This window comes from Felis catus, chromosome F2 (assembly GCF_018350175.1).
Source record: "Felis catus isolate Fca126 chromosome F2, F.catus_Fca126_mat1.0, whole genome shotgun sequence".
NCBI classification, from domain to species: domain Eukaryota; kingdom Metazoa; phylum Chordata; class Mammalia; order Carnivora; family Felidae; genus Felis; species Felis catus.
Genome location: NC_058385.1, coordinates 17,880,983 through 19,034,415, shown reverse-complemented (window position 1 = coordinate 19,034,415; position 1,153,433 = coordinate 17,880,983). Strand labels below are relative to the sequence as shown.

The window sequence follows — 1,153,433 nt, the reverse complement described above, 5'->3', positions numbered from 1 at the left end:
TCTCCCCTGCAAACAGAGTTGAAGAAATTCTTGTTTTGCAAGGTATGTTCAGAGGCTATTCAGGGAATGATGGCACTGAATCATTCTGGCTTTGCCCTGACTTCTAACCATTGGGCTAGCAGCTTTATCTGTCAGAAATTGATTTGCCTCCTAAAATGTAGGGTATATAAGGTAATCAAGTTGAATCTGAGAGGGACCTATCTTGTACAAAGGCCCGTTCTTTTAAAGAGCAGAGATCCAGTTCTGAAAACATTGTGACAACAGTGCTAGAAATAACCCCAAAGCACAGAAACACTGAGGCCAACATGAACAGACAAGGACAAAAACGAAAGGGATTGGATGCAATGAAAGCAGAGAAAGATACCTGAAAGTGCAACGAGAAGAAATTAAGGAAAGGAAAATGAAGGAATAATCCACTGTGGTTCCTACTTGCCCCCAGTGGGCCAAAGAAGACAAAAGATACTTGAGATGATGTTTTTGGGACAAGCGTGGTTCTGCAACTAGAAATGGCCAGGGACTCACTCCAAGAGCATGTGAAGAACAGTCAGCTACCTCCTCCAGGGGTAGGCAGAGAAACCACACTCTTCAGTTCCTCTGCATGTTTGTTTTTCAATGTACTTACTAAAATCTAGAAGTCTCAATTTCTCTATAGGTCTCTCTTTTTCTCTAAGTCTCGCTCCTTCCCTCCCCACCCCTTATTCTACCTCCCCTTTCTTCTCTGTCTCACTTGTGTGTACTCTCTCCCTCCAGAACAACAACCTATCCCTGTAGAGTCTATTACATCCAAACACTCAGCTTATATTTTATAACTTCTATGGGATTTATTTCTACTAACAAACCTCTCTGTTTTCTTCTGCTTTGCCTTGATCCAATATTGACTCTGTCACCTTCTCTGTCTTTTGTCCTGGTGGCTGAAGATCAGAGACCAGCTGGTGATCAATGAGAAAAACAGGCTTCAGGAGGAAAGGCAAGGGAGGTGGTTGGAAGATGCTGCCACCTGGACCTGTGCCTTGTTTTGATTAAAGAAAAAAAAAAAATTAATCCAATCCCAAAACCTGCAGCCTGATCCAGGATTAAGACTCCTGTAGCTAGCCACACAAGAACTAGGGTCAAAGAAGGCCATATGAAAAGGATGCATTATCTAACTCTTCATTGTATCAGTTCACACATTTCAGCACAGAAGAAAGTCTGTAAGTAATTCAAGAATTACTTGCCAATTAAGTGGCTACATATACAAATCAACCCCCACTTGAAAATCCCTGTCATCCTTCTTCCCTTGTTCTTTTTAAAAAATATTATGTACATATAAAACTTTCATTTTTTAATTTATTTATTTTGAGAGAGAGAGAGTACACAGTGGGGGAGGGGCAGAAAGAGAGGGAGAGAGAGAGAGAATCCCAAGTAGGCTCCATGCTGTCAGCTAAGAACAGGGCTCAACATGGGGATCAAACCCACAAAACGTGAGATCATGACCTGAGCTGAAACCAAGAGTCAGATGCTTAACCAACTGAGCCACTGAGGTGCCCTACATTTTTTAAAGTAGGCTCCATATCCAATGTGGGGCTTGAACTCACCACCCCAAGATCAAGAGTCACATGCTCTACTGACTGAGCCAGCCATGGCACCTCATTTCTCATCCTTTCTTTAAAATTTTTTTTTTCAACGTTTATTTATTTTTGGGACAGAGAGAGACAGAGCATGAACGGGGGAGGGGCAGAGAGAGAGGGAGACACAGAATCGGAAATAGGCTCCAGGTTCTGAGCCATCAGCCCAGAGCCTGACGCGGGGCTCGAACTCACGGACCGCGAGATCTTGACCTGGCTGAAGTCGGACGCTTAACCGACCGCCACCCAGGCGCCCCATTTCTCATCTTTTCAATCATAGTCAGTCTTGCTGGAACCTGGCAATGCAGTGAAAAATTGCAAATTGAAAATCCTGAAAGAAATATAGCATACTGAGAAGTGCTGGGAGTGGACTAGAGGGTACCTGGAGTCTTATGCTCAGCCACTGAGAAATGAGGGTGGGGCAGAGTTGGGCCAGTTAAACAATGGAAAAGGAAAACACAGATAGGAAAGGTGAGATCGTAGGGACTTCAGAAGAGGAGTAATTGAAAATCAAAATACTGAAAGAGAACCTTAGAAAAAGTACTGAAGCCTCCCGATAATCTGGCAAAACCGGCCATTTCTATGAAAGTGCTTAAAAATTAAATGTCAATGAAGGATACAGTGACCATGCCAAAAAAGTCCATATAACTCATTATTTTAAGAATGAATACACAGTGGGTCAGCAACCTAAATTTTATAAGCAAAATAGAACATAATTCTAAAGATAATTGTTAATCTTTTAGGAAATATTCTAGTCAAACTTTTCTCCAGTATTAACTCTGAATTTGTTCACACCATCTTAAGTGAATTCATTTTAAGCGATCTTTTCCCGGTACCATTTTCTCTCAGATAACAATATCCTCTTCTGTTAGGAAAGGACCCTAAGGATGCTGGTCCCGGGATGAGACAACTTGCCTAAGGCCACGGGACCCATGGCAAGGGCAGGACTGTCAATTAGCCCACTAGCTCCCAGCTTCCATTTCTAGGCTAGGCCCACTTCCACACTTAGGCCTAACATACAAAACACATAAAACCAGAAGGCTTACTATCATGTAAACATGACACTTTCCAGGGTGCATCTTGAGGGAGTATGTTCCTTTTTGCCTTCTGGGATCTTTTCTAACTTCAAAGGTAGCAGTCCAGAGAGAGAAGATAACAAAATATGTAATCAAGATATTTTTTTCAATTGACTGAGTTTATAACTAGATCAACTATATCTATATTTTGTTTTATTTTCATTCTTTTAAAATAGCATAGTCCCTATTTCAAAGAGAAGGATATTGTCTGCAAATGCCATTTTGCAAAGTTTGTGAAAACTGGAGTTTTTGTTCATTTTTTAAAAAAAACTTCAGAAATAAAAAAATATACACATGGCATTTCTATCACACTAACAAAATGTATGGCATAGAGATGTTTTCTTACTAAGAAACTGTTAACAGAAAACTTATCTAGTTAAGGATATGCAGTCTCCGTAGTTACATAACATAGCAATTTTACTTTGAAATTTAAATAAACAAATTACAGGTACTTCTTTTTCAGGTATTCTTTTGTCTTAGCCAGTCCATACTAAATAATGTGTAGAAAGTTCCTAGCAGATTTTCTGAAGCTAAATTGTGTTTAGTAATTCTCCTTTTCTCTGTATATCGGTTTCATTTTCTTTTAGACAATGTTATTCACTCCTTTCTCAATTCCCCCTAGATATTTGCACATGCTTCTGTTATATCACTCACCACGTAATAGAATTATTCAATTACATACCCATTTCCTCACTAATCCGCAGAAGCTTTAAGGATAGAAACTTTGTTTTATTGTTTAAGTATCAATGTACAATAATATAACATCAGGCACATACTGAGTGTTGATGGAGCTAATATGTCTTTATTATTATTATTTTTTTTTAATTTTAGCTCTCTCAAGTGGATAATCTCAAACCTGAAACATGAGCCTTCCAAAATCTCCCACCTGGCTTCCAGTTGAGCTCTCCTTCTCCCTTTGTGGCACTGCGATCTGCAGGCCACCCCATTGAAGAAAAAGAAAACATTTGTAAAAAGTTCTTTAAACCTTGTGTTTTTAAACTTCCACAGGTTTTTGTTAAGGTCATGGATATGACCGTTTCTTATTATGGCTCCAATAAACATAGCATTTCTTTACTGTTTTGATTTTCCTGACTCAATTTCAATCCTTTCTGTAAATACAGCTGGGAATATTTAGAGATGCCACAAGAGTAAAATCTGAAAGACCAGCTTTTCAAAATATAGGGAGCTCGGGCCCTAGAGCTCATTTCATATGTGATGATATACTTCTTTCTTTGAATAAGGAATCAATAGTACTTGAATTAAGTTTCTTGTTTATAAGCATTTCCCTGACTATCTAACTGGGTTAGATTAGTTCTCCGAAACCTGGTTTATTAATGGCAGTATGGAGGACGTGGCAGTGGCAGTAGCAGTGGTAGTAGAGGATTAAAATGGTATAAGAATGGGTCAAACAGTCTTTGTAGATGAGACGGATACCGGCCATTGTGTGTAGGCTAAACAGTGCCCCACAACAACAGTCTCACACAGCTTTGAAAGGCATCACTTTGCTAATACTGTAGAAACCAAAATGGACTGTGCTATTCAGGAAATGTATCTTTTAAAAAGTTACAGTGATTCGCCCCAAAATGCAGTTTTGGATACAGGTCCAGCAATTACACATAACTATCAAGTTTAGGGTATGAATAGAAATTTAAATTCCTTAAGAAAATGTTAATGTGCCAACATTTGACAGGTATTTAAGAATACCAATGGCGTTTCAGATGCCATGCTAAATTACTGGATAGAAAAACAACAAAGATCAAGTCTTTACTCTGAAGGAGCTCTCAATCTGATTGGACACAGGCACTTAAAAACATGAACAAATAACTTACACAATATAGTAATGCATCAAGGTACTTTGCTCCAAATGCTGTCCTTCCCCTTTCCTCCATCTCTATGCAATAAAGCCTTTTACAAGAAATGGCACACAATGTATCCCCAGTATCTTTAAGGTTAATCAGGTTATTTTTCCTCATAGTCTCCTCTGTTTTCCCCACCACTGTTTCTATATGTGTTTGAACTTTATACATTTTCCTTCCAACTTCCAAAGATCAGGGGCACAGAGGTTTGACAAATGGTGCCTAGCACAATATATGCCATAGGGCGAGACTGCAGAAATGATTTATTGAATGCGGAAAAAAAATAAATCCTTTTAGTGACTTAAAAGAGCAGCTAAAACATGATAAAAAGTCACAAAAGAGAATATGTTTCCCAAGTATCAGATTCATTTTTGTATCATGCTCTCACCCTATCAAATAGTTAAATGAAGATAAGTCTGTTATCGCTAATTTAGGTCCCAGTGTCAGGGCAAAGTAGGAAATAGCATAGGACAGTGGAAGGCAAATATTTAGAATTAAAGTATTCAGAAAGTAGGACTATAAAACTTAATGCATTTTTTCTGATATGAAACTAAATGAACATAAGGTCAGAAATGAAAGTTCATGTTCCTTTCCCCTAGTGTGTATGTGTGAAGTGTTTCTGTCTATAGATGTATGCATATGTGTGTATTTTTCCTCATCTCTGGTCATAATGCTTTTCCAACAAATTACTAAAGTTTCATGAAAAAAAATATATGTGCCTTCCATAATTTTCCAATAAGTGCAGGAGAAAATCCACACTGTTTGATGTGAAACACAAAGTCCTTCATTATCTGATCTCAGCCAACTTGTCTGCTTCATCACTTTAAATGATCTGTCTCCTGCCTTGTGAACAACCCAGTGTGAATACTTCCCTGTTCTCTGTTGTCCTCATTTAAAACTTAATTTTCTCTCTGCAACTATTTGATTTTCAGAGACTCTGTTCCATCATCAGCTCCATGAATCCTCCTCTTTGCACTCCACCTTCTTCCGTTCATGTGGAGCTTACCCAGATGTTCCCATAGCATCACATTCTTGCTAGATGATAGCATATATCACTAAGCATGTTTTAACTGTTCACCTAAAACTACTACTTTCTTAACTCTTCAAAGTTCCTGGCTATGTGTTTAATTTCCTACCTAAATCACATTGGGGCTTAATTCTTTAAGCTGAGATGTTTGTAGACATGTAAGAATAAAAATAAATCCAGATGATCTTTTCATGTACATGATTCTTCTGCATTAAGACAGGTCACTTGTGACAACTAAGGAAAAATGAGTATTTAGCCATAAGACTAATGTTGCCATTTCTCAAGTTCGCATTAGTATGTCTCCTATTTTTACTTTAAAGCTCTCTCTAAGCAATTTCAATTTGCAAAACTAAATTTCCTATCCTATTTCTTCATAGACCCCACCGTCAACTTACAGACTTACCCACATGCCTTTTAATTTACAGATAATGTAAAAAAAAAACACTTTAAAACTTGTTTTAACATGAAATTATTTCTCATTCAAAAACTAAAAATTAGTTACTTTCCCTATATTCCTTTTCTAGGTTGGTGACACCAACATTCATGGAGGCCAGATATATGGAAATTGTTCCAGACTCTTCTACCTTCCTCACCTTTTGAGTATAATCATCATCTCTCATCTGGATTCTTGCAATGTTACCTCTGGTTTCCAAAAGCAGTAATTCCTTTTAATCAATTAATTCCCATAACCATCAGAATAACTTCAAACATGCCAATGTAATCTTACTTTGTTTCACACACCACTGCTTTTAATTCAGCACTTAGTGTTTGCTCTTAGTGGTGTAACCTCCGCCACTCAACCTTCTTACAAGAAACCCCAGCTTTATCAGTCAAAACCCTGTCCATCTATCACTTCTTCTGTGAAGCCTTCCCTGATTCTCCCACTAAAAGAGTCAATCCTCCCCTCCACGAATCACATCTTATCTTGTACATGCTTCTGATATTGTATATAACGCATGGTTTTGCTATATATTAAAAAAATTTTTTGTCTTTATCTCCACGGTTACATTTAAGTAGGAGCTGCACTTTATTTGGCTCTGTATTTTCAGTACCTAACACAGGGCATGATATAGTCAATGGCCTAAATAGGTAACTGGAAATGCAATCATAAACCTTGACTGGCACTGTTATCCAAACACAATCACAAAGAGAATTAGTTTATTTTTACGTTTAACAGTTTCTTTTTGCTAGAAGACAAAATTTTCCTGTGCTGGTGTGATCTATCTCTCTCTCCCTCCCTTCCCTCTCTTCTCTCTCATTCTTCCCTTACCACCATATTCCTAACAATTATGAAAATTTTTCAAATAATTAAATTTTACACATTGTTACATTCTATGAGAAGGACAAAAGAGAAACCACATGGTTAGAAATTTTCTTTTCAGCTTGGTGAAAATGACTTATTGTAAAACAGGTGCATTTTATTAATTTTTAAAAAATGAATAGCTTTTTATTTTTTAAACTAATTAGTTTAAAAACTAATATGCTTTCTAAAATTTAAACAACGGAATTTTTTTTGATTTTTACATTTCAGGTTAGTCATCAAACTTAGACTCAAAGCCCAAATAAAGTGAAGAATAATTAGTTTCTAACTTCACTCTTAAATTAGTTGTCTACACAAACTTATGCTTGCTGGGGGCACTTAGGTGGCTCAGTCAGTTCAGCATCTGACTTCAGCTCAGTTCATGATCTCATGGCTTATGTGTGTCAGCACAGAGCCCACTTCAGAGCCTCACTCTCCCTTTCCCTCTGACCCTCCCCCACTTGTGCTCTTCCCCTTTCTCAAAAATAAATATTTAAAAAATTTTGAAAACAACCTATGTTTGCTGAATAATGAACAGCTTTATTTTGTTCTGTGTCGACTCAGAATAAAAATACTGAGGGCTAATGTATAATTCTCATCTACTCTCCTATAATTTTCATTTATAAAAATTTCACAACTCAGAAATGTGGACCAGTAGATGAGAACCAGATTCCTAAAGAAGCACCTTCTGAACCACAGGCATTTTAGCATCTGTTCATATTTTCAGTGGAAAATTTCCACTTCTTTTTTCTCTAGTTATAAGGGCATTTTATTCAAGTGGCCAAAAACCAAGGTAGAGAACACTCTAAAACATTTCATTACGAACCCGCATCTGTTGTTAATTCTTAGCCTCTTATCTCTGACTGCCAACAACCCTGCCATCCATATTCTTATGTTTATGCTATGAGCACCTGGTCTGGAAAGGCACCATCACTCATATCCATTAGAATAAAACAGCATATAGGAAAATATCCCTGTTTCTAGATTGAATACTAAGTAGAAACCATGATGAAAAGTCACAATATTCCCTGAATAACAATGCCTCTCAATCACACCTTGGGAAGTGTATTCCTTATTGGTGTAGAAAGCTGATATCATAAAGTCACACTTTTTGTTATGGGGGCTGTTCTATGGCAAGGTCATTTATAAGGACATCAAAGCACCTCTGACAGTCCACATGCAAGGTTGGGGTTTTCTACTCATACAAGATCTAGGTGGGGTGGGCATATAGCAAATACGTACCAACTAGATAACTAAATATATTGTTTTGTTTTGATGGGTCACTTAATTCCAGGATAAATAACCTCATTGTTAGTCTAACAGTAATTTGAATATGGTATCTTCACAAAGTAATCTTAAGTAGCTTATTTTAAAAGTAGAAATATTTTGGTTAACCTTTTGGGGATCAAGTTCAGAATCAGTTTCCAAAGGATCAGCTAATTAGGCAATTTAATTTGCAAGAAAATGATTCCCCCACAGAGAAGGTTAATGGATTTTTCAGTGTAAAATTATTTGCCTAGAACTAAGTGCTGAGGCAAATGCCAAATATAAATGGGTAACGAGTTAATTACAAAACAGAGAAGCTAGCAAACTTTACTTTACCCTCAGGGAAATAATGTAGTCTAAAGTACAGTTCAATTAGTAGGTAAAGAAAGCAAGAAGAATTTTTTCCTCTGGTTCTATCAATCAATGCCCTGAAATTCAATAAAACACATATTTTGTGTGTTGATGTGAATAACGTAGGTTGTATGTGTGGCAGAAATGATCTATAAATAGAGTCAAAATAATAAATTTAGGTTTAGGAAAGTTTATTGTGAGCATTCTTATGCCTTATTTTATGATAAGTCAAATATGGCTTGTGGAAGATCGAATAAGAATGAAAACTTTACAAAGAGAGTATGTGGCTACCAAATTTGAACAGAGTGTGCTGTGAGAGGGAAATTCAATTGACCTTTAAATGCCATTTGTGGATGGTATCTATCATACCTACAACCTGCATTATTCTAAATGTTTTAAAATTCATAAGAACTTTGTAGCCCTCTATAAAAAGCTCAAAATGCCATAAGGTTGACATAACAGAGAGGACACAGGCTGATACTGACTTCCTCCGTGGGTGGTCACACTCAGTCTGATTCATGTGGTCCTTGTCTCCAGCAGGCATCCGAGACCCGGTCTCCTCCTGGTCCACCACCTGCTCCTGCACCCAGATCCTGGGGTCAGTTTTGACGCTGCCTGCACTTCCAGACTTCCCCATTACACAGCAGTCAGTGAAACAAGTTCACAATCTGTCTTTTAGGCTTACAGGGTTTTTCACTGTTAGTAACTATCAAAATACTAATCAGGAAAATTACAGAACACTTCATCTTATAATTACTAGTAGTTTTAGCATCTTTTGCTCGTTTAAACACCTATGTACAAAATCACACAATAAGGAATTATATAAAGTAGAAACATGAAAACTTCCCTCCCTCCTTAATTCTGCCCCCCTAAATTAACCATAGATAGTGGTTTGGTTTAAGGCATGGAAGTAGAGATAGATACCTGTATGTTAATTTATATATTTATAGCTCATATACATTTATACAATTTTTTAACAATTTGTTTTTCAAAAATTAAATGACAAATATAATGCTCGCTACTTTTTTGATAAAAACTAATAATTTTTATATATTTCTCTGTGTATTTTTGTTGCATTTAAAAACTAGTATTTGGATTTCATTCAAATCAGACAATGTGAGTTTCTACCAATTTGGCTAATTGAATGTTACAAAAGGCTTTCTGTCATCCCAAATACAGAAATGCTAAGTAAAGTATAAAAAATAAAATTACTTCATATATATTCTAAAAGAAATGAAGTCTTCATTTAGCAGAAATAAAGAAGAACAAATCTAACAAAAAAATCTAGTCTAAAGACATAGCCTACAGAGTTCTAGGACTGGATAGGGAGGCCATTAGGCCAGTGGTAGGAATTTATGAAAAAAAGGGATGAAGCCTTCAGCTCATGTAAATTTTGCAGCTAGAATGGAGTCTTCTGAATAAAGTTAAGAACTCCAAAGAGCTGTAAGTTACATTAAACTGTGACCGGAAACAGGGACAAAAAAATTCTCCTACTTAGCCATAAAAGTGGCAAGGAAACTTGTCATCCACTGATTCTTTTTGGAATCAGTGAAAGAGAAGTCATTAGAAATGGAAACACAGGGATGCCTGGGTGGCTCAGTCAGTTAAGCATCAACTCAGTTAAGCATTTTGGCTCAGGTCATGATCTCCCGTTTGTGGGACAGAGCTGCATGTCGGGCTCTGCACTGACAGCATGGAGTCTGCTTAGGATTCTCTCTCTCCTTCTCTTTCTCTGTCCCTCCACTTGCTTGCACACATGTGCTTGCATACTCTCTAAAAATAAACAAATAAACTTAAAAAAAAAGAAATGGAAACACAAACATATACCACATGGTGGTGTAAAGTCCTAGTTTACATGTCCAAAGGACGAGGAAAGCCTAAGTTGAAAAATTAATATGAAAATTCAACAGAGAAATCCTCCTACAGTCCTATAAGAGAAATGAAATAGCACTAGTATGAGTGCTTCCACAGCCAATGCTAAATGGATTGCATTCCCTACCAAATTAGGTCACAATTAAAAACTATAAAACTATTAAAAATTACCATGAGGGAGCACAAAACAAGCAAAAACAAAGGGAGAATTAATACCCTAAAAACTGGAGATGATGGATTAACTTCAAAGACTAAATAGAAGTTTCTTTTAAATGTGAAAGAAAGAAAAAGAACATTCAGGAACTATAAGAAAAGAGTGGTAAATACAGGGGAAAATGACAAAAACAAATATATTTGAATTAAAAGAAAATAAAATTACTAGGTATGAAAAATATAATAATTGAAAGTAAGTATGCCAAAGGACAAGATAATTACAATCAGACAGACAGCATGGGACAACATATTAAAGAAATCATCCACAACGCAAAAGAGATAATAAGGAAATAGAAAATATGATAATTCAACTTCATTAATTATCAGAAAAATGAAAATTTTTGAAGTAGTGAGTTATTTCATAATCAAACTAACAAAACTTTTTAGGTAGTACATCATTTTTTAAGGCTTACCGCATGACGATTTAATGTATGTGTACATTGTGAAATGATTAGCACAATTTAGTTAATTAACAAATCTATCACCTACCTCATATAGTCAAAAAACAGTTTTTTTTTTGAAATTGACAACATCATGTATAGTCAAAAGTGGTAGAAAACTAGAAACACTTATTAATTGCTATTAAGACAATAAATAGGTACAATCACTTTGGAGTTCAATAAGGCAATCTGAGCCAAATTGAAGATGTTTATACCATATTGTATAAACAGCAATATCACTCTTAGGTGCATACCCTAGAGTAATGACATAAGTCTTAATAGGGGCACCACTGCAATTTAAGTAGGAAAATTATTCAGTACCCAGGACAATCTTGTACAGTACAGGATATTTCACATTCCTGCTCCTGCACGCTAAATGCCAGTAGTGCCCCTAGATGTTATGACAAGTAAAATGCCTTTGCACATTCAGAAATGGACCTAAATGGTGCACCACTCTCCCAGACTCCAGAGAAATTAACATCAAATTAAGTAAAATACAAACCATTGCGTATACACGAACACCCACGATCCAGAAGTGCCAGTCTTAGATGTGCATCACAAAGAAACTCCAGAGAGAGTGCCCAAGGAGACAGGATATGGATATTCATAGCAACACTGAGGGTAATAGCATAAATCCAGAAACCAATGAATACAGAAATGGGTAAATAAATTTTGGAATACTTATACAATAGAATGCAGGAGCTAAACTGAATGAACTATATCTACGTGTATCAACATGGATACATTTTCAAAATATAAAATTAATTGAAAAAAAAAGAAACTATCAGAATTGTATTTACAATATAACACCACAGACATAAATGTTTAAAATTGCACATTATTACTGGTACATCTTTTACAATATAAAGCCATGGAATGAAAGAATACAGACCAACTTTATCAATGTAGTTACCTCTGGAGAAGAAGGGGGAAGAAATGAAACAATGGGGATGGGATAAAGACTTGGCTGTGTATACGCAATTTTTGTTTCTTAAAAACTATTTAGAGTGAATACAACAAAATGATGAAATTTGTTAAATCTATTGATGAATACATTATGTATGTGTGATTACTTTCCATAATTTCGTATGCTTGAAGTATTTCATGATTACATTTTATTTTAAAAACTATTTGACAGAGATTAAGATATGTGGAAGATAGAATGTGACTAAGAGAAAAATCTCAAGAGTCACTGAAAGGAAAAGACATTACCATGCATACAGAAAAGACAAACTGACGTCTTCAAAATCCTGATGAGAAATGATCACTATCCTAGAAGTCTACACCTAACTGAACTATCATTTAAGAGTGAGTGTGCAGCTATAAGAACCTTAAGGAAAACAACCATTAAAGAATCTTGTTCAGAAAGAAAGAAATTGAATCCAGAAGGAAGAAACAAAGCTGAGCAAAGATAATGGAAAATATGTTGGCAAATCTAAAGAAGCACTGACTATGAAAGCAAATACTGACAAGCTCTGGGGAATTTAAACACAGGGTAGAGCTAAAATCCTAGAAAACAATAAAGTGGAATATGGAGGTGGAAAATTAATAGCAAATGTTCTAAAATTTTAGTTTTGCTAAGCAGAAGGCTACAGATGCTGATTATACTTGGACTTTGTTATGCCAAAAATGTATGTTAAAAATTCTAAAGAACATAAAGAGAATGCATCAATCTGACCAGAATAAAGGATAAAAGAAAAAAAAAAGGAGAAGTGGATAATAGCAAACACTCACATAAGGCTTACTATTACTATGTACTAAGAACTACTTTACATATTTACTCTTTTAACCCTCACAACAATTCTCTGTCATCTTCGATTTGCAAATGAGAAAACTGCAAAAAAGAGAGGCTGAAATAACTGGGTCAAGGTTGTACAATTACTAAGTAGAGAATTTGGGAGTCTTAAATCTTGGCATTCTAACTCCACAGGCCATTCTCTTTACCATGCAACCTCTTTTAAATTGTTTAATAAAAACTGACAATCCAGTAAAAACTTATGGAGGGGAAGTAAAGTAGTGAAACAAACAAAAACTAAAAAAAAGGAAAGAAAGAAAGAAAGAAAGAAAGAAAGAAAGAAAGAAAGAAAGAAAGAAAGAAAGAAAAAGAAAAAGTAGCAAAGCAAATATAAAACACAAAACAACATGGCAAAATAAATCCAAATATTTTCAGATCTAATAAATGTAAATAGAGTAAGTCCAATTAGAAAAAAAAAGCCTCTGAACTTAAATTTTAAAAACAAGGGACAAAACTAAAAAAAAATATTGGCACAGAAATACTGAACTAAAGTGATAAAAAAATTATGCATGTGTGTGTGTGTGTGTGTGTGTGTGTGTGTGTGTGTGGTCTTTGTGTGTGTATGGCACCACTGCCCTCAGAATTGGATAGACAGACAGGCAGGTACACAGAATCACAATTTTTCTGGAGCAGAAACCCTTAAGTAGAAGCCTCTATGGGAAACAATGCCTACACAGGAATACCTAACCTGTGTACTTGATGAGTAATTGATGAACTTCTGAGGCTCTGGCTGGACAAGTCTGAAAATTAAAAACTCCAGGGGGACCCTGTCAAGAGGGAGCACCAACACTTTTGTGAGTTTTATTTCCAGGAGCTCTACCAGTTTCTCACAGCTATTACCATGGGAAAAATCCCCTCAGGCTTCTGGCAGGGGGAGGGGAAAAGTAACCATCTTGAAATATGCCAGAGTATTCTGTTCTTAACAAGGCTTGCCTTTGGAAGAAATATTTTGCCAGAACCTAAACTATTAAGTTTTTTAAGAGTCTAATTGTCCTGGAGGGAAGAGAAATCCCAACTCTAGCACACTGTAGCCTTCTAAATGGAGAACGGAAAATACTAAACTCCAGTGTCCTGTAGCCATCCTGTCCCCATCTAATGGATTGGGGCAGCAAGGGGAAAGAAAAGCGCTTGTAAATTTCATAGTCCAGAGGCACAGTCTTGCTAAAAAACTGAGATCTAATCAGAGAACTATAGAATATTTCTCCTGCCCCCAAAAGTTACCACCACATTATTAAAGGCTTATTTACCACAGTTCCTTTTACTAAATGCATCATGGAGAAAACTACAAGACATACTAAAAAGGAAAAAAAACCCACAATCCCAAGAGATAGAAAAAGCATCAGATCTAGACTAAACACAATACAAAGGAGGACTGACAATACCCAACTTTAAGGCCTACCATAAATCTCAGATATGAAAGGATGCTGGAAATATCAGACCAGAAATTTAAAACAAGTATGACTAAGAAGCAAAGGGCTTTAATGGATAAAGAAAATGGCATGCAAGAACAGAGGGGCAATTTAAGCAAAGATGAATCTATATGAAAGAATGAAAAAGAAATGATAGAGATTGAAAACTGTAACAGAAAAGAAGAGTGCATTTGATGGGCTCCTTAATAAACTAGACATAGCTGAGGAAAGAATCTATAAGCTTGAGGATATGTCAATTAGGAGCTTCCAAAACAGAAAACTAAAGGAAAAAAAAGACTGAAAAAAATCCCCAGAATATCAAAGAACTATAGGATAACCACAAAAAGTGTAACATATGCATAACAAGAATACCAGAAGAAAGAGAAAAAAAAAACAGAAGAATTATCTGAAGCACTAATGGCTGAAAATTTCCTTAAAACTGATTTCAGCCACAAAACCACAAATCCAAGGAGTTTAAGAGAATATCAAGCAGGATAAATGTCCAAAACACAAAGCAAAACAAACCAAAAACCAAAACTCTACACTTAGGCATATCATATTTAAACTGTAGAAAATCAAAGATAAGGAAAAAAATCTTGAATGTATGCAGATGGAAAACTAAAACACATTACCTAGAGAAGAGCAAAGACATGAATTACTTCCCACTTCTCAAAAACCACATAAGCAAGAAAAAAATGAAGTGAAATAAAATGTTGAGAGAAAAAACTCACCAACCTAGAGCAAGCTCTAGAACAAGAAAAGTTATCAGGGATGAAGAGGTGTATTACATCATGATAAAAGGGCCAAATTCTCCCAGAAGACATAATAGTCCCTAATATGTATACGCCTAACAATGGAGTATCAAAATAGATGAGGTAAAAATAGAAAAAATGGCAAGGAGAAATAATCGGATTCATTGTTATAGTTGGAGACTTCACCATACTATCAGAAATTGACAAATCCAGCAGGCAGGTATCAGTGAGGACATAGTTGAACTCAACAGTGTCATCAATCAATTGTATATAATTGACATCTATTAACTATTTCATCCAACAATGTCTTAAGCTCACATGAAAAGTTTCCAAGACAGATGACATACTTAGCCATAAAACATAACAAATTTAAAATATAAAAAAATGAAATGTCCACTTTCAGATCACAATGGGATTAAATTAGAAATGAGTAACTTAAAAACAATGGAATATCACAAAATAATTGGAGATTAAACAACACAATTCTAAATAACACATAGGTCAAAGAAGAAATCTCCCCAAATTAAAAAATAAGTTGAACTAAATGAAAATGAAAACAAACTTAGCAAAATTTTTGGATGCAACAAAAGCAGTGCTTTGAGGAAAATTTATAGTATTTAGTACATATATTAGAAAAGAAGAAAGCTCTAAAATCAATAATTTAGCTTCTACCTTAAGAAACTAGAAAAAGACGAGCAAATTAAATACAAAGTGAGGAAAAGAAAAAATATTAACAAAAATTGGAGCAGAAACCAGTAAAATTCATACAGGAAATAAATTGAAAAAAAATTAACAAAAGCAAGAGCTGGTTGTTGAAAAGCTGAATAAAACTGATAAGCTTCTAACCAAGCTAACAAAGTAAACAACAAAGAAGACACAAATTACTAAAATCATAAATGAAAGAGGGGACATCAGTACAGGAACTATGAACATGAAAATAATAATAAAGCAATAGTATGAATAACTCTATGAATACAAATTTGGTAACCTAGATTAAATGGACTGATTACTTAAAAGAACTAAATTGCAAAAACTTACAAAACAGAAATAAGAAACAGACAGTACGAGTAGACCTGTATCTATTAAACAATTGAATCAATAATCAACAATCTTCCAAAACAGATTCAGATGACTTAACTTATGAATTCTATCAGACATTTAAGATAGAAATTACACCAATTCCTACAATCTCTTCCAGAGGATAGGAGCAGAGGGAATTCATAATTCATTGTTTGAGGATGGTATTACCCCAATTCCAAAAACAGATGAATATATTACAAGAAAACTACAGACTAATACTTCTCATAGACACAGAGGCAAAAATCCTCAACAAAGTGTTAGCAAATTGAATCGAACAATGTATCAAGAGAATTATTAACCATGACCAGGGAGGTCTATCCTGGGTATGCAAGGCTGCTTCAACTTTCAAAAATCAATCAACATAATTCGTCACATCAACAGACTAAAAAAGAAAAAGTCTATGATCAAATCAAGGGATGCAGAAAAGTATTTGACAAAATCCAACACCCATTCATGATAAAAATTCTCAATAAACTAGGATTAGAGGGGAAACTGCCCCAACTTGAGAAAGGATATCTACAAAAATGTATAGCCTAAGGCATACTTAATGGTGAGAAACTCAAAGCTTTTCCACTACCATTAGGTACAAGTCAAGGATGTTCTCTACTATCAATCCTTAACACTGTACTTAGAATTCTAGCTACTAAAATAAGAAAAGGAAAGTAAAGGTATATAGATTGGGAAGGAAGAAACAAAACTGTCTTTGTTCACAGACATTATCATATATGTAAAATATGTGAAACAACTAACAAAATGTGGAACTACTAAGCAATTATAGCAAGGCTGCAAAATACTAGTTAGTACACAAATGTTAACTGCTTTCCTAAGTAACAATAAACAAGTGAAATTTGAAATTAAAAACAATACCATTTACATTTGCCCCTGCAAAATGAAATGCTTAGGTATAAGTCTTAAAAAGTATGTACAAGATTTACATGAGAAAAACTGCAAAATTCTGATGAACGAAATCAAAGAACTAAATAGAGAGGTATTTTATATTCATAAATGGGAAGATTCAATATTATCAAAATGTCAGTTCTTTCCAACTTGATCTACACATTCAATTGCAGTCCAGATCAAAATCCCAGCAGGTTATTTTGTGGATTTCTACAAACTGACTCACAAGTTTCTATTGAAAGGGAAAAGTGGCCAACACAATGATGAAGCAGAAGAACAAAACTGGAGGACTGACAGTACTGAACTTCAAGACTTACCATAAACCTAAAACAATCAATACAATGTGGCATTGATGAAAGAGCAGACAAAAAGACCAGTGAAACAAAATAGCTTAGAAATAGACCCACCTGACTGTAGTTAACTCATTTTGACAAAGGAGCAAAGGCAGCAAAATGGAGAAATATAGTGTTTTCAACAAATAGTACTGAAATAACCAGACATCCACCTCCAGAAAAATGAATTTAGACATAGACCTTTCACCCTTCACAAAAATTAACTCAAAATAGATCACAGACCTAAATGCAAAATTCAAAACTATAAAACTCCTAAAGGACAACACAAAAAAACCTTAATTGAGTTGGAGCTTATGCCTTCTTAAATACACCACCAAAGGTATGATCCATGAATCAAGAAAATAAAGAATTAGGAAGCTGAACTTGATTAACCTAAAAATTTCTACTCTGCAAAAGACAATGCCAAAAGAATGAAAGACTAGGAGAAAATATTTGCAAAAGATACATCTGATAAAGGCCTGTTACCAATATACAAAGAGCTCTTAAAACACAACAAAAAGAAAACAAATATGCAATTAAAAAATAGGTCAAAGATCTGAACAGACAGATATATGGATGGCAAATAAGCATATTAAAGGTGCTCAACACCATACATCATTAGAGAATTGCAAATTAAAACAATGAGATAACACTGCACACCTATTAGAATGGCTAAAATCCAAAAAAACTTACAACACTAAATGGTGGTGAAGATGTGCAGCATAAGGAACTCTCATTCCTTGTTGGTGGGGATAAAAAATGGTTCAGCTACCTTGGGAGATAGTTCAGCAGTTTCTTACAAAACTAAACATACTCTTAATCAGACAATCTAGCAATCGTGCTTCTTGGTATTTACTCAAATTAGTTGAAAAATCCATGTCCACACAAAAACTTGCACAAAGATATTTTCAGGAGCATTATTCACAACTGCCAAAACTTGGAAGCAACCAAGATGTCTTTCAAGTATGTGAATGGATAAATAAACTGTATTACATCCAGACAGTGCAGTATTATTCGGTGTCAAAAAGAAAGAAGCTATCAAGACATAAAAAGACCTGGAGGAATATTAAATTTATATTACTAAGTGAAAGAAGTCAATCTCAAAACTCTATAAACATATTGTATTGTATTCCAACTGTGTTACATTCTGGCAAAAAGACAAAACTATGGGGAAAGTAAAAGAATTATTGGTTGCTGGTGCTTATGGAGGAGTAGGCACAAATATGGCATATGGCAAAATGGCATGGATTTGAAGGGTGGTTAAACTACTCTGGATACATGTATTTCATTTTCATAACCAATAGAATGTACAGTAACACCAAAAATGAACCCAGGTATAAAGTATAGACTTTGGGTGATAGGAATGTGTCGATGTAGGTTCATTTATTATAATAAATGTATCAATCTGGTACACGGTGTTGACAGTAGGGGAGGCTGTGCATGTATGGGTTAATATATGGGAAATATGTACCTTAAGTTCAGTTTTCTATGAATGTAAAACTGCTCTAGAACCTAAAATCTACTTTTTAAAGGAATAAGTACTAATACATGCTACAACATTGATAAACCTTGTACACTTTATAGTAAATAAAAGGCCTCCCCAAAAGACCACATAGTATATGATTCCACTTATACATAATGTTGACAGTAGGTACTGAAAATAGATGAATGCTTGACTAGAGGTGAGGGAGTGAGTAGTATGAGAGACAAGGAGTGAACTGCTAACTGGGTTTTTTTCTGGGGTAAGAAAATGTTCTTGGATTGTGGGATGGTTGCAAAACTCTGAATATTGTAAAACACCACTGAAATGTACACTTTAAATGAGTGGATTTTATGTCATGTTGTGTATCTTGATAAAGATGTTTTAAAAAGAATATAATCACATGCACATTATAGTACTACACATTTTCAGATGACAATGAGTACATTTTCAGGCCAAATTTCGCTATCTTTCATTCTTTATGTCACAGGCACACTGGTGGGAAAGGGAATTTCAGTATATCAAAAAAATGACAGTGTGACCACATTGGAAGAGTACATATTTTCAAAACTAGAAAATTTATCATCAAAGATCAAATTCTGCCTTTTGAAATGCTACTATGAAATTAAAATGACAATTTCTGTTTTTGCTCAGGATTATTTAAACATCATGCTTGCAACAGCCACACATTTTTGCAAATCACCAGGTCATGGTTATAAGACATTTCCGTAGCAAGTGCCCATATGATTGTTTTGAATTACTTTTCATACCTCATATGCTTTTACATTAAATTCAACCATCATTTCATTTCAGAAACAATAACAAATGTCAAGTTTAATTTTGATTCCTGGAGTATTCTCATGATGTAACATTGTGCAGCCACTATTTTTATATGTGAAAATCGCTATGTTATCTTTTAATCCAAATTTTAGTTAAATGCACAGATATTAACTGCACAATGCAATCAGTTTTGAGAAATGTATACACCCATGTAATGAACAACCCACTCAAGATATAAAATATTTCTATCACCTCAGGAGGTTTCTTCATGCTAATCCCTCACTAGGCCCATCAATGTTCTGATTTCTATCATCATAGCTTAGTTTTCCCTGTTCTTGAATTTCTTACGATTAAATTAGTTGTAAGTGATCATTTGTGTCTGATTTCTTTAATTCAACATAATGTTTATGCGTATCTTAGTTGGCTTAGGCTGCCATACAAAAATATCTTAGACTGGGTGTCTTAAACAACAGAAATTTATTTTTTCACAGTCGTGGAGGCTCGAAAGTCCAAGATCAAAGTGCCCGCATGGTCAATAACTGGAAAGAGCTCTTTCCTTGGGCTGCAGATAGCCAACTTCTCACTACGTCCTACATGGCCGTTCCACAGTACCCACAATGAGTGGCAGAGAGGCAGGGAGAGGGAGGCGAGGGGAGAGAGAGGGGGAGAGAGAGAGACAGAGAAAGAGAGGAGAGGAGAGGAGAGAGAACACTTTTGCTCTTCTTAGGCCACCAGTCCTACTGGATTAGGTAGATTTTTTTTTTTCGCTTATGACCAAATGTAACCTTAGTTACCTCCCCCTAACATTATCTCCAAATACGATTACATTAGGAATTATGGCTTTAACATGAATTTTGCAAGGGAAACAATTTAGTCCATCATAATGACATTTATCCATTTTGCTACCTACATGTATCAGTACTTAATTCATTTTTATTGTTGAAGAGTACTCCTTGTGTGAATATGCCACCATTTGTTTACAAATTCTCCTGATTGTAAATCTGATTGTTTTCTTTTGGATTATTTTGAATAGAGTTGTTTTTATATACAGATATTTGTGGATCCATATTTTACCTCCCTTTGGAAAATATCTAAGAATTGCTAGTAGATACAGCAAGTACATATGGAACTTTATAAGAGATTGCCAGACATTTTCTCCAAAGTGTAAAAATTTTCATGACCAATCTTTAAGGATTCCAGCTGTTTCACATCCTTGGCAACATTTGCTGTTGAGTCTTTTTTTTTTTTTTAATTTTTAAAATTTATTTATTTTTGAGAAGGACAGACAGCGTGAGCAGAGGAGGGACACAGAGAGACAGAGAGAATCGCAAGCAGGCTCCATGTTGCCAGCACAGAGCCCAATGCGGAGCTCAAACCCACAGAACTGTGAGATCATGACCGGAACTGAAACCAAGAGTCCAATGCTCAACCAACTGAACCACCCATGCGCCCCTGGATGTTATCCATTCTAGCTGGTTGTGAAGTGATACCTCAATGGTTTTTGTTGTTGTTGTTTTGTTTTGTTTGCCCTTTCCCTATTTTTAACTTATTTCAGTGTTGTTTTCATTTGCATTTCCCTGATGGCTAATGATGTTGAATACTTTATCATGTGCTTATTTATCACTTGCTTAGGTTCTTCTGTGAATCATCTATTGAAATCTTCTTCCTATTTTTATTAGGTTATTTACCCTTTAAAAAAATTGATTTGTAGGAGATCTGTATACATTCTGGATACAAGTCTTTTGTCAGACATATTACATATATTTTCTCCCAATCAGTGGTATGCCTTTACATTTTATTTTCTTACTTTCTTTTTATTTTCTGAGTTTGAAACTTTAATAAGGCCCACTTTATAACATTTTATTTTATCCTTATTAATTTTTGTTATCTCCAATAAATCTTTGCCCACTCCAGGATTCCTAATATATTCTGCATTTTTTTATTCTAGATGTTTTATGACTTTTGTGCTTATATTTGTGCTTATAATCATTTCAAAATAGTTTTTGTTATGGTATGAAGTACAAGGTCAAAATTCTTTCTTTTTCTTTAAATTTATCCAAATGTCTCAACATCAAAAGTTGAAAATATTATCCACTCTCTATAGAACTGTTTTGGTGCCTTTGTTGAAAACTAATTGAACACATACATTTCTGGACTTTAATCCACTCCATTGATTTGTTTGCCTATCTAATGTCAATACCACATTGTTATGATTATTGTAGCCTTATAATAATGATCCTTAAAATCAGATACTGTAATTCCACTGATACTGTTCTTTTCCCAGATTACTTTGACCATTCAAGGTTATTATCTCCAAATAAATTTTAGAATTAGCTCCTCAATTTTTTTTTAAAAAGCCATTAGGAATCTGATTAACAATGTATTAATCATAGAAATTTAATAATATTTTTTTAGAATATATGTATCGATGTTTATAAGGGGCATTCATCTGTAATTTTCTTTTCTTTTAATGTCTTTGTCAGGTTTTGACATTATAGCTACATTGTTCTCAAAACAATCTGAGAAGTGTTCCCTCTTCTGTACTTACTAAAAGAGATTGTTACATTTGACATTATTTCTTCTCTAAATATTTATTTGATAGAATTTACCAATAAAACCAACTGCATCATAAGTTTTCCTTTTAGGAAGGATTTTGCTTACAAATTCAATTTCTTTAATAAATATTAGACTATTCAGGGTTACAATTTCCTGTTTTATCCCTGGTATGATATTTTGCCAGAATTTATTTTCATTATACCTAATTTGACTAATATGTTGGCATAAAGTTGTTCATAATATTCTTTTGTTACCCACTGCATCTATAAGATCTGTAGTGAAGTCATCTGTCTTTCATTTCTAATATTGGTAATTTTTGTTACTTTTTTTTCTGTATTACTAGAAATTTATCAGCTTTGGCATTGCTAATATTCTTTATGTTATAGTCTGTTTTCATTGATTTCTTTATCTGTATTATTTCCTCCTTTCTTATGTGGATGCAATTTGCATTAAAAAATTTTTTTAAGGTAGAAGCTTGTATCAATTATTTAATAACCTTTGTTTAAAGCTCTGAGCTTCTCTTTAAGCATTTATTTGTATGTTGTATATGTTGCATTTTCATTATCATTTGGTTTAAATTATTTTCTAAGTTCCCTTTTGATTCTTCTTTAGCCCATGTGTTACAAAAACTGTTTAATTTCCAAATTTTGGGATTTTCCTAAATGTTATATTATAATTGATTTCTTTTTGTATTTAAATTATTTTTTGGGGGGCGCCTGGGTGGCTTGGTCAGTTAATCATCCGACTTGGGCTCAGGTCATGATCTCACGGTCCATGAGTTTGAGTCCCGTGTCGGGCTCTGTGCTGACAGCTCAGAGCCTGGAGCCTGTTTCAGATTCTGTGTCTCCCTCTGTCTCTGCTCCTCCCCTGTTCATGCTCTGTCTCTCTCTGTCTCAAAAATAAATAAACGTTAAAAAAAATTTAAATTATTTTTTGGAGAGGGAGTATGCAAGCAGGGGAAAGGGACAAAGAGACAGAAAGAAAGGGTGGGGGGAGAGAGATTGAGAGAGAGAATGAATCTTAAGCAGGTTCCACGCTCAGCACAGAGCCTAATGCAGGGCACAATACCACAACCCTGGGATCAGGACCTCAGCCAAAAAAAATGTTGGACACTCAACCAACTGAGCCACCCAGACACCCCTATTGTTATTGATTTCTAATTTAATCCTGTTGTGACCCAAGTATAGAAAGTTGGCCCAGCATATAGTGTTTCTCAATAAACATTTCTTCTGCATTTGAAAACAATCTATTTTCTGCATTGTCGAGTGTACTATAAATGTCAATTTGCAATAAATATTGATGATGTTGTTAAAATCTTCTCTATATATGTGATTTTTCTACTTTTTCTATAAATTACTGAGAGAAATGTATTAAAATATCCAACTATGAATACCTATTTGTTTAATTTTAGTTTTGTCATTTTATATTTTTAAAATCAAATGCATAAACATTTATAATTGTTATGCCTTCCTGATGAATGTGCTTTTGATCATTGTGCTATACTTTCTATGCCTACTTTTTGAATGTAATATATTTTCTATCCTTTTACCTTTACTTTTACTTTAAGACTTACCAGTTCTTAAACTGTGAATATTCTATTCAGCATATATAAATCTTGCTTGTTTATCTAGGCTTACAATCTCTGCCCTTTAACTGGTGTGTGTGGTCCATTTATATTTAATGTAATTATTAATATGTTTTGGTTTAAAGTTTATCATTATATTATTGGTTTTGTATTTGCCCCACTGCTTTTGATTCATTTCTCCTTAATCAAATCTTTTTAATTTAACTTCTTTGGTTTTCAATTTAAAAAATGTTTTTCTAAGTGATTGCTCTTGGGATTAAATCAATGCATCCCTGACTTATTACAGTGTACCTGCAATACAGTCTACTTATTAATACTGCATCCTTTATTATAAAAATGTAGAAACTACAACACTGTAATTCCATTTTCTCTCATCTGCTTGGGCTATTTTTCATATGATTTTACTTCTTTGCATGTTGTAAACTCTACACTGTACTGTTTGCATTTTTGTTTTAAGCAATCAGTTGTTTTCCCCAAAATTAATAAAAGGAATATAGTCTGCAATATTTATTCACATATTTATCATATCCAGTGTCTTTATTCCTTTCCGTAAATCTTATTTTCCATCTAATTTTCTTCAGCCTGAAAGAGCCTAACAATTTTATAGTGAATGTGTAACTAGTAACATATTCAGTGGGCTTTTGTTTACCTTTAATTGCTTTACTTTGTCAGCCTAATATTTTCTAAATTTGCATTGTAGGCTCATATTTTTCATCAAATTTGGGGGGGAAGGGCAATATTACTTAAAATATTTTTTTTTCTTTCTCATTCTTTATTCTTTCTGGAATTCTAATTAAATCTTTTATCATTTTATATTGCCCCACCAGTCGCTGAAACTCTTTTCATTTTGTTTTACTTTTTAAATCTCTGATCTTCAGTTTGGATAATTTCTGTCAACCCACCTTCAAGTTCACTGAACCTTCTATATTGTTCAATCAGCTGTTAATCCTATTAACTTTTAAAATCTCAGATATTCTAGATTTTCCTTTACATTCTAGACATTCCTTTTGGTTCTTCTTCTCATTTCAATTTTTCTACTGAATTTCTTGTTTACTCCTTGAGTTCTCTTAAGTCCATAAAATATGCATAATAATTGCTTTTAAAAAGTCTTTGTCAGCTAATTCCAGCATTTGAGTAAAACGGGGTCTGCTTCTATTGATTTGTCCTGATTTGGGGTCACATTTTCTTACTATGCTGCATTATTTATAATTTTTATTATATGGTAGACATTATGGTTGATTCTTTTTAAGAAGTCTGGCTTACACTGTCTTCTCTAAATGATACTGAGTTTACTGCCAGGAATTAAATTATCAGCAGACCTACTTCACCTTTGTAGGCATGGTTTTATGCTTTGTTAAGCTGGGGCTATTTCAATTTTTCCTTCATTCTTATGAGTGACTCTCAATTCAGTGTGTGATCATTACTCCTAATGGTTGACTCTTCTAAGGTCTCTTCTGAATGATAAATGAACTTAGGAACATTTACCCTCTCTGGTTGGGATGGAACTCTGACGTATTCCAGCTCTGTCTGACCTCTCTTCTTCTATTCAGTTCTCAGACTCAATTTGCTTCATGCAAGAACAGCATAGTCTCAGTTAAGGATTTAAGGGAACATACCTGTTGATTTATGTCCACACCCTTTGCTCAGTTTCCTTCTGTTGGCATACTGTCCCATAAATCCCAGCTGCTTCAACAGCCACAAACTCCAATCTCTTCCTTCTCAAATCAGTGAGACTGCCACTTTTCACTCTCCACTTGAGCTCCGCATCCACACAAGATGGGCAGGGAAGTGTCACCATGAAAAAAGCCAGTGTAAAACATAGGGTTCACCTTACTTGTTTCTCTTCTCATAAGACTCAAAGTCCTGTACTGCTTTTTGTCCAGTGCCTGAAAAGTTGACCTCATATACTTTGTCTAGTTTATAATTGTTAAATGTGAAGAGATAAGGCCAATACCAGTTATTCCAGCATAACTGGAAGCAGAAGCCCCTGATGTTAAATTTTAAACTTCGGTTATTGTGTGAAAACTGCATGTATGTAGCAAGTAACTATATACATGTTAATATGAATGTGCATTTTAATGTGCATTGTTGCACAGTTAGTGTTTGATTCAGAGGCTTAAGGATATGATTCTTGAGTATCAACTATGTAATCTAGGTAACTTTCGCTTTGCAAGGATTTGGGTCCTTTTCTATGTTGTGAGTATAGTAATATTGCCTGCTCCATGGTATTGTGTGGTTATTAAGTAATGTACAGAAAGCACTAAGGACAGTTCATTTCATATTATAAATCTACATAATAATACTATTCTTCCTACATTATATATGAAAGTATCTAAAATGTGACCAAAATATTCTAACAGTAATTATTTCTGGGTAACATTTATTTGACTTCTGTAATTTCACACTCTTTACATTGAATATGTATCTTTTTTTCGTGTGGGGGGAGAGTTCATTTATTTTGAGAGACAGAGAAAGAGAGAGAGCGTGTGTAAGGGTGAGCAGGGTAGGGACAGAGACAGAGAGAGAGACAGAGACAGAGAGAGAGTGAGTCCCAAGCAGACTTCACGCTGTCAGCACACAGCCCAACACAGGGCTCGATTTTATAAAACATGAGATCATGACCTGAGCTGAAATCAAGAGTCGGACACTTAACTGACTGAACCACCAGGTGCCCTGAATATGTATCTTTTCATAATCAAAAATAAATATTATTTTATTTTAAAGTTTATTTATTTGAGAGAAAGAAAGAGAGAGGCAGAGAGAGAATCCCAAGCAGGCTCCACACCAATGCAGAGCTCCATGCAGAGTTTGAACTCATGAAACCGTGAGGTCATGACCTGAGTCAAAACTAAGAGTTGGATGCTTAATCGACTGAGCCACCCAGGTGCCTTCAAAAATAAATATTATTTTAAAGGACAACTGACTTCCAGAAGATCTGATATTAAAAGCTCCTAAATTAGCTTATACTGCTAAAGGCTGCCAACATTTTTCCAGAGAAAAATTAATCTTTGTTCCAATTTTTTTTTTCTTATCGGGAGGGAAATAAACAATGAAATAAGTTGATACTATACACATTTGAACATTCAGGGGAAGAGAGAACTAAGAATGCAAAATCCTGAAGCCATTAGACCAGTAATGAGCACATAGGCATTTTCATGCCTTTCCCTCCCCTCCCACAAACTGAGAATTATTTAACACCTGATTATGAGAAACAATGATACAATTTAGAAAATAAACTTATAAATGTGTATATTATGATGGCATTTCTCTTTATGGTTGGAAAGTTTATATTAAACAAAGATAGCATTTCTAAAGGAACAACGATGTTTGTTTCTAGGTGGAATAATGAGCAAATAATCTGAACTTTATCACACACACACAAAAAAGTTGCTTCTGGGGTGCCGGGGTGGCTCAGTTGGTTAAGCAGCAACTTCAGCTCAGGTCATGATCTTGCAGCCCGTGGGCTGGAGCCCCGCGTCAGGCTCTGTGCTGATAACTCAGAGCCTGGAGCCTGCTTCGGATTCTGTGTCTCCCTCTCTCTCTCTGCCCCTCCCCTACTCCTGCTTGCTCTCTCTCTCTCTCTCTCAAAAATAAACATTAAAATTAAAAAAAGTTTTTTTAGTTGATTCTTTAAGTTTTCTTTAAAAATTGCTTTTTTATTAAAAATTTTAAATCTTTATTTATTTTTGACAGAGAGAGAGAGAGAGAGAGAGAGAGAGAGAAACAGAGAGAGTGGGAGACCACAGAATCTGAAGCAGACTCCAGGCTCTGAGCTGCCAGCACAGAGCCTGACACAGAGCTCGAACTCATCAACTGGGAGATCATTACCTGAGCTGAAGTTGGATGCTTAAAAACGACTGAGCCACCCAGGCGCACCCCACCTTTAATTTTTTTTATCTTTATTTTTGACCAGAGGGGGGGGCTTCTTTGATTTTTTTAAAATAGGTTTTTGAATTTTCTTTCAGTTAAAAGCTTTTATATTGGAGAGTAACCACTCACATTCTTAATTTTCTTTATCAAAATAGAGTGGCTAGGAGTTTATTTGGTCCTTGGTCCTTTTATGTTTACACTATATATGAGCAGAGCCACCTTTCTTATCTTAACTACTACTTTCAGTAAAAGACGTCCTTAACTCAGCCACGGAGATGTAGGGATCAGATGGTATCAAAATCTTAAAAATGCTGCTTGAAAAAGTTTCAGACTATGAACATCAAAAGTCCATAAAAAAAAGATAAGAACACCATATTGTAGCCTGAAAAAAATTTCTCCCCTTCCTCTCTTGATATTTTTGCTTGTTATTGGATATGGATTCTCTGAATTGTGAGAAGATAAAAGAATGCCTTAAAAAAAAGAACGCATTATAATATGAAAATGCGTATAGCTTTCACAAGCTTTGGAAAATATTTACTTCTTTGAGCTAGTCTTGGAATGCTACATATCTTACTCCCATGATAAGTCGGCATTCATGAGGCCAATAAAATCTTCACGTTTCTACAAACCAGGTATCACCTTCGTTATACCACAGGACGTATGGATGTCAATGACTGTAAGTCAGGGAGGCAGTAACATGGCAACAAAAACAAATACATATAAAAAAATCAGAAGTTCCTAGATTTTGATACTTTTTAAAAAAGTTTTGATACTTAAAAAAAAGTTTTAATATTTCAAATTGCTGAAAATAGTTTCTTCAAAGTATTAGAAAAATTTGAGTGTTACAATGTTCTTTTCTAATGGGGGTACTGTCTTTAAATGCAAGATTCTTTTTAACACATTGGGGGAGATTTAGTCTCATGTGGCATTTTCTTTTGAGAAAGTTGTTTGTGATTTTTTATTAAAAAAAAACTTTTAATGTTTATTTATGAGAGAGAGAGAGAGAGAGAGCACAAGCAGGGGAGGGGCAGAGAGAGAGGGAGACACAGAATCTGAAGCAGGCTCCAGGCTCTGAGCTCTCAGAAGAGCCTGACATGGGGCTCAAACTCATGAACTGTGAGATCATGACCAGAGCTGAAGTCAGATGCTCAACCAACTGAGCCACCCAGGTGTCCCCTGTTTGTGTTTTTTAAAGGAAAGGGAAAAAATTAGAAGTAGGACTTAAATATCAAGTGGAAAGTATTTTTTGAAATAATTTCCATGTATGTAGAACATACCTAGATGAGACATTTATGACAAAACACTAAACACTTTAAACCCCCAAGGCCAAATTCCCACGATCTTACTTTCTTTTTCACATGTACTAAATCTCATGGGCTAGATGGAGACAAAAAGGGAATTGGTATAAAAGTGGTATGAATTATATTAACAAATCCTTTTTCTATCTCTAATCCTTTATGAGATACACTGAGCACTTCACAGGGGTTATTTTACCTAATCTTCACCAAACTCTTTACCTAATCTTCACAAAACCCTGTAAGTGTTGCCAAATTCCCATTTTTCTGATGGTGGGTCCAACATTAGAAAGTAACAAGTTATTTTCTCAAATCATAGAATTAGTAAGAGGCAATGGTGAAACTTGCATCTAGGATTACCTGAATAGAAAGCTCATGTATGCTGTTTTTATTTCTAATATTATATATACTCTCTTCCATACAATTAATTTCATTAGATTAATTTAAATTTTGTTTTACCATATATATAATACTCTACATTAAATTCCTGAAGTAGACTATATCCAAACAAATGTAGGTAATTAAAAAAATAAATATGACAGCATTTAAAACATGAAAAACAGCTGGCCTAAAAACACCCTTCTGACAATTCCTTAAAAAGTTAATTTTAAAGAAATTAAAAATTTACATGGAATTTTATGTTTATAGTCTCATATAAGTAAATTCATTCCATATTAATTTCAGTCATTGAATCATCTGTTGCAGAAATAAACCAAAATGTTAAAAAGTAAAATAAAATCTCTTAATTTAATTTACCACCTTTAAAACACTGTCATATTTTTTTCTTATTGTGTTCTTTAGTGCATGTGTAAGAGCATTAGAGCAATTTAAAAAATATTTTTTTCATTATTGTTAAGAATATTTTCTGAAATTATAAAACGTGACTATCAAAAAAAGAAAATCATAATATTTTCATTCTAAAAGAAATTCATATATATAGAACCAGTTTAAACATTTCAGATTTTGAAAAATGTATTTCTAAAAAACCTTAAAAAATGTTGAATGAAGCTTTACTTTGCAAAATTATTGTTTTCTGATATTGAAACTAATTGACAAGTGTGATCACTATTATTACCGTGTATTCAGTATTCAACTTCAACAATTTTAGCTTTCTATTTAAGATGGTTAAATAAGATGTCAATGATATTGTAACATATAGAAATCTAAACAGATTACTGTGAGTTTCACAAGAAGTTTTAAACAATTCAGAAGAACAGTTTTAATACCTCTTTAATGTCTTTTGGTTTTGATGTTAAAATGTAAATAACTGCTGAGTTAATAACATTCTGTTGCATATTTTCAACCACAAAAAAAATACAATAGAATATTGACTTTGTACCACTTTCAAATGGCTCTTACAAAGAGTACAAAATTAATTCAAATTCAGTCAAATTATATGAAAATCATTACCGCAGCTAAACAAATCATCCTGAAGTATATAACACCACCATTTTATTAAGTATTTGAAAGAGGAAAGTTTATTTCAAAAACAATAAAACCCTAATAATAATTAATACTGATTTTCAACTTGGTTGTGATTTGTTTATACAATGACGTAATGTAAAACCATCAAAATTGTGCTGTTTCAATATTTTCATAGTTATCAATATAGTTGAAGAGTTTTTAAAGCCTATAAATTTTTCAACAGTTTTAAGGTTTTATTTACACAGACGCATGTAAACATACAATACAAATTTATAGTTCTTATATATCTCATTTTTGATTTTCCCTCCTATTCCTGCTCTCAGCTCAGCTTTTGCTAGTGAACATTCATGTGTATGCACAAAATATTTTTCTTTTCATCCTAGAAGTTATATATTTATATGGAAGAAAAGACAGTGGAGTAATTTGTTCTATATTCTTAACCAAATCATATCGATGTCTGCCCTTGCTTAAATATCCATGTTAAAAATAAAAATATAATGCTTTGTATTGGCTTGCAAATACCCTGTAACTTTACTTCCTTCCTCTTCAAGTCTTTGATTGTATTATCTTGTGGGAAACGTCAATATTTACTCTAGTAGGTATTTCCAAAGCTAAAGAAAGCTAGGTTTTTTTTCTGTGCTTATAACTAGACAAAATGTATGTGGGGTTGGAGGATTTAAATTTATTTGGAAGGAAAGTTTCATCTATAAATTCTAGTGTCCTCTCTCAAATATTCCTGCTGTTAGGCACGACAAATAAAAATAAAAGCATTTTCAGAGAATATCCCATTTTTTTCCTACAACATCCCCATGTAATAGGAAGGCTGATATTGTTACCAGAGTTTATAATTAAGTACTGGTAGCTCAGGTGACAAAAGGCAACATGCAACATGAGGGCTGGAGCTGGTCTTAGAGTTTTTTAGCTCAGTGCCTTGGCCAGAGACCACATAATCACATCATAAATGTGGCTCACACCTTTGTAAGATACTCAGTGAAAAGCTATGGCCTAAATATGAAAAAGCACATTAACTTATATTACTGTTATATGTCAAAGAACTTGTAACTTATTTCAAAGTGAGAAATATGTATGAAACAACTTACCTACAAGTATACTGAAAACAGCTATCTCTCAAATAAAGGAATTTTCACACAGTTATACCACTGAGATGAAGGACAACTGTCAATAATTTACTTGTGGGTTTAGATTTTATTTTCAAACTATTGACTTTATTCTGCTATGTTGATCTACTTTTACCACAGGAAATTTTTTTTAAGAAAAAATAACATTTCTTATTAAATGCCATAAATCATGTAGGATGATGTATGTTTTTGGTGGCACACAAGCTTATATTTATTTAAAAGGCAACCTCTACATGTAAACACTGGCTATCATTTGTAAATATTTCAGTATGTTGTTGGAAATTAACACAAATGAAGAATAAAGAAAATGAATCACAAATGTAATTCCAAGCATGAAACGAGTACTTGTAGAAGACAGTGAAGGGGGCTATAAATCACATCTAACAAAAGCAAAGTAAGAATCCTAAATAAAAGTTTAATAGAATAATATGATAAAGTAGAATCTCAACAAAGCCATGTCCTCAGGACTATGCTAGAATCATTTCATAACACGTAATTTTTCTACTCTAGCAGTTCACTTTTCAAGTGCTCCTAAAAAATATGATATCAGGTCATGATATTAGTCATACAAACTACAGTAACCAAAGCTTCTTAGCAAGACTTTTCCTTATTTTCAAGAGACATTTCAAAAGAGCTAGATTAACTCAGAAGCCTCTATTCCATGTTATTTTTATTATAAAAATCATACTTTCTGCAATTTTATTTCTCTTGCTTCAGGATATCTTAGATCAAACGACAAAAAAGTTCATTGACCATACCTTCCAGATTAGAGTTTCTCATTGTATGTTGTACAGATCACCTGCAACAGAATTTGTTGAAAGACTGAAGGAAGAGCATTCCTGTTGGAAAATGGTGATTCATGGGCTGTATTCAAATCTAACAAACCAAAAATTGAGGAAAGAGGGAACTGGAGATTGTACTTAAAATAAGCTACTCAGATGATTCTTAAGCAAACCAAATCTTGAGAATCATCCCTGAATAGTTAATACTTCATGAAACATGCCCAGATTTATGCAAACTTTAACTCCCAGGGATGTGCAGAGTCATGTAATAAGTGGAGAAATTCATAAACCTATGAATGAATTAATCAATAGACTAACTGAGAGCTGAAGGAAAAACCTACAAATTGTTTGGTTCTATGTAGATGCCAATGTGCACTAGATTCACCATTCTCTCAAAGTCCAAAGAGGTCAAGTAATTAGAAAAATATAAGACACAATAATCCTAGAGCTGTACATTAATACAAACTAGCACTGTTCACATAGCAGGTACATGATATTTGCTGAATGAAAAAAATGTGTCTGAGTGGATTTTCTCAAATGTTGTCACTGTAATCCAGAGAGACAAACAGTGCTATTCAACTCCACTTAGACAACACTTCAACCTGATCCCACTTGGCATTTGTGCAAACAATGATGGCTCTAAAGCAAGGTGACGTTAGAATTCAGGAATATAGGACAAAACTCTATAGCAGAGACATTTCATAGAATCTCTGTTACAATACATCAAATGGTTCAACAGGAGTTAATACGTATTATTTGGCATGTGAAAGATATTTTCATACATCTGTGTGAAGTTCTAGTTTTTCAATTATATTAATTCATTTAGTGAACATTTAAGAATGAATATATGTGTAGATTTTCTATAATGTTTAGGTAATTGTGGTCATCAATTGCAGTATAATTACTGGAATTTCTGAGAATATTCTGTATTTAAAAATGAGAGCTACTGAGATTGAGGTGATGTGGGTGTTATTTTATTCAGTATGTTCTAGGTTTAGGGCACTGACTTCACTGGTGCTCAAAATCGCTATACCCTAACACCCCACAAATTTGGAATATTTTAATCTCTAATATGTACTAATGCCATATTAAGTTATTTTAGTACTATGCTGAATGAATTTCTATGCAGCATTTAAAGCAACCTTATATATAATATAAGTTTTGGAAAGTCTTTGACTTTTTAAAAAAAGAATCTTCATTTTAAAGTGACAACTCTTCCGTTGTCCTGGTATTCCCAAATACCAATATCCAAAGGAAACAAAGTTTATGGTGTATGCTTTAGACTATTTCACATACTTAATAACATTAAAATATAGGTATATAGATAGGTAGGTAGACAGATTTTTTTTTAACATTTAAGGCCCTCTCCCCTTTTTTTATCCAACATCATTGAATGACAGCATCCATTTTTCATTAAGTGAAATGCCTGTTTCTATTAATTAAGTGAAATGGATGCTTTCTGCTAAGAAGACTCCAACTGGAAAAAAAAAAAAAACAGAACAGTATATGAATGTTTACTTTATAAATATTGGTCACATGCAAAAGAATTTGTCAAAAGATTGCCTTAATGCAATGAGTCCCTCTTGAAAATTAAGTTTATATGTTACATAGTTTGATAAGATATTGGGGTTTTAGAAATTCATAATTTACTGTATTCTGCAGATAATACCAGTACAATTTTACTTGTTCTTAATTACTAAGTTTAAAGCAAATAAAATATACTTACAATCACCTTGCTTATTTTTGGTAATACAATGTTAGTTTTAATTTTTATATGATATGAGCTAAGATCAGAAAGTATAAATCATGACTAATGCTGTTTTCCTTTTGTAGCATCTCTGAAATTTGATTTTTATATATTTGCCTCATCATCAATTCTGAGAAAGCCAAAAAAAATTTTTTTTCTGTAATATCCTATACCAAAATATGTAAGAATAACACTTGTGCCTTTCAAATAATTCTGATATTTTCAAATAAGTATAAATTATATTCATGGTAATCAAGCACAGAACTGCGATTAGCTTTTCATCAGAAATAAAATGAAAAATGCATATAGTGAAAATGAACTTACATTTACAAGTTGAAATATCTTTGAAATTAGTGAAGTTCCTCAAATTTTCTGTGAAAGTTAGTGGAGTAAAAGGTAATATATGCATTTTTTATAAATCTCTTGCTGTACCATTGTAAATTGTCTCTCCATTTTTGAAAAATAATTAATTTTAAGAACTTTCAAAAATATGCAAATTTAATAATCGTGATCATTAATTTCCAGCAGTTACTAAAATATTTCAGAATATCTTATATTTGAGGATGAGAACTACATATTTGAGGTGAGTTGGCAGATATTTTATTCTATGTCTTCTGCAATGAGAGCACCAATTTCACTGGTGCTTAAATTTGTTAGTTCTTAAAATTCCAGAAATTTGGATATTTTGTTCTCCGGCATATATTAATTCCATATTAAGCTACTTTTGTGCTATGAATTTACAAATAGGATTTAAAGTAATCTTACAGTAAATATTTAATCTACTTAAAATTATAGATGCCGTATGTACTATATTTCACATGTCAATATACTGGGAGTAGAAATCTAACAACATACAATTAAACAACTGTGGAGAGTTAAATATTAATCAGTATGTATTAATAATGCTAGATTCCTTTACAAATGAATTACGGTAAGAAGTTTTACTGACCTCTACTTCTTCAACTAAAAGGCTCTTTTCCCCCTTCCCCTTCAACCAATTTTACTTAACAACAATCCTTTGTTCCATTAACATTAACTAATAATTATACTTCTCATTTAATTATCACTTCACAAAGAATACATACTACTTGGGCGCCTGGGTGGCGCAGTCGGTTAAGCGTCCGACTTCAGCCAGGTCACGATCTCGCGGTCCGTGAGTTCGAGCCCCGCGTCAGGCTCTGGGCTGATGGCTCGGAGCCTGGAGCCTGTTTCTGATTCTGTGTCTCCCTCTCTCTGCCCCTCCCCCGTTCATGCTTTGTCTCTCTCTGTCCCAAAAATAAATAAACGTTGAAAAAAAAAAAGAATACATACTACTTTTCATGCATATAGATTTTTCAGCCAGTTAATCCCTGATATAGATAACAAGTTAAGACAAATGAAACCACATAAGCTATAGCAAACTCATTCTATACAATGTTGCAGATGTGCAAAAGATATTGTAAATAGTCTCTTGCCTTTTACAATGACTCTATGTACTAAAATTTGATTTCAAATAAATTTTCAGGAACTCAGCATTTGTATTTTCCTCAAATATATACATATAATATGCTTTTCTAGGATCAGGGTTTCAAAAAATATTGTCTTAAAATTCTTCAATAATAAACAAAATTATGAAAATCTAATATTAAAAGGACTGGAAAAGTAAGTATTATAGTTTCTAAATTCATTTATCAGTATCACATCAATTGATTAGTGTGGGACTTGAAATCTAACAGAATATTAAGAGACACATACATGGCTATTGAAGACGTCAAGTCTTAAAACTGAATAACTAAATTATCAATTTATTTTATACCCATATTCATCCATATTAATAGTTCATCCATTACTACATCATGACTGCAAAAAATTTGTAACTTACATCAACTGAAATTTTTCATGTACACCTGGTTTGATTTCATATAAGAGATGAACCATCATCTTAGATACAGGCACATGTAACATTGTAACTCATGAATTTATGCACACTACTTTTGAAGAAAACTGAGTCTCTATTTTAAACATATATTTTCTAAATGACTGAATGGATAAGTGTATTTGCGTCTTAAAGACAAATATTTCATATCTAAATAACATTTTACGTAATTAATGAACTTCTGGGTACAACAATCGTTCAGGTACAATTTTCTGCTACATGACCTTTGTTCACTGAGACAACGGGGCAACAGGATTGCATATGGCATTATTTTGGAGGACAGCCTGGCACACTTGCAACATTCCATGTTATTGCAGACAAATCTCATAATCTGGAGACCAGCATTAGTACACTACCAGTTGCCTATGCTAAGATATATGGAGTTCCATGGAGAAAGCCCAAACTGTCAACTAGTTTTCATTCTTCACTTCGCTCAGACCACAGGCTACAACGTCTAAATGAAAAAAAACCATGAGGACCAGCTATTAATGGCTCACATTAGATAGTCTCAAAAACCCAACCCTCTGGTCTTCAGCTTGGGAGACTAGAAACTTTAAGGAGCTGAGATCTAGGATGTACCAGCACTGACACCTGAGTTTCCTTAAAGAACTCCTCAATCGTCATTGAAGTTTATGATTTCCTCCACTCTAACATGATACTCCCGATGCTATCAGGAAATCCAAAGTGATTCTGAGCATGCCTAGATTTCTTCAAAAGATTATCTTTGCAAGGTAAGTATAATTTCCTTCCTGTGGATATCAACTGATCAAGAGCCGTCAGTCACACAATGGATGGGAGAGAGAGAGAACAATACCTGTACAATTCAACGTCAATGTACCAAAAAGCCAACGTTGATGTTATATGAACAACGTCCTGGCCCTGCCAGTGACAGTCACTGTTCAGACCCTGCCCCCTTCACTGTTAACGACCAAAGCAAAGGAACAATTTACAAGCTCAGTCATGGAGCACAACTGCAAAAGAGTCCATTCGTACAAGAGCAAACCTACAAGGCTAATGACTACACTCTGCCTGCTGAACTTCCATCCACTTGTCCTCTAGGACTCAACTCCCCACTAGAATCAGCTTCTCTATGAAACATTCCCTGATTATCATCCTCTACCTCTGCATTAAGTGTTATCCCTATTTAAACTGTGTGCTTAATCACATTAGCACCTGTAGCAAGAACTACATGAATGTAGTTACATTTTTTATCTCAAACACTAAGAAATGCGAAGTTCCTGCAAACAGAATCCATGACTGTTTTATTATGATCCTAGGACAGAGCTCAGTGCCTAGCATGAGGTCAAGTGCTTAGAAAAACATTTCCTGAATTGAAGTTGGGGAAGGTACCACAACATCTGGCATATCTGCCACATCAATGATTTGGAGGTGGGGAGATGAGATTCCTTGAAAAAAAATACTCAGACTTAATTGTTCTTAAAAAAAAAGATGAACAGCATAAAGTGAAAATGCCATGACAGTCTCCTCAATGCTGGAATGAATTCAGTATTATCAGAAAACAGTGATGAACCTGCCATCATTGAGTAAGTAACACCTCTGTAGGTATATGCAAGGAGACATATCTTTTTTTTAAATCATAGTATTTTGCTGCCATGAACACTTAAAGCCCAGGAAGCTCATTTAGAAAAAAAAATTTAAATGTCTGTATGTTTCTGACACTCCTTATTCTATGTTAAATTTATTTGCAATTTTTGAATGATTACATTATTTATTCACTTTAGTATAAGGTTACAAAGTATTCAAAAATGATTCTAATTATTTAGGATAAAAGGAAAGTTCAGTTAAAAAAACTACTATCTAGAGATTTATGGTGACATAAAAACATACATTTACTTCATTTAAGATATAAAGGGTTCCCTACATATACAACACTAATAAGGTTTTCATGAAAGTAACAAGCCTATAAAAACACTGAAATCTTGCAAACTTTCCTGTCATTTATGGAAGACACAAAACACTAATTTACTATCTGTCCTTTTAAATTTTACTCTATTTTTCTAAAACATCCTTGAAACAATAGGGGACACTTTGGAATGAGGGCTGAAATATGTATTTTGGATATACTTTATAGACAGAAGATGTGATCAAGGCAATCATAATCAGAGAATAAAGCAGACAGACTTGAATTTTTATCACAATTGCACACAGAATAAAGCTTGATTAAAGAGTCAGAAGGTAAAGTGCTGCATATACAAAGACAAAATACAGTCTAATAAATACTTCACATGCTTAGGTCATTTCAACTTCATTCTTACATGCAACTTCATGAAAGTCTAATGTAAATAAAATATGTGTTAAATGGCATCTTTCCCCTAGGACAAAACTATTCAAAAACTTTAAAATCTCTAAATCACTACACATTTTTACAATGCCAGAGAAGAAGAGAAAGAGAAATTATTAATTTTTAAAATTACCCAGCAATTCCATTGCATCATCTTCATTATCAATATCTTCTTCTGTTACAGATGGGGTAGGGCTATGGAGAGACTCAAAAGAATCTTGAGAGAGCATTGCTGCCAGAAGTTTCTTATGTTGCTGTTGCTGCTGTTTTAATCCTTTAGTCTTGGGCTCCACCTTTAAGCTGAAGAAATATTTAAATGTTAGTTTTCAATGATGACAACACTATCAATTAGCTGTGGTAAATAAAGAAAATCTGCAACCAAACTTTCATTCAATTTTTTGCTATGCAAAATTATAGTCATATTAGTAAAATTTTTCCCAAGGATGAGGGAAATATAGACTATCTTCTTTCCTAGACATCCTTTGGTACCTCATAAACAATCTTCCAAGTAGGTATTGGTGAGAAACATGGCAAACTGGAACTCCTGCCCCATTTAAGGGAGGAGGTGCTAATCAGCCATGTCATTATTAAAGCCCACTGTTGATGCATTTTTTTCTGATTTTTTTAAAAAGAGGAGGCAGAAAGTCCAGATTATTATGTAAAAATCCCTGATCTACAAACAAATGCATGTCAAGCAAAACACATGTAATGGGGTAACTATTATACTATCACAAGACTATTTTAAAATGAAAACGCTAGTTTCTATAACTGAAATAACTTTCCTCACTATTCCTATCGGGCTGCCTAGATGTGGGGTTAGGATGAGGTAGAAGAAAAGATGAAACCAAAACTGGCAATTAAATGTTTCTCAGTTTCTTTGAGTTTGAAGAGTCTTTGTAAATTTGGAGGAGTTTCTTTGTCATAAAGCCAGGCTCCTTTGGGTAAATTCTCTGTCTTTCATGGTTCCCTCTCCCCCAACTTCTCAAGACAGTATCTGATTGGACAACTTACAAGTCCAAACAACAATCACATATAGTTAAAAAATTGTTCCAAAGTTCATCTTTTCTCTATAATCCAATTTTTTTTTTCATATTATTGCCCAAAGGAAGGAAATGGCAAATGTCTCTTCATGAAAGAAAAACCCATGATGTAGAGGAAATCTCTCCCAGGCAAGATGAAAACATAACCTTTCTAAAGGTATTCAGAAGGACAGCCCATAAGGCAAGTGGGTTACATGCCTGGTCCCCACTGCCACCAGGCCAAAATGTAGAAGGAGTGTGGTAAAAAAACAAAAATAAAGAACCAACCAGATAAATTTCATGGCACAGATCAGAACATTTCAAGTTGTCTTAACAGCCGTACTAGGTTCGACATTGTCTAAGAAGAGGATGGAAACAGCAAAATGACTTTGTATGTCATCAGTGGGCAAAGATCAATCAGTCCCACCCCATTGGTTCACCTGAAAGTTAGGGTGGATATGAAAGAGAAGGTCAGGGGAAAGAGGGGCAGAGAAAAACATTTTGTTTGTCCTGGTTAATGCTAGTTAATAAATGTAGAAGGAATGGTAGAATCAGAAAATCACCATTTCGCAACCACCAACATAGTAACTGTTCAGGCAAGGCCCATCGGTGGATACTAATGCCCTTTGCTGAAAGATAGTTGGGGGGAGATGGACTGTCAAAAATCTCAAGGTGTTTTTAACAGATTACTAACATTTTTAATTGATTTGTTTTGCTTTGTAATAATTACAGATTTACATGAAGTTCTAAGAAATGATACATTGAGATCCTGTGCACCCTCCCTTCCCACAGTTTCCTCCAACAGTATCATATTCTAAAACTACTGTACAATAGTTTTCTGACAACGATACAATTCTCTAATCTTACTCAGATTTCCCATTTTAATTGTACTCATTTGTGTGTGTATGCCTCTGCGTGTGTATTTAGTTCCCGATATTTTTAGTATTTGTGTAGATTTGTGTATCATGTATCCACCACCAGAATCAAGAAACAGAACATTTCAAACACCACAAGGTGCCCTCATTCTACCCTTTTCTGCCACTCCCACCAGACTCCATACCCCTTTTTCCCCCATCCCTAATCTCTGGCAACTACGAGTCTGTTCTCCATTCCTACAATTTTCTCATTTCAAGAATATTATACAAAGGGTATCTATGTAACCTTTTAGTATTTTTTTCAGGCAGTCTAATTACCTAAGGATTCATTCATGCTGTTCCATGTGTCAAGAGTCCGTTCCCTTTCTTTGCTACGGCATGCACGTACTTCAATCTATCTAACCATTCACATATTGAAGGACATAGGGGTTACGTTTTTTGGCTATGAACATTCATATACTTGCTTTTGTGTGAAGATAAGTTTTCATTTACCTGAGACAAGCTTGGTATTTACATGTTTAGTTTTATATAAAAAACTCCCAAACTGTTTTCCAGAGTGACTAGAACCTTTACGTACCTGGAAGTGTCATCAGTTGAACAGAAGGACTGGGGAGGAAGGATGGAGGTTTGAGGAGACAAGACAAGGCATGCAATCGTCATTGAGGAGTGTGGACATGTGAACAGACTGGATGAACCCAGAGTATCTGTGGGCAGGACCAGTGACCTCCTAGAGTTTGGTGGTCATGGATTCATAGTGATACCAGCCGGTGTGGCCATGTGTTCTTCTCTAGCCTGTGCCAGTTCAGCCATGGAATAGTCAGAGTTAGATTTAAATAGGGTAGAGTTTTACCACGTAAGTAAAACAAAGGAAAAGAGAGGTAGGGGAAATAGGGTTATACCCAAAAAATAGATTACAATAATGGGTCCAAGCCAGAAGCTGTATAAGGAGAAAAATGAGGAAAACAAGGTGGATGAGGGGCAAGAAAAACTGAGTGGAACCAGTATATCTAGGTCCCAGTTAAAGTTGGGTACTAGTGGGAACAAACTAGAAAGATAGGAGGTATAGTCAGAGAGTGAAATACCTGAAATTGACACTATGGGTTAGCACTTAATAATAATGAGGCTTAGATATGACAGAGAAGATAAGTGACTAAAGTAGGGTGGAATTCAAGATCAGTGGTGAAGAGCAGACTAAGGAAGGAGAGGCTAGGTTTGGGAAAGAATCACTAATGTGGATACTAACTTCACCAAGATAGGGAGGGGGCTGGGGAATGTGACAATGAGCCAGATGCATGCATTATTTAGGAAAAGAGGAATGACCTGGGATTTGGTAAATGATTGCTATGAGAGGTGGTATAAGATTAGCATGTTTGGAAACAAGAAATACAGAACTGGAGGCTGTTTTAGGGGGAAAGGAGACAGCAAGATCTGCAAGCAGGAAAGGGGAGCAAGGATGACACCTTCCTCTTTTCCAACTCCATAACCTATAGACTACAGAAGTGAAAACTGCACCATTAGAGAGAAAAGAGTACCCTGCTACTGGGAAGCAGGGCTCATAATGCAGACAAGTGGTGACTGAGATGGGGAAAGGTGGGATTAGGGTCCTTCTGACAGCATGTAGGGTCCTGGGCCCCCTCTACTCTGGACTTCGAACCTAAACCTGAATGATAAGGGGATTCTTAGAAGTCCTTCCTGAAGGGAGGTTGCATACAGCACTGAAGTGCATGGAATTTGGAGGAAGACAGACTGGCTCAGCTACTTAATAGTTGTACAATCTTGGGACAGTGACGTAACTACTCTGGGATTTAGTTTCCTCCTTCCTAAATTACAGATAATAATGTTTTCATGAGGACGGAATGAATTAAGAGATATAAAGCACCTGGAGCAGTCACTAAATAGTAATTAATACCATTATGTGTTCAGAGAATACAACAGGCAGCATCCTGGATATCTGTATGCTTCCTTCAGCAGTATCATCCCACAGAGAAGGAAACGGAACCACAAAGAGGCTTTATGAAAAAGAACAACAGTTGATACTTCAATGAGGTGTTAATATACTCCAAAACTCCATTTTACTTTGGTTTAAAAAGATAAATTCTAAACCAGATCAATGGGAAAAGGATGGCTTAAAGTGGCCACCTGCCTCCCTCAGCCTCTCTCTCCAGGTGGAACCTTCCTTCCCGTCCCGATGGCCTGTATTCTGAATTACCATTTGTTCTCTTCCTCCTGACCCCACCCTTCCCTGGGTGCCTGACCCCGCTGCATTGCATTTTATATGCTTGTTTCTGGACACAGATTGGTATTAGTTTTATCTGACCCCATGTGCTTGCTCTGTTTGGTGGAAAAATGGATTATTCCTGGGGGGAGGAGCCAAGATGCTGGAATAGCATGGAAGTTTTTTGTGTGTCTCATGTCCATGAAATACCACCAGACCAACAGTAAACTATCCTACACACCTAGAAAACTGACTGGAGGATTAACACAACAATCTTCACGACCTGAACCACAGAATTCAGCAGGTACGCAGCACAGAGAAGTGAACTTGGGTAGCAGAGTGAGAAAGTGCAGGAAGGGAGGTGCTTTTTTGAGCTGAGAGAGCTCAGTTCAGGCGGGGGGAGGGGCGGAATACGGGAAAAGCACCCCTCCCCAAAAAGCAGCTGGAGAGAAAGTGGAAAATTGGAAACAGCCTCAGGGACCAAACTAAAAAGGGAGAAAGGAGAAAGGAAAGGGTTTAAATTCCATTAAGACTGTAAACAAGGGGAGCGCAAAGGCTGCAACTCCACAGCTCGATACCTGGTGGTGCTCTGGTGGGAGGGGAGAATCCCCAGGAACAGAGTGGGGTCCGGGAGGTTCTCGGGACACACGGGGAGAAGCGGAAGGACATTTGGTAGAGACTGTTGAAGCCACCTGGTCCCAGCAGACCCCAGAAAACAGCCACATTCGCTGGTGCTGGAACAAGGTCCTTAAGGCTGAAGCCTGGTGCCAGATGTGTGTTGTGATTTTCCATTATCCCTGAAATGCTGCTGCTACAGTAACTCGCGAACTCTTCCTGGGGCGGGCTGGCACCTGGCAGTAGTCTCAGGACACCGGCAGCAGCAGGGTCTAGCAAGCGTTCCTGGGTGCAGCCGATATTTGGCCAGTGCTCGGTGAGACCCTCCCGCAGAGGGGCAGAAGGGGTCAAAGCCACAGTCCTTCAGAAGTAAGGGGCCGGGGAAAACAGCCGCATCGGAGACAAAACTCGGGAGAAAGGTACTGCCTGGGGCCTGGTCACAAAGGGTGAAAAAGCGGGAGTAGACGAAAGCTGAAGACAGGACGTGTGCGCGATTGCTGACCCAGGAGGACAGGGTAGCTGGTTGGTGCCATTTTGACGGCTCCCGCACATGCGCATACGCACCTACCAGCGCCGCAACAATCCAGCCCAGCAGGATAGCAGCGCCATCTATCGGAGAGTGGAGCCATTACACTGAGCCCCACCCAACTGGGCCAACTTCCCTCCTCAAGAACACAAGTCTCACCACCAGCTTAGTTTATGGATATCAAGCGCTACGTAGACTGACTTCTAGGGAAAATGAAGTAATTTCAGTCCTACTTCAATCTGTTAGCAGGTCCACCTAATCAATGTTCTTTTTTTTTTTCTCTTTACACTTTTCTTTTTCTTGAATACAGAAAAAGAAAAAACTCATTTTTATTTTCAATTTTTATTAAAAATATTTTTCTTTAATTTTTATTAGTATATTTTTTACTTTTGTGTAAATTTTTTCAAATTCTATTTTACTTCCATCCTTTTATTTTAGTCTACCAAGGTGTATTCACTTTTTCAAATTCTCAAATGATTTTTCTTTTTTCCTTTTTCGTTTCTTTTTCTTGAATACAGAAAAAGAAAAGATTCAAATTTATATTTAATTTTCATTGATTTTCTTTAATTATTTTCTACATCATTCTTTACTTTTGTGTGTATTTTCTCAAATTCTATTTTACTCCCATCATCTCATTTTAGTCTACTTCAGTGTCTTCATTTTTTCAAATTCTCAAACTATTTCCCTTTTTTTCTCCCCCTCCCTTATTTTTTCTCTAATCTGTCAAACCACTTTCAACACCCAGATCAAAACACACCTAGAATCTAGCATCATTTATTCGATTTGTGTGTGTGCATGTGTGTGTGTTTAATTTTTTAATTTTCATATTTTTCTAATTTTTATTTTAGTAATTTTAATTTTTCTACCTCATTAATTCCTTTTCGCCCTTCAAAATGACAAAACAAAGGAATTCACCCCAAAAGAAAGAGCACGAAGAAACGACAGCCAGGGATTTAACCAACACAGATACAAGCAAAATGTCTGAACCAGAATTTAGAATCACGATAACAATACTAGCTGGAGTCGAAAATAGATTAGAATCCCTTTCTAAGAGATAAAAGAAGTAAAAAATAGACAGAATAAAATTAAAAATGTTGTAACTGAGCTGCAATCACGGATGGATGCAGTGGCAGCAAGCACGGATGAGGCAGAACAGAGAATCAGTGATATAGAGGACAAACTTATGGAGAATAATGAAGTGGAAAAAAAGAAGGAGATTAAGGCAAAAGAGCACAGTTTAAGAATTAGAGAAATCAGTGACTCATTAAAAAGGAACAGCATCAGAATCACAGGGGTCCCAGAAGAAGAAGAGAGAGAAATAGGGGTAGAAGGGTTATGTGAGCAAATCATAGCAAAAAACTTTCCTAACCTGGGGAAAGACACTGACATCAAAATCCAGAAAGCACAGAGGACCACCATTAGATTCAACAAAACCAGACCATCAACAAAGCATATCATAGTCAAATTCACAAAATAGGCAAGGAGAGAATCAGGAAAGCAGCAAAGGAAAAAAAGTCCCTAACCTACAAGGGAAGACCTATCCACAGAACTTGGCAGGCCAGAAAGGAGTGGCAGGATATATTCAGTGTGCTGAATCAGAAAAATATGCAACCAAGAATTCTTTATCCAGCAAGGCTGTCATTCAAAATAGGAGACATACAAAGTTTCCCAAACAAACAAAAATTAAAGGAGTTTGTGACCACTAATCCAGCCCTGCAAGAAATTTTAAGGGGGACTTTCTGAGGGGAGAAAAGATGAAAAAAATATATATATATAAATACCAAATGCAACAAAAGATTAGAAAGGACCAGAGAACGCCACCAGAAACTCCAATTCTACAAGCATCATAATGGCAATAAATTCATATCTTTCAGTACTCACTCTAAACGTCAATGGACTCAATGCTCCAATCAAAAGACATAGGGTAACAGAATGGATGAGAAAACAAGATCCATCTATATTCTGTTTACAAGAGACCCACTTTAGACCTAAAGACACCTTTAGATTGAAAATAAGGGGATGGAGAACCATCTATCATGCTAATGGTCAACAAAAGAAAGCCAGAGTAGCCATACTTATATCAGACAATCTAGGCTTTAAAATAAAGACTGTATCAAGAGATGCAGAAGGGCATTATATCATAATCAAAGGGTCTATCCACCAAGAAGACCTAACAATTATAAACATTTATGCACCAAATGTGAGAACACCTAAATATATAAATCAATTAATCACAAACATAAACTCATCGATACTAATACCATAACAGTAGGAGACTTCAACACCCCACTCACAGCAATGGACAGATCATCTAATCAAAAAATCAACAAGGAAACAATGGCTTTGAATGACACATTGGACCAGATGGACTTAACAGATATACTCAGAACATTTCATCCTAAAGCAGCAGAATATATATTCTTCTCCAGTGCACATGGAACGTTCTCCAGAATAGACCATATACTGGGACACAAATCAGGCTGAAGTAAGTACAAAAAGATTGAGATCATACCATCCATATTTTCAGACCACAACGCTATGAAACTCGAAATCAACCATAAGAAAAAATTTGGAAAGGTAACAAATACTTAGAGACTGAAGAACATCCTACTAAATAATGAATGGGCTAACCAAGCAGTTAAAGAGGAAATTAAAAAGTATGTAGAAGTGAATGAAAATGATACCACAACCCAAAACCTCTGGGATGCAGCAAAGGTGGTCCTAAGAGGAAAGTATATAGCAATCCAGGCCTTCCTAAAGAAGGAAGAAAGATCTCAGATACACAACCTAACCTTACACCTTAAAGAGCTGGAAAAAGAACAGCAAATAAAATGCAAAACCAGCAGAAGACAGGAAATCATAAAGATTACAGCAGAAATTAATGCTATCGAAACCAAAAAAAAACAAAACAAAACAAAACAAACAAACAAAAAAAACAGAACAGATCAATGAAACCAGAAGCTGGTTCTCTGAAAGAATTAACAAAATTGATAAACCACTAGCCAGTTTGATCAAAAAGAAAAAGGAAATGACACAAATAAATAAAATCAAGGATGAAAGAAGAGATCACAACCAACACAGCAGAAATAAAAATAATAATAAGAGAATATTATGAGCAATTAAATGCCAATAAAATGGGCAATCTGGAAGAAATGGACAAATTCCTAGAAACATATACACTAACTACCAAAACTGAAACAGGAAGAAATAGAAAATTTGAACAGACCCATGACCAGTAAGGAAATCGAATTAGTAATCAAAATTCTCCCAAAAAACAAGAGTCCAGGGCCAGATGGCTTTCCAGGGGAATTCTACCAAACATTTAAGGAAGAGTTAATACACCTATTCTCTTGAAACTGTTCCAAAAAATAGAAATGGAAGGAAAACTTCCAAACTCTTTCTATGAAGTCAGCATTACCTTGATTCCAAAACCAGACAGAGACCCCACTAAAAAGGAGAACCTAGACCAATTTCCCTGATGAACACGGATGCAAAAATCCTCAACAAGATATTAGTCAACCTGATCCAACAATACATTTAAAAAAATTGTTCACCACGACCAAGTGGGATTTATACCTGGGATACAGGGCTGGTTCAATATCCACAAAACAACGTGATTCATCACAGCAATAAAAGAAAGGACAAGAACCATATGATCCTCTCAACAGATGCAGAGAAAGCATTTGACAAAATACAGCATCCTTCCTTGATGAAAACCCTCAAGAAAGGAGGGACAGAAGGAGCATACCTCGAGATCATAAAAGCCATATATGAACAACCCAATGCTAATATCATCCTCAATGGGGAAAAACTGAGCTTTCCCCCTAAGGTCAGGAACAAGACAGGGATGTCCACTCTTGCCACTGTTATTCAACACAGTATTGGAAGTCTTAGCCTCTGCAATCAGACAACACAAAGAAATCAAAGGCATCCAAATTGGCCAGGAGGAGGTCAAACTTTTACTCATCACAGATGACATGACACTTTATATGGAAAACCCAAAAGATTCCACCAAAAAACTTCTAGAATTGATTCATGAATTCAGCAAAGTTGCAGGATATAAAATCAGTGCACGGAAATCGGTTGCATTCCTATACACCAACAATGAAATGACAGAAAGAGAAATCAAGGAAACGATCCCATTTACAGTTGCACAAAAAAGATAAAATACCTAGGAATAAATCTAACCAAAGAGATGAGAAATCTATACATTGAAAACTATAGAAAGCTTATGAAAGAAATTGAAGAAGACACAAAGAAATGGAAAAAGATTCCATGCTCCTGGATAGCAAGAACAAATATTGTTAATATGTTGACACTACCCAAAGCAATTGACATATTCAATGCAATCCCTATCAAAATAACACCAGCCTTCTTCACAGAGCTAGAACAAATAATCCTAAAATTTGTATGGAACCAGAAAAGATCCTGAATAGCCAAAGCGATCTTGAAAAAAAAACAAAGAAGGAGGCATCACAATCCCAGACTTCAAGCTACACTACAAAGTTGTAATATCAAGACAGTATGGTACTGGCACAAGAACAGACTCTCAGATCAATGGAACAGAATAGAGAACTGAGAAATGGACCCACAAAGCTATGGCCAACTAATCTTTGACAAAGCAGCAAAGAATATCCAATGGAATAAAGACAGTCTCATCAGCAACTTGTGCTGGGAAAACTGGACAGCAACATGCAGAAGAATGAACCTGGACCACTTTCTTACACCATACACAAAAATAAACTCAAAATGGATGAAAGACCTCAATGTAAGACAAGAAGCCATCAAAATCCCTAAGGAAAAAGCAGGCAAAACCCTCTTTGATCTTGCCCGCAACAACTTCTTACTCAACACGTCTCCAGAGGCAAGGGAAACAAAAGCAAAAATGAACTACTGGGACCTCATCAAAATAAAAAGTTTCTGCACAGCAAAGGAAATAATTAGCAAAACTAAAAGGCAACCGACAGAATGGGAGAAGATATTTGCAAATGACATATCAGATAAAGGGTTAGTATCCAAAATCTACAAAGAACTTATCAAACTCAACACCCAAAAAACAAATAGTCCAGTGAAGAAATGGGAAAAAGATATGAATAGACACTTCTCCAAAGAAGACATCCAGATGGCCAACTGACACATAAAAAAATGCTCCACATCACTCATCATCCAGGAAATGCAAATCAAAACCACAATGAGATACCACTTTGCACCTGTCAGAATGGCTAACATTAACAACTCAGGCAACAACAGATGTTGGCGAGGATGTGGAGAAAGAGGATCTCTTTTGCACTGTTGGTGGCAATGCAAGCTGGTGCAGCCACTCTGGAAAACAGTATGGCGGTTCCTCAAAAAACTAAAAAAAGAACTACCCTAAGACCCAGCAATTGCACTACCAGGCACTTATCCAAGGGATACAGGTGTGCTGTTTCAAAGGGACACATGCACCCCCATGTTTATAGCAGCACTATCAACAATAGCCAAAATATGGAGAGAGCCCAAATGTCCATCGATGGATGAATGGATAAAGAAAATGTGGTATATATATACAATGGAGTATAACTCAGCAATCAAAAAGAATGAAATCTTGCCATTTGCAACTACGTGGATGGAACTGGAGGGTATTATGCTAAGTGAAATTAGTCAGAGAAACGTGGATGGAACTGGAGGGTATTATGCTAAGTGAAATTAGTCAGAGAAAGACAAAAATCATATGACTTCACTCATAGGAGGACTTTGAGAGACAAAACAGATGAACATAAGGGAAGGGAAACAAAAATAATATAAAAACGGGGAGGGGGACAAAACAGAAGATGGGGAACAAACTGAGGGTTAAATATGGAGAACAAACTGAGGGTTATGGGAGGGATTGTGGGAAGGGGGATAGGCTAAATGGGTAAGGGGACCTAAGGAATCTACTACTGAAATCATTGTTGCACTATATGCTAACTAATTTGGATGTAAATTTTAAAAAATTAAAAATGAAATTTAAAAAAAAAGATTATTCCTCTCTTAACCTACCTCCTATGCTTCTTTAGTTCACCACTATAGCCTCGCAGGCAGAATCTGTGCCCTTTCTCTTGTCTCTAGGCAGAAATTAAAGAACTCTCTTTGCATTAACGTCCAGGTTGTTGAAGAGATCATAAAAAGTTTCACACTTCATTGTCGCATTTTGGCTTATGCGTAAGAGTTCTGTTTTTTTTTTAATGTTTAGATGTGATGCTTTTAATTTTTTAATGTTTATTTATTTTCGAGAGAGAGACAGAGCACGAGCAGGGGAGGGGCAGAGAAAGAGGGAGATGCAAAATCCGAAGCAGGTTCCAGGTTCGAGCTGCCAGCACAGAGCCCAACATGGGGCTCAAACTCACAAACCATGAGATCATGACCTGAGTCGAAGTCAGAGGCTTAACCAACTGAACCACCCAGGCGCCCCTATGTGAAGTTTTCATAATTACTTTAGCAGACACTAAGTGTTTTATATATATATATATATATATATATATATATATATATATATACACACACACACACACACACACATATACAGGCACTGTGGGTGCTGAGCTGCAGAAATAAAACACATTTCCTTGTCATTCTACTCATCTCAAAGTAAATACCTGTACTTTGAATCTAAGATGTTCTTTTTCATATTGGTCTCACGCAGTATCTAGCACATTACCTTGTGTTAATGCTCAATAAATAATAAATCCCTTTTCCTTTAGACTCCATTTTTAAACACACTAAATAAAGTAAGAATTAATTTAAGCAGATCTATAGGAGTCTTCCTACTTGAGAGATACAAAAATCCAGGAAATATATTGGTAGTGAAACAGGATAAGGAAAAATATGTAGATTGGGCTGTCAAAGATGAGGAACAAAGGGCAGATTATAAATGTGTAATTCCTATTCAACAGCCAACAATGACCAAGATCATTTTCATAAAGGTTGAAGGAAGTGTTTCCTTTAGTCTTATTAAAATACATGGTTTGGTCATGAAGACAGTGCTAGGCTATGAATCCCAGACACTGATTACGTGTTGACTGCCTAGGAAGAGTCCACCTATGAGTCTATGATTCCACAGGTGACTAGTAATGAGTTTCATAAAAGAATAACTTGAGTTAGGATATGTATTTCCTAAAGAAATAAATGAATGAATTCCTAAATAAATGAGAAATAACAAATTTTGAACTTATCAAAATGCCCTATCAACATTCTGTAATAAATGTGTGATTTAGTTATATGCCATTTTGGCTTTCAAAAAGAAATGAGTGAGTCATAAGATACATTTGTTTTAGATATTTTTAAGGCTTCTGTTTTTGATTCCTTTGAAAGATTAATTTTCCATTAATCAACATCCTTTCCGCTTAAAATTTACATTAGAATATCCCTAAATTACTAAGCTTGACTTAGTCTCTGACATATGTATTACACATTTTCTATCATGTCTACAACAGCTAAAATCTGACAATATTAAGGTTATTTCTTTGTTCTTTGACTTCTCATGAAAAAGAGTGTCCTTTGTCCATTTTCTTCCTTCCTATTCTGGTTTATTTTCCATCTTGTCACTTATCACTGCTTGAACGTATGGTACATATTTTTATATTTATTTACTTGTTTATTATTTGTCTCTTGCTGCCAACTGAGGAAGCTCCAAGAGGAAGGGAACATTTTCAGGCTTCATTAACAGAGATCTCACAAGCAATTATGAACTTTAATGAAAAGAAACATTTCTTAATGGAAAGTGAGTTTAGCTTTTTAAAAAATATTTAATATATATTTCTAAATTGTAAGATTTTCTATTCATTTTATGGCATATTTACCGTCTGATAGCAATGTTCACTTAACAAAGTCAATTTACCAGATCTTATAATATGTATTGATATTCTTGTTTTAATAAAGTGATTCAGCTCAGAGGAGTTTCATTAAGCTTTCAAGGCTTGATAAGCCTATTTACAAATGCATATTACGATTTAGCTAGTAATTTTAGGAAATCCATTACCCAGCTATGGCAACGTTTAATTAAAATGGCTTAACATACAATTATATGTTTATTACATTCAACTTTTATTTACATTTGTATTATCAATGTGTGATTATTTTTTAATAGCTCTAAATGTGCAATCAACACATAGGCTTTCCCATTAAATGGTTAGACAAGCCATAACAATTGATGCCAACTGGTAGTATCTAACAATCTCAGAAAGCCTTCAATCATTTCCCAATGCCTTCACCTCTCTCTTTTATGAATCCCTGTTCCTTTTCTTGTTCAGATGTTTTAATTTCTTTCTTAACCTTCCTTAACAGGACCTTTAGAGAATCTAAGAAAGAAAATGCCCATCTGCACATACACAGAACACTTTCCACATAATTTATTTTTTTTAATATTTATTTATTTATTTTGAGAGAGAGAGCACGCATGCAAGCAGGGAAGGGGCAGAAAGAGAGAGGGAGAGAGAGAATCCCAAGCAGGCTTCATGCTGTCAGTGCAGAGCTGGATGCAGGGTTCCATCTCACAAACCATTAGACCATGACCTCAGCCGAAATCAAGAGTCAGACGCTTAACCGACTGAGCCACCCAGGTGCCCCCATTTTCCACATAATTTCATTTAAAAAGACTCACAGGGGTACCTGGGTGGCTCAGTCGGTTATGTGTCTGACTTCAGCTCAGGTCATGATCCCACAGTCTGTGGATTTGAGCCTCACGTCAGGCTCTGTACTGACAGCTCAGAGCCTGGAGTCTGCTTCGGAGTCTGTGTCTCCCTGTCTCTCTTCCCCTCCCATGCTCACGATCTGTCTCTGTCTCTTAACAATAAATAAACATTAATTTTTTTCAAAAATAAAGAGATTCACAGATCTCTTGGGTCCATCAGATACCATGTAGGGGTCATGAACTCCAGGTCAGTAGCTCTTCTCTTATCCTATTAGTTTCTCCATATTGCCCTTATAACTGCCTTCATATTTTCACCAACTTAACCATTCAGATGACAAATGTGTATGCTAAAGTTGCTAACCCCTTCATACAATGTTCTATATGCAGGACCTTAGGAAAAAAATTGGCTATGTACTAAAGATAGAGTGTTATAATAACAGCCACTCAAATAAGAGTTGAGCAATTAACAACAGGAAAAACTGTGATAGGAAGGGGCAAAAAGTTAAGATAGACTATAAACAATCCTTATAAATAAGCTTTATTTAGCAGATATCTACTAACAGCCTTCTATGTGCCTCCTTCACTCACATAACAGATGTCTACTGGCAATGACAATGATCCAGGCCCAGTAGGGGAGAGAAAAATGGAAGAAGTCATCTTTGAAAATTAAATCTCCTACCGAAGTCTATAATATAATTTAGTCTGTTAATGTTTAAGACTGGTAAGTTATACTACAAGTTCATTACTAAAAACAAAAGCTAACACTCTAGTTATAGCCTCTAGAGTCATTAAAAAATTTCCGCCAATCCATTTTTATTCCTCCAAATAAAATCTAATGCTATGTGAATTCCTGGTATAAATTCAAAATCCTGTTTTGTACTAGAAGATAGGAGAGACATAGTTTCCCACCCATAGTTTGTCACTATTTCTTAAGCCAAGTTCAGACACACATGCATTCTTTCTGCTCTGCTGGGGCATCGGGGCAGGATTTCACCTTTCTTCATTTCACAGGTAATACTTCAACTCATAATTTAAAGACAGAGAATAATAAAACTAAACATGACGTTTCATAACAAATATTTGAAAGAGAGCTTCATGGATTGAGTTTTCTGGGTAAGGAATAAGACTAGTATTGAAGGAAAGATTCCCCTTTATTGGGTATTCAAGAGGGAATCAGAGCTCACTGAAGCTGGGAAGAAAATAGAAGCACTAACATTTGCAATAAATAGCTCCGATTATTATTATGACTAAATGAAAGCAAAATGAAAGTTGACATTTCTCTATTTTACATTAAAGATCTGGCAATGAATAAAGATAAAGGTCTAGTGGGTTTCATAAGTCTGGTATTAAAAATAAAATTACCCTCATTGACAGGTGAAATTGATCTGGCATTTCACAAAAGAAGGTAAATGGATTTTTAAAAATGGGTTCCTTCTCCTTATATAGGACTATTTAAATAATTCAAAAGTTATTTCTCATGGAAATAGAATCAATTTTCTATATGCCTTGAAGCACATTAATGAGAATTCTGAATTTCCTTCCTTCTAGTCAAGTGATAAGTCAAAATAAAAAACCCTTGAAAGCTATTACATTGTAGAAAATACAATTTTCTCCTTGAGAAAGAATAGTTATTGGTTGCTGCTAAATTTAATGTAGGAAATACAAAGTTACTGTGGCCATGCTATCAATAGGAAAATCTCTTCTGTGGTGGTCAGCTAGTAGCACCCAAAGAAAGTTTTAGCTCTGTCACATTTTAACTCAGGAGTATTAAAATCTGTTTTCTCAGTCTCGTGTAAGTCTTGCCTCCATAATGCTTTTTCACTCCAACTTCCTAGTGGAAGTTTTCATTTCGGGTTTTACTCACTGCAATTGCTATTAAAAAAAAAAGTTGTTCTGAATGCACTTTTTCTAATAAATATGATCTGGACTACCCAGGTGTCAAAACTACCCTACTGCTACTAGCATATGGAAAGTTAAGGCAAATCTCCCACCACCATTTTGAGTCATCATAGGACTGAGTAAGTGAAATACAGACTTACAAATTTACAAATGATGAATACTTCAAAAATTAAACACAGCAAATGAAAAGAATTGTGTTCAATTAGGGGCACCTGGATGGCTCAGTCAGTTGAGATTCCAACTCTTGGTTTTGGCTCAGGTCATGATCTCAGGGTTTGTGGGTTCGAGCCCCACATTGGGCTCTGCACTGACAGTGCAAAGCCTGCTTGGGATTTTCTCCTTCTCCCTCTCTCTCTGCCCCTCCCCAGCTCGCTCTCTCTCTCTCTCTCTCTCTCTCTCTCTCAAAAAAGAAATAAACATAAAAAAATTTTTTTTAAAGAATTATGTTCAAACATAGTTACCAGCTCCAAACCTAAGTGGCTCTAAACTAAGGTTTTTCTCTTGTATTCTCTTGTATTTAATCTCTTGTATTTCTCTTGTATTGTATTGTAAGTTTCTTGTATTTAATATCTCTTGTATTCTCTTGTATTTCTCTTGTATTCTCTTGTATTTTCTCTTGTATTTTCTCTTCTGCTTTGTGCAGTCTATTGCACATTTAATAATTTTATTTCCCCTAATAACCAACTACATCTCTCTGGTAAATGAGAAGTCCTCCATCTCCAGTTCTTAACAATCAGTCACTCCCTGCCCAGCATTATAGTGGGTCTCGGCTGACAGCCTATGTATTTCAAATTATTTCTCTATTTGGTCTTAGTAGCAAAGAGATGGTGACATTCTTAGATATAAAGAAAAAATCAAAACCAAAATCTAAAAGCAAATCTAGTAAAACTTTAATTTTAAAACAGAGAAATTAACTTTTATCTTATGTGGAACCCAACATAATTTTCTATACAAAATTGCTAAGTTATCGTCAAAATCATGCACCTGGATTTATTTTCCCTTTAGCTTTTAACGACTAACCAAATTCAGAATCCTGGAAAGCATCTCATCTCACCTTCCTGCAGGGCTGGAGCTAGTGTCTTCATTTTCCCATTGTTCATTTTTACTTCTTGGAACTGGGGGCTGTAGCATTTCAGCTGCTAGTGGGTCAGCATCATTCTCTTCTCGACCAATCCATTCTCCAATCACACGGGGTCTCAGAAGAGAAGAATTAAATGCCACTGTTTCCTAAAGAGGAGAAAAGAATATACTGACTCAGATCACTTATTCGTATTAATAGGATGGCAGGGAAATAATTTTGTCTACAGTTTCAACTACTCCCGTAAATCAAAATGTCCTTTTTCTTTCTGAGTTGACTAAAAATTTCCATTTTTATTAGACGACTTATTCTTTGTAATTTGTGCTGACTCCTTTAGGTCACCGTGACAAAGGATCCAGGAATGCAATCTTTTATTTGGAATCAGAAGGCGGCACGTGTGTTCTCAGGAAGGACGAGCTGAGACTAGCATTTGTGACAGAAAGAAAAGTGTGCAGTAAGGCGCACACAGTGAAAGAGCTTAGTGTTGCTGGGAAATGAGAAACATTTCTTAGGAGGAAACTGGGGTGAGGTAAGGGAATAAAGTCAAGAGACGGCAGTGGAAGGATGGATTGTCTCCAACTGTGAAACATTTTGGACTTGGAGCCATCCAGTGTAGGTTAGAAGCAGGGCGATATCAATAACAGGTATGCTAGCTAATCAAAACACGTTAACGTGATCTTTTTTCATAGACTTGGGTATGATGTGGCTCTTTAAATGATACTTAACCATTTAAATCACTTAATATTTTGAAAGGTTCTACTATCAAAATAAATAAATCAATTTTTAAAAAGGGATGCCTGGATAGCTCAGTTAAGATTCCAGATCTTGACTTCAGCTCAGGTCATGCTCTTACAGTTTCTGGGTTGGAGCTCTGGGCAGTCTGTTGTACATATTGTACACTGGCAATGCAGAGCCTGCTTAGGATTCTTTCTCTCTCCCTCTCTGCCCTACTCATGTGCGCTCACTCTCTCTCTCACTCTCTCTTTCTCTCTAAAAATAAATTAATAACCTTTGAAAGGTACTCAAATACTAGATGTGAGTCATTGCTAGAGATATCTCAGTAAGTGAGAAAAAGGCCAGTTAAAAGCAGTGCCTACTCTATGATTTTAGTTTTGTTTTAAAAATTCATATGGGTGTATATCAATGTTTTGTGCTGATCTCAGCCTATCAATAACCAATGTTGTGGTTCTTATTATGATTGCAAGATGCCCTTCATCAATAACCATCAGGAAGCTCAGAAAAATTAAAAGTTTATTGTTTATAAGGCCTGCAAATTACGCAGCACACCTGGGGCCACACTGAGGTCGCAGGTTGACAAGAGAGAGAGAGCTAGCAAGCAGAATGTTGGGGTTCCGTTTTTATTGGGGTTGAGGGTGGAAGCCTAGGGTTTTGTGGGCTCATTCTATATTGGTGAATTTAAAACAGAAGAATGGGAATTTAAAGCACAAGGAGAGAAAAAACAAGAGGCCCAAATGGTCAGTACTTGAAATCAACCAAGATCTCTAACACCAAAGAGCTTCAGTCAGGGGAGGTGGCCTGGCTCTGTATCTAGTCTACTGTGACTAGACAACGTGTTTACTGGAGACAGCCATCTTTGAAGTGGACACTTTGACAATCAAGGTTTAAGTACAGCATTTGCATTACAAAAAGGAAAAATAAAACCAATTGTCAGAGTTTATACTATAATTCATCATTCATACACTAATCCTACTCATTTATTCATTTTCTTATATTTATTAAGACCTACCATGTGCCTGAAACAGCTTGATTTGTTGGGGAAACAATGGTAAGACCAAAATTTTGTGGATTTATCTAAAAATTAGAGGAACTACAGGCAATTTTAGTTTCTTCTTTCGGTGCTTCCTTCCATGTCTTTGCAATATTATGATTAATAGAAACTCATTGCCAAAAGAATGAGTATTAAAAATATCCTGATCTGAGAAACAGGCTTGCATTAAATTATGTTTGCTATAGTTTTTAGTATGACAAAAGTTTTGAATAATTTCTTAAAGATGCAGACCTGGCCTTCTGAGATTTTATAATTCTCCAAAATATTATACAAATATAATACAATAAAAATATGGCATAACAATATACAATGCAATATTAATTAATCTGCAAATATAATACCAAAGGCAACATGTGAAATATGATTAGGACATATTTCATGAATATCCAAGTGATATAAAGGGACAGAAAGTAGTTATATATCTTAATATTGATTCTCTAGCTCACATAAAAATATACCAGATAAATTTTAGTAATTTAACAAATAATCAGAATTCCTTCTGTATTTATGTTCCCACAGTCAGGAAATCAAGGAACTATTATGGTTGTCAACTGTGAAATCACGTAATCAAATTACTGTTTTGAAACTACAAGAAAGGCACATTCAGGTATAACAATTTAATACGATTTGAAGCAAAAGAATTAAAATTAACAGCAATATTGTTAAATTTTAAAACTGTATTGGTTTTTAAAAGCAAGCTGAGGCAAAGTTCTGTTTTAGAATTTTAAAAAATTATAAATACATTCACAGCCTCAGAACCAGTTTTGATCTATGAGTCTGAAATGTTATTTATTTTGTGAATTTCACTTTCTCCAAATGTAAAACAGTGCAGATGCGTATTACAAAACCCACTGTTTCAAATGAATTAGTAGGTAACACAGTTAAACCACAGTTTTCTGTACATATGCTAGATGCGATTATTTAAGGATGTGGACTACGTTAAAACCACTTCTATATTTGTGATATAAATGTGAAACAAAAGGTGAAAAGAACAGCAAGAATGAGCAAGTTGGGGAAGAGTGGATGCTTGGTTGTGAAAATGCGCAGAGTAACAGAACAGAGAATTGATGGGGCAAATTTTGATCCTATGAAGTTTTATTTTATAGATAGAATATTAAAAAGGTTGGATAATTAGTTCAGTGTTATTAACTGCATTTATGTAATGAAGCAGAATTGGGCTTGGAGATTTATCTTATAGGCTCAACAGAGAAGAGTGGGGGCAAGAGAAAGGAGTGGGTTTGGGCACTATCGATGAGAAATGTGAAATAGAATTTAGAGTTGAATGTGATCAAAAGTTGAGAGCTGCAGAGAATTTTCTAGAAATAACTTCCTGGTCGCTTATTGGGAAATTAAATAAAATGATAGATGTCACTGCTGTGGAGAGTAGAGCACTGAGAGAAGGATAAATTGTTTTAACAGTAGCTGAAAGCAGAAATTCGGTGGGAAATAGCTGATGGGCAAAGAAATACAAAGAGCCGCAAAGAAGGTCAGAGGAAGTAGGAAGTTAGCATTTTACAAGTGAAAAAACCAGAACTCTACTTTTCTTATTTATTAGAATGATCAAAGCTCTTTTTATATCTATGCCTTCTTAAAATGTTACATTTATAAAAATTCTTGAATGTAACCTATCTACTTGTAATAGATTAAAATAGCAAATTTTCCTTGGATGTATCACTTATATTTGATTAAGCATAATAAACATAAATTTTTATGAAAGGATTTCAGTGAAGAAAGCAGTTCTTAACACTGCATACAATGTACCACAAATATCACTACATAGCAAGACATTTTAAAATGCACATTAAAAGCAGTACGTTCTTGAAAATATTTTAAGTACATGGTATATAATTTAAATGTCAATTCTAAACAATGTAAATACTAATTATTCCTCAAAAATGTATAAGTACTGGGGCACCTGGGTGGCTCAGTCGGTTAAGCATCCGACTTTGGCTCAGGTCATGATCTCACGGTTTGTGAGTTCAAGCCCCACATCGGGCTCTGTGCTGACAGCTCAGAGCCTGGAGCCTGTTTTGGATTCTGTCTCCCTCTCTCTCTGCCCTTCCCCTGCTCCTGCTCTGTCTGTGTCTTTCAAAAATAAATGAGTGTTAAAAAATTTTTTTTCTAAATGTGTAAGTACATATTCCTTATGTACTTATAGGAAGTCTCTAGAGTTGAGATTCTTAAGCAAGTCTGTTTAAATTTAATAAGAAAAGCATTTATGGCCAAAAATTCACCCAAGATCACAAATTTGCTTAGTATTTCCAATCAGCAGAAAGCTAACCTATCCAAGAAGAAGTTACAGTAAACCAGGCCTACTCTGTCCAAGTAGCCTGCTCCCACTGGCTAATCCACAATGAATCCAACTGCTCTCACCACTGGTTATCAGTACATGTGATCATATTCCACATTATTTGTTTTCTCTCCTTTTTTTAACTTTCTATTTATTTTTTTTAATTACACTGTAATTAATATACAGGGTTATATTCATTTCAGGTATATAATACAATACAGATTCAAAATTTTATACATTACTCAGTGTTCATTATGATAAGTGTACTCTTAATCCCTTCAGCTATTTTGTCCATTCCCCCTCCAACATCCCTTTGGTGACCACTAATTTGTTCTCTATATTTAAGAGTCTTGTTTTTTCTGTCTTTTTTTGTTTGGTTTGTTTCTTAAATTCCACATGAGTGAAAACATATGGTACTTGTGTTTCTGATTCACTTATTTCACTTAGCATTATACCCATAGATCCATCCATGTTGCTGCAAATGGCAAGATTTCATTATTTTTTATGGCTGAGTAATATTACACTATATGTCTATCTATCTATATATACCACATCTTATTGATGGACACTTGGGTTGCTTCCATATTTGGCTACTGTAAATAATGCTGCAGAAAACACAGGGGTGCATATATCTTTCCGAATTAGTGTTTTCATGTTCTTTAGGTAAATATCCAGCAGTGGAATTACTGGGTCATATGGTGATTCTATTTTGAATCTTGAAAAACCTCCATGCTGTTTTCCAAAATGGCTGCACCAGTTTGCATTTTCACCAGCAGTGCACAAGCATTCCTTTTTCTCCACATCCTCCTTGCCAACACTTGTTTCTTGTTTCTGGTTTTAGCCATTCTGACAGGTGCAAGATGGTATCACTGTAGTTTTGATTTACATTTCCATGACGATGAGTGATGTTGAGCATCTTTTCATGCTTCAATCTTCGGCTCATTTTTAATTGGATTATTGGTTTTTTGAACTGTATAACTCTTTTTATATTTTGGATATTAACTCCTCATCAGATATGTTATTTGAAAATATCTTGTATTCAATAGCTTGTCTTCTAGTTTTGATGATTGTCTCCTTTGCTGTACAGAAGCTTTTTATTTCCAAGTAGTCCTGATAGTTTATTTTTGCTTTTATTTCCCTTCCCTCAGGAGACATATCTAGAAAAATGTTACTACACATGATGTCAAAGACATTACTGCCTGAGCTGTCTCCTAGGATCTTTATGGTTTAAAAACTCACATTTAGGTCTTTAATCCATTTTGAGTTTATATTGTGTGTGGTGTAAGAAAGTGGCCCAGTTTCATTCTTTTGCAAGTTGCTGTCCAGCTTTCCCAACATCATTTCTTGACTTTTTCCCATTTAATATTCTTGCCTCTTTTGTCAAAGATTAATTGACCATAGAATCACAGGTTTATTTCTGGGTTCTTTATGCTGTTCTATTGATCTACGTGCCTATTTTGTGCCTTTACTATACTGTTTTGATTACCACAGAATTGTAGTATATCTTGACATTGGGGATTGTGATTACTCCAGTTTTGTTCAAGAATGTTTTGGCTATTTTGTGGTCCCATGAAAATTTTAGGATTATTTGTTATAGCTCTGTGAAAATGTTGTTTGTATTTTGATAGGGATTGCATTAAATCTGTAGATTACTTTGGGTAGTATGAACATTTTAACAATATTTGTTCTTCTAATCCATGAGCAAGAAATATTTCCCATCTTTCTGTGTCCAGTTACTTTCATCAATGTTTTATAGTTTACAAAGTACAGGTCTCCTCACCTCCTTGCTTACATTTATTCCTAGGTCTTTTGTTATTTTTGGTACAATTGTAAATGAGATTGTTTTCCTAATTTCTCTTTCTGCCACTTTGTTATTAGTGTAGTGTTATTAGTCCATAGTGTATAGGAATGCAATGGATTTCTCTATATTGATGTATTCTGTGACCTTACAGAATTCATTTATCAGTTTTAGTAGTTCTTTTGCAGAGGTTTTAGGGTTTTATATATACAGTATCATGTGATCTACAAATAGGGAAAGTTTTACTTCTTCCTTACAAATGTGGATGAGTTATTTATTTACGTATGTATGTATGTATGTATGTATGTATTCATTTTTCATGTCTGATTGCTGTGGGTAGGACTCCCAATACCATGTTGGATAAAAGTGGTGAGAGTGGACATCCTTGTCTTGTTTCTGATTTTAAGGGAAAGCTGTCAGTTGTTCAGAACTGAGTATGAGGTTAGATGTGGGTTTTTCACATATGGCCTTGATTATGTTTAAGTATGCTCCCTCCTAACCTACTTTGTTGAGAATTTTTATCATGAATGGATGTTGTGCCTTCTCAAATATTTTTCTGCATCTATTGAAATGATCACATGATTTTTACCCTTTCTCTTGATATATCACATTGATTGATTTGAAAATATTGAACCACCCTTCTATTCCAGGAACAGATCCCACTTGATCATGGTGAATGATTTTTTTTAACATATTGTTGGATTCAGTTGCTAATATTTTGTTGAGGATTTTTGAATCTATGTGCATCAAGGTTACTGGCCTGTAGTTCTCTTTTTTGTAGCGTCTTTATGTGGTTTTGGTATCAGAATGAAGCTGGCCTCAGAATGAATTAGGAAGCTTTCCTTTCTCTTCTCTTTTAGAGTAATTTGAGAATAACAGATATTAACTCTTCTTTAAATGTTTGGTATAATTCACCTGTGAAACCATTTGGACCCAGACTTTTGTCTGTTGGGAGCTTTTTGATTACTGATACGATTTCATTGCTGGTAATCAGTTCGTTCAAATTTTCTTTCTCTTCCAGATTCAGTTTTGGGAGGTTATATGTTTCTAGGAATTTATCCATTTGTTTTTGGTTGTCCAATTTGTTGGCATATAATTTTTCATAACATTCACTTATAATCTAGGCTGTCAGTTATTGCTTGTCTTTGCATTTATGATTTTAGTTGTCTTATTTTTTTTATGGGTCTAGCTAAAGGTTTATCAATTTTATTGATCTTTTCAAAAAACCAGTTCCTGGTTTCATTGATCTGTTCTACTGTTTTTTGTTCTTTTTTTAGTTTCTTTATTTTATGTCTGCTCTACTCCTTATTATTTCCTTCCTTCTACTGGTTTAGGGTTTTGTTTGTTCTTCTTTTTCCAGCTCTTTTAGGTATAAGGTAATGTTGAGATTTTTTTTGCTTCTTAAACTTCCTTCTTAGAACAGCTCCTGCCGCAGCCCAAAGATTTTGGATCATTGTGTTTTCATTTTCATTTGTCTCCATACATTCTTTATTTCTTGGTTGACCCATTCATTGTTTAGTAGCATTTTATTTAGCCTCCACATACTTGTGGTCTTTCCAGATTTTTTGTGGTTGATTTCTAGTTTCATAGCATTGTGATCAGATGTGATGCATGATGTAATTTCAATCTTTTTGAATTTGTTGAGACTTGTTTTGTGACCTAACATGTAATCTATTCTGGAAAATGTTCCAAGTGAACTTGAAAAGCATGTGTACTCTTCTGTTTTAGGATGTAATGTTCTGAATATATTTATTAGATGCATCTTGTCCAATGTGTCATTCAAAGCCACTGTTTCCTTGCTGATTTTGTTTGGATGTCTATCCACTGATATAAGCAGGATGTTAAAGTCCCCAACTACTATTGTATTACTATCAGTTACTTCATGTTTGTTATTAACTGCTTTATATATTTGGGTGCTTTCATATTGGGTACATAAATATTTATAATTGTTATATCTTCTTGTTGCATTGTTCCCTTTATGATTATATAGTGTCCTTGTCTCTGATTACAGTCTGTTTTAAAGTCTATTTTGTCCGATATAACTACTGTTACCCAGGCTTTCTTTTCACTTCCATTTGCATGATAAATGCTTCTCCATTTCTTCACTTTCAATATGCATGTGTCTTACCTCCGAAATTAGTCTCTTGGAGGCAGCATATAGATTGGTCTTGCTTTTTTGTCCTGATCTTTCATTTGAGACACATCCCTCTGTCTCCTCATTTTGTCTATCTCTCTGTGCCTGTTTTCATGTGTCTGAAGAGTCAGTTACATCTTCTGCTCTTTAAAATAGTGGCCTTATGAAGGAGAGGTCCTGCAGTGCCCTGTAGTACAATGTCTCCTATTTACCAGACCCTGGTGCTTCAGGGATGTCTCCTATGTGTGCTGCATGTGCCTTAATATTGTGGCTGACAGGGTGCCTGGGTGGCTCAGTCAGTTAAGCATCCAACTTTGGCTCAGGTCATGATCTTAGAGTTTGTAAGTTTGAGCCCCACATCAGGCTGTCTGCTGTCAGCACAGAGCCTGCTTCAGATCCTCTGTCTCCCTCTCCCTCTGCTGCTCCCCTGCTTGTGTGCACACTCTCTCTCTCAAAAAATAAACTTAAAAATTTTTTTTTTAATTCTATTGTGGCTGAGCCATTTTTGCCTTCAGTCCTGTCATGTGCAATGGCCTCTTTGCCCTTTGTGAGCAGGGTTTGGTCCCTGTGTTGGTAATGGGCAGTGTGGGGTCACCTTGGGCTTGTGTTTGCCAGAATTGTGGTCACACAGAACTGCAGAGTACTCTCCCTGTGTTATCTCCTGAGAAACTTTTGTTAGTGGGTGGGGCTTGTAGTCAGACCAGAGGTCTACCCCCAGCCCACTGCTGGGGCTGCAGTCAAACTAGTATTTGTGGTTACCTTACCCTCTCCCAGGGGCTAGAGTCATGTTGGAGAGGTGATGGCTCTCGTCAAGGCTATTTGCACACTAACAGGCTTGTGGCACTACTTTGCACGGACTTCTGCCGAGGGTGAACTGGAGAAAGGTGTCCACAGGAGAATGTGAGGGCAGGGCATAGTGTTATTAGCAAGCTAGGTGGAGAGTGTTCTTGCTGGCTCCCATGTATCTAGGCCAGAGAGGGGACAGGGGAAGAGGGAATGGTTCCTACCAGCAACTTTGTTCCTGGAGAAGTCTCCTAAAGATCCCTGCCTCTCCAGCACATGTTCTGAGACTAGCAAATAAATCTCAGGCATTTTGCAAACTGCTGCTTTTATGCTGTACCTCAATAGGGCTGTTAGTTATTCTGTCTCTGTTGGGGTGGGACTCAGTTTCCTATCATCTGTTGTCTCTCCCAGAGCCAAACCCAGTGATTTTTTAAAGTTCCAGGTGTTTAGCGCTACTGATTGTAAGAACTCTCAAAGCCAAGCCCCTCTGATTTCCAAAGCCAAATGTTATGGCTATTCATCTTCCCAGGGTGGGTCCCCCATGCCTGGGGTGCCTGATACAGGATCTGCTCCTTTCCCCTCTCGTGTCTATGGTCTCTCCTCGCCATGGACAATTCTAGGAGTTAGCTTGGTCCTGACCAAGTCTCTACCCTTCCTACCACTTTGGATGTGGCCTCTTCTCTAAGTCCCGTTGTGAAGAGTCTGTTCTTCCAGTTCTCAGGTTGTTCCCTGGGTTACTTACAGTGATGTGGGTATTATCTAGATGTATCTGTGGGATGAGGTGAGCCTAAGATCCTCCTACTCTGCCATCTTCTCCAGAAGTCTGTTTTCCCTTCTTAATAAATCAAGATGCTCATGAAAGGCTGGGATCACATCTTAAATTCCCTTATTTTCCCCATAATAACTAGCATAATTATTTCATAAAATAAGTATAAAATTTGTATTAAGTGAATTTTAAAAATTCATAGAAGGAAAACCAACACAAATGTTGGTAGTATTATGAAGTATCATTATGTCACATCACAAATTATGAAGTATCATTATGTCTAACTAAAAGTCGTATAAATGATTCATGGACAACACTGATTAACATATTTTTAAGCCATTTCAGCATAAAGTCTACAAGATGTGACTGATTTAAAATAATTAAATATTCTGTACAAATTCTCAAGCTTTTGAGTAAATTATTTTAATCCTACCAATTCACAAAAGGAAAATTATGAAACACATAATTACATATTAAATGTTTAATCTAATAGCCATTGTTAAACTAATCCACACATTGAACTTGAATTAGAGTTTAAAGGAAGTAATGTAAGTAGATACTTAAAAGCTTTTTTCCTACTGTCTCTTTTTTAATTTTTTTCCAGCTTTGAGATATAATTGATATATTTTATGTAGGTTTACATTGCATACTGTCAAGATTTGACATACATATATAATGCAAAATGATTACCATAATAAGGTTAACATACTCATCACTTCACATAATTAACATTGTGTGTGTGTGTGTGTGTGTGCGCGCGCGCGCATGTGTGTGTACGTGTGTGGTAAGAACTTTCTTAGCAACTTCCAAGTATACAATATAGTGTTGTAAACCTTAGTCACCATTCTGTGTGTTAGATCCCCAGATCTTCCTCATCTTACAACTGGAAGTCTGTAACCTCTGATCACTTGCAACCATTTCCCCCACCCCCCTCACCTCTGGCAACCACCACTCTATTCTCTCTTTCTATAGGTTAGATTTCATTCTTCTTAATGGCTGAAAAATATTCCATTATATATAAAATCATTTTTCTTTATTCATCTATCAACAGGCACTTAGGCTGTTTTTATGTTTCAGCTGTTGTAAATAATACTGCAGTGAACATGGAAGTTCAGATTTCCCTTTGATATAGGGACTTCATTTCCTTCAGATATATACTCAGAAGTGGGATTGCTGAATCAGCTTCATGTTTAATTTTTTGAGACACCCCCATGCTGCTTTCTATAGTACCCCTATGAATTTACATTCCCACCAACAGTACACAAGGGTTCCCTCTTCTCCCAATTCCTGCCAACACCTGATACCTCCTGTCTTTTTGATGAGAGACATTCTATCAGGTGTAAGGTGATATCTTATTATAGTTTTGAGTTGCATTTCCCTGATGATTAGTAATGTTGAGCATCTTTTCACATAGTTGGCCATTTATCTATCTTCTTTGGAAAAATGTCTGTTCAGGCCCTCTGCCCAATTTTGAAAAATCAGATTATTTGTTTTTTTCTACTACTGAGCTGTGTTTCTTATATATTTTAGATATTAACCCCTTATCAGACATATGACTTACAAATACTTTCTGCCATTCTACAGGTCACCTTTTCAGTCTGATTTTTTTCTTTTTCTGTACAGAAGATTTTTAGTTTGATGTAGTCCCACTTGCTGCTTGCACTTTTTAGGGGCACCTGGGTGGTTCAGTAGGTTAAGTGTCTGACTTTGGCTCAGGTCATGATCTCACAGCTTATGAGTTCGAGCCCCGCATGGGGCTCTGTGCTGACAGCTCAGAGCCTGGAGCCTGCTTCAGATTCTGTGTCTCCCTCTCTCTCTGCCCCTTCCCTGCTTGCACTCTGTCTCTCTTTCTCTCAAAATCTTTTTTAAATGTTTATTTATTTTTGAGAGAAAGAGAAAGCAAGCAGAGGAGGAGCAGAATGAGAGGGAGACAGAGAATCCCCAGCAGGTTCCGCACTGTCAGTGCAGAGCCTGACATGGGGCTCTCGAACTTATGAACTGTGAGATCATGACTTAGGCTGAAATCAAGAGACAAACGCTTAACTAACCGAGCCACCCAGGAAACCTCCCACCCCCCAAAAAAATTTTTTAAAGCACTGCCAATACCAATGTAAATGAGATTTTTCTCCTAGGAGTTTTACAGTTTGAGTAAGGCATTTTGAGTTGATTTTTGTACTTGGTGTGAAATAAGTGTCCAATTTCATTCTTTTATGATTCTATTTATAATTTTTAATATTATAAATGCTTGTATTAAGAAAATTCTTCAAATAAACATTACATAACAAGTAGCCTGAAAAAGAAGAAATTTATCTGAAATTTAGTAGAGAAAGGAAGTAACAAAGAAAGATCAGAAATAAATAAAATAGAGACCAAAATAAACAATAACATAACATTGAAAGTAATGACCAGGTTTTCCAAAAAAAATACACAAAATTGGCAATGATTTAACTACGTTAAAAAAAGAGAGAAGATTCAAAACCAAAATGAGAAATGGAAGAGAAAACAATGCAACAGATACCACAGAAATACAATTTCATTCTTTTGCAAATGAATATCTAATTTTCTCAGCACCTCTTATTAAAGACTATACTTTACCATCGAGCATTCTAGGATCCCTTTTTAAATATTAAATGTCCAAGTATGCATGGTTTATTTCTGGGTTCTTAATTCTGTTCCACTGGTCTATGTTTTATACCAGCACCACAGTATTTTAATTACTCTAGCTTTTTAATACAGTTTGAAATCAGGAATATGATGCCTCCAGTTTTGTTCTTTCTCAAGATTGCTTTGGCTATTTGTGATTCTATACAAATTTTAGGAATGTTTTTTCTATTTATTTCTTGGGGAAATGCCATTGGAATTTTGATAAGGATTGTACTGAACCTATAGATGGTTTTGAGTAGTAGGGAAATTTTAACAATATTCATCCTTCCAATTCATGAACATGGGATATCTTTCCACCTATTTCTGTCTTCTTCAATTTCTTTCATCAAAAAAAGTATACAGGTATTTTACCTGGTGGGTTAAATGTATTCCTATCTATTTTATTGTATTCGATGCTACTGTAAATGGAACTGTTTTATTAATGTTTAGAATAATTCACTGTTAGTATATAGAAATGCAACAGATTTTTGTATGTTGATTTTGTATCCTGTAACTTTACTAAAGTCATTTATTAGGTCTAACAGCTTATTGCTTGAGTCTTAAAGGTTATCTATGCATAAGAATATGTCATCTGCAAACAGAGACAAGTTTACTTCTTCTTGTCCAATCTGGATGCCTTTCATTTCTTATTCTTGCCTAATCGCTCTGGCTAGGACTTCTGGTACTTTGTTGAATAGGAGTGGTGAGAGTGGGCCCTTTAGTCTTGTTCTAGATTTTAGAGAAAAATCTTTCAACCTTTCACTGTTGAGTATGTTAGCTGAGGGTTTTCATATATGTCTTTTATTATCTTGAGTTATATTGCTTCTATATGCAATTTGTTGAAAGTTTTTGTTTTTTACCATGAAAGTATGTAACACTTTGTTAAATGTATTTTTCTGCATTTATTGAGATGATCATGTGATTTTTATCTTTCATTCTATTAATGTGATGTATCATATTTATTGATTTATAAACACTGAACCACCCTTGTATCCCAGAGATAAATCTCACATGATTGTGATCCTGGTATCTGCTACTTTTAATGTGCCATTGAATTCAGTTTGTTAGTACTTTGTTGAGAATTTTTGCATCTATATTCATCAGAGATATTTGTCTGTAGTTTCCTTTTCTTACAGTGTCCCTATCTGGCTTTGGTATCAAGGTAATGCTGGCCTCAGAAAATGAATTTGAAAGTCTTACCTCCTCTTCAGATCTTTGGAAGAGTTTGAGAAAGATAGTGTTAATTCATCAATGAAATCACCTCTTCTCGACTTTTCTGTGTTGGAAGGTTTTTGATGCCTGCTCTAATCTTGTTATTGGTCTGTTCAAATTTCCTGTTTCTTCATGATTCAGTCTTGGTGAGTTATATATTTCTAGGAATTTATCCAGTTGTTTCCTATGTTACCAGTTTGTTGGCACTAATTGTTCATAGTAGTCTCATGATCCTTTGTACTACTGTAGTATTAGTTAATATCGCCTCTTTCATTTATAATTTTATTTATTTGATTCCTCTTTTATCTTGGTTAGTCAAGCTAAAGGTGTCTCAGTTTTGTTTATTTTTTCAACGAACCAACTCTTAGTTTTGTTAATCTTTTCTATCATTGTCCTGTTTTCTATTTCACTTATTTCTGCTCTAGTCTTTATTATTTCCTTTCTTCTGCTAACTTTGTAGCCCTGACTCTTCTTTAGTAATCAGTATAAACTGCTGAAAGCCAGTACATCAGCAACTAGAAGGAGTATTCAAAAAATTCTGCTTTAGCCTTTAATATATTAGCAAACATTTTTCTCAAAAACTATGTAAAACTGAAGTACGTCCGAGTATTTTGACAGATCCCCAATAGCCTGCAGCTCTTGGCTTAGTGATCATGCCTTTACTGTATGGTAGGATGGCACTGATGACCCTTAATCATTAAATGTTTAACCTCATTGTGTCCATGCCCCTTATCATGTGAGTTTAAAGTTTCTTTCTTTTTTTTAATTTTAATTTTAATTTTATTTATTTATTTATCATTTGAGAGAGAGAGCATGTGAGTGTGACAGAGGGGCAGAGGGAGAGAGAGAGAAGCTCAAGCAGGCTCCACGCTCAGCACCGAGTCCAACATGGGGCTCAATCCCACAATCCTGGAATCAGGACCTGAGCTAAAATTAAGAGTTGGACACTTAACCAACTGAGCCACCCAGGCCCCCCTATAGTTTAAAAGTGGGACATATGGGGCCCCTTGGGTGGCTCAGTGGGTTAAGTGTCTGACTCTTGATCTTGGTTCAGGTCATGATCTCACAGTTTGTGAGATCAAGCCCACACTGGGCTCTGGGCTGACAGCATCCCTGCTTGGGATTCTCTCTCTTCCTCTCTCTCTCTCTTCCCCTTCTCCACATGTAAGCACTCTCTTTCTCAAAATAAATAAACTTAAAAAGAATAAAAATAAAAGTGGGACATATTGACCTCTAAATGTGACCTGCTTCAGCCAATGAAACAGACACAAGTTATTGTATGCCTGTTATAAGCCGAGGCCTTAGGAAACCTTACATGTTTCTACTATTTCTGCCATCCCCGTGAAAAAGATATGCGTATGCTAGTCCACTAACCCAAAATGAAGATAAGAAACATTTCTAACAGATCTGAATGACACCAAACAAGTCCACCTTATATTAGCTGACAACAGCCAACCTCTAGACCACATGAGAAACTCCAGTTGAGATCTGTTGAGCCCATCTAGCCAAGATCCAGTGTGGGTCAGCTGAATTCCAGAAAATCAGGAAAAATATTTATTGTTTCAAGCCTCTGAGTTTTGGGGTAAAAGGTTACACAGCTATAGCTAACTGAAACAAACTGATCCTAGAAGTAAAGTACTGCTAAATAAAAACTTAAAACATATGTCATTGGTCTTGGGATATAGTGACAGGTATTGGCTATAAAAATGGTGAGGAGATTATTATAAGAGGCCACAAACACGGGAGGCCAGTGTTATGTGGTGTTAGTCATTTAGTAAAACTATCATCTCTGATAACTTGGTAAGGTAGAAAGTGATGGTAAGGTAGAAAGTTTGAAAATTGGGCAAGAAGCTCTCTAGGAAAAATCATGTAAATATTACCTACTTGCTTCTAGCTGTATACTAAGTTTCCTCAAGAAATAGATGAGTACAAAAAATAACAATTTGCAAGCAAAATTTAGAAAAAAATATTAAGAGTCTGGCTGGGTTTTTTATATCCAGCATTTATTGATACCTCAAGATTTTTAAATTAAGATAATCCTTATACTAATATTAAACCCATGGCCCTGTCAGAAAGACAGAGCTTCAGGTTAAAAAAGAAATCAAAGATGTGGCTACAAGGCCCTTCATTAAGACTTCTAAAAAATTAAGATGGTGCCTATTAAGGATGTTTCACAACACCTGAAATACCACTAATTAAATCTAGAGAGAGGCATGTCCTGAAAGAAAACTGTGGATGTGGTTTTTGGCACAAGAAAGAGAGAGTGATCAGATACAAAGGAAATCCAAAAATTATTTAAGACAGTTGAATTGGCAAAAAGCATCTGAAGTAAAAGGGACTGAGACTACAAGATGTAAACACTCCTTTGGGCCACAATTTTTCTACAGGAAAAGAAGCTGAAAAAAAGTTGCACAAAGGTATCTCTTCCAACACCCTCTTCAGAAGTGGCCAAAGACATTAACGAAAAAGAAAGAAACTCCCACAGGATGAAGCCATGAGCTGTGGCAAATAAAAGATGGAGACTCCCAGGGAACCCAGTTCCCACTCCCACAAAACAGAAGTGGGGCCCAATTAAGGAACACTTCCCAACCCCTTGGATAGGAAGACCTAATGATATGTGCCCATAAGAATCAGTAATTTATAAGGGTTCCTGAGTGGCTCAGTTGGTTGAGCATCTGACTCCTGATTTTGGCTCAGGTCATGATCTCACGGTGGGTGGGTTCAAGCCCCATGTCAGACTCTGCGATGATAGCACGGAGCTTGCTTGGGATTTTTTTCTCTCCCTTTCTCTCTGCCTCTCTCTCTCTCTCTCTCTCTCTCTCTCAAAATAAATTTTCAAAAATTTTAAAAAAGAATCAGTAATTTCTATAAGCTTCTCATTATTTCCCTTTCTAATGGGAATACTTAATGTGGCTACCCCATATCATCTATCACTTAATGGAAAGGAAGAAACAAAACTATCATCAGTCACATATGTTTCCCCATACAGAAAAATCAGGAGGATTCAGAGGCAATTTATAATATATGGGTTTGGTACATTTATGGAATTTAAGATAAAATTAGAAAAATAATTTCCATTTCTATATTCCAGCAAGTCTTAAAATGTAATTTATAAAACAGAGACCATTTATAATAATAGCTAAAAGTACAAGGTATCTAGGAATCAATATAACAAAACTTACATGGCTTTACTGGATATAACTATATGACTTTATCACAAAACATTATAACATTTAATTAAATGGAAATATGTCATGTTCACAATAGGATGACAGAGAAATGTTAACGATGTCAATCCTCTCAAATCAATTTAAAATACAACTCCAAACCAAATGGAATAACAGAAATAAGCAAATAGGCCAACAGAAGAAAAAAGAGGGCCCAGAAACAGGACAAGTGGCAGAAACATGCATACTGATGGACAAATGATGAATTTTTCAATATACAGTTATAGGAAATATATCATCCATGTGGAGGAAAATATGTTCCAACTTCTTACCATATTAAAAAAGTAATTTCAAGTGGATGAAAGACCTGAATGTGAAAAACAGAACTTCTGGGAGAAAATAAAAAAATAATTATTTTCATGATGTCAACTAGGAAAGGATTTCTTAAAACAGTATTACAAGTTAATGTTAAAAATGTCTGTTAATAGAAAGCATTATTTAAAAAGTGATGACAAGCTTCAGACTTAGCGAATATATTTGAGACAATATATAACCAGTAAGAGTTGATGTCCGGAATATATAATAAACCCACAAATCTAAAGAAAAAAATAATGACAATAAAAATGGGCAAAAGAGACAGGCAGGCATTCAATCTTATTGAAAATTATAAAATCACTAATTGAATGTATTAGAAACCATTTTTTTAATTAAAATGTTTGATGACAGCCAGTGTGAGCAAGGATCAGGAACAAAAAGTACTACAAAATGTTGGCGGGAGTGTAAATGATATAACCTTTAGAGAGAAATTCTGCGTTATCTATGAAATGTGAAAAATGCACATGCCACATTGATAGATTCATTCAAGTTCATTTGGTTATTTTTTTCTTCTTTCAGTTCAGATACATTTTCATTCCTCAGTTAACTTCAACATTTCCTATCTCTCTCCTGATTCTTAGCGGATTATGTTGCTTCTTATTTCAATGGGAAAATGAAAGCAATCAGAAGAGAATTTGTTTATCTTTTCATCAAAACCCCACCAGCTACTAGCATTCTTGTCTACAGTCACAAAGAATGAACTGTCATTTCTTTTTTTCTGGCATACAAAAGGTACTCTATATGCACAGTGAATAAAAGAATGACAAAATTAGGTAACATAAGATTCAGTGGCTCATAATACATTATCAAACATTACTAGTCATTAGAATATGTAAGACCACAGTAAGATACTACTTCACACCCATGAGGCTGACTAGAAGCTCAAAGACGAACAAGGACTACCAAGGATACGGAGAAACTGGAACCCTCACACTTGCCGATTGGAATGTAAAATGGTGCTGTCACTGTGAAAAATAGTTTGGCAGTTTCTCAAAGAGTTAGAGGAACATATAATCCAGTGTTCCCATTCCCTACATATACGCCCAAGAGAAATGCAAACACAGGTCCACACAAAAACTTACACGTGAATATTCATAGAAACATTACTCATAATAGCTGAAAAGTGGAAACAACTCAAATGTCTACAAATTGATGAGTGAATAAACAAAATCAGACCTATCCACACAATAGAATATTATTCAGCAACGAAAAGGAATGAAGTACTGATACAAGCTACAACATCACTGAACCTTGAAAACATTACACTCGGTGACAGGAGACAGTCACAAAAGACAACTGTTTGATTGCATTCCCATGACATTTCCAGAATACGCAAATCTATAGAGACAGAAGGTAAATTAATGGTTGTCTAGGGCAGAGGGGCTGGGGGGAGGGATGCAGAATGGGTACAAGGTTTCTTTTGGGATGATGAAAATGTTCTAAACTTAGGTTGTGGTAATATACTTTGAATATCCTAAAAATCCCTAAACTGTACCCCCTTTAAAGGGGAAGATTTTATTATAGGAATTATTATGCCAATAAAGTTGTCAAAATAATACATTAAACCTATTTTAGCTTGTCTTCTTTCATGGTGGAGTACAATATATAGTAGTAAGGGAAAAGCATGAATTTGGAATCAGATGAACAATCAGATGAGCCAGAAGGAAGTATTTATTCTAGCTCCAAGTACTAATTCTGAGACCTTCAACAAAGCACTTAATCATTCTACCTTCAATTTCCTTATCTTTAAAACAGGAAAAATACAACCATTCATTGAACTGGTCCAAAAACTAAATTAAATAACATCAAAAAGGCCTTAGCATGCCTGACAGCCCTAATAAAGGCCAACGTTATCCCTCCTCCTTTCCTCCACTATCTTCTGCACCCTACTATCGGTGACCTAAAACATTTTATTCATTATGGATATTTTCTACAAAAGTAGAAAGAAGAGTAAAATAAACCCATCTGTAGTCTCACACATTTTCATCAATTATCAGCTTATGGGTAAACTCACTTCATCCTTACCTCCATCCACATCCCTTCCACATCACCTCTTTCCTACCCAGATGATTTCCTTTTTTTTTTATTAAAAAAATTTTTTTAACGTTTATTTATTATTGAGAGACAGAGAGACAGAGCATGAGCAGGGGAGGGGCAGAGAGAGGAGGAGACACAGAATCCGAAGCAGGCTCCAGGCTCTGAGCTATCGGCACAGAGCCCGATGTGGGGCTTGAACCCACAAACCCCAAGATCATGACCCGAGCCGAAGTCAGACGCTCAACTCACTGAGCCACCCAGGTGCCCCCCTACCCAGATGATTTCAAAGCAAATCCCATTCACTGTATCATATCATTTGTAAATGGTCAAGTACGTATCTCTAAAAAGTAAGAGCACTTTTGTAAACAAATACCATTATTACTTTTAACAATAAAGTAACAATATCCTTTAATATCAACAAAGTTCATTAGTTTTCAAATTTCCTTGACTGTCTCAGGGAAGCTATCTGTTTGTACAAGTCAGACTCTACACAACATTTAACATGTTGTGACGGACTTTTGTCTCTTTTAATCTCTAGATTTTCCTCCTCTGTCTCATTTTTCTCCTGTAATTTTGTTGTTGGCTGCTGCTGTTCAGAAAACCTCAACTGTTCTTCCTGGGAGTTTTCCACAGTCTGGTTTTCCCCTTTACATCCCTGTGATGTGGCTTGAAATGTCCCTCTGCCCTTTGCAATTTCTGTAAATTAGTAGTTAGTTTTGGATAAAGTTTTTGTTGCTGTTGTTGTTGTTGCTGCCAACACTGCTTCTGAGAGAATGGTTACACAGTAGTCCCCCACCCCTTATCTGTGGGTTAGCTTTCCGTGGCTTCAGTTACCCGCACTCAACTATAGTCCAAAAGCAGTTGATCCTTCAGACACACTGTCAGAAAGCCAATAGTAGACTCACGGTACATCACAACGCCTACATTATTCACCTCACTGTATCTCATCACACAGGCATTTTAACATCTCAAAACCTCACAAGAAGAAGGGTGAGTACAGGTACAATAAGATATTTTGAGAGAGAGAGACCGCATTCATATAACTTTTCTATTTTATTATTATATATTACTGTTAGTCTCTTACTGGGCATAATTTATAAATTAAACTTTATCATAGGTATGTGTGTATAGGAAAAACATAATATATATAGGGTTTAGTACTATCCATGGTTTCTGGTATCCACTGGGGTTTGGAAGGTACTCCCCATGGATAGGAAGGGATGACTGCAGTTCCATCTGGAGGTACATAACGTCCTGTTGATGACGACTCTTTACTGATGTTGGCAGCATTCATGATTATCGCTTAGATCCATTAATTCACTAAAGATTGCCAGATGGTGATTGTCTCATTTTATAATTCATTTGTTGGAATTCTGTTATTTGCTGTAAAACTTCTGTAAAGAGAAACCTGCTCAAATATTTGGTTACCCTGAAGTACAATTTATATAGAAAAGGCAAATTGAATGTTTGATTCTTTCCCCTTTACAGATTTTTGAAAATAATAACTTTGGCCTCCTAACTACTCTTAAGATGATTAATTTTTGGATTAGCATAAAAATGTTTAAATGTTATATATAAATCACTGTAGTTATTATTCTTATTCTTCAAATTTTCTCAACTCTTTCCAGAGGGAAACTGTTTAAAGTCGGTTCGTGATCCATTGTGACACAGCCAAGTGGTCTTTCCCATGTTCTTCTTGCTCTCTGGCATGACAAGATGTTTTAGACTCATTTTGCTTCCAACCCAGAATCAGCCATTATTCCAATTCATTTTAGTGGGAAATATATTTTAAGACTATATTCTGGACACTGGGTATACTCATTATTTTTGAGCCAGTAAGAGTGGACAGATCTAAGAAATATGTATGTCTTAAATATTTTATTTTGACATAATTCAGGCTTATAAAAGTTGAGAAAAGAAAAAAAAAGAATTTCTGTATACTTTTCACCCAGATTACCCAATGTTGTTAATGTAATAATGTCAACGTTGGTGGTTGATATTTTGCTTTATCATTTTCTCTCTCTTTCACATTGATATATAAAATTTCCCCAGAACCACTTGAAGGTAAGTTGCAAATATGATACCCTTTATCCCTAAACACTGCAGAGTGTATTTTCTATAAAGAAGGACATTTTCTTATGCAGCCACAGAATAATTATCAAATGTCAAAGGACATTTTCTTTTTTTTATTTAAAAAAATTTTTTTTCAATGTTTGTTTATTTTTGGGACAGAGAGAGACAGAGCATGAACGGGGGAGGGGCAGAGAGAGAGGGAGACACAGAATCGGAAACAGGCTCCAGGCTCCGAGCCATCAGCCCAGAGCCTGACATGGGGCTCGAACTCACGGACCACGAGATCGTGACCTGGCTGAAGTCAGACGCTTAACCGACTGCGTCACCCAGGCGCCCCTCAAAGGACATTTTCTTATGCAGCTACAGAATAACATTAATACAATACCAATAACCAACTTTGTTTAAATTTCCTCAATTATTTTAATCAAGTTGCTAATGGCAATAAAGAATCCTGGGTCACATATGGGATTCAATTCTCATGTTCTTGTTGTTGCCTAATCTCCTTTAATGTAGAACAGTTTTCAGTATTTGACATTTATGAGCTTCAAGTTTTTTACTTTTTTAAAATTTTTAAATGTTTATTTACTTTTGAGAGAGAGGGGGAGACACAGAATCTGAAGCAGGCTCCAGGCTCTGAGCTGTCAGCACAGAGCCCAATGTGGGGCTCGAACTCACGAACTGTGAGATCATGACCTGTGCCAAAGTCGGAGGCTTAGTTGAGTGAGCCACCCAGGCGCCCCTGACCTTCATGTCTTTTAAAAATATGGGCCAGTTATTTTTTAGGAGGTCCCTCAATTTATGTTTTTCCAATGTTTCCTATGATTATAGTCAAGTCACTCATTTGAGGCAAGAATAACACAGAAGTGATGTATTCCTTTCTTATCAAAAGGCACATGATACTGACTTGTCTTATTGCTAGTGATGTTAACCGTGGCCACTTGGTTAAGGTGGTATCTTTCATGATTCTCCGCTGTAAACCTGCTACTTCTCTCTGGTTAATAATTAAATATCTTCTGGGGAGTAACTCTGAAACTATGCAGATAACCTGTAATTCATCAAAATTTCACGGACTAATTTTAACATCCTTTGCAGGCCCTTCCCTGAATCAATTACTATGATGGTTGCCAACTTGTGATTTTATAATTTCACCATTCCTTCTAAATGTATTTGTTGGTACTCTACTGTGAGAAAGAGCTTCTCCTTCACCTCCATATGTGTATGTATGCATGTAAGTAGGTATATCAGTATGGATTATGAATTATTATTTCATTCAATGAACTATATTACTATCATGATGTTTAGGCTTTAACATTCCTAGAAGGAGCTCCCACAAGTAGGTTCCCATGTCCTTTCGAAATGTTCCATCATTCTTTGATTGCATCTTACTTCCTGACACTAAAAGATATTCCAGACTCAATGCATACTTTCTCCACTGCAGCCCTAGATTCAGCCATTTCTCTAAAGAGCCTTGGTTCCTTTTAATAGAGAATGATATTTAGAAGAAAATACCTGGGCTCTAGGTGTGCTCAGTGCTGGCACAGAGTGAATTTTATTTTTCAAAATAAAAAAAAATACGAATTCTTAACGATACTTCCTCTTCAAAACAGGATTATAAGATTTTTACTTAAATTTATCAGTCCCACATCTGTATTTCCTTTCCTCTATGCCAAAAATTCTGGTTCTTAAGGATATCAACATAATTGCTTCTTTGCTATATCACACAAAGCATAGACAATAATCTCTTTATAATACTACCAACACTATCCATCAATGACACGACTACCAAAAACAATTTAAAGTGTATTGCTGTTCCCTCTGTCCTTAGAGTATACCCCAGTAAAGAACAATCAAATCACTGTGCTAATAATGACTTGTAATAAATTCATCTCAGTGTGTTTATGCCATCAATATGAAGTACAGTTGTCCCGATTTGTTTCACTTTACTTATGATTATTAGAAACTACTGTTTTAAGATTTTATTGTATTTAAATGGTTCCAAGTGCATATATTCAAAATTCTAAGAAATCAGCCCACTATCCCTATCCTCTCCTCTCTATACCTTTCCTTACTCCTAAGTTTCTGTATCTTCCCCTCTCCTAAGGGTAACTTTTACAATTGTGTGTGTGAGTGTGTGAGTGTGTGTGTGTGTGTGTGTGTGTGTGTGTGTCACAGTACGACAGATTTTGCTCTTGTAGTTTTGGCTTTAGTATAATCACATATGTATCTATACTTTCATTACACTTATCAAGATAAATGGTAGCATACTATAAACACATTTCCTCTCCTTGCCTTTTTCATTTAACAATATATCCTGGGAACTACTCTGAAGTCTCTATGGAGACATTCTTTCATTTTTACAGCTACAAAATATTCTGTTGTGTGGATATACTATAATGTATCCAGTATTTTTATTTTAATGGACATTTAATTGTTTTAAATTTTTGCTATTAAAATAGTACAGCAAGGTATAATCACAATGCATAAGTCTTTTCATATTTTTGCCAGTGTGTCTTTGGAATAAATTCATAGAACTAGGATCATTTGATCAAAAAATATTGCACATAAAGTTTTTTAAATATTGAAAAATTTCCCTCCATAGTGTTTGCACACTCCCACCAGTACATTCCCACCTATTTCCTCACAGCCTCACCAACAGAATATTTTTATAAACTTGGGGATTTCTGTAAATTTGATAGGTAAGCAGTGGTGCTTCATTTGCATTTCTCTTACTTTAAATGAAGCCCAGCATCTTTTCATATCATTAAGAGGCAGTTTCATTTATTTTCTGTGAACAATCCATTCATATGGCTCATTTTTAGTGGAATTTAGGCCTTTTGTTCTCTATTTTTAGAAGTGCCCTACAATTAGAGTTACTAAGCTTTGCCTGTAACGTAAACTACAAATATTTTCCTTTGATTGTCATCTTCCACATTTCAGTTTTGAGAGATAGGTTTTTAAGATAAAACATGAACAATCATACTGGCATATTAGGATCATTGCTTGTTATAAATCAAACATATAACCAACATAACCCTTTACTGACAAAAATATGTGATACACATGTAGGTCAGATGTGGGTGGGCAAGAAATTCTGGAACACAGAAGCAACACAAAAGGATCATAACAATATAAGTATGCCCTAAATACCAAAACCATTCTCCAAATAATCACACAGACATGCATACACACATACACAAAGAGTGAAATCCAGATTTGTTTGGAGAGAAATGAATAGAAATGAAAAGTCAACAGCAAAACAAGTCTATCTAGCGAAAAAACACCTTATTTTTAAAGGAGTTAACTTTTCAGTCCTTCCACTGGTATACTTAATGGAGGCAATCATCAAGTGGCTAGAAGGCCCATGGCATATTATGTCTGTACCAGATTTCAATATTACTTATATTCATATAGCCAGTCTGAAATAATAAAAACAAAAACAACAGTCTCTCTTTAAGCTTCCTAACTTCTTAGTGAAGCAACATAACATAGTATTTAAGAAAATGAGTTTTAAAGTTAAATTTGTACTCAGATCTGAATTCCACAGCATATTATCTATATCTGTAAATTTGTACAAGTTACAAACTCTGTGGTCTATGTGTAAATTGTCCTATGTGTAAAATGGACAGAAGAGCTTTCTCATAGGGCTCCTGTGAATATTTGTAAGAAAGTGTACTTAAAGTACCTGACACAGTACCTGGCAAACTATATGCTTGATAAAATACAATCTGTTAGTACCTGCCGAGTTAGTCTTTTGCATGGTCTCATATATATTTAACTTCCATGCTGAAACATTATTTGTGAGCATGAACACTATAACTGGCTACCCTTCTTTCTATATTTCTACCATATTAGAACTAGAGCTCTTGATATAATGAAATAACTCAAAGAAAGGTCCTGATAGTAAGAAATATGGTAAAAGGCTACAATAAATGAAACTGGATTAGAGATTAGTTCTGGCTATTACACAATTATTTCCCAAAGGCTTAGTGCAGGCTTAGCAGATACTGCGAACAAAGAGTTTCTAATAAAAATCGCAATTATTAATTGAGTGATTATTCTGTACCAGGCGCCTGTAATAAGGACTTTACTGGCATAACCTACTGGAGAGACTAAGAGTATAGACTCTGGAGTATAAACAGGCTGAGTTTGAGTTCCAGTTCTTCCATTTACCGTGGGACCAAGGGGGAACATATGAAACTCTAAGAGCTCCTATTTTTTCATTTATTAGACTGGTAAATAATAGTAACTATATCATGAATATGACATCATTGTTAAGAGCATGGGCTCTGAGGTTAATGGTCTGAACTTGTGCCCCACTTCTATTTTGAATTAGTATAACCTCTGGTAAGTTTGATAACCTCTCTGCATTCCAAATTTGTCATTTGTCAAATGGGAATAATAGTCCCTAATTTCACAGGGTATTAGTAAATACTAAATATGATACTGCAGGTAAATAATCTGGAACACTGCCTCGTATGCAGTAAGTTCTCCAAAAATGTTAGAGATTTTTCATCAGGATAAAATGGTGTAATCTATAAGAAATGCTTAGCCCAAGGTCTAGAATAGAGTATGCACTAAATAGTCCATTTTTATTATATCTCTTATAAATAAATCTATTTAAAGATTCAAGGACTAGAAACTCAAGCTATCATTCAATAGGTAACAAAAGTTAGTTAAAGAGAATATACTGATAAGTTGTCTAAAAGATATGCAAACTGTCTACCACCCTAAATAAAATGTATCTTTTACTTAAGCCAGAACACCAGGAAGCCCTGTCCTATACCTCACTATTGAGACTTCCTGTGGAATTGTTGCATCTAAACTTTGCTTTTGCATTATGATATTTGCCTAGATCAGCAGACTTTATTCAGACAACTCCTGTGAAACTAATGATCTTATTTACTGCAAGAATATGTTTTTTAAATTGTGGTAAAACAAATGGTAACATAAAATTTACCATCTTACACCACTTTTAATATGCAATTTAGTAAAGTGTGTTCATGATGCTGTGCAAACCAATGTGGAGTAGACCTCTTTCATCTTGTGAAACTGAAACTTCATACCCAGTGAACAAATCCCATCTTCCACTCCCCCCAGCCCCTGGCAGCTATCACTGTACTTTCTGCCTCTATGAATTTGGTTATTTTAGATACCTCATATAAGTGGAATCACACAGTATTAGGTCTTTCTGTGACTTTTTTTCACTTAGCATAATCTCCTCAAGGTTCATCTGTGTTGTGGCATGTGACAAGATTTCCTTCATTTTACGTATGAATAATATTCCACTGCGTGTGTGTGTGTGTGTGTGTGTGTATGTGTGTGTGTGTTTTGTTTATCTATTCATCCATCAAAAGGCATGTGGTTCTTTCCATCTTTTGGTTATTGTGAATAATGGTATGATGAATATGGGTGTGTAAGTCTCTTTGAGATCCTGCTTTCAATTCTGTTGAATACATACCTAGAAGAAGGATTGTTGGATCATCTGGTAATTTTATCTTTAATGTTTTAGGAACTGTCATACTGTTTTCCATAGTAACTGCACCCTTTTACATCCCCATCAACAGTATGCAAAAATTCCAATTTCTATACAGCCTCACGAACACTTATTATTGTCTGGGGTTTTTCTGATAGTAGCCATACTGAGGGTTTGAGGTGGTATCTCGTGGTTTTGATTTATGTCTAATGATTAGTGATATGGGGGTCTTTTCATATGCTTGGTCATTTGTATATCATCTCTGGAGAAACGTCTATTCACGTTCGTTGCCCATTTAAAATCAGATTATTTGTTTTGTTGTTGAGTTGTAGGAGTTATTTATATATTCTGGATATCAACCTCTTTATCATATACATATGATTTGCAAATATTCCTCATAATCTGGAAGCTATTTTTTGTACCCTGTTGATTATATCCTTTGGTGCACAGATGTATAAAAATGTTTTGAGGATATTATTGATACATTATATGTATGTACTTCATGACAATAAATGGGGGTTATTCTTCTTGAGATTCAGTAGTAGGAATGGTTAGTTTTCCTGTGAACTACTGTTTTTCTCTAATCCTATGGTGATGAGGATACCAAATGACAAAAAGCTCAATTGTGGCTCAACTATGGTGAGGATACTGAGCCTCAAGACTGCATGTTGTGCAGGGGACTCACATTTTTCCTATACTCTGTTCCCTTTGAAATTATTTCTCCAAATATTCCTTTTAAATGTTTTATATTTTATATATTTTAGCAATCTACCTAAAATTATTTTTGAGTGGGAGAGTAATTGATGTTATTTTCAATAGTTACTAAAACCATCACATTTCACAGGGAAGGAAACTAAAGCTCAGCATCTATAAATAACTCTCTGAAGTTCACATAATTAGTAAATGGCAGGAGGAAAGGTTCAATACAAGGTTTACTCTGTGGATTTTTCCAAAATATCAGGCTATTTCGTCAAGCAGTGAACAAAAATTTCCATAATATAGACAAGAAGTATCATTTGTGATGTGGTTGCTATATCCTCTAAGTACTCAGAGGAGGTGACATCACTTTCTGCAAGAGTGATCAGGAAAGGCTGGAGCTTGAAAAATAGAAAAGTTGGAGAGAGGGGAAGGAATGACAATGAGCAAAAATGTGGAAATAAACAAGAATGTGACTTGGAGGTACCATAGTCTAGCTGCCTTACAGTATTCCTTGTTGAGCACAACACAGACTCTGAATAGAGAAAAAGAGGGAAACAAAGCATAAAATATAGATTTGAGTGACAAAATGGAGACTGTTAGAGTGACAAAATGGAGACTGGTGTTAGAAATATGGACTTAATTTGGTAGGTAGCAGGAAGTCATGGAGAATTTTTAGCGGGATTCCCTAAGTAAGTTTCCCTAGAACCAAAGGCTTAAAAAGTGATATATTCATATGTTCTCTGAAGCAAACCTGTAAGACAGTAAAGGAAGCAGAAGACAGGGAAAAAGCTAGGCAAATATATGGGTTTGGGTAAAGTCTACTCACAACCTGATCTCCTAAGGAGCTCTAGAATGTAAATGACAAGTCAGGGTCTTATTTCAGTCCATCACTGGCTGAGAACCCAGGCATCTCTGGGCAAGATGGCTCCTAATGGATTGAAGCAATCCTCAGGAAGAGTGAGCCAATAAGGACCCAACCCTCAGAGTACTCAAAGGACTGGTCACACTGCCCCAGGGAATGGTAACTGAGCAGGCGCCATCCATGTCTACTATATGGCATTTTGAAGGATGAATTGGAATGGTAGCAGACTGAAGAATTAGATACAGATTTGAAAGGTAATATCATCTGAACTTGAATAGTGGCTGTGAGGCAAAATGATAGCTTCCTCAGAACGTCCATATCCTAACCCCCAAACCTTTGAATATCTTACATTACATGGTAAGAGGGACTTAGCATGATTAAAGTTAAAAATGTTAAGATTCAATTACTCAGATTAGCTAGGTGGCCCCAACCTAATCACATGATCCCCCAGAAGCAGGAAGCTTTTTCTGCTACAGTCAAAGATAGATGAGATGTTGCTGGTTTTGAAGAGGCAGGAAAAGGGCCATGTACCAAGAAACAGAGCAGCCTACAGAAGCTGGAAAATGTAAGGAAACATATTTTCTTCAGAAACTCAGGAAGGAATGCAACCCTACAACACCTTGATTTTAGCCTAGGAAGACTTGTGTTGAACTTCTAAACTATAGAACCATTAGATAATAAATATGCATTATTTTAATTTGTTACAGCAGCAATAGAAAACCAATACATTGGCTAAGGAAAGGACAAAACTGATAAATAAGAAGTTGTTAGAATTCCCACAACTAAAAATAAAAGCCTTAAAAATAACATCAGCCTCTGTTATTAGTGTTTCCATTTAAAGTAAAATTAATCATTCAAAACTAACTTTAGAAATTGCAAAAAAAAATCATTTCAATGAAATTATTATTGAATATAATTGGAATATGAGAGTAAAGGAACGGTACTTTATAAAGGTTAAGAAAAACAGATCTTTAGCAAGCCCCCAAAGTTATTAACGAAGATTAAAAGGAAAAAGCTGAATTGATTTTTATCATTACATTTAAGACACAGGTGTCAGGTCAACACAAATTGTAAATAATTCTATTTGGCTTTTTTTATACCTGCCTGAGATTCACATTTTCTTATTGAGAAAAATACAGGACTGTGAGCTTCATGGTCAGCAGAGAACGCTGTGGGGCCAACTCTCTCCTCAACCAAGGCTGCTTTCCAGGCAGGCAAAGGATGGTGTCTGTGGCTCTGGCAGCCTGTGTTTGCCTTTTATTACCTGGTACTCTTAAAACAAATGGGTATGAGAGTGGTAACAATTTCTTTGTACTGGCATCAATATTTTTTAAGTAAAAGCTTATTTATGACAATTGTTGACATCTTCTTGATAAAAATTAAAAATAATAAATGTGCAATGAATTTCAGCAATTTCTATGAAGTCTTCGAAAACAGGAATGTCTGGTAAGTAAAAATTATCAGTCTATACAATTTAGTTAAACAGAAACTCTCTCTCCTAAGAGAGAGGGTTTGGGGTGAAGCTATATCCAGAGCATGATACTAACCAAGTGTCATGGCATCCACTGAGGGCGAGGGTGAAATCTATTTTCAGTTCAAAGAACAATTAGTACATTCTTTAGCTCACCAAAAAAGGTGTAGACACAGCCCCACTGCTAGTCAGAACCCAGAAGAAAGGAAGGATGAGGGTCACGCAGAACCACACAAAGCTAATTTATGACTCACGCAGCCAGGGCTTTGCAGAATGTATTGGAAGGAACAAATGAACCTAGAAATAGAGATGATGGCTTTGTACTTAAAGTGAACGAATAAAGAAGCACGGATTATGTAATTTCTGCAAGTTGTAAGGAAGGTCATGGTGTAAGAGGGAGACCAGCATGGGCCAAAGACAATGATGGACACACAGAGGAAGAAGACTAGAAAAGCAGGACAAATCGAGAAGATCACGTCTGCCACTTTTTCTACTTGCTGTTGTTTAGAGTCAAGGTCTAGTTTTGCATAGAGTTTTTATAGATATAAATTAATTTTTTTATAAATTTATTTATTTTGAGAGAGAGAGAGAAGAGGGTGTGAGCAGGGGAGGGCGCACAGAGAGAGAGAAAGAGAGAATCCCAAACAGGCTTCGCACTCTCAGTGCACAGCCTGATGTGGGGCTTGATCTCACAAACCAGGAGATCATGACCTGAATCGAAATCAAGAGTCAGACGCTCAACCAACTGAGTCACCCAGGCACCTCAATATAAACTAATTTTTAAATATTGCAATAGTCTGTTAACTTAATACTTAAAAGTATATTAATAAATTTTACCTAATATTTAACCAAACAGAAATGTATTCTTATGGTACAAAATTCAAAAGGTCTAATTTTATTTGGAATAGAAGAACTAACTAACTTTATTGCTTTTGTAAAAAAATTATAATTATTACATTATAGTTCATTATTTCAAAAGGTAATGATTTATAGGACCCCATTTTTTGTATAATACTTTCTATCATTTTCTATCTATAACCATCAAATCAACTGCATTCTGTTTAGAGAGATATCTGGACCAACACTCACCAAATATTAATGGCTATTTCTAGGTGCATTTCCCTTTTCCAACTACATATCTGTTGTCAGATTTTTTTTTTCGGCCGAGATAATTTATCATAACACATGAAGTACAGAAACAGATATGAAAATCCAGAAGTTTCCAATTAAGAGATTTTCAAAAAAGTAACAAATGTAATGTTCTCACAAATACCTTGTTTTGGAAAATGAAGTATTTTTCATAAAAAAATGTTATTGTTAATGTAATGGTTTTATCACTGTTTTTTAAATGAAGAACATACATTGAGTTTTTAATCTCTTACATGGTAAGTATTGATAGTTATCATCTACACAAACCAAAGCTTCTTGGGGTCCTCCTCTGTCATTTGTAAGAGTGTAAAGGAGTCCTGAGTCCAAAATAATATGAACTTTTATCCCAATGACTTCTAAATGTATAACTAAATCAAGTTTCTGATGGGTAACAGCTCATATAAAAATATGTTTAATAGACAACTCAAAATAAACAGCCCAAAGAGAACTCCTAATGCTACTGCAATCTGCTTGATTTGTCATTTCCCCAGTCTTTCCAATTTTGGCAAATGGCACTACAGTTGACCTAGTTGCTCATCTTCCAAACCTAGGATTCATCATTGACTGATTTCTTCTATAACTCCTCACATCTGACACATTTACAAGTTCCACTGACAGTACTGTTAAAATATATTCCTAACTATATCACTTCTCACCACCTTCATTCACAGTTATCACCCCAGCTGGGGCACCATATTCTCTTGGCATCTTGGAATTTTAAAACAAAACAAAACAAAAACTTACTGAGTAAGGTGTAGGTACAAAGAGTAGTTCTAGAAAAGTACAAGTGTTTTCTATATAATATCATCATCATATATAGAAAAAAAATTTACATAATATTATGTTTTCTTTTTTTTTTTAGTATAGTGATTTAGTGATTACAGTGATTCAGTTTTCTCTAACCAAATTCTAAAACTCTTGACTCCAAAGAATAGGTGATATATATATATATATATATATATATATATATATACACACACGTCGTGCAATAATTTTCATAAAAGAATCAAAGCATGTCACTGAAAGTTTTAAAAATGTTAGCACCAAATAAATTATATTTGAACACTTTATGTTTCAGAAAGTTTTTCATTTAGACAGTGGGTTAAAATGTAAATTCTACATTTTATTTTCAACTTACCTTATCGAGTTCATCTGAAATTGCAATACCTGGGATTCAAAAGAGATTTATAAAAAAGTTTTAGAAGCAGTTTTAATAACCCAATGTTAGAAACAAAAATAAAAGTTCTATTTGTAAAACTAGCACATTTTCCATTCTATTTTTTCTTGTTATTAGTGCTTCAGAATATTGAGGTACATCTCAACTACATACTCTACTAACAAAAACAAATTAGGAATTTAAGTCAACTATAACAGCATGAACTGCCCAGACAATGCAAATGTGCAACGAAGACAAAACAAGTACCATACCGCTCGCAGATCGTTAAACGCAGAGCAAACATGCAAAGACAGGTGTGGAGATGTTGTCTGTTATAATGACCATCAAGTACAGCTTAGCTTGTTACAATTTTGTTCCTTCTTAAGAATTGATTTAGACTCCTAGAGTGATTCAATATCAAGGCAGAATAGTGGTTGGAGATCATTTATTTTAATTTCCTTATTTTACAGATGAAAACACAGACTATAGAGCGTAAGGAATTTGCCCTCTATTCCCTCAGATGGACAGTTTCTTGAGTCAATGGATAAATGATTCCTCCTCACCAGTTCTCCTTCAAATAATCCACATATTTCTCATTGTATATCTCTAATTTCTATTTACCATTCCTCTAAAATTGGTCTAAATCAGAAATGTAAAAAGTTTTAGTCCTTAATTTATTTGTGATAATAGACTCTGTTAACCCCACTCTCCTTCTTGAAATGCCTCTCTTTTCTATTCTCTTTGTCTTCTTCACAAGAATCCTCTTTTTTGGGGAGGGGGGAGTCCTTCCCTGAAATGCCTAGGGTTCTTTGCTGAGGTGTCTTTTCACTTAATACACTTCCCGTGGTAATCTAACGTATACAACTGACATTTTTATTTCTCTCTATGGTGATGACTAGTGAATCTTTATCACCAGCATAGATCTTCTTCCTGAGCGACTTGCTGAATCCTTGTGGGCATTTCAATTTCAATATGTCAGGCTAAGGACATCCTCCCCCCATTGCCTCACTTCTCCTTTTTTTGAACAATGGTGTGCCTATGGCTGAACATGGGTACTCTGGCCACGTACTATAGCAGGAGTATCTAGCCCTCAGGTTTGGGGCCTAGGGTAAAGGGAAGCTGGTGTCCAATCCCAGTGTGGAATGAGCCAAGAGACAAGGAAAGTTCTCAGGTTTGAAGTCAAAGGAAACACAGAGAAAATAAAAACAGGTTGAAGCCAAAGTTCAGCGACTATAAAGCCCAAGAAAGAATGAGTTGGATTGGAAAAGAGAACCTGAAAACAGTAATAAGAAAATGTCTGAGTATAAATCTCCTCACCCAATCAGGTATAGAATGTCTGTACAGGGTACTTTGTTGGTTTGCTATATATCATCTCTCTCTCTGTGGACCTAATAAATCAATTATACACAAAGTAGAAAAAGATGCCCTACTTCATCTGAGTAAATGGTACGACTCTTCCCCCTGTAGATAAAATGAGAATCACAGGTATATTTGAGACACATTCTCCGTAGCAATACTCTATGAAATTCTTTTTTCATAAGGTTATTGGAAACAGGTCCCAGAATAAAACTCAAACTAGCTAAATAGGAAACTTCATTTGGGAAAGGAATTATGCCTCTAACTGTTCCAAGTGTGTGGTCTCACATATTTTGTTAAAATATCTATTATTATATTTTCCTAACATTTACATATTTTGATGACTTTGCCTAAGAAATTACCTAGACAAACCTCTATTATACGTGTAATTCTTTCCGCTATTACTCATATCAAATTGCGTTAGGGTATTTTTCACTTTACATTATTTTATTTTTAATCAAAGCTTAAACTGATTAAAAGCAGTTGGAAGAATGTTAAAGAAATGTTCCTTTTCAGAAGCATGAAGTCCTAATGAGAACAGTATCTATTGAGGAGCCAGGATTTCCCTCCTAGTTCCTAGAAGAGCATTCACACCTATTCCCTGAGAGGAGACTAACCACTTTGTGGTACATCATTCTCTACTAACAAAAACAAATCAGGAATTTAAGTCAACTACAGCATGAACTGCCTGGACAATGCAAATGTGCAACAAAAACAAAACAAGTAAACATACTGCTTGTAGATCGCTAAGTGCAGAGCAAACATGCAAAGACAGGTGTAGAGACGTTGTCTTTATGTTATAAAGACAATCAAGTACAGCTTAGCCATTTCATTAACTCTAAAATCCATTATATTTTAAGCCATATTTTATAAGTTCACAGAAACTGAGAAGCAGGGGGCACAGAAAATATACAAGAAGAACTATAGTGCGTTGCTACAATCTGTTGCAAGGAAAGAAGGCTCAGGGTTTGACTATGGGTGGGTAGTGGCTGGGATACACGGTCTTCCTAAAACTCAAACTGAAACCTTAAAGGAAACGTTGTCCTATCAGAGTAGCCAAAGAGGCTTGGCTTAGGGTAGCAATGGTGTGCAACTTATAGAAGTGGGCTGCCTGTAAGAAACTGGGGAGAATGAGTTCCTGCAGAACTAAGCTTCTCTTCTGGATAAAGAGACAGGCAAGGGCTCCCACAGCCATGTCAGAGGTGGTTTCCTGATTCTGCTTTAGTGCAAACCTATCTGGATGGAGTCCCTTTGTGTCCTTCAACTTATGGGCATTTCCACTTATTCAAATCTCCAAAGAGGTCTCAGTGGTATCAGAAATTTATGTTAAAACACAGTTCTCACATTACCAAATTTGAGTTCTGCTCTCTCGAGGAAACGACAGCTATCTGCTTTACCAAGATGTTCATCTTCCCAGGTATCAGCTTAGCCCTACGCTTCAAATTCAGTTGTAGTTACAAGAAATGGAAGTAGCAAATTTTCAGAAGTCATTAAAGCTTAGTCAGTGTATTTCATTTCCTAACAGTAGGTCAGAAAATTCTCATGGTATGAAATGGAACTAGGTATTTCTCCAAAATTTTTTCCCTATGGAAAAAAAATCCCAAACTGGCCCAAAATGGCTTGTGAGAACCAATTCTGCACAATTCTTCCTAACTCCTCATTCAGTAATGTCACACTGATAGCCTGAAATTAGCCATGGTGGGAGTATTTACACCCTGGAGATTGGCAAATGCTACAAATAGGGATTATTCTTAGAGTCAGCATCCCAGCACACCACTGAGTATAATGGTGGTTATTGTGTTAAATATATGGTAAATGTTAAATATGGTCAATAGTGTTAAAGCAAATACCTGTGTAAGTATCACACATATCAACAAACAGAACATTACTGATACTCCAGACCTACCCCTGACCATCTGTCAATTAAAACACTCTTTAAGTAGGGGTGCCTGGGTGGCTCAGTCAGTTAAGCGCCTGACTTCGGCTCAGGTAATGATCTCAAGGTTCGCGAGTTCGGGCCCCACGTCGGGCTCTGTGCTGGCAGCTCAGCGCCTGGAGCCTGCTTCTGATTCTGTGTCTCCCTCCCCTCAGCTCCTCCCCTGCTCACACTCTGTCTTCTCTCAAAAATAAATAAAGATTAAAAACATTTTTTAAACACTCTTTAGATAGGCTGCTGACTGCTTTTAGAGCAAAGGGAATTCCTGCTACCAACTGAGGGATTCTATCTTCAGTTTGGTTACTAAAGAACCAAGTTGGAAAACTTTTCTGTAAGGAGCTAAATCGTAAATATTGCAGGATTTTCAAGTTACATGTGGTCTATGTAATATCCTTCTTCTTTTAAACAATGTTTAAAAATGTAAGAAACATGCTTAGCTTATGGGCCACAAAAACAGACCACAGGCTAGATCTGGATCCTTGGTCAGAGTTTGAGGGAGTCTTGCTCTAGAAGCACATGCCAATTTTTATCCTTCATTATTGGCTCCATCAGTCTTCAAAGGACATTTCTAAACCTTAAGAGTTTTCATCAGGCCCCTACCCATCTCCTCACAGTAAAGGACTTTCTCACTATAAAGGACTTCAACTTCTAATATCCTGAAAAATTTGAAACTATCAGATTTAAACTCCTTAGCATCCTCCCCAAGCCATTTACATTGTTCTCTCTAATCGCAGAGGACAATATGTTCTCTCTCCTAAGAAGCCCAATTTCCACACCTGTTTCTTGACTCTGTCCTCATCTACCCTCTCTGGGATTTGCTTCATCTATTATCTTCCTTCTCTGTCCTGAATCTGCAAGTTCTTTCTTTTGGTTTCCTCTGATCACCCTAAAACCCATTACATAAAACCCATTACACCCACACACATATTCTGTTATCTCCCCTCTTCCCTGTCTGTCTCTATCTTTCTTTCTCTCTCTCTCTCATAGACCCATGCACACATGTGCATGAAACTAAAGGAAACCAAACCAAAATAACTCAAAATCCTAACATCCTTGACTTTCCTCCACTATAATGTTCTCTTTCACACCTTTTCTTTTCTCATCAAAACTTTTCAAAGTGTTTATACTCCTTGTATCTCTTCCTTACTGTCCATTAACCCTTCCTTCCCCTACATACTAGCCTCTGCTTCCATTATTCTCTTGAAACGTCTCTATACACATCCTGATCATGTAATCATATGGAACACTTTCTACTACGAAAAGATATCCTATTTTATTTCACTTTATGAAGCCAGTACATCTTAATCACAGAAAAATATAGAAGACATAATACGGGGAAAAAGGAAAACAAGACTCCATTCACAGACAACTAATGATAACAGCTGGTTATGAATTCTTTCAAATAATTTTGTACACAAGTACAGGCATACATATAAATACTGTATGTCTATATAGGCATATATATGATAAAATTAAAACAAAACATACACACTTTTGTTACCTGCTTTTTATTTAAAGCATATCTAACTATATTTTATATTGCTATTTTCTACATCATTTTTAATGGCTATACAGTGTACCGTTGTGTGAATGCACCATGATTTCTTTATCCATTTCTCTAATAATAAAAAATATTTAATTTCCAATTTTTCACTATTATGAGTCTCACAGCAGTGAACGATGGAAGTAGAGCTTGAAGACAGCAGCACACAATTTGGAATATATTTCCATCTTTTTCTTATAAACTTGTCTGCCACTTCAGACACCTCGGTTTCCTGAAATACTTTCCCCCTTTGATTTTTATGAAAACATTCTAGCTTGGTTTTCATTCCACCCTTTCCATTCTTCTCAGCTAAATCACTTGTCTACTTATATCTCAAATGCTGATGGTGTATGTTGGTGGTTGTCTTTGTCTATGCACTGAAGATCCCCTCATCCTTATCCCTAATCAAGTATCTCCAAATAGGCAACTTTTATATGTATGTGCTTGTCTGCTGGGACCAGAGAAGAGCTATCCACAACACCTGGATGTGCCTTCTGTATCTGAAACCGGGGTGTGAAACAATACTCCTCCTTCACACCCAAACCTTATTTGAGGTAGAGACAGCACCCAGTCACCTTGATTATAAACAAAACCAAAACAGAAAACAAATTCTTATTTGAGCTAGAGACAGCACCAGGCACCTTGCTTATAAATAAAACCAAAAACTAAAACAAACACTTTCTTCTCTCTTTATGTGCACCCTTCCTTCATAAGAGCCAAAAACTGTTAGTCATATAATAATCCACATTTTCTTAAGTCCATTCTCTCTTTTCTATCCCGTGGCTTTTTTGGGCTTTTTTCATCTCATCTTTGCCTTGAGGCATGAACCATAATCACTGTCCCAGAGTGATTATTCAAAAGCATGGGATGGCGGTTGCTTACAAGATCCCTGTAACATAGAAGCCGCCACCCCCTGACTCCCCTGCCACCTAGACTTCCTTCTTCATTGCCTTTTTTACTTGCTTTATCCTTTGTGCATCAACAGTATAAATAACTTTCCTCTTACACACATGCCTCCCTCCCCATGATATATCTTCACTCTCCTTTCACCCTAGCTTTACCATTTCATCCTTCTAGACTCCATTCAGATACAGTTTCCATCAGGTTGGCCCTAAGCCCCCTTGTTGGAGGCTCTTTGATGCTCCCATAAGCTCCCGTAAGGTGCCTTTTACAAGGCTTTGAAATCCTGCTTCTCACACCTATCTCTCTTACTAACCAGTGAACTTGAGGTCTGGGTGCACATGTGAGCCATCTTGTACCCCCACAGGCATGTATGAGGACCAGATGAATCCGTTCGGCAATGAATGGATAAATAACTGCTGCGTTATCTGCTTCCTTCTCACTCCCAGGCTGTCATTCTCCAACTCCTCAGGCTGTTTGTCAGGCAAGACTTTCTGGGTATGTTCATGATTAACAAACTAAAAAAGTCATTTGTTATTTTTTTCTTGGCTGAGTCCAGACTGCTATTATCAGTCACGGAACATAAATATCTGTCTTCCGTCCTCTCAGCAGCTGGGTTCTTTTCCGTGGCAAAGTTCCAGCCAGTGTTTCTCATGAACTGCAATCTATAGACTGATGTCTGGATGGACTAAAGATACTCATCCTATTGCTGCTTCAGTTCAGGGAAAAATGCTAAGAGCAGCAAAAGCCTTAGGCTCAGAAAATGCTGGAAGCCCTGCTACCCTGGAAACAGAACTTTGCTAAGGAAAAGATTCTACTGACCAATATCATACAATAGGGAGCTTTTAGTTTGTTATTTACCTACTTACTTACCTATTTATTTTTAAGTGTAACTCCTTCAATAGATAAGCACAAACAGCAAGCAAGTGTGTTCAGAGAAAAATATAGAAGCACAAAAAGGGGGCACCAAATCCAGTCCAGGAAGGACAGCAACAGTAATTCATTTTGGAAGAAATGATATTTAAGCTGAGCCTAGAGAGAGGAATAGGATTTAGCTTGGCTGAAATGGAATCTATAGAGAGAAGTGACGGTGACATTTCAGGGTACAGGGACAACATAAGCAAAAATGTAAAATAGAGGACCTTCAATAAGTGTGAAAAACTCCTGTGTCGCTGGTGCATAAATGGCTAGACGATAAGCCTTGAAAGATGATACAGGAGACCGGGTCAGATCAAGTGGCACATTCTATGAGGTTTTAAGGAAACACTGAATATCTGCAAGAACTTGGTGTCAGGTTTTCACTTTAGATCCATCACACTGATCACAGCAAGGGACTGGAGGAACTGAGAAACAAGAGTGTGGGCAAGACTGGTTGTTCATTCCTCAAGCCATTTCCGTATTTCTCCTGCGCCCACAAGCTAGACTACATTTCCCAGCCTCACAGCTAGTTGTGCAATGTGGTCAGAGGGAATGCACTACACTTTTGCCTCTAGGCTTCAGATCTACTTCTCCCTTCTGCAGGACTGTTGGAGGCCATGTACTGAAGATTGCAGACTAACAGGAGGGAAGTAGTCTGCATCCCTACCACACCACACTGAACTACTTTTTGAGGGGAAAATACTTACGTTGTATTCAGCCACAGAGATTCTGGCCATGAGATTCCCCTAACACAGGTTATGCAATCCAGCCAGCCACTAGCTCAGTAAGGGCAGGGACTGCATCTGTTTTTCTCCATCACGGGGCAGGAATGAAATGAAACAAAACAGAACATGTTAAATGGATAAACCAATGATTTGGTCAGTGATGTTGAGAGTATGAACTAGGGGTAGAGAAGAGAATCAAACCCAAGATAGAGGGAAGATGAGCAAGATTTAGTAATTAATTACTCACGAACAGTTAGGAAGAGAAAGGAATCTGTAAGGTTCCAGTCTGTGAGAACTGGAAAGTGATGGATGGTGCTGTCACCTAAGAAGAAGCATGAGGAAGAAAAGCCATGTTTGAAGAGTGGTGTATGATCTACTTAGACACACTGAGTTTTGTGCGGCAGTGGGATATCCGAATGGAGATAGGCTTCAAACATTTTCCACGAAGTGTAAACAGTCTGGATGGGAAATATACTCAATTAAGTTAGCTGTGTGGGGCTGACCATTGTAACTGTGAGGGAGGATGACAATGGAAACAGAACATTTGAGAGAACAAAGGATGATTTGTGGGAACAGCATTCAAAGTGGCCAGGAAGACAAAGGAGCGCCGGAGTGAAACCTGTAAGAAATGGTGTGAAGGGCATCCGAGAAGATCAAATGAGGGCCTGGGCCCAAAAGCAGATCTGAGAGTCCGAAGACAGACAGAATAATCAATGGTGTTAAAACTACCAGAGCAATTTTGTAAGATGAGGACTGGAAAAGTGTTCATTCAGTTTGACCATCTGGGTTCAACTGGTAACCGCGGTGAGAAAGGTTTCAATAGAATGATAGGTGCAATCACAGAGCCACATTGAGGGGAGAAAGGAGGAGAAACAAGTAGAGATAATGAGTGTTCATCATTTCTTTTGAAAATTTGTATGAAAGAGGAAGAAGAAATTCTGACGTCTTGAGGTAACTCAAACTCAAGAGAAGATTTTTCATGGGTGTTTGTTTTTAACATTAATTACAGCTGTGGTATCCAATGGTAGCCACTCATCATGTGGCTGCTGAATATTCGAAATGTGGCTAGTTCAAACTGAGATGTGACGTGAACTAAAATTCACAACTAATTTTGAAGACCTGGTATGAAAAAAATATCCCAATAATAATTTTAATATGGAATACAAGTTTAATGGATAACTTAGATACACTGGGCTAAATAAAATATTTTATTAAAATTAACTTTACAGGTTTCTTTTTGCTTTATTGTAATGTGCCTGTTTGAAAATATAAAATGTAATGTGGCTCATATTACATTTCTGTTGGGCCATGCTCAGCTGGAGCATGTTACAGGATATTAGGGATAAGCAGTAATACACTTATAATATATGTGGTAGGCAGAATTCTAAGATGGTCCCCAAGGTACACAATTGTGTACTCCTTTCTCTTTGAGTCTGCATGGTGGGACTATAAATATGAATATGAAAGGATATCATTCTCATGATTTGGTTACTAACTGGTTCAGTGAGTAAATCAGAAGAGACATTATCTTGGATGGCCCTGACCTAGTCAAATGAGCCTTTTAAAAGAAGGCCAAGCTTTAGAGAGATGCTCCTCAGTGCATTCAAAGAAGTAGTTGTGAACTACCATTACCAGAAGATCACAAAGCAAGAACCTGAGAATGGCCTGTTTCTAAGAGCAATTCCCGGCCAATAGCCAATGAGCTACAGTCCTTGCTGTTAGTACTACAACAGCAAGGACTAAATTTGGCCAATGACCTGAATGAGCGTAGAAAGAGACCTTGAAGCCTCAGGTGAGATCGCAGCACCAACCAGCACCTTAATTTCAGCTTGCCTAGACGCAGAGTAGAGGACTCAACTAACCTACGCCTGTACTCCCGAGCCACAGAAACTATAAGGTAGTAAATTGGTATTTTTTTAAAGCCACTAAGTTTGTGGTCATCTGTGACACAGTAATAGAAACATAATATCTAATATTTAATTAGCAATTATTATGTATCATAATTAATCATAATTAATGATACATATTGCAATTTTATAGAAAAGGTAATTGAGACACAGAGAAGTTAAGAAATTTTCCCAGCATCATAAAACCAGTATCAGTGGGACTGGAATTAGAAAGAGTTCCACATACAGGAAAGACAAAATGATTAATGGGAATCAGATCTCAGAGGACTGGGAAGGAAATGGGATCAAGATCATGGGTGGAAAGCTTAGCCTTAAACAAGAGGAACAACTCCTCCATTGAGAAGGGCAGGATAGATGTGGATGTATTTTCGTATGCAGATGGGTAGAGGGGAACACATTTTACACATTTTACAATTAAGTTTTTCTATGAAGCTGGAGGCAAGCTAATTGCTAAAACAGTGAGGCAGGGAATAAATATGGGTGTGGAGATTATTGTGTGGGTTTTTCATAGTTGCAGAAGAGTGGAGAAAGGGAGGGACTGACCAAGATAAGTAACAGTGCTGAAAATCAAGAATCTAGATGTAGGGTTCAGCTGGACCCTGCCATTTTTCCTTGGAGCTCTCAGCCTTACTGGTGAAGAACCAAAGACTGCAGCACTTACACCAAGATGGGAACTTCACACAGAGACACAGCAGAAGAATGGAAACAACAGGGAACAAGAATATTGGTGACACAAGCCCATAGTTCAGTATGGGCAGGGGAAGCAAGAAAAAAAGATGAAAAAGAATGAAGTGCAAATATACTGCAGACACTCCAATGTACTGAAGGTCACAATGCAGGAAGAACAAGAGTGAGGATAACAAAGAGCCAGAAAGAATGCAAGCAGGAGGAACCACCATCTGTAAGCCATGAGTACATTTAACTTTGGAATATAAATTATAGATCATTAAAACAAAGACTTGTGAAAACTGGAGAGGTCTTGATGGTAATCTGGGATAAATTACTTCATTTTACAAAAGAGGAAATTTGAGGAAGCAGGTCAAATGATATACTCAAACCTGGGAGGCGCCTGGGTGACTCAGTCAGTTAAGTGCCCAACTCTTGATTTTGGCTCAGGTCATGACCTCACGATCTGTGAGAGATGGATCCCCGCGCCAGGCTCTGTGTTGACAGCACAATGCCCACTTGGGATTCCCAAGAAAAATCAGTATGAATTAACTTTGGGATATATATTTTATTTTCTTTACATCAATACCTATAGAAAAATGCTTATATCTATACTCACATTCATATCCATATCTACATATATATCCACATTAATATCCATATGCATATATAAATATTTATTAAACAGAAGTATGACCAGTCACAAGCAAAGATAAGTAGGCCCCTGTTACGTTGGGGGTCGTTGTAAGTCCATTTTCCCTTCTCTCCATTAAAGAAGAATTACAATGAATAAAGGGATGATAGAAACCGTCTTTTAGAAAACCACAGTAATAACTGTTCTAGGCAAGAGTCACCAACGGATGCTGAAATTACTGGGTGAAAAGTGTGAAAAAGAAACATGATATTTTCGAAGGTTTCATGTATCTTTCCTAAGATATTTATTAACTACAAAAAGGAACAGTATTAACTTTATAATGGTGAAAGCTGGTAGACACCACCTTAACCAACTGACTGAGGTTAGTATCACCAGTAGTAACATGATGGGCCCTAATATAATGCACTGAGAAGGATGCTGCCCTAAGGCCCTTCAATCACAGCCACTAAAAGAAATACATTATTTGGGAATGTGAAGGTCTTGTTTCTTTGCAACTTCCCTATTCAAAAACAATTTTTCTCACTACTTGAAAGTCAGATGGAAACCAACACTTGAAGGAAAAGGCATGAGTCCAGGCTCTTGGATTGTGAAAGTCAGGTTTGAAGAACATTTGGAAATGCGGCAAAAGGAGGGATCCAGGAACCAAAAATCCACTATGCCTACCATATCATGACTATGCAGCATTACAAGACACTGCAAGTTTTTCTAACACATCTACCTTTTAAGGGAATCATAACATAAAGAGAGTCATAGTTATTGACTGACTTTAAGATAAAGCATTACATTGAAAGGTTTGCAAAAAGCCAGGAAAAAAAAGCATGGTACAGTTGTTAGTGAAACAAAATTCCCATTTGCAAACTGAAGAGAATACCTAGTCTTTCCCGTTATTATTTAAATCCTTTCAGGAGAGAGAGAGAGAGAAACTGAGGAAGAGAAAGAGAGAGACAGAGAGAGAATTGAAGCCTGGATAAGCTGACAGCTGCAGAGCTGAGATAATTCTATCATTTTGAGAGATATAAATGATTTTTTGCTGTCAGTCTGAGGTAAACAACAAATACTTCCAAAATATGTCACATCTTTTGGAAAGTACAACTGAAATAAAGCAAACCTTGCCAGAGAGAATTCTATCAGAAACTACAAAAATTAAGAGATCACTAAAAATTTTCAAACTTTCCTATCAACAGCTATGGCACTGGAGAGAGAAAGGTCCACAATAACATGACACTGAATAATCACTTTGACCATGCCTGGAAGAAAAAGTCCATTTCCTATGTCTTAGTAAATAAAACAATGCAAAACAATCATTAGAGATGGGAGATTAGGTTAGAGAAAGAGTTACCAACCTGAAGCTATTATAAAATCAAATAAGAATTAATAACATTCTGCTTCAGGAAGATAAAGAACTAAGCTGGTGATTACATAGTTAAATAATGGGCATACAGACTGCTAAATAAACACCAGTAAACAGTAAAGCTGCATTTCTACTAATTTACACTGGTCATCTCGGGCAAACTAATAACTTAGTAGTTAGTCACATGTTGGGCCGAAGACAGAAAGTTTGTACTAAACCTCAGATATTGAAAATCACAAAAAGTCAGGTCATTCCAAGAAAGCAGCATTTTGTTCCAAAAGAGACTCAAAAACACTTAAAGGGAGAGAAGAGCAATCCCTCCATATGTGAAGACCTGCTCTCTAACCCCACCCCCCACCACTACTGCCACAAAAATTAAAGCCCTCTTAAAATCACCAAGAGAAGCCAAAAGCAATTCTCCATCATATACCTTGAAGCTGAACATTACACCTTATTTCTGGCTGAGCTACTGACTCACCTGATTGCTTCCTTGGCCCTGACTTTGTCCCAAGAATAATGTGCCATATCTGCACCTCTTCTACTCTCCCACCAAGGACTGCCTTCTAGCCATTTTTGTTTCTCCAGATTTCCTTCAAGAATTAAATGAGTCCTGGGGCAGCTGGGGCACCTGGGTTGCTCAGGTGGTTAAGCAAACGACTTCGGCTCAGGTCATGATTTCACAGTTTGTGAGTTCGAGTCGTGCACTGGGCTCTGTACTGACAGCTCAGAGCCTGGAGCCTGCTTCGGATTCTGTGTCTCCCTCTCTCTCTACCCATCTCTGGCTCATGCTCTCTCTGTCTCTCTCAAAAATGAACATTAAAAAAATTTTTTTAAAAAAAAGAATTAGGGGCGCCTGGGTGGCGCAGTCGGTTAAGTGTCCGACTTCGGCCAGGTCACAATCTCGCGGTCCGTGAGTTCAAGCCCCGCGTCAGGCTCTGGGCTGATGGCTTGGAGCCTGTTTCTGATTCTGTGTCTCCCTCTCTCTCTGCCCCTCCCCCGTTCATGCTCTGTCTCTCTCTGTCCCAAAAATAAATAAACGTTGAAAAAAAAATTAAAAAAAAAAAAGAATTAAATGAGTCCCCTGTTATAGCCCTCCAATAGCCTCTGATCACAGGACTCAGAAAAGGCCACACCCAAGTTTTCTTGAGACAGACCATAGCTTGAACCTTGATATTTTTGTCACTCAACTGGGCAACATGTAACTGAAAGGCAATCAAAGTCCTTTATTAAAACGTTTTGGGGGTGCCTAGGTGGCTCAGTCAGTTAAGTGTCTGACTCTTGATTTTGCTCAGATAATGATCTCATGGTTCACGAGATGGAGTCTCGCATCAGGCTGTGCACTGAGAGTGGAGCCTGCTTAGGTTTCTCTCTCTCCCTCTCTCTGCCCCTCTCCAGCGTGCACTCTCCCTCTTTCCCTCAAAATAAAGAAACATTTTTAAAAAAAGGTTTTAGGGGCGCCTGGGTGGTTCAGTTGGTTGAGTGTCCAACTCAATTTTGGCTCAAATCATGATCGCAAGGTCATGGAATCGAGCCCCACATCAGGCTCTGCGCTGAGCATGAAGCCACTTTAAGATTCTCTCTCTCGGGGCGCCTGGGTGGCGCAGTCGGTTAAGCGTCCGACTTCAGCCAGGTCACGATCTCGCGGTCCGTGAGTTTGAGCCCCGCGTTGGGCTCTGGGCTGATGGCTCAGAGCCTGGAGCCTGTTTCCGATTCTGTGTCTCCCTCTCTCTCTGCCCCTCCCCCGTTCATGCTCTGTCTCTCTCTGTCCCAAAAATAAATAAACGTTGAAAAAAAAAAAAGATTCTCTCTCTCTCCTCCTCTGCCCCTTTCCTCTGCTTGTGCTCTCTCTCTCTAAAAACATAAAAATAAAATCAAATAAAAAAGCTTTAGGGACAGGCCAAATGTTTTCCTACAAATTAACAATGATATAACAAGTGTCTATAAGGCAATTAATCATATTTTAAAGAACAAAAATACTATATCTGTGCCATAATTGGGCACATTCTTCAATCATCTTTCTTTTAATTCATGTTTTTAGATAAATTGAGACTGTAAAGAGACACAGGCTCTGTCCAAAGGGGTAAGATTTATACATATTAATATAAACCTTTGGCATATTAATAGAATAAGACTTACTTCATGAACATAATATAGTAATAAGCCAAATTCACTTTATCATTATTTCTTCCAAAGCCAAAGGTAAGGTCTTCTTAAATCACAAGCAGAGAATTTCTACTAATAGCAAATTATAAGATCCTATGCAATGGGAAAAAGACGGTCTCTTCAACAAATGGTGTTGGGAAAACTGGACAGCAGCATGCAAAAGAATGAAAGTGGCCCACTTTCTTACCCCATACACAAATATAAATTCAAAATGGGTTAAAGACCTAAATGTGAGCCCCCAAACCATAAAAACCCTAGAAGACAGTACAGGCAGTAACTTCTCTGGCATCGGCCTTAGCAAAGTTTTTCTAGATAGGTCCCCTGAGGCAAGAGAAACAAAAGCAAAAATAAACTGTTGTTAATACATCAAAATAAAAAGCCTCTGCACAGCAAAGGAAATAATCAACAAAACTAAAAGGCAACCTACAGAATGGGAGAAAATATGTGCAAATGACATACCAAAATATATAAAAAACTTATACAACTAAACCCACTAAAAACAAATAATTGAAAATGGGCAGAAGACAGGAAGAGACATTCCACCAAAGACATCCGGATGGCCAACAAACATATGAAAAGGTGCTCAACATCACTCATCATCAGGGAAATGCAAATCAAAACTACAAGGGGATATCACTTCACACCTGTCAGAATGGCTAAAATAAAAAGTGTAAGAAACAACAAGTGTCGTTGAGGATGTGGAGAAAAAGGAACCCTTGTGTACTGTTGGTGGGAATGCAAACTCGTGTAGCCACTGTGGAAAACAGTATGCAGGTTCCGCCAAAATTAAAAATAGAATTCTGATATGATCCAGTAATCCCACTATTGAGTATTTACCCAAAGAGCACGAAAACACGAATTCAAAAGACATATGAATCCCTATGTTTATTGCTGCATTATTTACTATAGCCAAATTATAGATGTAGCCCAAGTGTCTATCAACAGATGAATGGATAAAGAAGATGTGGTGTGTGTGTGTGTGTGTGTGTGTGTGTGTATACACACACACACACACATATATATATATACATATATATATATATATATATACAATGAAATATTATTCAGTTATAAAAAAGAATGAAATCTTGCCATTTGCAACAACATGGATGGATCTAGAGACTATTTATGCTGAGATAAATTAGTCAGAGAAAGACAAATACCATATGATTTCACTCATATGTGTAATTTAAGAAACAAATGAACAAAGGAAAAAAGAGAGAAACAAACCAAGATATAGATTCTTCTTAATTATAGAGAACAAGCTAATGGTTACCAAGGGGAGGTAGGAGGGGGGCTAAATTAGGTGATGGGGATTGAAAAGTACACATATCATGATGAACACTGAGTAACAGTACTGTTCAATCACTACACTATACACCTGAAACTAATACAACACTGTATGTTAATTATACTGAAATTAAAATTTTAAAAATTAATTCAAAATTTATAAGACCCTGTGATAAGGCAAATTAACTTGTGATGTGGGTTCACTGCACAAAAAATCCAAAAAAGGCTCTAGTGAACTATGAATTAAGAGGTATGAAAAAAACTCAATCTCTATATGTAAAATTATAATACAATAAAATATAATGTGTAAATATATATAATTATATACAATATACAAATGCATATATATTCTATACACATATTATTTCTCCCCAAACATACCAAAGGACAATTTTAATTTTTTTAACTCCCTATGCTGTGCGTTTTATTCCCATGACTTATTCATTCCATAAATGAAAGCCTGTATTTCCCACTCCTCTTCACCCAATTTGCTCATCCCCCCAGGCAATTTTAACTTTGATACAAGTCATGAAGCTAGTACAACTGTGCTATGTAAAGAAACATACAGATTCTAAAATAGAATCCACTAGAATGTGCTAGTATCCTATCTTCTATTTAAGAATTTTTAATATTCCATATGGCAGAAGAAAATTTTAGTAAGATCATAGCATTAGTGGGCTTCTAAAGGGACCTAATTTTAAAATTGAGAGATATTTAAGAACCTGAGGAAGGCAGGAATACTTTGAACCCACTACTACTAAAACCACAAGGTATAAATGTATATCTACATATATAGAAAGCATTTATCAGATCAAAATATTTGATTGCCTATTCTCATGACAGTAATATTTTAAAGTTTTTTACTTGAAATATGTAATTTTAAACTTTCACACCTATCAAAAGGAGACAGACCATGTCTTCCTACTCTGGAGACAAGAGAACCAAGGCTCACTGGAGGTTTAATGATTTACCTGGGGTTATTCATAAGTGGCAGAGCAAAACCTCTAACCTAGGCCTTGGATTACAGAATCATTTTTTTTTTAAATATGTTGCTAGGTTCTGAAAGGATTCTAAGAAGAATCTGCCCCCGTTGCTACCCTGAGAGGTTTAGAGACATCAAAAACTCATGAAATCAAATGGTATGTTTACTAATTAGGATGACATAAAACAATGAGGTTCAAAAGAGAAGAATGAGTAAGACCATTACATGTGCAGCTGACTTGGGTAACAGAGACCTTGTAGAGACTGGAATCAAACAGCAAGGGCAAGAGACAGGTTGGGGTGGAGTGTCTACAGCTCCTCCTACTCTATATGCCAGTCTTCCCAGGAATGTGTGTAAATTACAAGATCAATCCTCATTTCCAATCTCACACACACTATCACAAGCTCTCATGTAATTATAATGAGGATGTTGGAAATGGGTTACTGGAAATTGGAATAAATATTTCTACTTTAATACTGGTTAGGAATTTCAATTATAATCAAGTAAATGAACTTACTTCGAGAAAGATTCTCAAGGGCTTTTCCCAGCTTCTTGCTCTCTTGAAGGATGTGGTTCAATTCATCAAAATCACGACTTTCTGGTTTAATTCGCCAGTTCCACTTAGGATGATCTACTGACCTTGGCACTATGTTTTAAAAAAAATGATTACTCCATAAGCATGCTACATAATGATAAAAACTTACTATTCATCATCATGTGAGAGATTGTGTCAAGATCAATGTACAGAATAAAAATGTTTGTTTTGGATATGGTTTTCTTATGGGCAAACAGAGGGAAGTTACAAAGCTGGGTTTTAAGAAATGTTTTCACTGAACTAGTAAAGGAAAGTATGACAATATTTAAGAAAAAAAGAAAATTCAGGTACTAATTTAAAACCAATAATTTCTATAATTTAGGGAAAATATACAAGCAAAGTATGTTTTATATAATGTTTTAGCAGCTTAAAAAATAATTACTAACTTCTTCATTAGCAATTAGTAAATATTTTTAAGAAATTTTACTATCTTCTGATAAAACAGAAGACTGAACACATCTAGCTTCACTTCCCCCAAATTCTTACTAAAATTAGATTAAAGATTTTTTTGTCAAATAATTAGTTGAACAAGAAGAGAAGACATTATTAGACAAGAGATAGCAAATCTTTTTTGGAAGATGCAAAGCAAACTGAGGAGTGGTAACTGGATTCAGCAAAGTAGAGAATACTGAAATCTAATGCCAAGGAGAGATGCCCAAAAAGGTGAACATTTCATAACAGTTAACACTAAAGCATCAATCAAGGAAGACAAATGCCAAGGTAATAGGATATAAAAACTTGTTTTTCAGATTGGAAGGATCCATTAAATGTCCAGAACAATTCGAGACATCAATTCAATTCAATTCAAGGCAAAATTTTATAACAGGGGCAATAAAGAAAGATCTGAAAAGCTTTCGGAGACAGAAATAGCAAATCAAACTCTCATCAGACTTCTCAATAGCCACTCTTGCCCTAGAAGACACAGGAGAAATTCCTTCATATTTCCAACTGAAAATTACTTCTTAGAGTTTGTGAGGATTCAAACCATTTATCTTCCAATCATTTTTTCAGAAAGTTCGTAGTAGAGATTCTCTAACAAAATGGATAAATAAACCCCAAAGTGGAAAGACTTAGGATTCAGGAAATAGGTGACCCTCCCTAAGAGAAAGGAAAAGAGAATCTTCAGGATAGCAGAGAAGGATGGTCTCAGAAGACAGTTGAGAAAAAGGCTCAAAACCAAGAAGCCAAAATTTGAGCAAGAGGACACAGGGCTGTAAAAGAGAGGTCTCTACTTTTTTTTATGGAATAAAATATAAAATATAAAATATAATAAGATCAAAGTTAGGATTACTTGATGAATTTGATCATACTGAGTATTCAGTACTTTAAGGCAAGGCTTGAGGAAGGATTAGTGAGGAATACACAGAAAACAAAGCAAATACAAAAATAAAACAATTACTAGTTCTAGAAAGAAATTAATAGTTGGACATCTATGTCTCTGTTGGAATAAAGACTAATTAATATACCCATAATAATATCGATGTGGAGTATATATTCAACATTTGAAATATCTGCATGTTTGTATTCGGGGGATGAGGTGGGCCTGAGGTCTGAAGTCACAAAATCTTACAAGGAGGTCAAAAGCTGATGCCTCAAATTTAAAAAGTAAAAGGGAACTGTGCAAGTGACTTGTATGTTTTGATATGTAAACTTGTGTAGCTCTGAAACATCTGAAAGAATTCAAAGTGGCTCCATGTTAGAGGCCTGTAATACTACTTTTCAAACCATGTATATTTTCGTTTTGATTAAAATAAAATGAAATAATTTTTAAAATATTTATATGGTAATGCTACAGCAAAGGTAATCTCAGACTTCTGAAATACTTTTCCTACTACCTTTTAAAAAAGTAATCTGAAATATTTACTATACTAAAAATATACTGACCCTCTGACCCAGTCATCTTATTATGTCTGGTAAATTATCATGAAGAAATGAGAACACCTATACTTATATATGTATGTACAAGGTTGTTTATCAGAAATTGCAAGATATTCATTTATTTCAGTGAAGAGTTTGTGGTGGCACAACTCTGTAAACAATCTAACTGTCCTTCCACAGGGGAATAAATAAATTATGGCACATTCACAGCATGCTACGGCATGTATTCATTAAAAAGCATAACTTAGATCTAAGTTTAACATGAAAATACATCCACAGTATATTCTAAAATAATAAAAACAAATTGCTCAAGAATGTGTATAGTCTAAAACCAGTTTTATAAAGCAAATCAACTCACCCATATTTTATACGCTAGTCTGTACAAAGAAAAGGATATAAAAGATGCAAACTATTTCAAAGGGTATGAAAATATATAAATTATTTTTGAGGAAGTAGAATCTGAGGGGACTAACAGAAGAAAGAAGGATTAACATTTAAAATTTTACTAAGTTTTTTTAATATAAAACTCCTTTATTTCCCTCTACTCTAAAAGATTTAATTTGTTTTTATAGACTATTAAATATAGGGTTACTGTTGCTTTGAATGTGATATAATGCTGTAACAGGCAAGGAAGCTGCTCCAAGCAGCTAACATTTTTAAAAGAATATTATACTCAAAAAGCTCTAAACCAATTAAACATGCTTGAGAATATGAGTGAATAGATATATATAAATAAAGCTCAATGTTACCACTAAAACGAACATGACATTCATTAGGATTAACAGCCAGAATTATCAGATAAAAAGTTAGGCTTCAACTCTTACCTTTTCTTCATTTTGTTAGTAACACATACTTACATTAAGTAACATTTGAATGACAAAATTCCTTACATGATTTGGATTCTGCTGACGGTGGGGAAATATTAGACACAGCGAGGTCACTTTTTGACTTTTTAGGCTTCTTTGCATTTAATTGCCAAGGCTTATCATAGCTTCTGAAATCCCTTCTTGTTCCTTTATGTTCTGTTAAAACAAATGAAATATATATTCGTGTCTGTATACATACACTCAATAATAAGTGTTTTCAAGTTTGATCAAAAACTAAACCATGAAGTAATTAGATATACCTCGCAAAACTTATAGGTCATCTCACATCAAAACTAATGCAAATATTCAAAAATATTTGTTTAAATTTTAGTTTTGAATTTGATATGATTCAATTTGTATATTGATATGATTAAGATCATGCTAAACTTTGAAAGGCTTCTGGAAACACTCTTTGAGACATAGATTACCAATACTTAAAATAACATTCTTTAAATGGGTATTATGGAATAAAGCATTGTATTCTAAAGTAAATAAAAACAACTAAATATTTAAGTAAGTTTTACTCATCTGATTTTACCCTATCCATTATTCACTAAGATACATTAAACCACCAACAGTCACCCACATTTCTTCTCTAGCATCAGTCATTTTTTCCACTTCTCTATTCAAGAAAGTAATTCAGCCAATTTTGTTGAAAGTCACAGCTCCCCTTCAAAGGTGGTCCAAGTCATACCCAATTCCCAAATTAAATGATATTTCCAAGAGTTCACACTTTTTGACATCTTTGCAAAGCATTTCATCTTTTTAGACATACCTATCTTTACGGAATGTTTTTTTTTTTTCCTATTCTCAGGGCACGACATTCTCCTCATCTCCATATCCCCTATGTCACTACTCCTACTCTGTCTCATTCACTGCTTCTCCATCTTCTTTCATCTATGTGATCTTCCTTAGAGTTTAGAGTTTCCTTCTACTCTCTTGTTTAAATATATAAGTTGTCAAATCATCTTAGCTTTATGAATGACTCATCAATATTTCTCTAGCCACCCACTTGTAAATACCAACTAGACATCATGAAACATTATATGGATTCCTCAAATTTATATTTTAAGGTTTTACTAAACTAGTTGTTACCTAATTTTTCCACCTCCAATATGCCATTGAATACCAAAAGAAGCAAAGACATTTTAAAACTCTAGGAACAGAAATACTGGTCTGTGGTCTGTCAGAACACAGATGTATTTCCACAGATATGAATAAGACAAAAGAAAATCAGAAGGAAATTGGAAGATTTCTAGGCATCCATGATACTTCCCCTTACATCTATTTCTGTCATTCAATGAGAATTTGTCTTTCTGTGTACATCCTAGGACCATATCTTCTTTTTTTTTAATATTTATTTAGAGAGCATGAGATGGGGAGGAGCAGAGAGGGAGGGAGAGAGAAAATCCCAAGCAGGCTCCATGCTGAGAAGGAGCTGAAGCTGGGCTCAATCTCACAAATGGTGAGATCATGACCTGAGCCGAAATCAAGAGTCAGACACTTAACCGACTGAGCCACTTAGGCACCGTGGAATGTAATATCTTCTAATACAATATGGCTAAAGGAAAAAGGATCCTGGTCATAAAATACATAATTTTATGATACAAAGAAAAAGGTTAAAAAGAACAAAGGAGGAATGGCACATTAGATTTTGTGGCTTTTTTACTTTTCCACTACAGACAAGGAGAAAAATCCACATTAACATAAATAATCTAATAATGATGCTATTCTTATTTCGTCAGTTGAAAAACAAGATGAAACATAAAGTTACTCATGAGTGTAGCAGAGACCCATAGAATTCAACTGATAATGGAAATTTTAGTAGCAGTCATGATTTGTTCTGTCACTCTAAAATTTTTGAAAAGAAGTAGGGGGACCCGAAGTTCCCTCGTCCCTCAAACAACAGCAGTATTGAAGCCAGAAGACTTGGAATTCTAGGAATCCGTGCTACAGAGTGACAGAAACATCTCCAGAGACTCATGAGGACAACTTGGCAGGCCACAGGTGTGTGATTGTCAATTGGGAGAGACAAAATGGGCAGAGTAGGCATGGAGCGGAGGGATCCCCTTCCGTGGGGAGACAAAAGGAAGAGAAAGAGAGGCTTGGAAGTATAGGATTGTATTTGGACAAAAGAAAAACCATGAACTGAGGAATAGACAAAATGGAGAAAGAACCAATTTCTAACTCATCCCAGGGTTTGGGGCTTTCTCCAGACTGGGGCCTGCTGCCCTGTACACCCACCTGGGAAGGAGGGGAGCCAGCCCGGAGCTTGGTAGTGAGCTCAGAGGCACACTGGGAGAGAGCAGTCCCCTACCCTGAGTGTTGTGAGAAGAAGGTATAGAGACATTCCAAGGACAAAAGACCCTGCAGGCACCAGCCAGTCAGAGATTCTTTGTTGGCTGGCTGGTAGAGTGGCACTACCCCAGAACCAGGGTGGGCAGAATATGACCCTTTAAGACATCAGGGTTTGAATCCCAGCCAAGCACTTGGGTGGCACGGGAGACTGTGGAGTGGGACAAACTGGCCCGCTCACACCCGCGCGGCACTGTGAGGGCAGCCTGAACAGAGTGGTTTGGGACACCCGGTCTGGGGAGAAGAGACTCGGATGTCTCCATTTTTCTACCCATCCCCAACAAGGTGGGGCTTCAGGGAATGGAAAACGGGCCCACAGTAGATGTGGCACCCACTAATACCAAACCACATCCCTCAGTGCCTGATAACTGCATGTCTAACAGAGCAAGATTGACACTGACCGAACCAGAAGGCCCCTCCTCCAGACCAGGGCAGCCACCAGTTCCAAGACACCATCAGATATTGGTCCAGTGGTTTTGCATTTTCTTAATTGATTCTTGGTCAATTCTTATTTTATATATATATATATATTTTCTTCCTTTTCTTCCTCTTATTTCTTCCCTTCTCTATTCTGGTTGTTGCTTGTTTAAGTAGACATTTTTAATCTATTCTTTTTGCATCTCTTCTGTGTTTCTTCTTTATTTTCCTCTCTCTCTCTCTCTCTCTCTCTCTCTCTCTCTCTCTGGATTAAGCTGTATAGTTTCTCTGATTCTCTGCCTGATCATTTATCCTTTTTTTTCCTTCCCCTGTCATTTCTTTCTTTCTATGGGATAAGGCTTCTTCCACCACCATCCCCCTTTTCAAAATTTTTTCCAGAGTTACTTCAATGAACAAATCAAATCACACCTGGTAGAAGGTCTAAACCACCACTATGACTGGGGAGATAAAGCAACCAGAGTCACAACAACAGACAGCATACAACACACTCCAAAAACACCTCCTGAAGGGCCAGGCCTTGGAGAGGGTATGACACCTTTTTAATGCTCACAGTAGTACTCACAGGTGCAGGACACATAACAAGCTATTAAAACATATAAGAGACAGAAAACTCACCAAAATGACAAAATGGAAGAATTCTCCTCAAAAGAAATTCCAGGAAGAAATGACAGCTAGAGAATTGTTCAAAACAGATATAAATAATATATCTGATCAAGAATTTAGAATAATAGCCATAAGATTAATAGCTGGGCTTGAAAAAAGCATAGAAGATAGCAGAGAATCTATTGCTGCAGAGATTAAGGAACTATGAAATAGTCACAACAAATTAAGAAATGTTGTAAATGAGGTGCAAAATAAATGATGCAGTGGCAGCAAGGATGGAGGAAGCAGAAGGGAGAGTAAGTGAAATAGAAGATAAAATTATGGAAAAATGATGAAGCCAAGAAAAAGATAAGAAAATACTAGACCACAAAGGGAGAATTAGAGAACTAAGTGATTCAATGAAATGTAATAATATCTGTATCATAGGAGTTCCAGAAGAAGAAGAAGAAGAAGAGAGAGAAAGGGCAGAAGGTTTGAAATGAACTAATTGAACAAATTACAGCTGAAAACTTCCCCAATCTAGGAAAGGAACCAGACATCCAAACCCAGGAGGCACAGAGAACTCCCTTCAGATTTAACAAGAATAGGTCTTCACCATGGCATATCATAGTGAACCTGGAAAAATACAAAGATAAAGAGAATTCTGAAATCTGCTAGGGACAAACAGGACTTAACCTACACGGGTAGACACATAAGGGTAGTAGAAGACCTGTCCAATGAAACTTGTCAGGCCAAAAGGGAATGGCAGGAAATACTCAATGTACTGAATAGGAAAAATATGCACCAAAAATCCTTTATCCAGCAAGGCTCTCACTCAGAATAGAAGGAGAGATAAAGGCCTTCCCAGACAAACAAAAACTGAAGGAGTTCATGACCACTAAACCAGCCCTGCAAGAGATCCTAAGGGGGACTCTGTGAGTGGATTCTGAAAAGACTACAAAGGGCCAGTGACATCACCACAAGCATAAAACCTACAGATAACACAATGACACTAAATCCATATTTATCAATAACTCTGAATGCAAATGGGCTAAATGCCCCAATCAAAAGACACAGGGTATCAGAATGGATAAAAACAAAACAAAACAAAACAAGATCCATCTATATGCTGTCTACAAGAGACTCATTTTAGACCTGAGGACACCTTCAGACTGAAAGTGAGGGGATGGAAAACCATCTATCATGCTACTAGGAGTCAAAAGAAAGCTGGAGTAGCCATACTTTTTTCAGACAAACTAGATTTTAAACTAAAGGCTGCAATGAGAGATGAAGAAGGGTATTATATCATAATTATGGGGTCTATCAATCAAAAAGAGCTAACAATTGTAAATGTTTATGCCCCCAACTTGAACAAACCCAAATCAATTAATTACAAATATAAGCAGTCCTACTGATAAGAATACAGTAATTGCAGGGGACATTAATACTCCACTTACAACATTGGACAGATCATCTAGGCATAAAATCAATAAATAAACAAGGGCCCTGAATGATACACTGGACCAGATGGACTTGACAGATATATTCAGAGCTTCTCATCCAAAAACAGCAGAATACACATTCTTCTCGAGTGCAGATGGAACATTCTCCAAGAAATCACATACTGGGTCACAAAACAGCCTTCAATAAATACAAAAGAATTGAGATCATACCATGCATATTTTCAAATCACAATGCTATGAAATGTGAACTCAACCACAAGAAAAATTTTGGAAAACCTCCAAATGTATGAAAGTTAAAGGACATCTTACTAAAAAGAATGAATGGGTCAACCAAGAAATTAAAGAAGAAATTAAAAATATATATGGAAACAAATGAAAATGAAAACATGACAGTCCAAGCCCTTTGAGATGCAGCAAAGGCAGTCCTAAGAGGAAAATACATTATTATCCAGGCCTATCTTAAGAAACAAGAAAAATCCCAAATACAAAATTTAACCACATACCTAAAGGAACTAGAAGCAGAACAGCAAAGAAACCCCAAAGCCAACAGAAGATAAATAATAAAGATTAGAGCAGAAATAAACAATATTGAATTCAAAAACAAAACAAAACAAACAAAACAGATCAATGAATCTAAGAGTTTGTTTTTTGAAAAAATAAACAAGGGTGCTAAACCCCTTGCCAACCTTCTCAAAGAGAAAAGAAAGAGAACCCAAATAGATAAAATCACCAATGGAAAGAGGAGAGATCACAATCAATACCACAGAAATACAATTATTAGAGAATACTATGAAAAATTATATGTCAACAAACTGGACAACCTGGAAGAAACGGACAAATTCCTAGACACCCACACAATACGAAAACTCAAGCGGGAAGAAATAGAAAATTTGAATAGACCCATAACCAGAGAAGCAACTGAATCAGTTATCAAAAATCTCCCAACAAATAAGAGTCCAGGGCCAGATGGCTTACCAGGGAGTTCTACCAGACATTTAAAGCAGAGTTAATAGGGGCGCCTGGGTGGCTTGGTCGGTTGGGCGTCCGACTTCGGCTCAGGTCATGATCTCACGGTCCATGAGTTCGAGCCCCGCGTCAGGCTCTGTGCTGACCGCTCAGAGCCTGGAGCCTGTTTCAGATTCTGTGTCTCCCTCTCTCTCTGCCCCTCCCCTGTTCATGCTCTGTCTCTCTCTGTCTCAAAAATAAATAAGCGTTAAAAAAAAATTAAAAAAAATAAAGCAGAGTTAATACCTATCCTTCTCAAGCTGTTCCAACAAGATAGAAATGGAAGGAAAGCTTCCAAACTCATTCTTTTTTTTATGTTTATTTATTTTTGAGAGAGAGACAGAGAGACAGCAGGGAAGAGGCAGAAAGAGAGGGAGACACAGAATCAGAAGCAGGCTCCAGGCTCTAAGCTATTAGCACAGAGCCCAAAGCAGAGCTTGACCTCAGACCATGAGATCATGACCTGAGTTGAAGTCAGGTGCTTAACCAACTGAGCCACCCAGGCACCCCCAGACTCACTCTATGAAGCCAGCATTCCCTTGATTCCCAAACCAGAGACCTCACTAAAAAGGAGAATACAGACCAATATCCCTGATGAACATGGACGCAAAAATTCTCAACAAGATACTAGCAAATTGAATTCAACAGTATATTAAAAGAATTATTCACCATGATCAAATGGGATTCATTCCCGGGCTGCAGGGTTGGTTCAACATTCACAAATCAATCAATTGGATACACAACATTAATAGAAGGATAAGAACCATATGATCCTGTCAATAGATAAAAACAAAGCATTTGACAAAATACAGCATCCTTCTTTAATAAAAACCCTCAAGAAAGTTGGGATAGAAGGAACATACCTCAACATCATAAAAGCCATATATGAAAAGCCCACAGCTAATATCATCCTCAATGGGGAAAAACTGAGAGCTTGCCCCCTGAGATCAGGAACACGACAGGGATGTCCACTCTCACCACTGTTGTGTAACATAGTGTTGGAAATCCTAGCATCAGCAATCAGACAACAAAATGAAATGAAAGGCATCCAAATAGGCAAAGAAAAAGTTAAACTTTCACTTTTTCACAGACAACATGATACTCTACATGGAAAACCTGAAAGACTCCACGAAAAAGCTGCTAGAACTGATACATGAATTCAGCAAAGTCTCAGGATACAAAATTAATGTACAGAAATCAGTTGCATCTCTACACACCAATAATGAAGCAACAGAAAGAGAAATCAAGAAATTGATCCTATTTACAACTGCACTAAGAACCATAAAATGCCTAGGAATAAACCTAACCAAAGATGTAAAAGATATGTATGCTGAAAACTATAAAAAACTTATGAAAGAAATTAAAGAAGACACAAAGAAATGGAAAAATATTCCATGCTCAGGGATTTAAAGAACAAATATTGTTAAAATGTCAATACTATCCAAAGCAATTTACACTTTCAATGCAATCCCAATCAAAATGGCACCAGCATTCTTCTCAAAGCCAGAACAAACAATCCTAAAATCTGTATGGAACCACAAAAGACCCTGAATAGTCAAAATAATGTTGAAAAAAGAGAACCAAAGCAGGAGGCATAATAATCTCAGACTTTAGCCCCTACTACAAAGCTGTAATCATCAAGACAGTATGGTATTGGCACAGAAAGACACATAGACCAATGGAATAAGATAGAGAACCTAGAATTGGACCCACAAATGTATGGCCAACTAATCTTTGACAAAGCAGGAAAGAGTATTCAATGGAACAATCACAGTCTCTTTAGCAAATGGTGCTGGGAGAACTGGACAGCAACATGAAAAAGAATGAAACTGGACCACTTTCTTACACTATACACAAAAATAAATTCAAAATGGATGAAAGAGCTAAATGTGAGATGGGAAACTGTCAAAACCCTAGAGGAGAACACAGGCAACAACCTCTTTGACCTCAGCCACAGCAACTTCTTACTCGACACATCTCCAAAGGCAAGGGAAATAAAAGCAAAAATAAACTATTGGGACCTCACCAAGATAAAAAGTGTCTGCACAGCGAAGGAAACAATCAGCAAAACTAAAAGGCAACTGACAGAATGGGAGAAGATATTTGCAAATGACATATCAGATAAAGGGTTAGTATCCAAAATCTATAGAGATCTTACCAAACTCCACACCTGAAAAACAAAGAATCCAGTGAAGACATGGGCAGAAGACATAAATAGACACTTTTCCAAAGAAGACATCCAGATGAACAACAGACACATGAAAAGATGCTCAACATCACTCATCATCAGGGAAATACAAATCAAAACCACACTGAGATACCACCTCACACTGGTCAAGAGTGGCTAAAATTGACAACTCAGGAAACCACATATGTTGGCAAGGATGTGGAGCAAAGGAAGCCTCTTGCACTGTTGGTAGGAATACAAACTGGTGCAGCTGCTCTGGAAAACAGTGTGGAGGTTCCTCAAAAAATTAAAAATACAATTACCCTATGACCCAGCAATAGCATTACTAGGAATTTATCCAAAGGGTACAGGAGTACCTCTTCATAGGGGCACACGTACCCCAATGTTTACAGCAGCGCTGTCAACAATAGCCAAATTATGGAAAGAGCCCAAATGTCCATCAACTAATGAAAGGATAAAAGAGATATCGTGTATATATACAATGGAATACTACTTGTCAATGAGAAAGAATGAAACCCTGCCATTTGCAACAATGTGGATGGAACTAGAGGGAATTATGCTAATTGAAGTAAGTCAGTCAGAGAAAGACAGATCTCATATATTTTCATTCATATGTGGAACTTGAGAAACTTAACAGAAGATGATGGGGGAAGGGGAAAAAACAGTTTCAAACAGAGAGGGAGGCAAGCCATAAGAAACTCTTAAATACAGAGAACAAACTTTGAGGGGGGCGGGGAGTGGGGGAGAGGGGAAAATGGGTGATGGGCACTGAGGTGGGCACTTGCTAGGATGAGCACTGGGTGTTTATGTAAACAATGAATCACGGGAATCTACTCCTGAAGCCAAGAGCACAGTGTATACACTGTATATTAGCTAACTTGATAATAAATTATACTTTAAAAAAATAAATAAAATCCAGAATTGTGATACCTCCAAAAAATAAATCTTAGAAAAGATTTACTATGAAAAACCTTAAAATTTTAGAATGTGATTAATTTGCCTTTTCAATAAAAATAAAAGAAAATGGATTGTATGAAACAAAAAGAAACGTGAGAGGCAATAGGTTAACCAACCAACCTACAATAAAATATAACTTCAGACAGAAATGGATAAAGAAGATAAGGAAATTCTGACAATAAACCAAAATGCAATAACACGATTTAAATTTGTTTTCAAAGCCAGAAAGAGAAAACTGATACTGCAGAAAATGGACTCAGTGACACAGAGAGCACACTTTGACAAATTTCCCTAGAAGTCGGTCAAAAAAAAAGGCAAATATAATGTGAAATGAAATGGGAGGAATGAAGAACAGTAAAGCAAACTCAATTTACACATAGTTGATTTTCCTGAAGAAAAAATAAAAAACAAATATAACAGAAGCAATATCTAAGTACACAAGAGGAAAATAGTTTTAGGCTGAAGACCTAGATTTGCTGATTGAAAAGATTCACTGAATATAAGATAAAAAAAATTTTTTTTAAGTATTATCTTATTTTTTTTTCAACGTTTATTTATTTTTAGGACAGAGAGAGACAGAGCCTGAACGGGGGAGGGGCAGAGAAAGAGGGAGACACAGAATCGGAAACAGGCCCCAGGCTCCGAGCCATCAGCCCAGAGCCCGACGCGGGGCTCGAACTCCCGGACCGCGAGATCGTGACCTGGCTGAAGTCGGACACTTAACCGACTGCGCCACCCAGGCGCCCCTAAGATAAAAATTTTTAACAAGATAATCATCTAGATATAGACCCAGGAAAACTTGTCAATATAACAGAAAAAAAAAACCATAACTATTTAAGAAAAATAATTAGAATATCGAAAAAGAAATAAAAATAAGGCAGGTTTCAAGTTTCTCCTCAACAATGCTAGATGACAGAGTTTTAGATGATGCTGTGTCCCACATTGCTAGATATAAAGGCAATAAAAGGACAACTTCAGATATTTTCAAAAGGTATTATATACCACTATACCTTGAATATTAACAAATTTTCTTGCTAATTAGAAGATGCACCAGAAGAAAACAATTCAAAACTGTAGTCAAGATGTAAACTGGCATTACTTATTGTCACCTAAATTATAACGTCACCACTTATATTCATATCCAAGAATTATCCTATGCTTTACTTCTCCCTCCTGTCATACTCTTTCTCTCTAAAATTTTTCCTTTTCACCTTCTGGGGCATACATTCCATGGTAAACAAACATTTCTCTATCCTCATGTCTGAAGAGACACCTCACTCTTTCTACAAGAGTGCTCCCTCCTCTGCAGCTTCCTGGAATGGAAGGCTCGTTGTCCCATGTGGTACCCACCAAAGATTGGGTTCTCCTGGCCCAACAATGTTAAGTGGGAAGTCCCTTCTCTTTTGCAGTATATGCTGCCTGCTTACGCTATTCAGCACTCTTCATTGTTACCATCTTTCTGCTCCTGATTACTCCACAGCCCGACTTAAGACCTTGGCACAGTCTCCCTTAACTTTTCAACAACTTGAATGAAACTCTGGCTTCATCTTCTTAATCCTCAGATAAATCATGCATGAAGTCTCATACTTCCTTGTCCTCCCTAACTCTAAAAAGCTTCACTTCCCTAATAATTAAGACACCCCAAAACTAAAGCTACCAACAGGACATTCTCATCATCGGGACTCATTCCACCTGTTTTTTTTTTATCTCAACTATCACAATCCCCTGTCCTTCTACATCTCTCATATTTTCACTGCACCTACACTGCATCAGCCTTCCAAAAGGTCTGATCTGCTTTTTTTGTCTAATTGTTTTCCTATCTTTGCTCACTACCTTCTCATACTAGACCTTGTGCTTCGATCACTTGCATAAATTGCTCCCAAACGTCCTCAATTGCTGTGCTAAACTGTTATTTTGCCCTCCGCCCTTGCCGTACCACAACCACAATTCTCAATCAGTCCCTCCAACTATCTGCCCTGTTTGCTTCCCACTACTTCTGGGCACTGTTGGAGAAATAGCACAACCGTGCTAATGGTTTCTATGTTTAACTCATGTCTTCAACTTCAGAGAAGCCCCAGAACTGCCTCATAGTCTTTTTTTTTTCCTTTTGTCAATTCTTGTTTTCTTCTCCTTGGTGACTTTTCACAATTGGCATCATTCACTCTAATCTCCCCTACCCAATACCTAATCCTGTTGTCCTCAGCAAACAATCTCACTTCTTTTTTTTTTAGTTTTTTAAATTATTATATATTTTTTTAAATTTACATCCAAGTTAGTTAGCATATAGTGCAACAATGATTTTAGAAGTAGATTCCTTAATGCCCCTTACCCATTTAGCCCATCCCCCCTCCCAAAACCCCTCCAGTAACCCTGTTTGTTCTCCATATTTAAGAGTCTTGTATGTTTTGTCCCCCTCCCTGTTCTTATATTATTTTTGCTTCCCTTCCCTTATGTTCATCTGTTTTGTATCTTAAAGTCCTCATATGAGTGAAGTCATATGATATTTGTCTTTCCCTGACTAATTTCGCTTACCATAATATCCTCTAGTTCCATCCATGTAGTTCCAAATGGAAAGATTTCATTCTTTTTGATTGCTAATACTCCCATCAAACAATCTCACTTCTTAATAAAAAGACAAAATTTTAGGCATCAGACGTAATCCCACACTTGCTTCCCCCAGTCCATCTCCTACTTTACCTACAAATTTGACCACAATTTCTTCCACTGCTTATCATAACTTGCATCATACTGAATGCCACTCTGTGAGTCCTGCCTTGACCTGTCCCCAGAGTTTTAGACTCATATCTAACTGCTTGCTGGAAATACCTACTAAAATGCCCCATGGGAAACTCAAAGTGATCAACAGGAAGTGGACTTAATATTGTCCTTCATAAATTTACTCCTGTGTTCCCATCTTGCTTTGTGAAATATGCATGTATGATATTACCCAAGTCAGTAAATTGGGGGTTATAAAAATCTCCTCCCCTCCTTCACCCTCTCCAAGCAGTACTTGTGCTGGTCAGAGTTCTAAGATGACTCCCATTATTTTTGCCCCTGACATTATGCCCTATATAATTCCCTCCTCTTAAGTGTAGTAGATAGGACCTCTGACTTGCTTCAAACCAACAGAATATGGTAAAGATGATAGGATGTCAATGCTATGATTATGCTATATTATATATGCTCAGTAGACTTGAATAAGAGAAAGTCCCTTGCTGATTTTAAGGAAGTCAGCTTCCATGATGTGAAAGCCACATGGCAAAGAACTTATCTAGGAGTTGAGAGCAACCCGGGCTAAAATCCAGCAAGAAAACGGAAACCTCAGTCATACAGCCACAAGTAAATTAATGCTGCCAACAGTCTGAATGAATTTGGAAGCCAGATCTTTCTTATTCCAACCTCCAGATGAGAATGCAACCAGGCCAATATCTTAATTTCCAGCCTTGTGAGGTGAGACAGAGGATCTAGTTGCTCCAGGTATGGACTTCTGATCCACGGAAAGTATGAGATCCTAAATGTGTGATGATTAAAACCGCAGAGTTTAACATACTACTATCTCTCCAGATACTACAATTTATAAATGTGGGCTCATACGACCTCACTGGGCTCGTAAGTTTCATATAGTCTGCCTTTACATGATGAGTGCCAACTTTGCACCTACAAACCAAAGTTCATGCCTATATACCCATGCTACTTAAAATCTAAACCCAAGAAAGTGAGGCCAGGAAAAAGCAAGGATTCTCTTTTATATGCCAAAAGTTCATATCCTAGTTTCCTATATAATGCAGATACTTCTGTATGGATAACTGATACCAGAGAGCTCTACATTTTTCAGAGGATACCCTATTCCCTACCCACTTGAGTGTGGCTTTGAAACATGGTCTCAAGAAGGTACCAGTATGAGAATATAGCCAAAGAAGACCAAAATCCTTTCATGGGATCTCATAGAGCATGAAAAGGATGAGAGAAGTGAAGAAGATGTCATTCCAGGAAAACATGTGGAGTCATATCAAACAGATTTCCATGGGAATTAGGCAAGGAGTTGCCTACTGATGCAACAGGCATAGGGGATTTGGTTTCATAAGTAAATGGCAAACCAACAAGCCAGTACGTAGAAGAAAAAAACTGTCGGACACATTCTATAAGCGAAGATCAAAGTCAAATCTACCCAGTTCTCTCAGTCAGTGCTTATTGGGGAGATGAGGCTATTGCAGACTTGGTAAGGTTGGTTCCCCAACGACCGGAGTAAACGAATCCACGTAAGGGTGAACTTACTACATAAGATAACAATGGGCGCCACGGGAAATAGAGAATAATCATTAGTTTGGACAAAGTGAAAGGTAACTTCGTAAAAATCTTTGTTTACCTTTCTACAGATAAGCTATAAGCCCTGAATTCAAATTCTTTATGAAAAGAAAGAAAAGTTAGTTTGAATTAATATGGAATGAAACCTTTTTGTGCAAATCTGAATCTTCTATTAAAATGGAATATACAGATTCTCATATCTTGAAGCATGATACATAGCATAATATATAACAATATGTTCAAATTCAAGAGTATCTTATGGAAAATTAAATTTTTTTCTTTTTTATTTAAGTATTATTAACATACAGGTTTGTAGTAGTTTCAGGTGTACGATATAATGATTCAACAATTCTATACATTACTTAGTGGTCATCAAGATAAATGTACTCTTGATCCTTTTTATCTTTTTCACCCCTCCCCCCCACCTCCCCTCTGGCAACCACTAGTGTGTTCTCTGTATTTAAGACTCTTTTTTTGTCTTTTTTCATTTGTTCGTTAATTTTGTCTCTTAAATTCCATACATGAGTGAAACTTTAGCATATGGGTTAAGTTACAAATGAATATATGAAACCCTTAGTAACCATTTACATTTATCTTATAATCAGAAAGATTATTGTACATTTTTTAATTAAATGTAACAAAATCAACTGTAAAATATATTTTTTTTACTTACCTGCTATTTCACTTTCTGCCCAGAGAGCTGCAGATCCAGATAAAGTTCTTTGAAGCTGTCCGCGGTTTCCTTGTTTAGACTGAAGATGGTCAATGAGAAATGGGATTGGCTGGTCAGGTGTCTCAGTTATTAATTTGGTCATTAATTCCTGAAAGCAAAATACAGCATATATGTGTATCTAATAATAATTGTGAACACTTACATAGTACTTACTATTGCCAGCACTGCTCTACCTACTTTATATACACCAAATGATTTAATTCTAATGATAATCTTTTCAGGCAGGTACAAGCTATTGTCCTCCTTGTGAGGAAAGTGAAGTACAGAAGAGTAAACTATGTTACACAGCTAACACACACAAAGCCAAGAAATATTTACTTACATTTATTTTTCTTATTCTACTTGGCCAAAGAAATACTACACTGTGATCTAAATTCTTTTAAAACTTATAGCCCAAGGGGCTCCTGGGTGGCTCAGTTGGTTGAGCGTCCGACTTTGGCTCAGGTCATGATGTCCTGGTTTGTTACTTCGAGCCCCGCATCGGGCTGTCTGCTGACAGCTCAGAGCCTGGAGCCTGCTTCTGATTCTGTGTCCCCCTCTCTCTCTTCCCTTCCCCTGCTCGCATTCTGCCTCTCAAAAATAAAGAAACATAATAAAAAACCAATTTTTTAAATTATAGCCCAAGAATTTTAAACTTCAGATTACTATTTTGAGAAATACATTACAAACTAAACTTTTGGTAGACTTCACCATATACCTTATATACAAACGTTATTTTTTCCTTCTTAACCATATCCCAAAATGAAAAAAAAAATTCATTGGAATGAACATTAGAAGCAAGTTAACAAGCCACCGACTCACAGAAACCAAAAAATGTCTTAAACTAGTCTCCAAACAATATTTACTTTTTCCCAAAGCCCTGATGGGTAATCATTCTTCTTTTTTTTAGTGAGTTAAGCAATGGAGATTTCTCTACTTGCTGAAGCAGGCTGTTCCATTTTGGGGTAGCTATAATGATGCCTTAAATTGGGCAGAAAGCTGCCGAAGGGTGATATCTATGCATTGTTTTTTTTCTAGTCAGGAACAGCAAAGAGCAAGCTCCAATTTGTGGTCAATTAAACTGTTCTCATAAGAACAGCTGCCAAGCCACGTGGATATCTTTTGTGCTGTGTAACTAGGTTTGTGAATTTGTATGCACCATTGTACATTCACATCAGTCACGTTTCACCTTGCTAGTTTTAGCCCAGAATTCTAGTCTGTCAATTGTTATTTTCAGTTTAGATTCTGTGAGAAACAGTGGTCTTATGAGTGGGCCAGAAAATCAGATATTAGGAGTACTAACAGAAGGGATACTGGAAATTCCCCATCCCATTGTCTTTTTTTGTTGGTGGCCTATTTCTTCTGCCTTGAATGCTCTTCTCTCAGATGTTCAGGTGCCTGGCTTGTCATCATTTGTCTCTAATGATATCTTCTTAAGAGAAGCTTACCCTAACCCATCTTCAGAAGTCTTTATCACTTCATTATCTTATTTTCTTCCTATCATTTAGCACTCTCCAGAATCATCTCATTTAATATTTGTTCATCTTTTTGTGCCTGCCTCTGCTCATCCTCTACCGCAGAACTGAAAGCATGAGAGTAGAGAGACCTCTACTCTCTCCCTGGAGCCTAGAACTCTACAGAGCTCATAGCTGGTACTGAATGAATGAATAAATGAAAAAATGAATTCTTAGTTTACTGACCCCAGGTGCATAATAGTAATTAAAGTCTCTTTTTGTCCTAGTTAACAACAATTAAAGCATGCATAGATTTCTTAGCTCAGCAGAAAACACTCTTCAAATTTCCTATACAAGAAACTGCTGTCATATCTCTGGGATATTTGTTCACATTGCCAACAATGTAGGAACACACTGATTTACCCGAGTAGAGGCTAAATGGACCTTGTAGATGACAAGATTCCAAGGTGATCTCAGAGACATGGATAAAATAATTCACGGTATCTCAAAAACGTGCAGATTGAACATAGAGTTGGAGCTAAAAAGAGCAAAGGATTTCTACCACAAAAATACTATGTAGCAAAATATTTAACAGACAACTGTGATTTTTTTTTTATATGCTGAAAAAGTAAGCAAGCAACCAGTTGGCACAGGTCTTCTTTATTTCTTTTATTTAAGATCTCTATTATTAATTATAACTAAAGAGGTCATTCCTATACTGTGGTTAAAGCAATGCAGGGTTCATTTAAACCCCAATTATACATCAGTGGAATGTAATTTAAAATATTTTGAGTTCTGCTTCTATAGATGTATCATATTCTATTTAAATACATCATACATTACAAATAATGAAAAAGAAATAGAAGAACCAACTGGATTACTCTTGTCACAGAAGGCCTGGGCACTCAGATAAAGCAAAATCAGGTCAGATAATAAAGCTGTAAAGCCACAGTAATTTCTAATCTGAAACCTCTGAAGATCTCATGCACTCCTTTTTACCTTTCAACTTAGATGGAAAGTTTCTGTGTCTATTTTCCTACTTTTAAAATAAAATAAAGTGTTCCTATATTGTCTTTAGAAGATGGGTCATACAGTCTTAATAAGCCAAGTAATTATTGTTAAATTTTAAAAATATCACTAGTCTCGTAACTAATTTTGGATATCCTTGTATTCCATTAATGAATATATAGTAAAGACACAGGATAAATTTAGTCATAAACAAAATGAAAATAGTTAATGTTTGCAATAGGGTATGTTGAGTACCTTGGCTGGACAATAGCCTGGCTTTAGATTATTGTATTTATAAAAGGAATTATCCTCCCACTCAATCCATGTATCCACCAACAAAGAACAAGAATAATTTTGAGCACTTGAACTGGATAGAAACCTCTCTTCTCAGACCTGAAAATTTAAATCCTTGTATTTGCAAAGATGCTCTGGCAACAAAAAGGTTGATCACCACCATGATCCCCTCCACCCAAGATTTATATACAAAGAGAACAGAGGGGCACACAGATTGAAGAAAAGAGAAAGGAGTCGTGCACCTGATGTCAGGCTGGAGATAGAAACCCGACTGCAGAAAAGTTTCACAAGGATTATTCACACAAGGAAGAAGCTATTCCAGAACAGCAATAGGTGTCAGGTAAGGAGGCTGAACACGAGGAGGAAATGTTCTGTGCTTCCAGCGGGGGTACGGGGGGATGGGGGCTTAGCTACAATTCTTACCATCAGTGCAAGAGCTGTGACATGAAATTCCCTGGGTGCTAGAACCTGACCGAGATGGAAATGCTGCGCCTGGCTGTCCGCACTACACTGGCCACCCTTGAGCCGTGCTGGGTGGCGGCCAAGAGAGCCTGCAGCGCGAGCTCCTACAAGGCAGGCAGGCACACTGCGCTCCCTCGAAGCTTCGCGCTCTACCTCTATGGAGGCCCGGCGCAGGCGCAGATCCAGACACACCCCAGCGCGCACTTTCCGACGAGCTGGCGTCGAGGGCGTACCCACCCGCTGACCCGGGAGCCCTAACCGCATGCGAGCTCCTAGGGGGCAGAGTCCCTGGGTAACTTGACGCCTTTACTGCCTGGGGATGCAATCATCTTCGCAACTGCCCCAAGGAGAGCCACCGACACCGCTTTTTGGGGGGAGGCACCCCAAACCTGTCCCAGGATGCAAGCTTCCTGGAAGGCCGGAAATCAGGGCACATCCTGAAGACTCCTCACCACCACCACCCCGTCCTGTAGCCCCAGAGCTGGCTGCAGGGTGTCAGGATATCCCTGTGTCTCCAGAGCCTCGCCCCTTGCCAGAAACCTACCCCTCCTACCCCGCCCAACAAACATACCGCGAGCCTCCACCCTCAGACCCTATGGGGATGCTGGAACCACACCGTGGAGTTGCTCCCCAGCTCTGAGGACAATGCACCGGGCCCCGACTTCCAGCTCAATGACGAAAGCCCTCCTTAGAGCTCAGGCCGACAGCTCAATGGCTGCCCTGAACTTGGAAAAGATTTGGAGAAGGCATGCCTTCGCCTCTTCTACTAATGGCCTTGCCTGCCACCTTTTCACCCAGGAATCCGGCCTATAGTGTGGGGCGTCCTCCTAATTGCTGCTTCAGAGATTTTCAAGTCTTCCTTTAGCCAAGGATCCCTGGGAAATGTTGGTTGTGGGCACATAAAAATTGAAATAACAATGGAAGTGGTAATAGCACTCCTGCCCTGGAACAAAAACATTTGTGGAAATTTTAGTCTTAAGGACCTGGGGATTAATAAAATATAGGCATTAATTTTGATGTGATCTATTTGCACTCACAGGCTTAGTTAAATTTGAGGCATTCAAGTTACAAACAGAATGTATTAACTGTCACCAATGCAGGATTTCATTCATACTTAACTAATATCAATAATATTACTAATGTAAACGAAATGCAAAAGACACAGGATAAGGTAATGATTACACACCAAAGCTTTGAAGTCAGATGGACACTTTAAGTCATCTTCTACTTATTAGCTGTTTGACTTTGGGTAAGACCATCACTTTAACATTCAATACTTCATCTACTAATTGTAAATGGTAATACATACTACCTAGATCATAGAGTTGCCAAGAGGATTAAATAAAATGATTGCAAAGCATTCATAAAGTGCTTGTGATATATGTAGCCTACACTGATAGGTTGGAAACTGTCTCCCAGAATCTCCTTTATATGATCTGGGTTAAAGTTTCCTAGTGTGAGGAATTCATAGGAGACTTGGGAAATAGGAGAGAGAAGCAGAAGGAATTATTCTCCAGAGTTAAATGCAAGCATATGTGGGGCAGATGAGAGATTCACAGAAGTTTCCCAGCAAGTTTGTAGAAACCACTGCAGACTGGGATCACTCTGGAAGCTCCCAAAGATACTGGAGAACTGCAGCAGCTTCCAGGCGAGCATTTGAGAGCCACGTGCTTCTGTGTTCCAGGCAGAGATCTTCAGGGTCACCGCCTCCTGCCTTTGGTGAAAGCCGCACAACCTTCAGCAGCATTTCCCTGGCCTCTGTGCCCCCCCTTCTAACTCACCATCACACAAACCCTGTAAGACCCAGATACATAGAGTGGCTTCTGTTTTCCTGACTGAACCCTTAATGATCCACCCAAAAGATGTGTTAGCTAATATTTTCACATTTATGATTACTTTGATCTATTTGCATCATAATATTTTATATGTTTATATGTTATTACTACTACTATCATTACCAGTTCTATCACATTTTTATAGCATACATTTTTGATGCTATATATGCATATTGCATCTTTTTATTGGCTTTATTTTTCTGGTTATGAAACTAATAGATGTCCTCTTAATATAGTTTATTATCAACTACAGTCTTTAACTTCATGAATATACTATATATTGAGACAGTCCCCTGCATTAATAGCTGTTTCCTTGTTAATTACAATTTCGTTACTGGTACCAATTCAAATACACTAATTTTAAAAATATACATAGGAAGATAACGTTCTTTTAAAAAATTTTGAAAAACTACAGAACATAGATCATTAAGCAATTACTGGATGCAAACATGTAAAGACAAATGGAATCCAGGGCTATTATAACTAATAATAAGACAACTGTGTACTATATATAACATTATCAAAATTAACGAGCTGGAAAATGAATACTAACGATGACTGTCTCAAAACACTATTTATTTTAATGTCCAAGCAAAATCATGAGTGAGGACGTAGCTCATCACAGAGTCATTATTAAAACTGGAATAGTAATCAGCTAATAGTAGAAATTATTTTAATAAAAGATCATTTCATTTAATGAAAGCTATGGGATCCCTTGGTCAAAAGACAAACAGAAAAGCACATATGTACACACAAACACCAAATTTAACATAACATTACATAATATTTTGTTTATCCATCCATGGGTTTCACTGACTCCAAATTAAGAATCCTTGCTCTGGGTCCCAGAGTATACAGACAGTATGGCATTCTGCCCCAAAATTACTTTACTTAATTACTTCCTTGGGATTAAGTTACATTTTATTTCATTACCCTAACAGGTAAGTACTACTTTTGTTCCTCTTAACCTCAGGAGAAAGTTATAGAGAAACAAATCCATTTCTAAAATCTAGCTTTCTCATTATATAGTCCTTTTGTTAAATCAGTAAATATGCAGGACATTATACTCCATTATGGAGGTGGTGTCAATCAGATATATTTTTTACTCAGCACCCATAAATATTTTAAATATTAATTCTATATGGAACATTATTATATGTAGAATATTATTTTAGTTCGAAACTGTTTTAGGATCTGATGGTTGAATTAAGTCTAAATCTGCACGTTTCAATTTTTTTCTTTTTAATTAGATCTTATTAAAATTTGCATTTGAAATCTCAACCTTTTGAACACCGACTCCACCCCCCTACCCAACTAATGTCATATATAGGCAGGTAATGGACACTGGGCTACCAAAAAATTCATGAGAGAATGTCCACTTAAAATTCAGTTGTCCCAGAAACACTTTTCTGAAACATTTTAAATTGATATCACCATTCCTAGTTGATCAAATCCCATTTGGTTTCCACCCACACCGGAACCCATGCTTTCCTTTCTCTCCTTCATTTTATCTGAATGGAAGTAGAACAAGGAGGTTTTTGTTTCGTTTTGTTTTTTGTTTTGTTTTGTTTTGTTTTGTTTTGTTCCCCTGCCTCGTTACACCTTTAATGCAATGTTATGAGTTTTGCCTTTGGCCAGGAAGAAGTTCCAATGCAGCATCTAGGGATCCATGCACAAGTGAGAAGGGGACAAGCAACTGTTTCATGTTTTTCTGTCAAACCCTTCTATTCATAGAACTCGAATTATCTGCTGGTCATTCAACCTTCTTCTACCTCAGAACCATGCCCACACCTGCCCTAAACTCACTTCCCTCATTCCCAATCAAAAGCAAGATTTCACTGGAACAATGATCTCAAGAGAAAAGGAAGCAAAGTGAATAGCAGTGATTAAACTACCATGTATTGAATCCAATATGTACAAGTGTCAGGTATTTTACGTAATCATTCACTATAAATTAAAGGCTTGTATACAAGATGCACAACCCAACTAGTGTACGTTCACTTTTACAAAGATGTTTGTTAAATCCTTGCGTATTTCTGGTTACCTGCCCCTCATCAACAACCCACCAATGCAAACCAACACACACACACACACACACACACACACACACAATACAGGACTAGGAAAAAGAAAATCTGTATTCCTATTTTAAAAGTCTCTTGTCCCTTTTTAAATATAAGTTAATATACAATTAGGTTTATAATACTCATTTATAATAAGTAATAAAAGGCATCTAATTAGCCTTGTTGTGTATTATGGAATATAATCTAGATAATCTAGGGAAAGTAAAAAGTAAGTTGTTTTATAATCCTTTTCATAATATAGGCAAATAAGTAAATCTAACCAGTGGAACTATCGAATGATGACAAGTGATGAAATATTTTGTCTAATGTCTACTAATCTTTCCTCTAATACACAAGTTTCCTTTCAGATTAAATTATTGAGTATTTAGTATCTACTTTGAGAAAATCTTCATATAAAAGTACAAGCTTATAATTAAATTTCCAGGAAAATATCAAGGTTCCCAGTGAAAAATATTAACATACCACATGGAAATATTTTCAGTACGGGTATTATATTGTTCAACATAAACATCTATCAAAGCAACTTATTTTGTGTTAGGTAGGAATTTCTAGAGTCTCACTTGAAAATACCGCTGTAGGAGTAAAATATAGGGATACTCAGCAGAAATAATAAAGCACTTCCAAACTCAAAGAAATTAATTAAATCAACCCATGATGGAAGTAGCAGATGTATGTATGTACGTACATATGTATGTATGTATGTATGTATGTATGTATGTATGTATGTATATACATATGATAAGAAGAAGGATGTCTCTCAGTTGAGTATGAATTTATTTGTGTTAGCCTTTCATCATTTGTAAAGAATATGTAACGAAAACAGAGTCTTCAGCATGACAGAATAATGAGGAAATTTAATAGTACGTGTCCATTACTTCCTCTTACAACTAATCATCTAAGGAAAGGATGTACACATTTCTGTCTCTATGGCAAGCATAACTTTAAATTGTTGATGGATAGATTGGACTATCATAGGTGAACACTGATACGTAGTTAAGTCCTAACTCTATTCTAGCACCCTAAGAGTCATAAATCAAGTGGCCTATTTCTAGAACTTACATTTTTCTTTCATTAATCTATTTGCCAAACTTCACCATCATTACAATATCTTAATAGCTATACAATAAATTCTGATAGCTTGAGGAAAAATTCATCCGATCTTGTATCACTCACTTTTCTATTTATTTTGTCAAGATTGTTCATTTTTCTCCTTTGGATTAACAAAAATTCATTCAACTTTTCCTCATGCTAATCTGAAAGTCTTACACATCTTTAATATTCTTTTTGTGACTTTCCAGAGATGATAAATTAATACTGACTTAGCCGCATTAAGTCATTGGTCCTTTCCCCTCATCTCAGATTTTGCAAGGAACTTAGAATACTTTGATTCCATTTATCACCCCTGGCATTAGCATACATTTGTATGTATCCACATATTTACTATTTTTATTGCTATATTTCTTCCTTCATCTCCAACCATCCATCTGGGATCATTCTCAGCAACATAAGGAATACCTTTTATTTTAGTAGTGCCAAATTCTGTGGGGTTTTTTTGTACCAGCCATCTTTTTTTTAGACCTAAAGATATTTTCACTGAATCTAACTATATATTGGGATTACTTTCTTTCCATTTTCTCTTGTTTCCATTATTATTTTTGAGAATTCAGCCACATTTCTTTAAAGAAAATGTGAATTTTCTAAGGATGCTTTTAATATTTCCTCTTTTCATTACTTATTTGCAGTTTTTAGGAGTATATTTTGAAATTACTATAAATTCATAGGAAGTTGCAAAGATATGTACAAAAAGGTTCATTCACCCTTCATCCAGCTTGCCACAATGTTAACATCATGCTAAACTATAGTATAATATCAAAACTAGGAAATTGACATTGGTACAATCTGTAGAACTTATTTACATTCCCCAGTTTACATGCATGTGTGTGTGTGTATGTGTGTAGCCCTACACAATCTTACCACATGTGGAGATGGTTAACTGCACCATCATCACAAGACTCCTTCTTGCTATCACTTTATACTCATACCCTCCCACTCCCATGCTCCATACCTAAGCCCTGGCGACCACATTCTATTCTCCATTTCTACAATTCTGTTATTTCACAATGTTATATAAAAGGGATCATGAAGTATATATCCTTTTGAAATTGACTTTTACACTCAACACAATTTCCTTGAGACTCATTCAAGTTATATTGATAAGCACAAGAATAAACAATAGTTTATTCTTTTTTATTGTTGAGTGTTATTTCCAAGATGTGGATATACTATAGTGTGTTTAACCATTCAGTAATAACTATCAATAATCATTGAAGGACATTTGGTTAGTTCCACATTTTAAGTATTATGAATAATGTTACCATGAACATGCATGTATAGGCTTTTGTGTGAACATACATTTTCATTTCTCTGGGACAAATGCTTAAGAATACAATTGTTGGGTTGTAATGCTAAGGTCATTCTTACTTTTAAAAGGAACTTATAAGCCTTTTTTGGAGTATTTTACATTCACACCAGCAATAAATGAGTAATTCTAAACATTCTCATAGGTTTATAATGACCCTCATTGTTGTTTTAATTGCACGGTGGCTGTACCAGTTTACTTCCCACCAACAGTGTAAAAGGGCTCCCTTTTCTTCACATGCTCACTAATACTTAATATCTCTCTTGTCTTTTGACAATAGCCATTCTAGCAGGTGTGAGGTGATATCTCATTATGGGTTTCGTTTGCATTCCCCTGATGGTTAATAACACTGAACATCTTTTTATGTATCCTTTGTCCACTTGTATGTTGTTGGGTTTTTTTGTAAAAATGTCTCTTCAGGTCATCTATTTTTAATCATATTATTATTATTATTTTGCTATTGAGTTGTATGAGTTTCTTATATTGTGGATATTAATTCTTTATCAGCTACCTAGTTTGCAAACATTTTTTCCCATTCCATAGGTTGCCTTTTCATTTTGTTGATTATTTCTTTTGCTGTGCAGAGCTTTTTAGTTTGAAGTAGACCCAATTTTTTATTTTTGCTTTAACTGCTTGTGCTTTTGGTTTTATATACAAAAATTGTTGCCAAGACTGATGTCAAGGAGGTTTTCCTTTGTTTTTCTTCTAGGACTCTTACAACTTCAAACCTTACGATTAAATCTTTAATCCATTTAAGTTAAAGTTTATGAGTGGTGAAAGACAAGGGTCCAATTGTACTCCTTTTCCGTATGAATAACCAGTTTTCCTAACACTATTTATTGAAAAGACTGTCATTTCTCCATTGAGTATTCTTGGCTCCCTTATCAAATATTAGTTAACCATATATGCATGGATTTATTTCTGGGCTCTCTATTCTATTCCATTGATTTACAGTGTCTGTTTTCATGCCAATACTACATTGTTTTGATTTCTATAGCTTTGTAGTCTAATTTAAAATCAGGAATTGTAATACCTACAGCTGTGCTCTTCTTACTCAAGATTGCTTTATCCATTTCGGGTTTCTTGTGGTTTCATGCAAATTGTAGTATTTTTTTTTCTATTTCTGTGAAAAATGACATTGGAATTTTGATAGGGATTGTACTGAATCTATTGAGGTTTTGAATAGTGCAGACATTTTAACAATATTAATTCTTATAATCCATGAATGTGGGATATGTTTCCATTTATTTATGTTTTCTTCAGTTTCTTTCATCCAAGTCTTATAGTTTTCAGTGTACAGATCTTTCACTTGGTTAAGTTATTGCTATATACTTTACGTTAGAGGTATGGTAAAGGAGATTATTTTATTTCTTTTCCCAATAGTTCATTGTTGGTGTATAGAAATGCAACTGATTTTTATATTGATTTGTATCCTGAAATTGTACTGAATTCATTTATTAATTCCAACAGGTTTTTGGTGCAGTTTTTAGGAATTTTTATACATAATATTATGTCATCTGCAAATAGAGACAATTTTACTTCTTTCTTTCTGATTTGGAAGTCTTTTTTTTTTCTTTTTCTTGACTAACTGTTCTAGCTAGGACTTTCAGTACTGTATTCAACAGGAGTGATGAGTGTGGTCACCCTTATCTTGTTCCTGATTTTAGAGAAAAATCAGGAACTGATTTCACCACTGAGTATAATGTTAGCTGTGGAATTGTCATACATAGTCCTTAGTTTATTGTATGTTCCTTCTATACCCCATTTGTTGGAAGTTTTTTACCATGAAAGTTGAATTTCATCAAGTGTTTTTCCTGCCTCTATTGGGAGTATCATGTGATTTTCCCCCCTTCATCTGTTAATGGGGTATATCATGTTTATTGGTCTGCATATGTTAAACCAACCTTGCAACTCAGGGATAAATCCCACTTGATCATGGTTTATAATCTTTCCAATGTGTTGTCAAAATTCAGTTTTCTAGTAATCTGTTGATAATTTTTGCATCTATATTTATCAAGTATATTGGCTTGTGGTTTTCTTATAGGGTCCTTATCTGGGTTTGGTATTAGGGTAATGCTGGCCTCGTAAAATGAGTTTGGGAGTGTTCCCTCCCCTTCAATTTTTGGAAAAGTTTGAGAAGAATTGTCATTAATTCTTTAAAAAAAGTTTTTAATGTTTATTTTTGAGAGAGAGAGAGACAGACAGAGGGACAGAGAGTGAACGGGGGAGGGGTAGAGAGAGAGTGAGACACAGAATCCGAAACAGGCTCCAGGATCCGAGCTGTCAGCACAGAGCCCAACACGGGCTGGAACTCACAAACAGCGAGACTATGACCTGAGACCATGACCTGAGCCGAAGTCGGAGCTTAACTGACTAAGCCACCCAGGCACCCCGGCATTAATTCTTTAAATGTTTGCTAAAAATCACCAGCATCTTCGGGTGCCTGGTGGCTCATTCGGTTGAGCATCCGACTCACTTTCAGTTCCGGTCATGATCTCGTGTTTCGTGGGTTCCAGCCCCACATCAGGCTCTAAGCTGACAGCAGGGAGCCTGCTTGGGTTTCTCTGTCCCTCTCTCTCTGTCCCTCCCCTGCTTGTGCTGTCTCTGTCTCTCTCAAAATAAGTAAATAAACTTTAAAAAAAAATTTTAAACCACCAGCATCTCTTTCATTTGTAATTCTTATTATTGAGTCCTCTCTCTTTTCTTCCCTTGGTTAATCTAGCTAAAGGTTGGTCAATTGTGTTTATCTTTTCAAAAAACCAGCTCTTCATTTCATTGATTTTTTTCTATTGTCTTTCTAATCTCTATTTATTTCTCCTCCAATCTTCATTTCTTCTGCTAACTTTGGGTTTAGTTTGCTCTTTTTTTCCCTAACTTTTGTAGTGTAGGTTGTTTGACATTTTTCTTTTCTCTTAACATAGTCATTTATCATCCCTTCACTTTCAGCCTATGTGTGTTCTTAAAACTAAAGTGATTCTTCCATAAGCACCATATTGTTAGATCTTGTTTTTAATCCATTCAGGCACTCTGTCTTTTGACTGGAGAATTTAGTCCATTTAAATTTGAAGTAATTATAGGTAAGTAAGGATTTATTATTACCATTTCATTAATTGTTTTCTGACTTTTTCTCCTTCCTTCCTTCCTTCCTTCCTTCCTTCCTTCTCTCTTGTTTTTCTTTGTGATTTATTTTGCATAGCAATATAAATTCCTTTCTCTATAGATATCTTATAGACATTACAGTCTACTTTAAGCTGATAACAAGCAACCTTCAATGCATTAAAAAAACTCTATGCTTTTTTTAATAATTTTTTTTTTTAATTTATTTTTGAAGGAGACAGAGAGACAGAGCATGAGCAGGGGAGGAACAGAGAGAGAGGGAGACACAGAATCCAAATCAGGCTCCAGGCTCCAAGCTGTCAGGACAGAGCCCGATGCAGGGCTCGAACCCATGAACTGTGAGATCATGACCTGAGCCAAAGTCGGACGCTTAACTGGCTGAACCACCCAGGTGCCCCAAAAACTCTATGCCTTTAAAAAAAGTCTACACTTTTACTTCACCTCACCCACATTCTATCTTAATGGATGTCACACTTTACACCTTTTCTTCTTTTACTAGAGATAAAGCGTATTTTTCAAATCACCATTATAGTTTTAGGGTATTCTGGATTTGACTATATATTTACTTTTACAAATGAGTTTTACACTTGTATTTGTATTCATATTGTTACTTAGCATCCTTTCATTTCAGCTTGAGGAACTCCCTTTAGCAATTCTTGTAACAATGGTCTAGTGGTGATGAACTCCCTCAGTTTTTGTCTGGAAATGTCTTTACCTCTCCATGTCTAAAGGATAGTTTTGTCAGGTATAGTATTCTTCATTGGAAGGCTTTTTTTTTCCTTTCAGCACTGTGAATACATCATCCTTTCTCTCTTGGCCTGAAAAATTTCTATAGAGAAAGCTGCTGATAGCCTTGTAAGTGTTCACTTGTATGTAATGAGTTATCTCTTGAGGTTTCAAAGTTCTTTTGTATTTGACACTTAACATTTTGATTATAATGTGTCTCAGAGTAATCTGCTTTGGTATGATCTTGCTTGGGATCCTTTGAGCTTCCTATACCTGAGTGTTCATATCTGTCCCAAGATTTGGAAAGTTTTCAACTATTATTTCTTATAACAAGCTTTCTTCCCTTGTCTCCATGATGTGACTATTTGTTCACTTTTTGGTCCTATAATTAATGTAGGCTTTCTTAACTCCTTTTCATTCTTTCTTCTTTTTGTTTCCAGTTCTGTCATTATATTTTTCATCTTCAGGATGTCTGTTTGTTTTTTTTTATGTCCCTTTTTATTAAACTTCTCATATTGTTCATGCACTATTTTCCCATTTTTTTAAGTTGTCTATTTGTGTTCTCTTGCATTTGATTGAGTTTCATTGAAATATTATTTTGAATTTTTTAGTCAAATAACAGATCTCCATTTCACTGGGATAAGCTATTGGAGCTTTATTGGTTTTCTTCAATTGTGTCATATCTGCCCAATTCTTCATGATTCAAGTAGCCTTGCATTGGTGTCTGTTTATCTGAAGGAGCAAACACCTCTTCCAATCTTTAAAGACTGGTTTTGCACTTTCTTACACCATTCACAAAAATAAACTCAAAATGTCTGAAAGACCTGAATGTGAGACAGGAAACCATCAAAACCCTAGAGGAGAAGGCAGGAAAAAAACCTCTCTGACCTCAGCCACAGCAATTTCTTACTTGACACATCTCCAAAGGCAAGGGAATTAAAAGCAAAAATGAACTACTGGGACCTCATCAAGATAAGAAGCTTCTGCACTGCAAAGGAAACAATCAACAAAACTAAAAGGCAACCAACAGAATGGGAAAAGATATTTGCAAATGACATATCGGACAAAGGGCTAGTATCCAAAATCTATAAAGAACTCACCAAACTCCACACCCAAGAAACAAATAATCCAGTGAAGAAATGGGCAGAAGACATGAATAGACACTTTTCAAAGAAGACATCCAGATGGCCAACAGGCACGTGAAAAGATGCTCAACGTTGCTTCTTATCAGGGAAATACAAATCAAAACCACACTGAGATATCACTTTATGCTAGTCAGAGTGGCTAAAATGAACAAATCAGGAGACTACAGATGCTGGAGAGGATGTGGAGAAATGGGAACCCTCTTGCACTGTTGGTGGGAATGCAAACTGGTGCAGCCACTGGAAAACAGTGTGGAGGTTCCTCAAAAAATTAAAAATAGATTTACCCTATGACCCAGCAATAGTACTGCTAGGAATTTACCCAAGGGATACAGGAGTGCTGATGCATAGGGGCACTTGTACCCCAATGTTTATAGCAGCACTTTCAACAATAGCCAAAATATGGAAAGAATCTAAATGTCCATCAGCTGATGAATGGATAAAAAAGTTGTGGTTTATATATACAATGGAATACTTGGCAATGAGAAAGAATGAAATATGGCCTTTTGTAGCAGCATGGATGGAACTCCAGTGTTATGCTAAGTGAAATAAGTCATAGAGAAAGACAGATACCATATGGTTTCACTCTTATGTGGATCCTGAGAAACTTAACCGAAGACCATGGGGGAGGGGAAGGGGCAAAAAAAAAAAAAAAAGATAGAGAGAGGGAAGGAGGCAAACCATAAGAGACTCTTAAAAACTGAGAATAAACTGAAGGTTGATGGGGTGTGGTAGGGAGGGGAAAGTGGGTGATTGGCATTGAGGAGGGCACCTGTTGGGATGAGCACTGGGTGTTGTATGGAAACCAATGTGACAATAAATTTCATATAAAAAATTAAAATAAAAAAATAAATAAAGACTGGTTTTGGCAGGTAAAGACCTTCTCCTGTCAGTTTCCCAGACTGATAAGTTTACTTTCAGAATTTCAGGGTTATCACTGGTTTAAAGCTGTCACCAGGATTGTACTGGGGTCATGTTGGCAGGTTTGTTCTCAGGGGCTTAGGCAGAAATGGGTCTTGTCTGGTCCCTGGGTAAATGGGATCTTTTTCTGGTCCCTGGATAAATGGGACTGCCTCCTATACCTTTCTTGGTAGGATGGTACTGTAGAAAAGGTCTGGCTCAGGGTCCTCAGGTCTGTCTTCAGACAGTGGTTCTATTACCAAGTGTATGGATGGGTGTGTCCTACCAGATTCATAGCAGAGCTCCTGCCAGGTCACTAGATGGGTCCCTAGGTAGGAGGATGAGCCATATATCACGGCTGTGAGGGACCAGAACCAAGCCCCTGTACTGCTTCAGATCCCACAGCCAAGACTAAGGTCTATATACTTAATTCTGAAGATGCAGATAGGTGTGTCTCCTGGAGGTCTCAGGGTATGCTTGATCACTCCCTAACCACAACTGGAAGGACTGGAGTTGAGTAGAGAGCCATTTCAGGATCTTCTGAAGCACAGACATTAGTGATTCATGCCTGATCCCTGTACCAACTGCCAACTGGACTGCTGGCAGATTTTGGTTATGAGGGGGAGGAAGCCAAATATAGGGCCCTTTCAGGATCTTGGAGGGCACAGATGGGAGTAGCTGCTGCTGGGTCCCTATGCCAGAGGACTTTTCACAGCCTGCAGCTGAAATGGATGGGAACCCAGTTACAGGGTCTTCCAAAATCTATAGTCTGATTAAATTTAATAGCCTTATCTCAAGGAGCTCCCAGATCACAACAGAGAGAAGATGAAGCTTGCTCATGGCACACTTCAGCATCTACAGCCAAGACTGAAGTCTGTATGCCTATTACCCAATGCATGGGTAGTGGGTAGGCATGACTCTTCTTGGGTTCCTTGGTGTAAGGTACTGGTGACAGGATTAGAGCCAAATAGGGCTATTGTGAATACTCAGAGAGTACCTAGCTATTTGTAGGTCTGTAGCTGGGACCAGGGTTGGTGAGTCAGCTGCCTGGGTGTGAGCCTGCCTTCACAAAATGGTTCCCTTTGGTCTTGGACCACATCAAAGTTTCACAATCTCCTACCAGGATCCCAAAGCTCCCCCAAGGCATTTTTGTCTATGGATGAATGTCAAATTATTGTTGTTGAGAAGATTGTGAATGGAGGACATCTTATTTATCTGTCTTGCCAACATTACTCCTGTAATGATCCTGTTAGATCATTTTTATGACAGCTGCTTTAAAATGCTTGTCTCTTGACAAGGGAGCTAAGAATACTCAATGGGGGAAAAAGTCTTTTCAGTAAATGGTGCTAGGAAGTAGGATATTCACATGAAAAAATGAAACTGAAGCCATAACTTATACCACTCACAAAAAATAACTCATATGGATTAAAGACTTCTATGTAAGACCTAAGACCATAAAACTCCTAGAATAAAACTAGGAATAAAGCTCCTTCATATCGGTCTTGGAAACATTTTTTTTTATATGACACCTAAAGCATAAGTAACAAACATAACAAACAAAACAGATGAACAAAGGGGAAGGGAAGGAAAAATAAGACAAAAACAGAGAGGGAGGCAAACCATAAGAGACTCTTAAATACAGGGAACAAACTGAGAATTGGTGTGGGGGGGTGTTGAGTTGAGGGATGGGCTAAATGGGTTATAATGGGTTATGGGCCTTAAGGCATGCACTTGTTGGGATGAGCACTTGGTGTTATATAGAAGTGATGACTCAGTAAATTCTACTCTTGAAATCATTATTATACTATATGTTAACTAACTTGGATTTAAAGAAAATTTTTAAAAATGATAAAACAAAAAATAATTACAGTTTGTAAGAATCTTCAAAGGTGAATTATTTTGTTTCTCCACTTCTTAAAGATTTGCAACTGATTTTGAACAAAATGTAACCAAAATTTAGATAACTCATCCACAAAAGGTTCAATGTAATTGTAGAACACTTATGTTGACTTATAAAATGATTCTTCAAAGACTTAAACATTTTGAGAATCCCATGGGGCGGCAGCAAAAAATATCAAGGGTTCACACCCATCCTAAATTGTGTATGGAAAAAAAAAATTTTAATGTAAATACATCAAACTAAAAAGCTTCTGCACAGCAACAGAAACCATTAACAGAGTAAAAAGAAAACCTATGGAATGGAAACAAATATTTGCAAATCATATACTTGATAAGGGGTTAATATCCAAAATATATAAAGAACTCATATAACTCAATAGCAAAAAACCAAATACTTCAATTTAAAAATGGGCAAAAGACTTGAATAGGCATTTCTCCAAAGAAGATGCAAAAAAAAAAGAAAAAAGAAAAAGAAAAAAGTCCAATAAGTACACGAAAAGATGCTCAACAACACCAGTCATTAGGGAAATGCAAATTAAAACCACAATGAGATATCACCTCATGCCTGTTAGAATGGCCATCATCCAAAAGACAAGAGATAACAAATTCTGGCATGGATGTGGAGAAAAGCAAACCCTTGTCACTGTTGGTAGGATGTAAATTGGTACAGCTGCTATAGGAAACAGTATAGAGGATCTTCAAAAAATTAAAAATGGAATTACCATGTGATCCAACAATTCCACTTCTAAAATATATCCAAAGGAAATGAAAACACTAACTTGAAAAGATATCTACACTCCCATGTTCATAGCAGCATTATTTACAATAGCCAAGACAATGGAAACAATCTAAGTGATCATCAATAGATAAATGGATAAAGAAGTTATGGTATGTGTGTGATATGTATACACACACATACCATAACATATATATATATATGCATTCAGTCATAAAGCACATAGAAATCCTATAATTTGCAACAACATGGGTGGCCCATGAAGACATCATGCTAAGTGAAATAAGTCAAAGAAACACAAATACTGTAAGATCTCACTTATATATGAATCTTACCAAAAAAAAAAAAAAACTTACAGAAAAGGAGATCAGAATTGTGGTTACTAGAGGTGGAGGGTGGGGGAAAGGTAAATTGTAGGAAGGTGGTCAAAAGGTACAAACATCCAGTTATAAGATAAATAAATACTAGGGAGGTAATGTACAACACGATTATAGCAAATACCGCTTTATGATATATAGAAAAATTGCCAAGAGAATAAATCCTATGAGTTCTCATCATAAGAAGAATGGTTTCTTTCTCTTTCTTTTTACTGAATCTATAGTAGAAAACGGATGTTAGCTGAATCTATTGTGGTAACCATTTCACAAAATACGTAAATGAAACCATCAAGCTATATGCCTTAAACTTACACAGTGAAGTATGTCAGTTACTTCTCAATAAATCTGGAAAAAAAAAAAAAAACAATCCTTGTCTGGTACTTCCAACATCCAATTCTTCTTGATATTAGCTTCAGTTGATTAATCTTTCCCTCATTCAAATTGTGGCTTTCTTGGTACTTAGTTTGGCAAGTCATTTTGTATACACATATATATATTTATATATAAAATATGTATATTATGTATGTGTGTAGATATGTATGTGTGTAGATATGTACATATCATATATATTATATTACAATTATTATATTTTAAATTATTATAATATATATTATATTATATATACCCTGGATATTCTGTTTAATATGTTAGGAGACTCTTGATTCTACTTACTGATATTCTATCATTTAACAGGTAGTCATCCTGTTTAGGTTTAGTGTGTGCGTTCTGCCCCATTTTTGTGGGCTTTCATTTAAAAGACAACTTAATGTTTGGAGCCCTTGTAATATTTACTCTAGTCTGTTTTGTTCTTCTAATGCTGTTGGCACTCCTGCTCAATCCCTGGTGTTGCAATCAGTAGAAACTAAAATTCTTTCTTAAGCTGATTGGTATCAATGGGTGATCATGGTCAGGGGTTAGGCAAGAAGCTTCTGGCCCTTGTTCTTATTATGCCACTTGGTAGAAAGCACGTGAATAAGAGTGTGGGGGAATGGAACTGCCTACTGGTGTGCCAACTTGTAGAGCCAGGACTGGGTCAGCTTACAGCTTTGCCACTGTGGGAACATCAGATGATTCACTAGCTCTCTGATTGTGCGCAAGGGACTAAAATGGCCTAGAGCTTCGGTGATGCCACTTCTGGCAGATCAAACTGCACACAGGTGCCTCAGCTGTATGGTGGTTTCTGTTGGGGTTTTCTGGTCAACCTCTTAGTGGCCTCTTAGAAAGGATCAAGGCTCTCAGGGCAAAAGTAGCCCCAAACACATGGCTTATTGCCCTGAATGTTCATCTTCTCCTTGATTTTGGCCCAGTCATCGTTCACTAATTTGCTAGCTTTTTGAGGCTCTCAAACAGATGTTTTCTATATTCTGACCAATTATTCCAGGTTTCCTTAGTGGAATGCGTGGTCCAAATTATCTAGTACACCATTACTAAACTCTTTAAGTATTATTTATAAAAATGTGTTCAAGAACAACATATGTTCTTATTCCTTCCTCTTTAAAAAACTTTAATTTGGAAAAAAGTATATGGGAACTCTCTTTACTTACTATTAAAATTTTCTAAAAACCTGTAAGTGCTCTATGAAATCAGGCATTTTTTAGTCTATTAATAAAATAAAGTTTATTACTTTAAAATAATAAAGTCTATTAATTTTTAAAGCTTTAATTAGAAATATTTTAATTAAAAGAATGGCAGTTGGGATCTCCAGAAAGATCTCAGGAATTACTATGTATGCTAAATCTTTATATGAACAGTAGCTTTAATAGCAGTTGCTAAAAACTATGAGCCATTTTTATCAAGAGTGGAACTGCTCCCATATGGTACCTAAATCTTTCCTCCATCCTTCCCTTCTCCCATGTCTTAAGATGTTGGCTCTGGGGAAAGCAATAATGTAATACTTAAGGAACACAAAAGATGAAAGTTTACGAATAACTGTTTTCACAACTGATGTTAACAAATACAGCAAATAATAGATAAAATGTTACTCTAAAATACTCATTCATTCATTTATTCAATAAATATTTACTGATCCACCTGATATGTACCAGTCTCTCTCTGAGATACTTGGAATACAGACATGAACAAAACAGACAAAAATCTCTCTTCTCAGGGAGTTTACATTCTAGTGGTAGGGAGAAGACAATTAATAAATATACAAATTATATAACATATCGATAGGTAATGAGTACTGTGGTGAAAAAAAAAAAGCAGAGAAAGGGGTCAGGTGCACAGGAATGGGAATGTTTTAACAATTTTACCCAGAAAATGTCATAAGTTAATTTGTTTTTAACCAGCTAGGGGAGTTGCTTAAAGATTATTTGCAACCTTAACATTATCGTTCCTACTAGGAACCTAAAGTTTAAAATACCACCTGATATGGCTCAGTCAGTCGAGCGTGTGACTCTTGATTTCAGCTCAGGTCATGATCCCAGGGTCATGGGATCAAGCACCATGTTGGGCTCCACACCAAGTGTGGAGCCTGCTTGAGATTCTCTCTCTCTTTCCCTCTGCCCCTCTTCCCTGCTCTCTCTCTAAAATTTAATTTAACTTAATTTAATTTAATTTAATTTAAAAAAATACCACCCTACAATCACACAGCCTAGTTAAGAATGAAGAAAGAAAATAATCCATCCAATCTACAAGACACAGTCCTAGGTGTTTTAGACATGATTTCTTTTCATGTTCATAACAGTAACCCATGAAGCGGGTATTCTTTTGCTCGTGTTAGAATTAGGAAATTGTGATAGAGAAAATTCAAATGATTTTCCCAATACATATAAAATAATTGCTAAGTCCATTCCTTAAGAATTTTTTTTTAAAAAAGGAAGCATTTTTGAATGTAATCCAGGCTCCATATGTATATAACAGAACAAATAGAGAAGCCATTTCGAGCAGAGTTGGCAGCTGTGGATACCATTTGCTGTAGCATATGCTAAAGAACAACTCTCCTTAATATCACTGCTAAGAGGATAGATGAAGCCGTGTATTTGATGATCAATCTGTGTAAAGTATAAAGTAGATAGATGGAGAATTTCCCGTAGGTAATATTTTAAAATGTATGTTCTGGTAACCACACATCTGATCTCTGTCTGTGAGGGTTTTTTAATTATTAAATTCCACACATTAAGTGAGGTCATACAGTATTTGCCTTTCTCTGTCTGAATTATTTCATGTAGTATGATTACCAGAGGCCAAGGGTGGGGAATTGGGGGAAGGTGGTCCAAAGGTATCAATTTCCAGTTATAAGATAAATAAGTCCAGGGGATATAACGTACAACATGCTGGCTACAGTTAACACTACTGTACAGCACATTTTAAAGCTGCTAAAAGAATAGATCCTGAAAGTTCTCATTATCAAGAAAAAGAAATTTTTGTAACTATGTGAGGTGTTGGACGTTAGCAAAATTTATTGTGTTAATCATTTCACAATATATATGTTATGTCATTATGCTTAAATTTATACAGTTCTGTATGTCAGTTATATCTCAATAAAACTCTAAAAAATCATAGTTATCGCCCTCCAAAAATGTATGGCTCAGTCAAAAGTCTCTAGCTTGGGCAAAAAATATGGATTCATTTTATTAGCTTACAGATTCCAGAACAAGTTGAAAAACCAATCTACGGGAAGTGGAGCGATGAATGCTGGCTTTCAGGAACAACTAGAGGCAGACTCTTGAAGCTCAACACGTGTCTCTCTCCATTTACTTTATCTTTCTTTGTAGCTGGCTTTCTCCACATGTTGGGTAACAATTCCTTCAGCTTCTGAACGCACTGTCCTCTGGGGCTGTAGTGTGTCACATGGCCATATATAGCTAACATAACTTAGCTCCTACACATCAGGTCAACAGACATAAGTGAACTTTGACTCTCTGGGTCTCAAATATATAAAATTTCCAGAGAAGATATGGATATATTGATCAGGTTCTCATGAAGAATATCATAGCCTTTTTACTAGCCATGTGGATGGTGGAAATGGCAGTTTATTAGGAGAGGAAGTGGTGGAAAAGTGATATTTCAGATGTCTACTAAATATAGCTTCAGAGAAGTGACTATCATAATAAGAACCACATGGAATTTAAAAACAAAAGAAAACATAGCCCAGCTCTGATCAGCCCAAAGCAGAGTTAGTTAGGCATAGAAAATGTATGAAGAACATTATGAACACAATTCTAGACAACACACATCCCACTGTATTAAATCATGTGTTTACCAGTGCAACTCTCTGCAGAGTTCAAGAAACGTGTCTTAGACATCTTTGTTTCCCAAGATCAAAGAACAGTTCTTGGCATATTTACTACAAGAAGGAATGGATAAATGAATATATTATGTCATATAAAAACCATTCCCAACAACAGTTTCACCTCTTACAATAATATGCTCTAGATTCTACAGACAGCAAAAGTTCCCTCAATACATCTTTCACTTTCATATCACATATTTATGGTAGTCTCTGAGTCTCAAAATCAATTATACTGATTTGTCCTAGGGCTTTAGGGAACTTACATTCTTTGGAAGAGTAAGATAATAAACAATCATATAAATAAATAAAATAAATATGAATTCTGAAAAGCTCTATGAAAAAAAAAGGCAGAGTAATATATTAGAAAAAAATGGGGGTGGGATATATTACATAGGGTGGTCAAGAAAACCTCTCTGAGGAGGTGATATTTGATCTAAGATTTTAAGGTAAAATTAGAACCAGACATTCCAGGCAGAGAGAACACTAAATGCAAAGTCTCCTGGGCATTGAAAAGCTTGATACATTTTGAAGAGCTGTCAGAATGCCAATAGGGATTGAGTAGCATGTGAGTTGAAGAGGTAGGCAGATGCCAGACCTTTGCAGAGCCTTGTCAGCTAAGGCATAGATTAGTTTAAATGGAGTGCAAAGCCAATGAATGCTGTTAAGGAAGGAAGGAACATTGATTTACCCTTCTAAAGAGCGTTTTCTGGCCACTACGTAAAGATCAAGAGGAGAAGCCAGAAGAATTGTTCACGGACAACTAGACTACTATAGCGGAGGCATAACTGAGGGTGCAAAGCAGTGGCCTGACTTTACACAAATTCTAAAAGTAGAGCTGATCGGAAGAGGTAGTGGGTAAAAGCAGCCTGAGGAATGAATCTCCCAGGTATTGAGCTTCAATGACTCAGCTGTGGTCAGTACCACTCACCATGATATGGAAAAACGAGCCAGGGATGGTTTAGGGGCAGAAGACCAAGAGTGCCAGTTTGATAAAAGGAGCTGTGAAGTAGCGAGACAGATGAGATAGACGGTACTCATAGCAATTTTTAAGTTAATATTTTAATCCTTCCTTTAGAATATCAATGGTATTTATATGTTCAGCAGGTATTTAATAAGCACCCACTATATTTGATTTTTGTTTGTTTGGTTTTATATTTTTAATAGGGATTTGACCTAAACCAATTTATTTTTTTAGTATTTATTTTTGAGAGTGTACAAGTGAGAGAGGGGCAGAGAGAGGGAGAGAGAGGAATGGAAGTGGGCTCTGTGCTGACAGCAGAGTGGGGCTCGAATTCACGAACTGTGAGATCATGACCTGAGCTGAAGTTGGACACTCAACCGACTGAGTCTCCCAGGTGCCCAGTAAGCACCCACTATAAACCGGGCACTGTGTGTTGCAGATTGTCAGTGAACAAAAGAGAAAGGTATCCCTGCTCTATAGTTGCTGCTGTTGGTCTGTAGATTTTCTCTTCAGATCAGATTGCTTCAATTATCCTAGGAAGGTAGGAAACAAGGTCAACAGCAGAAACAGAGCAGGGGAGATGAGGACTGGGAGTTTTGGAAAAAGAGAAACCTGTAAAGTAGGGACCCAGGAGTATATAGGAATGATTGGACTATGACTGTGAGGGCTACCTGGCCACTTGGTATTTGTGGTCACAAACTTAAAACAAGACAAGTTAGTGTTTCCCTCCCACCCATGTTTAGCTGCATAGGTATAGACATGAAAGAGGTAAATGTTGCAGTATTTGGGCAGCTCAGTTGGTTAAGTGTTCAACTCTTGATCTTGGCTCAGGTCATGATCTCACAGTTCATGAGACTGAGCCCTGAACTGGGCTCTGTGCTGACAGTGTGGAGCCTTCTTTCCCTCTCTCTCTCTGGACCTCCCTTGCTCATGCTCCCTCTCTCTCTCAAAATAAATAAATAAACTTTAAAAAAAGAAAGAGGTAAATGTTTAAGAAAGGGTTATGGTTTTGCTAATTAAGTAGGATGAATTGAGAGAGGGGCAAGGCACTTGAGGGTATGTGCAACGGAGCAATTCTAATGACAGGTCCCATTCACAGATTCCAGAATTTAAGCTGAGTAGGAAGCAGACTGAGGACATCAAGTAGGTAAGGGAAAATGAAAACATGGTAGGATCAATGGACTGGATGTCCAGGTGAGGTTAAAGAAAAGTTGGGATTGGAATACTAGAGGCAGTGAATTAGAAGGCTAGAAGGAGATGGTCGGAGAGAAGGATGCTTGAAAGTGAGACTATGGAGAGTCTGAGGTTACTGGTAATGGCAATACGGGTGGTAGAGGCAGGAAGTCAGGTAAAAATAATTGGTTAAAAGTTTAATAAAAACACTAGGATAAGGGAAAGGTCATCTACATGTATGTGAAAACTGTGAAGAATGAATATATGTGTAGTATTAGAAAGAGTGTTAAGGATTAGGAGTTAACACTATTAAGGAATATGGAGAACCACCCAAGGGTCTATGGATAAAAGTAACAATGAGGGGTGGTGGGCAATATATTCTGATAACATGGAGCTGAAAGATAGGACTATATTTTAAATATCTCTTAAATCTAGCAAGTCTGAAACAGTTAAGTACTAATCTTTCCTCTTTATTAGAAATATTTTCTCAGCTGAAAAAAACTATACTACTACTATTAAAATCCAAAACTTTAAAACAATACATTAATATTCAAATTTATGTACTCATTTTAGAAGAAATATTATACCTAATACACGGAACACCAAGTTGACGTAGAAAGAAGCTAACTGATAAGGCATTTACTACTAAATACTAAATCTACATTAAAGCAAAAGTCATGGCATTAGGCATAGACAGACATTCTTATATAAATTAATTTAGCAGCATGCTGACAATCATATATTCCCTATGGTTTATGAAAAGTAAAAAAGTATATTGATGTCATCAGCAATTGCTGATAACACATTTTTAATTTACAGATACCTAATATCCCCATTCACAATGTATGTACTTAACTCTATTTATATTACTTTATATAAGGTTTTGTTTAGTTACATATGTTGTGATAAAAACAGACATCATGTGCTTTAGACTAAAATTCCTTAATGAACAATAAACAGCAATCAATGTCAACAAACACTCAGAGTCCAAGTGAACTCAATGCAGCTGGTAAACCACAAGGTGATTTAGAAAGATTCACAATCATTCAGTAAAATCCATTTTCTGCTAAGGCAATGAATAATCTTGCCAGCTGTTTTCGAGACTGTTTTACATATGAAAATATGTGTATGTTTTACATATGAAAATAGCTGTGTATGCTTGTATACTTTTATTTGACCAAAAACATATTCCTTCAACACCAAATCCAGACCACAAATACTATTTGGAAGCCGTGTGGGTTGACATTTATGCAACAAGTTAAAAACCTGTTGGTTTCTTACATAACATAGTGGAATGATCTTATACATCTTTACATAGACTAGCCCTTCCCTCATGCGCCAAAGTCCTATTAAAGTTACAGAAAAGATATTAAAGAGTGAAAACACATTCTCAAGAGAAAGCAAAAAAGGGTGCCATTAATGGACTAGAAAGTTTGAGAAACTCTGTTAACATGAAGAATGAAGCAAGTAGGGGAAGACTAGTGGTTTCAGCAGAGCAGGAGAGACACTACAGCCCAAGACAGTTCTATTCTTTCCAAGAAGGCTGGAGAGAACATTCAAGCTAACACACAAAACCAAGGCCAAGGGAAAGCCTTTGCTGTGATTCATAAAAGAATGGCATTCTGAGCAACTGGGCTAGTTGGGATTCCATCTCCCTCTTCTAAGAGGTGCTGTTGGCAGCTGGGACTTTTTCCCACATAATGAGGTCAGAGAACTCTTCCCATGCCACCTGTCTGAGAGAGTCTACAGGAATGGTGTTGGACTCCACGAAGCAGCAGAGTAGAACATGAGGTAACACTGGACTCCACATCTCATGAAAAGTGAGGGCCGATGCCTGTGAGTGAGAGACAAGAAAGCATTATACCCCAAACCACGGCCCTCCTTGTTTAGGCAGCTGGCTGTTCCACCTGGCATTATACAAGGAAGCCTGATTGCTGGACCCTCAGACAATCCCCTCTCCCGCCTTCCCAGTCAAGGAAGAGGTCACATAGGGGAATCTAGTCAAGTCTAGAGAAAGGTATCTATAATAAGAAACCCCATTTTCATTCATACATATGAATCAACAACCAGAAATCACCAGAAATTTTAGGAAAAATTGTACAAGTGTATAAACAAAGAGCTCAACTGAGCCAAGAAGAAATAGAGCTATTTCAGGAAATTCAACTGGAAAGAATGTAGCATTTATAAAATAGGAACTCGCTGCCATGAAAAGTTAAAAATCTGAGAAAAATTCAGAGTTCATGGGGTTTAAAATACTGTGGCTAAAATCAAAATGTAAGTGGAAGGACTCAATAAATTAAAGGCAATTTTAGTGACCTAAAGAAAGATTAAGAAATCTAATGATGAGTGAAATAAAAATACAAAAAAGGGGGGGGGGATATATATGAAGAGGTATGGAAGTGAGATATGGAAGTCCCAACAGCCTTTTAAGAAGCTTCAGAAGGATACAGTGATAATGCAAATAAGATGATAAAGAATAAGATACAATAAAATTTCCCCAAGCTGAAGAGATACTCAAAGCATCAGACTGAAAGAGCTCAGAATTAATGAAAAGACCCATAGCTAAAAATATTGTGATGAAATGTAAAAAGCTCATAAATAAAAATAAAATAATAAAAGATGTCAGTGGGGGAAAATGCTATCCATAAAGTAAAAAAATTCTGACTATTACAAACTTCCCATCAGTAGAACTCAATGTTAAAAAATAAAAGGGCAGTACCTTTAAGATCCTTGATTTGGATGAGAGGGGAAAATGACTTTAGATTCTATGAATGTGTTGGGTTATCATCAACTGTAGGGTCAGAGAGGGGGAAGGATACTTTCAGACATGAAATTCTGAGGAGTTTATCTCCCTCACACCCTACATAAAAGAAAGTATAAGAGATATTCTACAAAGATAAAAGGAAAAGAAAAAATATGCATGAATATAAAAATCAGAGGCAGCCAGGTATGCAGAAGTGTGGTAAAATGCTAGAAAGAAAAGTTACATTTAAATATGAATTTGATCTTTTGTAAAGTCTTAAGGGGATAATATTTTAATAAGAGGTTATTTCTTTTTTTAATTTTTATGGACACAGTCACTCTACAAGGCTCTGCAGTCATAGGCAGAGGCAGGGCCTCCACACCCCACTCTCTACCCTCCTCAACACCCTACTTCTGGAACAGCCCTGGCCTTCTGCTCCAGGTTGGCCTTCCTCTCCTTGAGCCACCCAGACCATAACTCCACCAGAAGGAAGATGTCTTAGCAGCCCTTGTGCAGTAGTCCACCCATGAAGCAGTCCTCTGACAACCATCACCCCCAGGAGCTGTGGGGAGAACAGTGTTGTCCCAAGAAGCTGCTGATGCCATGTCAGTGGTTGACTTTCCTTCACCCATAAGGCTCTCAGGTGGACCTGACATGCCTCACATTTCTCTCAACTGGGCCATTGGCAGAGACACACATCTCTCAGTTCACCACCCAGAATGTCACGCCTATGGTCTTCTGTGGAGTCACAAATCTAATACATCTCAACTCCTCTCTATGATTCTGGATCCTTCGACCATTCTATGATAATATGCTACAAGAAGGCTGGAAACCACGCTTCAATTTACTAAGACCAAAGCCACCAGAGGAGTGCCTGGGTGGCTCAGTTGGTTAAGTGTCCAACTTCAGCTCAGGTCATGATCTCACGGTTCAGGAGTTCAAGCCCTGCATCGGGCTCTCTGTTGTCAGTGCAGAGCCACTTTGGATCCTCTGTCCCTGCCCTCCTCAAAAAGAAATATTTAAAAGACAATCTACAGAGTCAAAACACAAACTGACTCAGTTATGTGTAGTAACTCTGAGGCTTCCAAAAGATAGGGTAAGAAAGCACAAAGGGCTAAACAGAACAGCGGCCAGTGGTAAGAAGAATCCGCTATTCAACAGGAGGTGCAACATGACTTGACAGCTATAGGAGTCGCTGTTGGTCTTCAGGTACTCTTACCTCCCAATGGCCTCCCCCGGGGGAGGAATGTACACCACAGAGCTCCTTACTGATATTTGTTGCAGGGCAAATCGGGGTCTTCAAGAAGTAACCTGGCCCTTAGAAGCACTGAACTGCATGGATTTGAAACTCCTGTAATAGTAGAAAACCTCATCGAGGAGGCTCTAATGCCTGATGCTTCTCTGTGACTGGGAGAACAGAAAAAGAAAATGTGGGACCCCTTGTTAAAAATGATTAAGAACTTTAAGTAAACAGTAGCAGAGCATTAAACCAAGAGTGGAGACCTCTGAGCGTGGGGGCCTGTGTGATGGCACAGGTCACAGGCCCACAGAGCCAGCCCTTTCTAAAGCAAAGTTAAGAGATGCTGAGTCAGATACTGCTGTGCTGTAAACTGCTTTTTCAGTAAATTTCCCCAATGCTAAAACTGCATATTTAGCAAAACAATTCAAATATAGAATGAATATCTCAAGAGTACTTGAAACTTTCTCAAACTGCTTTGAAATCATTTCTTTCATAGGGATGTTGGATTATGTAAGTGAATTCCTCTATGCCAGAATAACTCTATTTGGTGATAATACTAAGATTTTCAAAATATTTTTTCAGTATACTATGTTTTGCTTCTGATGATTGTTTGCTTACATATTCTCTCAGGCTTACGTTAATCAACCTCTGACTACACATTTAATATAAATGGGATAGTCTTCACAAATGTTAATCACTGGTTCAACTGTAAGGGAATTTTCATGAGCTTTGTTTAGGCATAACTTTTAGACTTTTAAATTAATTAAGAGGCTCTACAGACCTCTAATAGTTAAAGTGGCTACAGAAAAATCATAGGCTGTAATCTAGTATCTTTGTGTTTCCGAAATCCTCTGTTTCAGGTTTTAAAATTGCATTATTTGTGGTATGTATATTTTGTTTTTTCTTAGAAAAAATGTCATAAATAAAAGAAAAAAATGGACTAAGAGAAACCAGTAAAAAATATAAAATAATAATTCACAGGACAAAAGGAATGGCCTTAAACAGTGCAGTACCATGCAGCAAGGCATTTCAAAAGCAAAAATGTGCATCCCAATCTAGCCAATTTAAAAAGTACAAATAAACAAGGACATTTATTTAAAGCACTATTTAAAATAACAAAGACTGTAAACAATCTAAAAGTCTATTGATAAGATTTTGGCTAAATAAATTACTATTTTAATTTTTGTTTGTTTGACATGGTAAGGCAAACAGAAGTATAAAACACAACACATTACTGACATCAAGGAGCTCATCATTAGTATTTGACCAGTGATACTCAATAGAAATAGGAAGCCCCGTTACAGATGTTCAGAATCTTGAATTATTGGTTGGAGTGTGTGTGTGTGTGTGTGTGTGTGTGTGTGTGTGTGTGTGTGTGTCTGTGTGTGTAGCTGGACTCAGAGAGGGCTGGAAACAAACAGTATATTTTGTTATCTTCGCTCAGTAAAGTTATATTTCCAGGAAAATGCCCATGTTCTGCTCTTTGTTTGTGTCCCTCAGAGTATGACAACATTAATCTTTGGGCACACAAAAACTGTCTACTATGTATTTACACACTGATAGTTACAAAAACCCCTTTGTATGTTTTCCACATACTTGCTATTGAGGGACATTCTGTTACCTGACATGATATGAAAGAATGTGAACTATTGCTAAAATTTTGGTAAATTTTCCCCAAAAGTGCTAAAGTAAGTTGTTTCAAGTTCTGCTCTAGAAAAACCATAGAATTTATGCTATGAAATTTAACAGAATCTTCACATCACTAACACCCTACATAATAGGATTTATTCAGTTGTAGGATTCCTACTGAATTTTCAAAGAAACTGATTCTCCAATAGCTAATATTTACTGTAGTGCATAGCCTTCTCTCTAAGAGCAATATAATTCAAGAAATGAAATCCTGAGCACAAAATTAAATGAAAGGTACCATGACTAATAATGGCCACTAGATGGCAATGGCAGGAATGTCATTATTTTTAGTACTAAGTTATGCACTGAGATAACTGCCTTCACTTAAGATGAGAAATTATGTGCTTACTGTAAAGCACGAGTCCAAAACAAGATAGAATTCATCATTAAATTGGTAGTAAATATCATACATTTAGGAACAAAATTACTTTGCACAATACTTGGCACTTAAAAATAAGGCAATAACTGCCAGGGATGTGTGTTTCTTCCCCCAGAAATAGCATGCCTACCCACTCAATTTCACTACCTATCCCATTATTCTCGAAGAGTCCTCACCCTTACTCCCACAGACAGTCAAATACTAAGCCTGACTGATGACACACTGATGATTGATGACTAGATTTTGAAGAGTAAGAGTATACTTTTACTTTCATCTATTTTTTCACTAACCTGTTCAAAGTTCTTCAACGGTGTGCTATCACCTTCAGAATCAAGCCCAAGCTCCTAATGATGGTTATACTGGCAAGCATGAAGTGATTCCTGCTGAATTCTCTAATTTCATCTCTTTCCACATCTCTCTTCTCAAACACTACACTGAAATAGTTTGCTTCCTTTGCTAAACCTTCTAAAGGTTCCTCTTTCTCTACTTTTTCCATGATCTACATTTTCTTTCCCCATGCCAATCTTACGTGATTAGCCTGATTTGGGGGCTATGATACAGCTTCTATTTGTCACTGCCACCTAGTACTGTTCCATTAAGGTGGGAAAGAAGGTTCAATGCAAACTCCTCCATCCTTCACTGACCTGCTAACATTCTCATGACTTGTGCTACCAAAAATTTTGTGAGATATTCATGAATTTTATTTTGTTTCAAGCTCTATTTCCTGTGACAATAAAGAACTCTGCTGAGAAAAAATGTGTCAATTCTCTACACTTCTTTATTTCATCAAATCAAATCATATAACATAGACAAAATTCCTTGTAATATATGGAATGAGGCTGAGATTATCCCTCATTTTTTGACTGGGCTAGGCTTGACCAACCACCACGAATACCTGAATTCAACTCATGTTACTCACAAATGGCTATTCAGTTGTAGAAAATTTACTACATGCATAGACATATATGTACCTCAGTCTTCAGCATTTCCTTCTCTCACCAGCCCCAAATAATTAGTTTAAAGCATGAGTGAGAACTACAGCACTGTTTTACAAGTGAAATGAAATTTTGGCTAATGGATCAAACAAAATTAAGAAAGTAATGTGTTTCTCTAATATATTCCCTTACAAAACATTTCCAAGGTCAACATTCAATCCTTGGGCTTTTTCCAAAGCTTAGTCTTTATTCCCTGAAGCCAAGAACATGATGTTATCACTTTTCAAAATCATAATAACCTATAAAAGAAAATAGGACTGCAGTTCCTAACACAGCCCTATTCTTCAAACTGAGAACAGATTGAGGATGAACTAGGGTCAATCTCCTTTAAAGTGGATTCTGAACAGCTTTCAGTTTTTATATATTAAATTGGAATATTCCCACATTAAGTATTTTTTTAAAGTAAAGCATAATTGAGGATAGAAAGTATCTGACAAACAAAGCTATTTTCTAATGAAATTTTATCTAATCTTCAAAAACTTTATAAAAAATAATAGTTTTGGCAGAACATTACCTCTTTATAGTTGGGAAAACATACAAAAAGTTACAAAGACTACTCCAGCAACATTCTTATACTCACTCAAAGGTAACATACATTATTTTTGTTGCAGTTTTGTATGATTTTTTTTTACTATAAAAAATAGAACATTGCAAAGGAAAATCAAAATCTCCAATGCACCCAAGTAAATATGAGAAATTAATATATTTCAGAGATGATCCTTTATATCTGAGAAGAAAAATGGACTATTTTATTAATGGTATTGGGACAGTGTCCTTTCTATACATAAATAAAATAAAACTAGATTCCTAACTCAAACCCCATAAAAATAAACTCCAGATCTATTAAATGCTTAAATGAAAAAAGAAAAAAAAACTATTTTAAGAAAATATAATAGAAGATCTTCATGATCTCATGAAAGAAAAGTATTTTGTAGATAAGAAACAAAAATCATGGCAAAAAATTAAAAAATTGATAATTTTGAAATTAGAATTTATATTCTCTTCAGATAATTACCTTCCGCCAACAAAATTATCCAATGTGTTTTGCATGAGTTTAAAGTTATGCAAACCATTCAGTATTTATTAGAGATGTTCATCAATTTTTTTGGTTTTGCCCTTCTGGATGTGATAGGATTACACTTTCCCAGTTCCTTGCATTTTTTGGATGGCCATGTGATTTGCTTGGGACAAGGAAATATGAGTAGAAGTGACTTATGTCACTCTGGGCGTATAAGAACCAGTGCACAATCTATCATCTTCCATCCTTCTGCTGTGGTGACCAGCCATATTTCAGAAAGCGGAAGTTCTTTTTTTTTTATTTTTTAAAAATGTGCACTTATTTTTTGGGGGGGGGAGACAGAGTATGAGCAGGGGAGGGGCCAGAGAGAGAGAGGATGACACAGAATCCGAAGCAGGCTCCAGGCTCTGAGCTGTCAGCATAAAGCCCAAGGTAGGGCTCGAACTCACGAACGGTGAGATCATGACCTGAGCCAAAGTTGGACACTTAACTGACTGAGACACCCAGGTGCCCCAGAAAGTGGAAGCTCTTAAATGAAGATGACAGAGACCAGAATTTCCCACTGACCCAAATGGGCATAGAATGTGAACAAGAAATAAAACTTGCGGCTCAAACTATTGCAATTTGATGGTTGTTTGTTAACTGTCACTTTGATAGTAATGTGGTAGTATCATACTGGACTCTGATAGCAAGTGCCAAACACCCAACTCAAAGTTACTTAAGCAAAGAAAAACAACAATTACTTAACAAGGTCAAACTGTAGAAGAGAAGAGACCTCTTGTAAGATTCACGGTTACCTTTCTCTAATGTTCATCACTGCTTTTCTGGGTACGTTTGCCTAATACTTTTCAACTAGCCTGTTACATGGCCTGGGGAACATGGCCCCCAGCATGTCAGGACAGCCTGAGTGACGAGGTGGTAAAGAAAAGCATTCTCTTTTCCAATATGAATTTGAAAACTTTTGTGACAGGACGCTAGTTGAACCAGATACGGTTCCCATGCTTTTGCAAATTTCAGTGGGACAGTGGCAAGTTTTATCCTTTCTAAGAGAATAAAATCTCCTCCTATGATGTTTATCAGAACTAGGTGAAGTAATGCATGTGAACATTTAGCTCGGAGTAAGGATATTTTAGCTAATATGACAACTGTGTGATAACTAGTTTTATAAGTCAATGTGGCTAGGCCACCGTACTCAGTCATACAGTCTAACACTAATCTAGGTGTTGCTGTAAAAATACTTCACAGATATGGTTTTTATGCACAATCAACTGACTTTAAGTAAAAAGGATTACCCTTGATAATGTGGGCAGGCCCCATCCAATCAACTGAAAGCCTTGAGAGCAAAACTGAAGTTTCCGAGAAACAAATTCTGTCTCCAGCTTACAACACCAACTCCTGTCTGAGTTTCCAGCCTGCTGGCTTGCCCTACAGATTTTAGACTTGCCAGCCTCTACAACTGCATGAGTCAATTCCTTAAAATAAATTCCTATTGGATCTGTTTCTCTGGAGTACCCTGAGTGATACATACTACAAATATACATACTCACAGGTTCAAAACCTTCATCTCCATTCTACAGATTAAAAAATGGAGCTATTAAGTGGTAAAATTTAATTCTACCAGATCTTCTGGCTCCAAAGCCCACGGCCTGGAGGAGATAAACAGGCTGAACATTCAAAACTTGATAAACTTCCTATAGCCAAAGAAAAACAAAAGAAAAATATGACAGGAATGAAAAGATAGCCTCTTCTAGTTTTAAAGAATCTATGAGACACAGTCTCTATTCAAAATCCCCTCTGATTTGTATTAACTTCCACCAGCAGAGAATTTGTATTATCTTAATGCTAGTTATTTCTTCTTGACCCATTTATGGCTTACGTAGAAAGCAAGCAGCTATCACCTTTTAGTTCAAAAAATTTCATAAATTTCATTAGTTAAATTCAGCTAGCCCTCAAACTTTTCTTTTCCAAGGAGAATAAACTCAGTTTATGGTCCTCAATTCATGAACATGGAGCCCAATGTACTAAAATTTTCGGAGATTGGTCCAGGGGACAGACTGGCAGACTCAGAAACAGAACTCCCAATCTTTATCCCTGACCAACTGCATGTCCATTGTATTCTGATTCTTTCTAGTCCCTTCTATAGTAAAAGATGCCACACCAAAAGGGGAAAAAAGATATAACAACAGTGAGAGAAAAGGCAAAACAAACTCAAATTTGAAATAGGATACATAAACCCAGGGTAACGAAGGAGTCACCTCTTCACTAATAGTAATGGTCATGGTGATCACTTCAAAACTAACTGTAGCTCACCAAAATGCTTACTCATATGCCTTAATACATAAGCACCTTATAAAACAGGTTAAAAGAAAAGTGGTCATCACTGGGATTATGTAAGCCTAAAAATAATTTCTATCTTGTCCTTGAAACAAGATTTCACTTCTTATGTGAAAAGTAAATATATATCTCTCCACACAAATTCACCAAGGCTTTGAGAAAATAAATAGAAAAGAAATTGTCAAATCATCTCTTCTATATATCAAAGATAACTTTATTTCTTTTATTCAGTATCACCTTCAGATTTTTAATATATAACCCCTTGAATGAATAAGCCTCCGAGTGCTTGATAATTCTGAGTCCCTAAGCTACAATCAAAAAGAGACTGTCACCTATGCCCTATCTAATACAATTCTTACAAAATAAATTCTTACCTTTAAAGAGGCTCATGTGCTTGTACAACAACATGGGTAACAAGTATACTTAGGTACTGAACGTGTTCGAAATGTTCCTGTAAGTCATCACTGTAATGCATTACAAGAATCTTTTCTTTCCATCGCTCTTGGTCTCTCCTATATATACGTTCTTTGTTTTTAGTTTGCACCTCACATCTAAGGAGCCTTGATAGTATACAAGTCACTTATGGTACCTCATTTAACTCATGGCAACTATGTGAGTTTTAGCATCATCACTACTTCACAGATGTCGAAACTGAGGAGCATGCCCAAGATCATAGATCATGCTTGATCAGTGAATGAAAATTATGCCTCAAATTTTATAATTGCCTCCTTATTATTCTTCTTCCTCAATATGAGCATAATAGTTCACTAACTAATCTACCACGAGGACAACAGTTCACTAATCTACCTCCATTTCCTACAAGGGGGGGTGGGATTTAATAACTCTCTATAGAATAAATGCATACTGAAATGTGGATGTCAAATCTGATTAGCAACAATAAAGTTTCAATTCACTGAATACCTGCTGGGTACCACATCTTGTAATTGGTATTTTACATGCATCCTTTATCAACTGACAATACAAAAAGGTTGCAGTACAGTTCTCAGTAAAAAAAAAAAAAAAAAAAAAAAAAACAAATGTAAAACTTATAACACTCATCTAAAGCCAATTCAGAGCAGTGGTTCTCAAAGTGGGATCCCTTGACCAGCTGCTGCTGCATGCTTAGGAGCTGGAAGGGCAGATTCTTGGGTCTCATTTCATATCTACTGAATCAAAAGTTCTTGACAGTGGGACCTACCACACAGTGTGCTGTAACAAACTCTCCAGATTATTTTCATACATGCTAACATTCTGAGAAAGACTAGACCAGACTAGTGAAATAGCATCCATAGAAGATGGTTTGAAGGATATGAGGACTTTCTACTTCTTTGAATAGTCTATGGCACAACCTATGGCCCTCTGGAGCACTGCTTTGCTGCACTGCATTTTGGCATCAAGCTACTGACCTGTGTCAAGAAAGAATAAGCTAAAAAAACCCACCTTAATAAATACCCATTTGTTCATTGCTCAGTAGATTCAGTATCATAACACCATAATACTTTAGCCTGGTAAAGTACCTGTGGTCAAGAGAGATGGGAGGGGAAGGAATGTAGGTCCCTATTCCCAAGGAGGTGTAAATTTTATTTACATAAAAATGCATACTATAATGACATGAATGATAAATGGTTTCAGGTAACCCATGAGATTACCTGAGAGGAGGGGTGGTTCCAGCTAGCTGAATAGTTGAGGTGATCAGATAAGACTTTTTATGCTCTCTGGAGAGGAAAAAAGCTACCTTAAGACTCCACTGGGCCTCTGGAATGAAAAACAATAAGGCTAGCAAGGTTAATGAAAGAAGTCGCTAAATACAAAATATAAGCAATTGCATTTAATCTTCAAATCCTTTATGCAAGCTTTGTAAAGATTTTTCTCCATGGAATAATGAGTAAGAGAGAAAAAATAAAACAGTAAATTGAACGTCTGTTTATTTAAAAAAAACAAAATTGGTCTTGGGGACAAAAGTCAGAAGCAGTCTTCATCAAATTCACTATTAGAAAAGATCAGTGGAAAATAACCATCAACAATAGAAAGCAACCAAGTATTCCCTGTGACAAACTACTGGGAAATATCCAATTGGTACTAATAAAGAAGTAGCTCCCTACTGGTGGATGCCATTACCCTCCATCAGGGCTCAGCAGAAACACACAGACACCTGGGGGACCCAGCACTGCCTCAATACTGATGACCTAACTTGCTAACAGAGCACCCCAACATACATATTCTGCGGGCACACCCTCTCCAGCCAGGCCTTAGCTCCAGGTTTCTTCCAAGAGTTAACTGAACAACCTGTGCTAACACCACACCTCCCACCACCGGATACCTCCATGGATCCACCCCCTACAACTCTGGCCACCTCAGTCCCAGTAACTGATGTGGACCTTGGTGGTGCCATGTGCCATGTCCCTGCATTTTTCTATAGTTTGTGCTACTGTATCTCTAGTAAACACCTAGTCTGACTCAACTTAATCCCCAGGCAGCCCCAGACAGGCCCACTAACAGCACAGGGAACAAACTCTGCCTGCAATAGGCAAAGAAAGCCATTGCAAACAACCACACTGAGGGCAAACACGGCTCAGCCACAATCACAGAGTGTAGGCAACACACACAGGAGACACTTTTGAAGCATGAGGTTCTGGTAAACAGGAGACATTCCACAGCAGAGTACTACAGGACCTCTTCATCATAAGGTCACTACTTTCTTTTTTATCATTATTGTTAAAACAATTTTTTAATGTTTCAAGCTTTATTTAAATTCTAGTTAGTTAACATATAATGTAATATTAGTTTCAGAAGTAGATTTTAGTGATTCATCACTTACATATAACACCCAATGCTCATCTTAATATCCAAGTGCCCTTCTTAATATCCATCACCCATTTAGTCCATCCCCCTGCCCACCTTCCCTCCATCAACCCTCATTTTGTTCTCTATAGTAAAAGTCTCTTTTATGGTTTGCCTCCCTCTCTTTTTTTTCTTTCCCCTATGTTCATCTGCTTTGTTTCTTAAATTCCACATATGAGCGAAATCATATGGCATTTGTCAGCCAGAAAAAGACAAAGGCCACTACTTTCAACAGCAGATGTAGCTGAGTTTACTAACACCTAGAAACAGACACAAAGAGTTAAGCAAAATTAGGAGACAGAGGAATATGTCCCAAATGAAAGAATGGGACCAAATCACAGCAAAAGATCTAAATGAAATAGAGATAAATAATATGTCTGATAGAAAATTTAAAATAATGGTTAAAAAAGATACTCGCTGACTAAAGAGTGAAGGAACTCAGTGAGAACTTTAACAAAGAAATATAAAAACATAAAAAAGAACCAGAGATTTATTTTATTTATTTGAAGAACTCAATAAATAAAATTGAAAATACACTAAGTGGAATAAATAGTAAACTGGAAGAAACACAAAATGGATCAACAACCTAAAAGAGTAATGGAAAGCACTCAAACTAAACAAGACAGAGAGAAAAAATAAAAATAGACTTAGGGAATTCAGCATTACCATCAAGTGTAGTAAGATTTGAATTCTAGGCATCCCAGAAAAAGAGAGAAAAAAAGGGGGCAGAAAACTTATTTGAAGAAATAATAGCCAAAAACCTCCTGACTCTGAGGAAAGAAACAGACATCCAGATCTGGGAGGCACAGACAGCCCCCAAGGTAGTCTACACCAAGGCACGCTGTAATTAAAAAGGCAAAATGTAGTGATTTAAGAAAGAATTTTAAAAGCAGCAGAGAAAAAATAAAAACGGTTTTATACAGAAACCCCATTAGGCTTTCAGCTGATTTTTCAGCAGAAACTTTGCAGGTCAGAGGGAGTGGCATGATATATTCAAAGCACTTAATGGAAAAAACAAAACAAAAAACAAAAAACAAAAAACCTGTAGCCAAGCATTCTATCCAGAAGAGATAGCACTCTATTCAGAAGAGGAGAGATAAATAGTTTCCCAGACAAACAAGAGTTAAAGGAATTCATCACCACAAAGCCAGCTTTACAAAAAAATGTTAGAAGAGACTCTTTGAGTGGAAAGGAAAGACAATAACCCAAAGTAAGAAAAGTAGCACAAAAGCAGTAAAATTAAGTTATCTGTAAAAACCAGTCAAGAGCTTCACAAAATAAAAGAATGTACAGTACGACACCATATACCTAAAACAGAGGGGGTGGGTAAATATTTAGTGATTTTAGAATGGGTTTAAACTTAAGCGACCATCAACTTAATATAGACTGCTATATGTACATGTTATATATAAACCTAATGGTAATGACAAATCAGAAACAGTAATAGATATGCAAAAAGAGAGAGAGAGAGAGAGAGAGAGAGAGAGAGAGAGAGAGAGAGAAAGGAATCCAAGTATTTCACTAAAGAAAGCCAGCTAACTGTGAGGGAGCAAGAGAAGAAAAGAACAGAGAACTACAAAGATATTACACAAAACAAGTAACAGAATGGCAGTAAGTACATACCTATCAATAATTACTTTAAATATAAAAAGAATAAACACTCTAATCAAAAGATATAGGGTGAAAGAATGAATAAAAACACAAGACCAATCCTATATGCTGCCTACAAGAGATTCATTTCAGACCTAAAGACACATGCAGATTGAAAGAGAAGGGAAGGAAAAGAATTTACCATGCAAATGGAAGTGGAAAGAAAGCTGGAGTAGCAATACTTATATAGGACAAAATAGGCTTTAAAATATAGAGAGTAACAAGAGAAAGAGAAGGACACTACATAATCATAAAGGGTACAATGCAACAAGATGGTCTCACAAATGTAAATATTTATGCACTTCAACATGGGAGAACCCAAATACATAAAACAGAAAATAACAAACATAAATGAAGAAATTGATAGTAATACAACAATAGTAGGGGATTTTAACACCCCATTATATCAATGGAGAGATCGTCCAAACAGCAAAGCAACAAGGAAACAGTGGCTTTGAATTACACATTGGACCAGAGGGATCTAACACATATATTCGGAATATTCCATCCTAAAACAGCAGAATACACGTTCTTCTCAAGTGCACATGGAATGTTCTCCAGACCAGATGACATATTAGGCAACAAGTCTCAACAAATTCAAAAGATTGAAGTCACACTATATATAACTTTTCTGACCACGATGCTATGAAGCTTGAAATCAAAGAAAGAATCTGGAAAGAACACAAACACATGAAGTTAAATAAAATGCTACTGAGCAATGAATGGGTCAACCAAGAAATCAAAGAGAAATAAAAAAATGGAGACAAGTGAAAATGAAAACACAATGATCCAAAATCTTTGGAAAAGCTGTTTTAAGAAGAAAGTTTAAAGCAATACAAGCCTATCTCAAAAAGCAAGAAAAATCTCAAATAAACAACCTAACCTTATACCTAAAGGAGCTAGAAAAAGAACAAGCAGAACCTAAAAACAGAAGGAAGGAAATGAAATAAAGAGTAGAGCAGAAATAAATGAAACAGAAACAAAACAAACAAAAACAAAAAATAATAGATCAATGAAACCAGGAGCTTGTTCTTTGAAAACATCACCCAAACTGATAAACCTTTAGCCAGACTCATGAAGAAAAGAGAGAGAGAGAGAGAGAGAGAGAGAGAGAACTCAAATAAACAAAATCAGAAATAAAAGATTAAAAGCAACAACCAACACAACAGAAAAACAAAATATTATAAGAGAATATTATGAAAAGTTTTATGCCAAAAATTGGACAACTGAGAAGGAATGGGTAAATTCCTGGAAACATATAACCTCCCAAAATTGAAACAAGCAGAAATACAAAATTTGAACAGACCAATTATCAGCAATTAAGTTGTATCAGTAATCAAAAAATTCCTAAACAAAAGTCCAGGACCAGACAACATCACAGGTGAATTCTACCAAACATTTTAGTAAAAGTTATCTATTCTTCTCAAACTCTTCTAAAAATAGAAGGGAAGGAAAGCTTCCAAGTTCATTCTGAAAGGCCAGCATTATCCTGATACCAAAACTAGATAAAGACACTACAAAAAAGATAACTACAGACCAATATCTCTGATGGACATAGATGCAAAAGTCCTCAACAAAATATTAGTAAACCAAATCCAACAATATGTTAAAAAATATTCACCATGACCAAGTGAAATGCATTCCTGGGATGCAAGTATGATTCAATATTTGCAAATCAATGAACATGATACATCATAAGAGAAAGGATAACCATATAATCAATTCAATAGATGCAGAAAAAGCATTTGGTAAAATACAACATGCATCATGATAAAAAAAAAAACACCTCAACAAAGTAAGTATAGAGACCTCAACATAATAAAAGCCATATCAGAAAACCCCACAGCTAACATCATACTCAATGGGGAAAATATGAGAGCTTTTCCCCTAAGGTCAGAAACAAGACGAGCATGTCCACCCTCACCACTTTTATTCAACATAGTACTGGAAGTCCGAACCACAGCAATCATAGATGAAAAGAAAGAAAGAAAGAAAGAAAGAAAGAAAGAAAGAAAGAAAGAAAGAAAGAAAGAAAGAAAGAGAGAGAGAAAGAAAGAGAGGGAAGAAGGAAGGAAGGAAGGAAGGAAGGAAGGAAGGAAGGAAGGAAGGAAGGAGGAAGGAAGGAAGGAAGGAAGGAAGGAAGGAAGGAAGGAAGGAAGGAAGGAAAATGCATCCACATTGGTAAGGAAGAAGTAAAACTTTCACTATTTGTAGATGACATGATACTATATATAAAAAACCCTAAAGCCTTTATCAAAGAACTACTAAAACTGATAAATAAGTTTAGTAAGATCGCAGGATACAAAATCAATACACAGAAATCCATTGCATTTCTATACACTAATAATAAAGCAGCAGAAGGAGAAATTAAGACAGTAATGCCATTTGCAATTGCCCCCAAAAGAATAAACAAGCTACGAATAAACTTAACAAAGGAGCTGAAAGACCTGTACTCTGAAAACTATAAAACATTGATAAAAGAAGTTAAATATGACACAAACAAATGGAAAGTCAGTCCATGCTCATTTAGAACTAATATTGTTAAAATGTCCATAATACCCAAAAGCAGTCTACAAGTTTAATGCAATTCCTATCAAAACACCAACAGCATTTTTCAAAGAACCCAAATTTGGAACAAATAACCCTAAATTTTGCAGGGGACCACAAAAGACCCCAAATAGCCAAAGCAATCTTGAATAAGAAGAAAAAAACTGGAGATATCACCATCTCAGATTGCAAGATATCCTACACAGCTGTAGCAATCAAAACAGTATGATACTGAAAGAAAAACAGATACTAGAGCAACAGAACAGAACAAAGAGCCCAAAAATAAACCCACGGTTATATGGTTTAACAATCTTTGACAAAGGAAGCAAGAATATTCGATAGGAAAAAGAGTCTTTTCAACAAATGGTGCTGGGAAAACTGGATAGGTACATGCAAAACAATAAAACTGGACAACTGTCTTACATTATACACAAAAATAAACTCAAAACGGATTAAGGACCTAAATGTGAGACCTGAAACCATAAAAATTCTAGAAGAGAACAGAGGCACTAATTTATTTGACATCGGCTTTAGCAACATTTTTCTAGCTAGATCTCCTCAGGCAAGAGAAACAAAAGCAAAAATTAACTATTGGTACTACATCAAGATAAAAAGCTTTTGCACAGAAGAAGAAAACCATCAACAAAATGAAAGAAAAGATGACCTACTGAATGGGAGAAGATATTCACAAATGATGTATCTGATAATATCCAAAGTATATAAAGAACTTTCACAACTCAATACACATAAAAGTTTAAATAACCCAATTTAAAAAATGGGCAGAGGACATGAATAGAATTTTTTTTCCAAAGGAGACAAACAGATGGCCAACAGACATATGAAAAGATGCTCAATATCACTATTTATCACTATTTATCAGGAAAATGCAAATCAAAACCACCTGTCAGAATGGCTAGAATCAAAAAAAGAAGTAACGAGTGTTGGCAAGGATGTGGAGGAAACGGAACCCTTGTACACTATTGGTGAGGCTGTAAGTTGATAGAGCCACTGTAGAAAACAGTATGGAGATTTCCCCAAAATTAAAAATAAAACTACTGCATGATCTAATAATTCCACTGTTGGATATTTACCCAAATTAAAAACAACAACAACAACAACAACAACTCAGAGAAATGCACCCTAATGTTTGTTGCAGTATTATTTGCAATAAACAAGATACGGAAACAACCCAAGTGTTCATAGATAGATAAATGAATAAGGATGATGCGGTGTATGTGTGTGTGTGTGTGTGTGTGTGTGTGTGTGTGTGTGTGTGTGTAATGTATATACAATGGAGTATTGCTGAACCAAAAAAAAAAAAAAATGAGATCTTGCCATTTGCAACAATATGGATAGACCTAGAGAGCATTATGTAGGCTAAGTGAAATAACTCAGAGAAAGACAAATACCATATGGTTTCACTTATATGTGGGATTTAAAAAACAAAATATGTGTGGAATCTTAAAAAAAAAAGAAAAAAGCAGAAACAGATCCACAAATACAGAGAACTGATGGTTGCCAAGGGGTGGGGGGGGGGGTAGTGGATGGACAAAAATGGTTAAAGAGAAGTGGGAGAAATAGGCTTCCAGTTATGGAATGAGGAAGTCATGGGGATGAAAGGTACAACATAGGGAATATAGTCAATGTTATTGTAATAGCATCTTATGGCGACAGACGAGCATAGCATAACGTATAGACTTTTTGAATCACTATGCTACTAGTACATAGTACACTAGTACACCTGAAACTAATGTAACATGATGTCAACTATATTTTAATAATTTTTAAAAGACATTATTCTGCCAAAAAAAATTCTATAATTTGACTCTAGACCAATTAATCTTGTCTTCTGGTGATTCCAGAATATATCTAGTCTACTATCTTGAAAATTAAAAATCTCTCTCCTATCTTCAGTCTTTTGGCATTTCTGTGTTTCAGCTTGACAAGGAAGGTATGGGGATTAGCTCCATGGATACTGATATCAAAGTACCTGGGTTGAAATCTTAGTCTCTCCACTTGATTCATGTGTGACCTTAGACAAGTTAACTTCTCTATGCCTCAATACCTTATCACTAAAAAGGAACTAACAAAATTACCGCATAGGGCTATTGTGAGAATCAAATAAGATAATATTCTAGTGCTTAGAACAGTGACTGGCACATAGTAATTGTAGTTAGATGTCAGTTTAGTAATTAAAGAAGGTACACTGTAGTTCTATGACCTCAATTGTTTAAATTCACAAAGATATAACTACTCTGAGCCAAAAGATCTTCAGCTCATTAAAAGCATATTGCATTATTTTTTTCTCATTTCTTGGTCTTCAGCTTCTTCTTAATCAAGAACATCTTGTTTTAAGTGTTTAAAGATAATCCTCTTTGATAGAAAATATATTAGCAAAATAAAATTTGAATTATTCTACTTTCTCCATGTCATCTGTTAAAATTTCACCATCTGCTCCCACCATGAGCTTTGTGCCATCGTATTATTAGAACCTACATTTCCAATCTTTCAAACTATATGCAGATAGAGAACAATGCCTTTGGCTGAGGGGAAATAACAGTTATGTCTACACATAATGGCCGAATCAATTTCCTTGTCAAAGTATTTTTATGTATTTAAACAACCAATTTTAGCCTACTAATCTGATAGTAATCAACAACAGCAGAGGCTAAATTTTGCCTTTATGCAGTAAATTCATACTGGCTTCTACCAAGCATCTTTTTTGATGCAAACAGCAATATATTTGTATTTTGAACACTAAACTGGCAAAAGTCCTTGAATCTGTGTTCTTTTGATCCATTGTTTTTGTTGTGGGTATCTTTTCCCTCTATAATTAAGGACCTATTAAAACTTCAAACAAGAGGGTTAGGAACTCTAAATTGACATTGACTTCAGATGCAAACAAAATTTTTTAAAAGTAGTTTCAGAAAATATATTTGGAACAGGCCAAATTTCCATCTCTAAAGCATTTAGCTTTAGTTCAAGTTATTTTAAAAAGGTGAAACTTTCCCTCTCATTATAACTGCTGAGAAAGGACAGTGTTATTAAGTATCTTCTTCTAAACACAACACATATGTGAATGGCAGACTGCTTAAAATACACCCATAGCTATCCCAATGTCTTGTGTATTGCTTTTAGTGGAAGAGAAATAGTCTTTCCACCCAATTGGAGAGGATGCACAGGTTCATTTAGACTGCTTAATGATACAAACCTGGATTTTTTCATTCAACAAATATTCTCTTGGTACCTCATAACTCTAAGGTACCTCATACCAAGATAATCTCCCAGGCACATGGATGAAAAATATTTATGGAGATAGCCAATGGCCATAGAAAAGAAATGAGCAATTCTTACCACAAGTTAAAGAATCAGGATGGGCTGTAGTGTTGGGTGGGGAAGTTTTTTCCCTTATTTTTTTTTTTTTTACTGAAAGGTGTGCTTTTGTACACTCTACGGCTTGAAGTATAAATCTGGATATGATAACTGAGAAGCTTATTGATCATTTTCACATTGCAAGTGTAGATGTATATATTGGGCTTGAAACCTTAAAGGAACATTTGAGACCCAAATATATTTCCTCCCAGTATACAGTTTGAAGAGGATCTGTATTTTTAGCAGCATAAGTACTACAAATTTCAATGTTAATACTTAAAGGAAAATCTTATGATGGGGAAATGTCTAAACCACACAAGGAAGACACAGATCCTTGAAGCAGCTTGTGAATGATCACGGTCACCATCCCATGGGTCTCAAATAGAAGATGAAGGGATGGAGGGACAGAGGACACGATTTTATGGTTAACAATCTTCCCCAAATTTAGGCAAAATGTTCCCTCCTTTAATATGTTCCGTATAGAACAGTTGAAGTAAGTTCAGAATTTTCAACAAAATTTTGCTAAGACTAGGAAGTAAGAAAACAGATATGAACAAAGTCATGATGATGGCCTTGGATAACTTTACTTTCAAGTGTGTACGGGACCTAGGATGACAGCTACTTCTTCCCTGTCTTGTGCATTTCCAAATGTTTGGCCTGATGCCATCATTCAACTTTGCTACACTTAAGAGCACATAGGAATTCAGTATCTGGTCCACTCTTCTTCTGCTCACTAGAGCCATGCTGTCATTTCCTAGTTCTTGTCTAAGGAGCCTCTTCCTTCCCAGGAGGATGGAGCTGTCAACAAATCTAAGCAGCAAGGATATAAAGTAGACATATCAGAAGACATGATATGAAGTGAAAGTATAAAACTCAGAATTGTCAGCAGACAGAAAGCATTTGACTCCATAGAGGTGGATGAGTTCTAGGACTGAGCCCTGAGAATATAAAACATTTAAAGAGTTGGTAGAGGTAGAAGACTGAGAAGAAATAGCCTAAAAAAACAGGAGGAAAACTGGTGTCTCACGAGCCCAGGGAAGATGGCATCTCACTGTATTAAATAGTGGGAAGCCAGAAAGGAGAAGAAATAGAAATACTTCTGAATCTAAGGCAACAATGCCCAATAAAATATTCTGCAATAAGGGCAATAACCTATGTCCATTGTGTTTAATTCAGTAGCCACATGTTACTGCTGAATTCTTGAAATGCAGCTAGTGAGACCTGAGGACTGAATTTTTAATTTAATTTAAATTACATTTAATTTAATTTAATTTAATTTAATTTAATTTAATTGCCACATGTGGGTGGTGGATGCTAATAAGCAGTGTAAAGAATCTAAGGAGACAGAGGGCAAACTACCCTAGTAGTTAAAAGTATGAGCTTTGATCATCAAAAAAAACCAAGAGATAATAAGTGTTGGTGAGAATGTGGAGAAAAAGAAACCTTTGTGCATTGTTGGTGAAGATATAAACTGATACAGCCATTATGGAAAACAATATGGAGGTTCATTTAAAAATTAAAATTTAAAGCTAGAAATGAAACTATCAGATGATCTAGCAATCCCACTTCCAGGTACATATCCAAAAGAAATGAAAACAGGATCTCAAAGAAACATCTGCATGGCCATGTTCTTTGCAGCATTACTCACAATGGCCAAGATATGGAAACAACCTAAGTGTCCAGCAACAGATGAATGAATAAAGAAAATGTAGTGTGTATACACACAATGGAATATCATTTAGCCATGAGAAAAACAACATTTACAATAACATGGATTAAACTTGAGGCATTGTAGTCAAATAAGTCAGACAAAAAGGGACAAATATTGTATCATCTCACTTATATGCAGAATCTAAAAAGGCCCAACTGATAGAAATAGAGAGTAGAATGGTGGCCACTGGAATAGAGGAGTAAAGAAATGAGGAGATGCTGGTCGAAGAGTATAAACTTCCATTTATAAGAGAAGTAAGTTCCAACATACAGCTTGTGGTTACAGTTAACATACTGTACTATATGCCTGAAACTTGCTAACAGAGTAGATCTTAAATGTTCTCACCATAAAAGAAAAAAGGTACTTATGCGACCTTTTGTAGTTAGAGTATTAGTTAGAGGTGTTAACTAATACTATAGTGGTGATTATGTTGCAATATGTAAGTATACAAAATCAACACTTTGTACATCTTAAATGTCTAAAGTCAGTCATATCTCAATAAAGCTGAAAAAGTCTAACAATGAAAAAAAAATTTTAACTACAGGCTTTGGCTTCAGACATATCCCAGGTTGATATCATCTCCTCTAATTGTACTCTGTATATTTTGGGAAAGTTATGTCAACTCTATAAAGCTAAGATCCTTCACATGCAAACTGGACATGATAAAAACAATAGCATCATTAAAAGCATTAAACAACTCGTGGTTTAAGTGTTGCAGGTTATAGATTTGGTACTTAAAAACTTATGAGATAAATAAATGAAATAATAAGGAAAAATCTGTAATAACAACACATAAGAGGTGAAAGCATAGATATAAAAAATCATCTAAAAAGAGGCTTCCTGGGGCGCCTGGGTGGCTCAGTCGGTTGGGCGTCCGACTTCGGCTCAGGTCTTGATCTCACGGTCCGTGAGTTCGAGCCCCACATCGGGCTCTATGCTGACAGCTCAGAGCCTGGAGCCCATTTCAGATTCTGTGTTTCCCTCTCTCTCTGCCCCTCCCCTGTTCATGCTCTGTCTCTCTCTGTCTCAAAAATAAATAAATGTAAAAAATAAATAAAAGAAAAAAAGAAAAAGAGGCTTCCTTCCGGGGCGCCTGGGTGGCTCAGTCGGTTGAGCATCCGACTTCAGCTCAGGTCATGATCTCATAGCTCCTGAGTTTGAGCTCCACATCGGGCTCTGTGCTGACAGCTCAGAGCCTGGAGCCTGCTTCTGCTTCTGTGTCTCCCTCTTTCTCTGCCCCTAACCCACTCGCATTCTGTCTCTGTCTCTCTCAAAAATAAATAAACATTTAAAAAAAATTAATTAAAAAAAAAAAAGAGGCTTCCTTCCTATATGGCTGCACTTGACGAAGCTAAAAAGAAACAAGTTTGTCCACTGGAAGGGATGATGGACAGTTATGGAAGTATAAAAAGTAGAGTCAAGAGGCAAACACTGGCAGTGCTCATCTAAGCCCCATGGGGTAGGGGGAGGATCTTAATAACTAGTTTGTAAGTATTTATCTTGTTGCAAAAACTAAACCTTCCTTTTGTAAGATTAACGTATGGAACATCTTAGCTTGATGCCAACACATCCAGTTCCTGCTGTTCCAATCAATGTCCCTAAAGAATCTCCTGAGTCTCCATTCATATGGAGAGAAAATTCTGGAAAGTACAGTTTGCCTATTCTCAATCCCAGTAATGAAGATCTCTTACGGAAAAAAAATTGATGAAATATATTAGAATAATAACTTTGTTTTCATAAAGCTTGGTACCCAGACAAACTCTTGGTCATGCCCACCAGTATTGTGGTCCAGGATACATTTCTCAATCTCTTTTTGTAACGTAAATGTGGCAGTCTGCTGTCCTCCCCCAGCCGGTATGTATTTTAGTAAGAGTGAGAGGTTTTGGGGATTTTTTTGGTTTTTTTGGGGGGGGATGTTTGTTTGTTTGGTTTTGGTTTGGTTTTCTTCAGGGCTTGATCACCAATGCTAGTTATTGAGAGCTAGTCTCTGGACTTTCCAAGCTAAGGCTCAGATCTCAATGGCTTCTAAGATGACATTATGTGATGGTTGTCATCTAATAGCAGCAGTTCCCTGCCAGAGATTCCATTATAAATTGTCTTAATAAGAAAAAAATTTAAGTTATTTTGGAAATTATGTGAAACTAGAGGACCACACGGACTGATGGAAGATAATCTTCTCTAGACGGGCAGATAGATAGAAATACCCTTTGGAGTCATGTGGGGGTTAACTCACACAATGGCAAAGAGAATGGCCTCTTGCAGAAGAAAAAGTTCAGTCTATAAATCAAGCATTTTGTATTTAGAGCACATAAAGAGATGCACTGATGGCTCCCCCTCGTTTAGATTACATAATTCCTTGGGTTTTCCTGGGCCTTACACAAAGCAGGCTGGAAAATCCAGGAGTGGATATGTCATTTGCAACTAGTAAGGCATGTGGAGCTTTAAGGATTAAGTACATAAGAAATGCAACTGCATAGCTGACTTATTGAGTGAGTCACAATATCACCTTTTCAGGCCATTGTATTTGTACTGAAGGTAAAGTGAGTGGCTCGGTATCTAGCACATAAGAACTTGGTGACAGGGAGAGAGAGAGAGAGAGAGAGAGTCAGCAACCACAGAGGCTGACGGAAACACGGGAAGACAGAGAACTGCAGGGTGTTGGAGAAAACTCCCTTGAGACCTTGAAACTTCAAGCTTCTAATTCTTTATAGAAACCATTTTCACATGTCATTACAATGTGTCTTCCCAACAAGCCTAGAAAGTGGGAACGGACTGTATTATTATTATTCCTATTTTACAAATAAGGAAATAGAGGCTAAAATATAAAGAAAAGCATAGCCTACAACACTGCTGAGACTGTAACCTGTAAATCTGGAAAACAGTTTGGCAATATATGTAAAATTCCCTAAACTGAGCACAACTTTTTATATAGCAAATATATTAACAAGAATTTACCCTAGGAAGAAAGGGAAGAGAGAGAGAGAGAGAGAGAGAGAGAGAGAGAGAGAGAGAGAGAGAGAGAGAGATTGAGAGAGCGCCCGCAAGCAGGGGAGGGGCAGAAAGAGAGGGAGACACAGAATCCAAAGCAGGCTCCAGGCTCTGACTTGTCTACACAAAGCCCAATGCAGGCCTTGAACCCATGAACCACGAGCTCATGACCTGAGCCAAAGTCAGACATTTAACTGACTGAGCCATCCAGATGCCCTACAAGATATATTTCTAATTGAAATTTTCAAGTTGCCAGTTTGTAGAATATAAATCACTTTTGTTAAATAACATAAGAAAATAACACAAGAAAGAATGGAAAATATGTTAAAATTTTAATGACAGTTACTTCTGATAATGAGGTTATAAAACTTAATTTTGATTATTTTTCAATTCTATTTTTAATCAATGGTATTTAAAATTTTTTTTAAATGGAACACACACATATCATGCTTAAGATACATAATTTGTAACTGCCTATTTTAATTGCCTATTAAAGCTTATAAATGCATGGTTTTTTTTAATTTTTTTGAATTGTTTTTTACATTTATTTATTTTTGAGAGACAGAGAGAGACAAAGCACGAGTGGGAGAGGGGCAGAGATAGGAGACACAGAAACCAAAGCAGACTCCAGGCTCTGAGCTGTCAGCACAGAGGCCGACGCAGGGCTCAAACCCACAAACCGTGAGACCATGACCTGACTGAAGCAGACGCTCAACCGACTGAGTCACCCAGGCGCCCCAGATGCTTTGGTGTTTTAAGCATAGGATATAAATGGTGGAGGTCTTCCAATGATGATGGAATATTCAAAAAGCAACATTTGCAAATTGGAAACTATGGTACTGACTGTACATGAAATTCAGGGATTAAGTGGACTAATTAAGAGTCTGGTTAGTTAACCTATAAATCTTCCCTTTGGAAGATTTAAGCTGAGAGCAGGGTTTTTGAATACAAATTCATAAAGTTTATCATTTCCCCTTCTTATTAAAGAATCGTAAGCCACTCTTCCTCCTTCAGATAATGTGACAAACTAGCCAATCCCATAGAGTCAAATTTCTTATTGTACTCCTTAAAATAGTCAAAAAAATATTTAAGTATTCTTTTATTAATCTGTTCTTCTACTAAATAACTGAAACCCTTCATGCTTTAGTTCATAATTATTGTAGAATTCTTAATTGTAATTCCTTCACCTCAAAGCCTTCTTTTCCCTAAGACAACTTATCTTACTAGCTTTCATCTTTCTGCTTACATTTTATTATCTAATTTATTAATACGGACTCTCAGTTGAAATGTAGCCTGAAGGCATAATTCAACACATAAAAGAAGTTAATGTTTTCCCAAAAGAATTTTCTGAAGTGCATGTGTTATAAATCTTGATTGCCTTGGATTAAGTAATACATATATTTTTCCAAGCTCGGGTTCAACCTGAGTTTCTTTCCAAATTGTCTGCACAAATAAAACATTTGCTGACCTCATCACTGTCCTGTGTGTATCTATTTACCAAGTGGTACAATTGAATTAAGTAGTGTCACATGAACTGGGCTTTTTATGTCAATAAAATATTGACGCATTCAGTAAGCCCCAATTAGAGCCAAGAAATCTGGGGCTTGCATTCATCCAATCTGAAAAACCTATCAACAATTTTGCTGGCTTGACAGCCATGGAGTCAAATACTGATAAAAACACACTATGTTGGAAGTAGGAAATTATCCTAATCAAAATGTCACTTCTAAAAATATTTTAAAAATGACAATACTGTAAACAGAAATTTCCACAGTGACAATTAAACATAATTAAATGCTGGATTTCTCTTCAAGTTTCTCTCATTCTCTACAACTTATTTTTCTGGGCTGAACTCAATTTCTCTTTCAAGTACATCTTGTTCCTGTCAGAGAAAATGCAGCTACTTATTTTTTTTTTAATTTAGCAAGTGAATTTAAAGGCAGATTGAGCCATATTACAAATCTTAATGACCCTGAAGATATTTTCTCTAACCATAAGAGGAGCCTCAGGGGAACATTCAACAAGATAAAGGGTGGATGGTAATACGTATGTGCTCAGGAAGAACAGAAGGGTGTCCTGGATCATTTGTGTCCAAAATAATCATGCGAAATTTTTTATTTTATAAAAAGTGGCCTACACTGCTCAAGTTTATCTTATTCGATTTTTTTTAATGTTTTTACTTATTTATTTATTTTGGGAAAGAGAGAGCAAGCAGGAGAAGGGCAGAAAGGGAGGGGGACAGAGGATCCGAAGTGGGCTCTGTGCTGACAGAACCCAATGAGGGGCTAGAACTCACAAAACGGGAGATCACGACCTACGTCAAAGTGAGGTGTTTAACCGACTGAGTCACCCAGGGGTCCCAATTTTATTTGAAAATTGTTAAGGTTCTTTGTTTTGTTGAGAGACAGAGAGAATGGCAGAGGGGCAGAGAAAGGGGGAGAAAGACCCAAGCAGACTCCGTGCTGTCAGCAAGAAGTCTGATGGCAGGGCTTGAATTCATGAACCTTGAGATCATGATGAGCCGAAATCAAGAGTCGAATGCCTAACCAACTGAGCCATCCAGGTGCTCCATTTTATTTGACTTTTTGGGGGTGCCTGGGTGGCGCAGTCAGTTAAGCGTCCGACTTCAGCCAGGTCACGATCTCGCGGTCCGTGAGTTCGAGCCCCGCATCAGGCTCTGGGCTGATGGCTCGAAGCCTGGAGCCTGTTTCCGATTCTGTGTCTCCCTCTCTCTCTGCCCCTCCCCCGTTCATGCTCTGTCTCTCTCTGTCCCAAAAATAAATAAACGTTGAAAAAAAAACATTTATTTGACTTTTTGTATGTGTTTCTTTGTTTGAACATCAACAGCTTATGGAAGGAATCAGATAATATTGCTAAGAGAAATGAAGGAAAGACCTAAGCAATGGAAGAAAAGAGAACAGGTGAAGGTGCAACTTTGGGACCAAAGTCAGAAAAAAAAAAAGCAAAAGTAGCAACAATGGTTAAAATGACAGCCCAACAGGGGCGCCTGGGTGGCTCAATCTGTCAAGTGACTTCAGATCAGGTCATGACCTCGCATTTCGTGGGTTCAAGCCCCACATCGGGCTCTGTGCGGACAGCTCAGAACCTGGAGCCTGCTTCGGGTTCTGTGTCTCCCTCTCTCTCTCTGCCCCTCTCCAGCTCATGCTCTGTTTCTCTCTCTCAAAAATAAACATTAAAAAAATTTTTTTAGGGGCGCCTGGGTGGCGCAGTCGGTTAAGCGTCCGACTTCAGCCAGGTCACGATCTCGCGGTCCGGGAGTTCGAGCCCCGCGTCAGGCTCTGGGCTGATGGCTCAGAGCCTGGAGCCTGTTTCCGATTCTATGTCTCCCTCTCTCTCTGCCCCTCCCCCGTTCATGCTCTGTCTCTCTCTGTCCCAAAAATAAATAAACGTTGAAAAAAAAAATTAAAAAAAAAAAAAAGGAAAAAAAAATTTTTAATGATAGCCCAACAGATTCTATCCAAGTCAATGCTATCAGGGAGCAGGGGAGGTAGAGGTAGAGGCTGGTAAAGTTCCTGCTTGGTTAGTTTCCCTGTTATGATGTGAAAACGACATTAGACATTTTTCCTTTGTGGTAAAGGGAACAGATGCTTTCTGGAGTTTTGTTCTTAAGAGTGATTTTTGTCACCAGGTACAGGCACGGGATGGACAACTGAAGCAACCCCGGAATGTCCCAGAGATGCAAAGTCTGATTCTCAACTAGCCATGAACAGCTAAAGCCTTCCATCATCTTGTTCTCTCTTCAAACAATGATTAGCTATAGGCTCTTGTTTACAAATTAGTACTAATGTTTAATTAACTTACATAAACACATGTGTTTTATTAATATAAATAAGTGCATGTAAAGTGTGCTTACTTTGTTCACACATCAAGTCTTCTTTCTTTGAAAACCCTAAAGAACTTTAAGACTCATTTAATAATAGGAAATCACATAAGTGTTCAGTACCTCATTGTCCCTTTCATTTCAAAGATAATGCTTTGCTTTTTGAAATTTATAGTGTCAGGTTTCTATTTTTAGTTGGATATTCTTAGTATCATTCTTTATGTATTGATCCAGAGTTCAAACTTTAAAAATAAATGTTCCTCACAACACAGACACCCCAATCTTTCTATTATTTTGCCCTCAACTTACCTATCATATATATCTAATTGTTTAAGATGTTTGCGGTTGCAAGTAATAGAAAACCCAATTCTAACTACTTTAAGTAATAAGTAGGATTGGCTTATGTAGCTATAAAGTCCTCAGCTTGATAGACTTCAAGTTGGTTGACTGATTGAAGGGCTCATTAATCTCACGACGGGTCCAGGAAGAACCTGGTCATTCTGCTTCTCTGCTTTGCTGTCTCTACTGTGGGCTTCATCCTAAAACAGGCTCTCTCCACTACTTAGAAGAATCTTAACCCTCCCCAAAAAACCAAGACATGGAGAAACTTAGAGGACAAGGAATTTATTCTGAAGTCTATTATCATTCAAGCATAGAACCTGGACATAGAATTTACTGACATAGAATCGTCAATAAATATTTGTTGAAAAACAAGTAAATGAATTAACTAGGAAACAAATAGTGTGATTTCAAATCAATGTTATCAGTTCTCTGTCTTAGCACATTCACACATACGGGTTTAAGAAAAACAAAACAAAGCAAAAATTGGCTCGCCAGGACATAGAAAAAAAAACACTAATCACTAAATTACTTTTAAAAATAAGTGGGGGGGGGGGAGAGGGGGGTCAGGTAAATGTTTCCTGAGGATTCACAATTCATACAGCACAGCGTCCAATGAGACTCATGACATTTGATACAATTGTGAGTAGCAGAATCTTAGAAGATTCTTACTGAGATTGTAACTAAAAACCTCTACTTCTTCCACATGCTTTTACTCCTAAGGATAGGCTTACCAACTCCTTACTCTTGCTTCTTGCTTCTGCCTTTCTCATAAGTGGACCTCTATGAGCGTTGCTCGGCTCAGCTTTTAAACTTTTAAACTTTCAAATAAGAAAAAAAAAAGGCGAAAGAAAACAGTACATTCCTGTCTTAGTCTCTTTGGACTTTTTTTTTTTTTTTAATGTAAGCAGGGGAGGGGCAGAGAGAGAGAGGGAGAAAGAGAATCCGAAGCAGGCTCTCGGCTCTCAGCTGTAAGCACAGAGCCCAACGTAGGGCTTGGACTCACGGACTGTGAGATCATGACCTGAGTTGGACGCTTAACTGACTGAGCCACCCAGGTGCTCCCCATCTTTTCCTTTCCTTCCTTCCCTTCCTTCTCCCTCCCTCCTTCCGTCCTTCCTTCCTTCCCACAACAAATATATGCATTGTTCTAGGCCTTGGGGATACAAATGTGAAGAGAAAAAGGACAGGGATCTTGACATTGCCTCATGAAATATTGTGTGTCCTCTACAGCTCAGCACCTAGTACACTTAATGGTATGTTGCAGGCACTGCATAAAGTGTTAAGGGTAGGGTAGATGATGGCTTGATTGATGGAGGGAGATTAGGAGTGTAAGTTCCAGAACCTGATTAAAAACTAGATATGCCTAACTCTAAAGCCCAACCTCTTAACTACTTGGCTATCTTGCTGAATGCATCTACATATTATTTATAATATGTAGTGTCATCAAGTCTAATCATACTTCTGGCACATGCTAATTCCTAGATTACAACAGGCCAAGACATGTGAGTATTTTAGGTAGTCTGTACTTTTTTTTCTAAACAAAATAATACTCTCAGGGACCCACTGTATAACATACACTTCATGAATCAATCTTTCATGATTGAAAGACTACCTTGTCTTAGGTCATCCTATTTGTTTTCTGGGTTTGAAAGACACCAGAATACCAACAGAAGCAGAAAGGAACATAGGAACATCCGATATAATGAGTTTCTATTCTAAAAATGCTTGTGCATGCCCACTATATGGTTGGAGCCATGGTTTCTCCATGGAGTGTACATGACTGTCTGTTAGGGAATGGGAAGAAAATATTAGAACTTCTACTTAGATTTATTTTTATTTCATCTTTTGAAAAGGTCTTTGTTCACATGTGTCTTATTATGTATAATTTTTTAAACAGTTGTATATGCCTATAATTCATCCACACACATAAATGTGGATACATAAAGAAACAACTGTTATGAATAGGTTTGCACAAACAAGTCATGTGGAAACTACTGAGTTAGAACATGATATAGGCAAAGCTCATGTCACAAATTCAATTTCCTGTGTCACCTTACTGCACAAAAATAAAATCTCTTAAAGGTATAAAATTAAGTCCAATTAAGATGTGGATGAGTCATCACAGAACTATCTCTGATAGAGTTAGAAAGCATCTCAAAGAATCTTATTGATGTTGATTCTATAACATCTTTTCCTATATGAAGAGAGAAGAGAAAATGACTTTTTATTGACTTGTTTTACACTAGTCACTAAATCAAAGCATATAGCCTTATTTAATCTTCACAGTAGGCCACTAAGGTAGGAAATATTTACCCTACTTTGTGGTTGATTAAAAGAAAGTTAAGGGAGTTAAGTAATTTCCTGTCACACTTTTAGTAAAAGGGGAAATTGGTATTTGAACAATTTTTAATTGCAAAGACCAAGCATTTTCCCCCAAGGCAAATCCTAGTTTTAGCACTTAGACATGATCTAGGGCGAATTATTTAAACTCTGTTAGCCTTGATCATTTATTTTTTAAAAGATAACGATAAAGATAACTACCTTTAGTTGATTAGTATGTTTCACATATGGATTCTTTGTAGCACTGGGAGAAATATGGCTAATATTTTAGGAGCTACGTGGTGTCCTCAAGGCTTCACTCTGAATCTCAAAGCTCAAGTTGAATAATTACAAAGAAGTTCAAATATTTTTATCTATGTTTGGTGGAGAGCTGGGCCCTCAAACAATGTCCATGTCTGGTCAGTTCTGAACTACAACAAATCCTATCCACTACGAATAATAAAATAGGTTCACATCTGTTGTGCTATAGTCAGAAATGGGAGAAAACTTTCATTTTAAGTTGGATGTCATGAAGAGAGAAGCTGAGCATCAAAGATTAAGAGTTTGCATCTTGTATTTGCTATAGGTTTATTTAACACACCAGAAGACATATAAATATGTTTCAAATATAATCTTCAAATAAAAAATTCTTAAGTATAACTGTACTTTAAGAAAGAGTTATATCATTTTGCTTTTGTTATTAATGTCTGTGGCTGTACTTATTTTAATTCTCTGATATACCAAGACTACTAACTAAAAAATAAACTCCAAAATACATATTTATTTCAAAATGAATGTAGAAAAAAACATATTTTAATTTTTTGGCCATATGCTGCTATAAATGAAATATATTGTGACTTAAGAAAAGGAAATAAATTCTACTAGTAAATTAACCAGTGAAGTAGAACATGGAATGAGACAGTTCCAGCTCTCTCAGAAATTTTGGCTGAAGCACTAAAGCAGAGAACAGTGGATCAAAAGTAAACCATATTGAATACTGTGATGACTAGTTTTATGTGTCAAATTGACTGGGCTAAGAGATGTCCACATAGCTGAAAAGACTATTTCTGAGTGTGTCCATGAGGGTGTCTCCAGGAGAGATCACCATTTGAATCAGTAGGTTCAATAAAGAAGACTGCCCTGACCAAGGTGGATGGCCATCATCCAATCCATTGAGCGACTGAATAGAACAAAAAGCTAGAGAAAGGGGGAATTTGCTCTCTCCCTGCAGCTGGAATATCCACCTTCTCCCAACCTTGGACAATGGTGCTCCCCTGGTTGTATGTTTCTTCCCTTTGTTCCCAAGACTCTCTATATAGCTGCTTCCTGAAATTACTGAATTTGAGTTACCCCAGCTTTTCCCTATTTGTTTTTTCAGTCCTCCAACCCCTATCCTGCCAATTCCCCATAATATATTATCTCTGTTGAAATATGAAATGTGGCTTCTGTTTTCCAACTTGCTCCTAATCAGTACTGAGGATCAAGATCCTTGGAGATGGAACTTTTATGATTTGTTTGGTCATATGCTTGAACCCAGTGAGAATTATAATACTAAAAATATGTGACATGTAGACACATCACACTTTAAAATATTAACATGCATGTTTGTGATAAATTGCCTGGAGAAGGCTTTGTCTTGGGCAACTGAATGGCTGCTACACTTGACAACTATTGTAATAATGGTAAGCATAAGGAATACAAGTAATAACTTTAAGGGGGAATCTGCCTAAACTGACAGCTTACAAAAATAATGGCAAGCTCAGAGCTCTACTCTCAGCTCAACTCACAGAGAACCACAAAGCTTCTCCAGCAGCCATAAAACAATCTCTTATTTCTTAAAGCTCTAGGTGATTTTATGGAAATCATGTCCTTCTTGTTAAGGAGATAGTCTTTCTTTCTTTGGGGCTCTGAGTAACCTCACCTGGGAAGTTGCCTTGCGATGGGATACGTTTCTCATTAAGACTCACCCAACCACCCCTTTGTTTTCCCTTTAGACTGATAACCAGAATCAGCTATCAGCTTCTTCCTGGGAGACAGGTAAAAAGGTTGACCCTGTAGGAGGTAGCTTACACTCTGTAAGATTTCCCTAATTTATTTTGGCAAAAATATGTATAGAAATGAATTCTAAGGATGTTAGATCAGAGCAAATGGAATAAAACACTGGGTTGTGCTGGGTTGATACAGGAGAATCTACACATTACTTATGTAAAGTGTTAGTTTTCATGTTCTAACAGTTTGCTAGGTTGGTTGACTGACACGGGGCCTCAAGAGTCCTGAATTCAGCGAGGTTGAGATGCTACAGTATAGAATGATTCAAAGGAAAGAGTACAAAGACTTAGAAAGATAAGAATAGTGCAGTAAATTTATCACGTGAAAACTGCACATCCACTCACCCCTGACTCTACACTGGGATGAGGACATTCTCTTCACTAAAGAATTAGGAAATACAGGGGCACCTGGGTAGCTAATTTGGTTAAGCGTCTGACTTCAGCTCAAGTCATGATCTCATGGCTTGGGGGTTTGAGCCCTGCATCAGGCTCTGTGCTGACATCTCAGAGCCTGGAGCCTGCTTCAGATTTTGTGTCTCCTTCACTCTCTGCCCGTCCCCTACTCATGCGCTAGCTCTCTCGCTCTCTCTCTCTCTCTCCCCACCCCCCCCGCCCTCAAAAATAAATAAACATTTAAAAAAATTTTTTTAAAGAATTAGGAGATACATCAGGGAGAAGACCAAGAGAATATCCTTGAAAAACTCTGTGTTGGCTGTCTTCTAAAGACCAGGGAAGACAGAGAAAATCCTGCCACTAAGACAGACTCTGCTTTCAACTGGGATGATGGCTTTCTCTGGAAGCCACTCAGGTGGCACTGCCTAACTTCCACAGACAGGACAGACATATTTATGATAATGAGCAACAGAAACCAAATTATAAGCAAAATGTTCTGACCAGCAGTAGTCTTTCATATTGCCTAAAAATTAATCATGGTGTCCCTAGAAGTAGAACAGACAGGCAGCCTACAAAATACAACTCAATCTATACAAAAAGAGAAAGAAACTGGATGTGGAAGGCTGAAACATGACTTGAGTTACCACAATGGAGAGTGTGGCCTCATGAAAATTTAGGGATTTCCCAAGTAGGTGAAGTCTCTGAGGGCCCATTAATCCTTCAAGATTATCCTCTCCAAAGCTGCTGTACCCACACCACCTAGCACTACAAAGGAGCATGCCTTTGATATACTGAACATACTGAATACCTGAATACACTGAACAACCCATTAGGCTGCTAGGATTTGTTAAAACTGACTTATTTATTTGAGAGAGAGAGAGAGACAGTACAAGTGGGGAAGAGGAAGAGAGAGAGGGAGAGAGAGAGAATCTCAAGTAGGCTCTGCACTGTCAGTGCAAAGTCTGATGCAGGGCTTGAACTCATGAACCATGAGGTCATGACCTGGACAGAAATCAAGAGTTGGACACTTAACCAACTGAGCCACCGAGGCACCCCTGGGCTGCTGTTATCGAGTGGGGTCCAGAGCAACATCAGGCCCTTCTGCAGATCCAGCTGTAGTACATGCTGTTTTGGCGCTAAATCCTTATGTCCCAGGAGATCCAGTAATAGTCCAAGTGCTTGGGCCAAGTGGGATGCTGCACTGAGCGGCCAGCAAGCCTGCACAGGAGAAGATGCACAGGTCCCACGAGAATTTTAGTAAAGTCCTATGTGCTTCTCCAGATAGCAGAAGTCTTCTTGGTTTACTACTGGGCCCTAGAAGAACACCTGATTATTGGACATGATCTGAGCTGTCTGTTATGAACTGGGCGTTCTCTGACTACCACACCATAAGATTGGACATTTACAGCAGAAATCCAGAGCACAGTAAGTTACATATGCAGGTAGCTCAGATTCCTTAAATATGTGCTTCTGCTACATTGCCTCTCCCTCAACCTATATGTACATCCTCATGGGGAGTTCATTAGTGATGCATGACTAAGGAGAAAAAAGGAACAAAACAAAACAAAACAAAACAAAACAAAAAACACTTGATACTGGTTTAGACCTGGTCCAGTATGACATACTGGCATAAAATCAAGTGGAATATTAAGGCATTATATGTCCACTAAGAAGTCTTCTAGAAAGAAAGAGAGAAAGGCTCTAAAGCTTTAAGAATATTTACTTACCCTTGTAACTGATCTATTGCCAGAAATAGGGATTCACTGATTTATGGGCAGTGGATAATAGTGTGGCTAGAAGATGTGAAAATAACAGAATTGGAAGATTGGTTTCAAGGCTGTCTAGGGAGAAGTATGTGAAAGAACATCTTTAAATGTGAATAAAAGATTAAGGTACCTGTTACCTGTCTATTTTGTGGGTTGGAATTTAAAAAAAAAATGAATTGAAATAATGAACAACAGCATATATGCTGGCAAAAGTAGTGGCAAGAGAGAAAGCACTCTAAAGCTACTGCATTATTCATGAGGAAGGTAAACATATTACTCATCATGCATCCTACTATTTCTGGGAAAACTGCACACACAATTAAGTCTGAAACTTCCAAAAGTAGAAGAGGAAAGTCATATATATATATATATATATATATATATATATATATATATATATATGAAATTTATTGTCAAATTTGTTTCCATACAATACCCAGTGCTCATCCCAACAGGTGCCCTCCTCCATGCCCATCACCAACTTTCCCCTCCCTCCCACCCCCCATCAACCCTCAGTTTACTCTCAGTTTTTAAGAGTCTCTTATGGTTGGGCTCCCTCCCTCTCTTTTTTCTTTCTTCCCTTCCCCTCCCCCACAGTCTTCTGTTAAGTTTCTCAGGATCCGCATAAAAGTGAAAACATATGGTATCTCTCTTTCTCTGTATGACTTATTTCACTTAGCATAACACTCTCCAGTTCTATCCACGTTGCTACAAAAGGCCATATTTCATTCTTTCTCATTACCGACTAGTATTCCATTGTATATATAAATCACAGTTTCTTTATCCGTTCATCAGTTGATGGACATTCAGGCTTTTTCTATAATTTTGCTATTATTGAAAGCACTGCTATAAACATTGGGGTACAAGTGCCCCTATGCATCTGCATTCCTGTATCCCTTGGATAAATTCCTAGCAGTGCTATTGCTGGGTCGTAGGGTAGATATATTTTTAATTTTTTGAGGAACCTCCACACTGTTTTCCAGAGTGGCTGCACCAGTTTGCATTCCTACCAACAGTGCAAGAGGGTTCCCGTTTCTCCACATCCTCTCCAACATCTATAGTCTCCTGATGTGTTCATTTTGGCCACTCTGACTGGTGTGAAGTGATATCTCAGTGTGGTTTTGATTTGTATTTCCCTGATGAGGCGTGACGTTGAGCATCTTTTCATGAGCCTGTTGGCCATCTGGATGTCTTCTTTAGAGAAGTGCCTATTCATGTCTTCTGCCAATTATTTCACTGGATTATTTGTTTTTTGGGTGTGGAGTTTGGTGAGTTCTTTATAGATTTTGGATAGCCCTTTGTCCGATATGTCATTTGTAAATATATTTTCCCATTCTGTAGGTTGCCTTTTAGTTTTGTTGATTGCTTCCTCTGCAGTGCAGAAGCTTTTTATCTTCATGAGGTCCCAATAGTTCATTTTTGCTTTTAATTCCCTTGCCTTTGGAGATGCATCAAGTAAGAAATTACTGCGGCTGAGGTCAGAGAGGTTTTTTGAAGAGGAAAGTCTTAAATAACATATTAGCAATCCAAACCCAGCAACTGATCAGAATCAATTTCTCCCAGAAATTCAAAACTGATTTAACATTTTAAAATTCCAATAATGTACTTCTTCCAATTAACAGAATAAAGGAGAAAAGTCATATGATAATATCAATATATGAATAAGACCTTTGAATATTAAGTGAAGTCAATATTTTTAAAGTATTCTCTGTGCCCAATGTGGGGCTTGAACTCACAACCCTGAAATCAAGAGTCACATGCTCTTCCAAGTGAGCCAGCCAGGCACTCCAAGTGAACTCAGGTTTTAATTTTAAAAGTTCTAGCAAACTATTAAGAGAAGGGAATTTTTTTAACTTTATAAGTTATCCATTTATTTAAACTCTACTAATGTTGCAATGATCATTCCTCTTAAAATCAGAACCCACTCAAAAAAGTACAAAGTATTACCATTTCTTTTCAACACTGTATTAGAATTCTTAGCCAAAGGAGTAAAGTCCCTCCTCTCCTCAAAAAAGACATAAAGGCTATTGACACTGAAAAGAAACAAAACTGTCATTTTTACTACTTTTCACTAATAATAGCCATCATATCATCATATGATTTTTTAAAAAAGGAAATAAAAGCTATAATAGCTGGAAAAAAGAAACAACACTGTGCTTTTCACAAACAATATGGCTCTTTACATGGAAAATTTCAAAATAATTTAGGGCTAAATAAAAATAAACTAGGATAATTTAGCATGGTTCTCAACACACATTTAAAATCAAAATGATAAATTTCCTTTCATCATAATTAAATCTACTTTCTGGTCCAATCTCAGAATAATCTGGGGTAAAATGTCCTCATTTTCATAGAGTAAGGTGGCATTTGAAACCTTTTGGGAGTAGGACTTCATTGAGCTAGATGACCCTCCAAAAATCACATTTTAAGTATATTAAAATACAGTAGAAAGTAAACTAATACGTATAGACTCTATTGCATCTTAACTGGTCCAGAGAAGATTAAAATGACCAATTTTTCTATCTTAATTTTTCACAAATGAAAACTCTGCTGCATACTTAATAAGATCTTGGTATTAACAAAAAAAAACTTCAAAATCAGACTTAATTTCTACAAACTATACGATTTTTATGAAAAACCTTGATTATTTGGTCAAAATGAGCCATCAAGAAAAAAACCATCCATCTAAGAATCCCAGATGTATACCCCATGTGAGAGAGAAGGCAATCAATTAAACACACAAAAAACGATGCCATTTATTTTAGCTGCATCTTTCTTAGGCTCGCACAGATTGAATGGAGTCACATAATTACGTTTTTACTTTCCACAAATCACAATATTTTTTAAGTTTATTTATTTTGAGAGAGAGGGAGGGAGGGAGAGAGGGAGAGAGAATCCTAAGCAGGCTCCACACTGTCAGCACACAGCCTGATGTGGGGCTCAAACCCATGAACCATGAGTCATGACCTGAGCTGAAGTTGAATGTTTAACCAACTGAGCCACCCAGGCACCCTACAAATCACAATATTTTTAACCACATGGATAACTTAAAGACTCTTTTCTGACAAACAACAGAAAATCCAAATTGGTCCATCTTACACACACACACACACACACACACACACACACACACACACACAAAAGCAGATCCACTGACTTCTGTAATAGACTATAGAGATATTAATTCCTTTTACTTTGTGGATCATCTTTTAATCTTCTGCATATTTTTCATTTATGAAGCTTAGAAGTAGTGGAAAGGTTTAGCCTATCTTGTGATAAAGCAAAGATTATCTTGTGTTTCTGCAAGCCATGCTGTTATTATGCATTTACTCATTCAACAAGTATTTAATTAAATTCTTATGATGCATATACTACAAATTAGATACTTAGGAGGAACATTAAGAAAAAAAAATAAGCCAACAGTATAGTTAGAAAAGCAAACCATAACGAAGAAAGTAGTTAAGTAACCTTGTGGTTAACCACAAAAGTGAGTGGCACAGCCCCTAAGTGCAATAGTTCACAGAAACAGAAAATCTAGGGTAGCTAGAGAAGTCAAAAATATTTAATTAAAGAAACAAAACATGAACTATCCCTTAATGAGTGGTTGATACTCAAACAGGAAAATGTAGATTCTGGGGTATGTGCCCAGATCCTTTCTTCAGAAACAAAAGCTCATTCTGCCAGCTGCCAGGAGTGTTGGCTGTTAGAGGCTCTCACCTAAGATCTTATCCAGATTCGTCCTTCCAGGAAGGCAGCTGCCTCATCCAAGGTCACATTCTTTGGAGGAAGCTTGCTTCTAATCACTAAAGTGCAAAGGAACAGGACCTCTGCACTTGCAAGGCTCTCCCTGTGATCGTCTGAGAGTTCTATTATAACTACTTCACAGTTCGCTTTGTTCCTCCACTCAAACCCACTTCCTTCACTCCCTTCAAGGTGCTGCTCCCATAAGCACGCCACAGTTAACCCTCTGCATGCAAATCTCCACCTCAGAGTCTGTCTCCCAAGGAACCCCATCTAAGACATTATAGCAAACAGAGAAAATATTCGATGTAGAAAGAATATCAAGCAAAGACTTGATATTATATGTACTGGGATAATTGGACAAAGTACCTTGCTCACACTGAAGGCAGTGTGTGGGGAAAATGAGAAGTATGGTTAAGTAGATTTTGGAGGACCCTGAATGCCACCCCAGTTTGGAATTCATCTCATAATTCAATGTTCCAAAACTCTTGCATCTTTAATGACCCTGGACTGTGAATTCATCCTCCTGGATGGATAGACACAGAGCTAAAAGTGACAAAGTACAAGCATGAAAATTCTCTAAAGTTTGATTATCTTTAAAATGTACATGAACCTTGAATATCATCCACAGTTATTAGCATTTGTCATAATGAATACATACTCTTGTTTAAGAAGCATGGCCACAATGAGTAGAGAAACAGTGTGTGTGTGTGTGTGTGTGTGTGTGTGTGTGCGCGCGCGCGCACGCACATGTGTGTTGTGTGCCCACACTTCTCAATGTTTTTTCAACTCTTTAAAAAGGGTTTAAAAAAAAGAAAGGGGTGGGTAAAACATGATAGGTTATATTTGAAAATGTTGACTTATGCCTTTCCACTTGCCCACCTGGCACCATTTCTAATCACCTGGTGCTCATTTGCATGACACCTGCTTCTAGCTTGTCATAACCATCATTTTTGATTTGTCTCCTGAATGAGGGGTTTCCCTTCAACCTCTGCCAATAGGCCCCATTAGGGTTTTAGTTTACAAGAAATCCAGTACTAATATGCAAATATAGTACACATATGGGAGTTAGTAGGGGCCTCAAGGAGATGAAATGATCTAAAACAAATGACTTAATACTAAAAGCAATAGCACAGTAATACAGAGAGCTTGGAAAATCAGAATGGTTGTGGGAGCAAAAACAGCCCCTCCACTGAGCACTTCATATAAAAGCTATAGACCATTCTTATCCATTCTTATCTTTTTGCATATGCTACATAGTTACATACACATACAATCTTGAATTCATATTTTCTACATTTTTAATGGTTCCATATAATATCCTATCTAGAGCAAAGCTTATTTAACCTTTTTAAGGAATATTTGGTAAGAAGAATGAGAATGAATACCTGATTGCAGGAAATGGGCTTACTGTGCATTGTGAAGACATGTCAGAGAACAAGGTTGGCAAAGTCCCTTTCCTTGTGGAGCTTAATTTAAGAGAGGGAGCCAATCTCTAAATAAATAAATGAGAAAAGGCCACACCTGATGAGTGCTGTGTGGAAATAAAACAACGTGGTGTGATAGGGGCTGATGGGAAGCTGCTGAGATTGAGTGGTCTGTGAGGGCCTGTTTAAACCTGAGATCTGAACAGTAGGAGGAGCTGGCCATGTGAGGCATGTGAAGGAAAACCTTTAAGCAGAGAAAACATTGTGTAAAAGCCCTGAGTCTCAAAGCTTGCCTTTTAAGGCAGCTTCATCTCTGCTACTCAAAAGGCTAACCCTGGGAGGCTAATCCTGCAAACATATTCTCACTAAACATCCAGAATGAGCCAAATAAATATTTCTAGAAAGAAAGCCAGCTATAACATGTAACAACAGGAAACAGATGATCCAATACATCCTATGATATGCCCAAATTATCTGGACCAAGATTAGGTCATTCTATGATTTATATAACATATTTATATTCATCCTTATTTCAGAAGGAAGTTAAAGTATTTTCCAAAGAAGTATAGATTATGATCAAATAGCATAAATAAAAAGTAGAGGGAAACATAAAGTAAAACAAGTGAAGACAATGTGGGGAAAAGAAGGGAGATATAAATGCTCACGAGAAAGGAATCTTCATGTGCTACTGGTGGGAATACAAACTGGTGCGGCCACTGTCGAAAACACTATGGAGGTTTCTCAAAAAATTACAAATAGAATTACCTATGACCCAGTAATTCCACTACTGGGTATTTACCCAAAGAAACCAAAAACACTAATCCAAAAAGATATGTGCACCTCAATATTTACTGTAGCATTATTTACAATAGCCATGATTATGGAAGCAACCCAAGTATCTCTCCATAGATGAATGGATAAGGAAGATGTGGTATATATACAATGGAACATTGCTCAGCCATTAAAAAAAAGGATGAAATCTTGCCATTTGCAACAATGTAAATGGATCTAAAGGTTGTAAGGCTAAGCAAAATAACTCAGTCAGAGAAAGACAAATACCATATGACTTCACTCATGTGTGGAATTTTGGAAACAAAACAAATAAATAAAGTAAAAAGAGACAAAAAACCAGATTCTTAAATGCAGAGGACAAACTAGTAGTTGCCAGAGAGGAAGTGGATAGCGGGAGGAGTGAAAGAGATAAAAGATATTAAGAGTACACTTATCTTCATGAGCACTGAGACATGCCTAGAATTGTTGAATCATATTGCATACCTGAAACTACTATAACTCTGTATGTTAATTATATTTCAATTAAAAAAAATGTTCATAATAATGACCTACATTCTGGCTACCACGAGTTTTCCAGAAGCCTATACAAAGAAAAAAAGGAAAGGAATGCTATGAATTACACAATTCAAAATATTCATATACGACTGTTTTTCTTTATTTTTTATTTTATCTTTTATTTAATTCCAGTATAGTTAACATCCAGTGTTACATTAGTTTCAGGTGTATGATATAGTGATTCAACAATTGTATATGTTACTCAGTGCTTATCATGATAAGTGTACTCTTAACCCTCTTCACCTATTTCACCTATCCCCTCACCCATCTCCCCTCTGGTAACCATTTGTTTGTTCTCAATAGTTGAGTCTACCTTTTGGTTTGTCTCTTTTTTGCTTGTTTGCCTTGCTTCCTAAATTCCGCATATGAATGACATCATCTGGTATTTGTCTTTCTCTGACTGACTTATTTCACTTAGTATAATACTCTCTAGATTCATCCATGTTGTTCCGAATGGCGAGCTTTCATTCTTTTTATGGCTAAGTAATATTGCATTATATATACATATATACCACCTTTTTTAATCCATTCATCTTGGGAAGATTCCTTAATTTGACTACTGTAAAGAATTCTGCAACAAACATAGTGGTATCTATATCCTTTCAAATTAGAATTTTCATATTCTTTGGGTAAATACCCAGTCGTGGAACTATTGGATCATATGGTAATTCTATTTTTAATTTTTTGAGGAACCTCCATACTGTTTTCCACATGGCTGAGCTAGTCTGCATTCCCACCAACAGTGCACGAGGGTTCCTTTTTCTTGGCATCCTTGACAACACTTGTTGTTTCTTGTGTTTTTTATTTTAGCCATTCTGAAGGTGTGAGGTTCATAACCTATTTTTGACATTATAAAAGAGAACAGTAGTTCTCATAAGAGGATGCTGTCTAATGCAATGAATATGCCCCTCCACAACATCCTTTAATAGATGACAAAACCGTATTTTCATGGTCTGATTCTTATAATGACTCTCAATAAAGGCTTCTTAAATCACTCACTGCACAGCTCAGTGAAAGTAATTCTTTAGTGGGTCACCCTAAGGCTGAATGGGCACCCAAGTCACTCTTCAACTAAGTTTATCCAAAAATATACTTGTTAATAACTTAAGAACTTGATGTACATGACCTGCATGAATTCTTCACTATTTCTCAAGATTGAACTATTGTCATTGGATTCCCTATCCATCCATAGACTATGGCAGTGACGTGTTGCTAATTGTACACAGACCTCAACATCTTACCTGAATATAAAGAAAGAGGTAGATTTTTAAAATTCTGGAAAACTAAGACTTTAAGGTTCCACATAGCAGAGTATTTGTCATCTGTATATTTTAAGAGTGTTTTTCACATCATTGTTATATCACTAAGAGGAAAGATAATAAGAAATGTTTCAATAAATATTTTTAGTCAGAATAGAATAATATTCTGTGCATAATAAACTGTACCTGGTTTTAATCACCATTTTATATAATGCTAAAATAATTATTATATATCATAAATAAAAAACATAACCAGAAAAAATGAAATCAACAAAACAATACCAGATCCTCTGGAGAGAATCCTAGGAGTAAAATAGCATTAAAATAAAAATAATATCTCAGAAATATACAGCTACAATAAATCTTAATACAATATAGTTCACTTCACACAAATAGATATATTATTTCAATGTGCAGACAAATCAAGTGTACTCTCAATTCAATATAGCTTGTCACTTTTTGATTTCAGATCAATATGTTCAAAAAGCGAAGAAAGAGCAGGAGTTATATACCCCTTTACACTCCAGGCTATACTTCAAAAAGAAAGTTCTCTCTTTTATGTTAAAGGAACAACTTACAACTGAAAACTGCCAGTGTGTTTCATGTAGAACATTACTCAACAATCAGATCATTTAGGTATTTTTAATAATTCATGTTTAGATGTCTTACTGGTGCTAAGAACTCCCAGGAGCAAAAACAACAGAAACTAACAAATCTACCCTTTACCTTATTCAATTTACATACTTGATTCTATGGCAAATTTATTGGAAACCAATCTCTAAATCTGAACTTCAAATATTAATTTCTTACTTCTATTAGTCTATTAATGGAATGTATTGCTACGTATGAAAACGTACCAAACATATAAACAGAAAACCAAGGTAGGCTTCTGTAAAATTTACCAGAATATAATATTTGAGAGTGCCCCAAGTATTATCAGTCTTTTCTAAATATGCAGGAGTTTTTGAGGACAGGAAATATTTTATTTCAATTTATATTTCTTAATACATAATACAGCACCCAATAAATATGTACCAAATGAATGTAAATGACATTCCAAACATCATGTGTCAAAGAACTTAATAGCTGTTGAAAAGATAACAAAGTCATAATGAATTTTAAAGAAAGTGAAATCTCTCATAAACTGCTGAGATATTCCCAGACTCCTAGTGGCAAATGATTATTCATACCCAAACCACACTTTTCAAATTTGATAGGTTGATCCTGATTTTTTTCATTCATAAATGTACTTGACAACTATTCAGTAGAACACCATTTACATACCAGACATTTTCTAGGCAGGATGATACAGTTAAAAAGACTGCCAAAATATCTTCCTATAAGAAATTTATACTCTAGTGGAATAAACAGAATATAAACTGAAATCAAAGGAATAAGTCCAACAAAACAATATCAAATACAATAAGGGATATAAAAAAAATCATGCTACAGAGAGTGACAGGGACATTGGATCTGTGTGTGCTATTTTAGTTGGGAGTGATCCAGGTTGCCTCTCTGAGACAATAAGATATATTCTGGATTGTTTTCTAATTATGTATAATGTCTCCAAATTTAGCCAAAGTAAAGTATACTTTTGTGATACAGCAACAAGCAAGACCTCCCTTTCTCCCACCGCTGAACAAAGAACACACACACACACACACACACACACACACACACACACACACTGGCCTACTCTCCTTTCTAACTGTGCCACAGTGCTTTTTCAGAGATATCAGAGCTACAACCTTAAAAAGCAGATGTTTACTTTGTTGTTTTTTCCACACTTTGAATTAGTTCTAATTTCAGGATACTAGAAGGCCATCCTTCAAAAGCATCTCTCCACAGGGTCTGTCACTGAGTTATTACTATTAATTGAAAAGAGAAGTAGTAGCATCTAATGAGATGGCAGTCAAAATATTGGGTGTCCACCAAGTGCCAGGCACTGGATTGGGTTCTTTAGACTTCGTTTCATCTCATATCGTCCTCATAAAATCCCTCTTAGGTATTGTCTTGCAGATAAGGACATTAATGTTCACAGAGATCATCAAGTGCCCAGGGTCAAGCAGAGAATAAATGGTTGCTAAGCTCGTATCATTTCCCAAGATCACCTGCTTCATCCCATATAACTGTGTCATGCAACTTCCTCCCTTGAAATGCAAATGTGCTGGGGGGCGGGGTATACATTAAGCCTTATACAGTGGTGTGGATTAATTTATCAGGCCCTCTCGTGAAAGCAGATATTAAAAAGGAAAAAATATAGCTGAAAGTGAATTAGATAGTTAAGTACATAATTAAAAGTTATTCACTGTACATAAAGGCTAATTAATGTGATGGGGAATATTTTGTTCTAGGTCTTAAAGGAATAAATATTAAGACACTATTTGCTAGCTGGTTGTGACTTAAATGTATTTTTTTCCATAGAAGGAAAAAAATACACAAGTCTTGTTTGTGTATTGTTTAATTCAACAGATATCAACTCCTTTATTGTCTGTGCTTTATGGTCTGTGCTCCACTAGACACTATAGTGAATGCACAATAAAGAATGAGGCAAGATATTTGTTTCCCACCTTTAAGAACTGAAGATCTACTTTGGATACAAAACATGACAAACACCCATTGTCAGCGGATTACTGATACTCACACACCCTTCACTGTAGAAGAGCCCTCTCTCTAGCTGGACAGATTGTCCTCTATGACTGGAAGGGCACAGAGGAATGACATAAAAAGCATGGGCCCTATTCTAACCAATCACATCAGTCCACTTTTTTAATGTATGCATGTTACCCTATAAAATTCTCTCTCAGCACTGCTTGAGCTGTGTTCCACAAATTGTGATATATCTTCCTTTCCATTGTTTGATGGATTTTTATTTCCCTGAGATTTCTTCTTTGACCAGTAGATTATTTAGAAGTATTCTGTATATTTTCACAGCGTTTTAGAAATTTTCCTGTTTTCTTTCTGTTACCGGTTTCTAGTTTTATTCCATTGTAATGGAGAAAACCTGTCGTATGATTTCAGCTGAGGTTTGTTCTGTGGCTCAGGGAATGGTCTGCCTTTGTATACATTCCGTGTCACTTGAAAAAAAATATGTATTCTGCAGTTGTTGCATTGAGTGGTCTACAAATGTCGACTATATCCTTTGATGTGCATTTGTTCCTCTATAGCATTCCTGATTTTCTGTATAGTTTTTCTTCCAATTGTCAAGAGAAGGGTTTTGAATTTCCTAACTATAGTTGTAGATTTCTCTACTTCTCTGCTTAAGTCTGTCAGTTTCCACTTCAAACACTTTGCAGCTCTGCTGTTGACTGCTATTTTTCTCGGTAGGCTTACCCTTATATTACTGCATAATGGCAGTTCCTGTCTCTAGTAATTTTCTATCCTCTGAAGTCTACTTTATCTGACATTAAAAGATCCACTCCTCCTTTCTTTGGATGTTTGAATCATTTTTTTTTTCTATTCTTTACTTCTAGCCTGCTTGTTTCTTTGTATTTGAAGTGAGTTTCTTAGATACTGCCTACTGGTTGGGTCATATTTTTTTAATCTACTCTGACAATCTCTGTCTTTTAACTGGTATATTTAGACCATTTGCATTTAATTTAATTATTGACATATTATGACTAAAGTTTGCCATGTTATTTTTTTTGTTTTCTATTTGATCTTTGCTTTGTTTTTCTTTTTCCTACTCCTGTGAGTTATATGAACATTTTTTAGAACTCCATTTTATTTATTTTTTAAGTTTATTTATTTATTTTGAGAGGATGTGGAGGCCGATGTGGGACTCAAACTCATGAACTGTGAGATCATGACCTGAGCCAAAATCAAGAGTCAGATAGACACTCAACTGACTAAGCCAGCCTGGTGCCCCGAGAACTCCATTTTAAACTACCAGAGTTTTTGAGGGCATCTTTTTGTATAGCTTTTTAAGTGGTTGCTCTAGGTATGACATTAAAAATGCACAACTTATCAATAGGTGCTGTTGTTTTACCAGTTTAAGTGAACTATAGAAACCTTACCTCCTTTTCTCCCCTTTACTCTTTCCTGCTTATAATACAACTCTCAAATATTTTCTCTACATACATTTAGAACCACATCTGACACTGCCATAATTTTTGCTTCAACCATCAAACATAATTTAGGAAACTCAAAAGGAGAAGGAAAATGTATTATATTTAGTCATATTTTTTTCTCTTTCCATGTTCTTTCTTCTTTCCTAATGTTCTAAAGTTTTTTTTCTTTTATCAATTCCTCTCTGTTTAGAGAACTTCCTTTAGCCAAACTTTTAGAGTAGACCCATTGGTAACAAATTCTCTTGGTTTCCCCTTCATTTCTAAAGGATATTTTCTCTGACTATAAAACTCTAGATTCTTTCTTTCAGCATTTGAAAAATATTGTGCCACTTCTTTCTGACATTCATAGGTTTGATGAGAATCTGGGGCTATTCAAATTGTTTTCCCTGCATAGGTATGGTATTTCATTTCTCTTGCTCCTTTCAAGATATATCTTGACTTTTTTTTCCCCAGAAGTTTAACTATAATGTATCTTGGCATGGATTTCATGGCAGGAATGGCCTCATTACCACTCAGCAATGTTGAAAGTCCTGACTCTTTTTCTAGGCCTCTCCTGACATGACCCAGGTGGGGAGGGAAAGAAATGCCTCATTACTGCCAGGGGTGAGAGAAGCCATGCTTCCCACATGATCGCCACTGACACTGGTCTCAGAATATAGGGGTAAGAGTGGGGCCATAATGTAAATATAAATTAAAACTAAATGAGATATCACACAAACCTATTAGAATGGCTATTATTACAAAGACAGACAACACCAAGTTTTGGCGAGAACGTGGAACAATTGGAATCCTCATACAATGTTGGTTGGAATGTAAAATTGTACATACACTTTTCAAAACTACTGGCTAATGTCTTAAAAAATTAAACATACACCTACCATATGATCCAGCCAATTTATTCCAGGTATTTACCCAAGAGAAACAAATGCATACATCCGTATAGAATACTATTCAGAAACTAAAAGAAATAAATTACTGATACATGACACAAGATGGATGAATTGTAAAATAGTTATATTGAGTGAAAGAAGATATACAGAAAAAAAGCACGCATAGCATAGGATTCCATTTATACAAAACCCTAGAAAAGGAAAACTATTCTATGGTAACAGAAAGGAAACAAGTAATTGCCTGGGGAAGTGGAGAGAATAAAGAAGGGTACAAAGGAAGAATGAACAAAGAGGCATTCTAGACAACAATAAGGAAGGAAGGCATATGAGGAACACGTCCAAACTGAATCCAACTATTTTAAGGCACCTGCCAGGGAATTCCAAATAACATTTCCACTACTTATAATTGACTCTATGTCACTTGACCATAGATAGGTACAAAGGATATACCACCATTCATAATAAAGAAATTCTGTTCATATGGGAGAAACAGTCTCTCTGCCTCAGCACCTTTCCTTGTGTTCCAGCACTCTTATGTATTTATTTTTTAACATTTCTGTTGATATTTCAATAAAAGTTTGGAGGGAGAAGAGGAAAATGCATATGCTTAGTTGACCATGACTGTAAGTATAGCTTTACTCAAAACTATAGCTTAATACTTACTGATTACAATTGTATCTCTAAGTCACAGATACAATTCTTAACTAAGTTCACATAATTTAATGTTTAAAAAAATATCCAATGGGTGAACTACTTGTAAATACTTATTTCCTAGATGGCCTTTTTTATCTTTAATATTTTTTTAATTTTAAAAGAACTTTAAACTTACAGAAAAAGTATATGAAGAGCAGAAATAACTCCATATATACTTTACCTAGAGACCCCATTCAAGTTTTGCAAAACTTTCCTAATAATGTCCTTCCTAGTGAACATATCAGTTCTAGGACCATATTTTGCACTTTGTTGTATTGTCCCATCAGTTTGAGACTTTCCTTGACTGTCATGACTTTATACATTATTGAACACATCAGCAAATCAGAATTTCCCTATCAAAATTATCAGATATTTTCTCATTATTCAGCTCAGGTCATGTGTAATTGGCATAAATATTAAAGAATTAAAGTTGTTTTAGCTGTATACTATCAGGAGCACACAATATTGATTTGTCCCATCACTTGAGTAAAGTTCAGTCTGCCTGGTTTCTTCACTATAAAGTTACTTTTCCCTTTGTAATTAACAACTACTTTGTGGAAAGATACTAGACATTAGGTAAACATCTCATTCCTCCTCCAACTTTCACCCATTAGTTTTTAGCAACAATTAATGTTTATTGCCTCAATTATTGCCTAGTGGTTGCCAAGTAGTAATTCTCTAATTCCATCACCACTTCTACTCTTATTAATTGGCATTCTCCTATAAAGTAAAGCTTTATCTTCTCCCCATAAATTAGATACATTCATGTATCCCAATATATTGTGGTGGAATAAAATACTCCTATTTTATAGTATGATAATCTGTTACTATCATACTTTGAATCTCAAATTGCCCCAGATTTAGTTAACAGGAGTCTCTTCAAGCTTTTGACATGTTCCTATAATTCTTTGACCACTTCCTTATTCCCTGGCATAAAATGGTCCAGGTTTATCTTGTGCTTTCCCAGACTCAAGCCTAGGATCAACCATTTCTCCAAGGATATCTGGTTCCACTTGATGGAGAATGGTATTTAGAACTCAAAATCTGTCACTTGGTGTTCTCATTGCTACTGAGATGTTGCTGTTTTTCAGGCCATCACAGTAGACAGAGTAAGGAAATAAATGTAGGCATATATACTTATGTATATGTTACTACATACAAATCCATATTTAATTCTATTACATTTATATCTATTTCTATTCTTGAAGTTATGAGATACACCAGTACCTCCAATTTCAATCCAACACTGCAGGGTGCATTCTACATTTTCTCCTTTTTGTATTTGTGAATCCTGTCTCTATCAGCAAGAAAACTGGACTGCATTATTTTCAATATATTTACTTATTCTCTCAACAGTCCTCTACCTTATATATAACAAATCTCCTGATCCTACGAGGCCACTGCCTGAGAATCTCCAGGCCAACTTGAGTTCAAGGTTGCAGACATGGCTGGAATATGTAGGGCAGGGGTATCAGGAAAAAACAAGTTGCGCAGTAGTAACTGTATGAATGATGCAAGCTGATTGTTGACCACACATTTGATATGAGTCCACTTCATAACATATATGTCAAGTCAGTTAACACAAATTTAGCCCATGTGAGTAGAGGTACTTTGAACTAAACAGAGAAGGTGATAAAGTGGTTCCATTCTACTTGGAGTGGGTCAGACCACATTTGAAAAAAAAATGTAGTGAATTTGTAGTGAATACACAGAGATTTAAATATTCTATGAAGATTTAATGGGGACCCCATTATCCTGAGTTTTAATAGTTTAGGATTTCACTCTCTTGTAAGCATAATCAGTCCTAAACCAAGATATATGACTGCCCTGAGGACCCTTCCAACCAATAATATTCAAATAATTATTCTGTTTATTTCATAGAAATGGGAGAAACTGAAAAGTATAAACTTCTCTCTGTTGAAAATAAAGAATTTACTATGATGTTCCACATACACAATTTCTTGGGAATGAAGTTTGACTACTTACAACTAGACAAAGTAGATCACTTGATTCCAAAAAGCAGATATATGCCAGTTGATTATTCAATTTCAAAAGTTTTAACTGTCAAGCTCTTCAACTATTAAGCAGTTGGTTGAAGTAAGTCTTGTGTTTGCGCCATGAATCTTGCCTATGTGTGCTACAAAATACCATACTTTGGGGAAAGCCAAACCATTTCATATCTTGCCAGTTAAGTAAGGAGTTACATGTGGAAATCTTTATTAATAGGATTCTAGTTCTAATTTATTGAAGCGATGTCAAGCATTCCTCATAGATTGATGCCTAGGCTATCAGGATACTAGCCTATCCTGAATAAACCAATGAGAATACTAAAAGTATTAAAAATTTCAAGAGTTTGTGGGATATGTCATTATTACCATATTCACTTTACCTCTTTATATTATTTAATTAAAATATCATTACCCAGCTCTAATGCAATGATTTCTAGACATGGTTTTGTAATGCCTCTAAGCACGTTAAATCATATTTAAAGACAATATAAATTTATACCCTTCAATCACGTGGAAACAAGATTAATTTTCATCTAACATAGTTTCACAATACCATAGTGTACATAGCTTTATAAACTTCTCAAATGATAAAATTTAGAAATAAGCAAATAAACTAAGTTAAGAAATAAACTAAGTAACTAAATTAGGTAATTAAGCTGTATAGTTAAAAAAATAACAAGATACAAATATTCTCAACCAGTATATGTTATCTTTGCTTTTTTTTTAAACAATATTCCCGTGCTCTCTTTAAAGTGCTTTACTCCAGTAAGTTTTCTTAAAACACTCCTAACTTAGAAAATCTGTAAAGGGAACACATTTTCAGGTCTTATATATTTTCAAAACTAAAGTAAGCCTATGTCCACCAACTCCAGGGCACAAAAAAATCACAACATAGCACAGATATTAAAACTTAAGAGTCACAAGAGTTTAACTTATGACACCGTTTCTTACAATGTGGTCCGGAAATTCAATATGTAACAATCATTTGTGCCACTTCTTACTAAGTCCAGGTTCCTGGGCTCCTCCTTGATCTCCTGAAGCAGTTCCCATGAGAAGCATTGACCAAAGCCCTGGGGGCTTTGAGAATGCCAGATGAACACTATACATTTTATATTCTCTCTAGCATGAGACAGACGCTACAGGCTAGTGAGATTTTCTAATTTTGTGAAGTATATATAATTCTATTCAAAACTAAGCTCTGTTATGATCAAAATTGTTGCATACAAACCTGCTTTTAGAAGCAGAAACTTAGCTGTTTTCTCCCTTCAATTGTTTAAAGTACATATCAACCCTTAAAAATTACTCACCACTGCAATCCAAGCTAATAGGGATGTAGGTAATATGTCACCCAAAAAAAATCAATAAAATACATAGCATATAATTTTGTCTTTTTTTTTTTTTTTTTTTGGTGAGGAAGTCTTAAGATTTTATGAGACAATTTCGTCTTCACTTAAAATTCATTAATGCAGAACTATCTAGAGGTCTAGTTTTTTTTTAATAAGCACTTGATAAAAATCAAGTTGGATTTATTTCCTAATTATGTAGAAAGTTTACATATATTCCAAACTCTATCATTATCATTTGGAGAGAGTCTCAGCAATTTTAAAATAAATTAACAAATCTATTAAAACAAACAACTCACTTAATCTCCCTGGTAAATTATACTTTATATTCTAGGGGCGTAGAAACACTGTGAAAGTATTTCATGTTTCTTTTAACACAATTAATACACTGTGTCACAAAGTGTTATTATGCTTCCGCTTTTTATACAGATAGATATCGAACTAGGCATGGTCTCTAATCATTAGAATAAAATAAAACAACCTAGTTGCACCAGCAATTCCACATGGACTTCCTCTGCTAACACTTGGGCAGAAACAAGAATCAAGACATGCATTATAGGACTTCATGACTCTATACAACGAGTTTCAGTTGAAACAGTAGCCATAGCTCCCAAGACACTACTACAACGTTAACTTAAAGTTGGGCAGAAAAACTTGAGATCTTGCAAATCTTGGTTATCTGAAACCCATCCTCCCCAGAGAAAAGACCTATCTGATCACATCCCTGTCCACCTCTCCCTTTTTGTGCTAGGGCATTATTTCGCTTCCCCCACCCCTCTCTGCAGTTACTCTCTTCTCCTCAGTACTAGGGAACAACCCCATTCTCTATCTTTTCCCCCTGCCGCGTTACAGCCTTACTCCCACGCCGCGGACACGTAAACCGCCAATAGTGACCACAGCTGCTTTTGGTGGGGGAGGGAGGATCTCGAGCCTCCCACGTCCGTCCGATCGTCTCCCACCCGTGCCCAGCTGGTTGGTGGGACCGGGCTGGGAACGGACCCTGGGCATTCCTCCCCGCGGGAACTAGCATCTGCCCAGCGCGCTGGCTACCGCCGGGACGCTTTGCCAGTGCTCGGTTCAGTCTCTGGTTCTTTTTTCTTGTCCTCCCGCTCTTCCTTTCTCCTCCTGTATTTCTGTCATCGGTTCTTTGATGGCGAGAGAAAGCAGCTCAGAGCTACACGTCTCCTCTCATAAATACGTGTATGCTTTTCCTGAATCTTTCTCCGCCCCTTTCTCACCCTAACACAGGTAGGGTCTGCAATGCACAGGACTCTCCCTTCATCCAGAGATCAATGTCAGCGTCTCAGTTTGACAATTTCACTCAAGGCGCCTTCATCTACCGAAGCCTACTCCTTACCAGTTCAGTTTTCTCCCAGTTAACCATAGTCTCCCCCATTGCTAAGCGCCTCTTCCACCTTTCTGGGTTCTACTACTGCCAAAATTAAAAAAAAAAAAAAAAATCCAACATGCAATACGGTGTAAATTCCAGGAAGAAAGTGTGAGCGTGTAAGACAGTCTAAGTGTGTGCATCTGTGGGTCTCAGCCTGTCCGGGTCCTGTGCATAAGGCTGAGAGATGCAGGACAGTCAGACCGCTCAAACTTCCCCTGCCAGACTGACGCTGGGCCCTCTCCAGCTCACCTGTCCGCGCCCAGGTAACCGGCAAGGTGCCCGCCCGGCCGCGTTCCCGGACCCCCTGGCCCGGGCAGAGCGAATGCCAGCGAACTGGGGCCGCACGGCCACCCCTCCCGCGCATTTGCTCGCGGTCCCTCCTTCCCTCCGGGTGTTCTGAACCCCTTCCCCAGATCCAAACGGGACCGCCCTCCTCCACAGCGCCTTACCTCAAACAGGGGACCGATCTTGTTCTTCTCCAGGTAAGCCTGGATCCGGGATTGTTGATGAGACGCCATGGAGAGACAGAAGGGGCCGCGGAGAGTGCGGGAGAGCGCGCGGCCGTGAGCCTGGGCCAGGGGACAACCTTCCTTTTCCCCCCGGACTGGAGCCGGGACAGGAGCTCCAGAGCCTCGGCTCCCCCGGCGTGGCGGGCACAGCCCCGGCCGCGGGCGTGGGCTGCAGCCCCGGGAGCCGCGAGCGCGTGGGGCGCCGAGAGCCGGAAGCCCGGGCGCGGCGCCGCCAACTCAGTCAACTCCGAGGCGAGGGGAGAACTCATTCATCGCGTTCTCCTCCTGGCGCCCACCCCCGCCGCTCTCCGCAGCGCGCGGCGCCGGGGGAAATTCGAGGCAGAGGTTCCAGGTTCCTCTCTCCTCTGGGCGGCAGCAGCAGCAGCAGCAGCAGCAGCAGCAGCAGCAGGAGCAGGAGTCAGGAGGCGGATGCTTCTCCGCCTGGCGCGGCGCCGGGGGCGCCCTCGGGCGGTGGGGGGCTGCGGGGCTCGAACTCGCGGCAAGCGTGCGTGTGCGTGCGTGTGTGTCCGCGCGCCCGACTGTGTGCGTCCCCTTTCCCCGTGGCAGGAACAAACAGCCCGGGCTTCTCCCCAGGCTGTGCTCGCCCTGCCCGCCGCTCCCTAGCGACAGCGCCGCTCAAAAAGCCAATGGTGAAGGTGCTTCTTTCAAAGTGCACATAAATCTGGTGCTTGTTGGCTACTCTTGGCAGCTACAAACGCTGTTCGAAAAGGATGGTCCCCACCGCCCCTTCGGAGCCTGTCCTCGGCACCTCGTGCTCTGCCTACACTAGCTCAGAATCGGAGAAAGGCAGAGTCATGGGAAGATGCGTGGGTCTGAGGGTTTGCCGCTAAAATGAAGTTGTCTTCCTTTAGAATGTCTGGCTTGGCGCCCATCTATAGGCTGGGAACCCAGATGAAAACTCCCTAAGTGCAGACACCCAAAGGTTGGGAGCCACCCTTTAGCTTTTGGTAGGAATAAGAGATAAAAGCAAGCCAGCCCTCCTTTGCAAATCTGAATTCCTGATTCACGTATAATTATGTGAATTACAATCTACATGTTCTTAATATGTCTGTAGCTACACGCCAGATACTACTCTATTCCACCTAAAGATGCTTCCTCTAGACCCTTCATGAGATCCTCAAATTTAGACAATACCTTTCTTACTATCCAGGGATTTCCCAAGTTGAAGATCTACAGACAGTTCTCCTGAAAAACACATTGATGGGCACCTGGGTGGCTCAGTCGTTAAGTGTCCTATTCTTGATTTTAGCGCAGGTCATGATTTCACCGTTGTGAAATCAAGCCCCGCATCAGGCTCTGCGCTAACAGCATGGGGTCTGCTGGGGATTCCCTGTCTCCCTTTCTATCTCTGCCCTTCTCCTGGTCATGTTCTCTCTCTCTCTCTCTCTCTCTCTCTCTCTCTCTCTCTCTCTCTCTCAAAAATAAACAAACATTGGAAGAAGAAGAAGAGGAGGAGAAAAGAAAAACGCACTGAGGCCTCCAAAGACGATCTCTGTGGCTCCTAAACCATGTCGTGCTGCCAAAATAAAGATTTGTGTTGGTAAATATGAAGGTTTGGAATGAAGGGAATAGTTGCACTTAAAGCAGACTGCAACAGTCTAGACTTAGTTTTCTTTCCGTGTTCTGGATTTCTGTAATTCATAATTTGTTTATTGGTATCGATGTTTTTTTCTTCTGTGTGACTACTTAAGCAGAACTATATATGTGGAAACATGCAATAGTTAAGAGTGGAAGATTCCAGAAGCTACTGTTAATTCCATTTAATAATTCATGTAAGAAATCTGCCAGAACTCTTAAAAGCTTCACCACCACCAATAACTTGAAACAGACAGGATTTGCAGTGAAAAGATCCGCCGGTTATTGCTTTCACAATCAGACTTGGGTGATCTGCCCGGACGAAGTACGTGGAATAGCAGTGACGTGCCTTGGGATCTCATGTGTTTTCCATTATGGATCAAAGGTATACTTATATATTTCCAAGTATGTTCAGGAGAAGTTAAATATACATAGTGAACATCAGCATTTCTATTTGCTAGAAGGTATGGTGTAGAGCCATCTATGATCCAGCTAAAAAGTCCAGTACTTCTGATACCACATACATACATGCTCAGAGCAACTGCAGTTGGGCCTTGAATTGAAAGAAAGACAGAAAGACAGAAAGACAGAAAGACAGAAAGAAAGAAAGAAAGAAAGAAAGAAAGAAAGAAAGAAAGAAAGAAAGAAAGAAAGAAAACAGAAAGAAAAAGAAAGAAAGAAAGAAAAGAAAGAAAGAAAGAAAGAAAGAAAGAAAGAAAGAAAGAAAGAAGACACCCAAAGAAAAGAAAAGAGAAGAAAGCTTTGCTGGCAAAACACTTACATATTAAAGGGAGAATCATGAAGATATATACCTTATGTGTGTTAAAACACTGAACATCTCAAAATTACTTTTTTTATTTTTTATTTTATTTTTAATTTTTTTTTAGCATTTATTTATTTTTGAGACAGAGACAGAGCATGAGCAGGGGAGGGTCAGAGAGAGAGGGAGACACAGAATCTGAAACAGGCTCCAGGCTCTGAGCTGTCAGCCCAGAGCCCGATGCGGGGCTCGAACTCACGGACTGTGAGATCACGACCTGAGCCGAAGTCGGACGCCCAACCGACTGAGCCACCCAGGCGCCCCTCAAAATTACTTTTTTTAAATTAAGGAAATATTTCAGAAGTTTTTCAAGGCCAACCTCACATACTATCTTCTCCTAAAATCATTTCTTGGTTCTTTCCACTGATCCCCAAATCTGACTTCATTATTACAATAAATATTTATTGCACAGACTCTCCATGGCAGACATTACGTGAGAGCTAAGGATTCAAAGATGAAAAGCCTTGTCTTTGCTCTCAGGTGTTTAATCTTGTTGAGGCAATCGGTATATACACAAATAAGACATTTGAATTCATTGTACTAATACAGATATATAAAACATGCTGTACACATACTGATGATGTAAAAATTACCTGTACTGAGATCCTCAAGGAATTCTCCACAAAAGAGATGGTGTTTGAGCAAAATCTTAAAGGAAGACTAAAATTTTTAAGTTTTCAATTTTTAAGTTTTCCAGATGGGATTGGTAGAGTGGGGATGGGGGTAATATTTCAGGCTTTGGTGTTAAAAAAAAAATAGCATATGCAAAAGCACAGAGCACACAACAGGCTGGTGCTTAGAGAAACATAGGGTCTATATGGAAAAATATTGGCATGTGAGGTTAAAAATGTGAGCAGAATTTAGCTCATTGAAAGTCTTAAATGCCTTGGGGCTCCTGGGTGACTCACTCGGTTAAATGTCTGACTTGATCTCAGCTCAGGTCATGATCTTGCGGTTGTGGGATTGAGCCCCACATCAGGCTCTGAGCTGAGTGGGGAGCCTGCTTGGGATTCTCTCTCTCTCTCTCTCTCTCTCTCTCTCTCTCTGCCCCTCCCCTGCTCTCTCTCTCTCAAAAAATAAATAGACATCAAAAAAAGTCTTAAATACTTCGTTAAGAAGTGTAGATTTGCATCTTCTGGGCAATGAGAAGTGACTAAAGAATTTTGAGCAGAGAAGTGTATGGTGAGGTAAAAGTTTTGGAAAGATTGCTGTGGTTACATGATGCATGATCGATTTAAAAAGAATAAAAGGGAGATGGAAAGCCAATTTGGTTTACAGAATCCATTAGCAATCATGAGAGCCAGGCTTAGGGACTGCAGATGCAGGGACAGAGAGAATAAGATGTATTCAAGAAATGTTTAAAGACTAATTTGTTAATGAACTATATGGAAGGATGAGGTTGAAAGAGAGAATCAAAGATGACCCTATGATTTCTGCAATGAAACTAAAAGATTATAAATTACTTGCCCAAGTCACCTTATGATGAGTGGATAGGGTTTGACTCAGTTTTTTCTAACTCCAAAGCCAAGGCTATTTCCATTCTCTACCCTGTATCCTGAAAATTAGTCAAGAGTCTAATTTGCATGTATCAGTATCCCTTAGTGAGAAGGGCTGTATCTCTTGACCTGGCACCTAGTAAGCACTCAATCAATAGCAGTTGAATGAGTGAATTAAATCTTAGTAGATCTATTCAATCCAGCTATATTCTTTCAAGCTAAACTTTGCCTCAAACACATGATATTTATGTTCTTTTTTATTCCATTTAACTGTATGTATATCTTGGTCCCTCTTTTAAATTGCAAACCCTTTAAAATCATGAACTATATCTTAATAATTCTCTTACACTTTGTAGCATGTAACATAGTATTTATTTCATACAGTATGTTATTCATAAATACATATTTAATTAATATCCTATTGCTGTCCATTTAAGATTACCTGAAAAGCACCCATTGTCTTTGACTGAATTTAACAACTTTCTTCTGCACACATAATATGGTACTTTTATGATCCTTTCCTTTTTTTTTTTTTTTTTTTTTAGCTTATGTACAGCATGAAAAGGCCATTTTTGGTGAGACTGATTTGGCCTCATTGTGTTATAGGAGTGCCTGTCAGCATAATTTACAAATATACAGAATCCAGTTTATGGGATGTACTTAAAGCTCTCTTCAAACTCTGTTTGTAAGATACCTTGCACAGCTCCTCAAACAAATGATTTTTTTAAGTTTATTCATGTATTATTTCAGAGAGAAAGAGAGAAAGAGAGCACAAGCAGGGGAAGGGCAGAAAGAGGGAGACACAATCCAAAGCAGGCTCTAGGCTCTGAGCTGTCAGCACAGAGCCCAAAGTGGAACTCAAACCCACAAACAACAAGATCATGACCTGAGCCAAAGTAGCCACCCAGGTGCCCCATTAACGAAATGATTTTTGATGAGACAAGAGAACAATAGTGAAAGCCTGTTGACCTAATTAGGAATTATTAGCAATATAATCCCTTAAAATTAATTAGGTATTAAAATCAGAGAGCAATGTATACAGGTTCCTTGAATTTAGACTACTAACCCTGAAATATATGTGCCCCTTTCCTGTATCGCTTTCACTTTCCACTTTACAACAAACAGGGACAAGTATTTTCACAGAGAATTCAGTGAACCATCCAGGATTTTTATGTTTGAGCTATTGGGTGGAGAGGCTGTGTCAGAGACTGAAATAAAGGGGATTCTGGAAGAGATAAAGCAGAAAAGTGAGAACATGGAATAGTCCCAAGTGACAGACCTCCCTCCCTAACGTATTTAGATTTTCAAGTCTGAATTGTCAAAAATGAATGCTAATTATGGTTTAAACCACCTTTGACGATAGCATAGTGGGCTATTCTATATATGGAAACTTTCAATATATATCTTTCAGGAAACGATTCAGAAGATGCCTGTATATATTTTGATGCTAATGCAAGAGTATTTATTATCATTTCATATAGTATACTTTGTTACAAAGATACTAATTTCGACATAGTGTTAGATTTGTGATTACCACCAGGCCTCATATCTGTGTATGGGTGAAGGGTCATTTAGGTGTCCCTTAACTCTGATTATTTTTTCAGTAGCTCCTCAGGAAAATTTAGAACGTGTTTTCTTGTTTACTTGGGTGGTAGTTCAAGTTCAGTGGAAAGGGAGGGACATGTTTGGGGATCCATTATACATGAATTATTGAGAATACTGACCTTGGAGTTCTAGCATGGGATAGAATCTAGGCTTTGCACTTACTGGGTATGTAATCTTCGCAAGCTACTTAACCTCTCTATCCTCGATATCCTCATTTGTAAACTGAAGATAAATGGTACTGACTTCATCAGTTTATCATGAAGATTACATGAGATAATGCAGGCAGAAATCAGTACAGGTCCAGGCACAGTAAAAGATTCAATAAAGGGTAGTGTTAATATTGTTATTACTGTCATCATGTCATTATCATTATCATCATCATTGTCAATACCTTCAGACTTAGACTTGCGAAATTCGCATCAACTGTGTTAAACCAATTACCTGAAGATGTCCTTGGTAGAGACAGTATCTTGCTAATCAAAGCAGTAAGACAGAGTTAATAGTCCCCTAATTGAAAGGAGGTTTTCTAGATACAAAAAGAGAGCTGTAAGATAAGTATAGAGTATAACATAAAATGATCTAGTCAATGGTATTACTCTGCATAAAGAAATTACATAACAAGGGAAGAAAGTTTTGTACATGAAGTCTGGAAAATGGAAGACAATAGAAATTTTTGGTGATTATCCAAGCCTGTCTCCTAAGACAGAAAGCTATAGGACCCAGCACATATGAGTAATCTGGTCCTTAGGGGAATGAGGGTGGTCACAGAGAGTTAGTTTTCTTCATTTCTACCTGAAATGACTCTCACAACCAATGCAAATGATGAGCACATATAGAGCATCTACTATATACCAGGTATGTTTCAAGCACTTTATCCACTGCCCTAACTCATTTAATTCTCAAAACATTGTCATGAAGTAGGTACTACTATTAGGTCCACTTTTTCTGGTAAGGAAACTGAGGCACACAGAGGTAAGTTAACTTGTACAAGGTAACAGCTAATAAGTAGCAGAGTCCATATTGGAGCCAAGGTAGCTTCTTAAACATCATTTTGCCTCCCAAAGCCTTGACTACCAATGTCCCAGGCTTACCACTTCCTTTTGCTTTGAATTCATTTCAACCAAGAGGTATTTTGACCACGAATTTTACGTCCCTAGTGTGTTTATATGGGAAAGGTGGTAGGTTGGTGGGGGAGATACCGTGGTAAATTTCTGGCCTCACACTAAATTAATACACTGACAAACTGGCTTGTATGTATATGTCTTTCTTGTGAGTTTGAACAGTGAGAATCAATCACACTGGGACTGATTCTGACTGCACTAATGACTTACTGGACCATCAGAATTCAAATATTTCTGCCAGCTTGTGAAGTCTCACCATCCAGCTTTCTCAAGTGACATTCCTCTGTCTTCAATTTCCACATTTAAATGTTGGGTTTTAATATTTAATTTTTAGAGTGTGGCATATTTATAAGCAATTATCATCTAAAGTACTGTTTGTCAATATCTTTTTATCACTTGTTTATATGAATTATATTATGAATCACTCAAAGAAATCTACACAGATCAAACTGTGTAGATAACTTTCATATTAATCATCAATAAACTGTTAACTCTGGCATGCTTTTTGCTTATCATTTCCAAAATGATGCTGTCTTGACTTTTTAATCCCAATTACTGAATGTCTTTGTTAGGAATAAAAAACTAAAACGTCAACGATGAGAAATGTTACAGAATACTGTAGCATGATACTGAATGCATTGAAAAAAAGGAGAAAATATGAGCATCCAAGCAAACAAAAGACGACCTGGTAAGGAGAAACAATTCTACTTAGGCACTCTGGGGAACCAGGCACTCTGCCTAGGGCGGGATGTGCTACGGCTCCAGCCTAGCTATCAAGGAGTAAGTAACATGGGACCTATTTCTCAAACATGCATCTCTGTAAATGCCAGCCAATGCTCAGTCATGCAGCATATCTCAACAACCCCAGCACTAAAGGTTAAAAGTACATTTTAGCAGAATTAGTGGAACTGACCTGGCTTTTACTGCCTACCTGTTTATACTCTCCAACCGTTGTCCCTCATTTTGCCTTCAGGTTTTCTTTCCAGCGTATCTCTTAACTTAGGCAAATGAAAACCCCAATCAGCCTTCAACTCATAACGACTGCCCTGACAAGATCTCCGGCCAGCCCAGACTACCCAGACCCGTTTGAATGTAACCCCTGACTTGTACCTGCTCAGATGGACCGTGAAGTGACCTCTAGAATGACCAACAACAACCTTTGCCTCATTATAATACTAAAATCTCTGCCCAAAGAGGAGCACAGCGTCACTTACATAACATAAAATGCATGTATAGGCATGTTTCCTTAAGACATATGCATGGCCTATGTCTGCCTCTACATAGGATGATAAGGCCCCCTTCCTCAATATTTACCCTAATCCTAAATAAAAAGAGTCGAATCCCCCTTGCCCAAGGAGTCAGGCTGTGGAAGTTATCCCCTGAGATCTCTTCATTGGCTGCAAATAAAGTTTACTTTGTGGGACAACACCTACTGTATCTGTGACTCACCAAGGAACAAACTCACATTGGTTCAGTTACAGAATCACCATTACCTAGAGTGAATTTAAATTAAAAAAAAAAAAAAAAAAGGTGGGATGGCAGTTTTCTACAAAAACACTGTGGATACTATAATGCCCAACAGAAGTCATCAAGTTCTCTCCTTCCAAAGCAAATGTTGGTCCATTTCCTCTGGATAACACCCACCCTCCAATCTTTGGATAGTTTTGGTCCTGAGACGGAATTTTGTGACGTCTAAGGATATGCTAAGCTTCCACAAAGAATCACACTGACTTACTAGATATCTAATACTAAGATTTATGATGAGTTCATGGGGAACAACAGCTAAACTTACTAATTTTGCTTGGAAGTATTAGGAAACCAAAAATTAAATGAATGAATGAAAGAATGAATAGATGAATAATTGAAAGAAAAAAATGAATTTTAAAAAGAAAGAATAAAATGCTGGTAATTCATTAGGTAACCATGAAGCATATCTAATAACCAGGTTGTTGGCCATCTATAATCAAATCCCCTTTCTACATACATAATAATGTCTAATGGATTTTGTTCAACAGAATATTCTTCTAAGTGTCTATAAGGTACTTAAATATAGTGTTTCAATAAGATAGCAGCAATGATTTGCCTTTACATATTTCTTGAGCCTCTCCTCTTCAATTTGCCACTTTCTTTCTTTTGTCTTTTATTATCATTATTTTTTAATCTTAAAGCATGTTGTTCATCTTGCAGCCTAGGTCTGAAACAATTGTCAGTGGTCAGTGAAAACCAATTGACTAGATTTGATAACAAATGTTTTCTGCTACACCTGTTTTTAAAATATATTTTAAGAACCTTTTGTCTGTAAATGCTTGCCATTGACAGTCATATCCCTAGACACATTTTATTATCAAATCATTGCCACTGAACCCAAGATTTCATATGTCTTGGGACACTTATTTCTTACTCTCATCATATACTGAGAGTACTCGCGTACTGTTTTGCTCCAAAAATATTCTCAAAAGAAAAACATTTTCTCTTTTTCATGTCATTATCTTTAATAAAATGGCATCATAGCAAAAACTTGTAGTCTTAATGAAGCAATGACAGAATATTACAGAATTCAAACAGGCAACGAAGATATATGTCCAAGCTTGTACATTTCACTGATGTTAAATGTTAATCTCCCTCCAATAAAAAGTTACAATTAGGTAGTAATGGACTGGGACCTTATGAAATGAAATTTGCAAGACTAAATTTTTCTAATGTGTCCTATCTTCTCCCCAGGATAAATGGTCTCTTTGTTCAGTATTTGAGGTATTATCTACAAGTTTAAGTGTCCTTTGACATTTTTGTTTCCCTCAGAGTGTGCATTTCTCAAAGGTAAACTGTCTTTGGTGTCAAACCTGAAGTTAAACTATGGGTCAACTACTTACTGACAACTGTGTGACCATGATCACCTGTCATTATCACTCTGCATTTTATAGACGAGGAAACCAAGGCCAATAACTGTTGGATAACATATATTAGTTGATGGAAAAGCCAAAATACAAATCTAAGTCTATCTTATTCCAAAGCATGTGTTCTTGCATTTTATTTCTGGGGACCAGTTTCAACTGCAGTTGAATGTTTTGAATACCTGTGAACACCTCAATTATCTCTATTATTTTTGTAATGTTTTTACTTTCAAAGCTTTCTATTTACTTTCTACCTGGAAAACATTCATTAATGTCTTTTAATGTACTTGTAATGCAACTGATCAACTCATATTTTTCAACAACTGGGAGAGGTATGTGATTGAGCATGGTAATACAGTTTTTTGCAGGAACTGTTTTTAGAATAAAAGAGGCAGTATTGGAGAATGTTTAAAAATATGGACTTGGAGTTAGACTTTGCATTATGCATTTTTATTTTCTTTATATTATGGCATTTTGTCATTTTAAAAACCATTCAGGCTGGGGGCACCTGGGTGGCTCTGTCGGTTGAGCGCCTGACTTCAGCTCAGGTCATGATCTCACGGTTTGTGGGTTTGAGCCCTGAGTCTGGCTCTGTGCTGACAGCTAGGAGCCTGAAGTCTGCTTCTCATTCTGTGTCTCCCTCTCTCTCTGCCCCTCCCCTGCTTGTGCTCTGTCTCTGTCTCTCAAAAATAAATAAATGTAAAAAAAAAATTCTCTTTACTGTCCCAAATTTTAAAATATGTCCAAATGTAAAAACAATAAAATAAAATGAATTAAAAAAAAAAAAAAACATTCAGCCTGGGGAGACTGCTCCTCTCAGCCCATTCATTTCTAGATAACAAAGAGCTCAGCCAGGAGCATGCCTTTGATATGCAAACTAACCAATCCAGAGCCTGACCTTCTCAATCTGGCCAGACCTTCCCAAGAGGCAATATTCCTCTGCCTTAACCATCCAAAGGCCAGCTACCAGGCAACTAAGGACCACCCCTGTAATTTCCCCAAGGAAATTATTGAAACTAGCCAGTCCTAAACTGTTTACCCTGTCCTGTCTTGACTTTTCCTTGGAACTCTCAATAAGTGTTCTAGCCTCAGCTTTCCCTTTGATCCTCCTATCTGCCTTCTCACCACCCTGTGGCACCCCCACAGGGCCCTGTGTGGTATGCCACACCTCCAGTCTTGAGGACTTGCGAGTATAATGAACTTTGTTTTCCTGAGCCTCTATGTGTCTGCTCCTGTGGCCGCATCTGACTGACAATCTCATAAAAGAACATAGAACAGACTTCCAAGAATTTGAATCATGGTTTTAGTACATACTTTGTAGATTTTAGGCATCGTCTGCCTCAGACATACCATCAACAATACTAATAAACCTGTACTATAGGGTTGTTGTGAGGCTCCACGAGAATATGTCAAGCACTTAGCACAGCACCTGTCAAGAATAAGTACTGAATAAATATTAACTATATTGTTATTGTTGATTATACTAGAAGATATTTCAGAAATAATCCCTATTTCCTCCTCTTCATTTCCCCCATTTTATTTATTTATTTAAAAAAATTTTAATGTTTATGTATTTTTTAAGAGACAGAGAGACAGAGTGTGAGTGGGGAAGGGGGAGAGAGAGAGAAGGAGGTACAGAATCTGAAACAGGCTCCAGGCTCTGAGCTGTCAGCACAGAGCCTGATGTGAGGCTCGAACCAACCAGCAGTCAGATCATGACCTGAGCCAAGGAGGATGCTTAACTGACTGAGCCACCCAGGTGCCCCTCATTTTCCCCATTTTATTTTAAATTTTTTTTTCAACGTTTTTTATTTATTTTTGGGACAGAGAGAGACAGAGCATGAACGGGGGAGGGGCAGAGAGAGAGGGAGACACAGAATCGGAAACAGGCTCCAGGCTCCGAGCCGTCAGCCCAGAGCCTGACGCCGGGCTCGAACTCACGGACTGAGAGATCGACTGAGAGATCGTGACCTGGCTGAAGTCGGACGTTTAACCGACTGCGCCACCCAGGCGCCCCAACATTTTCCCCATTTTAAAGGTAAGCAATGACTAGCCAAAAAAACTAAACTGACTTTCTCATTAACCTTACCTTTTAGTCTAAAATAGCTCCCCTTTCACCATTCTGCTACTTATGAAAAATTAGGGATTTAAATGATCTATTTTTATTAGTCAGAATTTAATATTTAAATAGATTTCAAATATCAATATTAAAAACAGAAAGGGAAGGAATGCAAAAGAAAAAAACAAGCCCTAAGTTGAAAGTTGTTGTTGACAGTGTAATATATTAAATGACATATATTAAATGACATATATTTATTAAATTTTTATTAAATGACATATATTCATTACCAAACTCAAAGAAAAATTCACATAACATAAGCTGCCTGGGCCTAGTTTAAGACAATATATCCTATTCCCTTGTCATAGGTAAGAAGTACGTAGGTCATTTTATACCTGATATCGATGGATTTGGTTTTTGTTGTACATGAAGTATACAAAAACAACTGACAGAAGTTTAGGGTTTTTCTTAAATGAAGTTTTTCCTCCAGCCAAAATTTTAAGATCCAATTATTTTAAAGCACTCTTGATTCTGTGATAATCCTACATACGTTGATACATATTCTGAAAATAAGCTTTGGGATGCCTGGGTGGCCTAGTTGGTTAAGTGTCAGATTTTGGCTCAGGTCATGATCTCCCAGGTACGTGAGCTCGAGCCCCGCATCGGGCTGTCTGCTGTTAGCACAGAGACTGCTTATGTTCCTCTGTCCCCCTATCTCTCTGCCCCTACCCCCCCACCGTGCACACTTTCTCTCTCTCAAAAATAAATAAACATTAAAAAAATAAATCAACAAAAATAAAAAAGAATAATGTGTATACTTTGATAAGAAACCTCCACAAGCTTTCGTCTGTTAATACCCAAGACCATGTTTCAGGCCCAGACCAGTCGTCCATACTCTTTTTGGTTCCTGTAAGAGGCATGAGAGCCCATTGCTCTCTTCCTTTCATATTGTTAATGGTCACCCCTGCTTTTTCTCCCTTTTAGTTGTTCTCAGTCAATAGCTATAGGACAGTGTTTGATTTTCTCCAACTCACTCCTTCCTTACTGCTTGTAAGAAAAAGACACAAGCTCTTTGATTTTAGTACTTTACCACTAATCATAAGAGAAAAAAAAATCAGAGAGAAACACAGCCTTGAAAAAAAAACCATCTTACCACTTCTGTTCAGCATTGTATTGGAAGTTCTAGTCAGCACAATTAGGCAAGAAATTGAAATAAAAGTTATCCTAATTAGAAAAGGAGTAAAACTATATTTGTAGTTGACAGATCTTAGACATATAGAATCCTAAGGAATCCACTTAAAAAAAAAAAAACTATTGAAACTAAGAAATGAATTTATTAGCTAGGTTGTAAGACTGAAACTCAAAATACAAAAACCAATTCTATTTCAATAAATTTTCAATGAACAACTCAAAAAGGGAATGAACACAACAATTGTATTTATTAGCATAAAAAAAGAATAAAGCACACAAATATATTTAATAAAAGCATAAAACTTATATTCTGAAAACTATAAAACATTGTTTGGAGAAATTAAGAAGACCTAAATAAAGTGAAAGGTATCTTGTGTTCATAGGTTGGAAGACAGCATTGTTAAAATAGTAATACTCCCCAACTGATATACAGATTCAGCAGAATTCTAACCACCTTCTTTGCAAAAATAGGCATGCTGATCCTAAAATCTGTATGGAAATGCAAAGGAACCAGAATAACAAAAAATAATCTTGAAGAAAAAGAGCAAAGTTGGAATTTTGCATACTTTCTGAATTCAAAACTTACTACAAAGCTCTGCAATAATAAAAATGGTGCCATACTAGCATAAGGACAAATATATATATATATATATGTATATATATATATATATACACATATATATATATATACATATATATATATGATGTATATGTATGTGTGTGTATATATATGTGTGTGTATATATATATGTATATGTGTGTGTGTATATATATATGTGTGTATATACATATGTGTGTGTGTGTGTGTGTATATATATATATGTATATGATGTATATGTATATGTGTCTGTATATATATATGTGTGTGTATATATATGTGTGTGTATATATATATGTGTGTGTGTGTGTGTGTGTGTATATATACATATATATACATATATATACACACACACACACATATATATATATATATATATATATATATATATATATATATATATCAATGGAACAAAGTTGAGAGTCCAGAAACAAAGCCTCACATTTATGGTGAATTGATTTTAGACAAGAGTGTCAAGAGAATTCAAAAAGGAAAGAACAGCATTTTCATCAAATGGTGTTGGTACAGACAGCACATGCAAAAGAATGAAGTTGGACTCCTACCACACCACACACAAAAATTAACTCAAAATGGATCAAACACTTAAATGTAACATCTAAAACCATAAAAATAACTATTAATAACTATTACTAGAAATTTAGAAGACAACCCACAGAAAGGGAGAAAATATTTTCAAGTCATATAGCTGATGAAGGACTTGTATCAAGAACTCTTACAACTCAGTAATAAAAAATGACAAGTAGCCCAGTTAAAAAAAAATGATTAAAGGAGCTAGACAGACATTTCTCCAAAGAAGATATACAAATGGCAAATAAACAATGAAGAGGTGACTAACATCATTATCTATTTAGGAATTACAGAGCAAAACCACAAGGAGGTATCACTTACACCCATGAGCATGGCTATACTAAAATCACAAAAATAGATAATAGCAAGTGTTGGCCAAGATGTTGAAAAATTGGAATCCTTGTACACTGCTCGTGTGCATGGAAAAGGGTGCTGCCAATTTACAAAAGTCTGGCACTTAGTTCCTTAAAGGGTTAAATATTGAATTACACTACCCAGCAATTTCACTTTTAGACGTATACTCATGAGAAATGAAAACACATGACCACGCAAAAACTTACACAAGAATGTTCATAGCAGCAATACTCATAATAGCCAAAAAGCTGAAATTATCCAAATGCTCAAATATTCATTACCTGATAAAAGACTAAATAAAAAGTGATATGCCCATACACTATAATATGATTTGGTGATAAAAGTGAATGTAATACTGATATGTGCTACTGCATGGATGAACTTTGAAAACATTTGCCCTAAGTGAAAGAAATCAGTCACAAAACACCACATATTGTATGCTTCTACTGATATGAAGTATCCAAAATAGGCAAATCCATACAAACAAAAAGTAGATTCGTGGTTTCTTAGGGCTTAGAGAAAACAGGAGGCAGTGAGGGAGGGGCAGGGGGAGGGAGGGTTGAGAAGGGGAAAGTAGACGGCAGAAAGAGAGTGGATGTGGGCTTTATCATAGGGGGATGAAAATGTTCTAAAACTTATTGTGCTGATGGTTGTACAACGCTGTGATTATACTAAAAACCATTCAACTGTACACTTTAGACAGGTGAATTGTTTGCTGTGTGAATTATATCTCAATAAAGATGTTATTTTAAGGAATAACAATAATTGTTAAATTTTGTTGGTTCTAAGGTCCTCTTGAACTCCTGTTGTGTTTTTGTTTTCTTAATTGTTTGTGACAGAGAAAAATATTGCTATAAAACAGACACACAGTTGTAAACAGATTCTAAAAAGGTTGCCTTTATTTGGTGAATAGCATGATGGGCTAAAGATGCAAGTTAAAAAAAATGTTTTATGTTTGTTTATTTTTGACAGAGAGACAGAGCATGAGCGGGGGAGGGGCAGAGAGGGAGGGAGACACAGAATCTGAAGCAGGCTCCAGGCTCTGAGCTGTCAGCACAGAGCCCGACGTGGGGCTCGAACTCATAAACCGCAAGATCATGACCCGAGCCGAAGTCAGACGCTCAACCGACTGAGCCACCCAAGTGCCCCTAAAAATGCAAGTTTAAAAGCAGAAGGAAATTACATGACTTTGCCCACATTTGAGACCATGTGCATCTCTGTATGGATTCAGGAAATGAGAGACACTTGGTGAGGCCAGAAAGAGGCAAAGATGTAATGTGGAGAGAAAGCAAAGTTACAGATATATTGAGTTGATTTGAGTTTTGGTGAAATAAATGAGAATATGAAAATATTTCCTATTTGGTAAAGCCACCACTTTATCTTTCTTGTCATGCTGTAGGCCCTGTTTGGAAGGTCTGGTCTGCAAGGTAGATACTGGGCCAAATGGAAGCCAATGACATCTGCAATGCTGGCGTGACTTTCATTTTTAAGAGAAGTCCTTTTTGGTCTCCGACTTGAGGTTAAAAATGACAATTTATTTTTCATCCTTTCTCACTCTCTGCATTTCAGCTCTTAGGTTTAAAGCCACAAATATTCTGCAATTTGTCTTTCTTTTTTACAAAAGTGAAGCTTTTGAGAATTATCCCTGATGATACATGTCTACAGTACATTGATTTTCACTGCTCTGTGCATTCCATTAAACGAATATAGCACAATTCATTTATCCACTCTCCTGTTCCAAGTTTTTACTAATGCAAACAACATTGCAATAAAATTCTCATCCATGTCTGATTTTTCCCATGGTCTAGAGTTTCTCCAGCATATAAACCTAGCAAAGGAATTGCCTTGGTCATAAAGATGCACATATTCAAATACATGGCGCATTGTCACATTGCTCTCTAAAGTGGTTGTATAAATTTATAATTCTTCCCACAACTTTTGAGAGTTCCCTTTGCCTGAATCCTCACTCATACTGAAGGAGTAGCACCATAAAGATGGGGCTCTCAGCCCCAACTCTCTCTCCTTGTACTGGTATTAAATTCAAGCCCCTATATGATCGAATGTGATAAATACCCCATGGCAGACACAATGTTAACTCCGCAGTTCACTGTCCTGATTTTCAGTTCCTTCTTCATTTCTGGCCCAAGGCAATTTCCCTGCCTTTCTTAGCAGTTCAGCCATGCATTTATAAGGATGTTAGTTATAATTTATTGAGCAATTCCTGGTGTTTGTAGCTGGAGGGTTTTCAGGTTATCTGTACTGCCAGACCCTTATATGCCTGACAACATTTTGAGCACCTGAGCAATCTTTAAACTTCAAACTTCCCAGATGTTGGACATCATAAATAAAATAAGTGAAATCAAGTTAGCAACTATGATGAGCAATTCAACTCTCTTCACATGTATTCAGTAGTCACCACACTGCAGCACAGAATAACAATAAACGGTAGGGACTCTACAGATTACCTGGGTTTGATTCCCAACTCTGTTGCTCACTAGCTTTGTGACCTTGGGCAATTTACTTCATCTTTCTGGGCCTCAGTTTCTTCATCTGTAAAGTGAACCTACCCTGTAGAGTTAGTATAATGATCCAATGAGTTAATATTTATAAAAATGCTTAGAACTGTATCTGACACACAGCATGTATCATGTAATCATGTGACAAATAAAAAATGGGATAATAAATATTGGAAATTTTTTTGTATTACCCATGAATATTTAAATAATGATTTTTTTCTTTCAGTCCCCAGCAGGACCATCTGACGATGCCAACATCATAGCTCTTCTTTTTAAGTTTAAAAATGATTCTAGTACTAAATGGTTTTTACCTAAAAGACTCGCTATGCCCCAGAGCTGACAGTGGGGAGCTTGCTTGGGATTCTCTCTCTCCTTCTCTCTCTTTGCTCCTCCCCCACTCATACATTCTCTCTTCCTCTCTCTCTCAAAATAAATAAATAATCATTAAAAAAAAAAAGAATCTCTGTGCCCCAGAATACAAGCAAAATTGTCATTGTCCATTGTGCCCCAGGCACAGGAAAAAAATTACCTGCCTAACCAAGCATTTACATGGGCTGTGAGCAAGGATGTTAAGAGTTGATAGGATGGAGAAGAAAATAAACATGAAGAAGGAGAAAAGAAATGCAGATACATTCTTCTTCCCAACCTGGAACAAGGCCAGAGTGCTGGTGGGTTGGGGGAGAAGGGGGAGGGGGAGGATGACTTTTCCCTCCCCCATGACTCCTCAAGCCCTCCCTGCTTCAGCCACACAACTTCCTGCCTGCTCAGCTCACAGGCCCCTCAGCTTGATTAGGTTCAAAGAGGCAATCTGAGCAAAATACTGCAAAAAGCTGTCTCTCAGTCTAGACAATTTGCATGTCTGAGAGTGTTCCAGCTCTGAGAAACTGTGCCTCAGGGATCTGACCCCACACTAGAATGAAACCTTAAGAAAAAATCCATGTGACACTATCTATTCCACTATTATGTCGGGTGTTGCATATGTTCTTTCATGCCATACACACATCATAATATTTTGTACTAAGCAAATACAAAATACACATCATTTAAATTGCCATAAACTGATTAAGCCTCACCATATAGCCCATACAACAAACCTGGCAAGAACATCCAACAATAACATGGATTTGAATATAACATGACAACCAGTTAGCTTCCGTTCTCTGCAGTGTCCATTCTCCACAAGGCAGGCCCAAATTCACTTCTCTTCTGGAGGGCGGTGATGGGAGGTGATTACCTTATGACCACTATGGGCTTTACCATGCCCAGAAAGCTGTGTATTCTGCTAGTAATAATACATAGTTAATAAAAGACATCGTTTCCTTTTTTCACACCGTAACTCAAAGACTGGAAAAGTTTGTTTGCGATATTGTTTGCAATCCCACATTTTACTGGACTAAACTTTTATTTATTTATTTTAAATGTTTATTTATTTATTTTTGAGAGAGAGGGAGAGCATACACATAAGCAGGCGGAAGGGGCAGAGAGACAGGGAGACACAGAATCTGAAGCAGGCTCTAGGCTCTGAGCTGTCAGTGCAGGGCCTGATGCGGAGCTTGAACCCAGGAACCTTGAGATCATGATCCGAGCGGAAGTCAGATGCTTAACAGACTGAGCCTCCCAGGTGCTCCTACTTGACTAAACTTTTAAACCTCACTTATAGTTTTACAGGGGAGTGGAGGAGTATTACTTTATTTCGAGCATGAAGAGGAAAAAAAATCTCTTACCAAAACAGGTTTAATCTATATGATGGACACATCAATTACTAATTCAATGGTTTTCCTACTACATATCATTCATGATTCAGAAAGAGATGTAAGGTTAACAGACAGTTGATTTCTAAGGTAAAAGAATTTTAATTATTTTTAATTGTTAAGATAAAATAATGTTCTGGTTAATTAAATGGATGGGAGAAATCCTTTCAAATGTATGCATATATCAATCATCCCAATGTACACTTTAAATATAATTGTATCTGCCAACTCAATAAAGGTGGGGGGGAAGGGCCTTGAAATACAGTAGTCCTGTACGTATGTATTTTGACCTAGAGGAATACATTTTTTCAAAAAACAGAGTCATCTGAATGATATAATTCCATATCACTGCATAATAAATTTTATTTTATTATTTATTTACTAAAATGTCAAGTCTGGGGCGCCTGGGTGGCGCAGTCGGTTAAGCGTCCGACTTCAACCAGGTCACGATCTCGCGGTCCGTGAGTTCGAGCCCCGCGTCAGGCTCTGGGCTGATGGCTCGGAGCCTGGAGCCTGTTTCCAATTCTGTGTCTCCCTCTCTCTCTGCCCCTCCCCCGTTCATGCTCTGTCTCTCTCTGTCCCAAAAATAAATAAACGTTGAAAAAAAAATTTTTTTTAATAAATAAATAAATAAATAAATAAATAAAATGTCAAGTCACTTTAGAGCTTATAATGGAAAAAAATTGTCTTCTCCCTTTTTCACCCCCGATCTGTGCTTTCCAGAGGAAAGATATGAAATTCATTTTCTTCTGGCATTTACCATTATATTCCTAATTTATGCCACATATACTAATGTGTGACTCTTTCAATACTAATATCTATTGACTTCATACTATGAAAGATGAGGATTTAGTTTCCTAATACACCCTTTCTCTCTTTATCTAATGTGGTTCTGTACCATGTTAGGTTCATATTCAATTTGACATTAATATTGTCATATAATAATCACAGCTGGACCATGTACTCATTAATGAAGGAAGCATTTCCTTGTGTAACTTTATTTCCCTGACTTCAATCAATGCCTCCTCTTTGCTTAATTCATTTCTTATGTAGCTTCCACTGATTCATGCCTAAACTCCCTCCCATTAGTGTGAATAAAGCTCCCCAGAATGTGTTCATAAACAATAGGTAAATGTGGCTCTTTTGTTTCTTAGAACAATCTTTCCAGAATCCCAAGATCTTCTTTTTCTAACTGGGCAAGTGTGCTTCCTGGTCCTGCTTCCCTGCCGAGGTTCTAGGATTTCCCTGTACCATCATGTGAGGAATTTACTTCACCTGGCTCTCTAGTTAGGTTTTTCTGTTTCCCAAACTCCATATCTTTTCTTTCTTGGTCTACAAATTCAATTTACTCCAACACCCAGTAGGTTCCTGAGAAAGGGTGCACGAAGGTCAATATGTTGCATCTTTTAAAATATTTTATTCTAATCTCACCACTTGACTATTTGACCATAAAATCCTAGATTGGAAATAATTCTCTCAGAATTTGGAAGGCACAATTCCATCATTTCCTGACAACAGCATTGCAGTTGAGAGTCAAATTCCATTTTGGTCCCAGGCTTGTGACAACTTCTTCTGATCCCCTCCTCATCCCATCCCATACCCCAGCCCCTCCCCTGAACTATGCTTAGACATTTTCCAAATCATATCTTTATTCCTAATATTCTGAAATTTCCTGGTAGTGGTAACTTATTTTTCTCTTAGTAACTGTGCTAGGCACTTAGTCTTTCGGTTGAGGAAAGCACATTCTTTTCAACCTGTTATTGGGAATTTTCTTCTGTCATCTCCTCCTCCCTCACCTTCTCCCCCCACGTTTCCTCTTCCTCCTCCTTTAATAATTTCCTTTGTCACATGTTTTCAATTCTCACTGCCTGAAATACCACTGAGTTAATGTTGCCTAATTCTATAATTTTCTTATCTTTGTTCTAGTTTTCCAACTTTGGGGTAGATTTTGGGGGAGTCTTTGGGGGAGATCGCTTCCCGTCCTTCCCATCCTCCTGTTAATTTTGTCTGTATTTAGGAGATAGGATCTACTACTTAAGAGATTTTTGCTATCTGAATACTCATTGTTTATAGCATCTTGTCTTTAATTTTTTAATGCTGTTTTCTCTCTCTTCTTTTACTGAAAGAAAATAAATTTTCTTTTAATCTGGCTTATTGGTCCCATACTTCATCTATCAGTACATTTGCTACTATTTAAAAATGGAAATGTCCTATACTGACAGTAAAGTGTGCAATTCCTTTGATGAATCCAGTCCTCTATTTTAGTTCTCTGTATTAATCTGAATAACAGATGCCTATTTTAATTTACAAGGCAGATGGCAAACTTTCCCATAGATCTTGTGAGATTTCACCTTGTCATGGACTTTGTGTTTTAAGGTTGAGGTAATGAAAACTTGAGCAACAAAATAGTCAAGCTACACAAGCAATGAGCTATGGCCTCAGATGCTCTCATTATATCCTCTCCCTTTCCTTTAGGCCAGGGTAGCTTTCTACCTGGCCAATGGAAAACAGCAACTGCTGTAAAACCTGAAAATAAATAGTTCTAAACCCAAATCCCAGAGCATTTTAGTAGGCTTTTCTATGGGCATTTTTGAAGCATTTTAAGGAAAGTACTAAACACCCAGCTCCCTCTTCAGAACAGATCCAAAGAAAAGCTCTGCTCCTTCATATGCTTTTGTTCAATTCCATCACATTCCATTCACATCTTCTGCTAACCAGGGTGAAGAGCCTTAGGCCGGTTTAAATAGCACAAACTGCACTTTTGTTAATACTATTTTTCTCTCAGTGTAAGTTCTCGATGCTGACATTTCCAGTGTTGGGAAGTACAAATACTGTTAAACATCCTCCTTCTTTTCATTGCCAGACAATTCCTCTTTCTCTATCTTCTCCTGAAGGATAATCAACAGCTAGAGATAGATGTTTCAGAACATAAACTACTGCATGAAGACCCTCTATGCTCACCCAGACAGTATGTGCCTTCTGCCACACATGTCACTTCAGAGATAATGCCCTGGTAGAGAGCATTTCTTGTCCTGAGTAAGTAGTATAGCCCTGCCTGTCTCAGGTCTACAGATACAGCTTATCTCTGGAGGCAAGCTGGATAAAGATCAGTTTCTCTTCTTGAAGGCTATCCTTTTTCCAAATGGCATATCTGTTACAATAATATCCACAGAGCCAGTTCTCAGGGGGAATTGCAGATATCCCATTGAACAGCTCTTGGTCAATAAAGAAGAGATATTATTGGCGGCCCTATTCACAGCCAATGTATTGTTATCACCGGCAATATAACCATTAAACCATTCTGTAGCCCCCTCTATTGGTATTGCCTCTGTTCCATACATCCCTTCAACTATTAAATGAGTAGGTTGAGGACACAGAGACTGAGCATCCCATAGGTGAGAGTAGATCTGAATTGTAGCTCCAAAATGTGAGCTGTTTCTTTGGTGGACACTCTCTTCTGTCAATGCAATGCCTACAAAGATTTGGTTATCATGGATATTCAAGAATCTCCACCTCAAAGTTGGTCATGTCAGCTTTCTACTTCAATTAATCCTGAACAGCACACCTAGAATTTCTTGCAGCCTGATTTGAGGTACAGCAGTGTTTCTCTCCTGCCCTATTGCATATGACTCTAAACTTTAACACTTGAGGATCAGTTTCTCCTTCTGAGCTTTCATCAGTCTTATCTTTGCAAGATGCCAAGCCATTACCTACTAATGTTGGTATCTTTTTGATAGCTGAATTTTCATAATAGTCTAAGGTATGTGAATCTAAGCTAGTGTTCTCGAATTCTTTTAACATCTTTGTCATCTGTTTTGTCTCCTCATCCATTATCAATCTTACCTTTACTTGAATTCTGATTTGTCTTTTTATGTATTTTTTTCCTTGAAACTGGTGTTAATTTTCCATATTTTTAAAGGGTCTGAGCATGGGAGCTTCCAGCCAATTCTTCAAAACCCTTTAACACTTCTTCTTTTGTTTCTTTGAACTGGTAATCTTCAAACTCATGAACAACCACAAATAAGTGATCAACTGATCTCAGACAATAAGCCTGAGCCAGACTTTCACTGAAATGTCAGAATATACCTCACTTCATTTCTGCAGAGTTTGTACGATGAGCTCAGTTTCTCTCTCATTTCATCTGCAGCCATTTGTTCAAAACCAGTAGGTTCGGTGGCTCCACTAGTGACTTGGAGATGCTTAGACTCACTTCTGAGGCCAGTTTCTTTCATGAAGGTTCACATCCAAGAAGCGGTTAGTGGTTTCTTGAACTTCGGACATGTTGGCAGTTCTTCTAAGATCTATCTATAACATCGTCTTGACCGCCAGAACAGACTCTTTCAGCTCCAGCACCCCACAGGCATACCCCAATGCTATGTTTTCTCTTCTCTCTCAAGATTTTGGGTATAGGACTTTTTTCAAGAAATTTATTAGCAAAATGTTGAAACACATACAAAAATTGAAAGAATTTTAGAGTGAATGCCAATATACCCATCATCCAGATTCTAGTGTCAACATTTTACTATACCTGCTTTTTTGCATATTTATTCCTACATTGATACATTGCATGCTTTTATGCATTTTAAGATAACTTGTAGATAAGTGTATGTCCCCCTAAGTACTTCAGCATTTCTGTCATTAACTAGAGTTCAATATTATTTTTCTTTTCACGTAAAAGTTACATACAATGTAATGCACAGATTTTTCCGAGTTCTAAAAGTGCAAATCCTTGTATAACCCAAAGCCCATCAGTATAGAACATCACTATCCCTCCAGAAAGATCATTCGAGTCCCTTCCAATTACCAATACAAATTCCACTCCAAGAAAAACACTGTTCAAATTTTCTTCCATCATTGATTGATTGGGCTGTTTTAAAACTTCATAAAAATAAAATAATATAGTATGTACAATTTGTGTCTGGCTTCTTTTGCTAAACATAATGTTTTTGAGATTTAGTCATAGTGTTGCCTGACAATAGTTGATTCATTTCATTGCTGAGTAGTATTCCACCGTATGAATAAACGCATTCTCCTATTTTAGGATCTCTGGGATATTTTCCATTTTGGACCATTATGAATAAAGCTAATTTGAATATTTTTATACAAGCCTCTTTATGTGCATTTATGTTTTTATTTCTCCTAAGTAAATGAATACCTAGAGATGGAATTGCTGGATCATAGGTTCATGTATATTTAGTTTTATAAGAAAATACTAGATCTTTTGCCACAATAGCTGTCATATTTGACATTCCCAACAAAAATGTATTAGATTTCCAGTTGCTACACATCCTTACTAAAATTTGGTTCTGATAATCTTTCTAATATTAATCATTTCATTCTGATGTGTGTGTAGTGGTATGTCTATGTAGTCTTAATTTGCATTACCCACATGACCAATAATGTTGACCACAGTTTCACATGCCTGTTTCATATGCTTGTTAATGTGTCTATTCAATTCAAGCTATTTTTTTTATTATTGAATTGTAGGAGCTCTTTATATATTTCTATCCCAGTCCCTTATCAGATACATGTTTCACAATATATATTTTCTTCAGATCTGTGGCAGGCCTCTTCAGTTTATTAATGCCTTTTGTTAAGTAGTTTTTAATTCTGGTAAGTCAAACTTTTCAATTTTTTTCTATTATGGTGATTGTTCTACATTTCAGAATTTTGCTTTTCAAAAATCACAAAGATATTACCCTATGTTTCCCCTTAAAAGCTTTCTGGCTTAGGGGCACCTGGGTGGCTCTGTCGGTCGAGCACCGGACTTTGGCTCAGGTCATGATCTCACAGTTCATGGGTTTGAGCCCAGCGACAGGCTCTGTGCTGACAGCTCGGAGCCTGGAACCTGCTTCTGATTCTGTGTCTCCCTCTCTCTGCCCCTCCCCTGCTCACGTTCTGTCTCTCTCTGTCTCTTAAAAATAAATAAATGTAAAAAAAATATTTTTTAAGCTTTCTGGCTTTATGCTTCATTTTTATCTAATTCAGAATTTTTTTTACATTTTCTTTGGTGACTTCTTCACTAAAGAAATAAGAGGGGCTTCATTTTTATCCAATTCAGAATTTTTTACATTTTCTTTGGTGATTTCTTCACTAAAGAAATAAGAGGGGTTTTCTATAACTTCAGTGGTTTTCCGAGAAGTCATGTTATTGATTTCCAATTTAATTCTGTTATACTCAGAAAACATATCCTGTGTGCTTTCAATCCTTTCAAATGTACTTAAGACTTGTTGGAAGGGACAGCATATGATCTAGCTCAGTGAACGTATCAGGTGCCCTTGAATATATATTATGAAACTAGTTGTTGAGCCCAGTGTTCTAAATGTAAATGATACCTAAATATCATTTAGGTCAAGATGGTTGATAGTTTGTTCAACTCCATCTATGTCTTTATTGATTTTCTTTGTTCTATCAATTGCTAAAAGATAGTGTTAAAAAAGTTCGACAATGATTATAGAATTATTTTTCCCCTTGATTCTGTCATTATTATCTCATGAATTTTGAAGGTGTTATGAGAGAAAAAAAAATTTATGAATATTATGTCTTTCTGAAGAACTGACTCTTTTGGCATTGTGAAAAGTCTCTCTTTATTTCCAGTGCTCTTTATTTCTTCCTGAAGATTGAATTTCAGTGTGGTGTCATTTCCCTTTAGCCTGAAGAATTTCCATTAGCATCCCTCAAAGGGCATGTCTGCTGGTGATAAATTCTCTTTTCCTTACTTACAATTGCCTTTATTTAGCCTTCTTCATTTTTGCTGGATATAGAATTTTGAGTTGTCAGATTTTTTTTCTGCTCTTTCAGAACTCTAAATATGTGTTTTGCTATCTTGTTCGTATATAAAGAATGTGTTGTTTTCTCTGGATGCTTTCAAGATTTTCTCTCTGTATCTGATATTCAGTATTTTATTATGATGAGTCAAAGGTCAGTTTTATTTTGAATTTTCCCGTTTTTCAAAAGCAGCCTACTGAGGTATAATTGACATACAGTAAATCGGGGCATACTCTAGTGTACGTTTGGGGATACATTTTGACATGCATACTCCAGAAACCATCACACAATCAAAACAATGAACATGTCTGTTACCCAAGAAAGTTTCCTTCTGCCTGTGTAATTTATCCCACCTTCATCCCATTCATGGAGCCACTGATCTCCCTCCTGACACTCTACATTGCTTCGTATTTCCTAGAATTTTTTTATACTCTTTTGTCTAGCTCTTTCAGTAGCATAACTATGTCGAGATTCATATGCTATGGTGTGTATCAAGAGTTCAGTGCTTGCATTGCTGAGTAGTAATCTACTATAATGATATGCTTTATATTTATCCATTCACTTATTAATAGGCATTCACATTCTTTCAATTTGGGGACCATTACAAATAAAGTTGTCATGAACATTCATGCACAATCTTTTCATCTGCCTTGGGTAAATACCTAGGACTAGGATGGCTAGGTCACACGGAGGTGTGTTTAGCTTTTTTTTAAATGTTTACTTATTTTTGAGAGAGTGCAACAGAAGAGGGGCAGAGAGAAAGGGGAACAGAGGATCTAAAGTGGGCTCTGTGTTGACAGCAGACAGCCCTATGTAGGGTTCGAACTGACAACAATGAGATCATGACCTGAGCCGAAGTCAGATGCTCAACCGACTGAGCCACCCAGGCACACTTTTTAAAAAATTTCTAAACTATTGGTATTTTCCAAACAGGTTTTATATGTCACATTCTGACCAGAAGTCATTGAGAAGTCCATTTGCTCCATATCCTTATCAACATTTGATTTGGTAGGTCTTTTCTTATTTAATAATAATAAAAGAACCTAATGCTATAGTACTAAAAAAAGAACCTAATGGTATAAAACACTTGTTTTAAAAAATGGATTCCAGTTCACACATTGTTTCCTAAGCCACTTTTTTCCCTTAATACTGAATCATGAGTTTTTGAAGTCATTAAAAACTCTCCTACAATGTCTTAACTTCAGTGGCTATAAAGGTTTTCATCATATGGCAATGCCATACTTCATTTCATGTCTGCTATCTATTGTTGGACTGTTAGATTCTTTCTAGGTTTCCACTTTTTAAAAAATCTGGTGAGGTAAAATACATATAGCATGAAATGTACCATTTTAATCATTTTTATCTGCACGATTTAGTGTTAAGTACATTCACATTGTTGTATACTCAATGTCCAGAACTTTTTCATCTTGCAAAACTAAAACCCTATGCCCATTAATTAACAACTCCATTTCCTCCTCCCCTCAGCCCCTGGCAACCACCATACCATTTGCTGATTTGTTGTTGTTGTTGTTATGAATCATGCTTTTGGGATTATATCTAAAAGATATTTACCTAACTCAAGATTACAAAGATTTTCTCATAAGTTTTTTTCCTTGAATTTTGTAGTGTTTGATTTTACATTTAGGTCTATGATCTATTTTGAGTTAATTTTTCAATATGGCAGAAGGATATGGATAAAAAGTCATTTTTATGTGTGGATATCCACCTGTTCCATCAGCATGTTGAAAGATGATCTTTTCTCCACTGAATTGTTTTTGCATCTTTCTAGAAGTAAGTTATTCAATTATGTATGGATATATTTCTGGACTCTTCAATCTATTCCTTTGATCTCTTTGCCAGTACCATACTGTCTTGATTACTGTAGCTTTATAATAAGCATTAAATCAAGAAGCATTAATCCTCCAATTTTCCTCTTTTTCAAATTTATTTTTGCTATTTTAGGTACTCACATTCCTTATGGATTTTGGAGTCAATCTGTCAATTTATGCAAAATAATCTGCTGGGGTTTTGATTGGGATTGCACTGAATCTGCAAGCAAATTCAGGAAAAATTGACATCTTAATAATATGGAGTCTTCTGAGTCTTCTGGCCATGAATACAGCATATCTCTCCATGTGTTTTGGTCTTCCTTAATTTCTCACAGCAACATCTTTTTCCTTTTCAGAGTATAACTCAGAGGTAAGGTCAGACACCATTCATGGTTCTGTGTGAGTATCGGACACTGTTCCCTCTAAACCCTTTCTGATCATTTCTTTGGCCTCACATAGTTTCCTCACCACATACATGCACCTATCAGTTCTCTGCTCACCCTAAAGAGGACCCTGTGCAATCTCCAGGAATGTCTCTCTGTAACACTTTCCTCTTTAATATTCTGTCCTACAAACTCAAAGTCTTTTGTTCTCACACTCTGAGCTCTGTCTCATCAACTCAGAGAGATTGGGCCTAACTGGGTTCCGTTTCCCTCAGTGTAGCCCAGAAACTCTCTTAAGGCAGTAAGCTGGAGCAAACATAGTACTAACCTCATTTCCTATCACTAGGCATCATTGTCCTTTATTGTCTGATGTCCAGTGTCTTGAAAAGTGTTGCATGTGTCTTGTTTAATTTTTTTTTGTTATTGCTTTTCATAGGAGAGTAAATCTGGTCTGTATTATTCCATATTGGCCAGAAGTGGAAGTCACAGCCATTATTTTTCCTCTATGCTTTTATCTCCTATACTCTGTTTCCTTCTGGGACTCAATTACACATGTATATTAGACATTTTCCTATTGTCTCACAGTTTCCTGAGGTGCTCATCCTATGTTCTCCTCTCTGTTTCTCTTACTTTTTCAGATTAGACAAATTCTATTGATTTATCTGCAAGGTTACTTGCCTTTTCTTCTGCCACGTCCATTTTGCTAAATCCAGTCACTGAATTTTAGCTTCAAATATTAAATTTCAAAATCCAGAATTTTCATTTAAATTTATATCTCTGCTGATAATTTCTATTTTTTCACTTGTGATGAGTACATTTTCCTTTACCTTATTCAGCATAGCTGTAAAATCCATTTTAAAATCCTGTCTGCTATTTCCAACAGCTGGGACATTTGGGGTTCGGTCTTTAGAGAATGGGTAATATTTTCCTGTTCTTCTTTGCTGAGTAATTCTGTATTGTAGCCTCACATCATGAATTCTATAATTTAGGAACTCTGGTTTCTGCTTTATTCCTTCAAAATGGTTGAACTTTGTTTTGATTAACTTGGCTGGTCTCCTACTGAACTCAATGCTGTTTGGAGTCTGTTACCCATTTACATGGATAAGGTTCAGCCAGGAATTTTCTGCAAAGCTTAAACACAAAATTAGAGGATCCCCCTCCCTTTCTCTCACCTTTTCAGGATTGCCTCCAAGACTCTCCTTTGTCTCAGGTAGCTCTGAACTTTGTTCTCATTTATTCAGGACAGAAAAAGTACATGTTTTCTCTCAGGATCTTAGCCACTCAATGTGGTGCCAACTTCAGGCTGTTCTTAGGCTAAAAGCCATTTTAAAACAGAGGGGTCCCTTCTTCAGGGTGCCCACTTCCTTCCAGAATCTTTTTGCTTTCATTCACTCATTAGTTAGTGATACAGTTGTTTCTCATATTTTGTCAGTGGAAAGGAAATGGTGCCCCCAGTAATTTATTTTTGAAGTTTCCTACTGTTCTCTAACTTCCCTCTTTTCTTCTAAGAATTCTTCCATTATTCGTTTGGGTCCCTTTCTTTCACATTAGAACTGTTCTTCGTCTCTTGTTTTAATGTTTACTTACTTATTTTGAGAGAGTGAGAGAGCAGGGGAGGGGCAGAGACAGAGAGAGACAGAGAATCCCAACCAGTCTCTGCACTGTCAGTGTGGAGCCCCTTGCAGGGCTTGATCCCCATGAGATCATAACCTGAGCTGAAACCAAGAATTGGACACTTAACCAATTGAGCCACCCACATGCCCCAACATTAAAACTGTACTTAACTAACCATTAGTTGCACTTTCTTTTTTAACAGTGACACGCTAAAAGGCAGATTAAAATTTTTTTAATGTTTATTTTTGAGAGAGACAGAGCTCCAGTGGGGGAGGGGCAGGGAGTGAAGGAGACCCAGAATCCAAAGCAGGCTCTGAGCTGTGAGCTGTCAGCACAGAGCCCGACATGGAGCTTGAATTCACGGACCATGAGATCATGACCTGAGCTGAAGTCAGACGCTTAACTGACTGAGCCACCCAGTTCCCCACTAAAAGGCAGATTAGAAGATCCACACTGGTGGCTGGCTGTACTTCCCTAAAGGTAACTTTGTCAAGATTTTTTCATTATTTTGATGATGGACCAACAAATGTGCATATCTACGTGTCTTTCCTTTGGGGCTGGTCAGTGATATAGTCAAATATCTTAGAAATCATTTTCATTCTGAAAATACATTAATCAGGTGGTAGTCAATCATACAGACATAGATTTTTAAAAACTCTTTCTTCAAATATAATATACTTTATAATATAATATACTTGGACTCTCTTGTGCTTTTTTCAGTGAACACTTGCCTAATGCTGAATTAAATATTTCAGTTTACATAGGAAAAAAAACCAGGCAAGCAGAACTCCCTCAAATCTTAAAAGTTTGGCTTAAGTGCTGGATGATGGCATCATATTCCAATCACCCCTTATTTTCATTAGGAATTTTATTTCATCTCCAGCAGGAGAGGCTTTGTCACAAGCATTCTATGTTACAACCAACCGAAAGTATTTATATTCTTTCAAACAGAATTTACTCTCTCACGCTTTCACGACTTTCATGACAGAGAGTACACTCTCTTCCTCAAATGTTCCTTTTCTCTCTCTGTTTGGTTGCAGAACTGGTACTTTCCGTCAATATCCAGTATAGTGATCTCTTCTGTGAGACCTCTGGACTTTTCCAGAATGTACATTCTGACTTCTTCATCCCTTTTATACCTAACTGAAACAGCACATCTGCCTCTACTAAAATACTTATTAATTTCTGTTTTAATAACTTTGTTTATATGTCTCCCCTACTAGTTTATAACTCCATGTGGTCAACAACTCACATGATTTAATGAAATCATCTTACCAACTAACAGCATCTCCACTAATGACCAAAGAGGTCCGCAATACTGAATCACATTTAATATTGTCCTGTGGCAAGAATCAATTTACCCCAGATGAGAACTTATTCTTTTATTATGGAATAGCATTTAGTTAAAAAATACATGCACACATACACACACACACATGTGGCCATGTGTGTATGCATATGTGTGTCATTATCAGTATTTTAGAAAAGTATTACCTAGAGCTATTTTATATTCCAGTATTTTAAATTCTAACCCATGAAAACTTAGAGCCTCATTCTGCAAACTCAAATGTGTGCATTACAGGTAGCACAGAGTCTGTTGCCCTTTTATCTACTATGATTTCTATGGTGAAATTTAATATAAGAGAGATGATTGTTTCTGTAGTGAATTTGCAATATGTTTCCATTTTGAAATATTGAATATTGTGTATTCATGTGTGCAGGTGTCAGCTGGATAAATTTATAGGACAGCTTTTTTAAGTATTATAGATTTTACACAATAGACATGGAATCACTGCTTATAAAATAATCTGCGGAAGCTTATGTTTCAATTGTAAGTGACAAACCCCAGACCTGGTATATAGAGTGGGCCCTGAGCAGCACTTTTTCCAGATCTTCGTGTTACTAAACTGTTTTCAGGAGGGCCCAGCAGCTGTTCTGTGAATCTACTGAGGAATTAGGAAAAAATATTCTCCAAGTTAATTTAGCTTAAAATTCTGTAGCTTTTGAGGATCGTGAATAGACGCAATACCTCATATCATATCAAGACATGTGACATGATAAAGAAAACAATGCTTACAGATGTAATAAGATTACATTAAGCAGCAACTTTAGACATGCTGGAAATAAACAAAAGTGAAATGATAAAGGAATCTTTCTTCACTTTAAATGTATCTAGTACATTTCATAACACTCGAATGAAATACTTCTCTGAAAATAAGTGTGCCACTAATTTTTTGAGAATTCTTACAAATTTCCTCACCCCATGTGAAGAAAATGAACATTTAAAACCACAAGAATGTTTACCTAACCAGATGGAATCCGGAGAATCAAAGAAACAGGAAAAAATGATTAAAACATGATCAAAACAACTATAACATGCTAAAGTTTTGTATTGGTGAACATATGCAGATATAGTAAGTGGGTAGCTATCAGGAGGCAGGATTGGGGGCAGGGCGTTGACCGAGTCCTTGATTGCAACCCCCTTGAGACGGAATGCGCTGGCTGTGCACCAGAGTCTAGTGTGGGGAGGGCAGTTTTCTCTCATAAAGTGTCTCAGGTAAGGGCTTTGCAGCCACCTATGGTGGGACCTGGAAGATCACATATAAAACTTTGGCCTGAAGCTGGATTCCCCAAATGCCAATCTAAATAACTGGTACTAAGTTAAAATGTTCTCTTCTAAGGAATAGATCAGCCTGACCTTCTCTTTGAAAAAAAAAATTCAAGGTAGGTTGAGTGATTCAATAAGTTATACAGATCAGTTTATAGCCTTGTAGTCAATATTGAACTAAGTAGATCATTGCCGTATTTTGAGATATTTAATTTTAAATTTTAATTCACGTCTATTTATTTGAATATTAAAATAATAATAACCCCACACAGAAATAGTCAACTGATCTCTGACAAAGATGCAAAAGTAATTCAATGGAAAAAGAATAGTCTTTTCAATAATTGGTGCTGGTACAATTCCACATCCATAAAAAAAATTAAAAAAAAAAAACCCTAGACAAAGATCTTATACCTGTCATGGAAATTGACTCAAAATGGATTATAGACCTAAATACCAAATTTACAAATATAAAACTTCTAGAAGAAAACATAGGAGAAAAACCAACAGAACCTAGTGGATTAGTTTGCTAGGGCTGCCGAAGCAAAATACCACAGATCAGGTGGCTTAAATGACAGAAATTTATTTATTTACTTATTTGCTTATTTTCTCATAGTTCTGGAAGCTGAAAGTCCAGGAACAGGTGTTGGTAGGTTTGGACTCGCCTGAAGCCTCTCCTTTTGGGGAGCAGATGGCTGTGGTCTTCTCTTTGTGTGCATGTATCCCTAGTGTCTCTTCCTCTTCTTATGAAGACAGCAGTCATAGCAGAGTAAGGCTCCAGCCTAATATCCAAAAAAAGCCTGACAATACCAATTGCTGATGAGGATGCAGAGCAATAGGAGCTCTTATTAATTCCTGCTGAGAATGCAAAATGATACAGCCACTTTGAAGACCATTTGGCAGCTTCTTTCCAAGCTAAACACAGTCTTTCCTTATGATCCAGCAATTGTACTCCTAGGTATTTACCCAACTGATTTGAAAACTTATGTCCACACAAAAATCTTCATCCAAATGTTTATAGAATCTTTATTCACATTTGCCAAAAACTAGAAGTAATTAAACTGTTCTTCAATCAATTCAACGGAATACTATTTAATGATTAAAAGTGATGTGCTATGAAGCACAAAAAGACTTGGATGAATCTTAAATACATATTGCGCAGTTTAAAAAGCCAGTACAAAAAGGTTATATGCTTTATGATCTCAATTATATGATATTCTGGAAAAGTCAAAACTATAGAGACAGTAAACACATCAGTGGTTGGGTTTGGATGGGGGCTGTGGAGGGTTGAAGAGATGAAGCACAGATTTATTTAAGGCAGTGAAACTATTCTTTATGATATATAATGGTGGGCATATCATGCTGTATGTTTGTCAAAACCTATTAGAACTTTACAGCCCAAAGAACACACCTTACTATATGCAGTTTAGAAAATGATTTAGGCAGTTCAGAGATCTCACAATGAAATGTAGATGATGACAAAATAATCTAACGGAAATGTTAAATTAATTAAACAAGGAGGCCACTAAACCGAGGTGGCTTTAACGTCTTAGGAGCCCATGTAAGCAAGCCCAAATCTAAGCCTGAAATGCCTCAAGGTTCAGGAATCAAAACCTAAGGACAACCAATCACAAACAGCCACTGGGCTTTCCCAAATAAGGCAACTGCTTAAGCTACAGGCAATCAAATCATTTCCTTGCTTTGCTTCCACCTCATTTCTCTTTTTATTTTTTAAAGTTTATTTATTTATTTTGAGGGAGGGAGAGAGAGAGAGAGAGAGAGAGAGAGAGAGAGAGAGAGCTAGCATGTGTGAGGGAGCAGGGGAGGGGCAGAGAGCGAAGGAGAGAGAGAGAATCCCCAAGCAGGCTCTGCACTGCCAGCACAGACCTGGATGCAGGGTTCAAATCCATGAACCCTGAGATCATGACCTGAGCTGAAACCGAGAGGCAGACCCTTAACCAACTGAGACACCCAGGCGCCCCTGCTTCCACCTCATCTCTATACAAGCATTTCCCTGGCTCCTGTTGGAGGAGCACTTTCAACCACTTCCAACCATTTCTAGTTTGGCAGTACCCAATTCAAGTGGATTTTGCTCAAATAAACTCTTAAGATGTTTAATATACCTCAGTCTAACAGTTCTACAATGTATGAAACAAACTCACTGGGGATTGAAATGTATGAAACAAGTCAGATAACCTGAGTAAGTTTGAAAATCAATAGTCTGAAAGATCAAAGGCAAAGGGACCTCCACAAAAGCACTGTACTCTAGTTAACAAAGTTATTTCCTACAGGGATGCAAATTATCAATTGTGAAACCTGAGTAGACTCTCCAACAGACACTTCACCAAGGAGGATATGTGGGAGGCAGTTCAACCCACAGTGATGTTCATCATCACTAGCCATAAGGGAAATGCACCACACCACACACATTAGAATTGCCCAAATTAAAGTTACTCACCAAACCAAAGGCTGGTGAGAATGTTCCAGTTCCAGTTCCAGTCCCAAAGCAACTGGAACACGCCTATGTTGTTGGTGGGAATGCAAAATAATACAACCATCCTGGAAAACTATTTTCTATGAGGTTAAACATAGACTTACCCATATACCAGCATTCTCTCTTGGATATTTACCCTAGAAGAATCAAACGTTATGCCCACACACAAACCTATATTCAAGTATTTATAGTAGCTCTATTACAATTGCCAAAATCTGGAAACAGCCTGAATATCCTTATTGGATGAATCAATAAACAAACTGTAGCCCATTGGTACACTGGGATACTACTCTGCAATAAAAAGAATGGAATTTTTATTTGATTTAATTTTCATTAGTGTAAATTGAACCTTAAAAACTGACATTTGATTCAGTTATTGAAAAATTTTAAGCTATCTTTGGAACAACCTAGGTAGGTGACTATTCTTTTTCAACTGTGAATGTTATAAAATTGAAATACAGGGGCACCTGGGTGGCTCAGTCGGTTAAGCGTCCATCTCTTCATTTCAGCTCAAGTGATGATCTCACAGCTTTGAGGGTTCAAGCCCCACATCGGGCTCTGTGCTGGCAACATGGGCCCTGCTTTGGATTTTCTCTCTCTCTCTGCCCCTCCTCCACTTACGCTGTCTCTGTCTCTCCCAAAATAAATAAACTTAAAAAATTAAAAAATAAAATTGAGGGGCACCTGGGTGGCGCAGTCAGTTAAGCGTCCGACTTCAGCCAGGTCACGATCTCGCGGTCCGTGAGTTCGAGCCCCGCGTCGGGCTCTGGGCTGATGGCTCAGAGCCTGGAGCCTGTTTCCGATTCTGTGTCTCCCTCTCTCTCTGCCCCTTCCCCATTCATGCTCTGTCTCTCTCTGTCCCAAAAATAAATAAACGTTGAAAAAAATAATAATAAAATAAAATAAAAAATAAAATTGAAATACAGATGAAATACATCTGATAAAATTTAACTTTCAAATCAAGATGTGTTGTACATGTAATATTATAACTGGATTTTGAACACTCAGTCCAATTCAAGAATATAAAATACATTACTCATTTTATGTGGATTACATTTTAACATGATTAAGATTTGGGGTTTGTTTAGTTAAATACAAATATGATTAAATTTAAAAAGTAACAACGACATGAAGAGCCGCGTAAGTTTTCAGGTGGTGCATATAAGGACGCAGGAAAGGATGAACCAAAAGTGGAAAATCACAGAATGCTGAAGAGCTTTGGGAAGATACAGGAGATAAGAGAAGGATTTAAAAGGGAAGACGATTGCAATTAGCCCACCACAATGACATCGGTGCTGAACTGATTAATTTAGACTCTGAGGTTCCACTCACCCAGTGTTAAACTAATTTTTCTTTTAACAAATTGGCCTATGGAGATCATTGAGATTAGCATCTTTTAAAGTTAATGAAGGGGAGGCTTCTAAATGTTTCGGTGTGCTCCTTCAATAAATTGCAATGTTCCTTCAGAGGGAGAAGTTGAATTAGTTAGGAGGTGATGAATTAACATTTTAAAGGTGTAAAACCAATTCTCAAGGTCAACGCTTTGTGTTATGTTAGTGGGTCAAATTTTGCCAATGTAAGAGAAGGGAATTTAGGTTGCTGTAAGACTTCATATCATATATGCATTTTCATCATTGGCAGGCATCTCTTTATCTTTTTATTTTCCTAGAAGGAAGGCTTTTCGCAATTGGGTGGAGTAAACACAATAGTGTGGTCTGGTCTTAGAATCTCTTCCTGTCTGTGGCTTAAGCCAGAATGGCATTCTGATACCTCATTTATTGTTACATACATTCTTTGTCAGTAGACACAGTGTATAAGATGAGATTCGAGGCTCCGATCAAATTTTAAAATGTGTGTTTTTGTTTCTCCATAATAATAATAATATTTCCTTTAGATACATGTTTTTTAATCAGCAATTAAATCTCCCTCACTTTTCCAGATTCTGATAGAAGACAGTCTGGGTCCCAGTAAATAATGCTGAGAAAACATAAGGAGAGAAGAGAGGCAAGTAGTGGATTTAGTACTTATTAGCCTTTTCTTTTGTATAACTAAATAATGGCTCTGACTCCCTGTTTTCATCAATGCTTCCCAGATCAGGACAGGGTGGAGGAAGGCTGTAGGACACATGAAGGAATCTTCATATGATTTATTTATGCACATGTAAGGTGACCCTCTCGCTCTTCTGATTACTCATGCCATATAAAAAATTTACTAGTTGTTTTTATTTCCTCCTATAGAAAAGATTTAACCAAACACACAGGCTCCAAGAAAAATACGGTCAAGATATACCTTGTTTTTCTTTCCATTTTTTAATATCAATCAGTGATAGGTTTCATTTGATTTTATGAGAATATTTAAACATTGCTATAATGCATGAAGTTATTTCTACATTTTGTTGTCATTATTACATTTTAATGCTATGTATTAAAAGTTAATGGTTCATTTAGTTTTAACTAAACTAAAAATTATGTGGAACTAGTTAACCGAATAATAATGAAAGGGAAGGTGACACAAAAATATACTCAGATATTTTTGTTTTATTGTTATTATTTTTTGAAGCAAAAAAGAGCCCTGTATATTTAGACATGAGTTTTAAAAAATGAACCATTAGACTCTTTGATATCCAGACTCGAAACTACTTTTTTTTAAATCAATTAATTTATTTTTGAGAGAGAGAGAAAGAGAGTGTGTGGGAGGGGCAGAGAGAGGGAGACAGAGAATCCCAAGCAGGCTGTGTCAGCAGCCCAGAGCCCAATATGGGGCTCAAATTCCAGAACTGTGATGTCATGACCTGAGCCGGAATCAAGAGCCAGTCACTAACTTAACTGACTGAGCCATCCAGATGCCCCTGGACTTCAAACTACTTTTAAAAACTCCTTGTCCTGGGCGCCTGGTGGCTCAGTCAGTTAAGTGTTCCATTCTTGACCTCAGCTCAGTTCATGTCTGATTGTTCTTGAGTTTGAGCCCCACATCAGGCCCTGTGCTGGCGGCACAGATCCTGCTTGGGATTCTCTCTCTCTTTCTCTGCCCCTCCCCTGCTCATGTGAGCTTGCTCTCTCTCAGTCTTTCTAAATAAATAAATAAGTAAGCTTAAATATTCCTTGCCCTATTCTTCCAATAAGCCAGATGGTTCTGCTTCTTATTCTCTAGAACTCACCCCTTGGCACTATTACTCAAATAATTTCCCCCACTTAAATATTCTCTCCCGTCCCCACCTCCTTGAAATCTACAAATTTTTGAAGCACTGATCCGCTCCAGGGGCACCTCTCCCAGCCACCCAACAATCTCTCCCTCTCCTAGATCTGCATCCACGGGTCATACTCAGCACACAATGGTGCCACACACCAGCCAGCATCCATTCTGATTGATCATAGCTATATTTTTTTATTCACTGGAAATTATGCTGTATCAATTTTTAACTTTTAACATTTTATTTCTGCTGCCCATTATTAATTCAATGAATATTCACTGACCCTCTGCTCTAGACACTGAGGATAAATAGTGCATAAAAATCAACTCAGTGTTTCCTCTCATGGAGCTTATATTCTAGCAGGCTTTCATTCACATATTTGACCACATTATGATTCTTTTTTTTTTTACTGCTTTTATTATCTTTATTTTTTTAATTTTTTAAGATTTTATTTTATTTTTATTTTTTTAAATTTTAATATGAAATTTATTGTCAAATTGGTTTCCATACAACACCCAGTGCTCATCGCAACAGGTGCCCTCCTCAATGCCCATCACCCACTTTCCCCTCCCTCCCACTCCCTATCAACCCTCAGTTTATTCTCAGTTTTTAAGAGTCTCTATGGATTGGCTCCCTCCCTCTCTTTTTTTTCCTTCTCCTCCCCCATGGTCTTCTGTTAAGTTTCTTAGGATCCACATAAGAGTGGAAACATATGGTATCTGTCTTTCTCTGTGTGACTTATTTCACTTAGCATAACACTCTCTAGTTCCATCCACATTGCTACAAAGGGCCATATTTCATTCTTTCTCATTGCCAAGTAGTATTCCATTGTGTATATAAATCACAATTTCTTTATCCATTCATCAGTTGATGGACATTTAGGCTCTTTCCATAATTTGGCTATTGTTGAGAGTGCTCCTATAAACACTGGGATACAAGTGCCCCTATGCATCAGTACTCCTGTATCCCTTGGGTAAATTCCTAGCAGTGCTATTTCTGGGTCATAAGGTAAACCTATCATATTTTGATTCTAATAATATGTCTTGGTAGTTATATTTTTACAGGTATAGATCTTACGTCTGTAACTATATTTCAAACACTTCTAGGATTATCTCAATCATTGTGTCCAATGTAATGCCCAGAATAGAGCTTACAAGAGTCAAAGAAAACTGGAAGAATCTTTGGAGACCCATTAAAAAAAAAGTTTAATTACAGAATAGAAAATTAACAAGGAGAGAAAGTGCCAAGCCTAAAGTCACATGGTGAAACATTCTAAGCAAGTTCTTATTTATTTAATAAACGTGAAGAAATCTCTAGTTTAAACTCTCACTCTCATGAGAGTCTTTGCATCATTTGCTGGTTTACATTTTTCATGTCCTCAGTAGTTTATTGGGTAACAGGTTTTCAGAGACATATTTTCAATGAATCTCTCTATTTTTACAGATGGGAAAATGAGCCAGAAGACAATTTAACAATTTGATTTGTTCAAGAACATATCAGCTGAATATAGACAAGCAACAGCAATAGCAGCAAAAATATATCTAAACTGTAACTCGGTGTTTTACAAGGCAGTGAGCAGAGGCATAACTTGCACTGATGAAGAACAGAAGCAAACTTGATTAATCAGAACACAGAGCGATGAAACAAAATAGGGTGCAAAAACAGACACACTCACAGAAAGCCACCTAATTTGGAAACATAACACTCATAAATTTTAAAATTCATGCTGTTAGTCAGTTAGAACTTCTAGCCCAGATAAGATGGCATAGATTTCATTTTTCTCTGCTCCTCCTGACTTAGTACAATTATAAACCCCAGAAAGAATACAATAGGCAGCCAAAGGAGAACTCTGAAAGGTGGCAAGAGGAAGGAGAACTGGTTTGGGACCCCCACGACTGGAGGAATAACACAATGGCCTCATCCCATAATTAACAGAAGAAAGTCACCTAAGCCTGGTGTTTCCTGATACCCAGTCTAGCAACAGAAGGAACAGCTCAGGTAAGTTCATTGATCCTCCTGAATCTAAGAGGTGTTCCACCAACATCACTAGACAGAAACAAAAACTGAGAGCCTGGACAATTTAAGTGGCCAGGGAAAGGTTTTTTTTTTTTTTTTTTTTTTTTTTTTTAAATTTTTTTTTTTTTTTTCAACGTTTATTTATTTTTGGGACAGAGAGAGACAGAGCATGAACGGGGGAGGGGCAGAGAGAGAGGGAGACACAGAATCGGAAACAGACTCCAGGCTCTGAGCCATCATCAGCCCAGAGCCCGACGCGGGGCTTGAACTCACGGACCGCGAGATCGTGACCTGGCTGAAGTCGGACGCTTAACCGACTGCGCCACCCAGGCGCCCCCAGGGAAAGGTTTTAAATCACAAATGTACCAGCTGTAGGAAATCAACCAAAAACCTTAGTGACATGGCGACTTTTTTTTTTTTTTGACCTCACATGGTCATGATTCTTCTCACTGTATAACAGAAATACATTATTTTATTGGAGGTTATAGAGATGAGTATTCCACTTGTTTCCATATTTTGAGGTCTCTTTCACCCTTTTTTTTAATTTGGGGATCTCTCTCTACAATATGTCACAGTATTTGAAAGCTAATGACTGAAATGACCAATGACTGCTTAGCAGTGAAGTTTATCCCCACTCTCACAGGGTACTTCTATGTGGAAACCTGCCAACATGACCAGCGAATATTGGATTGTGCTTGTGTTGACTATTGTGTTTCCAACATAATTATTTTTTGGAATTGATTTGTAGCACCACTAGGAAATGCTGGCATAGAACTCCAAATTTGTTGTTGAGCCTACATTAAACTTTAATGAATATAATAGAGGGAAATTGGCCCTGTGGTTTAAGAGAATAGCCGGAATCAAAATTTGTGACTTTGTGCTCTTCCAGTGAATATATGAAACTAAAAGTTTCAAAATTTTGTTGCTGGCATGTAAATTTCTCTTAATTTTAAAATACTTGTCCCTATATAACATTTTTCTGTAATAACATAAATTGTATGCTTCTGTTTTACCTAAGTAATCCTAGAATTGGGAATTCATGGAAGTTTTTGTTCCCATGGATTGTTCCTATGCTTAGAGCCAAAAGGAAGAAATAAATGAAGGAAAAAAAGAGCTAGATCCTAGTGGAGAACACTTATGCACATGAATGTAGTTAAGTGATTTACCTTTGAATCTTCTATTCATTAAGTTTCCTCTGAAAGCCATACCTGATATTTTCCCATTTAGTTAGGTTAATATCAAGTCATAATGTAATATTATCCTTCATTATCCATATGGTTAACTCTTTTAGTCAAAACTATCAAGATGATATGAACAAAATTCCTTTAGTTAAAACAGTATCATGTCAGGCAAAAGCCATTTTCCCCAAAGATCAGATTTGAGAAAATAGAGCAGAGGTGAGGCAATTTGGTGTTATCAAATATTTTAGATGCTAGATTCCAGATCCAAATTACCAGTCTTACTTTCTGCATTACACATGTTATAAAGGTAAGGGTGAAAATAATTCAGCTTATCAGTTCTGATGAGACAGGAGATAAAAGGGTTAAGAATAATTAAAACAGAAACAATAATAGTAATGAAAATTACAGTTTACTGACAACTTATGAGACCTTGCCTTTCATTAAACATTTTACATGTTTAAGTAATTATGAACCTTATAATGTAAGTGATATGTTAATCCTCAGTTTACAGATATGTTGAAACTAAACCTTAAAGAACATACTCAAGAACACACAGCTGTTAAGTGGCAATGTTGGGTCTTGACCTCAGAACCATCTAGCCTTGGAGGACATAGTGATATTCAATATGTTATTCTGCCTTCCCAGTAATGAAGCTGTAATGATTGATAACTTGATAGCTTTATCTACATTATTCATTCAACACTTCCTATTTGCCAGTCAGTAAGCATTATGTTTATCTAAATCTAGAGAAGGTACAATTTCAAGAATCTGCTGTTGAACAGAGCAAATAGTAGCTATGTAAATATAATAAGAATTAGAAACATATCAACAAGAGGTGCCTGGGTGACTCAGTTGGTTAAGCCTCTGACTTTGGCTCAGGTCACGATCTCGCTGTTTGTGAGCTTGAGCCTGGCATCAGGCTCTCTGCTGTCCACACAGAGCCTGCTTCAGATCCTCTGTCTCCCCACCTCTCACCCCTTCCCTCTCTCTCTCTCTCTCTGTCTCTGTCTCTCTTTCTCAAGAATAGACAAACATTTAAATTAAAAAAATAAACACATCAACAAAAGAAAATGACAATTTAAATTAAAAGGAGACATATGAACTTGAATTACAATTCCAGTATCAGTTGTGATTTATTTCTGGTTTTCTGGTAAATTTAAAAGGTCTAGGTCTCCCCTAAAAGTTTGACAAAGCGTTTTAGGATTAGTTGCTTGGCTTTGGTACTATCTTGGGATTACCAAATTTAGGGAGCTGACTTATGCTAACTAGACCCTCAAGGACTAGAAGTCTATTTTAGCCACTCTGACTGGCATGAGGTGATATCTCAGTGTGATTTTGATTTGTATTTCCCTGATGAGGAGTGACGTTGAGCACCTTTTCATGTGCCTGTTGGCCATCTGGATGTCTTCTTTAGAGAAGCTCAAGGACTAGAAGTCTAAATCACAACTGTAGCTTTTAATTTATATAGAAAATTTTAATTGCCAAAAAATAAGAATTTTCATTCCTGATTGTCATTTTTTCTCTCTGATGAAACATTATATTTGAGGCCAAATGTGGTAAGTTTAATCCTGGAGCCCAGGCAGAGAGAGTCACTGCTCTGATTTGAGTCTTTGGTTGTATTGTACTCCACCAGATGCACCCTATATGCCACAGAAGAAAGCCAGACTTTGCGTGAGCTTGTCAAAATATTCCACTCACCCTGCTGAGACACAGAAAAAAAGTGCCATTTGTTTCACCTCAAAGTTGGCTAACTAACTTCTGATTGAGATAGTCTTTCTAAAACTATGCTAATACTCTTCATAAGGTAGTTGAGTACTGGTTAGGTAGCCTTTAACCTCATCAGATGTGATGTTACTATTTTATAATAATTAGTTGTAATACTCCCTTTATAATCATAAAACACATAGAAAAATAAAGCCAAATTCTGTCCATACTTTAAAATAAATACTTGCTTTAATATATAGTACATTAATAGAAAATTAAGGTACAGTAAGACCAACAGATCAGGAGACAATTGTGACTGAAGAGTTTGTTACTCATAGTTTCCAAGAGGAGGGGGCATACAATGTCATGGAGGGCCACACAGGGAGCATCAGTGTTGATCAGGAGGCAGAGCAAAGTGGAGGGTGGGGAACGATGGGAAAGAGCCTTTACTGTTATTTCCACAGGAAAGAAAAGGTGAGGCAGGGTAAGCAGACTTAGGACTGGCTAGTTTGAATAATTTCAGCAGACTCCTGAGCACAGGGGCTCCCCTAGTTGTCTGGTACCTGGTCCTGGGGTGATTAGAGCAGATGGATAGTGACCTGAAGTGGGAGAGCCTATAAAGGAGATGGTTGGGGTGTAGGCTCTGGATTGGCTGGTTTGTATTTGAAAAGCATGCCTTCAGGCAAAGTGTTTACTATCTCTAGTGATTGGCTAAGCCAGAGAGGGGCAATCCCAGTAGGGTCAGCAAGACCCTCTGTCTTAGAATATAGAAAATGGAAAGACACAGTTGGTACAACATTGTTCCCTAAATATTAAAAGAACTTGATTTATACTATGTATTTCAATATACAGATGCTCAGGCATGACTACACTAGAAGATGTAATGAAGTGATCAGATCTTTGCATGAATACATAGAATCACTATGAGAATGGCATAAGAGCAGACTGATGCTGGTGGGGGTTTTCATATATTACTTCTTTGTATAGGTTTATTTATTTATTTTTTTGAGATTAGAATATCCTAATTAGCATTGTAACCAGGGGACTACCTTCCCCAAAATTCTCAGAAAAAAAAATTTGCATGGTAATGACCTTTCCTGAGATTTCAGTATATATTCAATAATAAAGCGTTCAAAAACATTTTGAGTCTCTGTGTAAAACCGAATTGGATTCTAGGCTTAGCTAATTATAGCTTGTCTTCTATGTTTATGCCAACAGAGACATGGAAAGTAATGTCCAACATAAGAAAATTCTTGGTTTTTCTCACACATGGCACTGCCTAGCATTCCTAGCACCAGCCCATTAGACACAGTGGTAGAGTCAGTTCTGGATTGTGACATACTCCTAAAAACACCTGTCCTGCAATTAAAAAACCACAGGGTTTATGGCAGGGGAAAATGGAGTTAGAGGCAAAACACTCAAAAATTTTGTCAGCAATGTGTTAAAAAAGACATATTGAAACCTAATAAAAATGGTAGCAAAATTTTAAATGTGTTCAATGTTAGTAAGTATATACATTCTAGGGTAAATATGGCACTTAACCTTGCAAAAGACCTGGAGTTTGCTTGGGGAAGTGAGGGTGGGAAGGGCTTTAGCCCTCAAGTTATTATGAAGTGATCAAAGGAAGGTTTTCTGAAAATGGGGTGGGGGAGGGTTTGTAATATCAAATGTGGATGAGTATGACTCATTGTCCTCCTGTTGGTGATCTCTCTCAGCCTTACTTCCCCGGGGCATGTCCTTTTCCTTTGAAATGTAGATCTTTTGGAGCATGTGTTTATATTAGATACCTACTTCATCAAAATTGAAATTTTGATTCAATAGCGTAACCTTAGTCTTCAATTAATGTCCGCCTCGCTGCTGGACATTTTTTTTCAGCTTTCCCATCTGCATTGGGAGCTTCACTTGGTGGCTGAAGATGTTGGAAATAGTAGTGATGTTGGAAACCACTAAACCTTGTGGAGGCCACTTTCAGGAAAACAGGCTTGAGCAACGGAATGTAGAAAGGGCCCACAGTGCCCACCTGGCTAAATACAGACAGGCCCATCGGGTGACCCACCTCAAAATATCCACAGGCCCGGACTGACCAATGGGGTACTTACAACCAGGCACGGTTACCAAAAAAGGGAAAATTCCATATGTTGCTATTACCTCCTCACCTTCCCTCCTTAGAAGCAGCCCCCTCCCACTAGCTCCTGGCAGACAGCCTCTCTTCTGCTGTCCTGCCTGCCACTCCTTTGCGGCATATTCAATAAACTCCCATCTCCTTTGTTCTGGCTTAAGTGAATTCCTTTACCTCCCACACCTCCGGCTCCTACCTCATCATCGCCCCACATCTGGGGCCTCCATCCAACCAAGATATACCCCATTTAGACACCACAAACCTGATACTACTAGCACCAAAAGGATCCTTAGAAGGATTGGATGATTTCCATTAGGATCCTCCAGTGCTTTCTCTTTTCTAAGCACTACTTGGTGTTTTGAGCCAGAATTCTTAAATAGATTTGGGATGTGGCATAAGTGTTTTGTTTTGTTTCAGATATAAAATTTCACAAATACAAAAGAATAATAAAACATAACTTTGTAGGATAACACACACCAAGGGCTGAGATAGCTTGAAGAAAGACAGAGAGTGTTGTGGGGTGGAAATCGTTTCCCTTCTTCCCTTCTAGGTTCTTTGGCTAGTCTAATAAATAAATTGACATAAGCCAGATCAACAGGAGAAAAACAAATTTCATAAGTACAAGAGCCCCATAAAGATACGAGACTCTGAGGCACCTGAGTGGCTCAGTGGGTTGAGCATCCAACTTCAGCTAAGGTCATGATGTCATGGTTTGTGAGTTCGAGCCCCACATTGGGCTGGCTGCTGTCAGTGCAGAGACCACTACGGATCCTCTGTCCCCACCCCCCAACCCCCCCCTCCCCCCGTCCCTTACCCACTTGTGCTCTCTCAAAAATAAACAAAACAGGGGCGCCTGGGTGGCGCAGTCGGTTAAGCGTCTGACTTCAGCCAGGTCACAATCTCGCGGTCCGTGAGTTCGAGCCCCACGTCAGGCTCTGGGCTGATGGCTCGGAGCCTGGAGCCTGTTTCCGATTCTGTGTCTCCCTCTCTCTCTGCCCCTCCCCCGTTCATGCTCTGTCTCTCTCTGTCCCAAAAATAAATCAACGTTGAAAAAAAAAATTAAAAAAAAAATTAAAAAAAAATAAACAAAACATTTTAAAAAATACGAGACTCCCCAGCAGTCAGGTATTGAGGTTTATATACCATCCTGAGCTAAGTGGAAGGAGGTAGGTGTCTGAGGCTTCAAAAGGGAGGGAGACAATTCATAGGAAAATGAAAAGAGCAAATGTTTTGTAAGCAAAAGTTTGCCTTGCCATACAGATAAGTCTTTGTGGATATAAAAGTTATCTCTCCTAATAGCTCTCCTCCTGGAACAGACCACCTATCTAAATTCTTTTAGGCATTTAATGGCATTTTAGGCTTTTAATGGGGAGGTAAAAAGCTCTTCCTTAGTCTGATGGGCACTGATAGTCTTTAGCTCAAAATAACACACAGGCAAAGTGGCACATTCGGGGGGGGGTGTATTCTGCTTCCCCCAGTGAGTGGCGTATTTTGTGTATTCTCACACAGTTGGGCTCATCTCGGCCCAGTTTTCTGCATTCACCTTAGTGTTTCCTATGGATGAAATTTTGCAAAAAGCAAACTCAAAATTTGCATTATACTCAGTTTGTTCCCTGATATATTAATTGTCTTGGAACAAATTCATGGGTTCAAAACAAGCATTATAGCAGAAGTGACTGCATGCTCAGTCATTGCTATAACAAAAAACATCCCACAAATGTTTTCAACGTCCCTCTGGGAATGAGAACCACTGTTGTATTTCTTCGTTACTCTGGTTGGGGAAGTGTTCTCTCTAGATAGAGTCTTTTTGTCATGCTGATGTCATGTATTAGTTTAACTCTTAAAATACTCTTTATACTGCTCTCACAGCTGCTGACACATACCAAGTTATCACACAAAAAAAGGGAAACTTTAACTCAATTGTGAAAGACCAGAGAAACCTAAACAATGAAGAAGGGATGAGTGAAGAAGTAAGCATTTTGCAGGCAGCCTGACCAAAGGCCCTAAGCCATGATTTTTTTGAGCAGAGAGTAGCAAGGAGTTGAACTGGTTAGAATACGGACTGTATTGAGGGAGTGGAAGGGAAGGACTCTGGAAATTCTTTGCTATGCTAATAAGTTTGGACTTGATTCTTGGGTGATCACCAACCATCAAGACTTACAGGCTGAAGGAATGCTCCACATGCATTTGGAAAGATTAGCTGCAGGGACAGACTGAGGCCATTCCTGCAAAGATGGTGAGATGATACCCTCCATCTATTGCAACCATCAGAAAAGGTTCTCAAAAAAACCGCAAAGTATAAACTTGAGCCAAGGCAAGCGTGTGTTTTTGAAGGAAATTATGGGAAAAAAAATAATCACTGCTCTTTTTTCAGCAACTACTATATGCCAGGCAGCATCTCGTGCCCTCCAGCATTTTGTTTTTAAATCCTCATAACATCCATATGAATTTGATCTCATTTGATCATAGTTTTACCTCTGTTTTATACAGATGAAAAGACTGACAGCGCAGTTTAATTAATTTGCCAAAAATGATGCAGTTAGAAAGTGGCAGATCAAGGATTGGGCCCATGACCTGTGACCGCCCCCCCCAGAGCCTTCTCCTTAATCATTACCTTGCACTGCTTTTTTTTTTTTTTTTTTTTTTTTAAACAGCGGCAGCTTCAGAGGGAGTATGTTCTAGGAAGAGAAGGGCTACATAAACAGGATCTTCCTATGTGTCGAACTGGTCCAACTAGTTTATGCCAATTCTGGCAACGCCATTACTAACAGTGAACGTTTTTACTCTCAAAAGCGCCCCAGTTATGGCAAAAGAAAGCAAATGAAGAGAAACTGTCATAAGGTTCTTGTATCATTCAGGAATTGGTACCGGTATTTACTTAAGGTACAGTGCAGTAAGTCAAGGATGCATCTTGAAATGTATATTCAACTACTGAAAGCACAAAAAAGTAGTACTAAAATTCAACAGTAGAGAAAAAAGGATAATAATTAAAAACTACCCGATTAATCCAAAAGAGGTCAGGAAAAGAAAAATAAACAACATCAACTTAAGAACAGATGGAACTAGTAGAAAACAAATAGCCAGAAAATAGAATTAAACCAACTATATCAATACTTTTTAAAAAATGATTATTTATTTTGAGAGAGAGACCATAAGTGGAGGAGGGGCAGAGAGAGAGAGAGAGAGAGAGAATCCCAAGCAGACTCTGTGCTGTCAGCACAGAGCCCGACACAGGGCTCAAACCCACAAACGGTGAGATCATGACCTGAGCTGAAATTAAGAGTTGGATGCTCAACTGACTGAGCCACCCAGGCACCACACTACATCAATACTTAAAGTGTAAGTAGATTAAACACTCAAAAGACACAAATTATTACGCTGGATAAAAAGAATTAAAACAAGATTCAACTTGCACTTTAAATATACACCTTAAATATAAAGAAAATGGGTTAAAAGTAAGCACCAAACTACTGGCATAAGAATGAGTGAAAAGGGAACTTGAGGAAATGGTGATGTCCTGAAAAGACAGCTCTGAGGAATGAGAGAGGGAGTTTGGTGGAAGAAAAAAATAGGAGATTTACTTAATGTTGAAGACCAGTTTGAACTTGCAGCTCACAGATTTTCAGAACTCACGTCTCCAATAAAAAGCCAATTCAAAAATGCTACACTACAGAAAAAGTTAAAGATGCAAAGTTAAATTACGACATAATGAAAAGATTTTTGCTTAAAATCCAGGACTGGTAACTCAGGCTTCTAATATAGGTGCCATGCTCCCCAATAGTATGTTACTCAAACACTTCACAATTAATTTGAATGAGAACCATTTCTGATCACATCATCACACATGCAATTATAACTGTTCTAAATGAAACCACCTCACAAGAAAACATACCATGGCCAGTTTACTCAATCTAGTTTTACAACAGCCACATCATTAAACACATAAAACGAGTTTCCAGTTGCTTAATAATAAGGAATTTATGCTTTCCTAGAGATAAAGCATTATCTGGGTTGATAATTAGTTTCTCAACATTCCTTACATAAACAATCAAAGCTAACTGAATTATAGTTCAGAGAATATTTCAGTCCCAACAGCATTTTAAAACCTTTCAGTTAAAGGCATTAAAAATTTCATAGCTTGTAAATATAAGTTGCTAGAATTTATCCACAGAGTATATATTAATTAAACGATCACAATTACAGGGATTTTTATGTTGGTTGGAGGGAATAACATTATGTTTTCTAAAAGCTTTCCATTCTTCAGTTCAAGTCAGAAGTCAGAGAGCTAGATCATTTCTGTGAGTTCAGATATGTGTCACATGGAGCATATTACAAAAAGAATATCTTACAAAATATCTGCATGTCGGATATTCTGTGTGTGTTACCGACTGAACACCCTGACCCACCATCAGTTAAACTTGGGCTTCATACTAAAAGTTGACCTTAACCTATGCTTTGGGCCTAGGATAAAAAGATAGAAAACACTCCTTCACTCTGAAGCATTTAAGAATATAGCTTCTTTTTTATGTTTGAAAATGACTATTGATAGACGAATCAGAAGAATAGCTGTAAGCACTGTTGGTACACAGAAATCATCTTCTGATTTGTGGCCATTTGTACTTAGCAACTCTCTTTTTGATTTGTGACAATTTATAGAGCTATAGCTATTACTATTTGCACAATGTGCACTTCTCAGTGCTAAACTATGTACATTGATTTCCGACTCTATAGTTTAAAATTATCCCCCCGAAGTTGCTCTCCAGGAGCTCACAGCTTGATTTGGAAGTCTTCACAGAGGCAAAAGTTGAAGCTTTATGCACAGCAAGATTACTGACGAAGTCATTTCAAAAAAGAGGTTGTTCCACAGTGCCCTATCCCATGGAAATCAGAAACAACAAAGACTGAGAAAGGTTGCAGATGGAGGGGTCTAGGATGCTAGTGTTCACCTTGGAAAAGGGGGTGCCAGATTGCCATGGTGATATGGGATCCTCTCTTAGCATCCTGGGTGGGGCTTCATTTTGGTTCAGTGCTGGTACTGTGCTCTGTGTCCTAGAATTTTCCTGAAGGTCTTTGTGTTCTTTGTAATTTGATTCCTAGCTCAGAGCAACACTGAGCATTTTATAAACTGAATAAGAGCAATTTGTGGTTGCTCTTCACCCTCTTGCTGAGGACAGAAAGACAGCACATCACCGCAAATCGACCAGGCTGAAGGAGAGTAATATCAGGCTGAACCGACAAAAAGAACGCCCTTCACCCCAATGCTGTGAATGAAACAAAGCAAAACTAAAACTAAACATAATTTCAAAATAATCACGTTCCACTTGGCTTATATCTTTATATGAAAATCAAATAGCATTTCTTTTGGTTGAGCTTAGGGACAAAAGATATTGTGTGAGTTTAACAACAACACTCATATTCAAATTAACATATATATATATATATATATATATATATATATATATATATATACAATAGTAAAATCCATTTTCGGCCAAGAATGCCTAAGGAAAGATTCTTAGTTATGGTATCATTTGATTTTGAATTTGGTAAATGTATACTTAAATTTTTTTAAATGTTTATTTATTTTTGAGAGAGAGAGAGCGAGCATGAGTGGGGGAGGGTGGAGAGAGAGGGAGACACAGAATCCAAAGCAACAAACAAAACCAAACAAAAACATACTTCCATTTTTCTAAATATCTGCTTGGATGTGAAACTGAGCAGAAAACTACAGGTAGAATATATAAATCATTGAATTATCACAATTACCTAGTAATTTTAATAAAGTTGACATTCCCTTAACTACTTCTGAAAATTCTATCTACTTTTCTGAGTAAAGAAATAATTATTTTTTTGGAGATGTAGTCCCCTGAAAGATTAACTTTATTTGCATATCATAGGAGATGTTAAGAACTAGATACCCTTTGCAAAGCATGATGGCAAAGACCCATGCCTGTTCAGCTGCTCTAACAACAAATACTTGTATAATACTTTATGTTTCTAAGCACTTTCTGTCAAGTCATGTAATCCCTATATTAATCCTATGGCTGTTTCCTTCTAAAGGTGAACAAATGAAGCCTCAAGAACTCACTCACATTTACAAAGCCACAAAATAGAAGAATTGAGATTTGGATTCAGGTTTTTCCACTGACTTTAGTGTTCTTCAGGTGAAACTACAGTTATTTGTGATAGAGATTCTTTAATAAATCTCAAATCTGTATTATAGGGCAGATGTCAATTCTGAATTATGTGCTTTATAAAATGGACAGAAATGCTCTTAAAATCATATACATTAACAGTGAATGATGTAACATCTTATAGTCAAATTTGAATGGACAAATGCCAGTTATTAGTCTTGAACCCTGGATAAAAAAATGGTTTTTCCTGTCATTATTTTGGATACTGCCATTAAGGCTAGAGAATTATCGCATTTATAAATTCCATGCTACACGAAGCAGTTAGTTAGGCTCTTCTGTATAAGCAGATAACTGGGACATGATGTGATGGATCTTATGTGTATGAAGCATTAAAAGAATATTGATGCAGAAACAAAACATTTTATGTGCAGATGAGAGGGAAGAAAGTTCTGGGAAATGCATGAACTTGGTCCACACTCCCCAAAATAAACAATAAAGCTACAAAGGGGCAGAATCTGTAGTTGCTGATCCTTTCTTTATTCTGTCCAAGGTTTCTGAAGGCAAAAATAAAATACTTCAGTATGCTGCTACCAAATTTTAAAAATTTATTTATTTTGAGAGAGACTGAGTGAGGGAGTGGGGGAGGGGCAGAGAAAGAGGGTGAATCTCAAGCCCCCTGGGGGGCTCAAACTCATGAACCATGAGATCATGACCTGAGCCAAAATCAAGAGTTGGACGTTTAAGCGACTGAGCCACCCAGGCGCCCCTGTTGCCAATTTTTTTTTCTTTTCAAAAATTTTTATTTATTGATTGATTGATTTAATATAATTTATTACCAAATTGGCTTACTTACAACACCCAGTGCTCATCCCAACAGATGCTTTCCTCAATGCCCATCACCCATTTTCCTCTCCCCATCCATCCTCAGTTTGTTCTCTGTATTTAAGAGTCTCTTGTGGTTTGCCTCCCACCCTCTCTGTAACTATTTTTTCCCCTTCCCTTCCCCCATGGTCTTGCGTTAAGTTTCTCAAGATCCACATGTGAGTGAAAACATATGATATCTGTCCTTCTCTGGCTGACTTATTTCAATCAGCATAATACCTTTTATCTTCCAGTTCCATTCATGTTGCTGCAAATGGCATGATGTTATTCTTTCTCATTGCCAAGTAGTATTCCATTGTATATGTAAACCACATCTTCTTTATCCATTTGTCAGTTGATAGACATTTAGGCTCCTTCCATAATTTGCTGCCAAAACTTTTTTTTTTTAATTTTTTTTTAATGTTTATTTATTTTTGAGATGGAGAGAGACAGAACATGAATGGGGGAGGGTCAGAGAGAGGGAGACACAGAATCCAAAACAGGCTCCAGGCTGTCAGCACAGTGCCCGACGCGGGGCCCGAACCCACAGACTGCAAGATCGTGACCTGAGCCGAAGTCAGCCGCTCAACCGACTGAGCCACCCAGGCGCCCCATGCTGCCAAAACTTTTTAAAAGAAGTCTGAGAAACAAATTTTATGCAAAATAATATCCACAAAATATTTCAAATGAAAAAGACCTGGGCTCTGTTGCCCAACCCTTCCTTCTTCAAACTGCTCTCCTTGGGAAGGAACAAAGAAAATAAACTCTATTTTAGAGCTATACATCTTTAGGCTTCCCTACCTATTTCTGCTAGAATAGAATTTGGTATCACTTCTTTGAGACAGGTGGTTATTTGCTCCTGGCCATAGAAATTACATTTCAATCCAAACCAGTTACTACTAATGATGTCTTTACGTATTTTAAGTATGTATGCATTTATTCTCATTTTTCCATTCACCTAGGAAACATAAAATATCCCACAGGCCAAATGTTATAATAAAAATAGAACTGTATTGTGGTTTCCCAAAATTATTAGAGACAGGGGCGGGGGGTGAAGGGATGGGGAGGAGAGAAAGTGGTCTCTTGAAACTTGTAGTTATACTTCTTAAGAGTGAAAATCTAAAGTGGTCAGAGTTGGATTGAACTAGTCTCAAAGGATCTCCAGTATTGTTTTGGAAATAAGGAGAATGAAAACTTGCCTGTGGTTCAGTGCCCACAACATTTTCAACACCACAGTGAACATGCATCTATCAAGGCACCATCTGTGAGCAACATAACCATCCACAGAGGTGCCAATCCAATGGCAGGAGGCTGCCTCTGGCCTCCTGCAGCCTTGCCTTCCTGGGGGACGGCCAGCTCCCTGGACCACATCCTCTAAGTAACCTGGAACTTAGTTTTCATTTCCCTATGAAGCAGGACATGTTTTTCATTGATTTCAGTTCCAAAACCAAATGGTGCTTGATAAACTATTATAAATGGCAGGGGCGTGGGGGGGGGGGGGGACAGTGGGGGGGAGAAGAACGGTTACTTTTAAGTGTGGTAAAGAATTATATAGGCTAGAAAGAAGTGGGAATGGAGTTTATGGGCAGAGAAATCTTTGAAAGCTTAAATGGGGTCAAAATCTATGAAAAGTGAATGGAAGAGACTCCATCCCCAAGGGCAAAAGCTGCACAGAGAGAGGTGGAGAAATGACAGCAATGATGAGAAAATGAAACTAGGATACCATTTTGCTCACAACATCAGAAACTGGCAAGGGCTTCATGTGGCGTCTTAAAGTATTGGAGAGACACGGCTGAAATCAGTTAGAAACTGCACAGCTGTGGGTCTCAGTTGTGGGGATCAGAGCCCGTGACGATATGGACAGTAAATAGGAATGCTGAAAAAACAGAGTGGAAAGCTGGCTCTCGCCTCAGGCACCCCAAATGACGTCAAAATAAATCACAAAACCAAAAATGTGGTGGCAAGGGGAGGGGGAAATAGAGGAAATACTACATATACTTTGTTGACTTAATATTCAATTGTGTATTATATTGATTATTCTTTCTAGATTTCTATGCTGATGGCATTTGATACCTGTGTATTTGATACCTGTGACATACTTACCACCTGGTCATAGTGCAATATCATAAAATTTAGAGTCTTGGCTTTTGGCTCAAAACCAGAAGGGGAGCATTTGGCCAAACAGGTAAAAGATGAAAAGTTTCCTAGAGTATATTTCACAATTACTGGATGTGGTTTTAAGAATTATGAAAAAATAGATTAATCAGAAATCTTTCATATCTAACCAGTTGTCGATGTATGCCAATTCTACTAAGAAGATAAATTTCCTTATTTTCCCTTCTTTTCCATTTCTATATTTATTTCCCTGAGTCAGCCTTTGACTATTTCTCTCTAGAATTATTGCCTTTAACCGAGCAACCTCGGCCTGAAATTGAGCTCACTATACTTTGATGCCAGATGAGCATTTCTGAAAGTGTCTACCTTAAGAGCAGCCCTATGTCACTATACAACATGCAGTGTGTCCAATAAAACAAAAACTAGACCCATTCATACAAACAAGCTGATGATTGCCAGAGGGGAAGGGTGAGGGTTGGGCAAAATAGGTAATGGGGAGAGGGAAATACAGGCTTCCTGTTAAAAAATAAGTAAGTCATGGGGATTAAAGGTATACTACAGGAAGTATAGTCAATAGTATTGTAACAGTGTTGTAGGGTAACAAATGGTAGCTACACTTGTGGTGAGGGTAGCACCATGTATACAGGGATTGAATCACTATGTTGTAGACTTAAAACTAATGTAACATTGTATGTCAACTCGACTTCAAAAAAATTTTTTTTTTAATTTTTGTATAGAAAAAATGAAAAATAAAAAAGCAAGTTGCTTTTCAGTCTTCTTACAGTAAATGAGCTTGCTAGACTGGACTTGATAAGTTCAAATTGACCTTGTTCATTGCCACATTCCTGGTGCTCATTTTTGAACCCTCACTAGCCTTGGTCTCTCCTTTTGGCTTGCACCTCACCCTTTGGATTTGATTACAGATTTTGCTTTTCCAGGTTTGACCCCCAGCACTCCCTAGTAGAGCTCCCAGATATCTCAGCAAGAAAGCCTGGTGTGGGGTTGTGGGAGAACTTTTGAAGAGCTACCGCATGCGTTCTGCCTTCTCAGCTGCTATAGTTTGCTTCCTGATCTCTTCAATCCATGTGGCTGTGGGAAGCACAGATTATCATAGTAATAATGAGTCTTGAGGTAAATGCAAATAATTCCAATGTTCTACAAAACTTCATTTACGTCTTGGGCAATTATCTATTTGTAATTTGTACAAACTTGGGCACATAGGATTATTACTTTGTTTTCATACTCTGTGTCCAGAAAATCTTAAATGTAAAATATGTATGATGAATTGGAAGTACTATGGTGTCATCTGATTTATGAGAAGCCACTTGGAAATTAATTAAATATCAATACATTGCTGTGGGCTAAATAAAACATACAATTTACATATCTAAATATACAAAATTTATAATTTTATTAATATATTACACATATAAATATGTGTAAAATATGTAATTATAATTGTCTGTAATATGTAATAAAATAATAAATATCCTATCTTTTGATTTCTTTTACAAATTCAGAGAGTAACCTTTCCTATTTTCATTGCTTAAGTTCTTATTGCATGGGGCTATTTTTATAAATGAAGTGGGGAAAGAAGAGGAAAGGTTGCAACTGCAAATTCATATAACTCAATTAATACAAAGAGTTCTCCCCCCCCCCCCCCACCATGGGGGCTTGCAGTGCTGCTGCACTGGGTGTTTTATGTACATCTGGCATTTATTCTTCAGAAGTACCACTAGGTGTTCCATAGGCCTCCGTTTCTCAGTGGGAGAAGTTAACAGTTAATTTTCCCAAGTTTAGGAAGCTTAGTAAAGAAAAGAAGAGACATTCAAACCTTCTAAATGCAAATCCCATGCTCTTATCCAATGGTCTATCTTTATTTGTTTGCATAATTATTTTTAAGGGTAAACTTGGAAAGAAATTTTATAATAGCTGAGCTCAGCTCATCATAAAAGAGATTAAGTGAAGATGGTGCTTTATTGGATTTAAATGACCTCTTTCCATAGTAATAAACTGTGGTAAAACTCCTGATACATAACCGTAGGATTTTTTTACTGGAAAAAGTATTTCATGATTACAGCTTCATGGAGCAAAGAATCTTGGATAAAGCCAGACTGTAGAAAAGATTTGTCTCCAAAAAGCACATCAACCCTAGTGCATATCTTAGCTTTGGGGCCTGGAGTACACATGCCTGAGATCCCTGAAGACCTGAAAATAAATAGCACTGTAAGAGGCAGTAGGAAAAGGAAAATGTATTAAATAAAGTTTTATGTCAAGCATCAAATGGTCTGATTGAACTACGTTTGAATTTGTGTAGTCAAAACGCTAGCTTCAGTGGATCTTAACACATCAACCTTGCTGAGAGTTGATAGGAGTTAGAACTAATTTTTCAAGTTCCTAAGTTAACTGACATTTTAAAAACAGAGACTTGAGTAATGCATCAGAAGTAAACTGAGGTTAGCACATAATATTCTGTGTTTGCGGAGTTTCCCATTTGAGTTCTCATTCACATTATTTAAAAAACTGGTAAGTAAAGATGTGCAGTCTAGGAAGGAAACATTGGCAGTGTTTTCTTTTTTCAAATTACCTACATAGAGGAAATTTCTCTAATTACCCAAGTAGAGGAAATAGACTTTATTTGCATCTGGAAGAACTAGGTTAAAATGATTAAGAATAAGGGGAAGGAAGTGTATAAATTAAATATAGGAAAATTTCTGTATGAAATAAAGCATGTTTAACTTTATATATATGAAGTATATTTAACACATTTCCATGGAAATGTTTTAAAATGGGTCAGAATTTTGGCTGCCATAATTTTTTTGCACAAAATTGAAACTTTGGAAGGCAGATATCCATTCTATTTGTTGATCGAGGACCTCTCCTGACCCACACCCTCATTTCACTTCACTAAGATGTTCTAGTTTTTCTAGTGAAAGCCCATCTTAAAGGCAGTGACAGGTGGGGGCAGGGAGACGCAAGTCAGCTACCTTACAAGATGGAGGAGCACAGAGAAGTGGTGACTTCTCCCTTCAGTGTTTTCCTTGAGCCTTTCCTCTCTCAGTTTACACTTAAAAAGAGAGAGAGAACATAAAGCTCTCTGCATACTTTTATTCTTGTTTGAAAAAATAAACTTCATACAGCCAAAATATGAATTGAAATTTAAAAGCTACAGATAGTCCCAGAAAAGGGAAAGTGAACTTTATTCTGACATCAACTATTGGACTTTTATGATCACATCTTTTTCCCACCAATCTTTTACTACTTAAAATATTGGTGGAATAATACTGGTACCTGTGCAGATTGCCTTAAATGACTAAGTCAGAAAGAAAAGCTACCATCGAGACATAGAATTACAAACTCATCTTCTTGCATTATAAAAGCCAAGAAAAAAATCACTTCTCATAAAGAAAACCTGACCTATGTTCCCAGTCTGTTATGTATATTATTAATATCAGATGCCAATGTCCTCTAGAGGGTAACAATTGGTTGCTATTTGCATCTTTAATATTTAGCCTTTATATTGCACATTCAGCTTTCATTAGATTCCAAAGTCAATTTTGATTTAAGTTTTTTCAGGTTTGCCCTTCCTTTCTTTCTTGAAATGTCAGCTAGGACATTTGTTTGGTTTGCTGAGCTCTGATGGATTTTACGCCGAGTGGAAAACCCATCCTAAGGATGCTTCAAAGAGATGTGTCTTGATGACCCTACTGATGTATATGTTGAAGACAACACGCATGTGTCCTCATCTGATTCAGGACATGGCTCACATTTGCTGTTCACCCCCAGCCTTTTCAGATTGCTCTTGAAAGCATATAGGAGGACAGGTAAAACATGTCTGCTTTAGGCTTCACTTTCCAGAGGAGGGATGAACTTGCTCCTCTTTTGCTCCATAACCTGTCATTGACATTCACGTACTGACTAACAAGTAATCCTCCAAGGGCTTTGCCCTCAAGTGGCTTCCATTCTCGATGTGTCCACAGCCATGATTGGGTTGGTCCATGATTCACTTGTCCTGTTGCATCACACCCAGTTAGTAATCAAAGGAAGCTACACTTGGAAATGCTGAAGGAAATCTTGCCCAAAGTGCCAGGACTCTGGTTCCTGCATTTATGACTTTCCATGGCTAGAGGAAGTCTTAGTGTCCTGTGTGAGCAAGAAGCTGCAAGACAATGTAGCTTCCCTTTCTGCACTCCAAGTTTCCCCTTTTTACCATTGATGGGTCAATTTTGCTTCCATCCTAGCTCTATGCTGAGCACAGAGGCCAGTCCTGAATTCTAACTGGGATAAGCCTGTGAACCCCAACTGCTTTAGCTAATGCCAACACTCACCCTGCCTAGTAATCTGTAAATAAGATGCCACTCTTATTCCCCATAAGCCTGTTGTGTCTTCACAGAAGAACTCTGAGTGAGGTCATGGTGGCTCGGCCCAGGCTATGCTACCTTTTCAACTAGGGCAGCTGATCTTTTAAGATCTTTTAAGGAAGTCAGCCACAGGGCAGAGATTGTTGTCTGGCCTCAGGCATAACTGAGTGCTCTTGGCCTGCATCAGCGGGAAACATCTTTTCATCCAAGCTCTAGCAAGAGTTTTAACATCAGCTCAAGACCTTTATCCCTGCCGCCGCTCCCTAGTGTCCTAAGTCCAAGCCTTCCCACTTCTGAATTCTCATCCTCAGCCTTGAGTTCCCAAACCCATCTTTGTTCTTGCTTGTTAGTTCATGTTCAGGACATCCTGATCATGTCTGTTTCTTTCCATTGTGCCCACCTTACACCTTTAACCTCTTGGTCCCATACTCACACCAAAATCCCACCACTAGTATAATCTAACTCTTCTTCAATCCACTGCCTCACCTCACCTCTCCTCCTCTACACGTGGTCATCCTGGAGCACATGGCTGTATTCCTCACACTCTATCACTCCTCAACAGTCTCTTGTTCCTCATCCCCCAGGGCTTTTAGGTTGATGATTGCAGGTGTTACTGGGATTTACTTCCCTTTTGTTTCCAGGTTGGATAAAAATTACCCACATTCTTGGAAAATGTTGGCATTAGGGCTTGAAGTTTTGACCCCGCTCTTATTCTCATTATTGTTCTGGATGACTTAAATATCCATGTGAACATTCAGTCAAAATCATGGCCTCTTAGTTTATTTTTTTCCATTTCTTTCAGCCCCTACTCCCGTGACTATACCTTAAACCTCCCATCCCCCTTTCTGACATTTTACATTTCAGTATCCTACTCCCTCACCACTTTCACTGCTGTCTCCCCTCACTCCTGATGCATTCTTCATCCATACTGAGACTGTCAGTTCCCTTTCCCCCATTGGGTCAGCAGCCCTTTGACTTTCTATCATTTTTTTTATCTTGCCTACACCCCTTCTTACAACTGTCATTCTTTTTTTGTCTGTCAAACTTTAGCCTTGGATGAATTCAACCAATAGCCCTTTTTCATTATATACTCCAACTGGTTAATCTTGATACAGAAACTCACAACTTAAAATTTATAGCCTCCTACCTCTGGGTTTTCATCAAGCATTGAACATATAATCAGAAACTGTTTTACCACACAAGTTCCACCTATTATTTTTTAAAATTATCTAATTTTATTAAAATTTGGCTGAGCTTAAATGAATAGATTGCTGTTAATGTTCTATTTGTTCATTTTCACAAATACTGTTTGTGGGAGCTTTTATTATTTATTTATTTGTTTGTTTGTTTAAAAAGTTTATTTATTTATTTTGAGAGACAGAGAGACAGTGTGTGCATGTAAGTGGGGGATGGTCAGAGAGAGAGAGGGAGAAAGAAAGAATCCCAAGCAGGCTCTGCAGTGCAGAGCCCAACGTATGGCTCAAACTCATGAGCCGTGAGATCATGACCTGAGCTGAAGTTGGATGCTTAACCAACTGAGCTCCCCAGGTACCCCACGTTTGTGAGACCTTTTAAACTATAAGTTTACTTTTGTGTTTAACAATGAAGAGGCGCTTTGCTATATCTGGTATAATATTGCAACTTCAATTGCTTAGAGTGTCAGTGACTCATTTATATTTGCTACTGAACACATGGTGCATAATCTGATAACAGGATTTATTTTTTTCATTCTTTAAATGTTTATTTATTTAGTTTGCTAGAGAGAGAGAGCACAAATAAGGGAGGGGGAGGGACAGAGAGAAGGAAAGAGAGAATCCCAAGCAGGCTTCACACCAAGTGCAGAGCCAGATTAGGGCTTGATCCCATGACTAGGAGATTATGCCCTGAGCTGAAACCACAAGTTGGACGCTTAACTGACTGAGCCATCCAGGCACCCCCGATAACAGAATTTAGACCTAAAGGGTTAGAGAAGACAGGTACTTCACTCCCTAGAACAGTCTTCCAAGTAGTACCTAGCTGACATCAATGCAACCTTTAGGTTTCATCTTAAATATGACATCTTCAAAGACTGTCCCACTCAAGACTGGATTAGATGTTCTTGCCATATGCTTTTCTAACATAGTTGTTAAATAGTCTCTCTTCCCCAAAAGATTATAAGTTCCCCTAAAGAAATGCTGCCTACCATATTCACCATTGTATCTTATACTTAGGATAGTGTCTGGGACATATTAAGTGTTTAATAAATATTTGCTGAATAAAGAAACTGTATGGTCCCAATCTGCATGTTCAATGTGTTCTCTACCTGTCCTTCCTGTTCTTGCCAAACTAGACCACTTGTTATTCCTCTAAAGGCTCCAAATTTCCCAACTTTCATACCTATAGACTTGTTTCCCCAGAACGCAAACCCAATATAACTGATTTCCATTATGTATCCTTCATTGTCTATTTCTAATTCTACCTTCTCTAGGAAGCATTTGTCTTCTCATCCCATTTGGGATTCCTGAACATTAGATCACTTTCTTTTATATAGTGTTAGAACCAGAAGCTACCTTATATTTGATTTGATCCAACTCTCTGATTCAACGTGAGAAAACAGGGCTCCAAATCATGTAGCGCATCCCCCAGGGTGACTCTACTCAGTGGAGGACCTGAGCCTACAAGGCAAGTCTCCTGTGTTCTTTCTCCTGGACAATGCCACCTTCCTAAGGTAGATGGCCAACTTCACCATTTCCAGCTGTGAATTCTAACTCACCTGATGGATGTATGGATATGCTAGTAAATATAAATGATCACAGTAGGGATACTTAGAACTTCAAATTACTGTCAAACTTTCAATAAGGAATTGCTTATGCTTTCTCTCTCTCTCCATATACATATAAATATAAATATGAATATATATATTTTGATAAATTAGGGCATTCGTGTATCAGATGTTTACAGTGAAATACATCTGTATTAATGATTATAATATTTGAAGACATTTCTTACTGTCCTGCAACTTGGATATATTCACCCTGATTCTAGATTTTTTTTTTTTTTTTTGTAAAGCACTTTAAAGCTGATTACATCATGGTGACATTAATCTCCAAAGAGAAGCTTTTTTCTAAACTAAACTACAGCTTTTATGGTAGAAGCATTTAATAAAGGCTGAAGAGGCATTTCTACAGCAGTATGTTTTCTCCATGACCCCCACAGTACTTTCCAAGTCCCCATTACTACCTTGCTGCCTGCTCTATTTTTTAACTTGTTAACATACCTCGTTGTTCATGTGCCATTATTAGCAAAGATTGATTCAGAGCCCCTTACAAAAGGGAACATAATGACAAGAGTCAAGGCAGCGTTGTTCTACCAGAGCCTTACTGTTTATATTTTCTGAACATCTTAGCATAAATCCTGTCTGCTTTTCCTTATCAACTTACATCTAGCAAAATCATACTCATCTTTCAAGCCCCAGCCAAGTTCACAACTGACTCAGAAAAATTCCTACTCAGATCGGTCCACCGTGACTGCTCCATCTGCTGCATCGTAGGAGATGGATGGACCCTTGCACTAGGAACAGCATGAATAAGCATAGATATTTTGAGGTTGGTGGAACTTGCTTTTGCTGCTACCTATTGTGCTGAAACTTAACTATGTGGAGAAAATAGAGGAAATATTGCTAATGCTGTACAACTAGAGTTCTAAGATGGGGATGGCTGACAGTCTAGACATTGCTGATAAACAAGAAGTTAGAACTTAGCTGATATTAAATGAAAGTCTGGGCTAAGAAGACTTAAAATTTGGATTTCCTGAAAACACCCCTCATATACAAATAAGTAAGAATACAACTTACTCTCCCAGAAGTTGAAAAGGGCAATGAAATTATCATGGAAAAGGGAAAATGGATGTATTAGAGCAAAGTAGCATGTATTAAATGCTACTATGTGCCAAGAATTAAGTCATTTATGTCATTTATTCAGTGTCTGGTTAAGAGGTAGACTTGGCCGAAGTATCTGGTTAGTTGGTAGTAGAGAGTGCTGGCTGACAGTTCTTGTCAAATGCATTTATGTATGTTTGTTCTTTCCACTATACCACAGTGTCTGCATGAAGATGCAAAATAGACCATTTTCCCAAGGAACCAACATGGGCAATATGGGAACTATGTTGGTAATGGGCAAGGCTTTCATTGTGTGTCTGGCCCTGACCAAGTAGAACTGTGTCTTAGTCCATTTAGGCTGCTTTAACAAAATACCATAGAATGGGTGGCTTAGAAATAGCAGAAATTTATTTCTCACATTTCTGGAGGCTGAGATGTCCAAGATCAAGGAGCCAACAGATTCATTGTCTGGGAAGGCCTGCTTCCTGGCTCATAGATGGCCTTCTTCCTGCTGCGTCCTCACATGGCAGACAGATGAAGGAAATTTCTGAGGTCTCTTTTAGGAGTGCACTAACCCCATTCATGAAGGCTCCACCCTCACGACCTCATCAACTCCCAAAGGCCCTCCCTCTAAATCCTGGGAATTAAGTTTCAACATAAGAACTTTGGAGAGATGCATTCAGTCTACAGCAAACTGCCATGATACAAACCCAAGGGCTGGACAGAGAGGAAAAAGCTGGGAGAATTTCACAAGCTGAGAATAAAAATAAAAATTGTAATGAGTTTTTGCTACTGATTTATAATCCCAATACTATTATTAAAATAATGTAAGTGTAAATGGAAATTAAAATTTAATTCTAATAGTAAATATAAAGTTTGGGAATTAAAAGTTATTACATGAAATACCGAGACTATGTACAAGATATACAGCTTTATTTGATGTGATTACAGCTCTGAAAAGCCTGAAGTTTTTATATAAAATATTGGTTTAGGACAAATGGGCACGGAGAAAATTTTACAAATATAAGGCTATCAGGACCATATAGTAGGTTATTAAATTCATCTTCCAGCCTTGGGATAGGACTTCATTTAAATTCATCCCAATAAACATTTTTTCTTCAGAGTCTCTAAAAGGACAGAAAGTCTCTATCTTCCTTTAGCAAAGTGTTGGGTATATTTGATAAAGGCTTAGAAATGAAACATTTTTTATCATTTGGACAATAATTGACTTTTGGGGCAGGTATTCTCAATACCCACAATATTTTGTTACTTGCTATGCATCTTTAGCATTTTTTAATTCTCTACCATCTGGTTTGCTTTGCCCACTGTATGGTGCAGTCAGCCCTTGATGGCTTTCCACACCCTACCCCACCCAGAAGCACACAGTGATGATGTTGCCCGATGTAGCCTTGACCAGTGCCAGAGCCGATCCAGATGCATATGAGGGGTCTGGGATTGTAAGAACACCCTGTGCCCTAACATGTGTCTTCAGTGCGTCTAAGCTGGGCCCTAGATCTAGCAGGAACACCAAACTCTAGCCCTCTCTCCTGTCTCTTTTGGCTGCTAAGTTTAGCATGGTATTCATTTCCTGGTGCTGCTGTACAAATTGGTGGTTTAAAGCAACAGAAATTTTTCACTCACAGATCTGGAGGACAGAAGCCTGAAACCAAGGAGTTGGCAGGGGTGTGCTTCCTCCAAAGGCTCTAAAGGAGAGTCCTTCCTTGCCACTTCTAGCTTCTGGTGCCCCTCCCCCCTCCCCAAGTTCCCTGGCTGCCTTGTCTCACATATCCTTCTGGTTTTATCTTACAAGGACATGGATCATGGATTTAGGGTCCACCCACAAAATTCAGGATGATCTCATCTTAAGATCCTTAACTTAATTACACTTTAAAAGATCCTTCTTACAACTATAGATGCTGGAGAGGATGTGGAGAAACAGGAATCCTCTTGCACTGTTGGTGGGAATGCAAACTGGTGCAGCCGCTCTGGAAAACAGTGTCGAGTTTCCTCAAAAAATTAAAAATAGACCTACCCTATGACCCAGCAGTAGCACTGCTAGGAATTTATCCAAGGGATACAGGAGTACTGATGCATAGGGCCACTTGTACCCCAATGTTTATAGCAGCACTCTCAACAATAGCCAAATTATGGAAAGAGCCTAAATGTCCATCAACTGATGAATGGATAAAGAAATTGTGATTTATATACACAATGGAGTACTACGTGGCAATGAGAAAGAATGAAATATGGCCCTTTGTAGCAACGTGGATGGAACTGGAGAGTGTGATGCTAAGTGAAATAAGCCATACAGAGAAAGACAGATACCCTATGTGTTCACTCTTATGTGGATCCTGAGAAACTTAACAGAAACCCATGGGGGAGGGGAAGGAAAAAAAAAAGAGGTTAGAGTGGGAGGAGCCAAAGCATAAGAGACTCTTAAAAACTGAGAGCAAACTGAGGGCTGATGGGGGGGTGGGAGGGAGGGGAGGGTGGGTGATGGGTATTGAGGAGGGCACCTGTTGGGATGAGCACTGGGTGTTGTATGGAAACCAATTTGACAATAAATTTCATATATTCAACAAAATAAAAAATAAAAATAAATAAAAGATCCTTCTTATAGGGGTGCCCAGGTAGCTCAGTTGGTTAAGCGTCGGACTTCAGCTCAGGTCATGATCTCATGGCTTGTGAGTTTGAACCCCGTGTCAGGTTCTTTGCGACAGCTCAGAGACTGGAGGCTACTTTGGATTCTGTCTTTCTCTCTCTCTCTCCCCCTCCCCACTCATGCTCTGTCTCAAAAATAAGTAAACACTAAAAAAAAAAAAAAAAAAAAAAGATCCTTTCTACAAATAAGGTTGCTTTTCCAGGTTCCAGGGGTTAGTACATGGACATATCTCTTGGGGGCCAGTACTCATCCCACAATAAAGACCTTGTTTCAGTTGTGACTGGATCTTGTTTCTTCTACCTTCAGCATCCAGATAATATTTCTAGAACTTCACACTGATTGCTTCCCACCCTCCTCCACTACAAGTTTTCTTCCACCCAGAAACTCCATTCCCATGTTCTATCTATCCAATCAGACACTTAAGCACCCCTGGGGTTGGGTGAGGCAGCAACCCTGTAAGGGCTTTGGAAACAGAGGGTCTGGATTCAAATCCAGATTTCACCACTGCCTTCCTTCCTTCCATCATTCATTGATTCATCCATAAATATTTACACCTCCTCACTACCAGGTAGTATCCTAGGCAAAGAAGATAGAGCATTATAGGAAGAGTCTTCTTTGAGGTTATATTGAAAGGGGAAGACAAGCTACAAACAAATAAATTCAACACATAATATAATGCCAGGTACTGACAAGTGTTCTGAAGAACAATAGAGCAAGGTAAGGAAGGGCACAGTGAGCTGTGCCTACGAAGCAGAATTTCAGATGGGGTTATCAGGGAAGGCTTCCCCTAGGAGGTAATATTTGAGCAGAGATTTGAGCCGAGTGCCAGACTGAACTGTGAGAATATCTGAAGAAGAGCTTTCCTAGAAGAGAGAACAACAATGATGCCCTGGGGCAAGAAGGGCCTTGGTGGGTTTGGTGCTTTTGAAAACAAGCAAGAAGAGCCATTAGGACACCCAGGGTCTTAGCAGCTTATTTGCAATAGCCAAAAGGTGGAAGCAACCCAAGTGTCCATCAACAGATAAATGAAGAGGTAAAACATGGCAGATACATACAATGGAATATTATTCAGCCCTAAAAAGGAAGGAATTTCCATCACATGCTACATCTTGAGGGCATTGTCCTAGGTGAAATAAACCAGTCATGAAAAAAACAATACTGTATGATTCCACTTACAGGGGGTACCTCGAGTCATCAAATTCAGAGAAACAGGGGAGTAATGGTTGCCAGGGGCTGGGGAGGGGGAAAGGGGAGTTAGTGTCTAATGGGTGCAGACTTTCGGTTTTATACGAATTCCGAGGATCGGTTGCACAACGGTGTGAATGTGCTCAACACTTTTGAACGGTACACTTAAAGATGGTTACGATGGTAAATTTTATATGTGTATTTTAAATACAATTTGGGCACATGGGTGGCTTAGTCGGTTGAGTGTCCAACTTCAACTCAGGTCATGATCTCATGGTCCGTAAGTTCAAGTCCCAACTTGGGCTTTCTGCTGTCTGTGCAGAGCCTGCGTTAGATCCTCTGTTCCCTTCTCTCTGCCCCTCCCCTGCTTGTGTGCGTTCTCTCTCTCTCAAAAATAAATAAACATTAAAAAAATACAATTTTAATAAGATTTTTAAAAAGACTAGTTTTTAAACCTCTGTAAACCTCACCTGCTTCACCTGTAAAATGAAGAGAAGAAAAGGTCTGCCATAAGTTTGGTGTGAGAAGGAAACAGGATCATCCATGTAAAATACCTCAACATTCTCGGACCTGTAAGATCTGCTCCTCACAAGCCACCTGTCCTGGTGATCACAGTTATCGTTGCTCTTGCTCTTATCAAACCAGCAGCGATTCTCTGGGCCGCTGTCTCTTTACCAGGCTTTATAGTGTTAAAGCACTTACCACTCTGTGGTGTTGTCTTCGCTGTTGAGGAGTTTACTCTCGCAGTTGCCATCTCCCTCACGGGAGCAAGAATTCCTGTTTTCACTGATCCCGGTAGCCCCCCATCCTGGCACAGTGAAGTGCATAGCATGGCACGATAATAGGCATCACTTGAATAAACACATTATTTCTGTTATCGTGTTGTCATTATTACGCGACAGATGTTTTGCCTTAGGCTGGTATATCCTAAATGATAACATAATCTGATGATAAAATTATCTGCAATGACTCCTAGGTCCAGCCCACCCTGCTGAATCAGAACCCCCAGGTGCAGTGTCCTGGGCCCTGCTACTCAAAATGTGGTGACTGCTCCAGAGAGCTTGCTAGAAACGCAGCATCAGGACCCACTCAGAGCCACTGAATGAGAATCTGAGTGTAACAAGATTCCCAGCAGATTCATACGCACGTTAAAGCTGAAGAAGTGCTGGTTTAAGCTATACTGTCTCAGAGTTTCGAGACCAGGCAGGTCACCAGAATTACTTAGTAAAACTGGGGTGACGCCCGGGAAAAGGTTCATTTTATGTCTTCTATGAGTGAGTCTCAGGGTCAGCCAGATTTAGGAACCACCACTTGATGCCTATTCTGCAGATACAGACAAACCTATTACATGATTTAAAGAGTGAATGCATCCTTGCCCTCTTGGAGAAAATTCATCCAGTTCTCTGCCCAAAGCTGTGAGCATGTTAGCAACATACTAATCAACCAACTAACTAAAAGTACCTAACCAGTATAGCCAGTTATGGGCTCTGAAGAGCAGTAGATGATACCGGTGAGCTGGGGTGGCCCCTAAGTAGGAAACTTCAAACAGCTGAAAATGAGTCTCTACCTAGGACCATTACAAAATGGTTTGGGGGGCAATCTGACCATCCAATAGAACTTTACTGTCAGCTTTTCGGATATTCTAAAAAGAAACTTACTCCTGTCCCTCTCATACCCCCATCCCTGCTTAGAAATAGATTTAAGTATTATTCAGGTATGGCGAGGCCAACAGATCGGGAGATGATTACCATTGAAACCATATTTCGTTACTCACAATTCCCAAGAGGAGGGTGCATGCCAGGCCACAGGGGGTCACATGGGGAAGCGCCGGGGATAGTTAGGAGGCAGAGGAAGAGGAGGAAAAATGGGGGCAGGACTTTATTGTGGTTTTTGTGGGACAAACAGGCAAAGTAGGATCAGCAGATTTAGGAATGGCTAGCTGAAATAATTTCAGCGGGCTCTGGGCTGTAGGGCTGTCCCTGGTTGTCTGGTACCTGGCCTGGGAAATGATTAGAGCAGGGAGGTAGTAGCCCAGAGTGTGAGATCCTGCTATAGCAGGTGGTTGGGGAGGTGGGGTCTGGATTGGTTGGTTGACATTTGAAAAGCACACTAGCTGGTGAGCAAGGACATGGGTAACCTTGTGAAGGGCAGTTCCTCCAGAGTCAGGTAGGCCCCAGATGTCAAAACATCAGAACACAGAAAATAAAAGCCAGGGTTAATACTACCTGCTGGGCTCCTCACAGTGATCAGAAACATTTAGTCTGTCAACCATGGAATTAGTCTTGTCAGGGCGCCTGGTGGCTCAGTTGGTTGAGCATCTGACTCTTGATTTTGACTCGGGTCATAATCTCACGTTTTGTGAGGTTGAGCCCCGTGTTGGGCTCTGAGAGGACAGAGCAGAGACTTGCTTGGGATTCTCTCTCTCCCTCTCTGACTGCCCCTCCCCAACTCTTCCTCTCTTAAATAAATAAATAAACATTAAAAAAAGAAAGAATTAGCACTGCCTTATATGTAGAAAATCCCCCAATATATTTCCTTTCTCTCTGACATTTTCCATTGTCTCTATATTTAACATAATAATAATTACAATTTTGGAACCGGAGATGTGATTCAACTTTTAACATTTAAATGGTGTTAACTCCCAGAAGCATTGGCAGGAGTTGCAATCAAGCTTCCTCTTCTTCAGTTTTCTCAAACAACTGACTTTTTTCGACCATTCCCTTAACTAATGTCCATATAAATGCTAATAGAAGATATTTCAGATAACTTTTCACTCTGCTTCTTCCCTAGAGCTGAGTTTGGCATCATTTGCTATCTGTCGCCCTGGGCTCAGGCAGTTGATAACTCTGTTCAGTGATCTCATAGACTTTGATGAAATGGTCCTGGGAAAAATGAAACTTAATAACAGTCTTTTCCCTTTTCTCCTCTGGTTGAAGAATAAAGTGACAGTGGGTTAAAGGCACTCCAAAAGATGCTTGAAATGTATCCTAGAGGCGTGAGAAAAGCTGCAGGCAATGCCTCTTACATGTCTTTGTGATTTATACCGTCAGATGTGAAAACACTATGTAATGGCTTTCCATCCTCTTTCACTTGGAGTGCACAAGATACATTTCTTTATGGATTTCAGTTTTAAAGTTAAAATTCAAGACCACTGACACTTATTAGCTTATGATTACAAACCTAGTAATAATCATCTAGTACTTCTACTTCTGATTTTTTATTCTATCCCAAAAGCAATGGTCAGGGAGAAGCTCAGAATTAAATACTCCACCCACTGTTTAGATCTGAATTCAAAATAGTGTGTCAGAAACCTTCTTAAATCTGTTTACTTTTTAAGAATACTTTCACTCTGTGGGCAATAATGTGTGTAATTTAAGTATAAAAGTCTGCATCGTTTAGATAGCCTTATTGGCATTTTCAACATTCAGAGGATGTCTGAAACAAAATATGGAGTTCAGGTGTCTCACATCCATGAAATATAGCCAGATCAACACTAAACCATCCTGCACACCTAGAAAACTGATTGGAGGGCGAACACAACAATCTGCACAACCTGAACCACAGAACTCTTGCAGGTAGACGGCGCAGAGAGGTAAACTGGGGGAGAGAAAAGCTGCAAAGGGCAGGGAGCTGTTTTTGCTTGCTTGTGGACAGAGGATGGAGACGGGGGATGGGGGGGTGGGGAATACGGTTAAAGCATTCCTCCCAAAAGAGCTAGAGAGAAAGTGAAAAAGTGGAAACAGCCGCAGAGACTGAACTAAAAAGGGAGAAAGGAGAAAGGAGAGGGTTTAAATTCCATTAAGACTCCATAAACAGGGGGAGGGCAGAATCTGAAACGCCGCAGCTCGATACCTGGCAGTGCTCTGGTGAGAAGGGCGAATCCCCAGGAGCAGAGTGGGGTCCGGGAGTCTTTGGGCCAGGCAGGGAGAGGCGGTTCACTGCTGGGAGAACCTCTGGTAGACGCTGTGTGGCTCCCCACAACAGACCAAGGCCCCAGTGGACCCGGGAGAACAACCACATTCGCCGGTGCTGGAACAAGGTCGTTAAGGGTGAAGCCTGGTGCCAGATGTATGTTGTGATTTTCCAAAATCCCTGAAATGTTGCTGCTACACGATCGCATGGACTTTTTCTGGGGCAGGCTGGCGCCCAGCTGCAGTCTCTGGGTGTCGGCAGCAGCACGGTCTCACCAACGTTCCTGGGTGTGGCCGGCACTCAGCCAATGCTCAGGGAGACCCTCCTGCAGAGGGGCGGAAGGGGTCAAAGCCATAGTCCCTCAGAAATAAGGGGTCGGGAAAAACGGCCGCATCTGAGACAAAACTCAGGAAGGAGGTGCTTCCTGAGGCTTGGTCACGGACAGTATAAAAGTGGGGAGTAGATGGAAGCCGAAGACAAAGAATGGGTGGGAGATTGCTGGTGGGGAAGAACACAGTTCCGACACTAGAAACGGGGTAGGTGGGCGACGCCATTTTTCACTGCTCCTGTGCATGTGCATGCGCACCTACAAGCGCCACAACAATCCACCTCAGTAGGCTAGCAGCGCCATCTAGTGGAGAATGGAGCCATTACACTAAGCGCCAACCTTGCTCTTCAGAAACACAAATCTCTCTGACTGCTTAGTTGACGGACTCAAAGCACTTCTTAGTTTGACTTCTAGAGGAAAACAAATAATTTCAATCGTATTTTAGTATGTTCTCTGGTCCATCTATTCAATTTTCTGTTTTTTTTCTTTTTTGTTTCTTTTTTTTTTGAATACACAAAGAGAAAAAATTTATTTCTATCTTCAATTTTTATTAAAACTATTTTTCTTTAATTTTTTTCTACTTTATTTATTACTTTTGTGTAAATTTTTTCAAGTTCTATTTTATTCCATCATTTCATTTTATTGTTTCAGTGTATTCATTTTTTTTTGAAATTTCAAATGATTTCCTTTTAATTTTTCATTCCCTTTTTTTTCTGTAATCTATCAAGCCCCTTTCAACACCCAGATCAAAACACACCTAGGATCTAGCATCATTTATTTAATTTTTGTGTGTGTGTCTCTTGTTAATTTTTTTATTTAAAAATTTTTTCTACCTCATTAATTACTTTTCTCCCTTCAAAATGACAAAAGGAAGGAGTTCACCCCAAAAGAAAGAGCACAAAGAAATGACAGCCAGGGACTTAATCAACACAGATACAAGCAAGATGTCTGAACCAGAATTTAGAATCATGATAATAAGAATACTAGCTGGAGTCGGAAATAGATTAGAATCCCTTTCTGCGGAGATAAAAGAAGTAAAAGCTAGTCAGGATGCAATAAAAAATGCTATAACTAAGCTGCAATCTCGAATGGTGGCCACGGCGGCAGGGATGGATGAGGCAGAACAGAGAATCAGTGATAGAGAGGACAAACTTATGGAGAATAATGAAGCAGGGAAAAAGAGGGAGACTAAGGCAAAAGAGCTTGATTTAAGAATTAATCAGTGACTCATTAAAAAGTAAAAACATCAGAATCATAGGGGTCCCAGATGATGAAGATAGACAAAAAGGGGTAGAAGGGTGATGAGAGCAAATCATAGTGGAAAACTTTCCTAACCTGGGGAAAGACACAGACATCAAAATCCAAGAAGCACAGAGGACTCCCATTAGATTCAACAAGAACCAACCATCAACAAGGCATATATAGTCAAATTCAAAAAATACTCCGGAAAGGAAAGAATCATGAAAGCAGCAAGGGAAAAAGAAATCCTTAACCTACAAGGGAAGACAGATCAGATTTGCAGCACACCTATCCACAGAAACTTGGCAGGCCAGAAAGGAGTGGCAGGATATATTCAATGTGCTGAACCAGAAAAATATGTAGCCAAGAATTCTTTATCCACCAAGGCTGTCATTCAAAATAGAAGGAGAGATTAAAGGTTTCCCAAACAAAAATCAAAGGAGTTTGTGACCCCTAAATCAGCCCTGCAAGAAATTTTAAGGACTCTCTGAGGGGGGAAAAGATGAAAAAAATAAATAACTAAATAAAACCCAAAGCAATAAAGACTAAAAGGACCAGAGAACACCACCAGAAACTCCAACCCTACAAGCAACATAATGGCAGTAAATTCATCTTTCAGTACTCACTCTAAAGGTCAATGTACTAAATGCTCCAATCAAAAGTTGTATTGTAACATAACGGATAAGAAAACAAGATCCATTCATATGCTGTTTACAAGAGACCCACTTTAGACCTAAAGACACCTTCAGATTGAAAGTAAGGGGATGGAGAACCATGTATCATGCTAATTGTTGACAAAAGAAAGCCAGAGTAGCCATACATATATCAGACAATCTAGACTTTAAAATAAAGACTGTATCAAGAGATGCAGAAAGGCATTATATCATAATTAAGGGGTCTATCCACCAAGACCTAACAATTGTAAACATTTATGCTCCAAATTTGAAGGCAACAAAATATATAATTCAATTAATCACAAACATAAAGAAACTCATTGATAATAATACCATCATATTAGGGGTCTTCAACACCCCACTTACAGCACTGGACAGAGCTTCTAAACAGAAAATCAACAAGGAAACTGGCTTTGAATGACACACTGGCCCAGATGGACTTAACATTTCATCCTAAAGCAGCAGAATATACATTCTTCTCTAGTGCACATGGAATGTTCTCCAGAACAGACCACATACTAGGACATAATTCAGCCCTCAACAAGTACAAAAAGATTGAGATCATACCATGCATATTTTCAGACCATAACGCTATGAAACTCGACATCAACCACAAGAAAAAAAATTGGGAAAGGTAACAAACACTTGGAGACTAAAGAACATCCTACTAAAGAATGAATAGGCTAACCAGGAAGGTAAAGAGGAAATTAAAAAGTACATGGAAGCCAATGAAAACGATAACACCATAGCCCCAAACCTCTGGGACTCAGCAAAGGTGGTCATGAGAGGAAAGTATATAGCAATCCAGGCCTTCCTAAAGAAGGAAGAAAGGTCTCAGATACACAACCTAAACTTACACCTAAAAGAGCTGGAAAAAGAACAGCAAATAAAACCCAAAAACAGCAGAAGACAGGAAGTAATAAAGATTACAGCAGAAATTAATGCTATTGAAACCAAAAAAACCAGTAGAACAGATCAATGAAACCAGAAGTTGGTTCGTTGAAAGAATTGACAAAATTGATAAACCACTAGCCAGTTTGATCAAAAAGAAAAAGGAAAGGACCCAAATAAATAAAATCAAGAATGAAAGAAGAGAGATCACAACCAACACAGCAGAAATAAAAATAATAATAAGAGAATATTATGAGCAATTATATGCCAATAAAATGGGCAATGTGGAAGAAATGGACAAATTCCTAGAAACATATACACTACCAAAACTGAAACAGGAAGAAATAGAAATTTTGAGTAAGGAAATCGAATTAGTAATCAAAATCTCCCCAAAAAACAAGAGTCCAGGGCCAGATGGCTTTCCAGGGGAATTCTACCAAACATTTGAGGAAGAGTTAACACCTATTCTCTTGAAACTGTTCCAAAAAATAGAAATGGAAGGAAAACTTCCAAACTCTTTCTATGAAGCTAGCATTACCTTGATTCCAAAACCAGACAGAGACCCCACTAAAAAGGAGAACTCTAGACCAATTTCCCTGATGAACATGCATGCAAAATCCTCAACAAGATATTAGCCAACTGGATCTAACAATACACTAAAAAATTATTCACCACAACCAAGTGGGATATATACCTGGGATGCAGGGCTGGTTCAATATCTGCAAAACAATCAATGTGATTCATCACATCTATAAAAGAAAAGGACAAGGACCATATGATCCTCTCAATAGATGCAGAGAAAGCATTTGACAAAATACAGCATCCTTTCCTGATAAAAACCCTCAAGAAGGTAGGGATAGAAGGAGCATACCTTGAGATCATAAAAGCCATATATGAACGACCCAACGCTAATATCATTCTCAATGGGGAAAAACTGAGAGCTTTCCCCCTAAGGTCAGGAAAAAGACAGGGATGTCCGCTCTCACCATTGTTATTCATCATAGTATTGGAATTCTTAGCCTCAGCAATCAGACAACACAAAGAAATAAAAGGCATTCAAATCGGTCAGGAGGAGGTCAAACTTTCATTCTTCACAGATGACATGATACTCTAAATGGAAAACCCAAAAGATTCCATCAAAAAACTGCTAGAACTGATCCATGAATTCAGCAAAGTTGCAGGATATAAAATCGATGCACAGAAATCTGTTGCATTCCTATACACCAACAATGAAGCAAGAGAAAGAGAAATCAAGGAATCGATCCCATTTACAATTGCACCATAACCCATAAAATACCTAAGAATAAATCTAACCAAAGAGGTGAAAAATTTATACACTGAAAACTATAGAAAGCTTATGAAATAAATTGAAGAAAACACACAAAAAAAATGGAAAAAGATTCCACGCTCCTGGATAGGAAGAACAAATATTGTTAAAATGTCAATACTACCCAAAGCAATTTACATATTCAATACATTACCTATCAAAATAACACCAGCATTCTTCAGAGCTAGAACAAATAATCCTAAAATTTGTATGGAACCAGAAAAGACCCCAAATAGCCAAAGCAATCTTGAAAACGAAAACCAAAGCAGGAGGCATCACAATCCCAGACTTCAAGCTATACTACAAAGCTGTAATCATCAAGACAGTATGGTACTGGCACAAGAACAGACACTCAGATCAATGGAACTGAATACAGAACCCTGAAATGGACCCACAAATGTATGGTCAACTAGCCTTCGACAAAGCAGGAAAGAATATCCAGTGGAATAAAGACAGTCTCTTCAACAAATGGTGCTGGGAAAACTGGACAGCGACATGCAGAAAAAGGAACCTGGACCACTTTCTTATACCATACACAAAAATAAACTCAAAATGGATGAAAGACCTAAATGTAAGACATGAAGCCATCAAGATCCTTAAGGAGAAAGCAGGCAAAAACCTCTTTGACCTCTGCTGCATCAACTTCTTACTCAACACGTCTCCAGAGGCAAGGAAAACAAAAGCAAAAATGAACTACTGGGACCTCATCAAAATAAAAAGCTTCTGCACAGTGAAGGAAACAATCAGCAAAACTAAAAGGCAACTGACAGAATGGGAGAAGATATTTGCAAACGACATATCAGATAAAAGGTTAGTATCCAAAATCTATAAAGAACTTCTCAAAGTCAACACCCAAAAAACAAATAATTCAGTGAAGAAATGGGCAAAAGACACGAATAGACACTTCTCCAAAGAAGACATCCATCCAGAAGGCCAAATGACACATGAAAAAAATGCTCAACATCACTCATCATCCGGGAAATACAAATCAAAACCACAACGAAATACCACCTCACACCTGTCAGAATGGCTAACATTAACAACTCAGGCAACATCAGATGTTGGTGAGGCTGAGGAGAAAGAGGATCTCTTTTGGAATGCTGGTGGGAGTGCAAGCTGGTGCAGCCACTTTGGAAAACAGTATGGAGGTTCCTCAAAAACTTAAAAATAGAACTACCCTATGACCCAGCAATTGCACTACTAGGTATTTATCCAATGGATAAGAGGTATGTTGCTTTGAAGGGGACATGCACCCCAATGTTCATAGCAGTGCTATCGACAATAGCTAAATTATGGAAAGAGCCCAAATGTTTATCGACTGACAAATGGATAAAGAAGATATGGTATATTCAATGGAATATTATTTGACAATCAAAAAGAATGAAATCTTGCCATTTGCAACTATGTGGATGGAACTAGAGGGTATTATGCTAAGCGAAATCACTCAGAGAAAGACAAATATCATGTGACTTCACTCCTACGAGGACTTTAAGACACAGAACACAAGGGAATGGAAGCAAAAATAATATAAAAACAGGGAGGGGACAAAACATAAGAGACTCTTAAATATGGAAAACAAACAGAGGGTTACTGGAATAGTTGTGGGAGGGGGGATGGGCTAAATTGGTAAGGGGCATTAAAGAATCTACTCCTGAAATCATCGTTGGACTATATGCTAACTTGGATGTAAATTAAAAAAAAAAAAATAAAACAAACAAACAAAGAAAAAAAGAAGCATCATATGGTCCCACAATCCCACTGCTGGGTATATATATCCAAAGGAATTGAAAGTAGGATCTCAAATAGATATTTGCATACCTGTGTTCAGAGAAGCACTATTCACAATAACCAAGAGGTAGAAGTAACCCAAATGTCCAATAGATAAGTGAATAAAAAAAAATTGGTGTGTGTGTGTGTGTATAAAAAACAAACAAACAAAACAAAACAAAACCAAAATATGGAGTTCGTGTTTGGATCATCAATCTGTCAAATATGCATTGTGACCCCCTAAACCCATTTTCCTAAATAACATGGTCTCTACAAAGGTTAACATCACATTGGAAACTTACAGTTGAGTAATATATCTCTAAGGGTCAAAGCCAAATAAAAGTCAACACATGTGTATTTACATACCCTTACTGTGAAAACCATTTTACCTAATAGCTACATAGAAAAAAAACTAATCATTTTCATTCTTAATAGAGAAATAATTCTCCATTAATCCCTTGCTTACAAGTGAAAAAACAAAAACCCACTTTACACTGCCTCTTATTCAAACTATATAGCTCCAGCTCTCTCCTTTTCCTTCCCTATCAATTTTATAGAAAAAATTATTTATAGTTTGTTCGTTTTCCTCATCTGCTCAACATATAATTTATCATATGTAACTTTGCTTTTAGACCAAGTATCTCTTTTAAAGATAACCACTACTACTTTCCTGTTCTAGCTTTAAAAGATCAGGAAATTCACAGAACTGGAAATACACTGATAAACATGTCAATGCAAGATAAAGCAAGCAATTAAGATTGGCACATGAATACTCTAGTACTCCTCTGGCCATCTGTTGTTTGTGCCTGCCCAGAATCCATTTCTGCTTCTGGTAATATCACTCTGATTTTTCCTTTGGGAATCCTCTGACAACTCTTCCTTTTAAGCAAGAGAGGACAATGTAATTCTTGCCAATGAGAGTACAGCATCTGCCTGGCTCTAGTGATTGGTTTAAGGGAAGTCACATGACTCTGACCAGACCAATCAGAAGCAAGCACGAATTTTGCTGCAACTTTTGGTAAGTTCTCTTCCACTGGTATCGGTAAACTGAATTAAAAGCTCAGTGATGTTGGTGGCCAACTTGCTATCATTAAGGCAGAGCTGGTCTGAGAAGGGCAAAAACAAACAAAAGCAAAATGAAGAGATGAAAAAAATATCTGAGTGACATAATTTTAATCCTAATGACTGGTCCTGCTCCAAAGATCCACCTACATTTACATTTGCTTCACCCTTTTTTTAAAAAATTAAACTGTTTATTTATTTTGAGAGAGGGAGAGAGACAGAGCGGCAAGAGCAGAGAGAAAGGGAATCCCAAGCAGGTTCCCTGCTGTCAGCGCAGAGCCTGATGCAGGCTCCATCTCACCGACAGCGAGATCAACCTGAACTGAAATCAACCAACTGAGCCACCCAGGTGTCCCTGCCTCATCCTTTCTATGTTTTGTTTTGGTGTTAAAGGCAGTCAGACTTTGGTTCTATCACTTATACTGAAGGAAATGGACTAACAGGTATCATCTATTGTTGGTAGTGGTGCCAGACAGTAGGCACTCTGTTGGGATTATTAATTGCTATAATTAAAAAAAATTTTTTTTATCTTACAAAAAAGCTCATAAAATGTCTGCAACTAAAAACAAAGAAAAGGCAAAGAAATAAAAGTAACTCAACGGCCAAATGGCCTTTTTACCTCTCATTTTACTTACGATCCCTGAATCATTTGACAATTCCTTCTTTGAACTCTATTTTCTTGACTTCCATAACCACCCAGTTGCTTGAAATCTCCTCTCAACCACTTCAAATGGTTCTTCTGGATTTAATCCACAGCATCTTTTCTTTTGTTTAAATTTTAGTGTGACAGAATTTTACCCTCAGCTGTCCAGTCCCTAGACCCTTATTATGAAGATCAGTTGTCCAAGTTAGAAACTCTGGCGACATCCTTAATTCTTCCTTTAATGTACTTCCCCACATTCTATGCATTAACAAATCTTGTTAATTTACCCCTTAAATATTTCTCAAAATTCCCTCTCTTCTCTGTAAATCTCTGATATTATTTTAAGAATCCCATCACTTCTCCTTTAGACCATGATTCTCAAACCCAAGCATGCAAAAAGAATCACCCATAAAGCTTATTAAAAATGAAATCCCTGAGCATAATCCTTCAAGAGAGTCTGATGAACGTGGCCTGAGAATCCCACTTTGAGAAACACTATTTCAATCATTGCAACAGCCTTCTAACTGCACTGTTGTATATATAACCATTCTGATCGTTTCATTTGTTTACCTGCTTGAAAACTTCCAAAGGTTCACCACTGCCCACAAGATAAACTACAAACTCTTTAACATGGCATATCATGCTTTCAAATAGCAGCTAAACCCTCTGATCTCATCTCTCTCTTCCCCAGTCAAGCCTTCAGTCTGAAGAAAACAATCTCTCCAGAGTAAGACTTTCCTCCTACTTTTATCTTAGTTCAATTTCATAAAGACACTTACTAGTCTATTTTCTAGTGAACATTAGGGAGTGCTTCCAGGTGTCAGACTCAGTGTTAAATTCTTAACCTACGTTAGCTCATTTAATTCACGCTACTGCCCTGTGAAGTAAGTGGTATTATTACTACAATTTTACAGCTCTGGGAATCGGAGGGTCAAAGAAGTAACCTGTCCATGGTCACAGAGCTATTAAAGGCTGAAGGGGGCCTCTAAATCAGAGTACTAGATTGCCACACATCTAAAATATGAGCTCCTCAAGGGCCCCTGAACAGTGGACAGGGTACTCAATCCCAATACTAAGCCTTCCACACCGTGGGTGCTGAATGTGAGCAACTGACTTTCTGACTAAATGAATGCTGGGAGGAAGAATAAAAGGAAATCATGTTTATTAGCCTCTATCTCAAAATGTGGTTTCATTTTCAGGAAGACATTTTCCTTACTAATAAAGCTACCTTTAAAACTACCATTGGAAAGTCATCTAAAATGCATTCCAAATTTTTAATAGAAATTTTTATTAAGATAATTGTAGATTCACATGCAGTTTTGAGCAATAATTCAGAGAAATCTGACATTTGTCAAGTTTCCTTGAAAAGTAACATCTTGAAAAAAATAGCACAGGGGTGTCTGGATGGCTCAGTGGTTTAAGCGTCGGACTCTTGATTTTGGCTCAGGTCATGATCTCACGGTTTCTTTAGTTTGAGCCCCACATCAGGTTCTGTGTGCTGACCTCTCAGAGCCTGCTTGGAATTCTCTGTCTCCTTCTCTCTCTGCCCCTCCCCCACTAGCTCTGTCTCAAAAGAAAAAAAAAAAGAAAGCAATAGTACAGTTTAATAATTGGGTTATCAACCTGAATACTGTTAAATGGGAGAATGCTCCACCATCACAAAGATCACTCTTTGCCTTTGAATAGCCACACACACTTCCTTCCTGTCCATTTGCCTCTAATCTGTTCTCCGGAATTTTCTACAATTTTGCCCTTTTAAGAATGCTATGTAAATGGAATCATACGGTATGAAACATTTTGCAACTATTTGCAGAGTTCTTTACATGTTCTAAGACACTGATTTGTCAGATATGTAGTTTGCAACTATTTTCTCCCAATCTGTAACCTGTTTTTTCACTGTCTTCACAGAAATCTTAAAATAGAAAAACACTTTGAATTTCGATAAGGTCTCATTTATCAACTTTTTCTTTTATGGATCATGTGTTTTGTGTCATGACCAAGAGCTCTATATAGACCTAGATCCTGAAAATTTTCTTTTATATTTTTCTCTAAAATCTTTGCAATTTTATGTTTATATTTAAATCTATGATCTTTTCTGAGTTAATTTTTGTCTGAGGCATAATATCGAGTTCAAGAATCATTTTTATGCCTCTGATGTCCAATTGTCCCAGCACCACTGGGTGAAAAGTCTATCATTCTTCCATTGAATTGCTTTGGCAACTTTGTAAAAAATGTGAATCTATGATTATCTTGAAATAATTTGAATTAAAAACGCTTGTTTGGAGGTGATAAAAATGTTTTGGAATTAGACAGATGTGACAGCTACAAAGTACTGTGAATGTGCTAAATGCCAGTGAACTGTATACTTTATAATGGTTGATTTGATGTTATGTGAATTTCACTTCAATTTTATTATTTTTTATTAAAAAAATTTTTAACATTTATTTATTATGATTGAGAGGCAGAGAGAGACAGAGCATGACCATGGGAGGGGCAGAGAGAGAGGGAGACCCAGAATCCAAAGCAGGCTCCAGCCTTTGAGCTGTCAGCACAGAGCACCATGTGGAGCTTGGACCCACAAACAGTGAGATACCTGAGCTGACTCAGACAATTAACCGACTGAGCCACCCAGGTGCCCCTCACTTCAGTTTTAAAAACTGGGGAAAACAAAGCTTATCCTAGCTTACTTTCCAACTATAATATTTTACACAATTCAAACAAGTTTTTCAAAGAGTATATAAAAGCCTCCTTTCACATAATCATTGAACGTATTTTCTCTGTGTTTGGTTAGTTTCCAGGTCCCTCATTGCTAAAATTAGGGAACATCCTAATGTCTGAACTCTGAGGTAAACATTGTTAACAGTGAGTCAACATGTGGGCAGTTAGAGCGGCAGTAGTCTTTAGTGGACCTAATATTTCCTGGCAATCAATCCTTGCATGTCCTTACTCATTCTTTGACCATCTTTTATACCCTCACTTGTCTTTATCCTTCTGAACTAAGGTGACCTAAACCGAACACTCTATTATATCATGTGGTGATCACTGCCTTTTTTCTCTGAGCTCACAGCCCTGGAATAACATATTTTATCACTTTTCTGGCAAGGAGTTCATATATCTCTCCTAAATAAAAGCAACATAGTGAGACAAGGGCGGAATGTCTACAAACTTGCTAAATTTCTAGACAGTCTTATGCTGAAACTTCCTCTCGTGTATCCTCTTTAATTAATAGTGAAGGGGTCCACATTTACATCAGGAAAATTCCTCATCCCAAGGAATCTTGGAGATGGTTTGGGTGTTCACATTATCAAGACCTACCTTCAAAAAACCAGTGAGATGTTTGTATTAATGCATTCAAATCATGTTCAAATGACTAATCAATGTCAGTCCATGAAACCCTACACTTAGCATATTTTAAAACATGTTTTGTGAAGAGAAAATTCATCTTTTACTTTCAAGTCATCTAACTCAAGACACCCTGGACACAGCCGTCGGAAATTACAAATTTAGTTCAGAAAACATGGCACACTGGAGCCAAGGATTAACACAATAGTGTCCTCTACTCCAACATCTGATCATATTACAGGGCTGACGTGGTTAGAACGGAGAAGACATTTGTAACCCTGTATGAAATAAGCTCTTCTTTGCCCCCTAATATCCTGAACATAGATCAAATGAAAGAGAAAAAAACTTTATATAACAACCTGCTTCTAATCCGAATCCACTGTTATTATTTATGTCAATATTTGTCCTTTCTTCCTTTAAGCCTTGATGGTACTCTGGGGCTACATTATCTCCTATTAATGTATTCACCTTTTTTCCTCTTCATGTTACCATGAAATTTCTAGAATAGTTTTACCATATCGCACTTTACTGAATATATGTGTCCCAAGGAAATCTCAACAAATCTTTTATGAAATATGTCCTACCCTCTAGTAAGTTTGGAAAACATAGCATTACACCTCTCTCCTCTAAAGTCATGATTAAAAGGTACATTAAAAGGTGAGAGAAATCCTATGATGAAAACGCCTGTTTAATTCTGTGTTTCTTAACCTTATTTTGACCACAAAATACTTTGTGTATGTCTCAACAGCATCTCTAGAACACCAATATCTGAAATGCTGTTCTAAAACAAATAGGCTGTGCTTGCTGGTTCCATTTTCTTATGACTGTGTTAAGTTTTGCAAACTTGGGGAACACCAGCGATCTCCAAAAAAGGAAAATCTAGTTATTGATTTTTGTTTCCTTCAATGATTATTTTTTTTTACTTTTCTGAGGTTACCTATGCAGTCAACAACATACATATTTTTCAAATTCCTCACCGGGATTCCATACACACACACACACACACACACACACATATATATTTTACATAGGTTCCACACTCACCGTGGGGCCCAAACTCCCAACCCTGAGATCAAGAGTTCCATGTTTTACTGACTAAGCCAGCCAGGTGCCCCTGTAATTCTCTATCATTGTTATAAAATAGATATACCAAATTCTTTTAACTGTAGAATTTGGGAATTATATGCATTTGTAACACCCTCAGCAACTAGGACAGGGGCTTGTACATAGTATGTACTGAATAAATCTTGGAAGATTGGCTACTTAATTCTAGAAATAGCACAAGTCTTGTATCTCTATGAAGCCCTCCTATGCTGTGGCCCATATTAAACTTCTTTTCCTGTCCTCTTCTGGTAAATGACTGCCTCTATAACTTACGTTGGCTCATATTTGTAGATTTGTTCATATGTGTATCAAGTTTCTCCTATGGAGCTTGTGAGCTCCTAAGGGGTAAAAATCTGTGTTTCCATGGATTTTTGTCTCCCAAACAGGTAAAAACATAATTCGTTTACTAAATTTAAACGGAAAGTAGCTAAAATGGTCATACTACATTTTACTTTATTATTGACACTAATAACACAATGCTACTATTCTAGTCTTCCACACAAAATTAGATGATATGAAATACATAAGACACTGGTCATTTTAACCATTCACAAAATATTGAATGATTGAAACTATGTTACATGTATCTTTTACAAAGGAAAAATTGACTCTTACAATAATACACTCAGGTGAAATATATCATTGCATTTTGGAGGTTATACAATGTTAAATATGAATATATTCAAAAGAATTCCTGTTTATAGAACAAATTTGATATTTTACTATTTAAAACAGTAAAATACTTTACTATTTAAAATAATGAAATGTAAATTATATTCAAATACATAAAGCAACTATCAACTGAATACTTATAAAAATATTTTTTAAGCAAAAGCTATGATCTACTCATTTACTTGGCAGTTACAAAAATACATATTCATCTGAAACTCTAATAAATTTGCTTGCGGCATTAGATATTCAAATTTAAATGTATATTTTCTAAAGCATTTTACCAACTTAGTACTCTTGAATTCTTACAGTATATATACCTATAAGGTATTAGAATAGGTTTGAATTACAAATAATGTCATCTCACGTAAAAGACACAAGTGTCCATTAACACAAAAGAGATAATGTGAAAGTTTTCAAACCAAACACATCCCACACAAAAAAAAAGGCCCACTGGCTGTGCCTTATACAAAGTGAATTCTCAAACATATTTGTGGAATGAGTACACGGATGACATTTATTCTGTTATCTGCACTCGAAAGTATCCAAAGCTTTCTATTTCTGGTAGAAATATCATTTGAAAATTCAATAATTTTATTCTTAACCAGCTACTTCTTCTGGATGGCAAAGTCAGGTAAATTGACTCCAGATCGAGTAGAAAACTACTGTCAGTGGTCCAAAGATGGCCTACCAGGCATGTTTCCTGTGTATTTCGACAAACCTGATGCCTATAGAACAAATATTCAATATATTGAACAACCCCGTATTTCATATCTTCATCCAAAACAAGACATGGGAATCTAAGTCACTTCTATAATGTATTATCATAAAAACAAAAAGCAAATATATATGTATATAAAAATGTATACAGAGATACAGGTATCTCTACATCTATCTTCATAGACTTCAGATGTCTCTTCTCAGTGAGAGAAGCAGGCTATCCTGAGTGAAGTAGGCCAAGTGTCTATGGGACAACAGCTAGGGCATGCACAGGCCATACTTGTACAGTCTTCCATGCATGCAATGTGGCCATATGAATGCTGAGATCATTGTTAAAGGCAAAGGCTCGAAGTAGTAAAAAAAAAAATTTTAAAGCAAAGACTAACTGTAATGACAATTACAGAATTGCAGCACCTAGGAAGACTGTGACCACTATATGTTAAAGGAATTAGCCTGGGCCCATTTTTGGCCCAGATTCCTCTCATGACTTTTCCCCACCTCTTTTGTCTCATGTAGGGTGAATTTTTTCTGAGGCTTATCATTAAAACCTCAAAACTCTGATAGAGTACAGAATATTTTTATTAATTGGAGTTTAGATTATTCGAAACTATTTCAAAAGCTTTTGCCTTTATACTTAAGCAGAACAACTGACTATTCATTCAGCAAATTCAACACAAACACAAGTATATACAAACACGTTAATGAATAACTACCACTGGCTTTGGGGAAGTATAATTTACTATGTTAATCCACTTAAAAATAAGTCTTTAAGAATCAAACACAGTTTCCAAAAATTCAGAAGCAATTTAGTCACATACCAAACATTAGTTTCAATATTAGTAAATACCACTAGTGAAAAAAATCTAAATATGTCCTTTAAAGTAAAATGTAAAGTAAAATGACTTAAAGTATTGATATCTATTTTAAACTTCAGTATTATTTTTTTTAATACAAGTGAGTAAAAATACGCCCTGTAATCTGTCTTAACTCATGCTACCTGGGAAAAGATCTATATGAACTAATGAAGGAATACTTTAGTACTTTACAGACAAATGCATTATTGTCAAATATATAGAGTAACTAACTCTCAACTAAAAGCTTCCATGTCACTAAATATTATTTTTTCTATAAAATGTATGTGTCCAGAGGGTTGAAAATAGTTTCTTTTCTTTGTTTTTGGGTTTTTTTTTTTTTTTTTTACAGATTTTATTTTTTAATCTCTGCACCCAACGTGGGTCTTGAACTCACAACCCTGAGATCAAGAGTCACATGTTCCACTGACTGAGCCAGCCAGGTGCCCCAAATAGTTTATTTTATTTTTTTTAATTAGTTAATATGTCCCTCAGGATTTTGTTTTTAACTATTTATTTTCTTGGTTTTTATAGTTAGTACCAACATTAATTTCATTTCATTCTGAACTTAGTTAACTATCATAAAATTTAAATCAATAGAGTCAGAATCAGTATCATTGTAATCTCGTATATATTATAGTGTCATAAGATATTAGCCTAATTTTAAATTAAACATTGTTACTACAAGAAGAGTGACCACTGAATGCATAGGGAAGCTAGGTCACTGGAAGAATATGATTTAAAGAGACAGAAAATAGGGGCGCCTGGGTGGCTCAGTCAGTCAAGCATTTGACTTCGGCTCAGATCATGATCTCATGGTTTGGGATCGAGCCCCGTGTCAGCCTCTGCCCTGACAGCACAGAGACTGCTTGGGACTCTCTCTCCCTGTATCTCTGCCCCTCTCCTGATTGCTCTCCCTTTCACTTTCTCTCAAAACAAATAAATAAACCTTAAAAAAAAAAGAGAGAGAGACAGAACATAGTGTGAGACTCCTACGATTAGAATATTAGTTCATAAAATAAAGCTTACCTCCTAAATTCAACTTTATATATCCAATAGAAGTAAAGCTAGTACAGGAATTCTTCTTTGCTTCTTTGTTTCTTGTTAAACAATAACGGAAATAGATGGAAAATTCTAGTCTCTTCAAATTGCTCATTCTGTTAACATTATATTAAGTTTTGTTATATTTTATATTAGATAACTTTATAAGATATCATGGAATATTTAAGATGTATTGACTATGGATTACTAGTTAGCAATTATTTTTGACTTAGATCCCACGTTAAGAATCAAAATTTCTATGCATGACCTTCCCCTTTAGGTGAAGAGAAGCAAATGTCCAAACTCAGAACTTGGAAGAACTGTTGGTAGGGCTTTAGCAACATTTCAAGGAGTTCTAGAGGAGTATGTGGGCATTTAGGTAAGTAAATTCATTCTAAAAACTCATGGCCAGTTAAGTGTCCAGTGTCATGTGGAGGCACATTATGATATTGAAAAATCATCTTTATCCATTCATTCATTGGACATTTTCTTTTTTACTGCTACCACTGTTTTGGAATCGTAGTCAAATTTTATATGGTATACTTTTCCAGAATTTCAAAACATACCTAAAATTGTTACCTTCAATTATGAGGAATCTATTTTTTCAGATTGCAACAGCACTGCGTCACCTCAAAATGTGTATCCAGAATGGTAAAATGCCTAGGAAATCTTATGATTTTCACATATTAAAGACATTTTATATGTTTCCATTCATTTTTTACTCAATATAAAATGTATAACTTAATGGCAACACATGTCACAACTTTACTAACAAATAATGGGTAATATTACAACAGTTCTTATGTGAATATGGAGAAGCAGCGTAATGCATTAAGAAGGCAGACTTCCTGGATTTAAATCCTACTTTTGTCACTTGTCAGTCCTGTGGTCTTGGCCGAGTCACTGGGCCCTTCTTTGCTTCAGTTCCTCAACTGTGAAATGGGGATGATGAAAAGACACCATCCCAGTCTTTGTGAGGATTAGTGAAACAATAACAACAAATAGGGATAAAGCACTTGGAGGTACCGCCTGCCACATAGTAACTACTTAAATGTTAGCTACAATTTTTATTGTAATAAAAAATGACAGGGACTGATGAGAATAGAAATCATTACTAACTTTGGAGCATTCAAGAAGTACCAAGCACTCTGAAGGTTGGTACACTTACACTACATTTAACCTTTAAAATATTAAGCACATCCTACTATACAGAGAATAGACCCTTAAAAATATGCTATTTTATACATACTATAATTGCAGATAATTTCCTCCATGAAACATAGCAAAGTATGACTGAAGTGCTGAAGTGACCCCTTCATCCTTCTAATGAGAAATAAGGCTTCTAGGATGGCGACTAGAAAACAGTAAAGACAATATGAAAAATACTTGATAGTTGATCAGTTTTGCTCACTCATTAGCCACAGTGAAAGTAATCAATTTTTCAGTACAGGGAAATCGCAAAATACTAATGTCATGGACCTTCAGGATCAGTTGATAATAATATCAAGAATGTTAAATCCCTGAAAGTTAAGATATACTTAATATAGGTATTTGTGTTAAGGTAATATCTTCATTAAATTCAAAGTGTTCTACGTTTCCTTTGAAAACTTTGAGTTTATCTCTTATTATATATAAGGACTTATTGCAAAAATTTTAAGTGCTTCTGTGCCAAAGAACAATTTTTATCAGCTTGACCAGTGTATGAATAACTGGTATATGTATAACACAGAATTTTTGTTATTCAATACACAACTGATGGCAGTGAAGATTTTTAATGATCATCTGAAAATCATTATCAAATTTCATAAATTAAAATGTAATAATCATCTGTATATACCTTAGTTATGAAAAGCATTTCACATACTAAATTAGTCCAAATCCATATACTCATCACAATCACAGGAAGGGCATTTTAACTGTTTTGAAAATTATAGATTCAAAATCAATATTACTGTATTCATTACACTAAAAAACAATATTATTTAATCAACATAGAAATGATAAAAATGACGTGTATTTTGGGATGAAAATAGAATACACCTTGTTCTTCCATACATTATCAAGGTCTCTAATAGTCCTTGTACAGTTCAACAAATAATGCTTTATTTTCACTGTTGTACACATACCTTGATAGAAAAATATTCAGCACGGTGTATTCTCTTCAGAGTCTCACATCTCATATGGAAGTCTTAATAAAAGTAAGAATTTTAGGTATCTTTCTGAGTTAAAATTTGACTTTTTAAATGGACTTAAATTTCCTCCTTTACCCCACTCTCCCCTCCTGTACCTCCCTGATCTCCACCCCTCTCCACCCCCTGGCCACCTGTGGCACAGCACCAGTACACATGGCCCTAGGAAGCCATGCCATTTCAGAGATCAATGACAGCACCCACTTGCTGGAACTGTCCATGAGCACAAAGCAGTGCTTCCCACCACAAGCAGTGGGAAGAAAGTCTTGGTAGAAGCCTCATTCAGCTCTCTTCTCTGTTACTGAGAAATAAACCCATAGGAAAAAGAGTCAAGCATGCTCTTCACCATTCACAAATCATACTTTCTCTGATGCAGGTAGGGGACCGAATGCCTACAATAACACCCAGTCTATGTGGTCTGTAACATTTCTGTATGATGATTTGAAAAGTGTGTCCATCTTTCTTCAGTGAAAGACTTCTTCAAGTGGAAATATCCATTATCACATGATTCCATTCAGAGAAGATGAAAACAAACACAATGAAATAATTCTAACTAATGGGAGAGGAGGCACAATGGTTCATTGTTTACCTGTTTTTTTTCCATAAATTCCAAGGACAAAATTTACCCTAAAAATGAATAGTTAGTGTCAATACATAGACAGATTAGTTTGTGAAGCTACAGATGGTCTGAGTGATCTCTCATCCATTTCCGGCACAAGTATCCACGTGCAAGAAGAACATTGGTTATTTACTCCATGGGGAAGGAGCTAGAGAAAAAAATTTCATTTATTTATCTTGAATGAAGAATGTTTAGCCAGCACGTCTTTTGTCTAGTGTTCAGAAGCTTCTGCTTGCCTGGTTCCTTGGGGATTCTCCTCATTCTTCTCCAACAGGGGGAGGCGGCTCGCACAGCTTGTACAGCCTAGGAAAGGCAGGGAAGAGTGTGACAGCAGCCTGGCGTATTGCCATTACCTGAGATGTTTCTACTGGTACAAAAAATATATTGACAATAAGTTCCTGGTTCAGGAGCCATGATCATATTGCCTATTTTACTAAAAATTACTTATGAATTAGCAAACTCCAAAACTTCAGTTCTAGTTTTCAGAAAACACCAATGTCTCTGTATAAGTGGAGACGACTACTGATTACGCAATGTCATCTTTCCCACACCAGCTGCTTCTGCTCCAGTGCTGCCTGCCCTGACTGTTCACCTTGCTGGCAGCAAAACTGATTCTCTGAGTTCTAGGAGATGATACTATAGTGATAATTACCATCTTGTCTATCATGACTAATTTGTAGCAAAACAGCACCTTCTCATAGGGGTCTACTGGTTTCCTGACTAGTTTTCGAAATTTGTTTCATCCTGTACCATGTCTTGGGTGCAGTCAGTTACGAATAGGCTGATGTGGCAGAGTCCTGAGGCCTGAATCTCAAAGGCACAATTATCCGGTGTTTCCTCGGGAATATCTGCCCATCTCCGCCCACTGTTCCATTCATCTGCCAGCAGAATCAAGTGGAGATTCAAGTGGCTCAAGGAATCTACTTGAACTAGTGGAGATGCCAAGAAGGGCTCCCTCTTGACACCCCAGGTCTGGGTGTCTTGAGGCAAAACTCGGGGGACTGAATTAGGATTGTACAAGCTCCAGAGCTCCACATTCTCCAGAATATCCTAACTCCAGAACCAAATTAAGGGGAACGTAATATCTGCCAAGACAGGGACACCTGGGGGGCTCAGTCGGTTCAGCCCCTGACTCTTGGTTTCGGCTCAGGTCATGATCTCACAGTTGGTGGGTTCCAGCCCCATGCCGGGATCTGCACTGACCTCACAGAGCCTGCTTGGACTTCTCTCCCTCCCTCTCTCTCTGCCTGTCTTTTCTCTCTCTCTCTCTCTCTCTCAATATTTAAATAAAATAGCTGCAAGACAGCCACAGTGACCAGACAGGGCACACCCATTATTAAAAGCACAGTCTGAGAGAAGATCAGCTGACTGAGGTGGCTAGATGTTAGACTACATATACTCACAGTCCTAATAGCTCCATGGCCATGCTGGCCCTACTTGAGAGCCTCATCCGTGATCTAAAAATATTAAGTACAGGGGTGCCTGGGTGGCTCAGTCGGTTAAGTGTGCAACTTCGGCTCAGGTCATAATCTCTCAGTTTGTGAGTTCGAGCCCTGCATTGGGCTCTGTGCTGACAGCTCAGAGCCTGGAGCCTACTTTGGATTCTGTCTGTCTCTCTCTCTCTCTCTCTCTCTCTCTCTCTGCTCCTCCCCTGGCAAGCTTGTGCGCACTCTCTCTCTCTGTCTCAAAGATAAACATTAAAAAAATAAAAAAAAACACCCTAAAATATAACATTAAGTACAGGTTTCAACTTTGCTCCTTTTCAAAAGTACTCCAAACTCAGGGATAGGGGTAGCATGGTGATTCCCTTCTTATACAAATTAAATTGAACACAGTTTACAGGAGTTGTTGACAAACTTAGCAAATTATGTTTCCTTCTCCTTCAACATTTAATCCCATGCTAATTCTAAATCAAAGGGGAAAAGAATGACAAAGTTTGAATATTGAGTTAGAAACCTAGTTAACAACATAAACTTTCCCAGTCTGGAAACACACAGGAAAAGGTTACTGCCTTTGGAGATTATTCAAGTCTGAAAGGTGCTTAATGCTCTTCATGTAATCTCCATGGAAGAAAATGAATACTGAAATAAGGACATCTCACATCAGAAAAGCTTATTTCATCTTTCCCAGAGAAAAGAATACATTAAATTGAGCTGATATAGTTCAAAGCTGCCTTTGCGGTAAAAAACTACAGTTTTGCTTCAAAATGCATTCCCAGTGCCGGAATAATGGAATGATCGGAAAGTTCTTTTCCTCTTTAATTTTGATCCTTTCATTTTCCTTACAGCACTGCCTAATGAAGGCAAAGACAGTGGCCTTACTCAGGTAGAACACAAACAGTAAGCTGGGTAGCAAATGTCGTACCCCGTGAGATCTGGGCTGAGCCATCACATTCCATTACCTTGCACTGCACGTTTCCACATAATGGAACTAATGCCACTGTGTAGGCAAGTCTTTGAAATGTCTGCCTTGCAAATTGGCAAAAGGCTACTCCGTGTGATCACCTAATGAAATAATAGCTCTGGATACTGCAGAACTGGGCAGATTCAGCTTCTGTGAGGCTTCTTGGAAGTGACTCAGGGTTATTTGAGTTCAGACACATTTGTAATGGAAATCGTGGGGCTTTGGGAATTTAGAACAGGCAGATAGAGTTGGGAAGTAAAATGTAATAGTTAAGAGTTGGGCTTTTACCTTGCACTGAGGCATTTGTTTTTTTGTCAGCTAAATTGTTAGGTAACAGAAGGCCTTGGTTTGCCCAACACCTTGGGGCCCTTGTCATAGTTTCATTCCACCCATGCACCCTAGTGTCCCTGCATGAAAAGGTTTGTTCCTGGCTCTACTTTCTTCTTTTCCTGTTTGGGCTCAGGCAGCCATCTTGGAGCTGGTATTTCCAGCCCAAATCCAAATCTGCTGAGAGTAAAACTTTGAAACTTCAACCTACAGATCATGCCCTTCGTCCTTCTACATGGCAAAAGAGACATTTTCAAGGCTACAGTGTCAATAATAATCTGTCCCAAGGCAATTCTCCCCATCTTAAAGATGAGAAAACTGTCTCAGAGAAAATAAGTAATCTGACTAAATAAGGTCATCAAGCAGGAGCTGGGACTCAAAATCATGTTTTTCACGTGTAACCACTTCAGTATGCTGCTTCACAATTAAACAAATAAAATAAATCAGGCTATCGTAGCACAATAGTTCCCAGGTTTTGTGATCTAATAGAAAATAAGACCAGTGTACCTTTATATCTGAAAGGTAATATTTGGTTCGTGATGAAGATAAGTTGATTAATCTGAAGATCCAATGTATGAAAGTTAGGAGGAAGAACACTGTATTGCCCACAAAGCCATCTCCATTTGGGTGTCCCATTGATCCTTAGTCCCAATGTCACCAACATGAGCTCACCCTCCTTTCCCTACACGTGCTTATTTTTCTTAGTGACTGGAACCATCTGCCCATTGTCGTCCAACCCAAATATTTGGTGTCATCCTAGAATATTCTTCTTCTAGCAAATTGTTCTTAAATTTGTTGTCTCTGGGACAGGAACCCTGGTGCCCAGCTGGGCGGGATCCCACCCCTCACACAGTGCTTCTTATATTATACCTTTCCTTCCAGTTATGTTTTCTCATCTCATCTCTTTAACTGAAAGGTCCTTGAGGGATGGTTCTATTTCCATCTCATGTTTCTACCCTCCATGAAGCAGAGCAGGGTGCTTTGCATTTCTTAAGTCCTCCATAAATATTTATAGAGTGAGTGAAAGAATAAATAGGATTAAATTAAAAATTACTTTAGATTTCTCTTTGGGGATTATTATTCTCTTATAAAAATGTCAACTTTACAGCTGGCACATTTTATTGTGTTTCAGTTCAAGAGTTTTAAAACACAATACAATAAAGAAAAAAGTGAGTCCATCGGTTTCTTTTCTTGTATTCCGCTTGCGTATTGGTTTATTGATCAGGATGCTGAAGTCTTATCTTAACCCTTCTGTTTATTAGTGTTTATAAGCTCTAGCTATGAAGACCTTGCTAAACCATTATCTTGTTTTCTTATTGGAACTTTAACACTTCACTGGGTCCGTTATCACAATATACCACGTCGGCTCACGGTGCCAGAGAGAGAATGCCTATGTGACATGACTCCTTTAGGAACAGTCTTTCCAACTTAATCAACTATGAAAGATAACATTAACAAGACTTGAGGATTAAATAAGTTAGGAGCCAGCACTAAAAATAAACACAATTAGAACATGAGTGCTCCATCCATTTTCAGGGGGAAAATATGTTTTCCCTTGTGAAAGTACTTCTACTGCCCACAGAGTTTTTTAGGATGAAATATAACTTCATAAATGCTGCTGTCATCATTCTCACTCTGGTAACTGCTTTGTAAATAGAAAACGAAAGTGTCTTGTCTGTGACAGTGCCTGGAGGAGTCTCCTTTTTGTTAAAATGCCAACATATAAAAACAATCAAATGTAAAAGAGATTATTTAATTTTGCCCCACTTCAAGATAGATGGCTGCTTACCTTATTGTCTGTCACCAGGGAAATGAAATTAACATTTCTTTGATGGCTGTCTCCATGTTCACTTATTCTAAAGGTGAATTAGAGTCCTTTCTTTTTTTTAAGTTAAAAAAAAATTTAAATTTCTGACAGACAGAGAACATGAGCAGGAAAGGGGCAGAGAGAGAGAAGGAGGGAGGATCGGAAGCGGGCTCTGTACTGAGAGCAGTGAGCTCAATGCGGGGCTTGAACCCATGAACTGTGAGATCATGACCTGAGCTGAAGTCAGACGCTCAACCAACTGAGCCATCCAGGTGCCCCTAGAGTCTTTTCTTGTTATGATATGTGAACTGTGAATATTTGATATGATCACAAACAAAAAGCTCATTCATTCATTTGTTCATTCGCACGTTCTTGAAATCAGTTCAGCTATTCAATGTCTACTGTACAGCACTATGATCAGCCAGGAATAAAATCCAAAAAACATATTCTCTGCCTCCAGAGAATCCACATTCAGGTTGGGTGAGGAGACATGGAACAATATACTGTAACACAGAGCTATAAAAGAGCTATAAAAGACCAATACACAAGATGCTAAGGGAGCACAAAGAGGAAGAAAACTCAGCCAAGACTTCAAAGAGAAGAGGGCATTGAGAAAAGGACACAAAGGGTTTTGTGGGTAAGTAGGAGTTTTCCATACAGACACAGATGGGAAAAGCAATCATGCCAGAGGGAACAGCATGTCAGGCAGAGAAAAATAAATGAAAATGGCATTTTGGTAGTTCGGTACACTTGGGTTACAAATATTAGTAGTACCTGTGTGGACTTTTGTCTTTGAATTCATGATGGAACTTGGAAAACAGAATAATGTCAAGACTTCTACCCGCTACCTCTAAGTTTGCTTCCCTTAAAATTTCATGAATTCAGAGACCACTTATGACTAGTCACATTTAGCCACAGAGTGTTTACGAGGCCAATTTCCATGATTATATTCAGTACTTCACTAGGCATGTACTGTGGCAGGTGCATTAGATGTAAGTGACACTGCCTTGGAAGTGGCGGTAAGCCCTTTGGGAAAGAGCAGACCTGGGGAGTCACTTACCTTGGAGCAGACTGTGGGGTTCTGTCTCTGATTCCCAAATTCTTTGCTGTGTTCTGAACTCTTGCTCCCTGAGAGAAGTAGGGAAAATCATTTTTAGCTCTACATTGTATTAGTAATTATTTAGCATACCATGAACATTTGAGTGTAGAATATTTATTCCAACAATGTATATAACATCAAGAGAGATGAGGTGAAGCAGAAGAGAAAAATTATCATCTGAGCATTTTCAAAACTAATGCTTTAAGTATCAAAATATGCTGACATATTTTTCCAAAGGGTTGATATTTATTTCAATAGCTACCTAAATCATTCAAAATAAACTTAAATCACAGCTTCCTGTTCACTATCTCATCTATGTCTTTATTCCTAGAAGCAAGCAATACTTTAGATGTTGAAAATAAGAAACGAGAAGGCTACAGATATGTGCTGTGTCCTCACTTTTGTGGAACAGAAAATCACAGTTCTATCGCACTCACAAACCTGTTTTATCCTTAGCTGAATAATCAGCTATTTTAAACTTCATAGTATTTATCAAGAAAATATTTTCTTAAATAGTTCTAAAGCAATTCTGGACAAGGCATGTGCGTGTGGATCTCTGAAATGTAAGAATTCTGCCCCAAACTTTATAGTACAAAGGCAATGCACTTTAGCAATGAAAAAGTCTTCACAACTTGTCAAGTTCATGAATGAAGCTATAAGCATTGTTCAGTTCCTAATGGGAATTAGTTACTACATAGAACTAAACACCAGGGTTTGGGACTGAGAACAGTTGAAGGAGAGTGGTTTTAAAGAAACTCTAGGGCATCTCAGTGGCTTGGTTAAGTTTCTGACTGGTTTCAGCTCAGGTCACGATCTCACGGTTTGGGAGTTTGAGCCCCGTGTTGAGCTCTGTGTTGATGGTACAGAGCCTGCTTGGGATTCTCTGCCTCTCTCTGCCCCTCCCCTGTTTGTGCTCTCTCTCTCGAAATAAATAAATAAACTTAAAAAATAAAATAAAGAAATACAAAATCTCTGAAACTCTCTTTCTTGCTACCAAATTCTGAACTACGGGAAGGGAAGGGAAGAAAGAAAAGGAGAAAAGGAAGAAAGGAAAACAAAAGAATATATCCTCTGAAGATGGACCAAATAAAGGAAAGCAAATAGGGAAAAGGGGTGGGGGTGGCAAAAAGACAGATGGGAAGGAATTTAGGAATTATAATTAAGCAGTTAAAAAATAACTCATTTTGGAGTAGTTTTAGACTTAGAGAAAAGTTGCAACACCAGAACAGAAAGTTCACATACTTAACTCAGCTATGTAAACTCTGTCTAATGTAAACTCTGTCACCCTTCACTTGACCAGAGTATGATGGTCAAAACCAGGGAATCAATGTTCATATAATGCTGTAAGTCTTAATCAAATTTCACCATTTCCCCCTTGTGTCCTGATTCTATTCCAGGATCCAACCCAGGATCCCATACTACATTTTGTTTTCTTGTCCCCTTGGTCCTCTGATCCATGGCATTTCCTTGGATTTGATTTGTCTTTTATGACCTTAATACTTTTGATAAGCACTGGTCACTATTTTGGAGAATATTTCTCAGTTTGGGTTTGTCAGCTGTTTCCTCACGATCAGATAGAAGACATGCATTTTGGACAAGAGTGATTTTGTGCCTCCTCGGTGCATGAGACCACTGATGTTGACCATCACCATATCACATGACTTCTCTACATCTTATCGGTGATAGTAACTGTCATCACTCGGTTCAAGCAGTGTCTGCCAGATTTTTCCATTGTAAAGTTACTTCTTTTCTTTTTGTAGTTAATAATTATGTTGTGGAGATTAACCACTTCTCCAAGCACTGTGGCTCTTTTCAATGGAGAATTATATTTGGAACCCAAGATCTGGACACTGGGTATGCTCACTGCTACTATTGGCATGTAACTGCTTCTAGGTCGTCTGAGTAGACAGAGCTATTTAACTAATGGCAAACATACTCAAACATCTATATTTATTTCTAAATGCGTGCGCGTGCGTGCGTGCGTGTGTGTGTGTATCCATCAGTTCAAATTGCTACCTCTGATCCCAATCCACACCACAGGATTTGTTCTTGATTATAGCCTTCTCCCTTTCCCTATTTGTTACTTCCTTTTCTGACAGTAAGAAACTTTATTCTCATTACTTACAATATATTTACTTATCTCTTCAAACCTAGTATACACATAAGCTAGTTTTAGAAATTCTAAATCATATCCCTGTGAGAAATAGATTTACTAGGCTATAGTGTTTGTGTATAATTACTTTTGTCTTTAGTCTCATAATATTCCACTGAGTAGTCTGTAGAAAGGCTTTTGCTTTCTTCAAAGGTTGCAAATCACACTGATGTTCATCATGCTGAATACAACTGTTGGTGTATTCCATGGTGAATTGAACTATATAATTCTTCATATACTCAACATGCCAGGTACTTGCACTTTTCCACCCTTGTTTACGTTGTTTCCTCTACCCAAGGACCTCCTCTCTCCTCTTCCCTACCTGTCCACTCCCATTTATCCTCCCAGGCTCAAATCAAATATCATCTTGGCTAATAACTAATCGGTCATTCACTATATCAGGTATTGTTTTAAGTGCATTGAGTATATCCTCGTAACACTACGAGGCAAGTACTATTAAAATCTTTGTTTTAATAATGAGGAAACTAAGTAACAGAGAGACTTAGAATCTTGTCCCAAATGATACAGATGGTAAACACTGGAGTTAGGATTCAAACTGAGGTTGCTTGGCTCAAGAATCTATGCTTTTAAATCACTATCATGGTATCACTTTCTGCATGAAGCCTTTTTCTGGTTATCCTAGTTAGAACTATTGAACACACGCCATTTAGCATTTACTCTCTGCTAGGTACTATTCTGGAAACCTATGCCCACCAAAACAAACTATACTCAGTGTCCCAGCCACTGACAGGCTCACAGTTTACTCACTTATTTATTCCCTGTCTTATGTCCGAAAACACTGAGGTTGTATACCACTTGTCTATTGGTACCTGTATGATGATGATCTGCCTATGTATGGCCACCATAAGATGAGGGAAGAATCACATCTTCTTCAGCCTTTGTTACTGTGCCCAGTATAATGTCCTGATATTGTAGGTAAGGAGACAGAACTCTCTGAAATTCCAGTTTTATTTAAAAAAATTGAGGCGGTCTTCCACCCAATAATACGTGGAATGTATAATTTGTAGGATAGAAAACTTTGTTTCTAATGGAAATGAAAGCTTCTCCCTCAAACGTTTATTAATCAGATCGTTGGTTATGTAAAAGTGCTGCCTAGGATTATTATACTCATTATCAAAAAAATTAGAAGGGGCATAGTACCCTTCCCTCTATCTTTCAGCTTCCCTTCTAACTAACCAGAGCATTAAACAAGTCTATGAAAAATGGATATACAAAGCTGTACATGAAAACCATACAATAAATCATGCTGAAGCGCTTCTCCTTAAAAAAGAAACTAAAGATCTTAGAAAATATTACTCATTAATCTGGCAAACATCTCAACCATTCAGTCTCTGGAAAGTTGAGTCTAAATGTTTGAGAAACAAAAGGAACAGGAAAGTCAGATCTTTGATCCCCATTTGTGTTCTAACTACTTAGATCACAGGTAGGTAAGAGTTGGCTTGCAGACTGGATCCCAGCCACTAATTCCACTGCCTGTAACAGTTGGACACTGGAGAGAGGATGGGCAGCAGATGGAATGCTGCGAAAATCCCCCTGTACACCAGTTTAACCCACTTTCTCTAAAGAGAGGGCCCCAGGCTCTCTGATCTTCCATACAGAAGTCAGAAATCAGTTCTTTGTTTCAGATCCACCTGGAAATGCCATATTTGCAGCAGAGAAACCAGTAACAAAGGAGGGTAGCTACCTATTCTAAATATATTTATTTAAAAAAATAGAAGGAAGAAGTGATGAATACTGAAAAACTGCAGTTTAGAAATTTTATAAGAAGCTTCATAACTTTTCAGTTTCCTTAAGTTACATTTTATAAATATATAATAATACATATAATAATATATGTAAATATAGCATGTATATTGTATTTCAAAAAGGTTTGCACTGGTTAAATAAGTCACTAAGGCTTACATAATACGGTTTTTACTTTCCCCCCTGTAATTTATAGATGTCCGTTCTCACGTGTAAGAACTTAAACGTTTTTGATTACTGAAGTCCATATAGTAAGAATGTATATCTAGTGAATTCATCATTACTCCTGTACTAGATTATTCTAAAACAGGTTAATAACCAGTCTCTTAGTCTTGCCATAAACCATAATTTCGAGATGGCCCCTCCAAGTCTTCATTCAAACTTATTCTAACAGTAACAGAGTGAAACAGAATGCTTAGTGTCTTTCTGTACTTTGGGCATCCCAAACCCAACCCTGAAATGAATAATCACAAGTTTACTTTGGTCTACTTTTTAAAACCAAATTTGTATTATATCCATCCAAAAAATCCTTCCAAAATCTGCTGGCATTTGCATCTGTAGTTGCCCTTTTCTAGCTGAACCATACTGTGTCCTGTGCTTCTTGTGGATTTAACCTTTACTTAGCAAATCCCTGTTAGACCTCGTCAGATCTTGGTTTTCAGTCTCCAGCTCCAGGGTGCCCACCTCGAAGCTCCAATGTATATCCATTCATTGTACTTTATTCCTGAATTACAGACCCCAAACCGGTGCTGGTATCACTTATGACTGCTTCCATGGATTTTTTTTTTTTTTTTACATTCTGTAGTATATCTTGGAAGCAAACCCACAGAGATTAATTAGTATGTTTGCGTAAGAGTTATACACTAAGTCTTTAGTAAACAAATAAGTTTTAACTACAAAAGCATATCTTAAAAACTAAATCACTTACTATCATTGGGCAGTTCAAACCAAGTCAGCAAGAATAAATATTTGTTAAATCAATTTTCTGTGGTTACCCTGAGAAACTGTGGCAGAATAAAACACAAAATTGATATTTTCCAACTCTTGTCTTTCTAATAAGTTGTGTCTTTTCTATTATATAAGGCACATTTTCCTAATAATAAATTGGAGGTTAATGCATTTTTGTTACCTTTTAAAAGAATTTTAAGCGTTAGAAACCAAACTATCACATTAAAATACCATTGGGTAATGTAGCAAAAGCTCATTCTCTTTATGAGAGTTTATTCCCACCTATAAATACTTCAGTGACCTAATGACATGCCAAAGACTACTCTTCATCCTCTGAAGGAAAATTTGAGATACGTGCTTTTATCTTCAGAATAATGCACCAAATTCTTAGCATGGCTTGGACTTCACTTTGAGAGCTCCAGGAGCAAGAAGGGCCTTCAATTCTTTCCTCTTCTTCCTTGCCCCCACGCTCTTCCTCAATTCTATTTCCAGAGCCTTACTAAATCACCTGCAATGCCCAGAAAATGCCATGTAGCCTTTGCCCTTGCTCCTTACATAAGCCTCAAATCCACTCCTGTCCATTACACTTGGCCAACCCCTTTCCTCCTTCTGGTTATCTCTTACACATCCTTTTTTCCAGGTTGGCTTGGTTTCTTGGAGGATCCTCATATAGATGTCTGTATTGCCTTCGTCCCTGGGAGTGTTTCTTGTCCACATTTACTCTCTGAGCCTGAAAAAGTGTCCCCCACATCCAGGCACTAATCAAACACCTGATAAATGCTGACTAATCCTCATTAAACCTGATAAATCCTGATTAAAAGGAACCTTCAAATCCAGGTGCCGTAGGGGCACCTGGGTGGCTCTGTCGGTTGGGCCTCCGGCTTCAGCTCAGGTCATGATCTCACAGTTTGTGAGTTCAAGCCCCGAGTTGGGCTCAGTGCTGACAGCTTGGAGCCTGAAGCCTGCTTCGGATTCTGTGTCTCACTCTCTCTTTGCTCCTCCTCCTCTCTCTCTCTTTCTCTCTCTCAAAAATAAATACACATGGAAAATGTAAAAAAAAAAAAACCAGGTCCTGTAAAACAATCCCTAAACTGTGTGTGACTTACCTGCTTCCGCATCACATCTGTAGCCTGCATGATGTAGCGAGGAGGCAGTCCATGGCTTCTGGCCAGAATGATGGCCTGCTCCAGTGTCACGCTCAGGGTGCACCTGTGTGCAAAGGCAAAAGCAAGTCAAATGCCACCAGTTCCCATTAAGGACTTCAAAACGCTTTGGGTTACTAATGAAGGGCAACAGAATATGCTAGCCCAAAATCTGCCTCCTCAGAGAGTTACTCATTTTTCCTTGGGTATCTTCCATGTATACATAAGGTACACACGTTAATAAACTGTTTTTCTCTCATTAATATTTTATTATAGGGGTCTCAGCTAAGAACTCAGAAGGATAGAAGGAAAATTATTTTTCTTCCCCTAATGTCAAAATCAAAACCGCCAGCCAAAATGGGAACAACTGGACAATGAACCATTGATTTTTCTACATAGAACACCTACTTAAAAATAGATTATAGGGGTGCCTGGGTGGCTCTGTCGGTTGAGCATCTAACTTCGGATCGGGTCATGATCTCATGGTTCGTGAGTTTGAGTCCCACATCAGACTCTCTGCTGTCAGGGCAGAGCCCGCTTGGGATCTTCTGTCTCCCTCTCTTTCTGCCCCTCCCCTACTCATGTGAATGCGCTCTCTCTCTCTCTCTCTCAAAATTAAACATTAAAAACAAGTAAATAAATAAATAAATGAAAATTAATAAAATAAAAATAAAAACAGATCAGAGAGCTACATGACTGGAGTCCTAAGTATTTAAATTTAACAAACTCATAATGAACTGCATTTATGAGTTTATATACCTAAAGTTAAAAAAATTATAATAAAATCTAATTATCAGACATTATTCCTTACTGATATTCCATGTAACTTAAAAGAAATGACTTCCTAATATTTTTCATTCATGTCTACATATGATAGTTAATAGATTTATACTAATTTATGCCAAAAGGCTTAGAAAAGTAAACAGTGAAATTAATATTCACTAAGATCAGAGTTGATTTTTTTTTAAAGTATGTTTCTTGGACCCAATATAAGAGATTGTAAAATTTTCAAAAGGAACTTATAATTAGTTAGTCAGGAATGTGATGCCCAGAGCAACCGGGAGAAAATTCAGAATCCAGCCCCTGATTTCAGTAATTGCTGTGCCTTTCTCCTTGTCCTTTGTCCTTTGCCTTCCCTTTTAAGGAATTCCTTTTATGTCCTTTCACGTTTTTCTCTTTGGCAGCTCTGAGAACCTACGCATATTTGTTAACATTTTCAGGTGCTGGTCTCTGAATTTTCGTAAAATTCATGAGCAGATTTTCTTTCACTGCACTTTTCAATTCATGGATATTTGGATGGTCTTTTTTCCATTTTTGCATTTACATTCCTGTATTTTGTTGGTTTTTTTTTTACACGTGTATTTTTCTAGATCTGTTCAGTGTTTCCTCACAAATGAAAGGTCTACTATGCAATCGCTTCTCTGTGAGGAATATCTAGCTCACTTATCTCTGGTTAAGAGACTGAACTATAGAAATCCAAAACATCTGCTAGATTTTGATACTGATGAATTAATAAAAAGAAGAGTAAGGGGCTTAAAACATTACTGCTGACATTTTAGAAAGAACCAGATGAGGGGCGCCTGGGTGGTGCAGTCGGTTAAGCGTCCGACTTCAGCCAGGTCACGATCTCGCGGTCCGTGAGTTCGAGCCCCGCGTCAGGCTCTGGGCTGATGGCTCGGAGCCTGGAGCCTGTTTCCGATTCTGTGTCTCCCTCTCTCTCTGCCCCTCCCCCGTTCATGCTCTGTCTCTCTCTGTCCCAAAAATAAATAAAAAACGTTGAAAAAAAAACTTAAAAAAAAAAAGAACCTGATGAGTTACTGCCTTATTTTTTTTTTTAATATATGAAATTTATTGACAAATTGGTTTCCATACAACACCCAGTGCTCATCCCAAAAGGTGCCCTCCTCAATACCCATCACCCACCCTCTCCTCCCTCCCACCCCCCATCAACCCTCAGTTTGTTCTCAGTTTTTAATAGTCTCTTATGCTTTGGCTCTCTCCCACTCTAACCTCTTTTTTTTTTTTTCTTCCCCTCCCCCATAACTGCCTTATTATACACGATTGGATTCTAAGGAGAAACATGTTAAGTTTCATTGGCTGTTAAATGACCTCTTTACACAGCATTAATAACATATTCAGATGGGCTAAAGTTTTACAATTAGCTTTTGGTAGTATGTTCACAAACATTTAGTGTATGAGTCTGATAATAATATGTAGTTGCAGTTGTATATGCTGTCACATGCTGTAGAACAGCATACGCCCACGAAAGCCAAGAAGTTTAGTTGACAGTTCACGCTTAAAAAAAAAAAATCAATTTTTTACAAAGCATTTAATTGTCGGCTTATTTGACAGGCCATAACCTTTTCCACCTCCTTAAGGTCTCCTCTACTCCAATTTTAAGTCCTTATTGATTCCAACATTTTAATCAATAACACTCATTATACTAGCTGAATGACACTAAAAGAAATCTTTATCTTCTTCTAATCAAACTTAAATATGTCTGTTCTTTTAGATAAAACATGACTTGCCTTCCTCTATTTATAACAAACACTTTCTCGTTGTGAAGGATTTTTAACAAGCAGCCTATAATTTTTATACATTTTCTTAATCTTTTTAAACCGATTTATTTCTCCCTAGTTCAAGTTGTAATAAACAGTACTACAGCAGCAAATTATCTGCTAGAGACTTTGAAAATCTCCCGATCAACCAATGTGGTCCAGTAATATGCTCTCGGAGAGGGTACCTTCAGGTGTCACCTTTTTAGAATCAATCACACACACATCATCTAACAGAAAAATCTACCTTAAAATGGTACATATATTTTCTTTCACTAGCATATCAAAACCAGATGGCTTTGTCTATCTAATCCGTCTTTTCATACTAACCACTGTGTATGTTCCAATTAGGTCCCGAGATTAATTTGAAATTTTAAAAAACCGAAACACTTAAAAAGATACAACCAGGTCCCTGTGGGAAGTATTGCCTGTGTTTGACTCACAGTTGATTTGTCCAGTGGGAGCCTACTTTTTCTATCATGGCATCACAGGATTCCATCCTCCTGAATTAAGCATGTGGAAGAAAGCTCAGCAGTAAGCCCACAACTTTGTTGTTAATATACCAAAATTTGCGTCCTAGCTTTTTCTCTTCTCTCAGCTATCAGTATCTGAATGTCAAGTGGAAAAATTCAGCATTTGCAAGAAGACTTCTGCTTCTAGCATTCTTGGGAAGATTCTAGATCCAGAAATGGCACATGGTTTTGCAACGGTACATAAAGGTATATACTCAGTCAGGTTTGACAAGAGATCATTTGGTTTTATAGGCACTTTGTTGATTACCAGTGAGACAGCTTTGCTAACCCTGGACAAGAGAATGAAGACAGCATACCAAAGGCTGGGAAGCCTAAGCAAATTCGTTCAGGACAAGAGTTCTTATCTGACCCACCAGTTTCCTTTCTAGCACTATAACTGTTTTCATATTAGACAGTTAAATTAAAACTTAAATCTATAGTTCTACTCCATCCTGGAAATCATGGGCCTTCAGTTTTCAGGTCTTTCTAGTTGTAGTATCATTTTTAAATTTTAGACAACTCTTCCCTGGGAGTCACAAAAATAAAAAAAAAAAATAAAGATCACAGAGTAGAATTTGTCCTTGATAAAAAGGCAAATATAACATAGACACTGAGGAAAGTTGTTCCATAATTTTAGTAGGAAGACATTCCAATAATAGCTCTGCTTAGGGCACACTCCTGAGAAAATGTACTTGACAGGGCTATAAAATTATGCAGAAATTGTGAATTTCCCCACAGAAAGAAAAGGGAAAGGGTCAGTATATCCGTGCTTGTAATGAATAAATCTTCTTGACATATTTTGTATTAAGAATAGATCCTACATCACATCAGAGATATAGTAGAGTTTTAATATGATAAATGTAACCTGTAGTTAATGGGTCCAATTTAATTTGAAAGGCACTCTGATTTAACAATGTTATGGGGAGAGTCACAAAGGAGTAACTTTTGTTCATTCATTCACTCAACAAATATTTTTTGAGTGTCTACTTTGTACCCACAAGTACCATTAGGTGCTGGAGGAAGCTGATTTACTAACAAGCTAAAAAAGGTTGAAAGTCAGGGTCCCTTACTTATATGGATCCCTAGCAAATTGTTCACATAGTCACATGCTTTTATAAGTTTGCAAAAGCAAAAGGTTGGTTATTTTATTTATTTATTTATTTATTTATTTATTTATTTATTTATTTATTTATTTATTTATTTTGAGGGAGAGAGAGTGTGGGTACGCACAAGCCAGGGAGGCAGAGAGAGACAGAGAGAGGAAGAGAGAGAATCTGAAGAAGGCTCTGCACTGTGAGCAGAGCCAAGAGTGGGGCTCGATCCCATGAACTGTAAGATCATGACCTGAGCTGAAATGAAGAGTTGGATGCTCAACCGACTGAGCCACCCAGATGCCCTGTCTGAAGCAAAATGTTTTAATCGCAAATAGTTATGACTGCTGACCTAATTATGTCTGTCCCAACTTCCCTTGGGAAGTAGACTTAGGACACACTTAGGCTAGGCTGACTGGAACCTATGTACATGACTTGCACTTCAGTTTTAGTTAGGCTACTGTAGTCTTATACATATACATATACTATGTATATGACTTGCACTTCAGTTTTAGTTAGGCTACTGTAGTCTTCTCGTGTAGAAATGGATCCCAGAGTATTTGTACTGTCCATTGTGCAACTCACTTACCTACTGTTGAAAAGGAGGGGCAGGGCTCAAGGTTGTAATGCAATATTCATACCCTGAGGCACCCGGTGTTGTGTGTGGTGTTGGAAAAACCAGGCTAGAAATGTACAGAGCCAGAAGCTAGTCTGTGGAATATTCTTCCAAACGTTATGGTTCATATGCTAAAGAACCTTATAAGGGTTTTCATATTCAACAACAATTTAAAAATGTGTAAGAGATTTAGCAATAATGTTGAAATTAAAAGGTTTTTCTAATCAATATATTTTTAAAAACTTGTTCAGCTATGCTAGAGATAGAACAAAATTATTTTCCTATTCTCTCTGTAGATTATATTACAAAATTATTATAATTTGAAGAGGCAGTCAAAGAGTATGTTCCCAAAAACTGTGGAGGGAAGAATTATAGAGGTGGGTCAGGCAATAAAGTAAAAAAAAGGCAGTCTTTTGTTTTTCAGATTTTATAATGCTTGTGGTATTTGCCAGCATTTTAAATCTTGTAAATTTTTTTGCATTCCAAATAAATAAATATTAAGTTTCACTTCTATTTCATTTTGTAATTTTTCTATTCTTTTTTCTTAAATAGGGCACTTAACTTCAGACCCTAAAATCTTTATCCACTTCAGTGTGCTGGGGATGCAACAGCAAACAAAAAAAGTACCATCGTTTTTGATGATTAAACTTCAAGGGGAGGAAAAAAGAAAATAAAGAAGCGAATAGAGGATATCAGGTGGTGATAAGTTATCCAGAAAAGTGAAAATTTTTAAGGGAATAGAAACTGAATAGGGTGAAACAGCAGAGAAAAGTGCTGCTATTGGGAAGACCATTTCAGGGAGAGCAAGTGCAAAGGCCCTGAGGTTAATGCATTTTCTGTCTGCTTAAGAGCAAGTGTGAAGCTTGATGTGCAGGGTCACACAGAGAGGAGGAGATGAAGTTAGAGAAGTAGTCTGGGCCCGCAAGATGCATGGCCTTGAGGATCAGAGTTTAGGAGTAAGTGAGGCCCTTATTTCCTTGGTTGATATGAAAAAAAAAAATCCAACATTTACATTATATGATGTAAGATAACAATTTGTGAAGCAAATTACCAAAATAATTTACTAAGCATCTGTCCTTAATATGCTATCAATACTGTACTCAAAAGATCTTCAGTTGCTTTCCAGGCAATATTTGCAAAAGCAAACTCTTCATCCTGATGCTTAAGGATTTCTACCAATTGCTCCAATTGCTCTCCCATTTTCTGCTCCATCTTCCCAGCACTCCAGCTATTCCATCCTGCCCCTCTACCCAGAACTTCTTTCTGCTTGGTCAACATTTGGTAGCACTGCACAAAGCTCTCCCCGCATAAGGAATGTTTGTCCACTTTTGGAGTGTCTTTCAAAATGTCACAAAACCTTTCTGAATACAGAATAGCAGTTGACAACATGGGCGTCATAACCAGGGGTACTGGATGTCTTTGTAGGTCTCCGGCCAGGTTACTTCAACTCTCTCAGCCTCAATTTTCTCATCTGTGAAATGATAAAAGCCGGCATAGTGGCCTCATAAACTGCCCTAAGAACTACCTTAAGCGACACTTAGCCACGCCTGTGGTAATGCTATTTCCACCCCACTTCGCTACTGCACTCACACTGTAAGTCTGTCTATATGAATTCATTATGAGCCACACATCACTTGGAAAATTTGAGGAATGTGAGCTTTCATAAATCCCATTTCCCAAACCCCATTATATTTTAACTACTTACAAGACCTCTTTCTACTTATTTTTATTTATTTAAAAAAATTTTTTAACGTTTATTTATTTTTGAGACAGAGAGAGACAGAGCATGAACGGGGGAGGGGCAGAGAGAGGGAGACACAGAATCGGAAACAGGCTCCAGGCTCTGAGCCATCAGCCCAGAGCCTGACACGGGGCTCGAACTCCCGGACCACGAGATCGTGACCTGGCTGAAGTAGGACACCCAACCGACTGAGCCACCCAGGCGCCCCTCTACTTACTTTTAAATGCTGGTCATTGAAATAACCCTGTGGTTAATTTTTTTTAATTTAGAATTTTACTAATTTTATAAAATTATGATGTGATATCATTATGATAAATTCATGAAGCGAATGACAAACTTCCACCATTATCTCTTTTACAAATTGGGGCTTGGTAGAAATAGACTTCACCCGACTGTAATTTGCACTTGCTCCTATGTTTCTTTGGGATTTTTATTTCATGTGTTTGTCCCAACGATTCTGGACATCAGGTACCAATTTTATGTTGTATGTCAAAATGCAGAGGGAAAGGTCAGAAAAAGCATGTGACACAGTCTTCCAGTTGCCAGTCCATTTTGTAGATGGTAGGGGCACAACACGATCAGCGTCCAAACCTCTGCCTCAACTAAGTCTCCTGAAGAGACAAAGCTTATTTTCCTAAATGGGCTTAAATGCGATATATTGTTTTTTAACTCTTTATTTTTTTAAGCTTTTACTTATCTTGGGGGGGGGAGGGGCAGAGAGAGAGAGTGGGGGAGGGTCAGCCTGGAGCCTGACACGGGGCTCTGTCTCACAAACCGTGAGATCATGACCTGAGCCAAAATCAAGAGTCGGAGGCTTGACCTCCTGAGCCACCCAGGCGCCCCTCAACCATTTATTAAATCATACTGTATTACACTATATTTAGTTCACTTTGTAAGACTTCAAATCTTGAAACAACTTATGTTAGTCCTTTAAAAAAAACCTGTTAATGTTTCTCCTTAAGATGATTCGTGACACTTCTATAATAAATTAGATAAAAGATTCTCAAAACCCAAGGATCTTCTACATATTTGGTCATTTACCATGATCCCAGACAAAAATGGCCTCATAAAGGCCATCAGTTTTACTCCCAATTACCTTTTAAAACCTCCCAAGCTTGAATGCTTTATTTAATGTTGATTCAAACTGCACTGAACAAGGAAGCCAATCTCCCAAGGGTTGAAATGCATTAAATTGAACACTTGGGGACAGGCGTCACCCCTTTTGGGCCACAAGGGTTATGCAATGACTCACTGGGAAACTGAAGTGAGAAACCAGAACCATGTGAGGTTTATGGCTTTCAGCTCTGTTGTCCAACAGTGGATTTATTTGCTGACTCTTAGCTCACAGTCAGGAATCTGATCATTATGATGCTCTCTCTTGGGGGTGACCCCAACCTTCCCTATTACTAGTGGAGAAGGGTCATTCAGATTCTGACACAAATAAAATACAAGCAACACTAATGTGATGAAGAGCTCTGGATTTGCAGTCACGACAATTTGCCATAAACTACCACGATGTAGACGATGAAGTGAAAAACATTACAACGGGAAATGCAAGGGTCAGTGTGTTTTTATTTCCCCATATTTTTAAAACTGAGGCCAAACATTACTTTGAAAATTTCTATTGTACTCCTCAATAGTGTTACATACTTAATTATAACTGAAAACTACCCCCATACAAAACCCACCAGAGTCACTGGATTTAGAGATTCACATTGTGACTTCAAAAGCTACTTGCACAGTGATTTTACCTATTTTGTGCAAAAGTAATAGAATTGAGGCATTTGGATAACTGTGTTATCTTTTTTTGTGCTCACGCAGTATAATTAGCCGAATAATTTCTTGTTAGAAAAACAGGATGGGGGCACCCGGGTGGCTCAGTTGGTTAAACATCCGACTTCATCTCAGGTCATGATCTCACGGTTTGTTAGTTTGAACCCCGCGTTGAGCTCTGTGCTGACAGCCCAGAGCCTGGAACCTGCCTCAGATTCTGTGTCTCCCTCCTTCTCTGCCCCTCCCCTGCTCATGCTCTGTCTCTCTCTCACTCTCTCTCAAAGATAAATAAACATTTAAAAAAAGAAAGAAAGAAAGAAGAAATAAATATTTAACAATTCTGAAATCAGTGAGTTTTGTCCCAATGTAGAATTCTACATAATAATCAGAGTCTGATTTTGTTCTCTTAGCTTGGGACTTCCAGGTGTATTGCCTCATTTTCACCCTCCTTTATAAATATGATGCTGCCTTTAGTCTTGGAGACAAGAGGGAGAAAATTCCCTTGGCGCAAATGCATCACTCAGAGTCGATCTATAAGGACATCCTAAGGAACCTATTATTTTGATAATATTCTTCACATGAGTTATAGGGCTTTCTTACAGTTATAGGAATGTCTATTTAGAGTATTACAGATTTAGATGTTAAAACGTGAAATAATTTCCCCCTTTTCTATAAATGTCTTCTTTTGTTCTCCTTTAATTAAAAGCCAGGCCCATTATCCTTGTTCAAGGGACTGTCACAAACAAGTTATTAGGACTCTAATCAGCTGTGGTTTTCCGTGATACTTCACTAAGCTGACTACCTGGGCAGCATTCGAAATGTGCAGAGAAATAATGACTATTTCAATCCCCAGAGAACAAAGGAGGTGAAATAAGCTGGAGCAGCAGCAGCCACTTCTGCTATTTGCACACCACTCTTTTATACACAGAAGCTTTTTATGACAGATGGAAGGTTCTGCGACTGCCTGATTTGATGCACTCCACGGCATCATCTGAACTTCTGTCCCGGGCAGCCTGAGGCAGATTAGTTTCAACAATCTTTGAACTAAAGATACATTTCTCCTTGTTGGAAAAAATACAAACGATTCTGCTCAGTTTCCAAGTGTTTTTAGCTCTTCTTTGTGCTTTTTTCATGTTCCCATCTTATTCAGCGGTCACAAAACAAGCAGTGGTAGGAAATAGATGAGTTAGAGGTTCTCTCATGATATCGGCCCTGATAAGAAAGCGGTTTGGAGCCAAAACATAAGAGACTCTTAAAAACTGAGAACAAACTGAGGGTTGATGGGGGGTGGGAGGGTGAGGAGGGTGGGTGATGGGTATTGAGGAGGGCACCTGTTGGGATGAGCACTGGGTGTTGTATGGAAACCAACTTGACAACAAATTTCATATTAAAAAAAAGAAAGCACTTAGAAGAAATAAGACGTAGAAATGATCTAATTCCTTAAAGTATTATTATGAAATTACATTTTAGTATCTTTAATGTTCCCATTTTCATAAAACCTTCCCAGATTGTGGGTTAATATTAAAATCACCACTTCCCTAAAATGTTTGTCTAGTTATCTGTCATTTGCCCACTGTTTCACCTCCGGACTGAGAAATGTTACAAGCCCCCAAGCCATCAAACTAAACTCATTCATTATAAGGGATGAATGGACTGTGCAGTTCCACATGTTAACATACCTAACTCTAGTACCTTTCGTGCTTATTTAATTTCCTATTTCTTACTGTGTCATAAATCTCTCCTCTTTAGGTACGCTGCTAATATCTCTTGCCTATTTTGGTGCAACCTCACTCTGACTCTCCTAGTCTTGCCTCTTCCCACTGTTTTTGCCCCATAGCAAAGGTGATCATTTAAAAATGCAGATGAAAAGTGCAAAACATCAAATGGCTTCCCACTTCTTAACGTGCAATACAAAATGTTCACAATACGGTCCCTGGTTTTCCTTCTTCATTCTTCCACTCTACTGTGTACAGTTCTCTGAAATCACTACCTCTTTTGTTTCTCATGTGCAGCTCCCTCACGTATGGGATCTCATAATGCTTGTTTAAGGTCACACATCATACCTCTCATCATGCTGTATCATACTTGTGTGAAAGGTGTAGGGTTAAAGAACACAGGCATTGCAGGTGAACTTCCTGAGTTGGATCTTGGATTTTGTTAATAACTATGTGAACTTGGGCAAGTTGCTGAAGCTCCTGAAACTCTTTTTCCTCATCTGTAAATTGAGTTCAATGATAAATGCACCTCAGCGTGTTGTTCCCAGGATTACGTGAAATAATTCACATTTAGTACTTAGCACAGGGGATAGCATGTAGTATATTCTTAACAAATGTTGGCAATTTTCACTGATATTAATACTGTTGCCACTACCACCATCACTAGGCTGGACTGGTGTCTGAACTGACTGTAGCCTTCCTAGACCTTACACACTTCCCAGGACTCAGTAAGCATTCCGTATACACTTACTGAAAAAACTGACCTGAATTCTTAATGTGTGCCAAAGGTCTTATATGTACACTCCTAAAAGATTCATTTCTCTATATTCTGCATTTGTTCCATGTATTGTATGTGTTGTATGCCATCTATGTCTTTGTTCAGGAAGTGATCACTGATAAAATATATTTGATGAAGTAATAAACGCATTATAAGGACAATAAATACTGGTAAAAATACAATCAGATTTCCTTCCTTGTGGCTTATAAATGGCATATGGCTTTTCTTTCTTCAACAATGGCTTGTACTTTCTGTTCTCTGGGTTTAATCACTGTTCACACCAGGTCTTCTGATTAACAACTCTGGTTGAGTTTTGGTAATATTTGGAAAATATATATCATAATATTTTGATTAATTGTTCTTATATTAATTCATTAACTAGCAATTATTCCCTCATCACAATTGTCCAGTTATCATTTGCCAATATTTTCTGGGTTCCGAGGAAAACATTTGAAACCCTAACAAAATCCGTTCTTTCACTGTCAACATGACATGTTATATATTCTTCCTCTCTATTGCACTTTGAAAGTGGTAAACCTATTCCTTGAGACATTTCCTTTAAAAAGTCAATCCTCTGACCATCTTTCTCCTATTGTCATGACTAAAGTATACTCATGCTTCATAGTATGGCTGCCTGGCTTCCAATGTGGGTCCCTTGTCAAGATCTCAGATTGTAAGAGCTGTGACCCTCTTACCTCTCTGGTTTGGGAGAGCACGGTGCAGGCCACACAACAGTGCTCCGTCCTTTCTTTTTCCCTTCAATGAATGCATGAATAAACAAGGGTCGGCATCTGATTCTTTTCAAGTCCTAAACATCTGTGTCTATTCTAACCCATACTCTTGGTTTTTGAGGCCAGGAAAGAAAACTTCCTGTCCTTGATTTCAAGGGGATTCTGTGCTGCTGCTCTTGAGTGACTTTCTACAAGCTACCAAAGGAGGATTCTAAAAATAAGCTCTAATAGGGCCCAGTGTTTTGTGTATTCTATTTCTCACAGTTCAGAGGAGTTAACTCTTGTAGTTTTCATACCCCTCTTTCATCCTATCATGACTCATTACTGTGATTTTTTTTCTAGTTTTGTTGACATATAATTGGCATATAACATTCTGCAAGTTGAAGGTGTATAACATGTTCATTTATACATTTATATGTTACAAAATGATTACCACCATAGGGTTAGCTAACACCTGCACTGCCCCACAAAATTGCCATTTCTTTTTTTTCCAAAATGTTTATTTCTTTACTTTTGAGAGAGAGAGAGCACACGTGAGCAAGTGCAAGTAGGGGAGGGGCAGAGAGACAGAGAAACAGAGACAGAGAGAGAGGAAGAGAGAATCCTAACCAGGCTCCACGCTGTCAGCACACAGACTGATGTGGGGCTGGAACCCATGAACTGTGAGAACCATCACCTGAGCCAAAATTAAGAGTCGGATGCTTAACCAACTGAGCCACCCAGGTGCCCCACCATTTCTTTTTTTGTGGTGAGAACATTTAAAATCTACTTCACATCTAACTATAATGTTTGAAATAGTTCTTGCAAGGTCTCCCCTATTTTAGTAGGCATGATCTAGTTATTTAAAATTTGTTTAATGTTTATTTATTTTTCAGAGAGAGAGAATGCTAGTAGGGGAGGGGCAGAAGACACAGTGTGAGCAGAGGAGGGGCAGAGAGGCAGAGACAGACTCTGAAGCAGGCTCCAGGTCCTAAGCTGTCAGCAAAGAGTTGGACGTGGGACTCAAACCCACGAACCCCGAGATCATGACCTGAGCTGAAGTCGGACACTTAACCAAATGAGCCGCCCAGGCGCCCCTGATCTAGTTATGTTATTTAATTTATTTATTTATTTATTTATTTATTTATTTATTTATTTATTTATTTTGTATTTAATATTTTTTAACATTTTTATTCATTTTTTGAGAGAGAGAGAGAGAGAGAGAGAGAGAGAGAGGGTATGAGTGGGGAGAGAGACAGAGAGAGAAGGAGACACAGAGTCCGAAGCAGGCTCCAGGTTCTGAGATGTCAGCACAGAGCCGGACGCAAGGCTTGAACCCATGAACTGTGAGATCATGAGCCAAAGTCGGACACTTAACTGACTGAGCCACCCAGGCACCCCCTCAGTGATGTATTTTAAGCAGAAGAGTTACATGAGTAGATTTCTAATCTAGAAAAGATTAATCTGAAAAATGAGACAAAACAAACGTACTGCCTTGGAAGCGGGTGTGGAAAACAGAGGAATGACAAGACTGGATGGAAAGACCAGGAGCTTTGCTGCAGCAGTCCACATGTGGGGAGGGGGCTGGTGGGGTGGGAAAGGGGATCCAACAAAAGGCGATGCAAACAAGGATGGAACAGAATGGGTGAATTCAGGAAATAGTGCTCAATTTTTGATCTAGTTATTTTAAAACAGATACATTTCATATTTCTAATTCTGCAATGGGAAGGTGGATTCACTATCAGAAACACAGATTAAGATAGAAGAAACTCAGTGTTCACCAATGCCAGGTCTTGCGGTAGATGCTTTCACATACATTGCTCATTGATTCCTTCTGCTATCTTTTTCAGAAAGAAATTATTATTCCCACTTCACCAATAAGTCTCTGAGAGACCAGGTGATGTAATCACGGTCACACAGTGAATAAGTAATAGGATTCAAAACCAGTTTTTTTGGATTCAAAGTCCAGGGCACTTTCCATGTTACCAAAATCACATCACGTGGATTACTGCATTTAGAAAGCTCCAGCTCCCCACATCCATAATTCAACAATCACGATCTTGGTCTCAACATTTATACTTTAAATGCATTGTGTTGGTAGAGATTAATTTAGCCAGCCCACACTACTTACTATGAATGTAGACCCCATCATACAAAAATGCATTCACGATTAAAGAGGATCTAGATTTGAAGCACGCTAAGGAAATACATCAACTGTAAAGCAATCAACTAGCAAAAATAAACTGAAGGGAGATGGCAGTCCTTCTCTACTACAGATTCGTACTTTTCTACATAAAACGCACCGTTCTGTGTAAAGCTGTTCCTTCCCGCAGTGATCTCATTTATTCTGGCTTCTAATTACTTTTAACTACTGAGCACAGAGCACTACTGTGAAAAGTCTATTGACAACCAGGATGAAGCACCTGAATGAAGCAACTAATCGTTTAACGTGGTTTCTTTCCCCTGCTCCCTTTTATTACCTTGCACTGAGGAAGAATTGTACACCTGAGGGCTAATGCAGTACGTTAAACACTGATCAATTCCCAGTTGGCTGCTACAGTTCCACCCAGGCAGCCTCTGAAAAATTAATATGGAAAGGCCCGCTGCTAACCTATGAATCTTTCCCACTTTGGTCACCCTTAGCAAAGTGTTTGTGACAAATGAAAAGCTTGAGAAAACTGCCACAAGTCAACAGGGGTTTCCAAAACCTAACACCTATGTCCTTGTTCCCCTGAAGAGAGAAGGCGTTTTTTGAAATGAAACACATAAATAACATTTACGTCAAAAAAGGGCAAACCGATTTTTGTTTTCAATACTACAGGATTCACTCATCTTATATATGCATGTATAATACTACACATTTACACTCTCCCTTTAAGAAAATGTGAATGGCAGTCCGATAATAGCTCTAATCCAAAAGCCAGTACTCTCTCAGGCAAATTTCCAGTGTGTTTTATAGGGATACCCTCTGGATGTCTATCGATGCTTTCAAAATTACTGTGTGACTCTGGTCAAACAGAGAGGACTGATGAAATCTTCCCATGACCATACTGGGCTCCTGTGTGTCACAGTCTGAGAGCCGAAAGACAAGGGGTTAATGAGCATTTGAAAAGAAGGCAAAGAGACGGCAGGCAGAGGGGCGAACGGTGGAAAACAACCGAACAGAATGCAGAAGTGATGGGCAACAGCTAGAGCGAGATCCTGGCAGCAGAAGCACAGCCAAATTGAATACTCCACGAACTCCATATATCTTAAGGCAAAAAAGCAATCAAGTCTAAGGGGCACATTTTCAGCGCTGCACAGGGAATTAGCCATGAAAGTCCCATTAAAGATAATGGGACTTTCTATTGCAACTTTCAATACATTTTCTCAAAGTTCTCAGCATGTATCTTTAAGCCTAGGCTTAAAAATCAACTGCCAGGCAAAACAGTCCATATCCTTCATACCTTTCCAGTCAAGCCTGTTAAGGTGTGTTTTTCTTTGATGTGGTTTTTCACCGCTGAGGTTAGTACAGAGGCAATTGTGGGGATGGGGAATGAGCGCTTAGGCACGTAAGGTTGTATTTGCTATGCTAAAAATGTGTATGAATATGAAACATCTGTGTGTAAGTTACGACCTTAATTACCATAGCCACCAGGGTTGAATCTGCTTTTCTGCATTTTAGATTTTCAGCCCAGACTCTTTCGCCAATTTATCTCATTTCTGTTTTGTTTTGGGGATTTGACTGAGTACGTCAGGTACCTTTCCCAGCTGCCCAAAGTTCTTCAAGGCTACCTCCCTATTCCCATCTTCTCTACTTTGCTATCTGCCTTTTGTCCCGATTCCAGAGATTCTTGGAGGACATCAACACTTCAGGGTGTGGTGTTCAGCTTGTGATTTTCAGCTCTCTCCCCAATTCTTTGACACTGTACCATAATAACTGTTTCCTCTTTGATCTGTTTACCCAGGACACTGAATAGAGCTTTGTTTCAGTATTTTTCATACCTTTCTAGTAGATCCTTCAGTGTTTTATTCTGAGGCTCCTCCTATGTCGCTCCTCTGATTCAGGGCTCACAGAGGATGGGGAGGTGGAGAACTGGGGAATATTAACACTCCAAATGTGTTCCCAAGTGATCATTTCTCATTGTTTGTGATTGGCGACTGATTACTCTCTTCTCATACCTCTGTGCTTTTTCCTGGAATACCCATTCCCTGTTCCTAATACCTGAAGTATATTCCCAGAAAATTCTTAGTAATGTTTTAAACCTAACTCAACTGTATCTATGTGAAGCCTTCTCTGATGTGATATCCTTCTCCAATCTTCCTGTACTCACGAATCACCCCACCTCTGTTTTTCCATAGCCTCTTTGCCATCTGTGTATGTATATACCCATTTACGTTATATCTGTTTTTTATTAAAAATTTTTTTTTTATTTTAGAGAGAAAGAGCATGTGAGCAGGGGAGGGGGCAGATGGACAGAAAGAGAGATTATCTCAAGCAGGACTCGATCTCATGACCCTGAGATCATGACCTGAGCCAAAATCAAGAGTCAGATGCTTAACCAACTGAGTCACCCAGGCGCCTCTATGTTGTATCTCTTTACACACACACACACACACACACACACACACACACACACACCCCTTTAGTTCTTGGTAACTACAAATCTGTCAAAGAACATCCCCATATAAGATACCATGGACATCAAGGGGCGCCTGGGTGGCGCAGTCGGTTAAGCGTCCGACTTCAGCCAGGTCACGATCTCGCGGTCCCTGAGTTCGAGCCCCGCGTCGGGCTCTGGGCTGATGGCTCAGAGCCTGGAGCCTGTTTCCGATTCTGTGTCTCCCTCTCTCTGACCCTTCCCCGTTCATGCTCTGTCTCTCTCTGTCCCAAAAATAAATAAACGTTGAAAAAAAAATTAAAAAAAAAAGATACTATGGACATCTAAAACTCAACACATAACAGTCCTTCTCCATAATCCCCTAAAAAAAATATGTATATTTTCCCCATGGCAGCCCCCTCCACGCTACTTCCCAAACTGGATGGCTCCAATCATAAAGCTCTCCCCCCGCTGCCCCCCCCCCCCGGGCTCTATTTCTCACCAAACTTCTAGTTTTGCTATTTCCATTTCGTACCATTCACATCTACCCTTTCCCTTCCACCCTCTGTGTTAATACCTTAATTTGGGGGTCTCCTCATCTCTTCCTGTACATTGTGAATTCCTAGGTGTCTCTCTACCTCCATTCTCATTCTATCACAGATCATGAGAGCCATCTTAAAAAAATACATCTAATCAGATTCTTCTTTTTTTAAGTTCAGTTTTATTTATTTTGAGAGAGAGAGAAAGAGAGAACAATCGGGGTAGGGGCAGAGAGAGAGGGAGACAGAATCCCAAGCAGGCTCCGCACTGTCAACGCAGATCTTGATGCAGGGCTCGAACTCACGAACCGCAAGATCATGACCTGAGCCAAAGTCAAGAGTCAGGCGCTTAACTGACTGAGCCAGTCAGGCTGAAAACCCTTCACTGGCTGCGTGGGAGGAGGGAGTCCCAAATCCTTAACTTAGCAGTTAGACCTTCCATTCTCCAATGCCCATCTCTCTTCTGACCTCATCTCTCTGCCACGCTTCCTTCTCTCTTCATTGCCAGGAAGCAGGGAACTCTTTATGGTGACTGTCTCCAGGTAGGGTGCTATTTCACACCTCAGTGTTGTATTTTCATCTGATTGCATTCCACAGAACCATTCTTCATTTCCATCACCTGCCAACCACTATCATGCTTCAAAACCTAAAACAGGTGTTACATACACCCTTCCTGCTTAACAGGATTGCAATCTAACACCTCTGTCTTCTTCCAGACTATCTCAAATGACCTACTACCAATTTAAGATTAGCATCATAAAGGCAGAAATTGCCACTTCCTTCTGTCAACCTTTCTCCATGTCACCTGCCCTTCTGCTCTAGGTTCATACAGAAGAGACACCCATATTTCTTCCCTCCTCTGGAGGGATAGAAAATTTGGCTTATGACATTTATGAGAGTGGTTAGAAAATCACTAACCATGAAGCCTTCAGGAACACATCCCAGAAAGTGGCATTTGATTTTGCTTTTAATAGAATTTTGCAGGTTTAGGAAAAACAATAACTTCATTTTATTAAAATAAAACTTGAAGAATCCTGCCCTTTTGATGTTTTTATAGTAGATTCTGTATTTATCATTTTTAAATAGCTACATACAAATAAAATTTTGTAACACAAATACTTAAATTTTAATAATATGGTCAGTTAGTGAAACTGGGTTTGGCAAATACTAATGAAATGTAACTAATAATTATGTATTCAGAGTATTTTTATTGGGATGCCTAGCTGGCTCAGTCGGTACAGCATGTGACTCTTGATCTTGGGGTTGTGAGTTCAAGCCCCGTGTTCGGTGTAGAGCTTATTATTAAAAATAATTTTAAAAACTACTCTTCTAGATTATTTTTTATTAAGATATGTTTAATGTATTGTGATTACTGAGACTTTTCCAATTTTAATGATGAAAGGCAATCATGCATAAGCTCTCGCTTTTTTATGTACTGAAAGTAAGGCCTGTCTGGTCAACATCATGTGATAACTGGAGGTCAGAACTAGAAACCACCGCAATAACTCACCCTCATAATTACTGTCTTCTTCTTTCAGAGTAATCTAATTTGAAGAAAACAATGGACATTTTAAAATTACAGAATAATTTAATATTATCTATCTATTGTTCATAGATAGTGAAAGAAAAGTAAAAGAATGAAACTTCTGTCATGTTTGAAATGTTTGATTTCTCATAGTTTTAAGAAAAAATACCTATATTATTTACCTGGTTTTAAAAATTAGGGTGAATTGTGGAGTTTTATTTGCCTATTTTACAATTCCACATAATTTGAAATTCTCGATTTGCTTCCCCTCCCCAAGTTTTACTGAGGTATAATTGAAAATTAAAAATTAATTAAAAATTAAGGTATATAGTTTGATTTTATATATTTATATACACACATTTTGAAGTATTCATCACAATCAAGTTGATTAACCTATCTATCAACCCCCACAGTTAAACATTTTCTTTTTCTTTCTTTCTTTCTTTCTTTCTTTCTTTCTTTCTTTCTTTCTTTCTTTCTTTCTCTTTCTCTTTCTCTTTCTCTTTCTCTTTCTCTTTCTCTTCCTTCTTTTCTTTTTTTGGTGGTGAAACCAATTAAGATCTACCTTCCTGGCAAATGTCCAAGTATACAAACAGCATTGTTAACTACAGTCACACTGTTGCATATTAGATCTCCAGAACTAACTAAAACTTAGTATAATTGAAACTTTGTATCCCTTGACCAATGTCTCCCCATTTTCTCTTCCTGCCAGCCCATGGTAACCACCTTTCTATTCTCTGCCCTTAGAAGTTTGGCAGAGTTATTAAGATTTATACTTCTATCCTATCATGAGTAGGATATACTTTGTCTTTCTCCCAGAGCCCCATTATAATAGAATTTTATTTTTTCTCTTCTAAGGATTATAGCACAATTTTAAATTTTCACATTTGTTTTTGTTTCATTGTTTTGATTCATTGATTTTATTAGATTTCAAACAAATGAGAACAGTTGCATCGATATAATCAAATTATATCAAGGAATAATAACCATATTATTATTAGAAAATAATGTCAAATAAAAATAATCATAACTGCAGCAAAATTTAATGGCAATTTTAAATGTCATTTCTGTCCTTGCTACTACTGCCCTTATATAAAAGTAATTTTTAGAATTTTAGAATTTTCTGTTGGGAAAGTAAGGTATTCTGAGATCATGAGCTAGCAGAAATGTTTCTTGTGTTCTATGTAGCTGTCTTTCTGGAGATTTGAAAATCAAGTATTCCCACTAATCTTGTTATTCAATCTCTCAAGTCATTTTTGAATAAATGATAAAGGGATATATTTGAAACCTTCATTTGCTTAGTATGGTAATTTATTTTTTCTGTCTCATACATAGAATCTAACTTACATATGGAAATCCCCAGAGTAAATCTACTCCTCTTACTTGATGTTTTTAGTGCGCAATGGAAAACGATGCAGCTTTATCATCCGCCCTATTAGGACTCTGATTACCTATGTCAGGTTACCTTGAATGATCCACTTTTATAAGATTCTGCCTTCCTCTAGCTGGGCCTATTTGTCAATTTGTCCTTTAATGTCACGGTTATGACAGAATAAAATAGTGCTAACACAGTCCTTCAAAGTTCAAACAAAAGTGGTTTCTAAAATTGCTAATTGATAGGTACCTGAAGACGTTTTTTTAAATTGTTTATATGAACCAAGAGTCATTACATGTTCGTCTACATTTTTTAAAAAAACTGTTCCATTACCCAGACTAGTAATACATAGTTATCTTCAGTGTTTTTATTTTTTTATCTCCTGGCTTTCCTTTTTTTTTTTTTTTTTTTAAGTAGGGTCCATGACCAGTGTGGAGCCCAATGTGGAACCTGAACTGAGCTCAAGAGTGGGATGCTTAACTTCCTGAACCACCCAGGTGCCCCCTGGCTTTCGTTTCCCTAACAAATGTTTATAATCATACTTTGGGTCCTATACCATGGTCACATTATAGATTATATAAGCGCTTGTCAGGGAAGGGGGAAGAGAGAGAGGGCTGACTTTGAAGATTCAAACACCACTGGTATTACCGTCAAATGTGAAAATGTCTTGATTTCCAAATAACCAACTAAGGAACACATCTTGAGAATAAACCCCTCTTAAGTTAGAAGATTCAAATACATATGGTCTTTTATTTCCTAAAACTTTATATAGGTTAAAACTAACTTCTACAATGTACTAAAAAAAAAAGAAGTTTACCACCATAATACATAGATGGTAGCCAGCTTGATGTTTTTCAATATGTTTTTAAATAACAAAAACAGGTGGGCCTTTGCCACAGACTATTTCCTTCTTATACCTATGCAGGGTTCTAACCAGAACACAAGACATTGACTGATGCTGGATGCCAGTGAATCTCTGATGCATTGAGCCCCTCTTGGTCGTGCTGCTCACAGCCTCCAATCAATGAGTGAACCCGAGGTTTGTTACTTAAAAATGCAAGCCCTTCGGGAGCCCAAGTAGCTCAGTTGGTTAAGTGTCTGACTCCTGGTTTCAGCTCAGGTCATGATCTCACGGTTTAGGTGTTCGAGCTCCGTGTCAGGCTCTGTGCTGACAGCATGGAGCCTGCTTGGGATTCTCCCTCTCTTTCCCTCTCCTTCTACTCCTCCCCCACTTGCATGCACACTCTGTCTCTCAAAATAAAAAAAAAAAAAATTAAAGAAATCTTTAAAAAAAAATGCAAGGTTTTGTTTCCTGTAAGAGACTCATCCTCACAACAAAGCGTGAAGATAAAACGTAATTTATGTGTACAGATCTCCAAGGTTTGGGCTCAAAGGGGAGTTAGACATGAGGCCTGTGCTCAAATCACGCACTTTCCTGCAGGGCCATACCAGGGTTCTGACACCACTGAAAACCAATTATTAAAAAATACTGAGACTAAGCGGACAAAAACTCTTTGGAACAAGTCCTTAGAGGGAAAAACTGTGATCCCAGATTTCCTGCCCTCATTAGAAATTTCTTTGACAAATCGTTTCAGGTAGCCTCTGGAAATTTCCACCCACTTGTTCCCACCGGCAAGGCAAGCAGAAGCTAATGTAGTGGGAAGAAAATGACACCTTTGTTTTTGGATACAGTAAGACTCATGATTCAGGTTTTATAACATTTGCAGCACACTGATTTATACTGGTTCAAGAAAAACAGTTGGCTATTAAGTGGGGGCTGTGAGGGGGGATAAAGAACCACAACAAAATGAAACATTGCATTTAATGGAAAGATGCTGCAGTAAGAAACAGAGGGGAAATTCAGGTCCCCTGTAGCATGCTTTTGGATTGCCTGCAACAGCTGACTGGTATGAGTACAAAAGAGGACATTAAAAGTCATAGGGCCGATTCAATACTGTAAAAATGTTCAATGTGGCAAAAAACAATTTGCCTATAAAGTAGATATATAGACAGTCTTTGTATGAATCTTTGTAGAAAAGGAAATTCAAAAAATACTCAATTCACATGTTTGTATTTGTTAATCAAAGAAGTATAAACTGAGGCACTACTGAAATATCCTTGCATATCTAGCAGAGAAGCACAGTAGATAATTGGATTCGATCTCTCCCAAGACCAGGAAGAGGTCAAAGTGCCACACAACTATCTAACCTTCTGGCTGTGTTATACACAAGCACGTTCCTTTTGAGAACTTAATAATATATTGACCACATAGGTTTAAACTTGCCACAGTAATTCCATCCGGAGGATGTTTTTGTTTTCTTTTAACGTACTGGGAGATCAAATTGAAATCTGAACAGCTACATAATGAAAGAAGCCTCCCTCTAGGCATTATGCGCAATAGACGAGAAGATAAACCACTCAACTAATGGTTTAGTAAACTCTGGGATAGCAACTGGCTGGACTAACTACGTGACAAATAAAAGTGATAATGAAAAAGTCTATGCATACATTTTGAAGACACAGATACAGTTGTTATGAGCATAAAGCAGATTGTTAAGCTGTATGGACCAATACAACTATGTTCCAATTGTGTGTTGCGAGATGGAAGTTGCAACGGATGAATGCAAAGTGAAAATGAAAAAAGGCTGATCAGGATAGGAAATTATAAAAGATTTTCACTTATGAAACTACCTTTTAACATCAGTCGATATTGATTAAAAGGCAAACACCTGCTTTTAAGAAGAGACAGTGCTATTCTCTCACCATTCAGTAGCAATGAAGAAAACTGACATGAGTGAATAGTTAAGAGTGTGGGCAGGGAAGTTCATCAGTAGAATTGTAATACACACAAAGGATTACCCTAGCGAAAAGAATTTAATAAAAACAAAGCCAGGCTAAATGCTATGAGAAGATTTTAATAATTCATTCTGAATTCTCTTCCCGCTAATCTCGCATTCACTGTTGAATGCAGCTCTGCCATCCGATTCAGGTTGGCATTAAAACATCTAGACATTAATGCTAATTAAATCTGCCTTTTCATTCTGAAAACCTACATTCTTCTCTTTAATATCAAACATATGCAGTACAATTCAAGTATAATTCAATACTCTAAAAAGACTTTAGATTCTTTTACTATTTGGTAAATAAAATCAGGAAACTGACTATCTGATGTGGATACCATCTTGTTGTGCATTTCTCATCTCGATTTTAGAAGTCAATGATAAAAAATAGTTGGTGCAACATTTATTCTGCTTCACATTGTGGACTTCTCCTGTTTGTCAGAACCTGAAGGTAAACTTCCATGTTTAATGTTGAGTGCAGGTGTGGGTGTGCTTCGGTTTCTCTCTAGCCATTTGAATTATAATACTAAAGAATTAATTTAAGAACAGTCTTTATGTGAGATTTCCAAATCTAATATAAATTAGTACATTTTATTGTCATGAAAAGTGTAAGCATAGCCTTCAGTGAAAGATTAAAAGATAATGTTAAACTCCCATTTTATTCTGCATAATAGGAAAATAAAGCTGTACCATTTTCAAATAGTTTCAACTTTAAATCAGCATTTGTCATGGGGTATTTTTGCCTACACCTCAGGAAATGTCTCTGAAATGAACTAACTAAAGCTACATCTATTTTGAATAGTAGAAATGGAAAAAGTCAAACCACTTTGAAAGTGCAGTGTTACTTGTGGTCCTAACACCCCAATCAATGAATATGATACTTATAAAACAGTTATGGGATATCAATCTATGTCTCCCATGTAACAATAGTCAAATTTTAAAACTGCTCACAGGATAGCAGAGAGAATAATTTGGACAACCTGGTCATAATTCTAGGATTAAGTGCAGATTTAACTGAATTAACTTTCAGTAAATTAATGAGATGGTAACATAGGCTTGTAGTTTCAAAGTCTGAGGTGTCCCCTTTGGGGTCATAGTGTATCAAGTTCTCAGACAACTACGTATGACCTTGCACCAGGGTAACATAAGAACATCAATAACCAAGGTGGTGATGCTTTGTTGAGCCCACCATGGTCTCTGTGCAGTTTCTTGAACACATTATGCACACTCCCACGTGAGCTCTCACATTTGCATTGTTGCTCCCTAGGAGCGAATGCTCTTTCTTGGAGATATTTGCATAAATCATTCCTTCATTCCATACAAATCTTTGACGAAATCCCTTGTTGGATGGGACTACTCGTCCTTCCCATCCTGTCACACCTTCTACCTCTCTGACTCCTGTCTTTTTTCTATTTATTCCATCTACCCCATTACATATTTGTTTGCTTAATCATCGGTTTCCCCCCAACACAATGCACACTACTTGAGAGCAGAAACTTTAATTTTTCAATGCTAGATCCCCAGCAGCTCGAGCAGTGCTGGCACATAATTGGTGCTCAGTGCATATTTATCGAGTGAATGAATAATGAATACATAAATGAATGAATGAATAAATGGGAACAGAAGGAGTGAACATGAGTTGATCAGAAGGGAGAGATCACTTTGCTGCTAGTAAACAAATTATGAAGTAATATTTTATTCATTTGGTTGCAGATGATATTTTCAATTAAGCTTATTAAAGCTTGCAATAGAGCACAAAGTACACAGCCATTCAAATAAAGGAGGAAATTCTGTGTATTCTGTCAACCACGGAACATAATGCTCCTTTCAGAGAAAAAAGGTCTTGCCATACATCATAAGAAAGAATACACTGTGTAGACTTGAAAACTAGAATTTCAGGTACACCAAACTGAAATGGAATTTCACAGATGAGAACCTGCTGTCTCAGATCATCTTTCTCCCACTTTCTACCCTTCATCTGGACCCACCAGAACCTAGTTCAAATATCACCTTCTCTGGAAAGGTCTACCCATCTCAAAGATCTGTTTTCTTTCTGAATCTTAGTTTTTAGCTGTAACTTTCCTAGGCCATTTACATTTTCTTGCAATGTAGGTTTGTTATTTTTGTAATTTTTTCTTATGCTCTCTTATGATATCTTATTATTTTTTTGTCATTAGCTGTTCATGCTGTATTTATGTTTCTAACATGAGCATCACCACTTTATGACATAACACTGCAGTCCTTTGCATACATGAAGTACCAGGTATATCTGACTAAACAATACCACCATCTTCAAAATCCAACTGGCCCAGTTCTAAGAAGAAGCTATGATGGGTGACAGGACACTATTTGCCCACTCAGATTACAATGAGGACTAAATTCTGCTTTATTTTTACTTTTACCACGTGGTTTCACCTCCTTGTGAAGATGGTGAGATGAGAGAGGAGGAGTACATGGTTATGGAGAAGGACTTGACATGGGGTCCTCCACCCACATTTTGCAGCTGATACAGCTATATGAGATCATCAACCCACCTTGGCTGCCCCAGACTGAGCACAGTTGCCTAAGACAAACTACTGGAACTGGACCCATCTAAAATCTTCCCTTCCATTTTCAGGAACGCATATTGTATGGGCTCCTGGACTTAATTTTGCCCAAAGTAGGAAGACAGTAGTAACCCCAAGGCAGCGCCTACCTCACAACAACTGGGTACAGAAACCCAAACCACTGAAGAGTAGAATGTCCATCAACTGTAGTGAAAAAAGTTTTGGTTAGCTAGTGGCCCGCTCCTACCAGGCAAGTTCCTACAGTGAACAAAATCGGTGCACAACTTTGTACCTAAAGTATAAATCTCATAATATAAACACAAGGGTGATGAGCATCTGGGCAGATATGATATAGTGATATAAATATGGGATTGCATTCATGTATATGAATAAACAGTCACTGAAAATATCACTAAAGCCAGAAAAACTGTGTAACAATGACCTGATTTCCTAAATCTTATTCCAAATACATCTGAGTCCTCTGCATGTTTCCAGTTATAATTTCACGTAACCGAAATAGAAATAAGAACCTACGAACGAACTTCAGTATGAGAGCCGCAGGCAGGGCGGGGTGGTTCACGTACCTGTGCACGCCACTGTTGCACATGATGATGTGGCAGGCCCCCAGCCTGTTGCACAGCTCCGAGGACACGGACAGCAGACCGACCCCGGAGGCGCTGCAAGCTGTGTTTGCACAGGCGGCCGTGCGCTTGGATCTGATAAACGAGGCTACCAGTCGATAAAGTTCATCCAAAGCATTGAGAGGCCTCATTAGCTGCAGAAAAAAAAAAAAAGTCATGGGCATAAAGACCAGCACATTTAGTAGGAAGAAATGCTTTTAGATGGCATGTGATTCATAGTTGTTATAACTTTTAATGAATAGTCTAAAATATTTTCATTGTGGCAGTAACAGAGCTGGAGACTACAAATATGTATAATTTGTTTAAGAACAAATTGTTGAAGACAACAGCAGAAAATTTTTTAAAAAGCGTGGTGTGTAAATGGCAAAGCATCAATAAATGCAATCATCTATTTTTACCTTATCTACATAGGCAGCTTTGGATGTGGAGTTAGGTGGTGAATTTGACTTGTCCAAGTAGAACGCCCTGTAAGAATCCAAAGAATAAATGATCATTTATTGTTAGAAAAATTAAAATGCATGAAGGTATGCAAGTTTCGCTGACTTCCTGCTAAAGACAAATGAATAAATAAGTGTTGAAACTATGATGGGTAGGATGGCAAAAAAAGTCCATAGTCTTCCATTCAGAAAAAATGACTGAAGCCACCACCACCAGCTCCATTACGTATCGTACGGCCTCAGAGAGATTACTTAATTTGTGTGTGCTTCCATCTCCTCTTCTGTAATTTAGGGATAACATTAGCTTCTACTTCACAAGCCTGCTTAGAAGATTAAATAAGTGAATGCAAATAAAATGCTTAGAACAGTACATAGCACAGAGTAAGTGCTCATTAACATGTTCAATACTTCAATAATTAATATTATTACAAAAGCTGAAGAAATGTGTTTTCTTGTGACTACTGGAGAACATTATCTAATTTTCACTTACTGATCAAGATTATAAAAGCAATACTCAAACCATAATTTTAAACAGAATAGTGAGTTGAATTCTTTCACCCACTAACTATGCTCAAATTGGGAGTTAGACCCTCTTTGAGGATACACTTGTTCTTTATGTCACCAGAATGCAATATGGCAACAAGTATTCTAATACATGAAGTTGAATCCTAGTGGCCTGCAATAATTAAGCTCAATTTCCAAAGAATTATTGCTGCGTTTGCTCAGCTCTTGGCTCAATACTAAACTGAAGTTGTAAGGAAATGACCCATGAAGACAGGATACATTTAAGCTATAGTTAATCTACTATCTATTTTTGATGAGGTGGAATTATTTTCAAGATTTGAGCGCTTAATATTGACATACCAAAATAAGTTCCATAGTATTAGAATGATTGTCCAACAAGATACTGAAATAAAACTCATTAGAGTGATGTTGTGGAGCACCTTTTAGAACTTCAAAATACTGGCAGATTATTATCAAATGCATGAGTTGTAGTGGGAAAAATCAGTGAGAGAGAACTTAATGACCAGAGTCCCACAATGCACACATGTGCATGCAGACACAGACACAGCACACGCACACACACACATACACAGCCATTCCAATGACCACTGTAGCTAGCAGTGACGTTTATTTTTGTCTTTTAAAGATAAAGTAGCATGCATTAATCAAGTTTTATACTTTAAACTACAAAACGTTAAGAATAACTTCCAAAATGAAAATTATGCTCATTCATACTGTGAATTAGTTTATTCATCTCTCACATACAAATCCAAACAATAACAAAAATTTTAAAACAGTTCCAGATCCAAACTTAGTTGTTATTCATTATAATTCACTTTGAACTCCTAGGAGATTTCCACATACCATCTTGGAACAAAGATGGTGCCTCAAAGCTGGAACGCAAAAAGATACCTTGATCAGATGTTCCCATGCCTTTCCCCAAGTGTGCTTGGTGGAAAAAGCAATATGGTGGAAAAGAGTACACGACTCCACGGAAAATTACTGCCTCAGCCTAAATCCCACAGCTACCTGTTGCTCCTGAGCACATGATGCTGCCAGGAGTATGGGGACTCCAGTGACCCCATTCAGTGTTTGCATCCAATGCTGAATTATGGTGGCATGAACCACTGCAAACAGGAACATCCATCAAGGGCCAAGCAAATACAGTTCCATTTAGCTGGTTGAGTCAATATCTACTAACAGCATTGGATCAATAGCAAAATCAAATGTATGGAGATATTTTTAAATTTTCTACATTTTCCCCAGTATCAGAAAGAGATAACAATAATATAAGAGTATTGCTGGTATGAGAAGAGGTAACGAGTTTGATTTGTGTGAGGTCCAAAACCACGCAATGGGGATGGAGTTAGGGTAGACTGAATGAGCAACTGAGAGAGGTCAGAGGGGCAGACTCTGTAGGGCTTTATAGACCCTGATAAAGACTTTGAGTTTCAATTGGCCTCATTACCAGAAGATTGGCTATTTATAAACCTTATTGTCGTGCATAAACATTCATGTTCTCCTGAAAGTTCTGAGTATCCTTTCATTGCAATTACACAGGTACATATGTAGGCTAATACTATAAAACCCATGTATGCACCACCATGCTTTAACAGATCCTGGTACTTGGAACTTTTGCTTCACCTTTTATTTTTTTTTTTAATTTTTTTTTTCTTCAACGTTTATTTATTTTTGGGACAGAGAGAGACAGAGCATGAACGGGGAGGGGCAGAGAGAGAGGGAGACACAGAATCGGAAACAGGCTCCAGGCTCCGAGCCATCAGCCCAGAGCCTGACGCGGGGCTCGAACTCACGGACCGCGAGATCGTGACCTGGCTGAAGTCAGACGCTTAACCGACTGCGCCACCCAGGCACCCCGTGCTTCACCTTTTAAAGAAATAAAATATTACAGATACGGGTGAGCCCCTGTTGCTCACCCTTCTCCAGTCCCACTCTTTTTCCAAACTCTCCCTCCCCAAGGTAAACACTACCCAGAAGCTGGCATTTACCACTTTCATGCTTTATGAAGTCACCAACACACTTGGCCCAAGTGGAGGTACCAAAGAATATCTGTGATCATTCTTCCACATCCTTGTTCACACTGATGTTATTAAAATTTCAACCTTTGGCATTTTTATTTTCAATTTGCATGTATTTGCTGGCCATTTATAGTCTTCTTTTATTGCATGTTGGTATTTCCTTCCTTTGTGTAGTCTTACTTTTTTTTTTTAACACAGAAATTAGTTATTACTTTTTCTAGGCTTGTTTCATCAAAAATATTCAGTTTTTTTAAATGTTTATTTATTTTTGAGAGAGAGAGAGGGAGAGAGAGAGAAAGAGAGAGAGAGAGAGGCAGAGAGAGGAAGACACAGAATCTGAAGCAGGCTCCAGGCTCTATGCTATCAGCATAGAGTTTGACCCGCAGCTCGAACTCATGAGCCGTGAGATCGTGACCTAAGCTGAAGTCGGATGCTTAACTGACCGAGTCATCCAGATGCCCCCCAAAATATTAAGTTTTAAAAGCTGGATATTCTATTAATATGTTTGATCAGTGTGTCAGTGGTATATGTTGTCATTAAATTCTAGAATCCAAATTACAGTACACTTCCCCCCTCAATACTGCTCTTGGTGTCTGCTCTCAATCTAGTTTTCTTTGCTTTGGGGCTAGTCTATACATTTTTTTCTGATTGGTTCAGATTTTTTTTTCAACCTGGATGTTCTAAAGTTTTACCACAAAGTGTTTAGGCAGTGATTTATTGTTACTTTTCCAGATAAGGTTCTCAGAGTGTCCTTTCAACTTGAGGAGTCTTGTCTTCAATTCTAAAATAATCTAAGCTATTATTTCTTCATGTAATCTGATGTGTTCTCTTTCTCTCTCTCTCTCTCTCTACACACACACACACACACACACACACACACACACACACACACACACACTTTAAAAATCTTATTGTTCCCATTACTGCATTTTAGGTGATTTCCTAAGTACGGTCTTCCAAATGAAAAATTCTGTCATTTTCAAGTCTAGAGATTATCCTTTCTACTGGGAATTTTATTTCAATGACTATCTTCCACTTCCAAGATTTCTGTCTATCCTTATTTCATTCTTACCACTAACAGGTAAACTCCCTACGAGAATATAAATTCTCTATGTGGATATGGATTTTACTTTGGTTCAGGGGCACCTGGGTGGCTCAGGCAATTAAATGTCCCACTCTTGATTTTGATGCACATCATGATCTCAAGGCTCCTGGGCTCAAGCCTTGCATCAGACTCTGTGCTGATAGCGTGGAGCCTGCTTGGTATTCTCTCTCTCTGCCCCTCCCCCACCTGTGTGCGCGGATGCACACATGTGCTCTCGCTCTCTCTCTCTCTCGCCACCCCCCTCAAAATAAATAAATAAATGGGGGTACGTGGGTGGCTCGGTTTAAGCACCTAACTCTTGATTTTGGCACAGGTCATGATCTCATGGTTTGTGAGATCGAGCCCCTCATTGGGTTCTGTGCTGACAGTTTGGAGCTTGCTTGGGATTCTCTCTCTCCCTCTTTCTCTGCTCCTCCCCTACTCTAAATAAATAAATAAATAAATAAGTAAGTAAATAACATAAACAAACTTATTTGGTTCATTCCTGTATCTCTGGCACCCATAAGACTCTATGGAACATAGTATGATCTTAATAAGTATTTGTAAATAAATAGATAACTGAACTATTTTGATTTCAGGGTTTTATACCTTTTTTTATGGATGGCAATGCTTTGTTTATATTTTGAGAATTAAAAATATGTTTTCCTAGCCTGTTTCAATATTTTAATTTCTTCTAGTCAAATTTATTTTCGACGGTCAAATTCATTGGCTCTTTCCTAGTGTTAGGATTTGTGCTTTGGAATTTTGTTTTGCAAGTGCATTTGAAGTGGGAAGATTTTTTAGTTTCATTTAATTTTTTGATACAGCTCCATCCCCTGTCATTATCCTTCTCTTACAACTCATTTTGTACCCAGAACCACCCAGGTACGATCACTTTCATGCTGGCAATGTGAGTATTACCTTGTGCTGACATCTGGATTATTTCCGGTCACATCATTGAACCAGTGAGTGACCTGGTTCAATTCCCAGTTTACCAGCTGTGTCACGTTCTCCTTGCCATCATAAGCCTCTCCTGGCATCAAAAACTATAGTCTCAGGTAGTGGGCAGATTTCTGACCCTTGCTCAGCAGCAAACGAGTCCTTCTCTATGTCCTGGTTTCAGACTGCAAGAATGGCTCTGGCTCTCCATCTAGTGTAGAACGACTTTAACCTCTCATAACCCTGAAGAATTTGTACTGCTCCCCCCACAACCCCCTCAGAGGCCAGCAAGCCAGAGGCCTCAGCACAGCTTACAACTCCTCATCACTTACATTTTCCTTTGATTTGTGGGCCACTGACATGATAAATTATGAGCTCAGCTGTGACTTTTACATTCTGACTTTGTATTTTATCTAGCATTGCTACATGCTTGGAATAAGGTGGTACTTTAATGCCAGAACCCAGAGATACCTTGACCAGATGTCCTCATGCCTTTCCTCAAGTGTGCTTAGTAGAGAAAGTAATGCAGTTAAAAAGAGTACACAAGTTCAGGACAAATTATTTAGCCTTCCAGGGTCTCAAGTACCTCATTTTTACAACACATATTAAAAATTTCTAACATTTATATAGCATAATGTTGAATATTAATCAATACATAAATACTCAGTACTGTGGTAACCAAAGAGGACTCAAGAGTAATAACTATTATTCAAGTGCACAGTGGGAGGCATCTCCTGGAGCATTAAAAAAATCTTTTTTTAGTGTTTATTTATTTTTGAGAGGGACAGAGACAGAGTGTGAGCTGAGGAAGGGGCAGGGAGAGGGAGACAGAATCTGAAGCAGGCTCCAGGCTCTGAGCTCTCAGCACAGAGCCCGATGTGGGGCTCACACTCACAAGCTGACCTGAGCCAAAGTTGGACATTTAACCAAGTGAGCCACCCAGGCACCCCTCTTGGAGCATTTTTAAGGCACAACAAGGAAGAAAAGTAAGGCCAGAACTTCCTGCTTTTCCTGAAGGTCATCTAAAATATTTTCTGATACTTATAAAATGTGAAAATTCAGGTAGGTACTTGGAATTATAGAATTCCATGATCAGGATACAAATAGAGGTTCAAGTCTAAACAGAAAAGAACCTTTCTTTTAAAAAAAATTTTAATGTCTTATTTATCATTGAGAAAGAGACAGAGACAGAGACAGAGTGTGAGCTGGGGAGGAGCAGAGAGAGAGGGAGACACAGAATCTGAGGCAGGTTCCAGCCTTTGAGCTGTCAGCGCAGAGACCAATGTGGGGCTTGAACCCACGAACTGTGAGATCATGACCTGAGCTGAAGTTGGCCACTTAACCAACTGAGCCTATCTTTAGGTTAAAAAAAGATTATCATTTAAATGGCTCAATCAGGTACCTTCGTTGTAGATACTTCAGCTCCTCTGTACCTTGAACCATTTGGGAAAGAAACTATCCTGTAGAGGCAGTCCACAGATCATTAATACAAACTATGGAAAGCTTTACTACAGAAACGTCCACTACAGCTGGCCACACGGAACGCTCTTCCTACTTTTGGAAACAGATGTTCCGCCAAAAAAAAAAAAAAAAAAGTTTGTCACTGGGTCAGCCAGTTAAGAGCAGGAATATGTGGATTCTAATTCATTTGGCAGAAACCTTAAATTTTTCAATGGAGCAAAATCCTTAACAACAACAAAAACATATTCTATGAAGACAGGCAGTAGAAAAATAACTTTTATAGATTTAGAATGCATAAATGCCTGCACCAAGTGAAAGTTTATTCAGAAACAATCTCATCTTTTTCAAGTTGCTATAAAGGAGAACAAAAACAGATAAAGCATCTAATGATATAACTCCACCCTTGAAAATACTCTTAGAAGGTAAATGCCTCCTACAAATGTAGAATTAAATGTATTTACTGATCCAGACTTGTACGAACAGTTAATATTTGTTAATCGAACATTAAAGAAAGCAAGAAATCATTTTAAAATAAATTTATGTGCTGATGAAGTCTAGAGTAAATAACTATGAAATATAGCCACTTTGTTACTTGTATGAAATTTACATAGCCAACAGTGATTTTAATTCAATCGATTGTTATGATAAAAATTTCAACTTGAGGCTACAACTAATTTTAGATATTCCCCATCAGAAAAAAAGTGTGTTCAGCCAGATATTTTACCATCCCTAAGATTTACAGGTATTCACAGAACTTCAGTATTTTTGAGAATATGACAAACTGTTCACAGGAAATAAATTTCTAATGCACTTCCGTTAATTATGCAAGTCTTACAATGCCCCTTAATCAAAATTTATGAGCAAGTTAATGGTAAAATTGGATTAATGCCCAAACTGACCATAGTTTATTACGCTTCTGAGTTTAGTAAGAATGAAGTCATGGTCCTTTGTCTTGTATAGCAAATCTTATTAAGACCATTTTGAAAGTGGTGCTTGCAACCTTATACAGGCTGGATAGTAAGTTTCCTTTCATGCTGGCACACATCAGACTTCGTTGTCAACTTTGTAGATTAACTCTGCCATATAAAATTGATACATTATAATATTTTTTTCATTTAGTCCCTATAGAATCAAATACCAATGAAAAGGGTGATAATGTCGTAAGTTACACTATATAGTGGTATAAATGTATACAAATCAAATATCTACAGTGAAACTAATTTTAGGCATTTATCTCATACGATCTAATAGGGGAGACAGGTACACAGATATCTATAATGCAATGTAGAATGGACAGGTAAGTTAAAAGGTGAAACAAAGTTATTGGGATATATCCATATGAGGAAGAAGCAAGGCCATATAAATAAGGATATGGCATAAGAGTTGCACTCTGTATATGAATGGGATTCTGGACAGGTTAAAACAGGAAAGCATTTCAAAGGAGGAAACACACCATGAAGAGCAGAACAGATATAGAAGTGGATGGCGCCAATCAGGCTGGAGAGCAGGTTCATGTAGAGTAGGGAGAGAGAATGTTGTGCAAGTAGGCAGGACCCATACTGGGAGGAAATTAAATGGCAAGCGAAAGAATTGTAAGTCATTTGTTAAACCGTGGAGGGAAGCACTACACAGCACACGCTTAACTACTGGTAAAAAAGTAAAAATAAATGAAAAAAATACATGACACTTGAGATATGAACATTTAGGGAATCTGGAGCTGCAACAGATCCTAGAAATGGAAACAACGGTTTAGCATTCAAAATAGGACCATGCACTTATTGTGATGAGCACTGGGTGTTGTATGTAAGTGATGAGTAACTAAATTCTGTTCCTAAAACTAATATGACACTATATGTTAACTAAATGGAATTTAAATAAAAACTTGAAACAAACAAAATAAGACCATGGTAATGAAAACAGGGAATTGATGTTGGCCACAAGAGAAAGAAAATGAATTTGGGGCATGCTTAGATGTTATGTAGAGTTATGCAAGTTAATATACTAATATAAAAATTAGGAAAGTGCTTTCTCAAATGGGTAAAGAATTAGGACATAGCCCTACAGGGTCTGGCTGGTGGTTCAATGATGGTCAGTTTTCTCTTTGTGTGAAAAAAACGAAAACAGCAACAGCTGGATGTAAAATATTTAAACCTATTAAGTTTGTCATAAGCAATACACAAAGGTTAAATCAATGACAAAAGTGACATTCTTCTCATCTGGCACCATTTCCATCCCCCCCCCCCACTTTTTCTGGGCATGTTGGAGAATATTCAATTTCCAAGAGATTAAGGCATAAGAGCCAGTGCCGCTTTATAAATAAGGAGGAATAGCTACGGTATTCAGCTCAGCTCTCTGTAGTATTGTTTCTTCTCCAGATCATTGCTTATGAGATCATTCTTTATTTATAATAATTTATGAAAATTTCTCACTTGGCCAGGCTCATCTATACTTCTTGTAATATCATGTCCTCTCTTAAAATATTCTAAACTGTATATGGTAGCTTTTGGATTTTAGCAGTTACTCTGCATTTTGAAAAGGAACTATAACAATATTTGCTCAATTATGGGTATTAGTCATAGGCATGGTTAGATATATCAATATTACAATAGCTCAGCAGTTGACTACAGCTGTGACTGGGTGTCCAATGAGTATTACTGTTAAGCTGCATTTGTCTACCATAGCACTTAAATTAGGAAAAAAATTCTACAGAAAATATTACTGAAAGACACTGATTTCTTGTATGAATGAAAAATCACCAGGTAGGTTCAACCTGTGCCCACATATGGGTAAAAAAATATAGGATAAGTAGAGTGGGAGAACGTTAATTTGTACCTCTATCCTATCCACCTTTCATGGTCACAAGCATTAGCCCTGACTTTTCTGAAAGGTGGTTTACTAAAAGTTACATGAAGAGAAATCCTGAATAATGAGATAAATTTGGATTCTCCTGGATAAATCTGTCTTCTGCCTTGTCAAAAATGGAACACCTAAGGTTACAGTCCTTATAGAACTGCCTGGTATCAATTAACAGCTTCATTTCTACTTGAGTGTTGGAAAAAAAAAATCCTGGAAGGCTAACAAAAAAGTCTATGTGACCACACAGGGCAAGACCTTCCCATGTTAAAAAAAGGATTTCTCTGAGACTTCTCTGATGCTCTGAAAAGAGAATTATGGTAGTGGAGATATCCCCGCCAGTCTTTACTGTTGTTGATAACTTCCTATCACTCTTTTCCTTTCCTTACTTCTTTACTCCATTCTGATTTTTGTTCCTCCTTACAGGAGTCTTCTAGGGGGGGCCAATTCGTTCTCACACCTGCAACACATATATATCACCACAGGCACTCCTACTATTAATATATGCGCATATGTATATATTTTCCAATGGCAACACCATGCTCTGCTACTACAGAACATTATCTTTGTGGAAATGAGACAGAAAAAGCAAATCCTAAAAAACAGGCCTTTCCAAGAATAAAGTTTAGAAGAATAGAACCATATTAGAAAAAAACATCTCGTACACCCAGGAAAAACAGTAAAGTCAAGTAATATTTCTATTTTTAAACTAATTCTGTTTAATTTGGTAACAATTAAGTCTCAAGAAAGTTTGGCACCTTCATATTGAAGCATAATTTTTAGGTTTAAAATCATAAGTCTATTTAGGTTTAAAGCCATAAAAGGCTCAACTAACATTAAGTTGACAGATCAGCTTCCCCTCCTCCATATCCTTCTCTATATTCCTTATATGACTCCAGTCGGCCTTCAAAATTACCTTTCTAAAGCAGAGACGAACATTTCATTACCCTGCTTAAAGTAATTCAGATTTCCCTGGTACCCAAAGTCTACAATTTGGGCTTTCAAGGACTCTCCTAACAATCTACCAAGACTTCCCTTCCCATCTCTTATTGCCCTCTTTGTCCTGCCATGTTCATGCTGGATTCCCCCAACACACCAGCCACCCACAGGAAATTTTTCTCTCGTATTCTTCTTCTTCTCTCATATGATTCCATGCCTAGAATCCCCTCTCACTCGTCTGCTTGAAAATTCTGCTGATCTTTCAAAACCCTGCTCAAATATGACATCTTCTTGAGAACCTCCCAACTGAAACAAATTTATCTCATTATATGAGACCAGAGTCACACTCATTCTGTCATCTTTGCTAAACTGCATACTCTCAGGAGACAGAGAATCCCTTCATCAGTTGATGGACATTTGGGCTCTTTCCATAATTTGGCTATTGTTGATAATGCTGCTATAAACATTGGCATGCATGTGCCCCTTCAAATTAGTGTTTTTGTATCCTTTGGGTAAATACCTACTAGTGCAATTGCTAGATCACAGGGGAGTTCTATTTTTAACTGTCTGAGGAACCTCCATACTGTTTTCCAGAGTGACCGCACCAGTTTGCATTCCCACCGATAGTGTAACTATTCTTACATCCTTCTTAATTAACATCCTCGCCAACACGTGTTTCCTGTGTTGTTGATTTTAGCCATTCTGACTGGTGTGAGGTGATGTCTCATTGTAGCTTTGATCTGTATTTCCCTGATGAGTGATGTTGAGTATCTTTTTAAAAAAAGTTTTTTAAATTTATTTTGAGATAGTGAGAGAGCATGTGCACGAGTGGGGGAGGGGCCAAGGGGGAGAGGTAGGGGGGAGAGAGAGATTGAGAGAGAGAGCGAGCATATCCCACTCGAGCGCCACGATATCAGAGGAGCCTGACCCTGGACTCAATCCTATGAATGGTGAGACCAAGACCTGAGCCAAAATCAGGAGTCCGATGCTTGACAGACCATCTCTTCCCTCACCCAAACGCTCCTCACCATCTTTTCATGTGTCTATTGGCCATTTGTATGTCTTCTTTGGAAAAATGTCTATTCATGTCTTCTGCCCATTTCTTAACTAGATTACTTGTTTTTTGGGTGTTGAGTTTTATAATGTGGAATTTAAGAAACAAAACAAACGAGCATGGAGGGAAGAGAGGAAAACCAAGAAATAGATTTTTAACTATAGAGAACAAAGTGATGGTTACCACAGGGGAAGTAGGTGGGGAGATGGGTTAAATAAGTGATGGGGATTAAGGAGGGCACTCCTGATGAACACCGGGTGTTGTATGTAAGTGTTGAATAGCACTAAATTCTACACCTGAAACTAATATTACACTGTACGTTAACTAACTTGAGAAAAAAAAATTTAATCCCATAACCTAAGACAGTGCCTAACACAAAGCCTGCATCTCATACATGAACTTTATTTCATTCCAGCTATAAAGGAGTTGGGAGTTACCATACTATTTAAATAGCCAAATATATATGTGACTTAATAGAAGAAAATAAATATATTAAATATCTTAATTTTAAAAATAGATAAAATAATTATTATGCACATTTTAAGAAGGATTCTTGGCAGGAAAGTTTCTTTTTAAGCTCATAAATACTAGGCTACATCTCAATTAACACTGAAGTACAAGACTTAAAGAAAAGTATTTAACGCTCATTGGAACTTAGAGGAAGGGTGTTTAACAATCCCTCTTCAGAAGGTGAGAGAAACTATGATCAAGAGAAAGACATTCACAGGTAGCTTTTATACTTTTACACTAGAACCTATAAGAAAAAGCTGTGCTTACCTTTATTTTGTAAAAATCAAGGCCTTTAGTATAGTACTTAACATAGGCATTCGCTCAGTGTTAGCTAACATCATAATAATTATTCATTCTTTAAAATTTTTAAATAAAAATTATACACTTAAGACATATGCTATGATGATCTGATATACATATACATAATGAAATGATTACTACATTCAAGGTAATTAACATATCTCCTCAGTTGCCATTTTTGTGTGTGTGATGAATGCATCTAAAATTTACTCTTAGCATATTTTCATTGTTCAAGACAGTATTATGAAGTACAGACACATGCCCATACATCTCTTCGCTTATTTGTCCTAAATAATAGCAAATTTGTACCTTCTGACCAATATCTTACAGTTTGCCCTGCCCTCTCCCCAACCCCGTCCTCTGTAACTGATCTACTCTGTTTAATTTCAATTAGTAAAACTCCTTCCTCTTCCCCTTCTCCTCCTTCCAGATTCCACACATAAGTGAGACATATTGCAATTCTCTTTGACCTATTTCACTTAGCATAATGTCCTCCAGTTCATCCCATTCTGTTCTGGCCTGCAAGGTCTCTGCTGAGAAATCCACTGATTGCCTTATGGGGGGTTCTCTTGTATGTGAGGAACATTTTTTCTCTTGCTGTTTTAAAACTTTTCTTTGTCTTGGATTTTAGACAATTTAGTCGTTATGTGTCTAGGAGAAGATCTTTTGGGGTTGAAAATTTGGGGGGACCTATAAACTTCATAACCTTGGATGTCCAAATGTCTCCCCAGATTTGGGAAGTTCTCAGCAATCATGTCTTTAGAAAAACTTTCTGTCCGGGGCGCCTGGGTGGCGCAGTCGGTTGGGCGTCCGACTTCAGCCAGGTCACGATCTCGCGGTCCGTGAGTTCGAGCCCCGCGTCGGGCTCTGGGCTGATGGCTCGGAGCCTGGAGCCTGTTTCCGGTTCTGTGTCTCCCTCTCTCTCTGCCCCTCCCCCGTTCATGCTCTGTCTCTCTCTGTCCCAGAAATAGATAAATGTTGAAAAAAAAAAATTAAAAAAAAAAAAGAAAAACTTTCTGTCCTTTTCTCCATCTCTTTTTCTTCTGGAATCACTAGTAACAGCAGGTTGTGTCTTTTAATGCTATCTCATAATTCATGTAGGCTCTCTTCACTCTTTTTTTTTTTTTTTTTTTTTTTGGTTCCTCTAACTGGATAATTTCAAATATCCTGTCTTTGAGCACAGATTTTTTTCTTCTGCTTGGTTGAATCTGCTGTTGGAGCCCCGTATTAAATCCCACAGTTTATTCATTGTATTCTTCAAGTCTAGGATTTTTTTAACGGTTTGTATCTCTTTTTTGAACATCTTATTTTGTTCATGCATTGTTTTCCTAATTTCATTTAGTTGTCTGTGTTTCCTTGTATTGTGGTTCACGGAATTTCCTTAAGAGAACTAGTAGGAATTCTTTGTCCAACATTTTATAGATCTCCATCATTTAGGGTCAGTTTTATTAGTTTATTAGTTTACTAATAAAGTCTGCTATTATTAAAGCTTTATTAGTTTACTTTGGTGGTGCCATTCTTCCCTGACTATTCACGACCCCTATGGTCTTGTGTTGGTGTCTGTGCATTTGAAGATGTAGGTAACTCTTTCAGTCTTCATGGACTGGCTCCACCAGGGAAAACTTTTTACCAGCTAGTCAATCCAGAGATTCTGGGGTTGAGAGGAGGTATCTGGTGAAGTCTATAACAGGTCTGATACCTTGGTCAGTAGGTGGATAGGCTTTGTGCTTGGGTCCTCAGGGACTGGTTTGGTTCCTGGTTCCACAGGAGCCAACCTGGAGTCTGGGGTTATAGGGGTTGACCAGGCACTGATGTAGGTAGGCCTGATTCTGGGGTCTATGGTGAAGTTGGGTGCTCACTGCACTCTTCTTTCCCCATGGGGAGTGTGTTTCTCTTCACGCTGGACTAGTCAGGGTAATAGGAGTAATGTGAAACTGTCATTCTTACCATCGTCAATGCATATTTTCTTATTTCCATGCTCCACCCAGGTGCTATAATCCCTTACACATAATCTTTTGCTCCCGTGAAGAAGATATTTATGTTCACGGATAGTCGTTCAAATTAATGTTTCTGTAAGTGGAGGAACACTGGAAACTGCAATACTGTCATCTTGCTGGCATCACTATTATTTATTCTTTAAGACCCATCTTCAGTATCACCTCCTGTCTCAGTCTCCCGAAGTATCTTCAGAACCAGAGGCTCTTCCATTTCCCTATCACCTGGTACATTCCTTTACATCAGTATCCACTGTTCTGTAGGGCAAGGATTTGTTTACATGTTTCTTTCCCCCCAATCTATAAGCACCTTGAAGACAAAGACAATGTACAGGTTATCTTTATTATTCGATTAACTTATAACACAGTTGTAACACACACAACTGTGAGTATTCAATATATTTTAGCAGAATAAATAAACTTAAGTTTCCTAAATTAAATTTCCTAAATTCATGGACAAATGACAGCTCTAGACCATTTCCAAGGAGAATGTGCCTTCTTTCAAAAAAAAAAAAAGCTGTGTCAAAAAGAATTGGAAACCATCCATCATGAATGGTAGCTATTGGTCAATAAAAAAATTGCCAACCATAATAAATGTCCTCAGTCACAAAATATACATACACTCTCACTATTTTGCTTTTGAACCTTACTTATAATTGGAAAGAGATAACTGTATGAAAAGGACCAATGAGGTCACCGCCCTATCTTAAACGTTCCAAGTGCTTAATTAAAATCAGCTAAAGCAGTGTGGAACTGTCACTGTCTTCTAAGACATTAAGGCAGACAACTATTCAGAAATGAGTCTCATCTTATAAATAACTGTAGACATCTGCTTCAGAGGGAAGGGCAGGGAAAATTTAATAGAACTAGAAATATGGATATAAAGAAATTAGAAAGATGTCATTAGCAGAATATGGTAAGTCAAAATGCATTAACTAATTAAAGCTCCCTTGGGACTGTCTTTTGGTAATTTCATTCTTCAGATGAGCAAACAGATCAAAAGTAAGTTTTAAAGCACTATTTGGAATTGAATATAACCTCCATGAGGGGAGGGACTACATCATATTTCACTTATGCCCTCCACCAACCTAAAACACTGCCGGACTCAAAGCAGTTGCTCAGTAAAAATTTGTTAAATGAAGCAGTAAATACAGAATTTAAGGGTAAATGAGAATAAGTATTGATTAACAAGGAATAATATCATGCACTACTGAGTCCTTCCCACAAAGGATAAGTTTGATCAAATTTCATTCTTAACTGGATGAACTAATGAGAAGTAAATAAATTTGCACTGACTCTGTATCTTTTAGATACTGTCTGATAATCTCCCTCCTCTTCCATTTAAATTTCTCCCAAAGAAGTCTAATTTGCTAATCCCACTTCCAAATCTTCAACCCACTCCCCCCGGCAGATTGCAGCCAGACCTCCATGCACCACCCTCCTCAAACCATCCTCCCTAATGACGTCTATGCCAATCACTCTACACTGGTCAAATCCAGTGGACATTTCCCAGGCATTGTTTTCTGAATCTCTTCTTACATACAGTGCTCTCGGTCACCCTCACCTTTTCCAATTCTCTATCCACTAGGTCTTCTGAATGGGCCAGGTGCTTTGTTTGTTTTCACACACTCACTTACGCTAGCCTCTTCTGCTTCCCCCATGGGCTTCTCTTTCTTACCTACTCCACCAGAATCTGTTTTCTCTTCCATCTCACCATTCTTGCTCTGAACACTCTCCTGGGTCATCTTTTCTCGTCTAAGAGACCTCAAATCAGCACACTTCTAAACTCCCAATTTGTGTATTTGTTCATTTGTTCAATAAACAAATAAAAAGTTGGTACTGTGGATAGAAGGGTAAAAAGAAGACAATTATTCACCTGCAAAGAACCTATGTTTGAAAGAGGACAATAAACAGGTAATTACAGTCCAGTGTGCTAAGTGACCTAAAAAGTTTTAGCACATTAGTCAGCATTAGGACAAAGGGAATTAAGGGTTTTAAGGCATAAGGAGAATCTTAAGAGTGCAAAAAAAAAAAAAGAGTAGTCTATTGAGATCATGGAACTTAAGTCTGTAAAAAGCTATTTAATCCTCTGGAGACGGGGGAAGGCATGAAAAATGGCAGTTGGGAGATTACTGAGAAGATCTAAACAGTAGTTGAATGAATGAATGAATAAATGAAAGAAAAATAAAGGGATAGAAAAAAGAAAAGAAAAGAGGGTAAAGAAGGAAAGGAGGAGATAGAGAAGCAGACAAAGGACAGAGGGAAGGGAGGGAGGGAGAGAGAGACAGAGAGAGAGAGAGACAGAGAGGGCCTTATCCCTTATTTGTCATGGATCTGCTATGCTGTATTAGAAGAGAAGGGGTAAATGATATGAAACTTAAAGACTTATTATTCATAAACTACTGGAAATCTCCCTAAACCTCCTGAAATCCTTGTGGCAATAAGGGACTTGAGAGTAAAAAACAGAACAAAACAAAATACTAATCCTACACTTGGTTTTCTGGACATAAGAATGTGTTATCAATACTTTCATTCAATTACTTCAACAAATATTCTTTGAACACTTTGGGCATAAATCAATGTTCCATGCTTTAGGGATACAGTCATTAACAAGTTCCCTCAGGGAACTGCATTCTGGTATGCATTACGTGTAACCTTGACTTTCTTTCCCTGTTACGGGTCTGAAGAAACTGACTCCAGCAAGCTTTCTGTGTGGGAAAACAGAAACTCCTAATGCCAGCTCTTCCTACATCTGCTTCTCTACTATAGTGCGGACCTGTCCCCATCTTGTTTTCAATGACATTTCTTCACCCAGACACAAGGCAAGCTTGCTCTCCCTCCTTCAGAATCTGCCCTCAGCTCACTTTCCAGTTCTCAACCTTGCTTAGGGAGCTTTTGAAAGGCAAAAGCTATATCCTACACTAGTAATTATTTTAAATCCCAGCCTATGTACTCTAGCTCAGTGCCACTCAAAATGTGGTCTGCAGACTTAAGAATCTGTCAGCAAAAATTTAGAAATTGTATAGCAAGTTACATTGTCTCAACACCCAAAGCATTCAAGAGCATTTGTTATATTGACTAGGTTACAGACCAGTGCAGTAAGTCACATGTGCTGTGAGTCACACAACAGTCATGCACAGTATGGCCACACAGCAATAACTGCCATTTGAAGGTTAGGTTGTCAACTATGAACCCAAAGTGTATAAAAATTGAAAACAAATGCAGGAATTTGTTTTTATTCAAAACTTGTCATCTCTATGGTTATTATAATTATTAATCAAAATGATGGTTTAACAGTAAATCAGAAAAATAAAATTGGTAATATTTATCCATAATTTACAGATGATACAGACAATACAATTTCATTGGATTTTTGTTAAGAAATTCCTCTTAAATCTTGTCTTCTCTTTCCATCAGCATATCTCTGCGAGATTGGTTTTCTTCTACTGTGTGAGTATTAAAACAGGCAAAGAAAGAGTTTAGGTGTACATCTTCCCCTGCAAACTACACTGACATTCCAACCTAGATTAGTTACTAAGCAAGAAACTAGTTCATTTCTCACATTAAAAGCTTTAAATATCAGTATATGCAGTGTTGTTCAAAGTATACATAAAGACATTGAATATGGGGAAATCACAATTTCACTCATAAATTTTATTTTTGATTGCAGAATAACAAGAATGGCTTTACCAGCAAGCCTTTACTACTTGCCTAAAGAATCTGGTAGCATTCAAGATTGTAGTAAGGCAGAGCTGAATGCCATACTTTCCATTTAGTTTTTAATTACGCAGCGTATAAAAAGTTCCTGCTTCTATTACTATCATTGAAGGTGTTTAGAAGTGTTCTGCCATCTTGTCCACACCAGAACTGGGCAGCCATCTTTTCTGCCTTTGGGTTCAATCCAGGACTGGAAGCACAGGAGAGGCTATACATCCTTCTGGATAGTTTTCCATCATTGCCTCTTATCCTCTTAGTTTTCTGGGGTGAAATCTAATACAGTTACCTGATTTATTCTCAGGAGTATTTCTGTGCACAAATAAGGCTCTTCTGGCTCCATTGTGCATAGCTATTTTAGGCAAGTTCCCTCTCTGTCTCACTGGGAGACAGTTTCCTTCCTCCCACATTGGGCGGTAAGGTCAGCTGCCCCAACACAAGAGGACCTTGGAGAAACCAATGGGTTTCCTACAGATATGATATTTGTTACTCTTTACATTAAGCAAATAATGAAGACTGTACAAACCTCCTCTCAGGTAATACAACAGCTGATGAAGCATCACTATCTCCAGTGGATAAAGAAGGAAATCAAGGCTCAGAGTTATTAAGAATTTGCTGTAAGTCATACAACTAGTCAAGGGAAGAGGGAGGATTGGAATCCAGGTTTAACTGACTCTCCATCCTCTGGTATATTAATGAAAAAGACAATTCCAAGATCAGTAGCCCTCTGTTTCTTCTTATTCATATTAGTGCAGAAATTCCATATTTACTTAAACTAACCAAAATTCTTTGTCCAATGGCCCAAGTGTCACTTAGTCTCTTAAGAATATTTCTGTTTTTGGGGTGCCTGCATGGCTCAGTCGGTTAAGTGTCCAACTCTTGATTTTGGCTCAGGACATGATCTCATGGTTCCTGAGATCAAGCCCTGAGTTGGACTCTGCACTGACAGCACAGAGCCTACTTGGGATTCTTTCTCTCCCCCTCTCTCTGCTCCTCACATGCACAAAATAAATAAATAAACATTAAAAAATATTTCTGGGGCACCTGGGTGGCTCAGTTGGTTAAGTGTCTGACTTTGGCTCAGGTCATGAACTCATGGTTTGTGAGTTTCAGCCTCATGTCGGGCTCTGTGCTGACAGCTCAGAGTCTGGACCCTGCTTTGGATTCTGTGTTTCCCTCTCTCTTCCTGTTCCTCCCCCACTCGTACTCGGTCTCTCTTTCTGTCTCTCTCAAAGATAAAGACTTAAAAAAAATTTTTTTTAAAGAATATTTGTTTTTTTCTCATTTGGCTTATAGGAAATGCAATGAATGTCATTAGATCTAAAGACACTAGATCTTAAGACTTCCATTGTGTTTTCTGAATGTGTCTAATTTTATATCTGAGTTCACTGATATCTCAAGTAGGTGAAGTTCAAAGTTTATACAAACTGAAGTATATCTAAGAAGCTGCTAACTTATTAATGTATACACAATTGTATGAAATATGCTATGAAAGGAACAAAACTATAGGCGTTTAATTTTGCATAACTAGTCTTAATCTGAATAGACAAATGAAAATATCCTCAGTTAGTATTATTCTACTAAAATATTTTATCTTTAATTATAATGTATCATTATTATAATTATATAATTTTAATTATATATTCTTATGTATAATATTACATAATATATATTTCAAGACTTTACTTTAGAATTTGATGCAAAGAACATGGCTGATAATGCATTTTTATGGCTTTTAAAATGTATGCATGCAGATGAATTCTCCTTCCTTGACAGTATGTAATATTTGACAAGGTGCATTCATTACAAGGGCAAAACTACATTAGTGAGTTTGATTCTCTAGAGATACTTCCTTTCGTTTTCAAGTAGCAATAAGATTCAACTATTTTAGTCCCTTTTGCCTTTTTCTTCCCTTCTGGTCTTTGTCATATCTTCTTTTCTAGTCCTACAGCTATGGACACATCCCTTTGCAGAGAAAACAAACCAGAATGCTCCTTGTCACTTCAAAATTCTCCCTTTTTTTTCCAAAGAAGATTTCACATGTTTGTGTTGTAGTTAACTCTTTAATTGTAAGTAATTAAACTCGCATTAAATCATTTCCTGAAGCCACACACATTAATACTGAGATCATTTGCTACCTCGGAGAATCAATGGAGCACTGTAACAAAAGCATACTCTTTGGAGCTGGAAATATCTAGTTTGAGCCTTTGCCCCTCATTGCCAGTTGCCTGACTTTGAGCAGTTCAATGTATGTATGGTACTATCACCTGGGAAATCTCAAGCATTAGTTTGCTTTTAACCATCTACTTCTATGTGAGTGCCTCCAGCCTAGTGGATAGAGAGCTTCTTGAATGTCAATCCTCCATATGAAATCCAAATCAATTTAGTATGTTGCCACTTTCAATCCTGAAGAAGCTTCTCCTCTTGTTTCCTCACTATATCAACTAATGATCCAGGTGTCCAATCCAGTGTATCTCCAACCCCCCATATGTATTCGGTGAGGAAAACCTTTTACTTACTTTCCACATATTTCTAAAATCTATGCCTTCCTCTCCATCTCCATTTTTATCTTCTTAGGGTTAATATCATTTGCCAGAACTATTTTAGTAGCTTTTTAACCAAGCTTTCTGATTCTAATCTTATTCTCACCCCTAATTTATCTTCAATGGTACCACCAAGGTGCTCAGTTTCAAATGCAACCCCTCAGTGGCTCCCCCCTGTGCTGCTTAGAACTCACAAGCATCCCAATTACATGCTTAAGCTTAAGCTCTTCAGCTGGCATCTCTGGTCCCCCTCCTGACCACGCCTCCTGTCTCTTTTCAGCCTTGCCTGCTGTATTGCCCCATTATGGTTCTGCAATATCTCTATTCATAATGGTCCCTCTCACTGAGAAAGCTTCCCTCCCCTCCTTCACCTGGTTCAGGAGCCGTCCTGTGTCAGAACTACCCCATCCTGAGCTCCTTAGTCTCTTCTACGTGCTCCTAGTCTGTGTTTCTGGGCATCCTGTTCCCTCCCCCATGGTTTTAGTAGGGTATTTCAAAATAGCCTATTTACCACATTCACTCTTCCTCTCCTTTCAGATTCTCAAGAGCATACTGTCTGGTTTATCCCTGTATTCTTAATGCTATACACATTCCTGCACTTGCGTATAAGTGCACGATAAATACTACTGAACCATTAAGAATATTCTCAAAACAGAATGGGAGTGGCTAGGAAGACCCGTTCAACGCCGACATTACAGTCCATGCCATTCTCCAAATATTCTGTTGAAGTCATCATGATGTCAGTCAGGAACCCACCACCATTTATATTCTGCGTCCTGATTTGGTTGCCCCAAATTTTCACACATACAAACACTTGTTAGTCATCTATTAATAGGTACCTTATCAGCAATGATAAAAGAAAAAGACAAAGTGAAAAGGAGAAACAGATACATAATGCATTATGTGATAAGTGTTAACTAACTCAGGGGAGGTGGGAAGACCTCTTGCAGGGGTGAATTTTGAGGTGTGCCAGGAAAGATGGATAGGAAATGGCCAAAGCAATTTAGTAAATTAGAGTCATTCTGGCTGAAATTAGCAAAAACCAAGCAAAAATATATTCGGTTTTCTTCCTGAATGACCAACAGAATGTCACAAACTATAGAAGATAAAATTCTATAGAAGGTAGAATTTTGCCCTCAGTTGAAGTTGGGTGGTCCATGTAACTAGACAGCTAATTTTACAAACATAATGTTCTATTCTTCACACAAATCATGATCTCCTTAAATCCACACTAATTCATTTTAAGTCATGATTATGTCTTCTGAATGAAAAGCTCTAGGCCCACACTAAACGTCCTGACTGCTGTAGGGACAAAGCTTTGAATGGGTAACTTACATTCAATCATTCACTACCTTATGGTACATCCACCAAGCAAAAGAAGTATGAAATGTCAGCAAAAAGGAAATGAACAAAAGCAATAGGAAACAAATCACTGAAAGAGCTTGACTAGAATGCCTTGAATATAATTTTTAAAGACTGTCCTTGTGATGAGCTAGAAATGTCAGCAGGGTTAAAAATAAAAATCAATCTTGCTTCCATAAGCACTGACAAATTTTTCCTCACAGAGTATATTTCCCTAACTGATTCTTCAGGGTACGCTGATTTTCTTTGCGACATTTTCAATTCTCACTTATTCCGAAGGAAATTCTGAGCAAAAGGAAAAGGAACTTTGATCTTCCCTTTGCTTTGATGAAAACAATAGCTTTTTCTTTTTCTTTTTTTTTTTTTAACTTTGAGATAGAATTCTCTTCAAAGATTTTGGAGGACCATGGGGGAAGGGAAGGGGAAAAATAGTTTCAAACAGAGACAGAGGTAACATAAGAGATTCTTGAATGAGGAGAACAAACTTAGGGTTGATGGGGTGGCAGGGAAGGGGGGAAATGGGTGATGGGCATTGAGGAGGGCACTTGTTGTGATGAGCACTGGGTGTTGTATGTAAGCGATGAATTACGGGAATCTACCCCCAAAACCAAAAGCACACCATATACACTGTATGTTAGCTAACTTGGCAATAAATTAAAAAATTAAATAGTAATAATAATAATAAAATATTTTTAAAAGATGATTTTAAAGATGATCTGCTTCTACTTGTCATCCAAAATATCTATTCATCCTTGATAAATATTATCGCAATGAAGGACTTATAAAAATGTGAAAACACATAGTTAATTCTAATCTCATTTGCTGCCCTTATCAAAAAATTGCATTAAAAATTCCCTTAACATAACATAAAAATAATTAGATGTAATTACAACTTCTCAAGAACAATGAACTCATCTGAATACAGACAAGAATAAGTACAGTCCAGATAAATTAAAAACTACATGCATAAATATATATTCAGCCGTATCACATTCTCAGAAGGTACTGACGGCAAAGTTTAATAGAATTACAGTATTTTTCAAATAAAGAAGAGATGATATGTTGTTCTCAAAAGTGTCATTGTAATTTCAACTTATCTGTTCTTGTCCCATGTGAAATTTATGAACCTTGGCTATGCTGATGAGTTTCTTGAGAGAAGTCTCCAACAGAGTCAGCATCTGTACCCTTCAAATGGCCCTACATTTTTTGGATATAAAAAGAAGTAGACTGGAGACTGGAATAAATTCAATAAAATGCTAATTGTACAAAAATAGAAGACCATTATATTGTAGTTAACCTGATTTCCAATTCAATTCAACTATTTTTACGGTGCTTACTATGTACCAAGCACAGTGGAGAACTAAGACCTCGTTGCCCTCATATGTATTGAGCAAGGCAGGTAAATAACCCTCAAGTCAAAATAAAACAAATGAAATCAAAGAAGTTGTTAAGTTTTAAAAAAGAAAGTGATTAATTTCAGCTAAGGCTATAACTGAAGGCTTCCTGCAGGAAGATAAATTTCAGATGGGTCTTAAATAATTATACTCTTTCAACACATGGAAACTGAGCTGAAGCGTGCCCTGGGCGACAGCTGGCTTAAAAGAAATTGAGGAAGAACTGTTAGTGAAGGAAGTACAGAAGGGATTCTTTTCACACAACTGTCTCACACCCCTCTCCCTCTTGAATTCCAGCCTCCATACACTATATAATTTCTGCCTCCCCCTTCAGGATTTTTACACATGCTATTCCCTCTGCTAGGAAATACCCCTTCTGCACACCTTTATCTCTCATTTCCTGCCCACTAAACACTGCAAGTCCAACTCCTCCTTCAGATCTCTGCATAAATGTCACTTCCTCAAATCATTCATTCCTGAAACCTTCAACCATCTTCCCATCCAATTAAGATTGATTCCCTTCTTACACACTTGCATAGCACCTTACACATTCCCTACAAAGTTTTTTACATATTTCTATAAATTGTTAGTAAAATTTTTGTTTCATGTTTATCATAACCCACAGGCAAAATTTTCCTGGAAGGCTGCAATCTTGTCTACTATGATTCCCCCAATGTGAAGCGCTGTCCCTGGTACTTGGTGGGCATACTGGATTTGTCGAATAAAAATCCAGCAGTTTCTTTAGATTTACACTGTATGAGAATCTGGCACTTAAGTATAACTTATATTCTGTACATGTTAAATCCTGTATACATGTCATATATAGAAAAGGAGTCTAGAAAATGCTTAAGTCATATAAATGAATTCAATTTTTTTGTAGACTTAGATGTTTTCTCCTGCTATTGAAGAATCACTTCTAATATGAAACAAAATTTACAGCCTGGAAACTGTATTCATAATCTGAAAATAGAAAAAAATTGAATATACACATCTAGTTTACAGCTTGTCTTAGAGAAACAGAAATATAGTTGCATCTAAAATATTAAAAAATGAAATTTGGTTGAAGAACAGAATGAAAAGCAAATATGTAACTGCCACAGAGGAGATAAATATTCATCTGGAATATTTCCAGTTAATCGAAAAAGAAATCACATCACCTAATAACTCTAGAAGCTGCAGCTTTATAAAGAAAAACAATTGTAGGACAAAGGCATTATTTAAATTCTATTCAGTGTTTTCTCTGTCTCTCTTGCTCTCCCTCCTCTCTCTCTTACTGTCTCTCTCAGATTTTATTAAATCCATACTCCTGTTGATTTAAGGTAGCTTTCACAGTTCTATTGATAGAACAACCAAAATATTCCATTTCAAGCCTGGATATACTGTTGGCTATCTAAACAAGGACTAGGAAATAGTGTTTTATGGGTTGAAGGCTCTGAGGGAAGAAAGAAATAGGAATTAGGGTATGTCCTTATAAGCACAGATGGGGTGTAAAGGCTTAGGTCCCAATGTTCTCTATTTTCTTAGGCTGTTTGATAGCTGTACTTAAAGACATAAAATGGCAGTGAGTCCATGCCACCCTTCATATCTATCTTATGCCAGGAGAACATATTCACTGACATTTTTCTTCCTCAGAGGTAGAGAGAAATGACACATTTCGTGGAGGTGCTATCATGGGAATACACAAACACATACATACTTCTGGCCGGGCATTTCTCAGTTGAAAAAATTGGTCAAAATATATGGCATTGAGATTGGTATTCGCATAGCATTTTTTCTCAACAAAAATAAGATATCCATTTTCCTTCTTTCTGCCTGTTATATAAACTACATTTTGGCTTAAAAAAAACTTGCTTTCTTTAAAGAAAATTCTTTATCCACAGAGGTATACCTTAAGAGAATATATGCTTTAAAATTTTTTCTTGCCTTATTTCTCTAAAGAGATGAATTTACATTTAGATATCCAAGATTATAAGCCCTAAAAAAATTCAGTCTAAAGCTATCACTTCACAAACATAATACATGATCTCAATAACTAATATACAACATGCTTCCTTTTATTTTTGTTATATTTTACTGTTGACTTTATACTGAAAATAGTATTTAAAAAATAATTATCTAGACCCCTCAAACTGAAAGGAGTACTTAAATACACAAAATATTGTTCACATTTACATTACACTTTGTCTCACTGGTCACCAAGCAGTGTGGTATTTTTTGCCAATAAGCAGGATACATCAAAATGAAAGGGTTTGGTAATGATAAATTACAATTATGTAGGGCAGGAAAAAATGACGCTAATGGGAAAGATGGCTCATGGCCAGAGGGAATAAAAAGAAAAGCCTGAGGTAGAAGACAGAGAATAAAATAGCATGAGGATGTTGAAGGTAGGAAGGAAGATTGCCCTTCCTCCTAAATTTCTTGATTAGAATTTCAGAGTCAAACACTTTACATGCTATTATTTATTTCTTTTTTTTTATTCTCCAAATTTTTATTTAAATTCCAGTTAGTTAACATACAGTGTAATACTAGTTTCAGGTGTGCAAGTTAGTGATTCAGCACTTCCATACAATACCCAGTGCTCATCCATTGTAAGTGCTCTCCTTATTATCTATCACCTGTTTAACCCATCTTACAGCCACCTCCCCTTCAGTAACCCTCAGTTTGTTCTCTATAGTTAAGAGTCTTGGTTTGCCTCTCTTTCCCCTGCCCCATGTTCATTTGCTTTGTTTCTTAAATTCTACATGTAAATGAAATCATATGGTACTTGTCTTTCTCTGATTGACTTAGTTAGCTGAGCATAATGTTCTCTAGCTCCATCCACATCATTGCAAATGACAAGATTTCTTTCTTTCTGACGGCTGAGTAATATCCCATTGTAAATACATATACCACAACTTTATCCATTCATCAGTCGATGGACATTTGGGCTCTTTCCATAATTTGGCTCTTGTTGGTAATGATGCTATCTACATCAGGGTGCACGTACCCCTTTGGATCAGTCTTTTTGTAGCCTTTGGATACATACCTAGTAGTGCAATTACTGAATCTCAGAGTAGTTCCATTTTAAACTTTTTGAGTAACCTCCATACTGTTTTCCAGACTGGTTGCATCAGTTTGCCTTCTCAACAAAAGTGTAAGAGGCTTCCCCTTTCTCCACATCCTTGCCAACACCTGTTGTTTCTTGTGTTGTTAATTTTAGCCATCTGATTAGTGGGAGGTGGTATCTCATTGTGGTTTTGATTTGTATTTCCCTGATGATGAGTAATGTTAAGCATCTTTTCATGTGTCTGTTGGCCATCTGGATGTCTTCTTTGGAAAAATGTCTATTCATGTCTTCTCATTTTTTAAGGGGATTATTTGGGCTTTTTTTGGGTGTGAGTTTTATAAATTCTTTCATACATTTTTTATAAATATTTTGTACACTAACCCTTTTCAGATGTCATTTGCAAATATCTTCTCCCATTCCACAAGTTGCCTCAGTGGGCTTGAGAAAATCATAGAAGACATCAGGGAGACGTTACATGGTATTATTTCCTAATAATCAGGTTGAAATCAGTCAAGAACTTTGTCTGACTTGGCATTGGAGGGTATATTTTAGACACAGCTATTAGACATTTCTGCTGGCTCTACCTTGTTCATAGGGGGTAACAGCTAAATCAGGGTGTTTTTAGGCAACCAGCGTCAGGGTTATCACGCATATGGCAAAGACCCCCCCAGGTGCATTGGCTGATCTGTATTCCTACAGAAACTGGAACAAGAAGGGTCAGAGCAGCCTGCTGGTAATGAATTACTGCCTCATGGGAGCTTCAACCATTTTGGATATTATTTGCAATAGAAATATGAGATACAAATGGACAACAGTCACTAAATAAAAACTTTCCAAAGACTCCTGGATTGTACTTACAATAAAATCTACACAAATATCTCTCAATATACATCATCCTTTTTTTTAATATTTATTTTTAAGAGACAGAGAGAGAGAGAGTGAGCACAAGAGCATGGGGGAAGGGGCAGAGACAGGGGGAGACAGAGGATCCAAAGCAGGCTCCATGCTCTCAGCGCAGAGTCTGATGTGGGGCTCAAACTGATGAACTGTGAGACCATGACCTGAGCTGAGGTTGGATGCTTAATTGACTGAGCCACCCAGGCACCCTCATGCATCATCCTTCTTAATGACTAGAATCTTCCTGGCCTTCTTTGTCTTCCTCAAACATGATAAGCTAATTCTCATGATTTATGTACATCAGTTCACAGTTTTGAGAAAGACCTTCCCCCCAATTTTGGCAAGGCTGTCTCCTTTTGATTCAGTCTTCTGTTCAACTACCACCTAATAATTAAGTCATCCCTAACTACCTCCTCTACATGACCGACCTCCTAGTATGGCAACTTGTTTTAGTTGCCATAGTTTAGTTCTTCATTGAACTGTTCACTATCTCCAATAATTTGTTTATGGATTCACTTGTTCATTTTCTGTTTTTTTCAATTTCATGAAAAGGGAAACTTCATGGACACTGAATGAATGAACAGCTGATGGTACAAACTCAGAGCAATTGGGGGCACTTGATAGTAACTGACACCAAAACTTAGTAACAGAGAATTCATTTTCAGCATATTATGTTCACTCCAGTCACTAAGCCAGCCTAACACAGAACTCTGTATAGTATAGTATAGTATAGTATAGACTCTAAATTAGAGAAAAAAAGTCTGTGATTTAAATTTTGATTTTACTACTTATTATCTGGGTAAACTTGTATAAGTTTCCCTTAACATGGAAATGATAATATGGAACTTACCAGTTTTGTTAAATAATCCACATAACTCACCTAGAGTTGTGACCGACTCAATATGTTCTTAAAAATTGGTAGGTATTATGGCTATCATCATCTTTTAAGTAGTAAATTTTTGCACCTGTTCTTTGTTGTTCTAGAGACTATAACTAGAATGAAATCCATTATTCCCTCTTGTCCAGCATCCTTACTTTGTTCCTTTTGTGACAGCCGATTGGTGTGGACTTCTGTGATGCTGAGCCCGCCCAAGAATGAGCACGTGACTTGGGTCTGGCCAATGAATGCCTCCTCGGGTCTTTTGGTGGAACTCTCTGTGGAGGAGTAACGGGGGCGGACACATTCTCTTCTTTGACTGCAACACCGGTCTGCAGTGACCATCTTTACCCAAATGTGTAACAACAATGAAGCCCACACAGAGGAAAAAAGTACTAAGAGACAGGGAAAGAAAGCCCCCCCACCCCCACCCGGCTGAAGACCATATCCTTGGATCTAGCTGTGCCTAACGCAGCCAGCGCCACATGCCTTGAATATACCTGTTACATATGCCAATGCATTATTTTGTTTACACCAGTTTGAGTTTGGTTTCTGAAACTTGTAATCTAAAGAATGCTTTCTAAAAAAAACACTAGTTCATTTATTTATGTTTGTTGGTTTGTTGTAAGGTTAAGGAGTAAAAAAAAAGGCCTTTTCTGAGGTCTAATTAGCAAATAAACAAAGTAACATCAAGAATGATATGGTTTTCAGTGAAAGTGTTAAAAAGGCTCTGGGTTATAATGAACTAGAGACACCTGAGGGTTATTTTTCTACAAAGGAGTAACAGCCCCTTTAAAGAAATGGTCAACGTTGGTCTGTAGCCCCCCAAACCAAAAAAAGATTGCCCAAGAATAGTTTCAGAGTATTCATGGTTACAAAGTAACAGGAAAAATTAAGGAAGAAATTAACAGCCTTATTCAAGAAATAGGCAGGAAGAGAAGGCATTACTGGAAGTAAAGAGGAAAATAATTGTCTTCCTGTGCAAAGGAAATCTAATATGCAACAAATAGGATATATAGCAGCTAATTACTGACAAGAGCACCAATTAGTCCTGAGGGGTTTGTGCTTTTGAAAATGTTTTCTCTAGAAAAGATACATGAAAAAGTTTTATGTGAAGAGGATAGCATGCATAATACACATGTTGTTTATCTTCATAAAAAATCTTAAACATCAGGTACCTGTTATATGTGAGTATCCATTATAATTCTGGTTAAAAAAACAAAGATCCACAGGGGCATGAATGTTAGGTGACATCCCCACTTCTCTCTGGCTTGTTGTATCTAAATAATTTCATGCAACTCAACATACATTTTGGAGAACTTCTTATGCAAAATACTTTGACAGACACCATGGGAAACACCAAGATAAATGTATCCCTCATCTTTTTTTTTATTATTTATTTTTGAGAGAAAGAAAGAGAGATAGAGAGAGACAGAACACTAGTGCACAGGGGGGCGGCAGACAGAGAAGGAGACACAGAATCCCAAGCAGGCTCCAGGATCTAAGCTGTCAGCACAGAGCCCAAAGCAGGTTTAAACTCACGAACCAATGACATCATGACCTGAGCCCCAGATGCTCAACTGACTGAGCTGCCCAGGAGCCCCAGTGTATCCCTCATCTTGAAGAGCTAATCATAAAATAAAGATGAGAGATCTATACACATAACGGTATCATCAGGGAGAAAAACGGAATTCCATAGTAGTCATAAATAAAGTAAAATGAAAGACTGGCAGAGTGGTTGGACATTTATTTAGCCAAGGGCAGTGCTTCTGAAATTTGAGTGTGTGTGAGAATTACCTGCAAGGCTTATTATAACCCAGACTGCTGGGTCTACCTAAGATTTTTTTTTTTTTAACAAGTTTGCAGATGGCACTGACATTGCTGGCCTGGGGGTCATCCTTTGAGACCTCTGGAATCTAGGACACCTGGGGGCTCAGTCAGTTGAGCATCTGGCTCTTGGTTTCAGCTCAGGTCATGATCTCATGGTTCGTGGGTTTGAGCCCCACATCGAGCTCCATGCTGAAGGTGTGGAGCCTGCTTGGGATTCCCTCTCTCCCTACCTCTCTCCCCCTCTCAAAATAAATAAATAAACTTAAGGAAAAAAAGTAGTATAAAATATGTTTTATAAACAGAACTCTGGGATCTAGGGAATTGCTTTTCAATTCCAGCTGCACATCAGAAACTCCTAGGAGACTTCTAGACAGTCTAATGCCCAGGCCTCATCCTAGCCCAATAATAAAAGAAAAATATTTTATTAAGAAGAGCATACTAGAGCCGGACATTGAATCATTGGAATAGTAGCTTTTAAGCAGCTGGAGATGGAAGACCAGACGCTAGGTGGATGGTGAAAAGTCATGGAGCAAGGAGACTACGGTGCATGATCGGATATAAGGAGAGTACAGCATGGCTGGAGCACAGGCGGAGAAAAGAAATCTCAGGTCAAGTCATGAAAGATCTTGATTGCCAGTGTAAGGAGGTTGTGAGTCCTTTTGGGGACAATAAGAAATCACCAAATCTTTTGAGCAAGAAGAGTGACACAGTAAGATAGATAACTTAAAATTATTATCTGGAAGCAAAATCCTGAGATTAAAACAACATGGGGTCTTAGAGACAGGTGATTGGTCATATTGACCAAGACTGGGCAGTGTTACTCAGTGGACACACCATTTAAGAATTTAAGATGAACTTTTTTCTTTGTTTTTTTCTTGTGAAAGGAGTCAGTACATTATATGTCTTTGAGAAATAGTGACCTAGATGAGAGAGTAAAGTGGGGGCAGTCCAAGAGACATTTCTGTCAGACTCATCAGGATCTCCAACTATATTTTAGGAAGGAAGAGAAAATGAGAAGTCAAAAAGATACTGGGGGTTTTGAGGTTGAGAGCTTCAGAAGTGATTAACGTGACGGAAGAAAAGTAAAGAACCTACGGAAAGGGATTGTGTGAGGCAGGGGAAGAAAGGGAAAGCATCTGTGGTGAAAGAGCCTACCCTTCGTTCATATGACGAGAACGAATACCTCTTCCTGTCAGGAATTTTAGGAATTAATTTATCTTCATAGTCTTGCCATATTGTGGACAAAACCAAAAAAATGTTATAATAGTTATAATGGAAGACGAAATAAAATATAATATAAAAACGATTTCTGAATCAATAAGGCTTAAGGTAGAACAAGAGTATTTTTTCTCTTAAAAATAAAAGCTGTAATCCGTAAGTAATTTAAAAAGATAATCTCTTCGCAGAATAATTCATCAGGTAAGAGGGAGTTATATATGCTAATAATTTGTTGAAAATTAAAGTTTGAATTGTAACACATTTCCCTTTCACTTACTGTGACTAATCTTCCCTGCCATTGGTTATTTTGCCAGTAACACTATTTTTAGAGGGGGGAAAACAGCAAAATCGAAACATTAATATATGTATTTGAAAGTAGATATTTTTCCAATACCAGGTACATGCTGTGACATAGCTTCTGTGTTAACCACATTCTTCTCTCACTGTCAGGATGCCAGGTGTTTAATGGTACATAAAGGAGCCTATTTTATTCGCCCTTAATTCACTGAAACCTCCTAGGGGACACCACTATAAAATATCAATGCTTTTTTCCCTCCCTGCTAATGATCTAATAAATATTTAATTTTTGATCTTCTTCAGCAATTAAGACAATAGCATGAAAATTTTCAAACACTGTTTTTCGATTTTATTTTCAAAAAGTGTACTTGTTAGAATATTTGAAATATTAAACCTTAAATAAAAAGACATCATATCAGAAGGAGTATCATCATCAATCATTTAATAACGAGTATGTCAAGACCTCTACTGCTCTGCTCTTGTCAAAATACAAACACTTACCTTCTTACTTTAAAAAAAAAACTGAAAAATTACATACCTGAGTTTCTGGTTATATTGTTTGACTTTTTCCAATGAGGCTGCATTTATCTGGGCTTGAAATTCTTCCACCGAAACATTGTCTCTATAATAATACCCTTCCATGCTCTCCAGTGCTGTGTAAACAAGTAAATTACTTTTTAACGTGATTTTATAACTCAGTTTCTCCACATTTACTTTAATCTTACTGATTATTAGTAAATGTATTTAAAACACTGAATATGACCACACATGCAAGAAACTATCTTTCACCAGTCAAAAACTGAATGAAAATCATTCTTCTGCTCTAAAAATAAATATCAAACATTTGGTGATTATATCTAAGTTGGCAAAGATAATTTGTAATTTAAATTGTCTTCTACTTTTAAAACATTTTATATACATTCTTTGTGAAGCTAAACTCAAACTTCACATATTTATATATATAAGCACACAAATGTATATATATATATGTACATACACACATATACCTATGTACATTGCATATATACGTGCATATGTATGAGAGGCAGAACTGTGTATTAACATACATAAGAGTAAAAAATGTTGAAACTGCTGCTCTCCGTGTCTATTCACATTCTCTTGTAGTTGCAGTTAAATCATGAAATATTAGTGTAATAAATCAGAAGCATAGATAATCTTAGAATACTAGCTTTACTACAATGCTTAATTTAGTTAATAAACATAAACATATAACTTTCCATTAATTTTAAACATCTTTTGGTTAATATGGATTTATTTCTTAACTAACATTTTTGGTTAGGTATTTCTTTTTTTAATACTTATTTATTCATTTTTGAGAGAGAGACACAGAGAGAGAGAGAGAGAGACAGAGAGAGAGAGAGAGAGAGAGAGAGAGAGAGAGAGAACGCATGCGCGCACGCACTAGTGGGGGAGGGGCAGAGAAAGACCGAGGGAGACCCAGAATCCAAAGCAGGCTCCAGGCTCTGAGCTGTCAGCACAGAGCCCATGTGGGGCTCAAACTCACCAACCATGAGATCATAACCTGAGCCGAAGTCGAACGCTTAACCGACTGAGCCACCCAGGCGCCTCAAGTATTTCTTTTTCCTTTAAACTTTATGTGATGGCACTTTTAACCTTTTGCAGAAGAAATGAATCACAAGGAAGTGCCTAGAAATACAACATCTCCTACAGAGAGGTTGCCAGCAACAGGAATGGCAATGGATCCAATTTGGAAATTTAAATGATTTCTCCTTGAGATTATTGCCACTGATAAACCTCAGTTTTCAGCAGACTGTGTCAAAATTGATAAAAAATTAATCTTTCAAACTGCTAAATGCAATAGCTTCTAAATTAAATAATACATTTCTCCAAATTGACAGAAACTTATCACCATTTTGGGGACGAAAATAGGAAACTCATTATTAACTTTTTTTAATGGTTCATGCTTTTATTTAAATTCCAGTTAGCTAAGATATAGAGTAATATTAGTTTCAGGAGTAGTTAGTGATTCATCATTTACATATAATACCCAGTGCCAACCCCAGCAAGTTCATTGCTAATTTTTGCTGTGCTGCTTTCTCAACTAGTCAGATTTCCACAGCACTGAAGAAACAACAAACCTTTAGAGTATTGCTCAATTTGAAATTAAAAAAAAATGGCATTATTGGCCTATAATTGAGAAAAACACTTATGGAAAATTAGTGAGAATGCTGACTACATTTGCTTCAGTAACATGATATCAAATTTGGGAGCTTGTTTCAAGGATTGCGTGTTTTTTTTCCTTACGAGTTCTGCATTAATTAGAATATTTGCAAGTGGTTCAGCAAGCTTCTGGTCCTGAATACACACAAGAAAGAAAAGGAAGCCTTCCCGATAAAACAATCCTCACATAAATGCCATGTTCACTTCCATTAATGAGATGTTATTTGTGAGAGGCAAATATTCAGAGGATTCAGTCATCCTTCAATGTGAATTCCTCTTATTAGTTGGAGAGCTAATAATGAAAATCTTTGCATTGAAGTAAAACCACCACTTCCACTCCTTAGCAGCTGTGTGACCTCAAGCATGTTAATTAAAATCCAAGATCCTCAGGTTCCTCATTTGTGAAATGGAAAATAAGAGTACTTACTAACTATGATTCTTGGGAAATAAATAAATGAAATAATAGTATTAAGAGAACCCATGACTATTCTTTTCATTTACTCACTGTGTTTTATATATTAGGCAACATGCCCAATGCCCACAGGCATTATCTAATTCAATTTCCAGGAGATATAGATTATGCATGAGTGTGCTTAGCCAAACAGGAAGTTTTGGGAACTAAGAGGAGGGTCCATGCAAGGACACTTCAATTTGTGATTTAAGATCAGAAAGACTGGAAAGGGTACGGTAGGGAGGAGCAACACGGAAAGTAGCGGTTGGGGGTGGGGTGGGATGAATAAGAAAACACCTGGGGTCTAATTTTTACAAACGTCATTTTTTCTTGGTTTTTTTAGCAATTTTTTGTAAAGTTTATTTATTATTTTGAGAGAAAAAGAGAGCAAGCACGTGTGTACAAGTGGGGAGGGACAGAGAGAGAGAGAGAGAGAGAGAGAGAGAGAGAGAGAGAGAGAATGAATCCCAAGCAGGCTCCACACTGTCATCATAGAGCTCTATGAAGGGCTTGAACTCACAAACCATGAGATTATGACCTAGCTGAAGTCAAGAGTCGGACACTTAACAAGCTGAGCCACCCAGGTGCCCCTAGGAAGTTCTGAATGGCTCAGTTTTGGCCAGAATGTCCAGTCCTACTCTAAAATCTTATTGCCATCTAAAAACAAACTGGCATTTTTATGACATTCCTTGGCAATATTTCCAAATTAACAACAGATAAAATTAACAATTACATAGAACTTTTTTAAAAATGGGGAAAATGTATGACAATTTTGCCGAGTCTCAGCAAAATGTTATGGCAGATGTGTGGGGTTGTGAGGAAATGAACAATGACAAAAGAGGAGTTCTATATTTAAAAACTAAACTGTATAGCAAAGAAGAGGAAGGAGAAAAACATTCTCAATTTTAGATGAATACCTTGGTTATTTATTGTTATAAATACAAGAAAATGAGATAATGTTTTGCCAAATTCAATTTCTACACTCAGCAAAAGTATGTTAAATACATAATAATGTCCAAATTTCCAAGTTTGGCCTCTTCTCAGCATTTGCTTGTCTAGTTTCCTTAATTCTCATCTAAACAACAATATATTTCTTAGCAGTAGTATTGACATATTTGGTTGAATAAATATTTAATAGCATTTAATTAAAAGCAGTATTGAAAATATGAGTTTCTTTGTTTGCTTGTTTTCCTTCTACCCCTTCCGAATTTGAGGAAGCAAATCATCCCATCAAACTTAGGTGGTCAGGAAAATGGAAAAAAATTATTCTAAGACTGAAAATGAACTGAATTTCTACTCACTCAAAATACCTTTCAAGGCTTTTCCAAGAAAGGGACTGACCAGGAAAAATACAGAATATCTGAAGAACAATTTTAAGAATTGTTTCAACAAACTAACACTCTTTCCTGACAGCATGATGACACTTCAGTGGTTAACTAATACACGACATATGCACCGGCCCCAGTTGGTCAGAATTCTTCAGAACTGGTCACAGTTTTCATGAGGAAAGCAAGTTTTATCAATCCTATTGAGACCAGCATGTGGTTGTACTGCCCTTTATTTTTTTAAATTTTTTATTATTATTCTTTTAAATATATGAAATTTATTGTCAAATTGGTTTCCTGTACTGCCCTTTAAAGAGGGGTGAGCTCACATGTTTACAGACCGATTCTAACATTTAGGAAATCTTAATTCTGGGAACTGTTCCTTCATTTATAACACTACCAGGTATTTATCCAAAGGTTACAAAAATACAGATTTGGAGGGGTACATGAAGCCCAAATGTCCACTCACTGATGAATGGATAAAAAAGATGCAGTGTGTGTGTCTATACATATATATATACATAATATACACATATTATGAAATACTACTCAGTCATCAAAAAGAAAGAAATCTTGCTATTTGCAACAACGTGGATGGAGCTAGAGTGTATTATGCTCAGTGAATAAATCAGTTAGACAAATACCATATGATTTTACTCCCATGTTGGAGGAGAGGGGAAGACAGGGCAACAAACCACGACAGACTTGTAAACATAGAGACAAACTGAGGGTTGATGGAGAGAGGTGGGTGGGGGGATGGGCTAGATAGGTGATGGGTATTAAGGAGGGCAGTTGTTGTGATGACCACTGGGTGTTGTGTGTAAGTGATGAATCACTGAATTCTACTCCTGAAACCAGTGTTGCACTCACTGTATGTCAACTAACTAGAATTTAATTAAAAATTTGGGGAAAAAGTTATTCAATGTTTCAATTTTAAATACTGTATAAAACCCACAGAGAATACAAAGGGATTCATCTTTTAAAGGACCCAGAGTAGGGTTTTGCAAACACTCTAAAAAAAATACTCGAATGAAGGCAGCTTAGAAAAATGACAATATTTGTAACAAAATGTTCCCTTTTGTTTAAAAGAGAAATGCTGGGGGTGCCTGGGTGGCTCAAGTCGGTTAAGCATCTGACTTCGGTTCAGGTCATGATCTTGCAGTTTGTGGGTTAGACCCCCCACGTCGGGCTCTGTGTTGAGAGCACGGAGCCTGGAGCCTTCTTTGGACTCTTGTGTCTATTTCTCTCTATGCTCCTCCCCTGCTCACACTCAGTCTCTCCCTCTCTCTCTCAAAAATAAATAAAAACATTATAAAAGAGAAAACACTATATACTGGAATATTTTTTAAATTTTTAAAAAAATAGAAGAGAAAATCCTCAAGTTTCTGGTTGATTTTAATTATTCTCTGAGAACAGAAGGACACCCTATAAAGAAGTAAAAGTCAGCATTTACAGTTTGTGGTGCCAGCCTTTTTCATAAGGGCTGAAAAACAAATATACACAAGAGTGTTTGTGGAGAAAGGACTGGCATGGCATGTCCTAGTGTAAGGAAAACCACCATAAGAGACCCAGAAAACAAGTACTTATCACTACTTTACAAAGAAGAGATGCCATATTCTAGGGCACAGTATAACTAACATCAAAGACCTTTATGTGATGCCATGTCCCTAGTACATAGGATACATGGGTCTGGGAACCAAGAGTGGAAGTAGAAAGGTCCCTGCTTAGCATCTATTGAGGGTTTAACTGTGTCCTCCAAAAAAGATAAAACAAAAGCCCTAACCCCTGGTGGTTGCAAATGTGACCCTAATTTTTATACAGGGTTTTTGTAGATATCATCTACTTAAAATGATGTCATACTGGATTAGGGTGGCCCAAATCCAACGACTCCTGTTCTTATAAGTGTCCACCTTATTGGGACAGAGACCCAGAGACTGACACACTGAGGGAAGAAGGTTGTGTGAAGACGAAGGCAGAGGCTGTAATTCTTGCGTCACAAGCCAAGGCATGCCATGGACTTCTGACAGTCAGCAGAAGCTAAAAGTTAAGGAAGGATTCTTCCTTAGAGTCTTCCAAGGGAGCATGGCCTTCGGGCATCTTGATTTCATACTTTTAGCCTCCAAAACGATGACAGAATAAATTTCTGTCGTTTTAAGCCACAGAGTTTGTGGTAATTTGTTACGGCAGTGCTGAGAAACTAATACAACATCAGTCCCAGTGCGTCACTTAAGGATGTGTGCTTCCCATCCCTGAAACTTTGGCTCCATGGGTTTAAAAGGTCCTGATCCCCAAAGTAGCCCACTTTCCCTAGAAGACAAGGCAGGGGTCCCACTGAACATCAGCTACGGTTACCACCTGAGCACTGTAGGCCCCTGGTGCCAAGGCATCCAAGGAAGAGAGACCACCATCTTGGCAAGGCTGGTCGACTCTGATCATCTTAATTGTGGGGAAATAGGTTCTACTTATATAAATGGGTTAGAAAAAAAACAGTGTGGAAAGCCGCCACCATGGGGTGAAAGTGCCTCAGGTGAGCTATCGAGATATTGTACTGGGATCACGAGCAACTTGTTGTATCACCTGCAGGAACTTACTTTCCATCTGATGCCCGTATACCTTGATCACAAACGCCACTTGCCCCCTAGACTCTTTGCTTCTTACACACACAAGTTAATGATAACTGTCTGATTGTTTTCTCCACCTTCACCACGTGTGTAAGATCTTATTTTCTTCACTTTCACCATGTGTGTACGACCTTATGCACTCAATAAATACGGAGAGGAAACCCCTGTTTGGGGTTCTTGTCTCCTCCTGGACATTAGCCTCTCTCATATTCAATTTTGCATCTGCTCTCTGGCCGGACAAGAGAGAACTCCAGACTCATAGTCTGCAACACATAAGGAAGTAGGGCTATTGCTATATAATGAGGGCAGGAAGGAACATGTTTGGCACCCAGTAATCCACTTGGGTCCCTCTTGGTACTTCCATGTCTAAATTTGACGGTAAATGGACAAATGCAGCAACCCTGGCCTGAGGAGGGCAGAATGAACAGGAGGGTCAGGCCCCCCAGGGATGGAAGTCTTAGTCATGCCACTGGGACCAGAAGGTTGAGGCTGAGGGCAAGGATGATCCACGATGGATACAGAAGAGGGAAAATAGGCATCTTTGGTAGCCCCAAGACCAGCTGCAGCAGCAGGGGTTATTTCTCATCCCATTACCATGCTTCTTCCCCAGGAAGGGAGCCCATCAGAGTCACAAAGGAGACACTCCTACTCTTGACCCAAATGGATCTGAGGGTACAGGGTGGACCATGGCAGGTCGCTCACTCAGATTCCCTTTCAGAAAGGATGGGCTTGTTGCCTAGCTGTTGCGGTTGCCAGAAGACAGCCCTCAGCCATTAGCTCTTTAGGGAATCTTCAGTCTTTGCTGAAGAAAACTGTCCCACCGAAATCATTATCTCCTAGAGGCAGCCTGCCTCCTCATGACTTAACAATGCAGAAGTGAAAAGGCCCTACCCCATCGCCCGGTCTCCCCATATCTAGAAATGTGGAACCTTTGTGAAATGGATCAATCTAATTAAGCTAAGATTAACTGGATAATTGCACAGTGCTTCATAATCTACGTTGACCTGTGCTTCCTCACTTCCGGTGGACTTTAGAATCACCTTAAAGGGGTGCCTGGGTGGCTCAGTCGATTAAGCGTCCGACTCTTGGTTTTGGCTCTCAAGTCATGATCTCATGGTTTCGTGGGTTCAGGCCCCGTGTCGGGCTCTGCAATGACAGTGTGGAGCCTGCTTGGGATTTTCTCTCCCTCTCTCTCTCTGCCCCTACCCCATTCATGCTGTCTCAGTATCTCTCAAAATAAGTAAATAAACTTAAAAAGAAAAAAAAAGAATCACTGGTAAAAATTCTAAAATATCCTGGTGTCTGGGCCTTATGTCCCAGAGATTCTGACTTAATCAGTTTGGTGTGGAACCAAGATTGGGTATTTTCTAAAACCTCCCCAAGGTGATTAAAGTACAGCCAGTATTGAAGAAACAGCAAGCAAATAAGCCAACGGGAAAAGGGCAGAGGAAGTGACCCTGAATATCTATCCTCCTTACTCCCATTTTCACCAAGTTTATAGTCACTTGCTTTATCTCATCAAGAGCTTGGGGATCCCTCCAGGGTTAATTCCCTGGCCTGTAGGAAGTACTTAGAGAAGACTGCTTTTGTGTGATCTTTTCCTTCTAGCATTTTGCTTATGCTCTGTGCTGACTTTCCTGTTTGGCTGTTTCTGTGATCTTTATCTTGTAAATCTGTATCACTTGTTTTGTCTGCCTCGATTGCTATTCTCCTGCAGGTCTCCCCTTGAGTGATACATGTTCTTTAAAGTGTATCCTGCTTCCTTCTGACACTAGAATTCCTGATCTCATAGCTGGTCCCATCTCTGCAGCGAGCCCCATCAGTCAGTGTGCCCTCCTTCGCCAAAAGGTCTATTCAGGCAAGAAAAATGAGAAGAAAGCAGTATGTTTGCTTCCTGTTCTAAGTATATGGTACAACAGACAACTTTACAAGGGCTGACAGAAATAATTTTCCCAGGAGGTTTTCAAATTCGTCTCATTTTTCTAATTTTCGTATTTGCTAGCAAAGACCAATAATGTACATATGTACACCTAAAGCTAAAACCCTTTGAATAAACTTCCATCTCCGGAATAGACACCATTTGGAATCTCTTCATTTACCACCACTTTCAATTACCAGATGGTAATCTCTATTCAAGCTGGTGTTGAATTTCCTGGGCTTCTCTCAATCTGATGAAAATAGTCAGAGCGACTAATAATGAATCCTCATGGGAGTTTTAGAAGTGCAGAGGAACTTCGGCAGCCCCTTTAAATAAGCAGCCTTATCACTGACACTGTTCTAATGAGACAAGCTGTTTTCCAGTCTTCTTTACCTATCTGTGACCTCAACTGCAATAGTATTTCCACTGTTGCTTTTTCATAGTTCATTGCTGTGTAAATATTAAAACCTAATGTTAGCTAGTGTTCCGTTACATTTTAAAAAGCAATACTCTATTCACTGAACTAGTATGTATTTAGGGATTTTTTTTTTAAATTAGACTTAGCCATAATTATAAAAGAGAGGTTACTTGGAAAATACTCTTCCTTTTCCTATGAACATTTGCTGTTGGGTATGAATATTCAGCTATTTATGGCTGGTGTGTCACAAATGTAATAATTTTTTTAGAAAAGATGCAAAATGCCATCTGTCATCTCAGTCATGATTTCAAAGGCAGAATTTTTAAAAAGAGGAGTAAAGGAAAGGAAGTGAAGAACCTTTAATAACTGTAAACTCTGTTTAAATCCTATAAAAGTTAACCTCCTTCTTTGTCTTCTAAAACTGTGTAATGGCATTTAACATATTTTAGGCTAAACTATCCTCCCAAGGTAGCTCCAAAGGTCTATTTCTGCTCAGTTTCTTTTTATTCCCCCATTCCTTTCCATTACAGACTCTTGTATTGTCTATATGGACCCTATCACAGTCCTCCAAAAAAAAAAAAAAAAATGAAAATACCTTCTAATAAACTCCTAAGATCTCTGCACTGACAATTTCCTCTGCTTAAATGTACTCTTACCAAGTATCTGAGGCAGTCATTGTTTTTAAACTATGGCAATCAAAGGAAGGGCAATCTATCTTTTAGAATTACAATAATATGCATATGGTACAAGAATTTTCACTTGGCCGTAGATTTTTATTTCATTTGCCTGTCTGTTCTTCAGTTACAGAGATTAATTTTATTTCTCTACTGTTCTCATTTTTTATTAGAATATAAAAATTCCACAGCAAAACTGATGCAGTTCTTGAAAACTCAATAGAAGAAAAAAATGAAATCCTCCATGGACCTGCTCAGAGAAATTGATATAATCTTGTGACCACAGCATGAGTTAAAAAAAAAAAAATCATAGACTAGAAGAAACTACACTAGAATAATCTGGACTTCTGATCAGTTTGGGGCTGCATTTGTGCCTCTGGAAATAAAAAAGATCCAGGATCTTTCCTTGGAAACCAGTTCACTGAAAGACTCTTACTCATGTTAACCTTAATTTCTTCTATTGCAGTTAAAAAAACTCATTGTTCATTTGCCAAAACAATTTTTTTTATTTATAAAAGGAATATATTTTTACTCAGGGTAAAAACTCAAAGAATAAAAAATCATCATCAATTTAATCACCCAATGATATCAAAAACATTTTATATACATTTGATTATATACACACTTGGATTACATAATTGAGAATGGAATATAATTTTTTTGTAACTTGCATGTGTACATTGCCAATCTTTTTCTAGCTCATAAAAAAATTTTAACCACATAATTTTAATGGCTCTACCATAATTTATTTGAGCCAAATTAATTTATCTGTATTATTTAAACCACTCATGTCTTGTTTCTCCGTTATAAATACTGTTGCAGTCCTATTTGGTAAATATTTAAAACTAATGTTATTCTTTCCTTAATAAACATTCGCAGAAGTAAATACATTACCTAGGTACTGTGAAGGAATTTTTGAATTAATAGAAAAAACAACTATGATGGCTACAATTACATGTATTTTTAAAAATAAAGATAACATAATTTAAGTACATGTATTAAAAAAAGTAGTTTACCTTGTGCAAAAAGAACAGGATGAATTTTAAATCCTCCTCCATTTTTCAAACGTTGAGGCAGCTGTTCAAAATGATAACTATCAATGTAGAAGTAAACTTTCAGAGCCTGCCGACTTCCTTCCGCTTGATATGTAAGAGGAACATCTAAAATGACATTTAATATTACATTATTTCCAAAAGTCAGGTTATGTTATAAAGTGTATTTGTTAACTTTTTAAAAAATCTTGAAAATTACTAGAAACTAATATAAATATATGCATATTATATATAATGTATTATACTCATACAATATACTTGACATATATGTCGAGTTCAGGTTAGGCAAACTTACAGCGCTCTTCAGTGAAAGTATTAAATCAGATTCTTATTAGCTAAAGCAACAGATTTATTACTGTACTGTATATAAAATTCTACAATAGGAAACTTCGTTACACTTTGACACACCAGATGTCTCACTTAACTAAATGAGAAGTTTAGTTACACATGGTTTGGAATCAGAATCTCCCAGGGCAGCTGCCTCATTCATATTTTAGTCAAAATGAGTCCTTGGGGTACAATTCTTAAGTAGCGTACAAGAGATTGGGTACAGAGCAACCATTATCAAAATTCGCATGGGTTTTGCAAGTTCCATTCCCTGAGCACCAGATCAAAAACATATTACCTCTGTTGATGCCCTACAGTCATTAGAAATTATCTGTCCAAATTCTTTTAGTTTTGTCAAAGATCTTAAGTTTAATTACTCAAAAACAAAAGCAAAATAAAAAACCAAACCCAAAAAACAACCAACTTGAAAAGCTAAAATGATGCAGGAGTATTTCATAATGCTATCATAAATACTTCTCATTTTATGTTACTTATCCAAGACAAATAACTTTCATTTCATTTAAAAAGAATGTAAAATCTTCCTAAGAAGCTAGAATAGTCATATTAACCAAGTTAAAAATTAAGGCAAAAATATAGTAGAAATTTTAATACAAGTTCTTGCTCAATATTTGTTAGTTCTAACCTACTTCTTGAATAAAATTATGTATAAAAGTAGAGTTCAAGGTTAAATCCATTATGGAAGAGAGATTCCAGGTTTCTCATTAAATGTAGGTAATTATGCATATCAATAGCAGAGGTATTGCATTAACATCTACAAGTCTCTTTTATGCCATATAATAATGGTTATTTTATTTTTCTTTCTATATTTTTAGAGTTTCTTTAACTTTATTTATTTTGAGAGAGTGAGAGAGAAAGGGAGCAGGGGAGGGGCAGAGAGACAGGGAGAGAGAGAGAATCTTAAGCAGGCTTCATGCTATGCTGTCAGCGCAGAGCCTGATGCAGGGCTTTGACCTGAGCGAAGATCAAGAGTTGGACTCTTACTGAGCCACCTAGGAGCCCCTTTCTATATGCTTATGGGAGGTATAAAGGATTTGAGTTTAGAAAAGAGAAGACATTTCTCAGTTGAAGAGTTGGAAATTAACTGGATTTGAATGATTGGGAAACTCCGTTTTTTCCTTAGCTCTATAATAGAAAAAGGATGCACAGACACTATAGAAAATGTATATATACTAAGTATATACTAAGTATTTGTATTTTCTAGTTTCCCTTTACATACAATGTCTTTCATTTGTATTTCAATTTTTAAAACTCCATTTGTTTAGTCTTTGGCACCAAATGTTTTTGAAAGAAAGATAGTAACGCAGCAGTTGGAGTTCCATTATAGGACAAATAAACATGCTATCCTAGGAAGAAAGAAAGTGAAAATGACTGAAAATTATCAAGTATATTAAATTTAAAATGAAGTTAAAGCTAAGAGTGAAAGAATGACCTTCTCTCGAAGTAATTGGTATGTAAAAGCACATAGTAATGTGGAGCTGAAATTGCTGCCTTTTATTTGTGGAAATTTATCTACTATGAAAAAAAATCGAAGATTAGGACTATGTAACAATTAAAGGCTACAAAAAAATTATTGCACGAAGAAAAGGTCTCTCCTACGGTATTTATTCCAGAGAGGAATTCCAACCGTGGCATCCCATCCCGGTAAACTTGGCCCTCCATCACTGAACAGGCCCATGAATTTGAAGGTAAGTCTCCAAGAAGTTGTTAGTTCCCTTTGCCTGAATTGCTCTTCCTTGACCCTCTGCAGGGCTGGGTCTTTATCACCCTTTGGATTTCAGCTTAAAAGCTATTTCTGCTGAGAGCCCTTCCTTGTTGATTCCTTAAAGAGCCACCTTACCCTCATTCTTTATGCACTGCTTATTTCCTGCATAGGATTTATCATGGCCCTAATCATCTTTGTAGTTGATTCCTTCTTTGTTTTTTCCCAAGTAGGCTGTGAGCTCCATAAAGATAGGGATGGTGTCTGTCCTATTCACCACGGCATCCACGGTTACAGGTGCAATGCCTGGCTCATATAGAAAAAGTGAAAGCTCAAAAATATCCATTCTGCCAATCATTATGGTAAAATTACCTGTATCACCATTGAAAGGGGGGAAGATTTGCTATCATTATATTTTTATTCTCCAAAAACATGAAGATTTTCCATAAAATATATTTAATTTTATACAACCTAATCATTTAGCTCACTTATTCCTTCTTCACTAATTACCTAACATGACATAGAAAGGATCTCGTACTTTCCCTATACTACAGTGGGTTACAATGTCCATCTATTCCTTTCTATCTCTCACTAGTTTCTAAGCTTCATGCCCATGGGATCTTTGTTTTATTTAGTCACTATTGTATCTCGGGAATTTAGTTCAGCAGTTAGCATGGTGTATATACCTAGTATTTCTTAAAGAAAAATAAAATATCTTCAATCCAGACATTTGAGTTCAACTTGCTTGCAAGCCCTATTTTTTCAGAATCTCATTATTCTTTAATGCAAAAATATGACTACAAATAACGCTAAACATAGCTCTTTAAAAAGAATGCAGAGTAATAAAGTGAGGAGGATGGGTTCAAATATTTGCTGAATACTACCACAAGCCTTGTAATGTTAGGGACTTTCTTTTTTTTTGTTTTTCAATTTTTTGAATGTTTATTTATTTTTAAGAGAGAGAGAGAGAGAGAGCACAAGCAAGGAAGGCACATAGAGAGAGGGAGACAGAATCCAAAGCAGGTCCCAGGCTCTGAGCTGTCAGCACAGAACACAATGTGGGGCTTGAACCCACAGGCCACAAAATCATGACCTGAGCCAAAGTCAGCCACTTAACCAACTGAGCCCCCAGGCACCCCTTTTTTTAAATTTTTGTTTTTTTCATTAAATTTCTTTTTAATGTTCATTTGTTTTTAAGAGAGAGAGAGAGAGAGAGAGAGAGAGAGAGAGAGAGAGAATGTGCAAGGCTAGGGACTTGCAAATACATTATCTTATTTAAGGCTCATGACCCCATGAGTGAGGGAAAGCTGGTACTCCCATGTTTGTGGATAAGAGTCGCACAAGTTTGGAACTCAAGTTTGTTATCTTCAAAGCACTGTTCTCTTGGGGCGCCTGGGTGGTGCAGTCGGTTAAGCGTCTGACTTCAGCCAGGTCACGATCTCGCGGTCTGTGAGTTCGAGCCCCGCATCAGGCTCTGGGCTGATGGCTCAGAGCCTGGAGCCTGCTTCCGATTCTGTGTCTCCCTCTCTCTCTGCCCCTCCTCCGTTCATGCTCGCTCTCTCTCTCTCTCTCTCTCTCTCTGTCCCAAAAATAAATAAAAAGTTGAAAAAAAAATTAAAAAAAAAAGCACTGTTCTCTTTATAACTTCATGTTTCCTCCCCTCTGTGCTCAGTCCTTCCCTCAAAGACAAGCAGCCAAACTAGTCTTCACTACAGTGATGCAAATTAATTTGTCCATCTGACTCGTCTGTTTCTAACCTTACAGAAAGATCAAATCACATGCAATTAATAATAAAGCTCTAGCTTCCTTATACCACTTAAATAAGATGTGATGACACTGGGTATTAAAAAAATTCTCTTCTTTCCTGAATATACTTAGGTATGTTCCTACCATCACTGTTAATGACTTACTTGGAATATCTATTAGTGTAGCATTGGAACTGACCTTGCCCTAGGGACCTGTTTTCAGAAGTTGGGGTTATGCTTTGGGGACATTCATAAAAATATATATGAATTATATGAATGTTTATATTTGTCACAGATATGTACACATTTACATGCTAATATTACTTATGTGGTCTTAATTATCTCTAATATTTATCCTAGTTTTCAATGTGCTAAAGTTAAACCTCTCATGGTGGCTATGCAATAAGTAACTGTTTTATCAAGCTTATAACACGGGTCCCCTGCCTGCTTGTTCAACAGACCATTCACCAGTAATGTCGTATTTGAACCATGGAAAACAGTACTCCTGTGAGCTTATGGCCCCTAAAGCAAAATTTCAAAGAAAAAAAAAAACAGGGTATGTTGTGAAAATAAGAGTTTCTCTGCCTTTGGCAAAATCATACCCACATGACTAAAGTAAATGAAAATATATTCTATTTTATACGTGCCCACAGAAGACCATACAATTTTTTCAAGTAATAATATCCTAATCAATTAATCCCCTTCACCAAGTTCTCCCTTGAATATAATCCAAATCCTTAACATTGTAATTCATGTTCTCATTCTCTCTCATTTATCAGTGAGGATGAAACTTTAATAAAATTCTGTTCTCTCTACCTTCATAATTTAATACATTCAGAATCAACCACTTGTATCATCTCCACAGCTACCCCCAAGGTCAAGTCCCCATCATCTTTCAACCTGGGTCACTGAAGTAGCTTCCTCACTGGTTTGCTTCTGTCCTTGTCCCCAGTAATGCTTTATTCAACACTGCAATCAGAGGCAGCTTTCAGTAGGTAAGCCAGCTCAGGTCATTCCTCTGACCCATGGCTTAATTAGAAACGCGAGGTTCTTTCAATGGTCTGGTATAAGCCTCTTCACGTATATTTTCTATCACTTCCACAGTTGGTTATTATTATTTATTTTACCCTAAATATAATATTTTATATAAAACAATTTGAACTATATATCAAATATAATATCAAAGTTATGCCATATGTTTTTGTTTGATGTCAAAAAAATTCTATGAAACACCTATGAGACATTTAACTACTTACTTGCAACCAGTGGTTCCTCTTCTGATGGTTTAAAGTAAAAAGAAACTTTTTCCAAATCAAATAGCGCAACCAGTGTATCTTCTAACATGGCTTGTTCATCTGTCTAGAAAGAAAGAAAATAGTACAAAATATGATTGGATTGCAAAGGATAGAACATCACATCACATCACATCACATCACATCACAACACATTACATCACATCACATCACATCACATCACATCACATCACATCACATCACACTGTATCACATCTCCAGACCAAAACTAGCTTCATTTGTGTTTTATTTACATGCAAACCAAATTATCAACACTTATCTAAGAATTTACTGTCCACAATGAAATTAACAAATCCCTCAAAGTTACAAGTCTCTTTAATAGTTTTATATTTTTCCTTTTCCATATTACCTAAATGGTTCTACACAATCTTTCAGTCTATTTTGTAGCTATATTCAAACTGTGTTGATTTTTATTATTTACAAACAAATGTGTAAATAATACAATAAGCATGCTATCTGTCTCCAAACTTCTATAATCTTAAAAATGTAACAGCTAAAAGGCAAGAATATTATTTTATTAAAAAGCCACAGTACACAGTTTCCATCCTGTTTTACAATAAGATAGCCGATGCATTATTCATTTTGCAACCTTGCAGAGCTGTGATGAAAGCAATTTGCATGTATGCAGTGATTTTTCTTCCAAAGAGCTTGGGTACAAGAATCGTTTCTATCTCACTTGCCTTTATGGGGCCTTAATCTAGAGTCTTGTGACTACGAAATCTGATTTGTTTTTATCATTCCTTTCATTCTAAGAACATATTATTTCACATTGAAGCAGGTAAGGCCCAGCCACAGTAACAAGTTCTGTGCATGTCTCAGCAATATTATCTTTCTAGTATTTAATTCTGGCCTTCCTATTAGCAGTTTTGTGCATGACCTAGAGTCTTTTATTAATTTCCTCCTGAAAGAATAATTAGCCTTATCATACACAGATTATCTTTTAAAGGTAACATTTGTTTCTTTAATGATCCTTTTAAATAATGATTTTAACAAGATTTACACACGCTTTTAAAAGTTGCTGTAAGCATACAGCCATTTTGGGGAGGGGGCAGCATGAGTAGAGGGTGAAGCAGATACTAAAGAATGTCCCTTGTGTGAAAAAGAATCACTAAATCAAACTCCAGATCCCAAAGATGTATAGCATCCAAAGCAAAAAGTTAAGAGAATCATCACCTTTGCACTTTGGCTTGGTACTTAATACCGTGTATGGTACACAGTAAGTGCTGGATAAATGCTTATTTTAGTAAACTTATTTTTTAAAGTCTTTTGAAGCAGCAAAAGTATGCCATGAACCTGGAATTGGAAGGATAGGGCTGAAGAATCAGCATCTTCTTAACTGAGAAGAATACACACAAGGAAGAAGTGTCCCAAACAGGCAGGCCTCTGATTGCTATAGTGCAAGTCCTGATGCTCCAGCAGATGTGGCTAAAGTGATATGCAAGTGACCATGGACTGTGCTCAGAGCTCAGGGACACACAGACTGCCAGTGCTGGCACCTCCCATAGAACCTTCCACATTGCTAGGAGGCTTGTATGTGCTTGTTACAGAGACAAAAAACATGGGTTTCTTTGACTTTTTATAAAGCAACCTTTGCATTTTTTAAATCAATTCTATAATGTTAAGGGTTTCAAAAGACTAAGGAAAAAAAACAGTTTTCTTGAGATATAATTCACATCCTATAAAAGTCCCCCATTTAAAGTGTATAAGCTTAGGGGTTTTTAGTGTACTCAGAGTTGTGTAACTACCACCATAGTCTAATTTTAGAATATTTGCACCACCCCACAAAGAAACTCAGTACCCATTAGCATTCACTCCCCATATCCCTTCTTCCAGTCCTTAGCTCTAGGCAACCATTAGCCTACTTTCAGTCTCCGAAATTTGCCTATTGCACATATTACATAATAATGGACTCAAATAATATATATCTTTTACAGCTATAATCACTTAGCATAATGTTTTCAACCTCCATCCATGTTGCAGCCTGAGAATATCTGTACACAAGTTTTTGTGTAAATATAAGTTTTCATTTTTCTTTGTGTAAATATAAGTTTTCATTTTTCTTGTATATTATATAGGAGTAGAATTTCTGGGTAATATGGGAATTCTATGTTTAACATTTTGAAGAAGTGCTAAATAGTTTTCCAAAATGGCTGCACTGACTTCAGTGTCCATCAACAACAAATGGATAAGGAAGATATGATGTATCTCTCTCTCTCTCTCTCTCTCTCTCTCTCTCTCTCTCTCTCTCTCACACACACACACACACACACACACACACACACACACACACACAAATATTACTCGGCCATAAAAAAGGTGAGATGTTGTCATTTGGGACAACATGGATGGGCCTACATTACAGTGATATGTGGAATCTAAAAAACAAAACAAATGAATAAACAAACAAAAGACAAATCAGGCCTATAAATACCACAACAAACTGATGGCTGCCAGAGGGAAGGGGGTGGTGGGATGGGCAAAATAGATAAAGGGAAGTAAAAGATACAGGCTTCCAGTTGTGGAATGAATAAATCATGGGAATAAAAGGCACAGCATAGGGAGTATAGTCAATAGTACTGTAATAGTGTTGTATGGTGACAGATGGTAGCCTTGTGGTGAGGGTAGCAGAACACATACAGAGGTTGAATCATTATGCTGTACACCTGAAACTAATGTAACATTGTGTGTCAACTATATTCAAATAAAAAATATATGGAAAAAATTGTAAAAACGGCCACACTATTTTACATTCCCACCAGCAATGTATGAGGGTTACAATTTCTCCTTACCGACACTTGTGATTGTCTTTTGGATTACAGTTATCCACATCTCAATGTGTCCCAGTATCTTATTGTAGTTTTGAGCTGCATTTCCCCAATGGCTAATGATGTCGATCATCTTTTCATGTGTTTTCTGGCCATTTTATATCTTCTTCCAAGAAACACCTATTCAAATCCTTTGTGTGCTTTTTTAATCGAGTTGCCTTTTTATTAAGTGTTAAGAATTCATTGTAGAGTCTTGGGACACCTGGTGGCTCAACTGGTTGAGCGTCCAACTTTTGGTCTCAGCCAAGGTCATGATCTCATAGTTGTGAGTTTGATCCCGCACTGGGCTCTGTACTGACAGCTGTGGAGCCTGCTTGGGATTCTGTCTCTTCTTCCCTGCCCCTCCCCTGTTTTTGTTCTCTCTCTCAATCTCAAAATAAATTTAAGAAATTAAAAAATAAAGAATTCTTTCTAGAGTCTGGATATGTCACTTATCAGGTATATAAGTTCAAATATTTTCTCCCATTCTTTGGGATTTGGAACAAAATTAAGTTTAAAGTAAAAGTACCAGCACTTGATTAAACAACGGCAGTTTTAAAATAAGAGTAGAATATGGGGCGCCTGGGTGGCTCAGTCGGTTGGGCAGCCGACTTCGGCTCAGGTCATGATCTCGCGGTCTGTGAGTTCGAGCCCCACGTCGGGCTCTGTGCTGACCTGCTCAGAGCCTGGAGCCTGTTTCGGATTCTGTGTTTCCCTCTCTCTCTGACCCTCCCCCGTTCATGCTCTGTCTCAAAAATAAATAAATGTTAAAAAAAAAATTAAAAAAAAAAAGAGTAGAATAGAAATGAAGCCTCATTCATTCACCCATCTAACAAACACTTAATGTGTTAGGAAGTGGGTTTCCTTTCTTACATCATTTCTATTTGATAGGAAATAATTAATATTTATTTTGTTTGTAAACATTTCCAAAAGTGCCTTATTTCAAAATTTTCATCAGTTAAATCTTTCTGAGTTTTATTAGCAATCAAATAAGAAATCGGTCACCCACATGGAGCACATAGAATCTTTTCAAAAGAACCTAATTTTGTTTCTCTGCAGTACACTGAAGCAGACTTCCTTACCTTATCATTCTAGAACCTTTTATGACTGCGCAGTATTGCAATTACCTCCCTCTCTTCATTATCATTAAAGAAAAACATTTTGATATATAAACTCACATATATTTGTTTAATAGGTGACAAAGTATCTCATATTTAAAATCACAATTCTATTTGATGAGCACCTTCAGCTTATATGTAAGAGTGAAATATTTGTCTTTTTGAACATCATGACAACTATCAGAACCACAGAAAGTATATGTTAAAAGACTACTTTGATTTATCAAACATTTTGTGATGCTTTCTTCATGTGCACTGCGGGAAACTGATACATAAATATGGACTATTCTACAATAATTAAGGCAGTGTTCTTACATTTAACAGGACAAACATGCGTGCAAAGGAAGGAAATAAAATCATTTAACATACACAAATTTTAAACAGATTGTCAGATAGTAAGGCATGAAAGTTGTCAGATCTTGTCTATCAAGCAGGCTCCAGAATATCAATGTCAGTGGGAGCTTGGCTTTCATGGCACTTCTGGATTGGAAATAAGGACCCACAGCATAAAGACCCTCTCTCCTCTGATGATCTTTCTCCGTCACTGCTTAGGGATATAGGAATTAGTAACAGATGGAGGCTTTCTCAGCTTTCAGCAGCCTGAGAATACGTAAAATCAGGAAAGAAGAAATACCTTCTACATAGTTACTAAAACCATATTTGCCCATGGAAAAATGAATTCTTTTAAAGTAGCTGACTGCCTGCTAATATATAATGAATAACCACTTATTTGGGAATGGGTTACAAGGTATGTTATGGTTGTCATAGGCAGTGGGAGACACTGTGATTCCTTACCAAGTTTGGTGACAGGAGCGACTGAAAGTGAAAAAGAACACCTGCATTCGCTATCTGGTCCAGCCACCTTCTGCTGGCCTCCCCGGTGTCCATCTCATTGTCTTTGCTGTTGTCAAACATCTGGTTTAAGGCTGCCATAAGTTGCTCAGAGAAGGCACAGACTGTGGCCACAAGACTCTGGCAGAAAACCATGTCTCTTCGGAGCTGTGTCTCACTGTCTGTAACCCAGGAGAACATAAAGACAGTTTTGAAAAATGCCACAGGTAAATAAAACCAATTCATTAAGCATTTATATTTGCTGTTATTTCATCCTTTCACTATACTCAAACCATGTGGAAAATGTGAATCTGAACTCTACTAATGAGCATACACTTTAGCAAATATGCTAAACACCAAAAAAATTTAAAAACCATTAAAATAACTTTCGGGGCGCCTGGGTGGCGCAGTCGGTTAAGCGTCCGACTTCAGCCAGGTTACAATCTCGCGGTCCGTGAGTTCGAGCCCCGCGTCAGGCTCTGATGGCTCAGAGCCTGGAGCCTGTTTCCGATTCTGTGTCTCCCTCTCTCTCTGCCCCTCCCCCGTTCATGCTCTGTCTCTCTCTGTCCCAAAAATAAATAAACGTTGAAAAAAAAATTTAAAAACCATTAAAATAACTTTGGTTAATTGATATTGTGACTTTATTTTGCAATCATTGAATTGTTCTACAAAACCCAAGGGAAAAAAGACTTTATTTATTGATGTGTTTTTTTTTTCTGATGGAACATGATTTGTTTGTTTCATGATACTTCCTAAAGGAAATTCAAAGTTCAATTTTTCAGTTTGTGCTGGCAAATGAAATACACTATTAATACTAAATTTTTTAAGTGATCTAATAAACTTACTCTAATTTTGTTAACATGATACGCACATGGGGAAAAGAGTGTTGATATCTGATTGTTTATAACAATAAGCAAATCTGGATCTCTTAGATTCACCTAAGGAAACTTCAGGAGTCGTAAACATGTCCAGTTTATAAATTCTTATATTTCTTTGAAATAAGTAATGTATTTACAGTTTTAACATATGCTGCTTTTCACCAGGATTCTTATTATGCAACTGGTTGGATTTTTGATGGACCCACACTGAAGGTATGTCTACCCTGTGAATTGCCACTCTTGGGCCACCATTTTTTCCAAGTGGAAACAAGCTTGCCTCTGAGAACCTGATCACAGGGATTCACTTCTTTGGGTGTTTGGATACATACAAACTCCATGAACTATATAAATATAAGCCATAAATTCTGTGCACTGAAAAATCGCTTATACTAGAAGAACAATAAAAGTGAAAATACTCATTTTCTTAAAAATGTACTGAATATTTCAAGGGCTCAGAATTTTGTGAAATGAAGAAGCATTGTCAGTATTAGTGTAAAACATAGGTATAAATGTAGCCATTATATAATGAGTCCTTGCTTTTTTGATTAAAAGGCATGATTTTTAAGTTGTTTAACAAGAACACTGATCATATGTTTTTAATAACCATCAAAGGCATGTGAACACATAATGTAACTGCTATGTATTACCTAGTTTCACTATTAGTAAAAGCTACTCTTAAAAAAATTATGAGAAAAAGGATTGGGTATTTAAAATATTTAATTTTATAATGAAAATATCCACTTATTATGTTGAACTATACAAACTTGCTGCTATACTAGGTCAAAATGGTTGAATATGGCAATTCCATATGGTTCAACTTTTTAACTTAACAACATGTGTTAGACATTTCCCTTAAGCAATTATATACCATGTGTCTCATTCAAATAGATGGAAAAGAGGGTTTTACAGGTAACTGTGAAATAGCCAAACTGGGAAAAAACTGTCCAAGCCTCAATTAAGAAAAAAGCAAAACACTTCTGTTTTCTTGTTGTGCACAATTTTAAAAGTGTTGTGCACTTTTAAACAAAGTGTAGACATTCAGCAACTATTTACTGAATTAATAAATGAAAATGCTGAACCAGTAGAGCAACTAAGAAACCAATTAAGTGAAATGAAAATGCATGAGCTCATTCTCTGACTTCTTGAAATGCCTGGATTTAGTTTAACCTAAAAGGATAATTCAGATGGTTTGGGAGCCAAAACGTGTAGCTGCGGTACGGGGTTCAAGACAGAAACTACATAAAATTGCCCTGTATCTTTCTTGTACATTCTTGCTTTGCTTTTCTGTTGTCCTATAGTAAAGCAGAAAATCTGGGAAATTAAAAAAAATACTAGTAATTTTAGCAGGAATACTCTCACCTATAACCTGAGAATAATTTCACAATAAAAACTGAATCGGAAAGAAATGCTTTATATGAAGAATGGAAAGCTAAGGTCTAGAGAAGGAAGGATCCAGTTCCACTGAGAACTTTAGAAGCGATCACAAGGGTTAATAACTTTGCCATTAGTAGAAATAATTATCTTCAAATTGCTTTTGGGAAGCAATGCTCAAATTTCTTCCCATTTTTTAACCTTAGAAAGAATACTCAGATGTTTATTCTACACTCCACTACTATATTGTATATGCATTTAAAGTCAAATAAAATTTTCATTCAACCTCATTACCATATCAGATAATGATCACACAAAGTTGTATCTGTTCATTAATTCAAACTTTTCACACTGAATACACCACAGGAATTAAACATGGCACCAATCACTGGGGGTATGAAGACATCCAAGTTGAGGCCTCGGCCATGTCTGTGCTCACAGTAGAGTCACAGAAGTTGATATGCAAGATGCCCTTGGACCACCAGCCATTTAAATTTCAAACCAACATATTTTTAAATAAAAAATATTTTAGACATGTTTACTACTTCGTGAGGTGATTTTCAGTTGTACTTTCCTATTTTCAAAAGAGTAAATGACTTGTTTGCATACACTTCAATATGCACATCATATTGAGATTTTCAAATAACTTTTACACATTATCGCTTCCCGGTGAGTAACAAAGGTAGAAAACTCAGAGTGGCAGAAAGGAGTCTTTACGATCTATCTATCCTCAAGATAGGTTGACATCTTATAAATGCATTACTTCCCTCCATTCATCTCTACACCAGCAACAATCTTCACAGGCTTGTTGTGAGAATACGATAAATCAATGTATCTGAAAGCAGCCAGGACCCTGGCTGTACAGACCTCTCCTCTTTGAGCCACACACTACTGCTCAGGTTCCTCAAATGCTAAATGCTCTTACAGCTCACGCCTTGGGGCCTTCTGGCTGCAGACACTTTCTCATCCTTTCCATTAGCAAACTTTAAGTCATCTTTAAGAGTCAACTCCTTGAACTACTGAAACCCATTGAACTTAGGAAATATTACCTCCCCTGGTGAAATTTCCCCTCTCCTTCAGGAAGTATCCTGCACTTCTTGATCTGCCACCACAGGCTCGGGGGCATCCCTGTACTAGACGGCTAATTACTTAGCGGTGTGAGAGTCTGTTTACACGTTTGGGTTCCCCAAGAGACCATCAAGACCAGCAGAAGTGGCATATAATGTGAATTATGCTCATGGACCTAGAGACATATAATCTGACTTCATCTACCCATTCCATCCATTTTAAACCATATAATCCTAGGTATCAGATTCCTACATATAATATGAGGCATTTCTACTTCTTAGACCTACAATAAAGATAAATGAGATAAAGCACTTATCAAAGTGAAATTGCACAGCATGATTATTGTGATTCTTCTTTTCTCCAGCATCTAGCAGGGTCCCTGGCACTGAGTGGAGCTCAGTTCTATTGCTAAATAGGGAAGGAACCACACGATGAACAAAGACACCAAAATAAGCAAACTCCCAGCAAAAATGAACAGGTCTTTTCTTGTAATTACGCAGCTGTTCAAAATTCACAAGTGTCCATCCTTCCCCAAAACTATTCTCATTCCTCATTTTTATCAATAAGAATTACAGCAAAAACAACAACAGCTGCTTCTAGCTTCTAGCAAAAGAAGAAAGGCACGGAGAGTTGTTTTTTTGGTGACAGTTTGTTTACTGTTTTTGCAGAATAAGAATTCTCTTGTAGTGGGAATACATTCAAAACAAATGGATGTTTTACTTATCAAAGGCTTCCGTTTCATTCCAGGATTTAAGCACCTACTTAAATTCACCTTCTACAAACATGTTTTAAAATAGTAACACTTAATTTACTCTCCACTGTTTAAAAAGCTCAAATTCCATAGCTGGTCTAAAAAAGAATGACATGGTTTCTAGACACACAAGTAATCCTAGTCATTATTCTGAGACTGTAGGGAAAAGAAAAAAAAAAGTAACAACAAAGAAATAAAAGAGAGATGAGAGAGACAGAGAGAAAGAGACAGAGAGAAAGAGAAAGTAATAAAAGTGAGCTAAAAACAATATTTAGCAGGGGCGACTGGTGGCTCAGTCGGTTAAGCATCCGACTTCAGCTCAGGTCATGATCTCATAGTCCGTAGGTTCGAGCCCCACGTCGGGCTCTGTGCTGACAGCTCAGAGCCTGCAGCCTGCTTCAGATTCTGTGTTTCCCTCTCTCTGCCCCTCCCCTGTCTCTGTCTCTAAAATAAATTTAAAAAAAAACAAAAAAAAAAACCAGTATTTAGCAAACACCATCTACTCTGCAGCTGTGGAGAGCATAATTCTGCAACCGACAACACGGAGTAATCTGGCTGCATTCTGATGCTACCCTATATATGAGGGAAAAGAAGAGTGAGTAAATAAAGTAGGAAAAAGGAGAATGATGATGGGAATAGAAAAATAAAATTGAAATCAAAATAAGGATCTATAAGAACAGCCATTTAAATACTAATGAACAAAGCAATGTGTTCCAGGACTACTTCTGGAATTGGCATAACTAAGTTTGAGTTTCCTCTGCCACTTACTCTTAATGCATTTACTCAATAAGGCATCTAATCTTCCAGATACTCAAAAATATGTGTTGAATGAATACATTTACCAGTTATTATTAATTAGCCTGAATGTTAATTTTTTTTCCACATTTAAAACTATGGAAAAATAATATTCTCACAGAGTGATTGTGAGGACCCAAGGAAATCCATAAGTATGAGGTATATCAACTGTGTGGTTATTAGAAAAACTAAAAAAAAGTAAGATATTTTGTTATTATTATTATTCAGTCAAAAAAACAAGACAACCCTTCTTTAATTAAAGCAAAAATCAGCCAACAAACAAAAAAAGCCCTCTGGTTAACTTGACTCATTCATTCACTTATAATTTAAATTTTCCAGGTATGATAGATTGTAAAAGACCTCTCCTTCTAAGTACAGTCCACTTCTCCACCCCTTGAATCTAGCCCAACTACCTCTTTGTTCATAAACCAAAGTTAGACCAGTTTCACAATAAATGCCATGTACACAATTAACTTTACCAAAACCTGCTTCCTTCCTCCTTTTTAATTATATTCTGTGTCTGTGTGTGTGTATGTATGTATATATATATATATATATATATATATATATATATACATACATACACACACACATATATGTGTGTGTGTGTGTGAGTATATATATATATATATATATATATACATATATATATATATGTACATATATATGTGAGAGAGAGAGAGAGAGAGAGAAATGGGGAAAGAGAAGGAGAGAGGGGGAGGGGGAGAGGAAGAGGGAGAGGAAGAGAGGGAGAGAAAAGGAGATTTGTATTTTATTTTTCTCCTTTTTTTAAATTTAAATTGTATTTAGTTAACATATAGTACAACATTGGTTTTAGGAGTAGAATTCAGTGATTCATCACTTACATAATACCCAACGTTCATCCCAAGTGCCCTCCTTAATACCCCTCACCCATCTAGCCCATCCCCCACCCACCTCCCTCCATCAACCCTGTTTGTTCTCTTTCATTAAGAGTCTCCTGTGGTTTGCTTCCCTCTCGTCTCTCCTCCCCCCCCCCCCCCCGCCGCTTCCCATATGTTCATCTGTTTTGTTTCTTAAATTCCACATATGAGTGAAATCATACGGTATTTGTATTTGTCTTTCTCTGATTGACTTATTTCTCTCAGCAAAGTACTTACTGTCTCCATCCACATCATTGCAAATGGCAAGATTTCATTCTTTTGGAAGGCTGAGTAACCATCCATGGTGTATATATACTACATCCTCTTTATCCATTCATCAGTCAATGGACAGACAGTTGGGCTCTCTCCATAGTTTGGCTACTGTTGATAATGCTGCTATAAACACCTGGGTGCATGTACCACCTAGAATCTGTATTTTTGTATCCTTTGGGTAAACACCTAATAGCACAATTGCTGGATTGTATGGTAGCTCTATTTTTAGTTAAATATATATTTATATACATTTCCATGTTTGTACTATAACTGAAGATGAGAATGTTTTGTGTTTTCATTAAAACTAAGTATTTTTTAAAAATCTTTGCAAGGCTTTAGAGTAAGTATGGATCATATTTCCATCTAATCTGTTAAAGGCATTGCTGTGATATCATGACACTTCTAAGGTCTCAGGCTACAATAATTTCAAATAATAAAAATAATGAGAAATATTACCTGAATATTCAAGAAGAGCCAGGAGTATCCTACACTTCACCTCTGCAGAAAAAGAAAGCATAGCAGTTAGTTGTTCAGTCTTTTTTTTGCCATTGACACCACATTTTAACTGTGTAGTAAAAATTAGCACAACCTAACTCCATTAGATAATACAAATCCCATTTACTTGACATGCTATTCTTCCTATCTGCCTATATAAATTCTATCCATTTCTCAAGATGCTAAAATCCTTCCAGTTCCAAATTAAATTAGTCTGTGAAACACCCTTCAAATTCTGCTTCATCCTTTGTAAGTCACCCTTAGCTGCTGTAGTTTCCATGGTGTTCTCTAAACTCCTACAGCTATTGTGGTCTTGATCAATAAACTCTCAAATGGCATTTTTTCTTAGTTAAACTTTTTTTTTTCAACGTTTATTTATTTTTGGGACAGAGAGAGACAGAGCATGAACGGGGGAGGGGCAGAGAGAGAGGGAGACACAGAATCGGAAACAGGCTCCAGGCTCTGAGCCATCAGCCCAGAGCCCGACGCGGGGCTCGAACTCACGGACCGCGAGATCGTGACCTGGCCGAAGTCGGACGCTTAACCGACTGCGCCACCCAGGCGCCCCAATTAGTTACTTAAACTTTTAAATATCCTATATGCATTTATAAACTTTATCTATAAATATACATATTTTATTATACATTATATATTAGAATTATAAATTAATTACACAGATTATACTTGTAAGTTATATAATGTACATCTATATAATCTCTCTCTATATAGACTTCCTTTCCTATCTGTATAGACTGTCCTAAAGTGCAGAACAATACTAAATATTTCCAAATACTCTTTTTCAGAACACATCTCCAAACGAGGGCAATCACAAATGTTCAATAAATGATGTGTATTAACTTCACACTCATTGCCTTACTTCTAATTAGTAAACAGTTAACTTGCAATAAGGAAATATGAAAATATTCAAAGCTTCTTTATGTGCTAAAAATTACGGGAAATAAAAGGTTAGGTTGCATCCTATTCCAGACAGGTTCACAATAGAGTCAGAGTGACAAAGTTACCTGATAAGAAATGTAGGAAATACTTGAGAGGAGTTACATTTTACAAAGAAGATAATAACACGAGAATTTCAGAGGCAGGAAAGTACGAGAAACAGTCAGAAGAACCATCTGTTACAGTCATCCCCTCTTATCTATGTGGGATATGGACTAAGACCCCCAGTGGGTGCCTGAAACCATGGATAGTGCTGAACCCTATATATACGATGTTTTTTCCTGTACATACCTATTTATTACAAAGTTTAATTTACAAATTAGGCACAGTAAGAGATTAACAAGAACTAATAATAAAATAGAACAATTATAATAATCTATTAAGTTATGTGAATATGGTCTCTCTCGCTCTCAAAATATCTTACTGTACTGTGTTCAACCTTCCTCTTGTGATGATGTGAGGTGATAAAATGCCTACATGATGAGATGAAGTAGACATTGTGACGTAGAGTCAAGCTACTACTAACCTTCTGATGATAAGTCAGAAAGACGATCTTCTGCTTCTTGACTGTGGTTGACTAAGGGTTAATGAAACCAAGGAAAGTGTACCAGCTTTGTGGTATTCAGAAAATTGCTAAAGTACACTTAACCCCTGAATAACAAAAGTTTGAACTGCATGGGTCCACTCATATGTGGATTTTTTCAATAACTACAGTACAGTATTGTAAGTGGATTTTCTCGTCTTCATGATTTTCTTAACGTTTTCTTTCCTCAGGCTTACTTTATTTTAAGAATACAGTATATGATATATATATCACACAAAATATATATTAACTGAATATTTATGTTATCAGTAAGGTTTCTGGTCAGCAGTAAGCTATTAGTAGTTAGGTTTGATGGCGGGGTGGGGGGAGTCAAATGCAGATTTTTGACTGTGTAGGAAATCAGAGCCCCTAATCCTCATGCTGTTCAATGGCCAACCATACTTTGACTTTCAACGTGCTCATTCATAAGTGATGATAACACCTATCTTATCTATTTCAGGAGCCTGTGTAAAAAAATAAAAAGGGATATATATAAAAAGCTTTGGAAAATTATTTAAAGAACCGTGTACCTGTGAAGCATTATTGTTATTATAATCTGGATCTAGCTAAAGTTGTATAGAATTCTAAGTGAGTCCTGAAATGTTTTTAAACATTTTTGAAAGTCACATTGTCAAGGGAGTAGGTACATAGCCTAAGAATGGGAAAGAGTGCTAGCAAGAGAATACAGTAAAGAATGAATACCAAATTTCCAACAATCTAGCATAGAAAAGACTTTATTATATAATTTAGAGACTGAGATTGGGATATAGTTAGATAGCCCCACTGAAAAATGGCTTCCACCATCAGGCTGATGAGTTTAGACTTATCTAACAAAAATCACTGTAAGGTTCCGGGGCAGGGTACCAGATTATTAACATGATATTTTAGGAAGATGAATATAGTATATAGTAATATATAAACCAGAAAAGATGGAGACAGGGGAATCACCAGAAAACTATTCTAATTACTGAGGTAAGGAGAAAAAGGGGGAAATGGAGACTTATGATTTAAAAAAAGGAGAAGAAGCTCTTTAGTTTATTTGGGACAACAGCAGAGAAAAAAATGGGGAAAAAAGTAAGTTGTTGAAAAAATGATAGATTTTGAGAAAAGTACAATTTTTGTAGGGAGCAAGAGGTGCAAATGTGTTCACTAATAAACATTTGAATTTAAGGTGATGATGGGTCCAATTTTACCACTAATCTCCATGTGTGTTTTTTTCACCCCATACCACCAAACAATTATTCAACACTCTCGGGGTATCCTACAATTTGACTCAGTTCTGGCATTATCGACCTAAAGACAGCATCAGATCTCACAGGGCAAAAGCTCAGTCCCACAAGACTGCCTGCCCCCCCCCCAACACACTTCAGGTGCCACCTGTCAACAGGTGTCACCTGTGTTTCTGACTAACTAGCTACAGACTGGAGATTCCAACCACTCCTTCCTTAAGTTTGATCAATTTGCTAACAGAACCCAGAGAAACATCTAAATCACCAGTTTATTATAAAAGGATAGAACTCAGGAGAAGCCAGAAGGAAGAGATGCCCTGGGAAAGGAAGGCATGGGGAAATGGTGCGGAGCTTCCATGCTCTCTCAATGCACCACTCTTCTAGAACCCACCTGGACGCTCTTCGAATCCCATCCTTTGGGGATCTTATGGAGGCTTCATTACATAGGCATGATTGATTAAATCATTAGTTACTGTTGACTGAACTAAATCCCCAGGCCCTCTCCCCTGGGTGGGGAGGGGGGTGGAATTTGTAAAGTTCCAACCCCCTAATCACAGGGTTGGCTTCCTTGCAACCAGCCCCCATCAGTAGAGGTTTTCCAAAAGTCACCTCACTGACAGAACAAAAGACACCTTTATTGTTCTCCTCACAAGAAATTCCAAGAGTTTTAGAAAATCTGCCAGGGACGGGGTCAAAGACCAGTTACATATTTCTTATTGTAAATCACAATATCACAGTGGGCTAATCAAGCAAAAGTATCTTCAGTTGGCTGATAATTTGAGACATAATTCAGTGTAGCGTTTAAGCAGGAGACAGGCATCAACTTTGTGACACTACACAATGAATCTATCCACCATTTAGTTTACTGTTTTTTCTGCTCTCTTCTACCCTCAGTTTAGCAGGCTATGAATGGATGAATGACACAGTGTGATGTAGTTTAGGAATGACACTGTAACAGTGTTTCCTATATAAAGATCATATAATTGTTACGTGTTTATATCATCTTTGGTATACACTTGATAGGATATTTTGAAATCAGAGATGAATGAATGATGAGGTTCAGAACCCACTATCCCAAAATATGACAATTTATCATACTGAAAATTTAACATGAAGGAATTTGAGGAACAGCAGATGTACAGAGGACTCTCTGCTTCTCCCCTGAAGCAGGTCATAAAACCTTCATGCGAGAAGTGCCTTCTCAATCCCAGAGGAAAAGAACATCCTTATCTCAGAACATGAAGGGATACTGAGAGGAAGAGGCCTTGCTAAGTTTCCCCCAGTTTATTACCCTTTGTTCATACCCTTTTGTCCTATTCCATTTTCCCAAAATTTTCTACCCTTCATCAAACTTAGTTAAAAACCACTCAGGTTTAACAATGAAGACTCAGGTCTTCATTTCCTTACAAAGGCTCCCATGTCATGTAAAAGATACTAAATAAATGTATATGCTTCTCATTTGTTTTTTTGTCTGACTAATTTATAGGATCCCAGCCAGAGAACCTAGAAGGCTAGAAAGAAAAAGATTACCTTTTTCCTCCCTTACAGGAACATCAGAATGGGGTTATCCCAGCTACTTATATAAACCATGAAATGCTGGCAAGCTGACATTATGTTGAATTTCTAGCCAAGACTTAACCCTTCATTAAATAATCCCCTAGATAAAGACACATGGGAAATAGAAAATTACTTTTAAGTTGAATAGGATGAATTCATGATAAACTGGTGAGGACTTAAGATGAAAAGTAATATTTTTAATTAATTATTTATTTATTTTAGAGAGAAAGAGAGAGAGAGAGCAAGCAGGGGAGAGGGGCCGAGGGAGAGAAAGAGAATCTTAAGCAGGCTCCATGTGCTCAGCAAAGAGCCTGACGCAGGACTTGATCCCACGGTCTTGGAACCATGAATTGGACACTCAACTGACTGAGCCACTCAGGTGCCCCCAAAATGTAAGGTTTTTTAAATGAGTATCACTAAAAATTAAGCTTTTTATATTGCATTAGAAAGTGTTTAAATGTTAAAGATAAAGCTCCTCAAAAAACAAAAGGTTTAATGATTTCTCTGTTCTTGATACTGCATTTAGTCTAAAAACAATTATCAGATGGGAAAAACCCTCAAAGATGATGAGAACAAGTGCATTTACAACTTCTATGAGTGTTATGATACTGGCATTTATTCCTCAAAAAAAATTACCTTTTACTCAGTAAAATATATGTTTAAATTCTTTTAAACCTGGAAGCTTTTATTTATTTTTAAAAAAAAATTTTTTTTTCAACGTTTATTTATTTTTGGGACAGAGAGAGACAGAGCATGAACGGGGGAGGGGCAGAGAGAGAGGGAGACACAGAATCGGAAACAGGCTCCAGGCTCTGAGCCATCAGCCCAGAGCCCGATGCGGGGCTCGAACTCACGGACCGCGAGATCGTGACCTGGCTGAAGTCGGACGCTTAACTGACTGCGCCACCCAGGCGCCCCATAAACCTGGAAGCTTTTAAAAAATATATTTATCATTTTTGTTATTATTTTGGGGGTTTTAAATTCAGACTTTTCATTAAATATGATGTTATGTGTAACAAGTAGCCATTATATTTAGCTATAAACTAATAATATAGCCAAGAAATCCAGCTGTCAAAAACAAGAGATTTCATCACAAGAGATTTATATGGAGTTCTCCATATCTATACAACCTTTTCCTTCTACTGATCGGTAATCAATATCTAAGATGTTATATTTGAGTACATTTCTAGGTGGAAAACTTAGTAATCCCAGAACACACACACATCTCTGTCATTTGGTAAATGAAGAAACTGAGGCCCAAGAGTTATGTCACAGGCTTAGACTCTATCTGGTTAAGAGCTCTCTTTTGTCGGCAAAGTATACAACTCTCTCTACCTCACCCTAAAACAAATGGTAGTGACTGGGGTTATGTTGTTATTCTGCTGAATACTATTTACCGTATCCAAATGACTGAGGGATAAAAATTTAAATGCAGGCATATACTTATTTACTCTAGAGGTTTCTCAACCTCAGCCCTATTGACATTTTGGGCCAAATAATTCTTTGTTGTGAGGGACAGTGTTGTATACCACACAACATTTAGAAGCATGTCTGGCCTCTACGCACTAGATGCCAGTACCACACTCACAATCGTGACAACCAAAAAAAATATCTCCAGACATTTCCAACCACTGGTCTAATGTTGGGAAGACACCCACTGAATCAGGCATTTAAAAAAATCAAACATATTTCTCATTTCATTTTATTTCACTATAATCATTTTGGAAACCCTCAGAATTTCCTACATAATACTCTAGCCCTAAACAACATGAAATGAGACTCACTAGAATCATCTTGAAGTGTTACATCTCCAACTGTAGGCAGTACCAATTATAGGATGTTGAGTAAGCAATGTTATGGTAGCTAATAACAATAAACTTGGACAAACATGTCCAAAAAGGAAACTTGAAAACCAGTGATAAAACCTATGTTACTATTTTGATTCTCATGGATTCACAATTAAATTTTTAGACTTCCCATAAAACTTAGCTTCATGACTTTTGTGAATCTTTTAGAAATTTTTCTGATATTGTTTCATATTATAAAATATGAAACTCTCCCCATGTTCCACTTTTCTTCTTAAGTATGAGCCCTTATTCTATTTACTGAAAATATTCTTCATGATTCATTCTACATTGTTTAGATCCTTGGAGCATAAGGCTCTATAATTCTATTCCTTTTTCCTTCCTCCTACTTCACCCTTTCCAGTTCTTTTATGTTCCTCATAACATGAAATACTGCAAAAAGTAATCAGGGCACTACTGAGTTTTGGGGGTTTAAATGATTATTGCTAATGCTATACAATGTTCTTTGCTTTTCATCCTGACCTTCAACAAATTTTCTGATGTTCTGAGCAAGATTCCGGACACTGCTGGGAAGATTCCAAGGGTCTTGCTTGATGTGAAGCCTTAACCTTTTTGGACAACTCAGCTTTGGTTCCATTTCCTGCTGAAATTCTAAATAAACGCAGAAAAGCTCTTATAAGTTTCAACCATTTACCAAACAGTTAATAAACCAGTAAGCTTCAGAATTCTCTTTCATTCCTGCCATCCTGGATTATTAGCATGGTGGTAATTTCTCTAGTTACATTACAGGAGAAAATTGGTTAAACCTAAAAAAAAAAAAGTCAAACCTTATAATTATTTTCTTACAAATGTTTAAACCAAGGGAACAGTTTAGATTAAAAATTCTGTTTTCAATGTCCAAAACTAGAGGTCAGAAAGTGGTGGCTCTAGATCCTGGTCTGTTTGGCTGTTCTGTTTGCCAACACACATTCCAGAAACCCCTTCCCCCACCAATGGGCTATAACCAAGTAGGCATTTATGCTGGTTTCAGCAAAAGCAGTGCAACATCTCTTCAATTATCTCATTTCTATTCATTCTAGTCCCTATAAGAAGTGAACATTTTAAACTTTCAAAGAAACTAAAAGGTCCTGTACCAACATTTTTATATATATTCAAAAATAACTAAACTGAATTAATATTAAGGAGATTTTGAAGCATGAGCAGCCATTTTCTTCTTAAACTATGCTTTTGCTTCATGACTATATTATTTCCCACTTGTGTTTCCCAATTGCTTCTAATAATGATTTTTTTAAACCTTACCTTGTAATCCTTGCCCTGGTGTGAGGTACTTGGTTTGCTCAAAGGCCCTTACAACAGCTTGCCCTTTTAGGAGATTGGTAATCGAATCCACCTATCATAACAGCAGAGATTTCTGAAAGTTACATACTTCTCATAATATATAGTATACATTTCCAAGAGTAACTCTTGTAAAACAGCTTTCTCTTAGAGCCACAATTATTTTTGAAATCTCAGGATGCTTGCAAAAATCCACCTTTGAATAAAATATTGGAATAAACTCACAGATAATACTTGCAATATTTCCTACCACACCATATATTAATATAAAGTATAAATATATTTTATATGTTTACTTTACAAAGAGAGATTTCTAGAGTTATTTTAAAAAACCCTAAAAGTCATCATAATCCTTCTCAAAGCAGTAAAAGCTTCTACATTATCGATTTTGGTTATGGATATATATATAGATATATATATCTATATAGATAGATATATAGATATATAGATATATAGATATAGATATATCTATCTATGTAGATAGATATATAGATATAGATATAGATATAGATATAGATATAGATATATAGATATAGATATAGATATAGATATAGATATAGATATAGATATAGATATAGATATATATTATTGCAAAACACCCGGGGCACCTGGGTGGCTCAGTTGGTTAAGCATCTGACTCTTGATTTTGGCTCAGGTCATGATCTCACAGTTCATGAGACTGAACCCCATGTTGGGCCTAGCGCTGACAGCATGGAGCCTGCTTGAGATTCTCTCTCACTCTGCCCCTCCCTTGCTCTCTCTCTCTCCTTCTCTCTCAAATAAATAAACATTTAAACAAATTTTAAAAATGCAAAACACCAACACAAGCACTACAACAACCTTGTGCTCCTTAAAATTAGGAATAAAGTTAAGCAAGAAATGTCATGAAGAATTCTGAAAATAAATTAAAAAATACTAAAAGAATAATCCCTGTGTTTATAACTGTAATGTTTCCAAGAACCATAAAATACTTGATAGTCACAACAATCCTTTAGGTTGGTTGGCTGCAGAATCTTTATTCCCATTTTAAATTGTGGAAATTGAGGTACAGGGGGCAGAGGAACAGATTGAGGCCTTTCCATTTTTATTCCAAGTTCTTTTTACTCTGTCTACAGAAGGGACTCCTGACAGTTTGGCCTGTGGAAAAAAAGAAAAAATCATACCTGGCTGAAAAGATGCTCGAGACAACTATGTATCTTGTCCTGTTTATCGTGAGAAATGCGAACACTGAGGGGAAGCTCATCACCTGGATATAAAGATAAGTCTTATGTTTAACATGCTAAAATATTTTAATATAAATAAAATAAGAAAATAATCTTTCGACATGAGCTCTTATTCCATCAAGTTCTTATATTCAGATAAGAGTCCCAAAAGACTCAATAGCAGTTAGAGTATCAGATGAATGCTCTTTGAAATGCAGGTGGAAACAGAGTGCCTCACAGGAACAAACACTGTATATCCCATGTCAACGATTCTTTCAAATGGTGCAGTTATCTAATGGTTACATAGTTGAAATAAACTGCCTATTTCAAAATTAAGATGTGTCCTAACTGGGCGCCAGGTCTTTGTTCTTACCACACTCCAACTAAGCTATTTGCAGGATATTTCTAACTCTCAGTGTTTTCCTCACCATTGGTCTCCCCGCCACCCACCTCCAAGGCCAGTTCAGGAGCATCTACTGTCTCAGAAGTCCTCGGTTTCAAAGCCCGTCCCACCTTCTCCCACAATCAACGCCTAACGTTTTAGCTCAACCCGTTGCCAGGGACCCTCGCATCCTTCACAGTACCACGAAACTTCCCAAGATACACATTCAGGTCAGAATGCATTTGTTTGTCTCATCTCTTTTTAATTCACTCTGTTTACCATGGGCCCGCGACGCTAACTTTATCGAACACGTGCGACTGAAACGCAGGACGAGCGACAGCCAAGAATGCCTGACAGACGGTGAAAACGCAAGCCGATCCAAGGACTCCAGCCCTTAAAAGTACCCCCCAGAGGCCGAGCGTGGCCAAGTGCGGCCGGACGCACCTGAGTCCATCTCGTCGCTGTGGAGGTACGAGCTGCACTGGCTGCTGCAGATGCTGGTGAAGGACGCGATAGAGTTCCTGTTGCTGTTGCAGTCGCTGGAAAGAAGGAGGCACATGTCACTTTCGGGGCACATCTGCCAGCTCTTACTAGAGAAACTCATGCCGTCACAGTTCTACTTACTGATGGGTCTAACAGAAAATTACGAGAAAGAGAAATTTTGTTCTACTTACTGACAGGTCTAACAGAAAATTACAAGAAAGAGAAATTTTGTTCTACTTACTGATAGGTCTAACAGAAAATTACGAGAAAGAGAAATTTTGTTCAACTCGCGTTTTATCTTACGTTGAAAAAAAAAAAATCTCCAATGCAGTCATACTTCAAGATGTCTTATGCCGCGTAAGCTACTCCTGAATGAACTTTTTTAAATGGGAAGTTAGAAAACGAGGAGTCCAGCTGCACCTCAAACTCTTCATAATCTATTTGACGCTATGTGTCTGTAGTTAATTTGCTGATAGAGACAAGGTCCTGTTTCCTGATCTCTGCCTTTCCACTCTTTCTGGGAGCTTTAAATTCTAACTCATCAATTGCACCCTGAGCTAACCCCAGAGAGGACCCACCCCTTGTCCCCACCTCAGAGCTCAGCACGGGCTGCCACACCCGGGAAGTGCTCGGTAATCACTGTCCCGGGAAAGAGTGATTAAAAGGTTGGTGTGTGAATATGGACACGTTACAGATTTCAGGAAAGAGTCCACGAGGCAAAATATATTTTTCCTCTCAGAACTGGTAAAAAGGACTTATTTAACTTTAAATTTACATTCAAAATTTCTATTTTAGCCTAGAGGGAGACTTTGAGGGTAATTTCAATTATCTGATAACTAGAAATTGAGGTAAGAAAGTATTTTCAGATCTGTAATTTCCCACTGGAGAACCACCACAGGTTCCTATTAAACAGCCTACTGGTATCCTTTGAAGCGAAAAGTGAATGAAATGGTAAAAGTGGTTAATCTCTGTTCTATATTATTAAATCCCTAGGAATAATTAACTCTTACATATTCATTAAAATCCTTTTCACGTAAAAATTGGGACAGTACACTGGCTGAGAGAGAAACTGTGAGCCAGACCACCTGGTTTCCCAGGCAAATTATATAACTCATCTGGACTCAGCTTCCTTACACTTAAAATGGAGTTAATATGAGAATGTGCCACATCAGGCCGTGGTGGGAATTATGTGAAATCATCTTGTTTCCCCATGTGTCTGGTGAAAATGTTTTTAATGTTAGCTGTTAGTTTGTGCTAAACATCTCTGAGGAGAATAGCTTTAGTAATACTTACTTAGTATTTTTTCATTGTAAACCACTGCATAATATATAACAGCAAATAAGAGTTTTTGTCTTCGATTAAGGCAAGTAAGGTAGGGGATGCTGAAGCGGCACATGTGGCACATGTGGTGGGTTAGGACAGCTGTCAGTGAGGTGTCAGGTGACACAAAGATTGAAAGAATAAGCAACTCCAGTTAAGGAAGTTCACTGTAGGAGCCATGTTGGAGTCTGGTAGGAAGACAGACTTTGGAGGGTTGGTTGTGTCTCTCCCTAAAATTCACAGCTGGAAGTCTAACACTCCATACCCAGGAATATGATCTTATTTGGAGGAGGGTTTTCACAGATATAATTAAGTTAAAATTAAGGTGGGTCCTAATCCAGTATGACTGGTGTCCTTAGAAGAAGGGGAAATGTGGACACACACAAAGACATAGGGAAAAGACGGCCATCTACAGCCAAGGAATGAGGCCTCGACCTGATCCTTCTTCCACAGACCTCCATAGACCCCCATAGAAGAGAAGGCCCCGCTGACACCTTGATCACAGACTTCCGGCCCCAGAACTGTCAGATAATAAATAAATAAACCTCTTCTGTTTAAGCCATCCAGTCCTTGGTACTTTGGTACAGCAGTCCTACCTACCAAGATTATGCAGAAAGCGTGCAAGGAAGGAAAAAATACACAAAGCTGGTCATGGAGGTGAGCAGGTGAAATTAGTCCAATTAGCTTGGAATTTAGAATATAACAAGCAAGGGGAGAAATACAACAAGAAGAACTCCTTTTCACTATCCAACAGTCCAATAATCAGAAACAGATATTTGGAAAAAAAAAAGTTAACATAGGCTCAATTGGCTTATTTGCTATACATATTACATACTCTGTAACAAAACGAGTCCCCCAAGTTAGGTCCACAGACCTGGAGAAAAAAAATGCTTTTTCCAAATTACTAAGATTATGAAAAACGAATAATTGAAAGATTATGTGGAATCCTTATGCTTTCTCTAGGGTGGGTAACAGCCAGCGGTTATTTTGTGAGGGTAATAAATAAAAACGACAAAAAGTTTTTTCAAGATCTTTGTGGAAAATACGGAATCATATTTGACTGTGTTGATGAGATGAGTTCAAGGAATTAATGAATTACCTGTAAGAGTCTCTGTTGCTGATGGTGTCATGACCTGAATCTTCCTGCTCATCTCCCGCCATATTAAAACAGACTCGTTTGCTATTTCTTTCTCCCTTCTCGTTGTCACTGTCTGTTGGTCCTGTGCACTCTGATGTCTTACGTTCTAATTTAGGAGAATATGTTATGGAAGACAGAAGGCTGCAATGTGATATTAAAAAAAAATAAGTGCATGTTTTCAAACTGGCTGCTACGGATAACCTCCTTACTTGTTGAATATGATAGGCTTACAAATACTTCTAAGCTGTTTGTTTCACATAAAATAAGTATTTGGTTGCATAAAAAAATGATCACACGGGGTGCCTGGGTGGCTCAGTTGGTTAAGTGTCTGATTCTTGATTTCAGCTCAGGTCATGATCTCAGTTTGTGAGACTGAGCCCCACATGGGGCCCATACTGACAGCATGAAAGCTGCTTAGGATTCGCTCTCCCAACTTCCCTGCCCTTCCCTGTGCGTGTGTGCAAGTGCACGCTCTCGCTCTCTCTCTCTCTCTCTCTCTCTCTCTCTCTCTCAAATAGATATATATTTTTTAAAAGTTCATACGAAGTTCACTTTTTCTTCTCACAATAATGGAAACAGCACACAATTTAGACTAGAAAACTATGTTCAAATCCCAGTTCTGCCACTCACTAGTTTTGTTACCACAGAAAAACTAGGATAGTTCTCTCTGACATCCACAATATGGGGAAAATAAGAACTCGCCCAAATGAAATGAGAATATGTTCCTGTACATAATGCGTGTCACCTCTCTCCCCTAGCCATTATCACCACTATCACTGCCACCTGAAAATACCTGGAAAACTTTACAGTGCTACCCAAATATTAAAATAAACACTAAATGTGCTTAAATATCCTCACTGGCTTTCCCTCAGATATGAAAAACCCATCTATCCATCTACCCCTGCCTTGGGCTTCTCCCAGGCTTTCTCTCTTTTGACAGAGAGAATATCGTGTGGTCAATCCTTTCAAACTGTTTATACAAGTGATAATGTCATAAGACATTAAACAGAGTCACACACAATATAAGGATAGGAGGCAGCAGGGGCTACCCCATATCATCCACACTCTAGTCACGATGATGCATCACGAATCTACCCAAATGAAAAGTTCTCCCACTTGGCTCAAGACTAACAACACAACCTTGAGCCAAGTGGGAGATGCCAGATTCTGAACTGGCATCATACTTGATGTGCACTTTGAGTAGCACGGATTCCATCACTCCAGACTTGAATGTTTGCCTGTAAAAAGTTTCTGTTAGTACTCACTCAAAATTATGAAAACATGGAATCAATCTGTTATCAAACAAAATGCTGTAAAACTTGCAAAATGAAGTGAACCATATCTTATGAAAGGGCTCCTGCATGGCTTCTGCAGCCAACAATCATCTTCTCGCCAAGTAGTGATAGCATTCTGTTCTAATCAACAGCACAAATGTACAGATCTTCACGCTTATCTTTCCATAGCAAGGTCATGGCTGTTTTATTTCAAGACTATGAGAATGTCTTATACTTTCCATGGATAACCCACAGTGCCATGCACTGAGTAAATACTTAAGAGAATTCGCTAATTACTTAATTAGACGTTATCTATTGTACCATGCATTGTTATTGATGCTGTGCATACAGCAGTTTACAAAACAAAGCCCCTGTCCTCCTGGAGCTTGGGTTCTACTGGGAAGAAACTAACTATAAACAAGTAAACTATATAGTGTATCGCATGGTGACAAATGTTAAGAAGGAAAATAAAGAAGGGGAAGAAGCTGGAGCTGCAACTTTAAATAGTGTAGTCAGGGAAGGTCTCACTGGGATATGACATTTGAATAATATTTTGGCATTTTATAGGTTTTAGATACCAGTGAAAATCAGGGGGCTGGGTTACATTGCTCAATGTAGGCACTGTGAAGCTATAAATTATTTTAAACAGAGTTTTCTTATTTGCAAAGATACTTTTATGTCTTGGAAGACAGATGTGTATTTATTCACTCCTTCTACCCAAAAGCTTAAAACATTAGATTAACTCCAATTACCCAAAGCCTATACTGCACAGACAGATGAACTCTGAATACTAAAGAGGAAGGAGATGCAGGAGTTCTCATTTTGCAAAGAGTACTCTGTGCTTTATGTATCTTTTAAATTAAAAGTCATGGGGCTGAGCATACTCATTTTTTTTCAAAGTCATATGAATTATATCCACATATTTGCTCTTCATTTTAAACAGCTGCAATGATGCCTGCACTGACCCTGTGGGAACAAATGTTGGGCTAACAAACAAATGACAGAAAACCTGTGTTTCTGACACCACGTCTTTGCATAAAATTTCTAGATTCTTAAACTAATAACGCATAAAGCTTTAATATTTGTGCATATGGAAATAGTTTGCTTTTGCTCATATACAATATTAAGCTACCTAGTACAGGTCCATTAATTCTAAGTTAAAGTCTCAAGCAGGCCAATCTCCTTCTCACACCCTTGATGAATAAAGATTTTTGTATATACTATCTGGCATCAACCTGTGTGTTTTTCTGTTAAACTGAGACTTAAATATCATCATCTTTATCATTTTGATCAGACCTAACATTTGTTGAGCTCTTATGCCAGTCACCATGCTAAGAACTTAATAGGTATTAAATTCATTCAATCCTAAAACTCCTTTATGAAGTAGGTATTACTATGATGATGATGATGATGATCCTCATTTTAGAGATGGGGTGAGTAAGACACATTCTTATATACATATACTGTGCAAATTAAGAAGCACATCCCCTCCCTGCATATCATTTATACATGCTGGAGGGAGGAAGGGGGTCATTAGTGTTGATCACCACATCCCAGTCCTCTTGGACACATGACTAGGTGGCCTCCCCTACCCTATGATGGTAAGAACGACCACGTAACTTGTTTCCACCAGTATGGTGTAAGTGGAGGTGCCAGGAGTCCCTTTTAGGTGCCGGTCGCTAAGCCAGTGTGCAGCCTACCTCATTCCCTCTTGCTGGTGTGACAATCAGAGTCACTCCTACTGATGGGGGCTCTGTCAGTCTGAACTCTGAGTGAGGTCAACGTGGAGTGGAAACCCTGTGACCCAGATGAGCATGGAGAGAAAGCCTCTCGCTTTAAGTTCGTGGGGCTTTAGAGTTTTGTTAGCATCAGAAAAAAAAAACAGTTGTGTAGAAAGGCAGATATCTGGAAGAATGACATATGTGACTGGGATACAGGAGTATCTACTTTATCCTGGGGAAGCTGATCTCCACAGATCGGCCTTTAGCCTGACACTTGAGTGCCTAGAAGGCTAGCTGCAGACCTCAGGAGCAGTGCTAACAAGGCAGAGGTTTGTCATGTTCCAGGATCAGAAAAAAGGCTAGAGCAGCTGGAACTCGGGGAAATGGGTTTGGACAGGCTGACAGGGGCAGGCTGTGGAGGGCAACACAGGCCACAGTGATGTAGTTGATATTATGTTAATGGCATTGCAATGCGATTAAACGGTTTTAAGCAAGGAACTGGCATGATTTAGGTTTATAGATCCTTCTGGCATCTGCTGAACGTAGAATGCATGAGAGGGACATAGCTGGAAACTCCCACAGTGGACACTAGTGAGGAGACAATGGTGACCCAGTCTAAGATGATGGAGTGGATACATTCTGAGGTATAACTGACTGAACTTGACAAGGTACTGCAGGCTAAGTGGGAGGAAAGAGAAGAATCAAAGGTAATACCCACATTCTGGCTTGCAGAACTGCAGACGTGGGGAATACCTGAGAAGAGGGAAGACTCTCATGTGGAAGGAGTCAAAGTAGGTTTAGTACCAGCAAATCTAGAATTCAGTTTTGGAAACATACTGAAGTTAGAGATTTAATGTGATATGTTCCCGTGTTTCATAACCCACATTACAGAGGGACTGAGGGAATAAAATCAAACAGTGTGTATACTAATACAACTGTGCCTGGCACCTAAGCCCCTACAATACACGTTAGAGCTCATGAAGCTATGCCCTCTTTTCATACATTTAAGAGCAAAATGCTTGGGAAAACCTCAAAGATAATTCCACTGTCGGCCCTACCATGCCTACCTGCAAGCCCAGCTCATTAAGGGTCCCACAATGCCATTTGTTGACCATTCAGTCTGGGGCTTTTGCACCTGTAAAAATGCAGTCTGTTCTCAGCTTTCCTATCTTCACTAGCCCTCAGTACTCTTTATTCATTCCTTCCCTGACAGAATACACAAACCCTGCATCTTAAAGTCCCGACGATGGTTTAGATTATCCACAGATTATCCTTTACTTAGGTTTCATACCTACGTGTCATTAGTCAGAAAATAGCCCATGCAATGGCCAAAGTATTTCGTTTCAATGAGACAGGAATCACAGAATTTTGAGTAAGTTCATAACGTTACCTTATTTCATGTTTATAGACAACAAATATGTCTCTAGTTCCATCTCTGGATCTGACTGAAGTAGGAACATTTAGTGGGACGTCTATGCGTTGAAGAAAATTTTATTTCTAGAAGGGTTCCCAAGTGGCAGGGGAAGCAGACAAGCTCAGTACCAGGCCCTTTCACAGGAATGAATGATTTCCAGAAAGGCCAGCAATGAGGTGTTATGAGGCAATTCCTCTTAAAACTTGGCAAAGTATCAGAGATCTGCTTCTCCACTCTGCAGAGGCATCTCTGTCTGACCAAGAATAATTACTACATGGTGAGAAAATTGTTGGGTAACTAGCTTTTCAAATCATTTGTCAAGCTCGACTGCACTGCAGTATCTCTGAATGGGGCAACAGGGACTCCAGGCAGTTGGACAACTGCACTGTTTTAAAATGATTATGCTGCACATTGAATTACATGGAACATATTTATATTTAGAATTAAATTATATGGTGCACACAGAGAAGACCAGGGAAGTTTCTCAAATCACTTACTCATTTCATGTCATTTTCCTAATAAACACGCACAGTAAGGTAAAGGGTTTTAGAGTGGGAAAATCTTAAGAAAAACAGTAAAAATAAGTAATTATTTTCAGTAGTTTTGGCTAATAAAAATAGCCTAACTTCTTTCTTCAATGAGTGCTTTAAATATAAAGCATTTTAAGCCAGGTAAAGGGAACCCTTTGGCTCTAACCACTTTCTTAAAAATGTATCTACATTAGCTAAAGTTAAAAAAAAAAAGTCAGTAAATTAACAAAGACAGATGAAGTCTGGACAACTGCCAGGAAGTGCTGAGTAGTCAATGCATTAGAGGCCTCGTCTCCAAGGTAGTGTTCGCGTAGGCACATCAATACTCCTGCCATTGGTAAAGGACTCATCTGAAAAGCAGGAATAATCACTCTTGGACTAACCGGCAGTATGGAATCGGTCCAGATGTTCTCCTAAAATCCCTCTGAGAGCTAGGATTCGTGATTCAGTGCCACAATTTATTGCTTTATTAACAAAGATTCTTACTCTGTGCACTTCCTAAATACTTTAAGGGGGAAAAACTGGTTTCTAAAATACAACATATCATATAATAAAATTCCATTTATTAAATAAAACAAAATACAATGCCCTAAGATATTACCTTATGTGTCACATGAGTGATTCTCACACAATCTAAAGTATGATACCATTCCCTAAAAAGAACCACCCACTCTCTTAGCAACCCCAAACTATTTAATTCATCTGTAAATGGGACAGTCACAATATAATACACCAATGCTATACGTAGTTTTGAAAACTAGTGTATTAGACACAAGAAGGCAGCATTTCCAGTCTAAATTAACTCATAAAAATGTCAGAACAAAGCAGCATAGTAAATAGTAACTATCTAAAGATAACCTTAGAAATATGATGCATCTCATATGGTGATCCTTATCTCTAAATTTCAAAGATATAAGAGATCATGTCAATTAAGATTGTACTAGTATAATGTCCAATAACCAAAAAAAGGCTTAGAATAAGTTCTAAATATTTTATGTCAAAACTGAATTATCCAAGGAAGTGTGGGATAATGTGTGTGGAGATTAAACAATACACACTCAATAGCAATCTTAATCTATAACCTTATAAAGAGAGTACAATAAGAAGGGGATAATGTGTCTACACCATTTTCAGAATTCTACCAACTTCAGATATACTCAGCAATTTCAACTCCTTGAAAGATGAGCAAGTATGATGTTAAGCACTGCCTGATGACTTTTTGTATTAATTTTTATAATTTTCATCACAAACTTGTAATGTGTTATTATTCTTCATCCTGTTTAACACATGACTAACCAAGCTATCACAAAGCTCATGTCGTTTTGACCATACAGAGTTGTCTTGACTACCTGTGAAGCATCATCACAAAGCGAGACGTGGCAAACCATCCCACAGAGTTGAGGCAATTGTCCAACTGTCAAATTTTAAAATAAGAATCGGAGTTGACCTCTTTGGAAACGTTTTTTTTTAACTTTTTTAACGTTTATTTATTTTTTGAGAGAGAGACAGAGTGTGAGGGAGGGAGGGAGGGGCAAAGAGAGGGAGACAGAGAATCCAAAGCAGACTCCAGTCTCTCAGCTGTCAGCACAGAGTCTGACACAGGGCTGGAACTCACGAAATGCAAGATCATGACCTGAGCTGAAGTTGGACACTTAACCGATTGAGCCACCCAAGCACCCCTGGAAAAGTTTTAATTAACTACCTCTGTTTCTCTGTTCTTGGTAAAAATTTCCAAATGACCGGCATAGCTATTTGAGTTAGTGCTTAGTAAACCATTAATTCAATCAGAAGGAAAAAAAAAAAAAGGTTGCTGGTCATTGGTCCTATGGATACATAATTTTGCATTTACTTATTTAACAGGCATGTTAAAGATGTTATATTTTACATTTTTCCATACACATCTATTGAGTGCATATATATCAAATACCGTGTTCTGTTCCATAAAGCATACAAGGAGATCCCTATACCTAGTTGGTACTCTTTCAATCATATTTTTCAATTTACTATTTGCACATTGAGATTTATTTAGTGTCTTCTAGAAGACAGAATTTTGTTCATCTCTTCTCTGGTATTAAATGCTTCCTTAAAATATATATCTATATATTTAGCATGTTATATCATTTTTAAGGTATTGGAATAAAGAGGATCTATGTGATTTACACATACACACATACACACACACACACACTCGTACATTTCTAAAAATGAAAGAGAATGATGGATGTTCAAAAAAGTCACATTTTCTATAGCTATTTTATTAGGCACAGTTAAAAGTACAGTAAATAAAATACTTACTCATCAATTTGACAAACACACATCTCCACCTCTTTCAGTGCAGTCTGAAGTTTGCCCAACAGTTTCTGATAAATATCTTGAGTTTCTAGGTCTTCCTCTTTTAACAAATATCGGAGCCCATGTCCATCCTGCTGTCCCAGAGACAGACCTGAAGGGGCTGCCATTGTTGTGATTGTGTGTTGAATGTACACCATAGGGCTCAGTTTCCCTGAGGAGTTAACATTATTGCAGAACAATATTTATGACCTTTGACTTACAGTAACGATCCAATGCAATTCATTCTAGACACCCAAGCTAACATAAAATAAAATGCCAATCCGATGCTGAATTTAATTCAGGAATTAAAGATTCTGGAAGTTGTGATTAAAATATGATTCGATCTCATACCCTATTGTGACGGTGTGGAGTGGCCCTGGGCTGAAGCAGCTCCTCCTGTATTTTTCTCACAGTTATGGGGCCACTTCAGACTCGTCGTTTTCACAGCAGGATAAGCTGTGTCTATCATACACGTGAGGAAGGCAAGAACAGCCACTCTTCTTAGAGAAAAAATAATAAAAATGAATAACTCCATTTTCATTTGATAAATGCTTATGTATAATTATCCAAATGAAAATAGAGAGGATTCCTGTCTTTATCAAATTCAGACTTGTTTGCACACAGAGGAATCTATCACATTTCAGGGATGCTGGAATAGTTAATAATTGCCTAAAGTACTTTTCATGATTTAAGAAAATCTCAAAAGCTAACATACCTTGCTCAGATTTATTTTCTTTATCAAGAGAATTATGCTTCCTACTATCCAGCTGAACACCGAATGCACTCCCCAGAGAGGTTGATGTTTTGGGATAGGAAACTTCCATTATGTTGACATGGCAGTTGGTAGGGCAGAAATCACTGCTGTGTAATGGGGAAATTTTAGATTTGGCCTGTTTAAAGGTGGGCCAGGCTCTATTCTTCAGTACCCGTGAAAACTGTAAATTAAAGAATAAATAAAAAGCAGTTGAACACAAAGCAACAGCTCAAACACTTCACTTCCATCATATGTAACAAAATATTAAAAAATTAAATCATATCAAGTGGAATTAGTGAAAATTTTACGTTGTTGGAAACAAAGTCATTATTTTAAAACCCGCACATTCATAATAAAGCAAAACAATATTGGCAACAAATGCATAGGATTCTTTTGAAACTCTGATTACAAGTTAGATGCGAAGAGAGTTTTTTTTTTAAGTTTATTTATTTATTTAGAGAGAGACAGAGACAGTGTGAGCAGGGAAGGGGCAGAGAGAGAATCCCAAGCAGGCTCCACACCATCAACACAGAGCCCAATGTGGGGCTCAAACTCATGAAACTGTGAGATCATGACCTGAGCTGAAACCAAGAGTCAGATGTTTCACTGACTGAGCCACCCAGGTGCCCCTAAAAGAAATAAATTTTAAGTGACCAATCCCACTTACTAGGAGTCAGATCCACAGACTGCTAGCAGCTGAGAATCCGACAGAGAAATCATATTGGAATCCAAGGATATGCAGACAGGAACACAATATTTAAAGTGAGGCAAAGCGGCAGAAGAGGACAGCTGTCAGGTGAAGAGTGGATTATTCCAAACATTGTCAGAAAGCCAGTCCAAACCTGAGTCTCAGAACAGGTGAGACAGCAGGTGTGGTGGTGTTGACCCAGAAGGTCGGGACAACAGGCAGAAACAACTATACTTCCCATATCTCCTGCTAAGAACTGCTGAGCACCTGGGTCAGGATCAGCCTGAAGACTGGTATGGACTCTGCTTTTATGCCACTGAATAAAGTGACACTCAAGGGATCTGCATGACTTCCAAGAACAGCCACTCCACAACTTCGAACCTTGTAATTCAAATCCATCTAATTCTTGCCATGGTCTATACAGCCACCCAAAGTCTGATCTGCACCTAGGTTATCATCTCAAGCTCTCCTCCCCTTGCTCCCTGGGCTCCTTGTTGCCTTCACCCAGGCCTTCTTACATACCATCTACTCATTCTAGGTCTTTGTACAGACTGTTTGGAGTGCTGTGCCCAGAGTGTTCTTCTTCCTTCATTGCCAAACTTCTATGCATTTTCAAGTTCTATAAAATCAGCAGGCCTACCATGAGCCTTCATCTAGGTCCAACTTCCTTGGCTAGGTTATAGCACATTGTAACCCTCCTTACAATTATGAATAATCTTCTTATCTCTATCTCAGTGGGTGGTAAATTCTATGAGGGTTATACCTATGTCTGTCTTGTGCACCTCATGGACTTGAACTGGATTATACTTTCAAAATCAAAGGACCGAGAGCCACCGGTTATGTATGTTTTAGTTACACTTAGGTTATTTATAACTTATGTAATGGTGGGCAAGTCACTGTCCTTTTACCATTCCTAGTAAAATAAAGAATATGGATAAAATAATCTCTGTGCTCTCTTCTTGCTTGAAAACAATAAGCAGATCCTATTTATTTATACTACTAGTGAGTAGTAATTTGGGCACTGAAAGATTAAAAATTAAGACTAACACTGGTTACCATGCAACTTTTCTAGGTTAAATTAAAAAATAAAGACATAACACCAAAAATCACAACTTACAAGCTCATCATCAGAATATGAACTATTTTATCTACATATTAAACTGTGCTTTCAAATCACATGTCTGAAGCTATGTAGCTCAGCAAAGTATAAGCACACAGTAGCAATTAAAATGGAAGTGGACTGAAATGCAGAAAACTGCCAACAAAATTAGTAACAAATTTGATAATAATGGTATAGTGATAATATCCTAACCACTAAAAGAGTGGAAGTAATTTAGAAAATTAACGTTCTATCCCCTCACTTTACTAATAAAAAACTGTGACCTGAAGCCTTATCTGGGAAAGACCTCAAATTGGGAAAGACGCAAACTTGGAGTGAGAAGGTCTTTTCTGTTGCAGTCACGGGATAAGGCCCCACGGTACACACAAAGGCACAGAAATCAATTTTATCGTGGCACAGCATCGACCATAGATAGATAGATATGCTTCTTTTGCCTTCTTTCACTTTAACCTTTTACCTACTTATTGAGAAATATAAAGAGAAGCATCTATTCCAGACTCGCACTAAATGCTGGAGACACAGCCCTTGCCCTCATGGAGTTCATGGTCTAGTAGGGGACACAGGTGAAAATAATATAATATTCTTATATGTAACATATTATTACAAGTATATGTAATGTACATGTATAAATATATGTACAACTATATGCATCTATAACAATTATATAATAAATATGATAGCCAGGACAATTAGAAATTTGGTAAGTGCTAGGAAGGAAGTGAACAGAGCAATGGGCTGTGGTGTTACTAGAGCGATCAGGCAGGGGATGCTGCCTTTCTAGTGCAACCAGTTTCCTATAACTTTGCAACATGCACCGCAGTACAAACACCCGTGGACACAGTCTGTTTCTTCTCCCCATACACTCAGGAGGGGTGTGCAACCATGCCCAAATGGCTGGAACTCTTTCAAAGAGTGTCAGAGAGGAAACTTCTTTGCTTAAGGCCTCTCTCAGAGAAGAAAGAGGCTTATGAAAGCAGTGATGTCTTCCATCCAAGGGTGTCCCTAGGAAAGGGGGAGGTGCAGGAGGCACCCCACAGTCATGGGTCCTAGAAATGTGCTAAATACATAAAAAATGTACTCCTAGAGGGCATGCCCTAATATTTAATTGTGACACCTTCCTGTAACACACCTAAAGCGAGGAAGGCACAGTTCCTGTGACTGTAGAACACGCACGGGAATGTGTTCTAGCCTGGCCACACGGTGGTAAGTGGTCCTGCCAACATGAACCTGGCATCTTGTTTGGAAACATCAAAAAGAACACTGAACTCGTTAATCTGCTTTGGAGGAGCGCACCAAGAAAGACAAAAAAAAGTGCTATTTTCCATAAACAAAAATTGAAATTTTGCAATAAAGAAATGTACAGGGTTTGGGGGAAAGTGAGCTGGGATGGACAGCATTTTAGGCCTCTCATGGATAGTGTAGCCCACTTATCCCCACCTTTATTCATCCATCCAACAATTACACATCGAGGATTTTCTAAATCAGGCTCCATTCTAGGCAAGTTGGGAAACATCAGTGAATGAAACAGATTTCTGCCTTCTGGGAGGTTATGTTCTAGTGAAGGGAGAGGCCAACAATAAACATAACAAGTCAATTACACCATGCTAGAACATGATAAGTATACCTGAAAACAAAATGGAGCTGGGAAAGAGGGTTGGGAATTTCAGAGGTGAGGTGAAGAATGCCCTGCCAATCGTAATCTGGGTGGTCAGGGCAGGCCTCAGTGAGAATCTGGCATTTAAGAAAAATCTTGAAGGAAGGAAGAGTTAGGAATGTGGGTATTAGGAAGAGAAGGCTGCCTGGCAGGGTGAACATTCAATGCAGAAGCCCCAAGGAAAGTGTGTTCCATGTCAGGAAGACTGGTGTGGTCAGAGCACACAGGGAAAGGGGAAGGGAAAGGTGACAGACAGGAATGGGGAGATCATGGGTAGAAGGAGCGTGCAGCTCAAACAGGAGCTCACAGGCCTTTGGAAAGATTTAGTTCTTACTGTGATTGAGATCCACAGCCCCTCAGAACAAACACACCGTCAGTGGGCAAGGGTGGAAGCAGGAAGACCACTCTTGGGAGAGTCAACATTGGCTCACCCTAGGCTGTCAGCAATCACAGCGGTGAGAAAAGGCTGCATGTGGTGAAGGTAGAGCCCAGAGAATGGTATGTGAGAACGAGGAGTAAAGAATGTATGCGAGGTTTTAAGACTGAGCAATGCGGGAGGATGGGTCTCATTCTGAGGTGGAGAAAACAGCAAATATGACAAACTGGAGGGGCAGGACCAGGACTGTAGTTTGGACATGTCAAGTCTGAGGTATCTGTTAGACTCAAATGGAGAGGTCAGACGGCAAGACTGAATGTGATCACTGGGGGATGGAGAGCAGAGAGAGAGAGAGTGGGGGAACAAATCCCAAGTTCTGCAGCATGAAGAGATCAGAGAAAAAAGGATGAACAAACGTGGGACACTCACTGTGACTGAGCCACCCAGAAAAGACAAAAACAGATACACAGTCAACTGCATTGATGCTACTAAAACAAGGAATAAGATGATGACAGTAAATGAACTTTGGCAAAATCAAATCATCATCAATCAATGACCTTAAAAAGAGCCATTTCAGGGGCACCTGGGTGGCTCAGTCAGTTGAGCATCTGACTCTTGATTTAGGCTCAGGTCATGGTCCCAGGATCGTGGAATCAAGCCCTGTGTCAGGCTCCATACTGGGCATGGAGCCTGCTTGAAATTCTTTCTCTCTCTCTCTCTCTCTCTCTCTCAGCATCTCTCCCACTTGGGTGCTCTCTCTTTTTTTTTTAAAAAAAAAAAAAAAGAGCCACTTTAGTTACATGGAGGGTACTTGAGCCCATCTTGAGTGTGTTGAGAATGTCAAGTGAGTGAGACAACAGGTATATACAGCAAGTATAGGTAGTTGTTTTACAGGACAGAGTTCAAGAAATGAAACAGTAGGTAGGGAAAAGTCTGGGGGTCAAGGGAAATATTGACTTTTTAAATCTGGATGATATTAAAGTGTATTTGTATATTGATAAGAATAAGTAATTCTTGGAAATGGAACTTCAGGTTTCTAATGCACTGGTAGTTAATTCACGAATTATTAACCGTGACAATACATTAAAATCCAATTATACTCACTTGACAAAAAGTGAAAAAACATATAAAGGTAGGCTACTATTTTGAAGATAATGTCCCATTTCAATTAAGTGTAAAACCCTATTGGCATAGTTATAAAAATTCTGTATCAGAGGAAGGGGACATGAGGAAGTTTTTACCACAAATTTTCCAGACCCATATATCAATCAGTTTGAGGATTTTGTGGCATTAATAACTAAAGGCACTTGGAATATTTAAAGTAAGACTTTGGATTCCTACATGCAATATTTTTGTGTAAACAGAAACTATCTCTTGAAAGCTCATTAAATATTTATATGGAGGAAACATCCCTAATACACAGAATAAACCCAATTATGGAATTACTCTACAACAGAGAAAGAATCTAGAATTAAAAAGGGTCCCAAGGACAATTTAGGATAAGAATGTTTCTCCAAACAGTGCATAGTTTTATGTCTGGATCACCCACACATCCTGCCCCAAGGAGATTAAATGCCTGCTTAGGATTCACTCTCCAGTAAGGTCTGAAACTTGTCTCATACATGTGCTAAAAAACATCTGTGGCCTGTACAGCTGGGCAGAAAATCAATTATGATTGGGGAAGCCTGGCTATAGAAACTGCAGAAATCAACTTGTTTCTATTTTTAAAACCTAAAACTTTAGTAGTCAAAATAAAGGAAAACCAGCCTCTTTGAAATTTTAGTTTCTATGGATACATTTTATTTTACAAAAAAAGAGGGGTGTTTGAAGCCTTCATCTGGAGGAAAAATATGCTACTAAAAATAGCTTCAAAGTAAATACATGAAAATTAAAAATATACATTCACAAATGCTATAGTTTCTGTTGACATGCATCTGATACATAAATGGAGCTAACCTTATGTAACCTAGAAAGGCTATTATTGTGTTAGGTATCTAAATTTTGTTCAAATTAAAAATATTCTTGAAATATTTTCATGCTAACCTTGCTTGTCTATCTAGTGAGAAAGGCAGTCAATTATTCTAAATGTGTTTATGGTCAATAAGGGAGGCTGAAAAGGATACCTTTGAAGGTGTTTAAATTCTAGTTGAATATAATTTTCTCTTTACTTCTAAAATTAAAAAGAAAAATAAATGAGACAGCATTCCATAGGACTGGACCTAGTCTGCCACTTCCAGCTAAGTGACCTTAAGCAAATTCTTAATCTCCTGGAGAAAGAAGCAGATGGTAGGATTCTTCAGTACATACAGCTATTTCGAGGCTCAAACAACAATAATGTACATAGAAGAGCCTCCCACAATTCAGTGATGTTATTTTTATCATCGAAAATCACTGCCCATTAGCCTGTCCATCTCTGGTTTCAAAGCTTTCTGGGCCGTCAGTTACTTCTGAGAAAGTGTAAGAAAATTTTTACTCGGCAGGTTCATGTTTTTGAGAATCCCCAACATTTTGGGAAAAACCCTGTTCCTTTTATGGTTCTAATCCTACTTCCAACATAACACTCTCCAGTTTATCACAAACCATATTTTTGTTAAAAAACAAGGTATAACACCTTCTTCATCCACCATAACCAATCCATCATAGAGCTATATATATTTTACCTGCTATGTATCGCTTGGATTGATCCTTTTCTCTCTATCCCCAAAGCTTCTACATGAGACCAAGTCACCATCAACGCGTACTTCTTACAAACAAATCTGATTATTATGCCACTCTAAAACATCACTGGAAAACTCAGATTTTGTCAGTTTTCCTTTTAATGGTATCTAACTCCAATCCGTTCTAGTGTAGGCAACATGCCAATTCTTCATCAATAAAATCAATCTCATTTCTACATCGTGGCCTTCACTTACAATATCTCGCTTTACTTGAGTGCCATCTCTACTCCTCTTCACTCTGAGAAATCTTTCCAACTTACAGCAGCTAACATCTGCTGACTATTCAATCCACAAAGATTTCTCCTTTACTGAACTGCCACTGCCGTAGTAATCAGACCCATACTGTTTAGCTGTGTAGTGAAATTTAGCAGTGGAATTTGAACGATATATATGCTGTGTAGTACAGTGTCAAATTGCAGGTAAACAAACAAAAACAGATTTATAATAAAAGGAAGCAAGGTTCAAATGCCACAGCTGTGTTCAGTTGCATGCCTTTGGGCAAGTTACTTGACCACTCTGAGCCTCAGCCACTTTTCAGTGAAATAGATAATGTGTCTCAAGTCACTGTGTGGATAAAATTATACAACATATGCAAACTGTAAAATATCTATGCAATGCCTGATATGACAGCAGATTGCTATAAACTGATGTGTGCTGCGTAACTCCAGGGAGCAGCATCATAGAGAAGAGGGTATGGGGTGCCAACACATTCACCCAGTCATCGTGGCACCTCCTAATAGGTTAAGTAGTCACTATTATTATTACTTACTTCAGGTATTTTGACCCGCCTTCCATATAGATTTTAGGTGTGGGAGGGAAGCCATCCTCAAGCAATTACTGCCTACATAACAGGTATGCATTTAGTAAACGTTTACCTGTTCTTCCCGCCCCAACCTGAAATAAATTTGCTTTTGTGAAGCTGAGTTTTTGACGCATGCCATTGGCTTTCAATAAAGAGTGTATGAAAAATATCTGCACATAAAACAAACTGCCGCTTCTTTTTCAGGGATATGTTTACAGATACTGCCCTGACATTTCCTGGTGTCGCCTCTTTGAAATTCAGCGTGAGAGATTTCTTTTAGAACTTAGTCTAAGAAAAGCTTTGCTTCTCTTAAGAAACATGTATAAATTATAGGGATGCTGATAAATATGTGGTAGACTGTATTTATTTATTTATTTTGTTTTGGTTATCAGGAAACTGCAGGTGAAATATAATATTCCACTTTAGCAACTAACTAGCTTTAGCACTTGCTGACCTTATCACCTTTTTGGTGGTCTATACCATTTATTGTAATATAACTTTACCTATAAATGTATCTGCTAATTTTCTGCCAATATCCATTCTCTCTTTCTTCTTTTATTAATAAAATTCTCTGAGTTTTATTTGGGCACATGGATGTCCAGTTTGAGACAATATTTCTCAGTCTGCTTTCACTAAATGACTAATTGCATGCGAACAGGAGTGATGTGTACAACTTCCAGGTCGTGGCCTCAACAGGAAACTCTTTGCTCTCCACTTCTTTTCTGTCCTGAGGGGCTATAACTTAGACATAGTGCTGATCAGCCAACCTTGACCTTGTGGAAGAGGGCAATGTCTTAGGGGAGACAGCAAAACTATAGAAGCAGCCCTAGAAGATTGTCAATCCAGTCCCCACTGGACTCCCAGCCCGTTGAACCGTTGAACCTTCATGTGAGTGGAAAATCAACTTTCAGTTTTAAGCCCATGTTATCTTGGTCCTTCTTACAGCAGCTGAATCAATACCCTATCTAATATATCCTCATCCTGATGTTTTGTTTTTACTCACATAGTTTACTTTTTTCATGTATATTTTTTAAGATATTTCTACTGCTTTTGTTTTTTTGTATGAATGGAGAGAAGTAGGAAGAAAATTAAAAAAAAAACAACAGAAAGAGAAATGACCCCCAAACACTGACAAGTTTGACAACTAGAATCTGTCTCAACGCCTATCATACTTTATACAGATCCATTTCTGAAAGAGAATGATTCTCTTTTCAAAATGTGTTCAAAAGGGAATGCTAATTTGCATTTGTTTCGACCTTTTAAATTTTACCTCAAACACTGTCCTATCTTAGAGAGAAAGGAGAAATAAAAAGAATCTTCTGCTCTTCAGCAACAACAAAGCATTCATGGAATCTTTCCTGAAATCAAATAGGCGAACTGAGCTCAACAATCATGGAAAGAGAATTAACAGATGTGACAATTAAGCAGTAATCTTGAATATCATTTTTCTTCATGTGAATGGATTTATAAAAAATCAAAATAGCAACCCATATTCAACTTCACAAGATAAACATTTAGGGAAGTCCTAAAGAAAAATATGGTGATCCTGCTTCCCCATGTCCCACTCTACCTGAGGTAACCAGTGTTCAAGTATTCATTTCTACATTTCCCTATTCTCATATAGCCCTATCTGGACATACATGCGTTTATCTTTTACTTAATATATCAGGAGTATAAAACATATAGATTAACTCACATTCAGAAACACTGAGATAAATGATATTTCCTCGGATGGCTGTGCCAAATTTTAAACAACCAGCCTCATTTTGAGGGAAATAATTTAATTAGCTAGTCTACTGACAAAAATAGAAAAAAAAAACTTACTGTAGGATATATTTTGGACATCAACTTCTAATTCTATCTCTAAATTATATCAAATCCATCGAACTTTCTCTGTCTCCCCATCTTCACCACAGGCCAACCTATCATCATCACTCACTGGGACTATTCCAAGAGCTTTCTCCTCATATCTATGCCTCATCTCTTCCTAGCAATCCATTCCTACAGAGGAGGCAGCGCCATCTCTTAAAAACCTAAATCAGATGAAGCCACACACGTTTAAAAGCTTCCAACTCTTCTTGTTGATGTGCGAAGAAAATCCAAACTCCTTCCAAAGTTCCAAAAGGTAAAAAGCTTCCAGAGCGCTTCTTCCTGGTCCCTGTCTGAGCCTCCAACCTTATGACTTGGCCATATTCCCCCTGACACCCTGGCTGCTTTTTTTTTCCCCCACTTTGGAGCCCCAGGTGAACTTTATTTACTTCTTTGCTGCTTACCCCTCTCAAATATAAATACCCCGAGAGGGAAGATGTTCTCTCCTTTGCTGCCATATTCCTGGCACCAAGAACAGTGCTTGGCATATAAAATGTGCTCAATAAATATGTCAAATAAATGTACAAATCAGTCAATTTCAAACAGACTATGTTCTGTGTACTTTCTGATTGAGAGCTCTCTTCCCTCTGTTGAGATAAAAAGAAAAGAACTATTGACTTCATAATTTCATGGCCTGGATTTACATCCCAACTCTATCTTTTGCTAGCAAGTAATTGAATTCTTTAGTCCTCAGTTGTATGTCGAAAATGTGGAATAATGACCTAGCTTTCAGGTTTGCAAAGATCAAATGAGGTTAATGGATGTAAAGGCATTTTAAAAACTCTAAACTCTAAAATATTACATAAATAAAAAAATAAAAAGGTTATATAAATGTTATTATTTCAATAACCTGGTACACAAATAAGTAATGAAAATATCAATAAGTGAATTAAATTGGACATTTAAATTATTTAAATAATATATACATGTCAAATAAGGAAACAGAAGTTTTACCTTTTTATAACTGGATATTCTCTGACATATGTGCTCAATTTTTTCACTGCAAAAGGCACTGAATTTATTATGAAGGTCAGTAGGAATCACTTCATTTAAAGAGTTAAGGCTGGTGCAGTTTTGCACAAAATGATCATCACTTTTAGCCAGGGCTTCAAGAATCTGTAGTAATACACGCACACACACACAAGTAAAGAAAACCTTCAAAATTAGCCAAATACAATCTTCACGAGTGTAGAACACAAAGTGACATTCCCCAGCACACTTCTTTTCACTGCCTGGGATTTCTATGTTCAGTAAAACTCTCACCGCGAAGTGATGGACTTGTGTGTTTGCCCCTCGTGTTTTGCCTTCTGCTGGCTATAAAAGGTTACCTGAGGGAAGTGAGTGGACTTCAAAGACTGCCTGCTGGACAAATCAGTATGCTCTGATGTGGGAACACATTGCCTATATTTCAGTCAGTTACTCAGAACTTTTTTTTCCCCTCAATTTGGTAGTAGAACAACAAAAACTAAGGAAAACCTATAGAATGGCATCCTTACTTTCTACTGGGAGCCCAGTATAGAGAATGCAGACAACAAATGTTTGCTGAAGAAATGAATACATGAGAAGAAATTCTCTTACTAACATAAAATCAATGTCAGTTGCGGTATCTGAGCACCCAGCTGATAAACACATCAGATAAAAGCGTCCATGTGATATTTTAATTAGTAAATCCTTTTGAACATTTGAATCAATTGTAAGGAAGCATTTGTGTGTGTTTGTGTGTGTACCTACCACTGATCACTGGGAATTTCCAAAGAATGGAGAATTATGTGTCATATTTATGATTGTTCAAAGATTGCAAGGGTTGATTGCACCCTTACCTGACATTTTCATAATACTGTACGAGACAATGTATAGATTCTATGTTTATTTGAGCTCCCTCACAGGAAGCTCCACTTCCCTGTCTTGCAGAATACAGAGTGTGAGTTTTTGGTTTAATCACTACTCTAGAAAGTAGAGCTCAATTTATCATTAGCTGTGTGATCTTGGTTCAATTTCTTAATTTCTTTGATACTCTTTTCTTCAAATATGAAATACAAGTATTTTCAGTACTTATACAGTTGTCATATATAAAATAATCCATGTAACTTCGCAAATTTGAAATAGCTAGAAAGTGGATAAAATAGTGATAATAACCTGGGTCCAAACTTACATGGATTGCCTTAATAATATAACATATTTGGGCAGAGGTGGCATTTTGAACATACAGATGCTATATCGAAAGATAGAGTGGTACAATGTCATCAGAATAACACAATTGTTTTGGAAGCTGACTTTCAGAATATAAAACAAAAAACATAAAATAAGTATTTTTGAAACAGTGCATTTGGATTTCTACATTATTTTCTGCCACTAAAATTTTAAAAAATACATACTATTAATGCTAAATCTATCTCAGCTACACACACACACACATAATGAAACAAGAAGTGACATGTGAATAAATAAAAGTAGTGAAGCTATATGTCATATTTCTTACTTGTAATACCTGAATCCTCACAAGGTGATATAAAAGCAGATGCAGGGGTGCCTTGGGGGCTCAGTTGGTTAAGCATCCGACTCTTGATTTTGGCTCAGGTCACAATCTGACATTTGTGGGATTGAGCCCCATGTCAGGTTCTGCACTAACCTTAGTATTCTCTCTCTCTCAAAATAAATAAACATTTAAATAAATAAATACAGATGAAATACTAAAACTCAGACCTGGGGAGTATCCAATAAGAATTTTATTTTTTCACCTGGTGAAAGGATCATGAAAAGCAAGCACAGGGCCATCTTTCCCTAACCACATGTTTCATCCATTTGGATGAAAACTCTCTTACTCCCTATCTTGCTTTAGCCTAAAGACTAAGGGTGATATCCTTCCCAATTAAGAATCACATAAATGTCTGAAGATCTATTCATAAATGGATCACTGAGCTTTGTGAAATCATATGAAATAAACATGAGACTTGGAGAATTTGAAATTTCTTATAATACATTTCATGACTTCAAATACTTTTCAGAGGATTATCTACATTTAAAAAAGCACCACCTGTCATGAAAACCATCTGAAAGGTATTCATGATACTGAATCAACAGATGTAGCAAACTTGCTAAATGTAGAGAAGCCTTTGCCAAATCAACTAACATTTTCCTGGGCAAGAGTCCCATCTAACATAACACTGTACTCCAAAAGAGATCAATAAAAAAAGAAGATTGTATGCATACTGAGTAATGGGGGGGAAACAGAAAAGAAAGTTGAATGAGCTGACAGCTGAAGCATACACAGCTGTTTACGTTTTGGGAAGTGGGGGTGGGGGAGAGTTTCAGTTACTTTATTTAGAACAAAATCCCTTGTTTTCCCAGGATCACTCATACCTTGGCAGTGAGGCTGAAGAAACCTTTGGGCTCAATCATCTTCTCCACCACATTGCACTTTATCCCGGCTGTGCTGTCATACTCATACACAACACCATATTCCAGGTGGACGTTATCCACAGTCAGGCTCACGTGCTCCTTCTTCCCATCGATGATGGCCATGGTGTTAAACTTGTCAATCACCTCTGGAACAAGGACAGTTTTCATTCAGCAAATTCAGGAAGGGTTTTGTTAGTCTCTTCAAGTAATTTGAGTGTCTCTGAATAATGTTTAAAGATTTCTTTAAAGAATGGATAAATCTAATATTGTTAACATTTCTGAAACAAGAGCACTTAAAAAACATATGTTTGAATGATCCAAATCTCACCATTCCAACATGACTAGTCTTTGCACATCCATTTTGATCTATCAACCATATGTATGCCTATTTATACCAATATAAACATTATATATACAATTTTATAATTTTTATTAAAAGCATGCATGACTTAAAGTCAGGGTTCCTAAAACTGCCTCAAACATTGAACAAATACTTGTTCAGAGGAGGAAAAACTACACAAAGCCATACGGAAGAAGCAGAAAGGAGATGCACTAATCATTTATTTCAGCAGAGAGGATCCCTGAATTTTCCCAAACACCATCTTCTGCAGATAGCTCATAGAGAAAATTTGTCATTGTTTGCTATAATAACATTTTCATCTGGAATGTCTTCCTACAGGTTTTTGGCCTACAATCAATCCGCTGATATAAAAACACAAAAATCTGAAGCAAGAAACCACTGAGAAACCTAACAACAAATATTAAGTTAGCAAAAACAGAATATTAGTTAGATAAAAACAGTTAAGTCCTAGGATGGTAGAAACAGTAATACACAAAGGCAGAATAATGGTTTATCTTAAAATAATTGAGTCCCAGAATAGCTAGAAACCAATTATCAGAGCATCTCACCAACCCTTTCACTGTGGCACCAACGACGATGAGCAAAAATCAACTAACTCTAAATGAGGAATAAAGGGCTCAAGATAATGTCCTGAGATTTGTCCTAGTTTAAGTAAATAAGAAAGTTACTGTGTCATAACAATCTTGGTGCTCCAATGTGGTTGAAATATTTCTGATACTGTTCATGATCTGAGTGGTTCCTTCCAGGAGTGGAGGGAACACAGCTTTCCCTAAGTTGACCACCCCCGTATGATCAGTACAGGGGATTATGTAACTATGCTGGTTGGAAGAAACTAACAGTACAATAAAAATGTCCAACGATACCTACCAATAATATAAATGGAAAGATATCATGAAACTTTAAGAGAGGATTCAAAGACTTCTGTGAAAAAAGTGTTGAAACAATAATTCAAGGTATTTGTCAAATGCAAACATAAATTTAATTGCTTCCATCCCTTTACCCTTGGCGAAGAAGCCACTGAATCCAACAATCTGTATCTGGTTTGTTTCACTGAGAGAACAGAAACAATAGGAGTCCTTATCAAAAGATCTTTCTCTTTCTCTAATAATGTTTTCACGTTATTAGTTTGCCTCAGTACCATTAATGTTAGAATATAGTAAAAGTTACTTGAATCAAGAAAGCATTTTCAAAGGGACTATAGACCTTCTTTCTAAACTAGGACTTCAAATTTTTGCATGCATACAGATCCCATCTTGTCAAAATGGAGACTGTGATTCAGTAGATGGGTGGGGGTGGGATTCTGCATCTCTCCAGGTGCTGCTGCTGCTGCTGGTCTGTGAACCACACTGGATTAGGAAGGTCTACACAACATTTAAACTCAAAACAAGAAAAAGCATTTTAACCTGGGTTTGAATCCTCATCCTACCACTTACTGGCTTGGGCAAGTCCCTTAGGCTAAGGGTTGGGTTAAAATAAGGATATGACAATAACACTTTTTTGAGAGTTTCCTTTTTAATGCCTTTATGAGATAATCCATGTAAAACACTTAATAAAGTGCCAAACAAAGTGTAGTAGCTATGACGTGTTAGTGACTATTATTACTTATATATTTCACATAATATCTATTTGGAGATTATGACTTAAGAAAGTGGCTTGAACATACAAGATTTTCAATAATTGGGACAAGGCACAGGCACATTAAAAAACAATACTACTGTAAGCAAATAAGGAGTGATGTGGGAAACAAAAGCAAATTAAATATTATACTTCCTTACTGTCTACAGCCTATTGACAAGTCCTTGGAATAGGCAGTGACCTTCCTCTGGCTCAGCTGCCTCAATGATGACACTTTGCTAAGGGCAAAGGGAATCTTAGCCTGACCCCCCACAGGATCCTGGAAGTCTACTTTAACATATAAAATTCCTTTGAGAAGGAACATACTTAAAGACCATAAAAGCCATTTATGAAAAGCTCACAGCTAACATCATCCTCAATGGGGAAAAACTGAGAGCTTTTTCCCTGAGATCAGGAACATGACAGTGATGCCCACTCTCACTGCTGTTGTTTAACATAGCGTTGGAAGTTCTGGCATCAGCAATCAGACAACAAAAGGAAATCAAAGGCATCAAAATTGGCAAAGATGAAGTCAAGCTTTCACTTTTTGCAGATGACATGATATTATACATGGAAAATCCGATAGACTCCACCAAAAGTCTGCTAGAACTGATACAGGAATTCAGCAAAGTTGCAGGATACAAAATCAATGTACAGAAATCAGTTGCATTCTTATACACTAATAATGAAGCAACAGAAAGACAAATAAAGAAACTGACCCCATTCACAATTGCACCAAGAAGCATAAAATACCTAGGAATAAATCTAACCAAAGATGTAAAAGATCTGTATGCTGAAAACTATAGAAAGCTTATGAAGGAAATTGAAGAAGATTTAAAGAAATGGAAAAACATTCCATGCTCATGGATTGGAAGAATAAATACTGTCAAAATGTCAATACTACCCAAAGCTATCTACACATTCAATGCAATCCCAATCAAAATTGCACCAGCATTCTTCTCGAAACTACAACAAGCAATCCTAAAATTCATATGGAACCACAAAAGGCCCCGAATAGCCAAAGTAATTTTGAAGAAGACCAAAGCAGGAGCATCACAATCCCAGACTTTAGCCTCTACTACAAAGCTGTAATCATCAATACAGCATGGTATTGGCACAAAAACAGACACATAGACCAATGGAATAGAATAGAAACCCCAGAACTAGACCCACAAACGTATGGCCAACTCATCTTTGACAAAGCAGGAAAGAACATCCAATGGAAAAAAGACACTCTCTTTAACAAATGGTGCTGGGAAAACTGGACAGCAACATGCAGAAGATTGAAACTAGACCACTTTCGGGGGTGCCTGGGTGGCGCAGTCGGTTAAGCGTCCGACTTCAACCAGGTCACGATCTTGCGGTCCGTGAGTTCGAGCCCCACATCAGGCTCTGGGCTGATGGCTCAGAGCCTGGAGCCTGTTTCCGATTCTGTGTCTCCCTCTCTCTCTGCCCCTCCCCCGTTCATGCTCTGTCTCTCTCTGTCCCAAAAATAAATAAAACGTTGAAAAAAAAAATTAAAAAAAAAAAAAAAAAAAGAAACTAGACCACTTTCTTACACCATTCACAAAAATAAACTCAAAGTGGATAAAGGACCTGAATGTGAGACAGGAAACCATCAAAACCCTAGAGGAGAAAGCAGGAGAAGACCTCTCTGACCTCAGCCGTAGCAATTTCTTACTCAACACATCCCCAAAGGCAAGGGAATTAAAAGCAAAAATGAACTACTGGGACCTTATGAAGGTAAAAAGCTTCTGCACAGCAAAGGAAACAACCAACAAAACTAAAAGGCAACCAACATAATGGGAAAACATATTTGCAAATGACATATCGGACAAAGGGCTAGTATCCAAAATCTATAAAGAGCTCACCGAACTCCACACCCGAAAAACAAATAACCCAGTGAAGAAATGGGCAGAAAACATGAATAGACACTTCTCTAAAGAAGACATCCAGATGGCAAACAGGCACATGAAAAGATGCTCAACGGCGCTCCTTATCAGGGAAATACAAATCAAAACCACACTCAGATATCACCTCATGCCAGTCAGAGTGGCCAAAATGAACAAATCAGGAGACTATAGATGCTGGAGAGGATGTGGAGAAACGGGAACCCTCTTGCACTGTTGGTGGGAATGCAAATTGGTGCAGCCACTCTGGAAAACAGTGTGGAGGTTCCTCAGAAAATTAAAAATAGACCTACCCTATGACCCAGCAATAGCACTGCTAGGAATTTATCCAAGGGATAAATCCAAGGAGTACTGATGCATAGGGGCACTTGTACCCCAATGTTTATAGCAGCACTCTCAACAATAGCCAAATTATGGAAAGAGCCTAAATGTCCATCAACTGATGAATGGATAAAGAAATTGTGGTTTATACACACAATGGAGTACTACGTGGTAATAAGAAAGAATGAAATATGGCCCTTGTAGCAACATGGATGGAAGTGGAAAGTGTTATGCTAAGTGAAATAAGCCATACAGAGAAAGACAGATACCATATGTGTTCACTCTTATGTGGATCCTGAGAAACTTAACAGAAACCCATGGGGGAGGGGAAGGGAAAAAAAAAAGAGGTTAGAGTGGGAGAGAGCCAAAGCATAAGAGACTCTTAAAAACTGAGAAGAAACTGAGGGTTGATGGGGGGGTGAGAGGGAGGGGAGGATGGGTGATGGGTATTGAGGAGGGCACCTTTTGGGATGAGCACTGGGTGTTGTATGGAAACCAATTTGACAATAAATTTCATATATTGAAATAAATAAATGAATAAATAAATAAATAAATAAATAAGCAAAATAAATAAATAAATAAATAAATAAATAAATAAATAAATAAATAAATAAATAACTTCCTTTGGAAGTTTCTTTTATCTTTACCCTCCTCCCGCCCAAGATACAGGTTAGCAATCATATTCCAAGCTTATGGCCCCACTGATATACGTCCGAAGGGTCTCATGACTGAATTTTTCCTGAATGGTAAATAAATGACCTTTTCCTAAGAGCAGCTAGCCCCTCAAGGCCCTGGAAACCATGTTTCCAAAATACCTCAGAGACGTAAGCTATCCCTAAGCCCTTCCCAAACTGAAGGTATATATAATCACTCTTCACAGTCACAGTGCAGCTCTTTCTGTTCATGGGTCCTGTCTCCATGCTTTAGTAAAACCACCTTTTTGCACTGAAGACGTCTCAAGAATTCTTTCTTGGCCATCAGTAGCGAATCCTGACACTTTAAACCATTATCAAGGAGGAAAAGAAGGAACCCACCTTCTACTTTGCAGTCAAATGCATCCCCTACTTCATCTCCTGGGGGTTTAGAGTTAGCCTTTTGAAGGTCTTCTTGAGCACTCTCAATGCTATTATAAACCCATTGTATGGAGTCTTGCTGGAATTAGGAGGGGAAAAGAAACCTTAGAAATATTAGTGCTTCTTAAAAGGTATATCCATTTCATAAATCTGCTTTAGGAGGATTGACAATCTTACTTATTCTTCTAGTTTTTTTAAAGATAACCAAATTTGAAAGAGAAAGAAAATCAACATACGAGACTAATAAAAAGTCAATGGCAATTATATTGCTTAGCAAACTAATTTTTTAGGATTGAAATTTTATCTTCCAAAGATGTTTCTGAGTTTTGTTTCAATTTATTTATTTTGAGAGAGGGAGCATGCAAGCAAGCGTGGGAGGGGCAGAGACAGAGAGCAAGAGAATCCCAAGCAGGCTCCGTGCTGTCAGGGTGCAGGCTGACTCAAGACTTGAACCCACGAACTGTGAGACCATGACCTGAGCCAAAATCAAGAGCTGGATGCTCAACTGACTGAGCCAAGCAAGCATCCCTTCCAAAGATGTTTGTAAATAAGATGTATATCCCAAGTGTCTTACTTAAAATGCCTCAAGTATATCTTAAAGTAAATTTTAAATTCCATTTTTAAATAAATAAATGTTAGATGGACAGTTTTCTGAAGAATCAATCATTTATCAGGATATAAACCATTTAAATGCTCTCCTACCACCTGTATTTTGATCCAATTAATGTTTTTTTGAATCAAACCAATAAGAAAGTTGAAAGAACATCTTTCACTTCATTGCGTTCCCAAGTGATGTAACTATATTTTTACCCTTCCATATCATAACTCATCCTATTTTTAATTAAAATAGCAGTTGCAGTCTTATCTAGATAAATGAGAGAGAGGAAATGGCTACCAAGTAAATGCTTTCAGCTTTCCATCACTTGAAAGTTTATTCCTTTCTTAGGTAAGATGATAAATTGAATTGCACTACTGAAGTGCGCTACAATTTCCATTCTCCATTTTTGCATGTATAAACTTCACAACTGTGTTTAATTATTATATTGCTATACATTGTTACAATGCTAGTTAACATTTGATCATTCAAATACATCTTGGTAGCTTGTTGTGGTCCCTAAGGAACCACACACTCTGGTATCCACACCTTGGTGTAGCTCCTTCCCACACTGACCTGAGGCTTGGTCATGGGATCTGATTTTTCCAAGCATGATGTAAATACAGTTGATCGCTTATATTATCCCCTCTTGAAATCCAGACGCCATGCAGGAAGGACAATCTGCTAGACTGGAAAAGGGGGCCATGTGGAGGAGCTCTGGAGTGGAAGGCCATGAGGAGGGGAGGTGCAGAGCCCAGCTGTTCCATGCAAAACTTTGCTATATCAGTGCCTTCACAGGAGCCAACACTCAGTCACCCCGCAGAATCAAGAGAAATAATCAATCACTGTTGTTTTAAGCCAATAAGTTTTGGAACAGCCTGTTTTGTGGCAATGGATATGGGATACAGCATGTTACTCACTGAGTGAATTTTTCTGTTTATTGCTTTTCTTAATCATGTTACTAACCAACTTCTCTCTAGGAAGACTGTCAAGGAAAATGAAAAGGAATGAAACTCAAATCAGTTTGGCTACTTGTTAAAATTCTGACTGAAGGGGAAAGGTTTGATCATTTCAGAAGTGTCTTTTTAAAAAATTCATTCAATGATATAGTTCAATAAATATTTGTTAAACTATTGCCAACCAGAATAACCTATGAATCTATGCGTGAATTCCAATTTGCTACGCTAGTTTGACCTTATTAACAAGCAAGATTGAGGAGCTCAGTTTCTTGTAGGTTCAGCATTTTATAGGCTGTCAGTCCTGGCCTATGAGAAAATAACCACTGCTCTTTCTGGTTTGGACAAAAGTCATATTCTCAAATCTGGAAGAGTACCTGACTGCGTATGGCAGAAAAAATACAAAGCCTCTCCTCTAAAGTTGCTTTTGCATTTAGTTGATTAATTTGAGAGAATTTTCTCTTATAGCCCAATATTCACTTGTACCTCACGGGATAAGCTTTGCTTATAAATTTGGATTCTAATTTTATTTTTCTATGGCACTTAAAATTTAATCAGAGGATAGTGGTTAGAATTTTAAGCAATGACAAGTACATTTTGGTATTTTCTTTAAAGAGCTAAATCCAGTAACTTAAATAAATATATACAAAACTCAATCACAGACCCTAAAAAAATCTTCACAGACACACAAGGACCATTACATATTCTATAGTAATAGCAAGGGTCAAAAAAACAAATCAAACCTTTGGATTTCAATGTGATAAACATTTAGGTATCTGAAAACTCATATCATAATGCAAATGAAAACACCCCAGAGCACTTGTTAAACAGGTGATAATACTGAAACAATAAAATGCAATCATTTAAGCAGAATTGATCATGATTAATTATGCAGATAAAACAATCATCATGAGATTTACAATGATGTGCTTAAATGTGAACCTAAAAGTAGAAACCATCCTGTGTCCTCCCCTGGGCTTTCTCTGCAAGTTTGCAGCGAGACCCAGATAAGCCAAAGGGCAGCTTACCTTCACTGGTCTCCTGTATTTCCTGCAGGCTGTGACATGTGCAATGACACTGGCATGTGTCTCCTTGCTGACATTGATACCATTTACTTTGATAATACACTGTCCAGGGTGAAGACCAGCGGCTGCAGCCACAGTCCCTTCAAATAAAAATGAGAAAATGGCCAAAAAATAACTTTAGGAATGAGATTCATTTTTATCACATATACAATATGGAAAGTCATTTTAAAACATAATAAGAGATCTAGCTAGTATGTTCTTGATAAACTTGGTTCTGATAGTAATACCTTCTCAAAATTTTTCTACTTTTAATTTGGCCATTCAAACAGTGACTAACAGAATATTCTCTCATACCCCTGAGAATTAGTTTGAAGGAATACTTTAGATATTTTTTCACATTTTTTTAAGTTTACTTATTTATTTGAGAGGACAGAAACAGCATGAATGGGGGAAGGGCAGAGAGGGAGAGATAATCCCAAGCAGGCTCCGTGCTGCCAACGCAGAGCCCGATGCTCAAACTCATGAAACCGAGAGATCATGGCCAGAGCTGAAAGCAAGAGTTGGACGCTTAACCAACTGAACCACCCAGACACCCCTGAAGGGATATTTTAAAGTGACCTTTACAATGCTAATCAGTTATTTTCCCTTTCAAATGTCTCATCAGTCTTAATATTCTACGTATACAAATATAAAAGCAAAATGAGAAAGCCAGAAATGTATGCCCTATTTACCTTTCTTTACTCTATAAAAATCTCTAAATATTAGAAAAGTATTCACTTTCATTTATTTTTCTCAGTAACATTTATTGCAAGGACATTTTTGAAATTTGTAATAGTTTATAAATTTCAGTCTTATTTCTTTTTATTTTTTTAAATTCAACTATAATTAACACATAGCATTATATTGGTTTCAGGTGTAAAATATAATTATTCATCAATTCTATATTCACTTTCATTTTTAAAAATGCGAACAGTTAAAAGAAATTCTTTAAAAAAATCAGCCAGTTAGCAACTACCATTGACTGGCTTTGCTAAGTAAAATAAGCATTCAGAATATCTACAAAGGGTCAAGGAACCACAGAATTTGTGGAGAATAAAATTAATCAGGTAACATCAACTGTCCATTTATTTGCATAGATATAGACTTAAATATGGAAGTGGCATATTGCTCCAGTGAGTTAAAATTTTCAGAAACTTTCAATTATTATTATATGATGTTCTGAGTCGATCAACACTTATGCAGCACCATTAATAAATACAATGAATATAATTAATACAAATGATTACAAAATTTATGTTAGAAGAGCCTCTCTTTGTAAGCAATTTCTCCCATGAAGGAATTATTAAACATTTTAGAGAACATAATTTATATTCAAGAAGACAGTATGTATTTTTCTTCTCATTAACATTCACTCCCAGAAATACTAAGTGGTTTTTCTGGATTAAAGTAGGTCTTGGAGGGAAAAGAGACACTCCCCATTGAGAAAATAGCCTAAAAAAAGGCACTGAGTCGAGAAACAACCTGGACATTTGGGAGCATGTGAGCAGTTGGTATGAGCTTAAAATGGGAGTGTGGGTGAAGACTCTGGAGAGTCAAGAGGAGCCAGGTTTCGAAGTGCCTGCATACTTTATGTGAACACCTAACAGCCTCAACCTTACTATCTATGCACGAGGAAAAGCATTTGAGAATTTTAAGCAGAGAAGTGACATGACCCCCAGAACCAAGGATGAATCATTGGAACATAAGTCAAAAATCAAAATCACAACAAGCATCTACTGCAATGTTCCAGGCTAGAACTAAAGTAGCATTTGTTACAAAAGGGGAGAATGAGATCACGTATTTGATGTCTCATGATGGAGTTCATGAAGAGGCTACAGTCCCTAGGATCACTCCTCTGCTTTTGGACTCAGTGCTGAGTAAATAGAGTCATTTCAATAAAGAGAATACAGAAGGCAAAGCAAGTTCAGAGAATAGATGGAAAGTTCACTTGGAAATAATACTGAGTTGTAAGGTGCCAAAGGGGCATTTAGGCAAGAGTTTTAATCAATAATTAAATCTAGGGGTGCCTGGGTAGCTCAGTTGTTTAAGCATCTGGCTTCGGCTCAGGTCATGATCTCACCACCCCTGAGTTCGAGCCGGGTGTCAGACTCTGTGCTGACAGCTCAGAGTCCGGAGCCTGCTGTCTGATTCTGTGTCTTCCCCTTTTTCTGCCCCTCCCCTACTCGAGCTCTGTGTCTCTCTCTCTCTCTCAAAAATAAATAAACATTAAAAAGTAAGTAAAGAAAGAAAGAAAGAAAGAAATCTAGACTATGGAACTCAGGAAAGAGATCTAAGCTGGAGATAGAGATTTAAAAATCTCCAGGAACAGGATCAATAAGATTTCTTACAGAGAACAAGAAGGTAGAGAAGAAAAGAGGGAGCCAACAGTTAAGCGGTTGACAGATGAAGGGAGCTGGCAGAGGAGAAAAATCTGACAAGTGCCAACTTAGAAATCAGGAGATGAACATTTTCAGCAAACAGGAGTAGTCAGTTTAAACAAATGCCACAGAAAAGCTCAATTAATATGAAGGTTATCAATGTCTACCGTACGTTCCAGTCAAGTCCATGATAACTCTATAAGACAGACTTTGGGGACATGGGTGGAAGATGAGGAGAGATGTCTACAGCAATGGGCTAAAACTAAAATAGGAAGTGAAGAAGCACAGCTGAAAACACAGACTAGCACTTCAGGAAGTTAGGTCATGACAAAATAGAAGTTATTAGAGCATTATTCTAGGGCTGAGCTTATCAATCTTGGGTGTGCATACAAATCATCTGAGGGTATTGTTAAAATGTAGATTCTGACTCAGTATGTCCTGCGTGGGTCCTAAGATTCCACATTTCTTTTTTTCTTTTTTAAAGTTTATTTATTTATTTTGACAGAGGCGGGGGGGGGGGGGGGGGAGGTGAGGCAGAGAGAGAGGGAGAGAAAGAATCCCACACAGCCACACTGCCAGTGTGGAGCCCGACACAGGGCTTGAACCCACGGATTATGAGATCATGATCAAAGCTAAAACCAAGAGTTGGATACTCAATTGGTGCCCCGATTTTTAAGAGTTTTTTTTTAATATTGTTTTAGGAACATATTACCATTGAGCTAATCAAGTAAAAATATTATTGAGAAACTTCGTAACAACATGAGCATGCATGTTTTGAATATATTTTTGTTTAGCAAGCAATATCCATACACTCTAAAAAGCTGTTTTTACAGGATGGATTTCTCACCTCTTCCTACTGCATGTACAACCGATGGGCCATATCCTCGGATCTGGAATCCAAGTCCCTCAGCTGAATCTGGGATCTTCACTGTCCTAAAATCAATCAGAAAACAAGGTGAGAAGACTTTCACATGCCACACAATTGGTTAAAACAATAGTGTCCATTCCTTTATTCATTCTTTCAATAAATATGTATTGAAGGTCTACTGTGTAAAAGACACTGACTGGGCTAGAAACCAGGAGACAAAAAGGGTGCATGCTCACAAAGGCACACAGCAGCCAAGCACGAAAGACTTCCTCAACTGAGCACAGTCATTTGCATGGTGGTGAATAAGGAACAGGCTCTGGGGTCAGAAAAAACTAGCTCTGAATCCTCATTTAAGTCACTAGATAGTTGAATAACTTGCATGAACGCCTTCACTTCTCCGAGCCTGAGTTTCCACAAAAAGATGATGGTAAAACTTACTTTGCAGGGTGTCAGTGGAGATTAAAAGAGAAATCTTTGTTAACTGCCCTGCACCATGCTATGAACTAGTAGTCACTTCAATAAAATGGAAGCTTCTCTCCTTAGTTTACTGTTATAAAGAAGACAGTGCACTGTGACACTTCTTTGTTAAAAGTAATAAAAGAAACACAGAATTAATACATTTCTACCCGTTGGGAACTTCATCAAAGAACAACAACAAAAAGCTAGTTAAAAAGATGTGTCAAACATTACACCAAAGTAATTTAAGAATGTGATTAACTTTAGCATTTACTCAGTGAAATTTTGAAAGAAGAGTACATCAAAAGGAAAACCTGAATAACAAAAGAAATATTTTCAACGAATCCCCACGGAAAAGAAGATGAAGGAAAGGAGAAGAGGAGTAAACTGTTAGGACAACCAGTGAGGGATATCCAGTTTGGTACTAAGAAGTGAGCTACTCCACAGAAGGAAGCCAGAGATCAGAGAGCAACAATGAAAAGCAGAGAACATGAGATAAGGCAGAACATCATAACAATAAAAATGAGTATCGTAAATTGCAGTCCAGAGCAAAGACAAATGAATACAATGCAATAAATTTTGATGGATAGCCCTTATGCCCAAGAAATAAAATTGTTTTCCGAAAGATGATGAATTAATCATGCAATAAATGTCGGCAGCCCTTCAAGGGCATGTTAGACATAGTCTGAAGTTACATACAGTGGAACTTACTTAGAGCTTATAAAATAGCCACTGGAGCAGTTTGGGCAACACTGTGCCTAGAACACTTGAGAAAGCCACAAACGTACAGCATTTATGCCTCATGGCAGAGCCTGGTACTGCTATCTTAAATATAACCTAGGCAGGCACACCAGCATCAGTGATAGAAATGTGAACTGTCTATTCTAGGAAAACTTGAAAGTATTATTATGAATTAGATTATATACTAAGAAGTGATCTGTGCATTGCTGGAGTATAGGTCAAAGAACTGATTTAACCTTTATCCTTAATTATATACTTTTTGGTGTAAAAGGCTCTATGCACTTCCCTGAATAGCAAGCACTTTGTTACTAGTATCTTTCAAGAAAAAAAAAGACACATGAAAATGGAAGATAACTAAGGAAAAAAAAAAGGAATAAATACATTTTCTAAGCGTGAAACAAAAACATAGAAGTAGCCCATGCTTTTATATATTATGAATGAGATTTCACTTTTGCTGAAATGACCTAGAGCTTTCAGGCCATGGTGAGTTATTATTGCTTTTGGATTGTGAGGAATTCATAACAGTCTCTCAGTTCTTTCTGAGCAAGGTCTTCTATCCTTCTAATATTGCTAGGGAAGGTTGACTCTAATCTTCAAGATTATTATATATTTCTTTAAAACTTTTGTACAAAACACTATGAAATGCATTTTGGTCTTATTCTGGGACTCTCTTCATAAAATGATCTTTGGAAAATACGCTTCCCTGCTGTGACCACTATATTGTCTATTAAAGGAAGAATTAAATTCATACAAAAGGAACATTCTGTTTCTTGGAGGAAGTAAGTGCACTAAATAATCTGCTACAAACCTTTTGGAAAAACTCTTTGATGCTATCAAGTGTAAAATACAGCTAGATTCAAAGCAAGACTTCATTTGTATTTACCTCTCATATTTTTGCCTTTTCTACCCCCAGACTGGAGACTACATCAAGTGTAAGTAGCTATTGTAAGAAAATATGACAGAATGATTTATAGGAATCTTATATTAGCATAAAGACATAAAGGAAAAGCAATCGATTTCAAGCAAATTAAAAGTAAAAGATAAAAGATGAATATCCTTAAAATAGTTTTGAAACAAAATATAAGATAGGCTCCTGAAGTAATAAATAAGCAGTGAAAAAAAATGAAATGAGAGAATAGGTAAGCATCACAGATAACATCACTGGAGTACACACTATGTGCTGAACAGATAACTAAGTTCTTTATTAACCTAAATTTATTTAATGTTCTTAGCATCTTCATGACATAGGTACTCATCTCCATTTTTTTAATGGATGGATGGGGGTGTTGAAGCAACACAATAAGCAAGCAAGTTGTGGAAGAGAAGCTTGAACCTGGACCAGAAATACTGGGTTCCAGATACTGTATGACAAACACTGAAGGAAGAAGTCAGAGGACACAGGTTCCAATGCTGCTCATCTAGTGGCTAGTACTGGGAGTGACGATTTGCCCCTATCTACTTAGTCTGAAAGTTGAGGGCCTCTGAAGTGATCTGACTGCTGAAATGTCTAGGACCAGTGAATCAGTAGTTGCAGGGTTAAATCAGGGGGTAGTAGGGCCATGGGGAGGACCTTTATGTTTTCTAAAGACTGTTTTGGACTATTACTCTGTTATACCCTTCTAGTCTGCCCTTTTCCTTTTAAGCATCCTCAAAGTGTCCACAGGTAAGCAACTAGGTGAGCCTTATCCCAGACAGGGCTGGATAAAGGGGGAGTAATAGATCAAAATTAGGTTTAGAGAGAAGACATTGTTATGGTTATTCTCTGCCCTCCAGCCCAAAGTCTTCCTAAATTAGTAATTTTAATGAGTCATCTCACTCTTTCCTTGGTAAGTTTTAGCAGCAACCTGGCTGACTTAATGCTACAGAATCTAGCTCATTGCATCACATTTCAACTCCTAAGATAAAGAGTGCTGCCAGCTATTGCTGAATATATATATATATATATATATATATATATATATATATATATATATTAAGGCAGGGAAGAATACTATACTATACATACTAAGAATATTTTCTTAAGCAGTTAAAATAAACCTTTTGTTTTTAAAGTGGTAATCTTCATTTACCTGAAAATTAATGAAGTTGTTTATCACTATTAACGAATGATATAATTACATTTTAAACAGTCATTTTGATATAATCATAGTACTTTAAATAGACATGATACTTAGACCTTGATATGCATTATATTAATTACTTGGTTAAACAAATCATGGAAATGTGACACAGGAACACTAGACCAGAAGTGATTTGTAGAAGAAAAGCCAACATCTTCCAAGAATATACATAATACCCTATTAATTTTAAAAACAGATTATAAGGGCGCCTGGGTAGCTCAGTTGGTTAGGCGACTGACTTCGGCTCAGGTCATGATCTCGCAGTTTTGAGCTCGAGCCCCGCATCAGGCTCTGTGCTGACAGCTCAGAGCCTGGAGCCTACTTCAGTTTCTGTTCACCCCCTCTCTCTCCCCCTCCCCTGCTCACACTCTGTGTCTCTATGTCTCTCAATAATAATAAATAAAAGTTAAAAAAAATTTAAAACAGATTATAAAGCACAATCCCATTTTATAAACATAGGATTGTGTAAATCTGCATCAGTACTTAGAAAAATCAACTGTCTGAATTTCAAAAAATAACAATGGTTATTTATGGGTAATATGATTATAAGAAACATGTCTTTATTTAGAAAACTCTATCCTCTAAATTTGCTATAATCAACATGATTTTTTTCTAATCATAGGTAGATGGATAGACCTTTTTTTTTAAAGAATGGACATATTACTAAGTACAAGTGCACACACACAAGTGTATTTCACCAACTTCACCATTTCTTATAAACATTTAATGATAAATGGTATCAACCAACTCATAGACCTGAAATTCTTAGAGCTGAACATGGGGAATGCAGTTCTTTATTATCAATTGTTCTACTAATTTTCTTCACTTATAATCAAAGTCAGCCCAACCCAGACCAGGAAAATTTGGGCCACAAAAATAAAGCATTATTTCCACTGAAACTACCTGATTTGAGTAGCAAGCATTAGTATTATAAGCAAAGCAGTTTTTCCCAACATTTAAATACCAGTATTAGTGATGCTGGTAAGGTTTAAATGTTCTAAGCAACAAGATACTTAATTCTTGACGTGTACTTAAATTTTCTATTTTATTCATTTTTGTATAATTTTTTTAAAAATCCCACATGAATCATACAACTTACTCCCTTGGCTTTGTGCTCACAAGAACTCTTAGTGGCTTTCTGCTGTTTAAGCATGATTTCAGGAAGCAGTCCACTTCATTGAAAGGTCTCATAAAAACTAGGTCACCATTAATAGCAAAAATCTTTTTCCCAACTTCCATGCCAGCCATCTAAGAGAGAAATAGCAAAAAAAAAAAAAATTATATTTTAATAAGGAATCTATTTTTTTCACAGAATTAGAAACTGAAAAGACCCAGAACATACAGATTTTTGACATTTTAACACACCTGCAATGTTTTTATACAACTTCACACAACAGAACTGTGGGAGAGATAACACACTTATCATTCTCTTTGACATAGTTTTAAATTTGATCACCCATTTGTACTGAAACCCACCCCCTTTCTTCTATGTTTTAACTTTGTACTCCTCCTGTGACCCTCTTTCTATTGTATCTTATAGTTCTTTTTCTTATTTCATCCTTTAAACTACAATCAAACACTAGGTTAATTTTTTTTACTGTGTTTTCTTTTTATATCCAATTAACTCAGAGAGGTTCAACCTCTATGTGGCCGTCAATGACAACCAAATATGCATCACCAGCATGATATAGCATAAGTATCTTCAGGGCAGGAGAGGAATGGCCTGGAACTCAACAAAAAGAGCTCCAAAAAGCACAGATTGCCCGAGGCTGAAAAGATGACAAGGAAGACATTATCTCTCCAACCAGGCCACCATTCTTAACCAGTTCTACTGCTTATAAACTACATGCTGCTTTGATTATCAGCTAAATGATGAAAACCTGGCAGAGGATATTTAATGAATGGCATAGACAGATGAAGCTGTGCCCTAAGAACACCCTCAGAAAATGTCTGGGAAAAACATTTCTTCTCATAGAAAATTACTAAAAATAGTCATTTGTTGGCCAAGCCCACCAAGTATGAGTTGACCAGAGTTATTTTGTTTGAAATTAATGTGGTGTACATAAAACATTGTCTTGCATGAGTCTGTGTTTTGGTAAAAGACAGAAACCTTGGGCATTAGCAGATAGGAGGATGGATGGCAGTTTACTACCAACTTTAAATAGATTCAAAGTTTAAAGCCATGTTTCATTCATTCTCACAGGCTTTATTTAAGATTTTATATTTAGACATTTTCTTGAGGATTAAGGCATTGTACAAGCCAGGCAGCAAGGTGGGAATATTTTAAATCAGATATATTTAGGATATAACACTCCCAGTAGGTTCCATGAGGACAGGAAATTTTATCTTTTGTTCACTGCTGTATTCCCAGAGACTAGAACACTGCCTAGCATATAATAGGTACTAAATAAATCATTCTGAATGAATGAATAAATGATCAGGAGATTCCTTTGTTTAAAAGGCTGGTGAGGTGAGAGAACATCAATCAGCATTAACCTAATGAGAAAAGAAGTCGAAGCATGTGCTTTACTGATGAAAGTCATATTTATGAGTCAAAAGTGACAGGTAAAGAAAAGACCTAGCCCTTGATCTAGTGGAAGAGTTATCTGACATACATAATACAGCCCCACTGGATGCAGTCTCCACAGCATTCCAAGCTAAAAAGATGCACAGGGAAGTCCCAGGGTCATGGAATGAGCCCAGCAGCCTCCTAGGATGTCATGAAGTTCATAGCTATAGATCCTTACAAAATCTCCATCCAGGTTTCTTTGAGTGCATGGACTCTGTCACAAATCCCAAGAGCATCTCGTAGAACTTCAGAATAAGATCATTCAGTAACACTATTTTCAACAAAGATACTTAAAAGCTGATTTCAACTTGTTTGGAACTTCTATATTTTTTAAATAAAAATGCTAATTTACATTACCTCAGCATTAGACCCCTTTTCTACCAACTTTATTATTGGAACTTTATTTTTGTCTTCTAACCCAAAACCATAGCTGCCTTCATTGGATTTAATCTGAAATGCAAAATATTAACATTATTCATAAAGCAACTACAAAAACAGGTACAAATTAAACAGAATAAAAGAAGAAAATTTATATAGCATGTTAACTTACCAATAATGATTTGGCTATAACATTTTCCACTACTTTTAAATCATGTTTCATAAGTCGGTGCTTCATATTTGATCCTTCCATTTCCTCATCCGCAAAAAAACGAAAAAGTAGGGGTTCATCTTTGAATTCACTTTTCTCAAGGACTACAAAAAACAGATCCAAATTGTTCCAATTAATCCAAAAACCAAAATTATTTTCCACACTCATAGACATTCAGTGAACAAGTTACATTCACAAAGATCCATGTGATACTGTTCTATTTCTACACCTTCAAGCTGATGTTTCCTTTAAGTTACTATTAGCTAAGGATTTTGAATTTTTGAGTATTTTTTCAATGTCGAATTTTTTGTACTTACCCGTCTGTCACTTTCCAGATTAAAATCCAAATTTAAATAAAAGATTATATTGAATCAAAATATGTACGCAATCCAAATCTAGAAATCTACAGTGTTTTGAATTTGTAGTGAACATTTGGAATATGTTTTTAATATCCTGAACAATTATGGGAAAATTCAAATGGGTAAATGTTACTCTTATGTGTGTGAGCAATTCCCACTGTGGTCACTTTTGTTCCAACACTTCAAACCAGAATTGTATCTTCTGGGTGAAATGTGATTTTAGTTTCCACTAATTCTTAGTTCTTTTCTGTTTAAAAACATTTTTCTCAAATATTCTTATTTCAATAAAGGTCAGTTTTTTTCCCTTTTATCTGAATGTTCATATTTCCACCCAAAGTCCCTAAGATTCCTGGCATGCCCTGAGGATACAGGGTTTATGTTTTGTTAACCTTTTTAAAAATAAGGCTAGGGGCACCCAGCTCTGTCGGTTGGGCATCCCACTTTGGCTCAAGTCATGATCTCTTGGCTCTGGAGTTTGAGCCCCATGTCGGCCTCTGTGCTGGCAGCTCTCAGCCTGGAGCCTGCTTCGGATTCTGTCTTCCTCCCTCTCTCTCTGCCCTTAACCCCACTCGTGCTCTGTCTCTGTCTCTCTGCCTCTCTCTCTCTCTCTCAAAAATAAACATTAAAAATTTTTTTAAAAAGGCTAAATATTGATAGAATTTATATTCAGTGAGATCCTGACAGCTGGCAAAATGTTTTAAAAGAGGAATCTTCTCTATTTCTATTTATCTATCCTTAATACTTTGAAGCGCACTTGTTGGAACAGCGGGATTCATTGAACCAGGAAGCTAAAGAGAAGGTAATGGTCCCATGGCACTGTAGAAAGTTTGTCTTTATGATGAAACAGACCTCCAGGTCTGGGATTGATTCTGGGTGTAACATTGGGAGAATTGCTTCCACTCTTTGTTTTTTTAAAATGTTTATTTATTTTGAGAGACAACGTAGGGGAGAGGCAAAGAGAGAAAGAGAGACAATTCCAAACAGGCTCCATGCTGTCAGTACAGAGCCCGATGCAAGGCTCGATCTCACAAACTGTGAGAGCATAACCTGAGTCGAAATCAAGAGTTGCTGCTGAACTTACTGAGCCACCCAGGAGCCCCTGAGAAGTTACTTAAACTTTTGAACCATAGTTTCCTCATCAGTAAAATGAGGGCAATAAAACCTTCTTCATAATGTACAGAACTAAAATGAAGTAATAAGTGTGATTACATTGCCATATAGAAAGCAATACAAAATGACTGCTATTTCGGGGCACCTGGGTGGTTCAGTTCCTGTCTCCCCCTCTTTCTCTGCCCCTCCCCTGTTCCGTCTCAAAATAAATATACATTTTAAAAAATGATAGCTATTTTATTTCATTATTTTTTACAGAGTTCTACATAATAACTGTTGACTGGATGATGTATGTATTGATCTTTGAATGGAAGATTGGCTGCCAAATGAAGCTATCAACCGCAAATTAAAAAGTGACACAAGTCACAGTTGACAATACAAATGAGAATACACTTGAGATCAAGTTAGGTCTTGACTATGTGATCTAAGCACTTTCCCAAAATGTACATGGTATTTTGCTCCTGCTGTTTTCCTCCATCAAACAGTCTGTCTAACAGGAGTGAGGAAGACACCAGCAAGGCCAGGCAGCAGTCAAATTGGTTGTGCTTTACCAACATAGACTTTTGTAGAGAAAACTTTTGTTTTTAACTCAGTATTTTTTAAATTCAATATTTTAAAATATGTAGATAAAATTACTGCTCCTCGATGCTTTAAAGAGAAAAACAATTAGAATATTTGAAGGTTTTCAGCTTGACACTATAGTTTCAAGTCCTTATAATAATGTTATTTTCCTCATTCAATAGTTTGTTCTTCATGGACTGGTATTTCTCTTTCACAACTCATACAGTGTTCTAGAGATAGTGGGATATAATGCAATTCCCAAATGAATGTATGCTAACCAAAGATGCTCTCAACATCACTGAAACTTTTGCTATCCTTCCTTCTTAGTAAAAAAGGTGATAACATTCTGAAAGTAACTGACAAACAGGCAGAAGTGTTATCCAGTATCTGTTTATAAACATATAAAAGCAGTGAAAAAGATTGTTTGGGTTTGTGGAATCTGTAAGATGGTATGAACAGAGAGGGAAAACTAAGTCTCATTATTTTTATAAATTTAGGGGGAATGAAGTCATCAAACAAGAAAGAAAATCTTTAATTACTACACAAAATGAAACAGATTTTTTCTAGAGATTTAGAATTTTAGCCTCTGAGATCATTTTAAAAGCATTTTTTCGGGGTGCCTGGGTGGCTCAGCTGTTTAAGTGTCCAACTCTTGATTTCAGCTCAGGTCATAACCTCATAGTTGGTGGGGTCAAGCCCCACGTCGGGCTGTGCACTGACAGTGAGGAGCCTGCTTGGGTTTCTCTCTCTCCTCTCCCCTCTCCCCACTCACACACTTGTTCTCTCTCTCTCAAATAAATAAACATTTAAAACAAATAAATGAAAGATTTTTTTCTAAAAAGAACAATAATTACCCACCATATAGGTTCTCATTTAGTCATTAAAAAAATTTTTTTAGGGGGCGCCTGGGTGGCTCAGTCGGTTAAGCGTCCTACTTCGGCTCAGGTCATGATCTCACGGTTCGTGAGTTCAAGCCCCGTGTTGGGCTCTGTGCCATCAGCTCAGAGCCTGGAGCTTGTTTCAGATTCTGTGCCTCCCTCTCTCTCTCTCTGACCCTCCCCCGTTCATGCTCTGTCTCTGTCTCAAAAATAAATATACGTTAAAAAAATTTTTTTAATGTTTATTTTGGGGAGAGAGAGACAGAGAGACAGAGACACAGAGTGTGAGCTGGGGAGAGGCAGAGAGGGAGACACAGAAGCCGAAGCAGGCTCCAGGCTTTGAGCTGTCAGCACAGAGCCTGACACAGGGCTGGAACTCACAAACTGTGAGGTCATGACCTGAGTCAAAGCCCAATGCTTAACCAACTGAGCCACCCAGGTGTCCCTTATTTAATTATTTAAAAATATACTGGCATTGAAAAGAACTACAAGTCTGATCTAAAATTATTTCATTTTTTAAAAAAAGCTATTTTTAAAAAAAATAAAACTTCTAGTTGAAGCTTTTGCTTTTCTGGAATCAGTCTAGAAAAACAGAAGGGAAGTCATGGCAACTGGTAGATAATAGTAACTAGATGTAACAATGGCACCAATGGTGAAATTGAATGCAGATGTGGTGATCCAGCATGGACAAGTGGCAAGACTCACACAGTTTTGCTGATTCATCTTGAAATGCCTTAATACTGAGATACTCCCAGGGTCCTAACAAAAACAAAACAGTGAAATACATCTGTAAGCTCCTAGGATAAAAATCCCTTACCGTGGTGCATAAATCCATTGTCACAGAGTCCGACGCCAAATATCATTGCCTCTTCTCTGGTACGGCAATCCCCCTGTTAACCACATAAAAATATACCACAACTTAATAGGCAACTAAAGGCTTTGTTCTGTATTTAACTCATTTGACATTCCAGCATGACACTGACAAAGCCATTCATTTATTACACCATACATTACTTTTGTAAGCCCAGAATGTACCTAATTGCTATATATCTATATAGATTTACAGATAGATATATTTATCCACTTGATTATGAAAATACCTTTTTTTTGACATTAAGTGAAAAGCAAAGATTTAATATTTCCACATTAATTTATTTCCACATTTATTAAACCACAGTGTTTAAATATGAAAATATATGTTAACTTAAATTTATTGCTACTACAAATGATCCCTTTCTCTTATTTTTTCAATCTGGTACACCAACTGTGCAGCCAGAAAATAACCAAATACTGAAAACACACTAAATAAAATTAATGAAAAATCATTGTGCATGATCTGTGCTGTCACTTTCCTGGCCTTGTTCTTTAAGGACACCTAGAGAAATCAACTACTGTCAGATGACTTGTAAGACACTGAAAGTAGGTTGTCTGGCTGAGCCTATACGTGCAAGCTTCTCTGTCACTATCCTGCAGAGAAAATAATCAGATCATACAACTGAAGCAATAAAGAAAGCCCAATACATATGTTTTTATCTCATATATGTTTTTATCTAGAAAACTTCTGGTTTATTCATATTAAGTATGTAATTCATATTAAGAATATATTCATATATACGAATACGTGTGTGTGTGTGTGTGTGTGTGTGTGTGTGTGTATGTATAAACCTTACAGTTGTAAGTTTTGTGGTTATAAAGTGCTGTCTCATCTTATTTCTTCCTAGTCAGGTTGGCCCCTTACTGTTGCCTGAACTCTGTGCTTATTTTCATCCTTGCTTTTACGCTTCTAATCATTCACCTACAATGCATGTTTCGTATGTTTTGTCCACTCATTTGTTTTAAAGTATCTGTTGTTAGTCCTAACAAGTTATTCTAATATCCCTGTGCCTGTTTCTCTGTTAGATAATAATTCCAGTAAGTAGTAATAAACACTTGTGAAAATAAAATCCAGAGAGTTTAAGTGACCTGTCCAACTTTGCAAAACTATGTATCAGCAGAACCATCATCAGATGCTAGGTTACCGAAGTCCCAGTCCGTTGTCCCAATTTCTACTACATATAATTTCTAAAGACATTATTGTAACAGACCCTTAAGAAAATCTGAAGAAAAAAAATAATTGCAACCTGGTCCAGCTTTTGAGCAGCTTATTCTATTCTTCTAATGCTCACACTTGAAAAGTAAAAAAAAAAAAAAAAAAAGAAAAAAAAGCCAAAAAGAGAAATATTGTTTGCTCATTGATCTCCATGGAGTCAGAACTTTATTTATTAAGCACCAAATTTTGCTTCAAAACAAAACAACTTTCTTCAGTTTTCTCACAGAGTCAACATATAGTACAAGTTCATGGGAATTCTATGAGATTATAATTTCTATGTGAAACCCTAATTCTGATACCAAGTACAGAACCAATTCCAATGACATGTATTGACCACAATGTTATAAAAGGCTCTGACTCTAGTAAGCCCACTGGATATGTGAATTAGTTTTTATCTAAAGGTAATTGTTTGGTTTAATCTAAAATCTTAACTTCAAAATAGAATACACACTTGCATGAAAGTTCAGTGTATATGAATAGGTACACTTCAGTGATACTCAAATTACATTTAGTTTTCTTGATGGATCTCAGTTGACATTTTAAAAATAGGAACATCTTCCTCTTGAGAAACCATATAACATAAAAATCAAGTTTGAAGACTCTGAAGTCAGATTACCTAGATTCAACTCTTAACTCGGCTTCATATTAGCTGTATACACTTGGCCAATGTATCTCACTGCATCCCATCTGGGATTAAAAAAAAGTTCCTAAACCATCTCAAAGTTTAAAGCAGCAGTGAAAGTAACTCAGCAACTTCTATTTATCTATTTACCTGTGCAATTAACCAGTCTATCAGTTTGTTGGCCATGACTACAGATTTGTAGGTTCTTAAATGGTAGTCTTTATCTCTACAAAGGAAACAGAAGCCAAAACCATTAAGCAAGAGGACAAGTAAGCGCAGGAAAACATTTCATTTAATATCAGTGTGCAACAGAAGATTCAATACAATCTGAATCTATTGTCCAAATTATGTGCAAATAAGAGAGGTTTACAAGGTATATACAACACTTGAAAACTCCTCCATTAGCTCATATCAGAAGAGACCCACAATGATATCAAAGCAGGACATTTCTTCTTTGACATTTTCTTATATACCAAGTAGATTATTACTGTTTTATTAACTGATAATAACATAGCTAGAAATATAATATCTCATTAATAAAAGAATAACAAAATAGAACTTCTTCCCTTAAAACAAGATAGACTCTACACACACACACACACACACACACACACACACACACAAGTCCTCAAAATGTAGAGAATAAAGCAACCCTTTTATTCCTGAATTCTCCAGGAAGGCTGGATTTGCACCGGAAGATTATTCGTTCGGCTCTGCTGCAGTGGCAGATAGCAAGGCTGTCCTGAGGTAAACATGCTGAGAACCCTGTCATTCATTTTGTCTGATCAGAGCACGGACAAGTGACACCACATCCCCAGGGAACCAAGGGAACCAGCCGACTGTACATCAGCCTATCCTTTCAGTAGACTTCTCAGATCTGAGAAATCACTCAAAGTTAAGTTAGATACCAACAAAGTGCTCCTGATCAGAATGGGGCCCCAAGGGCAGAAATCTATAATTCATTCATTTTGCAGGGCTGGATCAAAGGGAAAATGACAGTCTTTTCAAAATGTCAAAAGATCCGAACCTCAAACAACTTGAAGTGATAAATAATTACTAGCTCTGTTCACAGTTCTTCAGCCCCTGTCAGCAATTTACAATTAATACTTACCTCATTTTATCCACTTTCATAAAAAAAAAAGTCCCTCAAATATGGTTGAAATTTCTGAGATTTTAGTAATAAAAACACTAGGTTAGCCAGTAATCACAGCAGATTCTTTTTTAAAAAAAATCCTTTTAGGGGCGCTTGGGTGGCTCAGTCGATTAAGCATGGAACTTCAGCTCAGGTCACGATCTCGCGGTTTGTGACTTCCAGCCCCACATCAGATCCTCTGCCTCCCCTCGCTGTCTGCCCCTCCCCACACATAAGCCCACACGCTGTCTCAAAAATAAATAAACACTAAAAAACTCTTTTAAAATCTATCTCCATGTTTCTGATACCTCAGTACCCATTTCATTTTGGTTTCCATAAGCATCAATAAGAAGGAAAAAGGCACTCGGTCTATTACAAACCACATGTGGACCTGTGAATTCTTCACCCAAGCAATTTTTCTTTTTGTAAGCAGAGTTCACACATATTAAAAGCATGACTATCATACATTCCATCCGTTGTATGGCTTTTTTTCCCTATAAATTCTCCCTTGACAACTCATAAACAATTGTCATTTCTAGCCAAAGAATAATTCCTTCATATCAGCTCGTACGGAAGGTAACCTTCTTGATAAGAAGTCCCCTACGGCTAAGAGATCTTTTCAGAGTACATTTTCTCACATACAAAATGTACCTAGGTACACAGGTGACATGAAAAATGTAACCACTATTGCTTTTTATTAGTTTAGCAGGAAAACAAATTTAAGTAGCCAATTAGTACTGAGTGAAGTAACCATCTTTTAGTACTAAGTTATCCAAAATAATTGCAGGGTGTCTGCTAGAAACCTAGCAGAGAATCCATAAATATGGGTTCGTTTTCACTTCTTTTCACTTCACAAAACTTGTTTGTGAACATGAACAGGGCACTTTCAGAAGTGATGGGCAAGATTCTGTTTCTTCCTCCAGGATCTGCACCATGTTCTCTATAAAACATTAGTGGGCATTCCATTACACATAAACAGCAACTTCTGAATTTTATTGTTTTTTAAGCTCTGAGTTTCTTTGGAATTGGAAACCAGAATGAAAAACAGAAACATGGCACATCAAACATTTGGATTCCATAGCCACGAACTGAAAAGCCTCTTCATTCATTGTGGAAATAATACATCCATTTTTTTTGTTCTATGTGAATATTAAGTTTCAGTTAATAAACTCTGAATGATATCTGCCCATTGGAAATTAGTGTAACATTACACTACATTCTTTAAGTGTATATGTTACAAAAATACAATAATACTCCTGAACATTTTTATTAGTAACAATAAAAAACTCAGCTTTCTGCTGTCTTTTTAAAGACATAAACTGAAAATTAATTATGATTCCACTACAAAAAGACAGGCATATCTCTTCAGGAGGAAAATCATGGTTGAGAACAAAATTATAAAATTTTACTTATTAACTCCAAAATAATTTTTAATTTTCAAGTACAAAATCTTTTTTTGGATAAAAAAGTATTAGAAGGAAATATTATGAAAATACACATCCAAGTTTCGATTATACAATTTAATGAAAAAAAAAACCAATATACAGTAATCATAGTATTTCCAAATCCTCTCCCAGTCAACTATTACTTACTAAATATTAACTCTGGATTATTTCATTATCAAACCTGTAGTTTAGTATGAATTAATGGCAAATAATTTTAGAAATCAGAATAAAAAGAATGGAAGAAACTGCATAAATAGAGCCTCAGAAAATTTAGGAATATTTTAAGATAAGTTATTACTTAAAATAATCTTTAAAAGTAAACTTTTCACTTATGGAAGAAAAACAAAATAAGCCAAGAGGTTCCAACTGAAGGATATTTACCTAATATGTAACATAAATATTTCCCTGTAAGTTGTCCAAAAGTTAGAAATCAGACTCACCTTATCACTGGAGTAAACAGACTATGGAGACGGCAATATAATCTCACTCCCTATTATAAAATAAAGATATGTCAAAAACAAGGAAAATCACTCAAAGACAGACCAATGAAATTGTAAGACAAATAAATCCACCGTAAACATTCTGGAATCACTATATAATCTCTACCAATTTGAAAGTTATTCAACTATTATACTACATCAGAAAAATAATATAACTGAAACAATAAAAAGGGTTTTTAAAACTATTTTTCTTAAAATGTAAAATTTACAGACATAAGTAGAAAATAAATCTATGTAGCAATACCTCATACTACACATTCATTATATGTCAATATAAATTTTGTCAAGTGTGCAAACAAAACTGTCACATAAATTTTATATATTTACATTATTTTTTAACTTATTCAAGTATAATGGCCACTTGTTACTACATGTGACATTGTTTTCAATGTATACGATCTTCTGAGTAATGCAATTTCATTACTTCCATTTAGAACTACAGAAGAGAACAAAAAAAGTGAACCCTAAAACTCTTTAAACAGCAAGAAGAATTGAGAGGCTTGCTTACCTATGCCATTTTCTATGGCATAAGAATTCTTTTAAGTCTCTCAAAAGCATTTCATCCTGGTAAAGTATGACATGAATTCTGCTATTGATAAAAGGTTCTGGGAGAGGATGTTACCTTTGAAATCACATCCTGCATCTCATTTCTTGGATAAAATGTTCCATCATCATAGCGAAATCTATATAACATCTGTTCTGGCTTGAATTGATGCTTATCAGTAACTAAGAACATAGAAACAATATATTAAAATACTGACAATATAAAAAGTGGCAAATACAAACAAATTTATAAAATACAAATTCCCAAACATTGAAACTTGGAGTTTTACTAAAAACTTTTGTTTTCCTAACACAGTAATACTATTTCAGTAAGATTCATGATAAGATTTTGTTATATGATACATTTATAGTTTCCATATAATGATTTAGGAAATAGAGTTTAGCAACATTCAACTAGCATAGTATGCTGCACGTGTATAGTGTATTATTTTATTTATATAAATATACAAAGCTGTATTTTCTATTTCTCCACAATGCCACAAAGTCAAGCAAAAAGGGCCCTTTAAAGAGCGGATAATCTAATTCGTGGGTTATAATTCAATTCTGAGTCCTAGAAGTGAATTTTAGTATTTATCTGTTTTACCCCACAGCAAACAGGCCAAGACCACACATACACCAATCTTGACCATTTATCCTGTGTTTGGAACTCTGGAGTAGATTATATAATTTCAATATGTAACTTATTCCAAAATTTCAACAGTTTTCTTGAGCTGAGAAATGCTATTCTTACATGTCATTTATTTTTTTTTACTCAGCAGAAACGAGAACGGTCATCCTTCACTTTCATCCTTGAGATAAGACTTTCATATTCATAAAGATTCCTATTTAACTTCCTTTCAAGTTTTCTTCTTTTTAGGAGAAATTATTTTACACACAGTCTAACAAAGACTTTCTTTGGGAAAGAAAAAACCTCAAATTAAACCTCAAAGAGTTTATATTTAAATGTTTTATTTACAGGGAATGCAACATTTGCAGAAGAGATAATTTGCTGCAACAAGCTCTGTTTTCACGATTAGATGGAAGACTTTGACCTTTATTTTTGTTAAAAATGTTGAAGGGGGAGAAAAAGTTGTCAGAATTAATTTCCATGAACTACATTTGGTGAATCCAGAAGAAAGCCGAACGACTTATCTCTCTCTCTCTCTCTCTCTCTCTCTCTCTCTCTCTCTCTCTCACACACACACACACACACACACACACACACACACACACACGTGAAGTTTCAGCTATTTTACCCCAACCTATCCCAACTATGTGCATGGCTTGCAGCCATCAGATCGACACAGGACTCCTGCCAAAGAAAGAAAGACAACACAGCCTTTTGGCATCTTTTTTTCCAGATCAAGCCAAAAAGAAAAAAGCATGTGTGAAAGAAAAATAATATTGAGAGACATATTTTGAAATCTTATGGCTTGTTTCAAGACCAGTTATTTATTTCTTCTCAGCAATCTACCTCTTCTCATTTTTATCTCCTAAGATTCATTGAAATAAATGATTGTCTTGATATTTCAAAATTCAAGGAAACATTGGGCCCAAATGTCTCCTGCCACAATAAAAGAAGTGGTGGTTTAAAATTTCTATTCAAAATGGAGTGCTTTGTTGTATGGCAAACTCTTGTGACCTTGACAACTCATCTTGGGTTAATTTGCAACTCTTAGCTGTTGCCTTAAAGAAAACAGTGAATAGTTTTGCACTCAACTGCACTCCCCCAACTTCTTGAACATGGAAAATGGGTTTATGAGTTCTTGAGAGTTCAAGTTTCTTATGGGGAAGGTTGCTTAATGCCATCTTTTAAACAACTATGCGATACAGTGATATTACTAGGGATACTCTAGTAAATGTTTAACAACTGGCTTTCTTGATGGTGGGAGAGAAGAAGTGTTGATTTGTAGTATTCACTAATTTCTGTGGTATTAAATAATCCCACACTGGTCAATTTCAAACTACCATAATAAAGTCACTGAACACAGAGTTAGACGAGCAGTGATACATTATTATTTACGATTTCCATCACACAGAAATAATAGATTTTAAATAACACCAACAATAACAGATAGAAGAAAAATAACACCAAGAACATAGAAAACATAGTACAACAATTAAGAAATGATGAGTTTTAATAACATATGAACTTCAGGGTGCCTGGGTGGCTCACTCGGTTAAACATCCAAGTTCGGCTCAGGTCACGATCTTGGAGTCCGTGGGCTTAAGCCCCACATCAGGCTCTGTGCTGACAGTTCATAGCCTGGAACCTGCTTCGGATTCTGTGTCTTCCTCTCTCTCTGCCCCTCCCCTGTTTGTGCTCTGCCCGCCCCCCCTCAAAAATAAACACTAAAAGATTTTTTAAATAATTTATGAACTTCGTTTCTAATACAATTTATGTACTATTTATTTAATTTTTAATAACAGCTGTGCCTCACAACGAGCTTGTAAATTTTTAAGAAATTTAATTACCAGCTCTCTTAAGTTTGTACAAGCCAACTTCACACACCACCGGATATAATGAATGAGGTCTCTGAATTCTTGCTTAAGCATTTATAATGTAAATAGTAGACTCAGACAAGAAAGTATTATCGGCATATCATACAGAAAGCATATGCTGCCTCAACCCAATAATTCCTGGTATAGCTGGGCTTTGCTTTTATGAAGTTCTCAACAATATAAGCAATGTGAATGATGGCAATAACAGTCAACTCTTTTTGCATGCTCTCTTTAAAACAGATGGTCCATTCAACTTTATTTTAGGAACTCTATTTCCACTAGAATGCAGCTGGAACCACATACCAATAAAACTAGCACGTATGGCTCATATTTCTCCATTCTAATAAAATTACTAATGTGAAATCGCATAATATATTCTCTTACCCCTAGTTGTGGGGGGGGGGGACTGTACAGGTTAATTTCGGACACTTAAAAAGGGTGATTACTTTTAGCAACAAAAATTCTGTATGCCAAATCTAACATCACCACTGACCAAATCCTGGTAACAATAATAGTACAGGCCACTAAAATCAAACTGCGACAAACAATTCTTATAATTTCAAACTTTGCATTTGAAATTTCAAAATAAATTTTAATCCAGAATTTATCTCCTTCTTCCTTTTCAAAATGGTATTGGAGAAAAGTGGTGTCTGAGTTGGGGGATAAGTTGATTAGGACTGAAATTCTCTCATTCTGATATCCCTTATAAAAAATCTTATGTTCTTGATGTTTTTTCTCATTAGAGGGAAGCAATTAAAAATATTGTGAGAGGGGCTCTTGGGTGGCTCAGTCGGTAAGCCTCCAACTCTTGATTTCAGCTCAGGTGACAAACTCATGGATCGTTGAGTTTCAGCCTGCATCGGGCTCCATGTTGACAGTGTGGAGCCTCCTTGGGATTCTCTCTCTCACCTACTTTCTCTGCCCCAACCTTGATTGCTCTCTCTCTCTCTCTCTCTTTCTCTCTCCCTTTCTCAAAATAAAAAAAACTTAAAAAAATATTGTGAGAAGCATTTTAACAGAATAAATAAGGGTGGTTCCCTCTCTATGGAACTCTGTAATTCCTTCAAGAGCTTCCAGCAGTTTTGAACTGAAGAATAGATAAGACACAAAAAGACTGTTCATAAAGATATTTAATAAATATTATTTCAACTCTACTTTGTACTAACTTACAATTAACATGAACATGTTTGAGTAGTTGTTCATGACTTCAGGCAAAGTAATAACAGCTTTGTCATTGTAAAGTCAGTAAAATTCCACCCCTAAGAGTTATATCTTCAATTTCCAGAACCCAATGCACTATGCAAATAAGTAACTAATTATCATACAATTCCTAGATCACCTTTGATAAAAGAGGAAAGCAAGAGTGGAAGGATGGCTTGAAAATAACCTAATAGCTCCTTTCAAAGGACATCCTCTCCCCACACCTTAACTCCTTCCGGCTTTGCAAATAAAATCTGTAACATACTTTAATCTATCATAAAATACCTCATAGTCAAAACAGGAAAACATGACAAAATTAGTGTGTAACTCTAAAATATAGTAATAATCTGGGGCACCTGGGTGGCTCAGTCAGTTAAGTTTCTGACTCTTAATTTCAGCTCAGGTCATTATTTCACAGTTGGGCTCTGTCCTGAGTGTGGAGCCTATTTAAGATTTTCTCTCTCCCTCTGCTCCTCCCCTGCTCCAAATAAATAAATAAATAAATAAATAAATAAATAAATAAATAAATAGTAATAATCCCATAGAAGTAAAAAAATGTGGCATTTTTTAAAGTCTTTTAAACAAATTTAAATAGCAACATCAATTGTCGATAACTTTAAGATCTTTTTTCTCTTATTTCTAGTTCATAATGGTTTGAAGTCACTCAGATTAACAACTTAAATTAACAATCATGAAAACCTCCGCTGAAATGGAAATTTTGAAAGTTATTTTTATGACTATTACCTGCTGACATCATCATAAAACACTGACAAGTTTATATAATGATTACTCTGTCTTTAATATAATTCCATAGATCTTATATTGATCTGGGAGCTATGCCTCAGTGGCAGAAATTGGATCAGTTTAACAAATTGGTTTAGCTTTTGTCTTTCCTGAGCATGCAGCTACACTACATTTCTAAGTTTCTCTTGCAAGAAGTAAGGAGTGGCCACATAACTGAGTTACACCCAAGGAAATGCACACAAAAGGCACAATGGAAAGTGTACAGGCCCATTTAAAACAAACAAAACAAAACTCCACCACTCCTTCAAGGCAACCTTTAAGAGCCTTGCACTGAAGATCAGTGAGCCTCTATCAAACACCAAAACCCTGTGTGGGGGAGAACACCCAACCTCATCTACCAAAGACTGAACTTTACCTGAGTGACAAAGTAGCTTCTAGAATGTAAGCCACTAGATTGAAACTTATTTGTTACAGCATCTAGTGTTAACCAATACTTTTCCTTCTCAGTGCTCTCTGCAAAACAAAAAAAGTTAATTTTCCCATCCTATTAGATTTCTGCCTTTCTGAAAGGAAATAGGTCAACAGCTGGATTGTCTGGTGAAGAGGATAAAAGGATAGGCTTAAAAAAACTACTAGACCATAAGAAATAAAGGTCATTAGTTCATGTTTACATACCTTAGAGCACCTAGCAGAGTATCTTACATGCAGAATGAAGGAAAGAGTTGGTAAGGAAAAAAATAAACAAAGGTGATCATAAACAGATTTTCCCTTCTTTGTTCTATTGGTAATACATAGTCCCTGGAAGTACGCGGTCTAAATGAGAAAGGAATCTCCTGATTTCTGAAGGTCAATGATTGTATGCAAAACCTCTCTACATTCCACCTACTTGAGCTTCAATCGACGAAAGGACAAAACAAACACATTCCCTTCTTGACCCAAATATACACTCGGACGTGGGCTTTGATGAAAGGAAAAAGCAGCAGCAGAGGAAAGTCATGTAGCTCAACACTTTTTGATATTTACTTATAAGTTTTTGAATGATGCTTTTTTAGCATACTAGATGCTAAAGGGTGATTTCACAGTGTCAAAGAATCAAGTACAAAATCATATATAATTTATTGGTATTATCTGTTTACTCAAAATATAATTATTCATTGATTCATTTACTGAGCAAATATTTATTGAGCATCTACATGTGATGGGCACTCCAGGCATTTACTATATATTAACTAACAAGACTCCTGTTCTTATGGTACTTATATTGTGATTGGTGACTAGAGTAGGTATGGGAGACAAAGAGAGAAGTGATAAATAAATAAAATAACATCATAATTTTAGCGAGTGATAAGTTCATGAAGAAAATTTCAAAAATTAAAAATGCAGTTTATTGGAATAATGGGATGAGTCAGAATGTCATTGAAGACCTGAGTCATGAATACTGAGACTTTTATCATTTCATTTTCTGCTGTATCTCTAGCACCTAGAAAGGTCCCTGGCATATATTAGGAACTAATAAATAATTGTTGAATGAGAATGGCAAGAACAAAGTTCCTAAATACACAGTCATCTTGGAGTGTTCAAGGGAGAGACAGAAAGCTGCAGTGGCCACAGTGTAATGAGTTAGATATAATACCATGTGCTGACTCACAGAGGAAGTCAGGGGCCCTATCATGTGGGGCCTTATGGGCCATGGTAAGAGATCTAGACCACGGTAAGAGGTTCTGGACTTCTCTTTGAGTTTAATGGGACTCCAGTAGATGATTATAAGTAGGAGGATGCCTTGATCTTACATCTGTTTTAAAAGGTCTCTTCAGCTGTTATCTGAAGAGGAGTACCATAGGGATGGTGGACGAAAGTGGAAGCCAGGAAAGAGAAGATGGTGCTCGGGAGGAAGGTGGGATTCTGGAAGGGAGAGAAGTGGTCTGGTTCGGGACCTATTTTGGTGGTAGAGTTCACAGGGTTTGAGGGCATGAGGGATAAAAAGGAATTCCAGATGGTTTCTATCTGGATAGATGGTGGCACATTACATCGGTGGCACCCAGTGCGGTGGGGAAAAACTGGGAGAATCTAGCTCATTTTCACCCCACTCTAATTAAAAACAAAAATGAACACTGAAATACCTTAGCTCAATAGCCGTATTTATTCACAATTACCTCTTTTTCTCTTCTCCCACATTTTGCATTAGAAATTCTTCAAGCTTGGGGTGCCTGGGTGGCTCAGTCAGTGAAGCGTCTGACTTTAGCGCAGGTCATGATCTCACAATTCGAGTTTGAGCCCCGCTTCGGGCTCTGTGCTGACAAAGAGGATCAGATGTGCCAACCTTTCTCACCACATCCTCCCTCCATATATTCATCCATGAAGTATACTCTCTTGCCATGTGACATTCTGTGCTAGTTCCTGAAGAGGCCACCATAAACTTTTTCACTCCCATGCCTGAGCACCTATACCATTCCTCAGGGTGGGACATCCTTCTGTCCTTCTGTCCCTGTGAGAGTTCTACTCTCTACATTGTGCAACCTTAATGCCCTTTCCCTCATGAAGCAGTCCCAAATACTCCAGTGAGAACCTGCCATTCCTTCCTCCACACTCCCGCACTTACCTGTATTTCTAATTCTTGCCTGTGTTGTAGTCGTTCGTGTTAAAGTTAGCAAATATATCACCATACCCCATACTCCCTGAAATGTAGTTCTGTATTTATTAGTCACTCAAATATGTTATTAAAAACACATAAGCATCCTATAATGTGGTGATTTGCCCTACATTAAACTGATTAATGAAATCATGCAATCTGTGGATAAACAGAATTTAGTTTTTAATATTTTATAATTAATAATTTCATAAAAGAATTACCATGGTGGATGATTCCATTTTCTAACAATGCTTGTCCTAAATGAACCCCTTCCTCAGGCCTGTGAATCTCTCCAATTTCCAACAGCCATGACACAAATTCACTGCAATAGAAATCCAGTGAAAAAGTTAATTTTTTCCTCTGAAAGTCTATTTGTACCATGCTTTCATCAAGCAGCTATGGAAGGAGTCTCAAATATAAAAAAATATTTGCAGTGCATTTCAGCATGCAATTTTTTCACATATGCAAAGCCCAAAATTATTTAAATTTTACTCTATTCTAGGAAACAAATGTCCATAGCTTACCTAAACTATACTTAATAACTATTCAACTTACTGAGACCTCTAATAAACACAAATGGAAAATTTTAGAGTAGTTTTAACTATAAAGAGAATATAAGAGACCCTAAAGATATCCAACAGACAGAATAATAATGATTTAATATATAAGAAACAGACTGTCTGGAATGTGGCTTTTCAGGCACAGAGAACCAGTGTGTTTGAAACTCCAAGAAGGCAAACTAAAAACTAAAAACTAAAAACTAAAAATAAAAAAATCATATCCCATATGGTGGACAGAATTCTAAACATGTCCTCTTACCCCCCACCCCCATCAAGAATCCCATTCCTTGGGGCGCCTGGGTGTCTCAGTTGGTTAAATGTACGACTTCGGCTCATGTCATGATCTCTTGGTTTGCGAGTTTGAGACCCACGTCCGGCTCTGTGCTGACAGCTAAAAGCATGGAGCCTGCTTAGGATTCTGTATCTCCTTCTCTCTCTGCCTCTCCCCTGCTCGCTCGCTCCTTCTCTCTCAAAAATAAACATTAAAAAAAAAAAAAAAGAGGGGCGCCTGGGTGGCGCAGTCGGTTAAGCGTCCGACTTCAACCAGGTCACGATCTCGCGGTCCCTGAGTTCGAGCCCCGCGTCAGGCTCTGGGCTGATGGCTCGGAGCCTGAAGCCTGTTTCCGATTCTGTGTCTCCCTCTCTCTCTGTCCCTCCCCCGTTCATGCTCTGTCTCTCTCTGTCCCAAAAATAAACAAACGTTGAAAAAAAAAATTAAAAAAAAAAAAAAAAAAAAGAATCCCATCCCTTGGTTTTGTAATCAAATCCTAATCTAGGTAGTGCTGTGAATGGATTTTGTGTATGAAATTTAAATCCCAAGTCAGCTCACTCTCTAACTGAGAGAGTGGTCCTGGCCAACAGTCAGCACAGAAATAGGACTTATACTTAAAGCCACAGAGGACTGAATTCTGTGGACTGAAGTTGCCAGCAAATTCAATGTGCTTGGAAGTGAATTTGTCCTCAGAGCCTTAAGATAAGGGCCAGCCTCAGCCCAGCCCACAACCTTGATTTTGGCTTTGTGAGACCCTAAGCAGGCAACCCAGTATTGCTCACCTGGACTTCTTTCTGACCTAGAGAATTATGAGCTAATGAATGGCAGTTTTTTCAAGCCACTAGGTGTGTGTTAACTTATTTTGCAGCAATATAAAATTAATACACACCAAAAGCCATAGGAAAGTCTTACTATACTGTTTTCAAATGTTAAAATTATCTAGTAAATTCACTGTTGTATCTAAAACTGTCATCCAAAAGGAATACTCCAGCACAAAACAATCCATCAGAACTGTCCACCGCATACATCTGCTGTGGCTGTGAAGGACAGAGAGGATCACAGCTCACATCTGTCACCATTTTGGGGTGGGAAGAGGAGCCCCAGATATCACAGATAAGTAGGATGATGCTTTGCAATACAGGAGAGCACCAGGTGGGTCATGGTAATTGTTATGGCCGTGTGGTATCATTAGAAGAACATTAGATACAGAAACGTTTTATGATAAAATATTTTATGGTGCTCATGTTATAAAAACCTAACATTTGAACTCTTACATAAAGTCACAGATACATTTTAGAATGGTTTTAATTTTGCACAGAGGTCAGAGAAGCCAAGCTATGGAAAATGTTGAAAATTACTTTTCCATTTATTTCAAAACCAAAAGCAATGCATATGGCTACAGTCAAATAACTGAGGGACATGAAATTCTAAAAATGGGTATCTAGACTAAAAAGTACATTTTAAGGCAGAAGAAGTTGTTAAAATGCTTTTAATTCTTTTATTAAATAGGAGCCATCCAAAAGAAAGTTTAAACAGAAGTGAAACTTCAGTTTTGTCCTCAATAGCACAAAAATAGTAAGAATATCATCCCCATAGCACTGTCACAGGATTAAATGAGCTGATAAATGATAAAGGCCACAGTGCCTGGCACATTTTGAGCGCTTATTAAATGTCAGTGGCTGACAGGTGAGTTGTGCTGTTTGGTATGTAGCTAAAGCATCATTTTGTTCTGATGTCAGCAGATTCCTGAATGTGTCAAAAAATCAGGAAAAGAGCACTTTTTAAGTATTTCTATAAATTAGGAGCATAGGATAAAAAAAGAGAAGGGGTACGAAAGGAAGTTAATGGGTGGCTTTACTGTGGGACTTATTCAAATCACAAGGAGATCCCGTTAACGCTCTGCAAAAGGATCGTAATCCAGTCAAAAACAATCTCCACCTTGGGCTGTAACACAGAGGTAGCGTGCTGTTGTGGAAAAAGCCACAATGAACACAGCTAAAATTTACTGTGTCTCTCCTATGTACCAGGCGCTCTGGAGAAGGCTTACAACCAATCATTGCGACTAACATGCATTATGGTCAGGGTAAAGGGTTAACAAAACCCTGCTCTTTCAATTAGGAAAACATGACCCTGGATTAACTTTCTAGCTGTTTCCTAGAACCTGATGAAGGCAGGGCATCAGCTGTGTTGCCAGGCAGCATTCTTATGGTAAAAATGACCCCTGACGGGTAAATGGAATATTAATAAATACCTGGTGAGAAGCCATAGCTTGAAGTGACACTCTTATAAGTAGGCATGTCCCTATGAGAAGTGGGAAGTAATGCCTAAAAGGTTATAATAAGAAATAGTGTCTCTGTGGGGCACCTGGGTTGGCAGGCTGAGTGTCCGACTTCTGCAGTTCCTGAGTTCAAGCCTCACGTCAGACTTGCTGCTGTCAGTGCAGAGCCTGCTTCAGATCCTCTGTGCCCGTCTCTACCACTCCCCCTGCTGGCACTCTCTCAAAAATACATAAACATTAAAAAAAGAAGAAAGAAAGACAGAAAGAGAGAGAGAGAGAGAGAGAGAGAGAGAGAGAGAGAGAGAGAGAGAGAGGAGGGAGGGAGGGAGGGAGGGAGGGAGGGAGGGAGGGAGGAAGGAAGGAAGGAAGGAAGGAAGGAAGGAAGGAAGGAAGGAAGGAAGGAAGGAGTGTCTTCTTTGCAGCATTGAGGTTTCCAAGCGCAGGTGGGCTCACATCTGCTCTTTCTCTTGCACAAAAGCTGTCACCTGGGGGCCTACCGATGATAGCCACACTAGCTTGCTGGCAGTTGGGTGGTCTGCTGTGAGGACCATGCTCACTGGAGAAGACACCCCATGCTGCCCTGCAGGCCAGGGTTTCCTGGCTTATATTCTTCTCACGGGGTTGGGAGCTGGCGTGACCCATGGCTATTTTGTTGTGTCTACATAATTAATCAAGAAGGCATTCTGGTATGTATTGCAAGTAAGCACTACAATCATCTCCATTTTTAGAGAGGAAAAGGAAGTTTAAACTTCCCAAATCTCTCAACTAGCCAGAGATAGGAGCAGATTTGCATTGAGACAGTCTGATGGTGAGGTCTGGGCTTTGAACTACTTTTAGAGAGTTGACACTGGCATTTACTAGCTATATGAATGTGAGCACGGTACGCTCCCTGATGGCTGGGTTTTGAGTCTTTAAAAAATATAAAGATTTTACCTCTTAAGTATGTATTTGAGGATTAGAAATAACGTATAGGAAGAAGCCAGCATAGGGCCTGGCCTAAGCAGCGGTACCTGAAGGCAGCCGCCCTTCCCTTCAGTCCTGCAGGCTGAACCCAGCAGGGATTCCCACATACAGCTGTCTGGAGAAACCAAAGGACACACAGCCAATCTATGTGAAAAGCTCAGGTGACTTCCCCGCCTGTTGCTCTGTGCCAGGCTCACTGCATGACCTACTTTTCCAGACTCCTCATCGATAGGCCTTCACGCTGAGCCCAGCTGTCAAAGTTTTGAATTAATTGCCAGCTTAGGCTGTGTGTCTTCACTTCTCCAGTCTTCTCTGACTCGTAGGCCCTGTACTCACATCCTTGCCAGACTCTGTCCCCTATAGGTAAACCCGCCTGCCTGCCAGCCCCTGCCTGATCCCAACCTCTGCTTCGCCCTTGGAACACAGTACATCCAAAACTGTTGAAGTCATAGATGAATGGATAGATGTCTTGAGTTTTGTATGATTTCTGGCCCTAGATCCATTCCTTCACCCCCCTACGGTCCAGGAAATGTTGATAGCAAAGAAATATTCAAAAATGCTTAGAGAAATATTTGTTAAAGAAAAACAAATCATTAAGAGAAAGTTAACATGTGAGATAGTGGAAACATGAAAGAAATACATGCACCTAGACTACCAACCTTACCTTCCAAGGAAGCATTTAGGGAACGTGGTCAGTTTTCTTTTCCTGTCTTTGATCAGATTTCCTTGTTTGCACATCATCTTATAAAGTTTCTCACCCTGTTCGGAGATCATTACCCAGGTGTCTTGCTCCATTCCTAATTTTAAACCTATCAGAAATGAAACAAAGGACAGGTACTGAAAGTCTCCTCACTCACTCATGCCTTCATTAAACAAACATTTAATTCACGTCTACCACATGCAGGGGATTGCAGACACAGAGCTCCATACGCTAGGGCCCTGATTTTCAAGAAGCTCTTGGGATACCAAGGAGACAGTCAAGACAGGATCTCGAGGGCCATATAGCACCTTGTGTAAACTGTGCCCAAAGGCACATGGTTTGTCCACTGGAGGAAGAGCAGCTGTACCTCAAGCTCCCTGCACCCCTTCTGCAGAATTAGATCGGCACAAGTGGACCGGCTGGCCCTGGAAACAGCCTTAAAGGAGAAACTGTGATACAGTAAAGGCATAATCAGAGGATCTTGCCTCTACACAGAAACATTAAGAAAGGTTTCACAGAAGACCAATGTTTAAAAGCAGAGGGGTGAACGGTATTTCCAGAGAGAAAGAGAGAGAGTTAACAAGAGCTACCTGAGGTGAAGCAGCACAGGGGCACAGCTCCATGTCCTACATGAGAGGACAGGACACACTGGCGGGTTAGTTAGGGACCTTGCTCAACTGCAGTTTCCATATACTTCATCCCTGAGGTATCAGGGAAGCATGTAAGGGTTTCCACCAGAGGGAGGGGTAAAGCAGGGCAGGACAGGACAGAAAGTTTTGTTGCTTCAGAAACAAAGCTCAGATGACAATACAGGAACAAAGTGAAGGAGGCAGGGTTTAAAAAGAGGGAGACCATTAGGAGGAAGCCTCGAAAATTCAGGCAAGTTGAACCCTGAAGACAATAGCAGGGGCTACAGGGCAAAGGGAATGATGCTGAGACATATCTAGGGAGCAGTACTGATAGGATACAGCAAAGGGTTAAATGCAGGCACGATGGAGATAAGAGAGATCAGGATGCCTTCTAGGCTTTTGACCTGAGAGCCTGGAACTGGGGAGTGGGGGGTTAGACGCATTTCTGAAAAAGGGATTCAGGTAAGGAGGCGTCCAATACTGTGCATATTGAATTTGGACGTTCAGGTAGAGTCCAGGAGCCAGCAGAACACATGCGTATGAAGCTCAGGAGAGATGGACGAAGTGGCAGTGTAGATGTTGATGTGGATCTGGTGGGAACAGGTAACCCAGGCAAGGACCTATCTTAAAGGAGAGCGGTGTCAAAGCTGAAAGCCTGAGAACGCCCACAATCTGGGACGTTTGGACGGGACTGACAAACTGTTGCAGAAGAAGAAATACTTGAATTATTTTTAGTTTTCTGGCTACAAATTTTCTTATGAAAATCTTCTTTTTACAATGGAGGGGCAATTACCACTTGTCAGTAATAGGGAATACTCCATCAAGAATAGAGCCTGTTCACATAAACTAATTTATACAACATGCTTATTTGCTTGCTTTTCTTTCTTTCTCTCTCCTTTCCTTTCTCCCTTCCTTTTTCACCTTAGGTTTATCTGTATGCACAGCCATTCTGAAAAAATAAATAAAGGTTCAACTTGATGAAAAATTTATTTTACCTTTTAAATGACTTGCTATGCTATTTGAATTGACTGCTGGATTCAACAAAACTGAAAGAATCAGCTATTCGGTATTCATAATCTGTGTTTTAAATTTTTCTACCTAGTTCTCCATCCAAGATCAATCAAAGGAGTTAAGTATTTGAAAATGCTTTGGAAATGCTCATATAAATGTGTGCTATGAATATTTTAATCGAAATAGGAGCTTTGTATGTTCTTCAAGGAAAAATTTCTGAAGATCGAAGAAAGGGTTCTTTGTGCTTCAAAATTTCATCAGCAATGGGATATTTTATTCCTAAGTCTCTGGGAAAAGGAATACATACTGTCTTGTTTCTTATCCATTTTGGGTAAAGAAATTAGTAGTAACACAAGCATTTCTATTTCTTAGCTGAATTAAAGAAATGTGCGTAATTGCAGATAAACGTCACACAATTGAATACTGCCAGATCAAGTGCCTTTTGCGAATCTTGCTAAAAACGTGAAGCAATTTTGAACCAGGCCTCCCTCTTCATGTGAACAAACTCCTTAATGACTTGCATTATAGTCAACGACATTGTAAAAAGTTAATGTGTATCCCAAGTGATTTATTCTATAATTAGGACACTAACATATTTGGTGTAGAGATTTTCACTGTACTGTTACATATATAGAGAACAACTGTTGGAGGCCCTACAACACTGCCTTATACTATGGAAGTTTGTCTCTTACAGGAAAACTCTGAGATGATGCTTTAGAAATGGCGAGAATAAGGTGCAAAGAAAATTTAACAACTTTTAAAGCAAACGAAACTATTTGCTGTAGACTGAATGTTTGCATGCCTCCCAAATTCATATGTTCAAACCTGACATCTAATTGTGCTGGTGTTAGGAGGTAAGGTGTTTGGGAAGTGATTAGGTCATGAGAGTGGAGTCCTCATGAATGAGATTAATGGCCTTATCGACAAGACCCCAGAGAGATCTCTTGCCCTGCTGTTATGTGAGGACACAGTGAAGAGATGGCCATCTAGGAACTGGAAAATTGCTCTTACCAGACTCCAAATCTTGGGCTCCTAGCCTCCAGAACTGTGAGTTATAAATTTCTGTTGTTTATAAGCCACCTAGTCTGTGGTATCCGTCATAGCAGCCTCAACAGACTAACATAATATTTAAAAGACACTGCTGGCTACAATATAATTATTTCACTAACTATACAAGGTTTTTCTTTTCTTTCAGTGATAATATTAGAAGTATCCATAAGGTATTTTAGCATGGGTCTTACCTCACTTGGAAAATCCAGGTGAACATCACACACCTTTTTACTTTCTCATAATTTCTGCCCATTGTCTGCTTTCTTGCTAAGGTAGAATCTTCACAAAAGTGTAATAGTGGCCAATTCATACACCCACCTTTTCTCCGTTCTCTTTCTTTCAAAATAGCTTCAAACCATTCGTGCTTCTCTTCAGGTGTTTTTGCCATGCACACGAACCATTTATTTTTTGCTGTGTTATGTATTTTCCATCCATTGATAACAATGTGTCCACTACTATGGAAATCAGCTGGAAATTAATGGGGGCAAAGGTGAACAACAAATATAATATATAAATTATATCAACACAAACATTCAATTCACAAAAGTTCCAACACCATTGGTTCTTAAAAGTATCTTCACTTTAAATGTGTGAAATGAAGAACATAAAAATAAAAAATCAAATCTTTGTATATTAAATGCAGTTAGTGCTCAGGAATAAAACACTTCTAACTCTTAATATTAATATATTACATGAAATTAAACATCTGGAGTATTAACATTCCTTTCCTCTATGTCCAAAAATATTGTTAAAGTTCCTAAAGCAATAAAAGAAGAACGTGTAAAAGAATTTTCATCTCAATAATCAAATATCCAAGGTGTCAGATTCATTTTGCCTTTCTAATACTCATTTGAAATATTATTCTAGCTTTCAAAAGCAAAGTATATCCCCACTGAACAATTTTCAGCTGTTTCATGAACCACACAGGAAGAATCAGAACAAATCAATGGAACATACCAAGAGCACATTTACCTAATCTTTAATAAATGGAAAGGTACAAATAAATGTCAATCCATTATCCTTGCTCATGAAAACCTGAAAGATGTGCACTCTTTAAAACCACATCATTCCATATAGGAAGAAGAAATTTTTCTTTGAGTATGAATTCACATTGTCTTTTTTTAGGTCTCCCCATCATTTTGGCTACACTGTCATGCTAGATTTGAAAATGTCAACAGGAAACCCTCTACGGCAGTTCTGCCTAATAGCAGGTAGGGAATAGTGATGTTACTTGTATCCAGCATTTACTGGCATGACAGTCTGCAAAGCAAAGATTTCAAAATGAAAAAACATATGACAAAGGCCTGAGTCAGCACCTGCACCAATTTAAAGTGACACTTTTCATTCATCTCCCTGACAGTCACTAAATAGTAATGGTGGGTGGACAGGAGGTGAGACACAAAACGTTAAAGGTGGTTTAGAGAAATAATTTTGTGGCACTGTACTTGTTTTTTGTTTCTTTGTTTTTTCTCAAATGGCCTTATTTTATTTGGTGAGTTCTGAGTAGAGGCAGACATGATGCCCGTAGTCTTTTTAGCTCCAAAATCACTACAAGGTATCTGCGACCAGATTGACTATTCCAAAAATGCATTCTCAAATGATTCTGTATATTGAGGGTCTTTAAAAAGTCCAACTTATAGTGGGGCGCCTGGGTGGCCCAGTCAGTTAAGCTTCAGCTCAGGTCATGGTCTCGCGATTTGAATTCGAGCCCCACATCTGGTTCGTCACTGACAGTGCAGAGCCTGTTTGGAATTCTCTCTCTTTCCCTCTGTCTCTCTGCCCCACCCCTGCTTGCACTCTCTTTCTCTCTCAAAATAAATAATAAATTTAAAAAAATTCCAAGTTATACTTGAGCCAGGAAAGAATTATGTTAGATATTACTCTATAATATTATATATGTTATAATATATATAATATATATACGATATGTGTGTGTGTGCCATAATCCTGTTAATAATAACAATTTCTGATAAAATAAGGATTCAAATGGCAGAAGATTTCCCTCATCAGGAAATTGCCATATGTTTTATTTTTATTTTATTATGTTTGTTTATTTTGAGAGAGGGAGAGAGAAAGAGAGAGGGAGAGAGAGAGAGAGAGAGAGAGAGAGAGAGAGAGAGAGCAGGGGAGGCGCAGAGAGAGAGGGAAACACAGAATCCAAAGCAAGTTCCAGGCTCTGAGCTATCAGTGCAGAGCCCCACGAGGGGTTTGAATCCCTAAGCCGTGAAATTATGATCTGGGCTGAAGTTGGATGCTCAACCAACTGAGCCATCCAGGCGCCCTGCCATCTGTTTTGAAAAGGAATTTGTGTACTTTTCTTCTTATCTTTACATATTTAGTTCATGTTCATATCCTATATAAAGTAGCAGAACTTTTTTTTTTAATTTTTTTTTCAACGTTTATTTATTTTTTTGGGGACAGAGAGAGACAGAGCATGAACGGGGGAGGGGCAGAGAGAGAGGGAGACACAGAATCGGAAACAGGCTCCAGGCTCTGAGCCATCAGCCCAGAGCCCGACGCGGGGCTCGAACTCACGGACCGCAAGATCGTGACCTGGCTGAAGTCGGACGCTTAACCGACTGCACCACCCAGGCGCCCCAGTAGCAGAACTTTTTAATATATGTCAGATAAATATCAATGGAATTAGTAAGGAAGTAAAAATTATTAGTTCATAATTATACCATAATCCCTTGTTACTACTTATAAAAATAACCAACTGAGAAAATATGATAAATTGGTGGGAAAAAAAATCAAGTTGCACATGTCCACATAGACCCCCCTCCCCGCATGGGTCACTTTACAGGGCCAATATCACAAACAAGCATAAGCTTTTCACACTCTCCCTTCTTCCACAATCAGACTGAGATCAGCTAAGAGAACCCAGCACTGCAGCCTAAAAGACCCCACATTCCCACTAATGATATTACCCTTTACCCACACCCCAGGTAAAGAAAATCACCATAGCCACATGTAACCTGTAGTAATAAAATATTGGGCTTACTTTAAAAGGAACATGGTGTATTCTTTCCACAGAACACAGAGGAACACAAGTTCATCTACCAGGGTGATGCTTCTGACCCTGCACACCACGTGCCCTGGGACAGACACCTCTGCAACCTGGGTGTTCCTTCCTTCCCTCCCTCGACTATTTGAGTCTGGCACTGCTCTCTTCACACCCTGCTGACTCTTCCTTCAACATTTTTCATCAGGCCATTCCTTACTTCAAAAGCCTTTGTTAGCTCCCCAATGAATCAGGGGAAAACACAGAGGATTGCTTTAGCGCTTCTCTTTAAACTGACCCCTATCAAACAATGCCATTTTCCAATGTGTTCCCCTGTGGCCCTGCCACTGTTTGCTGCTTTCCTCCTCCTTGTGCTGTGACTTCTCACCTGTTCTCTAGGCTGAGGCTCTCATCAAGCCACCAGCCCTGCTCTCTGCCTCAGCAACTCTTTCTTCTCTTTAAAGTGTACCCGCATCTTCCATGAAGCCTTGCCTAAGCACTACAATCTGTGCATTCAAACTTCCCTTGGAAAATGTATGGCTGAACTCAAAACCAGACAGGTCAGCACATGACTGCATGTGGCTACTGTTTCATGTACAGAAAGCAAGACTGTTAATTGACTGTAAAATCTACTATGTCAAATGATAGGTACATCTCTGTTCCAATATAATATTTTGAAAGAATAGCTTATGTCACCTAATAAATTAAAATGAAAGGATAATGTCACTTTTTAAAGTTTATGTGCTAACTACTTTCTACCACACTAATTTTAAAAATCATAAATAATTTTAGGGGCGCCTGGGTGGTGCAGTCGGTTAAGTGTCCGACTTCAGCCAGGTCACGATCTCGCGGTCCGTGAGTTCGAGCCCCGCGTCGGGCTCTGGGCTGATGGCTCAGAGCCTGGAGCCTGTTTCCGATTCTGTGTCTCCCTCTCTCTCTGCCCCTCCCCCGTTCATGCTCTGTCTGTCTCTGTCCCAAAAATAAATAAACGTTGAAAAAAAATTTTTTTTTTTAAAAATCATAAATAATTTTAAACATATATACAAATATGTGAGTACATATATATGTATATACATACATATGTATCAAAATGTAGTATAAATATCATAATGATATCAGTTACCAAATTATCAGTGTTATAAAAAATAAGCAATTGATTCTCATTTATTTCAAAAGAAATATATGATGTATTTAGTGATATATAAATGGCTTCATAATTTCAATCACAGCACATTTCTCAATAACTTCTTTTTTTTTATAATTTTAAAAAATATTTATTTATTTTTGAGAGAGAGAGAGAGAGAAACAGACTGCAAGCGGGGAGGGGGGAGGGACAGAGAGAGAGGGAGACACAGAATCCAAAGCAGGTTCCAGGCTCTGAGCTGTCAGCACACAGCCTGAAGTGGGGCTCGAACTCACAAACCGCGAGATCATGATCTGAGCTGAAGTCAGCATTCAATCAACTGAGCCACCCAGGCACCCCTCAATAACTTCACTCTAAAAAATAAATTTGAATTGAACTTATTTATAAAGAACAGCCACATAAAGATCATGGAAAAGCCTAGCAGTGCTTTTCCTTAGTAGAAATTTAAAAATATTGTTTTTACTGAAAGAACATTAATGGCAAGTGCAGGAATTTTCACTTATATTTATATCTAAAATATAATTCTATAGGAAGTGTTAAAAAGGAATGGAAAATTGTCATTCATTAAGTGTAGAATATCCAAATTCAAGTCTCCAGGCACTGATGTTTTTCCAAAAAGAGAAAAATCCAAGGGGCAGCCGAGAACAACTCACTAATTACTTTGAAGCTATACAGTTTGCAAATTCCTCACTCTTAATCCAGCATAGTTTTACATAATGAGATGAGGTTTTGCTAAAACTGATACTACTATAACTCTCAGTGGAAATGCTGATATCCTTTCAATAGCATGAGTTTTAATGAGATGGAAGCTAGCCAAGTACCATATACTCAGGTTATGAAACAGAAGAAACTGCCAGAAAATATTATTCAAAACATCAAGAAACTGATGTCTAAACAATGTATTTAACTCTTATTCTGGTGATCAACAGTGTGAATGCATAAATTTTTAAGAGAAATTTTAAAAATTAAAAACTGAGAACAAACTGAGGGTTGATGGGGGATGGGAGGGAGGGGAGGTGGGTGATGGGAATTGAGGAGGGCACCTGTTGGGATGAGCACTGGGTGTTGTATGGAAACCAATTTGACAATAAATTTCATATTAAAAAAATTATAATTTACTTACATTATGAATATTTAATGTTGAAAAAATTAGTTTTTGGAATAAATCTTTGATTTTATCAAATAATAGAAGAAAATTTTCTGGCATCCAAAATAGCATTAGCCATTATTTATGGCAAAAAGTTAAAAATTTAAAAAAAAAAAAAAAGAGGTTCGAGGGATGCCTAGGTGGCTCAGTTGGTTAAGTATCTAACTCTTGATTTCAGGTCAGGTCATGATCTCACGATTCATGAGTTCAAGCCCCGCACCAGGCTGCACGCTGACAGGACGGAGCCTGCTTGGGATCCTCTCTGTCTCTCTCCCTGCCCTGCTTGAGAACTTTCTCTCTCAAAATAAATAAATAAATAAACTTTAAAAAAAAGAGAGTCTAACTGATTTTTCCTTTTGAAACTAAAAATAGCTCCCCTGACCTTTTTTTTTAATTCTCAAGAACACTCCTTTAAATTAATAACATATTGAAAATGTAAGTGTATCAGGAAAGAACCCTTATAGTCTTAGTCTTTTCAACATTGTAAAGTTATCCTACTTTTTAATTAAGAATGTATTCAATTCAGGTTACACAACAATAAATATGGCTGATAAGGTAACTATGGTTTATCTATTTGACTATTAAGCAACAATAAATACTATGTTATGTGGCGATAAGACATGAAGATAAAGATGACTATAATTCACACAATGATTTTATTTAATTGAAAAAAGGATATAAAACTAGAGTTCATGTTTTTAAACATTTTTGAAAATCTATGCATAAAAAGAAAAATTGAAGTATTAAAATTCTCATTTACTTCTCTTTATATTTTCAACTTTTTGTTATTTTCAAATTTATTTTTTTTAAGTTTATTTATTCAGAGAGAGAGAGTGCGTGAGAGAGCAGCGGAAGGGCAGACACCGAGGGAGAAGGAGAGAATCTTAAGTAGGCTCCACACTCAGTGCAGAGCCTAACATGGGGCTTGATCCCATGACCCCGTGACCATGACCCAAGTCAAAACCGAGTCAGATGCTCAACCGAGCCACCCAAGCACCCCCAAAATTTTCTTTAATAAGCAAAATTTAATTTCAAAAAACCCAATGTGTTCAATATCTTTGAATGGTTTCAAATATTTATATTAAAAATGGTAGCTGAAACTTTCTTTAAAAATCCTGTTCACTTTCAAGAACACCTTAAAGAGTAAAAATTCTCCATCTTACCTAATTCAAATTTGACTACTGTCCTACAAACTATGGTTTGCCCAACATTGAACTACAGATCACATTTTCTAAAGGTCACCATTCTTGCCCTTTGTCCAACTACACAAATAAACTTGTTCTTAAGAAAGAATTTACAAATAATCTGGTATACTTTTTTAAAATATTTATTAAATGTTTTATTTATTTTTGAAAGAGAGAGAAAGAGACAGCACACAGGGAAGGGGGGCAGAGAAAGAGGGGGACAGAGGATCTGAAGCAGGCTCTGGGCTAACAGCAGAGAGCCCGAGGCGGAGCTCTAACTTGTGAACTATGAGACTACAAACTGAGCCAAATTCGGATGCTTAACCGACTGAGCCACCCAGGTGCTTCTGGGGCTATGTTTTGAATGAATTTCCAAGAATATACTATGAAAATTACAAAGAAATTTAATTGTAGAAAGTTCGACAGTTTTCCTACATAGCTCTTAAGCTGGATACTTTTTATGAATCATGTTTAAACTGATATACTCATAAATAAAGAAGAATTAAATTAGAGGAATCCCCCAGGGGCACTTGTGTGGCTCAGTCGGTCAAGAGGCCGACTCTTGACTTCAGCTCAGGTCATGATGTCATGGTTTATGGGATGGAACCCCATGTCGGGCTCTGCTGACAGTGCAGAGCCTGCTTGGGATTCTCTCTTTCTCTCTCTCTCTCTCTCTCTCTCTCTCTCTCTCTCTCTCTCTCTCTCTCTCGCTTTATCTCTTTCCCTCTGTCTCTCCAACACTCCCCTACTCACTCACTCACTCTTTCTCTCTCTCTCTCAAAATAAATAAATAAACATTTAAAAAAAATTAGAATTCACCCAAATGAGAGTCGGATCTAGAGAATGGTGGAATGGAGGGGCACCTGGGTGGCTCAGTCAGTTAAGCCTCAGACTTCGGCTCAGGTCATGATCTCATGTTTGTGAGTTCGAGCCCCACATTTGGCTCTGTGCTAACAGCTCAGAGCCTGGAGCCTGCTTCAGATTCTGTCTCCCTCTCTCTGCCCCTCCCCAGCTCACTCACTCTCTCTCTCTCTCTCTCTCTCTCTCTCTCAAAAATACATAAACATTAAAAAAAATTAAAACTATAGAGAATGGTGGAATGGAAATCTGGCCACATACTCAATGGCTACCATCTTTGTTGAACATAAGAAGTAATGGATAATGCAGATATATTAAAATAAATACACAGATTTTTACATTTCTGCATGTCTTATCATCATTGCATTAATTTTTTTGTATTCTGATATAACTGATATAATCCAACTCATTAAACATTACAAATAAAAGTAGAATCATGTTTATTTTTCAAAAGATTTGAGATAGTTACACATTGGCTAAAAAGCTTAGTCTCATTCCAAATGCAATTACTTCTGCAAGTTTTGAGCTAAATTAGTGCAAATGGTTGTCTGATGGAGGCCCTTAGAAAAGAAAAGCATTTTACTTATAACTAGAGTATACAAAAATACCTAGTATTTCTACAATATATTCAAATAGATGGGGGAGCATTTAAATTTTTCTTCGAAATTTCTAAGCATGCTTAAAAATACATCTTGATTAATTAATTTTTATTATTTGCCATCCCTTACCGAATTCATCCAGGGTCCTAGCGTGGGAAGAACTTGGTATACAGACACTGATCAGCTCTGCTGAGATCTATCAGCATCAGAGCTCCCATTTATAAGTATAAAGTAAGAACACTTAGGGGCACCTGGGTGGCTCAGTGGTTAAGCGTCTGACTTCAGCTCAGGTCATGATCTCACGGTTCATGAGTTCGAGTTCTGCGTCGGGCTCTGTGCTGACAGCTCACAGCCTGGAGCCTGCTTCTGATTCTGTGTCTCCCTCTCTCTCTGCCCTTCCCCCTACTCACGCTCTGTCCCTCTCTATCAAAAAATGAATAAACGTTAAAAAAATTTTTTTAAAAAGAACACTTAAAACCTGAGCTCATCAAAAATAGAGATTCCATGATGGAAATGACCAAGAAAACAGGAAAGGAGAAAGTTGGTGCAGCACTCAGATTGTCTCTCAAAACAAACAACCAAAGTCAATCTCTACACATTAATGCCTTCTCTCTTCATTGCTCTCCAGTTGGTCCCTACAGATTTAAAATTCATATGGAGTCGCTGCTCCATGTTTCTCAAGGTATGGCCACGGGCACCTGAGAAACCTCACTCCAGTCCCAGCTCCATACCAAACAGCTGGGTAAAAGTGGATGAGTTAGTTCTTAAGTGTGGCCTGGTTTCCATCATCCGAAATGTTAACAGGGTGTATGAGTTGATCTTCAAGATCCTATTCATCTTCAGAAATTCTATTTTTAAATTTCCATGTCCTGGCTGAGGACACATACTCCCCCAAAAGACCTAGTACACACACTTATGAGAAAATCAAATTTTCTTTGCAGGAAGCAAAGGGAAGGTATCCAGCTGGAGCCTAAAATGTCTTTAAGTGACGTTGTAGCAAGTATTTGCAGCCAAATTTCAGCAACATGCTGCATATGTATGTTGAAGTGGGAAACAAAACCTTAACTGAATAATACAAAGTGTAATTAATTTCTTCATCATATTTCAATGAATGCTGAGCCTTGGAAGTTTGTGTCAAGATCTGTCATTAGACACTTTATCACTAATATTAGTCTTCCCCACTAATTTGTATTTACCAGGGTCTGAGGCCTTGTTTCTATAATGCCCCTGTCCCTCAGGTGCCGAGGTCCTGAAGGTGAAAATCTTACCAATGCTAAAAGAACTTTTTCATGGGGTTGAATCCAAAGACCATTTGCATTAAAGCTCCATCACCCCACATAGGCTCACCCCCATATACCTATCTGACACAGATATGCTGAAGATGCTATTTTATGCCCATGCCTCCAAAGGCCCTGGGCTCCTTCCATTTCTTTATCTTATGCCCCAATTTCCCATAGCATAGTAATCATTATCAAAATTCAACACAGTTTACCAAAATTCACTTAGATTACCAATGCAGATGGAACAAATGGAGACAACCACACCATCTGGGAGAGAGGAAAGGAAGTGAGACACAGGAGCTTTATGAAAAAAAACAAAGAGAAGGCTGAAGCAACAGGGGACAGGCGGTTCCACCAGGGCAGACAAGGCCAAGAAGGAACAGAGTAGAGCTTTGAGTGTGCCTTCCCCTGCCTTACTTCTTCCGACCTCAAGTACGTGGGCTTTTGGATATTCTCTTGAGCAATAGGGTTACTGAAGTGAGAGAGCTGTTCACATTTTAGACAGGCAACTTCCCAATGTCACTAGTCTCTTTTCAAAGCATTAAAATGAATTAATGCCACCTTATAAAAATACGGTGGGGGTGCCTGGGTGGCTCAGTCGGTTAAGTGTCTGACTTTGGTTCCGGTCACGATCTCATGGTTCCTGAGTTCAGGTCCGGCATTGGGCTCTGCGCTGACCATGCGGAGCCTGCTTGGGATTCTCTGTCTCCCTCTCTCTCTGCCCCTCCCTGACTCGCTCTCTATCTGTCTCAAAAATAAATAAATAAATAAACATCAAAAAAATTGAAAAAATAAATATTGTGCACATCCTGCCAAGGAAAGATAGCCTACTAGGTCCCACATGTGAGCATGTATTTGCACCTGTATTATAGAAAGGGATTTTTAGCTGTGCCACCTGTCAGACAGCTCCACACTCCCTCTCTCCCCTAGTCCATGAGGAACCTCACCACAAGACGACTTGGTTCCCAGGCAGTACACCTGAGTTTTGCTCATTGCATGTCCTTCCCCCCTTACCTGAAACAATCGTGCTTTACTATTTTATATTCTGGACAATTTTTAGGATACTGACAATGGGATAGAGAAATGGCACACAGGTGAGCACTTTTGAAAATTTGCACCCCTGCAAAGGATAAACATTCTTCTCGCTCTGGGACTAAAAGATGGTAACAAAGGTATGTGGTAGAGGGGAGCTGACCTGTGCCCCAATCCCAGTTTAAATGAAGTATTATACAGAACACTTCTGCATATGGGAATTAAAGTCATTTAGCAACAATTAATATATGTTATTTCATCTTGTCTTTTCTCCTAGAAGCATATCTTTGAAATCTAATTAAAATCATCGGGGGAAAATGTGATCCAATTTCCTGAATATTCATATTATAGACTAGTACATAACCACATAATGGGATCCATAGATTTTTTCAAATTTTTTTTTCAACGTTTATTTATTTTTTTGGGACAGAGAGAGACAGAGCATGAATGGGGGAGGGGCAGAGAGAGAGGGAGACACAGAATCGGAAATAGGCTCCAGGCTCTGAGCCATCAACCCAGAGCCTGACGCGGGGCTCGAACTCACGGACCGCGAGATCGTGACCTGGCTGAAGTCGGACACTTAACCGACTGCACCACCCAGGCGCCCCCCATATATTTTTTCAAATAAAAATAATTTATGTAACTTCATTTTATTTAATGTTTGTGACTGTGATTTCACGAACTTACTTATCAATGTCTGTACCTTCAGATCTGCAGAGCAAAAATGTACCATCTATAAGTAATAAAGTACTTAAAATGAGCACTTAAAATACACAAACCACCTTCATCCACTACTTTTCTCTGTAAGAAAATTGACATGTTTCTACACACAACGGCTATCTAGCTAAAACGAATCTAGGGTTTTATATATTATATTGTAGGATAGAATATATTACATGAAATATAATATATATTATACAATAGAATATATGAAAAATCACATATATACTTATAAAAGATAGTGTAACTTAAAAAGAAAATAAATTCATTCATTATTTTCTGCACTCATGCTGGCTATACCAGGAAATATGAGTGCGTATGTCACTCCTACTCAGCAATTTCTTTGTATCTCTGTGTTGAATGCTAGTGTATTTCAGCCAAATATAATTTTCCACTTTGACAAGAATCCTCTTCTTCCTTATCACGCCGTTCTCCTCCAACTGCTCTACCTAATAAAGTTTTCCTAACCTCTAATGTACCACAAAAGAAGTATTCAGGTGAGAAGTTTGTCTTATGAGGGAGCTGGCGTCTCATTTTAAAATCACTAATTACCTACCTGTGCCATCGTCCACGTTCTCCACTTCCATCACCTCTGTATTGATTCGGCCACGAAAAAGGTACCGATGTCCATCTGTAGATGCCTTGCTATTCTTCAACCGTCTTGTGATGAAATGAAATCACAAAAATTTTGTTACTAAACTTAGTAAAAAACAGTATTGAAGCAATATAACTTAAGCTAGTCTTAAAAAAAAAAAAGACATTGATGCAATCAGTGACACCAAATGTTAGGCTCTTGGTGTTTGTTTTTTATTTGTGTCCTCCCATTCATAACAGCACTAGCTGCTTTACAAGTTGAAACTTATAGACTAGTGTTTTAAAATAAATGGAAGCCCCGGCTGGAAGAAGATGGCGGCGTAGGAGGACGCTGGGCTCACCACGCGTGCTGCTGATCACTTAGATTCCACCTACACCTGCCTAAATAACCCAGAAAACCGCCAGAGGATTAGCAGAACGGAGTCGCCGGAGCCAAACGCAGACGAGAGGCCCACGGAAGAGGGTAGGAAGGGCTGCGAGGCGGTGCGCGCTCCACGGACTGGCGGGAGGGAACCGGGGCGGAGGGACGGCTCGCCGGCCAAGCAGAGCCCCCGAGTCTGGCTGGCAAAAGCGGAGGGGCCTGACGGACGGAGTGTGTTCCAACAGCAAGCGCGACTTAGCGTCTGGGAGGTCATAAGTTAACAGCTCTGCTCGGAAAGCGGGAAGGCTGGAGGACAAAGGGAGGGAGAGCTGCCGAGCCCCCGGACGACAGAGCTCAGTTTGGTGGGGAACAAAGGCGCTCGCCAGCGCCATCTCCCCCGCCCATCCCCAGCCAAAATCCCAAAGAGAACCAGTTCCTGCCAGGGAACTTGCTCGCTCCGCGCAAACACCCAACTCTGTGCTTCTGCGGAGCCAAACCTCTGGCAGCGGATCTGACTCCCGCCCGCTGCCACAGGGCCCCTCCTGAAGTGGATCACCTAAGGAGAAGCGAGCTAAGCCTGCCCTCCTGCCCCTCCTGCCCCCGTGCACCTTGCCTGCCCACCCCAGCTAATACGCCAGATCCCCAGCATCACAAGCCTGGCAGTGTGCAAGTAGCCCAGACGGGCCACACCACCCCACAGTGAATCCCGCCCCTAGGAGAGGGGAAGAGAAGGCACACACCAGTCTGACTGTGGCCCCAGCGGTAGGCTGGGGGCAGACATCAGGACTGACTGCAGCCCCGCCCACCAACTCCAGTTATACGCCACAGCACAGGGGAAGTGCCCTGCAGGTCCTCACCACTCCAGGGACTATCCAAAATGACCAAACGGAAGAATTCCCCTCAGAAGAATCTCCAGGAAATAGGATCAAAAAGGATTTAAATAATATAACAGAAAATGAATTTAGAATAATAGTCATAAAATTAATCGCTGGGCTTGAAAACAGTATAGAGGACAGCAGAGAATCTCTTGCTACAGAGATCAAGGGACTAAGGAACAGTCACGAGGAGCTGAAAAGCGCTTTAAACGAAATGCAAAAGAAAATGGAAACGGTGACAGCTCGGCTTGAAGAGGCAGAGGAGAGAATAGGTGAACTAGAAGATAAAGTTATGGAAAAAGAGGAAACTGAGAGAAAGAGAGATAAAAAACTCCATGAGTATGAGGGGAAAATTAGAGAACTAAGTGATACACTAAAAAGAAATAATATATGCATAATTGGTATCCCAGAGGAGGAAGAGAGAGGGAAAGGTGCTGAAGGGGTACTTGAAGAAATTATAGCTGAGAACTGCCCTGAACTGGGGAAGGAAAAAGGCATTGAAATCCAAGAGGCACAGAGAACTCCCTTCAGACGTAACTTGAATCGATCTTCTGCACGACATATCATAGTGAAACTGGCAAAATACAAGGATAAAGAGAAAATTCTGAAAGCAGCAAGGGATAAACGTGCCCTCACATATAAAGGGAGACCTATAAGACTCGTGACTGATCTCTCTTTTGAAACTTGGCAGGCCAGAAAGAATTGGCACGATATCTTCAGTGTGCTAAACAGGAAAAATATGTAGCCGAGAATCCTTTATCCAGCAAGTCTGTCATTTAGAATAGAAGGAGAGATAAAGGTCTTCCCAAACAAACAAAAACTGAAGGAATTTGTCACCACTAAACCAGCCCTACAAGAGATCCTAAGGGGGACCCTGTGAGACAAAGTCCCAGAGACATCACTACAAGCATAAAACATACAGACATCACAATGACTCTAAACCCGTATCTTTCTATAATAACACTGAATGTAAATGGATTAAATGCGCCAACCAAAAGACATAGGGTATCAGAATGGATAAAAAAACAAGACCCATCTATTTGCTGTCTACAAGAGACTCATTTTAGACCTGAACAACTTTAGATTGAGAGTGAGGGGATGGAGAACTATTTATCATGCTACTGGAAGCCAAAAGAAAGCTGGAGTAGCCATACTTATATCAGACAAACTAGACTTTAAATTAAAGGTGGTAACAAGAGATGAAGAAGGGCATTATATAATAGTTACAGGGTCTATCCACCAGGAAGAGCTAACAATTATAAATGTCTATGCGCCGAATACTGGGGCCCCCAAATATATAAAACAATTACTCATAAGCAACCTTATTGATAAGAATGTGGTAATTGCAGGGGACTTTAACACCCCACTTACAGAAATGGATAGATCATCTAGACACATGGTCAATAAAGAAACAAGGGCCCTGAATGATACATTGGGTCAGATGGACTTGACAGATATATTTAGAACTCTGCATCCTAAAGCAACAGAATATACTTTCTTCTCGAGTGCACATGGAACATTCTCCAAGATAGATCACATACTGGGTCACAAAACAGCCCTTCATAAGTTTACAAGAATTGAAATTATACCATGCATACTTTCAGACCACAATGCTATGAAGCTTGAAATCAACCACAGGAAAAAGTCTGGAAAACCTCCAAAAGCATGGAGGTTAAAGAACACCCTACTAACGAATGAGTGGGTCAACCAGGCAATTAGAGAAGAAATTAAAAAATATATGGAAACAAACGAAAATGAAAATACAACAATCCAAACGCTTTGGGACGCAGCGAAGGCAGTCCCGAGAGGAAAATACATTGCAATCCAGGCCTATCTCAAGAAACAAGAAAAATCCCAAATACAAAATCTAACAGCACACCTAAAGGAACTAGAAGCAGAACAGCAAAGGCAGCCTAAACCCAGCAGAAGAAGAGAAATAATAAAGATCAGAGCAGAAATAAACAATATAGAATCTAAAAAAACTGTAGAGCAGACCAACGAAACCAAGAGTTGGTTTTTTGAAAAAATAAACAAAATTGACAAACCTCTAGCCAGGCTTCTCAAAAAGAAAAGGGAGATGACCCAAATAGATAAAATCATGAATGAAAATGGAATTATTACAACCAATCCCTCAGAGATACAAACAATTATCAGGGAATACTATGAAAAATTATATGCCAACAAATTGGACAACCTGGAAGAAATGGACAAATTCCTGAACACCCACACTCTTCCAAAACTCAGTCAGGAGAAATAGAAAGCTTGAACAGACCCATAACCAGGGAAGAAATTGAATCGGTTATCAAAAATCTCCCAACCAATAAGAGTCCAGGACCAGATGGCTTCCCAGGGGAGTTCTACCAGACGTTTAAAGCAGAGATAATACCTATCCTTCTCAAGCTATTCCAAGAAATAGAAAGGGAAGGAAAACTTCCAGACTCATTCTATGAAGCCAGTATTACTTTGATTCCTAAACCAGACAGAGACCCAGTCAAAAAAGAGAACTACAGGCCAATACCCCTGATGAATATGGATGCAAAAATTCTCAATAAGATACTAGCAAATCGAATTCAACGGCATATAAAAGGAATTATCCACCATGATCAAGTGGGATTCATTCCTGGGATGCAGGGCTGGTTCAACATTCGCAAATCAATCAACGTGATACATCACATTAACAACAAAAAAAGAGAAGAACCATATGATCCTGTCAATCGATGCAGAAAAGGCCTTTGACAAAATCCAGCACCCTTTCTTAATAAAAACCCTTGAGAAAGTCGGGATAGAAGGAACATACTTACACATCATAAAAGCCATTTATGAAAAGCCCACAGCTAACATCATCCTCAACGGGGAAAAACTGAGAGCTTTTTCCCTGAGATCAGGAACACGACAGGGATGCCCACTCTCACCGCTGTTGTTTAACATAGTGCTGGAAGTTCTAGCATCAGCAATCAGACAACGAAAGGAAATCAAAGGCATTAAAGTTGGCAAAGATGAAGTCAAGCTTTCGCTTTTTGCAGATGACATGATATTATACATGGAAAATCCAATAGACTCCACCAAAAGTCTGCTAGAACTGATACAGGAATTCAGCAAAGTTGCAGGATACAAAATCAATGTACAGAAATCAGTTGCATTCTTATACACTAACAATGAAGCAACAGAAAGACAAATAAAGAAACTGACCCCATTCACAATTGCACCAAGAAGCATAAAATACCTACGACTAAATCTAACCAAAGATGTAAAAGATCTGTATGCTGAAAACTATAGAAAGCTTATGAAGGTAATTGAAGATTTAAAGAAATGGAAAGACATTCCCTGCTCATGGATTGGAAGAATAAATATTGTCAAAATGTCAATACTACCCAAAGCTATCTACACATTCAATGCAATCCCAATCAAAATTGCACCAGCATTCTTCTCGAAACTACAACAAGCAATCCTAAAATTCATATGGAATCACAAAAGGCCCCGAATAGCCAAAGTAATTTTGAAGAAGAAGACCAAAGCAGGAGGCATCACAATCCCAGACTTTAGCCTCTACTACAAAGCTGTCATCATCAAGACAGCATGGTATTGGCACAAAAACAGACACACAGACCAATGGAATAGAATAGAAACCCCAGAACTAGACCCACAAACGTATGGCCAACTCATCTTTGACAAAGCAGGAAAGAACATCCAATGGAAAAAAGACAGCCTCTTTAACAAATGGTGCTGGGAGAACTGGACAGCAACATGCAGAAGGTTGAAACTAGACCACTTTCTCACACCATTCACAAAAATAAACTCAAAATGGATAAAGGACCTGAATGTGAGACAGGAAACCATCAAAACCTTAGAGGAGAAAGCAGGAAAAGACCTCTCTGACCTCAGCCGTAGCAATCTCTTACTCGACACATCCCCAAAGGCAAGGGAATTAAAAGCAAAGGTGAATTACTGGGACCTTATGAAGATAAAAAGCTTCTGCACAGCAAAGGAAACAACCAACAAAACTAAAAGGCAACCAACGGAATGGCAAAAGATATTTGCAAATGACATATCGGACAAAGGATCCAAAATCTATAAAGAGCTCACCAAACTCCACACCCGAAAAACAAATAACCCAGTGAAGAAATGGGCAGAAAACATGAAAAGACACTTCTCTAAAGAAGACATCCGGATGGCCAACAGGCACATGAAAAGATGTTCAGCGTCACTCCTTATCAGGGAAATACAAATCAAAACCACACTCACATATCACCTCACACCAGTCAGTGTGGCCAAAATGAACAAATCAGGAGACTATAGATGCTGGCGAGGATGTGGAGAAACGGGAACCCTCTTGCACTGTTGGTGGGAATGCAAATTGGTGCAGCCGCTCTGGAAAGCAGTGTGGAAGTTCCTCAGAAAATTAAAAATTGACCTACCCTATGACCCAGCAATAGCACTGCTAGGAATTTATCCAAGGGATACAGGAGTGCTGATGCATAAGGGGCACTTGTACTCCAATGTTTATAGCAGCACTCTCAACAATAGCCAAATTATGGAAAGAGCCTAAATGTCCATCAACTGATGAATGGATAAAGAAATTGTGGTTTATATACACAATGGAATACTACGTGGCAATGAGAAAGAATGAAATATGGCCTTTTGTAGCAACGTGGATGGAACTGGAGAGTGTGATGCTAAGTGAAATAAGCCATACAGAGAAAGACAGATACCATATGGTTTCACTCTTATGTGGATCCTGAGAAACTTAACAGAAACCCATGGGGGAAGGGAAGGAAAAAAAAAAAAGAGGTTAGAGTGGGAGAGAGCCAAAACATAAGAGACTGTTAAAAACTGAGAACAAACTGAGGGTTGATGGGGGGTGGGAGGGAGGGGAGGGTGGGTGATGGGTATTGAGGAGGGCACCTTTTGGGATGAGCACTGGGTGTTGTATGGAAACCAATTTGACAATAAATTTCATATATTAAAAAAATAAATACATTTAAAAATAAATAAATAAAATAAATGGAAGTTATTGGGACATCTGGGTGGCTCAGTCAGGTAAGCGTCTGACTCTTGATCTTGGCTCAGGTCACGATCTCATGGTTTGTGAGATCGAGCCCCGCATGGGGCTCTGTGTTGACAGCATGGAGCCTGCCTGGGATTCCTCTCCCTCTCTCCTGCTCCTCCCCCATGCTCTCTCTCTCTCTCAAGAAAAAAAAAATATTAAATTAAATAATTTAGATAAATGGAAGCTTTGGACTAAGAACAGTATACAGGTAGGTGGGTAAATATGTATTTTTGCTCAAGTTAGAAATCAAAGGTACCCAATCAAAGTCTGACACACACTAAAAGTTAGTTATTTTAAAACTTCATCTGATTTATTTCACTTTCATTTCTCATTTTTCAGTAACTGGTAATTTCCACCTTTTCAAGCTCTGTCTGGTAAAATTCGGTTGGTACTTATGATCCCTCTGCAAAGAAACGGACTGTGCTGGGAATTCTTAAGTTGAGTGTCATCCAGCTGAAAATATTTTCCCTAGATTGTTTTTATGATATGAGAATTGTATGCTTGTTGAGTAAGTCTCTTAATACACTTATAATCCTTCATAAGGGTCTCATTTCTTCTATTTTAAAAAGAAGTTGAAAACATTCCAAAACTTTGTGTATAGTGTGCCTATTACCAGTCTTTAATGCTAAAAAAGCATGTAATACAAAGGTTTACAGGTGAACATTTATCATATGAATTAAGTGGTTAAGTATGTTTGTAATGGAATCACTGAACATTCAGGAGAGTTGATTTTAAAAACTTTTTAAAATTATGTTTTAAATTATTAACTAATTTAATTCTTAAAGAAGAAAGATTCTTCAACCTTGAGTGGGGGAGAGGGGCTGAGGGAGGGAGAGAATCTTAAGCAGGCTCCAAACTCAGCACGGAGCTCAACATGGGACTCCATCCCAGGACCCTGGGCTCATGACCTAAGCTGAAATCAAGAGTTGGACCCTCAACCAACTGAGCCACCCAGGCGCCCCTAAAGAAGAAAGATTCTAAGAAATGATTCAGGAGGATTTAAGAACACCTAGCCACTCAAAAGATTTCAATTAACCTGAACTATTCCATTTGACTCATTGACAAAAGTTTAGCAAATAATTTAATATATTGAAATAATTATTCACTTATTGTGTTATACAGACACATGTGGCAAAAGTGGAGATGTAAATGTTTACCAGCTTCAATGTCCCTCTCCTCCTCTCTCCTACAGTTAGAGATCAGTCCTGAAGTGTTGAGAGGTGGCGAAGTGCTGAGAAGTGCTGGGCAGGTGCTGAGAGGGGTCACAAGGTGCTGTCATGGTCTCTGAGTTTCTTCCTTGGAAAACAGTACATCTTCCTGGCTTATCTGTCTAAACTCTCATTAAAACTTAGTAGTCCTTCACCACTAGTAAAGAAACCTAACTAAATAGATTAATTAACCTGATTTAGGATTTATTAGTCCCAGATCTTCACCATCTTGCACTCCCGTGTTCATTTTGAAAGTGACCTCTGAATGTCCTTTGTGAATAACCTTAAATAAATGCTACAATTTAGGGATTCGGGCCAGGCAGTATGCAAGTTGGCATCAGAGTCAGCCAAGGACAGAGAAAAATGCAGAGCAGACTAATATGCAGGTACCTGAATATTCTCCCAGGTAGCACATAGTATCATGGTGTCTGGTAAAAAAGAATTCCTTGTAAGTTGACACATCATATATTTTTTTAAAAGTTTAATATACTTGGTAACAGTTTTAGTCACAGTCAGAGAACCATGGCATGGAATCATTCACTCGGTCGTATTTTCAAAGTATTAATTTTCTTTGTGATACTGCTGTGAACTCTGTACATGTTTCTATTATTTCTCTTGACCTGCAGATAGTAACACTCAATATGAAATTTCAGTAAGTGTTTGATCAATACTGTAACACTTCACTCAGACAGAGAGATCTCTGGTCCTTTCAGAAGATGGCTCTATTAAAGTACATAGACTGAAAAGCCTAAGGTTTGAAAACAATTTTGTTTTATATTGTAATGTTGACTATTTTGCATATCCCAATTCTATGATTTCCCTCCTAAGTATGTGTTTTAATGGTCACCAGGATACATGTGCAGGAATGTTCATAATAGCAGAAAAACTAAAACCAACAAAGAAACCAAATAAAAATCTAAAGTCCACTGATAGGAGAATGAATAAGTAACTGTTGTTAACTTATTGGGATAATATTCATTCTCCTATCAGTGGCTGAGATCATGACCTGAGCCAAGTCAGATGCTTAACCGACTGAGTCACCCAGGTGCCCCCAAAACTGTAGGCTTTTAATTTTACAAATGTTTCCTGTTGTTTAGCTATTTAACAATAACAGCCATGAGACCATAAATGACATCATCATTATACACTCAAGTCATGATCTCAGGTTTGTAGGTTTGAGTCCCAAGTCAGGCTCTGTGCTGACAGCTCAGAGTCCAGAGCCTGCTTCGGATTCTGTCTCCCTTTGTCTCTGCCCCTCCCCAGCTCGTGCTCTGTTTCGCTCTGTCTCTCACAAATGCATAAACGTTAAAAATGAAAAAGCCTGTGATTTTTAAGCAAATGTCTTCAATGTGCGTATAATGTGGACAAAAACTTTTGCTAACTGTGCAAAAACTTTGGACTTGAAGGCGGGCATATATATAAGTATGAGATCAACTATAATAAAGAAAAAAGATCTCATTCTCAAATGGATGCCTTTAATAACTGTACCTAGATGGATGTGTTAATTGACTACACGGAGGAAATCCTTTCACGATATATATCAAATCGTAATGCTGTAGAACTAAAATATCCTTCAATTCTATTTGTCAATTATACCTCAGTAAAGCTTGGAAAAAACAACTGCACGTAAACAATTTGAATCACATTACAATTTTTTTATGGGTTTTTTTTTTTTTTTTTTTTTTTTTTTTTTGAGACAGAGAGAGACAGAGCATGAGCAGAGGAGGAGCAGAGAGAGAGGGAGACACAGAATCCAAAGTAGGCTCCAGGCTCTGAGCTGTCAGCACAGAGCCCCACGCGGGGCTTGAACTCAGACTGCGAGATCATGACCTGAGCCGAAGTCGGACGCTTAACCGACTGAGCCACCCAGGCACCCCATATTACAATTTTTTAATGAGTTACGTACACGTAAAATTAACAGTCTTCCTGAAGCCTACTTCTATTCATCTCAATCTTGCTTCAAAACACAAAGAATTCAGAAAAGCATTCTAAAAAAACCAGACAAGTTTATTTTCATATCCAGTAAAAAAGAATTTTTTTAAATACTCATTAAGACAGAGATAACGATAATTTAATTATTTTTTTAAACAATTTAATTATCCTTTGACTTTAATCCTAAACTGCTCCGTTTCATCAAGGCACATGGGGTAGTTCTATGTTTTCTCAGTTAATGTCATTATATTTCCGCATTAATGTCTCATACTAGAGAATTCTGATAGCACAGTCCGAAAGGCAAAACAGCCACGTCATCAATGTAGCTGCCACCTTTTCGCAAACTTACACTGGGCATCTTGTTCATTGACTTAGGGAGTCCCGTTTCAAGAGATAAAGAAGGACATTCCCTTAATCTTGCCTCCGTTGGTTTTGAGTTTCTCATTCTTACTTTACCAGAAAATGTTTGGCTATAATTTCCTAATTTCTGAATCTAGAATAAACACTCACTCAAAACCTGCGTTCTCAACCACCTGCTTTACCTTTAAATTTAGAGAAGCCGCTTAGTACCATTTCACTGAAACTAATGTTAACCTGGATATGGTTAGGAAGAAGCATACAAATTTCCCAATTAAATGCAGCCCTACTATTTTGCTTAATCAACCTGTAAAAATTTTTGCCAAGAGTCAAGAAAAAATCCTATAAATTAAGCACCTTCTGAAGAAAAATTATATCCATGCTTTAAAACAAGTAGCATTACATCAATAACAAGGATACATAAAATTATTTAAGCTAATGGTGGCTAAGCTATACCAGGGACTTGGCTGGGTTTCGTTCATTCGTTTATTCACTTATTTAAGAAATACTTCTTGATTGTCTATTACATGGGAGGTCCAGCCTCTGAGGAAATAGCAGAGACTAAGCAGCAAGACAGCTGTTCTCAAGGACTTTACAGTCTAATCTAGTGAAGGTGGCACCAAATAAATAAATAATGAAGAAAACACTAGCAAGAACTTTCTTGATAGAGAATGGCTAGGAGGCTACAGTGGATGGGGTGGTCAGAGAAGATATTTCTGAAAGAGAGATACTTAAGTGAGATCTAAAAGACATGAAGAATCTAGCCAAACAAAACTCAGACGGAAGAGCATCCTGGGAAGAAACAGGCAGGGCAAACGCCCTAAGAAGGAAATGCAAATGGTATAATCAAGGAACAGGAAAAAAAAGACGTGGGGTGAGATGAGGTCAGAGAAGTAGGGAGGGGCTGGGTCATGCAGAAATCTGCAAGCCAGGATAAGGAGTTGCGATTGTATTCCGGGAAGCCAATGATAGCTTCAAGATAGGTAATAATGTGCTTTCATTTGCGTTACAAAGGTTGCTCTGGTTTCTGTATAGAGCATAAACTTTAGAGCAGTAAATGAGGACCTGGTGGGACCAGCCACTGTTAGCCAGGGAGGAGATGCTGGTTGACTGGACTAGGATAGATGGAGAGATGTGGGGGGAGGTTTTCATATGTTTTAAATGCAGAATCGGTAAGATTCCCTAATGGATTACATTTGGGAGGTTGAGGAAAAGAGAGGAACCAAGGTTAACTCCTAGCTTTTGAAGTTAGGGAAACCAGTGGATGGGGAAAATTGGGGGAGGAGCACCATTAAGAGAAGAAATCAGGAATTCTATTCCTTCCATGTTGAAAATCTTCACAACCATCACAAGTGAGATACCAAATAGGTAGGAAGGATGAGTCTATAATTCTGGGCTAGAGATTTCTGAGCAAGTCACGTGGAGGTGGGTGGGACAGGAAGCCACAGGATTGAATCAAATCACTAAGGCAGAGTTGATAAATATGATAGAGCAAAGGGAGTGGAAAGCAGAAGCACGCAGCAGGCCAATATTTGACCAATAGAGTGTGATGTTACAAAAGGAAAGAGAAGAAAGTGTTTTAAGAAGGAGGAAGTGCTCATCTACTTCTTCTGCCGAGGAAACACATAAAACAAAGTGACCACGTGATTAGAAAACACAGGGGCATGATGACTTTGACAGGAGCAGCTTAGTGAAGCAGAGTGGGATGCTTAAAATTTAGATTTCAATTTTTATAGCTGTGAGTGTTGACGAAGTAAAGGGATGTCGACAGGACAGGGGCTGCAGGTATAATGAAGGAAAAAATCATTGCAGGTGAAGAGACTATGGGATTTACTGAGGAGATCCTGAGTTCCCAGGAGCACTGAGGAAAAGGCTGAGGCTATGAGACGGATAAATAATTTCTGAACTAGTACTTGTTTATCCCCTTACCTGTGTTTTCTTTTGCAATACACCAAAAGATTATCGAAAAGAAAAAACACCCGTTCTTGAATATTTCCAGAAGAGATTTTCAGTAAGACTCCACACATTAGCATTTCAGTGCAGGTATCGGTAATGTTGGATCCCTAGGTCAGAAAAAAATGCAGAGAAAGCCTGATTATTTAATAGAAACTTTGTGTGTAATTCTTTTTTTCCCTAAAAGTCTGTTTTTATTTTAAGATACAATATATAGACAGGATAAAAGTTCAAATATTATAAATATTTATACACTGGGAATATAAATATTCCCTTCCAGACTCCTCCTCATCAGTTTCAGCAGCTACAACCACCTTTAAGAGATTGTGTGCCTCCTTTTAGCTATCTTACACATATGTGCATAAACATGGATGATACATGTCACCTGTGTTCTTTTAAAAGGAGATGATTTCAAATTGATTCATAACATTCATGTCCTGGGGTGCCTGGGTGGCTCAATCGGTTAAGCATCTGACTTCGATTCAGGTCATGATTCTCATGGTTCATGACTTTGAGCCCCACATTAGGCTCTACGCAGATAGCTCAGAGCCTGGAGCCTGCTTCAGATTCTGTGTCTCCCTCTCTCTCTGCCCTCCCCTACTCACACCTGTCTCTCTCTCGAAAATAAATAAACGTGAAAAAATTTTTTTTAAAAACCCCAAAAACGTTCATGTCTCTACTACTCCTTTGCTCCTCCTCTCATTCCCTGGGATGGGAAAAGAGCTCCGTGGACATATCATAAAGTATATGAAATTCTTCAAATTTTTAGCACATCCCAATTTATATCTCCTCTCTTAGTATGGACAGGAAGAAAAAGGAAGAAATTAAAAGAAAAAAAGACCTTATTTAAACACAGCGACCTTCCATAGAGCCTTTTATCTTATGAAAGTTAGCACAGGCACACTCATTCATTAAATAAGCCTTAACTGAGTGCACACTAAGGTCATATGATTAGTGACAAAAGTGAGTCTTAACACAAGGGCTAACCATTGAGAGGAGCCACAAGATGAACGGGGCCTGAATCATCAAAAGAACAAAGCTACCCACTAAAGTAGAACGCATGCATTGGCTTATTGTGTGAGCTGAGCATAAACACCTATTTTTAGCCATTATAAATGTTGTAGTCTATTTGTTTCTACAACCTGAACTATCATAACAAATGCACCAAATTGGACAAAAAAGGAAAAAAAAAAGTTTTCAGTAGATATCTGTAAATTGTGCTCTTTAAAATGAATATTTGTTTTAAATATGTCCGGTCTCTTTAAATCTGATGATAAATTTCTGATTCTTTTTAAACTGAATGCTTTAACTTTTATTTTTGATATTTAAAACTCAAAACATTAATTTTAAATTTCCTACTTCCACAATAATCAGTGATATAGTTTTTTCTGATTTATTGTAAAAATTTTAATTACAATGACAACTCCTATCTATCAATAAGAGACTTCCCAAATGGGAAGTTAAGAGAATGTGATTATGTTGAGCATCTGTATTACAAACACATTTTTTTTGCTTTTATGTTTTATTTAAATATTTTTTTGTTGTTTATTAAGCTTTTTATTTTAATTCTTGGATAGTTACTACACAGTGTTCTACTGGTTTCAGGTGTACAATACAGTGGTTCAGCAATTCCATACCTTACCCAGGGCTCATTGTGCCAAGTGCATTCTTAACCCCCTTCACCTATTGCACCCCTCCCCTCTCCCACGTCCCCTCTGGCGACCATCAGTTACACAAACATTTTAAATTTTAGAAAGATCCCTTTCTTCTTTCCTTCCGCCATAAGGGTGGATATATAACTGAAGATCTATCAAAAATTTACACAATCATATCCTTCAACACGTGATAATTAAGTAAAAACTGTCATCAAATAAGAATATAAATCCCAATTCCAGTATCAAATGATTTCTTATTTATACTAAATACCATCCCTACCTCAGGAAAAAAAAAATTAAGACAGAATGAAGACATTTAAAAATGTAAACAAGGAAACATCACTTTGATTCTTGCACAGGAACCTGTACAATGTTACGAAAGTGGCTGTATTGATAGCAATTTTACAAAAGGTACAAAACGCTTCGCCTTAGACTATTTCGTACAGTAGCCCAAGAAAGCCACACAAGGAAGTTAACTTATCTCATGAAAGGGTAAATGCAGATGTTATCCCCATTTGCATATTAACTAGTCTTTCAAATAAGCTCCCAAAATTAATATTGATGGATGCATTCCTATTTGACCAAAATCTTAACCTTTTATTTCCTGACTTGTTTGTGATTATCATCTTTATTAATGTATACAAGAAGAATTTAATGTAAATTTGAGCTAAGTATAATGGCTAGGGGTCATTTAGTCCATCCTCTTACACAGTCTCACAGGACATATTGTACAAGCTCTGAAGAACTCATGGGAACTAATGTGTAAAGTAAAATAGAAAGTGGATATATTATTCTTGATAATAAAAATAACTGATGTACACACTGAATGTTCCCATAAGTATGGCCAACGCAATCTTCCTTTGTAAATGTACCTAGTTGGAAAGCTGTATCATAATCAGAAAGAATCTTTACACAAGTAACAAACCCACAACCAGACAATAACAGAGGAAAGGACCTGATTTTTGCCCACTCCTAGTTTTACCACTGAGGAAACCCCTGCCTTTTCCCTGTTTTTGTCCTCCTGTGAACTGTCTGCATGTTATTTGAATCGTCCCATCAAATTCTTGTTCGTTTATATCTTTTGTCTTGTCAATGCCACAAAGACTTTCCAATGAAGTCGTGCTCCCCAGTTGAGAGAAACTGTCTCTAGTCCTGTGAACAGCAGAGTGAACTGAATAGCAGGGCCATGGTAGCTAATGAGCCAAACGTTCTCATAGGTTAGGTTTTGGAGAGGCTGAGTACTCCCTGTCAGCAGCTGTACCTTTGATTTCTAATAAAAAGCTAATTTTACAGCAGGAAGCTCTCTCAGATGGTAGCATTAAGCAAGTCAGAAGCATGCCTGGACTATTAGAGTAGGATGAAGGAAAGCTTTCAACAGCGCCTATAGGTGGGATTGGAATTGCTCATTTATGTACCAAGAGAATAGGAGGAGCATGGGAAGGAAGGGAGGGAGGAAGGAGGGAAGGGAAGGAAGGAGGAAAGGAGGGAGGGTGGGAGGGAAATTTTGGTAACTAGAATTAGAGCAGTTTGTAAGCAATGAGCTAGCACAATCTATCTACCATCTGGACAAGACCATCCAAAGTCCATTTGTCTTTCTGTGTGCTGCCCTCGCTCTCTTTTCTCTGCTTCCGGTACTCACAAATCACACTTTTGAATGACTCCTTTGATTTTGTAGCCATGTTCATGCCTTCAAACCACCGTAGAAAAGGGTAATAGTTTTTAATTTATACAGAGTATTAACAGACAATATATGTAAAACTCCCAGCATGATGCCTAGCACATAAAAGGACTCAATAAAGGCTGGGACAATTATCATTGCTAGCTTTAAAGGTGATACTCTTCTGCAAGGGGACTTCACTGATTTCTGATCTCTGCTGTGGTTTACTCTATGTTGGATTTTTATGGTTTAACTTTTTGAAGACAATGTTATTTCTCTTATTCTCAGGTTAATGAGGGTGGACACATCTTGTTGCCTCAGAGAACACTGACCCTTGCTGACAAAAATGGCTGTCCAGCCTATTCTTAAACACTTCTTATAAAATGAAGTTCATTCCCTCATAAGATAGGCAATTTATTTATTAAGTCACTCTAATTATTAGAAATATTTTTCGTATTGTAGAGCCAAACTCGAACCCTCTTTCTACTCACTGACTCTACTTTTGCTTCCTGGGAGTAGAGGGACACTCTCTTCATCATGATAGACCTGGCCCACCAATATCTGAACATAGCCAATATGTCCCTTCTGCCTTCCAAACTATAGAACTTCATTGCTTTTGACCATTCATCCTATGGCTTGGTTTCAGAAACCTGCAAGATCCTGGAAGATCTTCTCTGGACCTTCTCCAGTTTGTCAGGGTCTCTCTTAATATGTAACATCTCCAGAAGTGAACACAACCATTAAGATATGAGCGGGCAAATAAATCATATAGATGCCAAAAGATCGTATTAGCACATTTATGGCAATCCCATCTTACAACTAATTCCAAGTGCCCCTATAGTACAAGCACCTATATCATTTTCCTCTATCCTCTACTTAAATAGTCTGACTTTTAAATCATTTAATTCAGATAGGTATCATAGCAAACTCCCAAACCTGTCGCTAATATACAAATACATTACGTATAAGTCATTACCATAAGTTCCCATTACCTCATAGCTCCTGATCAAATTTCAGAATACGATTTAACTTCTTTGAGGTCAACACTTTTCTTTTTATTTTTTTAATTTTTTTAACATTTATTTATTTTTGAGAGACAGAGAGAGAGCATGAGCAGGGAAGGGATGGAGAAAGGGAGACACAGAATCTGAAGTAGGCTCCAGGCTCCAAGCGGTCAGCACAGAGCCCGACACGGGGCTAGAACTCACAAATCACAAAATCATGACCTAGGCTGAAGTCAGATGTTCAACCGACTGAGCCACCCACACGTCCCTGAGGTCAACACTTTTCATAAACAACCCAGAGTATCTGTGTAATTACCTATTAATGACATTTTATGGGGTAATGACATCAAGCCCAACCATCTTGTTATGCTCCAAAGTCCATCTCACAATATAAATATAATATCACTCATATTCTATTTTACTAAATCATATTGGGATGAGATGTCTTTAATATTTAATAGCAAGCTTTAAGAATCAGTACAGGGGCGGGGCGCCTGGGTGGCTCAGTCAGCTAAGTGTCCAACTTTCGCTCAGGTCATGATCTCACAGTTTGTGGGTTTGAGCCCCACATCGGGCTCTATCCTGACATCTCAGAGCCTGGAGCCTGCTTCAGATCTTGTGTCTCCCTTCTCTCTCTGCCCCTCCTCCACTTGTGCTCTCTCTCTCTCTCTCTCTCTCTCTCTCAAAAATAAATAAACATTAAAAAAAGAATTAGTACAGTATCTGCCTTTACCATCTTCTATCATAGTAATCTACTATCATCACATGAAATCTCTTCAGTGAATAATTACTTAATTCCCAGAGAATTGCTTATGTACTTAAAGGAATCTATGTCAAATGTATACATTTGTCTAACAAACTCATTCTAAAAGAAAGGTTTATAGCATTTCTCTTTATACCATCTGTATCTCTTAGATAATAAAAAAAAAAAAACCCTGATGCTCTTGATTTACCATGATTGAATCTGTGCATTATTTCTTTTTGTTTTTAATTTTTTAATGTTTTATTTTATATTTGAGAGAGTAGGAGACAAAGACAGAGAGCAAGCAGGGGAGGTGCAGAGAGATGAAGACAGAATCCGAAGCAGGCTCCAGGCTCCGAGCTATCAGCACAGAGACTGATGTGGGGTTCGAACTCATGAGCAGTGAGATCATAACCTGAGCCAAACTCAGATGCTTAACTGAGCCAATTAGGCGCCCCAAATCTGTGCATTATTTCTGTGACTATAGCAACTAGAAATCATTAAGAATTTTTCAACTACAGATACATACGATATTATCAATATTGAAGAAAATTTGGCCAAGTGTATATATACAGTCTCCTGTATAGTCATATGTTTCTCACTTCAAATCCATCCCACCTACAAGTAGACACTTAATATATGTCTTTTTAAAATGATGTGGCATTTTTCCCCTCACATACATGATAAATCTGCCTTTCTCTGTAGTAAAAAAAAAATCTCATGACTTCACCTTTAAAGTAAATGAAATTTATGATATTTTGAAATTATGTGTAATTTTTTTTTTTCATTTACCTAGAAATGCCAGGAGAGTTTCCAGGGTTAGGGATAAATAAGCCAAGCTACAAAACTCACAGGAGAAATTGAAATAAAGTACAGCTATGAACATCAGACTGCTAGGTAAGAGTCAAGAGCACAAGAGTCTATCAAAATGACAATGTCAGACAAGTGAACTAGAAAATAAAAAATGTGGAAGCAATAAAACAAGCCAGGCATATCGTCAGAAGAGAGCAAAGCCTCTAGGGCACTGATCTCAAATTTTAGAGTTTGGGGGACACACTTGATGGGCTTCTTAAAATCCTCAGGTTCCCTGGCACTACCCTCAGAGATTGAACCTGAGTGAATCTGGCGTGGGTCCCAAACCATTCCAACAAATGCTGACGCATGTGGTATTCTCTCAACACTCTAAGCAAAACTGCTTTGGAGGCTTTGAGTACCTGAGTCCAGGTGCTCAAATGCACAGTATAGCAAGCCTGCTGACATGGAGATAAAGGTGAGCACAGGTCTCTGCCCAGGTCACAGTTACACCTGTGATGTATTTCATCACTGGTGAATATTCATTATAAACCTGCATAATGTTACATGACCTGTTAGTATTTTATCTTTTATCTAGCATTACTGATGCCAATTTTTAAATCTAGATGTCTATTTTTTGACAAATCCATATTTAGTCATTGAACAGCCATGTACGATAAATGCTTTTCTCTAGATGAATGCTAAAGTCAGGTTTTCAACATTTCTACAACATGCCAGGCAATGTGTTAAACACTTTTCTCCTGGTATCAATCTGTAGCAAGTTGGCTTCTCTGTTCCTGAAGTTTTACAAAGACAGAGAGAGAGAGAGAGACAGAGAGAGAGAGAGAGAGAGAGAGAGAGAGAGAGAAGGGAGAAGGGGAGGAAGGGAGGAAGGGAGGAAGGGAGGAGAGGAGGAAGGGACGAAAGGAGAAGGAATGAACGGGGAGGGAGGGTGGGAAAGATGTACACTTAATTAAATCAGCTTTGTACACTGTTTCATAGGTCATCATGTAGATGTTTGAAGGCAGAAAATTATTTTATTGTGAAAAAAAGCTGAAAAAGTCTGACTATAGAAATACTGTTACAAAGACTGAATTTCATGTGACTGTGAAAAAAGTACCGTCCATGAAAATAAGCTACTTTAACAGTACAGTGCTATATCACAGTCATAAACTAATATTTGAGAGGTAAGGTGTAAAAGAATTATTTTTAAAAAGTAAGAGGGCTTGAATAAATCATTAATTTGAACTACTTTAAAGCCATTACACATATTATAATATGTATATGTAGAAATTAATGCAGACACTTTTAAATAATGTGTTTACCCATACTATTCAGAGTTCTGTTGTCTTAGCAATCCCTTAAAAAAAACTAACCAAAATAATGTACTTTTATCATCTAGATGATTTAGCGTTTTTAATGTGCATTTCCACTTAGGAAGCTACATTTGTCATGTAAAATCATGCTTTTGATGAATTGTGTCTATAGAACTAAATACAGCAAAACCCTAGCAATGAAGTTACATGGATGGTTCTAACCCTGACTGCTTTTATTAGATCAGGAAAGGAAAGGTAGCTGACGGTTCAACGTGAGAAGTAACCATAAATGAATAACTGTGACCAGGGGTGGGAGTCTACTCATCTCATCCTTCTCATTCCAAAAGCTTCTCTCTTTCTACTCCAACCTGTGGTAACTTACCTCATCCTTTGTCCTTCACCATGGCCCCCAACAGTGCAAAGGTGAAATACAGTGAGGGAAGCCCACCCGCATCTGCTCTTAGACAAAAGAAACAGAACCTGCACTATGGAAACCCCTTCACAAAGACTGAATTTCAAATAACTCTACAGTGCTCAACTCTAATATGAGGAAGTAAAAACTCCCCCATGGTATACATTTGAGAACCATGAGCCAAAACTGGATGCTAAAGAGGATAAGAGATCATCAAAGTAGCATAAAAATGAAACAAATAACAGAACCAGGTCAGAATCACTGCCACTATCCAAAAGGGCCAAAAGTATTAAAAAATAGTGAGAAGCCACTGATAATGAATACATAACTATCATATAATTATACTTGCATTTAATTACCACCCAACCCACTATGGATCAGACACTGCCCTAGATGCTGGAAACTCAGAGCTTGAGACATGACCTCTGTTCCCAAGAAGTCCATATACTAGTGGAAGAAACAGATATGTAAACACAGAATTAAATGCAGTGTGATCACTGCAATCACCACACATTAATAAAATGCGAGTTGGTGTGAGTTAACAGTGATGATTATCAGGGAGAGCTGTATATTTATGATTATGTATGTTTATAATTAATTATATAGTTCATTCCATGTTGTGGTTTTAGGCTTCAATCATTCTTCAGTGTCAACTTGATGGAGTACACTATTTAAATACCACTTTCCAATATGGTGAAGAGATCAGTCTGAAACGGATAGAGCAAACAATGACCTAAGTCATTAAGAGCAGGACCTGGAGGCAGTCTGTGTCCACAACATTGCTCACCAATGGCTCCCCTTCTCAACGTGTGTGCCTCATGGTACAAGAACCAGCAAGAAAATAATAACAATTCAGAATCTAATGTGTTAAAAGTTGAATAATTTTGATTCTACAATTTGAGGTATATAATCAGCTGTCAATTAGATAGCCAGCATACATGAAAAACTATTAAATGTCAAAGCACCATTAAAGAATTTGATGTGTAAATAGGATGAATTTTCATAGGTGGGCACTTGTTAGATGCCAAAGTATGCTTTCAGAAAATGACAAGAGCCAGAAAAGACAGAAGCATGTACATTTATTTTATGGCTCCTTTTCTAATTGCTAGTGTTTCTTCAAACATTAAAATCATGACTTATGAAACACTGCAATAATAAAACAATCCCTATCCTCTGAATAAACGCAATAAAAATATCATCACTAAACCATATCTGGACTGTTTGAAAGCATAAATCTTTTCATGTTAACAAGTTCTCTTAATATGTTATATAAGGGTTCATTACTGATTCTTTGCAGCAATGAGGTGGCAAAAACCATTATAAAATGAAACTATTCATAATTATCTGACCCAATCATCGGCTCTCCCTGCTTAACACCAGAGTCTACCTCATTCATCTTGTCAACTAAATGTTGAATGTCAGTATCAGAAAAACACAGACTGCAGAGAGAAGGGCATAAACTTAGCAAAGATGAAAGATGACAGGAGGGCTTGAAACTTCCCCAATCATATGCAAAGCACTGACAGATGATAATTTAGCAGAGCTAGACCCATTCATGGTGGAAGAAAAGAAAAGTGACAAGAATGACAACTAGATGGGTGTTTCAAAAGAGAATGGTTTCAACATCAAAGGAGTGTCTTGAGAAAATTAATGAAGCATTTGAATATTCTTTCAAAAACTCTTTTAAAAATACTAGAAAAGTTAAACATTAAGTGAAGACTATCACATCATGTTATCACATAATGTCGTAAGATGTATTCCCCCACCTCTCAAGAGTCAGCATTTGATTCACTCTTTCTGAGATACAGTTTATTAACTGAAGTTATTACCCAAATTATGTCATACATATTAGATAAAACAAATTAATAACATAAATTTTCATTTAACCAAAATGAAGTCCCAATCAGACGTCCCCCCACTCCCACTTAGGAAATTCTGCTCCCCTTTCTACGTAGATTCACTTTCAATGGTCTTTTTCCCAAACCACTTATCCTTAAGAATCAAGTCTGCTTCAAGACAGTAGACAAATGTGTATCTACTAAATCACCTTACAGAGAAGATGAAAGAAACAGGTCTCATCACAACCTCTGTTAGACTCACACTCATGAAATAAGAGAACATGACTTGAAGTCAATACACTGTCAGACACAAACTTAGTCAAACATAAAGCAGCAACAGGTGATTTTAAAATGGTCTTGTTTATATTTCTCCATGTAAAAAGGTAATCAAGAGGTGTCAAATTTCTATTCTGATTGTTTTTACTTCCTAAAACACAATAATTATTTTGATCTTATTTTTCCCAACACCTTCATATATTAATAATTCTCCCCCTTATCTTTTAATACATATTTTTTTCAGATTTAAGAGATCTATCCCAAACAGGCCTATGAAGAATGTAAAGCTAAACTTCCAAATGACATAATGCTGATTGATACTCCCTTGTTGACAAAGTCCATTTTGACTCCAAAGATTACAGTGATCATTACACTATCAGTCAAAAAGCCCACCAACATCGAGAACGGTTCTGTTCTATGGAATGAATCAGTGACTCCGCTTAAACAGCTAATAAACTTCCTTCCCAACCACACTGATCACTGTCCTACAATTACTTTCAGTAGAATATCCTGTGGAATGTTTTGAATGTAGGATAAGACATAAAACTGAGATATAATAAATTATGCTAATAAAAGGCAATTAAATATGAACAATTACCCACAGATCTTCTGTGGTGTCTGTCACTACATAAATGCTGACAAAACCCTAATTTTTATAATCAATTTACTTAAAAATTTTTTAATGTTTATTTTTGACAAAAAGAGAGAGAGACTGTGTGTGTGTGTATGTGTGTGCGACAGAGAGAGAGAGCAGGGTTGGGGCAAAGAGACAGGGGGACAGAAAATCCAAAGCGGGCTCTGCACTGACAGCAGCAAGCCAGATGTGGGGCTCAAATTTACGAAACCAGGAGATCATGACCTGAGCTGAAGTTGGATGCTCAGCAAACTGAGCCACCCAGGTGCCCCATACAATCAATTTATTTTTAAAGGGCAAGCAACCAACTTAATCTAGATAATAATTTTAATTTTTTAAAACAAATTTTGTGTAATGTTTATTTAGTTATTTTGAGAGAGAGTGAGAGAGAGCACGAGCAGGGCAGAGACGGAGAGAGAAGGAGAGAGAGAATCCCAAACAGGCTCCACACTGTCAGCACAGAGCCCAACATGGGGCTCAATCCCATGAACTGTGAGATCATGACCTGAGCTACAATCAGGAGTCCGATGCTTAACCAGCTGAGCCACCCAGGTGCCCCACAAATTAGCTACATTTTTATCTGATGGGTATAAATAATATTACATGGTGACAAGGAATATAGGCTTTAGAACCAGTCTGTTTATTTTCGTACTAAACTTTGCCATCCGTTACTCATAAGAACTTGAGTAAGTTATATAGCCCTCATTTTGAAAATCTGTGTAATGGGGATTATAATACCTCAGCAAACTATTTAAGACTCACCAAGATTGCATACAATGGAAGATCAGCATTTCCTCAAAAGTAAAGTGGGTGACTGGTAATCAAGGACCTCTGTCCTCCCCTAAGCAAATTTAGCCAGGCAAGTTAGAGGAATCCTAGATCTTGATCTTGAATCTTGAGTGACATAATATAAGGGTGGAAAAAATTATTAGAGCCTATCCATTTTAGCTAAGGCACTGAAGGTCCTGCCTGACAGCTCTGGCTACCTAGACACCCTTAAGAATATAGCTTTTCCTTTGATCCTGTGAATGACCCCATATCCTTTAAATTAATTTTTCTTTTAGTTTCTGTTGCTTGGAACTATCTAACCTTAACTGGAGTGATATAACACCTTCAGTAGACAGGTGCATATATTAGACAACCGGGAATTTCTCAAGGGTAAAACCCTACCACTGAACCAGAGCTTTAAAATACTACTTATTTGCATAGCATTTTACAGTAGTCAAAGCGCTTCCACTTATTTCATTTGACTCTTGCACTAACCCACACTGCACTAACCTCTCTCATGAGAGGTTTGATGCATTATCCCCAAACCAAGGGTTAGAGTCCAGTCTAACAGTGAACAACAACCAGGCCTTTTCACTCTGTCATCTGATTTGGGAGTCATAAATTTCAATCACTTATTTGCCTAACATAAAGGAATGTAATGATAATTTATAATGCAAAATACTAGATAGGCAAGATACCTGACAGATTTTACTATAAAAAGCCTTCATTTGATTAATGGGAAAATAAGACCCTGGAAAATTAAGTGACTTATTTGAAATAAATAATCCACCTCAAGTGGAAATAGTGCAAACTCATGGTGTATCAGACTCGGAGCCCATTCAAGAAATTTTGGTCACTGGAGAAAGAGTGGCATCTCTAAGGTGGTCCTAAAAGACCTGAGGAAGCTCAGGGAAGGAGCTGGACAGGTTTCCCAACTTCAGCTCAAGGCTCCTCACCTCAAAAGCTCTTTAAGGATCTCTGTGTTCTCTAGTTGACATGCCACCTGACATCTGCCCTTGGCCCTGTCCTAACCCCACTAGAGCCACTCGAAACAAACACAAAGCTGTCTGCAAGCTGAGCAGTAATCCTTGTTTGCAATTCAGAGAAAGCTCTTTAACCATTCCCCTTCCCTCCCAGAACCTGCATTCATCCTGCACAATTGTGTCCCTTTGTCCTGTGTTACCTTGGGAATCCTACCCGCAGTTTCTCCTAAACTTCCCGGAAGGAACCAGACTTGGGTACTATGACACCTTTCCCACTCTCTCCGAGGTGGTGGACTGAGATGGGGAATCAGGTTCTGATCACAAGTTGCCAACCAGTTGGCTGTGCCTTCCTCCAGCGTGCATTCCCTCAAGACCCCAAAACCTCCCAGAGCACCTATGGCTGTGTCTTACGCAATCATTTTCAAATCCTGCTCCAGTAGAATTTATGTTGCTGCCCTCTTAGGGACCCAACATTCGTATTATCTCCTCTGTGCGTGCTGGAACTGTAGTCATTTCTGATTTCCTGCAGCCTGTTTTCTGTCCTGATGCCCCATTTCCTTCTTACACTCCAACTGTTTGTTATAAATATAGCAAGGCTGGTGACACTGAGGCACCCACTGCTATGGGCTGTATATGACACATTATGGTCCACACATATTCTTCCTTTGAGCAACTTGCATGTTCAGTGCAAGAAATATCAATGCTTTTTCAGGAATCTCTTATTCCTGCAATAGACTCAATTTTTAGGATATACATGAGGAGAGAAAAAATGACAGATTCCATTTCCCTAGAGTACCAAGAAGGATCTGTGAAGTTTTGTTTTGGTAAAAGGCCTGGCAGATAGCAGTGAGAAACCCTCCAATTCAAAGCAAGTTCAGTTTTTCTTCCAATGCTCAATTGACAACAGAATGACAAAAGTAAACTTCAGTCCATTTTTCTCATCCCAGCAGGACAACCGCTCCCCAGGAAAGGAATTATCATCATGAATCAACACTAAAACACACAACCATTTTAATTGACTGAAATAAGTAGCATTCATGCTGACACGGGAGGTCACCCTGGACACTTGAAATGAAAGAATATAGATGAGGAGAAAGATTAAATCTCAGCTAGCATTTGAAAAGTTTCACGGTGAAAAGTGGACAAATAAGAGAATTCCCAGAGGTCACTGTTTGAGGCTTCCTTGCAAATCTGAATAGACATAATTTTAGATCTAAACGGAAATCAACATATTGAAGATACGAAACAAACCAGTCAATTATAAAGCCTTAAAGACAAAAAGCAATGTACTGAAATTTGTGTAATACAGTATTTGACTGGAAACATTTTAAATCTTCTTTATGCCTTTAAAAATTATACTAATTGCTTACTTTATAATAACAAATTATCCTAGTTGAAAGAAAGCTCATGCTCATCTCAATTAAGGCAATTTAAAGACAAAATTTTAGTTTATTCTTTATATGGCACTAAAATAATACGGGGCTCCAACCCCATGAAATGATGGGGATTCAAAGTTACTATAGACGAAAACGTATTACAGATTCTGAATATCACTCCTTTGCCTTTTTATCATCTAAAAAAATCTTTCTCTAATTAATCATAAATCTGTAAAACTTTTTGTCTTCAGTGGACCTTAAAAATCACATAATAGTTCTTTCATTTTAGAAATGAGGAAATTCAAGTTTAGAGAGATTAAGTGGGCTTACAATGAAATCCATCACCATACACCGAATTTAGAATCTGAAAATAACAGTATCACAGAACACGTATGGAGCAGAACCCCCTTCTTAACTCTCTCCAGGATTCAAGCTATGTACTTGTTGGCCAAAGGCAGTCAGGAAAAAGGATAATCGAGATGCACAAATACTGAAATACCAAAGCTTATAACCCACACAGTGTTGGGTGGCTCTATCACAAAGCTTTCAGGCTGTCACTAAGTCAATTAACTGCTGCTTTATGGAGATTTAAAAATAATAATGACAGCACTTTTCAGAAATGGTTACAGCCCTCTGGCATTATCTGTGAAAATGACCATTTATGGTTCAATCCAATGTCAACAATTCTATTCACAGCATTAAGACATAACAAAACTATTTTAAGCTCCATTGTTGAGTAGAGTGAATGTACCTCCCAGCCTTCAATGTGAGACTGCCACTCCTCCAAAACTTCTAACTTCTCCATCTGCCTCTTGGCCTCGTTTATGTTGGAACAGACGGCTTTCATGGCTTGGAGGGCTTCCATTACTGCTGCGTAGTCACTGTGTTTCCTTGGAGTCCGCTTCAGCAACTCCTGTTTATACACAAAAAACAAATCGCCCTTTGATCTTCTGCTTTCTGGTACAGCAGGTTCAGACTGACCAGGAAATGAAAACTGCAAAGATCGTGAGAGCCACTTTCAGAAGTGACATCACAAACTCCACTAGGATTAAGATCAAAAAAAAAAAGGTTGAGTCAATGAATGTGCATTACCCCTAATACACATTTGGCAGTGGTTTTAATTTTTTCCTTAAAATTATTGTCTTTAAAAACTAAATTAGACTTCTCCTTTCAAACTGTCAAATATCTCACCTGCAGCATGACATGTTGTTATAAGTTTGACCTCTGCTCCAACCAGAAATATAACTACATATTTTCCTCAAGTCTTTAACAGAATAGTAAGCCCAAAATTTCAAAAATAATTTAAATGCCTTATTTTCTAATAAATTTTTGAGAAGCTATAAAAACATGCTATACATAAAGCAAAAATTTTAAATAATGTCTTACACTCCAGCAAAATAAATGATGTGTAAATTCCACAATACTCCATCATTAAAGGGAAAATTTATGCTGTTTTCACCAATAACTTGGGTTCATTCTCTGTAATGAATGAATTGCCATATGCCTCTCGATAATTTTCTTTTTGTTTTTGTTTTTTGGGTTTTTTTGGCATTTTATGGTTTTTTTCCATTCAGGATATCAGAACAAGAGTAATCTTTAATCTTTTAAATATATTAAAAGGTCTTGTTTGTTTTTTAGGAGCACAAAATTAAACATCTTCACCCACTGTCTAGACAGTTGTAACCACATTGCTTTTTAATTAGTCATTTGTTTCTTTACTACAGTTGCCATCATCATGTAACTAACTAACACAATTACAGAAATCCTAAGGCAAGTCTTTTAAAAGAATTCTCTTAATTCTTAACATACAGTGGGAAAGTATGCAGTTGTTATATTCTCCTGGGGTCTGTTATTGTTGAAAATTTTGCCATAAACTTTGACCCTGCATTCAATATGTTCACACTCTGTTCTGCAGAGCTAGCACCAAAAGAATACACATTACATCACTCCCAAGACAAGATTTAAAAAGTTATGCTGGAACACAAATCCATGGAAGAGACATGCTGGCTTCTCTAGAAATTCTAAAGTGCAGAAGTATTTGTAAATTATGTGAAGTGGTCAAGTCAGTCCGCAGGCTATGATTTGGGGCCCCATGCAACTGTGCCCAATGAGTACCTGTGGAACTGAGAATTTAGATAATGTAAAATAGCAAGATGAATGACTAGTAATAATCTCTGTCAGTGACTTTCCATGAGCCTTGTGCTGATTTCAAGTTCCACAAATAAGGCCAATATATCTTTTCTTTAACACACAGCCTAATCCCTAATGTCTTTCTGAGTAAATAAAATCATCCAAAATCAAAGAGATTATCAGCACAATAGTACAACAAAGAAAACCATCAACACCAACATACCTACTATACAAGTAAATAGTTCTTCACGTTTCTTTGCGAAGACAATCATCCAAAGAAGGGGAAACATGACATCTTTTCACTCCTTGAAGGTACCGAGAGTTATTTATCTTCCTAAGCAAGGATGTGTCCATGATTCCATCTTTTGAGAGGTCAGATCAACCAACCCTAACCAGCAGCCATCCCTAACCAGAAGTGATTTAGAACAACTACTTGGCACGGCGTATTTCTCTTAATATCACTATCCCTTCTGACTCTTAAACAAATGCCTACAATTCCAAAGCCAGGTCCAGGGATAGCTGAAGTGATCTGGGTCACCACAATAGGCATCTAAAAGGACTCGCACAAAGATAAGTCACCTTTGCACCAATCCTCCCACCTTCTGAGGACCACACCAAAGCTCTGCATAACTGGAGATCCCCATGTTACCTTCTCTCTAGGGCTTCATTGAGCAACTTCAATTGACTTTGTTTTTTTATAAGGAGAAATTGTTTTCAAAGAAATTGTACACAAAACCCCAATTTATGCAACTAACAGAAGTTGTAGTTTAAAAAAAGGTATTTTTAGGGACACCCAGGTGGCTCAGTTGGCTAAGCATCCAACTCTTGATTTTGGCTCAGGTCATGATCTCACAGTTTATGAGATCAAGCCCCACATTGGGCTCTAAGCTGATGGCATGGAGCCTGCTTGGGACTGACTCTCTCTCTCTCTCTCTCTCTCTCTCTCTCTCTCTCTCTCTCTCTCTCAAAATAAATAAATTTTAAAAATGTATTTTTAGTTAAAATTCCTTACATTTATTTCTCAAAGAGTTAATCAATAAGAACACCAGTTAATATATGCATAGCATTTTGGAGTATTTTTAAAATTTAGATAGCAAGCAGTGATTAATATATTAAAATAAATCAGAAACAAATACATATGAGTAGTAATAGCTAATATATATGGAATACATACTGTGTTAAATGATTTGCCTATAATAGTTCAATTATTGTTATGTAATCCCTTTTCGATATGCATATATATGTATACACAATATGTGGATACACATATCCATATACACATTCTTGTAGATACATGCTATAATTTCATCATAATTATTCCTATTTCAAAATAAAACCCCAAGGCTTTAAGAGGTTAGATTATGTGTTCAGTACACAGCTAGTAAGCAGAATACTTAGGATTTGAACTCAGAACTCATGTGCTCAACCACCATCCCAAACTGCATCCTGATGTTGTAGTTGTAGTTCCTGATGTTGTAGATCCAAAAGCATCATTTTCAGAATTGCCATACAAATCTAGTCACATACTTTAATACTACAAATAATTGGGACATTATAGTATGTTTTTCAGAATAAAACTTCGGGTCATTATAATGAGGCAATGGACCTACAACCATTAATGGGGCATGTCCTGTCTTCCAGAGGTAGTGTTTGCTTATCACTGTCATTCCTATCATTTATTGTCCCATGTGACCCACACCATTCCCTGTAATATAGATTTAAATAACAAGCTCTGAAATTATGTAACTTTGACTTTAACTTAATTAGTATCAAGAAGTCACCATTTTTAGGGACTATCAAATCATATGCCCACAGTGGATTTACTTAAGATAAAGAACCCTGTACATAAAGTGCTATATAAACTGGTCATAAGGTACTTAATGGATTATCTTGAAACTAATGCATTAACTCTAAATAAAACTCAAACAAATATATTTTCTACAAGGAGCAAAGTCTATAAAGTAGTCTACAAAGTCTCTTTTGCCAAAAGATCTGTTTCCTACTCCATATATATGTGACAAAATAGCCATTTTCCCCCAATAACTATGATCTGCCTTTTCTTTAGAAAGTACAGATTATTTAGGGGTGCCTGCATGGCTCAGTCAGTTGAGTGCCCAACTCTTGATTTTGGCTCAGGTCATGATCTCAGTTTTGAGATTGAGCCCCATATTGGGCTCCACACTGGGCATGGAGCCTGTTTGAGATTCTCTCTCTCTCTCTCTCTCTCTCTCTCTCTCTCTCTCTCTCTCTCTCTCCCTCTCTCCCTCTCTCCCTCTCTCCCTCTACCCTTATCCCTCCACTCATGTGCTTGGTCTCAAAAAAAAAAAAAAAGGAAGAAAACAAAAGTCAGATTATTTAAAAGAAAAACCTTTTAAATACCATCTGCAAAATATGCAGATACAAGGAAAATTCTACAGTGAAATAAACACATAAAATACCTTCAAAAGGAGAGGATACTTGCAAATTCTTTGTATCGGTGTTACTAAATATCCTTCCAGGGGAACATCTGTGTTCTTCCGTCCTCCGAGTAGCATACAGTTCTGAAGTGGAAATAAAAACAATTAATTACACTTTTTAAAGTCAAAGCTGTGACACGATCTTCTATCATAAAATTTTCTGCTGAAACTTTGTCAAAGCTTATCTCTACATAGCTTCTTTCTCAGAGATGAGCCCATGCAATCACAAATAACATTTACAGAAGACAAAAACAAATACTTCACATTTCATATTGGTTATAGAAACCAAAATGTGTTTTGAATACATATCTTGGAAATTAATTTATATATATTTTTCTGAGTATGAAGTCTAAAGACAAAGAAATAGGATAGACATGGAGGAATGAAGGAATGGATGGATGGGTGAGTGGATGGGTGGATGAATGGATGGATGGAGGGATGAATGGATTGATGGGTGAATAAATAATAGGTAGACAGACACAAGTATACATAGAGATCAATCCTGCTTATAAAGGGAGTTGTGTTGTAGTTGAGTCATGGTGTGGTGTTGTGTTGTAAAGAGCAGGCCTAGAGACAATTGGGTTCTACACATGCTTTGCCACTGACTAGTGACGTAACTTGGGCTGATTTCAGAATGCTAGTTTTCCTGTCTGTAAACTTGGCATGTTTCAACCAGTGATTGCTAAGTCACTGTTAGCTATACTACCTCACCAATGACACTGGCCAGCCAGTCACAGAGGAGGTCAGATATGATCTCCAGAGAGGCAAGAGGAATGGAGACATTCTCAAAATTAGCAATCAGAGAAAGATGAAAGGGAAGAGGAAATCAACTCTGATTTAAAAAAAAAAAAAAGCCTATAGCCTCTTAAGCATCTGGTCTTTATTTCATGGTTTAAGTATCAATACCAAAAGAAAAAAAAAAGATTTGAAATTGATGCCAAAACCTGTTTCTGCAGTATCTATCAGAGTAACTGGCATAGAGAAAACAGGCATAAATATGTAATGAAGGGAGAAAAGGGCCCCTCAAATATCTATTATCATTTAGCTACCTTTATACTACCATTTTAAAACTACTGTCCTGTATTCATCGAGAAGACAGACCAAGTGCCGAGCAGGAAAGGATGAAAAGGAAAGACTGAGGGTAACAGCAGAACTCCCTGCCCGCTGTCATGAACAACTTGGCTTTAGCTCCAATTTGTGTATTCAAGTCAGCACAACTAATGCCATGACTTTAACTTCCCCCAGACACTTAGAAGTCAGAACAGCAAGTAAGTGTTCTGACTCAAGCATGCTCTTTGAGGGGCTTCATCCCCTATTACAATCAGTTTATCAAAATATTCTTTCCAACTCTGCATGACATTGTCCCCAGAGCAATTGTATGAAACACAACTATGTACATCTCACTAGATTTCCAGTGATGTCAGTATTCCAGTAGGAGTTAGCATTCCTATAAATGTGGCCACCCCCTTTTCCTAGCTCTGGGTTGAAGTACCTTAAGAAACTCATGACTGCCTAACGCACTTTTATTTCCTTGTCTATTTGTACTGTACGGATTAGGAACTGTCTTCATAATAGCAGGGGTTGGTTGCCACTTTAGACTGGCTTATGAAAGCCAGCTCTCTTCTAACGTATACACAAAGAATGCCTCCTAAATGAGCTCCCAGAGATTTCCCTGATCATGAAAACTTACTGAGATGGCAGCATATTCAAGTGCCCCAAATAATACCATCAACAAATCTGTAAACTCTTACCTGTTTTTCAAAGGATAATTACTATTATCCTCATTTTATGGATATGGAACATGACACCAGTGATGTAATGAATTTCCTAAAGTCATTCAGATAATTAGTGGCCACTCAGTGCCAGGGCAAGAATTATAAAAAAAAGTCAGGTTTCCTACCAGACTATGGCTGTAGAATCATCTAAAACCAGAACTCTTGAGAATTTTCTGGTGTGGCTTGACACAATTCAAACAATAAACTAGACCAATGTGAACAAAGAGTCAACTGCGCTGAGAACAGAATGGATTTAGTAAGATAGCAGAGTTCTAACACTTTATAAAGAGCCCTAAGATTTCAGTGGCATAGGACTCCTAAAAAGAACGGCTAACTTATAAGACATAAAACTGGGTAGAGATATCAGCTGCACAGTCAAGAGTCACAAAAGAGTCACAGGTTCTCAAATTAAGTCAAGGAAAGTTACTAAAAACAAAACAAGACAAAAATAACCAACTTTAGGAAATAGACTTGATAAATTACGATTTGTAAGAACATATTGTAAGAGCAATCACTTCCCTGCTAAAAAACTTAAAAAATGTAGTTTAAAAAAGCCAACAAAGAAAGTAAAACAGTATACCAAGGAAGGTAAAAGAGGAACAAAGGAACAATAACAAAACCACACATATAGAAAAAACAATAAAATGGTACATATCAACAAATAATATCAATAATTACATTGAAGGTCAATGAACTGAACATCTCCAATCAAAAGGCAGAGATCGTCAGACTGGATAAAAAAGCAAGATCTGACCATATACTGTTTCTCAGAGGCATGTTTTTGATTTAAAGACACAAATATCTTGTTAAGTGAAATAACGGAAGAAGATATAACATACAAACAGTATGAGAGCCGTCATGGCTATAATAATATCAGGCAAAATAGATTTTAAGAAAAGAAATACCGCTAGGGACAAAGAAAAACATTTTATGATAAGTAGAAATACAAATGCAAGCACTTTAAATGAATAAATATTTAAAAACAGGGCCCCAAAACATATAAAACAGAAACTGACATAATTGAAAGGAAAATAGACAATTTAATAATTATACCCGTAGATTTCAATATCCCACTCTCAGTAACTGACTGAACAGCTAAAGGAAAGGGCTACAAACATAAATGACCTAACATTTAAAATTTTTTTAATGTTTATTTATTTTTGAGAGTGGAAGAGAGACAAAGCATGAGTGGGGAGGAGCAGAGAAAGAGAGAGGCACGGAATCTGAAGCAGGCTCCAGGGTCTGTGCTGACAGCAGAGAGCCCGATACGGGGCTCGAACTCATGAACCATGAGATCATGACCTGAGGCTAAGCTGGATGACACTTAACTGACTGAGTCACCCAGGCGCCCCAAATGACCTAACACTTATAGAACATTCCACCCAACAGCAGCAGAATATGCCATTTTTAAGCACACATGGAACATACAGAGAAAAAAAGAAATTCCAGGACAGACCATATGCTAAGCTATAAAAATGTCTTCATGAATTTAAAAGGATTTAAATGGTTTAAGTATGTTCTCTAACCAGAATGGAATTAAATTTAAAAAAATCAACTACAGGAAGATATTTGAAAAATTCCCATACTGGGAAATAAAATAACAGAATGGTAAAACTGTGATGATTCTAAGATTTTACCCTAGCTGCAAGCTAAAAAGTTAACTTGCCACATATTTATGGATGCTAGAAGAACACATAAAACTCCTAGGACAGGGATATAGGACCTTTTTTTTTCTTCTTTACAACAATACCAGGAGCCAGAGAATCACTATTTTGGGGCCAGTTTCCCAAGCCCCAGCTCCCATATGCAAGGCAAAGAAGACCAGATGACCCATGCACATGTATAACAGGAGGGGGAGACCGGAGGCTATGAAACATGCATCTCTTATGATGGCAGCAGGCATCACTGCCCAGTGCTGAGGACAAAGAGAATATCTCTACCTTCTGCGGCTGTTCATGGTACAAACATCTTTTAAAAGATAGGCCCAAACAAAGGCAGTCAGTTCCACTGCTCAGAAAATGTGCAGAGACACAAGTTCCATGCAGAATTACTCCCCCCCAAGACAAACTTCTAAATAAAGAACAGACTAGGGATGCCTGGGTGGCTCAGTCAGTTAAGCCAGGTCATGATCTCACGGCTCCGGAGTTCAAGCCCAGCCACAGACTCCTCACTGACTGCAGAGCCTGCTTGGGTTCTCCTTCTCCCTCTCTCTCTGCCCCTCCCCTGTTCATACGTTCACATGCTTTCTCTCTCTCAAGAATAAATAAAATTTTTAGAAAACTTAAAAAAGACTAAAGATATTACAAAGGAACCTAGACATTTTCAAAAACTGAGTAATAAAAACACGTGTCAAAATTTATGGAATCAAACTAAAGCAGTGTACAGGGCAAAATTCTTAGCTTTTTTTTTTTTTTTAACGTTTTTATTTATTTTTGAGACAGAGAGAGACAGAGCATGAATGGGGGAGGGGCAGAGAGAGAAGGAGATACAGAATCAGAAGCAGGATCCAGGCTCTGAGCCATCAGCCCAGAGCCCGACACGGGGCTCGAACTCACGGACCGCGAGATCGTGACCTGGCTGAAGTCGGACGCTTAACCGACTGCGCCACCCAGGCGCCCCTAAAATTCTTAGCTTTAAACACCTGTATTAGAAAAGGCAAAAAGGTCACAATAAAAAACTCTCAACCAACTACGAATATAATGGAACTTCCTCACCCTGAGAAGGACATCTATGAAGAAACCTACAGCTAACATACTTAATGATGAAAAACTGAATGATTTCCCCCTATAATCAGAAACAAGGCAGAAGTATCTGTTCTAAACACTTTTATTCAACAATATACTGGTTCTAACCAGTCAGTGCAAAAAGCCAGGTTGGGGGGATGGGAATCCATATTGAAAAGGAAAAGTAAAACTGTCTTTACTCTCAGATGACATGATCCGATATGTAAAATATCTTAAAGAATCTACAAAAAAAAACTACTAGAAATAACACATGACTTTAAACCACAAGATACAAAAATATACATAGAGCAAAACTAAATAACAGTTAAACGTTTATGTGGCAGCAACGAACAATCCAAAAATGAAATTAAGACAATTCCAATCACAACAGCATCAAAAAGAGTAAAATACTTGGGAATAAACTTAACAAAGTAAGTATAAGACCTGAATACTGATTTCTCAAATATAACAAAAACATGTTCATATGGACAAAATTTAATAAGTTGGACTTCAAAAAAATGTCAGACTTTTGGTTTTCAAAAGATAATATTTTTTAAATGAACAAACCACACTGGTAAGAAACATTTACAAATTACATATCAGATATAGGAGCTGTATCCAAAATAAAAAAACAATTATAGCTCAATATAAGGTAAACATCTCAACTTAAAAATGAACATAAGATTTGAATAAGCATTTCACCAAACAGGATATGTGAATTGCTAACAAGAACATGAAAGCATGCTTGATATCATTGGTCATGAGAGAAATGCAAATAAAAATCACCTTCAGATAAACTACACATCCACTAACACAGCTATAATTGGAACTGGTAATACCGTGTATTAGCAAAGACAGAAACCGCAGTTCTCATACATTGCTGGTGGATATGGCACAGCCACTTTGGCAGCTTCTTAAAGTTAAATATAAACTTACTATGACCTAGCAATTCCACTCTTAGCATCTACCCAACAGAATGAAAATATCCAGATGAAGACTTGTACATGTATGTTCATAACAGCATTGTTTACAATAGCCCAAACTGAATTTCCTGTAAGTTTCCTCTTAGTATTTTCTATACTAACAAATATCTCTCTCTGAAATGATGTCTCACGTGTAGTATCTTCAAGGTCCATCATTAATCACAGTCATCTGTTCACCCAGTGGTCACATACTGGCAAGTGGGTAAACAAAATATGGTATATCCATACAACAGAACACTATTCAGTAATAAAAATGAATGGAATATGTATATATGCTTCAACAAGGATGAATCTCAAAAGCATTTTACTCAGTAAAAGAAGCCAGGTATAAAAAACATTACATTGTAGGATTCCATTGATATGCAATATCTAGAAAAGGGAAATTATGGAGACGGAAATTAAACGAATAACTGCCTGGAGCTAATGGTGGTTGCGGAGATGGGCTGTAAACAGGCATGAGGGACTTTCCGGGGTGCTGGGAATCTCTAAAAGTGGGTAATGGGACAGATGCCCCACTCTACAATTTGCTGAATATTACTGAATTGAACACTTACAGTGTCTTCCTCCCCGGCAATTAAGTTGCCCAAATTATTGCCAAAATATGCATTTATTTGTGCTATTGTAAAGAAATTAAATAAAGTGAATAAGGAATGCACATAGGAGAAAAGTCAACCTTTAAATGTTTTTTTTACCGTACCCATGATGTGTTTCCTTCCTGTGACTGCCCTACTTATAGCTCCCTTAGCAGAAATAAATGAAACCCTACAGAGTTGAGGGATATAAAAGCAATGATGAACTCTAGCATAAATGTCTTCCTCGCTAGGAACCTGTGGTTCTCACAAACAATTCACAGTCAACCAGGAGAAGGTATTATCAACGTTTTCCCATCCATACGCTACTGCCAAGTCTCACTTCTTAGGTTTATCAAAGGACTCTAGCCTCCTAGCCTGGATGTGTTTAAAGCATTGCCCCACAAGTCGTTTTTATACTACACTTGTGCTAGCCCTTGGCTCTTAGTGAGCCTATCAACAAATCACAGCATGTGGTAACACTTAAATATATACTTACCAAAAGAAATGTGCGGATTGTTCTTATTTTGTTAAGTTCAAGAAGCAATTTTTGGGCCTTCTCATGGTTACTACAGTATTCATCATAGATACGAAACTTGTCTTTCTGTGAATTCGAGTAAGGATAAGTTAGAGTCATTTTATTAGCCATTTTAAGATACTAACTCTGGGTGATGTTTATGAACAAACTTATAGTGTTTACTATATTCTGGGAGCCCTACTGTGTGTATATATATAAATACATTCTATTCATTGATTTTCTCTGACCCATAAAGAATAGCCTAAGGAAAAGGATAGGTTATATTAACCAGAGTCCAATATGATGTATGCAATAAGAAGTAAATGAACTAAGTGGTAGCAATTACAGAGAAGAGAGTACTTAGCTTTACTGAGAGGACTCAGGTATAGCTTTAAAAAAGAAAAAAAAAATAGTATCTGTGCAAGGTCCAGAGAGATGAATCCATCATTCCCAGGCAGGGAGAGAGAAGGAAGCTTTTGGGATAGAGGGAAAAGCATGTGCCAGATTATATAGGAATAAAGAAACGTAGTACCCTGCGGTTCATATGCACCAATCTGGACAGTCGTGTTTAAGAGGGACACAGACAAACAGGAAAATACTCAGCAACAGGTGACTTAGATAACAAGTGATGATGGACTGTGAAGACACTACATATGAGAGGTCAGTTCAAAAAGAGGTATTTGTTAGTATAGTAAGGAAATGGTAGCTACTTTCAGATAGCTGTTTTATTGTAAAGGATTTACAACCCTAAACATAAAACTGGGACCACTGGGTAGAAACTGCAAGGGCACTGATGGGCAGTGGGTAGGCAGATTCAAGATTAACATAAAGATTTTTTCTTTTTTTTGGGGTCTGTTTAAAAAAATTTTTTTTTAATTTACATCCAAATTAGTTACCATATAGTGTGCAACAATGATTTCAGGAGTAGATTCCTTAGTTCCGCTTACCCATTTATCCCATCCCTCCTCCCACAACCCCTCCCATAACCCTCAGTTTGTTCTCCATATTTATGAGTCTCTTCTGTTTTGTCCCCCTCCCTGTTTTTATATTATTTTTGTTTCCCTTCCCTTATGTTCATCTGTTTTATCTCTTAAAGTCCTCATATGAGTGAAGTTATATGATTTTTTTCTCTAATTTCACTTAGCATAATACCCTCCAGTTCCATCCACATAGTTGCAAAACATAAAGATTTTCTAATGGTTAGAGCTGTCATTGAAAGTGGTCAAGCAGAAAAAAATGTAAACAACCTTCATATTTGCTACAAAGGGATACTTTCAAAAAGGGAGTCTTTTCACCATCATGATCTCTAAGTATCCTTCCACCACTAGATTTTTCTCCAAGTGGCCATGATTCGTATCTATCAAAGCAGTACCAATAAGAGGAAGACACAGAAAATGTGTTGATCTATATAAGAATAGGAGTATATCCTCTAAAATTTCAAAGACAGGCATCTGGAAAGCAACACTGAGTGTTATTTTATACAGCCAGTAGAAAATGTATTGAATTACTTATTTCAAGAGATGATATGACCCAGAATGAAACAAGCTTCAGAAATAGTTGAGTAAATTCACAGATGACAGATTCATAGTGTGTTACTGAGGAAATGGATGTCAGAGTGCAAGATTCCCATGTGCAGGACTGAACTGAAAGAGCAAATACTCCAGCTGGCAGAAGATTTGAATTCTTTCATGAAAAGGAACAGTCTGGATTAAGTGGACACAAACATGCGTGGTTTCCAGTCATGCCCAAGGAAAGCACAGCTTGATCTTGCTATGTCCAAGGAGCGTCTCCTTTTAATATAATTATCTTTATGAAATATATCCTGATTATTAAAAAAACATATGCAGAGTCTGCTCACTACATACAGAAATATAGATCTAGAAACTACATATGGTTACCTTTATAAAAGTTAAATAGGAATAAAAACGTTTTTTCAATGTTTATGTATTTTTGACAAAGAGAGAGACAGAGCACAAGTGGGGGAAGGGCAGAGAGAGAAGCAGACACAGAATCCGAAGCAGGCTCCAGGCTCCGAGCTGTCAGCACAGAGACTGACACAGGGCTCAAACTGACGAGCTGTGAATCATGACCTGAGTTGAAGTCTGATGGTTAACTGACTAAGCCACCCAGGCGCCCCAAAGGTTAAATAGAAATAAAAATAAACAAAAACTGGGGCATCTGGGTGGCTCAGTTGGTTAAGCATCTGACTCTTGGTTTTGGTTCAGGTCATGATCTCATGGTCTGTGGGCTCGACTCCCACGTTGGGCTCTGCACTGACAGTGCAGAACCTGCTTGGGATTCTCTCTCTCTCCCTCTCTCTGCTTGTGCTCTCCCTCCCTCTCAAAAATAAATAAACTTTAAAAAAAGAAATCAAAATAAACAAAAATTGATTTCTTTGACAAAACACTTCGATATTTTTAAATAAAACATTAATTATATAGCATTTTGATACATAAATGGATTCAGATTGGTATTCTGAAAATAAGCATCAGTGGAATATATATACAGCAGTACTATTTTTTATTTTTAGTATGAATGCCCTCAGTTCTAAAAACAATTTTCATTTTCAGGTGACTTTTTACTTTGCAAATTGACTGCACAAATAATTTCAACTGCCGTGTCCAGAGGGATGGAACTGATCACACAATCACGACGTATGATCTGAAACACCAGAATACTGACTGGCTATTCTGTACGGCTCAGTACGACCTTCTGAGGAACCATCCTTGAGAAAAACTCAGATTCAGGCATATGTGTACCTAGAGTGAATAGGTTTGTCCACCCGCAGGTTTGTCACCAGTCGATTAAAAAAGGAACATTCTGACTAACAAAAGGCTCATCACGCCATTATAAGAGTAAGGATTTTCTGCCTCAAAAGGGAAATGCTCTATGTTTGAGAGAAACATAAAAATCCATTCATTATGAACAGCCTGAATATTCATTAGAATTCAAAGCTACAGAGCATGCGAAGAACTAACTTGTTGGGGAAAAGAAAAGGCTGTTTATTCTTCACTGAATAAAATGGATGATGTGAGGCCCTCACCCCTTTCTGGCTCTAAGTGGAAGATTTCATTGGCCTTAAAAGACCCCAAACTTTTGGTGTCACATTTTGCTTCTAATGCTGAATTCCCACATTCCCTTGTGCCAAACGCTAGACCTTAAAATCTAGGGGGAAAGAGCTTTTAAAATAAACAGAAATTTATCCTACAAAGTGAAGAAAGCAGGTTCCCACTTCTTGCTGAGCATTAGGTTCTGGATGTAGGCATTCTTCCACGACTTTTAAAAATTCCTTATGTACTGCAAGGATATCTTCAATGTTTGAGAACAGCATCTGCAAATACATGTAAGTGCAATAGTGAAGCAGGTTAAAAACAAAAACAACTAAAAAAAACCCAAACAAACAAAACAAAAAAAAAACAAAAAAACACACAAGTCCATAAGAGTACAGTATTCTATCTCCAAGCTGAAAACTTTAGGGCATAGCAAGCCAGTCAGCAGAGTGCCAATTTTGTCTGGACATCCTCTCCACCCCCACACAACTCTGGGAATCAGGAACCTATTCCTGGCTCTCAGGAAAAGCCTAAGTGACTAAATCCAAGCAGGACAGTCCCCACCCTATTAGCGAAAATGGGCGGCAGGTAAAATTGTGCAGGCGGATTTGCTGGCAGGCTGTGTGGGACAAGGGTTTCTTTGCTCTCTAGAAAGGCATCCTGGAATGGACCGCCCTTTTCCCCCCTCTGGCAAGGTGCTGTGTCTGGAAGTGACAGCTGGGACAGCTACAGGGTCATTTTGCAGCTGCGGGAGGAGCCAGTCCACGGCCAAGGTGATAACCTGGATGTCAAAGTGAAGAGCTACAGAGAACCTGGCAACCTTATTGACCTCCCTGAACCACAGGTCCTAAACCTTTTCTTCTGTCTGGAGTTTCCCAATACGAGAGACAAAACATCCTCAAGCCATCTGAATAATACAGACACTTGTCTTTTGCTTTCCACCAAAAGCACACAAACTAAAATACTCCCACGGTGAGGAGAATTGGAAAGTTAGTATTTAATTTATGAAAAAAAATACTGGGAAGGGCCTAAAAAATCCTTGGATTTTTTTTCTATTTTTAGTAAAGTAAAACAGCAAATCAGCACCAAAAATAAATATCAATGATGACTTATAGAACTTAAATGAGTAATAACAATAGTGCAATTAATTTTCATTTATCTCCTCCCCCTTTACAAACCTCCTCATAATTTTCCTTCCCTGCAGCTTAACAGGAAATTCTTATTCCATTTGTTTCTGAGTCAAAGATATTATGCGAACTTTTTCTGCACCAATGAACCACCCAAATCATTTGTTCTTTAGAGATCAGAGACTGGAAGTTGCATCTGTCCACCTCTTGCCTTCCTCTTACACACAAAACTCTGCTCCCTCCCTCTCACGGACTCTGAGGTTCTCAGTCTGGGTTTGTTTTCCTTCCTTTTTTCAAACTGCCCTAAGGCCTTGGCAAAAAAAAAAAAAAAAAGTCTCCATGTCTTCTATGTCATCATCATAACCCTCGGTTTCTTTTCCCGACATCGTTTCCCTTTTTCTCAGCGTCACCCACACAAGTGCCTGGCACAGAGCTTCTACTGGTACCGGTAAGCTGAAGAACACTCAAGTAACATCCCACAGATAAAATCTTATCTGAGGAGAATGTGTGCTTGTGTTGAGGGCAAACTGCAACTCCTCACCTTCACTGTTTCTTCTGTTACATTTTTGTCAATTTTTGATGCGGCACACTGGTTCATTCGGTGTAAGAACGCCTGCATGAAACAAAAAAAAGATATTTTGAGGGTGACATTAGGTTAATAAAACAACAGGGTGTTGAAGAGAACTAATTCTGTTTTACAGGAAACCAAAGTTTAAAACTCTAATAACTATTGAATATAATAGTTTTGTTGTAAAACGTTAAACTCTTGTTCACTATGGTTCCTACCTGGGGATTTTATCCTTCATCGTTTGGGGGCAAGACCAAAAGTGACCATGTATATATGAATTTAAATTTATCCACCAGGATCTCAATGTTCTGTGGTAAACACTTAAGAGTCCAATGTTTTGGGGGAGCCTGGGTGGCTCAATCAGTGAAATGTCCGATTCTTAATTTTGGCTCAGGTCACGATCTCACGATTTGTGAGATCAAACACCACAATGAACTCTCAGCTGACAACGGGGAGCCTGCTTGGGATTCTCTCTCTCTCCCTTTCTCTCTGTTCCTCTGCCACTTACACATGAGCACGTTTGTGTGCTCTAAGTAAATAAATACACTTAAGGGAAAAAAAGAGTCAAATGTTTCCTAAACTTCTAAGTCTTATGGAGCACAAGACCAAACTAATGAAAAATGAGATTTCTGATAAAAAAAGGGTCAGAAATTCCAGTGACCTTTTTGGAACTGAGAGAGATTGAAAGAAGGAGGTAGGGAGGAAAAGATAGAGATAGTCAGTGAAAGAGGAAGAGAGAAAGTGACTCTTCAAGAAGGAATGGAGGGATTTCTCTTCCTCTCTTACTCCCTCCCCCAAGTTTTAGAAAGACGGATTTGGTATTCCTGGGATCAGGTCAGGGCTCTCCATAGCCCTATGGTAGGCAAATAAGTTCATTAGTATTTCAAAGATCTGGACTCTTCTTGACAAGTCATTAAGCTTGGACTCATGACTAAATACACTATTATTTTTGCAAAGGAAAAAAGCAGAAAGAGTTGTTTACACTGGGTCTTAAAAGAGAAGGTTTGGAAGGAAAAAGAGAAGTGACTTTCCATCCAGCAAATCTGGTTTGTGTCTTTAAGACATCGTTCATTAACTATCTAGTGATCAGGTGAGATCATTGCCTTCCCTGTTTGTCTTAAGAACTTCAGCCACTACCTGCCAAGTCAGGGTCTGACTGCATAGCCCACCAATCCTCAGAATACACAGAGGCTCCAAGGAGTCTCTGGAAACTACATCAAAAAAATGAAGATTAAGGTAAGAATCCCATTTTAATGTTTATTTATTTATTTTGAGAGAGAGAGACAGAGACAGACACAGAGGCAGAGAAAAAAGGGAGAGAGAGAATCCCAAGCAGGCTCCCACTGCCAGTGCAAAGCCCAACATGGGGCTTGATCCCACAAACTGTGAGATCATAACCTGATCTGAAACCATGAGTTGGATGCTTAACTGAATAAGCCACCCGGGCACCCCAAGAATCCCAGGTTTGACCTGGTATACTTACAAAGATTTAAGAGACTAAGACAACCCAGTATTGTTCAACTGTTCCAAAGTTACCATCCTCAAGACATTGCTAGTAAGAGTATAAAATGGCACATTTGGGAGGAAGAAGATGGCGGCGTAGGAGGACTCTGGGCTCACCGCGCGTCCTGCTGATCACTTAAGATTCCACCTACACCTGCCTAAATAACCCAGAAAACCGCCAGAGGATTAGCAGAACGGAGTCGCCTGAGCCAAACACAGACGAGAGGCCCACGGAAGAGGGTAGGAAGGGCGGCGAGGCGGTGCGCACTCCACGGACTGGCGGGAGGGAGCCGGGACGGAGGGGCGGCTCGCCGGCCAAGCAGAGCCTCCGAGTCTGGCTGGCAAAAGCGGAGGGGCCTGACGGACGGAGTGTGTTCCAACAGCAAGCGCGACTTAGCGTCTGGGAGGTCATAAGTTAACAGCTCTGCTCAGAAAGCGGGAAGGCTGGAGGACAAAGGGAGGGAGAGCTGCTGAGCCCCCGGACGACAGAGCTCAGTTTGGTGGGGAACAAAGGCGCTCGGCAGCGCCATCTCCCCCGCCCATCCCCCAGCCAAAATCCCAAAGAGAACCAGTTCCTGCCAGGGAACTTGCTCGCTCTGCGCAAACACCCAACTCTGTGCTTCTGCGGAGCCAAACCTCCGGCAGCGGATCTGACTCCCGCCCGCTGCCACAGGGCCCCTCCTGAAGTGGATCACCTAAGGAGAAGCGAGCTAAGCCTGCCCTCCTGCCCCTCCTGCCCCCGTGCACCTTGCCTGCCCACCCCAGCTAATACGCCAGATCCCCAGCATCACAAGCCTGGCAGTGTGCAAGTAGCCCAGACGGGCCACACCACCCCACAGTGAATCCCGCCCCTAGGAGAGGGGAAGAGAAGGCACACACCAGTCTGACTGTGGCCCCAGCGGTAGGCTGGGGGCAGACATCAGGACTGACTGCAGCCCCGCCCACCAACTCCAGTTATACGCCACACCACAGAGGAAGTGCCCTGCAGGTCCTCACCACTCCAGGGACTATCCAAAATGACCAAACGGAAGAATTGCCCTCAGAAGAATCTCCAGGAAATAACAACAGCTAATGAACTGATCAAAAAGGATTTAAATAATATAACAGAAAATGAATTTAGAATAATAGTCATAAAATTAATCGCTGGGCTTGAAAACAGTATAGAGGACAGCAGAGAATCTCTTGCTACAGAGATCAAGGGACTAAGGAACAGTCACGAGGAGCTGAAAAGCGCTTTAAACGAAATGCAAAACAAAATGGAAACGACGACAGCTCACATTGAAGAGGCAGAGGAGAGAAAAGGTGAACTAGAAGATAAAGTTATGGAAAAAGAGGAAGCTGAGAGAAAGAGAGATAAAAAAAATCCAGGAGTATGAGGGGAAAATTAGAGAACTAAGTGATACACTAAAAAGAAATAATATACGCGTAATATGGTATCCCAGAGGAGGAAGAGAGAGGGAAAGGTGCTGAAGGGGTACTTGAAGAAATCATAGCTGAGAACTTCCCTGAACTGGGGAAGGAAAAAGGCATTGAAATCCAAGAGGCACAGAGAACTCCCTTCAGACGTAACTTGAATCGATCTTCTGCACGACATATCATAGTGAAACTGGCAAAATACAAGGATAAAGAGAAAATTCTGAAAGCAGCAAGGGATAAACGTGCCCTCACATATAAAGGGAGACCTATAAGACTCGTGACTTCTCTCTTTTGAAACTTGGCAGGCCAGAAAGAATTGGCACGATATCTTCAGTGTGCTAAACAGGAAAAATATGCAGCCGAGAATCCTTTATCCAGCAAGTCTGTCATTTAGAATAGAAGGAGAGATAAAGGTCTTCCCAAACAAACAAAAACTGAAGGAATTTGTCACCACTAAACCAGCCCTACAAGAGATCCTAAGGGGGACCCTGTGAGACAAAGTACCAGAGGCATCACTACAAGCATAAAACATACAGACATCACAATGACTCTAAACCCGTATCTTTCTATAATAACACTGAATGTAAATGGATTAAATGCGCCAACCAAAAGACATAGGGTACCAGAATGGATAAAAAAACAAGTACCATCTATTTGCTGTCTACAAGAGACTCATTTTAGACCTGAGGACACCTTTAGATTGAGAGTGAGGGGATGGAGAACTATTTATCATGCGACTGGAAGCCAAAAGAAAGCTGGAGTAGCCATACTTATATCAGACAAACTAGACTTTAAATTAAAGGCGGTAACAAGAGATGAAGAAGGGCATTATATAATAGTTACAGGGTCTATCCACCAGGAAGAGCTAACAATTATAAATGTCTATGCGCCGAATACCGGGGCCCCCAAATATATAAAACAATTACTCATAAGCAACCTTATTGATAAGAATGTGGTAATTGCAGGGGACTTTAACACCCCACTTACAGAAATGGATAGATCATCTAGACACACGGTCAATAAAGAAACAAGGGCCCTGAATGAGACATTGGATCAGATGGACTTGACAGATATATTTAGAACTCTGCATCCCAAAGCAACAGAATATACTTTCTTCTCGAGTGCACATGGAACATTCTCCAAGATAGATCACATACTGGGTCACAAAACAGCCCTTCATAAGTTTACAAGAATTGAAATTATACCATGCATACTTTCAGACCACAATGCTATGAAGCTTGAAATCAACCACAGGAAAAAGTCTGGAAAACCTCCAAAAGCATGGAGGTTAAAGAACACCCTACTAACCAATGAGTGGGTCAACCAGGCAATTAGAGAAGAAATTAAAAAATAGATGGAAACAAACGAAAATGAAAATACAACAATCCAAACGCTTTGGGATGCAGCGAAGGCAGTCCTGAGAGGAAAATACATTGCAATCCAGGCCTATCTCAACAAACAAGAAAAATCCCAAATACAAAATCTAACAGCACACCTAAAGGAACTAGAAGCAGAACAGCAAAGGCAACCTAAACCCAGCAGAAGAAGAGAAATAATAAAGATCAGAGCAGAAATAAACAATATAGAATCTAAAAAAACTGTAGAGCAGACCAACGAAACCAAGAGTTGGTTTTTTGAAAAAATAAACAAAATTGACAAACCTCTAGCCAGGCTTCTCAAAAAGAAAAGGGAGATGACCCTAATAGATAAAATCATGAATGAAAATGGAATTATTACAACCAATCCCTCAGAGATACAAACAATTATCAGGGAATACTATGAAAAATTATATGCCAACAAATTGGACAACCTGGAAGAAATGGACAAATTCCTGAACACCCACACTCTTCCAAAACTCAATGAGGAGGAAATAGAAAGCTTGAACAGACCCATAACCAGGGAAGAAATTGAATCGGTTATCAAAAATCTCCCAACCAATAAGAGTCCAGGACCAGATGGCTTCCCAGGGGAGTTCTACCAGACGTTTAAAGCAGAGATAATACCTATCCTTCTCAAGCTATTCCAAGAAATAGAAAGGGAAGGAAAACTTCCAGACTCATTCTATGAAGCCAGTATTACTTTGATTCCTAAACCAGACAGAGACCCAGTCAAAAAAGAGAACTACAGGCCAATATCCCTGATGAATATGGATGCAAAAATTCTCAATAAGATACTAGCAAATCGAATTCAACGGCATATAAAAGGAATTATCCACCATGATCAAGTGGGATTCATTCCTGGGATGCAGGGCTGGTTCAACATTCACAAATCAATCAACGTGATACATCACATTAACAAAAAAAAAGAGAAGAACCATATGATCCTGTCAATCGATGCAGAAAAGGCCTTTGACAAAATCCAGCACCCTTTCTTAATAAAAACCCTTGAGAAAGTCGGGATAGAAGGAACATACTTACACATCATAAAAGCCATTTATGAAAAGCCCACAGCTAACATCATCCTCAATGGGGAAAAACTGAGAGCTTTTTCCCTGAGATCAGGAACACGACAGGGATGCCCACTCTCACCGCTGTTGTTTAACATAGTGCTGGAAGTTCTAGCATCAGCAATCCGACAACAAAGGAAATCAAAGGCATCAAAATTGGCAAAGATGAAGTCAAGCTTTCGCTTTTTGCAGATGACATGATATTATACATGGAAAATCCGATAGACTCCACCAAAAGTCTGCTAGAACTGATACAGGAATTCAGCAAAGTTGCAGGATACAAAATCAATGTACAGAAATCAGTTGCATTCTTATACACTAACAATGAAGCAACAGAAAGACAAATAAAGAAACTGATCCCATTCACAATTGCACCAAGAAGCATAAAATACCTACGACTAAATCTAACCAAAGATGTAAAAGATCTGTATGCTGAAAACTATAGAAAGCTTATGAAGGTAATTGAAGAAGATATAAAGAAATGGAAAGACATTCCCTGCTCATGGATTGGAAGAATAAATATTGTCAAAATGTCAATACTACCCAAAGCTATCTACACATTCAATGCAATCCCAATCAAAATTGCACCAGCATTCTTCTCGAAACTACAACAAGCAATCCTAAAATTCATATGGAATCACAAAAGGCCCCGAATAGCCTAAGTAATTTTGAAGAAGAAGACCAAAGCAGGAGGCATCACAATCCCAGACTTTAGCCTCTACTACAAAGCTGTCATCATCAAGACAGCATGGTATTGGCACAAAAACAGACACACAGACCAATGGAATAGAATAGAAACCCCAGAACTAGACCCACAAACGTATGGCCAACTCATCTTTGACAAAGCAGGAAAGAACATCCAATGGAAAAAAGACAGCCTCTTTAACAAATGGTGCTGGGAGAACTGGACAGCAACACGCAGAAGGTTGAAACTAGACCACTTTCTCACACCATTCACAAAAATGAACTCAAAATGGATAAAGGACCTGAATGTGAGACAGGAAACCATCAAAACCTTAGAGGAGAAAGCAGGAAAAGACCTCTCTGACCTCAGCCATAGCAATCTCTTACTCGACACATCCCCAAAGGCAAGGGAATTAAAAGCAAAAGTGAATTACTGGGACCTCATGAAGATCAAAAGCTTCTGCACAGCAAAGGAAACAACCAACAAAACTAAAAGGCAACCAACGGAATGGCAAAAGATATTTGCAAATGACATATCGGACAAAGGGCTAGTATCCAAAATCTATAAAGAGCTCACCAAACTCCACACCCGAAAAACAAATAACCCAGTGAAGAAATGGGCAGAAAACACGAAAAGACACTTCTCTAAAGAAGACATCCGGATGGCCAATAGGCACATGAAAAGATGTTCAGCGTCGTTCCTTATCAGGGAAATACAAATCAAAACCACACTCAGATATCACCTCACGCCAGTCAGAGTGGCCAAAATGAACAAATCAGGAGACTATAGATGCTGGAGAGGATGTGGAGAAACGGGAACCCTCTTGCACTGTTGGTGGGAATGCAAATTGGTGCAGCCGCTCTGGAAAGCAGTGTGGAGGTTCCTCAAAAAATTAAAAATAGACCTACCCTATGACCCAGCAATAGCACTGCTAGGAATTTATCCAAGGGATACAGGAGTGCTGATGCATAGGGGCACTTGTACCCCAATGTTTATAGCAGCACTCTCAACAATAGCCAAATTATGGAAAGAGCCTAAATGTCCATCAACTGATGAATGGATAAAGAAATTGTGGTTTATATACACAATGGAATACTACGTGGCAATGAGAAAAAATGAAATATGGCCTTTTGTAGCAACGTGGATGGAACTGGAGAGTGTGATGCTAAGTGAAATAAGCCATACAGAGAAAGACAGATACCATATGGTTTCACTCTTATGTGGATCCTAAGAAACTTAACAGAAACCCGTGGGGGAAGGGAAGGAAAAAAAAAAAAAAGAGGTTAGAGTGGGAGAGAGCCAAAACATAAGAGACTGTTAAAAACTGAGAACAAACTGAGGGTTGATGGGGGGTGGGAGGGAGGGGAGGGTGGGTGATGGGTATTGAGGAGGGCACCTTTTGGGATGAGCACTGGGTGTTGTATGGAAACCAATTTGACAATAAATTTCATATATTAAAAAAAAAAAGATTACAGATTAAGGATTGACAATGACAATGACAATAAAGATTAAAGATTAAGGATTCAATAAGAATCATTATATGTTGAGTTTTAATCATTAAAATAGAACATTAACAAAAAAATTAAAAAAAATAAAATGGCACATTTCTGTGGACAATACAACTTAACAATATATCTCAAATTTTTAAATGGGCATTTCCTTTAACCCAGCAATTCTACTTCTAGGAATTTATCCTAAGAAAACATTCAGACAAGGGGTTACAGTATATTGATTACAAAAGTGGAAACACTGAAAACAACCTAATGCCCATCAATAAGGGAATCATTTAATATATTATGGTACATGCAAATTATAAAATACCATGCAGAAGTGTAATAACAAATAGAATGTGATATAAATTACATATAATTATGTGCATATAAAACAGATGTCTATAAAATACTGTTTGGTGAAAAATTTACTAATCAGCACACTTGAAATGTACTTACATATATGTACACACATATACATATTACATGCCATTATATACACATAAATATACATGTGTAATGGTAGTGTGCATTCATACTGAGAAAATATGTAGCATATACCAAATGCAAACAGTGGTTAAAGATGACCTTTATACACTTTCTTATGCTCAGAATATTTGGCTGCGAGCATATTATAACTTTTGTGAAAAGAAAAACAAAAGTATTTAACAGAAACAAAACAAATGAGCCACAGGATGTCATTGCTAGCATTAGCTTCAGACCCATCTCTATTCCCGATTCCACCAGTTCATGTTTCAGAGTCTATAACAACAAAGCCACATCAGTACTAGTAGATCCAACTGAATGAAATAAGTCAGCTGAATTAAATAAACTGAATAGAAAAGTACTGAATGTCACCTTAATTCTTTCATTGGAAAGTGTATATGATATGCGATGTGAGTTTTGAACTATTATCTATAGTTAGGTGTAACTGGCAACCTAAAGAGATTCTGAATTTCCTGACTTTGCCCATCTTAGTTAGTATGAGTCTTATTTTTAATTTTAGTTTTGGTTTTGTTGAATATTTTCCATGTATTCATACCAAAAATCGTCTGTTAGCTCTTTCTACTTAGTCTTAAAGTAACATGGTAGTTTAGTTGCCTAGTTTACATTTCACGTTGACCACATAGTAAACAGGTAACCTCTCACACAAGCAAAACTAAACGTTCACCTCTAAATTTATAAACATTTTTCTTCATGAATTGAACTCAGTAACATTCTGAAGCTGATAAATGAAAGTTTGGAGGTAATACAAATGAATCAAAATATATGAGTTAGAAGGAAACATACAAACTGAGACAGTAAACTATATCTTCATCTGACTTTTTATCTTCTTACCCTCTGTGACAATATGGAACTTTTTGTTTAACTGTGAATGAAATAGAACCTGGAACTTGTTAGCATTTCTGATCAAGCATTTATTTTCCTGAGAACTTCATTTTATGCACAGAGAAGGCAGATATCAGATACTTTGCCCAGAATGCAAAATCATGAAAACAGACATTTTTGACAAAACCTAGAAGTCTTCCTTCCTCAATATAAAGAAAAATAACCTGTTTTCATAACTGTCTTTTAACAACCTTTCAGACTTTAGTAATTAGTGCATTTAATTTTTCTCCTATCAGTCAAAGAAGCATTAATACCCTAAATACAAAAATACATGAAGGATTTAATATGCTGTTTTACCTCTGCATTCATTTATTCCCATTTGTCCAGAATTTCATCAGAATTAGATCATCCTCATTTTGATACAAATATACTGGAAAAAGGCTTATAAATGCCAGTGGTTCTCAAACTTTTTATTGTGTATAATACTTGGAGAGTATTTCTAAATGCAGATTCCCTGGCCCTATCCCCAGAAGGTCTGATTCGCAGATTGGTTGAGGACCCAGAAATCTGTATTTTGAGTAAGTTCCCTAGATGATTCTGATGCAATTGGTCCTGAGACTACATCTGATGAAAATTTCTTTATGTTTTTTCTTCCAAAGACTGAAGACTTTGAGGAAACAAGTCAGTGGGTCTCAATGGAGAAAACTTCTTGGCTTTCCAACCCTATGCACAATACCCTCTCACTCAACCAGTTGGAGTTTCTGCTATCCCACAAGAAAACCCTCCCTCCAACCATGAAAATCACAATCTGCATAAATGGGTCATAATAATCTCTGAAGGCTAGGGAGATGCAAAGACCAGCGAGATAAGACAGACTAAGTGAGGTTTGCAGGTGCCCCTCCTTGTACCTTCCAGCTTGCAGGTGTGTTGGCAGTTCAGCTGCCAGGATTCCCCTAACAATGATTACACAACACATTCCGAGATATCACTACAGTCAGGGACGACTGTTTTCCTACATAGACAGCAGAACTCTTTATCTTGTCTTCAATTTGCTCCATGTTGTTTCCTTCCTATCATGTATTTGGTAAAACGGGTTAAATGCCATACATTAATTAAAGCTTAAGAGAGCTAAAAATGTCACAAATTTGCAACCAATAAATTAAAAGAGGGAAGGAGATTATATGTAAGAGGGAGATGACAGCTATTCCCTTCTTCCTTGTCTGTCTATCTGGGCCACCACTTACTTAAAAGGTAAGGCAAATCCATGATGAGATAAAATCCATGATTTTATTCTCAGAATGCACTTGTTTATGATTTCAGTGTACTAAATTATCTCCCTCAATTCATTTTTGTCCTCCCCACTCTTTACATCAGGCACACATAGTAGATAACTCTCAAAAGATGCACAGATATGTTCATTGCTATAACATTTCCAGATAGTTGTGGGTATTCTTCTTTGATACAACACCAAAACTCAGTAAGTGGTAGTTTCTTAAAGGTTAGTCATGAATGATTTTTAATCTGAAACCAACCATATCAGTGAACTTTTCATACTCTGCTACATTAAAACCAATTGAGGGCGCGTGTATGGCTCAGTGGGTTAAATAAGCAGCCCACATCAGCTCAGGTTATGGTCTCGTGGTCCATGAATTTGAGCCCCGCATCAGGCTCTGTGCTGACAGCTCAGAGCCTGGAGCCTGCTTCAGATCCTGTGTCTCCCTCTCTCTCGGCCCCTCCACTGCTCACACTCTGTCTCTCTCAGAAATCAATAAACATTTTAAAAAATTAAAAAAACAATCGATTTATCTTGCAATTTGAAGGGATCTTTTATCTATGCTTGATGCTGTAAATTTTTTTAACAATGCTTCACTAAGAGTTATATATATCTTCAAAATATTAACACGTCTTGTTATACGATATCAAAAAAACTCACATCACATTAGTTACTATCAGTATCCAACTCACTACAGAAGTCTTTAAGTATTAGGAGGCTATCCAGCTCACAGATGTAAATTTTCCAAAACTCTAAATTCACTTGCAAGCTTGAATTTATTATCATCAACAAATACTATCAGTTGTTTTCCTTGAAGTGACAGGTTCACTTCTTTGTTGAATAAACTATCTGCCAAATACTCCAGTGCCCTGAAACTAAAACCACAGTTTACCTCATAGTTGTTATTTCAAGTAAATATAATGTTCCATAGCAACTCAATCACAAATTCTGTCCATGGGGACAACCATAATATTTGAGTATGCAGAAGTACTTAGGTGTACTTCCTGTTTCAGAGTATTAAAAGGCATGTGCTCAAGAGTCACAATTTAGTACAATTAATAATTTTTACAGCTTCACAAGAACACTCTTAGGTGAAACAGGAATCCTCTACCACCCTTCCCCCATGAGTGAGTGACAGTGAAATATACAGTGAAATATACCTAGTACAATTTGGTGCCACTACTCTTTAGTGGCACTCTTTAATTCACATTAAAGCATCAGCAGTTTTACACATCATTGCTTTTGCACGATCAGTGCAAGCATCCACACAGAAAAAATAAAAGCAAATAAAGTCTTAGTATTACAATGAAAATAGTTTCACCTTACATATCCCCTGGAAGGATTTCACAAAACCCTAAAAGACTGCAAAGCACACCTTGAAAACCACTGTTCTAGGCATATAGGATATATCAATAAACAAAATAGTCAAAAATTTCTGCTTATATTCTAGTAGAGTGAGGCATAATATACAATAAATATAATAAATGTATTTGGCACATTAGAAGCCAGGTGTTAAAAGTAAGCAATGAACTTACTATGATAATAAAAACAGATCTACACATATTTGAAAAAAATATATAACACCTCGCAATGATTCCAAAGCTCTCCAGAGATTCAGAAATCCAGAGCCCAAAATTTATCACCATAAATCTGTACCACTCAATTCTATTACTTAATTATATTTGACTTTTCTCTTGTACATTCATGGCATCACTTCTCCTTTCCTTCCTTTTATGTCTCTACTTTGCCCTATTACTTTCAGTACCCACTCTATGCATAAGACTAATAATGGGATGGGACTCTTCAGCCTCCATCTACAGTTTCCAAATACCTCCAAAAACAGGGAAGTATTCTTCAATTTTATTTTTACTGCCAAGCACTCAGGACTCATTTGGGCAAGGGAATAAACAAAATTAAAAACACAAGGAAATTACCAACTACAGTTTTTTTTTTTTAATTTTTAATGTTAATTTTGAGAGAGAGAGTGCAAGCAGGGGAGGGGCAGAGAAAGAGGGAGACACAGAATTCCAAGCAAGCTCCAGGTTGTGAGCTGTAAGCACAGAGCCCAATGCAGGGCTTGAACTCACAAACTGTGAGCTCATGACCTGAGCTGAAGCTGGATGCTTAACCGACTAAGCCACCCAGGTGCCCCCAACTACAGATATTTTTGTAGTTATCTTACACTGATAATGTTATACTCACAAATGATAGTCTAAATGAAATGGATCAAATCCTTGACAAACATAATCTGCCAAAATTCACACAAAGAGTAATATAATATGAACAGGACTCTATCTATTAAAAGGACTGAATCAATATTTAATAACCTTCCAAGACAGAAAGTGCCAGGCCCAAATCAGTTCACTGGTAAATTTTACCAAACATTTAAAGAATAAATTATACCAATTCTCTACAATCTCTTTCAGAAGATAGTAGAGGAAATTTTTCCTAACTTGTTCCATGAGGCCAGCATCACCCTAATACCAAAACCAAAGAATTCACAAGAAAACTATAGACCAATATCTCTTAAAAATATAGATGCAAAAGTTCTAAGCAAAATATTAACAAACAACAGCCAAAAACCTATAAAAACAATTATACATCACAACCAAGGGGGGTTTATCCCAAGTATGAAAAGCTGGTTCGATATTCTAAAATCAATTAACGAAATCCAACACATCGCCAGTCTTAGAAGAAAAATCCATATGATCAACAGATGCAGAAAAAGCATTTGAGAAATCCAACACCCAGTCATGACAAATATTCTCAGTAAACTAATAAGAGGGAAATGTCCTCAACATTATTTTTAAAATCTTAAAAAAAAAAAAAAAGCCTACAGCTAACATCATACATAATGGTGAGAAACTAGAAGCTTTCCCACTACAATCAAGACCAAGGCAAGAACGTCTCCTCTCACCATTCCTGAATTTTAGCATTGTCCTGAATTTTCTAGCTAATACAATAAGACAAAAAAGAAAATAATAGGTATATAAATTGGAACGGAAAAATAAAATTTTCCTTGTTCATAAATGATATGATTGTCTATGTAGAAAATCTGAAAGAATTGACCCTAAACATTCCTAGAACTTGATAAGATCTTATAGCAAGGCTGAAGGATACAAGATTAATATACAAAAGTCAATCACTTTCCTCTATACCAGCAATGAACAAGTGGAAACTGAAATTAAACACACTACCATTTACATTAGCACCTCCAAAAATGAAATATTTGTGTATAAGCCTTAAAAAAATGTGTATAACATCTGAATGAGGAGCACTACAGAACTCTGATAAAAATGATCAAAGAAGACCAAATAAATGGAGACACAGTTCACATTCATGGATAGGAAGACTCAATAGCATCAAGATGCTAGTTCTTCCCAACTAGAACTGTAGATTTAACACAATTCTAATAAAAATTCCAGCAAGTTATTTTGTGGATATCAACAAAATGATTATAAGTTTATATGGAGAGATAAAAGAGAGTAGCCAAAACAATATTAAAGAATAAGAACAGGGAACCTGGGTAGCTCAGTTGGCTAAGCATCAACTCTGGCTTTTGGCTCAGGTCATGATCTCAGGGTTGTGGGACTGAGCCCCATGTCAGGTTCTGTGCTGGATGTAGAGCCTGCTAAGATTCTCTCTCTCTCTCTCTCTCTCTCTCTCTCTCTCTCTCTCTCTCTCTCTCTCTCTCTCAGGAAGAAGAACAAAATCAGAGGACTCAGAGGACTGAGACTACCTGACTTCAAGGCTTATTCTAAAGCTACAGTAATCAAAACAGTGTGGAATTGGTTAAAGAACACACAAACAAATAAATGGAATACAACAGAGAGCCCAGAAACAGATTTACACAAATACAGTCAACTCTTTGACAAAAGAGAAAATGTTATATGATGAAGAAAGGATGATCTTTTCAATAAATGGTGCTGGAACAACTGAACATTCACATGTGAAAAGAAAGAAAGAATCTAGACACAGACCTTACATCCTTCTGAAAAATTACCTCAAAATGGATCAGACCCAAATGTAAAATGCAAAACTATAAAACACCTAGAAGAGTATGGTGATGACTTTTTTAGATAAAACACCAAAGGCATGATTATGAAAGATTTATTGATAAGGTGGATATCATTAAAATTAAAAAGTTCTCCTCTGTGAAGGACAAGAGAATGAGAATCCTAGCCTCAAACTGGGAGAGAAAATATTTCCCAAAGACATGTATGATAAAGAACTATTGTCCAAAATGTACAAAGAACTCATAAAACTCCACATCAATAAAATCAACAACCAAATTAAAAATGGGCAAAAGAACTGAACAGGCACCTCAGTAGAGAATATACACGGATGGCAAATAAGCATATAAAAACTTGTTCAAATCGTATATTATTAGGCAATTGCAAATTAAAACAACAAGATACTACACATCTATCGGAAAGGACAAAATCCAAAATACTGACAATGCCAAAGAATGTGGAGTAATCGGTAACTCTCCTTCATTGCTCGTAGGAATGCAAAATGATATAGTCACTTTGGAAGACAGTTTGGCATATTCTTAACATAAATGTTCTTACCATGCAATCCAGCAATCATATTTCTCAGAAGTTACCTAGATGAGATGAAAACTTATATCCATAACAAAATCTGCACCTGGATGTTCGTAGCATACCAGCTGTACTCATAATTGACAAAACTTGGAAGTAAACAAGATGTCCTTCAGTAGGTGAATGGATAAATACAAACAGTGGAATATTATTCAGCCTAAAAAGAAATGAGCATGATCCAGCCGCTCCCTCCTCTCTTGTTTTGCCTCATCCCAGTTTCCCCATTCTGGACCACTGCCTAACCACAACCACCTTCCAGGTCCTCCTCAACATGCCACACTTATTTCCACCTTAACACCTTTACACAACCTGCTTCCTACTGCCTGGAGCACTCTTCATCTGGCTGCCTCCTGCTGTCACTCAGTTCTTAGCTTACAGTCTCTCATGGCCATCCAGTCTAGACCATCCAGTTAACGTTCTCCCTATCCCAACCCCATCTTGCCCTACCTACTCCATTACTCTACTTCATTTACCCTGTGGCACTACCTGCTCCTCCATGTCCTGTTTTATGTATTTGTTTATTTACTGGTACCTTGCATTAGTAGTGGAGCTCCGTGAAGGCAGAGTCTGTCTGTTTTGCTCAGTCGGGTTTCCCCAGCATCTCCAACAATGCCCGGCACTTGGTAAGCTCTCAATAAACTTCAGTGGAATAAGTGAAGAATTTTTTCTTCACTGGATGGTTTTTGTTTCTAAAGACCACAAGACTATGTAGTAATAACTTCCTTAGTGTATTATCTTCCCAAATATCCATCAGCAACTTAGAATATAATAACATCATATAATCTTTATCTTTTCCATCACCATATACCAGGGTTTTTCAACATTAACACTCTTGACATTTGTGCCAGAAAAATCTTGGTTGTAGGCGCTGTCCTGTACATGCAGGATGTTTAAGAGTTTCATGGCCTATACCCACTAGATGCCAATAGCTACTACCATCCGCAGTTGTAACAACCAAAGATGTCTCTATACATTGCCAAAAGCCCACTCTACACCCCCACAGTTGAGCACCACTGGCATATAGAATCCCAAAATACCTACAGCAGTGCTAACTAGATGCACAAATTTGAGGCTAAAACTTTTGTATTATCAACCTCTCTGGGCTACATTATAACAATAAGTGATTTTCCGTGTCTTCCTGAGCTTTAGCAAAGTCCCATGTTTCTCCATGTATCTCCTTATTTCAATACTTTTATTAGATTATGAATAAAAAGTTCAACACATTTTTATAAAAATTATAATTAGGTAGAACTTATGTTTAAATCTCTTTTCAAACAACTGAGTAGATTTTTAAAAGCTCCCTTTGTCATGTCTTTTCAACTCAGACACACTGAACAATGACAAAATACCGTTAGTTTGCATGTCTGCTCTCCACCAGACTGTATTCCCTATGGAAAATGTACGGGCAGCATGTTTTCATCTTTGAAACAGATATTAGTTTGTCCCTAGACTGCCATGGCAACATTCCATCCATACGAAACTCCAAAAACTGATAGAATAATAAATCATTTGTCAGTAGTTCAGTAGCATTGAAGACTCACCCTCATGGGCATCTATCACTCTAAAAACCATCAAAGGGAAATATATGCCACCATGGATTATTACTCAGATAGATGCCGAAAGAGATCACAGTGATACCAAACAGTATGTCAATATCCCCAGCAAAAACCCTTTGAATGTTGATGTTTTTTCATGATCCAGAACCAAAAGGATTTATTGTGTCATACTTGTTGAGAGCCTTTGAATATCTGCTCAGTTTCCCACAAAAAGATGGTTTATTCTTTTTTAGAAAAACTATTAATTCAAAATTAACATCACCATCATCTAGGTAAAGATAATTTTTCAACATACATCCATAATTTTTAAACTTTCTTGGCTGAAACTTTCCCAGGATTTAAGGATAATTAAAACATTATTTAGTGTCTTCTGTTTGACCTCAACATGCCAAAAGGCAGCATGACAGAATTGTGTTCTTCAGGAGTTTTCAGGGGAAAGAATTCGTACTGGGTCAGCATGTGATCAATACACTAAATACACACAGGCACAGGTTTTAAAGATGTTTAATAGTAGATGTCTGGAAAGTCAATAGTGAAAATGGACAGAAGATGAAAAAGAAATTAGAACTATTCTCAATGGAATTACAGTTATGCATAAAATTATTGAAAGTAAAAATTAGAAAATTTATTGAGATTACAAAAAAAAACTACAATAAAAGCAAACTTTTCTGAAGTGTGTTTTGTCAATTTTGAAAGTTTTTATGTGTTAAGTTTTTGGTTTTTTTCTTATGTGCTTTTGCAATTTCTTTTCTTTTTAATTTTTTTTAATGTTTATATCTCTTTGAGAGTGTGAAAGAGCAATGAATTAAGTCAAAAGCAGATATCAAAAGCAGTAGAAGTATTTTTTAACATGGCACAAATGGTTAAAACATTGTTTCAACTGCCATTTAAGGAAATAAGAACATTTACATAAAAATCAGTAATTATGGTCCCTCTTCAAACACAAGGAAAAAAATCAACCCAGGACCCACATTGCTGAATAGTAGCCATAGACTAGAGCAAAGGCAGCCACATGTTCCTTTCACTTGTTACAGTCATCACTATTCCCTCTTACCTCCTACACCAGAGCTAAATGTTAATTGTTCTTTATTCTCACACTAATATCATCTTTTTTTACATAAAATTCAATTTACTCATTTTTGTGACTTAGAAATCTCTGTAGCCATTTTAATTTTCAGCATATAATCTTGGGGTTTTGCAAAGGCCCTTTGGGCTTTTATAAATTCTTAATACTGATCATTCCAGAGTTCTGTTTTAAAATGTCATTTGGTCTTCATGTGTTTGAGTAAGAAAGTACTCCCAAGATGAGAGGAGAAAAAACTTAAATGGGGGAAAAAAAAACAAGAAAGAAAGAAATTTTGGTGCCTATTTACTTAACGCCTAGTTTACCAAGGAATTCACGATTATATTAGATGTTAATTCTAGAAGTGATATTTTCTAGAGACAACTCTGAAAACCATGTACACAATTGGTTTTCTCAAAGACTGAAAAAAACCTCTATGTCCTTTATTTTAAACTATAAATGTTTTATGGGGCGCCTGGGTGGCGCAGTCGGTTAAGCGTCCGACTTCAGCCAGGTCACGATCTCGCGGTCCGTGAGTTCGAGCCCCGCGTCAGGCTCTGGGCTGATGGCTCAGAGCCTGGAGCCTGTCTCCGATTCTGTGTCTCCCTCTCTCTCTGCCCCTCCCCCATTCATGCTCTGTCTCTCTCTGTCCCAAAAATAAATAAACGTTGAAAAAAAAAATTATAAAAAAAACTATAAATGTTTTTTAATAAAGTAGCTTTTGGGCAATAAATTTTTCTTGGCTCCTATATTCCAAATATCATTTGATTCATGATAATCTTGTGTTCCTTGTATTGTTTTGGGTGATTGATGTCTCTTTCCGGAATGGTTAGGGATACACCAAACTTTAGGAAAAAATCAACTAAATAAAGTAAGATTAAGAAGCACCGAATGTTTATCATCAGCTGTTTTGAAATCCCTCTAAATTAATCCTCCATGTTTCTTCCCAACACACCTAGAAACACCTATCCACACATCTATGAAGACACAGGATATCTCACAGGAGGGAGTGTAGCCAAGGTTCTAAGTAAGCCTCAATTACCTCATTCATTAAATTAGGTTAAAAATAATAGTACCTATCTCACAGAGAGGCGAGAATTCACGGAGGTAATTTTTGTTGGCACTTTGCACAGTGCATAATCAGGACCAAATACTGATATTTCTGCTACTACTGCTACACCTACAACCGTAGTTCTATAATATCTACTGTGGCTTCAATTATTCCTAATACTAGAGAGAACACAACTAAAGGGTAAGCCCCTTGTGTCCGCTTCTCTGCTCCTCTATTAACAGTAAATCAATCCAAGTAACTCTAACTTCGGGAGAATCCTTTGGTTCCAAAACAAATAATTTGAGGCATTTGTGAGGGGAAAAATCTACTGTTTATTAACATATATGTATATTCCACATTGTTATATTGCATTGGATCCTTTCTGCTCAGAATTCCAGGTTTGCCCTCAAATATGGTTCATGTTAATCTCTCAATTCATATTTTCTAAACACTCCAAAAGTTAAAAAATTAACCCATAGTAGAAGGTAGAAAAAATTTATTGGATATCCAACTGTACGGTGTTAATAGAGACTGCAGCCCATCTCTAAGCCTTGAGAGGACTTAGAGCATAAAGTATTAATAAAAAGTGAACAATATATGTGGAATATGGCCAGACCATGGCTTTGATTTCCATGAACTGCTACATAATCTTGGTATGGACAAAAATCATACAGGCTGATGAAGTAGAATGACAGGCCAATCTGAGAACAACCACAGAAAATCAGGTACAGCAAAAACTATATTCTTGAAGTTGCCTTAGCTCTTCTGAATGCTATCAACTCTTTACAGCACTGACAGAACCATTAGACAAAGATAATGTGTTAGGCTAGGTTCCAAAATTAAAATGAAAATCTATTCCTTTATATGTTACAAGTCATAATATTTGTAAAAAAGCTTAAAGTGAGATAAAAAAAAATGAACTTTTCATTACATTCAGAATTACAACAACAAAAAAAATATTTCAAATACCTCAGAATTTTGGGGGGCATTTCAGATAAAAGTATGTTTCAGCTGTCAGTTGGTGATCAATATGGGATAAAATGAATTTCTAAAGGCAGTTCATAAGCTTACATGAACATACTTGTGAAAATTTTTCTCAAAGATGTCTGTTAAATTATTTTTAATATTACATAAATATTTATTCAGAGATGCCAGCAGGCTATTGTGTCTCTAATATAATACTGCATATTGTGCTGCTCAGGAATTTACAGTGATATCTGATAACTTTAAAAACACAGCACAAGGAAAGAAAGGGCTAAGCGGGAAGTACAAAACACACTATATAGATAATATTCTCAAGCACAGATTTTTCTCTGGCACAGGAAACTGGTCATTTCCCAAATTTAAAATGCAGAACACTATTCCTGTTTAAGTCGTTATTTGAGAATTCAGTTCCCATGAAAAGGAAATGTAGCAGTGGGGGAAGGAAAAGTATTTTATGCTGGAAAACAACCCAGAGAAATGAATGAGGACCCCAACACGAAGATGGGTCTCCTCCTGGCATCCATACCCTCCTTTTTTCTCACACTCTGATCTAGCTGGCTGTAAAATCCCACAAGGTACAGAAAAAAGATTTTTTACATTTCGCTTCATGATAAATTTCTATTTCAACTAATGCAAAGAACTTTTTCACAGAGAAATTTATATATCTGTTTCACCCTTAGGAATGACTCCTAAAATTGTCCACTCTTATCCTTAAAACACATACGACTTTTCTGTCAACATCCTATTGCCCATTCGGACTTACCATATCCCTTTCTCTTCTTTTTTTCATGCCTACATATTCGATATACCATCTACTTCCTAGCTGTAGCTTTGTTTCCTTTCCTTTTTCATTCTATTTGAACTCTATTCCTTAAAGGAACTAATGTATAGTAATGTTAACAGTTAGTGTTGGGCTAATACAGAACAGAAGAGAGCCCAGAAAATACCTTAACTGGGAGGGAATTTGGTATTTGAAATAGGTGGTATTTTAGTGGGGGAGGAATGCACAGGTGTGGGGACAATAAGTAGTCCACTTTGCAGACTTTGTCAGAATAAAACAGAAGAATGTGAAGCGGTTAAAACCTTGAATTTTGGAGCCAGTCTGCCTGGGTTCAAATCCCAGCTCTACCAAATACTAGATATGCAACAGTTGACCAGTAATTTTACCTCTGTAATGCAGTCTTGACATCTATAAAATGAGAGTAATATGGTATCTACTCAAATGGACTTGAGGCAAAGATTAAATTAATATACATGAAGCAACTCTTACATCAAAAACCAATATATAACTGTTAGCTATTATTGCTATTTTTCCTATTTTATTTTAGATCACCAAATATACTCGCCAGATGCTATTTTCATTAAATGACAGCACATTTAATCTCTGAAGGAAGACCTTCAAGGAGATTCATTCTTTTTGACAACATCCATACAAGTTATAATCAAAGCATCAGTAAGAGGATTAGGTATTGTATGTGTATAAATATGTAAAATATCTGAGAACTGTCTTTAAGCCATTTATAATTTTTATTCATAATCTGCTTTGTAAAAATTACATTAACAATCTGCAAAAAGTCAAATATCTGAAAGCCTTTGCTTAAGAAATATGAGAAAAAATAACTACGAAAATCTGGGATAACAACTATTATCAATAATCCCATTATGTTTCAAAAACCAAGAGGAATATAAAATAGGAAATATTATAAGTACTTCTGTATACTTCATGAACCAAGAAGGAGCCAGCAAAATACTATTAATGAGTTCATTTCCATGGATATTAGCTTGCAGCTCCATCAACAGCTGAATATTCATGAAGCACGCTGGGTGCAGGTAAATAAGAAAACTTCCCTTACAGGAAAAAAAAGCAATTACAACAATAACAACAACAACCACAACAAATTTACGTATTTTTTTTTCCGGACCTGGGTTGTGTAAAATAACAAAGAAAAAGCTAATGTCTGTTCAAAACTTTATGAATTTCATTATATAACCACAAAGTTGCAACAGATTTGCTTAACTGCTGCAAAACAGCAAATATGCCCTAATATCGGCAGTTTCTTGGTTTCCGAAGACTCTAAGTCATCCTAGATCCTCAAAATGCAGCCTTTTGGGGATGTAAATGAAATTGTCCCTAGGCTGAGTGCACATAACTAACATGGTTTAGGGCAATTATTTGCAGACCTCAGAGCTTGAAAATGCAAATAATACAAAGAACAAACTGAACAATAAATTAAAACCTAATCAGAACTACACCCAATATTTGGGGGTATGTCTGGAAGTCCTAAGCGCCCCCAGCAAGTAGACTTCAGGCAGCAGTGATACTATTCAGGGAGATGGGAGTATGTGATGCACTGTAACTGCTCTGAAAGTTACACCTATATACAGGTGCTGCTTGACGTGGAATGGGGAGAAGAGGAGGTGGGAAGGGAGAATGGCATCTACCAGGGAATAATTTTCCTTGTCATGACCTCTTCCAAATGCAATGGGATTTAGGTTTGGACCCCAGGCCTGATAAAGAACTGGAATAAAAATCAGAAATTAAGTAAAACCTAACTTTATAGTGTGGAGGTGTACTGTAGAGGTGGGTTATCAGCCTGAAGTTCATGGACTGGTGTCCCTGCTCATCCCAGTTCACTGGATTTCCAAGAGTAAAACTAATTCTAGAGCTGGCTTCCCAGAATGAACAGGGATCCTCCTTCCCTTCTAATTTGGCCAGGGCTGCCTCAGAGATACTGGGGAGGCTGGGCACACAGATCCTGGAGGACCAGCAAACCATGAATGAGCTGTTTCCTTCATGTCAACTGTAAAATTACACATTCTGATCAAAGAATAACGGCAGCAACCAGATTTCAAAAATTCAACAATGCATCCTGAAATCTACTAGGATTGGACATCCCATTTGGAAATTAATTCACATGTCCTGGAATATTCACAATTTTACCTCTTGTCACTGGACAAGTAGGAACGTGATCCTTATGATAGGAGATTGTCATTGGTATATCTAATGTATACCAGGCTCTGCTCTAGGCACTAGGTAGATCATGATGAGAAGACCAATTCCCTGCTCTCAAGAGCATGTATTCCATAGATGGGATATGCAAGAGATAAACCACTAAGTACAGGATTCAATTTCAGGTGATGGTGAGTACTATGAAGAAAAATAAAACACGGTGATGGGAAGAGTGAGGACCTGGTAGCTGGGGAAGAATTCTCTGAAAAGGTATCATTTGAGGACAGACCTTAATGAGCTGAGAGAGCTAGGCATGGAAACATCTAGGAAGGAACAGTAGGCAGAGGCAGATGCAGATAAAGCAGGAGTGTGTGGACCTATGGGAGGGGCAGAGTGGGTAAAGTGGTATAAGGGAGAAGAAGAGAAGTAAGAGAAACAGTTGACAGGCAAGGACATATCTCAGAAGGCTCAGCGGTCATGGTAAGGATGTAGCATCTTATTCCCAGTGTGATAGAAAACCACTGAAGTGTTGTAAGCAGAAGAGTTGATCTAAAGTCCACTATAGCTACTGTGTGGAATGTTGACTACAGAGGAGACCAATTGGACTTCTACTAAAATAAGACAGGAGAGAGGTGATGATACTGTGGCTTGAGGTGGTGAGAAGTGGAAAAACCCGGCTATGTTTTGAAATCATTGCTGGCAGGATTTGCTGACGAATTAGATGTAGATTGCAAAAGAAAGAAATCCAGGTTGCTTCCTAAATTTTTGACCTGAGCAAATGAGTGAACATTGGTACCATTTAGTGGTATGGGAAAGACCAGGGCAGGACAGGGTTGGAGAAAAACATCAAGAGTTCTTATCTTGTTAAGGTAATACATAAGCAACAGGACAGAAACAACCAGGCTGAGTAAAGGGTAGAAAGAAATAGCTAATAGCTTAATGTTAGGCAACAAAAGTTCATAAACTATTAAAATTGAACTTATCTTTTAAATGCACATTTTATAGATGCTAATTTTTCTGAAGTCAAACATGAGGTCAAAGGGGCAAGACAAAAAAAGATAAGGGCATTTAAAAGAACACTGAGGGGCGCCTGGGTGGCTCAGTCGGTTGAGCGTCTGACTTCAGCTCAGGTCATGATCTTGCAGTTTGTGATCTTGAGCCCCGCATCGGACTCCATGCTGACAGCTTGAAGCCTGGAGCCTGCTTCAGATTTGTGTCTCCCTCTCTCTCTCTGCCCTTTCCCCACTCATGCTCTGTCTCTGTCTCTCAAAAATGAATAAAAGTAAAAAAAAAAAATTTTTTTTAAAAGAATACTGAAGTGTTCGTGATCTGGTCTGTTTATTGCTCATTGCCTTGTGTTAAGTTTATGGTCCTGAAACACTCACCTTCTCCCAGTCTCCCCATTCATCACCTTGTTTCACCCTTGCCCTCTGCCTCGAATGCCCTTCTTCACTCCAAACTCAGCCAACTTCTACTCCTCTTTAACAGTGGTTCAGGTATCCTCTTCTCTAGGTAGCCATGCATTAATTCTATAGGCTTCCACAATTCTGCTCCTGTGTCTTCCAAAATGCCTGCCCCATGCACTTCTCTCCTCATGATTGTACCTCATGCACTATTTGATTGTATTGAATTTACGCACCCATTCCCCCCCCCCCCCCCCCGCTAGCCTGAAGCTTCTTGAGAATAAACACAATGTTTTAACTGCCTTTATACCCAAAACAATGGCCAGTGCTTTGCACATAGTAGGAATTCTATGTTTGACAAATGAACAATAGTCTGAATGCCAGCAAGATTAAGGAATCTCTGGGTTTCACTTTCTTCATCTATAAAACAGAGGCCAAAAATAGTATCACCTTATGGAGAAGGGAAAGAGGTAGAGGATGAAATCAGAGAGGTAACAGGGAAAATATGTAGGGCCTTGTTGAATTATAAGGACTTTCAATTTTATTCATAGTGAAATGGGAAGGGTTTTGAACTGAGAAGTGACAGGACTTGGCCTATGTTTTAGATGGAGTCTTGTAGCTTATTGATAATGAAAAATGGGATGCAAGTCAGAAGCAAGAAGATGATTTATGAAGCTACTGCATCTCTTATTAGGTGAAATGAACTTTGTTAATACCTCCATAATTAGAAATGTTTTTCACACATCCACATGCATACACACACATACAAACAATTTTGATTAATAAACACCTATCCAAGTAATCCCCTTCGTTATCTCTGAAAATTATTTAAAATGGCAGTTAGGGAATAGTTGCATGACAATTCTGTTTTCTGTTTATCTTTTTCTTTTAAATATTCCCTTCTGCTCTACAGACTAAATTAAGGAAGCCATCAAAAAATATTACTAATAGATAGTGTCAACAATTGCTTTCTTATTAGGTACTACTTCATTAAATAAGAATAAATGAGACATGGCCATACTTTTTTCTTTTTTATTCCAAAATGACGTAAATGAGTGACGAAATGCCAGTGTCAAAAGTACATACTTGAGGGAATATGGGTTCAAACATGAGATGCATTGGGGCTCCTGAGTGGCTCAGTCGGATGAGTGTCCTACTCTTGATTTCAGCTCGGGTCATGATCTCATGGTTTGTGGGGCTCTATGCTGATAGCATGGACCCTGCTTGGGATTCTTTTTCCCTTTCTCTCTGCTCCTCTCTCACTTTCATTCTCTCTCTCTTTCTCAAAATAAGTAAATAAACTTAAAGAAATGAGAAGCATTATACACATATATATTTATATAGGGATTGTTAATGTTTACAAAAACTATTAAACGTTATTTTAATCAAGAAATTAATTGCATCAATATTAAACTAAAAAATCTAAATTAAGTAGATTATTTTATATAGATTGACATGGTCCTTTTCTCAGTGGCAAGAAATATAAACAATTTTGAATTCTCAGTAGGCTCAAGTAAAAACAGGCATATGTGATTTGATGTCCATTCACTTACTTGTTAAGTAAATGAAAGCAGATATGAATAAATGGACATGAAATAATTACCCATTGCCGTAAGGCCAGAAAAAGGAAGTCAGTTACAGAATAATTAAGGTTACTGTAAAAACTTACTATTTCTATCACAGAGAAAAAATGATAAAGTGTCCAATTTTTTCACTAGTTATTAAAAAATTATCTCAATTAATGTTTCAATTATCCTATAAGGTTGGATATAATCTTTGCTGAATTTTAACAATGGAGAAACTGAGTCTCAAAGAGGTGACGTAACTTCCCCAAGGATAAGCAGCCAAGATATGAGGAAGCCTGGATTCAATCCCTGTTTGACTCAGCACCAATTCTCTGGCCCCTCACTGGATTGTGAGACCCACACTCCCCCACAGGTAAATTAAAATAATCAGGTCAGGAGACCTCATGTGGAGGCTGAAACAGAAACCAAATTATGTTCAGTTTCTAAATTTCATTTCCAAAGTTCCTATCCCTGCTTTGGAAAAGGATGCCATTCCTTCATTTTTTTTTAGCACAGAAATCAGATAAGTCTCCTCTATTTAGGGCTACTTGACTTTGATTGTATTGACTTTTTCTCTAACTGAACAAAAATCACAGAATTTGAGTAACCTTATATTTCTGTAACACAATATTGCTTATAGAAGGAAATTGTCTGGAAATCCCTTCCTCTTACCCTAATTATAGCATGTAAGCTAAGACCACATTAAAGAGCACAATACAACTGCGTACCTACTTTCAGCTAACAAATTCCAGCACTTACCGGGGGCAGACCAAAGACTTCCTGGTTAGCATACTACTCACTAGTTTCACCTAGGAAATGTAGGAAATGTGCCCCCATCTGAATGATCTTTCACCATCTGAGGAATTTAGATACTTAAAGGGCTCCCTTGTTGCCCTCCAAAATTATTGTATTACTACTACAGAGAGGAATACAGGGGCTTATTAGGGTTTAGGACATAGGATACAACCCTGAAATAGTCTTCAGAAATCTTTTAAGAACAATGTACTAATGAAGTCAAAGTAGCAAGAAAATCTCCTTTGAAGCTGACCAATGGAGTTAATAATGATAATAATTATACTAAGCAATCTCTAGAAAGCTAACTGTTCCCTTTATGATGTGAAATGTGAGTTTTGCCACCATGAAAACACCCTCAATTAAGGAAATTAATAGGCAAGCCACAGTCTGGGGAAAAAAAATATCTGTAATACATATTTCTGACAAAGAACTCTTATGTAGAATATATAAATAATTACAAATCAATAAAAAAAGAAACGCTATTACAATTTTTTAATGTTTATTTTTGAAAAAAGAGCACAAGCAGGGGAGGGGCAGAGAGAGAAGGCAACAGAGGATCCGAAGTAGGCTCCCCGCTGACAGCAGAGAGCCCAGTGCAGGGCTTGAACTCACCAACCATGAGATCATGACCTGAGCTGAAGTAGGATCCTTAACTGACTGAACCACTCAGGAGCCCCCAACACTATACTATTTTTTAATGAGTAAACCCTTGATCAGAAAGAAGATAACAGAAATGCCAATAAACACTTGAAAAGGCACTTACGATCATTAGTTATCAGGAACAATCAAATTAAAATGAGAATAAAATACACTAACTAAATACCATGAACTAAAAATATAAAGGCTAACAATACCAAGTGTTGGCAAGCATGTGAAACACTTGGAATTCTCATTCATCGCCTGTGAGAATGCAAAATAGTTAAGTACAGCCTCTGAAAACCAGTTTCCTACCTCTGAAAACCAGTTTCCTATAAAATTAAACTTACGTTTTCCAGATGATGGAACAACCCCACTACATGGAATTGACTCCAGCAAAAGGGAGACATAGGTCTACCCAAAGACTCATGTTACAACATTCATGGCAGCTTCATTCATAAGAGATAAAAACTAGAAACAATCTAAATGTCTATCAAGTGGTAAATGGACACTGTTCTCATTGTGTGCTATAAACACTGTGAGCATATCATTTTTCATATATATTATCCATTAAGATGTATTTTAAGATGTAATTAATAAAGTAGATATTTACATATATCTAATAAAACAACTCAGCTTTTCACTCATGTTGATAATTTGGAAGTTTGCGATGTAAATATAATTTTCTCAAAAAGAAAATACTTTCCACATGAGGTAGTATCTTGGATAACAAAGTACTGTAAAAGGAAAAACTAATTTTGTCTATCTGTTGTAAAAGAATTATCTTCAAATTGCAGTATTATATAATCAAGTACATATATCTGGTTTTACCTAGGACTACCAATGATACTCTAAAAATGAGTTAAAGTGCCAATCATCAATTATCTTCAACTAGGAATTTATACCACAGTCTGTGATATAAATTAGTAAAAGTAAATAATTAAAACCAATAATAAAAGGGCTTATAAGAAAATGTTATGCGTTATACTAATTATAAGGAATTTTAATCATGAAAAGCCATGAATGTAAATTCTATTCTGTAGTTTTATAACTCTAAAAACTTACACTTTCATTGGCCATAAAATTGTTATTACGTTTCATTATATATGGAGGGCAGTAGATATAAAGAGTGCACCAAGCAATTAGTCTAAAAGAAGAGGAGAAAACTATGGAGGGGGGAGAAGGGAAGAGAAAAGAAAAGAAAAAACATAAAAGGAAACAGAATTCTTCCCCTCAAAATGCTTAAAATTCAGTTTTAGGATAGAATTTTATCTATTCAAACTGTATTAAAACTGTGTAGGGTCTCCTTAGCATAAACTATCTTCTAGGATCTAAACCCTGTGTCCTCCCCAGGCACAGCGCCTGTTTTTAATGTGCCCTAGATTTTACAACTGTCTGACACACAGCATAAGTTCCATGAACATGGGTTAACTCATCATGTGGACTTCATGGTGAAATAGTTCTCCTGAATATTTAGTTAACAAAGATAGTTACTGGTAAGATTCTTTTAAAAGAATGTTCATTTATTTTGAGAGAGAGAGCATGAGAGAGAGGGAAGAAAGAGGAAAAGAGAATCCTAAGCAGGCTCCACGCTGTCAGCACAAAGCCCAACGTGGGGCTCTCTTAATCCCACGAACCATGAGATCATGACCTGAGCAGAAATCAAGAATCTAGCCCAGAATCTCACACATAATAGATGCTTTAAAAAAATGTTAAATTCATTGGGTATAACTATTTCATTATGCTAGTGCTCTTTTTTGAATTCAAATTTTCCAACTGCTTACTATAGGATTATATGTAAATAACTCATAATCATCCTTAATATCTCCTTCAAGTACAGGAAGATATTTCATTCAAGATTTAAGAAAATTAGCTGACATTACTTAGTTGACATCCAAAGGCTGTAATCAGTGAAAGAATCCCCTCTCTTCTCTACCGGAAAACTTAGAATAACACATTCAGTAACAATATTAAGGAAACTTCAATAACTGAATTTTTGTTGTAGTGTCTACGTCAGTGTGAAATAGCTGTCAAATGCAAACAAGATCATTCCTGGGCTAGGCTAATGCAAACTTCTTCTGGGTGCATGTTAGTAGCCACGTGCCTGATGACCAATGTGGCATATTTCTGAGACAGTACGTCCATAGTCTTGGAAGAGAAGAAAGCATGATCTGGCTTGCATTAGATGTATGCTTTAACCAGCAGAATCGCCCAGGATCAGGTGATAGTAGATGAGCAATAATCAGTTTAAAGTTATATAAAATTGCTACATATCATTCCTACAGAACTTAATTTACCTTTTTAAATATTTTTTCTCAGCCACTTATCTTCTGAAAGTCATCCTGTAATTCCAATCACTTCCTCCTTCGATCACCTGTGTTATTAACGATAAGAACTGCATCCACCACTCTATGTAAATTCAATACATCCTTCAGGAATCAAAGCCCACTTTCTTCATGAAGATTTTCTTCCATCCTTTGGCCCATATATATTTTCTTAATTATATCACCAGTAGAATTTACTGGATAAGATGCGCAATAAATAGCTATTGACCTGAATATTCTAAATTCTCAAAAAAGCAGTTGTGTGGTCTAAGAAACTAAAATTATAAATATAAACTGAACAGTTCATCTTCAATCCTACGACTACAAATTGGAAAAAGAACACAGTCTAACAAACTGCTGTTCAGTCAAAAAGTACAGTCAAAGCAAGGATTTGAGAAATTATCTGTATTTAAAAGAAACAGAATTCTTAAACAACAGAACACCTATCTCTAAATACTTACAAATCTAGAAAACATCTTAATTATTTCCTCATCATTAAAAGAAAAAAAAACATTTTGAAATCTGCTTACACACTTAAGCCAAGGAAAATTTCAAGTAGTTCAAGTTCTGAAATAAAGAGTCCATGACCTTCAACAATTATTTTTTAAAGTAAACAATACAATTTTTTTCATAACCTCAGATTTTCCCATAGAAATGTGTTCAGCTGAAGTTTTTCCATAGGAATAACTAATTATATTGCCCTGTTTTTCTAAGGTACCAGTTATGACCCCCTACATCTTCTGAACGAATTCAATTTGGATCCTCTAACAAGAAGACAGTTCCTATTATGTTCAGATGCATAACCCAAACTAATGGAATCTGGACCATTACTATAGAGGCAATGAAAAATAAGCTTTTGACTGCTTCTAAATCAAAGTGCTATCATTTGGTTATGGTGCCATTAACAATGATGTTTCTTGGAAAATACTGTACTGTTTTAAGAATGTGTAAACTATTATATACTATATTAGAAAATTAAGGAAGAAAACTGTGTCTTAAAAATTTCTTATAGTTAATATTCCTTAGTCTCTTTTTTTAAGGTTATTTATTTATTTTGAGAGAAAGAGAGTACCTGAGCCACTCAGGCACTTCTAATATTCCTTAGTCTTAGATGTTATTTAAGAAGGCTCATTATCGGATTAAATCAGTTAAAAAAATTTTTTAATGTTTATTTTTGAGAGACAGAGCATGAGCAGGGGAGGGGCAGAAAGAGAGGGAGACACAGAATCCAAAGCAGGCTCCAGGCTCTAAGCTGTCAGCACAGAGCCCGATGTGGGGCCTGAGCTCACCAACCTCGAGATCATGACAGGAGTGGAAGTCAGAGGCTTAACCAACTGAGCCATCGAGGAGGCCCTGATTAAATCAGATTTTAAGCAATGTTCCTTATATTATAAAACACTCTGGGGGCACCTGGGTGGCTCAGTTGGTTAAGCATCCGACTCTAGATTTCAGCTCAGGTTATGATCTCACAGTTTGTGAGATCGAGTCCTGCCTGGGACTCTGGACTTACGGCACCAAGCTGACTTGGGGTTCTCTCTCTCTCTCTCTCTCTCTCTCTCTCTCTCTAAACCTACCCAACTGGCATGCATGCATGCTATGTTTAAAAGTTGAGAAAGATTTGTATTAAAAATTCCAGATTTTTTAGATTATCTCTTAAAAACTTAGATGTCCTGTCTACACTGGGAGCCACACACACTCCCTGGCAGCAATTGGCCAGTGCTGAGTGGTACTATCCTCCTGGGGCTCCCCAGTCCTCACCACTCCCTAATGTTTATCCTTGAGCAGCTTTGGTCACTTTTATTTCTGCCTCACCCCAGGAGTGTTTTACTTGAACCCCTTAGTATGAAGGTTAAGCATGTGAACTCTGCAATTAGTCTACTTGGATTTAAAACAACGTTACGAGTTGTGTGAGCATGGGTATAGTACTTTCTTTTTTCTTTCTGTTCTTTTGTTTTTTTCTTGTAAAGTTATCATAATTTTAACTACTTTGTAGAGGTGTTGGGGAAATGAAATATAATTCTGACATCAAGCACATGACCCAGCTGATCTATAAGTGTACTTATTATTAAGGAAAATGACACACACAAGTGGGGCTAGGTTAAAAACTCCCTCTATTTCACTGCATTAGGTGCATAGAGCTATCACCTCTGTGAGGCTTTCAGCCTTAGGCCAAGGGAGCAAGGCCCAAGGCCCCAGTAGTATGACCTAGGTAGGCAACTGGGAACCTTAAGTGAGGTAGAATGAGTGCTGAAACTCAGTGCACTGTATCAGTTATGGTTGGCTTCTTCTCTGTGGCCTGTGATGTTTTTGTTTTGTTTGCTCTGTTTTTGATCTTTTTCGAGACAGAGAGGGAGATAAGTGCTTTGGGGCTGAGGGGGAGGGGAGGGGGAGGGGAGGAGAGGAGGAGGAGGAGGAGGAGGAGGAGGAGGAGAGGGAGAGGGAGAGGGAGAGGGAGAGGGAGAGGGAGAGGGAGAGGGAGAGGGAGAGGGAGAGGGAGAGGGAGAGGGAGAGGGAGAGGGAGAGGGAGAGGGAGAGAGGCGGGGAGAGGGAGAGGGAGAGAGGCGGGGAGAGGGAGAGGGAGGGGAAGAGGGAGAGGGAAAGAGAGGGGGAAAGGGAGAGGGAGAGGGAGAGAAAATCTTAAGCAGGCTCCATGATATCAGCACAGAGCCTGACATGAGGCTGGATCTCTCTACCGTGAGATCATGACCTGAACCAAAATCAAGAGTCAGACGCTTAACTGACTGAGCCATGCAGGTGCCCCAGGCCTGTAATGGTTCTTATAGCTACATATTACAGCCACCTAGGGAGAGTTTAAAAACCAAAGAAAAGAATACCCAAGCCCCGCACCAAGCCAAACAAGTCAGATCTACTGGAGTGGATCTAGATGGAGCTTTAAAGCTCCCCAGGTGATTCTAATGTACAGGCAGGCTTGAGAATCACTGATCCATGGCATGCATAGCACCGTACCCACTCAGCGACTTACAGGACTCTGAAAGATTTACTGCAGAAGTTCACATTTTTACAGATAAGCAGCTGAGGAAGCGTTAAAATCCAGAAATTGTTGGTTCATCTGGCAGAAAATATTCATTTTGTAAACAAGCCTGAATTTTGGATTATGTGAGTTACATATTTTTTAAAATATGGAGATAATTGTTTACAGAATTATTGTACCCCTACACAAAATTTAAATGCCTGCTTAAGTGCATTCCACAGCCTGAGGGACAATAATTTTGGATCTTCAGAAGGTGACTGAATTTAGCAATACCACATTAAGTAATTACAGAATGACAGATAAAACTATTTTAACTTAATAGTGACGCAATTTTGAATCGCTATGGTGAAATCAGTTTTCTACTTAAAAATGGCAATATCATCAATAGTTTTACAGGAAAAATATAGAGCAACATTATTAACATGTTGCTAATATATGTGTAAGTTCTGCGCTAATTTGGCTGAACAGTTCAAATACTTATCAAATTATAGTTGTATAGAAAATAAAATATTAGTTTTATTCTTTAGTAGTCTATATTTAATCAGATCTGGAAATTTTTAATTATTAAAATAAGATTTAGATGTTTTAAAATAAATTTAGCGATCATTCTTAGGCAAAATTTAGGTAGAGGGATAACTAATTTTGGAAAAAATCTATTTTGAGGAAATCTAATATTCTCTGTAGTCACTAAATTAGAATTCCACTTGTATTTAAATGTAAATTTAGACTTGCTCCGCTTATTTAAGCATGCATCTTTTAAACCAAATATTAGCTTTCTTTTGTCTCTTTTCCCATATCCATATCCATATCTCATTTACTAATTTTTCTCTCCTTTCCTCCAAATGAGGGTTACAAACCCAGATATCTTACAGGGCAGGGGAATCATATAAAACAGCAAAGTGGTGGAGGCAGTCAGGTTCCCAGGCAGAGGCCCAAAATAGTAGCCTGGAAATCTGATCCATACACATGATTGGTTTGCTTGTTCTGCTGGAAAACTCAGATAAAAATCCAGGATTTGAGCTTATTCTGGAAAAGCAGGAGCTCTTGGAACACTGGGGTCACACTCCTTAGCAACAGTTGGCTGAAGGTATCGTTGCCCCGTTGGATGGGGCACAGGATCTCTCCATCTTACCAGTTACTACTACCTGCTTGTCATGTATACATTGCCTGCCTACCTTCCAGAAGCTTCTGAGTTTCCAAGGTTTTCACAAAAGGATAAACTAATCAAGAGACCCCCTAACTCAGGCCCAAGACTCTACAACTAGGGTGGGAACCCAGAAGACGAAAAGTGAATGGCAGGCAGGAACCTTGGGAAACAAAAAAGGCCAAGTCTCCTATACATATTTTGAGCAAGCCAGGAGATGGTGTGGTAATGGAAAAAGAAGAGTTGGGCAGACCTGTGCTTGAATCATGGGCTCCACCGCTAACACTGGCAGGATACGATCTTGGGTGGTGGCTTGCTCTCTGTGGACAGTGGAGCTATCAATCTCTCTCTGAAGAGGACTGGGGTGAAGACTCACTAGGGTGATGAGTGCCCTGTGTCATGCACAAGACAGGGCTCAAAAGACTTAGGGAGTGGTAGGGGAAAGAACATGAGACCTTCGGGAGAGAAATCCGGCTCTGAACCCCAGCTGCACTCCATCATCTCCATGAGCTCCAGGTTCTTCCTCGGAAGCAACATTACTGAAGGAACGACCTAAGCGTTGCCAGGAGAGCATTCAGTGTGGAGTGCGTTAACTCTCTCCAACCTTCTGTCACCATCGATCCTACTGCTCTGACTCTAGCCCTAGTTCCACTCCTGGAGAAGGAGGAGGAGGAGAACCAGCTAGAACTGAGGGCAGGCAGATGTTAGGCAGCTGTGGACTCTGTAGCATTTTAGAAATTAAAAGAATGGGAAGACAGACAACCCAAAACTGTAGGACTAGAAGGCAGAAGTGTTCAAATATTTTTGGCGGTATCAGGATGAGGCATCCATGCTGTGAGGAGGCAAAACGTGAAAGGGAAGATGGGGGGTGTCATTCAAATTGAAAAAATATCTTTGGGTACCTGCTATTCTGCCTTATGGGGACTACAAAAACACTGTACGTATGTATGTATGTACATGGGAATGTTCACATGTACACACACACACACACACACACACACACAATTTCTGGTCCTCCAGAATTCCCAATGAGGAAGACAGACCCATTCACAAACACCTAACAGGAGACTTGCCTGAGTAAGTTAATAATCTAGAAATAAGGATTATCAGAGTGTAGGGAAGAGCAAAGGCAAATGCAGGTGAGGGAATCCTGGACAGCTGCTTAGAAAACGGGGAATTTAAGCATCACTGACCAAGAAGGGTTTCAATACAGAGGAAGAGATGGGGTAATGGGCATTTCTTGCAAAGGGAACCATGTGAGGCCAGAGGCAGAAGCTACGGGGTCTGTTTGGGGATAGTCCAGTGCATGAGTTGGGGGGGTTGGGGGAACAAGGCAGGAGATGAACCTGAAATGTCACTTGGAGAGGAACTCTCAGTCTGTGACTACATTCCCGATGCATTTGGTAACTGAATCTTTGCTCCCAATGCACACAGCTTTCCCCATGGAGAGATATTTCCAGAATTTTCTAAAGGTGCCCAGCCAGGACAAAGAAAAAGAATCACGCTTGAAGATGCCAATAGTGGCTCTGAATTGATGTATTTAGCATTGTGAGCTAAATGTCTCGCTAGCTTAACTCTCAGGGAGTGTTGAGCAGCTTTACATAGTTCTGGAAAGATGAAGGTATTGATAATAAAAAGAGAGCAAACATAAACACACCAGAAATGAATGATTTTACTCATCTTTAACTTTGGTTTCAGTGAATTCTAAAGTCTGACACATTATCTCTATTCCACTGACAAGAGCTGAAACGTCACGGAGTCACTTGAAGTTCCCCACCTCGCTCTTCCTCTCAGCCCCCAGGTCGTTGGCACTGAGGCCTACAACTTCGTAAGGTGCCAAGGGTGCAGGCTGGGACCGGGGATACAGAGTCAAACCCCTGCCTTTAGAAGGCGACACAAGGACAGAAGTGATATAAATGTAAATCGGTGACTTAAACCCAGCGAGATAAATCAGTGCTCCATGAAGTGTTACAGAGAGCTCAGAGACCAATCCCACTGTTGATCATCTACATGCTCCCCGCATGCTCAGGCAGTATAGCGCACTAAGAGCAGAGGCTCTGCCACAAGACTTGGTCCCTAGCTGTGCCACTTACTAGCTGGGTGATTCTGGGCAGCTGCTCAATCTCTCGCTGCCTCAATGTCCCATCTGTAAGAAAGGGAGAGTAAGAATGCCTACCACGTGGCATTACTACAAGAATTAAAAGGACTTACATACACAATGCACTTAGTACTGTGCCTTGCACACTAAATCATTTTCATGAGTATAACCCGATTAGCCCGAAAGAGATCCTAAAAAAACGTTAACCTTTTCCACATTTCTCCTGTCTCCAGCCAAAAGAAGCATTATGAAAATGAACTTTTCTCTTAATACTCGTCTGCCAACCAAGTGAAATTAACTTTGAACTTGCATCCCCCAAGTGACAGCTGCCTGAGATCTTTCCACCACTACATATGCCTTCCTATTCACAAAGCTTCCTGAAAGCCTCAAGTAGAGCTGTTCTCCCTGCTAGAAACCTCACGGTCCTGATAACAGAATTAAAGACACGTCATTCTGGATATCTCTGGGGGGTACCTCTGGTTGCATGCGAGGTTGGAGCAGCTTCACACCCCAGAGAAACAGTGGACGTCGGGACCAGCCAAGCCCAAATGCCCTCACTACTCCTGTTTCTTCCAAACATTTGGCCATGCTAGGGAAGAGAGTCCCCTTCCTAATTCCCCTTCAGCAGCCCCTTCACCTCTGCCGACTCCGCAGCTCTCCCCAGAATTCCCTGCCTCTGATTTCAGGATTCACAGGCTTCCCTGCTTAGCAATGAGAGGTCTGGTGTTCCAGAGAAAAAAGTTGTTTTCCCATCCCTGATGATAAGGAAAATTCAGTTTTGTCAGTGACAAGTAAGTCATCACACCAAGTGCTCTAATCCTGGCATTTAGATCCAAAGTGAAGTACCTTCTCAATAACTCATCAGAATTTTAAAAAGATAACTTGGTAATACCCATTGCAAATATGTTAGCATCAATGTTTAAGTATAATCTATAAACTGTGTGTATTAAAATCAAAACAAACATGGCCAGTAGAATTAATATTTATAACATAATGTCCACAAATTACAAATAACAATCCTTAAATAGGAGGAAAAAATCAAATTTCCCACGATGCTACTTCTTTACCAAAAGCATCTCCTTTATTCTCATCCCTCTAAATCAAAATCTGTTAATTAGCTTGGCAGCAAAGCAGACCAAATGCTGATGAGTGTTCAGGATGCTATTGTGTTTGGCTTTGAAAACAAGTCATGATTAGGAAATCAACATGGGAAGCATACTTCACGCATCCAAAAGCATTTTCTTTGCCTAGCAACTGGCAAGAACTTAGTGTGTTTTCTCTGCTTCTATGTCATGTTGCTCCGGTCACTGGAACTATGTGGTGGCTGCAAAAGGAAAGAAAAAAAAACTTCTACATTTAAGCAGCAGCACAGATTCAGCCCGAAAGCTGCTGTGTGGGGACCTGTGTGACTGGGCTCCATGCCTGCCAGTTCCTCGCCAAGTAAAGGACAGGCAGTGGGGCCCTTACCACCCCCCCCCGCCCCGTCCTTGGTTTCCTCCTCACCCCACATCGCAGCTAGGGACCTTCAGCATTTCCTCTTCTGGGAAGGCTGGGAATTGACTGTTTTTATGAAATGAACATGACCTAGAAAGGCATTCAGCATGATCTGCTTGTGCACTTGAAAGAGTCCTCAGCTGTACTTCCCATCATAAAGTGTTTGAGCTCGTGTTTATTAAAGCACAGCTTGAACCAGAGGACAAGTCTTCCAGGTGAACAGCAACAGATCGTTGGCACTGAATCACCGCTACTCCTGGCTCGCATTCCCACATGGGAAGTCACAGAGATTCATTTCTTGTCAACTACCAGAAGTAGTTAAATAAATGACAACTGGCAGTAATTATTGTAATGATTACATTAACTAATCAAACCACTCATATATAGATATGTATCTACGTCTATCAGTAGGACACGGTGACACCATGCTCTGGACCAAAGTCCAAAATCTTGAAATTCGATACCATCATACACTTTGTCATAAAATGTGTTGCTGTTCAACTAAAAAAAAAAACACAGTCCAACAATTATTTATTAAATACTATGTGCCTGCCACTGAGCTAGCTTCTAAGGAATCAATGACATATCAACATGATCTCATGAATTTATGACCCAGTAGAGGACACTAGTAAACATAAAAATAATTGCATTAAAGGGTGTTGCATATAAATGTATTTTCAAGGTACAGAAGTAGAATAGAAGATGTAGTATCAGATCTTCCTGTGGATGATATGGAAAGGCTTTACTAAGAAGCTGATGCCTTAGGAAGGTTCTGAAGAATGGACAGAAATTCTTTAAGTTGACAGAGAAGAACACTTAAGACAGGGAGAACAGCCAGAACAAAGGCATTCTCAGAAGAGGACCGAGCACACACGTACACTCATGTACTCCTTTACCTGTAGTAACTCCACCTTTACAACGATCCTTTGACTTAGGCACTAATATCATCCCCATCTTACAGTTCTGAAAGCTGAAGGAGACAGAAATTAAGAACCTCTTCAGGTCACCTGGGTGGCTCAGCCGGTCAAGAGTCTGACTCAGGATCTTGGCTCGGGTCATGATCTCACCATTCGTGAGTTTGAGCCCCATGTCTGGCTCTGCACTGGCAGTGCAGAGCCTGCTTGGGATTCTCTCTCTCTTTCTCTCTCTCTCCCTCTCCCTGCCCCTCCTTTGCTCACACTGTCTTCTCTCTCTCTCTCTCTCTCAAAACAAATAAACTTAAAAAAAAGCAATTAAAAAAAAAAAGAACCTCTTCAGTGTGCCAGGTGGCTCAGTCAGTTAAGCGTCCGACTTCAGCTCAGGTCATGATCTCACGTTTCGTGAGTTCGAGTCCCATGGCTGGCTCTGTGCTGACAGCTCAGAGCCTGGAGCCTGCTTGGGATTCTGTGTCTTCCTCTCTCTCTGCCCCTTCCCTGCCCACACTCTGTCTATCTCTCTCTCTCTCTCAAAAATAAATAAACATTTTTAAAAAAGAACATCTTCAATGATTGAGTGGCTTCGAGCCAGACTATGTAGATAGAGTGCACGACTGAGAAGGCACACAATAACATTTAATGGGTAATCAAAGAGTGAATAAACAAACATACAAAAAAACTAACTTGTATTTCTGGACATAAAATCCAAGGGCTCTGGCAGAATGGAGAGGACAGGGAAAGGGTGCCACTGGAAATTTGATGGGGAGGGATTTCAGAAGGGCCTTGAGGCCAGCTCAACTGCTTGAAACTTCTCCTGTGGACATTCTAGGTGAGTGAACACAGTCAGCTCTGTGTATGAAAAGTTCACTATCATGAAGAATGGGGACTTACTTGAGTCAAGAATCGAGGCAGGGACCTCAATTGAGGAAGCTATTACAACAGCTCAGGTATGAGAATTTAAGCTAAGCAAGAGTGAGGATATAGAGATGGCTGACATTGCAAAGTGAGCGTACATTCAAGCCTCACTGCACCTGTGTGGCCGGGCAATGCAGGGGATCGTCTGCGACCATGCATCTGTGCATCTGTGCAACTGAGTCAGGTAAGGGAGCATTTCATCTTTTTGTGCAAAAGCCCTCTGGCACCAGAGTGAAACAAAGTTTGTTTGCTCCACCATTAATTCATAATCATTGGTATACAGATACCAAAGATTCAGAATCTGTTTTCAGTAAAGTAATGTTTGTTTCTAAAGACATATACAAACTTAAAATTTTAGGAATTAGCATATCTGTTCTAAAAAAAAATCTCTATGGCCTACATAAAGCAAATCTAAAGATGCCTTTCAGTATTGTCTAAAGGATAAAAACGAAAGATTTATAATGCGGTTCAATTCACACAAAGAGTTGAGTAACTGCTACCAAAATTGAGATATTCCAAGAAATGCCACAAAGAAGACGCTAAAGGCCACTCTGAAACTGAGCTTCAGGTCCTTTGGAGAGGGTAAAACAAGTACACAAGTAACCATTATATAAGACAGGAAATAATAAGCAAGAACGTTCTGGGGGGGGTTAAAGGAAAATATAATCCCATTCCGGTCTGAGGATCGGAAAAAGTTTTATTTATTTTTTTAAATGTTTTATGTTTTATGTTTGTTTGTTTTGGAGAGAGAGAGAGAGACAGAGCATGAGCAGGGGAGGGGCAGAGAGAGAGGGAGACACAATATCCCAAGCAGGCTCCAGGCTCTGAGCTGCCAGCACAGATCCCGACGTGAGGCTCAAAACGCACAAACCGCGTGATCATGACCTGAGCCGAAGTCAGACGCTCAACCGACTGAGCCAACGAAGTGCTCCCAGAGGAAAGGTTTATAAAGTAAGTAGCATTTGAGGTTGGTGTTGAAAGGTTGTGTACATGAGGAAGGATATAGAGAGTCAAAATACACATAAAAATGTAAGTCTATTTATGTGATCATCAACTGCCACCTGGTTCTCTACCAAACTCCCAAAAGGAATGATATATTATTTCCCCTGTAAGAATGAGGATTCTAATATTTTTCAGTATTTCTTTTACTGTCACATTCCCTTCCATCCATTGCTACCAGAGGGAAAATGCTGCAGTGCAAACAGCATGAGCTTTGGAGCCATAATAAAAATTAAAACATGATAGCAAACTTTTACTAAGCGTCTACTATTAACCCTCACCTATGTGGCAGCCATTCTTATTATCCACACTTTTAGATGGGGGAACTGGGGCATGGAGATATGTAACTCTCCAAGTGACACAGCTGGCAAATGTTGCAGCTAGACTCATTCTGTTTAATCTTCCTTTGTGCACTGGTAAAAGAAGGGATAGATAATAAACTCCACCACCCAAGTTTGTTGTGATGATTAAGTCAGATAGTGTGTATAAAGTACCCAGCTGAGAATCGAGCGCTAACAGGCACTCATCTCCTAATGGCTACAATTATTATTTCATCTCAATTTAGCAACTAGGTCATTTCCCACCAGTCAGACCTCCAATGAAACCTCACACACAGCCCTACCGCACACCCAGGGCTCGCTGGCATCAGGGCTCCTAAATGCATCCAGCTGAGGCCATCTGGTTCACATACATCTTAGGTCTATCTAGAGTGTTGTATTTTACATTCTCAGATATCTTCGAGTGACATTGAAGGTCATTAGGCAAAATGCCTACAAATCACAGCGTTACTGACAAGTTGGCACCCATCACAGCTTGAACACTCCCAATTCACAGAGAACTCATTATCTGCGAGGTATTTGTTCCAAGTTGTTTACATCCCTATTGACAATGAAAATCGTTAGAAAGATCATTTCATCGTAGAACTAAATCTAGTCCTTGGACTTCCAGTTAGCGTCTATTGCCTTCCCTCTAGACAATTCTCGCTTTCAATAACTGTCTTATCTCCTTTATTCAATAGGAGGGTTGATAGCTTCAGTTTCATTGTCTCTTCTGCCTGCAGTCTTCTTCCCAGACCTTTCACCAACCACCCTGGCCACTTTCCCTGGCCATTCTCTTCTCTGTAATTATCTCTTAAAATATTGCGTGCAGGACTAAATGATACGCCTTGATGGAGGGCAGAAAGACATTTTCACTCTTCTTTACCCATATCTTCCTGGTAAGACCACATATGCTTTCTTAATAGCCTCTAATACTATTCCCTTCTTTTAAGCACTTGTTTAAAACACGTAACTTTTTCCCCCAGTTATTTGTAGAATTGTAGAAATTTGGATTTATGCCTTTAAATTTTACTTTCTTATTTTCAGACCAGCATATCTCTCTGTCAAAATCATTTTGTTGCTTGCTTCTGTTATCAACCACATTAGCATCTATTCCATCAAGTTGCCCTCCACAATTTCACCCAGGTCGATGAATACGGACAAAGAAATAAAGAAAAACATGTTCAGTGCTCTGTGGCGCTCTAATGGAGGCTTCCCTCCATTTCATCTGTAGCACCTGTACTTCAGGAATATCCAACTGATCTACTTACTGTTCTGAGAACATGCTGAGGTTTTCTCCCATTTTTCAGATCCTTTTTTGGCTTTTTGGAACACCCAATCCTATTTTCTTTGTGGATCAAAAGCCTACTTTTTATTCAACCCCTGCTAATTGCACCAAAGCTTACTAGTTCCCATATTACTGTGCTGTTCCAAGATAAAAAGGAGGGGGACTCTCTGGAGGAAAACTGAGCTCTTTATGTCTGGCAGTGGGAACTGTAACCTTCCTTCTCCCAAGTCTTCCCCTCTCTTCTGCATCCCAATGTGCCTTGAGCTCTAAGAAAATGGCAATTTACCACTGTTTCCAAAACACGTCAAACCTATTTCATCTCTGTGCCTCTGTCTTACACTACTCCCTTCACATAGAAGATCTTTCCTTCCACTTCTTTGTTCAAATCCCTATACTTCCTTCATGTCTCAGTTCCAATTTTATCTGCTGTGTCATACTTCCTGCACCCTCTTAGGCAGCATGAGTTGCTCTGATACTACTTTGGTCATATGTTTACTGGATGTCATACTGTTATCTCTCTACATCGCTAGTATTCCCAGTAGACTGTCATCTCCTCTAGGGAAGAGTCGTGTCTATGAAAACGGAAGGCCCAGAGTAATGTTTGCCCCACAACAAACACTCAGTAAATGTTTGCTGAATAAATACATGAATGGGATGCAAGAGACATCATAGTATTAAAAAAAATACTAGCACTTAAAGGAACAAAGATAAACTAAGAAAATGCATGGCATTTGTTCATGACCACATATATTTTAAGCTTGGTAGTTGAAAATCTTCTTTAATCTTTTTATATATCCTGATTTTTTAGCATTAACAACCACAAACCACAAACTGTAAAACCATCTGAAATTAATTTGAATCTCTATGTCACTCATTTTTTTCCTTTTTGTCCAAGAGCTACACTTTACCAAAAAAGAAAAAAAGAATCTGGCATATTGGAGTCAAACTTTTCCATATGGAATTGGCACTTAAATAAATTTGCTAGGATGGAAAGTAATCAGATGTGGCCTATTTGGAATAGTCTTACTGTTGCAATTTTTATTTTTATTTTTTAATTATTTTTATAAATTCTTTAATGTTTATTTTTGAGAGAGAGACAAAGAGCGCAAGCAGGGGAAGGGCAGAGAGAAAGAGAGGGACACACAGATTTCGAAGCAGGCTATGGGCTCTGAGCTGTCAGCACAGAGCCTGACGTGGGGCTTGAACTCATGAACTGTGAGATCATGACCTGAGCCGAAGTCGGACGCTTAATCGACTGAGCCACCCAGGCGCCCCATATCGTAGCAATTTTTAAAGTAAATAGTCCAAATGTTACAGCAAAGAAGCAAACAATAAGAAAATTCCTCCAGCTGATTAGCTGTGAAGAAAACAATATAGTTTTAGTCCCCATTAATTTATACTACAGTAAATGATACTATGCAGTTCTAAAACAGAACTCATCGGACAGAAAATACGTACTCTAGGACTCTTTTCAAGTTACACAAACCAATATAACTTATTACTTCTATCCTAACAAGTGATTCACTGAAGCTTATAACTTTTAGGTATGATAGTAGTACACAGAAACTTCAATGGTTTATTAGTGTACTTTTCTTTACCACTATAAGACAAAAATGATTTTCTTTCTCATGCTATTTGCAAAACAATAAACAATAGCTCTGGGGAGATGAAATACTTTCCAACAAACTGCTATTAATTCAACAGGAATGTCTAATTAAAAAGATATTCCCGGGTCGCCTGGGTGGCTCAGTCTGTTAAGCATCTGACTTCACCTCAGGTCAAGATCTCATGGTTTGTGAGTTCAAGCCCCACATCAGGCTCTGTGCTGACAGCTCAGAGCCTAGAACCAGAGCTTGAAGCCTGCTTTGGATTCTGTGTCTCCCTCTCTCTGCCCTTCTCCACTCACACTCTGTCTCTCTCTCTCTCTCTCTCTCTCTCTCTCTCTCAAAAATAAGCATGAAAAAAAATTTTTTTAAAAAGATATTCCCTATTTTTTGTACTTAAAGACTAGAGTATAAACTCTATGATTAATTTAGAACTTTTTTTGGGAAAAGTCAAACATATGTGCTTTAAAATTTCTAAATGAACAATCAATGCATAGTTCCTGAATAATTAAACTGCTTGGTAGGCATTATGATGAGAAAGAAAATAGTATATAACCTAATCATTCATTGAACTCTAAAATGGCATATAGGCTACTTATAGAGACAAAACTAATGCAGGGCAAAATAGCCATAAAACAATTCAAAACCACCCAATAGAAATGTATACAGATGTTTACCAAAGACATTTATGAGAACATCAACAGCAGGACTGTCCATATTAGTCGACAAACAGAAACTACCCTGATGTCCATCAACAATAGAATGGATAGGGGCACCTGCATGGCTCAGTCGGTTAGGCATCGATTTCAGCTCAGGTCATGATCTCATGGTTTGTGAGTCCAACTCTCACATCGGGCTCTGTGCAGACAGCTCAGAGCCTGGAGCCTGCTTCAGATTCTGTGTCTCCCTCTCTCTCTGCTCCTCCCTTGCTCATGCTGTCTCTCCCTGTCTCTCAAAAATAAATAAATGTTTAAAAAATTTAAAAAAGCAATAGAATGGATAAATTGTGATAATACATCCACAGAATGGGACACTTTATAGCAATAAAAAATGTTAAAATTACAACTACAGATAAATTGCACAAATGTAATGATATGTGAAAGATACAAGACACAGAAGAGTATCTAGTTGACCCTTGAACAACATGAGTTTGAACTGCATAGGTCTCTTCATAGGTGAATTTTTTTTAACATTTATTTATTTTTTTTTGGGGGGGGGGGATAGAGAACAAGCAAAGGAGGGGCAGAGAGAGAGGGAGACAGAGAATCCCAACAGGCTCTGTACCAGCAGCACAGAGCCCAATGCAGGCTTAAACCCACAAACTGTGAGATCATGACCTGAGCCAAAACCAAGAGTCAGACACTCAACCGACTGAGCCACCCAGGTGCTTCAGTGGATTTTTTACAGTACTGTATTGTCTTTTCCTTGTGATTTTTTTAAATTTTTTTTTAATGTTTATTTATTTTTGAGACAGAGAGAGACAGAGCATGAATGGGGGAGGGTCAGAGAGAGGGAGACACAGAATCTGAAACAGGCTCCAGGCTCTGAGCTGTCAGCACAGAGCCTGACGCGGGGCTCGAACACAGGGACCGCGAGATCACAATCTGAGCCGAAGTCGGACGCTTAACCGACTGAGCTACCCAGGCGCCCCCCTTGTGATTTTCTTAACATTTTCTTTTCTCCAGTTTACTTTATTGTAAATATAATCTATAATATATAATACATAATAATATATAATACATACATATATAATACATAATAATATATAATACATATACACAAAATGTGTATTAACCAACTGCTTATCTTATCAATAAAGCTTTTGGTCAATAGTAGGCTTTTAATAGTTAACTTTTAGGGGAGTCAAAAGTTATACATGGATCTTTCACTGTGCTGAGGGTTAGTTAGCACCCCTAATCCCTGCAGTGTTCAAGGATCAACTGTACATTGTAATGGATAAATCCATTCACATGAAGTATTAAGGCAGACAAAACTAATCTAGGGTGCTGGATGTCAGAGCGGTTGTTACCCTTGGAGAAGGCTGTTACTGGAAGGGGACATGGGAATGGCTTCCAAGGTGCTGGCAGTACTCTGTTTCTTGATCTGGATGCTAGTTATATGGTGTGTTCGATTTGTGAGATTTATTGACGATTTACATGTTTCTGTATGTTATGTTTCAGTTATCTGTCACTACATAACAAACTGTGCCAAAATTCAGTAGCTGAAAACAGCCATTTAGTTTGCTCATGATTTTGTAGGTCAGGAATCTGAAAAGAGCTCAGCTAGATACTTCATCTCTGCTACACGTGGCGTCAGCCGGAGTGGCTGCAGGATCCATTGCTAAGATGACTTCATCCCTTCATCCCTCACATGTCTGGCATCTTGGTGTACCTTGGCCTGCCTCTCCCCTCCCCACCCCTTCCTCTCTCTCCACAGTATTTCACGCTTCAAGACCTCCCCACATGGCTCAAGCTTCTCACGGCATGGAGGTCTCAGGATAGTCACATTTCCTACATCCTGGCTGGCTTCAAGGAGAAGCATCCCAAAGCAAATCTTCCTTCAAGCTGCAAAGCTTCTTATGACCGAGCCCTAGGTGTCTTTGATCAACAGCAATTTACAAGGCCAGCTCAGAGTCAAGGAAACGGTGCTGCAGAGGTGTGACCACTAGGAGGTCTGGTTCCCTGGGGAGACAACTTTGGAAACCAGCAGTGTATCATTATTTAATCAAACACTTAAAAATATATGAGAAAGAATTCGTGTATTCGTTTCACCAAAAACCAGTTACTTAATTCCTGATAAATACTAAGAATATTAAATGAGTAAGATATGGTTGAAAAGACATAACTGCATGCTAACATGTAATACATAGGTACCGCTTCCCTGCCATACTACCTATCCGTGACAGTATCTATCCAACTCTTTGTTCAATTCCATTACCCTCATTTCTTCCTCTATTCAGTTTCTTCAGAGACTATGATGCATTTCAAAATGCGAGAGATTAAAAAAACAAGATGTATACTGACATTTATTTGTTTCACTATGAACGCATTTGTTCACTCGTTCATTCTCTAAGTTCACTATAGGATTGGCAGTGCATTAGGAATTAATTACAGAAAATAAAAATAGGAAAAAGGCACAGTTCCTGCTTAGAGACGCTTGGAGAAAACACAATGAGTGAGACACAGAGACAAAAAAGTACAGGCTGGGGCGCCTGGGTGGCTCAGTCACTTGAGTGTCCGACTCTTGGTTTCAGCTGGGGTCATAATCTCACCGTTCAAGGGTTTGAGTGGGCTCTGCGTTGACAATGTGGGGCCTGGGTGGGACTCTCTCTTTCCCTTTCTCTCTGCCTCTTCCTCGCTTGCACATGCGTACACATTCTCTCTCGAAAAAAAAATAAATAAACTTAAAAAAAACTCATTAAAAAAAAAGTACAGGCTACACACAGGTAACATTAATTAGATCTCCCAGTTCATTTGTTCATAATAGTTTAAAAGGCTGTGAAGCTCCCACCAGAAGAGGCTGTGAGTTTGGACTGGCTTTCAGTAGGTCACTGTGAGCCATTATACATTTTTGAGAAAGCCAGGAATAAAGTAAAAGCCATACATTCATTAGCAAATTTAATTTCTTAGCAATGCAGGAAAGACTGAGAGAGAATAAATGTAGAAACTAGCCCAGAAACCTCCAGAAAGAGGAACAAAGGTCAAGACCAGGGAGTGATAGAAGACATAACCAGCAGCAAAGGAATCACAAGTTAGTTCTCAGACAGTGAGGATACAACAGAGACCAGAGGTGAACACAAAAACTGTCCTTTTTATACTTCTTTAGACAACTAACTTCATATCCACTTGTTTAGCCCCTTACCTGAAGAAGTGAGTAAAACGGAAAGAAACCTAAGCAATAAATGGACTTGAAACAATTATTCTTAAAATAATATCATTATATTATCTCTGGTTAGGAGAACTGACTGTTGTAACTATTCACTGCAGTAAAAGCTAAGTCATTTCTTTGTGTTAGTTTTGTACATCCAGTCCCAAACAAATTCCCAGAATTTTCATGATTAATAGTAGGAACATTTTGTCAATCTCATAGTTGGCCAACCACACTATTTTAATCTACTACAGGAACAATTAAAAAAAAATCAATTCCCTTTCATTCATCTTTTTGTTATTCCTTATATGGGAAAATGAACTCCAAAACTTAATAAGTAGAATATTTCTTGGTAAGATTTTAGGTAACTGATCGCATGCCACGTTCTAAAATATATCTATTAAATAAATGTAAATTGTATATATTTATATAGATATGTAACATATTAAATTATTTTAGAACATGATACAAAATGCCCATAAACTGATACCTTCAAAGTCAAATTTAATGCAATGCTTTAAAAACTCTACAGGTTTTTTTTTTCAATATACCAATCATGCTTTTTCTTCTTAACCAAGATACTGGCAAAATTATATTTCATCAGTTCAAGTCCAGAGTAGTATCATGAAAGCACTCTGAGAAAGGAGCTTTGAAACATGAGGTTCCTATAACTAGAGTTATTTTAAGAAAGTTGTTTAGGGGCGCCTGGGTGGCTCAGTCGGTTAAGCATCCGACTTCGGCTCAGGTCATGATCTCACGGTCCGTGGGTTCGAGCCCCGCGTCGGGCTCTGTGCTGACAGCTCAGAGCCTGGAGCCTGCTTCAGATTCTGTGTCTCCCTCTCTCTCTGACCCTCCCCCGTTCATGCTCTGTCTCTCTCTGTCTCAAAAATAAATAAAACATTTAAAAAAAATTTTAAAAAAAGAAAGTTGTTTATTAGAGCACAGCAAAGCAATTTTTAGTTATAATTCACCTTTCCTCCAATTTTTTCAATCTGCTCTAAGTGCAGGAAAGTAAATATGTAAATACAATTTTATAATTCAGAGAACAATTTCTTGATTACTTATAGCATGTGTTTCAATCAGCCATTAAGATACTTAACACCTACTATGTAACAGACATAGGCTAGGTTCTATGGAAAATATAAAGAAAAAAATGAGTTAAGTTTTACAATAAGTAAAAGCATTCTGAACATTAGAACAACTGAAAAAGCACCACACTTGGGATTAATCCTTAGGTTCCAGTTCCAATTCAGGTTTAGCTCCCATTATCTGTGTGTTCTGAGGTTCTTACTACTGTTACTGATCCCAAATGTAAAATGTCTGATTTGCTTTATTACCAGACACAAAGGTGATAATGCTTTGTAAACTGTGATGTTCACACAAATAATTACTACAAAAAAAAAAAAAACCCAAATAAATGGTGATGCAAAGCAAGTAGCATTGAAATGATGAAACTTGTGTTATTAACAATAAAACATTTGGAGGTGATGGAAGGGAAGAGTGGTATGGGACATATTAGGAAGGAATGTCTTTATAGAGAAGTGACATCTGAATCAAGTCTTACAAGGCAAGTGGAATATGAATATTCAAGAAGAGGGAGAAAGAGCAGCATAAGCAGAGGCATAAATTAGGTAAGTCAGAAAGATGTTTGATTGGATTACTTGAGATCAAACTAATCCTATAGGAGAGATTCTTCAGGAGTAGCCATGGTAAGTTTGGAAACATATGGTAGGGAACTTTTTATAAAGGCTCTAGCATGTCAGCTTGAGAACTTATGGTGTGTGAGCCTCAAGGAGGTGAGGTCTGTGGCGAAAGAAACAAAAAGATGAAAATACTATTTTAGGAAAATTAATCTGGGCATGTTTGTTGGCTGGTTATCACTATCTCATTGTTACCTCTCCCCTGAGCAAAGGGAGATCAATTCATTAAATAAGCAGTAGAGTCCTGTGGACATTTAGAAATGTCTAAAGACAAGTAGAAGAGGAAATCAATAGGGCATGAAGACTGGTAGGAAAGGGGATAAAAGACAAGGAGGTAAAGATGACATTGAACCTTCCAGTGCAGGGAGATTGGAGAATACCAATTATAGAAAGGAGGTAGGGCCAAAAAGAGGGAAAATAATGAGTGAGTTGGAGGCAAAAGTGAGACACACAATGCAATGTCCTGTATGTGAAGACATGACTTTGGTATTCAAGACCTTAAGTGGAGCGATGTATTTGACTTTAACTCTATTTATGTGAAGGTAATTGTAGAGGCCATGATGAGTTGATATGCTTACTAAAAAAAAAAAAAATTAAATTTGTGTAAAAAAGGGAATGAAAAGGGGTGCCTGGGTGGCTCAGTCAGTTAAGCATCCAACTCTTAATTTCATCTCAGGTCACGACCTCATGGTTGGTGGGATCGAGCACTGCTTCAGGCTCCAGGCTGACAGCAGGGAGTCTGCTAGGGATTCTCTCTCTCAACCTCTCTCTCTCTCTCTCTCTTTCCCCCTCCCCCACTTGTGCATGTGCATTAAAAAAAATGGGAATGAAAAGTCAAGGCTGAGAATAGGAATCAAAGGGAGTAAGTGCAGAGTTTCATCAATGAACCCAAGGGATACCAGACAAGGAGGCAATTTCAAAGAAGTAACATTGATAGGCAATGTCAAGTGCCACAAGGAGACAAAGGGAGTTCCTACTGGGACAGAGTTAAAAGATAGGTTAAAAGATGGTCACTGGAAAATGTTAGGAGTCTTTCTTCTGAAAAGGGTTAAGAAGATTGGGAAAGGCTTCAAAGAAGGTAAGGAAGCAGTAAATGCAATAGTAAATAGTGCAACAATGTGGTCAAGGAGTCTGAGAGCGTTGGGAGAGAATTTCCACAGAAGCTACACAAGGCAATAAGATTCACAGGTTTCACTCATAATTTTCAACACAAAAGACCTGCCTAATCTGATAGTGTAAAGTAATCCCATAAAGAGAAATAAACTAGGGTGACACTTTTTCTGCCTTTTCATATGTAGCAATAGCCTAAGTTCTGTGGAGATCACCCGTGGAATTCATTTACAAGAATCACTCGCAAATGGAAATCAAACTACTACCATTACTGCCCAAAGCAAGGGCACCCGAGCCTCTCACAACAGTGAACTTTAATTATACGTTTAGACATAAGGTATGGGATGAAAACAAAATCAAACCATTAAGGACATCACATCAAACAAGTGGCTTCACATAAATCAGTACCTTGCATTTCAAGTCTCCCTCGGTATGCATATGCTTATGTTCACAAATTGGTACTTAGAAAATAACCTTCCATATCTCATCACAACAAAAGACTTTGGAAAGTATATCAGTCCCCTATGGGAATCCTCCTAAGACTTCTAAATATTAATTTCTACAACGTCCTTATTTCCCAAACTAGTGGACTTCCTTTCCCACACCAAAAGCACGTTCCATTAATCACTGTTGTCGTACTGAATTGCTCAGACACATGCAAAATAATCAGTTGACTGCTTTCTGAGATAAACCAAGAGTTTAACAATATCTTTTCCACTACCAGTATTCCTCAGTACTATTAAAAAGTATTATTGGGCAATCACTGAATGACATCTCCCTATAAATGCAGTCTCCCAGCAATTTCATTTCTCTTTAGCTTCTTCTTCAATATTCACTTGCTTCTTAGTTTTCTAAGTTAATTTTGTCCATATATCCCTTCTCATCACCTTGTTACCAATATCTACTTTAACTCTTACCACTTATAGATCTGATTCAAGTTTGTAGCCTTTACTAGACTTCCAACATATTTCCAATACATAGCGAGTGTTTTAAGAATTTTTCTCAACAAAGGGTTTCAAAAAATATTTATATGCCTTACTATGATATTGAGTATGAGTCATGTCAATCCATTCACAAAACATTTATGAACACCTACTATGTGCTAAGCATTGTTTTCGGAGTTGTGCAAGTAGCCAAAAACAAATGGTCACAAATCCCTTCCCTTTCCTAATGAACTCACTTTCTAGTGGGAGAAGAACCAGACGCAAATAAACAAGACAAGTGAGGTATTTAGTATGCCAGCAGGTGCTTCAGAGAAATTAAAGCAGTAAAAGTGGATGAGGAGTGTTGGGCTGAAAGGGAAGAGATACAGCTTGGAATAAAGTGGTCAGGGAGGGCCTCATTGGGAAGTAGCACCTGAGCAATGATCCAAAGAAAGCAAAGGACCTGGCCATGAGGGTACCTGGGAGGAGAGCATTCCAAGCAAAGTAAACAACAGTGCAAAGGCCCTGAGGCGGGAGCATGCCCAGCACAACTGAAGATCAGCAAAGGGGCGACTGTGGTCAGAGGAAGGCGCATGAAAGAAAAGGAGTAAATTAGACGGAGAAGTAACAGAGAAGAGTGTAGATCACAAGGTCTCACAGGCAATTAGAGGGACCTTGGCTTTTACTTGGAAGGAGTGTATTTGGAGGGTTTAAACCAAAAACAAGTGAAATGACTTGACATGTTTGCAAAGAATCACCCCTACTCCCCTGGTTATAGGAATCCAGGGAAACCAAGTAGGAAGCTGCTATAGCAGGATAACAGGAGTGGACAGAGGTAGCGAAAAGTAGTTAAAGCCTGAATTTTTTTAAGTTTTTATTTTAATTCCAGTTAGTTAATACACAGTGCTATATTAGTTTCAGATGTACAATACAGTGATTCAACACTTCCATACATCACCCAGTGCTCATCACAACAAGTGCACTTCTTAAGCCCCATCACCTGTTTCACCCATACCCCTGCCTTCCCTCTGGTAACCATCAGTTTGTTCTCTAAACTTAAGAGTCGGGTTTATGGTTTGCCCCCATTTTTTTTCCTTTTTTCCCCTATGTTCATCTGTTTTGTTTCTTAAATTCTACATATCAATGAAATCATATGGTATTTGTCTTTCTCTGACTTATTCACTCACCATAATACTCTTTAGCTCCATCCATGCCCTTGCAAATGGCAAGATTTCATTCTTTCTTATGGCTGAATAATATTCCATTGTGTGTGTATATATACGTGTGTGTGTGTGTGTGTGTGTGTGTGTGTGTGTGTGTGTGTGTGCATACATATAGAGAGAGAGAGAGAAAGAGAGAGAGACAGAGAGAGAGACAGAGAGAGAGAGAGGCACATCTTCTTTATCCATTCATTAACCGATGGACACTTGGTCTGCTTCCATATCCTGGCTACTGTAAATAATGTCACTATAAACATCAGGATACATGTATTCCTTTTGGATTACTGTTTTATTATTCTTTCAGTAAATGCTCAGTAGTTCCACTGCTGGTTCATAGCATGGTTCTATTTTTAACTTTTTGAGAAACTTCCATACACTTTTCCACAGTGGCTGCACCACCAACAGTGCCAGAAGGTTCCTTTTTCTCCACATCCTTGCCAACACCTGTTTCTTTTGTTGTTTTAGCCATTCTGTTGTCTTTAGTCTGAGGTGATATCTCACTGCTATTTTGATATGCATTTCCCTGATGGTGAGTGATGCTAAGCATCTTTTCATGTGTCTGTTGGTCATCTGGATGTCTTTGGGGAAATGTCTGTTCCTGTCTTCTGCCAATTTCTAACTGGATTATTTGTTTTTTTGGTGTTGAGTTGTACAGTTCTTAACACGTTTTGGATGCTAACCTTTATCAGATACATCACTTGCAAATATCTTCTCCTATTCAATAGTTTGTCTTTAATTTTTATCGTTTCCTTTGCTGTGCAGAAGTTTTTTAGTAAACTATTTCCCAATAGTTTATTTTTGCTTTCTTTCCCTTGCCTCAGGAGACATTTCTAGAAAAAAGTTGGTATGGCCTGTCATCTGTTCTAGGATTTTTATGGTTTCAGATCTCACATTTAGGTCTCTACTCCATTTTGAGTTTATTTTTGTGTATGATGTACGAAAGTGGTCCAGTTTCATTCTTTTGCAGGTAGGTATCCAGTTTTTCCAGCACTATTTGTTGAAGAGACTGTCTTTTTCCCATTGCATATTGTTGCCTCCTTTGTCATAGATTAATTCACCACATAATCATGGCTTTCTGGGCTTTCCATTCTGCTCCATTGATCTATGTGTCCATTTTTGTGCCAGTACCATACTGTTTTGATGACTGTAGCTTTGTAATACAGGTTAAAATTTGGAATTGTGGTACCTCCAGCTTTGTTTCACTTTTTCATGATTGCTTTGGTTATTCAAGGTCCTTTGTGGTTCTATACACATTTTAGAATTGTTTGATCTAGTTCTGTGAAAGATGCTGTTGGTATTTTGATGGGGATTGCATTAAATGTGTAGATTGCTTTTAGCAGTATAAACATTTTAACAATATTTATTCTTCCAGTCCATGAGCATGGAATGTCTTTCCATTTCTTTGTGTTGTCTTCAATTTCTTTCGTCAGTGTTTTATAGTTTTCAGAGTATAGGTGTTTCACCTCTTTGGTTAAGTGTATTCTTATGTATCTTATTATTTTTGATGCAGTTGTAAATGGGATTGTTTTCTTAATATCTCTTTCACTTGCTTCCTTATTGATGTATAGAAATGCAGATTTCTGTACAGTGATTTTGTAGCCTGCGACTTTACTGAATTCATTTATCTATTACCCATTCTAGCAATTTTTCAGTGGAGTCTTTAGGATTTTCTACACATAGCATCATGACATCTGCAAATAGTGAAAGTTGTACTTCTTCCTTATCAATTTGGAAGCCTTTTATTTCTTTTTGTTGTCTGATTGCTGTGGCTAAGACTTCCAGTACTATGTTAAATAAAAGTGGTGAGAGTGAACATCCTTGTCTTGTTCCTGACCTTAGGGGAAAAGCAGAGCTTTTCCCCATTAAGGATGATGTTAGCTGTGGGTTTTTCACATATGGCCTTTATTATGTTGAGGTATGTTCCTTCTAAACCTACGTTGTTAAGGGTTTTCATCATGAATGGATGTAAAGACTGGATATTTTTAAAAATGGAGCTAAAAGCATTTGCCACTATTAGATGCGGTCAATGAGAAAAGACTACGTTGTTGTTTACTGACAAGAGTAAGATCTCAGAAAGATGAGGTTTGGCTGGGAGAGAGTGGAATGCAGAGAGGGGAGGTAATCAGGAGTTTGGTTTTAGCCATGTTAAGTTTGAGACACTTATTAAACATCCATGTAGTGACACAGACATTCAAGACTAAAGTCAGGCTGACCACCAAAGGAATAAATGTAGGTAGAGAAGCAAAATAGAGCAATGGTCAGAACCCTGTGGCTCTAGCATACACATCGTGTGTCTCCAACAGCTACTTATCATGGAGAAGATGAGCAACCAGCAAAGGACACTGAGAAGATGGAGCACAGAGGCAGGAGGAAAGTCAAGAGTGTACTGTCCTGGAAGGAAGTGTTTCAGTGAGGGGAAGATCCACATTCTTCTAGGTCAAGCAAAATGAAGACTGAGAAACTGGCCATTGGATTTAGCAACATGGATATCACTGGTGACTGGGACAAAGTTATGTTTGGTGGAGTGATGGAATAAAAGCCAACAGGGTTCGGTTCAAAAGAAAATGTGAAGAGAGTCTTCAGCCTAACTTTTCTGTTCTTGGGGTACGGACATGAACTCTGTTTTCTTCTGCACATATTTTCCTTTGTCATTTACCTTCATGTAACCTTGAATGAGCTATACATCTGGGTTATCTCTATAATACCTGACAATGACAATAATAACACTGATCCTTGCACTCACAGTTTATTGCCACTGTTTCTTAGGTATGCTGAGACAGCACAGGGGAAATATCACAGGCCTGGGAGCAAGAATAGATGTGCACTCTTTCAGAAGCTAGAGCCTCCTTTTATTCCCCATAAAACTGGGAGGTTAATCCCCATATCACAGGACTGTTGTGCAGGTTAACGATAATGTATATAAATTCCCATGGTATGTGAGTTGACTGGCACACATCAGTTAATTTCCCCATTTCCCAGTAGGTAGTAGAAGGGCCAGAAGTCACATCTCACTGTGCCAAGTAGCCAATTTAACTATCCCACTGCATAGTACTTAAAAAGCAAAACAAAACCTACTTTTTTTCTTCCAGAGGTTTATGTATCTGGAGAACTAGAGAAAAGCATGGAAGGGTAGAAATGAAATTCCTAGGCATATTCAACTGCAGAAAAAGCCTGTTCTGGGTCATGATTGTGATCACCTTGCCCCATTTCTGACCATTTCGGCCAACACAATAATGCCTTTCTGGTCATGGTTTTTAAGCTACTCCATAATGCACTCCAATTCTCAACTTGTGCTGTTTGCCTCTTTGTGGTCTCAGAACACTCTCACTTTTCAAGAAAGCATGTCCACAATTTAAACCACACTGATCAAGTGTTTAGCAGCATATTGGAAAACCATTACTCATCTCAATCCCTGATTTATATATATATATATATATATATATATATATATATATATATGCCATTTTATTCATTGCCTTGTATTTCTCAACCCTACATATGCATTACAATCAGCTAGGAAGCTTTTTAAAATACTAATTCCTGACTCTCCACTCTCTCTCCCCTTAAGATTCTAATTAAGCTGGTCTGGAGGGAGGGCTTCTTCATATTCCCCACTGATTCCAATATGTGTTGGGCTTAATGGGTTGGTCTCTTCTCACCTGTGCCCAAAGAAGCCATTCCTATAATCTATTGCTAAAGCCTGTCTGCCAGAGAACTCTTCCTGAATCAAGGCTCAATTCTGAGACTCTTGCTCAAACCACCCCCCATCACCACCACCACCACCAACCTCTCCACTATCTACCAGTAGTTCTAAACTACTCTTCTGGCATTGAAGGCCACTCAACCATCTGACCCCCAGGCCACCCACTACTCCCCTACATCAACCCTTCAGTCAAATCACGTTAATCACTGTTGTACAAAAGCAAAACCATAGTATGAGACTGCCTTTCCAACAATTCCCATCAAAAGTATAATAAACCCCAAAACCACAGCCATTTACTCTTAGTCACTAGCATGACAGATGAAAGAGAATCTGCTTGCATTAGGTAAATTAATAGAAGAATATAACTGACAAATGCTTCAGATAGTGAAAACTCTGCTGTGTGAGCTGGTGAGGAAGGGAGCCCTGCACCACTGGTCTCTGTCCTGACCCTTCAGGCTCTCCTCTAGCAGATTCTGAGTAGACTTGTGTATGACATCAATTGCATCATACTCTCAGAAGAGGTGAATGATTTTCTCTTGATATACTTCACATTTCTTACTCTGAAGTTAAAAGAGGATTACCTCTGGATCAAGAAAACATGAGTTGGTAGCTACTAGTGTGAGAACTCCTAACTCCAAGTATTTTTGGTGTATTTTCCCAAACTGGCAGCCCAGTCCAATCTCTGCAGGGGATTGGTGGGGCTGAGAACTGCAAAATAAAATGTCAGCCTCTATTTGTAAATTGGTTCCATCAGAGACATAGAAGCGTGAAAACAGATTAGGAGTATTGTTATTTTTACTGGGATAATTAATCCCATGTTGTTGAAAGGCTGATGATCATTACAGTATTTCTTCCTGTGGAAAGGAAGAGCTCTCATTTCAGGTTGTGGGGTTTGGAGTTTTTTAATTCATATTTGCCTTTGGTTTGGGGTGGCAGTTTGAAGACTCTACTGTATCTGGACCTAATACTGTTTTATATGAAATTTAGAGATTATGACTCCATGAAAAAGAGCTTAACCCTCAGCAAGTGTTACTCAAATATACAACATCAAGTGAACAAACAAAACCGCTGCTCTTTGGTTTCCCAAAATGGTGACAAACAGATTTCCCTCTCTCACTGTTCTTCCATACTTTCTGAATTTCTAAACAAATTTTAACAACAGTATAAACAATCAAGGATGAGAAGTATTAAAAGTCCTGGGAATTAGAACAAACAGAACTACAGAAAATTGAATTATATTAAGATATATTAAGATATTGATATTAAGACAAGTCAGGCTCAGATAACAAGCAAAAGATTCTCTGTCCCCTTTGTTTGGAGCAACTCATTTCATCCGTGTCCACCTGGGACCGTAAGTGAACTGAAAAAAGACCCTCCGAATGTTTACACAGCAGAAGCCAAGTGAACCTGCTGATCCAAATCAACAGTAAACTTCAAACAAGCTGTCAGGAAAGTTTCAAGCTTTTCCAAATGGCTCAGTTTTTACAGGAGACCAGACCTGAATTATTAAGGAAGGGCCTAGCGTCTGATAAGTATTCTTCTAAGTTACACAATAATCATAAAACATTAATAAACCTTTCTAGGTGGAAAAAAAACGGATGAAGGGAGTAACTATGAACCAACTGGCTTAAGTGATTATTCTAATCATCTAAGGAAATAAATTCAATGAAAGCAGTCAAAATCTACCTCCCCTTGGATTACAAACATTGGTCCTAATCTTTATTATTTTGGGACCATCCATCCCTCAGAAGTTATCATAAGCCTAAAGTCAGTCTAGAAAAACTGTATCTACTAGAGGTTCCTGAAAGTGAAAGGGACAGGGCATGACTAGACCAGAGTCCACCAGAGTCCATGGGAAGGGGCTAAGCAGCAGAAACCTTTCTCAAGTGTGAAAGATGGCAGAGATCCCCTTAGAGCTGCTCCCTGGGCTCTGTGTCACACACACTGCAGACCTCTGCTGTGGTAACCCTTGACCCCAGTTCCTTTCATGACCTCCGAAATGTCCAGATGTTATCTTAGATCAAATTCTAAACCCAGCCTTGCTTCCCAGGGATCGCCCCACCCACATTCACCGCACACTTGATTGACACCATCCACTGGCACTCAGCACCTCCTCCAGGGAGGTTGGAACTGGATGCATCCTCAGAAACGGAGCAGAGAGGCGCAGAAAATCTCAAAGCCCCCAGGTAAGAGCTACTGATGGCATTGAACATTTTGTTACGGAGGTAAAGGGATGTTCATTCTGTATCTGATTTCCCTCCTCGCACCGTATCTCACATTACCTCATTAGACAAATGTGTTTGCCTTTAAAGCTCACTGCATATATTCTGTACACATTCTTGTGGTTAGTGTGGTACAGTGAAGGCTGGTTTTGTCCCAGCATTGTCAGAATCACAAACACACTCAAAACCAGTGCCACTGATAATGACAGATAAGTTTTTCCTTACTTTGAAACAATCAGGCAGACAAGTCACAAACAGCATAAAGAAGTGAATGGAAAAGATTTCAACTTTCTGTGGTAATTGTGTTTGCACTTCCTTTTAACTTTTATGATGTGTTAGCCATAGAATGGCCTCTAAAGCGAAACGGAAGAGGAAAGTACGTAACCTTATCGAAAAATACAGCCAGCTAAATCCCTTCCCTTCAGTACACTTTTTAAAAGTCTAATGTAATTATATTATTCACCAATTTCTATACTGAAGTTGGTAATGATGAAAGTAATAAATCTCTTACCCTTCCTTTGTGCTACAAATTCAGTAAACTAAAGAATGAAGCTCCACAAAAGCCTGCTTAAAAATATAATTTATAGAACCAACCCTGAAAAAAATTTCAGCACCAGAATCCGAGCTCCCAGACTCTATTAACAATGAGGCAAGAAACAAGGCCCCAGGATGCTGAGGGGAAAGGGAGTATTTTCCACAGTCCTGAAGTGACCCTTCCCCTCCCCCACAGTCTCTGGCTGTGGCTCCCAATAACACTTTATAGGCCACAAAGGAGCTGCATCCAGCTGTCCACACTTCTCAAGGGAGTCCCTTCTAGAGGGCCGTCAGGGAGATAATACCATCAGAACAAGAAGTGGGGAGGGGTTGCAAGATACACTCTTACCCTTCCTTTTTTTCCTCTCAGGGAAAGACCTTGAATAAGCAAAACGTGAGAAAGAAAGCATTCCATACCTTAGCTTTTAACTCATCTGGGATTATCTAAAGTAGCACTTAGAAAACTGGCTTTGGACCTGCTGCACATTCAGGATCCCCAATCTCTCACCCCCACCCTCCTTGCTCAGTGCTTCAGTCCACTCAGGGCTGAAGGACACTTCATTTTCAGCAGAAGCTTCTCTGAGGTGGTGCACTACTCAGATAGCTGGTTCCCACAATGGTGGATTCTAACCTTGGCTGTAATCCCCACGAGACGCAATGCTGCTGGGATGTGAAACCATATTGGCAAACACTCTGTAAAATAAGCTCCTCAATGGTATAAACATACACCAGTGACAGAGTGAGGTAGCAAATATTTTCAGTTTGCTGCACTTCCAAAAAATATATATATGCCTACTATACTAAAGTCAGTGTACTGAAAAATGACAGCTCAAGAATTGACTGGTTAAAGCCTTAAATCTTGGAGTCACTAAGCTATTGCTAATCTGTTCCATTAACTTTATTAGCTATGCATACCTGGGTTTAATTTCACCTCTAAATTATAATTATACTGAAGAGTTGAACAAGAGACCCGATTAGCACTTTCCTCTTGCATAAGGCCTATTAAGGTAAGAGTAAAAAAAAAAAAAAAAAAGGCATTTTCAAATATTCTTAGAAACTTGCAGAACAGAGTGACTTCCTGTCTTTTCATCCTATATAAAATGTCAAAACAAAACACACACAGAATTTTATTCCCCATCTGCTTCATTCATTCTCCTTGCCATTTAAATTCACTAATACACCAAACATTTTACTCATTTGTCTTGTGTCTCCCATTTTAGAAAGGGAGCTCCATGAAACAGGGATATTTAATTTCCGCATATAGCCTCCCAGCCTGGAACAGTGATTGGCACACAGTATGTGCTCAATGAATCTGCCCTGGAATATAAACAATCAAAATATCTAGACCCTATGTTTTTGAAAACAATTACTGAAAGACTAAATTGTAAGGTTGATACATTAGAGGTATTTTTTAACATTGACCTAACATATAAATTGCACTATGTCAAAAGTAAGGTCTTTCACAAATACGTTGGTTTTGAAGTAAACTGAAAAATCACTCTGATTCCATTTTGCGGTCACATATTTGCTTACAGATTGTCTCATTCTGCCTTTATTTATTCCAGAATTACTGCAAATTTTACTTAGCACATATTAAATACTAAAGAAAATTCTAGAATATCACAGAGTAATTAGAACTTTGAATTCTGACAGGCTGGAAAAGAAATGGTTTGTAGAAAGAATGTATGATACCATATAGTAAAGCTACAATTTTCTTTTAAATCTAATTAGCACAGTTTTTCTTTTTTTTTTTTTAATTTTATTCAAATATCTTGGCTGACTGTGTGGACCTCTCATTCAGGTTTACTTGTATTTTCCTGATGCCATTAAAGTTGAATCTGACCCAGACACTAAGCTATAGAAAGGTGAAGGTTTAAAATTGGTGAAGGTTTAAAATTAAGTATCTGTTCAAGTATCAACTAAACTTTCAAAATTTCTGGACGTCTAACTCATTATATTCCCTATAATTAAGTCATTCTTGAGTATAATATAGTTTTTTAATATAAAATAGCCTTAAAGCCCAAAGAATATTTGGTATCTTAAAAAATTCCACTATACAGAGAAGATACAATTTATATGTGAGAATTATTAGTTCACTGAAAATACACAGGAGAAACATCAAATTCATATTTTACTTGAAAGCTATATTCATCTATCCATAGCATGATTCCTTTTGGACTCTAAGATTATACAGCTGTGCTAACTATCCTTGCTAGAAGCTGAGAAAAATGGCCATGTCTATGGAACATGGCTTATTTATCAAAGATCATCCTGTGACTACCAGAATGCCAGTTACTCTCCCTTATCTATTCTATCAAAAGAAGTCCTGGCAAGTAGAACACTCCCAGGGGTAACAATCATTTCAACTAAGGTGCACCTCATTCGTGTTTAAATTACATCACTGCAAATTATACAATATCCACTGAATGCAGAGCGATACATACATTTTGGAGAGCAAAAGGTGTGTGTATGTGTGTGCATCTGCGCATTTAATCCTTGCTTCAAACATAAAGTGATCTAATCATATATAGGATACATAGAAGTAATATTTAACACATAAAACCAAGAGTTCACCAGGTATAAAGTAGTAAGTAAATAAGTACTTAGAGATACAAAAATAATCCAAGAGGAATTAAATTACACTGAAAATAGTCTTAGCAATGATATACACTAAGAGATAACCAACAGAACTAAGGTTGTCTATTTTTAAATGATTCATTGCTGGGGCACCTAGGTGGCTCAGTCGGTTAAGAGTCTGACTTCACCTCAGGTCATGATCTTGCAGTTCGTGGGTTCGGGCCCAGCTTGAGGCTCTGTGCTGACAGCTCATAGTCTGGAGCCTACTTCAGATGCTGTGTCTCCCTCTCTCTGCCCCTCCCCCACTCAGCTTTGTCTCTTTTTCTCTCTCAAAAGTAAATAAACATTTAGAAAAATTTAAATGATTCATTGCCTTTTCTCATTTCTGTGCTGGAAACTCATGACTTCTGGATAACTGTTGGCTGCTGAGTGCTTGCCTGGCTCTGACCCCTATCTTGGATTGACCATGATCTTCTTGTTGCTCCCTTGCTCTCTCTCGTTGGTTTGCCCGAAACCAACTACTGTTGCTTCCTGACTTCTAGCTTCTGTGTTCTATGTCCTGATCCCAACATCTGCCTTGGTTTTCTGATGCCTGATTAATCACAGTGCTCCCACAATCTAGAAATGCCCAGGCCAGTGAATCACCAGCAGAAGGTGTTAGAATAGCTGCTGCACAATGGGCCAACTCAAAATCCTCACCCTCCTACTGAGGAACTGACTAGAGTATCGGCAAGTTACAATACATTGTGTTACAATGACACAAACCTTGTAGGGGTTGTGGGTTGTGAGTTATGCATGAATATGCAGTGCCTGACACACAACAAGCACATATTAAATGATTTCCATATTTTCCTGGGTCTGTTTTGTTTGAGACTTCAGAAAAAAAATTTTTAAACTACACAAAATCTCCATATCGCCGTATCTTCACTCTTCCTGCACTGAAGGCAAAAAATAAAAAATAAAAATAAAAACAAAAAGTCAGAAAAAAAACTTTTAGGTAGCTCCTATAAACATATGTGAAGAGATAAATAAATATTAGATTTCTAGATGGACCAGAATATGCTATTTTGGAGGGAAATAACCCAAATTATATGCTGAGTATAATAGGTTCTTACAGTAAAGGAATCCAAGTATTAATATAAATGACTTTCTGAGAACACAAGCCCAAAGTATCCCTGGGGCCCAAAGTGTGGCAAAAAAAATACACCTTGCCCATCTTTTCCACTTCCTTATTTTAGCACAGAACACCTCAAGTACCCGGTTGCCCAAGTAGGTAGCACATTTCCCAGTCCCCCTTGCAGCTGGTTCAGCCGTGTTATGACACTCTGGTCAAGGGGATGAGAGTGAAAGCAAAGTGTGGAATTCGTCTCTGTCCCCCTAGGGCTGGAACGTGAAAGGGGTCTGTAGGCCAGCCTTAACCATATGGTCCAGCACACCCTAGTGTACTGGTTCCCCAGCCTTCTGCACACTGGAACCACCTGGGGAAACTGTATAAAACACTGGTGCCTGGCTCTCTCTCTCTCCTACAGACATTGATTTAATGGGTCCTAGGGGATACTGGAGCAGTAAGATAGAAGGAACGGGAGACTCTGAATAGCCTGACAGAGCTGAGCTGCTTACTCCCCTGAAACACTGTTAGGCAATCACACTGAAAAATTAAATAACCAGAGCTCCAAGAGGAGCTCCAAGAACACACACAAAAAAAGCCGTGTTGATTACATACGGCTTTCTTATTCACAAACAAACAGTGCTGTTTAAACTACTGTCGTTTGGCTTCAGTGAAAGCAGCTGAACAAACATGCTCATAAATAAACATAATAAACATGCAAATTCTGGTCTTCAGAAAAAAATATATAAGTATAGGTTAAAAATAATACCATTCTTTTTCTTTTAAATTTTAAGAGAGCGAGAGCGTGCACACGTGTGCAGGGGAGAGGGACAGAGGGAGAAAGAGACAGAGAGAGAAAAAGAGAGAGAATCTTAAGCAGGCTCCATGCTCAGTGCGAAGCCTGACGCCGGGCTCTATCTCATGACCCTGGGATCAGGACCTGAGCCAAAATCAAGAGTTGGACGCTCTACTACTAAACCACCCAGGCAGCCCAACACTATTCTTTTTCTAACAAAAAAAAAATGAAAGTTTACCAATAGCAAAAGAGAGTGTAGTTTTAGCAGTCTAGGGAAATCACTGGTGAGCTTTCATTAAAGAAAAACTAAAAATAAATTTAAAATATTAAGATTATCCAGTTAAGACAAAGACAAAAATATATTAAAGTTTGCCAATTCATTAATAATTAGCATAAATCAATGAAACATTTGAAGCACAATGTGAGATGTCAAAAAAGATGCTAGGACGGAGTTAAGTAAATACTGATATCTTGCAGGGCCATTTTTGATAGGATACCTGTTAAACTGCTTTAATAAAGAAATGGACTCTTTCTATTTTCTTGTTCTGTTATCCTCAACATGTGACTTCCATTTCACAGTCCAAAATGGCTGCCTCATTACCTGCCATCACATCCTCATACCAGACAGGGAGAAGGAAGAGAGCACCTATTCCTTCATTATAAAGGTACACCTTAGAATCTACCCATGCCACTTCTGCTCACATCCCACTGCCCAGAACCTATTCATATGCCCACACTTAACTGTAAGGGAGGCTGAGAAATGTAGTCCTAAATTAGACAATCATGCCTTGAGGTAAAACTTTTATCTCTATGGAAGAAAAGAATATTGGACATTGGGAGCAATTAGAAGTCTCTGCCAGGGGTCTCATTATTAAGAGGTACAAGAAAAATTAGGATAAAGTTGTGTTTAGAATATTCAAAAATTTTTGGCAGAATATATGAATACAAAAATATTTCTATACAACATATAGAAATACATTAAAGCTATACAAAGTCCAACACATAGATATACAGCATAGAAAATGAAAATCCACTTTGTTTTCATAATTGCATCTCTGGGGAAATAATGAGTTATTAAATCAATCTTGGAATATGTGGGTATGAAGCTAACATTTGGGGGATATAATGTCTTTCCATAGCTCTTCCCCAAGTGCTACTGACAGAAATAAAACTTTGGAATGGAAGATATTATTTCTGGAATCCTAAGATTACTTTCTTTGGGGCAATAGTCTCAAGTAAGAAAAAAACTAGAATCCAAAGGAGCATGAAATCAAGGCCAAGCTGAGGCATTAGAAGGCATCAAAGTAAAACATCAATATTTCTTGTACAATCACTAAAAATGTGACACCATCTATAAAGCCTCTTCTACTGGCAAAAAGACAATTTACATAGATAATTAAAGTAACAAAAGTAGCAAAGCAAAATCAAACACAGACATCAACCTTTATGTGACTCTCCCAGAGAAACAAGTTTTAAAATGAATAAAAATTTTACTCGTTCATATTCTATATTGCTGTATTTTTGCTATTAACCCAGAGAATATTTCTATATCAGTATTCTAAATTTAACCAGCTGCAGTCATTCCTTAAGTATTGTACCATTTAACCTTTTCAAGTGAAGGGCTTGCCTTTTAAAGGAAAATACTCATTTCACATTAACGACAGAACATAATGTCCTTGGCTTAGATATTCTTGAACAACACAGGTCCTTTTTTGTACACTGTGCTTAGCTATATGGCAAGCCTAGAACAGCATAGGTTCATTCAAGGAATCAATGCTTGAAGTCATCTATACTAACTAGAAATGTTTAAAAATCATAATCTCAACGTACCGAACTTCTTAAAATTATAATCACTGACTTCTTGGATAAAATGCAATAATCATTCATGAGAATGGAAAAAAAATTTTTTTAAATGTACCAGGATTTGAATGATTATACTCAATACCACTTGAAAAGTGACCCAACCATACTCCTAAGTAAAGAAACACTTACGAAGGGGTGTTTTTCCTGAATTTTTGATGGTTTGAGGCAAATATAATGTCATAAGTCAAAGAAATCTTGGTTTTAATATAGCTCATGAAATTTTAATAAGTTCAGAACAAAAATTCATTATGGAAAGTAAATGTTATAAGTAAGGTTTTTAAAGAATACACATAAACAAAAAAATATTTTTTAGGTCAAACTAATTGTACTCAAAACTCAAACATAACAATTTTATTTGGCATTAAAACATAAACCAGATACTATATATAGTAAAAGAGCACTCAGAATATTATTAAAAGACAAGTACGAAGAAAAACTGAAATGATACCAAAATGTTGTCAGATAAATCGTTTCTTTTTAAAAAGTGTGCACAGTAATGGCTGTGGGCATTAAATGTGAGAATATATAAGTTCCACACAATTTGTATCATGGTTTAAAAAATGATTATGTCATTATTTCCAAGATTTGAACCTAGTCATAATAAATATAAGAAGTCATGAGATGCCGCTTCTGTACTCTGACTTCTAAATTTATATGTTACACTTAAGAACGTACACTTAAAAGAATGATTATACAAAAACGATCAAACATCCAACCTCAGATACCTAAGTTCAATTCCTCTTACTATTCTCAAAAGGGTATGTTCCAAATCTTAACCACTGACTTTATAGTTCCTTTACGCTCAGCAAAAACAAACAACAAAACAAAAGCAGAACACAAAGAAAACAATAGTTCAATTTCATAGAGAAATAAAGGCCATGAGGTAGAAACTCCCAACTTTCCTCACCTCTAAAATAATCCTGGGAACTACATCCTTTCCTTCCTTCCCCACCCCCAACCCCTACCCACCCCCCCCCCACAACCTGACTCTCAACTCCCCAAAGCCACACCTCCCCTGCATTCCTGAAGCCCCCTCTGGCTTCCTCAGGGCCTTTCTTTATCTATTAAAGCATCCTGCATGTTTCAAGGCTGGAAGACAACGGGCTCAGGAGCAGGCTAGGTGGCCTCAGAAAGTGCCAGACTCTGTCTGTGGTGTAGGAGAGACAGGGAAAGAGAGATAAAGTAGAAGTTTGGGAGGAAAAAAAAGAGAGAAGAAATGCTTATTACTATCAGGACTTCACCTATAGAAGCTGCTTTGAACTTGAAGCCGGGCTGTGAGATGTCACTGAATGTGTTTTCCAAATATGAAACTAAGCATAAAGAGGCTATGCAATTTGCCCCAAGTCACACAGTTTGTAAATTTCAGTGCCAGAACTTTAACCCAGGTCATCAGATTCCCTAAACCCATGCTCTGTGCGCTTCAGCCCACTGTCCCAGCGTGGCTGGTGAGTGTTCACAAGGAGGTACAAAGGCCACCCCAGCAGTTCTGCTAGCGCTAGACTAGAGAAGCCGCAGAATTTCAAAAATATACGAGAGACAGCTGGCTCATTCTTTAGAGTCAGAGTCTGAAAAAACGTGTTGCTGTGGGTGTTTCACAGCAGTGAATTTTGCCAAGTTTCTTCCTTATCTCCCAGTGACATGGGGGTTCTTGCCATGGTTTGCAGGAAGATGCACCAGACTTCCACAACGATCTGTTGTAGCTGCTTCTGTTTCCTTTTCATTGTCTCCTCCCCTTGGCTATGCTCATCTTCCTCAAACATCCCTGGACAAAATCATCCCCTTATGTTACTAACCTATTTCTCCCCTTGCACTTTACCACCAACTCTGGGTAGTTTTTCCATCAGTCTTCACCAACTCAGCTTTCACTGATGTCTCAGATCATTCTCAGTTAGGCTTCTGGTCATACACATTACTGGAGCTAATCCCAAATGACATTCTGATTGTCAAAGCCAGTGGCCTCTTCAGTCTGCACACTACCTACTTCTCAAATGTAGGTCACTTGGCTGGCTCAGTCGGTTGAACGTCAAACTCAATTTCGGCTCAGGTCATGATCTCACGGTTTTGTGAGTTCCAGCCCTGCATCGGGTTCTGTGCTGACAGTGCGGAGCCTGCTTGGGATTCTCTCTCTCCCTCACTTTCGGCCTCTCTCCTGTTCATGCTCTCTCTGCCTCTCTCAAAATAAATAAATAAACTTTAAAAAAAAATTGTAAAGAGTTCTGACAACTTTATTTTTTTTTTTACCTTTTTTAACCTTTTATTTATTTTTGAGACAGGGAGAGACAGAGCATGAACAGGGGAGGGTCAGAGAGAGGGAGACACAGAATCTGAAACAGGTTCCAGGCTCTGAGCTGTCAGCACAGAGCCCGATGCGGGGCTCGAACTCACGGACCGTGAGATCATGACCTGAGCCAAAGTCGGCCACTTAACCGACTGAGCCACCCAGGCGCCCCGAGTTCTGACACTTTAAAGAATGCTTTCTTCTGGGAACTAAATCCTTCCTTGGATTTCAAGAGATCCCTCTCTCCTGGTTGTTTCAACCTTTGATGTCTCAGTCCTAGACACCAGTGCACCGTACTTCTTCCTCTACCCTTTAAATGCTGGCTCTCCAACCCTTTACCCTTGGTTTGTATGTTTGCTCCCTCCTCAAGTTGTTCCCTTATGGCATCTCCTCCACCTGATGGTTTCAACACATATGATTATTTAATTGCTAGATCTCCAATTTTTGCTCCAAATTCTTTCTTAACTTTCATATTCTTATCTTCAAAAATCAGCAGAATTTGCAGCTTGGCAGGTCCAAAATGAAATTCACTTTTCTCCCCGCCCCCCCAACGCTGTTCTGTCCCTTGCATTCCATTTCTCAGTTAATGACACTACCCACCTTGTCTTCAAACTACAGACCAAAGCACCCACCCTGTCTCCTCCCTACATAAACCCCCTCTTCTTATGAATGAGCACCAATACCAAAGGTTCTACCCAAGACCATCTCAGAGTTGTTGGGTGTTTGTCTGTCTGTGGTTTGGTTTTTATTCTGTTTTGTTTCTCTTCTTCTTCTACCTTCGATCAGACATTCCACATTTCTTACCTGGACCAATGCAATGGCAGAAACTCCTAATGGGTAACTAGATTCCAGTCTTTATTCCTCCATCCCACTGACAGAATTCTCTTGCTGAGAAACAAAGCTACTCTCCATAGATACTCTTCTTATATTAACGGCTTCATAATAAGGTAGAATTATGCAGACGAAACCATAAGACAAAAGAGTGGCTCTGGCCATATGATTAACTCCAAAAATCAGAATTATGAATGAACTATGACATATTCACTACAAGAGTCAAGACATTAAGGGCAGCTTCCTGAGGCATCCTCGTGCATCCACATTCAAACTAGTGGCTAGAAAACAAAGAAATCTGCCAAATCAGCCTAACTAGTGCCCGGCCAGGGGGCTCAGTTAAGACCTCTCTGAGGGCTTAGGATAAAAAAAGATCAGAGTCTTGAGACCCTCAGAGAAAGACCACTTTGGTACAAGCAGAAATCTATTATTTTACAAGCTAGACTATGTTTATGTTTCATGTTGACTCTAGGATTACTGACCTGTGCTCTTCCCTAGCAAATAATAATGTTTTGAAGATTACAACCCGTCCCAGATTTAGAGAAGCAGGGAAAAGTCTTCTCTGGGTGCTTATGCTGAGGACCAGTGAGGGGGTAGGCATAGCGTGTAAGAGGAAGGAATCCCAAGGTGAAACTCAGAGACACGGATTCAGGAAATCTTGGCCCGGCAACTTTTTCCCACAGGATATGCCTTTCCAGTGCCAACTCTGGCTGTCACAATCTTGTTTATTGTTACTAAGAGAGAAGGTGTCCCATAATGCTTGACCTCCCACTACCTTTGGTTAAATTCAGAATTGTTAAAAACAGAATCCTTCTCCAAATGGACTGAACTTACTCCATCCCCTTATCAATACCCCAAAATACTCAAAAAGCATGCAGAACTTTTGAGTCTCCATCAGCGAAGAATTTTCCGCATCCCCCAGACGACATCATGCCAGCACACCCAGAATGCCGTACCAGGGTCACACGGAACGTGATGCTCTCTCCACATGGGCAGTTGTCTTCCCAGGCAGCTGGCATTGTCCTCATCCTTCAGAAGCCATCTACCACCTCTTTCCCTAAACTTCCCCTGACCCCAGACTGAAGGAGTCCCTTGATGCCCGCCCCCACGCAACTTTGCTTCTTACCCTATCACTGCCCCTCCCACATGGCACTGTGATTACCTGTATACTGAGGGGTAGGGTGGCAGCATATGAATCTGAGGGTCACACAATTCAGCCTGTAACATAAGCCTAAGCGTAATGTGTTGAATCAATTTATCCTTGCCTGGAAAAGTTAGATCGTAACTGAAAGAAGTTGTTTTTGGACTTTGTGGTGTTTGCTTTTGTTTTATTTGCCTGTTTGTTTCCTTGAGCACCTGCTATTTACACAGCACTATGTTTAGGCCAAGAAAATTGTACCCAGGAAATAAATACACCATTCTTATTCTCTGGGGAGTTTACTCTCAGGTAAGTGGCTTTTCTAACTGCTTTAGCAAAGGCACAAATCAGAAGAAGGTGCAGTTATGCTAGGAAAGGCCGAGTGGAGAGTCTGAAGCCATATAATTCATTCCCCCCTCACCCGCTGTGAAGGCCCCTGAAGCCAAACCACAGAACCCTGGAACTCTAGGGGGCACTATTCGAAAGAACTAAGAGACATATATTAAGCCAAATCAGATCATAAATATGCAATTTTTTAGTGTCAACTGTAAAACACCATACTATGGTTGTTGTTACATAGAATACAAAGTGTCCTCACAGTCTTAAGTCAACGGAGGATTTACAAGAATATCATGGGAAGAAGGACTGCATGGACAGAAAGGAATCACAAGGGAAGGAAGTACAGAACAGACTGAGAGAGAGAGAGAGAGAAAGTGTAAAGGAGAAAACCATGCAGGCAAAAATTATACACTAACGATGACCAGCGTGTGTAGCTCTGTGTAACAACTACAACATCAGAAGATCTATTGATAGAACCTGCCCCCTGTGAGCCAGGGACTGGGCAGAGCCCAAGGCTTACATCCTATCCTTCAAGCAACCTTGAGAAATGTTATTGTTTCCCCATTGAACAGATGAAGTAAATGGTGCTTGAGAAGTTCAGGAGCGTGCACAAAGTTAGCTAGTAAATTAGAGACAGGATTCAGATTCTGGGGTATCTGAAGTCAAAGCCTACCCAAGTAACAACATTTCAAAATCTGTTGTTTATGACGAGACATGTAGCCCAAAGTCTTTGTCTTCATGTGCCTACAGTGTGGAACAGCATTGCACACTGATTTGCCAGGGACAATCCGGATTTATATCTGTTTCCCAGTGTAATTAGTAACCACTCCCTTTCACTCTCAGAAGTGTCCCAGTTTAGGGACGCCTGGGTGGCTGAGCGAGTTAAGCATCAAATATCGGCTCAGGTCATGATCTTGCAGTTCATGGGTTCGGGCCCCTAGTCAGGCTTGCTGCTGTCAGTGCAGAAAGCCTGCTTCAAATCCTCTGCCCCTCTCTGTCTGCCCCTCCCCTGCTTATGCTCTCTCTCAAAAATAAAAAATAAAACATTAAAAAAAAAGAAGTATCCCAGTTTACACAAAACGTGTATCACCATCCTGCCTCAATGCCATAGTGAAGTGTATCTACATGATTTTCCAGGTCCAGTGTAAAGTAAAAGTATGAGGCCTTTTGCTCAAAAGGCAGGAAAAAAGTGCTATTAGAGGTACTGAAATATGAAGGTTTTTTCTTTCTTGTATCTGCTCTACTCACACTCCATGGTCCCAGTGGACTTCACTCGTAAAACACAAGTTCAAAGATAAAACTAGCACAAATTTCAAGATGGTGCTAGCAGAGCATTGAACCAAGTTCCAGGTCGTCTGGAGCATGAAGCCAGTGCAAACTGCACAGGATACACACCCATGAAGTCGGCCCTGCTCTGCCCTTTTCCTGTCCACTCGAATGGGTCTAAGAAGCCATCCTGATCTTGGTATGCCCTAGGAGGACTGCAAACAGGAAACCAGTTGCAACCCACTATTGTCCAGGCTTGGAACGTTAAATACTGGGTATTAGGTCCATAAAATCACGTCTTTTGACAAAATGTGTTACTTCTAATAAAGCACAAAATTATATCTCCCAAGCAAAACAAGAACTTGCATTCAAGCAAATTTGGGCACTCCCTGCATTTTATCTATGACCTAAAAATAACTAATCCAGATAATGCAACCTACACAGTATATCAACTGAAAATTTAGAATACAATGAATTGACATAATGGTGCGTTACAAAGTCTTTAATACCACAATGCCTGATTTAAACACTGTTTCTGTTTTAAATGCAGGTACTACATGTTTAATTTAAAACTTTTTGTTACATAAGTTCCTATGTGCCTGAGTGAAATTTAAATAATTTCTACTATCTATACCAACCAAATAGAAGAAAAACAAAACTGAGAATTTGAAGGATGATGAACTGTCCTTCAGAATGGGGTGGGAAGGGCACCTGGGTGGCTCAGTCAGTAGAGCGTCCAACTCTCAATTTTGGCTCGGGTCAGGATCTCGTGGTTCGTGGGATCGAGCCCTGCGTCAGGCTCTGTGCTGAATGTGGAGCCTGCTTGGGATTCTCTCTCTGTGTCCCTCCCTTCACTGTCTCGTGCACTCGTGCTCTCTCTCTCTCTTTATCTCCAAATAAATAAATAAACATTTTTTAAAAAAAGAATGGGGTGGGAGGTTAGAGGATGGGTCATTGATTCATTCATTCATCCAGTCATTCAGCAAGTATTTACTGAGTACCTGCAATGTCACAAGCACTGCACAAAATTCTAGGGAAAAAGACAAGTAAAATATGGGCCTGTGCTCAAGAAGTTTACATTCTAGTAGAATGAGACAAAGGTAAACAAATACATGCATAAGCTTCCCTTTGGTGAGAGACAAGAAGTAACTACAGGGAAGAGTGGTACAAAGCAGTGAGTCCTCTAGCCTGGTGGGGAGGGAAGGGATACGATCATGGCAATTTCCTGAAGGTAGGGAGCCCTGAAGGCCCTGCAGGAATGCAAAAGGATGTAAGGGCTACCAAGGAGCAAGAGAAACCTGAGAGTCCATGGAAGGAGTGAGCCACTCTAGGGGACAGCTATCTAGGGTGGGAGCGGGGAAAGTTGTTCTCTCCTTAAGAAGTTAAAAAGGCAAAGAGCTGGAAATGAGGAGAGAGGGATCAGAGGTACAAAAGAAGTATAAAAGCATAAAACTTTCACAGAGTAAGAAACGTTTTCCCCTTCAGCTCATATGATCATTTAACCAAGAGGAAAAAATATCATTTTGTTTGATTAGTTATGGACCTGTAAGTAAAAATATGTTCTTGGTAAAACTAACAATATGCTTTCTATCTCTTCATAATAAAGATAAGAGTACCCTTCGTCCATGTTAATGGCTGAAACAATGACAGAAATCTAAAACAATGACTAATCTGACAAATATTTACATTTGATGTAGAAATGCACTATCAATTTTTTCAACAAACGTAACACTGCACTTATTTAATACTACAGCTATTTTTAATGACTTTTATTATTTTCTGCATTTCTTTTTTTTTAAGTTTATTTATTTTGAGAGAGAGAGAGAAGAGACAAGGAGCAGGGGAGGGGCAGAGAGAGAGGAGGACAGCAGGTCAGAAGCCAGAGGGTTCTATGCCGACAACAGACAGCCAGATGCATGGCTTGAACTTAAGAATAGTGAGATCGTGACCTGAGCCAAAGTCAGATGCTTAACTGACTTGAGCCACTGAGGTGCCCCTGCGTATCTACATTTCTTATCAGTCCTTCAGGATGGACTCCCAGAAGAGGAATTGCCAGGCCAAAGGGTTTGAATATTTTTAAAATTCTTGGCACATTATCAGGTTAGGCTAAAATGAAAACTAAATTGACTACATTAACTGAAGGTGACCAAGTAAAATACATGGGTATTTAGCGTTGCTATAAATAAAACTCAAAAAAGAAATACTCAAAAAAGAAAATCTAAAAAGTGTATTATAAGTAGATCTCAGGTTTTGATGGTTTTGTCCAAAAGGAAGTCAGGGTAAACTTTTGTTTAGGATGCTATTCAGGACAATGAGTGTGTTTGCGTGTGTGTGAACAGGTATGTGCACAAACACTGCATGTTTGTGCACAAATAATGGACAAAGAAAAATAAAAGTGGAAGAGTCCCTAATTTCCGAATAAAATAAGAAGAATGAAATTATTAAATGACTTGTAAATAGGTACATACAATTTATTCATACCTCCCACAACTTCTTACCCAACTCAATATAGCGGTAAGTTTTCAATTTTAATAATCAGGTGTTAAGATTAGAAGAAAACCTGATATGATAAATAAAGATCAATAATAAATTGGTTTTTTAATATAGGTTGGGTTAGCTGTCCGTTTCTATAAATTAGAACTCTGCACAGTACTTTTTTCATATGCCTCCAAAAAGGAGTGACTAATGCAATTTAAGAAGTGACTAAGATTTTTCAAAAGCCAAAGGACTTTGTCACCAATAAAGTTTCATGAAAAGCAAATCTGAAGCTATTAAAAGTCAACTCTCCACTTCACACTAGTCAGAATGGCTAGTGTCAAAAAACAAGAAATTAAAAGGGAGGGCAAAGGCTTGGGGAAAAGAGAACTCCCATGCACTGTCGGTGGGAATGCAAATTGGTGCAGTCACTATGGAAAACAGTATGGAAGTTCTTCAAAAGACTAAAAATAGAAGTACCATATGATCCAGTAAGCCCACTTTTGGGTATTTGCCCAGGAAAAACAAAAACACTAATTCAAAAAGACATATGCACACTTATGTTTGTTGCAGTGCTATTTACAATAGACAAGATAGGAAAGCAACTTGTGTCCATCTATAGATGAATGGATATAGAAGATGTGGTATACACAATGGAATATTACTCAGCCACCAAAAAAAAAAAGAAAAAGAAAAAGAAAAAAGAAACCTGGCCATTTGTGACAACATGCATAGACCTAAAGAGTATTATGTTAAGTGAAATAAGTCAGACAGAAAGACAATGTGTAATTTCATTTACAGTGGAATCAAAAAGAACAAAACAAACAAGGAAACAAACAACAGCAAAAAGGGATAGAGTCATAAATACAGAGAACAATCTAGTAATTGCCAGATGGGAGGGAAGTCGGGGGGGACAGGTGAAACAGGTAAAGAAAATTAAGGGGTACACACTTCTAGTTATAAAATAAGTAAGTCATGGAAAAGTACAGCATAGAGAATATAGTCAATAATACTGTAATAACTTTGTAAAAAAAAAAGTCACCTCCTTAAAAATATGCTTTTTTTTTTTTACTTTGCTTCATGGAAGTGCATGGGAATCCAGTTATCACTGATTACCCATATATTCTCAAATATCCAGCCTTTCCAAAGAATGTGGCCCCTGGGGGCTCAAGGACACTGATTTTAATTTGAGAAGTCAAACAGAAGTCAACCTGTGCATCTTACATCCCTTGAGATACTGTTCTCTCCTTGCTATAGCAAAGAAGTAAATTCCTCTACCGTAATTATAAGCAGAAAGTTTACATCTTACTAAACCCTAAGCAGGAAGTTTGGCCTTGGAAACACTTCCCTTGGGACCAGGGCGGGTATGGAACAGGGAGGTAAAAGGCGCAGAAGGTTTGAAGATTTGAGTGAGACTGCAAAGGCTAAAGTCTCTCGGGTCTTTAAATGATGCTCTCCCAGGCATCTGGGTGGAGAGAAGCCAATCCTCAAATGCTTTGTCTTTGCAACAGTGAACAGGAAAATTCAACTTTTCAGTGATGTCTCAAAAGTTTCTTTCACTCAATTTTGCCCCTTCTGGCTCTAAAATGAATGAAACGTTTCCAGAACAGGCTTCCAATGCCACAAGCTGAAACTTTGAAACAAAGTTCCTGCCAGTTCTATGAAATCTTGAAGCCATTTGACACAAGTTTTATGATACAGCTCTCCTGGGCTCCGTGTGAACAGGGAACCCAGGAGCTGAGCAGGGAGCAAATTTAAACCCAGGGTGGGGGATGGGGGTAGAAGACTGTAGGGGTTGAATAGGGTGAGCACCACATGTGGCTTTAATATCCAACAGCTGCTAGAGATCATAACCCCGCTGCTCTCTCTGTACCCCCCACCAGAATCCCATGTTTCAAAGATTATCATAACTAAAGGGACTTCGCTGCTATGTAATCTGAAGAACGAACTCAAGTTCCAAAAGAATGAAGGATTCATTATTTTAACTAAATGTACCTGAATGTAGCAGACTGACTTGAATCACCAAGCCAAAGCCTTAAAATAAAATCCCAGGGGAGGAAGAGAATTGGGGGGGGGGGGGGGGGGCGGATTACACAATGCAGGCCGGGACGGGGGTAAAGAAGAAAGAGGAAAGATGGGGCAGCAGGGATTCCCTGCACAAGAGGTTCTCCCACTGGAGCTAACTTTTCAAACCCGCGGCTCTCCAAGGCCCTAGGAACTCAGCGCGTGTCCAGGCGTGAAACAATCGCCGCGGGGGTCCTCGCGCCCACGAGCGCGGCGTCGGCGCGCGGGCTCCTGGTTCCCGCGATGCCGGGACCCGTGCCCCGACCCCCGCAGACAATGCCGCGCCCGCTTCCCGCCGCCTCCCCGGGGTCCGCGCCCCGCGCCGCCCGCCGCCTCCCGCGTCGCCGCGCGGGGACACACTCACCGACACCAGGAACTCCAGCGTGCCCACATAGTCCCGCTCGGTCTTCTGCAGCTCGCTGAGCACGCACACGCGCAGGCGAAGCTGTTTCTCCAGGTCCTTGGCGCTCTCCGCGCGGCCGTCCCCGCGGCTCTCGTCGCTCATGGTGGGCGGCGGGACGCGGGGCTGCGGGGCTGCTGCGCTGCGCGCTGCCCCGCGCGCCGGCTGGTGTCCGGCCCCGCGCGGCCAGAAAGGAAAAGTTGCTGCGCCTCCGAGAAGTCCGAGGAGGTACGGGCGACTTTACATGCTGGGGAGAGTCTGGGGTGGTAGGAGAGGGGAGGGCGCCCGCTGGAACTCCGGCGCGGGAGGCGCGAGGCTTTGAGGAGACAACTCCCGGGAGAGGGGGCGCCGGCCCGGGACCTGCGCGCCCGGCCCCACGGCTCCGGCCTCACGCGGCCCGGGCTGGAGGGGAGGCGGCTCCGGCAGCCACAGCGGTGACTTGGACATTAATCAAATGCTTTGTATCCATGTGACTCCGACCCTTTACCCTTCGCCAAATCTCAGGAAAAAGGAAACAACCCTGGGGAAGTGAGTTGCGTGCCAGCTAACTAAACACACACACACACACACACACACACACACACACACACACACACAGAGTCAGCACTTGAGATGGAACTAATTGGAGATTCCCAAACCTAGGAGGACGTACTGCAAGACACAGCTCGAGGGTTGCTCCTATGACTCCCGCCTATTGTTTAGCTTTAATGTGTTTTGTACAAATCCTGAAAGCAAAGAAACAAGTCCCCACGGTTACATAACTGGATGGGAACAAAACAACCATGGTATTGACCCTCCCGTCTTTGAAAAGAAACACACTGATTTTTGGTTTTGTTTAGGCACAAAATAGGTTTGCTTTTAAAAGCCCCCAACTGAGAATAATTCACAGGGCAGATACCCTCCCGCCTGCACTTGGAAAGTCAATTAGCATAATAAATGAAGACACTATGGGAAAGTGACAGCCTGGCCCAAACCATAAACTCCAGATACAATAAGCTTCACCACTGCAGTGTGGTGCTTTGGAGGGAGATGCTTTGCATGTCTATAACTGTTTTTCAATATCAAGATAGTATGTAAATTGAATCACAGGCGAGAATATGTGTGCCTGTTTTGTTTCTAAGAGCTGGTATGATTTAAGACAGTGTCACTAAATGAACAAAGCTATTATTGAATAGTTACCAAAAGATACATAGATACAGTTATAGGTATATGGATACAGATACATTCTTAGGATTTGCAAAGGGAGAGAAACACAGAGCCTGTCCTGATTGTGAAGGTTAATGCTTGTTACCTTTTCTCACTTGGAAACGGAGTCAGGAGCTAATGAGCACTGAGTATTTACAATTCCATGCAAAACAATCCATGTATATTTTTGTCTCGATAATAACCACGTTAAATTTTCAGTGTCATTCTTTCCTACTCAGAACTTGAAACGGTCCACACTAATAACATTTAAAGAAATGGAAGAGCAAATCATTTGGATGCAAGAAAATAGCCTGTTAATCTTTTCCAATAGTTGAAAGCATTAGTCCAACTCTGAAAAATGAAGATGCTTTCCACATTACTTGCATTAAAATAATTTCCAGTTTGCCAGATCACACCTTTTCAGCACATGGTTTCACTGTATGTCTCAAAGAGCAAAGAGGGACGGTCATTTTCATCTTTCATTAAGAGCACAGCTTTTGAATGATGTGTGAGGAGCTGATGGGCAAGATATGATTTTCCTTTGTTTTGTGGATGGCTAACTAGAGGTGGCAGTGAGCAAAGGACAAAGAAGTAAATGGCTTCACACCTTATGACAAAAGAACAAAGGACAAGGCACATTAAAGGGCAGACCTCACAACCCCTAGTAAACAATAAACAAAAGAAACAAGCGGAAGACAAAGGAAACGCACATCCAGTGATGAATGGGGAAATCAAACATGATTGAGGCTTTTTACATTGTGCTACAGGCAGCAAGGAATGAATGCATTTCCTCCTCCTTACGTCTGTACCCTTCTCTCGTGTAAAAAGTAAACAAATAAATCAGGCTTTCCATCAGCTGTTGTCCTAGATAAAATAACATTTCTTACCAATGGCCCCCAGTTTCAGAACTGTTGATGCAATTATCCTATAAAAAAAAAATAGGCTGTCTACAACCCATTAGAGCTTCAGTCTCACCTCTGAGAATGATAAAATGAGTTTGAATCACTAGTGGAGTTTTAAATACCCACAGCATTTGCCTCCATTCTATAAACACATACTGAGTACCTCTGTGTGTATTGCAAGGCACTAGGGCCTGAGGATTCCAGAGACCTTGATCTCTAAGCAAATATTTCTCAAGGTAGTTCACAGACCATTACACTGAGGTCTTGTTAAACATTTCTGGGCCCCATCCTAAATTTATTAAATGAGAATCTCAGAGGTGTAAACTCCAAATTCTCTTGACAAGGTCTTCAGATTATTCTTAGGCACAGTAATATTTGAGAGCCACCATTCTAAGGAATTATAATTGAGTGAAAGAGAGTGTTACAAATATAAGTGATGTATTAAAAGGAAAACTGCAAGGCATGCTTTGCTAAAAACAAAAAAAGTGCAAGGAAGCTAGCAGAAAAATATTCAAGTGTGCAGATTCAGATGTCTCTCAGAAGTGCCTATGTAGAAATTATTATGATATTAACAGTTTCTGCTCTTTCTTCTGTTCCTCAGTCTACTCCCCAACATCATTTGTAATTAATGAACAGCTTCAGAACACTATATAGTGCCTTCTGCCAGGCAGCTCTCAGTGTCTTCTGTAGCCCTGGCAGGGGTTCTTAATTCCTTATCAAAGACCTAAGAGCATAAGAAAACAGGGCCAGAGGATCTGGAAACCTTCACTTTGATGGTAAATAAGGTCTTTCATAAACTCTGAATGTGCTGTATCCCTCCCTGCTCCCTCAATTGAAACTTTAAGCTCTGCCCGCCAGGAAAAGGGAAGCAACAACAAAAATGATGGACAGGATCCAGTTTTTTCCTGAAATACTAATGAGGTTGAAGCATCCAATAAAAAGGAGATGGTAGAAAAGAAGATAGTGAGAAAAGGCTAAGTAGTAAACTGGCTCAGCCATTAAATTTATTTCATATGCATGAACTTAGTGTGGTTAGAGTCTATTATCATTCAGAGGCCAAAGCACCATGCACAGTAGGTTTTCTTTGATCAGGCTTAGAGAATAACAACTCCTGGACAGAGAATCCAAGGTGGTCTCTTTACAAAAAGAGAGTTCCCTTACAGATATCAATATCTATATACATTGTATATAACTTGTATTCCTTATAGAGATCATTGTAGGTTCCCTACCATTCCAATATTAGTATTTGCCCAGGTAAAGTAATAAATCAAATTGGATGTGGAAGTCATTGAAAGACAATAGCACTGGACAAGAAAGAAAGAAGGAAGAAAGAAAGGAAGAAAGAAAGAAAGAGAGAGAGAGAAAGGAAAGAAAGAAAGAAAGAAAGAGAGAGAGAGAGAGAGAGAGAGAAAGAAAGAAAGAAAGAAAGAAAGAAAGAAAGAAAGAAAAAGAAAGAAAAGAAAGAAAGAATAAGGAAGGGAGGAAGAGGAGAAAGATTGCTTGATTGCATGGCCTTAGAGAATTCTAAGAGTCAGACTGTTTTTTATTTGATTTTGGCATTTCCTTCACTACTCTGGCCTAAAGTAGATGATTCTAGATTATATTAGTATAAAAATATTATAGATACATTGGAGCTGTATAAAGCACAATACAAGTCTTAGATAAGAGGTCATTCTAGAAATACTTCTTAATTTCATTATGTTGTAGTTATAACAAGCATAGTATGTACTGAGTACATAATTATTTGTATCACACCAAATCAAAGATTTTAGAATGTGTATTACCTAAAAGGACAAAATACAATTTCATAGCTATATTTTAATTTTATATACAGTGTTTATGGCATAGCAAACTAAATAAATGTTTGAATAGGATTATTTTAGGAAGACTGTAAAGTTCTTAAAGATGTGGGCACTAGCTTGATCAACTCCAAATCGTCCTCATGGCCATAATCTAACATGGAATGGATAATCGCTTTCCTCATTATGGAAACTTAACCTACAACCATCCCTGTAAAATAAACAGCCGGGTTTTGTCTGTGATTAGTCTCAGAAGAATGTCATCTTTGCATTGTGCCATCTGCCCGCTTAGCCTTTCCTTCCTTTAAAAATCCTCTCCAACCTCACATATCTCTCCTCCCTATAAAAACTTCTACCTGGTTATTTTGTCTCCTATATTAACATCCTCTAATGTGTTCTCTAGGGTTAGCATTCTAATGTGTGTGTGTGTGTGTGTGTGTGTGTGTGTATTATTTGATTATCAATATCTAATATCTATATGTAATATAGATAATTTATAAAAATTATATATGTTTATGTCATTGCCTGCTTGTCTTAGCCTAGTTTCCTCAGAAAGCAGAGACAAAACTTAATGTGAAGACAGTATATATGGTAATGTGATCCTAGGCAGGAGGAGTGAGGAAAAGGAAGAATGGAAAAGAGAAAGAGGAAAAACCAATACAAGAATGCATAATAGAGTTGACCATCCCATGAGAAGCTAGATGCGCTGTTCTACAGGACCTTCTGAGTAGTCTTATGAAATAAATACATCTCAGAACTGTCCTGGGGGAAGAAAGAGGGAAGCACTTACTCATCATTTCCTATTCCCAGTTGGTCAAGGATTGCCCCATTAGGCATTCATGGGACCCTGTATTTGCATGTTACCCATGCATGAGTGATTAGAGGTTTTCGCGGATAAGATTTGGAGTCAGGAAGCAAGAAAGGTAATTGTTCCTATATTAAGTTGCTCTGAGCATTTGAGGAACAGCATCCATGGTCATCAAGAGTAAGAGAAGATGTCAAGAGAGTTTTTCCTGGAATACAAGAGGGGTTTGATTCTGCTTCAAACCCTTCATGATAAAGGCAAATAACATTTATGACCCAGCCCCTCTGGCTTCATTTCATGCCACTCCCTCCTTTGCAGATGAACCCCAGCCACATGGGAATATTTTCAGAATTCTCACAATGCCAAGCTCTGTAGCATAGTCCTTTTTCCTTATGACAGCATCAGTTACACTTTATTATAATTGCTAGATCAATTGATAATTTTTTTGATGTTTATTTATTTTTGAAGGAGAGAGTGAGGGGGGAGGGGCAGAGAGAGAGGGAGACACAGAACCCGAAGCAGGCTCCAGTCTCTGAGCTGTCAGCACAGAGCCCCACTCAGAGCTTGAACCCGCAAACCATGAGATCATGACCTGGGCCGAAGTTGGAGGCTTAACCGACTGAGCCACCCAGGCGCCCCTCAATTGATAGAATTCTTTCCCAGACCACAGTGTCTTGAAGGAAAAGACTGTTATCTATGTGGCTCTAAAGCCTCTCCAAAATCTGGCATGCAGTTGTAGTTAAATGGATATTTGTTGATTGAATGAATGAATGAATGAATGAATGAATGAAATGCACTGGAACTCTGTTGGCCTCCCAGAGTTTAATCATTCTATCTCTAAATGAAGATAGGTCTTTGTTTAGACTTGTTTACTGAAAACAGATGTATAATGTATTAGGCTAAGAATTCCCATAAATCCCCTTATTTCTACCTCCCCAACTCAGTTTCTCCTATTGTTAGTATCTTGCATTACTGTGGTACATTTGTTACAATTAATCAGCCTGTATGTATGCATTATTAATAATGAACGTCTATTCCATACATTAGAACCCACTCCTTGTGTTGCACTTTCTATGGGTTTTAACAAATGTATGACATATATCCACCATTACAGTAGCATATAAAATAGTTTCTAAAAGTCCCCTGTACTCCATGTATTTGTCTCTTTTTCCCTTCCCCCAAGACCCTGGAAGTCCTTTTTACTCTCTCTATAATTTTGTCTTTTACAGACTGTCATATAGTTGGGATCATACATTATGAGTCTTTTCAGATAGACTTCTTCCACTTATCCATCTGCATTTAAGTATTCTCCGTGTCTTTTCATGGCTTGAGAGCTCATTTCTTTTGATCACTGAGTAAAATCCCAGGATCAAGATGTACCTACCATTTTATCAACTTACCTGTTGAAGGATGTCTTGAATGCTTCCAAGTTTTGGCAATTAGGAATAAAACTGCTGTAAACATTAGTGTGCAAGTTTTGTATGGACATGAGGTTTCAACTCATTTGTGTAAATAACAAGGAGCACAATTGCTGGATCATATGATGAGAGTATATTTAGTTTTTGTAATAAACTGCCAAACTGTTTCAAAGTGACAGTCATTTTTCATTCCCGCCAGCAGTGAATGAGTGTCTGTATTGCTTCCACATCCTCATCAGCCTTTGGTGGTATCAGGACTTTGGAATTTGGCCATTCTAATTGGTATATAGTGGCATCCCATTGTGTTATTTTATAATTTCCTAGTTATAAAATAAATATAAGGCTGAATATCTTTTCATATGCTTACATGCCATCTGTATATCTTTTTTATAATGTGTCTGTTAAAGTCTTTGGCCCGTTTTTTAATTAGGTTCTTTTCTTATTATTGAGCTTTAAGAGCTATTTGTATATTTTATACAATAATCCTTTATCAAGGTATGCCTTTTGCAAATATTTACTCCCAGTCTGTGGTTTCTCTTTTTATTCTTTTGACATTGTCTTTTTGCAGAGAAGATGGCTTTGATTTTAATGAAGTCCAAACTATGAAGTTTTTCTTTCCTGCATCAGATTTTTGATACTCTATGTAAAAATGTTTGGATTTATCATTACCAAACCCAAAGTCACCCATATTTTCTCTTATGTTGTCTTCTCAAAGTTTTATGTTTTGCATTTTACATTCAAGTCTATGATCCATGAGTTAATTTTTGTGAAAGATGTAAGGTCTGTGTCTAGATTTGGTTTTTGTTTTGTTTGGTTTTGGTTTTTGGTTTTTTGGTTTTCTGGGAGTATTTTTGTTTTGTTTTGTTTTGTTTTGTTTTTGCATGTGGATGTCCAGTTGTTCCAGCATGATTTGTTGAAAAGATTGTCCTTTCTCTATTAAATTGCCTTTGCTCCTTTTTAAAAGATCAGTTGATTACATTTGCGTGGGTCTTTTTCTGGGCTCTCTATTCTCTTACTTTGATTTATTTGTCTGTCCTTTCCTCAGTACCACATAATATTGATTACCCTAGATTTATACTATGTCTTGAAGTTAGTCCTCTTGACTTTGGTCTTCTCCTTCAATATTGAATTGGCTATTCTGGGTCTTTTCCCTGTCTGTGTCAAACTCAGAATCATTTTTTCAATATTCACAAATTCACTTGCTAAGATTTTGATTGAAATTACATTGAGTCTATACATCAAGTTGGGAAGAAGTGACATCTTCACAATATTTAGTGTTTCTACCCATGTACATGGAATATCTCTTCATTTATTCAGATTTTCATTGATTTCTTTCATCAGAGTTTTTAAATGTTTCTCATATAGATATTACACATGCTTTGTTAGAGTTACACCTAAGTATAATTTTTAGTACTAAAAATACGAATAAAGCTGCTATAAGCATTGGGGTGCAGGGTTTTGTGTGGACATAAGGTTTACCAAATAAATGGTCTTGTGTTTTTTATTTCAAATTCTAATTGTTCATTGCTAGTATAGAAGAAAGCAATTAGCTCTTTATATATTAGCCCAGTATCCTGCCAACTTGCTATAGTCACTTATCAGTTTCAGATTTTTATTGTTACTGTTTGCATTTCTACATAGACAATTATGTCATCTTTCAACAAGGACAGTTTTATTTCTTCCTTCCTAATTTGTATACTCTTTATTTCCTTCTCTTGTTTTATTGCATTAGCTAGGAATTCCAATACAAAGTAGAATAGAAGTGGTGAGAGCAGAGATCCTTGCCTTATTCCTGATCTCACTGAGAAAGCCTCTAGTTGCTCACCATTAAGTATGATGCTAGCTGTAGATTTCCCTACATGTTCTTTATCAAGTGAGAAAAGGTGTATCCGTTTTTTATAATGATTTTAATTCCTATATTGATAACATCCATACAAATAAGGAACACACTTAAATTAGTTTTTCCTGTTTTAGAAAATTTATACAATGTTTCTTGACCACCCACTATATTACGTGAGACTATTAACAATTCTTTCTTTCTCTGACTCTCCAGCTTCTAACTTTAAGCCATATCTTCAGTTTTGATCGTCAAGGTTGATAATATTTATCTTGTGTAACTGAATTTAAAACATCCATGTTTCTCTTTAAAAATGTAAAATCAGGGGCATCTGGGTGGCTCAGTTGGTTGAGCATCCAACTTCACCTCAGGTCATGATCTCATCGGTTCGTGACTTCAAGCCCCACATCAGGCTTTCTGCTGTCAGCACAGCGTCAGCTTCAGATTCGCTGTCCCCCCTCGTTCTTACCCTCCCCCACTCACACTCTCTCAAAAATGAATATTTATTTTTTTAAATAAATAAACATTTATAAAAACTTAAAATTAATAAATAGATTGTATATTATATGACTATTTAAATAATGCAGACATAAGTAATGTGATAAAATTGTACTTCATTCTCTTTAGGTCCAAATTCAAAACCCTCAGCACACTCAGGGACCACTTCTAGGTTAAATGGATTCTGTTTCATAACACGCCATCAATTGCTAAAAAACATGCATGACATTTCCTGGTTTCCATCATATCTGAACCATGACTTTATTACACAGTGTCTTAGAATTTTGGTTTTATTTTCATTTTTGGTGGAGACTAATTTTTTTGTGAAAAGAAGAAATGTATCCTTTTTTTTTTTTTTTCACAAAGTCAAACATTCTCCAGCCCCTTAGGTACTATCTGTTGCTTTCTTTTGTTTTTATTCTGCTCTTCATTTTTCACGGAGCCCTCTGATTTCATTCCCAGTCTGGACAGATTACTTAATTATCTGATCAAAAGCGTGATCCTGGGATTGTTTTTCCAAGGCTTTCAGTTGAATTCCACCAACTCTCCTTTCAGAATCTTCTTTCTTGGTATATTCATTTTCTAGGGCTGCCATAACAAAGTATTACTATCTCACAGTTCTGGAACCTGGAAGTCCAAGATCAAGATGTCAAAAGGTTGGTTTCTTCTGAGGTCTATGAGGGAGAATCTGGTCATGCCTCTGTCATATTGTTGGGTAACCTCAGACATTCCTTAGCTTATAGATGATGTTCTCCCTGTCTTCACATTATTTTACCTCTATGCATGTCTGTGTTCAAATTACCCCCTTTTAGAAGGACATAGTCATATTGGATTAGGGTTTACCCTAATGACCTCATCTTAATTTGATCATCTGAAAAAAAACTTTGTTTCTGAAGAAGGTCACATTCATAGGTACTGGGGATAAGAACTACAAAATCCTTTGAGGACACACAATTCAAATGACAATACTTGATATCTACACTCATTTTGCCGGATTATATCTCAAGTGACTTCCTTAGGGTGCATGAGATGCAAATTATCTGAATTCTAGAGTGCCTAAAATATAATTATTTTGCCGTGATGCATTATCAATAATTTCACTGTATAAGAATGCTGGGTTTGGGATGCCTAGGTGGCTCAGTTGGTTGAGCATATGACTCTTGATTTTGGCTCAGGTCATGATCCCACAGTCATGGGATAAGCCCCACATTGGGCTCCATGCTGAGCATGGAGCTTGTTTAGGAGTCTCTCTCTCACTCTCCCTCTGTCCCCTCCCCTGCTTGTGCTCTCTTTCTCTCTAAAATAAAATTTTATAAAATGCTAGGTTCAGAATTATTACCTATTAGAATTGTGAGTACCATTGCTCATTTTTTCTCTTACCAATATGTTAGTGATTAGAAGTCCGATGCTACTTTGATTCTCTGTCCTTTTTGATGGTGTGTTTTATCTATCTGAAATTTTTTAGCAAGTGTCTTTCTTTTGTTTTCTGGCAAAGATTTCAGTCATGTTTTTACATGTGGATCTTCTTTTAACTATTTGCTAGGAACTTAGTAGACTCAAACACAAAAGTAGTATCTTCTGACCTCTGGGAAAGTTTTTTTTGTATTATTTTTTAAAATTTCTTTGCCTTTGTTATCATGTGCCCATTTTTTTGGAAACCCTGTTAGTTGAGTTGGATCTCTTAGAATTATACTCCATATATCTTATCTTTTTCAAGTGTTCAATCTCCTTGTTTTGTTGTTGTTGCCTTTGTCTTGTTCAATCTCTGTTGATTTTTTTCTTTATGTTGTGAGAGACCTACTCACTTTATATTCTAACCTTTATTTTTTTTTTCAAATGTTTATTTATTTTTGAGAGAGAGAGACAGAGAGCACGAGCAGGGGAGGGGGAGAGAGAGCAGGGAGCAGAGGATCTGAAGCAGGCTTCAAGCTCTGGGATGTCAGCACAGAGCCCAACACAGGGCTCGAACCCATGAACCACAAGATCATGATCTGAGCTGAAGCCAGACGCTTAACCAACTAAGCCACCCAGGTGCCCCTATTCTAACCCTTCTTTAATTTGTCACTTGGCATATGATTATATACATGATAATTGTTCTAATTTGTTCCTTGTTGTTCCTTTCTGTAGCATTCTGTTCTTGTACTCTGAGGATACTACCTTCTCAAATCTTTCTCTGAAGTTTCTTTGTTTCTTCTAGAGACATTTTTTCTGTTGTTTTTTTATCTTGTCCTTCCCTTTGTCCTTTTGTGATGTTGATAGAGTATTCATTCTATTTGAAAAGGGAATGGGATTGTTTCTCTCTGTAACAAAGGATGTGTTTCCTCTTTTGTTGAATGTGGGTCTGTTTTCCTGCCTAATCTCTCATGAAGAGATCTTTGCTGGGAATATTATGTAGGTGTTCAGGACTTGTCTAAATGAAATGAAGCTTTAATGGGAGCAGGCAGGTACCAGGTCTCTAGCTGTGGAAGTTCCAACTGCCAAAATAAGGGAACTTTTCTTTGATGCTGGCACCAAGAATTCTAATTCTGCCTGTGCAGATACTTACATCTTATTAGAGAAGAATCCTTAGGTATTTTTAGTCTGAGGTTGATGCTTGATTTTTACACTAAGCATCAGAAAACACAGAGAAGGAAAGCAAAAAAAAAAAAGTGTATCAGGAAGAAGGAAGTGTTGCTATGCAGATAGCCTTCTCAGATAAGCCATTCTTCTCACTCATGTTGCCTTTACATCTTCTAGCTCTCCTCTAGGTCAGTCTTTTGCAGTTACTCTTCTCTATACCTGCCTCATTCTTTTACTTGTCAAAATGCTTCCATCCTCTTTTTATCCTTCAGAAATGTGTTGAAATCTCTCTCCTGCTCATGTTTCTGTTTCATTATCTTTGTGGCAATGAGTGTTTTCTTTTACTGTTATCTAATGATGGTAGGAAGGTTGAAAAAATTAAGGAAAAATACACATCCTCAGCCTATTATCTTCTACCATCTTTAAATAGAAATTTCGAAGTCTATGTAACACAGTTGCCAGTGGAACATTTAAATAAAAAGGTCTATATTATCAAAAAGAAAGGACTAGAGGTATCTTCATATCTTGATTAATGACGTGTGCATACACTAAAATAAGGGTACACACACAGAGATGTGATAGAACAAATAGCCAGTTGTAAAGGAAAGTTATAAAAACTGGAATACACTAGATGGAGGAATCCACATAAATTTTTAAGGTAATACTAGATACTAGGTTACAAAACATGCTGTAACTTTCATGGCATAACTAGCCTCATTCAACCATTGTGGGTAGATAATGCCCCTTAATGAATTATGACCCCTTGTATCCACATCACTTAGTAATTTGACAATTTCTCTGCCCTCATTAAGAGATAGAGTCTTTTTCCCCCAACTACCTTAAATCTTAGCTGACCTTATGAATTGCTCTTTCCACCAGAATGTGATAGAAGTGATGATATATAAGTTCCAGAGATTAAACCTTAAAAGAACTTGTAACTTCCACTCTTGCCTTCTTGAAAACCTGAGACCATCATCTAGACAAAAGCCCAGAGTAGCCTACAGTAGAATAGGAAGCCATATGGAGGAAAGCCAAAGCATCTTGTCAACGAACAGTCATCACCAGTTGTCAGACATGAGAGTAATACCATCTGGGACTCTCCCAACCCCAGTGAGCTGTCACTGAGCTGAGTGAGCTCAGGCAAGACCAGAAGAAGAACACTCACATGGTCTATTCACAAAATTAAGAAAATAATAAATCATTGGTGTTTTAAGACATTAAATTTTGGAGTGTTTTTCTTTCTTGAGCAATGGATTACTGAAACCACATCTAACAGAAGTTTTGGGCTTTGTCTCTAATTGGGCCATTTTTTTAAGTTTATTTTTTTTCTTTTGAGAGAGAGAGAGTACAAGTGGGGCACAGGAAGAGAGAGAAAGGGAGAGAGACAGGGAGAGGGAGAGAATCCCAAGCAGGCTGCACACTGTCAGTGCAGAGCTTGATGCGGGGCTCAAACTCACAAACTGAGATCATGACCTGAACTGAAGTCGGACACTTAACTGACTGAGCCACTCAGGTGCCCCTCTAATTGGACAATTTAAATGGCACAAATTCATTCCTTCAACAATCGTTGTAGGTAAAGGAACTCTGTGCACAGATTGGCTTAGGTATGATTTTTTGCTTTTCCTTGAACTAGTTTTTATAGCAAGAAATTGTCATGATTTGCTTAGGTCAAACCAGATCCTATCCCTAACACTGAGGGTGAGTTCAATCTCAGTCAAGCCAATGGAGAAGGAGTGGAATGGATTCTACAGAGGCAGTTACAATGTCTATGATAGGTAGGAGGAGGCTAGTAACTGACGATGTAAAAATTTCTGTTTATGATCTTTATTCATTGTTGTGTTTCTTGAAGCCAACATTGTCACCATGGAGACTTCTGCCACCCTTGCCCAACTTGCCACCATTAGAATTGCCACCTCTGAGTCTGCTTAATAACTGCTGCCATTACTGCATGCCATTGCTGCCAACATTATAAAGCTGTTCCACAGCTTGGGTGATCATGGTTTTCAGCATGAGCTGCAACCAGTGCCAAAGTGCTGGACTGGTGTCCAGCCTAAACTGAACTGAGAACAGTGCATAGCAAGGGTCTAACCAAAAAGATAAAGTTGGAAAGACAAAGGACATGAGGCAGACATAAAAGACAAAATGGGGGAGAGGAAGAGAATATCTGGTTCCACCTTGGTTGCAAAGGTACAAGACTCATAGATGGTCTGGAAAAGGCTGCATATCACTTCTATTAGAAGTGCAGCAGCTTTGGGGCACCTGGGTGGCTCATTCAGTTAAGCATCTGACTTTGGCTCAGGTCATGATCTTGCGGTTCGTGAGTTTGAGTCCCGCATCGGGCTCTGTGCTGACAGCTCAGAGCCTGGAGCCTGCTTTGGATTCTGTGTCTCCGTCTCTCTCTCTCTGCCTCTCCTCTACTCATGCTCTCTCTCTCTCTCTCTCTCTCTCTCTCTCTCTCTCTCTCAAAAATAAATAAACATTAAAAAAAAATTTTTTTAAAAGTGCAGCAGCTTTAGGGATGGCAAAAACAGCTTTGACTGCAGAATCAGCTGCAAAGGAGAGAAAAGTTGATGCCCAGTGGAGGAGCCAGAGTTTTAGGAAGTACTCTGAGTTCCAGGACACTCACCACAGCTGCCTGCCTTCAGAGTCACACATCTGGAGAGCCTCTCTCTCTGAAGAGAAGCTCTTCACCTCCAGGATCTCATTCATACATGCCCTCAACAGTCGCCAAAGAGGATTTTCTCACTTGAACAACAGCTAAGCCCTGGGAGGCTCTCTACATTCCCACTTCCTGGGTTTGGCTGCTGCAAAAGTGCTCTGCAGCTGTGGCCCAGCTCAGGTTGCCATGTGCATCTCTTGGATGAGGGAGGACTGTAAAAGAAAAAGAGGAAGGGAATGCTATCCATAAACAACCAAAAGATATGCATATGCCAGGCAGATTTCTCACAGTTCTTACACTGTGCCCTCACACATGTGTATGCTTTCAAGTCATATTTTATTTTTCAAACTATGGTGCCAACTTAATGGATTGTACTTGATACTATTTTCTTTTTTAGAGTTTGCATCTATATTCATAAAAGCAATGGATGAAAGTTTTCCTTTTTGTGCTCTCCTTAATAAGCTTTGCTATTAAACTGAATTCTTAATATGCATGAGAATTCATCTAGAAAAATCTGTGGACTGGAATTGTTTAAATAACATTGAAATTATCTGTTTTTAAAGGTGAGCTGGAAGTCTGTTATAAAACCACCCATCCAGTTCTGGTACCTGGTTAAATAGTAGAGATTAACTTAACTTGCAACCTGTATGTTTTCTCGTGGAAAATTTGTGTAGTTTATATTTTGCTCAACAATCTTTTTTCCTAGTATTTCATTTTGATGCCACATAATTATATCATATTTTAATCTTTCCAATATCAGTGATAATGTCATCTTTCTTATTTTTAATATTTTATATATTTGTTCCATGTCCTTTTCTTCTTTGCCAGGTTTTTGAGGGGTTTTCTGTTTTACTGGTCTGTAAATGCATCTAGCTTTTGAAATTTTTAGTCTGTGTAATTTTTTCCTCTTTAATTATTTTTGTCTCTATTAATTTTATTTTCCTATTTTTTCACCTTTTTCTTGCTGCAGTTTCTCTAATTTTCTATGATAATTACTCAAATCCTGTGTGATCAGTAATTTTTCTTTAATGGTGAAGCTCTTTAAGGCTATGCATCTTCCTATGCACAGTTATTATACATCTCAATACTTTTAACTCTCTTCTCTACATTGCTTCCTTAACAGTTTGTAATTTCTATTTTGATTTCTTCTTTGATCCAACAGTTATTTAGCAGGAGTATGTTTCTTAATTTCCAAGTCACTAGTTTGGCTCATATATTTCATATTCATTTCTAACTCAAAAAAATATGGTTAGGGATCTCTGCTTTTAAAGAAAAAAAACAGTCATTATTTATTTGTGGCAAACTGTATGATGATTTTTTATAACAGTCATGCCATGATCATGTGGAAAAAAATGTTTATTCTCAATATAAAGAGTATAACATTATATATACATACAATTAAGGTTATGCTGTATTATTTAATTGCATTCTATCTTTAATTAATTTTTGTTTTCTTATTTTATCAAATTCTAAAAAAGCTGTATTAAAATTCCCACTACAATTAATTATATTTTTATGTTCTTCTAGCATCCTTTGCTCTACGCAGCATTTTTTCTTACTGGCTTTAAGAGTAATTCTTGAAATGAACATATTTCTAGGGTTTTTTTTTAATCAATCTGACAGTATCTGACTTTTAATAACAGATTCAGTCCATTCACAATGTATCAAAATTAGCAAGTAGGATTTATTTTAGGAATGAAATACCACAATTAATATAATTCCCTAATTAACACATTAAAGAAGAAAATGTTTTCATCATTTCAGTATGTTCTGAAATGGCACTTGATAAAAGATAGTAGCAATTATAATAAAAAGCCTAAGAAGCCATTGAAATAAATGGCTTAAATATAATAAAAGCTGTATACTCCAAACCAGCAACAAATATTTCAAATGGTGAAATGTTAAAGCCATTTTTATCAAAATCAGGGACAGGAAAGAAATGTTCTCCACTATCATAATTAAACATTAATTCTTCTGTTCTAAGGAATATAGTACAGTTAGGTAATAAAATACTGGTAAATATTGGAACAAGAAGAGATGAATTATCTTTTTGTTATATGACTTATGCTATAATTAACAAGAAGATTTGATTTTCTTTTAAAAGATAAATATGCAATAATTAGTAGCTTTATGCTGGGAATCACGAGCAATAAACAGAAACATGAAATATGTTCCATTTATAATACAGTTAAGAACCATGAGATTTATTTCTAACAAGGATAAAAGGCTTGGTTGAATATAATTACCCATTATTTGAGGTCATATAATAAGGCCTAAAAAGAGCAAGTCTTAATATCATTTAAGAATATCTGGGAGCAGTAAAATAATGTCTGAAAAGAAGGGGAGATATTTGCCTTGCAAACAGTACAACTTCACATAAAGCCACCATAATCAAAAGAATGTGATATTAGCACATGAATAGGGAACTCTGTTAGAGTAATGGGGAATAATCAATAGGTACATTCTAATATATGCAAAAATCCAGTATCCAACAAAGACAGTATTCAAATGTAATAGGGATGTTAACTATCTTGAATTTAAATAAATAGTTGCGCATTACAAGAAAAGTCACCGGAAAATGAGGCCTTTGCTTCTGGCCAATGTGGATTAATAGGGACTGGATTGAACCTCTCATCTTAAACAACTAGAAAAGCAGACCCGATACATGAAACAACAGTTTTCAGACATTGGACTTCAAGCAGCTCAGAGCACTGATTCCTCTGAGAAAGGGAAACAAGAAAAATGAGACTGGATGAGTGACCTAACTCACTGCCTGGAGAGCCTTTTCAGGCTGAAGCCTAAGAAGAGGAGCTCAAACTGCTCAGCAACCTCGCGGATTGAGGAGACAAATTTAGAAAACCAAGGCAGCTATCATTCTCAGGGTAGAGTGTCTGGGAGGAGAGAAATGCAAGAAGGCCCCTCTCAAGTCTTTGGACAGTCTTTGGGTGCATGTGAGGAAACTCCCTGGGGCTGGGGAAAGACCACCAGAGAGGAGTAGGGAGATCCTCACATCTCATGTGGGAGAGATTTATGTTCCCACAAGCCAAAGTAGAAAGATCTAGTAAATGTGTCATTTGGTACAGAGTCCACAGACAGGGATTGCTTAGTAGTGGGTCAGTTATCCCTAGGTGAGGATTGTTCTGAACCCAAATAATTTAACTTTGTTCAGGACAAAGTCCAAAAATAAAGGCATTCAAAAATATTCAGCACTTACCAATGTAAAATTCACAATGTCTGGCATCAATAAAAAATTAACTTGGTATGCAAAGAAGCAGAAAAAACTGGCCCATAAATCAGGGGAGAATCAATCAGTATCAGCAGAGCCAGAAATAACACACTAGAATTAGTTGACAAGTCTGTTAAAACACCTGTTATAAATAAATTCCAGAAGATAGAGGAAAGTGTGAGGATGAAGAGAGAAAGGAAAGATATTAGAAAAGCCAAATCACATTAGAGATGAAAGATACAATATGTGAAATGAGAAAATACACTGGCGGGAATTAAAAGCAGATTAGACACTGCAAAAAGAAATACTAGTGAACTGGGAAACATAGCAGTGGAAAGTATACAAAGTAAAACACAAAGAGAAACTTAACAGAGTGAACAATAACAGAACAGAACAATGAATGGAAATCGAATAGAAGGTGAACTATGAGCTATGGAACGAACAGCCTATCATACGTTTGTAATTGGAATCACAAGGAAAAGAGTAGAATCAGGGAGACACATGATATTTGAAGAAATGGTGGCTGACGTTTTTCCAAATTTGATGAAACCCGTAAACATATAAATCTAAGAAGCTCAGTGCTATGGACTGAAATGTATCTCCCAAACATTCACATATTGAACCTTTGACCCCAGAGTAATTGTAGATGGGACCTTTGGGAGGTAATTCAGTTTAGATGAGGTCATCAGGGTGGGGCCTTCATAATGGGATTGTAAGAAAGCCTTAACTAAGGAAGGACAGTCTAGTGAAAAGGAAGAATGACCCAACCAGGGGCAGTATCATCAGAACAAGCCTAAGGACAAGAAAGGGTGTTGTGTATTTAGACTAAAAGTAAAGTTTTTTGTATGTTGGGGATGAGAGTCAGGGGGAGGGGAGTTGAAGGGATTGAAGGTAGAGGAGAGAGGAGAAAAACTGATAGAAACATTTTTCTGAGAAGGCAGGGATATGGGATACAAAGCACAGATGGACGAAATAGCAGATTACAAACACCTTTTCTATTGTAACAGAAAACGGTAGGCACAGATGTGTGTAGATCTGTTTGGACATATTTGGTCAAGAAGAGTTGCTTCTGATGGTTGCTTATCTATGACGTAAGATGTGAATTCATCTGTTGGTTGTAGGGTCGTACGAAGGAGAGAATAGAGATTCTACATGATGTTGGAAACCATGAGTCCATAAAGACTCCAGTCTGGTCATGTGTCTTTTTCTCCAGCAATATTCTGCTAATGCTCAGACCAGGTGACCTATACAGATTTCCTCAGAACAGAAAAAAAAGAAAACCTTATTCCCCACCTTATTTCCTTATGCCATCTTCTCTCTCTTCTCTCTCTTCAATGTTGTTAAGCAACATTGAGTTTCTACACCTTCCAGGTACTGTAAAAAGGAGTCCAACAGATCAGTAGTTCCCAATGTTTTCACAAAGGACTATAGATCCATGTTTTGTGGTAGGCAGTCATAACTCAGAATGCATTAACTCTCCCACATCCCTTTAATTAACTTCGTTATCCCTCTTTCATGAAAAGAGTTCAAATTCATCTAATCAGGCTACTTTTTACTTGTTTCACTTGTTACTGAATAAATTATATAGTACCTATCTTATTCAGTTTAGGATCCTATAGCAAAGTACCATAGACTGGGCAGCTAATAATTATCAGAAATTTATCTCCCATTGTTCTGGAAACTGAAGTCCAAGATCAGGGTGCAAGCATGGTTAGGTTTTAATGAGGACCGGCTTCCAGGTCCTAGACTGCCCTTTTCTGAGTGTCTTCACATGGCACAGGAGCAACAGATCTCTCTAGGGTCCCTTTTACAAGGCACTATCCCATTCATGAATACTCCACTCTCATGACCTAATTAACTCCAAACGTGCCACCTAATAATACTATCATATTGGGGTTCAGATTTCAACCTATGAATTTGGAGGGGGAACACAAACATTTGGTCCACAATAGTACCTTTCTCTCTTCTATGTATTTTCATACTAATTTTATACCTTCATTTAGAATTTTTAGTTCCTAAGTGTAAAAGTTAATAGTGTGTCTGTAATTTCCAGAACCAACATCTCATAGAATGACTCATAAAAAGATCTGTGTGATTTACTAAGCAGAATATTGAATACGGTGATTATGTTGACTCCGCCAAAACCTGTATTTTACAGGAGCATTTAGCAGGTTGCTAGGGGAAACTCTGAAGGAAAGAATCTGAGCTGGAAGTGGACTTCTTCTGAGCATCTCACAAAAATAAATGAAACCAAAGAAATATAGATCATGCAAAAGGTAAAGATGGTATTTCACACCTTCCTTGTATTCACCTTTAACTTCCACACTAAAAACAGAGACAGAGAAGGAAAAGAAAACCGAAACATTAGACAGGAAGGAAAGTTGGAAAAGAAACTTTCTCTTGATTCCTTGACATAAACATTTTTGGCCATCATTTTAAACAAAAATTTTGAATTACTGTTTGATGTCAAAATTGCCAGGGCACCTGGGTGGCTCAGTCAGTTAAGCGTCTGACTTGGGCTCAGGGCATGATCTCACGGTCCGTGAGTTCGAGCCCTGAGTCAGGCTCTGTGCTGACAGCTCAGAGCCTAGAGCCTGTTTCGGATTCTGTGTCTCCCTCTCTCTCTGACCCTCCCCCGTTCATGCTCTGTCTCTCTCTGTCTCAAAAATAAATAAAAACATTAAAAAAATTTAAAAAAAATTTCACCAGCTTCTTAAGTGTCTCTTATTTTATTTTATTATTTTTATTGACATATATTTGACATACAATGTTATATTACTTTCATGTGTGCAACATAGTGATTTGACAATTCACTTGAAGTGTAGCTACCATCTGTCATCATACAAAGTTATTACACTGTTACTGACTACATGCCCTATGCTATACTTTTCATTCCTGTGACTTATTTATTTTATAACTAGAAGTTTTTACCTCTTGAACCCTTTCACTAATTCCCCCCACTCCCCTCCATTCTGGCAACCACCATTTTGTTCTTTGTATTTATGGGTATATTTTTGTTTTGTTTGTTTGCTCATTTGTTTTGATTTTTAGATTCCACGTGTGAAATCATACGGTATTTGTCTTTCTTTGACTTAATTTCTCTTAGCATAATACACTCTAGATCCATACATGTTGTTGTGAATGGCAAGAATTCATTCTTTTTTATGGCTGAGTAATAGTTCGTGTATATACCACATCTTCTTTACCCATTCATCTATTGATGGATACTTAGGTTGCTTCCATATCCTGACTATTGCAAATAATGCTGCAATAAACACAGGGGTGCATATATCTTTTGAAATTCATGTTTTTGTATTCTTTGGGTAAATACCCAGCTGCAAAATTATTGGATTGTGTGGTATTTCTATTTTTAATGTTTTGAGGAACCTCCATATTATTTTCGGTAGTGGCTTTACCACCAATTTATATTCTCACCAGGGTTCTTTTTTTTTTTTTTAATTTACTTATTTACTTTGAGACAGAGAGAATTGTGCATACATAGGAAGGCAGAGGGAGAGGAAGAGAGAGAGTGAGAAAGAGAGAGAGAGAATCCCAAGCAGGCTCCATGCTGTCAGCAAACAGCCCAATGTGGAACTTGATCTCATGAACCCCGAGATCATGACCTGAGCTGAAATCAAGAGTCGGATGCTTGACCGACTGAGCCACCTAGGCACCCCAAGGGTTCCTTTTAATCCGCATCCTTCCCAATACTTGTTATTTCTTGTCTTTTTGATACTAGCCATTATGATTGGTATGAGGTGATATTTCATTGTGGTTTTGATTCACGTTTTTCTGATGATGACTGATGTTGACCATCTTTTTGTGTGTCTATTGGCCATTTGTTTGTCTTCTTTGAAAAATGCCTATTTAGGTCCTCTGGCCATTTTTTACTGTTTGGGTTTTTTGGCATTGAGTTGTATAAGTGTTTTATATATTTTTGTATTAATTCCTTATCAGATATATTATTTGCAAATATCTTTTCTCATTTAGTAGGTTGCCTTTACATTCTGTTGATGGTTTCCTTCACTGTGCAAAATCTTTTTTTTTTTATCCCAACAGTTTATTTTTGCTTTTGTTTCCCTTGCCTGAGGAGACAGAGCCAGAAAAATGTTGTTTAGGCTGATGTCCAAGAGATTACTGCCTGTATTTCCTTTTAGGAGTTTTATGGTTTCAGGTCTCACATTTAGATCTTTAATCTATTTTGAGTTTATTTTTGTGTATGGTGGTCCAATTTCATCCTTTTGTGTATAGTCCAGTTTTCCAAACACCATTTATTGAAGAGACTGTCTTTTCTCCATTGTATATTCTTGCTTCCTTTGTTGTAGATTAATTGACTATTTAAGCTCAGGGTTATTTTTACACTTATTTTAAATTTTCCAAGAATCAGAATCAGAAGCCATTCAGGTCAATGGATAAAGAAATTATGTTTTTTCTACTAAAATCAGAACTCTGAGACAAATAATGGCACAACAAATAGAATATTTGAAATCTAAACAGTTCTGAAAAATCTAGATGATTTGGACTCATTTGAATCAGTTACCAACAAAGGTGGCCACACTATATTTAGCATCTGTTGAGAATCTGGAAATTCTATGGAATTTCAAGGGTTCAATTTTTATTAAGAGTGGTCAGCAACTTTGGGAACTCTTATTAGATCTTGCTTATGATTTTCCTATGTGATAAGAGCAATAAATATGTCTTGATATTCATAGCAAACTGTTTTCAACCACACCTAAGTTTATATTAATGAGGTGATTTTTGGAAAGTGCTTAAGGATAGGGACTGGTTGCCAGGGTAACCAACCACTGAATGGAAGGTTGACACTTCCATTCCCACCCTCCTGACCTCCCTGGGAAGGGGAGAATGGTTGGAAGTTCAATCTATCACCAAAAGCCAATGATCTAATCAAGCATGCTTATATAATGCCACCTCCATAAAAACCGAAAGTATGAGGTTCAGAGAGCTTCTCGGTTCGCAAATGCTTGGAAGTGCTGAGAGAGTGGCATGTTTGGAGAAGGCATGGAAGCCCTGTGCCCTTTCTCCATGCGGGCCTTATGCTTCATTTCCATCTGGCTATTCTGAGTTATATCCTTTACTAAGAAACCAATAGTATTTTGCAATACTATTTACTAAAAGTAAAACTTTCTCTGAGTTCTGTGAGCTGCTTTAGCAAATTATGAAACCCAAGGTGGGGGGGGAGGGGGGTCCTTGAAACTTCCAATATATGGTGGGTCAGAGGCACAGATGACAACCCATACTTGTGATTGGCATTGAGGTGGGGGTCATGGGAGTCTTCTTGTAGGACTGAGCTCTTAACCTGTGGGATCTGACAGTCTCCAGACAGTGTCAGAATTGAATTGAATTGTAGACACTTAGCTGATGTCACAGAATTGCTTTGTGGTGTGCGAAGGGTACGTACACTGGAATTAGTGTCAGAAATGTAGCCTTTATGTCCTCAACCATTGACTTTTATGATCAAAAATTACCCTATTTGTAAGTAAAATGTTTTTATAGTGCTTTAATTTCAAACTATGCCTTTACTGCTGCCACAGGAAAGATGCTTACCTATAAATGTTGACCTCAATCCCTAATCTTTATGAATAAAGTATTTTTCAATTTATATTTGCTTTCTAGAATTTAAAATAATCTGCTCAAAAGGAAAGCATCATATTTATTATGATTGACATAGTCTTTAAAAATTTAGAGGCATTGGAGAATGTATTTTATAGCTTCTTTTGACATGTCTTTGAGAAATAGCTAATACTCAGGACAAGCTTTCTTCTTTAAAGAAAAAAATTAGGGAAAATACAGTCAAATTAGATGTCTTGGAAAATTCGCCCTTGATTTTGATCAGAAATTTCAGGTATACCAGTTTTCATAGCAGCCATAGCTTATGTCATACGAAAGAAAGATTTTTTTAAATGCACATTTTAAAAGGAATACTATTCTTTGTTAACTAACTAAAATTTAAATAAAATAAAAAAAGGAATACTATTTTTATTAGACTCTAGGAAAACTTTTGGATGGTTGAAGTGTGGGATTTTTTAAATGTGCTTCTTTGTTTTTAACCAAAAATGATGTCTTATGAAACTGCTTTAGGCCTTTTTCTGGGTTTCTCACTAAAGCAAAGATGAAAGCATATTTGGGAAGTCCAGACAGTTCTTATTTTTCAAAAATTGACTAACTTGGCACACAAGCCTCCTAGTTAAGAAAAATATAATGTTCTTGACACTAAAACTTGCTATTTTATTTATATCTCTTACCCTCTTTCTATATTAGTTTTACCGTAACTATAATCTCTGTCATCCTACAACCACTCCCCCCCCCCCCACCGGCTTACCCCACACATTCTCTTCCCCACCCCCATTCTTTGTGACATGCAGTTGACTTTTCCTCAATTTTGTGAAATGTGCAGTGCAATCCCAGCTTCTAGGTGGGTCCCCAAGCTTTTCTCTCCCTATCCAGTTTACCCTGTATAAGTTTCCCTGCGCACAAATGTAAGGCTGCTGCTGGGGTTTTCAAGACACCTCACCAGACTTGCATTACCTGACATAGACTTCCTTGCCTTACATTTCTACGATGATGAGAAAGTATGATTAGTTATCCAGGGGTTTCAACCCAATATGCACTTATGAAAAAGATAAAAGAAGATAATAGTAGGTCTTTCCTCAAGTCAAATCAAATTTATCAGTGGCAATACTGGCATTACTAAAAACAAAAACTGGACAAAACAAGCATCCTAGAAACCAAATTTGCAGTCCAAATCTTAAGAGCCCCTGGGGCACAGATGTATTAATACACATATGTGCAGACATATATACTAATTATTAATATATTTACAAATATGGCAGATATTTCATTCAGGCTAGGTTGATGATATTAACACATCCATTTGCAATTAGTGATTGTGTTTTAAGTAAAGGAACTGTAAAATATTTATTTCATTTCAGAAGGGCAATTAATTCAGGAGAGTGTGGTTTCCTAATGAATGCCATCTTATTTGGGCTTTGATGGTCTTTGATCTGTATGTGTGTGTTACTGTGGCCAAAGATGTAAAATATGTTTCTGGATAAGATACATATACTACTTAAGAATGTGAACACAAAGAGTCTTACCTTCGAATTCAGAGAAATGAAATATTTATGGCCATATGTGGGGTTTTTTTTTTTTTGCTTTTTTGTGTTTTTATTTTTTTAATGTTTATTTATTATTGTGAGACACAGAGAGACAAAGCATGAGCATGGGAGGGGCAGAGAGAGGAGGAGACACAGAATCCAAAGCAGGCTCCAGGCTCCGAGCTGTCAGCATAGAGCCCGACGCAGGGCTTGAACCCACAAACCGCAAGATCATGACCTGAGCCAAAGTCAGACCCCAACTGACTGAGCCACCCAGGCACCCCAGCCATATGTGTTTTTGGCATAAACTGAGTAGTGTCATTTTCCTGCCTTAAACAAATGGTAAGCCTTTCATTCCCCTTGTGTCAGCTTTTGCCTGACCATATCTCTATTTGAAGGCAAGTCCAATCTAGGCAAATGTAGAGCAAGTGGAATTAGTTAGGAAAGTTACATTTAGAAGTAAAATCTCTTTTCCTCCAGATTGATGAGTTTATACCCAGAATTAACATTAGTGTGAATTCTTAGATTTTCATGTGGAGAATAGCCCCCTGCAGACATGGCAGAAATATAAACCCAGAAAACCTCAGTCATAGCCACTTTATATCATTTTCTCCCATTAAAGGCTAAAATTGCATCTCTAAAATAATGGGTTTGGGGAATAAAAACATTTATATAGAATAGCTTAAGGCAAGTAGCCTAATTTTCAGAATGTAATAAATAAAACTAAGAATAAAATTGTAGCTTTATGAATACATGCAATGCAAGGGAAGTTGTGTATTAAAATTAAAATATCATTGCATGGAAATGAGCTTCCTGAACTGGTAAATGCACTGTTCAAAGAAAAATATTTCAAAGGCATATTTCTCTACATGATTAAGATTCTTTACAATTAAAAACCGCTGTCTTAAAAATATTCTTCAACTTCAAAGGCATTTCTAGTCAGGAAATCCCCCGAGATTCCTTGGTGACACTTCTCGCTCTCTTTTTTTTTTTTTCTCAGTAATAGGAAATTACAATACCAAAATACAACAGAACCCACACATCTGTTAACCACTTTTGCTACGGGTACTCAGTTGATGCAAGATGCCTCTGTTGAAGCCTGGGGGAGGAGGCACAAAGCAAAGGAATCCACCAGCAAACAGAGGCACCGATTCCAGAGATAAAATGATAAGAGAAAGGAAGAAAAATGGAATAGCCAATTTGTAGAAAAAGCCAGTTTGTATTCACTTTAGAGTTTATGTGTATATATGAGTGTGTCTGTGTATGTGTGTATTTTGTCTGAAGACAAAGGTACTCAATGAGTGTTGGTTGACTGATCAATCTTTCTTTTGCGAAATAGAAATCCCTCTGGAGAAACTGCATTGAAATAGTCACTTCTAATTCAAAAGGTAGTTTTCCTATTAATGTTATCAGGATCAAAATATTCAACCTCTTAATTTGCTCAATAGGTCTGCAGATATAAATTAAATATATGTATTGGGAAAAACATAACAATCTTTCAATGAGATCTTCATCATTAAACATTCAATACAGTATCAACAGTGCCAACAGAGTATTTATCCTCTGTTCCAGAGACTGTGGCAAATACTTCATAGGATTCTAGAAACAACACTACACAGTAGCTATTAATACCCCGTTTTATAGATTAAAACATTAAGGTTGTGCCTAAGCTCTCAGAGTGAATTGGTAACAAATCTGGGTTTTACTCAGTGTGTCTAACCTGAAAGCATATTTGTTCATCTATGCAAGGAGTTTTCAAAGAGTGCTCCTCTGACCAAACACAATATTATCCAGAAACATGAGAAATGCAAATTCTCAGGCTCTACCCGGGGTGTACTGAATTACATAGTGATCTGGTTTTTAACAAACCCTCCTGGAAATTCTGAGGCCTGCTCAAACTTGAGAATTACTGCTTTATTCAATGCTAACTTGAATATATACTATCATGTTATAATTGATATAATATGACAAAGATTTTTTTTTTGCTTGACTAAACTTTAGTCAGTTCTCCTAGGCCCATCTGTTTGCACTCCTGTAAAATCCAGTTTTAGTAAGAACTCCACCAAGTAGTTTAACCAACATTTTCCTCTCTCAATATCTCATCACCTTCAATATATGATCAAGTTCCTCATCTTTCTCCATCCCTCAGATGATATTTGATCACCCTGGCCTATCTTCAGCAAGAATCCTGTTTACTCAGAATCCCCTTTACTTCTGGTGTTTCCACTTACTAATTTTCCATCCACTGACCCACACCCTGCTCTTAATCTATAAATTCCCACATGCCCATGCTATATTTGGAGTTGAGCCCCATCTCTCTCCCACACTGTGCAATCCCATTACAGCAGTCCCTACACCTATCGCAGTCTGCCTCACCATCTTTACCAAGTATCATTAAATATTTGTTAAAAAAAACATACACAAATGTATTAAGCATGACTCAAACTCACTATCTGGAAGTTGTGCAGCTGAGTCATTCTTTACATTATATCACAAATATCCTTGTAAATTTCAGTAAAATAATTTTAAGAGTACCAAATCTATAATTGACTCCAATAATTTTTATTAGCATTTTACAAAGTGAAGAGATTGGCACTATACATATTTGTCAAAATCAAATTGGAATAACCAAGTTATTTCTTTGTAAATATAAGATTAAAAAGAAAGTTAAAAGATAATTTTAATAAACAATAATTCTGGGGGTGCCCGGGTGGCTCAGTCAGTCAAATGGCTGACTCTTGATTTTGCCTCAGGTCATGATTTCATGGTTCGTGAAATTAAACCCCGCATCAGGCTGTAGGCAATCAGTGCAGAGCCTGCTTGGGATCCTCTCTCTCTCCCTCTAACTCTTTTCCTCTCACTCTCTCAAAAATAAATATATAAAAATTTAGGGGCAACTGGTGACTCAGTTGGTTAAGCATCTGACTTTGGCTGAGGTCATGATCTCACAGTTTGTGAGTTCAACCCCACATCAGGCTCTGAGCTGACAGTGTGACAGCTGAGAATCCCTGCTTGGGATTCTCTCTCCCCAGCTCTCTCTGCCCCCCCACCCCATCAAAATAAATTTCAAAAAATAAATAAATAAACATTTTAAAAAATAAACGGTAATTCTGAAATTGAAATTGCATTTGTTAACCCTTGTTAATCAGTTTGACTCTTGACTGACATTTATTATTAACATATAGAGGGGTGCCTGGGTGGCTTAGTTGGTTAAGCATCCATCTCTTGATTTTGACTCCAGTTGTGATCTCACAGTTCGTGAGATGGAGCCCTGCGTTGGGCTCTGTGCTGACAGCAGGGAGCCTCTTGGGATCTCTCTCTCTCCTTCTCTCTCTGCCCCTCCCTCACTCACTGTCTCTCTCTCTCTCTCAAAATAAATAAATTAATTTAAGAAAATACAGACATCAGCTCATGTGTAGATGGTTAAGTTTTCATAGATTGATTATAATCAGCCACAGCTACTATGTGTAGCCAACCATTCTAACATTTCAGAAATATATTAATCTAATTTTAAAATAGACTGTTTTTATATATCACACACAAAAATACCTATCTCCAGATTGATAAAGTAATGAACGACAATGTACGACTACCATTAAAAAAAATAGTTCAATTTTAAGAAATCATTGAAATCATATAAACTAATACCAGCAACTTATAAATAGGAAAAATTAATTTCAATGAGGTAACATGGACTTTCCCCAGTACTATAACTTTTACCTTACATGCAGTGGATGCTAGTAGCTAATCTCTAAAGGTGTCTTCCAACCAATTTCTTCTCTCCCTATATGCACAGGACACTTTTTAAATCAAGAGTGGAGCACGCTCACTTTAGCGGCAAATATATTGAAATTGAAATGATACAGAGAAGATTAACATGGCCCCTGCACAAGGATGACTCACAAATTTGTGAAGCATTCCATATTTTTGGTGATTGCATATTTTGGTGATTTTGGGTGTGGAGGGGTCAACCTCTCCTCATACCTCTGTGATGTTGGTCTTAGGCCTGGCCACAGTGGAATCTCTGACTTTGGCTACTATTGTCCTGAGCCTTGCTAGGAGGCATCACACTGCTTCCCCCTGTGATATGCCCTGTGTCTGTTTCCAAAACAAAAACAAAAAAAAGTGAAAAAAAAAAAAAAAAGAAGACTGGAGCTTCTTTCCTCTACCTTTGTTTGAGAAAGACTTTATTTTTCTTTGACTTTTGAAAGTGGCTTTCACTGGATGTGGGATTTTCCTGCAGCACTTTAAAGATTCCCCTCTACTGTCATCTTTCTTATATTGTTTCTGACTAGAAGTCTGTTGTTTATCTTATTACTATTCCTCTGTAGGTAAGTATTCAGAGATTGAGCTTAAGATTTTCTTTTTGTTTTCAGTTTCCAACAGTTTGAATAAGATGTGCCTAGGCTTGGTGGGTTGTTTTGGGTTTTTTTAATGAATTCTTCTTGGTGTTCTTTGGGGTTCTGAGATCTGTGGTTTGATGTCTGACACTAATTTTGAAAATATTCCAGTCATCATTTCTTCAAATATTTTTTTTTGCCCAATTCTCTCTTCCTTTTCCTCTGGGAGTCCAATTATGCATATGTTATACTATTTGATATTATACCATTTGATATCATATGGTCTGTTTGATTTTTCACCTTTTCTTCCTCTTTGTTTTTCAATTTGAATAATTTCTATTGACCTATCTTCAAGTTCACTAATTCTTTTCTAGGCTATGCCAAGGCTACTGATGAGCCCATTAAAGTCACTCTTTATCTCTGTTACTGTATTTTTGACTTCTGGCACTTCCATTTGACTTTATCTTATAGTTTCTAACTCTGCTGAAAATGCCTTTCTTATCTTGCATTTTTATTTTCCATTAGAGCCTCTAACAAATTAATCGTAGTTTTTTTAAGTTTTCTGTCTGATAGTTCCAGCGTTTTTGTCATATCTGAGTCTGGTTCCAATAACCACTTTATCTTTTCAGACTTTGTTTTCCTTGCCCTTTTGTGTATCTCATAAAGTTTTTTGTTGTTGTTGTTAGAATCTGGCCATGTTGTACAAAGCGCTAGATAATGAAGTAAATAATTTTTTCAAGTTTAGAGATAAGCCTACCTCTTTTCTGTAAGGTTTGTAGAATGGAGTTTTATATTCATCTAGTCAGAAGTTGGCAGAGTTTGAAGTTTTTTACTACTGTGATTATCCTCAGTGCACTACTGCATCAGATTCTTCTAGTGATATCTTGTGTTTACAGTATGAGTTAATTTACCCATGGATTTTCTCAACACTTGCTCCCTGTTTGGCCCCATATCTTTCCTTTGTACTGGTTTCCCACCGTACATTCCACTGTTATTTATACTCAACAATTGTTAATGTGGTGGTGGGGAGAGAGGCTCATTTTCTGATGCTCTAATTAAACCTCAGGCAGGCACTATGAACATTGTGAGTATGCCCTTTACGGATGTTCCTGCATCTTCTTCAGATGTTAAATTTGGTCTAGAACATATTCATTCCCTCCACCAGGGGTAGAGGTTTTTTACCCTTGTTTCCCTTCCCCAGCTACAGTAGGTTCCCACCAGTACTCAAGTTCTGGTTTTAGTTGTCCTTTCCCCTATGGATTAAGACTTTTGTTCCATAAGGGAGATAAATCCAGGTAAAGCTGTGGCTGTGCCTGCTGTTCCCTGCCTAAACCAGCACCTTGGGGAAGTGTTCTGGGAATTCTTGTTGGTCTTCTCTGTGAGCACCTGGTAGAGTTCTTAACTGGAAAAGCTGCAAGGGCATGCAAGCCTTCCCATGTCTATAGCCTCCTGGGGCTTCATATTCTCCTTCAAGCTCATATTTAGTCTTTAGCAACTCATTAAAAGTTGCTAGCTGAATATTCTTACCAGCTTGTATGTTGTTTGGTGGTATCTGTCCAAGATAAGTAAATGCTTACATTTTATTTCTCCCTGTGGGTACCCCTCTCTGTATAGATTTTAAGTAGGTGATTGTTCAGTGACCTAAGTTTTTGTAAGGGTTTACAAAATGTCAGTAGTACATGATTTGTCCTGTCTTGTCTTATTGTACAGGTTGGAGAGATGTTTTATCCATCTCTCTAATCTGAGTTGAAACACTCATTTCTCTCCTATAAAAATCATTTGAAAATCACCTTATCTTGTGATTAGCTTTCACCAGTAAAATACAGTGGATGTGACATCCTCAGACTTTGAGACCAGACTTACAGAAGAGTGATAGCTTCCACCAGCTGCCTCTTAGAATTGTAAGCCACTATGAAAGAAATCTAGCCAATCCACTGAAGAGAGAAGCCACATGTAGGAGCCCCAAGGTTCCCAACATGTGAGTGAAGAAGCCATTTTGGGTGATCCAGCCCCATTTGCCATCTGACTGCAATCACATGTAGACCCTAAGCAAGACCAGCAGAATAACCACTCAGCTGAGCCCTAGTCAACACACAGAATCATGCAAAAATAATCAGTTTGTTATTTTGAGCTACTAAGTTTTGAAGTGCTTTGTTATTTAGCAATAGATAGTAAAGCAGTGCTCAATAAATATTTGTATTATAAATAAATGAAAATGAGGGGCACCTGGGTGGCTAAGTCAGTTAAGTGTCTGACTTTGGCCCAGGTCGTAATCTCGCAGTTCATGGGTTCAAGCCCTGTGATGGGCTCTGTGCTGACAGCTCAGAGCCTGGAGCCTGCTTCAGATTCTGTGTCTCCCTCTCCCACTGCCCCTCCCCATCTCATGTTCTCTCTCTCTCTCTCTCTCTCTGTCTCTCTCTCAAGAATAAATAAACATTAAAATTTTTTTTTAATGTTAAACGTATTACCGCAATGTTTAGATAGGTCTCGAAATACCACATCTGCCTCCTTCTAAGAGTCAGGTGGCAAATATGTAAGGCAAAGGACTAGGAAGAGAAAACAATCAACCCAGAGAATCTAGCAAATGAAAAGTGTTGTTATTTTTCCCCACAGGGGATGAAGAGTCAGTCTAGAGAATCAATGTGTTGTCTTGACCAAAGCAGACATTCAACAAAATGTAGCCACATGAAGCTCAAAATTAATTTGGGTGGAACTGAGAAGCCATTTGATTTGAATTTAAGGATCTTTCAGAGCCAGTCTTTGTAGATTATATTATTATTCCAAGGAAATTACCCCAAATGTATGTATAATATCTGAAAACATTTCCATGCTTATTTTAATTGGAAACTTGCCTGATTTACTTTAAAAAATATTTGTTTAAAGTTTTAACTACTCTGAACAGTCAGAAAATGACTAAAAATTGTCAAAACTGACAATTTTAGCAACTCAGATAATAAATTATACCGCATACAATCAGTGCTGTTTTCTAACCAGAGCCTCTCTTAGAACTCAATTAAAGTTTAACAAAGAAGTACTAATGAGATGAATGAGTCAAAGACTGGTCAGCACAAAACAAAAATAAATTCCAGGAATTTAGATAAATAGGGCAAGTTCACAATTGGGATAAATTTAGAAACCTCTCTGAAGGATAATATTAGTTCCCTTATCAAGATTTCCTCAAAACAATTACTTTTATAAATCTTCTACTCCTGATGAGAAGAAGAACATTATGATCATAATACTATATAATTTTATAAGATGATGACCCTATCTGCCCCAGGCCTACATAGCTGAAAGTTAATGAAGTGTGCCTTCCCACAGAGACAGATTTCTCAGGCTATAATTGAAGAAACTGTATATACACTTTATGGCACATGAAGTAATTTTTTACACTCTAATTTTAACTTCCAGAATTTAATCTTTGACTTCCTAGGTTGCCTAGCTTAATTCAGCCTGGCTGACTAGTGCAAGAACTGCAATCATCAAGATTGGAGAGCAGCAATACTACTTTGTTTTAAGGAGGTAAAAGTACCATGAAAATAATGTCTTTTTTGAGCTGTAATTAAAACAATGGTCAAGGCAGTAATAACAAGTGAATAGAGGCAGCTGTGAGAATTTGTGCTTGGGATTTCCTGTGGAAGTTGTAGATTTTTCCCCCTTTTTCTCCTTTTTGATGGTAGTCAATGAATAAGACTTTGTTTATGTGATATAATGCTTCCTGCACAGGTGTAGCTTGAGATTTAGGAGGAACTTAAAGAGAGCATGAATCTACAATTTTTTTTTATTATTACAGATGGCTGTGTTGCAGCTGAGATTTTAAATTCTTCCTCAAAGAGAACAATGTAATTGTAAATTGTATCATAGTAGCCACTGTTGAGCTGGAGTTATTTTAATAAAGGAAAAAGTAGCATCTAATGTTTATTAAGACTTCACTATCTACAAGGCACTGTATAAAGCCTAGCTATTCTAATTCTCAGATACATCGGCTAAAAAATAATATTGCTCCCATTTAAAGATGTCAACACTGAAGCTCAGAAATAAGGAATCTATTTAAGGCTCTAAAACAAAATTGGTGGCCAAATTATAATATGAAACCAGTTGCTCATAGCGTGATGTTTTCAGATACACTGTGATGATAATTAGGAGGCTTAAGTCTTTAATAAATAAATTAACTGATTTCATAAATTCAATATTTATTGTGTGCCCCCTATAATTCAAAGCTTTGGAAAACTTTGAGGAGGCAGAGAATTAGCAAAACTTAGTCTTTTCTTTTGGAAGCTTATGCTGTAAGATAGATCTCTGATGGTTTATGTTGATGAATCACCTTTCCTCAGTGAGACTGTCAGCATTCATTTATCCATTCATTTGATAAAAATGTATTGAGAACCTGTTCTGGGCTAGGTCCTATTTTAAACACTTTATAAGTAGTGAAGAAAGCAAGTAAGAAAAATACACCTTCTCTCTCATAACTCACCAAGTAGTGGAGCAGGCATTTAACAAGATACATAAATAAAATATATAAAATATTATTTAATAATAATCACTAAGGAGAAATAAATAAATGATGGAAGGGGGAAGGCATAGGAGGGTTGCGGTAACAGAAAGGGTAGCCAGAGAAGTCCACAGTGAAAAATGACAATGTAAAAGCCTTACGAAAGTAAGGGGAAGAAGCATGAGGATAGATAGATGTCTGGGCAAAGAGCCTTCTTAGCACAGGTGGAGTGAGTGTCAAACTCTGAAGCAGGAGTTTTTCTGGGGAGGCTTTTGTGACTGACGCTGATGGTTGGGGAGAATGGCAGTAGATGAGGTCACAGGGAAAAGAGGGCCAGTTGTACAGGGTTTATAGATTAGAGTGAGGATTTGAGAGGGGTGGAATGCTGTTGGGTAGTTTTGAGTAGTGGGATGACATGACTGGACTTTAGTTTTGCAGTTGATTCAACTGCATACACTTGTGTCTTGCAGCCCAACACAAAGGATTATATCCTTTTCACTTAAAACACAACCAATGCAGCTTGATATGTAGACCTTCAAGAGTGGTTCAGATCTGGCACAGAAGAGGCTGCCTGAAGAAAGGATAAATTAACTTCTCTTGAATAAAGTATTTCCTGTATTATTTTCAGTGTGTCCATGGCAAATGAGAGGCTCTCAGCCAAGGGATACAACACCAAGCACTGTTTTTAGCAACTGCTTTAGGGGGTGTGCGCAGAGCTATGGAACTGTTTTTCAAATTTTGTGAAAATGCATCCTTTCAGCACTTCTCCCACCACCCCAAGGCAATCTATTTTTAAATAGTAAATCACGCCCCCAAAATAATTACCATGGGATATTTTTCCCAATAAGAATAGGTCAGCCTGAAAATGGTTGATATTCTCACCCAAGGGCACTTTCTACATGTTGAATGCCTCACAATTGTGGTTCCTATGAGACCTTAGAGTCAAGGTTTGATTGATGGTAGCAGTTTAGGAATCTTTTGTGGGCTTTTTTTTTTCAGATTTTATATTTTACATAATTTCTACACCCAACATGGGGCTTGAACTCACAACTCTGAGATCAAGGGTTGTACACTCCACCAACTGAGCCAACCAGGCACCCCAATAGCAATTTGGGCTTAAGTGGCTTTCCTAAAGTTACACACTTCCTTGTTGGCAGAGGTGGAAGGATGCCCTCTTCATGCAGCTCATGAAGGAGCATCCTCACTGTGCTAGGTGCAGTCCTGTGTACTTTAGGCTCACTGACCATGAATGAAATTGTACTTTTGTGATGTAGGTGTGGTGTTCTCAGTTTGCAGGTGTACAAAGTGGGACTCACGGAGACTGAATAACTTTCTAGGATCACAACCAGTAGGTGGTAGCTCTCAGGCTACCTGACCATAAAGCCCTCCCTGCCTTTTTTTTTAACTAGGAAACCTTCCTATTTAGAAAAGTATCGAGGATCCTTAGAGATCATGATGTCCCACACTCTCATTTTAGGTATGAAGGATAGTGATTCAATTTCACAATCCTGAGCTGTCGTATCTAGTCTTTGCAACCTTCTGCATCTATATAAAGCTCAAAAGCAGTCCATCCTTGAAGGTGAATAGCTGACCCACACAGCAAAGCCTATATTTCCAATTAGAAAAAGCCAGGGCATGTGTCTCTCCAGGAAGTATTTCAATAGGTTGGCTTTATCTTACAGCATATAAACTTCAAAAGTAGCTTATAAATGTTAGCAAGGAGACAATTCTATTCAGAAAGAAGAGAGTAAGACCTTCTAATCCTTTTAAAATCCCCATGTTATTATAAGTTTATTCTCTCCTACATCGAACATTATATTCTAGGGACTGAACCTGGATCACTTAAAGGAATATGTTTCAATAAGTACTTCTTACTTGCTTTAAGATGGAAGTGAAGTGATTAACTATATTTGACAGTATTGGCATTACCAGTGATTCCATATTTGAAATATTTTTTAGATTATCTTCACTAACCATCCCTGAACTAGAGTTTCAGAAGTTAGTCTGTAAGATCGGACCCAAATTCAACTTTTCCACTGATTTCAGTAAGCATGAACCTGGAAGCTATTAAGATATACCTTAAAAACTTCTCTGTTTACTCTTCTACTTACCCATGGGGGTGCTAGTTGAGGTAGAATTTCTTTGGTAGAAACCATTCAGTGATTCAGGGAACTCACTAGCTTTTGATTGTCAGTATTTTTCTGGAATAAATGCTATTACTTACGCAAAAAGACTACAGCCTTGGCAATGGGCGAACATACTTTCAAAACCCAGATAAATAAATAAGTCCAGTCTTCCAAGAAAATTCCAGAAGACTTTGTATACTATTAATCAGCACATGTTAACATGCATGAGCAAAAATAAATAGTGAAGGCTTATTCAAAATTAGTCTAGGTACAAACATCATTCTGTCCACACCCCATCCTCCTCCTGATAATAATCAGTGATGCTAAGCATTTACTGGTATGCCATTTCAGGTAATGCTTTGAAATGAAATTCCATGTGCAGAAAATGTTGCTTTAGTATTATTGAAAGAACAAAAAGGAGGATATACCAAAAAAGTGACCTGTACTCTTGAGAATCTTTTTCAATCTTAAAATCAAACTAAGGCAACATACACATTTCATATATATGTATGAAATGAGATCAGTCATTCCAAATGGCAATTAGAAGCTGATGTAAAGTAAATAGGTAACATATTCATCCAATAAACATTTGTTTCACACTTAGTGATCTATTTTGCTTCAGGCATTATGCTCAACTGAGAAAAAGGGAATTTCATGAACCATCAGCTTACTGCCCTACTCTTGTAGTAATTGTAATCTTGAGAGGAGAAGGAAGCATGATAGCAAAATATCAGGCTGTTAGCTGGCAGGGGCTGGCATAAAGATAGCACAGATTTTGCATAGGGACACAAAAAAAAAGGATGTGGGACCTAGTATGGGCATTTACAGAACACTCAGGTGAAGTTTCATCTTGTACTGAAGGATAAACAGGAGTTAGCCCAATGAAGAGGATGTGAGTAGAGCACTAGAAACCAAGTTGGGGGAGGGAGGGCAGGTAATGAATTCTGTAAGTGAGAAAGAGAAAGCGTGCTTTAGAATTCTAAGTGTTCGAGGCTCTCAAACTTAAGACTGCTTCAGAATCCCCCAGGGGGCTTGTTGAAACACAGATTGTTGGGCTCCATCCCAGAGTTTCTGATCCAGTAGGTGGGGGGTGGAACCCTGAGGAACCTGCATATCTGACAAGTTCCCGGGTAGTGCTGATGCCACTAGTGGGAGCACCCTACACTAAAATGCCTAGACTACAACATAACGTGTGTCGTGAGTCATGGCATGAGCTCTGGCTGAAGCCATAAGTTGGGCTTCTCTCTCTTCCCAAAGGAGCTGAAGGGAAAGCGAGATCACTGAAGACTCTAAGGCAAAGAATGACATGTTGGAATTTGGGTTTTAAGAAAGATTATTCTGGATGCATTGAAAATAGTGGAGAACTACAAGACTGAAGATTAATTTGGACCTCCACAGTAATTCAGGGGGAAAGATGGAGGGTCATTGAGGACACTAGAGTCAGAGCAATGTACAAAGCTGAGTCCAGGAGGCTAGAGAGGGGACTCTAAATGCATCACCAAACTAAGGTTCCAAGAATTAAGAATCACAGAGACAAGCAAGAGCAGAAGGTCCTGGCCATGACCTGAACAGGCTCGTTTTCTTCCTCCTCAGAAGGGTCAACCATGTTCAGAATACCAAGGATGGAGGGGAGTAAGAGCCGGGGAGGTGTTGATTTTAAAGCGATCAGTATTATCATTGGAGCATTTTGAGATTCTATTAATTACTGATTCATACGGTAATCTACTTAGAGTTTCAAATAAACTGTAAAACCACCCCCAGATTAGTCAATGAAGCTGAAGCAAAAGCAAGATATCAAGGAGGTTACAGTAATATTTCATTTATGCTCTCTAATCTCCTTGAGGATATTGGTTTGATCAAAACTAGTTTCCAAATTCTATCATAGTCAAGCACATGAACTATTTATGTTACATCTAACTATAAGTGGAGCATTTTAATCATAAACTGGGCAAAGTGAGGTCTTAAGCCAACAGGATACAGTTATTAAGAATATCCAGGAACTGCTCCTCTCATTAATCATACTAAAATAATTTGAACCTCCAAAAAATGAAACAATGGCCAAGGTTATTTTCCATTTAAAGAGTTACTATTATCTGGAGGAAATATGTCTTGTTATTCTGTATTGATTTCCAAAAGAGGACAATTACAGTTTATACAAAAATAATCTTAGTCTATAACAGATGAAGGAGAAAATGCAAACACACACACACACACACACACACACACACACACACACATGCTAAAGGAGTTTATTGCCAGTGTGTATTTTTTTTCTTAAGAGCATTAACCATTCCTCTAAATAAATTAAATTCTTAATTTCATATATACTTTCATCACTTATTTACTCTCATATGTGCACCAAGTAAGTTGCTCAAAGATAAAACTTAGAAATATTTGGAAGTTACAGAAGAATGGGCTTTAAAACACATTTTAAATCCACGTAAATGTTTAAGACTGGAGAAGTTTTAGGAGAGAGAAAATATCCGTTTTCCAAAAGGAAAAAGACAGCTGGCAAATTGGGACAAAAGCAATGTGGAATTGTCGTTAATGCTAACGAGAACTGCATTCTCATCAAGAGAAAAATACAAGCTCCATTAAATGCAATAATCTAAGCTATTCAAGCACATTGATCATAGTGAGAAACAACAATTTTGAAAGCTCTCAGAAATGAAGATACCAACATTCCTCAAATAACAGAGGCTCCAAAAAGTAGCAAATCTCCATTTTCCTTTTTCTTTCCCTTTTATGTTTGCTTGCAGTTGCAAACAAAGGCTGCTAAGGAGGCTCTTTACAGCAGTAGGTGCTGTTGGGACACCTCTGGTCACTGCATTACCGGGCCCAGTCACTGATGCTTGTTAAAATCAGAACCATGTTATCTTGTTTAGCTTCAAGATGAGATTCTGTATCAAATTTGTGAACAGCAGGGAGCAATGTATAAATTAGAACATGTTCTTCAGGATCTCACTTCCTCTTCAAGGGCTGGAAAAGTGCCCAGGTCTAGAAACCTCTCACTCGGCTTGCAAAGACTGATTCAGTATATTGGGGCAGGGTTAGGGGACAAAGAAATTATTTCTCTGCAAGAAATCTTAGAAGCACAGATTTGGAAGAGACTGTAAAGATTGTCCGAAGGTTCAAATCACTTATTTAACTTTTCCATGACTTTACTAAAACATACAAGCTTAGCGCCCGTTCTCTCATGCCAATATGGAACCTCATGAATTCTTTTGACATTCAGGTTTGCTCTAATGAGTAAACAAGTATTTCTGTCCCAAAGTAAGCTACATTGAATCTAAAACAGTGACTATTAACAATGTTTCATTACATAGACGATCCTATCACCACTTTCCAAGTGTAGGGGAAAATGTGTGCTTCAGTGGGAAACTATGCACTGTTTAAGGCTTCAGAGCATAGTGGTTAAAGTTAAATGACTGATTCCATGGGGGTTCTTTGGACTTTATTTTCTTTAGGCTATTTTACAACTTAAGTTGTAGAACACTGATAGCAGTGCAATCAGTAATGCCTATATAGATATACAAAGAAATTCTGTTCAGTGGAGGGAAACCCCTCCCCCAAATCCCATTCCCAGAGAAAAGAGGAGGAGGAAGGGGGAGGAAGCCTGTGTTGCATCCATTTGCATATTTATTCATTATTCTTGATCTGTAAATGTCTCTGCTTTTTTGCATCTTTGAACCAGCTGTAACATCTTTTTTTGTATCCTAATTTAATTAATGAGATAAGATCTTTGACATAAATTCATTTTATATTTGTATGAAAATCATGATTTTGCCTTTTAAGAAACTATTCTCTAACACAACATAATTATTTTTTTAAGTTTATTTATTTATTTTTAGAGAGAGAGACAGAGAGCAGAGGAGGGGCAGAGAGAGAGGGAATAAGAGAATCCCAAGCAGTCTCAGAACTGTCAGTTCAGAGCCGGATGCGTGGCTTGATCCCACCAACCGTGAGATCCTGACCTGAGCCAAAACCAAGAGGCAGACACTTAACCGACCAAGTCCCTCACAACACAATGATTTTTAAATAACTCCAGATAACAGTAACTCAATCAATTCCTTTTGTTTTCCTACTTGTGTTATTTTCTTCTGACTGCAATAGTAGTTAAAAATAGGATAGTTAATTAACCGTCCAGTTGGTCAAAAAGCTTTTAATTTCAGTTATGTTCTCCCGGCTCTGTGCTGACAGCTTGGAACCTAAAGCCTGCTTTAGATTCTGTGTCTCCCTCTCTCTCTGCCCCTCCCTTGCTCCTGCTCTGAGTCTCTGTCTCTCAAAAATAAATAAACATTAAAAAAAATTTAATTTCAGTTATGTTCTCACATTGTGCCCTGAACAAAAGGTTAAAGCTTCACTAAGTAGTTAGCAAATATTAAAGTCTGAGTGTGTGTGTGTGTGTGTGTGTGTGCGCGTGTGTTGGGGGTAAAAAATAAGAAATTGATTACACACTAGATATTAAAAACACTAACATAGGAGCCGGATGTGAAATTGACATATTGCAATGATCAAAATTCTATAACACTCCACCTGAAGTATCAGAAACATGAAGTTAGATTGAAACACTTATCATATGAGACATAATATAAAACTCCTTTGGTTATCTTAAAGGAAGTTGTTTCCAACTGTAATAAAAATGATTTAAAACATTATAAGCGTCTTTGAGCTTTCCTTCAGTTTGTATTGCAAATAGGTTTAATATTTAATTGTTTTGACTATCATAAATAAAAAAGTAAAAGAAGCATTAGGTTTCTGCCACACTTAGTAATATCTCTAGATGGACTTGTTTATTTGACAATCATGAAAAATTTATTATTTGCAACACATCATGCTGAATATTATTATACTTTATCTAAGATTCACTTCAATCTACATAGGTTTAGCCCTGTCAATACACTGTAAGGGAATGACTCTGATTTTACCACGTGACTCTGGCACTAACCTAAGTAGGCAAGATTAAAGAAAATACCTAGCAATTCCCGTACTCTGCCTCCTCACCTCCTCATCCAAAATAGGGATAAGTCCTGTCAAACAGGTGACTATTATAAGGAATAAAACTATATAATAGATGCACAAAGAGTTGCAAAATCTTCTTCACATTTTAATTATTATTATATCTAACTGGAAATATGTCCATTTCAGAAGCACATAGATAACTAGAGGAAGCTTTTGATCCTGGCCAGGGATTTAATTATTATTACTATAATTATTATTACTACCAGATATTTTCTATCCATTATTTCACCTAATGATCACAGTAACCATACAACACAAGCATAATTAAAACGAATTTATTCAAAACAAATCATCAGGGCCAGATGGTTCACCAATTTATTGTACTAAACAGTTAAGGAAGAAACTATACCAATTCTCTACAATCTCTTTCAGAATATAGAAGCAGAGGGAATACATCCTAACTCAGGCTCTTACCTTAATACCAAATCATGCAATATAAGAAAACTATAGACCTAATATCTCTCATGAACATAAAGCAAATACTTAAAAAAAAAATAATTAGCAAATCAAATCTAAAAAAGTGTGAAAACAATTATACACCATGACAAAGTGGAATTTATCCCAGATATGCAAGGCTGGTTGAACGTCTGAAAATCAATTAATGTAATACATCACATCATCATATCAATAGATGCAGAAAAAGCGTTTGACAAAATCCAGTACCCATTCATGATTTAAGAAATTTAAAAGGGGCGCCTGGGTGGCTCAGTCAGTTCAGTGTCCAACTCTTGATTTTAGCTCAGGTCATTATCTCATAGTTCATGAGTTTGAGTCCTGTGTTGGGCTCTGCTCTTACAGAATGGAGCCTGCTTGGGATTTTGTCTCCCTCTCTCTCTGCCCCTCCCTCCACCCTTTCTTTCAAAATAAATAAGTAAACATTAAAAAATTTAATTCAAAACACCTCTCAGTAAATTAAGAATAGAGAGGCACTTTATCAACTTGATAAAGACTATCTACAAAAACCCTATAGCTAACTAATATTATACTTAATGGTGAGAAATTAAAAACTTTCCCATTAAGATCAGGTATGGAGCAGGGATATCCCTTCTTTTTACTCCCTTTCAATATCATACTGTAAATCCTTGCTAATGTAATAAGGCAAGTAAAGGAAAAAAGACATAGATTGGGAAGGAAGACATAAATCTATTGTTGCTCATAGATTTTTCTGTTGAAAATCGAAAAGAACTGATGAAAGTGTCCTGGAACTAATAAGCAATTATACCAATGTTGTAGGATACAAGGTTAATATACAAAGGTCAATTGATTTCCTATATACCAAAAATGAATAAATAGAATAGAAATTAAAAACAACACCACTCATATTGGCACTCAAGAAAATGAAATACTTCAGTATAAATCTACAAAATATGTACAATGTTTATATGAGACAAATGACAAAACTCTGATAAATGATATTAAAGAAGAGCTAAATAAATGGTGAGATAATCCATGTTCATGAATGGGAACACTCAACATTGTCAAGATGTTTGTTCTTCCCAATTTGATCTATAGATTCAATACAATCTCATTTAAAATCCCAGCAAGTTATTTTATGGAATATCAACAAAATGATTCTAAAATTTATATGGAGAGGCAAAAGATCCAAAATAGCCACCACAAATATTGAAGGGGAAAATAAAAGCAAATTTGGAAGACAAATGCTACCCAATGTCAATGGTTACTCTAATGCTACAGATAACAAACTGAGGGTTGATGGGGGTGGGGGAGAGGGGAAAGTGGGTGACGGGCATTGAAGAGGGCCCTTGTTGGGATGAGCACTGGGTGTTGAATGGAAGCCAATTTGACAATAAGTTGTATTTAAAATAATAAAAATAATAAAAAAATAAATAAACCTACAGTAATCAAAGCAATGTGGTATTAGTGAAGCAACTGGCAAATAGATCAATGGAAGAGAATAGAGAGCCCAGAAATACACTGACATAAGTAAAGTCAGATGATTTTTGACAAAGGAGCAAAGGCAATACAATGGAGAAAGATTGTTTCTTCAACAAATGAAGGCAGAACAACTGAACATCCACATGCAAAGAAGTTTGCCTAGACACAAAAGTTTATACCCTTCACAAAAATTACCTCAAAATGGGTCATAGACTTACATGTAAAATGCAAAACTACGAAGTTTCTAGAAGACAACATAGGAGAAAACATAGATTACCTTAAGTGTTGTGGTGCCTTTTTAAATATAGCACCAAAAACATGATCCATGAAAGAAATAATAAGCTGGACTTCATTAAAATCAGAAGCTTCTGCTCTGTGAAAGGCAATTCAAGAGAATTAGAAGACAAGTCACCTACTACAAGGATATTTTTGCAAAAGACACATCTGATAAAGGTTTGTTATATAAAGTATGAAAAGAACTTTTAGAACTCAACAGCAAAAAATCAAACTACCTAATTAAAAAATGGGCCAAATACCGTAAAAGATACTTTACCAAAGATGATATATAGGTGGCAAATAAGTACATGAAAAGATGCTCCCCATCATAGGTCATCAGGGAAGTGCAAATTAAAACAACAAGATACCGCTCTATACCCATCAAAATGGCCAAAATCCAGAACACTGACAACACCAAATGCTGGTGAAGGTGTGGTGAAACAGGAACTCTCAGACATTGCTGTTGGGAGTGCAGAATGGCACAGTCCACGTTGGAAAGCAGTTTGGAAAGCAGTACAAATCTAAATGTACTCTTACCATTTGATCCAGTAATCACACTCCTCAGTATTTACTCAAAGGAAGTGAAAGCACATGCAAAAATGTGCAGTGGCTGATTATAGCAGCTTTGTTCATAACTGGCAAAACTGGGAAGCAACCCAGGTGCCCTTTAGTAGGTGAATGGCTAAACAAACAGTGGTACATCCAGACAATGGGATATTATTCAGCACTAAGAAGAAATAGTTATCAAGCAATGAAAAACATGAAGGAATTTTAAATTCATATCACCAAGTAAAAGAAGCCAATCTGAAAAGGCTTCATATATACTGTTTTATTTCAACTACATGACTTTCTGGAAAAGGCAAAACTATAGAGATGATAAAAAGATCAATGGCTGCCAGGGGTAGAGGGGGAGGAGAAACAGGAGACAAATAGCACAAAGGGTTTTTAAGGCGGTGAAAATACTCTGTATAATGTTGTAATGATGGATATATGTCATCATACATTTGACCAAACCCATAGAGTGTATAACACCAAGAAGGAATCTTAAAGTAAACTACGGGCTTTGGATGATTATGATGTGTCAATGTAGGTTCATCCTTGATAAAATGTACTCATTCTGATGAATGAGGTTGATAATGGGGGAGGTTAGGTTTACGGGAAATCTCTATACCTTACCCTCAGTTTTGTTGTGAACCTAAGACTGCTCTAAAAAAATAAAGTCTTAAAAAGAAACAAATTTACAGGTGATAAAGTTGAGGATCAGGAAAGTTACATCATCTAGTAAATATCACAGGTAACAAGTGGCTGGAAAGTTACATCATCTAGTAAATATCACAGGTAACAAGTGGCTGAGTCAGCATTTGAACTTAGGCTGGCCTAGTTTCAAAGTACATACCTTTCTACCATTCTACATAGTTATTCATTATAATGAGAGATTTTAAACTGGTTAATTGAAAAAGTCAATATTCCTTGAAGAAATCTCCCATCAAGGATCAAATATAGTTAGCATGTCATAAAACTAGGACTTGGGGGGAGGGGTGCAGGGTTGAAATTTTTGTTAAGATGTGAAACATTAGGGGATAATCAAGTATCTTGGTTATAAAAATAAGTCATATTATCAAAAGCCTAGAAATATGTGCTCTCCTTGGGAGGAAATAAACAATGATCCAATGTAAGAAATAGATTTTTTTAAGCTAAAATAAGAACATTAAAAACAAACCAAAGGGACACCTGGGTGGCTCAGCCAGTTAAGCACCTGACTTTTGGTTTTGGCTCAGCTCATGATCTCACAATTGGTGAGTTCAAGCCCCATGTTGGGCTTTGCACTGGGAACCTGTTTGGGATTCTCTCTCTCCTTCTCTCTCTGCCTCTCTCTCTCTTTCTGTCTCTCTCTGTCTCAAAATAAATAAACTTAAAAAAAAAAAAAAAGTCAGCTGCTGCAAATACCCATTACTGCGAATGTTTCCCTGACTAGAGAGAAAAAAGTCTGTCCAGAAATAGGAATCACCAGAACCTTCCTTATATTCATTGCCATTTAAATTAATCTTTTGAGAAAAGATGGGAAGTAAAACCTCTGAAGATATATGAGTGCATGAGGAAGAGTAGGATTAGGAACGGAAGAAGCGGGACCAAGCCCTGAGCAGCTGCCACAAATAGTTTAAATCAAAAAGTAGAAGAGGGTACCTGGGTGGCTCAGTTGGTTAAGTATCTGACTCTTGATTTCAGCTCAAGTCATGATCTTACAGTTCGTGGGTTCGAGCCCCACAGTGGGCTCTGTGCTCAGTGTGGAGCCTGCTTGGGATTCGCTCTCTCTCTCCCTTTTTCTCTGGCCCTCCCCCACTTGCGTGCTCTCTCTCTCTCTCTCTCTCTCTCTCTCTCTCTCTGAAAATAAATAATAAATAAACTTTAAAAAAAAATAAAGATCTGGAAAAGGAGGCTGAGAAGGAGCCAGAGAAAGAAGTATAAAGTCAGAGGAGTGGGTGGTGATGGAAGCCTCAGGAGTCATGCTTTACAGAAGGAAATATGGTAAACTGGGTCGAATAAGGAGAAACCGGCTGGAATGAAGGCAGCAGATTGTGCATTTATCTTAATAGAAAATATCTCTGGTGATTTTAGAGACAGTCATTTTGGTGGAATCATGGGGATGGAAGCCAGATGGACAGTGTGGCGGGACAAACAGGATGTGATAAAACAGAGGCAGTGACCATAGAGAAGTTTTTCATAAGTTTGGCTATAAAAAGCAGGAAAACCCTAAAATGGTTGTGGGAGGGGGTGCAGGGTTGAAATTTTTGTTAAGATGGGAAACATTAGGACATATTTAAATGCTAATGGGATAGGTCAAAACCGAAAATATAGGAGGAAGAAATAATCAGTAGGGTAAAGTTTTTTAGCAAGTGAGAGAGGGTGGGATACCAAGTTGACAAGGAGGTCTGGCTCTTGAAGAAAGGAATGGACCTGGGAACAAGGAGGAGAGGATGAGTGCCGAGGCTGGCAATTCTAATGGTCACACATAGGGAAATGAGGGTGTTTCTTCTGGTGGCTTCAATTTTTTTTTTTTAAGGAAAACAGAGAGCAACTGTATCTGTTATCTAGTGCAAGAACTAGACAAGTAGCAGTATTTTTTTTAATGTTTATTTATTTTTGAGAGAGAGAGAGAGAGAGAGTCTGCACAAGCATGAGCTGGGGAGGGGCAGAGACAGAAGGAGACAGAGGATCTGAAGCAGGCTCTGTGCTGTCAATCTAGAGCCCAACAGGGGTTCAAACTCACTACCGTGAGATCATGACCTGAGCTGAAGTAGGATGCTTAACCGACTGAGCCACCTGGGTGCCTGGAGAAGTAGTGGCAGTCTTATTTTTTCTTTATCCTTTATATTGATTACCCCAGCTATGTACAGATTCTAATAATTAACTATGCTATTTAACAACATTACTTGGAGATAGTCTAGTGGGAATTTTGTGTCCTGTTTTGCAAATGAACTAAACCTGGAAGGAAATAGGAGATTAGAAATTATGCTTGACATCACTCATTCAGCTCTAAGCACAGATTCACTGTGTTCAATTTTCAAGTCAAGAAGCCCAGACAGGGATCTTCCAAATAAATGCTAGGTTAGTCAGAAGAGAAGATGTCTATTATCACAGGCATTGTTCTGGTAAGTGCAGTTAGAAGTATTGACTTGTTAAAAGAACATGCCCTGATATTGGAGATAAAGAAAAGTAAAATGACGCCTTCTGGTATTTTAAAAAATTAGTTAATTATAACAGAGATGAGTTTCATCATGGAGCCCAATTTAATCAGAAGCACAGGGAAGCAATGTCAACTATAGAAAATCTTTGAACTAACACAGAGGAGCCTTTTAAATTAATCTGTGAGGGTCAGCAGAAAAGAAAATTAATCTAGTAGAAAAATGACAGTGAAGGACAAGTAGGAGAAGGAAATGGAAGATCAGTTAAGCTCCACTTTTGCTTCTGTGTTACGAGGGCTAACTGCCAAGAAGTGAAATTTCTAGTTACGAAGAAGAGAAACTGGATAATGGAGAGGTAACAGGAAAAAAATATATATCTATCATTGGAGCGAGGGGGAAGGAGGGTGGACAGAGGCACAAACGTAGCACATATGTGCAACAGAGTAACGGGGTTTTTTAAGTAATACTAATAATCACCACAAAATAAGGGTAACAATGGACAACTGTGCATAATGAAATTAGATTTTTCAAAAACCTTGTTTAATAAGGAACTGGCCTCATTTTTGAAACATGGGAAACTCGCAAAAAAACACACCATTCATTAGATGTAATTAATTTCACACAGGGTTTTCTGAAAGTAACTAAATGAAAACCGAGCTCTGGTTTGTACTGAACAATGCTTTAGGTTAAAGTAATAGAGAGGAAATCAGCCATTAAAGGAAAGAAAGTCGCACTTAAAACTTTGTCATGTTTGTGAGGCATTACTAGGTATACAATCTACATACCAGCTGGAGACTTGTACTCCTGAGATCCAAACTATTGAACTTTCATTTTGCATAGTGTGGAAATCCAAAGTCTTCCCATTTTTGGAGATCAATTCTGTTTCTGGGCCTGCTGTCTAACTTTAAGTTGACTGAAGCATAAAAATCATCTCTGTCCTCAGACCAATTTACATATCCATTTGTGAATATGGTATGCTTTAGACTTGGTATGGCATGGGCAAGTGAGGGTCTTTGGTTGTAGAAATGCAGATAGTTTATGTTGACTCTTCAGTATACCTCTTCATAGAAAATCCTTCAGCCACCCTAATTTTTCCACTGGTTGCTTTACTTCCAGCACATTACCATAATTTCCTCTTTCTACTCTGCTCCTCCCTCCCTTCTTTGCTTCCCTATCTTCCCCACCTCTCCCTCTCGGAAACAAAAGAAATTCCTCTATAATTCTCATAAGAGCAATTTACCCAGGCTTTTTTCTGGCTTTGATTTTGCTGAACACCACACCCCATAGGGCTCCACCTTCTACCCAGTGGCTAATCAAGTCATTTCCTCAAAGGTAGTTTCCTCCTCAAAAGGCATTCGGGTGCCAATTGTTAAGAAAATAAATCCAGGACCTAATTTACACAAGTACTTCAAAAGAGTGGCTTTGTCACAAAGGGAAACTACCAATTGCTTGAAAAGCACATGTCATATAACATGTAATATTCAATGTAACCTGTAATTATTGAGACGAAAGTCAGTTGTAGAATACGTTGTCCCTATGAGGGCAATGTTTCCACCTTAGGAAATTCTCAGTGGAACTAGAGAGCACATATAAGAAAGCTTTCACAAATAAAAAAACCTGAGAGAAGATTTCGTGGTAGGGATAACTTCCACAGGGTAGTTTATTTTTTTTTTAATTTTTTTTTCAACGTTTATTTATTTTTGGGACAGAGAGAGACAGAGCATGAACGGGGGAGGGGCAGAGAGAGAGGGAGACACAGAATCGGAAACAGGCTCCAGGCTCTGAGCCATCAGCTCAGAGCCGGACGCGGGGCTCGAACTCACCGACCGCGAGATCGTGACCTGGCTGAAGTCGGACGCTTAACCGACTGCACCACCCAGGCGCCCCATCCACAGGGTAGTTTAAACATACACTTTCATCACCTTAGAGTTCCCTTCTGTGTGCCTCAGTAGAGATGCAGGAACAAACAGTAGCTGGTCAAGGCCCTGAACCAGGGGCTAAATCAGGGTCAGGTTGACTGCCTATCTTGCTTCTGGTAGTGAGTTCTTCATGCCTTTTAATCCTGTTTACCCCAGGTTTTACAGCAATCAAGACCCCTGACACATTCCATACCCTTTCTTTCCTTGCTACACAGCCACCGTGAAGGGATTTCCATTGTCATCTGGAAATGCTCTTCAACTTTCCCCTATATTGGATGTGTTCTTCCCTAGATCACAAAGCTTCCTAATGCTGTTCAGAATTCCTATGAATGGCATTCAGACTCTAGCTTTTGTATATGACCTGATTTTTTTTCTCTCTGGAGTCTTTAGGATTTTTTTTTTTTTGGTCCTTATTTACCTCTTTTTATTTGTATGGTTGGACATCCAGTGGGTCATTTTATTCTGGGAACCCATGTCCCTCTGTTCTAGGAATTTATTCTGTTTAAGGAATTTTCATACTTTTCTATTTTCTTTCTGGAACTCTTATTATTCAGATATTGGTCCTCCTGCACAGATCCTTTAAATTTGTTTTAACTTTCTTCTATTATAATGGGGCGCCTGGGTGGCTCAGTCGGTTAAGCGTCTGACTTCAGCTCAGGTCATGATCTCGCGGTCCGTGAGTTGGAGCCCCGCGTCGGGCTCTGGGCTGATGGCTCGGAGCCTGGAGCCTGCTTCCGATTCTGTGTCTCCCTCTCTCTGCCCGTCCCCCGTTCATGCTCTGTCTCTCTCTGTCTCAAAAATAAAAATAAACATTAAAAAAATTAAAAAACAAACTTTCTTCTACTATCCATTTCATTTTTATCCATTTTCAGAAAGATTTTCTTGACTTAACCTTTCACCCCTCCTATTGATTGTTTTAGTTCTCATATATTTTTAATATCCAAAAGCCCATTCTTCAGCTTAATAATTCACTTTTTATCACATTCTGTTTTTGTTTTGTGGATGCAGTATCATCTTGTAACTCTGTGAAGATCCTATTAAAATATTTTCTGAAGTTTCTTGATCCTCCTTACATTTTCTATTTTTTTCTAAATTGTTTGTTTGCTGTTTTGTTTTTTGTTTTTCTTGCTGTGCTTCATGTTTGAAGCTCTGTTTGCATGAGCAGAACTTGTCAGTGGTGGATATCCCTTAACAGTTAGCTTGCTTTTTCATTGAAGGGCACACAAATGTCAGGATGTGTGTGTGTGTGTGTGTGTGTGTGTGTGTGTGTGTGTGTGTGTGAACCACAGGCAAGTTTTCCCTAAAGGTGATTCTCTATTCTCTTGCCTGGTGTGTATAAATAAAGCTGGGAGAATTCTCATATTGTTTGGGGAAAGATTCAACCTTCCTAGAGAGAAAAGTTCCACTCTTCTGTGGTATGAGGACAAGATACCCATTGGCTAAAGACTGGAGGTGAAGATGTGAAAAACTGTTTCATAAACAAATTGCCAACTGATCTTTCAAAGGTCCCTAATACTTCGAGCTCCCAAGTTCTTCCAGGGCTCTGAGAAATGAATCATCTTGTTCTTTGTCTGCCTGCCCCTCACATTACTGCATTCTCTTTACCTTTTTCTAGACTGCTAAGTCAATTACCCTGGTCTATCCATTTTTCATATTTCAAAAGCTTGTTGAAATCTCATTTAGTTTTTGTGGTCTTCTGGGTTTATCACTTTTTAGGAAAAACTTCTGCTATCTTTTCAATGTGTTATGAACCAGGCAGAAGTAACCACTTGTGTGTAATATAACTCATTAACTAGAAATACAATTTTTCTCTTCAGTCCTTATAATCTGGCTTCATTCTAGTGAAATTACTCCTATAAAGGTCACAACCAACTATACTGTATTGCTGTATACATTGGGAATTGCCTTGGCCTCATACTCTTTGATATTTTGGCATTTAGTACAACTGGACACTCCTTGAAATTCTCTTTTTTAGAGGTTAGATGATACCACATTCTCCTGGTCTTTCTTTTACTTCCTCATGTGGTCCTCAGTCTTCCTTGTTTTCTCTTCCTCTTTTTGCCATCAGCTTTAAATGTTCAAGTAGAAGGCACCAGATCTGCAGTCAACATGATGGAGGCTTGGTAGAGTCTATTGTACAGTTTCAGGGTGAGTCCAGGAGACCTGATGGTGTAAGTTCTAGTCTGAAAGCTGGCAGTCTTGAGACATAACAAAAGTTGATGCTTCAGTTTGAGTGTGAAGGCAGTAAAAGACTAATTTCCCAGCTCAAGTAGTCAAGAAGGAGGAATTTCCTCTTAATCATGGGAGAGTCAGCGTTTTTGTTCTATTTAGGCCTTCAAGTAATTGGGTAAGGCCTACCCACATTAGGGAGGGCAACCTGGTTTACTCAGTCTACCTAATCAAATGTTAAACTCAGAATATTTGACCAAATATCTGAGTACCTCATTGCCTAATCAAATTGACATATAATATTAACCATCACAGTTGGTTAACCAAAAATATCAGTCATCTTAGACAATCATAAAAGAGATACATATTGACCTGAAGCTTTTAATTTTACATCAAACACATAAATACACATCTGTTTGCCTATCTTTTATAGTAGACCCAAAGCTTTTTTTTTTATGAATCTGATGATTGAAATTGTAGATGGTCTTTTTCACAAAACTATACTCATAGTTCATCTACATTTTCTAGTTTGTTTCAAGTGAGAAAAAGATCTTAAATCTAAAAGCAAAATTCTTCTAGACCTTTAAAGTTTTTTTTCCTAATTCTTTATAATTATTTGATTTGATCTCATTTTAAAAAGCAATTTGCTTTCTGAAATATTTAATTTAGTTTTCACAGCAGCAACATTTTTTTTCTTTTAACACTTGCCAAGTTGAATAATATGTAGCTGTCAAGTTGTATAACATGGAGTTGTTATAGTATTACAATGACAAGGTTTGGGATCAAACACAGTTGAGTCCAGGGAAGCATACAACTCAGTTGGTGGGAGCACAGATGCAGAGGCAGAATGGGGAGTAGGGTGGCAGTGGTGGGGGTCAGTTCACTATGGGAGCCAACCAATGTGGTTCTCAGAGAGAGGGTAGAGAGTCAGTTAATCTCGAGAGCTCAGTGGAAACCTGCTTAGTGAATTGCCCTCCATATCATCAGGCTAAAAAGACATTAACCATTGACATCTGTTTGTATCAGATTTATTTAGGAGTCCCCAAAGGACACGGGTCACCATGAAAACAAAATAAACAAGAGAAAGAGTATCTATTTCCAGAATTTTCTAGAAACATTCTTGGTTCCTTTGGTTTATTCATAAGTTCCTACTTTTGTGATTACCTTAAAATATGTAATTTAAAATGTTTAATTCTCACTTCAGTCTATCTGAGATACAATTTTGGTATCTCAAGGGTAAAATCATATGCTGTTTTATTCAAATGTCCATTTTTATTGTAACAACCGTATTTGTTTTAGAAAAAGCAAAATTCTGCTCAACTTCTCTTTTTTTAGAGAGAGAGAACAGGAGAGAGAGAGAGAGAGAGACAGAGGGAGAGAGAGACTCTTAAGCAGGCTCCATGCTCAGCACAAGCCCTACACGGAACTCAGTCCCACAACCCTTGGATCATGACCTGAGCTGAAATCAAGAGTTGGACACTCAACCAACTGAGCCACCCAGGTGCCCCAATTCTGCTCTATTTAATTTAGATGACAGGGGCGCCTGGGTGGCACAGTCGGTTAAGCGTCCGACTTCAGCCAGGTCACGATCTCGTGGTCTGTGAGTTCGAGCCCCGCGTCAGGCTCTGGGCTGATGGCTCGGAGCCTGGAGCCTGTTTCCGATTCTGTGTCTCCCTCTCTCTCTGCCCCTCCCCTGTTCATACTCTGTCTCTCTCTGTCCCAAAAATAAATAAAAAACGTTGAAAAAAATTTTTTAATTTAGATGACAAAATAATCTGTGCTACACAATGAAGACAACCCAGAAATCAGTACTTCAATTCATAATACCATGTAAAGGCAAGTCATTTTTTTACTTTTATGTAATGATAAAACACAATTTAACATTTTCGTATGGCAAGTTGACATATAAAGAAATGCTATTACTATTGCTAATTACCTCTATGACATGTTTGTAAATCTAAGTGACAAAAGCCTTGAAAAGTTAAGCTTTGGAAGATATAAAACAAGACTAATTATTAATAATCTTATTTCTGAACACCTAAAAGATAATAATGCTCTATTACTAAGTCATCAAGGACTGTGTTAAACACTTTCGTGACCAAATAGTAACATTTCTGTTGGATAATTTGTCACATTTTCTTCTGATATTATAGCCTATCAGAGGCAAAACAGTGTGCTGTTTATGAGATGGCTCCAGGGTCAGAATGCCCCGATTTGAATCTCAACTCCATCTCTTCCTATATTGATAAAGTTGGGTGATTATTTAAGTCTATAGGTGTTAATGTTGCCAAATGCTGGATCCTCAAAAATGCCACCAAAATAACCTGTTTACAAGCTAAATCTAAGTTTATTGCTTACCTCAGTAAGGGAGAACGCTGCTATGACCATGAATTTGTAGCATCTTAGAGGTAAGAGAGAAAAGTTGTCGTATTTATGAGGTTTTGGGTTTGGTTTAAGTCAAGCCTTTCAGGGCAAAGGATGAGGCTTAATTACGATAAAGGTCACAATTCAACGCTTTAGGATTGGTGGGTACAGCAAAATGAGGGGTATGAGGTGAGGGTATGGAAGAATCATAGAAAGCAAAGAATTGTTTGAAGCTATATATTGAAAAGTGAAACAGTATTATGTTCATTAAAAGTGGATTTTTCAGGAAGTTCCTGAAAGAAACATTGAAATCATTTTTAACTTTTATCTCTCTGGACAAAAATTTCCTGCAATAAGTTAAGACATTGTGATGAAGACAGTGGCAGAGTAAAATCATGATAATGTGGATGGTAAAATATGTTTGTTGGGGAGTGGGGGTTAGATGGTTTTGATTCTTAGTTTCTCATTTGTAAAATGGAAATAATAATAGTAATTTATGGATGATTGTGCTAAGTACTCACAAGCCTTCTAGAAGGAAACTATGTACAGTGGAAGGAACAAGGGCCGAGAGTCAGGCAAATCTAGATTCAAATCTAAGTTCCAACTTTTTGGTAGGTATGATTCTGTTTCGTGACCTTTAAAAAATGTTTAATGTTTATTTAATTCCAAGAGAGAGAGAGAGAGAGACAGAGTGCAAGCAAGATAGGGGCAGAGAGAGAGGGAGACACAAATCCGAAGCAGGCTCTAGGCTCTAAGCTGTCAGCACAGAGCGCGACGTAGGGCTCAAACTCCCAAACCACAAGACCATGACCTGAGCCAAAGTCGGACACTTAACTGACTGAGCCACCCAGGCGCCCCTGTTTTGTGACTTTTAGAGTGATAACTCTCACAGTGGCATTGTGGGAACTAAATAAATAAATAATGCATGAGAGTCCCAAACATCTAATTTGCCGGTTGACTCAGTGAAAACCAACAGAAATGATTTAAATTTTCAAGTGCCAAATGGAGGAACACTTCACATGCAACCCCAGGCTTCAGCCATATCTTCTCCAAGCTAATTCCACTTCCCTGCAGTACTATCTCCTTTGGCTTTTCAGCAACCAATGAAAGCATTTAGTAATCACAGCTCTGGTTCTTACAGTAGCAAAGAAATGACACGGCTCAGACAAACCACCTCCCCACCTGGGCCTCCCATGGTTCAGAGCACAGTCCCAGCACATCCAACAAGATCCACAGCACTACTTCTACTAAATCTGCAGAAACAACCACAGTGAGAAGTGGCTTGCTGAGAATGCCTGGATTCTCCCCTCTTCTGCTAGGGTTTACCGATGCCTCACAGTAAACTTGTACAGCCTGCTCACAGATCCTTGCCAGCTCCTAAAACCTCTGGTCTTCTGAATGATGACAGTTGGAAGGATGGCTCTTACTGACCAGCAGAGACAAGAATGCAGAGGTCCACGGCTTCATGGATACCACTTCACCAAATGAAAAGACAACTTTTATATGCGGACTGTTCAAATAGGACTTGGAATTTATAAAATCCCAGCCTTCTCTGTCTTAAATAGCACAAACTGACAAAGGTGATCAAACAGCAGTTTTTAGTGACATTTAACATCAGATGTTTTAGGTCATCACTTTTAGTCTTGTGTGATAGAAACTAAATTGATTTTTTAACATTTGACACAGGCCAATATTTGGAAAAAAACTAATGGATGCCAAAGAAAAACGGTTTATTTACAAATAAGAGAATACTTTTGTGCACAAACAAATGGTGAATTCAAGCCATCCAAACTTCACTTTCAACCTAATTTGCTATATAAATGGTATCAATAAATGTTTGTGTTAATGAGAAAAAAATAATGTATGAGAAAATAATACATGGAAGATACCTGTTTCGGACAGGAAAGCATTCAAACGGGGAAATCGAAGAGGGTTGATTGCCAAGGATAAGGAACCAACAGAGGATGTTACGGTGACAGCAGGCGGTCCCGAAGGAGAGCTGTACTGGAGCATGGTAACAGCTGTAACCCTGGGAGAGCAGCCACCTGACAAGAGCTGAGGCCATCTGTAAAGGAATGCAGACACTGCCAAGCCAGGCAGAGAGCAGCAGGAATAAATACCTTGACCTCTTCCTCCTCTCACTCTCCAGTCTCCTGCATTGCATTTGTCAAACCCAACCAAAATCCAGAGGGCAGATCAGCCTGGACAATGCAGTCCTTCCAGGTCAGTTTCTTAGGCCTGGAGCAGGATGGAAAAGAGCAAGGACTCTATCAGGAAAGGCACACACAGAGTAACTGGCATCAGCAGGGACTTTACAAAGTCTGAAGTTCCTTGCTGTGACCCTTTTAGGATAATAATACTGTTGAAACAGAGGTATTTATTAGTATAGTGCTAAAGAAACTTCTATATGTCTATTTTGAGAGATAAAATTTAAGCACTAACCATGTACAATCCTTGGTGTAATAATATTTGGTTAATGTAAGAATGTTTACTTAATGGACCTGTTCACTCTATAATGGGACCAATATTATATCTGCTTGTCAGCAGATCTGAATGTTAAGAGTATATACAATGACCATTCAGATCAGAAATACAATATCCATTCAGTTCAAGAACCTCCCCTTGACAGAACCTTTATGTTTACATTTTTATTAAACTTTGGGCAAAAAAGAATTGGTTGAACAGAAATGAACTCACATTATGGAATAAACATACAAAAATATGCAAGTCATATGAGTGGGTCTGATGGCACTGAGGCTAACTAGCATTATCATAGGGCATGCTGAAGAGCCTGGTCAGAGGCGTCTAGAATGCCATTAGAGAACTTCTTTGTGTCCTGACTCAGTATTATCTTCCCTTTCACTTAATTTGAATCTTGACCTGGTTCATATGAGGTGACCATTTACTTGTCCCAATGCTTATGGCTGATAGTGGACCCCTTTCAGACACACAAATTCATTATCCTCACTTCTCTTGCCATATAAACTCCTTTTGAATATTCTTCAATGTCCACAAATATACTCCGAAAATGCTTGTCTCTTTGGAATAAAAAGGTATTAGACTACTTCTGACTCCCACAATGGTTTTAAGCAAGGAAAAGAATATCTCCTAGAATGAGTCTATTCAGCTTATTCGAAGTCACTTCCTTTTGTGTTTGGTTATTTCTCATTTCAAAAATGTCCACATTGTGGGATCTGAACTTAACCTAACTTCTTGTGTGGGACTTTAGCAATTGAATTCTTTGTATCAGCTGTTCTCAACCTTGTTATTGTCTTATATAGAAAATGTTGAAAGGAAAATATTCTTCTTTAAGTAGGTCATGGAAAGATCCTTAAGGATATTCATCCCTTTGGAAAAATCAATTATCTGTGTTCTGGGCATTTTACATCCCAGTGCTTCTCTGTGACACCATTCCTATTACTTTGTAATCACAACTCATTTTTTAATCAAATAAGTTTTTGAGAAATGACAGTGTTTACTTTCCAGGAGAACTTTTTAAAGGAGATAAGAGTAGTTTTGGTGTATAAGCTCAGGTATGCTTATTTATTTGTAAAAAATATAGTCCTATTTCTGTATCGTTTACATGACTTTTTACATACTGTGTATTCTTATGTACAAATCTATTCATCTTCTCTAAAAAATTGCAAGTTCCTTCAAGGATGGGGCTATAACTTACTCATCTCTGTTTTATTCCATCAGTGTATTCCTTTGCTTAATGACTTTAGTTCATTTGTGAAATGCTGCCACCAAGTGAAGAGCCATTAAATGAAGATCTCCATTAAATTTATTTTTTTTTATTTTCAAAGAATGAAGTTTTAATACCTCATAGGCAATTTAATGCATAAAAAATGATTTATGATTCACACAACATTTACCAGCATATAAATAAATGCTGCTAAAGTGCTTAAAACTATTTACTCATGATACTTATTTATTTATTTATTTATTTATTTCCATTTATTCACTTATTTATTTTAAAACCTCACAGCACCCCCAGGGCCACTTTATGATGAGGAAAGGAAAGCTCAGATGATAAGAAAAGGAAAGGTCAGAGAAGTGAAACAACTTATTTAATACAAATCCATTAAATTTGATGGGGAAATTTATTATGCTTTATCAATACCAAAGCCCTAGATACATAAAGTCTTAGAAAAATATGTGCATTAAATGATGAAAGTAACTTCTTGTAATTTATAGTTTACAGTAAGTATAGCTCATACTTAAAATGTAATAAAAGACTTATAGTGGATGGTGGGCTATAGAAAAGGGGGGTGAGAAACATTCTTTGGAGGGTTTATTCTTCATCATTCTCTTTGCCAAATTTTCAACCATTTTCAGACTCATAGTTGTCTGGCACTCAAATCTACACTTCAACTTACAGCACAGAAACACACCTTTAGGGCAAAATAAAGACTAAATAACCATAAGAACACTTCAGAACACTTCAGAACAGCCCATGTGAATAACTAGCTGAAGATGCTTTGTTTCATCTCTTTCCCTTGTCTTATGTACACAGAGGAAAACATTTTGGGTACATCCTTCACAGTATGCAATTTAAATGTGTTCCACATGCTGTTCTTGCACTAAAATCTTGTTTTGAGTGAATTGGTAAGCATATCTTTGCCTGAAATCATAATGTTGAAATACCACCATGGTTTTTTTTTTAATGTTTATTTATTTTTGAGTGAGAGCACAAGTGGGGGAGGGGCAGAGAAAGAGGGAGACAGAGGATCCAAAATGGACTCTGGGCTGACAGCAGAGAGCCCAATGTACGGCTTGAACTCACAAACTGTGAGATCATGACCTGAGCCAAAGTCAGACACTCAACCCACTGAGCCATCCAGGTGTCCCCAAGCACCGCCATGTTTATTCAGTGTGTTTTCATGTGAAAATCTTGCTATTCTGGGGGGAAAAAGCAATTGTCTGAAAGGTAGTATAACTTTTCAAGACATGTAACATCAAAAAGTCACTAACTAAGTACTCATAAAGGTAGGTGGTAGCATATTACAAAGCATGTACTTGAATCAATGAACAGATGAGTCAATGACAAAACACTGTACCTATAACAGCCTTCTTAGAAGATCATGTAAAGCAGTGGTCAAATTGGTCAGTTGCTTCTGATAGAGAAGTTATTTTGACTGCAATAGTTAAAATATCTTGTGAAATGTTTAATTTGCTATAGAGGTTATGTATCCCCCAGGTATTTGAGGTGTTTTGACTTCTTAGAATATGATGGAGCCCTCATTCTGGTTTTCAACAATTTTGCAGCAGAAACTAGAGCAACATGAACATGAGTGCCCATGTATTCTGGAGGATGAGGAGGCTCCTGAACCTACAGGCGTGACAGAGTGAAGAAATAGCTTTGAAAGGCAAAAGACCCAGGTAATCTAGCACTACAACACTCTAGCCTCTTGAAAGCATGTGAGAAAGACACCAGTGTCCCTACTCCCACTTATTTTATGTCATTGTTCCACAAGTCCCCATTTTTTGTACTCATCTTTCTTTACCCATTCTTCTTTTATGCTCACTGTAGCTGTTTTCTTTCTAGTAGCAATCAAAGTCACTGTTTTTGTTTATCCTCATTCAATTTCTGACATAACAGATATTTTATCCTTAAGTTACATATGTATCTTTTATCTTTAATGTGTATATATGTATATATATATATATATATATATATATATATATATATATATATCTCCCCCTTCCTCTTTTTCCTTCAGGGCCCTTATCACATCCCCTTCAAAGACTATATATCAGGACCACAAGCTTGAGAAAAAAATCTGAGATTGTGATGTGCCTATGTTTGTTTTTGTGTGTATATTTTTATCTCTAATATACCATTTTATATTATGAAGCTTTTATATGATTACATAGCTTTTATATGATTACAAATAATTTTTTATTTCCATAAATTTTTTTTTGCAAATCCCAAATAAGGGTATGTTAGCATCAAGAAGCACAATTCTGGATATTTTTTAATGTGCTGGTCAGCTACCATGCAAGTGGATAAAAAATTAGTTATTGGCTACTTCTTATTCTTTCTCTTCACTTCTGTCATCTCCCTTATCTTCCAAAATGGTTAAGATTACAAAAGAAATTAGAACAGGAATAAATCCAAAGATTTCAGATTTCCCTGAAGAAAGGTGTTATACAGTTAAGAAGGTTTAGTCCAAATCCAGGTGGTCATCCAAGCAGAAATAAAGTTATTTATTTTAAGAGTATTAGTAGATCCTGTTACCAACTCTGAAGTTGGGAAGGGAAGGGAAGAGAAGGGAATGGAAGAGAAGAGAAGAGAAGAGAAGAGAAGAGAAGAGAAGAGAAGAGAAGAGAAGGAAGAGAGGAAGGAAGGAAGGTTGAGTAAAGACTTTTGCGCTTGTGAAATCTATTATGTTTTGTTGATATTGACAAAGACTGTTAGATTTAGTAACTAAGACAAAGATATAAAAATTTTTAAGGTAAATTTTTAATTCCTATAGAAAAACTCACATGAAGCTAATGGAAAACTTCCACCAACACAAATACCCTCTGATGTGGATTGTCTTCATCAGCTATCAATGACAACAAGGTTCAAGTGAACCTTCTGTGCTTTTTTCAGAGAATTCTCTTCTAGGCACAGGAAACCTAGCAAAGGGTGAAATATTTATGTCTTCTCACACGTCTTATGAAACACTGCTGTTTCTACTCTAAATTATCTTCCTGGGAATAAATATCAGTTCCTACTAGCCTTAAACTAATGCTTAAACTCATCTTTCAAATTTGGCTTGTCTATATGATATAAGGGAACAAAACCACTTATTTTTTATTATTTTTTAATTTTAAAAATGTTTATTTATTTTTGAGAGAAAGAGAGCTAGAAAGCATGTGAGTAAAGGATCCGAAGTGGGCTCGGCTCCACGCTGACAGCAGAGAGCCCAATGCAGAGCTCGAACTCAAGAACAATGAGATCATGACCCGAGCCAAAGTCGGATGCTTAACCGACTGAGCCACCCTTGTGACCCCACATATTTATTTATTGACTGCCATTGTAATCATTTTTAAGGTTATAATTCAGTGATGTTAATTACATTCACAATGTTGTGCAACCATCACCCCTATCTTTCATCATCCCAAATAGAGATTTTGTAATTCCTATTCTCCTGTTCTCCCAACTCTTGGTAAACTCTAACCTACTTTTCTATCTATGAATTTGCCTATTCTAGATATTTCATATAAGTGGTGTCATACAATATTTGTCCTTTTTCATCTGCCTCTGTCACTAAGCATAATATTTTTAAGGTTTATCCATGCTGTAGCATGTATCAGAACTTCATTCCTTTCTTTGGCTTAACAATATTCCATCCTATGTATGTACTGTATTTTGTTTATCCATTTCATTTGTTGATAGACACTGGGTAGTTTCCACCTCTCTGTTATTGTGAATAATGTTCCAGTGTTCCAAAGAACATTGGTATACAAGTATCTATTTAAACCCCTGATTTCAATGATTTGAGTGTAATTCCTGAGTCTTATGATAATTCTATATCTAGCTTTTTGAGAAACCATCAAACTGTTTTACACAGAAGCTTCACCTTTTTACAATCTCACCAGCAATTGATGAAGGTTTCAGTTTCCCTAACATTTGTTATTTTTCCATTTTCTTGAAGTTATAGCCATCCTAGTAGGTATGAAGTGGTAACTCATTATGGTTTTGATTTGCATTTCCCTAATGATTAGTAATGTTGAACATCTGTTCATGTGTTTATTGCCCATTTGTATATTTTCTTTGGAGAAATGTCTGTTCAAGTCTTTGCCCATTTTTTTAATTGGTTGTTTGTCTATTCTCTTGTCGAGTTTTGGGAGTTCTTGATATATTCTGGATATTAAATCCTTACCAGATAAATGGTTTGAAAATATTTTCCCCCTTCTGTAGGTTATCTTTTCACTTTTTTGATAATGTCCTTTGATGCACAATTTTTTAAATTTCTATGAAGTCAAATTTATCTGTTCTTTTTCTCTTACTGTTCATGCTTTTGGTGTCAGATCTAAAAATCCATTGCCAAAATATAAGGTCGTGAAGATTTACCACTGTGTTTTCTTCTAAGAAACTCTTAGATATAAGAAAGCTCTTATATTTATGTTGTTGATCCATGTTGAATTAATTGTTGCATGTGTTGTGAGTTACTTGTTTATTTTTGAAGATTATATCTTGACATAGGTCACATGACATGTGGATTATTACAGGAACTTGACAAAGACACACAAATTCATCTCTGTTCAATGACATATCAATGAATGCTCTAAACTGTGAAGAGTAATAAAGGAAACAGAGAAGAAAGTTAGCAATAATTCTGGCTTTTTAGTGCAGAAGGCTAGATTCAGATATAAAAGAAGAAAAAATATCCGAAGTTTCAATTAGATAAAGCTTACATTCCCTGTCATTTACAACACACCATTTCCCCATACCCAATAAAATGCTTCTAGCTCAATGGAGGAAGGAAATAGAGAGGAGATTTTAGATCAGGGAGAGTCTTAGGAAAGGAAATCTGTGCTCACTGCCAAGCTAATTCTTAGCAAAAGAGAGATAGAATTCTATATTTTGGAGATCTGAAATCAGAGAGATGAGTATTATGCTTCCTCCCTGGCTACTCATGGTCTCTGTAAAACCCACTGAAAGTTTCATGCATTCTTATAATGAAAAATAGTAAAGTAGATGGCTAAATAGGGTACCATATATATAGACATATGGACCAGAGAGGAACCTTAGAAATATTTGCTAAGCCTACCTCCCACAGGGCCTGAGTTGCTGCCAAACTTCTTACATGAAACCTTGCAAATCACCCTAAAATTGCAGAGTTTCTATTACAATGAATGAATTTAAAATCAAGCCCAAAACATATCCAATTATGTCTAGTAAAATTGTATACACCCAACAGAGAGCTATTACATTTTGCAGGAATAGAGAAGACAAAGGAGAAGTCTATATTCATCTTGCCTTACCTTGTGGCCAGAAGTTTCTTACCCAAATTTCACCATTCCCTAATTTGGAGGCTTAGCCCAATTTGAATTATTCTACAGAAGCCTGCAATCAAACACAGTTGAATACATTCACAGGGGGTTATATCATGATATTTTAAAAGAACACCGATATGTTCATATCATGCTTTTACAAAGCCATAAAATAAAATGGTCATTTGAGACATTGTTGTTTACATATAAATTCTCCGATCTGTTTCTGCATCTCTAGTGCAATTTAACACAGAGACACGGGCAAGAGTCAAAGACTAGAGGCTAACAAAAATTTGGCAGCAGTCAGAAGTCTCTCTCCTCACATCACAGCTTTATGTGTCCAGATGAAAGGACAGGACCTGATCTCTGCTCTGACTTCAAAAGGATCCAGATATTAAATCTCTAACAATCTCAGGCCTTTGGCAGAGGCTCATGAAGACAGGAGAAACAGATGTGAATCCCCGGGGAGGAAAAGGTGGTTTTTCTCCACAGAAACACAAATCATTCTGATAGTTCCTAACAAGTCCAGTATGAGGGGGAATATGTTGAGATAATGTAGAAAATGCTGCAACATACTGAGGAGGGGAATAGAATATGGAGTTTGGCATTCCCTTTGGAAAGAATTTGAGGGGAAAGTCAGAAGTCAGATCTGTCTCTGCTTGTAGAAGGTAGTTATAATTTCAAATTCAAAGATTCAATTTACTGGTCTTAAATCATTAATGTTTGTCTTTTTAAAAAGTATTGGTACGGAACATTATATAACTTTATGATTAGCACTATTTCTCAGCAGTCAAGAGACAGGCAAAAAAAAGAAAAAAGCAAGAACTATCCCCACTGGTGGGCTCTAATTTGCTAACCTGTCAGGTGCTTCCCTGTTAAATAGCCAGTGACCAAGAAAGTAGTTGCATTCAACTCTCTAAGTGTGCTCAGAGCATATACTGTGAGCTTGGCACTGGTCTGTCTCTTTGAAAGGAGAAGGACTCATATACTTATAAAACACAACCCCCCATAAGAAACTCCCACCACAGAAGAGATAACACAAATATCTTATTATTTTTTTTTAAATTTTTTTTTTCAACGTTTATTTATTTTTGGGACAGAGAGAGACAGAGCATGAACGGGGGAGGGGCAGAGAGAGAGGGAGACACAGAATCGGAAACAGGCTCCAGGCTCTGAGCTGTCAGCACAGAGCCCGATGTGGGGCTCGAACTCACGGACCGCGAGATCGTGACCTGGCTGAAGTCGGACGCTTAACCGACTGCGCCACCCAGGCGCCCCCACAAATATCTTATGGTAATATAACAAATATGATAGCAAGTGACTGTGATGAGTCAGATACTAAATAATAGTTCTTTGTAAGCAAGAAAAACACAGAAATACTCTGCTTAGGAAGAGGCTGGGAAGACTTCACAGAACCAATTGGAACTGATCTTGAAGGATAAATAAGACAATAAGGGATGAAGGTGGTAGGAAGAGAAAGCAAGCACATGTCAGGCACATAATCTCTGTAAACAAATGGATAGTCTGAGAAAGCCAAGGATGTATTTGGGAGACCACTACCCTGATAAATGTAACTGGAGTTAGAATAAAAACTTAAAATAAAACTGCTGAAATATGAAGTTCACAGTATAAATTGTATTTCATTATAATTGCCTCTCAAATTCCTGGAACTCTCAGAGTTTTATTATTATGAATAAATCCAGTATTCATAATTTCAGATTATAATATGCACTTCTCAAACTGCTCTAAGAATCTCCACACTTTCAACAAATAGCATTGGCAATTTCTGAGGCAATTTAGTTAGTCCGTGTCTTTCAAGAGGCCAATACCAAGACAGGATTGAACATGCTGGAAAGTTATTAGGGCTAATGCTTGTGGGAGAAAATGGGGAGAGAGCTGGGGAAGGGCAGGAGAGCCATTAGACTGTGGTGCAAATCTGATCCCCAGAGAGGAATAGAAACAAGGAAGTAAGGTTGGTGGAAATTCACTTTTAAGGGGAGTTCCACAAGGCTGTTGGGGCATCCTGAACCAAAGTCACCCCTGAAGAGTCCCGCACATTTCGGGAATGGACCTGCTATCGTATTCCTGCCACACTCACTGAGTGAGAGCAGCACCTGAGAAGCGTGAACTTTGTGCAAACATGGCAATGGATTTCATAGCAAGGTTGCTGGGGCTTTAGGTCAATGATGCTCTCTGCCATGGGAGATAAGAGACGGGAATTCTCATGTTCACCACACCAATAAGTTTGCTTTCCTGGGAACACCTTCCAAGCCTAGAATTAGCATAGCAATATACCATATTGGTGCATCATTTAGCATTACAAGAGTGTCTGTTGAAATGAGAAGGAAATTAGTTCATATATTTACTTGTTAGAGAAATGAGTGATTTCTACCTCAAAAAGATAAAGTAACTTATTAACTCAGAGAATCTTTGCACCTACTGGGCTCCTTTGACAGCCATTTGATGGTTTTCAGTTCAAAGAAAGCTGCCACTTTCTCCTCAGTAAATAGGAAAGAGGTAGACAAAGATTTGCTACTGTATTAATATAGAGGACTAGTGGCTCTGTCCCTCCTTTTTTCCCCCTGAAGTGAGTTTTCTTCTTCATGGCAAATGACTGCTCTTCCTGAAGCTGTTTGTCACTAGGGTGGGAACAGAAGTGTGGAGTAACCATGTCTGCAATATTCTCAATATCTCTTTATTGTAGTCTAATTCTTCACATCTGTTTCCTACAGAAAAATCTCTCCACAACATAGTATCACCTACTTCACGAGTTAGGATAAGTAAGGAGTAAACAAGAATTGACATCCTATGGCATTACAGGTTGCCACAATGATATCCTTGCTGTCTTGATATCAAAATTTCACCTTCATGGTATAAGTTGATATCATCATTGCCAGTGAACACTTACTGAATGTTTATTTAAGTTTACCAAAGGCAGTACAAACATGACTCAGACTATTGATCTCAAGGGGCTTACTATTTGGGGGCAAAAGCACATATATAAAAGCAATCCAGTTGTTATAGACTATTGGTTCTGGATTTGATTTTATCTCACTTATAAGCTGTAAAGTTAGCCTATAACAGTTGTCTGGGTGCTTAGCAGAAGACCCAAGATCTTGGGTCAGATGCAAAGGACTTCATTATTCATAGCACAGCAAGCATCAGGGGAGCTTGGGGAATCCACTGCTTTTCTAGCAAGAAGAAAGCTGGCCTGCTCTATGCCCAAATATTACCTCATCTCACGAGTTACCAGCTGCATAAACAAACATGAGGAAAGGCCTGGGTGATAGAGCCACATAGGGATGTGCCTGGGGGTTGGCACACCCAGCAAGACGTAGAAACTCAAGAAACTCAAATAAGACTATCTCCCAAAGTAGGCAGAGAGTAAAATGATTGATGCAAGTGACAACGCACTGAAGTTTGGCGATCAGAAGTAACAGGACACTCATGACCTAAGGTGGAGAATTGGTACTGACATTGGCTATAAAAAAAAAAGGAGGGGGAATGATTACTGACTATAATCACATGTTTATTACCAGCTTAGCTCTATAGACTGCAGTGCATTGCTTACAAGGAAAAACAAAGCAGGAAGAGGAGGAGGAAGAGGAATCGGTCTCTGGGAGTTTTAATACTTTAAAACAATGATGAGATTGGATTAGCTACATTGAGACATACAATGTAAAACTATCATTCTGAACAATCACCCTCAGTAATTTGAAGGAAGGGATGCAGGAATCTGATTATAATCAAATCAGTTGAAATGTTATCTACATCCAGACATTTCTACATATTTTCTATTAAATAGCTGTCCTAAGCAACAATAGGAAGAAAAATGCCAGTGCTTTAAGTTTCAATTAGTTGCATAGAAGTTGATGGGAGTTTGGGGATTTAAAATCCTTTATGCCCCCATTAGATAAAAATCGGTGACATCGAAGTCATTATTATTCATCAGCATGAGGCCAAGTAAATTAATGGCAGGCCAATTCCTGCTCCACACCCATGTCTGCTTGGACCAGTTCCCTCAGTGAGTTCCAGAGCCACACAAGAGGTTGTAGCCAATAGTGACCTTTTGTACCAGAAGCTCAACTGATTCTAGCAGGAAATGGGGTTTCCTCCACTTGGTTCCAGAGGACACTGTACATGACCTTGAAGTATTTGTGATCCTTTTGTGAGGCCAACAGCAATGGAGCAGCAAATTTCCCAGAACAAATGTAGCTGACACCAGGCAGACACGAGACTGGCAGACAATTATGAAGCAGACCGGGACTCTCTGCTTCGGGGAGATGGAGCCGTGATTACAGCCACTGCCTCTCTAAACTGCATCAATTTCTGGAGAACAGTACATTCAAAAGTGGAAATCATTGGCTAGCACTAAAATATTGTTTAATGTGGAAAAGTAGCCCAAATAATCATATGAAAATCAATGCTTTTTTCTTCAAACATAATGTTGATCAACTTTCTTTTTTTTTTCAACTTTCTTATTCATGGCATACATGCTGAGTCTTTGATTATGAAAAAAACTCTTCCTTTCTATGTCTCTGTCTCTATCTCTGTGTGTTTGTGTGTGTGTGTGTGTGTGTGTGTGTGTATCTGTCTGTCTGTCTCAGGAATTCCAGAATCCATCTGCACATTTTGTATGAAAATCCCATTTTAGGAGGAAAAAGAATAAGTTTTCATCTCCATAAGAAGAACAGAACTTTGGGAGATGTCTGTATCACTTAATTTGAAGAGCTCTTGCCCACTCCCTGAGATTGCCTCTTCCCTCTTTATATTTTTCTCTAATTATCCATTTTTTAGTTTACAGCTTGCCTTAGCTTATGTAAACACCCAATCTTTCCTTGTAAGATTTTCATGTGTATAGGACAAAATTTGATGATCATCTCAGTCATAGTTGCATTTTAAGAGAGGAAATTTGTATTAAAAAAAAAAGAAACTGGTCTATTACTAACAGTGGACTATTAAGGGATATCTTTTAGCAGGAGAACAAATCTCCAACTTTTAGAGCTGTAAGGCATTTAACAAAACATCTAGTCTGTTTTCTGCATAAATCTATTTCTAGTCCACTTCACCAAACAGATCTCTATGCCCAAACTCCGGCTGCATTATTGACTTTAGGCCTATTTATGGACAATGCTAAATATCCACTGCAGAACTTTCCAGTTCCAGCAGTCAACCAGATGTTTTGTCTGATACCAACCATCCAGAGATGCTTGAGATCACATAGACATTTGATTGAATTCTTCATTTGTCATGTGGGTACTTGGCACTAAATACACACAGTCTTTAGAAATCACAGAAGGAAATCATTCTCCAGGCATTTCATGTAATCTTCCCCACAATGTTGTCTTCTGTTCTAAAAGAAAGTTCCACTGTCCATTGAAAGTGGCAGCATCATGGAAATCTGTTATAATAGAAAACTTAGATATTTAGGAGGCTTTTTTGATCTTTGGGGAAGCCAATGCCAGGAAAAAAGAGCTGAAATTGCTTTCTGTGTCATTTGGGTTAGGCTAGCTATGGTAACCCCAAATGCTCTAAATCTCGGTGGCTTCAGCAACAAGGGTTTATCTTTCACTTATATTACATGTCCAACGTGGGCCTGGGGTGGTGGTAGGTGGGAGCAGTAGGGAGAGGTTAGTAGGTCTCTGCTCAGTAGTCACTCAGGGACCCAAGTTGAAGGAGTCTTCCTGTCAGCACGTGTTTCTACCTTTGCTTCACAAGGAAGAGCCAAACTGGTGGGTCTCTTACTGGCATTTTGTAAAATCTGAATCAGAAAGGATCTTCACCATTGGCCAAAACTCTTCACAGGGACACATCTAACTATAAGCAGTCAGGAAAGAACAGTCCCCCTGTGTGTGCCCCTGAAGGAGAATAGAACAAGGTATCAGTGAACATTAGTAGTATCTCTCATAGCCCTTCAAGTCTCATAGGAGAAATTCACCAAAACTGAATTTCTTTGAAGCTAGGTTTCTTCCTAAGGTAAAACCAAACATTCTTTGGTTCTTTCAGACAAAATTCCAGGTAATAATTTATTAATACATTATTACATAGATAAGACCACTGAAAGCATGTTTTATTTACAATTTTAAAGCTTACGCTCTCAGGAAAAAAAAAATAAAGTTTATTCTCTCAGGGATCTTTACCTTACTCCCCACACATCAAAACCAAAAAGAAACAGGTGAAAGGGAGCGAAGGCATGTTAAAACTTTAGTTCCTCATTGAAGCATGCAGAGGCTCTAATTGTAAACTCAAACAATAGATAACAATGCCTCCTGGCAAAACGTTACTCTAGTGAGAACACGGTCTGTGCTTCAAAATCTTCTCATCAGGGATAACAGCTATTCAATGTGGTATATAATCAACTTCCCTATGCATAGGCAAGCATGCATTTGTTTCTATAAAATAGGGATTATCCTTTATACTTTTATGCCCCACTTTTTAAATATCCAGTATTATTGTAATGATTTAACATTATTTGAAACAATTTCAATGTCTACATAAGATCAAATCAAGAGGACATATAATTTATTTCCACCATTTCCTTTTGGGCATTTAGGTTGCTTGCCATGTAAATTTATATTTATTTATATGTCATTTGATGAATGTTTGCCTCCCCAAATCGTAAACTCTTGTGTTTATTTTTGGTCACCATTGTATTCTCATGTGTAGCAGTACCTGAAATGTAGTGGCTAGGCTCCTGCATCTGTCAAATGAATGAGTGAACCTGTTCTTCAGTGCTTGACTCAACTCAGCCTCATCCACAAAACATTTCTTCTTTTTAAGTTTATTTATTTATTTTGAGAGAGAGGGAGAGAGTTGGGGGGAAGGAGAGAGAATCTCAAGCAGGCTCCATGCTGTCAGCACAGAGCCCGAAGTGGGGCTCGATCTCACAAACGATGAGATCATGACCTGAGCCAAAACCAAGAGTCAGATGCTCAGCCGACTAAGCCACCCAGGCGCCCCCCCCCAAAACATTTCTGTACATTTCTCAGCTATACATGGACTCGTGCTTTTCTAAACTTCCCTGTAGTTCTTTTTTTTTAAATAATAACTCTCTTGCAGGAAAAAGAGGAAAGATACTATTTATCAAGCCCTTTTACATTTCAGGCACTGTGCTAGACATATTTGAGAGGAAAGTCCATGTCAAAAGGGTTGTTCCTTGTTCTAAAGAACATGTGAAAAGAAACCATACCACAAAGTTTTCAATCAAGGACCCTTTCAGGACTGTTCAGTGACCTCACCAAGCAGGCTGTCTCTTGAAAAAACTCACGAGTCCTCTGCTACGTGAGATCTCTGTCCCCTATGCCCAGGGGCTATTTGAGAGGACAGAGGGGAGCACACTGAAGCTCAGGTGATCTATTGTAGTGGCTAAACCCTGAGCAGGGAATGTGAGCGGGTGCACTCAAGAGAAATCTAAACAGCTGTGGATTATCAAAGAGGGGCTTGTGAAACTTTATGACATCTTCTGCAAAGACGGGAAAATGCAAAGGAGAAAGCCCTGAATGGTAAATCATTAGCCTATTCTGGAGAAAAGAAGGATAACGTAGTATTCTGAGTCTCTCTTGCCTTGTTAACATATTGTGCTTATTCTTAGAAGTACATGCCCCAAATAAAAACATTATTCTCTTTCCCTCAAATTACAAGCCAGAAATATATGTGTGAATTATCACTCCCTTAAATGCACAGAAGTCTCTATTTTCTTCCCCTTTAAATGACACTTACAAAACTAATGAATGTCTCAGATTTTTTACCTCACATATGGGAGACACAAAAACTGCAATGCTTCAACACCAAGTTACTTAAAAATAATGCACATTTCTTTGCACCATAAATGCTGAGTAGCTCTATTTTTTGTGTCTTAATACACATGTCTAAGCAACTGAGGAAGTATCTAATTAATCTTTACTAATGATTTCAAGAAAATGCTACTTCTTAAGGATAAGTCAGTATATATGAGGGACTTTAGGGGGAAAGGGAGGAAAGGATGGTAGCTGAAGGTTTCAACATTCAAACAGATTTTATTTTAGAAACAATGTAACTTTCAAAAGTTAAGCATTTATATGTTAGATTTTTATATGGATGAAATGATGCTAAGGGTATAAACTAGACATAACAGACACCCAACAGAATGGGAGTGAGGTATATATAACAAAGCTTAATACACAATTGTTCTCTGTATATTTTCCAGTGTGAATGCTCTCACCCTATCACTACTGTACTATTCTAACCTAATCCCACACAAGGCACAGAGGCCATGGTCAATCATGAGAGAAAGGCAAACATAAGAGCTATTCCCCCTCAACATCTCCCATGATCCTCAATCGCTGCCTACCATTTCCTCCTCTTGCATATGGATCTTCTCCATCCTTGTAGATGCATTATAAAGGCTACTTCTACAAATAGTGGAAGAACACAATCAAGCCGACTGCTCTATCCTTTATGTGATCTGTAAAGACCTTTTTAAATATAGGATTTTACAAGTGTATGAGGATCACAAAAAATATGTATTGCCTATTGAAATTAACACTTGGGAGATACATACTGACATCAGGAGGGTAAATGGGGCAATGATCACTTTATGCAGGTGATCCAAGACTCAAGGCTCTGTGGAATCAGGAGAAATTTATTGTCTTTTTTCCCTTTGATGTCCAAAAGTAGGTCAGATCCTCTCTGAGTGATGAGCCCTTGCCAAATAACCTGATGTCTCCAATAGAGATGAGAGGGTGACTCTTACGTAGCTTTCAAATAAAAATTTTAACTACCTTTTTTGGGAGTCTGAAAACTAGAGTTTTTGGAAGACACAATTTTCCCAAGTGTCTGGGGACTGAAACAGATGAAATTACTTCCCAATCAACTTCTCCTATCCCTATCAAGAATTCCTACTTTCTCCTGACTAATAGGTTAGCTATACAAACAGCTGTTAACTTTAATATCCACATGAGTCACTCACTGTACTGAGGTCAGCAAAGAAGTGAGAGAAGACAGGAGGAAATGTTTCTTGGCCATAGCAGAAAACTAGCATTTGGAGAGCCGAAGGGCTTACCACATAGCACACAGCAGCTTTAAGTTGAAAATCAAATATCTAGAACACTTTCAGTCTGCATTGTTGGGTCTTCCCATCATTAACAGGTCTGCAGTTGCCTCCCTCTGGCCTGTTTTTGCCTTGTGTGATCTCAGGAGAGTCAGCATGTCTTCAGGGAGAATGGGATCTATTAGACTAGCCAGGTAGTATCCATGTGCTGATATGGCATTTCCCAGCAAGCACTCTGAGAACCGGTTTCTCAAGATGCTCAGGTGAAAAGCTACCCAAACCTTCTGGAAAACTGCAGATTTATCCCTTAAGATTCACAATGGATATTTACATTTTCTGAACCAGTTTGACCTTGGACCTATTTATTAAATGGTATTTATCAATATACAAAGCATCTTGTATTCTGTACAGCGTCTTCTGAAAAGAGTTGAATTTGTGCATTTGAAAGCTTCTTAATTAAGTGTCTATGTTTTAGTCAACTCTGTAAAGAGGTGAAGTGTGCTTTCTGATTTCATTAGCCTCCAACAGCCGGGCATTTGTTTCTTCTGCTCTACCTGTCTGGGTGAAAGGGGTGCTGTTTCCATCATATACACAGCCCTGTGTTCACTGCTGAAATGTACCCCTAAAATGTATACTCTGCTGTCTTTCTGAGTGCCATATCTCTGAAGGTCTACCCTGCTACCCTCTTTCCTTTATAGCTAACTTGCCAAGCAACCTAAACCCCTGTCCCTCCCAGGCTGCATTATGTGCCTTTCCTTCACAGTTGTTTCCACCATTCAAAAAATAAATGCAAATAGATACTTTTTTATTACTTGCTTGGTGCTAGGTACTTGAAGCAATGCAAAAAATACTTAGGAATAAATCCCCAACTAATATGTTAGCTTCTTGAGGACAAGTATTATAGTTTACTCATATTTCTAGTTCTAGCACCATACAAGAAAATAGCCACTAGCCAATAAACGTATTTGTTTCAGAAGTACTTTTTTGTACGTATTATATACATACCCAGCTCTTCATATCTGCACAAGAGTCAAATATTAATTTCCTGGATAAATTAATTTGTATATTAATAGAAAAAGATTGGGATAGGAAAAGGGAGATCTTCTAGTTTAATAAATGAATTTGAGAATATATAAGAGATGTTTGTCTTCCTACATTATTCTACATTTGCTAACTAACTCAAAAGAAATTTTGATATGAGGTAGGTGAAGAGCTAGGAGACCACTTTTATAGACACCATCCTCTGATTTAGATCTGGATTAGGCTTCTGCTAAAGCTGTAATACCAGGGAGGCCCAGTTGTGTGCCAAAGGGCCTTTAAGACTAAACGGTGTGGAGTTGCATACACTGTAAGTATTTCCAGCACTCTGGACAGCTGTGTTTTCTTCCACATTTTCAAAGTAGAATTTGGACTATGTCCTGCTTGTCCAGAGAACAACTTAAGGGACTACAGGCAAATTAGTTCACAAAGAGCACTGAAAATTACTACACAAGGCAATTAGCTGTCTGATCTCTCATATGACTTTCAAGTATTCATTTGAGAGACACAATATAACTAACCTTAAAAGGCTACCAAAACAGGACTCTAGAGGTCTGCAGACCTGAGTCAAAGGAGGCCACATAGCACAGGTTGAGATCACAATCACACAATATAAGCTCAGTCACTCACCAGCTCTGATTTTCAATAAGCTGCTCAACTTCACTCATCATTCATTTCCAGTCTGGTAAATGGCTATTTGTGGCTAAAAATAATTGGAATGGTATAGAAATCTTTGGCCAGTCATAAATTGTATTGTTGTTTGTTGATATTAATACTATTGCTATAAAACCAGCTCAAAAAAGTGATAGCCTACGTTCTCGAAGACAAATACAAATAAAAACCAATGAAATCAATAATTATCTCCTATAATCCATCACTTAAAAGCAACTCATAAAATAAGATAGTAAATGCTTCCCTATTAAATATTTTTATTGCATTTATTTCTATACAGCCATCTCCCCCACGAACATGGAAGAAAAGGGAAAAGCAGGAAAGAGGAAAAGTACCCTAGGAAAAATAGTCCAGTCTCTGAAGTTTCACCCAGGTGGTGGTAAAGGACGAACTTGCAGCTATGGCTGGCTGGCCTTTTGTCTCCCAAGTGGCTCCTGGTAATTCCTTAAACTTAAGGTTAGCAGTTCTTTTGGATACAATACTTTTGAATGCCTTGGAGTGCTGGATACCTTCTTAATTTGAGCTTAGAGGGAATGCAGCAATTTGCATTCTCTACTGCATGTAGCCTATAGACTGACCAGTCAAGCCATACACACAAAGCAGCATGTACTAGTTGCACAGCTCTCATCCACAGCTGTTGGTGTCCAGCACTTGCTGATCTGAACTTCAAGAGATAGTCTTGGAGCTTGGAGGAGTTCTGATGACTTTTGTTGGTGATCTTAGCCAGCCACAATGTGTCCAGCCAATTTCACTTTGGTAAGGGTAATCTTGGCAGTGGTCTTGAGGAGACAGTAGTTGCCAAACATGGGTCTTCTCTTAAGCAGAGATTGGCAAGAGGCCTTTTAGCATGTATTACTAACAATAGTAACAAACTAAATTTAAGAAGAAAAATGAGAAAAAAGATTAAAAAGTGGGAAAAATAAAAATTACAGCATAAAGGAAAGAAAAAATGAGAAAAAGGAAAATAGAGAAACATCAAAATAAAGAAAAAATTAAAAATAAGAAAAAATAAGAAAAAGGAAAAAATATAGAAAAAAATATAAAGGTAGAGATAAAATAAAAATGAGAAAGAGAAGAAAGAAAGATAAATAGAAAAAAGGGGAAATGAAATAAAAATAAGAAAAAAATAAAGTAAGAAAAGGAGAAAAAACTGAATAATAAGAAAGAAAGAAATGAAGGACGTGGGGCAGAGAAAGTAGAGAAAATAAGAAAATAGAAAAAAAAAAAGCTAACTATGGTCCAAGTCTCTCAGGTCACCAAAACCATCTTTCAAAGCTAGAAACACCAAAAATCTAGGTCCAGTCAGGGATTTAGGTAGTTGCTTAGAATTCCATAACAATAGCAAGAAAAGAACCTATTACAGTTGATAATAAATCTCTGTGGTTTTCTCACTTTTTTGGTTTCAATAACCTTTTTTTTATTATGAAACTTATTGTCAAATTGGTTTCCATACAACACCCAGTGCTCATCCCAACAGGTGCCCTCCTCAATAACCTTTTACTTTTAAAAGGAGGTGGGGTGGAGAGGGGTCAGGGAGAGGACCTAAAGAGCTTTTTGTTTATGTGGGTTATAGTGATCAATATTTACCTTATTCGAAATTAAAACTTGTAAGATGTTGTTTCTGTGGCCTTTTTAAAGAAATGTTTATTTATTTATTTTGAGAGAGAGAGAGTGTGTGAGCAGGGGAGGGGCAGAGAGAGAGGGAAAGAGAAGCCCAAACAAGCTCTGTGCTGTCCATCTCATGTGAGATTGAGACCTAAGCCAAAATCAAGAGTCAGATGCTCAACTGACTGAGCCACCCAGACACTCCATCTATGGCTTTTTCATTTCCAGTTTAAAAATATGTAATAATTTTTGGCTCTTAAAGAGTTTATAATGTCTACAGTGCAAATATTCAATTCCCTTTTCTTTAAATTCTCAATGATTGATCTCAAAATAATGTCACCATTTAACTAGCATTGTAATATAATAACAAAATGTTCTGCTGCATAAGACAAAATAAATTATTTGTATCTATAAAGCTGAGGGTAAAAAAACTTTCGTCATATTTTCATTTTTTTTTCAACATTTATTTATTTTTGGGACAGAGAGAGACAGAGCGTGAACAGGGGAGGGGCAGAGAGAGAGGGAGACACAGAATCGGAAACAGGCTCCAGGCTCTGAGCCATCAGCCCAGAGCCCGACACGGGGCTCGAACTCACGGACCGCGAGATCGTGACCTGGCTGAAGTCGGACGCTCAACCGACTGCGCCACCCAGGCTCCCCTCATATTTTCATATTTTATTTACAGTTTTGCCTAGTTTCTTTAGAGTACATTCTTCCCTTCCATGAATCAGAGAACTTACTATGTCCATTACAATATCTTCAGCATGGGTGAAAGGAGTAAGTCTTCTATTTTTTTCTTCTTTTAGTCAATGATCCCTGGTGCTCCATGTCTAAATTATTCAGCATGTATTAAGAGGGTCCAGGTGCTGGTCATGGTGCCATTACCTTAGGGAGGAAACAAGAAGCTTTTCATTTATTCCTTGTCTAATACTCTCCTTGATGTAGAAGGAAGTTTCTGAACTATATCATTTTCCACCTCTCTGAAGAACTTTTTTCAACATTTCTTTCCAGGCAGAAATACTGGCAACAAATTCCCTCAAGTTTTATTTGAGAAAGCTTTTATTTCTTTTTTACTTTTGAAGGATAATTTTGCCAGTTTTGTTTCATGCTTGCTTGCATGGTTTCTGAAGAGAAGTCTGATGCAATTCTTATCCTTGTTCCTTTGTATGTAGGTATTCCTCCTCATCCCTAGCTTCTTTCAAGATTTTGCCTTTGATTTTCTGAAGTTTGAATATAATATGCCTAGATGTAGATTTTTTTAGTACTTGCCTACTTAATGTTCTCCAAGCTTCCTGGATCTGTGGATCAGTGTCTGCCATTAGTTTGGGGAAGTTCTCAACCATTGCTTCAAGTATTTCTTCAAGTATTTCTTTAAGTATTTCTTCAAGTATTCTTCTTTCTCTCTTTCCTCTCTTTTTGGTGTTCTCATTATGCATACATTATACTTTTTTTAATTGTCCCACAATTCATGAATATTCTGTTCTGTTTCTTTCATTATTTTTTCTCTTTGCTTTTCAGTTTGGAAAATTTTTATTGATATATCTTTGAGTTCACTGGTTCTTTCCTTGGCTATGTCTAGTGTAAAGATGAGCCCATCAAAGTTATACTGCATTTTTATCACAGTGTTTTTTGATTTCTGCTATTTCCTTTGTATTCTTTTTTGGAGTGCCTGATTTTCTGCTGACATTGCTTATTTGTATCTGCATGTTGTCCCCCTTTCCCATGAAGCCCTTATTATCTTAATTATAGCTATTTTAAATTCCCAGTTTGTTAATTCCAAAATCTCTGCCATATCTGAATCTAGTTCTGATGGCTCTGTCTCTTGAGGCTGTGTGTGTGTGTGTGTGTGTGTGTGTGTGTTTGGGGGGGGGTGGTTTGTTTGTTTGTTTGTTTAGTATGCCTTGTAAATTTTTGTTGAAAGCCATTAGCAGGAGGTTTTATGTTTATCTGGGTAGGAATGAGCTGTGTTTGCTATTTGCTGCAGCTGTAAGTGTTAAAGGCCAAATTTCATCTGTTGTCATATTTTTTATCCCTCTCTGTCTTTGTGTTTTCCTTGAAATTTCTTAAATTAAGACTGAGGCTTACGGTTCTTCCCTTTGTAGTCTCCTGTGTAGAAGTTTTATTGATGTGGTGGTAAGGAGTGGGGTAAGGAAAAATGTTTTATAGTGTCATGATTAGGTCTCAATCTTTTAGTGAGTCCGTGCCCCTCGGCTTTGATCTTCAAAAGTGCTTCTCAGCTATGTCCTATCTCTGCTTAGGTGAGACCGGAAGGCTGGAGGAAGTTGGAGCTGAGTGATTATCTTCTCCCAGGGCTGTTAGGCTCTGATAAAACCCAAAGTGGTTAGGCTCTGATGAAATGATTTCTCTTGAGGGCAGGCTTTTGTTAAGAATGCTCTGAACATATTTCAAAATGGTTACTTTCTCCTCCCTGAAGGAAACAGGACTCAGTTTTTCTCTAATCTTCATTCAGAGGTCTTGATGGAGGTCTTAAAGATAACTCATGAAAGTGTGAGCCCCCCTAAGACTGCCCACCCCTATTTTTTAACTGTCAAGCTTTGTGCATATTGATGCTCCAGGAATTTGTTGATTCTAGTTTAACTTTTCCTACTATGGTACTGACTCCACCAGCCAGTTTCTCTGGGGCTTCTGCTCCTGGTAAGTTATGATACTCTGTGTTCCCCTGTGCCTCCAACTTGGGAGGCATTGGTCTCCCTTGTGACTCAACATTTTGGCAAATCTAAGAAAAGTTATTGGATTTTAATGGATTCAGCTGTATTCTTCTTGGGAGAATGGAAGTGATGACTTCCAAGTTGGAAAACAGAAGTCTCATTTAGTTTTCAAGATATTTTTTTCTCTAAGACATAGAAGGAGACCACACACATTCTTGTACATGTCTTTTGGTGTACATATGCATGGGTTTCCATTACCAAAAGAATAGAATAACTGAGAACTAAGATATAATTCTTTAAAAGTCTTAATTCCATTGTAGTTGACATATAGTGTTATATTAGTTTCAGTTGTGTAATATAGTGATTCGACAATTCCATATATTACTCAGTGCTTTTCAAGGTAAGTGTACTCTTAATCTCCATCACCTATTTCATTCATCCTCCCAGCCACCTTCCCTGTGGTATCCATCTATTTGTTCTGAAGAGTCTATTTTTTTTGTTTCATTTTTCCCCTTTATTCTTTTATTTCTTAAATTCCACATATCAGTGAAATTATATGGTATTTGTCTTTCTCTCACTGACTTATTTCACTTAGCATTATACTCTCTAGTTCCATCCATGTTGTTGCAAATGGCAAGATTTCATTCTTTTTTATGGCTGAATGATATTCCATTGTATATATATCCATTCATCTATTGATGAACAGTTGTGTTGCTTCCATAATTTTGCTATTGTAAATAATGCTTCAATAAACATAGGAGTGCATATATCCTTTCAAATCAGGGTTTTCATATTCTTTGGATAAATATCTGGTAGTGAAATTACTGGATCAAATGGTAGTTCTATTTTTAATTTTTTAAGGAACCTTCATAGTGTCGTCCACAGTGGTTACACCAGTTCACATTCCTATCAACAATACATGAGGGTACTTTTCTCTCCACATCCTTGCCAATACGTGTTGTTTCTTATGTTTTTGATGTTAGACATTCTGAAAGATGTGAGGTGGTATCTTACTGTGATTTTGATTTGCATTTTCCTGATGATGAGTGATGTTGAGCATCTTTTCATGTGTCTGTTGACCATCTGGATATCTTCTTTGTTCCTATCCTCTGCCCACTTTTAACTGGATTATTTATTTGTTTTCAGTGTTTAGTTGTATAGTTCTTTATATATTTTGAATACTAAGCCTTTATCAGGTATGTCATTTGCAAATATCTTTTCCCATTCAGTAGGTTGTCTTTTAGTTTTATTGATTGTTTCCTTTGCTGAGCAGAAGCTTTTTATTTTGATGAAGTCCCAGTGGTTTATTTTTGCTTTTGCTTTCCTTGCATCAGGAGACATACCTAGATAAAAAGTTGCCATGGCCAACGTCAGAGAAATTATTGCCTGTACTCTCTTGTAGCATTTTTATGCTTTCAGGTCTCATATTTATCTCTCTACTCCACTTTGAGGTTCTTTGTGTGTATCGTGGAAGAGTGTGGTTCAGTTTCATTCTTTTGCATGTAGCTGTCCAGTTTTCCCAACATTATTTGTTGAAAAGACTTTTTCCCATTGCGTATTATTGCCTCCTTTATCATAGATTAATTTAGCATATGATCATGGGTTTATTTCTGGGCTTTACATTCTGTTCTGTTGATCTATATGTTTGTTTTTGTGCCAGCACCACACTGTTTTGATGACTACAGCTTTGTAATATAGCTTGCAATCTGGAATTGTGGTAACTCCAGCTTTGTTTTACTTTCTCATGATTGCTTTGGCAATTTGTGGTCTATAGTGGGTCCAAACAAATTTTAGGATTGTTTGTTCTAGTTCTGTGAAAAATGCTGTGGTATTTTGATAGGAATTTTATTAAACAAGTAGATTGCTTTGGATAGTATGGAAATTTTAATAATATTTGTTCTTCCAATATGTGAGCATGGAATGACTTTCCATTTGTTTGTGTTCTCTTCAATTTCTTTCCTCAGTGTTTTATAGTTCTCAGAGTGCAGGTCTTTGAACTCCTTGCTTAAGTTTATTCCTTGGTATTTTATTCTTTTTGATGCAGTTGTAAATAAGATCATTTTCTTAATTTCTCTTTCTTCTGCTTCGTTACTAGCATATAGAAATGCAATGTATTTCTGTACATTGAATTTGTATCCTGAAACATACTGAATTCATTTATCAGTTCTAATAGTTATTTAGTGAAATCTTTAGGGTTTGATAGGTATAGTATCATGTCATATGCAGATGGTGGAAGTTTTACTTCTTCCTTACCAATTTGGATGCCTCATTTCTTTTTATTGTATGATTGTTATGGCTAGGACTTTCAGTACTATGTTGAAGAAAAATGGTGAGAGTGGACATCCTTGTCTTATTCCTGACCTTAGAGGAAAAGCTTTCTGGTTTTCACTGCTGAGTATGATGTTAGCTGTGTTTTTTTCATATATGGCCTTAATTGGGGTGTTTTCCCTCTAAACCTATCTTGTTGAGGGTTTTTATAATGAATGAATGTTGTACTTTTTCAAATGATTTTTCTGTATCTATTGATCATATGGTTTATGTCCTTTCACTTGATGGGCTGTATCACGTTGTTTGACTTGTGAGTATTGAAATGTTTGGTAGACTTCACCTGTGAATCCCTCTGGTCCTGAACTTTTGTTTGTTGGTTGTTTTTTTGATTACTGTTTCATTGCTGGAAATCAGTCTGTTCCAATTTTCTATTTCTTCCTGATCCAGTTTGGGAGGTTGTATGTTTCTAAGAATTTATCCATTTCTACTAGGTTTCCAATGTGTTGGTATGTAATTTTTCATAATATTCTCATAATCTTTTGTGTTTCTATGGTGTCGGTTGCATTTTTCCTCTTTCATTTCTGATTTTATTTATTTGAGATATCTCTCTCTTTCTAACTCTGTCTCTGTCTCTGTCTCTCTTGCTTTTTTATGAGTCTGGCTAAAGGTTTATCAATTATGTTGATCTTTTCAAAGAATCAGGTCATGGTTTCATTGATCTGTTCTATTGTTTGTTTCAGTTTCTATTTTATTTACTTCTGCTCTAATCTTTACAATTTCCTCTCTTCTACTGGCTTTTGGTTTTGTTTGTTCTTCTTTTTCTAGATCCTTAAGGTATAAGATTTGGTTGTTTATTTGAGATTTTTCTCACTTCTTGAGGTATGCCTGTATTTGTATGGACTTCCCTCTCAGAATGGCTTTTGCTGCATCCCAAAGAATTTGGACCATTGTGCTGTTGTTTTCACTTGTCTCCATGTACTTTTACTTCCTCTTTGATTCTTGGTTAACCCATTTACTGTTTAGTAGCATGTTATTTAACCTAAGTGTATTTGTGTTCTTTCCAGATTTTTTTCTTGTGGTTGATTTCTAGTTTCATAGCATTATGGTCAGAAAATATGCATGATCTTTATGAATTTGTTGAAACTTGTTTTGTGGCCTAATATGTGACTATTCTGGAGAATGTTGCATGTGCACTTGAAAAGAATGTGTATTCTGCTGCTTTAGGATGGAATATTCTGAATGTATCTGTTAAACTGATCTAGTCCAATGTGTGATTCAAAGCCACTGTTTCCTTATTGATTTTCTGTTTGGATGACCTGTTCATTGATGTAAGTGGAGTGTTAAAGTCCCCTGCTGTTATTCTTTTACTATCGATTACTACCTTTATGTTTGTTATTAACTGTTTTATGTTTTTGAGTGTTCCTGTGTTCAGTGCATAAATATATACATTCACTATATCTTCTTGTTGGATTTTCCTCTTTATTATTATATAGTGTCCTAATTTATCTCTTGTTACAGTCTTTGCTTTCATGCCTATTTTTTAAATGCTTATTTATTTATTTTGAGAGAGGGAGTGAGTACACAAGTGAGTAGGAAGGGATGCCATAGCAAGGAAAGGGGAGAGAAACAGACTCTCACACTGGGGAAGCCTGTGAGGGTAGGATGAATCAGCGTAAATTTGGCTTTGAAAACCAGAGGGACCAAATTCATTAGTATTTATAACCAGTGGGACTTAAAGCCTGGAATTTTAAAAATCAGTGAACGTGGCTCTGGGAGAGCCAGGAGGACCATAGGAAACTGAGTCCCCCCCCACCCCACACCCTGCCTTAAAGAGACAATACAGCAAACAGCTCCATGAGATACAGCATTGTATCAACAGCTTGAAAAATGTGGGGAAGGGAGAGTAGTTTATTCATCTCAGAGTATGTCCTAAAGAAGGGAGAGTAGTTTATTCATCTCAGAGTATGTCCTAAAGAGACAAGATCATTGGTGGAATCCTCCAAGAAGAAAGGAGCTCAGAGTCTGATTCAGGGCTCAGTCTCCAAACTGCGAGATCATGACCTGAGCTGACTGAAATGAATAGTCGGACACTTAACCAACTAAGCCACCCAGGCACCCCATGTCTATTTTGTCCAGTATGACTTTCTACCCTGGTTTTCTTTTCACATTTATTTGTGTGATAAATATTTGTCCATCCCTTCACTCTCAATCTGTGTGTACCTTTAGGTATGAAATGAGTCTCTTGTAGGCAGAATATAGATGGTTTTTGGTTTGTTATCCATTCCATCACACCTATGTCTTTTGATTGGAGCATTTAGTTATTTACATTCAAAGTAATTATTTTTTTAAGTTTACTTATTTATTTTGAAAGAATGAGAGAGTGGGTGAGGGGCAGAGAGAGAAGGAGAGAGAGAGAATCCCAAGCAGGCTCTACACTACCAGTGTGGAGCTGAATGTGGGGTTCGAATTCATGAACCATAAGATCAAAACCTGAGCCAAAATTAAGAGTCAGACACTTAACTGACTGAACCACCCAGGTGCCCCCAAAGTAATTATTGATAGGTATGTACTTATGGCCATTTTATTACTTGTTTTATAATTGTTTTTACAGTTCTTCTTTGTTCTTTTCTTCCCTTGCTCTCTTCTTTCACAGTAACTTGGCTGTCTTTGGTGATTTACTTGGGTTATTTTCTCCTTACTTTTTGCTTATCTATTACTGGTTTCTGATCAGTGGTTTCCATTAGGTTTGTGTACAACATCTGCATATAGCAGTCTATATTAAGTTGATGGTTGCTTAAGTTTGAACCCCTTTGTTCCTTATCTCCCCATGACATTTTGGGTGTATGGTATCATACTTTACATTCTTTTATTTTGTGAGTTCTTTCACTGATTTTTACAAATATACTTACTTTACTGCTTTTGTGTTTCCTACTTTTCCTACTCTTACTTATGATCTTTCCTTTCCACTGGACGGGTCACCTTTAACATTTCTTGTAGAGATGGTTTGGTGTCATTAACTCATTTAGTTTTTGTTTGGGAAATTCTTTATCTCTCCTTCTATTCTAAATGATAGCTTTGTTGAATACAGTATTTTTAGTTGCAGTTTTTTTCTTTCAGCACTTTGATTATATCATGCCACTCATTTTTGGCCTGCAAATTTTCTGCTGAAAAATCAGGCTGACAGCCTTATGAGGTTTCCCTTGTATGGAAATGTTTTCTTTTCTTTGCTGGTTTTAAAATTCTCTCTTTACTACTACCTTTTTTGCCATTTTAATTATTGTATATCTTGGTGTGGACTTCCTTGGGTTGATTTTGTTGGGGGATCTTCTTGACTTGGATTTCAATTTCCTTCCCCAGATTCAGGAAGTTTTCAGCTATTATTTCTTCAAATAAATTTACTGCCCCTTTTCCTCTCCTCCTTTTGGGATCCTTATAATGCAAATGGTATTATGCTTGATAGTGTCGTTAAGTTCCTTAAGTCTATTCTCATTTTGCATAATTTTTTTTCTTCACCCACTCAGCTTGATTACTTTCCATCACTCTGTCCTCAGGTCACTAATTCATTCTTCTGCTTCTTCTAATCTTGTATTTATCCCATCTAGTGTATTTTGAACTCCATTTATTGTGCTCTTCATCTCTGATTGGTTCTTTTTATCTCTTTGATGAGGGTCTCACTGATGGCCTGCATTCTTTTCTCAAGTCCAGTGAGTATCTTTATGACCATTACTTTAAATTCTGTATCAGCCATATTACTTATCTCCATTTCATTTACCTTTCTTGCTGTGATTTTCATTTTCATTTGTTCTTTTCATTTGATACATATTTTTCCATCTTTTCATTTTGTCTAACTCTCTGTGTCTGTTTCTGTGTTAAGAAAGTCATCCATGTCTCCTTGAAAGTAGTGGCCTTATGAAGAAGAGGTCCTATGGTGCCCTGAAGTGCAATGTTACCTGCTTAATCGAACCTGGCATTTTAGGAATGTCTGTTATGTGTGTTGCATGCAACCTGATATTGTGCATGAGTCACTTTTTCTTTTAGTCTAGTCTGTAATGGTTCTCCTGCCTGTTGTGGGCAGGGTTTGGTCCCTGTGGTCTTAGTGGGTTAGTCAGGGCTACCTTGGACTGGAGTTGAGTCAGCCCAGTTATTTGCCAGAGATGTGGTAGCACCAAAATGCAGGGTCTTTTCTCCTGAGAAGCTTTCATTGGTGGGTGGATGCTGCATTCAGACCAGCTGTCTACCACCAGCCTACTCCTGGGGTGGGCAGTCTTACTGTTGTATGCAGTTATCTTTCCCTTTCCTCTGGGCAGGAGTCACTTTGGAGTAGTGCTGGCCCTTGTCACGGCTGCTTACACATTGCCAGGTTTGTGGTACCACTTTGGTTGGGTTCTGGCCAAGAGCATAGATGATGGATCTACAATGTGCACAGGGGACAGGATGCCTGCTATTTGCAACATTTTCACACATGTCTTCTAGGGGAGGGGATCTGCAGTCCTGGGGCAGAGGCAGACCTGGCTGGAGGAGGCAGGGCACACTGTTAGTAAGTTAGGTTGTGAGGTGGCTGTGTGTTTATGCTGGGGCATGGGGGGAATGAAGTGGCACCTGCCATCTCCTTTCTTTTTAGAGGATTCCACCAATGATCTTGTCCCTTTAGGACATGCTCTGAGATGGGTAAACAGCTCTCCCTTCCTTATGTCCCACACATTTTTCAAACTGTTGTTTCAATGTTGTAGCTCATGGAGCTGTTTGTTGTTCTATCTCTTTAAGGGGGAGGGGCAGGGACTAGTTTCCTATGGTCCTCCTGGGTCTCCCAGAGCCAAACTCACTGATTTTTGAAATTACAGGCTTTAAGTCCCAGTGGCTATAAGTACTAATGAAATTTGGCCTCTCTGGTTTTCAAAGCCAAATGTTATGGTGATTTGTCTTACCCTTGCAGACTCCCCCAGTGTTTCCCCTCTCCTTGCATGACATCCCTTCCTGCTGTGGACAGTCCCAAGGGACTGTTTAGGAACCATGTCACTGCCCTTCCTACTCTCTTCCATGTGGCCTCTTCTCCACATTCAGTTTAGTGGAGTTTGTTCTGCCAGTCTTTGGGTCATTTTCTGGGTTATTTACACCAATGTGATGTTATCTAGTGGTATCTGTGGGTCGAGGTGAGCTTAGAGTGAACACTGTGTTGTCAGTCTTTTCAGTTTTAGCTAGTCTGGTGGATATATAGTGGTACCTCATTTTGATTTTCATTTGCATTGATATATTTATTCATTTTTTAAACTTTACTTTTGAGAGAGAGAGAGAGAGAGAGAGAGAGAGTCAGAGAGATAAGGAGACAGAAGATCCAAAGCGGGCTCTGTGCAGGCAGCAGAGAGCCTGATGTGGGACTCCAACTCACAAACTGAGACCTTGACTTGAGCCGACGTTGGACACTTAATCGACTGAGCCATCTGGGTGCCCTGCAGTTATATATTTATTAATGAAAGTAAATACTATTTGGATATCTTCTTTTGTAAATTACCTGTTCAGACCTTCCATTCATTTTTCTGTCAGATCATTTGACTTTTCTGATTAAATTGCATGAGGTTTTTACATATTCTAAACGTGAGCCCTTTGTCAGGTACACTTGTTGCATATATTTATTCCCATTGTTACTTGCCATTTCATCCTCACAGTGGTGTCTTTGATAAACAAATCCTTGATTTTGTAGCTATTGTTTTTTGTAATATGTTTAAGAAATCATTTCCTACCTCAAGGTCATAAAAATAATTTATCTTATGAAAGATTTATTTTTTATCATTCATACTTAAAGCTAATTATTGCAGGAATTGATTTTTGTAGATGTTATAAGATTGATTTCAAGATTTGCCTTTTATATATGGCTGTGTAAATGATCTAGCATCATCACTAATTTTTATCGCTAATTTTCAGACCTGCTTTTGCCATAGATGACATCTTTTTATGTGTGGGTCTGTTTTGGGGCTCATCTTTTCTATTGGTCTATTCTTATTTTCTATTCCTATTTTCTATTCTTTTTCTGTTCTTATTTCACTGTTACTTCCTTAATTCTTACAGCTTTGAATTAAGTTTTGGTATCTGTATAGTAGTTTTTCTTATTTAGTTCTTCTTCTTCAAGAATGTTTTGATCCCTTGCATCTCATACAAATTTTATGATCACATTGTTAATTTCCATTTTTAAAACCTTGCTGGGATTTTGATTTATGTGGTGCTAATTTTTAACTGGATTTTATTTTATTTTTATTCTGATTTTTATTATAATTATGATGTAACATAGATGGTGAGAGTAGGATTGCTAAATATCAGAAAGAAGGGACAGTATTTTATGTAATCTTCTAAATGTCAAAATATTTTGCAAGAAGAAAGCCCTTTCAGTAAAGTTTATAGCTGGTAATTGCAACAGATTTGTAAGCATAACCATCCAACCAAGATTGGGAATCTCTAAATCCTGGGAGGGACAGATGGAGCTCTTGATTGTTTGTGCAGAAACAAACTATGACAAGGTTTTCAAAGCTTCCAAGGTCTATACATATATTCACCATGAGCCCAGATATCTCAGAAGGGTTTTTAATGTTTTATTTTAGGTAAAAATCTAAAAACAAAAAATTGAGATCGGCATATTCTGGATCTTCTAGATGGCCTTTATTTTGATAATGAAATTGTTTCATTTCTATGTCCAAAATTACAATAATGAAACCCAGAGAATGATATGTAAATTTATTGATGTATTCATTTCAAGAGTCATAGAAACCTGTCAACCTCAACTCACCTGGTTGACTTGAAATGACTACTGGATTAGGCTTTAAGTTTCATGAGGGTTTACTTTTCTGTGTGAACAAGTTATAGAATCACTTACCAGACTTTAATAATAATTGATATTATTATTTTTAAATATGAGTGTAGATTACTATAATAAAAATGAATGAGTTTAGGCAAATCTATCCTAGTTTTACAAACTTACTAGTGTGACAAATTCTTTCATTTCATAATAAATGTGTTATCCTGAGACTGAATCCAACAACTATTCTACCAAAGCAGACATAAAACTGCCCACTTAAGTATTCCCATGAGCCAATCAGTGTGCAAGGTTGATCTGTCCATCAAGCAGTTGAGCACATGTACTAGGTGAATCTAACTGCTGGCTCATTTGCCAGGAGTACAGACAATCAGAAGCATTTTTTTTTCCCAGTGAAACTTCTCTGTGGCCCAGTATCTCATGCTAACATTTGCTCTTGGGATTGCAATACCATCTAAATTGGGAGCACTTGTGGGAGTGGAAGGCAAAGGCATATCTACTAATTACATAGATTAATGGTTAGGGGGCCAGGCATGAGGAGAGACTCTGGTTGAAGAAGTAGATAATACAAACTATGTAAGAATACAGAAGCAGAGTTGGGAGATAGCTCAAAGGTGTAAAGTTGTGTTCCACTTTAAATAAAGTGATAATAAATATGAGCACAGTACAATGTTTGAATTTAGGGCTTAGTATTCTTTCTGTTTAGGGAATGCTATAGTCTACATCTGTTGACCCTGATCTGGGTTTTGAAGACTTGGGTTTAGAAGCTCTGAGTAACAGCATCTTCCCCCAGGAACCCAGGCATTTTCAATTCTGACGGAAGAGTGGTAAATACGGAATTATATTACACCTGCTCTCCAGAAATCTGCTTGAGATTCCACTACTGGCATCATGTCCTCTCCTGTGCTGAGAGTAACAGCAGGTAGGAGCATCCCATGCATGAACCTATATATTTGGGGTTTTAATGGGTTGCAGGAAAATGTTTTGTGAGCTATAATGATTCTGCTGCAGAAAAAGTAAATCAGAGCTGAAAGTAGGGCAGGTTCTTTCCCATTGGCCTGGCTCTGAATAACTTGGAGGACAATGGCTGACACAATGAGTCTTTAGTGATGTAAACTAGTAACTGCTGAGGGCTATAGGGCCTAAAGTTTATAATCCCACATCACTGAGTTTATAAAAGCCAATAATTAAGATGTTGACTACTAGTTATTTGTTGGAAAAGTTTTCTTTTTGTTTTACTTTTCTTTTTTAATCAGGGGAGGTAACAGTAGGGGGAAAAGGAAAATGAAACCCTAATGAGCATCAAGGGCATTAATTATTAGAAATATCATATGGCATTATTCTGTCTCATAGTTTGCTTAAAATTTGAGTCAAATTGTCATTAAAATTTTTTTAATGTTTATTTATTCTTGAGGAGGGGAGGAGAGACAGAGCATGAGAAGGGAAGGGGCAGAGAGAGGGAGACACAGAATCTGAAGCAGGCTCCAGGCTCTGAGTTGTCAGCACAGAGCCTGACGCTGGGCTTGAACCCACAAACCACAAGATCGTGACTTGAGCCAAACTCAGACACTTAATCGACTAACCCACCCAGGTGCCCCTCAAATTGTCATTGTTTTATGTTCACACTGCTAATTTAGTTCCTTAAGGTTGTTCATTTATACTTTAATTAGAAAACTGCGGTGCAGGACTGTACGACTTAGTGTTAAATCTTCATTCCATCATCTGCCCAACTCTTTATTCTAAAAAAATGGGAAAACAGATGTGTTGAATATATACTATTTATGATCCATGAGAACAGGAACTATGTCTTCCTTCCTTATTCACAGCTGTATTTCCAAGGCTTAGTAGAGTGCCTGGCACATAGTTGGTTCTCAATAAATATCAATTAAATGAATTTCTATTTTCCATATCACCTTGCTAAAACAAAGCAATACTAAGAGCTTCTACATTAACAGCAGCTCTGGTAAGCTTCATACCAGTTTACTTGCAGTGTGACATATTTATTTTTAGGCACCAACTTATTTAATTAGATTAAAATAAATAAAAATAAATTAAATGAAAAATGAAAAATAAAACGTGTGTTGTGGACCAATGTATTCAATGTTCTAATGATATCAGTCTTAATTATTTTAAAGACTATTTTTAGAGCAGTTTTAGTTTTAAAGCAAATATGAGAGAAAGGTATACCCCTTGTCCTTCCTACATTATCAACATCCCTCTACCCAAAGTAGTACATTTGTTACAACTGAGGAACCTACATCATTACCACCCAAAGTCCATAGTTCACATTAGGGTTCACTCTTGGTGTATAATCTGTGGACAGATGTATAATGATGTGTATTTACCACTGTAGTATCATGCAGAGTAGTTACCACTGTAGTATCATACAGAGTAGTTTCACTGCCCTAAAATCCTCAGTAATCCACCTATTCATCCCTCCCCCAACCTGCAGCAACCACTGGTCTTTTTTACTATCTCCATAATTTTGCCCTTTCCAGAATATTCTTACAATCATGCAATATAGTCTTTTCATATTGGCCTTTCACTTAGTAATATGCATTTAACTTTCCTCTGTGACTTTTCATAGCTTGATAACTCATTTCTTTTTAGTGCTGAACAAAAATGTTCGTATTTCATTGTTTGGATGTATCATAGTTTATTTACCTATTCACCTACTGAAGAACATCTTAGTTGCTTCTAAGTTTTGGTAATTATGAATAATGTTACTATAAACATCTAGGTACCAGGTTTTGTGTGGATGTAAGTTTCCAACTCCTTTGGGTAAATACCAAGTAGTACAATTACTACGCTGTGTGATTAAGACTATGTTGTTTGTTAAAAACCACCAAACAATTGGTCAAAGTAGATCCACATTTTGTATTCCCGCCGGAATAAATGAGAGTTCCTATTGTTCCACAGCCTTTTCAGCCCTTGTTTTTGTCAGTGTTCCAGATTTTGGCCATTCTAGTAGGTGTATAGTGGTATCTTATTGTTGCAATTTGCATTTCTTGATGACATATAATGTGGAGCATTTTTTCATATGCTTATTTGCAATTTATATATTTTCTTTGGAGAGATGTCTGTTAAGGTCATTGGTCTATTTTTAATCCGTTGTTGTTGTTGTTATCCCATTGAGTTTTAAGAGTTCTTTGTAGATTTTGGATAATAGTTCTTGATCAGGTTTATCTTTTATAAATATTTTCTCTAAATCTGTAGTTTCTCTTTTCATTCTCTCAAAAGTATTTTTTATAGAGCAGCAATTTTTAATTTTAATGAAGTCCAATTTATTAATTCTTCCTTTCATGGATTGTGCTTTGGTGTTATGTTTAAAAAGTCATCACTAAATCCAAAGTTGTCTAGGGGCACCTGGGTGGCTCAGTCAGTTAAGCGTCTGACTTCAGCTCAGGTCATGATCTCGTGGTCTGTGGGTTGGGCCCTGCATCAGACTCTGTGCTGACAGCTCAGAGCCTGGAGCCTGCTTCGGATTCTGTGTCTCCCTCTCTCTCTCTCTGCCCCTCCCTGCCCATTCTCTCTCTCTCTCTCTCTCTCTCTCTCTCTCTCAAAAATAACCTTTAAAAAAAAATCAAAGTTGTCTAGATTTTCTCCTATGTTATCTTCTAAGTGTTTTATACTTTTGAGTTTTACATTAGGTCTATGGTCCATCTTGAGTTAATTTGTGAAGGGTATAGTATCTGTGTCCAGATTATATATATTTTTTGCATGTGGATGTTCAGCTGTTCCAGCACCATTTGTTGAAGACACTATCTTTGCTTCACTATATTGCCTTTGCTTCTTTGCCAGAGACCATTTGATTATATTTACGTGATCCATTCTCTCTTCTGTTCTCTTGATCTACTTCTCTATTCTTTCACCAGTACCACACAGTCTTGATTACTGTAGCTATATGGTAAGTTGAAGTCAGGTAGTTTCAGTCTTTTGACATTGTTTTTCTCCTTCACTATTATGTTGGTTCTTCTGGATGTTTTGCCTCTCCACATAAACTTTAGAATTAGTGTGTTAATATCCACAAAATAACTTGGAACTTTAATTGTGACTGCATTCAATCTGTAGATCAATTTGGAAAGAACTGACATTGTGACAATGTTAAGTCTTCTTGTCCATGAACATGGAATATCTCTCCGTTAATTTATTTTGTCTTTGATTCCTTTCATCAGAATTTTTTTGTTTTTTGTTCTTTTTTGTTTCTTTTTTTGTTTGTTTTTTACTTTTTAAATCTTATGACTAAGTATTTCATTTTTGAGGGTTCAAAGGTACATGGTATTGTATTTTTAGTTTCAAATTTCACTTATTTGCTGGTATATAGGAAAGCTATTGAATTATGTATATGAACCTTTTATCTTCCAACCTTACCATAATCATTTATTAGTTCCAGCAACTTTTTTGTGGATTAATTCGGATTTTCTACATAGACAATAATGTAAAACAAAGACATTTTTATTTCTTTCTTCCCAGTCTGTATTCTTTTTGTTTCCTTTTCTCATCATACTGCATTAGCTAATACTTCCAGGATAGTGCTGAAAAGTAATGGTGAGTATGGATTTCTTTGCCTTATTCCTGATCTTAGTGGGAAAGTTTCTAGTTTCTCATCATTAAATATAATGTTAGCTGTGGGTTTTTATATATATATATTCTTTATCAGATTGAGGAAATTTCTCTCTATTCAATCTACAGGTGTCTTTTGGTCTAAAATTAGTCTCTTGTAGGCAGCATATAGATGAATCTTGTTTTTTTAATCTACTCTGAAACCTTGTGTCTTTTGATTGGAGCATTTAATCTATTTACATTAACAGTGATTATTGATAGATATGAATTTAGTGCCATTGTGTTACCTGTATAGATGGTGTTTCTTGTGATGTTCTCTGTCTTTGGTGATCTTTTATTTCCCCACTCAAAGAGTCCCTTTTAATGTTTCTTTCAGTGCTGGTTTCATGGTCACAAACACTTTTAGTTTTTGTCTGGGAAACTCTTTATCTCTCCTTCTTTTCTGAATGACAGACTGGCTAGATGAAGTATTCAGTGGCTGCATATTTTCCCAGTCTGCACATTGATTATATCATGCCACTTCCTTCTGACCTGCCAAGTTTCTGTGGACAGATCTGCTGTGAACCTGATCTGTATTCCCTTGTAGTTTAAGGACTTTGTTTCCCTTACTGATTTCAGGATTCTTTCCTTTTCTGTGTATTTTGTGAATTTGACTATGATATGTCTTGGTGATGACAGGCTTTTGTTGATTTTAATGGGAATTCTCTGTGCTTCTTGACGCCTTTTTCTTTCCCCGAGATCAGCAAAGTTTTCAGCTATAATTTGCTCAAATAAACCTTCTGTCCCTTTTTTTCTCTCTTCTTCTTCTGGGACCCCTCTGATACAAATGTTATTATGTTTTAAGGAGTTGTTGCGTTCCCTAAGTCTACATTTATGATCCAATACTTTTCTTTCCCTCTTGTTTTCAGCTTTATTATTTTCCATAATTTTATCTTCTATATCACTGATTCATTCCTCTGCTTTGTTGTCATTGTATCCATTTGGTTTTTCATCTCGGTTATAGCATTTTTTTATTTCGGCCTGACTAGTTTTTAGTTCTTTCATCTCTGCTGTAAGGGATTCTCTAGTGTCTTCTAAGCTTTTCTCAAGCCCAGTTTTTAATGGTTGTTTTAAATTCTGGGTCAGGCATCTTACTTACATCTGTATTGATTAAATCCCTGGCCATTACGTCTTCCTGTTCTTTCTTTTGGGGTGAATTCGTACATCTTGTCATTTTGTCTAGGTCGCTGTTTTTATGTGATTGTTAAGAAAACCTATTATATTCCTGCTCTTGAGAGTAATGGCTATATTAATAGGAGGTCCTGTACTGCCTTGAGCCTGGTGCTTCAGGAGGTGTTTTAGAGTGTACCCTCTGCTATTGTGTTTTGGTTGTCCCTTTCATCAGGTCAGTCCTCTACAGAGTTTCTCCTTGCCTGAAGGTGGGGAGGGGGTGTTTGGATTTGTCCACAGTGTGGTAAGTGTTAACTAGGTGTGTTTTGTCTGCTTGTTAAAAGAAGCTAGATCCAAAAAAACAAAAAAGGAAAGGGAAAAAAAAGAAGGTAGATCCTATTTCCCCTAGAGCTGAAGCTTTGCAACACTCTGTGGTCAGTAGACTTTATACATGTGAGGGGTTTGTGCTGGTCTTCTGGGGGAGGAGTCTGCAGGGCTGATTCTCAGGTGGACTTGCCCTAGTGGAGATGCACCTGTAGGGTACAGAGGGGCGGGGCTTGGTGTAAGCCACTCTGGCCTCCACTGGGTGGCGCTGTGTTGCTCACTCTAGTTGATCAGTGCTAATGAGTAGGGGGCGAGGGGGTTGGTGAATGGCATTGCCTGGCTCTCTCATCCCTTTAGTGGGGAGTTCCCATGCACCAGTATTCAGGAAACCCTCACAGAAGAGCAAATAATCACCCCTCTGTGTCCCTGGCTTGTGTCAGATCCCTCCCTTCACCCTCTCTGTGTCTAAGCTGTCCAAGCCTGCCAGGGGGCACAGTACTCCTGTGTTTTATCTGAGGAATGTGGCTCAATTTCAGAACTCCAAGTTTTAGGGACCCCCACGCTGTGGCCAGTGCCAATTTGTCCCAGAAAAGTGGTTGTATGACTGCGCAGCAGTTTGGAGTTTATGGTACAGTGCGGCAAAAAGCCAGCACCAGTGTTTGCTGCTCTCAGCCAGTGTTTCTATTCCTTTGCTAGTGAACAGGGCAGCACGTTGGCTGCCACCAATTCTTTTGTACCAAGAGTGGCCATATGCACTCCATAAAGGAGAACTGTTTCTCCCTGTGTGACCCAGGGGATCCTCAGATCAAGCTTCCCACTCTTGGGTCTCTGCCCTCCTTGACCCCCAGAACACTGCTAAGCCCACCAGTCATGACCCTGATGATGCCATGGACTTATAAAACTTCAGACATTGAGCCCTGCTACTTATAAAAACTTGCAGTAGTTGGCTCCTTCCCTTATCCCAGTCAATGGTTTGGGGAAGAGTATTTCTTATTCAGTCCCCTGCGCACGCTTTTGCTCTTTCTCTGTCTTTCTGTCTTGTTCCTCTCTCCACGATCAGGGCTCCAACCCCTCCTCAGGGCCCACAGCTCTTTTTCTCCCCCAAATCAACTCACCACAGCTCCTGCCTTCCCCAAGGTGTCTGTTTTTCTACCAGTAGATGTGTAGTTCTCTCAGTCCTCAGGTTGATTTCTTTGGTGTTTGATGTTTATCTAGCTGTGTTCGAAGGATGAGATAAGCTTAGGGTCCCCCTACTCCTCTGCTATCTTAACTTCTCCTTTCTACAGTCTTTGTTTTAAAGTCTATTTTGTTTGTATAAGCTTTGCTACACCGGCTTTTATTTCATTTCAATTTACATGATAAAGGCTATGCTTTCTCTTCACTGTCAACTTGCTTGAGTCTTTAGGTCTGAAATAAGCCATTTTTTAGGCAGCATGTAGATGGTTTTTGCTTTGTGATCCATTCTATTACCCTATTTGGAGCATTTAGTTTATTTACATTCAAAGTAATTATTGATAGTCATGTACTTACTGCCCTTTGTTACTTGTTTTATGGTTGTTTTTGTAGTTCTTCTCTGTTCTATTCTTTTGCTCTCTTCTCTCAGTTTGCTGACTTTCTTTAGTGATATATTTGGCTTCCTGTCTCTTTATTTTTTGCATATCTATTAATGGTTTTTGATTCTTGGTTACCATTAGGTTTATTCATAACATCTTATACATACAGCAGTCTATATCAAGTTGATTTTCACTTAAGGATGAACCCATTCTTTACTTCTTCCCCCCATCCACACACACATGGCATCATATTTTACATCCTTTTAATTACTGAATCCCTTAACTGAACTTTGCAGATTTACAAAATTTTACTGTTTTTGTGCTTCCTACTTTTCTTACTCTTACGTTTGGTCTTTCCTTTCCAATCAAGGTCTCCTTTAATATTTCTTATAGGGTTGGTTTAGTGGTGATGATTTCCTTTAGCTGTGTTTGCCTCTTTATCTCTCCTTTTATTCTGAATGATAGACTTGCTGGATAGAGGTTTTTAAATTTTTTTAACTTTTTACTTTGGAGAGAGAGAGCACATGCAAGGAGGGAAGAGGGGTGGCGGGGGTGGGGGGGTGCGGACAGAAAGAGAGAATCTTAAGCAAGCTCCATGCTCAGCATGTAGCCAATGCAGGGCTTGATCCCACAAGCCTGGGATCATGACCAGAGTGACGAAATCAAGAGTCAAATGATCAACCAACTGAGGCAAACAGGTTCCCCTGAATAGAGTATTTTGGGCTGCAGGTTTTTTCTTTCAGCACTTTGAGTATATCCTGTCATTCCCTTCTGACCTGCAAGTTTCTGCTGAAAAATCAGCTGACAGCTTTATGGGGTTTAGCATGTATGTAACTGTTTCCTCTTATTGCTTTAAAAATTCTCTTTTTCACTTTTTGCCATTTTAATTACTTTGTGCTTTGGTGTGGACCTCCTTGGCTTGATTTTATTGGTGGCTCTCTATGCCTCCTTGATCTGGACATCTATTTCTGCCCCCATTATCAGGAAGTTTTCAGCTATTATTTCTTCAAATAAATTTTCTGCCCCCTTTTCTCGCTCTTCTTCTGGAACCTCTATAATGCTAATGTTACTACATTTGATGGTGTCACTTAATTCCCTTAGTCTATTTTCATTTATTTGTCCTTGAACTCTCTCCTGTTCAGCTTGATTGCTTTCTATTACTCTGTCCTCCATGTCACAATGTGTTCTTCTGCTCCCTCTAGTCTACTATTTATTCCCTCTAGGGTATTTTTAACTTCAGTTATTGAGTTGTTCATCTCTGATTGGTGCTTTTTTATGTTTTTTATCTCTTTGTTGAAGATCTCATTGAGGTCCTCCACTCTTTTTTCTTTTTATGAATATTACTTTCAATTCTCTATCAGACATATCACTTATGTCCATTTCATTTAGCTCTCTTGCTGTGATTTTGTCCTGTTCTTTCGTTCGGGGCACATTTTCCTGTCTCTTCATTTTGTCTAATTCTCTGTGTGGGTTTTGTGTATTAGGAAAGTCAGATATGTATCCTGCTCTTGAAAGTAGTAGTCTTATGAAGAAGAGGTCCTGTAGTGCCCTGCCTTGCCATGTTCCCTGTTCACCAGAACCTGGTGCTTCGGGGGTGTCTCCTGTGTGTTTTGCCTGCTCCCTACTGTTGTGGCTGGGCCATGTTTGCGTTCAGTCCAGTTGTCTCTAATGGTATCCTGTTTGCCTGTTGTGGCAGTGTTTGGTCCCTGTGTTTTAGGTGTGTTAGTGTGGAGCCACCTTGAAGTTGAGTTGAGCCAGGAGAGGCATTTGCCAGAGATGTAGAAGCATCAAACTGCAGGGTGCTTTCTCTGTGTTTTCCCCTGACAAGCTTTCATTGGTGGGTGGGGCCTGGACATCAGCCCAGATGTCCACCCATAGTCCACTGCTGGGACCACATTGGAACTGATGTGTGTGGTTATCTTCTCTTCCCAGAGCAGGAGTCACTTTGCAGTGGTGCTGGCTCCTGTGGTGCTGCTTGCACATTACTACCTATGCTTGCAACATTGCTTTGGATGGCTCCGACAAAGGGTGTATTGGAGGGGGCAGCTCTGCACAATGCAGGGACAGGGGACATGGTGTCAGCAAGACTGGAACTGGTATGCTGCTGGAGGAGACTTGCAGCCACCTGGGAAAACTCCTGAGGAGTCAGGCTAGGATGGAGGGTGGGGAGTGTGTGTGTGGGAAGTGTGTGAAAAGTGTGTGGGGAGCAGAGTGTGGAGAGCAGAGCATACTGTTTGCAAGCTAGGGCGAGAGCCTTGGTGTTGTGCTGGTTCCTGTAGATGTCCCTCTATCTAGGCTGGGGGGGCAGGGAAGCAAAATGGTGCCCACTAACTGTTTTGTTTTTGGAGAAGTCTCCCAAAGATTCTTGCCCCTCCAGCACATGCTCTGCGATTAATAAATAAATCGTCCTGTGTACCCCAGGCATTTTTAAAACTGTTACTTCTATGCTGTATCTCAGTCAGGGTGTTTGTTATACTATCTCTTTAAGGGTGGGGACTCAGTTTCCTTTCACCCTCAGGCTCTCCTAGAACTGAGCTGCTGATTTTTAAAGTTCCAAGTGGTAAGCCCCACTGATTGTTAGGCCCCTCTGATTTTCAAAGCCAAATATTGTGGTGATTTGCCTTCCCAGTCCGGGTCCCCCATGACTGGGCTGCCTGGTGGGGGCAGTCTGCTCCTCTGTCTTCTCTGAGCTCACATCTTCCCTCCCTCCAGCGCAGTCCCACAGGTCCATTTGGCTCATGACCGTGTCTGTGCCCTTCCTACCCTTTCGGATGTGGTCTCTTTTCTGCATTTAGCTGTGGAGAGTCTATTCTCCCAGTGTTTAGGTTGTTTTCTGGGTTATTTACACTAATGTGGGTGTTATCTAGTTGTATCCATGGGATGAAGAATGAGCTTAGGAACCTCCTACCCCACCACCTTCCCATGATGTCCAATCTTGATAGTTTTAAATTCCCTGTCTAATAATTCCAACATCCCTGCCATGTCCAGTTCTGGTGCTTGCTCTTTCTTTTCAAACTGTGTTTATTGCCTTTTAATATGCATTGTGGTTTTCTCTTGATTACTGGATATGATGTGCTGGAGAAAATAAAAAGCAGTAAATAGGCCTTTGGTAATATAGTGGTAAGGTCTAGTGAGAGGGGAAACGTTCCATAGCCCTATGATTAGATCTCAGTCTTTTAGTGAGCCTGTGCCTCTGGACTATAAACTTCACAAGTATTTCTCAGATCTTTTGACTCCAGAATGGCTAGAGTGGGATGAAGTGGGATGAAGTATTTTCCCTCTTCCAGGTCAGATAGGCTCTGAGAAAACTCCAGCAATTTAGGCTGTGGTTAATTAGCTTAACCAGTTAACCTAACAATGTTAAGAAGAATAGAGTGCTCTGGCATATTTCCAAACGGCTCCTTTCTCCTCCCCCTGCCAGAAGAATGAAGGGAGTTTTCCCTGATATTTGCTGTGAGTACCTAGTCAAACTCCTGATGGTAAAATCACAGAAGTGTGGCAGCTCCCTATGACTGGGTTCCTCTACAGCTTTTAAATCTCAGATTTCTGCATACCTAGCCTCAAGCAATTGGTCAATAACAGTTCAGATTTCCCTACCCTATTACTGGTTCCTGGGGAGGTTTCTGTTCTAGGGTCTTGTAATTCTCTGTATCCACCTGTCTGACTCCCAATCTTGGTGGCAGCAGTTTGTCCTATGACCTTAATCCTCTTAAAATCTAAGAATAGTTGTTGATTTTTCAGTTTGGCCAGCTTTTTATTTGTTGTTAGGACAGAGTAGCGACTTCCAACGTCTTTACATACCAAACTGGAAACCATAACCATCCTTAATTTTTAAGCCTAAATAACACTAATAAAACATACATTGGCAGTATGTTTACACATTCCATAAACCATGTTCCATTAACATGTCTGTTAATTCAGCGTTTGCAGACTTAACCCAAATGTTGGAATAGGTCAAAAGGAATGAGACAAAGAGACAAAGTTTCTTAATATGGGGGAAAGGATGTGCTTCAGAGACTTAGATCAGGGTAGGTTTTGAATGGAACCCTTCTTGGAATGATCCATCTAGCTTTTAGGCTTCAGTTTCTGCCCCTGTTGAATGAGGGAGGAGTTCCCAGTGGTGTAACTTTGGCTCATTCCACACTCTCAGGCCTCTAAGAGGCTGGATCATGCCTTCTCACTATTCTAGTCCAAAGAGGAAGCACTTGCCCAAGAGCAGCTAATTTATAGGGTTACCAGTATTTTAGTAGGTGGTCATGAACAAGATCCCCACCCAGCAGGAAGGAGAGTGACTCTGTGAAGAACCTAATTCTTTGACTCTGGGTTTGGTTTGAATTTGAGACCTGTAGAGAACATCGGCACTTGCTCGTCTAGCTAGGAGCATAAGGCAGGCGGAGAGACTAGTGATAGAAATAATGACTCGGAACAAGCCAGGAACAAGTAGTGGCTGTATACCAGCCGCGCCAGCTCCAGGAGCAGTGCATGCCCACTCATCAGAAGACAGCTAGGAGTTGTTTAATCACAGAGCTGCTGTCAGAAACAAGATGTCCTCACATAACCTTCCTTTCAGGTCCCAGATGGTCTGTTGAGAACTGTTTCTAATCTTTTCCCTTCCTATCTTCTTAGCTAACCTGGAAGAGCCTAATTAGCACATGTGTAAATAAGTTAGGCTTTCCTCTGGCTCTAATATTCCAAAATTATACTGAGCACAGTAAAAAATTGATTAATTCAGATTACATGTTCCAAATTTCTAATTATTCCATTTGGACTAAGCTGAAATTTATTTTTGCTCAGCAAAATTTTATTATAGATAGCTCAAAATGAAAAGTAAGGGGGATAGAGGAACTGTTAAAATATTTAAGGAAATAAGCTGTTAATAGTTTAAAACTATTTTATCTGTTTATTATGTACATATAATGGACCTTGCCTTTAAGCAGCTTAAAAACAGATGGGGAAAACAAACAAATCAATATATTGCTGTGATAAGTGCTGAGATAGAAGCGTACACACAGCATATTAACAAGAAGAGGAATATCACAAGTAACCTAGGGATGGGGGTCCAGCGAGAGACTTCCTGGGAGTTATATAGTGTAGAGGATAAAACTACGCTCCTTTTCTGTGCTTCTTTCTCCTTTCAGTACTTTACTACCACACTTATAACACTTCTTACATCAGATGTGTGGGTGTTTTTTCCCCAAACCAGGCAATTCTCTGTCATATCTGTTGGATATCCTACAATTTAATTCAATTCTGACACTAGTTAGAGTTAGTGCAGACCCCACAAGTTAAGGGCACAGTCTCACAAGACTGCGCCCAACCTCAGCTTGCCTGTTGCAAGTAGTAGGTCCCCAAGTTACTCACCACAAATCAGAAGCGCCCATGATTTCCCCTCCCCCCCCCCCGATTCAGTTATTTCCTAGAAAAGCTCACCACACTCAAGGAAACACTTACTTACAATTACAGGTTTGTTATACAACACAGTATATGATTAAGGATGTATATGAACAGCCAGATGAAGAGGTGCATAAGATCTGGAAGTGTCCTGAGCACAGAAGCTTCTGTCCCTAGGGAGTTGGGGTACAGCACTCTCCCAACATGTGATTTGTACACCAACCCAGGAGCTCACTGAATCCCATACCTTCGGGATTTTTATGGAGGCTTTTTCACATAGCTATGATTAATGGTTAGCTTTATTTCCAGCTTTTCTCCTCTGCCCAGGGGATGGGGGTTGGGCTAAAAGTTCCAAGCTTCTAATCATGGCTTGGTCTTTCTGGTGACCAGCCCTCATCCAGGAGCCCACCAAGCTTTGTCTCATTAAAACCAAAGATGCTCCTTTCCCCAGGAAATTTCAAGGAATTTAGGAGCTCTGTGTGAGGAACCAGAGTCAAAGCCCTGAATATTATAACAAAGGCTCCTAGTGCTCTTATCACTTAGGAGATTACAAAGGTTTCAGTAGCTCTGTGCCAGGAACCAGGGGCAGAGACCAATATATATATATTTTTTCTATTATTTCACACAGTGGCTGAGGTTTAATGGATGAATCTACATGTCTACATGAAGAGGAGAAGGCAAGAATACCAGAAAAAATGTTTACAGCCATCCACAAATAGTTCATTGGAACTGGAGCCCATATGGCAATAATAGTGTAGAGTACATCAATTTCATTATTCATAATAGTTATTTTCTTTTAACTTGCTGTGAGCACTGTATTGATGAATACTTAACTGTGGCTTTGTGGGGTGTTGTGTGGATACAGCGTTAAGTTTCTGAGAGCCTCTGGTCACAACATTTTTTTTTTAATTTTTTTTTAACATTTATTCATTTTTGAGACAGAGAGAGAGCATGAACGGGAGAAGGTCAGAGAGCGAGGGAGACACAGAATCTGAAATAGGCTCCAGGCTCTGAGCTGTCAGCGCAGAGCCCGACGCGGGGCTCAAACTCACAGACTGTGAGATCATGACCTGAGCCGAAGTCGGACGTCCAACCGACTGAGCCACCCAGGCACCCCAACATTTTTATCATCTGAAACACAATTTGTGTCATATGAGTTGGCTTGCCAGCGTCTTTGTAAAAGAAGCCAGTCTCATCAGTGTTGAAAGTCTGTTCTTCTGCATAATATTTCTCTTGTATAACACTTAGCAGGTATTTTAAAAATTATCCTGCAGCCCCCTGATTCCTTTGGCCACACTCGCTTAGGCCTTTATAAAAAAAAGAAATGATATTCTATTCAATATAGGTGCGTGAAGTCCTAGCCAGAGCAATGAAGCAAGAAGAAAAAAAGGGGGGGAGCATATAAATTGGAAAGGAGGAAGTAAAACTTTTTCTGTCTGCAGATGACATGATCTTATATGTGTAGAAAACCTTAGAGAGTCCACAAAGAAACTGTTAGAGAAAGCAAATTCAGCAAAGTTGCAAGACACAAAATCAGCACAAGTAGAAAATTTCACTTTGGAAAGATGAAGAACTTCTTGAGATAGATAGTGGTGATGGTTGCACAACAATGTGAATGTACTCCATTCCATTGACCCACTTAAAAGTGGTTAAAATGATAAACTTTATATTTTGTATATGAATAGTTTTTACCACAATAAAACACACACAGAGACACACACACAATTGTCCATATACATGATAGGCCCTCAAGTAACATTGTTGACAAGAATTAACATGCACACATGACCTATGTAATACTGTTTGAAATATGAAGCAAGAAAAGTAAATTTTATGAAATTCTAACTGATATTTTAGAAGATTTGGTTACCTTGTATAGAAAAATGAACATCTCATACTTTGACTTTCTTTTTCAGAAATTCCATATTTAAACTAGTAAACCTTTCTACAATATTAAAATTCCCATTTATTATAATCTGTCTATTCCACATATTATCTGAAATAGATTAAGATATACAAAAAGTGGGGCGCCTGGGTGGCGCAGTCCGTTGAACGTCCGACTTCAGCCAGGTCACGATCTCGCGGTCCGTGAGTGCGAGCCCCGTATCAGGCTCTGGGCTGATGGCTCAGAGCCTGGAGCCTGTTTCCGATTCTGTGTCTCCCTCTCTCTCTGCCCCTCCGCCGTTCATGCTCTCTCTCTGTCCCCCAAAAAACAAATAAACGTTGAAAAAAAAATTAAAAAAAAAAGATATACAAAAAGATATTTATTTACCTTTCCATCATCAACTGCAAAATATTTGAAAGGCATATTTTTAAATTCCTTTGCAACTCTATAAAGTCTATATCTGCCGTATTTACGTCTTCACACATTCATTGGAAAAGGAAAAGTCTATCCCAACTTGCTTCTTCCTGCCGGATTTAGAATTCAAATTTATTTATTTTTTATTTTTTTATGTTTATTTATTTTTGAGAGAGAGAAACAGAGTGCAAGCGGGGGAGGGTCAGAGAGAGAGGGCGACACAGAATCTGAAGCAAGCTGTCAGCACAGAGCCCGACGCGGTGCTCAAACCCACAAACCATGAGATCATGACCTGAGCCAAAGTCCCACGCTTAACCAACTGAGCCACCCAGGCATTTCGGAACTTATTTTTTTATGGTAGAAAACTCTCACTAGCACACAGAATTATTATTGACATTTATTGAATGAAAATCCCCTCTTGAGATATCAGAATAAGAAACCAATTGAAATTCACTTTAATATCAAAATATTGAAGTTGGACCAAAATCTCATTCTAAGCCCAGACTATATCTAGCATGATGTTGAAAAACTTTGATGATGTTCTGTGGTTTTATTTTTATGTTCCTTCACCATTGCTATTTTTATTCTGTGATAGATTTTTCTATACTCCTACACAGTCTAATTTTCAGTGACATTTCTAATGACACCAAACTCAGGTTAGGAAACCTTATTATAAGGTCTTCATTCTTGGGATTTCACTCTACAACCTAAAACAGAAAACTGAAATAACAAAGTTAGGTCCAACTCATGCAAGCTGACTGGGCATTAGACATTTACACTTTCAATATTTGCATTGAACGTGAATTAGACACAGAAATAATTAGTTAATGAAAAAGCAATGCAGAATGAATTATGGCTACTTTATATAGACAGAGTAGAGTCAGAGGAGGAACTTTCTCAGCATCTCAATAACACAATAATAGATGCAATCATAGATAAGCATAGAGCATATCATATGCCCTGGGTACAGCTCTTAGATTATTAATTTAAATAAACCAAGAATATTCTTAGATGACAAGAAAGGAATAGAGATGGTTGATGGTAACTAACTTCTTTTTGAATATGCATTCCATTTTTCAAATTGTTGCAGCATGCACACCCATGTATAAATTACATATTTGTGACCTCCTATGCTAATCATATATTGTACATATTGCAAAATTAAAAAAAAAAATCAAATTCCCGGGTTACCTGATGTGCCTTCCATCTTCTTCCCATGAGTAATCCTCGAGATATGATTTTGTTCATATTTTATGTGTCCATTTTTTGTTCTATGTGCATCAAATTCTTTGGCAGGAGAGTTCAAGGAGGCAGCAGTGAAAACAGAGATGTCACTGGGTGGTCAGCTAAGGGTGCACCAGCAAATAAATTGAAAAGAAGTTTAACATATGTGTGTTTAGGCAGTATGAAATAGGGGTCGTTCCAGGAATTGTCAAAATGCAGAAATTCAGAGAAGAGAATATAATGCCCTGGATAGGCAGAAGTCTTCATCTTTTAACAAAAAGTGAAAAAAATAGATGTTTACTAGTAATCACTTAAAAGTTGCATATATATATATATATATATATATATGTATATGTATATATGTATATACATATATATATATATATATGGCAAGGCAACTGGACCAGCATCGCAGCTCAACTCCTCCCTCTGCTTGATGTTGCTTCTGCCTTTTCCTTTCTGCAGGTGTCGATCCAGAGGGCCTGCTCTAAAAAGCAACCTGCATGCTAAACTCTGCCTCAGTGTCTTCTTTCCGAAAACCCAAGCTTCAAGAGTTCTCTAGAAACCAAGGTGAATAAGATAAAGACCCCTGATCTTGGCACTTAGATCTGGTTCAGAGGAAACATAAGATAATCAAGTACACGAACAGATGAACAAGATAATTGCAGAGAGAGTAATAAGTGCCGTGAAGAAAATAAAATAGGATAAATTTGAAGAAGCAAATGATTTCTGATTGAGGGGTCAGATAAGGAAGTGACATTTGAGCAGAGAGCTGCATGGCAAGAAAGGGCCAACCAGACAGAGATATGATGGTAGGTGTTAGAAGGAAATTGCAAAGACAAAGACAGTATAGTATTAAAAAAATAACATTGTAAAGCTATCAGGAGAAAATATCAAAGAATGTCTGTATGATCTTAGAGTTGGGAAGCATGTTTTCTTAAAAAAATTTTTAATGTTTATTTATTTTTGAGAGAAAGAGAGACAGAGTGTGAGTGGTGGAGGGGCAGAGAGAGAGGCAGACACAGAATTTGAAAGCAGGCCCCACAGAAAGCTGTCAGCACAGAGCCTGACGTGGGGCTCAAACCCACAAACCGCGATTGTCTCATGACCTGAGCCGAAGTCAGACGCTTAACTGACTGAGCCACTCAGGTGCCCCCTTGTTAATTTTATTTTTAATTCCAGTATAATTAACATACAATGTTATATTAGTTTTAGGTGTACAATATAATGATTCAACAATTCAATGCATTACTCAGTGTCCATCAGGGTAAGTGTATTCTTGATCGCCTTCACGTATTTCACCCATCCCCCACCCACCTCCCCTCTGGTAACCATCATTTTCTCTTTAGTTAACAGTCTATTTTTTGGATTATCTCTTTTTCTCTATTTGTTTGTTTGTTTTTTGTTTCTCTAATTCCACATATCAATGAAATCATATGATATTTGTCTTTCTCTGACCGACTTGCTTCACTTAGCATTATACCCTCTATTTCTATTCATGTTGTTACAAATGGCAAGATTTCATTCTTTTTTATGGCTGAGTAATATTCTATTGTGTATACATATGCATACACCATGTGGTATCCATGGTATTCTTTATCCATTCATATATCCATGGACACTTGTGTTGCTTCCATAATTTGGCCATTGTAAATAATGCTGCAATAAACATAGGAGTGAATCAGTCTTTTAAATTTGTGTTTTCATATTATTTGGGTAAATAAATATATACTAGTGAGATTATTGAATCATATGGTAATTCTAGTTTGAACTTTTGGAGGAAACTCCATGCTGTTTTCCACAGTGATTACACCAGTTTGCATTCACACCTACAGTGCATGAGGATACTTTTTCTCCACATCCTTGCCAACACTTGTTTCTTGTGTTTTTGATTTTAGGTATTCTGACAGGTATGAGGCAATATCTCATTATGGTTTTGACTTGCATTTCCCTGATGATGAGTGATGTTGAGCATCTTTTCATGTGTTTTTTTGGCTATCTGGAAGTATTCTTTGGAGAAATATCTGTTCACGGCTTTTGCTCATTTTAAATTGGATTATTTGTTTTGTTGTTTTTTTGTATTATGTTGTACAAGTTCTTTGTGTATTTTGGATACTAATCTCTCATTAGATATGTCATTTGTAAATATCTTCTCACATTTAGTAGTTCTCTCTGTTTTGTTGATTCTTGCTTTTACGGTGCAGAAGCTTTTTGTTTTGATGTAGTGCCAGTAGTTTATTTTTGTTTTTGTTTCCCTTGCCTCAAGAGACTTACTTAGAAAAATGTTGCTGTGGACAGTGTCAGGGAAATTACTGCCTGTGCTCTGTTCAAAGATTTTTATGATTTCAAGTCTCAGATTTAGGTCTGTACTTCATTTTGAGTTTGTTATTTTGTGTGGTATGAGAAAATATTCCAGTTTCATTCTTTTGCAAGTAGCTGTCCAGTTTTCCTAACACCATTTATAGAAGACATTTTCTTTTCCATTGTATTTTCTTGCTTCCTTTGTCAAAGATTAATTGACCACATGGTCGTGGGTTTATTTCTGGGGTCGGTATTTTCTTCTATAAATCTGTGTGTCTGTTTTTGTGCCAATACCATAGTGTTTTGATAACTACAGCTTTGTAGTATATCTTGACATCTAGAATTGTGACACCTCCCGTTCACAATCTTCTCTTTCAAGATTGCCCTGGCTATTTGTGGTTCCATACAAATTGTAGGCTTATTTTTTCTAGTTCTGTGAAAAATGCTGTTGGTATTTTGATGGTGACTGCATTCAATATGTACTCTGCTTTGGGTAGTACAGACATTTTAACAATATATGTCTTGCAATCCGTGAGCATGAAATATCTTTCCATTTGTTTGTGTCATCTTCAATTTGTTTCATCAGTGTTTCATAGTACAGGGCTTTTACCTCCTTGATGCAGTTTATTCCTAAGTGCTTTATTATTTTTGGTGCAATTGTAAGTGGGATTATTTTCTTAATTTCTTTTTTGCTACTTTATTATTAGTGAATAGAAATGCAATGGTTTTATGTGCATTGATTTTGTATCCTGTGGCCTTACCAAATCCACTTAACAGTTGTAGTAGTTTTTTTGGTATATATATATATATATATATATATATATATATATATATATATATTTGGTATATATATAGTGTTTTATACTTATGTAAGTTTATATTTATATTTATATAAGTCTTTATATATATGTCTTATATATAAGTCTTTATATATATAAAAGTCTTTATATATATGTCTTTATATATATATGTCTTTATATATATATGTCTTTATATTTATATAAGTCTTTATATATATATGTATATATATATATAGTGTTGTGTCATCTGCAAATGGTGGAAGCTTTACTTCTCCCTTACTTATTTGGATGCCTTTTATTTCTTTTTATTGACTGATTGCTGTGACTAGGACTGCCAGGACTATGTTGAATAAAAGTTGCCTATTCCTGACCTTAGGGGAAAAGCTCTCTGTTTTTCCCCATTGAGTGTGATGTTAGCTGTGGATTTTCAGATATGGCTTTTATTATGTTGAGGTATATTCCTTCTATTTTTTTTAATTTTTTTAATGTTTTCATTTATTTTTTTGAGACAGAGAGAGACAGAGCATGAGCAGGGGAGGGGCAGAGAGAGAGGGAGACACAGAATCCGAAGCAGGCTCCAGGCTCTGAGCTGTCAGCACAGAGCCCAATGCAGGGCTCGAACTCACGAAGCGTGAGATCATGACCTGAGCCGAAGTCGGCCGCTCAACCGACTGAGCCACCCAGGCTTCCTGAGGTATATTCCTTCTAAATCTACGTTGTTGAGGGTTTTTGTTGTGAATGAATGTTGTACTGTGCCAAATGCTTTTTCAGCATTTATTGAAACGGTCATATGGTTTTTATCTTTTCTCTTAATGATGTGATGTATCATGCTGATTAATTTGCAAATATTGAACAACCCTTGCATCCCAGGAATAAATCCCACTTGATCGTGGTGAATGATTTTTTTAATGTATTGTTGAATTTGGTTTGCTAGTATTTTTTGAGGGTTTGTTTGTTTGTTTGTTTGTTTTTTTGCATCTATGTTCATTAGAGATATTGGCCTGTAGTTCTTTACTTTTATAGTGTCTTTATCTGGTTTTGGTATCAGAGTAATAGTGGCCTCATAGAATAAATTTGGAGGCTTTCCTTTCTCTTCTATTTTATGGCATAGTTTGAAAAGAATAGGTATTGACTTTTCTTTAAATGTTTGGTAGAATTCACCTATGATGGTCATCTGGTCCTTTATTTCTACCCCAATCTTTATTATATCCTTCCTTCTGCTGGTTTGGGGTTCTATTTGTTCTTCTTTTTCTAGCTCCTGTACGTGTAAGGTTAGGTTAATTATTTGAGATTTTTCTTGCTCCTCTAAACTTGCTATAAACTTCCCTTTTCATTGCTCATAATCAGTCTGCTCAAATATTCTAATTTTTTAATAATTTTTTTCTTTTAATTTTAGAGAGGGAGAGCAAGGGAGAGGGGCAGAGGGAGAGAGAGAGAGAGAGTCCATCCCAAGCAAGCTTTATGCTCGGTACAGAGACCAATGCAGGGCTTGATCTCACAACCATGAGATTATGACCTGAGCCAAACTCAAGAATCAAGTGCTCAACCAACTGAGCCACTCAGGCACCCCTATAAACTTTCTTCACTTTCATTCATATCCATGTGTTTTTCAATTTCATCTTTGACTTCTTGGTTGACCCTTCATTGTTTAGTTGCATGTTATTTAATCTTGATGTATTTGTGTTCTTTCCAGATTTTTAATTTTTTTTTTTTGTGATTGATTTCCAGTTTCATAACATTGTGGTTAGAAAAGATGTATGATACGACTTCAATCTTTTTAAATTTGTTAAGACTTGTTTTCTGGCCTGATACATGATTTATTCTGGAAAGTGTTCCATGTACACTTGAAAAGAATGTGCATTCTGCTATTTTGGGATGGAATGTTCTGATATCTCAGTCAGATACATCTGGTCAAATGTGTGATTCAAAGCCACCGTTCCTTGTTGATTTTCTGTTTGGAGGATCTATCCGTTGACATAAGTGGGGTGTTAAAGTCCCCTACTATTATTGTATTACTATTGATTACTTCTTGTCTGTTTGTTATTATCTGCCTTATGTATTTGGGTGTTTCCATGTTAGGTGCTTAAATATTTACAATTATTATATCTTCTTGTTGAATTATTCCCTTTGATTATATAGTGGCCTTATCTCCAGCTCCAATCTTTGTTTTAAAGTCTGTTTTGTCCGATGTAAATATTGCTACTCTGGCTTTCTTTCACTTCCATTTGCATTATAAATGGTTTTTCATCCCTTCACTTTCAATCTGCAGGTATCTTTAGGTCTGAAATGAGTCTTTTTTATAGGCAACACATAGAGGGGTCTTGCTCTCTATTCTGTCACCCTATGTCTCTTGATTGTAACATTTAGTTCACTTACATTCAAACTAATTATTGATAGGCATGTACTTACTGCCATTTTGTTACTTCTTTTATGTTTGTTTTTGTAGTTCTTCTCTGCCCTTTCTTGTTCTCTTCTCTCACAGTTTGCTGGCTCAGTGATATACTTGGATTTCTTTTCTTTTTTTTTTTTTTAATTTTTTTTTTAACGTTTATTTATTTTTGAGACAGAGAGAGACACAGCATGAACGGGGGAGGGGCAGAGAGAGAGGGAGACACAGAATCGGAAGCAGGCTCCAGGCTCTGAGCCATCAGCCCAGAGCCCAATGCGGGGCTCGAAATCACGGACTGCGAGATCATGACCTGAGCTGAAGTCGGATGCTTAACCGACTGAGCCACCCAGGCGCCCCCTGGATTTCTTATTCTATTTTTTCCATATTTATTACCAGTTTTTTATTTATGGTTATAATTAGATTTGTATATAACATCTTCTGCATATAGCAGTCCATATTAGGTTGATAGTTGCTTATGTTTGAACCCATTCTTTCTGTTCTCCTCCCCAAATTTTAGATATATGGCCTCATACTTTACATCCTTTTATTTTGTGAAACCCTTGACTGATGTTTGTAGTTATACTTAATTTTACTCCTTTTTGTTGTCTACTTCTCTTACTCTTACTTATGGTCTCCCCCCCCCCCCCCCCCCCCCCCCCCCCCCAACTCAAACAGTCTACTTTAACATTTCCTGTAGGGCTTGTTTGGTGGTAATGAATTCCTTTAACTTTTTTTCTGCCTGATAAATTCCTTATCTCTCCTTTTATTCTGAACAATAGCCTTGCTGGGTAGGGTATTCTTGTTTTCAGATTGTTCTCATTCAACATTTTTAATACACTATGACACTCCCATCTGACCTGTAAGATTTCTACTGAAAAATCAGCTGATAGCCTGAAGGGGTTTTCCTTGAATGGAACTGTTTTCTTTTCCCTGCTGCTTTAAAACTCTCTATTTATCATTATTACTTTTTGCCATTTTAATTACTATATGTCTTGGTGTGGACCTCCTTGAGTTGATTTTGTTGGTGTTCTCTATGTCTCCTAGATCTGGATATCTGTTTCCTTCCCCAGATTGAGGGAAGTTTTCAGCTATTATTTCTTCAAAAAATTGTTCTGCCCCTTCCTCTCTGTTCTTCTGGAATCCCTATAATGTAAATGTTATTCACTGAATTCCATTAGTCTATTTTCATTTGTTATTATTTTTTTCTCTGTGTTGTTCCACTTAATTGCTTTCCATTACTCTGTTCTCCAGGTCATTGATCTGTTCTTCTGCTTTCTGTAGTCTACTGTTTATTCCATCTAGTATATTTTTGATTTCTGTTACTGAGTTCTTCATCTTCGATTGGTTCTTATCTTTTCTATCTCTTATTGAGGGTCTCATTGACCTCCTCCACTATCTTTTTGTATCCAGTATCATTATGACCATTACTTTAAGTTCTCTATCTTAAAGACCAATATGTCCTTAAGACATATTACTTATCTCCGTCTCATTTAGCTCTCTAGCTGTGATTTTGTCCTGTTCTTTCACTTGAGACACATTTTCCTGTGTCCTCATTTTGTCTGACTCTCTGTTTCTGTGTATTAGGAAGTTCATCTATGTCTCCGACTCTTGAAAGTAGTGGTCTTATGAAGAAGAGTTCCTATAGTGCCCTGCAGTGCCACATCCCCTGTTCACCAGAACCTGGTGCTTCTATGTGTGTTGCTTGTATCCCTGCTGTTGTGGCTGAGCCATGTTGGCCTTCAGTCCAGTTGTCTCCAGTGGTTCTCTTTGCCTGTTGTGGGCAGTGTTTGGTCCCTGTATTTTTAGTGGATTAGTCTGGAGTTACTTTGAGGTTGAGTTGAGTCAGGCCAGGCATTTGCCGAGATGCATTACCACCAAAATGCAAGATGCTTTCCATGTGTTTTCCCCTGAGAAGCTTTTATTGGTGGGTGGGGCCTCTAGTCAGCCCCATTGTCTGCTGCTAGCCCACTCCTGGAGCTGCAGTGGAACTGGTGTGTAAATAACCTGTAAGCTATTAACAGGTAGGGTTAGCAGGTAGTACTGGGTGTGCTGACCAGATAAAGTGGATCTGGATGGGGCCCATTGCATCTACTAAAATCCATGCAAAGAAATAATATTCAGACATTTAAAATTATATCTATATGTATGAATCATATGTGAAATATATATGCAATGTTTTCATGAGGTATTGGTAAACAAAAAAATGGTGGTTCCACTTTAACTAAAACATATACCTAATATTTGTAAATACATAAATGTATGTACTTTTATGTATTTATATGTATTTATATATTATAAATGTATATACATATACATAAATGTAAATATATACATATATATAAATGTATTTTTAAAAGGCCGGGAAGAATATAGAATATATACCTAAGTGATTAGTGTTATCTCTGGAAATTCCTCAAAAAGGTCAGCAGACATCTACCTTCAGACCCATTATCCCCACTTCTTGGTATATACTACAAAGATATGAGTGCATATAACCACAAAAATGTTTGCCAAGAATATTCATAGCAGCTTAATCATAATAGTGAAAAAATGGAAATGGAAAATTAGAATCATCTTTAGAAGAAAGAATAAATGAACTGTGGTATAGTCCTACAATGGAATATCACTCAGCAATGTAAAAGAACAAGTTATGAATACATGCAAAAACATAGATGAGTCTCAAACACTATGTTGAAAAAAGAAACCAGATGTGAAATAACTTAGTATGTATGATTCCATTTATGTTTGTTTGTTCTTCAAGAACAGGAAAGATAAATCTGTGATAATAAAGACCAAAATAGCACTTACCTGTGGGTTGATGGTGAATTGGTGGGAGTATTAATAGGAAAGAAGCACAGGGAATTTTCTGGGGTGATATATTTTATACTTTGAGCTGAAGAGTTTTATGTGTGTGTATGTATGTGTGTATATTCCTTGGAAGAGTTTTGTGTGTGTTTGTATGCGTGTATATTCCTTCACAGTTGTATATTTAAGCTTTGTGCATTTCATAATTTTATAATTATATGCAATATTTGTTGTATATATTACATATATAAATGTTATATAAATATATACATTACATTATACATATATATGTATATATGTATATGTATACATTATACATATATAAATGTAAAATCTAAAATACTGTTACTATAGGGAAAAAAAGTGTGGGTTGGGAGTCAGACTTAGTTTGTTCTCTAGCTCCAGGGTTAATTAACTGTTCTCTAAATTCCAGCCTTTATCTCTTTAATGGTACCAATTCCAAGAGTAGATGTGAGGTTTAAAAGAGATAATGCATGATAACCTCTTAGCACAGTACTGGGCAGGTAAGAGCTCAAAAACTTGTCAGTTAAATTATTTAAAAATGTAAAGCCCTGAGTTTAGACTCTCAAAGAGAGATTGAGGCTCCTTATACCCACTCTACCCACCAATAATACTTGCCATCCTGGGGAAGCAGCATAATTATCTGCAAGGTTGACCTTATCAATGGCATTAGAAAGTTAAATGTTATCTCACAAGATTTGTGTTGGCCAGAAGATGAATAAATTTCTGCTTAACCTGTAGAACCTGGAGGAGGCTAGCTTCAGTCACACATTTCAATGGCCACAAAGTCTAGATATTCACATACACTGTGCCCCAGTGATGTGCATTTTGTGTTTTGGAACAGGCCAGGCTGGTCTACCAAATACCATAGCTACAGGTTTCTTAGGTCCTAGACATCTTTCTCTGTGCAGAGAGAGGGACAAAGAAAAGAGAAAGGAACACTTATTTTAAACCTAAGCTATCATCCAGCTAACTACTTTTTAATCATTTTTCCTCCTCTTGCTATGAATGCAAAGTGTCATAGGCAATTAAATCTTTCACTATGTTGGAAGGCCACAAAATCATTTAGTTAGAAAAATCTTGACAATCTTAACTACATTACCAGGTTTTTGCTTCCCAACCATTCAGTAAAGCTGTCTTATTAGGTTCCTGCAAATTATAACCACCTGGCTATGTCATCATTATCAGAAGAATCTCTGTAGAATCATCCCAGAACTATTTAAGTTCTTTTCATAAAAATGCATGTTTTTACCAAGATATCCTTCAATAAGTGGATGGATAAACAAACCACACATCCATACAGTGGAATATTATTCAGTGAATTATCAAACCATTAAAAGACATGGAAGGGAGCACCTTGGGTGGCTCAGTCAGTTAAGCAACTGACATCAGCTCAGGTCATGATCTCACAGTTCATGAGTTTGAGCCCTACATTGGGCTCTGTGCTGAGAGCTCAGACCCTGGAGCCTGTTTTGGATTCTGTGTCTCCCTCTCTCTCTGCCCCTCCCCTGCTCATGCTCTGTCTCTGTCTCTCTCTCTCTCTCAAAAAGAAATAAACATTAAAAAAGATTAAAAGACATAGAAGAAACTTAAATGCATGTTATTAAGTGAAAGAAGCCAGTCTGAAAAGGCTACATACAATTCCAACTGTATGATATTCTAGAGAGAAAAAAACCATGGAGACAATAAAAAATATCAGCAGTTGCAAGAAGGTTGGGGCAGTGTGGAAGTGAAGGATGAATGGGTGGGTGGAACACAGGGCACTTTTAGGGCAGTGAGACTTTTCTGCATGATGCTATAAGGGCAGATACATGACGTTATGCATTTCTTAGCCCATAGAACTATACATCCCAAAGAGTGAATCCTGATATAAACTATAGACTTTAGTTCATAATATTGTACCAATATTGGTTCACAAACTGTAACATGTAAACTAAACACTTTAAGATCTTAATAGTAGGAGAGACTGGCAGTGGGGGGTGGATAAGGGAACTCTGTATTTAAAAAAAATTTTTTTTTAAACATTTTATTTATTTTTGAGACAGGGAGAGACAGAGCATGAACAGGGGAGGGTCAGAGAGAGAGGGAGACACAGACTGAAACAGGCTCCAGGCTCTGAGCTGTCAGCACAGAGCCCGACGCGGGGCTCGAACTCACAGACCGTGAGATCATGACCTGAGCCGAAGTCGGATGCTTAACCGACTGAGCCACCCAAGCGCCCCAAGGGAACTCTGTATTTTTTATTCAATTTTTCGGTAAACCTAAAACTGCTCCAAAAAAGAAAGACTATTTTTTTTTTAACAAACTGCTTTTCAAAGCATGAATAAACATACAAAAGTAAGAGGGAAAATGACTTGCTGGGGTAATCCAGTTTCTCCCTTGAGATTTCTAGTAATATACATTGATTTTATTTTCTTTTTTCTAAAATTAGGTTATATATTTCCAATATGTGAGTGAAATATGATAGTGACAGGTTATGGCAGTGGCCTCAGGTATAGTAACTGTATAATATATTCTTTTTTTAAACTTTAAAAAAAATTCCAGTATAGTTAATATATAGTTTCAGATATATAATCTCATGATTCAACAATTCTATACATTACTCCATGCTCATCATGGTAAGTTACTCTTCATCCTCATCACCTATTTTACCCATACCCCTCACCCACCTCCAATCTAGTAACATTTAGTTTGTTCTCTATAGTTAAGACTTTATGTAGTGTTCTCTCTCTCTCTCTCTCTCTCTCTCTCTCTCTCTCTCTCTCTCTCTCTTACTTTATTGCCTTGTTTGTTTTGTTTCTTAAATTCCACATGTGAATGAGATCATATGGTATTTCTCTTTTTCTGACTGACTTCGCTTAGCATTATACTCTCTCTATACATGTGTGTATGTGTGTGTGTACATATGTACACACTCTTCTTTAAATGTTTGGTAGAATTTGCCTGTGAAGTCATATGGTCCTGGACTTTTGTTTGTTGGGAGTTTTTTGAATTCTGATTCAATTTAATTGCTGTTAATTGGTCTGTTCGAATTTTCTTTCTTCTTGCTTCTTCAGTTTTGGTAGGTTATATGTTTCTAGGAATTTATTCATTTCTTCTAGGTTGTTCAATTTGTTGGCATATAATTTTCATAATATTCTCTTACAGTTGTTTGTATTTCTGTGCTATTAGTTGTTTTGTCCCCTCTTTCATTTGTGATTTTGTTTATTTGGGTCCCTTTCTCCTTTCTCTCTCTCTCTCTCTCTCTCTCCTTCTCTTTTCGATGAGTCTGGCTAGAGGTTTACCAATTTTATTAATCTTTTCAAAGAACCTTTTCCTGGTTTTATTGATCTGCTCTATTATTTGTCTGTTTGAGTTTGCATATCTTTTATTTCTGCTCTCATTTTTATTATTTCCTCCCTTCTGCTAATTTGGGGTTTTGTTTGTTCTTCTCTTTCTAGCTACTTTAGGTGTAAAGTTAGGTTGTTTATTTGAGATTTTCTTGCTTCTTGAGGTAGACCTGTATTGCTATTAACTTCCCTTTTAGAACTGCTTTTGCTGCAGTCCAAAGAATTCGGACTGTTGTGTTTTCATTTTCATTTCTCTCCATGTAATTTTTAATTTCTTCATTGACCTATTTACTTTTTAATAGCATGTTATTTAACCTTTATGTATTTGTGGTCTTTCCAGATACCTTCTTGTGGTTGATTTCTAGTTTTTTAGCATTGTGGTCAGAGAAGATGCATGGTATGACTTTGATCTTTTTGAATTTGTTGAGACTTGTTTTGTGGCCTAATATGTGATCTATTGTGGAGAATGTTCCATGCGCACTTGAAAATAAAAGAATGTGTATTCTGCTATTTTAGGATGGAATGTTCTGAATATATGTTAGATCCATCAGGTCCAATGTGTGATTCAAAGCCCCTGTGTCCTTGTTGATTTTCCATTTGGATTATCTGTCCATTGATATAGGTGGGGTGTTAAAGTCCCTTACTACTATTGTATTACTACTGAGCACTTCCAGTATGTTTGTTATTAGCTTTATGTATTGGGTTTACCTGTGTTGGATGCATAAATATTTACAGTTGTTATATCTTCTTGCTGGATTGTTCTCTATGATTATATAGTGGCCTACTTTGTCTCTAGTTACAGTTTTTGTTTTAGAGTCTATTTTGTCTGATATGAATATTGCTATACCAGCTTTCTTTTGACATCCATTTGCATGACAAATGTTTCTCCATCTCTTCACTATCAATGTTCAGGTGTCTTTAGCCCTGAAATGTGTCTCTTATAGATAGCATATAGGTGAGTCTTGTGTTTTTATCCACTCTATCCCTCTATGTGCTTTGATTGGAGCATTTAGTCCACTTACGTTCAAAATAATTGTTGATAGATATGTATTTATGGCCATTTTGTTGCTCGTTTTGTGGCTGTTTTTGTAGTTTTTCTTTGATCCTTTCTTCTTTTCCTCCCTTTCATTGTTTGTTGGCTTTATTTAGTGGTATTCTTGGAAATCTTTCTCTTTATTCTTTGCATATCTGTTACTGGTTTTGATTTGTGGTTACCATTAGATTTGTATATAGCATCTTCTGCATATAGCAGTCTCTATTAAGTTGATGGTTGCTTAAGTTTGAACCCATTATTGGTCCTCTCCCCACCCCATGTTTTAAGTATATGGTGTCATATATATTTAGATATCCTTTTGTATCCTTTTGTTTTATGAATCTCTTGACTGATTTTACATATATACTTATTTCACTACTTTTGTGTTTCCTGCTTTTTATCCTCTCACTTATGGTCTATCCTTTCCACTCAAAGAATTCCCTTTAATATTTCTTGTAGGACTGGTTTAGTGGTCATGAACTCCTGTAGTTTCTGTTTATCTGAGAAACTATCTCGCCTTCTATTCTGAATGATAGCCTTGCTGGATAGACTGTTCTTTGCTCCAGATTTTTTTTCATTCAACAATTTGAATATATCATGCTGTTGTTCCCTTCTGGCATGCAGTTTCTGCTGAAAAGTCCAGTGATAGCCTTATGGGGCTATCTTCTTGTATGTGACTTGTATGTAACTATCTTCTTTTCTTCTTGTTGCTTTTAAAATTTCTTCTTTATCACTACTTTTTGCCATTTTAATTATTATGTATCCCATTATGGATCTCCTTGGGTTGACTTTGGGGGGATATCTGTGTCACCGTGGATCTGGATAGCTTTTTCATCCCCAGATTAGGGAAGTTTTCAACTATTATTTCTTTCAAATAAAATTTCTGCCCCCTTTTCTCTCTTCTTCTGGGATCCCTATAATGTGAATGTTATTACATTTGATGCAGTCACTGATTTCCCTAAGATTATTATCAATTTGCATAACTTATTTTCTCTCATTTGTTCATCTTGATTACTTTCCATTACTCTATCTTCCAGGTTCATTAATTCCTTCCTCTGCTTCCTCAAGCCTACCATTTGTTCCACCAAGTGTATTTTTAATTTCATTCATCTCTGATTGGTTCTTGTTTTTGTTCTCTCTTTTTGAGGGTCTCACTGATGTCCTCCACTCTTTTCTCAAGTCCAGTGAGTATCTTTATGATCATTACTTTAAATTCTCTTTCAGGATATTACTTATATACATTTTGCTTAAGTCTGTTCCTGTGATTTTGTCCTGTTTTTTTTTCATTTGGGACATATTCTTCTGTTTCCTCATTTTGTCTAACTCTGTGTCTGTTTCCATGTATTATGAAAGTCATCTACATCCCGTGCTCTTGAAAAGCAGTAACCTTATGAAGAAGAGGTTCTATAGTGCCCTGTAGCACAATGTTCCCTGTTCCCCAGGACCTGACACTTCAGGGAATGACTCTTCTGTGTGTTGCATGTTCCCTGTTTTGTTCTGGACTCTTATTCCTTCAGTCCAATTGTCTGCAGTGGCTCTCTTGGCTGTTGTGAGCAGTGTTTGATCCACACCTGGGGTAGGGTGCATTTTAACAAGGTACACACCTGCCTGCTTGCTAAATAAGACCTGGAGCCTCTGCATTGTGACTGGGCTGGCTAAGTAGGTCTGCAAAGAACACGTGGGTGGTGTGCCTCAGGCTTGTGTAGTGCCTACCATTTCTGTCACAGCAGCCAGTATGGCAGCTGCTGGCACTGCCAGGGCTGAGGCCCCTGCAAAAGGCAGGGGTCAAAGTTCTGGGGAGATTTGCAGTGGTCTTGTGGGGGCAGGGACTGGCAGCACCAGGACTGAGACAAGCATAACTGGGAAGAGTGGATCCACCGAAGTGATGGGGCAGGGCTTGGTGCAAGCAAGTTCTGTAGGGAGTGTGGGCACTGACTTCCTGCAGGTGGCCATGTGTTTATGTCTACCACCTCTTTTATTTTGGAAGAGTCTCTCTGAGATCCTGTATCTCTAGGACATGCTCTGTGATGAGTAAATCACTCTCCTTCCTGTCTTTCCCCAGCATTTTGCAAACTACTGGTTCTATGCTATATCTGCTGAAGCTGTTTGGTGTGCTATCTCTTTGAGGGTGGGGACTCAGTTTCTTAACACCCTGAGGGTTCTCCCAGAGCTGAGCTTGCTGATGTTTAGAATTCTATGCTTTAAGTCCTGCTGGTTCTAAGAATTCAGAAATTTTCCAGTCTAACTTTCAAAGCCAAATGTTATGGCTTTGTATGGTGTTTGTTTTTCCCTTGCAGGCTCTCTCCCATGTGATAGTCTGTTTTTCACCCTTCTCAGCACCCTTGGCTCCCACCCCTCCATAGGTGGCCATGGTCATTTTAGGTCTCAAATTGCCTCTTTGCCTTTTTTAAAAGAATGTTTTATTTTATTTTTGATAGAGACAGACAGACAGAGTGTGAGTGGGGGAGGGGTAGAGAGAGGGGGGGATACACAGAATCCAAAGCAGGCTCCTAGCTGTCAGCACAGAGCCTGATGCAGGGCTTGAACTCATGAACCAGGAGATCATGACCTGAGCTGACCGGACATTTAACCAACTGAGCCACCCAGGTGCCCCGCCTCTCTGCCTTTACTACCTTCTTCAATGTGGCCTCTCCTCTACTTTTGATTGTGGAGTTCCTTCTGCCTGTCTCCAAGTAATTTTCTGGGTTATTAACGTTATGAGTGTTATCTAGTTGTATCTGTAGGTCAAGGCAAGCTTAGGGTCCTCCTACTCTGCCATATTCCCAGCCTTCTATAGGTATACTATTATTTAATTAAAATAAGATGACCACTGGGGAGGTTTGCAAAGCAAACATTTACCAATATTGGTTATAATGTTACTGAACAGGCAGGAAGCAAATAGATATTGAAACCCACTTCAGTGGGTGCAGATTTTGGAGTGTGCCCAGCCTATGTGCCAGACACGTGAGCTGAGAAACCATCAAGATATCTCTAGCCCAAGCCACTGTCTACCTTTACTGCAGGAGACACCATCAGTGAAAAATGCCTGGCCGAGTCCAGTTGACCCTCATATCTGTGAGAGATAACAATAAATGATCCTTGTTGCATGCCACTAATTTGAAGGTAGTTTGCTTACAGAAATAGGCAACTGAAACAGGTAGTAACCACTACCATTACTCATACTCAATTTTGTTTTTATATTCCTCCCAATAGATGAGCCTTTAATATTTACTTGGGTTATTTAGTAAATTTAAATTTTTTTCATTTTATCTATGACAGAAATAGCTTGGGAACCAAAGGTTTTACTTTTGCCCTATGGATCAGTTGAACATATTTTGATCTTTTGAAAAATCTGCTTCTAGGAACACTCCAACTAACACTATGATCTTTTAAAAGTCAATTATACAAAAGTCTTAAGAAAAAAACCACTCCTTGAAAATAAAACTTTTTATTTCCAAAGTTTGTATGACATCTTTACAAAAGAATAAAAGAAATACACCACTAGGAGAAAATTTAGGCATATTATGACAATCTTATAATAATTTTAAGTATAAAACTTTGTTTTTTATTATTTAATGTTATTCATTTAAATGTTAATCCATTTCTTTTGTTTAAATAGCGTTAAAAATAGAACTTGCCTTCTACATACTCTATTGAGTAGATCTTTTAGGACTGTGTTGTCACTCTATTCAGACATGAAACAATTAACTTCTTAAAATTGAAAATAGCTTCCAAATGTCATTATTCTTTTCTAATTCTCATGGACACTTAAAAGAGTGCTAATTAAGTTCTACTTAAAATTTTCATATTTTTTCATTAATCGTTGGAACCACATAATTTTGAAGAGAGAACTTCTTTAACAATATTAAGTCATAAATATTTTTTGTGAATTCTACATTATAAAATGGTGGAACATCAATTCTGTGAACTACAGAGGTTTTACAACAATCATATCTGAAAATACATCCATCAAATTTCAATTCATTGCCAATTTGCGGATTCCCAGTGATCTGTGCTAGAGATCATTGCACATCCTCTAATCTTCCATCTCTCAACTACATATAAAGAATTTTAGGGGTGCCCGGGTGGCTCATTCAGTTAAGCTTCCAAGTTCGGCTCAGGTCATGATCTTCCAGCTGGTGAGTTCAAGACCCGTGATGGGCTCTGTGCTGACAGCTAGGAGCCTGGAGCCTGCTTCAGATCTGTGTCTCCTTGTCTCTCTGCCCCTCCCCCACTCACACTCTGTTTCTCTCTCTCTCAAAAATAAACAAACATTAAAAAAATTAAAAAAATAATTTTAAAAATAGTGTGTCACTCAGTTATTGCCACAATAATGCTGCTCACCAGCTACCCTAAAATTTTGTGACACATTACAATAAGCATCTGTTTCTCAGCAATGCATCTGAAAGTCAGCTTGGGTGGCTCTGTTCCATGTGTCTTTTGTGGGGCCATGTGTTTCATTCTGTTCTCATGAAAATGGCAGAATAAGAAGCCCTAAGGGGCAAGTATATTTCAAGCCTCTACTCATTAACATCTAACATCCCATTGGCCAGAGCAAGTCACATGGCCCAAAGTTGAGGTGCAGGAAGATGAAGCCATGGCAATCTTGTAGATGTCTACTTCTACTACAAGGGAGTTAAACATTGAAACCAAAAAGTCGTTTGCCGTAAATGGTTAATAAGGGCAGGCATGTTTCCTTATACCCTGAATCTTATACCTGACCCACCAGGATACATATCTAAGCCCAATCCCTAAAGCCCAGGCAGGTCAGTTCCCCAGCTTTTGCTCTACTTCTTCTACTTCTTATTCAGGTCTCATTCCAGGTCAAAAGTCAAATTTCTTCCTTGTCCAGACTAATTCCAAAATGTACTAGTAGAGTGATTGTTATGCCACTATCCTCAGATATTGTAAGGAGTGGCCTAATATGAACTTTTCCCAGGACAACATAATGAAATATATAAAAGACTTACTAAGGCATCATTTTGGAATGACAAAAGCAGTAGTAACTGCCAACATTTATTGATAGCTTAATATATGAGCAGCATTGTGCTGAGTACTTTACAGAATAATTTCACAAGATGGGAGGTACCCATAAGGAGTAACCCTAAAACATGAACGATCCATCTCATGAGTGGGGGTGTTGAGGAGCCAAGTTTTATACCCACTGCTAAATTCTAACTGAATATAGTAAGTAAACATTATAGTTTTTGCTGCCTGGTATCTATTCCTTTATTATTCTGGTAAAAGCAGAATTGATGAATTTATCAAGACAAGATGCTTTGTTTGCCCTTCTCAGCCTGATTATTCGTATTCTAGAACTTTATATTTTTAGGAGAGAGACAAAGAGAGGAAAAATTATGGAGGTGATTTTTTGAAATTATAGATTAGTCTCTATTGTGGAATGCCCAAAGCATCCCTGCTTCCTGTCCTTTCCAGCCTGGTTCTTCAGCTACTGTTTTATTTAGTGAACCATGCTAGATCCTTCCAAAAGTTAACTTTTTGCTTAAGTTTTAAAGAGCCGGTTTTCTTACTTTTCACCAAAAGCCTTAACTGGCAAATAGGTCTCCCACATGAGTGAGCTAACTAAAACCACACAAATGTCACCACTCACTAAATAGCTATGGTCCTGGAGTATGGGAAGGCACTTTTCATCTATATATATTTAGTGCCTAAAACAAATTCCTGAAACATAACATACAATAGACAATGTGTATCCTCCCACTTCCCAATTCACATGTTTAAATCTAATCCCCAATGTGCTGGTATTTGGAGGCAGGGTCTTGAGAGGTGCTTAGATCATGAGGGAAGGTCCCACATGAATGGTATTAGTACCCTTATAAAAGAGACCCCAGAGAGGTCTCTGGCCTCTTCCATCATGTGAGGAGAGAGAATCAAGACAGCTGTCTACAAACTAGGAAGCAGATCCTCCCCAGACACTAGATCTGCCAGCGCCTTGATCTTGCATTTCCCAGCCTCTAGAACTATGAAAAGTAAATTCTGTTTTTTTATAAGCTGCCCAGTCTATGGTAGTTTATTATAGCAGCCTGCAAGTACTAAGACAATACATAATTTATTTTTTCCAGATTTTCATGCAGAGCTTCTGGCTCCTCTTATTTAAAGATGACACCTGGGGCGCCTGGGTGGAGCAGTCGGTTAAGCGTCCGACTTCAGCCAGGTCACGATCTCGCGGTCCGTGAGTTCGAGCCCTGCGTCGGGCTCTGGGCTGATGGCTCAGAGCCTGGAGCCTGTTTCCGATTCTGTGTCTCCCTCTCTCTCTGCCCCTCCCCCGTTCATGCTCTGTCTCTCTCTGTCCCAAAAATAAATAAACGTTGAAAAAAAAATTAAAAAAAAAAATAAAGATGACACCTATCCCTCTCCTCCATCCTACCCCCATGTTTCAATGTCCCTGATTTCTGCAAATTTAACCTGAGAAGATCAGGAACTCAGACTGTTTCTCAGCAAATATTCAATAATCAAATTTATTTTGTGAGAGTTTATGTAAATACAGGGCATCGTATTAATAATACGCATAGCAACTACTTACAAAGAGTTATTTCAAAAGAAAAATATGTGTCAAAGTTCCCTTCTTCTGGGATGGAAATCTACATAAAATAATAAATGTAGCCTATAATACATTGACATAAATAAGGAAAACTGAGGCTTTCTTAAATATAAGTTAGCTTCAGAGAAAATAAGAAGATTATTCTGAAACCATTCTGGGTATTGTCAGTTACCAAAATATCTTAAACAGGATTTAGGAATAAGTTATTTTATTTTATTTTTTTTAGGAATAAGTTAGTTTTTAAGGGAATATATTCTTTATCTGCAAAATAAGATACAGATGCAAACTTAATAGAAGAACTATACTTTTCAACACGAAAATAAAGGAAGTAATTTGATAATACTATTTTGGAGAATTAAAAACAATTGTGTAGCCCTTATGCATAGTAGGGGGAGGGATTCTATTTATAGGTATTATGTCTATCATAGAAAAATTGAAAATATAGAAAGATACTAAGAGAAAAATCATCCATAATTTATAAGTGTTAGGAATCTTTCTACTATATATAATGGGAAAATGCAATTAAATTTGCTTAAACAAAGAGGAGATCTATTGCCCACTAGAACTGAAAACAGTAGAGATTGAATTAGCTTCAGGTGCCAGTTGACTTAAGGTCAAAGGATGTTATGAGGACCAGATTCCTTTCTCATCATCTCTGACTTTGCCATGCATGAAGCTGGCTTTATTTTCAGGTGGGCTACCTCTTAAAGACTGCAGCATGGCTACACTCCAACTACTCTAAAGTTCCAAATCTCATGGGACAAGACTTTGCAACCCTTATGGCTAAAACCAAAGCTTCAGATTTGAGTTGGCTTTGAATGGGCCTGACTCTGAGTCCCTTATAGGTTCAACACTAACTCAGGGAACCAGGGGTGAAGCTCATCTCCCAGAGCACAAGGGCTGTAGTAATGGAGAGCTTGACACCATAATGAGAACTGGGGCTCACCAGTGAAGGAGAAGGAATGAGAATGTGTGACAAGTCACAGATGTTTGCTAGTATACTATCATTATTAAAAGATAACAATCATTTTGTTATATTTTGTTATATAACAATAAGAAATTGGAGCATTTAAAAACTGATTTATAGAAACCTGACACCAAATTTAAAATTCTGTATTACTCCATTTATATGAATTTCTTAAAAAATAAGTCTAAAACAAGAATAGTGGGTGCCTGAGACTGGAGGTGGGAAGATGATAGAAATGTTCTATGTCTTGAAGGGAAACAAAAATAATATAAAAACAGGGAGGGGGACAAAACAAAAGAGACTCATAAATATGGAGAACAAACTGAGGGTTGCTGGAGGGGTTGTGGGAGGGGGAATGGGCTAAATGGGTAAGGAGCATTAAGGAATCTACTGAAATCATGCTTCACTATATACTAACTAATTTGGATGTAAATTTTAAAAAATAAAAATTAAATTAAATTAAAAAAAAGAAATGTTCTATGTCTTGATTATGATGGTGCTTATACAATTTGTCAAAACATAAAACTATACCCTCAAAGTGTGTGAATTTTATTGTATATAGTTGTACCTAACTAAAGTTGAAGATAAAACTCAACTAAAAAATAAAAACTGATTTATAATCTTCTCTTTTTACTTTTTAATGTATGATAAGCATTGTTGTATGAGAAGAAACTATTTTCAATTTTATAATTAGCACCAAGCCCCCAAATTATGGAATTAGTAGAGCTGAGTTAAAATTTTCTAAATCAAGTTCAGGAACATATGAAAGATTTTAAACAGAAAAAAACATTCAACTTCATGACTTTTGCATTCGAGATTCAGAGCTACTAATCTATCAAAAACTTTGTATATAGTTTCTGAGCAGATCATTCATGACTAATTTTAACAAATGTTCTTAAATTCATTTAAAAGATAAATATAGTGAAAACTAAAGCAATATTTCAGATAGGGCCCAAACCAAAAGACAGAATAGACATGATGAATTATCCTTACTTATGACTGATACATTGAAATTTTTCTCAGCCAAAACAACTTCAATAAAATAATACCATACTGGTCAGGGACCTTAGTAACTGATACCAAGTATAGCAGGGACAGAGTTGGTTAGAAAGGTTCATATTTAAATGGCAATGTAGTGTGTGTATGTATACGTGTGTGTGTGTGTGTGTGTGTGTGTATATATATATATATATATATATATATATATATATATATATGTATATTCATCTGGTTTAGATTTGTTAAGAATAAAGTATCTGGCATAAGAGAAAGTTTCTACCAATGCTGCTAACTGTTCATATTTGATTTCTACTTTAATTCCACAATGGCCAAACTGCATTTATTACTTAGAGGGTCTCAGTAGTCTTCTTATAATCCCCTCTTTTAACTGAATTTTGTGATCTTATAATTTGGGGCATGTAGCATTCACAGGATGCTCCAGTGAGATGTGCTGGACATGAGAGGTGAGCTCTATGATCAAAGAACAACAAGATCCATTGTTTCCAGATATTGAAATGAAGGTCATTTCTCAAGTGTATCTCCTTGGAAATAGGAGTATGTTTATTGTTGGTAGTACAAAATATATATGTGCTATTTGAGATGGTCAAAAGTCTCCAAACAATTTTTACATGCCATCTCTCTCAATGGCTGGCCCGGATAGAGTGGCATTTTTTTTAAATTTTTTTTTAACGTTTATTTATTTTTGAGACAGAGAGAGAGCATGAACGGTGGAGGGTCAGAGAGAGGGAGACACAGAATCTGAAGCAGGCTCCAGGCTCTGAGCTGTCAGCACAGAGCCCGACGCGGGGCTCGAACTCACGGACCACGAGACATGACCTGAGCTGAAGTCGGCCGCTTAACCGACTGAGCCACCCAGACGCCCCTAGAGTGGCATTTTTATATACTATTTTACAGGTGTTGGATCTAAGTCAGCATCAACGGGTAACAAAACCAATGGAGGGTCTTGACTCCAGGACAAGGAATTACTCATGATTATTCACGATTCCTTCCAAGAGATAGAAAATCATTGGATTTGGAACAAGAGAAGGAGTAGACTTGGAACAAGAGAAGGAGTTTTCAGCAGAAATGTTTTTCTCTTTTAGAAAGATAATTTTGGCAGACTGGCAGAATGGATTGGTATGTGGAAAGAAAAATTTAGAGGTACAGAAAAAAGTTGGAGTGTATTACAATAGGTCAGGCTTGAGGTGACAAGGGTCAGAACAAGGATTTAGCATTTCCGAGTGTAGGTGTAAATAATAATAGTGAAGAAACACAGTCTGAATGCCTCCACACAGACAAAGGTTTTGCTCTATACTCCTTGTTCACTGAGTCAAGGTAAAAGTCACAACTGAAGTGGGACAAAGCAATGGCATCACCAAGGGAAAACCAGGTTTCAGTTACGGGAAAGGGCAAGAAGATAGAGGGGATCAGTGTATTCTTTCAGCAGGTTGGACAAAACAGAAAAGTTCAGGTCTGGAGCTAGAAATACCCATTTGGTGACCAGACCCATTTTCTGAAAGGTTCAGAATTTTAGGTGAATGGATTCCAGAGAAGGTGAAGATAGCCAACAGATGGGAATCTAAGTGGGTAGGTGGCATCAGGATGCTTTAAGGAAGTAAAAAAAAAAAAAGTGTTGTCAAGATTAGACAGACCCAAGGGGCACCGGGGTGGCTTAGTTGGTTAAGCGTTCAACTTCAGCTCAGGTAATGATCTCACAGTTCATGGGTTTGAGGCCCACATCGGGGTCTGTGCTGACAGCTCAGAGCCTGGAGCCTGCTTCAGATTCTGTGTCACCCTCTCTCTGCTTCTTACCCGCTCTCTCTCTCTCTCTCTCTCTCAAAAATAAATAAACATTAAAAAAATATTTAAAAAAATTAGACCCAAAAGGTGAATGTGGGAACCAGAAAGACGTGGAAATCTAAGTAGCAGTCCACTAGGTAGATCTGATGTCTGATGAGGCAAGACCTGTTCTAGGTCCTAGCACACTAGGCGGGTATTTGACACAAGGGAACCAGCAAGAACAGGGCCCAAGGCTACTGGTACTAGAGGACGAGTGGAAAGCTGGTTAATGGTCAACTATGAAAACTGAGACACAAAGTCAAAGTGGGGTTGATTTAATGTTGAAACATTTGAATATTGAATCTAAAAGGATAAACTGGCCACAGAGTCCAGAGCCAGTGGTCATGTGGTCCTTTCCATGTATAGAAAAGGAGTATAAAGGTAAAGAGACACTAGTGTTTTCTGAAGTATTTTAGGGAGTATTGAGATCAAAGTGTAGTTTGTTGAAAACAAGGGTTCTAAAGGCATGATGAAAAAAATTATATGTGACAACTATTTAAAGTCTAATTTAAGAAGAAAATATAACTTTCTCAAAAGGTAATTAAAACTTCTCCTTTCTCCTTACTCCATGGTATTATAACAGGAAGGTAGGAAAGAAGGAAGGAAGGAAGAGAAAGGGAAGGGAAAGGGGAAGGGAAGAGACCTTCTTTCAAGAAAGAGGCTCAAGGAGTTGCATTCATGACGTTGTTGTTGTTACTCTTGTATTATTGGTATCACACGACTCTCTTTATCATCAGGACCACCCAGTGTTTTTTTTTTTTAATGTTTATTTACTTTTGAGAGAGAGAGACAGAATGCGAGTGGGGGAGGGGCAGAGAGAGAGGGAGACACAGAATCTGAAGCAGGCTCCAGGCTCTGAGCTGTCAGCACAGAGCCCCATGCAGTACTCGAACTCACAAGAGGCGAGATCATGACCTGAGCCAAAGTTGGATGCTCAACCAATTGAGCCACCCAGGTGGCCCTAGAATCCTGTTTTTTGAATCTGTAATTCATTATTGTCTTCTTACTTTAATGATCAAATTGTTCCACATTTCATCTGTTGAAGCATCCTTATGTGTGTTAGCACTTGTGTCCTTTTAACATGCTTTCATCATTTAAAAGTGTATATATTTTCTTGTTCCTAGCTTAACAAGACTTTTTACTCATTTTGTACTTTCCCTTCCCTGGCTGTGGAAACAACTATTTCTCTGAGGAGCCCTGGTACTTTTAGTGGGGAAAGGTATTGCAGAGCAAGATCTGAGTACTAGAGGTACCCATACTCTTGGAATGCCTCTGCTTCTTGGATCTTTCAGCAGATAGAGCTGGAACACACACACACACACACACACACACACACACACATGCACATTTGTGTACATGCACACATACATATACATATTTTAGAATTCATGAGTTCACCCAACATCCCCATTCTAGTTTATCTCCATAGGGACCTCCCTTGCCTTCTCTCATTCCAAACATGTATGACCTTTCTTCCTTGCTCCCAAAAACATCAACACATTTAGTTATTTGCTTGATCCTATCATATAACTAAAATAGTTACAGAATTGCTTCAACAATACTATAAAAACTAAGCCTAATAAAAGTGATTCTGTATTTTCTTGCCTTTTTTCACACCATCACCACCACCAAGAAGATACATGGTCAACACTGTGTTCATAAGTTACTGAAATTCATCTCTCCCCTTCTTTAGTGCAATATGTTATTAATTTGAAATACAGTTGGTTCCTTTGTTTCAGTCTGCTTTCTGTTTTAGTTTTTTCCCTTTCCCATCTTTGTTGATTTCATGTTATTTTTTGATATGTAAAACATTAGCAGAGATCCAAAAGTCAAAAATATTACAAATGATACACTCAGAAAAATGTCTTGAATCTCTTCCAACTGGGTCCCCTGTACTAACCATTGTAGGTGACTAACTTCATTGTTTTCTGGTTTTTTATTCCTGTGCATCTCTTTGTAAAGACTAGTGTGTATACACACACACACACACACACACACACACACACACACACACACACACAGAGTATGTGTGTGTATACACACACAGATATATATACATGTATAATATATACATATATATCTGTGTGTGTATGTATAATTTCCCCTTCTTTATTAAAGGTAGCAGAGCACATATGCTCTATATATGCCTTTTTACATGTTGGTGTTCTTACTTAACAATAAATCCAGAAAATCATTCCATATCAGTTTATAGAGATCATCCAGTTCTTTGTTACACATGGAGAATACTTCATTGTGTTGATTTAGCTAATCTCCTATTTTTGGAAAATTAGTAATTTCCAATACTTGTTAGAATTTGTTTTCTTTATCCACTTACATGTTATTTGATGTCCATGGCATTCTCTGTCTCCTACCAATGCTGAAAAGTGTGAGTTTTATATGATTATATTTACTTTTGTGTTAATTTTATTAACACATGGGAAGATTTGAAATCAGGTGGTTAGCATTAACCTCCAGACTATCAATTGAATTTTTAAATTTTAAAAATTATCTTTCTTTACTGCTTTTTTATAGCAATCTATTCTTGTCTTATAGATCAGTATATTTCAAAATCTCTCAGAGCACATTAACAAGATTTTTAAAAAATTTCTCTTCTGATCTCTCAATTGTCTGTTTTATCCAAGGTCAGTTTTCTTTTTTGTGTATGTCTTTATTGTCCTTGAAAATAAATGATTATTAATTGTCCATTCCCATTCATGGATAAAGGGCTGAGATGCTAATGTGGTATACAATATAGACATTCTGAATATGTAGAGTCTAATTTTCCTACTAACTCCTTTACCTGAATGGGAAGGTTAACTGTAGTCTCCATGTACATGAGTGCTACCTGTCATTTGGCAAGACAGGACACACCCCCTAAACTCCCATCCTCACCAAACACAAAAAGGGCTTTACTTTGGAGTGTCTATATCCACACTCAAATTCCTATCTTCCTCACACAGACCAGCTGACGTTTTTAGAGATCATTGCTTCAATTATATCTTAGGAACTCACAGTGCCTTGAGGAGATGATAGCAAGTGATGGGGTTGATAGCCCAAGCTCAAAATCCTTCTTTAGCTAACTCTTTAATAAATCACCTGCCGAGTCTTATCTTCTTTCTTGCCAACTCTTGGTCTGTAGTCTCTCTGTGGCTATGGTAGTGACTGCTACCTCCACTGTAGACCCTTTCCTGGTATTCTTTTGAAATTGAGTTTCTGCTCTAATTTATTTTTCAATATCATTGTTTTGGTTTTTTATCTTCAAGAAACCAGTTTTTTAATTGAAGTACAGTTGGCCTACAATGTTATGGTAGGTGCAGGCATACAACATAGTGAATCAATAGTTCTACATTGCACAATGCTCCCCACAATAAGTGTTGTTGATCTCTGATCTTCAGTTGTTCTCTCATCTCAGGGATATCACGAATTAATTCTAATTTAAATTTCCGTATAGTCATTTCAGTGGAATGCATGGAGGGGACAGATGTCAATGTGAATATTCAGTTAAATAAACTTGTGTAATTGTCTTTATTGAGCATAAGTAGCACCATGAATTCTGGATGGATGGTGTAGGGTGAGATTACTATTTAGGACAAGTGTTAAGGCCCATGAGGTTTTGCACCCTGGGTAGGAACTGTGGCTCACAGGAACCATGTTGTAAGTTCTACTTCAGGCTGGGGGCACAAGTCATTGAGGGTAGAAGAGCTAATGGAGTAAAAGAAGTGCTTGGTTAGTTGTTCTGGTTGGTGCAGAGGTTCCTAGTGGAATGTTTTGCTTCTTCAGTAAGTTTATCCCTTGGTATATCACAACATGCAATTCTACCACCTTAGAATATAAAGGGGTTTTATAGGATGATACAATCATAAGTAGATACCAGGATTTCAGTCCCCTAGTCTTCCCACTTTCTAGTACTTCTGTACACACAGAACATTTGAAGACTCTGTTTATCTCACTATGGCGATGCTATTCGTCTTCCATACTGGATAATATTAGATACAAAAGAGAGACCCCCAGACTAAGTCAACCTCAGGATTCAACTACCAAGAAAAGCTAGGCTGCTTTTCCTATTTATATATTACTTCTGCACACAGTCATTTTATAACAGTAGCAGTAATATTCCATTTTTGAACATCTTTATTAGATTAAGAAGGTTGAATATTTCTCAAAAAGCATTTATAGTAATGGCATTCTATTTTTTGAACTAAACTTTAAGGATTTCATGAGAGTCACTTCAATTTTTTAGCATTGGCTGTGAAAACTGAAAGATCCTAGAAAATGAAAGCTATTTTTCTTCATAGGCATGGGTAGAGAGGAAATTTTAACATTTGGTAAGACCAAAACCCATTTAATTGCTGGATGATTCTGCATTCATTGTACAAGAAGAACTGGAGAGGCTTAATCTCTCCTCAGGCTCTCCTGTAGAGTTTTTATCTCTGCATGTTGCTTTGTGCGTGCTGTAGTGATTAATCAGCAATATTGTCTGTTCTGCATTTCATATTTCCTTTTTTTAAATCCCTGTGTGAAGTTTCTAAATATTCATTTCCTTATTTCCTCATTTGTTCTTGAGCCAGGCCTTCTACAGCTTTGCAGATTTCTTATTAATGATCACACATAAAAAGTTTGCTACAGGGAAACTCAAGCTCAGATTAGGAATGACTTTTTTTTCTCAAGAATCTGACTCTCATTCTCCTTACTCAGTGTCTTTTGTGGGTTTTGTTTTGTTTTGTTTTTGTTTTTTATCTGCTATGTGACATTTATTAACTTGTATTCACATTCATAGAAAAAAGACTTGTCACTGTCATAATCACACTTTCAAAAAAGGGATGCTAAGGAGAGGATCTCAAGCCTGAGTTGCTAATGCCATCTAAAATTCTGTTTGATTTGTCATCTCTCTTTCTTATTTTTTTTTCTTACCTATTCACCTGTCAGTTAGCATGCTTTAAGGATAAGGGTTTCAAAAAGACCAAAAGGACAGATAAGGCAGATATAGAGTTGATGGGAGCTTACCAAAATCTGGTGAAGTCTTTGATATAAATAGAATTCTTTTTAAAAGTGGATTTAGAATTTTCAGCTTCAAAGTCTTATTACTGTATCTCTTCCATCAAAGATTTTAAAAGTAATAAATGACCTTCTGGCTCAAATACACTTCTGGCTCAATAAATAACCTTCTTTAATATTTTATGAAGAGTACTTTACTGGGTGTAGAACAGCCCACCCATTCTATTATGTACTCAACTTCACAGAAGTATGGTTAAAAACATGGGTTTTATAGTCAGAAAGACCAGGGTTCAAGTGTATCTCTAACACTTATTATTTACATGTTTTGGAATATGTTACTTAATATTGATGAGCTTCATTTTTTAAGGTATAAAATAGGGTTTAATAATAGTAATAATAATAATAATAATAATAATAATATCTATTTCCTAGAGTTGTTACAAGGATTGAATTAGATAATGTATACAAAGTACTTAGCAGAGATCTTGGTTAGTACTTAGTTAGCAGAGATCTTGGTGCATAGTAAGGACAGTAAAATATTAATAAACACAAAGAAATACCTTTTGAATAGTATTTCTATACGGTTACAAAAAAGTTCCCTTATTTATTTGTTATTTAAATATATTTTATGAATGGAATTTTTACCTTCTAGATGTAACTTCTAAAAATACTTAATAAAATATATTTTTACAATTCTTTTGGAAGACCGAATAAGCCTGTGAGAAAGTGTGAGGGGAAAAAAACATGAAAAAGAGGAGCAAAGCAGAAGCATGAGATGAGGGAAGAGAATGAGCACCAAATCTGTGGGATGCTTAGGAGCAATCCCACCCCAAAGCCTGGAGCTTCTGAGCACAAGCGGGACTGGGGGCAAAGCCTTGGGCCTTTGTAGAGAAGGGAGCTGGATCAAAGGTCACTCACTTATAATCAAGATTATAGAGGAAACATACTCTAATGAACAGGACAAACTAGGGGGAAAAAATAACCTTTCCACAAAAGCAGTTGTCAAGTTTTCTGTCTTGGTTGTAGATACAGGTGGGAAAAGAAAAAGTCTCCCCTAAGAATTCTTGATCACTGGCCAGACTTCATGTGTATTTAGGGTCTAATGATTTACAATCTTTTTATGGTCCTAAAAACTGCAAACCAAAAACTATAAAGTCTGTGCAAGCTTATAATACCCCAGGTAATGGTAGGAACAAACCTAAGTACCCCTTGAAGGAATAGATACTCATGTCCAGATTTAAAGAATTCTCAGAAAAACTTCCAACATTTACAAGTTCACGCTAAAGAATATATGAAAATCCATAAGAAAAATAAGTCACCATGAATGAGAGTCAGAAAAAAACAAACAAAAACAGAATCAGACATGCAAAAACATAAAGCACTAGAATTTTCAAATCCAGAATACAAAATAATTATGCTAAATGTGTTTAAGGGGGGAAAATGGAACAAAATGGCGCAGGAGACTATAAAAAAGCACACAGGCAGATTTTTTAAAGAACCAAAGAGAAATTCTAGAAATGAATTACATAATAATTTTAGAACTATCTAGAATAGTCAAACAGCACACCTGAGATAAGAATTAGGAAGCTTGAAGGTATTGGATAAAACTACCCAGAATGCAGAAAACATAGAAAGAGGTGAAAGATACTTAAAGTCGATTAGTAGAAATTGAAGACCTAATGTGAAGCTATACCATTTGTATCACTTGGGCTTCTTCTCTTCCCAGTGCTCCTCTAACTCTGGAAGCAGAGGCCAACTTCTTGCTCTCACTCAACTCTGAATTACGATCCTCTGTACAGTTTCTTAGCATTCCCGTCACCTCTGTAACCAATTCCTTGTATTAAATTCCCTCTCCTGAAAGGCTTACTTACAGTGCTGTCTCTTTTCCTGGCTGGACCCAGAATGATAAAAAAAAAAAATTGACTATGTTTGAATTTTCTAAGTTAAATACGCAGGTTATGCATTTAAGAGTAAACATGGGGGGGGGGGGAAGTGGAAGGAGGAAAGAGAGCCCAGTCAATTTAAAAATAGACAACAAAGGAAGAGGAAAATAGGAAAGAGAAAAATAAGAAAAACAAAAAGCACAAAATAAAATGGTATGGATAAATGCATATATATTAGTATTTATAATAAATTTAAATGGATTAATGAAAATAATTGAACTCTTCAGTGAAATGGCAGAAAATCCTATATGAAGTATTCAGCTATATGCAAAAAGGAAGTGATGCATAAGGGGTCCAAAGGAAGGTTGAAAATAAAAGAATAGAAATAGTTATATAAGGCAAATACCAACAATAGAAAATTGGGGTAGCTATACTAATATCAGGAAAAACAGAAATTAGGGCAAAAATACTTTTGCAATGATAAAATGCTTTTGTTATGATAAAAGTTTCAGTTCACCAGAAGGATAAAACAGTTCTAAGTTCTTTTGTACCTAATAGCATAACTTCAAAAATACAAGCAAAAAATAATAGGAGAAATAGGCAAATTCACCATTATAAAAGGTGATTTTTGACACATCTCTCATAATGGGTAGAACAAGTAGATTTTTAAAATAGGTAAACAATCATGAATGTCATAGTTAACCACCTTGATCTAATCGACATACATAGAACCCTAAACAACAATTAGAGAACACCCATTTTCCTCACGTGTGGGAAAACTTCTATATCATGAATTATGATCCTTCAGCAGAAGCACTGCTCTGCAGGATTCTGTGGTTTCTATCAGCTTGCTGAGTTGTTTTTGCTCCTTCACAGACTGAAATGCCAGGGGCCATCCTGGTGCAGTCTAACTTGTTCAACATTTTTCAAACCATTATGCACAATATCTGATCTCCCTTGGTCCCTGATGTTCTCACAGATGCTAAACAAAGTTTTCCTCTTCCCTTCCTTTCACAAAACTCCTCTTCAGAGAAAGCTAAAATTGCCCATTTTAAGTGGATTCCCGGGAAGTCCTAGCCAGTGTTCATCCCTCAGTCATAGCAGATGCTTCTGCAACATGTTTACTTGTTCTTAAAATCACTTAAATTCCCCACCCTGTAAGTTCAATGAAAACTCAATTAAAAGATGGTTTTCTGTTTGGTAATTTGCTTTTCATGTTCTCTCTAAAAACTTTTATAAGCACCAAATATGTTTTTCTTTAAAAAAAATCTCCAAATACATAATCATGTAGTACATAAAAATAGTTTTGAATGATACAAAATGTTCATATAGTATCTGAAGTTACAAGGCAGAGAAAGCCCTCCCAGGGATGATACCATCTGCCTGTGTGTATCAAGGGCCAATGGTCAAAGAGGTGGTGAAGCAGAGAGCTTATTATAAAGTAACAATGTTGAGCTTCATCTGGGCCCTGTGCTCCTGGACAGTAGTGACAGCTGAGAAACCTCCCCATCCTTTTGTAACTCTTCTTTGTTTGGGATGTGACAAAATGGCTAAACAGGTAACCAGTTAACTACAAAGGACCACCATGACCTTGTAAAACCTCAAGTTTTCTCCATATTCTTTGAGACCTTTATCATAACAAATATTCTCTCTGTTGCAATGGCCTGAATAAAATCATTTCCTTAATTGTCTGGAGCCTTTTGTCTTTCGGGGTTTGGTGCCACAACCCAGATAGTATTTGTCCTTGCCTTAGGGTCCTGTTTACTCCTACCGGGTCATGAGACCCCCCTCAGAGCCTTTGTGCTTCATTCCTATGTGGTGATCCAAGGACCCAAAAGTGAGCTTAGTTTCTGATCCTGTGTTCTGGACTCTTGTCCATTCATAGCACGATAAAGATTTGATTCAATACCTTTTGAGTACTTGCTTCATATCTGGTGCCCAATTCTGCTGGTTTCATGGTCTGATCATTTTATGATTTCTGTAAATGTATCAATGGTTTATACAGATCTTGTTTTCTCAGTTGAAAGACAGAGAACTGGTATATTGGTCTTTTCTGTTTATCTTTTTCCCTGTTTTGAGATAAAATCAGCTAAGAATTTATTACCAACTGGTAATAAAACCCAATAGAATTTAGACCACTGATATTTTATTTCTGTGTGTATGCTTGACCCATGGATCAGCTGTAAGCTGTCTACTTATGTCTGTTTGTATGTTTATATATCTGTAATTCAGAAAGGTCTTTACATCTCATTGTGTAAGTATATAATATTTTCCTGCCCTTCATGGTATTAATAAATTAGATTGTAAAATCTCTTAAGGGAGCCCTACTCTGATTGGTTTAGTGATAAAAAGCACTTATGTAAGCTGAATGTTCCATAAACTTCCAGATATTAAAGGAAATTAAACCTCAAATATTTTCAATGTAAAAAAGGAGGTATCCTTATAGAAATGAACCCAGAAATGTTTTCAGAATTCAGGTGCACATAATTTAGGTAAATCCGTGGCAAGCAAGACTCGTTATTTTGATTTAATTGAAAGCAGCTACAGGGGCTTCTGGCTGGCTCAGTCGGTTAAGCATCCGACTTCGGCTCAGGTCATGATCTCACAGTTCATGAGTTTGAGCCCCGCGTCGGGCTCTGTGCTGACAGCTCAGAGCCTGGAGCCTGCTTCAGATTCTGTGTGTCTCTCTCTCTGCTCCTCCCCTGCTCATGCTCTGTCTCTCTCTCTCTCAAAAAATAAACATTAAAAAAATTTTCATTAAAAGCAGCTACATATTTTCCATTAGATCAATGTTAAGTGTAATATATATGTAGACTTTTATTCTATTTAGATATATCTTTCCTAAACATACACAGGTTTGCTGAATGGAAAAGATATCACTACTTTTACTAAATGTTTAATCTTATGAGATATGTAAATATTTATGACCAAAATTGAATCATATTTTGACAAATTTTATTCCAACAGGGTTGTGGACACTCTTGCAAAGAAAAGATGAACATCCACCCAAAATGTGGTTCAAACTGGAGACTAATGATGCCACAGGAACACCAAGAAGGTAGGAATATTACTTACATTACGAAGCTCTCTGGAGAGAGCAGGGGACGCCTCCCAAACAGGTCAAAAGAGGCTTGAAAGAAAACAAGAAAGGAGACTGGCATGGGTCTTTTATGTTGGTTAGGGGCGGGGCTGGAGTGAAGTTTCCTACATACAGGCAGGGACTTGGTATGATTCAAACTTACCACCAGTAGCAAAGGAGGAAGCACCTGACTTTTCTTATCAACTCTCCTAAATGTGGGACAGAAGAGGAGGAGGAGATTTAAGGCTTAAAAGCTGTCAGCAGTCAAACATGAACTTAGGCATACTCCTAACTGCAAACAGTATTAACATTTTGTAATATGTCCACTCGAAGATAATTTCTAAGATTTTTAGGTAACTTAAAATCTTGTATTGGTATCGAGTTAATCAATATTTACTAGATGCCTAGATCATTTCTATGTGAGACAGAATACTGAAACATTAATTACTAAGCATAATTTTAAATTTATATTTTTCCCTCTTATTTTATGATACAGAGAGAGTATGTATTTGGGTCTGTTAAAGAAGATGTTCATTTTTTGCCACTTTGAGACATTGTACTATAAGAGATGTGTTTGTGTTAAGGAGATAAGAGTAGTTTTGCCCTAAAGTTAAATGACTGGTTGCTCCAGAATAAGACGAGGAAAATGTAAGACAAAACCCAAATGAATATAGAAAGTTATGGAAGGTGTGCTAGAAGGGACTTGTTTTTCTTTTTGTAATGGCCAAAGCTGACTAAAGTTTGATGGGTGTATTAGTTTTCTTTTGCTGCTATAACAAATTACCACAACTAGGTACCTTAGTCCAAAAGTCCAAAATGGGTCCCACTGGGCTAAAATCAGGATAGTAGGGCTGCATTCCTGCGTTCCAGGTTCTAGGAGAGAATCAATTGTCTTGCCTTTTCATGCTTGTAGAGGCTGCCTGGAATCTTTGATTCGCAGCCCCCTTGCATCTTCAAAGCCAGCAATAACTTGTTAGTCTTTTTCACATTGCATCATTCTGACACTGGCTTGTCTGCCTCTCTCTTCCACATTTAAACAACCATTGTAATTACATTGGGTCCACCAGGTAATCAGGGATGACTGTTATTTTAAGGACAGATGATTGGTAACTTTATTCCCCTCTACAATGGAACTAATTCCCTCTTGTCATGTAACAACATATTCACAAGTTTCAGGGATTAGGAAGTGAAAATCTTTGAGGGGCCAATTTTCTGCCTAATACAATGAATTTATTTATAAGATTTTCCAAAGGAGAATTCATGACAAATATTATAATGGTACAAAGATAGAATTTTGTCTTCTTAGTTAAAGTGGAAAATTTTTCTTGGATTATTAGCCTGCTCTAAGAAGTGGTTGTATAAAATTATTCTCATCTTCTGTGTAATCTGTCTATATTACTGCCCAGATCACTATCAGGACTTTAGGTTTTCTGGCAGCTGGCCCTTTCCTTCAGAATATGAAGAACCCTGTGAGCTGAAGCCTGAGGACTTGGTATAAACCTCAAAGCACTCACCACCACAGTAGACCATGCATGGGCCAGAGTTCCTTCTGGATATTAAAGGAGATGTAAAGACATCTTAGTGGATGTCTAGGCCGCTAAGTTCTCTCCCTCTTCTTTGAGACATTCATTAATGAACATTCTCTCTATTACAATAGCCTGAACAAACATTTCCTTAATTGTCTAGTACATTTTATCTTTCACAAAAGCAAAAAACCATCCTTAAATTCCCTGTTTTCCAAGCTGACTGATGCTTCACTTGGAACTCCTGCTCTTGAAGAAAAGTGTAGCTTGATCAGCTTGATCAGTCCAGAGCATGGGGAGCAAGTCACAAATTCTGGCTCTGTGTGACAATGGGCAGGGACTTGATCTTCCTGTGCCTCAATGCACATGTACATAAATGGAGATGATGATGATGATGGGGATGATGATAATGGGGATGGTGATGATGATGATGATGGGATGGTGAAGATGATGATGGTGATGATGATGGTGATGATGAAACCTTTTTGTTACAAAAAGAGCTCAGAGTAAGTGTCTGGTTCAGATTGCTGTACATGCATCTGCTCTTATTATTTGAGGAACAACTAAGGCTCACCAAGTGCTAATATTCTGAGGAAAGTTTATTTTCCATTCCATTCTTCTCAACTGAAATTTTATGCTCACCTTTTAACTTCCACGCTTACACGGCACATAGATTGTAGGAGCACAATAAATGCTGAGTGAATCAATGGAGGATGAGTGAATGGGTGGATTTTTGGAGGAAGGAAGGAAATATGGGTGAAGAGGCAAGTATTAGCAGAAGCAAAAGATGACTGATTTTCATCACCTGTAGTATTTCTTTACAATTAAAAGAACAATTTGAATTCTAAGCTCTGTCTCAAAGATGTTTCATTAATTCTCAGAAATAAAATTAAATACATTTCATTTAGGGAGTGGGTGCTACACAGGCAGCTGATATGATTAAGAACATTGACTCTATGTTCTGGGGTCAAGGCATGTGAGGCAGTGTGTCGTATCTTCAGTTAATGACGACTATCTCTGGAAACCTGGTTTCTTTCCTTAGGGAAACAGTATAAATTAAGGTCTACCCAGATTGAAACGCATCACTGTTCAACTGAGTACAGAAACTTGAATTCACACTTTGATTTGTCAGGAAGACAGAAATGCTTTCAACATACAATCAGCCCCATCATTCTTCACACCAAATGGAAATACACAGCCTGATCCAGGCACCTAATGTGGGAAATCTTTTTAAACTTTAAAACAGACAACAGAACTGTATGTCATTTTTTAAAATTAAGCTGTAATGTGATATTCAGTTTATGTCCTGAAACAATCAATATTTCAGGCAACCAGCCATAACTCTTGCTATCTACTGCCCTCCAGTGGATTTCTGTCAGATATAACCTCTGAAAATTATTTTAAATAACCTATACACAAGCTTTCCTTTCCAATGTGATGTTAAATCTTCAAATAAACTTTAAAAATTCACTTGTAAATACTCAATAATAATCCTCAAGACTTTTTTGTAAATCACCTTGTCTTTAAATGACCTGATATCAAGGTAAAGTTCCCATTTATTTCCCCCGGAGCTTGGCTCTCCCTCAGGAGTTTGCCGTAGTGTTGGTTTATTTCCGTTTTGGCCCATGTCATTAGGCCCTGAACCTGCTACTACTTCTAACTAAATTCACTCTGGGCAAAAGGAAGGGCTTGATACTTGTCAGAAGAAGCTCAAATAGCTCCTGTAGACACTGCCTTGACGCTGCTGCAAGCAACCATTTCCTCTCATTTTACAAACAGAAGTCACAAATCAGTGATACCCGTTGAGAGTAAAACTGAGATGCTCCCGCTCCTGGTGACCCCTGGATGTAGCAAGTTCTGATAACAGGAAGCTGACTTCCAGTGCGCTGAAGTTTGACTTGTTCCATCAGAATGTGGTTTGATGAAGTGTTAGCTGTCTTTTGGTGGCTACTCAATTTCTCACTGCCTCTGTTTTAGTAACATTTTTGTTGTTTTAAAATAATACACCTCATGGGGCACCTAGGTGGCTCAGTCAAGCATCTGACTCTTGATTTCGGCTCAGGTCCTGAGCCCCACGGCAGCATGGAGCCTGCTTGGGATTCTCTCTCTCCCTCTCTGTCTGCCTCTCTCCCACTCTTGCACTCTCTCTCTCTCTCTCTCAAAAAAAAGTTAAAATACATACATACATACATAAATGAATAAATAAATAAGATAATATACCTCATAATAAGGGCTGTTCCTCATAAGGTGCATTGGTATAATTGTCTTCCTCATTTTTCTTTGGTAAACATAGAACAAACATTATGCAAAAAATTGGGAATTTAATGCATGAGATTTTCTCAGGGCAGGAAACTATGGTGAATACCAACTAAATAACAGGACTCTCACAGGTAACTAATTACATGGAAAAGATAATGACCAGGAAGACATTTCTGGAAGAAAATTACTGGTTTTTCCCTTTAAAGTAAGCATGACTAAAGCTAAGCTCAATTTAGTCCTCTAAATATACACATAAAATATGAAATCATTCAGCAGAAACTAGCCTCCTTCTAGCTGGGGTTTTAGAAGTGGGGTCCTAAAATACTGCTCCACCAGTAATTCACCACCAGATTGATGAACACTGAAAATATGTTTTCAGTCTAATGAAATTTTGAGATAACACAGCACTTCAAGTCATGCTATTGGGGTTTATTAGAATGCATTTTCTTCTATATTCTATTTGCTTATCAAAATATTCCCTCAATACCCACAAAAGTGAATATAGGAAATTGTCTGTTTAGCTTATAATAATAATAGCCTCAGTTACATTTTAAATATGCTGCAACTGAACTTTGAGATAAATCTCTTTACAGAATGCTTTAACAAAAAAGACAGATTAAGAGGAGCTCTAGAAAGTGACTGATTAAATTGAACTCTAGTCTAATTTTATATATTCAACATGTATTTCCTTATTCACTCTCTTGCTCTAAAAATATTCATTGAGCATCTACTATATACCAGAATGTAAAATACAGAGGGTTCAAACATGATCAAGAAGGTCCTGCTGAGAAGTTCAACATTTAGTGGGCAAGACAGATGGGTAAGTAGATAATTAAAATACACCATAGTTAAGTGTTATAATAGAGAGTGGTAGGGATTATTATGGGAACATATAACTCCAAGTGGGGACATTGCAGAGAAGGGGCATTATTTGCATTTTTTAAAATAAGTGAGTTTATTGGGTACACAGTCTGCAGTGAGCCCACTCCAAATGCAAATATAGCCAGGTGCCAAAAGGCTGGCTTGTATGAGAAATTGCAGATAGTTCCATTTGGCCTGAGCAAGGGCAATCTGGCGGGAAAGGGGGGGTCTGCTGGGTGGATGGTGGTCTTATATGTTTCAACAGGTGCTTTGGAAAGTTTATGGAAACAGTTGAAGAACGCTATGATCAGATTTAAATTTTAGAAAGTGTACTCTGATGGAGGAAAAAATTGTGAGAGACATTTCATTAGCAGCAGGAGGTATTGGAGGTATTCCAAATATGAGATGATGAGAAACGCAAAACCAAAAAGACATAAATCCAATCGAATACATCTTAAGAAACTTACATTATTTTCCATATTCATAAATTCTGTAAAGTGAGTGTTTTACAAATCATGCCAAATCATTTCTCAGGTAAAAAATGTATACAAGTAAATTTCTAACCAGAAATATAACCACATATTTTTAATATAAGCAGGTGTTGTTCATATTTACTTATTTTTTTCTTTTTCATGGGGTATCATTCTGTACACCTACTTGTTTCTGCTCATGTCTCTTATTTGCCAAATATAGAATCAGATCCGAATTTTGCCTTCCCCAAGTATATCCCAGCCCTTTCTAGGTTATTTGAGTTATTTAAAAGTCTTATTCATGGGCCAAAAGAAATCTCTGAAATAAGAGCAGCAGGGGAAAGAATTGGTAGGAAAAAATGACAAGACACAATGATAGACACTTAGGATAATACACTGGCCCTCCACAATGACTAAAGACAATCTAGATCACAGGGCACTGATCCTTAATGAGACAGAGCTAATCTAAGAATCATTTATAAAGGCACCTCAATCCTGGGCCAAAAATAAAATAAAAATGAGCCCAATTTCAATGCTTAAATGAAATCATATTGCAGGGGGGAAAAGCCAAAACTCTTTATGACAACTGAACTCCATTTCAGTAGGCAAAAATTATTAAACAAGAGTGCTTAGTTTGGGGGGGGGAGCAAACGTGGGTGTGTTGTCATGACCTACGTGCACTTGAGTGTCCACTCCAGACGGGATGAAGTCTCTTGATGCAAACCCTCTAGGTGCCAAGGTCTGCACAGCCACCTGCTGGCTGTGGGTCCTTGGACACATTACTTAGCCTGTCGAGGCCAAGTTTCTTCATCTATAAAAGGGTTTCAAGGGACTATTGACGTGTTTAGGCCAGGTTCCAGGGGGAAGTCTGAAACATAGTCTCAGGCTGTTTACCCAGGAGATTCTGAGTGTATTTCCTCCAGTGTGAGGTGAAGCCCCTGCCTGTGTTCAGCCTCATCCCCCTATGGGTGACTGCTCATACACACATCTCCACATTGTAGACACCATGCACCCAGGCTAAATCTTTGCAGAGAAGAGCAGAGTTTCCCAAAGAATTAAAATCTACGAGAACGACACTCTGGCTGAAACAAAAGGAATTCACATTGCAAAGTAAACCTCTAGGTTTTTAGTCTTTTTTTTTTCAATATACGAAGTTTATTGTCAAATTGGTTTCCATACAACACCCAGTGCTCATCCCAAAAGGTGCCCGCCTCAATACCCATCACCCACCCTCCCCTCCCTCCCACCCCCCACCCCCCCATCAACCCTCAGTTTGTACTCAGTTTTTAAGAGTCTCTTATGCTTTGGCTCTCTTCCACTCTAACTTCTTTTTTTTTTTTTCCTTCCCCTCCCCCATGGGTTTCTGTTAGTTTCTCAGGATCCACATAAGAGTGAAACCATATGGTATCTGTCTTTCTCTGTATGGCTTATTTCACTTAGCATAACACTCTCCAGTTCCATCCATGTTGCTACAAAGGGCCATATTTCATTCTTTCTCATTGCCACGTAGTACTCCATTGTGTATATAAACGACAATTTCTTTATCCATTCATCAGTTGATGGACATTTAGGCTCTTTCCATAACAAATAATCCAGTGAAGAAATGGGCAGAAAACATGAATAGACACTTTTCTAAAGAAGACATCCAGATGGCCAACAGGCACATGAAAAGATGCTCAACGTTGCTCCTCATCAGGGAAATACGAATCAAAACCACACTCAGATATCACCTCACACCAGTCAGAGTGGCCAAAATGAACAAATCAGGAGACTATAGATGCTGGCGAGGATGTGGAGAAAGGGGAACCCTCTTGCACTGTTGGTGGGAATGCAAACTGGTGCAGCCACTCTGGAAAACAGTGTGGAGGTTCCTCAAAAAATTAAGAATAGATCTACCCTATGACCCAGCAATAGCACTGCTAGGAATTTACCCAAGAAATACAGGAGTACTGATGCATAGGGGCACTTGTACCCCAATGTTTATAGCAGCACTCTCAACAATAGGTTTTTAGTCTTTAAACATCTGCATCCCACTCACAATTTTCCTTAAGAATCATAGTGTGGATTATTAATGTTTGGGTAAATAAAGAATCTATTTATTGTTGTTCATGAAAATAAAAGCCCAATCCAAATTCAAGTTTTTCTCTTTTGCTAGATAGAAACGGTTTGCATGCACATTTGAAGCCAGAGTTTGCCCTAACTTCTAGCATTAACAAAATGTTATGTTCATTTAGTTTATTGATTGATTTTAGGAACTGAGTTTTAATTTGGACATCTTGCTACAAATATGAATTTCATCCTTTTTTTGCTTGCTTTTAAATTTGGACTGCTAATTTTAACTTCTTTTTAAAACTTGCAAACTACAAAGCCACATCTGATGGCAAATTTAATGTAAGAAGGGTCTAGGCTCCACTATTAGAGGATATCTTTTTCTTCTTATTTGCCAATTTGAAAACATCTTGAGCTTTTCTTTTATTGACACATCTTCTCTATCATTACTTCTTCTGGGTGAATAATTGAACGTCCAGAGCTAAAAGATGGGATAAAGAGAAAGTTATGTATCAAGTAAACATGGAGATTTTTAAGTTTTTTAAAACTATTTATCAGCACTCTCAGTTTCTAAAACAGATTTTTAGGTAAAATGTGTGGAATTTGAAGCAAAAAATTAAGATGACTTGTGTGGCCTAAGACACAGCTGAGGGATTCTAAACCGCCCCCCACCATGTCAGAATGTCATCTGCTATCAGCTATTAGTTCTTCAGCTATTGCTTCACGTGTTGAGGACAAAGAAATGACCCCTGAGCCCACTTGAAAAGTGTTGAGCCATGCAGGAAGCAGGGGAAGACATTTAAATATCTTTTGTGGCTTTTGCCATTTCTCTAGGCAAAGGACTTCAAACTGCTCCATGTGGTATAATCAACTACAAAAATAGAAAATTCTCAGAGAGGTATTAGATATTTCTCTTTCTGCCCTCATCAAGAACAATAGTGTTAATAATTATAATCTAGGGTCCACTAAATTTTATGAAACGTTGTAATAGTCTCAGTAAGCAGGCCAAATGACCCTTGCCTAGTTGCTTATCCTTATAATTACATGCTGATTTTGCCTGAAAAATAGAAATGATTAGCTTCCAGCAAATCTCACCAGGTGCCACTTCTGTATATGGGGAATCACTGCCAACAGGGTGTGAGTTTATGGATATAAAGAAATATCTTCTATCCCAAATACCTCTGCTACGCTTTTCTGAGGCATTTGGGTTTCACGTCTTTGAGATAAGGAGTTCCTTCCTCTGCAAAGTGGGAGTAATAATAGCTCTGTACCAACAGGACAGTGAAATGAGATACACGTGGAGGAGCCGAAACCTAATGACCTGGGCACTGCCATGGGAAGAAGGAAACCTAAATAGGAATGTGGGCAAATATTGAAGACAAGCTTGCTCGCTACACAATTTTTCCAAGGGCAAATCCACTCCAATTCCCATGATTTACCTCTTCTCTTCTGACTTATTGAAGTCACAATTGTGGGATCTAAAAGGTCTCCTTGGAGAAGTACCAGGCCATTCAACCAAACTGACAATGTTCTACTGATTAGGTCTACTGCTAAGTCTATAATTCATTGCTCGAAAGGAATAATTAGAACAGTTTTATGGCCACCAGCATCATTGGACATTTCCGTGTTCTGCAAAAGCAAACATGCCACCTGAAATTGCCGTAGACTTGGAGAGCGTATAACAACCAAATAAGATTCCAAAATGTCATTACTGATTCCTGTTTTTCTGCAAAGAAAAATATGATCAAAAAGTCATTTTATAAGGACAATGACACTTTCTCTTAGTATTTGGTGTAGGATCTATTTCACATTGAAACTTGATTCAGAGACAAATAGTACTTCCTAAAATGTTCAAGTAACATAATTCCAAAGTATTACATTTACAACCAAAATCTGGAATAATATTGTCTCTGGGGGATAAAAGACCATAAGATGATAAACTGGAGGATGCCAATATTAATGTGTATTATTACCATACATGTACCAAGTGTTTAGCCTATGTCATATCATCTGTGGCAGAGACTTCAGTCATCTCCTATATGCATGATACCTTTCTTACACATATTAGTAAGAGTTAAACATGTTTTTAAGTTTTCATTTTAATTCCAGTTAGTTAACATACAGTGTGGCAAGATTTCAATATTTTTTATGGCTGAATAATATTCTATTGTATACGTATGTATATATATAGTATTTCCTCTTTATCCATTCCTCAATCAGTGGACATTGGGCTGCTTCCATATCTTAGCTTTTGTAAATAATGCTGCTATAAATATAGCAGTACATGTATCCCTTTGAATTAGTGTTTTTGTATTCTTTGGGTAAACAATAGAATGATTGCTGGAACATAGGGTACTTCTTTTTTTAACTTTTTGAGGAAACTCAAAAAACATACGATTTTAGAAAGTGACTGTACCACTTTCTATTCCCACCAACAGAGTAGGAAGGTTCCTTTTTCTCCACATCCTCTCCAACACCTGTTTTATCTTGTGTTGTTGATTTTAGCCATCTAACAGATGTGAAGTGATCTTATTATAGTTTTGGTTTGCATTTCGCTGATGGTAAATGATGATGAATATCTTTCCATGTGTCTGTTGGCCATCTATATGTATTATTTAGAGAAATGTCTGTGGATAGCTTCTGCCCATTTTTTATTTGGATGATTTGTTTTTTGGGTGTTGACTTTTATATGTTCTTTATATATTTTGGGTACTAATCCTTTATCAGATATGTCATTTGCAAATATGTCCTCCTAATCCATAGGCAGCCTTTTAGTTTTGTTGATTGTTTCCTTCACTGTGCAGAAGCCTTCTCTTTTGATATAGTCCCAATAGTTTATTTTTGCTTCTGTTTCCCTTGCCTCAGGAGACATATCTAGAAAAAAGTTGGTATGGCCGATGTCGAAGCATTTACTGCCCATATTTACCGGAGGATTTTTATGGCTTCAGGTCTCACATATAAGCCTTTAATCCATTTTGAATGTATTTTTGTGTATGGCATCAGAAAGTGGTCCAGCTTCTTTCTTTTGCATTTTGCTGTCCAGTTTTCCCAATACCATTTCTTTAAGAGACTTTGTTTTCCCACTGGATTTTCTTTCTGCTTTGTTGAAGATTAATTGACCATATAGTTGTTGGTTTATTTGTGGGTTTTCTATTCTGCTCTATTGATCTAGGTGTCTGTTTATGTGCCAATATCAGAGTGGTTCGATTACTACAGCTTTGTAATATAACTTGAAGTTCGTAATGGTAATGCCTCCAACTTTGCTTTTCATTTTCAAGATTGCTTTGCCTATTTGGGGTCTTTGTGGTTCCATACAAATTCTAGAATTATTTGCTCTAGTTCTGTGGAAAATACTGTTTGTATATTGATAGGGATTGCATTAAATATGTAGATTGCTTTGGGTAGTACAGACATTTTAACAATATTTGTTCTTCTGTTCCATGAGCATGGAATATCTTTCCATCTCTTTGTGTCATCTTCAGTTTCTTTCACCAGTGTTCATAGTTTTCAGAGTACAAGTCTTTCACCTCTTTGGTTAGGTTTATTCCTAAGTATCATATTGTTTTTGGTGCAGTTATAAATGGGATTGTTTTCTTAATTTCTCTTTCTGCTGCTTCATTATTAGGGTATAGAAATGCAACAGATTTCTGCATGTTGATTTTATATTCTGCAATTCTACTAAATTTGTTTATCATTTCAATAAGTTTTTTTGGTAGAGTTTTTGGGGTTTCCCATATAGAGTATATGTCATCTGCAAATAGTGAAAGTTTTACTTCTTCCTTACTGATTTGGATGTCTTTTATTTAGTTTTGTTGTCTGATTGCTGTGGCTAGGACTTTCAGTACCGTGTTGAATACAAGCAGTGAGAATGGATATCCTTGTCTTGTTTCTGACCTTAGGGGAAAGCTCTATGTTTTTCCCCTTTGAGTATGATGTTAGCTGTGGGTTTTTCGTATATGCCCTTTATTGTGTTGAAGTATGTTCCTTCTACACCTACTTTGATGAGGGTGTTTATCATGAATGGATGTTGTACTTTGTCAAATGCTTTCTCTATTGAAATGATCACATGGTTCTTATCCTTTCTCTTGTTGATGTGATATGTCATGTGGATTGATTTGCAAATATTGAACCATTCTTGTATCCTGGCGATAAATCCCATTTGATAATGGTGAATTATTTTTTAATATACCGTTGGATTTGGTTTGCTAGTATTTTGTTGAGGATTTTTACATCTATGTTCATCAGGGATATGACTTGTTGTTCTCTTTTTTTGTGGTGTCTTTATCTGGTTTTGGTATCAGAATAATAATGAACTCATAAAATGAATTTGGAAGTTTTCCTTCTTTTTCTCCTTTTTGAGTAGTTTGAGAAGAATAGGTATTAATTCTTCTTTAAATGTGTGGTAGAATTTGCCCATAAATCCATAAATCCATAAATCCATTTGGTCCTGGACTTTTGTGTTTTGGGAGTTTTTAAATTACTGGTTCTATTTCTTTGGTGGTTATTGATCTATTCAAATTTTATATTTCTTCCTGCTTCAGTTTGGTAGTTTCTAGGAATTTATCCATTTCTTCTAGGTTGTCCAACTTGTTGGCATATAGTTTTGAGTAATATTCTCTTATGATTGTTTGTATTCCTGTGGTGTTGGTTGTTATTTCACCTATCTCATTTGTGATTTTATTTGAGTCATTTCTTTTTTTTTTTTTTTCATGTTAGTCTGGCTAGAGGTTTATCAGATACACTGATTTTTTTCAAGAACCAGCTCCTGGTTTAATTGATCTATTCTATTGTTTTTTAAGTGTCTGTATCATTTACTTCTGCTCTTATCTTTATTATTTCCTTCCTTCTGCTGGTTTTAGGTTTTATTTGTTATTCTTTTTACAGCTACTTTAGGTGTAAGGTTAGGTTGTTTATTTGAGATTTTTCTTACTTCTTGAGGTAGACCTGTATTGCTATGTACTTCCCCTCTTAGAACCACCTTTCTGCATCCCAGAGGTTTTCGACTATTGTATTGTTCATTTTCTCTTATTTCCATATATTTTTTTATTTCTTCTTTGATTTCCTGGTTGACCTATTCATTATTTAGTAGGATGTTCTTTAACCTCCATGTATTTCTGGCCTTTCCAGATTTTTTCTTGTGGTTGACTTCTAGTTTCATAGTGTTGTGGTCAAAAAAGATGCATTGTATGATTTCAATCTTCTTGAATTTGTTGAGGTTTGTTTTGTGGGCTAATATGTGATTTATTCTGGAGAATGTTCTGTATGCACTTGAAAAAGAATGTGTATTCTGCTGTTTTAGGATGAAATGTTTTAGATGGATGAATATATTAAATCCATCTGTTCTATTATGCCATTCAAAGCCATTGTTTCCTTATTGACTTTCTGTTTAGATGACCTGGCCATTGATGTACGTGGGGTGTGAAAGTCCCCTACTATTATTTTATTATTATCAAATAGTTTCTTTATGTTTGTTATTAACTGTTTTATGGATTTGGATGCTTCTCTGTTGGATACATAAATACAATAAAGCCTTATATTGTGAATAACTTGTTCTGCAAGTGTTCCATAAGACAAGCAAACGTTTCTAATAAATCTGAACTTGATAAACCAGTGATGTCTTGCAATATGAGTAGTACATGATGCCTAATGTTACATGATCACAACTGACCCAATGGTTGTTAAAATTCGCTTTGATATGTGAGTGCTTTTTACGAGCATATTTCCAGAACAAATTATGCTCTCAAACCAAGGTTTTACTGTATTTACAATTGTATTATCTTCTTGTTGGACTGTTCTCTTAATGATTATATAGTGTCCTTCTTTGTCTCTTGTTATATAGTCTTTGTTTTAAAGTTGATTTTGTCTGATATAAGTATTGTTACTCCAGCTTTCTTTTGACATCCATTTGCATGGCAGATGTTTCTTTGTCCTCTCACTTTCAACCTGTAGGTGTCTTCAAGTCTAAAAATAAGTCTCATGTAGACAGCATATAGATGAGTCTTGTTTTTTTATCCATTATGTCACCCTATGTCTTTTGATAGAGCATTTAGTGCATTTACATTCAAGGTAATTATTCATAGATATGTATTTAGTGCCATTTTATTACTTGTTTTGGGTTGTTTCTGAATATTTTCTCTGATCATTTCTTGTTTTCTCTCTCTAGTGTTTGTGGATTTGATTTTCTTTGGTGATATGTTTGGCTTTCTTTCTCTTTCTTCTTTGTTAGTAGTTGTTTATATATGTGGTTATCATTAGGTTTGTATCTATTCTCTTCTGCATATAGCAGTCTATAAAGTTGATGGTTGATTAAGTTTGAACCCATTCTTTTCTCCTCTCCTCCCCATATTTTAAGTATATGTTATATATTTTATATCCTTTTTTGTGAGTTTCTTGACTGATTTTTTTATAGAAATATTTTTGTTACTGCTTTTGTGTTTTCTGCCTCTATAATGTCTCTTTTGGTGTCTCTTTTCCACTCAATGAGTCCCCTTTAATATTTCTTGCAAGGATGGTTTAGTGGTCATAAACCTCTTTTGTTTTTGTTTGTCTGGGAAACTCTTTATCTCTATTTCTACTCTGAATGATAGCTTTGCTGGATAGAGAATTTGGGGCTGCAGATTTCTCCCATTCAGCATTTTGAATATATCATGCCACCCCGTCTGACTTTCAAAGTTTCTGTTGAAAAATATCCTGCTAGCCTTATGGGTTCTCCCTTGTAAGTTAATGAGTTCTTTTGTCTTGTTGCTTTTAAAATACATTATTTATCACTATTTGTTGACAATTTAATTACAATATGTCCTGGGATGGGTCTGCTTTTGTTGATTTTGACGGGAGTTCTTTGTGCCTCCTGGATCTGGATATCTGTTTCCTTCTCCAGATTAGGGAAGTTTTCAGCTATTCTTTCCTTTTTTTAAATTTTTATTTACTTATGGAGAGAGAGAGAGGGAGAGAGAGTGAGGAGGGGTAGAGAAAGAAGGAGAGAGAATCCCAAGCAGGTTCCATGCTTATCACAGAGCCCAGCCCAAAACTTGATCTCATGATTGTGAGATCTTGACCTAAGCTGATATCAAGAGTTGGATGCTTAACCAACTGAGCCACCCAGGCTCTCCTATTGTTTCTTCAAATAAGTTTTCTGCCCCCTTTTCTCTCTCCTCTTCTGGGACTCCTATAATACAAACGCTATTGCATTTGATGAAGTCACTGAGTTCTCTAAGTCTGTTTTCATTTTGTGTAATTCTTTTCTCTCTCTCTGTCTTTTGTTCAGTTTGATTACTTTCCATTACTCTGTCTTCTAGTTCACTAATTCATTCCTCCCCTTCTCCCAACCTGCTGTTCATTCCATCAAGCATGACTCTCATTTTATTTCTCATTTTATTGAGCCCTTTATCTCTTTTATGTTTTTCCTATCTCAATGTGTTAAGGATCCTACTCATGTCTTCCACTTTTGTCTCAAGTTCAGTGAATATCCTTTCAATTATTGCTTTAAATTCTCTATTGCATATGTTACTTAAATCTGTTTCACTTAGACCTCTGGCTATGGCCTTGTCCTGTCCTTTCATTTGGGATAAATTTCTCTGTCTTCTCATTTTGTCTGCCTCTTTGTGTCTGTTTCTGTGTGGTAAGAAAATCATCTCTGTCTTCTGCTCTTGAAAGTAGTGGCTTTATGAAGAAAAGGTCCTGGAGTGCCCTGCAGTGCAGTGTCCCCTGTGCACAGAACCTGGCACTTCAAGAGAGTATCCTGTGTGTGTTGCTTACATCTTGTGTTGTGTCTGAGTCACTTTTCCTTTCAGTGCAGTCATGTGCACTGACTCTCTGCCTGATGTGGGTTGTGTTTGCTTTCTGTGGTGTTAGTGGGACCCAGGGAGGACATCTCTGGGGGGGGGCATGTCCTCTGGGGAACTTGAGAGGGGTGGCAGTGTTAGCAAAATTTACTTTGGGACACTAGCCCTATACTGGATCCCCCAAAGCACTGTGACAGCTCAGGGCTGTGTGCCAGGGCAGCCAGGGGCATGAGGCTGGGTGCAGCACGTGGCAGTGATGGGGGGCATGTGGCTGAGTGTGGGGTATGACAGTGGCTGCGTACCCAGTGGCTGTGTGGAGTGTGCATGCAACTTTAACAAAATTTGCCCTGAGCCCTAGGCCAAGGATAGCAGGCTTGGAGAAGGTGAGTTCTCAGGATAACTTGTGGGTATGGTATGCTGCTAGAAAGTTAGGTAGCAAGTATCTGTGCATCCTTGCCTTCCACAAGTTGCTCTGTGTTTCTGCTGGGAGGTGGGGGAGGAAAATGGAAACTGCCAGCTCCCTCATTTTTGGAGAAGTCTCCCAATATACTTCAAAATCAGTATGAACAGGTCTGTCTCCCATTTGCCCCTGGTGTTGTGAAAACTACCACTTGTATCACTCACTAGCTATCACTGGTGAGTGATTTTTATCACTGCCAGCCATCACTCACCCTCCTGGCTTGTCCAGTGCTGAGTCAGCTGACTTTTAAAGTTCCAGGTTCCAAGTCCCACTGTTTTTAAAAACTGGTAAACTCTGGTAATTCAACCCTCTGGTTTTTAAAGCCAAATGTTAATGGAGATTAGTCTTTCCAGTGTGAGCTCCCTGGTGCCCGGGCTCATTTCTCTGCCCTTTCCACCTATGCAGCTCCCTCCCTCCTGTAGGCAGCCTCCTGCCTTTCTGACTGTCCTAACCTTTCAGATGAGGCTTATTCTCTATGTTTATTTGTGGGGTTTGTTTTGCTAGTCTTCAGATTACTCTCCAGCTTACTGACTTGGATGTTGATGGTATCTAGTTGTAAACATGGGACAGGGTGAGTTCAGGGTCCTCCTACTCCACCATCTTCCCAAGTCTCAAGTTAAAAATTTTAACTGATATCATCACTGCCCAGCTGAATGTTACAATTTTAAGACTACTTTTGTAGTAAAGGTGTGACAATATGTCTAATTTCCAGACAAGAGGGAAGGAATCCCTCTTCCAGCTTCCAGGTCTTGTCCTTAAAGGAAAAACCACACAGACTATTTCCCCTTCACCCAGCTCCCACTGCTAGGATGTGGAAATAGCCATCTTAAAACACAACTAGACACTAAATGTTGATAATTGTTAAGCAACAGAAGAGGAGCCTGGATTCTGAGGATCATACAGCTACCATCCCAAGCATGAACTGTGTATTGGGACTTTTGCATTACAGAGAAAAAAACCTTCCATCTTGTTTAATTGACTGTCATTAGCACCAAACCAACTCCCTAACAGATCATTACATCTTCACAACAATCTTAAATATAAAGTGTTATTATTTTCATCTTACAAATGAGGAAATTGAAGAGAGAAAAAAACAACAACTTGGTAGTTTCCAGAACCAGTAAGTGGCAAACCTCAGCTTAAAACTCAAATCCAACTTTCTACTGTATTACTGAAACTCTTACTGTGCTGAAACAGTTTTATGCTAGAACTGGCTTTTTATGACTTTGGAACAGTCCTACTTATCCCATTGCAACCCTCCCATTTTGTTGTCTGTAAAGCCTAGTGCAGGAAACAAACCACTCTAAGTATTTAAACAGAATAAGATTAATACAGAAATTTTCATCTTTACAATACTCTGAAAGTTCTGGATGAGCTTCCACTGGATTTTAGGTTTTAAGGGCATACCACCTTAGATGTGGCCAGGAAATAGCTGCTTTTACTACTAAGGCTGCTTCTACACATACACTGCCTCACAGGTATGATTCAGAGGGCAAACTCCACCCAGAACCTTAGCTGCAGAGGAATCTGGGAAATCTAGCTTTTACCTTTTCAGCTCCTCCATATAGGAGGAAATGTAGAAGGAAATGAAAATGAATCACAGAGAAAATTAGAAGAAGTAATCTCTAAGAATCCCGGCCCCACTTCTTACTTGCTCTATGTGTGTCTTTTGGTAAATTATTTAACCTATTTGTGCCTCAATTTCCTCATCTAAATATGAGGATAATAATGGTACTTACTACATGGGATTGTTGTGAAGATTAAATTAGCATAAAAATATGTAAAATATTTAGACAGTGACTGGCACATGGTATTATATGTGTTATCTATTATAATTGTTATCATTATCATTAAATCTCTTCTAATTCTAAAATTCTCCAATATTTGTTTCTTAGTGAGTCCAAAAGTTGAAGAACATAGGTGACCAACTTCAAATTCAAACACCTTGAGCTGAGAAGTATAGAATTTTAGAGACATATGTACCCTCAATTTAAGAAATTTCAAGAACATTCACCCAGCATTCTCTCACATTAGCTGCATGAAGAACCTTTGACTGTTGGAGCAAATCTGTGACATATCTCTTCTGCTGAGATTTCTGGTCAATTTTTATTTTATTATTTTTTAAATATAATTAATTGTCAAATTGGCTTACATACAACACCTAGTGCTCATCCCAACAAGTGCCTTCCTCAATGCCCATCACCATTTTCCCCTCTCCCTGCCGTCCACCCTCAGTTTGTTCTCCGTATTTAAGAGTCTCTTGTGGTTTGCTTCCCTCCCTCTCTGTTTGTAACTATTTTCTCCCTTCCCTTCCCCCATGGACTTCTGTTGAATTTCTGAAGATCCACATATGAGTGAAAACATGATAGCTGTCCTCTGACTGACCTATTTCACTCAGTATAATACCTTCCATGTTGCTGCAAATGGCATGATATCATTCTTTCTCATTGCCAAGTAGTATTCCATTGTATATATAAACCACATCTTCTTTATCCATTCATCAGTTGATGGGCATTTAGGCTCTTTCCATAATTTAGCTATTGTTGAAAGCGCTGCTATAAACATTGGGGTACATGTGCCTCTATGAATCGGCACTCCTGTGTCAGTTGGATAAATTCCTACTAGTGTTATTGCTGGGTCATAGGGTAGATCTATTTTTAATTTTTTGAGAAACCTCCATACTGTTTTCCAGAGAGGCTGCATCTGGTCAATTTTTAAATAATACTATGGAAGAGCATGATGTTTTTCCTGAAGTAAATATTCTCTCTCTATGTCTCCTAGTGATAGGTACCTGTTCTTTGGCTAAATATATGCTAATCAGAGCAAATATGGCATTTCAACATCCTTGCAGCTAGGACAAGCACGTGACTAAGTTCTGTCCTATGGTCATGAACAGAAGTGGAACCTCATTTTACCCTTAAACAGAAAGCTATACCTTCTCCTTACTCCTCCCCTTTTTTCTGTCTGTGTTATGCTGCTTTCCCCTAAACCTGCCTTATAAAAGGTGATTCTTAAACATGCAGGAATTTTGCAAAACAGTTGTTAAACTGATGGTAGTTTTATCAGCCATGGTAGAAGTATTTATAACATGGAAATCCATAAATATTACAAATCAGAGCCAATATCCCCAACTGGGGACTTTTTTTTTAGAGAGGCATTTTACCAACACACCATTGTCCCTGTTCTCCTAGAATCAGGATATGTGAGTAAGATCTGTGGGCCCATATGATAAGGGCAGGTCCTGGAGATGGCAAGGCAAGGAATCTGAGTTCCTAATGCAGAATGAAGCCATTGTGTCAGCTTAGACTCTTTATGTGTGAGATAAACGTTTGTATCTAGCTCAGTGATTCTCAGCAGGGGACAACTTTACCCACCACACCCCAGCCCCCAGAGGACATTTAGAAATGTAAGGAGACATTTTTGGTTTCATTAATTTGGAGAGTGTGGTTGTTTCTGGCATCTGTGGGTAGAGCCCTGTGATGCTGCTAAACATCCTACAATACATCAGACAGCTCCCACTTCCAAGAATTACATGATCCACGATGTCAACAGTACCAAGGCTGAGAAATCCCGATATAGTTTAAGCCATTATTTTGTTGGGTTTTTATTACAGCCAGAAAACCTGTAGCCTAACACTAATATAAATATACAACTGAAATCTCCAGTATTCTTTTATATAAATACAAATGCACACATATACCTGCATGTACATGCATACATGTACATGCAGTTATATAATAATAACTGTTATTTAAAATAAGTTTGAAGGAAACCTATCATATAATGGGTTTCTTAGCGTTTTTCTACTTTTGAGCATTTATTCTTTGAAATCTCTGAACACTGTTCTGGGCAATGGAAGAGGTAATTTACCAAGTGGCTAGAAAGGTCTAAAAGAGTTAATGCTTCTTCAGAAAATGAGTAACTCACTCCTACCTAGAATCTTATATTGGGAGCGAGAGGTGAGGGTGTTAATATTTCCCCTCCAAGAAAGTGGTAAACCTGAGTGCTGTCTGTAATTTCCTCCTGAAATCACACCAAGGATGTTATTGAATTTGACCAATAGAGTTCTTCTGATCACAGAGAAGTAAAAATGGATTCTGAAGACATGTCCACTGGGGAAATAAAAATGTTGACAAAGATAAAGAAATAGAAATTCAAGCTGTCCACGAATGTTCTGTTGAAATAAAACTGAAAATGCATATGCTGTTAGACCAGAGTGAACTTGAGAATGAAAAAGCACTAAATACTTCCCAGTCTTTATGTAAGGGAAAAATGGACAGAGTTCTGATCACTCCAAGGCAAATAGACTTTTTAACAATTAAGTATTACCAGAAGTTTATCTCATTTATATAATGTGAATAGTATATCTATAATATAAATTATATAGATGTGTCTGTATGTTTATGTGTGCATATAAACTAAACTGATGAGTTCTAAAATTTTAAACATAATTATAATAAACATTAATTTAACTTGATTTTATCTCTCATATTTTACCTGATTAATGAATCATACTTCTGAAAATAATAGTAACTTTTCTTTCCATCATTCCAGACATACCCTGTGGTTTCTACCCCTTAACACTGTCTGATTTTTTTCTTTCTACCTTTCTTTCTCTCTAAAATTCATCCTGGTCTGTGATTTCTTCTATCCCTTACCTTCTTGAGCAAAATTACCTGGTGCTCTAAATTGTCAAGTACACTATCTCCAAAAATTGTCTAATATTCATCATCATTATTATTTATAATCAAAGCACTTCCTTCCCAGCCCCTCAATTCAAATCTTTTACTGATTTATCAAGTTTAAAAGCTATTATTAATCTAATCACCACCAGACATATATTTGTTGAATAGCTTTTATGTGCTAATGCTCTGGAGGAGACACAAATGAATCAGACAGGTCCTCCTCTAAAGAGGCTTATAATCTATTAAGGGAGTTCAGACATTTTAAAGAAATTATATTTCATTTACTTCATGCTTGAAGAGGAAGTTGTTATGGCTCATTAAATCATCATAATACTAAAGTGACACATAGTACTTTGTGTTCATATATTCTTTTTTTTTAATGTTTATTTATTTGGGGAGAGAGAGAGAGAGACTGAGGGAAGGGCAGAGAGAGAGGAAGACAGAGAATCCCAAGCAGGCTCCACGCTGTTAGCACAGAGCCCAACGTGGGACTACAAACTGTGAGATCATGACCTGAGCCAAAATCAAGAGTCAGAGGCTTAACCAACTGAGCCATCCAGGCGCCTCTGTGTTCATATATTCTTGAATTTTTATGCTAAATAATTAAATATCTTTTGATAATGCTTGCTTTTTCAAAGAAAGGTAAATATTTAATTTTGAAGAATCTCTAATTCCTCTTCATAATTTTCTATACAGTAATTATTACTATTGGTTTCCCTGCATGTACACAAATTCAGCCTTATAAATGTTAACATGTATGTGCAAAGTATGAACAGAACTGTAGCCTGCATTCCACTCCTGACTCAGGGGTTGCAAACTGGCACCCAAGTCACTTCTAACCCCAGGTGTGCTTGGTTGAGCACATACTATCATGTTTTTTAAAAAGCATTATTATTTTTCATACTTCAGGCAATTTATCATGCACATTATTATTTCCATACTTTTTCTTTTGTTGTTCCTCTGATCTTCAGGTTTAGGCCATTACCCCCACTTGGCCCTTTGAGCTATGCAAATTCTGCCTATTCTTTTAAACCTGGGGACCCAAGTCTTGCTATAAAGCTTTTCTTAGTTGTGCTAGTTCTCATTGATCTGACTCTACACCCTTTCTATTATCCATGTAATTTATTCATACATCCTTTCTATATGTGAGATCATGTCCTGAAAGATTCATTCATTCTTCATCTCTGGAAGTGGCTTCTCCTACAAAGACAAACTGACTACTACTATTAACTTCTGGGGAATCCCCTAGAGGTCTTGAATGTCTTAGAGCTTCATTTGTGGTCTAAATTTTCTATAACAATATGCGATTTGGGTGTCACCCGGATATCATATCTGTTGTTACTTCAGGTACTACATGTCTGTGTAGGGCTTTATGAATATAAAACATAATGATTTCAGAATAATTTTTCTTGACATACAGAAAGACAACATTTATTTCACTCAAGCTTTCCTATAAGAAGTTAAACAAAATAATCCATAGTTGAAGGCATTACCAAAAATATTCTTAACATTGTTTCATGTATCCCTTCAGTGATCAAATAAAGGAAAAAGTTATCTGAATGAAAGAATAAGAATGACCATCTTCACAGTGGGTTTACTTCGGCATGTGGAGAAAAAAAATCCATATAGGTTGGACATAAAATAGCAAATGAACTTACTAGGTTCGTACAGGTGATGGAAATCCCACTGATGTATTAAAGTTCTCAAGAGCTCCCAAGACCTGGGGATCACTTTTCAACAATTGTAGAACAGCCATAGTTATTCCCGTAATTCACTGCCCCCTTTTCCCTCAACCATTTTACAGCTAAGAGAGGAAAATAGAAACAAAATACAATTTTCCCACTCCCATGTCAGACTCTTTCCATCCTTATTGTGGGAACTGATTTCAAAAGAGTGATACCTAACCCATGGCATGTAGGAACCTGTCACCAAAGTTCTAGTGAATGCGAATATCATATTGCCAGAAAACTTTGAAATTTACTGTTTTGAAAAATACATACTAGATATTAATATAGCTATAAATGGCTATGGAACAACACAAATCATTTTTTCAGTTGCGTACCCAACACACAGGGAAACTGTAATAAACTAATTACTCATGCATAATTTTAACTATTAGAATTACTTATGGTGAGATATGCTAATTCTTTATACACAATACATCACTACTATTCCTAAATAATTCCTTAAGACCCATGTATACCTAAATGTAATATTTATGATGGATAAATACATGTAATCATTTGGTGTAAAACCAAGAAGAAGAAAACAAATGAAGCAAAACAACTTCACTCCCTCAAAAATAAAATGAAACCTATAGTCCTTAGTAACATTTCAGATTAGAATTCTTATTGAAGAGTTTTCAGTTTGTTTTCATTATATTTAATTAAGCTTATTTCCTCCCAAGCAATATATTCATAAGTCTTTCTCAGGAGGATGATTACTCATATTGACAACATGCACTGTGCTAATTCTAGGGCAGAAGGTATGCTCGATGACAAATGTTCTGATTTAACATTGACAAACCACCGGAGTCAGGCAGCGACAGAGAGACCGGATTCCACGGGCAGCTAGGCTCTCCTTTCTAAAGTGAAGAGTTGGGATGGAAAGGCAGGTGTGCAGATCACTTTGCAGATGTACACAGAGAAGGTGTGACTTTGCGGCAAGATCTTGGCCATGGATGTACACCAGCGTCAACCAGGGCTGGCTTTGGACAGAAGCACATTACGCTTCGATATTGCCTGTTTGTCCTCCAGCAGCCAGATGAAGAGTGAAGACCATGTGGGATGTTGGGACCTCAAAATTGCAAGAGACTCAGTCCCTGAATTCACCTGGAAAAAGCTGCCTCCTGACTATGAACACACACACTTGACTTTTACAGGAACAAAACATTTATTGTGCTCAACCGCTAGATTTTGGTTTTGCTGTTATTGTCTTGATATAGCAAATATAGTTAAGTAAACTGTACACACCCCCTTTTTTTGCACAGCACCTGGTCGAGTTGACAACTATAATACTGATAATATGTATACTACTGGATTGTGTTATAAAGTCGTGACTTTCAGGGGCGCCTGGGTGGCGCAGTCGGTTAAGCGTCCGACTTCAGCCAGGTCACGGTCTCGCGGTCCCTGAGTTCGAGCCCCGCGTCAGGCTCTGGGCTGATGGCTCGGAGCCTGGAGCCTGTTTCCGATTCTGTGTCTCCCTCTCTCTCTGCCCGTCCCCCGTTCATGCTCTGTCTCTCTCTGTCCCAAAAAATAAATAAACGTTGAAAAAAAAAAAAAATAAATAAATAAATAAAGTCGTGACTTTCAGTGAAGGGTTGTTATTATTCATGATACTAGTCAAATCCAACATAAGGTTCCTATTAAAATGGAAGTAATTTACTCTCGTGAAAACTCATCATTCTCTAGTTATTTAATATGTAATTTAGATATGGACAATTGAAAGTTTTAGTACCTCTGGTGTGAAAGGCTCTGTTTTCTTCCTGTGTCCTCTCATTTGAAATATATTGAGCATATAATCCAAAGAGTAAAATGTTTCAAAGAGATTTTTTTTGACATGCATGACTGTGATGGTTAATTTTATTGTCAACCTGTCACGGGGTACCCATACTAAACACTTCTGGGTATGTCTGTGAGGATGTTTCCAGATGACATTATCGCTGGCATCATGGACACAGTAAAGCAGATTGCCCTTCCTAAGGTAGATGAGTAGCTGGGATATATCAAAAAGCAGAGAATGGGAGAATTCACCCCTTTTTCCTGCCTCACTGCTTGAGCCAAGACATCTCATCTCATCTTCTGCCCTTGGTCTGGGAGTTACATCATTGCCTCCCCTGTCCCTCAGGCCTTTGGACTTGGGACTTTGGACTGAATCACACCACTGGCTTTCCTGTTGCTCCAGCTTGCGGTTAGCCACCTTGTGGGACTTTTCAGCCTCCATAATTGTGTAAGCCAATTCCTCATAATTAATAAACAAACAATCACACACTACTGATCCTGTTTCTCTAAAGAACCCTAATACGATGATGATCTTTCTTTCTCCTCGCTTTTGTTCAAATGAATTTAAAACAAAGTCAGGTGTTTCAGAAATATGTTTCCCAGAAATGATATATTTTCAAAACTACATGTAATGCTTAACTAGTTTTTATGCCACAGAAAAAGAGATACTGTCAATAATCATATCAAAGATATCTTAAAATGATCTTTTTAAGAAGTTTTAAGTCAGTAAGTTACATAGAATATATTTTTCTATCAAGTACTATATAATTCTCAGTTTTTATTCCAACGTAATATTCATTTTTATAAAAGATTCAGTTTTACTTAGTAGTTCAATTTTTAAGTTTCCAAAGACATATATTAATTAGGAACAAATTTTAACAAATGAGATCAATTACAGAGTAAAGGTAACACTTAAATTAGTGCTGTCTGCATATTCCTAGGTCTTAACAAGTGATACCCATGATCACTGACCTACTAAAGCTTTATCTTTCTCAGTCACTTCTCCAATCCTTGCTGTGGCTTTAATTGATCTACCTGAGTGTCCTAAAAATGTTTCTTTGATACTATTTCCAGAAGTCTCCGAAATGGTTCAAGATATTATTTCAACGATATTTACTCCAAGGCCACAGCAAGTAAAAACTAATGTTTCCTAAACCTGAATGTGCATCAGAATTATCTAGAGACTTTGTTAAATGGCTTCACCCTCATAGTTTCTGGCTTAGTAGATTCAGGGAAGCATGCTGAAACATAAACAATGGGTCTAGAAGAACAATTCCCCAATATACAATGAGATGGTACAATGAAGGGGTATCAGTGTAGGGTTCAGCAAGCCAATAGGTGGTTCAAGCCACTCATATTCAAATAGTGCACAATGAAGGACTGCCTCCTGTGGGATGAGTCATCTACATGGTGTATCACTGTACTTGCTGATACACCCTCTTTACTTCTGGAATCACTGCCATTCTATTTCCCAATTTAAATGAGGAATCATGTCTTCATCCAAAAGTAAGAATAACCCCTTACTATGGACTAAATGTTTGTGTCCTTCCAAAATTGATATGTTGAAACCTTACCTCCCAATGTGATGGCATTTGGGGGTGGGGGTTTTAGAGGGTAATTAGGTTTGAATGAGGTCATAAGGGTGGAGTTCTTATGTTGGGAATAGTACCTTTTAAAGAAAAGATAGATCTAGTTCACTCTTTCTCTGCCATGTGAGGATATAGAAAAGAGAATGCCGTTTGTAAGCCAGAAAGAGACCTCTCACCAGAACCCAACCACCTTAGCACCCTAATCTTTTCCCCACTAACATTCCTGAACCCCACTGTCTTGTTCCACTTTTTTCCATAATATTCATTGCCCTCTACCATATTTCAGAATTCACTTACTTTTACATGTATTGTACTCACAAGAATTTAATTCTATAAAAATAGAAATCTTTGTCAGTTTTGTTCACTGATATATTCCACATAGCTAGAGCAGAGCCTGGTATCTAGCTGATGCTCTACAAACATTGGTCAAGTGCTCGAATCTCACTCTTTCTCTTTTGTTCCTAGTATTTACTAATATGTAGCTTAATATTTACAGCTTATCCTTTCTGCTGTCCTATCTGCTTCTGGAAAATGCACTGTATATAAAACTATATGATTCTTATGAATAAAAAACTTTTCTCATGAGTTCCACCCTAAAGGTTTATTCACCATCCAAGCCCCTTACCACCTCCTCTTCAAAGCCAGAAGGTTTTTTGGGCTAGAATCTCTACAGTTACTTTAGCTGTTTAATACCTGTGTAAGAATATCTTTCCCTGCCTTACCATTTATAACTATCACCAAAATCAAATACCATCATTTTCTCATTGATTAACATAAAATATCTGAACTGCCTGTCTTATAAGCTCATCTTTTCATGTTTTGGAAATTGGTGGCATCACAATATTCTGGGCCACAGGCACAACTGTTTTGGGGTCTTGTATGCCCCTTACATTCTCAAATGTCTCTCAGCTGTGACTCTATAAACCAAAGATAGCAATGCATCTCAAGACTACTTGGAAATGTCCCAACCTATAATTAGGAAATCACTTTGTATATGGGAAGTTTTCATATGACCCTTCCTATCCAAGAATGACAAGTAGGGAGCAGGTAGCATAGGGAAAGAGGCATCATCCAAGGCCTGCCTTATTTGAACAAATCATTCATAACATTCCCAGGTGCCAAATTGATGCAGACACTATAATGGGTTTAGGGTCCGAAACCTCAAAGCAAAATAAAATGTTCCCCTGGGTATAGTATCCCTCCAAGGACTCAGAAGGGCTGACAGCAACCACTCTGTTCTCCTGGTCATGGCTGCTATGCATGGGTGTCCTCTCTGCCTATCTCCCTCTTGAATCTGCTAGTACATTGAGCAGCCAGGGGGAAAGCAGGGCATTCAGGATATTGGCTATTTTATTCTCCATGTGCATCCAGCTTCACCTTGGAGTTGTGACTAACACTTATTACCACACAGCTTTCAAGAGTCAAACTGAATGAAGGTGGGAACAGAAAATATTAGCTAAAGTGGAATGTGAGATTATCTCTAGATTTCAGTGATGTATTTTTTCTCTCCTATTTGTTTGCTTTGGTTTTGGTTTTTGCTGTGCTTTGTTATTACTGGTGCAAAATTGTGTGCAACTTAGACTGGTAAAGGAGACAAAACCCTTACCATTAAAATACTCATATTTTGCTGCCAAGCCAACACCAAAACCTTATCTCAGTTTTGAAATAACAAACAGTTTCTTGTCTTCCCTGGTCTTGATCTCTCTGTTGTGAATGCCAGTTAGCACGCCATCTTGTTCTCAGGTCGACTTTGGTGATATTTGTGCTCATCCCAATGCCCTTTCACTTCTTGCCCTTACCATGTGCTTCATCAGCCCCCAGCAATATGTAACTTAGAAGCCACTGAATTTCTATTTTCTCATTTCCCCCTAGTCAAAAATAAGTCAAGCCCACTGCCCAAAGATAAGGATCTAAAACTGAGTCCCATGCTCTCTATCAGGGATACAACCAGGGCACTCTAACAATTCAAATGGTTTCATGCAATATCAATGCATAAAAATTGCATAAGCAAGCCTTAAAGGAATAAGAGGGACCTCCTGGTATTAAAAAAAAAATCTGTCCCCTCGTATTAAAAACACCAAAGGACTCCCAAACAGCTGAGTTTAATAAAGCATTTTTCAATGTATGCTTCATATAGAGACATTTCCAATGTGTGTCTCATGCTATAATGCTTAACAGCTGCATCTGTAACCCTCAATGTGTTCCATATGGAGCTGTGGTTATAATCGGCTCCTTCTGTGAAAGGCTCTCTTGGACTTCTTCTGTAATTAGGATTAAAATGCACTGAGGGCCCACAGGAGATGCAAGAGAGGCCTTTTATTTCAGTCATTATCATTTCTCTCAGGCAAGATTACCTTTCAGAAAAAGCTGTGTAGATTCTGTCTCTAATCTTCACCAAAAGAGGTCCAGCTTGTTAAACTAAATTCCTTCTTCTTCTTTTTTTTTTTTATAATCTGAAAATGACTTTGAGGCAGCAAGCTTTAGCAGAATAGCAATTGTTCATTGCTCTACAAAAAGATGCTGCTGGGACCAACAGGGAATTGGAGCATTTGTAAGGAAATTAATAAATGTGAACCTCATTGAGAAGAGCAGACACAGGAACCTTAGAAAGAAAACTGACGGGTCATTTTAATGAGAGAATGTTCCCCCCAAACATTATCTATGACAAGGCAATTATTTAAATGAACACACACTGAAGGCTTGAGCGATCTCAGTAAAAGAGCTACCAGAAATCAACTATGTGCACAAAAGCAAAATTCATAAAAGGAATAGATAGATCACTTGACTGCTAAAACCATAAAGCTACTATATGACAAAACACTAGAAATAAAATCAAAATGCAAACAACAAACCTGGGGTGGGGAGAGGAGATTGCAATATATATGTCAAACTGAAGGTTAATATCTTCCATATAGGAAAAGCTCATACAACTCTATAAGAATAAAATATATAAGACACCTCAATAGAAATTTTAGTAAAGCCAAAGAATAGGAAATTCACAAAAGAACAAGTACCAGTAGATATAATCAACAAAATTAAACCTTATAATTAATCACAAAAATTCAAACTAAAGCAACCAGGAAAGATCAGTTTCCACTATTAAATAGGCACAGAATTAAAACAAAAAATTTTAAGAGGTATTTATGAGGAATTTTCTTTAAAAGAGGTGTTTTAAGGAACTAAGAGAGACGTAACTTCCAATATGACAAGAGTATCAGGAAGAAAGACTAGAAGGAAAACAAATTGCTAGAAACTTTTTGGAGGAAAATTTGGCAATAAATACTTAAAAAATTAAAATTGTACCTATCTCCTTATTGGAGGAGGACGTTGAGAGAGCGTGGCTGTGGGTTGACCCATGAGCTAGACCCGAACAATTGGAGACTCCTCACCCTCTCCCCTGTCCTTGAAGTGTACAATTCTGCCCACTGTTCCCATAGTAGGAGCCAGTTTCAAAGACAAACTCAAGAGAGTAATGTGGTGTTGAGACCATACATTTCTAGATAGAGGACTGAACCCAGTTAAGATCTTCTGTGTATAAACTTTTAAGATCTGGCAGATGGGTATGGAGATCTACTTATCTTGTGGCACCCAAGATAAGTATGTAAGCTCCCTCGCTTATTAAATCTGCTAACTACTTGGGGCGCCTGGGTGGCGCAGTCGGTTGAGCGTCCGACTTCAGCTCAGGTCACGATCTCGCGGTCCGTGAGTTCGAGCCCCGCATCGGGCTCTGGGCTGATGGCTCAGAGCCTGGAGCCTGCTTCCGATTCTGTGTCTCCCTCTCTCTCTGCCCCTCCCCCGTTCATGCTCTGTCTCTCTCTGTCCCAAAAATAAATAAAAATGTTAAAAAAAAAAAAATTAAAAAAAAAATCTGCTAACTACCAATCTGGTCTCTTGGTCTCCCTTTGCCCTCCATATACTAGGCCAGTTTCAGAATTCATTTGGGAAATTCCTGCATTTGTAACCAACACTCCTTGACCCAGTAATTCCACAGCTGGGAAAAATGCAATTATTTGCCTTTAATTGGAAGGTTGATATTGAAATTTATATTTTTGATATTTAAATCTTTTTATGTTTTAATTTATAACTTAATGAATTATTAACATTTTAATAAATAACATTAATATTCATTTAAATGTATTCAAAACATCTAAACTATTGATTTCTTAACATAATATCTATATTTTCTTAAAAATAATATGAAAACGGAAAAATATTACCTCATAAGCATTCTCCCTCTGATCATGTTCTCATTGTCATGTACTTCCATTTCTTCCCTGCTAATGACTCTGCTTCATTATCTTCACGGAAAGAGGAGACACCATGACAGTGGCTCTAATGTTAGGTGACCTGAGTTAGCACTTCAATCTACCTCTTACTACCTGTGCATCTGGGGCAAGTCTTCTAGCCATGGTCAACTTCAGTTTCCTCATATGGCCACTTGGGAATAATCATCCAATCTAAGTCTTGGGACAGGTACAAGGATTACATGAGCTACTATGTACTGATCACTTAGCACAGTACCTGCCTCAGATTGAACACGTAATGAAGGGTAATTCTTATATAAAAAGTGTATAAATGAATATTATGTATATTTTATATGTTACTGACTACTGATGCCTTAAATGTGGTATTCTAAAATCCCACTGCTAACAGAATATTGAAGTTCTGGTCCATCACATAAAATTAGCACTATCTCACCTCTATAATGAATAGTAGTAGTATGGAGAATTGCCCGTAATGGTGATTTTGAAAAAAAAAAAAAGTAAATTCCTACAAGATGGAATTCATTAAATCAATTATTATACCTATATAGGATGTATACTATATACCTATTGAAATTATGTTATAGATAAGTCTTAAATGTATTTAATGGATATTTACAGGGCCCTTGTTTTCTCATCTGTGAAACCAGACATAGATTAGAGATGATACTTAGTCATTTTGAGCTATTTTCTTCCATTTTTGCTGTAGATTTTCATTGTAATTTAGTTTTTGTAGTTTGCTATCAGAGGGTTCTTTTTAAATTTATTTATTTAAATTCAAAGTTAGCTATCATACAGTGTAGTATTGGCTTCAGGAGTAGAGCTCAGTGATTCATCACTTTTTTAAAAAAATTTCACTTATTTAAATTCAGGTTCATTATTATACAGTATAGTATTGGGGATATGAAGGTATTTTACCCACACTGAAAGAAAATAGATGGGAATGAAGAGAAGAGGACGTCACAGCAACTAGATTTTCAGGAAACAGTGAAAAACATTCTGCCCATAGAACTGCAGCAAGTTGGAGTTGTGCTTGCTTCAGGTAGGAGAGGCTTTTCCACAGAACATGGAGTTAATGCTGAGACTGATGGGTCCAATCAAAACACATCAACAATCCAAAGCCTTCCCCAGCAACCAGCAGCAGAAATTCAATAGGCATTTGCCTATCTAGCAGAAGAGAAAATATTTTGTTTTAGAAATGTGTATTTAATCTTGTCAGTGTCTAGAAAATCGTGCAGAAAAAAAAAATACAGAAATAAAAGGACACAATCTTATAACAACCACTTCAAAATTCAGAAGGTGATACCAAACATATCAAATAAATACCAAACAGTTAACACTGGTTGCCTTTTTAACTGCCGGAAGTTCATCCTGAGTAGGCACCCAGTCCCTTCTCCCTGGATCTCTCTCCCTCTTTCAGCTTTTTTATGCTCTTTTGCCTGGTCCCTGGGTCCCAGACTCATCCTCCCACAACCCTTGTGGTGAAGGTAGAGGAATGTCTTAGGTCTGGAGAGAGAAAGCAAAATCTGCAAAGCCAGGCAGCTAATCAAACCTATCTCTAGGCCAAAAGGTCAGAATCAGAAAGGTCTAAATTAAAAATTCAGAATCAGAAATTTTGGGGTGGGGCACAGCCATCTGTGTTTTCACAAGCTCTCTTCTGATGCCCTAAAATTTGAGAACTACCAGTCTCTTCCATTCTGTTGCTTTGCTCCATCTTTGGCTCAGTCAAAACAAGTACGTTCACAAGGATATCATCTCAATGGCATCCTTTGAAAGTCCTCCCTTCTCATTTTTCTCTCTTGCCTCTGCTTATGGAAGGCTATCCTTACTTAGATAATACATTAAATTGGATAAAGTGACGTTTATTCTGCCACAGTTGTGTGTGTGTGTGTGTGTGTGTGTGTGTGTGTGTGTGTGTGTGTTTGTATTTTACTCAGAGGGAGTGGACTGACAAACTGAAGCCAGGGGTGCTTGAGATTTTAAATACGTTTTATGATGTTTTGAGTGTCAGATTAAGTAATAGAGTACCTACTTTGCATTCACATGTTCTGTTTCTTTTTTTTTTAATATATGAAATTTATTGTCAAATTGGTTTCCATACAACACCCAGTGCTCATGCCAAAAGATGCCCTCTTCAATACCCATCACCTCCCCTCCCCTCCCTCATGTTCTGTTTCTTTCTTACAGCTTATTCTTGTAGTTCAGCCCTCATTCCAATGTTATAATTCGTAGGAAAATCAATTCAGCATCTATTTCATTATAACTCTTTTATATAGTATATTAAATGTGTTCTCAAGCATTTGGTGTTGATCTCTCACTTCTTTCTCTGGTTAGTGCCAGTGAAACTTAGGTGTGATCTCCTAACGATTGAAGACCTCCAAGGTGGGCTTTATTTTAAAAGCTTAGTAACTAAAAGTCAGACAGGGATATAATCCTTAGGTCTTTGACCCACAGCTGTGGCATTTGCCAACAGGTCCCATTGTCACATTTGTGTATGCCACAGTGTTAGGTGTCCTGGCCACCCTCCAAGGTACTTTGTTTGCTCAGGGATAAGAAAAGCACACATTTCATCATTTAGTAAGAGTTGAAATAGTTTCCAAAGGATCTAACACCAAACTGATACAACTGTGCACTACTGAAGTCGGCTTTTATTAAGTGAATGTCATATAATCTTTGTAGTTAGGTTCACAAAACGAATTTATCCAGAGGGATTTGCTTCCCTTCTGATGGCATTCTATCCAGAAAGCAATCTCCTGTTAAGCCTCATAGCAGGTTGCAAGGAATGACATAACTCACACATTCTGCCCTCAATGAAGTACACTGCTTCTTCTTCAGCATGGGAATCATTTTCCATTTCAATCCAGGAACAAAACATATGGCTCTGTGTATTTTCCTCTTCAGAACACTAAAATGTAGAAGCACAGGGCTGCTTTCTGGCTTTTGCAGCAAGAGCTAAATTATTGGCCTTAAGAAACTCTCCATAGAAATACATGCTTTATAGATTGCTCATAATTATAAGTAGGAGGCTGAGTAGACTGACTCCATTTCATAAACATCTAATGTAAAGGAGCAGCTGTCAGGCCTCCCAACAAGATGGTGGTTCAGTGACTTTCACTGCTACCGAGCATCATTTTCTGGTTAAACTATTGTGCCCCATGGATTAGAATTTAGGGCTTTTGCTGTCTATCCCCAGAGTCCCTACGTCCCTTCACACCAGTTCTCCTATATCCCAGCCACATCTCATTGAGATTCCACAGGTAGAAATTCAAGGGAATGCTTCTCCCATCTCGAAAAGCCTCATAGAATTCTACAAATCAGAAGTTTCATGGGGGAGAGCGTGGGACACCAGAGGCTTGTTCTCTGCCTTCATTTAAAGACAGCTAGCAATTTTCAGTGTGCCCTAACATGCAGCCTTCCCACCCTATCTTTGCCAACCACATAGTTACATACCAAACACATATATTTGACCCCAGGACTTCAAATTCACAATGAATACATAGTAATAATATCCATGCCAGAGTATGATCCAAGTTCAGCATTTTCTTATATTTGAAGTGAGTGGGCTTCAGAGTTCACAGTTTTATGGAGTATCATTTTATTTCTGCTTTCAAACCCTATTAAAGGATCCTCCATAACACTGTTTTCATACCTTTTTCACACCGTGACAAATGCATAAACTTACCGGGAGAAATAGGAGGTGGAAGAGGGCAGCCCAGTCCACCTCTTCAAAGGCATCCAAAGGTCGACCATCTGTCCCGCCATCTTGCCTGCCACCTCAGTTGCTTTATTTGAATACATATAAGCACAGACAACAGGTGTCCCCATCTTCTATGGCTTTCTGACCAACTATACCCTAAAACAAAACTTGGTAAAAACAAACAAACAAACAAACAAAAAACAAAGAAAGACTGCAGGCAGACAGGACTAGATCAAGATAAAACTGTGAAGCTGGTAAGGTCCTCTTTGGTTGCCTTTTCCTACTTTACATTTCAGAATCCTCCTTCCATTCAGGGTACCCACACCCTGCCAACCCACTCTGCCCTTATGCTATTTCCAATAGCTGAAAGCAACTACTAGGAGATCCTATCTGGCTTGTCCTTCCTGAGTTGCACCTGGTTATCTGAATAAGAAAAGTTCTCTCCTCTCCTCACGCATGCCATCAAATATTATACATTCTATTTCAATTGTATCTCTTAGAACCCTAATCTCTTCTTGTTTCTCTGACAAAAACTATAATCCAATTAATAGGTACAAATAAATTAATATTACTTTTCATAGAAAATAGCATCTTTCTTCATGTTTCTTAGTGACCTAGCATCTATTAAGTACATACTGTGAATACAGCCCCATGCTACCAAAGGGAATAAAGCATGGTTTCTGCATTTAAGAAGGTTGCAGTCTAGCTAGGAGCAATGGTGCCCAGCCAAACACCACTTAAACAGAAAACACAAAACATGATGTCACTAAGTGCTATGATGGAAATGTGCAAAGACTGATATGGAGACACTAGACAGAAAAAAGAATTAGGAGAAGAATGGACAAGAGCATCTGGAAGTGAAGCTACAAATAATAGCTAAAGACCAGTTATGAAAAACTGTGTTGTCCTAATGACTTAGGGCTTTCTTTCTCCTATAAGTGGAAAATTTAAACAATTACTTTCTGAAGATAACTTGACCCAGTGAAGCAACTATAAGTGGAAGGCTGTAGGGGTACCCCCTTTGAGGTTATGCTTTGGGTCTTGCAAGATCTTCCAGTCTATATAACTCTGTCTTCTCAGAGGATTTTGGAAAAAGGCACTTATACTTCCAACTGAAAGAAGTATAATGTTACCTAAATGAAAAGGTTTGGGAGAAAAATATTCTTGCTTGGAAACAGCAAAACCCATCAATAGACAACACTAAAAGAAAGTATATAATTCATATTTAACTGACAAACAGATTGTCAGCAGATGTCAGATGAAAAAGAATGAAAGTGCATAAAATAAAAGGTATATAATAAAAACTGTGGTTTAGAGGTTAGTAATGAGTCTTTTGTTTCTTTAATATAATGCTTAGAAACCCAGCGTGTAATGTGACAAAATATAACCTTTAACATTATACATCTCCCTGTGAATTTTTTAAACCATTGCACATAATTTTGACAACCACAGCTATGTACTATGGGAAAGTCTAAGCCAAAAACCACAGGAATCGGAGCCAGTGAGTGAAAGGAAGGAGTGTAAGATTAATGTATGGTAAACTTATGAAGAAAAAAAAAAGAACTTTCCAAAAGTACAGAATTAAAGTCAGTCCCATAGCTACATAAAGAAACTCTGAACTAAAATAGACATGCTATTCAGTATTCTGAAATTATAATTGGCCTTTAGCATTATTTTGCATGGAGATAGTCTCCTCTATTAACCCAGAAATACCAGCCCCAACCAATGCATCTTCCCAGTACCCCCAAAATTTCATAAAAATCATTACTTTCTTTAGTATACATGAATTTCAAATTTTTGCTGAATGATTTCTTAAACTACATTCTAAATAGGATTACATGCATTGGCACATAGGAATGCCAATAAGGAGCTACAGCCGTTCCCAATTTAAAACTTGATTGCGTTCCAAAAATGTATTGGAAAGTTTGACTAATTGGAGCACAGAATATATCTTCTTGTGGAAATAAATGGTAGATAATTTCCTGGACAGACCCCACCAGTTAAGCCAGGCCATGACATACCTAAGCCACCATTCCAATAGCCCAGCCTAAACTGTAGATCCAGACAACAGGTTCTTTAGGGAAGAGTAGGTACAAAGAAGATATAGTGAGGTTTGCTCCTCTTTTGTTTAAGATTACTGTTATTATACATTAAATAGGTTAAGAGTGTCTTAGCCATTCTCTCTTCCCATTTAATATCTCTCCAGCCCTCCCCACTCCTGCTAGTGAAGTGCTCTGAGCTCCAAAAGTACCTTCCCTACATCCATCCCAACCCTACCCTATGGTCTTCATGCCAAGAGTTCAGTAGAATGGGAGGCAGTGATAGAAAGACACATTTGCCGTTAGTCAGACCTGCCACTTACAACCTTTCTTATTGGCCAGAATGATATTAGTAGCAGCAGTTCCTCTAATTGCTTGTTCTGGCTTTTAGGAGCTCAAACTGTCATTAAGAAAAAAAAAAAAATCAGTAACTTTTCAGATGTTCTATTCTTGGCAGGAAAAGGGCCCTGGCAAATGTCCAGATAGCAGAAGTCTCTGCTGCCATTATTTCTTGCTCCTGTGCCAGTTTTGAATTGGTTTTTAAAAAGCTGTCTATGGAGTATGTCCCTCCTTTTCTCTTTCCTTGAATGTTCTTCAGCACATTTTCTTTAAACATTCAGTGCTCCCTTTAAGGGAGATCTGTGTCTTTTGAAGCAGGTGTGTTTATCACTGTCTCCTTCTGATCATGAGTTCTGTTACTCAAGACCATGTTGTCTTTGCATCCAGTGTGAACTTGGATGGAGAGACAGCAGGCGAGGAACAGGCATGGCAGGAAGGGTTTGGCTCAGTGCAAACTCTGGCAATTGATGGAGGTTGCCTGGAAAGTGACAAATGGGGGCTGGCAAAAAGAGAAAGATTCTGAGGAGAATTGTTGACTCTGGCAGGAGTATTGACCAGAAGTCCACAAGGGATCCCACACACTTACATACTTTCAATCCCTGGCAGTGTGAGGTCAGACTAATTTGGGTTCAAATCCTGTTTTTCCATTTGCTAGCTGTATGGCATCGGGTAATTTTCTTTTAGTGTCTTCTTTTGAAAACTTGAGATAAATTCTACATCATTTACCCTTGTGATAAATAAAGTTAACATTTGTAAGGATACAAAAATTCCAAAATGTTTATTCTTATTCCCTTCACTAACACTTCCTGCCATTCTTTTAATTAGCTGTGTTAATAAGTGTTGGTCTTGACTCTCTTTCTGGTCATTTTCTCTTAAATTACTGAGACTTTTATTATTTAAAATTTAACAGATGTACTTTTTTTCTCCACAATGATTGCTTGGAGCAGATCATATGTCTTTCTTCCACATAATCCCTCACTTCTAACATGGCATTATTTGTAAGATGTTTTGCATTGAGTTTATAAAATAGCTTTTTGATGGGGGTGGGAGGATACACATTCGGATTAAATGTACACATCACCTGTAAATAAAAAATTCCTAATTTTCATAAAAGTCAAAAGTAAGATTTCTAAAAATTGAGTAAATAGTTTCTCCTCTATTTTGCTACCTATCAAGAAACAGGTTGTATAAAGTAATAAAGTTTTCTTCAATTCTGACATTTAAGATTAAAGATATTAAATTAGCAAATTCCTAGTTGTTACTAGAGTTTTCTATAGTGTATACCCTATGATTATAAAGATACAGGTCAAAGATGGCCAAGTGGTAGCTAGCAACAACACACCAATTTTTACCCAATAATTTTAAAATCATGCATCAGACTCTGAATAAAAATTTTTGCCAAACAAAAATGATATTTGTTACACTAAAATTTAGCACTTTAGTGACAGCCAGAATTTCTCATATTTTCTATCTCCAAATTCTCTAATATAATTTTATTTTCTGATACTGAAGCATGCAACTTGTTCATGTAAGGCATGAGTGTGTTATTTTTGTCACTAGAGGGCAGGAAATTAAAGTACATTATTTCTAAAACCCTTTATATCTAGGGAATCTTAAATAATTTTCTAAAAGAAGAAAACAATCTGATAAACACATATTATCCTAGCAAGAAATTCATAAGCACTAGTAAACATAAAAAAATAATAAGCTCAATTGTTTTTGTTTTAATAAATTTTATAGGAAAGAAATACGAATTTCTATTGGATGATAATCTCAAGAATGAACATTTCTCCTAACACAATACATCTTCTGTTTAGTGGTTTTCATTTGCTGTAAAAAAAAAAAATCCCTTCTTTCTGCTATGACTATTTGTCGTGCAATATGTTTCTTTTCTCAGAAGTTTATTTAACCTTGTTAAATGTTTAGCTAGTGGTTTAAGTTTTAAATAATGGAACTCCATCCATTGATTTCCAGTCACCTTCCGAACGGCTTTCCAGGTGCTCTTCCTTATCTGGCACACCTGTGAATACCTCCTTGTAGGCGACCTCCAGGTAAATGCCCTGGGAGGTATTTGCACGCCTAACATTTCTGGAAGTACCTTCTAAATGAACTAGACAGAGCTCAATGCCTTCCCATGTCTCTTGGATTTGAAACACAGACCCAAAGTTAGAAATTCAAATAACAAAACAATAGAAAGGAAATAACCAAATGCGAATTCTGTGGACAGAGAATTCAAATCAGATGATCTAAGGCTTTCATTGATCATTTGTCTCAAACCTAGTGTGGTAGGTGGAATAATTTCCTTTCAGAACCTGTGACTATGTTACCTGCTATGGCAAAGGAACTCACAGATGATGAAGGTTAATAACCTTAAAATGGAGACATTTTTTGGATTCTCCAGGTGGACTAGTCTAGTCCCATGAACTCAAATTCAGGAAAGGGAGATAGAAGGAAGGGGGCCAGAGGATGAGATGGCAGGAGGAGGGGAGATCAGAATAAAAGTGTGAGAGGGGACTGACCATTACTAGCTTTGAAGAAGTGGAGGCAGGACCACAAGCCAGGGGATATGAACCTCTAGAACCTATGAGTGGCTCTCAGCTGAGAGCAGCAAGAAAATAAGGACCATGGAACAGAATTCTGCCAACAACCTGAATGAATAAGGAAATGGATTCTCCCTTAGAGCCTTCAGAAAAGGACACAGCCTGAAGAAACCTTGACCTTAGCCCAGTGAAACCTGTGTTGGGCTTCTGATCTCCAGAACTGTAAGGTAATTTAGTTGTGTCATTTAAGCCACTACATTTGTGGGAATTTCTTACAGCAGCCCTAGGAAAGAAATACATCTGGTCACTGCTGATGGGATGGAAGAGTTCTCCCTTCCAGGTCCCATCCAATACTGTCCTTAAGTTTGCAAGGTGTGTCCAGTTTTTTAGCTTACCCACAACTTGGCTAAGTCTTTCTGCAAGAGATGTGCCTGAGTCTTGTAGTAGGAGTTTGCCAAAAGAAGAGGGAGTTGCTCCAGGCAGAAGGGACAGTGTCGGGAATTGTATGCCTATGCCACGTGGGAAGGAAGTGAAGGCTGCCCTACCATCTGAAGCATAAACTGAGGCAGGGAGCATAGAGAATGAGGCTGAAGAGATTGGCCAGAGCCAAACCAGGAAAATAAATGCCATGTTAAATACCACCTAAACCTATAGGCAGTGGGGAGCTATTCATACAGTTAGGCCGAGTTTTAAACAAGGTTTTAGATCATGCTTCATAGGTGACTCTTCTTGCAGCTGTCAGGGAAAAAGATGCAAGGGAAATGAAACATTACAACATCCATGTAGAAGCCCAGGTAAGATACAATGCTGACCTAAGACATTGGTAGGATGGACAGCTGTTTGAGGATGAATTCAACAGGCATATAGCTCATAAAATTAGCAAAACTTAGTGATTGATTAGATATGGGCTTTGAGTGAGAAGTAAAGCCATGCCTAACTCCCAGAGCCTGAGTAAATGGTAGTATCTCCAACAGAGATGAAAGTATACAAAAGGAAGAGGTGTTTAGTGGAAAAGAAGGTAATATGCTATTGTTGGTGAATGCTGTGGAATTTGAGATGTCTATGGTATATCAAGGATTAGCTATCTACCACTCAGCTTTCAGACCTGTGTTTAGGAAAGTCAGAGGAGATGTCTCTGTTGTAAGTATGAATATGGAAGTTACCAACGTATGGCAGATGGGGAGTTGTGAAACTCATGAGTGGCAACAATTCCCAGAAAAAAATATGTAGAATGAAAAGAGATAAGAATCTCAGCTTAAACCTTTGAGCACACAATATTAGAGCCACAGAGAGGAAAAAGAACCCACAAAGGGACCAGAAAAGGAAAAGTCGGGGGTGGAGTGTGATATAACCAAAATAAAAAGAAAAGAGAGATTCCAGAAAAAGGAAGTGGCTAGCAGTAAGGTAAGACCTACAATATGTCCTTGAATCCAGCATTAAAGAAGCCATTGGTGATGGCCCTCTCGGTAGCACAGGCAAAGATGAAGCAAGTTACAAAAATTGAGGAGTATATAGCACATGACAAAATAAAGAGAGTGCTATTTCTTCCTTAATATTGATCGTATTTTGGCTCTCTGACATCTATTCATTGTCTTACCAGGGCATGGAATCTTGCCTGTTTCATTAAAAGTAAAGTTTACTGAGCACCTACTTAATGTATTACAGTGACATAGGAAACTATGAGGAAGACAAAGATACATTAAAATGTAGGTTTCCCTTAAGGAAGTTAGAATTGAAAGGCAAAATAATGCATAATAAAAATGTTTATTCAACATTTTCGATGTGCCAGGCACTGATTTCATTACTCTTTTAATCTTTATAACAAACCATTAAGTTAGTCATGATTATTATCCTTGTTTTCCTTTTTTTAGATGAGGAAACTGAAGCACAGAAATATGAGGTAACTTGCCCAAGGTCACTCATCTAGTAAATATTCACATAAGAATCAACTTTGAGAGATATGGTTCCAGACTATGTGCATTTAACTACTATGAGCTACAACTGTAAGGAAAGGTTGAGTAAAATAGGAGTCAGGAAGAGAGGAACCATGAAGCACTTCAGGTGTTCAGAGGAAAGAGAGTAACTTCTGCTGAGGGAACCAGGAAAGAACCTGTGAGGACATGGCATTTGGGTAAGCCTTAATGAACACATGAGCCATGGTATGCTGACAGCGAGGGCAACTGGTCAGAGGAGGGTAGATGATCAAAGGTCCAGAGGTGCAGATGGGATTGCATGTGGGATGCACAGGGCAGAGGTGTGCCTGGTTTTCTATAAAAAGACAAAGAGGAGAACTAGAGCTAAAAGGAAAGTGTGGGGGCATCTGGGGGGCTCCATTGGTTTAAGCTTCTGACTTTTGATTTCAGCTCAAATCATGATCTCACAGTTCATGGGTTCAAACCCCACATTGGGCTCCATGCTGACAGTGCAGAGCCTGCTTGGGATTCTCTCTCCCTCTCTCTCTCTCTGTCTCTCTCATCATTAAATAAACGGGAAGTGTGTCCAGAATATAGAGGAAGTTAATTAGACTTTCTAAAAGTCATTCCTCCACCAAAAAAAACCCTATAGATTATTTTGAAAGGGGTTAAGAACATGATTGGTATTATATTTTTAGAAAGATTAATTCAGCAGCAGTGTTCAGGGAGAGTTAAAAATACCAGCTCTCTTTAATCCCACGAATCTCCCAAAGTTGTCTTATCAGAAGTTATTTAAGAATTCATATTTGTCTCCCGTGGCTGTGATAACAAAGTACCAAACTTTGTGGCTTAAAACAACACACGTTTATTTTACAGTTCTGGAGGTCAGAAACCCAAAATGGGTTTCACTGGGCTGAAATCAAAGTGTTAGCAGCGCCTTGCTTCCTCTAGAAACCGTAGGGAAGAATCTGTTCCCTTGCTGTTTTCAGTTTCTAGAGCCGCATTTCTCGCATTCTTTGTCCTGTGGCCCCTTCCATCTTGAAAGTCTTGAAAGCCAGTAGTGAAGCATCTTACTTCAGCGGTCTCGTTGTTCTCCTTTTCTGTCTCAAATCTCCCTAAGATGTTATGCCTCCTTTTTGTAAGAATACTTGTGATTGCATTTAGGGCCCACCTGGATAATCCAGGATCGTCTTCTCCTAAATCCTTAAATCAATCACATCTGTGATACCCCTTGTTGCCATTAGAGGTAATACTCACAGATTCTAGAGATTGAGACTTGGATATCTTTGGAGGCCATTATTCAGCCTCAAGCAACATCCATTTAAAACGACAGTTCCAAATCTTTGGCCTGTTTTTCATCCTTGCCCTTGAGGGACTGAATAGTGACAGAAAAGATTTCCATTCAATTGGAAGAGTGGTCTGGAGTTGGCAGTGGGGTAAGGGGAACATGCAAACCCCTCTGCGCACCCCTGTGGTGTTATAGGAAGAAGGGAAGGACACACTAAGAGACCATTTGACCAAGAGATTAGTGAGATGCCCACTACAGTTCATGGTGGGGGGGGAGGGGGGGGAAGTGGATGATTTACTTACAGAACATGTATTCGTGGAATGACAGAAGAGACCAGTATGCAGGTATACTGGAGTAGGGGCACTGCCATCATTTAGGACCATGCTGGCTGAAGACAAGGAGTTTGGGAGAAAAAATCAGGGCACAGACCAGTTATAAAGACCAAGTACAGAACCCCTAGTTGTAGCTGAGGTACATGGAAAGGATAGGAGTCCTAGGCGGGAGGAAGTCCTGACAACTTGGATGCCATAGAGAATGGATTTACGAAGAGGTTAGTTTAGCCCCTTTCATGATAATCAGAAATTCTGAATGTAAAGTAACTAATTCATGAAACTTTACAACATAATTGACTCACTTTTTGCTACATTTCCCCTATTAATACAATTTTTTGCAAAATTTGATTTTAAATCTTTTTATGTTGCTCTGTGCAACTTAAAATAAGTGTACAATGGCTAATAATAGTGAGTCAAATAGGTAATTAATTTGTATTAAGGAAAGAGTGAAAAAAAATATTGCTAAAGGAGATCAAGCCTTTGGGGACTGAATTACAATGATCTTTCTTAAGGTATTCATTCCATTTGGGCCAGAATCAAAACTGGCCAAATCCAAAATAGTGGATTTCTATAAATACACTATTAAAAACTTAAACTATTTTAAGCTGATAATGCACATTACCATATTGATAAATCTCCAGGACGGAAATGGGGGTTACCTACTTTGGAAACCCAGTTATCTTACTATGAAGATGTTTGCACACTAGATATTTCAGTCAAGGTCCTGGAACTGGACAGATGACATCATTAGCTGGGATTTTTGAGGAAGTCTTTTTGGTGAAGGAATTGTTTGCAGTGGTGTAGACAGGGTTAAGGGAACCAGCAGGAGATGTTGAGGCATGGTCAAGGACTAGCAGCAGCTGAAAACGATTACCATCCACAGGCCTGAAGGGTAGGAGGAGCAAGGCTTTCCTGGAACCGGGAAAGGCCAAGGCCTTGGGAGACGGAGAATAATCATCACACTGGCCAATAACATATACTTTGGTAAGGCTGGAAAACTTCAAGAATGAAAATGTAAGCAACTTTACCCCTTCTCCCACCTGTCACGGCATATAATATGTTGCCCGGAGGTGTAAGAGTTGGCCACAGTCCAGAAGAAAGATCATCTTTCCTGGAGATCGCCTTTGAAAAATTGTGTGCACCCTCAGTTTCAGCCAAACACAGGAACTAAGGTGCCTCTTAGCAGCCTTATGTTTATCAGAGCTCTGATTGGTTTGACACAGACTGGAAAGGATTAGAGCAACCTGAAGCACGGACTCCTGTCATCAAGCCTGTATGAAATAGGGCCTCGTTTACGCCCTAGGCAACAGTTCTGACTTCACTTAATGGAAGAAGACAACGTACCTTATTTCTCATTTATCATAGCCCGATGCACGGTGTGTTGCCCAAGGTGAGCCCTGAATGCAAAAGCTGGAAGGAATCCTGGTCATCCTTCAAGCCAGCAAACAATTCCTGTAGGACCTGACACCCGAAGAGAGATGCCTGGAAGGTAATATAAAAGTTTTCAACAAGAAACGCTTTTGTTAAAGGATTTTCCATACATTCTAAATGGGAAATGTCAGTACTGGAATATTATTTTTATTGTCATTATTATCACTTTTGCTGGAACAAGCAAATCATCACATATGGACTTTACAGCTGAACAGTATTTCCCAGCTTTTCAGTTCCTCTGACAGGCCCAAAATAGGTAATTACAGAAGCAAATGAAACTCTTTACACAATCCAAAGGTTTGGAGGGAGCCATCACCACCTACACACTGGGCAGCAGGTCCCATGGGAAACATTCAGTGTGAGCCACATGTGAATCAAAGTGGAAACCGACAGCTTCAGTTCTGGCTTTGGAACATATGGTGCGGTAAATTATCAGCATGCAGTCTATAATTAAGGACACAGTTTCTCATAATAATGCCTAAATGTGCATGTACTCAGCTGCACATTATCTTCTGGAATGGAGTCAGATATGACTGAGCTTTGGTCTGAGGCCACACTGATGCTTTGGGGACTGTAATGAACAGCCCCTGAATTATAAATGCCTTCTTCACCTACTCCCACCAGCTTCCTAGTAGCCAGCAGTACTTTCTCACTCACATGTTTCATATCTTGTATCATGTGACCCATCATCTTGGCCACAAGCAAATGGATCAGGGCCTGGGGTCTGAGCCAGCATCTATGGCCTACGACATAGTTAGGCCTGAGAACCCCACAGAGGCACTCTGCACTAAAAAGTGTCAATGCAGTGCAATGACATATTCTCTCTAGAGAAGTCTCAATGGAAGCAGAAGCCAGGCAGCAGAAGCATCCAGGAGCAGGCACAAACTGTGATATAGAATGCAAGAGAACAGTGAAGACGGCAGTAGGAGGTGACAGAGAAGCTGTAGCTTGGCATAAAGCACAGCAGTAGAAATTGAGGGTCCAGAATAGCAGTGTAATTAAAATAGAGAGCAGGGAGGGATGGATGCCTGATTCGGGTACAGCCACTGAAGCAGCCTGAGCAGCCGTGAGTGACATTTCACTTCCTTAAGTGCCTGGCTCTGAAATTGCAGGTATCATTTCCCTACATATCCTTACAGAAATGCCTATGACTGAGGATGCTTCTGTGAAACCTCTGAGCACGTGGTGTCTTTGAGCATGATCTGTGCCTTGCAACTTGAAAAAAAAAGAAAAAAGAAAAACAGAACACAGAAGATTTTGGGTTGAAACCACATGTGCACAAATGAAAGTCGTCTCCCTCAGGAACGTTCTCTTTGCACATATAGGATAACGATGGATGAGTATACGGCTAGGAGAAAATCAGGCTTCTATCCCAAAGCAGCATTCCATTTCAGCTCTGCCAAACCAAGTGAATAATTGACCATGTGTCAGAAACTGTGCTAGGACAAAATTGGTCACCGTTTGGGAAAATCGTTGCAAATAACTTGTAAGAAACAGGAATGCTTGCAGATTTTAATTCTGGCTGAACATAACACTACAATATTCACACCAACACGACTACACTGTGGATTCCTTGAGCATCAGAAATTCATTAGCGCTCTTTGTGCTTATACAGGACCTTGCAAGCATATCGGACTATGTGACTCTGGTCACTACTTCTTAGGTCTGGATTGTCAAGGCACCTGGTCTGGCATGTACGTAGATGTGGCCTTGGAACAGCATTGTCTTAGATTTCTGATTGCATGATTTTCCCACCTGTAAATCAGTGAAATAACAAAAAGTAATCTCTTGAGTATAAGTGTTAACACCCACCTCATTATGAAGAGCAGGCAAAAGAGAACTTCCACCAATTTCTTGGTAGAAACGGCTTGTAGTTTGCAATGGAAGCAGTTCTCATTTCCTAGGAGAGGGCTGGCTAGTTGACACTCACAAAATGGCAGTGAGTGGTCAATTCCCCAACAACACGTGGTTAGGCCTGTTTTGCAGACACACATAGATGAATGTCTAGAGTAGAATGTCAGTTTACGAATTTACCTTAACAATGTCACCGCCAGGTGGCAGGCAATTCACATCTGCTTTAGCAAGGTCTCCCAAGAGGGGAGGCGCATGGAAAGCCATATTCCAAGGGGTTCCTAGTTTGAACGCATCAAAGGAAGAGGGGTGAAGCGTATGCGTTTCCTTTTGTCACATCAGGCTCTGTTTACTTGCTGCAACCTTCTCTAGCATGGGCAGGTTTCTGCCTGGCATATGAACCCTTTCACAGGCCTGATGGGACACCCTTGCTACTAAGCAGGGTTAGGATGAGCACTGTCACCTAGTTCTGGCCTTCCACATCCCTTTTTGATGTTACGGGTCTGTAATTTTTAACTTTCTTGGCCACCAACTCCTTTGGCAGTCTGACAAAGCCCATGAATCCCTTCTTAGAATGGTAATTTTAAATGCATAAAATAACACATAGGATCATAAATGAAAGCAATTATAATGAAACATAGTTCAATCCATTCAGGTTAAGATCCCCTACAACCTGACCAATTCAATATAGTCTTTTCTCCAAATATGGTATAATAAATTTGACTGTATTTCCCCTTGCTAAAGTAAGTTCATATTTCTGCCTGGCCTCTTTATTATTGTTTAGATTGCCTTAGTTAGAGTTTGGCAAATTTCCATCTCTTTTGTTCTTTTGCTACATAACCACAGACCACTTCCTGGTCATGCAAACACATGGCTTCATACATGGCCAACCAAATCCATCATTTCTTTCATCTCCAAGTCCTTGAGATTTGGTGTGATGATGCGGAAACCCCACTATCCTCCTGAGTAATAATACAGAGTAGAGAACTAGTAAGAAGCTATTTAGGGCGGTGAGACAACCTAGAGATGGAACCCCCTGATTGTAGCTTGCCTCATGTATGCTAAGCACCTACTATGTATCAAATTCTACACAGCGATCCACTCCCTGCTCTCAGCTTTGTCTGGAGTCGGAAAACTTGTTTTGCAATTCAATCTCATCTCCTAAACAACTCTGGGCAAATCATAACCCTCTGGGCTTCAATTTCCTCATGTGTAAAATATGTAAATAACAGCCATAGCTCTGGAGATTGTTGTGCATGAACTAAATAAAAGAATGGATGTGAAAGGGCTGTGTGTTAGCAAATTGGACACTGACAGTACCAACACCTAGGTAATTTGCAGAGCCTTCCTCACACCTAAATTCAGTTCTTGTTAATTACTGTTGCATGGACCCCCTCCTCTTCCCAACTTCCTTCAAGTTCAGAAGCGTCAGGATCTTATCCACTCTCACTGTAGCCTATAATCCTTTCTATTATAATTACTAAGATAGAAGTTGTTTTTAAAATAATAGCATCTTAAAATATCCTTGGTCCTCCTAGGATATTTTAGCCCAAAACACAATTGTGGGGGGGGGGGGGGCGGTAAGCTCCAGGACTGTAACTACACACTATTGACATCTCAGAAACTGAGCTCCCCATCCTTAGAGCTATTTAAGCAGGAGCTTGATGTGTCTGTAACACTTCTTGAGAGGGTCCAGCCTTCATGACCTGCATTCCAGGAAGCCAACAACCTGTACTGTTTTTATTTTACACATTTCCTAATCAGGACTTCTGGAGCAATCTACCTGCCCTTGCTCTGCAAGACTGGTGTTAGGATTTTCCTTCCTAGTCATCCTTTCAGATTGCCTCCCTGCTTCATTTCCAGGTTGAATGGGTTACAAGCTACACTCACATGTAAAAGAACAGGCAAAGTGACTCTGGCCCTCTTCTTCCTATAAACCTGCCAAACACACCCCACCTATGTAGACATTTGTCACTGAAATCTAAACCCTGCTAATATGAGAGAAGACTCCCAGCTCTTTTTCCTATGCTCACCATATCAGACTTCTTTTGGGGCGTGGAGGCATGGCACAAGAAAAAAAAGAAACTTTTTTTTTTTAATGTTTATTTATTTTTGAGAGAGAGAGAGATACAGAGCGTGAACAGGAGAGGGGCATAGAGAGAGGGAGACACAGAATCTGAAGCAGGCTCCAGGCATTGAGCTGTCAGCACAAAGCACGACATGGGGCTCAAACTCATGAAACGCAAGATCATGACCTGAGCCGAAGTCTGATTCTTAACCCACTGAGCCACCCAGGTGCCCCAAAACTGTTTTTTCTTTCTCTTTCTCTGTAAAATACAAGAGCAACCCTATTATTACCCCTCATAGACATATGACAACCTTACTACAGTCCTCACCACTGTCTCAGTCACAGAAAAATTCTCTCCTGCTTGAAATTAATTCACAGGAAATAAATTCTGCTAGCTCTATCAGACTCCCAGAAACTACACATTTTCTAGAAATGTTAAAAAGTCAGAAAATGTTCTTGTCCTGAAGCTTTGAATGCACCGGAGCAGCTTTTATGCCACGGAGCAGAAATACCTTCCCAGCCACAGTTGTTCTCCCTGGCCTCCTACCCGCCAGGTCCACCGCGTTTCCCTCTGCAGCAGGTGTGTGTGAGGTTGGCACCGGCCATATAAGTTTGAGTGAGACACAGTCCCTGACCTCTAAGAATTTACGGTCTTAGTATAGTTTTCAATATCGGTATCTGTGTATACGAGTTACGGAGTAATTTGTTACCATCAGTGGTACCACTACTGACCTACTGAAGATCGTGAACAATTTACTTTCTTTTTTATAAATTAGATCACATTTATAGTCACCCCTATAGTTGCATGTGGATCATTCTGATTTGCTTTCTTTTTCTTTAAGTTTATTTATTTTTGAGACAGAGAGAGAGAGAGCAGGGGAAGGGCAGAGAGAGAAGGAAAGCCAGAATCCCAAGCAGGCTCTGCACTGTCAGCACAGAGCCCAACACAGGGCTCGAATTCACAAACTGTGAGATCATGACCCGAGCCGAAATCAAGAGTGTGGATGCGTAACCAACTGAGACACCCAGGCGTGCTTCGATTTGCTTTCTCGAGTGAGATGGAAAAGGGTGGAGTTACAGTGATACCCAGATTTTACATGAGGGATAGATGAACATTACATTTCACAGAGAGAAAGAGGGGTTGAGAACAGGTGCCCTGGGACATGCAATGATGTGCAGGTCTTGATAATTACAAGAAAGTTAAGACATGGCTCCTGGCCTTAAGGAGTTTATAATATAACTAGCGGGCTATATCAGATAGCCATGTGGATAATGTATAATTAAGAGCTGAATTATGGAGTTTGACTACTGAAGTGGGAGAGAGCAGGACAAAGGGAAAAATGACTTCACATCAGTGTTGGGACGTTTTGTAGAGGTGGGGAGACTTCAATGTAGGGAAGGTTTGGACAGGTGAGAGTGATAGAGACAAGCGTATCAGAGAGGGGAGGCTCCCTCCAAAGGGAGACTGACAGGCTTCTCCTGGTATCTTCAAGAGTCTTCCCACGCCCGTACTAATGTGCTCAGAGCTGTAGCTCTCACCAGGCCAAACTTCAAATCCACCCTCTTCTCTGTATCCCCACCCAGATCCACCTTAACTCAAGACCTCATCAGGGCTCACCTCTGTTCCTGTGATAGCCACCAAATGGTTCTCCTGGCCTCCATTATTGTCTGCCTTGAATCCATCCTTCCCAGAAAGACCCTCCCAATATCAAATTGACCAAATACTAACTCTTCTGCTTAAAATCATTCAGTGACTCATCTGTTACCTCCACGAGGAAGCCTAATCATGGGATGTAAGACCTTTAACAGTGTAACTTACTCTCCTGCCTTATCTCTTGCCTTTCCCCACCTTCTATCCTCCTGAGCCATTGAATTAACTTGTCTTAGGTCATGTTGCTATAACAAAATACCTTAGGCTGGGAGGCTGAAACAACAGAAATTTATTTTCTCATATTTCTGGAGACTGGAAATCCAAGATCAAGGTGCCAGCAGGATCGGTGTCTGGTGAGAGTTCTCTTTGGGTTGTAGATGGTAGCCTTCTCATTATGTCTTTGCACGGCCTTTCCTTGGCATGTATGCATGGAAAAGAGTGAGTGAGCTCGTCTCCTCTTATAAGGACAGTAATCCTATTGGATCTGGGCTCTACCCTTATTACTCAATCTATCCCTAATTACTTCCCAAAGGCCCTATCTCCAGATACCATGACATTGGGGGGAGGGGGAACACAAACATTCAGTTCATGACACTTGCTATTCTCTGAACACACCATGTTTTCCCACGTAACCCAGTGCCTTTGTATAAGCTGTTCCCTCTACGTGGTGTGCCCTTCTCTGAACCCTCCCCAGCACCCTTATCTATCGCCCCCTCTACCTCTCATCTTTGTTAATTCCTTTACCACCTCGAGACTCAGTTCAGGCTCAGCTGTGTGTTCTTAGGAAGGTTCCAATGGGGGGTCTTACATGCCTCCATCAGAGATGAAATATAGCTACTAATACAGGACTGTGATTTCCTTCTGGGGGAAACTATGTCTTATCCTTATCCATCATTCTATCCCTAATGCTTAGCACAGTGCCTGGCACATATTTGTTGCATGCAGGCATGCATGAATAAATGAATGAATGAATAAATGAATGGTGAATAATAAGTAAGGTAAGGCTCTGTTGTGGGAAAAAAATGAGGCAGAGAATTTAGGCTTGATTAAATAAGTAGTGTGAAGGCCTTATATGTTCTTCAGCATAAAAGTATGATTCAAGTTGGGGGGACCTGGTTGGCTCAGTCGGTTAAGTGTCCAACTCTTGGTTTCAGCTTAGGTCATGATCTTACAGTTTGTGGGTTTGAGTCCCACATCAGGCTCTGTGCTGACAGTGTGGAGCCTGCTTGGGATTCTCTGTCTCCCTCTCTCCCTTTGCCCCTCCCGCACCTGCTATCTTTCTCAAAAAAAATAAATAAACTTTAAAAATATATATATGATTCAAGTGGTTTTATAAGGATGACTGGGAAGGTTTATTCATGAATGTTAGAGGATGGGTAAGGAAGACAGCTAGCAGAGTATTGTAATCATCCCATATTTATATAATGATATTGGACATAGGAATGGTGACAATTATATCTAACATTTATTCAACCCTATATGCCAGGCAATGTTTTGTTTTGTTTTCTTTTTCAGGTTTTTAAAATTGAAGTATAGTTGTATATAGTGTTACATTAGTTTAAAGTGTACAACATAGTGATTCCACAAATTTATACATTATGCTATGCTCACTAAGAGTACAGCTGCCATCTGTCACCATAACCACTATCATAAACCATTGACTATATTCACTGTGCCACACCTTTTATCCCTGTAACTTTTTCATTCCATAACTACTGGGAGTGCCAGGTACTATATTGTGTTTTCAATATATTAACTTATTCTCAAAAGAACCCCAGCCTAAGGGATCAAAATGTGTGTGTGTGTGTATGTGTGTGTGTATTATTATTTTTATCCTATTTTACACATAAGGCAGCTGAAATACCAAGAGGTTAGGTAACTTACCCAAGGTCACAGATCTAGGAAGTGGCAGAAATTAAAGGCAAATCATGAGATATTTCAAAGGGAAAAGAAACACAGCTTCCTAAAAGGGTATAAAATAGTGGGATGTGAGAGGCAAAGTTGACTTTCAGGTTCCTGACCTAGGAAAAGAGAAAACTGAAGAAGTCAGGATGGAAAGTCAATTTGCTGAGGGATGCTGCGGTCATCTGGGATGAATTGACCTTGATGTAGTGACTGGACATCCCCATAGAGATGACCTGTGGGCAGTTATAAATATTCATAGCAATCCCACATAGATCTACTGAAAGCCTATTATAACAAACACACTTGTCTAGGTCTAAGGAGTTGCAAACATGGTTTTATATGACATTTTCCAAAGTATTGCCTTTATACTATGTAGGCAAGGGGAGTCAGTGAAGGATTTAAAACAGTAGGTTGATGTGGTTTTAGTTCATTTCAGAAACCATGTGAAGGCTGGAATTAAGGAGGACATAGTGAAGTCAGAGACACAGACTAGGAGTTGAGGGTTTATACACTTAAAAATGACCGAAATGGTAAGTTTAGTATTATATATATTTTACTACAATAAAAAAGAGTTCAGAAGCTGCTTCAGGGGTCCAGGTAAGAGATGATAAAAGCATAAACTGGGGAAGGGTCAGGGGAAAACTTAATAAGGAAGATTTACTGAGTTATCCATATAATAGAATAGCCCAGTTATTTTAGCTAGAAACATAGGAGCTATTTATTGTTTAGCATTTATTGACCTGGTACTACATGCCAGGCACTGTGCTAGGGCACAAAGATGAATAACAATCCCTATCCTCAAATTGCACAATGCACTCAATTGTCTAGTGAGATAGATACATATACAACATTCATAATACAATATATCAGGGCAGCATTGAAGACAAGTATAGGGCATTATGGAAGCACAGAGGAGAGCAACCAATAAGTTGTGGCAAATAGTCAGGGGGAGGGGTTTTTAGAAATGGTGGCTCCTGAGTTGAGTCTTAAACAATGATGAAGATCTTGCCAGGTAAAGGACAGTTGCAGGGAGGAAGGCATTCTGAGTAGGAAAGAGCACATAAGTTGTTAAAATATTTGCTGGGAGGCACAGAGGGGCAAAGGAAGGGTCTGGGAGGCCCTGGCCCTCAAGGGACTCTTGCTATACCAGCACACCCACTCCTACCAAGACAGGACCCATTCCCCTTGCCTGTAGATGGTTCGAGCCCCGCATCAGGCTCTGTGCTGACAGCTCAGAGCATGGACCCTGCTTTGGATTCTGTGTCTCCCTCTCGCTCTGCTCCCCTTGCCAGAAGCCCTACATACCCCAGGTGGGGACAGCAGCCCTATCAGGCAGTGTAGACAGCCTGATGCCTTTAGAAGCATTGGGAAAAAAGTGTCTGGGTCCCCCTCCAGAAGGGAAAGCAGTGGAGAGGCCTTTCAGAAGATTTTGAGGACAGTGTAGACCCCAGGAATGGTGTAGTTAATACCAAGAGAAGATTGAGTAAGAGTGGGGAAATGGAAGATTCCCAGGGCTAACTTTAGAGTTTTATTAATGAGTGCCCTTGGGACACATCTTAGATATTCCCAGAACAAATGTAGTAGTCACCTGAGGGGAAATGAACTTCCAGGAGCATCTCTAACGGTGTCTGAAGGAAAAAAAAAAATGCATCGCTTAGTAGATAAGAGCAGGCCTTGAAATCAAGCAAAGTTGCTTTAAAATTTACTCTACCAGTTAATAACTATCTGAACTGGGCAATTTTGTTAAGCTTTCTGAGCCTCTACTACTTTTCCTATAAAATGAGGATTATAATTGGGGCGCCTGGGTGGCTCAGTCAGTTAAGCGTCTGACTTCAGCTCAGGTCATGATCTCACAGTTCATGGGTTCGAGCCCCACATGGGGCTCTGTGCTGATAGCTCAGAACCTGGATCCTGCTTTGGATTCTGTGTCTCCCTCTCGCTCTGCTCCTCCCCGACTCACGCTCTGTCTCTCTCTCTCAAAAGTAAATAAACATTTTTTTAAAAGGAGGATTATAATAATATCTGCTACATGATGCTGCCATAGGGACTGAATGTTAAGGACACCCCTGTTCTTCACATAGTCACATAGTTGCTAACACATGGTAAGGCATTCAGTGTTGGTTACTACATCCATTATTATTAAAGTGACACCATTTTACCTTCCCCAGTCAGAAGGACGAGACGTACAGAAATGAAAATACCAGTGGTAACATTTTTCAAATTTATAGTGTAAATCAGTTATTTTTCTTAAATGCTTATTTATTCCTGAGAAAGGGAGAGAGACAGAGTGTAAGCAGGGTAAGGGAAGAGAGAGAGAGAGAGAGGGAGCGAGAGAGAGACAGAATCCTAAGCTGACTCCAGGATCCGAGCTGTCAGCACAGAGTCCTACACGGGGCTCGAACCCATGGACTGATCACGATGGATCAGTGGATGGATCTGATCCATGGATCAGATCACGACCTGAGCTGAAGTCTGACGCTTAACCGACTGAGCCACCCAGGCACCCCTAAATCAGTTATTTTTTTTTGAGAGAGAGAGAGAGAGCGAGAGAGAGAGAGCACACATGAGTGAGAGTGGTGGGCAGAAGGAGGGAGACAGACTCTTATGTAGGCTCCACGCTGAGCATGGAGCCTGATGCAGGGCTAGATCCCATGACCCTGGGATCATGACCTGAGCCTAAATCAAGAGTCAAATTAACAACGACTCAACCAACTGAGCCACCCAGGTCCTCCAGTTACTTTTTTAAATATTGATTTCTTAATTTAATTTAATTTAATTTAATTTAATTTAGTTTAATTTACTTTATATCCAATAAATATAATTTATTGTCAAGTTTGCTAAAATTCGGTGTATACAGTGTGCTTTTGGCTTTGAGGGTAGATTCCTGTGATTCCTCACTTACATACAGCATCCAGTACTCATCCCAACAAGTGCTCTCCTCAATGTCCATCACTCATTTTCTCCTATCCCCTGCCCCGCCCACATCAACCTTCAGTTTGTTCTCTGTATTTAAGAGTCTCTTATGGTTTGCCTCCCTCTCTGTTTGAAACTATTTTTCCCCATCTCTTTCCCCATGGTCTTCTGTTAAGTTTCTCAAATTCTACATATGAGTGAAAACATATGATATCTGTCTTTCTCTGACTGACTTATTTTACTTAGCATAATACCCTCCAGTTCCATCCATGTTGTTGCAAATGGCAGGATTTCATTCTTTCTCATTGCCAAGTAGTATGCCATTATATATATAACCACATCTTCTTTATCCATTCATCAGTTGATGGATATTTGGGCTTTTTCCCTAATTTGGCTATTGTTGAAAGTGCTGCTATAAACATTGGGGTACATGTGCCCCTATGAATCAGCACTCCTGTATCCTTTGGATAAATTCCTAGTAGTGCTATTGCTGGGTCATAGGGTAGTTCTATTTTTAATTTTTTGAGGAACCTCCACACTGTTTTCCAGAGTGGCTACACCAGTTTGCATTCCCACCAACAGTGCAAGAGGGTTCCCGTTTCTCCATGCCCTCGCCAACATCTATTGTTTCCTGAGTTGTTAGTTTTAGCCACTGTGACCAGTGTCATGTGGTATCTCAATTTGGTTTCTATTTGCACTTCCCTGATGATGAGTGATGTTGAGCATCACTTTTCATGTGTCTGTTACCCATCTGAATGTCTTCTTTGGAAATGTGTCTATTCATGTCTTCTGCCCATTTCTTCACTGGATTATTTGTTTTTTGGGTGTTGAATTTGATAAGTTCTTTATATATTTTGGATATTGACACTTTATCTGATATGTCATTTGCAAATATCTTCTTCCATTCCGTCAGTTGCCATTTAGTGTTTTTTTTAAATTTTTCAAATCTTTATTTATTATTTTTGAGAGAGAGACAGAGTGTGGAGCAGGGGAGGAGCAGAGAGAGAGGGAGACACAGAATCCGAAGCAGGCTCCAGGCTCTGAGCTGTCAGCACAGAGCCCAATGTGGGGCTCGAACCCACGAAGAGTGAGATCATGACCTGAGCCAAAATTGGATGCTCAACCGACTGAGCCACCTAGGCGCCCCAGTTGCCATTTAGTTTTGCTGATTATTTCCTTTGCAGTGCAGAGCTTTTTATCCTGATGAGGTCCCAATGGTTCATTTTTGCTTTTATTTCCCTTGCCTTCAGAGACGTGTTGAGTAAGAAACTGCTGTGGCTGAGTTCGAAGAGGTTGTTGCCTGTTTTCTCCTGTAGGGTTTTGATGGTTTCCTGTCTCACATTTAACTCTTTCATCCATTTTGAGTTTATTCTGTGTATGGTGTAAGAAAGTGGTCCAGTTTCAATCTTCTGCATGTTGCTGTCAAGTTCTCCCAGCACCATTTGCTAAAAAGACTGTTTCTTTTCCATTGGATACTCTTTCCTGCTTTGTCAAAGATGAGTTGGCCATACATTTGTGGGCCCAATTCTGGGTTCTCTATTCTATTCCATTGGTCTCTGTGTCTGTTTTTGTGCCAATACCATACTGTCTTCATCACAGCTTTGGAGTAGAGGCTAAAATCCGGGATCGTGATGCTCCGGCTTTGGTTTTCTTTTTCATCATTCCTTTGGCTATTTGGGGTCTTTTGTGGTTCCATACACATTTTAGGACTGTTTGTTCTGGCTTTGAGAAGAATGCCGGTGCAATTTTGATTGGGATTGGATTGAATGTGTAGATTGCTTTGGGTAGTATTGACATTTTAACAATATTTGTTCTTCCAATCCATGAGCATGGAATATTTTTCCAATTATTTGTGCCTTCTTCAATTTCTTTCATGATTTTCCTATAGTTTTCAGCATATAGACCATTTACATCTTTGGTTAGGATTATTCCAAGGTATTTATGATTCTTGGTGCGATTTTAAATGGGATCGATTCCTTGATTTCTCTTTCTGCTGCTTCATTATTGGTGTATAGAAATGCAACCTGTAAAAGGGGGACATCAACACATTTCAGTGAGTTTTTCCCCTGGGAAATTGTGCCAGGTACACATTTTATGTTTTCATATGGTAAGATACTAAATATCTTAAAATATAGGAACTAACTCATAACTCCAGTGCTATATGCTAACCATCTTAAATCACTCTTATCATACAAAGGATCCAAAAGTGAAATGGAGCTTTCTATTTTTGTTTTTGTAAGAAGAAAAATAAAGCCAAGGAGGGAAATGTTGCCTGCCTTAAAAAAAAAAAAACACGTATGAATTCTAATGAATACAAATATAATTTGTAGGGAAAAACATAAATTTTTTCTATGTGAAATTAAATCTTGAAGTCATTTTAGAAAACAATACTCCAAGTTCTTTATTGAAAACTGATCCTTAAAAATTGGGGGTACAAAATTATCTGGCAATGTTAATTTCTGCCTCGTCCATTGGGGTGAATGATCTTCCAACTGTGCAGATAGGACAAGTGTAGTTAAGAGGGAAGTGAATCCCAAGATATAGAGAAGAGTAGAAGAGTACTTGGTCACAATAAATATGACCATACTTTCAGACCAAGTTATATCTCAGGATACAAAAGGAATATGCAGGTACAGTCAAGGATCCAAATATATAACTACTGAGAAATCATAGAGAAATTGAGAAAAACCTTAAGACTTGAGGGGAAAAAATGCCTCTCTTTTCCAGAAGATAAGCCCAAGAAACTACCAATGAATACACTTGAGGTTTATGTATTTATTTTGAAAGAGAGAGAAGAGTGAGCATGAGAGGGACAGAGATTCCCAAGCAGACTCCACATTGCCACTCCCTATGTGGGGCTCGAACTCACAAACCATGAGATTATGCCCTGAGCCGTGATCAAGAGTGAGGTGTTTAACTGACTAAGCCACCCAGGTGCCCCCTACAACAAATAAACTACCTAGCAAAATCCTAAAATGATTTATAGCTTTCCAATACTTAGCAAACAAAGAGGTGGTCAGGGATCAATAGAATCCAAATGGGTTCACTAAAGGGAAAGAATTGCCCAACTAGCAGTTAAAGAGTTGTCACAGGTATCAAGTACCAGGATTTTAGCAATGCAGTTTAAAAGCTTCTCAAAAAAATCCATTAGCCAAGGGCATATTTGCATGCTTAATGTAGGTGAATTCACAGGTGGTTGAATAATGTTAAATATGAGTAAGAATCCACTTAGAGCTTTTAAGGGTTTTGTATCTGGTCTAGTTCTTTCCTGTAGTGATGGCAAAAGGACACCAAGAAGGCACATAAATCTCAATTGCATGATTAATTCATTAAATTATAAATACCTCAATAGATTTTTGCCTTTTTTTCCCAGACTGGTGAAAAACTTGGTCCAAAATAAGTAAGATGAAATTTATGAAATGTAAATAGAAAAATTTTCATATCAGTTTGAAAGGCAAATATGTAAGGTTTTTCTAAATTTATTTTTAGAATGACTCCGTGAGGTGGGTATTATATTCACAATGTTGAGGATGATAAAACTGAGGTTTGGTGAATTAGTAACTTTCCCAAGTCATATTACAACTTCTTCTACTATCTCATCTCCATTTATTCAATCTGGCTTTCCTACCTCCCTCTTATAAGGAATCTTGTGATTACATTAAGCCTGCCTAGATAATCCAGGATGATCTCCTCATCTCAAAATCTTTAATTTAATCCTATCTGCAAAGTCATATATATATATATATATATATTATATTATATATATATATAATATATATAGATATATATATAATATAATATATATATATATATATGATTCAGACATGGACACATTTGGGGGCCATTATTTAGCCAACCATACTGGTGCATAGTGAGTAAGGTGAGGAGTAGTTGGAGATGAGATCAGAGAGGTGACTAAGAACTAAATCACCTAGCCTTGAAGGCTATCATGAGACTCTTGGGTTTTACCATAAGTTAAATGGAGAAATATGCAGAGTAATGACACAGTTGAACTTGTGTGTTTCAAGGACCATTCCAATGGCTGTATTGAAAAGAGATACAAGGAGGCATGATAGATGCAAGAAGACCAGTGAGAAGGTGCTTGGAGTGGTCTAGGGGACAGAAAGTGCTTGGGGAAGGTGCTAGGGGACAGATGGTGCCAGCTCACACCCGGCAGTGGGAGTGGCCAGAAGTGGTTGGATTCTGGAGATACTTTGAAGAAATCCAACAGAATTTTCTGACAGAGTCAGTGTGCTCAGAGAAAGAGCGATCCAGGGATTATTTCTTTTCAGTCTGATCAGCTCAAACAGTGGAATTGTCATCAACTCAAATGGAAACTTCTATTAGAAGGAATAGTTTTAGAGGAGTGGTTAGAATAGAACCATATATTCTGGTTTTCAGTCAATATTGTCATGACTATTGGACATCAAAGTAGAGATCTGAATGGAGAGTTGTATTTAGGAATTTGGAATTCAGGAGAAAATTCAGAGCTAGAAATATTAATACGGGAATATAGGAACTGTCAGCATATAGATAGTGTTTTCAGCCACAAGACTGGATGAGATCTTTAAGGGGAATAAGTGTAAAATAAACAAGAAATGATCAAGGAATGAATTCTGGAGCACATCCTTGTTAAGGAGGACAAGAAAAAAAAAGGGAATTTCTAAACAAGAGCTAAGAGAAAACAACAGTGCAACTGCAGTTTCCTGGAAGACAAGTGAAAGAGTAAATATTTTAAGGATGAAGAATTATCAAATGTGACATGTGAGATGAACATCAAGTACTGGATTGACCACCCCATGTGATCTAGGTTAGTCTCACAACTCAGAGTAGTAATGGTCCAGATGGTGAGTTGATATAGATATATCACTTAGAACAATGGTTTCCAAACTTTGCCGCATTTTGGAATGAATCACCTGAGAATCTTTTAAAAATAGTGCTACCTAGTCCCACCCCCCAAAAAGAAAACCCCATTCTGATTAGGATTTTTTAAATAAATTTTTTTAATGTTTATTTATTTTTGAGAGAGAGAGAGAGAGAGAGAGAGAGAGAGAGAGAGTGGGGGAGGGACAGAGAAAGAGGGAGATACAGAATCCAAAAGCAGGCTCTAGGCTCTGAGCTGTCAGCACAAAGCCCGATGTGGGGCTCGAACTCACAAGCTGCAGGATCATGACCTGAGCTGAAGTCAGATACTTAACCAATTGAGCCACCCGGGCACCCCTGATTTAGATTTTTTTAAAGCTCCCCAGCTGAATCTCACATACAGCAAAGTTTAGGACACACTAGTTTAGAACAATGCCAACAACAAAAAAAAAGATTTTGGGGACAAATTAAGTTGAGGAAGCTTGTGGGAAAGGACAGGGTTTGGGAGGAAAGGGAGTAGAAATTACTGTGCAATTGACAAATTATGGAGGCAGAATAATTGTAAATTGATTATTCATGATCCAAGGGCTGCCTTGGCAAGTATAATCACATCAGTTTTTCCTCACTTGGCACACCAAAACTTTTGGTCCTTCTACCCAAATTAAGTAGATCTCTAGCTCTGCTCAGCAACTGTTGAACAAAGGCAAAAAAAAAAAAAAAAAAAAAAAGTCTCTATGAGAGATTAATGCTTCTGAATGGTGGGCAAAGCCAGAATGCACAGACTGAAAAAGAGCCAGTGATGAGTCACCCTCAGCCCCAGTGACAATTTGCAGTGACACTTTCCAAGCAGCTCTGAAAACAGTTCCTACCACCACTTCAGACTGCCTGAAGAATTAAGATCACAGATAGGTTTTATTTCTTCTGTAGCTGATGTAACCCTATCCAGACTATTTTTTCTCTCTTAGAAATCTTGCAGCTGTGAGTTTAATGCCAAGTTGCATGTTTCAAATAAAGATCAATAAAAAAGACCTAAGTCGGAAAACAAGAGACTCTCTGAGATTCTTTATACACCAGCTGTTAACTTTTGTGTTGAAATTCTGGTTGGATATTTGATGCTTTCCTTTAATTCAGAAAAGCACTTAAAGCACTTAGGGAAGCACTGGATTGATTTTCAATTTGGGAATCCCATGTCTTCAGAGCAACTCAGAAATAGTTCAATAAAATTTTGTGAGTAAGTTTTCTGCTCTAGCAAGCAGGTAAATGGAGTTAGAAATGCATTCTGGAAAAATGAAAGTTTGCTTATGATGCAAGAAGAAGCTCACAAAGAAGGAAATGTGAACACAATCGGGAGGGAAATCAGATGTGAGTGCCCTGACTAGGTAGGAGGGTTCCAATTTAGGGGAGGGGTCAAAGATTAGGAGTTGCAGCGGCAATTGTAAAAGAAAGAAAAGCCTGGAAAAAGAGAGATCCCTGATCAGAGAGAAGGGGTAGATAAAAGAATAAAGAATCATTGTGAATAGGAGAAATAAGAAAGGAAAGAAACATGCAAAAAAAGAGTCCCAAGACAAGAGTGAAGAGGCATAAGAAGGCCAGTTAAATGGAAAACTTTGGGGCAGGAGAAAGGAAAAGGGAGTGTTCCTGGAACTGACAGGGACCGGTGGTTATGGCCGAAGCTGGGAGAAAGGTTCTGTCCTGATCTGAAGGAGGAAGAAGGATCAAACTCTCTGTTTTCTGCCATTACTGATGACTTTTCGAACTGTCATCCCTACAGCAAAAAAAAAAAAAAAAAAAAAAAAAAAGCATCGGAGTAAAACAAAAACTATCTGTAGATGACAGAAATTAAAATAGTTGTGGTTAATTTATTGCTGATCATTTCCAAATGTGAAAGGTCTGATGAAAGTTCATAACAAGAACAGTGCAACTGACAAGCAAATTTGGCTGAATACGTGGCATGAAAAACAAGATCAGAGAGTTCTTTCAAAACACTTCAGTGAATGAGTAAGCATATTTGCAAAGAAGTCAGTGGATGTTATATCTGATTTATAAAATTAAATGAATATACAGAGGAAATACTTTTGTGATACAATAATCCTGAGACATAATACACATAACATACCAACAATATGCAAATAGTATGCTAAGAATATCCCAAGATTATCCAGTAAAGAGATCTAATAAATAAGTATGGTGTAGAGTATAGACATCCATATTTTTATAAAACCTCATGGAACCGTCTGATGTACATCCTCAACTGAGAGTCACTGGCCTAGAAGATATTAGATCCAAATGAAGAAGTTTGTGGCCAATAAGCATTTTAAATAATAACTGAAATTTATGACTAATAACAGTTTACTATTTAGTTTGATGCCTAATATCATAAGGCAAAATAGCACCAAGTAGAATCATGTCGTGGACAGCAAGAGCATTGACAAATCCCTAGGAACTTCATATACAGGTTGAAATTTCTGAAATATTTATATTAATAATATTTCACTTATAAAAATTTTACCTAGGGGAAGGATAAACATCTCTTTTCAATTGACAGCTCTTCTCAATAGGAACATAGATTTTTTTTAAGCCTAATTATTTCTAGTACTTTCCAAGATGAAGGAATAAATCTTCGTGATTTTGCAGGGACCCTCTGGGAAATCACAAATATAGTTCTAGGTACAAAAACTATCCTGTAAATTTTATGTTATTTTTCTTCCTATACTGAGAGCTTGATTTGGGGAAGGCAAAAATAAATATTATTGGAGGAGATTTAGACTTAAGATAAGACCATGGGTGCCTATAAAATAAAACTTGCTACCTATTTAATTGAAGTGACAACAGAATTTTAAAATACACATAGGAGGTAGCATAATTGTAAAAATGTTACCTTTTTTCAGAAGTGAAGCTTCTTTGTTCTTCTCTTTTTTTAATTGTTTTTTTAAAAAGTAATACAGGATGTAATAAAGACAACATAAAGCACAGAAAGTTACTGATAAAACAATCTTTGTTATGTAGGCAAATAACACAGAAAGATTAACCCTTCATATTATAATGAAAGCAATAAACAGTAAATCAAGGAAGCAATCCCATCAACACTGAGCAAACTTTGCCAAGCTATTAAAACATTCCATAGCTTTTCAGACTCAGGTATTATAAACCAAGGCAAATAAAATTTACATTCCAAGCTGTGGCCTTTCATTGTGCCCTCAAGTATTCTGGAACATACTGGGCCTTTAGGATAAATATTGTAAGACCGTGAGAACTAATTTCATAAGAAACAACATACAAGGCTTTCATCATTACTGCCTTCAAATGAACCAATAAAAGAGCATTTTAAAAGATCTCAGTTTCCAATACATTTAAAAATCAGTAGACATAACCCACATAAACATTCTTTGGAGTCCTTGATAAGGTATAAGGGTATAAATGGGTCTGAAGAACAAAAACAGAAAAAAAAAAAAAAAAAAAAAAAAGGGAGGGGGTGGACAGAGAAGTACTGTGTTAGGAAAAAACTATTATTTTCCTTGGAAATAGAAGTACATATGTAGTCATATTTTCTGTCACTATTGCTCCTAGTAGTCTCAAGCAACAATATTAATGATAAGTTTTAGCCAAAGTAATTGAAGTCTATTTCACAGAGAAAATTTGGGTATGGATAATGGACACCAGTCTGTCACAAATTAGCATTTTAGCCCACAAGCAGAACTCATAAGTACATGCTTTCTATAGACACATACTTTCTATAGACACATACTTGCTACAGCCTAATATGCCTTCTGAAAGTGGCAAAACTTTACTAAAGATCTAGCATATCTGTAGCATATTAAAAGCAAAAGCATATAAACAAAAGTATGCTTAGTCATCAATTGTCCCGTGTTCTTACTTAAAAGTGATTTAACTCTCCAGGATTAGCTCACTTCAGTCTGTCTAAAGTTTCAAGTTCCCTAAAGATCTTTTTTTTTTTTAATTGAGGTATAACTTACATACCATAAAATTCCCCATGTTAACATGTACATTTCAGTGGCTTTTCGTATATTCACAAGATTGTGCAACCATCACCATTACCCAATTCCAGAATATTTTCATCACTCTCAAAAGAAAACCCCATACCCATTAGCAGCAACTTCCCATTTTCCCCTTTCCCCCACTCTTGACAACTGCTAATATACTACCTGTATGTCTATTTGCTTTTACCTACTCTGTACATTTCATATAAATGGAGTCCTACAACATGTGGCCTTTTGTTTTTGGCAGTATGTATCAAAATTTTCTCCCTTTTTATGATCAAATAATATTCCATTGTACGAATATACCACAATATGTTTATATCTCCATCAGTTGGTGAATATATGGGTTGTTCCCACTTCGGGGCTATTATGAATAATGCCTCTATAAACATCTGTGTACAAGTTTTGATATGAACATACGGTTGAATTTTCTTGAGTGGAACCTAGCGGTTGAAATTTCTGGCTCATATGGTAACTCTACATTTAATTTTTGAAGAACTACAAAACAGTTTTCGGGGCAGCTGAATTATTTTGTACTCATGCCAGCAACGTCTGAGGGTTCCTATTTTTCTACATTCTCACCAACACTCGTTATTGTCTTTGATTACAGCCATCTCAGTGTGTGTGAAGTGGTGTTTCATTGTGGTTTTTAATTGCAATTCCCTAGTGACTAATGAGGTTGAGCATCTTTTTCATGTACTTCCTGGTCATTTGTATATATTCCTTAAAGAAATGTTTATTCAGATCCTTTGCCCATTTTTCAAGTCGTTATTTGTCTTTTTATTGTTAAGTTTCCCTAAAGATCTTAGAAATTATCGTCAAGCTGGCATACTTGAAAACATGATTCCTGGGCGCCTGGGTGGCGCAGTCGGTTAAGCGTCTGACTTCAGCCAGGTCACGATCTTGCGGTCCGTGAGTTCGAGCCCTGCGTCAGACTCTGGGCTGATGGCTTGGAGCCTGTTTCTGATTCTGTGTCTCCCTCTCTCTCTGCCCCTCCCCCGTTCATACTCTGTCTCTCTCTGCCCCAAAAATAAATAAACGTTGAAAAAAAAAATTAAAAAAAAAAAAAGAAAACATGATTCCTATTGAAATAGTTTCAATTTAGTGTTTTGAATATTAATGAATTTTAAATACACAGATTCACATTTTTATAAACAATCAGTATACCTTCATAAGTTTAGATAAAGCATGCCCAAATAGAATTTTAAAAATGCACTTTTATATTATATTCAACATTGGTAAATATTGCTGTTATCATACCAAAATTACTCAGTTAGTCCTATTTGCCAAAGTTTTACCTTAATTATGTGAACATGGATTCTTAAAATGTTTCTGAGTTTCTGCAAGAGTGCTTTTTTTTAAAAAAAAAATTTTTTTTTCAACGTTTATTTATTTTTGGGACAGAGAGAGACAGAGCATGAACGGGGGAGGGGCAGAGAGAGAGGGAGACACAGAATCGGAAACAGGCTCCAGGCTCTGAGCCATCAGCCCAGAGCCTGACGCAGGGCTCGAACCCACGGACCGCGAGATCGTGACCTGGCTGAAGTCGGACGCTTAGCCTACTGCGTCACCCAGGCGCCCCAAGAGTGCTTTTTAAAAAAAAGCTGTAGCACACTAAAAGTATTATTAGCTCAAATACCATATTTTCTTGGAATTTTAGAGATATTCAAAGTATACATTTATCTCGAAGCTAACTGGAACAGAGCTTCTTTATTTTTCTATTTACTCTTTCTGTCCTTCAGCACCAGGGAAACATTCTTCTCCCTCTGCCTGAGTGTCCAGTGGTCTGACCACAAAGCATTACTGCCTGCCTGACTTCTCTCATTCCTCCCGGCTTTTCTTACTCAGGCCAGATTCCATGACCTACTCTCTTGATCTTTGTTATATCTGAAATTTCCCCTCTACCTCATCTTTTTTGTAAAAGTCTTGTTTATATCTGAGTCTTCTCTGTCATTACTTTTCCATTCTTATTTGTTTTTGTCTTTTTTTCAACTGTTGCCCTAGGCAAATGGATAAAAGAGTAGCTCTTCAATCATTTGCTTTACTGTTGCTTTAGACTTTTATCCTTTTTTCAACTTTATTTATTTTGAGAGAGAGTGTGTGTGCATGCATGTGCAAGCGGGGTAGGGACAGAGAAAGGGGGGGGAAGAGAGAGAGAGAGAGAGAGAGAGAGAGACAGAGGGAGAGGGAGAGAGAGGGAGAGGGAGAGGGAGAGGGAGAGGGAGAGGGAGAGGGGAACAATACCCAGCAGACTCCATGGTGTTAGCACAGAGCCCGACATGGGGCTCCATGTGGAACTTGATCTCACGAACCATGAGATCATAACCTGAGCTGAAACCAAGAGTCAGACTCTTAACAGACTGAGCTACCCAGGTGCCCTGCTTTAGACTTTATTCTAATCAAACTTTCTTAATCTCTATTTTATGCTCCATCCATCTCAAATTTCTTAATTTTCATTAAAGCACTTAATGTTACAAACAAACTTAATGTTACAAACAAACACAAACATCCTTTCTCTGTCATTTGAAGTAGTAATCTTTAAAGTATTTTTATCTACTATGTTTTCCCTACCGTCTCTCTTCATAAGAACCTTGGAGACAGGTCTCAGGAAGGAAGGGGAGTCAGGAGGGAGAAGAGGAGGGAAGGAGGGAGAGAAAGAAAAGGCAAAGAGAGGGAGAAGATGGAAAGTCTCTTTGGCTGCTTGGACTCAGCAGATAGAACTTGTTCCCACCTTCCTGCATTAGAATACTTTGGCTTTGCTCCATAAATTCTATAAAACATCTTTGTAACATAATTACAAGTGCTTAAAAATATAATAATAGGCTTGTCCATCAATAACACTTGCTTCAAATTGCTCTTTCATCCTAGTGAGCAAGACTCTTTGTGAGAGAGCTAGCCAAGGATAAGGGTGCATTCTGGGGTTCTAGACAAGGGCTCCCCTTAACAGTTGAAAGGTTCCAGGAGGTCTAAGCTGAAAGGTAAGCCAACAACTTGGTTGTTAATGGATGTCAACTATGGATCCAGCAGAACTCCAGGCATTGTGGAACATGAAGATGTACACAATAGAGTGCCTGCCCTCAAGCAGTTTATAATAAATGGTAATACTGAATTAAGTGTCTATATACATCAGAACATAAGGGTGTACATGAGTGACTATATCAGTGCTTAGAAGGTGAGCACTGTGGACAGAAATGGTCTTGGAACAGTTTCATAAATGAGACTGGCTTGAACTGTACCTAGAAGGAAGGGAAGGATTGGGCTGGATAGAAGACATGAAGGCTGGAGAGAGATGGCTATTATTATCAAATAAATGTAAGCCAACCCAGAGGAAGGAAAAGATACAGAGTATTCAGAAAATATTGAAGAAGATAAAAATGAAAATGTTTTCAAGGGCCTTGAAGGCCAAACTTAGGACCCTGAATGCTGCTCTTTATCCTGTCTTGACTGGAGAACGGACCATAAATTCTGAACAGGACTTCTTTGCCTGTGCTATTCCCTCTACCAGCAATGGTCTCGTCTTCACCCTCACTCCCACCACCACCCTTTTCTTGCTATGGCCAGCTCTTCATATTTGCTTTGAAGGTCCACTTCCTCAGAACACCCTGCATATGTAATCTACTCCCCCTTAACTTTCTGTCACAGAATCTGTGATTTGTTTGCATATAATTAATTCAACCACCAAGTGTAACTCTGTATTTACTTATCTACCTAGCTCTTCCACCAGCACCAACTTTCACAAACTCAAGGACCACATCCTTTGTATTTGTTTATAATGTTTCCTTGATAATAATGGCCACCTCTCTCCAGCTTTCCTATCTCAATACAGCCAAACCCTTCCTTCCCTTCCAGACCCAAATCAAGTCAGTCTCATCCACAAAACTATTCCAGCCATTTCTGTCCACAGCACATCAAGAAGAGAGAGGGCCAACACCCCTGTGAATGTCAACTTTGTAAGCAGTTAAAAAATAGGAGAGGGACTCTAAGAAAGAGAGGAATAGAGGAGACAATGTCCCCAATCACAAGAAAGAAGAGTTTCAAACAGGGCAGGGGTGTGGTGGTGGTGGTGGTGACAAATAGCCTTAGAAACCATACAAATGCAGAATGACAACAAAGGGTTTCCCACTTAGAAATAACCATGGATCTTTAAGAGAAAGTTTCATAAGTGTTCAGGATGGAAAGCATACTAATAAGCATAATAATAATAAGCATCATAAGTAGGGATGGAAAGCATATTGTCAGAATTCAAGAGTGTGCTTTTGAGAAGTCTGGAAATAGAAGAAAGGTAGGTTGCATTTAAAGATAGGAGAAATATGGATAGTTGACAAGAGAAAGATTAAAGATGTAGAGGCAAGAAAGGATGGCTGATGGTGTTGAATAAGAGAGTTGGGTGGGAGTCATTAGTGATGCATTGTTAAAAGAAGCTTCACAACATTCTTCACAGAATTGCCAAGACTGCATAAGGCAGTAACTTAACATCACATGTGCCAATTCCTCATGTGTTGGAACAATAGCAAAAGGCCATAAAAGATGCCTGACAAGCAACAGGTCTGTGTTAATAAGACATTGAGGAATGAGCACAAAACCAACTGAGGTAATTGGGGGGTTGCCCAACCATACCCATTTAACTTCTCCTCCATTTATCTTTACCAAAATAAATTTTCAGGGCTTTCATTCATATACTTAAGAAAATGTTTTGCAAAATCTTTCCCTACAACATCATAGAATTCAGATTGAGAAAGGGCATTAACATTATGTAATCAGCAATGGGCAGGAGATGTGAATAGACATTTCTCCAAAGAAGACACAGATGGCCAACAGGCACATGAACAGGCACATAAAAAGATGCTCAATATCATTAACCATCAGGAAAATGCAAAATAAAGCCACAATAAGATATTACCTTATACCTGTCAGAATGGCTATCATCAGAAAAACAAGAAATAACAAGTGTTGGCCAGATTGTGGAGAGAAGGGACCCTCTTACTGTTGGTGGGAATGTAAATAGGCACAGTCACTATGGAAAACAGTATGGGGGTTCTTCAAAAAGCTAAAAATAGAATTACTCTATGATCTAGTAATTGCACAAATGGGTATATACCTAAAAAATACAAAAACACTAATTCAAAGGGATACGTGCACCCCTATGTTTATTGCAGCATTATTTTTAATAACCAAACCATGGAAGCAGCCCAAGTGTCCACTTGATACATGAATGGATAAAGAAGATGTGGTATATATACAAAATGGAATATTATTCAGTCATAAAAAGGAATAAAGGAATTAAATCTTAACATTTGCAACAACACGGATGGAGCCAGAGAATATGGTGCTAAGTGAAATAAGTCAGTCAGAGAAAGACAAATACCATATGATTTCACTTGTATGTGGAATTTTAGAAACAAAACAAACAAGTAACGGGGGGGGGGGGGGGGAGAAAGACACACTGAGAAATAGACTCTTAACTATAGAGAACTGATGGTTACCAGAGCAGAGGTGGGTAGGAGGATGTTTGAAACAGGTGATGGGGATTAAAGAGTACACTTATCATGATGAGCACTATGTATAGAATTATTGAATCACTGTATTATACCCCTAATATAACACTGTATGTTAACTAACTAGAATTTAAATTAAAAACTTAATAAAGAAAAAAAAAGAAAATGAAAACACTAACTTGAAAAGATACATGCACTCCCATGTTCAATGCAACATTAATTACAACAGTCAAGACACAGAAAAAACCAAAGTGTCTGTCAATAGATGAATGGATAAAGATGTGGTATATACATACATATATATACAACAGTAATAACTCAACCATACAAAAAGAATGAAATCTTGCCATTTATAACAACGTGGATGAACCTAAAGGGTATTATGCTTAGCGAAATAAGTCAGACCAAGAAAGACAAATACTGTATGATTTCACTTATGTGTGGAATTTAAACAACAAAACAAAACCAACTCAGATAAACAAAACAGAATGATGGTTTCCAGAGGAGAGGAAGATTTGGAGGTGGAGGGAGGGGGGGTGAATAGGTGAAGGGGACCAAGAGGTATAAACTTCTAGTTATAAAATAAATAAGCCATGGCAATAATAATGTACAGCATAGGGGATGTAGTCAATGTCGTATTAGGTTTCTGTGGTGACAGATGGTAACTGGACTAATTGTGGTCACTATTTCATAATATATATAGATGTTGAATCACTATGTTATACATATGAAACTAAAATAATATTGTGTGCTAACTACACTTCAATAAAAAAAATTTATCTAATCATGGACAACAATGCACCCAAATCAAGAATGACATTTTCTTTTCCCAACTGTAGTTTCCTTTTGCTTCTCTGTAGGGTAGTATTTCTTTTTAAAACATTTCACTCTTCCACTAAAATATGACAAAGGCATAGTCAATAAATAGAAATTCTCATCTTTCCATGTCCAAATCTCTAACTGGTTTAATAATTCACTCCCTCTCAGTGCCTAAAAAATGGGACTTTTATCTTTGAATCTATCTGTAAAGCCATTCTCTTCCCCTCCCACTTGCTAAATGGACTCCATTTATCACTCATTTTATGGGAGCTTATCTAATCCAGGAGAAGTTTGATCAGATAACCTGGTCCTTAGAAAACCAGAGGAAGATTGCTAGGAATGACTTCTATTGTTTGAGAATCTCTCTTTGATCTGAAATTTTTAGGAAGGCTGCAGGATGTCTCCAGGGTCTCTTGCGTTTTTGATGGTCCAGGAAATGATTACCCTGGTCTCAGAGTCTGCAGTCTTTGCTGAACGTGCTCAGTGGATTGAATCCTTCAGAATGATTTGAGGATGAGCTTAATCCCCAGTCAGAGACCGAACATTCCTAGTTTAATGTTGTGATATAATATGACAGATTTATACATTGTTCTGACATAATGAAATGCAAAGGAATGAAGTGTTTTATTTACAAAATAACCTCTTATTTCCACAGTTCATTCATAGTTACACAGGCTTTCTTGACCTTGTCAAAATGGCCCCAGGAAGCATCGCCATGAACCTTGCAGAACAGCCTGACCACTTTACAAAGACCAGAGCATTGGGCCAGAAAGTCATGAGGGAAGGGAACAAACAACATAAACAAACAAGAAACAAAACCAGGAGACCTGGGACCATCCACTCCTCAAGAGCCTCCATTCTTTCCTCTGTGTGGATACAGAAGTCACAGAGTAAATGTTGAATGAATCCCTTCTCAGGTTCATCATTCACTCAACAAACATTGCTGATCATTGCTTCAGCAAACATTGTGTTCTCTCTAGGAGATATAAGAAAGTACAAAGAAGAAAGGGGTACCCTTCTACACTCAAGGAGAAAGCAGCCTCGAGAGAGAACGAGGCAAATACTTCAATTCAATGTACTATACCCTACAGTAGAAAACATACAGGTATTAGGGGGTCACAGAGAAGAGATTAAACTAATCCTGGGGTAGTTAAGAAAGCCTTAGAGAATCATTTTAACTGAAAATCATTTCAGCTGTGTTATAAACCAAACTCCTATGAGTTTGGTTCAACTCCCCATGTAGAGACCATGGGGAAAGATTGGGTACTTTCTCTTCTAAACAGTGTTCTGGCTATAATATTAAAGGGTACAGAATCCTTGGCTATGACTCTTCAGGAAATTTGGAAAGTGTTTGAGTGAGTGTATAGAGAGACACTGATTCCCACTCTCTTCCAGAGTAGTACAGGGCCTTGGCATGGGGAATAACAGGAGTCACTCTAGATAACGCCGTTCTTATTTACTAGAGCAAAGTACATGCCCCCAGATGGGTTTTCTGGTATATCTGGGTAGGAGCAAGTGGATAAAAAAAAGAAATGCCTTTTTCATCATCAAAGTTTTTTATTCCCCCCTAGTTTTGAGAGAGAGGAGAAAAAGCAGACCTCATTCTCAAGCACAGCTCTGCTCAAAATGTGGTGGAAACATCAGCAGCATGAGCATCACCTGAAAGCTTGTTAGAAATGCAGAATCTCAGGCCCCAGGCCCAAACTACTGCATCAGAGGCTGCGGTTTAACAATCCACAGGTGATTTGATTTCTATGCCTGTTAAAGTTTGAGAAGCTCCGCTCTAGACCAGCGTGGTGGTTGAACACTGCAATCACCTGAGGAGGCTTTTAAATTACTGATCCCACCCCCCAGGAGTTCTGATTTAAATGGTCTGGCTTCCTAAATGATTCCAAATGTGAGAGAAGGTAGTAAAGCACGTGGAAGCCTCCTGTTCCCTATAAGAACCTCTGAAATCGCAGCGGGTCTGGGTGCTGCTGACGGGGAGTGGGTAGGAAGAGCTTCCTGAAGCTCAGCGAAGCGGCTGCCCCTTCATACAGGTAGGAGCCGGGACCAGGCTGTCTGCTCAGGTTCAGGGGCTGGACTTACCCTTGGGCACGAACTCGTTAGGGCTATTCACCAGGCACTTCAGTATGTGGAATCCATGTAGAAATTTGTTATGGTAGATCAAAACCTTAAGCCTGGAATGTTCTATGTATGCTTACGTGTTTAGCTCATCCTCGGGCAAATCATTTGCATTCAGAGGAGGGTCCTGCTCTGTGGAAGGGAACAGAAAGGGAAAAGTCCAAGAAAAGCGAGGGGCCTAAAGCTGTCAAGCAAGAGACAAATAAAAAACCAGAGAGGAGTTACTCAAAGGATGCAGCACCCAGGGAACCCCAGCCATGAGTCAGCACAGGGGAGGCCCAGCCCCTTCTAGGGGAGCCTGACTGAGGATCAGGCTCAGCTGCTGGGCTGGGCAGTGCGTGCTGCTGTTTCTCGTCCCAAGACCAAGTCTTAATAGCAACTTCCCTTCCTCGGCTGCTTAGACTTTTTTCCCCCCTGTGGCTGGAAAGAAGTGTCACATTTTACTCTTAGCTCTCTCCCCCCACCCCCTCCCAGAGAGCATTTGCCCATGGGGGGGGGGGGGGGTGGCGCGGCACTGTGAGCTCCCTCCAGCCTCGGGTGACTGCTGTAAGTAACTTTCAGCTCCTCTCCTTGTAACACCATGACGTTCCTCCGGAAGCCTAGGAGCCGGACAGCTGCTTTTCTGCCTCTCTCCCTGCTCTTTTTGAAGATTCTGCAACCAGGGCACAGCCACCTTTATGGCAACCGCTACGCTGGGTGAGTGGAGCGACTTTCATTCCCTATATGGCTTTTAGTTGGAGGAGGGGGCTGATTTGCTCCTGAACATGCCTCCCTTTCCCCCCCACGTCTGTGGTCTCTGTGTGAATCTGTACACTTTCCTGGTCACCTAAAGTAAAATGTGCGTGCAGCTCCCGGCTCTTGGGTTTAGCTCACTGAGAGAATGTGATGGTCCCAACTGTAGCTTTTCATACTTCCTATAGTGTGCCAGCCTGTGGCCCGCAGTTGAATGAGATTCTGTCCTTGGAGGAGCCACGGCCAGTATTTGCGGTGTTTGCCTTGGTTGATGCTCCGTAGGAAGGATGCTGTTGTTCCATGTGAACTATGACCTGAAAATGAAGACCTCTCCTTCAGAATTGTACACAGGAGTGGTTGAAACTCCATAGTGATTGAGAACGGTGTGTGAGGGCGTGTGAGGGTGTGTGAGTACTTGCTAACCTACGGAGTAGTTACTAGATCTTCAAATCTGAACAATGCAAATGAGCCACCTCAAAATAAGCAGAATAAAAGTAGCCAATTGTGAAGCTATCGTATTTTTCTCAAGGGAGGAACTTAAACGGGGAAAACAGTGAGGTACCTACCCACCCCCACACAGGTTAGGGTACTTCATGTTTGCCTCTCATAAGGAGGCCCAGGGCTGCATATAAAGCAGTGTGACTATGCATCTTATTCTGAAGGCTTGCTGTGGAATATACGGCAAGCGCTTTGCTCCTATTTGCAGGGGGGTGCTTCTTTGAATCTGGAAGGTAGGGCATTGCTGCATTTTTAAAGCAGGAATGAACCTTCGATGGCTCACCTAGTTCAATTGCATTTTACAGAGGAGGAAAACCAGGTCTTGGATCTTTTGACCCAATCCTTCAAGAACTACCAGTTGAGGAAAGTTTTTCACCTAGATGCGGACTAGGACCAGGTAGTGCCTGGGATCTTAAGGCAAAGTTGTTTTTAACAGGAATGGTGTAAAGAAGAGTTCAGAAGTATGACCCTGAGAAAGCAAATGTTTCCCTTGCTCAAAGAAGCTAAGCACTGCCTTCATTGTGTGTCCTGAATACAGTGCTTGCAGAGGAAACTTCAGAAAAGCTGTCCTCCATTTTAGGGGGTGCAGGCTGGGGGTGGAGGCATTGGCTGAGATAAGGGCTATAGATAACTCAATCCCCAGTTTTTATACCAGGGTGTTCCTGGGAGGCACAGAAAGGCATGAACATCTGAAGGCTGCTTTCCAGACTCCTAGACACATGGTACAGGCTTTACGTTCTGTAATGTCCTTGCCCTTGGAGATCTGGGCAAGGGAACCGTGTTTAATGACTGGTGGCGCAGGCCCGGCTGTAGAATTTACCGACTCTCCTGGCTGGCGTCAGACCAGGTGATAATCTATCTCGGGCCCGTGTGACCTAGGATTGCTCCTCCATTCAGCTGTGGCCCTGTTCTTCATTATCTCAGTTATGTGGTGTTGACCAAGTTCCCGGACCTGCTTCAGCTGAGCAGGTGTGTGCACTTCCCTAAGTGCCGCTTAGAGGAAACGAGGCCAATAGTGGAGATTTGGCTTTAGGGTTTGCTACCACTGGAACCTTTCTGGAGGAAGCTGAACTACCTTGTCTGTTCTGCAGTGAAAGCCTCAATTGCCGTTTTCCCTTTGGCTGCTAAGTAAGTTAGTCCCAAATGTATAAATTACCAAATGTCTGAAAGTTGGAGGAAAAAGCTGAAACACTCAAAACTGAAAGTAGCCTTGTCCATCACTGTGGAAGCCTAGAGTTGCTGTAAAACCAGGAGTGTCTCAGAACACTTCCATCAAAAATGGGTTTTAACTTTGCTTTATTCTCATTCTCTCCTTACCAAAGACAGAAATGCCACTTTGGGATTATTTTGCTTTATTTACTAAGGAACTACTTTGTGCAAGTCTAGCTCTTCCGCAAATAAAAACCTGATGAGGGTGCATCTGGGTGGCCAGTCTGTTAAGCGTCTCTTGACCTTGGCTCCAGTCAGGGTCTCACCGTCATGAAATTGAGCCTCGCGTCCTGCTTGGATTCTCCCTCCCTCTCTCAATACTTTTTTTTTTTTTTAAACACTAAAAACCTGATGGATGACCTGGTGCAATAGTTAAGCCCCTATGAGGGGCTCAAACTCCCAAATCATGAGATCATGACGAGCTGAGATCAAGAGTCGGATGCTTAACTGTGCTACCTAGGCACCCCTGGAGCAACCCTATTTCTTGAATGTTAGTAAATCATTTTTGTATGTCTTGGTTGAGTCTAATAAGCAATTATCATTTGTGGGACTCACTACCTGAATAAAACAGAACACTCCAGGCAGACCAGCATGCTTCCTGAGTGCAGTTAATGAGCTCAGGCCTCTTTCTACATAAACTATTAACAGTTGTGTAATGCCAATTGTATAATGCTTAGTAAGTGGCAAATTGAATCACCTGAGTGTGGGGGAGGAATTAGACCAGGAAAACTTGACAAAAGTTAATACCTTCTTAGAGAGCTGTATTACATAATTACAAGAGAAATCTTAAAAATAAATAGAAAAATGAAGCCAAGTACACAAAAATTTCAAATGGTATTGATGGATACTGTCAGAAGGCTTCAGGGATTACAAATCCATAGTCCAACATTTCTGTGTTAAACACCAGTCAGTGGGATTCCTACACAAGCAACACTGATCTTTTTTTTCCTTGCCATGAATTCCTGGAAGCAGACTTAATGGTTCTGTGATTATATCTGAAGCAAAAAAACAAGGATTTTCTGCATCACCTGAAATCTGTGCGCATGTGTGTGTATACTCTAAGACCATGAAACAAGTTCTGGAAATGGTGTAAAATCAAAGTGGGTATGATTTTAAGAACTACAGTATCTTCTTTGCGCCAGTTAGTGAGCATAACGTTTGAAAGTCCAGAAGTTCAACTGTCTGGGTTTCCACTTCTGCTTTGCCACTGTTAGTAGCTCTGTTACCTGGGGGCAAGCTCCTTAACCTCTCTGACCCTCCATTTCCTTATCTGGGATAATGGAGATAATCCGAGAACCTTCCTCAAATTGTGAGGATTGAATGCAATAGGAGGTTATTGTATGGTTCTTGACACTAAGTTAACAGGGTGATAAAGTAGCTAATACTTCCCAATACTTGATATCTACTGTTTTAAAAAAATCTCTGAACAACCTCATGTAATTCTGGGTATCCCTGTTTTCCAGATAAGCTAAATGAGGTACAGACTGGGTAAAGCCCAAGTTGAGAGCTAACTAACCCAAAGTCACTATACGAGCAGAGATCGGATTCTAACCCAGCTGGGTGTGACCTGACAAGCTCTATTTCACACTATCCCCTGTCTAGATACGGAGGAGGGGGGGAGGGAGAGGGAAAGAACTGCTCTTAAGGAAAACTGAAGGTTTAACCTTGTTTGGGGAACTGCTAGTTTCAGGGTAAGGTGTGGATTATGTAGATAAAACTGAAGGTTTAGTTGTGGTTCTTATGTAGGGTGAGGAGTCACTGATGTCTACCTGCTTTTCTAATAAGGGATAGGAAATGGAAGATGAAGGAATTTTAGGTGGTCACTACAAAGCACAGAAAGTAGCCATGGACGTGTGCCTTCATTCAAATAATACCCTGTGCCAAGAACCGTGACCAACAGAGTCCATGCTGATGGTCTTCAGTTTAGTAAAGAAAATAGCCCCACACACCACCTTAGTAGACAATGTATAAATGTTGTATGGGATGATCAGACTATAAGTACTGAAGTAATCTCTGAACCGAGAAGGGAGGAATAGAAATCTCTTCCAGGCCTTGCCTATTTCTGGTCCCCCAGCCCTAGTATAGTTCAGCTGGGGAGGAGAGAGCATATGTCCTGCTGCCAAAATCTTGAACCCACTGGTATTGATCTGCCTGCCAAGACCTCACACACTCCTTCCTCATTCTGCCCTGCCCATTTTGAAGACACCTGTCTCTGTGGTTATTTCCCCTCTTAGGGGAGCAGCTTCAAGGACTAAGTATCTTTCCCATGACCATAGGTACATGTGTGCAGGACTGGTTCCAGCCCACTAGCCAGCTGGTGCATTCTGCTTAGGGTCCATGCTATACCCACACACCCAGCCCCAACCCTGTTGTCCCCACTGCCACCCCCCACCCTAGTAACTTGTCAACTTCACTAGTCCTTCATGGACATAGGATCTGGAGATTGAAGACTTGAAGGAAATAAAGGGGTGGTAGTGGTTGTTTTAAAGCCATTTGGTTCTTGAAATGCTATAAGCAAGGAGGTTCCCAATTGGGATGTGACCTATTGAAAAGATAACTGAGAAATCCAGTGACTCAGTAGCATAGATTGAATTTCAGAGGCCTTGCGTTTTCCACCTTACCTCTCTGGTTATTCCCCTATGTGTCTCAACAGCAGCTTTTTATTCTTATCCCTGGATGGTGGCTTCATTTTAATGTCCTTAACTTCCAGAAACTTGGGGCTTAGAGTTGGAGATCAAATCGTGTGAATCTGAGTCCTCCTCTATGTTGGCAGTTAAAGCTCTTTTCAGGTAGGATGGTCAGAAATCATGATTTGCCCAAGACTGGCAATCTGCTGTTCTGGCCTGGTAATTGGCAATGCCCCATTTCAGTCTGAGCAGGGTCCTTATTTGGATGGTAAATCATGGGTTCAGCCTTCTTATTCACTATATTTGCCTTTTTAATGAGCTTTACTTCACGTCCTCAACTATTCAGAGAGCAAATTTAGCTCCTTCTATTCCTATAAAAAGTATCCTACTTGTCCTTGCCTCTCCTTTGCAACAGCTACCAGTTGTGTTCAGGATTTCCTTATCTCAGCCTAGATTAAAGTAGTTTTCTCCTGATCTACCTTTATCTAGTCCATTATTACACTGGTGATCTTCCTAAAATAAGACTGTGTTCCTCTCTTGGTCCAAGATCTACTGTGGCTCCCTGTTGCCAACTACATCAAATCTAGAATCCTTTGCCTGGCCTTCAAGGCCTCTGTGTCGGACTCTCTGGTCCTCTTGATTTCCCTCTTCCTCAGCCTCGAGACTCTTGTATATCCGGTCAGAGAAATAGCTTCAGCATTGCTTCACCCTTAAAACAGGTAGGCTCCATTCATCATGAGGGCCTAAAGCAAGAATGAGCCATCTCAGATCATGAATGATAGATTGAAATGTATGTGATAAAGATTTGGGGCATTAGGAATTAAGGATGTACAGTGGGTTTTAAGGCTGGTTTTTAACCTATTCTTCACAAGTCAGCATGTGGCCAATAAAATAGGTCTTCAGTATTTTCTGGAAGTTCCTTTGAGTTCTTAGCCCTTATAAACGGGAGAATAACTAGTTTTCGTTCTGCATTAGATCAAAGTGCAACTTGTAGGTGCTGGTTATCAGCTGTTTATACCCAAAGCTTTATTCCCTGCAGTCTCTTCTGTGTGTTGAGGCCTCTTGCTTTGCTTGCAATGCTGCAGGTCTCTATTCCTCTGACCTGAGCTCCCCATGGAGTACTGCCTGTCTGGGATCTGCATTCCCTCTGTCACTGAGCTAGTAGAAAGAGAAGTGTTTTATGTGCTTCTGGACCACTTTCTCCTTGGAGCCCAATCTGATAATGGAGCCTTTATTGTATGGCACCCAGATACATTCTGGGTAATACTATTAAGCATAATCACTTCCACTCCCTGAAAAGCAAGGAAGGAAGTTACTATTTCAGAACTTCAGTCTATATTGTAAAAGCTACATAAAGCATTAAATTTTTTGCCTGTGTAAATGGAACCGCTGATCAGAAAATGTCTTGTGACTTGTTATGTTCATTATGAGCACTCAGATAACTGGTTTATAGGATTAGAATTTGCATTGCCAAACATCCCTGCCCAATTTGCCTCTGGGCATCAGCTTCTTAGGATAAAGTAGAAGGTAAACTATGAAGTTTTCAGGTAGTTCTGGGTAGTAAATTTCATAAATGATTTTACTAAAAGTTCAAGCAAACTTCTAAGTGGCTGTCTTCAGCAAAATTACTGTTTTTCTCCATGTACTTTGAAAATCATAAAATATTATGTTGAGGATACTGTTGAGTTGTAGGTTTTTTTCTATAACCCCAAATCTCGATGGGTTAAACAAGAAATTTCTTCTGTAGAAATCCATGTGGGTATAGTTGGTGGTACCAGAGAACTAGGCTCTCTGTCCTGTCTCTGCCATGCTCAACACTCCCAAGTGTGATTCAGTGAATCTTCTAGCTCTTGCAGTCCAGCCAGCAGGCCCATAGAGAGGGTCGGTCACTCTCCTTTAAGACCACAGTCCTTTAATGTCCCTCCCTACTGGCCACAGTTGATTAGAGGGCTTTGGCTGCATAGAAGACTATGAAATAATGGCTGGAGATGGAGAAGGGGGGTGTTGGGGAGAACACACTAGGAAACCAGCATCTCTCCAGGGTCACCCTGATATTTAATAACTACCAACCCATTTTCCCTTCTACTTGGTTCTTCTAAAGTAATGTATCCAGATGGGCTTCTATAATTCTGTACTTCACGTGGATTCAAAATGTGCATTTTTATTCTGTAAATGGTTTTGAAGTCAGTGTCAGAACTGAAAGAGACCACAAAATAAGCTCAGTCCCCTTAATATGTGAAGAAGCCCAGCTTCAAAATAAGATTTGCAGAGCTGGGCGGGACTTGTAGCATTCCTAACTGTTAAACAGTTTGGTGAATCCAGCAATCTTAGTCTTCCCTATTCCCTAGTGTTATTGAGGATGAAGTGAAGGGATTTGGCAAGGCCTAGAAATGCTTAATGAGGGAGGATTTCATTTCATTTCAATAAATATTTGTAGTGTATCTGGCCCTCTGCTCATCTGGGACTACAGATAAAAGCAGTTCATGTGCACGGCGTAATGAGTAACTTGGGCAAGTAAACAATTCAACTCTGGCATCACTGTGCCCACAGACAAAACTCTGTGCTGACCAAGTACAGGAGAGGGTCACTTAATCTAGGACAAAGAGTGGAGAAAGTCAAAAAGGCTCTTTGGCTGTGAGAGGAGTTGTTAAAAGATAAGAATCTGGAATCAAAGTGAATTATTAAATATGCAAGATATTTTACATTCTTCTTTTGAATGATTGGGAGTCCAAGGACCTGGCTCTCCTCTCAGTCATAAAGAACAAATAGAAATTAGGTTAAGGCTTTCGAGGCACTGAGAATATATTTCCCGTGCAAAGAACTACAGGTGAGCATTCAGTCTAAGTCTAGAACATCAGAGTAATTAAGTATGACCAAAATGCCATTTCTCTGGGAGTGAGGAGAGGTGAGGTAAGCCTTCAAGGTCATGAAACCCTTTATGTCCCATAATATGGATTTCTGGTTTCTCCCAAAGATGACAGGGTGCTAATCAAGAATTTTACAAAGGAAATTTAGAGGACTTTTTTTTTCTTCCTCCTGAAGAAAGCTCCCTCTGCCATCATTGAGAAGGGAAGACTTGAAAGCTAAAGATTTGGAGCCAAAAGAATGGATATCATAGTGACCACAGCAATATGTGGCAGAGCCTGGCTTCTGGCAGTAATAAAAGGAAAGGAGGGAACCAATTAAATAATTACATAGTTTTCACAATTGGGTAACTAAAGGAGATAAGCAGAAATAGTGTAAAATGATCCTTATGATTGGGTAACAGAACTGAGCTCTTTGCAGAGAAGGTAAGTACTTCAGCTCTGTAGTTTGAGGTAACTATAAAGTGCCCAACTGAATAGATGGCTCTGAAGCTCAAGAGCTCTCTAGGCTGTGGAATATATGCCAGTAACTTATGTATAAATATAATTTAACCACAAGTGTATAATGGAACATCTAGGAAGCACTCATTACATGAAGAACAAAGTGCCAAAACCAAGGCGGAACTGGGTAGTGGGGTTGAGGGGTGGGACAGCCAGTCAGAGAAACAAAATAGAAAGGCCAATAAAGAAACCCAGGGAAATCTAGAAAGGTGAGGCCAGTCACATTAAATACAGCAAAGCAGTATCCATTGGCTTGGCCATTAAAGACCTCAAATCGTATTCTCCTTAGAGGTGCTCTTGGTGGAATGAAGGGTGAGGGAAATCCAGAGCATGATAAGTTGAGGAACTAAATGGTATGTGAGAAAACCAGGGAGTGTAGACTGTAATTTCAAGAAGCGTATCCATGAAGTGGGAAGTGGGAGTAGAGAGTTGAGAACTAGTGGAACGGGTTTTATTCCTGCTTTTACTAAAGGTAGGGGAGTATGTCCATGTTTTATGTCAGGTGGTAGGAATGAGAAAAACACTATACATAAGAAACGGAGTTGGGTCTCCTCTACACAGGGTTAGCTGGCTTCTTTCCTTTTTTTTTTTTTTTAAAGTCCTGGTCCTATAGAGACGTAAATGACCTGATGAAAGATTGCTTTGTTTTTTAAATTTAAATTTTATAGTGCAGAGCATTCTCCTACACCCTTTACCCAGTGTCCTCTGTTAACATTTTACAAAATGAAGTACTTTGTAAATTGGGATATAACCTAGGGTATTAAGTAAATTGTCTAATACTAGTTGGAAAGGCTCTCATGTAGGTAACCAGTTATAAAATTGATTCATCTTCTTGGGACTGAAAGATCTGTGAGAATGTCTCTGTGTCATCTTAGCCAAAAAATGGGGCTCCTTTCTCCCTCTTGTCAGTTACCTAAGGATTGGAGGTCCTCTTCCATCGTTTCAGTCCTTCCATCCTTCCTCCTCCCACTATGCTTAGCAAGTACCAGCGATACCAATGATGCCTTATTCCTTATCCCCAAGGAGGGTTAGAAGTATTCAAAGTAGAGTGAGCAGCTGGGTCTGTTTCTTGAGGGCTGAGATTTTAGTCCAATGATGCAAATGGATCATGAAAATGTGACTATCAGGTGGACCACCCTCTTCCTACTCTTTCTGGACCTTTAACATACACATTGTATTTTGTTTTTCTGTTTGTTTCAAGTTTATCTTTCTAAAGACCCAGACTGCGTGAGTGGGGGAAGGACAGAGGGAGGAGAGAATCCTAAGCAGGCTCTGCGCTATAAGCACAGAGCCCAACGTGGGGCTCAAACTCTCAAAACTGCGATATCATGACTTGAGTGAAACTGTGAGTCAGATGCTTAAGCAACTGAGCCACCCAGGTGGCTTTTGTATTTTTATAGAAGGCACTTCAGCCTTCTATTGCCAACTGCTAAATGATAGAATGTGTGTTACCATAGAAGTTTCCTCAGCAGATGCTTATTTTTGCACTTCACCTGTGACCACTTGTACTTGTGACCTCATTTGCCATGTTTTCACATCCCCTATCTACCTTCTAGATTTTCTTATCTAATTCATGAATCCTCTAAATGTCTAAGTTCCCACTTGAGATTTTTGTGAATGTAATGAAGACAGTTTGTAGTATGATAGGCTGTAATAAGACCCTAACCATATCAGTCCTTTTTTCCATGGAAGGTACGTGTGGATGATGTGATTGCAATTTACTTGGCATCAAAATTACTAAACATATGGAAGTTTAGAAGCATTTGGGACAAGCCTGTGTAGCAAGATGTTTGGAGTAAGAAACTTGCTGAAAAAATTTATTCTATGCCCTTGACTTACAGGACAGAAAAGCAGGACACGGGGAACTGGACTCCCCTGTGTGAATTTTCAGGTCTCTGTGTGTCAGTAAAAGGAATGACTGCAAATGACAAGTAGAAAATCATCTTAATAGACCATTGGATAGAAAAACTACTTGTGTGTTTCAGAGAGAAATACAGCCTGCCTGGCTTCCTTTGCCTAAAATGAGGGTGTTCATCCCCTCAGAACTTAATTTGCCTTCATAATCGTTCTTGTAAAACCTCCCCAGTTAATTCAAGCCCTTACTCCACCTCACTTCCTCCCATCCCGGATCCCAAATCTTTTGCTAATAAAAGCAAAGATGCATAGCATTACTGATCAGATGGAGGTGATGTGTACAACCTGAGTTCTCTCAGCTTCCATCCTCTCTAACTCAAACCACATAGGTCCCTGTCCCACCTCTTTCAAGACCATTTCTCTGTTACTCAGTCAATACTGTTTTTTCAAAGTATAGTTGACAGTGCCATTAACTTCAGGTGTACAACATCGTGATTTGGCAAGCTGACACCTTAAGCTCTGCTCTTCAGAGCAAGTGTAGCTACCATCTGTCGCTGTACAATGCTGTTACAATATCATGAACTATTTCCCTATGCTGTGCGCGTCATCCCAGTGACTTCTTTATTCCATACCAGAAGCCTCCAGAAGCCTTGCCCTTTCACTCATCATGCCCATCCCCCACCCCTCTCCCCTCTGGCCATCATCAGTGTGTCCTCTGTATCTGAATCTGTTTCTGTTCTGTTTTTTAGATTCCAACGCATAAGTGAAATCAGTTTTTCCTCTAACTTCTCTCACTTAGCATAATAACTTTTAGGGCCATCCATGTTGTTGTGAATGGCAGGATTTCCTCCATTCTTTCGACAAGTATTCTTGTGTGTGTGTGTGTGTGTGTGTGTACACACATCTTCATCTATTAATGCACAATGGGGTTGTTTCCATATCTGGTCTATTGTGAATGTTGTAATAAGTACAGGGGTACATCTATCTCCTAAGTATATTCCTTTTCTTTGAGTAGATCTCTAGAAGAATTACTGGGTCATACGGTATTTCTATTTTCTGAGAATCCTCCATAGTTTCTGAAAACTATGGTGCATAGCTGTTCCAGTGTACATTCCCACCAATAGCACATGAGGGTTCCCTTTTCTCCACATTCACATCAACACTTGTTACATCTTTTTGATTTTTAGCCATCCTGATAAGTGTGGGGTGAGCTCTCAATGTGACTTTTGATCTGCATTTCCCTGATTAGTCATGTTGAGTGTCTTATGTGTCTGTTGGCTACCTATAGGTCATCTTTGGAGAACTGTATATCTACGTTCTCTGCCTATTTTTAATCAGATTATTCTGGGATAATACCAGCACCAAGTGGGCATGGTTGCAACTGAGCTATTGATAGTTAGTACCTTTTTTTTTCTGCTCCTCCCCTTCAAATAACCCTCTATTTCCTTTTTCTTTATCTCTAAAGATGACCCAGATTATCCTGGGATTCTGTGGAGTTGTATTCTCAATGGGTTACTATCTAAAATACATAATGGGAGAGATCACATGCAAGTTTCTTCCCCCGTTCAATAGGTTGCCTTCTCATGTTGATGGTTTCCTTTGCTGTGCTAAGCATTTCATTTTGGTGTAGTCCTAATAGTTTTTGCTCTTGTTTCCCTTGTCTAAGGAGACTGATCTAGAAAAATACTGCTAAGGCTGACCTCAAAGAAATTACTGCCTAGGTTTTCTTCTAAGATTTTTATGGTTTTCAGGTCTCATATTTAGGCCCTCAATCTATTTTTTGAGGGTGTGTGTGTGGAAGTGGTCCATTTCATTCTTTGTTAAATAGCTGACCAGATTTCCCAGCACCATTTGCTGAAGAGACCATCTTTTTCCCATTGTATATTCTTTCCTCCTTTGTCTGTAGACCACGTGTGGGTTTATTTCTGCGTTCTCTACTGTTGTGTTGCTCTTGTCCATTTTTGCCCTAGTACCGTATGCTTTTGACTATTATAGTTTTGTGGTAGATCGTGAAATCTGATCTTGTGATATCTCCAGTTTTGTGTCCCTTTCCCCCCTCCCTGCCCAAGATTGCTTTGGCTATTTGGGTCTTCTGTGGTTCCATATAAACTCTAGTATTGTAGCTCTGTTTAAAAAAAAAAAAGTTGATAGGGATTGCACTGAATCCATAGATTGCTTTGGGTAGTATGGACACTTTTTAACATTTTTCCAATTCATGAGCATGGAATATGTCTATTTCTTCAGTGTTAGTTTTTAGAGTACAGGTGTTTTACCTCCTGGACTAAATTTATTCCTAGGGGTTTTGTTTGATACTAGTCAACACTATCTGCCTATATGTGCCCAGTACTATTTTAAAACCTAAGAACACAAATTTAGGTGCTGGGAATGACACCACTGCTTTAGGCACTAGTGAATAAATTCCTCCTGGGTTTACATCCTAATTGGATGACAAAAAATTAAACCATAGTGCTAAGATAAAGATGATGAAGATAAAGCGTAGATCAGAGATAAAGAATGTCAGGAGAAAAGAATAAAAGGAGCCCAGGAGCCATGTGAATATCTGAGGATAGAAATTTCCAGGCAGAGGAAATAGCAAATAGAAATGGCAAATAGCCTGCTTGTCATATATCCTTCGACATTGGTCCTCAGACAAGCAGCATCAGTATCACCTGGGAACTTCTTAGAAATGCAGATTTTCATGTCACCCACTAATCCCCTCCCCCAACTCCCCGTGAGGAAACTCCTGGGGTGGGGGCACCTGGGTGGCTCAGTCAGTTAAGCTTCTGACTTCCGCTCAGGTCATGATCTCACAGCTCATGGGTTCAAGCCCTGCTTCAGGCTCTGTGCTGACCGCGCAGAGCCTGGAGTCTGCTTCAGAATCTGCCCCACATTAAAACAAACTTCTGGGGTGGATCTAGCAATATGGGCTTTAACATATTGTAAGCGTAATGTTTGAGAACCCCTGTGGAAAACAAGCACCAAGTGGGCATGGCTGTAACTGAGCTACTGATGGTAGTAGTTACTTTTTTTTTTCCCCTGCCCCTCCCTTTCAAATAACTCTTTCCTTTTTCTTTATACTGTAAAACCTTTCACCATCCCTTCCACCTCTTCCTCTGTGCCCTTGTCTCTGTGACACACAATTCTGGGTAATCCCTCCTTTTCCCTCCCTCTGGAGCCTGCCTGCCTTTCATGAGCCAGTTCAAACACTATTCCACAGACAGGGGTTCCTTGATCCCACCAATCAGCTGTGATTGCTCCCCCTCAGTGATCCCACAGTACTTGATCTGCCCTTGAGTGCAATCACCAACAGACTGCTGGGTATTAGTAGCTTTTGGTGGGTGTCCTATCTTTCCTTTTCAAGGAAGAAAATTGTACAATCAAGTTGAAAATAAGGTGCTAGATTTCCTTTGTATTCTACCAGTCTCTAAATAGTATTTGGCATGTTCAGTAGAAGTTTAGGTGAATGGAAGGGGATAGGAAGGGATTGGGGAAGGCAGGCAAGGAAGGAAACTAATAAATTCAGGAATTCAACTGCTGACATTTGCAGGCAGTTCTGCCAGACCAGATTTCATAATGATAAAGACAGTAGTGAGAAATAGAAACCATTTGCCCCCTCAGGGATGCGGGGGGCAGGGGGGGAAATGTGGGGATCTGGAGAGCTGCCACTTCTATGTACCTTTGTGGGATATTCCCCACTCTCCTGTCATTGTCTCCCTGTTCCATGCATTTCAGGTATCACTCAAATGGTTACCCAATTTCGGTCACAGATATTTTGCTTCTCAGCCTCTTAAAATTTGTTTTGAACAGCATTGAATTTTAGGGAGATTGGAGGCCAAGCTGCTATTTCCTGTATAGTTGCCAGAATGGGCACCAGCTGGTCAACTCTTGTTAGCCATTGCCATTTTACCAAATTTAGAGAAGTAATCCTTGACTTTGTCATTTTATTCTCTAAGGAAAACCTGTGAACTCCTTCAAAATTACACGGGACTTCTAAGTCCTCAATTCATGTTGAGTTTAACCTCTTGAGTCTTTGAATAATTTTTGTGAACCAAAGGCCTTCCAATTTATCTCCGATTTTATGGTCCATGTATTTCCTTTTAGCTCCTCTTTGTCTAACTGCAGTAACAATGTAAGTTTGCAGTTCCTATACTGTTACCCTGTTCAGATCTCCATATAAATTCTAAGCACCACAAAAACCAAATGGCCCTGGAGAATACAGGTAGGCTTCCTTTAAAATAAGTCTAACAATTGGGGTGCCTGGGTGGCTCAGTCCGTTGAGCATCTGACTTGGGCTCAGGTCATGATCTCGCGGTCTGAATTCGAGCCCTGCATCGAGCTCTGTGCTGACAGCTCAGAGCCTGGAGCCTGCTTCAGACTTTGTGTCTCCTTCTCTCTCTGCCCCTTTCCTGCTCATGCTCTGTCTCTGTCTGTCTCTCTCTCTCTCTCTCTCTCTCTCTCTCTCTCAAAAGTGAATAAACACTAAAAAAAACTTTTTGTTAATCTAACAATGAAAATTTGAACAGAGAATTGATCAAATAGAATGCCATGTGGTTCAAAGTGTCCTCAAATTTACAGCATTTAAGTGGAGTTCAGCATGCTTTGCATGGCAGTATTCAAGTTTTAGCAAAATCTGAATGTCTAGCTAGAAATTGTGAGGAAATTGGTCTCTAAGGATTTGTATCTGTCAAAGTCTGACTTGAGCTAAGGAGTTGTGGAAGAAGGAGATGAGGACCAACTGAGAAATGGTAAGAAGGTCCCAAAGTTGGAGAATTACTTTCCAGTTGTGAAAATGGTTTCTCTAGAAAACATGACCTGCCAAATGACTTGCCATCATCTTGGCCTTTGTTGCGTGCGTGTATGTGAAAAGGCATTTGTTTTTGCCCTTTAATGAAACTTCTCTATAGAACATCTAACTACAGGATGAATAGCTTACCATGGGCCCAGCAACTGGTAGGTTGGTTCTTCTTAGAAAAGGCCTCTTGATGAGGAAAAAAAAAAGTTAAATGCTAAAATGGAATTACCAATTCAACTAACTCCCCCTCCCCCCCGTTAAGTATTTCTAAACCGGTGTAAAGATGCAAAACCAATACAATGGCCCAGTCTCATTTCTGTAACAGTAAGATTGCTATAGATAAAAAGAATGACTTAAATACTTAAAGGCTTTTATATTTAACACATGCCACTTATTTATAGGTTATTCAGATTCTGGTAAATGCATTGCATCGTTAAGTATTACTCCTAATATTCTTCTCCTAGTACAATGGAAATCAGTTCATTTCGCCCCACCTAAAAATACCGGTTAACTTCAAAAAATAAAAACAAAAGTGGGGCCCATGACAATCATGCACCCTAGGTGGTAAGACGTTTAAACTCTCCTTACTTGCTATCACTATGAAGGATAACATAGTCCTTAGCTTTTCAAATGGTAATTGGTATCTCTCAAACTTTGTGGAGCACCTTATATTCTTAACCAATTGGTTTTAATTAGGCTGAGAAGCTTACAGTGGTGCCCATTTAAACCTTTGACTAAGGCTTGTGTACCTGCCTTTTTTTTTTTTTGCCTTTAATAGAGGCAAATAATTGTTTTCTTCCCTGGTGTGTACCTTCCAGAATATCCCTTAACTTTCTCCAGAGGTCTCAGAATACTCTCCAGTAGTACTTCTCACTTTGCACTGTAATTGTCTGTTACTTTTTTTTTCTTCCCGAGTAACCTATTCTTTGGGAATAAAGAACCTCTTAAGTTTGATCTCTACACAAACTGCCAATACCTGTAAGTTTTATTGTTACTTTTCTACCCACTGAAGTTGAACCACGCTAAGGTACCAATATCCGTCTATCTGAAACAATTTCATATGGTTCAACCTAGTATAAGCTTTAAGTGAGAACTTTTTTTCTTGCTGTGGAAATACTAGCAGTTTACATGCAGTTTTTCCATTGAAATACCAAGAATTCATCAAGTTTAGTGTATTGCCAGAGCTTCTCAAACTTGGAGCAGATGAATCCCCAGGGGATCTTGTTAACATGCAGACTTGGCTTCAGGAAGACTGGGGTAAGGCCTGAGATTCTGCATTCCTAACAAGCTCCCAGGTGGGGCCCATGCTGTGGTTCATGGACCATGCTTAGAATAGCATGTTCTGGACTACAGTATGAGGAGTTGACATGTGAATTCTAGATCTGCTATTAGCTATCTGACTTGGTCACTTAATTTTTCTGGGCCTTTCTGTAACATGCAGAGATTCAGTTAAATGGTCTATTCCTTCCAAGTCCAAGGATCTGCTCAGATCCTATTTAAGTGACTAGAGTATACAGCATAAAGGTTAGGAGCCACCAGCTCAATCCTTAGCATGGGGTTAAGCATCCCAGCTTTTCCACTTACTGTGTAACCTTAGAGAGTTACCTAATCTCTGTGCCTCATTTTCCTCATCTGTAAGACTGAAATAACATTAAATTTATATGTGGAGTGTTTAGGACCGAGCCTAACACCTAAACATAAGCTATTTTCAACACTAATATATCCTCTGTAGTGTCATTTCTAACAAGCTTTCCTAAGGGAATAACCTGAAATGTGAGCAAATACTTATAGTGTATGGAAAGAGGTTTATCACCAATTTCATCAAAACCTAGGAAGCTACATCTATTTTCAACAATATGAAAAGGGTTACTTACAGTACATATTATGGAATGTGCCTATTATAAGGGTTCAAGATACAATTTGAAATGGTGAGAAAACAGGATATAGAACTGTTCTAACAGGTCAAGTTGAGGATTTCTTATCTGGTTAACTGGGGGGAAATGCCCTAAAATATTAAGTGATTGTTATGACCCAAGTAACAGTGTTACAGGTGACTTTTTTCTTCCTATATTTATGAATTCTATATGAAGTACAAACAACTTACATTCAGCAAAAAACTAATCTTTAACATGTGTAAATCTCCCCATCCTGCAACAATATAGTAAGGATTTCAGCTTCTGTTAGGCCGAAACAGTTCCAGAAGCATTACAAATAAAAATCAGAAGTCAGTCACTTAATAACACAGCACTCAGTGCCAAACTAATGACTGAAAAGAAAAACGGACATGCTCATTTTTTAAGTTCTGAGCAAAAATGAGATGGTTGGGTATCGAAGCATTAAATGGCCAAAGTGGCTGTCTTGCTGAGTGTCACAGACACCGGGGAAACTGGAAAACACAGGAGCAGGACTTGAGACTTTGCAGTTTAGAATAATGTCGGAAACAACCAGCATCGTACGTGTGTTTAAGTAGACTTTCAAATAGAAATTTGGTGGTCTCCATACCACACTGATTGAATTTGTGTTTAGGTTTTCATTTAGAAGGTAACATAATGGGTCAGGAAAAACCCATTTGAAATGACTGGAGGGAAAATCCATTATGCTTTGTAGATCTATTCCTTATATGTATTTTCCCCAGACTGAGCTAGCCCATTCATATCTTGAGAAACTCAGGAAAAATACTTGCTAGTAGTCTTCTTAGCCATCAGTTTCTCTTTAAAGCTGCCATGTTCATAACTGGAACCTAGTCTAGGTTGAATGTCTTCTGATTTGCCAAAGAAGATTGGGGGCTATTTCATCTTGTCACTGTAGGACATGGATTGAGAAGAAAGTTTGCATAAATTTTTCTATGCCACTGTCAGACAAAATTCCTCATCCTTAATTCATACTTGACTTTTCAGTACTTTGCGCTTCTCATGTTGTGAGTAGACCTCCTCTGATTTATGGATGTTTGATTCTCTCCCTTCCCAGTAATCTCAACCTGAAAACTAGAAGAAAAAGAACGTCTGAATAAAAACTACTTTTCAATCCCTGGCAAATCATTTTTCTTTGCCTCTCTCACTCCTGCATTCTAGAACCTTGATTAAAGGGATTTCTGCCTTTTAAAACCCAGGCGTTTTCTTAAAGAAAATTGGAAACGTTAGCTTTGCAGCTAACTTTGTGACTGATTGCAGTGTAACTCTGGGTAACAAATTGTCATACAGAAAAAAATGGTCTAACACCTATCAACACTTTCTCATCCTTTAACTTCTGTGTATGTTTTATAATGTAGTGGTATTAAAGACACGTAGCTAAGTTGAGCACAGTAACCTGCCTTGTCTGTGGAAGTATGTTCCAAGACCTTCATTGGAGCCCTAAAACTGTAGATCGTACTGAACCCTTCATATACTAGACCTATTTTCCTGTACATAAATACCTATGATAAAGGTAAGCTTCCAAAATAAGTACAATAGGAAGTGGAAAATAAACTGAATTGTAATACATACACTGTAATAAAAGATGAATGCAGTCCCTCTCTAAACACTGTACTGTAATCACTCTTCTTGTGACGGGAGACCAACTGCCTCTGAGATAACTTGAAGTGGGGTCAATGACCCTGGGCATTGTGAAGTCACTATGAACACTACTGACCTTTTTGAGGATTTGTCAGGATTATCTGCTTCCAGACCAGTTGGTTGGAGGTAACTGAAACATGGATAACGGGAGAGTACCGTATGTAGACACTATTGTGAGCATGCCCATTCATGGAGTTCTGAAAAATGATGGAATTTTGAGATCACCACTTTCAAGTCTGCCAACAAAAGCATAATACTGGAACCTATATTTACCAAATTCTCATTGAGCTTCTATATGTCCCAAGTTGTTCCAGATGTTAGGAATCCATAGGCCTAGGAATAAATAAGGTGGGCAAAGCCCCAATTCTTGTGAAGCCCGTAAAAGAGCTAGACCATGTACGAGTGAACAAAGAGGCATGATCTAAGATACTGTGACTTTGACTTATTCAATGTATGTCTGTTGATTATCTGCTATGAGCCTAGCACTGTGCTAAGCATCCCACAAAAAAATGTGGTCCTTTCATTGTGTTTATACTCCACTTGAGGTGGCAGACCTTAATTACAACTGTGATATAAAGAAATATTAGGGTACTACCTATTCAGGGGAGGCGGGAACTAATAAGGCAGAAAGGTCTTTTTGAGGATGTTATTCAAGGCAGGGCTTTGAATGATGCTGATTTACTGAAGTAGCTTTATAGCAGAAGGTAGTTGGTAAGAGATGCGCTGTCTCCAAGTAAGGGATAAGGAGCAAGGGGTCTCTGATGCTCCCGCTGATCAGATTATTTTTAACTGTAGATTTAAAGAAGATTCTGGTCCAAAGACTGCTATCTAATACCTTAGGCCTTACAAAGTACTTGCGAACTCTCAGGTGTTCCACATCTACACTGGAATATAAGGAAGTGCTTTAAATCCTGTATATAAAAGCAACACAAGTGCCTTTTTTCTTTCAATTTTTAATGTTTATTTTTGAGAGGGGGAAGGGGCAGAGAGGGACACCCAGAATCCAAGGCAGGCTCCAGCCTCTGAGTTGTCAGCACAGAGCCCGATGTGGGGCCTGAAATTACCAACTGCAAGATCATATCCTGAGCTGAAGTTGGATGCTTAACCGACTGAGCCACCCAGGTGCCCCCACAAGTGCCTTTCCTAAACTCAATTTCTAAACTATAAAACTGGATGTGATCCTTCCATTGTAGGGTATACCTGAAATTGTGAATGGTGCTCAGTGGGGCTGTTTCGTGTACAGAATTTTCTGAATATTCATTATGGACTTGAAGAGACCATGGGGCTGCTGGGAGTTGGCTGCAGAGTTGAAAGGGAAGGCTGGAGGGAAATGTCAAAAGGAAACTCACAATGTGATTAGTAGGTGTATGAAGCTTACCAAAGACCACACACCACCTGAGGAAATCAGACCCAAGTGCCAAGAGGCTCTGTAGGCAGAGAACAGATGAGAGGAGGGGGCACCTCATATAGGAGACCCACCTCCTATTTAACAATCTGATATAAACATGTACTCTGCCTATATTTTAAACACTAGAATCCTCAGACTGAGTCAGGATGGGGAAAAAAAATCACTGCCTTTTATTTTTTCCTTTTGCCTGTATTTGTTTTTGAAAGAATCCTATATCAGGAATGTTAATCACTTAGTGTAAAAAAAAAAAAAAAAAAATATGATGCAATCTATCATTTCCTTTTTTTCCTGTAAGGCAAAAGACTAAACAATCTTAATGGTTATAAATTCAAACCTACCTTAATTCTTTTGTGGCATTTAGGTTTATCTTGTTTAAACTGTCAAGCATCTCTTCTCACTGATATGAATATTCTGGCATTTTTTTTCTTCTGACTTTGCTGTGTTTCGATCTTTAATCTATGTGGAATTCCCTTTGTACATGGTGTGCAGAAGAATATTTTATCCTAGAGGGCCATTCACAGAAAAGGACATGCAAAGAGCCAACATACACAAAAAGGTGTGTTTCATACACAGAATTGCAAATTAAAGCAATGAAATGCCATTTTTTTCACACAACAGATTGAGCATTTTAAATCCTTTTGAAGTTTCACCAATGTTGGTGAGGCTTGGGAGAAATGAACTCCTACAGTGCTGATGGAAGTGTGAAATTGCTACGAACTCCTTGGAAAGCAATCTAGCAGAATTTAAGAGTTAAGATCCTCATACCCTTGCACAGGTCAATCCCATTCATAGAGAACATCTGTCCAAAATTAGCATGTGTTGCAATGTTTATTATGGCACTGATAGTGATTTTTTTTTAAAAAAAAACTAAGAACTGAAAGTCCAGTAGGGGAATGACTGGAAAAATCCTAAATCAAGACGGGTCTATGGAATACTATGAAGCTATTAAATGAGTTATGGGCACATGTGGACCTACAAGCATGTGCATGATATAGTAAAGCTCTACAGTCATGTTTTTTTTAAATATGCTTTTGCATCATAGGGCTGTTTTTCTAGGTTATTTTTAGGAGGTAAGGTGAAGATAGCAGTAGTAGTTTTGAGAGGGCAGATTATCTTCTCCCATTCCTATTAAAATGCTACTAATGTGAGACTTAAATTTCTCCCCTAATGGCATATTTTAGAAGAACTGGACTAGGAAAGAAGTCTCGGTTCTGTTTTGATTTATGTGCCATGGGTATATCATTTTATTCCTAATCTCTTCTAACATGATGAAGAAATAGGGAAATGTCAAATGCTTCAAGGTAATCCTAGAACAGGACGTTTCTCCTGCACTTCTTACATTTGCTATAGTTACATACCAAGATTTATAAGTTCATAAGTTAGTAACTCTGTTCTGTCCCACTAGAAAAGGACCATCATTTTTTCACTTAAGATTAGTGCATTGATGCCTATACTTAACATATGGAAAATGTACACTCAGCCTGGGTTACAGCTTGCTTTTCACAGAATCTTCCAGTCATAGAATGCTAATTTAGAAGGAAATGAGTGGAATCAAAGCTCATCAGAATTACCTGCAGATTTTACAAACGCAGATATGCCTTATGCATACCCGAAATGTATAGATAGAACCAGAATATCCAGAAACAGCCCAGGAATGTCTTAAAAATGACAACCAAGGGACTCTGGTGCATTTTCTCTGTAGACCAGTGTTTGTGAACTATAGGCAATGCTTATCAAATAAGGTTAAGGTGCCTGCCAGTGTCGGTCCTAGGCAGTGAAGACCACAAACCTTTGTGAAGCCTCTATAAAGAAAGTACCTCTCAGTGCTAAGCCCTCCTCAACAGCTAGTAAGATGTATGAAATTTAAATGTTTGCAAAATCTCATTTTCCTGTACTGTGAGCCTTTGGCCCTTGATAATGGAGTTTTTGTGAAAGTAACCTACTGGGTTTGCTGTAGTGTTCACCTCAGCCTCTTTAGTTCATCTGCACCTGACTCGCTCAGTGTCCTGATATTGACTGTGTCTTCCTCTGTAGCCAAAATGCATGTATTTTGGCCAAAAATTCAGTCATATGGAGATACCATTCTTCAAAAGTTTCATGAAAGTAAAGCTAATGTTCAGGTTGTAGTTGTATATTCCCTTTTTGAAGAATGGACAGGAGTACTTAAAATCTATTAACACCAGACCTTCAGTGTCTAAAACCTTGGAATATTACCACTAACAAAGATCAAGTGGAAAGGGAACCTTTTAGAAACACTGAGACAAAGCAAATGGCACGCATGGTATTTCTCTTTAGCCTCTAAGGCAGTAAAGTACCAGATGTCATACAACAAAGTCTGTGGGGACTGTGGAACCTAATGGGCGTAGCCAGAGTGCTCAGCTTTAAAAAGCTCTTGTGCTTATAAAAACAAGCAACTTGGCACCATTAACTCCATATGTTAGGTTTAAGACTTTTTCCAGCCTGCGTTTGATTTACTTAAACACTTGTAATGCTTACCTTTTGCATTAAAAGGGAGAATATAAATAAGAGGTTTGTTCAGCTCCTAATGGGGGTCTTTCACATAGTAGGTTGCTTAGTAAATATTTAGTGACTGTATTAGCTGGCATCTTCTAATTGTGCAGTTGGAAAAGGAAAGGTCAACTTCAGTTGATCTCTCAAGTTGCATAAACTACACAAAATACACAATGACTTCATTATCTGGTGGAGAGGTCAGGAGATCGTCAACATGATGAAGAAAATCCAGAGCAGAACTGTTGAGTACAAAGTCCCTAATGCAACCGTCTTAAGGACCAGTGGTTAAATTCAAGGTACATAATGCAGAGATATAGTTACAAAATGACCAAAGACCACTCCTTCAAGTTCTATTTCCTGAAAGCCTACAGACTATCCAGATAGGGTATTATTATCTGAGATTGCATTGTTCAAATGATATCCCTGTAAGCTGTGTTCTGTCCCAAAGATGCTGATTGTTTGCATGGCACAAGGTATATCACCTATGTCCTGATGCGTTTCAAGCCTTCATTTCCAGTTCTGGGTTTCTTACTCCTTTCAGTCCCGTATGGGAAAATGGCTACTGGACATTCCTGTGTGGGTGCCAACTTCCTTGAAACATATACTGTCTCTCTGTCTGTCTCTCTGTCTGTCTCTCTGTCTGTCTCTCTGTCTGTCTCTCTGTCTGTCTCTCTGTCTGTCTCTCTGTCTGTCTCTCTGTCTGTCTCTCTGTCTGTCTCTCTGTCTCTCTGTCTCTCTGTCTCTCTGTCTCTCTGTCTCTCTGTCTCTCTGTCTCTCTGTCTCTCTGTCTCTCTGTGTCTCTGTGTCTCTGTGTCTCTGTGTCTCTGTGTCTCTGTGTCTCTGTGTCTCTGTGTCTCTGTGTCTCTGTGTCTCTGTGTCTCTGTGTCTCTGTGTCTCTGTGTCTCTGTGTCTCTGTGTGTGTCTCTGTGTGTGTCTCTGTGTGTGTCTCTGTGTGTGTCTCTGTGTGTGTCTCTGTGTGTGTCTCTGTGTGTGTCTCTGTGTGTGTCTCTGTGTGTGTCTCTGTGTGTGTCTCTGTGTGTGTCTCTGTGTGTGTCTCTGTGTGTGTCTCTGTGTGTGTCTCTGTGTGTGTCTGTCTGTGTGTGTGTGTCTGTGTGTGTGTGTCTGTGTGTGTCTGTGTGTGTCTGTGTGTGTCTGTGTGTGTCTGTGTGTGTCTGTGTGTGTCTGTCTGTGTCTGTCTGTGTCTGTCTGTGTCTGTCTGTGTCTGTCTGTGTGTGTGTGTGTGTGTGTCTGTCTGTGTGTGTGTGTGTCTGTCTGTCTGTCTGTCTGTGTGTGTGTGTGTGTGTGTGTCTGTCTGTCTGTGTGTGTGTCTGTCTGTCTGTGTGTGTGTCTGTCTGTCTGTGTGTGTGTGTGTCTGTCTGTGTGTGTGTGTGTCTGTCTGTCTGTGTGTGTGTGTGTCTGTCTGTCTGTGTGTGTGTGTGTCTGTCTGTGTGTGTGTCTGTCTGTGTGTGTGTGTGTCTGTCTGTGTCTCTGTGTGTGTGTCTGTGTCTCTGTGTGTGTGTCTGTGTCTCTGTGTGTGTGTCTGTGTCTCTGTGTGTGTGTCTGTGTCTCTGTGTGTGTGTGTCTTTTCCCTATTCTCATTCACTTTGGAGAAATCCAACCACCCAGGGTTAAAACGGCTCATTTTTCTTTCTCCCCTACATAGTTACTCACTGAGCCCTACCACTCTCCCTCCTACCCCCCCCCCCCCCCCAATTTCTTCTGGGTTTCATTTCTCTCCTTTGGCCTTCATTACGTCCACGTGGCCGTAATAACTTCCTAACTTCCAGTTTGCCACCTCCATTCTGTTCTGTGCCTTACTATCCAAATTAATCCTCCCAAAGTGCCTTTCTGTCACATAGCTTTACTGATCCAGAATGCTTCAATAGGCCACAAAATCTCAAGAATGCTGTTCAAAATCCTTTGTCAGGCATCCAAGTCCCTCTACAGCTCTTTCCTTTTCCCCTCTCTTCGGCTCAGAGGAGTCTGCCCCTTTCCCCAAACATGACCAAAGCATGCTCCTACTCCATCCACTCCATTTGTATCACCTAGGGTGCTGTCCTTCATTGTGTCGTCACATCTGGAATGTCACTACTCTTCAGCCTTTCATTTGAAGTTTCATTTCTAGCATGACGAAACAAGCCCCCAGAGCCCTCCTCTAACAGCTTTTCTGTTTAACTTGAGGCACCTTCAGTGTAAATCCTGTATCTTCAACTACTTCATATGCTTCTCCTTGTGCTTCATAAATAGTAAATGCTCAAAAGGTTTATTTTGATTAGATTTAGAAACTGGCCTGTTGTCTTCATTATGATTCTCAGTCCAACTTGCCCAAAACCATGAAAGAAAAAGCCAAAAGAAAATATTGGCAGCTAGGCTCAGTACCCCCTCCCCCAAAGTTCAAACAAAGTTCCATGAATTGGACCCTTTGTCTTTACAAATAATCCATGTCTGCTAGGACTGGGAGAGGTAGCCCAGATGAAGATGTGGAGAGACTCTTGCCAAAGGAAATTTTCTAACTTCTCAGTTTGACAAAATTCCTTTAGGGGGATTTTAGAAGATGCATATGTATTACTCACCATAGGCAGTAACTGGTCCTTTTCTTATGTGGGGGAGGCAGTTGGCCTAGACCGAATGATTTCCTTAAGATTTTGCAAATTCTGTGCTTCTGGGTTTTACAAGCGTAAGTTAGGATTTTACCTAGCTGTATTCTCTTTAGCCCAAACCAGCTTTTCAAAAATATTAAACAGAATTACTTTTCCAGACAAAAATAAGGAAAAAAGTTTTACTAAACTCCAGTTAACATGCAGTACAATATTGGTTTCAAGAGTAGAACTCAGTGACTCAGGACTTAGACTTAACACCCAGTGCTTATCACAAGTGCCCTTCTTAGTACCCATCTAGCCCATCTCCATCCTACCTCCCTCTGTCAAACTTTATAGTTCTGAGTCTCTCTTCTCTCCCCTTCCCCTATATTCATCTGTTTAACTTCCACATAGGCTATCATATGGTATTTCTTAGTTATTTCACTTAACACACTCTAGCTCCATTTATGTCATGGCAAATGGGAAGATTTCATTCTTTGGCTAATACTCCATTTTATCACTTATATATACATGCCCGCACGTGCACACACATACACACCCCACATCTTTATCCATTCATCAGTCAATGGACATTTGGGCTTTCTCCATACTGTGGCTATTAATAATGCTGCTATAAACCTTGGGATGCATGTACCCCTTTAAATCTGTATTTTGTATCCTATGGGTAAAAAGTGAAATTGATGGATCATAGGGTAGTTCTAATTTAGTTTTTTCAAATATTCATAGTAAAAAAAAAAAAACCTAAAAATCATTGTATGAGTTTCCACATAAAATTAATTGTGCTAACTAGGACAGATCAAGACGTAGTACATTTTACTGTGAGGAATTGTTTTAAAAATAGGTTAAATACTCTAGAAAATGGTGGACCCAGAGATTGAACCAAGGTAGGCTAGCTTGGAGAATGTAAATGTAGTTCAGAAAAAAAACATGAGTATTAGGCACACCCATCTCATTGTCTTCAGTGTTCTAGATTCAGTCCCAAAGCGTTTAACTCTCAAAAGCCTGCCTCTACTAACAATATGACAATTAAGCTGAAATTAAGTATTAACAGGCCACATTCCCTCTGGCAGCTACAGAGGAGAATCTGTTCCTCCCTTGCAGCTTCTGGTGATGGTGGTCCCCTCCAAGCTTTCTCCGTGGTCACATTGCCTTCTCCATGTGTGTCAAATCTCCTGCCTGTCTTCTAAGGATGCTTGTGATTACCTTTAAGGCCTTTCCACATAATCCAGGGCAATCTCCCATCTTTGAGATTTTCAATCACCTCTGCAATGCCCTCTTTTGCCATGGAAGGCAGTACACGTTCCAGGGATTAGAAGGTTTACTTTGGGTGCCATTATTCAGCCTACCACAATGACTATCTTATGTACACCCAATGTACATATATATGAAGTATTATATATAAAAAAAAATACAACCTATAAAACAAAGAATATACACAATATGGTCAATAATGGTTATCCTTGGAAGTGGGATGACCAGGAATTCTCACATTCAATATTACATGCTTTGGGGACAGTTTACTCTTGTACAAGGAGCACATAATCGATACGTTTGTATTGAGGGATAAAACAATAAGGATTAGGGGAGAAATAATTCCAGCAATATTAAAGTAAGTCCATGATGCCCTAATTTGGTATCTTTCCCCTTTATTTCCTAGCACTTCCTTCCAGCACTCGCCTCCCTCATCCTTGTGCAGCTGCTCCTTCACTCATCTATGCAATTTGGATTGAAAACACACTTCAGGCAATTACATCCAAACTCTGATTTGCTTGGCTTCAAAGTCCCTGCTGTTCCCTCTGTTACAGGCTGTTTTTCCTAATTTCTCCCTTTAAAGACAGGGACTCCCTTCAAATTCTTGAAAGAATTTTCCAGAAGGGGACAGAAGAATTGGAAGGAATAGAAAGGTTTTTTTTTTTTTTTGACCTGTGCTGAGATCTTTTTTTTTCCTCCTCCTCAACAAGGGGCGTGTCCTATGTGGGGACAAATCTAGCCTTCCTCTCCATGTCTAAATCTCTACCATTCATGGGAGGTTTTTTGCTGTGCTTTGTATCACTTGTTCACTTTCACAACCTGTGTTCTTGGAGCAGTTGCTATTTTTCAGGCACTGTAAACAGCTGTCTGAGGATAGTTATAAGGGCCACAGCCAAAGAAGTCCAATTCCCCCTCAATCAGCTGCCAAAGTCCAGTATCATAGATTCGAGATGGAGATATCATTGGTGACTAGTAACTTCCCCTGTCCCTTTCTTCTAACATCCAGTTTCTTTATAAATGTGTGAGGCTGAAGAGTCTACAGGTCTGAGCAAACCAAGCACTTGGAATTAGACAGCAATGTTTCCATTGAAAGGAGACTTCACGTTAAAGGGCAAACTTGGAAATCCATAACTCCTCTATAAATTAAAGAATTATTCACTGTTACAGTATGTCTACTTGGCCCTACTTTGCATTTTTTGCATGACAGACATTTCCCATTGTTTTGGTGAAATAACCAACTGTTTTAACATGTATATGCAATCAGGCATTTAATTCAATTTCATTTATCACTAGGTGCATTTATTGTACTGTCTAATCACAGAGGTAAACACAGCTGCTATGGGCATGTGGCTAGAATACTCTGGAAAACGGGGGTGGGAAATCTGTTTTAAAATCTGTTTAATCTATCTTTTATTCATCTTCAATATTGCAGAGAAGGACTAGTTTTCATTGACAAGACAGCAGTCAAGTATATACTTCCAAATTACCTAGATCTCACAGAAATGAATCATAGAAGCTTGGCTGTACGTTTCCTAAAAATGTGCATAGAAATCACCTGGGATCTTGTGAAAATAAAGATTTTGATTTTAGTGGGACTGGGCTGGGGTCTGAGATTTTCGAACAGGCATTTCTAAAAGGCTCCCCTGTGGAGCTGATGCTGCTGGGGTTGGTCCTGTAGATTAGCAAGACTGACAGGAGCCCAGTTACTCATGGTTACCAGCTTTGTGAAATCGAAACCTCCATGGCTTGGCCCTGAGATGGTTGGAATCACCATACCTTTGCATTTTAGGTGCCAAAATGTAGTATCTTTTTGGGTGAATTTAAGAGGCTCTAATCCACAGGGGGGGTGTCTAGCCTGCAATAGCTTTTCAGTTTTTTCCAGTTGCTTAGTTTACTCTGGGCTTTAAAAACGTATGTATTTTTAAATTCCCAAATGATACTATAAGCTTGAGAGTAGAAACAGGATCCTGCCAGTGCTGGATGCATATTAAATATTTAACATGTGTCTCTAATTGAATGTGACTCTTCTGTTTCTATAAAGTATTTCCAGTAAGCCCAGTTGGTGAATTGCCACTTTTGCCAATTAAACCATTGAGAGAGCTTAGAAGGACACTTAGTTCTAAGCTTTAAGTATGAACAGGGATTGAAGGCATATTTTAGGTTAAGGCTCAGTATTAGATTTCAAAGAGATCCTGAGATATCTGAGAAGTTGTCAACACCTGAATGCACTATCCTTGCCATCGGAATTGCTATGCTGACACCTTGACATTGCTTCTCATTCAAAATGAGCAAATTGCTCCCTCTTCACTTTTTCTTCTGTCTTTATATAACCCTAATACTCCACTCTCTGTCCACGGGCTAGTTCGGGGTATCTTTTAGAATGGAGGTGGATGAAGAGATACCATGTATGTCCCAGCACCTACCATGACACCTCTCAATTGTGTATGATCAGATACATTTATGCAGAATTTAAATTTAGGGATATTATGAATATGCCAATCTTCAAAACTATTTGTAGACAAAACTTCTAGCCTTGACATTTTCAAAATAAGATTCCAAAAGTAGGTCTTCTATAAAACCAGCAGGATTAAAGTTCATTTGTGGCTAGCATTTAACAATTACCAGGGCATTCGAATTTCAGCTTAGTTCTGGGCTAGAAGAAAGGAGCAGAAAGTAAATAGTAACTGAATGCAGCTGTGTGGAAGTTAATCTAATAGAGAAAACTAAAGTAGCCTTCCACTAGCCAGGATACTGTAAAATCAATCTTGTCTTAGAATTAAGGAAAAACTGAAGCCATTAGGAGACTATGAAGCACTTTAGAATTGCTTATTGCATCAAATGCTTATGATGGAAATTGCAATTATAAATCTGGGTGATTTAGAAATAATGGAAGAAATGTTCCCAAACTGCCTATAAACTTCCCAGGGCCCTTAAGGTCTACATATTGTTATACACAATGTATCTATTGCCAAATTCCACAAGCTTGATTGCTAGAGCAATGAAAGATGATTTCCCCTTCTTATTTGAAAAGCAGAGCCGTGAGCTGATTACATGGAGTAGGTGACTTGTTAGGGTCCCCTATATATACTTGAAATGAGAAAATATGGCTAAGTGCCCACTGCAGACTGGCTACTTAACCAAGTTTCTCTATTTAGGCTGTATTAGCAAAACAAAACTTGAGGTAACCACCTTTGATCTATTAAAATGATCAACGTGGCTACTGTAAAGTGAATTGTGCTTAATGAAGTAGCTAATCTCTAAAATGAGTCTTCTTTTTTGGGAGAAGGCTTTGAGTATCCTTAACTCTTACATTTCAGTGACCACAAGTCCAGAACCTCTCTCTGGCCTTCTAGAAGGAATTTTCATAGCCTTGTGAGGATTTGTACTCCCATTTTAACTTTCCCTAAAAACGCTCTTAGCGGATCTGTGTCTTGTTGCATTTAAGACCCTGTCCTACACTGGCAGATCACGTGGCACTTAATCTATCCTGTGTTGCTTTGTGCTAGCAAAGCCTGGAAAGCTGTGTTGATTTACGTGCTGATTTCAGTCTCTGACCAAATTCTCCCTGCTACCGCTCCAACAGAGCTGGCAGTTCACTGGAGGTATAAACGTATGTCTACAAATCAGCCTGCTGGCTCTTCGGATGTTGCCGGGCCCTCCAGGACTTGAGCGTGTAGTTGTTCAACCGTACGGTTTGTCTCTACCCAAGCTGCTCCAAGGCCTGGGTGGGGAAACTCTGTTCCCACTGCATCCTTCCCTCTGCCCTGAAATGAATGATGTGGTTTCCTGTGGCTGAGCCATCTCCAGACCAGTTGGGCTAGGATGAGCACCCACTTAGTTCCTCTAGGTGCTAGCCCAAGCCTGTGTTCTCTGTGTGGACTGCTGCAGATTCATCAGGCCAAAGGGACTCGGATGACACGGAGATGTGGAATCCATCCCAGTATAGGTCAGTGTGGAATGCAAGTACTACATGGCCTTGTGATTCTGCCCACAGCAGTTTCTCCTTGGAATAGCCATGTTACAGGGGTGTTGAGTGGGGTACCGCCACACTGTCTTCTTCCTTAACCCTTTCCCACCTGGTATTTAGGACTCCCTGCTGCCTGACTCAGATACCATCTCCTTTTCTCCCAAGTTATTCTAGAGGCTCTGACTTCCCTCTCTGAGAAATGGCTTATGTAAGGTGTGTGCCACCCCCATCTTTCAGGTGTGTGTATGGTGTGTACACATACATATTCCTGTTAGGGACAGGGTTCAGATCCCACCCCACACCCTAAACCAGAAGCCTTTCAGGCTTGTGTCAAAAAGTTAATGCAAATAGATCCTTAGAGATGGTACCCAGTTCCTTCCACGCACTGGATTTTTCTGTCGGACAAACAGAGCCCCTACACCTACATCCTGGAGCCTTGGAAATGAGTGCTGTTACAAGTTTGCTTCAAATTCTCCATAGAAACCCTGATGAATCTGATATTTTCCAAACTATCTTAGTCTGGGTTTTCTAACAAATTAGCATTTGAAATGTGTATTTAAGGGTTTATTGTTTGCTAAGTAACAGAAACCATTTTGAGCTACTTTGGACCAAAATGGGAAAATTGTTGGAAGGATTCAGACAGGTCTCTGGGGGCTTGAAGGCGCCATCGTGGACCTTTCCTCAAGAGCCCTGGGCTTATCGGAACCGTGTCTGTAGTCCCTCAATAGCACAGTACCTCAATTGTGAAGAGCAAGAAGTGGGTGTCTATCCCTGTTCAAGCCAGCTAAGGCCAGGGACATAATTTTAGGTAATTCAAACTAAAAGCCTGGGGTCAAGCCCTACAGACAAGATAGAGATGGGGATCTCTGGACCAGACTCTAAAAAGTATCCACTACAGGGAGCATTCACTCATGTTTTTTTAAACATTAAGGCAACAGTAATGATCAAATAACTTAACCTATGGTTCATACAAGACTACTTAAAATGTCTTTTTTTTCCCAGATGGGAAGGGAACCTTGACTGTAAACACAGTTGTTCTGAACTTGGGTTTCCTGGACTCTTAAAGGCATACCCTGGGATTCTGAATGTTCTTCAACCACTCCAGTGTTTCTAAGAGGCCTTCACTTATTTACCATGATAAAGGTGCACACCATAACTAGCACTTGGGTTTCTTGGGTTTTTAGCTAAAATGTTACTAGGTTGATGTGGTAATGCTCTGTCCTCATGAGAGCTAGTCATTAAATGTAACTTTGCTTAATCATAAACATTTGCTAAATTAAACTCAAATAGTCATGTACAAATAGCAAACACTTAAGCACCGTTTTCTATGTGCCTACACACTTCCAGTGCTGCTGACATGATCTTTCCAAACCAGCAGTTTGTTGAAGAGGGGATAAAAGGTATTTAAGTGACAAAGAAGATTGGAAGACACCAAACCAGGTCTTGAGTCATAGTGTAGTAGTGATGCTGATGCAGAAGTAAAAACGTTTTGCTCTTAACAGGGAGTTGTATTATCCTCGGGAAAAGCTTCACAAATGAGCCTCCTTGTGCTTGCCTCCCACGAGTTTGGTTCTAGCCACAGTTTCACACATTCCTAAATTGTAGTTGTCATCTGTGTTTGAAGTAACCCATCAGGGTGTTTGCATTTCCATTACTATGCAGGGTGTTGGAGGTTAGATGTTTAGCAAAATAAAACATCATTAGGCTATAGAGCACTCTGATAAACCTGTCTCCTAGGGCTGTTGCACTCTTGTTCTTTAAAGGATCTGAAATGTGTTTTCAGTCTTGTCTATCACTTGTCTATCACTTAAAAACTACTAAGTAGCAGTTTAATAACAATTGAGCTCTAACTGCTACTTTGTTAGATAACGAACTAACAAATAGCATTGTAATGAATACATATGAAAAGTATCTAAGATTCCCTCTCCTTTACAGATGAGACAACTGAGGCTAGGCAACTAACTTGATAGGAAGGTTAGTGACACCCCTGGATTGGGAGCTATAAAGTCGCAGGTAGCAGGGACTGTATCTGTATTTCCTATTCTCAGTCCCCAGCACAAAAGGGGCCCACAGTAAATAAATGACCTTCAAAATCCATGCTTCTGCTGTATTAGGTTTCCTTTGAGATTACCCTGGCATGTTCTGTGCCTAAGTGAAGAAGTAATAGGAGTAAAATATTCTATTGTGATGGAATACTCCCATGGCTGGTCTTCTTGGGTTGGGTGAAGGTTAGTTGCAGTATTTGGAAGTAAATCACCATAAATCCATGATTGGGGAGACGGGGCAGTCAGTTTTGTTTGAATGCCAACATAATATCAGAGCTACCAAAGATCACTTAATTTTGAGATACTTTTCTTCCCAGATAATGGATACATAAGATGCAACTCCCTTGGTGTAATCTTGTGTCAATATGTTTAACTGATGTTTCCCGGCAGTAAAAATACTTACTGTAAACCTCAACCAAAGTTGCTGGAAGGAAAGATGAATACACAGATGACCTGTGCTATGGAAATCCTAGGGCAAAATTGCAACTTACACATTTGATTGTACCACATTGTTTTAAATGTTGTAATTCTAGCTCTAAGGATTCATCAGTGTGAAATGCCGTAAGAATTAACATCCATTGACTTGCAAGTCTTAAGGGGGGCGGGGGGTGGTGGTGGCACAAAAGACTTCTTTTGTCCAGAGAAAGTTGCCCAATGATTGCTGGAGAAAATGACTCTATTGATGGAGGACAGTGGTTTATATTACCTTAGCAAATACGGTTTGAAGTCAATTGCCAGAAATGATCGTTTTTCATTCAGTTTATAGACTCCTTTGTATTTATAAAACCGAAAAAATGTGTGCTGTTCAACTTGGAACCAGGATTATTCAGTGAGCCCCTTTAAATCTATAAACATCTGGCTCCAAGAGACCAGCAAGAACCTCCCAGCTTTAGATCTGTAAATAGTGCCTCTCTAATAAAACTCCTATATTAGAGTGTTTAAAACCTACTCAATGTTGTTCAGGGGAATATACAAGACTAATCTTGGTCTTGTAAATTCCATGATTCTATGAGCCAAAATACAGTATTTGGACCAGAGTGTGATAAACTGCTTTGGAGTTGTGGATCCTTTAGTGAAGCAGATGACTTCACTATGTACTTGTCTCCTAAAAATGGAAACGGACAAAATTTTACATAGAACTTTAGATTTTCTAATCTGAGGTTTGTCCATCTCCATTAAGAATATAAATATCACTTCAGTTTTTAGGCACAGGTGTACATGATTTAAAAATGTACGTGGATAGGGGCACCTGTGTGGCTCAGTTGGTTGTGTCCCACTTCGGCTCAGGTCATGATCTCACGGTTTGTGGGTTTGAGCCCCACGTCAGGCTCTGTGCTGATAGCTCAGAGCCTGGACCCTGCTTGGGATTCTGTGTCTCCCACTCTCTCTGCCCTTACCCGATTCGTGCACTCTCTCAAAAATAAAAAAAAAAATAAAATAAAAAAATACTTTAAAAATGTATGTGGATTTAAAAATGTACGTGGATTTAAAAATGTACGTGGATTTAAAAATGTACGTGGATTTAAAAATGTACGTGGATTTAATATATATTATCCTGTTCTTCTATTTAACCTCGTTACTACCTTTGTGTGGCTGTGGGTGTTGAAAACCTAACAGTCTAGCTTTTGGGAAAAGTTAGTCTAGCAAAGTGGCATTCATGCCATTTATCCAGGATTTTTTTTTTTTTTTTTTTTTTTTTACTGTGAACTATGCAGTAGCTTACATTGCTTTACCTTCTGTGGAGTGGCCTGCCATGAGCTTCTGGTTGTTACAGTGTAAGGCTTCCTCTGGAAACTCTTAAAGCCATATTCAGGAAACAAAAGAACTGAACCTGGAATGTAATAATAAAGCTTCGGGGAACAAGGCAGCATTCTTGCCTTTCCAGCTAATTCCATTGTGATATTATTTAGCTAAAATCAATATTCATATCTTTCCCTTGACTGAGTAGTAATTATCACAAAGGTTCTATATGGCACAAAGAACTGAAATAGATACCTGTCTTGAGGTCTTACAAATCCAATTGGAGAAAGGAGACGATACATGGAACAGGGAGTAAAACAAGAAAATGGTGAATTATTCAGTATTGGTGCATATTGGGGAAAATATTGATAGGTGATAATTGATACTAACAGCAAGTATAAAATGTCACTATAAACTTAATGAGTATCAGTGTGTTCCCAAGCTTATCTGATCATCAGTCCTATTTTATAACACCAATTACTACCTAAAAAAAACTAGGGACCCCTTATATAGGACTACTAGAAGTTTTCCTGACAGGAAAAGGACCTTGAGATAGGATGTGTTTCAGGTATGGTCGAGAATTCCCTGCACCAGAATCATGAGGGGTTATTTGTTTGAAAAAACAATTGTTTACTGGGTGCTACCCCTGTCATATGAAATAATTTTTGGTGCGGGGACCTTGGCTCTCCACATTCTACCACCACCTCAGGTTATGTTTATACAGTCAGGCATGAGAACCCCCATGTGGACATGCGTAATAAAGAAGAAAGGCATTTATGTCATGTAGACCAATATTGTTAATAAAATGCTTTGAGCTCTTTAAACCTCAAAACTTGAAAACTTCGATTTTTGCACAGTGGCCTCTTCCAGGCTATCATATGCTGGACCTAACAGAACACTTCCTATTTCTAAAAAAAGTCCTTTACGATTCCATTTAGGCATATAGTTTCAAACATTTACTTCTTGCCCCCCCCAATGTCAAATAATGCAAGTTTTTTTTTGCATACAGGTAAGTCATATACACTCACATAATGTCTATTGATTTTTATTGAAACATCTGTGGAATTACTGATAACCTAATATGTCAGACTTCATAGAAATGAAGCAAGGGAAGAATAAAGGGAGTTTCATGTACTTTTTTACCTCATGACTGCAAGATTCTAGGTAGAAATTCTAAGGGCCAGATAACTTTCATGCCCAGAAGGGCTCTTGATGAAAAAAATCCTCCTTTTCCTCAGTGAAAATTTTTTTTCAAAACACCACCTAAATCCTTAAGGTCTGAATGTTTTTCTTTCAAGAGAAAAGGAAGGGAATTTGCTTCTAAGGATCTGGTCCTTTATTTCACTCTTCTTCAACACACAACAGTTGAGTAAGGGAGGTGGTAGGCCTTTAAGTCATTTTCCTAGATTAAGGAACTGAGGCTGAAAGAAGGTAAATGGCTTGCTTAAGTTACGACTGTTAAGTACTGAAGCCAGAGTTTTAACCCTGTTCTGTGCACTGTGCTTATTTCCCCATAGCACCTTCTCTCTGAGAGCAGCAGAATCTCTAGACACTGTGTCTCTGGCCCAGGACACACTCTGCACTTCCCAGTGCAGAGCATTTCTATAGAGGGGAGCAGTCCCCAGTGGCTCCAGTTTGGGTGGGATCTGCTAACCCTAGGAACTTGCACCAGCACCATGCTGTTTCCAGTGTCTCCTACATCCCAACAAGCAGAATGGAGCAGTGATTACCAGTGGGCTGAGGTTTGACAATGACTGCTTAACCTTAAATAAGTTACCTAATCTCTGAGACTCTTCTCCCAGTTGCCCAATGGGAGTAATGTCTGCCTTGTAAAATGGTGTGGGTTTCTTTAACAGCTTTAGTAAGGCATAAGTAAAATTCCTACATTTAAGTATAAAGTTTAGTGAGCTTGGTAAATGTCTTTAGTTGGGCAACTGCCATCATAATCAAGTTCTAGAACCTTTGCATCACCCCATAAAGTAAAGGGCCTTTTCAGTCAATCCCCAATTCCTGTCCTTGGTTCCAGCAACCATTTGACTGCTTTCAGTCACAACAGTTTGGCTTTTCCCAGAATATCCTGCAAATGGAAACAAACAGTGTGTAGTCTTGTGTGTGTTTGGTATCTTTTATTTTGCATGACGTTTTGTGGTGTACACATTTTGTTTGTACCTTGTATCAGTAGTTCATCCCTCTTTGTTGAAGAGTATTTCGTTGTGTAAACATACCATATCTTCTCAATTGATGGAGATTTGGGGTGGCTTTTCTTGGGGGCTATCATGAATGCGGCTCTAAGTGATCATATTTCTATGGCCATAGGTTTTTATTTCTTGAGTCAACAATTCTACTTCTAGGTTCATACCCATGTAAGTACGTTTAATGTTAGAAGATACTGTCAAACTTCTTAAACTAGCTGTACCCTTCTTGTATCCCCACCAACAGTGCATGGGGGTTTCAGTTGCTCCTCATCCTCAGCATTTGGTATTGTTAATGTTTCTAATATTAGTTATTCTGGTGGGCATGTAGTGTTTCCTCATTGTGGGTTTAATTTTAACTTCCCTGATCAATGATGTTTAGCTTCTTTGTGTCTTGTGGGCCATTGCATATGTTGTGTGGAGTGTTTGTTAAATGTGTATATCTTTTTTGGAGTCTTTATTCATAAAAGAAAAATATATCTTTTGTGAGGTTTGTTAAAATATTTTGCCCAATTTAAAATTGTTTTCTTACTATGTGTTTTAAGAGCTCTTTGAGATTTTTTTTCAACGTTTTTTATTTATTTTTGGGACAGGGAGAGAGCATGAACGGGGGAGGGGCAGAGAGAGGGAGACACAGAATGGGAAACAGGCTCCAGGCTCTGAGCCATCAGCCCAGAGCCCGACGCGGGGCTCGAACTCACGGACCGCGAGATCATGACCTGGCTGAAGTCGGACGCTTAACCGACTGCGCCACCCAGGCGCCCCAAGAGCTCTTTATATATTTTTTTGGAGACCGATCTTTTGTTAGATATTTTTTCAGGGATTTTCTCAGCCTGTAACTTCATTTCCTTGACGGTGTGCTCAAAAACCAAAGTACTTATAATGAATACTGACTTACTAGTTTTCTTCTATTTTTTTCTATTTTTTCTATCCACAATAAGCACAAGCCAGAAAAGAAGACGCTTTTGGTGTCACATCTAAGAAACCTTTGCGTAACCCAAGGTCATGGATTTTTTTCCTAGGTTTTCTTCTAGAGATTTCATAGTCTTAAAATGAGTTCTCATTTAGGTTTCTGAGCCATTTTGAGTTAATTTCTGTGTATAGTAGAAAAGTCAAGTTTCATTTTTTGCATGTGGGTGGCCAATTATTCTAGCACTGGTTGTTGCAAAGATTTTCACTATGGAAATACTCCCCTTTGTTTAATGAACTGAGCCACCCACGCATCCCCCACCTGTTTGTTAAAAAACAAAATCAAGGGGCGCCTGGGTGGCTCAGTCGGTGAAGTGTCCGACTTCGGCTCAGGTCATCATCTCTCGGTTCATGAGTTCAAGCCCCGCATTGGGTTCTGTGCTGACTGCTCAGAACCTGGAGCCTGTTTTGGATTCTGTGTGTGTGTGTGTGTGTGTGTGTGTGTGTGTGTGTCTCTCTCTCTCTCTCTCTCTCTCTCTCTCTCTCTCTCTCTCTCTCTCTCTCTGACCCTCCCCCATTCATGCTCTGTCTCAAAAATAAACGTTAAAAAAGTTAAAAAAAAAAAAAACACAAATCAACCATATAAATGCCTTTCTAGATTCTCCATGTCTCCATGTCTAGATTTTTCATGTCTCTACTATTGGCACAGGAATAGAAATATATACTACATGATTATGATTCTATATTGTTTTGAAAGCAGGTAGTGTAAGTCATCTAACTTTGCTGCTCTCCAAAATTATTTGGTATTCCAGACAATCTTGACAATTTCTCATAAAAACACGAGGATTTTATTTGAAATTGCATTGGTTGAAACCTACACTTCAACGTGGGGAGAGTTAATAGGTTTCCATGAACCCAGTGTATATTTCCATTTGTCCTATTTAATTTTTCGGTGATATTTTAGCGTTGTGAGGTTTTATACATAATTTGTTACATTTATTCCTGAGTCTGTCTTTGCTGTTACTATGAATGGACTGGTTTCATTTTTGTAATTTTCCCTATCCATATATAGAAATAAAATTTCCATGTCGATCTTTGCGTCTGTTTCCTATTCAATTGTAACAAATTGCTTATAAGCTTAGTGGTTTAGCAACACAGATATAATCTTCAGTTCTGGAGGCCAGAAACCAGTTTCACTGAGATAAAGTCAAGGTGTTAGCAGGGTTGACTCCTTTTAGAAGCTTTGAAGGGGAAGCTTTTTTCTCCCAGCTTCTGGTAGCCACCTGTCTTCCTTGGCTTATGGCCCCTCCCTCCATCATCAAATCCTGTTTTTATCCTCCTATCACCTTCTGTTCTCCTGTAGTCAAATCTCTGTATGCTTTCCTCTTTAAGGACATGGATGATTTAAGACCCATCCAGATACTCCAGAATAGTCCATCTTAAGATCCTTAATTTAATCACACTTGGAAAGTTTCTTCTATAGAAGATAAAATTTGTAGGTTCCAGACATTAGAACCTGGATATCTTTGGGGGCCATCATTTAGCCCACCTTATAACTTACTAAATTCACTTATTACCTCTAGTAGGTTTTATGTATATTCTTTAGGATTTCTACATGAACAATCATGTTATCTCTGGGAGGGAGGAAGTTTTATTTCCTTTCCTATTTTTATGCTATATACATGCATATACACGTGTATGTACATACACCCACACATATATATTGAATATACCATTCCAATATCTATTTTCCATGGTTTCTATTGAGAAGCTAGCCATTACTCATATCCTCCTAAATGTTCTCAAGACTTTCAGTTTTTAAAAATTTGACTTCCATATATTTGGGTGTGTTTCCTTTGGCTTATTAATTTATTGCATTTGTAGATTGTTTTTCACCGTATTAGGATAGATTTGAGCCATGTTTTCCTCGAATTCTTTTCTGATCTTTTTCTCTCCTAGGATTCTATTACATATATTTTGCAATGATTTTTTTTGTTTTTATTTTAACTTCAGTTAACACAGTGTTATATTAGTTTCAGATATACAACAGTGATTCAACAATTCCATACATCATTCAATGCTTATCATGACAAGTGTATTCTCTAATCCCCATCACCCATTTAACCCATCCCTCCACCCAGCTCCCATCAGGTAACCACCAGTTCTTTAAAATTAAGTCTGTTTCTTGATTTCTACTTTTTCCCTTTGCTCATTTTTCTTAAATTCCGTATATGAGTGAAATCATACGGTATTTGTCTTTGTCTCACTTATTTCACTTAGCACTATACTCTCTAGCTTCATCCATGTTGGTAGAAGTGGCTAGATTTCCTTTTTTATGGCTGAGTAATGTTCCATTGTGTATATATACCACATTTTCTTTATCCATTCATCAATTAATAGACATGGGCTAATTCCATATCTTGGCCATGGTAAAGAATACTGCTAAAACCATAAGGGGGTGTATATATCACTTCAAATTAGTGTTTTTGCGTTTGTTGGGTAAATACCCAGTAGTGTGATTGCTGCATAATATGGTAGGTCTATTAACTTTTTGAGGAACTTCCATACTGTCTTCTACAGTGGCTGTACCAGTTTGCATTCCCACCAACAGTGCAAGAAGGTTCCTTTTTCTCCACATCCTCATCAACAGTTGGGTTTCTTGCATTGTAGATTTTAGCCATTCTGACAAATGAAAGGTGATCTCTTTTGTGGTTTTGATTTGCATTTCCCTCATGGTGATGATTGTCTTTTCATGTCTGTTGGCCATCTGGAGGTGGTCTTTGGAGAAATGTCTGTTCATGTTTTCTGCCCATTTTTAATTGGATTATTTACAGAGTTTTGAGTGTGTTACAAGTTCTTTATATATTTCATATACTATCAGATATGTCATTAGCAAATATCTTCTATTCCATAGGTTGCCTCTTAGCTTTGTTGTTCCCTCACTATGTAGAAGCTTTTTATTTTTTTTTTTAATTTTTTTTTCAACGTTTATTTTTGGGACAGAGAGAGACAGAGCATGAATGGGGGAAGGGCAAAGAGAGAGGGAGACACAGAATCGGAAACAGGCTCTGGGCTCTGAGCCATCAGCCCAGAGCCCGACTCGGGGCTCGAACTCACAGACCGCAAGATCATGACCTGGCTGAAGTCGGACGCTTAACCGACTGTGCCACCCAGGCGCCCCAGAAGAAGCTTTTTATTTTGATGTAGCCCTAATAGTTGATTTTTGCTTTTGTTTGGTTTCCTCAGGAGACCTATCTAGAAAGATGTGGTTATGGCAGATGTCAGAGAAATTAATGTCTGTGTTCTCCTCTAGGATTTTTATGGTTTCAGTTCTCTATTTTGAATGTCTTTGGTGTATGGTGTAAGAAAGTGGTCTTTCATTCTTTTGCATGTTGTCCAGTTTTCCTAGCACCATTTGTTGGAGACTGTGTTCTTCCCATTGGATATTCATTCATGCTTTGTAGAAGATTAACTGACCACATAATTGTGGGTTTATTTGATTATTCTATTCTGTTCTGTTAATCGGTGTCTATTTTTTGTGCCAGTGTCATACTGTTCTGATTACTACAGCTTTGTAATATAACTTGAAGTTCAGAATTGTGATGTCTCCAGCTTTGCTTTTTTTCCATGATTGCTCTGGCTATTCAGGGTCTTGTAAGTGGGATTTATTTCATAAATTCTCTTTCCACTGCTTAATTATAGACATGTGTATGGACATGCAACAGATCTCTGTACATGGATTTTGTATCTTGCAATTTTACTGAATTTGAAAATGAGTTCTAGCAATTTTTTGGTGGAGTCTTTTGGGATAGTATTAAGTCATCTGCAAATAGAGTTATACTACTTCCTTACTGATGTTTATATGCCTTTTATTTCTTGTCTGATTGTGGCTGGAACTAGTACTATATCAAGTAAAAGTGATGACAGTGGACATCCTTGTTTTGTTCCTGATCTTGGGGGAAAAGTTCTGTTTTTCCCCATTGAGTATGATGTTAGCTGTGAGTTTTTCAGATAAGGCTTTTATTTTGTTGAGGTATGTTCCTTCTAAACCTACCTTGTTGATAGTTTTTGTCATAAATTGGTGTACTTTGTCAAATGCTTTTTCTGCATCTATTTAATGATGAAAAGATTCCTATCCTTTCTCTTATTGATGTAATCATGTTGATCAATTTGCAAATACTGAACCACCCTTGCAGCCCAGGAATAAATCCCACTTGATCGTGGTGACTAAGTTTTTTGATGTATTGTTGAATTTGGTTTGCTAGTATTGAGGATTTTTCCACCTGTGTTCATCAAGGATATTAACCTGTAGAACTTTTTTGTTGTTGATCTCTATGGTTTTGGTATCAGGGTTAACCTAATAGAACTTGGAAGCTTTTCTATTTTTTGGAATAGTTTGAGAAGAGATTCTTATTTACATGTTTTGATGGAACTTGCCTGTGAAACTATCTTGTCCTAGACCTTTTTGTTGGGGTTTTTGATTACTGATTCAATTTCTTTGCTGGTTATAAGTCTGTTCTAATTTTCTATTTCTTCCTGTTTAAGTTTTGGTGGTAGTTGTTTCTAGGAATTCATCCATTTCTTCCAGGTTGTCCAATTTGTTGGCGTATAGTTTTTCATAATACTCTTATATTTCTGTGATGGTGGTGTGGTTTCTCCTCATTTGTGATTTTGAGTCTTTTTTTTTTTCTTGGTAAGTCTGGCTAAAGGTTTACAATTTCATTTTTTCAAAGAACTAGCTCCTGGTTTGATTGATCTGTTCTATTTTTTTTTTTTTTAGTTTTTCTTTCACTTATTTCTGTTCTATATTTCCTCCCTTCTGCTGCTTTTAAGTTTTGTTATTCTTAGAGCTACCTTAGGTATAAGGTTAGGTGGTTTGAGATTGTTCTTCCTGACGTAGGCCTATATTGCTGTTTACTTCCCTCTTAGAACTACTTTTGCTGCACCCCCAAAAATGAATTGAAATGAATTTTCATTTGTTTCCATGTACTTTTTCTGCTCTTATTCCCTGGTTGGCCCATTTATTGTTTAGTAGTGTGTTATTTAAATTCTGTGTACCTGTTTTCTTTCCAGATTTTTTCTTGGGGTTTACTTCAAGTTTTATAGCATTGTGGTGAGAAAAGATGCATGGTAGGACTTCAATACTGAATTTGTTGAAGCTTGTTTTGTGGACTAACATGTGATCTACTCTGGAAAAAGTTCCACGTGCACTTCAACAGTGTATTCTGTTAAAGGATGGAATGTCCTGAATATGTTAAATATATTCCAGTGTGTCAAAGCCATGGTTTCCTTGTTCATTTTCTGTTTATATGATATGATTATTGATGTAAATGCAGTGTTAAATCCCCTACAATTACTGCATAATTATTGATTAATTTCTTTGTTATTAACTGTTTTATATATCTGGATGCTTTCTTGCTGGGTACATAAATATTTACAATTGTTAGATCTTGTTGGATTGCCCTCTTCATGATTATGTCTTATTACAGTCTTTGCTTTAAAGTCTATTTTGTCTTGGGGCTCCTGGGTGGCTCAGTCGGTTGAGCAACCGACTTCGGCTCAGGTCATGATGTCACGGTTTGTGAGTTGGAGTCCCGCATCGGGCTCTGTGCTGACAGCTCAGAGCCTGCTTCCGATTCTGTCTCCCTCTCTCTCTGCCCCTCCCCAATTCATGCTCTGTCTCTATCTCAAACATTAAACAAAAATTTTTAAAAAAAATAGTCTATTTTGCCTGAAATAAGTATTACCCCAGCTTTCTTTTGACCTCCATTTGCATGTTAAATGTTTCTCCATCCCGTCACTTTCCATCTGCAGGTGTCTTTAGGTCTTAAATGGGTCTCTTGTAGGCAGCATATAGATGGGTTTTGGTTTTTTGTTTTAATCCATTCTGTCACCTGTCTCTTCTGATTGGAGCATTTAGGCCTTTTACATTCAAGTACTTAGATACATATTTACTGCCATTCTGTTATGTGGTTGTTTCTGAAGTTTTTCTCTGATCCTTTTTCCCTTGTGTGGTTTGCTGCTTTTCTTGAGTGATATATTTGGCTTTCTTTATCATTGTGTATTAGTAGTTTTTCATATATGGTTACCATTCGGTTTGATATATATTCTCTTCTGTATATAGCTTTCTATATTAAGTTGATGGTCTCTTAACTTTGAGCCCATTCTTACTGTTCTCTCCACATTTTAGGTATGTTTATATTTTAGATATTCTTATGAGTTCTTTGATTTTTTTGAGAGAAATATTCGTGTATTTTACGAAACTGCTTTTTTTTTTGAGAGAAATACTCGTATTTCACAAAACTGCTTTTGTGTTTCCTACCTCTATACTGTCACTTTTGGTCTCTCCTTTCCACTCAACGAGTCCCCTTTAATATTTCTTGCAGGGCTGGTTTAGTGGTCATGAACGTTTTTTCTTTGGGGAAACTCTTTACCTCCACTATTCTGAATAGAGTATTCTTGGCTGCAGATTTTTCCATATTCAGTATTTTGAATGTATCCTCCCAGTCCCTCTGGCTTTCAAAGTTTCTGTTGAAAAATCTGCTAGCTGTATGGGTTTTCTGCTTTAAGTTAATGACTTTTTTGTCTTGTCAAAAGTATATCCTGGAATAGCTCTGCTTTTCATTTGATGGGAGTTCTCTGTGCCTCCTATATCTCTATATTTGTTTCCTTCCTCAGATTAGGGAAGTTTTCAGCTATTTCTTCAGATGAACTTTCTGCTTCCTTTTCTCTTGTGGGATGCCCTTAATTTTTGTTAACGTTTATTTTTGAGATGGAGAGATACTTAGTATGAGCAAGAGAGGGGCAGAGAGAGGGAGACGGAATCTGAAACAGGCTCCAGGCTCTAAGCTGTCAGCACAGAGCCCAAAGTGGGGCTTGAACCCACAAATCACGAGATCATGACCTGAGCTGAAGTTGGAAGCTTAACTGACTGTATGACTCAGGTGTCCCAAATACGTATGTTATTACATTTGAAGTCACTGAATTCCCTATGTCTTTTCTTGTTTTGTGTAATTTGTGTAATTTTTCCTCTTTTGTTTATCTTGATTATCTACCATTCGGTCTTCTAGGTCACTAATTGGCTTTTCTGCTGCTTCTATCCTGCTGTTCATTCCATCAAGCATGTTTCTCATTTCACTTACTGAGCCCTTTTCTCTGTTGTTCCTTATCTCTGTGTTAATGGTCTCACTCTTCTACTCTTGTCTCAAGTCCAGTGAGTATCCTTATGACCACTGCTTTACATTCTCTATCAGGTGTGTTACATCTTTCTTGCTTAGGTCTCTGGCCATGGCCTTGCCCTATTCGTTCATTTGGAATACATTTCTCGATCTCCTTATCTTTTCTGCCTCTCTGTGTCTGTTTCTGTGTGTTAAAGTCAGCTATGTCTTCTGCTCTTGAAAGTAGTGACTTTATGAAGAAGAGGTCCTAAAATGTCCTGCAGTGCAGTGTACTGTTGATCAGAACCTGGCACTTCATAAGCGTACCCTGTGTGTTGCTTACACCTGCTGTTGTGTCGGAGTCACTCTTGCTTTCAGTGCAGCCATGTGTGTTATCTGCCTGTTGTGGGCTGTACTTCCTCTCTGGTGTCAATGGGACTCAGGCACACAAGCTCTGAGGGAGCATTCCCACCTACTTGGGAGTAGGGCAGTGGTGTTAGCAAAATTTGTGTTGTCACTAGTCCTATGCTGGATCCCCTGAAGAGCTACAGTGGCTGGGGGCTGTGTGCTAGAGCAGCCAGAGGCATAAAGTAGAGTATGGTTGCAGCAATGGCTGGGCAGGGTGCATGTGCAGCTTTAACATAATTTTCCCTGAGCCCAGGCTGTGCTATATTTTGCAATACTTGCTCTAGACCCACAGATCTTCAAGATTCTGTTCATTTCTTTATTTTATTTTTTGCTCCTTCAGATTGAGTGGTATCTGATTTTTCTCATTCATTTTTCTTAACCATCTCAACTCTGAGTCTATGCAATATATTCTCAGTTAATAAGCCTTTTAGCTCTATGCTCTCCATTTGGTTCTTTTTTATGGTTTCCTTATCTTAGTATTTACTATTCATTATTCAAATATGTAATTTCTTGAACTTGATTTAATTTTTTGAATGTATTTATAATAGCTGTTTGAAGTCTTAAATCAACATCTGAGCCCACTCAATGTCCGTTTGCAATGGCTGCCTTTTCTCCTCGATATGGGTCATTCCTACTCCTTTTCACATCTCCTAATTTTTGGCCAAAAATTAGAAAAACATTTAAAGATGTACTTGTAGTGATTCTGAAATCTGTTTTGATTTCTGGAGGGATTTTTGGCTTTGTTATTAACATGCCTGGAGTCAAACTGAAATCTCCAGCCAGTGATTTTTCTTTTGCCTGGCTCTGTAGGGGGTCCCTCCCTGCACCTGCATAGTTCAGAGACCAAATGATAACTAGGGCAGAGGATTATATTCAGAGACTTTGAGCTAGTAAGGCTTTCATCATTTTCTGTTGTGTATAGATTTCAGTCTGCATTCAGATGCGTGGCAAATTCACTCTTTGCTCCTTTTAATTTTTGTTAGGTTCCCTGGAGTACCCAATAAGCATGCATAGTTTAGCAGGCAGCCAGGTGTGTATGGAAAGATAATTGAATCAGCTTCTCTATAGCTCTCTCACATCTAAAATCTCCCTCTCAAATTTCTAGCTGCTTTGCTGCCTGCTCCTGACTCTGTCACCTCCAATTGATAAAGTTGGATTTTCACTGCCCATGTTAAGCAGTTGGTAGAGTATGGGAATGCTTCCAGACTCCCCCCCCCCCCCCCAAATATCTTAGTTATTACTCAATGTACTAGCAGTTTTTCATAAGTTAATAATTCTCAAGTTTTTGCCTATCTTTGGGTATTGGATTTTCAGTGCCTTGAAATGATTGTCATAAATGATTTTGTCCAGTGTATAGTCACTTTCTATGGAGCAGAGTCCTCTGACCTTCTCATGCTGTCATTACCAGAAGTAGAGTCCATAGGACTATTTTAAGGATTAAGAAATGGTGTACATAAAACATCAGATATAGTTAGTTGCTGGCATATGATAAGTACTCAGTAAGTATTCAGCTATTTCTGTTGTTACTTAACAGATTCTAGATCCCTCAATGGGATTCTCCATATTCAACTTTTCTGGACTAAAGCTTTCAAACTATAAGCTGGAGAATCAATCTCATCAACCCTCAGGTTTCCCGTTACCTTCACCTTACCCAGGATTCCAAATTTCTCCATTTACCCAGTGTTTCCTACAAATCCTATAATTTTCTATCTGTGTCATGATATAGAAAGGCTTAGGAAACCTTACCTTTAGAGGACAGCCCAGTAGAATATCGGTCTTCTAGATCTGCTTTCAAACAGGTTCTTGGGAACAAGTCTTTTAAAGGAACTTATTCAAAGTTCTCTAAAACAGGAGCTCCCTCATGTACAAGACCAACCATTCAACAAGTAATTTGAGGATTTGAAATGTGCCAGACCCCTTCTTCCACTTCTTAAGTTTACTTTGAGAGAGAGGGAGAGCAAGCCAGAGAAGGGCAGAGAAGACTCACAATCTGTGCAGAGCCCAATGTGGGGCTCAAACCCACAAACGGAGATCATTACCTGAGCTAAAATCAAGAGTGAAAGGTTTAACCGAGTCACCCAGGTGTCCCACTCCTTCTCTTAATTCCAGGAATAATCTGGGGGGTCCTGATTTTAATGTCACCCAGGGTATGCTCTACATTACCCTAGGAGATTGAAAGTGGCCCTAATTAGATCTGTTGGCTTTGCCAAAGACATCTGTGTGTGTGCATGCATGCAAGACAGGGTGGCTCTAGTAATGGTTCTAAGTATCCTATCATTTGTTTACTAAGATAGTGCTGCAGAATAAGGTAATGGTGATCCTGAGTTATACAGTTTACAAATGCTGCATGGAAAACAGAAGGAATTTCATTTGTTATTTTCCTGCTTGGGACTAGTCTTTGCAGTCACCAATACACTGATACTGTTGCAGCCATCAGCCTTACTAACTAGAGATGGACCTTAATGGTGGTGTTCTAAATCATTGTTGGATTTTTCGGGTTTCTATTCCTTTTTGTGTGAATTGGTTCTCACTAAAGTCCTTTGTGTCCTAGACTTCGGACTTTATGCTGATTGGTATAACTTAGTGAATGTATATCTACATATACAACTCTAGCATATAAGCTAATAAAGATTACATTTGAACTACCTTGGGTATTACTTTGTACTGATTATCTGTGCCCTGATTTGATGGAAAAAGGCTAACATTTTTATTAGAGGTCTATGGTTTAATGGTAAAGTACACCAACTTCCCACTAATAGGACCATACATTCTGTTGCCACTTAATAAACCCATCAGGTAAGGGTCAGCATTTCTGCGTGATACCAGGTTTAGTGAAAGTAGCCTAGCATGCCCACTTTTGAAGTAATATGGTTAAGAAATATGATTTACACATAGTAAGTTATGGTAAGAAAGATAAGGTTCACTGTTAAACATTTCCCTATTAAGGTTTTTTTTCTATTGGTCATTAAAAATGTTTTACAGGAAAGTTTCACGAAAAATAGTACAATGATGAAGTTTATTGTTAGGCTTAGGAAAATAGATTTTCAAGCAGGTGCCAGCACACAGTTCACACTTCAAGTAGGGAAATGCCTTCATCACACGGAATTTTCACTGTTCTCTTGTTCTTTAAATCTTTTTCATTCTTGCACAGACAACTGCTAGTACAGAAAGATGTGTTAATTAAATAACTCCAGCATAGTTCATAAGGGAATTATTCTCTATCAACCAAAAAAGTGTTGGAATTGGTGCCAAAGGTTTGGGATTTTGTTTTAACTTAATTAGTTCAGATTTTGGTCCCTGCAGGTAATACTCTCCTTCTAAAATGAACCTGTATTAATAAAACTTGGCTATTTTCACTAGAAGCCAATCTCCTGAAATCTATTCAGTGTTTCAAAGTTCTGGATAGATAAAACATGAGAAAAAATTAGAAAAATATAAGTGTGTGAAATAACTTGGTAAAGTATTTAACCAAGATATTTATATCTCAAATTTAACATTTTTAAATATTCTTATTTTTTAAATGTATGTTTATTTTTGAGAGACAGAGACAGCACAAGTGGGGGAAGGGCAGAAAGGAAGGAAGGCAGAGAACCCGAAGCAGGCTCTGAGCTGTCAGTGCAGGGCCCGAAGCAAGTGAGATTATGACCTGAGCCAAAGTCAGACCCTTAACTGAGCCACCCAAGCGTCCCTATATCTTGAATTTAAATATAACTGTAGGTGCAGAAATACATAGGAAGTATTAAAGGTTTGCTTGTTCCTCATAACACAACTGATAGGCTAAGAATGCTCCATTCCACAGTCATTTAGGGATCCAAGGTTTTTCCATCTTTCTCCTATCTTCTCAGTCTTGTAAAGAATCCTCTGTGTACCCCCTCAGGAAATGAGGAAAGTGAAGGCAAAGGGGATTTTGAGTGAAGTTTCAGGGCTGGGTCTGAAAGACGCACACATCACTTCAACCCACATGTGATTGACCAGACTGATCATCCCGGGCCACCTAGATGTGAAAGAGCTGAAAATATGTCGTATGCCAAGGGAGGAAATGAAAATAAAGATCTTGATGAGCACCACTAATCTTGATCACAGTATAGAGCTGTGTACTTACACATATCTATAACATGGACTCTGAATAGATGTATGAAGCCAACAAGGCTTATTTCTAAAAAATACTTGGTTATTATGTACATTTTCTGTTCTGTTTTCGTAAGTTTCCTTTCTGTATTAACATGGAGCTATCAGAATATATGTTTAGTGAAAACACAGAGCTTTATTCAGGGAATACCATGTAGTTAGACATTAGTCACTCATTGTTAAGTACTGTAGGTTTACTGTACAAATATTAAAATATTGTAGATAAAGTTGTACCATATCAACTATGTAATATAGATTTTCCATCTCATTTGTATTCATAGGCATTTTATTGTCTCTTGAAATATATCCCATGTTTGAATATGTAATTGACATATTCCCTACAATGTATCCAAAAGTGAAATATATACTGAAGTAACTTTTTTTTAAAAAGGCTGTTGCTCTACTATGGTATTTTATAAATTGTATTTTTAACTCCTAACTAAAGAAGGAATTTCTTAACCTTTCTACAGTGTTCTCTGTTGAGAGCTTAAGTTGATACGGCTGCTTACATTGCTTTTAAGAATATAAGACTCTTGATTTCATAACTTCAAACTCAACACTAACAGTGCTTCACATGCACTTGTGGTTTAAAATAACCTACCTTTAAGCACTTACCTGCACATTTGAAGATGTGACCAAAAACCTCAACCTCTCTAGAAGATTGCTAGAACCAAATTTCTTGACATAAGTTTATCTGATGTGATAGTTATCGATGGCTATTTTAAACTTTGAATTTTTGGTAGTAGTTAATAATCATGTTATTGTAAATCTGTCGCCATTGAAAACTTTCAATAATATTAACCTCCAATATATTAGTAACTAAAAAGAATGAGCATATTCTAACAAGACCAGTCTAGTCTTGACAAAATGAAATTTTCAGAAATTCGATCAACATTGAGTACCTAGGAAATATAAACATGAATAACAATAATTTCTATACTTAAGCTTGCATTCAAGTTGTGGGTGGGTAGGAAAGCTAATATGTGAATACATGAATGTTTATAACAGACCTAGACATGAGGGTAACTTCTAAAAATGGAAGAATAGGGGAGTCCCATGGAGTCATTGATTTTTAGTGTACAGAATTTATGGACTGCTTCAGAGAAGATCTTAAGTACAAGATCTTTAAAAAATGAGTAGGATTGCAACAAAGGATGGGGTGGCGTATTTGAATCTGAGGAAACTGTATTAGCATATGGGGGCTTCCTTAGACACTACGTTTTCTGTATCTCTCTCTAATGTTCAGCATAGTACCAGAGTCACAAGAGTTTATTCTAGAAATGGAAGAATGGATGGGTGGATAGATCAAAGGATGGTCAAACAAATGAATGTTAAGATTGTTTTTATTCATTTATCCAAGTGGAAAACCCAAACTAGGACAAGACTGTACAATATCCTAGAAGATGGGATAGGAAAGAATTTCAAGATTGGGTCATACTCTCAAGTTCATATCACAAATGTGTGTTCTTCCACACAGACCTCAGATTCAAGGGTATAGCCTGTAATTAAGGCATGCCTGAAAATTTCACAGTAAGGTAGCTAGAACTTTGTGAGGTGGTTCATGTTTCTAGGCTTTAAATCTTCAGTTAATGAGTCCTGTGAGCTGATTGCTCCTAAGGAGTACCACCTTCTATTTGCCCTAAAGTTGGTCTCTCTCAAGAGTTAAAGGATGTTCTCTTTCTTTGTGGAGAATTGGCAAACGATTCTAGAGTTAACTTTCTCAAATCATTGATTATTTCCTGGAATTGAGTACTTGTCAAGTCCTCCTACATCTTTTCTGTCTCCTTGGCTGTTACGCTGCCCTTCTCGAGAACCTCTTCAGAAGTGTTTTGTCTTTTGGTGGTGGTTTTTTGTCGTTTTGGTAGACTTCAAAATTCAAACTGTTTTATTGAAGTATAGTTGGCCACATAGTTACATTAGTTTCATGAGTAAAACTGATTCAGCTCTACATGCTATGCTCATGAGTGTAGCTACCATGTGTCACCACACAATATTACAATATAATTGAGTATATTCTTTTTATCATACCTCTTACCCACAGGACTTATTCCACATTATCCTTACTCCTTTTATTCTTCACCCATTGTACATATTCTACAACCCACTGCCCTGTAGCAACCACAAGTTTCTTCTCTGTATTTGTGGGTCTGCTTCTGACTTCTTTAGATATCACATACAGGTGAAATCACAACATTTGTCTTTCACTGTCTGATTTATTCCACTGAGTTTAATACCCTGTAGGTCCATCCACATTGTTAAAAATGGCACAATCTCATTATTTATGGCTGAGTAATATTTTGTGTGTATACATCTTCTATAGATACATCACCTCTTCATATATCAATGGACTCTTGAATTGCTGCACTGAACATTGGGATACAAATACCTTTTCAAATTAGTGATCTCAGTTTTGGGGGTAAATACTGGACAGTGGAATTACTGGATCAATAGTATCTCTAATTCCAACCTTTTTTTAACTTTTTTTTGAGACCGTGTGAGCAGGGGAGGGACAAAGAGGGAGAGAGAATCCCAAGCATGCTCCCTGCTGTCAGCCAGAGCCCAATGCGTGGCTTGAACTCCCGAACCGTGAGATCATGACCTGAGCCTAAACTAAATTGGACACTTAACCAACCGAGCCACCCAGGCACCCCACTATTTTTAACTTTTTGAGGAACCTCCATCTTGTTTTCCATAATGGTTGCACAAGTGTAAATTCCCACCAGCTGTGCATGAGGGTTCCTTTTTCTCCACATCCTCACCAGCATTTATTTCTTGTTGATAATAGCCATTCAGACAGTTAAAAATTGATCTCATGGTTTTGATGTATATTTCCCTGATTGGTGATGTTGAGCATTTTTTCATGTCTGTTGGCCACCTGTAGGTCATCTTTGGGGGAAAATGTGTATTCAAGTTCTCTTCCCATTTAATCAGATTGTTTGGTGTTGAGTAGTGTATTCTGGGTACTAACCCCTGATCAGATATATCACTTGGAAATATGTTCTCCCATTCAGTATGTTGCCTTTTCAATTTGTTTTCTTTTGCTGTGCCAAAGGTTTTTATTTTGTAATCCCAGTACCTTATTTTTCCTTTTGTTTGCCTTGCCTCCAGAAAAATGCTGTGGCCAATGTCAAAGACATTATTGCTTATATTCCTTCTAGGAGTTTTATGGTTTCAGGTCTCACATTTAGATTCACTAATCCGTTTTGAGTTTATGGTATAATAAAGGGGTCTGGTTTCATTCTTTTGCACGTAGCTGTCCAGTTTTCCCAGCACCATTTATTGAAGAGACCATCTTTGTTCTATTGAATATTCTTGCCTCCTTTGTCATAGATTAACGGACCATATAAGTGTGAGTTTATTTCCAGGCTCTCCTATTCTGTGCCATTGATCTATGTGTTTGTTTTTTGTGCCACTACCATAATTTTATTACTACACCTTTGTAATATATCTGAAAATACCTGGGACTATGATACCTCTAGCTTTGATCTTTCTTGGGATTGCCTTAGGTATTCAGGGTGTGTGTGTGTGTGTGTGTGTGTGTGTGTGTGTGTGTGTGTGTGTGTGTGTGTGTGTGGTTCCATACAAATCTTAGGACTGTTCTAGTTCCTTGAGAAATGCTGTGTTAGTATTTTGACAGGGATTGCCTTGAGTCTGCAGCTGATTTAGGTACTGTGGACACTTTACCAAGGATCTTTCAAACCATTAGCATGGTATATCTTTCCATTTGTTTCATGTCATCTTCAATTCTTTCAATGTTTTACAGTTTTCAGAGTAGGTCTTTTTAAGTTTATTTCTAAGTATTTTATACTTTTTGGTGGAATTATAAATGGAATTAGGGAATTTTTGTTTGCTACTTGAGAAATGCAACAGATTTCTGTGTACTAACTCCATATTCTGCAACTTTATTGAATTCATTCTAATGCTTTTTGGTGGATTCTTCAAGGTTTTCTATGTATAGTATCATGTCATTTGCAAATAGTGACAGTTTTACTTCTTCCTTACCAATTTGGGTGGCTTTTATTTCTTACATGATTGCTGTGGCTAGACCTTCCTGACTATGCTGCATAAAAGTGGTTACCAGAGTAGAATCCTGGGCTTTTTCTTTGTCTTAGAGGAGAAGCTCTGTTTTTGCCCACTAAGTGTGATGTTAGCTGTGGGTTTTCCTGTGTGTGGCCTTTATTATGTTAAGGTATATGTTCCTTGTAAACCCACCTTTGAGTTTTTATGATTAACAGTGGTTGAGTTTCATCATATGCCTTTTATGCATCTATTGAGATAGAATATTTATCCTTCATTTTGTCAATGTATAGTACATTGATTTTTGTAAACATTAAGCCATTCTTGTACCTGTTCCCTCCCGCCCCCACTCCCTGAGTAAATCTCACTTGATAGTGGTGAGTGATTGTTTTAATGTGTTATGTATGCTTTGCTAACATTTTTGAGAATTTTTACATCTGTATTCATCACTGATATTGGCCTGTAATCTTTTCCTCCTCTCCTTCTCTTTGTGGTGTGTTTGTCCGGTTTTGGTATCAGGGTAATGTTAGCCTCATAGAATGAATTTAGAAGCTTTCTTTCCTCTTCTATTTTCTGAAAAAGTTAGCGAAAAATAGAAAATACCTCTTTCAAATATAATAGGACTTAGGTGTGAATCCATCTGGTCCTGGATTTTTGTTTCTTGGGAGTTTCTTGATGACCAGTTCAATTTTGTTACTAGTAAATTAGTCTGTTCATATTTTCTATTTTTTCCTGACTCACTTTTGGAAGATGATATAAATGCTATGAACTTATCCATTTCTAAGTTGTCCAATTTGCTGGCATATAATTTTTCATCATGTCTAATAATCCTTTGTATTTCTGTGGTGTTGGTTATTTCTCCTCTCATTCCTGAATTCATTTGAGTACTTTTTTCTTCAAGTCTTGCTATGTTTAATCACTTTTATTTTCAAGGAAACACCTACTTATTTCAGTGGTCTTTCCTATTTTGGTATCATTTTAGTGTCTACATTTGTTTCTGCTCTGATCTTTATTCTTACACTATTTTGGGGTTTTGTTACTTTATCTAGATCCTTTAGGTGTAAGACTAAATTGTTTCTAGATTTTTCTCATTTCTTGAGATAAATTTTTCTCGCTGTTGATACTAAAACTACTTTTACTAGATCTGAAACATTTTGGACTACTGTGTTTTCATTTTCATTTGTCCCCAAGTTTTTTGTTTTGTTTTGTTTATATCTTGGCTGACTCATCAGTGGTTTAGCAGCCTGTTGTTGACCCTGTACATGTTTGTTTTTCCAGTTTTTGCTCCTGGGAATTGATTCCTAGGTTCATACCATTGTAGTGTGGCCAGAAAAAAAATGCTTGATATGGTTTCTATTTTAAATGTGTTGAGACTTGTTTGGAGGTCTACCACGTGATCTATCCAAGAGTATATTCATGTGTACTCGAAAAGAATGTATATTCTATTTTTGGATGGAATGTTTTGTACATAGAAGTCTGTCTTGTCTAACGTGTTGTTCAAAGATACTGTTTTCTTACTGACTTCTTTTCCTGAATGATGAATCCATTGACGTAAGTGGGGTGTCAAAGTCCCCTACTATTACTGTATTACTGTCCATTTCCTCCTTTACATCAATATTGGCTTTGTGTTTAGGTACTCCAATGTTGGGCGCATCAATATTTACAAGTGTTATATTCTTTTGGTTGGATCGATCCCTTCATCATTATGCAATGCCTTTTTTTTCCACTTCAATTTACATGGAATATTTTGTTTTACCACTTCATTTTCCATCCGTATGTATCTTTAAGTTTGGGATGTCTTGTATGCAACCTAGAGATGGGTATTGGGTGTGTTTACAATTCAGTCACCTTATGTCTTTTGGAAGATTTAGGCCATTTACATTTAAAATACGTATTTCCCGTTTTTGCTTTCTGATTATTTTTGTAATTCTTGCTCTGGTCATTGAATTTTAGTGTTCTGCTTGGTTTCATTGATGTCAATTTTTTGTTCATCTATTAAAAGTTTTTGGTTTGTGGTTACTAGAGGTTCATCTATAACATCCTAAGTATATAGCCATCTGTATTAAATTCAAACACATGGTAAATAAACTTTATTTTTCCTCCCCACCTCCACATTTTATATATGTTGTCATATTTTATATCTTATTTTGTAACTGACTTTACTACTTTTGTCTCTTCATACAAGCTTTATAAGTGATTGCTTTATTACCTTTAGTGTATGTTTGCATTAGTGGTGAAATTTTTCTTTTCATACTTTTGTTACAATTATGGCCTTTGCTTTTTTCCAAAATATTTGTGTATACATATTTAGAGAAAGTTATGGGGAGTTACATATAATTTTCGTAGGCCAAAACGGACTGGCATGATCTATTAAAAATTTCTGCTGAAAAATCAGCTGATGACCTTATGGGGTTTCCTTGTATGTAATCTTTTCCTTGCTACTTTAAAAACTCTATCTTTTATCTTTACCATTTTAATTATTATGTGTCTCAGTGTGGACTTCCTTGGGTTCTTGTTATTTTTTGTGCTATCTGAAGTGGGATGTCTGTTCCATCCCCGGGTTAGAGAAGCTTTCTGCTATTTGAGTAAGTTTTCTGCCCTTTCTCTCTCTAGGACCACTATAATGCAAATGTTTGTTTGCTTGATGTTACCCAAGGGTTCCCTTAACCTCATTTAAAGATTGTTTTTTTCTATTTGTTTTTGAGTTTGGGTGCTTTCCATTACTCAGTTTTCCAAGTCACTGATCTATTCTTTTGCATCCTCTAATTTGTTTCCCTCTAGTGTATTCTTCACTTCAGTTTTTCTTCAACTCTGGTTATTTTTTTATAGTCTCTAGATCTTTGTTGAAGTTCTCACTGAGTTGACTGACTCTTCAGTCTAGTGAGCACCTTTATTATTATTTTGGGTTTTTTTTCATGTTTGTTTATTTTTGAAAGAGTGTGAGTGGGGAAGGGGCAGAGAGAAGGAGACACAGAATCTGAAGCAGCTCCAGGCTCCAGCACAGACCATTGATGTGGGGCTTGAACTCAAAACCTGTGAGATAATGACCTGAGCCAAAGTTGGACCCTTAATCGACTGACCCACCTAGGCACCCCTATGATTATTTTGAACTGTTTATCATGTAGATTGCTTATGTTTTCTTCTGCTGAGATTTTTGTCTTGTTTCTTTTGGAGGATATATCTGTCTCCTCATTTTGCTTGACTTTCTGGGTATGTTTCTATGAATTAGGTGGAAAAGCTACTTGTTCTAAACCTGAAAGAATGGTCTTGTGTATCATCATCCTCTGTGTACACTTGTGTGCTTGGTGACTTTGGACAACTGGCTGGAGCTGTGGCTGGTGTGGGCTAGATGTCCTGGGGTACTCCTCGCAGGGTTCACCCTGGTGGGATGGCTGGAGCTGAAGTGGGCAGACTGGTGTGGTCCTGAGGAGAGCACCCTGGCAGGCAGGGTCGCTGAAGCTGATGTGGGTACAAACTGGGTAGTCCTAGGACTTCCTATGTAGAGGACACTATTTGCCAGTGCCCTGGGGCACTCCACAGAGAGGGTGCACTGGCAGGTTGGCTGGAGCTGAGAAAATGTGGGCTGTAGTTTCCCAGAGCTTTCTACATGGTGAGGGGGGGGCTTTGTGAGCCAACTGGGGCTGAGCTAGGACCCAGGCTGTAGAGGGTCACTGGGTGCTCTCCTCAGGGGTATTCTGGTGAGTTTTCTTAATCCAAAGCAGGTGTGGGCTGAGAGGTCCTGAGGTTCTTTGCACTGGGAGTGCCCAAAAATTCAGGAGCTGAAGTGATATGGTGATTTGTGCCTGTGTCTTTTAGTGAAACAGTTGGAGCTATAATGAGCACTGAAAAGAGGTGTCCCAGTATGTTGGGCCTGCCTTGGTGGGACCACTGGAGCTGGTGTGGGGTAGGAGCCCAGTTCTCCCTGAAGTAGAGCAGCTATGGTGCCCAGATCCTATTTCCATCTGTACTCTCAGGGTGGAGGGGTAGCATAAAGTATGTTGCTTGCTGGCCCTTTGGACCCACAAAGCATTCTAGCAACTCCCCTGCCATTTGGCAGGGCATCAGGGCCAGTTGCTTTCAAAGGGCAACTAGAATTTCAAACAGCAGTACTAAGAACAAATCTGCAGATTTGTCTGCTCCTGGGGCCCTTATTACCACCCCTTCCCATGGCAGTTCACAGTATCAGTGTTGGGGGTTCCCTTCATTATTGTGTCTCTGCCTGTCTTGCCATTCTTTTATACCTGGTTGTACAGAAGTTGTTCGATCAGGTATCAGTTGACCTTGGCCAAGCCTAGGTCACAGTAATAGAGAATGAAAGAGTCTGAGCCTTTGCCAATAAAGATCATGATAAGAAAAAAAAAAGAAGCTATCATCTACTGCGGCTTATTAATTATGTAGATACTAAATACTAACCACTGTCCTAAGTATCTCCTACATTTCTATAGTTCTTAGAACCAGCAGCCCTATTAGGTCAAAACAGTTCAGTGATTTGCAGAAGCTCATAGGGCTTGTAAACAGCAAAAAGTAGGACTTTTGCAAGATCTCTGCCAGACCCCAAAACTCCCCAATCCAGCATAGATCTTCTAAGTCCATTGTTCTTGGTACATCAGGCAATGACTTCACAAAACCAAGCAAACAGTTTTGGGGTCTTTTCTGATAACTCGGGACTTATCCTACAAGTAGTTATCTATAAGAGTGACAACCATTCCGGTTTGCCCAGAACTACAGGGTTTCCCTGATTGTGGGAATTTTAGTCTTAAAACTTGAAAGGAGCAGACAAACCAGGATGACTTGGTCACTGTAATTATCTACACTCTTGTATGCATTAGTGCATCTTGTGGAAAATTCCCATTTTGTATCCCAATTTGCTATCTTGTTTCCTAGAAGAGCTACTTTATTACTAGAGTGAGGACATCACCTTTAAGAGGCAGGAAAGGAGGAATTTGAGCCCTGACAGGTATAAGTAACTTTGAGTAAACCATCAAATTCTTTGGCCTCTGAAGACCTAAAGTAAGACCACATGTGGGTATCCATTATGTACCACATTTTAGTTTAACTGAATTTTTTCAATTTTCTGAACTCTCCCACACTTATATAAAAGTCAGTTCTATGTATTTTCCCTTCCCTGACCTCTTAAATTTTAGGATTTCTTTCTGAGAAGATTCCCAAACTCTCCCCTTCTATATTTAACTTGTGTCTATAAATTTATTCCTTAACTGACACATTCCCTAAGAACAACATCAACAGGGGCACCTGGGTGGCGCAGTCGGTTAAGCGTCCGACTTCAGCCAGGTCACGATCTCGCGGTCTGTGAGTTCGAGCCCTGCGTCGGGCTCTGGGCTGATGCCTCAGAGCCTGGAGCCTGTTTCCGATTCTGTGTCTCCCTCTCTCTCTGCCCTTCCCCCGTTCATGCTCTGTCTCTCTCTGTCCCAAAAATAAATAAACATTGAAAAAAAAAATCTTTACATGTTGATGATCTTTTTTTTTTTTTTTTAAACTGTTCCTTTATACAGTTTTAAATTGTGAAATCCCTATTTGGAACCCAATCACTAAACATGTAAACACAAAATTGAATAAAGTTCTGTTTTGTTTTATTAGTTTTGCTTGAGAGCTTACATACTAAAGGCAAGGCTCCAACAGCATTCTTTTGCAATATAAAGTGGGTTTGTGGCCAGCCAGGGAAGAGTCCCTAGGCCCAGAAGCTCATAATTCGTGTTGGTACCACTAGCCTCCTTCTTGGCCATATGTACACAGTTCTTCCATTTTGGCTACATATATATATGTATATATATGACTTTTCTAACATCATTGTTTCCTGGACCAGATTTTATGAGAGTTGAGGAATTAAATGACAATGGGTGGTAGTAGCAGGGTAATGGGAAAATGTGACCCCCCCCCAAAAAAAAATCCTAATGGCTTCATTTTCTGTCATAGTGATACCTCAGATAGTTGAGCTGAGCTACTCATATTGTCTACTCATGTGAATGCTGCCTGATGAGAGAAGTGAGACTAGAAGGGGATCATGTAAAGCTCTGCTGGCACCAAAATGATTATGTGTTGACTAGAACATGACAGAATTTTGCCTTATTGGTCTGAATGAGAGCATGACCAAAGAAAAAGGGGTTCTAGCCATTCACTGATTCAACAAGTTCTTTTTTGAGCATCTGTGTGCCAGGCACATAGGCTCCACTTATGTTGGAAAAGAGACCCACAAGTTAATAAATGTATGAAGTGGCTGTAACTGCTTTACTGAAACCCATTAGGATAAGGAGATAGAAAGGGAGGTTGGGGAAGGTGCCTCCAATATAATGGTGACTAATTAGAGCTATGAATAAACTGCAAGTGAGCCATACTTGTGTCTGAAGGAAGAACATTCCAGACTGAAAAAAAATGGTCAAGGGAGAGATCAGTACCCTTTGACCACCTCCTAACTCAAGGGAATGGTGGCATAACACTGCAAAAAAGAAAAAAAGGCTAGGTGGTAGCAATGGGAGTGACCACTGTGAATCCTTTTACAAGCACCATAAACATTATATCATAGTAGTTAACAATTCTATTCTTTAAATGTTGAACCACAGTACCAAAAAAGTAACCCACTGGGATAGCTATACCATGAGGATGGCTGGGAGTCGCAGAAGATCGGGAATAGATTCTCTTCAGGTTACTAGGAACTGTTGGACATATCTGGAAACCCAACTAAAAAGGACCTGCTTTTTGGATGCCCATAGCTCCTGAGACCATGAACAAGAACTGCTACTTCTCTAAGGTTAGAGATGATTGGGACTTGACTAGAGCTCAGATTTCCCAGGTATCAGAGTCTTGAGCTGTGGAGAGACTGAGGTGTTTATGTGGTTTCTTTAGCAGTCAGGCATTTTTTGGCATTACTCACCTTGTTGCAAAATCACTCCATATACGAAGCTGCTAATTTGTTCCTGAAGAGAAAATGGTAAGGGAGGGAAGAACTTGAAGAGTTCCTACAGCCTACCCCTTGAAGCATTGCAGAGCTGACAGGTTATCAGGAGTAAGAAAACTTATATTGGCATTTTTAGCAAGAAAACATAAACAGGACAGAGGATGACCATGGAGTCATGGCGTAGAATCTTAGAGGATCCATAAAGGAAGTAAGACTTAAACTCTTTATTGAAAAACGGTAGAATTTGAATAGGCATAAAGAAGAGTGTTCCTTATGGGGAGAATATCCTAACAAGGCAAAGAGATGTGATATGCACAAGCTGTGCTGGGAAGCCCGGTTTAGTTCAGCCTGGTTGGAATGGTAAAATGTAAGTTTGAAAAGCTAAATGGAGGTCAGATTGTGGAGGATCTTTCATGCCAGACTAGAAATTTTAATTGCATCCTGAAGCCAAAAGCAGCCTTCACTTTTTTTGAAGAAAACCATGATAGATTCAATTTACTGGGGCTGAGTTAGAGTGAATGAATTGCCTGTAGAGGAGATGAACAGGGAAAGTAATTCGAAAAATTACAATAGTCTATAGTTCAGGTGTCAAATGATGTGACCTAATAGGTGAGTTGTACAAAGATTGATACAAGAGGTTTAAAAATGCATAGCAACTTTTACCTTTGGCCAAGAAGGAGTAGCAGGGATTGGATCTAACCTTCCAAAAACAACTAAGTACAACAAAACCTTTGAAACAAGGTTTGCAGGAAATATCAGGTGATAAGACCATGATCAGAGGTTGGAAACAAAGTCAGCACTAGAACTGCTCCAGCTTCCTGACTAGAGTTTCCAGGAAGCAGCATAGAGAGGGGAACCCAGGTGGAGTCTAGCAGTCTCTCCCTGAGTTGAGACAGCAAAAGCTTACAGGGAGGAGTATGAAAGGTAGTGAGGAGAGAGAATACTAATACATGTGTGTGAACTACCAAGACCTGGGGAAAGAACCACCAGCAAGGTATCAAAGAAGAATTCTTCTATCTCAGGGCAAGAATAGCTTCTCTCTTAAAGGACAGAGTAGAAAAACCCAGTAATTCACATAACATCAGAAGACTACTCAGAAGGGTCTACGTTCAGTAGAACTAAACTAGCTATGGAATAGAGACTACTCTAATCCTGACTAACAAAGCTTTAAAGAAAGTTATAGAAGAATCTAATTGTTTCCAAGTAATTTCACAGCTTCTGGGGAAAAAAAAAACTTCAAAAATAGGTCTAAGAATACAAAAACTGAATAGCCAAGATGGAAACAACCTAAATCAGTTGATGAATGAGTAAAGAGCCCCGCCCCGCCCTGCCCACACAATTCAGCCATAAAAGGATTGAAATCTCACCATTTGACAACCTGGATGACCTGAAGGGTGGTATTCGAAGTAAAATAAGTCAGAGGAAGACCAATACCGTGCTATCACTGGCATGTTAAAAAAAATAAAAAAACCCCTCATGAATACAAAGAACAGACTGGTGGTTGCCAGTGGGGAGAGGGTTTGGTGGGTAGGCAAAATGGGTGAGAGGGAGGTACGGATTTCCAGTCAGGAGATAAATAGGCCCTTGGGATGGGTATGAGCATGGTGACTACAGTCTCCATGGTATTGTGGAGCATATTTGAAGGTTTCCAGGAGCATGGATATTATGTTTGCACTACAACAAAAAATTTTTTTTTACCTTTTTATGATAATTGACGGTGACTAGACAAACTTACTGTGGCAATCATTTCATAGCATATATAAGCATTGTTTCATATTGTACACCTGAAACTAATGTTTCATGTCAACTGTAACTCCCAAAAAGTATCCAGAACCCAATAAAGCCAAATTCCCCATGTCTGCTATCAAATCACATATATCAGGTATGCAAAACAGTAGGAAAATGAGTCCTGATGAGGAGAAAAATTAATCCATAAAGACCCACAGATGCCACCAATGATAGAATAAGCAGATAAGAACATTATAACAGTCATAACAGTATTCCATATGTACAAGAAGGTAGGTAAGATTAAGTAAACTCCCAAATATCAAACTGATTAGCATAAGCATTTGATCTTTTAGTAGTAAGAAACAGTAGTAAACTTAATGATTTGAAATTGAAAATGTTTAATTTAGCACGTTATCACTAAAAAGACTTTTGGAGGCATTGAAATCCATCCAAAACAGATGTCTAAAAACATTTTGTCTCAAGAATGTTTTCTTTTCCAAATATCAAGTAAGGTTTTTAACAGACATATGTTTGAACAAAAATGTCCTTTCTGTAAAAAGGAGGATAACACCAAGGATTGTTTTAATACACTCTGATGGATAGAATACCTATTAAAATGGTATTGGTTTTTTTTTTGGAATGTTTGGGGCTATTTTTTTAATGTGAACTTTTTTATTGGTCTTGTATACACACAAAAAGTGCACAAACCATGCCTATTCAATTGAATGACTTCAGAAATGAAACACCCATGTAATAGACCAAGATACAGCATATTACCAGCACCTAGAAGCTCCCTTGAGCTCCTCTCAATCCTCCCCAAGGATAAGCAGCATCCTAACTTTGAACATTCTTGATTAGTTTTACCTGAGTCTGAACTTTATGTAAATAGAATCCTGCTCTTTATGTCTGGATTTCTTTCACTCAACATTCTGTTCAGGAGAGGTGTCCGTGTTAGTGCATGTAATTGTAGTTCATTAATTCTACTACCTCAATGTATCCATTCTATTGATATACCTTGGGTTGTTTTTAGTTTTGGGCTATGACAAATATTACTAGTATAACTATTCCTGCATGTCTTCTGGTGAATGTATGGATTAGTCCTGTTGGGTATATGCTGAAACTTACTGAGTCATTGGGTACCTTGAGGATGTAGATGCTATAAAATTTTCCCAAATGTTTATGTGTACACTTTGATCATCAAGCATTGTAGTTGCACAATTTAGCTAATACAGTTGGCCCTTAAACAACATAGGTTTGAACTGCTCACGTCCACTTATACAGACTTTTTTAAAATAGTACTGTAAATGTATTTTCACTTAAGATTTTTAAAAACTTTGTTTAGCTTTATTGTAAGAATACAACATATAATCCACATAACATACAAAATGTGTTCATTGACTGTGTATTATCGATCAGTAAGGCTTCCAGACAACAATAGCTAGTTAAGATTTGGGAGAGTTAAAATTTATACATGGATTTTCAAATATGCAGTTCCCAGTGCCCTGTAATCCCTGTGTTGTTCAACGGTCAGCTGTACTTGGTATTATTGGCCTTTCATCTGAGCCATCCTGGTGAATTTGCGGTGGCACTGCACTGAGTTTCAATTTGCGTTACTCTGATTATGGATGAGCTATTTGGTGTGGTTTGTGGCCATTTTGAATGTCTTTTTTTCATAAAGTGCCTATTCAAGTCCTTTGCTCATATTTCTATTGGATTATTCTTGAGTTATAGAAGTCCTTTATTTTGGATCTAAACTCCTATTGGAAATACATAGTAGTCATAATTAGTAAAAACTTAAAAAAATCCTTTCCTATTGTATGGTGCCTTTTGATGAATTTCTTATGAATTAAAATGAATTTCTTCATTTTAATGTCTAATTCATGAAGTTTGTCTAGCACTTTTCTGTTTTTTTTTAAAGACATCTTTTGCTTACTCTGAGGATTTGAAGATACTCTATTTTTTTCAAAAAACTTGTTCTGAGTTACAGTTCACATGGAACTTTTGTATATTGTGTGAAATAGTCAAGATTTTTTCTATATAGCTATCCTTTTTCCTAGATATTTACCACCCTATTCATTTGATTATTTCTCTCTAGTAGAACAAGGACAGGAACTTCCAAAGAATAACACATGTACATATATGTGCACATGATACATATACATACATATATCAAGGTGCAGACTGTATTCCAAACATTCATTTGTGAGTTGGCTTCTTTATGCTTCTACATAAATCCAGTGCTATTGATAGATTTCCAGGACAGCTTACAAAATGTTCCTTGGCACCTACTATACAGTATAGTGGAAAATGCAATCATATTCCATTTCTGCAACCCCGGGACATCTTCCTCTTCACTTGCAACAAGATAAAATGGTGCTTTGAGAGTGAATAAAGAGATGGGCTCCAACAGGAATGGTATGAAGGAGTGAAGTAGCTGCTATTGAACAATAATAATTCTCATCAATAACTCATGGATAACAAAGTCTTCATCTCTTCCCAGATGTTCTGAATTCAGAACTAGTAAGTACCTCCCATGGCAAGGCAAGAATTTTGTCAGATTCCAGGCTCTCAGTAAAAACTATGAAGATTGTATTCTACGCAACTCCTGGGAAGGGGTCACCATTAATACCCCTCAATATGAATGTTCTCAGTGTTGTGCAGTACAGTTCAGTACAGTAGCCCTGCTGGGATGGGGATGTGTAGGACATATTATTCATTCATTTCCCCACGTATCAGGGAGGAATTGTTGCTAGAATATTGGAATGTCAAAATTTGCTGGGCTGTTATCCTTATTCATAGTCAGGAGTAAGAACTTGTACATTCTAAGGCTTTAATACTAGATGCATTTTAAACAGCAATGTATTTTAATGAAAGAATATACTGTAGTAGAACTTTTCAAGTTAACACAGACTTCTTTATTTCTGGTGCTAAAGTTGAGTGCTGTAAAGGAATATCCACTAGGCATGTAAAAGCCTATCCAGGGAAAGGAATTAAAATTAACCTGTTGTAACCAGTGCTGGTTATTTCTGGGCAATTAATCTATAAAACTTTTATGACCTAGCTGAGTGTCCAAGTTGAAAGGTGAATGGCAATACAGTAACCCTCTTCCCAAAGTGGTCTGACACAAGCCAAACCTTTTGAAATTACTGCAGAGTTACTATCAGCTTAAATAAAATATCCGACGTGTCTAAACAACCACAGAGAATAATTAAGACTAAGAGTTTAAAAGAAGATGTAGACTTGCCTGAGCTTGATATTTTAGTAAATGAGATCTGATTTCTTTCAAACGTTATTTGAATGAGGGTCAAACTTTATAAATGCCGACTCTGGATATCTCTCAGTGGGAAGTGAAAGCCTAGCTGCCCATCTATGAACTGTCCAAACGAAATATCTGTGCAGACTAAATAATTATTCCATACCCTCGGCTAACACTCTTCTAACCCTATGTCACGCCCATTTCTGAAAGCACTATAATTTAGGAATGTGGCTCTTAGCAGAAAAGTAAGATTTTGCTGATCTTAACATGAGTAAGACCTTGATCTCTGCCAAAGGAGCAAATGTGTTTCACAGCAAGGATACCCTGCAATATCAGTTATAGGTAGACAATGTATCAGTCATGTGATTTGAGAGCTTGCACAAAGCCCCTCCCCAGTCCTACAAATATCTCTTACATCAAATTAGATGGTCACTGAAAAATCTCAGTGGGCAAAGAATTGCTTTAAGACAAATGGCCAAGAAAAGGGTCCCATGGAAACATTTAATTAGGCAATCAGATCCCAGAGAATTAGTGGGCCAATTAGTCAGTTTTGGAGTGGAGGAGGGGTAAAAAGACCAGGGAACAGGGTAGTAAGAACTGAATTAGATGAACTTACATAGCATATAAGCTGTGGGACCTAATGGAATGAGTAGAAAGAGGCAAAGCTACCTCCAGCACAGCTGCCAGAACTACAGGCAGGCATCCCCTAGGTTGTGGGGCAAGGGGAAGTCCCAGCAGGAGCAGGAAGAGCAACCAACTCAGCTATGAGTGGAGTGTGGTGGGAAAACTACCCAAAGCCAGTACCACTATGGTGGTATCTTAGTCTGGAAGCTTTAAGTTTTCAGTAAATCTGCAAAGAGTAACAGTCGTATGGTCTCCATCTGCGTTTTTCAGTGGACTTTTAACTAGAGTCAGATTCTTATAGATATGATAATGGGCAAGAGTAGTCTTTCAATTGAGATCCTTGAGCAAATAATTGACTTATCTTAATTACACCTGTGGGACTTTAGCATTAAAGCAACCTTGGAGTTCTAGCATAATCTTCCATTTGAAGTAGGCATCTTCTCCGCAGTGTTTCTGGAAAATGCTCAATGAGCCTTTGTAATATGCCTGCCTTCTAAGCCTGAGCTATGAAATCAGATGAATCTCCATTCGAATCCTAGCTCTACCACTAGCTATATGACATAGAGCTTAACCCCTCTGAGTGTCAGATTTCATAAGTATAGGGTAGAGTTCATAGTCTTACATAAGATTGTCCTGAGAACTAAGTAAAATACTACATATATCACAGAACATAGCATATAGTAACTCCAATAGATTACTATCTAATTGAATATCCTCGCTTTACTTACCACTACCTCATAGAGCCACCCTTGCTAGAAGGCTTTATATACAACAATTTTGTTAAAACCTTCTCCAGAACAAAGCCATTTGTGTCTTTTGCCTCCATTTTAGTGTCTTTGGTCAACACCAGACTCCCAAAGTCTTGAATAGTATCTGGTGCATAAAATGTACTTAATATGTCTTTGTTACATGAATTTTGATGAATTCAATCTTTTCCATTTCATGTGAGTGCTGAATGTTTTCACAGGATAAAAGAGTGAAAGACATTTTGTATTTAAAATGAAATTCAAAATTGCTTTACATGCTAGTATCAGAAAACTCAAATATCCTTTATTTTGCCTGTTGAGGATCTTGTTTTAATCCTGCCAAATAAGGTAAGAGAAATAGATATAAGAAAAACAAGACCAAAGAATTGAGACCTAGTGTGCTATCCTTGCTTCTTTCATTGAACAGAAGTTTTGTGTCTCCTTTTTTCTTTTCAAAATTCATCTTTTTTATATTTCTCACCGGGCTGCATTTGATTAGCTCTCTAGTGTACCTGCCTATACCTTCAAATCACACCTGGTCACATTGTTCCTTATTGCCAAATCTGCTATAGCTTCCAAGTTGCTATCACCTACAACCTTTGAAACAAAGTTCATTACATTTAAAAAAAAAAAATTTTTTTTTTGAAGCTTGGTGAAATAATCCCTTGCTCTATAGTGCTTAAGGCATCCCATAAGCTTGAAGCAAATGAAGCAATTAGTGCTTATTGGTTTAAAGAAGACTGGGCATTTCATCAATTTTAAAAGAAAAACCTCATTTTATGGGACGTGGAATAAAGTATCTCGGTTGTGTTCTGAGCAGGACTTCAGACAGGTTTGGTGCCTGTGTTAATGGCATTTTAACAATGATGCTTTATAAATGAAAGATAAGTTCTTCTGGTCTTTGCTCCTGCACGCTGATGTTAGACCACAGCTCTCTGACAAACCTCCTCTCAAGAATTCTGGTAAAACCCCAGGATTCTGGAGAGATCTGGATGGATTTGGCTTGATACTGGAGGTAGAGTTAAAAAGGACTTGATGGACGGGATGAGTAAGATAAAAGAATGACTTCTAGATTACTGGCTTGAGATTCTGAATAGAAGTGATACCATTTGTTGAGATTGGGCCAAAATGTAAAATGAACAGCCTTGAGGTGCATAGAAACATAAATTTTTTTTAACGTTTATTTTTGAGAGAGCATGAGCAGGGGAGGGGTAGAAAGAGAGGGAGACACAGAATCTGAAGCAGGCACCAGGCTCTGAGCTGTCAGCACAGAGCCTGGTGCAGACCACAGGATCATAACCTGAGCCAAAGTTGGATGCTTAACCACCTGAGCCACCCAGCTGCCCCAACGTGCATAGAAGTATAAAAGGGTGTTATAGGAGATTTGCAGGTAGGAGAAAATTTTGCACAAGAAATGGAATGAAAATAAGAATTCAGAGGAAAAAATGTAAAATTTTCCACTGTTAAACGGTATTTATATTCCTTTTGATACATTTAAAAGTATGATACATTTTTTAAATACCAATATTTACAATACACTGAAAAACTATATCCACTGTAGCTAACCGTATGAAAAATATTAGATGCCAAATTTAAAATGCGTGAAGAAATAGTTCTTCAAAATTCTTTTAGGGTATATGTAAGAAAAAATCATTGAAGGCCACTACAGAAGGGAACCTGGGTGGTAATCTTCTAGACTGCACAAGAAGCCCTAATGTCAAGTGTTTTTCTTAGCAATAGAAACGTAAAAGCTCTTCCTAGAGCTTCCTGCTTCTGCAGCAGACTACACACTGGTGAGTTTAGATTCAAGGGCATCATGTCTTGTAGTCAACTGGCAGACCTGGTGCCACAAATACATAAAACATGAGGCCAGAATGAAGGCACATGAGGAGGCAGCAGGATTTTTATCTTGTTTCATGTAATCTACTTCAGGTATAACAGCCTGATCCTTAATCATTTCCATTAGCCTCACCAATGAACCCTATAGAATGCTTGCTGACATTTAGGAGCCAAAACATCATCTCTCTGCTAGTTTTAGACAGATGGGTACTGCAATGTGATACCACTGAGGAGTACCCTCATGAAAAGCAGCTCCTGCCAAGAAAGCTGCAGTGGGGAGAGAGAGGGAACATGATGAAGGAAGATAAAAGGAGGTTGGGGGACCCAAAACCCAGGATGGAGGAGGGGGGTATAGAGTTAGACAACTGAAAGACAAATGTGTAGGCAAACTTTGATTCCACAAAAAAAAAAAAATAGTTAACGCCTGTCATGAGCTGGACACCACTGTGAGTTTGAAAGCAAGATTAAGATGATAGCTTTCAAGGCTGACCACACAAAAATGTTTTACATGAACTCTGGGCTCCACAGCGACTGCAATCACTGCTCAGAATAAGAACTCACATCAACATACAGGAAAAATCCTACTTTTACTCCCCAAATAAAACTGAAGATACCTTCCAAGCCATCATTTTGAATTACAAAAAGGACAAAAGTGGTAAAACATGCTAGTTCGTGTTTGCATAAATAGATGAATTAACATACAAGTGTTTTCTTAGAACATTCAGAATCATGACTGAGATGTAGATAACATACAAAGATTGGTATAATGTTTCTTGTCCAGTATGCGCTGTATATTGGGAGGATGAGGTTTGCCTACACCAGCAATAAATGGCTTGTCAGTTATCTAATCTTTAAACAGCCTTCATTTTAAGAGCACTACATGGAACTTTGCTAATAAGTGTATTTTGTGTCTTAGATGAGTAATTGAAGAGTTTTCTTAGACCCCCTCAAGGAATTTTATTCTGTATAGACTAGTTTTCTAGGAGCTGAAAACAATAAAAACATTGTTTTGGTTTTACCTATTTCAGTAGGAAATCATTCTAAAATGTAGCATGTCCTAACTGAACACAAGGCTAGTATTTAACCTTTTATGACCAAGAGTGATTATAATCATCATTAGTTGTTAGAGACACCTAAAAGCCTAGGTCTCTTGGTTTCCATGTTATGTGGTTCCCACATACTGGTTTTTTCCCCTTATGTCTGTTTTTGAACAGGTTCTGCTCTTCATGACACCAATACAAGCAAGAAGCACAAAATATCTGTTAAACTCTTTAATCCCTTTTGAATTCTTGCCCTCTTGTGATTCTAGCATAGTGATAGGAAATGATAGATGTTCAACAGAGAAAGGAGGAAGGGAAGGAAGTTATTAGTTGAGTAATCTAGTTTCTCCACTAATTAGTATTTTTTTTAATTTTTTTTAACGTTTATTTATTTTTGAGACAGAACATGAACGGGGGAAGGTCAGAGAGAGGGAGACCCAGAATCTGAAACAGGCTCTGAGCTGTCAGCACAGAGCCCGATGCAGGGCTTGAACTCACGGACCGAGAGATCACGACCTGAGCCGAAGTCGGCAGCTTAACCGACTGAGCCACCCAGGCACCCCATAGTATTTCTAAATTCAAAGAAATGCCTGTTGAACTCTATTACCTCAATACAGACTCTGATCTTGCTCTTGGTAGCTTGGAAATGATTTTTGCATCTTATTCTTGGGATGGATTGTAGAAAGATTCTGTACCTCTATAGGTGTACATATATAACTTGATCAAATTAACCATCTAACCCTTATTTAAAATTCACTCGGCTCTTTAGTCCACATACAAAGAAATCTCAAACAATAATTGGTTGTCTACATAATGTTAATATTGCCCACACTTAAGAATTTAATATGAAAATGGCGAGATTTCATTCCTTTTTTTTAGGATGTGAACTGGAAACAGGGGCAGAAGGAGAAAGAATCTTAGACTCCATGCTCAGCACAGAGCCTGATGTAAGGCTCTGTCCCATGACCCTGGCATTATGACCTGAGCCAAAATTATGACACAATGGATACACACATACCACACGTTTATTCATCAGTCAATGGACATTTGGGCTCTTTCCACACTTTGGCTATTGTCGATCATGCTGCTATAAACATTGGGGTGCATATAACTCTTCAAATCTGTATTTTAGTATCTTTTGGTAGTAGTGCAATTACTGGATCTTAGAGTAGTTCTATTTTTAACTTGTAGAGGAACTGACACTCTTTATTGACCTGGATAGAGCTAAACTGTATTATGCTAAGCAAAATAAGTCAGAAAGACAAATACTGTATGATTTCACTCTGATGTGGAATTTAAGAAACAAAACAGATGAACATATGGGAAGAGTGGGGGAAAGAAGGAAACCAAACCATGAGATGCTTAATGATAGACACCAAACTGAGGGCTGATGTCCGGGGCAGGGAATGGGCTAAATGGGTGATGGGTATTAAGGAGGACACTTGTTAGGATAAACATTGTGTATTGTATGTAAGTGAATCACTGAATTCTCAACCAATATTGCACTGTATGTTAACTAGAATTTAAATAAAACTTTAAAAATGGTGATAATGTGAATAGCTAATTTGCAGTTAGCACTGAAGTGAATCAGATACTCAGAGGATATTTTCTAAGTGATTTGCTAGATGATTTGGGCAATAGATCTTTGGTTAGCAGGGAAAGAAAGCTGATGGGTAACTGTACCGGTTCTTAAGGACCTGTCTCCAATACACCTTTTCACCAACACTGGAATAATCCTTCATGACCACCCTGACCTACATCTGCCCCCTCCTTTAGCTGTCTACAGACAAGCAGCCTTCATTATTCTAGCTCAAACACTGCTTCTTTCGGAAACATTCCTCCCAGAAAGACAGGAGTGCCCTTTTCTTTGTTCCTGTGGTACTCCATAACCCCTCCATTTTAGCAAACATGTTTTAGTTGTAAATGTACGTGTTACTTTCCTCTCCTAGTTGTTTACTTCATTGTTGCATACTTAATCCATGATCTAATGCTGGGTGCATAGTAGACACTTAAAAATATTTTTGAGTGAATATCAGGGGATTTTGTTATAAATCTCCAGATGAACATCTGAAACAAACTGATATTACACCTTCCAACAGATGTCCATTTTTCCTAGAATATACTTTCTATATAAAACCTATATTTATTTTGAAGTGTGAATTTATTTTTATAGCTTTGAAGTGAATACAGAAAATACAGATGAATTCATTCAAAGCGATTGAGATTACTGTGACAAAATATATTTGATTGGTATATTGCAAAAAACACAAAACCTCAGCCATAAAGTGAATAAACTTAAACTTTATAATTATAGGGGGAAAGCATGTTAAGCAAAACCTTTTTAATGGGGTTACAGATATTAATGCATATCCACAATCTTCTGTAATCCTCAAAAAGGATGATTTTAATATATAAATACGTGGAAAACCTGTGTGCATGACCAGTGCCAGCTTAACCCAAATATTGGAGAGCCTTCTATGTGGGTGCAAAACAGAACCATGTCAATACCATTGAACAACCTTTTGATTTGTGGTCACAGCAATGGCTGGCTGCACATGTTACTTGAGAAGCCCCTGTCCTCCCAGCAGCCTGAAAGGCGGGACCACCATCCTAGTCCATCTGTTACTAGTAAGTGCCTAACATCTACTGAGCTTTTCTAAGCATAAGCAGCCTGCTTAGCCATGCAGGGCTGGGCATGCATCATTTGTGTCACATCACTGAAAGCTGACGTATATCTTGTCTTCAGTTGGGATTAAACCAATTTCAGATTCCCATAGCGAAAGAAATTGGGTGGAGACTCAGAAATCTAAACCCAGGTTCACTTGTTTTATGTTTATTTTTGAGAGACAGCATGTGGGGGAGGGTTAGAGAGGGAAGCACAGAATCTGAAGCAGGCTCTGAGCTGTGAGCCCAGAACGTGATGCAGGGCTCAAACCCACGAACTGTGAGATCATGACCTGAGCAGAGGTTGGATGGCTTAACCAATTGAGCCACCCAGGCACCCCTCCCAGATTCATTCTAACTCTGAGATTAACCTCAGATGAGTCACCTAAACTTGCTGAGCATTGCTTTTTAAGTGTGTAAAGGAAGAAGAAATTTGAAAGTGGATCCAAAGTCTTCTAAGGCCTTACACAACTTTAAAATTCCTTTATACTTTTTCGTGGGGAAATTGGAAGAGATTTGGGTGATGTTGGCATTGGTCTCATTCCCACAGGGTTGGAGTTAGGACACCTGGGTCCTGGTTCTAGCTCTGATTAGTTTTGTGACACTGGCCTGTGTGATCTGTATAGGGGAGGGGGGACTTGGGGGCTGAAGGGTGGGCTCTGTGGTCCTTTCCAAATCTAAGACTCAAAAACCCAGTCACCAAGCCACCTGTGACATCATTGAACATGAAGCCCTCATTCTTAATCTGAAATATTGGGCACCATCAACCTTTTCTTGGCACACTGAACCAGTGGTTTTTCAGCGGTCCTCAAAGCAGCAATGGAAATTCACCAAGAGGCAATGTTTTTACAATGAGGGTGCTTGTTGGGATGAGCACTGGGTGTTGTATGGAAGCCAATTTGACAATAAACTATATTAAAAATAATAAAACGCCTAATCAGAAACCATACAAACTAAAGTTTCAAATTCTTTTTTTGGCCAGTGTGACAACTGGTTAGCTCATGATACATCATGATTATCTAATGGTAAATGGTTGTCTGCCCAGCTTCACTGATACCAGGAAAGATACTGATACCACCAGAAAGAGTGACTCCTTTTAGCTGCCTCTCACCAATACCTGAGGTGTCCTTGGTTTTCCTGAGGGAATAAATAACACTCTGGAGAACTAGCTGAAAATCTTCCCACTTCTGTGATTCTCCTCACTGAGCAAATCTTCATTCTCTACGCGGGGCAAGTATAACAGTGAATTATGGCTAGAAGTAGCAGTGTATGTCACTTGCGTCTGGGAAAGGGGGAGAACTCTTGAAGTGGTCATGTCGTTTGGGTCTTTAAAGGAAAGTATGCTTTTGGGGCGCCTGGGTGGCGCAGTCGGTTGGGCGTCCGACTTCAGCCAGGTCACGATCTCGCGGTCCGTGAGTTCGAGCCCCGCGTCAGGCTCTGGGCTGATGGCTCAGAGCCTGGAGCCTGTTTCCGATTCTGTGTCTCCCTCTCTCTCTGCCCCTCCCCCGTTCATGTTCTGTCTCTCTCTGTCCCAAAAATAAATAAACGTTGAAAAGGAAAGTATGCTTTAAAATATTTTAAAAAGGGGTGCTTGGGCGGCTCAGTCAAGTGTCCAACTTCAGCTCAGGTTATGATTTCACGGTTTGTGAGTTTGAGACCCACGTCAGGCTCTGTGCTGACAGCTCGGAGCCTGGAGCCTCCTTCGGATTCTGTGTCTCCCTCTCTCTCTGCCCCTCCCTCCACTCATGCTGTCTCTCTCATAAATAAATTTAAATACAAAAAAAAAATTTGGAAGTATGAGTCTGCCATCTTACACAGAATAGTATAGCATGTTCACAGAACTCAAGTAGTTCAGTAGCTCTGAAATGCAAGGTATAAGACTGAGAATAGCAAGAGATGAGCCAATGGGGATGGGCACAAGCCCTAAGAGGATGAGTATATTTCTAACTACCTAGGTTTAATTTAACTTTTAAAAAATTTGAGTAAAGTTGATAGTGTCCCATTAGTTTTGAGTGTACAAAGTAGTGATTCAGTAACTATACCTTAGGCTGTGCTCCCCAGAGATGCAGTTACCATTTACCAGTGCTATTACAGAATCAATGACTATATTTCTCATGCTGTGTCATTTATTCCCGTGACTTATGCTATAGCTGGCAGCCTGTATCTCCCACTCCCTTTCACTCATTTTGCCCATCCCCTAACCTCCCTCCCTTCTGCCAATCCCCAGTTCTCTATGGGTCTGATTATGCTTTTAGCTATTCACTTCACAAACATCACACATCTTCCTTATCCATGTGTCTATTGATGAATGCTTAGGTTGCTTCCATACCTTGGCTATTGTAAATAATCAGTAAACATGGGTATGCATATATCTTTTCAGATTAGTGTTTGTGTTTTCTTTGGATAGATACTCACTAGTAGAATTATTGGATTGTATGGTATTGCTATTTTTTTTTAACTTTTTGAGGAAACTCCACACTTTTTTTTCCCCACAGTGGCTGTACCAATTTAAATTCTCACCAACAGTTTTTTCTCCACATCCTCACTAACACTTGTTGTTTCTTGTCTTTTGATTTTAGCCACCTTGACAGGTATAAGGTGATATCTCACTGTGGTTTTGATTTACATTCCCCCAATGATGGGTGATGTTAAGCATCACGTATGGAAGGTTTAACACTTGCCAGGCACTGCCAAATGAGCTTATTTGTACTAATTAATCTATATCACAACCCAATGAGATAGGCACTATTGCTATCCCCATTTGACAGATGAGGAAATTGGAGACTGGAAGGGTTAACTTGTCTAGAATCACACAGCTTGTCAGTAGCAGAACTGGAACTCGGACTACCGTTTTTTGATTCTGAAGCTCACATTCAAACTTGGTTTCCTACAACCTTGAGAATCATTGACATCAAAATCAGGGGCCCACTGGAAGCTCCAAAACAAGAGGAATGGTGTAATAAAACCAGAGTCACAGAAAGAGTATTATGTATACAAGAGGTTAAAAAAGCAGACCAGAAGGAGAAAAATCTCAATGAATTTGGACGTGGTTGTTTAGGCAATGAGAAACTACAGGTGTGATTAATCTGAATAGATCCATCTATATTTTTAAAATGACTTTCAAAATAGTGTACAAACTGTACTTTCCATCTTCTGTTTTCAGTCTTTATTGTTGGAGATATTCACTCTATTTAAGAGATATGTTCTTGTGTCATTTTTTCTGTTGGTGTCCTACTATTCAATTTCAGCAGTGGAAATTGAGGTCAGAAAATAGGAAATCACAACTTCACGTAGAGAATCACTCATGCAAGGTTCTGAAGATCTTAGTCGCACACAGATGTGCCTATTAAGGACCCAGGAAAGGAAAGTAATGAAATAAAAGCTTAGCACAGTTTTAATCTGAACTATTTTCAGGTGTAGTTCATTTCTTTTCCCTAAGAAGAAATAGAAATTTTGTAGAACAAAGCCACAAGGCTGTTACCAATAATCCATTTGACCTGTGGAGGTGAAACCTTTGCTAATATTTGGTTGGGGGGGGCGGGGTGCGTGTGTGGTGAAGAATAAGCAGTTTTAACTTCACAAGAAGATAAATTACTTATGATTTATTGTGTTACTGTTTTCTGTTTTCCCATTTGCTAGGTAGTACCTAGAATTTTTTTTAAGTGTGCAGGAAACTGTGTGAGTATGAAGTTTCTTTTTGTTCTTTAATGCACTTAACTAGCCTTGTAATTGGATGAGCCATTTGTAACACAAATATAACCAGGATGATAATTTTTCTCTGGTATTACAGCTAGTGTTACACCCCCTATACTTGGGTGACAGGGACCCATGCCCTGGGTGTCATCCTCTGTTCCTCCTCCTGCTCTACCCCCCCCCCCCTCGCACCCTACTCAGTGTGCCCATTGCTTTGGGAATCCAGGGCCCTGGGATCCATGCACAAATAGCTCAAGATACTTGTAGGGCCTTCAGGAGCCTTGCTGCTATAGGCCTATTTGGTATTTAGGGGCAGGTATTTGTGTGGGCTGTATTTGGAGCTCAGGTATACAGAGTAGGGTATCCAAAATCCAAGGGTAGAATGTAGCTGATGGGCAGCAGTCTAGTAGCCAACCTTCTCTGCTGCTACATTTGGGTGTAGTACCCCTATGGAATCCAGGAATTCTAAATTTGAACCTGGACTTCCAGGCTTGTTAGGAAGGCATGCCTGTCAAGAGGATAGAACGTTTTACCTTTATTACCTTGATTTGTAACTTTTAACATTTACACATTTTTAAAGTTCTTAAATTTCAGTTAGTCAATATATAGTATAGTGTTTATTTCAGGTATACAATATAGTAATTCATCCTTTTCATACAATGTCTAGTGCTTGTCACAGCAAATGCACTCCTTAATCTCCATCACTTATTTTACCTATCCCTCTACCCACCTCCCCTCTAATAACCATCAATTTGTTCTCTATAACTAGGAGTCTGTTTCTTGGACAGGTTCCATTTACAGTTCCCCCAAACCATTAAATCAGATTCTCTCACCTTTGAATGTGGAATTGGTGTTGGTTTCTGCTAGTCACTGGAACTGAGAACATCTGAACTTAGAAGCTGAGTCCCAACAATTGTAGGACAGTCCATTATAAGTCTATGAACGTTTGAAATAAGAACTTTAAAGGTACCCTGATTCCTGTTCTAAACTTTCTAAGATACCCCAGCATCCTTCCCATAAAAGCCCTTTCATGCTTACTTTATTTTGAGAAGGGTGTTCATTACTTGCTTTGTATAAGCTACATTTCCCCCTAGACAGTGAGGATTAACAAATCCATTGCTTAATAGCCTAAAATTTTTTGTTAGACTTTTTTTCTTCCAAGATATTCTTTAAATTCAAGTTAACATACAGTGTAGTATTGGTTTCAGGATTAGAATTCAGTGATTGACCATTTACATATAACACTCAGTGCTCATCCTAACGAGTGTCCTATTTAATGCGCATCTCCCATTTAGCCCATCCTCCCTGCCCACCTTCCCTCCAGCAACCCTCAGTATAGTCTCTCTAGTCAAGTGTCTCTTATGGTTTGCCTTCCTCTGTTTTTATCTTTTTCCTTCCCTTTCCCTGTGTTCATCTATTTTTTCTTATATTACGCATGTGAGTAAAATAATATTTGTCCTTCTGACTTATTTCACTCAACATAATACACTCTAGTTCTATCCACATCATTGTAAATGGCAAGATTTCATCCTTTTTGATGGCCAAGTAAATTCTATATTACTCCTACATACACACATATCATCTTTATTCATCAGTCATCAGTTGATAATGCTGCTATAAACATTGGGGTGCACATACCCTTTCAAATCAGTATTTTTTGTATCCTTTGGATAAATGCCTAGTAGTGCAATTGCTGGGTCATTGATGGAGACTTTCAAAGTCATTCATAAAAATTGTACCTGCTGTATCAGGCAGTTCAAAGAGTCTCATTGTAAGACTCTTATAACTGGCTAATAACAGGCTAAAAGAGTTATATATGCTTAACCAAATCTATGCCTATGTTGTAACTGAAAAATGGTCTTAACTAGTTTTCAATTATTACTTCATCTTTGTTTTATATTTACCTTGAAGTTCAGAGCTTTTATTTTCTTCTGAGGCAGTGCAGTATATACATCTAGGTTCTTTTTTCTCCCCCATGTTCCGAATAAAGAATTTTTCATAGAAAGGACAGGTAGTAGGAAGATGCAACTTCTGGAGAGGTGTTAGGAAATAGTCTCTGTCACCAACAGTAGCCATCATCCACACAAACCCATTTTTCAGAGGAGATCCTTCCAAACATACCAGGTCTTCCTTTTCCCTTCCATCATTCTTCTTCCTCTCACCTCAGTGTAACCCCACTCTAGTTGAGATGGTCAAGAAACTTCTTTTCTCTGAAGGTTGGTAGGGGAGAGGAGAGATGTACCTCTGTATTACTAACCTCAAATAACTTTCCAATGTGCTTGCTGCATAGCATTTTGTCCCCTTAACATGTATATTAAAATAACACAACAAAGAATTTTATAAAGACAAATAAGCAATGAATCATTAGGTGCAGGAGTAATGTTCCCTCCCTTAGAAATAGCTATGTAGTCTGGGATCTCATTGCTTTTAGAGCTGTATCACAAGTTATTAACTTATTCAACAAAACTCAAAGATGAGTGCCGGTACCTGAAGTGGAGATAGAAGTGCCGGTACCTGAAGTGGAGATAGAATTGGAATGGACTGCCCCATGAAGTTGTCAGCTTCTGGTCACCTCATGCATTCTTTGTAGACTAACTATCCCGATGTACTCCAGAAAGCAATTAAGCCAAGAAGGGCTAACGATCTCCCATGCCACTCTGACTCTAAACTTAGATACAGTTGCAGTCATCCTGGACTCCTTTACTCAGTGAAACTCTTTTGTATTTTGAGCTACCGGCCTCCTGCAAGAAACCCCCCCCCAAATTGTCTGTGGAGATTGTGGTGACCTGAATGGAAGAAGGAATGTCCAAGGTGTTGATGTTGGGCTGAAGGAGTAGATTTTAAAAGTTAAAGTGTACCCATGCAATATACTTTATTGCTCAACCTTAAAAAATGAATTTGACACATGCTACAAACTAGATAAAACTTGAACACCTTTTACTAAGCAAAATAAACCAAACATAAGAAAAATGGTCCCATTTAAATGAAATTTGTAAAGTAGTCAGATTCATAGAAAACAAAATCATAGTTGTCAAGGGAGGTGAGGGGGTGGGATATGCATAGCTGATATTTACTCTCTGGACCCCTGCTTGCTGTTTCTAATATTCCATTTCTTAGAAACTTCTAGAGCATATTCCACGTTCTATGTAACTTGCTCTTCTTGCTTTTACCCCAGAGTTTCTGAGATTGTAATAGAACAGTCTCCATGTTGGGTTGTAGTAACCCAAAGTTTGCATGGTACCCAAAGAACCTATTGGATGCTTAAGTTTTGAGGGGACCAGCCCTCAAGGTGGGCTGCAGAAACCATATGAGCAAGAGGCTTCCTGCTTCATGAACAAATTCCTTTACTCCACTCAGATCACACCACTTCTTCATTTAAAACCTTCTAGTGACTTACCCTCTCCCTTGAGTTAAAAGCCAGAGATCCTAATGGCTTCAGGCCCTGCTTCTCTAATGTTGCCCCCTTCTTCCCCTTGCTCATTCCTCTCTAGCTGCACTGGCTCTTCCTTATTCCTCAGTCACCAGGCACGCATCTCGGCCCTTGTTCTTCCTCTGCCCAGAAATTTCTCCCCCAGAGCTCTTGTTGCTTTTTCACTCCTCTCCCTCATGTCTTTGTGCAGGTATCGCCTTCTCAATTACACCCTCCCAGGCCACCATAATTTAAACTTAGAAGACCCTCCTCTGATACTCCGTATAAAGCTTCCCTGCCTTCTAGTTTCCATAATGTTCCTCACAGTCTTGGAGCCTGCGTGATTTACTTGTTACGTATGTGTGTTGCCTCCCAGAGAAATGTCAGGGATTTTATATTTTTGATCATTTGTTTGCTCCTTGCTTAGAATGGTATGTGGGACACACTTAATGAACATTTGAGTAAGTTAGTAAAGACAAGAATGAACCTAGTGTTGGCTTTGCAGACTGGTTAGAAATTGTAAATATGTGAGCAGGAACATGAGACAGATTATAGAGATAAGAATTTAAGAGCTATACCAAAAGCTTTTTCCCTTTAAAATGGAATTATAAATGGAAGCTGCATAGGTCCACAATAATCCCAGGATTCTAGGACAGTTTTAAGGCATGTTAATCTATATTGGCAATCGTACTAATGTCAAAGTCACTAAACTCACAAGTGAACAAAGATAAAATTAACCTATCTTTTCCAGAAAATCCACATCCTTTAGAAAATCAATGGAATTAGTCATCATATTAACTGCGACTACTCAGTGATATGAATACCAAAGGCATCTTGTGGCATTTTCCTTTGTGAATAAGATCAAAGGAAGCTAAAAAGCTTTATATCATCACAATTCACTAAAACTGCAATTTTTAACCCCTGCCACATGTCAAATACTACAGTTAAGCTCACTTAAATTCATCACTCTGCTAGTGTATGTAATCTTATCCAGAGAAACCTAAGGAACAAAGATGTTATTTTCCCAAATTTGCACTGCCAGGTGATTCAAACTTAGGTTGTCTGAGACCAAAATCCAAAGCCCTTATATGATGCTATACTGCATCCCTAAGTAAAAGCAGCAAAAAAAGAAAAGAAAAGAAAAAAAAGACTAGCTGGGGTTTGTTTTTGCTGACACTGAACTAGATTTGAAATAATCAAGCACCTATAATTACTTACTACCTGGATTATTAAAACACTATACTGATAAAACTTCTCCACAGTAGAGAGAAATGATATTTTAAAGGTTGCTATCTTTCCCAATTCATTTTTTTGAAAATCATCTTGACATATTGGGAAAAATCTTTACACAATAAAATGAAATGAAAACAAAAGGCAGTGTATTATAAAGTGTTTTGCATGTTGATAATGTGATTCATTGATTAGGATAAATGTGAAAATTGTTTTTGGTGAAATTCATGAATAGGACAATTTGGGTCATATGAAGTCCTTTAGCATTCAGTTGGTTGAATACTTTGCTGAAACACACAACAGGTCCTTGGGGAAGTTTTTCAAATAAAATTAGGTTTTTGGTTTATTAAAAAAAAGTGGGGGCGCCTGGGTGGCGCAGTCGGTTAAGTGTCTGACTTCAGCCAGGTCACGATCTCGCGGTCCGTGAGTTCGAGCCCCGTGTCGGGCTCTGGGCTGATGGCTCGGAGCCTGGAGCCTGTTTCCGATTCTGTGTCTCCCTCTCTCTCTGCCCCTCCCCCGTTCATGCTCTGTCTCTCTCTGTCCCAAAAATAAACGTTGAAAAAAAAAAATTTTTTTTTAAATAAAAAAATAAAAAAATGTGGGGGCGCCTGGGTGGCTCAGTCGGTTAAGCGGGCGACTTCGGCTCAGGTCACGATCTCACAGTCCGTGGGTTCGAGCCCCGCATCGGGCTCTGTGCTGACAGCTCAGAGCCTGGAGCCTGCTTCCGATTCTGTGTCTCCCTCTCTCTCTGCCCCTCCCCCATTCATGCTCTGTCTCTCTCTGTCTCAAAAATAAAACGTTAAAAAAAAAAAAATGTGAAGTTCTCCAGTATTTGTATTTTCAATAATCAAGTGCTAAGAGACTCTCTGAAAGAAACATTGAAGAAAGTGATATGTTGGTACTTTGCATCAGGGGAGAAAGAATTTATTCCATTTTTTTTCCCTAAGATAAACTATATCCTAAATGATTACAGCTAATTTTAACTAAAATAAGTTGGTATATTCCTTTCCTACCTTAGGTACCGCTCAGTTACACATACATTGCTTTGTCTCTTAGATAGCAATTACTCTAGTTTGATGACTGGCAGCCATAATTTAATCGGGAGTATCTGCATTTCCTGGTAACTGGTATAATCTGAATATGAATTGTTATATATCTGTTTCCATTCAATAGGGAGAATTCTGGGCTGTATGTCTGGAGCATAAAGAGTGAGGAGTGCAGTAAAAGCCTCGAGAAGAAAGCAGGGGCCTACTGGCATAGAGTTTTACAGGCCATGCTAAGACTTAACTTTACCTTTGTGTGAATGGGAAGATACTGAATAGTTTTAGGCAAGGAGAGACAGGATGCCATTTGCATTTTTTTGAGTTGCCTGCATTGTGGACAGCAGATTGAGGTTGGGGGGGGGGGCGGGCAGGACAGTAGCAGAGAAACCAGTTAGGACACTTGGTAGTAAACCAGGCAAGAAAGAGCAGAGGAAGAGCACTAGTGATGAAGAATGATTCGAGATCTGAATTAGAGGTAGAAGGCACTAGATTTGGTAATGAACTGAATGGTTGAGGAAGGAACTTTCAAAGATGTAACCCTCATTTCTGGCTTGGGGGTGTCTGGATTTTGGGTACCACTTAACAAAATGGAGAAGTAGATTTGAGGAAAATATTACCTTATTGTTGGATACTATGTTTGAGATGTCTGGGATACATCCAGGAAGAGAAAACTAGTTACGTAGTCAGATACGTGAGCAGGAACTTGAGAGCGGTTTTAGAGACAAATATGGTGGAGTTATCAACATATGGATGTATTGAACTAAGAGAATTAGTTGAGATTGCATAGGAAAGAGCTGTGGAGTTAAAAGAGAGGAAGGCCCCAAAAAACATTTAGAGGCAGGTACAGGAGGAGGATCCACAGGGAAGCTGGTTTCATAAGTTAAGCCTATTTTGCTTTTCTTTTAACAAATGTACATTACATACCTTATGAGGTGCTGGGCATGCCAAGAGACTCTAGAACTAACTCCTGGCCTCAGGATGCTTGGCCTGCAGGCAGGGAGACTACCACGGACAGAAAGTATTACAATCCAGTGCTGTATATGTGACCTATGTATTACACTTATGTAATGCTCAGCCAAGTGCTGGAAAGTACTACTGTAGCACTATGAAATTGTGCAATACTGCCCTCCATCTAGGTTAGAAAAAGAGATCAGAGGAACCTTTACAGAAAAGCCCCCCAGCTGAGTGTTACAAGATGAAGGAAATACTTCAGACCAACAAGATGGGGAAGGGTTTTCATTGCAGAGGGAACAAAGACAAGAAAGGATGAATCAGCATACCACTCTCCGGAAACAAAAAGGACTCTGCTATGGCTGAAAAGCCAGCATGTAGGATGGGTAAGGGAGGCAGGAGACTAGACGAGGCTGATTATCACATAATTCCATACATGATGGAAGGTTGCTGAGGGGGTGGGGGGTACTTTAGAACCTAGCATAGTGGCTGGCAGGAAGTAGAAACTCAGTAAATACTGCCTGAATGCATGAATATTTCACAGATACCATATGAGTGGCGATTATCCTACTAGGAGAATATATTGGCTTCAAGAGAGGGACAAGTAGAAGTCCACTTGGAAGCTCCTGCAGAACCAGTTAAGCCATTAGACTTGGAGGGAAGACAGAACAGGAGGGAAACCAGGCAGGTATATGGAAGAGTTGCTAAGACTACCCTGAGTATTACCATTATTCTGTCTCTCACACACACACACACACACACACACACACACACAGCCAGAGCAAGCCAGGGAGAGAGAGAGACACAGAGACAGGGACAAATGGGGAGAGAGACAGACACAAACAAATACTTGAGATCCTTCAAGGTTTAAGAAAACTTTGGTTCAATGAATATTTGCTGAATGCCTACAAGAAGTGAAGTTGGTTGTCAAAGATTCCATTTAACGTAAAACATCACAGGAGGAACAGACCTACCCTTAGTAAGGAAGACCAGTGGCACAGTTACCTTCTGTTGACTTCTAAAACCAGCTTTTCTGATATTTCTCACCTTTTAGAGAAAGGAAAGAAGGCTACTTTAAAAATTTTTAGACATATTACACAGGTACTCTTTGGTTGACTGGCTTGTTCTGTCCTATTTAAAAATTGTTTGGTTAAATTTATTCTCTAGCAACATGGAATTATTTTCCAGAATACACAATGATTGATTTCCACACAATCACAAGTCTGTTATGACAAAGAACTTGATTTTTTTTTTAACCACCGTGACTTTCTATCATTAAGTGTCTTTAGAAGTTACCTTTTCAACTTTGTTTAATCTGTCTGGAGGGAAATAGAAGAGGAAGCCTGCTTTTTTTGCTTCTCTCTATCCCTAAATCCGTTCTCTCTTTGTATCTTACTCACCCCAGTCCAGATTTGCAATCATGATCTTGTGAGACAGCATTTCTGCTCTTCCTGGTCTGAATCGGAAAAATCATGTGTTTAAGCAAAAGAAATCTAATCAAACGTAGGGACACAGGAGATAGGTATACATGGTGGCGCAGTGTTTTTCATATTTTGGTTTTATATTTGAAAGGAAAGAGGAAATGGAATAATAGAATCTCAGTTTCCCCAACTCAGTCAGCCTTTGAGATCAAACTAAGAGATACTTTGCATAGATCCAGAGGTCTAGACACAGGGACATCTCCATTTATAATTTCTGTTCTGGACCAAAAAGGAACTCCACCAAACTCCTAAAGACCATCCTTAAGATCCCAATAGCTATAGACCCAGACAGAGTCTCACTTTTATATGGCATTTGACACAGAGCCTTCATTTCCATTCACCTTCAATCCTCCCAAGGTTTTGCTACCCAGGTGAGGTGTCACCATTTTATAATGACCAGACATGAGGAAAGTTGGATGATAGAGCCAAGTCTTAAAACCCATTTTGATGACCTGAGCTCCAGTGCTCCTTCCATTCAAAACGGATGTTGTAAGGTCAGGATTAAAACTGGGCATCACCAAGAGTCCTCGGAGTTTTTTCCGTGTGTGCTGCATAAGTAATAAGTGATAAATGACCTGGATTTGGGGCTAACCAGTAATTGCTGTACTGATCCATGTTTCCTGTTCCATGGCATTTGTGGAGCTATTTGGAGGGAGAAGAATGGGATCCTGGAAATAAGTGTCTCAAACAGAAACTACTTCAACAGGGTTTAAGGTTTATGAGTTCATGGGAAAGTAAAATGGTTTCTGAAGTCAGGAGTGTGAGGAAAGTGCACTATGCCTCTAATTGACCAGGGCCAGCAAAGGACATCCCAGAAGCCCTACTTGTCCAGAACTTTTCTCACCCAACCCCACTTATAGCCTGACCAACGCAGGAAAAAAACTAAATTAATAGTAGTAATAAGAATTTATCCAGTTACTCTCACTGTTTGCTTCTCTGCTTCCACAAGAGACTAGGAGGATTCTAACACACACCAAAACCGAGAAGCCTGCTGAAAATATCAGTGACAGATATTTTATGTCCAGGAAGGGGATGGATAAGAAATAACCTAAGGGAAAACAGAGCCAAGGATAAATGAAGGGAAAGCTTCTGTGCAAAGAATTTTTTTTATTAAAAGTCCTTTTCAGATACTTATCTTTGCTACCATGAGCTCCTTCGTGGTGAGTGTCTCCGCCTTCAGATTCACACAATAGTGTCTGTTTTAATGTCAGGGATTGCAGAGATTAAACACTCCTTTTTAATGATCCCATTACAGAGTCACATAGGGATCTCCCTGTCATTTTCAGCTGAATGCATCCTCCTCTCTTTCAGGAACTTCTGAACGGGCATCAAAGCCAGTCTCTGTGATCTCCTGCAAGATTAGGTTGAGAGGAGATTCACTTTCTTTTCATAGATCTTGATTAACGCTGAACAGAAGAATTCTAGCAGAACAGAATGTAATTTTAAAGCAGTTTAAAGACTGAATGTTTTCGTGGTCAACTGCAAAGGGGTTTTAGAATTAAACTCAAGAGGGACATATATCCTTATGTCTTTCCATCAAAATCCATTTATCCTGCCTCTTGACATTTATGTATCTCACAGTGGGCGTTCTCTCTCTTCAGCTCATTAGAGCAGGTGAAATCACAGAAACCACACTGATGGTGAACTTGGATCCCTGTTATGAGATTTAATTACCATTCTACTTGAATGATGGTAGCCAAAATACTTGGGTGTGTTATTTTCCAATATCTAATTTTATAAAGTAGAAGCATCTTTGTGCTCTTTTTAGCATGACAAACTGTATCATCACTCTGCAGTAAGAATTCCTGTTAAAAAGAAACCTCAGGCTCATTGAAGGAATGTACTGTTGCAACACTCCAGACCATTTTGGTGTTTGAGACATTAAGTAATAATTCTCTACCATTGTGTAACTTTATAATGCCTGTGTGTTACCTGATTTGATCCTACTCATGGGGCTGTAATGAAAAGGCTGCATTACCCATATCTTCTAGAGATCACAAAGAGGGAATCTCATTTGCCTCCAGTCATACAGTTAGAAATAGAAACCCAGGACTAGAATCTAAAGTGCAAAAATGGAAAATTAAATGGATCTGTCCACCTATCATTGTAAGCCCTTGAGGCCTGGGGTAATGTCGAAAAGGAAGAAGCCAGTTTAGATGTGTCAGAATAATTTCATGATACCCACAGAACTGTTTCTAGCTTCAGAGGACGTTGTCACAGATTTTATAGACTGGCACCCATCCTTTACAAAACTCTCTTGATTAGTTGCCTTCAATCCTGATCCACCTCTTACTATAAAAGGAAGAAGGGTATGGAGTGGAGTGGGAGGGGAAGCCAGTAAAAGGGTTGAGGTTTCTGCTATTTGCCATCAGGAGCCCTAGCTTCTTTTCACATCCCCTGCTGCACAATACAAATAAAGCCATTCATATTCTGGAAATCTCCCACTATTCCAGACTTAATTTTACAACTTGTTAAATGTGTTTCTTTCCAGCATCTACTACCCATATACTAAAAAGTCTACATCCTGGGCACCTGGGTGTTTCAGTCGGTTAAGCGTCCAACTTTGGCTCAGGTCATGATCTCATGGTTCCTGAGTTCGAGCCCAACACCGGGCTCTGTGCTGACAGCTCAGAGCCTGGAGCCTGCTTCAGATTCTGTGTCTCCCCCTCTCTCTGACCCTACCCTGGTCGCTCTGTCTGTCTCTCTTGCAAAAATAAAGATTAAAAAAATTTTTAAGTCTATATCCACTTGGATTTTATTCACCAAATGGAGAAAATTAAGTACCTAGTAAGGCACTAAAAATGCAGCCTGAAGAAGTGAAGAGTAAAGGTCCTTATATAATTACAAAGCCATTAAGCTTTTTGGAGATACATAGAAAAGCAATAGATTTTAGTTTTTGCCTTTGAACATAGGTGACAATTCTTTGACTCTTGTGCTTCTGTGTGGTTAATTTTAGACTGCTAATAATAACATCCCCTTACTGATTATTCTTAATTAAACTCACTCCTGAGCTACTGTTAAATGCCAAAAGTCTGCATCCTCAGAATATTCTTCTAAAAGGCTTTGGCTTATAGGAATCTGACAAGATTATTCTCCACTCCCACCACTGCAAGTGCCTGGTGCATTAAATGCCCTGTACATTAAAACCTGCCACATTCCCCCCAGCAGACATCGCACCAATCCTCTGTGCAGTTTGGAACAGACCATAAGATCATCGAGAGCAGGTGCACATGGGGTCATGTTGTGGTTTCTATGTGTGAACACTGAGGATGTCCTCATTGTGAAGCAGCCCTGGATTGCTCTATGGTGCCTCTTCTAGCATCACTGCTACCTCTCCAACTGCAGGAGTGAGGCTTGACAGCATGAACCAGTGAGCACAAAGCATTCTTGCACCATGATTGGTTCAAGGGTAAGCTCACCATCTTAACTGATCCGCATCTAGTTAAGGACTTTTTTTTTCAGTCACTGGAAAAGAAAAGTAATCTCTTTTAGACAATGTGGTATATGAATGGAAGATCTGACCCTGCCACAATCATGCTGTGACTGGAAGGGAAGCTGGGTAGAATGAACATGAGGGATGTCAGAGCCACTAAAATTGTAGAGCAATCAAGTTGGTGCCCTGACCAAATGTTGCTGACCTATTGTTAGACTTTTTATTTATAAGCAAGTGATTTCCCACAATGGCTCAGTGCAGTCTGAAGTGAGCTTCCTATTAATTTGGAACCAGAAAACTCCTAATTGATGTGGTAATTAGAGAATGATATATCTTAACCCCTGGTGGAAGTGTTCCAGAATTGGTTAAACTTACAGAGCCAGATGGTTGTACTGCCAACAAAGAAAACTGTCTTTCCTCCAGGAAAGGAACTCCAAGACCTAAACTACCTGGCCTCATACAGAGAGTCACCACATACATTTAATAAAGGACACAAAGACAGATCCAGGGCTTCAGGACTCTGCTGGTTCTTTGGTCACAATGGGAAATGACAAAACCTGGCTGCCTCTGATTCATTGTCCTCATTTTCCTTCAACTGGTGCTCTTCTCTGTCAATGGGCAGTTTGAAGTGTTGCCACTTTTCTTTGCTTACCCTTTAAGTCTTTACAATATCCGCCACCATTGCCATTGAAAGAGTTGTTTGTCAGAGTGAGCTTAGCCTTCAACATGGTTCCTGTTTTTTAGAAATGTTCAGATTCAAGGGACAAGTCACAGGTGAGTATAGCTATTCAGTTGTCATGCCAACTATTACTTAGCTAGTGAACAATTTGGACCAACCACAAAGTACTCCTAACACACTGAATAACCTTTGAAAAAATTCAACCCTAATTCTCAAAGCTTTGCGTATATACAGATAATCATTGCCTTGGTTTACCATTTCAATTCTTAAAAGATAGAAATAATATACTACCTTAAATTTAGCCACTTACTAGAAATTCAGAAGAGGATCAGACAATATATTTTTAAAAGCTTGAGAATAATAAACTCAAAAGCTATTGGGTAGCATTGTAATTTATTTTTAGGATTAAAGTAAATACATCAAACATAGTAGTCACAGATTAATCAATTTAGGCAATTACTGTAGGACTAATTATTCTTCACAAAAACAGATAATTCCATATTCACATTTCATTCATAGGTCTGCAATATGACTTTTAATAAGTTCTAGACATCTTTGTCAACATCCCAAAAATTCTTAAGCAGAGAAAACAAATTTATAGCTATTAAAGTTTTATCCAGCTATCTTGGCCTATGCATGAAAAAAATTTAATACTTGAACCTAATTTTTTCAGGCTTTTTTTATTGACCTATTAGTTTTGGGCATACAACATAGTGATTTGACGATTACATACTTCACAAAATACTCCCCTCAGTAAGCATACTTAACGTTTGTCACCATACAAAGTTAATACAATATAATTGACTGTATCTCTATACTGTGCTTTTCATTCCTGTGACTTATGTATTTTACAACTGAAAGTTTGTGGGTACCTCTAATCTCCTTCTTCACTGACCTCTGGCAACCCCAAGTTTCTTCTCTGTATTTGAGTCTATTTTTATTCATTTGTTTTGTCTTTTACATTCCACATAAAAGTGAAATCATACGGAATGTCTTTTTCTGACTTACTTCACTTAGCATAATACTCTCATAATCGGTCCATCCATCTTATGGATGAGCAATATTCCATTGTTTATATACCACATCTTATTTATCCATTTGTCTATCAATAAATACTTATATTACTTCCATGTCTTGACTCCTGTAAATAATCCTGCAATAAACATATGGGTGCAATAATCTTTTCAAGTTAGTGTTTCAATTTTCTTCAGGTAGATACTCAGAAGTGGAACTACTGGGTCCTGTGGTATTACTATTTTTATTTTGTGTGTGTGTTTGAGAGAGTGTGGGAGCAGGAGGGGGGTGGGGAGAGAGAGGATCCTAAACTGGTTCCATGCTTTGCCGGATGTGGGACTCCATCTCATGAACCGTGAGATAATGACTTGAGCCAAAATCAAAAGTCGGATGCTTAACTGAGCCACTCAAGTGCCCCGGTATTTCTATTGTTAATTTTTTGAGGAACCCCCATACTGTTTTCCACAGTGGCTACACCAATTTACATTCCCACCAACAGTACACAAGGGTCCCCTTTTCTCCACGTCCTTGCCAACACTTGTTTTTGATTCTAGCCATTCTGACTGATGTGAGTTAATATCTCGTTATGTTTTGATTTGCATATTCCTAACGGTTAGTGATGTTGAACATCTTTTCATGTATCTCTTGGCCAATTAATTTCTTGTTTGGAAAAACGTCTATTCAGGTCCTCTGCCCATTTTTTAGTTTGTTTTGGTGTTGTTGGTGGTGTTTGGTGTTTTTAGTTTGTTTGGTGTTGAGTTGCAGAAGATTTTTATATATCTTTTTTGGATATTAACCCCTTACTAGATGCATTCTTTGCAAATATCTTGTTCAGTAGGTTACCTTTTCTTTTTGCTGGTTTCCTTTGCTGTATAAAAGCTTCTTACTTGGTGTAGGCTCGATATTTTTTTTTTAATTTTGTTTGAGGAGACGGATCAGGAAAAATATTGCTAAGACCAATGTCCAAGAGATCACTGCTCATGTTTATTGTTAGCAGTTTTATGATTTCTGGTCTTATGGTTAGGTCTTTAATCCATTTTGAGGTGGTTTTTTTTGTTGTTGTTGTTGTTTGTGAATGGTGTAAGAAAGTGGTCCAGTTTCATTCTTTGACATGTAGCTGTCCAATTTTTACAACAATTTGTTAAAGAGCATCTTTTCCCTATTGTATGTTCTTGCCTCCTTTGTTGCAGATCAAACATGTAAGCATGGGTTTATTTCTGATATATTCTGTTCCATTGATCTGTGTCTATTTTTGTGTTTCATGCTGTTTCATTACTATAGCTGTATAGTTTCAAAGCTGGGATTTGTGATACTTTCAGCTTTGTTCTTTTTCAAGGTTGCTTTGGCAATTTATACATTTCTTTAGGTAGTATGAACATTATAATCTTCTAATCCGTGAGCACATTTGATCTTTCCATTTATTTGTCTTCATTTTTCATCAATATCTTACAATTTTTAGTGTTCAGGTCTTTCACCTTCTTGGTTAAATTTATTCCTAGGTATTTTGTTCTTTTTGATATAATTGTAAGTGATTTTCTCAATTTCATTTTCTGCTACTTTGTTTTTAGTATGTAGAAACAAAACAGATTTCTATTTTTCATACTGAAACTATACTGAAATAATTCTAAGGTCTTGGTGGTCTTTAGGGGTTTTCTATATGTAGTATCTACAAATAGTGACAGTTTTGCTTCTTTCTTACCAATTTGGATGCCTTTAATTTCTGGTTTTTGTCTAATGGCTGCAGCTAGGATGTTCAGTATTATGTTGAATAGAAGGAGTGAGAGTGGACATCTTTTGATCTTAGAGAAAAATATTTCGGCTTTCACCATTAAGTATGATTTTAGCTGTGGGTTTGTTATATGTGGAACTTATTGAGGTATGTTCCCTCTAAACCTACTTTGTTGAGAGTTTTTGTCATGAATGGATGTTGAATTTTGTCAAATGTATTTCTGCATTTGATCAGATCATGATTTTTATCCTTTATTTTGTTATACCATGTTAACATACACATGATGTATTATATTGATTGATTACCAGATACTGAAATATCCTTGCATTCCTGGAGTAAATATCACTTGATCATGGTTGGTGATCCTTTGGTGTGATGTATTGTTGAATTTACTTTGCTAATATTTTGTTGAGGCCTTTTGTATCTATATTCATGAAGGATATTGGCCTATAATTGTCATTTTTTGTAGTGTCTTGTTCTGCTTTTGGTATCAGGGTAATGCTGACCTTGTAAATGAATTTGGAAGCTTTCCTCCTATTTTTAGAATAATTTGAGAAGAATACTTGTTAATCCCCTCTTGAAATGTTTGGTAGAATTCACCTGTTAAGCCATCTTATTCTGGACTTTTGTTGGGGAGTCTTTGATTACTAGTTATAAAATTGAATTGATAATCAGTCTGTTCAGATTTTCTATTTCTTCCTGATTCAGCATTGCAAGATTGCATATTCTCGGGAATTTGTCCATTTCTTCTAGGCTGTCCAATTTGATAATTTCTCATTGTCTCTTACAATTGTTTAGATAATTGTGTTTTAATGTCTGTATCGTTTCTGATTGATCATCTATTAAGTTAAAAAAAAAAATATTTTGGGAGAAAACAAGCAAGGGAGGTGCAGAGAGGGGAAGAGAATCCCAAACGGGATCTGCTCTGTGAGGCTTACACCCACCAACCATGAGATCATGACACTCCATATTTAAAAGTCTCTTCTGTTTTGTCCCTCTCCCTGTTTTTATATTTTTGTTTCCCTTCCCTTATGTTTATCGGTTTTGTCTCTTAAAGTCCTCATATGAGTGAAGTCATAGGATTTTTGTCTTTCTCTAATTTCACTTAGCATAATACCCTCTGGTTCCATCCACGTAATTGCAAATGGCAAGATTTCATTCTTTTTTGACTGACAAGTAATACTCCATTTTTTGTGTGTGTGTGTGTGTGTGTGTGTGTGTATACACACACACACACACACACACACACACACACACACACACGTTTTCTTTATTCATTCATCCATTGATGGATATTTGGGCTCTTTCTGTACTTTGGCTATTGTTGATAGTGCTGCTATATACATAGGGGTGCATCTGTCCCTTCGAAACAGAACACCTGTATCCCATGGATAAATGCCTAGTAGTGCAATTGCTGGGTCATAGGGTAGTTCTATTTTTAGTTTTTTGAGGAACCTCCATACTGTTTTCCAGAGTGGTTGCACCAGCTTGCATTCCCACCAACAATGCAAAAGAGATCCTCTTTGTCCTCATCCTCACCAACATCTGTTGTTGCCTGAGTTGTTAACGTTAACCATTCTGACAGGTGTCAGGTGGTATCTCATGGTGGCTTTGTATTTCCTGGATGATGAGTGATGTGGAGCATTTTTTCATGTGTCGGTTGGCCATATGGATGTCTTCTTTGGAGAAGTGTGTATTCATGTCTTTTGCCTGTTCCTTCACTGGATTGTTTATTTTTTGGGTGTTGAGTTTGAGAAGTTCTTTGTAGATTTTGGATACTAACTCTTTATCTGATATGTCGTTTGCAAATATCTTCTCCCATTCTGTCGGTTGCCTTTTGGTTTTGCTGATTGTTTCCTTTGCTGTGCAGAAGCCTTTTATTTTGATGAGGTCCCAATAGTTCATTTTTGCTTTTGTTTCCCTTGCTTTTAGAGACTTTTGAGTAAGAAGTTGCTGTGGGCAAGATCAAAGAGGTTTTTGCCTTCTTTCTCCTTCAGGATTTTGATGGCTTCCTGTCTTACATTGAGGTCTTTCATCCATTTTGAGTTTATTTTTGTGTATGGTGTAAGAAAGTGGTCCAGGTTCATTCTGCATGTCGCTGTCCAGTTTTCCCAGCACCACTTGCTGAAGAGCTTGTCTTTATTCCATTGGCCATTCTTTCCTGCTTTGTCAAAGATTAGTTGGCCATACATTTGTGGGTCCATCCGAGTGTCTGTTCTTGTGCCAGTACCATACTGTCATGATGATTACAGCTTTGTATTATAGCTTGAAGTCTGGGATTGTGATGCCGCCTGCTTTGGTTTTCGTTTTCAAGATTGCTTTGGCTATTCGAGGTCTTTTCTGGTTTCATACAAATTTTAGGATTATTTTTTCAAGCTCTATGAAGAAGGCTGGTGTTATTTTGATAGGGATTGCATTGAATATGTAGATTGCTTTGGGTGGTATCAACATTTTAACAATATTCTTTTTTTTTTATGAAATTTATTGACAAATTGGTTTCCATACAACACCCAGTGCTCATCCCAAAAGGTGCCCTCCTCAATACCCATCACCCACCCTCTCCTCCCTCCCACCCCCCATCAACCCTCAGTTTGTTCTCAGTTTTTGACAGTCTCTTATGCTTTGGCTCTCTCCCACTCTAACCTCTTTTTTTTTTTTCCTTCCCCTCCCCCATGTGTGCCTGTTAAGTTTCTCAGGATCCACATAAGAGTGAAACCATATGGTATCTGTCTTTCTCTGTATGGCTTATTTCACTTAGCATCACACTCTCCAGTTCCATCCACGTTGCTACAAAAGGCCATATTTCATTCTTTCTCATTGCCACGTAGTATTCCATTGTGTATATAAACCACAATTTCTTTATCCATTCATCAGTTGATGGACATTTAGGCTCTTTCCATAATTTGGCTATTGTTGAGAGTGCTGCTATGAACATTGGGGTACAAGTGGCCCTATGCATCAGTACTCCTGTATCCCTTGGATAAATTCCTAGCAGTGCTATTGCTGGGTCATAGGGTAGGTCTATTTTTAATTTTCTGAGGAACCTCCACACTGCTTCCCAGAGCGGCTGCACCAGTTTGCATTCCCACCAACAGTGCAAGAGGGTTCCCGTTTCTCCACATCCTCTCCAGCATCTATAGTCTCCTGATTTGTTCATTTTGGCCACTCTGACTGGCGTGAGGTGATACCTGAGTGTGGTTTTGATTTGTGTTTCCCTGATAAGGAGCGACGCTGAACATCTTTTCATGTGTCTGTTGGCCATCCGGATGTCTTCTTTAGAGAAGTGTCTATTCATGTTTTCTGCCCATTTCTTCACTGGGTTATTTGTTTTTCGGTTGTGGAGTTTGGTGAGCGCTTTATAGATTTTTGGATACTAGCCCTTTGTCCGATATGTCATTTGCAAATATCTTTTCCCATTCCGTTGGTTGCCTTTGAGTTTTGTTGGTTGTTTCCTTTGCTGTGCAGAAGCTTTTTATCTTCATAAGGTCCCAGTAATTCACTTTTGCTTTTAATTCCCTTGCCTTTGGGGATGTGTCGAGTAAGAGATTGCTATGGCTGAGGTCAGAGAGGTCTTTTCCTGCTTTCTCCTCTAAGGTTTTGATGGTTTCCTGTCTCACATTTAGGTCCTTTATCCGTTTTGAGTTTATTTTTGTGAATGGTGTGAGAAAGTGGTCTAGTTTCAACCTTCTGCATGTTGCTGTCCAGTTTTCCCAGCACCATTTGTTAAAGAGGCTGTCTTTTTTCCATTGGATGTTCTTTCCTGCTTTGTCAAAGATGAGTTGGCCATACGTTTGTGGGTCTAGTTCTGGGGTTTCTATTCTAGTCCATTGGTCTGTGTGTCTGTTTTTGTGCCAATACCATGCTGTCTTGATGATGACAGCTTTGTAGTAGAGGCTAAAGTCTGGGATTGTGATGCCTCCTGCTTTGGTCTTCTTCTTCAAAATTCCTTTGGCTATTCGGGGCCTTTTGTGGTTTCATATGAATTTTAGGATTGCTTGTTCTAGTTTCGAGAAGAATGCTGGTGCAATTTTGATTGGGATTGCATTGAATGTGTAGATAGCTTTGGGTAGTATTGACATTTTGACAATATTTATTTTTCCAATCCAAGAGCAGGGAATGTCTTTCCATTTCTTTAAATCTTCTTCAATTTCCTTCATAAGCTTTCTATAGTTTTCAGCATACAGATCCTTTACATCTGTGGTTAGATTTATTCCTAGGTATTTTATGCTTCTTGGTGCAATTGTGAATGGGATCAGTTTCTTTATTTGTCTTTCTGTTGCTTCGTTGTTAGTGTATAAGAATGCAACTGATTTCTGTACATTGATTTTGTATCCTGCACCTTTGCTGAAATCAGTTCTAGCAGACTTTTGGTGGGGTCTATCGGATTTTCCATGTATACTATCATGTCATCTGCAAAAAGTGAAAGCTTGACTTCATCTTTGCCAATTCTGATGCCTTTGATTTCCTTTTGTTGTCTGATTGCTGATGCTAGAACTTCCAGCACTATGTTAAACAGCAGCGGTGAGAGTGGGCATCCTTGTCGTGTTCCTGATCTCAGGGAAAAAGCTCTCAGTTTTTCCCCGTTGAGGATGATGTTAGCTGTGGGCTTTTCATAAATGGCTTTTATGATCTTTAAGTATGTTCCTTCTATCCCGAACAATATTCTTATCCAGGAACATGGAATCTTTTTCCACTTTTTTTTTTGAGTCTTCTTCAATTTCTTTCATAAGCTTTCTATAGTTTGCAGCGTATAGATTTTTCACCTCTTTGGTTAGATTTATTCCTAGGTATTTTATGGGTTTTGGTGCAACTGTAAATGGGATTGATTCCTTGATTTCTTTCTCTTGCTTCATTGTTGGTGTACAGGAATGCAGCCAATTTCTGTGTGTTGATTTTACACCCTGCAACTTTGCTGAATTCATGAATCAAATCTAGCAGTTTTTCGGTGGAATCTTTGGGGTTTTCCATATAGAGTATCCTGTCATCTGCAAAGAGTGAAAGTTTGACCTCCTCCTGGCAGATATGGATGCCTTTTATTTCTTTGTGTTGTCTCATTGCCGAGGCTAAGACTTCCAATACTATGTTGAATAACAGTAGCAAGAGTGGACATCCTGTCTTGTTCCTGACCTTAGGGGGAAAGCTCGCAGTTTTTCCCCATTGAGGATGATATTAGCATTGGGTCATTCATATATGGCTTTTATGATCTCGAGGTATGCTCCTTCTATCTCTACCTTCTTGAGGGTTTTTATCAGGAAAGGATGCTGTATTTTGTCAAATGCTTTCTCTGCGTCTATTGAGAGGATCGTATGGTTCTTGCCCTTTCTTTTATTGATGTGATGAATCACATTAATTGTTTTGTGGATATTGAACCAGCCCTACATCCCAGGTATAAATCCCACCTGGTCGTGGTGAATAATTTTTTTAATGTATTGTTGGATCCGGTTGGCTAATATCTTGTTGAGGATTTTTGCATGCATGTTCATCAGGGAAATTGGTCTAGAGTTCTCCTTTTTAGTGGGGTCTCTGTCTGGTTTTGGAATCAAGGTAATGCTGGCTTCATAGAAAGAGTTTGGAAGTTTTCCTTCCATATCTATTTTTTGGAACAGCTTCAAGAGAGTAGGTGTTAACTCTTCCTTGAAAGTTTGGTAGAATTTCCCTGGAAAGCCATCTGGCCCTGGACTCTTGTTTTTTGGGAGATTTTTGATTACTAATTTGATTTCCTTACTGGTTATGGGTCTGTTCAAATTTTCTATTTCTTCCTGATTCAATTTTTGGTAGTGTATATGTTTCTAGGAATTTGTCCATTTTTTTGACATTGCCCATTTTATTGGCATATAGTTGCTCATATTTTTATTTCTGCTGTGTTGTGATCTCACTTCTTTGATTCTTGACTTTATCTGGGTCTTTTTTTTTTTAATCAAAATGGCTAGTGGTTTATCAATTTTGTTAATTCTTTCAAAGAACCAGATTCTGGTTTCATTGATCTGTCTACTGTTTTTTTGGTTTTGATAGCATTACTTTCTGCTCTAATCCTTATTATTTCCTGTCTTCTGGTTTTGGGTTTTATTTGCTGTTCTTTTCCCAGCTCCTTAAGGCATAAGTTTAGATTGTATATCTGAGATCTTTCTTCCTTCTTTAGGAAGGCCTGGATTGCTATATACTTTCCTCTTAGGACTGCCTTTGCTGTGTCCCAGAGGTTTTGGGTTGTGGTGTTATCATTTTCATTGACTTCCATATACTTTTTAATTTCCTTTTTAACTGCTTGGTTAGCTCATTCATTCTTGAGTAGGATGTTCTTCAGTCTCCAAGTATTTGTTTCCTTTCCAAATTTTTTCTTGTGGCTGATTTCGAATTTCATAGTGTTGTGGTCTGAAAATATGCACGGCATGATCTCGATCGTTTTGTACTTGTTGAGGGCTGATTTGTGTCCCAGTATGTGGTCTATTCTGGAGAACATTCCATGTGCACTGGAGAAGAAAGTATATTCTACTGCTTTAGGATGAAATGTTCTGAATATATCTGTTAAGTCCATCTGGTCCAGTGTGTCATTCAAAGCCATTGTTTCCTTATTGGTTTTTTGAATAGTTGATCTGTCCAATGTGAGTGGGATGTTGAAGTCTCCTATTATGGTATTACTATCAATGAGTTTGTGATTAATAGATTTATATATTTGAGTGCTTTCACATTTGGTGCATAAATGTTTACAATTGTTAGGTCTTCTTGATGGATAAACCCCTTGATTATGATATAATGCCCTTCATCTCTTGATGCAGAAAAGTCTTTATTTTAAAGTCTAGATTGTCTGATATAAGTATGGCTACTCTGGCTTTCTTTTGTTGACCATTAGCAGGATAGATGGTTCTCCATCCCCTTGTTTTCAATCTGAAGGTGTCTTTAGATCTAAAGTGGGTCTCTTGTAAACAGCATATAGATGGATCATGTTTTCTTATCCATTCTGTTACCATATGTCTTTTGATTGGAGCTTTGAGTCCATTGACATTTAGAGTGAGTACTGAAAAATATGAATTTATTACCATTATGATGCTTGTAGAGTTGAAGTTTCTGGTGGTGGTCTCTTGTCCTTTCTAATCTTTGTTACTTTTGGTCTTTCTCTCTCTCTCTCCATTTTATGTATATACACACACATATACATACACATATACGTATATATATGTGTGAATATATGTAAATATATATGTATATATACACATATATAAACGTGTGTGTATATGTAAATATATGTGTGTATATATACACATATGTGTGTATACATACATAGACACACACACACACACCTACACCTTTTCTCCCCTGAGAGAGTCCCCCTTAAAATTTCTTGCAGGGCTGGTTTAATGGTCACAAACTCCTTTAATTTTTGTTTGGGAAACATTGTATCTCTCCTATTCTGAATGACAGCCTTGCCGGATAAAGAATTCTTGGCTGCATATTTTTCTGATTCAGCACATTGAATATATTCTTCCACTCCTTTCTGGCCTGCCAAGTTTCTGTGGATAGGTCTGCTGCAAACCTGATCTGTCTTCCCTTATAGGTTAAGGACTTCTTTTCCTTTGCTGCTTTCATGATTCTCTACTTGCCTGAGTATTTTGTGAATTTCACTATGATATGCCTTGTTGATGGTTGGTTTTTGTTGAATCTAATGGGAGTCCTCTGTGCTTCCTGGATTTTGATGTCTGTGTCTTTCCCCAGGTTAGGAAAGTTTTCTGCTATGATTTGCTCACATAACCCTTCTACCCTTATTTCTCTTTCTCCCTCCTCTGGGACCCCTATGATTCTGATGATGATCCTTTTTACTGAGTCTCTAATTCTTAAATTGTGCTCTTTTGCCTTAATCTCCCTCTTTTTTTCTGCTTCATTCTAAGTTTGTCCTATCACTGATTCTCTGTTCTCCCTCATCCATCCTTGCTGCTGCTGCATCCATTCGTGATTGCAGCTCAGTTATAGCATTTTTAATTTCATTCTGGCTATCTTTTACTTTTATCTCTGTAGAAAGGGATTCTAATCTTTATTCGACTCCAGCTAGTATCTTAGTATGGTGATTGTAAATTCTGGTTCAGACACCTTGCTTGTATCTGTGTTAAATCCCTGGCTGTCGTCTTCATGCTCTTTGTTTTGGGGTGAATTTGTTCATTTTGTCATTCTGAAGGGAAAAAAGGAATTAATGAGGTAGAAAAATGAAAAATAAAAAATATTAAAATTTAAAAAATCCTAAAATTAAAAAATATAAAAAACACACACACAAAAATCAAATGATGCTATATCCTAGGTGTGTTTTGGTCTGGATGTTGAAAGTGGTTTGACAGATTAGAGAAAAAAAGGGGGGAATAAAAGGAAAAAATCATTTGAGAATTTGAAAAAATGAATAAATGGGAGTAAAATAGAATTTGAAAAAGTTTACACAAAAGTAAAGAATATAGTAGGAAAAATTAAAGATATTTTTAATAAAAATTAAAAACAAATTTTGTCTCTTTCTGTATTCAGGAAAAAAGAAAAAGGGAAAAAGGAAATCGTTTGAAAATTTGAGAAAGTGAAAACACTGTAGTAGACTAAAAAAAATGGAAGTAAAATAGAATTTGAAAATATTTACACAAAAGTAAAATATAGTAAAAAAATTAAAGAATATTTTTAATAGAAATTGAAAATAAAAATGAATGTTTTTTTCTGTATGCAAGAAAAATAAATGAAAAAGAGGGAAAAAAAGAGAAAATTGGATAGACCTGCTAACAGATTGAAATAGGACTGAAATTACTTGGTTTCCCCTAGAAGTCCAACTATGAAGCACTTTATAGTCCATAAACTAGGTGGTGAGACATGTTCTTGAAGAGTGAGGTTGGCCCAGTCAGGCGGGGCTCAGTATAATAGCTCTTTTCTCCACTAGATGGCGCTGCCAGCCTACTGGGGTGGATTGTTGCTGTGCTTGTAGGTGCATATACACATGCATGGGAGTGGTGAAAATGGCATCACCCAGCTACCCAGTCTCTAATATCGGAACTCCGTTCTCCCTGATCAGCAATCGCACACCCATCCTCTGTCTTCAGCTTTTGTCCACTCCATGCTTCTTCACTGTCCATGACCAAGCCCCAGACAGTACCTCTCTCCCAAGTTTTGTCTCAGATGTAGCTGTTTTCACCAGCCCCTTACTTCTGAAGGACTGCGGCTTTGACCCATTCTGCCCCTCTGTGGGAGGGTCTCACTGAGCAATGGCCTAATGCCAGCTGCACCCAGGAACGCTTGTGGGACCCTGCTGCTGCCAGTGACCCAAGACTGTGGCCAGGTGCCAGCCCACCCCAGAAAAAGTTCGCGAGATCATGTAGCAACAGCTTTTCAGGGATTATGGAAAATGACAACACACATCTGGCACCAGCCTTCACCCTTAACTACTTTGTTCCAGCACCAGCGAATGTGGTCATTTTCTGGGGTCTGCTGGGACCAGGTGGCTTCTACAGTCTCTACAGTCTCTACCAAAGGTCTCTCCAACAGTGGAACCACTTTCCCCCATGTGGCCCAAGAACCTCCCAGACCCCACTCTGTTCCTGAGGATTTGCCCTTCCCACCAGAGCACCACCAGATACTGAGCTGCAGAGTTGCAGACTCTCTGAGCTCCCCTTGTTTACAGTCTTAATGGAATTTACACCCTGTCATTTCTCCTTTCTCCCTTTTTAGTTTAGTCCCTGCAGCTGTTTCCAACTTTCCACTTTCTTTCCAGCTGCTTTTGGGGAGGGGTGCTTTTCCCATATTCTCCCCACCCCCACCATCCTCTCTGTGCCCACAAAGGCACCTCCCTTCCTGCAGCTTTTCGCTCCCCAAGTTCACCTATCCACACCACATACCTGCTGAATTCTGTGGTTCAGGTTGTGCAGATTGTTGTGTTAATCCTCCCGTCAGTTTTCTAGGTGTGCAGGATGGTTTAGTGTTGGTCTGGCTGTATTTAATGGATGCGAGACACACAAAAAACTTCCATGCTGTTCTATCATTTTTTTAAAAACCAATTCTTTGTTTGTTGACTTTTTCTTTTAGTTTTTTTCATTCTGCTCTAATCTTTATTATTTTCTTCTAACTTTGGGTTTTGTTCTTCCTTGTCTAGTTCCTTTAGACATAAGATTAGATTCTGTATTAGAGATTTTTCTTCTTGATATAGGCCTGTATTGCCATAAGCTTCTCTCTTAGAATTGCTTTTTTTGTATCCCAATTTTGAAGCATTGTTTTTCCATTGTCATTTGTCCCTAGATATTTTATTCCCTCTCTAATTCCTTCAGTGAATCATTGGTTATTTAGTACCATTACTACCATGTTGTTTAGTTTTCATGTATTTTTGGTTTTTCCATTTTTTTTTTTGAAACCAACTTCTAGTTTCACACCATTGTGCTCAGAAAAGATGCTTGATGCAATTTTAGTATTCTTAGATTTGAGATTTGTCTTGTGGCCTAACATGTAATCTATCCTGGAGAATGTTCAATGTACACTTGAAAAGAATGTGTATTCTATGATTTTTGTATGGAGTATTTTTTATATAACTGTTAAGTCCATCTGGTCTAATGTGCCATTCAAAGCCAGTTCCTTATTTTCTAGGAGGATGATTTATCCATTGATGTGACTGGGATGTTAGAGTTCTTTATGTTTAACGTTTGCTTGATAAATTTAGATGCTCTTAGGTTGGATGAATAGATACTTACAGGTTTTATATTGTTGGGCTGATTTCTTTGTCATTACATAATATCCTTATTTCTCTCTTTCTCTCTCTTTAGTGTTTGAGAGAGAGTGAGTGAGCACACATGCAAGTGAGCATGAGCAGTCGAGGGGCAGAGAGAAAAGGGGGCAGAGGATCTGAAGTGGGCTCTGTGCTGACAGCAGCAAGTCCAATGTGGGACTCAAACTTCCCAATCTTGAGATCATGACCTGAGCCACCAGGAGCCCCCTTTATTTATTTCTTCTTATAGCCTTTGTTTTAAAGCCTATTTTGTTTGATATAAATATTGCTATCTCAGCTTTTTTTTCCCCATTTGCATGAGATATTCCCCCCACCCATACTTTCACTTTCAGTCTACATGTGTCTTTAGGTCTGAAGTGAGTCTCTTATAGGAAATATATAGATGGGTATCTTTTTTTCAGTCACTTAATGTTTTTTCATTGGAGCATTTAGTCTGTTTACCTTAATTATTGATACACATGTACTCCTTGCCATTTTGTTAATTTTCTAGTTTTTATAGCTCTTTTCTATTCCTTTCTCTCTTCCATTGTGACTTTTAGATTTCCTTTTTATTTTTTGTGTATCTATTACAGGCTTTTGGTTCATATTTACCATGAGTTTCATACATAGCAGTGTATATTAAAATGATGGTTGCTTAAGTTCAAACACGTTCTGAAGCACATTTTCTTCCCCTCTGTTTTCTGTATATGATGTCATATTTTACATGTTTTTCTTTGGTAAATACCTTAACTAATTTTTTTGACAGAATTGTTTTTACTACTTTTGTGTTTTAACCTTCATACTAGCTTTATAAGTGATCTACTTCCTTCAGTATAGGTTTGATTTTTAGTGGTGAGGTTTTTTCTCTTAGTTTTCTTCTAGTTTTGGATTTTCTTTTCTACTTCAAGAAATCCCTTTAACATTTCTTGTCAGGTTAGTAGTATGAACTCCTTCAAGTCTTGTATGGGACACTTTTTATCTCTCCTTTAATTCTGAATGATACCTTTTCCAGGGTAGAGTATTCTTGGTTGTAATTTTTCCCTTCAGCACTTTGAATTTATCATGCCACTTGGTTCTAGCCTGCAGAGTTTCTGTGGAAAAATCAGCTGATAGCCTTATGGGGTTTCCCTTGTATGTAACTAGTTTTTTCTTTTGCTGCTTTAAGATTTTCTTTATATTTAATTTTTTTTTTAATTTTTTTTCAATGTTTATTTTTGGGACAGAGAGAGACAGAGCATGAACGGGGGAGGGGCAGAGAGAGTGGGAGACACAGAATCGGAAACAGGCTCCAGGCTCCGAGCCATCAGCCCAGAGCCTGACGCGGGGCTCGAACTCCCGGACCGCGAGATCGTGACCTGGCTGAAGTCTGATGCTTAACCGACTGCGCCACCCAGGCGCCCCTATATTTAATTTTTTAAGACAGGGAATACTTTATTCAAACCCATTAGAGAAATAGACAGCTTGTGTCTGTAACAAAGGGTGTTTTAAAGCACAGATCAGTAATTGTATATGAGAGTATATACTGTTACATAAAAATTAAGAGCACAACTCTGTTTAAAACAGAATAAGCTTCCTTGTAAAAGCAGCACCTTTGGACATTTTTAACTTTAGCATTCCTCTCCTATTCTTCACCCTCTCCAACAGAAACCACATCAACCTTCTCATAATCCTTCTCAAAGTCAACCATGTCGTCACAAGGCTCAGGAAACTCTCCTTCCTCCATGCCCTCACCCACATACCAGTGAGGGAAAAAAAGCACGCTTGGCATACATCAGGTCAAATTTGTGGTCTAGGGGAACCCAGGCCTCAGCAATGGCTGTGGTGTTGCTCAGCATGCACACAGCTCACTGTACTTTGGACAGGTCTTCACCAGGTACCACAGTGGGAGGCTGGTAATTAATACCAACTTGAAAGTCAGTGGGATACTAGTCCACAAACTGGATAGTATACTTGGTCTTAATGGTGGCAATGGCACCATTGACATCTTTGGGAACCACATTGCCACAGTACTATAGGTATCAAACCATGTATTTACCATGATGAGAGTCACATTTCTCCATCTTTTTGGCCACTCAAAGCATGCAGTGGTGATCTCTGCTACAGAAAGCTGTTCATGGTAGGCTTTCTCAACAGAAATGATGGGCATACGTGACCAGAGGGAAATGGATTTGGGGATAAGGAACCAGGTTGATCTGGAATTCTGTCAGATCAACATTCAGGGCTCCATCAATTCTTAGGGAAGCAGTGATGGAAGACCCAATCTGACCTACCAATCTACCAGGTTATGTATGTTGGGTGTTCAATACCAGAGTTTCTGTGACAGATGTCATAGATAGCCTCATTGTCTACCATGAAGGCATAATCAGAGTGCTCCAGGTGGTATGGGTAGTGAGAAGGAAGTTGTAGGGCTCAACTACAGCTCTGGGGCTGGGTAAATAAAGAAATCCAGCTTGCACTTCTTGCCATAATAAAGAGACATACCATCAGCAGGGAGGTGAACCCAGAGTCAGTTTCCACTCTGAAGCTGTGGAAAACCAAGAAGCCCTGAAGGCATGTCCATTGGCCAGCCAGTTTCCAAATTCAGTCGAAGACTAGGTCAGTGATTTCCTTGCCACTGGTCTAGTGCCCTCAGGTATAATTATAGGCAGCTTTGTTCTTACCTGTGATGAACTGCTCAGGGTGGAAAAGCTGGAGGGTAGGTACCAGTGCCAGCCTTACCAATTACTATAGGTTTCAGGTCTACAAACACTGCTCTGGACACATGCTTGCCAGCACCCGTTTCACTGAAGAAGGTGTTAGAGTCCTCTCTTCCCCCAGTGGTCTTGTCACTTGGCATCTGACCATCAAGCTGGTTGCTATGTGCCAGGCAATAGAGCTCCCAACAAGCATTGCCAGTCTGGACACCAGCATGGCCAACATGGATGGAGATGTATTCATGTATAGTTGCTGCCAATCAGATGGTGGAGAGGAAGAGGACATGTTGCTTCTTCCAGCTTGACTCTTAGTCTAAGAGAACCAGCTTTTTATGTTTAATTTTTGACATTTTAATGATCCTATGTCTTGGTGTGGACCTGTTTGGGTTCACCTTGTTTGAAAGTTTCTTGCTCTTTTATCTATTTTTCTAAGATCCAAGTAATGCGAATGCTAGTATGCTTACGTTCCAGAGGTCTCTTAACCTGTCCTTAGTTAATTTTTTTTCTTTCTTTACTGTTAAGCTTTATTACTTTCCATTACCCTGTCTTCGAGATTGCTGATCCATTTGCCAGCATCCTCTAGTCTGCTGTTGATTCCCTCTAGTGTACTTTCCATTTCACTTATAGTATTCTTCAACTTTAATTGGTTATTTTTAAAAATATTTTCTCTTTCTTGAAGTTCTAAGTTCATCTACTCTCCAGTCTGGTGAGCATCTTTGTGACCATTATTTTGAAATTCTTATCAAATAGATTGCTTATCTCTGTTTCATTTATTTCTCTTATTTCATATGGAGAATATTCCTCTGCCACCTCATTTTGACTTTCTGTGTTTGCGAATTAGGCAAAACTGCTACCTCTTCAGTCTTGAAGGAGTGGACTTTATAGGAACATCCTCTATGTAGACTCGGTGTGCCTGGTGGCTTTTGCTGGATGGCTGAAATAGACACAGGCTGGAGTCCTAGGGCACTCTGCACTGGGGGCCACCTTGGCAAAGTGGATGAAACTGGAGTGGGTGCAGACAAGAGGAGGATGCCAGGTGCTCTTTGCCAGGGCTGCCCAGCAACACAGGTGGATATGTAGCAGGTGCACTTTGGTGTGTCCCTGTGTGCACCACACCATGACATCCTGGTGGGATGCCAGGAGCAGGGGTGGACACTGTTGCAGGTGGGAGAGTGCTGTGGAGATCTAGGGACCCAGGATTTCTTAGGCAACAGACTAGCTAGAACACTGAGACTTTGCTCCCTTCTGCGTTATCAAGGTGGAGGGGGGACAAAAACAATGATGATCTATAGCATCTCCAGTCCTTAAGAGACTTCAGTTTCCCCACAATTTGGCAGGTGCTCTGGGCTTAGTAAATGGGTTTCTTTCACTTATTGTCTTGTTGCCCTTTATTTTTTATTTTATTTAATGTTTCATTAATAAGGGGGGAGACACACCCACACACCCACACACCCACACACCCACACACCCACACACCCACACACCCACACACACCTACACACACCCACACACCCACACACACCCACACACACCCACACACACCCACACACACCCACACACACCCACACACACACCCACACACACACAGAATCCAAAGCAGGCTCCAGGCTCTGAGCTCTCAGCACAGACTGCCAAAGTTGGCAGCTTAACCGACTGAGCCACCCAGGTGCCGCTGTCTTGTTGCCCTTTAAACAGCTAGAGCTTTTTGGTGTACCCCAGGGTGGGTATATCTGCACCTGGGTGCCATGGTGGTATCCCTCCCTCCCCCTACAGTGGTATCCCATCCCTCATTGGGGGTTCCCATTGTTAAAATATCGGGAGAGACAGATACAGTAAGTATGATCCCTCTATCCTTTATTGTGCATCCTCCATTCTTATTCAGGAGGAATTACTGTATATGTAGGTGTAGATTTGGTGTCCATGGGAGGAGGCAAGTTCAGGGTCTTCCTACACTATCATGTTGAACCCCTCTTTCCAGCTCTATTGAAATATAATTCACATAAAATTCTGTGTAAGTTTAAGGTGTACAGTGTGATGATTTGAAACACTTCTATAATGTGAAATGTTTACCACAATAAGGTTAGTTAACACATCCTTCACCTCATTAATTACCATTTTGTTGTGGTGGTGACATTAAAGTTCTACTGTCATATAAGCTTTCAAGTATAAAACAGTATTGTTAATCATAGTTATCATGACACACATTAGATCCTCATAATTTATTCATCTTAAAACTGGAAGTTTGTACCCTTTGAGCAGCATTTCCCCAATCTCCCTACCGCCCAACCTCTGACAATCACTGTTGTGTTGGTTTGGCTTTTTTAGATTCCAGAGACCATTAATATTACACAATATTTTTCTCTGACTTGTTTCACTTAGCCTACTGCCCTCAAGGTCCATTCATGTTGTCAAATATGGCAGGATTTCCCCTTTTTGGCTATGTATCACATGTTTTTATGCATTCATCTGTTGATGGACACTTAGATTATTTTAGTGTCGTGGCTATTTGTGAATAATACTGCAATGAACGTGGGAGGTTGCACTCCCAATTTTGCATTCTGTGTTAATTGTATATCCCTCAAGCAGTAAAACACAGTAACATCCAAAGATGTAAAGACCATTCACATACCAAAATGAGTGTATTTACCAATTTAAAAAATATTTTAAAATCAAAAAAGAAAATTTCCAAACTGAACAACACATTTGACAAGAATGTAAACAGATTCTGGTTTATTTGCCCAATTTCACTGATTATATCCCCCCCAGTTCTGTCATTTCACGAACTCTTACTTTTGGTTAACAATTAAAAGACTAATTTAGAAAGCTGGACGACAGCTTTCCCGGGAAATTTTCCATAGCTTTCTGTAGCTGCTCTTTTTTTTTTTTTAAACATACCATAAGAAAGAAAGCCTACATAAAAAGTTTCCAATAAATATTCTTCAAATGTTTTATAGAACTAAAGCTTCATTAAAAGCTAGTGCCCACATTTTTCTTACCAGCGGGGCAGTCGCTGGATTGTCTCATTCACCATCTATTCCAGTCTCCTCCTAGGGTCACTTTCTGACCAGCAAAGGCTACAAAAATCCCACACCCCTTGTAGTGAGTGTTCCAGATGTGATTTAGTTTCCTTTTGATCAAGACTCAAATTTGGAACTAAATGGGGAGAGACACTGATACCAAAACAGCATTCTTTGTATGAGGTGTATCTAGTGACTTAGCAACAATGCTGTTCTCTACCTAAATCTCCGGTGCTTCAAATGATTTATATTGAAATCTGAAATCCTAATTTTGTCAACAGAAGGAATAACTAAGAAAAGGGAAAGTCTGGCAAATAACTTCAAAGAGATCTAAATCCTATTTATATTTCATCTGTTCTCTAAACAGCTTATGCAGTAGTACATAGGCTATACAAGTGAAATGAGTATGATAGTGTTAAATACTAACCACATGCTGATGACCCCTCAATGTAGATCTCTGGTCCTAACTTCCTGATAATCCCCAAACTTGTGTGTTCAGCTGTTTTACATTACATACTGAGGTTACCTAGCACTTCAAATATAACATGTCCAGAAAGAAATAAAAGCTTGAAATTTCCTGTCAAATCTGTCTGCAGTCTTCTCAATCTCAGTTAATAGTTAAAATACAGGAGTCCTCTGTCCTCCTAATTCTCTATCAGTTGTGTAAATTCAGTAGTGGATTTCGTGGGCTCTATTTGAAATATATCCTGCTTCTAGCCTCTTGCCCACTTCTTTAGCCACTCAACCTACTGGTAACTTTTCCTTCCCCCAATAGTCCATTCTCTACAGAGCAGCTAGAGTGAGCATTTAAAAAGTAAATACCAGATATCATTCTCCTGATTAAAATGCTTTCAGATCTTTTATTGCGCTGACTATATAAGCCAAACACTCTAGAGTGCCTAAAAGGCACACTATCTGTTCTTGTCTTCTTCCCTAACTTGGCCTCCTTCCACTTGCCCCGTTCTCTCAGCTACTGCAGAAACCCTGACTTCCTGTCCTCAAACAGACCAAGCATATTCCAACTCGGGACCTTTGCACTTGCAATTGCTGTGTGTAAATCATTCCTCCACTGAATTATCCCCTGCAGGTTGATCATCCACATTTTAATCCAAGAGCTGAATCAGAGACTCTTCCTTAACCCCCCAATCTGAAATAGCACCCCCACTCTAGTTTCTCTCAAATTACCTCTTTTTTTTTTGTTCAGAGCTCTCATTATTATCTGAAATGGTAATAATTTGTTTACTCTTTATTAGTCGCCCCGCCCCTACCGACTATAATGTAAGCTGGATGACAACAGAAAACTTCTTGACTTATTCACCACTGTCTCTCTAGCACCCAGAGAAACAAGTTGAGCAAACAATTTGCTTTACCCAACAGATAAAACATGAACAGTTTTAGAGAGAAACTCTGAGCCCCTCTCTCACCTTCAACAAGAACATGTTTCTGTCCTCCCCTGGTTTTCTTCTGAAAACTCCACAACACTGCCACAGAGGCTTGCTCACTCAGGCATTACCATATTTTCAGAGAACTGGAAACCAGCCCAGATGCCTAAGGAAGTCCTCTCCCAACTTCTCTACTCCCATTCCCCCAAAATAATTCTGGAAAATAATACTCCTGTTTTTGTTTAACCTGATATCCTCAAAGACTTGGGAAAATTGAAATATTTTTAACTTCATTACATCTATGCCAATATAACACAATAGTATTTGGCAAAAAGATGTTATCACATGTTTTAATAATATTCTCTACACCTACAGACACAGCTCATTTAGGAAACCATGTGCCATATCACCTAATTGGTAAAGGCAAACTCCATTGTTAAACCAATCAGCCAAGTCAGACTTAGCTTCTATCAGAAAAGTCTGCTTTAATCTTTCAGTTCATACTTTTGTTTTTATGTACTGCCCCTTCACAACCCTTTTCCTTCTTAAATTGAATTCTAGGATATATGAGTAGATAAGATAAAAGCTTGACCAACAAATGTTAACAGGTGATAGAGGAAGTGAGGTTGCTAGATGTAAATTGTTATCATTCCTTCCCTTCACTCTTTGATGTATCTGAATATAGACTCTCCCATCTATTTTCAATATCCTACTTATATGACAAGGAAAGGAATGACATTTTCAATCTTACAGCAATGCATTATAGCAAGATATAGAATGAAATAAGGTTTAGTATTTATTCTGAAAAGCAGAGGTGCATGACTGTGAAGGATGGTGTTGTGTGGAAGGAGAACTAAATTGGCAACACAGCCTAACCATATAGATGCATTCCCACAAAGTATTGCTTTTGACACGTGCAATTCAAGACTCCCCTTGTACACTACTAGTTTATCAGGGCAAGTGACTCCCCCCCAAAACCTAGAAGTTCTCACGGTCTACAATATATCTTTAAGTCTGGCACAGAGACCTGAACTTGGGCACATCTAGCAACAAGAACAAGATCACAAGAGCTCTGCATGAGCCAACTCTTGAGAGTTGTGCAAGCTCATATACATTACCTGACATTTATTTCGCCCCAAACATGCTTGCAATATCAAGGTAGCTGTACTGGAATGGGTTTACAATAACAGCCATTCTGTCCTCAAGATACCACCCATTCTTTCAATCTGCATCTTGATAAGAAGAGTTTAATGATGTCACTTTCCCTCAGAATATTAAACCAACTCTCATTGCTCCTTCAGGATAGTTATTCTTTCAGTGTAGAAAGTCCTTCTCCTTATACTGAACCAGTATAAGAAGTGTATAGACTCATCTGCTTTGAATGCTTATGAGACCTGCTGAGTCAAAATTTATGGTGCTGGTCCTGAGAATCTACATTTTACACCAGTACCCCAGGTTAGTTTTTCTTTGAAATATCATATGTAAAAAAGGATATAAATATATATATGGCTTAACAAATAATTATAAAACTTGTCTACCACCCAGTTTAAAATATAAAACATTGGCAATACATTTGAATCCTCCCATGCATATATCCCTCCCTGATCACACCCCTCTTACATCTCCTTTTTGTTCTGAGGTTATCTCTATCCTTAGTTTTTATTCCCTTGCTTTAAAAAAAATGACTACATATACATGTATTGCTAAAATATAACTTTGACAGTCACATTTCTGAAATATATTAAAAATTATACATGAAATATTCCTGTACATTGCATTTTTCACTCCATATTATGTTCATAAGATCCATCCATATTCATAGACATAGTTGTATTTCATTTTTTTTATTGAAGCATACTTGACATTGTTACGTTAGTGTCGTGTACAGCAGTGGTTCAACATTGCTATACCTTATGCTATATTTGTCACAAGTGGAGCTTCAATGATACTACAATATCATTGATTATTTCCTATACTCTATTTTCTGTCACCCCGACTTACTCATTCCATTACTGGAAGCATGTACTTTTCACTCCCTTTGACCCATTTTGCCTATCCCTCCCACGACCATCAACTCTGGCAACCACCAGTTCTCAGTATTTAAGAGTTTGCTTCTATATTTGTTTTTTCTTTATATTCCCTTTATTGGTTAAACCATATGGTATTTGTCTTTGTGTGACTTAGCTCTCTTACCATAGTATCCTCTAGGTCCATCCATGTTAAAAAATGGCAAGATTTCGTTCTTTTTCATGGCTGAGTAATACTTCATTGTGTGTATGCTGTATGTTCTATATCTATTCATCCCTGAATGGACACAGGTTGCTTCCATGTATTGGCAGTAAATAATGCTGCAATAAAAAGAGAGGTGTATAAATCTTTCCAAATTCATGTTTTCCTTTTCCTTGGGTAAACACCTGTATTGGAAATATTGGCTCATACTGTATTTCTGTTCTTAATTTAAAAAAAAAATTTTTTTTAGTGTTTATTTTTGAGACAGAGACAGAGCATGAACGGGGGAGGGTCAGAGAGAGAGGGAGACACAGAATCTGAAGCAGGCTCCAGGCTCTGAGCTGTCACCACAGAGCCTGATGTGGGGCTCGAACTCACAGACCGTGAGATCATGACCTGAGCCGAAGTCGGACGCTTAACCAACTGAGCCACCCAGGCGCCCCTCTGGTCTTAATTTTTGAGGAAACTCCATTCTGCCTCCACAATGGTTGCACCAATTTACATTTCTATAAACAGTGCGTGAGGGTTCCTTTATTCTCCCCAAACTAACCAACATTTGTTATTTATTGTCTTTTAATATTAGCCAACTGACTGATGTGAGGTAGTATTTCACTGTGGTTTTGATTTGAATTTCTCTAATGATTAGTGATGTTGAGCATCTTCTGTCTGTTTGCCATCTGGATGTCTTTTTTTAATTTTTCAAATTTACATCCAAATTAGTTAGCATATAGTGCAACAATGATTTCAGGAGTAGATTCCTTAATGCCCCTTACCCATTTAGCCTATCCCCCCTCCCACAACCCTTCCAGGAACCCTCTGTTTGTTCTCCATATTTAAAAGTCTCTTCTGTTTTGTCCCCTTCCCTGTTTTTATATTTTTGTTTCCCTTTCCTTATATTCATCTATTTTGTCTCTTAAAGTCCTCACATGAGTGAGGTCATGTGATACTTGTCTTTGACTAATTTTCCTTAGCATAATACCCTCTAGTTCCATCTACGTAGTTGCAAATGGCAAGATTTCATTCTTTTTGATTGCTGAGTAATACTCCATTGTATATATGTACCACATCTTCTTTATCCATTCATCCATCAATGGACATTTGGGTTCTTTACATACTTTGGCTACTGTTGATAGTGCTGCTATAAACATGGGGGTGAATGTGTCCCTTCGAAACAGCATACCTATATTCCCTGGATAAATACCTAGTAGTGCAGTTGCTGGGTCATAGGGTAGTTCTACTTTTAATTTCCTGAGGAACCTCCATACTGTTTTCCAGAGGGGCTGCACCAGTTTGTATTCCTACCAGCAATGCAAAAGTGACCCTCTTTCTCCACATCCTTGCCAACATTTGTTGTTGCCTGAGTTGTTAATGTTAGCCATTCTGACAGGTGTGAGGTGGTATCTCATTGTGGTTTTGATTTGTATTTCCCTCAGGCTGAGTGATGTTGAGCATTTTTTCATGTGTCAGTTGGCTTGTCCATGTCTTCTTTGGAGCAGTGTCTCTTCATGTCTTTTGCTCATTTCTTCACTGGATTATTTGCTTTTTGGGGTGTTGTTTGATAAGTTCTCTATAGATTTTGGATACTAACCCTTTATCTGATAGGTCGTTTGCAAATACCTGCTCCCATTCTGTCAGTTGCCTTTTAGTTTTGCTGATTGTTTCCTTTGCTGTGCAGAAGCCTTTTATTTTGATGAGGTCCCAGTAGTTCATTTTTGCTTTTGTTTCCCTTGCTTCCAGAGACTTTTGAGTAAGAAGTTGCTGTGGCCAAGATCAAAGAGGTTTTTTCCTGCTTTCTCCTCGAGGGTTTTGATGGCTTCCTGTCTTACATTGAGGTCTTTCACCCATTTTGAGTTTATTTTTGTGTATGGTGTAAGAAAGTGGTCCAGGTTCATTCTGCACGTCGCTGTCCAGTTTTCCCAGCACCACTTGCTGAAGAGACTATCTTTATTCCATTGGATATTCTTTACTGCTTTATCAAAGATTAGTTGGCCATACGTTTGTGGGTCCACTTCTGGGTTCTCCATTCCATTGATCTGAGTGTCTGTTTTTGTGCCAGTACGGTACTGTCTTGATTACAGCTTTGTAGTACAGCTTGAAGTCTGGGATTTTGATGCCTCCTGCTTTGGTTTTCATTTTCAAGATTGCTTTGGCTATTCGGGGTCTTTTCTGGTTCCATACAAATTTTAGGACTATTTGTTTTAGCTCTGTGAAGAATGCTGGTATCAAGGGATTGATCCCATTTACAATTGCACCAAAACCCAAAATACCTAGAAATAAATCTAACCGAAAAGGTGAAAAATCTATACACTGAAAACTATGGAAAGCTTATGAAAGAAATTGAAGAAGATGCACAAGAAAATGGAGAAATATTCCATGCACCTGGATGGGAAGAACAAATATTGTTAAAATGTCAATACTACCCAAAGCAATCTACATATTCAATGTAATCCTTACCAAATTAATATCTGGATGTCTTCTTTGGAAAAATTCCTATTCAGGTCCTCTGCCCGTTTTTTAATCAGGTGATTTGTTATTTTGATGGTGTTATGTCTTTTTACATTTTGGATATTAACCCCTTATCAGATATATGATTTGAAAATATGTCAATTCAGTAACTTGCCTTTTCATTTTAATGATAGTTTCCTTCACTATACAAAACTTATTTTGTCATAGTCCCAGTAGTTTTTTGTTTCTCTTACCTTAGGAAACATCTTTAAAAATGTTGCTAAGGCCAATGTCCAAGATCACTGCCATTGTTTTCTTTTAGGAGTTTCTGGTTTCAGGTCTCACATGGACATCTTTAATCCATTTTGAGTTTATTTTTATGTATGGTGTAAGAAATTGGTCTAGTTTCATTCTTTGCATGTAGCCTTCCAGTTTTGCTAGCACCATTTGTTGAAGAGACTGTCTTTTCCCATTGCATCTTTTTGAATCCTTTGTCATAGATTAATTGACCATATAATCATAGAAATTTTTTCTGGGCTCTATTTTGTTCCATTGACCAACTGGCATCTATTGATGCCAGTACTGTTGTGGTTTGATTACAGCTTTGTGTAGGATACCTTGAAATTTGGGATTGTGATACTGCTAGTTTTGTTTTTCAATTTTGCTTTGGCTTTTGAGGGTGTTCTGTGGTTCCATACAAATTTTAGGATTGTTCTAGTTCTGTGAAAACTGCTATTGGTATTTTGATAGGGATTGCATTAAATTGGTAGATTATTTTGGGTGGTATGGACCTTTTAATGATATGAATTATTCCAGTCCATGAGCATGGACTATCTTTCCATTTGTGTCATCTTCAATTTCTTTCATCAGTGTTTTATAGTTTTCAGAGTACAGGTTTTTCACCTCCATAATTATTCCGGGGTCTCTTATTTCTTTTTGGTGTAATTTTAAATGGAATTGTTTTTATTTCTCTTATCAGTTTATAGACATGCTGCAAATTTCTATTTTGTATCCTGCAACTTTTCTGAATTTATCAGTTCTAATAGTTTTTTTGGTAGAGTCTTTGGGTTTTCTATATATAGTATCCTGTTATCTGCAAATAGTGACAGTTTAACTTTTTTACACATTCATTTATTTTGAAAGAGTGCACAAAAGGTGCAGAAGGAGAATCTGAAGCAGGCTTCACACTGTCAGTGCAGAGCCCAATGTGGGACTCAAACTCCTAAATCATGAGATCATGACCTGAGCCAAAACCAAGAGTTGACACTTAACCAACAGAGCCACCCAGGTGCCCCATGACAGTTTAACTTCCTTACCAATATGGATGCTTCTTCTATCTTATCTGGTTTCTTCACTTAAACTTTCAGTACTATGTTGAATAAAGGGGTGAGAGTGGACATCCTTGTCTTGTTCCTGATCTTAGGGGAAAAGTTCTCAGCTTATCACCATTGAGTATGATGTTAGCTGTGGGTTTTTCATGTCTAGCCTTTATGATGTTGAAGTATGTGGCCCTGTGCCCACTTTGTTGAGATTAATTTTTTATCATTAAAGGATGTTGTATTTTTTTGTCAGATGTTTCTTCATCTATTGAGATTACATGGTTTTTATTTTTCCTTAATGACATGCGTCACATTTTTATATGCAAATAATAAAACATCCTTTTATCTCTGGAATAAATCTCACTGAGGAGTCTCTTAATGTATTCTGAATTCAATTTACTACTATTTTCTTGAGTGTTTTTGCATCTATGTTCATGAGAAATATTGGACTGTACTTGTCTTTTTTTTTGGTAGTGTATTTGCCTAATTTTGGTACCAGGGTAGTTCTGGCCTTACAGACTGAATTTAGAAGTTTTCCTTCCTCTTCTGTATTTTGGAATACTTTAAGAAGGAAAGATATTAACTCTTATTTAAACTTTTGATAGAATAGGGGCACCTGGGTGGCTCAGTTGGTTGAGCATCCAACTTTGGCTTATGTCACGATCTCATGGTCTGTGGTTTCGAGACCCACATCGAGCTCTGTGCTGACAGCTTGCTCAGAGCCTGATGCTTGCTTTGGATTCTGTGTCTCCTTCTCTCTCTCTGCCCCTCCCCCTTGCTCATGCTCTGTCTCTCTCTGTCTCTCAAAAATAAATAAATGTTAAAATTTTTTTAATTTTTGATAGAATTAACCTGTGAAGCCATCTGGTCCTAGACTTTTGTTTGGAATTTTTTTATTACTTACTGTTTTTTGTTTTTTTGTTTTGTTTTTTACTAGCAATTGGCCTGTACAGATTTCCTGTTTGTTTCTGATTCTTTTCTGGAAGATTGTATGTTTAGAGGAATTTATTCATTTCTTCTAGGCTTTCCATTCTGTTGGCATATTATTTTTCATAGTATTATTTTATAATCCTTTGTATTTCTGTGGTGTTGGTGACTTTTCCTTTTTCATTTCTGATTTAAGTTTTTTTATTTATTATTATTTTGAGAGACACACAGACAGCATGAGTGGGGGAGGGGCAGAGAGAGAGGAGAATCCCAAGCAGATTCCTTGCTGCCAGCACAGAGCCCAATGTGGGGCTCTAACTCCTGAATCTGAAATCATGACCTGAGCTGAAACCAAGTCAGACACTTATCCAAATGAGCCACTCAGGCACCCCTTTCATTTCTGATTTTGAGTTGTCTCTTTTTTTCTTCATGAGTCTGGCTATAGGTTTATGAATTTTATCTTTCCAAAGAACCAGCTCTTGGTTTCATTGATCTTTTCTTTTTTTTGGGGGGGGGGGGTGTCCATTTATTTCTACCCTAGTATTTATTTCTGACCTTATCTTTGTTCTTTTTCTAGTTCCTTTAGTTATAAGGTTAATTTTTTTCATTTGAGATTCTCTTTTTAGTATAAGCTGGTCTTGCTATAAACTTTATTCTTAGAATTGCTTTTTCTATGTCCTGGAGTTTAGACCACTGTGTTTCCATTTTTATTTGTCTCGATGTATTTTTTTTTTTTTAATTTCATTCACCCGTTGGTTGTTTAGTAACGTGTTTATCCTCCATATGATGGTTTTCTCCAGTTTTCTTCTTGCAATTTCTAGTTTCATAACATTGTTGAAAGATCTGCTCAATATTCATAAATTGTTTTGTGGCCTAATATATAATCTTTCTTAGAGAATGGTCCACATGCACTTGAAAAGGCATACTCTGCTGTTTTGGGATGGAATGTTCTGTATATATCTGTTAAGACCATCTGGTCTCTCGTGTCATTCAAAGCCACTATTTCCTTATTGATTTCTGCCTGGCTGATCTATCCACTGATGTAAGTGGGGTGTTAAAGTCCCCTTTTATTATTATATTACTGTCATTGTCTCCCTTTATGTCTGCTAATATTTCCTTTATATATTTTGGTACTCCTACGTTGGATATATAGATATTTATAAAAGTATTGTCTTGTTGGATAGATCTTTTTATCATGTAATGCTCTTTGTCTTAATGTAATCTTTGTTTTAAATTCTATTTTTTCTGACATAATTATTGCTACTTCAGATTTTTTTGTTTCCATTTGCATGGAATATCTTTTTCCATTCCTTCACTTTCCGTCTGCATGTGTCTTTAAGTCTGAGGTGATTCTCTTGTAAGGCAATCTATTATGGATCTTTTTTTTTTTAATCCATACTTTATCTTTTGATAGGAACATTTAGTCCATTTACATTTGAAGTAATTATTGATAGGTATGTGCTTATTGTTATTAATTATTTTCTGGATATTTTTGTAGTTCTCCTTTATTCTTTTCTTTCTTCCCCTGTGGTTTGATGACTTTGTACTTGGTTTCTTCTTTTTTTTCTATAAGTTTTTGATTTGTGTTTACCATGGGATACATATATAACGTGTGTATAGCAGTCCATACTGAGTTGATGGTCACTTAAGTTTGAACCCAGTAGTATATTTTTACTACCCTGCCCATGTTTTATGTTTGTGTTGTCATAATTTACATCTGGTATATCCTTTGATTAATTTTTGTAGGTATAATTGACTTTCTACTTTTGCATTTTAATCCTTATACTGGCTGTATAAATGATTATTCTGCCTTTACTATATGTTTGCTTTACTTGTATAACTTTCCTTTCATAACTTTTTTTTTTACTTCTAGTTATCTTTTTACTTAAAGAATTCTCTTTAACATTTCTTGTAAGACTGGTTTAGTGGTGATGAGCTTCTTTAACTTTTTTGGGGGGACACTTTATCCTTCTATTCTTAATGATAACCTCACTGGGTGGAATATTCTTGGTTATACGTTTTTCCTTTTCAGCACATTGAATATGTCATGCCACTCCCTTCTGACCTGCAAGATTTCTGCTGAAAAATTAACTGATAACTTTATGGGGTTTCCTTTATGCATAACTATTTGCTTTTCTCTTATTCCTTTTAAAATTCTTTCTTCAGATTTTGCAATTTTCATTATTAGGTGTCTTGATGTGAATGTCCTTGAGTTTATCTTGTTAAGGTCTCTCTGGGATTCAGGACCTGAATGTCAGCTTCCCTCTCTAGATGAAGGAATTTTTCAGCTATTATTTAAAAAATTTTTTTTTAATGTTTATTCTGAGAGAACGAGGGAGAGAGAGTGTGAGCAAGGGTGGGGCAGAGAGAGAGGAAGACCCAGAATCCGCTCCAGGCTCTCAGCATTCAGCACAGAGCCTGGTGCGAGGCTAGAACTCATGAACCGTGAGATCATGACCTGAGTTGAGCTGAAGTCAGACACTTAACTAACTGAGCCACCCAGACACCCCTAAGTTATTATTTCTTCAAGTAAGTTTTCTGCCCCTTTCCTTTTCTCTTATTCTGGGACCACTATAAGGCAAATTTTTTTTTCAGTAGTCCCTTACCCTATTATCATTTTTTATTTTTTATTTTTGCTATTCAGCTTGAATGCTCTTTATTACCTTGTCTTTGAGATTGCTGATACATTCTTGTACATCCTGTAATCTGTTGATTGCCTGTAGTATCTTTTTTTTTCATTTTACAGTATTCCTCAGCTCTGACTGGTTTTGTCTATTTTCTCTTTGTTGAAGTGTTTACTGTGTTAATCCACTCGTTTCTCAAGTCTAGGGAGTGTCTTTATAACCACTATTTTGAACTGTTTATCAGGAATATTTCTTACCTCCATTTTGTTTAGCTTTTTTTCTGTGTTATTGGCCTGTTTTCATTCATGACCTACTCCTTGATCTCTGTTTTGTCTGTCTCTACATATTAGGCAGGTCAGCTATGTGTCCTGGTCTTGTGTTGAAGAGTTCCTGTGGTGCCCTGTAGCACAATGATCCTTGATCATCAGAACTGGAGACACACTCATGAGGTGTTCCACATGTGGACTGCATGCACCCTTCTGTTTTGGATGAGCTGTGGATGCTGTGGCCATGGTGGGTGGGACTGGGCCTCAGCTGGCTGTAGTGACCCACTTTCCTTGCTACTGGTGCACTGAACAGGATTTGTTCCCTGAGCTTTTGAGGCCTGTGGGCTCACTGGTGGGGGGGAGCTGGCACTAAGCCTGACTGCTCCTGAGAGCTGTGACAGCTGTGGGCACACCAAAGCAGAGGGTTTGTTCACTGAGTAGCCAGCTAAGAGGTCCAGCTACAGGAAATGTGAGGGCACTAGTGTTTGGAGTTATCCCCCTCTACCATACCCAGGGCAGGAATCACTTTGGAGGGTTGCCAGTCTCAATTGGCATTGCTTGCCAGGTATGATGGGGCAAGAACTGCTTTGGAAGGAGTACCTAGAAGGTTGGGTGGGGCAGGTTCAGAAAGAAGGTGGGGGAGCAGGGGATGTCAGTAATGTAGATGTTAACTACTACAAGCATCCAATTATCTATGCTGGGGGAGGGCAAGAAAAAAAGCCCACCAGCCCTACACTTTTGTTCGAGAGAAATTTTCAGGTCCCTACTTCTCTGCCACAGACCATAAAATTAGTCAAAAAACTTCACGTATACCCCAGCTGTTTTCAAGCTGGTGCTTCTGTGCTATCTTGCGCTGGATCTTTAAGGGTGGGGACCTGGTTTCCTATCATGCTCTGACTCTCTGAATTAAGCCCTGATGATTTTCAAAGTCAGACATTATGGGGACTTGTCATCCCAGTGTGGGACCCCAGGGTTGTGGGTGGCCAGTGTGATTGGTGTGGGGGGGTCTGATCCCCTTGTTTTTCTATATTTACTATGTCCCTCCTATTGGTGGTTGGTTGACCTGGAGTTTGGGTTCCTAACTGTGTCTCTACCCTTCCTACCCTTTTTGATGGGGTCTTCTGTCTATGACTAGCTATGAAAGATCTGTTCTACCAGTCTTCGATCATTTTCACAGTTAGGTGCAATATATGCAACAGTTGCCTTGGTGTGTCCATGGGACAAAGTGAGCTCAGTATGCTCCTACTCTGCCACCTTCCCTGTACTCCTAGCTTGTGGTTTCAAATTTTCAATGACTCTACGTTTGTTTCCTCTGTCCACAACAAATCCATAACTGAGAAGTTTCCCTCCTCTCCCTTCAGAAGGCACTTTTTTTAGTCGTCTTTTCCTTGAGGTTATTATCTTTAAGAGTTTCTATGACTATTTCTGATTTGAATTCCCACCTTTTGCAGACTCTGGTGCATCAAGGACTATTATGATGCCATCAGGCCAGGTAACCACTGGTCTCCGTATTAGCTTATCTGAGCATTTTTGGCCTCCTAGGCCTCCCCCTACTCTATTGCCACCCTACCCATGCATATTAAAAGATATATCACACACAAGCACGCATGTTCCAGTATTGCTAAGTTTTATTTTTATTTTTTAATATTAAATTGATTATTAAATTGGTTTCCATACAACACCCAGTGCTCATCCCAACAGATGTCCTCCTCAATGTTCTCAGGTTTTAAGAGTCTCTTATGGTTTGGCTCTCTCCCTCTTTTTTTTTCCTTCCCCTCCCCCATGGTCTTCTGTTAAGTTTCTCAAGATCCACATAAGAGTGAAAACATACGGTCTCTATCTTTCTCTGTATGACTTATTTCATGCAAAGTGTTTTATACTGGAAGATGATTTTAGGATTTTTTTTGCCCAACAAATTAGGCTGGCAGATATATTCTGCAGTGAATATTATGCACATTTAAATTTGAAAACCACTAAACTAATATATGCCAGTGGTTTCCAGTTCACTTGGGACCAAATCTTAGTTTCAAGTGTCAAAGTCCTAATGTATACTTTCTTCTAATCATTCCAGCTAAACCTAATAAATTACATTTTCTATGTAATTTATAAAACATTGATCACATGCTACCTTATATTACAATAATAATATTTATGCCTTATGCACCCACCTTTGAAAGTTCTTTCCTTATCCTTTGTAGCTCCTCTCCTTTTTCCTCCCCACCAGAGATTTGTTTGGAGTAATTGCCACATAGGTATCTGTTGCATGAATGCTTTGTTCTCCATCGTGGGTAAGTTTTCTCAGATTGAGTCCCTATTCTTAAATACTACAAGAACTAAATTGAAGAATCATATAATTATTTGACAAAATACATAGCAAATTCTTGAGACACAGTGAAGATAATATTGTAAGAAATTAATTTAATGGTGGGTTATGTTTTATTGCTTTTTTTTTTTCTTCTCTGACCTGTAGTAACAGGAAAAGAACTTTACCATGGAAGCCAATTTCAGAAATTTAAAAGATGATGCAGTTTACAGAAAGTCAGTTTTAATTCAACTCAGCAAATATTTATTGATCCTCCATTATGTGTGAGATGCCATGGTAGGTATGAAACCTCTTGAGAAAATGTCTGTTAGAAAGTGAAGTCCATCAGTAAGTCTTTTGAAGGCTGTGTGTATGTACATTTTCCACTGTTAAAATACTACAGCAACCAAAAGAGAATAAAGTCCTCACTTCTGTCTAATCCAAGAGTGAAGTCTAAATCTTTATGTCCTAAGAAAACTGCCACAGGGAACTTCTTCATGTTTTAACTACTTTATATTGCAACTATAAACCATGACCAGAGAATAGAAGAATCTATTTAGCTCTCTAAAGTATTCTCTGCCAAGTTGTCTTATTTATTGCTTTTTAATGAAATTTTTCATGTGCATCAAAACATAATCTTTCAACAAAGGAAATGCAGCACTGAGACCCAAGCCCTTTATAATATAGAATCTACATGTGAACATTAATTTCTCTAGGTGGGATTATACAAAGGATTTCTTTATGCTTAGGCATGAGATATTTTTTAAGTAAACACCCTGTTATAAACTCTTCCATGGGCTACAGGCTTTCAGAAAATACAAGCAAATATTTTAAACTGACCTATTTCTCTTGAATATGAGATGGGTTTTATCTATAATCCTAAGTCTTCCTTTCTGAAAGCACACATACTTTTTGAGGGGTCGTCAAAATTAAAGGGGTGTTTTAGAGAAAGATATTCAGGGAGGGAGGAAAGAACATTGATGTGTTTTTCCACCTGTGAAGACTTGAACAGTAAATTTACGCAGCGCCTGGCTTGATTGATTAAGCGACCGACCTCAGCTCAGGTCATGATCTCACTGTTTGTGAGTTCAAGTCCCATGTCAGGCTCTGTGCTGACAGCTCAAAGTCTGGAGCCTGCTTCAGATTTTGTGTCTCCCTCTCTAACCTTCCCCAGCTTGCTCTCTGCTCTCCCTGAAAAATAAACATTAAAAAATTTTTTGGAAAACCAGTAAACTTAGTTATTCCATAGTTTCCTTCTCATTCCTTAAAAATAAATTACTATTGTAAAGGGTGCTTTTGGGTAGGACACAACCTGACTCAAATTGGCCTATGCAGTAACATTTTTCTTTACATAACAGGAAGTCAAGAGGTGTAGGACTAGCTTAACGGTTGGCTAATTCAACAAGACCACTCAAGAGCTACATTGATGTGTTCTCTCCACTCAGCAGTCCACAGAATCTGATTGACCCTACAGCTCATACCCTTCCTAATCACCGGCTGCCAGTGGCAAGCAGAGTTCCTCTTTTCCTTCTTTACATTTGACAAGAGCATGAATAACCACCCCCCAACTATTCAGTAATAATCCTTCTCTTAAATTTGGGCCAATTCATAACACATGTCAATCTCCACACTAAAAAAAAAAAAGTTGCTGGGAGACCTACAAGCTCTGATTGGCTGATCAGGACCCATCACTCATGAGGGGATGGGTGAATATCTGAGCACATCCTTCTGTTAGAGTCTAAGAAAGGGAAAATAGATTTGGAGGAGCAGCCAACAGCATCCACAGCAGTCATCTAATCTTATACCTCCTGAAGAACAGCTTTAGATATCCTTTTCTTCATCTGGGTAAATTGTGCCTTTGGAAATACTGAAAAATTGAACTGTACAGCTTGCACCAATAGAACATGTATACAGAACTTTCTCTGAAATGTTCCCTTTTTATTTTATGTAAGGTGTCCTATATGTCAATAGCTCTTGCAGAAAATAATTATCATCTAATGTGTGTGATTCTCAATGCCAAAGAGCTGCCTGAGAAGAGAGGAAATAGTTACAAATTAAGAAACTGATCAATGATTAGATTCAAACACCCATGGAAAGGTCAAGAAACAATAACACCAGCAATAACAGAAAAAAGATAAATAGATCCATAACAAGTATTTTATTGTTTCTACTGTTCAGTGAAACACATGTGGAAAACCATCTGCTTTCAGGTCTTTAAGTTCTAAAGGAGAAGAAAAAAATTTTCCTGTAGAAGTAATAACGAAAGTATGCATTGAAAGGCTATAATAAGTTAGGCATTTCCCAGACAATGTCCCATGGGTACTATGACTGTAAGCCCGTCATGGGCAGAAAATGCTATATCCCTAGCACCTACCACCATACATGCCTGGCACATAATGTAATTTTAACAACTGTGTATGAATAATATAATTCTAACAAAAACTTTATGCAACAGTATATTGCTGTTTCCCCCAACTTAAGAATTAGGAATCCTTGACTCTAAATCTTCAAGCAATTCAGTCAAGTAATAGAGCACAGATTAAAATCCAGCCTTACTCTCTTTCCCTACCTGAAGAGGAAATAGATAAGATAAATCCAGTGACTTAGACTCTGGATGTTTTTTCCCTTAAGTTTAAATATGCTTGGCACTAATAAATTTGTTAGGTTTAAAACAAGACCTGCTCTAGATAGATCAGATGATAAAAGCTTATTATAAGCAATCCAAGAATGGAGACTGTTTCCAAACCAGGTCCCTAGAGCCTAAAACATTCACAAAGGGCTGTGTGTCCAGTTCCTGTGCTTCTTGCTTAAGAACTTTATCATTGTGATAACTGAGCTATTACCTGTATCTACTGCCACTGCTCCTGATACTGCAAGCTAATTTTTTCATTGCTTCAAGTGTAAACTCTCTCAAAGACAGGATCCGACTGTCTAGTCGCTGTCTAGTAGAGTGAGCCCAACTGGGCAGGACTCGTCATTCCACCTGATCTTCCACTGAGTGCCTTTAAGTTAGGTGTCGAATTAGGTGTGGCCACATGGGATGGAGTTACAGGGTACTAGGTGACATAATAACTCAAAGGGAGACCGTGGACAAGTCATGCATTCTTAGGCTATCCAGATGTCTGCTGCAAGTAGTTTTCTCTTAAAAGAATATTACCCCCCCTTTTTTTCAATCAACATATTAAAGTATAATAGAACTTAAAATACTGAGGATTTGTAGTCAGGAACCCTAAAGTATAAATACTGGATAAAGTGAAAATCTGACAAAAATGTAAAAATCTCATAATACCAAACATCTATATAGCCCTTACTCTGTGTGAGGTGTTACTTTAAGCACTTGACACGTATACTCCTTTAATCCTCACGATAACACATGAATTAAATACCAGTAACTCTATAGAATAGAGGGGCTGAGGCACAGAGAAGTGAAAAGCATTGCCCGAGGTCCACAGCTATTGCTGGCAACTGTCTCCAGAGTAAATGCTTTTATCGTACTGTCATTTGTTTTAGTATATAACTTTGTAACTTTGTAGAAAAAGACATTTCCAGACGCAAAAACAATTGGAGGCAAAAAACAAAGCTAAAATGAAAAGCTGATACCATGTGCTTCTGGGAGTCAGGACTATGAAAAGGGACTGTCAAGACTGAGGCTGGGATTCCAATGCCTGTAACAGGGAAGACGTGGAGAGCTGCAAGAAAGTTTAAATGGAGAAAGCAGGGAACTTCAAAGTGTGGAGAAAAACTCCCTACAGCTGGCGAAATGGAGGTTTTAGTCTCCTAGAGATTTGGGTGATGGGAGATCACTAAAAAGCAGATCCCCCAGGTCTCCCAATGTATGGGTGTGGACTCCTAATTTACACTCTTAATGATCTAGAAATTGGAATGAAAACACAAACCTAGCCTTAGACCCCTCAAGGCAAGCTTTAAATCACTCTATAGAGACTCTGACAGGACTCCCACAGAATAAACCAAAATGCATTGAGTTCCTGTTACATGGAGTTCACAGCTCAGGAGATAAAGATCCTAACAAATAACCACAAGTGTTGTGGTAAGATCTGTATGCAGCTTTGGGAAAATATAGAAACAAAGTAAATAAAGTCATCCCGATATCAAGGAATGGCTCCTTGAGGACATAGCCATTAAGCTGCCGTCTTCAGTTTATGTATTAGTTTCCCAGGGCTGTGGAAACAAAGTACCACAGACTGGGTGACATAAGGCGCAGGAATTTTTCTCACAGTTCAGGTACTGGAAGTCTGAGAACATGGTGTCATCAGATTTGATTTCTGCTGAGGCCTTTCTTAGCTTGCAGATGGCTATCTTCTTCCTATGTCTTCACGGTGTTTTCCCTTTGCATGTCTGTGCCTAAATTCCCTCATCCCAGTAACCTCATTTTAACTTACCTCTTTAAAGACCTTATCTCAAAATATACTGATTTTGAGATACTGGAGGTAGGACTTCAACATACGAATTTTGAGGGGACCCAATTCAGAGAGCCACACTTAGACAAAATGTGCTACAAAAATCCTAGGTGACTTTTAAAAAATCATGGAGCAAAGGAGGAGGAAAACAGGGAGCGGGGGGAGATGAAAAAATTCTTGAGATCTTGTTCGAGGAGGAAATACACAAAGTCTTGATTCTAGACATGAAAGAAGTATCTGTTTAAGTTTGTAAAATTTATAAGAAATCACTTTAAAAAATTGAAATAAGATGCATAGCTGGCATACTAGATAGGAAAAGCTGGTGGAGAACTCCAAGAAGAGAAAAGGTAAGAACCCATAACAAAAAATAGGGGTGCCTGGGTGGCTCAGTCAAGATTTCAGCTCAAGGTCATGATCTCACGTTTCATGGATCAAGCTTTGTGTCGGGCTCTGTGCTGACTGTATGGAGCTTGCTTAAGATTCTCCTTCCTCTCTCTCTGCCCCTCCCCCACTCTCTTGCTCTCTCAAAAGTTTAAAAAGGTCACATGTGTATACATGTATTTTTTTTTTTTGACATCAAGCTTTTATTTCAATTCTAGTTAATATATAGTGTAATGTTGATTTCAGGAGTAAAATTTAGTTGTTCATCACTTATAGCACCTAGTGCTCATCAAAAGTGCCCTCCTTAATACCTAACACCAATTTAGCCCATCCCTTACCCAGCTCCCCTCCAGAAACCCTGTTTGTTTTCTATAGTTAATAGTCTCCTATGGTTTCTCTTCCTCTTTTTTCTTCCTTCCCCTGTGTTCATCTGTTTTTCTCAGATTCCACATGTGAGTGAAATCATATGGTATTTGTCCTTTTCTGAACTATTTTGCTTAGCATGATATACCTTATCTCCATCCACATCATTGAAAATGGCAAGGTTTCCTTCTTTTTGATGGCTAAGTAGTATTCCATTGTGTATATATACCAAATTTTCTTTATCCATCAGAGCCATTATGGGGTCTTTCCATAATTTGGCTATTGTTGACAATGGTGCTATAAACCTCAGGGTGCACATGTCCCTTTGAGTCTTTGTATTTTGGATAAATATCTTGGAGTGCGATTACTGTGTCATAGGGTAGTTGCATTTTTAACTTTGTGAGGAACCTCCATACTGTTTGCCACAATGACTTGTCCAGTGTGCATTACCACCAACATAAGAGGGTTCCCCTTTCACGTTATCACCAACCTCTTTGGTTTTTTGTGTTAATTTTAGCATTCTGGTGTGAGGTGGTATCTCATTGTAGTTTTGATTTGTATTTTCTGCATGATGAGTGATGTTGAGAATCTTTTCATGTGTTTGCCACAGGGATGTCATCTTTGGAAAAAGTGTTCATGTCTTCTGCCTGTTTCTTGACTGGATTATTTTTTGGGGCATTGAGTTTGATAAGTTCTTTGCAGACTTTGGATACTAACCCTTTATCAGCTATGTCATGTGCAAATATCGTTTCCCATTCTGTAGGCTGTGCTTTAGTTTTGTTGATTGTTTCTTTCACTGTGCAGAAGCTTTTTATCTTAAGTTCCAAAAGTTCATTTTTGCTTTTATTACCCTTGTATCCAGAGACGTCTAGTAGGAAGTTGCTATAGCCAACATCAAAGAGGTTGCTGTAGGTGGTCTTCTCTAGGATTTTGAGGTTTCCTGTGTCACATTTAAGTCTCTAATTCATTTTGAATTTATTTTGGTATATGGTGTAAGAAAGTGGTCCAGTTTCATTCCTCTGCATGTTGCTGTCCAGTTTTCCCAACACCACTTGAAGAGACTGAAGGATATTCTTTCCTACTGTGTCAGAGATTAGTTGACCAGATGGTTATGGGTCCATTTTTGAGTTTTCTGTTTTTTTTTTTTTTTTAAATCTATGTGTCTGTTTTTGTATCAGTAATGTACTGTCTGGATCACTATGGCTTCGTAATATAGCTTTAAGTCTGTAATTGTGATGCCTCCAGCTTTGCTTTTCTTTAAGATTGCTTTGCCTGTTTGGATCTTTTGTGGTTACATACAAATTTTAGGATTGTTTATTCTAGCTCTGTGAAAAATGCTGATGATATTTTGATAGGGATTGCTTTATAGATGTAGATTGTGTTGGCTAGTATAGACCTTTTAACAATGTTTTCCCAACCCATAAACATGCAATTTTTTTTTCCATTTCTTTGTGTCGTCTTCAGTTTCTTTCATAAGTGTTCAAAGTTTTCAGAATACAGATCTTTTATATTTTGGGTTAGGGTTATTCCTAGGTATTTTAGGAGTTTTGGTGCAATTGTAAATGGGATTGATTCCTTGATTTCTGCTTCATTATTGGTGAATAGAAATGCAATAGATTTTGTATCCTGTGACTTGGCTGATTTTATTTATCATGTCTAACAACTTTTTTTGGTGGAGTCTTGTAGGTTTTCCATGTAGAGTATCATGCCCTCTGTGAACAGTAAGTTTGACCACTTTCTTGCTGATCTGGATGCCTTCTATTTCTTTTGTTGTCTAATTGCTGAAACTAGAACTTTGAGTACTACATTAAATAACAATGGTAAGGGTGGCTATCCCTGTCTTGTTCCTGATCATAGAGGAAAAGATTTCCCCATTGAGGATGATAGTAGGTGTAGATCTTTCATAAATGGCCTTTGTGATGTTCAGGTATGTTTCCTCTATCACTACTTTGTTGAGAGTTTTTCTTTCTTTTTCTTTTTTAACAAGAATGGATACTGTATTTTGTCATCTGTATTTTCTACATCTATTGATGGGATCATATGGTTCTTTTCTTTTATTAACATGGTGTATCACATTGATTTGCAAATAGTGAACCACCTTGCAGCCCAGGAATAATTTCCACTCCATTGTGGTGAATATTTCTTTCAATGTACTCTTGAATTCTATTTGTTAGCATCTTGTTGAGAATTTTAGCATCCATGTTCATAATGAATATTGGCCTGTAATTCTCCTTTTTAGTGGGGTCTTTGCCTGGCTTTGGAATCAAGGTAATGCTGACCTCCTAGAATAAGTTTGGAAGTTTTCCTTCCATTTCTACTTTTTGGAAAAGTTTAAGAAAAAAATATTAATTCTGTTAAGAATTTCTTGGGAATTTCACTGGGAAGTAATGGGTTTGTTAAAATTTGCAATTTCTTCCTGTTTCAGTTTTGGTAGTTTATAAGTCTCTAAGCATTTATCCATTCCTTCCAGATTGCACAATTTGTTGGCATATAATATTTCATAATATTCTCTTAATGTATTTCTGTGGCTTTGGTTGTGATCTCTCATTCTCATTCATGATTATCCATTTGAGTCCTCTCTCTGTCCTTTTTGACAAGTTTGGCTAGAGGTTCATCAATTTTAGTCTGAAAAATCCAGCTCCTAGTTTCATTGATCTATTCTAGTGGGGTTTGTTTCTATATCATTTATTTTTGCTCTAATCTTTATTATTTCCCTTATTCTGACTTTAGGCTTTATTCTTTTCTAGCTCCTTTTATTCTTTTTTAAAATATAATTTATTGTTAGCTAACCTACATAGTATACAGTGTGCTCTTGGCTTCAGGAGTAGATTCCCATGATTTATCCCTTACATAAAATACCCAGTGCTCATCCCAACAAGTGTCCTCCTCAATGCCCATCACACATTTTTCCTGCCCCTCCATCAAACCTCAGTTTGTTCTCTGTATTTAAAAGTCTCTTATTGGAGAAGAACCATATGATCCTGTCAATCGATGCAGAAAAGGCCTTTGACAAAATCCAGCACCCTTTCTTAATAAAAACCCTTGAGAAAGTCGGGATAGAAGGAACATACTTAAAGATCATAAAAGCCATTTATGAAAAGCCCACAGCTAACATCATCCTCAACAGGGAAAAACTGAGAGCTTCTTCCCTGAGATCAGGAACACGACAAGGATGCCCACTCTCACTGCTACTGTTTAACATAGTGCTGGAAGTTCTAGCATCAGCAATCAGACAACAAAAGGAAATCAAAGGCATTAAAATTGGCAAAGATGAAGTCAAGCTTTCGCTTTTTGCAGATGACATGATATTATACATGGAAAATCCGATAGACTCCACCAAAAGTCTGCTAGAACTGATACAGGAATTCAGCAAAGTTGCAGGATACAAAATCAATGTACAGAAATCAGTTGCATTCTTATACACTAACAATGAAGCAACAGAAAGACAAAGAAACTGATCCCATTCACAGTTGCACCAAGAAGAAGCATAAAATACCTAGGAATAAATCTAACCAAAGATGTAAAGGATCTGTATGCTGAAAACTATAGAAAGCTTATGAAGGAAATTGAAGAAGATTTAAAGAAATGGAAAGACATTCCCTGCTCTTGGATTGGAAAAATAAATAATGTCAAAATGTCAATACTACCCAAAGCTATCTACACATTCAATGCAATCCCAATCAAAATTGCACCAGCATTCTTCTCGAAACTAGAACAAGCAATCCTAAAATTCATATGGAACCACAAAAGGCCCCGAATAGCCAAAGGAATTTTGAAGAAGACGACCAAAGCAGGAGGCATCCCAATCCCAGACTTTAGCCTCTACTACAAAGCTGTCATCAAGACAGCATGGTATTGGCACAAAAACAGACACACAGACCAATGGAATAGAATAGAAACCCCAGAACTAGACCCACAAACGTATGGCCAACTCATCTTTGACAAAGCAGGAAAGAACATCCAATGGAAAAAAGACAGCCTCTTTAACAAATGGTGCTGGGAGAACTGGACAGCAACATGCAGAAGGTTGAAACTAGACCACTTTCTCACACCATTCACAAAAATAAACTCAAAATGGATAAAGGACCTAAATGTGAGACAGGAAACCATCAAAACCTTAGAGGAGAAAGCAGGAAAAGACCTCTCTGACCTCAGCCGTAGCAATCTCTTACTCGACACATCCCCAAAGGCAAGGGAATTAAAAGCAAAAGTGAATTACTGGGACCTCATGAAGATAAAAAGCTTCTGCACAGCAAAGGAAACAACCAACAAAACTCAAAGGCAACCAACGGAATGGGAAAAGATATTCGCAAATGACATATCGGACAAAGGGCTAGTATCCAAAATCTATAAAGAGCTCACTGAACTCCACACCCGAAAAACAAATAACCCAGTGAAGAAATGGGCAGAAAACATGAATAGACACTTCTCTAAAGAAGACATCCGGATGGCCAACAGGCACATGAAAAGATGTTCAGCGTCGCTCCTTATCAGGGAAATACAAATCAAAACCACACTCAGGTATCACCTCACTCCAGTCAGAGTGGCCAAAATGAACAAATCAGGAGACTATAGATGCTGGAGAGGATGTGGAGAAACGGGAACCCTCTTGCACTGTTGGTGGGAAGGCAAATTGGTGCAGCCACTCTGGAAAGCAGTGTGGAGGTTCCTCAGAAAATTAAAAATAGACCTACCCTATGACCCAGCAATAGCACTGCTAGGAATTTATCCAAGGGATACAGGAGTACTGATGCATAGGGCCACTTGTACCCCAATGTTTATAGCAGCGCTCTCAACAATAGCCAAATTATGGAAAGAGCCTAAATGTCCATCAACTGATGAATGGATAAAGAAATTGTGGTTTATATACACAATGGAATACTACGTGGCAATGAGAAAGAATGAAATATGGCCTTTTGTAGCAACGTGTATGGAACTGGAGAGTGTGATGCTAAGTGAAATAAGCCATACAGAGAAAGACAGATACCATATGGTTTCACTCTTATGTGGACCCTGAGAAACTTAACAGGAACCCATGGGGGAGGGGAAGGAAAAAAAAAAGAGTGGGAGAGAGCCAAAGCATAAGAGACTGTTAAAAACTGAGAACAAACTGAGGGTTGATGGGGAGTGGGAGGGAGGAGAGGGTGGGTGATGGGTATTGAGGAGGGCACCTTTTGGGATGAGCACTGGGTGTTGTATGGAAACCAATTTGTCAATAAATTTCATATATAAAAAAATAAATAAAAGTCTCTTATTGGGTGGGAGGGAGGAGAGGGTGGGTGATGGGTATTGAGGACACCTTTTGGGATGAGCACCGGGTGTTGTATCGAAACCAATTGGTCAATAAATTTCATATAGAAAAAAGTCTCTTATTGTTTGCCTTCCTCTTGGTTTGTAACTATTTTTTTCCTTCCCTTCCCCATGGTCTTCTGTTAAGTTTCTCAAATGCCATATCTAAGTGAGAACATATATATCTGCCTTTCTCTGACTGACTTATTTCACTTAGCATAATTCCTTCTAGTTCCATCCACATTGTTGCAAATGGCAAGACTGCCTTTTTCATTGCTGAGTAGTATTCCATTACATATATATACACCACATCTTCTTTATTCATTTGTCTGTTGATGGACATTTGGGCTCTTTCCATAATTTGGCCATTGTTCATAGCACTGCTATAAACATTGGGATGCGTGTGCCCCTGTGAATCAGCACTCCTGTATCCTTTGGATAAACCTAGTAGTGCTCAAGAGTGTTCCTGTTTCTCCACAACCTTGCCAACATCTGTGGTTTCCTGAGTTGTCAATTTTAGCCACTCTAACTAGCATGAGGTGGTATCTCAGTGTGGCTTTGATTTGTATTTCCTTGATGATGAGTGATGTTGAGCATCTTTTCACATGTCTGTTGGCCATCTGGATGTCATCTTTGGAAAAGTGTCCATGTCTTTTGCCCATGTTTTCACTGGATTGTTTTTTGGGTGCTGAGTTTGAGAAGTTCTTCTTAGATTTTAAATACTAAATCTTTATCCAATATGTCATTTGCAAATATCTTTTCCCATTCTGTCAGTTGCCTTTTAGTTTTGTTGATTGTTTCCTTTGCAATGCAGAAGTTTTTATCTTGATGAGGTCGCAATAGTTCATTTTTGCTGTTATTTCTCTTGCCTTTGGAAACGTGTTGAGCAAGAAATTGCTGCAGCTGAGGACACAGAGGTTGTTGCCTGTGTTCTTCTCTAGGGTTTTTATGGTTTCTGTCTCACATTTAACTCTTTCATCCATTTTGAGTTTGTGTATGGTGTAAGAAAGTGATCCAGTTTCATTCTTCTGCATGTTACTGTCCAGTTCTCCCCAGCACCATTTGCTAAAGAGACTGTCTCTTTTCCTTTGGATATTCTTTCCTGCTCTGTCAAAAATTAGTTGGCCATACTTCTGTGGGTCCAATTGTAGGTTCTCTATTGCGTTCCATTGGTCTATGTGTCTGTTTTTGTGCCAATACCATGCGATCTTGATTATTATAGCTTTGTAGTATAGGCTAAAGTACGGGATTGTGATGTTCCTGCTTTGGTTTTACCATACTTCTATCATACAAACTAGACTTTAAAGAGTGTAACAAGAGATGAAGAAGGGCATTATATCATAATTAACCGATCTATCCATCAGGAAGAGCTAATAATTGTAAACGTTTATGCCCCAAACTTGAAAGAACCCAAATACATAAATCAATTAATCACAAACTTGAGCAAACTTGCTGATAATATTGTAATTGTAGGTGACTTTATTACTCCACTTAAAGCAATGAACAGATCATCCAGGCAAAAAGTCCATAAAGGAACAATGGCCTTGAATGATAGACTGGACCTGATGGACTTGATGGATATATTGAGAACTTTCCATCCAAAATCAGCAGAATGCACATTCTTCTTGAGTGTACATGGAACATTCTCCAAAATATATACTTGGTCACAAAACAACCCTCAACAAATAAAAAAAAAGGATTGATATCATACAATGCATATTTTCAGGTCATAATGCTATGAAACTTAAAATCAATCACAAGAAAAAAATTGGAAAGCCTCCAAATGCATGGAGATTAAAGAACACCCTACTGAAGAATGAATGGGTCAACAGAAAATTAAAGAAGAAATTTAAAAATATATGGAAGCAAATGAAAAAACACAACAATCTAAACTTTCTGAGATGCAGCAAAGGCAGTCCTAAGAGGAAGATATATTGCAATCCAAGCCTATCTCAGGAAGCAAGAAAAATCCCAAGTACAGAACCTAACCTCACACCTAAAGGAACTAGAAACAGAGCAGCAAAGAAACCCCAAAGTCAGCAGAAGAATAGAAATCATAATGATTAGAGCAGGAAATTTTGGGACCCTTCTTCTTGAGGTAGACCTGTATTGGTACATACTTCATTCTCATGACTGCTTTTGCTGCATCTCAAAGGTTTTGGACTGTCGTATTTTCATTTACTTCCATGTTTTTTTTAGATTGCTTTTGAAATTTCCTGGTTAACTGATTCATTCTTTAGCAGGATGTTCTTTAACTTCCATATATTTGTGGTATTTCCGATTTTTTTGTCATTGACTTCAAGTTTCAAGCATTGTGGAGAGAGAAATATGCATGGTATGATCTCAATCTTTTTGTATTTGTTGAGGCCTGATTTGTGATCCAGTATGTAATGTATTCTGGAGCATGTTACATATGCTTCAGAAAGAATGTGTACTCTGGAGCACCTGGTTGGCTCAATTGGTTGAGCATCTGGCTGATGACTTTGGCTCAGGTCATGATCTCGTGGTTTATGGGATTGAGCCTACTTGAGATTCTTAATCTATTTCTGCCCCTCCCCTGCTCATGCGCGCACGCGCTCTCTCTCTCTCTCTCTCTCTCTCTCTCTCTCTCTCTCTCTCTCTCTCTCTCTCTCTCTCTCTCTCTCAAAAGTGTATTCTGCTACTTTGGGATGAAATCTTCTGAATATGTCTGTTAAGTCCATCTGGTCCAGTGTGTCATTCAAAGCCATTGTTTCCTTGTTGATCTTCTGCTTAGATGATCTGTCCATTGCTATAAGTGTGGTATTAAAGTCCCCTACTATTATTTTACTATTATCGATGAGTTTACGTTTGTGATTAACTGATTTATATATCTGCATGCTTCCAACTTAAGGGCATAAATATTATTGCTACATCTTATTGGGTAGAATCCTTTATTATGATATAGTGCCATTCTTCATCTCTTGTTACAGTCTTTGGTTTAAAATCTAGTTTTTCTGATATAAATACGGCTACTCCAGCTTTCTTTTGACGTCCATTAGCATGATAAATATTCTCTATCCCCTCACTTTGTCTGTAATGGTCTTTAGGTCTACAGTGAGTCTCTGATAGGCAGCCTATAAATGGGTCTTTAAAAAAAACTATTTTTTTTCTAATTTTTTAACGTTTGTTTATTAGACAGCATGAGCATAGGAGGGGCAGAGAGAAGGGGAGACACAGAATCTGAAGCAGGATTCAGGCTCTGAGTTGTCAGCCCAGAGCCCAATGCAGGGCTCGAACCCACAAACTGCAAGATCATGACCTGAAGTCAGATGCTCAACTGACTGAGCCACCCAGGTGCCCCCCCAAAAAACCCCATTCTGATACCCTATATCTTTTGATTGGGGCATTTAGCACATTTACATTCAAAGTGATTATTGATAGATGTGAATTTAGTGCCATTGTATTACCAGTTAAGTTGTTTCTGGAGATTTTCTCTGTTCCTTTCTATCTTTGTCACTTTTGGTCTTTCTATGCCAAAGAGTCCCCGTTAATATTTCTTGCAGGGTTGGCTTAGTGATCACAAACTCCTTTAGTTTTTGTTTGGGAAACTGTCTCCCTTCTATTCTTAATGACAGTTTTGCTGGGTAAAGTATTCTTGGCTGCATATTTTTCCCTTTCAGCATGTTGAATATATCCTGTTACTCCCTTCTTGCCTGCCGAGTTTCTGCAGATCAATTTATTGTGAACCTCCTTTGTCTTCCCTTGGAAGTTAGGGATTTCTTCTCCCTCCTGCTCCCAGGATTTTTTAATCTCTGTATTTTGCAAATTTTACTACAATATATCTTGATGATGGCCTGCTTTTGTTGATTTTGATAGTTCTCTGTGCCTCCTGTATTTGGATGTCTGCTTCCTTTCCCAGAGGAGGGAAGTTTTCAGCTATATTTTGCTTAAATAAAACTTCTGCCTCCTTTTCTCTCTCTTCTTCTTCCCTCTCTTCTTCTGGGACTCCTATGATATGAATGTTATTATGCTTTATGGAGTTGCTGAGTTCCCAAATCTACACTTGTGATCCAATATATATATTTCCCTCTTAATCTTCATTAGCTTGCATAATTTTATTTTCTATATCACTTAATTTGTTCCTGTTTCTTCCATCCTTGTAATTATATCCACTCAATGTTGCATCTCAATTACAACATTTTTTTATTTCCGCCTGTCTGCGTTTTAGGTCTTTTATCTATGTACTAAAGGACTCCCTGGTATCTTCAGTGCTTTTCTCAAGCCAAGCTAGAATCTTTGATTGTTTTAAATTCTAGCTCAGGCATATTACTTCTACCTGTTTTTTTTTTTTAAATGTTTGCTTGTTTTTGAGAGTGACAGAGTGCAAGAGGGGGAAGAACAGAGAAAGAAGACACAGAATCTGAAGCAGGCTCCAGGCTCTGAGCTGTCAGTACAAAGCCCAATGAGGAGCTTGAACCCATGAATTGTGAGATCATGACCCTGAGCTGAAATTGGATGCTCAACCGAGTCACCCAGGCACCCCTACTTCTACCTGTTTTAACTAGAACCCTGGCCATGACCTTTTCTTGTTCATTCTTTTGGGATGAATTCTTCGATGTTGGCATTCTGTTTAGGTTAGGAAAGCCTGTTATGTTTCCTTCTCCTGAGAGCAATAGCTATATTAAGAAGAGGTCCTATACTGTCCAGGGCCTGGCACTTCAGAAAGTGTTTCTGGTGTATGCTGTGTGCACTCTGCTGTTGCGTTTTGGCTGCTCTTTCCCTCTGATCAGTCCTCTGCAGAGTTTCTCCTTGCCTACAATGAGGAGTGTTGGGACCTTGTCCCATGTGTGGCAAGTTTTAAGGAGGTATACTTTGGTCTGCTTGTTAAAAGAGGCTAGATCCTGTTTCCACTAGAACGAAGTTTTGCAGCACTCTATGGTCAGTAGGTTTTGTGCATGTGAGGGATTTGTGCTGTTCTTCTGGGGGGAGGGGCCTGCTGTTGCTCTGGCTGTCAGGCACAGTTGCCCTAGTACAGAAGCACCCTGCAGAGTGCAGGGGATGGGGCTTGGTGTAAGTGGCTCAAATCACCACTGTGCAAGCAGTACTGCTCACTAAAGTCTATTGGTGCTGACATACAGGGATGGAATGGCATTAGTCCCCTCTCTCATCCTTGGAGAGGGGAGTTTGCACCCACCACCATTCAGGAAACCTTCACAGAAGAGCAAACAATCTTTTGTGTGTCCTCGACAAACTTCAGATTCCTACCTTCACCCTGTGTCCGGGCCACCTGCCTACCTGGCAGCGCAGTGCACCTGTGTTTTATCTCCAGAACACCGGAGATAAACTGGAGTTTCAGAACTCCAAACTTTAGATCTGGCATGATGCAGACCCACACTGATCCTCTGGGGGAAGGTCTTGTCATGCTGTGGCCGGTGCAGTTTTTTCCCAGAAGGGCACTTGCATAAATTCACAGGGGCTTGGAGTTTATGGTAAAGCACAACAAAAAGCTGGTGTCTAGATTAGCTACCCTCAGCAGGTGTCTCTGCTCCTATGCTAATGAATGGAGCAATGGGATGGCACCCATTGTCTCTCTTGTCCCCTGAGATGCAGTTAACCTCTACCAAATGTACTCCAAGACGGGGAACTGTCTTTCCCAGTGCCACCCAGGGTATCCTCAGACCACACTGTCTACTCCTAGGCTTCTACCCTCTTTCTCCACAAAAGCACCCCTATGCTTGCCAAACTCTACACCTGCCACAGAGCTGACTTCTAAAACTTCATTTTTTAAGCTCTGCTGCTCATAAAAGCTCATGATAATCAGTGTCTCACTTTCCAGGTCAATGGTTTGGGAGAAGTGTTTTTCCTATACAATCCCTTATGCATCTCTCCCCCCCACTCCATAATCAGGGCCCCCTCCCCTCGGCAGCACCCATGATCACGTCTGCACCTCCTGCCTTCCACAGTATGGTCTAATTTCTCCTTCTAGCTGTGCAGTTTGTTCTCACAGTCCTCAGATAAATTTCTTGGGTGTTCAAAATGATTTGGTAATTACCTAGCTGTGTTTGAGGGATGAGGCAAGTGCAGGATCCCCCTACTACACCGCCATCTTACCTCCATCTCCTGTAAAAGTGTATTAATACCAGAAAATGTATGTGCCTTATGTTTTTATGCATATTAAATTTATAAAAAGAAAATCACACATATTAGGTATTATAATTAATGGGAATGAGTAAAATTCTCCACTTAAAATTCAGGAAAATCTTACTAGTTAAATTTTTTAAAACTCAGTATTATGTTTGCAAGAACCATATTTGTAGGTGGAGGGAAGCATAAGAAAGATATAGGCAAAACTGTCCCAATCATTTGGCAAGAAAGGAATTTTAAGAGTATTAAATGAGCCATAGAAGGATTTTCTAGAAACATTTTAAAATAAAAGCTTTATTCCATTCAGAAGATAGAGTAGTCATTAATATTTATAGCTACTCATTAAAATACATGAATTAAGAGTTTTTAAATTAAACTGACAAATCCAAAATAATAGTAAGCATATTAAAATTCTATCGAAAGTGGTCAAATTTAGCAATGACAAAAATTTAACATAATTAAGCATTCTTAATAGACAAAATTTTTTGACATCCTTCAAAATAACTCTTTAGTAAAGAGAAACTAAAAACCACAATTATCTATCCCATTTACAACTGCATCAAAAAGAATACCTAGAAATCAAGTTAACCAAGGAGGTAAAAGATGTATGTTGAAAACTAAGACCTTAATGAAAGAATTAATAAGTGGAAAGACATTCCATGCTCATGGCTTGGAAGATATAATGTTAAAATGTCCATACTTCTCAAAGTGATCTACAGATTAAGTGCAATCCCTATTGAAATGCCAATTGTATTTTTCACAGAAATAGAAGAAACGGTCCTAAAAATCGTATAAAACAAGAGCCCTCAAAGAGCCCAAAGTAATTTTGAGAAATAAGACCTAAGCTGGAGGTATCGTACTCTGATTTGAAAGTACACCACCAAGGTGTAGTAATCAAAACAGAATGGCACTGGTATGAAAACAGATACACAGATCACTGGGGCAAAATAGAGCACCCAGAAATAAACCTACACCTATGTGGTCAATTAATTATGACAAAAGAACCAAGAATATACAATGGGAAAGGACAATCTCTTCAATAAATGAGGCTGGGAAATGGGACAGCTACATGCAAAAGAATGAAACTGGACCACTATCTTACACCATACGTGAAAATTAATGCAAAGTGAATTAAAGACTTAAATGTAAGACATGAAATCATAAGACTCCTGGAAGGAATCATAATGAATAAGGCCTTTGACATAGCCCTTGGTGATGATTTTTCAATCTGACCCCAAAAGCAAAAATAAACAAGTTGGGGTTACGTGAGATGAAGCTTCTGCACAGTAAAGAAAACCATCACAGAATGTAAAGGCAGCCTACCAAATGGGGGAAATTATTTACAAATCACCTGTTCCATAAGTGGCTAGTATCTGAAATAAAGAATTCGTACAACTCAATAGCCAAAAACTGAAAAATAGGCAGAAGATCTAAATACATATTTTTCTAAAGAAGATGTACAGATAGACAGCAGGCACATGAACAGGTGCACAACATAATCAGGGTAATGCCAATCAAAACCAACATACAATATCACTCCCCTTCTGTTAGAATAGCTATTAAAACCATAAATGTTGGTGAGGGTGTGGAAAAAAAGAATGCCTTGTACACTGTTGATGGAAATATAAACTGGTATAGCCACTATGGAAAACAGTATTTAGATCCCTTAAAAATTACAACTACCATATGATCCAGTAATTCCACTTCTGGGTGTTTATCAAGAGATAAAACACTAATTCATAAAGGTATCTGTACCCCATGTTTACTGTAGCATTATTTACAATAGCCAAGATAGTGAAGCAACTAAGTGACCATCAATGAATGAATGGATAAAGAAATTGTGATATGTGTATATATACACATACACACAATGGAATATTATTCACCTATTAAAACGTGAGGAACAAAATAGACCTAAAGAAGACAGAATTCATATAGTAGAAAACATATACATACAAAAAACAATTTGTTGACAAAAACAATGATTTTTTTTAAATGTTTATTTCTGAAACAGAGACAGTGTGAACAGGGGAGGGGCAGAGAGAGGGAGGGAGACACAGAATCTGAAACAAGCTCTAGGCTCTGTGCTGACAGCTCAGAGGGGCTTGACATGGGGCTTGAACCCACAAACTGAGAGATCATCACCTGAGCTGAAGGTAGATGCTTAACTGACTGAGCCACCCAGGCACCCCAAAACAATGATTTTTTTTTAAAAAAAATCTTTAGAAAGATTTTTTTTTAGAAAAAAACCAATTCTTAGAAAGTCTGAAGAATTTTTTTAACATTTATTTATTATTGAGAGACAGACACAGAGCATGAGCAGGGGAGGGGTAGAGAGAGGGGGAGACACAGAATCCGAAGCAGACTCAAGGGTTTGAGCTGTCATCACAGAGCCTGATGTGGGGCTCGAACTCACAAACTGCAAGATCATGACCTGAGCCAGTCAGTCACTCAACCAACTGAGCCACCCAGACACCCAAGTCTGAAGAATTTTTATTTAAAATCACAAACAGGGACCTCTGGATTGCCTAGTTGGTTTAGCCTTTGACTCTTGATTTCAGCTCAGGTCATGATCCCAGGGTCTTGGGATTGAGCCCTGCTGAGCATGGAGCCTGCTTAAGGTATTCTGTGTGTGTGTGTGTATCTGTCTCTTTCCCTCTTCCCACCCCTCTCTACCCCTCTTCCCTTTTACCCCACTTGTGCACTCTCTCTTTCTAAAATAATAAAAAGTAAAAATAAATCACAAATTAGCACATAGAAAGGGACAAAACTACAGATGAAGATAAGATGCCTTAAATATAAGACATTTTAATTAAGTTTATCTTACATAAGTTTTTCAGGAAATGTAAATTAGCAAAATTAACTCAAAAAGCCCAGAAGAAAACTGAATAGACCAATATCCACTTAAGAGATCAGAAGGTAGATATCTGGCCCTAAACGGTCGAAAAGAGTTTGTTTCACCTTGAGTAACTTTATGGGTGTATTCTACAAAACAATCAGGGACACAGTTTCTGTGCCATTTGAGTTGTCAAGGCATATTACAAAGCTGGGAAATTTCCAATTCTGTGAGGTTAGCTTTTAATGATACCAAAAATCAAAAAAGGGTAATTCAAAAAGAACATGTTTGTTTATAAACAGCTTATTTTTTTAAATGTCTCCCTTATGAATATAGGCCTAAAACCCCAAAACAAAACAGTAACACATAGAGTCCAGCTGTTTATTTTAAAAAGTGTTGTAAAAGTTGCGTATTAAGTGAAATTGAAAGCAAATTATGAGATGTTACGAAACCATCGTATGTGAATATACCCATGTGTAAATGCAAGACAGCCAGGAATGAATCACAGAAAAATTAACAGTGGCCACTAGGGGACAATGGGAGAGTTGGCATGAAAGAGAACTGGGAGGGGAATTTTATTTTGTGTCTGCTATGATTTATTTTTACAAGCATAGATTTATAAATTGGCTCTATAACTTACAAAGAAACTTAGAGTTTAATAATGGAATTAATTGTGAAAGTTTATGCCAAGATCCAGGAGGAAATACCTGGAGTTTCAGATCTATGTCTTTCAAAAGGAGTCTGTGGACTCTCCAGTTGCCCATAAAACAGGCTTTCTCCCATAGGAGTTGCAGTCAAGGCATAGCAATAAATATGGTAGGCATCAGCTTTGAGCAGCATAGTTTTAGAACTTGAAGAGGAAAATGAGTTAGTTCACTGCTCACTCCTTTGATGAGGAAACTGAAGTCCAGGAAGATTGTAAAAAGGTAGAGAAGGTATTCTTTTGCTAAATACTCTTCTCGATGTGTATGTTCTTATTATGCATTTAATAATGCTTTTTACATTGATTAAGTGTGTTTAATATTCCTATGGTTGCTACTGTACATAAGGATCAGTAATCAACTTGCAGCTTGGTGCTAGCGTTATAGCAACGTAACTTAATTAGTCCTGGAAGGTAAGGGGCAAACCTGAAGTATATCATGAGTGAATATAGAATTACTTGGCAATTAGCTGTCTGGAATATCCTGCCTCTATATGACATACTTAAAATTGAAAGTGCCTATGCTTTCTAAGTAAACTATATAGATTTCCTGAGCTTGAAAAACCCGATTTACAAACACATGCGCATACCCAGTCAGCTCTCTAACCTCAGCCCCTATTCAGACCTGTGATTTCTCTCAATCCCAAAGGGTAGCAAAGGGGGTCTTAAATTGATGTTGCCACCTAGTGGTTGAAAAAAAAATCAGTTCTAAGGAAAGCCTCTCCAACCATCTTTAATGGTTATGTTTAGCTAGTTTTTCCTCTGAGTTCCAGGAGCTACTTTACATTCTGAAACCTTCCTGTTTGTAGTACTGGATTATTGTTGGCCACTTCAAAAAAGACTATCAGATCTAGGGAGAGTAAGCTATTTGGTTGAACAAGTGGGGTATTTGGGGCGGGCGGGGGGGGGGGTGGCATTTAGTTTTGCACACTGAATAGAGCACTCTTGTTGGTTTCGGTTACTGGTTAGTGTAATAAAACTTACGGGTTTAAAATATATGAAATTTATTGGGTTTTCCTAAATAACTTTTCTTATTCTCCTTTTTCTCTGATAAGTAATCAAATAGTAATAAACACATATCTCAAGTCACACTTGAGAATTTCTACAAGTTATGATGAAGTGAACTTTTTGTGATAAAGGTGACAAAGCTGGGTTTGAGCAATCACTCTCAGAATTAAATAGTCCCAGGAGTGGTCATTTTTTACCCTTTTATCCTCCCATCTCACAGGAGAAGAACCAATTGCCAGGTTGAATTATCCATCATTTAAGAAAAAGAAATCTTCCTATGGCTGTAAAACAGCTTCAGATTGCTTTCTTTGCACTCTTGAGGAGGTGATAAGGGCCCAGATGGAGGTGTTTTTCAGCAAGCTGTCAAGTGATCCATCCCTCAAAAACAACCATATCACCCAGCAGAGTTGCCTTTCTCTGCCAAGAATTATATTGGGTCAGGTGGGAGAGGCCAGAATATGATGAAGCCAGGAAAAATAAAGGACAGAGAACTGTGTACCAGAAATGAAAGAGAAAAGGTGTGAATTACATTTAAATTACAAAGTCATGTTTGGAACTGCTTCACAGTGACTTGGTTTTTTCTTTCCCTGTACTTTCTTTTATTTTTTCCTGGGAAAATAGACTGCATGACATTGATACTGAGAGGTGGTTTTGTGTGGTTCTGAGGAAACCTAAGTGACATTAGGTTAGTAGTGCCTAAAACATACTAAATTATCAACAGGTCAAGGGCCTTTTAATTCAGAGACCTAAAGAAGGTATAACAGGATCATTTGAGATAACAAAGCTAAAGTGATTGGAAATGAACACATAGCCCTAAGGAATAATTTTCCAACAAATCTGGAAATCTCCCTTGGGGTCTCATGACCTCCATATTAATCTTACCTAGCCTTTAACACGGCTATTCATCTAAGTAGTAAAATCATAGAAAAATATGCCAATTCTATCCTTGTTCCAGTACACCTTTGAGGCTGGAGAGATAAGTTGTGGGTCAACTGCTAGAGTTTTTGTTTTGTGCTGTATGTATATATATGTACATGTATATATGGTATTAATAATCTTCATCTTCAGTCATTGTAAAATGCTATAAAGGGTTATGAAAAATATTCTGGTTGTACCTATTTAGTACAGGAAACTTAAATTTCTAGAAACCAATTGCTCTCAATGATCTCCTTTATACCAGCCGTTAATAAATAACTATATGCAAAACATATTGAGCAGTTGTGATTATTATATACTAGAGCTGTGCTTTCCAACCTGTCCTCATCATGATATAATGATACGTCTTTGACATACCTTGTGGGGAGGTCACTGCTATAGAGAATGACTCATCTAGTCTTCTCAGACAATTCAGGATCTTTACTGAAAGAAATTTTAGAGTGTTCAAATATCATCTCAGCTTTGGTACAATTTTAATGGCAGTAAAACTCAATTTAAAATTTTTATCACTTAAAAGTTTTTATAGCCATCAGCATCTTGTGGGACACCTGAACAATTGATGGCCCTCTAATTCGTCCCCCCATGCCAGTAAGCTCCATACTGCAGAAATAAGATGGCCCATAGAGATGGGCTTCTCTCTACTGTTCTCAGTGGGAAGAATCCAAATCAGAAGAAATGTTCCATGTTGTATGGCTTTCATAAATTCTCTTCTTGAAAGTCACTTTCCTTCTCAGCATTAAGTTTTAAAGAGTGCTTTTACCTCTGTCATCAGAAATTGCTTTCTTAGTATCTTCTCTGAGCTATTCATGAAAATCCTTGCTCCTGTTACCCCTGTCCCTGTGTTTTTGGACTTTCTCTGCTTAAGTGTGAGTTTGTAATTTTCATAAGCTGATTAAAAAACAAATAGTTTTATTATTTTTTGAAGTTTATTTTGAAAGAGAGAGTGAGAGCATGTGCATGAGCATGGGGAGGGGCAGAGAGAGAGGGAGAGAGAGAATCCCAAGCAGTTCCATCTCTGGCAGCACAGAGCCCAACACAGGGCTCCACATGGGGCTCGAACTCATGAACCCTGAGATCATAATCTCAGCTGAACCAAATCAGTTGTTTAACTGACTGAGCCACCCAGGGGCCCCAAAATAAATAGTTCTAAGGCGGGGGAAAAAAAGACCAATGTGATCAGAGAGTAACAATAACTGGATAAAATACCTGCTGGTCCAGGTATTGCTGGTGTCAGTCTAGTCCACAGTTTTGCTATTTCTCTTCTTAATTGCAAAGGCAGTTGTTAAAAAAGCGAGCAGATAGAGATGGCTAAATCTTTAGTTTTGAAAGATGAATAACACCATTTTTCCCCTTTCTTATAGTGATAAGGTGATCAGACTTATTCCCAGTACAGAAGAAGAAGCCAATGCACTGAAGAAAATGTACCACCAACTTAAGGTAAAAAAAGCGTCCACTCACTTATAATGCTTATAATGTGTTTACAGAGCTTTGCTACAGGAATTGAGTAAGTGGAGTTTATTAGCCAAGGGAAGAAAATGCTAAGGGAGAACTTAAAAGAGCTTTTAAAGAATAAATTAAGGTTACTCAAAATATGATCTATCTGACCCATTATCTAGTTATGGGTTCATTTATTTTCCATCTCCCTTAGTAGAATGTAAGCTTTGTGAGAGAGCTTTTACCTATTTTTTCATTGCTGTATTGTCAGTGTCAGGAATATCCTACAAGTTCAGTAAATGTTTTTTGTTGTTTTTAATGAATAGGTAAATTTAGTTTATAATTTTCTAGAGCTTCACTTTTACTTTTCCTTCTTAAAATTTTCCTGCTGATCATCTACACTTCATTTTAATTAAAACTTCAAGCAGAAGTGAGGAAAATTTTTTAAAAATTCAAGTTAATTAATTTTGGTATGTTTCAGTGGGTCTGATTAAAAAATTCTGTTGGCAAAGGTTGAAGGGCTCTGATTATTCAATCTTTGATGAATTTTGTGGATTTTAGAGTTAGAGAATTTCTCATCTCCATATTATTGCATATAGTTGAGTGTTAGCTTTAGCTAAAAAGTCATAATGAGAAGTGCGGTGATGGGCTTTTTTTCTATGCCTATGAAGAACAAAGGCAAGACCGCAAAATATGTAGTGGTTTAGCTTCATTTTAATGGATAGCAAATCAGGTTACCAAGAAGGCCTCATTAATCTTCAATATGGGCTAGAAAAGCACATGTCCTGGATGACTGCAGGACAATCCTACCTGGAGAAGATGTTAGGGAGATGAGAGAGGAGGGATAGACTCCGTGTCTTCATGAGATGCAGTTATCGAACTTTCGGTCTTTTCTTTTTGACTTGATTTTTCCCTTTGACGTCTTTCCTTCAAATATTGAATGCACTTGCAAATGAAGTTTGGAACTTTGAGTTTATCCCCTTCTTTTCTTCCTCCTCACTCCCAGCTTTTACATATGCACTGTCCAACTTAATGTTGGGTCTCATGACGAGGGCTCAGAGTGAAAATGCAGGAGCTCACCCCAAATTGTTGTGATTGTATCCAATACCAGAGACTGCTCTCCAGGCATGTCCTAAACTTCATCTTCTCAAAGGAATTTCTGCTTCAGGATACTGACACAAACTTTCCTCTGGTCATGTATGATCATCAACCCCACTATAGTCTTTTCAGCAGCAATATCTCAATACTACCTAAACAGCCCACCAGGGACTTAACATTTGCAAAGAAGCAGAGCAGCTTTGAAATGGAATTTTCTGTCTCCATTAAAATTGTGTTTTAGATGAACTATCGGGAAAATAGCCACTTTACATCATGGAGTCCAGTATTTCATGGAACAAATATGCTTAACCAAACTTTGGGAGAAAACATCTGTGAAACGATTCCTCCCCCCATTTGTAAATATACTTACATGGGAGGCCTTACAAAGTTATAAAAATGAAATTGTATAGTTACATATGTGATGATCCCATGTCATTATCAAAAGCGATAAAATTACATCAGTGAGGGCTGGGAGGGTTACTTAAAATCTCTTGTAAATCGTAGTAGATGGAACAAAAAGATGTTGAGCATAGGTCAGACTGAACACTGAGAATACATGATATTGTGCCCTTTTCTGGGCACAGTTCTGTACATACTTAAAAAAAATTGCTGTATATGTTCATTGAGTCCTTGAGGAAAGGAAGTAGGGAGTAGGAGACATGGTTTGGACGCAAAGGAGCTTTAAAGGACAACTAAAGGGAGGGAAGGAGAGGGGGCTGATGAGGAAGAGGGGAGCAGAGTTGAAGGGAAGAACAGGGGTTAATACCAGAATGTTGATGTTCTAGTGGCTCCACACCACAGAGAATCCAGCCCCTCTTAGGCACTATGTGCCAGTCCCAAGGCCACATGCTTCGTATAAATTGTCCCCTTCGAACAACTCTGTGAGGTGGATGCTATTATTGCTGTTTCACAGCTAAAGAAATTGGGCAAGACAGAGGTTAAGTAACTTGCCCTGGGTCACAGTGTGGAGTTGGAGCACACAACTAGACAGTGCCCAACGCTCTAGAACCCGTGTGAAGCCTTCCTGCCTCCTGCCTCTGTTTACTCTGATCATTTTCTCAATGGAGAGGAATAGGCCAACTTTGCTGGGACACGGAGCCTAGACTCAATGTGCACACAGTCATGTTCTCGTTTACTTTATTCCTTGAGTTGCAAATACCACCCCCAGGTTCAGAAATTTGCAAGACTTAAATTCAGCTGATAATCCTACTCATGGCTATGATTTATTATAGCAGATACAAAGCAAAACCTACAAAGAGAAAAAGCATGTGACATGAAATGCAGGTGAAACCAGGCACAGGCTTCCAAGAAGCTTCTCCTTGTGGAGTTACACAGCGTGTTCTTAATTCCCCCATCAAGGAGTTGTGAGAACATATGTGAAATATTGTCCACCAAGGAAGTTCATTACAGACTTAGTGTCCAGGGTTTTTATTGGGCCTAGTCATGTAGGCCCCCTCTGCCAAGCACATACCAAAATTCCAGATTCTCCAAAGCAAAACAGGTGTTCAGCATGAACTATATAGTTTGTGCAGTCTGGGTGTGCATGAGCCACTCCTTCGATTTCAGGAGGTATCCTACCACCCTAAATTTCCAGATGCCAGCTAATGGCCAAACTTGCAAGCGCACCTAACAACAGCAGATTCAGGCCTGCTGTGTTAATTTTTTCTGCACATTTCTTCATTTCTTTTTGTTAAAGAAATAGTTTTATGGGGCTGAGATTTGAGCACTGAGCTTAAATAAATTTGCTTTCTAAAAGCATCATGCTAACTGGATGTCATTTTAAATTCAAATGATATCATCGAGTGATCCACTTGCACCACTGAAAACAGCAATTCTGGCCAGGCAAAGAAAGCAGCCGGCAGACAACAAAGAATATGACTGTCTGTCATCTTGTGCCCTGTGGAGCTGATGGGATGGAATTGGTACTGTTGTTAACAGCTCCTTTGCTCACACCCCCACTCCATGCACCTCCTCCAAGGGGAGGGGAGCTTTTAGTTGCCTCCTTTCCCTAAAACACAGTGTGGTAGTCAGAATTCCAAGATGGTGCCAAGATTTCTACCCACTGGTGTATCCACCTTGCATAATCTCTCCTCTGAGTGTGGCCAGAGCCTGTGAATGTGATGGGATAGTCCTCTCCCTGAGAGACAGAAGGGAGATAACCTGAGATGGGCCTCACCTAATCAGATGAGCTATTTAAAAGCAGAGTGTTTCCTCCAGCTGTTCATGGAGGAAGAAGTCAAAGAAGTGCTCCTGCTGTCTCAAAAAAGAATCAAACTTCCAAGTTGTGAACCATCCATGGGAGCCATGTGATAAGAAATGCTACTGACCCTACCTGATGAAAGCCACCCCCAGCTGATAAGCAGCAAGGATATGGGAATGTCAGTCCTACAACTCTAAGGAACTGAATTCTGCCTCAACCATCTGAGCTTGGAAAATGACCCTGAGGTCCAAATGAAGCTACATCCCAGCACTTTGCTTTTAGCCCAGTGAGACATTGAAAAGAAAATCCAGTCAACTGTGTCTGGACTTAAGACCTACAGAACTATGAAATGGTAAATGGCTGGTGAGTTTGTAGTAATTTTCTCTACAGCAATAGAACAGCAACATAAAAGTAACACATGGTAAGGTAACCACCCTACATCCTGGCTTTTCAGTGGCCTTTAGTTTAATAGCATATATCGATGCTTTAAGTTAATTTTTCTGACTTCACCGGCTATAACCAATCATCTTTGTAAAAGTGATTGGGGTTACATGCTTAAGCTATAAATTCACAGCATCTTATCTGAAACATGAACAAATGCAAAATGTATATGCCATGTTGAGTGAAATCTGAGAAGATACAGTTACAGAATAGCTAATTAGACCTAGAACCGCTGTTACAAAGCTGGTTACTTTCCTAATTAAATTTTATGGTTTGGCTGAAGAATTAAAACAAGAAAGTTAAACAGAAAACCATGCCTCCAGAGAAATGGAATGAGAAAGCACCAACCAATTAAATTGTTAATTAAGAGCATAGCCATGATTTAAATAAAGTTATGATGGAAGGGAGACAGTTTGCAGGTGAGCAAAATTAGAGTCTGAACACTATGTTCTGCCTACATTTCTTCACAAATTCTTTGTGCTTGGAAAGAACAGAGTTGGCCTTATATAAGACCACAAAGTTTCTATATAGAATTGACAGATCCTGTTAAAAGAAAAACTAATGATGCTTGTTTCCAGCTCTAACATCAGAGTATTGGATAAAAAAAAATTTCTGTACCTCAAAGTTTGACATTTTTTCAAACTAAAACATAGCCTCAAAAATATTCATTGGTTTGACAGGTGCCAGTGAGTGCCATGTCAAAAATTGCACAATTCCTTGGGGAAAAACTGCATTGTCCCTTCTCTTTTGCTTATATGTGAAATTCACAGCTGCCTTTGCCAGGTGTGACTCCCCCTCCTCAGCCTTGTGCTGAAGTTGACTGTTGTGTAATCCTCCTTGGTAGTCTTTCAAGTCAGACACCTGGATCTACAGGAGCTTTGGAATACTTGTGGTCTCTACACCTTGAAGAACTCCAACATGCAACTGGACAGTTTATTGATTGGGAAACTTGTGAAGAAGAGGATGGGTGATAGGATTCATTCTACTGGAGTCATTTGTTTGCATTTTCAGTAGTAACTGATGGTGCCATTATAGGATCTCTTAATCATGGGTGTGGTAGGCAGAATTCTAAGATGGCCCTCAGGATTCTTGGCCCTGGTATATACACTTTCCCCCAGGTATCCCATCAAACACTAATCTAGGTACTGCTATAAAAGGATTTTGGAGCTTTAACTAGAGTTCCAAATCATTTCACTTTTTAACAGGGAGGTTGTCCAGGTGGGTCTAACCTAATCATGGAGAAATAATGTTCCCTCTAGCTGGTTGCAAAAGAGGAAATCAGAGAAATGCACTCCTGCTGGCCTGGAGGAAATCAAACATCGTGCTAAGAACTGCCACGTAGCAACAAATTTCAGGAGGCTCTAGTTGCTGAAAGCTATCCTCAGTTGACTAGAGGGAAAACAGAGACAGGCCTCAGTGTATAACCACAAGCAAATAAATTTCACCAGCACCAGGGAGAATGTAAGAAGATCCTGAGTCCCAGATGAGACCACAGCCTGAGCTGACATCTTGATTTCAACTCTTTGACACCCTGAACAAAAAATCAAGCCACTTTTGGTTAAATGGTGAGATGATAAAACAGAAATGCTACATCAGTGGTAATTAAGCAATGAAAATCCAATACAATGGCCTTAAACAGCCAGTAACTTGGTGAGCTACCTGAACACACACAAGAGTATTATAAATGATAATGAAAGATAAAAGTGAAGAAGAAACAAAAACTTTGAGGCAGGAAATAGCATTTCCATTTTTTTTTTTTTTTGTTAGAGCCTTTGTAAATCATCAACATTACTTTTGCTTTCTCTGGCATGATTTTTGAAAGAGAAAAAGTTCCTCATAATCCAGGCAGATGTCCAAATGTAGTTGTGGATTAAATTTCAGGAACACCAATTTGAGATGTGGCATATAGTTTTCTCTGTGTGCCTAGTGATAATTAGTAAACTCAATAACAAAACATATTAAGAGAAACAATACAATACATGGAAAAATAGGAATACATTAAAAACATTCTTTCAAAAGTACAAGACCTTCTATGGCATTATTACAATGATTACCTTAGTGATTCTTTACTCAACTAAGTAGACATGACTTTGGGCCAATACCATAGTATTTTAAGTTGACTATGTTTCCTTTGTAAGACTTTCCAATTTTGATGTTTAAACAACCTAGTTTGAGACTAGTTTTTGAACTTTAAAGTAGTTGCTCTTGATATCTGCCATCCCTAAAGTTCTCGTAACTGGACAGTTTAAGAGGTTAGGTCCAGCACAGTCTTCCATACAAGGTGATCTCAGATGGGATGGTTCATGTATCTGCCATCACCTATAATTGCTTCACTCATGTCTAGTGGTTGGCAGGCTGTGAGTTGGGATGACAGGACAATTGGACCGTGTGTCTCTCATCATCTATCTGGCTAGCCTGGGTTTATTTACTCAGGGGATCCAAGACTAAGAGAAAACTGACAAAGTTCCTGGAACCAAAGTTGGAACTCCAGTAACATCACTTCTGCCACATTCTACCAGCCAAAGTAAGTCACAGGGCCAGTCCTGATTCAAGGGGTGGAAAAACAGACTCTGGTTCTTGATGAGGTGATTATAAGTTGTGGAAACATGAGGAAAAAAGTGTGGTCATTTTTATAATCCACCTCATCCTCCACCCACATAGCTGTGTTCTAGTCTATTGCCAGATCCAGAATGGAAGATGGCAACTACTTCACTTCTCCTCTGCTTTCTCATTGCCACAGTTGTGGCCCTTATCTTCTTCAGCCTGAATTGCACCAGTTTCCCAAATTGCCTTTCTGTCACCTCACATAGGACTCCTATTTGTTCGCCATTCTGTAGACAAGGTGATCTTTCTGAAATAAAAAAATGACCACACCACATGTTGACTTAAAACCTTTTAAGTGTCCTCATTGTCAGCAAGAATTCCCAACCCTGACCATACATCAAATCCCCTGGAAAGATTACTCTTGGCCCCACTGCCAGAGATTGACTAAGTTCCTCAGGTTAAACTTGGTTATAAGTATATTTTCAAAAGCTCCCTAGGTGATTTAATACATAGGGAGGTAAATCACTGGCCTGGAGTATAGACCTCAAATTATTGGACATGACCCATAGGGCCCTTCAAAACCACACCCAGATTGCCTCTTAAACACTTCTCAGCTTCCATCATTATATTTGGCTCAGTGTTTATTACCCTAGCTACACTAAACTTGTAGTTTCTCTAAGTGCCTTTTTTCAAGCCATTCCTCTTGTCTGGAATGCTCTTCTCTCAGTCCACTTGGTGGACATCTTGAAAGACTAGGTTAAAGCATTCACTTCTTAAAATTCTTTGACCCCACTGAATTCTACAGACAGTTATAGCCTAGCATTTATATCACTTTATGCTTACAGTATTTTTTTCTCCCTTATTTCATCCCCACTGAAATGATTTTCTTGCAGATCTGAGACATAATGATCTCTGAATTGTGTATAGTAAATAGAAAGGCATTGATGAAAGAGAATAGAGTGACTCCAGTTGGTGCTAAAAGAAGTTTATGTGCACAGTCAGGACCCCAGGATGTAGCCAGCTGAGACATAGACTATTGCTCCTTCTTGACCCACCCCTCAGGTTTCCTTTTTTTTTTTTTTCCCTGTTCTTTACAGGTTACCCTTTGTATTTATTCTCATAATTTCACCTGGAAAAATACCAAGGATTAAAGGAATGATTTGTTCATTGTCAAATATGAATTTCTCACCGTTGCCACTTTAAAGGACATTACCATGTGATCAAGGATATGGGAATAGAGCTAGTTCCTTTTTCAGGGGCAGAGAGGGGCTTAGTGACTAACAAGTTCTCTATCAAGTATACAAACTATACTTTGGTGCCATTTCTTGAACCCATGAACTTAGAGCAGCCTTTGCATATTCATCAGCCACAGCCACAAAGCCTTTACTTGATTAAAGAAGTTTCCTGTTTTCGACCATATATTTTTCTAGCTGCTTAAATGTGGAGTGATTTCCACTGCCTTATTTGGTTTCAAAGGTAATTGGTGGTGACAAGAATGGAACCTGGACCACAACCATTTTTATTTTTTGAATATAATTTATTGTCAAATTGGCTAACATACAGTGTGTAAAGTGTGCTCTTGGTTTTTAGGGTAGATTCCCATGCACAAGCATTTGTAGAGAAATAAGTTCTTCCCTGATGACTGATATAATGTAAATGAGTATTAATGACCTACAAGAATTGACTATCACCATCCAAATGGATTTATTAACTATGTGAGATCTTAAATAGGTCAAATGTGGGAAGCAGTTAGCATGGTGATTAATAGGAGCATGACCTCTGGAGATAACACTTTCTGGGTTCATATTCAGACTCTTCCATGTCCTAGTTGTATGAGTGTCAACAAGTTACCTAATTTTTCTGTGCCTCTGGTCTCTAATCTGTAAAGTAGAGAAATCCAGAGAGAATTGATCATTTACATGTTTGTGCTAGCATATTGCTAGAACATACATCTTTCTACTCTTTTTTACATATTGTGCATCCCTTACTGGATTGGGAACCCCTGAAAGCATACTACTTACCATTCTTCTTTGGGTAGGATCAATTTCTGACTCCTATTTCCCTGGTGCCTGGCAGTTGTAGGAACTCAACAAATCTTGAATGAATGAATGAATGAACAAATTCATTCATCCATCTACTTTCCTATAATTAGAAAAACATCTTTAACTTGGATTCTAATCAAGAGCATATGTATGGCTGAAAAATTTTCAAAAGATCAAAACAATGAAATATAGGTAGGAAGAATTATTGTACAATGATGGGTTTAAGGGATCAAGGAATAGCAATTTAGGGAGAAATTATCCATCTCTTCAATTTTTAAGGAAGTTTTATGGAGGAAGTAGGATTTCTGTAAGAGCCTGGCAAATTTCTGGAGGGAACCATCTCTGAGAAATGCAATCTTACATTAGAGCCTCATGTAACTTTAAAATTTTGCCTTAGGGTGTTGACTAAATTCAACGAATACAATAATGCTAATTATCAGAAATATTTTAACTTGAAAATCAGAGTTCAGGTGTTCTGCTTAGGAGTCATTTTTTTTTTATATAATCAGAAATGTCTGTGTCTCTGATATACTTGATTAACAAATCAATTCCTTTCTTTTAACCTAAAAACAGCTATTGGGATGCCTATATGGCAATTCTGTGTCCTAAAAAAAAATTCAGAGCACCTTTTGCATATTCATCAGCCACAACCACAAAGGCTTTGCCTGATTAAAGAAGTTTCCTGTTTTCTACCATTTTTTTTCTAGCTGTATAAATGTAGAGTGATTAAAATTCCCATGGTCCCACAACTGTATTTTTAGATCTTTTCCTGATAATTGTATTTGCTTTGAGGCTATCTGATCATGAGTATTCTTCTATTCTCTCACATTTCCACCACATTCTGAAAATGGACTATGATCTAAGAATCTGTATCATAATTTTGAGAAAAGACAAGTTACAGGGCATGGAACATATTCTAGCAGAGGGAAAAAATGGACCCAGTGTAGGTATTGGTGATCTTTGAGAAGTAGGTGAATTTATTGGATACCAGCAGGCTAGAGCTGGTCTAGAGGAGATTGCTCATATTCTTGACTAATAATGTGTTTTAACCAACTAAGCATGTTTTAACCTAGTATATTTAAATCAACAGCAAACATTAAAAATTTTTCTAATATAAAAACACGAATAATGGAAGAGATGCTCAGAGATTGGAGGAGAAACATTAACAATGAGTATATTTCTATTTTAACAAATCTAAGGTTGATTCCACTTATCACAGATCCTGTTTGTCATTTTCTTTTAAATACTGAGAAGAGCACTTTACAGATTGCAAAAAAAAACACCGTAGTGATTGTAGAATAACAAAATCTCTTAGGGTTGCCTGAGTTCTTTCAGGAGTGTTGGTCAAGATAAATGATACCTACTAAATTTTGAGTTTCACAGGACTCAGGATATTGCCTAGATTAATTTATTCCTTAACAAATTGTACACATAAGGTCCATATCATACAATCACAAGCGGATTTAATCCTAGATGAGAAATGTAAGAGACATTAGCCATAAAAGTTAATTCTCTGACCAATAATATTTAGCATCTTTTTCTTCATCAAACCTATGAATGTGTTTCTAGACAATATCTATAAAGTGAGGAAATGGCATCAATGGATAAGAAGGCTTATAATCAGAATTCTAGGTAATTTCAATAAAACAGAAGCTTCAGCAACACAAATGTTAAAGTTATCTTAAGGACAAATGCAGAATAAAGCTTGCAAATATTTAGACTGTTAGTCACACAGAAAGGAAACATAAAGATGACAGTGAAATGTGACCTTATGAACAGTGTAAAATTGTACATCTATAAGTTGGTGTACCTATTAGGATGTAAGGACTCTGGGCTTTCAGAGATTCCTGGAGTGACCTTTGTATGGCAGACTGTTAGAAAACAAAATTCCATTTTTTCTTCTTAGCACTATATTTCCAACTTCCCCTTCATTTACTTATGTATGTCCCTACAATTGGGCATACCCATTGGGATATACAGAAAAGTGATATGGGCTGTTTCTGGGCCAAGACTTTTAGAAGTTTTCCCTCCAAATCCTCTTTCCTTTTCTGCCTGAATGATAGTAATAACAGGGCCCAAGAGGATGAAGCCATGATGTGGAAAATTTCTGGATCCCTGAATTACCACATAAAGAAAAAGTTGTCCACCCTCAAATGTCACCTTTGTTATGTATCTAAGGAACAAACGTCTCTTGTATTTTAGTCATTTTATTGTATTTGAACATTGTAGGGGAGAAAAATAATTTTACCTCTACTTTTATGATTTCTTAGCTGAGACACTGCATAATTTTTAAAAAATTACCAAAAGAAAAATAATAGAAGTTTATAATCACTTTCTCTATTAAGATGTTACTTAAGTGTGAATTCTAAGCTACCTTGGAGTTACTCACTTTTTCCTGGGCATCTCCCATGAATGGGCATTTAGAAGAATAGGAGGTATGACAGTTTGTGACACAGTTCATCTGGTGGTGGTATCAATTTCTTTTTTTTTTTAATATGAAATTTATTGACAAATTGGTTTCCATACAACACCCAGTGCTCATCCCAAAAGGTGCCCTCCTCAATACCCATCACCCACCCTCTCCTCCCTCCCACCCCCCATCAACCCTCAGTTTGTTCTCAGTTTTTAACAGTCTCTTATGCTTTGGCTCTCTCCCACTCTAACCTGTTTTTTTTTTTTTCCTTCCCTTCCCCCATGGGTTCCTGTTAAGTTTCTCAGGATCCACATAAGAGTGAAACCATATGGTATCTGTCTTTCTCTGTATGGCTTATTTCACTTAGCATCACACTCTCCAGTTCCATACACGTTGCTACAAAAGGCCCTATTTCATTCTTTCTCATTGCCATGTAATATTCCATTGTGTATATAAACCACAATTTCTTTATCCATTCATCAGTTGATGGACATTTAGGCTCTTTCCATAATTTGGCTATTGTTGAGAGTGCTGCTATGAACATTGGGGTACAAGTGGCCCTATGCATCAGTACTCCTGTATCCCTTGGATAAATTCCTAGCAGTGCTATTGCTGGGTCATAAGGTAGGTCTATTTTTAATTTTCTGAGGAACCTCCACACTGCTTTCCAGAGCGGCTGCACCAATTTGCCTTCCCACCAACAGTGCAAGAGGGTTCCCGTTTCTCCACATCCTCTCCAGCATCTATAGTCTCCTGATTTGTTCATTTTGGCCACTCTGACTGGCGTGAGGTGATACCTGAGTGTGGTTTTGATTTGTATTTCCCTGATAAGGAGCGACACTGAACATCTTTTCATGTGCCTGTTGGCCATCCGGATGTCTTCTTTAGAGAAGTGTCTATTCATGTTTTCTGCCCATTTCTTCACTGGGTTATTTGTTTTTCGGGTGTGGAGTTCGGTGAGCTCTTTATAGATTTTGGATACTAGCCCTTTGTCCGATATGTCATTTGCGAATATCTTTTCCCATTCTGTTGGTTGCCTTTGAGTTTTGTTGGTTGTTTCCTTTGCTGTGCAGAAGCTTTTTATCTTCATAAGGTCCCAGTAATTCACTTTTGCTTTTAATTCCCTTGCCTTTGGGGATGTGTCGAGTAAGAGATTGCTACGGCTGAGGTCAGAGAGGTCTTTTCCTGCTTTCTCCTCTAAGGTTTTGATGGTTTCCTGTCTCACATTTAGGTCCTTTATCCATTTTGAGTTTATTTTTGTGAATGATGTGAGAAAGTGGTCTAGTTTCAACCTTCTGCATGTTGCTGTCCAGTTCTCCCAGCACCATTTGTTAAAGAGGCTGCCTTTTTTCCATTGGATGTTCTTTCCTGCTTTGTCAAAGATGAGTTGGCCATACATTTGTGGGTCTAGTTCTGGGGTTTCTATTCTGTTCCATTGGTCTATGTGTCTGTTTTTGTGCCAATACCATGCTGTCTTGATGATGACAGCTTTGTAGTAGAGGCTAAAGTCTGGGATTGTGATGCCTCCTGCTTTGGTCGTCTTCTTCAAAATTCCTTTGGCTATTCGGGGCCTTTTGTGGTTCCATATGAATTTTAGGATTGCTTGTTCTAGTTTCGAGAAGAATGCTGGTGCAATTTTGATTGGGATTGCATTGAATGTGTAGATAGCTTTGGGTAGTATTGACATTTTGACAATATTTATTTTTCCAATCCAAGAGCAGGGAATGTCTTTCCATTTCTTTAAATCTTCTTCAATTTCCTTCATAAGCTTTCTATAGTTTTCAGCATACAGATCCTTTACATCTTTGGTTAGATTTATTCCTAGGTATTTTATGCTTCTTGGTGCAACTGTGAATGGGATCAGTTTCTTTATTTGTCTTTCTGTTGCTTCATTGTTAGTGTATAAGAATGCAACTGATTTCTGTACATTGATTTTGTATCCTGCAACTTTCCTGAATTCATGTGTCAGTTCTGGCAGACTTTTGGTGGAGTCTATCGGATTTTCCATGTATAAAATCATGTCATCTGCAAAAAGCGAAAGCTTGACTTCATCTTTGCCAATTTTGATGCCTTTAATTTCCTTTTGTTGTCTGATTGCTGATGCTAGAACTTCCAGCACTATGTTAAACAGCAGCGGTGAGAGTGGGCATCCTTGTCGTGTTCCTGATCTCAGGGAAAAAGCTCTCAGTTTTTCCCCATTGAGGATGATGTTAGCTGTGGGCTTTTCATAAATGGCTTTTATGATCTTTAAGTATGTTCCTTCTATCCCGACTTTCTCAAGGGTTTTTATTAAGAAAGTGTGCTGGATTTTGTCAAAGGCCTTTTCTGCATCGATTGACAGGATCATATGGTTCTTCTCTTTTTTTTTGTTAATGTGATGTATCACGTTGATTGATTTGCGAATGTTGAACCAGCCCTGCATCCCAGGAATGAATCCCGAATCCCACTTGATCATGGTGAAGAATTCTTTTTATATGCCATTGAATTTGATTTGCTCGTATCTTATTGAGAATTTTTGCATCCATATTCATCAGGGATATTGGCCTGTAGTTCTCTTTTTTGACTGGGTCTCTGTCTGGTTTAGGAATCAAAGTAATACTGGCTTCATAGAATCAGTCTGGAAGTTTTCCTTCCCTTTCTATTTCTTGGAATAGCTTGAGAAGGATAGGTATTATCTCTGCTTTAAACGTCTGGTAGAACTCCCCTGGGAAGCCATCTGGTCCTGGACTCTTATTTGTTGGGAGATTTTTGATAACTGATTCAATTTCTTCGCTGGTTATGGGTCTGTTCAAGCTTTCTATTTCCTCCTGATTGAGTTTTGGAAGAGTGTGGGTGTTCAGGAATTTGTCCATTTCTTCCAGGTTGTCCAATTTGTTGGCATATAATTTTTCATAGTATTCCCTGATAATTGTTTGTATCTCTGAGGGATTGGTTGTAATAATTCCATTTTCATTCATGATTTTATCTGTTTGGGTCATCTCCCTTTTCTTTTTGAGAAGCCTGGCTAGAGGCTTGTCAATTTTGTTTATTTTTTCAAAAAACCAACTCTTGGTTTCGTTGATCTGCTCTACAGTTTTTTTAGATTCTATATTGTTTATTTCTGCTCTGATCTTTATTATTTCTCTTCTTCTGCTGGGTTTAGGCTGCCTTTGCTGTTCGGCTTCTAGTTCCTTTAGGTGTGCTGTTAGATTTTGTATTTGGGATTTTTCTTGTTTCTTGAGATAGGCCTGGATTGCAATGTATTTTCCTCTCAGGACTGCCTTCGCTGCGTCCCAAAGCGTTTGGATTGTTGTAGTTTCATTTTCGTTTGTTTCCATATATTTTTTAATTTCTTCTCTAATTGCCTGGTTGACCCACTCATTGGTTAGTAGGGTGTTCTTTAACCTCCATGCCTTTGGAGGTTTTCCAGACTTTTTTCTGTGGTTGATTTCAAGCTTCATAGCATTGTGGTCTGAAAGTATGCATGGTATAATTTCAATTCTTGTAAACTTATGAAGGGCTGTTTTGTGACCCAGTATATGATCTATCTTGGAGAATGTTCCATGTGCACTTGAGAAGAAAGAATATTCTGTTGCTTTGGGATGCAGAGTTCTAAATATATCTGTCAAATCCATCCGATCCAATGTCTCATTCAGGGCCCTTGTTTCTTTATTGACCGTGTGTCTAGATGATCTGTCCATTTCTGTAAATGGGGTGTTAAAGTCCCCTGCAATTACCACATTCTTATCAATAAGGTTGCTTATGTTTATGAGTAATTGTTTTATATATTTGGGGGCTCTGGTATTTGGTGCATAGACATTTATAATTGTTAGCTCTTCCTGATGGATAGACCCTGTAACTATTATATAATGTCCTTCTTCATCTCTTGTTACAGCCTTTAATTTAAAGTCTAGTTTGTCTGATATAAGTATGGCTACTCCAGCTTTCTTTTGGCTTCCAGTAGCATGATAAATAGTTCTCCATCCCCTCACTCTCAATCTAAAGGTGTCCTCAGGTCTAAAATGAGTCTCTTGTAGACAGCAAATAGATGGGTCTTGTTTTTTTACCCATTCTGATACCCTATGTCTTTGGTTGGCGCATTTAATCCATTTACATTCAGTGTTATTATAGAAAGATACGGGTTGAGAGTCATTGTGATGTCTGTATGTTTTATGCTTGTAGTGATGTCTCTGGGACTTTGTCTCACAGGGTCCCCCTTAGGATCTCTTGTAGGGCTGGTTTAGTGGTGACAAATTCCTTCAGTTTTTGTTTGGGAAGACCTTTATCTCTCCTTCTATTCTAAATGACAGACTTGCTGGATAAAGGATTCTTGGCTGCATATTTTTTCTGTCTAGCACCCTGAAAATCTCATGCCAATTCTTTCTGGCCTGCCAAGTTTCAAAAGAGAGATCAGTCACGAGTCTTATAGGTCTCCCTTTATATGTGAGGGCACGTTTACCCCTTGCTGCTTTCAGAATTTTCTCTTTATCCTTGTATTTTGCCAGTTTCACTATGATATGTCGTGCAGAAGATCGATTCAAGTTACGTCTGAAGGGAGTTCTCTGTGCCTCTTGGATTTCAATGCCTTTTTCCTTCCCCAGTTCAGGGCAGTTCTCAGCTATGATTTCTTCAAGTACCCCTTCAGCACCTTTCCCTCTCTCTTCCTCCTCTGGGATACCAATTATGCGTATATTATTTCTTTTTAGTGTATCACTTAGTTCTCTAATTTTCCCCTCATACTCCTGGATTTTTTTTTATCTCTCTTTTTCTCAGCTTCCTCTTTTTCCATAACTTTATCTTCTAGTTCACCTATTCTCTCCTCTGCCTCTTCAAGCCGAGCTGTGGTGGTTTCCATTTTGTTATGCATTTCGTTTAAAGCGTTTTTCAGCTCCTCGTGACTGTTCCTTAGTCCCTTGATCTCTGTAGCAAGAGATTCTCTGCTGTCCTGTATACTGTTTTCAAGCCAGCAATTAATTTGATGACTATTATTCTAAATTCACTTTCTGTTATATTATTTAAATCCTTTTTGATCAGCTCAATTTCTAATCTCTTCTGTGATGAGAGTCAGTCTTCCCTTGTTGATGAAACTCCTGGGGGAGGGTATTTATGGCATATCCTTTTAGGGGAGTAAAGAAAAAGCCACTCCCTGCATTTCCTATTTAATAGTGCCTACAGCTCAAAATAATCCATATATCAAAGCAGCATACTTTAAGGTGGCATGTTCTAAACTCCTGAAGTCATATTTTGGGATAGCATATTTTACCTGTCAGCAGCATCACAACTAACACTGCAGATGGTGCATTATAGTACTATCTTAACAAAAACAAAAATATATATGGCATTAGCTTAGCAGTTGGGAAGTAGCTGAAAGGAACATAGATATAACAATCTGGAAAGAAAAGACTAGTATTATGCAAACGTAACATTTGGTACACTGTCCGAAGAACTTGTAAGACAAAGTACCTATTGATCTTAGAGCTCTAAGGAAAGTTGTTGCAAATACCCAGAATATTAGCATGTTTTGGTTCTTCTCACTGTTTATAGAAAAGTATCACAAGAAAGAGTTAAGGTCAGGTAGGAATTTACCAGTTTATAAGCAGAAGCAAATGAGAAATTGGGAGTATAAAAGGTCAAGAAAAAAAAAACTACTTCTAGATTCTAAACACAAGAAAATAAGACCAAAAAAGGTTTTGAGCAAAAAAAGATCTGTTAAGATTTTCTCAGGTTTGCAAAGTGACTTAAATTACATTTCCACTCTAGTCTGGTCCCTAAATCACCACATGGCAGAAATCCATCTGCCCGCAAGGAACAACTGTCTCAGAAATGAGGGAAAACTATTGAGTTGGAGCCAGTCCACATTCTGGGTCTATTTGTTGACCAAGCTCTGTTACTTTAACAGAGCTGGTACCTCTAAGATTGACCCATCTCTTGAACTCCTAGCTATAAGCTCTGTGAACCCACTGAACAGCATAGGAGTTTAAAATTTAAAACTAGCATAGCTTGAGAATTTATAAACATGTTCACTCTCTCAATAGATCTTAATTCAATACTATATGTTGGGCATTGTGTGAATTAAACTCTGCCTTGGGGTACAGCAGTGAATAGGAACTAGATCTAGAGACCAAATAGCTCAGAGATATTCATTAGGCCATCCAGAGGGGGGGAAAAAGAGAACTTGGTAGAAACTATACAGATTTATTTCAAATTTATCTCTTACACGTATTTAACTGTATAGCCAAACTTGCTTATCCACTATTCCCCAAAAATGTTCCATATGTCTCCATCTCTAAGCCTTGTTTATACAATATATGAATGTATTCCAAAATGCATATTAGGTGACTACCATGTGCTGGGCATTGTTCTAGATGCTGAGGGCTACAGCAATAAACAAAATCAACAATAATATCTGTACTCATGAAACCTATTCTAATGAATTGAGATAGGTTATACTCGTAATTTGTTTTGGTTTTGTTTTTGTTTTTGCCAATCATGGTCATAGTTGTAAAGTAGAGAAGAAAAATAAAGTAGGGAAGAAGGCTGGCGGGGGGGGGGGGGGGGGGGGACATGAAATATACTTTTAAATAAAATGATCAGAGAAGACATCATTGAAAAGATGGTATTTGAGCAAAGGTTTGAAAGGAGGTAAGGATGGGCTGTCAGTTCCCTACTTTTGATAACTCCCTTATCTACCTGTCAAAAGGGCCATCTCAGATGTTCACTCATCAGAAGTTTTTACCAACTGTCATAACTAGATGTGTTCATTCTCCTTACTAAGCCTTTGAATAACTTTATTATTCTCTTGTATAGTCTGTTCTTAAATTTTGGCTTTCTTACTCAAACACATGTTCTCACTCACCCATGAGTTTTAGGGAACCACAAATCAATTTGATAAGGATAACCCATGTTGAAAAACTTGTAGCTCTCTCTGCCGTAACTCTGTACCACCCAACTTTTTGATATTAAAAATTGACATTTTCTCAACACCCTTTAACCCTTTCCAACCAAACTGCTGCTCACCATTTCCATATAGTAATTCTGCCTTTCATGCTTCATACACAAAACATACATTTTTCTGAAGGTATATAGTACGTTCTTAATCCAAAAGATGAAAAATGTTAATGATACCTATAACTGAGTCAAGGGAATAGGATGGTATAGAAACCAAAAGAGAAAGACTTGTGAGATAGTTTGGAGGAAAAAGAAAAGCAAAACCAAAAAATTACAGAATTTAGGTTCAGTTGGATCTGAGGTTAGAAGAATAGCTTTAGAGATAACTTAACACTTAGGGACTCAAGTATGTACCTTGGTTATTCTCAAAAGGAGGGTGGAAGGAAAACTCTGATTTGCTTAGAATCTTGTTCAGATTACTGAATGTATACTACAACCCCAGGTTATCTTAAAGAGAAACTTAGTAAATACTGACTACAGATCTGAATGTTCCCATTACTCTTCAAAGAATCTCCTATTGTTTAAGATTTTTTAACAAAACTCCATGGGCATGCTTTAGAGACTTAGTTTCATTTGATATCCATTTAAAATGTATAGATCCATTCTTCCTTTTAGTAATCTCCTTCTTTCCTTTTGAAAAACCACAAACCTGAAAGAAGTATAATAAAATACAGAACTCTTTCATGAGTAAATGTTTGCAATTTAATAAGTTAAGTGAATTTCTAAATTTTCTCCTCAAAGGATTTAAGAAAAATTGCTAAAATTAAAACAGTTTGGAGCAAATTCTGCACCCATCTCAACATGGGAGGTTAAGAGTACATGCGTGTAATTGTAAGCTCAAAATTGACCCTCTATGCTTGATTTGTAAACACTTCAAAAATGCAAGCCTCATACAGTTGAGGAGGATAATTCATAGAAACAAAACTATCCTTGTATCTAAAAGCAGTTTGTATAAGGATAAAATGTACAAGGGTGCCTGGGTGATTTGGTCAGATAGGCATCCAACTCTTGATTTTGGCTCAGGGCATGATATTGTTTGTGGGATCAAGCTCTGCTCTGTCAGCACAGAGCTTGGTCGCTCCCTGTCTCTCTGTCCTTCCCTGATCTCTCTCTCTCTCTCAAAATAATGAAAACTTAAAAAAAAAAACTTTTTTTAAAAAAGGATATAATGCACAAAACCCAGATCAAACCTCAAAAATAGGAACTGCACTCTTGCCAGTATGGCTGCCCAAAGAGATCAACTCAGTTTCTCATTTGTAAGCAGAACGTTACCTTTTTTTTCTTTGTTAAGAAAGATGCAGAAAGCACAGGATTATAAAACTCTTATGTAACACTTTTCTATCAAGGGATTCTAAGCTCTTTATAAAATGTTAGTTTATTTAATTCTCACAGCTCCCAAGCAGGTAAAGAAATGACAAATGGTGTTTGTGATGAGCTTTATCTCATTTTCTGCTAAGAAATGAGTCACAGTTATTCTTGAAGCTGAAATGAAGCTACAATTTCCTAACACCTGACTGAGGTGATGTCCTGACCCCATTCCATTCCACTTCTGAGTTAAGCAGTTATGTTCCAATTTTGGTGTTATTTCTAACGTTTGGTGGTAAACTGTTGTCATCCATACCTTCACACAGAACTTGATAAAATGAGGAAAATGAAAGAAGCCTTTGAGTAGATAGCAGCTTTTGTTTCTATTTTAAAGGAAATGAGTATTTAGGGTATTGGGTCTCAGTGCATCAGTGTTATTCTGCTAATGAGTAATTCCTTTTGTCTTTACATCTGTAGGGCTCAAATGGACTTCAAAAAAGTGGGATGTGTTTATTTTTGAATACCTAACACAATAAATGGATGTTCAGAATTCAAAGTGTTTAAAGGATGTATAGTAAAAGTCTCCTTCCTGTTTCTCTCCTATAGTCACCATTCCCCTACGGAGGCCATCAGTGTTACCAGATTCCAATAGAAATAGTAGATACAAATCCAGGGAGGGAGGCAGGAAGGAAACACATAATAAATAGATATATAGAGATAGACATTTCTCTTCCTTTTTAAATTTTTTTGAAATGTCTATTTTGAAAGAGCATGAATGGGGAAGAGGAAGAGAGGGGATGAAGGAGTATCCCAAGCAGGCTCCATGCTGTCAACACAGAGCCTGAGGCAGGGGTTGATCCCATGAACCATAAGATCATGACCTGAGTGAGCCAAAATCAAGTGTTGGACACTTAACTGAGACACCCAGGCACCCCTCTTACTTTTTTCATAAGTTATAACAAACTGCCCACACTGTTCAACTACTTGCTTTCATCACTTACAAAACACAACAAATCTGTTCTTTTTTTAATAGCTGCATAGAATTCTCTTGCACGGATATACTGGAATTTGGTTGTCTTCTAATATTAAGATTGCTTCCAATCTCACACTATTACATTGTTGGAATGAAGAACTTGATTGGAAAGTCATTTCAAATACATACATAGTACAAGTTCTCAGAAATGGAATTCCTGGGTCAAAGAGTATATGTACTTGGATTTATAGATATTTTTCAAATTGCCCTCCATCGAAACTTTATGAATTCCCACTCCTACCATAAATGTATGAGAATTCCTATTTCTCTATATCCTTGCCAGCATAGTATACAATAAAGTCATTCAAGTAACGAATTTTCTAATTTTTGTTGATACAAACTTGTTATACATAACTGACCTATAACATTACTTTCAGAAGTACATGATTTAATGTTTGTGTATACTGCAAAATGATCACAATGTCTAGTTAACATGCATCACTGCACAGTTTTTTCTCATGCAATGGGAACTTTCAAGATCTATCTAAGCAACTTTCAAATATACAGTACAGAATCTGAGCAACATACTGGAGCTTCTTATACTACAATTTGGTCACTTTTAGGAAAATCTAAATATAAAGCAAAAAGTAGAATACTATTTTAAATATGGTATTTAAAATATATATCCATAAAGTACTTGACAAAGTACGACATCTATTCCAGATAAAAGCTCTGAATGAGGTAGATTTAGAGGGAACATACCTCAACATAATAAAAGCCGCATGTAAAAAAAACACACAGCTAACATCAACTCAATGTGGAAAAACCCCTAAGGTCAGGAATAAGATAAGGGTGTCCACTCTCACTACTGTTCATCATAGTACTGGAAGTCCTAGCCACAGCAATAAGACAACAAAAAGAAAATGCATCCAAATTGGTAAGGAAGAAGTAAAACTTTGACTATTTGCAGCTGACATGACACTATATAGAGAACCCTAAAGATTCCACCAAAAAACTACTAGAACCAATTGATGAGTTCAGGAAAATTACGGGTTAAAAAATCAATGTGCAGAAAGCTGTTGCATTTCTACACGTTAATAATGAAGCAGTAGAAAGAGAAATCAAGGAATCAAACCTATTTGCAACTACATCAAAAACAAGTTCTATAGGAATAAACCTAAACAAAGACATGAAAGACCTATACTCTGAAAATTATAAAACACGGATGACAGAAACTGAAGATGGTGCAAAGAGATGAGAAGGCATTCCATGATGGTGGATTGGAAGAACAAATTTTGTTCTAAATTTCTCTACTATCCAAAGCAATCTACACATTTAATGTAATCCCTATGAAAATACCAACAGCATTTTTCACAGAACTAGAAAAACCAAGAAAATTTATGTGGAACCACAAAAGACCCTAAATAGCCAAAGCAATCTTGAAAAAGAAAAGCAGTGCCAGAGGTATCACAATCTCAGACGTCAAGTTACATTACAAAGCTGTGGTCATTGAAACAGTATGGAATGGGCACAAAAACACACATCGAGCAATGGAACAGAATAGAGAGCTTAGAAACAAATCAATCATAATTATATGATCAATTGATTGTCAAGAAAGATTGGGCCACTCTCTGACATCAGCTGTAGCAGCATTTTTCTAGGTATGGTTCCTGAGGCAAGAGAAATAAAAGCAAAAATAAATTATTGGGATTACATCAAAATAAAAAATTTCTGCACAGCAAGGAAACAATCAACAAAGCTACAAGGCAACCTATGGAATGAGAGAAGATATTTGCAAATAGGTTGGTAAAGGATTAATATCCAAAATGTATAAAGAACTTTACAACTAAGTGAAAAACGTATCCAATTAAAAAATGGGCAGATGACATGAACAGGAAGTTCTCCAAAGACATCTCAGATGGCCAACAGAAACATGGAAAGATGCTCACCATCACCAGGGAAGCACAAATCAAAATCACAGTGAAATAATACCTCACAACTATCAGACTGGCTAAATATTAAAAACACAAGAAACAAGTGTTGGCAAGGATTTGGAGAAAACAACTCTCATGCACTGTTGGGAATGCAAGCTGGTGCAGCCACTGTGGAAAACAGTATAGAGCTTCCTCAAAAAGCTAACAATAGAACTACCCTATAATTCAGTAATCACACTACTACTGGGTATATTTCCAAAAAATACAAAAGCACTAATTCAAGTGGATACATACACCCCTGTGTTTATTGGAGCATTATTTACAATAGCCAAGTTATAGAAGAAGCCAATCAATAGGTGAATGGATAAAGAAAATGTTGGGGAAGTGTTAAGATGGCAGAGAAGTAGGTGGACACTGGGCTTTCCTTATCCCTCAAATACAGCTGTATTGAGGTCAGATCGTTTGGATGGAACACCCGGGGAAATTGATCTGCCTAGTGGCGGAAGGATCTGCACAGTTGGAGGGAGATAGTGTGGCAGGTGGAAGATGGGTGGAAGTGAATTTGGGGAGAGAAAAAACAGTGGTACCATGGAGAAGAGAGAATGTTTTCCACAGAGAGACAAAAGGGAGTGAAAGAGAAGGGTTGAGAAAGTGTAGCATTGAGTTTACACAAGAGGAAAACCTCTCTGGACCATGAACTGGGAAGCAAGAAGTACTGAGTGTCACAGTTTGGGTTTTTCTCTCCCCCCACTCTCCCCAAACAGCACCTGGAGCTCAAACTCTGAGGTTTTGAGAGTGCACCACTTTCCCCAGAGTGGAGCTGTGGCACATGCTCTTGGGGTGGAGGGTGCTGGTTCTGGAGTACATAGCCTGTATTAGGGATCTCAGGGGTACATTGGGAGAGAAATTCCCCTTCCTGAAGTACTTCTGGAAGAGGGTATGTTACCTCCCCGAAGACAACACCCTTCAGGTACCAGCCAAAGACATTTCATCAGCAGGGGATAGAGGCGCATCCAGAAGGAATATGACCTTTACTGCTTTTAGTGGTGCTACACCATAGAGTCCATGCACTGTGCAGGCATTGGACTGTTTTTCCAGGACAAGGGGTTTCAAACACAGTGTGGAGAGGCTCTACTCCAGAGGAGGAGAGCAAATCCACACACTGCCAGGTCTTTTAAGACTTTGGGTTTTGAATTCCAGCTGTGCATCCAAGAAAAAACGCAGGAGAGTTGTGGCGCAGGGCAAGCTGACTGCCCTTGCCATTCTGTGAGGGCTGCCTGAATGTCAGGGGTTGGGGAGAAGATCCACCCTCCAGGGATGAGAGATTGGGGTTGTGCCATTTTCCCCCCAACACAATGGGACTTGAAAGAGCAAGAGCAACACAACAGTCCCCAGTAGAGGCAGGACCCACTTACACCAAACTCTGCCCGCTCGCCATGCCTGGCAAATAATTTATTGGGGCAAGACTAACTCTGAGCCAATGCAGCAGGCCTCTTCTCCAGAAGACCAATGCAGCCAACATCCACCATGCACCAAGTGCACTGAAAATTAAGTGCTTCAAAACAACACCAGCAGTTCGTTCGTTCGTTCGTTTTTTTTTTTTTTTTTTTTTGGAGTCAGGCTCATAGCTTTTTTTTTTTTTTATTTCCTTTCTCTTTTGGATCAGTCTTTTTAATTTTCTTTTTATTTTTTCCCCTTTTTCTTTGGAACCAGCATTGTAGTTTTTTTATTCTCTGGGAGGGGGAGTGTTTCCCTTTTCTTTTTCGGGTATCAGGGTTCCTCTCCCTTTTTTTCCAGGCTTACTTCAACAAATCAAAGCACACCTAGTTAAAGGCCCAAGGGCTCCCCCACTACAAGCAAGGAGGAGCTCTGCAGAGGCCTGATCAGTGGGAAAGAGCAGGCAAAACGCAACAGCAGAGTGCATACTGCATCCACCAGAAATACTTGCTGAAGCACCAGGCCCTGGACAGTGTATGACCCCCTTTTAATACAGTAGTACTGTTAGGTGCAGGAAACGTAACAAGATTTTAAAACACCCAAAAGACAGAAACTTAGCCAAAATGATAAGATGGAGGAATTCTCCCCAAAAGAAGGGTCAAGAGGAAATCACAACCAGGGACTTGCTCAAAACAGATATAAGCAATATATCTGAACAAGAATTTAGAACAACAGTCATGAGACTACTAAGTGGACTTGAAAAAAATGATAGAAGACACCAGAGAAACCCTTGCTGTAAGATTAGACCTAAAAACTAGCCAGGCTGAAATTAAAACATGCTATGAGTGAGATGCAAACCGACTGGATACAGTCACAATGAGGATTGAAGAAGAGGAGAGAATAGGTGACATAGAAGATAAAATTATGGTAAATAAGCTGAAAAACAGAGGGAAAGGAAATTATTAGATCACAAATGGAGATTTAGAGAACTCCGTGATTCCATAAAATGAAATGATATCCGTGATAGGAGTCCCAGAAGAAGATGACCAAGAAAAAGGAGTAGGTTTATTTGAACAAATTATAGCTGAGAACTTACCTTAATTAGGGAAGGAAACAGACATTCAAGGTCAAGAGGTACAGAGAACTCTCCTCAAAATCAACAAAATCAGCTCAACCCCATAACACATCACAATGAAACTTGTAAAATACAAGGGTAAGGAGAGAGTTGTGAAAACATCTAGGGACAAAAGGTCCTTCCCCTACAAGGGTAGATTCATAAGCTTAGCAGCAGACCTGTCCACTGAAACTTGGCAGGCCAGAAGGGAGTGGCAAGAAATATTAAATCTGGTGAATGGGAAAAATATGCAGCCAAGAATTCTTTACCCAGAAAAGCTGTCATTCAGAATAGAAGGAGAGAGAGGTTCCCAGACCTCTAACTAAAGGAGTTGGTGGCCACTAAACCAGCCATGCAAGAAATTTTAAGGACGGCTCTCTGAGTGGAAGGAAAAAAGACCAAAGCAGCAAAGACTACAAGGAACCAGAGAACATCACCAGAAACACCAACTCTACAGGTAACACAATGGCACTAAATTCATATCTTTCAATAATCACTCGATGTAAATTGATTAAATGTTTCAATCAAAAGATATCAGGTATCAGAATGGACTTTAAAAAAGATCCATCTATATGCTGCCTACAGGAAACTCATTTTTTTGTTTAAGAAAGTGCAAGTGTGGGGAGTGGGGGGGGGGGGAGAGAGAGAATCCCAAGTAGACTTGATGCTGTCAAGTCTACAGAGCCCAGAGCCCAGTGTGAGGCCAGTGTGAGGTTTGAACCCACAAAACTGTGAGATCATGACCTGAGCCCAAACCAAGAGTTGAATGCTGAACCAACTGAGCCACCCAGGCACCCCAATACTCATTTTAGACCTAAAGACACATGCAGATTGAAAGTGAGGGGATGGAGAACTCTATAGCATTCTAATTGACGTTGAAGCTGGAGTAGCCATACTTCTATTAGACAAACTAGATTTTAAAACAAAGACTAACAAAAGATGAAATGGGTCTATTCATCCAGAATATCTAACTACTGTAAATATTCCAACTTGGAAGCACCCAAATATATAAATCAATTACTAACATAAACTCATTGATGATAATACCTAATAGTAGGGGACTATATGTTTTTTTTTAATGTGGTATAGATACAGAAAGGAATATTATTCAGCCACTCAAAAAAGAATGAAATCTTGCCCTTTGCAATGACATGGATGGAACTAGGGACTATAATGCTAGTAAAATCAGTCACAGAAAGACAAATACCATATGATTTCACTCATTTGGAATTTAAGAAGCCAGCAAAGGAAAAAGAGAAAAGCCAAGAAACAGACTTAAATTTTTTTTTTAATTTAAATTCAAGTTAACATACAGTGTAGTATTGGTTTCAGGAATAGAACCCAGTGATTCATCACTTATATACAACATCCAGTGCTCATCCCAACAAGTGCCTTCTTCAGTTTCCATCACCCACCCCGCCCATCCCAGCAACCACCAGCTTACTCTCTGTATTCAAGAGTCTCTTATGGTTTGCCTCCCTCTCTTTATTTTTCCTTCCCATTATGTTTATCTGTTGTGTTTCTTAAATTCCACGAGTGAAATCATATATTTGTCTTTCTCTGTTTTGTTTTGATTAGCATAATAGCCATTTGCCACAACGTGGATGGAACTAGAGTGTATAATGCTAACAGAAACAGGCTCTTAACTATAGAGAAGAAACTGATGGTACAAAGGGGAGGTGCATAGAGGGATGGGTGAAATAGGTGATGGTGAACAAGGAGTGCACTTGTGATGAGCAATGGGTGATGTATGGAATTGTTAAATCACCATATTATATACCTGACACTACTATAACCGTTTATTAAATAACTACACTGGAATTAAAAGTTTAAAAATATAGTAACTAAGGTATATATCCATATTTGGAGTAGGCATTTCAAAAATATGTATGGGTTGATGTTTGTAATATTAACAGTTGAACTACAGAGAAGTTCTGCTAAGTGAGAAATCCATTTTTATGTGATGTTTAAATGTATGTTACATATGCCAGCAGAGCCAGTCATACTACACGTTATTTATATAGCATTTGCAAAAGTGTGACTGAGACATCTGATATTCCAAATAAGGACTTGTACTTAACTATAAATTATGTCACAGATGTCTTGTAATAGTTCTTTCCATTTACATAAATTGCAGGAAATTCTCAAGATTGTATTACATACGTGTGTACACATGCTTCAGAGCCTCGCTGTTCTCTGTAAAAAGTGGTGTTTGGCAAAGTTCTAAAGTATTAGACCTTGTTCAGTTATGTAAAAAATATTTGATTGATACTGTAATATCAGCAAAAGTTTAGTATTTATTTATGGCCTTTTCTTTAAATTCTTTGTTCTTATAAGGTTCTTTGAGGAAACATTCTTTTTGGTTATATTAAATTAGAAAAATTTAACATGTCTAAATTGGTATTATTAGATGTTCATCTGGCGTAAACACTCCCTCTCCCTTATACTCTTATAATACCAAACATTATCTGATATCAGTTGCATTGGCAACTAAAAGAAAATGGTTCTTTGATGCTCTTAAGAAAAGTGTCCTTAGAAATATTGCCTTGTGTTATTACTAATTCGTTTCAGTTAGCCAGGGTTTGATAACTGTTGTGATAAAAATGTGATTAAGATACATAGTTTGTACTACCTCTCTGGGTCAGTCTGTTAAACCTATAGTTAAAAAATACTTTGCTCTTGACATAATATTTTATATAATAATATGATTGCAAATTGTAATTTCTAGCAGAATTTTGCAAGGTCACTTCTCTCTAGCCTAACATTTATCAATCGTGAGAACCTCTGGAATATCATCATGGTGCTTTCAAGATTGCAAGTCGTTCAACATGGTAATGGTATCTGTCACTAGGTTCTATCACTAAAATAAATATCCAAACATTTTCCACTTGAATTGGAGTGGTTTCACTTTTTGGAATGATTTTATTTAGGAGCAAATCAGCATTGGCTCATAAGTATTTAAATAGATTTTAATATTAAACCAATTTATTAAAACCAGGGACAAGTATGATTGAAAACATAGTTTATTATATGCATAGATCCCAAGACCGTACACATTTTGCTACACGGCAGTGGGGGTACACAGCGAATCCCTTGGGTCAGCATGGTGGAGATTTGGGAGGTACAATGGCAAATGCCTTTGTTCTGTTCCTGCAGAAGGTCAGGCAGGGTAAATCAATGTAGGGTTGGCTTGTTTGGATAATTTCAGCAGCCTCTGAGGCATAAAGTCTGTTCCTGGTTGCCTGATACCTGACTCTGGGGTAATTAGGACAAATGTAAAGTGCTGTAGAGTCAGAGAGCCCAATAAGGGAGACAACTGGGGGGGTGTAGACTCCAGATTAGTTGTTTTGTATTAGAAAACAACACACCCAGGAGCAGGACTTCTCCCAAGGAGGTGCAGCAACAAAGGAGGCAGGGTGGTCAAGACAAGGTGACTCAGGTGTATTATCATGTTGTCTAGAACAAGGTGTAACCAGCATATGCATGCAGAGCAGATGTTAAAGCACTGGCTTTACAGAAACTTGGTAAAAGCCCCAAGTTTACAAAACATTGTTGGTGCACTAATGTTTTAGCTACTCACTACTAGCTCTTTGCGATGGCTATTTGGCTGCTGTAGCACTTACCAATTACTCTTGGTATTTTTACATATAATTATATACGTATATATAGTTATATGTATATGTAATACAAGAAACTGTATTTTAAAATTCTTAGTCAAAGCCAAGTGGCACAAAATACACATGTTAAAATACCATATGGTTAATAAGGAGAATTATAATAATTCAGATAAAAATTTTCAAGATTTTCACCAGATCTATAAACTGCAAAATATTATTTTTTAAAAATGGTATATAATACTTTATAATGGTTCTAGTACTTTAAAAGACTTACAAAAGAGATTACAATCTTTTCTACTTTTGCTTTTTCTTTATTGGTAGTATAAATTATCCATACGTATAATGTGTTAAATATAGTAAAGAACTTGTAAAGAGTAGCCCAAAACCTCTATTAGCAGATAACTGAAAGAAAAATCAATTTATTTAGAAACAAATTATTTTTAATAAAACAGGTATATGATCATTTTACAGTATTAAGTTCAGTGGCTAATATTTTGTTGATTTTTGCATGTAGGTTATCATGGCCTGTAATTTGTGCAGTGACTTTGGTTTTGGTATCAAGGTAATGCTGGCCTCGTGAAGTGAATTTTGAAGTGTTCCATACTCATCTATTTTTTGGAATAGTTTGAGAAGAATAGGTATTAATTGATCTTTAAATATTTGGTAGAAGTCACACGTGAAGCCATCTGGCCCTGGACTTTTTGTTTCTTGGAGGTTTTTGATTGCTGGTGCTACTTCCTTTACTAATAATTGTTCTGTTCAGATTTTTTTATTCATGATTCAGCTTTGATAGGTTATATATTTCTAGGAAGCTATCCATTTTTTCTAGGCTGTCCAATTTTATGGTGCATAACTATTCATGGTAGTCTTCTAGGATTCTTTGTATTTCTGTGGTATCAGTTGTAATATTTCCTCTTTCATTTCTGCTAACATCTATCTTTTCATATAAATACAATAAAAAAATTCTCCTTTTGATAACTCAAAATTTTGCCTCTTAAAAACTTGTTTATGTATCATACAACAATGTTAAAATCATCATGCTGTACATATAACATCCCTAGTACTTATAAATAGAAGTTGTGTCTTTTGACTGCATACCTCCACAATTTCCTCTCCATGCCCCCACCTCTGGTAACCACAAATCTGATCTCTTTTTCTGTGAGTTTGGTTTTGTTTTCATATTTAGTTGACACACTACAGTATTTGTCTTTGACTTATTTTACTTAGCATAATGCCTTGGAGGTCCATCCATGTTATTGGAAATGGTAGAATTTCCTAGTTTTTATGGCTGACTAATATTCTCTTATGTAAATACATCACAATTCCTTTATTGATACATCAATAAACATTCAAGTTATTTCTATGTCTTAGCTACTGTAAATAATGCAGCTGTGACCATGTGGATGCAGATATCTTTTGAGGTTAGTGTTTTTGTTTCTTCTGGGTATATTCTCAGAGTGGAATTGCTGTATCACATGATAGTTCTATTTTTAATTTAAGTATATTCCATACTGTTTGCCATAATTGCTGTACCAATTTACAATCTCACCAACAGTGCACAAGGGTTCTCTTTATTCCCTATCCATTGCAGCATTTGGTATCCCTTGTCTTTTTGACGGTAGCCATTCTAATAGGCATGAGGTGATAGCTCATTTTAGTTATAATTTGCATTTCCCTAATGACCAGTGATGTTGAGCATCTTTTCATGTACTATTGGCCTTTCATATATCTTCCTTGGAGAAATGTCTATTCAGGTCCTTTGCCCATTTTTAATTGGGTTGTTTTTGTGCTACTGAGGGATACAAGTTCTTCATATATTTTGGATATAAACCCCTTATCAGATACGTGGTTTGGCAAATATTTTTCCCATTTAATAAGTTTTCTTTTTCACTTTATTGATGGTTTTTTTTTTGTTTTTGCTGTACAGAAACTTTTTAGTTTGATGTAGTCTCATTTGGTTTGTTTTGTTGTTGTTACTATGCTTTAGGTGTCATATCCAAAAACTCCTTACCAAGATTATGTCAAGGAACTGTGTTTCTATGTTTTCTTCTAGGAATTTCATGACTTCAGCCCTTACATTTAAGTCCTTAATCCATTTTGGATTAATTTTTGCAAGTGCTATAATATATTGGTCCAGTTTTATTCTTTGACATGTGAATATCCAACTACCCCAGCACCATTTATTAAAAAGACTATCTTTTCACCATTGAATATTCCTGACTACCCTGTTAAATATTGGTTGATTGTATATGCTTGGCTTTATTTCTGGGCCCTCAGTTTAGTTTCATTGGTCTCTTTGTTTATGACAGTACTATACTGTTGTAATGACTACACCTTTATAGTATAGCTTGAAATAAGGAAGAGTGATGCCTCCTGCTTTGTTCTTTCTCAATATTTCTTTGGCTCTTCAGAGTCTTGTTCCATATAAATTTTAAGAGTGTTTTTCTACTTCTGTAAAAAAATTCTATTGGAATCCTGGTACAAATTGCATCGAATCTATAGATGGCTTTGGTAGTATTGACATTTTAACAATGTAAGCTATTCTAACCCATTAAGATGTTATACCTTTCTGTTTGTGTCATCTTTGATTTCTTTAAATGTATTCCTAAGTATTTTGCTTTTTCGATGCTATTATAAGTGAGATTAATTTCTTTCATTTTCAGAAAAAAATATTAGTATACAGAAATGCTGCTGATTTTTGTATGTTAATTTTGTATCCTGCAACTTTACTGGATTGATTCAATCTAACATTTTGTTGTTGTTGAGTCAGAATTTTATCTGTATGAAATCATATTGTTTGCAAATAGAGACAATTTTACTTCTTCATTTCCAATTGATACCTCTTATTTCTTTTTCTTGCCTGATTGCTCTAGCTAGGATTTGCAGTATTTTGTTGAATAAGAGTAGTGAGAAAGAACATCCAGTCTTGTTCCTGATCTCAGGAACAAGAACGTTTTCAACATTTCATCATTAAGTATGATGTTAACTGTGGGCTTGTCATATATGGCCTTTATTTTGTTGAGATATGTTCCTTCTATGCCGAATTTGAGTTTTGATCATGAATAAATGCTGAATTTTGTCAAATGCTTTTTCTGCATCTGAGATTATCATGTGATTCTTTTCTCTCTATTAATGTGATGTATCACATTGATTGATTTGCATATGTTGAAACATTCTTATTTCCTGGGGATAAATGCCTCAATTGTGGTGTATGATATTTTTAATGGGCTGCTGATTTCAGTGCGCTAGTATTGAGAATTTTTGCATCAAATTCTCAGGGATATTTACCTGGAGTTTTCTTTTCTAATAGTATCCCTTTCTGGTTTTGGTATCAGGACAATGCTGGCCCTATAAAATAAGTTTGGGAATGTTACTTCTTCTCTTTTTTGGAAGAGTTTGAGATGAATTGGTGTTAATTGTTCTTTAAATGTTTAGTAAATTCACCAGTGAAGCCATAAGTCCTGGGCTTTTATGTGTTGTGAGATTTTTGATTAATAATTCAATCTTCTTATTAGTAATGGTCTTTCAGATTTTCTATTTCTATTTTGTCCTGAGTCAGTCTACATAAGTTGTATGTTTTTAGGAATTTTCCCTTTTTTTCTATGTTGTCCAGTTTATTGGTATACAGTTATTCATAGTAGCCTCGTGATCCTTTGAATTTCTGTGGTGTGAGTTTCAATGTCTCCTCTTTCATTATTTTGCTCATTGGCGTTTTCTCTTTTTTTCCAAGGTTACTTTTGCTAAGGATTTGTCAATTTTGTTTATCTTTTTAAAAAATCAACTATTTTTCTTATTTCCTTTCTTCTGCTAATTTTGGGCTCATTTTTTCTTCTCTTTCTAGTTTCTTAAGATTCATAGTTAAGTTGTTTATTTGAAATGTTTCTTCTTAATGTAGGCATTTCTTGTGATGAACTTTCCTCAGAAAGAACTTGCTACATCCAACAAATTCTCATGTGTTGTGTTTCTATTTTCAGTTGTCTCAAACCCTATTTCTTTTTTGATCCACTGGTTGTTCAGGAGAGTGTTGTTTAATTTCCATGTATTTATGAATTTTCCAGTTTTCATCTGGTTACTGATTCCTAGTTTCATGCCATTGTGGTCAGAGAAGATAATTGGTATGATTTAAATTTCATGAATTTGGTAAAACAAACAATCCATGTGAGCTGAGAAGAATGTGTATTCTGCTGTTATAGAATGTTCTGTATATGTCTATAGATCTATTTGGTATATAGAGTTATTCAAATCCACTGTTTCTGTGCTGATTTTATATCCGGATGATCTACGCTTTGTTGAGAGGGGGGCATTAACTATTACTGCATTATGGTTATTTATCCTTTTAACTCTGTTAGTGTTTGCTTTATTTAAGTGCGCTGATATTGGGCACATAAGTATTTATAATTGTTATATCTTTTTGATGTATTGATCCTTTATCATTATACAATGACTTTCTTTGTCTCCTTTAAACATTTTTTTTAATGTTTTTTGAGAGAGATTGAATGCAGGAGAGGGGTAGAGAGAGACAGAAGATCAGAGCCCCTATGCAGGGCTAGAACTCTTGAACCTCAAGACCATGACCTGAGCCAAAGTCAGATGCTTAACCTAGTGAGCCATCCCAGTGCCCCCTTTTAAACATTTTTAAAGTCTAATGCGAGTGTAGCTACCTCTGCTTTTTTTTTTTTTAGTTACTATTTACTTAATTTTTTTTTCCATCTGGTTAGTCTCAGGCTACGTTTGTATTTAAGGTTAAAGTGAGTCTCTATAGGTGGCATATTGTTGGATTTTGTTTTTATTCATGCAGAAATTATCTTTTTAATTGAAAACTTTATTCACATTTAAAGTATTTTTTCTTGATTTGCATTGATAGGTAAGGACTTACTGTTAACATTTTGTTAATTGTTTTGTTGTTTGTAGATTTGCCGTTATTTGTTTCTTGTCCTGTATTTTTTTGTTCTGGTGTCTTCTCATATCAGAATGCTTTGACTTCTTTGTCATGTTTGTGTATTACTACAGGATTTTTCATTATAGATAACAACTTAACTTTGATAGAATTTGTAAATCATACAATTGTAATTCACCTCTACCTAACATTTGAGGTTATTGCTCTTTCACTTACATGTTTTTATTTATTCATTTGTTTCTTTGCGATTCTGGTATAATTAAAGTGAAGTATTAGTTTCAGATGTACAGTAGTGATTCAACAGTTTCATACGTTCCTCAGTGCTCATCATAATAAGTGAACTTTTAATGAAATATGGCCTTTTGTAGCAACGTGGATGGAACTGGAGAGTGTTATGCTAAGTTAAATAGGTCATACAGAGAAAAACAGATACATTTGTTTTCACTCTTATGTGGATAAGAGTGAAACTTAACAGAAGACCACGTGGGAGCGGAAGGAAAAAAAAAAAAGGGAAGAGCCAAACCATAAGAGACTCTGAAAAACTGAGAATAAACTGAGGGTTGATGGGGGGTGGGAGAGAGGGGAGGGTGAGTGATGGGCATTGAGGAGGGCACCTGCTGGGATGAGCACTGGATGTTGTATGGAAACCAATTTGACAATAAATTTCATATTTAAAAAAATATGTAAAAAAAAGAAAAACTTAATTGAATAAAATAATAAGTGGACTTTTAATGCCCTTCAACTATTTAAGCCATCCCTTCACCCACCATTCCACTGGTAACTACCACTTTGTTCTCTAGAGTTTTTTGTCTATTTGTTTTCCTTGTTGATGTGTTTTATATCTTAAATTCCACATATGAGTGAGATAATATGGTATTTGTCTTTCTCTGAGTGGCTTATTTCACTTGACACTATATGGATGCACCTCTTGCTGCAGATGGCCAGATTTCATTTTTTTATGGCTCAGTAATATTCCATTGTGTGTGCTATTCTTTATCCATTCATCTATCAATGGACACATGGGCTGCTTACATAATTTGGCTATTGTAAATAACGCTGCAATAAACAGAGGTGCATATATTTAGAACAGAACAATAAAACCAGGAGCTGGTTCTTTGAAAAGGTCAACAAAATTGATAAACCCTTAGCCATACTCATCAAAAAGAGAGGACTCAAATACACAAAGTTACAAGTGAAAGAGGAGAAATTACAGTGACATCACAGAAATATGAAGGATTATAAAAGAATATTATGAAAAACCATATGCCAACAAGTTGGACAATATAGAACAAATGAATAAATTCTTAGAAACTATAATCTCACAAAACTGAATCAGAAAGATAGAGGGGCACCTGGGTGGCTCAGTTGATTAAGTATCCAACTTTGGCTCAGGTCATGATTTCATGGTTTGTGAGATTGGGCCCCACATCGGGCTCTCTGCTGTCAGCACAGAGCCTGCTTCAGATCCTCTGTCCCCCTCTCTCTGCCCCTCCCCCACTCATTCATGCTCTCTCTCAAAAATAATCATTAAAAAAAGGAAGAAATAGAAATTTTGAACAGACCAATTACCACCTGAAACTAATATAACACTGTATATTAAGTATACTGTAATTTTAAAATTTAAAAATTTTTAATGTTTTCTTTTGGGAGGAGTGGGCATGAGTGGTGGGGAGAGAGGGAGGAGGGAAGGAGGGAATGAATTCCAAGCAGGCTCCATGCTGTCAGCACAGAGCTTGATCCCACAACTCTGGGATCATGACTTGGGCTGAAATCAAGAGTTTGATGCTCAATGAACCAGGCTACCCAGGCACCCCCAAAATTTTTTGAAATAAAAAAAAATGAAAAAAATATGAAGTATTATGAATTGGGTATCATGTCTGCAAACTTAAAAATCCAAAGCAAGGTTTATTTTTTTTTTCAACGTTTTTTTTTGTTTGTTTGTTTTTTGTTTTTTTTTTTGGGACAGAGAGAGACCGAGCATGAACGGGGGAGGGGCAGAGAGAGAGGGAGACACAGAATCAGAAACAGGCTCCAGGCTCCGAGCCATCAGCCCAGAACCTGATGCGGGGCTCGAACTCACAGACCGCGAGATCGTGACCTGGCTGAAGTCGGACGCTTAACCGACTGCGCCACCTAGGCGCCCCCAAAGCAAGGTTTAAAAAAGTAAGGGAAGATATGCACACCAAAATATAGTGAAACTACAAAAACCAACAGAATACTTTGAAAGGAGGAAGGCAACAGCAGAAATAGAGTGGGGAATGTAATATATTTCTACTTAGTGGAGCAAACAGATAAATACCTTATTTCTCAGTAGAACTGTAAGCAAGAAGTCAGTGGAATGATAGATTTTAATTATAAAATAATCAGAACAACCACACCAGTAAATGCTGTCAAATGTAAAAACTAAAATAGTTGAGTGACAAGTTTAATGTCCTATTTTTAAAGGAAAGATCTATGGATTGGAGCAGTAGGTTATCTCACAAGTAGTGGGGTGCTCTTCCTGAGAGATTTGGGGCAAAAGTGAGTTTCATAGAGCTCATAGAGCATTAGAAGGAGCAACATGGAAAGACCATGCTTGGCTTGGAGGTCAGAGATTTTTTTTTATTAGGCTATCAAGTCCTCTTTTCTCGGGTAAGATGAGCTAGCTAAGGCTGAGTTGGAGGATTGTGATTGGTGTGTATTAGGTTTCCTTGGTAGGTATTACAAGTAAGTGCAAAGTGACTTAGGTTTAGATTTGTGACATGGGCTGGACCATTAGGGCACACTCCATTTTGTGGATCCAAACATACAAATTAACTTTATTGAAGCCAACCTCCAAATATATACCCAGCAAAAATATGTTTCAAGAACAAGGGAAGGATATGTCAAACAAAATTGGAAGAATTCATCAGCAACACTCAGGAAAAGAAATGTTAAAGAGTGTTCTTCAGGAGAAGGTATAACTTCCAAGCTAATGGAGAGAAAAAAAAAATAGAACAGAAAAGGTCAATTCCCAAAGTGACAAGAATATCAAGAAAAAGCATCAAATGGGTGAGATAATTAAAAAAGCATTTGTTCAATGATAAAAAAAAAAAAACTCAAGTGAAAAACAACAGTGCCTGTGTGAATCAGTTAAGCCTCCTGACTCTTGATTTCAGCTCAGTCCTTGATCTCACGGTCACGAGATCAAGCCCTGTGTTGGGTTCCATGCTGAGCACGGAGCCTGCTTGGGATTCTCTCCCTGTCCCTCTTTCCCTCCCCTGCTTGTGCACCATTCAATCAAAACTACTCATGCTCCCTGTCTCTCTCTCTCTCTCTCTCTCTCTCTCTCTCAAAAGAAAAAAAAAAAAAAACAAAAAAAACTGCTTGCTATAAAAATCAGGGGAATTGTCTTTAAGGGTGTGCACAATGTTTTGCTTCATCTAGGTGGGGTTATATGGATTTTCACTATGTAATAATCCTTAAACTGTATGCTTCTTTTGGCATTATGTCAAAGAAAAAAATGTTTTTAAAACTTGACAACATTGTGTGAGCCTCCTCTTATCATGTATCATAAAAAAATGATAAAATGGCCCCTCAAACTCCTAAAGAATCTCACAAGGTTAGGTAGGCTTCAGAGTCAGAAAATGTTTAGAAAAGCTCCCAACCATCCCTTATTAAACATTCTACCCTGCCTCTCCAGGTAGGTGCTTTCAGAGATTCATAAGATCTGATTTTCTGTAAACTATAGCCCCATAGGCCTTTCTCTGATATTGAATTACTGTCTGTTTTCCTCTGTGTTGCTTTCTTTCACTAGCAAGTATCTCATTTCATTCACAGGAAGTCTGTCCAAAGTGAGGATGCTGTGCTTCCCAGAGCTAGTTTTGATCAAATCCTTTATAAAAAAGACTTTTTCATTTTATTTTTTTAAAGATTCAATCAAAACTACCTCAGCAATTTAAGAGGGTAGATCTTAATGTTCTCACCATACATGCACGCACACACACACACAAATGTTACAAAAAGCAAATAATATTGCTTACAGAAATTTGAAATAGGCTAGAAAATGTTTGACACATTATAAAACCACATTTCTAGATATTGTACATGAAGATTCTCTGGACATTTCCAGTAGTCATGACACCCCAACGCTAGTCTCTGGTGTAACTCTGTCTTCCACGTTCTGTCACGATCTTGGAAAACAAATCACGCTTTGGGGCTGAGCCAGAGTGAAAACTCAAAAAGTAAGAAGCATTTGACATTCAGAATCCACAAACTGCTCTGATTTTTGTTTGAGAATAATTTTCTACTTAAAGAGGCATTTTGAGTTTCCCATTCATTGATCACTTCTCTTTTTAAAATACAGCTCTTTTTAAAATATTAAACAATGGAAGGACTACAGGATTCCTGCCTTGATTTCAGTTTGATAATTAGGAATTACATTGATTATATCCCCAGGCTTATTTTTCCTCTCCATACAACTTTCCCTCTCTATTGCTCTTTCTCTATCTCCATATGTTTCCTTTTTTTAAAGAGATTAGATTTTCTGGAATATGAAAAATGGACCCCAAATAATAGTCTGGAGGCATTTCAACTATTCTTTTCATGAGTTTACTAAAAGGCAATGGCAACCAAAGGGTCAGAACCTTCTCTGTTCTCACCTAGTGAACATAGTGCTTAATTATGACTTGACTTCTGATTCAGAAATGCTGCAGAAATAGTTTGTGAGGAAAGGTTATGTGTCTAAATTATATGAATCAAATATACATCTATTTTGCATTTTAAAACATACATGCAAATATTACATATTTTTAATGATATGATAGGAAAGGCAGAAGTTAAAACTTCAAGCTTAAAACTAGGGGGGTTGACATGTTGCCCAGAGACAGACTTCACTGAAATACTTCGTTAGAACCATCTGTCAAGGCAAGAAATCAAAATACACAGAAGATGGGTGAACAAGATTATAGGAAGCCACTCCCAGAGCACTGCCTCCTAGGAAGTGTGAGCAGTACCCCTGTGGCTCTTTGGCTGCCAGAGAACCCCAAAAGGATGCTCAGACTTATATCCCTCCTATCACAGCAGGTAGGTAGGGGGATGTATGGGACAAGGGGCCTCTTTCTGTCCTTATACCAAAAAGTATGTTGTGGTTTTTCCCTTTCCTTCCTATGTTCAGTCTTTACCGTTTGCTGTTCTCTGGGCAAATGGAAGAGGGAAGATGATAACCTTTTTGAAAGAAGCTCTTGTCTTACAAGAGCTTTTGAAAGAAGCTCTTTGCCCTTAGTCCCCAAATAACTTTCAGGGAAAATGTTCTATGATCCTTTATTTGGGTTTTTGAAATTAAAGCAGCACAGCTTGACTTGTATTTTCTTAAAAAACTGGATGGGGGTCGGGGATGGGTATGTCAGCAAACTTTTTGCAAAGGGCCAGGGAGTAAATATTTTAGGTTTGAAGGCCGAATGGTCTCTGTCTTGAAGATTCAACCTGACATCTAACCTGAAAGCAGCCATGGACAATAAATGAATGAAAGTAGTACTGTTCCTATAAAACTTTATTTTTGGATGCTGAAACATTGTTTATACATTTTCTTCCAACCATTTAAAAATGTAAAAACCATTCTTGAGGCCATACCAAAGCAGACCAGATTTGGCACTAGACTGTATGGAGCTTACTGACCCTTGACTTAAATAAAAGGTAAAGTCTTTTACCCCAGAAAGCTTTAAAGTTAAGAATTATTGAAGGTAAGCAGATCCATATTACCTGCACTTTTGGAATTAAGTTTAGGTATAGGTTTTATCATCATTGGGATAATCTGATGGGTTGGGGATTCCAATTAAAATATAAAATTGATGTGATTTTAAGTTGAAAGTTGGATATTTACTGACCCTTATAAACAATAACAATGTTTAGAAAACCTTGAGAGTGTCTATAATTTGAATAATGCATAAGTTTAATTTGCATTTTTTATGTAGAAAGGATTTGTTTAGATAGTAAGTTTGGTCAGGCACTTGAAGTAAAGTTCATTGAATACATGTATAAATGGAATGTAGAATGCTTAAACAAATCTGATAAACTGAGGATATTTATTTTGTTCAACTTAAATTAAGCATTAATCAAAGAAGGAAAGGTTAAATTCTTTAGATACAGATTTATAAAAGGAGTAATATTTGTTATACTTTTTTAAAAGGTAATGAAAAAGATGTTTTAATTTATGTACCATTACCAAATTGATGTTTCTTAAAAATATAAGTAACTGAGACTAAACCTTTCTGTGCAAAAGCCTTTTTGGATTACATGATAATGAGCCCTTATGGACTATGATAATAAGAGGAACCCATATGGAGCACAATGACAAGAGGCCAGTAGGTACAGACAGGTAGAGTGGCCAGTCCATCCTCATAATCAAGGTGCTGCCCGTTTGCCAATTGGGCAACCAAACTGTATTGTGGCCCTGATGCTGCATTGGTACTATGTCTTTATAATGTACACTCTTTATCCAAAGCAATAAGCAAATCAATTCAAACTATTAACCAATCGAAAGTCACGGGCAGGGAAGGTCATAATGTTGCTTTTGAGCACTTTGAGGAAGGAAATCCACAAATGTGTTTTAGATCTTTAGCATGATACTTACCAAATGGCCCATACACAGATTTACCTCTGATTTGAGAAATGCCCTCTGCATAGAAATGTAGAACAGAAAAGTAGTGTCCATAAAAAGCTGTCACCAGACTAATCCTAAATCTTAACACGTTTTAGAATGAAGATCAGCAAACTACAGACTGCAGCAAAATCTGAACTGCCACTTGTTTTTGTATAGCCTTCAAACTGAAAATGGTTTTCATATTTTTTTAACCGTTAAATTCAAGAATATTTTTTTGACCCATGAAAAATATACAAATCAAATTTCAGCATCCATAATAGAGTTTTATTGGAATATAGCCATGCCCATTCACTGGCATTTTGTCTATCGCTTTGACAAGAGGAGAATTGAGTAGTTGCAACAGATGCTCTATGGCACGCAACACCTAAACAATTTACTATTCGATCCTTTACAGAGAAAGTTTGCTAACCATGTTCTCTGCAAGACAATATCATCTCCAGTAAGTTAATATACTGGGTGGACGATTTATGACTACAACATATTTTTTATCCCAGGAGGCCTGAGATGACTTGGTGGCAGAGTTTTTTTTTTTTTAATACTTATTGTCAAATTGGTTTCCATACAACACTGTGCTCATCCCAACAGGTGTCAGAGTTTTAAGAGAATGCTACAGCCTCTTGGGCTGCAAACATGCAGAGTGGGTCTAGCACACAGGTATTCCTCATCCATATTATTTAAGTGGGATTTGTTTCTCCTAAGATTGTTACTCTCGAGTTAGCAACAGGTTATAGCTAATTTCTTACCTTTTGCTCTCATAAAATTTTAGTATTTCATCTGACTCAAAAGACACTTTAGTCCTAACTCTTCAGATCTCGAATACCTCTTAGACCCTGTCATCTTCAAAGAGGGTTCGGAAGATGCCTGTTCTTCATTTAGTATAGGGGTGTAGCCTACCTTCCCTCCTAGGAACCACCAGATTATATGCCAGTCAACACATAACAGCCCAGATTGCAAAGATGAATTTACTGTAAAGATAATAAGGCATAAGCTTTAGGGCCTTTTACCTGGATAGGCCCCTTCATGTGCTCACGTGCTTTTATTTGTATCAGAAAAGTAAGATTTTTAACTCTAATCCTTTGTGATTAGTGTCTCATTTCACTTAGACTTTCTCTCCACCTCTCATTTTCTCTTGTCTTGGAAAAGGCCAAAGGTCTTTAGGGAATCCAATACCCAAAGGGAAGTGAAATTTTGGGCATGTTTACTTTGAGTTAAATGGGATTGTGTTCATATAACTTAAGGTCATAACTAGCTGTCTCCTACCCACTATGCTAACATAATGACTTTGCAGAAAGGAAAACGTAACATGATGTAAACACCCCATGGCACCCAGGTCCAGAAGTAGTTTTAAAGGAACAAGGTTTGAAATGTATGAAGCCAGACGCTATACTAAAGAATATTCTTCATATCATCAGATATATGTAATTGTAAGCAAAAAGTTTATTTCTCTTCACCATCTAGTCAAAACAGACATTTGCTGCTGTTAGGAATATGTTTCATAGTGAAGCACATACAATTATAAATGCACAGTATATATTAAGTGAAGTAAAACTTCTATGTTTTTAGAATTTATTTTTCAAAGAATAAACCTGTAGCACTTCTGCAAGCAATGAGTATATTTGTGTGAGAGGCCATATGTTTTATTTATCCCAATGTATCATATCCAATCTAAGTAGTGTACCTAGCACATTTTGGCCTGGTTAGTCTGGTGGTTCCAGACAAGATGTTTTGTGAAACTACCACTGACTGAGTTAATCAGCCTGAAGAAACCGATGTTTCTGTGACAAAACTTTATTCATTAATGAGTCAATGATTGCCATATGAAAGTAACTTGATTACATACTTTTGTAGCTCAATACAAAGTACCAACAATTTTTTTAAGTTTATTTGTTTTTTATTTTGTGAGACATGTAGAGAGCAAGAAGGGGAGGGGCATAGGAAGAGAGATACTAAACACCAAGCAGGCTCTGTGCTTTCAGCACAGAGTCTAATGTGGAGCTCCAACTCATGAGCCATGCATGAGATCATAACCTGAGCTGAAATCAAGAGTTGGACGCTTAACTGACCAACCCAGGCACCCCAAATCATCAATTTTTAAATGCAGTTGAATTTGCTTTTTTGACTGTGTTAATTTTGTATATTTTTAAAAGAGGACACCTCAAAATTGTATGAGTTTCAGGTCCCACAAGACCCGGATCTGCCCCGGACATGCCCACCCACCTGATCCTTCCCCCCACCCCCATATGCCCTGGTTTGTCCACTCGCTCTACCCTATTTTCTAAATAATAAAAGCACGTATTTATGAAGAAAGAAGTGGGTAGAGAAGAACCTCTACTGTTACTATGAATCTTACTCGCTACATGTCTATTCCTCCTTGTCTCCTCTGATGCCGGTTAATTATTCCCACTCATGTTTCAGCTTATCAGTGCAGGTGGTCTTACCTTTTCATGCCAGGCCACTATATAGGTTGCTGAGTGGCTTATGGAGTGGCCACCCTTCTATTCCAACCAATAGCCATTCTTATGTAAAGAACAAACTGTGCCTCCCCAGCAATTTCGGATCTCATTTAATATCTCCAGTACATGAATATGAAAGAGACTTGAAAGGCAGCATTAAGTGTTCTGCTGAAATTAGAGATCATTTAGTGGAACCACTATACACATTCCCTGCATTTCTCCAGCAACTCTGGCTCTTTGGGTATAAAGATGGAGAAGGTAAATTGAAGCATTGGTTTAAGGTTAGGGGTTTGGTGGTGGAGGGTGCAACAGCATGCAGTTTTATGGTGAGATTATTGTAAATGCTGACAACCACAGTGTCCAGTTTGGGTAAAGAAAGAGTGGGGGCTGAGAGGGAGCTGGAAGTCTGGAGAAAATAGAGGGATCTAGGGCCTAGATATTGAAATGAGATTAAAACTCAGACTGGTGAAAGTGTGGTTACAAATTTTGTGGTTCAAGAGTGGGAAACTGAAATTTAAGATGTTGGAGGTGTTAGAAGCTATGGTCCTTAAAGTGGATGTCTGCCATGAGTGGAGATTTGGGTCATGAGAGTAGAGAAGGTGGAAGCTTTGGTGTCAATATGGACATTGATAGTTTCTAGGTGGTTGTCTGAAGGTGGGTGCTGAGACTATAAAGAGGTGCCCCATCTCAGGGCATGAGGGAAAGTGACTGCAAGGTCAGTACAAGGCAGCAGTGAGTCCAGGCAGATGGTGATACATCCAAATAACATTATCTTTGGAGGAAGATGCTCTCCTTCTGCAAGAAAACTAAAGAGTAGTAGTATTGAAGCAACAGTGAGGAACAGAGAGAATGCCAAGCAGGAGAACTGTGAACGATTGGCTCTTCTCTCCCTTGAGATTTGAGCTCTTTTATATCCAGAGGTGAGAATTTGCTTTTTCCCTGGAAGGTTCTTCAAAAGCCATTTGGGTGTCAGGCAAAGAAATGAAAATCATGAGTCAATTGTAACAATATATGAGTGAAATTCTCTCTGAAAATTTAATTTCACCTTGGCAACAGCCGAGGAAGGGTTCACTTGTCATAGTGACCCTTGTTATCTAAGTATTTGCAGGAGGCATTCTCTAAAGTGGCACATGAGGAGCCTGATACTCTCTGAAAACTCCGTCAAAATGAAGATGACATTTCATTTCAAAGACCGTCTCCTCTCCCTGAGAGGGTGTCTGAGGCAAACCTGCATTAGAAACCAAACCACGTTTTTAGAGTAGACCCCCAGGTAGTTTGATCAATCCTAACTAATGATTTGTCCATCCTGTTTTCCCTTGGAAAACACTGATAGCAATTTGGCAAGTAACCACCATTGAATTTACAGTCCTAAATGTCTTTTTTCAAAGCAGTTTTCTCCTTTGAAAACCAAAGAGAGTGGTATTTTTGTACAGGACTGTGGCTTCTTACCCATTAGCCACTCTGTTTTTCTGTTTCTGGAGTGTCTTGTGCTAGCCGTGTCCCTCGTAAGCAGTGCAAGGTGCTTCCTTTGAACTATCTTGTCAGCAGTAAGGGAGGCCCTTAGCCTAATAGAGGACTGACTAAAGGACAGACTTCAAAGTGAGTGTCATTTTCAGAAATATGTACACTCTACCAGATCTGTATGGGGTTTTTTAATCACATGCTGACAGAACATTCCTCATCATTTTTGTTTTTCTGTGTCCCATTATTCTTCCAGTCTTCCTCCTTTGAAGTGTTTACACACAGTCTGTACATCTGGGTTCTGAAGGGGATTCTGCAGTCATTTACAGCATACCTAACAGAGCAAAACCCTCAGGGCGGGTGGGGAAAACCATGGCATTGTCCCAGATCTTCTCTCTAATTGCCTCTCACCTGCTCTCCATTATCCAATATATTTAATATGTTTTGGGGTCATGCTGATTTAGATATCTGTCTCTAGCTTTAATTCATATGGCATGGCTTATCTGATCAAATGTTACATACTAAATGTTTAGAAGACCACACTGTGATTCTTAATTCATTTCTCAGTAAATATTTTTTGACACTGAGTCGACTAATTCTTTTGAAATTCTTCTAAAGGACATTACTCTTGTTTGCGATGATTGTTTTGATCATTGTTTAATTAGGATGGGCATAATGCCACACTATGGCTCATTTTACGTTTAAAAATAGAATTGGCAATTTTACTAATTAAAATACATCAGCATCATACTTAATGTGTAAAATGAGCTGAATGAAGCCTTCTTACATTAGAAAATTCACTTTATGCAAGAATAGTGCTTGAAAACAGACATATCCATTCTCATGGATAATGGGCATAATCATTTTACTGATATGGTGGTTATAAGAGCATTCTGTGCATTTAATTCAGCTCTATGCTGATCTTCTTAGGATCTCGAGAACTCATTTATGTAAGAGAAGAATTAAGTTTTATATAAGGGTATATTCTTGAGGCACAAGTAGGAAGCCTCAATTAAATAAACTAACATCTTAAATGCAGTCCTTTCTGTAAAGCATCAAAACACCCAAATAGCTTTAGTGGCCACTGACTAGCTTGCATTACAGTGGAAGCACAAGCTACCTGCCCCACTCCCCCAACAAAAAGCTTCAGGAGAGTAAAAGAAGAATAATAGGCAGAAAATAGAGAAATCTGGGTTTAACCACTATATTTTTCAGCTAGCTTTACTTCTAGAGCCAGAGACGAATTGCATGTTTTTTTTTTCTGTTTTCTACACCTACAATTTTTCTTGGCACCAAAATTATAAACTCTTCTGGGGGCAGTCACGTCATTTTTTTCAACATTAAGTGCTTACCATGTAGCAGATGCTTTTCTGAGTACTGGAGGTACAGCTGTGAACAATTTAGGCAATGCCCCTGCCCTGGGACCTCTTAACGGACATTCAACACAAGTAATTTGAGCCAGTAAAACACTATAAAATGCTCCACCATACTAAGGGCTTTGAAGAAGTGGTTCACCAATGAGCTCCCCAAACCCCAAAATATGAAAGACTTCCACCCCAGGATGACTGCTTCAGTCATGGAAGGGGCAGTGGATAAATCATTCTAACTGTGCCCCCAGAGAATGCTGTGGAAATCAGTTCATATTAGCACCAAAGACAGTCCTGAAAGCTATGGGCTAAATATTCAGAATTGCAGCTTTAGAGGGAAGGTGTAGAAACAAGTTGGGAAAAAGTGGCCTTACTCTAAGGGACAGGAGTGAGATTTTAAGGCTGAGTCAGATCTCTTTGTACCCACTCCCTCTGAGCTCCACAGCCTGCCTTGTGTAATGCTAATCAAGAAACGGAACTCGATATAAAATAATTTCTTCTCCTTACCTGAAGCCTGAATGGACTAGTCTAGTAGGCTCCCCAGCTGAAGTATCTTAGCAAGAATGACCTCCCTGGGGCACCTGAGTGGCTCAGTCGGTTAAGCAGCTGACTTTGGCTCAGGTTATGATCTCACGGTTTGTGAGTTCCAGCCCTGCATCAGGTTCTCTGCTGACAGTGGGAAGCCTGCTTCAGATCCTCTCTCCCTCTCTCTCCCTCCCTCCCTCCCTCCCTCCCTCCCTCTCTCTCTCTCCCCCTCTCTCCCCCTCCCTCTCTCTCTCTCCCCCTCTCTCCCCCTCCCTCTCTCTCTCTCCCCCTCTCTCCCCCCCTCCCTCTCTCTCTCTCTCTCTCTCTCTCTGCCCCTCTCCTGCTTGCCCCCCGCCCCCATCTCAGAAATAAACATTAAATAAAAAAAGACCTCCCTGAAAGAATTTCAGAGCTATACTTTCCCATTTTCTATCCAAAAATTTTAGGGATAAAATTAATCGTAATAGCTAACCTCCCTTGAGTTCTTATTTGCCAGGCACTCTGGATTTTTTTCTTTTTTTACAAAATGATCTAATTTAATGCAAAAATCTTAAGTGTCAAATGCTACTAATAATTCCAGGATTACAAAGCTAGGAGGCAGCAGAGCAATGATCCAAATGCAACTCCGGAAGCTGGCTCCAGGCCTGTGTTCTCAGACACCAGAGTTCATTTCCACGGGAGCAGTTGCTTAGTGCATATATTTTTACAGTTCCTGTTTTAACTAAAGAAAGCATCATTTCACATCCTGTTTAGCACTGGGTTTTAGTATTTTGTCATTTAGTATTTTTTGACTCCATTCAGTTCTATAAACATTCATTGAGCAACTACTCCGTGCTCATCACAGTGATGGTTGCTGTGAGAATACAACATCTGCCCCAGAAGAGCTTGCCACCGTGTGGGTAAAGCACAATGTATAGAGAGGAAAGAGCCATACCATTGCAATATATTACATCAGTTATAAGAAGGTATGATACCAGCTGCACGTATAATTCATGAACACACGCAGAGTAAGGAGCTGCATTGAAAGTGGTGTTGGTCTAAGGACAATTTATCGGGAAGTTTTTGTGCTCTCAAACGTCAGCGCTGGCAATGGTGATTGGTTCACACATCCTTTTCAGGCTGGAAAAAGCACGAATTTTGAACAAGACCTGAGCAAAGTATAGGGCTTTGAGTGCTTGAGTGGAATGTGCAAGGAACAGAGACATGGAGAAGAAAGAATAGAAGTACAGCAGGAGGAAAGAAGTTATAAGAAGCCAAAAGGTGTAGGTCTATTGACGTGTTTCTACTAATGAGGTCAGAAGGGCCTAGGTGGGGAGAATTGGAACTTAAGGCTCTCCTTCACAGAACCACAGTGACTTTCAGTTTCCCTAATCAGTACTAACACGGTTCCCCTCTCTCTGCCAGACACTGCATCTCAGAGGAGTCTTTAACTTTCTAGCGACCACCTGGCATCTAATGGTTTTAAACCTGTAGAATTTACCTGAACAAATTCTCACTTGCTCACATCCTTTTCTTCCAACAGCCAGCCCACTACTCTTATCTGGATAATTGCTAACATCTTCCTAACTGCTCCACCTTTTTCAGGGTCACTCTGAACCAAACCCAATCCCTCTACACAACACAGACCACCTTCTCTAATGCATGGTTCACATCGTCACTGTCCACATCTTTGTCGTCATCATTGCAAGCACTGCCGTGTGGCAGGAACTATGCCAAACCCTTTACATATATAACTACATTAATTTTCAAACACACGAACATCAGCTTTATTCTTATTTTACAGATGAAGAAACTGGGGCTCACACAGTCAAGAGTCACATTATTAAAGACAAAGTCAGCATTTGAATCCTGGTCTAACTCTAGTGCCTGTCTTAGCAACTTTTCTACATCCTACTTCCCTGTTCAAAAACTTAGTTTGTAAGGCGGTAGGGAAGTACTAAATGTGTTTGAACACACTGCTTTTTTTACATAAAGTTTCCTTCTTGGGGCCACCTAAGTGGCTCAGCCAGTTAAGTATCAGACTTTGGTTCAGGTCATGATCTCTTGGTTCATGAGCTCGAGCCCTGCATCAGGTGAGCCCGGCTTCTCTCTTTCTCCCTCTCTTTCCCTCTCTGCCCCTCACTCGCATATGTGCTCGCTCGCTCTCTCTCAAAAAAGTTTCCATCTAGACCTTTCTACCTATCTAAATTCTCCCCAAATTCCATCTCCTCCATGAAGACTTTTCTAAGTGTAAAACATACTTAATGCCTCTATGCCCAACCAGATGGTGGTAACATCTGCGTTGAAAAGAAAAGCAGAATAGTACAAGTGAGAGTATGTTTTTCTAATTGCTTTTATTTTGAAACAATCTTAAATTTACAGAAAACTTGGTAGTACAAAGGGTCTTTTCCCTGAACTATTTGAAAGTAAGTTGCTCCATTACACTGAACACTTTAGAGTATACTTCCTCCAAACAAGGACATTCTTTCTAACAGGACCCTCGTGATCAGAAATTAACACCGGTACCTTTCCACCATCGAATCTTCAGACCTCACTCAACTTGTTTTCCCCCAATAAATAACATTCTGCATAGTAAAAGCACCTGGGACAGAATCCCATGACTGGATTTAGTTTCCCTCAGTCTGAAATCAGGCTTTCTTTGACCCTCACAACCTTGATACTTTTGAAGATTCCAGGCCAGTTATTATGTAGAGAGTTTCTCAGTTTGGGTTTGCCTGATGTTTCCTCATGACTAGAATATGGTTGTGCTGCTTTGGCAGGAATATCAGAGAAGGCTGCTGTGTTCTCCATGTTTCTATCCCGGCTGGTTCAAGTTTCAGTGTGTTCCTTGGCTGATGATGGTCACAGTGATTACCTGATTGATTGAGAAGGTGTCTGCCAGGCTTCTCCACTGTTTTCCCACTTTGTAGGGAGGCACTTTATAATGTCCCATTTCTCATAAAACTTTTATTTGCCAATCTACATATTTACATTAATAGAAATTAATGGCTTATTTTTATTCAATAGAGTGAATCGATTATCATGCTATCCTATTAAATTGATGCTAAATTTGTCCTCTATTCGGCCAGGGGGAGCCCCTTTAAGTTAAGTTGGCTTCTCTGCCTTTTGATATGTTCCATTCATTTTTTTGAGCTACTTTCTTTCTAGCACAAAAGGAAGTGATCAACTGATGATGTATTTTCCTTGCCCCAGCCTTGGAATTAGGCATTTCTCAAAAAGTCCTGGTTCCTCTTATTGGGAAATATGGCATTTAGAAGCCAAGGTCTGGGTACCAGGTGAGCTCACTAATACCAGAGCTAGGAAACACATGTGCATAAACATGTGTATACATTCTGATATTTACATGAATATTTATTTTTGTATCTACTTTTCCTTATTTATATGCCCCTTTGGCACTGAGAAACTGGACTCCCATTATTTGAAATACATTTACTTATTTGACCAATCCCTAGTATGTAACCCATTCCCACCACTCACCTGCTTTTACAAACACATATCCCAAATGCCCTCCTCACTCTATTTGGACCCTAAAACCCTAGCCAAGCCACCACCGAACATGTGGAAATCCTCCTTAATGTCCTGAAGACACCCTCATGACCCTGCCCAGGTTCTGAATTTTCACACCCCGTGCCCAAACAAAGACTCCTACCTTGCTTTGGCCAACCTTGTGACTTTAGCGATGAATTGTCCAGGAAGGGAAAGGAATAGGAGAAAGAGGAAAAGAAAGCAAGCGCATACTTTGAAGTAAAATAAATCTTTTAGCCCTTATTGCCACTTAAGCACTTCATGAACTCTGATGAGCTACTGACTTTCTCTGAGCTCTTTTTCCTAAGAAGGCACATGGCATAGTCCAAAAAAAAAAAAAAAGACTGGATTTAGTTAGACCTGGGTTTGAAACTTGGGTCTGCCACTCTCTTAGTCTATTTGGGCTGCTAGAACAAAACCCCACAGACTAGGTAACATGTAAACAGAAGACATTTATTTCTTACAGTCCTGGAGACTGGGAGTCCAGGATCAGGGTGCCAGCATGGTCACATTCTGATTAAGGGCCTCTTCTAAGTTGCAGATTGCCAACTTCTTACTGTGTCCTCACTTGGTGGAAAGGGTCTCAAGAGCTTTCTTGGGTCTCTTACATAAAGGCACTAGTCCCATTCCTGAGTGCTCCACCCTCATGGTCTTACCATCTCCCAAAGGTCAAATACAGTCACATTGGGTGTTACTATTCCAACCTGTATATTTGGGACAGAGTTACAAACATTCATACCATAGCAGCCACTGACTAGTCCTTTGACCTTGGGTAAATCACTGGCACTCATTTATAAAATGAGGGTTGTTGTGGAGATAAAGTGTGATCATGTATACAAAGCACCTGTCACTGGTAGAAATTTGTTGCTATTGTTATCTGTAATGGAGATACCAAGGTCTCTGTTCTAGGATTGCTGTGAGGACTCATGATAAGAGATGTGAAGTGCTGACATGTAATAAATGCTTACTATATAATAGCTGTTATGTGCCACAAAGGAGACATAAGTAATGTATCTGCCTTGTAGTTATTTTTGCACATACATTTTCTCAATTAGGTTGTAATTTTTTGAAAGCAGGAATTTTATTCTCATTTTGTATCCTTGGCAATGCCTAGTGGATTTCTTGGTATGTATTTTTTCACTAAACAGAGAGCTTTAAATCACCAAGATTAAAATTTAGGAGTTTTGTTCTACAGTAATTTGTAGTAATTATACATCTGAGGGTATTGTAGAGACATCAAAAGTGTTGCTATAAATGAATTAGATAGTTAAATTTAAGATGAATTACAATAAGAATTGAAAGAGGAGATTTAGAAATTGTCTATTAGGTCAACTATATAGAATCTTCCATATTTGCATGTTTACAATGTGGTTTCAAATAATCAAGGTTTGATGCAGCAAATAATTTGTTTAATTTTTTTAAGCTTATTTATTTTTGAGAGAATCCCAAGCAGGCTCAGCACTGATAGCACTGAGCCTGACATGGTGCTTGAACTCACGAACCATGATCATGACCTGAGCAGAAACCAAGTTTCAGACCCTTAACCGACTGAGCCCCCCAGATGTCTCAATAATTATTTGCTTTGAACATGGGTGGAGAAATATTTTTATTTGTAATGCCTGGGTGAACAAGGGTCTAGGACTGAGCAGAGGGTAGCATAAAAGCACGGAATCACAAAACAGGTGGTTAAAGGGGATCTAGAAGGAAAATGGAAGATGCCCTAGTAGTCCATTTCCTGGCCTAAGGATCTGGTGTGAGATGGTCACTTAGGATGTCAACACTCAAGTGAAAAAGTGAAACAGCTCAAAAGTTGGTAAAACTCCATTTCCTCCAGTTCCACCCTTTCTCCTCCATGTGAGCCTCTTCTTATAAAAGAGAATGAGCAGTGATTCTAGAGCCCCTTCTTCTCTTCTCCATTTAACAATATAGTTTATTACATGATACAAAAGCTTTCCCAGGGTGCCTGGGGGCTCAGTTGGTTAAGCTTCTGACTCTTGGTTTGGGTTCAGGTCATGATCTTATGTTGATGAGATCAAGCCCCACATTGGGCTCTGTGCACTGACAGCACAGAACCTGTTTGGGTTCATTTTCTCTCTCTCTCTCTCTCTCTCTCTCTCTCTCTCCCTCTCCCCCCCCACTCTCTCTCCCCCCCCACTCTGTCTCCCCCCCGCCACTCTCTCTCCCCCCCCTCTTTCCCCCCCACTCTCTCTCCCCCCCACCCTCTCTCCCTCTCTCCCTCTCTCCCTCTCCCCCTCTCTCCCTCTCTCCCCCTCCCTCCCTCCCTCTGCCTCTCCCTGGCTCACACGCATGCTCTCTCTCTCTCTCTCTCTAAACAAATAAATAAATAAATAAATAAACAAAATTTTAAAAAAGCCTTTTACTTTCCACAGGGGCCATTGTTCTGTACCCCTAGGAAGATCAAAGGCCTTACAGAGTACTGTCAACTAATCTACTTCTGAAAGCTTTGTATTTCTTCCTAACACATACCTATACTAGAGGGTAGGAAGTCTGAGAAATCCAAGTTTGAGAAAGTGGAGCTTTGTCCTACTGAGGGAGACTGTAAATCAGATGAGCAATACTAAATGCCCCGAATGATGGAGCCTAGCAAGCACTGTCAAACAAGCATCATTTCTTTCATAATTATAGTGTCCTCTCCATCTCGCTGTGCAATGGTTTAGAACCAGAGTCCTGCCAAAAGTACATCTGGGAAACCAAGGATATTTTTTGGTCCAGATCATCAGCAATAGAAAGTCCTAGTGTAGAATCATGTGTTCTTGATACTACATATTTCCCATTTTGTCTCTTTCTCTAAATGACTCAAAGCATGATGTCTGTGGTTGTAAGCTGTGATGTAAAAGGTATTTATACTGAGTTTTGTCAAGGCCTTAGAAATCTGAACAGAATAAATAAGTAAGCTTGCCTGTATTTCCACGCTTGGAAAATTTGAATAGGCTTGGGATATTGACAGTGAAGAAAGTCAATTCTGTTCCTATAAAATGATAGTGACAGAACATGAGCAGAAATCTGAAGACAATTTAGAAATCTAAATCTTATACTTCAGAAGGGCATGATTGTAGGGTATTGTGGCCATGGAGCAGTGGGTTTTTTGTGATCAGGCTGGTAACATCATCCTGAGATTGAATTTACAGATGAGACTTGCCTAGTTAATTTCTTCTACCCAGTTACCTATGTGTGTTTGGTGGGCGTGGGGGGGAAGATAAATACTCTCAGTGGAAGAAGTAGAAGACTTGAATAATCTATCAGTTAGGAAATCACTTCCTGCATGATGAGATAAATTTTTTTTTATCAATCCTAAGTCACATATATAAACAGTAAATGGTTTAGAAACATATGATTGGTACAGCTCTGGTACAACAAGACTGTGCCAACATATAGGGGCAAAAAGAAATTTCAGCTGACTCTTAATGAAACATAATTCTCAGGGTGTCCTGGTGGCTCAGTTGGTTGAGCATCCAACTTCGAGTCAGGTCATAGTCTCACAGTTCGTGAGTTCAAGCCCCATATCAGCTGGCTGCTGTCGGTGCAGAAGCTGCTTTGAGTCCTCTGTCCCCCTCTCTCTCAGCCCCTTCCCTGCTCATGCTGTCTCTCTAAAAAATAAACATTTTTCAAAAACAAACCACAATTCTCAAAAAGTATAATATAGTAAATCAGGCCCAAGCATTGATTTCATGACACTGTAATAGTCAACCCTCTGATGCAAGGGGGCCTCAGATATATTTTGAAAAGCAAGGGAGTCCATGTTAGTACAGTGAAGCTTGTTGGGTCACTATAATTTGACAGGGCTTCATTAAAGTTTTTCAAATTCATTGACTTGGACTTGGCATTAAAATTTTGCTCGCTTGACAAAATTATACCTTTTTCCTTTTGAGCCAGTGTTCAAGGCATGTTTACAGACCCTTTTAGGCTCATGATAGGAGTGTGACCAATTGGGATGAACAGCTGTAAGCATACAAGACTTGTGATGTGTGTTGCTAGGATCAAACACATTGTAGAACAGTTTGCAACAGCTCTTTTTTGCTCTGACAAGGTCTTGCATTAAACTATGCTTAACCCCCCTGCTGCTGATCTTTTTCCAAGATGACTTACCATAGCACATGAGTGGTCCACCCTATGAAGATAGTTGACCATTTGCTCAGAGTAGGCACAGAAGAATAAAAATGTTATATTTAGGTCTTTGAGCTTCTGGGTTCCTTTGAAGGATAAGGGTAATCAATTTGAATTGATTTACATATTTTAGTACCAAAAGCTAAATTTACTTTTTATTCAGTAGATACTTAAAGAGGTAGGGTAATCAATATGAGAGAGAGAAAAAAATGAATGCTCTTATGAGCTTATCTTCTAGTCATGGAGAAGAAAATAGATAAATGAAGAAGTAAACTAGTTATAGACTGTGGTAAATGCTGTGAAAGAAATAAATAGGATTAAATAGAATGGGAGTCTTGTAAAGTTCAGGAAAGTCCTTAAGGTGATAAGAAGGTTATAACTTGTCATACAAAGGTCTGAAGAGAGAACATTTTAGGCAATGATCATTGTAAGTGCAAAGGCAGATTTGCCTATCTGAGCTTAGGTGTTTGGACAGGAATAAAGCTAGTCTAGCTAGAATATAGAGTAAATGGAAGGGAGAAGCAGTAAGAGATCTGAGAGTCACAGTGCTGGGAAAGTTCATACAGGACCTTGAGGAAAGGATGAAAATTTGGACTTTTGTTTTGAGGTCAGTAGGAAGCCATTAAGAGTTTATAAAAGATATGAGGTGGTCTAAAGAAGAGCCAATTAGCACATGTTTTGTATGTTACACGTATTATATACTGCATTCTTACAATAAAGTAAGCTATAAGACCATGTTATTAATAAGAGAAAATACATTTACAGTACTGTAGTCTTTTTATAAAACACACACACACACACACACACACACACACACAACGTAGACCCACGCAGTTCCAACTGTGTTGTTCAAGGGTCAAGTGTATCAGACTTGAGAAGTTTGCAGAAAGGCTCCCAAGAAAAGGCACTCCTTGGCTGATACTAGTACCCTAGGAGCTTTGAGCAGCCACCCTGCAGAGCTGAGATCAAATCTCTGAGGATGGAGGGATTTGCTGCCAGATGGTGCTGGTCATTCTGAAGTTTCACAATGACACCGTTTCTGATATGGTAGGAAAAACTGCAGAGTGAATCCGACTACTACTATTGGAAACAACAGATACATAAGGGGCAGCAACTACATCTGTAAGGAGTAAAATGGGAGCTGCACGCATTACTTCCACTCATACCCTGTTGGTCTAATAAGCATAATAAACTGGTTTAAGAATAAATACGACTAATTCTTAGCATGCAACTCATGGTGAGAGCAGAGATGCAAAGATCCTTTGTAGAGAATAACCTACAGGCTTGAAGCATCCAACAAGTCTTGGGCTCTAGTTGCTTCCTTTCCAGAGAACATGGAGACTGCCCATTAATCTGGCAATTGGTTAACTGCAGTACAATCAAGTTTGTTCAGGACACTCTCTGACTTCTGGAGGTGCTCAAGCTTCACTATTTGTCCCTATCTCCAAAAGCAAAGAATCCTTTTATGATCCAGAGATAAAATGTAGCCCTCAAAGAGTTACAAACGTAAGGGGACAGATAAAGAACCATAAATGGGGCTTAACGGGATTTAAAGCTCTTTTGAATTATCCTGTCTTTCCCCATGCTTGCAGGGTCTGGCAGGAATGGGTAAGGACATACAGAGAAAGGTGGCTCAGCTTCAGGCCTTAGCAGGAAAAGAGCCTTATTCTCCTTCCATAGTCCAAGTGGTAATCTCAAGTGCCAGGATCAGATAGGGTCCTATGACAAAGAGCCTAAGCAACCAGGTTTTTGGCCTGGTTTTTGTCTGGGTTTTGTGAAAATGGAAACAAAAGGAGTTGAACATTCAAAAATGGCCCCTTTCAGTTTGCCAAAGTCTGAGTCCAGGTAAGGATTTGGGAAGAGAACTCTAGCTTATAGTAGAGCATGATTTTTTTCCCTGGAATGTGTTCATAGCAGTGGTGCTTTTGTATGTGTAGTGAGGCTAACCTGGGACTATACTTCTCAGAATTCCCATCCAGTTCTGAGTTAGGACTGGCCACAAAAAATTGTTGAAGATAAGCAAGACTGAGGTAAAGCAGGAGCCAGATGGCTCTGAGGTCTGAGCTGGGGGACAGGCACCTGTAGCAGTTCCCCCTCACTGTGTCCATGGGGCAGCAGCCTGGCCCACAGCTTCTCATGTCCCGTGAATCTCCTCCCTCACCTTCTTCAAGTTCTGTGTAGGTGCACTCGCAGGTCTTTAACACAGAATGTCAGCTCCTTCTGCAGATACCCACGTGGTAGAGGCCCAAGGCAGTAGGGGACAGGAAGGTTCCACTTTGTCCTCTCCCTCCTCCAGCCCTGCTGACCTGCAGTGGCTCCAGGCTTACCAGGAGATCAGAGGCAACACCCTGTGACAGACTCGTTCCCCAGTTCCCACAACTGCATAAAGTCTAGCTGCTATAATAAATTGCTTTTCTCATATCACTTGAACTTTATTTTGTGTGTGTGTGTGTGTGTGTGTGTGTGTGTGTGTGTGTGTGTGTTTACTTCTTGCGCACAGTTCATCCACAGCTCTCTGTTCGGCATCATCTTGATTCTGATTCTGAGACCCAGGCTGAAGGAGCCAGTCTCTGTTTAGAATAATGCCGGTCATCATGACAGATGGGAGAGAGGGAACCAAACACTGCTCTTAAGGCTCTGCCTGGCAGGGACTCCTACCACTTACCCTCCCACTTCCTTAGCCAAAGCAATTCCAACAGAAATGCATCATTTGAACAGAAAAAAAGGGTGAATGTGATACAATTTGTTTGTTGGTTTTTTCCTTGGCACCAAATACATGTCGTTTTTCCGTATCAGTTCTGTTCCCCAACATCAACGGGGTGTCCAGAAGTTCAGTTCAATTCTGACCCTAACTCCTGGAGTTACTACAGACCCTTCAGGTTAAGGGCCCAGTGCCACGAGACTGGGCCACCTTCAGTTACAGTTGGAGTTCCCAGACTACCCACACTTCTGCCCGGCCAATTACAAATTCAGGGGTGCCTATGACCCCCTCCTCAGGTTTGATGATTTTCTAGAATGACTCACAAACTCAGGAAAGTACTTTAATTACCAAGTTATTATAAAGGCTGCAACTCAGGAACAGCCAAATGTATTGGACAAGCGATGGGGGAGGGAGCCCTTCTGTGCACTCTCTGAGCACACACTCCACCCTCCTAGCCCTTAAGCAAGTTCACCAACTTGGAAACTCTCCAAACCCCATCATTCAGGAGTTTTAATGGAGATTTCTTTACAGAGGCGTGATTGATTAAATCAATGGCCCTTAGCGATTGAACTCGATCTCCAGCTCTTCTCCCCTCCCCAGAGGTCAGGGAGTGAGGCTGAAAATTCTAATCTCTAATCACATGGTTGATTTTTCTGGCAACCAGCCTCTATCTGAAGCTGTTTATACCCCACCCCCACCATGAGTCCTCATCAGCATACAAAAGATAATATGTTGTAAGGGTTTTAGGAGCTCTGACAAGAACCAGGGACAAAGACCACGTATTTATTTTTTGTTATACCACACTACGTCACAATTGTTAAGTACACACACACACACCACTCTTCAGGAATCTAGCATGGTTGGCAGAAAGTGAAGGATTCAGGTTTGCACATCACCATGGTCTCTCTCACAAATGATTATGTTGTTTACTCAGCCCTGTTTGGGGGACCTGAATTGAGCACACACACTGTCTTTGGGGTTATTTTAAGACCAAGTCATTATTTTATCTTTATTTTTAGTAGTTCTCCTTTGGGACTAAAATGTTATATTTTACTTCAGCTGCAGGATGGTAAAATATCTGAGAAAAGAATGAGCCGAATATTGGTTCATTTCTGAATCTTGATACTCAAGAGGAAAATGATTTTTTTTTTTTTGGAACTCTAATGTCTCAAAAATAGACAAACTTTAAAGTGGCTGTGAGGAAGTGATATTGCAGGTGCTTGAGAAATGAAGGACTGTTCCAGGTTATTCCCTGTTTGCTCATAAAACCATAAGTTGTAGTTTTTAGCTATGGTATAATCAATATCCCTTATGTAATGATGTTACCAGAAGGCTTCTCCTTGTGTTTCAAACAAAATTAACTTGAGAACTTATAAGCTCATTACTCTTTACCTGTGAAATTGTTGATCTACTTTTTTCCTCCCAGGCTTCAAACTTATTGAGCATATGAACTGTATCTTGTTCATTTCTGTATGCCCAGGAGTTATGACAGTGCCTCTCCTAGAGAAGATGCTCAGTAAGTGCTTATTTGATGACCACATGTTACCTATTTTAAGATGCACATTGTTTTCACATTTTAACATCTCTGCAGTTGGGATGTCTTAAAATTGATAATGCTCTAAGTCACTGCCAGCCAGGTTTAAAAATCTTCAACTGATACCTCCTGATAAAATCAAGAAAGCACCAAACTCACAACATATTAAATTTGATGAAGTATTAACAGGTTACTTTCCTTAAGTTGTTTATTATAGTATCGGTTCAAATGTATTTCATAAAGGGGTGCTATGAGTATGACCCTCAATATCCTTTTTACAATTTTACAACCTCAAAAATTATATACTTTAATTCAATTTGTTGTTAGTTTTTATTATTATTACTCGTAAGTTCAAATAAAAATGGAATTCGGGGCACCTGGGTGGCTCAGTCAGTAAAGCATCCGACTGTTGATCTCACGGTTCGGGAGTTCAAGTCCCGCATGGTGCTCTGCACTGAGAGTGCGGAGCCTGCTTGGGATTCTCTCTCCTCTCTCTTTCTGCCCCTATCCAGCTCGTGCTTGCTCGCATGCATGCTCACTCTCTAAATAAATAAACAAACTTTAACAAAAAATGGAACTCTACAAGTGGAGTTTTATCATTTTAACCAAGTTAATTACCTTTATTCTGCCCTGTAATTGAGAAATGGGCCCTTCAGATTTGGTTGTTCTTCTAATTCATTTATAATTGACTCAAAAGTGTTAATACATGTTTCACATTAATCTGCGTTTTTGTATTAAACCAATTATTGTATATTAAATACAGACAGTAACATTCTGCTAAAAGCCATGGGGATAAAGTGATATTTCTATTCCTGTGGCATCTCAGACCCTTAAGCCATAGGCAAAACCTCTACTAAGCCATTAATATTTGTCTACATTGTGAGCAACACTCTTGCAAGCTTTAGTAAGTAGCCAGCTCCTGTTCTGTTTATGAATTTCAGTTTACTTATACGTATGTGCTGCTTTGTTTTAATTCTTCACTCAAAAGCTTGGTTGTTTTAAGAGCTTGGGGGAAATGATTTCATTATAAACCGCGTGATCATATTTGTTTAACTTGAAAGGATTTGGAAGAAAGGAAAGAGGTATTTTAAAAAGTTTTTGTATGCTGTAAGGTATACAGATGAAAGGAATAAAAAAGTCTGATTTTTAAAGCTCTGCTTATCATAGAGGGTGATCAGAAATGCCAACTCAGGGGCACCCGGATGACTTAATTGTTAAGGTTCGGACTTCGGTTCAAGTCATGATCTCGTGGTTCGTGTCAGGCTCTGTGCTGACAGCTGAGAGCCTGGAGCCTGCTTCAGATTCTGTATCTCCCTCTCTCTCTGCCCTTCCTCTGCTCACACTCTCTCAAAAATAAACCTTAAAAATTACATAAAATTTTTAAAAAAAAAATGCCAACTGAAATTCTTCACTAGACCATTTCATCATCTGCAGTATGACAGATTTTCACATAATCCCAGTGGTTTGCAGATGTACGTAGAGGCAACTCCTAATACATGAAAAGAGTATTTAAATGTACATACTCTTGGGGCACCTGGGTGACTCAGTCGGTTAAGCGTCCAGACTTCAGCTCAGGTCATGATCTCACAGCAGGTGGGTCCAAGCCCCGCGTTAGGCCCTGTGCTGACAGTTCAGCCTGTAGCCTGTTTCAGATTCTGTCTCCCTGTGTCCCTCTTCCACTTGTGCACGCATGCACTCTCTCAAATATAAACATTTTTTAAAAATTTAATGTACATGCTTTTTCACAATTCTTTTTAAAAAAATTTTAATGTGTATTTCTGAGAGAGGCAGAGGGTGAGCAGGAGAGGGGCAAGGAGGGAGGGAGACACAGAATCCAAAGCAGGCTCCAGGCTCTGACCTTCAGCACAGAGCCTGATGAGGGGCTGGAACCCGTGAACTGTGAGATCATGAACTGAGCTGAAGTCAGATGATCAACTGACTGAGCTACCCAGGCACCCCCTCTGTCACGATTTTTTAAATAAAAGTTTGTTATATATGTTGCATACTAAATATGGAAATTGAGATTATTTTTGGATAAGGGTCAAGTGGTCTTTTACCAGTATTTGATACTGCATTCTTGGGCATTTTTTCTACGAAAATTTTGTTTACACAAAAATTTGTACATAAACATTCACAGCAGCTTTATTCATAATATCCCCAAACTGGAGAAAGCTCAGTGTCCTTCAGTGGGTGAATAATTAAACAAATTGTGGTGCATCCATGCCATGGAATGCTACACAGCAGTAAAAAGGAAGTAACTATTGAAATATGTAATTATTTGCATGTATTTCAAGGGAATTGTACTGAAAGAGGCCAATCCCAGAAGGTTACATACTGTATTATTCCACTTATCTAACATTATTTAGATAACAGAATTATAGTGGCAAAGAACAGATTAGTGATTTCCAAGGGTTAAGGATGATGGGGGTGAGGTGATGGGTGTGGCTATAAAGGGTTAGCAATCCAAAGCCCTGTGGTGACAGAAGAGTTTTATATCCTAATTGTGATGGGAGTTACACAGATGTACATCTGTGACAAAGTTGAATAGAACCACACACATGTACACACACTCTGATCACCTAAAATTGGTAAAATATTACCTATCCTGGTTATAGTATTGTTCTAAGTGAAGGGTACATAGGACTTCTCTGTTCATTTTTTTTCCAAATTCTTGTTAATCTATAATTATTTCAAAATTAAAAGCTTTAAAAAGTTATTCTGCATAGACAAGAGAAGCCATATCAAACCAAAAATCTGCATAGCAAAAGAATCAAAAAAGTGAAAAGGCAAACTACAGAATGGGAGAAGATGTCTGCAAACTATATGTCTGATAAGGGGTTAATACCCAAAGTATATAAGGAACTCTATAACTCGATAGCAAAAAATAACCCAATTTAAAAGTGAATAAGAAACTGAATAGACCTTTCTCCAATGACAACATAAAATATCCAAGTGGAGAATGGAAAGGTGCTCACCATCAGGTAAAGGCAATAGTCAGGTAAATGCAAATCAAAACCACAATGAGGTATCACCTCACACCTGTTAAGATAACCATTACCAGATTAAAAAAAAATGAATATAGTAAGTGTCGTGGAGAAATTGGAATCCTTGTGCACTATTGGGTGGGAATGGTAATTGGTGCAACCACCATGGAAAACAGTATGACGTTTCCTCAAATAGTTAAAATTAGAACTGATGTGATCCAGCTTCCCACTTCTGGGTATATTTCCAAAGGAATTGAAATCAGGATGTTGAAGAGATATCTGTATTTCCGTGTTTATTTCAGCATCATTCACAACAACCAAGAAGTGGAACAAGAAATGGAAACCACCTAAATGTCCACCGATGGGTGAATGGATAAAGAAAATGTGATATCTGTATACAATGAGATATTATTCAGCCATAAAGAAGAAAATCCTGCCATTTGAAACAATATGGCTGATAGTGGATGACATTATGCTAAGTGAACTAGGCTAGTCCCAGAAGAATACTACATGATTCCACTTACATAGGAGGCATTTAAAATGGTCAACTTCATAGGAGCAAAGTAGAATGGTGGTTGCCAGAGGCCAGGGGGAGAAATGGAGATAATTGCTGTTTGATAGGTATAGAGTTTCAGACATTTAAAACAGGAATTTACAATATTGTGCTTATACTTAAATTGCCCAGCTCTAGCCTCCTGCAGAATATTTCTGAGAATTCTCAGGAAGGTTTGCCTGCCTCATGCTCTTTCTCCACCTTTCCATGATGAAATATTGTGTAAGCCAGTTCTCTGGCTCTATTTTAAGATTTCTGTAAGGGAATTACAATTCAAAAAAGAGGAAATTTTAATTTGATCAAGTTTGTGGAGATTATTCCACTTCCATTAGATTCACTTTGCCATAGGAATCCTTTACCATTTATTGCTATCAGTCTGTCCCAGCAATAATGTCATTAAACCCCAGTATACAACTGGTCTGTCCCAGAGTGTGCTTCAGAACAAAGTGGAGAGAAGCTTTGATTCTTTTCACTGACTTCTATGCTCTCATAAAACTTTGATCATACCAACATAAATACTAAGTAATTTATCCATGGGGTATTCTATTTTATATACAAGATGTAACCAATCTCTATGGCTATTAAAAGTGAAATTAAAATTTAAAAATAATTTTAAAATTATTTGTTCCAGGTCATGGGTCCCAACAGTAAATTAGGGTTATGGTTTTTCCAAACCTTACCTGTCAATTTCCAATTTTAATGCCAATGCCAAGTTCTGTCCCAAAGGGGGATCCAGAGCATTGGGCAATGGTGCCCGTTTCCTATCCACCTACTGCAGCTCCACACAGAGAAACACACTACGTTAGGAATGTTGGATTGTCCTTGTCCTTAATCCCTAGTAATCTCAGCCCTTCAGGCTAGTGAGAGCAGTTACTTCTGGTGTCGAAAGTGGTAATTCTTTCTCGAAATGATACTCTAAAATCTTTCATAAGATTATGGACTTCATAATCTTTCAAATCTTCTTACTTCGTCCTCCATCCTCTTCTCTCCTGTTTTCTCCCTTTTACTCCTCAGAAAACTAAATCCTTAGATAAATAAAAGCAGTGTATTTCTGATTATTTCCTGTAGGTACAAGTGTTGCTCTAAATTTTTAAAAAGCTTTTTCCTTGTTGAACAAATTTTCTTTTGTTATTCATAAAAGTTTCTTAACATTATGCTCTACTCTGCCTCCACTCTGTCATTTTCCTCTGCTTTTTCAAAATCTTAATATCAGTGTATACATCTTAAACCCCATGGAATTTAATATTAAGTATTTTTATTGGCCATATAGAACATGTTCTTCATATTAAAAACTCATGGGTATAACTTTAATCAAGTACCATCTTATAGATACTCTTTAATTCTTTGGTGGTTATCTTTGCAATAAGAAAAATAATATGCTCTCCTCTAGAATAAGAATCTGGTGTTGCTAAACATTTCCCTGAGTACTACATAGAATATGTAATTTAAGGAACAGTCTGAATCTTTAAAATTCTGTTTATTTTCCTTCTTTCCTTTTAAAATGTGATCAAAGACTAGAAAGACCACATATTATTACTCAATATTGTTAATCACGTTACTGGAGAATTAAATTTTAATTTTTGGTTTATTTTGAGACAGAGAAGGAGGGAGAGAGGCACAGAGAAAGGGGGAGAGAGAATCCCCAGCATGGTCCATGCTGTCAGCACAGAGCTTGATGCAAGGCTAGATCTCACAAACAGCAAGATCATGACCTGAGCCATGATCAAGAGTCAGACACTTTAACTGACTCAGTCACCCAGGTACCCCTAGAAAGTTAAATTTTTATAATCTGCTTAATTGCTTTTCTGTTTAGTATACACATATTTAAGCATCGATCACAAACAAGGAATGTGCTTACGATGAATGGGACTGGGATGTAGCTTCTGTACAGTTTGCCCATCAGCATCACCTGGGAACTCATTAAAAATGTAAATCTTCAAACCCTGCTCCCAGTCTGAATCAGGAACTCTAGGAGTGAGATTAACAAATTCAAGCTGATTCTGATATAGGCCAAAATTTGAGGATACTGGTTCACATGAAACAATCAATTACCATGTAGTGTGGAAAGTATTACATGAAATGTGTCTACAAAGCACTCTAGAAAAAGGAAGAAACAGCAAATAAACTGGAAAAATTAAGGAAAACTGTAGAGAAGTGACATTTGAGCAAACTTTGGACGTGAGCAGGATTTTAATCTTTAAACAAATCTTTATATACACATACTGTCCTAGTCACTCTGCCAGACTGACAACGTTTAATAAACAATAGTTCAATAAAAGTCATTAAGCAATAATTCAGAGGCAGTTTTACCAGGAAACTAACCAAGCTGAAGCTTCAGACTTCTTCACTTGCCTGGCACCCTTCCAAAGCCCTGTCTCTACTTTTAATTATAAAAAATTATGAGAATACATAATTGTGTACTTTTTCCTATATTGGGCCCCCCAAATTGTATAAGCCTCAAGTCCCCCACAAAACCCAGATATATACCTCACACTTGCTATGTTTGGCAGTAGAAGGGAGATAGTAAGGAAGCAAGCATGACTTTCCAGCAAAGGAAACCACGTATGCCAGGGGGTGGAGGCTGAGAGTGTTAAGTCTGTCAGTGTGTCTGGAGCTGGGGTAACTGGCAGGGAGGTGATGCTGATACGGTGCATTACCAGAGCCCTTGGACTCATTGCCAAGGGGTTTGGACTTTATCCTCTACACAATGGATTGCGTTAGAGGTCCCTCAGTAGATGCCTGAATTTAACAAAGCTAACTGTAGCAACTGTGGAAGCAAACAGATTGATGAAGGGAGAGACTAAAGCCAGGGTTATCAAGAACATCATGAAATAGCCCAAGAGGGAAATGTTGAAGGTGTAGGTTCAGGTAATGGGAGTGATTTTGAGAGAGACACTTGAGAGAGAATCTACTTGGAGACCAATTGGAAGAGCTATTAAAGGTGACTTCGATTTATAGCTTGGGTGGTTTGGGTGCATTATAATGTGGATAATAAGCCTCTCAACTCAAAAAAATACATGGAGGAGCAGTGAGTTTTACAGAAAAAGTAATGAGTTCCTTTTCAGTAAGTTTTTCTATATTTGTCTATCATTCTAAAATTATATATCATTCTAAACAAATGCTTTTTGAAAAGAGCTACATATTTGAAAGAAAAAAAAATATATAGCCCAGCATCTTATAGATACACAGTATCATTCTAAAAAGTATTACATTCTGTAGTCATTAAGTCACTATTTCTTTCTAAAAAACATGAAATGGGATTTAAGTATACAAGCAAACGTCTGTCTTGCTAATTAAATATGGAACCAAACAGGCTTTAATTTAACACCATCTTTGGCTAGAAAAATGGTTCTAAAATCCCTGCAAAAAGCTTCTACGATGAAAAGGTCAGAAGACTCCCCATTTATATTGTTAAATGGAAGGTAGCAGAGTAGGTGAGGAGGAGAAGGAAGAGTAAGCTCTGCTTGGATCCAGGTGGAGGTTGAGGGTTAATGGAAGAAAGTTTAAGTTCTGTATCGAGATAAACATGACCGAAGCAGTGGGTTAGATCTGTAATCCACATCAAAGAACACTAAACAGATTTGATGCCTTGACGTAATTATACAGATATTTAGGAAAGCATAAAGCAGCATGATGTCTCAAGAGAAAGGTCATCTAAATATCCCCAAAGGATTGTTCACTGAGATTATTCAGAAGGAGAGAACTCTCTGAGGATGAGGGACATCTGTTTTTGTTGCATGAGCTTTGCAGTGCTGTTAGATTTCATGAGTCACTCATTGCCACTTAATAGGAAAGATGTTGCCAGGGCACCACACCCCTGATTTAGTACTCTGCTTGCTGGACCATGGCACCACTAAGCACAACAGAAAGAAGCAGTGGATGCTCCAGAGTTGCCACTGAAGTCCTAGGGCCCCCTTAACATCTGTCAAAGAGTTCCTTGCTGGGACTTTTGAATTAATACACCTCGGATTCTGATAGTGTGTCCTGACAACATTTCTACACTTAGGATTGAAGATATTTCTCTCTCTTCCTGGATTTGTCCCATGTCTGGTTCAAGTTAGTTCCCCTGGTTCTCTGAATTTTTTATGACATTGCAAACTAAAAGTGATTTAAAATTTTTTTTCAACGTTTTTTATTTATTTTGGGGACAGAGAGAGACAGAGCATGAACGGGGGAGGGGCAGAGAGAGAGGGAGACACAGAATCCGAAGCAGCCTCCAGGCTCTGAGCTGTCAGCAGAGCCGGACGCAGGGCTCGAACTCGGGAATGGCAAGATCATGACCTAGGCGGAAGACAGATGCTTAACTGACTGAGCCACCCAGGGACCCCAATTCCTTTTTTAAAAATTTTTTAACGTTTGCTTATTTTTGAGATACAGAGAGACAGTGTGCAAGTGAGGGAGGGGCAGAAAGAGAGGGAGACACAGAATCTGAAGCAGGCTCCAGGCTTTGAGCTGTCAGCACAGAACCGCGAGATCATGACCCAAGTTGAAGTCAGACGTTCAACCACCTGAGCCACCCAGGTGTCCCTAATCCCTGCTAAACCTAGAATAACTCATTGTTTAGTTAGAACACCCAGTGGTACAAACACCTAAATTTACAAATATACATCTAAAACATCTATTAAATCTAGTGTTTGGTCTCAAAAATTTCCAAATGCTCCTGTGCCTTGTTCCTTTATTAAACACTCATTTTTTCTCACTCGTGACATTTAGAAAACAGATCAATAAAAAAATTTCATGGTCCCCATTTGACCACCAGAAATATGAAGGAGGGCAATAAAGTATGAATATAATGACAACCCTATGGAACCCAGGCCGGATAAAGGGGAGCCTACATTTATTTAGAGGGATGAAAAGAGGACACAATCACACACAGCCCCAAATCCAGTGAGCTCAAGGAGTATTTAATACAAGGTTCTTTGAATTGTCAATTGATACTAACAAAGCCAGTATCCCCCTGTTGAGTATTGAGTAGGCCTCCAGATCACTGGATTCACTGTAGCATTAGAAGGCCTATAGGCTATACTGATGTGTGTTTATCATCATTGGTTTTTCCTGGACTTTAGAGATCATCCAGAACAATCCAGGAAAGATAGAATGTGATGTCAGCAACAACAAGGTAAAAAACAGAATCAGGGCTACACCACTTTGTGAAGCCTCCCATTATCCCCTAGGAATGTATATGGTTTATTCAAGTGCAGAGTACCTTGGATGCAAAGTTCCAACAACAGAACAGAACCAACAGCTTGGTCATTTAAAAAGAAAGGCAACATAGTTGGGATGAGCACTGGGTGTTCTATGTAAATGATGAATTACTAAATTCTATTCCTGAAAACATTAAAAAAAAAAGCCACATAGAAGAAATATCTAATAGGCAACCAACAACCTACTGTGGGAAAACCCGAGTACCAGAAATAACATCACTTCAAGCCTATGTCTTTTGAATTTGGAAGAGTTTCAGGAATATAAGAAAAAGTATGCTACAAATAAATCTGTCTTCAGATATTACAGAGAGTGCCTGAGTTGCATTTTTGACATTAGTTTTCTAAGGATCCAAATTCATCAATGACTGGTGCCCTCACACAGTGTAATAGATCTGTATGCAGTAACTTGAAAAATGTCCTTGATACATTGCCAAGTGAAAAAAAAAATCAAAAGAAATACCCACCTACTTTTAAGTAGTTAGGTAGGTCTGAAAAACTTAATTCTGAAGTCTTCTCTCTTGAAAATTTTACACATCCCATGGACCCTCTATGTACTCCTTGTGATTGTTCCAGGGCATCAGCTGTTTAGGAAACACAGCCTGGGATATATGCCTGCGAGTGGAATTGATGAGAAATACATGTTTATTCTTTACCAGAAATTGGCATGTGCTCTCCAAAGTGTTTCTATCAATGTGCTTCAGGAGCAGTGTAAGAAATTTTACATCACTCCACACTCCAGACTCCATTTGGTATTGTCAGAATTTTTAATGTTTGTAAATCTCAGATCTGTTTGCTATTTCATTTTGACTTAATATATAATTCCCTGATTACAAAGGAGACTAAACCAATCTTCCCATAATGTTACCAGTTGCCTGTCCCTGGTGAACAGGCAGGTTTCAAAGCAGAATGTATGAAAGAGTTGAGAGGAACAAGGAGGTGATAAAGGAAACTTTGTAAATGGTAGTAAGGTAGCATTCTCTGCTAGTTATCAACATTCTCTTATAGAATTCAAATGGCCTTGTTTGAATTATTGCTCTTTTCCCTCCCTGCCAATTTTGTGCTCACCCAATTTGTTATGTACTTAAATATACATTTTTTTTGCAAAAATGGCATCATACTATAGTCACACTTTTTATTTTCAGCTTTCTTAGGATATAATTGATATACAAGCTTGTAAAAGTTTGAGGTGTTCACTATGTTGATTTGATTTATATATATTTCAAAATGATTACCACTATACCATTAGCTAACACCTGCATCACATCACATAATTACCATTTCTTTCTGGAGGTGAAAACATTTAAGATCTAGTCTCTTAGCAACTTTGAAGTACATGATATAGCATGGTTAAGCATAATCAAAATGTACATTAGATCCCCAGAACTTATTCATCTTATAACTGGAAGTTTGTACCCTTTGACCACATCACTAGATTTCTCCCACCCCCAGCCCCTGATAACCACCACTCTACTTGCCGTTTCTATGATTGGTTGTTTTAGTTTCCACATGTAAGTGAAATCATGCAGCATTTTTCTTTGTCTGACTTCTATCACCTAGCATAATGTCTTCCAGATTCATCCACATTGTCACAAATGGTAGGGTTTCCTTCTTTCTCAGGGCTGAATAATATCTGTTGTATATATTCTCCCTCTTTATATATAATCATATATATAACTAATACATATATATCATCTTTTTTAAAGTTTATTTATTTTGAGGTAGTAGGGGGTAGAGAGAGAGAGAATATGAATCCCAAGCAGGCACCATGCTGTCAGCACAGAACCTGATGCAGGGCTCAGTCTCACAAACTGTGAGATCATGACCTGAGCAAAAATCAAGGCTCAGGATGCTCAACCAACTGAGCCACCCAGACACCCCTATAATCTTTTTTATGTATTTGTATATAGATAAAATTATCCATACGTATATAAATGGATCCATTGGCACACACTTGGATTATTTCCATATGTTATTATTAATATTGCAGCAATGAATATGGGAGTGCAATTTCCTGTTCTTATTTTCCCATTTTCCAATTGGTATTTTTTTATGTTAATACCAGTATACTTAACAGTGTTATATTGGTTGCAGGTGTACAATATACTGACTCAATTCTATGCTCATAATGTGTACTCTTAATCCCCTTCACCTGTTTCACCTGTTGCCCCATCCATCTCCCCTCTGTTAACCATCAGTTTGTTCTCTATAGTTAAGAGTATGTTTCTTGGATGTGGCACCTAGGTGACTCAGTTGGTTAAGTGTCCAACTTTGACTCAGGTCATGGTCTCACAGTTTATGAGTTCGAGTCCTGTGTCGGGCTCTGTGCTGATGGCTCAGAACCTGGAGTCTGCTTCGAATTCTGTGTCTCCCTCTGTCTCTCTGCCCCTCCCCCACTCACGCTCTCTGTCTCTCAAAAATGAATAAACGTTAAAAAAAAATTTAAGTATGTTTCTTGGTTTGTCTCTTTTCTCTTTGTTTCTTAGATTCCACATGAGTGAAATCATATGATGTTTATCTTTCCCTGACTTATTTCACTTAACGTTATACTCTCGAGCTCCATCCAGGTCATTGTATATGGCAAGATTTCATTATTTTATGGCTAATATTCCACTTAATATATACCACCTCTTCTTTATCCATTCACCTAGTGATGGGCACTTGAGTTGCTTCCATAATTTGGCTATTGTAAATAATGCTGCAATAAACACAGGGGTGCATATATCTTTTAAAACTAGTGTTTTCATATTCTTTGGGTGAATACCCAGTAATGGAACTGCTTGAAGATTGGTAGTTCTATTTTTAATTGTCTGAGGAACCACCATACTCTTTTCCACAGTAGCTGCATAAGGTTGCATTCCCACCAACAGTGCAAGAGGGCTCCCCTTTCTCTACATCCTTGCTAACACTTGTTGTTTCTTGTGGTTTTGATTTTAGCTATTCTGACATGTATGAAGTGATACTTCATCGTGGTTTTGATTTGCATGTCCTTGATGATAAGTGATGTGGAGCATCTTTTCATGTGTCTGTTGCCCATCCATATGTCATCTTTGGAGAAATGACTGTTCTCTCTTCTCAATTTTAAACGGGATTTTTTTGGCATTGAGTTTTTTAAGTTCTTTATGTATTTTGGATACTAACCTTTTATTAGATACGTCATTTGCAAATATCTTCTCCCATTCAGTAAGTTGTGTTTTTATTTTGTTGGGTTTTTTTTGCTTTGCAAAAGCTTTTTGAGGTAGGCCCAATGGTTTATTTTTGCTTGTTTCCCTTGTTTCAGGAGACATACCTAGAAAACGTTAGTATGGCCATTATCAGAGAAATTACTGCCTGTGCTCTCTTTGAGGATTTTTTATTGTTGCAGGTCTCACATTTAAGTCCTTACTTGATTTTGAGTTTATTTTTGTGTATTGTCGTAGACTCTAAGTCTAAAGTTCTCTTTTGGCCAGCAAATGAGCAGGATGCAGGATGAAAAGTGAGAGATGGCTAATGTTCGGGAAAAGACCAGAGCCCCGAATAAGGGTCCTTGCCCTGTTTTTATTAGGATCAGAAGGCTTACAAACATGGCCATGGACATGCACAAAGAGACAATGAATCTGTGAACATTAACTTGTGGATGTGAGGGAAAGGGGGTTTTGAAGATACTTGGGGTTAGGGGTTTGGGTTAAAAAAAACATTGGCTCTGGGCAGTCAGGCAGAAGGTTGTTTACAGCCTACAGGAGGCACCACCTCTGTTTACCTTAGCTAGCCTAAAGGATGAGACAGGTAGGACATGTGACTTCAGAGTTAACAAGGCACATTTACTTTTGTTAATCATCTCCGCTCTGGGCTGCTTCGCCTGCAACACAGCCAGCCAGCAGTCTATAGCCCAATTTACCTGTTTACCTGATTTGGTCCTTCCTTCCTGTGAAAGCAGCTTTCTGCTATAGTACCAAATTGGTAAAGAAGTTCTACTTCTCATCAGACTTTCTCATCTACTTTTTCATCAGATTGCTGTGGCTAGGATTCCACTACTACATTGAATAAAAGTGGTGAGAGAGGACATTTTGTCTTGTTCCTGTCCTTTAGGGGAAAAGCTCTCAGTTTTTCCCCATTGAGGATGATGTTAGCTGTGGGTTTTTCATATATGGCCTTTATTTAGTGAGGTATATTCCCTCTAAACCTACTTTGCAGAGGTTTTTTTAAATCATGAATGGATGTAATTTGTCAAAAAGTTTTCTGCATCTATTGAAATTATGTTGTTTTTTTATCTTTTGTTGATGTGATGTATCACATTGATTGATTTGCAAATATTGAACCACACTTGCATCCCAGGAATAAGTCACACTTGATCGTGGTGAAAGATTTTTTTTAATGTATTGTTGGATTCAATTTGCTAATATTTTGTTGAGGATTTTTGCATCTATGTTCATCAAACATATGGGCCTTTAGTTCTCTTTTTTTGTAGTGTCTTTATATGGTTTTGGTATCAGAGTAATGTTGGCCCCATAGAATGATTTGGAACTTCCCTTCCTCTTTTGTTTTTTGAAGTAGTTTAAGAATAGATATTTACTTTTCTTGAAATGTTTGGTAGAATTCACCTGTGAAGTCAGTGGTCCTGGGCTTCTGCTTATCTGGAGTTCTTGGTTACTGATTCAATTTCATTGCTGGTAATTGGTCTGTTCAAATTTTGTATTTCTTCCCAATTCAGTTTGGGGTGGTTATATGTTTCTAGGATTTATCCATTTCTTCTAGGTTGTCCAATTTGTTGTCATATATGTTGTTTGTTTCATAATCTGTCATAATTGTATTTCTATGTCAGTTGTTATTTCTGTTTCAATTATTTTCATTTGAGCCCATTTTTTTTTCTTTGAGGAGTCTGCTAAAGTTTTATCAGTTATCTTTTCAAAGAACCAACTCCTGGTTTTATTGACCCATTCTATTGGTTTTTTAGTTTCTATTTTATTTCTGCTCCAATCTGTATTACTTCCTTTCATCTGACTGATTTCTGGTTTTGTCTCTTCTTTTTCTCGATCCTTCAGGTGTCAAACACCTTTTCATGTACATATTGGCCATGTGTATGTCATCTTTGGAAGAATATCTACACAGTTTCTCTGCCTATTTTTTAATTAGATCATTGGGGTTTTGTTTTCCTTTTGCTATTCAGTTATGTAAGTTCTTTATATATTTTGTATATTAGCCACTTATCAGATATGTGATTTGCAAATGTTTCCTCCAATTCTGTAGGATGATCATTTTGTAGATTGTTCTGTGCAAAGGCTTTTTAGTTTGATGTAGTCCCACTGTTTATTTTTGCTTTTGTTGCCTTTGCTTTTTGTGGCAGATCAAAAAGTCATTGCCAAGATCAATGTCCAAGGGCTCATTCCCTATGTATTCTTCTAGGAGCTCTGTGGTTTCTATTCTTATGTTTAAATCTTTAATCTATTTTGAGTTATTTTTGTGAGCAGTGAAAGATAAAGGTCCACTTTAATTCTTCTGCATGTGGTTATTCACTTTTCCCAACATCATTTGTTGAGGAGACTATCCTTTGCCCATTGGGTATTCTTGCATCCCTGATTAAATATTAGTTGACCATATATGTGTGGGTTTATTTCTGGCTTCTCTATTCTGTTCCATTGACCTATGTGTCTGTTTTTATTTCAGCACCATACTGATTTGACCACTATAGCTTTACTCTATAGTTTGAAATTAGGAAGTATGATGCCTCCCATTTTATTCTTTTTCAGAATTGCTTTAGCTATTTAAGATCTTTAGTGATTCCACTCAAATTTTATGATGTGTTCTCTTTCTGTGAAAAATGCCATTGGAATTTTGATAGAGATGCCTTGTATCTATAGATGGCTTTAGTGAGTATGGACGTTTTAACAGTAATTCTTCTAATCCATGAACACAAAATCTTTCCATTTATTTATGTCTTCAGTTACTTTCATCAGAATCTTGTAGTCTTCAATGTACAGATCTTACATCTCCATTGTTAAATTTATTCCTAAATATTCTATTGTTTTTGATGCAATGGGTTTTTTTAATTTCTCTAATAGTTCACTGTTAATGTATACAAAAATACAACTAATTTTTGCATATTGATTTTTATATTCTGCAACTTTACTGAATTTGTTCTAATTATTTTTTGATGGAGTCTGTAGGATTTTCTCTATATAAGTTCATATCACCTGAAACAAAGACAGCTTTACTTCTTTTCTAATTTGGATGTCTTTAATTTCTATTTCTTGCCTGATTGCTCTGGATAGCACTTTCAGAACCAAATTGAGTAGGAGTGGTGAGAGTGAGCACCCTTGTCTTGTTGATCTTAGAGGAAAAGCTTTCAGCCTTTCATCCTTGAGTCTGATGTTGGTTGTAGTCTTATCATATATGGCCTTTATTATTTTGGAGTATATTCCTTCTATATCAATTTGTCGAGTGTTTTTATCATGAAAGTATGCTGTATTTTAACAACTGCTTTTTCTGTGTTTATTGAAAAGATCATATAATTTTTATCTCTTGTTCTACTGTCGTGTATCACATTAATTGATTTGTATGCAATCCTTGTTTCTCAGAGATAAATCCCATTTGATAATAGTGTATGATCTAATATGTGTTAAATTCAGTTTGCTAAATTTTTTTTTGAAAATTTTTGCAGCTATTTCATCAGGGATATCAACTCATACTTTTCTTATAGTATCAGGGTAATGCTAGTCTCATAAATTAAGTTTAAACTCCTTTAAAGGAGTATTCCCACCTCTTCAATTTTTGGGAAGAGTTTGAGAAGGATTGGCATGAATTCTTCGTTAAATGGGTGGTATAATTAACCAGTGAAACCATCTGGCCCTGGACATTTTTGTGTTGAGAGGTTTTTTATAAATGATCCAATCTCCTTACTCATGATTGGTCTGTTCAGATTTGCTATTACTTCATGATTCATTCTGGGTAATTTGCATATTTCTAGGAATGTATCCATTTTTTCCTAGGTTGTCCAATTTTTTGGCATGTAGCTGTTCATAGTAATCTCATTATCTTTTCCATTTCTGTCTCATTAGTAATAATGTCCACTCTTTCCTTTCTGACTTTGTTTGAGGCTTCTTTCCTTTTTTCTTAACCTATCTAAGGTTTCATCAATTTTACTTATTTTTTTCAGAAACCAGCTCTTGGTTTTGTTAATTTTTTCTATTATTTTTCTGATCTCTGTCATTTCCCTCCATATGCTGATTTAGGATATAAGGAAACAAACTTTTTAAAGTTTTTTTTCTAATTCCTTGAGATATAAAGTTAGGTTGTGTATTTGAAATCTTTTTTTCCTAATCCAAGTGTTTTTCACTCTAAACTTCCATCTTAAAAAGTGTGTTTTCCAGATTCTAGGAAGGCAGGAAGAAGTTGGAACTGACTCAGGTTGGCTGGCATCAGCAAACATGAATACCTGTGATACGAAAGCTGGTGAAATCTACTAGAGGTCTGTGGCAGCTGTGCTGGCCATCGCTTCCTTCTTCAGTGGTGAAAGCTACTGGTTTTGTCTTTAGAGCAGGTCATGGTGAACTGTGATCACTCCCACTGTGTGGCTGCTATTGACAGCCCCTGCTTTTCTTTCTTGTTCCTAGCCATCTATCTGCATCTCAGCTTTGCTAGTCTGGGTGGGATGAAACTGAAGCAGGGTATTCATGCGGTGTTCCAAAAGAGTAGGGAAGCAGGTTTCTCACCCTAGTTCTCCTTTCCAGATAAAAGAACTCTTTCTAGTTGGGAAGTTTCCCCTTGGCCCTGAGCAATGCCAGCTTGGCTGATGGAATGTTGCACACAAAATGAAGCTGTCTTCCTTCTTGTGCAGTTATTCTCAGGTGTTTTGTTCCAGTGTGTGACTAAAATTTCTTAAGTGGACTCCAGAGCTCTTCCAGAATTGTTTTTGTTCATGTATAGCTGTCTAATTATTGATTTTTGTTACAATACAGAGACTGGGATCTCCTATGTGACCATTTTGGTGACATCACTTACACCTCTTATTCTGTAACCTGTTTCATTTAATGTTATTTTAGTAAAGATATTTCAAGGCCAACAAGTGCATATTTACATTGATGTGTGTATATATATTTACATTGATACTATATCTGTAAATGCTGCTAATGTTTGAATTTTCGTAGTTTACCTGTAGGGAATCTCTTGGCTTCTCTGTAGATAGTAGCTTGTGAATAATGAAAATTTTGTTTCTTCCTTCTGATTGTTGGCCTTTTTGTTATTTATTCTTTTGCTTCTTGGCAATGATCCTCAGCATGAGAGTCTAAAAAATTGGTATTACAGTACATTTGCTTTGTGTCTGACTTGAAAATAAATGGTTCTGACACTACCATTGTGTATAAATGTTTCCTGAAGATTTTGGTACATGCCCTTTAAAAGGTTCAGAAAATGTATTTTTTCGTTATTAATTTCTACAGATATTTTATAATTAATAGATGTAGAATTTTGAATAGTGATTTTTCTGAATGTATTGATATCATAGTTTTTTAATAGTCTATTAACATGATGAAATACATTAATAGGTTTCTCTAATGTTAAGCTACAACTGTATTCAGTCATGATTTTTGAATCTTTCTATATCTAGTTTGCTAATACACATTTTTAGGATTGTCACCACATTTATAAGTAAGTTTGGCTTATAATTACTTTACTCATGCTATTCTTGCATTTTTTTCTTCTTTCATGTTAAAGATTATACTAGCTGGGGCTCCTGGGTGGCTCAGTCAGTTAAGCATCCAACTCTTAATTTTAGCTCAGGTCGTGATCTCACAGTTCGTGAGTTTGAGCCCCCATTGGGGGCTTTCAGGGTGGAGCCTGCTTGAGATCTTCTCTCTCCCTTTCTCTCTCCTCCTCCCCCACTTGTGCTTGCATGTACATGTCTCTCTCTCTCTCTCTCTCTCTCTCTCTCTCTCTCTCTCATTTTTTTTAACTAAAAAATAAGATTATACTAGCTTAATGAAATTATTTTAGGGAAATTTCTAATTTCTCTAAACTGTGGAAGAGTTAAAATAAGATTTGGATATTATGTGTTGCGTATGTGTTAGAGCTCCCCTGAACCTGCTAGTTTTTTTAAGGGGTCAAGAAGGATATATATTTTTAAATAATTCAGTTTTCTTAATTGATAGTATATTCAGATTTTTTTGTTTCTTCAGCTAATTTTTTTTAATTTATTTAAATTAACATACAGTGTAGTATTGTTTTCAGGAGTAGAACCCAGTGATTGATCACTTGTATATAACACCCAGGGCTCATCCCAACAAGTGCCCTCTTTAATGCCCATCACCCATTTATTCCATTCCCCACCCACCTCCCCTCTAGCAACCCCCAGTTCTCCTTATTTAAGATTCTCTCATGGTTTGCCTCCCTCTCTGTTTTTATCTTGTTTTTCCTTCCCTTTGCTTATGTTCATCTGTTATGTTTCTTAAATTCCACATATGAGTGAAATCATGTGATATTTGTCTTTCTGTGATTGACTTATTTCGCTTAGCATAATACCCTCTAGTTCCATCCACATTGTTGAAATGGCAAGATTTCATCCTTTCTGATTGCTGACCTAGTATTCCATTGTAAATAGACTACATATACTTTATCCATCTGTCAATGGACTTTGGATTCTTACCACAATTTGGCTCTTGTTGATAGCGCTGCTATAAACATTGGGGTGCATGTGCCCTTTCGAATCAGCATTTTTCTATCCTTTGGATAAATACCTAGTACTACAGTTGTTGGATCATCAGGTAACTCTGTTTAATTTTTTGAGGAACCTCCATACTGTTTTCTAGAGTGGCTGCACGAGTTTGCATTCCCATTAGCAGTGCAAAAGTGTTCCCCTACTCTGCATCCTCGCCGACATCTGTTATTTCTTGAGTTGCTAATTTTAGCCATTCTTACAGGTGTAAGCTGGTATCTCATTGTGTTTTTATTTTATTTTATTTTTTATTCTTTTTAAATACATCCAAATTAGTTAGCATATAGTGCAACAATGATTTCAGGAGTAGATTCCTTAGTGCCCCTTACCCATTTAGCCCATTCCCCCTCCCACAACCCCTCCAGTGACCCTCAGTTTGTTCTCCATATTTATGAATCTCTTCTGTTTTGTCCCCCTCCCTGTTTTTATATTATTTTTGTTTCCCTTCCCTTAAGTTCATCGGTTTTGTCTCTTAAAGTCCTCATATGAGTGAAGTCCTAGGACTTTTGTCTTTCTCTAATTTCACTTAGCATAATACCCTCTGGTTCCATCCACATAGTTGCAAATGGCAAGATTTCATTCTTTTTGATTGCCAAGTAATACTCCATTGTCTATATATATCACTTTATCCATTCACCAATCAATGGACATTTGGGCTCTTTCAGTACTTTGGTTATTGTTGATAGTGCTGTTATAAACATGGGGGTGCATGTGTCCCTTCAAAACAGCACACCTGTATCCCTTGGATAAATGCCTAGTAGTGCAATTGCTGGGTCATAGGGTAGTTCTATTTTTAGTTTTTTGAGGAACCTCCATACTGTTTTCCAGAGTGGCTGTACCAGCTTGTATTCCCATCTCATTGTGGTTTTTATTTGTATTTCCCTAATGATGAGTGATATTTAGCATCTTTTCATGTGTCGGTTGGCCATCTGGATGTCTTCTTTGGAAAAGTGTCAGTTCATGTCTTCTGCCCATTTCTTAACTGGGTGGTTTCTTTTTTGGCTGTTAAGTTTGATAAGTTCTTTATAGATTTTGGATAATAACCTTTATCCCATTGTCATTTGCCAATATCTTCTCCCATTCTTTTGGTTGCCTTTTAGTTTGTTGATTGTTTCCTTCGCTGTGTGGAAGCTTTTTATCTTGATGAAGTCCCAATAGTTCATTTTTGCTTTTGTTTGCACTGCCTACTGAGACATGTCAAGTAAGAAGTTACTGCAGCTGAGGTCAAAGAGATTCTTGCCTGTGTTCTCCTGTAGGATTTTGATGATTTCCTGTCTCACATTTAGGTCTTTCATCCATTTTGAATTTATGTTTGTGTATGGTGTAAGAAAGTGGTCCAGTTTCATTCTTCTGCGTGTCGTTGTCTAGTTTTCCCAATACCATTTGCTGAAGAGACTTTTTTCCATTGGATACTCTTTCCTGCTTTGTCAAAGATTACTTAGCCATACATTTGTGGGTCCGTTTCCAGGTTCTCTATTCCACTGATCCATGTGTCTGTTTTTTGTGCCAGTACCATACTGCCTTGATGATTACAGCTTTGTAATACAGCTTAAAGTCCAGAATTGTGATGCCTCCAGCTTTGCTTTTCTTTTTCAACATTACCTTGGCTATTTGGGTTTTTATCTGGTTCCATACAAATTTTAGGATTGTTATCTCTAGCTCTGTGATTTCTCTTTCTGCTGCTTCATTATTGGTGTATAGAAATGCAACCAATTTCTGCACAGGATTTTATATCCTGCAACTTTGCTGAATTAATGTATCAGTTCTAGCAGAAAAGGGCTTTTCTTTCCAGGGGGAAGTGTGAACAAGGCTAGAAAGAACACATGGAATGTGGGCAGAAAGCTAGAGGGACTTGACCAGACAGTAAAATCAGAGGATGTTTCACTGAGGTCAGTTAATGCTCAGGAAGGGCTGTTACAGAGAGGCTGTAGCAAGTGAGGGTGGGTAAAAGTTCTGAGGCCTGGTGGAAAGAGAAAAGCTTAACTAACACTTGTCAAAGTAACAGACATTTTGTTTAGATTGATCAATGGGGACAAACAATTCAGCTAACTATTAAGCAAAGAATGAGAATCTAAGGGTCTATGTCTGAGCTTGTCATAGGTAAATGAAGGGGAAATTTGTGAGGTTTTTCAAATTTATATGGGGAGAATGGTTCCTTACAGTAAGCCATTCTAGAATACAAAGGGGCCATGAGATCACTGTTTTCCAGGATCACAGGGCTCAGGTAAACTTCAAGATTTCTCTTCCATTCCTGACACAAACCGTTTCATATGGAAGCCTCTGAATGATGCCTTTTATCCCCACTTCCCTCCACCTTTTCCAAGCTAACTCCTACTCACCCTTCAGTATTATGTATAAATAACATCTCTCCTGGGAAACTTTTCTCAAACTACTTCCCAAATGTAATTAAACAGCCTTAGTGTGTCTTCCCTCTATAGACTAAGCATGTAATGTCTGCTTAGTCCTGGCAGGCCACGCTGTGTCTTACTCATCATTGCATCCTCAGTACATAGCTTGATTGATGGCTGAGACAGTGTAGGTGCTCAGTAAAGAGTGAAAGGATGTAGGGTAGTTACCATAGCTGATTTTTAGAAATCAGCCTATTCTCGTAAACAACAGAGAGACAGAACAATCTATAAATCCTCTAGGTTGTTCAAAGGATGATGATCTGTTGCTTGATCATCCAGCCCTCCAGTTTGAGAATTCCTCCCTGGTCTTTTCATCAGCTAACAACTAATATAGAAAAAAATTATGTGGTTTCCATTTAATCTTCTAATTGCTTTAGAAAAATGTTTGAAAGTAACTTTTTAAAAATTAGTTTTCTTTATATATCATTTTCCATACTGACCTAATAAGTCAATATAACTGATCACTTAAAGGTGATACTAGTGCAAAATTGTTGAGAGGGTCTTTTTCTTTTTATAAATTTTTTTTAACGTTTATTTACTTTTGAGACAGAGAGAGATAGAGAATGAACAGGGGAGGGGCAGAGAGAGAGGGAGACACAGAATCTGAAGCAGGCTCCAGGCTCTGAGCTGTTAGCACAGAGCCCGACACGGGGCTAGAACTCACAGACTGCAAGATCATGACCTGAGCCGAAGTCGGCCGCTTAACCGACTGAGCCACCCAGGCGCCCCGAGAGGGTCTTTTTCTAACTCTGAGAGTAAGAAGGTAAATGTGGGTGAACTTGAAAGAGATTTTCCTAGAGAAATGTAAACCTTTATATTCAGAAAACCACACTGAGTCTGACAGAATTTATAGAGTATGAGGGGAACTTGGAAATAATGTAGTCTAAGGCCTTTATTTGTAATTAAGAAAATTAAGTCTCTGGAATATGACATAGCAAACTTAACAAAGAGCCAGAAAGAAACCATTTTTTTTATTTCCTAAGTTAGAATTTTTTTCATGAAAGCAAAGATGAGTTTTGTTTGATTTTTGAGGTAAATAATAGAATTCTTGAGTTAGCATCTGAAAAAATAAATGCATAACAAACTCTGAAGTGATTTTCCACTGAGTATTAAACCCCAGAGAATAGCCAAAAACATTTTATTGTGAATGCATTAGCATACTCTTGTTTAGTACACCAAAGTAAATACTTCTGGATGTAGCAATCACATATCATGAGAAAATTATCTATGCTAAAACCATAAATCATCAATAGAAAGTGGAGGGAAATCTCTATTACTTGATGAGATGAAGTCCAGGGGCTCTTGTCTTCAAATGTCCTTGTTAATGGATATCCAGGTGATGCATGAGATAATTTCTGATTATTTTTATCCATTCTACAAAACCAGGCTAAAAATGCTAACTCAATTCTTAAGAATAGAATTATTTTAAGCTAGCAAAATATAGTGAAACAATATTGCCTTCGTCTAACAAGTTTCCTGAGTGGCTGCTAAATTCTCAGAGTCTCTAGTGTAGCAGTTAGGAACCTTTCCTTAGTATTTATAAGACTTCAAGTGTTCACTTAAAGGGCAGGAATTAAGGTAGTATCGACTCTTTTATATGAAAAATGTGGTGATCTGCAGGTGCTACAGAAAGATGCAGGGTGCCAAAGTCAGATGTCATTGAGTTTCTAATTTCTCCTGGGCAAACCATCACAGGTCTACATCCTTCATTCCATAACCCCAATGACCCTAGTACTCAAATCACCCCACCCCCAAGCCACTCTGGCCTGATAATGCAGAGTTCCCACCCCTCATCTAGCATACCATTAGTTATCATAAGAATTTGGTAAAATAGTAATTATCCTGAGATGGGGGAAAGCAGCTCCTGGCAGCCAGAAGCCAGGCTGACACAAACAGCCAGACCTTGGTGTTCTTATGTTAACCATTTTACAGAGTACCAGCATCAGACAAGACTATTCTATGTTCTTCATGAAATAAGATAAAAATAAGACTGTGTCTAAACACAGGAAAAACAAAAAATAGACCAAACCAGAAAAATGACAAAACATCCCTTGTTTTGGGTTCTTTCGTTTGTGTTTTGTTTTGTTTTGTTTTTGTGTGTAGCTAATATGACTACTGCTTCTTTATCAATTATAGTCCCAGTTGTTTCTTTCACCTTCTAGATATGATTATCAAGATATTCAGTGATGGAATTCCCTTCATTCTGATAGCATTCAACCCAGAGAAAAATCTGAGTTCCTTAAACCCTACACAAAATCACCTAACAAAAGCCCAAATCCCCTAAATTCTTTGTCTTTCTGAGATTACCCCTTGTTGAAACAAGCCAATAAATTAAATCTTTTTTGACAACCCATATATTCCATCTTTGATGGGCTTCAATAATCCTTTCAAATTGGTGAATGTACCAATTAATAGTTCAGGGAAATGTTAAAAATCATTTTCTTTTCCAATGTGTGCTTTATTGAATAAATGAGACTTACTATCCAATTATGATAAGCATTCAGCCTTGAAGAGAATCGGGTGGAAAACATGGACACCGAAACAGAACTTCCCACTTTTACCTGATGTCACTGGTATAATGCTTTTCTGATAACTAGAACAGTAAAACCTTGGGTTGCAAGTAATTTGTTCTGTAAGTGTTCTGAAGGATGAGCAAACATTTCTCATAAATTTTAACTTGGTAAGTGAGCAATATCTTGCATTACGAGTAGTACGTGCTACAGAACATTACCTGATCACAACGGAGCCAATGGTTCTTCTCTCTCTCTCTCTCTCTCTGGGATTGTGGTTGATCGTCTTCCATGCTTGGATGCTCAGTCTCAGTCTTCAGTGCTTGGCAGAAATCAATGATTTTTCAGAACATTGGAAGATGCCCACAACTGCCTCAAAACACCTATGGAAAGTCCTCTGCTTTTCCATACAAGAGTAAGCTTAGGAATGCTTTGCTTCATACTAGGTCAGGCTGCTTGCAGATTTAGACCCTTTCCTCTGCTGCCTTATTGCCAGTTATGTTAAATACAGTATATGACAAGCGTTTATTAATACTGTACTGTAGTCAACATCCGTGCGAGCATATGCAATGGCTCCATGCAGAAAAAGGTTGAAAAGAAAGGCGGTAAAAAGAAGGAGATGATTATGATGGAAGTTAAGAAGGAAATCATAGAGAAATGAAAGTGGCCGAAATTGCAATATTTTATAGGAAGTCTATGTCTGCATCTCTTCTCCAGAGGAGGAGAAAAAGGCAGAAGAATTTCTCACTGCAAACGAGATTAGGGAGATGTGTAAAATGTGGGAAACAGTGTAAAATTTTGTAGAAAAGCACTACCCTAATAAGGCTGTCATAGCAGTGATAAATCTGTTTAATGACAATGCAATGTCATTAAGATCCTCAAAAAGACACAAAAGCAAGTGTCATTGGATAGGTTCCTTGTTAAAGTTCATGAAAAGAAAAAGATTCCATGGAGCCAATGGATAGCAGTAATTCCATTAGTGATAGTGAAAGTTGTCCTACACAATAACCCTCCTCTCTCTTGTCTCCCTCACACCAGCCATGAAGGTTTCCAAAGGTAAGAGTAGGTTAATTTATTTTTCTCTACTATTTTGTATTATAGTACAGTATTATAATCATTTTTATATGAATATTTTTGAGTTGTGGAATGAATCATCTGAGTTTCCATGATTTCTTATGGAGAAATTCGCTTTGATATACAAGTGCTTTGGATTACAAGCATGTTTCCAGAACAAATTATGCTCACAAATGAAGGTTTTACTGTACTTATGCTATAGTATTAATTTCTACTATACTGAAATTTATAAGTAATGCTTTCATTTGGACTTATCCCACTCTTGGGCCTCCACTAATTTTTATGACTATTTTAACTCCTAATTAGTTAATAACATATTTTCATCTTTCTTCAGTGGTGAAACAATGAGTTGCCTAAATTCCTGAAGACTTTTGTTGTATTTATTGGGTCTGTGCTTTAGGGAAGTGATAACTTAGCATTTTGTAGGAGAGAGAGGATGAAGCTAGGTAAAATGAGTCCCACAATTTTAACAACCTACCATATGTCTGGTTTACCAGAGACCATATTCTCTGGCTAAGTTTACCTTCCAGCAGCCCCCTGCTATTTGAAATGTTAACAAGTCATAAGAAATAGAGCAAGGACAAACAATAACCATAAAATAAAAGCATTTCTTTAACTGTGTTGCTGAAGTGGCCACTACTGGGGATATGGGGCCACTATTGGGGCCAAGCATTGGAGATATGGGAGGGAGAATTTCACAGTTTCTGCTCTCAGGAAGATAATATGAAAACAGATATTAATATTAATATGACAATTGCCCCCCAGAATATATGTCTCTAGAACTTGTGAACATGACCTAATTTGGAAAAAGAGTTTTCAGATGTACTTAAGGATCTCAAGATGAGAGCATCCAGGATTACTCAGGCCCTAAATCCAATGACAAGTATCCTCAGAAGACATGGAAGAGGAGAAGATACAGAAACAGATGAGAAGACCATGTAAAGATGGAGACAGAGATTGGTATAATGTGGCTACAAGCCAAGAAATTGCTGGAGCCCCCAGAAGCTGGAGGATCAAGGAAGGATCCTCCCCCAGAGATTTCAGAGGAAATGCTGCCCTGTCAACACCTGGATCTTGGACTTCTGACCTCCAAAACTGTGAGAGACTAAATCTGTTTGTTTTAACCCATCCGGTATGTTGCAATTCATTATAGCAGCCCTAGGAAACTAATATAATCACTGTAAAAAATGAGATATAATTAAAAGTTACATGAAAGCAGATAACAAAGGTACTTGACCTAAACTTGGGTGTCAGAAAACTTCTTAAGAGGTCATAGAGATCCTAAAAGAAGATTCAAGAAGGTTAAGTGGATCCAGACCAAAAAGACAATTTTAAGGGTATATAAGAGAGAGTATTTTCTGTGCATTAAGATTTTTATGTGTGCTAATATGTAATTAATATGATTATGTAAATTAAACATTAGCTGACCACAAACTTGATATTGAGGTTTCTTACTTAGAAACCTCTTATGTGATACATAAGTGCCTAACACTTTTCCAAACCAACAGAAAGTAAGAGTAAATACAGAGTAGGACTTTCCTCTCTCATGCTTCTATGTTACTTCAAGCAGCTGGGAGGCAGGCCATCTGTTCCCAAGCTGAAGAAATACCACCTGTCTTCCCATATCCACATGTAGGACTCACTCAGAAACTGCTGGGGGACACTGACTACACCTCCAGTGATACCTCAACCAGGTATGTAATCAGTCACCTGAAAGACAGGTGGATGCCTCATGGAGGCTGGACCAGGCCAGTAAGTAAACACTGCGCAAGAACCAAAAGAGCCATGAAATTAGTGCTAGATTAAAATATGATATTTTTTCATTGCAGAGAAATTATTTTTGAATTTTGGATCATTTATCATTTAACAAATGACCCCTGTTCACCAGGTGCTATTTAAAGCATTTCGTACGTATTAGTTTAAGCCTAACAAATCTATAAAACATATAGTATTTATAAGCCCATTTTATAATTGAAGAAACAAGCACAGAGAGCTAAAGTAAGTTGCCCAGAGTCAGACAGCTAATAAGCGGCAGAACCAGGATTCAAGCTCAGCCTGCCTTGAATTCCAAAATTAATGCTCTTAATGACTGCATTTTCTGTAGTCTCTATAATCCCAATCTATAACAACAACAACCAGGAAGTGTAATCATCACCTTCATTTTACAGATGAAGAATGTGAAGCCCAAAGAGATTAAGGAATTCACCCTACATCACACAGATGCTAACTGTGGACAGCCTAAATGTAATTGTAGGAAGTCAGACTCTGAAATCCAGAGAATTAACCGGCATGCTACAGTGGTTTCAAATCCAGTTGTTTGCATTAGGAAACATTCCAGCCTTACTCATATTCTTGGTGTATTTATTGGCTCCTCTCTTCCTTAAAGCCACCTACAGGTTTTAATGTCCAAATACAGGAATAATCTCATCATAGTCTTCATTTTAATCAGAAATATGTGAAGTAGAACTTTACTGCTTCCAGCTTTTCTTTTCGTATGTGTTCAAAAAGAAAAAAAAAACAAATAGCTAATTTTTTTTTTAATTTTTTTTTCAACGTTTATTTATTTTTGGGACAGAGAGAGACAGAGCATGAACGGGCGAGGGGCAGAGAGAGAGGGAGACACAGAATCGGAAACAGGCTCCAGGCTTTGAGCCATCAGCCCAGAGCCTGACGCGGGGCTCGAACTCACGACCGCGAGATTGTGACCTGGCTGAAGTCGGACGCTTAACCGACTGCGCCACCCAGGCGCCCCATAGCTAATATTTTTTGAGTTTTCACTATGTGCCAGACTTCGTGCCATGTGTTTTACTTCTGTTTTTCGAACTCATCCTACAGAAAAGTCTGTAGATAGGCTTTTTAATTACATTCCCAATACAGATAAGGAATTTGAGTCTCAGAAATGTTAAAAACCTCCCCTGAAGTCACACGGCCGATACTAGCAGGGCATTCCAGCTCAGGGCCATCAGGTTCCAAAGTCCATGCTTTTGACCATACACTAAATTTCCTCCACCTCTTAAATAGATCTGACTGTATGTGACTGGTCATCATATGAGGAAAGGAACACATGGGAACAAACACCAGATTCCAAGGCCAGAAGTTTCCGTAGAGGAGCGTTCTTTCCTTGCAATCTCACATTGGCTGTTGATAGCAAAACCCTGTGAGAGTTGGCATACAATCTGAGGCCATCCTGACAAGGTTACTGATCCTTCGTTGTCTCATCATAAAGTGTCACCCAGCTTTGCCATTCAGAGGCAGTTTACCATTCATCCAGATGGGATAACACCCTAAGGAAATGATGGTAACCTGCCCAGAGTGGGCTGATTTGAACTTCGAAATACCCACATACAATTTATAGGGCAAATAACCCCTGGCAGGAAAAACCAGGGTGTGAAACCTGCCAGCCAAACCCCCTCAAACACTAAGGAGGTTGGATGTTGCTTATTCTCCTGGGGGTAGTCTCAGAAGATCCCAAAGACACTTAACCCAGTCAGCACATACGGGCACTGGAGTGTGGGCACATCCTGTGTCACCGTTTTGGAGCTGTGCATCCTTGGAAAATTGACTTCACCTCTACGAATCTGAGTCTTCTCATTCTTTAAATATATCTACCATTAGCTCCTACCTCAAGTATTATTGAAAAAATTAGAAATACCTAAAAAGTGGGTGGCACTTTAAAAATCTCACGTGAGTATTGCTGTCCCTATATCTTGTTATAAGCATATGCCTGCCACCCAGGGTTAAATACCCATGTATTATATATCCAAGAACCCTTTCCCCAAAATATTACTGGAGAAAAGCTGATAATTCATTTTAACTTATTTTCCTAATATCACAACAGTACAATTCCTGATTTTGCAAATTAGTTTTGTTTCCTTTAGACCCATTTCCTAGGAAGCCTTCTCCAGGCCATGCTATGGGGTATGTTCCTTGAATGGAACCTCCTATAGGAAAGCTACTCTCTTCTACTGGATGAGGAGTCTTATTTTAGCATGTACCCTGGAAAATGACACACAAACTAATCTCCAGGGTGGCTATTCACAGTATTTTTGGTTCTTATGGCTCTCTACCCTCCAAATATAGCACTATTTCCTCATCTCCACTGGCATTAAGGGATGTAACAAACCTTAATATCAAAAATATGTCTCTGTAATGGGTTTAGAGGCAAGTCCCAAAGATGATTACAAGATCAGAAAATCTATCATATAAAGAAAAGTGAAAGATACCAATGTACTTTATCTCACAGAGACAAGAAACCGGCCTTTCCTTACTGAAGAGTGGAACAAGAAAAAATGAAACTGTGCTGCAGTGTAAGGGATTAAGAAAAACATCTGCAATCTTGTTAAACATGGATATGAGTTAAACTAGGATTTTTTAGACTCTCCTCTTTTGGAGACTTAAAAGATGTGGTTTGGATACATCTATTGGGGACAGGTTTGTTCAGTCCTCAATGTATCCTTGCCCAAGGGCTGACAGATGGATGAAATGACCTCTCAGCATCCCTTCCAGCCCCACACTTCTGTTTTTCTATGATTGTTGGACTAGCATGTTAGCTGAGTCAGATTTGCCCTTGCAGCTTAGTGGAGGAGTCAGCTGCTTGGGAAAAAACAAAAACAAAAAACAAAAAAAAAGAGACTTTTTGTCCCCAAAACAAATGCCTTTCTGCCCTGTTCAAGATTAAATTATACCACCAGAGGTGTATTTCCTTGAGTCACAAAGTATTTTTGGTCTTTTAGAGTTCCCTAAAAGAATGAAGACACTGGCACCTAAGAGAAGATAAAGTAACTAAATCTTACCAGATCAGAGATCAAGGCCCTGTACCAGACTAAGGCTGGAAATGCAGAAAGAGAAGGTCCCATGCGACATGACTGTAAAGGTGAACTGTGCCTAATCGAAAAGGTAGCTCTCGGCTTGTGCAGAAGACAGGGCTCTCCTCCCTCCCAGATGCGTTCAGTAATTCTATCAATGAATGTAAAGCACTACCTACCAGATATGGAGCATTAGACAAGGCACTGGGAACACTACAGTAAGCTAAAGAGACACAGCTCCTGCTTTCCTGCAAAACACTGGGCATGTGGTGAACATATAGTGGATTATTACATGGAGTCTATACGTACGCAACCGTGAGTTGCTGATGTGCACAAGGCTCCATTCTAGACACTTAGAGTGAGTTGGTAACCTACAGGAGCTTACATTCTGATAGGATTAAATTACATAATGAAAGAAGCATGAGTTGCTCTAAGAACTATGACCAGGAGACTACCCTAGCTGAAAAGTCCAACCTGACAAAGGGATGTTTCTATTGCCATGTGAAGGCTGAGTAGGAATTGGTAAAAGGCATGTGTTGGGGAAGGAAGAAATACCTGGAGAGTGTTCCATTTAAAGTTATCAAACTTTGTTGATAGCTGTTGTCAAGCTACCATAATTCGCTTGGGTAGTAAAATATAAGGTAATTTATATCTTATTCAAAGATTTGTGTAATAATTTTTAAGAATATCAAAGGTAGGGGCGCCTGGGTGGCGCAGTCGGTTGAGCGTCCGACTTCAGCCAGGTCACGATCTCGCGCTCCGTGAGTTCGAGCCCCGCGTCAGGCTCTGGGCTGATGGCTCAGAGCCTGGAGCCTGTTTCCGATTCTGTGTCTCCCTCTCTCTCTGCCCCTCGCCCGTTCATGCTCTGTCTCTCTCTGTCCCAAAAATAAATAAACGTTGAAAAAAAAATTAAAAAAAAAAAATATCAAAGGTATACTTAAATCTATTTTATCTAATTTTTACCTTGTGACTTTATTGTATATTGGTCTTTATTGCTTATAAATGATGATCAAATTCTATGTGGATATGATATAATTTGGAGACCAAATTCAAATAAAAATTTTACCCTGATGGTGAAAGCATTGAGTCTAAATCCAAAATGTGACATGTTTCATGCCATGACATGGATCTTTCCCCACCTGAACTGAATATGAATTATAGGTTGGTTCCTGCACTATAGGTGGACCTGTGGCAGCCCAGCAGTATCTTCCATGTATCAAAAGGAGCAGTTACTGATGTTCATATTCCCAAAAATGGTTCCCAAGTCCTGTTAGCCTTCTTACAGGAAGCCAACATCCAGTACAAGTAAGCATTCTTTTTCACTTGTTTAATTCATTTGTACGAAACTGAACTGAATGAGAGCTGTATTCAATTCAGGTTTTTATTGAGTGCCTACAATGGCATTTTAGGTACTACTTTTCAAATTGGGGAAAACAGACTTGAATGTAACACAGTTATATTCACCTTTGAAGAGCTTATTAGTGTAATAGCGAGGTGGTGGTGGGGAGGAACAACACTGACATCTCATTTCACCATTACCACCAGGTGATCACTGTAAACACAGAAGGTCTTCTCTGAGGAATGGAGAGCAGCCTAGCAATGCTTAGAAAGTGGATAAAAATGCAGGGGCAGATAAAACTTTCTGCAGGAGCAGTGACCGCTAAGCAGAAGATGAGCCTTGGGACTTACAGGCAGAGGGAACAGTGCAAGCAAAGGGAAAAAACAGTATAATACCTGTGTAGGGAACTGAAGTGGCTCAGTATTATTAGTGTACAAAATCAAGTCAGGGAGGGGCGCCTGGGTGGCTCAGTCGGTTGAGCAACCGACTTCACCTCAGGTCATGATCTCACAATTTGTGAGTTCGAGCCCCACATCAGGCTCTGTGCTGACAGCTCAGAGCCTGGAGTCTGCTTTGGATTCTGTGTCTCCCTCTCTCTCTGCCCCTCTCCCGCTCATGCTCTCTGTCTCAGAAATAAATAAACATTAAAAAAAATTTAAAAAAAAATCAAGTCAGGGAGTAGAAACAAATAATGCTGGAGAGGTTGAGAGAAGACCAGGTTGTGGGAAGTCTGATGTAGAGGGCTAGGAGTTCAGGCTATCTAGTATGTGGTTCTGCACACTTGAAAGAAGTAAGCAAGGGAGCCATGTGTAAGTAGAGGTGGAGGGGCAATAGGAGACTACAATAGTCCAAGTAAGATGTTGTGAGGCCTTGAGTAGGGACCAGAGTAGTGGGATAAGGAAAGCTTTAAAAAAAAAAGTGAATAGGCAAAACCACCTGGACTCTGCACTTAGTTGGATGTAGGTGGAAAAGGAAGAAATCGAAACAACCTCAAATCTTCTAGCTTAGGTGATTGAGTAGATAGATTCAAATAAATTTGGATATTTGGTTTTTTTTTTTAAAGAATCGTTAAATAGTAAGAATGGAGCAAATGGAAGATAGTCACAGAAGTTAAGAAATGAGAGACTTTCAGGAGGGAGAACATCAGTGATGCCACGTGGTGCAGTAATATCCAGCAAGAAAAGGACTGACTGGTTTCCTCTGGATTTGGCAATGGAAATTGTGTTGGTAACTCTCATGGTGGGATTATATTGTCAGGAGCAGAAGACAGAGAAAGTACAGAGAAGTGAATAGGAGGTGAGAACATGAAGAAGCAGAGCAGAGTACTGCTCCTAGAAGTTAAAATAAGCTGAGAGGCAGAGAATGAGGAGTGACTACAAGGAGATGCAGCATCAATGACTGCTTCAAATTTGGGATTTTAGGGGGTAGGGGGAAACTTTTCTATGTCTGTAGGCTGAAGGGAGGGACCAGTAGGGAAGGACACACTGATGGTACAGGATAGAATGCACCAATGGAGGAATGGGTTTGAGCACTAGAAAGGATGCCTTATCCGGGAAGACTGAAGAGGTAAATGTGAGTCTAGTTAAGATTATAAAGAGGAGAGTCAACAAGCTGAAAGAGATCCTAACTAAGGGCTAAATTTTATAGGTGGAATAAGAAGCAAAATTATCTACTGGAAGGGAAGAAACGAGCTAAAGAGGGTTACCAAGAGAAAAGCTGGGGTTTTTGTTGCAAAGAGTTGAGATTTTGTTGGATTAGACCACAGAAAGGTCAGGATCAAAGAAGTTGAGGTTCCTAGTGAGATACTAGCTTAAGTATTCATCCATGGCATCAAATCTGGATAGGAAAAGAGAAGAGTCTAGGAGGAATTATGTAGTCAAATTTAAGAATCAAGAGAGGTATAATGATCTTTATATTGAAAGAAGATACAGCATGACTGAGGGCAACAAGGAAATGGAGGGAAGAAAATCTTGACAAAGTGTAGGCTAAGATTAAGAGTCCTGGTGTAGAACATTCATGGCTGGTGACAAGATTCAGGTGTTAGTCATGGAGGTCATGGCTGAAATGGAGTGTAAATCATTGAGACTGATGTGATTGAGAATGGATGGACTAAATCACCAGAGAATCATCATAGCAGTTTTGAATCTCATTGGCTGATGACAAGATGAGAGGTGGAGAGACAGATGTGCTCCTGGGACAGTAATATCAGAAAGTACCCAGGAGTCAGAGGAAAGAAACAAGGAATGGCATGATGCTGAAGGCAGGATGAGCTTTTTCTGGAAGTTAGAAGATTGATGAGGAAGCATGTGAGAATGCTGGGGTTCAGGAGAATGCTGACCTCCTTCCCTTTGGTCCCATGATAGGTGATGTGGTGAAAGAGAAAGCCACAGGGGCCCCTGGGTGGCGCAGTCGGTTGAGCGTCCGACTTCAGCCAGGTCACGATCTCGCGCTCCGTGAGTTCGAGCCCCGCGTGGGGCTCTGGGCTGATGGCTCAGAGCCTGGAGCCTGTTTCCGATTCTGTGTCTCCCTCTCTCTCTGCCCCTCCCCCGTTCATGCTCTGTCTCTCTCTGTCCCAAAAATAAATAAACGTTGAAAAAAAAAATTTTAAATAAATAAATAAATAAATAAATAAATAAATAAATAAATAAATAAAATTAAAAAAAAAAAGAAAGAGAAAGCCACAAAAGAATCTGTCCTTGAGAGAATTCCATTTCCATTAGGGCAAGAATATGAAAAGAGAGAGTTCTCTGAAGAGACAAGAATACAGGAAGTTTATTTACAGAGAAAGCAGGATTCCAGCAGACACAAGGGAAAAGGAAGTGGTGGAGAGATAGAAAGTCAATGCAGGATCTGGGCAGAGAAGTGCAGTGTAGTGAATCAATGACATGGGAAGGAGTGACCTGCCTTTCATTTGGAAACTTAGGATTTCAGGGCTGTGAGGCATATTTGTAAATGACTAACTTCAATTACTCCAACTTCTTAGCAAATGGTTGTACTATCAAAACTGGCACAAAGATCCCTGATGATGTCTGGTAAGGCCTGGGATGGGCCTGTGGCTCTGTGAGTCCATGGTGAAAGCCCTAGTCTCTCTGGAAGGCTGAGCCACAGGGTGCAAAGTGACAGTGACATTCCTCCCTGGTCCACACAAATACTTCCCTGCCAGAAAGATAATTACAGCCTTATTAAAGTACTTAGATGCTTTTTGCAGAAAGGTACTTTATCTGTCCTTCTAGAACAGGGCAGAGTCACAGCTGTGCATAAAACCATTGTTCATATTGAACACATTTTAGTCATCACTATAACTTTGAAGGCGTGCTTTGATTCTCTGAATGCCTGGAAGGAAGGAGCTTAGTAATTATATCTATAGGTGCTCAGCAACAACTCACATGCTTCATTAATTATAATTCAGTAGAAAGGAATATACCAGTTATTTTAACAAGTCTCTATTTCCTGCCATTAAATATAGGTCATGCGGAACTGATATAGAATAAAATATCACACTTTATGTCACAGAGAATAGAGTCTAAAAAATGAGTATTTTAAATCAGTTGTCTCCTCATGGAGGACAATCATTTAGAATTATTCATTTTGTTGGTCCCGAGATAATAACACATAAGAGTCGATTAAATTCCACAGGGCAGTAGATAGAGATCATTTTAATTGACTTTTATTATTGTAGCCTGGGGTATTTCCAAAAGATTATCATTAACTCTGTACAACTATACATAATATATAGCTGTAGTCATCTTTAAGGAAGAGATAATGTGACCTCATGTGTCTGGCCCCTAGGTAATCAGCCCCTCTCAATGACATGAAAGATGAGATGATTCATTCTGTCATAAAAAATTCAATCATTTTATAAATTAAATACCTGTAAAAATTGGCAGTGGAATTTCAAATATTGAGCCTCACTCACCCACCCTGGAAGCTTTGGGGACATGGTTTTACACTGAATGTTGACATCACTTGGAAAGTTTTCAGTGGCTCTGGTCGCTGTTATATTATAGTACATGCACCTAGGGTAGGGATAATCATGAATCACAAAGGACTAAGAAAATACAACACTTACAAATGCCATTTTGATCTCCTTCTCATTATTCTGCCAGTGTCAACTATTTGACAAGGAAAATGAGGCTAGACCTGCCACACCACAATTATTTTAATTTTCAGGTTGGTCTTTTAGGGTCTGTATTAAGGTATAGTCGTTGAATAGAGACCTGTATTAGTTTGCTAGGGCTGTCATAACAAATCCCATAGACTGGCTGGCTTAAAAAGCAAAAATGTAATGTCTCATGATTCCAGAGGCTGGAAGACTGAAATGAAGGTGTGGGCAGAGTTGGTTCCTTCTGAGGTCTGTGAGGGAAGGACCTGTCCCAGGCCTCTCTCCTTGGTTTGTAAGATGGACATCTTTGCCTCTTCATATCTTCATATCTTCCCTCTGCTTGTGTCTTTGTGTAGTAATTTCCCCCATTTTTTAAAATTGTGGTAAAATATGCAATATGAAATTTACCATTTTAACCATTTTAAATATACAATTCAGTGACATTAAGTGCATTCACATTATACAACCATTAGCACCATACACCTCCAGAACTTTTCCATTTTCCCAAACTGAATTTTCTCTTTTTTAAATGTTTATTTTTGAGAGAGAGAGGGAGTGCACACTTACATGTGTGTGACCTGGGAAGGGGTAGAGAGGGGGACAGAGGATCCAAAGCAAGCTCTGTGCTGACAGCAGAGAGTACAATGTGGGGCCAGAACTCACAAACTATGAGATCATGACCTGAGCCAAAGTCAGACACTTAACCACTTAACTGACTGAGCCACCCAGGTGCCCCTGAATTGCCTCTTTTTATAAGGACACCAGTCATATTGGATTAGAATACATCCTAGTGACCTCAGTGTAATTACATCTGCAACAATCCTATTTCCAAATAAGGTCACATTCTGTGGTGCTGGGGGTTAGGACTCCAACATACAAATTGGGGGAGAAGGGGACACCATTCAACTCATAACAGATCCCCACACACAATGGATTTAATCACATATAATTTATTTCTCCCTCATGCGACAGTCCAGAGGTCCAGAAGCTGTTGCTGTGATAGTACAGCCCTCACTGTTGTGATGATAACTGCCTCTCTTGCTGCAAAGCTGGTGACTAGACACTGGAGTGCTGAGTCCAGCAACCTCCACTTTCCCTGAACAGTCACATTTCTGACCTTGACATGGTCACAGCAACAGCAGGAGATGGCCACTGCATTTCTTAACTTCCTGTCATACCAGTGTTCACAAATTTGTACCCGGGACCCTAGCTGCAAGAGAGTCAAGAAAAAGTAATTTTTGGGTTCCCAGCCCTTGCAGTACAAGAAGTCCATATGGAGAGTAGGCAGCTAACCATATCTAGCACAGACACTCAAGAGAGGAAAAAGGAAACAAGGGTCAGCTATATTCTCATATTTTCTTCCATTTGTTTTTTTTTTCTTCCATTTGTATTTAATATGGAAACTGAGAGGACTAATACCAGTGGGTTTCCAGATTTAATTAGCCTAAATTATTTGTTTCCAGATCATTAGCCTAAATATCCCAACAATATATTAAAATCACTAGGTGAGCTTTTAAAAAGGACTTCTACCTATTCACAGATATTCTTGTCTATGCAGGGCCCAGTGTGGCATTTTTTTTAAGTTTATTTATTTTTAAGTAATTTCTACACCCAACCTGGGGCTCCAACTCATGACCCCAAGATCAAATGAGCCAGCCAGGCACCTCAGTGTGACATAGTTTTTAAAGCTCACGGGTGACTTTAAAGCAATGCAACTCAAGAATCACTGGCCTAAATGACTAAACAAATATTAGGAAGTCCAAAAACTAGCTCCATATGGCACTTGGAGATTTTAAAAGGAGACAGAGAAGCCCAAGAGTTTAATCATCAAAGGAGCTAATATCCAACTGGAATGATTCCATACAACTTGAAACTAAAAAACTTTACATGATAATTTTCTTACTTTGGTGAAAACACTAGCAAACTTGACTAGAAAATATTAAGATAAATCTTTTGTAGGAGCAATTCTCCATTAGAATTATTTTGACAATTCTCTGAATGGGCATTTCATTATGCGATTAGTAATATGTTAAGTCTTTTATCAATTAATAATGATAAATGATAATCTAAGAATCAATTAAGAGGCATAGTTTTTTTGCACTGAAACTCCTAGGAAAATAATGCCTTTCTAAAGGGAACAATGGTGGTTCTATCAAGAGCTGCCAAACAAACAGATGTATCCACATCAGAACTTCTTAACTTTCTGGTGATAAATGTGAGGAATTGCTCTTACTTTGAGTGGAAACAAGTTTCACTTGTTTATTTTTAGAAAGTCTGTCCACTCTGAAAATAATGCAAACCCAATATACCCCAATTCAATTTTGCAAAAATTTAAACATTTTTTTAAACCTTTGAAAACTTTTCATACTGTGTTGCCTTGTCTTGTTTTGGTGTTCCTAATGTCACACTGGGCTTAGAGTCTACAGACTAGAATACAGGTTCACATTCCAAGCTCAAACTCTAGCTCTATTCTCACTAGCAGATGATATTGGCAAGTTCTTGACCCTTTTGAGGCTCATTTTCCCCATTTGTAAAATTTAAGAGTAAAATTTACCTTATAGGTTTGTTAACTAAGCTTGTGTACGTAAAATACATAGTGCGGTGCCTAAGTAGGTATTCAATAAATGTAAATGCCCATACCCATCATTCGGTTCTTGTAGCTGCTCAATAAATGGTAGTAATTATTATTATTTGAGACCATCTTCTTTAGTTTTAGATTTTCATTACCCAATTTAACAGTTTCTATTTCCCAAAAGAGAATACTTTCCCAACATTTGGTATTTCTAGAAATGTCATTAGTTGCTATATTCTTTTTCACTGATGCATGGTTTTCTTTTGATATTGCCTGATTTTTATATGCTCTCCATTCAATTTTCATCATGTCTATCATTTCAAATCCAGGATCCTCATAGAAGATCTTCAGAAAACACTGGAAAAGGCAAGCAGTTTGCGAACCCAGAGAAATCGAAGATACCTTTCTGGATATAATTATGAAGTTTATCACTCCTTAGAAGAAGTATGTAATCAAAGGAACTTTCATTCTTTTTAATAAGTGCATCTTTATCATTCAGGTCTAATGATTGGGAGAGAAGCATAAAGACAGAGGTAGGGGCTATATGAAGAATACATATAGCTCTTATATTGTCTAGCCACCTCAGTTCAATCATCCCTTCTATTAAGCCTTTAAAAGAAGTAGCAAAATAATTTGAATTTCATTTGCTTTACCCAACCCACCCCCACAGAGGACATGGAAGTGCAATGTAAAAGCGAGGGAATGTTGCTATAATTGCAGTTGTGAAAACCTTAACTAAAAAGCATGGAAGGTAGATCTAGTCAGAGTTTGAAGGCAATGATTTGGTTGAGGGATGGAATGAATTTTGATGCTCGCTCCACAGCGTCTGCACAGGTTGGGACCTCCCACAAGCCAGGCTTCATTTGTGGAAACTCAGGGCCTTTTAACATGTTGTTTACTCTTCCTAGTATTTATTCTATAGCAACTTCATTCCCACAACCACATCTTTGACTATTTCACCTGGACAATAGTTACTCCTTCAATATCAGATCAAGCAAAAAGATGGCTATTTCTATTTTCCCAGATTGGATTAGAACTCCCCAGCTCCAACCCCAGCTTATTACATGTACCCACAGCACATGGATAGAATATCTATCATAGTTTTTATACACATGATTTTAGGATTATTTGATTAATGCCTTAGTCATCCTTAAGTTCCAAAGCAAGTTTCCTGAGGACAGGCCATTTCTTAAATGCATTTTTTAAAATTTTTTTAATGTTTATTTATTTTTGAAAGAGAGAGTGAGAGAGCAAACATGAGTGGTGGAGGGGCAGGGAGAGATAGAGACACACACAGATTCCAAAGCAGGCTCCAGGCTCCACACTGTCAGCCCAGAGCCCGATGAGAGGCTGGAACTCACAAACTGTGAGATCATGACCTGAGCTGAAGTCGGACATTTATCCGACTGAGCCACCCAGGACAGGCCATTACTTTCTTGTTCACCACTATGTCCATAGTGGCAAGCAAATAGAGACCTCCAAATAGGTAGCTGATGACAGAATGAATAAATTAATAAATACACACATTTTCCATGCTTCCCCTGAATTGAGCAAAGGAATGTCAAACACAGAATTAATGAGATCCTGTTATATTCTTAGGAGAATTTTTGGTCCTCTTGATAGTTCTTTTCAAAATTATTCTTTTCAAAATTATTTTCACATGTTTCTTGTTTCAACATATATTTTAGAAGCTTGAAATTAGAAGCAATGGAAGTTTTAGATAACCTGGAACACAGAAGTGCTATAACATGCACTAGAAAAAAAGTCAAATTTTAAAACTATATGTAGATATGTACATACATATACATACATACGTATATATACACACATACATATATATATACACACACACACAAGATATATATATATCCTGCTCATTAGACTCAATAAGAATAGAAAGGAAAGAAAATATGGATACTTCTCAAAATCTGCTTTTTCAGCACAGACTCTCTTGCACATCATGGAACAGCGGGACACTTCTGTGTGATTTCCTTATTCGTAGTAAAGCTTTTAAGTCAGAAATGTCATCCATATTTCTAAGTGCCTTATTCATCCATCTCAAATATGCCTTCTCCCGATGACAGATAAGTGTGTGTGACTGGATCAATGCAAATCTATCACTGTTCTTAGGGAAATTATTCAAAAAATGCCCTCTGATGGCTTGGATAACCTTTAAATGCAGAAGACAATGCCTTTTTCTTAGCATCTTCTGTTCAGTGACAAATTGCAATATATAGGACTTTAATAGACACTTTGAAGTAGTTTGGATGGTTTTCGTGAAGGTGATTTATTTCTTTTCCTCTTAAGTACTTAGGGGGAAAATGGAAATAAATTTTTATCTTGAAAAGAACCCAGAACACATTGATTAATTTTCTGTAAATCTCTGCCATCAAGATATTAATGACAAATGGTAGTAGAAGGTATGCTCTAAAAGGGGAACAATATAAAGACATGAAGCTACTATTTGTAAAGACAGAAAATAAAATATAGTCTTAAGTATCTTGAAGAAAATTAAAAACACAAAATTGATTTTTGTTCAACTTTATAGTCATGTATGTCCTTTGAGTTCTGAGACCTATTATTGCCTTTTGTTACCTTTTGTTCTCTGAAGGCTCCATAATTGTGAAAGTCTGACATGGTTTTTATTTATCTGATTTTAGATTCAGAATTGGATGCATCATCTGAATAAAACTCATTCAGGCCTCATTCATGTGTTCTCTATTGGAAAATCATATGAGGGAAGGTCTCTTTTTGTTTTAAAGGTAAAAATAAATTAACAAAATAAATATTTATTAAACATTGATCCTTTTCACGTTTGACTTATGGGGAAAAGAAAAGAAATGGTCTTTCACGGCGTCTCATACTTAACATCGTTTTAATTTAAGAAAAAATTTCCCTTAGATTTTTGGGCCGTATTTAATTTTTACCATTGAGTATTCCAGAGAATGCTGTCTCTAACATATTCAGAGTTACTGATGCCCTTAAAAATAATGGCTTTCAAAATTATTTGTGAGCTGGTGCTACTCAAGGTGAACCAGTGAAACTACATAAATTTGTAAGCAGATATGCATTCTTCCCAGCTGTTGACCCTGAGTTCTCTTCCAGCTACTGACCCAGAGCTCTCCATCCCTTCTCAGCCAAGCATCTAAAAAGATTTCCTATAGGGGCAGCTGGGTGGCCCAGTTGGTTAAGCATCCAACTTTGGCTCATGATCTCGCTATTTGTGAGTTCACGCCCACATCTGGTTCTGCACTGACAGTGCAGAGTCCATTTAGAATTCTCTCTCTCTCCCCCACTCTTTTTGCTCCTCCCCTGCTCACGTGCACACTCTCGAAAGAAAGAAAGAAAGAAAGAAAGAAAGAAAGAAAGAAAGAAAGAAAAGCTTAAAAAAAAAGATTTCCCTATATCACTGTCTCTATTTCTTCACTTCCCATTCAGACTCACTGGCCTTTGGCCCCAAAGCTCCTCTAAAACTTGTCTTGATGAGATCAGCAATGACTCCTAATTGGTTCTCTTCCTGTCTCTGACCATTCAGTGGCTAATTCACTGGCTCTTCTCCTCCTGCCTTTCCAGTGGGTTCTGTTCATCCCAGGACTCCATGCTCAGATGTGCTGTCCCTCCACCAACCTTTCTAGATGAACACATCCACCCTATGGTCTCAATAATCATTCCATATTCAGTGAAGTCCACCTTCTGGACTTTTACATTCATATTCCATTGCCTACTTGACCTTCTCATCTGAATATTCACAAAAGTACTTCAAGCTCACAATGGCATTGCTGTGATTGCAGTTAAGAAACATGAGCATCATCCTAAATTCCTCTGCCTTGTTTTCACCACTTCCTTTAAATCTACCACCAAAAACTGATGATTTTTTCTTCTAAGTATCTTTTGGATCTGCTCCAATTCCTCCTCTGTCTTCCCTGCTGTTACCATAATTTATCTCTGGATCTCTTCTCCCTGGACTATTGCAGTAAGGGCCTCAGTACTGAACTTTCTTTCAAGTCCCCATCCTCTCCTGTCTCATACTGTCATCCATCACTGCTGTTAGTGTGCTTGTATCCATTCCTCTGTGTCTCTCTTTCACATACGCATACACTTCTGTGTCCACCTGCCATTTCTTCCTCGTACCCCAAAAGCCCATTCTTCAAAGAGGATGTTCCCAGATTCTCTTCCAAGCTTGAGATGCCTTCTTCTAACTGGTCTTCTGGACCAGCTCCAAGTCTTAATCAAGTACTTAAGTGTTTCTCGTCTGAAAAGCCTTCTCCTACTCCCCAGAAAAATTACATGTAACACCTCCCATGTTCCCTAAGCAACTTATGCATCTTCACATCATAATGGTTAATTGTTCCCATGTCTGCCCTCCCTACCAGCATATAAATTCCTTGTCTTTTCTTCTTTGAATCTCCAGTGTCAAGAACAATATCCCCAAAGGATTTCCTGAAGTGTTAGTTGAGTGAAGTAATGAATGAAAACTAGATTCCCTATGAAATAATGTTAATAGCTACCTATTTATTACTGAGTTAGAAACCACATTTAAGTAATATTGATATAATAGGATTATAAAGACAAATCTGTCACTTGATTCTACAAATCAAATTGTTTTGCTTTTCCATTTTGTGTTGTAATAAAATTTGACTTTGTCCACCTATAAAACATAGTTATTACTTAAAGAAATATTCCTTGGGAATTTGAAGCTGATTGTCTTAGAATGCTTGGGAGGACGGGGAATTTAGCATTTTACTTAACAGTCACAAATTATATTAAAGGAGAAGCAAGCCTATTTAAGGGATTGCCCTTTTTGTGTATTTTCCAGTTATTTGATTTGTAATTCAGGCAATAAAGTCATTGTTTCTGCATAAACAAGCCTGCACTTCTGGAAAGATAGGAAATCTCTTTATCTTTTTTGTGAGTTACCTAATTAATCAAACTATAGTGAAGAACTATTCTGAAACCTTATTAAATTATGCTTTTCAGTGAATCTAAAAATAAAAGCCTGACTTGGTTACTATGAACACTCTTGTTTTCAGCTGGGCAGAAGATCACGAACTTACAAAAGAGCTGTCTGGATAGACTGTGGTATTCATGCAAGAGAATGGATTGGTCCTGCCTTTTGTCAGTGGTTTGTAAAAGAAGTAAGTTAAACCCTTTATACAATGTCCATTTCAGCTAATTGATGCTTCCCATGTGTTTTTATTCAGTTCAAGGAACAAAGCCAGCAACTGGAAGCCAGCAATACCTGATTGAGTAATAATAACACCTTGATTTTGCTGGATCACTTTCATGTTTCTGAAGACCTCTCATAACCTGGCTCAGTTTATCCTCACCTCTGCCCTTAGAGGTTGGAGTTGCCAACACTCATTAAAGAGAAAGAATCCGTTTCAGAGCATTTATGAATTCGTAAACAAATTAGAAATCAGCCAGATAGCTGATATGTGGCAAAAAGATAAACATCCAATTTATGGTGCTGCAGAGAAGTTTCTCATACACTATCCAAGTTGGAAAATTCTACATCACTTATCACAATGATGTCACATATACTTTAACAATAAAGGGATGAGCAAGTGATTGCATTTTGCTCTCCTGCTATGGATGTGCAATGTAATCCCAAAGACCTTTGGCATCTGTGGATTTTGCGTTCAGTTTTAGTGCTTTTCAGCAACTCTAGTGATTGAAGACTCATAGTGATTTCTTATTATCCAAAGGCTTCATTTAAATCATAAGTCCTCTGATGCTAGTGTATCAGGTGGGTCTCTATCTCATGCATGGGCCAAACTCATGGACCAACATCTTGATATATGTTTTGAAATTTTCTATCCATCATCAAGAATGCAATGACTTTCAAGGTTATTTTTACACTTTAGTAATTTTTAAAACTCCAAAAAGAAAATCAACCACTAGTACTGGTAATGAAAGTGAAAAAGTCTAAGGAAATAAAGGTTCTAAGCTAGAAAATAACCCTACAAATTTCTTCAGCCCTGTGGTATAGGGAACCATTAAGAATACAAAAGATCTTTAAATATTTTAGTTCTATTTCACAGTATTTTGTGGGAAAATTATGTGTCCTGCTGAGGTTTGTGATTTTGAGAACACTCCTAGTCTTGGGAAAATGTCCCTCACAAATGTCAAAGATGTACTAAATTTGTAAAATCTGCCTCTCTGCCACTACCAAACCCACATAAGTTTATTTAATTTTATAAATATGATTTAAAAAATTAACTATTCCCACTAAGTGTATTAAAGAATTCATATTTTCTTAAAATGTCATCCTGGTAGGACAAATATAAAGTCTAATAAGGATTAACTCTGTTAACTTGTAGTAAATACCCATTGTTAGTACATACAACATATTGTCTGCTGCCTTACGTTTCAAAAGGGAAAGGAGGAAACATGGTTACATATAGAACATCTATTGTTTATAAACTGTGGTCCTGTGTATTATTGAAGAACATAAGAATGTATCTCACAATTTACCTTACCCTCACATGTGCTTACTTATTTGTTCATGTGGTTATGGTCTGTCTCTTCCTGTACCACTACCAATGGCAGAAACTCTATCCTGTTCATTGCTAAGTCCTTGGAACCTAGAAGAGCACCTGGCATTTAATCTTCAAATATTTGTTAATGGGAATAATGAGAATCCACTAGCAATGATGTGGAAAGATTTCTGGGAGATGACCTGCCAAATCATCTCATAGGGTATAAATGAGTAACTTTTTACCTGGATTTTTTCAGTGCACAATCTGTAGAGCCATATGTGGCAGCCCTGTAACTTAAGCTAAGTTTCCAAAAAGGAGGAGGACGGTTTAACCACAGAAAAAAAGATGAGGTATATATAATGATGATCAATCGAGGGTAGTTGATTTTGGAGCAAGAGCAAGAAGCATCAATTAAGTCTAGGCTCCATTTCACCAAAGATGAGTAAGGAAAAGCTTCATCCCTCTTTCACTAGGTCATCTTCAAACCATGGGGGTCTAGCCATTTCCATGTCTCTGCTACCCTTCCCATGCCCCTCTCACTCTTCTTCATGGCCATCCACCTGCTCCTCCACTTAATCACTTAAGTATCCCATCTGAGTCAGGCAGTAACCAGAAACTGGGAAAAGAAGCCTTAGGTGTCACTTGTCCCTGTGTCTTTGTGAAAGCAGTGGGGCTGCTAAGGTGGTAGCAGTGACTGTTGTGCACTGACATTTACACATTATAGGCTTATAGGAGATGTTGTCATCTTGCTTTGAAGCCACCATTCCCACTAATGGCGGTAGTGGGGACTAAGGGAAAGGGGATGTCAATGATTTAAACAACTTTAAATATGCTAAGCATTAGAACATTGTCTCTTATACACTAATTCAGTCCCTTATTAAATTCTCAGCCTCCCAAAATAGGCAGGAGGCTGCTGGTCCAAGAAGGGGCTCCAGGTAGTGTCTCTTTCACAGGCCACCTCCCCTCTACCACGGAAGTCCCATGATCAAGTCCCAGGCTCTCAACTCATCTCCTTTCCATGCCTTCTCTAGGGATACCAGGGAACCTCTGAGCTTGCTCTTTGCCTTCTAGGAGGCTCTGGGATGCTGTGTCCAGCCCTCTCTCGGCTGACTCATGACACACTGCCAGTTGTCTTCTCCTGTATTTGCAGGTTATTGGGATATGAGGGTCAAGTGAGATGATGTCCTCTCAGAGAGACATGGTGAACAGAACAGAGGTCCACTTTTCTTACAATTTTTACCCCAATCTACTAGATTCTACCATCTCTTGATTTCTCTGGAATTTCAATCCCTTGAGAGGGAGTGGTATCAGAAGTCAAAAGTTTGGGTTCATTGTTTTGTTTTCTCTCTTTCTTGAATGCTTTCCCCAAACTGCACAGCTTAAAACCACATTTATAACCTGACAGTTTCTGTGAGTCAGCCATTCTGGTGTGACTAGCCATGTACCTCTGGCTCAGGGTCTCTCACAGGCTGCAGTCAAGATGTCAGCTGGATCTTCAGTCATCTCGAGGCTTGTGGGGGGAGATCTGTTTTTGAGCTCACTCACATGGCTGCTAGCAGCCAGAGGTCCTCCAGGGCTATTAGTAATAGACGTTCATTCCTTGCCACGTGGGCCTCTCCATAATGCAGCTCACAATACACCACCTGGCTTCCTTCAGGGTAGATGAGAGAGTGAGGGAGAGCAAAACAGCCTCTTTGTAAACTAACCTCAACAGTGACATCCTATCGCTTTTGCCCTACTCTGTTAATTAGAAGTGAGTCAGTAGTACCAGACCATATTCAAAGTGGGGTGGGGGGGGCATGGTGATTATACAAGAATATGAATACCAAACATGCAAATCACTGGAGACCCCTTAGAGGCTGCCCACCATACTTTGGTGGGACTTTCCCCACAGCTACCACTATAATATTTGCATCCTTACTCAAATGTGAACTAGGACAAAATTTATCAAGCCCTTCTGGGATCCTTATAGAATAGCATATTGCTATAGAAGCTATAGAAGCTATAGAAGTTACTTACACACCAGTTAGTAGTTAGACAACCCTGGATTGGAATGCCAGCTCTGCAATTTACTAGCTGTGTGATCTTGGAGCAAGTTGTTTAACCTCTCAGAACCTCAGTAATAATAATACGTGACCAATAATGGGTTATTGGGAAAATTAAATGATATAATACACGTAAAAGAATTAATAGAGCACTTGAAATATAATCACTTAATAAAATCAACTCTCAGTACTAGTAGTATCTAATTTGGTGTTTTTATTTTATTTTTTATATTTAACATTTATTGAAAAATACTACCTCAGTCATACTGCTATAGGGAACTTGTCCAAGAACTATGTAGTATCAGTTAAATAATAGGGTGGATCTGAACTAAAAGGAACAATGGGTATGGCTTGAGGGAGAAGCACAGGTGCGGTTGTGCTGTGGTTGTAGGTGTTGATGGCTGCTTGGAAGCTGAGTCAGACCACAAGGTGATCCCAGGCCTCAGAGCCCTCCCAGCACACACTCTCCTGGGCTCCTGGAAACGTAGGGGAGCCCCCACCCTCAAAGGAAGTGGGAGGCTGGGGGCAGAAGAGCATGAGCAGAGGCAGCTTATCCCTGTGGGACAGGCTGGACTGTGGACCTAACTGGGCCAGCCTCTGCCTGAGGCAATGGATTACTGTCCTCAGCTGGTAGAGCTCTCTCTCCACTGTCAGAGCCACCCTCCGGCTCTTGTGATCCCTCTCCTCACCCAGAAAGACCTCATAGAAGGAGGGGGTTCTCTGAAATTCTCTGCCCAGGTCCTTGGCCATCTTCTTGTAGAGGTTGAGGGTTTGACGGGTGGCATTCAGGCTCCTGTACACCTTGGGAAGTTGCTTCTCCATTTCCAAGAGGTGTGTTTTCTCCTCTGCCGAGTTTCTCTCCAGATGCAGGATGTGCTCTTCCCACATCTCAAGCTTTATTTTGAGCTTCAGCTGGAACTTCTGAATCTCACTTTCCAGGTAGGCATTTTCAATGTGAAAAGACACTTCCTCAGCTTGGAGGCTTGTTATTTGTCCCCTGAGCTTCGCAATCCTCCGATTTTCCTCCATCAGTTCTCTGGACAACTTGTTCTCCACATGACACCTGCCCAAGGCACAGTGGCATGGCCATGGCCATGGATTTTCTGATGGACTGCTGACAGGTGAATGGAGCCATCACCATTTTCCACTCTCCTCCCCCCCTCTCCTGAGCCCCAACCTTCTAATGAGCTCCAGCACATGCAGCAACTTCAGCATGGTCTGGCCTACGGTCTTGAAGTGGCTCCCATCCTCACTGGCATCCTGGTGTACTTCTGGATTGGGAAGCTCTGGCCGGCCTTCCTCCTCTGCCTTGTCCTGCACTCTCTGCCTCAGCTGCCAGTTTTCTGGACCAGGAGGGCTAGACTTCCATGCAGATCAGGGCTATCATTTGAGCTTTCTGTTATTTTCCTCCCACAGGGTTCTCTATCTTCCTGTGATGCTCCCAAGATGGGATTTTCATCAGTTAGTTGAGAAGGTCTTACGGGCTGGCTTTTTTGAATTTCCTTCAGCAGTTGCACAGTGTCCTCCTCTGAAAACCAGCTGAGATTTTCATTCAGGGCAGCCAGAGCAAGGGTTGTAATGGGAGAGGACTGGCCTCCCACCCAGGTGGTGTGAGAGCTTCATGGGCTTGTGCCTTTAGTCCTGTCTCCTCCACACCTTTCCCAGATGCTTCATTCTGGGCATATTGCCTCCTAAGAAGCCCCTCTCCTCTTCTTAAACTGTGTCCACTCTTTACTATGAACACCATCACTGCAGTGCATATGAGGATCACCCAGAGAAACCCAGAGTCTCCTGGCATGTGTGGCATACTTTCATACATCACCAGCAAGGCAGCCCACAGCTGCTCCAGTACCAGCTGGGGAGACATTTCAGTGGCCACCAGCTGGCTCCAAAGGGCCTTGTGGCTCTGCCTCCCAGCACCAGTGTCCTATGGGCCACAAGTAACTGCTTAGAACCCCAAGGAGGGTTCCATCTCCAACACAAACCAGTGCCTGGCAACCAGGACTGACATCAGTTGGACAGAGGGAGGGCGTGCCCAAGTTCTAGAAGACCCTACTGCCTTCCTTTGCTTGTTCAGTGGACAGAAAGGGAGACTGTTTTACACAGTGCATAGGGGAAGTGGACAGGCTGATTCCAGCCTGGAGCTGGGCCTCTGTCAGCACCTCTAGAGGGTTATGGCAGGGCCATACCATTTCTCTCCTCTGCACATATCTCAGGCATAGGGGCACCCATCCCTGATTGAGGCTCATTCCTCCCATTCACAGAAACCTGGTCCCAGAGACCTCCTCCCTCTGAGGCTCCCTCTGTCCTGGTCTTTTGTCAATGGGTGGGTGGGGACAGGGTACCAGTCAGGTACCAGACTGAAGGGTGTCCCCAGAGGTACGAACAAAGAGAATACATATCCACTTGTAACAACACACAAGGAAGCAATACAACTGGCAGGGTCAGAGATTTTCGTGGATGTTCAGTGGAGCCTGTTTTTCTCATTAAATGCATGTGTTCATGGACGTAGGTGAGTGTCTATGGAGGTGGCCTATATCATTTTCCTTCACCCTGAAGAAATTTTTTTATACTTTTTGCATGGCAGATGTACCAGCAATACCTTAATTTTTGATCTGTGCGAGTCTTCATTTCTCCTTAACTTTTGAAGGATAACTTCAGAGGCTACAGGTTTTTAATTTGGTGGCTTTTTTATTCCACTCCAATCCTTGGTTGCATGGTTTCTAAAGGGAAGTCTTTTTGTAGTCCCGTCTGTGTTCCTGTGTAGGTGAGTGGTTTTCCCCAGTGGACCCTGTTCCCTTTTTGCTGTTTCTTTAATTTCCTGTAGTTGATGATATTCCTATGTACAGATCCTTTTTAGTTTATTTAAGTACCTCTACACCTAATGTGGGGCTCAAACTCATGACACCGAGATCAAGAGTCACATGCTCTTCCAGTTGGAGCAAGATGCCCTCCATGTACAGATTTTCTGGTGTTTATTGTGCTTGGTGTTCTCTGAACCTCCTGGACCTATTACTTAATGTCCTTTTTTCTTTTAATTCGTAGCCATTATTTCTTCTAATCTTGTTCCTCTTTCTTCGCCTGGTATTCCATTGCAAATGTGTTACACCTTTAATATTGTCCCACAGTTCTTAGTTCTGCTCCGGTTTTCTTTCTCTCCCTCTCTCCCTCCCTCCCCCTCTTTCCTTTTTACTTTGAGAAATTCCTATTGATCTCTCTCCAGTACAAGTTCCCTAATCCTGTCCTCAGCTGTGTGCAGTCTACTAATGAACCTATCAAGTTCGTTGTTCACAATGTTACATGGTTTTTTTTACTTTAGCATTTTTTTCATTCTTTTCTAGAATTCCCATCTCTCTTCTAACATTGTCAATCTGTCCTTGCATGCTATTTTATCCTCTAGAAACCTGAGCATATTAATCATCATTGTTTTACAAACTGTTTTTTGCCTCTGAGACTGCCTTAAAATTTTTACTTGTGAACCAGGCATGATGTACTGGGTATAAGGCACTGCCTTCAATGACAGGCCTGTAGTAGCCTGTTGGGTATGTGGCAGGGAGGCATTCTTAGCCCCCATCAGTCTTGTCTCCACTGCCCCCGAGCCCTGAGGGTTGTAACCTCCTGCATGCTCCCAGTCATTTCTGTCAGGCATGACAGGAGAGCAAGACAGTGAGGGTAGGCAGAGTGGGGTGTTCCTCTTTCCTAGGTCAGTTATGCTTGGGTAAAACCCCAGCGGGTTAGGCTCAGGTTAACTAGGTTACCCTCAAGGTAGGCCTTATTAAGAAGAACAGGATACTCTGGTGAATTTCAAAACTTGTTTTTCCTCTTCTTACTCAAACGATGAGGAGATTTGTCTCAGATCTTCACTGAGAGAATCTGGTAGCACTCCTGGAGTAAACTCACAAAAACATGACACCCCACCCACTGTGACTGAGTCCACTTCCCCAATACAAGTCCACCCAATGTACAGAGAAGTCATTAGAAAATCAATAAAGACATAAACTCAACAACACCATCAACCAACAGGATCTAAACAACATTTATAAATCGCTCTGCCCACCAACAGCAGAGTGCACATTATTTTCAAGTGCCTATGTTCCATATATTCAAGGAATATATTCTGGGTCAAAAAACAGACCTCAGCAAATTTAAAAGAATGAAAATCATGCAGACTGTTCTCTGACCACAATGAAATCAAACTAGATATCAAAAGGGGAAAGATAACAGGAACATCCAAACACTTGGAAGACAACATTCTTCTACATTATCCATGGATCAAAGATACAATCTCAAGTTAAGTTTTAAAAAATACATTGAACTGAATGAAAATGAAAATGTAACATATTAAAAATTGGTGGGACACAGCTAAAGCCACGGAGAGGGAAATTTATAGCATTCAATGCATACGTTAGGAAAAGTCTCAAAACAACCTAAGCTCTCACCTTAAAAACATAGAAAAAGAATACAAAATAAATCCAGAGAATAAAACCAAAAGAATCATTCTACCCAATTTCAAGATACATAGCTACAATAATCAAAAATGTGTGGTGTTGGTGAAGAAATAGACTGAGATAAATGGAAGAGAATAAAGGATCCAGAAATAGACCAACAGATTTTTGACAAGTGAAAAGCAATGCGATGGAGAGAGAGCCTTTTCAATAAATGGTGCTGGAGAAAGTGGGCTTCCATAGGCAAATAAACCACAACCTAAGTCTCATACTTTATGCAAAACTTAACTCAAAACTAATCACTGACTGAAATGTAAAGCTATAAAACTTTTAGGAAAAAGGAAAAAATCTCCAGGGTGTAAAGCTAGGGTAAAGAGTCCTTAGATTTGACATCAAAAGCATGTTCCATAAAGGAAAAGTTGATAAATTGGACATCAAACTTAATCAAAATTATAGATTTGTACTGTGTGAAAGACCCTCTTAAGAGGACAAAAAAGACAAACTACAAGCTGGAAGAAAATATATGCAAACCACATATCTGATAAAGGACTCGGATTTGAAGTATAAAAATTCAAAACTTGATGCAAAGAAAGCAAGCAATTCAGTGAGAAAATGGGCAAAAGGCCTAAAGAGACGTTTTACCAAAGAGTATACAGATGGCAAAATACATAAAAAGTTGCCATTAGACAATTCAAATTAAAACTACAAAGAGCTATCATTACACACCTGTCAGCATGACTGAAATAAGAGAAAGAGAGACCCCACCACCAAATGCTGGGAAGGATATAGAATAACTGGATTAGTCCTACATTGCTGGTGGGAATGTAAAATGATAGAGCTAACTCTCAAAAACAGTTAACGGTTTATTGTTTTAAGTTTTTATTTAAATTCCAGTTAATATACAGTATAATATTTATTTTTAGGTGTATAGCAGAGTGATTCAGCACTTCCACACAATTTCTTTTTAAAATAGACATGCAACTACCATATGACCCAGTATTGCGCTCTTGGCATCTATCCTAGAGAAATTAAAACTTATGTTTGCTCGAAACCCTGCACATAAATGTTTAGAGCAGCTTTATTTATAATAGGCAAAACCTGGAAACAATCCAAATAGCCTTCCATGCCCAAATGGGTAAACAAACTAGTACATTCATACCATGGAAAACTACTGAGCAATAAAAAGGAACAAATTATGGAAACACAAAGCAACCTAAATGAATCTCCAGAGAGTTATGCTGAATGAATAACTAATCCCAAATAGATAGATACTGTGTGGTTTCATTCATATAATGCTCATGAAGTGATAAAATTATTGCACTGGAGAACATATTGGTAGTTGCTGGGGTTAAGAAGAGGTGGAGATGGGAAGAAAGTGGATGTGGCCATAAAAGGGCATCCTGAGGGATGCTTGTGGTGATGGAAAATTCTGTGTCTTGATTAATGTTAGTATTCTGATTCTGGTATTATGCTATAGCTCCTGAAGATGTTGCTATTTGGAGGAAGTAGGAAAGGGTACATGGGATTTCTTTGTATTCTTACAATTATATCTCAAAATGAAAATTTTATTATGAAAATAATACCCAGGTCTCAAATTCCTGGATTCCATTCTCTGGAACCAGGTACTATGTCTTGCCTAGAGAATCAGAGGCAGTTTTATCATTGCTCTTTCTTCCCTGCTGTACAATCCTCAACTGACCTGACCCTCTATGCCATGGACACCAGAAGTATAAAGATGTGGCTCTGGTTCCATATGTCCTTTTTGTTGGCCAGATCGATTATCCTGTGCCATGCCCTGAGAGCCCCTTTCACTTCTGCTCCCCATTCTAATTTAGCAGATGGATCCATGAATATCTTGGACACACAAAGCTCAGAAAACAGTGATGCAAAAGCAAACTACCTGGCTTAAATAAGGAGATAGGCTCAATTATTTTGTTATTCTGAAAATTGTTCAAATTGAATTCATTATCAACATATAACTGATAGTTCATTATCTCGAATAACTGCTGGTTGGCAGACATTTTTAAAGTGCAAAATACATGATTGTGGGTTTTTATCTTTTAAATTGAAAATTATGTTGAAAAATATAGAGCCATCACTTTTGATTTTAATACTTGCCACCTCTCCCTTTTTTCTAGTATTCATATCACAAATATTTATGTCTCGTAGGGAAACAGGTATGCTTGCATTGCAAAATCTTTCTTTTGTTAAATGCTTGCCTATACCAGGTTAGCAGATGTTCTATACCATCACTGATGTTCTATTCATGGTATTGTGGAGGTTTTTGTGGGGAGAAGGAAAAGAGGAAGCAGACTTACTGGACCTACTATTGAATTGTGTTCTACAGATGCTCCTTTACCATGAGACCAAAAAAGAGCTTTAAGAAACGCTACCTGTGTTGGGCGGGGGGGGGGGGGGGGGGGGGGGGGGGGAAAGAGAAGCAAACCAGAATATAGACTTTTATTTTATTTTGTCTGAGAGATAGTGAGCAGAGGAGGGGCAGAGAGGGAGAGAGAGGGAGACAGAGGATGCGAAGTGGGCACTGTGCTGACAAGCACAGAGCCCAACACAGGGCTCAAACCCATCAACTGTGAGCTCATGACCTGAGCCAAAGTCAGACATTTAACTGAGCCATTCAGGCACCACAGGAAACAGATTCTTAACTGTAGAGAACAAACTGAGGGTTACTGGAGGGGTGGTGGGCAGGGGATGAGTTAAATGGGTGATAGTTTAAGAAGGGCACTTGTAGTGATGAAAACTGGGTGTTTTATGTAAGTGATGAATCACTAAATTGTACACCTGAAAATAACAATACACTATAAACTGAAATTTAAATAAAAAAAGAAATCCTACCTGTTCATAATAAAGTATTCTTAAATTTGTCATGGGCCAAGAGGAACTATACATATACTAAATTCATCAAAGAAAATTAGATCTATAAGGAGAAGGAAACAAATATACAGGTACACATATTTATATATATAGATATTTATATATTTTATATTTACATATATTTATATGTATATATTTACATATTTATATACATACACTTCAAAGGAAAAAATCATTCATTTGCTTCATTTCTCAAAACATCTCCAACTGAATGAGGCAGTTTGGATTTTGTTCACTTTTGAGAGTTTGAAGTTATCTGTCTCCCAGATTGGATATCTCAAGCCATGGCTGGTCCTAGGTGGCTCAGAATTATGCATAGCACTTTATTTCTGCCTCCAATTCTATATTGCTTAAGTAAATTTTGCCAGGGTTTTTATTCATGGAATTTTTAGAAAGTAACTCAGAGAAATATTTGATTTCCAACTGAGGAAAACTTTTCCAAGCATAAAAGCAAAGGAGGGAGGCATAAAGGAAATGATTGCTAGCCCTGACTTAAAAAATATTTTGGAGGAGTATTTAATGATATAAGAAACTGTCCATGACTTGCTATATCAAAAAATAAAAGACATGGATATTTAATTTCAATGTGGTAAAATTTGTCTCTGAAATATATATGCATGAGAAATATGCTAAATGCTAAAAGAATTATGGGTGATTTTATTTTCTTCATGTTTTTCTGAATTTTCCAGTTTTCTATATTAAGCAAAACAAAAATATTTTTAAAACAAATTTAACCCAGTCAAAACTGAATGCATTTCATTCTCATACTAAACTCGTTTATGCTTGAGTCATATATTCCTAGAGGTATTTTAGAATACCTGTACTCTAGGTGGTTGAATTCTATTTAACTCAGCAGCAGACCAAAGATAAAACAAGAATTGGTGAGATGATCGAAGGGCAAATTGAGACAAAAACAGTCTAAAATGGAAAGTTCTTCCAGACTTCGAAGAAGTATAATATACAGGTGGATCTAATTTGATCCTGTCACAGAAAGTGAAAAGCACACACAAAAAATTAAAAAAAAAAAAATTTTTTTTCTTAGTTTCCTAGGTCAGCCACCATATTCCTCTGCTGCTACCTAATTTAAAAGTTCAGCCCTCCAGGTCCAGCCCAATACACTACAAATACACCTCCATTATACATTCCCACCCATCTATATGCTGCAGTAGTGATGGCTAATCCTGGTGCCAAAATCTGGCATGTGATTCAGATGTTCTACGTAGATAATTCAAATAGCCAAAAATAGGAATGGTGACTTTCAGAGAAGGGGGAGTTATTTTCTAAGAACCAGGAGATGATTCTGGGCAGGGTAAGTAGAAATATTTGGAGCCTATGGTGTGTTGTGTGTATAGGACAGAGCTCTAAGGAAGATTTGGTGGTTGTGGGAGAAGTCCTTAAACTGGGAAGGCTCTCTGGAATGGGAAGATTCTTTGTCCAAGGATCAAAAAGCTTTCTTAGGAATACTCCTTTGGCTAACCACCCCTTTCGGTGTCATTATGTCTTGCTGGTGACTAAAGGTAAAAATATAAACCCTTAAATGTAGGTATAAAACTCAAAGTTTTGGTTCAAAAAAATGTATTACTAAAAATAAAACTTTTAGAGAAGAGAACTTAAACTGTATGTATAAAAAAGTGCCCGAAGCCAGGGAACAAATAAGTAATTAAGAGGGTTATTAAGCCTGGATCAAATATGGGTTCAGTTGAGTAAGCCTTTGTTCATAATTGCATGATAAAAAAAAAGTTTATCTTATAAAAATGATCTGTATTTTCAAGTTGTCTGACTTTGCTCACTACCACTGCAAGTAATAACAACATTTTGCTTACCAGCCTTTTAGTACCTTTAACTCACCATATTCTCCCATCCTCCCCAATCTGCTCTTTAATCCTTTGCATCCTCCAACCCAGCTCTCTCACCCTTTTATTCAATTTATAAGGTCTTCTACATAGCAGGGGATATGTTAATGTTTAGTTTAAGTTTAAATCCATTGCATCCATTTTACTCCACTGTCCAGTATTTGAGAATGTTCTGGACATTGTTTCTACAGACAGTCCTTGCTTTTCTTTCAAGTAGTGCAGGACTGTAAAAGTGACCATGAAAGCTGAAGCAATAAAAATCTATCCTAAAAATCAATGGGGGGAAATTATGTTTCTCCCGTGACCTCTATTTATTTTTGTCAAAAGTTTAAAAACGCTGTTATAAATACATAGGGAAATGATCAAAAAATAGTAAAACTAGTATTTATTACACCATGACTTAAAACATTAAAAATAGGGCGCCTGGGTGGCTCAGTCGGTTAAGCAGCCGACTTCGGCTCAGGTCATGATCTCGCGGTCTGTGAATTCGAGCCCCGCGTCAGGCTCTGTGCTGACAGCTCAGAGCCTGGAGCCTGTTTCAGATTCTGTGTCTCCCTCTCTCTCTGCCCCTCCCCCGTTCATGCTCTGTCTCTCTCTGTCTCAAAAATAAATGTTTAAAAAAAATTTTTTTTAAAGATTAAAAATATTGTTTCTTTGTCAAAAATGTTATGGGTAATTTGGATAGTGCTTGCCTTCACTATATAACTTACATGAAGTTAGCATCATTTTTATGCTGTGGCAATTGGCATATTCCTTTCTTAGTTTGGATCAGCTTCCAATTTTTTTTTCCTTTGCACTTTCAAATCATAAAATATCTAAGAATTCCTTTAATGTGAAATATTGACAGCATCTTTACTTTGGGATCATCTTCCCCCTTTTCATCACAAGCACTTTTCTCATTTTTGTCCGCAAGTTTATCTTCATTAAGTTCCTCTGGTTGCATATCCAGAGTTGAATGGTGGCCATGTCAACATTTCCTGTGGTCAGCCATTTCTTCTATAGCTCCATTAAAATTGGTTCAAATTTCACCTCTACATTATCACTTTTTATTCTTTTGTTGCACTTTCATCTGTTAACCCATTCCCTCTTACCATCATCCATTGTTGTAAAATGCCACATAGGTGGGAAACAAGGGGGAAACACGGCCTCACGCTTTGCTGTCGGTGTATAAATTGAAGAACAGACACACAGTGACCAATCCACCCACTGACCAACTTTAAAAGAAGTGGCATAATTGGTCACAGATCTTGATGCTGAAAGATCTAACCGTGGTGACTAAAACTTGAACTGCACTTGTTGGAGGACTGACATTATTTAAGCTGTGATAGCTGAAATTTGTGTATACTGGAGACCTACAAACTGAGAACAACTATACTTTCTTTTAGTAGGTAAAAAGTTGTGATATAGATTTTCATAATGCCACAAAGTTGGCCGTGGTCTTCTACTCTGTTGTTCCTGAGTAAATAAGTATAACTAACCATTGTTATTAGGCAATCTCATTTAAAGCTCTAGAAATGAAGCAATGAAGCGTGGTATTAAATGGAAAAAGTAGAGCGGACATGCACCTGATATTATAGTCTTCCTGGTGATGCAGAGCACTTCAAATATTTATATTTTACTTAGAAAATATAGATTTTTCAATCATTACTTGCCTGCTATATTAATCCCTGGGCAGTTCTGAGTATAAATTAAGCATAAAAGTAACTAGAATTTAAAGGATTAGCATATGATTTTCCAATTCCCCATCCTTCATTCACAGAACCTTTTTGCTCATTTCGCTTTCAAACTATTATTTAGTTACCATTTTGTATTTAATGAGCTTCTCACAGTGTGACATCAAATATCTATATAGATCAAGCTCCCTTTTTAAAATCTCCTTGAAAACTCCTCTAATTAATTTTCATCGTATTAAATTTTAAATACTTTCTTTGTGTTAAAATGCACCTGTGTTGGTATTACAACTCTTTCCATCCTAAATAGTTTTACTTCAGTCCAGATGAGGCTATTCTGCAGCTTGACTGGTAACTGTGCCCTTCCTTTGGCCTCAGCTGTAACATGACTTGTTATCCCAGTGTGCCCTTGTTGAATATGGTTATTATTCTTAGGTCCTCTGTAGTGATTCTAGAACAAAAACAAATGTAAAAAGGTAAAGGATATCTTTTTTAAAGCCAGTAACACCAATTCTAAAATTAAAAAAAAAAAAAACAACTCTGACATTCCAAGTTGTCCTGGGGTAAGTCTAAGAAGGCAATATTCAGTCAAACCCAAAAACTGAAAAGGAGGGAAACCCTTTAGCCCAACTTTGTCACACTATACAAAGACTTTAGTAGTTGTGAAATTTTTCTTCAAATTTATTTGATGAATTTGGTATATGACATGCATATGTTTATGGGAAAACCAAAATAGTTTTGGCGAGTGGTGAATATGAAATCATTCTTTGTCACTCGAGAAATTCCCTAACCTAATACCAAACATATTTTCCCAGCAAAATAATATTCAAAACTTCTCTGTTTATTTTCAAATTAAAATCTATTTTGGCAAAGTATTTTTAAGTAAATTGATGAAGTGAGGTGAGTGTAGTACCTAAATACTACCACACTGAGGCATGTGGTGCATTGTTTTGTGACTGCCTTTCAGATCACAACTACTAGTCTTCCTCATCAGCAACAATAGTAGTCTACAAATTAAACTTGCTTGGCCCAGATGGCACTTGATTAGTAGGCATCTCCTTTCCTGTGTGTATGGGTGGTATAAATTTATCGCCAAAAAGAGTCCCACATATTAGAAAGAGAGCACACCCCCTACTTTATGGTTATCATATGTTAGGATAATAGGAGAGAGTCATATGGTCATCTTTTTTCTAGAAACTCCACCTAAACCATAAAAGAGAAATGATCTATGTCCTATTACTTAAAGCACTCAGGCAAGAAGGTCTCTCAATTGTCCTATTCAGGATTGAACAGCCATTACATTGTGATCATTCCCGTTTTGACCAGATGGAGAATAGCTGTAATTCTTAAAGAGTTATAAAAAATCACAAATATAGCATATGCAATACAATGACACTCAGAAGAAAAACACACTCTGGCTAGTCTTGGAAATTAAATCCACTCCAGAATACTAGAAAACAGCTTTCTTATTTAATACGTAATTTGGATATGAACAGCTTTAAAATGAGTCTATGTTAATGACCTCAAGTAAAATTTGACAATTATAAGAAAAAAATGACAAATTTAAAATGTTTTTAACACAATTCTCAGTGATTAAGAAAACAAATTTTTAGCAAGAATATAGATGATATAAACCATGTGACAAATTTAATAAACACATATAGAATCCATTCCCAATAATTAGAGATCGCATATTCTTTTCAAGCCCAACTGAAACATTTACAAAAATTGACTATACACTAGGTCACAAAGCAAGGTTCAAGAAATACTAAAGAGTCCATACATATAGACCATATTTTCGGACTGTAATGGAGTTGTTAGAAATTATTTATAAAAATGGGATTTAAGGAAAACTCACCTGTTTTAAAATTAAAAATATGATTTAAATAAATGAAGGAAATTTTTCAATATTTACAACTAAATGGAAACAAAACTGTTAAAACATATAGAATGTAACATAGTACTGAAGAGGAATTTGTAGTTTTAAATATATTACAAAAGGATAAGGTCTCCAAATTAATGAGCTAAGATTTCAACTCAGATTTGAAAAGGATAAAGTGCAGAAACCAATGAAACAGAAAGCAAAGATACACTCCTCCCTGTGTGTCTTCTTTTTATATTTAATTTCTGCTTTAAGCCTAGATGGTTTTCTCCCATAATAATATAACTCTGATACCAAAACCAGACAAGGACAAAATAAGGAAGGAAGGAAATTATAGGTCTCAGGAATATAGATGTAAATATTAGCAACCTGAATCCAGCTAATAATACATATCATAACCAAAGGAGCTTATCCCAGCAACATAAGGATAATTTAACAATAGAAAATTACTAATTAAAATTGATTATAACTATGGTTAATATAAGAAGAAAGATTACATGCAAAAATTCAACATTCATTAATGACAAAAAACAGCATAGAGCAGACATCTTTAATGTGCTCAACCTTAATTTCAAATCAGTGTGAAGGGAGAAGGGTCAAAAATAGCCAAGGAAATTTGAAGAACGTGAGGAGACATATCCTATCAGACCCAACTGATTCTATATGAACCATTGTGTGGTTTTGGTGAATGAATATAAACCAAAGTACATAGAGCAATTCCATGCACAAATGAAACTTGACATTTGACAGAGGTGGAACATGAACTCACTAGAGAAAAGGTGAACCATCCAAATGGGTACAGTGGCACAATTGGTCTTCCATAGCAGAAAACTAAATCCCAACTTCACATCCTATAAAAAATTATTTCTAGGAGGTTTAAGGCTTACATTTGAAAACAAACTTTAAAACAACTTTTTAAAGAAAATACAAGGTAACGTCTTTATGATCATAGGGCAGAGATGAGTTCTTAAAACTGTATACATATAATTGTGAAAGAAGTTTATGTACAACAAGGATATGATGAAAATAGGAACCAATAAGCTACAAGAAAGGAAGATGTTCATGATGCACTTTAACAAAAGGATTAATATCCAGAATGTGAGAATAAGAGTTTAATTTTTTTAATGGGCATAAATGAACAATTTATAGAATTGCATATATATGTGTGTGTGTGTATATATATGTGTGTGTATATATGTGTGTGTGTGTATATATATGTACACACAGTTCAATTTAATGTGAAATGAGAGAAATGTGAAGTAAAAATTTCATAAGCCCATTATATATTTTTTTAACTAAAAGGTTAATATCAAGGGTTGGTAAGGTTGTAGAGCAATGGGAACTCTCATTCATTGCACATGAGAGTATTTACTAACTTTGAAATAGCATTTAGTAAAACAGAAGGCATATATAAATCCATGGCCCAGAAAATCTATTCCTAGATTTATCATAAACTCTCTAGGGGGTCTAACTATCAAGAAGGTCTAAACATTATAAATATGCCCCCAACTTGAAAGCACCCAATAAATAAATCACAAACATAACTCACTGATAATCCAATAATAACAGGGGATGTTAAAACCCCCACTTACAATGGACAGACCATCTAAGCAAAAAATCAGTAAGGAAAAAAATAGCTTTGAATGACACACCAAACCAGATAGATTTACAAATATATTCAGAACATTTCATCCTAAAGCAGCAGAATACACATTCTTCTTGAGTGCATATGGAACATTCTCCAGAATAGATCACATACTGGGTCACAAATCAGCCCTCAACAGGTACAAAAAGACTGAGATCATACCATGTATATTTTCAGATCACAATGCCATGAAACTTGAAGTCAACCACGAGGAAAAGTGGAAAACCCTCAAATATATGGAGGTCAACATCTTAGTAAAGAAGAATGAAAATTTTAAAAAATACATGGATGCAAATGAAGTGAAAACATGACAGCCCAAACCCTTTGGGATGCATCAAAGGCAGTCTAAGAGAGAAATATATTGTAATTCAGGCCTTTCTCAAGAAGCAAGAAAGGTCCCAAATACACAACCTAACTTTACACCTAAAGGAGCTAGAAAAGGAACAGCAAATAAAGCCTAAAGCCAGGAAAAGAAGGGAAATAATAAAGATTAGAGCAGAAATAAATGATATAGAAACAAAAGAACAGTAGAACAGGCAACAAAACTAAGAGCTGGTTTTTTGAAAGAATTAACAAAATTGATAAACCCCTAGCCAGACTTCTCAAGAAGAAAAGAGGAAGTACCCAAATAGATAATATCACGAATGAAAGAGGAGAGATCACAACCAACATGACAGAAACACAATTATAAGAGAATACATGAAAAATTATATGCCAACAAACTGGACAATCTGGAAGAAATAGCATTCCTAGAAACTCACACACTACCAAAACTGAAACAGGAAAAAATATAAAATTTGAACAGACCCATAACCAGGAAAGAAGTTAAAACTGTAATCAAAACTCTTCCAACAAACAAGAATCCTGGGCCAGATGCCTTCCCAGGAGAATTCTACCAGACACTTAAGAGCTAATACCTATTCTTCTCAAACTGTTCCAAAAACCAAAAACCCTGCTAAAAAGAATTACAGGACAATATCCCTTATGAACATGGAAGCAAAAATTCTCAAGATACTAACAAACTGAATTCAACACTATGTTAAAAGAGTTATTCACCATGATCAAGTGGGATTTATACCTGGACTGCAGGGATGGTTCAATATTCACAAATCAATCAATGCAGTATACCACATTAATAATAAAAAAAAATCATATCCTGTCAATAGATGCAGAAAAACATTTGACACAGTATGGTACTGACACAAAAATAGACACTCAAATCAATGGAACAGAATAGACAACCCAGAAATGGACCCACAGAAGTATGGCCAACTAATCTTTGACAAAGCAAGAAAGACTATCCAATGGAATAAAGACAATCTCTTCAGTAAATGGAGCTGGGAAAACTGGACAGAGACATGCAGAAAAATGAACTCGGACCACTTTCTTACACCATACACAAAAATAAAATAGATGAAAGACCTAAATGTAAGACAGGAAGCCATCAAAATCCTCGAGGAGAAAGCAGGCAAAAACCTCTTTGGCCTTGGCCACAGCAACTTCTTACTCAACATGTCTCCAGAGGCAAGGGAAGCAGAAGAAAAAATGAACTACTGGGACCTCATCAAAATAAAAAGCTTGTGCACAATGAAGGAAACAGCAAAACTAAAAGGCAACTGACAGAATGGGAGAAATTTGCAAACAACATATTACATAAAGGGCTAGTATCCAAAATCTGTAGAGAACTTCTCAAATTCAACACCCAAAAAACAAATAATCCAGTGAAGAAATGGGCAAAAGACATAGACACTTCTCCAAAGAAGACATCCAGAGGGCCAACCGACACATGAAAAAATGCTCAACATCACTCATCATCCAGGAAATAAAAATCAAAACCACAATCAAAACAGTATGGAGGTTCCTCAAAAAATTAAAATTAGAACTACCCTATGACCCAGCAATTGCAGTACTAGGTATTTAACCAAGGGATACAGATGTGCTGTTTCAAAGGGACATTTGCACCCCAATGTTTATAGCAGTGCTGTAAACAATAGCCAAAGTATGGAAAGAACTCAAATGTCCATTGATGGATAAATGGGTAAAGAAGATGTGTGTGTGTGTGTGTGTACACACACACACACACACACACACACAAAGGAGTATTACTCGGCAATCAAAAAGAATGAAATCTTGCATTTGCAACTACATGGAGGGAACTGGAGGGTATTATGCTAAGTGAAATTAGAGAATGACAAAAATCCTATGACTTCACTCATATGAAGACTTTAAGAGACAAAACCGATGAGCATAAGGGAAGGGAAACACAAATAATATAAAAACGGAGGGGGACAAAACAGAAGAAACTCATAAATATGGAGGACAAACTGAGGGTTACGGGAGGGATTGTGGGAGGGGGGATGGGCTAAATGGGTAAGGGGCACTAAGGAATCTACTCCTGAAATCATTGTTGCACTATATGCTAACTAACTTGGATGTACACTAAAAAAATTTTTTTTTATTTTGACAAACTACACAGTCCTTTCTTGATAAAAACCCTCAACAAAGTAGAGATAAATGGAACATACCTCAACGTTATAAAGACCGTATATGAAAGGCCCACAGCTAATATCATCCTCAATAGGGAAACACTTAGAGCCTTTCCTCTATGGTAAGAAAAAGACAAGGATGTCCATTCTCACCATTACTATTTAACATAGTATGAGAAGTCTTAACCTCAGCAATCAGACAACAAAAAGAAATAAAAGGAATCCAAATCTTCAAGGAAGAAGTCAAACTTTCAGTCTCACAGATGACATGATACTGTATGCAGAAAAGCCAAAAGACTCCACCAAAAAAATTCTAGAAGTAATACATGAATTCAGCAAAGCTACAGGATATAAGATCAATATGGATGTATCTGTTGCATTTCTATACATCAATAATGAAGCAGCAAAAAAAAAATCAGGGAATCAATCTCATTTTCAATTGCACCAAAAACAATAAGATACATGAACTATTGGGACTTCATCAAGATAAGCCTCTGTAGAGCAAAGGAAACAATCAACAAAACTAAAAGCCTACAGAATGAGAGAAGATACTTACAAATGACATATCTGATAAAGGGTTAGTGTCCAAAATCTATGTAGAACTTATCAAACTCAACACCCAAAAAACAACCCAGTTAAGAAAGACAAGAATAGACACTTTTCCAAAGAAGACATCCAGATGACTAACAGACACATGAAAAGATGTTCAACATCACTCATCATCAGGGAAAAATAAAACTACAATGAGGTATCACCTCAGCCATAGAATGGCTAAAATTAACAACACAGGAAACAACAAATGTTGATGCTGATATGCAGAGTAAGGGGAACTCTCTTTCTCTGCTGTTAGGGACACAAACAGGTACAGCCACTCTGGAGAACAGTATGGAGGTTCCTCAAGAAACTAAAAATAGAACTACCCTGTAATCCAGCAATTGCGCTATTAAGTATTTACCCACAGGATACAATAATACGGATTCAAAGGGGTACATGTTCCCCAATGTTCAGCATTATCAACATTAGCCAAATTATGGAGAGAGCCCAAATATCCACCAAGTGATGGATGGATAAAGAAGATGTGGTATATTACATACAATGGAATATTAGCTGTCCAAAATAATGAAATCTTGCCTTTTGCAATGACATGGATGGAGCTAGAATGTGTTATGCTAAGCAAAATAAGTCAGGCAGAGAAAGACAAATACCATATGATTTTACTTAAATGTGGAATTTAAGAAACAAAACAGATGAGCTTATGGGAAGGGGGTGCTAGAGAAGAGAGGAAACTACAAGAGTCTCTTAATGTTAGAGAACTGAGGGTTGCCCGAAGGAAGTGGGTGGGAGATGGGCTAGATGGGTGATGGGTACTAAGGAGGGCACTGGTGATGAGCACTGGGTATTGTATATAAGTGATGAATCACTGAATTCTACTTCTGAAACCAATATTGCACTGTATGTTAACTGATGAAAATTTAAATTAAAAAAAAGGAAAATTCACACATGTCTAGGAGAAATGTGCAAGAATGTCCATTGCAATATTGTAACAAAGCAAGTTAATTCTCCATCAACAAAATGAAGAATCAATATATTGTGGATTTATCTATAATAGAATACCATAGTGCAGTTAAAATGAATAAATCAAGTGTCAAAAATATTGGGGAGAAAAGTAGACTGTAGATTGATACATAATGATTTGCATGAAATTTCAAAGTATATAAAATATTATATACTGTTCCTGAATCTGTGTGTGTGTGTGTGTATGTATATATATCTGTATATAGATATACATGGCAAAACAAAATCATGTATGGGAATGATAACATAAAAATTAGAATAGTGATTACTTTGGTGGAGGAGGGGAAAATGGGATTAGGGTATGATAAAAAGGGAGCTTTAGTTTTATCTGTAATATCTCAACTTCTTTTTAAAAGATTTAATAGGAGTGCCTGGGCAACTCAGTTAAGCATCCAACTGTTGGTTTTGGCTCAGGTCCTGATCTCATAGTTTGTGGGATCAATCCCCCACATTGGGCTCATGCTGACAGCACGGAGCCTGCTTAGGATTCTCTCTCTCCCTCTCTCTCTCTGCCCCTCCCCCACTCACATGCACACTGTCTCCCTCTCAAAACATATAAACTTTAAAAAAATAAAAAATAAAAATTAAATATGGCAAAATGTAGTTGGTCACATAGATGTAATATTCTTTGTTCTTTTTTTATTTGCTTAAAATGTAATTTTTAAGAAGGAAGTTAGTATTCTTTTAAATACAAAAGCACGATGGGCACTTGCATTCGAAGAGGAGAAGGCAGAATAAGATGAGAAAGTTACCGTTCAGGTCTCTACCATAGTCTGGTGCTGAGGTGCTAACATGATCCATGCTTGGAAAAGGTGAGACTTCCCACATTTGGACTGAGACAAATGAGCTACAGTCCCCAGTGCTAGGCAGGGAGAGAGAGAAATTACCATGACTTTTTCCTCCACCTTCTTTCTTGCCTTGTTGCCTCAGTTCTCTCTCCTTTCATCTCTTCTCTCTCCTTCACTAGTGTGGCACAGAAACCACAGATGCCTAACCTTATGGAAGGAATGTAGCTAACCATATAGCTCTGTCTCTGCCATCCCCAGCAGTAGACTTCCTCCAGGCATTGGGGAACTTCCATTAATTAGAGGAAATCAAAATTCTAGGATATGAACAATCATATACTAGGAATTTTCCTCTGGTTTGAGGCATTAGGCAGTTAATAGAAATTCAAGCATGTATAAAAGTTCTACCAAAGCTATGTGGCCAAAAAATTATAATTGAGCCTTAAAGGAGAAGAGAAAATTGTATTAGCATTTGTCAACTTGTGTTAAGCCCCTAAATATTTAAATTATATTCAATAAAATTGTTTAACTTTTATATTCTTTTTTTTAACTTGTTTTATTTTTTATTCTTCTAAATTTACATCCAAATTAGTTAGCATATAGTGCAACAATGATTTCAGGAGTAGATTCCTTAGTGCCCCTTACCCATTTAGCCCATCCCCCCTCCCACAACCCCTCCCGTAACCCTCAGTTCTCCATATTTATGAGTCTCTTCTGTTTTGTCCCCCTCCCTGTTTTTATATTATTTTTGGTTCCCTTCCCTTATGTTCATCGGTTTTGTCTCTTAAAGTCCTCATATGAGTGAAGTCATAGGATTTTTGTCATTCTCTAATTTCACTTAGCATAATACCCTCTGGTTCCATCCACATAGTTGCAAATGGCAAGATTTCATTCTTTTTGATTGCCAAGTAATACTCCATTGTCTATATATATCACTTTATCCATTCACCAATCAATGGACATTTGGGCTCTTTCCATACCTTGACTATTGTTGATAGCACTGCTATAAACATGGGGGTGCATGTGTCCCTTCGAAACAGCACACCTGTATCCCTTGGATAAATGCCTAGTAGTGCAATTGCTGGGCCATAGGGTAGTTCTATTTTTAGTTTTTTGAGGAACCTCCACACTGTTTTCCAGAGGGGCTACACCAGTTTGCATTCCCATAACTCTTATATTCCTAATCATATCCCTATATTCATTATTTCAAATATAGTGATAGTTTCTAATATATTGGATTATTCTCTATGAACAGTATTCTTATATAAATGCAGATGCTGTTTATGATGGGTTCAGAAATCCTAACTATATGTAAAAATATTGAAGTTTTAAGTATTAAATTTTCTAAGGCAGTATATACATAATTTAAGAATTCTCTTATTTGAATTGTGTTTTTAATATGGTAAAAATTCAAACAATCCAAATAGATAAAATGTTAAAGGTAATTCTCTTTCCCATGAGTCCCTTCCCCAGAGGCAGCCATTTTCAAATTTTCTATGTTTCTCTGAGATACTCTATATATGGACAAATAGGCACCAAAAAGAATTGTTTTAAAAGTATTTCAAAATGTCCGTATTCTTAGAACATTCGGTTTTTTTGTTTGAGGCCAAACCTGTAGTCCAGAATCTTCAGACTTGGGGCCAGACACAATATAAGTAAAACCCAATCATAAGAGCAAGATTTCAAAACAGCCATGATAAAAATGATAGAAATGTTATAATGTTTATTAAACTTTTTATAGTGGGGCGTCTGGGTGGCTCACTCTGTTGAACATCCTACTTTGGCTCAGGTCATGATCTCATGGTTCATAGGCTCTGTGCTGACAACTCAGAGCCTACAGCCTGCTTCTGATTCTGTGTCTCCCTCTCTCTTTCTCTGTCCCCTCCCCCCCACCCCACTCATGCTCTGTCACTCTCTCAAATAAAAACATTTTTAAAAAAAATTTTTTAAATCAGGAGAGAACAGTGTCAGTGCAATAAATTTGAAGACTTGAGTCTGGTCCCAGTTAGACATAAACAATTAAGTGACATATATAAATAGCTTTTGTTATGAAATATCATGTAAGGACACCAAAATATTTGGGTAATTATTTTGTCCAAAATGGAATGTAATCTTTAAAAAAACTGATTATACAAAAGCATATCTGAATAATTGCTTTCTTCATCAGCCTAAAATTTAGCCAGTTCTGAAATACTATTAATTTGTTTAGCTACCTTTGCTAAAATGTATAAGTAACAAAAAGTTTGGGACAAAAATCTCAATAAAGAATATATGATGTGGGTGTGGGATGGGTTAAACAAGTGATGGGGATTAAGGAGGGCACTTGTTGTGATGACTATCAGCTGTTGTATGAAAGTGTTGAATCATGGGGCACCTGGGTGGCTCAGTTGGTTAAGCATCAGCTTTGGTGTAGGTCATGATCTCACTGTTCCCAAGTTTGAGTCTTGCATCAGGCTCTGTGCTGACAGCTCAGAGCCTAGAGCCTGTTTCAGATTCTGTGTCTCACTCTTTCTGCCCTTCCCCACTCACACTCTGTCTCTCTCTCTCTCTTTCTCTCTCTCTCTCAAAATTAAAAATTTTTTAAAAGTGTTCAATCACTGTATTGTACATCTAAAACTAATATCTCACTGTATGTTAACTAACTAGAATTTAAATAAAAACTTTTTAAAAATAACAAATTTTTAATTAGAAAAAATATATGATGTCACAGAGTATATATAGTTCAATTAGCTTGTTATTAAAAAAAAATGTAATGTTTATTTATTTTTGAGAGAGACAGAGACAGAATGAGAGTGGGTTAGGGCAGAGAGGGAGGGAGACAAGGAATCCAAAGAAAGCTCCAGGTTCCGAGCTGTCAGCACAAAGCCTGACCCAGGGCTTGAACTCATGAGCTATGAGATCATGACCTGAGCTGAAGTCAGACACTCAACTGACTGAGCCACCCAGGCACCCCTAGCTCGTTACTTTTTAACCCAACATATTTGGTATTTCCCATGGGAGGATTTTCATATATTTTTTTTTAAATCTGTATTTGAGATCAGTTTGTAAGAGAAATATCACCTTTGTCTTTTAGGCTCTTCTAACATATAGGAGTGACCCAATCATGAGAAAAATGTTGAATCATCTGTATTTCTATATCATGCCTGTGTTTAACGTTGATGGATACCACTTCAGCTGGACCAGTGTAAGTCGCTTTGCCTATCCAATTGAAAAGAGAAATGGAATAAATAGAAAACAGTCATAGAAGAGGAAGGAAGCTTGGTAGGCAGACAGCGTAATGATTCCAGAACTACAAAAGGGACCTCCACTCCCTCTCCCATCATAGAAACAACTTTCTGTTTGTATGTTTGTCTGTGCATAAGATTTCACGTAAGTAAAGATTTCTCCTTCCAAAGAAATTGTGAAAAATCACTAGACTAGTCCAGCTTATTCAGTTTTGCCTGTGAAGAAATAGGCCAAGAGAAGCTAACAAGTGTGTGACAGAAATTGGAGCATGAACCTGGGTCTCTGTTGCTAATTCAGTCCTCTTTCTTCTCCCTGGATTTGTCTGTTCCCAAGGAACTCTCCCTGCAGTGCTGTGATTCATTCACAGCTACTAAATGTATGTGGATAGCCTTTTAAGTATTCTTTTCTGCACCTGTTTTCTTAATTGCATCTAGGATCGATTTTGGAGAAAAACAAGGTCAAGGAACTCAAGGTTTCGCTGCCGTGGAGTTGATGCCAATCGTAACTGGAAAGTGAAATGGTGCGGTAAGTTGGAAACTAACTGGGATTCAGATCCAGAGGTTTCTACAGCTTTCACTCTCAAAAATGATGAGCCCATTAGGATTCCAGTGTAAGGCTAATGTTTTTCTTTATGTGAAAATCTAATAGAAAAAAAACACAGATATACACATGGTAGCTATACTTTACAAAAGAAAATGAAAGTGATTTTTATGCAAATATCAACAATTTAAATCTCTCAACCCAATCCTGAAAATTGAAACTTTAAACACAGATGTAAAAGCAGAAAACTGAGGAATATTTGACATTCAGAAACTAAAACAGAAACTGTGGTTTGTAATATAACTCTGGTTAAATGTTATCATCCTTTCATTGAGAGAGTTACTCTGAGCCTGCCTTCATCTGTCTATGACAATCAAAACTACCAAATCCTTGTCTAGAATCTACCTATCATACGTCGATTGGTCACTCACATGGCAATTATATTTCTGCTACATTCCATGCTTCACTAATACGTTTCAAGAAAAGAGAGAATGTCATTTTAAGGAAGGAAACTTGCAAAATTCAGAAGCATGTAGGTACTACTAGAGAGGGGGAGAAGAGGGAGATAATTAGCCATAGCTAGTATAGAGGAGGCAAAACTTTACCTCTACTCACCTTGGGTTTTCAGCTGAAGCTCTTAAAAAGGCAGATTAGCAAGAGAAAAACAGTTTATTAACTTGTGCAGCATATGTCACGTGGGAAAAAAACCTCATGAAAGGTAACTGGAAGTGGCAACTTAGAACTCCAGCTTATATAGCATCTTCAGTAAATTTGTAGAGATGACAGGACGAAGGAAGCCCTTGGGCTTTGCAAAAGCAGCAAGCTGTAGGAAGGTAAATTTATGGGAGGCAACTAACGGAGTAGGGTTTATTGGCAGATTCTTGTGGTGCTGTCTCTGGGATGATAAGAGTCCGTCTCCAATGAAAGGAGAATTCATATCCTCTCTTTAAGCAGAAAAGAGCAACGTAGAGAGCTTTCTCTGCATTCGCTGCTGCTTAATTGCCTTTAGCTCAAAACAATTTGTATGTCAAAGAGGTGTACTTTGGGGTGTGACATTCTGGTTTCCTTCACTAGGAGAGAGGGAAAGGAAACGTATTATCAAAAGCCAGTTGTAGGGGCATCTGACTGACTTAGTAAAGCACGTGACTCTTGATCTCAGGGTTGTAAGTTCGAACTCCAGGTTGGGCATGCAGCCTACTTTTTATTAAAAAAAAAAAAAAAAAGACAGTTGTAAAGAACTCTCCTTCCACAGAGTACTTCCTTAGCTCCCTCAAATAATAGATCATTGTGTAACAGAAAGTATTGTTAGTCCCTTAGAAGTGAGGCCTGTCCCCCCAAATCACTCATTCTATGATGCCTTGGGTTCTGCATTAGATACCACTCCTCCCATCCTACTCACATTAGACAGAGCAACTGGGCATGGTCTTAGACTCCTTCCACACATCCTCTCTAGGCAACCTCCCTTAATCAATTAAAATTGGCAAATAAGGGGCGCCTGGGTGGCTCAGTTGGTTAAGCATCCGACTTCTGCTCAGGTCATGATCTCGTGGTTTGTGAGTTCAAGCCCCGCATCAGGCTCTGTGCTGACAGCTCAGAGCCTGGAGCCTGTTTCAGATTCTGTGCCTCCCTCTCTCTCTCTGACCCTCCCCCGTTCATGCTCTGTCTCTCTCTGTCTCAAAAATAAATAAACGTTTTAAAAAAAATTGGCAATTAAGAGCATGACTCTAGAATATGACAGATATGGTTTGATTCTACCATTATTAACTCAATGATTAGGGTGATTTTTTTTACCCATCAATTTATAACAATAACACCTACCTCATAGCATTCTTACAGGAATTAAAGGAATTTACATATGTTTAATGCCTAATTCAGTCCTGGTTCCTAACAGAGATCTAATTATCAGTGACCTATCTCTTCTCCCCAAAACTGCAGAACAGTCAATTGACCTCTGAACCTCAGGACCATTGTTTGTTAAAGTACTTCTCTCCTTCAGGAGGATTTTGCTATGAAGAGCCATTAAGGTAACCTTAAAAGTGTTCCCACTTATGAGAGAAGAAAAAACATCACATAAATACTATAAAGTGGTATTATTGGTGGATGTTTCAATGAAAAAATTTTTTCTTCAATCTGGACTGAGACAAAAAGCTCTTTCACATTAACTCCCTAAGACCACTATTTAAAACAAACAAACAAACAAACTCTTTTTCCCCCCTGTCTGATATGACAGCTTTGCATGCTCATAACTGTGTCCTATTTCTTTTTTTTAAGTTTATGTATTTTGATAGAGAGCATGAGTGGGGGAGGGACAAAGAGAGGGGACGGGAGAGAGAGAATCCCAAGCAGACTCTGTCCTGTCAGCACAAAACCCCACATGGGACCAGAACCCATAAGCCAAAATCAAGAGTCAGATGCTTAACCAACTGAGCCATTCAGGTGCCCCAAGTGTGTCCTATTTCATTAGTTGGCAGGTGTCTGCATACATATGTATGTCGTACAAATAATGCCCACAGTCATCCCATCCGAGTGAGTGCACTAGCTGGGTAGCTAAGCTCAGTTACACTAGCAGGCCAGCCAACTCTGCCTGTGTAAAGTTAGACTCTTGTTTATATCCAGTTACAAAAAAGTGTCTTGCTTTCCATTGTTCTTTTTCCTTTACTCAGCTTGTTTCCTTCATACATATGCCTTCGTTGATTTCTTAGTTTTACCCACAGTCCTAACTAGAATTCCTTTGATTCTTCCCATTTTTGAATCATTATGATTCTTCCTGTGAGTCCACACTCCAGATGTACAAGGGGATTATGTCAAATGTAAGTTGCAAAATGATATTGATAGATAGTTGTAAGTGATGTGGGAATGCAGACAGCCTGGCTGGGATCATCTCTTCCCCCAAGGTGTCCCAAGGGAATTCAACTGATTTGACAAGTAGGTAGATGTGACCTTCTTCCCTCACAGCATCAGAACCATTTCCCCACAGTTTTTTGCTTGGTCCAGGGAACAGTGAACCTCACTGAGGGAACCACTCTTAGGTCAAGAGTCTAGAAGTAAGTGAAGTCCCTAAATGAAGCTTCAAATAAACAATCACAGTATAAATGACATAAGAATGTCCAGGACTATTGAAAACACTATAGAGTCAACATTGAACTGACAAAAAACAGCTGTTTCTTTCTCTTAAGCCCATGAGTCTCAAACTTAAAGAGTAGAACATGAAACTGCTTTTTACTATGAAAAATCTGTTGACTCCCATATGACAGTGTTACACTTCAGTGCATTTAACGTAGAGTAGACAGACAGCTGAGAGTATCCACGTGGAAACAGGTACATCTTTTCAATACTTCATAGCTCCCCCTGCAGGCCTTCAGGCCATGAAATGAATATCATTGCTCTAAAAGTGGATCCAGCAAAGGGATTCAATTAGTCAGAGTAGTGGTAGGAACCAAGAATAAATACATAAATTTTATTCGTTCATTTGCCAAAGTTAATTGAGCACATACTCTCTACTGGGCATTATGGGTTTTTTCTCCTTCCTCTATGCACTCCTTATAGAGAATGTTGTGAGCACTACTTCCAAACTGGAATAAATCCAGAAGAGAGGTAAAGAGTTTGGATTACATCCATACCTAAGCTTTTTCCCTGAGTAATTCAAGTGTTGCCTAAACATAAATTGCTATTAGGACAACCTACAGAATGGGAGAATGTATTTGCAAATGATATATCTAATAAGAGCCTTTTATTTAGAATATTAAAATAACTCTTACAACTCAAAAATAAAGAAACAACTCAGTTTTAAATGCACAGATGATTTGAACAGATATTTCTTTAAAGTAGATATACAAATGGGAAAAAGCACATAAAAAGATGCTCAACATCATTAGCCATCAGGAAAATGCACTTCAAGGTACCACGTCACACCCACTACAATGGCTATAATAAAAAAGATGGGCAATAACAAATGTTGGTAAGGGTATGGAAAAATTGGAATTCTAATACTTGCTGGTAGGCTTGTAAAATTATGTGGCCACTATGGAAAACTGCTTAAAATAAGTCACATTTTAAATACAGAGTTACCCCATGACCTAGCAGTTCTGCTTCTACATATATATCTAAGAGAAGTGAAAACATTCATCCATACAATGATGTGTACACATATGTTTATAACAGCACTATTTATAATATCCAAAAAGTGGGAACAGCTCAAATGTCTATCAAGTAATGAATAGTTAAGCATGGTATATCCATATAATGGAATATGATTTGGCCATAAAAAGAATAAGTACTGAAACATGCTGCAACATGGATAAAACTTAAAACATTGTAAGTGAAGTAACCCATTCACAAATAATATTATAGATTTTCTTTATATAAAATGTCTAGAATAAGTAAATCCATAGCGACAAAGAGTAGATTAGTGGTTGCCAAGAGCTAGGGAGAGAGGGGAATGAAAAGTGACTGCTGGAGCACCTGGGTAGCTCAGTTGATTGAGCGTCCAACTCTTGATTTTGTCTCGGGTCATGATCCCAGGGTCGTGGGATCAAGCCCTGCATCAGGGCTTTGCATGTAGCCTGCTTGGCATTCTCTCTCTCTCCCTCTGCCCGTTTCCTCCTCGCACATACATACTCTTTCTCTCTAAAAATTAAAAAAATAATACTAACAAATTAAAAGACCAAGTGAGATTTATCCCAATAATGCAAGATTGGCTCAGAATTAGGGAATCTATTAATATAAGTCATTATGCTTAGTTGTGTTTCTTATAAAGAAAGTTAAAGATATAGAATCCTAGAGATTTAGAAATTTAGATCATATGGGGTTTGCTCACTGGTTTTTAATATAATTGTTATTATTTATATCTATTGTGCCTAACATTTATTAATGATTCACTATGAGCCAAGCATGTGCTAAGTGCTCAAGATTGTTCTTTCATTGGTAGATGCTATTATTATCCCTATTTAACTGATGAAGAAACTAAAGTTCTAAGAAATGGGGAAACTCACTTCAGATTATACACACGTTGAGCCACAGTGAGAAGCCAAGTCTGACTGACTCCAGTGACCCCTGTTTTAAGCCATTACATCTGACCTTCTAGGGATCAGCTTGTCGTGAATGGTCATTTCACTTTGTTAAGAAGTTAAACAATGTGTGGTTGCAAAGAATAGTTTAGGTATCAAAATAATAATAAGACTGGGACTATTTTAACCACAATTATGCAACAGAGACAACAGGGAAATTGGGAATATATGGTAAGAGAAGAGAAGAAGCTTCCCAGGTGCTATTTTTGATGTTGGGCCACTTCATACCATGCAGGTAGTTTGACTTTACATGTGATATCGAGTATATGATTATGAATTCTCCAGGAAGACATTTTCCTCCAGGTAGAACTTGGTATCTTCCCATGGAGGCAGACTTTTTTTTGCAACTTTCATTGAAAGTGTTACCCTTTGAAGGTCCCAGGTGAATGCCTGGGCCTTATTCCCCTTTCCTGCATATTAAAGATCCAAATCCTGATCCCCCGCCTCTACCACATGAATGAAACAAGACTCGGAGCCAACAGATACCCCAAGAACAGCTGCGGCTTTTGCTTCAGCTATCGTCATTCCAGCCCCCTCTTCATGTTTGTTCCCTTGGGAGTATTTTTCAGAACTCTCATGTGTATTTAAATTGATTTAGGAGCGCCTGGGTGGCGCAGTCGGTTAAGCGTCCGACTTCAGCCAGGTCACGATCTCGCGGTCTGGGAGTTCCAGCCCCGCGTCAGGCTCTGGGCTGATGGCTCAGAGCCTGGAGCCCGTTTCCGATTCTGTGTCTCCCTCTCTCTCTGCCCCTCCCCCATTCATGCTCTGTCTCTCTCTGTCCCAAAAATAAATAAACGTTGAAAAAAAAAATTTTTTTTTAAATAAATTGATTTATTGAACATTCAGAGGGGTTTCTAGCATGAGCTTTTATCACAGTGTCTGTCACAATTCTGTCATATTGCCAGAAAACCCAACTATCATTTTAGACGTTAACACAGTTGGAGTTAGTTTAGGCCTCAATTCTTGATGATGGTTTTAAGACCTTCTATCGTTACTCTGATTCTCTGCAACAATCCTACCTGTACCTGCTCATATAGAACCAACCACACTACCAGGCAACTTTCTTATTTGCTGACTCCTACAAGTAATCATACCACAAAAGCAGTACTATCACAGTTTCAAAATAAAAGTTTCAAAATAAAGTATGTAGCTTTAAGGTACTACTTTTCCCAGATGTTCTTGTTTAAATACTTTCTGTAATCGTTCTTCTGATATTTAGGGAGGGCTGACACTGAATGCTAAAATGTGGGAAGAACTCTTTCTTACTGAATTTTCTGGTTTTTTTTTTTCCTCTCAAATGTCATCACTTTGGTGAACTTGCTTTGGAGGGGAGTGTAGTTTATGTGAAATATTATATTAGTTTCATGTGTACAACATGGTGATTCAACATTTATATACATTACAAAATGATCACCATAAGTCTGGCTACCATTGGTCACCATACAAAGTTGTTACAGCATTATTGACTATATGCCCTATGCTGTACATTACAACCTCATGACTTATTTATTTTATACATGGAAGTTGGTACCTCTTAATTCCCTTCACCTTTTTCATCCATTTCCCCCCAGCCCCACCCCTTCCCCTCTGCCAGCAACCAGATTGTTCTCTATATCTATGTGTCTGTTTCTGCTTTGTTTTATTTGTTCATTTGTTTTGTTTTCTATATTCCAAATAGAAGTGAAGTCACACAGTATTTGTCTTCCCCTAACTTACTTCACTTAGCATAATACTCTCTAGCTCCATCCATGCTCTTACAAATGGCAAGGTTTCATTCTTGTTTATGGCTGAGTAATAATTCATTATATATATGAATATACATACCACATCTTTATCCATTCATCGATCAATGGACATTTTGATTATTTCTGTACCTTACCTGTTGTAAATAATGCTACAGTGAACATAGTGGTGCATGTATCTATTCAAATTAGTGTTTTCATTTTCTTCAGATAAATTCCCAAAATCAGAATTGCTGGATAACTATGGTACTTCTGTTTTTAATTTTTTGAGGACCCCCATACTCTTTTCCATAGTGGCTTTACCAATTTGCTTTCCCATCAGAGAGCGCAAGGGTTCTATTTTTTTTCTCTACATTCTGGCCAACACTTATTATTTCCTATCTTTTTGACAATATCCATTCTGACTGATGTGAGGTGATATCATATTATGGCTTTGATTTGTATTTCCCTCATGATTAAATGATGTTGAGTCACTTTTCATGTGCCTTTTGGCCGTCTGTGTGTCTTCTTTGGATAAATGTCTATTCAGGTCCTCTGCCCATGTTTTTAATCACATTTTTCTGGTACTGAGTTATGTCAGTTCTTTGTATATTTAGATATTAGCCTCTTCACAGATATATCTACAAATATCTTCTCCTATCCAGTAGGTTACCTTTTCATTTTGTTTATGGTTTCCTTCACTATGCAAAAGAATTTTATCTTAATATAGTCCCATATGCTTATTTTTGCTTCTGTTACCTTTGTCTACAGACACAAATCCAAAAAACTATTGCTGAGACTAATGTCAAGACCTTACTGTCTACGTTTTCTTTTAGAAGTCTTATGGTTTCCAGTCTTATATTTAAGTCTTCAATCTATTTTGGAAGACAGCGATGCTCACCACTATCCCACCAATGCTGTACTCTTTAATCCATTTTGAGTTTATGTTTATATGTGGTGCAAGAAAGCAGTTCATTCTTTTGCATATAGTTGTCCAGTTTTTCCAACAACATGTATTGGAGAAACTGTCTTTCTCCCATTGTACATTTTGGCCTCCTCTGTCAAAGACTGATTGATAAGCATGGGTTTTTCTGAACTCTCTATTGTGTTGATCTATGTATCTTTTTTTTGTGTGCCAGTACCATACTGTTTTGATTACTATACCTTTGTAGTATAGTTTAAAATCAGGGAGATACTCTGGTTTGTCTTCAGATTGCATAAATCTTTCACCTTTTACTAAAATCAGGGAGCATGATTCTTTCAGCTTTGTTCTTTTTTCTAAAGATTCCTTTGGCTACCCAGGGTCTTTTATGGTTCCATACAAATTTTTTTTTTAATTTTTTTTTCAACGTTTATTTATTTTTGGGACAGAGAGAGACAGAGCATGAACGGGGGAGGGGCAGAGAGAGAGGGAGACACAGAATCGGAAACAGGCTCCAGGCTCTGAGCCATCAGCCCAGAGCCTGACGCGGGGCTCAAACTCCCGGACCACGAGATCGTGACCTGGCTGAAGTCAGACGCTTAACCGACTGCGCCACCCAGGCGCCCCTACATACAAATTTTAAAATTATTTGTTCTAGTTCTGCAAAAAAAGGTCATTGGAAGTTTGATAGGAATTACACTAAATCGGTATATTGCCTTGAAAGGAATGGATATTTTACCAATGTTAATTCTTCTAATCCATGAGCATGGATTATCTTTCCATTTGTTTGTGATATCTTTGATATCTTTCTTTGGTGTCTTTATAGTTTTCAGAGTATAGGTCTTTTATTTCCTTGATTAAATTTTTCCTAGGTATTTTGTTCTTTTTGATGCAATTGGACATGGGACCATTTCCTTAATTTCTCTGATTGTTCATTATTGTATAGAAATGCTATTTTTATGTATGTTAATTTTTTATCCTGCATCTGTACTGAATCCATTTGTTCTAATCATTTTTAGAGGAGATTTTAGGGTTTTCTAAATATAGTATTATGGAACCTGCAAATATAGTGAGTGTTTTACTTCTTTTCCAATTTGGATAATTTTCATTCCTTTTGATTGTCAGATTGCTGTGGCTAGAATTTCAACTAGTATGTTAAATAAAAGTGCTAAAATTGGGCATCATTGTCTTGTTCCTGATCTTAGAGGAAACACTTTCAGCTTTCCACCATTAAGTATAATGTTATCTCTGGATTTCTCATGTATGGATTTTATTTTTTGAGGTATGTCGCCACTACACCCACTTTGTTGAGAGTTTTTATCATAAATGAATGTTTAATGTTATGAGATGGGTTTTCGTCATCTATTGAGATAATTATGATTTTTTTTTTGGTAAAGTTTATTTTGAGAGAGAGAGAAAGAGGAGGAGGGGCAGAGAGAGAGAGAGAGAGAGAGAATCCCAAGCAGACTCCACACTGTCAGCACAGAGCCCAACACGGAGCTGAAACTCACAAACTGTGAGTTCATGACCTGAGCTGAAATCAATAGTTGGATGCCTAACCAACTGAGCCATCCAGGCACCCCAAGATAACCATGATTTTAATTCTTCATTTTGTTTATGTGGTGTATCATGTTGATTGATTTGTGGATATTGAACCATCCTTGCATCCCTGTAATAAATTCCACTTAAACATAGTGTATATTCCTTCTAATGTATTGTTCACTCTGGTTTGCTAATGTTTTGTTGACAATTTTTGCATCTATGTTCATCAGGAATATGGGCCTATAATTTTCTTTTTTGTCATGTATTTGTCTGATTTTGGCATCAGGGTAATGTTGGCCTCATAGATTGAGTTTGTATAGTTTCAATTTTTGGAATAGTTTGAGAATAAATGTTAACTTTTCTTTAAAATTTGGTAGAATTCACCTAGTAGAAGCAGTCTGGTCCTGGACTTTTGTGTGTTGGGAGGATTTTGACTACTGATTCAATTTCATGACTAGTAATTGGTTCACATTTTCTATTTCTTCCTGCTTCAGTCTTATAACACCATATATTTTTAGAAATTGTATGGTTTTTATCCATCTCTTCTAGATTGTCCCATTTGTTGGTGTAAAATTATTCTAGTAGCCTCTTCTCCCTTGTATTTCTATGATATTCATTGTGACTTCTCTTTCACTTCCAATTTTATTTATTTAGGCCCTCTTTTTTTTATGAGTCAGGCTAAAGTTTTATAAATTTTGTTTATCTTTTCAAAAAACTAGCTCTTAGTTTCATTGAATTTTTTCTGTTTGTTTCTGTTTTATCTACTTCTACTCTATTAACTTTGAGGTTTGTTTCTTCTTTTTTTAGTTCTGTAGATGTAAATTTAGATTGTTTATTTGAGATTATTCTTGTTTCTTGGAGTATACCTGTGTCACTATAAACTTCCCTCTTAGAGTTGCTTTTGTGGAGCACCTGGGTGGCTCAGTCAGTTGAACATTCAACTTCGGCTCAGCCCCATGACCACATGGGGCTTGCTGCTGTCAGCTCAGATCTGTCAGGGACAGATCCTCTGTCCCTCTCTTTCTGCCCCTCTCCCACTTATGCTCTCTCAAAAATAAATAAAACATTTAAAAATTATAATTAAAATAATTGTTTTTGTTTGCTCCATATATATTGGAACATTGTGTTTCTATTTTCATTTGTCCCCAGGTATTTTTTTTTTAATTTTCTCTGTGATTCCTTCATTGACCCATTGGTTGTTTAGTATCATGTTGTGTTATTTTCCACTATTCCTCTTGTGAATGATTTCTACTTTCATACTACTGTGATCAGAAATGATGCTTGATACGATTTCAGTCTTCTTAAATTCATTGAGACCCATTTTGTAGACTAATGTCAACTATCCTGGTGAATGTTCTATGTGAACTTGAAAATGATGTGTATTCCACTGTTTTTGGATAGAATGTTCCGTGTGTGTGTGTGTGTGTGTCTCCATCCATATATCCGTCCGGTCTAATGTGTCATTTAAAGCCAATTTTCCTTATTGATTTTCTATCTGGATGATCTATCCACTGACATAAGTATGGTATTAAAGTTTGCTGCTATTATATCCTATTGTCATTCTCTGTTAGTACTTGCTTTATGTATTTTGGTCCCCCTATGTTGAGTACATAGATATTTACAAGTGTTATCCCCTCTTGTTAAATCTTGATATCATTATGTAATGCCCTTCTTTGGCTCATATTACAACCTTTGTTTTAAAGTCTGTTTTGTCTGATATAAATATTGCTACCCTAGATTTTCACTTCCTTTTGCATGGGATATCTTTTTCCATTCTTTCACTTTCAGTCTGTATGTTTTTTAGGCCTGTAGTTAGTCTCTTATAGGCAGCACAGAAATGGGTCTTGTTTTTTAATGCATCCAGTTACTATATGCTTTTTGATTGGAGTATTTAGTCCTTTTACATTTAAAGTCATTATTGACAAATACATATTTATTGTCATTTTGTTGCTTGGTTTCTGGTTGTTTTGGTAGCTCTTCTCTGTTCTTATTTTCCTCCCTTCCCTTGTGATTCGATGACTTTCTTTAATGTTATCTTTGGATTCCTTTATGTTTATTTTTTGTGTATCTAGCATAGGTTTTTAACTTGTGATTACCATGAGATTCATATATAATATCCTCAGTCTATAGCAGTCTATTTTAAGCTGATGGTCACCTAAATTCAAACATATTCTAAAAACACTAAATTTTTACTCCCCCTTCCACATTTTGTATATGTGACATAATATATTACATCTTTTTGGGTATCTCTTAACTCATTATCATAGATATAACCAATTCTGTATTTTAACCTTCATACTAGCTTTATAAATGATTGATCTACTACCTTTACCTGTATGCTTTTTCTGGTGAAATTTTTCCTTTATTAATTTTCTTATTTCTAGTTATGGCTTTTTCCCCCCATTTAAAGAAGTCCCTGTAACATTGCTTGTAAAGCCAATTTTAATGGTGATCAATTCCTTTCATTTTTGCTTGCCAGGGAAACTATTGTTCCTTCAATTCTGAGTGATAACCTTGTTGGATAGAGTATTCCCAGTTGTAAATTTTTTTCATTCCCATACTTTGACTATATTGTGTCACTCCTTTCTGGTCTGCAAAGTTTCTGCTGAAAATCAACTTACATTCTTGTGGGGTTTTCCTTGTACATAACTGGTTGTTTTCACTTGCAGCTTTTATGATTCTTTATCTTTGATGTTTCACATTTTGATTCTAATATGTCTTGGTGTGGGTCTCTTTGGGCTCATTTTATTTGGGATTCTCTGTACTTCCTAGACTTGTATGTCTATTTTCTTTGCCATGTTATGGAAAATTTCAGCTATTATTTCTTCAAATGGATTTTCTCTCCCTCTTTCTCTTCTTCTAGGACTCTTATAATACAAACGTTATTATACTTGCTGTTGTCCCATAGGTATCTTAAACTATCATTTTTTTTTTAATTCTTTTATCTTTCTGCTGGTCCAGTTGGGTGACTTCCACTATCCTGTCTTCCAAATTGCTGATCCATTCTACATCATCTAATCTTCTATTGATTCTCTTTACATATTTTTCATTTCAGTTACCGTTTTCTTCAGTTCTGATTTTTTCTTTCTATGTCTCCTCTTAGTTGAATTTTTCACTGTGTCTATCCATTATTCTCCTGAGTTTGGTGGGCATTTTTATAAAAATTACTTTGAACTCTATCTGGTAGATTGTTTTCCTCCATGTTGGTTAGCCTTTTTTCTGCAGTTTTATCTTATTCTTTTATTTGGAACACATTCCTCTGTCTCCTCATTTTGCCAAACTCTCTGTTTTCATGTTTTAGGTAGATCAGTTACATCTCCCAGTCATGAAGGAGTGCCTTTAGGTAGAAGGTGTCCTATAGGGCCCAGCTGTGCAACCCCCCCCTGGTCACTTAAGCCAGGTACTTCAAGGGTATTCCCTGTGTAGGCTGCATGCACCCTCCTGTTGTGGCTGGGCTGCATTTGTTATGAGCATGCTGGTGTGTGGGGCTGTCCCCTAGTGTGGCTGTCTGTGAGGTCTAGTCACAGTGGCTGTAGGTACATTGGTGTGTGTATGATTGGCTCCCAGGGCAGCTGGCTGTAAAGCTAGGTAGGCTGCCACAGCTGCAGGTGCATTGGTGGGTGGGGCAGGCCTCTGGCTATGTAGCTGTGAGATATGATCAGAACTGTTGCAGGTGCTCTAGTGTGTGGAGGCTGGCCCATCATCATGGAGGCTTCTTGGGAGGGGTACCGGTACTAAGGCTGACTGCTAAGTGTGGCAGGGCAGAGAGCCTCTTAGGGGAGCGCTGACCAGGCAGGTTGGGAAGGGTGAGTCTGCAATGGAAAACTGGGGTGGGGTGAGTGGTGCCAGTAGTAGATGGAGAGTGTCAAAAATGGTGCCCACCAGCACCAGGATAGCTAGGTAGAAGGGAGTGGGGCAAAAAAGGCATCCACTAGCATTTCCATCCCTGAAGAAAGTCGCAACATATCTCTGCCCTTCCCCGACACAGTCAACGAATCTCCTTTACATATAACCCATGAGCTCTTCAAACTGCTACCTCTGGGCTGAGCCTTGGAGTGAGATTGTGCACATGACATTTTAAAGCAGAATCTTAATTTCTTACTGTCCTTTGGCTCTCCTGGAAATAGGGCTCACTGGTTTTCAAAGCTAGACACTATGGGGGCTCATTTTCCTAATGCAGGTCCTCCAATCTGGGAGACAAATGTGGGGCTCAGACCCCCCATGTCTCAGGGAGGGCCTCTACAGTTGTGATATCTCTCCCATTTGCAGACCACTGGGTCAGAGGTGTGGGTCCCAACTAGACAGTATCTGCACCCCTCCTACCCACCTCAGTGTTGCTTTTTCTTTATTTTTTTTAATTTTTTTTTAACATTTATTTATTTTTGAGACAGAGAGAGACAGAGAATGAACAGGGGAGGGGCAGAGAGAGAGGGAGACAGAATCTGAAACAGGCTCCAGGCTCTGAGCTGTCAGCACAGAGCCCGATGCGGGGCTCGAACTCACGGACCGTGAGATCATGACCTGAGCCGAAGTCGGACGCTTAACCAACCAAGCCACCCAGGCGCCCCTGTTGCTTTTTCTTTATACCCTTAGTTATATAAAATATGTTCTGCTAGTCCTCAGGTTATCCTCAGAAAGGGGTTATTCTATATGTAGCTGTAGTTTTCAGGTTTCCATGGGAGAAGGTGAACTTGGGATTTTTCTGTTCCACTATCTTGATCCAGCTCTCTGTTGTTACTTCAGATGTTTTCTAAGTTTCTCTTATAATGAAATCTTTAGTGAGTGTCATGGATAGGCACTGTCCATCCATTCCAACCTCTTTCTAGAGACTTCCTGCGCTGTTGAGACCACAAAGATAGACTGCATTTCCTAGACCCACTTAAAGATAGATCCCTATCTGAGTATGATTTAGGTTCTACACTTTTGGTGCCCTCATGTGAAACTTAGAATGTGGAAAGTAAGATGGAGGTCATTTTGTTGTGGCTTCTGTTGTTCCTGCTGTCTTGCACCATTGTGGAGGTCTGGGTTTATCTGAGGCAGCTTCCCCATCTTGACTCTTACCTGAATGTACTGCTTCCTCCTCTTTGAAAAGGGAGGAGTCCTGGTAACCTGCATCATACCTCTTGAAGTCATCCAAGGTAGCTCAAACTAGAGTTTCTTTGCTGATGATTCTGAAAGTCATTTAACACCTTATTTAAAAAAAAAAAAAAATTAAACCAGCTTCAGCTTAAACTAGCTGAAGTGGATTCTGTGCCCTTTCATGAAACCCTGGCCAGCACAGCGTTTTCTAGTCATTTCATTTTCTAGTCCCCATCTATTACCTTGGCCAAAAATTCTATTATTTCATAAGCTTTTTCTGATATTCAGTGCAGTTTTTCTTGTTCTTTGTTTTCATTTTTGGTACTACACCACCTTGTCATAGCCATTTACCATTCATACTATTTTGGTTTTTAAAATAATGTGCCTTGGGGCGCCTGGGTGGCGCAGTCGGTTAAGCGTCCGACTTCAGCCAGGTCACGATCTCACGGTCCGTGAGTTCGAGCCCCGCGTCAGGCTCTGGGCGGATGGCTCGGAGCCTGGAGCCTGTTTCCGATTCTGTGTCTCCCTCTCTCTCTGCCCCTCCCCTGTTCATGCTCTGTCTCTCTCTGTCCCAAAAATAAATAAAAATGTTGAAAAAAAAATTTAAAAAAATAAAATAAAATAAAATAATGTGCCTAATAGACATATTAGCGTATTATTTCTATTTCCTTAGTAATACTTGTATGAAGAAGGCACTGTCGATTCCTTTCAGTGCCCCTTTAACTCATCAACCTTAAACATGTTTTTGCAAACTTCCTTCTTTCTAGGATAGAGAATCAAAAAGCTAAACTGAAAATCCTTCTAAGACTTAGAACACAAAAAGCTCTTATCTTCTCTTGCTGTTCAAACATATATTTTCCAGTTAATACACCCACTTAAAAGAGCTATTTTATCATTTGTGAATTCATCCTTACATCCTTTTTTTCTCTAATCTAGATATTGATTATATGCAAAACTCCACCTTCCTATTTTACCCTTCTCACTCCTGAAACAAGACCCACCCATGAACTTTTGTAACCACAGATTAAATAATGATTAGTACTGATAGTAGTACACACAAAACGATATATTTTTATTTCTGATCATTCTTGTGGGTAAATATATAAGAATTTGCATATGAGGGACAATATCTCAGTTTATTTATAACATCTATTCCAACATCATAAGTAAATATCTTTGTTGAATATTTAAAATGATGTTACAAACAAAATGTAAAAGCCATTTACAAATAATTTTGTTGAAAGTCACTTAAGTAGCATATAAAAATGACATTTTTAAAGTGAGGCATGATGGAGGTGGCAGGATCACTCCAGTTCCTGAGATACTGATTTTTTTTAATGTTTATTTATTTTTGAGAGAGAGACACAGAGCACAAGCAGGGAGGGGCAGAGAGAGAGAGGGAGACACAGAATCAGAAGCAGGCTCCAGGCTCCGAGCTGTCGGCACAGAGCCCGACACGGGGCTCCAACCCACAAACCACAAGATCATGACCTGAGCCGAAGTTGGACGCTTAACCGACTGAACCACCCAGGTGCCCCTCATTTGTACTGACTTTTTAAGTCCAGTAATTTTATTGCATCTGTTTCACCAGGTAACCCTCCCATGCTGCTCCATCTTTAGGAGGCCTCTAGTCTTGCCTTGGGCATACATACAAGAAAGGTTTTTAAAGCTTTTATCTACTAATTCTTTTTCTACTATGCTGGTTGCTTTTTAGCATTATTTAATTTCTGAGCTCACCAAAAACAAACTACATCTCTCTGATAATTTTCCTCCAGCTGTATCATTTGCATTTGGCAAGTCATGTTATTTTTTTTTCATAAATTTCATTTATATCTAGCTGCCTTGAATTTTTCAGTCCTCATTACTGTTTTTAACATCTCATAAGCATTATTGCATTATGTTCCTTACGGGTCACTAATGTTATTAAATATTTTCTTTGTTATCAGATTCTCAATTCCTTTCAATCCATATGCTTATTATTAATCCAAGCTCCTTTTGAAGTCACTTTTGTTATTAAAACAATCTTTTTAAAAAAAAAAGTGTTTAAACAATCTCTTCTAAATGCTATTCTTATATGCAGAAATAGAAAAGCAATGATACTCTTTTTATCTACCACTTTCTGTAATTGTTTGAAAAGCTCTGTTATGCTCAATGATGACAGGAGACTCATGGGCAGTTACCTTGCCTTTATACTGTCATTTCCCAAGCCACAGACAATCCTAGTGAACTGCAGCACCTGAGCAGTCCAGCAGAAGCTATTAGGTGCCTGGAAAATAGCTTAGTCTGTTTGGGCTGCTATAACAAAACACCAAAGACTGGTTGTCCTGTAAAAACAAACGTTCATTTCTGGCCGTTCCAAAGGCTGGGAAGTCCAGGATCATGGCACCAATCGTTCTGGTGTCCAGTGAGGGCTTCCTGGTTCATCGATAACACCTTCTCACTGTGTTCGTGCATAGTGGAAAGTGTAGGGAGTTCTCTAGGATCTCCAATCCCATTCATGAGGGCTCTACCTTTGTGATCTAACTACCTCCCAAAGGCCCCACCTCCTAATACCATCACATTGGGCATTAGTATTTCAACATATGAATTTGGAGAGGACACAAAAATTCAAACTGTAGCAATAACTAATACTAATGATGGCACTATTTTTAAGTTGTAAGAAAAACTTTTACAGTGTAAGAAAAAATGCCAAATACATTTTATATAGTGATCTCAAAAGTTATCAGATGCGTGACTAAATTCATTCATTCATTTATTCGGTTACTATTTACTGAGCTGGTTATTGGGAAAACTGCATTAAACAAAACAAATTCAGGTTGTTATACATGCTGTGGAAAATATATAGTACTAAGTAAGTAATAGAGAGGGCCAGGGGTAGGTGTCGGTTAGGTGTTTTTAGGTGGCATAGGGAAGAACATTCTGATGATACGAGACTTGAGAGCAAAGGAGGTCTGAGGAAAGAGCAGGTAAAGGGAACAATTGTGTAAAGGCTCCAAATTGGAAGCATCTTTGATGTATCTAGGGAAGAGCAAGGAGGGCTATTTGTCTGGAGCCCAGTGAGGTAGGAAAGAGGAGTAGGAGATGAAGTCAGAGAAGTGGTCAGAAGCCAGATGTTACAGGTCCAGCGTTAAGAACTCTGGAGTTTGCTCTGAATGGCATGAGAATTTGAGTTGAGAGGTGACATGATCTAACTTTTTAAGACAACTATTCTGGCTACTGTGTATCAAAGGGATTGTTGAGGGCAGATATTTCTATTCAAATTACACTTTCCCATTTGAAAGCATTGCTTTCAAAATATAAAAAGTCTAACTTATAAATATTATTATCCACATCTGTAGACAACCTTTGCATAAACCATACCAAATTCTAAATGTAAATGTATCTTTATTGTATAAAGAACTAAGTTTTTTTTTTATTTGATTCATACATCATTTATTCTTCTTTTGGCAAACATCAGATAATATGAGCAAAACTATATTGCTCACTATAGTTACATACATTCTTTTTTGCTTTATATAAGTTGGTAAACATATGTAAGTGGATAAAATTCTTGGCTAAAGACGTATTCCAAAACCCTTATGTATACTTTTCTGAGTTAAGAGAAAAGAAAACTTACGAAACTTCCATTAGACCATAATCATACAGCAAACTAAATTAGCATATGCTGTTTTTAAGTTAACATCTGCCATTTTTTAAAAACTTCAATTTTGGTTACAGCTAAAACGATTTTTATCTGATGTTTTATGAAAGAACAGAAGTTGACCACACAAATCTTACTCATAACCATATTGGCCATTTAAAAATAATAATAAAAATAAACCTATAATCAAGAAAATTCCACTTATTAGAAAAAATAGCTACCACAAGTTATTTTAAGTATATGGCATTTATAATAACTAGGTTGGTATTTGTTTTATTACTTCTTAATGCTTACCTCTTAATTTTAAAGTAACAGAGGGGCACCTGGGTGGCTCAGTTGGTTAAGTGTCTGACTTCAGCTCAAAGCATGATGATCTTGCAGTTTGTGAGTCTGAGCCCCACGTCAGGCTCTGTGCTGACAGCTCGGAGCCTGGAGCCTGTTCCTGATTTTGGATGTCCCCCTCTCTCTCTGCCCCTCCCCCGCTCATGCTCAATCAGTGGCTCGCGGGTGCGCGCGCACTCTCTCAAAAAAATGAATAAACATTAAAAAAATTTAAAGGTTAACGTAACAGATTACTTCATAATAAAGCGAAGCTAGCTAGCTTTTTATAATTTAACTCTTTTATAAGTTTCAGACCCAAAATTTCAGATCAAGGATTACAAAACAGTCAGCCTTCAGAATATATAATGTTTAGCAGACAGAATGGTTTTTCATCTTTTGAATTAGAACACCTTCATGCAGTACTTACTAGCTCTACCTGCCCTCAGTCCCCACCAGCTTCCCACATTGTCACCAGGTGGGCATGTGAGACTGACACCATTTTTAATACTTAAAAACCCAATATTTACTTACAAAAATTAGTTACAGCCATGGATCAAAAATTCAAATATTATAAGCTTGATGCTAAATCTTAATACATATTTCTAATTTGGGAATCAAACCAAAAAGGCCTCATTTTTATCATACGTGGAACTAAGTGTTTTTTTAAAAGAAACCACAGTAAAGATAAGCAACCATGCAAGAAAAATTTTGCAATAAATATAGCAGAAAGGTTTTACTATTTTTTTTAATTTTTTTCTAATGTTTATTTTTGAGACAGAGAGCATGAGCAGGGGAGGGGCAGAGAGAGAGGGAGGCACAGAAACCGAAGCAGGCTCCAGGCTCTGAGCTGTCAGCACAGAGCCCGACACGGGGCTCAAACCCAGGAACCGTGAGATCATGACCTGAGCTGAAGTGGGATGCTCAACCAACTGAGCCACCCAGGCGCCCCAGGTTTTACTATTATTTTGCTATAAATACTTCAGAGTCAAACATTACATAATAAAAATAATTTTTAAGAGTCCACATAAAATGTGAAGACAAACTCCCAGACTCTAGAAGTTAAAATTTTTTAAAGGTCATAATTTGGGGCGCCTGGGTGGCTCAGTCGGTTAAGCATCCGACTTCGGCTCAGGTCATGATCTCGCGGTCCGTGAGTTCGAGCCCCGCATCAGGCTCTGTGCTGACCGCTCAGAGCCTGGAGCCTGTTTCGGATTCTGTGTTTCCCTCTCTCTCTCTGACCCTCCCCCGTTCATGCTCTCTCTCTCTCTCTCTGTCTCAAAAATAAATAAACGTTAGAAAAAAGTTTAAAAAAAGTCATAATTCATGAAAATAAACCAACATGATAAAATGGGAAACCTCCTAATAATCAAAAACAATATTAAAAGAAGATAGCATTTTATCTATTAAATTATTCCCCCAAATGCTTAATATGATAACCTAAGCAATGGTAACAGTAAAACTGGGACAGCGTGTTCTAATGGGGGCATTAGAAAGCAACCTGACCAGATACTTCAACAACACCATTCATTCTGCCATTCATTCATTCAAAAAAAAAAAAAGAAAAGAAAAGAAAAGAAAGTACTGCATGCATTCTATTTCACGCACTGTGCTAGGCACTTGAGAAGCAGAAACAGATCCAACAGATTCTGTCCTTACAGGGTTTTAAATCATTGAGGTTAATTTGCAACAACATCAATGGAACTGGTGTGCATTATGCTAAGCAAAGTAAGTCAGAGAAAGACAAATATCATATGATTTCACTCATATGTGAAATTTAAGTAACAAAACAGATGAACATAAGGGAAGGGAAGCAAAAATAATATAAAAACAGAGAGGGAGACAAACCATAAGAGACTCTTCAATGCAAAGAACAAACTGAGGGTTGCTGGTGGGTGGTGGGAGGGGCGATGGGCTAAATGGGTGAGGGACATTAAGGAGGACACTTGTTGGGATGAGTACTGAGTGTTATATTAAGTGACGAGTCACTAAATTCTGTTCCTGAAATCATAATTACACTCTATGTTAACTAACTTGAATTTAAATTAAAAAATAAATTTAAAAAAAAAGTTCAATTCCAGAGTTTTCAAAAATTAAAAAAATAAATAAAATCATTGAGGTTAGAGGAGGTGAAGAGAAGAAAGAGGAGGGACAGGGAAGGGAAAGAAAAAAGTGAAAAAAAATTTTAAATATTACGTAGAAATACATACAGTATAGACAAACATATAAATAGTCCAGTGGAGATATAAAGGAAGAAGGGGCCAATTCTACTCGATCAAGTCAGAAAAATCTTCATAGAAGAAATAATAGTAGATATAAATGTTAAAAAATATATTTGAAGATGCCTTCTTAGCACAGCGGGTCAGTCTCATAAAAAATGTATTTGTCTTTGGGAGACCAAACTATAGGGCAAAAAGTAAGTAGCAGAAATGATTCAGAGTCAAGAGGACATTCCTGGTAGGGAATACAGGTGTGTCCCTGAGAAAAATATACAGCATGAAATAGAATGGGGTGTTGTGACAGTGGCAGGTGGCCCTGCGTGGCTGCAAGGCAGGATGACTGGAAGGACTGGTGAGGGACGAGGCAGGAGAAGTTCCCAGAGCATAATCCAGTGCTGCGCTGACACGAATTTTATTCTAGAAGCCATGCCTGTCAAACTGAAGGTTATGTGTATGTGGAGTTACATCACAGAGAAAGTCACAAAAAGTCATAGCACACATATCAGTGTAATTTGAAGATTTCGAAAGGAAAATTATTTTATGTTAGAGCAAACAAATGCATAATTGAGTGGACTGAACAATTAACGATTTTATTTTTTAAATGAAGTTTATTTTTTAAATAATGTTTAAGGTAAAACAAAGATTTCAAAATGTTAAGGACTTAGAGTCTTTGTTGATTTTTTCTGTTAGGGGTATTTTGATGGAAAGTTTGACAAAGAGTAGATAATTGGGGGCCTTAAACAGAGGAATAATTGGAAGCTCTGAAAGCTGGGAAGAAAATAACTGGTCTCTGAGAATCACTTGAACACCAATTTAGCCAAAGGTTAGTAAACTACAGCAGGACCATAATCCAGGAGGCACTTGCAAGGATGGGGAGGAAAAGCACACTAGAGAAATATGGAAACCGCAGCATTCACTTACACCGCTGTGGGATGTAGCCAAGGAAGTTCAGAAGGAAAAGAGAAGAGTAGGATGACTCTATTTCTGGTTAGAGTGACTGGTGGATAGAGGTGTCATCTACCAAGATTTGGCATCTAGTAAGAGGTTAGGATTTGGTGGAAAATAAGCGTCCAATTTTGAGGAGTGGATTTGAAGTGTTTGTAGGAATCTTGGGGAAGATGTGCAATAGGTAACCAGACATAGACTTGGAATAATGAAAAGGGCCTTGTCTAAACATAGGAACTTGCGGGTCCTTAGCACATAGGGAGTAGTTGAAGCTACTGGGACAGATCAGATCGGTACACACTAACAGTCAAAATAGAGTCAGAGCAGAACTTTAAGCTGTGCATACCTTTGGGTATGAGCATCTCATTTTGAAAACATATTAAAAGGAAACAGAAAAAGATGCTGACCACAATGTAATCCATAATAATAAAATCTTGAGTACAATCCAAATGTTGAATCACAGGGCAATGGTTAAATAGATTCATGTTTATTTGATGAATTTTAGGAAGCCATAAAAATAGGTAAGAGTTTCATTTAAAAATAGTAAAAAGCTTATAATACTAAGTCTAATTCAGGCTACATAATTTCTTCACTGTATATTCTATATATGATTATTGTATATGTGCATGTATCACACATGTATGATATATATACATTTATATACTAACACACAGGGGAAAAGACTGGGAAAAAATAGACTAAAATGCTAGAATTGGAAGATGAGTGTTTTTTCTTCTTTTAAATGTTTTCTAAACTTAATTTTAGAATTCCACCTTGGGGTGGCTGGGTGGTGCAGTAGGTTAAGTGACCGACTCTCGATCTCAGCTCAGGTCGTAATCTTGCAGTTTGTTGAGTTCGAGGCCTGTATCAGGCTCTGCGCTGATGGTGTGGAGCCTGCTTGGGATTCTGTCTCTGATTCTCTCTGACCCTCCCCAGCTTGTGTGTTCTCTCTCTCTCTCAAAATAAATAGTCTTTAAAAAAAAAAAGAGTTTAGAATTCCACTTTGAGGAACAAATTTACCTTTAATAGCATGTATTCTGCTTTTATTTTTTCCTAATAGCTTACAAGTGGTTAGCCAAACAACTAATCATGTGACGTGATTTTTAAAAAGATGCATAATTAAGTGAATTTCAGAGATAAATACTATTTAAAATGTATGATCTTGTTGCCACTATGAGACTTTAAGTTAGGCCCCCCTACTGTATCACTGAGAATTTAACAAAACTGCATATAGTCACAGGAGTCATTCAATAAGTTTTTATTGAGCACCTAACATATGCAGGTACCCTGTTTGGATGCTACTTTGGAATGTGTCTCCAAATCGAAGAAATAGTTTGTAATTTTCTTCTTTAAATGTCTTTTTCTCTATGTTTAAATGACACTTTAGATAAAAATACATTTTCTGACCACCTAACTTGGACGTATTGATATTATTAAAAGACAGGAAGAATAAAAATGTGAAGGCTATGGGCAAACAGGCAATATTATACATTCCTGTTGACAGTGTGAATGAGTACAACTTCTGTGCAATGACATTTGGCAATGTCTACCAAAATTAAAAATACACATCTTTTTTTGACTAAGTAATTCTCCTTTTAGGAATTTATCCTCTTGCTAGACTCACATGTGTGGAAAATAACATATGTATAAGGATGTTTGTTGTAGCCCTCTTTATAATAACAAGAGATTAGAAGCATCCCAAATGCCCATCAACAAAGGACTACTAAATTAGGCTATAATTACACAGTGAAATGGACAGAAACAGCCAGAATTAGATAGCTATTTTATGTGCAGATATGGAAAAATCTCCAGGATTACAAACACACACAGTTAAACTAAGAAAGCTTTAAGGTTAATATATATAAAGAATATTATTTGTGTAAAAAAGATAATAAAACTGGCTTTTTTTTTTATAAATGCATAGACTAACCCTGGAATAACACAAGAAGGTAGTAAAAGTGATTGTTTCTGGAGAAAAGAAATAGATGGCTAGACAGAGCAATTTACATGGCATAACCATGTACATCCATTGGCCTTTCAAAAACAGTAAAAATAAGTCAATATTCTTTAAAAACTAAAAATCATAACTAAAATCAAGCTCCAGAATGCACTGCCACCATTCAAAGCACTTCTTCTCCTTCTTTATTATTTAGCTTTTTTATTTAGCTTAGTTATAATTAGTAAAACAGGAGGGAGTGGTACCAAAAGAGACAGCTTATAAGTTTATAAGGAAATCATACCCTTCTACCACCATCCCTCATTGCCCACACTCACCACCCCTACCAAATGGGGTAGGGGTAGGAAATGTCAACACAGAGTTCCCACTTAATTACGCATTGTCTAATCTAATAAACACCCGATGCACTGCCCTCTACTCCTCTGGTCTCCCCATCATCTCTCTTGATAACTCTACTAAAGGTGTTGACTGAAATAGATCGAGAGAAAAAGTCGAGTTTTACAGTGATTCAAACATTTTACAGAACATGTTTTATTATGTAAAGAGATATAAAGTGTAAATGAGCAAAAATATTTTAATGTGATCCGTTTCATTGGAACACAGTATCTGGAACCTATTTAGAATAAGGTTGTAGCATGCCATTCTAGCCTGCATACTTCTGAAAGAGAGATTCCAGAGTAAATTTCCAGCAAGTTCCACAAGAAAATAGCACTAATTCATCTCATTCACGTCCCCTAGATTCAGAAGGTATATGGGCAACAATCAAAGATGTAGTAATATGATGCAAACCTATGGATTCCCTTTTTATTCTCATTCTCAGGCACAATTCTTAAGTACATATTTGCACATGTTTTAAGGGTGTGCCAGAAAGGTAAAGAAAAACATTGTTGTTCAGGCTCTGGTGCAATGTCTTAACTTTTATTGTAACCTTAAATTATAATAAAACTGACCTTAAAATGTAAAGCACAAATGGAATTTTGATGTGCTAGACTAAGAGGGACCTTGCTATAGGGCAGATTGATTCACTCAATAAACATTTATTGAGCCCCTGCTATGAGCAAAGCACAATGCCGGACAAATTTTCCTTTCTTGTTTTTGGGAACCAGCATCCAGTGAGGGAGACTGGCATGTAAACAACCTGTTATGATTTGACGTTGAGTGAAAGCTCATAAATAGAGGCATGAGTGTCACACTAACAGGAGAAAGGAAAGAGAAACTCTGACTGGGGTCAGAGTGGGGAAGCTACAGACAAGTGGCTCTTCCCCCGTTGCCATTCTATGAATTACCAAAACTTGATGGCTTAAAACAAATTTATTTTCTTAAATTCTAGAGGCCAGAAGTCCAAAATGGATTTCACCAGGCTGGAGGTGTGGCAAGACCATAGTCCTTCAAGAAGCTCTAGAGGAGAATCCATTTCCTTGCCTTGCAGCTCCTAGTAGGCACCTGTTCTCCTTACCTTGTGACCTCTTCCTCCACCTTCAAAGCCAGTGGCATAGCATTTTCCCTCTCTGACTCAGCTTCTCTTTGCTTCTGTCACATAGCCTTCTCTTCTGTCTATTGTCAAATTTCCTTTTATAGAATGTTTATGATTACATCTAGGACCTACCTGGATAATCCAGGATAATCTCCCCATTTCAAGATCTTGATACATCTGCAAAGACCCTTTTCCATATAAAGTAGCATTCACAGATTCCATGGAGTAGGACCTGGCAATCTTTGGGAGCCATTATTCAGCCTACCACAGGGGTTCAGAGGGAAGGCCCCTAATCCAGCCCCTTTATCCTGAAGTCTGTGGTGAACCAGTGAAAAGTTTCAAGCATGGGAATTGCATGGTAAGATATGTATTTTAGTAAAAATTAATTTAGGACTTCTGAGGATATAGGTGAAAGAAGAGACTGGAGTCCGTGAAAACCTTGTAATAATTCAGGACAGTTTCGATATGACCGTAGTAGTTGGGGTAGATGTACTGAAGAGGAATTAAGACAATGGCACTAACAGTTGTTTGCAGGCTATTGGATAGAGTAAATGATTTCTGGTTTTGGCAATCAGGTACCATACACCAAGATCTGTAATACAAAAGGAGAAGCAGATTTGGAAGGTAGTTGGAGGACCTTAGGCAGGGAGGGAACTTTTTACCTCAGAAGTTTGGTCTGGGAATTAAACAATTTACTTGCAAACTAAGTTTGAAATTGCAATCCATTCCTGGAGACCGCCTCTAAGAACAAAACCGGAAATCAAGTAACACAACTTTGATTACTAAATTTTATTCTCACTTCCTTAGCACAGAATCTAGAGACATTAGGAAAAGTAATTATGGAATTACTTTTAGAATTTGTTTTCATCTTCATTGGAACCATAAACTATCAATTCTCTAAAGAGTCTCAGCAATCTTTCTAATTCCATGGTTCCCAGCCTTTTTTTCCTACTACCACACACCCAATTGATGGGGACTGCACACCACCTGTGGTTAAGTCCAAGCACACCCACTCTAATTTGCCTTTTCTGTCCCCCATTACAAGAGTATATTCAAATAAATTAAGAGTTATTTATCACCATCAAACCAGTTTTTTAGTTCACTAATTTTATAGCCTGTAACTAGCTACTGCGAGACAACCCCCACAACTGATAGCACCACATGAGAACCAGGCTTAGGGTCCTTATTCCAGGACAAATGCTGTCAGACCAGTGACATGTCTGTCCCTGAGCTCATTAGTAGAATAGTTCTGACTGGACCCAGTCTCGTCATGTTCAGTCCATTGTTGCCTCTAGTATCCCATCCTCCATTTCCTCTCTACAGACTATCTTCCACTTCAGGGGTGCCTGGGTGGCTTATTGGGTTAAGTGTCCAACTTCGGGCTCAGTCATGATCTCCTGGTTCATGGGTCCACATCGGCCTCTGTGCTGACAGCTCAGAGCCTGGAGCCTGCTTCAGATTCTGTGTCTCCCTCTCTCTGCCCCTCCCCGGCTTGCATGTGCTCCCTCTCTCTCAAAAATATAAACGTTTAAAAAAAATTTTTTAAGACTATGTTCTACCTCATTTTATCAGCCAGAAGGACTAAGGTTCAAAGAAGCAACAAAGCCTTTATTTTTTTGTCCTTTTTTTTTTTAAGTAAAATTGTATTTTTTCAAGTTCCATCCATCTTGAATCCCATTGAGTCTCTGCCATTACAGTCTCCCCAGGCCTCCTAAGCCTCCCTGCTCTCCCTCCCTCCTTTGTGTTCCTGTGCACAGTCTGCACCACGTACTTTATGATGGTATTATTTCCTACATTGTCTTGTCCTCGAATTTCCTCATAGGTGCACATCTTGTCTCGCCTCTAGATTTATGAGGTCCTTGTAGAGTTTTGCATCTTAATACTCAAAAACTAAAGAGGTGATGTATGGTATGGAAGCTAAATTGCTGAAGCGTTCAGAACAGAGATGTGTGCTGTTTTATTTGACAAGACTAGAATCTCTTCATTCTGCACTGCAGAGATCTGTTATATATTCTGCAGTTGTTCTGCATGTAAAGATGGGGAAAGAGCATTTTGTCTCAGCTTTAGAAATAACATATTGGCTCCTGCAAACTAAAGGAAAACTAATAACCTATGGACTCTCATGCTTCTAAAACCTAAAGAGGGATGAATATGATGCTTCTTGTTCCTTTACCCTAGAAATCTGTTTTATCCTTGTTTCCTGGATATTAAATCATTTTGGTGGTTTTTACTTGTTTCCTTGAAATGCTGTGTCCTGGTGTTTTAGCTTTCTGCTATCTTGATCTTTTTTAGTACGTCAGATATCTCTGCTCAGAATCTGTGTAATAGAGGCTAGATCTGGACAGCACCTTTCAAATTGTGTATCCAGCACAGCTACTTGAAACCCCAAAGAGACTTACTATTCAATAGTATTTGTGAGCTGTTTCTTTGCATTTTAGTAAAGCCTGGATAGTGCCCCCAAAAGGCTATAAATAAAATTAGATTGTCTTAGTGGTTTTCTTTCCACCTGAATTAATTTATTTCTATCTTAAAGGCCTTGCTATTCAGGATTCTGGTTAGATTTTTTTTAAGTTGGTATAAGAGATGAATAAGGCAAAAATTCACACAGAAACATTGGCATAAAGAATTTTGAATGTGATATTCCATTCTGCTGCTGAATCAATACTTAATCTGTAGTAAATAACATCGGCAGAAAGCCAATCTATAAAGTAAACCATAAAATGCTATAGAATATTTCAGTGTCTAATGTGCTTCTCGGGCAAACAGCATTAAATTGAGGTATGGCCTTTCTTAATATTATACAGTTTAGCTCATTTATAATAATTATTAAATAAAGTAGTTTATTTTGTATGCATCCACTCTTGGTCAAACATGGTGCAAGGCTCAATTGAGTCGGAAAATGGGTAAGCATAAGTTTTAACACTGGATACTAAATTTTATGACAAATGCGGAAAAAGAAGGGTGTTAGGAGCACCTAACCCAGCATAGGGGCATCGGAGAAGATGCCAACAGGAAGTGGTAACTGAATTCTGAAGCACTGAAGGACAAATAAAATCAGACTGTGGGGGAAAAAAAATGATGCTTCAAAAGAAAGGAACAGCATGTACAGTCTTAAAGGCAAGGGACTATGGAACCTCAGGAAAATGACCAATATTTTAGTAGGAGTGAAGGCAGAAGTTTTACTTTTTTAAATATAGTTTATTTCAAATTGGTTTCCATACAACACCCAATGCTCATCCCAACAAGTGCTCTCCTCATTGCCCATCACCCACTTTCCCCTCGCCCTAACCCCCCATCAACCCTCAGTTTGTTCTCAGTATTTAAAAGTCTCTCATGGTTTGCCTCCCTCCCTCTCTGTAACTTTTTTTCCCCCTTCGCCTCCCCCATGGTCTTCTGTTAAGTTTCTCAAGATCCACATATGAGTGAAAACATATGGTATCTGTCTTTCTCTGACTGACTTATTTCACTTAGCATAATACCCTCAGTTCCATCCACGTTGCTGCAAATTGCCAGATTTAATTCTTTCTCATTGCCAAGTAGTATTCCATTGAATATATAAACCACATCTTCTTTATCCATTCGTCAGTTGATGGACATTTGGGCTCTTTCCATAATTAGGCTATTGTTCAAAGCGCTGCTATAAACATTGGGGTACATGTGCCCCTATAAGGCAGAAGTTTTAGAGCAAACTAATAGAAAACGAAATTTTAAGCATTTTGACCAAAATCAAGTCATGAGGGAGTTTATCCCATAAGCATTTGGTCAGAGGAAAGGAGCATTACTCCCTGAATTCCAAGGAAGGAGAGAACTAGATAACCTGCAAACTATTATAAAGCCATGAAAAGCACATGAAATTATATAATCAGTGATAAAATATCAATCACAAACTTATCCGTACAGCAATAGGACAAAATCACCAATTTTTTAAGACAGGAAAAACATACAAGATAAAGTATAATACCTACCACTACCAAATTCAAACATTTTGATCACACTATCTCTGCCTTTAAGTGGTAGTAAGATTTCAGAACTTTATCCAGAAGACCACCATTGAAGACTTTTAAGCAGCAAATCAGATTTATGTTTTTAGAATAAATAAGATCAGACTTATTTATATTACAATGATATTGAGAGGGCTGAATTCAAGGTAGGCCAGACTAAAGGCTAGGAACTGTTCTGATAACGTAGGGGAATAATGACAAGAGCCTGAACTTTGTTGGCAGAATTGGCCATAGAGAAATGAGCAGATAGAATCAACAGATATTTGTTCTCCAGTTGGAGGGAGGGATAAGGGAGAAGAAAACTTCTAGAATTGTTCCACCTAAGTTTTGACATAGGCCACTAGATGAATGAGGGGAAACACAGGTTAAGAAACATAGCAAAAGATCAATTTGGTGGGTAAGAACAATGATTTCATCTAGGGACATCTTGAGCTTTCAGAGCCTCTGAGACAAGTAGATAGAAATGTCCAGAAGGTTATTATATACCTGAGTTTGAAGCTTGAGATCGAGATTCAGGAGTCATGGACTTGCGCTAGATCACATCCGGCTTGCCTACACAAGAATAGCATTCCAGCTTCTGACTAGATGGCCAGACACCAGCAGAAGCCAATTCTGACATTTTCCATCTACTTTGCTAGTACCATTCACCCTGCCACAGCATTCTCCTGCAGACCTGCTTCACCCAACCCAACTGCCCCAGGAGGCATCCCTCTAAAGCAGCCTCTGCCCTGCCACACTCAACAGGCAGTCTTGGTTGGGGCCAGCATCCTCCCAAACCCACTATTGCCCCCACCATACCAGGCAGACAGCCCCCCAGCCAGGGCCAGCACCCCTTCAAAGTGACTCCTGCCCTGGGGTGGTAGGGAGCCGGCCCTTTCCACCAGCATACCTGCAGCAGTTATGGCCAGGTCTCTCAGCCCAATATGCAGGGAGCTAACCCCACCCACCAGCAAACCCACAGCAGCTACAGTTGGGCCTCTCAGCCAGTTACACCAGGGATAAGCCCTGCCCACCAGTGCACTGGCAGAGGTTGTAACCCAGTCACAACAGAAGAGCACATACAGCCCACACAGAAGATACCCTGGAGTGCTTTGGTTCTGGTGGATAGACCCATGGGGACTCATAGGATGCCTTCTACATAAAGCCACTACTTTCAAAACCAGGAGACATAGCTAACATACCTAATATGTAGAAAAAACTTAGGAAGTCAGACAAAATGAAGCAGAGGAGTATGTTAAAAAAGAATGACAAAATCTCAGAAAAGAACTAATTTACCTGATAAAGAGATCAAAGTAATGGTTATAAAGGTACTCACGACATGAGAGAAGAGTGGATGAACTTCAACAAAGAAAGACAAAATATATAAAAGAACCAATCAGAGCTGAGGATTACAATAACTAAAATGAAAAGTACATAAGACGGAATCAAAGCAGATTAGATGCAAAAGAACGAATCAACCATCTGGAAGACAGGCTAGAAAAAGCACCTAAGCTGTTCAGCAAGTTTTTTTTTTTTAAGTTTATTTATTTATTTTGAGATAGAGTGAGCAGGGGAGGGGCAGAGAGAGAGAGGGAGAGAATCCTAAGGAAGCTCTGCTCTGTCAGCACAGAGCCTGACGCAGGGATCGATCCCACAACCCTGGGATCATTATCTGAGCTGAAACCAAGAGGTGGACACTTAACTGACTGAGCCACCCAGGCACTCTCCAAGTTTTTTTTTTTTTTTAATAAGGAGGGAGGGGTCTCAGATGGCAGCATAGGGAGACCCTGAACTCACCTCCTCTGTTGGACACTGAATTCTTGCCTACCTATAGAGTAATTCACCTGAAGAAAAACTGAGGGGTGACTAAACAGCTTCTGCACAACAAAGGAGAGATAGAGACATAGTAATGATAGGAACTCCAGCCCCAGTGCTGTGAACTTCAGCAGAGAGGGATATCGCTGAGGGGCCCACCTGCAGATTCACCCAACTGGAGCACAGCAGAAAAACAGTCTGGAAGGCAACTAGACCTAAGGGAAGGAAACTCATCTCCTAACCCTATAACATCAGCCAAACAATAGGGGAGCTACTGAAATCCTTTCTGATGTCAGAGGTGCTGCCTAACACCATTGCTGACATTTCCTTTCCACCTTGATAGTACAGATGGGAGCAGGATCGTGGTGCTCTAGGAAGCCTACCACCACAGCAAGTCCTAGTCTACACCACCTTCAACCATCCCCCCAGAGGCAGCTCCCATATTCACACCCATTCCAGCTCCACCCACCCCACCCAGAGTACTCTGGCCTGCACCCACCCCTGCTGGAGCCATCCCACTGGGACAGCCCTGTCCCAGAGCACCCAGGGCCCCACTAGCCCAATGGGGCAACCCAATGTGAAAAGCCTTGGGACACCCCTGGAGCATGCCCCACCAGCTGCCGCCATCCTGCCTGGGCACCCAAGTGTGGAGCACCCAGGACATCCCAAACCAAGCCTGCTCAAGCTGTCCTGCTGTTACAGGAGGGTGGGAGAGACACTGGTCCTTGTCTCACAGAATCAAGAATGAATCTCACAGACAACAGAGAGTAAGCAAAGTGATAGAGTTTATCAAGAGAAAGTATAAAAGCTCTCAAAACTAAGAGGGGTCCCAAGTGGGTTGCCGACAAGGATTTTTGTCCCTGACTTTTTATTAGGAACTTATCAAAGTTTGTGAGACTCCACTCATGGCATCTAGCCCAGGTGGGTTTGGAATACCTTTATCCTTTTTTTTCCCCCAAACCCTGCCCCTTCTTCAGCTTCCCACTTACAGATGCAGCCTGCCTCTCCTAGGGTCCCTTTATCTCTCCCTGCCCAATGCTAACCCTTTCCCTAAGTGCCAGGCACACATAGGTGACATGGGAATGTTCCTACACAAAGCTACACCTTCAAGTCTGGGAGAGGTAGCTGTTTTGCCTAATTCATAGACATAAACACAAAAGTCAAAATGAGACAGAGGAACATGCTCCCATTAAAAGAACAAAAACTTCAGAGAATAAGCTAAATGAAATGGAGATAAGAAAATTACTTGATGAAGAGATCAAAATAATGTTCATAAAGATGCTCACCAGACTTAAGAGTCGATGAACTCAGCACTTCAGTGAAAAGATAGAGAAAAAAAATAACCAATCAGGGTTGAAGAATACAATGAAATGAAAAATCTGCTAGAGAAAATTGACAGCAGACAGGAGGATGCAAAAGAACACATCAGCAATCTGGAAGACAGGGTCATGGAAAACACTCAAGCTGAATAGCAAAAAGTAAGAATTTTAAAAGTGAGGTTGGGTTAAGGGACCTCTAGGATGACATCAAGCATTGTAACATTTGCATTATAGGAATCCCAGAAGGATAAGAAAGACAGAAAGGGACAGAAAACTCATTTAAGAAATAATAGCTGAAAATTTCCTTAACCTGGGGAAGGAAACAGCCGGTTCCAGGAAACACAGAGAACCCCAAACAAGATGAACCCAAGCAGGTTGGTCCCAAGCTCCCTAATAACTAAAATGTCAGAAATTAAAATTAGAATCTTGAGAACCTGGACCACTTTCTTACCCCATACACAAAAAGTGGATGAAAGACCTAAATGTAAGACAGGAAGCCATCAAAATCCTCGAGGAGAAAGCAGGCAAAAACCTCTTTGATCTTGCCCGCAGCAACTTCTTAACATGTCTCCGAAGGCAAGGGAAACAAAAGGAAAAATGAACTATTGGGACCTCATCAAAATAAAAAGCTTCTGCACAGCAAAGGAAACAAGCAAAACTAAAAGGCAACTGACAGAATGGGAGAAGATATTTGCAATTGACATATCAGATAAAGGGTTAGTATCCAAAATCGATAAAGAACTTATCAAACTCAACACCCAAAAAACAAATAATCCAGTGAAGAAATGGGCAAAAGACATGAATAGACACTTCTTCAAAGAAGACATCCAGATGGCCAACCGACACATGAAAAAATGCTCAACATCACTCATCGTCAGGGAAATACAAATCCAAACCATAATGAGATACCACCTCACACCTGTCAGAATGGCTAACATTAACAACTCAGGCAACAACAGATGTTGGTGAGGATGAGGAGAAAGAGGATCTCTTTTGCATTGTTGGTGGCAATGCAAGCTGGTGCAGCCACTCTGGAAAACAGTATGGAGTTTCCTCAAAAAACTAAAAATAGAACTACCCTACAACCCAGCAATTGCACTACTAGGCATTTATCCATGGGATACAGGTGTGCTGTTTCGAAGGGGCACATGCACTCCCATGTTTATAGCAGCACTATCAACAATAGCCAAAGGATGGAAAGAGCCCAAATGTTCATCGATGGATGAATGGATAAAGAAGATGTGGTATATATAGACAATGGAGTATTACTCGGCAATCAGAAAGAATGAAATCTTGCCATTTGCAACTACATGAATGGAACTAGAGCGTGTTATGCTAAGTGAAATTGGAGAAAAACAAAAATCATAGGACTCCACTCATATGAGGACTTTAAGAGACAAGACAGATGAACATCAGGGAAGCGAAACAAAAATAATATAAAAACAGGGAGGGGGACAAAACAGAAGAGACTCATAAATATGGAGAACAAACTGAGGGTCACTGGAGGGGTTGTGGGAGGGGGATAGGCTAAATGGGTAAGGGACACTAAGGAGTCTACTCCTGAAATCATTGTTGCACTATATGCTAACTAATTTGGATGTAAATTTTTAAAAATAAAAAATAAAATTTAAAAAAAAATAGAATCTTGAGATGGAAATAAAAAAGCAACTACTTATATACAAGGAAAACCCTGTAAAACTATCAGCTGATTTTTCAGCAGAAACTTTGCAGGCCAGAAGGGAGTGGCAGGCTATATTCAAAGCGCTGAAAGGAAAAATACCTACAACCAAGAATACTCTATCCAACAAGGTTATCATTCAGAACTGAGGGAGAGACAGTTTCCCAGACAAAAATTAAAAGAGTTCATCAATATTAAATTGACCTTCTAAGAAATGTGAAAGGACTTTAAGCAGCAAAGACCATAACTGATATAAAAAAATTGTTAAAAAACTTTAGTAAAAGCAAATATATAGTAAAGTTGGTAAATCAGTCACATAAAGCTATTATGAAGGTTAAAAGACAAAAGTAGTAAAATTAATTGTACCTTTAAAAAATTAAAGGATTCAAAAAATGAAAGATGTAAAATATGATGTCACATACGTAAAACATAGCAGAGGGGAGGAGTAAAAATGTAGTGCTTTGAAAATGTGTTCAAACTCAAAACCATCAACTTAATACAGACTGCTATATACTTAGGATGTTTTATATATGAACCTCATGGTGACCACAAACCAAAAACCTGCAATAGATACACAAAAAGGAGAAAAAATTCTGAGCATAAGACTAAAGAAAGTGATTAATCACAAGAGTAGAAGAGAAAAAGAGAAAGAAATAGGGAATATAAAAATAACCAGAAAGCAATTAACAAAATGATAATCATATGTCTATCAATAATTACTTTAAGTGTAAATGGTGCAAATGCTTTAAATGATCCGATCAAAGGACATAAGGTAACTGAATGGATAAAAAAACAAAAAAGACCTATCTATATGCCATCTATAAGAGATTCACTTCAGACCTCAAGATACATGTAAACTGGAAGTTAAGGGATGGAAAAAGACCATGCAAATGGAAGCAAAAAAAAAATCTCCGTAGCAATACTTAAATCAGGCAAAACAGATCTTGATACAAAGACTGTAACAAGAGACAAAGAAGGGTGTTACATAATGATAATCCAACAAGATAATATGACACTTATAATATAAATATCTATGCAGCCGACATAGAAGCAAGCTGATTTTATGTAAAGTAACAGACATAAAGGGAAAATTTGACAGTAATAGCATAATAATAGGAGAGTTTAACACCCCAGAAAATAAGGAAATAATTACTTTGAATGACACGTTAGACCAGGTGGACTTAACAGATACATGCAGAACATTCCATCCAAAAAGAGCAGAATGCACATTCTTTTCAAATGCACCTAGAACATTATTCAAGACAGTAACCACCATGGAAAAAGAGTATGGAGATTTCCCCAAAAATTAAAAGTAGAAATACCATATGATCCAGCAATTCCACTTCTAGATATTTATCCAAAGAAAATGGAAATACTAATTCAAAAAGATATATGCACCCCTATGTTTATTGCAGCATTATTTACAATAGCCAAGATATGGAAAAGACCCAAGTGTTCATCCATACATGAATGGATAAAGAAGATGTTGTATATATACACATTGAACCAGCACTCATCCAGTAAAAAAATGAAATCTTGCCATTTGCAATAACATGGATGAACCTAGATGGTATTAGCTAAATGAAATAATTCAGACAGGGAAAGACAAATAACATGATTTCACTTACATGGGGAATCTAAAAAGCAAAACAAACAGAAGAGACTCATAAATACAGAGAACTGGCCCTTGCTAGAAAGGAGTGAGTGGGTGGAGGATGGGCAAACTAGGTGAAGGGGATTAAGAGATACAAACTTCCAGTTATGAAACAAATAAGTTTCATAGGATAGAACATACAGTATAGGGAATAGAGGCAGTAATATTGTAATAACACTGTATGATGACCATGGTAACTACACTTATTGTGGCGAGCTTTTCATAATGTATATAATTGTCCATTCACTATGTTGTATACCTGAAACTAATATAATAGTATATGTATAACTATACTTCAATTTAAACATTTAATTAATTTTAAATATATAAATAAAAATGTAAGAACAATAAGTATATATGTGTTTATAAATATACTTTGGAAATATTACTCTAGTGTTGCTATTAAAAAGTCAAATGTGAATCTAATCCCTTTTTCTTATAGATGACTTGTTTCTTTCTCTCTGGAATTGTTTTTTTTCTTAAATTTCAACCTAGTGTGTCAAAGTGTTGACACATTTCCTCTTTATCTCTCTTGTTTTGTATACAATAATTCCATTCAACCTTTCCTTGATTGTGGGAAATTTTCAATTAGCAGTTCTTCAAATATTTAGCTTTTATTTCTTTTTCTATTTGGGCCTCTATTAATCAGATGTTGACAGTTATTCTATTTTTCATACTCCTTTAATTTTTCTTTCATTTTTTTGATGCCTTCTGGGAATGTTTCAAAACATATTCCATCTCATTAATTCACTCATCAACTGTATTCTTTCAACCCATGAATTAAGTTCTCTATTTCTATTCAATCTGATTGGTACTTTTAACTTCTTGTCCCTGATTAATGTATCCAATGCCCTTCTCTATGCCCTTGAGAATATTTATTAGGATTATTGTAAATCCTTTTTCTCTGGATCATTAGTTTTGCTCCCTCTGGAATTAGTTGTTCAGTCTGTGATCTCTCCTTTCCAGTGCTTTAAATCAGTGTTCTTCAAATGTCCCTTTATTTGTCCTGTACCTTTCAGAGTATCAGCTATAGTGTTCATATTATATTGAGTTCCATCCATATCCCACTTGCTTCTAAGGCATGTCCAGAATTAGACTCAAAGGAGGAAAACCACAATTGCTATAAATTCCCCATCTTAACTCACCTGTAACACAAACTAGATTTAATCACCTCAAGATTTATCCTGATTTGACTTGGTTACCTTTTCATATTGAGTAGGATTAGACTATCTCACAGAATCACCAGACATTTCCCATTTGTTTATGGAAAAAGACAGTTTTCTAGGGCTTTTGGGAGGGCTAATCATGGCCAGTGGCAAATAACTGTAGAAAAGGTAATTCTTTCTAAATGTAAAAACGTCTTGGGACTTTACTACTTTGTGATTGTTACAGTGAATGTTATTTTCCTTCCTCCCCACAATAGACCTACGGGATATATATTTGTTAATTCAAAAATTATTAAATTTAAGTTTCGAGGATTTTTTTAAATTTTTTTCGGGTTTTTTACATTTATTTTTGAGAGAGAGGTAGAGCATGAGTGGGGGAGGGGCAGAGAGAGGGAGACCCAGAATCTGAAGCAGTCTCCAGGCTCTGAGCTGTCAGCACAGAGCCTGATGCAGAGCCCAAACCCACAAACGAGATCATGACTTGAGCCAAAGTCAGGTGCTTAACCGACTGAGCCACCCAGGCGCCCCTGTTGAGGATTTCTTAACTAAATTCTTACCCCCAAGATAGCTGGAGAAGCCTCTTGCATTTTACAAAACCAGTTTGGATATTGCTTACCTAAAAATATAATAGAAATTGTTTTGGCATGTTTGGTGGAATTATTTCTGTCTTGCCTTCATGTTCTTGATTAATAATTGTGTGTATCTTACCAGACACCTGTGCAGATGGCTAGCCTTTTCTTTTGATCTGACATTCACTTATCAACAAATATTTGTTGAACATTTGCCATACTACTGTTCTAGTTGCAGGTGCCCAGCAAGCTGAAGACACACAGTTCCTGCTTTCACAGAGCCCTAGAGTTTAATAAAGAATTCAGACTGAATGTAGTTTCTATTAGAGCAGGGGTTTTTTTCTGTATTGTTTTTTATTGAATACCAGGCACCTGGAACAGTCTAAATATTGGTTGAATGCTAAACAGGTAAATACTGCAGACTAATTACAAGTACGTCAAGTGTTACAGAGGGAAAGTGCAGGGTGTCGTGGGGTATAACAACAGGAGCCTTACCTGCTCTGGAGGATCATAAAGAATTAGGTCTCTCACTGACAAAGTCATCCCTTAAGAGTAGTTTATGCAGGATCAGTTAAAAAATCAGTACTTATTTCCTATTCAGGCCATTGAAGCTTGAACCACCCTGGATTTTTCAAAACTGATTCCTATAAATGAGAAGTTAGATGAATTGCTTAATAGTACCATATGTTGATAGAAATGAAAGAAAAAAAATCAGTTTAACGATGCTCATTTGTGTCTCTTGCTGCTTGTCTCTCCACTCCCTCACCCCATTTTCTTTTCTGTCTTACAGATGAAGGAGCTTCTATGCACCCTTGCGATGATACCTACTGTGGACCTTTCCCAGAATCTGAGCCGGAAGTGAAAGCTGTAGCCACCTTCCTCCGAAAACACAGGAAGCACATTAGGGCTTACCTCTCCTTTCATGCATATGCTCAGATGTTGCTATATCCCTATTCTTACAAATATGCAACAATCCCCAATTTCAGCTGTGTGGTAAGTATTTGGCCATGTATATGTGTGTGTCAGGCTTTCTTCTTTTCTAACACGAACATGGTTCTAAGCAGTAATGACATATAGCAAACACATATTGTGTTTATGCTAATAAACATTCTTTACGTACTGACTTATTTTTCATAATTATATGAGGTAGGTAACTATTATTATCCCCATTTTACAGATGAGGAAACTGAAACCTATGGGAATTAAGCAATTAGACTAACAACATACAGCTACTAAGAGCCATAGCCAGGATTCAGCCCCAAATCTAGCTCCAACATTGTCGCTTTTGACTGCTATGCTGTGCTGCTTCTCAAATGCAATCATTTCAAACCGATTTACATTCTTACCACAGGTTATACGGAAAGTGTCAGGATGGATTTGATTAGTATTACAGCTTCAGTCACATGTTCAGGGCTATAATTAATTTTATTGAGTAAATAATTGTTCATAAATTATGGTCTGACTCTCATTAATTAAAAGCAAGTTTTAATTTATAAGCACTCTTTGCTTAATGGTACTAAGTCTCTGGGCATCTATTTGACAAGTTAGCACTCAGAATGAACAGCCCTTCAGGCATTAGATTACTTGTCAGTGATTAAGCAGAGTTCCTTTCTCTCCTCATCTCAGAAACCCAACAAGCTATCCACTGTAGGGCAAAATTCTTTGTAAAGTGAGTCTCGTTCAGAGCCAATAGCATCTAAAGGTCTATAAAATTCAAAACTAGGTCAAACTAATATATAGTGTGAGGAGTGAGGAAGAAGGAAGAGGTAAAGGGGAGAGGGTTTTGGGGTTGCTGTTGATGTTCTATTCTTTGACCTGGATACTGGTTATATGAGTGTGTGCAATTTGTGATCATTCATTGAGCTATAAACTTAAAATTGGTATATTATTCTGTATGGATGTTAAATTTGAACTAAAAACTTTGATAAAAGAGAAGCACCCCCTTTCTTCCTATACCTTGAACTCTAAATCCTTCACCAGTTGGTTGGAGTTGCAGGAATCCCAGATCTAGATGTCCAGGACCTGGAAGGAATGGGGAACATGAGGAAGAAGGCCTGAGGGAAGGCTTGTATTCTGTCCAAAAGAGGAATTTTGTTCTTGGCATTCCAAGCAAGAATTCTGAGCAAATTCTCTTTCTTGAGAAATTTTGTAAAGGTGGTAGTTCTATTTAAGAATGCTATTCTTCAGCTACTCTGTGTCAACAGATTTCTTGTTGTCGTCGTCGTCGTCGTTGTTGTTGTTGTTGTTGTTAACTTGACAGCTTAACCACCCTGTATCACACAAAGCTTCTCTAGGCAAATATTCACCCCTTTCTGAATTGGGCACAATGTCTATTTATGTTCTCACGACAGATAATGTGGAGTATGCAATATATTAAATCTATTACATGAGAATGTTCTCCATATTTTGAATTTAGCTTGCTATCAGAAGTTAAGCCTATTTTAATTTTGTCTTAGGTTGGAGGTTGTGGTATAAAGAGTAGATCAGTGATTCACAACCAAGAATGAATTTGCCTCCCACGGGACATTGAACAAGGTTGAAGACATTTTGATTGTCACAACAAGGCTGGAGGATGTTATTGGCATCTAGAGGATAGAAGCCAAGGATACTGCTAAATGTATAGGACAGCCTCCACAGCACAGAGTTATTTAGTCCAGACTGTCAATATGTCACTGTTGAGAAATCCTGTTACCAGGTTACATATAAGCTAAGTCATTACAGCCAAGATTAAAATTCTCAGAAACTAGGTAGTCTCTGAATGTTAACCAGAAACCATTAAATTCTAATAAATTGTTCAAAAACATTTCCATCAATATGGTAGAGTCTGTGTTTCTGCTAACATTTGTAGGTCATTCATTAAGCTGCTTTAAATATGGAAATAATTGGGGACACCTGAGTGGCTCAGTTGGTTAAGCATCCGACTTTTGATTTCAGCTTAGGTCATAATCTCAGAGTCATAAATTCAAGCCCCGCTGAGCATGGAGCTTGCTTGAGATTCTCTCTCTCTCTCTGCCCTTCCCCCACTCACTCACACATTCTCTCTCAGAAAGAAAAGAAGAGGAAAAAAAGGAATAAAAAGTAAGCCTTATTTAGCTGAGGTTCAATAAGTGAGACCTGGAGGCGCCTGGGTGACTCCGTCAGTTAAGCCTCCAACTTCGGCTCAGGTCATGATCTCGCGGTTCATGAGCTCGAGCCCCATGTTGGGCTCTGTGCTAACAGCTCAGAGTCTGGAGCCTGCTTCAGACTCATGTGTGTGTCTCTCTCTCTGCCCCTCCCCTGCTCACGTTCTGTCTCTTTCTCTCAAAAATAAAACATTAAAAAAAATTTTTTTAATAAGTGAGGCCTGGGACAAGTGGAAAGAGGAAACAATAAAGAAAGGAGGAATTGCTTAAACTCTTTCAAATAGGTGTCTAGCTACACAACCCTGGAAAATAATTCTTGGAAAATGTTATGAAGTTTTCATTTTTTGTGGAATGATCCTATCTAAACCTCTCACCAACATGCACCTGCACCTGAGTGGCAGAAGTGCAGGGAGCTCAAAAGGCTAAAGCTATGCCTATGGTTTTTTTGCAAAGAGGCCAAGAGGTTGTGTTTTTTTTTCTTAGTAGATTTCGGGGTGGGAATTTAGTCCTCCGGAATAATGAGGAACAAAACTCTCCCCACCAGCAGAATGCAATAATCTTCTAAATGTAGAAATATCTGCCCTTGCCATGGAATATTGCTAAAACCATTGGAGAAGGTGTTAAAATCTTAGAACATTCTCCATAAAGGTTTTTGGTATTAGGGTGTTTACATTCCTTCTCTGTTGGCTCCTGAGAGGAGAAATTCATCATCAGTGAGATCAATAATAAATTGTCTGCCAGGTTCTGGAGCCTGGCCCCTTAATATCCACAACAAGTGGCATTTGCTGCAGAGGCTGCTTTATTCATCCCTGAGGTGAATGAGGACAGCAAGCTGCAGCCAAGGCCAACACACGGCACCATGTTGCCCAGAGTACTTCAACTGATGTATTAAATTATTCATAGGCAAATTGAAACGGGAGAGTTGTATACTGGTTTCAACATACTTCTTTTCCTCTTGCTGGTCATACAATACTTCTCTGACTCCTTATTGAAACTAATGCTGCTATACCATTTGAAAATGTTTTGAAGTGTAGTCTGTATCCTTTCAGTTCATGTTAGAATATTCACCTTTTAGTAGTTTTGTTGTGTTGATTATTCTTCCAATTTTTGGCATTGATTGGAACAGTTCCACCTTAGAATTTCTACATCTTAGCAGTACCTGACCTCCGTCAGAGGCATATGTAACCTTAGAAGTCATGGAGCATTCTGAAATTGTATTCCCATTCCCCTGGGGATAAATGAATAGCATAAGAGAAGTCACTCTTCCTGAACTAAAGGGTTTCTTAATTGATGCAAATGTGCTTTAAATACCTTGTACATAGCCACTGAAGTATGTACTTAAGGATCAATAAGATTATCTTGATACTCTTGCAGAGCTATGCTTATTCAACATTCATGCAAGAAATATTGATTAAGCATCTGTTATACACAGGCACATTGCTAAACACTGCATATGTAGCCTTGAGGAAGACTGACATTCTTCCCTATCAAGTATTTTGTAATTTATAAAAACAAGTGCCTCTGAATAAAAGTGAAGAGGACAGAACACTAAATCAGCATCAGAAGATATGGGTACTTAACCGCTCCTTACCATGTAATCCCAGCCTTGCTGAGCCTTTCTTTTCTTGTCTGTCAAGTGGAAATATTACTGATCACTGGTCTGCTGTGAGCATCAGTCAAAGCAAATAATGTATTCCAAAACACACTGTAAACTGCAGCACGTGTCAAAGAATAATATTATTATTAAACATAGCTATTACCTAATGTGCCCAACCTTGCTCTCCAAATTGATGACTGATAATGCTCAGACAACATGCCAGTGTTTCCAAAGGTTTCAATGCAGTGATGGAAAGTGATAGAAGTTTTCCATTTTCCCTCACAGGAATCTGCAGCTTATAAAGCTGTGAATGCACTTCAGTCGGTATATGGGGTACAATATAGATATGGACCTGCCTCCAGCACATTGTGTAAGTTTCCTATGTATTTTGTTTTAGAATCATCTCTTGAACCAAGATCCTGTATAATGACTTCCCTTTAAAAAAACAGAAAGTGTGTTCCCCTTTAAAGAGAAATTTTTGACAACCAAATTAGCCAAGGAAGATGGAGGGAGTTTATATCTGATTCGTTTTAAACTGCATGACAGAAATCATTGTACCAATTTAAATAAATTCTAAGCAGAGAATATTCTAAGCATGTAGTAATGACTACAAAGCTGAATTGAGATCTTATGACAGTAGAAAGTGCCCAAGTGGGCTCCTTAAGCAATTGTAACTACTATAAGGGTGGAAATGGGCCTTGAGAAGGTAATGAAGTAATATCTCAGCCCTAAAAGAGCTTCCCTTTTATTCCTTTCCTCCACCATTCTTGTTAGGAAATTCTGTTTTTTACATAACACCTAAAGCTGAATTTCCCCTTAAAAGGTAATTAAAATATTTCTTACTTTATATGAAATAAAGAACAACTGGGTATATGGAAAGAACTTGAAGAATCAGAAGACATGGATTCTAGTCCTGATTCTCCTGCTAACTGTGATACATTCTTGGCCAAGATACTAATCCTGGGCCTCAGTTTCCACCACTTTTAAGTGAGGGATTGGACAAGGTCATTTCTCATGGTCTTTTAAACTCTAAAATTCATTAATTATATGACTTGGAAAATTTAGCATGAAATCATATACATCTTAATGTCTACATATGCGCGCACACACACACACACACACATACACACACAGGTTGTATGTGTATGTATAGAGAGTGGCACCCAATCTCGCTTTCAGTGAAGTACGAAATTTCTCCTTGATTTCTTTAACCTACCCATTATTATATTCCTAACCACTCACTTTCTTGAGCCTTCAGAAGAAAAGCTTGGTTTGTCAATTAACATTGCTTCTCATGTAAGTTTATCCTAATAATGAGAATGTCTTAAGTATTAGAATTTTTTGCAAAGTCTATGATCATTGGTCTCATGCTGACCTCTTTAGAACTGTTTTTCAGTACGGCCATGCTGAAGGAGGAAAGATAGCATTTTTTTAAAAGTCATATTCCTAATTATCACCCACATAATATACATTAGTTTTTAATATTAATTTTTAAAAATCTTACACTTCACCTTTTAAGCTTGGTATGAAGTTACAGTCATGGTATTATATTTACCAAGAACAATCTGTTACCATAGAAATGAGTCTGTCACATCACCATGATGTAACTCTTGGCACATATTGACTCTGACTTTGGCTTCTATGACCACTATTTGCAGTTCCAGTGTACTCTAATTCAGAGGGACAATGAAGCCACCGCCTACCTTTTGTCCTTAACCAAAGCAAGAGGAGCCTGAGAAACAGCAAAGTCATTTAATTGTCTTAACTTAATAATCTATCTCTAACTTGTCCTGACAGAAGCAGCATAAAAAGTGGTATTATTTGAACAGATGAACATGCTCTGAAAATTTTTTTTTTAATTTTTTTTTCAACGTTTATTTATTTTTGGGACAGAGAGAGACAGAGCATGAACGGGGGAGGGGCAGAGAGAGAGGGAGACACAGAATCGGAAACAGGCTCCAGGCTCTGAGCCATCAGCCCAGAGCCTGACGCGGGGCTCGAACTCACGGAGCGTGAGATCGTGACCTGGCTGAAGTCGGACGCTTAACAGACTGCGCCACCCAGGCACCCCTGAAAAATTTTTTAATAGTAATAGTGTTAGGTCAGTCTGGATCATATTGATTTCAAGAAAAAAGTATATAAAGATTCTTCTCTTAAAATTTATTAAACAATTATTAAGAGCCTGTTATGCTAAAAAACGACATACTAGGCACTTTGGGGTGTCAAGATGCAAAATAATAGGGGCTTATGTCCCTTAGCACATTATTTCATTTAATTTCCACAACACCACCATGCAACAGGTATTATAATCTCTTTTTCTAAAGAGGAGATTATGGTTCAGACAAGTCACAGTAGGTGGTGGGATACATACAGCCTGAGCCCTTAGTCTGCCTCTAATGCCTGCACTTTCACCTCTGTGCCGACAAGCTCACAAGCATGTGAGGTCACAAGAGCCAGAGAGAGGAGAGAGTTGCCAATGGATTATCAGCTATGCTAAATGTTGTTGAGAGGTTGAAAGTGGCATCTGAGAGGGGGGAGAAAAAAACACCACCAACAACAACAACAAGAAAGGAGATCAGGCCTGCTGTCATTGGTGACCTTCAAGAACTAAGGTTTCATGGACAAGTAGAGGCAAGAACCAGATTGAAAGTGGCTGAGGATACAGAGGCAACATATATAGAGTCTCTTTGCATTCTAAAGCAAAAGGACCAAGACAAGGAGGATACAGAGGCAACATATATAGAGTCTCTTTGCATTCTAAAGCAAAAGGACCAAGACAAGGAGGATGGTATATAGCATAAGAAGGAAGTGCTATAGGAAATCAGTGCTTGAATATTGTGGTCAATGCAGATGCAAGAGAGGGTGGTTTAATTAATGAAACAAGGTCCCAGAGAAGACCAGAGACCAGAGAAGACCATGATGAATAGAATCAAAAGATGACAGCTGTAGAAAAACAAGCATCCTCTCCTCCTCTGAGCTGGAAGGAAGAAAGCCAGAGGGCTGTGGTGTCAGTAGAGGAGGTGGTGGGCTGATTACCTTGTGTGGACCTGGGGACAATGGTAAAGTGAAGGGCAGGACCATAAGAGCGTGAGAAAAGTTCATTAAGTGAAGGTCTAGAAAAAGGAGCCTGGAGCAGCTGGCTCCAGGGAGCCAGGAACAGGCTGTCAGTGACTAGAGTGATTTTACAGCAAAGACTTTCTCCAGCTTCCTCTCAAGGAGTGAAAGCAAAGAAACTGAGCCAGGGATTAGTTTGTAGAGGGGGAGAGGTAGGGGCTGAAGTGTGGGTGGAGATAAATGTTATTGGAATTGAGGCTGAGAAATCTTGAGATCGTCACACTAGAAAAGCATTACTACTTACACTAGATCCTCAAAGATGATGGCAGGTAGGATTTTTAGTTCCATGAGCCCACTGCCAAGGAACCACTGTTAAATCATTCTTGTTGAAACAGCATTTAATTGTGAGGATTTAGGATAGCTTAGTAAGCAAGTACTATATATAAACTTTGAAAGTTATGCAGACTCTTTAGTGAGGCTCTTCTTTTTTTTTTTTTTTTTTTTATTTTTAGATGTGAGCTCTGGTAGCTCAATGGATTGGGCCTACAAAAATGGAATACCCTACACATTTGCTTTTGAACTTCGTGACACCGGACATTTTGGATTTTTACTCCCAGAGATGCTCATCAAACCGACCTGTACAGAGACCATGCTGGCTGTGAAGAACATCACAATGCACCTACTAAAGGAATGTCCCTGAGACAGCCCAAGGGTCAGGGCAACCACCAGAGAGAGAGCTAATTCTGTGCAAGAGCCACCTGGCAGTGGGGGAAATTTTTTTTTAAAGAGAAGAGCAATTTCTTAGAATGAACATATCTGTGCACTTTAAAAGGACCAACTCATGCAATTCTCATTTCTGTGGCAATAAAAAATTGGTAAAAAAAAAAAAATTGAACATACCCTAGTTTGCTGTAAGAGAAGCATCCATGTTATATGCGTTTAGAGTTCTATTTGATTAAGGGGGAGAGGGGATATTTTCAAACTCTATTGTCTCAAGAAATGTACACATTAAGGATTTCACTGCAATAAATCTCCTTTTCTCAGTTAAGATCTAGGCTACTAATGTTGTGTAATCTCTTGGTTTTCATTTGAAACAGAAACTTTTCAAATGAACTATATTTCTTAATAAATATACAACTTAACGAGACCTCAGGTGCTTCACATCTTCATCACTGGCATTAGTGTCTCATATACCTATAAAAATACAGCAAGATAAAGCATTCATGTTCAGACTCTGAGAATACCATTTACAAAAAAAAAAAAAAGGAAGAAGTAAACATTAATTGAGGTGCCAGTCACAGTGTTAAGAACTTTATACTGATAATCTCATTTATTACTCAAATATATGAGGTAGATACTACTATCATCCTCATTTTTCAGATGAGTAAATTGAGACTTAGAAAAGTGATATACGGGGCACCTGGATGGCTCAGTCAGTTTAGGATCTGACTTTGGCTCAGGTCATGATCTCAAGGTTTGTGGGTTTGAGCTCCAGGTCGGGCTCTGTACTGACAGCTCATATCCTGGGAGCCTTGTTCAGATTCTGTGACTCCCTCTCTCTCCCTGCCCCTCTCTCTCTTGCACTCTGTCTCTTTCTCTCAAAAATAAATAAACATAGGGGCGCCTGGGTGGCTTGGTCGGTTAAGCGTCCGACTTCAGCCAGTTCACGATCTCGCGGACCGTGAGTTCGAGCCCCGCATCGGGCTCTGGGCTGATGGCTCAGAGCCTGGAGCCTGTTTCCGATTCTGTGTCTCCCTCTCTCTCTGCCCCTCCCCTGTTCATGCCCTGTCTCTCTCTGTCTCAAAAATAAATAAACGTTAAAAAAAAACATTTAAAAAAAAAAGAAAGAAAAAATAAACAAACATTAACAAAAAAAAATTTTTAAGTGATATTCCCATTTTCAAGAATATGACAGGATAGGTGTCTGGACTGCTGGAAATAACTAAAATTTCTGGACAAAATATAATTTTTTAAAATGTTTACTTATTTTTAGAGATAGAGTGCAAGCAGGGGAGGAGCAGAGAGAGAGGGAGAGAGATAATCCCATGCAGGCTCCGCAGTGTCAGCACAGACCCCAACACAGGGCTCAATCTCATGACCATGAGATCATGACCTAATCCAAAATCAAGAATCAGTCACTTAACCGACTGAGCCACCCAGGTGCCCCAAAATATAATTTTTTAATCATCTTTAAGACATCAAACGAGAAAGTAAGAAAATCTCCAGTTAGGCATTGAGTGAAGGCAGGAACCTAGAAAGGTAAGTGGTACACTGTTATCCTGAGAGCATCTGTCAAAATAGGTGAGTGCAGACTTTGATTTTCACAGCATTTTGGAGGATGGGAACAGAGAACAAAGCCCAAGGCTACTCCAAGGTGGGAAGTCTAATAACAGATTCTCCTCCTACCAGAATTCTAAGATTCCAAAGGGCTATACCTTCAGTTTAAGGGTAAATTATAAATAAACCCCCATACTGTCTTCAAGGGACAATTGACTATTTCAAAATTTGGCAAGAGTAGAGAGGGGAGAAACTACAGCTGAATCATAGGTCAGTTCTCACCAATTTGTGGGCCAAATCCAGATTACTTAAATGGTCTGATACACCTCTAGCCAAGAATTTAATTCAGACTAATCCCAGATTGGTTATCCCCTCCAAGAATTTGGTAGAAGGAAACACAAATCCTCTCAGGATGAAAAGATGAGCCTGAAAACTTCCAGAAAGAGTGGGGGGGGGGGGGGGAAGATGATCACAAAGGAAAGAAGACTAGAGTAACATGAAACTTTTCAACAGCACCACTGAAGTTTGAAGACAATGGAGAATGCCTTAGTTTTCAGGGGCCATTCTGTCCTAAAAATCTACACCCAGCAAAATGATAATGAAAAGTGAGGGTAAAATACAAACATTTTCAAAGAATTGAGGTCCTAAATTATTAACCTTTCTCAGGAAAATCCTGAGGGATCTACTCTACCAAACTGAGGGATTAAACCAAGAAAAAGATATAGGATCTCAGAAATCAGGAATTCAGGAGAAAGGCATGGGGAAAAAAATCTCAAGATAACAGTGAAGACAAAAGTCTAATAGCTGCAAAACAGGCTTAAAGAACCACCAAAGTGGAATAGAAGGAGAACTAAAGTCTCAGATGAAATTCTCCAAGATAAACATGAAACAGAACACATGTTCAGAGGCAATTTTTACTTCTATCAGAAAATCTGGGGATAGATTAGTAATAAAAGCACAAAAACCAAGAAAATAATAACAAAATGCAGCTGTTAATTGTGGTGCAAACAATGGCTACAGAAGAGAAGAAATAATAATATACTATATGACTTAGCTATAAACAGTATTCATATATTTAAAATAATTTTAGCCCTAAATATCAATTTAACCAAAAACAGTGATATAAATATGTTTGAAGGGGAGGAAGAAGTACTGTATGTGAAAGGAGGGGTATAGGAGAGTTAAATCTTCATCTGCTGTAGCAGGAAGTCAATAGACAATATCTAAAACTGAAAGAAAAAAATCAAGAAATAACAGGTTGTGCATGTTACCTAGACATAAGAAAGTAAATTCTAGAAGAAACAATGTAAAAGATTAAGAATTATTGGGCTAAGGAGAGGGAGTTGGGAGTAAGGACGGATGAAGTAGAAGACTACTGTTTTTAATATAAACCTTGTTATTTGACTGGCTTTGTTTTTTTTTTTTAATTATGAAAAATATACAAAGTATATTCCTTTTAAAGGAAGAGTGTTTTTTTGTTTTGGAAGTATTCTAACACTTTTTTTTTATTCTTTAGTTAACATACAGTACAATGTTGGTTTCAGGAGTAGAATTCAACGATTCATCACTTACATATAACACCCAGGGATCATCCCAACAAATGCCCTTAATACCCATCACCCATTTAGCCCATCCCTCCCCCAATTTCCTCCATCAACCCTTAGTTTGTTCTCTATTGTTAAGAGTCTCTTATGGCTTGTTTTCTACCCTCCTCTTTTTCCTCCCTTTCCTGTATGTTCATCTGTTTCTTAAATTCCACATAGGAGAAAAGTCATATGATATTTATCTTTCTATGACTTATTTCGCTTAGCATAATACATTCTAGTTCCATCCACATTGTTACAAATGGCAAGATTTCATTCTTTTTTATCCCCGAGTAATAAATATGTATATCCATTCGTCAGATGATGGACATTTGGATTCTTTCCATAATTTGGCTATTGTTGATAGCACTGCTATAAACACTGGGTGCATGTGCCCCTTTGAATAAGCATTTTTGTATCCTTTAGATAAATACCTAGTAGTGCAATTGCCTGGTTAACGGTAACTCTATTTTTAATTTTTTGAGGAACCTCCATACTCTTTTCCACAGTGGCTGCATCTATATGCCTTCCCACCAGCAGTGCAAAAAGGGTTCCCCTTTCTCCACATCCTCGCCAACACCTGCTGTTTCTTGTGTTGTTAATTTAGCTATTCTGACAGGTGTGACATAGTACATCATCATGGTTTTGATTTGTATTTCCCTGATGATGAGCATCTTTTATGTGTCTATTAGCCATCTGGATGTCTTCTTCGGAAAAGTGTCTATTAATGTCTTTCCTGCTTTGTTGAAGATTAACTGACCATAAAGTTATAGGTCCATTTCTGGGTTTTCTATTCTGTTCCATTGATTTGTGTGTCTGTTTTTGTGACAGGACCATACTGTCTTATGACTACAGCTTTGTAATATAGCTTGATATCAGGAACTGTGATGCCTCCAGTTCTGTTTTTCTTTTCCAGAATTGCTTTGACTATTAGGGGTCCTTTTGTGGTTTCATAAAAGTTTTAGGATTATTTGTTCTAGCTCTGTGAAAAGTGATATTTTGATAGGGGTTGCATTAAATATGCAGGCTGCTTTAAGTAATATAGACATTTTAACAATGTTTGTTTTTCCAATTTATAAACATGGAATGTTTTTCCATTTCTTTGTGTCCTAGGAAAAGTGTTTCTTAAAGTGAACTCCTAACTATTTGCCACCCAGTCTTTTTGATGTTAATAAAATGTACATTATTTCAATAAAAATTTAAAACTAAATTTAAGAGAAATATTAAATGAGATCATATGTGAAATGCCTAGCACAGAACCTAGAATATAGTAGACAATCAGGAAATACTAATCTTTTCTATGCTTTACAAATCTAATATATCTTTTTATCTTGTAGTTCCAGTTATATGTTTGTAGGAATGGGTCTCAGGCAGGTTTGAGGCTCAGTCCTGCTAAGAAATAGTATACCCAGGGGGCGCCTGGGTGGCGCAGTCGGTTAAGCGTCCAACTTCAGCCAGGTCACGATCTCGCGGTCCGTGAGTTCGAGCCCCGCGTCGGGCTCTGGGCTGATGGCTCGGACCTGGAGCCTGTTTCCGATTCTGTGTCTCCCTCTCTCTCTGCCCCTCCCCCGTTCATGCTCTGTCTCTCTCTGTCCCAAAAATAAAAAATAAAAAAATAAAAATAAAAAAAGAAATAGTATACCTGGGAATTTAAACTTCAGTTCATCCAGTCTGGTGGTTAATGCTCACAAATGACCTGGGACTGGAGGGTTGTTTTTATACTAATTATTTCTACCCATAGAGCAGGCGAAAACCAAAATGTCCAGAATGACCAGAAGGGCCCGAAGCTTCTGAAGACTCCCAACGATGGAAAGGTGCTACTTCTCAAAGCACCTGACAAAAAAGCATACAGTTGCCTGCTGTCATCCACTGGCCATCATGAGTCCTTGACACCAGGAAACTCTCCCAATTGATTGCGAGCGTGCTGTGCTCCCCCCAGTCTGTTAGCTTTCTGTATCCAGACCATTTGCTGGTGTCTATTGATGCTTTCCCATCAAACATGATCTCCCCTGTAACAACCCAACAACAAACAACTCTTGAATATCCAGGAAGAAGAAAATAACTTATAGATAACCCCCCCCAAATCAATTTTGTATTATATTTTTAATTGCCATCTATTCCATGCCCTATGGCATAGATTAGCAAGTTAATATCAAGAACTTGCATTTATATTATTATTTTAGTTTTCTCTGCCCTTCACATAGTGCAGGTGCTGAGTATTTTTTTTTTCAAAGCCGAAAAGAGGTCAACAGAAAATATATAAGCTAAATAATCCACAGACTAGCTGGGTATATAGTTTCTCTATTATCCACTCATCAATTCAGAATGAAATTTTGCCTTCATGAACCTCATGTAAATTCTTTTCAGTGATTACTCTTGCATTTCGGTAGCACTGTATATATTTTACAGCTCAAATTCTATAAGTGGATATTTTAATATTTATAGGCTATTTTCATTTTTAATCTTTTAAAACTAAGTCACAAAATGTACTGTTGGATGATGTATGTTCAAGGCACATTGCTAGGTGCTATGTGTGAGGAGGGGTGCTGAGAACAAAAAGTGTTTTATTTATATCAATACTTGCTTAGGAATGGAAAAGTTAACTTCAAACTAAAAACAGCACCTGCATTTTTGAAAATAGTTTAGCAAGACACTTCCCCATCCCCACTACTATTAAAAGCAATTTTACAGATTCTGGTTAAGTTGTAACTCTCAGATCGTTTTAGTGAGTATATCAGTTTTGTAGGACTGCCTTAGCAAATTTCCACAAATTGGGTGGCTTAAAACAATAAAAATTTGTCATCTCAGTTCTAGAGGCTAGAAGTCCAAAATCAAGAAAGGTCAGGGCACTGCCTCCTCTAAAACCTATAGGGAATCCTTCCTTGCCTCTTCTTAGTTGCTGGTTGGTTGCCAGCAATCTTTGGTGTTCCTTGCTGCTACATAATTTCAAACTTAGCCTTCCTCTCACATGGCCTCCCCCCACTGTGTGTCTCTTGTCCTCACATGGCCATGTTCTTGGAAGGACACTAGTCATATTGGATTAGGAGCCCACCCTACTTCAGTATGAACTCATCTTAACGAATTACATCTGCAGTGACCCTGTTTCCGATAAGGTCCAATTCTTTTTTTTTTTTTTTTTTTTAATGTTTAGTCTTTCTTGAGAGAGAGAGAGACAGAGCACAAGTCGGGGAGAGGCAGAGAGAAAGGGAGACACCGAATCCAAAGCAGGTTCCAAGCTGTCAGCACAGAGCCGGATGCAGGCCTGAACTTATGAACCACGAGATCATGACCTGAGCCAAAGTTGACACTTAACCGGCTGAGCCACCCAGGTGCCTCCAATAAGGTCCCATTCGGAGGTACAGGCAGTTAGAATTTCAACATATCTTTTTGGGACGAAACAAAACTCAACCCATGAGGAGTGGACAAATATCATGAGATATTGATGTTAATGAGCCTATTTACAAAGCCAAAAAGTGGTCAGTCTTGCTTGAGATTAATCTTTTGTTCTCAAGCCTGTTGGGGAATACATAAAACAATAAAGCCTATTTTTTAAATTCTAACACTCCTGATGAGATTGTTTTTAACAAACTATTAATGGAGACATAATAATCTATTCTTTATAGTTAACTTTTCAAATAATAAAATTATAACTCAAATTATGATTTACTTTTCTTAACACAGGAAATTTGTTAGTTTTAGGTAGATTATATATTACCTTTACTCTTAATAATTCTTTTGAGCTGCTGCATCATAAAAAGTATTTACAGCTAAGTTATACTAGATCAAATCTAATTGATTAAATCAGAATTCTGTGCAATGTTAATTAAAGTATGCTTTAGATTAAGCAAAGTAATTACATGAGCGATTGCATTTAATGGAATATTTTCATGAATCAGAATATTGCATAATAAACCTGAAAACAGCCACACTGAATACCTAATATATTTCACAAAACAAATTGCACTGAGAACCGCTAAGACATCTGATTAATTCACATGAAAATAAAGGCAACTTGAAGATTTTCTTTTTTTTTTTTATATATGAAATTTATTGTCAAATTGGTTTCCATACAACACCCAGTGCTCATCCCAAAAGGTGCCCTCTTCAATACCCATCACCCACCCTCTCCTCCCTCCCACCCCCCATCAACCCTCAGTTTGTTCTCAGTTTTTAACAGTCTCTTATGCTTTGGCTCTCTCCCACTCTAACCTCTGAGAAACTTAACAGGAACCCATGGGGGAGGGGAAGGAAAAAAAAACTTGAAGATTTTCTAGAGCAGACTGTAACTCCTTATTTCCAATGTGATGCCAGTCTCCCCGCTGTGTTTCTGCATTTCTGCCTTTTAGGACTGCTTCCTCTATCCTCAGTGGATGCTAAGGAAGGTTCTGCCTAGGGCATCCATCCTTGTTCCACCTGCCCACAGTAGGTGAGGGAAGCACATCAAATGATAACTCAAGTCTTTATAGTGTATAGACTCTGGAGTACTATTCACCTTGTAGGTTATTTATGAATTGAACTAAGAGAATAGCTCCCCACATAACACTGAAACAGTGCGTTCTAAGTTTCAGACTCAAAAGTAAATGTTTCCCCTGGGGCACATGGGTGGTCAGTGGGTTAAACCTCCAGCTATTGGTTTTGGCTCAGGTCATGATCTCACAGTTCATGAGTTCAAGCCGCAAGTCGGGCTCTGACCTGACAGTGCAGAGCCTGCTTGGGATTCTCTCTCTCTCTGCCCCTCCCCCACTTGTGTGTGTGCATGCATGCTCTCTCTCTAAATAATAAACTTTAAAAAAAAAAAGTAAATTATTTCCCAGTTGGGAAGAATTAAAAGGTAATAGGAACACCCAGCCCCTGCATGAAAGTGAGCCAGCAGTCCAATGTACATGCTCTGAAAGAAATAATTTGCAACAACCGATGACCGGTGTTAGGTTCAGTTATTGAATTTCTAGTACAGCTATATTTTTGGCAGAAGCACAGACCCCTGCTATCCTACGTAGAATTCTTCAGTAATTTAAAGCTATATTCAATATTCTAAGGGAGACTGATATCCGCTAAGCAGAAATTGTGTTGCTGGATGTGTTTAGATCCTGCTGTCTATCTCAAGCAATATTGGTCTGAAATATTGTATAAGTATTCATTTGGTAGAGCAGCAAACATGAACAGACAATTCAATGGCTTTGTGCCAGGGTCAACAGAATTTCATAAAAGAATGAATATTTGGAATAAGTGTCACTGCACCTGTCACAAACTATCATGCGAGGTGTATAAGGACATCCTAAAGAGGTAGCACTGAGCTAACCAGGAGTGTCCAAGTATAGACTAATCATTTGTGATGATAATAATAACTGATAGAATTTGCCACCCCCCTCACCACCAAATTAATTTTGTACTGGGAACTTGAAATCAAAATAATGTTCTTTTTAGACCCATAAATATGAACACTAGTCTTTATCGTCCCTTTAAAATACTTGAGAGTCTATTCCTTTTTATTTATTATCTTTAGCTAAACTGCTTTCATTTAGAAGACTCTTTGAATAAGAATCAACATTTCAACCACAGATCTTACAGCGATCTGCATATTTTGTTAAGACCAGTTAATTATTTTAAGTAGTTCTTAAATATCACTAGTAAAAGTGACTATGACTGGATACAAATGTTTAGTGCAAAACTGTGTTCTCCCCTTCCTCTTCTTCCCTTAAGGGCCAAAGATAATTCTGATAATTCTAGTTTTGCCTCTCTTAATCTCTTTCCTCTGCCCCCCTCCAAGGACAGTTCTAGACCCTTACTAGACCAGTCCTTGAGCTTTTGCAAAGGAGAATTAGGATGGAAAGCAGAAGGAAGGCAAGAGGATCCTTAGACAAGGAATGGGAACTCTCCCAGGGACTTTGAGGGCAGGAGGCAGCTGCAGTCAGTAGGACAATGGGTAGGTCAGAAAAGGAGTTTTAAAACCGTTGCAGAAGATCATGTATTGCTTTTGTGGTGTTCAACAAAGTCTTTGAAATTACTAGGGCATGTTCTTTTAAATATGTCATTATTTGAAAACATTAAAATCTGTACCAGACATTTATTATAATCTCTGTGTGTTCTTGCCATGTCTAGGGAATATGAAGCCTTAAGAATCCTGTCTTCCCAAGATAGAATCCAGAAAATGTGGTTTGCCAATATCTTCTGCAGATCACAGACATGTGATTTAGGCTCCCTGAGTAAGAATAGGTTCAGAAGTGAGAGTCGCTATTCAACGGATATGAAGTTTCAGTAATGCAGGATGAATAAATTCTAGAGATTTTTGTACAATATGGTGCCAACAGTTAACAATACCGGGTTGTACACTTGAAAATTTGTTAAGAAAACAGATCTCATATCAAATGTTCATACCCCAATTTTTTTAATGCTTTATTTATTTTTGAGAGAACGGGAAATTTTTGAGTGGGGGAGGGGCAGAGAGAGAGGAGGACAGAGGATCCGAAGCATGTTCTGCACCGAGAGCAGTGAGCTCGATGTGGGGCTTGAACTCACAAACCATGAGATCATGACCTGAGCCAAAGTCAGATGCTCAACCGACTGAGCCACCAAGGCATCCCTACCATAATTTTTAAAAAACGATATAGGAAATTTCAAGGAGGAGGAGGAAGAAGAAAAGAGGAAGGCAACCTGAGAAAAGAGGCACCACACAGAATCCATGTGATGGCAAAAATGGCAGGCAAGTTCATGTTGCAGAAATGGCAGTGGTGGGGTGGGGCAGCAGCAGTGTCCCTAGTGCTTATGGGGAAGCATTGGGGGGCTGTGGTTAAACTCATCAAGCCAGTTCTAAAGCCTGTCATATCATTTCCAGACTCAGCTTTGAGTTGGTTCTCTCATAAATATCTATAGAATAAACTTTTTTCCTGCTTAATCAACCAGCACCAATTTCTGGGACCATGCATTTTATTAAAACTCCTATTGGGTTGCACATAAGAATATGGCTCATTTGGGGTGCCTGGCTCTTTGGCTCAGGTCAGATCTCACAGCTGGTGAGTTTGAGCCCCACATCAGGTTTTGTGTTGACAGCTCAGAGCCTGGAGCCTGCTTCAAATTCTGTCTCTCCCTCTCTCTCTGCCCCTCCCCTGCTCACGTTCATTCTCTCTCTCTCTCTCTCTCTCTCTCTCTCTCTCTCTCTCAAAAATAAATAAACATTAAAAAAAAGAATATGGTTCAGTTTTCCATACTGAATTTTATTTTTTTTAATTTTAAAAAATTTTTTTATCTTATTAACTTGTTTTATTTTTTATTTTTTAAAATTTACATCCAAATTAGTTAGCATATAGTGCAACAATGATTTCAGGAGTAGATTCCTTAATGCCCCTTACCCATTTAGCCCATCCCCCCCCCCCACAACTCCTCCAGTAACCCTCTGTTTGTTCTCCATATTTATGAGTTTCTTATGCTTTGTCCCCCCTCCATGTTTTTATATTATTTTTGTTTTCCTTCCCTTATGTTCATCTGTTTTGTCTCTTAAAGTCCTCACACTAGTGAAGTCATATGATTTTTGTCTTTCTCTGACTAATTTCATTTAGCATAATACCCTCCAGTTCCCTCCATGTAGTTGCAAATGGCAAGATTTCATTCTTTTTGATTGCCAAGTAATACTCCATTGTATGTATATACCACATCTTCTTTATCCATTCATCTACCGATGGGCATTTGGGCTCTTTCCATACTTTGGCTATTGTTGATAGTGCTGCTATAAACATGGGGGTGTATGTGTCCCTTCGAAACAGCACACCTGTATCCCTTGCCTAGTAGTGCAATTGCTGGGTCGTAGGGTAGTTCTACTTTTAGTTTTTTGAGGAACCTCCATATTGTTTTCCAGAGTGGCTGCACTAGCTTGCATTGCCACCAACAGTGCAAAAGAGATCCTCTTTCTCCTCATCCTCACCAACATCTGTTGTTGCTTGAGTTGTTAATGTTAGCCATTCTGACAGGTGTGAGGTGGTATCTCATTGTGGCTTTGATTTGTATTTGCCTGACAATGAGTGATGTTGAGCATTTTTTCATGTGTCGGTTGGCCATCTGGATGTCTTCTTTGGAGAAGTGTCTATTCATGTCTTTTGCCCATTTCTTCACTGGATTATTTGTTTTTTGGGTGTTGAGTTTGAGAAGTTCTTTATAGATTTTGGATACTAGACCTTTATCTGATATGTTGTTTGCAAATATCTCTCCCATTCTGTCGGTTGCCTTTTAGTTTTGCTGATTGTTTCCTTTGCTGTGCAGAAGCTTTTTATTTTGACGAGGTCCCAATAGTTCATTTTTTCTTTTGTTTCCCTTGCCTCTGGAGACGTGTTGAGTAAGACATACTTAATTTTCTATACTCTAATTTTATAGTTAGCCCAGTGATTATTTGCTGGATACTGTGACTTGTAGATTTTAATCACTGGATTTCAATTCAAAGTAGTATTTTGTTTTTAAAATATTAACAAAAATGGCATAAGCACGCTGTGGAATAAGGAGTTTTTAAATTTTCAAATGTAATTGCTCTTGTAAAAACAGAGGACAGAATAAGACAAGGAGTATGTTTGGCTTTACTTCTAGAAAAGAGAACAGGTTCTGATTTGCAGTCCTGGGTCTGTAAGTCATACTCCAGAGGAGTCATCCTTTAGGTTTTATCTCTAAGACAGGAATAACAAGACCTGTACTACAAGTATTTTGTGAGGATTAAAGAAAGTAACATATGAAAACTATTAGTGAAGAGCTTGAGCCCCACATCATCCATACCAATCAAATTTTTCTAAATTTTACAAATATGTAGGAACATAGGGTAAGGGATACAAGCAAATATTTTTACTGGGGGAAAAACTAATCTGATCAAAGCATATAGATATTTTCATTGATTATGGGTAAATGATCATTAGGGTTCTACCTTGATCTACTTTTCTCATACTCAAGCTACTGGGCACCTTGTTTCACTACAAGAAATTCAGTTTGTTTGTTTGTTTTTCTATAGCACACTGTTGACAAAGTAAGTCAACTCAGAAAAAAATTTTTTTCAAAAAATATCTCACCTACAAGAACAAGGAAATCATTTAAATACAGGCTTTAATGGAGGGAAATATCCCAATTCAATGCTCCAGGGTAGTAAAGATTTATTCCTAACAGCCTAAACCAACAAGATTAAAATAGTTATTGGATACATTTACCATTCTACGTATGTGGTGATGAAGCCATCTGCCAAAGAAAAATGCATGTCCCAAAGGAGTTCGTGCATTTATCTAAAGATTTATTGAGCAACTATTCTGTGATTTATAGTGTCTCCTGCCAAGGTAATCCACAAGCAAAATGGTAAAGAAGGTAAAGTTGGCATCAACGCCTTCTCTCCTGGTGACATATCTGTCTCTTCTGGGTAGACATTACCCTCTGCTGCCTCTCACTCCTCAGGAAATCCCACAGCCTCCGTCACTATCCCCAGCTGAAGCACCCTTCTCTGGCCTGCCTTTCCAAATACAGTTGATCCTTGAGCAATGTGGATTTGAACTGTGTGGGTCCACTTATATTTTTTACAGTACAGTATTGTAAATGCATTTGCTCTTATAATTTTCCTAACATTTTCTTTTCCCTAACTCACTTTATTGTAAGAATATAGGGTATAATACATATAACATACAAAATATGTGTTGACTGTTATTGGTAAGGCTTTCAGTCAATGGTAGGTTATTAGTAGTTAAGTTTCAGGGGAGTCAAAATTATGTGAGGATTTTTTTAATGTTTATTTATTTTTGAGAGAGAGCACACGAGCAGGGGAGGGGCAGAGAGAGAGGGCGGCACAGAATCTGAAACAGGCTCTAGGCTCCAGGCTCTCAGCCCAGAGCCAGACGTGGGGCTTGAACTCACAAACCATGAGATCATGACCTGAGCTAAAGTCAGATGCTTAGCTGACTGAGCCACCCAAGCACCCCACGTGAGGATTTTTTACTTCAAAAAGGGTCAGTCCCCTAACAATGCCACATTGTTCAAGGGTCAGCTAGCTGTAGGTGTCAAACTCCAGATTCCTTTCCATACCTCTTCCTACCCAAATTGACCTCTCTGGTGTAACCCGGAAGAAGTGTGCTCATGTAGCTATCAGAGGTTACATTAGTCTACTCAAGCTGCCATAACAAAATGCCACAGACTGAGTGGCTTAAACAACAGACATTTATTTCCTCACTGTTCTGGAAGCTGGAAGTCCAAGATTGAGCTTCTAGATAATTCAGTTCTTAGTAAGGCCTCTCTTCCTGGCTTGCCTTTCACTGAGCACATGGGGGAGGCAGAAGGTGGGGAGGAAGAAAGAGGGGGAGGAGGGAGGGAAGATGGGGAGGGAGACAGGGGGATGGTGAGAGAGAGAAAGAGAGAGAGAGAGAGAGGAAGCATACAAGCACCCTAGTGTCTCTTCTCATAAGGGCACTAATCCTACTGGATGGAGCCCCACCCTTATAACCTCATTTAACCTTAATTGCTTCCTCAGAGGCCCCATATCCAAATACATCTGTACGGTGGGTTATAGCTTCAACATATGGGAGGGGAGAGGACACAAACATTCAGTCCATAACAGAGAAAATGCTGTTAAACACACCACTCTATGAAATAATTTTAACCCTCTTTGCACAGAACACAACTTCTGGCAGGGAATAATAGCTTAATAACCTCAGGAAAGAATTTCTAACAATTCAGAAGGGCAAGTACACCCTACACTATTCATATAGCACCCATGTACACCCTACTCCCCTGGGTGCAGGCATATTCTCATCCTAGCTTGCACTTGTTCCTGTGTCTTCAGTGCCAGTCAGGGGTACTCAGTGTACCACTCCACTGACAGCTGGACATGCGGTCACACCTCCAGGCCCCGGACCTTCAGGCCATGGCCCATTTCTGGACCTGAACCATGCCCATGGCTTTAAGTTCACAAATAAGGGGGAAATCATCTCCCCTCTTCTGTATGAGGAACATGGTCATGCCTGGATTGCATTCTAAAATTTCTAAATTCTTTATGCTCGTGCACACACAGCAGACACATAAACTTGCATATTCATGACCTTTAAGTTTTCCTTCTATATTTACCTGCCTTTGGGGGGAATCAACTGCAAGTGTCCAAATTCAATTATTTTGCTTTGTTAGTAGATACAGATGGTATTTAGAAATCTTAAAGATTGCTTAGCTTTTTCCTTGAAAACACAAAAGAGTCAAGATGTGCAATATATTACTTTTTAATTTTTTGCCTGTCCTACCTTTATGTATTCTTGAGTCTGAGCCACTCTGCTATTTCAGCAGATACCTAACCTAAATAACTATTCTTAAATACAGACAAAAACACACACAAAAGAAAAGTCTTCAGGAACCTTCATTTACCACAGATCTGTGCTCTAAGCATTTGTACTCAAAGAATTTCAACAATAGATTTTGTGACAATAGTACCTGAAAACTGGTTTTAGTTTTTAAAAGTACATTATACTTTCCAGTAATCTGACAATGTCCCTGGGAATTTGGATAGTAACATCTGAATGTTACTTATACAATAAGACTAGCTTAATTATTACATGCTGATTAATTGCTATCCAATCATTTGTAAAAATGGAGGCACAGAATATTTAAGTAATTTGATTACAATTTTCTTATATAATTAGTGGCAAAGCTGAGAATATAAGCCAAGTCCTTAGATTTTTTTAATGTAATATAGGAAATTTAAAACTGTACTATAAAGGTAGTATAGTATCAAAACCCCCAGGCTCCCAACACCCAGTTTCAACAATTATGAACATTTTATTTTGCCAAATTTATTTCATCTTTCCTCCAACTTTATTTTGTTGCAGTATTTTTTTTAAGTTTATTAATTTTTGGGAGAGAGCACACAAGTGTGGGAGGGGCAGAGAGACAGGAGAGAGCAAGAATCTCAAGCAGGCTCTGCATTGTCAGCACAAGCCCAATGTGGGGCTTGAACTCACTAGATGTGAGATTATGACTTGAGATGAAGCCAGACGCTTAACCGAATGAGCCACCCAGGTGCCCCTTGTTGCAGTATTTTAAAGCAAATTCTAGACATCATATCATTTCACCCATATATACTTCAATATACATCTGTTAGGGTATTTCTTACATTTTATGTGTATTTATGGTAAATCAACAATTTCCTAATGGTGGCCAAAGAACTCAGACACCCAGCAAAATATTCTAGTACCCTTCTTTCATTTTTTCCCTATGTATTTCTCTCTTTCAAAAGAGGATATTCAAATCAATTTTAATAGACTAACAAAAGAAAGCTAAAAAACAAAAACCCAATAATCTTTCAAGAGTAGAAATATAAAATGTAAGCTTCAAAGTTACTTTTTGAACATTTCACTATGTTCCAGTTCTACAAAAAGTACAAGCAAGTCTGTCTTTTATCTTCCTCCAAGAAAACCAGGTTCCTGGCAAAAGTCATGGTGTAGAAATTCCATTGTGGGTACTCCAAAACTCCAGAGGTTCTATGAAGGCATGCAAATACACAATTTGCTATGGAAATTGTGGTGCTGTTTAATCAAATACAAATACAATTCCTGAGGATCTCATCTTGTTGAATAATTATTTGGTATATAATTTAGCAAAGGTTCTCTGATGTTCCCATTTTACAAGCTTATCGAAATGTTAATTCTGTTCTAATTTTAATGTGGAATTTTAATGTCACACATGTTAAAAGGCAATCCACTCACACCAAAGGCACTTACCTATAGAGTGGCTATAAAGCCTGGCAACACAGGCAACTAAATATAATAAATGGTTTATTGATATTACATGACAATACATGATATGTTTGATGTGTCGCCCCTCATTAGTGATGCATAGTTTAGTGTGCTGAACAGAATGACAATGAATAGGACACATTCACACAGTATTTCTAGCAATCACTCCACATGTATCTGTAATGTATTGCTTCCAATCTGTTCTCAGATGTGATTCCTGGAATCAGCAATGCCTGGGAATGTTAAAAATGAAAATTTACAGGAACTCACCCCAGACCTAGACAATCAGAAAGTTGGGCTCAATAGTCTATTTTAACAAGCTCTGCAGGTGATTTGGATGCAAGTTCAAGTTTGAGGAACACATGCTCAAATTTTTTTGTGTCTCTGATTTTCAGTGAAAACAAACCAACCAACCAAAAAAAAAAAAAGAAAACACACACACACACACACAAAACAAAAACCTGCCCTTTCAGCATACCCCCAGCATAGGGTTGCCAGATTTAGCAAATGAAAATATAGGAGGACACCAGTTAAATTTGAATTTCAGATTTAAAAAAAAGTTTGTAGTATAATTATGCCCCTTGCAGGTATGTCCCATGTATATGTATGTATATGTGTGTGTGTGTGTGTGTGTGTGTGTACATCCCACTTATGAAAGGGATATACAAGTATCCCCATGCATAGTTATACTAAAAGATTATTTGCTGCTTGTCTGATATCCAAATTGAATTTTTCATCCTGTGTCCTGAGTTTTTCTGGCATCCATACTTAAGGGTGTTCTGATCTGGCCAGCATTTGGCCTACTCCACAGAGCTATGTCACCTCATCCAGTTTTAGAAATTATCATCCCACTGGTCTCTCACCACTCTGTGGTCATGTGGTGGTTGGTCTCTGAGTGACCTGCCCTTGACTGTCAAGAGCATACACTGATAAGTGTTCACTTAAAATGGTCCAATGGAGGAAAGAGCCGCCTATATTTCCACACTTTGTGGCCACCCTATAGGTGGAAATATTGGGTGTTAGCTGAAGACAAAAGCTAAAGAAATGTGTACCAAATCTTATCTAACTTGAGTTTATGAAATGTAGAAACAATTTTTCTCTCTGTTCAAAGAACTTTGTTTCATGCAAGATTCTGGACTTCTATTACCATTTGCAACAATGTGGATGAAACTAGAGTGTATTATGCTAGGCGAAATAAGTCAGAGAAAGATAAATATAGGATTTCACTCATATGTGGAATTTAAGAAACAAAACAGATGAACACAGAGGAAGGGAAGGAAAATTAAGATAAAAACAGAAAGGGAGGCAAACCATAAGAGACTCTTAAATACAGAGAACAAACTGAGGGTTGCTGGAGGAGTGTCGGGTGGGGGGATGGGCTAAATGGGCGATGGGTATTAAGAAGGGCACTTGTTGGGATGAGCACTGGGTGTTATACGTAAGTGATGAATCACTAAATTCTACTCCTGAAAGCATTACTATGCTATATGTTAACTAACTTGGATTAAACAAAATTTAAAAATTAAAAAAAAAGAGCACAGTGGAGATGTTAAGAAATCTTTGGAAGTGGGGGACGGCACTTGTAAAAAATATACACTCCTAAAAAGAATAAGTTAATTAAAATTTAAATTAAAATTAAAAATGTTCTGGATTTCTAATAAGAAATAATTAATTATAAACATATTATAAAATACAAATGTTTTGGGGCACCTCTGTGGCTCAGTCAGTTAAGCATCTGACTCTTTGTTTCGGCTCAGGTCATGATGTCACAGGTTTGTGAGTTTGAGCCCCACATCAGGCTCTCTGCCGTCAGTGCAGAGCCTGCTTGGAATTGTCTCTCTTCCTCTCTCTCTGTCCCTCCCCAACTTGCCTGCATGCTAGCTCAGAATAAATAAACTTTTTAAAAAAGGCTTTTATATCTCTTAACAGAGCTGCATGCTACTGAGAGTCCTTTCCTATAACTGTCCCCATTTAAGTCAGAAAATTAAAGCCAAAAAGTTTGAAATCTGAATCTTACCTAAATTTGTTTTATACAGTCATTTCTCTTTCATTTTTGAGCTGCCATCCTGTATACGTTTTAAATTTACATAAAGCTAAGTGTATAGATTTTAAATACGCAGTACAATGCGTTTTGACAAACATATACCCCCACCCCAGCAAGATTTAGAATATTTCCTTCACTCTAGAAAGCACTCTCAAGTCCCTTTCCAGTCAATTTCCCTTCCAGAGGCAACTATTCTGATTTTTGTCACCTTAGTTTTGTTTGTTCTAGAACTTTATGTAAATGAAGTTGCTTTTATTTTCACACATTCCAAACATACCTTGCTATATAGCAGGGAATTTATCATGTATTTTTATTTCCTCTGAAATCACTGTAAAGCCCTAAAGATAGTACCCCATCTCCCACCCTCAAAGAGAAGACAAGGATACTGGTCTCAGGGGAGCCTTCAGAACCTGAGGAGGTAACTATAGAAAGGGACAAGAAAGGAGGCTTTAGGTCATGGATCCCTGGGTCCCCAAGTCAAGAGGCACTGGGGCCAGGGGACTCAGGAAGGGATGGCCGTGAGAGGTACCATGAGAGCACCTGGGAGATGTGCCAGATAGAAAACAGAGTCAGCCTCTCAGCACCTGCCCCTGCCTTCGTGGCAATGCTCGCCACCAAGCCTCCAGTCATTTAGGGACCAGGGTCACCCCACTGCCCATATGTTCCAAGATACCTGCAATGAAGGCAGATCTCTGTAGCAGGCCAGGGCCCTTAGGGTGGGAAGGAGTTCCTGTTTCTGTACATTGGGGACAGAGTAGTCTATAGAGGCATACCCTAAAGTAAGGACAGAGGAGTGTAGATCCCTGTTCCGGTGAATGTAAGTGAAACATTTAAGTTTTTAATATTTTAGTGCTTCTCAAAGTGCCCACTCCAGTAGCATCTAATTATCATTTTAAAAGCCTACTACTCAGGACATAAAATTTTAAATGCCAGCAGTATGTAATCTAATATTATACTTTATGGAAAAAAATATTTCTATGATGTTCTCTTTTGCTCACATTCCTGGGGGATCCAGGGATAAAAGACCATGTAAATCCAAGCGGACATTTTACTAGTAGAGTTAGTTTACATAGATATATACAATGTTTACATAGTTATATATGCACTATAACAAGTTATATACGCAGTATAACAAATAACATTTGAGACAAACTTAGAAAAATACATACAAAGAATAAAATGCATTTTAAATGCACCCCCCCAAATGTTGATGATCATCACCAATCTTCACTCCCCCTGAGTTGCTGTAAGACTTCCAGCATCTCTCAAAGGCAAACTTACCTGCAGATCCTTCTGTGAGGTCTTCAAAGTTGTTCCTGCTCAGCGTATGTGAAGTCTGGCCCTATCAGGTCTCAAAGATCCTCATTTCCTTGGTGTCTGAGGAGAAGCCTTGCACTATTACCTGAGTCACAAGACCTTCCTGTTTCCCTGTTACTGGAGTAGTAACAGAACAAATTCTAATGCATACAGTATTTGAGTAAGACGTTTATTAAGGATCAACACCTGTGAAAGAAAGCAGGCAGAAGCAGAGTTGAACTGAGGAAGTAATTGAACTGCAACGCAGACACAACACATGTAGCCAGGAGCTGTGGGGCAAATACTGACCAGGGGAATGTTGCCAGCCAAGCCAGATGGCTGTGCTGCTATATCCCGGTCTTACCCAGTCACCAGAGGCAGGCAGCTCCAGGAAGGGCATGACCTTGGGCAAGGTGGCTCTCAGGAGCTGAGGCACACCTGAAGGAGCTCATAGCTGTAGACTGCTGACCACACACTCCACAGCTGGACACCAAGTTCCTCCTTAAAGGGGCATGTGAGTGCCTAGCACAACTATGCTCCAAGTCTTTCTGCAAGAGCCATGTGGATTTCTGTCAGTACCCAAAGCACCATCTTCACGCTTCTCTTACAGTGGATCTATGTGCCTGGAACATTTCCCCCACCCTCTGCACCTGGCTAACTCCTTCTCCTTCCTCAGATCCCATCCTTATTAGGCCTTCTCTCACCCACTCCCTCATAACATTCATCTGACTTTTGCTTAATGCCTTTATTCCCTGCTTAAACACCCACCATGAGAGCAGGGACGATGTCAGACTTGTTTGTGCTGTATCTTCAGTGTTGAGCAATGTGCCAAGCACACAGTAAATATTTAGTGTATATCTTATGAACGGATTAGTTAATACACTTGGTATCTTAGTTTGGATTCCCCCAGAAGTAGACCCTAACAAAGGCAAGCATTGGGAAAGCAGGAAAGTAAGACAGGAAAGGAAAGGCAGCCAATTAATTACCCATTACCACTGTGGCCAAGGGTTTAATCCTGCTGGGGATATCTGAGAACCAGCGCTGAACATGTGCCTTGAAGTCAGCCATCCAAAAATGAGTGACCACATATTGTATGATTGTGTATGTAAGGAAATGTCTACAATATACCAATTTATAGAGACAGCAAGTAGATTAGTGGTTCCAGGGGAGAGGACAGTAGAGGTTCAGGAGAAACTATTAACCATTATGGGTTTCTTTTGTTAAGTGTAGAAACTTTCTGGAATTAGTGGTGATTGTTGTACAACATTGTGAATATGTAAAAAATCACTGAATTTTATACTCTAGTTTTATGTTATGTGAATTATATGTCAACAAAATAAATTACGATAAACAAATGAGGGACCTGGGATATTTATAAACCACCTCCATTCAATAGTCATGGCCTCTGGGGGGGTGTTGGGGGAGTTAATTTCTGCAGCATACCCTGAGCAGACAGAACAGGCTCCAAGACTAGGGTGACTTTCAGGCAAAGAGATGCAGATACCAACCAGCACTTTGCCGTTTGGAGGTGTGATGCATGGAAGGGGGAAGGATGAGGGGGTGTGGGTCGGGCACAGATTAGGTCTGCTGCATTTAGTGAGAGATAAATCTAACAAACCCACCTGATGTATTCAAAGATGAGCCATTCTGTGAAGAAGGAGGATTCACTCAGAAGCTTCCAGCTCCAAGAACATATTTTTCTAAACTTATTCCAAAACATACTGTGACCCCCTCAGCTGTGATCCCTAATCAAGTAAATCCAAAGGAGAAAAGAACTGTGCTTTCAGTGGAAAGTGGTATTGTGGTAGGTTGATTAATGACCTCCCTGCACTTGCTGGGATTAGCACTGGGTGTTGTATGAAGCCAATCTGACAATAAATTATATTTTTTAAAAAAATGACCTCCCCAGGGGGCACCTGGGTGGCTCAGTCGGTTGAGCATCTGACTCGGCTCAGGTCATGATCTCACTGTTTGTGGGTTTGAGTCCCGCATCGGGCTCTGTGCTGACAGCTCAGAACCTGGATCCTGCTTCAGATTCTGTGTCTCCCTCTCTCTTGGCTCCTCTCATGCTCTGTCTCTCTCTCTCTCTTTCAAAAATAAATAAACATTTTTAAAAAATGACCTCCCCAAATATGTCTACATTCTAATCTTGAGACACTGTGAATGTTCCTTTTTAAGGCAACATTGCAGGTGTAATTAGGCTCAGGATTTTGAGATAAGGGAAGCATGCTGAGTTACCCAGGTGGGCCCAATGTAATCACATGGGCCTTATAAGAGGGAAGAAGGAGGCTCAGAGTCAGAGGTCGAGATTTGCAATAAGGAGAGTGGAGGTCTGGATGATATGTTTTGAAGACGGAGACGGGAGCCCCTAGAACATAAAAAAGGTAACAACACAGGTCCCCTCAGAGTTTCCAGAAGGAACCAACATGCTAGTAATGCTGACATCTTGACTTTTTAGCTCAGTAAAAATTATTGCATATTTCTGGCCTCTACAACGATAGTAGAAGAAATTTGTGTTGAATTAATCCCCTAAATTTATAGAAATTTGTTACAGTGGTGACAGGAAGCTAATACACTTTCCCAGAAGGGATTTAAAAAATAATCACCATCACCTCTTCCCCAGAATACATTATAAAATTGCAAGGGTCTTAAAATCACAATGAAAATAAAACACCTTGTATCTTTGTGGGGTTTTTTTTTGTGTGTGTGTTCAATATGGTTAATGTAATTTTTAATTTCTTAAAATATCATACTTGTCTTATGATTTTTTAGAATACACAAATACTATTTCAAATAGAGTACTTTGTGGGGTTTTCTTGTTTCAATTTACCTTTTATACTGTGGATTTATAAGTTATATTCTGCCAAGTGAAAATTCTTACTAGTATATTGACATAAAAAAATAGTGGATGAATTCCCAGAAAATAACATGTTTACAACTTTAAAAGTACTGTAAAATTCAGTAAATTAAATAGAAATATTCCTACCAGCAAATTTCTGAGCACACTCAATGTGAGTTGAAGGGAGCTAACTGCCAGGCATGAAAGTGGATGTGTGAGGTTCTTGGAGGTGAGAAGGGGACATAGGGTAAGATAAGGGAAGCCTTAGAAAAAGATGGGGAATATGCAGGGGGTTACAGGACTAAAAGAAGTGAGCTGTTCCAGAACTTTTTAATAAAAGGCTCACATAACTTCTCTCTGATTTCAGTCCATTCTCTACATTATCACCAGATAATAGAAAATAAAAGCCAATCATGTCATACCTCTGTTTTAAAATTATCTGAGTGAGGGGTGCTTGGGTGGCTCAGTCAGTTAAGTGTCCAACTTCGGCTCTGATCACTCACAATTCTTGAGTTCAAGCCCTGCATCAGGCTGTCTGCTGTCAGCACAGAGCCTTCTTTGGATCCTTTCTCTTTCTCTCTCCTCTCTGCTCCTCCCTGCTCATGCTCACTAGCTCCCTTGCTCTCTATCGCGCTCTCTCTCTCTCTCAAAAAAAAACACTAATAGAGACAAAGAGTCGTTTGGAAACTCTTTTATTTAAAAAAACAATGCTCCAAAATGTGTTGGGTTACAATGAAAAGCCATGCTCCATAATCTCAATGGTATGCAAAGCCCTCAATGACTGGATGCCAGTCTACTTATTTAGCCTCATCACCACCGCTCCAATCATGTCAGACTTCCATTGTTCCTGAAACCTCTCTGTGTCTCTCGTGCCACCTTTGCAAATAATGCTCTCACTAACTTAGGAATGAGTCCTTCTTGTCCTTACCAAATACTTGTTCATCTCAAACTAAATATTCTCTTCTCCATGAAGTTTCTACTGGAAGAAACCATCTTGGGCCCTGAGTCTCCATTGTCACGAACACAAAGCCCTGATCACTATCCTGTCTATTTCTCAGCATTACATTTGCAGAGAGAAATCTTGAGGGCTGGAGTAACATCTTGCTTGTCTCTTACTGCAAAAATGGTAAATTCCATAGACTCTGGGTTCCTCATAAGATACACAGGCATTCATCTAGGCCCACCTGAGTGCCCCCCACGTATTGGGGTGGGGGGGGCACAGAGACTGGTGCTGTTATCACACTTGTGCTATTAGCTGTGCTGTAATACAGTCATTTGTCTCTGACCTGGGAATCTCATGTCTTCTAACAGAATCCATGCAATAGTACCATACTTGGTTGATAGCTTACAAGTAGGGTAAAATCCAAGATTCTGCACAGAACTTAATAGACAGTGTTTGTGGCCTCTTAGATCTGTGATCCTGCAATATTTGCTCCAATAGAATGTGATGTTGTTATATGAGGGCATGGGTTCTGGCACATAGGAGATGTTCAGAAAAATGTCAAAAAAGGGAATATTTCCAGTTCAGTAAAGGTACCTGCTCTGATAACTGCTTCACTTTCCCCTAACCAAAGCTGGACCCATTTCAATAGAACAGAAAAATGAGACTTTTTTTTTCATTGTCACAGGAAAGTGTTTCTGAAATGATTACGTCCCTAGAGACCTGGGATAATCTGAATGACAGTATTAGGCTCTTTCAGTCTTTCTTCATGTCAGTTAAATTTGGGTGCATGATCCTGTTAACAATTCCTAGAGGTTTTTTTAAAAAATCCATTTTTAAAGCATTCTTTATCCTAAAGAATTCATTTTCTGTTCTTAAGGATTAAAGGTTAAGTTCACATTTGAAGTTTTTTAAATAAGATTTTGATCTGAATTTTTGTAAGCTGGGGGGGAATAAGTCTTCATTAATTACTAAATATTTTTCTCAGTGATTTGTTTTTCATTTTTTTGCAGCCAAGAGGCATGCCAGTACATTAATCAGCTGAAAAAAAATAAATGAATAAATCTTACTTGGTTATGAGATCATGAAGAGCAATTGATAAAATCCTACGTAGCAAACAGAACTAGCTGTTAGCCCCAGAAGGATATTATAAAACAGCAGACAATGCTCTAGCCAAAGGCAACAGGTTGGCTTACAAAATGGAAGCCAGAGCTGTTGTTACACAAGAAACGCCTATTTCCACATACTTTACTCAATTCGAAGCTAGTCAATGTTTGTATTTAAATTAAGAACTGAAAACTCAAAGGCTCAAATATTTGAGGTCAGATTTATATTGATGAAACTTATGTCTTATTTTTCAGATATACTGTGGGCGGGGCTGAGCTCCAGCTGTAAATGGACTCTTGTTAAATGGAAGAGACGATCTCGTCCCTCACTCCCTGACATCACCGTGACCTGTGAGGCCACACTGACATTTCAGCAATACAGGTTTGTGCTCTAAGCAGCGCCATTCACCTTATATCCTGGCTTCAGGGCTCCAACTGTGTGGAAAGTTAAAAACAAACAACCCAGCCAGATGTTTTGCCAAAACATTCCAAAATTTGCAATGGCTTGAGGAGAACATTGTACATTTTATTCCATCTTAATCTATTTTCCTTAATTTTATCCTGCTTTTGAAAGTGGGAAACTAGCCCCATGGAAATACCATTAAAGTAACATGTGTGGAGAGGAAAGATGAGTGTTCTAACATTTGAAGGTAAGGATAATGTATATCCTCCTAATTTTGTCAGCCAAGTTGTACTGTCTTACTGTGCCTCAAACCAGAATGCTTGATCTGTGTCTTGGGGCTCTGGGGAGGAGGGTAGCTAATCCCCAGGATCTTTACCCATGTGGTCAGTGCTGCTCCTGCTGCTCACACAGAAGAGAGGGAAATGTGGAAATGACCAAGGATTCCCACCTGCCCTTTTTACCAGAATAGCATGGTGCCTTCTACTTTCAAGTTTCTTGTGCCAGTTATAACTCCCTCCACCAATACCTTCATGATAGCTCAGGGACCAGGAAAAATGAAACTGTGTTGAACCATTAGCCTTTAATAATTAGAGAACTCTGAATTCAGCAGTGGATGAAAGGGAGGAAATGTGCTGAAAAACAAAAACAACTCAGTTGGAAAAATCAACTGTCTCAACCTTCCCCTTCGCATTCCACCCTCCCTGTTCTGCAGGGCAGGGTCCTTTGCCTCAGGCTCCAAACTCTTCTCACCCATGAAGGTTCCCACTGACAGCTCCTTCAGGGAATATGGCTAGGAATCCAGATTGTCAAGGATGTGTGTTTTGATACATTCTGTGCTACAAGCTGATCTAGTGGTATGAATGCCATTGAAATCCTCCCCCCGTGCCATCTTGTGTACCTGGATAATAAGATGAGGACCACTGACAAAGCCATCCTCACAGGCACCCCTCCAGAAAATCTGGAGCTCCTGACTCTGGTTTATACATCATAATAAAAGCCATTTTTAATGTAGTCACTCAAGTTTGTGCTTGGGTCCACTAAATTATGGGTTTGGGCTATTCTGAAGATATGCCTTTTGCCTTTTCAAGTTGGGGAGGGGCACCTGGGTGGCTCAGTCCATTAAGCTTCTGACTTCAGCTCAGGTCATGATCTCATGGCTCACGAATTCAAGCCCCACATTGGGCTGTCAGCCCAGAACCCTCTTTGGATCCTCTGTCCCCTTCTCTCTCTCTCTGCCCCTCCCCTGCTTGTGTATTCTCTCTCTCTCTCTCTCTCTCTTTCTCTCTCTCTCTCTCTCTCTCTCTCTCTTTCTCTCTCTCTCTCTCTCTCTCTCTCTCTCTCTCTTTCTCTCTCTCTGTCTCTTTCTCTCTCGCTCTCTCGCTCGCTCGCTCTTGCTCTCTCGCTCGCTCGCTCTCTTGCTCTCTCGCTCGCTCTCTTGCTCTCTCTTGCTCTCTCTTGCTCTCGCTCGCTCTCTTGCTCTCTTTTTCTCTTTCTCTCTCTCTCAAAAATAAACATTAAAAAATATTTTTTTAAAAATTGGGGAAACAACTAATGAGTGAAAGGTTTTTTTAACTTCCTTGTTTGTAGTAAAAGAAATAATAGGGCTCAAAAATTAGTTGCCTAGTTACCATTCTGCATAATGGTTACCTACTAGAGGCTGGTGCTTATCAGTTCTATACTGCAGGTATCTGCATATGCTCCACCACAGGGTAGAAAGGTAAGGGCCACAGAAATAATCTTATAGACCTGTTTGTCAGGAGAATTAGACTTATTAGAATCCCTAGATGGGCAAGTAGCTGATAGCCACTCCCACTTTCCAGGAATACTTCTTAAGGCCTGTAAGGGTTGGGAATATTTTTATATTAATGGATTCTACAGGAAATTATACGTAAATCGGCTGTTACAAACACAACTGTATTTCAAGGGAGTTATAGGGGTACGGGGCTGGCTCAGTTGATGAAGCATGGGACTCTTGACCTCAGGGTTGTAAATTCAAGCTCCACATTGGGTATAGAGCTTACTTAAAAATAAAATCTAAAAAAACAAAACAAAACAAAAAAAAACATGGGAGTTATAGATGAAACATTAAGAGACAAAAAAGCAAACAAACAAAACAAAACATACACACACACTGAATTGCTATATTGCACAATATTTACTTTCTCCGGGTTTTTACTAGAATGATAAGAATATTCTAAGAGACCTCACTACTCTTGGTTAATTTGTAACTACCATTTAAAACTCAATTACCCTGAGCCACATTTCTCATGTAATCCCAAATAGCTGTTACTCCTGACTATCCTATTTCTGTTAATGGCACCAATATTCTGTCTGCCCAGGCATAAAATATCAGGCCCATCTTGGATTCCTCTTCATGACACTCCTACTCCACCCAATCAATTGACAAATCCTGTATTTCTTTTATTTATTTAAATTCAAGTTAGTTAACATATGGTGTAATCTTGGCTTTAAGAGTAGAACCCAGTGATTCATCTCTTACATATGACACCCAGTGCTCATCCCAAAATTGTCCTCCTTAATGCCCATCACCCATTTAACCCATCCCCCCACCCACCTCCCCTACCGCAACCTCAGTTTGTTCTCTGTATTCAGAGTCGCTTACGGTTTGCCTCTGTATTTTCTTAATAAAATGGCCCTGGGGTACCTGAGTGGCTCAGTTGGTTGAGAAACTGACTCTTGATTTTGGCTCATGTCATGATCTCCTGGTTTGTGAGCTCAAGCTCTGCATCAGGCTCTGCACTAAAAGTGAAGAGCCTGCTTGGGATTCTCTCTTCCCCTGCTCCCCCTCTCTGCCCTTCTCCTGCTCTCTCTCTCTCTCTCAATAGACTTAAAAAAAAAAAGGCCCCTACTCTCCCTTTCTACTGAAACCCTAGTTCTGATCCTAGTTCTGGCCTTAAATGTTCTCCCAGCTCCCAGCTTCTCCTCTCCCCAATCCATTTTGCACGTGGCAGTTAGACTAACCTGCCTATATCATCACTTTGGTTATGGATCCACCTGTTTAAAGGCCTTTTAGAACTTTCTATTGCCTACAGCAATGGTAGGCATCTGGTAAGACACAGCACTTTGTCCCCATACCTTGCATGCTTTGCAAATAGATGACCACCTTCTGATCAGTAGGTAAAATTCTGTTTTTCCGAGATTGAAAATTTTAACAGGAATTTCTGTCAGAATTAAGATTTTGCAACTTGAGGGTGTTAAGTAGAATGCAACTTGCTACAAATAAGAGGAAAGAGGCTTAGGGTAACATCAAGTGTACACCAAGGGAACTACCTTGTGCTTATTGGAGCTTGTGAGAACATTGCCTTCCAGGATTCAAGAGTGTATGTCTGGGAATAAATAGCTGTATTCAAAAAAAAAAAAAAAAGGAAAGAAAAAGAAAGAAAAATGTGCTGAAGGTCAACCAAGTGAGTAGTGAGGTAACTATGGATGCTTTTATAGACACTGTGAGACTATAGCTCTGCTATTGTTTGTACTGTAATTGCTGCTGGCTTGATGAATGGTTCTAGATGTTTGATCCTTTCTGTTGTCCTGCTAAAAATTCTAGTATTTGAAGGCGTGCCACAAAATCAAATGTTTGAAAATGACTGGAGACTTAAGCCCAGATTCCTTACCACACCGACAAGGTCCTTCTCATTTTGACCCCAGTCTTGCTTTCCAGCCTCAACTTCTAATACTTGCCCCTGAGTCACAAGGGGCCACGTGCTGCTCTTTGACTAAATCAGCTTTTCCATATCTCTGAGACTTTGTACGCAGAAGAAACATTATGTTCTTGTTTTTTCTGCACTTAGTTATCAAGACCCAGTTACAATATTATCTTTACCCTAGTGTGTTCCCTAACTCGCCCAGTGAGAAGTAATTGTTCCCATAGTCCTTTGCACATATCTTCTTCATCGCATGTACCCTCATATTTTAGAATTATTTCTTTACGCCTAGCTCCAAAGCATCAGGTATGGGGTGTCTGAGTTCCCAAGGACAAAGGCTTTGCTTCATTCATCTTTGAATTCCCAATGCTTGAGATATTATATCCTCAATAAATGTTTGTACAATTGTCTGGTTTGCCCAAAATTCAAGCCCCTGTGACTTATTGCTAATTAATCTTTCAAAAATTGTCTCCCACAACTCTGCTGTATGTACTTTATACTCAAACCAGGCTAGACTACTTTCTGTTCGTGAAATAGGACTTACCCTTTCGCACCTCTACAAATGTGTTTATGTGATTCAAGAGATTCTTATGTTTGGAAAACTCACCCTCTCGCCATGATAGCCACCTACAAAACTTCTATTTATCCTTATGACCAAGCTCACATCCACGTTCTCCCAAGAAGTCCTCTCTTATACCCAAATGAAGCATTTTCTCTGAGCTTTTTAATGCTTGGTTATACAGTTCGCCTGACCCTAAGCACAAACTGCTGTGGATTGTAGTCACTTGAGTATATTTTATCTCCCTCACTAGGTTACAAAAATCTCCTTGATGCAAGAAATACACCTTATTAGTTTTTGTTTTCTCATTAGTACCTATGCAATATCTTGCACGTAAAGGTAGTTTTTCAAGTGAGTGAAATGATGGATACATTCCCACCAACAGTGCACAAGAGTGCATCACACTCTTCACTCTATTCTACCTACATGTGCTATCATACAATTACGGTCTATGTAAAGGAGCCATTTCAAATTTCCTTGGTACATTATACAATTGTTACCTGTGTAGCAAATTCTTTTTTTTTTTAATTTTTTTTTAACGTTTTTATTTATTTTTGGGACAGAGAGAGACAGAGCATGAACGGGGGAGGGGCAGAGAGAGAGGGAGACACAGAATCGGAAACAGGCTCCAGGCTCCGAGCCATCAGCCCAGAGCCCGAAGCGGGGCTCGAACTCACGGACCGCGAGGTTGCAACCTGGCCGAAGTCGGACGCTTAACCGACTGCGCCACCCAGGCGCCCCTGTGTAGCAAATTCTTGTATCATGCTTGCCAGACTACTGCATGCTGGTTTCCTTACTGAGATAATTTATTTTTATTTGCTTTAATATTTATTTATTTTTGAGAGAGAGAGAGCGCGCGCGCGCGCGCGCACAAGTGGGGGATGGGCAAAGAGAGAGGGAGACAGAATCCAAAGCAGGCTCCAGGCTCTGAGTCATCAGTACAGAGCCTGATGTGGGGCTGGAACTCACAAACGGTGAGATCATGACCTAAGCCAAAGTCAGACACTCAACTGACTGAGCCACCCAGGTGCCCCAGAGATAAATTTTAAAACTCTACTCAGGATGGTTAGTTATTAACTAACCTTATTGTAGTAGTCATTTTGTAATACACATGTGTATGAAATCATCACATTTTACATCTTACATATATTAGATGCCACTGATATCTCAAAGCTTGAGGGGAAAAAAAAACCTTACATAGATGTTTTCCTCTTACTCTGGAATCTGAAAATTCTAATTTCTAACACAGAATAAGTCGTCCTAATAAAAGTGAATTCCAATTCTTCTCCTGCAGGCAAAGGTAGTCTCTATCTCCTCTTTGTTTCAATTCACACATCTATAATAGCAATTATTTCTACTGCTTTGTACTTTGTTTTCACCTTTATCTCCCCTGCTAGATTTTGAGTTTCTCAAGGCTGATAACCATGTATTCTCTATCTCCATCACTCTATGGATCAACCTATCATAATTAGTTTACATATATAAACATGTTTTATTTACTTTTTTGTATTTATTCAGTTGAACAACATGGGGGTTAGGGACACCAACGCTCACATAATCGAAAATCTGCATGTAACTTTTGACTCCCCAAAAACTTACTACTAATAGTCCACTATTGACCAAAAGCTTTACCAATAACCTAGTCAATTAACACATACTTCGTATATTACATGTATTATATACTGTATCCTTACAATGAAGTGAGCTAGAGAAAAGAAAATGTTAAGAAATTATAAGAGAAAATACATTTACAGTACTGCATATATGTTTGTTGAAAAAATCCACACAGAAGTGGACCCCCACAGTTCAAACCCATGTTGTTCAAGAATGAATTATATATAAATATTGTTTAAATATTTTTAATATTTATATACAAATGTAAGAAGTACCTATAAATTATATCACTATTATGCCTGGCAATATTCTCCATTCAATAAATGCGTGCACCTTACTTATTTTGTAACTGGAAGTTTTGTACTTCCTAATCACCTTCACCTATTTTGCCCATCCCCATCCCCCCCCCCCTTTCTGGCAACCACCAGTCTGTTCTCTGTATCTGAATAGGAGTCTTTCTGGTTTTGTTTGTTCATTTGTTTTTTTATATTCCATGTATAAGTAAATCATATGACATTTGTCTTGCTCTGACTGATTTCACCAAGCTTAATATCCTCTAGGTCCATTCATGTTATCACAAATGGCAAACTTTTGTTCCTTTTTATGGCCGAGTTGTACTTCATTGTGTATATATACCACATCTTTATCAATTCATCCTTTTTTTTTTTTTAATGTATGTTTATTTTTGGGAGAGCGCGTGCACACAGGGAAGCGGCAGGAGGGAGGGAGCAGAGAATCCACAATGAGAACAGAGAGCCCCATGTGGGGCTCAAACTCACGAACTGTGAGATCATGACCTGAGCTGAAGTTGGCCACTTAACAGACTGAGCCACCCAGGTGCCCCTATCAGTTCATCCTATAAGTTACTTCCCATACCTTAGCTGTTGTAAATAATGCTTCAGTGAACAAAGGGGAACATATATCCTTTCAAATTACTGTTTTCCTTTTCTTTGGATAAATACCCAGAAGTGAAATCGCTGGATCATATTTCTATTTTTAATTTCTCGAGGAACCCCATAGTGTTTTCCATAGTGGCTGCGCTAATTTACATTCCCACCAACAGTGCACAAGAGTTCTTTTTTCTGTATCTTCACCAACACTTCTTATTTCTTGTTATTTTTTTATTCTAGCCATTCTGACAAGAGTAAGATGATATCTCATTGTGGTTTTGATTCGCAGCTCCCTGATGATTAGTCATGTTGAGCATCTTCTTATGTGTCTGTTGGTCATCTGGATGTCTTTTTCAGAAAAGTGTTTATTCAGGTCCTTTGACCAATTTTAATCAGATTATTTGCTTTTTTGGTGTTGACTTATATGAGTTGTATGGAAATTAACCCCTTATCAAATATATCACTTGCAAATACCTTCTCCCATTCAGTAGGTTGTCTTTTCGTTTTGTTGATGGTTTTCTTTGCTGTGCAAAAGAATTTAGTTTGATGTAATTCCAATACTTTATTTTTGCTTTCATTTCCCTTGCCTCAGGAGACACATTCAGAAAAAGGTTGCTAAGGCCAGTGTGTAAGAAATTACTGCCTGTGTTTTCTTTTAGGACTTTTTATGGTTTCAGGTCTCACTTTTAGGTATTTAATCCACTTTGAGTTTTTTTTTCTGTATGGAGTAAGTGGTTCAGTGTAATTCTTTTACATGTAGCCATCCAGTTTTCTCAACATCATTTATTGAAGAGACTGTCTTTTCTCCATTTCTCAATTTTAATTGACCATATAGGTGTGGGTCTATTTCTGGGCTCTATTCTGTTGATCTATATGTCTATTTTTGTGCCAGTACCATACTGCTTTGATTACTATAACTTTGTAGTATAGTTTTAAATCCAGGATTATAATGCCTCCAGGTTTGTTTTTCTTTCTCAAGATTGCTTTCGCTATTGGAGGTCTTTTTGGTTGCCTACAAATTTTAGAATTTCTTGTTCAATTTCTGTGAAAAATACTACTGGTATTTTGATAGTGATTGCACTAAATCTATCAATTTTGGGGGATAGTATGAACATTCAGCATATTCTTCCAGTCCATAAGCATGGTGTATCTTTTGGGTCATCTTCAATTTCTTTCATCAATGTCTTATAATTTTCAGAGTATAGCTCTTTTACTCCCTTGGTTTAATTTATTCCTAGGTATTTTATTCTTTTTGATATAATTGTAAACGGGATTATTTTCTTAATTTCTCCTTCTGCTTCTGTGCTATTACTATATAGAAACATAACAGACTTCTATATATTAATTTTATATCATGCAACTTTACTGAATTCATTTATTCTGTCAATGTTTTGGTGGAGTTTTTAGTGTTTTTTTTAATACGTAAGATCATGTCCTCTGCAAATAGTGACAGTTTTATTTCTTTCTTATCAGTTTGGATTCCTTTTATTTCCTGTCTGATTGCTGTGGCTAGGATTTATGGTTTTATGCTGAATAAAGGTGTCAAGAGTGGGCACCTTTGTCTTGTTCCTGATCTTAATCCTGATCTTAAAGGAAAAGCTCTCCATTTTTTACAATTGAGTATCAGGTTAGCTGTGGGTTTGTCATGTATGGCCTTTATTATGTTGAGGTATGTTCCCTCTAAACCAACTTTGTTGAGAGTTTTTTATTATAAGTGGATGTTGAATTTTGTCACATGCTTTTTCTGCATCTATTGAGATGATCAATATGATCAATGTGAGGATAATCAAGATGATCAATAGGATTTTTATCTTTCATTTTGTTAATATGATATGTGATGTTGATTTTGCATATATTGAAGCATCCATGTATCCCTGGAATAAATTCCACTTGATTGAGATGAATGACCCTTTTAATGTATTGTTGAGTTCAGTTTGATAATACTTTGTTGAGGATTTTTGCATCTATGTTCATCAAGGATATTGGCTTGTATTTATTTATGTATGTATGTAGTATGTATGTATGTAGTATCTTGGTCTAGCTTTAGTATCAAGGTAACACTGGCTTCACAGAATGAAATTTGAAAATTCTTCTTCCTCTATTTTTTTTTTTTGAAAAAGTTTGAGAAGAATACACATTAACTCTTTTAAAAATGTTTGGTAGAATTCACCTGTGAAATCATCTTGGACTTTGGTTTATGGGGGGTTGTTGTTGTTGTTGTTAATTACCAATTCAATTTTGTTACTAGTAATCAGCCTGTTCCAATTTTCTATTTCTTCATGATTCAGTCTTAGGAAATTGTATTTCTATGAATGTATCTATTTCTTCTGGGTTGTCCAATTTTGTTAACATACCATTTTTCAGAGTAGTCTCTTTATAATCCTTTGTATTTCTGTGTTGTCAGTTTTACTTCTTTTTCATTTTGGATTGTATTTGAGTCCTCTCTCCTTTTTTCTTAATGAGTCTGACAAAAGGTTTATCAGCGTTATATTTTCAAAGAACCAGCTCTTTATTTCCTCGGCTTTTTTTCTTTTCTCCTTTTTTTTTACTTTATTTCATTTATTTCCATCTTTATTATTTTCTTCCTTCTAACCTTTGGATTTAGTTGTCTTTCATCAGTTCTTTCAGGTATAGAGTTAGACTTTGACTTTTTTTGTTTCTTGATCTAGGCCTGTACCACTATAAATTTCCCTCTTATGAATGCTTGTGTTGTGCTTCAAAAATTTTGGACTGTTGTGTCTTCATTTTTATTAGTCTCCATGTATTTTTTTTCTATTTCCTCTGATTTCTTCATTGATACATTGGTTTTTTAGTAGCATGTTGTAGCCTCCAAGTGTTTGTATCTTTTACCAGTGTTTTCTTATAATTGGTAATTAGTTTCATATACTGTTTTGGTTGGAAAAGATGCTTGACATGATTTCAGTCTTAAATTTTTTGAGACTGGTTTGGAGTCTAACATGTGAGCTGTCTGAATAATGTTACATGTGCACTTAAAGTATGTGTGTTCTACAGTTCTTAAAGTATGTGTGTTTTGTATGTACATGTAAATTGACCTAGTCCAATGTGTCATTCAAACCACTGTTTCCTTATTTTTTTTGGGGGGGGGGGTCTGGATAATCTATCCATGTATGTAAGTGAGGTGTTAAAGTCCCTTTCTTACTACTGTCAATTTCTCCCTTTATGTCTGTTTAATATTTGCTTTATATATTTAAGCGCTTCTAAATGTGAGGTGCATAAATATTTACAATTGTTATCTCCTTTTGTTGGCTTGAGCCCTTTATCATTATATAATGCCCTTCTTTGTTTCTTGTTATAGTGTTTGATTTAATATCCATTTTGTCTGATACAAGTATTGATACCCCAGATTTTTTTGTTTCCATTTTCATGGAATATCTTCCTCCATTCCTTCACTTTCAATCTATCTGTTTTGAGGTCTAAAGTGAGTCTCTTGTGGGCAGCATATAGATGTGTCTTTTTTTTTTTTTAATTTTTTTTAACGTTTATTTATTTTTGAGACAGAGACGGAGCATGAACGGGGGAGGGTCAGAGAGAGAGGGAGACACAGAATCTGAAACAGGCTCCAGGCTCTGAGCGGTCAGCACAGAGCCCGACACGGGGCTCGAACTCACGGACCGCGAGATCACGACCTGAGCCAAAGTCGGATGCTTAACCGACTGAGCCACCCAGGCGCCCCTAAATGTGTCTATTTTTTAAAATCCATTCAGTCACCCTATGTCTTTTGATTGAAGCATTTAGATCATTTACATTTAAAATAATTATGGATGGGGCACCTGGGTAGCTCTGTCCATTAAATGGCTGACTCTTGATTTGGGTTCAGGTCATTAACACATGGTTCCGGAGTTCAAGCCTCACATCAGGCTCTGGGCTCACAGGGTGGAACCTACTTAGGATCCTCTCTTTCCCTCTCTCTCTGCCCCTCCCCAACTCGTGTGCTTGCATGCTTGCTCACTCACGCTCGCTTGCTCGCTCAAAAATATTTTTTAAAATTTTTAATAATTATGGATAGACATGTAGTTATCGGCATGTTGTTGCTGAGTTTCTATGTGGTTCTTCTATGTTCCTTCTTTTCTTTGTGGTTGAGGTCTTTAGTGTTCAGATTCCTTTCTCTTAATTTTTTGTATGACTATTATAGGCTTTTTGATGTGTGCTTACCATGAGGATCATATATAACATCCTAAGTATAGAGCAGTCTATATTAAGTTGATGGTCACTAAATTCAAACACATTATAAAAGCACTGCATTTTTACTCCCCCCAACACATACACACATTATATATATAGTATCTTACTTTGCTTATTTTGTGAATTCCTTAAGTAATTTTTTATCTATTTGATTTTTACTACATTTGTCTTTTAACCTTCATACTAGCTTTAAAAGTTATTGATTCACTCTTTTTGTATATATTTGCTTTCACCAATAAAGTTTTTTCTTTCTTTCTTTCTTTCTTTCTTTCTTTCTTTCTTTGTTTCTTTGTTTCTTTGTTTCTTTGTTTTTAGTTTACTTATTTTGAAAGAGAGAGAGCAGGGGAGGGGCAGAGAGAGAGGGGGGAGAGAGAGAGAATCCCAAGCAGGTTCCATGTTGTCAGTGTGGACCCCGATGCAGGGCTCAATCTCACAAACCATGAACTCATGACCTGAGCCAAAATCAAGAGCTGGGCACAACCAACTGAACCACCCAGGTGACCCCAAAGTTTTCCTTTTCATAATTCTCTTTTTTTTTTTTAAGTTTTATTTATCTTGAGAGAGCATGTGTGCAGGATAGGGGCAGAGAGAGAGGGAGACAGAGAATCTCAAGCAGGCTCTGAGCACTATCAGTGCAGAGCCTGATGTGGACTTGAACTCAAAAACCGTGAGATTATGACCTGAACTGAAATCAAGAGTTAGGCGCTTAACCTACTGAGCCACACAGGCACCCCTTATTTTTTCTTTTCATAATTTTCTTCTAGTTACAGTCTTTTCCTTTTCAAGAAGTTCCTTTAATACTGCTTGTAAAACCTTTCAGTGGTAATGAACTTTAACTTTTGTTTGTGTGGGAAACTATCTCTCCTTTTAATTCTAAATGATAACTTTGCCATGTGAAGAGTATTTTGGGGTATAGATTTTTTTTTTTACTTTCAGCATTTTGAATATATCATTTCACTTCTTTCTTACCACAGTATCTGCTAAAAAAAAAATTAGCTCATCACCTGATGGGGCTTTCCTCTTGTACAGAACTTACTGCTTTTCTCTTACTACTCTATATCTTAAAACTTTGGCATTTTAATTATTACGTGTCTTTGTTTGGGCCTCATTGTGTTCATCTTGTTTGGTGCTGTCTGTGTTTGTTTCGTGAACTTGGATGTCTGCTTTTCTCCCCCCAGGTTAGGGAAGTTTACAGCTGCTATTTAAATTTCTCTCCCTTTCTCTCTTCTTCTAAGGCCCCTTTAATGAAAGTGTTAATATGCTTGATGTTGTCTCAGAGGTCCCTTAACCTATCCTCTTTTTTTCTTTAATGCTTTTTTCCTTTTTCCTGTTCAACTTGGGTGCTTTCCATTACCCTGTCTTAGAAACCACTGATCTGTTCTTTTGCATCCTCTAATGTGCTGCTGATTCCCTCTAGTATTTTTCAACTCTGATTGGTTTGTGTGTGTATACATATATTGTTTGTATATATTTTTCTGTCTCTTGAAGTTCTCCCTGAGTTCATCTACTCTTCTTTTGAGTCTGGTGAGTGTCTTCATGACCATTAGATTTAACTTCTGTAGATTGCTTAATTCCATTTTGTTTAGTTTTTTTTCTAAAGTTTGGTCTTTTACTTTCATTGGCCCATATTCCTCTATCTCCTCATTTTGTGTGACTTTCTGTATTTTTCTATGAATTAGGCAAAACAGCTATCTCTCCCAGTCTTGAAGGAATAAACTTGTATAGGAACATATACAAGTGTAAACTGTAAACTGGATACGCTTGTGCAGTTTTGACTAGCTGACTGACGCTGTAGTGGGTATAACCTGGGGATACTGGGACACACTTGGACTGCCTGGCTGGCATGGCTGGAGCTATAGTGAGTTCAGCCTGGGGGATATTCTAGCGTGGATTTCGCTGGGGCCACCTCAGTCAAATGACTGGAATTCAGGTGGTCATGAGCGGGTGGGCTGTTTGGGGGAGGGGGACTGTGGGCTAGGGGCCCAAGGTTCCCTGAGGCTGTAGGCTGGCTATAGCACCCAGACCTGCTCTTGTCTGTGCTATCAAGGTGGGGGGAGAACATACACAATGGCGTTTGCCAGCATCTCTGACCATTTGGTAGGTATTCTAGGGTGACTTCACTTATAGTCGAGTTGTCCTTTAAACTGTGTCTTCTTAGGAATAAACATTTTAAATGGCCAATGCTTTCCTTTTTATTTTAATTCCATTGGAGTTACCATTCAGTGCTATATTAGTTTCAAGTATATAATATAGTGATCCAGCAATTCCATGTATTAAATGGCCAGTGCTATTTATCACTAACAAATTGTTTTTAGATCTACTAGGGGAAGAAAAAAAATTAAAGCAAAGATACTAAGACCCATTGCTCTGAAAGCAGTAATTAGAGATGAATATGCAGTACCTGTGAATGAATAGTAGTAAGTCAACAGTCAAATATGATTCAGTTTTCACAGAACTTTATAGTTTAATATTATTGGTCCATAGTTTGATATTATTTACCCATGGGTAATATTCCCCTTCCATTACAGTTTAAAACTGTGTTTCTCAAACTGGAGTAATGAACAGACCTCTTTAAAAATAAAACTCTTCCATGTGTGGAATTCCTGAATCACTATATTGTACACCTGAGAGTAACACTGCATGTTAACTAACTGGAATTAAAATTAAAACTTTAATAAATAGGGGTGCCTTGGTGGCTCAGTTGGTTGAGCATCTGATTCAGCTCAGGTCATGATCACATGGTTTGTGAGTTCAAGCCCTGCATCAGGCTGGCTTCTGTCAGCACAGAGCCTGCTTCAAATCCTCTGTCCCCTCTTTCTTTGTCCCTCTCCCTCTCACACTCTCTCTCTCTCAAAAATAAACATTAAAAAAACTTTAATAAATAAATGAAATAAGCGGTTTTATTTTAATTTCTTAAATTTCAGACTCACAGATTTGCCCTAATTTATGTTTATTATGTTACTATTTAAACATGTATGAAATTAAAACAAGTTACAAACATCTTATGCTTATGGCCTTCATATATTTTTTTGGCCTTCATGTAATTTTAAGCCCACAATAAATTTAGAAATTCAAATAAAACCAGAAAAATGAATAAAACCCAAATTAAAAACAATGTGATTGGGGCGCCTGGGTGGCGCAGTCGGTTAAGTGTCCGACTTCAGCCAGGTCACGATCTCGCGGTCCGTGAGTTCGAGCCCCGCGTCAGGCTCTGGGCTGATGGCTCAGAGCCTGGAGCCTGTTTCCGATTCTGTGTCTCCCTCTCTCTCTGCCCCTCCCCCGTTCATGCTCTGTCTCTCTCTGTCCCAAAAATAAATAAACGTTGAAAAAAAAAATTTTAAAAAACAATGTGATCAATTTCCCTTTTGCTGAAACCAAATTGCCATTTGCAATGAGATAGTGGTACCCATGTCTAACATGGGATCTCTTGGGTTCCTGTGCCCCTACTAAATACATAGGTTTTTCCCTCAAATCACTTTGTTCTGTCACTACTTTTCTCTGGTCAGATGCCATTCTTCTTAGAAGCACAGAATGACTCAGTGGACTTTACTTGGCACAAATACATTATTTTACTACTTTTATCATTAGCCCATGAGAATCAGAACAACTTGGTGATATTTTACACCTACCTAATAGTAAATTTTGCCATGGGATTATTAGACAATACTATTATAGTCATCCTAGTGATTCATAATATGCTTATGTTAACATTTTAGAAGATTATCATCAAGTAGAAACCATCAAATTAGACCCAAGGACCTACCTTTCTCAAGAATATGGGGTTCAACCTCTTTCACTGTTGGTGGAAATGCAAACTGGTGCAGCCGCTCTGGAAAACAGTGTGGAGGTTCCTCAAAAAATTAAAAATAGACCTACCCTATGACCCAGCAGTAGCACTGCTAGGAATTTACCCAAGGGATACAGGAGTACTGATGCATAGGGGCACTTGTACCCCAATGTTTATAGCAGCACTCTCAACAATAGCCAAATTATGGAAAGAGCCTAAATGTCCATCAACTGATGAATGGATAAAGAAATTGTGGTTTACACAATGGAGTACTACGTGGCAATGAGAAAGAATGAAATATGGCCCTTTGTAGCAACGTGGCTGTAACTGGAGGAGTGTTATGCTAGGTGAAATAAGCTGTACAGAGAAAGACAGATACCATATGTTTTCACTCTTATGTGGATCCTGAGAAACTTAACAGGAACCCATGGGGGAGGGGAAGAAAAAAAAAAGAGGTTAGAGTGAGAGAGAGCCAAAGCATAAGAGACTATTAAAAACTGACAACAAACTGAGGGCTGATGGGGGTGTGGGAGGGAGGGGAGGGTGGGTGATGGGTATTAAGGAGGGCACCTGTTGGGATGAGCACTGGGTGTTGTATGGAAACCAATTTGACAATAAATTTCATATATTAAAAAAAAAAATATGGGGTTCAAAATCCAGTGTAACAAATGCTATTCCAAGAAATCTCCCCCATTGTGAGTTTCTCTTGGAATCCCATTCACAATCATACAAGGGACCTCAAAGGTTCTGTGTAAGTTAGCATGTTCAAAAGCAGTGATAAATGTGTAGCATCCTTAATATGAGAATATTTCTTCCATTTACTATAGTTTCTCCCTCTCCTCTCTTCCTCTTCTGCCTAACTCATCCTTCCTTCTTTATTAACCCACTTGATGATACTCTACTCTCTTTCACCTTTCCTATTCTATTTTACCCATTTCTTCCTTCTCACTCTCCTTTAACTGGACATTACATGAAACTGAAGTGTACTTCCAAGTTATTTTAGATGTTCCCTTTACCAATGGTCTTGTAAGGATTAGTAGCCACAAAGGGGGGGGGGGATGTTTTTTCATCCCTGACGGCATGGTGAGATGCAACATGCATAGCATCTCCCATGAAGATTGGGTGACTTGAGCTCTGTCCCCAGTTTCCCAATTTCAGCAAATGCCTCTCTGAGAAGACTGGTTTGTTTTAATTGTACACAAAATAAGAACAGATCCTGTTTCTTTCCTTTATATGCAGCAAAGTTTAGAGGAAATGACTGACATCTGCATTTACACGGTGCTGAACATTCTTATCAAAGACTAAATATTTCCACTTAAGCTTGCCTCTTTGACGCTAGCAACTCTTTCTGAACTTCCACAGGTCATCAAGGCTTGATGGCAGACACAACAAAACTCTCGTAGAGAAAGGTCTGTATGTTTCCAGAAATATCCTTCCTTTCTCTACAAATCACAAAGAAATGGGAGGAGAGGCCAAGGTATCCTGGGCTCCAGATAACATTTCTCCCTTCAGAGAAATAAATGCTTATCTGTTTGAGCTGACCAGTGGGCAGCATGCTAAAACTAAGTGTGTATACAACAAAATGGAGTTGATTATCCTATGACTCAAATAGGGTATCTAGAGGCAATTTCTAAAATATTTTGATTAGTAATCATTTCTGGGAATGAAAACAGTCTTCTAAGCAGTTTCTTTGAATGATGATGCTGGTAGCGGGTGTGTGTGTGTGTGTGTGTGTGTGTGTGTGTGTGTGTGTGTTAAGACTTAGATCCAATACCACCACTTTGAAAAGCTTTCCTTGATCTTTCTTGTAAAAATTCATGGTTCTTTTTATTTCCATAAATGTACCTCTATTGATTATCTGTCATTCTGATTCATATTGTGATTAGTTCCTTAAAAATTATTTTATTGCAAGCCTCTTGAAAGCAGCAGTTAACTTTTTTTATTTAAATGTTTTCAATGTTTTTATTTATTTTTTTTTTGAGAGAGAGAGAGTGAGCATGAATGAGGGAGGGGAAGAGAGAGAGGGAGACAATGAATCCAAAGCAGGTTCCAGGCTCTGAGCTGTCAGCACAGAGCCTGACATGGGGCTCAAACCCACAAACTGTGAGATCATGACCTGAGCCTAAGTCAGACACTCAACCGACTGAGCCACCCAGGTGCCTCAGGCACTTTAATCATATTCTTCAAGTTCTATGCAGGTGCTTACAAATAGAAGGTCTTCAATGCTGATTGGACTAAAAACCTATTAAGTTGTTACTTTAGTCATTAACAATTACAAGGCTAGTCGAAAGAGGTGAAAATCTATACACTGAAAACTGTAGAAAGCTCATGAAAGAAATTGAAGAAGACACAAAAAAAATGGAAAAATATTCCATGCTCATGGATTGGAAGAACAAATATTGTTAAAATGTCTATACTACCCAAAGCATCTACACATTCAGTGCAATCCTTATCTAACATTCTTCACAGAGCTAGAACAAACAATCCTAAAATTTGTATGGAACCACAAAAGACCCCAAATAGCCAAAGCAATCCTGAAACAGATAACCAAAGCTGGAGGCATCACAATAGCGGGCTTCAAGATGTATTACAAAGCTGTAATCATCAAGACAGTATGGTACTGGCACAAAAACAGACACTCAGATCAATGGAACAGAATTGAGTTGCATGAAATGGACCCATAAACATATGGCCAACAAATCTTTAACAAAGCAGGAAAGAATATCCAATAGAATAAAGACAGTCTCTTCAGCAAATGGTGTTGGGGAAAACTGGACAGTGAAGAATGAACAGAAGAATGCAGAAGAATGAACCTGGACCAATTTCTTACACCATACACAAAAATAAACTCAAAGTGGATGAAAGACCTAAATGTAAGACAGGAAGCCATCAAAATCCTCGAGGAGAAAGCAGGCAAAAACCTCTTTCACCTCAGCCACAGAAACTTCCTACTCAACATGTCTTTAGAGGCAAGGGAAACAAAAGCAAAAATGAACTATTGGGACCTCATCAAGGTAAAAACCTGCACTGCAAAGGAAACAATCAGCAAAACTAAAAGGCAACCGACAGAATGAGAGAAGATATTTCCAAATGACATATCAGATAAAGAGTTAGTATCCAAAATCTATAAAGAACTTACCAAACTCAACACCCAAAAAACAAATAATCCAGTGAAGACATGGGCAAAAGACATGAATAGACACTTCTCCAAAGAAGACATCCAGATGGCCAACCGACACCTGAAAAAATGCTCAACATAACTCATCATCTGGGAAACACTAATCAAAACCACAATGAGATACCACCTTACCCCTGTCAGCATGGCTAACATTAGCAACTCAGGCAACAGCAGATGCTGGCAAGGATGCAGAGAAAGAGGAACCCTTTTACACTGCTGGTAGGAATGTAAACTGGTGCAGCCACACTGGAAAACGTGTGGAAATTTTTCAAAATACTAAAAATAGAACTACCCTATGACACAGCAATTGCACTACCAAGTATTTATCCAAAGGATATAGGTGTACTGTTTCAAAGGGTTACACACACCACAATGTTTATAGGAGTGCTAGTGACAATAGCCAAAGTACTGAAAGAGCCCAAATGTCCATCGACAGATGAATGGACAAAGAAGATGGGGTATATAAGAGAGTATTACTAAGCAGTCAAAAAGAATGAAATCTTGCCATTTGCAACCAGTGTGTATGGAACTAGTGTATTATGCTAAGCAAAATTAGAGAAAGACCAATAACCTATGACTTCACTCAATGTAGAATTTAAGACACAAAACAAATGAACATAAGGGAAGGGAAGCAAAAATAATATAAAAACTGGGAAGGGGACAAAACAGAAGAGACTCTTAAATATAGAGAACAAACAGAGGATTGCTAGAGGGGTTGTGGGTGGGGGGATGGGCTAAATAGGCAAGGGGCATTAAGGAGGACACTTGTTGGGATGAGCACCAGGTATTATATGTAGGGAATGAATCACTGGATTGTACTCCTGAAATCATTATTGCACTATATGCTAACTAACTCAGATGTAAACTTAAAAAAATAATAAAAATGAATAATTAACAATTACAAGGTTAATAAGTTTGTCACCTGGTCTTGAAAACTATGGCTGCTGAGAAGTTAGGCTTCATGAGATAATAAATGTTGTGTATTATTTTTATTTTGCATATCTACCACCTAAAGTTTAAGGACATCTTTGGAAACATTGTGTCCATAGTATATGTGAAATGGCTTTGGACCCCATAAAACTTCATAAAAATGCTAGAGGTGACTTAGATTCTGATATAAACCAAGGGTATAGCATTTCAGTGGCTAGGTAGCCCAGTGATCTATGTTTTATTAAATGAGGTGGTCTAAAAGTAGTATAGTAAACCTCATGGCTATGATTCATTCATACTCCACTAAAATTTGAATTCATCACTATGATCACATGAACTGAAATGTATCTTTGCTCTACCAATAGCACATGGTTTTGTTAAAGACATTTTTTTTCAGAGTTTGATAGCCTGCATAAACAAATTATAATAAAAGTAATAGCTGTGTTATAAAACATTTTCAGAGACTGCTACCAAGGACCCCTATGTGACAACACTTTGGCCTAATGGAAGGGTGTCTCCATGGCTACTGAATCAGAAAGCATTAAAGCTGCCTAGCTATTAAAATAGCTATTTGCTATTTATTTCCTTATTTCCTTTTAGCACAATTAATAAGGTGTCTATCTTGTACACAGTTTATCTTAAATTATTACAGACGCAGATCATTGGAGAATCTGGGCAATCCAAATTATTTTATACAACGCGATAGAAAATCATTTCAAAAAGACAGGAATGAACAAGAAAAATAACCTTCAGTTTTTACAAGCATATAAGTCAAAAACCTGATTACATTTGTAACAATCTACTATTATAAAACATGACATGAAAATTAAAATTCAGAGGAATCCTTTGGAATTAAACAAGGGGGTTCAGAAAGACCAAGATTGCAGGAACTCACCCCCACACTGCTACAATCAGAAAATCAGAAATACTGGCCCATTGACATTTGGGTGTGCTACTGTTACTGAACAGCTAATATTTGAAGGACCTAAAACATCATCCAACAGTGTCAACCTTCAACAAAAAGAAGTCTAGAATTGTGCAATACTTCCAGAGCAAAAGTAGAGGAAAAACTTATAAAAGTTATCAGGAGCTCAAATATATTCCACTGAGTCGGAGTTACCCATTCTTCAAATTGTTTTTATTGGAAATTTTAAGTGGAACAATGATAGAAACGTTTTCCAACCCTAATTTAAAAAATAAAGCAAGGCAACACAGAGCACTCCCTAAAACTGGCATTCGAGTGAGGAAAAATCTTCACTTGGGTTTGAGAAAATGTATGACCAAAGACAATGACACATGCAGAGAAAAGAGAACTACGATGAATTTTAATTTTAAGGAACAATATCTGTGATCACACTTTGTCTTTCATTATAAATTTTACAGAATAACATTTGAAATGTGCTGCAAAGTATTCATGTTTTGAAGTAAGCTATAAATATAATTCTCGGTAAATGAAAATGCCACAGTACTGTATTTAAATGTTTTCTCTGTCAGGCCATATTCTAATCTTCTGTCTCATGAGCTTATTTTTATCTGCCTTTTTTCATTACTCCAGTAGAAAAACTAGAAAATATAGGTAAGCAAAAATGAAAAAAAAAATTCTATATTGTCACCACCCAGAGATAAATAATATAAACATTTTTGGTTTCCAGACTTATGAAAGCTCTATTCACTATACTGTAACCTAATTGTTTCCCCCAGTTACTAAAATGTGGACATCTTTCCTTGTCAACAATAGACATGTCATCATTTTGAGGGCTTCACAATATTCCATATCATAATTTATTTAACCAACCCTGCATCACTATGATGCAGGCTGGCTGGGTCCAAGGATCCGGAAGGGATTCTTGCAGGACCCAGCAAGAGGGCCCTTGGCTTTGTACAGGATAGAAATCAAACCTGAGTCGAGAGGCAGTGAGAGCAGAAGGTATTGAAGACCTAGAGAGAATGCAGATACAGAGTGTCTGGGAGACTCAGAAAGGAAAGAAGGGTGAGCTTCATCTTTGCTTGGGACCTGGGGTTTGTACTGAGGATTGTGGTCCAGTGTGTGTGTCTGCTCAGGCATCCAGGAGCAAAGATGAGTGTTGAGGTGTCTTCCGTAGGTCACACATGTCTTGGAGCCAGGGGTCTTGGTGAGTCAGTGGTTTTGGGCAATCTTCATGATAACTCTGCCTGGTCACTCCTTAGGTGTTCTCTATTGTGCTGGAAGACTGTAAAGAAATCATTAATGCCTTGAGTTTTACAAAGAGGACATACATAATCTGTTCTATTAGGGCTGTGTAAGGTGGGGGATAACAGAGGCGGCAAAAAGGCAGTCTTTCATGAGGTCCTTTCAGTTTCCCGGTCTCAAACAGATGTTTGGGTTGTTTATTATAAAAAGGTGATAAACAATCTATTTTCTATCCTGTACCTGGAATGACGTTTTACAATGTAAATGAGATAAGTTACTCCCCCTACTGATAACTTCATTTTACTCTTGGGAGAAAAGACCTTAACTCCTCCTCCCCTGGCCTACAGAACCCTACCTCAGCAGGGTCCTGGCTCCACACCAAGAACCTCCTATCTCTCTTCCTCTCATCTGTTCTAGCCTTGCATAATTGTCTCTCTGGTCAGACAAGCCAACAATGGGTTTCTGCCTCAGGAACTCTGAACATAGCTTACCTTTAGCTAGACACTCTTTAGCAAGCTCCTCACTATCTGGGCCTCTGCACCTGGTAAGGCTTTCTGTTACCATCTGCCCACTCTACCAACTGCCAGATTCAGTTACTGCCCTTCATACTGTCCAAAAGCATCCTTCATTCTTTTTGTTGTTGTTGTTGCTGTATATTTTGTCATCCCCTCGAAGCTGTAGATAAGCACAGTACTAGGCACATGCCAGACCCTTAGTGTTTGTTAAATTGATTTGTGAATTCAGGACAGAAACTTAACAAATGTTGTCCTTCCTACCTTAGTTGTGTCTTCAGAGGCAGCATTTGCAGGGAAAAGAACATTGGTCTAGGAGTAAGCCAGGCTTTTCTAATCCCGGGGGTATTAAAAGTCATCAGGGGAAAACTTCCTCTAACTCCCACCCCTTTCTGCCACAACCACACCCTCGGAGGTAATACTCAGCAATTCTCCTTTGTGGTATTTACTACAGTTGTTAATTATTCACATCATTGTTCGTCTTATGGAGAAGAAAGGTTGTTTTTTTTTTATATGAAATTTATTGTCAAATTGGTTTCCATACAACACCCAGTGCTCATCCCAACAGGTGCCCTCCTCAATACCCAGCACCCACCCGCCTCTCCCTCCCACCACCCATCAACCCTCAGATTGTTCTCAGCTTTTAAGAAAGGTTTT

General features: G+C 37.9%; 3 protein-coding genes, 2 long non-coding RNA genes, 1 other non-coding gene and 1 pseudogene across 12 annotated transcripts in view; 2 read left to right on the top strand and 5 right to left on the bottom strand.

The window, feature by feature from the left end:
- Positions 1 to 200,722, bottom strand: part of CF2H8orf34 (chromosome F2 C8orf34 homolog) — a 405,526-nt gene extending 204,804 nt beyond the window's left edge. The window contains 9 exon segments of the mRNA XM_019822764.3: positions 38,280 to 38,446; positions 54,997 to 55,169; positions 86,880 to 86,908; positions 103,807 to 103,935; positions 106,653 to 106,784; positions 120,595 to 120,742; positions 200,292 to 200,366; positions 200,368 to 200,484; positions 200,486 to 200,722. Of these exon segments, the coding sequence (XP_019678323.2) occupies positions 38,280 to 38,446; positions 54,997 to 55,169; positions 86,880 to 86,908; positions 103,807 to 103,935; positions 106,653 to 106,784; positions 120,595 to 120,742; positions 200,292 to 200,366; positions 200,368 to 200,484; positions 200,486 to 200,620 (1,105 nt within the window). The 5' untranslated portion in view covers positions 200,621 to 200,722.
- A 20,954-nt stretch (positions 200,723 to 221,676) lies between these two features.
- Positions 221,677 to 224,442, bottom strand: LOC101096634 (annotated as a pseudogene).
- Positions 224,443 to 282,731: 58,289 nt separating this feature from the next.
- On the bottom strand, positions 282,732 to 585,940 carry PREX2 (phosphatidylinositol-3,4,5-trisphosphate dependent Rac exchange factor 2). 4 transcript variants are annotated; one of them, XM_023248571.2, is made up of 41 exons: positions 585,800 to 585,940; positions 510,560 to 510,631; positions 509,050 to 509,172; positions 505,824 to 505,928; positions 499,257 to 499,358; positions 495,440 to 495,601; positions 481,212 to 481,345; positions 469,465 to 469,568; positions 458,262 to 458,411; positions 455,218 to 455,362; positions 450,703 to 450,803; positions 443,486 to 443,589; positions 442,804 to 442,853; positions 439,937 to 440,012; positions 437,893 to 437,965; positions 434,129 to 434,271; positions 433,936 to 434,028; positions 432,109 to 432,257; positions 427,672 to 427,757; positions 424,411 to 424,547; positions 421,793 to 421,910; positions 416,514 to 416,698; positions 414,108 to 414,269; positions 403,889 to 404,108; positions 403,138 to 403,345; positions 395,865 to 396,044; positions 393,407 to 393,501; positions 392,542 to 392,624; positions 391,343 to 391,433; positions 390,566 to 390,694; positions 383,877 to 383,918; positions 377,347 to 377,564; positions 372,573 to 372,675; positions 367,489 to 367,632; positions 357,402 to 357,516; positions 325,970 to 326,036; positions 325,515 to 325,705; positions 299,999 to 300,101; positions 293,990 to 294,057; positions 285,573 to 288,695; positions 282,732 to 283,700 (listed from the first exon to the last, which is right to left on the bottom strand). In XM_023248571.2, exons 1-40 carry the CDS (start codon positions 585,938 to 585,940, stop codon positions 288,650 to 288,652), a joined length of 4,818 nt encoding a protein of 1,605 aa, XP_023104339.2. In that variant the 3' UTR covers positions 282,732 to 283,700; positions 285,573 to 288,649. The 4 variants fall into 4 exon arrangements, with proteins under 4 accessions (XP_023104339.2, XP_023104338.2, XP_023104340.2 ...); XM_023248570.2 differs by lacking the exon at positions 282,732 to 283,700 and having other exon boundaries at positions 286,629 to 286,938; positions 287,711 to 288,695; XM_023248572.2 differs by lacking the exons at positions 282,732 to 283,700; positions 433,936 to 434,028 and having other exon boundaries at positions 286,629 to 288,695.
- On the top strand, positions 585,934 to 1,107,109 carry CPA6 (carboxypeptidase A6). 4 transcript variants are annotated; one of them, XM_019822757.3, is made up of 13 exons: positions 585,934 to 586,063; positions 643,394 to 643,507; positions 720,589 to 720,679; positions 935,145 to 935,220; positions 1,022,870 to 1,022,994; positions 1,030,032 to 1,030,146; positions 1,032,363 to 1,032,464; positions 1,034,733 to 1,034,837; positions 1,060,533 to 1,060,643; positions 1,061,119 to 1,061,209; positions 1,099,079 to 1,099,281; positions 1,103,293 to 1,103,377; positions 1,106,574 to 1,107,109. In XM_019822757.3, exons 3-13 carry the CDS (start codon positions 720,633 to 720,635, stop codon positions 1,106,759 to 1,106,761), a joined length of 1,248 nt encoding a protein of 415 aa, XP_019678316.2. In that variant the 5' UTR covers positions 585,934 to 586,063; positions 643,394 to 643,507; positions 720,589 to 720,632; the 3' UTR covers positions 1,106,762 to 1,107,109. The 4 variants fall into 4 exon arrangements, with proteins under 4 accessions (XP_019678316.2, XP_003999918.2, XP_044905794.1 ...); XM_045049859.1 differs by lacking the exons at positions 585,934 to 586,063; positions 643,394 to 643,507; positions 720,589 to 720,679 and adding exons at positions 791,167 to 791,320; positions 792,009 to 792,101; positions 1,021,618 to 1,021,757; XM_045049860.1 differs by lacking the exons at positions 585,934 to 586,063; positions 643,394 to 643,507; positions 720,589 to 720,679 and adding exons at positions 791,170 to 791,320; positions 792,004 to 792,101; positions 1,021,618 to 1,021,757.
- On the top strand, positions 613,665 to 613,767 carry LOC111558633. The gene has a single exon (XR_002739715.1). It is a non-coding gene; the product is annotated as a U6 spliceosomal RNA (small nuclear RNA).
- LOC109496030 lies at positions 808,588 to 810,077 on the bottom strand. Its single transcript, XR_002151802.2, has 2 exons — positions 809,965 to 810,077; positions 808,588 to 809,466 (listed from the first exon to the last, which is right to left on the bottom strand). It is a non-coding gene; the product is annotated as an uncharacterized LOC109496030 (long non-coding RNA).
- A 44,104-nt stretch (positions 1,107,110 to 1,151,213) lies between the features above and the next one.
- LOC109496029 overlaps positions 1,151,214 to 1,153,433 on the bottom strand; it is a 2,236-nt gene continuing 16 nt past the window's right edge. Inside the window, exons 1-2 of the long non-coding RNA XR_002151801.2 lie at positions 1,153,041 to 1,153,433; positions 1,151,214 to 1,152,304 (exon numbers count right to left, since the gene is read on the bottom strand). The exon at positions 1,153,041 to 1,153,433 is cut by the window's right edge and continues 16 nt beyond it. This is a non-coding gene — a long non-coding RNA (uncharacterized LOC109496029). The remainder of the gene's footprint in view (positions 1,152,305 to 1,153,040) is intronic.

What these genes read in the sequence shown, in the direction of transcription:
- PREX2 (XM_023248571.2), bottom strand. Translation starts at nt 585,940, where the DNA reads ATGAGCGACGAGAGCCGCGGGGACGGCCGCGCGGAGAGCGCCAAGGAC. An exon ending in AAATGGAATCATCCACCATG is followed by an intron (nt 443,590 to 450,702) that starts GTAATTCTTTTA and finishes CTATGTTCTTAG; the next exon opens with TTACTGATAAGCATCAATTC. An exon ending in CATCAGAAAATTTGTTGAAG is followed by an intron (nt 383,919 to 390,565) that starts GTCAGGATGAAA and finishes CTTTTTCTGCAG; the next exon opens with AGGTGAAGTGTAGGATACTC.
- CPA6 (XM_003999869.6), top strand. Translation starts at nt 791,986, where the DNA reads ATGACGTTCCTCCGGAAGCCTAGGAGCCGGACAGCTGCTTTTCTGCCT. An exon ending in GAAGCCAACATCCAGTACAA is followed by an intron (nt 1,022,995 to 1,030,031) that starts GTAAGCATTCTT and finishes TTTCAAATCCAG; the next exon opens with GATCCTCATAGAAGATCTTC. An exon ending in GGTCTCTTTTTGTTTTAAAG is followed by an intron (nt 1,032,465 to 1,034,732) that starts GTAAAAATAAAT and finishes TCTTGTTTTCAG; the next exon opens with CTGGGCAGAAGATCACGAAC.